The 1082621-nt window shown below is 41.5% G+C and overlaps 2 protein-coding genes and 4 long non-coding RNA genes across 15 annotated transcripts; 5 read left to right on the top strand and 1 right to left on the bottom strand.

The window, feature by feature from the left end:
* Window positions 1-20101: 20101 nt before the first annotated feature.
* Window positions 20102-34667, top strand: LOC120370699. Of its 2 annotated transcripts, none has more exons than XR_005583890.1 (3): window positions 20102-20199; window positions 22340-22452; window positions 34447-34667. It is a non-coding gene; the product is annotated as an uncharacterized LOC120370699 (long non-coding RNA). The 2 variants fall into 2 exon arrangements; XR_005583891.1 differs by lacking the exon at window positions 34447-34667 and adding an exon at window positions 24948-25216.
* Window positions 34668-105636: 70969 nt separating this feature from the next.
* On the top strand, window positions 105637-132326 carry LOC120370821. The gene is made up of 3 exons (XR_005583965.1): window positions 105637-105989; window positions 113764-113894; window positions 132100-132326. It is a non-coding gene; the product is annotated as an uncharacterized LOC120370821 (long non-coding RNA).
* A 12096-nt stretch (window positions 132327-144422) lies between these two features.
* LOC120370822 lies at window positions 144423-171521 on the top strand. Its single transcript, XR_005583966.1, has 3 exons — window positions 144423-144491; window positions 150940-150966; window positions 170463-171521. It is a non-coding gene; the product is annotated as an uncharacterized LOC120370822 (long non-coding RNA).
* A 25016-nt stretch (window positions 171522-196537) lies between these two features.
* On the top strand, window positions 196538-978444 carry SLIT3 (slit guidance ligand 3). 7 transcript variants are annotated; one of them, XM_039485326.1, is made up of 36 exons: window positions 196538-197689; window positions 236619-236690; window positions 241193-241264; window positions 285843-285914; window positions 626613-626684; window positions 670933-671004; window positions 699392-699463; window positions 705128-705291; window positions 726011-726152; window positions 743877-743948; window positions 753395-753466; window positions 763144-763215; window positions 781046-781189; window positions 782779-782942; window positions 799021-799171; window positions 800147-800221; window positions 811691-811834; window positions 814853-814996; window positions 827532-827695; window positions 830305-830437; window positions 845227-845295; window positions 846065-846136; window positions 846325-846396; window positions 858960-859031; window positions 867333-867496; window positions 873865-873989; window positions 895141-895238; window positions 904268-904407; window positions 925068-925161; window positions 932852-932989; window positions 946310-946550; window positions 949854-949984; window positions 970125-970279; window positions 971841-972126; window positions 974511-974719; window positions 976356-978444. In XM_039485326.1, exons 1-36 carry the CDS (start codon window positions 197505-197507, stop codon window positions 976592-976594), a joined length of 4563 nt encoding a protein of 1520 aa, XP_039341260.1. In that variant the 5' UTR covers window positions 196538-197504; the 3' UTR covers window positions 976595-978444. The 7 variants fall into 7 exon arrangements, with proteins under 7 accessions (XP_039341260.1, XP_039341261.1, XP_039341266.1 ...); XM_039485327.1 differs by lacking the exon at window positions 753395-753466; XM_039485332.1 differs by lacking the exons at window positions 196538-197689; window positions 236619-236690; window positions 241193-241264; window positions 705128-705291 and adding an exon at window positions 287706-287824 and having other exon boundaries at window positions 285856-285914.
* LOC120370506 lies at window positions 309117-319243 on the bottom strand. Its single transcript, XR_005583774.1, has 4 exons — window positions 319183-319243; window positions 314280-314377; window positions 311236-311405; window positions 309117-309511 (listed from the first exon to the last, which is right to left on the bottom strand). It is a non-coding gene; the product is annotated as an uncharacterized LOC120370506 (long non-coding RNA).
* A 26465-nt stretch (window positions 978445-1004909) lies between the features above and the next one.
* On the top strand, window positions 1004910-1033778 carry PANK3 (pantothenate kinase 3). 3 transcript variants are annotated; one of them, XR_005583738.1, is made up of 8 exons: window positions 1004910-1006083; window positions 1016668-1017020; window positions 1017812-1018065; window positions 1018802-1018978; window positions 1022140-1022263; window positions 1024171-1024296; window positions 1026693-1032697; window positions 1033149-1033778. XR_005583738.1 is itself a non-coding variant. In XM_039485153.1 (7 exons), the coding sequence occupies exons 1-7, from the start codon at window positions 1006056-1006058 to the stop codon at window positions 1026741-1026743; spliced, it is 1113 nt and encodes a 370-aa protein (XP_039341087.1). In that variant the 5' UTR covers window positions 1004910-1006055; the 3' UTR covers window positions 1026744-1033778. The 3 variants fall into 3 exon arrangements, 2 of the variants coding, with proteins under 2 accessions (XP_039341087.1, XP_039341088.1); XM_039485153.1 differs by having other exon boundaries at window positions 1026693-1033778; XM_039485154.1 differs by lacking the exons at window positions 1004910-1006083; window positions 1016668-1017020 and having other exon boundaries at window positions 1017970-1018065; window positions 1018807-1018978; window positions 1026693-1033778.
* The last annotated feature ends 48843 nt before the right edge of the window (window positions 1033779-1082621 follow it).

Raw genomic sequence — 1082621 nt, 5'->3', positions numbered from 1 at the left:
AGATGAGCCCTGTCCTGTCGGAGCTTCAAAAGAACCCTGTGGACTAGGGGGAACAGGGGAAACACATAGCACAGTTGGAGATTCCAAGGAATGAGAAATGCATCCGAGATCGACCCTGGGGAGTGCCCCCGGAACGAGCAGAACGTTTGACACTTCCTGTTTACACGTGTCACGAAGAGGTCCACCTGGGGAAAGCCCCACTTGTGGAAAATGGTGTGGATAATGTCTGGTCTTATGGACCACTCGTGGCACAGGAAGGATCTGCTCAAGCAATCGCAAGAGTGTTCCGAATTCCTGGGAGAAAGGATGCCACCAGGTCGATCGCATGTGCTATGCAGAAGTCCCATAACTGGATGGCTTCTCGGCAAAGGGGGGAAGAGCGGGCCCCGCCCTGTTTGTTCATGTAGTACATGGCCGTTGTGTTGTCTGTGAAGACGGAGACACAACAGCCGGACAGAAGCCTGACGAACGCCTGGCATGCTAGGCGGACCGCTCTGAGTTCCCGGATGTTTATGTGGAGGGAGAGCTCTTCTGATGACCAGAGGCCCTGCGTGCGCAGCTGGCCCAGGTGGACTCCGCAGCCCAGAGAAGATGCGTCTGTCGTTAGGGACAGTGTGGGTTGGGGAGGGTGAAAGGGCAACCCTGCACACACCACGGAGGGGTTCAGCCCCCAATCGAGGGACTGTAGCACCTTCAGCAGCACGGTGACCAAGGTGTCTATTGAGTCTCTGACCGGACGGTACACCGAGTGGAGCCACAACTGAAGAGGGCGGAGCTGGAGCCTGGCGTACTAGGTGACGTACGTACACGCCGCCATGTGCCCTAGCAGAGCGAGAGTCGTGCGGACCGAGGTCATGGGGAAGGCCTGAAGGTTGCAGATGACGGTCGTCAATGCCAGGAACCTTGGTTGAGGCAGACAGGCCTTGGCCAGAGTGGAATCCAAGGTCGCGCCTATAAAGTCCAGCCTCTGCGTGGGAACGAGGGTGGATTTGTCCACATTGAGTAGCAGGCCGAGGCTCGTGAACAGGACCTGTGCCACATGCACATGGTCCTTGACCTGTTCCCTGGAAGCCCCTTTCAGGAGCCAGTCGTCGAGGTAGGGGAACACGTGGAGACCTTGGCGCCGGAGGTGGGCGGCCACTACTGCCATGCACTTCGTGAACACTCAAGGTGCTGTAGAGAGGCCGAAGGGAAGGACCGCGAACTGGAAGTGTCGTCCGCCCACGATAAAGCGGAGGAATTGTCTGTGAGGAGGGAATATGGATATATGAAAGTAAGCATCTTTCATGTCGAGGGCAGCATACCAGTCAACAGTCATCCCTCTTTATCATCTGAAACATCAGTCAACAGTCAACAGGAATTTGTTGAGGCCACGTAGGTCTAGAATGGGTCTGAGACCTCCTGCTGACTTCGGGATCAGGAAGTAACGGGAGTAAAACCCTCTGCCCCAATCTTTCTTCGGTACCTCCTCCACCGCTCCGACGCTGAGGAGCGTGCGTACCTCTTGCAAGAGGAGTTGCTCGTGAGAGGGGTCCCTGAAGAGGGACTGGGCGGGGTAGAAGCAAACTGGAGGTGGTATCCGTGCTTCACCGTGCGCAGGACCCAGATATCTGATGTCAAGCGGGACCACGCAGGGAAAAATGAGAGAGGCGGTTGGAAAACAGGGGGGGAGGATCCGAAATTGGGAAAGGTATGCTGCCCCCAGGCGTGCCTTCAAAAGGACGTCTTCGGGTCCGGCTGCGGCTTAGAGGTGCCGCGAGTTTGGCCCGATTGAGGTCCAGAATAGCGCCTGTGGCCTCCTCGTCCCCGGCGTCTGCCAAAGTCTTGTCCACGTCTAGGGACAGAGTAGGGACGGAAGCGTTGAGGGCGGTAAGTGCGGCGCTGGGTTACAGGGGTATGCATGCCGAGGTTGTGCATAGTAACCCGATTGTCCTTTAGGCTCTGAAGCCTAGAGTCAGTCTTTTCCGAAAATAAGTCTTTGCCCTCAAAGGGCAAGTCTTGGATGGTGTACTGGAGTTCAGGTGGAAGGGTGGAGGCCTGCAACCAGGAGATGCATCTCATGGTAACTCCTGCTGCCAAGGTTCGGGCTGCGGAGTCAGCCGCATCTAGGGAGGCCTGCAACGACGTTCTAGCCACCTTCTTTCCTTCTTCCAGGAAGGCCTTGTACTCCTGGCGAGAGTCCGGAGGAAGCAACTCTCAGAACTTCACCATCTCTGTCCAGGTATTATAGTCATACCAACTAAGCGCATGTTGATTGGCAACTCGGAGTTGCAAAGCGCCCGCTGAGTAGACTTTACGGCCCAGGAGGTCCATCCGTCTGGACTCTTTAGATTTCGGCACCGGGGCCGGTTGACCATGGCGCTCTTTGTCATTCACCGACTGGACGACTAAGGAGGAGGGAGGAGGGTGCATGTAAAGGTACTCATACCCCCTGGATGGCACCATATATTTTCGCTCGACCCCCTTAGCCGTCGGTGGAATCGATGCAAGAGATTGCCAAAGGGTATCTGCCTTGGCCTGGATCGTCTTAATAAATGGCAGGGCCACTCTCATGGGTGCATCCGCCGCCAAGATGCTGCACACAGGGTCCTCGACCTTTGGGACCTCCTCTATCTGTAAGTTGATATTTAGGGCTATACGCCTAAGGAGGTCCTGATGGGAAGCAAGGTCGACTGGGGGTGGGCTCGAGGATGACGCGCCCACCACTGCCTTGTCAGGCGAAGAGGAGGATGATACCCCGGGGGCCAGGGCATTCAGCATCTGCTCCTCGAGCTGAGGCTCCTGTTCAGGAGGCACCGGGGAGGCGACTGGAGGTAGTAATTGGGCGTCTCCGCCCGCAGGTGGAGGGTGACTAATTGTGGCCTCGGGGGCTCGATGGTCCGAGACGGCGGTCCACGATGGAGCAAGAGGAGCACCTTGGGCCTGCTGGTATGCCCAAGGTGTCCAAAAGGGCCACTGTTGCCCACTCTGAGTCTCAGGCTGCGGTTCCTGAAACAGGCCCTCCGGTATGTCTGCCTCCTGGTCTTGGGAATAGTAGCTTCCCATATGCGAGGAAGCCGAGGGATGCCTGGATGGCCACGGTGGGGCGGATAGGCCTTCAGCCGATGTTCCCACCAACCTGGTACTTTTCTGCACCGGGGAACGGTGCCGGGAGAAGCTGTGGTGCTGAGAATGGGACCGGGACCTGCGACCGGCTCGGTGCCGGGAGGTCGACCTGGACCTGGTGTATCGGCGCCTGGAGCAGCTCCTAGATGAGCAGTGCTGTGACCGGTGCCGGGACCTTGACCGGTGCCGGGAGAAGTATGATGGCGACCGGGATCTTGAGCGGTGCCGGGAGTCCGACCGGCGCCGTGCGAAGGAGTGGTGCCGGGACTGTGAACGGCGGGAGGAGCGAGAACGGTGCCAGAACCTGGAACGCCGACGGGACCGTGACCGGGAGCGGTGCCGGGCGCTGGAGGAGATAGGATGGATCAGCGCCGGCTTCCCCATCGACTGGACAGCCCGCACCGGCGGTGCCGGGGGCGGTGGCGGTGCCGCATCTGAGAGCGCTATCAGATCCGTAGCCACCTCACAGACCTCTGGCGTAGAAGGCACCATCAACTCAACCATGGCAGGTGCCGGGGAGACAGGAGCTGGACTCAACGGTCCCTGGGGAGCCGGAGTTGACGGCAACGGCTCGGGCGGTGGGACGGTGGCTGCAGGTACCGCGTGGTGCGGTGGAGCCGTGCCCTCGTGCCGCACCGCGGGCGGTGCTGGGGCGGCAGGGGTCTTAGCAGACTTCGCTCTAGGGGAGAGTGAGCGCCTCTGGCCTGACTTAGGCACTGATGAGGTTCGGTGCCGAGAAGGAGCAGGTGCACCGGTCCGGCCCGGTGCCGAAGACGAGCTCTACGCGTCCGACGACGGTGCACTCGGTGCCGAAGACGGAGGGGTTAGAGCCGCCTCCATTAGGAGCTGTTTCAGTCTAATGTCCCTCTCCTTCTTTGTCCGAGGCTTGAAAGACTTGCAGATTGCGCACTTAGAGGATAAGTGCGGCTCCCCGAGGCACTTTAGACAGGAGTCATGCGGATCTCCTGTAGGCATCGGGCGATGGCAAGCCGAACACGGCTTGAATCCCGGGGAACTGGGCATGAGCGCCGGCCCCGGTGCGGGGAGGGCCTAAGAGCCCCAAACCCGATTAAACGTACTAACTCTAATATAACAACTACTAATTAACTTTTAAAACTGATTTGAACTATATACAGGAAAACTATGAGAACACTAGGGAGGTGAAGGTCAGCTAAGCTGCACTCCACAGTTCCAACGACCGACACGGGCGGTAAGAAGGAACTGAGGAGTGGGTGGGTCGGCTGGGGTATATATCCGCGGCCCTGGTGGCGCCACTCCAGGGGGCGCCCAGCCGACCCACTGAGTTGCTAGGGTAAAAGTCTTCCGACGAACGTGCACGCGGCGCGCGCACACCTACATGGAATGGATATGAGCAAGCACTCAAAGAAGAACCCCCATATATGCTATTTCTTTCGTATGTTGTTTATATTAATTGCATTTATAACAAAGTTACCATTGGCTTCCAAATAGGCATACTTAAAAGAGTAAGGCTGTTGTAACTTGACTGGCATTTTTTGTACAGCATCATCTTGTGGATGGGGGGGAAGCAGTAGACGTAGTATATCTTGACTTCAGTAAATCTTTTGATACTGTCTCACATGACCTTCTCATAAACAAACTAGGGAAATGCAACCTAAATGGAGCTACTATAAGGTGGGTGAAAAGCTGGTTGGAAAACCGTTCCCAGAGAGTGGCTATAGGTGGTTCACAGTCAGGCTGGAAGGGCATAATGAGTGGGGTCCCGCAAGGATCAGTTCTGGGTCCGGTTCGGTTCAATATCTTCATCAATGATTTAGATAATGGCATATAGAGTACGCTTATAAAATCTGTGGACAATACCAAGCTGGGAGGGGTTGCAAGTGCTTTGGAGGATAGGATTAACATTCAAAATGATCTGGACAAACTGGAGAAATGGTCTGATGTAAATAGGATTAAATTCAATAATGAAAAATGCAAAGTACTCCATTTAGGAAGGAACAATCAGTTGCACACATACAAAATGGGAAATGACTGCCTAGGAAGGAGTACTGTGGAAAGGAATCTGGGGGTCATAGTGGACCACAAGCTAAATACGAGTCAACTGCAAAAAAAGCAAACATTATTCTGGGATGTATTAGCAGGAGTGTTGTAAGCAAGACACGAGAAGTAATTCTGCTCTACTCCGTTCCCATTAGGCCTCTAATGGAGTATTGTGGATGTGGACAAATTGGAGAGAGTCCAGAGAAGGACAAAAATGATTAAAGGTCTAGAATACATGATATATGAGGGAAGAATGAAAAAAATTGGGTTTGCTTAATCTGGAAAAGAGAAGACAGAGGGGACATGATAACAGTTTTCAAGTACGTAAAAGATTATTACAAGAAGGAGGAAGAAAATTCTTTTTCTTAACCTCTGAGGATAGGACAAGAAACAATGGGCTTAAATTGCAGCAAGGGAGGTGTGGGTTGGACATTAGGAAAAACGTCCTAACTGTGAGGGTGGTTAAACACTGGTATAAATTGCCTAGAAAGGTTCTGGAATCTCCATCATTGGAGATTTTTAAGAACAGGTTAGACAAACACACGTCAGGAATGGTCTAGATAATTAGTCCTGCCACAAGTGCAGGGGACTGGACTAGATGACCTCTCGAGGTCCCTTTCAGTTCTATGATTCTATCTCCATTTGTGATGCTAGGAACATTATCACTTGTCCATATTCTCTTGTTTCCCATAGTTCACACAGTGTGGCCTGGTCTACATACAAATTTTGTACTGGTATAGCTATGTCTACGAGTTGAGTCATTTTTTAAAACAAAAACCAAAGACAAACCCAAAAACCGAAGACTGTACAAACCCTTAGTGAGGACATTCCATGAATAATCTCAATTGGTATAAGGACATTTGTTTGTAACTGCATGCACACTAGGAGTTGTTCTGCTTTAATTATGCAGGTATATTTTCTGTTGTAGGACCAGATTCAACTACATTAGTGTAAACTCTCAGTTTCTCCACTGAAGCGAATAGCAGTTGTCCTAATGCATCACATCAAACATTAAGCTTCATGCCAGTCATTAAAACTAGTCTAAAATCCTGTATCCATCAGCAGCCAGTATGGCATGCTTCCAAGGAAAACAAAAATAAAACTTACCCATAATGGACAGTTTTACTACAACATGCTGGTGGGGGAAAGCAGGGGCAGACTTGACTTGAGGCACTTAGTAGTTGGCCTGTATTCTGAAGCATGAAGGATATCTCTTGTGTACCTCTTTATCATCTGAAACATAAAAGCACACATTCAAATTTTCATACAGAAGTCTCATCTGTTCTTCAATCCCGATTGTCTCCCCACCCAACAGGATTGTGGCGTTAATCCATATTTACACTAGCATAAGTGAGATCAAAGACTAGTCCAGGGTCTTCAGAACAATTTCTTATAATCAAAATCCAATGAAATTGTTTTAGTAGTTGAGTGGAATAGGAAAGTCAGTTTAGACATACTCAAGTAGGCCTACACCTAAAACTGAAGCTTTGGACTTAAATGTTTTGGGTTTTTTTTAAATCACCTTTTCTTCCTGTGTTTTCTAACCAGTGTTCTCATAGCAGAGTTGAAAATCTTGGGACAGGACTGCAAACTCAAGAACAGAACAGCAAGATATCTGAAATTTAGGATGCTCAGTTCCATCATTCTATCCAGGTACTTTTGTTTTATACCATAACCATCACTGTGGTGATGACCCTTCTCCACCAGCAATGATGCTGCGGTTGTAAATGGAATGCATGGAAAGCACAGAACCTTATTTTGAAAAAGGCTAGAGCGATCTGCAAGAATGGTCTATAATCCTATATTTTACAATTGGCATATTCTTTGGGATCATTAGTAATTTTACTTTACATATTCCTTAGCGTATAACATTACAAGTTGAGAGAAAAAACCAAGTCTACAATAGTTGAACATAAACAGGTGCTGTCATGGTTTTGCCAGCTTCCTCTGGAGCGGATATTTTGATAGCTTGTGGAATAGGCACGTTTTACAATATCTTTGAATGCATGCAAACAGGTAATATTTCAAGTCCACTTTTATTTATTTAAATTACTAATGGAAAAGAGTAAAACATATGAAACACATTAGCTTTTTGTCAAATAAACATGTTTTAGAATGATGCATTAGATGTTAAATTGTGTTTAAGACAGTAACAAAACTAGCAGAAACCAACGATAATATATACAAGTATGGGAAAGTAGCCAGAACACAAAGCTTGTGTAGTATAGCCTATCCACTTGGCTTCAAGTCTTATACAAAAGAAAGGTCAGTGCTTCAACTTCCTACCATTAATGTGGCATGAATTAGAGATAGGATAGCTTCATTGTAAAAGTTATGGGACTTTTTGGTCTTTCCACTACTTAGAGTTAGGACAAACATGTATAATCCTTTTGTGGCTATAGAGGCCTGCTATACAAAATCAGCGTGAACACGAACAAATCTTTAATCCAGAAAAGTATTAACTATACTTCTATTGATTTAACGGGGAGCTTGAGTTGGCAGCCCTTTAATTATTCTGAGCAGAAAAATAAACCATTTGAGTTAGGCCTAATCTCCTCATATACAGGGTTCACCCTTTTGAAAGTATCCAAATGTATTTCTTCCATCTGGCTTAATGTCACAGGGTCAAATCTTCAAGTCCTTCTTCAGACAAATCCTAAGTGAATGGGAGATTTTACTGATCTATGAACTGCAACGTTTTGTGCATTTGTTTTGTAAAGGCTCTAATGTTGGATTACAAGGAGATTTATTTTATAAATCTTTTAGAAGTAATATTTTTGAATATGAGTGGTAATGTACATCAGAAACACTGATGTGCCGCTCCCTCAAATTAAGCCATTTCCAGGCCTGATCCAGTGCCTACCGAAGTCAATGGGCATCTTTACACTGATTACAATAGGCTTTGGAGCAGGCCTTCCACAAGTAGGTACTGGAACTAGGGGTGCTGCCGCACCCCCTGGCTTGAAGTAGTAATAACAACCCAAATACATCATTTCCACCTTCAGCCCTCTCCCCATCCCCATCCCCACACAATATAAACATTGTTCCAGCAGCACTGAAATAAGTAGTTGCTCTTATGGCTGAAGAGCACCATTCAGCAACATGCTGAGCATCCTCAATTCCCTTTGACCTCAAGCCAATGAGAGCTGCCTTACAACTTAAAGAACATGAGTCTATTTCTTCTAATAAAATCCTTGCTCAGTGTTACAATAAGAAAGCAGGGTTTTTCTAATAGCTATTTCCTTTCTAATTCTTTGTAGAGCCTCTGTCTGGAAGCTTCCCCAGCTCCTTTCTTCCTGGTTTCTTGCTACAGATTTAAAGCAACGGTATGCATCTTTTCCAAGAATTTTGTCTTGGCCAATCAGTGTCAAATTAAGTGGTGTCCAAAACATGCTAAAATCTCAATAAATTGAAATGCACATTAATAACTACTCCAAATTAGCTATATTTTTTGCTTGTTTTCAATGCAGTTTTTAAAGTTTTCAATAACATGGCCTAATGTGTGTTTTGCATCTAGTAAATATCAAGTATAAATTACTACATATTTTAATGTTGGTTTACGAAGCACAGCGATGTTTGCTGTCTTTCTGTAGGGGATACTAAATGGCTCAGGGAATTAGTAATGGGCTACTAACTTTGAACTCCATATTGTTGGTTCAACTCTTGACATGTCTAACTGATGTTTTTTACTGTGTCACAGCTGTTTGGTAATTGGTATGAAATTATGCATGGGGCCTCAGTTCAGCTACCTGAAAAGATGTGCATTTCATAAACCCCTCTCTTAATTACCATTAATTCGGAGCTGTGTTAGCAGTCTCATCTAAGAGAAGAAAAGACAAATAGGTAAAGAGGTTAACTGACTGTTTGATCCATAGGGGAAGCACATAGGTGGGGCAGAATGGGGTAATCCTGCAATATTGCCACCCCACGTTTTAATTATGCTATAAACTAGGGAGCTTCATTCTTCATTGCTATAAATATGCTATTTCCCCCTCAAGTACTAAAAAACATATTCAGGAAACAAGAGTTCAGGAAATGTTCACTTTAATAGGGTATTCAGAATAGCAGGAGGTCACAGGTAGGATTCCGGTATACTTAGGGTATGTCTACACTACAAAATTAGGTCAGCAAAAGGGGCGGGGGGTGGAGAGAGAGTGGATGAGGAGACTGCAGAAGCAAATTGGACTGGGAACCATTGCGGGAGAGAATTCAGATAAGAGCGGACAGCCAGGACTGAGATTAGGAGTGGGTAGGGGAAGCCAGTGAGAGCGAGGGTGGAGATTGGGATTGGCACTTGACAGTGAGCCTGAAGGGGGAGTTTAGAACTAGCTGGGCAGCGGGATGACAGACTGGGATGCTAAGACAGAATAGTGGAAGCTGCAATTTAATAGGCAAAGAGAATGGGACAAGGGGATGGAGAAGACACAGGACTGGGACAGTTTGGCAGGGATGAGGCAGAAGTGGTCAAGTTTTGGCAAAAAACAGCAGAAAAAATCTCTGCCCACTGGAGCACACTTCCCTACCAAACCTGGAATGGAACCCATGGTTCCTGATTCTCCCTGTTCCTCTGCAGTCAGCCAATTGCCATGAAACTCACTGGGAATGGGATGGCTTGCCTTTTAGTTCTGGTCTATTTACAGGATGACAATTGACTGCTGCCATCAGTTACTTTCTTGCTCAAGTGGCAGAGGTCTAGAGGTGGACCTAAAGGTTCCTACCTTGCTGAGGACCCTTGTGGCTGTCAATGATGCCACAGGATGGAATTTGATTTGAGTTTGCTTTTGTAAAAAGCTAGGAAATTAGAGACATGCAGAAAACCCCAAAAACTATGTTAAAAGAACATAATTAACCTAATCACTGGAAAGATAAGAAATGCCAGAATTAAAGTTGCATGTAGAACCTTAATTTGGGCCACTTGTGCGTATGCATTACAAGTATTTAATTACATGATCCGAGATATTCAGAGGCTTATAACTTGGCCAAATTTGGGCACTTTTCACAGGGATGGCAGGAGGAAGCTCTCTGGCTCCATTGTGACACCGCGGCCAAATTTCATGTCTTTGCTCTAAAGCAAGGAGACACTTGAGTTTCTCAATGCAATTTTGATTTATTTTTTTTTTAAAAACACATGGAAAAGTGTATTTCCCCCAGCTTTGTCTTCAGAAATGGCTATATCATTTCATCTGAAAATTTCCAAAAGGAACAGACCTTAGCTTGGGGCAAATGCCTGTCATGGAATAATTCAGCTGCAACATTTAGTTTGGTGAAGTTGTAAGAATGGGGAAAAGGATCTTGTAATGAGGGGTGCCAAGCAACTTTTTAACCATAGGTGGTGCCCCCAGCTTCGTTTACAATTCCATTGGACTTGCTGCAGATGTATAGTGGTGTCACCAGCTCACAATGTGGCCCATACTGTATGCTTGCTGTCAAACAATCTGACAAGTGATGGAAAACCAACAGTGTCAGAACTCAGGCTGCCCTTGCTGTTAGTACATTATGAAAAGCTACAGAAATGGAATGGCTAGTTGCCAAGAATTATACCTAACATCCAAAATCAATAAAAAGAAAAAAAGAAAAAATACTTTTAAGTGCCAACATTACTAGACACCACAGTTTAACCTGACCGTGTATCTAGAAGAAAAAAATCTCCCTAAGCACTGTAATTAATATGGTTTCTACGGTACACTTACTTGAACTTATCCTTAACACATGAGATTGTTTGCAATTCCAGCTGACTCTTGCTTCTTTGGTTTTCTGTGAGTTCTCCATTTACGATACGCTATTTGCAAGAACATGTTTTCTTTTACTTCCTCTTTATCTGTTTTAGTACAGGCACTCTTGCATATAGAAACAGAGAGGGCGCCCCATTTCATATGGAAAATGAGACTGTGCCTGATTAAGTCTATTCGCTATAGTACTGAACAAACACAATTACAGAGATGTCATTCATCACTAACTATAAATATGCATAGAATACTGTGGTACTGCACTTAATGGTCTGTCATAATTTGCATTAGAAACTTATTTTCAGGGGGTTTTAATTCAGCTATAAAAAGCCTCTAAGTTGAAATCTATCACACAATATCTCAGCCAAGAAATGTATTTGTTTTGAAAAAAAACCTGTTGTGCCATTTGAGTTATGAGTGGAGCCCTTTGCCTTCATTACTTGAATAAATAAATAAAAGTCTGTACATTAAGGGCTTTTTAACTCTCAGCTTAGCAGTGGGTAAAGTGGGCTCATCTTTTTTGCTGTTTGGAATGAATAATGGAAACAGCTAGAATATTTCCCATCCACCCACATTATTACTGGACATGGGGCCAGATTCTAGTCTGGTAAATAAATGCCCCCTGTAATAGTCTGTTGTTGGGGCCGTGCCCTCTCAGGGGCCGTCGGGAGCCAGGCCGCCTCACTACACGGCCCAAATCAGTCTTCGGGTTCGAAAGGTCTCGGGGTTCTGCCCCTCAGGCAGGGGCTGAACAGAAGGCACAAGGTCACTGTAATGAGTCCCAGCCCTCAGTCAGAGCGGGGCAGCAAACACTAGGTCTAGGCTCAAATCCTCCCTGTAGGCTGAGTACCAATAAAGTTAATAAGCCCCGGCCCTCATTCAGGGTGGGGCAGCAAACCAGTTCTAAGCTCCGGTCCTTGCAGCCGGGGCTGAGCAATCACAAAGTCAGTAAGCCCCAAGCCCTAGCTCAGGGTGGGGCAGCCCGCAAGAGTCCAGGGGGCTCAGAGCCTTCCTGCAGGCTGAGCAGTAACAGTGAACCAAGCTAAGCCCAGGCCCTCAATCAGGGTGGGGCAGCAACACAGCAGTCCTGAGCTCAGATCCTCTCAGCAGGAGCAGAACACACAGGGGCACTAGCAAGCCCAGGCCCTCAGTCAGGGCGGGGCACCAAACACTTAGTATGAGGTTTAGGGCTCCGGCCCTGGCCTCAGGAGCTGAGCAGCAGCAACAGTCTCAGAGCTCAGGTCCTTGCCTCAGGAGCTGAGCAGTAATAATAGTCTCAGAGCTCAGGCCCTTGTTGCAGGAGCTGAACCGCAGCAATAGTTCAGGAAGCCCAGGCCCTTAGTCAGGGCGGGGCAATAAACAATAGTTCAAGGCTCAGGTCCTTGTAGCAGGAGCTGAGCTACAGCAATAGTTCAGGAAGCCCAGGTAAGTGCAGGCTTCTCTGCCTGAACACTGGTAGGAGGGGGAGTCTGCCACCCGTGAGTGAGGTGGCAAGGGGGACACAGGCCCACCCACTCCACCGTGTCCCAGCCCGGGGCCCTAGCAGCGGCGTGGATCCGCTGCAGTCAGTGGGGATCCTGGCCGCAACACACTGACATGGGCACATCGGTGCCCTCAGCCGGACAGGGGTCGGCTACCCCCGGGCTACACTCCATCTCCCCCTCCATGGGTACCTGCTCATCGCTGGGCTCGGCAGCGGGGTCCCACACCATGGGCTCCTCGGCGTGCTGAGGGCTCTCTAGGTCGGGCTGCTCCTCCGGACTCGGGTCAGGGGGACGCTCGGGCAGCTCCTCGGGGTACCGGGCTCGGGGCAGGCTCGGCCAGTCTACCTCGGGGTACCTGGCTCGAGGGAGGCTCGGTCGGTCCGCGTCAGGATACCTGGCTCGAGGGAGGCTCGGTCCGTCCACGTCAGGGTACCTGGCTCGAGGGAGGCTCGGTCCGTCCACGTCAGGGTACCTGGCTCGAGGGAGGCTCAGTCCAGGAGGAGCCCGATCAGGAGTGTCTGTCCTCTCCGGCCGCCGGGCTCCAACTGAGCACTGGGGCCGGGCTTTTATACTTCCTGTCCCGCCCCTTGACTTCCGGGGGGCGGGAACAGGTGGCGGTGGCTCCGCCCACTGAGGTGGCTGTTCCGGTTCCTCTCTCTCAGGGGCCGTCGGGAGCCAAGCCACCTCACTACACCCCCCAACCAGGCATCCATACATGCTGCCCAAGCAGTATTATAGCATTCTCCTATTCTGGCTAGCAATACTACACATCCTTTACCTCTCAGGTATTCCTCTTTCCTGCCCCCTTCCCTCAGCCTCTCACACTTTCTTCTGTTTACATTCCGAGCCCAGGTTACCTGGACTTTGATTAAGCTCATTGCAAGAGTAGAGGACATCAAATGCCTCCATATGTGTGGATATTAGGGACTGGGATGTGGCTAGTCAGGTCTAGTGGTCAGAGCAGGAGTCAGAGTCAAAGGTCAGAACTCAGGTTACCTGGAGTAAGGCTGGGGACAAGCAGACACAAGAGCTATCACAACCATGGATGAATGCTTTGAGTAGCCACTGCCCTGATGCTGGTCTTGAGAGCAAGTATGTTAGTCCCTTAGCCAATCAGGCAGCTCACATTGGGCACAGCTCTCCTGGCTACACTGCTTGGCATTAAGCTATTTGCAGTGTAGTTAAGCAAGCTGGCTGTGGATCCTTACTCCTGACAGTGCAGCCCCTTACTCCACATGCACATCTACTGTGCCAGACCTATTTCTTTGTGAGCCTGATTGATTAGGGGTAGTTAAGGCCAAGAGCTGACCCCCCTTCTCCAGAGTCCTGGTTGGCAAGAGCACTGAAAGTCTTACCTTTCACTTAGAGATGCCAACCTGCCTCTTGTGGGAGGAGAGGAATTCCACTCCTACACAGGAGCTTAATCCTGCCCCGAGGGGCAGGATTTGATTGCAGGCCACATGATTGGCTCTGGAATGGCACTGGGAGAAGGCTGAGGGTTTGGACAGGGAGCACATGTTGATTTGGGAGCTGCTAGAGGTAACAAGGTCTAAATGCAACCTAGACCCAGTTCTAGGTCCTCAGTCCAGGGGAAAAGTTGGGCCACAACTGCAGCCAGGATCCTACAGTGGCCTGACTCAGTAGAAGGTCACCATTCGACATCAGCAAACATTTGAAGTATCAGGTGCTAGTTCTTCAATCCCCAGCATGGCACAAGTCTAAGGGGCAATGCCAATGGTCAGTTTGGGCAGCATTACCCTATGTGAAACTTTCAGCCTTGGATTCAATACATCTGACTATTGCTGGGGTGGTACTGAGACTCCCCTATGGGGCAACGGAATGGCTCCTTTCACCAACTGCTTTTGCCCCCTTTGATTAAAAAAAAAAAGTGTTGGCGTTATAGCTGAATGAAACATTTATTTCTAGGGTTCATTCTTAACACCAATGTCATAGAAGGGAACAAAGAGCTTTGGGGGCTAGTTGGTGGCAATCAAGTTCCTCCCCTCCACCCCAGCTATGTGGCTTAGAATCTGAGGGTGGCCCCAAAAGTGGCTACGTCCACTACATCTAACATTGACTAAGCCTGCTCTCTTGGCCCTTCAATAGCCCTTGGGGAGCATCTTTTTCCTCTGTAATTCCACCCCCCCCCAGCATCTCTACTATGGATATTTTTTGTGAGGATTTCAGCTGCATTTGACAGTATAAGGACCCCAAACAAACAGCTTTAATCATAGTGTTATTAACAGAGAGGTAGCCGTGTTAGTCTGGTTCTGTAAAAGCAGCAAAGAATCCTGTGGCACCTTATAGACTAACATCCGACGAAGTGGGCATTCACCCACGAAAGCTCATGCTGCAAAACGTCTGTTAGTCTATAAGGTGCCACAGGATTCTTTGCTGCTTTTAGTGTTATTAACATCTTTAGTACAGAGGTTAGCCAACATTGTCTAACTTTAGCATCTGAAAGTCAAGCCATGACATTTTGAAGTGTTAGCCTTATTGCATATGCACAGCTCCTGCACCGGTTTGATAGTGGTCTAGGATGTTTGTGTTTAATAAGTCATAAAGCAGACTTTGAGAACCATCATTAAGAGAGTCACAGTATTACTTACACGCTACAACCTTCTTACTCAGATATTGCTTACACCTGCTTTTATTTCTGTTATACTTTCAAGCTGCATCATCATCTCTGCAATTGCAAAGTATCCTCAGAAATAAACTATTATCCTGTTTAGCTTTGGCAATTGAGACAATGGTTCATAATCCGGTAGTATCTGAATTACTATTCACTTCACAGGAAATAACTTCTACTTAGTCCAGTGTTTAACAAGCATTCTTCTCTTGACTACATAGTAAGATATTCACGACCTTATGTTATCTGCTGATGTGTAATTCTTTGAGAGGGTTCTCAGTGTGTCTTGTGGCACTGATACCCTGAGTTAAAACAATTCTATATTCTCTAGCATGTAGTAATAGTATTTTGGATTGAAAATAGTGAAGAGATCTTCCCTATGTTCTGTGTAAGTATAATTTGACATCTTTCTGCTGGCTCTAAAGAGTTTCATGTATTCCTGGTTGGCAGTTGTAACAAGCAAATGTGAAATTCTGACCTATAAAAGTGGAGAATAGTTAGACAAATAAAATACAACATAGTGCATTTTTTTCTAAGTCATAGAAATTCCACTCCAGTTTCTGAAGTATTTAAACTGCTTGGTATTTTGCCCATCTCCTAGTGCTTTCCCGTTTGAGCCACAACTAAAACAAAAAACACAAGTCATTATTTTGGTTGCTTCCACTTTTTGCTGGCTACTTCCATGGCAAGCATATCTGAGTCATTTCCAAAGTATCTGCCACTCTCTTGCCTCTCCACTTAGAAGGCCATCTGTTGGTTTACCAGACAGTCAAACATCAGGGTGGATTGATTTAAATCACCAATTTTAATCATGATTTAAGGCAGCAAGCAGGAAACCTTGGTTTAAATAATAGATTTTAATGATGTTTTCCATTTGTACTTCTATTATTTTACAAAGGAAAGGTTGATAACTACTAAAATGTTGATTTTTAACTAAATATAGCCTTTATATGAAGTTTGCTTCTTTTAATTAACCAGGAGAATAAACTACATTTATAAACATTTGAGTATTACGTAGCTTAATTTACACGTATTCAAATTCTTAATTTTACATTTATTATTGCGTTAGAAAACAGTGAATGATGCTTGTCTTATTTGCAGGATGATTTTTTTTTAATTTGTGATTTGTGTTAATTTAATTTCCATCCAAATTGAGCTTAAAATGAACAAATATAGCATTATTTTATCTTAGTGTGCTGGATACATAAGAAAAGTCTACCAGAAAACGTATCGAACATGTTTTGCATTTAAAATGGATTATTAAAATCAAGAAATATTATCTGTAGCTGTTTGAACTGATTTTTCTAGTCATCATGTCCTTCAAGATTTACAACTAGTATATCTCATTCTCTTGCACATCATTTTAATTTATACATTTGAAGTGGAAAATAAGCTTTTCTATTATTTGAAAATTTCAATGAGTTTCTTAACTTTGAATGAATTAGTAATTGCACTGAATGAGATGAATAAACTGAACTGAAGAAAACAGTCTCTGCACCAGCTGAAGAGGCTACTGCTGTGTAAAACTGGTTTAGCACTTTAATCAACACTGGCTCCATGTGCTTAACCACTGAACTCAAACCACTGAACTGGATCAACTTTCTTTAAAACTCAGCAGCAAATATGTAGTGCTTAATTTTTGTGTATTTTAATTTCAGTGATTTTAATAGATTAAGACCTAAATCTAGTACAAACGTGTTTGAAATGGACTAGGTTGTCTTTTTAAAATAAAACATATATTTTATTTTAATAAATTCAAATAAAAACAATTATAAAAAACGTCATTGATTTTTATCCACTCTGTCAAACATTCTAGGTGTTTCATAGGACGATCCTTTCTGTGGTTAATTCATGGAAAAAGTGCAGGTGACTGGGAGCAGCCTTTACACATCACCTAGTAGTTTCTTGTGCTGCTTCTGCTGTCTCACCTATGGGCTTTATTGTAGCACTTGCTTCCTTGCTTCCCATGCACCCCCGCAACTGACTGAAAAATATGGGGCTCCATTTCAGCTTCTGCTGAATGTTATTCTATAGCAGAACATGCAAGTCAAAGTGTTACTTAGTGATCAAGTTTTAACATCAAAAAGTCACCTCAGATAACCAACCTTGTTATTGATTGTTCACCTAACAGGGACAGCGCGCTTCCTGCTGTATAGGACAAAGATGAGGACAAGTCCTGCCATAGCACCACAGGGAGAAATCCAGAGAAGGGAAGAAATGTTATGTACTCTGTGATTTTTCTTTGTTATGACCTTGCTAGTTGCGTGTCAGAGTAATGAAACTTCTAATACTTCAGCTGAGGGCTCAATCCTGCAGCCTCTGAGAAGCTGGGTGAGCCTCGTGACTAATTGCTCATCAGCTGTGCAGCACAGTGCTCAGCAACCCCCCTTCCCCCCACCCCCACCTAGGAAAGAGCATAATGATGGAGGAATGGGTATAACATGGACTAAAGAAGTTGGAGTCAGGGCATAAGTGCAATCAACTGAGTCCAAGTGTGAGTAGGTGCCATTTTTAGGCTTTTCAATTACTCCTGCTAATAAGGAGCTATGGCTCACTTCAGCACATGTAGTTACTGGCCTTAGGACAGAAAGCAGGAGCAGTCACAAGACAAGATTTTTTACTATACAAGACTTCAAGTGTTTACCACCAAAGCATTCTCACAGCTAGCAGCTCACTATCTGATATATGCGGAACATAACTCTCTTCCCAATTTACTAACCTGTAGCAGCCACTTCCCTCCATTTTCTTCTTATGACACATAACCAACCACTATGGTCAACAGTCCTAAATGGAGGACGAGGGCTGTTCTCACCCTTCAGCTACATCCCTGAAGCATTGAGATGTAAATGAAAAGCATCAGTTTTATTATAGTGTGTGGTCCAATCTAAAAATGCTACAGTTAAATGCATATTGTGTTAGATGCAATAGTGCATATTATATGCTTTAATACTCATTGTGCTGGATTATTTACTGTACTGGGTGGCCACAGCTTTGCAGTCTTTGAGTGTATTAAAAAAAAGTTTCAGGAACAAAGACTATTATAAAGTAATAACTTAGAAGCAAATTAGCACTTGATTAATCTGAAATTCAAGAAGCTCTGTAAACACCTTACTCTCAAGCCCAATCTGACTAGAAATACTATCTTTGGTATTTTAGGCATACAAAATCTCTTCATACTTTGCCTAGAGAAAATCCAATTGTAATAATTCAGGTCAAGAAAACTGTTGATTTTTAGAAGTTGACATCTGAAACCCACTTTATACTAAGAGTTACAGTTGTAAATTCATGTAAAATATGGAATTTACAGTACCATGTCAAACTATAGGTTATGAAAAGCCTAAGAAATTCACCCATGCTTAAAACCCATCTGTATAAACAGTGCGTAGATGGATGTATACATTTTTCTAAAACAAACATTTTAAAAATCAAAGTCATATGGTACAAACCTCCAGCAAGATATTTTAACAGCTGTCATTGGGCAATAGCCAAAGACAGATTCCAGATACCATCTTCTCATTGAGATTTATAAGTCTGTGTAAACACATTGGCCACCGTTATGGACCCTATTGTGGGCAGGATGCCTATGTATTGCCCTACCCTTTGTTCTCCCAATTCCAGGCCTTTTTACAGAGACTCCACACACTTACTGGCCCAGTCACCATCCTTATCAGAGTATAGGTTTATTCAGAAAAAGAACTCAAAAGTAAAACTCAGAGTCCCAAAAATCAGCTTTAAGCCATAGCTCTTACCTCAGAGCCTGGGTGAGCAAAAGTGTTCCTTCACTAAGTCCTTTTGTTATCAGTTCTCATGGGTGACCCACCCTGGGGCTCAGCTTGTAACTGTCCCGCTTAGAGTTGTCTCCCGTGTAACCTTTCCAGAGACAGCCCTCTCGAACAGCTCCTTCAGTGCTCTCCTAAAGAACCAGTTGCTTGAGCTTCCCTCCCTGTGCCAAGTGTCTCTGTTTAGCTCATTTAGCCAGTCTGTTCCAGGCTTCCAGTCTCTTGTAGGCAGCAATGGTGCCTGTGGGTGAGAGCCATGCAGAGCCACTTGTGCGCCTCTGCCTAAGAGCAGGACCTACTACTGGCTGCTTCCAGGGTGCAGCATGGGCTGCAGTGCCAGGACAAGCAGGAAGCCTGCCTTAGCGCCTCCACTGCGCTGCTGATTGGAAGCCGCCTGAGGTAAGTCCACATCCCAACCCTGTGCTTCAATCTCCTGCCCCAGCCCTGAGCCCCCCCAACCCAGAACCCCTTCCTGCACCCCAAACCCCTCAACCCCAGCCCAGAGCCTGAACCCCCAGAGCAGAGCCCTGACCCCTCCTGCACCCCAACCCCCTATCCCAGCCCAGAGCCCCCTCCCACACCTTGAACCCCTCATTCCCAGCCCCACCTGGCAGCCCTTATCCCTGCACCCCAACCTTCTGCCCCAGCCCCGAGTCCCTCATCCCAAACCCCTCATCCCCAGCTCTGTTGGGTTGCAGGCATCAACAATTTCCTTCAACTAGATCACCAGAAAAAATGTTTGAAAACCACCGGTCTAGACTGCAAGACACCTGATTGTAACATCATGGATGTCCTGCTTTGACCACAGGTTATCATGGAGGCATGTTGTGCAGAGATGCTAATGAGAATAAGGAAAACTAATAAAACAACCTATGAAAAACAGGGCATCCCAACATTCATGGGCTATGGAAGTACAAATAAGGAAAGTAGTATTAAAATCTATATACATATGCATAAGGTGTTGGTCATAATAATATAAAAGAGATTCTGTGGTTAGGCTAAAATGGGAGGAAGACCCATGGAAGACTTCATTGTGATGATCTCTACAGGAACCACCCCTCAATGACCACCTGTTGAGAGATCCACCCAACTCTATGAAATCTTTGGGTATGAGAGTTTAGATATGGCATTGGCCAGCGCATGGACTCTCTCAGGCTGTGTAAATGGGTATGTGAGTGTAACTTATAACACAAGCAAGATTTTATACTTGCAACTGTGTTTGTGGTTACTGTTCTCATTCTTAGTCAGTTCCTAGAGCCTCCATATCTCCACCCTATTTATCTTTAAACTGTAACAACAGGAGCTGGACCGATGAAGTGTTTGTTTCATCCCATTCTAGTTTTTGGTCCACATACGTTTTGCAACCTACTACTGATATCATTTACGGTTTCCTCAAGTAGCGGAGGTCTTAGCAGTGGATCTTAAACATTCCAACCTTGCTGATGAATGATGTGGGAGTAAGTAGTGTTCCACATAATGGAATTTGTTTTTTCCCATTTGCTTTTTTAAAAACCTACAAATAAAATATATATGTTAGAAGTAGGAGTGGTCTAAATCTTAACATAAAAACTAATTTAAAATTGTGATTTTCTTACTAAATAATTTTTTTTGTGTGAAAAATGTTTTCCATATAAACTCGTGGGGTTTTTTTAATAAAAAAAATTAAAGTCCAAAACCACAAATACTGTCATGGTGCCTACTGGGAGTGTAGTTTTTGGTGTCTCATGTTCCCAATCTCCTGTAAGAGTAAGGCTCCCCAGTGGATTTATTCTCCCATGAGACACCATAGCCATACAGCTGCTGTGATGCACCTCCTTCCTTCACAAAGAGTGGAGACTGTGAAAAATCATGAGAGATGTAGTCTGACCAAGGCCCCTGGCCTACAGAGAACAATGGAGCAACCAAACTACAGCTCCCATGAGGTACCACAAACAAGGTTTTTGGTATTCTGTAAAATTGTTTTGGGAACTATCAAAATTTTCCCTGGAAAACTGACATGAATTTTAATTTGTTGAAATTTTTAATTTAAAAAACATTGGCTCCGGTTAAAAGATTGCAACCTTGCCAATCTTATGAAAGTCAAGTATTCGCATTAGAAAATGCCAGTATTAAGTTTCTCTGTGAAACCTTAATTTGCCCCCCTGGTGTGATGCATTATAGAATCATAGAATCATAGAACTGAAAGGGACCTCGTGACAGGACTAATTATCTAGAACATTCCTGACTCGTGTTTGTCTAATCTACTCTTAAAAATCTCCAGTGATAGAGATTCCACAGCCTCCCTAGGCAATTTATTCCAGTGCTTAACCACCCTCACAGTTAGGAAGTTTTTCCTAATGTCCAACCTAAACCTCCCTTTCTGCAAATTAAGCCCATTGCTTCTTGTCCTATTCTCAGAGGTTAAAAAAATTTTTTTTTCTTCCTCCTCCTTGTAACAACCTTTTACATTCTTCAAAACTGTTATGTCCCATCTCAGTCTTCTCTTTTCCAGACTAAACAAACCCAATTTTTTCCACTTTTCCCTCATAAGTCAGATTTTTCTAGACCTTTAATCATTTTTGTTGCTCTTCTCTAGACTCTCTCCAATTTGTCCACATCCTTTCTGAAATGTGATGCCCAGAACTGGACTCAATACTACAGCTGAGGCCTAATCAGAATGGAGTAGAGTGGAAGAATTACTTTTCGTGTCTTGCTTACAACACTCCTGCTAATCATCCCGGAAGGATGTTTGCTTTTTTTGCAACAGTGTTACACTGTTAACTCATATTTAGCCTCTGGTCCACTATGACCCCCAGATCCCTTTCCGCAGTACTCCTTCCTAGGCAGTCATTTCCCATTTTGTATGAGTGCAACTGATTGTTCCTTCCTAAATGGAGTACTTTGCATTTTTCCTTATTGAATTTCATCCTATTTACATCAGACCATTTCTCCAGTTTGTTCAGATCATTTTGAATTTTAATCCTATCCTCCAAATCACTTGCAACCCCTCCCAGCTTGGTATTGTCCACAATCTTTATAAGTGTACTCTCTATGCCATTATCTAAATCATTGATGAAGATATTGAACAGAACCAGACCCAAACTGATCTTTCCAGGACCCTACTTGTTATGCCCTTCCAGCATGACTGTGAACCACTGATAACTACTCTCTGGGACGGTTTTCCAACTGGTTTTGTACCTACCTTATAGTAGCTCCATCTAGGTTGCATTTCCCTAGTTTGTTTACGAGAAGGTCATGCAAGACAGTATCAAAAGCTTTACTAAAATCAAGATATACCACATCTACCGCTTCCCCTCATCCACAAGGTTTGTCACCCTGTCAAAGAAAGCTATCAGGTTAGTTTGACATGATTTGTTTTTGACAAATCCATGCTGACTGTTACTTATCACCTTATTATCTTCTCTTATTATGCTATAGTCTATAATTACATGATCATATATTTCAGAGTGGTAGCTGTGTTAGTTTGTATCAGCAAAAAGAACAAGGAGTACTTGTGGCACCTTAGAAACTAACACATTTATTTGAAATTTGTTAGTCTCTAAGGTGCCACAAGTACTCCTCATTCTTTTTGATGATCATATATTGTTTTTCCCACAGGACCCCTGTCTCATCCAGTGCACAGTTTGGACCTGCTTTGTGATGGATCATGGTTATATAGTAAAGAAGGATGTGTGCAAGCACCTTGCCTCATTTGTTGCAGACACTGGAAGGTGAGTAGTAAATGAGGCAGGGCTTTGCAGGAAGAGAAGGGATGATCTCACAGTTAAGGCAGTTGAATGCTACCCAGAAGAACTAAATTCTATCCATGCCTCAGCCACAGAGTTCCTGTATATTACTAGGAAAATAGCTTCAACCAAAATTTACACAGGTGATCAATAGCTGGGTATTCCTCATTTGGTCAGTGCCCAACTATTCAACAAATTACAAGTTATTTCAATCTTCTTGAAGCCTTCTTCACTTTTTCTGCAAACCTAGTGATTAAATATTTTGTTGGTTTACAATGCTGTTACTGAAATTCCATATTACATAACATTGGATGTAACATTGCTGAACTTACCAGTGTTGTACACTGACATGCTTAAACTGTGCTAGCAGGCTGTTGTATTGGCAATATTCCTTTGCATGATGCCATCTAGTGGTTATTGATATTACAACAAAGACTTCTGGAACAATTACGATAGGTGAAAATATGTCAGTTAACCTGTGCTGTGTGCATCCATCATTTCTTTTACAAATACTGCATGCACACTGCTCGAATATTTATTTAAGCCCAAGGAACAGACAGACTGGGGAGGAAATGTAGAATGAAAAACAGCCCTAATTTAAAATAGGTTTAAAATGGAGGTTTAGTAGAGGCTTTAAAACACAGTAGGGGCTTTTTCAAACTACTAATTTAGCTTTCAGTCCTGCTCTTGCTTTCATTTGTCATTCCTAGCATTGTCAAAGCAACTGCATACATGAAGTTGAGAAAACAGTTTGTTTAATAGTGTTAAGTTTTATGGAACTCATTGTAATTTTATAAATGTAATCATTCAGCTCTCTGTAAAACATGTGTTTATCTGCATAGGAGGCCTTTCAAAGGAAATGTAGTATTAAAAAAAGTCTCTGAAACCTTCAGTATGTTGAATGGGATTAACATCTTTAAGCAACACTTGTTGGGTCACTCCCTCCAAGCTTTTACGGTTCCTGACAAGCACTAGAGACCCTCCCATCTCTTTAAAGCAACTCAGTGACTGCTCTGTAAGTACTAGACCCTATGCTTATTGTGGTTAGTTTAGAAATTCCCACAGACTTTAATATTGCCCAGTTGAGACTTAATACTTTTGAAAAGCAGTTTACAATCATACGACTCTGATCTGTCTTAGCTTGTCTGCCTTTCATTGCTTTAGTTGATCTTCTTGTATTTTCACCCAATCCCCAGTTCTCCAGGGTCAAATCTAAGTGCCTTAAACTAATTTGTATTTTTCCACCTGAGACTGAAGCAGCGCTCCCCATTGATTTCTTTGTACTTTTGCTGAAAAACTGATATATATTTTAGTTTGTGTCCTCTGGTATTTTATAGTTTCAGCTATGGGCCAAATCCTGTACCCCTAATAAAGCCAAACTTCCTTTGACTACAGTGAGTAATCTGAATAGGCAGGGCCGCCCAGAGGATTCCGGGGGCCCGGGGTCTTCGGCGGCGGGGGGCCCTTCCGTTCCAGGACCCACCGCCGAAGTGCCCTGAAGACCCGCGGCGGGGTCCCCCCGCCGCCGAAGTGCAGCCCGGTCTTCAGCGGTAATTCTGCGGCGGGGGGCCCCCACCGCGGGTCTTCGGGGCACTTCGGCGGCGGGTCCCGGAACGGAAGGGCCCATTACCGCCGAAGACCGAGCTGAACTTCGGCGGCGGGTCCCGCTCCGTCTTCGGCGGTAATTCGCCAGCGGGGGGTCCTTCCGCCCCGGAGAGGAAGGACCCGCCGCCGGCGAAGACCGGGAGCGAAGAAGCTACTGCGCCCGGCCCCGCAAGAGTTTTCCGGGGCCCCCGGAGCGAGTGAAGGACCCTGCTCCAGGGCCCCCGAAAAACTCTGGTTGGGGCCCCTGTGGGGCTCGGGGCCTGGGGCAAATTGCCCCTCTTGCCCCCCCCTCTGGGCGGCCCTGTGAATAGGGGCTATAGGGATAGGCCCTATATAAGCAATTCATCTCTTGGTTCTCCATTTCCTAGTTTGGCCTTTTGACCCCAAATGCCTTCTGCAGTTGCCATCAACTGGTCTGTACACTGAAGTGATCTAAATCCTTTTGTGAGGTTGTTTCATTTCTCATATTGGTTCTATCACCAGTGTTATTTAGTCCTGAAACTTTGACCTCCTGAGCCCAATCCTCCTATCATTTATACTGGTGTTCCAATGTTGAATCTAGAGTAACTCAGTGTTAGACAGATATACCTCCAGGTAGAGGATTAGAATTTAGTTCTGTTTTTGGTATCTTCATTCAAATCAATTTTTTGTATGGTAAATAAAGGTCATGAAATTTTCCCCTTGGTGTCTCACTCATGCTTTCCCTCTAGCTTTCAACTCTTTTGGCTCCTGCTGTGTAGCAGTTTTATCCAGCACCTCATGTTACTTCCTATTCCATGGCTTTTTAGTTTAGCCTTAATCGCTGATGTGAAACTTGACTTTCTGATGCTTAGATTTTCAGAAATATATTGAGTTTTCCTTATCTCTCATGGCAGTGAAGTCTTCAAAGAGCTCCAGCAGATTAGTGAAGCATGACCTTCCCTGCCCGAAAACCACAGACACTACTGCGAGTTTTGAAGGAGAAACAAATTCCCCATGAAGCAGCTTTGTAGAAGATTCCATTTACTACATTACTGTATCAGAGCATGTGGAATTCCATACAAAATAATTTAAATGAGAAGGAGGCAACGGCAGATGAACTTTGACATCAGCAATAGCTGTATTTTATTAACCTGCTGGAAGTGGTTATTTCTTCACATATTTAAAAGCCCCAAACAGGCCTTTTAAAATGGTCCATTTCATCAGATTCAGTCTCTGGACAAGTATCAGAGGGGTAGCCGTGTTAGTCTGGTTCTGTAGAAGCAGCAAAGAATCCTGTGGCACCTTATAGACTAACAGATGTTTTGCAGCATGAGCTTTCGTGGGTGAATACCCACTTCTTCGGATGCAAGTCTCTGGACAATAACTTTGGAGCACTTCCCCTCCCCCCCATTCTGTGGTATGTTTTGCCTTACAGCCAGGTAGGTGTCCTTCAGCCATCAGTGGCTGAACCCTGTTCTCTATCACCTGTGTTCAAGCTCAGTCTCCATTGTGTTATTGAGGTCTTCCAGGAGAATTTGGCCTAGTGCCTATGAATCCCAACAAGTCTTTAAACAAAAAGGAAGTTGTTGTAAAGCAAGTGAGGGACCAAGCATTTCACACTTTTTAAAAGCTATTTCTTTTCACATGTTGTTATCATCTGGGCAGAGCCTTTCAGAATGTGTGTAATATATAGAGCTCCTACAGAGGTGACTTCATCACTAACATTGGAGTATGTCAGAACAATGCCAAACAGAAGCCCACAAATCAGTCAACCAAATGCAAATTTTTCATTTTCTGTCAAGTCTGTTCCTAATTTCCCATATTTTTTGCCTGGATGTGAAATTCTTCTGTGTAAAAGAAGCTGAAATGCCACTCTGGCAACAAGTAACTAAGATGGCATTTCTAAAGCCCAAGTATTTTCTCCAACTAATACTAGTTTCCTTCCTCTTATTTTTCAGCATAACGGGTCATATTTAAGTAGCAAATGAACTGGATTAACTATTTGATTCAAAGAATAAATGGTGCTGATGATGACATCAGCTTCTTTTGTGAGCACTGTCACAGGTGTGTCTGCCCTGTCACAGTCCCTTCTGGTCAAACATGGCACTGCAGCTGCTCCCAGCCTCAGTTCACAAGGTGTGGCAGTCTGCCTAGTGTAGGGCAGCCTATGCCATAGGGTTATTGTCCATCTTTAAACAGCCAAACAACAACTAACTCAGAATTTGGCTGTTTGCACTTTTAAACATACAAAAAAGGCAACTGCATGGTCATAGCACTTTAAGACCAAGGCCCTGCCCCTGGAATTCTGGGCTAGGGCTGAGAAGCTCTGCTCTGGTCCTAGCTTCAACGGCACTCCCCATGAGAGGAAATAGCCAAGCCTTTTTAACAGGCCTGCTGGCTCCTCATTAAACATTGTCTCCTCCTGGCTCTGCTAGGCATCTGGAGGGGCAAGTCTTGTTTGTAATCTGAGTGGATTTCCTTAAATGGGGCTGTGTCAGGGCACTGATGCCTCCAGCTGAAGACAGAGAAGTTCTGATAGGCCCCATCACACAAGCTTATCTAAGCTTCTCAACCCTTAGTCTCTGTTTGCCATGCCACTCCCTTTCTTCATTCAAATGTACCCAGAAATGTCACTGTCACTTAAGTGGTTTGTTGCTCTCAAAAGAATTTTTAAAAACTCAGCACTATCAAGATGTGCACTGATAATCACATCCTTTCCTGCTTTTTTGTTCATCCAGCCCCTTTCATTCATTGATGACAATCAATCTGGCAGTGGTTGCATGCACCTTGTGAAATCTTTGACTCAGTCAGGAGACAGTAAGAAACACTGAAAATTCATATCCTTTATTTTTTGAATTACATAGTACCTTTGAAAAGCCTTTACATGTTTAGAAGCCTTTTATAATTAATTAAATGCCCAACTCTTAATTTACATTTTAAAAGGCACTTTAAAATCAGCCACAAGTGAGCATCAAAGAACAAAGCCCTAACCTGGTTCCAGATAGTGAAGTTGTTAGTCATGACAGCACCTGTTGTGCATCCTTAATCCTTTCCAAGGTGGTAGGGCGATGCTCTTACTTTGAAACAGCAGTGCTCTTTTCTGGTGGAGATTTTTAAACCTGAATTTCTTTTGATTCATCAGACAAGCCTTTCAATTCATTCTAGAACAAGTCCCTCAAAGTTACATGAGATTCCCAATACACTTAAAACTGACCAGTTCAAAGCTTGTTTTGGTTGTTGAACTTTATATTAATCCTGAACTGAGATTCAATCTTGCAGAAGAAATATATCAGAGCTCACCTTTCACTCCATAGTTCAGGGGCTTCAGAAAACATCTATTTCTGTGAAAATCCAGCCTTTCCTCCCTTTCATCTTTTAAAAGATGCCTTCCAACATCCTTTTCCTGATAGACAATTAATGCAAAGCTCTTATCACCATGTACAATGCAATTCTTGAAAGGTAACTACTGGCTGTTACAGATTCTTATCAAACATAGTTTAAGAAAACCCATCAGCATCACAGTGTGACAGGTCCTAACTGAAAGTTTGCCTGATTAGGAAAAACAAAACAATACTTGCATATTTGTGGGGATACAACACTAGGTCAAATTGCTTTAATCGGTGAAGATGGAGTTAATGGAGCTCGTGTTTCATCAAATAGTCCCTTTTAAATAAAAAGTCACTTGGGTCATCACAGACAGCAGACCAGAAAGTTCCAGATTGTTTTCTATTTACTAGTAATGACTGAATTATCCTATATTTTTAATTGCTCTGCTGTGATTCTGGCACTCTTCATTACCACATGTACAATTAAATCCCTCTGCTAGGGCTAGAAATATGTCATACTAGTTATCAATGGAGAAATGTTTTCCTGTAATGACACTACATATTAGTACATACATAAGGCGCAGAGTTAAGGTTGCTTGTATATTAACTCACTTCATGATTCTTGTATTATCCAAGATACTACAAAAAGAAGAAGACACCAGGATTGTAGTTTGATTAGGCTGGAACTTTACTAAGTAACATATAAGAAAGTAGCATATGAGAAGTGATCAGGCAATAACTCACCCAGTCCAGGTCATCCATTCATCTGTAATTACTATCACCTGGGGAGAGGGCTGCCCTCAGTACCTGTTCCTGTTGCACCTTTAACCTGTCCCAGCCCTGGTGCCAAGATGCCACCACTGTTGGCCTGATACTAGGGTTCTGAAAAAGGGACTGTCTCCTCACTGTACCAGACATTAGAAGCCCCAGTCCTGTTCCTCACCTTCTCTAGGAAATGCCTTCTCTTAATATGCTTCCAATTCTGGTTTATCACAGAGAGATGCCAGCAGTTCACTTGGCTGCCTCCTGCTCCTGCTGGCCTGTTGGGTTCCCAACACAGAGAACAGAGAGATTACAGTATATGATGTTTTTATCTTTCTGGAAAGTTGCAGCGTGACACTAGTTTATTTCTTATCATCCAGAACTTTAGCACACAAAACACAAAAAGAGAGAGAGAGCAGGTGGCTCCCTAAGGTAAAGAGGCAAAACTCAACCCACCTTGCTGTGGCCTGGCTCTCTGCATACTGACCTCTCAGGACACAGGTCACTCACTTCCCTACATAGTTCCTACCCTGCAAGCAAGCTGAGGAAACCCCCTGATAGTTTAAATTAGTAATTTACAATTTTAACAGTTTTCAGTACATCACAGATTCCCCAATGGTTAAATCCTTCCCTAATATCAGTCCAACTCAGATATCGTTGAGACTTTAAGAAAAAAAGGCCTTAATGGTTGTGAGAGCCCTGATGCTGACGATTACTTTGAGCACAGTCCACTATCGGAGGACAGATACAGCAAACTAAATGAAGATAGATCCCCAGGCAGCAGTGCACCCCGTCTTTCCTGATTAACTCAGGTATTGAATATACAATTTCATGACAAGCAGTTAGCCTTCCTGCTCACCATAGTTATCCACATCTCCCTTAGCCCCCCATTAGGGTCTTGACTGCAGTCTCTCAGGCCAGATTACACTTAACCCCATGAAGAGGACCTGGATCCACCTTATAACTTTCTTTGCCCCAATCCTTAACTCACCCCCCACGATTAGACTCATGTCTGCTGGGTGAGATTTATTCTTGGCTGACTTAGTCTCAGTGCCCCGGTTCCCTTTGCCCTCTCTTACATCCATCACAGCTTCCTAGTTTCCTTGTTTCTATGTACTGTCCTCTAAATATCTCTGGTGGCTTTTCTAAGGCACACTATGATTGGATCAGACACTCTTGGATAAGCCTTCACTGGTGAAAGATTGGGACTTTTAGCTGTGGTGGTACTCATCACATCATACCAGACCTCCACCCCACACAGAGGACACCCATTTTAATTTTAAAAAAATGTGCAGACCCCCAAGCTTGCTTCTAATTTTCCCCAGAGGTGCTCAGACCCCATTCAGCCCGAGGTCCCGCCCCCCACTCCACCCCTTCCCTGAAGGCCCCAGGCCCCACCCCACCTCTTCCCGCCCCCACTCAACCCCTCCTCCTCCTCTTCCCCACCCTCGTTCCACCCCTCTCCTGAGTGTGCCCTGTCCCTGCTCCTCCCACTCCCTCCCAGCACCTCCTGCGCGCCACTAGAAAGCTGTTCTGCGGCGTGCAACAGGCACTGGGAGGGAGGGGAGCAGTTGATCAGCAGGGCTGGTGGCCCCAGACATGACTTGCGGACCCCCTGGAGTACCATCATGGATCCCTGGTTTGAGAACCGCTGCTCTAAGAGAGATACAAAGTTACTTCATTTTTAGCATTCTGCCTGCTGAAAGGTCCTACAACTTGTGGAGTACTGCCACTACCCCAATCCTGCACCCACGCATGGTCTGCAGGATTTCCCACCCTGGTTTCATCAAAGAGAGGTTGGTTTCCCTAACCCCATCATCTCTGGGTAATAGGAGCCAGGAAATCCACTGCCTCATCTTAATCTGGCAGCCCTGCTGCGGGAGTGGGAGCATCGGGAGCCAGCATTCCAGACAGCTAGCTAACGCCTGGGGAATCCTGGGAAAAGGCAAGCCCTCTAACACCTGATCCTTCTATAAAGAAGCCCATAGCTCCCTCCTAGGAAAAAAAGTAAGTCTTACTTTTTTCAGCTTGCAAGTGTACTACATGCCCAGTGCTGATGTAAGCCCTGCACTTTACCTTTCCAGACTGAGCAAACTCTTACAAACATAGTATTTTGGCTTACTAATGTTCAATTCTGATACCTTTACTAATAGAGAAACAAGGTGAGTGAGGTAATATCTTTTATTGGACCAACTTCTGTTGGTCAGAGGGACAAGCTCACCAACAGAAGTTGGTCCAGTAAAAGATACTACCTTGTCTTTCTAATATCCTGGGCCTGACACAGTTACAATACTGCATACCTTTACTAAAAAAGCGCTCTTTTTGTTCAAGTACATTTTTCAGCAGCAATTCTTTTTCTTTCAGTTATTTCAGCTCATTAGAAATATGGATGTGCAGCTGCTCCTTTGTACATGGTATATGCTGCTTTGTTGCTGCGTGGTACATAAAGACACTAAGTACTATTGTCTCAGAGTGGAAGGATGTTGTATAATTACTTATCTATCATGACAGACGTTAGAAAATTATACTCTGTTCTAGTTGCACCATTTCTTTTTCTTGTCATAGTAACCAAAATGGTCTAGGTGCTTTCAAATCTTAGAACAAGACAGTCAGTGCCCCCGACTGTTTGCAGTCTAAAACAGATGAAGGTTAAATGAAGTGCTACAACACCTTCAAATCTTGTCCCCACCCCATCAGCTTTTGTAACTTAGTTCTCTCTTGGTTCTCCTCCTGCCTCTCTAACTGCTCCTTTGGTGTGTCATTTGGCAGCTCATCATCCCCACTCCAACTTTCTGTGGAGGCTTCAAAGGGCTCAGCCCACTGACCACCTATTCTCCCTCTAGGAAAATTTATTTTCCATAATAATAATAATAATAATTAATAATAAATAATCAATCATCCTGGAGGTGATAGTCTACTCAGACCTACCTCTGCACTCCAGACCAGTCTCATGTCCTCGCCAAACCTCCAGTCTGTTTTGCTGTCATCTTTTCCTGGTTTTCCAAACATCAGACTAAGTTCACCCTGGTAAGAACAAAACCCTTAATCTCTCCTTCATACATTCCTTCCTCCCTCCCTCCTGCCATTGTGAATGCCACCCATTCCTCCATTTTATTTCAGCCTATAATCTGGACATGCTCCTCAACTCCACTCTCTACATCCTGGCAGTGTCTAAATATTGTTGATTCTTCCTGCCTGTCATCTAAGATTTGGCCTTTGCCCTCCATCCACGCAGCTATAACTCTCATTAAGGCCCTCATATTTTCTCAATTACTGCAACATCATCCTGCAAAGGGCAGCACAGAGCAAGTACTCCTGTAATAATAGTGGTTTGGTAAACGAGTTCCTGAAATGCTTTCCATGTCCACGTGATGGCACAGAATGATGTTGGGAGAGTGTGTCAATAGAGTTAACCTTGCTTGATGGACAATATCGACATCCATCAATCACGATAAAAGCCATGTAAAGTACAGTATTGTACTTTTACTGCCTTAGCAACCTTATCATGACAACAATGGAGTACAAAGGAACATAATACCATTTTAAGCTGTAGGATAGTGATTCACCAGCCAGTACGGCCCCTCATGGCTAGGCATGGCATTGCAAGTTGCCTGCTTCTGAAGGCCACTGACATCTTGGAGTTGTCTGGTTCTTCTAGTGACTTGGTCTTCCAGCCAGGTCATGTACAGTCTTACCCCTTCTGGGGTAATAAAGTCCCTAAATAAGAAAAAACTAGGATTCTTCCAACAAGTCTTTGGCAAGACCACATCCTTTGACTCAGGGCCTGTCTTCAAAAACAACTAGTCCTTTGGTCTGTCTCCTAGGGCCTGGTCATCCCATGACACCTGGCTGCAATCATGCTTCTCGTAAAGAGTAAGAAGCAACACTCTCTTCTTCTTGGTCAATCCCCAACTCATCTAGGTCTTCTCCTTTTAACTCCCCTCTCCACACCTGACATCTGTTGCAGATATAGCAGGGTGGGGCAGGGCTAATTGAGTCAAATCCTCAGTTAACCCTCTCCTCGACAATATGGGGCCTGTACACCCCTTTACATACACCCACATGCCTGACGTTTCCTGCAGTAATATGTTTGATGGGGCAGGAGTGCATGTTCTTTTCTTTCTGTTGGTTCCTTTCAAATCCTTTTTAGAATACTGAAGGGTGAGAATTTGTACAATAGACGAATATGCGTTGAGATTTTCCTTTCTTCTGAAGTGCATCGATAAGTAACAGTTGGTGCTCTAAGTACATTTATATTGACAGTGTTAAAGTTAATGAGCCAAAGCATTAGTATTTTAAAACCCATCCCAGGTTCATTTATCTGTATTAGCTATAATATTTCACAAGGTTAATACTAACTGCAGTTTTTCAGCCATGTAGTGTTCAAGACATTTCATTCTCCCCTCGTTCTTCTATATTCTGTTTCCCTCTTAGTACAGAGGTTGCCCTCAGGTTTGCTCAGAAGAGAAGCGTGATATGTTTACTTCCATATTTACAGTATCTTTTGCACTCACTATAGGGTTTATCTAGAAAATATTGTGAATACTGAGGCTTATATTAGGTACCCATGACCACTGGCAATGTAATAGTGGCCCCTGAACACCTAACTGGATTTTTTTAACAATTTTTTTTCTGGGCGTTGATTCTTTATTAATGCTGATCTTATATTTGTTGGTTGAGGTTCAGTTCTGGTATTAATAAGAGGTCAAATAAACAGGTTCAATTGGAATTTATTAATCAAAGATCAACGCAGCACAAGAGAGAAAGGAAGGTTGTACATACCAGATCTGTCTGGGGAGCAGGTAGCAGCATTAGACTGTTCAAACTAGCTCTCAGAAACTCACAGCCTTATATAGCAGAGAGAGAAGGTGGGTGAGGTAATATCTTTTTTTGGACCAACATCTGTTGGTGAGTGAGAGAAGCTTTTAAACTACACAGAGCTCTTCCTGAGGTCTGCGAAAGGTACTCGCAGCTAAATACAAAGTCAAACAGATAGTTTAGCATAAGTAGTTAGTAGAATTAACAAAATAGAGCTCTGTGTAGCTCAAAGCTTGTCTCTGTCACCAACAGAAGACAAAAGATATTACCTCATGCACCTTGTCTCTCTAATATCCTGGGGTCAACACGGCTACAACACTACATACCCTTTTAAACCATACAGAGTCAAAGAAAACAACTAGTGACCCATGGAGCTCTTTTCATGGTATCTCAATTTACATAATTGATAAGCTAAAGACATCTGTTCAAGCCATTATGGCAAAAACACCTGTAACATCTAATAATTTCTGATAAGCTCAAAGCATCTCTCAATAGGTCATTATCAAGTATAGAAAACATATGCCCCTCATCAACCACAAGTAGTCCCTTTCTGGCCATCTGGACACATATCCTAAGGGTCAATGGGTCAGAGTAAGAGGATGCACAATCCATCATTGATCACATTAGGTTCATCTAAAGTTCAGTTTAAGCACCAAGATTCAAGGGAATTTGGTATCCCATTGTGGGAAGAAGGGGTAGTGAATTGTGTGGGCTCCCAAGCCTTGAACAGTCACATAGGCAGGGTTCAGGCCATGACCACCACCCAGCAGTTCATCTGCATAACCCCAGAAGGGAACCAGTAAAGTGCTAGCTGACAGAGGGCCCTGCTCCCAAAGTTTCTGAGTGGGGGAAACATGTAGCACCTCCCGCCCCAAATGACTGAGGAGCTTTATGTGAACCAGGAAGTAACACACAAAGTGGAATTCTGAGCAACCAGTGGAACACTGAGCAACCAGTGGAATTCTTATCTGGCTGCTACTGCTTACTGCTGAATCCTGCATTCCTGTCTGCTGCTGGTTCCTGTTATCTTATCCCAGACCCCTGCCTACTCCCAGCCCCTGCTCCTACACCTTACCCCTCATGGTGTCTCTGGCTCTGACCCCTGGCTCAGCACCTGACTCTGTCTCTGGCTCAGACCTTTGACTTACTACCTGGTGCCGTCTTTGGTTCTGATCTTTGGCTTTGACCCATAGACCTGACCACCCACACCCCAGTCATTGCAGACATATCCTCTATTATATTGTTTCTATGCTGTCCAATATATGCTGGCTAGCATACATTTATATGAATGTATATCATATTAATATCAATAATATCCACATTATATAAGTATCCATTAAGCACCAATAACATTAAGCACAAATATTGTAACAATGATGTAGCCTAAACTGGTCTATACCATAATCCTGTTCACTTATGCTAAGTATCCCATAACACCTTGTATTTGCTGAAGTAAGCTTTTGGCATAAGCAGGTAGGAAACTTGATATATTTATTTTATGTCTTAGTACAAGCTGGGGAAGTACCTTCATGGATCAGTACCTGTAATGCTAGTATCCAAAACAATGATAAGGAAGGAACAGAATGACAAGTTAGAGAACTGGAACAAACTGATGGGTTGGATTTTAGTGATGTGTAAAGAAATGTGTAACTTGTAAAATCATGTAAATAGTACCGGCTGAAATGTGTAATTTGGGGAGCATGCCTTCTGCTAAGGTGAATGTGACATCACTCCATGGGATTGCTCTTTGGAGACTGGTATAATTTCCTGTACTATATAAATAAATCTGACTGACATTGGTTATTTGGTCTCTTGAGTATATTTCATAATGAACCAAAGTGTGGTCAAGCAATTGACTATGCAATTTATCCACATTTACATCATCAACAAAGGATAGTATTACTATGATCACAAAGAATCCATGTTTTCTGTGATATGCAGACAGTTTTGCAGCACACACTAACAGTTCTAGTATCTGTTTTAAATTAGGTGTGCTCTGATTTGATTAAGCAGTTGGTATCAGCATGAATTTAAATGATTACATTTAGATGGGTAATAGGGCTTAAAATATGTATTTTGAAACATACTCTTAGTAAAACATTAGAGTGATTAAGTAGTACACCACTGGAGGTCACTGTTAATCTACAGATGCTGATCTTAAAGAGAAACACTTTTGTGCTTTTATAAAGTAAACATTAAGAAAGGAAAATTTTGATTGTGAACTCTTCTGGGTAAACACATCTTTAATGCAAATCATCTGCAAGCAATTGCATTGTAATTAGAGCTGGGTGAATAACTACATTTTCAGTTTGGCCAGCAAAATGAAAATAAGAAGAAATATTCAGTTCTGAAAATATTTGGAATTTTTCAGAAAATTCCAGTCAGCTTCAGAGAACCATGAGTTTCTGTCCTTCTAACCATTAGCCTAGCAGTAAGGGCACTTGCCTTGGATGTAGGAGTCCTAGGTCTCACATACCACTGTGGGAACAGGGACTTCAACATAGTTCTCCCTTCTGTTTGGTGAGCAGCCTAAACATTAGACTACAGGCTATTCTTGGGTGGGTAGTTCTCACTGTCTCCTGGTGAAGCTGTTCCACTTTGTATAATTATTTAAATATCCCTTGGACCAAAGAGAAAGAAAAAGTGTGAGAATGACTCTATAGCCTGGTGGCTAAGGCACTCAGCTAGGAATTCCCTGTCTGAATCAGGCAAAGAAAAGATCTGAATCCACATCTTCTATCTCCCAGGTATATCATGTGGAGTAATCTAGAACTGCTACATTTTCCTCCTCTCTTCAGTGACTCCTGCAACTACTTCAACAAAGTGAAGAGCTAGAATGACATCTATGGCTCACCAACATTGTTCTTTCACTTACTCATGCCAGGTTGCTAGAGAGCACCACAGAGAACTTAATCCCCCACAGGGGCTAAGCATGCAACCTCTGCCATCCTCTGCAGGCACTCGTTCCTATGACAGCATGGTCGAAAGAACAGGTGAGTGGGAGCTGAGGGACCTGAGTCTACCACTGATTCATTGTGTGAGCCAGCTGGCAAGTCATGACATTAGATTTGTCCAAACACCTCATGCAGTTTGTAGCATCTGGAAGAAGCTGCCCATCCTTCTTTTAATACTTCACAATTGGCCATGGCTATTTAAAGGTGAGGGGGCGATACTTTCCTCTGGAGCATTAGGTGCTGGACCCTGGCAGAGGTAAGGTATTTGACTAGACGAATTGTAAAACTGATTCTTCCTGTGGCTGTAAAAGACTTTATGCCAAGTATGTTGGCAGCTTTAACATCTTCATTTGTGAAAATTCATTTGACTTTGCCCTATTTCCTTGACCCTTAAGTCTGATTTTAGCCCTGGATAGGGCATTGGTCTTTTTGACGGATCATTTTGTACTGGCAAGGCACTAAGGTGAAAGACCAGCTTCAGCTTTAGTTTAAGCAGACGCAGCTGCCATTGTTTGTGGTGGGGCTGAATGTGGTTCCCACTATTCATAATGGTTCCTGAAGGTGTATTTTCAGTCTTTGATATCATTGACCATGAGATGACATCTATGGGCCCTTATTGCACTTAGATAGCTACACTCTTCTCTCTCCAGGAGAGCAGAATTGGGCAATGGCTCAATTATCACAAAGCCTCTCTTATGTAGGCTACTGCAAGATCATTACTGGCCAGTGGTAATGCAACACCAACTGGAGAGATGGCATAATCATTAGTTTCAGGGCCATTGTATGCTGATGGTACTCTGCTCTGTCCTTTCAGTGTCTTCTGGATATTGTAAGATGGCTTTCCTAGAGTTTGTCTGAAGCCGGGGATTTGATGGGAGCTAGTGGCTGAAGATCAGTCCAAGTGAGACAGATAATGCTAGAAGACTAGGGGGACAAAAATAAAGAGGAAATGGCACGGCTGTTTGGTGGGGTGCTCACCTCATTTTATTTAATTCATCCAATGTAAGTGCATATGGAAATCAAGTGAAGATGACTTCTAAGCATTTTGCCAGCATTTTCTCTTACTTTCTGTGAAGTTTGGGTTAAGAAGAGACTGCATCAGGAACTAAAGTCTGAAAATTCTTCAAAAATTGTCATTATCATTGATGTGTGCGGCACATTTGGCTATGTACTTTTGTGCAGCTAAGGGGGATTATATACATATATTAGAATTTTGGGCTGGAGAGAGAGAGCATGAGAAGGCCTCCATAGCCTGGTGGTTATGGGTCCCACTGAGGAGGTGTGAGACACAGGGTCCAGGCCCCCCCGCCAGCTCCAAAGACTCTTTATTTATTCAAAGTGCAATAGCACCAAAAGAGAAGATTTAGGGAGCCTATGAGACTATCCCATAACCCTGTGGTTGGAGCACTGAGTAGCGTGGGAGACCCCAGTTCAAATCTTTACTCACCCTCAGGCAGAGAGAGGATGTGAACCCAGGTCTCCTACACCCCCAGGGGAGTGCTCCAGCTCCAGGGCTAAAAGGTCTAAGCAGGGCACCAGCACCTCTTCTGACTGAACTATGTACAGGGTTTGATCCATATGGTCTGTTCAGAGCATGCCTACTGCATCTGGCTGTGCAGGGAAGATAGGCAAGCCTCTGCCCCTATTTCCGCTGTTCATGGATCACACTGGGGCATAGGCTGGAGATAGGCATCCATATGCCTAAACTGAGGCAGTAGTGCGCATGCTCACAGGCACAAACATAGGCGCCTAGGGAGCTTTTATCTTGAAAATGTAGGCATTGAGTGAATGTTGGTGCCTATAGGGTTAGGTAACAGTGAAGCGGGGCTTTTGTGGATCACAGTGGAGCTAAAAACTGGGATTTAGGTGCCTAAATGTGGTGCCTAAGTACCTTGATGGATCTGAGCCTAAGAACTGTACAAGGTGTTACAGACTTGGGTGAGTCCCCAGGTGGACAGTCACAAATCTGTTTTAATTGGTCCTAACTTTGGATCCCACATGCCTGCAAGCCATGCAGTGCTCAGTCATGGTTTCTAACTCTGGGCCTTCGAGGGCACACGCCTGGGAGCAGAGACTGTGTTTGGCCTCTTTCTTGGGATGTGGGACTCCACAAGCTAACCACCTTAGGGCCTGAAACCAGTTCCCTGAGCTCCCAAACCTCCTCAGTCACTTATACACGCTCCCTCCAGAGCCTACCTCCATGGGCGCTCTGGCGTGGGGCCACGTGGCAGGTAAAGGAAGGAACATAGACTTTGCTCAGGAATTTCTAAAGCCACAGCAACTTTTATTCTCAAAGCATGCAAGAGTTACAGATCTTAGGACGATAACAAAAGCCTATCTTCCCTGAGCCTAGCCCATGTACCAGGGGGGTAGGCCAATCCTGCAGTCCCTGCCTTAGTGTTCAGCCAGTAAAAGAGAGCCAAGGGCAATACAGAGGGTTCTCCATGCTGCCTAGAATGCCTGTGTGGGGCACAGCCAATCGGGGCCCAGCAGGTCAGTACAGGGAGAGTGACAGGGCCAGAGTAAGTTCCAGTTCCTTGCTAGAGTTGGAGGAGTGTGGATGCTCTGTGGCTGGCTGAGAGATCTGCAGGACCTCAGATGAGGCAGTGCTACCAGAAGCTGGGGAGAGCAAGAAGGAGCCTTGAGCTGGTTACTGGGACTCCATCAGGACACGGACCTGAGGTAAGGGTGAAGACCGTGTGGGGCCAAGAGGAAGTGGCCCAGGGAATTGGAGCAGCAGCGTGATTTAGATAAAGGGACACAGTGGACAGCTGTTGTCTACAGGGTCCCTGGGCTATAAGGAAGTGATTAAGACAAATATTGAGGTGGAGAATTTTTTCTTCCAACAAATTCAGTGCTTGTGAAAGGTACTAGATTGAATGCCATAATTAAGAGTTATGAAGATGAGAGATAACAAGGAAGAGACAATATAACATGTCTTAGTCCTGATCTACAGAGACCATAGAATGACCACTTTAATCTTCATGGCCTTTCATTCCTTGGCCTCTCTGCTGAGGCAACCAAATAGGCTGCCTGCAAGTGCTTTATATGATACAGCTTTGTTATCTATAATTAACTGCACTGAGACTTTGAGCTCATTTCATTTATACCTGATGGATTAATGGTTGTCAGTCACTGACTCACTGCCATCCCAGGATGGACTTGAGCCAGCTATTTCGTTATTAAAGTCCAAGCTTCTTATAACCTAAGTCAACCAGTTCCCCTAAGGAAAGATCTTCCCCAGCCAATGGAAATGTTTAACTTCAAGCTGTCAGGAAAATATAAGGCCCTTATCTTTCAAGGTACTGAATTTCCTCTGCTTTCTGGAGCATATAGTAGCACTTTAATTGGAAAAAATGTTTTTACTCCCTTGTGCTTATCTAACATCGCTAGAGTATTAGGACAATACTACTTTAAGATATGGAACTGACTCACTTCATCAGTCCCCCTGTTTGCTCTACAAGATGGACCATCTTGCCAATTCTAGCTCTTATGTTATTTTTAGGGCTGTCAAGTGACTAAAAAAATTAATCATGATTAATTGCACTGTTAAACAATAGAATATCATTTATTTAATTTTTTTTGATATTTTCAAATATTGATTTCAATTACAACACAGAATTCAGTGTACAGTGCTCACTTTATATTTTTTATTACAAAGATTCACACTGTAAAAAACAAAAGATAGTATTTTTCAATTCACCTAATACAAGTACTGTAGTACAATCTCTTTATCATGAAAGTTGAACTTACAAATATAGAATTATGTACAAAAAATAACTGCACTCAAAAATAAAACAATGTAAAACTTTAGAGCCTACAAGTCCACTCAGTCCTACTTCTTGTTCATCCAATCATTCAAGTTTGTTTACATTTACAGGAGAAAATGCTGTCCGCTTCTTCTTTACAATGTCAGCTGAAAGTGAAAACAGGCATTCACACGGCACTGTTGTAGCCATCACCACAAGATATTTACATTCCAGATGCATAAAAGATTCATATGTCACTTCTGCTTCAATCACCATTCTAGAGGACATGCGTCTATGCTGATGACGGGTTCTGCTCGATAACAATCCAAAGCAGTGTAGACCAACGCATGTTCATTTTCATCATCTGAGTCAGATGCCATCAGCTGAAAGTTGTTTTTCTTTTTTGGTGATTCGGGTTCTGAAGTTTCTGCACAGAGTGTTGTTGTTTTAACTCTTCTGAAAGCATGTTCCACACCTCCTCCCTCTCAGATTTTGGAAGGCATTTCAGTTTCTTAAACTTGGGTCGAGTGCTGTAGTTATCTTTATAAAGCTCACATTGGCAACTTCTTTGCATTTTGTCAAATCTGCAGTGAGTGTTTTTAAAATGAACATGTGCTGGGTCATCCTCCGAGACTGCTATAACATGAAATATATGGCAGAATGTAGGTAAAACAGAGCAGGAGACATGCAATTCTCCCCCAAGGTGTTCAGTCACAATTTTAATTAACGCATTATTTTTTTAACAAGCCTCATCAGCATGGAAGCATGTCCGCTGGAATAATGGCCAAAGCACAAAGAGGCATATGAATATTTAACGCATCTGGCACGTAAATATCTTGCAATGTCAGCTACAACAGCGCCTGTCTCACTTTCAGGTGACATTGTAAACAATAAGTGTGCAGCATTATCTCCCATAAATGTCAACAAACTTGTTTGTCTTAGTGAGTGGCTGAACAAGAAGTAGGACTGAGTGTACTTGTAGGCTCTAAAGTTTTACATTGTTTTGTTTTTGAGTGCAGTTATGTAACAAAAAAATCTACATTTGTAAGATACTTTCACAATAAAGAGATTGCACTACAGGACTTGTATGAGGTGTATTGAAAAATACCATTTCTTTTGTTTATCATTTTTACAGTGCAATTATTTGTAAACAAAAATATAAAGTGATCACTGTACACTTTGTATTCTGTGTTATAATTGAAATCAATATATCTGAAAAATATTTAATATATTTCAGTTGGTATTCTATTGTTTAACAGTGCAATTAAAAGTGCAATTAATTGTGATTAATTTTTAAATAATGATTTTTTTTAATTTAATCATGTGAGTTACTGCAATTAATCAACAGCCCTATTTATTTTTTTAAATTTGATTCCTCTCTCTTTTTTCTTCTATTCCTGGTGTATTTACCTAGCCAGAATGCCAGACAACCAACTTTTCGACTCTACAATCTTTCAGCTACGTGGAGGAGTGACATTCTTTGAGACTCCTTTGCTAATTCATCTCACTGCACCAACTGCCCCATGTTGAATGGAACGTACTATCTTAAAATGAAAGTTTTTAATTATTGTACTCTCCCATTTCAGAGTTGTATGAGTGGCACTGCATTTCACATAGTTAGTTCTTCCTGACTAAGCCAGTTGAGTGATGGCATCTGCTGAAGTGAGCCAACAGCTGGATAGTTGTCAAATAATCTGACAATTGTACATTTATGAACTATGACAAAAAGCCTCAAAAAGGGTCTTAAATTTGACTGGGAAAATAACTTTAAGATTTGTTCAAAAGCTTTTTTGGCTCTAATTTTATCTTTCTGATGTGATTTGTCCCACAGCATATAAGACACCAAGGACATGGTGTAGATGAGCTCTTCACTGCTCATGGTACAAATTTGCTGGAGACCACTCTTTAACACACCAGTGCCCTTTTATTTCCCAGTATTTTCCCACCACCACATATATACAGCTCTATACAGTTCAATACCAGTCAGGTAACCCCTTAGGGAACAGCTTGCTCTTACCACAGCTGGGAGCAAGAGGCCCTCACTTCTCACTTTCTTGTTCCTACTTCCTTCCTGCTAGCTTTATAGGCCTTCCTCTCAACAGGCTCACAGGTGATTGCTTTCAGGCTCCTTTAATGAGCCACACCCTGCCAGCTCCAGCCAGTTCCCCTTGATGGGAGCTATGCTAGCAGGTTGGGAGCTAAGAGGGGCTGGTTCAGTGCGTCTTAAGCCAGCACCCTGTTACACATGGGAAATGGATGTTTTTTATCACTAAACTTTCAGTTGACAATTTAGGATAAATCCTGCAGTCATGAGATGACTGACTACCTGCACACCCCCATCTCCCACACTTCACAGGGAGTTTAGCAATCCAGGATTGGGTTCTGCATATGCATAAACCATATTTAAAACCTACTTCAGTTCTGGGCATTGATTACTGAAGGACAAAAAGTTACTTTTGATAATGGAATGATAGTGCATTGCCTCCATGCTCTGCTACCTGTGACAGCTGCTAGTCCACCTGTAATTCCAATTCAGATCCTTGTGCCTGATCTTTAAAGCCACTAGAGTCCATGACCCAGCAGCAGACTGCATTTCTGTCCATGACCTGCCCAGGTGAGTGAGGTAATATCCCATACGTGACCTGCCAAGATAGCTTCCATCCTTTGGAACAAGCTAGCTCAAAGCTTAGGATGAAGCCCCGTTTCAATGAAAGGGATTCTTCTGTCAAACACGTTCCCAGAAACAGTCAAAATAATCCGGTCAGGCTACATTTTCTGCTTGCTGCTGTGCTCGTTGCGCACACCTTCCCACTGTAAAGCTGACCCACATACAGGTGTCTGCAACAGGGTTCAAACCTGGGACCTCTGGAGCTAAATGCATGAGATTTTACTGCATGCGCTAAAAAACACATCTCTGTTAGCCAAGGCTATAGCAGGCTCATCATTCTCTAGGTGGTCTAGGACAGAGTGCCACTCAGAGAAAACAGGGGGGTATACCACTATTACTCGAATCTTCATAGAATATGAAAAAAATAGTAGGACTGAAATAATGAAAGAGGGAACTCAGTTTCCTACAACCACAGAAGGCAGAGGAGCTACAGTTGATGAAACCCACAAAGGCTGTACTATTCCCCTTCTCATTTACCAGGGAATCATTTTGTTTCCAACAGTACCATATCTGTATGCCATTTAAGAAACAGATGATTGTCCATTTTCACAGTAAACTTTCAAATAGAAGAATTTTAGTGTAGTTCTTTGAAGGGGTTGCCTTAATTTTGTGTTCCAGTCACAGAGAAGTAATGAATTGAAAGTAATGAATTTTGACTTTCCCTTCAGCCCATATAGTAAGAAGGATCTTAAGTGTACCATGAAATCCTATTTTATATGAAGTCCCATGGATGCCTCCTTCAAGGAGACAAATGATAGGTAGAGTTTTAAAGCTTTTCCCCCTCCCAGTAAAGCAGGCTGAACTGTATTAATACTTAATTCTCATCCAAAATGATAAAGTATGTGGAGTTTTCTAAAATAACTCCGCTTTGAACTAGACCCTGAATTGTTCACTGTTGTGCGTGATATTCTGTATTGCCTCAGGTTCTTGCCAGTCCTTGCTGAATTTAACAGCATTTTTAGAAGTTGAGATAAACTCTTCAAAGTTCATGATGAGCTCATCACTTCAGGAACCTGTCACTTCAGTCTAGGCATCAATACAGAACATTAGAAAACAATCACTTATAACTTATAAGCTCCCCTCCTCCTAACTTTCATATACAGCCCTTCCCTATTGGATGTTAACTTGAGCTGGGACACTGACTTTGCTGTGTGTGATGGCGCATTTGCCACCACACTGGCACAGAAGGGGTTAATAGAATCCTATGGCGGTTGTGCAGGAAGCAGCCAGTAGGAGAGGGGCTGTGAGGAACAGCGAATCAGGGCCAAGCAGGCCCATATGAAAAGAGCTGCAGGACAGAACAGGGTCAATCCCTGCCTGGAGCTCAAGGAGTGAAGATTGTATAGCAGGCTGAGAGATCTGTAGCACCTTGAACAGAGCAGTTGTTGTCAGGGACTGGGGGAGCAAGAGGAGCTGCTGGCTGCTGAGACTGGGTAGCTGCAGGCCCTGAGGAAGGGTGTAAGATGGTGCTGGGACCATGGGGAAGTAGCCTAGGGAGACATATATTCTTCTCACCGCTGCTGAGGTGCAACAGGAGGCTGCAATCCACAGAGACCCTGGGCTGGGACCCAAAGTAGTGGGCAGGCCTGGGTCTCCCCCCACTAGCCACTGGGGAAGTGGCTGGACTATTGAGGGGCTAAACTGCCCCTGGAAGGGAGGGGGGCTTTGACATGACACAGCTGGAAGTGGATGGACTATTGAGGGGCTAAACTGCCCCTGGGGGGCACTGACATGACACAGCTGGAAGGATGAACCCTGAAGATGAAGCTGCAGTACTTGGACTGAGGCGGGTCTGTAGACAGTGATGACAATGTGCGAGGTACCACCAGGAGAGAGTGGACTGGCTGGCAAAGCTAGTCCCCAAGACAACCAGCAGGAGGTGAGTGAACCCTGTGACACTGTGTCATGCTGTTGTGTGGTTCATTGCTAAGGTCTACCCCAAAAAAATTGATTTGTAAAGTGCCATGAATGTCTCTTGCTTTCCACAACCAAGATCCTTCTACTAAGTAGACTTTGCCTTCAGTCTCAAGGCACTGGAATCAGGGCTCAGTCTGCTGTAGCATCCTGAGAGGTCAAGTGTTAGAAAGTTTTGGACAGAGACAGTCAGGCTCTGACATTAAAGGCTCAGTGTACATAGCTATTTTATAGCTTTCCGGGGATCTCTTCCTTCTCATTGCTTACGTTGAAACTCGAGCCTTCCTTCCCTGCATGGGTATATATAATCCCAGAATAGTTTGATACCTCTGCTGTAATGACTAGCAGTCAAATAGTGTTGACATTGGAATGGTCATTTGGCTTTTGACTAAACACCATACTTAGAGGACTGAAGTTTGTATCTATTGTTGCTCTGTTGTTGCCTCAGGAAAGCACCACTTGGGTCATAGGAGAGGTGTGTGTCATCAGTAAGCTGTTTTCTGTGTACAAGCTGAGGGAACCAATAGGGAAGCTTCAATATAACATGCCATTATGTATCTGCTCAGTACAATCCCTGGTCCTCACTCTGTAACAGGCATTTTTCATTCTCCCAAATCTAAGATAAGGTTCAGCTCCTTCTGAGTGTGACCCTTTAATAGAAGCTGCTGTTTGTGCTGTTAATTCCTTTTTGTTAAATTTTCAGTGGGTCCTAGCTTCTCCCCCACTAAGCCTTCTTCCCTTTCTGCAGCTCTTTTAAACTTGGGTATTTTGTTGCATGAATCCACAGCTTCATCCGTTCTTGAATTCAAATGATTTAACTGGACACATAATATAAGCTTTCCCATGAATGTTTCAGAAAAGCATTTTTCAGAGCAGTGCAAGGATTCTGGAGTCTATTCCCAGATCTGCAACTGATGTTCAGTGTGGCCAATGCCACATACCTTCAATTCTCTGCGTCAGTTTGTCACCTGTACAAAGAGTTACTAATGCTTACGCACTTGAAATTTATAGATTCAAATTACAATAAGCTTAGCATTTTAAGTAATGTTACATTATCTCCTGTAATCACAGCCCTGATTCCTGCTGTGAACCTAGTGCATCTTCCCTACTATATCACCTCTTCTTTCACAATTAAGTGATTTAAAGAAAAAATAATATATTACATGTTTAATTGTATTTCACACTTCATATTTTAAATTCCATATAAACTTAGTGGAAATTTTTCCACTAAAGATTTGGTATACTATTCAAGTTTTGAGTAAGTTGTTTAAGCCATAATAATATAAGGACAAACCTTTTCCATATGGGATCACTATCATCTGCCAATCTAAGATTCATGGAAGAATAATTTGCCTGAGCATTATGTTGTGCATTTGTGACTTGAGAGGATATGAAAATATTTCATGTGTTTTGAGTAATGTTTTTATTCAGCTCAGCATAGCAGAACCTCACCGGATGCTGTTTAAGCAGTTTTTTCTATGAAATCCAACTAGATGTTATCAGTCGATGAGAATTATTTACAACCATTTATTTATGCCATTCCCATATACTTGCTCACACACTAGAAAAGCAAATAGATGTGTAAAAGCATTTTGTGTTCCAGGTAACATTGGACCATGGTACATTTCATACAGAACCTTCTCCATAGACCAGGCCCAGTGTGTCTTACTTTTAAACAAAAATGAAACTTCAGATTTCACAGGGTTGGAAAGAAGTCCCAAACTTTTATCTGTAGAAAGCAGAGCCCACAAAAGTATAGCCAAAGCTTTTCTTTGTAGTTTATAAGGCCCACCTTACAATTAATCACCAGACATTTTTCTAGTGTGAAGTACATGCCCACTTGATACTGAAAAGTAAATTTCATATGCAGGCCTAGGCTATTTTCTTGCAGGGCCAAAGAGACCAAGCACTCAAGCGAGGCAAGGAATTTGAAGTGAGAGAAAAGTGACTGTGTAGACAGATTTACTTCACTGTAATTTTAATATAGACAAATGTTGCTGTGACAGATGAGACCTTGGAAGTAGAGAAACTTAAAACAACTATTATATTGAAATGTACCTGACACTATGGGCAAAGGGTGTATTCATGAACTTGTGTGTCTACAAATATTATATGTATCTTTGGGGGCTTGGGATTGTATTTTAGCTTCATGGGGGGGAGAGTTACTGAGCTTCTCCCAGGAACAAAATCAATGCGTGGGGTGGGGGGTGGGTGTAATTATTGCAGATCCCAGGACAAGTAAGGAACTCCAGAGAGGTACCACCCCCTGAAAGAAATTGCATATACTAGTCCAGACCACGTTCAAGAGCCCTTGGTATAAATGGGAGGCTGAACTGTCTGAGAGTTCCCTCATTTTGATTCAAACCTGACATGAGATTGTATCCAGGAGGGCAAAACTCTGCTGGAAGGGTTTGAAGAACTGGGAGCTGCCTGAGTCTCTATGAGGAAGAAGGTGACACCTGGTAAGCTAGTGTGCACATAGACTGTTGATCATTTTATGACATGTTTTCTCTGTGATGCTTTTTTCCTAAATGTACATTGCTTTGTGAAAGCTGGCAGCTCACTGGCAACCACTGTCACAGCCTCTAGAGAGAGCAGAAAGGCAAGCACTGGACTAAGACCTGCTGGAATAAGCACATGAATTGCAGGGGGACCAAGCCTAAATTCCCAGTCTGGCAGGAGAGGGACATTGGTCTCCAGCTGTCACCTCTGAGTGGGGACCCAAGACCTATGAAGTTTGCTTTAATGGACCTTCAAAGTACACCCCAGTTTGGGATGAGATAGCCCATTTACCTCCAATTCTAGAAGTAGGGAAATTGCATGATATCAAATACAGGGTGCTTATCAGTGATCAATGGAGAGTTGGCATTAAGGCTGCTGTATTTAGTGGACCAGGTTCTCCAATACTCTGGTCACTATTTGACTGACTGTCAGATAACACAAAATGGCCAGGTTCTTGCTGCAGAAACCCAGTGAACAATTTCCCTTATGGAGGCTGAAATCTGGCAAAGGCCAGTTGCCTCCCCACCCTAGGGTATGGTATGTGGCAGTGTAGTTGCTTTTCAGTTGACCATGACTGTAAGGTCGATAGTCCGTATCTATCATAATAGTGGCCACATTGATGCAGCATCAAGGAGACTTAATTAGCTCCCCTCACACCCCTGCATCTCCTCTGCCCATGACAGACAGAGCTTAGATCAGGGCCAGTGCAACCATTTAGGCAAACTAGGCGGCCGCCTAGGGCGCCTAGTGGTTGGGGGCACCTAAAAGCCCCCTCAGGCGAGGAGGTGGAGCGGAGATGAGCTGGGGGGGAGGCATGCGGGGAGGGCCGCCCGCAGTAACGGGGGGGGGGGCACACAGGGGAACAGCTCCCCGCCCCAGCTCACCTCCACTCTGCCTGCTCCGCTGAGCACACAGCCCCCACTCTGTCTCCTCCAATCAGTGCCGCAAGCCTGGGCGGGGAGGAGAATTAGAACGGCGCTGGCGTGCTCAGTGGAGGAGGCGGAGCCGAGGTGAGCTGGAGCGGGCTACCCAGGCGGGGTTAGCTGCCGTGGCGGGCGGGGTCTCCCAGATGGGGTTAGCTGCCGTGGCGGGGGGGAGAGTCTCCCCAGGCAGGGTTAGCTGCCGTGGCGGGGGGGAGGGGAGTCTCCCCAGGCGGGGTTAGCTGCCATAGGGGGATGGGGGGGGGGACAGGAATTAGCTGTTGCGGTGGGGGGGGTAGCTGCTGTGGGGCTCCCGGGTGGGGGCTGAGTTAGCTGCTGGGGGGGGGCGGGGTTAGCTGGGTGGTGGGGTGCAAGGTGGAAGTTTTGCCTAGGGCATGAAACTTCCTTGCACCGGCCCTGGCTTGGATGAAGGGGCAAGTTTAGCCAGGTATCTCTTTACAAGTTCTGAATGAAGCAACTCAGCCTGTTCCCTTCGGATTCCACATCGTATTGATGAATCCAGGAGTGTTTCCACCTTGACAGAAACTTAAAGCACCATAGCAGCCTTCAAGGATACATGAACTTCCTGCATACCTCTTTCTTTCACTGTGGAGCAACATGCAGACCTCTATGATCAAGTAACATGTTAGTTCTTTGCCCCCATTCTAGGTCTACAACTGGCCTTTTCAAGGCCAAATACAAGCAGCGCAAAAGCCACATTCCAAGGGTCACCCCCAGAAGAGGAGGGAAGAGAGGGTGTGTGGTGGAGTTTCACTACCCCTACTCTCCACTGATGAAGGTCCTTTTAGGAGTAAGTCAGTTGTGGGACTTCAGGGTGCCCAGTGGCAGCTTTAAGTGTCATTGGAGCCAGTTCTGGACCTGAGAAAATCATAAGCCCCCTTCTGTCCTGTCAGAGCAGAGGTTATGGTATGGGACAAAATCAACAGCTTAGGCTGGAAAATCTTTATGTTCTCTGCAATGCTAACCAGATATCATCTGGTTTGTTTGTTTGTTTCCGATGTGTTTTCAATTAAGCTGGCACAGACTACAATATATGGTTTGGTCTTCCATTTGGTAAAGAATGGAAATCTTTGTTAGTCTCTTCTGGCACTTGATGAGCATGTGATTACAGTGTCATGCAATTACCTTTTAAATAGTTGCTTGAGAATGGTTCATTATGTTTTAATTTCCACTCCTTACTGCAATCTTACTTCACAAACAAATGCATGCTTACAAAAAGAGGTCACAGAAATGTCCAAGATGAATGCATTACCCTCATGGTTTTTGTCCTTGTTTAGTGTATCACGCACCAGGAAGAGTTATCACAGAATGCTAAGGCCTAACTTACTATCCCCTTCTCATTATCTTTTCTGTGACAAAGATTCCTATAAGTAACACAGAAAATTGCACCAATTTACACCATCCGATATCAAAGTTTATAGGAACAGAAAGTGTTACCCATTAATGCCATTCTGCCTTTTCAGTTACACTCAGTCTCATGCTCATGTTTCTCTTTCTTCCTCCTATGTATTACTTCTACAGCATTTGGGTTTTACTCATGAATTATATCCCTGCTACTGTATTGAGGTATGGTCTGGTTTTTTTGGAGTCTCATTAAAGCTGCCTGAAACAGTCTTCTCCTTCCTTGATGCTTGGTTTTATTTTTCTCTGTTTTAGCTGAGTTGTCTGCTTTCTTCACTTGTCTAGATAAGGGCTGTTAACAGTACTGTTCTCACCTGTCTCTGAATCTAGAACTTCTACTACAGTGATCGAAACTGGGTGGCTTGAAGCTCTGTCTCCAACCAGAAAAACCAACCTCATAAGGGCAGACATCACTTTCAATCAGCCTCTCCTTCACTGCCTTCTATTCAACATGGTTGAGACTTAAAGAAAACCAGGAAGAGTCAGAACCTCAGTCAGTGTTGTTTCAGTGGATCTATGCCAGTTTACTTCCAGTGAGGATCTGGCCAGACCTCTTCAACTGTAGATCTTCCTAAATTGCTCCCTCATGATTCCCAGGTACTAAAACCTCAGAGTTTGTGTCCTGTAATGCCATTACAAGAACCCCAAATCACTCTCTGATCCACCTGAGTTTTGTTTACTAGTGTAAGTAATCTTGAAGTCAGATTTTCATTCTTGTTGGGATTTCAGTTTAACATCCTATACAGTACACAGTCTTGAGTTAGACATGTGCTTTTCATCTTGAAACCGAACTTAATTTTGCTGCGTATAATGGTTTCAAGGTTAGATGCATGGTTGAGCATATACTTAAAGTCAACAATATATAAAGGTAAACCTATCAAATCCGACTGCCAGGCCCGGGAAGGTCTCATACCAATCCTGCCTGGGCCATGCCGGGGCAATCAGAAGGACCCGGGCCTTGTACGTCTTTATCTTTTCCAGGACTTTGCCAATCAGTGGGAACAGGGAAAAGGAATAGAGAAACTGGCCTGACCAGGACAGGAGGAAGGCATAGGAGATAGCTCCCCCCCCCTTCTATCTCAAAAATAGAGCTGGTTGGAAATTTTCTGACAAAAGTTACCCAAAAGCATACCTGAGCTTCTAGGACAAGGGCATGGTAACCTTTATATTTATGGCAGAAACCATACCCATTGCATTTCTGTACTTCCCCAGGCCATCAAGATCAATTCACTTACATGCTTTGGCCAAGAGTCAACTAGCATTTAACTGCCAGTTAGAGCTACGCATCCTCAAGGTTAACACCTTGCACCACCAAGGTTTATTGAAACAAGCAGCAATACCAGCCCCAGTCATCTCGCTATATGGCACTAACTATCCATTAGCTCTTTTGATTCATTCTCTCCCACTAGCAATATTAAACAAATAATTAATTTTTGCCCCCTAAAAAGTTGTATGGCTCTTTGTTTTTCTTATTATTTTTATTAGAATAGTATCTGAAGCCCCATCTGATATATGAACGGGACTCCGAACAATGGGATCCTAATATGTAAGAGTCTCTGCCCTGAAGGGTTTACAATCTAAATATACAAGGGTGGAGGAAAGACAGGGCAGAGGTGAATTTACCTGTTGAAGGTTACAGTATTTCAGCAGGAAAATTGGGATTACAACCACATTCCAAAAATGCAGGTGATTTCATGGGCTACTAAGAGTAAGAAATTAAGATTTAGCAAATTCATCCCTAGGGATATCCCTTTTGACTTCAGTGGCCCTTATTCATAGGTGAATTGGTACCTTCTTATTTTTCCAAGCTTTGCCATAAGTATTTCCTCTCCCTTTGTGCTTTAGCATAGTTCTGCAACATGTATTAGCCTTTGAACTTAAATGTAAGTTTAATCATTTCACTTTTTATAGATTTAAGATGGGACTTTTTTTCTGGGCAAGTTTTTGTTCTTGCCTGTCCTGTACATATTCCCCTGTTACACAATGCTCTGTTAGCATCACGTGGCATAAGAGTCACCAACAGTATTGATTGGATGTGCAGTTCTTAAAAAGTAGCTTAGGCTATTGAATCTAATTTTTTACATCATTCCATGCAAAACATGAATTTTCCAAGCTTTTAAGTACAGTAATGAGAAACAGTTTTGCAGCAAGTCATTGGCATATGGGTTATATTATAGTTTCACATAAAGTTCAGTAAATTTAACTTAATAGGTTACATACCAAAACATGCCTAAAATTGTATTGCTGCAATTGCATTCTCTTACAATCCCCCTAAAATTATCAGGTTCATATAAAGATGTATGCATTCTTTGTGTCCATCAGTGCATTATCTAGTCACCAAGAGAGGGAGTATGGTTCCCACTATGACCCAATGACATGCTCTTCCTCCAAAAAAACTTCTGCACTCTTCATTTCTTTTAGATATTACTACCTGACAATGCCGCCCACCATGTCACTTCTGTGCAGCAGAAAGGCTACACTCGTGTCCTAAAGATTGTGCTCAGAGGAGACTTGAGTGACCCACAGGCCTTGGAGAATGTTTTCACAGGGTGAATTCCACCCTCAGTGAGAGTCATTTTGGTCAGCTATTTTACAGGCTGAAAACACAAGGCCAAACTGAGAGTTCCTATTAGGCAACTTGAATATTTTTCCATTTTTTACATCTAGTGATTCAATAGTTAACAAGTAGTGGTTTATTTGCCTAGAGAGAGTTGTTGAATATACCCTCTACTATTTGGTTCAAGACTCCACAGCAACAAGTGAAGTCCCCAGAACATTTTACTCCTTTCTCAGTGTTTTGAATGATTGCACCTCCTTCAGACACTTTGTAGATCTTTTTTCAGAAAGAAGACTGGCAAAAGGTTCAATAAAAATGCCCTTTTGTTAGAGGTTCAATTAGTGGCAAAGCAGGGAGAGGTTTTCTTCAAAACTTTGGGCTGGGATTTTCAAATAAATTGGAGTTGAAAGTTAGGCATTTTGTCCCCTGACAAATGGGATGCCTCCTCTGTAGTGCCCCCTGCGGGCAACCATCAAACTACAGTCCCCACTTCAGTATTCCTCCTCACAGGGTTGCTTAAAAACCCAACACATTTCAAAGGTTGAGTCCCTCTGCTAGGGTTCTACTTTATTAACTCCAAATTCTCTTGAAATAAAGTCTCCTTGGGTTCAAGGTATTGCCCTCCCCATCTTCTTGGGCCTGTGTTTCTTTAGCCTTCTTCCCAGAGCTTCTCCTCATTGGTAGGGAAACAGGGGAACCCTTCTGGTCCCAAGTCCTTAAAGAAACAGTAGCCGGGGTTTTCCTTAACCATTCCCTTGAGACCATCTTTCTCTCTCCCAACACCTAGCTCTACCTTCCCCAGGTCTTGATTTGCTTTCAAAGTTCAAGGACTTAAAGGGACACATCATGGAAAAGGGGATGGTTACCCTGTTACGCTCCCCTTAGGCTTTTTTGAAAATCCCATACTTAACTAAAACTTCCATAATGTGGCCATGCCTGTCCTGATATTCCTTGTCTCTTATGTTTATATTTAACTTTTTTGCTTTGAATAATTTTGGCTTATTTTAGATCTGTTTTTTATGTCCGGTTTGCCTTCTAATTGGAACGCAGATTAGAACTCAGGACCTCCTTATTCTTCACCCTTTTATCTTTACTTCTGATAAGGCTTCTGGAATTAAAAGTGAGTGGAGAGCAAGTTACAACTTTTAAGCCTGAAGGCATTTATTGACATTCCTTTGAAGTTGATATAGCGTAGGAGCAAAATTTTATTGTGACCTTTCAATTTGGGGCTGAGAAATGGGTCATACATATTTAATATAGTGATTTTTGCGTGGTTTAAAATGAACTTCCATTGGTTTTAATACTCACCGGAGATTGAACTGTTGATAGCTGACAATGATGAGGCTTGCAATTTTTTGATTGGCTAATTACATACTGCTGATGTTTCAGTAGATTTCTTGTCAAGAGTATTTCAGCTCCTGTTGCTTCAAAACAGCTTTTTTACTTTCTTGTGTGAGCTTATGATTCTACAGAACTTACTCTGCTTTATCCTTAACTTTTATATGGCTTTCTATAAAACATTCATGATTTCAAAACTTTCAGGTGGTTACTCAAAATAATGAAGCTGTCTAGGTGTATTCTTTTCTTGGTTTGCTTTTCACAAATAACACTAGTTTGGATTCATCAAGGAGCATATTTTGGTAGCTTCACTGTGTCCTACAACTCTAAATATGAGAATGGCATGTAAAGTGCGCACAGCCAAAGAAGTCCTCCAACACTTCCCCTCACATCAATGGACCTAAATATGAGTATTTGTGTTAACTTTATTGTGATCCTTTGTCTAGTTTCCCCCTCAAATGTCTTGCATTACCAAAATGTTATCAGGTAGCAACAATCATGGAGGCAATTGTGGAGTGGCATACATATATCAAAGTTTAGATTGAATATTATAAAGGTAAGCATTTGACATTAAATATACATTTAAAACAGATCTGGTTGTATTCCAAACTAGAAGTTTTAATGGAGTCTCCTATTATAGGCACGTTACATGCAATAAATCTAAAGTCAGACTTCAGAGTCTTCCCTTCTTTGGCCTGGCAGTCCAGGGTCCAGTCTAGATTTCAGGAATACTGTTAGTGGAAGTGCTAAAAGCAGGAAATGTGAGGCTGTTTTAATCCTGAGGTATCACATTGCCAAGGATCTCCATTTGGCAGCCTGGATTCATGTCCCAGTACAACTGATGGGTTTAGCTCTTTATTCAGTGTCAAGTGATGTGTTTCAATGTGTTGACTGTGCTGCCTTTTGTTCCTAAATGGAGAGTGAAACTCATAAGGTTCCCACTGGATTTGGAAGGGATATAGCATCTGTTTGAATCAACAGCTCAGCTGTGCTCAACAGTCAGAGTCTGTAATTGATCAACTTTTCTTCCACAAAGTGCTACTGTCACATCAGGAGCTACCATTAAACTAAGACATTCAGGGAATTGGGAGATAGATTGACCCAAAGTTCAGAAATATCCTTACTTAAAAACAATGTCTTCCAGTGATGGCCTTAGCACTGTCAAGCAATAAACGGTTATTATGACATTACAAAATATACTATGTAAAGCATAAGGTAGCTTTGAATTTCCAGGTTATTTTTGTACAGTAAGTTATGTCTAGCTGAAGCACGTCTTTCATAGTAGCACGTGCGGTGTGGTGCTTATAGTACCATTTTATATATATTTTTTGCAGCTACTGGAAGTAAGTGAGTCAAAGCATGAAAGTCATGGTTCATCACCTGTTCAAGTAAGACTGTTGAATTAGGCTTATTTTGATGTAAACTACTAAGAATAAGACTTTTTTTTATTATTATTATTTTAATTTGTCTCAATATTGCAGACTGATCTGCAGGAAATTGAGTCCATTACCTATCTGCTGGCAAGCCAGAGCACTATTTTGAAATATAACTTTAGTGTTTAAAGCTGAGTGAAAGATCCTGCTGTGAACCCCTCCTCCAGCACTCCCTTAATTTTAATGGGGGTTGCCTGAGCTTTCAGCTTTGGGAAGCCTGCAGTGCTCAGTAGGTCACAGAATATGCAGTTGGGTGAAGTGAAGGGCCAGCCAAAACTCAGCTGTGCAGTGGATGGCGCCTGAACGGCTGTGCTAGTGCAATGAGGGACATTTGGGAGTGAGCCCCTTCACCATACTTCAGCTAGCCATAGAGCTGTGCGAATAACAGATTTTGGGGTTTGCTGGCAATTAAAAACATTGTTTTGGATCTAAATGATTTGTGACAGTCAATGTTTCATTGCAGTTTCCACCATTAAAAAATATTTGTTAACATCAAATTAAAGGAAACTTTGAAACAAATTCATTTTGAACCAAAAAAATCAAAATGTTCAGGGTTTAATTTAAATTGTGGGGGCTTTGTATGTGTCAAAACCTATTTAGTGAAACTTACACAAATTTACAAGCTTTCTGTGTCACTGAGTCGTAGAAAAAGATTTCAGCTGAAAATATCATCCAGCAAGCACTGAGGTACATAGGAAGTTTAAGCCTTAAACCATTTGTGGCTTTTTCAGTTTCCATGAAGGTTGGTTTGTTCTTGCAGCTCAGCTAGTTTACCTATCTCTTAGTCAGAGAGTTAGCTCTTTATTCAGTGTCTGTTTTTATTGTCTATGGCAATTATTTCCATTGGTGGTTTCTGGAGAATTCATCTTTATTTAGTACATCACAATGCCTTGGTAATGCTATAAGGTTTATTTAAGATCAGTTATGGGATTTTAAGACTATGTAATTATTGATGTGCTCCCCTTGACCACAACACTGTGACATTATCAATAGATTTCAATAAGTTAAAAACTTTTATGAAATGTCTTAAAATAAGTGAAATTTTTTTATTGAGTTAAATGAAGTATTTAGAAACTGAATTTCAGGTTTTTTCCTGACCAACTTTTTTTATGCAAAATATTCTTTCTCTTTTTGTAGATGAATCATGTATTGTAGTTAAAATTATTAGCAGGAAACAATTAAACTGTTAGGCCAACAAATGTAGAGGAAATCCAGTTAAGTATCCAGAGACTCAAGGAAAAACTTCCTTTCAGTTTGGTGTTCCCCTCATCTGGAATCTGAAGCAATCATCTGCATATGCACACTCCTCTTCAAGTCATTTACCCTTTATCCATTTAGGGGGAAATGTGTGAGTAGGGGGGCCTGTTTTTTCTTTAAAAAACTTTATTTCCTAGAGCGTTGTCATGTCTTAAAGTATGACCTCCTCTCCTACCTCAGTTTTGGCTGTCCTGTTTAGAGCTAGATCCTTGATTGAGGTAAATTAGCAAACTGTTAACTCTAAAGCTCTTAATTTCAACCTCTCTGCCACGTTAGTTGTTGCTCTTACTCAAAATACACATGCTCATCAGGCCAAGAAGCATGCTTCAGTTTGTCAGCCCTAATGTTGAATCTAGATTTCTATTGATTAATCACAGTTAATTCCCGCAATTTAACTCAAAAAATTAATCAAGATTAAAAAAATTAATCGCAGTTAATCAGTTTTAATTGCACTGTTAAAGTATAGAATACCAATTGAAATTTATTTAATATTTTGGATGTTTTTCTGCATTTTCATATATATTATATTCTGTGTTGTAACTGAAATCAAAGTATATATTTTTATTACAAATATTTGCACTGTATGATAAATGATAAACAAAAGAAACAGTATTTTTCAATTCACGATATACAAGTACTGTAGTGCAATCTTTGTCATGAAAGTGCAACTTACAAATGTAGGGTTTTTTTGTTAAATTGTTATGGTTTTGAGGGCAGTTATGTAAAACTTCAGAGCTTACAAGTCCACTCAGTCCTACTTCTTGTTCAGCCAATTGCTATGACAAACAAGTTTGTTTAGATTTACAGGAGATAATGCTGCCCTCTTATTTACAATGTCACCAGAAAGTGAGAACAGGAACTTGCATGGCACTTTTGTAGCCGGCATTGACAGGTATTTACGTGCCAGATATGTTAAACATTCATATGCCCCTTCATGCTTTGGCCACCATTCCAGAGGACATGCTTCCATGCTGATTACTCACATTAAAAAAATGCATTAATTAAATATGTTACTGAACTCCTTGGGGGAGACTTCTATGTCCCCTGCTCTGTTTTACCCACATTCTGCCATATATTTCATGTTATAGCAGTCTTGGATGATGACCCAGGGCTTGGCTACACTTGAGAGTTGCAGCACTGGTGGTGGCTTTACAGCGCTGTAGCTCACTCACCATCCACACTGGCAAGGCACATACAGCGCTGTATCTCCCTGGCTACAGCGCTGGTTGTACTCCACTTCTACAAGAGGAATAAAGACTATAGCGCTGCTGATGCAGCGCTGCCCTGCCAGTGTGGCCACCAAAAGCGCTGTTATTGGCCTCCAGAAGTATTCGGCAGTATCCCAGAATGCCTGTTCTAGCCACTCTGCTCATCAGTTTGAACTCTACTGCCCTGGCCTCAGGTGACCAACCATCAGACCCGCCCTTTAAATTCCCTGGGAATTTTAAAAATCCCCTTCCTGTTTGCTCAGCCAGGTGTGGAGTGCAATCAGTGAATCTTTCCAGGTGACCATGACTTCACGTGCCAAACAAGCCCCAGCATGGAGCAATGGCGAGTTGCTGGACCTATCAGTGTTTGGGGGGAGGAAGCTGTGCAGTCCCAGCTGTACTCCAGCTGTAGGAATTACAATACCTTTGGGCAGGTATCAAGGGCCATGATGAAAAGGGGCCATGACCGGGACACCCTGCAGTGCAGGGTTAAAGTGAAGGAGCTGCGGAATGCCTATGCAAAGCCTGCGAGGGAAACCGCCACTCCGGTGCTGCCCCCACGACCTGCAGTTTCTACAAAGAGCTGGACGCGATACTTGTGGGTGACCCCACCTCCACTCCGAGGACCACGATGGACACTTCAGAGCGGGGGGGGAGGAGGAGGAAAGCGAGAGTGAGGGTACTGGAGTGGAGGGAGACACCCCGGAGTCCCTGGAGGCATTCAGCCAGGAGCTCTTAAGCCAGGAGGAAGGTAGCCAGTCGCAGCAGTCGGTACTTGGTGGAGGACAAACAGAGGAGCGGGTTCCCGGTAAGCGGCTTTTATTTTCAGGATGGAAATTTTTCGGGAGAGGAGGGAGGGTTAGGGCTGCATGCATGCATGCCTAGATGCGGAACAGTGCATTGATGTGGTCTATCACATCACGGTAATCGGCCTCGGTAATCTCTTCAAAAGTCTCATCCAGATCGTGGGCAATGCGCTTGCGCAGGTTTATTGGGAGAGCCACTGTGGGCCTTGTCCCAGTCAGGCTAATGCGTCCACACCACTGTGCCATGAGAGGTGGGGGGGCCATTGCTGCATGCAGGCAAGCTGCATAAGGGCCAGGGCGGAATCCGCATTGCAGTAGAAGACCCTCCCGTGCTTCCCAGGTGACCCGCAGCAGTGAGATCTTCCAGGATAAACTCCTGTGGAAAATGTTGGGATAGTGTTCAGTGTAGGTGCCCCCTGCCGCTGTTTGCTCTCCCCAATGCACAGAAACCCAGAGGACAGTACAGCCCTGAAATAATCATTCCCCCTTATTCACCATTTCGGGGCTCCCATGGGTTATGTGCGCTCTCTTTGGGATGGGAAAATTATGCTATTGTGAAGACTGTATGGGCCCTCCTTAAGTGCTGGGGAATTACTCTGTCTGGTATAAACAATGCTGCCTCTGTTAAGTGTTGCATTTTGCCTTTACAGATGCAACCTTGAGATCTCAGCTGTCCGTGTTATCACCGGCTGAGAGACTGCAAAACCTCCGGAAGAGACCACGAAAAAGCAAAGACGACATGCTGCACGAAGTGATGCACCAATCTCTCACAGAGAATCAAAAAGTGCAGGAGTGGAGGGAGAGGGAAAGCAGGATCTGTAAGGAAAATGCAGCGCACAAGAAGCAAAGCACGGAATGGCTGATAAGCATCCTGGAGCGCCAAGCAGACTCTATCCAGGCGTTCGTTGCCATGCAGGCAGAGCACTACCGCCCCCCCCACCGCATCCCTTGTCCCAAAGCTCTTTCTGTTGTGCCCCCATGTCAGCTCCAACCTCCCTTCCCCAACATCCGGGTTCTTACCACCACCAACTCCCTCCAACACTTGTATGTTCACCAACCAGCCCTGAGAACTACAACCCTTACCCTCTGCACTCAACCCCCATCACCATGCAGTATAGCCATCCTGAAGTGCAGCACTCCAGACAGGACATATGCAAATCTGTGATTGTACAGTTCCCCACCCCACCCCCTTGCCCTTTCAGATTCCAAAAAAGTTGTGTTTCTTTCAATAAAGTAATTTTCTTTTCAATAAATGAATTATTGGCTTTGAAAACAGTCTTTATTATTGCATAAAGTTAAAGATACCTTAGCCCAGAAAGAAACAGGCACTGCAAATCAGCTTAACAAACACAGATTCCTACTAACATTGTTACCACTGCACTTCACTCCCATGCAAGGCACCAAACATTACTGTTGGTTTTCAGCCTCAAATTCCTCCCTCAAGGCATCCCTAATCCTTGCAGCTGTGTGCTGGGCCTCTCTAGTAGCATTGTTCTCTGGCTGTGCAAATTCAGCCTCCAGGTGTTGAACCTCAGAGGTCCATGCTTGACTGAATCTTTCACCTTTCCCTTCACAAATATTATGGAGGGTACAGCACGCGGATATAACTGCGGGAATGCTGCTTTCCCCCAAGTCCAGCTTCCCATACAGAGATCGCCAGCAGCCCTTTAAACGGCCAAAAGCACACTCCACAGTCATTCGGCATTGGCTCAGCCTGTAGTTGAACCGTTCCTTGCCGCTGTCAAGACTCCCTGTGTATGGTTTCATGAGCCACAGCATTAACGGGTAAGCGGGGTCTCCAAGGATCGCAATGGGCATTTTGACGTCCCCTCCTGTGATCTTTTGCTCTGGGAAAAAAGTCCCGGCCTGCAGCTTCCTGAACAGGCCAGTGTTCCGAAAGATGCGTGCATCATGCACCTTTCCGGGCCAGCCTGCATTAATGTCAATGAAACACCCACGGTGATCCACAAGCACCTGGAGTACCATAGAGAAATCCCCTTCCAATTAACATACTCGGATGCTAGGTGCAGTGGTGCCAGAATAGGAATATGCGTCCCATCTATTGCCCCTCCACAGTTAGGGAAACCCATTTATGCAAAGCCATCCACAATGTCCTGCACGTTCCCCAGAGTCACGGTTCTTCTTAGCAGGATGCAATTAATTGCCCTGCAAACTTGCATCAACACGACTCCAACGGTTGACTTTCCCACTCCAAACTGGTTCACGACCGATCGCTAGCTGTCTGGAGTTGCCAGCTTCCAGATTGCAATAGCCACCCGCTTGTCCACTGGCAGGCAGCTCTCAATCTTGTGTCCTTGCGCCACAGGGTGGGGCCGAGCTCCTCACACAGTCCCATGAAAGTGGCTTTTCTCATCCGAAAGTTCTGCAACCATTGCTTGTCATCCCAGACTTGCGTGATGATGTGATCCCACCACTCAGTGCTTGTTTCCCAACCCCAAAAGCGGCGTTCCACGGTGTTGAGCATGTCCGTGAATGCCACAAGCAATTTCATGTCATACGCATTACACGACTCGCTATCATTGTTGGACTCCTCACTGTCACTTTGGATCTTAAGGAATAGGTCAACTGCCAAACATGGTGTGCTGGCGAGACTCGTCAGCATACTCCTCAGCAGTTCGGGCTCCATTTCCCGCAGACTGAAACGGAACACAGAATTGCGCTGCACAGAAACTGTGGAAAGATGGCGCCAAATGTGGATGGAAACACAGGGATTGCTGGGATGTGAAGCGATGCATCACGGGGCGTTGGGACAGGAACCAGAATGACCCGCACCCTCCGCCCCCTTCCCACAACCCATGGCGCCAGAATGGGAAGAGGTGCTCTGTGGGATAGCTGCTCATAATGCACCACTCCCAACACTGCTGCAAATGTGGCCACACTGCAGCGCTTTCCCTACACAGCTCTACGAAGACAGGTTTAACTCCCAGCGCAGTACAGCTGCAAATGTAGCCTTACCCCCAGCACATGTTCATTTTAAAAACACTTTCACTGCAGAGTTCACAAAACACAAAGAAGGTACCAATGTGAGATTTCTAACGATAGCTACAGCACTCGACCCAGGGTTTAAGAATCTGAAGTGCCTTCCAAAATCGGAGAGGGATGAGGTGTTGAGCATACTTTCAGATGTCTTAAAAGAGCAACACTGATGCAGAAACTACAGAACCCAAACCACCAAAAAAGAAAATCAACCTTCTGCTGGTGGCGTCTGACTCAGATAATGAAAATGAACATGCACTGGTCTGCAATGCTTTGGATCCTTATCAAGCAGAACCCATCATCGGCATGGGCACGTGTCCCTTGGAATGGTACTTGAATCATGAAGGGACATATGAATCTTTAGCGCATCTGTCACATAAATATCTTGCGACGCTGGCTACCACAGTGCCATGAAAACACCTGTTCTCACTTTCAGGTGACATTGTAAACAAGAAGCGGGCAGCATTATCTCCTGCAAATATAAACAAACTTGTTTGTCTGAGCAATTGGCTGAACAAGAAGTAGGACTGAGTGGGCTCTAAAATTTTATATTTTGTTTTTTAATGCAGTTTTTTGTACATAATTCTACATTTGTAAGTTCAACTTTCATGATAAAGAGATTGTGCTACAGTACCTTTATTAGGTGAATTGAAAAATACTGTTTCTTTTGTTGTTGTTTTTTTTACAGTAAAAATACTTGTAATCATAAATAAATATAAGGTGAGCACTGTACACTTTGTATTCTGTGTAACTGAAATCAATATATTTGAAAATGTAGAAAACATCAAAAAAATTCAAATAAATGGTATTCTATTATTGTTTATCAGTGCAATTAACTGTGCAATTAATCATGATTATTTTTTTTAATCATGTGGTGAATCGCGGTTAACTTTTTCAATTGCGATTACCTTTTTTTAATTGCTTGACAGCCCTTTTCAACATCTATCTTTTGAGTCTTGATGCCATAACATATTTTGGTATGTTAACTCTTCACTTACCCTCTCACCATGACACTCTTATAGGGTTCGGTATATTTCTTTGCATGCTTATCTGATGCCTTAGTCAAGGAGCACATCCTTCTAGGTACTTGTTTCTCCATTATGAAATGTGTTAAACTGAAGCTTTGTTTCTCGCAGTTGCTCCTCTAAGACTTCTGAGAACTCCCCACGGACTTTCCAGATCCTAAAGTTTCCAAAATTCAAATTATTTTGAACATGCTATCTTTCAAGAGCTTGTTTGTGGACTGCAACAGCAATTCCCCACATGGGGGAGCAGTTTCATTGATCTGAAGCTCACCTTGTACTGACGTTCAAATAGTTACTAGTAAGGTTGTATTAAAAAACCAAGCTCTTAATTCGTAGTATTTATTTACTGATTTTAAGGGTTTTCTTTGCTCTTCATGCCCTAGAAATTTGCCACCAGCCAGGTTCAAGCTCATTTACCAGGCAGTTTGAAATCTTTTTCTCTCACTTGCAGCTGCTACATCTGCTTCCACCATTTTCCAGATTTAAAAAAAAATCAGTTTAAACTGATTCAACAAGTTTACAGAGTATGCAGAACTAGTTCCCTTCTAAATGCTTACTGATGAGCTCTAAGGTGGCAGTGGTGTGGTGTACCTTGTCCTTTTCAGTGTCTGGCCTACAAAGGAAACAAGCTTCTCCAGATCAGCACAGGCCAGTGTGCACAGGTTTGTCCAAGAGGTGAATATAGCTGCACCGCTTGGTAATAGCGACGATAATTAAATTTAACATCCCTGTGGCAGGGAAAACATCACAGCAGCCCACTACTGTAGCATTTAATTTCAGAAAGGGGAACTACACAAAAATGAGGAGGTTAGTTAAACAGAAATTAATAGGTAAAGTGCCAAAAGTGAAATCCCTGCAAGCTGCATGGAAACTTTTTAAAGACACCATAATAGAGGCTCAACTTAAATATATACCTCCAAATTAAAAAAAACATAGTAAGAGAACCAAAAAAGTGCCACCGTGGCTAACCAACAAAGTAAAAGAAGCAGTGAGAGGCAAAAAAGCATCCTTTAAAGAGTGGAAGTTAAATCATAGTAAGGAAAATAGAAAGGAGCATAAACTCTGGCAAGTGAAGGGAAAAAATATAATTAGGCAGGCCAAAAAAGAATTTGAAGAACAGCTAGCCAAAGACTCAAAGTAATAGCAAAAAAAAAAAAAAAAAGTACATCAGAAGCAGGAAGCCTGCTAAGCAGCCAGTGGGACTACTGGATAATTGAGATGCTAAAGGAGCACTCAAGGACAATAAGGCCATTGCAGAGAAACAAAATTAATTCTTTGCATCAGTCTTCACAGCTGAGGATGTGAGGGTGTCATTAGAAGAGGTTTTGGACCAAACTGATAAAGTAAACAGTAATAAGTGACCAGGACCAGATGGTATTCACCCAAGAGTTCTGAAAGAACTCCAGTGTGAAATAGCAGAACTACTGACTGTGGTTTGTAACCTATCATTTTAAATCAGTTTCTGTACCAAATGACTGGAGGATAGCTAATGTGATGCCAATGTTTAAAAAGGGCTCCAGAGGTGATCCCGGCAATTACAGGCCAGTAAGCCTGACTTCAGTACCGGGCAAACTGGATGAAACTATAGTAAAGAAGTGAATTAGCAGACATAGATGAACATAATTTGTTGGGGAAGAGTCAACATGGTTTTTGTAAAGGGAAATCATGCCTCACCAATCTACTAGAATTCTTTAAGAAGGTCAACAAGCACGTGGACAAGGGGGATCTAATGGATATAGTGTACTTAGATTTTCAGAAAGCCTTTGACAAGGCCCCTCACCAAAGGCTCTTAAGCAAAGTAAGCTGTCATGTCATAAGAGGGAAGGTCCTCTCATGGATTGGTAATGGTTAAAATATGGGAAACAAAGGGTAGGAATATATGATCTGGAAAAAGGGGTAAACAGTGAGGTGGCAAAATTTGCAGATAATACAAAACTACTCAAGATAGTTAAGTCCAAAGCAGACTGCGAAGAGTGACAGAAGGATCTCACAAAATTGGGTGTCTGGGCAACAAAATGGCAGATGAAATTCAATGTTGATAAATGCAAAGTAATGCACATTGGAAAACATAATCCCAACTATACATATAAAATGATAGGGTCTAAATTAGCTGTTACCACTCAACAAAGAGATCTTGGAGTCATTGTGGATAGTTTTTTGAAAACGTACACTCAATATGCAGCAGCAGTCAAAAAAGCAAACAATGTTGGGCATCATTAAGAAAGGGACAGATAAGACAGAAAATATCATATTGCCTCTATATAAATGCATGGTATGCCCACATCTTGAATACTGTGTGCACATGTGGTCTCCCCAACTCAAAAAAGGTTCAGAAAAGGGCAACAAAGATGATTAGGGGTATGGAATAGCTGCCGTATGAGGAGAGATTAATAAGATGGAGACTTTTCAGCTAAAAGAGACAACTAAGGGGGGGATATGATAGAGGCCTATAAAATCATGATGAGTGTGGAGAAAGTAAATAAGGAAGTGTTATTTACTCCTTCTCATAACACAAGAACTAGGGGGCACCAAATGAAATTAATAGGCAGCAGGTTTAAAACAAACAAAAGGAAGTATTTTTTCACACAATGCACTGTCAACCTGTGGAACTCTGCCAGAGGATAGTGTGAAGGCCAAGACTATAACAGGGTTCAAGAAAGAACTAGATAAATTCATAGAGGATAGGTCCATCAATGGCTATTAGCAGGATGGACAGGGATGATGTCCCCAGCCTCAGTTTGACAGAAGCTGGGAATGGCCGACAGTAGGATTCACTTGATGATTACCTGTTCTGTTCATTCCCTCTGGGGCACCTGGCATTGGCTACTGTCAGAAGACAGGATACTGGGCTAGATTGAGCTTTGGTCTGATCCAGCTTTGGTCTGGCCGTTCTTATGTCAGTTCTTGGCATGTTTAGTGCAAGTGATTTTTTTTAAATGTTCCCATACACACATATATGAAGTCCTTTGTGCAAGAGCGAATGCCAACATTTGTAGCAGCAGTTGACATTGGACTAGTTAGCTTAGGAGCAAATTCAGACACTGAGTCCTACACATTTCAATAATGTCACTTGCTATATGAAACAAGAGTAATTTTTATTGGGGAACAATGGTGACTTACTATATTAAGTATTCTACTTTGTATTGTATAATTATTAATTATCTGAGTATTTGCAGTTATTTTTTGGTATGAACAGCGGAAACACCCTTTGATGGGGTATGCCGACCCCTCACTGCCAGCAAGATTTCACAAACGGCTATGCACCCACTCAGCCCCGCCCTGCTACACCTGCACTTGCTGTCAGGTAATGAAGGGGCAGTTAAAAAGGGAGGAGGCGAGCTCAGTAACTGGCTTCCCAGGGAGGAGAATAGACTAATCCTTTATTCCCTGAGACAAGAAACAGCCCAGAATCTCTTCAGAAGTGGCTGACTGCCAGAGTCCTTTTGAAGGAAGGTAGGCAGGCCTGGTTCAGAAATCAGTCTGTTTTTGAGACAATTTTCCTTTTGTTTATCTACTGAAAGAACTATTGGGCTAAGGGGTCTAAAGAGACTGTTGCAGGGAGCCCTGCCTAGGCTGTGTGTCAGGAACTATCTCAAATTCTGGACTTTTGCACCTTATTCAAGTCTGCTGTGTAGTCTGTCTTGGACCCTGAAGAGCATGTGTATTTTGAGTAAGAGCAACAGCCACTGGGGGGAGAGTGAAGAGCTTTAGAGTTAACACTTTGCCAATTTACACCAGCCAAGGATCTGACTCTTAACATCATGACAGCCAAAACTGAGGTGTCGGCAACTCAGTGAGGTTTACATGCAGTGACCTCAAGATTTAACTATTGTGTGAGCAGTAGAACTAAGGAGTTAATACTAAAGCAAGGCCTTGTGTCTGACCTGCATGCCACAGTCAAAGACAGAATGAGCTATAGGAAGTGAAGTAGACTATACGGAGAGTAGCACCATTAGACTGAGCGCCATCCCCAACTGTATTCAGAAGCCTCAGAATTTGGAGCAATTTTGCCAAGCAACAGAGACAGGAGAACCAGTGGGTGTAGGTTAGACTTTCAGATATCCTTTGAGGGATTGTCGTAAAGGAGGCTATAAAAGCAGTGTGTCAGACCAGGTATTCTCATTTACCCTCAAAATAGGGAAACATTAGATAAAATCTGAACTCAACTAAAAACAAGTCAGCCTGTAAAACTTAGTATCACAAGCCTAGAGCTACTGAACTTTACAAAATTATTTACATGGGTAAGTTGGTTATGTTATATGTTTAACGAAGTATTGGAAGTGATATAAAAGCAGTAATGCAGCCTTTGACTGGGGTTAGAAAACTGCCTTTTGTTCTTTGTCCATGGCAAGATTTCTCATCTTTCTGTGAGTAAGCTGTCTGTCCACAGTTAGAGGACTGTATTAGATGGACCACTGATCTGATTCAGTAGGGCAGCGTCAAAAACCATCACATGGGTGGTCAGCCCTAATGACTGGAGCAAGAGTTGGTAGCCAGGAACAGGAGCCTGGGGTCAGAGGCAAAACCAGGGGTACGATGTCAGAGCTGGGTTATTTGGAGTGGAGCAAGGCTGAGAATAAGCAAGAGCTATTGCAGATACTGCCTTCTGCTGGGCTTAGAGCTGGTTTGCTGACTCTTCTCACCAGTCAGACCGTGTACCAGTCAGGCTGCCTACTACAGGCCAGCTGCACTCATTAAGTTGCCTGGGGAGTGGCTCTGCCACAGGCCCTGATTCCTGACAGGCAGTTCTTATGGTCTTAATTTTATGCTTTTATGAGGTGACCTAAGCTTCCAGCAATACTGCAATGTACCATTATCTCTGCTGGAACTGTTAATGGGCTGCAGAAAGGTGACTTGTCTTTTCTAACCTCAATTGTTGGTAATCATAGCTCCATAAATCAGTCTTGCAATTTGTAACAGCTGAAGTTAGGGGAATTTTTTCAGGGAGCAGTGGCAGTTAGTTGGGTGGTGCCCAGTTCCCACTTATGCCTTTAAAACCAATGGGGTACGCTAGAGTGATATTTTTGAACACAAGATACCAGCTCTCCCATTTCAATCCAATTATAAAGGTGATGAAGACTACAGTACGTATGTAGTATTTGACAACTAGCCAATTTAAGCTGCCCACAGGGATTTTGTGAATTGAAGGCATAGGACTTTGTACTTGTAATTGCAGCTGGGAGAAGAGGTAGACAACACTCGAATTTGAGGAACCTGTGCTCTAGGTCATCCATTCCTCATACACAATTTTCCTGTTGACAAGGACTTTTATTTCAGTAGAGGAAAGGTACAGGAATGAGCACAAATGAAACTAGACTAAGAACAGAGTAACTGTCAAATGTAAAGATAAGAGACACTGAACTGACATCCATTCATTTAAATGAAACTGGAAAGGGAATTTACTTTTAAAGCTCAAATGTATGCAAGAGACCATATTAAGGACAAAATAGCATGCTCCAAGGTGACAAAGGCTTTTCTTATGGGTACACAAAGCATTTCTATTGCATGGTTCATCTGTGGCTTATGCTGTTTAAACTGCATTTCCCCCTTGTTTTTCTTCTCACGTAGAGTTGGGACAATAACTGATTTTTCTGTTCACTGCAGTTCAAAAAAAGAAGAAAAGCTTGGTTCAGGTTGAACCAAAAATTCAGAAAAAAATTGGGTAAATCAAGAGTCAACAATTTTTATTTCAGGTTGCACAAATCATTTCATTGGATCTGAAATGACATGATTCATGTATGAGCATTTTTAAATCAATGCAAAGAACATACATAAGAATGGCCATACTGGGTCAGACCAAAGGTCCATCTAGTCCAGTATCCTGGCGTCTGACAGTGGCCAATGCCAGGTGCCCCAGAGGGAATGAACAGAACAAGTAATCAAGTGATCCATCCCCCGTCGCTCATTCCCAGCTTCTGGCAAACCTAGGCGAGGGACACCATTCCTGCCCATCTCATTGATGGACCAATCCTCCATGAACTTATCTAGTTCTTTTTTTAACCCTGTTATAGTTTTGGCCTTCACAACATCTTCTGGCAAAGAGTTCCAGAGGTTGACTGTGCGTTGTGTGAAGAAATACTTCCTTTTCTTTGTTTTAAACCTGCTGCTTATTAATTTCATTTGGTGACCCCTAAAGAGGAAATGAAGGCTAGGTTTACTATTTAAAATAATACGCTGGCATATTATTCCCTTAAAGAAATAACAGACTGTCAAGGCTGATTCCCCACTCTGGCACTCTGAGTGCAGAAGGTGGGGGCCTGCAAGGATTTTAAAAATTAATACTGGCCACTCCAGGCTTGTATTAAACTCCCAAGGTTACAGCTTTTCTCTGACTTTGGATGGATAGATGCTGTCACCGTCCAAGTGCAAAAACCCCTTTGAGAACCAAGGAAGGTGCACTTGGGAATTCCTTCCTGTGGGGTACCCTCAACCCTTTTCACTCCCGCTCCAGGGAAGAGCTGAGAGAGAAAATAAAGGAAATCAGCTTTTGCCACCAGCTAATTAAACAACATGTGCACAAACTCTTAGGACACAAAATCCAATCCTATCCTTAAAGAAGGTAAACTTTATTAAAAACAAAAAGAAAGAAAATGCATTTGAAAACTCAGGCTATTGCTAGATTTTAAAAACCCACTTAAAAAATTCAGGATCAAGAATAAACCTTCTTGAGGTCCAGCTTAAAGGTTACAAGCAAAACAAAAGCATTTGGGGTTAGTACAGAGGAGTCCACAAGCCATAAAAAATAAACAGAGATAAACCTAATTGCATCTTCCTAGACATTTCCTGATCTACTTACATATCTGAGGTTTTAAATGAGTAGTTTCTAGATATGATTTGATGATTTTTTTCATATCTGGCCCAAGCTCTTACAACATAGCTGCTCTGTCCCTTCTCTCCAGGATAACAACACAGACAGACTTTCCACTGGCTCTTTTGATCAGATGCCCAGTCCCTTCCTTTTACCTATGCAGAGAGACTTTTTAACCCTTGACAGATAAAGCAAGTAGAGAATAACTACTAAGGCCTGGTCTACACTAGGAGGTTATGTCGAATTTAGCAGCGTTAAATCGAATTAACCCTGCACCCGTCCACACAACAAAGCTATTTAGTTTGACATAAAGGTCTCTTTAGTTCGATTTCTGTACTCCTCCCCGACGAGGGGAGTAGCGCTAAATTCGACATGGCTATGTCGAATTAGGCTAGGTGTGGATGGAATTCGACGCTAATAGCTCCGGGAGCTATCCCACAGTGCACCACTCTGTTGACGCTCTGGACAGCAGTCCGAGCTCAGATGCTCTGACCAGCCACACAGGAAAAGCCCTGGGAAAATTTGAATTCCTTTTCCTGTCTGGCCAGTTTGAATCTCATTTCCTGTTTGGACATCGTGGCGAGCTCAGCAGCACTGGCAACGATGCAGAGCTCTGCATGGACACCTCTGCTGGAATCTCAGAATAGAAAGAGGGCCCCAGCATGGACTGACCGGGAAGTCTTGGATCTGATCGCTGTGTGGGGCGATGAGTCTGTGCTTTCAGAGCTGTGCTCCAAAAAACGGAATGCGAAGATCTACGAGAAGATCTCCAAAGCCATGACAGACAGAGGATACAGCCGGGATGCAACGCAGTGCTACGTGAAAATCAAGGACCTGAGACAAGGCTACCAGAAGATCAAAGCGGCAAACAGACGCTCCAGATCCCAGCCCCAGACATGCCGTTTCTACGAGGCACTGCATTTCATTCTAGGTGCGGCCGCCACCACTACCCCACCACTGACCGTGGACTCTGACGATGGGATAGCGTCGACGGACGGTTCCTCGGAGGTGTTCGCAGACGGGGAAGATGAGGAAGGAGATGAGGAGGACGAGGCAGTCGACAGCACTTACAATGCTGATTTCCCCGACAGCCAGGATCTCTTCATCACCCTCACGGAGATCCCCTGCCAACTCTCCCCAGCCGTTAACCCGGACCCTGAATCAGGGGAAGGATCAGTCGGTAAGTGCTTTAAACATGTAAACATTTATTTTTAACAGAACAGGAATATTAACTATGTGAAAAGAAGGTCAATATGTATGGGGATAGAACAGAAATCCTCATGGGAGATCTCCACGAAGCTCTCCTGGAGGTAATTGAAAAGCCTCTGCATGAGGTTCCTGGGGAGAGCGGCCTTATTGCGTCCTCCGTGGTAGCACACTTTTCCGTGCCAGGCTATCATCAGGTACTCGGGTATCATTGCCTCGATGAGCATGGTGGCATAGGGCCCTGGTTTTTGCTGGCTTTCACGCAGCATGTGGTCTTTATCTATGTCACTGATCCTCATCAGGGTGATCTCGCTCATGGTGACCTGCTTTGAATTAGGGGAATGTTAGTATTGGGACTGCTTGCCTGTTCCTTTACATAACTGTAACGGGCGGTTTACAGCCACACGGTGGAGGCGGGACAGGGGCAGCATACAGGGATCTTTCCCGGGGACAGCCGCGAGGGGGTGGGACGGGGCAGAGTTCATGCTTTCCGGATTGCTGGCAGCAGGATCTGGCCAATGCTAGGAGCATTGCTTTGACCGTGAAAGGAGGGCACTGCTATAAATTAAGTTTTAAGCAGCCAAAAGTCTACGGCTTACCATGTCTGCCTGCTACATGAATTCTGCTGTCCTGCCCCGCTTGTCTGATCTCCACTGAAAGACCCCAGGCACTGAATGCGAAGGCCGAAAAGTCGACCTTGTCCTGAGTGAGCATGAGATAGGTGCTGTGCATGGTCTTGTTCACAGAGACAGACTAGACTATGTTCATTGTTCGCAAAAATGTATCTTTGTAAGGAATTCACTCCCTTTTTCCACACAGCTGCAACTGTCTCCCGACCTACCCCGGCATCCCCCTCACAGAGGCTGGTGCAGATTAGGCGGCGAAAGAAAAGGACACGGGACGAGATGTTCTCAGAACTTATGGGCTGCTCCCGAGCCGAGGCGGCCCAGCAGACCCAGTGGAGGGAGAAAATGTCGCAGTACCAGCGCTCACACAGTGAACGGGAGGACAGGTGTGGCGGCAGGAAGACCAGCAGGCGACTCAAACACTGCTTGGACTAATGAGGGAGCAAACGGACACGCTCCGGCCCCTTGTGGATGTTCTGCAGGACCAGAGGCAGGAGGACAGAGCCCCACTGCAGTGTATCTGTAACCGCCCTCCCCCGCCACAAAGTCCCATACCCCCCTCACCCAAAGTACCAAGAAGGAGGGGCGGCAGGGGCCGTGAAAACTGTCACTCCACCCCTGCAGAGAGCTCAAGTACAAGAAGGCTCTCATTCCCAAAATTTTGAGAAGTCCTTTCCTTCCCGCCTCACCCAAGCCCCCGTCCCAGTTTCATCCCCTAACTGTCTAGTTGATAATAAAAAATACTTTGCTGTTAATTACTGTTTCTGTCATGTTCTTTTAGAGGAGACTGTGTTTGAAGGGGGGGAAGCAGGTTGGTAATTGGACAGGACAGTCACCTTTACCAGGGTACAGACACGGGTGCAGGTTCAGCAGCAGGTCACACACACAGTGCAGTCACTAGGCACCCTGGTCAGGTCTGGGAGGTGGTTTTCATGTTCTGTAGGGGGGAGGGGGGGCTATGTGACTTTGTGGCGGGGGAGGGTGGTTAGAGATCTTATGCAGCAGTCCTTATCCTGGATCACAGAGCCACGCAGCAGGGGATCTGTAACCATCCTCCCCCGCCACAAAGTCACATAGCCACCACACACAGAGTCCCGAAAAGGAGGGGTGGCAGGCTCCGTTGAAACAACCAGTCCGCCACTGTGGACCGCTCTAGGAGCAGGAGCCTGTCATTCCTCAAGTTTAGAAGCGGTCTTTACATCACTACACACCCTACCCAGCACAGTCTGCATCCCAGTTTCAACCCTTTACCGCGAAATCAGTAATAAAGAAAACGGTGTTAATTAACAAAGTTCCATGTATTTTATTTTTAAGCATGCGTTGGAAGCGGGGGAACGGGGTGAACGGGGTATGTAACTGCAGAGGATAGTCAACATTAGCTGGGTAAAGAAACGGGGGCAGGTTCAGCTTCTCTGTAAACAAACTTAATAGTCACAGGTTACCCTGCTCCCTGAGGAACCTAGCTTTCAAAGCCTCCCGGATGCACAGCGCTTCCCGCTGGGCTCTTCTAATCGCACGGCTGTCTGGCTGGGCATAATCAGCAGCCAGGCTATTTGCCTCAACCTCCCATCCCGCCATAAAGGTCTCCCCCTTGCTCTCACAGAGATTGTGGAGCACACAGCAAGCTGCAATAACAATGGGGATATTGGTTTCGCTGAGATCTGAGCGAGTCAGTAAGCGTCTCCATCTCCCCTTGAGACGTCCAAAAGCACACTCCACCACCATTCTGCACTTGCTCAGCCGGTAGTTGAAGAGTTCCTTGTCACTGTCCATGGCGCCTGTATAGGGCTTCATGAGCCAGGGCATTAGCGGGTAGGCTGGGTCCCCGAGGATCACTATAGGCATCTCCACATCCCCAACAGTTATTTTGTGGTCCGGGAAGAAAATACCTTCCTGCAGGCGTGTAAACAGACCAGAGTTCCTGAAAACACGCGCGTCATGAACCTTGCCCGGCCATCCGACGTTGATGTTGGTAAAACGTCCCCTATGGTCCACCAGTGCTTGCAGCACCATTGAAAAGTAGCCCTTTCGGTTAATATACTGGCTGGCCTGGTGGTCCGGTCCCAGGATAGGGATGTGAGTTCCATCTATAGCCCCACCGCAGTTTGGGAATCCCATCGTGGCAAAGCCATCTATGATGACCTGAACGTTTTCCAGGGTCACTACGTTTGAGAGCAGTAGCTCAACGATTGTGTTGGCTACTTGCATCACAGCAACCCCCACGGTAGATTTGCCCACGCCAAAGTGGTTCGCTACTGACCGGTAGCTGTCTGGCGTTGCAAGTTTCCAGAGGGCTATGGCCACTCGCTTCTGCACAGTCAGGGCTGCTCACATCCGGGTGTCCTTGCGCTTCAGGGCAGGGGACAGCAACTCACACAGTTCAAGGAAAGTTCCCTTACGCATCCTAAAGTTTCGCAGCCACTGTGATTCATCCCAGACCTGCAGCACTATGTGGTCCCACCAGTTTGTGCTTCTTTCCCGGGCCCAGAATCACTGTTCCACAGCATGAACATGACCCATTGCCACCATGATGTCCACGGCGCGGGGTCTCGTGCTTTGTGAGAGGTCTGTGCCGCTCTCAGACTTCATGTCCTCACCGCGCTGCCGTAGCCTCCTCACCCGATTTCTCAGCATCTGACTGTGAAAAAGGTGGATGATAAGGTGCGAGGAGTTGACAATGGCCATAACTGCAGCGATGATCGCAGCGGGCTCCATGCTCGCAGTGCTGTGGCGTCCGCGTTGTCACTCACCAGAAAAGTGCGCGAACTGATTGCCCGCCGGCGCTTTCAGGGAGGGAGGGCGGGAGTGACGGTTGAATGACGACAGTTACCCAAAACCACCCTCGACACATTTTTTCCCCCAGCAGGCATTGGGGGCTCGACCCAGAATTCCAATGGGCAGCGGGGACTGCGGGAACTATGGGATAGCTGCCCACAGTGCACTGCTTCCAATGTCGACACTTGCCCCGTTAATGTGGACTCACAAAGTCGAATTACTGTCCTTAGTGTGGATACACACGTTCGACTTTGTAATATCGGTTCCACAAATTCGATTTAAGTAGAATCGAACTACTCTGGTAGTGTAGGCATACCCTAAGAGGGATTTTATAGCTAACTGGCTGGCTAGGTCCATAAAAGGGAGTTACCCCTTTCCCCCCATCCCTGCTTCTTTATCACACAGACTTAATATATTTGCATTGTCCAGGAGAGAGCTGAATAGTACAGGACCTATATTTCTGGGGGAAGACCTGGGACTGGCGGTGTGTTGGGATCACCCTGCAGTATACCCAAGGCTAATAAGAACCAAGGTTTGGCTGGCTGCAGCACACAGACATAGTTGGGAGTGACTTACGTGCTGGAGGCTGTTTGTGAGCAGTCCAGGTTGGAGGCTACAGCAGCAAGGCATTTTAAAGGGCACTCCAGGTTACAGGGCAGGGGTGACACAACTACTCATTGGTCTGGCTTGTGCCCTGATATGTCACATCCTACTCCAGTGACTCTTTATACACAATGTAACAGCTTCAGTGGGAGAGATGTGCCCAGAATATCCCATAGCTCAGTGCTTAGGGCATTCTTCTGCAGTATGGTAGACCCAAATACAAACCCCTGGTCAACATCAGGCAGAGAAGGGCATTAAAGCAGGATATCTCACATCCCAGATGAGTGCCCAAACCCATGGGCTAAGGGTTATAAAGGAGGTGACACCTGCACCTGCCATTGTTTTGCGGCTGGGGCCTAAGTCTGTCTGTGAATCCAACCTCCCAAACTCTTTTGGCCAACACAACTTGGTGGATGTGTCAAGTTCATGATTTGCGTCAGGTTGACCAAAACAGCATTTTTGTGGTGAATGAACTATCCATCTGAAAAATTTTACCCAGATCTACTCTTGAATATCTATTCCGTAGAAGTTCTGACTCTGACCTAATAATTCAAACATGTGCTGCCTATGGTGGCCAACATGCTATTGAGTTACCTAGGTTTCGATGGTCAAGTTTGGGGTAGGCATGAGGTATATTGTAATGTATCTTCAAGAGGCAGTGTGCTTTTAAAGTAGCACCATTCAGTGAGGAAGAAGTAAGCACTGATTTGGAACACTTAAGAGTTTGGAGCTGATCTGATCCATGTGATTAATTCATTTATCTACACCAAAATAGCTTTAAACCTCCAGCTATAAGGGACAGGTGCCTCCCAGAGGTGGGTGTTAGTCTGAATTTACGCTATCCATGTAAGACAACCCGGTGTGGCCCTAGTTGTTTTGATAGGGTTTTGGTGCCCAGGGAGGAGAATTTTTCAGGGCCCTTCTTCCCTGCCAGTGAAGCAACAAAAAAACCCCATACACGGTGGAGTGATGTGGTGCCTAGGTACCCACCCTGCTCACCTGCTCCTACATTTGCCCCTGAAGGCAACTAATAAAATCAATGTAGCAATTTCTTTGAGTTATAGCTTCTGTCCATTGTGTTCACGGGCTTGTTGGGCAGAACACTGCCCCGTCTGAGCCCAATGGGCATATGTCAAGGGAGTCAGTCTACACTAATTCGGATCAAGATAGCTAACAGATTTCTAATGCAATTTAGGTAGGTGAAGCAACACTTTCTTGACCCGCAATATCTATTAGCTCACTCTGAAGTCTGAAGCTTCAGTTGTAATTGACACCACCTGTTTCACACAAGTTATTAGTCATTTAACCATGTGTCAAACTTGCTTCATTCAGCCATGTGTGCTGTCTGCAGGATTCTGAAACCTGAACACACACACTGGTGCCAGAACTGTGTTTCACTCTTCATATTGGTATCCCTATATGAGGGTAGCATAAGAATAGCTGTGCTGTTGTGTATTGTTACCAGCGTAAAGCATATTGCAGACGGTTATGACAAGGATTACTAAAAGGGAATATAAACCAAATATATGCATTGTTTCACATTTTTCTATTCAATTTTTTTCATTTTCTAATTCCCCACAAAAATAAAGGGAGAGAAAAAGAGTAAAGAAATGGGAAGGAAAGGAAGGCATTAACCATCACAGCATGATGATCCATTCAAGAAGCAATTCGAAAGTAATAGAGGGGACAGACAAGTCTAGGATTAGAAACAGCTGATGGACACTGAAAGTCAGTTGGATGAAGAACTACATTATGCTCCAATTCTTGCCGCCACCACTGCTGGCTTTTCATGAAGTAATTGTGTAGATACTTTTCTGAGTTCAACGTGTTAGGCCTCTTTCCAAGTTAGCTACTCTTTTGATGCAAGCCAAAAGGCAGAAGAAGCACAATGTTTGATGTTCATCCTGCTCTGTCCTGGTTATTGGACAAGAACTTAAGTTGGCAAGCTTACAAAAAGACATCAAATGGCAATTGACCTCTAGTTTGGGGAAATCCTTGGAAACCCTACTTGGAAACAGGAATTTCACTAGGAAACTTTTAAAAAATCATTTAGACGGGCAACTAAATCAGATTTGTACTAACTTGAAGATGGAATATTATGTTCTAAGGTCACTAGTAAATGTTTGAAACTTTGTACTGAGCGCAGTGAAAAAGCTTTTTGTTCACTTTCCCCTAGCAATTTGTCATTTCTTGAAATTATATCACCAATTAATTTAATACTTAACTCTGCTGCCATTAAATTTGCTCATTCTGTCAAAGAGAATTGCAACAGCTGCCTCTTTTGTATAAAATGCAACCCATTTCCATGCAGTAACTAGTTTGAGGCTATTTCGTCACTGGGGGTGTGATTCCCAACTCAAGGAGACCTACTTGAACTAACTCTAACTGAGCTAGCATGCTAAGAATAGTAGTGTAGGCAGGGTAGTATGGACAGCAGCAAATGGTGGGAAAGGCCAGTCACCCCGAGTACAAACGCACCAGACCCTGAGGATATCTAGTCCAGCTGCTTAGTCCATGTTGCCTCTCACAGCTGCTCATGCTACCCTGATTCCATTATTATTCTTAGTATATCTCCTCATGATGGGAATTGCACCCCCAGCAGAAGCTTATGACTAAGTGCATCTATATTTGTAGCTGGAAGTTAAGACTTACAACATGTACATAGTATTTTACAAGTCTAGAGTAATCTTTGTCTGGAAGGCAAATATGTTGCTCAAACTGAGATGCATAATGACAAAAACCCTAATAATCCTAAATGTGATTTTAGGACAGCTTGTGTACTCTGGAAAACACCTTCTCATTTGCACAAACTGCTTGTGATAGAAAAACCCAACTGATATGATGTTGCACATCTTTCTTTATTTTCTTTCCTACAGATGCTTAAGATGCTAGACCAACAAAACAGAAAAGAGATCGTTAAATGGCTATGAATTGGCAGGTTAAGGCTACAAAGTGGACAAGTTAGATATGGAGCACTTGCCTTGGAAAGTAGGCAGGTTGTCTGATGTCCATGACCCCAACTAGGTGGCCTTTTAGGGACAATGTAAGATATGGCATATATTTGTGGTGCTATCTTAAACTCTAATTTTGCACCCCTGTTAGTCCTACTGGCAATGACAAAAGGCAAGTACATGTGAAATACTATAATGCTCCTGAGAAACATCCCTTCATTTAGGGCATACCTAATTCAACGTTTGGCACTTTGTTCTTATAGCTTGTAGCCTGTGCAGTATCATAGTTAAAATAGCCCTTCCTCCCCTTTCCCTCATGCCTTGCAAGGTACAAAGGCAGGCAAAGATTCTTTTTTTTATCCCTCAGGCTGCTCTTTACAACATACTGTTCAGAGAATCATAGTTTGACTATATGATATGATACTTCTGGGAGAGGCATTGGGCCAGAGGGCTTAGGGGAGGAGTGAAGGACTATGAGATCCTGGTGTGCTTAGACCATGCTTAGGCTACGTCTTCACTACCCGCCATATCGGCGGGTAGCGATCGATTTTTCAGGGATCGATATATCGCGTCTCATCTAGACGCGATATATCGATCCCCGAACGCGCTCCTATCGATTCCGGAACTCCACCACCGCGAACGGCGGTGGCGGAGTCGACATGGAGAGCCCCGGACATAGATCCCGCGCCGTGAGGACGGGTAAGTGATCGATATAAGATACTTCGACTTCAGCTACGTTATTCACGTAGCTGAAGTTGCGTATCTTATATTGATTTTCCCCCTTAGTGTAGACCAGCCCTTAGAGATACATCAAAATCTTTCTGCTGGGTAATCCCAAAATATCCGGAGGTGGTTCATTCGAGGGAAGGGAAGTTACTGCCTGGCAAGGAGGAATTGTGTTTCAAAGAAAGAGGAGGCTGTAAAGCTCAAACAGTAGTTTGTAACCAGGCATGATGAAGACAACCCTAAGAAAATGGGTTAAGATTTAAATTTCAGATAGCCATCTTTCGAAGTTCTCAATGTTTTCTAATTGCATCATGAAACTCAGGCTGCAGAAGTACTAGGAGCAAGTAAAAGAGATCAAAAGTGAGAAACTGTGTGGAGGAGGAACCAAAGGATGGATTTTTATTTTTGCTGTGTGTGGTCTTCTGAGATACAAGAGCTTCCTACATAAAACAAGATAAACCTCCCCTTCTTTAGGGGCTAGTGCAGGCTTTGTTGTCATTAACTTCATTGGTACTGTTCATGTGCATGTACCACGGAAAATGTGAGCAACATATAGCCCCTATCTCTGCCTTTTTCCCCAGCCACCACTACACAATAGAGCACGAGCCCAAGTTCTATGATGTTTCATGTACTCATTGCACTTAACAAATGGTTTGTACCTTAAATCCAACACATATATAAGTACTGCCATTGCAGGCTTTTCTTTGGCTTGAGCTTGCCTTATTTACATTGCAGCCACAGGCAAAATATATCAAGGGTAACTTTGTGCAGCTTTGACAGTGCAAGGCCCAGCAGGTACTTTGAAATGCAGTTGTGCGGGGAAATGCAAGACTTTGGTTTTTTTTAAACCTCCAACTGTTTTCATTCAGAAGCTAAGGTTCCTAACTATCTGCTTGTGCAATCTAATGCTCATTATGGAGTTTGGCATGTCTAGCTTTTTAAAAAGCTCACAGTGCAATACACTGATCTTGTTTCCAAACATATTGCTTAAATGCAACTGAAGCAGAAAAAGTTAAAGTTTGCTTTTTCCCAGCTAAGACAGTTTGCACACAAATCACTTTTGTTCTTTTTGTTTCACCCCAGTGTAAGTCAGCACAGTTGTGGATCAGGCCCCTGCAGTGTAGTCAAGTCATTTAGTAGTTCTTATAAATCAGATGGACAGTACTGTAAGGTTTTTTTTTCCTCTAAACATCTTTTATATTTGAAATCTAGTATTGTATTTTTGTAGGTTGGAAATTCTATTTCTACTTAAGGGATTCATTTACTTCAGTTCTATAGGAGGATTGAAAGAATCTGTAAAACAGAAATATAAAAACGATACGGCATACAACATTGCCCTGTGTTTTCTAATCACAATAGACCAATTCATGTTGGGCATGGCCCCACTGAATTTACTGGCATTATATCTATAGAAAGCGCATAAATCAGAGGACAATCAAGGCTGTGGACATCCAATGCCACCTAGGAAGTCAGTCTTACTAGCTGTTTGAGGTATCCACATCCAGTTAGGTGCATAATAGCACCTGCAACGTCTATTAATATTTATTGGTGCTCAGTGCCCTTTGATGTTAGGTCATTAATTTGGATGGACAAACATACTTTTCTCTGGTAGGGAAAGATTAGGAAACAAAATTACAAAACTGAGTCCTACCCAGTTTATGATGGACATGTGATTTACAGCTTGGCAGCTGTTGGCCACAGGAGAGCATGTGGCTATTGAAGTCTTTCCCAGAAGAATATTTTTTCTTTTAACATGTTTTTTTTTCTGTAAATCACCTTTGGATCAAAAACCCTACAGCTTGGAAGGCATTGTACTTGATTGAAACAGGATGCTACAGCACATTCTATTAGGAGGATTTGCTTCTCTGGAGCCAACGGAACTGAAAGCCAGACCTAATTATTTCACACTTTATGTAACATCATATGAAGTCCTGCCAGTATGGCAAGTTCTGTGGGCCAGGATTCCTGAATATCAACATCCACAGTGCAAGCTGACCTGCACATGAGACAAGGTGACTGAGAAGGCTTCCTGCTGTTCATATCCAGAGCATTTCAGGGATAGACTATGCACGGTTCTAATTCCCTTTGGCAGCTCTAGTCCTTTCATCTAGTAAACAAGTTTTCTGTCCTTATCCTTTTCTCACTTAACTTGGACATTAAGTGTATTGTTTTTGCAATTCAGTAGCCTTAACCAAAACATCCAAGTTCTCCATAGCCATTTATTTTACTGTGACCCATGTGCATATGTGAAACCTTATCACTATGGAAGTTATTGGGTTTTCTAAAGGATATCAAACAGTTAATTTTAAGCCTTTGACTTTATTTCTAACTTCACTGTGAAAAATACATCTACAGAAGAGTGTTCTCCTTAAAATCCCCTCTTCTGACTTTGTACTGTAGCTGAGTTCACTACAATATTCCAAATCTTTACCATTCTCAATATAGGTAATCCTAGTAACATTTGCGACAAAGACCAAGTTTTTATATTTAAGTTCAACTGCTGTAATATGTAGTCTGGGATAAAATTCACTTAAATACAGAGTGTATGTAGCATATGGAGGCCATGACTGATGTGTTTGTCCCTGCACTTTCTATGTTGCATGCCTGCCTCACAGTTTATTGATGCATAGATGCTGGAACTAGGGCTGCTGGGGGTGCAGTAGCAGCCCCTGGCTTGAAGTGGATTCCATTATATGCAGGGTTTACAGTTTGGTTCAATTGCTCTCAGCTCCCCCACTATAAAAATTGTTCCAGCACCCCAACACTGATGTTAATAGAAGGACTCAAGTTAATCACTAAGATGATAAGTAGGCTCTTTTCTCCCTTACAGCACTGTGGTTCTGATCTTCCACCTACTTGTGTCTGTGAAAAATGACAGTTCAATGGCATAAGAATTAGCCCTGGACAAGTGACGTAAGAGCTTCCATGCTGGGTCAGATCATGGTCCATCTTGGCCAATATTCTGACAGTAGCCAGTCCCAGAGCTTCAAGGAGAGTGTACAGAAGTAGGAGTGTATGACTCCAAGATTGCCCATCTTCCAATTCAGCTTCTGACAATCACATATTTAGGGTCACCCCGAGCGTGGGGTTGCACCACTGACCACCTTGGCTAATAGCCATTAATGGACCTATCCTTCATGAACTTATCCAGCTCTTTTTTTAATCCACTTATACTTCTGGCCGTCACAACTTCCCATGAAATGAGTTCCACGGGTTAATTGTACGTTGTGCGACAAAGGACTTCCTCTTGTTTATGTCGAACCTGTGGCCTATTAATTTCATTGGGTGACCCCTGTTTTTTGTAATGTGGGAAAGGGTGAATAACACTTCTCTATTGACTTTTTCTATACCGTTCATGATTTTACAGATCTCTATTGTATCTCCATTTAGTAATCCCTTTTCTAAGCCAGGGCTTGTCTGCACTACAAAGTTAAATCAACTTAAGTTATGTCAACAGACAACCACCACTGTAATTAAACTACTGTTGCATGTCCACACTATGCACTCTGTGTGAGCAGAGAGCGTCCACACTAGCAGCTCTTGCATTGACACAGAGCAGTCAGGGGCGGCTACAGGCACAGGCACGCTGAGCGCGTGCTTGGGGCAGCATGCCTGTGGACGCTCCGCTGGTCCCGCGGCTTCGGCGGACCTCCTGCAGGTGTGCCGCCAAATCCGCAGGATTGTGGACCTCCCGCAGGCAAGCCGCTGAAGGCAGCCTGCTTGGGGCGGAAAAATACCTAGAGCCGCCCCTGAGAGCAGTGCATCACGAGTAGCTATCCCACTGTGCAACTGGCTGTAAGGTGCCGCCGAAAAGAAAGACAGGGAGTGAAGAATCTGCCACCGAAGACCTGGATGTGCCGCCCCAATAATGGATGGAGTGCCTCCCCTTTCTATTGGCCCCCCCAGGCACCTGCTTCCTTCGCTGGTGCCTGGATCCGGCCCTGGCCCTGGTAACTTGCATGCCAGCCATCTGTCGAAGTATGGCTCCTGCACTGCTTTTCACTATTGTGTGTTATGAACACAATGTGCCTGATCCTGCAGTATTTCATGAGCTATCTGGCTGAGGGAGGCCTTGAAGTAGCATTTTAACAATGAGCCACAGTTACGTGTCTTGTAGTGTGCTGAGCCTGGTATTGTTAGTACCATGTTATGAACCTTGTAATGATTGCTGTGTGTGCCCACCTATAACAATGCACATAAACCTATGAATGTTAACAGCAGCCACCATGTGATGGAGAATAATAAAGATAAATTCAGTTTCCATAAGCAGATTTTTTATTCCACATCTATGTAAACATATCTATATTTCCCTATGTATACGCAGTTTACATCTATGTGCTTGCTTCAATTCCTTGATTTTTTTTACGTGGCACTGCTGTGTGTCCCTTTCATAGCCCTTCTCCTCCATGCCCTGAGCCATCTGGCTTTAGATTTCAAAGTTCATGCAGCTGGAGCAGAGTTGTGACTGCACAGACTCCTCTCCCCATAGACCCAGGGGATCCACCACTTCCCATGTACTCCAGGCAGGAATAAATTTGCTGCAGAGAGCCAGTATGCTCAGCTGGGCAATTGCTATGTGAGCTCTCCATGCCGAGCTAAGAAGAAGAACATGTTCAAAACTTCATGGGACTTTAAAAGGGGAGGGGCACATACTTGGGTACATGGCTGCAGGGAGTGGAGTTCCAGAGTGGTCACAATGAGCATTTAGTTCAACGTAAGCAGCGCAGTGTCTATGCTGCCACTGCATAGACCTGATTATATCGACTTAAGTGCTATGCCTCTCATGAAAGTGGAGTTATTAAATTGACATAGCAAGTGAGTTACATCAGCAGGAAGGACCTTGTAGAATAGATGCCTTATGTCAACTTAACTCTGTAGCGTAGACTAGACCTTAATCTTTTTACTCTCTCGTCACACAGAAGCCATTCCATACCCTTGATCAGCGCTGTTGCAATTCTCTGAACTTTTTCCAGTTCCACTATATCCTTTTTGAGATGGGATGACCAGAACTGGACACAGTATTAAAGGTATGAGTGCACCAGGGAGAGAGAGAGAGAGAGATAATATAGTGTCATTATGACATTTTCTGTATTATCTATTCCAGTGGTTCTCAAACTTTTTTTTCATGGACCACTTGAAAATTGCTGAGGGTCTCAGCGGACCACTTAATGATCTTTCCAAATGTTGTTTGTATTATTAGCTAACTATTATAAAGCGCTTTGGCTAAAAATGCTATATGAAAAAAAACTTGATAATTTTTTTTGTTCAACAAATAAAAGCACACACCTCATATTTTAATATCAGTAGTCTTACCTTTCTAATGTGATGGATGTGCCCTCTCTCCTCTGCAGCAGCAGCCCCCAATCTGAGGCTGGGAAGGAGGACTGTCTCTGCCTAGCAGCTGCAGCTCTGTAGCTGGGGAAAGTCACCTCTTTCTCTGGCCGCCACAGCCCTGCATGTTCCAAATTCCACCCACCACCTCTTCTCACTCCACTGCCCCCTTCCACCTAACCCCTATTCCCCCGCAAGGCCACCACCTCACTTTACCTGTGTGTCTTCTCCAGGGTCCAGGCAGCCTGCGTGGCTCCACTAATTAAGTGGTGGCCATTCGTTCTCTCGTTTGTGGCCTCCCAGGCGCACACCTTAGAGGGGACTATCGCAGACCACCTGAATGGAGCTCGTGGACCACAGTTTGAGAACTTCTGATCTATTCCTTTTCTAATAGTTCCTAACATACTATTAGCCTTTTTAACTGCTGCTGCGCACTGAATGGAAATTTTCAGAGACCTGTCCACAGTGACTCCGAGAGCTCTTTCTTGGGTGGTAACAGCTAATGTAACTAATATAGCTAATAGATCATCATTTTATATGGAAAGTTGGGATTAGCAGCTGGCGTCACTAGCAGGACAAAAGTTACCCAGTAAGACTTTTTATTTGTGGTTGAGTTACTGAAGCACAAGTTACCTTAACTAAACTTTTGACAGTTGCTTGTGAAGTTCAGCATGTGCAATTTTCCTGCCTATTGCTTCTTGTTTCCTATCTCTTGAAGCAGATCAAATTCAACATTATAAAAACTCAAACCTGCACTAAGGACATGAAGAGGTACTTTAATACATAAGCCTGCTATAATGTATCCTGGAAACTGAAATAAAGTACTGAATATGATGTAATGAATAAATACTCTTACAATGGACCTCTGCTAGTCAGTACATCCAGTTATCTCCTATATTGTTGGTAATGCATGCCCCCAAAGGAATAGTGTTGAAATAAAATTCTGTCAGTGCACAATGGGGACTGGTCTTTTAGTTTTGGGAAACAGTATTAAATGATGTAGATTACATTTTCACTAGTTCTTATCTCCCACTTTCCACTCAGTATTGTTTTCCCTGGTTATGATTTATTGTACAGGGCTAAATGTGCAGGTGTGTGTCACAGGTCCTCTCCAGACTGTTCTGAGCCTAGAAAGTTCCTTTCAGTTAACAACATACTGAATGCACAAAGATATTGAAGGCATCACAGATAATAAAACAAAACCAGACTCAGTGAAACTCCGCTTGCAAGACAGATTTTGCCTTTGATCCTGTTCCATTTGAAGAGCTCATGTTTTCATGTTCTACATCAGAGTCAACTAAACCAAACTAACTGACCAAATCTATCCTTATGAAATGCTGACATTTTTTCTGGTGTTCGAGGAAGCATGGTCTCGTCATCTAGTACTAAATTCATAGGTTGGGGTTTTAATCCTGCCTTGGCCAGAAACAGGCCATGACCTTAGTCAAGTCAATTAGGCCCAGATCCTCAAAAGTATTTAGGCCTCTAACTTTCATTGATTTGGGAGTTAGGTGCCTAAATACCTTTGAGGATCTGATCCTTGGTCTTTATGCCTCTCCTTCTGTACACACTAAAAGCCTAGAAGGTGTTTGAAGTGATTTGAGATCCTCACAGCGATAGTACACACTATTTCTGTCACTTTTCTAGCACCTTGGAGGGAGGCTGAGAAGGAGAGAGTTGTATGTCATATCAGAGTGCCTGACCTTCCCTTTCCTTTCAGCCATACATCTTTCCCCTCTCCGCCGCCACACACATGCGCACACACTCATGTTCTTGTTTAAATAATGTTCCACAATTATTTTCTAACCCTCTGCCTCTCAGGCCTGGTCTACACTATGAGTTTATCTCAAATTTAGCAGCGTTAAACTGAATTAACCCTGCACCCGTCCACACAACAAAGCCCTTTATTTCGATACCTGTACTCCACCCTGATGAGGGGAGTAGCACTGAAATCGGTATTGCTATTTCGAATTAGGGTTAGTGTGGCCACAATTCAATGGTATTAGCCTCCGGGAGCTATCCCACAGTGCACCATTGTGACCGCTCTGGACAGTAATCTGAACTTGGATGCACTGGCCAGGTAGACAGGAAAAGCCCTGCGAACTTTTGAATTTCATTTCCTGTTTGCCCAGTGTGGAGCGCCGATCAGCACAGGTGACCATGCAGTCCCAGAATCAAAAAAGAGCTCCAGCATGGCCTGTACGGGAGATACTGAATCTGATTTCTGTATGGGGAGATGAATCTGTTCTATCAGAATTCCGTTCCAATAGATGAAATGCCAAAACATTTGAAAAAATCTTCAAGGCTATGATGGACAGAGGCCACAACAGGGACTCAACACAGTGCTGAAACTTAAGGAGCTGAGACAAGCGTACCAGAAAGCCAAAGAATGAAATGGACGCTCACGAAGGGAGGGGCAACTGACAACTGTAGCTATCCCACAGTTCCTGCACTCTCCGAAAACGATTTGAATTCTTGGCTGAGCTCCCAATGCCTGAAGGGTCAAAAACATTGTCGTGGGTGGTTTAGGGTATACGTTGTCAGCCCCCCCCACCGTGAAAGCAAAGGGGAAAAAATCGTTTCTCGCCTTTTTTCAGTGTCACCGTATATCTACTAGATGCTGATAGCAGACGCGGTGCTGCAGCGCTACACAGCAGCATCCCCTTCCCTTGCCTTGCCCTTGCCTTGCCTTGCAGATGGCAGATGGTACAGTAGGACTGGTATCTGTCATCGTCGTCCCGTGAGTGCTCCTGGCTGGCCTCGGTGAGGTCGGCCGGGGGTGCCTGGGCAAAAATGGGAATGACTTCAGGTCATTCTCTTCTTTAAGCTTTGTCTAATGGAGATTCACTCCTGCCTGGAATTTCATAGCAGCTGGAGGCTGCCCTCCCCTCCCCGCTTTGATCTCTGCTTGCAGAGGCAATAAAGTCAGTGTTGTTTCTAATTCATGCATTCTTTATTACTTCATCACACAAATTGGGGGATAACTGCCACGGTAGCCCAGGAGGGGTTGGGGAGGAGGGAAGCAATGGGTGGGGTTGTTGCAGGGGCACCCCTTAGAATAGCATGCAGCTTATCATTTTTGCGGGATGTCTGGGGCTCTGACCCGGAGCGGCAGTTTGCCTCTCTGGTTCTTTAGTAGGCTTGCCTGATATTCTAGGCAGGACTGACTCTCCCTTAGACAAAATTTAAAGAAGAGAATGACCTGGGGAATCATTCCCATTTTTGTCCATGCACATCCGACCAACCTCACCGAGGCCAGCCAGGAGCACCCATGACAGCAGCAGATGGTACAGTATGACTGGTAACCGTCATTGTCAACTTGCAAAGCAGCAGACGGTCCAGTAGAGCTGGTAACTGTCTTTGCTAGCTTGCAAAGGGATGCTGCTGTGTAGCGCTACAGTACCACATCTGTCAGCAGCATCCAGTAGACATATGGTGACAGTGAAAAAAGGCTGAACAGGCTCTATGGTTGCCGTGCTATGGCGTCTGCCCGGGCAATCCAGGGAAAAGGGCGCAAAATGATTGTCTGCCGTTGCTTTCACGGAGGGAGGATTGACTGACGACACTTACCCAGAATCACCCGCGACAGTGTTTTTGCCCCATCATGCATTGGGATCTCAACCCAGAATTCCAATGGGCGGGGGAGACTGTGGAACTATGGGATAGCTATGGGATAGCTATCCACAGTACAACGCTCTGGAAATCGACGCTAGCCTCGGTACATGGACGCACACCGCCGAATTAATGTGCTTAGTGTGGCTGCGTGCACTCGACTTTATACAATCTGTTTTCAAAATTCGGTTTCTGTAAAATCGGAATAATCCCGTAGTGTAGACTAATACCCTCAGAGCACTTAATCACAGTGGGTAAACTGGCTTAGCATTTGTACATCTGATAACTATTTAAGCCATAAACCAAGTGGAAAGAAGTATTCCAGCTCCTCACTGAGATCACTGCTCAAAGCCATGTACAAAATGTATTTGACTATAACATACCATGAGGGAGACTGAGCACAAGGATAGCTAAGCCAGAGATGTGTTCTGTCACATTTGGAGACAAAAATGTCATTGGGAAAGAAGCTAGTTTTCCATTACACCACCCTGAACTTTTTCCTTGATCCCATGAATTGTTACAGTTTCCAAGTAGAATGTAATTAGAAGGAATGTAGACCTCCATGTGTTGTAATTGAAAAATGTTTACAAAAATAAATCACTAACAGTCAGCTTTTTAGATGTTGCTCTGAAATTCTCTAATTGGATTATTAGCAGATGGTGCCATTTCTATTGTCTTGGCTCACAACAGTCTTTAAAAAAACAAAAACGAAAAGGGACTCTATTTGGTTAAACTTAGCGATGCTTAATCTGGAAGAAGTTACTTTCACTGATTTGGCTCCTATTTATTGTGAAATAGTTGTAAATGAGAATCTTAGTGATCCGTGCAAGATATCTTTGCTACAGAATATGCATTGTGACTTTATGAAGATTACATTTAAAACTGTTACCTTACAGCATTATTTGCACCTCTTCATTCACAGAGTGCTGTGCTAGAGATAGAGTTGTGCCTTTCTCCTGCCCCATCACTTTAGGCCGTGTGCTGGAGAACTCATGATTGTCTGCTGGGGACTGAAATGCAATATTCACTTTTTTATTTACGCTTTCAGTGGAAACACATGTCAATAGTGTGTTTTTTATTAAATAGCTTATCTGCAGTACTGCTACTTTCTCTACCTGTTCCACTGACAGGTGAGAAGACTCTTCCAGTTAAAGAAATGCAAGATTTTTATGCACTGAATTGGTTTAGTAAAATCAGCTGCAGGCCAAAATCACCCACGCAAGAAACAAAACCTTAGCTCACTTCTATAAAGGAAAACAATATCTACTGCCCTGGAAGCTTTCATTTTTTTCTAACTAAGCCCTTTTTCTGATTCCATTATATGCAAAGGAATTATCCTGAGCTACACCTCTGTAACCTGCTTGTGTGCTATAAAATCAGCACAGCAGTGACTGTACCTTTACAATACAGACAGTAGGTCATAGCTGCAGTGAGGGTAAAATGATGTAGTTCCACTGACTTCACTGGACCCACCTCATTTTACCCAAGCTGAGACTTACCCCTAGACTAAGTCAATTCGTTTAAGAGGGAGAGTAACTGCACTGAATTACCAAGCAATTTGGCAATTTTGGTTGTTTTGTTAAACAAGATTCAGTTTAATAGTGTGGTGTGGGCCATGCCTTCTCTGTAGCACACCCTACCGGCCAAGTGTGGCACTACAGACACTGCCTCCCTCAGTTTCCCCTCGCCCAGGTTTTGTGTCTCTAAAGATAACCACGGTTTAGACCCCTGGTTGGGTCACTCTGAGTTAAATCCCCTTTCCTTTCAGGCTAACAAGTCCAAACAAAAGTCCCAGACACAAAGTATTTTCTCCTTTCTTGAGCACCTCTTCTGCCTGCCCTAGGCTCAGTTCCCAGTCCTTTCAGGGTCTGGGATAGAGCCTCCAGTCCCTTCAATCTCCTACAGATCCTCACTCAGGGCCTTCCACAGAAGCCTGCCTTTACTCAGGTGCAGCTATGGAATAGCTAAGCTGGTAGTTGAGTCCACCTACCCTTAAAGGCCCAGCCAACCTGTGACCATGCATGTAAGCCTATTTTTCAATAGGTTTTAGGGTCAGATTCTGAGGCTTTTATTCAGGCAAGACTCCCTTTCAAGTCAATGTGAGTTTGAATATAGACTCCAGTGGGAGAATTGCCCTGTCATGGAAAAAACTGGGGAGAAGTAATGCTGGGCAGAAGTTTAAATTGACTAAAATTTCCCCAATCATTCTCATTCCCCCCGAAAAGGCTTTGCCCATGTCAGTCCACCTTGCAGATCATGGGACAGTTCACCGAAGGCTAATATCACCCCATCTAATCCCTCTTCACCCCTCCAGTATCTTCCTCTCCCTCACCAGGAAGTGACTATGAGACAGCCTCCTTCACTTTGTCATTGTATTGGTTTGCTTGCATGGGCCAAACTCTATGTAACCCTTGTACCCACAAGCGATTGAGACAAGGGCGTTAAACTGGCTTTAATGGTGATATGCCTAGCTTCTGAATATGTGCTCCACATCTTACATTGTATCTTTGGAGAAATGTTTTTACTGCCTATATTATCAGTCAGTTGTCTTTCAGGACTTTGTTATCAATAGCCAATTGTTTTGCTAGCCCTGACGTGGAGAATAATTTACTTTACTTATTGGCAACTTTCATTGGAAAATATTGGTCTTTACCAAAATAACACTTGATACTACACTGTGACGTCCGTTGGAAATACTGTTCTTTTGCAGCAGCACCAAGGTAGTTTTATAGTTGGGGAAACAAATACCTATCAACTAGTCATGCCACCAGGAAGAAACTGAGTTAAGAACCTAGACTAGGTTGTCTTACTCTTTATTGGTGAGCAGTGTCTTTTATAGACAATCTCAATTAGTGCTTTCCTTACTCTCATCCCATTTTTATTTGCTTGAACCTTTGTTCACTTTTAACCATTTAGGCTGAAATTTTGTGTGCTGGCTCTCTTCTTCAACCTCTGTTTTGTTGCCAATTGACCCACTCCAGTTTGGTTTCTAAGAATGTTAAAACTGCCAAAAATATGATTCCTGTTGTTTATGTGTCTGTTCTGTTGAAAGCTATAGCACCTCCCTGCTTTGGAGCACAAATGTGAAATTTGGCAGGGATGTTACACTAGGAGCAGGGAGGTGCCTTATGTTATCCCTGTGGAATTCACCCTGACTTATCCATGCTAATTGACAGGTATGAACCAAAGTAATGTGGAGGTAGCTTCAGGCCCTCCTGCCTTGTCAGATCACTGGACGCTTTCACAGTCTACCACTGATTCCCACTAGCTTCTCTAAGCTCCCCAGTTACACCTGTGAACCACAAACCCTTTATTTAAATAGTCATACTAACAGATTCCTTCCTTCTGTCACCCTCCCCATTGCTCTGAGGCACCCTGATGAGGGAAGATTACCATTTCTCACTGGCTGGAAATGACAGATGAAAATACCCAGGATTTAAATGCTATGCTCTGACCTAGGGAAGGTATGCTGGGCTGGGATCCAATTAGACATCTTGATTTCTACTTCCAGCTCTTCTGCTGAGTGTGAAGATCGCAACCATTTAACAACATCTCATACTCCTATCTTAATAAGAAACAAGTTATCACTTCCTTCACTTTCCAAGTGGGCTAACAGGTCTCGGTGTCACTTTTAGTTGAGCTAGTAATAGAACTTAGATTTCTAAAATGGTAGACCCAAATCTAGTACATACTGTACTTGTGAACCCCACTGGCAAAAAGTTTCTCATTCCCTCCAGTGGCTGGGCCACCTAGAGATTTTTACTACTACCACCAGTCACACTTAGCTCAAGTGCTTGAGGTCATCAGTGGAGATCAAGGTCCAGCCTTGTTCATAGGATGCAATTTCTATTTCTGTCTTTTGAAAACCTAGTAAGTTATGTACCAGCCAAATACATCTAGTGAGATTGCACTAGAATCTAGCAGATGACAAAATTGAGTTTGGTCACAGAACCTCCTTTTGTCTCCCTCTTGTTTCTGCATTTCCTCACACCTAAAATTGCAGATATTTTAAGTCCCAGTAGGCACCTAAGTGAGTTAGGTGCTGGATTTGACTCAATAGGTGTTAGGTGCCTCACCAGTTTAGATGCTTTTGTTACTCCCACTAGGCACATCTCTGCATTTTAGATGCCTACATACCTTTTTAATCAAACCCTTAATCTTTAGTTCCTTGGTCACTTTGCCCATGGAAAAATGTTTCTGCATGAGGAAATTAACCACCAATATTGTTAAAACATAATAAGCTTGTTCCACTTTAGTTCTCTTCCAACTTTTGTCAGTTGGGAAAATGGTATGTAACTTAAAGTAAGTTTCCTGCTTCTCCAAACTTTGGTACCAATTTAAAACACAAGTGTTTCCTCTCACTTGTTTCACCTCCTCCACCCACTTTGTAAAGGAACAAAGGAGGAGAGTAAAAGTCAAAAAAGCAAATGAAAACCCTTTTAATCAAACAGTTTTCAAAAATGTAAATGAAACTTGTATGAGGTAGAAAAGATGGAAATTGGCACCAATACTCAAGACAATATTTGTATTTAATGAATGCTTCATAGATAATATTGGTCACATTCTACCAGCAGGTTAGCCTACCATCAGTCTATTCATAATAAGGTTGGTGCTTATAGAAAAGTACTAGTTGTTTAATTATAGGATGTCTACTGCCAGAGTTGGTTTTTGCTTCTAATTTATCTTTTTCAAATATTTCATGGAACTGTGAAAGTTAGAGATGTATGGTCTCCTTACTGGTATAAGATGGTTCTTTATGGTATTTCCTAGTTTCTCATACTGTCTCATGTGGCTTAGATCACTTTCCTTAGATGACTAGTCCACAGTTTAATATATCTTACTGACAGAATCATTCTCCTGGTCTTCAGCCTGCATTTTCCCTTTTCTATGTTGAAATCAAACCTATCTAACTCAGTTTCTTCAGAAGTGTTTGTATTTCCAACTACTGACCGTTTGCATTCTTGGTGTATAGCTTTGGTGGGGCTTATCAATTTAGTTTAATCCTGGAAATAACACATTTTGCCAGTATTAGTTTCTTCAGCATAATAGAACAATATTACATAACTTTGGACTTGCATTTATGGTTTCTGCCTCAGGTCAGCCATTTACACTGAAAGGCTTAATCTTGCAAGTTGCTGGTATTGCTTTAGTGGTAGAGGAGAATTCTCTCCTTTAAGGATCAGGATCCCACACAAGATACTTCTTAAGGTAAATGCTAGATGATTTAAAGTTGCCAAAGGAGTGTTTTGCTACTTTGGCAAGTTTCCCTTATGCGTATTGATTAGGGGCCAAATTGACTAATATGCTGGTAAGATTATCTGTTTTACATTAACAAAACACATGGATTGCATCACAATGTACAGCCAAAGCTACAGATTTTATTTAGTTGCGCTCAAAACTAAACATTAGGTTGATATGAGTTGTCATATCAATTGATAACAGCAAATAGTGAACCAAGGTAAATTGTTATGTATGGAATTGGAAGGGTCTGGCCATTAAGATATTGCCAATACTCTGGTTTGATGCTGAAACATCTATTCCTTAGCTTTAAGTTTGCAGGTGACTGTGAACCAAGAGCGCTTGTTCAGCTAAGATGGAAGGAGGACAGGAGAGAGTGGATATTGATTAATTAGGCCACAACTTTACTCCAGAATGTCAGCGTGTACCCAGAAGATAAAAGAGTACAGTGCAGGTAATTCCATAATTTATGTATGTTGGGAGTCAGGAGGGGCTACTGTAAGCCCTTCCCCTTTTCCCATCCTGGTCCCCAGCCAACCTGTTGCTGGGACCTTGCCACCCCACCTCAAATGAGAATTAAGGAGGCTATAAAAGGAACAGGGGTCGGGGGTTGGCCCCCTGCCGTACCAGTCATAGAAGCCCCCAAATCCCATTTCTGCTCTTTTAAAGAATATTTCCTTTAAATCCTCTCCCAATCAATTTTATCTAATCACAGTATTCCTTCCCTATGGAGTACTTGCACTGGACATCTGCCCCATCTTACATAATGAGTTATGACATCGCAACCTAACCCGTTTTACATCTACCCCCTAACTAAGTCCCCCAGACCTGCTGTGGGAAGGCTAAAAATCTCCCACATCACCTTGTTCAGTCTGGCAGGGAGGGAGAAAATTCCTTCCCAGCCCCTGAGAAAGAAGTGATTAGTGTAATGTCTACAGCAGATCATGACAAAACCTGGTATCTAGCTACGTCCATAGGTGGGAGGGTCAGTGCTGCTCAGCCTGGTCCAGGTAAAAGAGGGCTTTTCCTGCATGGGCCTGGACCTAAATATTTTCCCCTCTCTTTCAATCACCTTATGGTGGGAGTGGGTCAGCATCCCATCACTCATCTGGTCTGAAGCAAGTCACTCTGGCTATCTAGCCCTCCAAGCCAGACAATGATTCATGTTGCTTAATATTTGGTGAGGTCATAAGTGCAAAGAGGATAGACGTGCTGCCTAGGGATTTAGCAAGATTTTAAGTATGAGCAAAATATATTGCAGTGTTGGATATCACAGCTACCAGTGGATACTGTCACAGTTCAGGCAACTCCACCTGTATTCCCCATCTATGATCAAACAAGGACATGGACTCTGGGCTCCAGGCTCCTCAGCCGTCACCACTCCTGGGTGGACCCCTGTTTCTCTTCCTTTTGACTGGCTGAACAATTCCCTCTCTGCACTGTTATTTCCCGAAAGACAGACTGTCAAAGCAGGCCTGCTTCACTTCTCTCCTTAGATGGCAGACAGTGTAATTGCCAACAGTTATAAGCTACCACACAATTCTTTCTGAGCAAGTACTTTTTATTCTTAAGGTACAAGCATTACTGAGAAAATGTATTAAACAATAAAAGAACCTACATGCAAGCTAATAAGCTTACCAGAGATCACCTCCTCACTCCAACAAGCTCTTTAGTTTGTGATTACTCCTTCAAATCCAACATGGGTTTTTTCCTGTGGTCACCTGTTCATAACAGCTTTCATTGAGAACTAGCCCCTCTCCTAACTGAGAGTCACTCCTTTGAGTTTGGGTAATCAAAGTGACAGAATAGGTAATCACCTGGACAAATGGTCTCCCCAACTTCCTCTCAGGGCAAAGCAACTCATTTTAATAAAATGAACTCCTAAAATACTTAATTCAACAAGGTTTGTCAAGATCACAGCAGAAAATTGCCATGACTGTCACAGATACAATTAAAGTAGTGGCACATTAAACCAGTCTATGAAGGCTCAAATCAGAGTCTGTTTGGTATCATCAATTCTTGCATAGCAGTATTTAGTGTTTCTTTCCCAGCCTTTTCAAAATTGGTAACTTAAGGGTGGAATTTTTAAAAGCACTCAAGACTTAATGGCTCAGGTTACTTTGGGGAAAAATAAATCAATGGTACTTATGCTCAATGTTCCCTCTAACTTTTCCCATCCATGTGCAGAAAGACTTTTGTTATGTGCACCAATATGGAGGTGATGGGTGACACATCACCTCCATATTGGTGCACATAACAAAATTCACATGGCAGGGGTAGGATCGAGGGGTTTTGAGCATGGAAAGGTGAGGACTCTGGCTGGGAGTATGGGCTCTGGGGTCCGGGAAGGAGGGGCTCAGGGCTCGGACAGAGGATTACAGTGTGGGGTGGGGGTGTGAGGGGTCCGGCTGGGGTGCAGGCTCCAGGGTGGGGCCAGGGATGAGGGGTTCAGGGCTGGGACAGACTTTTGGGGTACGGAAGGTGAAGACTCCAGCTGGGGGTGAGGAGTTCAGGATGCAGGAGGGGGCTCAGGGCTGGGGCAGAGGTTTGGGGGTGGGAGGGGGTGAGGACTCCAGCTGAGGCTGTGGGCTCTGAGGTGGGGCCGGGGATAAGAGGTTTGGGGTACAGGCTGCCCTGGGGCTACGACAGTGAGAGAGGACTCCCCCCAGTGCTTTTCCCCTGCAGCAGCACCTGGGCTAGAAGGGAAAGGCGCCTCTCCCCTCCGCAGCAGCTCTGGGGCTGAGGCCGCAGGATAGGTGCCTCTCCCACAGCCGTGGCAGGGCCGGGCTGGGGTTGGGCTGTGGCTCGGGGAGGGGCACCTTTCCCCACCGCCGCCCTGAGCGCATGTGCGGTGCTTAATAGGCTGCTGTGCGGCTTAGAGGGAACTTAGCTTATGCTCTTTAACTCCTATCATTAGTGTCTTGAAACATCTTGTCCAGTTTCCTCCAGCCTTATGAGTTGGTTTCCTCCTATTCTATAGATTTCACTTTATTAAGTTGTAGGCCTTGCTGAAGCTTTAGGCATAATTAAAAGTATAAATTAAAGTAGGCCTGGGCGAAATAGTGTCATACTAGATATTAGCTAACCAAATAAGTACATTTTTGACCAGAGAAGAGGGTACAAAAAATAACTTTATTTTAAGTAACTACATAAACACATTATTGAGATGGTATAAGAACACACTGAATTTTTGTAAAAAATATATAGGTTTTGTTAAAACTAGCAGGGACAAGCTATAAGGATGGTAACTAACATGTGGAGGGTAATACATAACTTGTTTGTATTTTAAAAAAGTTATAAAAGCGACAACTTTCATTTCTCATCCTGGTATGTTAACTAAGCCTTTACCTTGTCACAGGCATATGTCTTAGTGTCCCTGTAACCTGTTGGACAGGGTGCTAGATCTGTTTTATTAACAATAAACCTCGCCAAGCACCTTTGCCACTGAACCAATACCGTGGTCTGTCTTTATAAATAACACTGAGGTTTGATAATCAGCAAGCTACACCTGCTGGTGCAGAGTGCACACAAGCTCCGGAAACCAGCAGCAGTAGCCACACTCTGCGGCACTAACAACAACCCTGGTGACCCAAACCGCTAATTTGGTAAGTGGCAAGCTGCCTGCTCTGAGGGTCACAACCTTAAACAGAAAAAAAGCTTGAAGCACCTGGCTTCTGCCTCATGTCTAAGTAAAGATTTAGTAGTGCACAGGTGTATATGAGCTTACTACAATTAATCCCCTGCAGGCGAATGCTTAACTTTTATGCAACTGGGCATTCTACGGCTAGACTAGATTAGAGAACGCATGTTTAGGTTTAGCAGTTAAAAAGCTGTTCTGTGTGTTAGCTTCCAAGCCAGGCTCTGACGAGCCTTTGCGCATACCTAGTATGCTGAGTGATTAATGCCAGGGCCGGCTCCAGACCCCAGCGCGCCAAGCGCGTGCTTGGGGCGGCGTGCCGCGGGAGGGCGGCAGGCGGCTCCGGTGTGGTCCTCCCGCAGGCGTGCCTGCGGACAGTCCGCTGGTCCTGTGGCTTCGATGGAGCATCCGCAGGCAAGTTTGCAGGAGGTCCACCGGAGCCGCGGGACCGGCGACCGCCAGAGCACCCCCTGCGGCGTGCTGCCCTGCTTGGGGCGGCGCAATTCCTAGAGCCGCCCCTGATTAATGCATACATTTTTCACATTCTAGACGCTTCCTCAATCTAATAGACCTAAAGCCATATTACTCCAAGAACCCTGTGCATTGGGCTTTAGCTTTGTGAAGCCTTTATATGGTCCCTGGGCAATGTTGAAATGCAGTGGATAGAAATCTTCTCTTTTTTGAGACACATTTCAAAACTATTTCCTAGTAACTACTAGTTTTAGGGGCCATCTGCACTAGTTTTTCTATGTATACAGATAGAATGTTTATTCATCTTGGCATTTGGAAATACACAGGGCCTCTTGACTCACTGCCTGACCCTTTTTTGGCACCAAAATGCAGAGGAAACAAAGGCAACAGTTCTAGATGATCAGATATGGTCGTATCTAAACATCTATCATGAGCAGACTGTCCAGGAAGTTCTCCCACTCTATATCAAGAAACCCACTTGTATCCTATTGCAGCCTGTTTTTCATTATAGCTGCTTTAATATTGAGGTGGTCTGACTCCAATAGCTGATGCCTTCAAATTTGACATTTCTGGACCTACACTGAGGGGTTTTCAAGCAATCTCTCAACATATGGCCTTACCCCAGGTTAGCTCCAGTGTAAACAAAAGAGAATGCAAAGGTTGTCCATCTCATGTTACCACTATCCTCTACTCCTGCTCCACCTAGATGTCCATGGCAGTAATGTCAGGGGTACGTCTGTGATCACTCCTTCCATTGGTGGAGTCGTACAGTGCTAAGCTGAATGGTGGGAAGATCCTCTTTCTCACTGTAGGGAAGACTGATCAGATTGCATTCAAAAGAAGCAAGCAAGTTGCACAGGCATAAAAAGCCTTGGGAACAGTATTCCTTCCACATGAAGTACTACAAGGCTCAGAATTAACAAGACCTGTGGCTGTTAGGTTAATGGAGAAGACAAAATGCAAAATATAAGTAAATCAGTCAATTCAATTGATGGCTCTTCATGGTCTGCTTATTTCAGTTTTCCAGGGTGCAAGCTAAGGGCCAGATTCTAGCTTCATAAGCCATAACTTGATCAGCTATGTGCACAAAAGGGCATTGCATCAGTGCCAATGGCTGCTGACTTGCCTACATTCAACAGACAGGCCAAACGCAGAGATTCAAAATAATATGAAAGCAACTATTACACCTGTTTGTAACACTGCACTGTGTGGTCCCTGAAATGGTGGTGTTCCTCTCTTACACAAAGAAATGAAAAATGATAGTCACCTCTCCTGTGGGTTTTGACATGTCTCCTGCCTCCCCACCACAGGGCAGGCAAGCAAGGTAACAGCATGGGGATTGTGGGTATTTGAAAAAGGTAGAGGTTGGGGGTCCATGTTTAAGTTCAAGCCCTAACTACACAGAACTCAGTCAGAGGTGTGTATTCTCATCCAGCTTTCCATTGTGCCACAGGAACATGGAGGCAGGTATGCTACGTTACTACCAGACTGTGAACTTTGTGTATTCTCAAAAAAGAATGAAATCATGCAAAGTTAGTTCTCTTCTGAGTATCAAACTTCATACAACTGGTAGCTGTATATATGAAGGTAGAGGAGGAAACGATACTTACAAGATTTTTCCCCGACCTATCCTACAACCCTGTCAAGCTCCCCTCCTTTTCTGTCCTGCCCTTTGACTTTTGCAAGTGTGATATTGATGGATATATGAGAGGAAGGTGAGGGTAGTATTTATATAATGACTGTGGCATGTTTTAGGTTAACTTTGTAAACCTACAAGTAACGTTTTACAGAGGAAACAGCACTCAAGTTACTGTATTCCAGCCAAGCTATATTCCTGTCTGGCTGAAACTTTGTCTTGCCTTTCTATGATAGACTCCCTTCAAGGAAACAGGAAGTTATCACTAGATAATGTCTTTCAGGCTGAGTGGGAACTTTAAACTTCCAGTTGAAACTTAATCTGTTCTAGGAAGGAGGGTAAATTAACCTCCCACAGCTGTCTGCTTGTGCTAGTCCTTCCACCATTGCTGTAAACCCCATATTTTTTCTGGTGTGGACTGGGAAATTTATAGGCTTCTAAACCATTTTAAAATAGGTTTATTGGACTTTAGCTTCCTGTACTTCCAGAGCAAGAGTTTTATTGTCTTTGGACCCAATATGATTAGAAGAGGGTGGGGCTTATTTACTCACCTTTTTACTGCATCACGTTAAAATTTTAACTGTTTAGTAGAGAAATTCCTGTTCCTTTCTGCACTGATACACTGTTCACGATTTCTCTCACCATGGCAGTATTTCTCTTCCTAGGCGGATCCAGAGACTTCTAAGGGCTAATACCAAGAGCTTAGTGTTAAGCATGTTTCACATGGTACTAGGTTAAAGGGTTGGAGGCCAGCAATAAGAACTTGGGCTGATGGGCCTATTATCCACACACCTGCTTGTGCTGATTACTCTAATGCTTCCACTTGCAGAGTCTAATAGCCATACTCATTAGCTTCAAAAACATGCATCTCAAAGAGACAATATGCCCCTTGGAATGTAAATGGAACAACCAAAGGAGAAGTTTAACATAACTAGTAAAAAAAATTAATATACATTAAAGAAAGGTGGAACCAAATTTACTGCAGGGTTTCTTGTCTCTATCTAGGTGTCTACTTTTTGTTGGGAGCTAGGATCCAATGAGTCCTTTGCCTCTTCACTCTTTGGTTACCATTAACTCCCTGTTTCACATCTGCTGTTCACATGGACAATGGGTTGAGTTTGTGGACTCCAGAATTGCTTAGACAAATGTATCTTGGCATTTGCTTGCTTCTTCATTCTTCTCTGTAATCATACGGGCTATTTTTAATGTTTCCGATGATCAACTCTTGTCTCCAATTACAACTTGAGAATAGACTAATAAAATCTGATACATGTATAGTGTACTTCACACTTTTAAAAAAATCCTCTCGATAATTAAGGACACATGATTGGCTGGTTTTATTCTAGCCATAATCATAGACATTTTAGTGACAAATACCAATTTTGATTTTTTTTAATAATTCTCATTAAAATGAAAATGAAGACTCTTTAAAATATTCTTATTAATTCAAAGATCTCACCTATACCTACTTGTTTGGTTTGAAGTAAATGATGGTTTGTGAATCACACAATTGGTTTGTTTTGGAAATGATCAATCCAGTTCTAATGCACATAATCAATGCTTGGTGGAAGATGATGCATCTTTAGTGTATATTTACATTCTAGTTCAATAGCTTAAAGTTGACTTTCCCATCTATTAATTTCATAAATTCGAAGGCCAGAAGAGACCATTGTGATCATCTAATCTGACCTCCTGTATAACACTGGCCATAGAGCTTCCAAAATAATTCCTAGAGCAGATCTTTTAGAACAACATCCAATCTTGACTTAAAAATGATCAGTAATGGAGAATCCACCACAACCCTTGGTAAATTGTTCAAATAGCGGCATTAACATTTTGCCTTATTTCCAGTGTGCATTTTTCCAGATCAACTTCCAGCCATGTTATACTTTTCTCTACTATATTGAAGACCATATTAAAAAAATCTGTCCCTCATGTAGGTACTAATAGAGTGTAATCAAGTCACCCCTTCACCTTCTCTTTGAGATAAATAGATTGAGCTCCTTGAGCCTCTCTCTCTAAGGCAGGTTTTCTAACCCTTGAATCATTATCATGGCTCTTCTCCAAACCCTCTCCAATGTATCAACATCCTTCATGAACTGTGGGCACCAGAACTGGACACAGTATTCCAGCAGCAGTCACACCAGTACCAGATAAAAAGGTAAAATATCCTACATGCTCCTAATTCGAGATTCCCCTGTTTAGCCCTTTTGCCACAGCATCACATTGGGAGTTTATATTCAGCTGATTATCCACCATGACCCCTAAATCTATTTGAGTCAGTTTCCCAGGAGAGTCCCCCATCCTGTAAGGCCTATGTTCTTTGTTCTTGGATGTCTACTTTTATATTTAGCCATATTAAAATGCATATTGTTTGCTTGTGCCCAGATTACTAAGTGACCTTGATCATTCTGTATCCTGTCCTCTTCATTATTTATGGCTCCCCTTCTTCCCCCAGTTTCAGTGTCATCTGCAAACTTTGTGAGGGATGACTTTGTTTCCTTCCAGGTAACTAATACAAATGTTAAATTGCATAGGGCAAAGAATTGATACCTGTGGGATCCCACTAGAAATACACTCCTTTGATCATTTCCCATTTACAATTACATTTTGAGATCTATCAGTTAGCCAGTTTTAAATTCATGTAATGTGTGCCATGTTAATTTGAAATCTTCCTAATTTTTAATCAGTGTTACGTGGTACCAAATCAAATGCCTTACAGAAGTCTGGTATATTGCATCAGCACTATTACCTTTATCAGCCAAGCCTGTAATCTCATCAAAAACATTGTTTGACAAGGTCTATTTTCCATTAACCTATATTGACTGGCATTAATTATATTATCCTCCTTTAATTTTTTATTAATAAAGTTCCATATCAGCCACTCCATTATCATGGCCAGGACTGATAGGCATGTAATTGCCCAGTTCCTCCTGTTTAAATATTAGCACATTAGCTTTCTTCCAGTCGACTCAAACTTCCCTGGTGTTCAGACATATTGAAAATTTGCAAGCTTCTCAGCCAACTCTTTTAAAGCTCCTTAAAAACTTTAGTGTAGAATGCTTACAAGTTCTATAGACTGTTAACAATGAGTTCAAATGCCATTGAATCTCAGCATTTATGGACTGGTAAACTGCGTGCTTTGTCTAAATTGATGTTAACATATTTTAATTTACAAGCATTCAGACAGTATAATTTTACAGCTAGTAGCTTAGTTACTATTGTGGTGTTCTGGCTCAGAGGACTTTTTATGAGAAATAGTTTCTCTGCTGTAGGTCTTCACCTCACTGAAAAGGATTTCTTTGACTCTTTGCAAGTTCCAGGAGCTTTAAAATAAAATTTCTTATTAAAACTTGTTAAGTTTACCTTAGTAAGTTATCCATACCCTGAAAAATAGTCTCTGGGGGTTAGCAATTCTCCTTTGTGAGCTTGCGTTTTGTTCCTTTTATTGCTGTATAGACTCTAAGGTTTTCTCACCTACAGAATTACACGCTTATTTTAGAAGGGTAAACGGTACTGTTCAAATAACGGAAGTTGTAAAACCAGTAAAAACTCTGGTTCTGGTAGAGAACTCAATATTGATTAGAACTTTTAAGGGGCATCTCCCCATAAAATATACATTGACCATACCAGGTACATGAGCCTCAATGACAGCAGGTATATTTTTCCACACACATTTATCTAGTATTGTTGTGTGCTATGTTAATTCTCTTGAAAAACCTTTGAAAATCTAGACTACACCCATCTATGATGCCATCTCTTTGGGAACTAATAGTTTGGCAAGCTGTACTGGAGAAACTGAAGAATAAACACAAGAGTAGCTTTTTTTTATTTGAGAGGCTTGGCTTACATTTCTGTCAACAGATAAGTTCAACATTAATGTCATTTTCACAAGTGTAATTACAGGGCTGTGTCATCTATAGTACAAAACCCTGGCTGCATAGCGATGCTGAGACTCAACCATGCAGATTTACTTATGTTGGCAAAAAAATTTCAACTCGGGGAGATCCATTTTAATTCTTTTTTTTTTTTTGGTGTGCCCATTTTAAATGCAGCTAAATGAAAAAATATTCCAAGTTCTTAACTGTATTTCCAGCACAAGAAATTTCAAATACTTTCTTGTACAGTCTGTACTGTTAGGCAAAACCTATGTGCAGGAACAGTATCTTTTGTTTTGTACAGTGCTCTATGTATTGTACTGAGCTAGTAACAAATGTTCATGGGTTGTCTTTTCAAATGCAACTGCTGAACTTCTAGATGTAAAATACTTCGTTTCGACCTACAAGTGTAGGGCCTTGTCCTGTTAAACATCTCATTTGGGAAATTCTCTCTCATGTAGTCTGTTCTGTTGCATTGTTTGTGTTAGAAATACTTCACTTCATGAGGTCATTTGTTGTATAAAAGTATTTTTTTCCTCAAACCAACTTTTTTTTTATAATTCATTTGAAAGGTATGGGTTGTGGGAAGTAGATGGACACTATATATTGTAGCCTCTTAAAATCAAGCAGTGTTTGAAACAGTGGTCTTTAAGTAAATTCATTACACATTCTGTGGTGGAGTGAAGAGAGAGACAGACAGACTGACCTATCTACTGTTTGTCAGGCATCTTCAAGGTCTCTGTCATAAATTCAGGTTTTAATCTTTCAAAACACTCCTTAAAATATTCCCCTTCATCTTCCTTAAGTGAACCAGAAATCCAAACTTTACTTGGGGTTAGGTATTTGAATGTTCACTCTAAGTCACCAAAGATCAGTTTATCTGAATATTTGTCTCAATCTCCTTGCCTGAGTAGCAGCTGGAGGCTGGCTCCAAAGGTGATGTCAGTCTGCCTCATGGCCTGGCTGATCATTGTCCACTGGGACTGCAGGCTGCCTTGAAGCGTTTCTGTGAACTCAACCTTACTGATGTCTGTGACCCAAGTTGATTTTAAATTCCTAAACAATTAATCTGAAGCAGAGTTAAATAGCAGGGTGTTTTTGTTCTGAGGTGGTATGGTACATCTCATCTGGTGGCAGTTGAGTAACCCCACACAACCCATGTATTCTTTAAACAAGATCTACACTAAAGACTCTTGCCAGTATAGTAATGTCAGTTAGATGTGCAATTTATTTATTGGCGTTAACAACATTTCTATACCAGCAAAATCACTAGCATATGTACAGTTACCCTGTTATACAAGTTCTTTGGCCTCTAATTTATTTTGATTGAGAAACCAGTATGAATTTACCAGCAAATGCAGTTATGCTAGTATAACTACTCTTACACTAGAAGGATTTCCTATTCTAGCTGTACTGGCAGACCTTTTCTAGTGAAGATCTGGTGCAAGTCCCATCTGTCATTGGCACTGGGATATTCCCCTAAGTGTTAAATTTGTGCAAATTACAGAGGGTAAAAGGTAATTGTTAATTGTTCCCTGGGACCAACAATGCATCCTCTCATGCACATATATCTAACATAGTATTTTAGGCATCTTAGGTGTTGCTACTTCTCTGAAGCTCAACCATCAATAGCAATTTGATCTCCTGCAGTTTCTCCCAGCCAGAAGAGTCTTACTTTACTATAGGTTTATCTGTGCTAACAATTAGAAATAATTAATGTCTGATCCCTCAAGATGCATAGTTATCTCTGTGCTTAACTTTTCTTTGCACTGTGTTTCTAATGTGCTCCTCGTGACCTAGAATAGGAATCTTATGGTGGTGGTCATAGTATGCAGTGAAGATTGGATATGAGGGACAAGATCTTCAGACATACAAGTCATGCAATGAGGTGTATTTTTAAGCTATTAAAAATGAGATGTTTAAAGAGCTCATTAATTACATAAACACTACAATTTCTAGGACAAACTCTAAGTCATAGCGCCATCTGGAAGGAGAAGTCTACTGAATGCTTATCAACTTCCTTCAGTTTTCTGAATGTCTGCCAATAATTGAAACACATTAGTCATCCAACTATAAAGTCATAATCTTCCCTTTGACAAACAATGACCTCTACTACCACTTCATAGCAACTGAAAATAATAGTCAATATTGTGCAGTTTAGTAGCTGAAGGACTAGGGATATATAGTTAACCTATATTAACTGGTCAGCTCACCTGTAATATTCTAAAGTGAAAATCAAAATACTTATGTCATCTGGTTTTTGTTAGAGTTTGCTCCTTCACACTATGTGCACTCATGGAGAAGAGAATTAGAGTAGAAAATCATTCCCAGGCAGGCAGAAAACAAAAATCCAAGGTTTACCAGCCTCTAACTCATGAGAGTTTTGACGTTAGCCATAGTGTCCCACAGCAATTCCAGTTGTATTTGAGAAAAGAAAGCTGGCCTTAATTTCAGACTCCACTTGAATTCATTGATATGTTGCTGTCACAGCAGATAACCCTTATGTTGCCCTATGGCTGGTGCTTTAGCAGACAAAGCTAAAGGATTTTTATTTTAATTTTCATGTCGGATTCCTCTCCTCCCTTCACCCTAATTACTGGGGTAAAGAGAACTTCTGGAAAACTAGAGAGAAAAATAGTTCTCCTGGCTGATCAAGGCAGAGCTTACATTCTTAAATGGAACAAAATTGTATTTGCCAGCTAACACCAGTCTCTTTGGGAGACCACCCATAGTTATTGAAAGGAAAAACTTAACATTTCTGGCACATGTATTTGTTTCCAGAGATTATCCTCCCTTACTGATTGTGCTTAATGTGATAAGCTCCCATGTGATTGCAAGAACTCTCATATAGTAAGGAAAGGCCAATTCGGAGAGGAGTGTTTTGATTTGTATGAACTTTGTTTCAGGGCTCAGACCTGGTAAAAAGCAGTATTCTTGCTTCTGTAACTACACTGCTGTCATTAAAATGGGGGCAAGGAAGAAGCTTATCTTTCTGTCACTACTCTGGCTTTCACAGAAAAAAAAACAAACTGATGGCCAGATGTTTTGACAGTCTAGCAGACCAGTTGTATCTTCTGCCTTTCACTAAAACAGCCTTGTGCAATTAACTTTAAAGTAATCCAAGTCTTAATATGATCACTGCCTGCCACTATGGTCCCGTGACATGTGGACCTCCTACTTTGCCCTTTTCCTTAGACCCACCCTATGCTTAACTTTTATAGAAGGATTTGAGCTATGTCAATAACAAGTGGTGCTAAATTACCAACTAGTATGGGCCCAGCTTTGAGGCTGTCATAGGCTTCATGTTGAAATTTGGCTTCACCTGAATGCCACCTGATGAACTTAATCTAGGAGCCAGACAACCTTGAGAACAGATGAACTTCACAATAATTTGGACCCTGCAGAAAAGATGACCATCAAGCCCAACCAGCACAGTTGTTCTCTACACCACTGCACACAGGGGCGGCTCCAGGCCCCAGCACGTGCTTGGGGTGGCGAGCCACTGGGGACGCTCTGCCGGTCGCCGCAAGGGCAGCAGGCAGGTTGCCTTCAGCGGCTTGCCTGCGGAGGGTCCACTGGTTCCGCATCATCAGCGGACCTCCCGCAGGCATGCGGTGCCTGCCGTGCTTGGGGCAGCAAAATGCCTAGAGCTGCCCCTGACTGCACACTAAACACCAAGAACCAGATCCTCAAAGGTATTTACATGTCTAATTCCCATTGATTTTTCTTTTTGAGGATATGGGCCTGTAAACAGGTTGACTCACCCCTGCAGCGCCTCCTGCTGGTTGCTCTGCAAATTTAGCTCAGTCCAGCCCTGGAGCACCCTCTGCAGGCTGGTGATCCACCTGTTCTTAGGCCCCCCATGGCCCTCCCTGGACCCAGTGACCTTTTACATGGGGTGCTGCCCCCTAGCAGTAACCCCTTTCTCTCTGGGTCTCCCCTTCTCCCTCAGGGAACCCCCACCCTCTATCCCTACCTTGCCTCAGTATTTGGCTACTGCCAGTCATTGTCTAGCCCCACACTCTGGGGCAGACTGCAGTATCAGCCTACTCATCACAGGCAAAGTTGGGTTTGGACCTGCTGCCTTGGCCTACCCCTAGGTTGCCCCCTGCAACCCCCAGTACCTATTGGCCCACTGCTAGGCCACAGCCTGGGGCTCTCTAGGCTGGAGCTTCCTAGCTCCTCAGCCTTCCCCAGCCCTGCTGCACTCAGGTATCTAGTCTCAAGCTCCTAAGCAGCCAGGCCCATCTCTCTCTATAGCCAGAGAGAGACTGTCTGGCGCCTGGCTTCCCTGGCCTTTTATAAGGCCTGTGGCTCAGTTTGGGGTGTGGCCCCAGCTGCAGCCACTTCCCCAATCAGCCTAGCCTGAAGGCTGTCTTCTCAAGCCCTGCCAGGCCACTTTTTAAACCCCTTCGGGCAGGAGCAGGGTACACCCTGCTATAGGGCCTAAGACTGCAATTGTGCCAGCCCCATATAGGGTCCATGCCTGGGAGGAAAGTCTCCTTTGCCATTAACTCCTATTGTGCATATAAGGGCCATACAGAATTTTGTCCTATGTTTTTATTTTGACTCTTACTTTAGTATGGCCCATATTTGTACATTATGCCCTTTAACTATCTCAATATTTTCCTGTCCCTTTAAGGTATTATCATTTGTGTGACAATCTTGCTGATGTCACTGCGTTACCTGCCAATCCCTTATTCAGCAGGGAAAGTTAAGCCAGCAGGATCTTCTGCCTGTTCTTTTCCTGGGAACCAATAAGATATCTGAGAGGTAGCAGATACAAGGACTTCATTAACCAGGTAAATCTGTTTTTTATATTCTTTATCCATTGAGACAAACCCTTGCATCTCCCTTATGTGTAGTGTGCCCTTACTAGTTCTTTTCCTTAAAAATTCATCTCTTCATTTCTCATCAGAAAAAGGTTTGTTCCTCACATTTATACTTCATAATTGCTTTGTTTTTACTTTGACTATTTATCACTAGTTTTCTAAGATAGAATTCAAGCAAGCAATATAGATAGGGACAACTTTAAGTCTTAAATGTCTAATTTCAAGCAATTGGATGTCTTATTTCAAGCAATTGGATGTTTTCAGCAACTCAAGATGTGCACTGAATTATTAGTTCATATCATGAAGTGACTTCTTTGATAAGACCTTGCAATTTTAAAAAACTTTCTGAAAAAACAATCTTTAAGTTAATGATGAAGCTTATCCTTCCACTGTGAAGGATTCTTCTAAGCATAAAATGAAATATCCAGGAGGTTATTCTCAGCACTTCCCCTCTACAAATAACTTGTGTTTTTATTGTTCAGCTTAAAAACAAGTACTGCTTGGGGAAAATTCATAGGGGATGAGAGATTTTGAGTCTGTGGTAGTTAGCTGATTTGAATGGAGGCTAAGAAGCATATTTAGTTAATAGTGATAGATGTGAGTTGGATAGTTTCATTAGAGAAGTTAATCCATGTGGGCCCAGTCATTACTGACCATAGATTGATAGAAAGATTGAAGGTCTTATTTCATATGGAGCATTCAGAACCAGTACAAGGCTCTTGAACGTAGGACAATAGCTACACTCTATTGTTTCTTGACTTTAATTTGAAAAATATTTACTGCTAGATGAAAAGCCATTAGGAACAATGCTTCTCAGAACATGACAGTGATTATTCCTGATTTAGTAGCTGAGTATATTACATTATTAGGATGTTACTATCACCAGTGTAAGAAGCGCTGCCTTTGCCACTGTGGGTATATCTGTACAGCAGCTGGAAGGCATGATTCCAAGTTTGAGTAGGCACACATTGCTAGTTCTGCTCAAGCTAATGTGCTCAAAATCATCATGTGGCCATCTTGGCACAGGCAGTCGATTGGGTTAGCCTCACAAGTATAACCCTGTTCAATCCCCTGGGTGCATACTGGGGGCACCAGAATCAGAGGAAGCCTGGGAGGGCACCCACTTTTTAACATGGGTGTAGTAGCCTGAGGCAGGCTCGGAGTGGTGGCAGCAGGGGCTGTGCTTTGGGGCAGGAGAGCTGATAAGATGATCAGCTCCCCTGCTATGAAGCACAGCCCCTGATAGTGATGCCAACCTCTTCCCAGGGTGGGGATGGGAGGTTGAGATGGGTATTAGCCCCTCCTCCCCTTCTCCCCAAGGCCCCACCCATGCTTCTCCTCTTCCTCCCAGGGCTCCATCCCCTGGCCAGGCTGGAAGCCAGAGCCAGGCCATGGTAAGAGTCGCCCAGGGAGCCTTGGCTGCTGTGGGGAGACCAGGACCCTCCACCTGTCCTGGATGGTGTGCCCCAGGGGAAGAGACATGGGTCGAGGGCTGCTCTTGGTTAGCTCAAACTTCAAACAGCAGATGATCAAGTGAGTACATTAGTGGTTTCATGGGAGCTGCAACCCCCAGTCATTGAAAGCTCAACATCAATTTTAATGCCAGCTTTGCTTCAATATTCATATCCATCTTACTTAGAAGGTATGTAACTAGTCACTCCTCTCACGGGTAAGCCATCATCCCTACCGCTCAGCCTTTGTTAAGACAACTCTCATCCTTTTACATAAAATTCAGCTTCAGTGCAAGTCAGGAACATAATCATCAGCATTACCAACAGCCTTCCTCTATATTAAAGCTTGGAAGCTTACACATGCCTATGTGGTTAAGAGTCATAGATTCCAAGGTCTGAAGGGACCATTTTGACCATCTAGTCTGACCTTCTTCTGTATAATACAGGCCATATAACTTCCCCAAAATAATTCCTAGACAATATCTTTTAGAAAAACATCCAATCTTTGATTTAAAAATTGTCAGTGGTATTCTAACCAGAGTTAGCAGTAAAAGAGAATATTTTACGTAAAGAAATGTGGACCTTGTCTCGTGGCACACTTGGATAAAGAATGCTGAGATAGCCCAATAATGCAAGACTTCATTCTGCCTGACCTCTCCTCTTTTTCTCTTCCCTTGCTACCTGGTTCCCTCTTCTCTTTATTGCCTATTTGTGTATGTCTTTACTATGATCTTTACCATCACCCAAATATGTTATGTTTTGACAATCTTACACAGGCATATTTTGTATTGTCTGGTCTTGCAGCTTTGACAAGATGTAAAGTTGCTTAACCGCATAATTTTATTGGCCATCCTGTCAAATATGTGGTATCTGGCAACATATACAAGTTGTAAAACATTTACCATTCTGTATTTGTTTCTTTATGAACATTAATAAAATATTTTATTACAAAACTTTCAGTAGTGGAAAATCCATCACAACCCTTGGTAAGCTGTTCCAATGGAAAATCACTCAGTTAAAATTTTTGCCTTTATTTCCACTCTGAATTTGATTAGCTTCAGCTTCCAGCAATTGGATCACAATATACCTTTTTCTGCTTGATTGAAGAGCCCACTTACTCAGTCAACTTGTAACTCATTCCCAGGGCATGTTGTCAATGCCAAAACTACAATGGGGTTCAAAAAAGAATTACATAAGTTCATGGAGCATCAGTTCATCAGTGGCTATTGGCCAAGATGATCATGGTTGCAACCCCATGCTATGGGTGTCTCTAAGCCTCTGACTGCCAGATGCTCAGACTGGATGACAGAGGATGACTCATTCAATAATTGCCCTGTTCACTCCTTCAGAAGCATCCAGAATCGGCCACTGTTAACACACAGGATACTGGCCTAGATCGACCATTGGTATAACCCAGTATGGCTGCTAAATAATAAACATTTATTCCCCATGTAGGTACTTATAAAAGATAATCCTGTGTCTCCCCCCCACACACACACCTTCGTTATTCAGCTAAATAGATTGAGCTCCTTGAATCTATAAGTAAGGCTGCATGTCTGTCACAGAGGTCACGGAAGTCATGGATTCTGTGATTTTCCATGACCACTGTGACTTCTGCAGCCAGTGTGGCTGGCTCAGGAGCTGCCCGAGCTGGACAGTCCCTGGGCTAGCAGGAGCAGCAGCTTGGGTGTGGAAGGGGGCTCAGGGCTGGGGCAGGGTGTTGGGGTGTGGGGCGGCACATACATGGTGCTGTGGAGCTCCCCAGCTCCCACCAGCATGTCCCTGCAGCTTGTAGGTGGAGGGGCCAGGGGGCTCCGCGCGTTGCCCGTGCCCTCAAGCGCCACCACTGCAGCTCCCATTGGCTGCATTTCCCAGCCAATGAGAGCTGCAGAAACTCTACTTGTGGTGGGAGCAGCATGCGGAGCCCCCCTGGCTGCCCCTCCCCTATGAGTTTCAGGAACATGCCGGTCAGAGCTAGGTGGGATCCTGCCAGCCCTGCCAACCCCTTCTCCCCCCCAGCACCAGCAGGGGTCCCAGGCCACCCCTGTCCAGTACCCGCAGGCCCCCTGGCCCTAGTTTTAGTTCGGGCAGGGCTGGCTCCAAGCACCAGCTTATCAAGCAGGTGCTTGGGGCGGCAACTCCGGAGCAGGGCGGCACTTTCAAGTATTTGGCGGCAATTCGGCAGAGGGTTCCTCACTCCCGTTCGGAGTGAAGGACCTCCCGCTGAATTGCCGCAGATTGCGATAGCGGCTTTTTTTTTTCTTTTCTTTCCTTCTGCTTGGGGCAGCAAAACCCTTGGAGCTGGCCCTGAGTTCGGGATATATAGTAAAAATCATGGACAGGTCACAGGCCGTGAATTTTTGTTTACTGCCTGTGACCTGTCTGTGGCTTTTACTAAAAATACCCGTGACTAAAACATAGCCTTAACCATAAGGCATGTTTTCTAATCCTTTAATTCTCATGGCTGTCTTCTGAACCCTCTCCAAACAACATCCTCCTTGAACTGTGGACACCAGAACTGGACACAGTATTCCAGCAGCGGTCACACTAGTGTCAAATAGAAGTAAAATAACCTTTCTGTACTACTTGAGATTCCTCTGCTTATTATTCAAGGATTGCATTAGCCCTTTTGGCCCCAGTGTTGTCCTGGGAGCTCAAGTTGCTCTGCACACCCTCTTCAAACCAAGTCCCATGCATAGAATGTTGCTATAGCAGCCCTGGCTCCAGCTGTTCCCCAGCTCTGCTGCAAGTCCAATAGCAGCCTTGGGCAGCAAGGGACAAACCAGAACAGTGCACAAGGCTGCTTTGAGTGCTTGGGGCCAAATCCAGTGAACTGACTTCATAAGGAGAGGACATGGAACTTGTTCATCACATTGGGCATCTGAAAAAAAAAATTCATGACTTGTTTTTTAATTTAATTCTCTGGGAAGTTATTTTCTCCTTCCCAATGTTAGTACAGCAGGTTGGTTGAAGAATTACATTCAACTGAGATTTACATTTAAAAACCTTATTATGATGAGTGAGTGTGTGTGATACTGTTACTTGTGACGGAGAGCTTTACTCCACGAGCTATACAAGTCAAGGCAGTGGATTTTATAATGTTGTTTTACATGCTAAACTCTGAGATATGTAAGAGGCTGCTATAAATTCAGCCTCCCTTGACTCCAGTGGAACCCTTACTGTTTTACACAAGCTGAAGATCTGGTCCATGGACTTCCCATTGAATGGTCTGAAATCATTTTTATGATATATTCTGTTAGAAATTTTGTGTTACAATAGCCTCTACTGCCACAGCACTTATTGATCCAGAGATGATCTATCTTCCTGTAATTAACCAACTATATAAATGTATGACTTAATAAAAGAAGCCTACTGATGTACTATTAATACCCACACATATATTTCAATAATATTGTAGATTAATTCATTACTTCTGTAACAAAGGGCTTAATAGGACTTGGTGAAATCCTGGAAGCTTAATTTTAAGACTTTTTTTTTTTTTAGCTTCTTCCAACCTAATGAGTTTGGTAATGGAGCCAGTAGTTGGAGATTCATTGTAACAGAAACAGGCAGTTTTCAAACATGAGAAAATGGGAAAGAATATACTTAAATCGTTGTCACAAAAGATCAGTTCAGTCTGAAGTAAAACAGCAGTACAGCTTGACAGGCAATTACTGTTCATAACTTCCATCATTTTAGTTTTGTACGAATACCAACTCACATACAGAGCCCTGGTTTTGCACTGATTAGCTTACAAACTGCAATGAATTATTGTTGGCAGGATAATATCTTATTGGCCATCATTCACAATTATGACAAACTTTTGCAAAGCCCCTTGCCAATCAGGGTGTGGCAGGGGAGTAATGTTTTGTCCTAACAATAGGGCTAATAGAGAGGCACCAAAGCTTGTGGAAGCGAAGCATGGAAACTCAACAGTACTGCATTCTCCTGCATGAATCATACTGTTGAGATCTCCCTGCTTCCATCCACCTGGCTTGTAACCATTTCTCTTTTTTTTTTCTGTGCAGACTGTCAGCCACATTAAATTGAGTGGGAGTCATTAATTTTAGTACTTTTGTCTACCCATCCCCACCTCCACCCCCAGTTTTTTAAAGTAAAATTATTAACCTGTTCTTCCTTCACAAAAACTTAATGACCCATCTAGCAATTCCTTTCCTCCATTCAGTTACTCCTCCACCCCAATAACCTACATGTTGCAAACAGGCCAGTGACATTTCATAGTACAAAAATGTCCTTAGTAAAAACACTTATATAAACAAGAATGCCAGCAATGGAACAGCTAATCAGTTAAAAACTATGTTTTCCATAAGACTTTGAGTTCAGGGCCAAAGATGACAAGACCCTCACTGATACTCTGCTAATTGAAGCTAAGGGCTATTAAACAGGTGTGGTTCACTTGGTGTCAATTAAAGAGGCTGCATAGTCAGAGAAGGGTCTAGTTTTACTCTTACACTGCTTGTCATGAGCAACTCATATGAAGTCAGAGGCATTGCACTAGGGTTAAAAAGCTGTGAGATCAGTGTCAAGCTAGAAGGTTACAGATATTCTGGGTTGTATAAACTGAAACTACTTGAGTTACTCAAGCTATACCACATGGTGGGAATAGCATTTGGCCCCTCCCCTCTTCTGGGGCATTATCCTTACGTTTGCCATCAGCTCAGTCACTCCAGCAGACAGCACTGACCTTGAAACACCTGAGGATGGTTGTTTCATTGAAGGGGTTTTTGGCTGTGGAACTAGCTTGTCAAGCTATGAGAGGGTGAATTTATAACTTCAGAGCTTAGTGCAAAGCTTAACTTTTGGTTGCTCCGTGCATAGTGTGAATTGCTAAGACTTGTTTTGTGGTTGGTGTATGTTTTCTTTTAAATTCCGTGTGGAAAAGTATTTGGGTGGCTGGCTTGTGGTAGTGCTTACTAAGGGCAGCAAAGGGTGAGACACCACTCAGAAGCTACCTGTAACAGAGCCCTACTCCTGAAGTGCCAGCATGTCCCATTGCACCTGTTAAAAGGCTTACCCTAGAAGAGTTTGGTTCAGCCTCACCTGTTCCTGGTTTAACTAACTATCAGGTGACAAGACTACCAGTTCAGATGCTAGTGATGGGACCCCATTGCAAAATAAGAGTAAGTTGGGCTATTAAGCCCAGATCCACAAAGGTCCTGAGGCATTGCAATGCTGAGCATTATGGTGCCTAACTTCAAGGCACATAAAAATCACAGGAGAACAATACTGCAAGCCACAAATTGAGTTGTGTGTGCAGTGACTGTGGGGAAAGGTGCTTTGGAATATGATCCACAAAAGGCAGCACACTAGGTAAAGATGAGCCCAAGCTAGCCAATGGAAGATTCTGACAGGAGGGTTGTCCTAAATTCTGTTCCTCTCATGGAGAGAGTTGCCTAAGTCCAGGCTGCAGGGAGGTGTGTCTCTGCTAGCAGTCCATAAATAGGGACCCCTCTTCTGGAGTCATCAGCCTTAGATGCCCAAGGCACCTGCCTCACTCCACAAAAAATGGTGAGGGGGGAGGAGGAGTTGGTGCCTACCTCATAGCTTTTATCCCAGTGGCTAGAGCACTTGATTCCACTATGGGGGACTCAGGTTTAATTCCCCCCTCTTCTTCATGGAGAGAGGATTGAATAGGGGTCTCCTACCTCTCAGGAGAGTGCTCTAAGCATTGATCTAGGGGAATACTCTGATATGAGCCTCCCTCATTCTCTCCTGTGGAATCCATTCCATTTGGGATTAAAAAATGAAAGTGATTGGAACAAGGGACTGGACCCTGGGTCTCCCACCTACCAGGTGGGTGTCCTAACCACTGGATTATAGTCATTTTCTTTTTTATTTTGCCCCAGTGACTAAGTATTTAACCACTGAAGAAAGAGAGAGACTATAGTTTTGTGGCTAGAAGGTCATTTCCATGCTGTACAAATTAATCTTTATAGGTTAATCAGCACACTTGACTGAGTCATTAAATGTAACTCTGGTTTCAATACAAACATCCTTCCACAAAAATGCTTTCTGAACCAAACCAATAACAGCATTGGGTGTTTATCTGACAGCTTAATATCCTGTGTGTGTGCGTGTATTATTTTAATGTAAGTGTCTTGCTTAAAAAAAGCCCTGAGCTAGAAATTTTAACATTCATGCTCCAGGAACTAAGGGTTTGAAGTGTGTAGTTCTGAAATGAAACTACATTGTAAAGGCTACTCCTGGGGGAATTCTGTACCACTGCACATGCATAATTAATTATCTGTGCATACTTTTAATTTTTTGCACAGAAAAAAGCTTCTTCTGAAAAGTTGCTGCAGTTCTGCCTTTTTCCCACCAGAGGGTGATGTGGCGATAGAACACAGCAGCAGCTCCCAGCCAGCTAAGGAAGAGAGAGAGAGCCTTCTTTGCAGCAGGCCAGGTCAGGAGATGGGGCTATCGGGAGACAGACAGTGTGGGGGTGCTGGGGGGGGTCAAATAGGCTCATACGAGCTAGTGGAGGAGGACAGCCTGGGGCAGGAGATGATTGGGAGTGGAGGTGAGTGGAGGCCACATGGTGATGGGGAAGGGGGTGCAGAGCTACACAGGGACACAGGGTGGCTGGGTGGGGGCACAGAGACACATGGAGACCAGGGGAGGGGGTGCAGGGCCACATGGGGATGGGGAGAGTGGGTGTCTAACTGGGGGTGGAGGGACACATGTGCCTGATTGAATGGGAGAGGCTAGGGGTCAGCCCTGGTCTGCATGGGGGAAGCTCCCTAACAGTCCCTCCCACCCCCTAAAAACACCTGTTCCATACTTTTCCCACCCATACCCAACAACCCTTCAAGTTCACACCCAGCCTCCATCCCAGCAATTTACATCCCTCTCCCTCAGCTCCTCTGTTACCCCTGACTCCCCCTCAGCCTTTGCAGTGCTTCTGGGGTGTGTGTGAAATATGGTTCTGTATTGTAGTTTAAATGAATTATTGCTCAGAATTCTGTATTAATATGCCTAGTAAGGAATCTATTTGTCAAAAAAAACATTTTCTGAATCTTTTTTGTTGTCTATATTGTTATAGATATACTTGCTGATAGGTAGTTTGAAATAAATGACCAAAAGTAATTGAAACTGGGTGTGATTATATTGTGTTATTTTGACAAATAAAACATGCAGAATTTTGCAGAATTTGAAAATATTGTGCGCAGAATTTTTAAATTTTTTGCTGCAGAATTCCCCCAGGAGTAAAAGGCATATAATGAAACCTTAGGGATAGACCCTTTGTTCCTGTGAAAGGAAATGGACTGAAGGCCTCAAAGAATGTTGTTTTCTATTTGTGATGGGTTTTCCCCTCACCTGCTAGAGAAGGGGGAGGAGGGAAAACAATGAGATCTGCTGCATACCTGTGGGGTGATTGCCTCCTGGCCAGAGGGGACAGAGCTAGGTGATGATCCACTGGGCAAATGGGTCTTATAAGCAGGCTGACGCAGCTCAGCGAGGGGAGAAACTGAAGAGGAAGCAGGACTCTTTTAGAGGGGAAGGCCCATCAGTTTGGGGGCTGGCTGTGGCTGGAGAGCTGAGCCACAGGAGTAGTGCTAACTTCTGTGGTAGGCCCCTGGAACAAAGGGTAAAGAGGCAGTCCTGAATCTGGTGTCCCAGGAGGGAAACAGGGAATAGAAGAAACCCACAAGGAGGGGGCAGGGTAGCCTCCTCTGTAGCTCTGCGGTTCTCCCAGGAACATTACTCACTGACAAAAGGGGCAATCTAATGGTGAGTATGCACCATGCCACTATTGAAAACAGATAACATGGACAAAGGCAAAGTTTTCTCCATGGTATTTTGCTTAAATATCTCAGCTCTTATCTGAGGATAAAACAGTAGCACTATTAAGATAAGGGTATGTGTATCTGATACAGCACAGCTACTTTAAGAAAGAACATGATGATTGTGAGATAACCCAGCAGGTACAGGATGTATGTTCCTGAATGTGCAGAACATTTTTGCAAGGGACAGGATCTTAAAGCAATGGCTGCATAACCAAAGATCCTATTCTTCACAGAACAGTCTAGGCTGAAGTATTTCAATACAATCCTAGTCGATAAGAGTTGTCATCCCTTTGTCAAAGACCTTTTCCCCCCAACAACATGTTGACCTGGACTAACAAAATCTATTGCCTGTATGCCATGTTAGATTTGTAAATAATGGGTTTTTGCTTATTTATTGCTTTAAGACATCTGGTCAAGCTGGATTTTGGTTTATTAATCAGACTAGACATCTGAAATCAAACAGCATAAACAGAAAAGGCTAACCTACCAAATCTGGGATACTAGGCCAGCCTGCCTACACTACAACTCTAAGGATTCATATAGATGCCTTCCCCCATGTTTATCCCATATTACAATTTTTGCAGTTAGTCCAATCACAATTATATATCTACCTTGCAGCCAGTGTCTAGACAGTTAGATTTTCATCATGCCCTAATATACTCCAAATGTCCAGCACACAAAAGGTCACTACAGTTTTGACCTACTTTAATATGGGTTCAAAACAAGTTTTTAACCAACTAAATGTCATATTCCATTATGTTTGCCTTTTCATGGTTTGTTTTTTTCCTTTTTATAATGTTTTTATCCACTTATTCTTTTCTTGTGGTTTCCATTACAACTTTAAGCAGGTTGTAAAGATAGGTCATAAAAAGGTTATGTGATTAAACATATTTTCACCTAACAGTTCAGCTTTTATTGGCTAATAATTGTATATCATCTTTTATCATTACTTTTTCCAGAGCTTTATGGGAGTTCTTTAGCATAGTCATGATAAATACTTAGGCTTTAGGCATTCATTTGCCAACAGATTTCAATCTGGAATGCGGGGAACTATAGTGGGGGTATAACAGAAGAGGTAACATAATCTCCTGCAGAATAGTTAAAAAGGTCTTCAACAAATTTTGGATTAAAAGTAGCTCATGTAAAAGTAGCTCATTTTTAACTAGCTAAGCATTGCGCACAAGGATTTAACTTTGACTAATGTTTATCTTAAATTACAGAAGAAGAGACCGCCATATTTATAACTGTACATAGGACTTTCTGAATCTCTTTAGTGTAACTTCTGAGGTGTATTTAAGTGATTAGAATGTAAACTACTGAACAGGTTAGTTTACTCTACAAAAGTCAAACTCTAATTAAATTTGCAGAATTGTTTGTGCAGAAACTTTTCTGAAATAAGTTAGTCTTGCTTTAAGGGCACAGTAGAACCCAATTTTCATTATTTCATCCATATCCTTACAACTTGTGATATCCCCTTACTTCAAACTTTGCTCAGAATTGGTTTCTTTAAAGAAAGTGTTTTCCTCCAGTCTCTACCCCTTCAACATATGTGTTCAATTCCTTTCTCCGCATAAGTTTTTGTAACCCTGATACAGAGTTATACACATTACAGCAAACTGTTAATATGCTGAAGCACTGATGAAAAGAACTTTTACACATAACCATTTGCTTTGGCAAGAATGGAAGCCAAAACTAAGCCCTCCCTTGATGTCTCAAATTAGAGATAAACACAACTTGGAAGAAAAACGTTTTGGAAACCAACAGAAAGATGTCGGTAACTGGCAATGTTGTATGTTTGCAAATAGTGTCAACCAAACATTAAGACTGCAAATTTAAACAAACACCAGGCTCCCTGGACACTTGAAAGCACTTTCTAGTAATTTAAGAATGGCTCTCAAGTATAAAGCGGGCCAATAATTAAGCCTTAAACTAAAACAAGATATGAAGCTGGAATAATGAGGTGATTGTTGTAGATTTATTCCTTGCAGAGTTTGCTTTCCTTATGCTCCAAAACGCTGAACTTGCCCACATTCCCTCTTACAGCCCCAGGATTGCTTGTTTGCTTTTTTAGATCCCTTACCCTTGAGACTTTACTCTACCTCCTGTGAAACTTTGAGGAGTGCCCAGGACTCCCATGAAAGCTCATAAGCACTAGACCATCACTGGCTGCAACACTGATGGATGGACAAAATAAACCACTTTTCTTTTCCTTCATCCACCCTACAGACTAGTACATAATAGGACAGCTTGAAGACAGTCTGAGTTTGTGAACTTATAGTAGTAAAAAGGGGCCTGAGGTACACAGGGCAAAACTACTCTTCAAATGTTAAACTCAACTTAATACAGCTAAGTGTCCACTAGGAAACTTGGTTTTGTATGTAAAACCCAGTTTTACCAAACCAGGGTTGTTAACATGTATGGCTTTGGTTCAGGTGTAACTGTAGCATATACAAGCCTTCATTTTAAAATAATGCCATACCCAACTCCTTGAATTACTATGGGAATTTGTTGTACATAGGCTTGGAAGAATTAGACTTTTTGATCAGTAAATGTGAGTGAACACTGATTTCACTGTACTCACACCAAAAAAAAAAAAATTTACATCAATAACTAGAACTTGCAGATATGCAAAGTAAGAAAAAGTCAGCTTGAAAAATCACTAGACTCTGACCTAAGGATATTTACTTAGTATATTTTGATGTGTGATGTTGACAACCTGGGTTTTCACAGTTATAAAGCTTTGTAACTTTTTTTGCATTTCACAGCTTACTGTCATTAAATAATTATTGCTTGATCCCGCCCCTCCACACACACACACCATTGTCTGACCCTGCCATAATTTCCTGCAATTGTGAAAAGTTAAATCCAATAAAAATGCTTAAACATTGATATTATCCATTGAAATTACAAAAAAAAAATTTTTTTTAATTCTGCCAAACCTAGTTATGGAGCATGTTTAACATATACTGCATGGAGCATGGTAGTCACCAGCTTAGGGACTCTCCAGCAGGTGACGTGTTCCCTTTGTACAGTCTGAGTGCAAAAAGAGTACACAGGGGCAGAGGTTCTAGTCCTCACTGATATCACCTTCATATTTGGAAATATGATATAGTGGATATACTGGCTTTCAGGCTAAAGAGACTTGCAACTACCGCAGATTTACTCTGTTGTCCCTGAAGGTGAATATGTCTATCACTTGCAAAAAAAAATGTTTAGTGTATTGATGGAGGAGGAAAATCTGACAAGCTCAAATTAACTTTAAATCAATGGTATGTAAACAGCTTTTGCAATGGTGGGACAAGACAAACCCAAACTTTGAATATATTTGCTTTCTGGAGAGCTATCTACAAGTAAATTTTTCTAAAAATAAATGAAAAATCTGGACAGGCTGTGGAATTTCATTTGATGATCAAAGGTTAGATGCAAGTGCATTTAGTTTAATCTTGAATATCATCAGACTTTTCATAAAAGCCATACTAAAGACAAATTTAAAGAAATACTACTTGTGTGCCAGGCCAGATGTTATGTAGTATACCATAATCACTTTTTAGTGACATTAAAGTTTTCCATGGAGAAAAAGGAAGACATTGAGAAAAATCTACTCTTTCCGCCTCCAATGTCTAACGTTGTTCAACCACTATTCTTTTAATGTAGCCATTAGCAATACTGCTTTAAGAGTTGACACTTGTACTGTACTGCTTGAGAAGGGAAGTTCTGTAGAAGATAAAGCATGGACTTGCAGTTGCTTGGCACAATCTCAAAGACTGCAATGTCACGCCAGTATCAAATGGAGCTGTATATGGTGAGAACAGAAGGGCGGGTGTGTGTGTGGGTGGATGAAGTTAAAAGCAACAACAGCAATGGACTTTTCTACAACAAATGAATGGGACTGATACTCAGTGTTGTTTTTACTAGACAGGTCTCCACATCATAAAAGCCACTATCACACCAGATAGTAATTGTTATGTTCGGCCCCACTAGTAATGCAAACCCTAAGCATCCACATGAGATCAGCTTGAAGATCTTAGGATTTTTAAAAAAAAAAACTAGGTTCTCTTCTCTTGCCTGCTGGCTTCAGTTTTAGGCTGCACTTGTTTCAAATTTGTAAAGCTTTTTACCAAAACAATGAAGAGTTGAAGGATTAAATTCTCAGGCAATCTCTTGAATGCAGCAGCTATTGCTTTAAGGAAGCCACTAACTCTCACTGATTCAAGTCATCACAGTTGATAACACCACTCCAACCCTGCAGAGTGCGGTGTGGTTTCAGGGCATAGTGTATCAAGGCCCCACAGTCCTGGGCCTTAGTGCACACTCACAGCACAGAGGCCAATAGGCCACAGAACTTTAACTGTGCTTTCAACTGTGCTTTCCTTGGGGCAGCGACCTTGCCTCTATGACAGGGTTGCAGCACACACTGCAGGGTCATGATAGGATCAAGTTGGCCCTTAAGTCACATTTCTCAGCATTAACTAGTTGAATCTCAATGTAGTTAAATGCTTGAGAAATTTAAAACCTGCATTTGATTGCCCTACAATATACTAGTGCAAGGTTCACGTAGTTCAGGATCGAAACAATCCTGTTATAAAAGCAAATAATTTCTTTAATGGTATGAATGGTAGAATAGGGGAAATTTCATTCCAATCCTCAAGCAGGGGAAATAAAATTATTTTATCCTATGTACTGTTCACTTTGAATTTGTATGTAATCCATAATGAATATACATGCAGCTGCTTTTGATATTAATTTTAATGTTTTATAGAATCATAGAAGTGTCAGACTGGAAGGGACCTCAATAGGTCATCTAGTCCAGGCCCTTGCACTCAAGGCAGGACTATATAACTAGATCATTCCGAGTCAGTCAGTTGGTGCCTTTGCTTAGGTGTTCCCCTAAATTCAGGCAGAGCTTGTGAAGCTCCATTCTTGTTGTTCATGGAGTTTCCACAACCTGGCAGGAAGTAAGTAATGGAACTGTTTTCAGTGCCATGACAAAAGTGTTCCTGGCCCAGTTCAAAGACTCAAAATGATGCCTTCCTACTGTGAGAGTAACACCTGCAATCTTCACTAAGTATTTCTTACACTGGATCTTCCTAACCCTCCCTGAAGCAATCTTATTACTTAGTTCCCTTGGGGAACACCACTAGTTACCCCTCTCCATTCTGAAAATGTACCATTTATTCCTACCCTTTGTTCCCTCTCTTTTAACCAGTTCTCAGTCCATGAAAGGATCTTCCCTCTTATCCCATGACAGCTTAATTTATGTAAGAGCCTTTGGTGAGGGACCCTGTCAAAGGCTTTCTGGAAATCTAAGTACAGTATTTCCACTGGATCCCCCTTGTCCACGTTTGTTGACCCCTTCAAAGAACTCTAATAGATTAGTAAGACATGATTTCCCTTTACAGAAACCATGTTGACTTTTGCCTAACAAGTTATGTTCTTCTATGTGTCTGATAATTTTATTCTTTACTATTGTTTCAACTAATTTGCCCAATACTGACATTAGACTTACCGGTCTGTAATTGCCAGAATCACTTCTAGAGCCCTTTTTAAATACTGGCGTTACATTAGCTATCTTCCAGTCGTTGGGTACAAAAGCCGATTTAAAGGGCAGGTTACAAACCATAGTTAATAGTTCCGCAATTTCACATTTGAGTTCTTTCAGAACTCTTGGGTGAATGCCATCTGGTCCTGGTGATTTGTTACTGTTAAATTTATCAATAAATTCCAAAACCACCTCTAGTGACACTTCAATCTGTGACAATTCCCCAGATTTGTCTACAAAGGATGGCTCAGGTTTGGGAATCTCCCTAACATCCTCAGTCATGAAGACTGAAGCAAAGAATTCATTTAGTTTCTTCGGAATGACTTTATCGTCTTTAAGCGCTCCTTTTATATCTTGATCATCCAGGGGCCCCACTGGTTGTTTAGCAGGCTTCCTGCTTCTGATGTACTTAAAACATTTTATTACCTTTTGAGTTTTTGACTAGCTGTTCTTCAAACTCCCTTTTGGCATTTCTTACTACATTTTTACACTTAATTTGGCAGTGTCTATGCTCCTTTCTATTTACCTCACTAGGATTTGACTTCCACTATTTAAAAGATGCCTTTTTATCCCTCACTGCTTCCTTTACATAGTTGTTAAGCCACCGTGGCTTTTTTAGTTCTTTTACTGTGTTTTTTAATTTGAGTTATACATTTAAGTTGGGCCTTTATTATGGTGTCTTTGAAAAGTGTCCATGCAGCTTGCAGGGATTTCACTCTAGTCACTGTACCTTTTAATTTCTGTTTAACTAACCTCCTCATTTTTGCATAGTTCCCCTTTCTGAAATTAAATGCCACAGTGTTGGACTGTTGAGGTATTCTTCCCACCACAGGAATGTTAAATGTTGTTATATTATGGTCACTACTTCCAAGCAGTCCTGTTATAGTTACCTTTTGGACCAGATCCTGCGCTCCTCTCAGAACTAAATCGAGAATTGCCTCTCTCCTTGTGGGTTCCTGTATCAGCCGCTTCAAAAGCAGTCATTTAAAGTATCGAGAAATTTTGTCTCTGCATTTCGTCCTGAGGTGACATGTACCAGTCAGTATGGGAATAATTGAAATCCCCCACTATTATCGAGTTCTTTATTTTGATAACCTCTCTAATCTCCCTTAGCATTTCATCGTCACTATCACTGTCCAGGTCATGTGGTTGATAATAGATCCCTAGTGTTATATTCTTATTAGAATGGAATTACTATCCATAGAGATTCTATAGCGAACCTTTCACCCAAAAACTTTATTGGGATCTGATAATCTTTTGTCCTTTGAAAGTTTGCCTGGCATTACTTTCATCCTTCAAAAACATAGTCTGCTATGCCACACTCACTTCACTGGAATGAACAGTTGCAAGAGCCATTAGATGTTGTTGAATTTTTAAGGCTGGCCTTTTATAATGATTGAAAGACTTTCCCCTTACTGTTCCCTGCCCATTAGTTTTGAAAGGGATGACTTACAACAGTAACAGTTAAAAAAATGTCTAATGCATTCCTTCTGTAGTCAGCTGTGGTAATATAGAGGATATTGACATAAATATGGTACAGAGCCAATCACTGTTACCTGGGTTATCACCCTAGCTACAATAATTACACCTTGACTGAAAATCTTTAGTTACTTAACTGAGTGAAATGCGTGATAAAGCTTCTGCCTTCACTTAAACATCTTGTGCAGTAATGAATCTAGTACAGGAATGAATAAGTACTAATGACTGAGCAGGGAGCAGCCATGGTCATTTGTCCTAGAACAAATGTAAAATGTTCAATGCTACCATTGTGTGGCTAACACTTCCCTTCCCTCTGCTTACCTGGGATAATTACAGATACCTACACCCTGTACAACTCTGTACAGTATCAAGTCTAATGTATCTCTGTTCAGTTCTCCAGTTTCCGGGAGCCGCGCAGAGCCACAGAACGTGCAGAGTGGGGTAAACCCCCGACCATGCTCCCTGGCTGGAGTGCCAGAGCAAGGCAAGCCCTGGACCCTGCTCCCCGACAGGAGCTCAAGGGCCGGATTAAAACATCTGAAGGGCTGGATGCAGCCCCTAGGGCGTAGTATGCCCACCCCATTCTAGGCCTTGGCTGCTTCCACATCACTCCTGGAAGGTTAAGCTGGCTTTCTGCTAGAGGACCCTATGAAGCCAGGCTTGGCAGGAAGTACCACCCAGCAGAGCCTGAGTGGCAGCCTCCACAGCCTGGCTGAGGCTAGTATTTAAATCAAGAAGCCATCAAAGAGAGTTGTCTGAGCAACAGTGCAGACTGTCTGTGTCTGTGCCAGACCCTCCTTGCTGTATACCCTAGATGCTGCCTTCTGACCCTGATTTGTCCTTCATTTTGTTATTTGCTTGCAGTCTGTAACCTGACTTCCTGATATCCTGAGCCAGCCCTACCCCGACCCTGCTCTTTACCTGCAACTTGATGTCTGACCCTGACTTCCTGGCATTCTCACCTGGCCCACTCCCACCCCCTCTACATCTCTCATGACTGCAATTTAGTAGCTCACCAGTGCATGCAGGCTGCCTGTGGCCTGGCCCTGACAGAATGGAAGGATGGGCCCTTATCGTACAACCTTAAATAATCACCAGAGTGCCTAGAGCAGATCCTGTGTGATAAGGAGGCTTTTGCTTTCCTTTCCATAATGCTTAGTCTCCTAACCATAGTTGTGCTATTATTTGAAAACAAACCAAGCTTTAAATCCTAACATGCTTGAACATATGCTCAGTAAATGCTCAGTAAATGCATTGATGAGAGAAACAAGCTTTTTTCTCACACACTAGTTCTTCAGTATGGAAATGCAAACTGTAGGTAACAATGTAAGCTGCTGTAGTTTTGTTGCTTTGTTCAATGCCAGGCAGGCCCGAAATAATTCCTATGCAGTGGGGCACAGTGTGTACAATTATTGAGCATTTCAGAACATGTTATTGCACAAAGTCACATTCACATTACCAAACTGGTGGTTCATAAATAATACAATGCATTTTTCCTTAGCTTTGATATAGCTTGAGAAATTACACAATTTTCAGAGCAACTTAAACTAGGTGCAGACTTCTGAAATTATTTTTTTGGAGAAACGCATATTCACTTTGTTTCAGCCAACAAATCAAAGTCTGAATCTAAGAAATTGCATTTGGAGAACTTGGCACTCTTCTAAGTTCAACTGCTTCTCAAGTACATACAAACATGGATATTCAATTAGAACAGTTAGTTGAAGTGAGGAGCTTCTTCTCAGATGAGCTTCCAAAATGAGAGAAGCCAACTGAAGAAACTACCCTCTTCAATAGAGAGGAAGGAACTCCTTACAAAAGCTTGTTGGGGTAAGTGGGAATGGGGTGTTGGGCTCTGACCTGTTAAAAAGTAAGACATTTTCATACAAAAGGAAAAAGACTTGCAGTAATTATGAAAGACTTCTCTTCAAGACACTCCTGCTTTTATGGTTAAGTTTGTCTTGAGGTTTCTAATTATAAGGAGGGGAACTTCAGTGAACTCTTCCTGGTGTACCCATTGAGAGTTTGAACTGACCCATAAAGTACATCTTCATTGCACACCACTGGTGGTGGCATGTAGGAAATCTGTAGCTACATGCCACAGTGAAAGGCTCTGGTGTAGTGGAGGCAACAGGGAAAGGATCCAGCAGCAGGATACTACATGACTAAAAAGAGCAGTGTAGATGGGGATGCACTGCTTGGTGTGCAGAGAGCTCTGTGGGGTACATATCCTAGTGGTTCAGTTGTGTCCTTACTCAACTCACCTAAGTAGTGCCTCACCATCTACATGTATATACATATGCTAGGGCAGAAGTGGGCAAACTATGGCCCATGGGACCGCAGGGCTGCCCAGAGGATTCAAGGGGCCTGGGGTCTTCAGCGGTGGGGGGCCCCTGCTTCGGCGGTAATTCGGTGGGGGGGGGTCCTTCCGCTGCGGGACCCGCTGCCTAAGTGCCCCGAAGACCTGCGGCGGGGGCCCCTCTGCCGCCGAATTACCGCCGAAGACCTGGCACTTAGGTGGCGGGACCCAATTTGGCAGAAGGGGGTCCTCCCGCCCCGGGGCGGAAGGACCTCCCACCGCCAAAGACCCGGAGCGGAAGAAGCTCCGGGGGCCCAGGCCGTGCGAGAGTTTTCCGGGGCCCCCGGAGCAAGTGAAGGACCCCGCTCCAGGGGCCCCGAAAAACTCTCATGGGGGCCCCTGTGGGGCCTGGGGCAAATTGCCCCACTTGCCCCCCCCCTCTGGGCAGCCCTGTTTGCATCAGATTTTATAGGAGACACATAAGCAGCAAAGGTTTCATAGAATTGTTATCACTTGGGTCACCATGAAATTATTTGAGTATTGGACATAAATTTTATTAGTTGCTAACACAAGAAGTTGGCTGCACTATAATTCCCTAGGTTAGTTAGCTTCTAAACTGTGCACAGGGAAGGAGCATACTTTATGTCTAGAGCACAAGGACTGGAAGATCTCTAATTCAGGTACTGACTCGCATTCTAATGTGGGAAAGACATTTTGGGAGTGTGTGGGATAGTTCTGAGTGCCTCTATTTTGGGGGTCTGACTTGATACATCTGGAGTTTAATTTTCTGTAGTGCTGAGCAGTCAACTCCCATTTAGGTCAATAGGAGCTAGCTACCCTGAAGGTCTCTGTTTTGAAGAGCAATTTCCAAATGTTTAGCACCCACTGTTCCCATTGATGTCAATAATAATATGACTACCTAGCTCTTACATAGCACCTTTCATCAGTAGATCTCAAAGTGTTTCACAAGGATCTAATCTGTTCAAGTCAAGTCCTTAAACTGTGCCTCAATTTTTCTGTTCAGCAGCATTGATTCACTTCCCAGGGGACGTTTTGGGAATTAACAAGGCAGTATCTTCCTTCCTGCAGGAGTGTACACTTTGCATGATTAAGGGCTGCAGAATTGGTCCCTTATCAAGTTAAGGTCAAGGATGATTGACTTTTATAATATGAAGTCACGTGCATAACTGTGAACAGCCTTTGTTAGGCAGTATGACCGCTCCCTTGGGCATCTATCAAATGTCCTATAACCCAGCTACATAGAAGCATTTATAAAAATTACTTTTCATCCAAAATTTGTTAGGGGAGAAAATCTCCAAAAATAATGCAACCAGTAGGTGGCTTAGAAGTAGTAACTCCCCATGCATGCATTTTTAGCCTTTTCTGCATGTAGACCAGTAGTAACTGAAAATTATTAGAAGCAAGTGGCTCATGCAGTCTAAGTTTAGTTTATCTTGGGTTAGTTTCTAGCAAAGAGATGTTCCACAAAGCTCTAGCACAGCATTTCTCAAACTGGTGTCCACAGACCCCTGGGGGTCTCTGAGGGTAATCCAGTGGGGCCAGGGGCCCTGCTGATCAACCCCTTCCCCTCCCTCTCTCAACTCCTCCTCCTCCCTCTATCTCCCAGAGGCTTACTGAAGCCAAACTGGGAGATTTTACGTGCTAGAAGTCCGACAGCGCAATGGTGCTAAGGCAAGCTTCCTGCCTGCCCTGGTTCCACACCCCTCCTGGAAGTGGCTGGCATGTCCCTAGGGGTGTGGGGTGGGGCATATGGTCTCCGTGCGCTGGCCCCATTCCAAGTGCCAACGTTGCAGCTCCCATTGGCCGGGAATTGGGGCCAATGGGAACTGCGGGGGTGGTGCCTGCGGGCAGGGGCAGTGCATGGTGACCCCATGCCCCCCCCCTCACCTAGGAGCTGCTGCTAGAGAGATGTGCTGGTCGCTTTCGGGAGCCACCCGAGGAAAGCGCCACCTGGCCGGAGCCTGCACATGAAATTCCCTCCCAGTGCCTGCACCCTTTCTTAAACTCTAACCCCTGCCCCAGTCTGGTGAAAGTAAGTGAGGGTTGGGGAGAGTGAGTGATGAAGGGAGGGGAGATGGAGTGAGCAGGGGGGAAGGAAGATGTGGGGTGGCGGTGGAGTCTGGGGCTGAGTGGTGGGGGACATGGGGGTCCCTGAAATTTTTAAAATCAAAATGGGGGTCCTTGGGTTGCTAAAGTTTGAGAAGCACTGCTCTAGCCATTAGCTGGTGGTAACTGGCATATTTTACACTGTCTGAGATGGCCAGAAAGATATTTCAGGCTCCATGCTCAAATCATAGTCCTTGCAGAGAGGTTATCCTCCAAATGGAGTATGTTAACCAAAATTAGTGGAACAAAATAACTAAATAAGCATTGCCAAGGTCCATGTTTTACCTACTCTGTAGACCATGTATTTCAGCATTCTTAGGGGTCAGCTAAACAGTTTTCAGTAGCTCCAGACACAAACTGCCAGCCAGAAACATTCAGTATGGGTGCAAGAACCCAGCTGAGGGTTAAGCAGGATAAAAAAAAAGCATAAGCTTGAGAACATACTAAGTAGTGAATGTGTTGCTTAAAAGCCACTTTAAGGGTACACTCTTACTCCCATTAAAATAAAATAGGAGCCTTCTATACTGCTGCTGAAATTCCATTATTCTCCATCGTTATCTATTTTAACAAGAGGTTTTTCTATGCCACCTGTTTTTAGACATATGGGACTTTTAACATTAACCGAATGTTATTTCCCTTGCCAGAACTTTATTAAATCTTTGGAAGATTTACTGACTTTGAGAGCTCTACCTAGTTCTGGCCATGCTACAGTTACATCTGTTCCAAAGACAAATGGTGTTACGCACACAGATTTTTATGGATTAGTTGCTATGTGTTGCATTGTTAAAACTAGCAACCAGTAAACATGAAAAGAAACTGGCTTCAGTCTTACAGCAGTGGTTCATCTTCTCCCAAACTTAAGTGAGAATCGGCTACTATTTAGAAGTTTTTCTGTGAATTTTAATAGCTATTATAACAGCACAGATTTTTCTGAAAAGGAAGATGAAGTTTAGCAGCTCTGAAAGGCCTTAAATTCTCTTGATAGTTGGAGTCAAACAGCAATAAAGAACCCTTGAGAGACTTAATTTGTGCTCTCAGAACACTGGCGCTGATTGTGAAAATTTAATATCCAAGCACATGACCTAATTCAGCTATGATAAGGATTAAAAACAGTATAGAATTTGGTGGAAGGATCCAGATACATAACATAGCCTTGGTATCTCAAGTGGCCAGGAATAAGTGAGTTTGCCAAATTCTGACTGAGAAGCAAGAAGAACTTTTGCAAAACACTCTCTAGTAGACATAACAGGATTGCCAAACTCTACCACTTGAAACACAGAAAGTTGCTATATTGCACCATACCCTCTAAACTTTGCAGCTCACTGCAAATTACACTAGTAACTACTATGCAACTGTCTTCACTGACTGTCCTGAGTGGCCTTTAATTGCATAGTCTTGGGAATTGGATATAAAGTGGAATCCAGCAATGTGCACAGTATTTGTGTGAAACTGTCATTGCTGCCATAATTTGTCATCATATAAGCCAGTGTCCTAATTGGTTAGGTCCTTGTGGAGTTCACCGTTGTCCCTTTTCTAGGCTGACCAAACTAGTGTGCTGTCATCAAACTGCCCTTCATTACTCACTTTCTCTCACTATGTTCCTACAACTGATCCTCAGGGTAAAGAGTAAATAAATTGTATTAATTGCATCAAAGGCTGATATTTCCAAACCTGTCTACAGAATTAAGACAAATCTTCCATTAAAATGGATAACGCATCTGGATGAGATGAGTACTGTTATAATTTGTGGCCATGAGATCTGTAATAGAGGTCCGGTTTTGCCAATGTACATCTTTCCTTGTATGGTAGTGAGATGTTTGCTGCCAGGATCACTTTTGGTTCCTTTTTTTTAGGGAAGGGCTACACTGCAAGTGAATGGCGACTGATACACTTTAATCTAGCTAGCATGGGTAAGAACAGTAGTGGGCTTTAGTATAGGCTAGCATCCAGAGGATAAGCCCACCAGGGACCCTGGGTACATACTCTTGTTCTTAGTCCATGCCAGCCCATTTTCACTACTGCTCTTCCCCATGCTAGCTAGACTGAAGCTAGCCCATATAGGCCAACCCATGCTACAAGCTCAGCTTCACTTGCAGTGTAGACATGCCCTCAGAATTAACTTCTTAGTTGGCCATCTGCCCTCGAACATGCTAGCTTTTTGTTGTTATATGGCTTTGCTGAAACTCAGCATTGGTTCTTACAACTCTCAAGTGAATGCCAATGAATCTTGGTTATTCCAGTGTAAAGTCTGAGTAGTTTTACCACAGCTTTTTTTTTTATCTGAAAGGCATTTAATAAAACTGGACATCAGCCTAGCTAACCAAAGTGTCTTTTCAAAGAAACCCAAATCCTACAGTGTTCCCTCTAATTTTTCCCACCCGGGTTCAGAATGAATTTTGTTATATGCACCAATATGATGTGCGTGTCACACATCACCTTCATATTGGCGCACGTAACAAAATTCATGTGGTGGTGGGAGGCTGAGAAGTTCGGAGTGTGGGAGGGGGCTCAGGGCTGGGGCAGAGGATTAGGTGCAGAGGGTGTGACTTACAGGGAACTTAGCCTACAAACCTTTAAAAGGTGGTGTGCACCTACAGACTAAAACAGCTTTAAAAGCTTTTCCCTTTAAGATGACCACACAGCACACATGTTAATGCTCATGTAGGCTTTTGAGTCACAGGCAACTAAAATTTTTACCCATTAACAAAGCATATTTATATAGTGGTTAGTCTTGTGAACGTTACTTCAGTTTTGAAAAGTTTGTTATTTTGATAGATACCCTTTGTTTACAAATAGTTAACACTTGTGGAAACAGTCTTTCTCCCTGTGGGAGATGAAAGTGTGTCCACTATACACCTTTACTGGTTGTATGCATATTCCAAACCTAATTTCACTTATATTTCAGTAAATAAGTATTAACTCCATTTTGTTTAATTTGGATCAACTGAACAGCAGTATGACTAAGTTAGTGCAGAATTAGGCACACCCATATTCAAGCTTTTTACTTTAGTTTTCCTCCCTGAGATTTACGTTCAACTTTAAAGCATTTGTTTTAAATAAATGATACACATGAAATCCTAATTTCTGGGGAACTTTAGAGCTCAATATGGTTCCAATTATGATCAATATGCCAGATTCACACCTTATAAAATGCCTTTCAACTCCTTCAAGCAATTAGATTTGCTGTTGATTTCCAGAGGAGCAAAACTGGGCTAATGTTTGTTAAAATCTTTGTTTTTTGCGGCCATGAGAATTAAGTACTATTTATCTCTATTCCTGAAAACTTTAGAGTCTTAGATATGGAGTACACTGGATGCAGTGTCTGGATCCTCATTGTTTCCAACAGTTTTAATCCATTAGTTTCCTTTCCCACTTTGCTCACTGCTTAGCAGCTTTGCTTTTAACATTAAGACAAAGCCTAACTCTGGGGTTGCCAGAATAAGAAAACTATAGCCATGTCTACACAATAATCTCTTTACAACAGCAGGTAGAGTAGACACACCCCCTAGCACAGGGGATGGCAAACTTTTTGGCCTGAGGGCCGCATCCAGTTTCATAAATTGTATAAAGGGCCGGTTAGGGGAGGGGGTCGTGGTCCGGCCCCCACTCCTATCTGCCCCCCCAGGACTCCTGCCCCATCCAACCCCTCCATTCCCTGACAGCCCCTTCCCCATCCACACACCCCCGTTCCCTGTCCCCTGACTGCCCCTGGATCCCTGCTGCCCCATCCAACTCCTCTTCTCATTCCTGATGGCCCCCTGGGGACCCCTGCCCCATCCAACCACCCCTTCTCTCTGTCCCTTGACTGCCACCGGAACCCCTGCCCCTGACTGCCCCCTGCTGCCCCATTCAACCCCCCCTCCTTCCTGACTGCCCCCCCCCCAGGACCTCTGCCCCCATTCAATCCCCTGTTTCCCCCCTGTCGCCCATCCACACCCCCGCCCCCTGACCACCACCCTGAACCCTCTCGTCTCCCTGCCCCCTTACTGCACTGCCTGGAGCACTGGTGGCTGGCAGTGCTATAGCCACGGCACCCGACTGGAGCTGGACCACACTGCCACCACGCAGCACAGAGGCCGGGCTCTGCAGCTGCACTGCCACCGGAGCTCACAGCCCCACCACTGCCCAGAGCATTGCGCCGGTGGCAGAGCGAGTGATCTGAGGCTGCAGGGGAAGGGGGACAGCAGGGGAGGGGCCGGGGGCTAGCCTACAAGGCCAGGAGCTCGGGGGGCAGGCAGGACAGTCCCACAGGGCCGCCCAGAGGAGGGGCAAGTGGGGCAATTTGCCCCAGGCCCCGCAGGGGCCCCCACGAGAGTTTTTCGGGGCCCCTGGAGCGGGGTCCTTCACTCGCTCCGGAGGCCCCGGAAAACTCTCGCAGGGCCTGGGCCCCCAGAGCTTCTTCTGCTCTAGGTCTTCGGCGGTGGGAGGTCCTTCCGCCCCGGGGCGGAAGGACCCCCTTCCGCCGAATTGGGTCCCGCCACCTAAGTGCCAGGTCTTCGGCAGTAATTCGGCGGCAGAGGGGCCCCTGCCGCGGGTCTTTGGGGCACTTAGGCAGCGGGTCCCGCAGCGGAAGGACCCCCCACCACCGAAATTACCGCCGAAGCAGGGGCCCCCCACCGCCGAAGACCCCAGGCCCCCTGAATCCTCTGGGCAGCCCTGGATGCAAACACTGGAGTTTTCTGTTTGTTTCTTGAAGTGGATCTTGTTCCTTGAACCAAAATAAGCTTATTTCATTTCAAGGAAGTTTTTTTTTTAATTAAAAGGTGCCTTAAGAATGGAATATCAAACAAATAATATACTGTGCTAGCTTGATAAAAAATATTTTGTGCAGGAAGTATTTCAGATCTCTAATTATAAAACTTATGGACGGCTAAGCTATTGCTTTTTATATTGTAGAATAATGAAACTTTTTTACATCTTGGCAAATGGTTACATTCAAAACAATATGGGGAAGGGGAAGATAATATGAGTGTTTATTTTAATGCCAATAAAGTTTCTGCTGTCTGTGCAAAAAACCCCACAAACCTCTGAAGTACCATGTCCAGGGAAAACACTCACAAATGCTAACCAGATAAAACACTTCTCAATTTAAAAATGGGTGTGACTCGTGGTCAGCCCACTCCACCACATGGTGTGGCTCTTTAAGGCTTTGAAAGACCCAATACACCTTATATATAAAAGGACATAAGGGGGATATGGACAGAGAGGAAATGGTCCTGGGAATGAAGGGTGCATGGGAAGAAATCCTTTCACTGTATCTTGAAGGTTCTGGGGTCAGACGCATTGCAGAGAGTGTGGGCAGGTTCCCTTCTCCCCCAACCAATTGGGAATGAACTGGGAGAAGTGACCAGCATAAAATCTGTGCTTCTTCTCTGAGCAGAGCAGAGCCCAGGAGACTTCAGCAGCACCCTGCAGACTTAAGGGAAAGGGGCCCACTGAGGGAGAAGATGACAAAGATCCCAAAACTGGCTAACCGCAAACTCATCTCCAGAGAAGAGAGCTGGAGAGACTGCTGTTTAAGGAGAGAATGAGGGGCTAACTAATATAGCCTAGTTCCTAAAAGGAGAGCTGTGGACTACTGCTTAAGGAAGGACTGAAAAGTAGTAATCAACAGAAGGAACCAGGAAAGGCTCCAGAAACAGACTGTTAGCAGGAGCAGGAAAGTAGAATCTCCTGAAGGACGCAGACGGAATGGCTAGTTAGACTGAGTCTTAGGTGACGTGTCCCCATGTGTATCTGAGTAAGCTCCTCCTTACAGTTATGGCTGTCTTTCATAAATGATACCCTTGGAAATGGGGATACTCTTTGATAAAAAGGTCTGTCTGGACTTGTTTATAACCTGGGTGAAAGGAAGTAAGGCAGGGCTCACTTTCAGCACCGCACCTGAGCGAAAGGGGGCGCACAAGCGTGACCTCTATGCTGTCAAAATGGACATAACAGATTATCACCACAACAACTCAAGGAGAGACAATTGCAAAATGTTCTTTGCTTAGTAATGCAATACAGCAGTTGGATTAAGCATTCCTCCAATTACTTTGCACTTGCCTCTGGATGTCTGTCTGGGTATCAGTGTAGAGATCTGACTTTGCTTCAGCCCATTGTAGAGTCCATGCACAATACTCTGTAGGTACCTTGTCACCCTCAAAGTTAGGTGGTGTTCCAGTATTTTGGCTCTACTTCATCTACTTGTAAAGCATCCATTTGCTCTTTCCTCCCACACCTTGAGACAAAACAGCACATAAAATAACAAAAACACCAAACAAAGACATCTTACTGAAAAGGGGTACGTGGTTCCCTAGCCAAAATGTTGTAAAATGAAGAAAAGTGGGTTCTGAAAAGCAAGCTTAAATTGTCCCCGAAGTGATCAGTCATTCCATGAACAAGTACAGGGCAGCAGGCTGTCTTAACAAAAGTTCAATCATCCACAGACTCTTAAAAAGGTATTGGAGTCCAGAGCTGCCAGATCCTGCCTCCCAACTGCCATGTCTTCCCTACTTCCAACACTGGCAAGCATCATGTGTAGTCAATACTGTTAACATTTATGACTATTCTTGCTACAATTGCCAGAAATCTAGTTTTCACTCAAATCACTATCTTCACCAGATCTCTATAAGAGGTGGAAGAACTCTCTGCTCCAAAAGCTTGCCTGGCTTATGTGGATGCTTTGTACATTAAACATGAATACTTGTATAGAAATTTTCCTTCACACTTCAGCACGTTCTTCCTTTTCTTGTAACTGGTATAACAGGTTTTTACTGGTTTCAGAATCTTAGTGGATTCCAAATTTAGGTTGAAGAGCTTTCCTATGTCCCTAAAAGAGAATTCATTCAAATAAGCAATAAGTTCTATTAGTTTAAGCTGCTTGAAGCCAATCAAAATGCAACGTGAAACTTCAAGTTTACTTGGTAGCATCCCTTAGCTTAACTTTTGTGATTGCATATAAGCAAGGTGGCAGAGTGCCTGTGCAATACAGTGCTGTTAAGTAGTGTACTGTATAACTAATTGCATTACTATGTGTGAGTAGTTAGACATGTCCTTCATCCCTTCCTTAGACTCCATTGAAGCAAAAAGTTCATTGTTTGGTCTCCCCTTCAGCTTAAAAAGAACAAAGGCATGTTCTTCAACTAACAAGACAGTGCTTGGTGAAATGCGGATGTGAGCTTCCCTATGTAGTAGTCTACTGGCCTTTGCTATTGGAGCAGAGGTGAGAGCAGACTCATGTCAGATGTCCCTTACTTTATAGGATCAGCAAAGGAGTACCTAAACATGATCAGCAATGGCCTTATTAACTGCAGTATCCTCTTCTGAAAGTTGCCCTTCTGCAAAGGTTAAGCAAGACTGATGGTCTCCTAAAAGGGAATGCTCAGTCATCATAACTGAAATTTTCAAAGAGCTCTATGTAAGCCTTACTTACCAATTCTACTTTTTATGTTTTGTAAATATACATGAGCAGTTCTTCACTAGAACAAGGAGCAAAGAAAAAGGATTGTCTCCGCCCTTCTGTTGTAGTAGAAGTTTATTCACTTGAATTCAAGGGTCACAGGTTATTTTATTTCTAACTTAAAGGGTGTGAAGATAAGGCTGTTTGTCTTAGTTAATGAGAATTTTTTTTCTATTAAAAATGTGTTTCATGGAACTGAAATGCTTAACTGTAACAATTTCCTTAAGGCTAGGACATACACTGGTTCGGGGAGGAAATGCAAACCCTGTACCAGCCCAGTTTAAATAGCTTTAATTTGAATCAAATGAATTCACATAAGAGAAAAGAGTGAAAACATCCTCAACTCAAACAAATGTCCTATAATAATTATAATGAAACCAATAGGTTTCTATACAATTTAAACATTCTCCCATGGTTTTTGATGACCTTAGAGAATTCATAGCAGGGATATAGCTGCTGTTTAATTTTATTAGCTTGTGATACCTAAATTTTATACTCTCCCACATGGCATTTGAATAGATATAAATGTGATGATTAAATCTTAATCCAAAGGCTCAGTCAATAACAAGCCTAAGACATAATTAATATAAACTATGTTTTCCTCCAATTAGCAAGTAGTATCAAAAGCCCTAACTTTGCAAGGTGCTTTTAGCATCTATTTCAGGCCTGTTATGACTGAGCCAATAAATACGTGAGATGCTAGTGCATGCTGAGACAGTGAGCAGATAATACAGAATACTTCTACTTACTTTTATCGTAAGGGTGAAGCAGAAACTCTGTCTTTCTGAAACCCTTGTTAACTCCTCAATTTCTGACTTTAACACTAAAGGTAAGCTTAAATGAGATGTTTTTGGGTGTTGGTGGGTAAAGTTGATGCCCACTTCCCTCACTCTTCAACATTTAACTGTTAGCATTTGACTGTAAATACCTAATGGGAGAAACATAGCCTGTCCTTTCAGAAGGTCACAGCCAGCATATGATGGGCAGGCAGACATTCTCTCATGTGAGAGAGAGCACAAAAAGCTCACGTAGGGAGGCACCAGAGCTTTCATGAAGGCTTAGTGGTGTGGCAGATCAGTGCACACTCACCTTTATGTGGAGGATGTGAGTTGGACTCTTCATTTAAGTCACAGCTGAAACCAAGCTGAATTAGCACATGAAGACACTATTGAGGTATAGCCCAAATCATGCACTAGAACTTTTGGCAGAATTGATTTAAACTAAGTCCAAGCCTGGAAGGGAATGCCACCATTCAGGTTTAAGGTACTATTAGCAGCATTGGGAGGGGAAACTGGGCAGCATATGCTATGAACGATGCTTTTTAAGGCCAGTGTGATTCGTTCTTGATTTATATTAGCACAAAAATCACATTGTTCCTAGCTACCTGACTTGGTGGAATTGGGCAGATAGCAAATTAACCTTGTGCAGGGGCGCAGCAAATCTCCAGACTCTGTACGTCCCTACTTGTTCCTCCTACCCAGTCATCATAATAATCACAGTAATGAGATTATACCCATTCATGGCTATTGCATTACAAGCTTTCAGAATGACTGTTTTGTTTATACTTAAACAAGGACATCTAGTGGTGAAATATATGAAGTAACTGATCTGTTCTGCTGCAGTTTATATTTCTGAAATTGCCTGTTTAAAACACCTGTGGATATCTTTTTAAAGTTTTATTGCTTCCTTTTTCCCTTTCAAACATGTTCTCATTTAACTTTCTTTTCAAATGCTGAATAGGAAGCAGCTCTGTAAATTCTAGCTTGTTCCTCTGCTAATGGGAGCTGGGAAATGGAGTACTCCAGAGGCTGATACAAAGAGTTCTATATTAAACAAATGCAGGCTTTACAATTGAACTAAGGATTGCATTTCTATTGAACCATGCTTAAATTCCCACTCCTTTTCCCCTCGCCCCCTGCACAGAACAAGAATATAACCAAGTATTTTTCAAAACTGGTAACTAAATGTAAAGGTTTCCATTTCTGCCCATTCAACTTGAAGCTGAGACTTGCTGATCCTCATGTTCAGCTTGAAGTCAGTGAGAGGTGCTGGTACTCAGCCTTTCCTGAAACGGTCCCAAGGTGTCAGGCTAAATACTCAGAAATTCTGACAACCGGAATTAGTTGCCATTTCAGAAAATTTAGACTACAGTAGAAAATTTTGCCATTTACCTGTACAGCTAATGTAAATGAAGCTGCATCATGGATTTATTTGGGGCTGCTGTGAACTTATAGTGGCTTTAAGAGAATGATGCAGTCTTAAGTTAAATTACTTTCCTTCACACACTGGAACTGAATTCAGTGTTGACACAGAAGATGTGATTAAAAACTGACTTTCTCTAAAAAATGCTTGAGGTATTCACAGACCATAACTCTCTCCACCTGTCACAAGTTCTCTATTGTAAGTTAAGTCCAGAGCAATCTACCTATTTATAAAATCTTCATTTAAAAACACTTCACACAAGATTACTCTTCTCCAGAAGTAAACCTGATTTAATAAAAGGGCTTTTCAGAAAACTGAAAAGCAAGCATCAAGTTTTCCAAGGAGTTTAGTTATAATTTTGTTTGATAAAACTAAAACTAGCCTTTTCTGTTATATTTATGTGGAAATCATTACATATTTTAGATACTCCAAGTCTTAAATGGAGCACAATCCTTATATAAACAAATGTCAACATGTTGCTCTTTCAGATTGCAAAAGACAAAATGATATTGCCTGGTTGAAAGGAAACTACAATTTTGTCTTATAAGAATTTGAAATGTTATCTATATAGATGCAATGTACCCTTGGAAAGTGGAGAATACATGAGACATGTGACTCTAAAAGTATAAGATATCCAAATTCACTGTAGTATATTATTTATCTCAAATATTTTTTCTTGTCTTTCCCAAATAACTTCTGTGTTTCATTTATGGCCACGACTGACTGAGCAGATGCAGTGGGGCCTTTCTTACTTACAAGATCCAAATGTTGATATTGCCATGAAATGAGGTGCAGGGCTTGTGGGTCAGAATAAGAGCTTGTTGCTGGTGCAGCCATAAATTTCAGTTTTTCACAATTATTTTGTATAAACTTGTCAAAACAAATACAGCCTCACTGAGGCTAGCTTGCATGGGAACAAACCTAACTGGGTCTCACTCACTCTATCTCTGGATTTCCAAATGAGTCATTAAGATGAGTCATGCCTTCATCGTAATAAGCCATATGGCAATGGTCTCCAGTTTTATGGATTGCCTGTTGTTGAAAACTATCTGTGGGAAAGACAGTCCTCCACATTTAGTCAAGAAGTAAGAGCTTGGTTTATATGCAGCGTTGGGAGAGAGTTTTCAAAAATGCAACCTTCAGACAGTTAGTTAGAATGTGATGATTGTTAGCTGACTCCGCTGACAAACAAACTGGATAACCCTGATGTGAAGAAATTTAATTGATCCCTTATTTGCAGTGCCCAAGAGCAGGACCAGATTAACTCATCATTGGGCCTCTAGGAAAAATACATTTATCGGGCCCTACCTTCTTATGAATAATAACAAACAGCCTTACAACACACTCGCTGCAGCTGGGCTGTCATGCTGTGCACACCAAATTTGAGTGAGTGGCTCTGTGACTCCTATCGTGGTGAGCAGCAGCTGATCCAGGTGGATCCATAGTATAGGCAGCCCGGCTGTGGTGAGTGTGCTGTATGGTTGTCTGTTGGGCCCTACGTGCTCCCCTATCTTGCCTGTGCAGGGATCCAGCCCTACCCAACAGTGAGGCTTGGCTTACACTTAAAAGTTAGGTTGAGAAAGCTATAAAAAATCTACACCCCTAATTGACATAGCTATGCCAATCTAACCCCCAGCACACATGCAATTATGTCAATGAAAGAGTGCATCTATCAATGTAGCTACTGTTCTTGTTGGGGGAGGTGATGATCCTATTCCAGTGGGGGAAAAACCCCTTCTGTCACTTTAGGCTGCAGCTGCATTATGGGGTTATGCTGACGCAGCTGCGGTGACATAGCTATGCTGGTGTGGTGTCCGTAGTGTAGACATACCCTGAGTGTGTGCCAATCTTTCCCCAAACCTACCTCAAAAGCATAGGGAAGGATTTTTAAATCGGGGGTGGAGTCCAATAAATGAACAAAAGGTTAGGTACTTTCCCAAGAGTCTCAAATTTTCAGTGTAATGTAAATTCAGGTGGGGGAAATCTGTACTTTGTTGCATGTGAAATGTGAGTGAGAAGTTTCTCACGGCCATTATGACCTGACCTTATCTTACTAAGACTCCAATAAACTGCCCTTGGGCAGCTATGTTGAAACATGTTCTTGATGTGAACAGGAGCTGAATACTCAATGGGGACCGTAAGAACCCCTCAATGCCAACTAGCAGAGGGCGCTCTGTCTAACTCCTACCAGGCCTGACACACTCACTACACCTAACACATTGCTATCATGGTATTTATTAATAAAGAGTGTTGTGTGGAATATCAAATGAAAGCTGGTCACTGATAACATGGCACAAGGTATGTACAGATGGTATGTAACGAATCATGTTTGGGTTCTGGAAATAGGTTTGTTTTGGAAGCAGAGTTCATAAACAAGTCTAAAAAAGGAATCTTGATTTACTTGTCTGCCTAAAACCAGAGACCATGAAAATTATATTTGCATCTGAGTCAACAGGAAAAGCAAACTGAGAGTAGCATGGTCCGTTCACTGGAGCACAAATAGGATACGTCGAAGGTTTACTGGATTATAAAATAAAGGGGAGAAAACCCCTTTGTTACCCATCGCTAAGGGAACAAAGAGGTCAGTGTTCTTTGCATCTATGAATGGCGGATCCCCAACTATGTGAGCTGGTGATAGTCAGAAGTAGCTGTAAGTGAAAAAGCAGCTTTAGACAAAGATTGGAGCGCACTAAGGTTACATATGGTCTCTTAGAAGCTTATTATACTTTTGTTTGTAACCATTTCTCTTTCTATTCTGTGTGCTTAGTATCACTTAAATCTCTGTTCTTTATTGATTAAACTTATTCTTGTTTCATTATAAATTCATCTCTGTGCTGTTATAGGAAAGTGAGGTGTGCATCCTCAGCTGAGCCACCAGGCTAGTGTGTGTTCTGTCTCTTCAGAGACATCAGACTTGATATTTCTGTAACTGTCCAGTGGCAGGGACTGGATACTGCAGAGGCTGCTTTTCCATGAAGTTTGGGAACTGGGGGAACAAAGTGTTACCTTCAGTGCAAGGAAAGGACTAGCAGAGCCATGAGGAGTTTGTTGGGCTGACTAACAGAGCGGAGAGTCAGAGCTGGCACACAGTTCAGAAGCAGCAAATCTCTTTCTCACTGCAGCAGATAAATAACAAGGTGACTTACAGCTCTGGAAATCCTGAGAAAGCATCACACCAATGTACATGTGGATTACCACATCTGATCTACGGACTTCCTGTACATGACTTTTGAATAGTTCAGAAGACTGAACCTCTTCTGAACATATAGAATTATCCTTAATAAATTGTTAGGGTCCATTCTTTAAGTGGCTATTTTCAGATTTTTCAAAAGTAATTTAAATGCAGATAATGAAAAGCTGTTGGGTAACATGCCACTATTCTTCAATTTGCATCTATAGAATTTGCATAAAAGGTTCTCACCAATCTTCATGCAGCACTCAACAAAAGATAAAATGCTTGTCCTTATGTCCCCGTACAAAATGTTGTTTGCTACACAAATGATTATTTGCAGTACTTTCACCTCTCAGATACTTAAGAAATCACTTTGAGGCATTTGTTCTGGTGGTAGCATAATTGCCCATATCTTATTGCAACTTAGAATGAGTTTCTTTTTGGAGCTGTTGGCAGCTAAGCAATAAGGTCAAATTTAGACACAGAATGTTGTCAAACAGCCAATAAACCCACTAACCAGGTGTAACAATCTCAGTTTAAGTGGTGCATGTTAAACATGTCAAACTCACTTGACAAGGAGAAAAACTAGAGTTAAACTGAGGGGAGACAAATATAAAAATTGGCCATGATAATTTCCAACTACGTTAAACTTGTAGCAGCTCTTGCATTGCATAAAGGGATTAAGGTGTATCTCAGGATAGCTAATCCTTTGGAGATAGATAGTCCATTCATTCTGAAATACTTTGCCCTTAAGGCTAAGGCTTTTGGGGTTTAGGAACAGATGCTACCTTGATTTACGAGGCAAACAGACTGAAATTGGATTCAAGTTTTATTGAAATTCAGAATAGATTTTAAAAAACCCTTAATTTCTGCATTTAATCAAGGAACACTGTTCAAATGAAAGCCAAATCAGGGTTTTGAAAGAGTTCTAATGCATTCCCAACAGAGTAGGGGTTGGGGGATGAAGGAAAAGGATTGAAATAGACAGTTTTCGAAAACTTGGGTTAAAACTGAAGTAACTGATATAAGTTGGTAACGGTACTCCAGAATCATAGAAGATTAGGGTTGGAAGAGACCTCAGGAGGTCATCTAGTCCAACCCACTACTCAAAGCAGGACCAGCACCAACTAAAGCAGGACCATCCTATCCATAAAGATGATTTTATGTTAACTTGCAGCTTAGATCTTCAAGCTGGTCTTCAAAATGGGTAGTTCAACTCTTCTTGTTCAATAACAAGAACACAGATGACGAATGTTAATCTGCCTACTGAGACTGAGTCACTAGTACAAACTGTCTGCAACTTGAATGGAAGTGCTTGCAGCTAAACCTCTTTCTTTCACGTCTGATTGTGCAAGGTGGCGCAGATCTCTGGCCAAGTGCTGAACACTCTCTGCTCCCATTTAAGTCAAATGGGAGCTGAAAGTGCTCAGCCTCTCACACCTTTGGTCTCTAAGGATGAGAATACAGCAGCAATGACTTGACTTAGCTTGAATTATTCAACCTACAGTGACCATGAAGAGCTGTTTTACCATCTGATATTTAATTTTTAATACTTTCTATGGGGTCCCAGCATAGAAAAATTAAATCAGCAGAATCCTAAAGATTGAGAGCCTATATAATCAGACTGCCAAAGTTGAAAAGATGCTTAGAACACTGGTGTGAAGGGTTTTCATCCAGATCCATCTTTGCTTGCAGAGTGAAGCTATTTGGGTAGACAGCAAAGTTCTTACAGAGATCTTAGGTGCTTGTGGACTGATTATCCACACCTGGTTCATCTTTCCAAGGGTTGAGGATCCTAAAGCAGTTGCCTGTATAGAGGTAAATGAAGAGGTCAGGCAGTCAAATTGCCAATAGTTTATTTTTAAAAAAATGCTGCTTTATTTAAGAGCAGAGAAACAAGATAAAAACTTAATCTAGTCCTTTCAGAAATGGAAGTGTTTCAATTTAAGAAACTAGGGTCAACGTTTAAGTCTTTGGTGTGGTATGCCATTAGTAACGTGGTGGTCAGTTTGGAGCTACCAAACAGAAAGAACCAGTTATCTGTTATCCCTCAAATGTTGCCCCTTTAAAAGAGTGTTTCAAAGTGAAGTCCCACTACGTCACTCCAAATTTTTGTGATTAAAGGGGTGTCCAGATACTTCATCTCAAAACACAAATGTAAGAGCATGTGTCAGTGCTCCCAGCCCTGCTTGTTCCTTGATTGGGTAATCTTAACTGGCTGCATTTTTCCGGAAAAATGAGTTACTCTAGTTTACAGAAATCTCAGCTCAGTAAAATGTTTTGCACTTTAATTGTGAGTTGCCATGTCTAGCTATACAGTTCTACATACATTTCTAGACCACCCTCATCCCGATAATTGCTGGGCACCTTCCAGCAGCACATTAGTTGACATAACTAACATCTGTGACATGTAGCTTTCTTCCTTCTTTCTCACTAGGGGAATTGTACAGGCTATGTAGTGTAGTGCTGTGCGGTGTAGACTGCTGGCTGCTGCACAGACTAACTTCACCCTCATGGTAAAAAGTTCCAGTGTGTCTGAGGATCCAAAATGCTGACCAGTCATTATCCCGGGTATTGACCTTTGAGATATGCTGGGTCCATGCCATTGAGATAAGGATAGACCCTGAACTTAACTCAATCTATGGGAAGCTAGTGTGGAGGGCAGGGGACAGTTTAACATGCTTGCAATAGACCTTCATGCTGAGGAGATGCACTGCAGCCTTCTGTAGTTATTGGACTTCATGCTCACATACACTGCCTTGCTGTAGTCCACACAGGAGGTTTTAAAGGCTACATGAGAACTGAGAACAGGTCACCATCTGCTAGGATGGGCTGGAGTCACATAGCCAACTAAAGATAGTTGAAAGCAAGCACTCCTAAACTACAGACCAAATTAATTAATTTTGGGTGTGTAATTTGAACCAAAGGGTACTGCACTGTGGCTGAAAACTCTCTCTAAAATTCTTTTCTGCCCACCAGATTTGTGTCCATCATGCTCAGTTTCAGCTGCAACTAGCTGTTCATCTATCCATGAGCTGAACTGATCCAAACACTAAGCTAACTGGGTAGCAGTGGTATTGTTATATGGCAAAAGATGAGTCAAGATGTGTGTGAACAGCATATTGCTGGCACTTGAATCTATGTCACCTTATTGGTTCATCTACTGGCTGTTGAATAGGATCTGACAGAGGACTGATCCTTGTAGGATTCCAAAGGTGAGGGCTCTAGCAGTGGAGGTGCAGTTTTTCACCACTTCTCTTTAGGTGTGTCCTTCTAGGAATGACTGTAACCATCTTGGTATGTTCTCTTGAACTCCTGCCACCACTCTCAGGCAGGACAGCAATATCTCATGATCAGCAGTGTTAAATATTGCAGAGGGGTCCAGGGGGATGAGAATAGATGTCTCCCTACCATCCACTGGCAGCAGGAGCTGATACATCAGTGCCACTGAAGTGATTTTTCTTTCCCATGTCTTGAATCAAGATAATGGTTGGTCTAGGATAGAAATGTAGGACTGGAAGGGACCTTAAGAGGTCATCTAGTCCATCACCCTGTGCTGAGGCAGGACCAAGTGAACATAGACCATTCCCGCCAGGTGTTTGTCCAACCTGTTCTTAAGATTGCTAATTATGGGTATTTCACAACCTCTCTTGGAAGTCTGTTCCAGTATTTAACTATCTTTAATTTAAAAGTTTTTTTCCTAAAATCTAACCTAAATATCCATTGCTGCACATTAAGCCATTACTTCTTGTCCTACCTTCAGTGGACAATTGATCTCCATCCTCCTTAAATGTATTTGAAGACTGTTAACAAGTCCCCCCTCAATCTTCCTTTCTCAAGACTAAACAAACCCAGTTTTTTCAACCTTTTCTCATAGATCAAGTTTTTTAAGCCTTTTATCATTTTTTGTCACTCTCCGCTGGACTATCTCCAATTTGCCTACATTTTTAACCGGACACTATTAATATCTTGAACTAAGTGAGCTTATAGTTGGCCTTCTGGCTATCGTCTCTGAGCTTGCTTGGGGAATAGTTGGCTAGAATTGAGGTATTCAAAGGGAGTTTCTTCAGTGTACACAACACTGAAGGAGGCAGGCAAAACTTTTCCCAACTATATGGAGTAGTTCTAGAAATCCAAAGGCAAGCTTAAAATGTTAATAGCATGTGTCAGCCCTTTGAAAAGGAAATGTGCATACTTTGGGGAAGGTGGAAAAAGTTGTGTAGATTGATTTAAACTATCTTGGAAGACAAGATATAAGTTTGGTAATATCTCTTATTATCTCACCCACCTTATTTCTTAATATCCTGGAATCGACATGGCTACAACACCACTGTATAAGACATATGGTTGGCTTCCTTCACCTTTAATACTATGTTTAAATACACCTACGTTTCAACTGTTACTTGGTAGAACATTTTCAATACCACTTTAGGTCATCTAGTAAAGTTACATTAATCTTAATGCATGAAACGTGAAGGTTCTTGTCTAAAAATATTCACATGTCAAATAATTCTACAAGGATTTTCACAGTTGTCTTTTAAACAACATGGGACTTTATGTGCCCACTTGTTGGGGTGGTGAGTCAATCTCAAAATAGCGGTACCTGATGGTTGTACATGTTTCTCCAACTTTACCATAAGTGTAGACCACATTATACTAGACTGTCTTGTGAATCACTTCCCCACTTAAACACAAGCATGAAAACTACTTGGGTCAACTTAAAATATTCATGTGGTAACTACAGCAATTGCTTACATGGAAAAGCAGCTGTTGGTACTCTGGCATAGCTCCTGTTCAAAAATCAGACTACACTAGTGGAGCTGGCTTAGCTGCCTCCACTTGTGGATCTTCACACTTGAACACTGTCTCTCTCTCTCCAGGCAGCCAACTTTATTTAGAGTGATGAACCTGGATGTGTCGAAGCAATGATGTGGAGTCGGCCCTGAACAAATCACCAGTAAGTGCTCACAGACCATAGTTCAAATTGACTCAGTAATTATAGAATGACATTGCCTCAGGTTAACTATAGTATTATGGACAAAACTCTCAAGTTGCTGCTCAAAGCTTCCATTGATTTAAATAGAAACTTTGCCTGAGTAAGAAGTTCTTTGTCTGGCCTTAAGCACATAAGACCCCAGATGTTACTTTGTAAATTAAATTACAATACTCACATTATATTTTTAAAGAAATAAATGCCAAAACTTTCACTTAAACTAGTACCAGCCAGTAAAGCACTAATAATAATGGCATGTCGCATTACTAGTATCCTAAGGGGAGGAAAGTGGCCATCCTTATCCTTATCCTTGTCAACTAAGCCTATTGTTTAAATATTGAATATATTCCATAGAAGAGCAATATATTTAAGAGCTGCTTGAAATACTGAGGTAACCTTTGTTAGCCAAGGCATTTTGCAACTGTCAGAGTGGCTAGAGTACATTTACGATGTCAGGAAAGCCAAGGCAACTTAATACAGCAGTTTAAAACAAAAGTCTGGATGAGTGCATATAGATGGTGGCAAACATTTAACATAAAATAGAAGATGGCACCCAACAATTACAGCATATAAGCACAACTGCCTCTTAAACAGAAGGACACACTGTGTTCCAGCTCTAGAAATGCATTTAACTCCAGATAGTTTTCCCTAAGGTGAGGGAGAACTTGGCTCATCCCTAAGAACTACCTTCCACTGAGAAAGCCTGGTCACAGCTAAAACTTTGGGTTCACCCTCTTAAGCAGGTGGAAGAGGCTTTTCCAACATGCTGTTCTTGTGGCTGGACTTGCAATTTGGGACAGACCAGCTGCTCCAGTTGTAAATTGGCAGTTCTGCATTTGCTGCTGTAGGCCTCACCTCTCTCCCCTTCATCTGGCTGCTACATTTGCCCTTTGTCATCCATGAGGTGGTCCAATCTCCCAAACTGGAAGAGGAATTTCGGTAGCAAATCTGCAGTTCCTCAAATTAGACTTTTTTTTACAAGTAATTGACATTTCAGTCTTTTGTATAAACTTTACTGTATACTTAAAATTAATCATATGCTGAGGTTTTTTCAGTTGGTGTTAATTCAGAAGTGACAACTGATTTAAATGGTAAACTTTCAACCTTCACTCACTAAATTGGCAGTCAAAATTTGGGCTCAAAATATAACACTAAAGGTATTTGGGGAGGGAAAGGAAGTGCTTAAAGCAAAATGCTTAATGATTTAAAAGGTACTTTTTCCTAAACTGAAATTTATAAACAAATACTAAGTGTCGTTACTGTGAACCTTAACTTTGTATTACTGCTCTCTGTGCTAGACAGACTAAAGCACTTATTATGTAAAAAGTTGGTAGACAGCATTCAAGAAAATTGTAAAGCCAAGTCTGTTATAGCAACATTTTCCAGCTGTTGAATACTGGAGCACAGATACTGGCAGGCTGTGCAAGAACCATATTGTACATCAATCTAACTGGTAAATTAGCTACATGAATGACATCTGATTTTTCTCTGTGAATAACCATCCCTCAGAAAACTTATTTAAATTATTCTTAACATAGGCAAAATAGCAATTGGGAAATAATGAAAACAAATGGGTCCTTAAACTTCCTGAAAGTAGTTGAGTGATGTCCTGGAAAGCACACTTACTGATGTAATGGAATGATTAGGTGTTTATAGGAGTGATGCAATTACAGATTATTAGTTTTATTGAAGGAGAAACTGACAAATCACCATCTTTACAAAAGTTATCCTTTGCCAAAACAGGGCTAACTAGACTTCAGCCATTTTTTTTCAATCAATGGTTTTGAAATAAAACGTTCCATTATTTCTAAGCTTTAGCTATAGAAGTCTTATGATAGCTATAATGAAAGGGTTCCTCTCCTTGGTTATGTGTATCGATGCTATTCTTTGATCACAGAAATGAACTTCATTGTCCATCCTTGTAATTTTATCAAGTATCTGAGGGAAAATAATTAGTATTAAAATCTGAGGGCAGATGCTGTCAACTAGAGTGCTCATGGTAAAGATACATTAGTCAGATGTAAGTAAGGTCAGGTCTTTAATTTCTGATCAGTCCAGTTTCATCCCTAGAGCCTATCCTATTGAGCACAAACAGATACATAAAGGGGCAGAATTAAGACTGCAAAGGTATCCATAATTGAGGCACTCTTTTTGGATTCTTGACTCTGCAACATAAGTCTTCTCAGCATAGTTGAACATACTGCATCCAAAGATCTACTTTTCATAATCTGCCCTGTGCACCAGGAGTGTTGTGATTTGGGCCATTATTGTATAGTTTTGCAGGGATTATTGTAGTTTCATAAGGGATTACCTTAGTTCAGCATTTGACTTTTTTCTGTACTTCTGCCTTTCTTCAATGGCAGATAAAAATGCTACAATCTTTAGTCTTCAAATTTTCAGCTTGTTAGTAGGTTTGAAGCTGAGTATAAAAGAGATTGCATATATGTTGATCATGTCTAGTTTGCACATTGGAGATATAACTATCTCCTAGAACTGGAAGGGACCTTGAAAGGTCATCGAGTCCAGCCCCCTGCCTTCACTAGCAGGACCAAGTACTGATTTTTGCCCCAGATCCCTAGTGGCCCCCTCAAGGATTGAGCTCACAATCCTGGGTTTAATAGGCCAATGCTCAAACCACTGAGCTATCCATGAAACTGTCATGCATACCTCCTAGAAGATTTCACTTCAATGATGAATCAAGATAAGCTGTGCTGAAGACAGGAACAAACAGCTATGGTTTTAAGATTGCCAAGCCTGGTATTATACACCTCTACCCTGATATGACGTTACCCAATATAAAATGAATTTGGATATAACGTGGTAAAACAGTGCTCCGGGTGGGCGGGGCTGCACACTCTGGCGGATCAAAGCAAGTTCGATATAATGCGGTTTCACATATAACGTGGTAAGATTTTTTGGCTCCCAAGGACAGCGTTATATCAGGGTAGAGGTGTATTATAGTGCAGTGTCTTTATCAGCTTGTGAGATCATAACAGATTATGCTATACAGCACAAACTGAGTGGAATGAATTTTAAATGGATATTTTCCTAGTGCTTTTGGCTATTTTACTTTTCCTGACTAACTCATGTCTAAAGGGTCAATTCATTATTTCCTCTTGACCCTGCTTTTAGACTTAAACCATTAAATTTTTTAAATTTGGATTAAATTAGTCTCTAAAATATAGTTTTGAACATCTTTCAACAGCTTCAGATGACATATACAAAAAACAATTGTGTTTTTTCAAAGTATTTAGAAATGGTAGTAACTTTCCACAAACTGTAGTAATTAGTATAGCTAAGATTTAAGACGTTTCAAGATAAAATGTTGCTGGTAGAATGAGGACTTTTAAGAATGGTAGTGATTTACCACTGATATTAATTCCTCAGAAGACTGAGTGCAAGGGTAGAAGTTATATTACATACTCTTGTATACACTTTATCTGTCCCTTGTAAATGAAATTGTTATACAGTATTAGCATTCAGTACATTCATATTTGAAGATGGAATAGCTTAGTTCCCTGGGTATAGCATAATGGTCAATACAGTGGTTGTACATAGCTATGTAAAGCAGTTCACAAATGAATTACATCTCATTACTTGTTCCCTAACTATAGGTAACACCACAGGAAACTAACCAAAAATAAGTTCTGATTGTGTGAAGTGCTACCACTGCATCTTGAGTTAATAGAAATCTTTACTATCTAACTATACTTTGTAGTAAACATATGAGTAGGTGTGAATGAAGTCAGGGAATTTGTTGGCTGTAGTGCTTCTGTAGGCAAGGCTTAACTCTTGCAGCCCTTGTAAAAGACTCAGTCATGTAGCTTAACTTATGCTTGAGGTGATAATAGTATGATACTGTCAAACTGAAAAAGGAACACTTGAGTTAAATGTAACTTGCTAAAAAAGAGCTGATTAACTTTGTGGAGTCAAAAATACTGCAGCCAAAAACATCTAGTCACCTGGGCAAACTAAATTATGTGGATTGCAAATTAATTTTAAGTTTTAAAAACTCTAGAATATTTTCGGCGTACCTTTCAGCCACGTGTCTAAGATGAAATACCATGCTGGACATAGTTTTGTGTCAAATATTTTAATATTAAAGCCTCACTTTTTCTCTTTATGGGGTATAAGCTGTTTTAAGTGAGAAATTTTTACATCTTTTCACAATCTAGTGCACCTGCAGGAAGAGTCAAACTGAGCATTAAGTTGAACTTCCACTTTTAAGTGGAATATTCAGATGTGTGTACTAACATACACTCTGCCTCTACTACACAGGGGAAAATATCCCTATTGCTACATGAGTTATTAACTCGTCTAAAGGCAAAGTTTTGCATTATGCTATAGGTTTTTAATATATGGTGGTGAGATCCCATACAATGCCTAGATAATTAGCCCCACTCTTAGTTAGGGCCTTTAGGTTTTAGTATAACACAAATACAGGGTTACATGGAGTATTACAATACAGGAACATAGAATCATAGGACTGGAAGGGACCTCGAGAGGTTATCTAGTCCAATCCCCTGCACTCATGGCAGGACTAAGTTATCTAGACCATCCCTGACGGGTGTTTGTCTAACCTGCTCTTAAAAATATCCAATGATGGAGATTCCACAACCTCCCTAGGCAATTTATAACCATCCTGACAGTCAGAAAGTTTTTCCTAATGTCCAACTTAAACCTTCATTGCTGCAATTTAAGCCTATAGCTTCTTGTCCTATCCTCAGAGGTTAAGAACAATTTTTCTCCCTCCTCCTTGTAACAACCTTTTATGTACTATAGCCTAATGATAGGAACTAGTCTGAAAATCAAGTTCCCAAACTTCCTGGAAAGATACTAATGGCATAGATATTCATGAGAATTGATTATCCTAATGACAGACCACTCATCCCTCATGCTGAACATGAAAGCTCAAAGCCAATCAAGAGCGGGACTGGCCATGTGGAAACTGACCCAATTTAGTTAGGCTTTGATAATGTGCACTGCCCTTTATCATTTACATCCTATCATTATGAAGAAATTTTCTGAAACAAAATTGTATAATAGAGGCTTTCCTCATATTGTAATGCTGACTGTTACTCTGTGTCAGAATTGTGTACAAGTATTCACTACAAAAGAGCCTCATTCACTTCCAATGGTCAGTTCACAAATCTATCCTTGATGTAGAGTGCAAGTGTGTACATGGAGTATTACACCAAAGATATGAATATCATAGCTGAGAAATGTAGAAACTAAATGCCCCAATTTAATGAGTTAAAAACATCTAAAATTGAGCAGTAGCTCTAGTAATGCAGATTACAAAAAATAGTGCAAATGGAATTTTGAATGAAAACTCAACTTTCTTATCGTTTGTGTTTAAGAGGAGCAGGATCCTGTATAACAAGTTTTCGAGCAGGCACTGGCTCAAGTGTATGTTCACTCTGCATCTGTAAAAGCCTCCTTCATGCCCAATCTGTAGGCAGGGCGGCTCTAACCATTTCGCCGCCCCAAGCATGGCGGCACGCCGTGGGGGGCGCTCTGCCGGTCGCCGGTCCCGCGGCTCCGGTGGACCTCCCGCAGACGTGCCTGCGGATGCTCCACCGAAGCCGCGGGACCAGCGGACCCTCCGCAGGGACGCCTGCGGGAGGTCCACTGGAGCCGCCTGCCTCCCTCCCGACGACTGGCACAGCGCCCCCCGCGGCATGCCGCCACAAGCACACGCTTGGCGTGCTGGGGCCTGGAGCCGCCCCTGTCTGTAGGAGTGGGACTTCTTGAGTTAAAGGAGCAAACTTGGGCCACGGCAGAAATCACATAGCACATTCTGTTGCTCTTTTTTGAACTTTTCCACTTCCACTATATCCTTTTTGAGATGGAATGACCAGACCTGGACACCATATTCAAGGTGTAGGTGAAGCAGGAATTTATACAGTGGCATTAGATATTTTCTGTCTTATTTTCTCTCCCTTTCCTAATCATTCCTAACATACTGCCTTTTGACTGCTGCTGTGCACTGTGTGGAAGTTTTTGCATAACTATCCATGGTGACTCCAAGATCTCGTCTGTGCATGGTAATAGCTAAAGTTAAACTCATCAGTATATATATCGAGCTGGGCTTATTTTTTCCAATGTGCATTACTTGGTGCATATCAGTGTTGAATTTCATTTGCCATTTTGTTGCTCAGTCACTCAGTTTTAAGAGATTTCCCTTGTAACTCTTCACAGTCAAGCTATCTTGAGTAACTTGGTATCATCTGCATATTGTTCCACCTCAGTGTTCACTCCCTTTTCCAGATCATTTATAAATAAATTGAACAGTACATGTACTAGTACAGATATTTGGGGGACTCTGCTGTTTACCACTCTCCGTGTGAAACTGACCATTATTCCTACCATTTGTTTCCTATCTTTTAACCAACTACTGATTCATGAGAAGACCTGCCCTGTTATCCCATGACTGCAGGTATGTATATATTTTTAAGACGTATGAAAGATTTCTGTAGTGTTAGAAAATGTTACTATATAATAAGATCAGTGGCAATGTGGTCCCACTATCATTTCATTTTCAGACAGTTGTATGAAAATTGGGTTCAGTATTTAAAAGTGCCCCAACATTCCTAGCACTTTAGTAGTACAGCATTAGTTTCTTGACAGAAAACAAAATTCCTGTCACTAACTTACATTTCATGAACAGAGGTGTTTCATAATTGATGATGCAAGATCATTTTCTCTGATACTTTCCCAGAAGTTAATACACACGTGAGAACAGGAAGGTGTCCAACCCCTAATCTATCACACTGAGGGTAGCAACTTTGTCTTCCTGCTGTTTTTCCCTTGGCTGCTTCTATATTTTGGTTCCCATGGCCTTGCAATCCTCAGGGCTTCCTATTTTCCGTTTCTGTGACCCATTCAGCTGTACATTCTTCATGAGGGTAAATGGCATATGGTATGTTTGCAAATCTCACTGACCATGCCAGGTACAGTACTGATAAAACTATTACATATCTGTATTCTTATATTACACAGCAATTGCATGTCCATCACATCTGCTATGGAAGACTTTTAGAAAGTGTGGTGTCCATCTATCATATACAAATCCAATATGATAGAAACCTTACTTAATGAATTAACATTTTAAAATCTCTATTTAAGCTAAACAACTTTGTCTCCTGGACTGACTTTTCTTAACTGAAGCAGAAGGTAGCATATAAGACTAATTAGTAATAACCAGCACAGTCCTGAGGGCAATTAATGATGTTTCCATCAAAATGCTTAATGAGCTAGTTTTCTAGACAGAGAAAATAAACTGAATGCAGTGTCTCTAAAGGGAGCTCTGTGAAGTCAGTAATATAAGCACAATGTCACTTCTTCATTGTGAAAAGTGGTGCATAGCCCTGCCAGAAATTAATTTCACTTCTCTAAACTAGATATATTAATACAATTGGATTTTAATTGCAATATAGCTCTTAAAGAAATGACATTTGAATTCATTAGAACTAATATATTTTAGATAAGTGAATGCACAATATTTACCATGCAAGTTACTCCATGTTGGGCAAACTCAGGCAAAAGAGGATTTGGGGTGCTGGAGCGTACAAGATTTGTACTGGTGCCAACTGACTAAGAGAACCAGGCTTAGATAAAAGCTTCAGGCTCTGCAAAGAAATGGGGCTGCAACTAACATATGCCTAGGGTGGCCATATTTCCCTATGCTGAGTATGGGACACCTGGTAAAATAACTCGTATTCAAGTGAGTTCAATGGCAATCAGTCATACAAACATTCAGTTAACATCAAGTTGACTGAGCCCCTGTTAAAAAGAACTACTGCCTAGTTGGATTCTTTTTATTTACCTTCTTATCTTTAAGGCTTTAGGGTTCACATGGGGATGGGTAACACACACACCCCTACCCACACACACACACATTCCTCATTCACACTCTCATGGGGATGGGGATGGGAGGAGATACTGACCAATCCAACCCTCCTGCCCGGTGCTGTCCACCCTCCATACTTGGCTGGGGATGGACCCGCCTCTCCTGGCAGGGGCGGCTCTAGCGATTTCACCACCCCAAGCATGGCGGCACGCTGTGGGGGGTGCTCTGGCAGTCGCTGGTCCCGCGGCTCTGGTGGACCTCCTGCAGACATGCCTGTGGAGGGTCCGCTGGTCCCGCGGCTCCGGTGGAGCATCCGCAAGCATGCCTGCGGGAGGTCCACCGGAGCCGCCTGCCGTCCTCCTGGCGACAGGCAGAGCGCCCCCCGCGGCATGCCGCCCCAAGCACACGCTTGGCGCGCTGGGGTCTGGAGTCGGCCCTGTCTCCTGGTACCTGGCACCACATCTTCCTGAGGCAACACTGTGGCGGCGGGGGGATGCACACAGGGTCACATGCCGCGGGACCAGCGACTGCCAGAGCACCCCCCACAGCGTGCCGCCATGCTTGGGGTGGTGAAATCGCTAGAGCCGCCCCTGCCAGGAGAGGCGGGTCCATCCCAGGGGCCCAGCCAAGTATGGAGGGTGGACAGCACCGGGCAGGGAGGGTTGGATTGGTCAGTATCTCCCCTCCCCCATCCCCCATCCCCATGTGAGAGGTGTGAATGGGAGAGTGTGTGTGTGGTGGGGGGTAGGGGTGTGTGTGTTACCCATCCCCATGTGAACCCTAAATTTCTGGCACCAGGGTTCACACCAGAATGTGACCAGCAGCAGCCTTTCAGCACTGTGCAGGAGGGAAGAGACAGGAGCTGCTTCCAGCTGCAGTGGGGGAAGGGATGACCTGGCTTGTGTCTTTGCAGAGCTCATCTCTTCCCCTCCCCCACCCCCACCGCTCCCATGTGGCTGGAAGCAGCTTGTCCCTTCCTGCCCATACAGTGTCAAAAGGATGCTAACACCTCCAGGCTGCTGCTGGCCACCGACATAACCCAGCCACCTCCTGTCCCCCAGCTACAGCGTGGGCAGGAAGGGGTTAAGGCCTAAGGATACATTGCGCACCAGGGCCCAGGGAACCTGACTGCAGGGGCTTTAGTGAACCCCTCCAGAGAGATGGCTCAGGGAGGGTGCCTAGGAGACAGAGCAGCCCTGCACTCCCTGGGGGCAGGACCCAGGGCAAGGGTGGGATGAAGAGGGTGCTAAGTCCCTACCCAGGGAGCTGCTGTGGAGCCTGCAGGTTCAAGGCATAAACAGGCCGGAAATTGCTTCCCCCCCACCACTCCAGAGCTTAATTGAGGGGCGGAGAGGCTTCCCCATGCCAGTGCTGTTCATGGCTTTGGCACATGCACGGCTTGGCTCTTCCTGGCCAGCACCCTGGGCCAGAGGGTCTTTGGCTTTCCCAGGGCGCCAGCCCAGCCAGAGGCAGTGGGGGAAGGAAGGAGCCTGCTGGCCAGGCTGTTGGTGAACTCAGTGCTCCAACCAGGGGCTGGTTTTCACACAGCACTGGGAGCAGGATGCTTCCTGCTGGGGGGCGGGGGTATATGGAGAACCAGCGGGGCTGAGGGGAGAACGAAGGGGCAAACCAGGGAGAAGACAGCAAGAGGGGGAGCATGTAAAGGGCTGATGGGTGGGCAGCAGAGGTAACATGTAACCAGCCACTGCAGCTCACAGCCAGTGCCAGCTGGGCAGGGCACTTCTGGCTGATAGCTGGCATGCAGCAGGTGCTGAACTGACGAACCAGCAGGGGGAGTGGCCAGTCCCATGCGCTGCATCTTCGCCCTGCCACCATTGTGCTCTCACCCTCATTGTCAGCCTCTGGACTTCCTATTCACCACTGGCAGGTGGGTGGCTGGCGAGCAGGGGTCTGGCCAGCAGCAGGACCCGCCAGTACTGATGAGAGGGAGAAAGAAAATATGGGACAATTTGCCCATTTTAAAGAAAAAGTCAGGACATCTGCAGGAGGGCTTAAATATGGGACTGTCCCTTTAAAAGTGGGAGATCTGGTCACCCCACATATGCCCCTTTTCCCTGAGAGCAAGGTTTTCAGAAGCATAGAACCTGGGCAAGGGGATGTAGAAGGTGCTGACGGGCATTGAATTCCCATTAAAATCCACTGGGCTCCAGGGGCGTCAGGTATGTACATCAGGTGTTCCATGGGTCATGATCCATTTAGCTATATCTGCATTAAACGCCTATGCAGGCACCCTTGTGGGATCAGAGGACACAGAGAGGTAAGGCATATGCAGCAGAGCGGCTGTTGTTGCATGCCCCATACACAGCTCAACTGATTCTCAGTCCTAGTCACCAGGCACAAGGAAAAGGGAGTAATCTGGCTCTAGAGCATATATAGAAAGCAGTAGGAGTAAGAGCTTTTACTAACACCAAAGACTCTCCCATAATAGTCTTGGGCTAACATTCCCCCATACTGCATGGGACAAAAGACCAGTAAGGGACAGATCTCTCAGTTGCAATCCACAAAAGATGAATAGTCATTATAAAATGCCACAGTACATCTACATGGGGATAAAAGCCCTGCAGTATGGTTGTGGCTGACCTGGGTCAGCTGACTCACGCTCATGGGGCTTGGGCTGTGGGGCTAAAAATTGCTGTGTAGAAGTTCAGGCTGAAGCCAGAGCTCTGGGACCCTCTAACCTCACAGGGTCCCAAAGCTCGGGCTCCAGCCCAAGCCCAAACATGTACACAGCAATTTTTCAGTCCCTTAGCCCAAGCCCCAGCCCCATGAGCCTTAGTCAGCTGACCTGGGCTAGCCATGGGTTTTTTATCCCCATGTACCCATAGTGAGGGGCAGACTTATGGTTGAGTTAATTTATAAGCTAAGCTGTTCCAACCTAATGCTAAGACAAAGTAAAATTTTACAAAGTAAAAGGGAACTTACAAATATGTGTCTGTCTGTTCTGTAACTTGACTTCTTTAACAGCCATTTGTGCAACTGGGTTACAATTTAGCAATGTAAAATTCATGCTAATTAAACTGAAAACCAATTTTTAACATATCAGTTATTTCTGTTCAGGTGCCCTGAGGCCACTGGCATCAGTTCATAGAAATCAAATTGTTGCTGATTAATGTATTCTCTTTAGTCACCATTCTTCACATATTTAGTACTTTTAAATCTTTGCTCATAATCCAACTGTTCTCCTAAATCACATTAGTTGCTATTTTATAATTTCCATCCAACTTGTTAATGTCGTCTTCATGGTACTGAGGTTCTCAGAACTGAATACAGCATTCCCAGCTTTCTCACTAGGACTGGGTAGTGAGGGATTGTACCTTCCCGCTGTGCTCCTGATCTGCAGCCCAAAATTGCATTTGTCCATTTGCCATGTTCCATTGAAAGTTGACATCTAAATTATTGTCTGCTCTTTGCCCAGACTTTTAAAATTAATAGATTGAATACCTGATGACTTTAACAGTTGCTGTATACTACATAGAAGTGGTTGCATTTTCATGGCCAATGAAGTGATCATTAACATAGTTCACAGTTGCGTAAGGCACTTGTAAATAGCCTAAATTGGCTACTGAGTTAATGAAGTCAAAACTGATTTTTTTTCTGTGTTGGGTACACTTTACAGTGGTAACTATGGCAAAATGAATTGGCAGAGCTGAATGAAATGTAATACATAAATAAAATGAAATAGTGTTTAAAAAAAAATCCAGGTGCAAGTTGAAGTCATAAACCTCCCTGATGGGTCTTTATTTAATACCTATAATACCAGGCATAAGTAAATGGTCAACATCAGCAAACAAGTTGCCAGGGTTCCTGCAATACCTTGTGTCCATTTTGGGGGTGGAGATGGTGGAAGAGTTCCTTAAAGCTGCAGTATGGAACAAGGGAATAGCAGCCAGGGCCTCAGAACAATAGAGCAGGGTCGTGGAATTGTTTGCTATATGCCAAACACAAAGGACTCCAGGCTGAGGGCTTGACTACTTCTCAGGGCACTGTGGACTTAAACATCAGAGTTGGCTAGACTTGTTCAACATTGCTGTATAGAGGGGAAACTGATATTTTTTTCAACCAATTCAATAACTGCTTTTACGGTCCATCCAAAAAGTTCTTAGTCAAATGGATTTCAATGGAGTTAGGTGTGCTTTTCCATAAGAAAAACTATTTATACTAAACTTTTCAGAAATGGACAGTTATGTACCTGGGAATGCTGCTATTCTTGCTTGCCCACTTTCTTATCACTTTCTCTTGAAGAAAAGAGGTAAAACGTAATAGGGGAGAGAGAAATATGGTCAGGCAATTCTAGGGTGGTGTGCCTGGGAAACCTCAGTCCTGACTTGAGACAGTTTCTTTCTCATTGTATCTTTATAAATGTGTATCGTAACTTTGCCACAGCTTGCAATGTTTTCAAATTGGGTTATGTTCTTACATACTGCAATTTACCTTGACTATATAGCAGTTGGGAACAGTCAGGATTTGTTAACATCTTGAGTTTTTTAATTCGTCCAGGAACAGTTACAAGATCAAATTAGAACTGGTTTTGCAGCTCCTTTTTTTAACAATGTGTAAATGCAGCATAAGGCAAACACGACATTTTGAGCACCATAAGTGTCAAGCTACTGAAGAACTTAAACTGAAATGTCTCTATTCAGGTCCTTTTGGAACTCAAATGTATAGCCTTGGTCAATGGCCCTCTTGTTGCCCCTCATATATCATAGTAGAAAACCACTATTATTGCCTTTGAATGTTGCCCATTTCACAGTAATAGATTGGGTAAAGTGATTGTTCTTGAAGGCTGCTTAAATAGGTACTGTATTAGCTTGAACCAGTCTGAAACTAGACTGAAAACTGATTCAGGAAACTGTTCATTCCTGGAATATGAAGCGTTAATGAGCATTTTCAGTCGTTCAGGCCTCAAACCACTTAGTCAGTTAGTCCTTCTGGAATACATTGATCAATTTACTGCCCAGAAAGCCAATTGATTTTAGTTGATTTTACTAGCAGATTAAGATGCTACCCATTAAAATGGTGTTGTGATCATGTCTTAAATTTCTTTAAGACAACATTATCTTGGGCTGTTAATAGTCCATTCAGTACAGTAAGGAGTTAAACAACAACAAAAATGATCAGTGTTGTTTTTGGGTATAAGGGCTGGATGGCTGGTTTGGGATACAATCTTACATTTTTAAGAATTGAATAATGAATTCATTAGATATGCTTCCCTTTAAAGGGAGTTTCATATCTTAATGGAAACCCTGTATATTGTCTGAATCTGTCCCTTTGTCTCTTCAAAATATTTCCCTTTCAGTAAATTGATGATACTGCTTTTGGTTAAATGTGGGCTATGTGGCAAAACTCTCTGTATAAAGATGGCAAAACTAAATAGATAGTTTCAGGAAAGTAATTGCTTCTATTTTCCCAGCAAGGGATAAAAAATTATACAGGAAACAAGAGACCCCACTTCATTCTAAGAGGTGGGGTTCCAGCAAAGGACTGGTTTTCTAGATTTAAGTGAAGATATCAGTAATTTCTTGAGCAGATTATTTCACAACTATTTGAGAAACACTTGGGAGAGATATTGGATTAAACTCTGCCAGTGGAAATTTTCTGATTTAAACATGTCAATTTCTGTTCCTTTAGCCGCAAAGCTAACAATTGCCTTTTTTAAAATAGAATTTATTACAAATATGCATTCCGGAAAGACAGTGGTAAATATTTCTGTTAAAGAGGGAAGCTGCATGGCTAGACTTCATAAACCACAATTGAACTTACAAACTGTCACTACATTTAACTAGGTCAGTGGATAAAAACAAATTTAGCTAAGTATACGTTTTCAAAGAGCTCTAGTTTTCCCTGGTGGTAGTAAACCATGCAGGTAGCATCAATGCCTATGTACAAAAAGTTACTGGCAGCTAATGTAAATTCTAAAAATAACTAAAACTTTCAACTTTCAACACAAAACAAAATGTGCTTCATAATATATACTTTTACAAAATCCCTGACACAAACATCCAAGTTATAATACAGAGAACAGTGTACAGCTTTTTTACTCTTGAAGTCAACAGTTGTACTAGGTGACTAACAAGTAGCAGTACGGCCTAAATTATTGAGGTCTGACAATGGATTGAGTTTGGATGTTCACTGTATAGTCATAAAAGGGAAGGCAACCATACGGTTCAAGGAATCTTGACTAGCCACTATTTTCCTACAACTTTTGTATGAGCAATTCTTTTGGAAGTTTTCAAACAACTGGTCAGTGGGAGCTTTGTCTGTTCCCATTTAGCTAGCATTTCAAAATGCACTGAAATTTAATAAATGGGAAATCAATTTTGGACTTTCCTTTTAGTGAAAAATGAATTGCTAGTGCTGCTAAATTGAGTCTTGATGTTTAAAACAAGATTACTCAGTTCTGTTTTTCATGAAAAATTAGTTTTCATCTTAAATTTAAACTGTCAGTGATGTGGATTAGCTCAACACGCAGTTAAGGAAGTAAATATTGTGGCATATAAAGTAACTAGCAAGCGACTCCAAGTGCCAGCTGGCTTTCCCTCAAGTATGGGAATCTGCTTCAGAAAGGGAAAGCTATTTGCTTACAATTGTAACTTTTTATACCATTTTAACATTACATGTCTTCTATAGTGATGAGTGGCCTCAGATGAGGGAAAAGCTGATGATTTCCCACTGAGCTTTATTTCTTACAAATAAACTCTCAACTTATTACATTTCATTTTTAATCACTTTTAAGTTCCACTTCACAATTTTGTGCCTCCTCTGCTTAAGACAATTAGGTTAATTTTTCAAGAAACTGTATATATCTTGCAAAAATTAGTAGATTGATAAATTCTGGCATTGGCTGAGTAGAGCCAGGTAGTGAAACACAAAAACCTTATTCATGGCAATAGCGCACATTGGTTCTGACTCTGTTCACCAGTATGCCCATTCCTAGTAATGAATAGAAAAAGAATAATATGTTTAAAACAGGTGAAGCATAAAATAGCTCCCTTCATAATGAAAGGAACACTATTAGCATAACTTCCAAACTGAAATCAGTTGCCTTTTTAGAGTTGCCTGGAGCTGCCACACAATTTGCAGCCTGACACATTGGAGTGCTGCTAAGCTTCTGGCTGAGTGAAGAACCTGACCAATACTCTCACTGAATCCATTTATTTTGATAAATGCCTCACTTAACTCTCTAAATGACTGTGGGTTAATGGTAAGGGCCAAATGCTGCTTAGCTTAATCCTTAAAACTCCATTTGGTAGAACTTAGTGCGAAGTGGTTTCTGAAGCTTCAGGAATCAAAGGGTCTGTGTGTGTTCTTGGTTTGGTCAAGTAGGCATAAATTTAGGAGCACTGCAAATCTATGGAGAAAGAGAAGTCGCAGAACATCAAGAGGTTCCGGGAAAATGCACATGTAAGTCTTTTCCTGTCTCTCTCTCTCTCTGTGTGTGTGTGTGGTTTTTAAGCACATTCCATGCCTTGTGCATTTTAGACAGTCTGCATCCAATTTATAACTTGGACATTCATTCAGTATACTCATTAAACAGATAAAGGGTTAGTAATGGCAGCTCCACATATTTCTTTGTACTTGGTCCTACAAATCAAAGCCAAATTGAATACAGCTGTACCAGTTGTGTGTCTGTTGCTGGAACTTGCACATGTTCTTCATCTTTGTGTTCAGTGACATTGTTTGCAGGACAAATCAATCCATACAGGTGTATTTGCTGGTTGTATCTGGAATATTGTTCAGCCCAGAGGCAACTTACTACATCTGTATTCAAGTGCCTGAATACTAGCTATTTTCACTTCACAGTGAATAACTTTTAAGGGTAATAGAACAGCATACCTCTGTCACCTAGCATGCCAGGCTAAGAACCCCAAGAAAGGAGGGTAGAAACAGGAAGCTTCACAGAACTAATTGTTTTCCGCTCACTCTTCTGCATATGTGGATATGTAGTCACTAAGTACAAGTAAAAATATATGTAAGCAACTTCCTAGAGGACAACCTACTGATAATTCAGTTCTGCTACACACGTCAGTCTACATAGTGACCATATCTGAGGGTACGTCTATACTTACCTGCCGGGTCGACGCGTAGCGTTCGACTTCTCGGAGTTCGAACTATCGCGTCTAATCTAGATAGTTCGAACTCCGAACGCGCTCCCGTCGACTCCGGAACTCCACCACCGCGAACGGCGGTGGCAGAGTCGACGGGGGAGCCGCGGACTTCGATCCCATGGCGTCTGGACGGGTGAGTACTTCAAACTAAGGTAGTTCGAGTACAGCTACGCTATTCGCGTAGCTGAACTTGCGTACCTTAGTTCGACCCCCCCCCCTTAGTGTAGATCAGGCCTTAGTCTGAAATGATTATGCTGATATTAAGGGGAATTAACCAAGCATCCGTATTGAAACACTGTTGATAGTGCATCTAAGCACAAGATTGCAGTCCTAGTAGTAAAAGTGATAAAACAGCATTAAAAGAAATAATTGCCAAATGGGGGTTAAAACTTTTTTTGGTTAACTGTGCTATCAAAAATGTATGGGACAAGTGCATAGCTTTGCTAAACTGTAGCTGGCAAGAGCTCCTTCAGGGAAGGTCTACACTGCAATTAAAAACACGCGGCTGGCCTGTGCCAGCTGGCTCGGGCTAAGGGGCTGTTTTATTGCAATGTAGACATCCGGGCTCAAGAGGAAGGTCTCAGAGTTCAGGCTGAAGCCCGAGACAGAATGTCTACACTGCAACTGAGCAGCCCCTTAGCCCAAGCCCCTCCAGCCCAAGTCATTTGGCATGGGCCAGTCACAGGTTTTTAATTGCAGCGTAGACAATATCCTTAGCTATACTCTTGGACATTAATTGTAATCTTCACAGCTAGACAACTGAAGCAGATTCCAAATACACTAAGACAAAAAATTCATAGATGCTATGGGCCGATCTTCATGACAATGTGGCCTGCTGTACGTGGTGTGCTGGAAACTGTGAACACTACAAGATAGTGATGTGAGATGATGGTGTGGGGAGGAGGGAGTTAGGTTTATTAGCAGGGGCGGCTCTAGGTATTTTGCCGCCCCAAGCACGGCAGGCAGTCTGTCTTCGGCAGCTTGCCTGCAGGAGGTCCTCGGTCCCGTGGATTCGGCGGCATGCCTGCAGGAGGTCTGCCGAAACCGCGGGACCAGTGGACTCTCTGCAGTCAAGCCGCTGAAGGCAACCTGCCTGCCGCCCTCGCGGCGACCGGCAGAGCGCCCCCCGTGGCTTGCCGCCCCAGGCACGCGCTTGGCATGCTGGTGCCTGGAGCCGCCCCTGTTTATTAGAAACTGAAGAACTTTTGGGGAAAGGAGAAGCCTATACAGGCAGGATGAGCTCCACCTAAACCAAAACAGAACCAGACTGCTGGCATGTAAAATGAAAAAGCTAGCATCATGGAAACTTGGTGGAATAAATCAATGGGACATAATACCAGGGTACAAAATATAAGAATGAGATTAGGTTGTGCTGATGGGGAGTGATACTATATGCGCAATATAAAATAGAGTCAAAGTACAAATCTTAAATGAATCAAACACTCCCATAGAATCTCTGTGGATAGAAATTCTATGCTTGAACAATAAGAGTATAGTGGCAGTAATATACTATTGACTACTTTACTAGGATAGTGATGGTGATTGTGAAATGCTCTGGGAGATTAAAGAGGCTCCAAAGGCAGAAAATGAAATAATAATGGCGGATTTCATCTATCCCCATGTTGACATCAATGCAACTTAAAATTGTTGCTCCAGTATTCTCTTATTAGGAAACAATTGATATTCTCTTGGGCTCTAGTCCTGCAAAGACTTGCATGTGGGCTTCGAGCAAAGCACATGCATACACTTTTGCAACATGAAAGTTTGGGTTTATCATATGCAGTTTCAAATAACTAATTTTTTTTGTGGTTTTGTTACATAATTTCTATAGTAATTTAAATGCTAAACAATTGAAAACACGCACAGATAAGAGCAGTCTCTCCAAGCCTTAGCTTTTGCTGTTAACACTACCTTGAAAAGAGTGAGGATATAAATGTCATACTTAAATCTACTTGTTTGGACGCTAACTAACATTAATTTGAACTAGTTTTCTGTGGGTGAAAGCTTAGAGTTTGGGGACTTAATGCCTGCCTCCACAAAAAGGGTCAACATGGTTTGAACATAACTGTCCCTCTGTATCAATGAGAGATTTTTGTGGACTGTGTTCTTCCTGTCAATGTATATTTTCTGTCTGCTCTACAGCAATGTTTCTGGAATGCTTCCCACTCTTTTCCCTCTGTTATGTCTCTGTGCTGTCAGTAATAATTGATTCAGATTTCACATATGTAGTTAAGTCATCTTAGAGATACAAATGGTGCTTGGATTATGCCCAGTGGATTTTAATGACTATGAGAACCCTTCAGATTTGAAATGGTAGAAAAAAGTGACAAGTCTGGAAGGCCACAGAGGGCAGTAACGAGAAGGCTGATTTTGGCAGCCAACTATTGGCCACACCCTGGAATGTAACAGCCAATTAACAGGCCCCATTTCTGATGGCTGGAGTCCATATGCACAGGTTCTGCGTACAGCTATAGCAGAGATGTGAATTGGGACTCTCAGTCACAGGGAAGTCCAGAGCATTGGACTAGAGATCAAGACCAGGATTCTATTCCCAGCTTTCACATTGACTAGCTATTTGGCATTGTCAACTTTTTCAAAAAGCAACTTAGGATGGCAGATCAGTATTGTCAAGGGCTTGGAAGTGTACAAATGCAAAGTCTCATTTTAAGGGAGGATGCTGAAAGGCAGCCATTCTACTCGATGAGCCAAAAGGGAGCCTTTGCCTTAAATATTGGTAGAAGTTGTGCTAAGCTTGTTGTAGCTGCAAGTCCCTCTCTTTGTAGGGTTGCGTAATGTTAGTAATGGTTTTGTGAACCTGTACACATGGGATCTAAGTTGCCAAACTTGAAGTGTTGAAGCAACAGAGGGGGAAACTGTGGACTCAGATACAGAATCACTAGAGCTGAGAAATTGCTCCACTTTGCAAGATTGACTATATTAAGGAATGACTCACTGTAGATAGAAACAAGCTCTCCCGCCCCATGGAGAACAAAACATAACTTCTTAGAAGCTAGCAAAATTCACAGGTGTCAGAGATTGGGACATGGCAGTTATGCCTAGTGGCTGGAGAAGGAGCTGTGAATCAGAACTGAGGGTTAGAACCACAATCAAAAGTCAGGAATCAGAGCCAGAACCGGGTTACCTGGAGAGGTGCTGAGGCAGGCACAGCTGCAGAGCTAGAATAAGACAGTAGGGGGACTGGAGCAAGGCTGGGAACAAGCAGGTGCTACTGCAACCATGGGAAAATGCTTCGACCAGGCACCAAACTGCTGCTGCTGGGCTTAAGAGCTGGAATGCTGACTCTTCCCACCAATCATGTTGTGTAGCCAATCAGGCAGCCTCCTATAGGCCAGCTGAGGTCATAAGGTTGCTCATTAGATTGCAACTTGCTCTGCTGAAGGCCCTGATTCATGACACCAGGGTTTCCCAACTTTTGTGGCACTTAGTGCAGAGGTTATTCCTAGTCAGGCTGGTGTATAGCTTCAGATAGGTAACACCATGTGGTCAATTTCCTTGCACCTGTACCTTGATTAAAATCTAAATTCCCCTTGCTGTAGAGCTGGAACTCCTTGTTCTGAGCTGGAAGATATGCCAACTGTCCTCTACGCATCTCTCAACTGCACGAGTTTGCAATTAATGCCAGTGGACTGCACATAAAACAGGGATGAAGGTGTGCCTAGTTTTTATGTATGTCTGTGCCTTAGTGAAGAAGCATGTGGCCGTCTCAGATCTTTGCTCTGGCACAGTGATGAATCTGAAGGATTAAGTGATGGTTCCACTCTGAGCATAATTTAAGTGGCCTAATTCATTGCTGCTGTATTTATCAGTGTCCTCCCATGCTAAAGGATCCAGAACAGAGGTACAAGATAGAAAGGGAACTAAACAACATTTATTTTTGTTGAGGTGAAGTCTCTATTATTTGATCTCCTTCAGAATTAAGGGGCCACATGTAATTCAAGGGGAAGAGAGCGACAACTTGACCAAAGAAAAGAATTGTAACTGATAACTGCAGAACGCCACCTAACACTAACCCTAATGCTTTTGTGCTCAAACGTTTCTAGATAAACTTTAGTGAACTGGTTTAAATAAGATTGAGGAACACCCATGTTGAAGGTTACAGAACAGGAGAGGGTATGCTACATAATTTTATTTCATTAAGAAATTCAGTCCTGTCTCAATCGTATTGTTCTTATACAATGCCATGTATATAAACCCACACACAATCTATTTTTTTAAAATGACATAAAGCACAACACACTAGCAGAACTCAGCTGCAGTTCTGTGTGATTAGGAAATCTTACAGGTTTTTCCTCTTCTGGGGATTGGAGGATAAGCCTATGAGGGCTCTGTGGCACAAGTATTACCTTTCCACTATGGGATCAGAGTCTTAAAGATTTTCTGCAGTACTCCTAGGTCATACAGGATCACTTTATAATAAAGGGTCTGAAAACATAGTGATACCTGAGTAGCCGTTCTGACCAGGGCCGGCTCTAGACCCCAGCGCGCCAAGTGCGCGCTTGGGGCGGCATGCCACGGGGGGCGCTCTGCCGGTCGCCGGGAGGGCGGCAGGCGGCTGTGGTGGACCTCCCGCAGGCATGCCTGCGGAGGGTCCGCTGGTCCCGCGGCTCGGGTGGACCTCCCACAGGCGTGCCTGCGGATGCTCCACCGTAGCCACGGGACCAGCGGACCCTCCGCAAGCACGTCTGCAGGAGGTTCACCGGAGCCGCGGGACCGGCGACCACCAGAGCGCCTCCCGCGGCGTGCCGCCTTGCTTGGGGTGGCGAAATTACTAGAGCCGCCCCTGGTTCTGACACCTCAAAGTGCTGTATTCCTCATTAACACCATGTATTAATGGACAAGTTGCAGGGTTGATATCACGTGACACTAGCTAGCAACCTCAAACTTCCTGTTTCTGTGTTGGGAACAAAACTTCCAATTAAAGCTACTGATGGCAAGGCAACTGATAAATCAGGGAAGCAAGGGCGTAAATACTTGTTTCTCCTATATTTGACTGGGTGCATTTTTCTTTTAAGTCAGGCATGACAAATTTAATCACTAGTGGCTCATAAAAGGAATGTGTTTTAACGTGATAGGTGTCTAAATAGCCTATTACACACCCAACAATCACAATATAGTACCTCTGTTGCATTGACTTTTCCATCACATATTCTGCCAAATAAAATTTTATAAAATAAAGGTAGACTGAGTTTTCAATTGTTATGGTTGGTACGTTCTGCCATATACTGAAAAGTTAATAAACCTGAAGACATGGGAGCCTGTGTTCAGGGACCTGTGTGAATAATAAATGAGTTGCACATATCTAATCAATTTTGTAAGAAAATACATTGCTATAACTATGTGTTCAAGCGCCTTTACCTCATAGTGATGTTCAGCCAATACAAACATTATCCTTTAAAATGTCGTCAACATCACTGGAAATGTTTTTGCAGAGTCATAATTTAAAAAGACAGGGTGTTTCTGCATAAATTTAGTTACGCCCATGCTAGCCAGGATTTAAACTGTTAGTCAATAAATGGTGCACTTTTAGGCAATTACTACTCGGGCGGGCCTCCCTGCATGTCTTCACTTGCATGATAATGGTTTATACAATGTTGAAAGAATAAGCTATCTTGTATTTAACTGAGATAAAAATTTACTATATAGACCATAGACCACTGTGGACCACTGGGCACAACTGGCTGCAGTGTGCTTTGGGAAGGGTTTGCAATACCTCATGGGGCAGGTACAGCATGATGCTGGTTTATCAATCCCATCATTCCGTGGCCATCTTAGTTATTGTCAGCGGCTTTTCAACTGAACTGGGGGAGGGGGAAGGAGAGAAGAGCGGTGGGGGGGGGGCAGAGACAGCAGGCTGACCGACCTATCCTGAGGCAGGGAGAGGGGTACACTCCCCCTGTTAACCCCGCTCTGCTCTGCACAGCAGTCTCCTCACCCCACCCCACCCCCAGAAGCAGCCCACTCTGCCTGCAGCTCTGTGATTCCCTCCGAGTTCTTCCACAGCCTCCTCAGCTGCCAGGAGCAGCATCCTGAGCAGCTTTTTTGTGCTGAGGAATGTCAAAGCAGCACAGCAATCTCTCCTTTCCTCCACCGCTCCCTGCAGCAGCAGTCTACCGGCTGCTGTGTGCCTAGTGCAGGGCAGAACAGGAGCATTCCATGGTAATGATTTGCTCTTTGTTCCCAGAACAGAGCAGCACCCTCAGCTGTCAGATACTTCCCCAGGCTATGAGAGGGTTAGGGGCGCATGCAGGGCAACCACAGTCCTGCCCCACCACCCAAGGACCCTTCCCCTGCTGGAGCCCCCCCCCTTCCCATGGCTGCCAGCCCCCTGAGCGCAGGTAGGGTGGGCAGTGCATGGTCTCCCCCACACTGCCCCCGAGAGCAGGGCAGGCAGCATGTGACCCCCCCCCGCCATGGCCTCCGAGCACAGGGGGGTGGGCGGCGCATGACCCTCCAACCCCCAAGCACGGGGGGCAGGTGGCCCCCCAACCCCAGTGTCCCCAGCCTCCCCAAGTCCCAGCCACCCTAGCCCCAGCTCCAGCCCCCTTCCCTGAAGAGGAGTAGCCTGCCTGGGCTGGGGCCAAGGGGGAAGGGCAAGCAGGAAGAGGCTTTGGAGAGGAGCAATGGCGGGGCCATGCCGAGCTGTTTGGGGAGGCACAGCCTTCCCCAGCCTATTTGATGCTCTGTCCATGAGGGCAGCAGAAATCAAAACAGAGCAGTCACGGCAGGCATTGTGGGTTACTGGGAGAAGCCAGTTATGACGACATAACAAACAGCAGCGTCTACACTGATGCTTTGTTGCTTTAACTTTGCCACGAAAAGTTTTATGTCTCTCATCGGTGGTTTTATTTTGTCAGCAAAACAGCAGACACTGTACACCATCCACTGTTTTGTTGACAAAAGGCAACTTTTGCTGACAAAACTTTGTAGTATAGACAAGGCCTTAGTATGTTTCCATAGTAGCATGCAGATAAATGAAATTGCATTTGTTTTATATAGGTAGAAACTGCGGAGTCAATCTAGCAGTGGGAGGTGCCTCCCCAAGGCCTGGTCTACACCCAAATTTTGTACTAGTATAACTATTTCAGATTGGAATGCAATTTTTTTTTTTTTTTTTTTTTACAAACCAAAATAATTATACCGGTACAACCCTTCCAGTGTGAACTGTTACACTAGTATACAAGTACCTTACACTGCTGTGGTTTATTTTCTTTCCCAACTAAAAGGGTTGTACCAGTCTAAGTATGCCAGAATAATTAAAGTGATAGAGCAGCAAAGAGTCCTGTGGCATCTTATAGACTAACAGAAGTATTGGAGCATGAGCTTTCGTGGGTGAATACCCACTTCGTCAGATGCATGTGGGGATGCAAGTGATAGAACTTCTGTTTGTAGGCAAGGTCTACAGATTATGGCAGTTCATAAACTCCACCTATTCCCATTCTCATTAAGATAGCGACCTAGAAGTTTGCAATAAATATATTGGCAATGTTCAGACACTGTCAATACTCTGACAACAGTTCCATGTAATAGTTGGTAATGTACTAAGACTTCTAGCCCAATTTTAAAAAGTCATCATTGTAAGAATAGGTTGGAGTAGAGTATATTTGAATGACTTGATCACTCTTAAACAGCTTTGGTCTAAAATGGGTTCGTGCCGGTGTGGATGCAGTGGGGTCATAAATATAAGTTAGATATGTAAATTTAACAGTGTTATCTGCTTTTCACCACCTCCCGGATGGGGTACAAAGATTTGGATGGTTATTGCCATCTGATATCATAGACTCAGCTTGTTAATGCTATAGTGATTAGTGGAAATTCACCCACAGGGATTTAAAACATTTTTCTTTGAGGGATGAATATCATTAGTTTTCTACATATAAAAATTGGATAGCAGATGGCTCTAAAAGTTAAGAACTTTTGGGCTAGGCAGTAATTTGGATTGTAAAGAAGATAAAGAACTTCTTACCTGTAGGTCATTGTTCCAAATCTGATTTATGTCAGTATTGACAGAAAGTTTTAATAAGAAGATGGTCTTAAGATGTCTGATTAGTACATCAAATGAACTGACTGTCTAAGTCAATCTTTTCATTAACTTGTCCACAAATCAGCTAGCATCCTTGTAGGCAGTCAAAGGAGTGGGTGGGGGAGGGAGGCAGGGAAAAACCACATCAAAAAGGGTAGGGGCTAAGTTGACCGTGGTTCTGTGATGGGGTCCCTGGGATGCAACCTGGACGGTGGACCTCTGAGCCCTCAGTCCCACCAACCTTGGTATCCCTCTCACACTGTGATGCTGTGTCAAGCCACAAACCTCTGACAGGTACTGCACTTACACAGACATCCGCAGGCAGGGACATACCCAACTGAGTTACATGAATGATCTCCCAGCCACTCATGAACCAGAGGCTTCAGCCAATTTCCCTCAGCTCCCCAGCCTTACACCCCAGAATTGTACCGTCTTTCACTGCTCAGAAGTCCGACCAGTGTAAATTCATTAAGTTCACCACTCCCTCAATGCGGAGCGAACATACACAAGCCTTTGTAAACTGAGCTGAGATTTCCCAAGCACTTCAACCAGAACACACTGTTTTAGGTAAAATATAAAACAGATTTATTAACTACAGAAAGATAAATTTGAAGTACAAAAGCAGCCCATGGCTTTAAAAGTGAAGAGATGTAGAGAAATGGTAACAATGAAACCCTGTAAACCCTCTAGAACTTAAAACAAAATTGTTGTGTAAGATGTGGTCTGTACGGAACACATGATTGTGAGGAATAAAGGACCTATTGATTTAGTTGCAGTTCCACCCTAGCTTAGTTTGGAGGCTAGGCTATCCCAAACCCACACAATGGTGTGCTAAGACATGCATTTTTGTGAGGCTACAGAACTATAGAGACATAATTGATCAGACATGTACACAACATCATTTAACATGTTAATTGTGTTTAATAACTGTCTCATTGTTTGGAAGCAACTCCCTGTATGTTCCTTATAAAAAGCAGAGGGAATACTGCATATATAAAAACTAAATAAACGTTACCTCAGTAAAGGATGACCACTACGGACTTGCCTGAGGTGTAGAAGTTAAAAGTGTAAGGTCCCTAGCCACAATGCTTCCCACAGGCCTGGATATCTTTCCCTAATATCCCTAGTCCAGTCCTCACATACCGTATATACTCGTTCATAAGCCGAATATTTTTGGTAAAAAAGTGATGCATCAAAGAGCGGGGGTCGGCTTATAAACCGGTCTACACCAAAATTTGATGATTTTAAACTCTGTGGAATAATTGAATTGAATATCTAATACATTGTCATTTTGTTTACCTGGAGCGTCTACAGGCATGGAGCCCCTCAGTTCCCTGTGGCTACAGTTTGCCTTTCCCAGTCAATGGGAGCTGTGGGAAGTGGCGCGCCACTTACCGCAGCTCCCATTGGCTGGGAACAGCGAACCGCAGCCACAGGGAGCTGAGGGGCTCCGTGCCTGCTGACGCTCCAGGTAAACAAAACATCCCACCAGCCACTTACCCTGACAGGCCGGGAGCCAAAGTTTGCCGAAACAATTATTGATGTCAATACAGCAGCCCTTTAAAGTTGCAAAGGCTTTGTTTAGTGGACTAGATTGGCTTGAAATGGACCTCATAAGTCTGAAGCCAATATGAAAATATAACGTGCAGAATCGATGGACTCGCTAATAAAATTGAAATAGCCTGTTATCCCTACAGACATGCCAGTCTACAGGGCTGCTTTGAAATAAACAAAGAACAATAATAATTTGACAGTGATAAAGCAGGTGACATTCTTATATAAAGTTCTACAAAATCTATAACTACAATAATAATAATCTATTTTCATACTAGTATTTAAAATGAACCATGGTGAAATCAAAAGAAAAAGGTCTGCTTATCATGCAATGTTAAAACTTAAAGTTGTTGAATATGCAGATGCAAACAATAACTGTGCCACTGCTCGTGAATTCTGTATCAATGAGAAGAGAATGGCGAAAAAATAAAACAACACTAAAAGACATGCCAAGAAGCAAGAAAAAATGTCCAGCGAGGTGCTCTTCATGTCCTAAGCTAGAGAACGATCTCAATAATCGGGCTGTTGAATGTCGACAAAATGGGTACATTGTCACTAGAACTGGAATTAGTCTGCATGCTCTGCAAATGTCCAAAGACGACAAATACAAGTCAGTAAAGCCATCGATGTTTGTCACATCAGCGGGTTGGTGTACTCGCTTCATGAATCGCCATGGTCTCTGTCTTCATCAGCGAACAAAGATAGCACAAAAGCTGCCTGGAAAGCTGGAAGAAAAAATCAAATCTTTCCAAAGGTTTATTATAAAATAGCGAAAGGAATATGCATTCAAACTGTCACAAATAGGAAATATGGACGACACACCAATGACATTCAATCTCCTGAGCAACAGAACAGTAACCGGTTTTGGTGAAAAAACAGTTTTAATTAAAACCACTGGCCATGAAAAAATCCATTTTATGGTGGTTTTATCATGTTTGGCAAATGGATCAAAGCTCCCTCCTGTTGTTGTTTTTAAAAGAAAAACCTTGCCTAAAAACATGAAATTTCCTGCTGGTGTCATTGTACGTGCACAGGAAAAGGGATGGATGGATGAAAGTGGGACTATTGAATGGCTGGAAAAAGTGTGGAATAAGAGACCAGGAACACTTTTTTCAAGAAATCTGCTATGCTCGTTTGGGACGTGTTCAGGGCACACAAGACAGATGAGGTGAAAAATGTGGCCAAAAATATGAAAACTGCTTTGGCTGTAATACCTGGAGGCTTAACTTCAATTCTACAACTGCTTGATGTCTGCCTGAACAAACCTTTTAAAGACAGGCTACGCAAAATGTGGTCTGAATGGATGTGCTCAGGCATGGTGAAGTTGACAAAAGGCGGGAATCTTATGAAGCCTGAAATCAATCTGGTCACCCAGTGGATCAAGGACGCATGGGTGTCCATTCCCTCAGAAATGGTAGAAAAATCAGGAAATGCTGTATCAGCAATGCACTCGATGGGTCAGAAGCTGATGCCATATTTAATGATTACACAACAGAGGCTGATGATGAGAAGGAATCTGACTCTGAAGACGACACTGCCGACATCTACAATGACAATGCAGGTGCAGCTGTGACTGAACCCAAGTTTAATGAACTGTTTGGTGAATCAGAGACTGATTCAGACCTTGAAGGATTTTAAGACTTTTTAAAGTCTCATATTGTTCTAAGTTACTTGTTTTAAATATCCATTTACTGATTTTAAATATTGACTTTAATTTTGAAGGTGAATACATATTTGTTCAGTTATTATTATAACAGGTTTTTCATCAGATTACATTAAAATAATTCTAGTAATTGAGTGTTGCCAGCTTTAAAATATAGCAGGGGTCGGCAAACTTTGGCTCCTGGCCCGTCAGGGTAAGCCGTTGGCAAGTCGAGACGTTTTGTTTACTTGGAGTGTCTGCAGGACTGGAGCCTCTCAGCTACCAGTGTCCATGGTTTGCCATTCCCAGCAGCTCCCATTGGCTGGGAACGGCAAATCGCGGACACTGGGAGCTGAGGGGCTCTGTGCCTGCAGACGCTCCAAGTAAACAAAACGTCCTGACCCGCCAGCGGCTTACCCTGACAGGCTGAGAGCCAAAGTTTGCCAACCCCTGAAATATAGGGTCGGCTTATGAAGGGGTAATACAGTTTTTGCTATTTTTACCTAACCATCTTGGGGGGTCAGCTTATAAACGAATGGGCTAATGAACAAGTATATAGGGTACTTGTTGCTTCTCCTGGCCTTAATGAGAGTTACACTAAAGTTCCATAGTCCCTCCAAGTCCTCCTCAGGCACTTACCTAGTCTTCTATCCTTACTCTCCAATGTGATGGGGGTATTAAACCCCACAGGAGGCAACATGAGCTTAATCAATTATTGTGGGTTCAACCAGCTCTGCCCTCCTCCCACACACACACACATACCCGTGAGAGATATCAAACCTGGAGGGAGGAGATTAAAAGGGGGAGAACACAGATCAGTTGAGGACACAGCAGAGCAGATTTCTAGTCTTCAATGTGTAGAGCAGCAGCAGCTCCAGGCACTAGCGCTCCAAGCGCCTGTCAGTCACTGTGAGGGCGGCAGTCAGGCTGCCTTCGGCGGCTTGCCTGTGGGAGGTCCGCCGGTCCCGTGGATTCGGCGGCAATTCGGTGGCGGGTACACCGAATCCGCAGGACCAGCAGACCTCCTGCAGGCGCACCACCGAATCCGCGGGACCGGAGACCTCCCGCAGGCGCGCTGATGAAGGTAGCCTGCCTGCCGTGCTTGGGGCGGCAAAAAAGCTAGAGCCGCCCCTGGTATAGAGAAGGGCTGGCTGAAGGCAGGAACTTCTCTGTCAATGGCTGCCAGACAACCCCTTGCCTGAGGTAAGGGAGGGCCCAAAATTGAACTACTATTGTGGGACTATAACGGACTGGCCTATGAGCCTGATTGGGGCCCACAGGAAATGTTACCAGGAAACATTCCTTCCATGACCATGTGAGAGTTAATTTGTATTTGTTTCCTTTTGTTCATTGATAACTCTGGAGGGGGTCACTATCTCAGACCCAGCAGGCTTCTGGACCAGGGCCTGGTTAAGTGCAAAGGCCCCATTCCAACCCTAGGCGATGCCTTAGGAGATTAATAAAGTGAGGCGTTTGCAAGCTCCGGATTCTTTACAGAGTTCCTAGTACTGCTTGCAAGTCCTGCATTTGCTAGTTCATGCTTTCTCTGCCTGATGTAGTGCCACCACTTTCCCCAGATCCTGTGTTCATGTGTTCTTAAGTATGCAAATTATAGAAATACACATACCTTATGCAATTGAGTGAACATAATACTTCAAGAAGGGGGAGGGACTTAAGACCCTTAGCTTGAAACAAGCATAGCGCACACACATGCTCCTAAAGCACTACAATATAGTTAACACAGATTGCAACTAAATGTGTAAAATATACACAGACTAGTTTTGACCCATTCTTGGCATAAGAGACTTCTATTGTCATGGCTCGATTCCATTGTTTTGCCTTTCTTTGCATGTGAACACAGGTCTCCCTAGATTTATGTTGATGTAATTTTGTCTATCTGACACCTGTCATAACATTTTCTGTTGGCTGGCATTGGTATTATTTTGTCATGTTACCATGTGTATGGGAGTAGACAGTTCTGTTATGTCTTGAACTACAGAAATATCACTTGTTCTCAGCACCTGCGTGAATTTATTTTTTCTATCGCTGTGTGCATTCTTGTTATAAAAGTCCTTTCAGTTAAAATATAAGAATGTTTATCTGTTCTAGCCTCAGTAAATAAGACCCAGATCTCTTGGTATCATTTGTTGGGAAATATTGTGGTGGATGCATAATATGCCTTAACATTTTTGAAATGTAAATAGTTGAGCCTTACTGTGCACTGATACCCAACAGCATATGTTGTAATGTTAATAACACCTTTCCTTCATGCACTTTGTTCTACTGTAGTATGCCCATTATCATTGTTTCCCACTAATTACCTAGGTCTTAAACATAAATGGAAAAGCATTGGTAAATGTGCACTGCTTCAGTTTGACTTATTTGTGTAATTATTATGTTTAAATGTATGAACATGAGAGAAAACTAAATCCCACCCTGGAAACAAATGAAGCAGTGCACAAAGAGTATCTGTACAATCTAAGAGCAATCTAACATCCTTATTATTTTCATGGTCTCACCTTAAATAGTCCCCCACCTGACCCCCATCAGTTTTGCATTGCTAGTAGTTGGGGGCGGGTGATTCAGCCCCCTCAAAACTCTTTACACACACTTCTGTATACCAAGTAAACACTGGTAAATGAGATAAGGTACTAACACTTCCCTTGAGTGAACTTTCAAATAATTCCAAAATTTGCTGTAAAACAATCTTTACTGAGACTCTGAAACAAGAAGAAATCTTGTTTAAAATGTACTAACCTGGGTTAGAAAACTGGTCATCTGAAGCTCAGATGTTTTCTGAGCCATTCTGCCCCCATAGAAATGTTGTTTAATGGAGTAATATTTAGGCATAACATTCACTTGCTTCTGACCCTACTGTTCCACAGTGCTTTCCTCTACACTGATGAAAAATGTGTAATTAGAACTGTTTTATAGTTTCATATAGGCTCCTACTCCCAGATATAACGACTTGCTCAGGGATTATTCCTGCAGCAATGAGGAATGATAGTGAAGTTTCCTTCAGAGGTGTAAGTTCTAACCTAATTAATTGCATTCAGTGTCACTGCTGCTCATCTCTGTTTGCCTCAAAAGAGGCTATCAGCATTTCAAGATAACTGTCGTAAAGATTTTGTAGACAATTTGTACAAATTAGTTTGAGTTGCTACCCAGATTATTGTTTAAAATTCCTTGTGGTCCTTGATTTTAATATTAGCTGTTACATTCAGTTAATAGTTCTTCCATCTAATGCAAAATGTGAAGATGAGTCAGATGGCAAAGTATTAAAAGCCTGGCCTGACAGGCTTTCAGGAAGACAGATTTAAAGAATCCTAGCTGCATATGTTGAGAACTGGCTTTCAGGCAGGAAGAAATTACTTTGGTACACCATTGGTCACTCAGTTCCAGACCACGATTAATAACATTTTTAAGTTGGTAATGTTTTCCCCACTAGAGGTATATGACATAGCAGATAGAACACCTGAGTGGGACTTTGCAGGCATGGGGTCTATTTCCAGCTCTGCCCCTGGCCTGCTGGGTGACCTTGAGCAAGTCATTTCTTCTCACTGACCTCAGTTTGCCCCTCAGTGAAATGGAGATAATGATACAGACCTCCTTTTAACGTGCTTTCAGATCCACTCATGAAAAGGGCTATATAAATGTTATATATTTATCATTTTCAATTGGGGCCATTCACACAGTGCCTTACATTTGAGGTTTTAAAAACACTTCATTACTGCATTAGTAGAAGTCCCATTCAGGAGCTGGGCCCCATTTTGTTAGGCACTGTTAACACACAATAAAGTTTTTGTCCTAAAGACTCTACGGTGAGCTACAGAGACTTCCCAGTTGAATTCCCCATATGGGCCACCACTTGTAATGCCAAGCACCTCAGACTTCATTGGTGGGGATGAAACCTGAGACCTCTTGAGTTAAATGCATGATCCTCTACTGCCTGAGCTTCTCTCTTAGCCAAGGCAATAGTAGGCTCATCAATCTCTAGGTGGCCTGGCCACCACTAGAGGGGGACAGAGTGCCACTCCGAGCAAGCAGCAGCTACACTTTGGTATTGTCCCCGTTCCATAAAAGAGGAAACCAAAATATAAAAGTGGAGTCCTAAAGGGTTACACAGAGGGGTCCAGAATTAAAACCCAGTCCCTTAAACTAATGACTAACAAATTTCAACTAAAGGCAGGTATCAGTTTCAGGTTAACTGCACCTTGGGCTCCCTCTATGGTATGTTCAAGGAATGGTCGCTTAGATCTCTGGCCTCTTGCTGTCAACTCTCACTTGGCAGGGACCCATGTCTCTTCCCCTCCCCCACCTCCAGACCAGGGATTTAAATTGCAGCCCCTTGCATTTCACTTTGATTATCCCAGCAAGTATGACCCCGGAACTGATTTTAGTTCCTTGAGGGAACTCTAACTCTCCCCAACCAGCCAGCAACACGATTCCTGGCTCACAGAAATACAGACAATTTACAAAGTTTGATAAATAGTCTCAAACATATGCCTGTGTTCATCATACCGGTGTCAGTAGGCACTTAAACCAATGGGCTGAGATTTTCAAAGCTGACCATGCTTTAACCACACAAGTCCAATTGAAGTTAATAGTGACTGAGTGGCTAAATTTCTTGGTTACATCAGAAAAAATCAGCTGATTCACTAATTTCCCCCTCAGTATCCTGAAGTAAGGTGCTCACAGGATTGAGGGTGAGGTGAGTTGGCACAAAGACACATTCGCCTAGTGGGAGTGAGCTTACATGGATTTGAAAATCAGATTAGCAGGGGAGAACCACTCGTCTCAATTTTCAGTGACTTTGTTTGAGTACATGTCCATTACTAAGTTTGATCACTAAAGTTGAGAACCTAGTGAATAGCACAAAAATTCTACTAGAATAAACACAAGCAAATAACAAAAAATGAACCCGTCTCTGGAAATGAGACTTGCTTGAGAGATGTGCTAGAGTACCATGTGTATGTACAGTGTCCGTTCCATGTTCCTTGCATGGAAATTGTGCAAACGTTATTGTGACATGACAACTGAGACCACAATAACATAGTCATGGAGGCCAGTTGTTATGGGTTGTAATTGTAAAAGGTGACATGTTCTGTCTTGTTACCTAAAGCATGCTTAGAGAAAAGGCCAATTTCCTAATACCAACCACATTGTCTAGAAACGTTAAAGTCTGTGTTTAGCCGAAAGCATCATTTTGAAATTAGTATTTATTTTAGACATTTTTTAGGAGTGACATTATTGGCTGAAAACCAGAAACATATCAGTGTCTGCCATATAAGATAACTTATTATCTTAGTCTATGATAGTGGCTAGCAAAGGAGGTCTGGATAACAGAACATGTAGAACTAAGAGACATGTTTCTTGGCTGTGATGCTTGACCAAATAACACTTTTTTTTGCTTTTTTTAAACAAAGCACCTGAGGTGTAAGAATGTCAACTGATGCCTTTCACAGCTAAGTTTTCTCTAAGATAACGAAACATTAGAAAGGGCTATTTATTATTTAAAAATTGACCTCTATTAAATGAGTTAAGCAAAATAAGTATGGCAGGGCAAAGACCAAGTATTATGCATGAAAGTTTCCCACTGAAAAAACTGAGTCAAAAAAAGCAAATGCAGCTTACCAAAGGGAGAAAGGCAGACATGGTCAAAAATGAAGAACTTGTCGTTCTGTAAACAGAATACAATACTTGGTCTACTAACTGGATAAACCTAACACACTCAGTTGTGTTGGCCCTTAAAAATGATACCCTTAATTGTCTCTTCAGCACCTACGCTTTGTCCTGGGCATGCACAAAGACCAACAAGTTGCAACAGAAGTGGTTTAATTAGTTGCAGCTTTATTTAACTCAGCTGGGTAATTATTGGTAATAACTTGTACCATGCCAGTTATCATCCCTTCCTCAATCATTTCCACTGTCTCATTACCCCAAGTTCTCCACTGGGACCCCGCTGCCCTCTTCTTGTACAAGGATTAGGATGCTGTGGAATGGGGCTTGCCTCCTCACTGTACCAGACATTAAGAGCCCTTTCCCCAGCTTTTTTAGGGGATGCATTCCCCTGAGGCCACTTCTGGTTAATCAGTGAACTAGATCCCCTCTGGAATAAGTACCCTCTAAGCTGTGAGAACTTGAACTGTACCACCTGACCTACCCAAGCTCCGGGGAAGACAAAAAACCCAACTGGAAGTGAGGGAAACATTCCTTCCTAGACCCCCTCAAAAAAGTGATTAGCGCAATGCCCCTAGCTGACCACAAAAACCTTGGTTCCAGTCTCCTCCCATAGATGGGAGTTGCTGATCCAGGCATAAGAGAGGACACCATCCATCAGGGAGGGCATAGATATATCCTCCTTTAGTGCATGGGGGCAAATGCCTCACCTGAATCCCACCATTTCCCCTCTTTCAACCCAAAGGAGCGGGGGGGACTCTCTTCCTGCTTGTCCAGGCAAAGCCTCTCTTCCTCCACCCATATACCTTTGAGGTTGGAGGGGTTACAACTGGAAAACTTCAGCCAACCAAGTCCAAATGTGCTAAACTGGGACATGAGAGATGAATAGCTGGCTAGTAATGGAACCACTACTTGTTCTGTCCTTTTTGTTCTACATCTTTGGCTGCAAACATAGAGAAATGGAGCTAGGTGCTTTGGATGGGAAGTGAAAACAAGCCATTTGTGGTGATCTGACCCTGGGGCAGCTGCTTCCCCAGTGTTCTTGGTGTGCTTCTATCGTGCAGCATGCGCTCATGAGAGATGCTATACTCCAAACTGTAGAACCATTGAGGTTTACAACGGGTGGGAGAGATGTGTGGCAAGCCCTGTTTTGAGACTCTTGGCATGCACTTGTTGAGAGGAAATGAAGAGCAAAGTCAATGAAAACCAATCTGAACAAAGAATTGAAGTCAGTCCCCTATCAAGGAAAATAGTGTCTAACTATTGGTTAACAGCTGACAGCGTGCAGGGAAGTAGAAAATCTGGCCATTTCCAGATGTTCAGCACCCACAGCCACAGGAGAAATTTAAATGAGATCCACTACTGATCAGCAGTGAGTTCCTGGAGAAGTTTTGGCCTCTCTTTCCTACAAAAAAGTGCTTATTACCCAAATGGTCTCATTGCTAGCATACTGCACCTGTTCTAGGTTCTCCTTGTATTTCCCAGCACTCTAAAAATGTAATGAAGCCAGAAACATAATAGGAAATGCATTTGATGAAGGATAAGAAATAGAATATGAACTTAATTGCAAATCATCTTGGTAAAGGCCATACAACAGCTGTGTGCACTAAAAACAACTTGATATTGATTGTGCATATGTTATGACGAGTACTGTACATGCCATAATATTATGACTTGGCAAAATAGTCCTAATAAAGATTTCAACAAAGCCTCCCACCAACCTATACAAAATGAATTTTTTTTATATTGGTATTAATAGATTTGACAATACATAGCATTTTGGGCTATTCATCTCCTGGTTTCTGTACTCTTCAGCTGCACAGAAAGAAGCTGAATTTAAAATACCCAGTGGACAATAAAAAGTCAGACGTAGTGGACTACATTTCCCAACCCCATATATCCTTGGCAGTTTTAAAGCCAAAAATCTCAAATTTGGCCTTAAACTTGCACAGAAAATAAAGAATAACCTTTACTAGCATTAGTTGCTGTTTCAGTCTTAATTGTGGGGATGTTATCACAGCAGAAGACAGATATCATTTTCCATGCACCATCTTGGAAAACTGAATCCATCTGTAGTGTGAGTACAGCTTTCCCTGATGTTTATAAGGAACAATATCAATCATGACTGGAGTGAAAGAGGCACAAGGTCAGGCAGAGGTCATTGTAAAAGAAAACCCATTTAAGTAGACTTTTCCTGCCCAACTGTATCAAAGGGCAATTAGTATCTTGCATACCAAGCTTATCAAAACATAAGATGCCCTTTTAAATGCTGGTGTATAGAAAGTGAAATGTCCATTGAGGTACAACATGCTGTGGGTGGGTGTTTTTTGTTTGTTTGTTTACCTAAAAATCCTCACTCAGACACCCCATTGAATATATAAAACCTATCCTTGAAGCCATAATAATAAATAAAGTTTCTACTTCTACATCATAAAGGGGAAGGCAGATGACATCTAGTTAAAGGCTGTATGCACTTTGTGTATAAAGCGTGTAACTGTTATTCAAGTAACAAAGTTTTATACTAAAGCAAGCAGGTAAAAGTTCAATAGCTTAGGGTCCCTGAGATAAAAACCAACCAGCCCCCCACCCGCACTGAAATGCTAGACTTAGTTGTCATGGTTCCTGATGAGGGTAAGTGAAGGTAGAGCACCATGTTAGAAGCTTGGCAACCTGAAGAAGGTGTTACAAACTACACTGATATATTAGAGAACTAGTGTGCAGATTCATTTCCAAACTCTGTGGGCCGGAGAAGCCTGTGTGCAAGCCATCCTTAACAGACCCGTGAAATGTCTCAAAGAATACCGATAGCATAGAAATGTTACATGCTGATGGGACAAGAGCATCATATGGGTGCTTTTATCCTCTGCCAAATTTGATTGACTACTTGACTTATTCCTTTCCAGCTGCCACTTTCTTTGCAAACCTTCCATTTATTCCTGTTAAAATTCTACTTTGACATATGGTATCTATAAAATATTAACTGAATACCTGACCTTCCCCATGAAAGTTGTTTATATAACAGCCATTGTCTCCAGCCACTGATGAATATCTCATTCGTTGGCCTTCTGTTCCTTGTTTACAGCATGCAGCATAGCTATTGAACACACCATTAAAAATACTCTTCTCTAACTATTCAGCCCTCCTATTTTCAGGCAGAATGTGAAGTTTCATCTAAGGAGCAATCCAAAATCTGTCTTCTGCATGGTGTCATGAATTAGCTCTGCAACTGCAGGATGTCATGCCCAGTGACAGTAGGCAAAAAGGAAGAAAATACAATGGCTGTAGTGGTGCAATAAAGCATGGTCAAATAAGATGACCACACATACTTACAAGATGCGGGACTCTATCCTGGGAAGCATTGGACAGCCCACCCCCAATTCCTTTTCAGAGTTATGAAACATTAATTCCCTATGTGACACTGTGGCCAAAAGGTCTAATGTGATCCTTAACAGTATAAAGAGGGGAATTTCTAATAGGAGCAAAGAGGGTTTTATCTCCATATTTGGCACTGGTGCTACCACTGCTGGAATACTGTGTCCAGTTCTTGCATCAACAATTTCCCTCTGAACAGGTGAGTCCAAAAGTTTGGTTTAAAAAATCAAAATGACATTCCATGATGACTGATTCTAAATGAAATTGTCAAAGGCTGCTCAGAGTTCTGGATGCCCTCCTGGCAGGTTACTGAGAAGCCCTGGCAGCCCTGGCTGTACCTGGGATTTCCAGGGTCCCAGCTCTGTGGCAGCCCATGATGGGAGAAGCAGGCAGAAAAATTTGGTGAGAACCACACATTCCCGTGAAAGTTGGAGATCACGATCACTGGCATGTTCCGATACAAAAACTTTCCAGTGGAACATTTCCAACCAACTCTATTCCAGTGGCAGGATTAGTAATGAACTTGTGTGTCTGTACATGTTGTATCTTTGAGAGCTAGGGATTGTATTCTAGGCTGAGGGAGGGTTATCCTCCAGGAACTCAATCAATGGTAGATAACTACTGCAAACCCTGGGACAGGCAAACAACTGCAGAGAAGTACCACCCCCTGAGATGAACTGGTTCAGAGTGGATACAGGCAACCCAGGGAACAAAGAAAGAGCTTGGGGTAAAAAGATCAGCCTGAATTGGTTGAGAGTTCCCTCATTTTGAGCCAAATCTGCTATGAGATTGTAACCAATAAGGCAAAAATCATGCTGGAAGGGTCTGAAGGACCTGCTAGGATCTCCAAGTGAAAGATGGGTGACAGCTGGTAATCTAGTGTGTGTGTGAGCTGCTGATTGCTTTGACATGTTTTTTCTGTAATGCTTTTTAAAATAAATGAACTGTGCCTTGTGAAAGCTGGTTGGTCGCTGGTAACCATTGTCATAGCCCCTGGAAGAGAGCAGAGCAGAAGGCACTGGACTAACGTCAGACTGCTCGGATAAGCACAGTGAATTGCAGGAGAACTACAACCCTAAATTCCTGGTCTGGAGGGAGAGGGACACAAATTCCTGCCAATAGAGAGGTGACACCTCAGACTTAAAGGGGCACCCTGGAGCAGATCATGGAGGAGGTAGAGATGCAGTTAACCCCAGAACTGTGATAGTTCTTTTTAGAGGTGGCTGCAATGTTTTGATAAAATATTTTGTGAGACAATGCCAATTTGTCAAAAATGAAAACATCTGAGGGCATAGATAAGTTTTGATTGAGTCAAGAAGTTAAATATTTTGGGGAAGAAAAAATTGAGAAATTGTTAAAACATTTCAATTTGACATTTTGTAAATGACAATTGTTTTCTAAACAGTCATTTTGAATAGGGAAAAACAACCAGCATACCAAGCCTTTAAAATAAAAATCAAAACAAACAGTTACAATTGACTCAAACCAATTATCTTTTTTTAGATTCTGGGTTCATGAACGTTTTCATAACTTTGACTCTTCAGCCTGATTTGGGATGGGGGAACTTTTTCACAATCTCACATTTTCACAGGACAGGTAAATGAGCTCCCACCCAGCTCTTGTTCTTATAACTTCGACAAAGAGTTAGTTCCTCAGAGGGGAAGGGGTACTGTTAATCTCTTTCATTTTAATGATGAGAAGCCATTAACATTATACTTATGCATTTTAATAACTTGGGATATTAGTGTTTCAGAAGTACTCTGTCAAACCACCACCAACATGAAAGAAAGTATTGTGTGTCAGGGTAGTACATGGCAATTAAGTTAATATTGTTAAAATTTTATGCTTGGGAAACAGTCCATGACTTCCAATGGAGGAGCTACTATGGTATGTCATCAGCACAGTGGTTTAAAGAACATAACACAACATGACTTGAATTAGTACTAAGAAGCAAAAATTCTCAGTGTTCCATGCTGAATTTGGCCACTTAGTCTATATCTAAAACTTTATCAACATTACAAAAATTGAAAGAGAAATACAGTTTTAAGTCACATTTTCAGCACAACTAAAAACTATTATGGCTATCCTAGTTAATGAAGTGTTAACAAAACACAAGCCTCTTAGATCTTTGTTTTCCCCACAAGTACTTGAAAACCATTTAGATTTTCCTCCTAGCTCAATCCCTTATCTCCAAAGCCTAGATGCCCTTGCAAACCGACAATGAGACTTATTGAACACTGTCCAATACATGCAAGCCTTTGCATACTGATCGTAGGCTTTGTTGATTTCGGATCAAAATATCCAGTTACTATGTGTATTTCTTAAGCTTTTTTTTTTTAAATAAAAACAAGTACCAAAACCACAGGTCTCACTTAGCAGTTTCCCACTTTCATTAATATAATATGAAAATGAAATCAAGTAGCATTACTTAAAAGATTGAGTGCAATCAAGATGAAAAGCCAAAGAGGACTATTGCTGGATGGACATGAATAGCTCAATAACTGACAGCATTAACACTCCATGGTCCATGGGATATGTTGCATCCTATGTGACTCACACCCATATTGTGGTAAGGAAATGAGAGATGTGGAGTGCTGGCTGGGTGAGGCAGATCTAATACAATAGAACCTAATTGGATTTGCAAAGCTTTTAGGGAAACTACATTTCTCTCTGTTTCTTCACAAGCAATAAGTTAAAAACCTTTAACAAATGTTTTCAGCTATAGTAAGGGGCATGGTCTTTTGTGGATGTTAGTCTATTAGCTCTCCATTTTGACTGGAAACATTTGGATGGGGAAGTGAAAGAGGCAAGAATGAGGATCAGGCTTAGTTTTATGCTTGTCCATGATTAGAAAAGAGTCAATGAGAATAACTTGATTCCACTTTTCAAGGACAGCTGCAATTTGCTCTCTGTCTAAACAAATGAGTGAGTAGGTGATATTGTGTATTGGCACTTAATATTAAGTTTAAATCATGGACCTCTAAGATTATGTACTTGTTGCTGATGAGATGCACATGTGGGGTGACTACAGAGAAATCCTGTTCTGAAGTATCCCCTTATTTTATTGCTCATGTGTGTGTCAAGCAGAGCCAGCTTGACTGGGTGGGATACACAGTGTCCTACTGGCATGCCACAATCCTGACTGGGGCCTTCTAGAGTTAACAGGAGAGTTTGTTCTTCATCACCTGTACAGTTCTCAGTGCTTCTTAGCTGGCCAGTGAGCGCTAAGCATGGTGGTGAGTTTGTGATGTGGGAGGACAAATTGTATTAAAAACATAATTGTGAAGTCAAACTAGGTCACCTTCATTCTGGCACTTCCTATCTGACTTTATTTTTGCTGTCTCATGCATATGCATTGTGAAACTCTTCATTTAATCAAATAGCCATTATTTTCCTAACATGGGTTGTCCATAAGGGTTGAACACGGGACCCACCAATCCACAGTGCAGACCTCTGGTATATAACTAAGCTTGGAAGGATTAGGGCTTTTTTAAATTAGTAAATGTTGCTTTCACTGTACATACAAGCAAACTGATGAAAAAAATATTTCCATTGATAATAGAAATTTACAGATAAACACAGTGAGGAAAAATGCTGCTTGTGAACTTATTAGGGTTTGATTTAAGGATATTTACTTTGTATATTTTTGACATGTGATGTTCACAATTTGTGTTAATGGTTATAAACCTTTAACTTTTTGAAACTCAACGTGTACTGTCATTAAACAATCATCTGACCTCCCCATAATTTCCCAAAACTGAAAATTTAATAGATAAAAATTGAAAAAAAATGCATATGAATAGAGACATCAAAATTATGAAAAAATAAAAATTGAGTTCTGCCAGCCTATATATAACCTAAAGGAGTCACTGTTAGCTGAACTATCCTTAGGGTTAATCGGCCACTAGACTGCAGTGTGATACAACTTGACAGGGGGTTAAACAAATATTTGTGATAGCACTAGTATGTTCAAAATCAAAACTCTTATGTCTATTCCTGCTGCTGGAATAGTTGTCTAGTGGTTTAAGCAGTGGTTGCAGACAGCATAACTGAGTTTATGGATTCTGCACACTCAGGTCTTGTCTACACTAGCAAGTTTCTGCACAGTAAAGCAGCTTTCTGTGGTATAAGTCCCGAGGTGTACACCCTGCCAAGCCACTTAGGGCTGGTCTACATTTCAGGGGATGGAGGGGGAGAAATCGATCTGAGTTACGCAAGTTCAGCTACGTAGCTGAAGTCAACTTACTTAGATCTACTTACTGCAGTGTCTTCACTGTGGTGTGTTGACAGGAGACTTTCTCCCATAGATTCCCCTAGCACTTCTCGTTGACGTGGAGTACCAGAGTTGACACTAGAGCAATCGACATTTGATGTATCGCGTCTATACTAGACACGATAAATTGATCGTTGCCTGTCGAGCCATCTGGTAGTGTAGACAAGCTCTTAGTGAGCAGAAACTGCACAGTTGCAGCACTGTAAAAAAACCACCCCGACAAGAGGCGTACAGCTTTCTGCGCCAGGGCTACAGCACTACGGTGCCAGTGTAGACACCCTGGTGGATTATAGCACTGCGATTGGCCTCCAGGAGGTGTCCCACTATACCTGTTCTCGCCTCTCTGGTCACCAGTTTGAACTCTACTGCCCTGTCCTCACCTAACCAACCGTGAGCTCCACCCCTTAAATTCCTTGGGAATTTTGGAAGTCCACTTCCTTTTTGCTCAGTGATGTGTGCAGTGGTCTCAGCGCAGCTTTCCAGATAACCATGCCTGCTCCACGCACCAGGCGATTTTCTCCCAATCCCCCACACACACTTGGAGGAATGCCAAGCTGCTGGACCTCATCTGCATTTGGGGAGAGGAGGCTGTCCAGTCCCAGCTGCACTCCAGCCTTAGGAATTATGATATCTATGGACAAATTTCACAATGCATGACAGAAAGGGGCCATGACCAGGACACACTGCAGTGCAGGGTCAAAGTGAAGGAGCTGAAGAACACCTACCACAAGGTGTGGGAGGCAAACCACCACTCCGGTACTGCACCTACGAGCTGCCGGTTCTACAAAGAGCTGGACGTGATACTCAGTGGCAACCCCACCTCCACTGCAAAGACCACTGTGGATACTTTGGTGGCTCGTGTGCCAGTTAAGAGTGGACCAAGCCAGGAGGAGGAAATCTTGGATGAGATTGTGGAGGGAGACCCAGAGGCAGAGGACGAGTCAGAGGTTAGAGATGGATACAGCCGGGATCTCTTCTCTACCCCAGAGGAGGCTAGCCAGTCACAGCTGTCAGAGCTTGGCAAAGCACAAACAGGAGAGGAGAACCCTGGTAACTGTCTTTGATTTTGGAAATTGCTGAAGCAAGTTGTTGGGGGCAGAAGGGTTGCAGAAAGCAGGCTTATGTCTGTATGATGCACGTACCACCACATGCCTAGTCTGAGTGGCAGAACAGAGTGTTGGCTGACTCCTCACTTCACAGGAATCTGCCTCAGAGATCTCCATGAAACTCTCAGATACTGGGTAATCCACTGCCACAGGGTTTTTGGCAGAGCTGCTTTGTTTCTTGCCCCATTAAAGGTAACTTTCCCGTGCCACTCTGCCATCATGGGGGTAGACCATTGCTGCACACAAGCAAGCCACATAAGGGCCAGGGCAGAAGCCACAGTCTCATAGAAGACCCTCCCTTGATTCCCTGCTCACCCTCAGTAGCGAGATCTTCCATAATGAACACAGCCTGTGGAAAATATGGGGACATTAATGATTATAAGCCCCCCCCACCCCCGAGTGCTGGCTCTCCCCAAGAGCCACGTGCCCGGTGTGCAGTACAGTCCTGGAACACTTTTTTTCCTTCTTCTCCCCGCTCCCGCCCTGCAGTTACTCACCATTTTGGGGTCTTGTGGCTCGTGTGCTTGCCTGGGGTCCGCCAGTTAGTGACAGGTATGTGAATAGTGGCTGTGTTTTAAATCACTGAATCAGTGTTGTCTGTGTTGCAAACAATACTGCTACTGTAAAATGTTGCATTTTGGCTTCACAGAGATGACCTTGGGAGCCCAGCCTCCCTCTTTGTTATTACTGGCTGAACGGCTGCACAGAATTAGAAGGCTGCCCCGAAGAACTAAAGAGGACTTTCTGCGTGATGTCATGATGCACTCTGTGGCCGAAAAACAAGAACTGAAGGAGTGATGGGACAGCGAGAAGAGGGACCAAAAGGAGAAAGCAGCATGCCAAAATGAAGCCGTGGAGCAGCTCTTAAACATTATGGAGCGCCAAGTGGACATGCATCAGGCGCTACAAGCACTGCAAACTGAGCAGCTCCGCACCCGTCCTCCCCTGCAGTCACTGTCGCAAAACTCTTCCCATGTGCCCCCCCAGACACCACCAACACACTCTTATCAACCTCCTGGCTCCCATCTGTACCCACTGCATTCCACTCCTGCCCTGTCACAGGCCAGCCCTGTGGACTCCCAGTACCCACTGCACTCAACACCCATCCCTCTGCAGTTTAGCCCTGCTGAAGTACAGTGGGTATTGTACTGTACTCCAAAGAAGAAGGTTGCATATGATACCTGGACATAAATCTTTAACCATCCTAGGATCCCACCTCCTCCTGGGACCCTCCCTTCCCCCATCCCCCACAGTGCTGATGCTTGTTTGTCTCTCCCCTCCGGTAGTTGGTTTTTAATAAAATAATTGTTTTGGTTTGAAAGCAATCTTTATTCTATTCATTGAAAGCAAACAGAGCCCTTCAAAGCAACAGGCAATTTTCTTAAATCTTCATAGTGCATCATCTGCACCAATCACCTCCTAGCATTACAAACACTGCACTCCCGAGCATAGCAACAACTGTTAGTGGCTTTCAGCTTCAAATTGCTGCCTCAAGGCATCCCTGATCCTTATGGCCCAGTGGTGTGCCCCTCTAATAGCCCTGGTCTCTGGCTGTTCAAATTCAGCCTCCAGGTACTAAGCCTCAGCAGTCCAGCCCTGAGTGAAGCTTTCACCCTTCCCTTCACAAATATTATGGGGACTACAGCATGCGGCTATAAGCATAGGATTATTGTCATCTGCCAGATCCAGCCTCCCATATAGGCAGCACCAGTGGGCCTTTAAATGGCCAAAAGCACACTCAACAGTAATTCTGCACTTGCTCCGCCTGTTGTTGAACTGCTCCTTGCTGCTGTCAATGTTCCCCGTGTATGGCTTCATAAGCTACGGCATTAAGGGGTAGGCAGGGTCTCCCAGTATCACAATGGGCATTTCGACTTCCCCTACGTGATCTTCTGGTCCTGGAAGAAAGTCCCTTCTTGCAGGCCAGTGTTCCAAAAGATGCGTGTGTCATGCACCTTTCCGGACCTGCATTAATGTCTGTGAAATGCCCACGGTGATCCACAAGCGCCTGGAGAACCATTGAGAAATACCCCTTCTGATTTATGTACTCGGCAGCTAGGTGGTCCAGTGTCACAATTGGAATATCTATTGCCCCACCCACAGTTAGGGAAGCCCATTTGTGCAAAGCCTCCACATCACGCACATTGCTCAGAGTCATGGTCTTTCAGAGCAGGATGAAAGTAATGGCCCTGCACACTTCTGTCAATATGCGTCCAACAGTCGACTTTCCCACTCTGAACTGGTTAGCAACCAATTGGTAGCAGTCCAGTCTGGAATAGCCAGCTTCCACAGTGCAATTGCCACACGCTTCTCCAATGACAGGGCAGCTCTCATTCTTGTGTCCTTGTGCCGGAGGGCTGGGGCCAGTTCATCACACAGTCCCATGACTGGCTTTCCTTATCCAAAAGTTCTGCAGCCACTGCTCATCATCTCACACGTGCATGACTATGTGATCCCACCATGCAGTGCTTGTTTCCCGAGCCCAAAAGCAGCGTTCCATTGTGGTCAGCACCTCCGTGAATGCCACAAGTAATCTTGTGTCGTAGCTGCTATGCATGGTGAGGTCAATTGTAGTTTAAAAAATAACTCCACTGCCACTTGTTGCTCACTCCTCTCCCCTTTCCACCAACTCCCCTTGTTGCTCGCAGGATCATCTCAAGGAGCCTGCCTACAGGAGGCAGCCCTGGCTGAGTAGGGGCTGGTGTGGGTTAATGACCCAGCATCTCCCCCAACCCCACAATAATGGGACTTGTGGTTCAGGTGCCATTTAGGGTTGCCAGGTGCCCAAAAAACAGGCACCTGCCAACCCTAAATGGCACTTGGACACAGAAGCCAAAAACCAGACTGTCTGGGTGAAAACTGGATGGGTGGCAACCCTAGATCTAGGTCAGGGGTTCTCAAACTGGGGGTCGGGACCTCTCAGGGGGTCGTGAGGTTATTATATGGGGTTCGCGAGATGTCAGCCTCCACCCCAAACCCTGCTTTGCCTCCAGCATTTATAATGGTGTTAAATATATATAAAAAGTGTTTTTAATGTATAAGGAGGGGGTTGCACTCAGAGGCTTGCTGTGTGAAAGGGGTCACCAGTACCAAAGTCTGAGAACCCCTGATCTAGGTTGTCTTATTCCTCCTAGCAGCTCATCTGACTAACTACAGTAGGGTTGAGTGAAGGGCTAGCTTGCAGAGGACCCCTCCCCCAACACTCCCAATGGGGAAACATCCAGCCCCCCCATATTGGCTAAGGAGCACTATATAAACCAGGACGTTGTCCGAGCAACTAGAGGAATCCTTGGCTGGCTGCGACTCTGGACCTCTCCTGCTTACCTGAGCCCAGCATTCCTACCTGCTTCTGGTTCCTGTCCTCCCATCCCAGACCACCATCTACTCCCAGTCCCTGCTGTCTTGCCCTACTCCACACCCCTGCTCCTCTGCCTTACCCTGACGTTGTCTCCAGCTCTGACCCTGGCCTGACTCCCGCTGCTGTCTTTGGTTTTGACCCTCTGCTCCAACCACTGGGCATGACTGCCTGTGCCACAGTTACTGCGCCTCTCAGCATTTTAAGTGGTCTCAGCAGGACACAATAAAAAATACAGTAATTATGTTTATGGGGAAGATTTGATATGACAATTATAATATGTTCAAACTACTGGAAAACTAAGCCCAATAAATGTTTCTTTATCTGTCTTTACCACTGAGAATTTATGAAATGACTGTTAGTAAAATAAAAAAATCTGGAACCTGTTTGTTTAGCATAGAACAAAATAAATATTTGCCTATATAAAAGCTTCTGCTATTACTTTGCAGTGTGTTCCTTTTGGCTGGACAAACAGGCATATGTGGCAGATTTTGCCTTTAGCAAACTCCAGTTGAAGGCTGCCACTGGTGATGCTTATTGTGGGAAAAGGCATTGACTTTTCTTCCAGTATAGCACATACTGTATTCCTCACCGTTGTTGCCTCCTCATACATAGTGTATGATTTTTTTCCCCAAATGAACGTTTCATGTTTATTTTCCATACTGTGCTGAATAGTCTTTCAAATGAAGCTATGCTGTGGGGGATTAAACATATGAATTTTACAGGTTTTGAAAGCAAAGAGAATCTTGCCTGGCTATTTACTAGGTCTTTCATTTGAAATTTTATACCAAAATTCCTTGGTTCTCACAATGCTGTGATATTCAGGAATTGTATTAAAGAGTTGATAATCCTTAAACTCAGAAAGCAGATCATGGAAAGGTGCTAACAACAACTGGTGGGACTATCAAAAGCCAGGCCCCTAAATACAAAGTCTTCTAAAAGCAATGTTTTTTTCATGTAATGCAGTGCTGCTCCCTGCTTTCCCCCCCTCCACCCAAAATTGCACCGCTTCGACTAAGAATGTTTTATATGGCCTTGTATTGATCATGTAAGTTTTCTTGCATAGTTTCGTGTCTCAAAGCCCACAAACACTTCAGATACTGGTTACTGCACAGAAGAATCCTTGTAAATTTAGTCCCATAACACTTCCCTACCATGGAGAGATGCACAAATTCCAAACAAATATTTTACCACAGCATCATCATTGTTGGATGCACAGGTTAATGTCATCAGTGCTTCAGTTTGGAGGAATCAGTTGAACTTTTTAAATGTGGGCAAAACTGCATGCTAAAACAATACACCTTCAAAGGATTCTTTAAGTTCATCAGTATTCTTTGTTCTTCCCCATCAAAGGTTCTGACAAACTGGGAATACAGCCCATCCCAAGTAGCCAAGATACATTCAATAAATCTCTCCAAAGATAGCACTTTTTCAGAAGCTTCACAATTATCTTCACATTGGTACTGCAATGTGTAGGGTGACCAGATGTCCCATTTTTAAAGGGACAGTCCCGTTTTTGGGGACTTTTTTTTTTATAGGTGCATATTACCCTCCCAGCCCCTCTCCCATTTTTTCACAGTTGCTATCTGGTAACCCTAGCAATGTACCATGTAATCATTTCAGTGATTCCACTCTTTTTGACACTTCTCTGAAAGCTGTAGTCAATGATCAAATCCTAAACATGCCTCTTCAGTGATTTCAACCCATGCTCTGCCATTAAGGGAACAAGGTGGCAAGAGCACCCCGCTGCATATGCTCCTTAGTTTATTTGCTTGGCTTTCAACTGAGACTGTTGTGCTTACACAGCATCTTTGCAGCATTGTCTGCTGAATACATAGCATATTCATTCCTGTTGACATGGTGTTTTGATAGCACATTCTGGATTGCATCAAACAATTCCTGAGAGTTATTCAATGTGCAAGAATCCATATCTAAAAACTCAGTAACTGTAAGGCCAGTTTCTAGGTGTTCATATGTAACCAAGATTAGAAAACAGAAGCTTATCAGAACTAGTATCCAATGCCAATCCATAATATCAGTCATGACCTTCAATCACACTTTGTACACTTTCAAATTCTTGAAGTGTGATTGCCCTTTGTACAGGGGTGGCTCTAGGTATTTTGCCGCCCCAAGCACGGCAGGCAGGCTGCCTTCGGCGGCTTGCCTGCGAGAGGTCCCCGGTCCCGCAGATTCGGCGGCACGCCTGCGGGAGGTCCGCCGAAGCCACAGGACCAGCGGACCCTCCGCAGGCATGCCACCGAAGGCAACCTGCCTGCCGCCCGTGCGGTGACCGGCAGAGCGCCCCCCCGTGCCTTGCCGCCCCAGGCACGCGCTTGGCGTGCTGGTACCTGGAGCCGCCCCTGCCTTTGTATAATGTGGGACATTTTTGTGGAAGCACATGCATAGCTTTTGGCAATTTTGGAGTCTGGGAACATTTTCTTGAATAAAAGTCTAACCTGGTTGCAAAAGGGGTGTTATGCTCCGAAAGAAATCCTGTAAATAAAACTTCAGCTTTGGTTATACTATCATTCATTTTTGGCCCAGCAAGTGTGTGTGGCGGGAGAGGGGAAATGGGGAAAACGGACAATGATTCTGACTGTGTCACAGCATCGGCACAGGTCACGTTTCTCTATAGTGATATGTCTTGAAATATCCTTGTATTCACCACAACAGAAAAAATCAGTTCTGCAATATATCCCAAAAGCAAATGTTAATCCTTATCTTGATTTTTGTAGAAAATGGTGCTGTGCCCCCCAAGAGTCTTTAAAGACTTTTCATTTTTTTTCCTTTGGTGAAGTATTAGTGTCTGCTGCTATTTGAGGTTCTTTTTGTCATCTTACAATTTCTAACCTATACTACTCAAGTTTAATTTTTAATTATTTGAAACTCCACAATGGATACAGTAGCTCTATCCCTATGGTTACTCATTTTAACAACCTCACGTTGCTGCTGGTTCTTGCTGCTTTCTCCTCACATTTCAACTCTTGTGTGACTACTTCTCAACATGATGTTCAAAGTGTGTATGTGGTAGAGAGTTCTAAGTTTAAGTTTACACAGCACCTAATAATGGGGTGCAAGTGGAGATATCACCTTAAGTCTCTTGGCAGTTCTATTCTCTAGTGGAGAGAAAAATGAATGCTGCTGGCGGTATAATATTGCTGAGAGGCCTCAGCAAAGTTCACTGCCCCATTGCGCAAGATGTAAACAAATACATAAGACTGTTGCTGCCCTGAAGAACTTCAACTACTCATTACTTCCTGCCATGCCTAGTAACTGTTGCTCATTTAGACCTAAATGTTACTCTACTCCCCTTACCTTGGCTATGGCTCCAAATTTACTTTTTTCATTTCAACTAAAAAAATTAATTAAATTGTACAAACATTTGTGAAAAGCAAATAAAGGCCAGATAGGCATGGGTTCTAATAAGTGCTTGCGGACCAACATTTCCGCTATACATAACACTAACAGCCACTGATGCTGCTTTGCCATAGGTGTAGGCAGGTATATGCCATCTTTGACAAGGCCTACAAATTTTAATTAACTCCGGCAATATTTCTTTTGACACGCTGCCAGTGGTTTCAGCTTAATCAACAAGCTCTTTATTCATTCTGCTAGACTCATACAGTAAATCCACTATACCTGCACCTACTGTTAGTGATCATAATGAGTATAACAGCTCGTCTAACTTTAAAGATGATGGGGGAAGGGGGAAGAAATGTATTGGCCAGCCTGTTAACAAATTCCTAACTGCTAGCTACATTCCTTCTCTCCAACAAACTCATACTTTAAACTCCCTTTCCCCCTCTGGCCAGAGCCTGATGAATTTTTAATTTCAGAGCACAAATTGGCATGTTGGCTGAGTTGTTAAGATCAGAGTATATTTATAAATGCTCCCCCTGGAACTTAGACCTTTTATACTTTTATATTTTTATAAAGCTAAAGAAAATCCAAAAGTATCCAGAAAGGGAAGATAAGTCAAAACTGAAATCAATAAGTAGATACAATTATGAAGAAAGATGTTTGTTCAGTCCATCCCCATCTTTATGCAAGGGCTGTTCCTAAAAGGGGTAAACTAATTTTTTTTCCTGTTGCAGTAGCACCTAGAGTCCCCAATCAAAGATAATGATTCTGTTGTACTAGACACCGAACATTTTTACATTAGACGTGGTTTTAGATAAATGTTTTCCAGCCTGCAGGCATTTCAAAGAATTCACTTAAAATGTGTCTACTTTTCCTTATTGGAATGCCAGCCACTGTAGGAAGAAACTTCCCTTCTGGCTATATTACGCCACAAGGGTGTAGTGTCTCACACTTTCTTCTAATGCACGTGATACTGGCCACTGTCACATCGGATACTAAACAAGATGAACCATATAGAAGGTCTATGCCTTTTTTTCAGTTCCTAGCAATTGACAATAGTTAAAAGTCCAGCTGAGTAAAGTTTTCATTTCCTCCACACTAGAGTACTAAAATTCTTGAAATTGATACTTTTTCCAACCTTTTGCAATCTGCTCAAGTGTCCCAAAATTTGAGAAAGGGGAAATAATGGCTCCACAAATAACAGAGTGCAGCACTACTACTGTAGTCCTTAATACGGTCACCCGCAGTACCTGAACACATCCCAGTTAAAGTAACTGTTCTTGGTGACCTTGATGGAGTGTGTCTCTTTAAACTATATTGGGGGTAGAAACAGTTGGCTTTTGGTTCAGTTGTGTGTTGGCCATCTCCTTTGGTTTACTTAGACTTGTTGTGGGTTACTTATTTCTTTTTTATTTATTTTGGTGGTTTGTGGAGTTAATTTTGTTTGTTTGGGGGAGAAGGGTGAAGAGTATAGAAGGATGTTAATGTCGTAATTGATATGGTGGAAAGTATTTACTGGAGGAAGCATTTCCTGAAGCTGATCAGCTCTTGAATTCATCTAAAGTCCCCTGACCTAATTTTGTTTTTTTACTGGAGATGGGGCTTGATCCACTAATAGCTTTCAAGATTAGGATCTTGCACTGCTGTTGAAAGGAGATTGGAGGTCAATAGAAGCAATTGGCATATCGGGTTATGCTCAGAATGGATTAAATCATGAAGATGGAAAGCAGCCACACTGATATTGGCCTTTGGATTTATATATTCAGTGTCAGATACAGTGAATACAGTAATCCTATTTGGTGGTGAACTGTGAACACTTCTCTGTGGCCAGGCCCTCATCTGGAAATAATAGGTCAAGTTTGTTAGTCAACTGGAGGTGAAAAGGGCATTCTGAGATAGTGCTGTCTGGTCATCCAAGCACAATGATGAGTCAACCAGGAACCTGAGAATTCACACCACTTCCACCACTGGAGGCTCTATGGTCTCACTGGTGAGGAGGAAACAGCATTTTGGCTGGTTATTCAGAGCACTTTTCCCATTAATCCTGTCTGGGTTGCACTTGAGCCAGCTGTTGTTCATCAGGGAGCTAATCTCCTGTAGACTATCACTTTAGCAGTGCTGGGGCTTGCATGGGAGGAGAGATACAGATGAGTGTCACTGACAACTGCAGCTGAGCTTTTGACATTGCAAGCAAACATGGAAAAGAGGTGGGTAGTCAGGACTCTGCAGGTGACACATGGCAATAACTACTGCTGCTCTCAGTCCTACAGGAGTCTAACAATGGGAGGAGTTGTGCTGCTGCCATCTACTGTTATTGAAGTAGGTTAAAAGTATCTTGTGGTGACCTTGTGGAGAGGGCCAGTTGAGTTTCAAGCACAGAACCATGCGCTCTGGTCTGCCCTCACCTGTGTTCCTGTACAGATCTGGGAAGTGGGAGAGCAGTGCTGTAGAGCTGCCCGAACACTTTCTTTCTCAAAGGCAGCTTTCTGTGATCTTTGGCAGGCTGAGGGGGCACAAAGCAGCCAGATCACGTGCTGATGCTTGAGTCCCGTACCTGCCTCTAGGCATTTACATAGCTCACATCCCTCATATGCATGACCTGAATCCACTTGCCCTTTCTGCAGCTATATAAAGGCCACTCCTTTACACTAGTGGGCACTCGCTGCCCATTCATTTCTGGATGTAGTTTTAGCAGGTTGAGGCCTAGGTGTCTTAGAGCAGGAATACTCAACCTTTTTCTTTCTGAGCTTCCCTCTCTCCCCCCCAAAACATGCTATGAAAGCTCCATAGCCCAGCTGTACCATCACAACTGTTTTTATGTATATAAAAGCCAGAGCTGCCATTGGGGGGATAACAAGCAGGGCAATTGCCTGGGGCCCCACACCAAAGGGGGCTCCCCAAAGCTAAGTGGCTCAGGCTTTGTCTTCAGCTGCAGGTGGTGGAGCTCAGTGCCCCGGGCTGGAGTACTGTGTGTGGCAGGGCTTCGGTTTCTGCCCTGGGCTCTAGCAAGTCTAATGCAGGCCATGCTTGACAGAGTCCCTGAAACCTGCTCACAGCCCCCAGGGCCCTTCCACACCCCCTTGGGAGGCAGGCCCCACAGTGTGAAATCCTCTGCTTTAGTGTGAATTATTTCCCCTTTTAGAGATGAAATTGCTGTAATACTGGCATTACATTTACCTACAGTCACTCCAAAGATATGATGCAACTGGGGGGGGGGGGAGGAGAGCTGTGGCATGCGGTCCAGGGCACTTGCTCTGCTTGCTACCCGCTACAATTGGCCCCAGATACCAGGAAATACAGCTTAAGCACCTAGACTAGCTGTTGCAGGCTTACCACACTGCATTTACAGACTAAACACTAGCTGTGGCACCAAGGAGTGATAAAGGCAGAAAGCAGTAGAGGAGCACTGTCTCCTAGGTCAGCCCCATCTCCCTTCCCGGGGGCTGGAGTGAACCCCCTACCTGCTGCACTCCGCGTACTTTGAGCAGGTGAACAAATTCCCCGTCACTGGCAGGCGTCCCTAAGAGCCGCGAGCCGGAGCTAGGCGCCTCTCTCACCGCCAGAGGGCAGCACGAGAGAGAGAGAACAGAAGGCAACAAAAGGAGGCGGCGAGTTGCCCCTGGGGAGGGAGAAAGTTGGGGCCGGTGGGTAGGACGCCGAAGCGCCGGGCGGTTTGGGGGCGCTGCTGCTGCAGCCGGCCCGTTCCTGCCTGAACCCCGATCCGGGGCCGCTCCCGGCGGGGGGGGACCCCAACCCGCAGTGCTGCCGGCGGGGGCCGCCGCAGAGCCCTTCCCTGCGCCCCGCTGCAGAGCGCGCCCCTCCCGGGGCCGCCCCGCGCGCAGAGCCCGGCAGAGCGCCCGGGACAATGGCCATGGCTCGGGCCGGGGCCACGCCAGGTCCCACACGGCCGCCTCCTCTCTTCCCCCCGAAGTTCAGAACTTTGCCGACGTCAGGGGCTCGGCAGCCAATGGGAGCTGGCCGGGATATTTTGGGAGGAGAGGGGGGCGGAGTGGCCCCCGTGGTTCTGGTGTCTGCCTGGCCGCCTTGCGCGCAGTGAATGGGAAGGCGGCCGCCGCGGGAGCCGCGTCCAGTGTCTTCCGATCCCGCGGCTCGGCACGGCTCGGCTCGGCACGGCGGGGCTGGCCTGGCATGGGAGCGGCGAGGGTGCAGGAGGCAGGGACTGAGCAACTGGCCGCTGGAGCGCTCTGAGATCTCCGCCATCGCCTCCCCCAGCGGTTACCTGCCCTGCCAGGTTGGGCTGCCTGCCGAACTCCCCGATGGATGGTTAGCTCTGTTTACCTGAACTCCCTGCTCGCCTTTCATCTGCGGACTCCTCTGGCTGGAGCGCTGCTAAACTCCTCGCCGGCTGGTGCCGGTCAGATAACACCGGGAAACCTGAAAGGCACCACGGAACATAACCTTTCCCCCCAGATCTCCCTGGAAGATTGGGTGGCGCTCCAGGAGCGCGAGCGGAGATGCGAGGAGAAGTGGCCTCTCTCGGGCTGTGCTGAGAGCCCCTCGCAGCCCTTTGCACTCTCTGTCGCTGGGGTTTCCCACCTCTAAGGACTGGCTGCCCTTGCATCCTTTTGCACCCTTCGGGGAAGGGATAAGGAGACCATGTTGCTCGGTGGGAGTCGTGCATCCCTGTGGCTGGGAGTGATCCTGAGCTTCTGGAGCTCTGTGGCTTGGATGCCTGTTGGAGGATGCCCCAATAAATGTACCTGCTCTGCCTCCAACGTGGATTGTCATGGGCTGGGACTGAAAACCGTGCCCCGGGGTATTCCCAGGAATGCAGAGAGACTGTAAGTAACACACACATATTAGGTTTCGAGAGTACTTGTAGGAGCGCTCTTGGTGAGATTCCCTGCAGATTCATATCGGTGCAGACTCCGAGCCCGCACAGTCCTAACAGCTTAAATAATCAAGCACAGATTCACGTTTGCAGGAGGGAGGGGGAGGAACCTTTCGGAAGTTATAGCCGCTTTGATCCTGCTTCTATGCTAATCAAGCCCTGTGTGTCAGGTTCTTGTTTCTTGCAGTAACTTACGTTTAAAATCTTACCGTTGTGGGTTTTGCAGTAACTAGTTTGTTAAGGTCTTCAAAACTCTCTGGCTGTGGCACTGAGGTGGGTTAGCCCTGGAAACACTCCAGGAGATTTAACATATGATTAAAAATCTGGGTGCTTTCACCTGGAGACTAGTATTGATTCCTTCTTGCTTTGTTTCTCAGCACAGTGACTGCATTCCCATGGAAACATCAGCTGCTGGCAGAAATAAAGTAAAATGGATAATAGATTGCATTAAAACAATCTTTGGTTTCTGTCTTAAACTGACAGAGCAAGGCAATGTTAGGGGGAAGCCTGTCACTTAGTCCTTAACTCCCCTCATGGTATATCCTAGATATTGCTGTGTGGTGGGGTATTTCAGACAGCGTGAGTTACAAGACCTGAGTGCAACAGGAGGAGATAGGGGCCCTAATGCTTTCTAAGGCTTTGTGACCATACACCATAAATGCACTCTTAATTTGCTATCTTGAGGCTAAAGTTTCTTTGTGAATGCCTCCGTTTTTTCGATCTTAAATTAACCCTTAATGGAATGCCGGAGATCCCTTGAAGCACAGTGGAAGTATCTCTGACACTGGTTACTACAGTGCATATGGCATATAGGTATTTCACACAATATGTAATGGAGATGTGTAGAACTGAACACTTGTCAGAACGTCATTGCAGCTCCATAGTTAGTTGCCAATGATAACCAAACTGAAGTGTAGTTAAGTTTTTTAACGTTTGAAAAATTAGCTGTCCCATAGAAATATATTTCAGTGGTTTGGAACTGTTCTGCAGATAACACAGCCCAATGTAGGGACTGACTGCCCACCATATTTCATTTTGGCTCATGGAGTCAGTTTATTTAGTGAAAGTTCAGACTCTCAAACTGTTTTACCTTCCTGGAACCAAAAAAGAAGCAGATGAATTGTGACTAAGCAAAAAGTTCTCCTGGGCTCAACTCTCAAAGGCTAAGATTCAGCCCAGGGTGAACTGTTATGAAGGTCATTAATGCGTCCACAAATGCAACTCATAATGGAAATATTAACAGCCCTTTAATGATAGCAGTTTTGTTATCTTACAAACCACACAACTTCCCATCTTCCATACTTGGCAATCCAGCGATACTTGGCAATTTCGCGCACAGACCATTTTAACACCAACTGAGCAAATGAATGTCAGTGTTTTGGAAATGATTAACATCTATTGTTGCATAAAACTCTTATCTGGAACTTGAGACACTGTTTAGCAGCACCCTTGGAATCTAGAGAATAGAGTTCAACCTAGTAGCAGAATACAGAGTCGACAAGAGTAACACTAGGTCCATATACTGCCCTAAATTCATATGCTGTGCACAACTCATAAACTTGGTGAGATGTGCATATTCTGTATGCAAGATTCAAGGTCTAGAAGCTGAAATGAGTTAAATTTGGGTTAGAAATAAGGTGCAAATATTAACAATAAGGTATTTGACCTTTGGACCTTACTAGGGACAGGGTGAATTCACTGTCACTTAAGACATCCAGTCTTGACTTAGACTTTTCTAAAATATATATTCTAGCTCAGTCACAAGATATAGGCTTAATGCAGGTATTACTGGGTGAAATTTAATGGCTTGTGGTCTGCCAGAGGTCAGGCTAAATTATAATTGTCCATCCTGGCCATAAATTCTATGCATCTATATGCATGTACAAGTGGTTAATACAGCAAAATTATAGATGTACTAAGTGGTGGTAATATCCAGTATAGATTATAAAACAGTAAAGTTTTAATCCTTTACCACAAATGTACTCTTTTATAATAGGCTGATAAAACTTGAAGACTCTAACTTACCTCAGAAATAAAACTATTGAAGACCATTTTGCGGAAAATTAATCTCATTGGTGTAATACAGTATCTCGAATGATCTTTGTTATAATGTGTAAATGGAGAGCTTCTTAAGTTATTAATGCAGACTATTAACTTGCCAGTATTCACTCATGCATAGTATTAACTGATAGCTTGTGAAAGTAGCATACAGACTGCACTGTAATAAGATTTGAGGACTATCTAGAAGATGTATATTAGAGTCTATATTTTTTTACTGCATCCTATCTACCAGAAACATTCTTTCTTCAATGTTTTATTCTACTGATGCTGATAGTATCTTATGAACCATTTGTGCTGTTTTTAGAGTATCAGCTGAAATATAACCTTTTTAAAAATACTTGTCTATTTTGATTCCTTATTTAAAGTGGTATAATAAACCAACTTTTTTTCTTATGCTGGATTTGATAATTACACTAATTTATAAGAGCATAAGAATGGCCATAGTGGGTCAGCCCAACGGTCCATCTAGCCTGGTATCCAGTCCCCGGCAATGTCAAGTGACAGATGCTTTAGAGAGAGTGAACAGAATGGGAGCACTCTATCAAGTGAACTTGAAATTCACAGTTGGAAATAAGGCCTTTTTTGGATATCATCTGATATCCAAATTCATCAGACCAGGAACTCATTCCGATGCCATGTTTTTCTACCTATTAAATAAATGCCTGTTTTCTGTTCACTTAGCCATAAATATTCTATGTATTCAATAATTGCTCAGGGCTTGAAATGTGCTGTTAGAATCTCACTATATCTTGGAGCCACCCTAGGCAGTTACTCTCAATCTTAACTTTTCTGTTAAACTTTGGAGCCTACTAAGGGGTCCAATTGCCTGAAAAATGACAAGTGAAACTTGAATGGAGTGATTATATCACTCAGTTCTGTGTGCTCCATGGCAATCTGCTAATTCTGTGCGTGACATTAGATTGTCTTGATTTTGTAAAAACAATGAGGAGTCCGGTGGCACCTTAAAGACTAACAGATTTATTTGGGCATAAGCTTTGCACCTGAAGAAGTGGGTTTTTACTCACGAAAGCTTATGCCCAAATAAATCTGTTAGTCTTTAAGGTGCCACTGGACTCCTCGTTGTTTTTGTGGATACAGACTAACACAGCTACCTTTCTGATGATTGATTTGTAGTTTTCTACTGTTTTGCTTAATATACTGGCTTCTGACTAGTAAAAAGATAATGCTGTCACCCAGGTCAGGAAACAAATAGCTGTGGTTCATAAGATACCTTGGAAAATGTTGTTCTCATGAGTTTCTTGACAGCTATTTGCATGCCACTGTACTTTCAGCCTATATCTTACCTGGCTGCAGAAAGGATGGAACCTTCCCTTAATATGGCGTAAAATGCCAGTTGCAGCTTGTTTTGATTTGAATTGACAATAGATCTAACAGTATCACTTAAAATACTTCCACACTAAGCTCTTAAAATTATGGTTTTGCAGACCTTCAAGAATGTTTGGGCTATTGCAGCCAGGCTAAATATTATTTTAATTTTGTTTTAAAATGAATCCAAATGAAAAATAAACGAAAAATGTAACATTAAGGAGACCTTGAGAAAAGCATTCCACCAAAGAAATGGATGCTTTACACTTGTTCTTTAAAATTAACTAGCACAAATCTACCTGTATCAAGAGAAATGCAAAGTCACTAGAGTTTTTTAGTATGATAAAGTCATTGCTTTGACAGGTTTTTAATAATGAATGTGAAACTTATGCTTTATTTTTTTAATGTCTGGAAATTGCTTCTCTTGGAAAGAAAATTGGTGGTGGTAACTCTTTCCAAGGGCTGCAATCTGCAGAGCAACCAGTGGTCACCAAGATGATATAATCCTGACGAAAATTGGACTAAACTTTTTACAATTTAATGTTCCATAGTAAATTGTAAAAAATTGCAGTATCAAATCTAGAGTATAAGCATTGCTGCATTTTACATAGTGTCAGCACATTTTATGCTAGTCCCTTTCCCTTAAAAGTCTGGTATAAATTTAATTTGTGCTAGCAGTGTTATGTGCAAAGCTAAACAAACACTGTAGCCGTGCAGCAAAGATATGGCTAAATGCAGAGGAAATGAATGGTAGTTGAAATGAAGATATTTGCCGTGAAGCACGGAGTAAACAGATGTTGCATTTACCTTTTGTATTACGAAAACCTTCTACCCAAAACCTCAGACAAGAACATTCAACAAAATGAAATGGGCTCTAAAATATGGATTTTTAGCTTTTTAACCGATGCTCCTTAAAGAAATTTTCTTCATGAACAAGTATATCAGTAGCATTGGCAAAGCGCGACTTGACATCTTACTTTGTTCTTGGCTTAAGTACATACTGGTAACTTACATATTTAAACAAACATTTAGTCTTTGCAGGCTTGCATAACAAAATCCTGAAAAGTGAATGTAACTACATTACAAGCACCCTAAATAATGGAGAAAATTACTGGTTTAAAAATTTTATCAGCCTTTAGTAACAAGCTAAGCACTATGATCAACTTCTGTACAGAGGAGTCACTGTGTACAGACAACAGTAAATAGTGATATATGTGGCTCTGGTGAAGGATAATTGACCTAAGCAAATATTGGTTATTTAGAAATTACATAGCACATGTAAGGATGTACTTCACATTCAGCTTTTTGGACATATCTTACTTTACCAAAATGTTCTATAGGACTATACTTGGTTAATTAACTGAGCTGGTATGCTGTAATCAGCTTCTGGAAGTGCTGTTATTTCCATGTACAATTTCATATTATAGTCTATATATTTTTTTCAGTGGAATCTTGATTGGCTGTGCCATGTTACGAAGAGGGAGCTACTTCTAGAGTTAAAACCTTTAGTTGTACAGATAAAATCATGCCCAAGGCCAATTTATTTATTTTGTGATATGCTAGTATTCGCTTGTGAATATTGCTTTATAGGAAAATGCCTTTAGCTTTTCAGCTTGATGGTTAATTTACCTTTTATATGAGGTTCATGAAACCATCATATGATGATAATCTAAAAATTTGACTCTTGACATGCATTTGTGTAGGGAAGTGACTTATCTTCTAATACTTATTTTTGGAAGTTGTTTGTAATCTAGTGCCACAGCATAATTTGTGATTTTGTTTGTGTAGTGCTTATATCACTTTGGGATGCTGTGAGCTATTCAAGACAGACCATGTCAAATTGAATTTATTAACTTAATTAGGACAGAAACCTAGATCTGTAATGAAGCGCGGTAGACTTATCTCTTATGGCACTTTAAATCCATGATTTCAAAGCACATAACAATTAGTCAGTCAGCCCAGTTTTACAAATCAGGAGGCTGAGGCTAGGGTGACCAGATACAAGTGTGAAAGATCGGGACACTTTTTTGGGGGCATTGGGGGTAAGAGGGATATAGTTGTGTATATAAGACAAAGCATCTAATATTGGGACGGATCCGATAATATCAGGATATCTGGTCACCCTAACTGAGGCACATGTGCATTGACTGGTGCACCATGTCACAGCCAGTCACTGGTCCCATTAGACCACATAATACCCTTCTACTCCAAATCTGAAGATGTTTAAGATTGAGAAACATAACCAAAATTTACATAGAGCTCAGATCTAGCTTCTGTTAGGTATGATGTTTTAGCACATCTGGCTCCTCAGCAGTCAGTGTCTCCTCCTTCTCCTGTTAAATAGTAAGTTTTTTGGTGGTGTATTACTGTTCTGAATTGGTAGAGCAAAGTTTTTGTTTCACTCTCCATAGCAAGGCTAATCACTCTCCTACACTATGCTTGAGTAGCTAATTCAAGTATGTCGATATTTAGGAGCAATTTGGAAGTTTAGTCATCAGCATACTATGCAATTTTTTCATGTGGTCTGGGGTTTCTGTTGTATAAATATATTATTGTGGTTTTCTTGGCCTGAGTGAATGGAACTGCGAGGTCGCACTGGCTTGTAATATTTTTCAGCCTACTCAGCTTTGTTTGTCACGTCACTTACTCCAAGCTCCTTTCTTCAATACTTCTGTATTACTGCAGAGCATTTTTTTAAATATATGCAAATATTTTAAATATATTGATTGTCAGATTAACATTCTGACTTTCAAGAAGTCTTATCACTAAGGATTATTATTCACTTATGTATATACCAGTAGTGTCCAAAAGCCCCAGTCACGACCCATTGTACTAGGCCATGTGCCAGTAAGGGGAGACCGTTTGTGTTCAGAAGAGCATGCTGTTTAAAGCCCTGATTTAAACAAAAACAAAAACCTTAGCTTAATTTTACTCATGTCTTTGCCTTCCTAATTTAATGGGACTTCTCATGTGCATACATTAAAGCATGTGCATGTTTGCTGGATCATGGTCTCACTATATTATAGTTGTTTATTGTCTAAACAATGGAAGGGGAAGGAGGACGAGGGTAGCAACCACAATATCAGTAATTACATGGTTTAGCAATGTGCACAACTTTGCACTCTCTTGTCAGATGCTGAAACTTTAATAGTCTCCTTATGCCAACAGCAGATCAGAGGTGGTCTGTCATCTTGGGTGTCTCTGTTACAGGAGGAGGGGTGAAAAGTTAACTTAGAAACAGTAGATAATAATAAAGTAGGGATGTTAGTTGGAGGCTTATATTATTTTTATTTCCTTGACCCCATCTAGTTTTTAAAGCTCCTTTAGTCTTTTAAACTTAAGCTCATATCAAAGACACTGCTGAAAGAAGTACAGCAAAAAAGGCCAAGAGGCTATCTTTACGAAGAAAGCTATTCCGTCTTTTTTTCCTTAGGCATATCCAATAATTTAAATGGTGCATGTGCTGCTTTTTTGATCACTGGCTTGAGAAAATGAGGCTGTGTATGAAAGGCATGCATTACAAGCCCTAGGATTCAAAAAATATGGTCCAACTGGTGGTCCACGGACCAGATCCACCCCTTGGGACAATTCTGTCCAGCCCCTGAATGCACATTGTAGAGCAAAATGGCATCCTTTGCACAGCATGACCTCACACATGCAGTGCATGCAAGGTCATATTATGCAGAGGACGCCATTTTGGACCACCTAAGTCACGTAAGGGAGACTTGCATGTCTCACTAGAAATGTCACAGCATCCCACTGAAGCAGGCTAAAGTTACCTGCTGAAGCCCTTCCAGACCTATTCAGACTGATGGCACTGACGCGCGTGCACACACACACACACACAAAATCTTTTCCTAATGGAATGGTTTCAAAATGATTTTTAAAATATCTGCATTATCACCATATCCATATGAAAATACCTACAGTAACTGGACAATGTACAAGGCAGGAAAAACTTGGCTAGCCTTTAAGTAATGTAAATAAAGATCCAGTCATTATTCAGTAGTTTGGTATTTGCTGTAACAACATTAATCACTATGGATTAATTTGAGCATCATGTGGCTATAGTCAGTAATTGTACAGGAATATCAGCATAATTTAGCTATTTAATGTATCACAATTTTCAAGCATTGATCATGGTATGGACACTGACATCCAACATGATTAGTATTCCTCGGATGGCCCTTCTGGATGGCTAAAATACTCTGTGTTTGTCTATGTGGCCTTGTCATTTGGACTATGGAGGTGTGAATTGCAGTGTGTGTCAGCATGCAGTGTTTTAACTCCCCCATGTGGACATTACAGGTGTGAACTAAAAGGTACTTAATTTATGTTAATGTGGTACTCTTTAAACAGGACAGCGTTAATGTGAAATAAGTGCTTTTAGTTGGCTCCCCAGCATAGCCATGGGAAAGTCAGAGAACAGCATACTAGTGCACGCTGCAGATTACGCCTCTCTAGTCCAAGCTGTGGGCCTGTGTAGACATAACCTCAGGTTTCCAGATAATGGCAGGGGAATGGGGACACCATATAAACATGTAACAAACCCCTGTTTACTGGCTTTTAACAGCTTAAGTCTTAGTATGGCAAATATCACATACTTCAGCTTATGAGCTTGTTCCGGAGACTGAGTCAGGATGTGATGCCTCCTAGGAGCTGCTGGCTCAAGTGACCCAAGATTTAGTTGTTCCAGGTCCCTTTACGTAGTTCCAGATACCCAGAGTGCCTCATTTCCTTTGGCTGCCCGCTTTTGCACCTGGTCCCTGGAAATGAACAGCAGCTGGGCTGGCCTAGGCCTAATGGCAACCATTTCTCGTGAGTAGGAGATTTAAGAGGAATCCAGCTTCTCTCATTCCTGCATCAAGATGAGGAGAGGAAGCCCCACTGCTTAAGATCTTGGCTTTTCCCTGGGCTCACTGGATATACACACAGGCCTGTAAAAAGGAAAACAAAATTCTTGTATGCAACTTAAATATATCAGGCTCCCCTTCTGGTCCCAGCTGTACTGTTATCCAACTCTTTTACTCTGCTGTAACTTTCTAACTGTATTTCTGGAAACCGGGATGTTCCATCCAGCTCTAGTTTTTTAACTTTGGCTGAAGACAACACTGAACTTTCATTTAGCATTTAAAGTTCATGTAAATACCGAATTCCTTGTGCTTTGAAAATATTTAATTTTGAACTATTTTGACAAACGTGAAAAACTAATTCCAAGTTCTCAAAGCCCAAGAAAAAGGGTGATTTTGTTTTTCCCGCCTGACTTCCTCTCCGTAATTCCACACTGACAAACGAGTTGTGTAATCTTAAATTCCTACTTTTCTGTGATTTGAGCTGTTTTAACTCCAAGTTGTGCACCTCTTTGCATCCTCCTCAAACATAATTCCATCCTGGTAACACCTCAGTTTGTAGATAACTTCCCTGCAGTTAAAAGGGATGGTTCTAGAATGCTCACCAGAGTGCTGAGGTGGATAAGCCTTGTTGTGAGGCCGCAATCAGTCCACCCCGTATCCCCCAAAAAAAACCCCCATTGAAATATCTTAAAATGTCATATCACCAGACCTATATGTGAGTGTGCCTCACAAATAACCTAGCCTAAGTGGAAAAAATAGCCTCAGTTTCTCTTATTTGTTCATGCTCTCCAGTGGCCCTCAGATGAGGTACTTGAGTTTGAGCTCCATCTACAGCCCTCTTTCTATCTGAGGGAGCTGGAGAGACATGCTTGTGGTAGCCAACAGTAAGCATTTTAAGCCTCTTAAGCTGCTCTTCAGCAACCCCCCCCCCCCACTGGCTTCTCTTTTCTTGTTAGACTGTTGTACTTCAGGGAGAGAAGGCAGCCTTATTCACCTCCCTCTACAGTGAAAATAGCTTCAGCCCCCAGACCACTGCTACTTGAAGGCAAAAAAAGCCATTGAAGATGGCACAAGGAATTACTAAATGTGTGTGGGTGTGAAGAGTTGACAACTCATGAAGATGCTGGCTTGGAGGCAGGTTGTCCATATAAACCTCCTGAATAGACAGTAGAGGACTGCCCTATCTCTTCCAATCACACTAGAGAAGATAGTAAGCTTCCCTCATCCCCCTCCCAACATATGAAGCAGTAGGGAGCTGAGGTCTTCATCAGGTGGGCTCAGGAGGGGAAGATAGAATGGGCATGGGGCTTGTTAGAGCCTTTAGGGGGCTTGTTAGGGCCTTCAGGGACATTATTTTTAGCAAATTTCAGACACTTGTCTTTTAAGTCTACAAAGTTACAGCATAGCAAACTATAGTTTTCAATATCTGGTTTAGAACTGTACTCCCTGAGGCTGTATGACTTGGAGATTCATTAGTTTACTCTAAGGGGAAAAGATGTCAGCTAGTTTTGTGGATGGACACTCATGTAAATTTAAATCAAACACTGTACACTTTAACTAGAAAGTAACAAGTAACTAGTTAAAGCATGATGAAAGCAAAGTCATACTTGCATATACTGGTAACCACTGAGGGTGGATTGCCTTTTCCTGACCCCAGTCTTCTTCCTGTCTCTTCCTCTACGTTGCCATGGTGAGTAAGAAATTACTAATAAAACTGAACTTGATGTGTTAGATTATACAGGTATAGTGATATATTAACATGTTGCCCTGTACCTTTTCCTTAAGACATGAATGAGTAAAATGCTGATGGCTATAACAAGAATTTGTAATCACACATTCACACTTAAAGGCCTTATATGCTGTCTGCAGTCACTGGCTTAGTGCACCCATCAGTAAAACTGAATGCACACTAATTAGTGTGCAAAACCCTCAGATTACTTAGAAGTAATCTACCATCAATAGCTAGCTGCAAAAAGAACTGGATTCACATTGGGAAAACCTCTGATTTTTTTTGAGCCCAGGTAGTTAATGATAAACTTGTTGCTTGGCTGTTAGATGGCTTTTAGGGCTTACATGGATATGACTTTCATGTTCCTGGAAAAACTGAGGTTGACATCACAAAATGGCTGCCACTGTTGACTATTTGGTGTGCTTGGTGTTGGTGCGTAGTCTCAAAAGCTAAAGAATAGGTGGGAAATTTTACAAAAGTTAATTAAATATAGAACTCTCACTAAAAGTCATTAGGATTTGGATGCTTAACTCAAAACTAACTGCCCTTGTTGCCTGGGAAAATCTCACCCTGAACTTGCATAGATGATACTACTCTGATCCCCTAGTCATAGTCTCTTTCTAGAACAGGAGTGGGCAAACTATGGCCCAGGGGCCACATCCGGCCCTCCAGATGTTTTAATCCAGCCCTCGAGCTCCTGCTGGGGAGCAGGGTCTGGGGCTTGCCCTGCTTCGCGCAGCTTCTGGAAACAGCAGCATGTGTCCCCCCTCCCTTCCCCCGGCTCCTACGCATAGGGGCAGGCAGTGGGCTCCGCATGCTGCCCCCGCCCCAAGCACCGCCCCCGCAGCTCCCATTGACTGGGAAATGTGTCCGATGGGAGCTACAAGGGTGGCGCCTGCAGACAGGGCAGTGCACAGACCTGCCTGGCTGTGCCTCTGTGTAGGAGCCGGGGAGGGGACATGCCACTGCTTCTGGGAGCTGCTTGAGGTAAGTGACGCCTGGAACCTGCACCCCTGACCCCCTCCCACGCCCCAACCCCCTGCTTCCTCCAAAGGGCGAGAGATTAGCTAGGCCCACCATGCTAGTTTCAGGAAATTCCTATTATGTGATGACCATAGAGCAAGGCTGGAATAAAGAAGAGATGTTGTCACAAAGCGCCAGGCCTGTAAGAAAAATTGTTGCAAATATATTTTGACTAATCCTTCTTAATGACAGAAATATGTGGTGACTCTAGCGCATAACGAACTCAGTGCATGTGGGACCTGAAAAACACATAGGACAATATTAATATGAGAACTTCATTTTTAAGGGTGTTCCTGTGTCTTCATGTGTAGCTGGCATGCCTAATGCAAGTTCTGCGTTGTATATAATACTTAATTTGCAGTTGCTTTAGGAACTTTTATTAAATTGTCACTTTGTTCATAAAGTTAAATTATTATTATGTTGAAGGAGAGAGGTTTTGTTTTGAATCTTCTTGAAATGTCTGGATGCAACGTCTTTTGAAGTTATTTTCTTTTCTTTTAAAAATGGGCCAAGGTACTAGCTCCATAGCAGTCCCCTGGTTAGTTAGCCAGGTAAAACAGGTAGCCTGCTCAAATTAGGTTGGTTAGCTGTACTAAACAATGTTCTGGGGTGGTGGAAGGAGACGTGTTCAGATTCCATCTAGTGCTCCTCAAAAGTGGTAGCTGCAGATTAGAGATACTGGCATAGTAAGTATTTCAACTGGAAAGCAGACTCTGGAGGACTGAAGGAGCCACATTTATATAGGATAATTGTATGATGATGAGTGAAGAAGCACTAAAAAAGAACACACTTTGTAGGAGATATCTGTGGTATGTGTAGGGGAGTAGGGGAAAGGAAGAGAGGACAATTCCATAAGGAGGGGAGAAAGCAGGACCAAGTCATGGCAGTGAAGTGAGTCAGAGTTCTTGAAGCGCAGAATGGAAATCGGAGCCTTGTTATTTTTCTATAAATGGAAATGAGTGTTCAGAGAGGTGAGGTCCAAGAAGCAAAGACCATTGGGGAGGTAAGAGAGAGGTGGGTGGAAGTCCCTTGGATAAGAACACACAAGTTTTTAACAGTGAGAAGGCCCCCCATTCTAAGGGGTTTAAGTACACGGTGGTTTTTAAATTATTTCATGCCACAAAATAGAAATTGCTGTACTATATTTAGATTGTATTTATTCCAATGAGTTTTTGAATAACTGCCTGTGTGAACTTGTGAATTACTAGAAACGTTGCAAAATGTATGGTTCTTTGGGCTCTCGCATTTCATGAAGGCGGGGGTGGGGGGTGATTCAAAATTTTGGTGAAACTGCCATTACTTTTTAAATTAAACAAACAACAACAAAATGTTGCTTTCCATGAAGATTGCCCTGTAGTCCCTAAATGTAGAACAGAGGCTCAATGCAAAACATTTTCATAAGCAAGAATGGTTACGATAACATGTCCATGCCAAATGTGAATGCAATTTAAGTAGCCTGTGGGAAACCAGTCTTGTTTACAATAACTTCTGTTGCATGGTGGAATTTAAAGTTGACTTAATACACACAGAAGTGTGCTGTAAAATAGGTCAGATCAGCATCTTTCCACCAAGCAGCCAAACCAAAAATGGAGGGCAGAGGGAGTTCAAGGGAAGAAGCTACATGAAAGACATTAGAATTCATGAGGATTCAACATTACTCTAATTAATAACTGGCAAATTAGTAGAGAATTTTTCATCATTTCAGTTTACTTATTAAAATTCTTCACTTTCATTACTCTGGACAGTTGTTTTCTAGCTGCTTGCTTATTAGGAGGCATATCAACCATGTGCACTCCTAGAGATGAACGCAAGAGCTCTATGAAGAGTTCTTAGCCAATGTGTGCGTTAAAGTCAGAGAGTGCCAAAGCTCAGCCCTGAAGCTGACCGAAAGCATCTTCATTTATAGATGATGGTTTCATATTGAAAAATGCAATATTGAACAGGCATTGCAACTACAACTGGTGAAATGTTATTAGTCATCAATATGAAACTTTTTTGTTAGTGCATAATTCACAAATGGATTCTGATTTCTTAACTGAGTTAAACTTAGGCACCCGATTGTTAATAATTTTGCTATGAAGGCTTAGAGGAAAGGATGAAATGTCGGCCCCATGGAACACAGAACTACGTCTTTTGCTAAATCTTAAGGCAGCAGCTAAAGAAATGCTCTTCATAATCATACAGTGGGCCAACACATCAAGATACATAAAATGGCATTACAGTTCTTCACAGGAGGCCTTTCTCTACCCATCCTGTTCAGTCCTTAACTTCACAAAAGGCACTGGTGTCTCATTTCCTGATGCATTAATTTCAAAGCTCTCATTCTCAAGGCTCTGCACCACTCCTCCACTGCCTGCCTCTACTTTGCTATTGTACCCCTCTTGTCTTTTGAGTTCTGCTCCATCCTTTCTTGCTGGCTCTTCAAGTTCCGATTCTCCTTTATGTTCCAAGCACCTTCCCGAGGTTCTTCAAGTCCCTGTTTAAATTCTGCTGCTTTTGAGGAACTTTCCTATGTTAACTCCATGCTTGACATCACTAAATTGTTCAACATGTTATATTTAAGCTCTTGGGCACAGAAACCTTGTCCCTGTTGTTGCGCTTGCAAACAGTTAACCTCACATCAATGTTGAACGTATTCTAACAAATCCTTGACATGGATTGGGAAGGATAAACAATTCCTATTCATTGTGAGTAATGTAACCTTATCTTTAAATGACATATATGCTTTGAGGAGTGGGGTGGAGAGATATTATCTTAGAGAATTGAATCTTGACTGCAGTGTACCTTCTTTATTCACTAACAAAGTATCCTTAAATGAAATTAATACAATACATGTGAGTATATGTGAATTCACGTAGTCACCGGGGAAGTTAACCATGAAGTCTGTAAGTAAAAAGTGAAACAAGCTGTGAAATGTACCTATAAGCTTACTAAAATAATGCAGCAGATAGCTGGTGGAAGTGTTGCCTCTTTGAGCAAAGGTACTTGAATCTCTCTCACATTCCTGTCTGTACCATTGTTTGGGCTTCAATCCAAACATGCTGGATTGATGTAGTAACCACCTACATGTCCATGGAACCAGCTGGTGTATGTTGGATTTGGAAGAGAGGAGGGGGCTGCCGTTGCCTACAGGGAGTATGTAATTGCTGTAGGAAATTAAGTAGGAGTACTTAATTTAAAAAAGTATTCTGACTTCTGGAAAGAAATAGTATGAAGCTCTAAATGGAGCCAAAAAATAAGCAATGCTCTTGTAAACACAACTGTAGAGTTTTATACGAGTTCTGCAGATGAAAGAAAATGGTGCCTGAGCCGAAGTGGCACAGATTACTGCAATCTCTTCTTTACTTTAGATAACTTGTGCATCTGGGATTCTCCGTATTCAGCTGTCTGTTTCTGCTATACCTATAATGTTTCATTGTGCTTTGGTCTTAAAGCTTGCTGTCAAACTAATCTGCAAAATGGATTCTTCCTTTGTACCTGGGAAACAGAATCATAGAAATGTAGGGCTGAAAAGGACCTTGAGAAGTCATCAAGTCCAGCCCCTGTCCAAATTGTTCTTAAAAACTTCCAGTGATGCGGATTACACAACCTCCCTTGGAAGCCTATTCCAGAGCTTAACTACCCATATAGTTAGAAAGTTTTTCCTGATATCTAACCTGAATCTCCCCTGCTGCAGATTAAACCCTTTACTATTTGTCCTAACTTCAGTGCACATGCAGAACAATTAATCATAGTCCTCTTTATAACAGCTCTTAACATATTTGAAGATCATTATCAGGTCCCTCTTCAGTCTTCTTTTCTCAAGACTAAACATGCCCAGCTTTTTTAACCTTTCCTCTTAGGTCAGGTTTTCTATACCTCTCATCATTTTTGTTTCTCTTCTCTGGACACTTTCCAATTCACATCTTTCCTGAAGTGTGGAGCTCAGAATTGGATACAGTACTCCAGTTGAGGTCTCACCATTGCTGAGTAGAGCAGGACCATTCTCTCCTTTGGCTTACATACAACACTCTTGTTAATACACCCAAGAATGTTATAAGCCTTTTTTGCAACTGTATCACATTGTTGACTCATTCAATTTGTGATCCACTTTCACCCCAGATCCTTTTTAGCAGTACTACGCCCCTAGACAATTATTCCCCAGTTTGTAGCTGTGCATTTGATTTTTTTTCCTTCCTAAGTGAAATACTTTGCACTTGTCTTTATTGATTTCATCTTGTTGAATTCAGCTCAATTTTCCAATTTGTCAAGATCATTTTGAATTCTAACCTTGTCTGATTTTACATTTTGTTACCTAGACATTTTTATTTGGCATACAGCAACACTGAGTTGATTAGATTTATACTCAGAGGAGAGGGAATGCAGGGTACATCACAGCTCCAAAGTTTCACATAAACTCTCTCCTTTTATATATTTTATTGCATTTACTATACATTATATTACATACTTTGGATTGGATTGGATTGGTTACCTTGTAGGAACCAATTCCGGTATAGCATGCTCTGTTCATGTTCTATTTATGCTTGACCTACTCTTTATTTTTATATTTTTAATGTATTTGGTTGTTTTGTTTATAGTAAATGGTTCCCTTAGTGTTCTCCCTCTTATCTTAGCTGGCTCAGACATTTTGTGGTTTGGCCTATTGGACTATTTGCTTATTTTAGTTAGCACAAATATTTTGTTTCCAGCCTGATCATTCATTTACCTCCTTAATCCTATCTTCCAAAGAATGAGGCCTCCTGTCTCCTTTCCCTCCACCCCACGTTTAATTACTCATATTAGGTCAAGCCTACCTACTTACCACTGCCTTTGTTTTTCATATCTGCTGTTAGTTGGCCAATATACACTAATTGTTATTTTTTTCTTTGTACAAAATTAGTGGTATTAAAGGACAAGGAAGGTGTAGATGCAAACAGAATGGTTACCAGTGACTCTCATTTCGTGGTGTCTGTCACAGCCTGTCTCACAATCTCCTTCATCTACATGCTTGGCCATAGGGCATGGCTCCCAATCTGAGTCAGACGGGTGAGGTTTAGACAAAATCCATTTAGGCTTTCCTGGCATGGTGTTGTCCCCACCGAAAATTTGTGGTATTTCAGAGCACATAATGTGTTCCCAAGCTGTACCACCTCCTTCACTTCCTTTGTAATGACTAGTTGGGTCCAACCTTCCTTCCTTGTGGTTAGGTTTATTTGTGCTGAGCACTCTTCGAACCATCTGTGCTTCATTCATTTACAGCAGGCTGTTTACTTCATCTTCTCCTTGCATGGCCATTCACTCTAGGATAATGCTATTGATAGGTCTTGTTTTTTGTTGTATTCATACTGTTAACATACACCGTTGTTTTTAGGATTCCCTATCCATCTAGGTATAGCAAATATAATTGGCACAGTTGAACTATTAATTCATGTATCAGAGGGGTAGCCGTGTTAGTCTGGATCTATAAAAAGCAACAAAGAGTCATGTGGCACCTTATAGATTAACAGATGTATTGGAGCATAAGCTTTTGTAGGTGAATACCCACTTGTCAGACTCATGTATTCACCCACGAAAGCTTGTGCTCTGATACCTCTGTTAGTCTATAAGGTGCCACAGGACTCTTTTGTTGCTTTTTATTAATTCATGGGTGTTCAAGGTCCAGGACTTTCTAGCCTTGCAAATTTTTCTCCCTAACATTCTTAATTCTCTTTTCCACTGGTGTGATCCAGATAAGTGTGCTGGATCTTGACCATTCCCCCTGCTTTATTTCTTAAGTGCAGAGCAAGTTTGGTAACATATATACTGCATGTAATTGCCTAAAAACATTATTTAATGAATTAATTACAGCATTTACAGATATATACATTCATTTTAAAGTTTGTTCTATGGAATGCATATTATTAAGGCTGTGTTTTAGTCGCAGGTATTTTTATTAAAAGTTATGGACAGGTCACGGGCAGTAAACAAAAATTCATGGCCCTTGACCTGTCCATGACTTGTACTATATACCTCTGACTAAATCTTGGGGAGGGGACAGCCCGGGGAGTGCCGCGGGTGCTGGGGAGGGGTGCGGGGAGAGGGTGGTACCTGACTCCACACTTCCCCGGAAGTGGGATGTCCCTCAGTTTCTAGGCAGAGGCGTGGTCATGCAGTTCTGCACGCTACCTCCTCTACGAGTGCCAGCTCTGCAGCTCCCATTGCCCAGGAACTGTGGCAAATGGGAGCTGCGGGGGCAGTGCCTGCAGGCGGAGACAGCGCACAGAGCCCCTAGCCACATATCCCCCTAGGAGCCGAGGGATGTCGCCGCCTCTAGGGATGCCCTCTGACGTAAGTGCCACCCAGAGCCGCCCCACCCAAACTCCTGCTGTTGCTGCTGGGGGTTAGGGGAGTGATGGGGGCGAGACTGCCCCAGCAGCGGTCAGTGTGGCTGGCTCGGGGCCACCTGAGCTGTTCAGGCTGCCCCCAGGCCAGCTGCTGAAGAAGTCACGGTGGTCACGGAAAGTCATAGAATCATAGAATATCAGGGTTGGAAGAGACTTCAGGAGGTCATCTAGTCTAACCCCCTGCTCAAAGCAGGACCAACACCAATTAAATCATCCCAGCCACGGCTTTGTCAAGCCTGACCTTAAAAACCTCTAACGATGGAGATTCCACCACCTCCCTAGGTAACCCATTCCAGTGTCAAGGAATCCGTGACTTCTGTGACCTCTGTGGCAAACTGACAGCCTTACGTATTATTAATAGTTTAGTACTTTAACCTCGCAGCAAAAGATATTTCCCCTTTTTAAAATGGCTTAACCAACTGTATGAGTTAGTGAGTTAATTTTAAGGTTTAATTTTTTAATATTTGCATTAAAAATGTTTTTTAAACATTAAAAAATGTTTGTAGGCCTACTTACAGGTGTCATCTACAAATCTGGTAAGAGTACTTGCCACTCTGTTATCCAAGTCATTATGGAAAATATTGAATAGTACCAGTCCTGACCATTGATAACTACTCTTCGAGGACGGTTTTACAATCAGATGTACACCCACATTATAGTAATCTCATCTGGACTGCATTTCCCTAATTTGCTTATGAGAATGTCATGTGGTACTGTGTTTAAAGCCTAACTAGAATTAAGATATGTCATGTCTGCTGTTGCCCATCTACCTCCATCCACTAGGCCAGTAACCCTGTCAAAGAAGGAAATTAAGTTGGATTGTCTGTGCTCTGCCTTATAACCCTATTATCCTCTAGATGCTTGCAAATTGTTTGTTTAGTAAGTTGTTCCAGTATCTTTCCAGGTATTAAAGTTAGGCTGATAGATATATAATTCCCCAGATTCTCTTTGTTCCCCTTTTTAAATGTAGGTACTGTGTTTGCCTTTCTCCAGTTCTCAGGGACCTCACCATTCCTCCATAAGTTCTCAAAGATAATAGCTATCAATTCCAAGATTGCTCCAGTTAGTTCCTTAAATACTCTAGGGTGAATTTTTTCAGGCCCTACCAACTTACATCTAACTCAGGGGTTCTCAAACTTCATTGCACTGTGACCCCCTTCTGACAACAAAAATTATTACACAACTCCCAGAGGGGGAGACTGAAGCCTGAGCCAGCCCGAGCCCCACTGCCCTGCGTGGGGTGGGGGGACAAAGCTGGAGCTCCACTGTCTTGGGTGGGGGGCCAGGGACATATTCCCTAGAGCAGTGGTTCCCAAACTGTGGGTCAGGATCCCAAAGTGGGTCGTGACCTTATTTTAATGGGGTCGCCAGGGCTGGCTTAGGCTTGCTAGGGCCCAGGACCAAAACCGAAGCCCGATCCCAAGGGGCCTGTAACCTGAGCCCCGCCACCCACAAGGGATCAACTAATTTTCTTGAATTGGAGCCTTAAACTGGGTGGCAATATGATGGAGCCACCAGAAAATTGCAGTAAATTGTAAACAGAATTGGCTTATTTCACTGCATGTTGCAGTGCTGTGCATGGCTCCTTCATTTGCTCAGACTGTGAGTGAGTCCTTCCAATGCAGTTAATCACCAAATTACATGTAACATGTTAAATGGAGTATCTCCTCAGTATAGTTTTATCATTATGCAGTAGAGTTAATTATTACAGATGAGTAGTGTCCATTTCTGAAGAAACTATGTAGCCCTAGTAAAGCAGAGGATGGATCACTTGCTGATTGCCTATTCTGTCATTCTCTCTGAAGCACCTGGCATTGGCCACTGTCAGAAGACTGGATACTGGGATAGATGGACCATTCATCTGATGCAATATGGCCATTCTTATGTTCTTATATTATACTTGTTTAAACAAATTGTATCCTTATTTACTCTATGAAATACGTAGACAGCTACAAAAAGTATCTGACAAACTCTTTGTCACATGAGAGTGGGTCAAGGGGTGGGTTTATCAGCTTTACGTGTGGCCCTGGATGCACAAATCCACTGTTGTGAATGGATGGTGTAAGGCCTTGGCTGATTAACCAGTCCTAATATTTGTAGGTTTTTGGACAGAACCATGATTTTGGAATAGAATACAAGGCAAATCTGGTAACTTCCATGAACAGTAAGAGGAATAAATCAATATTTTAACTGCTATTATTAAGCCTTGAATAAAAAGGGCAGCACAGCTCTGCCATATGTTGTCACTTGTGATTCAAAAGACCAGTTATGTCAGCTAGCTACTGTCAGCTATAACCAGGAAATAAAAGGGCGTGATGCAATCCAAAGTTTCAGGTAACAGACTGTTGCCAAACTCAAGTGTTCAAAACACATGGGTAAGGCTCCCATAAGTGAATAACTGAAATTTTAAGATTTTAAAAGATAACAATTTGGGGTTTGTTTACTTTCTGGTTTCTGAGCCTGTAGATTTGGTCATATTTTCAAGCTTTTCTCTTCCACCAGAAAGGGACTAGTACCTTTTTATTTTGAAATGAAAGTTGAGATTTTCATGAAATAACAGTATTTGGGAGATGGGGCTGTGAGAAAAGCACCAAATATCACAAGGCTGAGGATGAAATTACAAGAGTTGGCAACACTTGGTGACAGTAAAGTGTAAGTATGGTGTTCTTAAATATTGTGGTGAATCCACTGAGTATGAATCCTTTGTTGCTCCTCTGGCAGCTGATTGGAGGCTAATAAATTAGCTAAGAGCAGCAGGTTTTGTGATGTTTGGGTTGGGATGGTGGGAGACATGGGATGGAGAAGCTGGGAGGAAGAAGCCTGTTGCCAATGGTGGGCATTGAGCGAGCTAGGCTTCTGGAGCTGCTCGGTGCATTGGAATCTGCCTTGTTTTCAGATCAACAGGCCTCACTTACATAGTGTGAAATTCTAAAAAGCACACCATTATAGCTGGATCTGACATGAAATTCCTCCTATAGAGACTGGCTTGTAAAGCCCCATGTTTTCCTACTGCTTGGATGAGGGGCAGTAATTTCTTAATAGAAAGCAAAGATTTTTATATTGCCTATTGGTTGTTTTGTAGAGACCTAAGGTGAGATATCTGAAATCTGTTGGCTTCATGTTACTCTCTTAGAAAAAGCCAAGCTGATAATGATAGTGCAGGGATCGGCAACTTTTGGCACGCGGCTCGCCAGGGTAAGCCCCCTGGCTGGCCAGGCTGGTTTGTTTACCTGCTGCGTCCGCAGGTTCAGCCAATCGCGGTTCGCCGCTCCAGGCCAATAGGGGCTGTGGGAAGCGGCATGGGCCGAGGGATGTGCTGGCTGCTGCATTTGTGATGTTGACACTGGACCTAGAGGAAGGCACAGGGAATACCACTGTCCTGTATAAGGGGCAAGAAATTGGGAGACAATTGAAGCTGAAGAAAGCCAACAGCCTGCAGAATGGCAGAGGAGATGTCTCAACATCCCTTCACCCAGGCCTTCCTGCTTCTGGACAGTCTTTCCCATACTTCCTGGATCCTAAGTCTCCTTATAGATCTCTTGAGCCCCTAATCAGGCCTACCCAGGGCACAATTGTGCATTAGGCTACTTTCTCCAAATAACTCAAGCAACTCACATTCTTGGGAACAAAGGTTGTATTGTTTATCAGTGCATTACTACAGATTTTGCTGATTCAAACCACCTACTGGAATGACAAGTGAATAATTACTTTAAATTTTTCCTGTTTGGCTTCTTTCCTCCATCTGCTCCACAAGGTAACCATCAACTCCAACATGCAGCACCTAAACGGTGGTATGGGTGGGATTTTAGAAGGCAGACGAACAACTCAAGTTGTAAATTCCCTGCATGTGAAAGCAGAATATTTAGTAGCACAAAGTGGTCAACATCTCTGCATTGTATTTCATGGGAACCATTTGTGGAGTTTGATGCAAGAGAGTCTTCAGTACACATCTTCAAACTCTAATACTGTCTGTCCCTCCCTATGAATGTTTGGTGCTATACTAATCACCAATTCTCATGCTGCACCACATAGTTTTATTTTACCTGTTACCTAAAGCCTCTGCTGCTGAACTGCTTTGTCTTTAATGGATACAGGCTACTATCTGCCTCTAGCCCTACATGACAAACTACATTTTCAAGCATGAGCTAACAAAGGTTTGTTACCTAAGAAATCATCATCTATTATTTTTAGAAACTCTAAGGAAATTTTGTTGCTGGCTGCATGCAATGTCCAGCAAGTGTTCCCCAGGTTCAAGTTACCGATGATAATTTTTTCTTCCCACATATTACTTACAGATGGTTAAGTAACAGTTCATCCTGCTCTCTCGTGAGAGTAGGTGGTCTGTAACAGATGCCCCCAATACCACTACTTTAGCTTTACTAGGTAGAATATTAGTCAGCATTCAAGGTCCTGCAATTCTGAACTATGACTCTAACAGGCAATGTGTGCCTTTGTTGTAAAGGACCACTGCTTCTTCCCTTTTCCCATTCTATCCTTACAGAACAACTTCAAGCCATCAATTTTATTGTTCTAAACATGAGTCATCCCACCAAGTGTTGTTAATACCAACCATATCATGTTTCTTTCCACACATAACCATCCTCTTGTTTATTACTTAGGCTTATAACATGAATAATTAACAATTAAATGTGTTCTATATGTCTCTTTGCCCTTGAATTTGTCATGTATGACACCATGAAGATGGTTTACTTATTTGTCTGTCTGTACCATGATGCTGAGGAGATGCTTCCTGCTAATCTCTGAGTGCTGAGGTGAAGAAAGGTGCAGAAAAGTGTTCTCTTGCCACTGTTCTATTCAAAGGTCAGGGAGATGGGAAAGAACTCAGAAGGGATGTGGTAATGAGTCCAGGGTGGGCAGACATTACATATGTATATAAGAATGACCACACTGGGTCAGACCAGTGGTCCATCTAGCCCAGTATTCTGTCTTGCAACAGTGGCCAGTGCCAGCAGAACAGGGCAATTATCGAGTGAGCCATCCCCTGTCATGCAGTTCCAGCTTCTTTCCTTATGCTTGCATTAACTCATTAAACTCATTCTTTGCATTATTGATTCAGTGGGTCCTTTGAACAGAGGTAAGCCCAGGAGCCCACCATTTTGAAGAAAGATTGGGGACTGAAGAAGAGTCAAGAGTGTTAAGAGGTGTCAGAGCCAGAGGGGTTTTGCGTTCCAATATGGGACTTCAGTTTATGCCTTTGAGACTTGTATAATAATTACACTGTGACAAGGGAGTTCTAAGCTTCAGTGCTGGAAAAATACTCTTGAGGAGCCTTGAGAAGGGGAAACCGAGGATCAGATGCGTGCAGGGCCACCCAGGCCAGGAGGTGGTGCTCCAAGATAGTGACCCTCTGACAAAGTTACAGGCACTTAATTGTTATCAAACTCTGTGTGTGCCTTCTTTACACCTTTGGTGGAAACCTGACCCACTTTAAAGTCTATGGCAAAACTCCATCAACTTAAGAAAGCTTGGGATTTTCACCCTTTGTGTTTTCATGTCCTGAGAGATTAGGCTATTTTTGTGTTGTATATTTTAGTTTATTATCACAGCTTCTCAAAGTGTAAAGAAACAGACCAATAAAGAGGTAACTTGCTTCCTTCCAGGAAAAGTTTACTTAAATGGTGCCATTATAGAACTCAGGGGGCTTAACGCTGAGAGGTACAATCAATCACAAACATGAAGCAACAGGGGCTCAGAAACTGTCTTCATGTTCAATTTTAAAACAGCAACAGCATTGACTATACTGAGCAGTCCAAGGAAGTTTTCCAAAAGGAGGAGTAAAATGTGCTACTAAAGGATGGTATTATAAATGCACTAATTGTAGGGATGGCCTAGTTAGTTAAGGGCTCCTGATGTGACTGTAGAGAAGACTCAAATCTAATCTCATGGCTACCAGACAATATCTTAGAAATTTAAATGGCAGTGACAGAATTTAACAGCAGGTTCTGATTTTCATGGGCAATCACACTCCAGAGGCAGATGCAAGAGGTTAACCCTTGAGTATGGCTGGCATTATTGCAGATGTCTATATAGCTTGTTTTGTACAAGACTGAATTTAAACAGAAACTAACCTGCTATTGCTTTGTGTGGGAGATGAGACAGAGTGTGGGATATGAATTGTTGTTGTGGTTTTGTGACCGCCATGTTGTATTTTAACCTCCATCTTGAATGTAGCTTCAGTGTGACTTCAAGAATTGATTTTTGTAGCAGGAACTTAACATCCAGTGGAGAGACTATGTTTGGGATGTTGAGAGAAAGCAATCAAGGACCATCAACACTGAGTCAGTGGCTCTGTCCTATTAATGGTTTGCTGTCATTAGGACCGTAGTCTGCAGAGCTGGGGGTCCAGCCAGGCAACCCCCTGCACACCAGGACACTGTGCCACTTTTGGCCAAATTTTGTGAATTGCATTGTGACCTGGCCCAAGGGGTCGCCGGACTACTCAGGTTTGTACCAGGTTGCAATGCTACTCAAATTAGGAGGGGTTAGATTTAGGGGCTCCTGGGCCAGGAGAGTCAGGCTGCTCGGGTAATAGTGGCAATGGGGGCACCTGAGAGAGGAAGAGGAGGGCGGGGGGAACCTATGGCCTTCTCCCTTTAAATGGCACTCTAAAGCCCTTTATTAGGGCCAGGGACTTTGAACGACTCTGCCTAGAAGCCAGTGGGGAATAGGGAGTGGGGCTGGTATTTGGAAATCTCTAAGTAGAAGTGAATGGGCAGAAAAGGTGAAAGAATGTTTTAAAAGAAGAATGTTCTCTAAGCCAGAAGGGCTGTTTCACTGCCAAAAGGAAATCTATTAGCCAAGAAGGCTGGAAGGGTTGCCTGGCCTCTGGATTTGGACCAAACCTAGGACTCTTAGGTGTTGAGGTTAGACTTGAGGGGGTTTGTGTTTCAGACTTTGTTGTTTTCCATAGATCTATAACTCTCTCTTCTGCTTTGTAAGAGTGAAAGTTTCTGTGGTTAAATTCCTGGGCAAGGCCATGTGCCTTGCTTTACTGCCACGTTGTCCATGAAGGGTATAATTAAGAAACCAGACTCTGGGTTGGATATGTTTAAGCAACTGGGGACTCTGGAGGACTTAGGCACTGATACCAGGGTCTAGGCAGACACACTGCAGGGCCCCATTGCCTCAGAAAGGTGTCCAGACATGGGATCTGCATCTGGAAATGCACCTGAGATGCTCAGAGCTAGGATCAGTGATCAGTCACTACCCAGATGGAGGATGTTTAGAAGCATGTGTGATTCAGTTGTTGCATCCAATTACAACAGACTGGAGTCCATCCAGAAAATGGGACTGGGAACAGGTTGTGACAGGAGGCATGTGTGGAAGTATGCTCCCATTGGTCTGCTAACAGCTTGCATGCCTTTTGCATCCACCATAAGTGTGCTTGTGAAGGGGCAGGAGAAGTACCAGATACTCCTTTATATATGCATTTCACACATTCAGTGTGAGGATGGCTTAGTGATCTGAACTCAAGACTGGGCCCTGGTCTACACTACAGAGTTAGGTCGATGGAAGGCAGCTCCTGCTTACCTAACTCGCCCACTACACCAACTTAATAATTCCACCTCCACAAGAAGTATAGGGTCAAAGTTGATGTAGTTAGGTTGACACTTCTTCAGTGTAGACTTGCATTGACTGTTGCTGGCTTTCAGAAGCCATCCCACAATGCCCCACACGGACAGTTCAATCGGTAGAAGTGCCTCTGGTGAGGGAGGATGTGCACCGCTGACACAAAGAGCGAAGTGTAGACATGCATGAGCAATATAATTACTGTGGCAGCTGTATGCCAACATAAGCTAGATTGACTTAATTTTGTTGTGTGGACATGCCCTAAGTCATGTATTCCAGGTCTGACCATCTTTTGCTCCTGACTATTGTTTAACATTGCATAATATGAGAAATTGGTATGGCATTTAATCTGAAGTATTTCTTAAACCTCAATTCTAACCCTTCACACACAAAGTACTGTGACTTTACGGAGGTAAGCAGAGGTTAAATTACACCTCTACCTCGATATAACACAACCTGATATAACACGAATTTGGCTATAATGTGGTAAAGCAGTGCTCGGCGGGGGGGGGCTGCATGCTCCAGTGGATCAAAGCAAGTTCGATATAACGTGGTTTCACCTATAATGCGGTAAGATTTTTTGGCTCCCGCGGACAGTGTTATATCGAGGTAGAGGTGTATTTGCACAAGATCAGGTTTGCAAGGCAGTATTGAGAATAGAAGCTGAAAGACGTCAATCTGTTCCCTTTAATTAATTATGGGAGGTGTGTGTGTGTGTGTATATAATATGCTTGCGCGCACACACATTTAATACTCTGACAAATGAGTCTACTTCCCCAGTGATGTGCCTGTATAATTCTCAAGAGGAGGCTGGGGTTTTTGGAAGAACAGATTCACAACTTACTTTTTGAAGGGTTTGAGTGGCACAGAAGAGTAACTGTAAACTAAAAATTGTTCAAACTGTGCTGGAGTATAGAAAAATGTATGTAGCTCTAATGCTATTGGAAGATGTATTATGGCATGCATCATAGAATCTTGGAGACACTTTAAAATATTATTTGCATGTCTGGCTTGAGTTCACTAAATTCTCTTCAAAGAGGAATGTAGGATTAAGCAACTCTGAAGAATTCTTTGTTTGGAGCAGGGTTTGCTCCAATTGCTTTGTTTTGCTGCTTGCAATAAGTATACACATTGTGTGATTTATTTTTCAGCATATTTACCAAATATGTATCAAATTATATAGTTATTAAAACATGGGGGGAGATGTTTATGGGTAAAACATCCTTTAAAGTAACAGATCAGTGGGAGTTTACTTCATTGGTATTCACACAAAATATGCATTCCATGCCATTGCAATCCATGTTTATGTTCCAGCGGAAATCATTCCATTCCATTGTTTGTTTGTTTCTGTTTGCATCAAGTTTCCACAACACCTATATTAAAAGTTAATACTGTTTTTATACTGCCCTGCTTCATATGTTCCATACCAAAAGAAAAATAAATTAACCCAGAGAGTCATAAGAACCAGCAGCCTTACTAAAATTGGTGTGGGTCACAACCTCAATCTATTCTCCTGTGGGTAAAGGTGAGTAGTGGTAACTTATGAACCATGAGAGGACAGCTTGGCTGCCAGCTTTCCTGTATCATGAGTTATATGGGATAGTGTTCTCTGAACATGTAACTTCACACAATATTAACAGGGCTCTTGTGCATGCAGGGTGAAATTTAACACAGTGCAAAAGAGTAGCTGGCCCTGAATGCCAGTCAGATGTAGGACTTCTACCCTGAGGAGATATTCATCCATAATGAGCATATATTTTTCTGCATGAATCTGTGCTTAAAAAATGGAGAACTTATTAATTATAAAGTAAAAGACTCTTTAGACTTGCAATATAACTTTCCAAGTGTCTTGGAATGGCTTGATTTAAAGAATTTCCATTGAAAGGTACTTTGGTATAACCACTAAAAGTCCTGGTGTACAAATTCTAGTGTACATTTCTTTGCCAGTTCAGAAGTATACTGATATATTTGAAAGCCAATGAAGATTAGAGATTAAGGTTTAGGTTTTTGCAGCTGGAACCTGCTAGTGATCCTACAGTCACCTACCAAGTTTTTTATGACCTTACCGTAGACCTTAGTTCATCCCATGCTTTGCTGCACATTGGGCTATCCACATTTGCCATCCTTGCCTGTCAACTGTCCTTCTCTCCAAATCTTCCCATTTCATGTTGAGGTGCTTGATGTTGTTCAGAACTATTCATTTCCATGTTATTCGCGGTCTTAAGGACGGTATTTGGTAAGCATTCTTTTTCCATTCTCAGCACATGTCTCAGCCACAGATGTCTTCTTTTGTAGATTATTTGTGAGACGTGCCTTGTCCAGTAATTTTCTGACTTCTTCATTCGTCTTCCTATCTCTGTGTGTTATTCCCAATAGTCTTATCAGACATTTGTGATGAAATGTATCCAGCATTTGCATATCTTTCTTAGTAAGTTCCCATGTCTCCCTGCTATATGTTGTGATGGCGATAACAGTTGCTTTGTGCATGTTCAGTTTTGTTTTGAGGGAGATGTTTTTGAGTTGCCAGATGTTTTTGAGTCTTCCAAATGCAGCATTTGCCTTCCCAATTCTTCTTCTTATTTCCTCGGAGCTAGTACTATCTTGGCTGATGGTACTTCCAAGATAAGTAAAATTGTCCACCTTCTCCAGTTTCTCTTCTTATAGTCCCCATTAACATGACTTTACATTTCTTTGCATTGTATCTCAAACCAATCTTCTCCATTACTACTTTTACTTAGTTTGTGCATTTTTGTAGTCCATTGGCATCTTCACTGATAGGAGTGATGTCATCAGCAAAATATAGATCAAATAGCCTTGAATTGTTCTATTTTAGGCTCTATTACTACAACATGCAACTGAAGAAACAAAATAAACCTGCAGGAACCTTGCCAAAGCAGTAAAGAAACAATGAAAAAAAGATAAGCAAAATTGGATAGAAAGTAAGGCCTAGTGAAGCTGAAGAAGCAGGGGGGAAAAATGATACAAGAACAGTCTGAAACAGTTAACCAGGATATGGATCAAAATTCAGAAGTGTCCCAGTGAAAGGGAAACAAGGAGAAATTTTGAAAACACAGGAGGAACATGGAAATAGATGGGTGGAACACTTCAAAGAAGTGCTAAACCAACCAGAACCAATTACAAGACTGGAATTGAACAGTGATAAACCATTAGATCTAGATCTAGATGTATCTGAGGTAAAAATCAAAGAAGAACAAACAAAACAACAAAAAGCATTGCATAAGCTGAAAAACAACAAGGCACCTAGTTTGGACGGCATTCATCCAGAGATGCTTAAATATGGAGACAAAGACTTGGAATCAGTCATTTGTTTGCTGTGCAACAAAATATGGATGGAGGAGAAAGTGCTGGAAAAATGGGTCCTTGGTATCATAATCAAGTTACCAAAAAAAGGTGATCTAAACAATTGTTCAAATTGGAGGAGAGTAACACTTTTGTCTGTCACAGGAAAAGTATTAGCGGCAGTCCTCCTGAACAGAATGAAAGGAAAGATGGATACCATTGTATGTGAACAACAATCTGGATTTAGACAAGGGAGATTGGGCACAAATGCTATTTTCACCCTGGGAAGGATTATTAAGAACACTATTGAATTCCAAGGAAGTCTTGCCATCAATTTTGTGGACTTTCAAAAGGCAATTGATAGTGTAAACGGAGAAAGAATGTGGAAAATTGTGGAACAATATGAGATTCCAACAAAATTAACATTATGAAGGCATTCTATGCCAACTCAAAATGCTACATTAAAATGGAAAATGGATTGAGTAAACCATTCAGCATCAAGACAGGTGTAAGGCAGGGGTGCATCCTGTCTCCTTTTTTGTTTATTCTAGTAATCGATTATGGATTAAAACAATGCTTTTTATAAAGGAAACCTAAAATGCTATTTTCCCACAAATTCCAGTAGCAGATCACTAGCATACAAAGCAGTATTGTTGTATACCATGGATAACAGTGAAAAACTAATTAGATTTGGCTAGCAGGAGTTCATGCCATCTCTTTGGCTTTGTCAGTGGTTCATCACACCTGAATGTCTGTGTTAGCACAAAGTTTCAAGAGCTGCTGTTGAAAGCAAGCAATAAAACAATTGCCATCTGAAATGATAGGTTGGCCTAAATTAACTGAATGGCTCATGAACCCCTGCAATCCTGTTGATGAACCTAATCCAAATTAATAACAAGCTGAAACCAGGAGAGTTTCTTCTGGGCACAGTTGCTTACAAAAAGCTTGCACATCTTTAACATTGTCTCCAGTAGACCTGGCTGAACAATGAACACATTGTTTAAGAAAACAGTCATTTGTCAGCTAAAAGAAAAGTAATGTGACTACTCAATCAGCTCCAATGTCCATGAAAGTCAGTGAATTACAGAGGGAAATTTATCTAGCAGGACAAGAATGCACTGTTGCCTGGCAAGTGATGAAACTCAAGTGCATGAACTGATAAATCACCAACATACGGTAACAAGGATTCTCTGCACCTTGAAGTCTTTAAACCACAAGTTGAGGACTTCAATAGCTCAGACATAGGTCAGGGGTTTGTTACAGGAGTGGGTGGGGAGATTCTGTGACCTACATTGTGCAGGAGGTCAGACTAGAAGATCATAATGGTCCCTTTGGACCTTAAAGTCTATGACTCTAACACAGCTTAAGAATCCCAAAATTACATTGCATAAAGAGAACATTGGTTGCAAAGGTCTTCCGCTTTTGCACTAGAGTGTACAAGACTGACTCTGGGTCAGGGCACTAAGCACTAAATGGTCCATGTGGGCGGTGGGGCTTCTGATTGTTCCTCCCAGTGAAAAGAGCCAAGGCTGCAGGACGAGTTCTGCTCTGGCAGCTGATAGGCAGGAAACTGTGTACAAAGAGAGGAGGCAGAGGTCAGATTGTGATGGAGTAAACAGTCACTTGAGAAGAAGGAAGAAAAAATGCAAGCCCTTGGAAAAGCTGGATTGGAAGCAACTGTAGAATGTTTGGTTGGGATTTGGTTAGGTTTGCCTAACCTCTAGGAGCCTAAACTCCCTAGGTGCCTAAGTTTGCACTGGAAAAGTCCCCATGGCATCTAAATTGCTGTCAGCATGTGCACAGCTGGCTCAGCACCAATATCACTGAGCAGCTTGATGCCTAATTCATGCATAAGTCCCAGTGAGATTCACAACATAGTAATTTCCCTGTGCTTCTCTCCTGCAGGGTCTGATCCAGTAGACATGCTCACAAGCGGCCGTAGAGCATGTCTGTTGGACAGGAGCGGCTCTAGGCATTTTGCCGCCCCAAGCCCGGCAGGCAGGCTGCCTGCCGCCCTCACGGCGACCGGCAGAGTGCCCCCAGTGGCTTGACGCCCCAAGCGCGCTTGGCGTGCTGGGGCCTGGAGCCGCCCCTGCTGCTGGATCAGGCTCCACACACCACAGCTGGAGGAGGTGATTGTGGTGCTCCACCCCTTTATACCCAATAGCCCAGTGGCTAGGGCTCTCATCTGGGAGGTCGGAGACCAGCATTCAATTTCCTGCTTCACATCAGGTAAAAGGAGGATTTGAACCTGAGTCTCAAACATCCAGAGTGGGAGCTCTGGCCACTGGGATATTGAGCTTAATGTGGGAAGGGCATCGCCTCTACTGCCTCTTCTCATTTTGTCTTGGAAAAAGGGCTGAGCTGACTTAGGTGTCAAACTCCAGGAGAGAGTTTATGGCAGTGAATCCCAACGGAAGGGAGCCACCTCCCTCTGGTCCAGAGTTAGGGTCCGAATCCCGTTTTGAGGAGAAGGGTTTTTGCCACACCCCTTTCCTCAGCACTTCCTTCTGGTATCTTTGGCAGTTTCCCACTACCTGAATCTCCTTTTTAGGCATCTCTCTCTCCCCCCATACACTGTATAGGGAGCCTGGGTGCCTAACTCAGTGCTGTAAATTCCACTTGGTGGCAGGGCAGCTAAAAGTCAGCCTGGGCCCCTTTTTGAATCCCACACTTTGTGCCTGTCCTAGGGAAGAGTGTGGTCCAGCTGTTGGTACTCACTGTTCTTGTGGGGGATGGGAGCCTTGGCTATTAGTCCTTAACAAAGTCTTCTGAGTGGGGTCTGGGCCACTATACAATACAGACTCTTCTAACTCTGGGATGAGGAGAAGTGTGCTGTTAAAGGAGTGCCAGGAAAAATGTCTCCAGAGAAGAGAGCACTGATGACAGAACCAGGGTTGCCAACTTTCTAATTGCACAAAACCGAACACCCCTGTCCCACCCCGGCCTGGTCCTCTGGCCCCCCCTCCCCCCTGCTCTCCCTGCCTCCTCTCTCTGCCTCTCTCTCCTCACTCCACTCCACACTGGGGAGGGAGGGGAGGAGAGGGAGGAGGGGGGAGGGGTGGGGGTGGGGGGGGTGGGGGAGGGGGGGCTCAGGGGGAGGTGAGGGGGGTGGGGGGGGTGAGGGGGTGCAGGCAGGGTGCCAGCAGCCCGCAGCAGCTCCCTGCAGCTCCCCCAGGGCCCCCCAGCCCTCCCCCCTGGGCTGTGGGTGCTCTCCGTGGCCAGCCAGCCCGCAGGGAGCCCCCCCAAATAGGGATAGGAGCCTACCTTGGCCCCTTGGTGGTGGGGGATCTTTAGTGGCCTGGTCGATGGTGCCGTCGCGGCCCGGCAGGGTCCTTTTTTCCGGTCCTTTTTGATCAAGATGAGGGTCAAACCCCCTAGATAATTGAAAGGGGAGAAGCAGCAAGTTGTAGAAGGTTATGAATTTGGGCTAGGGTATGAATTTGGTCATTGTTAGTGACTTTTGTTTTGCCAGAAAAGGAAAAAGAAAAGGTAAAAAAAATATAGACCAGAATAAATGAGGTAATAGCAATGAAATGAAATAATATATGAAACAAAAATATATGTCTGTTTCTCTGTGTTTGTCTGCTGTGCATTGAAAGTTTCTCACCCTTTTCTAACACTTCTCACCCTTTTCTACCCTACCAGTGATTTCAGGACACTGGTGATACTCCAGCTGGGCTGGGTTTTGTAAGCTTAGGAGGAAGCTGGGAAGCTTTGTTTGGGAATTGCATTTGCCAAGGAACTGAAGGCTTATTCAACAAGAAGAGAAACAGACTGAGAACTTGTTCTTTTCCAGGAGAAGAGAGAAAGGAGGACTATGTTTTGGAATAGAGGTGAGGACCAGCTTTTACTCTTTGTTCTACCTTATCTCATAATTCCTTCAGGCCAGGGGGCTCAGGTGATTGTTTGATTTTGTGTTTTGATCAGAAGGTTGAATTTAAAAAGAGGATAAAACTATGAGACCTGAGGGTGGACAGATACATCTCTGTGGACAGATGATGTGATCTGATTGCTGATTCGAGTCTGCAAGCATACTGGCAGAGGCAAGAGAAGAGAGGCCAGGAAGAAGCAGATAAAAAAAGGGAAAGGAAAGAATGGATCCAGGTAGATTGGTATCTAAAGGAGAGTGGAAGTTTTACAGCTCTGTCACAAGCGGAGGAGAGCTGGAGCTCTGCTCAGCTGCCCAGCAGCCCAGCCCTTTGGAGCTGCTGCGCTGCTCCTGCTTGCCCAGACAAAAAGAAAAAAAGCCCATGTCCATCAAAAATTTCTCCTGTCCATAGACAGCCCATTTGAGAGATGAGAGATTTTGAGCTCAGAGAAGAGAGAGAGATTTTTTTCAGAGAGCTTTTCACTGCCTGTTTTTCTGCCAAATGCCACTTCCTTAGTCATGGAACTGATGAGATGCTGTTTACAGGTTTGTTTGAGATGAGGGGAGAAAAAGGATAGGAGGAGGAGAGGAGAGGAGTAGGAAAGAAGAAGTGAAGGGAGCAGGAGAGGAAAGGAGCAGTAAGGAGGAATTGGGGCAAATTTAGGAGTGGAATAACTTAAAAAACTTCCTAACTGTCAGGTGGTTGTGCCTAATAAAATCATCTCCATCATTGGATATTTTTTAGACAGGATTTTTAGATATAGTGCCAGCAGGGATGGTCTAGATAATCTCGACTCCCCTTTGACCTATGATTCTATGAGGTCCTTTACTAGATTCCTGTCCATGGTGAGATTCCCTGATGGGTTACACTGGTGCTGTCAAGACTGGTGCCTGAGCCCTTTTGTCTGCTGCTTTGGGCCTTTTACCTTTCAATTTGAGCCTACCTGCTGTGTTGTCATGCTCCAGCCAGATGCAGGCTGATGCTGTGCTGCCCAGACCTGCAAAGCTGCAGTGCTGCCCTGAAACACATGCTCCTGTGTCTACTGCCCTAGCACCCAGACCCCCAGCTCCCAATGAATCCAAACAATCCCACCTCTCAATGACCTCTACACCCAGGTTTACAAACTAATAAAAATGATTAACTAAATTACACTGATGAAATATATCTGATTGACTGATTCAGCAGTTATTTAACTCTGTTTTTTATTAATTCCAACAAAATTTAATAAAATAAATTAGTTATTATAAATGGTAACAATAAGAGGAAAAAACATTAATAACAGATAAAGTAAGTAAAACAAACAAAAAAGGAAACAAAACAAAAAAAAAACAAAACAATACAGCTAAAAATAAATACAAAGAGGTGGTGAAATAAGCTCCTTTCATCAGACCCTCTCAGGGTCAGATTCTTCCCAACTCCCCTCTCTTCCAGGCCCAATCTTTTTCAGACTGGTTCCAGTATTATGGCCTGGTTCCATTCCTCCACACCCCCCATACAGCATCCCATTGGGTCCACTTTTTCCTCCCACTTTCTTTGGGGAGGCCGGCCTTTCTTCTTGGCCCTTCTTTCTGGAGAGGCTTCGAGAGCCTTAGGCTTTTCTTTGTGGGTGGAAACCCTCTCTTTTTGTGTGCAGAAACCCAGCTTGTTCTTGGTTCATGAATGGAACAACCCCTGCAAAAGTCAGTACACTGTAAAGTCAATCACCCATGAATGATTCAGTTTTGTGTGCAGTGAATGATTCAGCTTTTGGCCAGCAATATTCAGGCAAAGTTGTTAGTTTCTTGTTCAGTGAATCTCCCAAAGTAAGTGCTTTGTCAAGTAAGTGCTCCTACAAATTGCTCAAGAAGTGCTTCACTGAGGCTACTTAGAATCATACACATTAAATAACAAATGAGACAACAACATAATACAAACATAAAACATAACAAATACACACAACATACAATACATACATACACAATAAATACAAATAACAAAAAACAACAAATTACTAACAAACCTTATTAGAGACAAACCTTTCAACTATAGAATCTTGGTTGCTGCAATGATTTATACTTGCATTTTTAATGTCAGAAATATCATGTCAATAATATCACATTACACCATTAAACCAGTCTTTGTATATCACATTACACCACAACATTACCATTTCTATTTTTTTTTGGGTCTTTTATTGTGTTATTATGTAGCAAATTTTAATTATAAAATTAAAGTTATTAGTAGACTTTGGTTTTAGTGAGTATTCATTATACAGATTGTTTTGGATATGTGTATTCATTAAATTTTTTTTCATTACACAGATCATCAAGAATTTGTGTGGTTTCAGAAATTGGTTTTTTTGTTTTACTCTTGGTGTGGTTTATTGGATTGCTAAAATTTTTAAATATTTTGTGCTTATTTGCTTTTAAATGGATTTTATTTTTTTGTTTTAACGATAAGAGTTTTGATTATTGATTTTTATTGGTACACATAGAAAATAAAATAAACAAACATAAAATCACAAAATGAAGTAACTAATAATTTATTAACAAAAAAATTGAGATAGAAAATCAGTTTAACTGAATTTTTACTAATCTTCTTTTTGATGTGGTGGATATGTTTTTGTCATGTAATGTTTTCTGTTTGTAAATAAATAATTAATTATAAACCCCCAATTCACCCCATTGTTAATATAATAAACCCCACCCTCATGACTATTCTTTTTTTTAAAAATTTAAAATATTTATATTTTTTTTAATTTTAATTTAAAAAACTTTTTTCCAATTATGCATTACTTTTTTTAACCAGAATCTTTGCAAGACTTTTCTTTTTTATCTGACTTTTTCTTAACAATCTCAGTTACTAAAATGACTTCTATTAAAAAATCTCTATAACTAAATGACTAAATGGCAAATAATAAATATCCAATGCCAAGTGCCCCAGAAGGAGTGAACCTAACAGGCAATGATCAAGTGATCTCTCTCCTGCCATCCATCTCCATCCTCTGACAAACAGAGGCTAGGGACACCATTCCTTACCCATCCTGGCTAATAGCCATTTATGGACTTAGCCACCATGAATTTATCCAGTTCTCTTTTAAACACTGTTATAGTCCTAGCCTTCACAACCTCCTCAGGTAAGGAGTTCCACAAGTTGACTGTGCACTGCGTGAAGAAGAACTTCCTTTTATTTGTTTTAAACCTGCTGCCTATTAATTTCATTTGGTGACCCCTAGTTCTTGTATTAGAAGAATACTCCCATTGAACCTTCTAAAGGATAAACGATGCAGGTGTTCTTTGGTCAGTTCAAAATTTCATGGCTTCAAGATTGTCCTGCGGTTTACTTCTTATGTTAGAGTATTCTTATACTAGAACGGGGGTGGGCAAATGATGGCCCGGGGGCCGTATCTGGCCCTTCAGACATATTAATCCAGATCTCGAGCTCCCCTCTCCAGCCAGGGAACGGGGTCAGGGGCTTGCCCCACTCCGCTCGTGCCGTGGCTTCACACAGCTCCCAGAAGTAGTGGCATGTCCCCCATCCAGCTCCTACGCATAGGAGCAGCCAGGGGGCTCCACGCACTGCCCTTGGCCCAAGCACTACCCCCTCAGCTCCCATTGGCCAGGAACCATAGCCAGTGGGAGCTTAAGCGGTGGCGCCTGCATACGGGGCAGTGTGCAGAGCTGTCTGGCTATGCTTCCATGTAGGAGCCAGAGAGGGGACGTGCCACTTTTTCCAGGAGCTGCTTGAGGTAAGCGCCACCTAGAGCCTGCACCCCGACCCCCTTCCACGCCCAACCCCCTGTCCCAGCCCAGAGCCCCCTCCCGCACCCTGAACTCCTCATTTCTGGCCCCACCCCAAAGTCCGCACCCCACCCCATACTCCAACCCCAATTTCATGAGCATTCATGGCCCACCATACAATTTCCATACCCAGATGTGGCCCTTGGGCCAAAAAATTTGCCCACCCCTGTACTAGAAGTTGGTCCAATAAAACAGGGGTTCTCAACCTTGTTCTTTCTGAGGCCCCCCAAACATGCTATTAAAAACTTCATGGCCCACCTGTGCCACAATAACTACTTTTCTACATATAAAAGCCAAGGCTGGTGTTAATGGGTAGTAAGCAGGGCAATTGCCCAGGGCTCCATGCCACAGGGGGCACCATGAAGCTAAGTTGCTCAGGCTTCTGCGTCAGCCCCAGGTGGCAGGGCTCAGGGGCCCAGTCTTCAGCCCCATGCAGTGGGACTTCAGCTTTCTGCCCTGGGCCCCAGGAAGTCTGACACTGGTCCTGCTTGGCGGATCCCATGAAACCAGCTAGCAGCCCCCCAGGGGTCCCCGGACTCCTGGTTGAGAACCACTGCAATAAAAGATATTACCTCAACCACCTTGTCTCTTCTCGTATTAATACAGAAAAGAAGATACTTTGTTTGCATTTTTTCATCTCAGGAGTCATTCTTAGGAGAAACTAGGGAGAATTCTGATCCTCCAAAGCTGGAGTTTCTCTGCCACAAATTGACTTCTGTCAGTGCAAGGATCTGGTTGCCCTGTTTTCTTAAGAGAGCCTGATATGCTAGGATTGTGGGAAACTTGCACACTAGGTAGGAGTTAAAGAATGACCCATAACATTTATGTATTTAACCAACCATATCTAGACACTGTTCTCCATCCCTATCTTAATTTCTCTCATAAAAACTCAATAGCAATGGAGAATTGTGTACGCTGTTCATGAAGTACATTTAAGATATTCTATTCAGGGTGGTAGCCATGTTAGTCTGTATCCAGGGTCGGTGCTTCCATTTAGGCGACCTAGGCGGTCGCCCAGGGCAGCAGGATTTGGGGGGGCGGCATTTTGCCGCCCTTGGCGGCAATTCGGCAGCGGGGGGGTCCTTCCGCACTCCGGGTCTTCGGTGGCAATTCTGCGGCGGGTCCTTCACTCGCTCCGGGACCCACCGCCGAAGTGCCCCGAAGACCGGGAGCGTGTAAGGACCCCCCCTGCCGCAGAATTGCCGCCAATGACCGGGAGCGCGAAAGGACCCCCCGCCTTGGGCACCAAAAACCCTGGCGCCGCTCCTGTCTGTATCAGCAAAAAGAACGAGGAATACTTGTGGCACCTTAGGCCTGGTCTACACTGGGGGCGGGGTTCGAACTAAGGTACGCAAGTTCAGCTACGCGAATAGCGTATGGGAAGCTGTAGCTAGTATGATTTGAAAGCCAGCGCTGCTTTCATCTCAGGGAGAGATGGGCCGGAGAGAATGTCTGAGGAGCCCCAAGGAGCACACTAAGGCTTTTGCTTTATAAGAATAGTGAATAGCGTAGCTGAAGTCGAAGTACCTTAGTTCGAACTACTTACCCGTCCTGACGGCGCGGGATCCAAATCCGCGGCTCCCCCGTCGACTCCGCCACCGCCGTTCGCGGTGGTGGAGTTCCGGAGTCGACGGGAGCACGTTCGGAGTTCGATATATCGCGTTTAGATGAGACGCGATATATCGAACTCCGAGAAGTCGATCGCTACCCGCTGACCCGGGCGGGTAGTATGGACGTACCCTTAGAGACTAACAAATTTAGTGGAGTGGAGCGGGGACTGGAAGAGGCGGGCCTGGAGCATCCCCTGGCAAAGTTGGCGCCTGTTCTTCTGGGGGGAAGCTGCTGCTGCTGCTGCTGCACAAGGTGCTTCCTAGTGTCCTTGCCTGCAGCGGGCTATACCTGTGTGGGGTAAGCCAGGGGCACTTCCCAACCACAGTACTGTACAGTATATAAAAGTACAGGGCAGATGGGGCCGCGAAGAACACTGTATGGGAAGCTGTAGCTAGTATGATTTGAAAGCCAGCGCTGCTTTCATCTCAGGGAGAGATGGGCCAGAGAGAATGTCTGAGGAGCCCCAAGGAGCACACTAAGGCTTTTGCTTTATAAGACTGCCCACAAGGGCTTTGGGAGAAATGAAGCTGCAATTAGATGATGGTGGTGTGAGCCTTTGTACCTTTCCATTCTGCTAGCCCTGTTAAATTCTACTACTTTCAGTAACTGCAAGTGCTGCATGGGACTCTGCCAAAGCTAGAGTCAGATCAGTGTTTAGAGTAGCTACCGTGTGGCTTCTTGACTTTGTGGCAAACAGAGCACACTACCAAGAGTGGCTAGTGCACACAACCACTGAGTGAATCCATGGAGTGGGATCAGGTACAGTGTAGTGACTCGTTGTTAAAACTACTCCAGCTCTTTAGAAAATCCCAGCCTAAGGGAGTTAAACACCCACCTCCTATTGAAGTGCAATGTGGTTAAGGTGCATTGAAAATCCCACTCTTTTCTCTTCCTCCCCATCTCTCCCAAAAAACTTAGTTACAAGTAGCATCACTGGGGGGGAAGTAAAATTCATCAGTATTAGTAAATCTTTACTCATTTTATATACTCAGACTCATTTTAGATTTTAATAGGAAAACTAATTGTACAATTTTGAGTGCTGATAAACCAGTGATTCTCAAACTTTTGTACTGGTGATCCCTTTCACTTAGCAAGCCTCTGAGTGCAACCCACCCCTTATAAATTAAAAACACTTTTAAATATATTTAACACCATTATAAATGCTGGAGGCAAAGTAGGGTTTAGGATGGAAGCTGACAGCTTGCAACCTCCCATGTAATAACCTTGTGACCCCCTGAGGCGTCCTGGCCCCCAGTTTGAGAACCCCTGTGACAAACAAATGCCCAGGTGAACAAGTTGCATTCTCTTCAAACAGAGTTTTGTGCAGCTACTAAAGTGCCTGAACATGAATTTCTGTTTTCTTTTCTTTGCAGGGACTTAGACAGAAATAATATCTCAAGAATCACCAAGATGGACTTTACTGGGCTGAAGAATCTTCGTGTCTTGTGAGTATAAAACTAGCTTGGCCTTCAAAATGCTGCACTGGACCCTTAGCCTCCAAAAATAAGCGCCTGGAAAGATGTGTGCTGCTGATTCTCTATGTACTGTAGAATTATTTTACATCTTCTAGTTGTGAAATAGCATCCACATCAGACACCCTGTACAGTTTCCATAACTAAAGCATTAATTATAGCTTTATGCCGTGCCTTAGTACAAGAGAACACTGATTTTAAATTATTTGGAGTTTATATTTCATTGGTGTTTTTCTGCTTGGCTTTTAATCAACATTGTGATTAAAACTTTTCTTTGTGCACTGTAGAATGAATTGTACTTCAGTTAAACCAATTTATCACTCTTAAACCACTGTTAAATGGCTCTTTCCATTTTGGGGTGGTTTAGGGTGTATTCCCATACAGAACACATGGCAACTGCCAGGTAACTTTGAGTTGACAGTTGTAAGGGTCACACCTAAAGGAAACAGTCCATACCTCCTGGCTGAATGTAAATGATTAAAAACAATAGTCACTGCTGTCACTTGTAGCAGCTGTGGGTCCAATCATATTCCTGAAAAGAAATGATCAGTCGAAGGGGTAGAAATTATTTTCCATAGCTCCATATTAAGACTGAACTGTTACAGAAGGCCAGTGTTCTGTTTTGCATGATGTGAAACTTTTAAATTATCACCATTAACTTAATTTGCTTTCATTTAAGTTTGCTACAAAGGCTTTATAGTGTAATTATTCACAAATATTTATTTCTAGAGAAGAAATAAATTGGGCAGCAAGGTCTAAAAGTACAAATGTTGGTGATTTGAGTTTTCAAAACCAGCATGTCACTGCTGCTGACATAGTTGGATTACTGGGAGATGTATATAAATAGTTTGGATGAGATGGAAGTGCACATAACTGGAGAGAACTTAGTAGAGGAATCACACAGCAATGAAGTATAATTGGATGAGAGTGGGAAAAGTGCCCCTGTCATTCAACTTTGGACTTTGAAAAAGTATAATAAATTGTCATTTTGTTAGATCTATGGCTCTGGCTGGGACCAAAGAGAAGTAATGAAATCCTGAACCTGAAGTCCTTCCTGCCACATTCCCTGCTCCTCCTCCCTGAATATTTCCAAACTTTTCAGGATAGCTGGGAAGCACTTAAAATCTAATGGACACTATTTTTTTTCCCCAAGATTTCCCAACCAGATTTGCAGAGCTAAATCCAGATAATCTGGATAAACTTCGGATTAATAAAACTTTTGCGGTCAGATAATGAAGTTATTATCCAGATCAGAGCTTTGCCGAAACGGAGGTGTAAATCCAGTATTTGCATGTATTGTCACTAATGCAAATGCCAATAGTTTGTGGTCCAGGTCTTAGTAAAACATAAATAATGGAGGGGAGGTATATAAGCCACAAATTGATGCAGAAGTTAGTGAAAGTGGTTCAGTGAAGTTTGAAGACAACTTGTATGGGCCTTTCCCAATGACTGTTGATTAAATAGTAAGATTACCGTTGATTTTATGCTATGTTTAAACTGCTCTTTTGTCATTAAAACTTTTGTTGGTTGGGGTGTGAGATGCGGCTACATGGCATACCATATAGTTGCACAGCAGTATAGACATAGCCTTAGTCTTGGTTAGGTTTAGATTGGGCGCTATATGAATCATAGATCATAGTGGCACTGTGGCACTGCAAAGTTGCAACTGGAGTTGAGCAGTATTAATAACCATACCAGTCTTATTAGTGAGTTCATATTTGGTTTTCTTTAACTGGCTTGCTGATTTTTTTTTCTTGGAAAATCTGTAATATGACAGAAATGCCTGTGTAGCATTTACACAACAAGGTAACGTTAATGTATTATGACAGGTTTCAGAGTAGCAGCCGTGTTAGTCTGTATCCGCAAAAAGAACAGGAGTACTTGTGGCACCTTAGAGACTAACAAATTTATTTGAGCATAAGCTTTCATGGGCTACAGCATCCGAAGAAGTGGGCTGTAGCCCACGAAAGCTTATGCTCAAATAAATTTTTTAGTCTCTAAGCTGCCACAAGTACTCCTGTTCTTTTTGTTAATGTATTATATAGAGGAAAAATTCAGTACCCAGCTCCTGTTGGCTGGGCACTGTATAATTCCCTGTGTCCCAAACTAACGGGAGAACAGCAATTCCATATTGTGTCCCATTTAGTTCACAAGAAGTCTATAAGCTAGTTTATTGCCCTCAAGCTAAAGCCCTATAAAGTGACCAGTAACAAAAACCACTTGTGCTTAGCATTGCACAAAAGAGGAGGTCAGAGGTGGTTTTCCCACTCTCTCTTTCCCCAGATAAGCACCTGTGAGAAGTGTAGGTTTAGGTAAGTTAAAAGGGAAAGTGAGGGAAAATCTTCCTATCTCACCCACTTGCCCTCTGTAGCTAACACACTACTTTTACACCACCTTTTGTACAATTATCTTAGTCCTTAAAGTCCTACAAGATGCTAGGAGGTAAATAGTGCATGAACTTTCTAACACTGTGAATTAATGGGCAGATGCTTAATATGGTTGTGATGAAAATACAAATATCTTCCACTGTTCCTTCAAAACATATGGCATAAACTCTTGTAACTATTCTACAACTAAATAAAAAAAAGGTCAAATTTATTAGAAGACTTACTTCCCTGCTTTGTTGACTTCGCCTGCAGGATGAGACTACTACAGCAAGATTTTTCTGCTGCTTGGAGCCATATAAAGTTTGTTGGCTTATATCCCAGCTCTCACTATTTCTATGGGGGTCCTTATTAAAATAACATTTATTGACATGGTAGTGTGACTATTGGTAAATGTTTCTTTTACTGACTGCTATTCTTTGTGTACTGTACAAAATATCGGGTATATTGTACCATATGAGTTATTCATGTTAAATACAGTTAAGATCTGGCATAATCTATGTTACGTGTGTGTGTGTGTGTGTGTGTGTGTGTGTGCACGCGTGTAGTTGGATTCAAACTACTTGGAGTGGAGACCCCCCCCCCACCCGGAACGACACTTTGGAGAGGCAGGAATTCACCCAGCATGCACTTCAACACCTTTCTCAGTGACTATCAATCACACTGATCAGCAAACACAGGCCAAATGCCCCTAGCATCCAGTCCATCAGTCACCGATCAAGGTGCTGCCTTTCCTGTGGGCTCTGGCTGATGATCACGTGTGGTGCAAGCTCATAATGACCACAGAGACCAACTGCTCCATGGGCCTGCCCCGCAGTCCTGAGCTCAGATTCATGGCATGCTGTGCCCCTGCAACAGCCACTTGTGCCCTGTCTGCCCACACAGTCCCTTCTCCAATGGCAGTTCCGTCCTCCAGTTGGTAAGGAGCTGGTGGCAGGCAATGGCACTGGAAAAATGTGTATCGTGGGGGTGCTGAGAGCCACTGAACCAAACTGTAAACCCAGTATATGAAGAAAACCACTTCAAGCCAAGGGGTGTGGCAAGAAATATGGTGGCAGGAAATATAGGCAGGATTCCCTGCCAGCCCTCTAGCCAGTCGGCTCCGTGAGGCGTGGAGAAGCCCTCTTCTCTTGTCTCCCCATCCCCTAGCTAATCCAAGTGCCAGGGCCATGTGTCACAGCACTGCAGATCATATGTGGAGTGGGGGCTCCACCTACCTGTCATTTAGTCTGCCCCCCCCCCCCCGATACAACACTCAGTGATAAATTTCAGGATTTCAGTGGGATTCCACGTAATGGTAAATAAAGACTATTCCAGGCATTTCTACTTGCCTCCAATCTCTTCAGCTGATTCATCCCCACCTATGCCCTGTCTCATGGGAGGAAATGAGAGACAAGCATGTGAAAAAGGGACAGATTGCCTGAGCACTTCCCTTGGTAGCTTTTCCCATTCCCTGTGATGCAGACTGACTGTCTTCAGTGGTCACAGACAGCTGGCACTCCTGCACCCTTGGAGAAGTCTCACTGAATAGGAATTGCTCAGTAACTTCCGAAGGAGTCTGAAATCCCATGCAGATGCTTATGTGCATGCACTTTATCACTTAATGCTTTGTCTGGATTATTTACCCTGCATTAATCTTCTGATGTTGACTGTGGGCTTCCAGCCTTACTTACACTGAATAAAATTAAAGTGATTGGAAGTGCGAAGAGTAAAGTACTAAGGGGGCAGAATCAGGCCTATAATAAACTAATTGCAAAATTTTAATGGGTTTTGGCTATAAAAACTAAAAGCCAATAATGTGGTTACTAGCCCTGGTAATCAGGATGCAGTTTACATCCATGCAAAAACTACCAGTGATATGTATTTTGGACTGTAAATTTTATCTTCTGATGGTGGTAGAAGTGATCATGAAAAAAACACTGCCGTTCTGTAGAGGGGGCTTTCGCCAGTCTGTCACTATCACTGTCATTGGTGTTGCTGTGAACAGCACTTTAAATCAAGCAGCGTGTAGAGAAGTGGGAGAATAAAATATTGTCTGTACAAGGCATTCTATTAAATTATCATTGTCAACTGGTATTTCTTTAATTATAGGCATTTGGAAGAAAATCAAATCAGTATGATAGAGCGTGGAGCATTTCAGGATCTAAAGCAACTCGAACGGCTGTAAGTATGTTTTTTGCATACATGTTGACTTCAAGAACTAAAGATTTTCTGCCTTATTTTCTGCATCCTTTTTATTGTGTTTATATAATGACATAGAAATAATGTGGCTAGAATGAACAAAACACTTGACATTAATTTGAGTTAAGAATAGTTTAAAACAGAGCTGAGTTTTAGATTAAAACCTTGGTATCCATGATTTATTGTAATTCAAAATGATATTAACAATAATTTGTTAAGAAAACTGTAACCACCAATAAATAATTTATATTATAGCAAACCACTAAGGCAAAGTTAGTCAGGTCTAAATTTTATCTCACTTTGTTTTCTGATGTTCTCAGGATGACTTCTCTAATCTAATTAGATTAGTGGTGATGGATTGTCTTAATAGCCAGCACTATTGGGAATTGCCATAGTATAAATGCCCTGCACTTCCATATTAGAATAGAACTCCTTGTGTCAGATTATCTATACAGCTACATTTGCTTTATACTCATTTAATGGCACTGATATTGGTGGAGTCCCAGAGGTCCAAAATTGGACTTTGAGTAGAAAATAAGGCCCTTGGTTTGCTGCCTTTGTTAGTGATTTAAATAAAATGGATCTAAAAGATTTAGATAATCTTAAATCCATCATTTACAAGGCCACTGGCCATGTATTATGGTATATAACAGGGTCTGTGTAGAATTCTATGCATGAAGGTAACCCCAATCTCATTTTTGGGGTCTGCTGTTGTATAACAGTGCATAGAGTGGGAAAACACCTCTGTCAAAATTGGCATGGAGAGTAGTTAATTTTGTGTACATACGTAGAACAAAGAAGTCTGCTGTGCTAAAGCAACTGAGGCCTTGCCTTAATTATTGACAAGTGAGTTGCTTTTTTACCCATTGACTTATCTTTTGACAACTCAGGATTCACTCTTATAAGAGAAATGTATAGTTTGTCTTTGGTTACAAAACTGTGCTTGAAATTGAAATGATGTAGTTAAGATTCACACTGAGATTTGTAATCTGCTCCTTAGAAAAACAGATCTTGAAATATAAAACACTGTTAAGGATACAAAGGTGGTGATTTTGTATGTTGTGTTCATGGAAATGTCTGGGAAGTAGCAGATAGTAACAAAGTTACTTACAAAATAATAAATGCATAATCTGACACACTAAATGACGATTGTTTTAGCTAAAGTTTGTTTTTCTAGAAAGAAAATGTCAGCACTAAGTCTTGAAGTTTTACATCCATTCTGTGTGCTTTAATGGAATAACTTCCTTCTCCCCTCTTTCCCCATTATTTGTTTATTTCTTTAAATAATTCCTCATCTATCTAAAAGGAGCATTTGGGAAAAATACTAGGAGGATACTTAAATGGATTAGCATAACCAGGAAGCTCATCTTTTCTTTATGTTGTATGTTTTCGTTTGTGTGAAACCAGAAATAAAAAATGGGATTCTTCTACTAGTAACTGCTAAAGTACCGTATATATTTGTTCATTAGCCTGTTCGTTTATAAGCCAACCCCCCAAAATGGATAGGTAAGAATAGCAAAAACTGTATGACCTTTTCATAAGCCGACCTTATATTTCAGGGGTTGGAAAACTTTGGCTCCCGGCCCGTCAGGGTAAGCCGCTGGCAGGTCGGGACGTTTTGTTTATGCCACTTCCCACAGCTCCCATTGGCTGGGAACAGCGAACCACCTCCACAGGGAGCTGAGGGACTCCATACCTGCAGACGCTCCAGGTAAACAAAATGACAAGGTATTAGATATTCAAGTCAATGATTCCATAGAGTTTAAAATCATCAAATTTTGGTGTAGATCCGTTTATAAGCTGACCCCCGCTCTTTGATGAGTCACTTTTTTACCAAAAATATTCCGCTTATGAACAAGTATATACAGTATGTGATATCTGAATGCCTCCCTTAAATTTTCTCTCTGTAAACTTTTAAGTTGGCCTGCTACGTACTATATACTCTGTCATACATACGCTGTATCTTTCCTTGCTTTTAGGATTACTTGTCATTAAAATATTTCCTAAATGATGTACTTTGAATTAAAGATTGGGAAACTCACAACTTTTTGGTAGTGCCCCTCAAGTCATTTTATAGGAGATGACTATAAATCTAATCTTTTGCTATGAATCAGTGTGCTTTGGAGAAGGAATTGTGGAAAGCCTGGCATAACTTGTAAGGGCTAAATTGCAACATTTTAGGCAATATAAAAACTATTTTATTAACTATTGTCAAGCACCACAAAATGTTAATTCAGAAAATATGATGGCTGAATTAAAAAAAAAAAGCTGGCTTTTTCCATTTAATTTATTTCAAATAACAAATAAAAATTTCACTTACACTGCTGCAGGCTTTGGAATAAAGTTGGCTTTTGATCTCTTAAAGTGGATGCAAAAGTAATCATTTGCTTTTTTAACAAAGCAGCTGCAGTGGGTCAAACTTTTAAAAACTTGAGTAATTTTGTTCCTGGCAAAATATTGTACATTACATTTTCTTATTCGAAATTGCATTGGAAACATATTGCTTTTTTTTACAGTAGTGATCATTCAAAGGGCATTAACCCTAAATTAATATTATTTTCTCTTAATGTAGTTGAACTTTTCTAGACATCAAAGCAAAAGCCTCATTATTAACTAAAAATATGGACAGAGTTTTCTTTGTGAAATTTATTGCCTGTGATGTCTTTCCCCCTCCTTTAAATCAGTCTAAAACTATAAAACGAAATGTCTGTGTAGGTTCCAGTTACTGATGTCAAAAACATACTTGTTGACAACTTTCCAATTGTTCTACTTTTACCATTAGAATCTCTAAAAACTTAGCTTTACTGATTGAATGGATGCTAGTTTTTGCAACATAAGCAGAGCCTCCAAAGGGCAAATTTCTGTCAAAAATTGTGGCAGATGAGGAAAGCGTGAGGCTGACTTAAGCACTGAATTCAAGTCACAACATGGGTAGCTGCAGTGCAGACTTGGTAATTAAAATGATATTGCAGACAGTAACTAGGTTTTGATAATATCCATTAGATATGGAAACCCGCATGCAACAAGGAGTCTGCAAGCTATCTTCTGCACTTCCTACGTTCTTTAAGGGTCTTACTTTCTCTATCGCTGAGCATCTATAACTCCAATTCAATTAAGTTCAATGGGAGCTACCGGTCTTAGCACATCAAAAAAGCAGGCTTTATTTAGTGGTTTTACAACATGGATTAGTTTTTATAACGTTGCCACCTTCTATGCTTTTCTAAGCCAGAACTAAAAGAGTCAATTTCTGTGGTGGCTAAGCATCAAAAGAAAAAATGGTTTAAACAAAACACATGTAAAACTAATGTGTGCAGTTAGTCTGCCTTACTTAAATGTTTGTTCTTCTGCAGCTGTAGGTCCAATCCTGCAACCTACTCTGCATAGGCCAACTCCACATTTGTGCAGTACCCAATGGAAGTTAAGAGTCTCCATGCGTGTTTAGGCGTTCACCTTCATGAAACAGCTTGCAGGTCTGATGCCCTGAAACAGCATTAGTATAAGGCCTGGTCTACGCTACGATTTTAGGTCGAATTTAGCAGCATTACCTTGATTTAACCCTGCACCCGTCCACACGACAAAGCCCTTTTTTGACTTAAAGGGCTCTTAAAATCAGTTTCTTTACTCCACCCCCGACAAGGGGATTAGTGCTGAAATCGGCCTTGCCAGGTCGAATTTGGGGTAGTGTGGATGCAATTCGACGGTATTGGCCTCCGGGAGCTATCCCAGAGTGCTCCATTGTGACCGCTCTGAACAGCGCTCTTAACTCAGATGCACTGGCCAGGTAGACAGGAAAAGTTCCACGAACTTTTGAATTTCATTTCCTGTTTGGCCAGCGTGGCGAGCTGATCAGCACAGGTGACCATGGAGTCCCAGAATCGCAAAAGAGCTCCAGCATGGACCAAACGGGAGGTACGAGATCTGATCGCTGTATGGGGAGACGAATCCTTGCTAGCTGAATTCCATTCCAGTAAACGAAATGCCAAAACATTTGAAAAAATCTCCGAGGGCATGAAGGACAGAGGCTATAACAGGGACTTGCAGCAGTGCCGTGTGAAAATTAAGGAGCTCAGGCAAGCCTACCAAAAAACCAGAGAGGCAAACGGCTGCTCTGGGTCACAGCCCCAAACATGCTGCTTCTGTGATGAGCTGCATGCCATTCTAGGGGATGCAACCACCAGTCCCCCAACCCTGTGCTTTGACTCAGTCAGTGGAGTAGAACGCAACACGGAAGCGAGTTTTGGGGACGAGGAAGGTAGCTCACCACAAGGAAGCGGAGAAACCAGTTTCACCAACAGCCAGGATCTGTTTCTCATGGTGGACCTGGAGCCAGTACCCCCCGAACCCACCCAAGGCGGGCTCCCGGACCCTGAAGGCAGAGAAGAGACCTCTGGTGAGTGTACCTTTGTAAATATTATACATGGTTTAAAAGCAAGCGTGTTTAATGATTAATTTGCCTTGGCATTCACGGCCAGTACAGCTACTGGAAAAGTCTGTTAACGTGTCTGGGGATGGAGCGGAAATCCTCCAGGGACATCTCCATAAAGCTCTCCTGGAGGTACCCCCAAAGCCTTTGCAAAAGGTTTTGGGGGAGGGCACCATTATTCTGTTCTCCATGGTAGGACACTTTACCACGCCAGGCCAGTAGCACGTAGTTGGGAATCATTGTAGAACAAAGCATTGCGGTGTATGGTCCCGGTGTTTGCTGGCATTCAAACAACATCCGTTCTTTATGTGTTATCCTCAGGAGAGTGATATCATTCATGGTCACCTGGTTGAAATAGGGTAGTTTTATTAAGCGGACATTCAGAGGTGCCTGTTCTTGCTGGGATGTTTGCCTGTGGCTGAACAGAAATGTTTCCCACTGTTAGCCACGTGGTGGGGGGGAGGGGTGAAGCCATCATCTCAGAGAATTGGATGTGTGTGGGGGGGTTAGTTGGTTTTGTGTTGCATGTTAACCCAGAAACCGCAGCCCCTCCTTTTAAATTGCCAGCCCATTTTAAATGGCCAACCCAATGGGTGCTTGGTATGGGAAATGAGGGCGCTGCTGTTTGAAACCATTCCCACATGTTATGAAGGTTAAAGATGCCAAAAGACTGTGGCTTACCATGTCTGCCTGCAAGCCAAATTCTGTTGCCCCACCCTGTGTGAGTGATCTCTCACACCAAACCGGCATACCCTCAATAAGAGGCAAAATGCAACCTTGTAACGAAAGCACATGTGCTATGTAATGTTAACAGCAAGGTTTACCATGAAAGAGTGTACCCATTGTTCTATAAAATGTGTCTTTGTAACTACCACTCTCCCTTTTTTTTCTCTCCACCAGCTGCATATGTTTCTCCTTCACAGAGGCTAGTGAAGATTAGAAGGTGAAAAAAACGCACTCGGGATGAAATGTTCTCTGAGCTCATGCTGTCCTCCCACACTGACAGATCACAGCAGAATGCGTGGAGGCAGACAATGTTAGAGTGAAGGAAAGCGCAATATGAATGTGAGGAGAGGTGGCGGGCTGAAGAGAGTAAGTGGCAGGCTGAAGATGATTGGTGGCGTCAGCTTGCTGACAGAAGGCAGGAGTCAATGCTCAGGCTGCTGGAGGATCAAACTTATATGCTCCAGCATATGGTTGAGCTGCAGGAAAGGCAGCAGGAGCACAGACCGCCACTACAGCCCCTGTGTAACCTCCTCCTCAAGTTCCATAGCTTCCTCACCCAGACGTCCAAGAATGTGGTGGGGGGGCCTCCGGCCACCCAGCCACTCTACCCCAGAGGATTGCCCAAGCAACAGAAGGCTGGCACTCAATACGTTTTTAAGTTTTAAAGTGCAGAGAGGCCTTGTGCTCCTCCCCCACTTCACCCAGTGCTTCCCTCCTCCTCTATCCCTCCCGGGCTACCTTGGCAGTTATCCCTCTATTTGTGTGATGAATTAATAAAAAATGCATGAATGTGAAGGAACAATGACTTTATTGCCTCTGCAAGTGGTGATTGAAGGGGGAGGGGACAGTGTTAGCTTACAGGGAAGTAGAGTGAACTAAGGGAAGGGGGAGGAGTTCATCAAGGAGAAACAAACAGAACTTTCACACTATGGCCGGGCCAGTTATGAAACTGGTTTTCAAAGCTTCTCTGATACGCAGCGCGCCCTCCTGTACTCTTGTAACCGCTCTGATGTCTGGCTGCGCGTAATCAGTGGCCAGGTGATTTGCCTCAACCTCCCACCCCACCATAAACATCTCCCCCTCACTCTCACAGATATTGTGGAGCGCACAGCAAGCCGTAATAACAATGGGAATATTGGTTTCGTTGAGGTATATCTGAGTCAGTAAACTGTGCCAGAGCACTTTTAAACGTCCAAATGCACATTATACCACCATTCTGCACTTGCTCAGCCTATAGTCGAACAGCTGCTGACTACTGTTCAGGCTGTCTGTGTACGGCTTCATGAGCCATGGCATTAAGGGGTATGCTGGGTCCCCAAGGATAACTATAGGCATTTCAACATCCCCGATGGTTATTTTCTGGTCTGGGAAGAAAGTCCCTTCCTACAGCTTTTGAAACAGACTTGAGTTCCTGAAGATGTGTCATGTACCTTTCCCGGCCATCCCACATTGATGTTGGTGAAACGTCCCTTGTGATCCACGAGTGCTTGCAGAAGCACTGAAAAGTACCCCTTTCGGTTTATGTACTCGCTGGCTTGGTGCTCTGGTGCCAAGATAGGTTTCCGTCTATTGCCTGATCACAGGGAATCCCATTGCAGCAAAGCCATCCACTATGGCCTGCATATTTCCCAGAGTCACTACCCTTGATATCAGCAGCTCTTTGGTTGCGCTGTCTGCTTGGATCACAGCAGCCCCCACAGTAGATTTGCCCACTCCAAATTGATGCCCAACTGACCGGTAGCTGTCTGGTGTTGCAAGCTTCCACAAGGCTATCGCCACTCGCTTCTCAACTGTGAGGTCTGCTCTCGGTATCCTGGCGCTTCAAGGCAGGGGAAAGCAAGTCACAAAGTTCCATGAAAGTGCCCTTACGCATGCGAAAGTTTCGCAGCCACTGGGAATCGTCCCAGAGCTGTAACACTATGCAATCCCACCAGTCTGTGCTTGTTTTTTGGTCCCAGAATTGGCGTTCCACGCCATGAACCTGCCCAATTAACACCATGATGTGCACATTGCCGGGGCCCGTACTTTGTGAGAAGTTTATGTCCATGTCCTCATCACTCTCGTCACTGTGCTGCCGTCGCCTCCTCACCTGGTTTCGCTTTTGCAGGTTCTGGTTCTGCATATCCTGCTGGATAATGCGCGTGGTGTTTACAGTTCTCATAATTGCCGCAGTGATCTGAGCGGGCTCCATGTTCCCAGTGCTATGGCGTATGTGCTGAAAAAAGGCGCAAAATGATTGTCTGCCGTTGCTCTGATGGAGGGAGGGGCAGCTGACAACATGGCTTACAGGTTTGGCTTACAGGGAATTAATATCAACAAAGAGGGTGGCTTTGCATCAAGGAGAAACACAAACAACTGTCATACAGAATGGCCCCCTCAAGGATTGAACTCAAAACCCTGGGTTTAGCAGGCCATTGATTTCACGGAGGGAGGGAGAGAGAGACGGGGGAGCAAATGAAAACAAAACAAATCTGGTCTATTTCTTGTTTTGATCCACTCCATCTATCTTATACATGTTAGGCTGGCAGCAGATGGTGCAGTATGACTGCTAGCCATCGTCATCTCCTGGCTGCTCACCAGAAGACAGTGCAGTACGACTGCTGGCAGGACTGAGTCTCCATGAGATGACACTTGAAAAGGGAATGACCTGACTGAGTCACTCCCATGTCTGCCCAGGTGCCCCTGACCGACCTCACCGAGGTCAGCTAAAAGAGCACCCAGGAGTATGACTACAATGGCTACCAATCGTAATGCACCGTCTACTGTCAAAAGGCACTGAGCTGCTGCTGTGTAGCAATGCAGAACCACGTCTGCCAGTACCCAGGAGACATACGGTGACGGTGAGCTGAGTGGGCTCCATGCTTGCCGTGTATGGTGTCTGCACAGGTAACCCAGGAAAAAAGGCGCAAAACGATTGTCTGCTGTTACTTTCATGGAGGGAGGGTGGGGAGCCTGATGAGATGTACCCAGAACCACCCGTGACACTGTTTTTGTCCCATCAGGCACTGGGATCTCAACCCAGAATTCCAATGGGCAGCGGAGACTGCGGGAACTGTGGGATAGCTACCCACAGTGCAACGCTCCTGAAGTCGATGCTAGCCTTGGTACTGTGGGCGCAGTCTGCCGACTTAATGCACTTAGAGCATTTTATGTGGGGACACAAACAATTGACTGTATAAAAACGATTTCTAAAAAACCGACTTCTATAAATTCGACCTAATTTCATAGTGTAGACATACCCTAAGTTGTCTATCAGGTTTGAGTGCTACTGCTATTGCTGTCATACTCTTTGTAGAACAGATGTACAGTACGATCTTCCAAAATGTGTGATGAACTTATGTCAGCTAAAGGACTTCATGTGTCAGGCCTTATGAATAGTAGGAGTGTTCAGTAAGTATTTAAGTAGTTATGAATATAGCTGAAAGAATTTGGAGTGCCTTTCAGGAATCTTCTAAATGATACCCCAGGGTTCAGCTCACTTGGCTAGTAGTGCTATAACCATTTTAAGGTAACTGCTTTACCTTTTGGTATATGGAATATCTCAGAAGACAGTGTCACTTGCTTAGTAATTTCCGGCTCCTTTATATTACAGCCCTATCCCTTAATTCAATTTATGTTTTGTTGTATAAAATGAAATTATGTAGTCAACTGTTATTCATGCTAGTTTTATGTAGGGCTAATTATTGGACTGTAAAACATGACTAACATTGCTGATGGAAAGCTTGGCGAAGCAGAGATTTTTGCTTCAGTACTTTTTGTATGTCGCTAAGGAAAATTAAAAAGATGTGTTCTGAGAATGCAAGCATGAACTAAACATGCTCCAATGAGCATAGCATTGTTTAAAGAGAGTAATTCACACGATATAATCTTGGGTACAATTTGTAAGAAACTTATTTCAATCAAACCTTCTAAAATTGCCATGGCATGAACTCCAGCCCTTTCTTAACGAAAGAGATATTTGGAGAGTGTTGAGCATGTGAAGTGCCATATAAATGCTATGGATGCTTCAAGTTTTAGAAAGATGCTTCACATTTTTCTGCAGTGGAGAACAGGAAACTTAGTGTTCTGCAGAGTGCTCTTTAATCCACAATACTGGTAGCCAATGAGGGGCCAATAAATATTTGTATACCTCTTTTTAAGCTAATTTGGTGTAATTAAGAGATCAAAAGTAAAATCCTCCACTGAGGAGTATCCTAGAGATTTGTGATCCTTCCTGAAGGTCAGATTAACAACTCCCTCTTCTCCCAAACCCTTATGATTAAACTGGTCCAGTCCCTGTAAGTGCAGGATGCAGTACCCAGGCAGGATGAATCAGTGTCTAATGTGATACACTATTTCTGACTTTGCCTTAACTGTTCTAGAACACATAACATTGAAATATATCCGAATAAAAATAGAATTTTACAGTATAGCTGGATCTGATTTGTACTGTGAGCTTAATATGTATAGTACTGTGAAATATTGGCATAACAAGGTTGTAATACAATTTAAAAAACAGTATTTTATTGGCTTGTTTGTTTGGACCCTGACATTTCAGCTACACAATCATACTTAAATGAGCAGAAAGGCTGTTACACATTATACAAACAAAATGACACGTGATCAAGAATGTAGGCGTACTACAGTAAATGGATAAACTCATGATACTGGGCATGATGGGGCCCAAAGTACAGACTGAAATCCCTCCCACAGCCAGATGTCCTACATCTCTGTAGAATGAAGAGGCAGGATACAAGACATTAAATAGTCTTGACTTTTACATAGCCGTCTGCCAAAAATTGTCACACAGCCCCACTATCTTCAAAAGGGTTGACTTTAGCTCACAGTTGGTTCTTTCTCCTCAGCTCAGTTTCTTTAGCTTAGACTAAAGGATTTCAACATCTGAAAACGCTAACAATATGTTTCTGTTTTTAAAGGATGACAAAAACTGTAAATATAGTCAAATCTAATCTCTCCAATGTTCGGAAAAATAATTAGCTCTCAGACAAAGAACTTGGATGCCAAGTTTTAACTCCAGAACCCTTGTTTTGTGCAGCGATAGAGCTTTAAAATGGAAATTGGGTTTGACCTTTAACTGGAGAGATGCTACTGTGTATTATATTTCTGTAAGCTGAATTTTAAATGTTTGATTATTACATTAAAGTGGGTTGTTTGGGCATAATGTACTGTAAAATCACTATTAGTGACCGAGGATGCTAGTGGAGAAGAATATATTGTTCTGAGAGATGCTTTGCAATCTAGACCTCATCAATTAGGACTGAACAGGCTTTAAATAAATCATGTAATACAAAAAGCATTTTCCACAATTAACATGCTGAGTGGAAAGATTGCTAAGTGGCTCAGAGTTGTGGGTAAAATAATAAATGTATCAGATAGTTCTTCACTATTGTAAACAAAAGTTTGTTGCAGACCTGTGGCATTCTAGATGGATCCCTGCTTATGGTATTTATACAGAGTTTGTAGTGTTTCTTTACACCCAGCAAACATGCATTTTTTTCCATATTCCTAAAAATCTATGAAGTTTATGAATCACCCAATAATAGAGCAGAGTAACAAAGCAGTGGTTTGCATAAGGTTGAGAAACATTATTTTCTGTAATAGCTATTCAGGAGAAGGTTTCAAAATGGTCGTTTTCTATTAGTGAATTGTGAAGGGTGTCTAAACCCTGCTCCGGTGTTGAAGGGGTTAAAAAGCTGCTATGGGCAAGGCTGGCTATTTCACTCATGAGAAGAGTGGAATAGGGGCTTAGAAAGCAGGAATTTCCCAGCAGCTGCCAGGCAGTTCTGGGACAGAGCAGATAGTGGCTCTACAGCTCTGAAAGGAGACTCCTAGAAGCCTTTGGGGTACTGCGCACAGGAATGCCATTTACCAGCGGGCCCCCCGCCCTTACCTCCTGTGTTTACAAGGAGACAGTGACCCTGGGGCAGTGGCTGGGTAAGACAAGTTCTGCAAGCCTCACAACAGAAAAACTAGGGGTCACCAAATATAATTAACAGGCAACAGGTTTAAAACAAATAAAAGGAAGTATTTCTTCACACAACGCACGGTCAACCTTTGGAACTCCTTGCCAGAGGATGTTGTGAAGGCCAAGACCATAACAGGGTTCAGAAAAGAACTAGATAAGTTCATGGAGGAGATCCATCAATGGCTATTAGCCAGGATGGGCAGGAATGGTGTCCCTAGCCTCTGTTTGCCAGAAGCTGGGAATGGGCGACAGGGGATGGATCACTTGATGATGACCTGTTACGTTCATTCCCTCTGGGGCACCTGGCACTGGCCACTGTCAGAAGACAGGATACTGGGCTAGATGGACCTTTGGTCTGACCCAGTAGGGTCATTCTTATGTTCAAGGTGAGTTGATCAGGTGGTTGGTACCACCATGTTCTACCCCTTTTGGGGTTAGGGAATCTGAGAACATACAGAAGGGACTAGTGGAGTGGGAGCCAAGAACCCTACCCCCTTCAACACAAATGGACAATTTAACTCAATTTGTATCATAGAGATCCATACTTAGGCAGATGGGATGCCCTACAGAGTTTTCAGTGTTTATGCAGTAGGAGGCACCTGAGAACTGTGACAGTAGGTGCCCTGCTCATGTTGGTTTGCTATGAGTTTTACTATTTTAGTACTCCAGATGAGTGTGAAATTTAGATATTCTGGAACTGCAGACACTACACTTGTTCTTTCATCTCACTGAGCCATATTAATTTATATCTAAGAATCTTCCTGTGTGACCTTTTGGTGAAGAAGCTTACTTGTGCTATATGCCTCAGTTTTCCCTAGAATACACAAATAACTCTTTTCTACTAACTCAGAGTAAATGAGCACAAAATAATTGATCAGGACACACCAGAGACATACATTTGAATGGATTTAAAGCAGCAGGCTGTTACATGGTTAGGGTGATAGACAGGGGCGGCTCTACCTTTTTGGCCGCCTCAAGCAGTCATGCGCGGGAGGCGCCCCGGAGCCGCGGGAGCAGCGGACCTCCCGCGGGCATGACTGCAGAGGGTCCGCTGGTCGCGCGGCTCGGCTGGACCTCCCCGCAGCTGCGGACGGTTCGCTGGTCCGGCGGCTGCGGTTGAGCTGCCGCAGTCATGCCTGCGGGAGGTCCACTGGAGCCGCGGGACGAGCGCCTCCTCCGCAGTCATACCTGCGGCAGGTCTGGTCCTCCCGGGGCTCCAGTGGACCTCCCGCAGGCATGACTGCGGCAGGTCCCCCGGCCCAATCTGCCGCCCCCCTGGGAAATGGCCACCCCACGCGCGTGCTTGCCGCGCTGGGGTCTGGAGCCGGCCCTGGTGATAGAACCACTGATTTAATAATTCTTTGGGAGGTGGGGAGCCCACAGTAACATGTTGCTGCCATTGGTTGAGCTTTATATGATGTTACATTGACTCAAGCAGCCAAAATAAATGTTCCCAAGCTGTAGCCTTGGCTGCTGAAAGGATGATTAAGATTTCAGATTTGCTTTCTTCAGTTGCGCAAGTCAGAACTGTTAAGTGGCCTTTTTAGGACATTTCACTGTAGTTTTTTTTAAGTTCCTGTGATTTAGTGAAGCGTTGCTCTTTCCTGTAAATTGCATACCAGATCTAGTTAGGGAAGATCAATGTTTTCTAGATATCTTTCTCATAACTTTGCTGTTCTCACAACTCCAGTGTATGCTAGATTTTAAAAATAGAATTATGGAAGGGGGAAAAAATCTTGTAGTCCAAAAAGTTGTTGTTTGAAAGGAATGTTTTGTAATCTCTTCTACATACTTTTCCATATAGAGTCAAAATACTCTGACCAGTTACTGAACAGAAGAAAATAAACTAAGATATAAGCTATGTCATGCAAATATTCAGTTTGTTTTGTGACTAGTGTCACATGTTGGATCTCTCCTGCTTGAGAAATGCCAACCATTCAAGGTTTTATTGAAACTGTGGTGAAATGAGCACAATGCAAAAGAAAGCACACGTGATATAAAGATTTAAAAGATGGCAGTGTACATGTAGAATATGAAATACATTGAAAGCTATTTTTAAATATACAACTTCAAAAATATTTTTTCAATGTGACACTGACCTGTAATTTGACACTTAGGATAACCCCTACTTCTCACCTCTTACTTAAAGTGAACAGCAGATTGACCCTATTGTTGTCCCCCATAACTTGGACACCTTTTGCTATTGTCATTTGACTCCATTGGGTTTCCTGTGGGATTCCATGTAAGTGTAAATAAAGACTATTCCAGGCATCTTAACAGATATCTTAATAGCTAAATGTAACATCCACGTGTTAAAGAATAGACACACAGCTACATATGAATCTGGCCAGTAGGTATATAAATTATCCACACAGAGGGCTCAGTGCTCCCTACAAGAGATGGACTTGCAATGTGCCGTGAATGTTAACAGATCCAGGCTATTTTAAAACAGAGTAAACACCAAATTGCAGAATTGAGGAGCCTCATGAGAACCTCCTAGAAACTTTTGTTAGCATCCTAGCCGCACACCCAGTTTCAGATGGAGAGACAGAGCTTGAGTGCCTCTGCTGATCAAAACTGTGACAGTCTGGCACAAGGAAAGATGCGCTCTCTAGAACATTATCAAACTTGCAAGTCAATTAAGGCTGTATAAGGAGAGAATTTCAAACTGGGATGAAAGGTATGCATCAGATGGGAGTGCATGTTATGGAATGCTGGTATAGTGGGTGCTGTGGTGAAGCAACACTGAAGAGGCAGGCAGCCACTTTCTGCACCAGCTTTAGCTTCTGAATAATTTTAAAATGTAGTGCCATGAAGAGCATCTTGTGCAGTATTTTTGCTATGCATATTGTTGTTCAGTTTTTTAACTGGTTGTTTCTATTTAAAATTTTCAAATGGCTTAAGTCATCTTATTATTTAATTGTCAATGTTTCTTCTTTTGGAAATGATTTAATTTGTTGAGGAGCAAGAAAGACTTCAATGTTAAGAAATATTGAATTTTTTTTTACCATTTACTTTAAAAAGTGTCTCTCATATAGAAATTTGCTAGCAGCTTGGCATTGCATACCTACAGTACAACAATATTTATTTCTAGCCACATACTGTGCTCCCATTAAACTTGACATTATTTCAAGGGTCAAAGGCAGCATATGGCAAAGGCAGCTAATATAGCTTTTATTTAAATACAGATATGTTTTCATCTTGAAGTATATATCATGTATTAACATTCATATGAGTTAGTTAAGTAATACTTCAGGCATTAAAATGAGGAACCACCGTGTGACACAAATACATAGTTTATGCAGATAGAGGATGCTATATACTTTGGAAACCAACTAAATAAGATAAAGACGTATTTAATTGCCAGTCAAAAGCAAACCACTGCAGTTGGGCAGTCTGCAATATGATTAGCGTACAGTACTTGAAGTCCAAGGACTGGAAAAGTAAATGCATTCTAGTTTAGTACAGAAGTGCACTGGCAGAGTAGCTAAGTATATTTGGTACTGATTAGTGTTTGTTCCTCGCAGATTGAAAAGTTACCTTTCCTGAAGCTTCAGCTGACATAAATAGTGCAAACATATTTGAAGAGAGAAAGCTGGGATTTGCTTATGTTCTTATTACAAATGACAACTCCAATGGAAATTTGGAGGAAAATAATTACATAGCTCTCCTCTTCCAAGGATTTTTAAGTGCATGCTTGTCTGATGGGACAACAGAATCATAACTCCAAACTTACTTGTATGCTTCAGAAGAAGCATAAACCAAAGCATGAAAATAACTGATCTTTCTAAGGTACTCACCATCTATCAAAATCCGCTGCATCAAACTGCTTGGAGTTAAGGATAGTGGTCACTACATGTTTAATTTAATAATTCTCATTCAATTGTCTTTTGACCACAAATGGAAATGTTCATAATTATATTGTTTAACCCAGCATGGCATTGTAAGTTTCCAAACTGCTTGCTATGAAGTCCAAAACCTCCTAAATGTAAAATAGTTCTACTGCTTCATTGCACTCTAACACCACATTAAAACATCCCAGAATGTAAAATGCAGACTTGGGAAGAAATTTGAGTGTAATTTCTAAATTTTGACTCCTTTGGTGTTGACATTGAAAGAGTTATATTTTGAGTCATCTGACCTTGGACTTCATCTGTTCTGGGATTTACATAAAAGCATTTCCTGTCAGAACTTACAGCACTGGGGATTCAGTCAATGAGAATCTCTAAAGGGTGAAGTTGGAGAATGGCTACTTTCTTTAAAACTTGCTTTGGAACTTAGTTTCATTATATAGTAATCAAGAATAAATTGTTACTTGAATCTAAAATATTTCCCAGCCAAGGTAGTTAATACAAAACTAACATTTAGATTTAAGTATTGTTGGGTACTTTCCAAATGGGTATTTATCAGAAAGGGAACAGGTGGGAGTGGGACGGGGAGAAGAAGAATCTTAACTAGTGAAAAACAATGGACTTTATCTGTGCTTGAGAGAAGAATAGAATCCTGCTTTTAGTTTGCAGTACTTGGAAGAAGCGTGTCAATCTTTTGGACCCAATCTTTTGACAGTTGATCAAATTGGGCAGTGTAAACCAGTGGCTCTGAATCTTTCCAGACTGCTGTACCCCTTTCAAGAGTCTGATTTGTCTTGAATACTCCCAAATTTCACCTCACTTAAAAGCTTACAAAACCAGAAATAAAAATGCAACAGTGTGTCAGCACACTATTACTGAAAAATTGCCTACTTTTTCATTTTTACCATATAATTATAAAATGTTAATTGGAATATAAATATTGTACTTACATTTTAGTGTATCGAGCAGTATAAACAAATCATTGTCTATTAAATTTTAGTTTGTAATGACTTTGCTAGTGGTTTTAATGTAGCATATTGTAAAACTAGGCAAATATCTAGATAAATAGATGTACCGCCTGGAAGACCTCTGAATATTTCCAGGAGAACACATACCCCTGGTTGAGAACCACTGGTGTAAACAAATAGAAAATATTGTGCTCCTCTGTGGAATATTGATTCATGGATTTTTAAGGCCAGAAGCAACCACTGAGATGATCTTGTCTGATTTCCAGCATAACACAGACTATAAGACTTCTAGGAATTAATTCCTGCTTCAGGTCCAATAGGTGTTGTTGAACAATAGCATATTTTATTATAAAAATAATAATCCAGTCTTGATTTTAAAAGTGCCAGTGATGGAGACTCCAACACAACCCTTGATGAATTGTTCCAATGGTCAGTTACCCTCAAAGTTAAAAATTTGCTCCTTCTTTCTAGTCTGAATTTGTCTAGCTTCAACTTTCAGCCATTGGATGTTGTTATAACTTTGTCTGCTAGATTGAAGAACCCTCTATTAAAATTTTGTTCCCCATGTAGGTACTCTCAGACTGTGATTAAGTCACCGCTTAAGCTTCTCTTCTGTGGGCTATGTGGATTGCACTCCATGTCTCACTATCAGGCATGTTTTCAAAAGTCTTCAATCATTCTGGTGACTCTTCTCTGAACTCTCTCTAATTTCTCAAAATCCTTGTTAAACTGTGGACACCAGAACTGAATGCAGCATTCCTGTAGCAGCTGCACCAGTGCCAAATAGAGATGTGATATACCCTCTCTATTTCTGCTCAAGATTCCCCTGTTTATGTATCCAAAGATCACATTAAGTTTTTTGGTCACACCATGCCTCTGGGAGGGCATGTTCAGCTGATGACAATCCCACCCCCCCGTCATTTTAGGCTTGTCCCCCATTTCATGCCTTCAAATGTGCAATACTGTTTTGTAGAGTGAATGTGAATCTCGTAGCTTCTTCTCAGCTGCTAACATGTGGATGTTATGACTTTAGGTTCTGAATTAAGTGGCTTTTATATTCCATTTCTGGCTACACTAAATAGTGATACATTCAGTCTATAACTTCAGTGGATTGGAGGTTCAGCATAATGATGGCCCATTGAAGGTCAAATTGAAAGTGAACAAGGACTGTAGAACTGAGTGTGTGTTTATTTGTATAGGAAAATATTTGGATCCAAACTGTGAAATTGTGTAATAGCTTTCCCCTTCTCCTTTTTGGGCTGTACATTGAATAAAGCAGCACGTCTCAGATTAGATAACCACTTGTAGTGGCTCATCTGAACTGCCGTATATTCAGAATGACGTTTCTCTGGTTATCTCTTATAGCTGGATAGTGTCTTTACCAAGTGTGGATCATGCACACTAACTGTTTATGTACTAAAGGGCACTAATGCCCTACTTAATTCATGATTTAGTATGTCTGTCTACAGTTAGTAATTAAATAGTTACATTAGCCTGCTACTATGAACCTTTAGTCTTTACTTTTGCTATTGCTGATGTGAGAGTGGACCTTTCTCTCCTTTCTAAACATTCAAAAAGTTGGCGCCTCTTCTGGAAAGGAAACCATTAGCAGCTCTGTCAACAGGTCTTCACAGGAGGAATCCAAACACAGGAAGAGTGGAAGGGAGAGCAGCTCAGAAGAGTGGTGGACACATGTTTGAGCAAACTAACTTGGTTTGCATTGGTACATCTGTCCAGTGCTGCAAAACAAAGTAGTTTATTTTAACAATTATCATAATAAACCATCCTGGTTTCATCAAAAACATTTTCATAGCAGGTCACTGACCTATAAGAACTCAAGGAAAAACAAATTTGGGTCAGGCTTAAATAGACAAGAGGCTTTGTAACCACAGAATTTCTAAGCTTCCAAAAGTGGTGACTGTAAAAGCAAATGGAATAATGATGTTTCATATACAGCATAGCTATAATTCATATGGAATTTTAGATTAATGTTTATCATTACATTGAAGATGTTAAACATTATTCTTGCTGTGGTTTATTTGTTTGATCTTTGCATTTTTTTGTACTTCAGGGGGATTTACAGCATGCTTTGCATAAGCAATGTGACTGAATGTTTTGCCATTTGGGTTTTAGCAGTCATTACTTTAGTCATTATGGAAAAATTCAAAAGTTTGTCTTCGTAATGGGTAAATTTGCATCCAGTCCATGAATATGGTCTTCTTCCCAAGTGCTTCGTTTAGGCTCAGAAACGTGCAAACATCACCAACAAGTATTCTTTCTCTTGGCTTGAGCTTATTTCATCATTCAATTTATTGTCATATACTACTTTGATGCCAGTGTAAAATGTCCATGAATTTGGCTAAATTTATCCTGATGTTTGTAGGTATTTTTCTTAATCTACTTTAAAACAATTACTCCTAATTATTAAATGATGACGAATTCATGATGAAATACAAGTAGTTAGTGTGTTGTAAATCCCTGTTCATCAAGTCTTTGATATTTAGTTATTTGAGCCTTTCTGTCATATATCAGATCCTGAACCGTGAGTCATATTTTTACTCCTTAGTATCATCTCCAGTTTGTCAATATCTTTGTTGAACTAGAGCAGAAAAAAATGCACTATTCCAAAGGCATGAAATCTAACTCTATTTCATGACTTGTCAGTTTAAAATTCCCCTCTAACCTTCTAATGTTACTCTCTGGATTCACAAAGTGATACAGTAATTGCTACATCTTTTTTTGTTTTTAACTCATCTCCAAGATGCTTTTAGAGGAGGGACGGCAATTAAAGCTTTGTTCGTGTTCTGGGTGCTAGCTACATTGTTCTTCTTTTGCATTTGACCTTTTGGCAGAAGTTGGAGAGAGAGAGTGTGTGTGTGTGTGTGTGTGTGTGTGTGTGTGTGTAAATATTCAGATTTTTCAGAAGTTCCCAGAACCCACAAATGAGGGCAAAATTTTCAAAAACTCAGAACATCTTTAGTCACCAGAATGAAAGGGCCAGATTTCCTAATATCTTCAGTACTGAGAAATAGGTGCTGCTGAGTGCTAAGCACTTCAGAAAATCTAGGCCAAACTACTGTGATGTTTTTGCAGGGTCAGAAGAGAGGTGGCTGAAAGTAATTTAGGTTTTGTCCTGTGTTTGTATAGCACCTAGTACAATGGGCCCTGGTCCATGCCTGGGGCTCCTATGTACTACAGTAATACAAATTGTTATTTATTAATAATAATGGGGAAAGGTTAAGGCATTGTAAAATTGAGAGAGAGACCATGTGTCATTGTGTGTGAAGATAGAGACATCATTCTAATTTATATAATTAATAGTAATGGTTAATCCAGTATTTATTATTTAGTATCAAAATTAATGACTGGCTATCCATGATGTCTGGTTCTGAGGGTAGATGGAAGACATCTGTAAATATGTAGGAATTGCCTCTATTCTGACTAAGGGTGGTTTTATTGATCCATAGTTCTTTCTCTTAATAGGACACCCCGGCTAATAGTGTGCTGATTTGTGTCCGAAAGTAGCTTTCTCCCTCTCTCCAGTCAGTTTGGCTCGGGAGGGTGTGTCTTTTGTCAAGCATCCAGTTCAATTCAGATAAGGAGGTGGTTCCCTTTGTCTTAATTTCATTGGTGGTGGCTAATGGCATATAGCCCCAGAGTGGAGGGAACAAATATTGCTACTAGAGCATTTTTTACAGTACATGGACAGGCTTGGCTGGTTAGCCTTGGATTTACTAAAGAGAACCACTTTACCCGGAAAATACACGGTGTTTGCCCTGGAAAAAAGATAAAGCCACAATATCTCAATGTAATTTAATTTCTTAATTTTAACATGAGTGTAGGGCTTCTGGAAAGGAACAACTTGATTATTCCAAACTGAAATCTTTATAAACAGGGCAGCTCGAGCTTGGGAAGTGTCAGGTTAAATTTCCCTGTTGGGCTTCTTCATTGTGCCTCAGCCTTGACCTGAAGAGAAAATAATTTGATGATTATGCCTTGTCTAACCTTGACACCTATGCTGAAATTAAAGAGTTGTCAAATGTCCTTTTTTGGTAATGTTGAAACACATCTATTGGGAACTGGAGTGGAACCAACATATTAATTTCATATAGGCTTTTGAAGAACCATCATCGTGATAACCACAATTGGTTGCTATCAGCCTGTACTGAATTTTCATCCAGAAACATTGATAAAAATTGGAGCTTTCCCATCTCCCAAGCCACCATTAGTCTTTTTGTAAGAACCTCTGTTTACATCCTATAAAATAAGAATGTAATTTTTCACCTTACTCAAAAAATTGCAAATAAAATTCAACAGCTTGTGTCAAACGTGTACCTGGATATGTGAGTGCATTGGTGATCCATCTTGTTTGGACTCTCTTAATGTATGCAATATTAGGCATTAGGCAAAGCAGGAGGAAATTAAACCTCTGAGGTTGTAATCTACTGTAGCTCTGTGACCATATGGTACTTTGACTTTGGATATTTTGTGCAGTTCTGCTGCTGTTCCTGGGTTATTAGTTACCGTCCACCTTACATTTCTGTTCTCCATTCCCCTCTTCAGTTTTCATTGCAACTCTCTCTTTCTTTTCTTAGGCTATGTCTACACTTGAAGCTGGGGGTGAGAGTCCCAGCTTGTGCTGACATACTCACACTAAAAATACTAGTGCAGCCATGGTAGCATGGGTAGCAGAGGCATTGGTTAGCCACTCTGACTACAAACCTACCTGGATCCCAAGGTGGCTAGCCTGCCTATGCTACTGCAGCTATGCTACTTTTAAGTGCACCAGCTCGATGAGAGCTAGTGTGAGTATATCTGCATGGGTTGAGGCTTACCTCCCTAGCTCCAAGTGTAGACATAGTTCCACAGCTCACTCTAAGGCTATTTTGCATCTTTCACAATGGCTTCAAAGTTACTTCAGACGTTTATGCTATTACAGCATTCTCACTTGGATTTTGTATTGCTTACAAATTCAAACATCTAGGCTGCTCAAGACAAGCTTATAAATATTCCATCATAACATGCCAGTTTTGGCGGGTGAATGCAGGAATTTTAAGACAGTTAATTTGAGCTAAAGCCATGAAAAAATATCTACTCCCAGGCAAAGGAAATTTGAGCTTAAACTACAGAGCCCAGCATTGTCCCCATCTCCATAAGATATTATGAATGGCCAGAAAAACTGAGAAATTCTCAGGTAACTCCGATGGAAAACTGAAAATCACATATAAAGCTTCCAATGTACATATTAATTCTTTGCAGAGAGGTGGAAGAGATCCGTCTTGCTTGCTGCATGTAAATGCCTATAAAGGTTCTCCACTGGATGGTAGAAGATCCCGGTTTTCCATCTAATGAAGTCTAGCAAACACAAACCATTATCTTTCCCAGTCTTCAAACTATCATGCAAGACCTTCCCATCTGTTTATCCGTAAGGGATCTCTGTGTTTTAATCAATGTAGATGGTTTCTTTTTTATAAGCATAGCTCATTACAGTGAGGTAAAGTCCCACTTCTCACTGTTGTGGGAAAAGCTTCTGTACTAAGACATGAATGTAAGTAGATATATTTTTATTTATTTCAAATCATAATCCTGGGGTTTGGCCCTAGTGACCGCCTTCTTGGCAGCCTACTTGAAATTCCAGCGCATGTCCTCAATCTTTATGTCTAACTGCGGTAATGCGAAGAGTGCTAACAGAATATAATAGTCAAAACCAACTGTTTCTCAGGGAGGCACTGAATTTCAACCAGTATCCCTTACAAAAAATGCCTAAAATTGATGTGCCTAAGATAGTTAATAATTATATTCATAACCTTAATATGCCTATTTATAATCATTGGAATTGTCATGCTCCCATTGCAATTACACTGACACAAATTATGATTATGCTTATAGTTTACTCTTTCTTAGGTCAAAATATGCAGTATTTTAAAATATAAAATGTGCTAAATCCTCAGCAGTGCTAGTGCTAGCTCATTGGGGTCTTAAGCAGGAAAATTTTTGCACGCGTGTGTGTGCGCGCACACACACACACACACACACACACACACACACACACACACAATTAATAGAGGAGCCCCTTGATCTGCTTGGGGCCGTAAGCAGTTGTTTAGTCTGCTTATCCCTAGTGCCGGCTATGAGCCTCTGAGCCTACTGTCTTCTTCTGTCTGTTTTGCTGTAAGGTGCTATTTCATTTTTATGGCTTCTTGGTTATACCCATATCTGTCATCTGACTGCTTTATTCTTAAACCAACTCTTGCAAAGTAGGTTAAACTACATTTCATTCCCTGAGGCTCCTCTCTAAGGGTAGTGTGGTACAGCTCTTAAAAACAAAGAAAAAAAAATCAAGGTCTTACAACTAGTGTGTGTATCCCCCCAAAAATGAAACCCAGATGTTTTCAGTGTGAAATAAATAAATGACCAAGCCATAGCTTAAACCTAAGGTCCTGTTGGAAAGCTTCCAGTTGTCATTAGCTGAAGTACCAGGTAGCCCCTTAAACATTATTCTTGAGTCTTAAAAGATTCATAAAAGCACTATAGATTAAATGAATTTGCAATTAAATAAAAGTATCATGGATTCCGCCATAGGTAGTAATTTAGATACTGATTGCAACAAGTAGAAAAATAAGCACAGGTTCTAAAGATGTACTGAATTGACTGGTAACCTGTGTGCTATTTTTATTAAGTCTAGCGTAGTACAAGAAATTTACTGACAAAGCTCTTGATAAAATGTATTGATATAGGTATCTCTCTGGATCTCTTTCAAATGCAATTTCTTGCAGATAACCATAAACACATTAAAACAGCTATAGTAGTTGATGCGGGGGAGAGGGGAGAGAACTTTATCTTAATATAAATATTGTAATTTTGTCTAGTTCAGAAGCCATGGATAGTCTGTAGGGAATTGGATGGGTAAATTCCTGAAGCCCATGGGAGACACAATTTTATAATTGAGGGCAGAATTGAGCCCTGGGGTATATTTGTGTTTTAAAAAAGGTAAAGCTTTGATTTACTGTGATTTTGCACGTCAACTTATTTTTTTAGAAGGGATGTATAATATAAAATCTTCCTGTATTATCAAATAATACAACTTATATGATATTTGAAATGGAAATGAGAGTAGGTATGTGAATATATATTGTGTTATTTCTTGATTTGTGGTTCTCTTGTTGGTAGTGGCCTGGTCCTTTATTTCTTCCATAGCACCTTCAGTTTGATGATCACAAAGTTCTTTAAACACATGTGACTGTAAAACCTTTGAGGTTAATGTTAAGCTTGTTTTACAGACAGTAAGTGATGCTCCAAAGCTTCACAACCAATAAGTCGCAGTAATATATAATGAACTCCTGAAGTTTTTGTGGTCCTCTGCTCTTTCAAATGGGCAACTTTGTTTCTTAAAAACTTAAGTTTGAATAATATTTGCCTTGTTCATATGCAGCATGTTTTAAGACTGTAGAAAAGCCGGTAGCATTGATTTTTCTTTCCTGGCTTAGTTTTGGATCAAAGTAAAATCATTTTGGAGGTGGAAGAACAAACCATTAAAGTGAAAATTCTGAAGATTTGCTATCAAATTATCTTATTTTGAAAGTTTATGCCCCAATACTACCAGAAATTATTTTATTGCTCTAAAAATTCTTTGAATATTCAACCATGCTTCACCCTAAATTATAACATTCTCCAGTTGTGAAAATATATTTGTATGTCTTGTGAGTACATGCAACAAGTAATTTCCCAGTAGCCTTTAAATCCAGTCACACTGTTCTGGGGCTAGTATAGCAATACTAACGCTTTTGGAAAAATAAAACGTGATCTGGAAACTCTAAAAATCCAAATATTGGACAGCATCTTCATGGAGCATCTGATCTGAAACACCTCAGATATCTCAATACATGTTCTCTTGTGGTTTAAAATCAACACACATCACAGGAAAAATAAAGCTCCACAACTGGGATATAAACCTTATACGAGAATGATGTTCTGTCAGTTATAGTACCTATTATGGAGACTTCACTGTATCCCTCTTTGCCTCAACTCTGAAAGATATTAAACATTCTGAAAGCTGGGTCGTGCTGGTGAACTACACATTTAGGGCCAAACTGCTAATTCACAATCACAGGCTGCAGCCCCCTAAGATTTGCTTCTTGAGAGGTTAAAACTTAAATGGGTCAGTTCTCCTCTTACCGTTCACTATCATGTAAAGGAAATGGGAGCAATATGTTTCCTTTGAGGAGAGAATAAAGCACTAAGAACAGTGGAAAAAATAATCTTCTCAATACTTAATACAGAGGAACATCATTCTGTTCCAGTTTTTGATGATCATATGATTTTAATCTTGTTAACTATGTCCTAAAACTGAATACCATTTGATTATAGGCAATGCAGAGAACAATGACTTAATACATTGCACATTGACATCTAACATAATGCTTGCTTAAATGTGAGTTCTGTTGCAACTAATTTTAAACAATAAACACTGGTTTTCAGGGGTATGAGATGGGAAAGAGAGAGATTGCTCTATGTTTATATATAGACTAATCAAAAAGGCTTGCTGTCAGTTAAGTTTACTTGTGTATCATTTAGAAATATCTGATGAGTCTGGAGAGAAGTTTACTGAGAACACAGGGTAACTTTGACAGAACACTATGTCTGATAGTGGCACCACTGCTGAAACACCTGGAAGCTATTCAAGAAGACCATTGGGTTCAGTCCACAGGCTGATCATTTATTTATTTCTCAGAAGGATAACATCTGTGCTTTAGTTTGAGATGAAACCAGGTTTGGATATAATCTTGAAAGCTTGGTTCTGTTAGAATCTACTTACCCTGTCCTTATTTCAGATGGAAGGAAGGCAGGGGGATAGAGAAGTGCGCGTGGGGCTGAGGATAAACTATTATGCAGACTTTGGTTCAAATGCATGTTAAAATCCTACATGTGAGCAGATTGCACTTGAGAAAGGAATTAGCCAAAATGAAAAACTGATTGTAGCAGTGGCATATCTTTGTAAATTAGCTGCTCAGACCTGGGGTGTTAGTAGCAAAATATGGCTATCTTCATTTCATAGCATAAATTGAAATACTAAAAAAGTTGGTTAGAGCAGAAAGGCTCTAATTAGTTATACATGGGGATTTGTCACAGTTGCAAATCAGGGGATGTGTGGATGTCTGGAAAAGCTTAAAGGATCTTTATGTGTATATATGTATTCTTGCATGCACATGCACTCTGATCCATTGGAAAAGAAGAATGTCAGTGAGGTAGTCTGACATTATCTTTGAACTTGCCAGCAATGAAAGCAGAAGCCACTTGGTCCAGGTTATAATGGCCTATGATCATTTAAAAATGGCAGATAATGATCTATGAAATTACAGACAGTCTATTTCCTTGACAGTGTATGCTTATCAGGAATTCCTTCTACTCTGTTCACTAGTGTGACTAACTGACATGTTTGTTCAAAGCCGGAGTATTGAAAAAAGCATGGTATCAAGAAAAAAGCTGGTTGATTCTCTAGCCCTGCCCTAGGGGTGAACAAATGACAGTAGATAAAAACTATTTCATATAAAGTACATTAAAATAATGATATGCTTTCCAAATGAAGCACTCGGTAAGGATCTGTTAAAGTTAAGTTTGTGCACAAACTTAAAACTCCTTCCCTATATTACTTTGCATCACAGTAGTCTATAATTTATTCCCGTACATCCTTGCCTTATTCAGCATGTATGACGATGAGTGCCTAGTGAACAAGGTATCCCTCCAGAGAGATTTATTATCCTTCATGTAGAATTTGTGGCCCCTTGCCTGAACCTTCATGCCATCCTAATCCTACACTGAATGATGCAGGTATACATTAGAAAAAAATAGTTCCTGCGTATTGACAGACGGGTAATAATACTTGTGCATGAGGGGACTGAATTAAGGTTGCATTACGTTCCTTGACTTTTGAGTGCTTGACTTAAAGTAGTGACATTCATCTAATGTGGTTTTGGTATGTGATTACCTAGGTTTAAACCAAGAAGATAAACCACTTCATATGTTACTAGTTGCTCGATAATAGAATGCTCAGACATTCACCATGTGTGTGCCCAACTACTCAAGGGCTACAGTGGAGCTCTTTATGTATTCTATGTACGCTTCTTCCTTATGACACATGAAGGCTGAGCTCCTTAACAGCCATCTCTCTTTGCCTCAGAGGTCACATTATGCACACAATGTTACAAACAAAAATTCCCTAAATGTACACTTGCACGAGTGTACAGAGCTGATAGAGAAGTGATACTTAGTTTATCATGACACAAAAATTGAAGTGTGTGCACAAGGTATCTTTTAAAATGGTTAATAGGCCATAATGAAAATTATATTTCTAACAATTCTTAAAATTGAATTCCTTCCTACATTGGGTCGCTGATCTCCATGTCTACTGCACACTAGAGAAGATAATACAACTAGGTACAGTAATGCCTCGCTTAACGTTGTAGTTATGTTCCTGAAAAATGCTACTTTAAGCGAAACGATGTAAAGGGAATCCAACCTCCCTATAAGAATTAATATAAATAGTGGAGGGGTTAGGTTCCAATTTTGTCAGACAAAAAACTCTCTCTACACACACACACACACACACACACACACACACACACACACACACACACACACACACACACACACACACACACACACACAGTTTTAAACAAACAATTTATTACTCTACACAGCAATGATGATTGTGAAGCTTGGCTGAGGTGGTGAAGTCAGAGTGTGGGATATTTCCCAGGGAATGCCTTGCTCTGTGTGTGTGTGTGTGAGAGAGAGAGAGAGATGTATTGCCTCTTTAAGTAGCCTGACCCCACTCTAAGTACACTGCCTTTTTAAGTAGATCAGCAAGTTGAGACAGTAGCTGCTACCAGCAGGTTCCCTCTGGCCTGAGCCCTGTCGTGTCCCCCACCCCCCTGCTCTGTGGAGATGGGGGTACAGAAGTGGGGGGAGGAGGGGGACACCCTGACAGCACCCCTCTTCTCCCCTGGCCCCCGCATAGCATGCAGGAGGTTCCCAGGAGTAGCTCCAAGGCAGAGGGCAGGAGCAGCACATGGCGGTTGAGGGGTCGGGGGTGGGGACAGCTGAACTTCCCGGCAATTGATAGCCTGCTGGGCACAGGGAACCTAGGGGAGCGGGGAGCTGATGCAGGGCTGCTGGTCCACCCTGGTTCCAGGCCCCCACCAGCTAGCTCCAATGAGCTGCTCTTTCTGCAAGCCGTGGAGAAAGCAGGCAGCTGCCAAACAGGGAGCATTGCACAACTTTAAATGAGCATGTTCTCTAATTGATCAGCAATGTAACAACGAAACAACATTAACTGGGACGACTTTAAGTGAGGAGTTACTGTATACATTGTGTGACCCGGTGTGCCTAGGGCAGCCCTCACTGGAAATGCCAGGGTCCAGGTAGGCTGCAAAAAGGAGAGCAGATACTCCCCAAACTGGTGGTTAACACTCAAGTTACACTCTTCAGCAGTCACAAACTGGGCTCCTGATCCCCCATACTGGTTATCAAGAAACAGAATAAATAAATAATTAAAAAAAAATCTCACAGCCCCTTTTCTTACATTCTAGTTCTTTGGCTCCCAATCAGCACCTAAGTACAGTAAGGTGAGGAGTTCTTTAAAAACTTTTCTCCTATACAAATTGTTCTTCTGACCCCAAAAGGGCCAACCACCTTGCCAGGTCAGTAGTAGAGTGGAGCTTATCCAAAATACCATGTTGCCAGCCAATCCTTTAGTATCTAGAACAAAAGGTTTATTATAAAGAAAAAAGAAAGAACAAGAAAGAGTTGCTAAATGGCAAAGCAGTCACCTATATACAAAGACTTCAAAGTCCATATATCAGGTTCTTAGCAGTATTGGTGAGTTTGCTGGCTTGAAAGTCCCTCTGGAACATATCCACAGCCCTTTGTTTGGAGTTTCAGTCTGTAGAAAAGTTACTCCAGCGGTAAGAAGCAGGAAGGAAGACAAAATGGAGAAGATGCACTGCCTTTTATAGGCTTTTGCCATGCGGATTATATTTCATAGAATCATAGAATTGGAAAGGACCTCGAGAGGTCACCTAGTCCAGTCCCCTGCACTCAAGATAGGACAAAGTATTATCTAGACCATCGCTTACATCCCTCCAATGATGGAGATTCCACAGCCTCCCTAGGCAATTTATTCCAGTACTTAACCACTCTGACAGTAAGGAAGCTTTTTCCTCATGTCCAACCTAAATCTGCCTTGCTGCAATTTAAGCCCATTGCTTGTCCTATCCTCAGAGGTTAAGAACAACAATTTTTCCCCTCCTCCTTGTAACAACCTTTTGTGTACTTGAAAACTGTTATCATGTCTCCTTTCAGTCTTCTCTTCTCCAGACTAAACAACTCCAGTTTTTTCAATCTTCCTTCATAGATTATGTTTTTTAGACCTTTAATCACTTTTGTTGCTCTTCTCTGGACTCTCTCCAATTTGTCCACATCCTTCCTGAAATGTGGCGCCCAGAACTGGACACAATACTCCACTTGAGGCCTAATCAGACTGTAGTAGAGCAGAAGAATTACTTCTCTGGTCTTGCTTACAATACTCCTGCTAATACATCCCTGAATGATGTTTGCTTTTTTTTTTTTTTTTGCAACAGTGTTACACTGTTGACTCATATTTAGCTTGTGATCCACTATGGCCCCCAGATCCCTTTCCACAGTACTTCTTTCTAGGCAGTCATTTCCCAATTTATATGTGTGCAACTGATTTCCTTTGTTCCAAACACAAGCGCCCAGCACATAGCATGGAAGCCTTAGAGTTCTCCGTCCACAGGCTACCACATGATTTGCTGCTGCCTCATAAGGTGTAGACCTTGGCTCCTTTCAATGGGTTCATAGTACAGCTGATGTCCCTTGATGGGCCATCAAGCAGGCCTAGTGCTGATGCCAGTCTGTCTGGGGGTGTCACCCAGAAACACAGCACAGGTTCGGAAAGGTAGATATACCAAACATACCTATAACTCATAATACAAAGGCGATACAAACATATAAACAAGATGATCATATTTGGCAAATTTATAACATTTTTGCAGATACCTGACACCGCATATCTGGTCAGATTTCTTTCAATTTTATAATATTGGTATCAACAATATCGTAAAGTATCCCACATATTCTATACAGTGGCACACCTTGGAAGTTTTGAAATACAAAAAAATCACAGTATTTAATGTATCCATGTGAATAGGAATAGGTTTGCACACTTGAGGAGATAGACTAGACTTCTGTGAATTTTGGTCCTTTTCTTTCTGGAGAAACTTGGTTAAATGTCAGCAAAATCCAGCATAAATCATGTATCTGACTTTACAGAGGCTTCATAATTTCAGATGCTGTGATACAAACCTTTTGTTTTCAGTACCTTACAAAAGATTCTGTAGATACACCCCTCAGTAGGCCAAGTGGATGCCTACTAACTAACAGTATGCTGGGCCAAAAGGTTGATGGACCATTACTTTTTTCCCAGTGGATGGTCCAGTTATGAGGGGAAAAAAAGAAAAGTACTTGGTGCCCAATGACAAATTAAAAAAAAATGTATTAGGGTGAGCAGTGCAGAGATCTCTCTTAAAAGAATGTTCTCATGCCCTTATGGTATAGGGCTTCCATATGTGCTATAGTACTTGGGGATGGAGGGATATTCAGTTGTGGTATAACTGACCTTGCATGCCATCATAAATTACATTTTCTCCTTTATATATTGTACAAATAGTTACTGGCTTAGAATATGACATAAAGAGGGTTGAAAATCTAACCAGCTTCCCCTGTTCAGGCTTTTAATGTGTTTGCCTAAAGTGGCAGATGACAAGCTAGTTCTACCTTAAGAGAATTGTTTACTGTTAAGACTCTGCTAACAGGAAGTTTACCTCAAATGTCCTAGGAATTGCTTGTCCCCGGTTAGGTACATAGTTTGAAGAGGCTACTTTTGTTTCCTGCTTTGTGGCTGTAGCTTTTAGATTTAGTGCACAGCAGGAAAACTTGTTACTGAAAACTATTTTCAACATTGGAATGGGGTAATGAGTCAGGAACTTGCCACCCAGTTTCTTATTTTAGTTTGTTAGCAGGTGAGCTGTGTTTTGGCCCTTTTGCAATAATTCTTGAATACACCTTCAGGTACAGGCTTGGCTTCCTTCCCAGCTCTGAATAGTAGAGGACTTTTTGGTCCAACCCCTTTTGGACTGGATGTCTGGGCTGCAGCCTTCCAGTTTCCCAGTTGTGTAAATATGACAGGCCCAACTTTACTTGTCACCTGCAGGAGAACTTGTCTTTGGGAGCAGCTGATTAAAGTGACTCAAAACAGTTTAAATGTAAAGTATTGTTTATTCACCCAAAAGCACACAGCAAGATGGGGAAAAGGATAGAACAGTGAAGGGTTTGGTCTTCTGTAGGCTTCATTCTTTCCTTGCAAGTGTTGGGTCAGTTCCACTCAGACCAGCTATCCCAGCTCCTAGGCTGGGAGAGGCAGACAGACCATGCAGCATTCTCAGTCTCGGTCATAGATGCATCTCCAGCTGCTGCTGTTCCCATTCAAACCTCCTTCTTCCCTAAATGAGGGACTTTAATGGTTTAGCATCCCTTTTTAACCCACACAGCAGCCAGACAGGTGGATATTCCCCAGTTAATCGCTTCTTCATTGTTTCTTTAAGGACTTTGTATTCTCTCTGATGGTACCTCGTTTTGTTCCTGTTCGTTTCCCTCCAAAAGCCTCTTTTGATGTAACTCCTTGGTATAAAGCAGGATAATGTCAAGAAGATAAAGTGAGGTGCGCATGATGTTCATAGAAACAAATAATACAGATAAATACCTCATTCTCCACAGTCCTCTACACTAAACTTGTTTGTGAATATGAGTTTCAACATCAAGCTGAAGCTTCTGGATGAGATTGAACAAAGTGTTTCCCATGTCTCACATACCAAAAGCTTTGTGCATGGGATTGCTATCAAGTAGGGGCCAACCATGAAAAATATTGAAGTGCTTCTGAGGTTCCTGCTCACCTGTAAACCACACATAAGTGTGTGTTAGTAATGTTTTATTAAAGATTAACTGAATTGGTTAATACCATGAACTTTTGCAATCATCTTGAACTATTCAGTGCCTGGTCAGTAAGTGCGAAAAGCTTTATTTCCATAACCCAAATCAGTTTTTTTTTAATTGAAGTCCAAGGCTGCTCGGCAGATATTGACAAAGAATGGTAGAGATGCTACACGTGGACTTTGGAATTGTTACTTTGTCTCAAATGTTAACCTTTTTACTAATGTGTTACATGTACAGTACAGCCATACCGTGATCTCTCCCCAGTTGTTCCTGGGGGCACTTTCCTAGGAACAGGCATCTACGTGCATTAGTGCCCAGAGTGTAACTCTGTGGTTCACCCCACTTTAGACTGGATGACCAGGTTACAACACCCCCTATTCCCATTGTTCTGCCATGGTTACACAGCAAGCGGTGCCTTCTTCTCTTAGACAGTCCCGCGTGAATGGACCCCTCAAGTGACAGGTTTCACTACCTTCACCTCTCTCCTGGTAGAACCGCACAGTTTTACCACTCTTAGGGCTTTTCTACATAGAGACTTAGTGCAGAGCAAGCCGGGGGTGGGTGGGAAGGGGTAGACCTACAGCACTACTAGCCTGCTGTGTCCTAACTAGCCGTGTGAACTGCTGTTCCTGTGCACTTAAAGTTCCTGACCTACTGCTGTTTGAAATGGCCAGTTACTGCATGGCAGTTTAGCATGCTGTAGATGTACATCCTGGCTTGGCACTCACTAAATCTCCATGTAGACGAGCCCTTCAATGGGATCCTGGGATGATAGTCCCCTGGGTTTCAACCATGCTAATATGACAGGTCCAAGTGGTGCCTGCAAGTTAGGCTCCTCCAGGAGCCCATGACTTGCAGCTAATTAAACTGACTGACTCCAAACAGCTCTTCCCCAACACACATTTTGTCCATTCACCCAAAGATACACTGCATGTGGCGGAAAGGGTTAGAATCACCCGAGGTCCACGCACCTGGAGCTTGCTCAAAACCTTTCAAAGCTGAGGTGAGCCCCGTTGCCTCGGATGCATTGCACAGAGCTCCTGCCTTAGTTCCACAGTCTTGCTATGTGCTCTGCCTGTATCCAGGTAGGGGGAGAGAGGCTCTCCACCTGCAATTTCTATCTCTGTCTCTCGCTCCATGTCTCACCTGTATTGTCTTTCCGCAAGCAATATAGATATTTCCCTCATTCTTCACAGCCTTGTGAAAAGGGACACGACTTGAATTCAACTGTCTAATAATGAAGAATTGATTATATGAAGCTGGTGTTGAAAACAGTTGTGGTCTATGTAGAGGCATGGCAGTGTATCACACACGGTCATCTGTAGGTAGATAATCCTGCAATACTCAAGGACTGCACACATAAATTTGCCAGGTTTAAGTTTATACTATGTGGTAATGCTGCAGCAATGGAAGGGTGCTATGTCAGGAAACTTATTAAAGAAGTAGAGACAGGCACAAACCAAACGTTTGTATCCAGACATCACAAAACTTCAGCTAAGCCTGTATGCAGACTCGTATTTTACATTTCAAGGCCATCTTAATTACAGAGAGTATGCTGATGGACACCAGTATAGTAATTTAGGAAGAATCAGTGTGTCAGATGCTACAATGCCTTTTCTGTTAATATCCTCAATTGTAAACATGTTGGAGCAAGAAAAATGTCATAACAAAGGCATGCAAAATAATATGTGTTTACCGTGCTAGTTGAGTGACTTGTATTAATGTTAGTAATGCCTATTCATCTTTATGGCCATATAACTACTTGTAAGAGCTTGATGGTCACACTAAGCTTCTCTCTACTTTAGTAGGTTCTTGCTGTGAATTGCGCTCAGAATTTTAAGAACCTGTTCATGCTCTTTCATGGTATTTCACGAGTTTGTAGGTTTAAAACTGTAGCTACAGCCCATTACATAAGTTAAACTGAGGCTTATTCCAAGAATTAGGCATATTGTGATTTGCTGTGCAGCAATTAACCATTCTAAAGACATGCGTTTCAACTACCCTGGTGTCAGATTAGTTTTCTTTACTGAAAATTGAGCATCTAAGTCATATTTTATAGAAAATGGTGGCGGCTGTAAATCCTACTCAGTGTCCTAGTAAGACTGGAAGCTTGTATTCTCAATACATGAGAATTTACATGTGTTACATGTACAGTACAGCCATATTGTGATCTCTCCCCAGTTGTTCCTGGGGGCACTTTCCTAGGGACAGGCATCTAAGTGCATTATTTCCCAGAGTGTAATGCTGTGGTTCACTCCACTTTAGACTGGATCACCAGGCTAAAATACCCCCTATTCCTACTGTTCTGCCATTGTTACACAGCAAGCAGTGCCTTGTTCTCTTAGGCAGTCCCTTGTGAATGGACTCCTCAGGTGACAGGTCTCAGTAAATGAAATTCCAGGGAGCAAACAAATGAAGATTGGTGTAATGTTTTTCTATAAAACCACACTGGGACCTCTTCAGTCTTTCACAGGAAGTAACTTGGAAGTTTGTGCTTTGTAAGAGCAGCTGTTGGTCTTGTTTATGATAGCAGCACTCCCCTGTGGTACTGGCTGAACTGATGGACAGATAAATAATTCACTGTGGCTTCTAAATTCAGTATCAGCTTGGACACCATTTTGCAAATATTTTTCTTCTGAAAATATTTAATTTCAGTTTGAACTTTGTAAAGCATTTTATGTGAAATTCAAAATGCAATAAATTGTGCTCTGGAGCAAATGTAAAACACTTCTTTATAATTCTAATGTTTTACTCAAATTAAGAAAAAATACATAAGATCCATACATGCCAGTACATTTCCCATATTTGCTGTGCTTAATGTGGCTTCAGAAGCAGTCAGATAATTCTGACCTATGTGTCAACATGTTCATGCTGATAGATGTGGATTTCTATTAGATAAGTATTCTGTAATATTTCTGATACACAACTCCAGTAAACTGTTGCCAATGGTTGGTTCAACACACTTGCCCATTTCTATGGATGACATGCAGTCATTTAATTGGAGCAGTAGATATCTTTGCTGTCTTAATTTTTACTTTACTGAAGATTTTAATTCTAGTAAAAATGTTCCCAAAAGTGACTCTCTCATTCCCATTTCATATGTATTGTGCCCATTACAGAGTTAATAAGAAATGCTAAACTAGGCTTTAATTCCTAATTCTAGCTGTCAAATCTTCTTGTCATCTTATATATTGAATATCCCAGCGCTATAGTTAAAGTAGTGATTTATCTAAATTACTTTACTTTACACAGTGTAGTCACAAGGAAAATGTCACCATAATTAATAATTTTAAAATCAACATTTGGCTCAGATTATCTCATTATGATCATGAAACCACGTTGCAGCTGATTTTAATATTGTTCTGTACTTTCCATTGTGCGTCCTCTCTGCTATGGTCACAAATGGCTTTGGTTTTTGGCAAGCTGACTGCATTCAGTAGCAGACTTAAAGGCTTATTGTAATTAAAGGCATTTTATTCATACTAAGACATTTGTTCTCAGTGACCTTCCATGCTCTTAGCTTAAGCAGAGTGAATACTCTAAAAAGTTTCCTTTAAGGCTATTTTTTCACTGCTGAGTTTGCCCAGGCTCTTACCTGGGCATTGCCTATAATCTCCCTCTTTTCCACATAGGGCAACCTCTGACCCAATTTAAGTGGTACTGTCAACCTAGGCTAGTTGGCACAGGCGGGAGGGGTGTGGGTTAAAGCCTGGGTGCCACTCTTCACTCAGGCTGGCAACCTGCCCTCTTTAGAGCGACAATGTAGGCTACATCATTTGAGTCCTGATAGTTCTCTAATGCCTTCCCACAATTCCCCAGTGTGCACAGGACAGACAAGTTGTCCCACAGTTGACTGGGAAAGAATCGTAGAGCGTCTCAGCTTACTTCAGCCCAAACGAGCCGTGGATTTACCCCCAGAAGTCACAATGAGCTGTCACATTGATTTTGGTATTAGTCCTCATTCCATTTCATTTATTTCCCAAAATAAAAAGTACATTTTTTATGCCTAAAGTTTGAAGACAAATCATGACTCTGGGAGTCGAGGGTATTCTGTACTCAAGATGAACGTATCACATGACAGGATCAGGCTCTAGGAAAGAGCAGGGCAATGAAGCATTTAGCATTGTTTGAAATATCAGCTTAGTACAGCTTTCTGTAAAATAAACTTGACCTTAAATAGGTCATGAGAGAACTGACTTGATTCTTCTGCTAAATAAATAGAAAAGCAACGTTCAAGTGTTATCAAAGACACAGTTCTCCTTTTCCAGGCATGAGGGGACGTGCCATTAAAGCTGCTAAACTTCACATTGCCTTATAAAGAGAATGAATTAGGAAGTAGGAAGCAGACTGTATAATGTGCTTGTCCACTTACGTGAAACAAACCTGTGCAAATAGAGAGGTGCTGTCTCCATCAGTGGCACTCTCCTGCCAATGTTTGCATACTGAACTTGTCAATTAACACTGTCTCTTCTGTCACCTAATGGCTGCATGGCAGTAAAGGCTGCAGATGTGACATGCTGTCACAGATAAAAGGCTCCAGCCAGCTTGTGGAATTTCTAACCCTCCCCGCCCCTGAGCGTTTTTGGTTGGGAAGAGAACGGTGCTGCTGTGCTGTGTACTCAAAGCATGTGCGGTTCATGCTTTCATGTGCCACTTGTGAAGAGGTGAAGGATAGAATTTGTCAGACCCTGTACTGGCATTTCTAATATTTGCTTCAGTACTTAAGCTGTACTTAAAGCTTACGCTGAGCTTTCTTTGTGATTGTCAAAGACTACTGCCATGTGGCAGTGAGGTGGATCTGTGGACATGGTGTGTTTTGGGAAAAAAAGCATTTACGGTTCACTCATATTTGGCTGGCACTTACCGGTCAGCTTGAAGGAAGTAGCATTCCTAAATAGCCATTTAAAGCATTTATTCTCTCAAGCGCAGTTCTTCTGAATTTAAAATGTTGAAATTTAAAAACGTGCTCATTTAATCTTCTAAAATAGGTTAATTTAAAAAAAAATCCTATATAAGGAACTCTCATACCACAGGTTGAGAATCTTCATAATGGCTTTTCTGGCAAGGGCTTTGAAGTTTTCTCTCTAGCACACACAAAAGTTAAATAAAGAAAGATTGAAGTCGCGTGGGAATTTTTATAGTTCTTGCTATTGATGTCATTGTGACAATCAGGGTGCAAACACTCCAAGGGCAAAACAGAAGGGTTAAATCCCCCAGATGAGCAACTGATTGCATACTGTATTATTGTATTATAAAAGTATGTCTGGTAAGGTCTTTTGTTTAATACTCATTAGGAGATACATATTTAGACTATGGTTATGAACTTGCGTATTTGTACATATAGAGAACTGTGCTCATGAACTTTGGCTCCACTTCAAAGCGGGCAGCGAGCGATCAGTCAGGGAGAGGCAGCTCCCGAACCAGGTGTTTACACAAAACCAGACTCAAGTAACAATCCATTGTTCAACCCAGGAAAAGGCAACGATGGGCCATTAGAGTTAATGGAGGTACATTGAGATATCCCAGCTCTCAAGTTAAGAGGGGTTCTTCACTATACCAGGACAGAGAGGAAGGGGGCAAAAACCTTTTTAAAAGGAGGCTTTTTAAAAGGAGGCTTGAAACTGAGGGCAGGTTACTATAGCAGTGCAGTTGCGCTGCTGTAGCTTCAGTGAAGATGCTACTTACGCTGATGGGAGGGCTCCTCCCATCAGTGTAGGTTCTCCACATCCATGAGAGGCGGTAGCTATGTCGATGGCAGAAGATCTCCTGTCTACGCCAAGGGTTAGGTTGGTATAATTACGTCGCTCAGGAGTGTGGATTCTTCACATGTCGCTCAGGGGTGTGGATTCTTCACACCCCTGAGTGATGTAGTTATATTGATGTAAATTTACAGTGTAGACCTGGACTGAGTTTTTCATCCAGAACTTGAGGGACAGTCTTGAAGGTGGGAGGCTGCCTGTGAACACTGGATACCCCCTCTCATGCTAGGGGGGTATGCTGGGAAACTTTTTAAAGGCAATAGGTAAATTTGTATTAGAAAGAGAGAGGATATTATCTAATATAGAAGTGTAAAGTCTGAAGTTGAATATTAATGTTTATTTACTGTGTAACTTGTATATGTTTGCTTATGAACTTTATACAAGGATTGAAACAACTCACTATTGCACCCTTGATTTTCAGACATGCTAGGCATACTCGCTCCTAATAGTTAGCAGTTATTCATCCAACTTATTTACTACCCACGTGATCTGTAGACAGACAGAAATTTGCATTCTACTAGCACCTCTGAAAGTCGGCTCTAGGTAACAGTACCATTAAGGAGCTGGGTTTTGTAGGCCAACTTGGCAACCACTTGGGAGCAAAAAGAGGAAGATGTTTGGGGGCATTCTAGTTTACTAAACACTTGAGTCACAGGAATAGTGGGATCAAATATTTGAATATCTCCCTGTTTTCAGAATCAGTTTTCATTTGAGGCCCATCGGACATGTTTATTGTATTACACACAACAAATCATAATGGGAAGGTCTGAATGGGCTGTTTTTGCATGAACTTGACTTGCTTTGATTATCAGGGAAGCTAAAATGTAACAATGCGAGACAGGGTGAAATACCAAAATGCTGATGGGAGGGTTGTTTAAAGGAGTAACTTAGAATTTGGTTGAATGGAAAATAAGTGATGAATGGACATTGTATTTTGTAGTTTCAGTGTAGTTCTGATGTAAGCATTTTTTTCCTAGTATGCAAATACATGTTATATATGACACACATTATTATTTAGTGTTCTGTGCATTCAAATTTCCATGCAAAAGAAATACTTTTCCACAACTGACTGTAAAGCAGTTGGATTCCTGGAGGGCATTAGGAGACAATTATACAGACCAAGCTCCATCCTCACTAAAATCTATGCAGTATTGTTGTATGGGTATGAAAAGGACATAATTTCTATTAATCTGCATGCAGACAATGTGTGTGCATAAAAACTTAAGGCCATGTCTACACTTACAAGCTTAGAACGGCACAGTTGTGCCGCTGTAAGATCACTCCTATAGCCGCGTTATGTCGATGGGAGAGGGTTCTCCTGTTGACATAATAGAACCAGCTCAATGAGCAACGGTAGCTATGTTGGTGGGAGAGCGTCTACCACCAACATAGTGCTGTGCACATGAGCACTTATGTAGGCAAAATTTAGTGTTGCTCAGGGGTGCGTTTTTTGCACAACGCTGAGCGACAATATTTTGTCAACATAAGTGCTTGTGTAGACATGGCCCTAGATGAATAACAGGTAACAGATCAAGTATGTAAGGACAAAATTAGAAAGGCCAGGGCACAAAATGAGATTAAATTTGCTAGAGACATAAAGGGTAACTGAAAAACATATTACAAATACATTTGAAGCAAGAGAAAGACCAAGGACAGAGTAGGCCAGTTACTCAATGGAGGGACAAAGAAGAAACAATAATAGGAAATGTGAAAATGGCAGAAGTGCTAAATGACTTTTTTGTTTGTTTTCACCAAAAAAGTTAAAAGCGATTGGATGTCAGAGTGAATGCCAGTGAAATGAGGTAGGATCAGAGGCTAAAATAGGGAAAGAACAAATTAAAAATTACTTAGACAAATTAGATGTCTTCAAGTCAGCAGGGCCTGATGAAATACATCCTAGAATACTCAAGGGCAGTTTAGATTGGACATTAGGAAAAACTTCCTAACTGGGTAATTAAGCACTGGAATAAATTATCTAGGGAGGTTGTGGAATCTCTGTCACTGGAGATTTTTAAGAGCAAGTTAGACAAACACCTGTCAGGGGTGGTCTAGATAATACTTAATCCTGCCATGAGTGCAGAGGACTGGACTAGATGACCTATTGAGGTACCTTCAGTCCTATGATTCTATGATTTAATCTATTTTGCCTTTCTGTTGACTTTTATGACAGCAGTTTTCTCAAATGTATTTGTTACGATGAACAATTCTTGGTGCTAGGTGCTTTGCAAACAGTTGTTTGCATGCAATATCCAAAATTGGAAATGTGACTTGTTCAAATGGAGTTTTCAAAGTATTTAACTCTGAAAAGCTGATCTGATCTCTGGGGGATATACTTTTTCGTGAACATTCAGCAATATTAACCTCAGTCTCGTTGTGCTGATGAGTTTTCTGTTCTGGAAACTGAGACTTTTATATTTGCAAAAACAGGGGGTATAAACTCAACTAAAGTTAATTCCTTAATATTATCTATGAATATTCATGACAAAATTTCCATAGCCATTGCCTGGTTCTAGTATACATTATAAAAGCAGTCAGGAGAATGACTTGAAATTAGACAAAGGTTTCTAACCATTAGAGGAGTGAAGTACTGGAACAGCCTTCCAAGGGGAGTAGTGGGGGCAAAAGACATATCTGGCTTCAAGACTAAGCTTGATAAGTTTATGGACGGGATGGTATAATGGGATGGCCTAATTTTGGCAATTAATTGATCTTTGATTATTAGCAGGTAAATATGCCCAATGGTGTATGATGGGATGTTAGATGGGGTGGGATCTGAGTTACTACAGATAATTCTTTCCTGGGTGCTGGCTGGTGAGTCTTGCCCACATGCTCAGGGTTTAACTGATCGCCATATTTGGGGTTGGGAAGGAATTTTCCTCCAGGGCAGATTGGCAGAGGCCCTGGAGGTTTTTCACCTTCCTCTGCAGCGTGGGGCACTGGTCACTTGCTGGAGGATTCTCTGCACTTTGAGGTTCTTAAACTACGATTTGAGGACTTCAATAACTCAAACATAGGTTAGGGGTTTGTTACAGGAGTGGGTGGGTGAGATTCTGTGGTCTGCATTGTGCAGGAGGTCAGACTAGATGACCATAATGGTCCCTTCTGACCTTAAGTCTATGAATCTATGACTAGCTTGGAATTGGCAATGGAATATGGATTCTTGCACCTCAAAAACACCATCGGGAATCAGATCAGAGGCAGTGATAACCAGCAGACAGTTGTTTCATGTTGGGTCATTACACCAATTGAATCTATTTCCCTATGTTAAGTTCTCCTCACACCTTCTATGGGCCATCTTAATTATCACTTCAAAAGTTTTTTTCCTCCTGCTAACGATAGCTCATCTCAATTGATTAGACTCTGCCTGTTGGTATGCATACTTCCACCTTTTCATGTTCTCTGTATGTATAAATATCCCCTGTCTGTGTGTTCCATTCTATGCATCCGAAGAAGTGAGCTGCAGCTCACGAAAGCTCATGCTAAAATAAATTTGTTAGTCTTTAAGGTGCCACAAGTACTCCTGTTTTTTTCCAGCAGACAGTTGTTTGCTGGAATATATAAAATGCACTGACAATCTCTTCCATTCCTAATAGATAAATGAGCGTAACATAATCGCCATTAATCAAGTACTGTTGGTAGTCTTTGAACAGAAGCTGAAAGGAATGGAGCTGCAGGATAAATTTCTTCTGATTCCTAGCAGTTGTCACTCAAAATCAGAGCTGAAGCATATCGGTGGACCAGTTTTGGGAAGGCTGTGCTTCTATTGCTCATGCTTTGACTGTTCCAGGGATAAACAGTACTCCAGTCTCTGGAGTTGCTAATCTGAGGCTTTTTGCACAAACTACATTTTTCATGTACTCTTGTACTTCCTTAAAAATCAAGTAAAATCTAGCAATGTTTTAGATAGAAGAAACATTTAAAACAAAACACCATTCATTAACCATTATCAGCAGCAATGATATATTTGAATTCACATAAATATTGAGACTGAGTTCATGAAAAAAGCTCAGTACATGGCTCAATTAGTCCCACTGTCCTCAGAAGCTAAGTATGGATCATATACTGTACCCTATTGAATGAAGTTGAGTGGAGGACTCTCCATTGAAAGCCTTCATGTTAGCTCCCAAATATTAAAGTCAGAGGAGAGAACACAGTGAGAGAGAGAGATGCAAATTGACTCTGAATTTAAAGATATTAACCATTTTAATGGCTAGTAAATATTTCAATCTGAAGGGTTGCTAACAGAATATAGACCACTGAAGCGTGGAAAAGAGAAGAAATTTGTGCAACTGTAGTTGAAATGTCAGAAGGGTGAGATTTTCAGTTTGGCTCTGAGATATAGATCCAGGTTGTTGCAACCTAGACCTAAATATGTTTTGGTTACAGTAAATTTCAGGTAGTTAAAACCCAGAAACAATTATTAAAGAAATCCCTAGTCCTGTTTAGGAGAGAATAATAGACTACTAAACAGTTTCTGGAAGGCAGGGACCTATGCAAAGTAGGAAGATTCACTATGGAAAGTTGAGGTTTCTGGGTTCTAGTCTTGTTCTGGAATTAGTAGGAGTAAAAACATACTAAATGGACATATATAGGTGGGTAGCCAAGTTACAGCAGTACATTGTGGTTTAACTTTTTGTAAATGACATATGTTCCTTAAACAGTATTGTTTCAAATGCTTGTCAATGTCAGAAAAGACTGTTCACCTTAGTTATTTGTCAGCAACAATGCACATTGGACCTGTCTGTTTTAACTTTATCATAGAATCATAGAATCTCAGGGTTGGAAGAGACCTCAGGAAGTCATCTAGGCCAACCCCCTGCTCAAAGCAGGACCAACCCCAACTTAATCATCCCAGCCAGGGCTTTAACAAGCCAGGCCTTAAAAACCTCTAAAGGATGGAGATTCCACCACCACCTCCCTAGGTAACCCATTCCAGTGCTTCACCACCCTCTTAGTCACATGTCTATGAATGATTCAGCTTTTTGCAGGCCAACGCCATTGTTTACATGTTAGTTTGAACATTCCCAGGAAAGCTCAGATGTGGATTGGCGTCTCCCAAAGTCCATTGTTAGTTAAGTACTCCCAATTACTTGAATAACCCTTTCCCGCTATGTTGACCAAATCTGTTTTATATACTTCCTACAGCAAACACTTTAAATACAAGCATAGAGCCAGTGTTCATAACTTCAGATATAAAAATGATACATGTATACAAATAGGATGAATATATTCAGTAGGTCATAACCTTTGCAAAGATATGTTGCATGGCATATCTAGCATAAAACATATTCCAGTTATGTCACATTTACACTAATAAGCATATTTCTATAGAGCATTATGGGGTGGAACATCACATTGAGTAAAAACAGATGGAAGTGAGCTGAAAGTTACCAGAGTCTTGACTACATAAAGTATCAGTCAATCAGCATATTCCAAAAACCAACTTCCTTACAGTGATGCTCTTTCCATAGAATTCTCTTTGGTAAATAGTATAATCGTTGATAAAGTTAGAATAGTGGTGTTGAAATGCTGGTCCCGGAAGTAGCACCCATGATGACAAACCTATCTAAAGGAAATTAGAAAGGTATGCGAAATGCTCTCAAAGGTATTAAGATACTTAGGTTTTCTTCTTCAGTTAACTGACATGTAATAACTAACATGGATATGTATTTGTGGTATGAAATGAGCATCATCAACGCCTTTCCACACAAAGGAACCAAAAGTGAAAATTGCACCACTGCAATGATTCGATCTCTGGGGGTGGAAGGTGAGGGCAGTTATTAACCAGTAGGTGTAAAAAGAGCAGAAGGATGAAGAAGATTGGTCCCAAAACTGGCCAGGTCAAACTACTATTAAGAAAAATGCTATGAGCTCTTGGATAGTTGCAGATAACAGCATCTCAGCTTGAAATCTGCATGAATCTTAATTTACCTACCAGATAATATATTTTAGAGTATTTTAGGTATCGTATATAAATTCTTTTAGATGTGGTCTACACAGATTTCACTTCAACTTCAGCAAAACAAGAACAACTTGATGGTTAAGTTAGTCAAAGCTAGTTAATGCTAGAAGTGACAGAAACTATCCACACCCTGTTTGGCTATGTGCTATCAAAAAATAATTGCTTTCCTTAAAGTTCATTCTGCTGGTCATTTTTAGACTTAGAATCCCCCATCTGCTGACTAAACCTGTTCTGTGGCTTTTGATAGTCTTTCATTTATTGCTGTGTTTAGTCATTAAATGCACTTTCATTTGCCTAGAAAACTAACTTGGGTGTTTGTTACTGAAATGTACCGGAAGGTGAACCAGTTTTATAACTTGTTTGCATTAGGTGTGTCCTTAATTTTGAGTGTGTCCGATCGTATGCAAATCTTCCAACCTCAATCTTGTCTGTTCTTGATATCAGGAAGAGAAGTACATATATGGTTGCCTTTTTCCATTGTTGCTGGATTTATTCATATGGTAGTCATATGAAAACTCCAGCCTTTCAGTCCCAGTGACCTTAGACCGATCCCTAAGGAAGATCTTTCAGGCCAAAATGGTGAATAAATCCAGAAAGGCATGGAATATTAAATGAAGAACTCAGCATCCAAGAAAATTAGAAGCCAGGAATTGAGGCTAAGCATCAGTATTTCTCTTAAAGAGCCCATGTGGCTTTCTCTTAAAGAGCAGAACCCTAGTAACCCCCATCATATCATGGAATCAGACTCATTACTACTGTTATAAACATTCAGGGAAGATTAGCCAAATGTTGTGTGTTGTTTTTTTAAGCTATAGAGAGACACAAAACAGAACTATTCTGTGGGAGACTGGAGCCAGATATTTAGTTTTAGCTTTGAATGTCTTTTCTGTGAGTTCAAGTCAATTGTTACATTTAAGCAACATTTACTGAGCTTGTGGATGAACAGATGTCTGTTTCTGCTGTACATTGCAGTATTTAACTTGTGTTTCTAAAGTGGGTTGCTTTGTCTACATTAAGCTGATTTCAGTTTTGAGTGATGTATAAAGATAATTTTTACTTCGGGATGATAGATACTTCTATAGTTGTTTGAGGGCTGGATGGGCAAATAAACTTTTCCCAGCTAGCAGGATGTGTTAGTGAGTTAGTGCAAAAGTTGGTCAAATGAATATATTAAAATTAACTAGAAAATAAATATTAAAACAGGTCCCCAAAAAGTTATTTTAGGAGATACTTTTAGTAAAATAGGTTGCAAGGATGCAGCAGTCCCATTAAAAGTGTGTTTTCATACTTTTCACAATAGTGCTCAGATTTCCAAAGTTAATGTTTAATGTACAGTTTTTTAAAACAAAAATTAATGTGACCATGTACAGTAGATCCAATAGGCAGTCTGGAAATAATTCCAGGATGGTTGGGATATTTAACTTATTATTGCCTACATGTTTAGAAAGAAAGATGAAAACCAGATACCTTCTGCAAATCTCTTCAAAGCACTGAAAACTCAACAGGGGAGCCATGCGATTTGTATGTTAGTAAGCATCCAATACAACTCTAACACGCAGATACACTCATACACACTTTAGCATTCTGACTTAATGTTTGCTTTCTCTATCTTATTTTTCAAGTTGCTGGCCAGGTGGTCTACACATGGCATGATGTACAGACCCTGTGTATTAATAATGTACACAAAGGCTCCTACATTCTGTACTAGCTTAATACCATGGCTTTTTACATCTTTTAATGGGAGTTACATGTGTTGTGGAAGATGGGATAGGCTCCTGAGTATGAAAATTATTCTAATGCCTTTTTTGTGTTAACTGTATTCTCTTTATTTATTTAGGCGTCTGAACAAGAATAAATTACAGGTTTTACCCGAGCTGCTTTTCCAGAACACGCTGAAGTTAACCAGATTGTAAGTACAGTTTACTTCTATTGTGTATGTGCCTTGATTCATTATGTGGATAGTGCATTTGCTGTGATATTCTGGTTAGGTCTTTAGTGACATTTAAGATACATCTAGATTTCCATAGTTTCATGAGGACATTTTACCATTATGTTATGGTAGTTATGTACTAGAAAATAAATACATACATGAAAGAAACCACTACTTTCTTTCCCTGTTTCATAGCTGATGTGGATTCAAAATAATGACTTCAGAGTCAATATACTTAAAACTTCCTGTGTAGAGTTGCAGGATTAGTGCAGAAGTGGCCACTTTTTGCTTTCAGTGTAGTAAGCTGTCCACCGAGAAATAGTCAATTTTTGTGCTATTTAAGATGGGCATGTTGGCATAAAACGGTTTGTCACGACTAGCTGTTAATTAAAGACGTGTTGTTTTAACTCAGCCAATATTCAGAGACAGTTAAGGCTGGAACAATGGCTCCTACTGTTTGAAGAATGGGGCAAATGTAATGCTTTCCATCTCCATGGACACTGAAGATGTTATTAGATGAGATTTGTAGATTGGCATTGGAGCCAACTTGCACATCAGAAGAATAACAGAGATAAGCTGGCTGGTGGTATATTTTTCTCAGTCTACTCAGTGGAGTAGAATCATATGATGATGACCATGAATGCCCTCCAGTTTTTGATGCAAGAAAGAGGAATTGATAGTTCTTTTACATGCAGAGGGTAAGGTTGTACAGATACCACCAAGATTAGAATGCAAGGTCTGAGGGAAGCAGAAGGCAAAGTGTCTTTAGAATAGTTTTCTGAAACCTGGAAAATTAACTTCTCAAACAAAATAAAACAAAACAAAACCCCAAAAGCGAATCAGAAGAGAAGTTACATGGTCAACCTCTTTTAAAGTTTGGCTATCTAGATTTATAGGAGGCTGGTTAGTAAGATTTATGATCTGGCTAGTGAAATTGTAAAGTTACTACAGGGTGAATGAAAAGTTGCTACATTGATGTGGGGTTTTGATAATTGTGTTTTAATACCTCTTTATGCAATCAAACTATCCATTTAGGCAATATAATAAATTTTCTTCCTGTGGAAATGTGAAACATATGGTGACGGTGAAGCTAAATTTGGGAACCAATTCACTATTTTAAAAAATAGACTCTTTGTCCAAGTTTTAAAGTGAAAGAATTGGGTAATGTTCAGCCAGGAGCAGTCCTGATACCATTGTGGAGACCTATTTTCACATATTAAACTCCTTCGTGTTGTCAGAATTTCATTGTGAAGAACTTTGTGTGTAACTCTTGGAGCTTCTGATCAGCAGCCTTGTTCTGGAGACACAACCTCATAAGCCATACCTGTCTTTTACTTTCAAAATCTACCTACAGTCTCTCAAGTACCACTGTGACACACCTCCTCTTGGAATATGTTAGCCTTGCCACAGCTTTTAACTGCCCTGGAAATATTCACTGAGTGGACTTTCTAGGACTGAGTGGTATTTGATTGAGTTTTCTAAGATCCTTAGTGCAAGTTTATGTAATTTCCACATGTTGAAACTGCTCTTTAGTCAAAACTGCACACTGCTATATACCTTGTTGATAGGGTAGTTGGCCTCAACCACACCCCATTTAAACCATTCTCCTAAAATGTTTGGGTTGTTTTGTTTTATAGGCAAGTGCCAGCACTCGTTAAAGTAAAATTATGCAAAGCTAATCTGTATGTAATAACATAATCTTAGTTATTTAAGAAGCAGTAGGTTTCCTCTTCCACAGGTAGCTATCACACTCTCTGTGATTATCAATAGGTTTAAAGCGGCTTCTGCAGTTCAGCATGTTGATACAGAAGTACAGTGATCATATCCCGATTTGATAATGCACACGACCTCCATCCATTATGCATTTAAATTCCTACAGCAAAACAACGGTATAGTATAATAATCTAGTTTAGTATTTCCGTAATCTCAGGTAGCAGTTATCCGCAGCATCTGTGGAAAGGCTTTAAATATGCCAGTACAAATCTCCATGTACCACTCCTATGAAGATATGCCTTACTATAAGGTGGTGCAACTAATCAAAGTGCAAGTAGTCAGGTATTTTGGTATGAAATATATTCAAAAGTATGTTCCTTTGATTATTCAGATAATCAAGCTGTTTACCGTCCTTGAAAACTAGGCTAATAGATGTACTTTTATAAAGCTTGTGGGGTAATTATCTAAGAGGTCTAGTTGAGTATGAATTTGACACTTCTATAGTGATTCGCCTCGGAATGTTTTATAAATGTTAGTGAATAAGGAGTCTCATCAGTCCAGTGAGGTATGCAGGTGTGATCCCAGGGTCTCAGTCACTGGTAGTAGTTGGGATCTATCCTCTCAAACTGTGCTTAGCCAGAAAGCAGTCTTTTCTCTTAAAGGTACAAGCATGAAATTGAAATAATGTTTAAAGTGAAACATGTACCCTAGATACAGTAACAATTTATCATTATTGCTGCTTTCAAAAGTAATAGGCCAGTTTTGCTACACGTTTCAGTGGTGCAGGAATAACCAGAGCAGCAACCTAACCATTGGGATGAATGTGGATGAAAGATTTTTTTATTATTTTTTTTTTACCCTTTTTATACTTAAGGAAACGGGACAGATAACATTGGTATCTGATTTTTGCACAACTGCTCTGAATCTACCCACAGTAAAATTCAGAGGTGCTTTTTCTTACTTTCCTGCTGTGAGCTAAATTCACTGGAGTCCAGCAAAATTAATCAATTTCACTTGCAATAGGTCTCTGGGTAAAACACTTAAATGAAGGGGGCATGGGTCTGACATTCTTTTTCAGTGGCTGGTATGAACGTACAAGAAAAGAGAACAATTAAGACAGCAAGGAAGGGGAATATCAGAAGTGAGGCAAAAGTGAAGAGGGAATAGGAGCAGGGCTGGTGTAACCACTAGGCGAACTAGGCAGCCGGCTAGGACACCAAGATTTAGGGGTGGCAAAAAGCGGTGCCCCCCATTTTTTTTACACTATTGCTGGAAAGCGAATGAATAAAGAAAAGAGAAACGTCATTGAACTTGCATTTTAACTTATCGTTCTTCTCTCGTACATTACAGCTATAGCCTACGCCAGCTCTGCATTGCGGGCACGAGCGTACTGCTACGGTACAAAGCGGCAATGACGTCATTTTTCTCATCGTGCATAGCCATTACCTGTTCTGACAGGCTGTTTAGAATGCTAAGTTTACTAGTTTTCGGAGGTTGTCGACTGAGGCTAACTATATTTGTTGAGTTGTTTCAGATCTAAGACTCTGGCAATTGCTGCTGCATCATTTTGCTAATACTTTGTGTCAGTTGTGGGTGTATGTTAAGTATTTGAGTGTATATATGTTTATCATGTGCGAATATGCATGGGTAGGTTGTTGAAATTTGTCATAATGATATTGTCAGTTGTTGTATGACGGAGTATCCACCATTCTAATTTTATAAATTTTATTAATAACAGTAATTGGATATTCTAACAGTAGAATAAAATGTAGTAGATTTTTATATGAAAGAATGAAGGAAGGAGGTATACATGAAGAATGCCACATTATGCAGTATTCATTTTTGAAAGTTTATAATAAGCAATGCTCCAGGGGGAGAGGGAGCGGGGAGGGGGAAGGGGGGTGCAAGGTGGAAGTTTCACCTAGGGTGCAAAATATCCTTGCACCGGCCCTGATAGGAGTAAGAGTGACAAGACTTCAATGGAGCTCAGACAAAATGAGAAGAAAATAAAGGAAGATGGAAGAAAAAGGGAAAGATGATAATACTGGTTCAGTTTTCTATTTATCTTTTTAGTTATGCACAGTACTCAAACATGTACTGTGTGGGCTGCCACAGTTTGACACAGGTTAGCCCACTGGACTACCAAATCACTTTGCTCATCCTCTTAGTAGAAGTTAGAACATAGACAACCTGCTAGATTTGTGACCAAGTAAGTTACTAGTTCAGCTCACCATAATCAATCCATGCCTGTAACTCTAACTTACATAACAGTAGGGCTAAGATGTCTGTAGCATATAAGGTTGCAGAGCTTCTGTTTAAATATACAAACCACACACATTCATGAAAGCCCAATCATTGTGTATCAGCTGCTTATTTCAAACACACACAGACACAAAGCAGGTTTTTGGACCCTAAGAAAAAGTATGACAAGCCATCCAACTCAACTTTACCAAAAAAATACAAAAAAACCAGCCGGGTGATAACTCCATGAGAGTTGGCAATTTGATCTTATTTATTAAGACTGGTGTTGGTAGCAACTGCGATTGATGGCGGGTGTCACAAGATGGTCCAATCTGGTGAACACTTGGGCATACCTCTTATAACCCTGGGTAGTTCGACAGATACTTGAAAGTGTTTGTTTTCAGAATTGGTCACAGAGGTTGTAAAATTTTTGTTCCACAAATCATGACTGCCTGGAACTGTTCCTGTGTGAGTTGAAATGTTGCCTGTTAGTTTCCTGTAGGACTAAAGTTGTGTGTGTTTATATTTTTTTATTTCAGCAGAACCTCTTCTTATTTTGTTTGAGCTATAGGAAACTTAGAGGGCAGAGGGAAGTGAAAATTCTTTCCAGTGTTGATATGCATATTAAAGACTGCATATTAAAGCAAACATGTCTGAAGTAGCAGACTTCAGAGCTGGAACAGATGCATACCTCTGCCATACCCTTTACTTTGCTTGGCTTGGTGGGAGAAAACTGGTGATGATTTTAAAAGTTCATTCACCATGTGTTGGGATGCATATTGGCAAACCAGAAGCTGTTTACCTGCAGTAATCAATAACCTCATCCTTCAGAGGAGCTGAGAAATAATACCAGGACTTGAGAACTATTACTCCTTCCTTTCTGGCCATTTTTTTTCTATTAACTCATGCATATTTAGACAGACCTTACCGGCTATTATGGACTAATTGTAGGAAAGCAGTTACATCAATGAATTTAACACTTGCAACTGCTTTTAAAAAATAGTGTTTCTGCTAAATACTTGGACCCTTACATTTCTTCCTCCGAAATAAAGGAAGTATGGGCACCTTTTTTTTTATATACAAATGATGACAATAAAGCCTGAATAAATGCCTTGTCTGTGGCCCCTCCTTTACTGCAGATGACAGATGAAATATCTAATAATCTGGTGCTTTCTTCTAGCTCTACAATTCTCAGATTGGAAAGAATGTAATTAACACTTATCTCAAACCACATTTCACCTCTAAAAAATCAAAGGTCATTAAACTTCAGCTCCAGGGAAATTTCAGGTTACTTTTCAAGCTGGGCTCTATGCTTCATTACCAATCAGATGCTTGCAACTTTTCGTAAGTTTAATAAGATGTACTTATTTTTTTTAGTGAAAGATAGAGTACACAGCTTTCCAGTTAGTCTAAGAGAGGTCTTTCCCAGTCTTTAAAACAGCTTTAGTGCTATGTGAAGACTATTTAAAAATAAATAACCTTTCCCCACTAATTCTTTTATGGTGTTATAAAACTTCAGAGGCAAATAACATTTGAGCTTTGATCTAAAGACAAGATTCATTTTGGATCCTAGAAATCTGTAAGATATTTTTGGTTTTTGAGAGCTTCTTTTTACTGTTGACCTTAGCCTGATGTAATCATGTGCTGACTGAACACTCTCAGCTCCCATTGACTTCAGCTGGAGTTTGGGGTACTAGCACTTCTGAAAATCAGACCTAATATATGTAGCCCACAAGTAGGCAGTACCTGATGTTGTGTTTGCTGGGCCCCCGTTTCCATGTGATGTTGCTTACTTTCTGTAAGAATATTCATGCACAGTGAAATACCTGTTTCAACACACATTATACATTTAGTCATTTTTGATGTGATGAGCAGAATTTTTTGGTCAAGAAGTTACACATTTTGATCAGCACGACAGATTTAGCTTTGTCTTGTACACATAGATATTCTGTAATACTTTGTTAATTTCAATTAATATTTAGTTAGCTATTCTTATTTCTCCTCCAGCTTTACTGGTGAAATATTCATTCTCAATCTATAGTTGTTTACCATTCTTTCCAGATCCAGCATATTTCTTGGATTAATGTTTGTATTCAACAGGAAGAGTTCAAGTCTAAAACGTGAAACTTAAATTCAGTGAAAAAAGCTATTTCATGTATGTATATAAAATTTTAAGTGATTTTCAATTACTTATTGCATGGAAGGAAGAGCTTTAGACTCTTCTTATTTAGATCCCTCCTCATCTGAGGTGATGAGCATTGTTTAATGTGCAAACTTGCTTTGGTTACTTTTTTCCCCCAAATATTAGTTAATAATTAAAACATTGCACACAATTTTTCTTCTGTCCTGTGCTAGAAGCTATATCATGAAGTGGTGTCTTCTTCCTCTTCTAGATCATTGTCTCAACGAATCTCACTGTGCAGTTCTCCTTGAGTTGCTTTTCATCTATTTTTAGACAGTAAAACCATCAGGTAAAGGAACTTGGCTTGCTATTTACCTTGAAACGCCGTGCTCAGTCTTGGCACTAATAAGTAATTAATGTAAAATGAAGAACCAGTCATTAGCTGATAAGCTTTCTAAAATGAGCAGGTAGTCCTAGATGCCCTCTACAAGGTGCAACGGTAGAGAACAAACTATGATTTTACAGTACCTCAGAATTAGAATATGCTTGTAATTTTTATGATTTTTTCACAGGCTTCTTTGTCACATCTGGTTGACATTACCACAGGAATATATAGAGGAATAAACTTTCAAGTGGAATGTGAAACATCCCACAAAATGAGTTTCTCATAGACTGGTGCATAAACCATATGGAGCCTTTTGCTTTGGAAGGTGGGGCTTTGGAACTTATGGATTTAATATTTGCTTTATCTTAGAAGATAAGAGTTTTAAGGTAATGCTCATGATAAATGGTCCCATGATCAGCTGCACAGGTGTGCATAATTGTCATTCTTCTGTTGTCTTGATTGCCTAGGTCTTAATCTAAACCTTGTATCCCAACTAATTTCATATCTAACATAAATACCTTTATTGGAATCACTGTTAAAGTTAATGGTCAAATTCCTTGGATCGGTGCATAGGTATGTAGGGGGAGGACACCTTACTAAATCCAGAAGTCAAAGTAATTGAGGTGGCAACCAGACAAATCCAGAGGTTGAGCCTATCAGTAGTTAACAAATGGATAACAAAAATAATGTTAAACTTAAAAATATGTTGCAAACTGAGGTGTGCATATGCAAAAAACAAACACAAAAGCCTATTTAACAACTAGAAAAACAAGCTTTAATTTGTAATTATATTGATTTTTTTTAACATGAGAAGTCAGAACCTAAATTCCATCAGTTTTTAAAAAAGCCTTTTTTGTGGGTTGCATGTAAGAGGATAGTTTCTACATTCAGTATGCATTGGTGACTTCTGGAGATGGTCATGGGACTTACGTTTTTGTACGAAGAACACAACATAAACATATTCAATTGTGTAGCATTTTAAATGACCAAGGCCAACCCAAAGCACTTCTCTGGAAGTAATATGCCTTAGAAGAAAATTATTTTTAAAAAGCTAACCTGAATGAGATCGAATGATTATTTAGACTTCTGAATTCACAATTGATTGCTAACAGAGTGTCTGTTAGGTTCTGTCACCCATAGTAGCTTGTCAGTTCACAAAGCCAGCGAGGTTCTGAAAAATGGATGAACCAGATTAGATAAAATTGAGAAGGTCTGGAATATATGAAGACAGCAGATTGAGTGTAGTGTAGACATGCCCCAAGGCTGTTGGCAAACACCCATCGCTGGCCTGAGTCAGCTGATGGGCTTGCAGGGTTCAGTCTGCAGGGCTAATAAATTGCAGTGTAGACATTTGGGCTTGGGCTGGAGCCTGGGCTCAGGGACTCTGCGAAGGGAGAGGGTTCCAAAACCCAGATTTTAGCCTGAGTCCAAATGTCACTGCAACTTTATAGCCCCACAGCCTGAGCCCTGTGAGCCTGAATCAGCTGACCTGGGCCAGCCACTGGTGTGTTATTACAGTGTAGACATAACCTTAAAATACAGAGATCTTGAAATTTTAAAATGCAGCCTGGTAGCAGAGAGATTTTATAATTGTGAAATACATTGGTCCAGACAAAACTTATTAAAATCAAAGGGTTGTAAAGCATTGCAAGTAATCGAGCACCAACATTTTGTCATTTCCACTTGTAAATTGTACTTGTGGAGAGAGAAGACATGCAGGTAAATCACATCAGTTGGAAAATTTAATACTGTAAATCCAGTTCCTTTGTGTTTGAAAAGAGAGACCAGATCTAATTTTAATACAAAAAGTTGTCAGATACTAATGGGTAGAGGTTACTGAATATAACATCATATAGTCTGTAACATGCTCCAAATATTTTTAGCTAAAGGGAATTTGCCAACCAAGTTGGTCTGTGGGGTGAACACTTCAATTTCTTAGTAAAATCATTAGAACGGTTTGTAGGTAATAATTCACAATAATTGGTGAAATAAAGCAGGTAAGAACTTTTTGTAACAGTAATTAATAAAACCATTGATCTGAGAATACTATTCTCATATCTATGGTTAATAAGGCCTTAGTTTTTTCTGAATGGGACACCTGTTTTGCTGTTGCCTAGGAATGTGTGTATTGAATGTAGTATATCTAGTAAATTCAGTTTATTTGCATTGCAGCAGGCTACAATATCCATTTTGGGCTGTGAAAGTCCTCTCTCAGTATAAGAAAATAGGTTTTGTTCAGAATATATGTGCTGTTTCCTTTCCTGTTGAATCAAGGCCTTAGAGCTTCAGTCATTAACATCATATGTTAGTTACAAGGCGTATTGTCCTTTCTCCTTCCTCCCCCGCAACAAGCAAGCCGCTCCAACTGTAAATCACCCAACTGTAAACTAATGCATTCCATTGAGGTTTCACTGTGGTAGCAATAATAGTTGGTACTTATATTATGCTTTCCATTCGACGAGCACCATACAAACATTAATTAGCCCCCAAAATAGATGTGAAGGCGGGAGAAGAGCACTATCTCCATTTTTTTTGTAGAGGGGGAAGAAAACAGAAGATGAATATTGGACTAAGACACACAGTTAATTGCAAAAATGAAATTAGAGCCTGTGCTCAATCCACTAGACCATGCTGTTCCTCTGTGTTATTATGTGGAAGGGGTGAGAGAAATTAAACTGGCACCAATCCCACCCAAGAAATGATGCTTTTATAACAGTGAAGGGAACCTTACAGCCTTCATTCACTTATACTAATTTATTCCAGCTTTGGTTGTAATTCAGATCGGTGTTAGTATTTATCTTGTTGATATTTATCATTAAAAGTGATGACAGTGTTTAATAATACAATCATTTTTCTTTCATACAAATTGTAAAGTGAGAACTTGCCAAGAATATAATAGATTATTCCAGTGTGGGGAAAACTGACTTCACCTTCCAATCAAAATTCCCCAGTGTTCTGAATGCTGTTCAGAATGCCCTTCAACAAATGATGTTGTGGAAGCCAGGATGATAGATGGCTGGGAACTGTTTGACTATTATGTATGAATTTAACACCTCTTTAAATAAAAAAGTCTTCAGAGCTTTGCAAACATTAAATACAATTTGTAACAGGTCTGTGAAGCTTTTATAAAAGGGAAAGAGACAGAAGTTTAACTGAAAATTCTCCCATCCAAAAGAAATGTCTGCTTTTTTATTATGGGGTTGTTTGCTTACTCTGTATAAAGTTATTAGCAAATGGAAACAATAGCCTCTAAGATTATAAATTGAGTTTGTGCGCTGTATTACAGATCTCCTCTATTAAGTGTCTAGTCTAGGATGAGGTAAGCAGCACATTAATGCTAGCTAATACAGGCATAATGCATAGCAGGGTATAAAAAGACTTGAACAAGTGAGCATATGTGATTAGACTTGTTAATATGTCAAGGAAAAACTGAGAAGCTTGGATTTCTTTTTGACCTTCCTTAACCTCCATTTTCTCTACTTTTCCTTGTCCGCACATAAAAATTAGACCTAAACATATAGTAAGTATTTTCTGAAGACCTTTCAGAAATACTCTTTTTGGAGTGTTCCTAGTCTTGAGCCTGCAAAAGGCATGCACTGCTACATTAAAAGGACCCGAAAATAAGAGTTGATAATGGAAATGGTGATAAAGCCTGATGATTGTGATCACAAATGTGTGATCTGTTGGGGGTCCAGAAACTTCAGCAAAATCATGTTGATGAATTTACAACAGGTACTTAGAAGGTCAAGCCGACTGTTTAACTGTCATAGTCTGACTTTTTATTGAATGTATATGTTTTAATCTTCAGAATTTATTTTCCTTCTGGTGAACTTGGTTGTGTATCCAGTGTGAAGATCTAAGTGTGTTATCCATTCATTATTCTTAGATAAATAATTTTCAACAGCATTAACTGGATTTACACTCTGTTTATTGAATGGACGGTGTATCACGCAAAGGTGTGAAAACTGGAGTTAGCGTCCAGATTCAATGTGCCAAATTCTTCACAGGTGCACTTTAAGGCAGAAATTTGGCCCAGTGGGTGAGCTTCTTTTGGTAGGAGTCCACATAAGTGCAATGTGGATTGGATTTTGCCTATGGCTGATACAGTACCCGATGGGTTAACTGTAGCCAGGATACTTCTGAGGACATTTATGGATTACCAAAAATTGACTTTAAAAGAGACAATATCTAGAACTACAGCCCTTAAGTTCCCAATTCCACCTTCATACTTATGAAACTTTAAGAATGAAATCATTTCTGACCTAATCCGGAGGCTTTTAGCTAATGAGCATCAGGAGAAGCTGTGTTCAGAAGAAGCAACCAGTTCATAAATTCTCTTAATGTCCTCATTTCTTTCTCACTAGATAGAGAGTAGATAGAAAAATAGAGATCTCACTCTTAACTTAAAGCTCCTATATCATTTCATGTTAGAGCCCGGCCTTTACAATTCAGCTGTTCAATAAGCTTGAATTTCTGGGCATTACCATGACAAAATAGTATGGGCCATAATGGAGTGTTGCTATGGTATTTTCCAGATCCAGTAATTGTAGTTTTAGTGTGTACAGATCACAGCAGCTCTGTTCAGAAGACAGTAAATAATTACAATAAATGTTTGCTGGTCTCTAGGGAGCACTTCTGGTTTGAAAAGATGTTCGTTAGGTCAAAGGCACATATTGGAGATTGCTGGGTGACATCTATTCTGTTTATCAAGCTGGAGCCATTTTATTGCTTGCTTTTTTTGCTCTAGTGGTAAATAGCGTATTTAGCAATATTATGTCTGGAAATGAAGTGACCTTAACTGCAGAGTCTAATTGTGACTCTGTTCACTGTTCTTCCCCAGTGCAGGCAGAGGGCTCAGTTTATTTAATTTAATTATGAATGATTCATATTTTCTGCACCCGTTAGTAGAAAATGAAAAAGGCAGAGTCAGAAAATAAGTAATTGATTCTCCATCCTAGATTCCAGTCTCTCACTTGTGTGAAGTTAGTTATTTAAAACTACTTTGTGCAGATGTCTTGGTTTCCTGAATGGTAGAGGTAGAGGGAATCTGTGGAGAGGGTGGTACTTTGAGACCTTGCTTGTGGTTTCAAGGGCCATGTGTCATGTAAGGGGTGTCTATTGTTAGGTTCTCTACTGATTGGGTCATCCAACTGTGTAAACATTGAAGGCCGTTTGTGGCAAAGGACTGTTCATTTCCAGAAGAAATATCTCACACCAATAAATGATGCTAGACAGCACTTTGTTGATGTAAGTCAAGAGTGTTCTTCCATTCTTCCATTACAGCTGCAAAACAGGACTTTTGTAGGTTCATTATTTTTGAATACAATAAAATATTCACACTGGTTTTCAGAGAGGCAGCATGTAAACATTGAAGGCCGTTTGTGGCAAAGGACTGTTCATTTCCAGAAGAAATATCTCACACCAATAAATGATGCTAGACAGCACTTTGTTGATGTAAGTCAAGAGTGTTCTTCCATTCTTCCATTACAGCTGCAAAACAGGTCTTTTGTAGGTTCGTTATTTTTGAATACAATAAAATATTCACACTGGTTTTCAGAGAGGCAGCATGTTTTTTGGGTTGGCGTTTGGTATTGGGGTCCAATATTAGTAATCCTAATATATGATTGACTCGCTCTATAGCTTTGGGCATATTACTCTGTCTCTTGGTTTTCCCATATGTAAAAAAGGATAGCGTAGATATATTCAAATTCTCAAAACACTCTAGTATGATAGTATACAGTGCCAGGTCATATCTGTATGGCTTCAAATAAGAGAGGTTGCTTTCTTATTATCCTCAGTTTAAGCAGAAATTTCTCAGTTAAAAACATCAGAGCCCCTAACTAATGTGCTGGACAACTAGCCCTGCTGTTGAAGGACTGCAGGCTAAGTAGGCTTACTTAGGGTGGTGGGTTTTTTTGTTTTGTTTTTTGTTTTTGCACTTTAGTCTCTCAACTTGGGTGGCTCTCCTTCAGATCCTGTGGTATAAATGGCCAAATGCCAAAAAACTCAATGCTCAATAACTCTCCTCCCACTTATACATCAACTCCCATCAAGTTATTCCTATCCCCGAAATGTAGATACATACAAACTGCTTGGAAAATGCTGTGCCTGGCCTGGATCAACAAATTTAGGCTGTTTGCACCAAGATTGAGGAGTTGTGGATGCTGATTAGAAAATAATCTGGCAGAAGTATTCTTTGCTGTAAATTTGACTACATTCTAAATAATGGCATATGAATGTACTTTTGAGGAGATAAAGTATAAAGGCTAAATAGTGCAATGCAGTACACACTCTTCATCTCTATTTGCAATGTGTACATTCACTCTTGCAGAATAAGCAAAGAATGTAAACCTTTTCACTTCGGTCTTATATGCAAAGCTGACATTCAGAATTCTTAATTTTCCAAATGTTTTACACAAACTCTAGGAAGGCTTCCAAAACGAAAAATAACATCATAGAGTTCTATGCAGTGTTCAAACATGAACTAAACTAAAATAATGGACTCCTGGGACTTCAGTGCAGGTGTATCCGTGCACCCATATGGACCCCCAGTGAAGTCAGTGCACTTCCACATGGGCACAAAGGTCTGCTCACTCAGAACCCATTGTAGGATTTTGGTCCTCTAACCTCTCAACTGGTAATTTTCAGAAATATATACATTTAAAATACACTGATACTTAAAAGAAAAAAAGGCTATTATTTGATACGTTACTTGTTATTACATGATGTTGAAAACAAACACTATGTCCAGATCATCTCAGTTGAGATTGAAGTGGCTAATTTTGCTGAGGTAATATGATGGTTGGGTCGCTAAATCTGTGAAGAATCACTTGCTTAAAATATAGAATCTTTCACATCAGTAAAAAGTGAGAGAGAAAAGTGGCATCTTTATAAACAGATCTAATTAGCTAGGCTTAGGATACTAAGATTCTTCTTGACAGTCTTTAAAGAGCAAAAACAGTAGAACTGATGTTGAACAAACGTAGGATTAATGGAAATTAGAGTTATGTAAAATCTGCAAATAAAGTATGTGTTGACTGGATGTATCAGTGGAGAACTAACTAGCAGGCTTCACAGAAATGACAGGTACTATCAACATTCTAGAGCTAAGTATTAAAAGAGAAACTTTACCAACTGCTAAGAAAGGCAAACAACTGTGCCTCTTAATCAAGTGGTTGTGGATTATGGGCCTTTTGTAGCAGGTCAGCTTCCACTAATAGACAGAAATTAATATCATGGAGTGGATTATGGTGTAATTTGTTTTACACTGTTTGCATATTCTTATATACAACATGTTTAATTTATGCTTAAACCAACCAAGGTAGACCCAGCCATACACAGGTCATGTTCAGCAGCCATCAAGAAAAAGCTGTTTTCACCACTATTGCTCTGTCTCATACGGTCCTCTCAAATAAAGCTTCCCGTCTTGGCTGACATATCACACTCCAGTCTGGAAACAGAGCAGTAACAGCAGCAGATTTATCACATTGCTCTCTGCTGACCTATTATTGCTCAGCAGATTCATCATGCTATTTTATAAAACAAAGAGGAAAAACTAAGTGTGTCAGCCAGTCATGCAGCTTGTTTCCAGTTCTGAATTCCTTCTCACTAGCAGCTTTAGCTTGGGACTAGAGGTTAGTGAGTCAACCAGGCCACTCAATGAAAATGTTAGGCAATGGTTTAGCACCTAAATGGCTAAAGAGTGTGTATTGTGGCCCAGATTACTGTTTAGGATGTTTATATTTAATTTGGAAAACTAATTTCAGCGTTCAGTTACAGAATCGACACCAGTATTTTCTTAAATTGCTCTTTTGTATCTTATTTTGGCTGCTTTACTTACAAGAAGATTTACATATCTTCATGTCATTTTCCGATGAAAAGACGTAGATCTCTCATTTGTAACTCAACAATACCAAACTCATTGGAACAAGATCTCGAGAGAGGTGGTGTCATTCTGTTTCTCTATTGTACACATTTATTGGCTGGCTACCTAAAACCAATTAGCAAGCCTCAATTTAGAGTACTAAATTGATATGCTAATTAAGGTAGTTTTCTAACTGTAAGCCATGATTACCTATCTCAACATGGGAAATGTCACTGACAGTGCCTTTTTTTAGATATAATTTGATGACTATTTGTTGGAAAGCACTTCATTAGGCAGGTTTTATATTGCGTTTCATACTAGATAACTGAAAAGATAAAATAACAAGGTTAACAAAAAAAATCTGTGGTGCATATTTATGGGGGCTGGTTTACTTGATTTTAGTATAAATTACTTCTGCTTAAAGCTTTCAGTTCATTCCAGTGATACACGAATAGCTTGAAGGATCCCAAATTCTCCGCATGTGATGAGACAACTAATATGCCACAATTAATACATGACAGAAGCATCTGTCACACTGTCTGGAGTGGCTCACGACTGTGAGTTGCCTACCTCAGGGCAGACTGTCAGAAAACAAGGCAGACATCCCAAACTGGTGGTGTTTTCTATTATTAGATTTCACCAAATGAGTAACAAATGTGAAGTCCTGGATCACTATAACAGTCTTACCGTGGAGTCACAGACAGTCCCCTTAGACTCTCCAGTCTATCTTGCCACCCAGATAAACTGGACTTTGTGATAAAATGGTTCCTTACACCAAAAATCACATCACATTTAGGTTGCTTCCAGTCCCAAGAGACCAGTCACTTGCCCCAGATCAATGGGCACCCTAGATCTTACACCCAAGGCAACACTGGTAGCCAATTCTATAGTAAACTAATTAAAGGTTTATTAGCTAAGAAAAGGAAATGAGAGGTATTGAGAGGTTAAAGCAGGTAAAATATATGCACAGGTGAGTCAGTTTGTAATTCTAAATGGTGGCAGTGAAGTAATAAACTGCTAGTTTCCCAAAAGTCTTTTCTAGGTACCCAGATTGTCTCTGGGGATCTCCACTTTGCATCTGGTACATTTCCCTGTAAGAGTCCTCAAAGAGTTCAGAGATACAGGCTCTTTCCTTGAATCCATACTTATAGCTTCTTCTCACAGAAAACAAGCTGACAGTGTCACTACTCACGTGGGCTTTTCCTTTGATGATGGATAGTGAGGAATGCAATTTGAGTGTTTGACCTGTGACCATCACACACAAAAGGGCCGCCCGGAGGGGGGAGGGGGGGCGCGCAAATGGGGCAATTTGCCCCAGGCCCTGCAGGGGCTCCCACGAGAATATAATATTCTATAGTTTTGCAACTTTTTTTTTATGGAAGGGCCCCCCAAAATTGCTTTGCCCCAGGCCCCCCTGAATCCTCTGGGTGGCCCTGACACACAATGACTACTTGCTTTGAAAATAGCTCTTTTCTGAAATTAGCTCTTCTGTGTTGAAGTTCTTCATTTGCATTCCACGTGGCTTCTTTCTCATTTGTTGGATTATTTAGTTATGGGGTAGAAACAATGTAAATGTTTGCTACTACATTATAATGGGATACAGATATGTGGAGACAATTCAAGTAACAACCCACTTGTTTTTATGATGTTCAAACACAAAATACAGTCATATACATTTAACAGTCACTTTGATCTATACTAATACACAAGTGAATTGGCCTGTGGATCTGGCATGAGCTGGCACCTGTTCTGCTAGTGTCACAGCATCCTCCATTTATTTTAGCAAAAAACTACTTGGGAGAAGGGGCAAAGCCATTTTACCTAATAGCCGCCTGTGGGTGGCATTGTAATTGCTACCACAGTTATGTAAAACAAATTGTCAGGCACATTAATCCTATGCTTTCCCCTCTAAACATATGCAGACTATGTCACAAACCACTTTTTAAGCTTTTCTTATGTAAAGACAAAATTTGGTTTTTAAAAAATTGTGGAAATGCTGTTGGTTGTGTGGCTAGGGATTTTGCTTGAATTTGATACCAGATCCCGCATCTCTTGTTGAACTGGCACCAATGGGAGCACAATGCACTCAGCTCCTGGTGACAGCATCACATGGCAGTAATTAGCTCCAAAGGGATTTATTTCTAGAATTCAGCAGAAAGGTAGGTTGAACTGCCATGACGGGAGAAGGTTGCAGAACTGTGGGTGGAGAAGAGGGACCCCTAGGAAGGACGCTACTATTAAAAATAAGTTTGTTAAAAATGAACATGAACCACAGATAAGACTCCAAGATCTGAGATGCTGCTAGTTCTCCTGTGTGATTTTCAGTTGTACTGTGGCACGGTTCCATACCAAGTCATATATATTTCAGAAAACGTAACATTAATATTAACATCTGTACCTTTAAAGCAACTCTAGTATCTGGGTACAGTTTCATGTGGAATGGGTTTCCTTGATGGGAGCATAGCTCACTCACTAGCTTCATTGTGTCCACCCTGAAGGATCAGTCTCCAAATAGAACTGGGGAACCTTGGACAGCCATTAGGCAAAGGCCTCCCTGAAGAGGTGAAATAATGTTATAAAACCCAGGCTCAGCTTGATCTCTGGAGTAAATGGTACTGTAGCTGCAGGCCTTCAACTGTGCATTGCTTTCTCCTACAAAGTTTATCCCTTGTGACAGCTATGGTATCCTTGCTGATTACAGCTGGCATACCAAGTCACAGAGACAAAAAGGTGACCACTGAAATAGTTAAGTCTCAGTTCCTTGAGGGATTTGTAGATGAGGATTTTTGAGTGGACTCATATCTGGGCAGATACTCTATGTGAATCATGTGAAACATGATATTTGTATTGGTGCTGTTTAGCAGCTGGGCTGCTACAATCTGTAACTTCGGGGTTTTTCGGGTCCAGCTCCAAATACATTGCACTACAATAATATCATTTGGAAGTGACAGATATGAATCATCATGACTGGGTCCTCTGTAACAGAAAAGGGTGCAGTCTCTGAGCTGGCTGTTGGTGCATGAGGCTTCTTTGTTCACTGCTTCTATCTGAGAGTGCAGGAGCAAAGAAGACTCCAGCAGGACCGTCACCACTCACCAACTAGACAAGTGGACAGATATTTTCAGAGTATGGTCATGCACGCTCACCAGTTCTTAAGTGTGCTCCTTTTACCAGTCATCCTTGCTCGTGTCTTACAGTGCCAAGGAAACCTGGGGGAAAATACTGTGGCTCAGTATTCCTGTTGTGAAGGAAAAGCTCATATAGCTTTCTTATGACTAAAAGGAGTTATAAATTTTGCCAGTCAATAATTGTGGGTGGGCATATTGGCTCACCATGCTTATACATTTGTTTTAGGATCTTGGACCTTTAGCATCTGTTAGCACCAGTTCAAGTTGTAATGTTGCTAGTTAAACCCTCACAGCAGAGTTCTTGGATTCTGACTCTTCTGGTTTCTATTTCTGGGAATCTGAGGTTGAGGAAGTATTGTTTCCATTGGCCTATAAAGAAATCAGCACATCTGTTGAAATCATGAGTGGCTTTTGTTGAACTCTGCAGCACAAAAACTTGTAGCTGACCAGCTGTGCAAATTGCCAGTAGATTTCAGTGCAGTCAGAAAGCATTTGTTTGTTTCTGTATGGGTAGGGTGACCAGATGTCCCAATTTTTATAGGGACAGTCCTGATTTTTGGGTCTTTTTCTTATATAGGCACCTATAATCCCCACCCCTGTCCCGATTTTTCACATTTGCTGTCTGGTCACCCTATATATGGATATTACTTAGTTTGGAAAAAAACAAACAAACTTATAAACAAAGTTTTAGTGAATTGATATGTCTGACTTCTCGATCTGAAACTTTTGCATTGGCTAATTTTGATGGCAGATGAAAATCATCTTGGAGAACAGTAAGTTGTGTAATTTGTAAAAATCTAACCAAGATTCATAGAAACAGGGTTAGAATCAGTAGTGAACTCAGTGCCTGCAAAGCTTAATCACTGTAGTTAAGGGAAAGAGCAGAGTATCTTTCAGAGTATAGCTATCAGTCTCTGTTAATAGATTTTGGCAGAATAGGAACTTGGAGTTAATTTTAGCCTTTGAAATGATTCTCCTGTTAAGTCTGCCCCCTTTGAACCAGAAAAGAGTGAATATTGTGTTTGTGAAAGATGCTGGACTGATAGCCCTGAGACATGGAAGACCAGGTAGAGAAAAGCAGTGGAATGTGAGGATCCCCTCCATAGCTCTCTCTAGTGGTTTAGCAGTGGAGGCTCCTCCCTCTCCAGGTCCTTGGGAGGCCACTTTGCCTCACTACGTCTCTGTTCGTCGCCTACCGTAGGGAATTAGTGGGGTGACAGTCTACAGCTCAAGTCTCTAGCTTGGGCCTATGGTCAGGGCTGAGCAACAAATACAGTTAGGGAGGGCCTAGGTGGGGCAAAAAGAGTCTATAGCTCAGGCCTGTGTTCAGGGTCGAGCAGCAAGGGTTTTGGGCATCCGAGCTCAGGCGGATGGCTGACAAGCACTGGTTTCTCAGCCTAGAGAGGGGGAGACTGCCACCCCAGGGTAGGAGTGGTGGGGGGACACAGGCCCACCCACTCCCCTGCATCCCGGCTCAGGGCCCTAACAGTGGCAGAGAGACGTGCCACTGGATCGGCAGGGATCCTGACTGCAACATGCTGACGGGGTCTATGGCAACCATGCAGCTGGACTAGGGTCAGCTGTCCCTGGGCCACTTCCTAACTCCCCTTCGGGGTGTACCTGAGTCTGTAGAGGGTCGTCCAGATCGCCTGGTAAAAGGCCTGTGGTAGGTAGTCCTGGCAACTCCTCCGTGGTCGCGTCAGCATACGGCTCCAGCGGCTCTGGCCAGTCCTTAGCTCCCCAGGGCCTCCAGCAGTCTCCCAGCTTGGGAGTAGGGTTGCCAACTTTATAATTCCAGAAAACTGAACACCCTTGCCCCACCCACTGCCCTGCCCTTTCCCTGAGGTGCACCCCTCCCCAAGGCCCTGCCCCCGCCCACTCCATACCTCCATTGCTTGCTCTCCCCCACCCTCTCTCACATGCTCATTTTCACTGCAAGGTCTAAATAGGCATATGTATTGTTTTGACAGATGTATTATGCTAAGTTCAGGTTTTATTTGTTAAAGGATCTGGCAGCAAAATAGTCAAAAAGCGTAATTTAAAAAAATGAAATTACACAAAGATTTTCATTATTCTTCCCCTCCCCTCTTCCCATTTTTTTGTAACCAGCTCCATATTTTTGTTCACTAAACTTATTGTAATTTTGTGTGAAATTAGTACCACACATTATCACAGCTGCAATGGGTCCATTAAAGGCCCACTCCAGAAGCCCAAATACAAATCCATAGAGCAAAACCACAGAAATGCACACCTGTCCAGATACCTGTATAAATAAATCTGTAGAAACTGACTCCCACACTTACATGCAGATACACACGTGTATTCATGTGTACACATCTAGCATGCACTAACACATATACTTCCACATTATTTAATATTACAATTGTTGTTTAGTGCCTAGAGACCCCAACTAAGATCAGGGCTCCAGGATGGTAGGTGCTGGACATACACCTAAAACGAGAGCATCTGCAACAAAGAGTTTATAAGGTAGCTTGACAAAGGTGGGGAGAAATGTATGATACATTGGCTCTTCTGCAATTACTAGTCAACAACATTCACTTTTTAAGAAATAATAGATTTCTTTTAGAGTTCCCTTCTCTTTTAAAAACTTGTTATGAAATGAATACACATTTTATGTCGTCAGTTTTTTTGTGCACAAGCCAGCAAAAGGAAAAAAAGTCAGTCAGGCTGTAAATTTTATTCACGCAGGTATACACACATATGGCAAAACACACACCTTCCTACACAAAGACACACAGTTTCTTATGCATATACAATGCATGCATGCACGCACTTGCCTACACAGAGACACTTTTCATACACTTTTCCAGGGGCTGCCTAAATCACCCAGCTAGGAAGGGAGGAGGGTGTGCTGGAGGGGAAAAGATGTGGGGGTGGTGGAGGAGAGAGGATGGGGAGGGAAAGAGGCCAAGGATGAGATCAGGGTAGGGGTGAGAGGGGTCAGTGAAGGAGAGAGGAGGGGGTGGGGGTATGTGGGGTGGATGGAGATGCAGGGGGAGGCAGAAGGCTACAGGTGCTTGAGGATGTGGGGGGCACAGGGGTGTATAGCAGGGGTGGACAAACTACGGCCCGCGGGCTGGATCTGGTCCATGGGCTTGCCACCCCTGTGACACCGCGGGCCCTGTGCCACTGCTGGAAACAGCCGGCACCATGTCCCTGCAGATATCTCCAAAAATGCACATTGGAACAGTGGGGGGCAGAGGACTCCATGTGCTGTCCTCGCCTCCAGACACCGCACCCCGCTGCTCCCATTGGCTGGGAACGGAGAGCCCTGGCCAATGGGAGCTTCAGGGGAGGTACCCACAGGGGAGGGCAGCTCACAGAGCCCTCTGCCCCCACTTCCCCAGGGGCCGCAGAGACGTGGTGCCGGTCGCTTTCAGGAGCAGCGTGGAGCCTGTCTTAGCCCCGCTTCATGTCGCTGCCACCCTGGAGGTGCTCCAGGTGAGCAGCACTGGGCCACAGCCCGCACCCCAACCCCCGCTGCACCCCACACACCACCTGCACCCCAACCTCCTGCCCTGTGCCCTCTGCCTCACCCATCCTGCTCCCCAACCCCCTCCTGCACTGCAACCCCCCTGCCCTGAGTCCCTTCCTGCACCCCAGCCCTGAACCCCCTTGTACACCCCACATCACTCCAGCCTCCTGCCCTGAGCCCCTTCCTGCACACTGCACTCCATCCCACACCCCAGTCGCCTGCCCCAGCCCTGCATGCAGTTTCCCCACCCAGATGTAGCCCTCGGGCCAAAAAATTTGCCCAACCTTATTGTATAGGGACGTAATGGGAGTGCAGCAGTATATGGAGGTGAATGGGTTGCAGGGCTGTGGCGGGTGAGGGACATGGGGGTGGCAGCTCTGGGAGGTGGAGAGGATGGGTGGGAGAGTGCTGTAAGGGGTACAGGGCTGGGATGGGTAGGTGTGGGGGGCAGGACAGGATGGCATGGGGGATGGATGCAGTGAGGGGGATGGAGGAGCAGGGGGTTAGGACAGGGAGGGATGAAATGACAAGGGATGGGGATGTGTTGGGGTTGGGACAAGGAGGGATGCATTGAGGGGATGGGAGTGCAGGGGGGTTGGGACCAGGAGGGATGCATTGATGCGGGGGATGGGAGTGCGGGGGATGGGGGGGAGCTTGGGATGGGGAGGGATGCAATGATGGGGGTTTGGGGCTGCATGGGGGGGTTGGGGCAGGGAGGGATGCAATGACAGGGTGTTTGGGACGGGGAGGGATGAAATGACGGGGAGCTGCGGGTGCAGCCCCATTCCCAGCACTCAGAGATGGGGATACACATACCTCAAACTCCTGGGTGCTGGTGATGGGGTGACAGACAGACCGTGGTTCACCACAGGGAATGCGCCGCAGCGCGAGCCCAGCCGCACAAGGAGAAGAGGGCCGGGCAGCAGCGGGAGAGGCACATGCCATGCAACCCCTCAACTGCTGAGTGCCCTTGAGTCGCGCTTGCACTTATTCCTCCCCTGCCCTGACCCAGCCAATAGGAACTGCACCTGCGGATGGGGGCAGGGCAGCACATGGATCCCCCTGGCCACCCTTAAGGCTAGAAGCCGGACAGTCAAGGTGCTGATCGGAGCCACCATGATCCCTTTTTGACTGTGTGTTCCAGTCCAAAACCGGACATGGTCACCCTACTCGGGAGCAAGCAGAAGGCGTCTGGCTCCTCCAGCAGCTGCAGTCCAATTGAGCTCTCAGACCTGCCTTTTATACTTCCTGTCCCACCCACTGACTTCTGGCAGGACGGGTGAGCCCAGCCTGGCTCCACCCAGCAGGGCTCAGTGAGGGGTTCCTCCCCCTCTGGGTCCGTGGGAGGCTACTCCACCTCACTCCACTCTCTAATATGCTCCATCATAATAGTGAGCTAAAAGGCTAGTTTAAGTTACTTGTCAGTTCTGTTCCAGTGTGCATTTTTGGAGATATCTGGCAAGGATGCTAATTAGTGCCAGTTGTGATATGTGGGTGCTTACTTTGAGTAAGTGAATGAGTTAATGAATTACCAAAGAGAGCTAACTTCTGGCCACCATAAACCAGGCCTGGATTTCAAACCATGACCTAGGGATGAAAGGCCTTTTCCCATCACTAATCCCATGAGCCATCTAGATCTCTGACTGCTCTGTCCTAGCAGCAGCCAGTTCTGTAGGAGAAAGTGCAATGATTGTAATTTCTTCAAATAGAAGTTATTTTTGATAAAATAATGTAAAGCCAAGTATTTCCTGGTTTTTATTCTTACGTGTGTTCCTGGAAACTAAAAGATGCACAATACCTGCCTTAGGAAGATGTTAGAAGACTTAGGCTGGACTTTCTAGAGCTTTTTAATACACTTGACTGGTATAATTGGACATTCCTGTGAAATGCATTTCAGATATTTAAAGGTCTCAAGTAAATGCTGTGCTGTAGTATCTCATATGTGCTGTAGTATCTCATATGTTCACAAATGATCAGGATCTCAGTTTGTTGCATATCAGAAAAACAGTGGAAGAGGACCCTAGCGTATGATCACCAATTCCTACAACACCATGGTTTTTTTGTTTTTTGCACAGATCTGCCATTCAAATACTCAGTCTCAATGTGCATATAGACATGGTGCAATTCTCAAAGCCCTTTCATCCTTTTTCTCTTTTTCTGGATATTAGAAAATAAATTGTGGCAGATGTGCAAACAGTTTGCAGTGACTGAAGGAAAAGTTTTTTGAGCTAACTACCAGCCTCCATCTTTGTTGTGTGGTAATGGTGCTGCAGTACGATAAATTACCTAAAGGGCTGTTTGCTGGAGACAGATGGAAGGACATTCACCCTCAGGAAATAGCTGGTATGGACAGCTTTATTCCCGTGTAATTATGCTCACGGATGTTAGTTTTGATGCTTTTTGCATGGTTGGTATGCCAGATTTAGACTTTCAAAGTGGTTCATGAATTGCAAGAAAAATGTTGAAAAATAAAAAAGCATAAAATACACATTTTGGTTATTTGGCTAAACAAATTAGCTTCCATTGTAAGAGAGCATTCTTGTAGTATTCTACCAGGAAATCTCGTGTAGAGAACCTTTTGTGATCATGATGACAGCATCAAGTAGAATTCTGCATGAACTTGTTTCCTGTGTGGTTGGAAATGAAGGATGGTCACAGGCTGCACTGAGACTTACCATCCTCAAAGCCTGCAAACTGGTTCTGCTGGAACTAATTTGTGTGCATGATAAACATACCTTCTCAGATGAACAGGATCTTTGCCTGCCTCTTAACTCAGCTGCTTTCCTTCCCAACTCTTCCACCCTTCCAAAATAATAATTTGTGCCTTTCTCTTAACAGAATGGCAGCTGTACTGCTCTTCTGGGGCAAAGAAGAGGAGTATTTTTGCAGTCCCCCCCCCTCCGCTTTCCACCTAATATTTCGGTTGTGCTATGTGAACTTCCTGCACTGCTACCAAGGGAGTGAGACTTCAAGTACCTCTCCTAGACCCAGGTCTCTTGCAGCATAGGGAAAAATACTGTTAGAGGGCATCTGGGTGGTTTTAACTGTTGTGTTTACAGAAAAGACCTTGTGCATCCAGGGCCAAGCAGTTAATCTAGTAATATTGCTTCAGAAGACAAATTATTCATCTAAATGAGTTAGTATATACTTCAGCTCTGTGGTTCCAAGGTTTAAATTAGATGTGTCATTGGGGAGGATGACGCACATGACAGTATGTTTCTACTTGTACTCAGCATCTTAGAATGAGGTCAGCGGTAATCCACCAGAGCAAAGTGGGTCTGTTTGGTTTTTATTTTCAAGCTGACATCAGCATAGTTTTTCGGGAAAATTCAAGAGAGGTGTTAAAAAGAGAAATTAAAAATACAGAGTGAATGCAGGGGCAATAGCAATAAAGATATTGTTTGGGTCAAGAAAAATAATTCCCCAAGACTGTAATACATTGCTTGAAACCACATACAACAATCAATTAAGCTACGGTATTTCCTGAGCAGCAATAAATGTTGTTACCTTTTGTTACCCTTTGGAGTCTGTCAATATTAGTTGAATTAACTTGAGAATTGATATTTCAAGTGCTTATAAGCAAAGTCTTCCTCCCACCCTTCTTTCATTCATTGCCAATCCTAATCCCAAATAGCAACACTTTTTTAGAAATCAGCATCACGTCTGTTGACTCTCCGGTGGGATTTGAAAGTTAGAGATAGCAGGAGTTTATATACTGTTTTTATAAAGAAAGATTTATCTGTTACAGCTGTATAAAACCTTTGATATCTCTAACCATGAATAGGATTCTCCCTAATAAGTGATTTTAAAAAAATGGAGGAACTCTTCTCTCCCCTAAGACACAGGAATCATTTCAAGGAAGCCGGAAAAATAAGCCTGATCTAGTGCTTGCCCCTGAAAATGAGAAGTCAGATTTCTGATTTAGTAGAAATGTGTGTAAGGAAGTTCTTGCTGTGTTGACCAATGTTTTGAACAAAATATTGAAAAGAACACTGTCAAAACAAACTTCTTCGGGCTTTTTCTACCTTGATAGTCTCCTCTGATCAAGATGGCTCTTGATAGTTAAATCAGTAATTTCACATCTTGTGCAGATACATTTCATTTTGCTATCAAAGTACTAGATACTCAGCTTGAAGCTCCCTTCCCACCCTCCTCCCACAGCTATCAGTGCTATACACTCGGATACCAGGGGAAAGGATGTGTTAATACCCACCCTTATGGAAAATACCTTCAGAGTTGAGTAGCAAATTACATCATTTATGTAGAATTTTTAAACCAACCTGTATAATTATACAACAATAATATAATTTTCTATTGACTTTTAGAGTAATTTACATTGAACACAACTGACCTTATCCCTGCTGAATTCTATAGGGCTTTATCATAAGGGTAGATAAAAAGGAATGACTTAGTTGTCATAGTGACTACCCCATTGGATGGCTGCTGACTTTTCTGCTGCTGATCTTGCTTTTTAGAATTAGTATTATGAAGGTGCTGATGTCAACACATTTGCCTTTTTTCCTGTGGAGAAAATATACCATTTACTTTTGCTGCTTTGAATTAAAGTAGAAAGTTTAGAGAAATTCTCAAAAGCAGCCTCTGTTAATAGTAGTAGTGAAGCCTTTGGACACACCTCTAGGTAAGGTTGTGTATTAAATCTTTCAAACAAGTATGGAATTACAGGTCTGAAAAAAGGGATCAATTACTTGGAAATACATATCAAACTTGATCTTTCTAAACAAATTCTATGGGGATTTCTCTCCCCTTCTGCCCTCATTCCACATGTGGGAACTCATATTGACCTCACTGGGGAGGTTCTGCCTGAATATAGAAAGGAAAAAAAGCTCCAAGTGGACTAGAACAAATGTCACCTACCAATCCAGTCTTGAGATGGAGCATACGGTAATATTTGATGAGAGAGACTGAGAGTTTAGTGTCTGTCCTGCTGTTTCTGAGGACATAGCTTTTGATTTTTAGTGTGACAATCCAGTTTCAGATTGTATTGTAACTAGGGCAGCCCTGAAACTTGTTCACTGTTCTTATCTGGATGCTGCTGACTGGATTCTGTATTACAGTTTATTTGCATAACTTCTAAGGTAATGCTTATCACTGTGTCAGCAAGCTGTCTACCTTTTAATAAAGTTCCCGGCTACCATAATCTGGGTAAAAGGAGACCTACAGCTCTGAGTTGATTGAGCTGAGCTGTAATTCAGAAATGGTTCAGGCTATTATAACATCAGGTTTGTACTGCAGGTGGTGACTGTGGTAAGTAGAGGAAATGATGCTTTCATTCAAACGGACTGAGTCAATGTATGAAATGGTATATGTTGGACGTGGCAGGGCAAGGATACCCACAGGGAGGCGAATACTATAGTGTTACACAAAAAATAAAGTATATTAAAATGTAAAATGTGTCCCTACATTGATGGGTATCAACTAAATGTGCAGTGGTTCCAGTGTGCCTACTTTTGAGGCCTGTGGCAAAATTCCAGTTTTGGGAAGTGGTGTAATATCCATTGCCTTAATGAGAGCATGAACATAAATCCAACTGAGGTTGAAAGGAAATTGGAACCGTGTTAGTGTCCCCAAAGTGAGTTTCAAACAATGTGGCAATGTGGTGTTATGGATAGGATAAGGCATTGGACTGGAAGTCAGGAGGCCTAGATTTTATTCCCAGCTCTTCCACTGACTTTGTGTGTAATTTTGACAAGTCACTTCAGTTTCTTGTTCCTTCCAACCTTTGGTTATATGGCCTATTTAGACAATCAGCTCTTAGGAACATGCATTTGTGTGTTTCAGTGTTTATACATATGATGCTTAGTGCAATTGGCTCCTGATCTTTGTTATGGCCTATAGATGCAAATAATACAAACAATAATTAAGAAGCAATTATCTAAGTTACTTTGTTTATGAACACACGTTCTAGTAAAACAAATCAAGCTTTCTTGTAAAGTTTCAGAAGTAAGCTAGATTTTTCAACAAAGTCCCTCATTAGAGTTTACTATCTAAAACTTCAATCGTTATTTTTTATAATGCAAATTTCCCAAGCAATTCACAGTATATGTACAAATATCCAATCTGGAGTTATTTTTCAGGCTACAGTGAAAAGTTAGGACTTCTGATTTAGCAACCAGAGGAGTTTATGAAAGGTATACAGTTAGCAAAGTATTTCTCCAGTGGCTGTTTCCTGTGGAATATAAAAGTTTTCCCCTATTGTCAATGAATTTTGGATCTTTTATGTTGGATTTAAATGTATATGCCAGAAGAAACTCTGAAATCCTGGTTGTTTTTTTTTCTCTCTAAGAAGGTCCTAAGAATACATCTGGCAATCTTGCATATAGAAAATAAATTAGTATATTACCCCAAAAAAAGTTGATAAAAGTTGATAAAAATACTGCAGCTTTTAACTTTGTGAGCCTGCTATAGAAATAAATTAGACTGTTCATATTTTTCAAATAAAAATCTGTAGCTAAGTCAACTGGCTATTATGCATAGATTTAAATATAGAAAATGCCAATGGTAGGTAATGAGCTAGTTAGTTGTTATTTATGGTGTGATATGAATATACAAATACTGGGGGGATTTATTTTTATGGTATTAAAAATCCATTCAATTCAAATATTTCCTATAAAATCAAATATGTAATCACTTTGTAAATTGTTCAAATAATGTAAAAAAAATGAAACAAACATGGTTATTCAGTCTTCCTTGTCTGCTACAGTTTTGGTGGAAGGCATTCTTCAGAGCAGTGCATAACCATGTAATACAGCAATGAGGTCCCTCAAGGGAGGCTAATCCTTACGTTTGCTTGATGGTTCATGTCATTCTGAAGCCTCCCTGTATTCTGTATGGTACTCTGAGGAATTAGTCTGCCTTAAACTATTGGTAACAGAGAGTTGTTAGATTGGGCTACCGTTGATGGAATATTTGTTTCCTTGCACCTTCTTCCTCCCCCTTTTCTCCCCCCCCCCAAATAATTAATTCTATTATAGCAAAGTTGAATGCTTCCTGCTCATCATGCGTACTGTTGTTTGTTGGTCAGAATTACATTTACTGCATCATAACCAACATATTAGTGGCTAATTATTAAGACCGTTAACAAAATTAAAGGATATTTAAAAAGCAATAGAAATTGGAAAACTGTAATTTATTTCAGGCTTTCGAGGAATACAAGTGATCAATTAAATACATTCATTTTTTATAAAGTGTCCTGCTAAGACTGTTGAAATCTCAACACAAATAAGACCTGAAATGCAGCATGCAATACCAAGAGAAGCTTTCTTCCATTATCCCATTTATGCTTAGCATATACATACTGTGCATAAGTAAGATATTACATTTACCTGTCTCTTGATATGCCAACATATTATGAGGTAGTTTACAAATTTCACTAACCTGAAAAGTGATCCCGATGTAACGTTTTTGTGCTGTGATCCTGTAGCTCATCATTAGAATTTCCCACTGTTAAAATGGACTCAATTTTCTTGTCCCTGCTGTATGCATATGGAGAAGTGGTTGAAAGGTTATTGGATAAACTTTTATTTTTCCTTTAAAGGCATGTCGTAAAAACATTAATTTGTTTTCATAAGTGTGACACAAACCTAGAAATGTGCTTATGTTGCCTAATAGTGTAAAAACAAATCCAGGGTATTTATCCCTAGATGAATGATGAATATACTTGAAATTTTAGATGTGTAACACGCTTACTGAATTAAACAATTTCCTGTATGTACATAGGTGGTAGTACACAGAAGGGTAAAGTACTCCTGAAAGAAAAGAGTATGATGTGCTTGTCCAGTATACTGAATCTATAATTAGGTTAGGAGACGTGTGTCCACTAGCACAGATGAAATGTTGTCACACCAGGTTTCAGGATGGGTGTCCACGAGGCCCAGATACTGAAAAGTTCCCCACTTACCTGGCCAACATTTGAACCTGTTCATGTTGTGGTTTATGGAAAAAAAACTCACGGAGAATTCACTTGTTCAGAAACTAGCGGTGGCATTTTTTAGAATGATTTTGTGTGATTATATTTTTAAACAAAGCAGAAAAGATTACAGCACTTAACACCAGTGTGCTAGTTCTAATTGTTAGATTCGGAGAGAGAGAAGAGGCTTGTGGGTATAGTGAACAATAGCTTCACTGCCATGATTAGAGTGGTTTAATTGATGAAATAACTGCCTTATTTGAGCTATTGAGTCGGTGTCCTAAATAATTGGATAAAATAATTTAGATTGCCAAACAGAAGAATGAAAATTGGCCAACATTCATGTAGGACTTTTTTCCAGGCATTTTCTTAGATCGCTAAATAGCTTTCCTTGTTTCAGGCCTTTTACTATGATCAAGGGCATTCTTCTTCTTTTAATAGGCATATGCTTCCTAGAATGAGATGTCAATGGTAAACTTTGAAAACACATGGGTATAATTTTTACAAAACAAAAACTTGTTTCAAGAAAATGTAATAGCAAATGAATGGAGTATATACCACAACAGTATAAATATGAAATTTAAAAGGGTATAGCATATGCTTTAAAATAAAATAGAGTCCATTAAAAGGTAAAATAGAATAGCTAACTTGCTATGTGATTTCCCCCTATTTTATTATAGGTATATTTACTAGCTGTTGGGGTGCTTGCAGTGCTAGAAGGAAAATTCCAGAACAGTAAGGTAGATTCTGAAAAATGATTGCATATGCTTGAGATTTCTTTCTTCTGGCTTATAAAGATACAGAATGAAACAAAGCAAACTGGGCTCAATAACTAAACTCTGATAGCTTTTGTTTCTGCAGGTACAGTAGATCAAAATTCATCATGTAAATCCTGATCTTACACAGTGCCAATGCTTAAATACTGTCACACTGTGACTTTAAAGCACAGTACAGAAATGTTTCTATGCCATGGCTAGGAAAGTCAGTGAGTTGCGTGGCTAAATCCTGTGAACTTAAAACGATAAAGCTTGAAATTGCCATTAATTAGGAGATACATAGACTTTGTTTCACAAGGAAAATAAAAAGCTTAAATTAGTGGCATCATTTTATATTAGTTGTTAATGGGTAACTTTTCTTCTAAAAAGTGCACAGTTGAACAACGTAAACCAAATAAGAGTCATAATTAAAACCATTCTGAAATACATTGTAAAGGACACACTTAAAATTAGGCAGATGGGAATAAATCAAGGCAATCTAAGTGAGAAAGAGGAAGAAACTAAGAGAATAAGATGCCAACAATGGCCATATTATGATTAAATAAATATTCTCGATGAGTTTTTAAAAAGTAGAAAACACAGATAAATTGAAAGAGAGTGTGTGTTCCTGATCACAGGTCCTATGATGCAGCAAAGGTTCAATTGCCTGGTGACTTGAGCTGTGATGATGGGAACCCTAAAAATATGGTTAGTGAACGGCAGATACTGTCAACTGGAGATTACAGTATTTCTTGTCTAAGGCTTGTGGTCAAGGCGGATGGCACATTGCATTATGAGATTTCTCTTCCCTTCTTTAGAAGCCTCTCATGCTACTCTTTTTCGTGACGGAGTACAGAATTATATGGCTAGACCAGGGGTTCAGTCATCTGTGTTATTTCTTATTTTTGCTATTTTCTTGAGGCACGTCAAATTGTGGCATCTTAATTTCTATCTGCAAAGATAAAATAAATGTATCTGAGTTCTCTCTGTGTGTCTATAGAGAGAATGCCATGGCATGTTGGGTGAACTTTGAGTAGCAGATTTAATATTGTAGTAAAATTGGCCCTTTCGATTTTCAATTTGTGAACCAGAAACTTTCACTTTTAGATATGTCTAAAGAGCACACTTTTAATAGTTTCAATTTAAGAATAAAATGCTTGGTTTCTCTTTTTCTGTTGGTGCGCTCAAGCAAGAGTAGCTGCTACTTTTACTATGGTGTATCATTGCTTAAAAGGCAGCTCTTTAGGACATGCGGCTTGGCTGAGGGAGTTTTCACTTCTGGTTGTGGGTCAGTAATAAAAGGGTACAAAGGTTTGCAGCCCCCCCATGGTGGAACTTACGAGACTGTAGTGTTGTAGAGGAGTGTCTAGGAGAAAGGTGCTATGATTGACAGCCTGGGGATATAACAAATAGTTTCAGTATGACTTGGTAACTGAAGCCGGGAGGGCAAGCAGTGGGAGAATTCCAGCTATGTCATGGGAAATGGCCATGGCCAGCATTCTGATTAGCAGCAGAGTGCAAATCCTCTGGGTCATTGCCAGGGTTCAGGAGGGCAAAACACTGCTGCGACGTCAAATTGTTGCCATATTTCATTTGTTAAAAAAGAGTGGACTGTTTGATTACTACCTAGTGATGTTTGTAATGATGGCATGTCTGTGTACAGTGGAAACTGCTGGGAGAAAAAAGAGGGTGGGAGAAGGATAAATTAAGTACATATAGCATTGAGGAATTCCATCAAAAAACTAATTACTAATTGACTTGTCTTTCATGGGATCTCAGCTTGTCCTCCATGGTTATCGTTGATTTTTTCCTCTTAGGAAATCCGCATGCTGTAGTAGTAATGATAACTTCTCTATGGATCCTTAGGTAAAGATTTGATTTAATGTACTCAATGAATAGGGAGAAGCATTTTGAGAATATTTTCCTATCAATATCACTAGCATAATCTACCAATAGCTATACCATAAAAGCTAAATAAAAAGTTGTATCCAAACTAAACAGACTATTGTTTTAAGTCACTTTGTATAACTAAATTATGCCAATGCTCACTTATATAAATGATACTAGTGTACACACTTGGCTAAATTAGTGAGGGTTCAGATTTAGGAAATTACAATTTATAATTGGATTTGAATACAAACTCTCACAGTCTCTGGAGAGAGGTTGTTTAAATCTAGGGTTTATATACACGTGGAGTTGTTCTGAATAGCTATGTGTGTGGATTTATCCCAGAATAAGAGTGTCCCCACACATGGAGTTAATGACTAAGGAACAGTTATTCAAAAATAACTTCTTGTGGAGTCTTTTAGGAATAGCTATTGTCCTTTAAATTCAAACTCTACTTTAATCTGAATTAACTTTCAAGTGTAGACAAGCCCTTAGGGTTACTGCTCAGATGTATGTCTACTATAAACAGATGGGTGGTTTTCCCTCCTTCCAATAGTCTTCCAAAACTATTCAAAATAAAAAAGCAGTGACAGTTTTTCCCCATCCCTTCTTCAACAACAGCACTTAAATTAAAAATGTAGTTTCTATAGAAATGGCAATTTTAGTAGGCAAGTTTTGTATGATTTCCTTTGGTACTAGAATCCTATTTGGTATGTTACTGGTTTTGTTAAGGTTCAGTGAAAGCGACCCTGGACAATATTTTCACTCAGCAATATGAAGCACGTGGAGTTCATTTTGAAGCTGCATGTAAAATTAACTGTAACTGCTATGGGTTATAGTCTCTGGGTATATTGTGAAGAACTTAAGCCTAACTCCCATTGACATAATGGAAATTAACCTGCATGCAGGATGCCTGTCTATGTATAGGGAGTAAATGGGGTAAATGAATGAAAGGTTTATACAAACTCCTAAAGTGGGTCCAATTTAGATGAAGAGTGGAGTTTCTTTTTACTTGTTATTTTGGACCTATTTATATGAGAGGTGAGTTGGCATAATGAAGGATCCCACCACCCTTTCAGGAAAGCATAGGGATCATTTTGTTTGATGTGGAAGTAGAATACAATTGCCTGGTGTGATGGGGTTCACTCGCCTCTTGTGAGCACCCTAGAGCAGGTATGCATGTGCCTGCTCTTCTTTTCCAGCTTTGAGCTGCTCAGGGTGCCTCTGCAGGCTGCCATCCTTGTCAAGTGGATCTTTGGCGACTCAGCCCTCCAGCAGAGTCATATGCAGTCCATATGTGAAACAACAAGCCCCTTTCAGGGTACAAGTCCACCAAGACCTATTACAGTATCTTGGTTGGTCTCTTCCTACAGCCCTCCCTGGGCTCAGTCTCAAATTGTCCCCTTCTGGGCTAGCTCTCAAATGATCCCTACTCTGGAATGGTGCAGTGCCCCCAGGGCTTCCTCCCTGAAGACTCTTCACCAGTTTCCCCAGCTGAGTCACTCTTCTAGGCTGTCATTCTCTTCCCTGGGCTACTTCCTTGCTCAGGGCTTAAGCCATTTCCTGAGTGGCTGGGGGGGGGGGGGGGCTGGGCCCTCCCACTGATTTGGATCCTGACCCAGGGATTCTACAAATAGCAGCCACCTCCTAGTCCCTTTTTACTCTGTTGCTGCTGCTACTGTTCTCGGGCCACTTCCCTGTGAACCAGCACTTTCACCTTCACCCTTACCCCAGGGCTGAAGTCCTTCTTGAGTCCCTGCAGCCAGCCAGGAGCACCTTTCCTGCTCCTCTGGCTCCAGTCAGCAACTGACTCTGCTCTGTCCAGCAGCTCCTTTTGTATGAGGCTGATGGGCTCTGATTGGCTCTTCCCCACAGCCACTCTAGGCAGCCAGGAGGACTCACCTCTACTGCTTTTTCCGGGGGCAGGGTGTGGTAGGACCAGGAGGCCTCCATCGGGAGGGCTTCTGAGCCTAGTACGCCCTATGACACCCCATTTGTAGCCAGTCATTAGATCTAAGAAGTGAGATGGAAAATTAAGTTTTTATCTTATAGCCCTCTTTGGAATATTTCTTTTCTCTTCAAACTTGTGATTCTCTTTATATGCACTTCAACATCATCACCTGAGCCAAAGACCCTGTCAGCAGAGATGAATGGGGTCACAGTTAAATTGCATATTTAAAAATATCAGGCTTTGTGCTGCCATTAGATGGCTCTTAAATTAGGTTAATCAGCAATTAGGGGTTTGCAGCAACATAATAATCCCCTATCAAGTACAACTGGATAGATATTTTTGCATTCCCACTCTCACTGCTATAGTCACATTTTTGCTGCACTGCCTATGCCGTACAGAAGATTTGGAAGTTACTGAGAAGAGACTATTTCTTCATTTGAGTAACTGAGGACTGCAAAACTGGGTCATAGTGGTTTTACATTCACCTCTACCTCGATATAATGCTGTCCTTGGGAGCCAAAAAATCTTACTGCGTTATAGGTGAAACTGTGTTATATTGACTGTGGTTTGATCCACCGGAGTGCGCCCCCGGAGCACTGCTTTACCACGTTATATCCAAATTTGTGTTATATCGGGTGGCGTTATATTGAGGTAGCGGTGTATGAGATCAAAAACCCCACATGATATGTTGTGGGGGAATTTTAGGAGTGAAAAGGTAAGGGGGCCCAGTTAGATCTGTTACCCGCATTGAGTAATTCAGAAGAAACTTTATTTATTTAGCTTTTACCAATCACTATGACTTACTTACAGCTGGTGGGATTCTTTGTTTCACACTGATGAAACTCTCAACTGATCTTTTTGCTTGTAGGTATGCTTGCACAGTTTTTTCATTTTCATTGCTGTGTGAAAATGGATGAGATGTAGAGAATAAAATATTCCTGAAGAAGCAAGCCTTAATATCACTTCCATTTTTACTTGATGATAAATACAGCTATAGGTATTTGTCTTACAGAAAAAGCCCCTAAGATTTAACTGTCCATACTTGTTTTTAGCTCAGTATTTGTGGAAATAGTCTTAGTGTATGTAGTAGCATCTGTCCTTGCTATTCCCTTAACAACTTAATCTTTTTCCCAAATAATATTAGGTTTCTCAAACGTTTATCTAAAAGATCCTCCAAATCCTGTGTATGTCTGTTGTGTTCTTTCTGGTAAGACAGCCAGAGCTGCTTGTAGTATTTCACATGTGACTCAGCTCATAACACAATGCTTAGAAAAATTTCTTCTGATTTCTGTTTAATGTCTGTTAATGACCCCCAGAATTTTGTTTGCCAAAGCACTTACTGTAATTGTAATTCAACAGTTGGAGATTTACATGCAGCAGAAAGTACTGTACTTGAGGAAATGATTTAAATGCTTACACGGTGATGTTACTAATACATTTGTGTTAGTTAAAACACAAACACTAATGTAACATATAAAAGTAATTTGGGGGAGCTTCTATATTGATCTTCATTTGGTATCATTGCGTGATCAATGGCTGAAATAACTAGCTCCATTTAGCCTGAGTTGGAATGGGATGTAAAAAAGACAGTCAGTGTTAGTGATGAGGTTTCATACACATTGCCCTGATAACACATCCACAGCAACTACTTAAGTTTCTTCAACTAGACCACTTTTATAACTGGGGTAGATTGTGTGATAACACCAGCCCAAGAAACCAAGGCACTGAACAATGCCATGCAATTTATGTGATTATGGTGCGGGTGATGTAGAAAAGGGACAGTAAGTAAACAGAATTATGATTAGAACGATCTTTAGACTTTTTGGATCTGAGCCATGCCCCTTGCTGTGGACTGGTATCTTATGAAATCATAGATTTTGGAGAAGAATCCTGGAAATCCTAAAGATTGTATGGAGTGTATAGGAGCAAGATGCCAGTGTGGAAGCAGATGAAGTGCATAGGGCTGGAGTTAAGTGGACGGTTACTAAGATGCTTGGTTAGTACATCTCTGCCCCGCTATAATGCGGTCGTGGGGAGCCAAAAATCCCTACTGCGTTATAGCTGAAACCCCGTTATATCGGGGTAGGGGCGGCAGGGCTCCGAGGGTGATTTAAAGAGCTCAAGGCTCCGGCTGCTGTGGGGAGCCCGGGCCCTTTAAATCGCTGGTGAGCCTTGTTGCCACAGCCCTGGGGTAGTGGTGGCAGGGATCCAGTGGGATTTAAAGGGCCCGGGGCTCCCCGCAGCAGCCGGAGCCCCAGACCCTTTAAAGCGCCACCAGAGCCCCACTGCTACTGCGCTATATGCGAACCTGTGTTATATCGGGTCGCGTTATAGTGGGGTAGAGATGTATACTGATGAGCATATCAAAAAAACATCGATCAATGGGTAGACAGGAGTTAGAGGGCAATCTCTGGAACTGCGGAATAAGTTGAGGGAGGGCCTACTAGTAGGAGCAGGACAAACACTAGGGATGGAGAGCAAATGTATTCAAGTAGTTCACATCCGACAAATTTTAAGAATCCGATTTTTATGGCTGAACTTCTCTATAAATAGCTTCTTAATTAAGGAAACATCTCATCCCTGTTGTCATCCAAGGTAACATTTTTGTTATGAAATATGACACACAGTTTGTGAAAACATTTGAAGATAGTTGCTTTAGTCTTACAAAACAAATCACATGTCCCAAAGTCATACATTAATTTGCGAAACAATGTAATCACTGGAATGCAGAATTTCTCTGGAGTTGACTTTAATTGTGTCGTTTTTGTGTGATATTGTATGTCAGAAATATTTGATTTTTCGATTGGAAAAAGGAGAGAATAGGCCTGTAATAACTGAGTGAACAGCTCAGTGTGAGATAGCCTTGCAATATCTTTCTGTGCCTGCAAAAACTGGCCCTTAGCCTGTCATCAGCTCAGATAATAATTACAGGAAATGTGCAGTGATTTGAAATTGTGCAGAGAATGTGGTGAGAAATCCGGGTCTGGTGAAGATCTTAATATAAGTAAGATATTTTTGTGCCTGTTCTGAACACAATTTGAGTCTTAGCATAGCCCTTGAAATTGAGTATGTGGGTAGGGAAGAGGAATAAAAAGTTATGTTATCGAGGAGATTAATGTTAGTGGTGAATGGTCAACTGCCTAGCACAACTCAGCTTGTAAACCACCAAAGATGGAATTCTGTTACCTCTATCAAGTTGTAGCCCTGATTCAGTTTTTTCTTTATTAGTTTCCAGGCTTGAAATAGAGAATCTAATATCCCAATATTTATCAAATGAAGTGTCACAGTAAAAGGAGGAAAACAAGAGCTGGAAAACAATTATAGCAGTCTCTTGTCTAAAACCCTGGTAGGCAAGTCATGTGTTGCAAAAGCTCTGATCATATTTTCATGGCAGCCATACCTACATACTTTTTGTTATTTGTTAGCTTTTAAAGCGAGTTAGGTTTTCAGAACCATGTGTCTTTCAATGAGGCTAGTGACGTTTAATTTCTGGAAATGCTGAGGCCGATGTGTGCTCAAATAAATATTAGGAATAAAAACATGAGTCTTTAAACAAATGAAATGGTAATAAAAAAAGAGAAAGAAAGAGAGATTGGGGAGGAGAGACTAAATTTCACAGAGGGAGATTGGCTATAAAATGTACATTTAATGAAACTGCATGCTGGGCTCAGAGATGGATATATTGAAGACAGAAATAGTGTGCCACTTACAAACAAGAAAAATCTGCTTCTGTTTAAATACAAAGCCTTACTGCACTCTAGCTACCTTGCTGTAATTGTGGTTACTCTGTGTCATGCTTCTCAATCTGTCTTCTCAGCAGGAGAGTTCACAATGTCTGTTAGTGACTCTCTATGGAAACACTTCGCCTTGAACCTGCTAACGACAAAGAATTCACCGTCTGTAGCAGTAGCCACAAATCGTTGGAACTCGGGGAGGTACTGTTAGCATACAAACAGCATATGATAGAACAAAAGGCTGTACCCCGTTGAAATCTCTTAGTCCAGATGGCCAATATGCTAACGGATTCCTTCAGCCATGATCCAAACATAAATCATCAAGGGGAATGGATTGCCTTTGGCCCATTGTCCCTAGACAGCAAGCAGGATCACTCACTTATTCTCATTCGGATGCTGTCTCCATCAGATTCCCACTTGGTTCTGATTTTATGTTCCCTGTTGGAGGATGTTGGAATTGTTCACTATTATTGATATATTGCAGATAGCTTAGTGCCTCCATATTGTGGCAATCCTGTTCACTTCTGCTAGGGTATGGTCTGTTGCAACCATATGATGTGAGAGAGGAGTCAGAGCTGCAATCCAGATTGCAGTCAGGGTGAAAGTGAGGGAGCCTAAGTGAAAGCTGGTGAGCTGGATACTGCGGAGAACAGCACAGTAGCTTAGGCCCTGGGTGCCACTGGAGCTAGCTGTGAGCTTGTCACTTGAAACGAAGCGGTGAACTTTGTCACGGGATATAAAGCCCTGGGAGTGGAGCCAGGCTTCCCACAGAGCACAGCATAAAAACAATCCTCAAATACTCTAGAAAACAAACTTAGTCAATAAGTATTTTCAACTGAACCACAGCCATTTATATTGGCTAGAGTGTGGAAGTTAAAGACATTAGATTAAAATGTTGTTACAGAATTTGGTCTTGGGATAGCTTGTATCTCTCTGATGCCCCTTTGGAGGAAAGGCAAATGCCTCTTATCTTAGACTTCCTTCTCTGGACGGTGGCCTGACTGTGGTCTGGGTTCCAGGGTTTGGATACAGCCCTCCAGCTATGCCGTTTAGGGAGTCTGTCCCCTTCTGGGGAAGAGAGGTATTAAAATAGTCCAAAAGGAAATGTCAAAATACCTCCACAGCCTATGAAAAGAGCTGGGTCCCCCGTGTCTCATGCAGGGCAGGGGCCAACAGGCTTTGGGAAGGAGGCCTGGCTTCCTTTTCCCTCATGTGTCTAAACAATCAAGACTGAATCCCAGGATTCCAAAAATGCAAATAAGGAAAAGTTGGTTCATCTGATTACTCAGAGGGCTCAGGTGGCTGGTGCTCTCAAATAGTTTCCCCGGCAGACAGCCCGTGTTTCCTTGGACCCTGGAGCTCTATGCAGAAGTTCTGTCCGCTCCTCAATGCTTCCCAGTTTGAGCCAGGGTCCTCGCTTTTAAGGATCTGTCCTTCTCCAGGATTGAGAGGCCTTACGGCTGTGATGGTTTGGGGTTGATTGAGCCTTGAGGAGTTCTTTAATTTGACTAGGGCTCAGAACTACCCTGCCACAGATCCCATCTAGCAATGAAGCTCTTGGAGGCCTGCTATGTACTTAGCTTGCTGGCACTGGGAACTGGGGCTCTCACACACATGAGAACTGGGGTTCTTAGCAATGCTGCTGAAGTTGAAAGTAGAGTATCTTATATCTCGTGTGGCTAAAATCCTTCCTTGCCAATTGAAACAAAGTCCAGGATTCAGACAGACATGCTATAGAGGTTGGCAAGGGGTGGTGGAAGACCCTGCCATCTTTATTGTAATAAAATGTAGGCCCAAACCAAAACCGTGGATCTACATGCCTCTGAAATTTGCCTCTTGGTCCTTTTGTGAATTAAAACCTGGGTGCAGGGAAAGGGGCAGATTTTGGAGAAGCTTTCCTCTGGAGTAAAATTTTAGTTTTCCCTTTTCTGTAAAGCCAGTGTCCTATGTCTGTCAGGAGTAGCTTGTAGAATGCATATATTAAAGCATACATAAGTAGTCTCTTGTTATACCAACTTGAGGATTTGATAAATTGTATTGAAAAGACTGCAAAGAAATGGGCAGAAGGGAATTTCTGTTCCATTTCGGAATCCTGATTTTCTTCAGTGGGGAAGATGCATAATAAAACTTGAGTGACAAAAGCAAGTTGAAAGGTGTTTGAAAACAGAGTAGCCTGTCTGCATTGCTGAGCCCTGGTCTACACTACAAACGTATGTAGGTATAACTATATTGCTCAAGGGAGTGGGCAATCCGCATCCCTGAGTGACATAGTTATACTGACCTAACCCCTGGTGTAGACAGTGTTATGTCAACAGGAGGGCTGCTCTTGTCGACATAACTACTGGCTCTTGGGGAGCTGGAGCACCTACACTGACAGCAGAAGCTCTTCCATTGTATAGGTAGCACCTTCACTAAGTGCTACATTGGCGCAGCTGCACCACTGTAAGGCCTGGGCTACCCTAGTGGAGGGGGGTTCGAACTAAGATACGCAACTTCAGCTATGCGAATAGCGTAGCTGAAGTCGAATGATCTTAGTTCGACTTACCTGGCCATCCTCACAGTGGCGAGTCGACTGGCGCGGCTCCCCCGTCGACTCCACTTACTCCTCCTGCTGAGGTGGAGTACAGGCATCGATTAGTGGATTGATTTATCGCATCCAGACAAGACATAACTACTGGCTCTTGGGGAGGTGGAGTACCTACACTGACAGCAGAAGCCAGATAAATCGAACACTATAGTATAGACGTACCCTAAGTATAGACCAGGGATGGCCAAACTGCAGCTCGTGAGTTACAGTTTAACTCTTTTACAGTTCAAGCGTGGCTCTCGGAGATCCCAACGCCCCTCGTATTCTCTGCTTAACGGACTGTTTGGGGGAGCTTGGGGCTTCTCCCTTGTGGCGGGGTGGTGGGACTTGAGGCCTCTACCCAGCAGGGAGGGAGGTCTCAGGAAGGGCTTTGGAGCAGAGCCTGGAGTTGGAGTGCGGACCAGTAGGTTTTTGCCCGGAGCTTGAGCGGAGCCAGAGCGGAGCAATTAAAAAATTTGATTGCTCCAAATTCCTGGTCTCAGGGATTCAGCCCAGCAGCAGGTACCTGCCAGGGCTCGGGGTGAGAGTGGGGCTGAAGCCCTGAGCCCTAGCAAGAATACCCTGTGAGGCTGAAGTCCCGAGACCCCCTAACCCCACCATCCCACTGCAGGGCTGAAGCCCCAAGTCCCGGCAGATGCACCCCAGCTCTTGAACTTCTGAAGATTGTTGTACATGGCTCAGAGGGTCAGTAAGTTTGGCCACTCTGGGTATAGACAAGGCCTTAGATACTAGTTCTACTGATAAAATCAGATCTAAAACTCCAATCAGGACCAGTCCTAATAGGCACAACAGAAGTTCAGACCAATCACATTGGAATCTGGGCAATATTTTTTGCTATGAAATGGGATGCAGCACTGATTAATCCTAAAGAATATAAATCTAAAAAGGAGGTCTCAGTATGTTTGCTGTGTTTTTTCTAACTTAAAAACATTACCATTGTGCAAATATCTAGTTGGTTCAAACGTTTGAACTATTAAGGAGATAATTTTATCAAAGCAAATAAACAGGTTTTTTTTATATTGAGGCATTAAACTATATTACTTTCAGATGGCTAAATAGTATTATTTTTATTAATTATGTGCTTAATTAAAAAGAATACATAATCACAAGTATCTAAACTTAATGTATTTTAAATGGTTGTTAATTAAAAATCAATTTAAAGACAATTTTATTTTTGATTAACTGTTGTGTAATTTTTAACTTCCAAATGGCAAGATATTAAAACGGTAGGCAAACTTGGCCAATCCCTCTTCTACCATCATGCCTGTCCTGCAACCTGTATGCAGGCTAACTCTTGACTCTACACGGGGACCTGGTAAGATTTCCAAGTTAAATGTCAATCAGACAGAGGTCAACTTGTTGAATCCAGTATGCGGGTGTTCTCTACTACTTCCTCCATATGCTTTCCCTAGCCTACTAACCTTGTCTAACTCAGCCATGATATTTGATTGACCCAGATTTTAGTCCAGACTGGGACTTAGAGTCTGGAGATCAAGCTGTGTAAGGAAGAGCTAATATTGATAGGTCTTCAGGCAAAATAAAGAGAATAGTTCTGGTGGTATCTAACCATTTGACTGGGAAAATTTGCTCGTAGTACAGTAGGTAGAGGCCAAGTGATAACAAAAATCCTGAATCCTAGAGACCTGGTAAAATACCCACTTTTTTCTAGCCCTTTCATGTCTTTAACTCACCCATTGGCAGATAAGTTTCCCACCCTTCCTGTACTTAGTGACATGTATAACTCATATGTTACATTTATATTTATATCTATATAAGATACATTTGAAAGCTCCCTCTTTATACTCTTCCCCAACCATTTGTTAATGTGGAAGGAAAGAGATCTGTGTGTATCAAGTAACATGGAATATATGATGCTGTGCCATGGCTATAAAGGTTTTAATGACATGCCTATTTACCAGTTTCATCTTATTTGAAATTCAGTATCTTTTGTTAACAAATGAATGCATGAAATAACTTCTGTCCAAGATAATTGAAAAAAGTACATTGACACTAATTAGGTTTTTTTAGACTGAGAAATCTCCTGAAACTTATATGGGACATATTTGTCAAACTCACTGCCAACAAATAGAACCTCAGAGACAACAGTTGATATGTTAATATTAAGTTAGTGGAAATACGCAATAAATAAAGTTAAAGCACTCTTGATCTCTTTTTATTATACCTTCCAGGGAAGCTGAAAATTTGCTATAAAGACGGAGGAGGGGGATATCTGTTTTTAAAAGCAAAGAACTGAAAACCAATTAAAATAGTTAATTTGCTAGCCTGAAATTATTTTAAAAAGTGATGCTAAATGTAATCTGGATCTTTTGGGAAAAAGAAAAACAGTGACTATTGTGCGGCAAAATGTAAACTGCATTGATGAGATGTCTTTAGCATGCGCTCAGGAATGAGACACTGTACTGCAAGGTTAGGGTTACCAGATGTCCAGATTTTATAGGGACAGTCCCAGTATTTGGGACTTTGTCTTATATAGGCAGGGCCGCCCAGAGGGGGTGGCAAGCGGGGCAATTTGCCCCAGGCCCCAGGCCCCGGTCCCCGCAGGGGCCCCCACGAGAATGGCTGAGGCTCCCTCCCCGCCATCCCCCTGGCGCCTCAGCGCGTCCTGGACAGCGCTGCAGCCGCGTGGCTCTGGGGGGGCAGGGGGGGCTGAGCTCTGCCCCGCACAGAGGCGCGTGGTAAGGGGGCGGGGCTGCAAGCTCCGGGCCGAGCAGCTCCTCCCCTTACCACACGGTTCTGAGTGGGGAGGAGCTCAGGCCCCCCCTGCCCCCGAGCCACGCGACTGCTGCGGTGTTCAGGGCCGCTTCTCGACGCGTGTGCTGAGGCTCCGGAAGGCGGAGGTAAGCGGCCGGGGGGCTTAGATAAGGGGCAGGGAGTCCCGGGGACAGTCAGTGGACTGGGGGGTGTTAGATGGGGCAGAGGTTCTGGGGGGGCAGTGAGGGGACAGGGAGGGGGGGTTGGATGGGGCAGAGATTCTGGGGGGCGGTCAGGGGACAGGAAGGGGGAGACAGATGGGGCAGAGGTTCTGGGGGGGCAGTCAGGGGATGGGGAGAGGGGGTTGGTCAGGGGACAAGGAGAAGGATGGGTCAGGGATTCTAAAAAATTCTCATTTCATTTGAAATGTTTAGCAGGGTTTTTATTTGTTTTTTTTTCTGCTTCTTGGTGATACAAGAACCAAAAAAGCCTCCAAGGTTTTCAATTTGTTGTTTCCCCTCTACCCTGCCTCCTTTTTCTCCCTCTTTACCTTTTTCTCTTCCCGCCCCAAGAGGGAAAAGGAGGCGAGGAGAAGGAAAGCCCAAGAGAGGAAAAGCTCAATGAAAACTATTTTTAAAGATTTTAATTTAAGTGGAAAACAAAAGTTAAATGAAGCAACATTTTTCTGCACATTTTTTCTTAAATGTTGTTTTGATTGAACAAAAAAATCACCTGGCTTTAGTTGTAACAGCACAGGCTTCTGTATGCTCCTTATGTTGAGCCTGAATGGCCCACTGGCCTGAGTTCAGTCTCATAGGGGGCACCTGCTAAATATACCTTGCTTATCTTAACTCTCAGCTTCTCACCCAGCCTCTGTCCCAGTGCCTAGTTAACTGGCTGAAACTGTTACTTTTGCTGGATGGCGTGAGCACATTTCTCCTTCTGACCTATAACTGAGTCACTCCTTGGGCAAAGAAGAAAAATAGTGTATTTCTGCTCTTCAGATTAACCACAAGATATTTCTACATTATTTTAGTCGAGTATATGCTTGGCCTGCCTTCTATGGCTCAGTCATGTGCAGGTAGGTGAAATAGTGGGTGAAAAACTGGTTGGAGGACAGTAATCAAGGAATGGTTATCAATGATACACTTTCAGACTGGGGAAATGTGTCCAGCAGGTCCCACGGGGGTCCAGTACTATTCAATATTTTCATAAATCAATTGGATAATGGAGTCGAAAGTTCACTTAGGCAATTTGCAGATGACACCAGGCTGGGAGGGGTTGAAAGCACTTTGGAGGACAGGATTAGAATTTGAAATGCCCTTGATAAATTGGAGGATTGGTCTGAAATCAAAAGATGAAATTCAGTAAAAACAAGTGCAAAGTACTACACTTAGGAATGAAAAATCAAATGCATAACTACAAAATAGGGAATAACTAGCTAGACAGTAGTACCGCTGGAAAGGATCTGGAGATTATAGTGAATCACAAAGTGAATGTGTCAACAATATGATGCAGCTACAAAAGAGACTAATATCATACTAGGTTGTTATAACATGTTGCAACCTCGTGCAGTATCTCTGGGGATACATAGTGTATTAACCTTATGAATGGTGTATGTATCACTGTGCACCAGGGACTGTATGCAACTTGGGGCAGTGGAGGAGAGTGAGGGGGAATGATACCACAGCTCTTCCAGGAACTAAAAGCAGTGGATGGTGATTTAAGGTGAATCACTGAGGTTGTAAAGACCTCCAGAGAGGATGCTTACATAAACCGGTTCAAACTAGGTTTTCCAGATACCAACTGACTAAGAAAGGGTGTTTGGCATAAAAAGTCCACATTTAAACTGACTCGGGACCTTCTTTTGATTCAGCAAGCAGACAAGTCCTTCTGACCAAAGACGCAACCCTTCCAGAAGGGCTGGAAGAACTTTGGCTTACTGGGGCCCCCGTCAGATTGAGCAGTGACATCTGATCAGCTTTTAGAGTGTGTCATAAACATACAATTAAGGATTAATTCCTCTTTTGCCCGCAAAGGGTTAAGAAGATGAGCTAACCTAGCTGACACCTGACCAACAGGACCAATAAGGAGACAAGATACTTTCAAATCTGGGAGGGAGGAAAGTCTTTGTCTGTCTGTTGTTGTGTGTGCTTTTGCCGGAGAAGATCAAGGAGGCAAGCCATCTAACTCCATGACAATTCAAAAGTTTTGGATTTTTTTAAGCAAAATGTTTTTATTGTTTCTTTAAACAATCAAACACAGCAAGCAGCAAATATTTGGTCACACACTTCTGAAATCCCAACTCATGTTCAGGTTTTGGCAGACTTATTTCAGCTTTTCAATTAAAAAAACCACAACAAATTTTGAAGGAAAGCAGACATTGTCCGTGATTTTTTTCTGCTTTTTAAAAAACCCTAGTTTTCAATCCAAAAAAAGTTTTGACGGAAAATATTTGTCCAACCTTTTTAATGAGCTTTAGTGCCTTTTAGCACTAGCTGATGCTGAGAACCAGTGATACCTTGTAAAGGTGACTTGAAAATAAATTTTCTCAAAACTGGGTTTGTGCTGAGATGCGGAAGATTTTTAAATGTTTATTTTCCCAGGGCCACCTGGGAGAGGGGAGGGGCAAGTGGGGCAATTTTCCCCGGGCCCCACAGAGGCCCCCACGAGAATACTGTATTCTATAGTACTGAAACTTTTTTTTATGGAAGGGGTCCCCAAAATTGCTTTGCCCCAGGCCCCCTGAATCCTCTGGGCGGCCCTGTATATAGGTGCCAATAACCCCCCACCCCCTTTCCCGATTTTTCACCCTTGCTATCTGGTCACCCTAAGCAAGGTATAATTAAATGAAACATAAATGTAATAAATCAGTAGAAGTAAAGAGGTTAAAAAACCTTCAGAGCTAGCAGTAAGAACCAGTTAAATGGGACATGATGGGGCTAAGAGATGCAGGGTGGAAGTGTGGGTCTCTCAAATCTGACACAGACAGAAGCTCCACCTCGTCTGTGCGTTCACACTTCTATAAGAAAAAGGGGGAATGGAGCTAGCAGTAAGAACCAGTGTAGATTCAAATTACTTGACCTTTCCAATGTGGAAAGTCTCAGTCACAAAATCGGGGAGGCTGTACAGAAACCCTGCATCACTCTAATAGATAGTAGGCTCTGCAGTGTAATTTCCATTCCCCCTTTTTCTTATAGAAGTGTGAATGCACAGACAAGGTGGAGCTTCTGTCTGTGCCAGATTTGAGAGACCCACACTTCCACCCTGCATCTCTTAGCCCCATCATGCCCCATTTAATTGTCTCTTATTTTGCAAAGTGGACTTGTGCTAGAATTCTCAGCGCAAATGTTGAATCAGTTCTCCTGGTTGCTGGAAGGAAGTTTAAAAAAACCCAAACCAAACAAATAGAAACAACAACCCACACAGCATACATCACTCTTGCCATGTGGTAAAAATGTTTTCCTAACACCATAAAGTGATTGGCAAAAGCCCACAGATGTATAGGGAAACCATCAACACTCAAGACCGGGAAGGGTAAATGTGGAGATGGGTGCCAAATGACAGTCAGGGTAGAAAAGCAAGAAAATGACAGTCAAAGGAGGGTGAGTGGAGAGAAGCAGCCAATCAGGAGCCCATCCTGGTTTCCTGACAGTCAGAGGCAGGAAATGTGGGAGTTGTAAGGGGAGTATACCCACCCTTAAAGACTCCATGTGGCCAGAAGCTCCATTCCCTGGAACTGGTCATGCCCAAAGACAGGGTGGGGAATGAGTGGGGGATGCAGTCCCATTTCCCTGGGCTAGCTATATCCCCTGCCTAGTACAGTTAGCAGTTATTGTAAGAATGTTCTGATAAACCTACAACAATTATATGACTTTTCCAACTTCCTAGGATCGTATGTCAGGTATTGTAATAGTTACTAACTTTGGGTTGTTTTAAGGCAGTCATGTTTTAAGCTGCTTGTTCTAGAGAAAGTTATGCTGTACATCTATATCAGTGGACCATTGTACTGGAGATTACTTTTGAAACAGACTTGGATTTTGTGTGGGTACAGCACATGAGATGCCTTCTTATATATTTCCCTCACAATGTTCTCAGACATGTCAAAATGTAATATGTGTATTTGGAATAATTGCATTGAATGTCTATCTTTATTTTCATATGGTGTCTTCTGTGCTTTTAGTCAGGAAGCCATTATTTAGACCATTCTTTGAGTTGTGTTCTAATTTAGAAGAAACCAAAGGTTTTCAGAACATTCTCACCGTGTGTATAGGGAGTGTCATATGTTTATGGTATATTTTAAAAAGAAGAGTAAAAAGTGTTCCACCGTAGAGACATACCTTTGCAAAACTGCTCCCCTTAAATGTTAAATTAGCTTCCCCTTTGTCTACAAATCCATGGCTCCTAATTGCAAAACAGCTTCATTAAGGGGCAATTAATTTTGCAGCTTAGGGTGGAATGGTGATAATTATAACCTTAGAACAAAAGACTCTGATTAAACATAATCATTTGGCAAGTAAAGACTGCACTCCTGTGGATTACAGTGAACAGAATAGAAAGAACATGGAGTTTTACACAGACTGGTTCTTAGAAGCTATTGGTTTTCTCTTTCCTTCTCTTCTATAAAAGCGGCTGCCTCTGAAACCTTTTGACTTCATAAATGTCCATTCCTTAATAAAAGGGGAACAGTTATTTACTTGAAAGGTTTACGGGCTGACAGTGCCCTTTATTTTTGCAAGCCCCAGACCCTGCTGTAGGGCAAGGTTTCTTTGTTCCTTTCCTATGCATCTCAGAAATTTGTGGGCAGTTAAATTTTTTTGATGGGGTTGCTGCTTGTTATTCAAAAAGTGAAGTCTCATTGCCTGATTTTGACAATTAAAATGTCAAGTGTCATGTTTGTGTTGTTAAAGCCACAAAAGCTGTTAAAAAGCTGGTAGCTGTGCACATAATTTGAATACATGAATTCATGTAGTTAAGAGAGGTACCTGGAAGAGTTGCTACTTTTGACTAGTTGAACTGCAGGTAATAACTCTAATTATTTGTTTAATCTTATTGGTGGAGATATTTTCTCTTTCACAGGGCATTTGTAATTAAAAAAATCTAATCACTAGAATTCTGCAATTTTATATTTTGCAGAATTCTGCTGTATTTGCTGGGCTTAGAATGTACTATGACTTTTGTTTGAAAAGCAGAAATATCAGTTCTTAGATTAAAATTTTGTTCTTGTCAGAATTGTTAGGTGAACAGCACATTATCAAGATCAAATACAGATCATTGTCAAGGGGAGTTTCTGACATTTTAATGGACAAAATCCATCATGGATCATTGGAGAGCTTTTATTCTTGCTTCTTGTTACAAAGCTTAATAGTGTTTGAAGGTTTTAATATGAAAATAGTGAGGAAGTTGCAAGGTTCCTTATGTAATTAGGAGAAATATAGTCTCATGCCCTCTAGCTCAATATCCCAAGTTCAAGTAGCTCTGGAGGTCCACATCAATCAGGAGACTTGCTGGAGGTGACTTTGACCCTCAGGCTTTTAAGAGATTGCAGACCCTGAAGAGGTTGAACTTAATACCCGCTGCATTAAAAGAAAGCGGTAGTGATTTATCTGAACCCAACTCACTAACATGGATATAACATTAAATATCAAATGACCCATGAGATTTCAGTTACTTTAGAAAGTATTCCTCTAATATAGCTTATATATCTGTGTAAAGAACTGGTTTATATAGTTTCTCAAAATATCATTGGAGGCATGTTAATGATCAATAACAAGAATACATATGTTATTATGGCCTGTGCTAACATGACTGTAAATTGTGGTGTTGTAAGAAAAAGAATGATGGTAGTTTAATGTATATTTGGTTTCAGGCCAGAAAATAATAGGGTGTATGTGTGTAATTTAGGCAAATATAGTGGTTTATAGATGAGCTCTGCCATATGAGGCTCTATTTTGGCAGATGTTCTCTCCATTGTAAATGGATTTATATAATATGTATAATTTGCTGTAATATGCAAGTAAATCCATCTGGCAACCTTTTTTTCCTGATTCTGCTTCTCTATCCTTGTTTTCTGTAAGTGCAATAGGCTTTTCAATTTCTTGTCAGGTTACCTTGTGGCCAGAAGTTCAGCAGTTGATATTTTCAGCTGTGCACACAACTCCCATTAATAAAATTGGGAGCTCTAAGCAAATCCTCAGAAGAGCTTAAATGAAAACTAGCCACTGCACTTTACTTAATTATATTGAACTTTATGTTGGTTGTCAGCATGTCTGTCACAGGACCTACCTATAGTATTTACCTAAACTCTTTGGCCATTGAGTACATTACTAATTAAAAGGAATATTTCTACTAATTAATTAGTTCAGAAAAAAATTGATTAATATTTCCAGGCAGACGGTGGCTTTTAGTAATTTATTCATTATTTGAAATTTTGTTGAATACTTCTCATAAGTGGTGCTTGGCTAGTAGCTTGTGAGAAGAACCTTGCCAATATTTTCAATACCGAATATGAACAATGCTGGCTAGTTTCGAATTGTAGAATCAGGTTTGTGTTGAGAATTTTTTTCATTGACCAATACATAACTCTTTTTGCAAGCATTCCCCAATACTGGTGTAGCACTGGTTGCTTCCATGAACTTCATTACTAGTGAACATTCACAGAAAGCAGTGACATCTAGAGCACTAAGACAGTCAAAGAAAATTCATTTAAGTATTCAGATTGTTCCTAAGGTATCAGTCCAGCTATCATCCCGTCACACGCACTCATTGTAATGTGAATTTGTACAATCCAAAGGCCCTGGAGCACACACTCAGTTTAGTTCAAATCCTAAGGAAAAATGCTGTGTGAATGGGCAATGAAAAATCAGAATCGAAGACCCACCACTAAATGAGAGGTCTGATTGGTGCAGCCAGATAAATGGAGAAGGCAATTTCTAGTAAGCCAGTATCTGAATTCAACCTGCGCTTGAAACAAATTTAATTGTTAGATACAGCTGTTTGATCCTAATGTACGGTTGTCTTTCAGTTATGAACATATTGTAGTACCTATCTGTGAAACTGTTCCCAATTTTTGTTTTGTTTTTTAAAGCTACATTAAAGAAACATTTTTTTAAATTTAGGGGACTCATTTGAACTATAAACATATTGAAGGGGTTAGTGAAAATTATTCGTTCTTTGAAAACATACTACATTTCAGATTCTTCCCAGAACATCAATTCAGGACTTGTTTTAATAAAATCTTTTCCATCTCTAGGTGCTGACTGACCTTTTCAACTAATTAAACACTGAAAAATAGCATTGAATATTAGGCGTTTGGATACATAGAAAGACCCTGTGCTATGTCAGTTTGTTGCTAATAACATTTGTCTTTTGTTGAGTGAAAATCCCTGCTATTCATCTCACAGGAAGGGGCATTAATTCAAGTAATTTCTGTGTGATAAACTATTGCCTGGCTATTTGCTGAGTTAAGTGACTCTATTCTCAATAACTGCTCCCTTACTTTGATCAAGAGACATGTCCATATTTTTGTCAGGTTTGTGTATTTGTTAAAGAACCACTGAGTAAACTTTAATTAAATGGATAAAATTACACTGGTCTACAATTTTTGAGAAGTCATCTGCTTCAGAGATAAAATGTGATATTTATTATGTATTTTGATGTGCTGAATTCAAATATGACAATTAAAACAACTGATTGGCTACTGTTTCTAAGATATTTAAGTTTTTACATTTTATGTCTATATATATTGTGTAGCTAGCAGAGTTTTAATCATAAATTGTAAACCTAGGTCTTTTCATGTGTTTATGGTTGCTTTACATGATGATAATTCACCTGTCCTGTTTAGGTAGCACTTTAAAAATCAGCAAAAGGGTTATATAACTAAAATTTATTATGAAACAAAAGGCAAAAAGCTATTATGTACATAGTTTAGTCCTATTTAGTGTCTACTCAGCGCTTCTTGGCTTGTCTCTTGTATTCATTAAATGGAGCATCTCTTGTCACTGTCCAGCAATAGTCTGCAAGCATTGATGGGCTCCATTTGCCCTGATAGCGTTTCTCCATTGTTGCAATGTCCTGGTGAAATTGCTCGCCGTGCTCGTCGCTCACTGTGCCGCAGTTCGGTGGAAAAAAATCTAGATGAGAGTGCAAAAAATGTATCTTTAGTGACATGTTGCAACCAAGGCTTTTGTATGCCTTGAGGAGGTTTTCCACCAACAACCTGTAGTTGTCTGGCTTGTTGTTTCCGAGAAAATTTATTGCCACTAACTGGAAGGCTTTCCATGCCGTCTTTTCCTTGCCACGCAGTGCATGGTCAAATGCATCATCTCGAAGAAGTTCACAAATCTGAGGACCAACAAAGACACCTTCCTTTATCTTAGCTTCACTTAACCTTGGAAATTTTCCACGGAGGTACTTGAAAGCTGCTTGTGTTTTGTCAATGGCCTTGACAAAGTTCTTCATCAGACCCAGCTTAATGTAGTAACAAAATCTTCCTTGATTCAACAAGTGGTGGATGCTGAACACTTTTCCTCCCAGGCTCCAATGACTGTCGGAGTGGCCAATCTTTCTTGACGTAGTGGGAATCTCTTGCACGATTATCCCATTCGCAGCGAAAACAGCAGTACTTTGTGTATCCAGTCTGCAGACCAAGCAAGAGAGCAACAACCTTCAAATCGCCACAAAGCTGCCACTGATGTTGGTCATAGTTTATGCACCTCAAAAGTTGTTTCATGTTGTCATAGGTTTCCTTCATATGGACTGCATGACCAACTGGAATTGATGGCAAAACATTGCCATTATGCAGTAAAACAGCTTTAAGACTCATCTTCGATGAATCAATGAACAGTCTCCACTCATCTGGATCGTGAACGATGTTGAGGGCTGCCATCACACCATCGATGTTGTTGCAGGCTACAAGATCATCTTCCATGAAGAAGAATGGGACAAGATCCTTTTGACGGTCACGGAACATGGAAACCCTAACATCACCTGCCAGGAGATTCCACTGCTGTAGTCTGGAGCCCAACAACTCTGCCTTACTCTTGGGTAGTTCCAAATCCCTGACAAGGTCATTCAGTTCACCTTGTGTTATGAGGTGTGGTTCAGAGGAGGAGGATGGGAGAAAATGTGGGTCCTGTGACATTGATGGTTCAGGACCAGAAGTTTCATCCTCTTCCTCTTCCTCGTCTGACTCAAGTGAGAATGATTCTGGTGCATCAGGAACTGGCAGTCCTTCTCCGTGGGGTACTGGGCGTATAGCTGATGGAATGTTTGGATAATGCACAGTCCACTTTTTCTTCTTTGACACACCTTTCCCAACTGGAGGCACCATGCAGAAGTAACAATTGCTGGTATGATCTGTTGGCTCTCTCCAAATCATTGGCACTGCAAAAGGCATAGATTTCCTTTTCCTGTTCAACCACTGGCGAAGATTTGTTGCACAAGTGTTGCAGCATATGTGTGGGGCCCACCTCTTGTCCTGATCTCCAATTTTGCAGCCAAAATAAAGGTGATAGGCTTTCTTAACCATAGTGGTTATAATGCGCTTTTGTGATGCAAAAGTCACTTCACCACAAACATAGCAGAAGTTATCTGCACTGTTCACACAAGTACGAGGCATCTCTGCTCACTTTGGCTAAACAGAAATGTGTCCCTTTGCAAAATCAAACACTGACAAATAAGAGAGCACGACACTGTATGATTTCTAGAGCTGATATAGGGCAATTTGTTCAGCAGAGTAATGTAAGCTTCGTTATGATTGCATCATCCATGACTTCTAGGAATAACATGATGCAATTCATATCATGTATGATGCAATACCAGCTTCAGATTGCATCATTCATTGTTTTGCCTAAAAAGCAAGTACTGTCCAAACCCAGTCATAGATTTATTCATAGATCCAGTCAAAGATGTGTTTTAGTCATTTCTGGTTTAAATTGAGATCCCTTCCCTTTATAACTCACTTATCCTCTGCCATTCCCAAGTCAAGGGTCGTATATACTGACCCAATAGAAAAACTTGAAAACTAGAGCCAATCAACAATTTTAAGCATCATTTTCGTTCTCAGTGACCCAGAATTAGTAAAGTTTGACTACATTTATTTCAGAAGCATTTTGGCTGTAGAGCAGTGTTATACAAGCAGCCTAGCCCCTTTTGACAGCTACACCAGAGGTAGTTGGGGGAGGAAGGGGTGAAATGATAAAGGCTTCCTTATGTGTGACTGTTAAATTGTTGGGACCAGTTTCCATACTGACTGACTAGGGAGCTAATAATTTCTATTTGCAAATGATTATTCTTGAATAATCATTAGTGTTATTGGAATAGGAACATAGAAATTGACCTGCTGGAGCAGACCAGCAGTCACTTGCCTTTGGTACTGTTTTACAGTAGCCTGTAACAGACACCTGGGGGAAATACGCAGAAAACCACACAATGGAGAATAACTTGCTCACAGATCCAACCCTGGACTTGAAACCCAACTATTTAATATCCCCTGTAAGTATTTTTATTTTATTTACTGTAACTATGAATATTGTCATTCATAACAATGACAATGGTTAGGCTGCTAGGTGCAGAGACAACAACCGTGTTTACCATATGGCCTCATTGGTCCCTTGTTCTCCCCTATCTCTCTGCATCTTACATTTAGATTTTAAGATCTTAGATTGTAAAATACTGTTGTTGCTTGTCTTATACTTCGATTGTAAGCTCTTTGGGGCAAGGACTCCCTTGTTCCCATATTTGAACAGCACCTAACACAATGGGGTCTTGGTCCTATGGTTTCCCAGGTGCTATTGTAATACAAATATTAACAATAAATACCTAATAATTTATTAATCCCGGTAAGTATTAACCTGAATAATATCCAGTGGGAGGTTCTACAAGTTAATTATAAGCTGTGTAAATATATTAAATATATGTCATTCCATGTTTTAAATGAAAGAGTGAGGGTAACAGGGAGCACTCAGTGTATTTGTCCCATACAGAATATCTAGAGAAACTTCCTCTAACAGGCCAAAGACCAGTTCAAATTCTCCATTATCTCTCTCTCAAAATTTACTAAGTTTGTTTACCCAGACCCCTTCTCACTGAACAACTAGAGTCTGCAGTGGTGATTCTGTATCCTACTGTGGTTTAAAATACTTAAGCAGAAGAGGCGGAGAACCAGTCCATTCTGACTTACTGTAATAGGCTTGGAGAGTCGTAGAAGCTAAGCACGTGGTACTTGGAGGGTGCTAGTTACTCATACTGAAAAGAACTAAACCCAGGAATTCAGTTCATTTTTAACCCATGCATGAAAGCTATGCTAAGATGAAGGAAACATTTACATTTGATCCTATTAAAGCAGCTAACTGCATAGCCGATTTCCTTGTTAACTGGATGATGGCTTTGATTTTCCACCAGCAGTCTGTGTTGAAACCAAGTTCTGCGTGGTGTCTGTACATGTGCAAAGGCCACAAAGAGCTGTGGTCAGAGGATGAGAATGTTGTGCTTAGATTCTAGACCCCTGAAGCCCTTCAAACCATTTACAATCTCTCCAAATGTAGCTGCAGAAGAGACAATTCTGGGTGGGGAATTGTGTTCTGGGAAAGTGGCAAATATCAGCCTTTCCAGTCATGTGTACTGAAGCATCTGGCAGGGATAGCCAGTGTGGAAGGGGCAAGCTGGCACTACATGGGCTACAGCCAACAGGAATATGGGCATACAACTAATGATACTTGTCTAGTGTAAATGTACAAATTGGGGGTAGGGGAAACCAGGGGTGACAAAATATGGCCCTAGAGTAGCTGTCTAAGAATGCCGATGGCACCTTAAAGACTAACTGATTTATTTGGGCATAAGCTTGCATCTGAAGAAGTGAGGTTTTTATCATGAAAGCTTATGCCCAAATAAATCGGTTAGTCTTTAAGGTGCCACCGGACTCCTTGTTGTTTTTGTGGATACAGTCTAACACGGCTACCCCCTGATACTTGTCTAAGAATGCACTCCCACAAACTAGGTGATACAGGCTTCTTCAGTGTGCTGTATGTTGTATGGTCCCACTTGGTCTTTCCTAGCATTGTTTCTTGATTCATTAGTTTGTATTGTGGTAGCACCTAAATGCTCAAACCATTGTGGCAGATTCTGTACAAACACGTGATAAGTAAGAGAGGCCCTGTCCCGAATGGCTCAGTCTAAATAGATAAGATGACTTAGAGTGAGAGCGGAAATGGAGGCAGGGACAGATGAAAAGACTTACCCAAGGTGTGACAGCAGGCCAGTGGCAAAGGCAGGAGTAGAAGTTGTCACCTGACTGAAATTCCCATGCTCTATCCATGTTTGTTTCTTAGCAAATACTGTAGGAGTTACTTCATGACTATCATCTGCTAAGGTATTGAGCTGACACACTAAATCCAGCAAAAATTAAAGGAAAAAAAATTAGAGCACCACATTAAAAGTTATGGTTTTAAAATAAATGGATTGTCTTATGTGTAGAAGATATTTGATATTATTAAAATGAAAGAACAATCTCACTTGTTCTTCTTTGTTTCTTTGTCCAAGCTGAAAGAATTGCAAAAAGGAAAAACAAGTGGTATGCACTTTCTGGCTCTCAAATGCTCTCAAAAAGCTGCAATCATTTGACAAACACTGTAGGAAAAATACATGTTTGTGGCAACAACATTGCCTGTTGCTACCACGGTGATGTTTGCATCACACTGAAATGTTGCTGGAACTTCTCCTTCCATTCTCTTTAGCATCTTCCCATAGGATCACTAGTGCTCATCTTGTCTTGAGATGTTTGATATTTTCTTTAAAGCCTGAGCCCTTGGAGCCATGTGATTACATAAGAATCACAGCTTGCATAAGGAAGTCAAGTTACTAGCCTTCACGGTTGTGGAGAATTGCTTAAAAATTATGAGATTAAATATGGTGTGTGTGTGTGCGCTTTTTCATTTACCTTCTAATTTTTAAGCCAACGTCCAGGTTTTATGGGATCTGACTTGTGGTTTTTGAATGCCTGAGGTACTGTGGGAGGGGATGCTCATACAAGCTTTGCAGAATATCTTAGATGAGGCTTTCCATCATGTAACCGTAGTGCCAGGGGTTAGAGCACTGTTGGAGAGATTGTGTGGTGAATTTAGGGTTAAATTCCTGTTGAGGCCCGGCTGTATTTTGCAAGAGTTTGGCTTTGATGGGTAATTTGGATGTCTGCCCTGTCTTGCACCAGGAGACACTTGCAAAGCAAAATGTGTGTCTGTCAGGGAGAGAGCACAGGCAGGTGTGGAGGCATGGTGGATAAGGGCAGGATGGGAATCTCTTAACATGCAATGCTAAGAGCATCTGAATAAGCATCTGTGGGGACTTAAATGAGAGCAAAAGAAAGCTGCTTCTGCATCATGGTGATGCGTGTAGACCTGGGCTGTTCAGGGAAAATAATCTTAGAATTTTTTTTATGGGCTTGTGCTTTGGTCTGGCAATGGTGTATATTTATATAACTGAAGCTTGGGGCTAAAGTGAGATGTTCCTGCATTTTGGTCGTGCGATCAGATTAAAAAGAAAATACTACTCTAAACAGAGTTTAAGGGCTCATTTTGAAGTCACTACAGATGTGGTAATGCTACGAAGATGTCTGAGGTAAGTGATGCTCCTCGCCAAAAGTTACATGCTATCACTTACTGGCCATCATGATGGTGCAACTGACAAAAGGCGAGAGTCATCTGATCTGGTGTTAAAACTTCAGCAGTACCACCATGCCGTAGTGTTCTACACGGGTTTGTTCTAACATGAGATGAGCTCTGATAACTTACTAGCCATAAGCGGTGCTGTGATAGCTTCTGTAGAAATATAAGATCTGTAAAAGTGGATATTTTAAAATGAAATACCAAAAATTCAGAAGTCATTAAGTTAACTGAAAGTCCAGATGTTTAGTTTTGTATTGAGTATTTCTGTGCACAATTCAGTAAGTTAGTATAGTTTCTGTATTCATGATCAAAAGAATGTCGCTGTGTGTGTGCTTAAAGAGTTAAATAGCAACTTGACACTGACCAATCCCATTTCTATCATTAACAAATGATAATGATTGGAATGGCAAGTGTCCAGGAAAAACAATCTGCTATAAAGGCATGTTTATATCACTCCGAGAATTTGATCTGTGGTAAGTATACCAATGTTGGCCAAGAAAAGAATCTGTCGGAGAAAGTCCCCAAAACACAAATGGACATCTCAACTTGTACATATTTATTTAAGCATTTTGCAGAGGTCATTATGAAAACTTACTTTAAAGGATACACTTTTTAATGTGTTCAGGCTGTAGACATGTGATCCACCTGCATATGCACATCTGTACAATAATGGTCCTGGTGTTTATTGCCTGAGTTCTGTGCAATAGGAAGTCCCCTTCCCAGTGGAAATGTAATTAGTTGATTACAGTTGAGGCCACAGGTGAAGAGACAGCAGCTCTGTAGCACTAATTGCCTTGTGTAATAATTGCCTTATGTAATAGAAATTTGTTTGTACTTTGGTAGGGCATTATCAGTTATTACATAGGAATTGGTATGTTGGATTAGACCAGTAGTCCATCTAGTCTAGTACTGCTGTTTGACATTTACCAGTACCCTTTAAGCTTAAGTGAATGACCTCTGTTCAGAATAGTTTATACACTGCTGAGATTCCTGGCCTTTTAATACAGAAATCTGTTAGAGTGGAACTCTTTCCTCTCTTGTTGCTCCTTGTCTCAATTCTGCTTCTCCCCTCAATTCAACCCCCCCCCCCCCAAAAGGTTACAAAGTGAAGAGAAGAAAGTCAAGGTGCATAACTGATGGTTGGGAAACTCAAGCATGTTGGTGGGTTACTTGAAACATAGATCACCAGTCCAGACTGTAACTGTTTAGCAGAAAGGCAGCCTAATTTCAGTGACACATTTGAGAATATCACTCCACTAGGAACACCCCTCACAAGGAGCTGGCTAAGAAATCCTGTCCTTTGATGGCACTGTTCAGTTTGTGTAGACATGTTTTCACTTCACTGGTTGAATGTTTTTGATTTTTTCCTTTTTTTTAGTGTCCTAATTATGACAGGATTATTTACATATCTCTTCTTAGTGTAAAGTGTTTCAAATATTCCTCTGCTGGACAGCTATGAACTACTTTATGCCCAGTTCTGACAGCTATTTTCATATTTTTCCATTTACAAGCCAATGGAATACAGAAGCTCTAGGTAGCAGTAATTCTCCCTGACACTTCCGAAGGCCACGTCTACACTGCCACTCATGTTGGCAGGGATGTGAAAAAACACTCCCCTGAGTGACGTAAGTTTCGCTGGCCTAAGTGGTAGTGTGCTCAGTGTGTGCAACATGGCTATCGCCACTCATGGGGGGTGGTTTAATTATGTCAATAGGAGATCTCTCTCCCATCCGCATAGAGAGGCTACACGAGAGATCTTGCAGCGGCGCCGCTATATCAGTGTGGCGGTGCCACTGTAAGGTCTCTAGTGTAGACATAGCCTAAATCTATGCATAGTCTGCTGTAAATGACCTCACTATGTATTAAGCAGTAGGGGCTGTTGTCTGGCTTGTAGGAAAATAAGTGTGGCTCCTTTAAGGGCTAGATAGCCAGTGTGACTTGCTGTGGAAGCTTAAAGTCAGGTCAGTGTGGGGATGCTGACCCATCCTCCTCTTCCTCCCTTGTTCCTGGAAGAGGGGTGAGGGACACTGTGCAGTGCGGGAAAAGCCCTCTTTTACCTGGACCAGGAAGAGCAGCACCCACCCTCCCACCTATGGACGTAGCTAGCTACCAGTTTTGTGATGACTTGCTGTGGACATTGCACTAGTCACTCCTTTCTTGCAGGGCTGGGAAACAATTTTTTCCTTCACTGCCGGACTGGCCAAGGTGAGGTTGTGGGTGGTTGGTTTTTTTTTGCCTTCTCCACTGTGGGCTGGGGGCTCACTTGTTGCAGACCTGAAATGGGGGTTAGGCTGTGAAATCACAACTCATTACATGAGTATGGGGCGGATGTCCCATGGAGGTACTCTGTAGGGAAGGGATATGGTGATCAGATAAAATGGATTGGTAAAAGATTTAAAGGAGGTATTCTTTAAAGGAGCAGACACAGGGCTGAGGGATTTCGGGGCTCCTACGACTGATATGGCAGGGAGCTAACCACCTCTCTTCCTTTATTGTGCCCTTAACCCTCATTCGAGGGTGGGAGGAGTCTCAGAAGTGGGTTTGCTGGAGACCAAGATGGGTAAAGGGGCGGGCTGACAGCAGCACTTCCCCACCCCCAGTTTATGTAAATGATTATGGAATTACCTGCACTGTACACGTTTATCTGCCAGGTACTCCCTGACATTTGCAAATAAAATTGCAGCCTAATTAAACCACATCCAGTGTCTTCTGTTCTTCTGGCATAGCCAGACACTGATCTGTGAGAACATTTGAATTCTAGCTTTATTGGTTTAGGGTGCACAGCAAAGTCACACATGCATAATTTCACATCATAATTCTCAAGAGCTGACTCCATGTGAAAGGTCAAAGGAGGTTAATCTTTCCTTAAATGAGATTAAGACTAAAGCGGCAACATGATTCAAGTTCTGAATCTAATCAGAGATAAATATACCAGGCATGGGATTATTTAGTTTGAGCATAATGAAAAAAATAAGGATCAATTTAAAAAAATCAGGAGCAGTAAAAGTGTCAAAAAATTTTCTGGTGGTAGAAATACTTGTAGTGAGGCCAGAACCAAGTCAAACACACTTTGATTAGCTTCTTAAAAATCACATTGCTGCAGTTTGCAACAATTACCCCAAAAAATGACTTCCCATGAGATCTCATGGTATTTCCTTTTGTAAGAATGGACCACAAAGGTCCATGTTTTGCATTCCTTTCTTGAATAATGCCTCCATTGAAGTCCATGGGACATTTTGCTTGAGTAAGGATTGCGGAATGTAATTTTGTGGTCCATCTCAAGAGAATTTGAGCACCTAGAGCACAGTTACTTACTTACACCAGCTATTTTGGTTTTGTGTAGTGTACAGTAAATCTTCACAAGCTGTGACAGTGTGTGAAAAGCTAGGTGGTAAAAACAACTTCATTGAAAACCATGGTAATTAGACTGAGATTGACAGAAATACTGCTAAACAACTTGTGACACCAAATAAGTCATGGCACCCCTGTAGATGAGAAAATATGAAGCTTGGGGTTTCCATTTGGAGATGAAGGATATGTAAGTACTACCATGAATGGATTATTTGGACTAGAACTGAGACAAGCAGACTTCCTGTAGTTCTGGATTGTATCAGAAGATTTTCCCCAAGCATGTAGCAGTGTCTGGAGCTAAGTATCTCTTGAGCAGAGAAGGCTCCCAGAAGCAGCCCACTTGATCAAGACATTGTTAATTAATTTCAGTATTTAGATTTTTCTAATCATATCTTGTGGATTGTCGGATGCTCTCATAGAATGCCGTCTCTTTTTGCTGAAGGCTTCACCCAGCTCCTAGATAAATGGGGTGCATTAAGTGTACTATCTTGAGAATCAACTATTGCATGGTGAAGATTGCAACCTCTCATGCATACCTGTGTTACAAATTGAACTTCCATAAGTTTGTTAGAAGACATTGTATTAATAATGAAACACTGTATTCTAAGCACTGATAGAATAGGATTGTTACATGCAGAATTTTAAAAAAAAATCAGTTTGTTTGAACAGCTTGTGTTGTGTTGGTACAAATTGTTTGGCGAATATACAGGGCTCCAGCTGAATGGTAATCAGTTATGCTGTACTAATTATTTTCTTGCATTGTGTATATCTGACATTTAATTACAGGAATAAAATTGTGTGGTGTATTCTCCTTTTTTTCTCTGTTACTGCCTGACAAGTAGCTTTATTTCCCTTAGCCTTTATTCACCTGTGTTATCTTTATGCCAACTTGTCATCTGCAATAAAAATGTGTTTCCATGACAGCTTTTCTCTGAGACATTGCCTTCAAATTGCAGAAAATACGCTATGTAAACAGTTGACATAGATGACAATTTTTTTTAGTCTTTAAAAGAAGAGTTCCCCTGTCAACCCTGACTGATGTTGAGTTGAAATTTTTTTCCATTAATTTTGAATAGACCTTTTTTCTTCTCCATGGAAACAGTCATCTTAGTGACACTGCTGTTTTGGAGTTGCTATTACAATATATCTGAATCCACATGCAGACAACTAAAATACCATTAGGAATATAACAGTGACAATACTTCACAGTCGAAAGAAATGTCCACCTTTTTTGGAGGCACTAAATTTAATTGTAAGTATAACAGCAATTGAAACCTTTATTACAAAGGATTAGTAAGCGTCAAGTGAGTTAAGAGGTCAACAAGCAAAAGGTTGAAGCTGCTGTGACATATCCTACCACTTCATATTTTGTAAAATCAAGCGCATTTGTAGATTTCACAAGATGCATGGCAATTAGCATGTTTGCAATTAAGAATAATAGACCTCAGGGCATGATCGTTAGCTGACTACAATTTTGCAGCTGCAGAATAGCACCTCAGATCTTGATCGTGCAAATATTCGGTATCTGTAAACTGGTAGTTAGTTACATGATTTATTGTGAAAGCCCACAATGAAATTTGAGGCAGAATTCAAGTGCAATTATATGAAGGTGCAAAACCATTAGAAAACTGTTAGGGAACCTGCTCTTCTGTTTAAGGTAAAAGGAAATTTATTTGTTCTGGGAAATTACCTGATTTTCTGAGTGGCTTCTACATATCAAAGCATCTTTCTGTCTAACAGAAACTGGGTGGCAGGTTTGGGGCACACTTTCAGCATTACCTTTCTGTGCTGTCTAGGAGTGAAACTACGTATTTTAAACATGGATTAACTTCAGGGGTGAGGGGAGGGATACAGGCCATGTTGTTTCTTGAAAAGTAAACATGAAATTCTAGAGCAGAGGAGGGATTATTTCTCAGCAGTTTGGGTGCACACATTAATTTTAAAAAATAAAGCCAAAAAGGCATATGACCTATGAAGAGTAGTAAATTACCAATCTCTACAAAAAATCTAATGAAATCAGCAGAAGACTGAGTTGTATTCAGATCATATTGTGTGCTGAATAAATCCTGTAGGTAGGGTAGTCCCTAGTCTCAAAACCCACACAGTAAATTAAAACCCTAAACTCAGATCATATGTAACATAATTTTTGTTTTACATACTGCCTTTCATGTGAGAGGTCCCAGAGTGCTTCAGACAGTAATAAAGCTTTATACAATGTATCAGTTTTACATGCAGGGGAAATGGAGGCACACTGAGGTGCAGTGTCATATGAGAAGTAAGTGGCAGAGAAAAGGAATATAATCTTGAATCACCGGTCCACAGTGCCTTTTTGGGAAATTGTGTTCAATAATGGTTACAGCTGGTCATAGGGAAGTAGGAAATTCTACATTAAATATGTGCAAGAAACCTGTTGTGTGACCCTGGTAGAAAGTCACAGATCTGAGGTACAGAAAGTTTGGTGAAGTGTAATACATGGATAGTACCTTGCATGATTGTTGAGAAGCTTAATGTTGGTAAGGTGGTATCTAAATGTAACTTACTATTTGGTATTGGATGACTCCCGAAGACAAAACTTTGTTGGAAATTACTTTAGATTCTTATTGGCCTGAACTAATTTGCCAACTTAACTCCTGGGTTATGATGGAAGAAGCTAGAATGCCCGACAGTAGGAGATGATTAAAACAATTTAAAGTACCACTATGTAATTCAAACATGAATTTCCATATTAATTTCAAAATCTGAATCACTGTTTTACAGTATTGAATAATTTTATTACCATATTTGACTGTTTGAGTTCAGCAAAACTTGTTTAGAAAGTCTAAAGGAATTGGAAGGCATCCAGGTACAGTGCCAAACTCTACTGGTTTCATAGTCATGATGGCAGACTCCCTTAGGTTTTCAAGTAGAGCATATGTTCAGGTTGCTGTGCCACCTGAGTTTCCACTATTCCACCTAGAGCCATTTTACTGCAGGGCCATACCCAGTTCAGTGGGCAGTGGTACTTTATCCTCTAGAGTTAATTCTATTGGCAGCCATTAGGTATCCTCCTTTCCACCCCCCACCCCCACGCTACCTGCACACTTACTGGAGCTGTCAGAGGCTCTCTTACAGAAATTCAGCTGCTCCCATGAGCACAATCATTTGAAAGAGATTATTTGTTGTTGCCTCACTCCATTAGTTACAGCTAGTTAGGAGGAAAATTCTGACCATTATCTGCCAGCTGTTTCTTGCTGCTTAAAAAGCTACAGAGGTGTTCAGGTTGTACTAGCTAGGTCAATGCAGAAAAGATAGAAAAACAATACATTAGGTCATCTAGCCCATTCTCCTGCTAGGTCAGAAAAATTTCCTGCATTGTATTCTTGAGTGTTTTGGTCAATGGAGTTTTAAATGAGCTCTCTGTCTGTGTCAGAATGTGGCTTTTCAGAGACTATGTTAAGACTGACCATCCTCACCATCTTAATTTTGTGTTGCATGACTATTTATTATCAAATGAACTTCAGCTTAACTAGCATCAGGGGCGGCTCTAGGCATTTTGCCGCCCCAAGCATGGCAGGCAGGCTGCCTTCAGTGGCTTGCCTGTGCAGGGTCCGCTGGTCCCGCGACTTCAGTGGACCTCCCGCAGCCGTGCCTGTGGGAGGTCCTCCAAAGCTGCGGGACCAACGGACCCTCTGCAGGCAAGCCACCGAGGGCAGCCTGCCTGCCATACTCACGGCGCTGGCAGAGCGCCCCTCGCGGCTTGCCGCCCCAAGCATGCACTTGGCGTGCTGGGGCCTGCAGCCGCCCCTGACTAGCATAGCACAAAGTTGCTTACAGCTTCTTAAACCTAAGATCAAGACAGTGGAGCAGGTAACACTGAAAAGATCAACTCAAATGGGAAAAGATTGCAGTATATCATGTGAAGATTTTGTACTTCTGCAGTACTTCAGAGATTGCATTGACATTGCCCACAATTGCACTGGCTTAGTTTTGCTGTCATACTGTGTTTCAATTCTTGTTTAATTTGTTGTCTGTTATCCTTAAAGCACTTCTAGTATTTATGCTTTCCAGGTGTCTCTCTTGAATCACCATTCCTTTTATTTCCCCCAAAAGTGTACTAGCTTCTGATTTTTACAGGCTGAAACACACTTTAATTTCTGCCCAGATAGTTAACTTACATAGATTTTTATACTTGGTCATCATTGCTGTTAACCACGTAGTATCAACTGTGAATATCACTATGTGCTATTAGAGATCACTAATGAAGATATTTGAGATGAAACCTAATGACTTCTGTGGTTATGTCACTAGGAACTCCCTAAACCTGAGAGATTGTATATTACATTGCCCTTGGTTTATTGTCATACTGCCACTTTTCAATCCACCAGACAGTGTATGTAGCCATGCAAATGTGAGTGAGTTTTGACTCTGTTTTTACATGCTCTGCTAAAACTTTTCTCTTGCTCTCAAAAGTGTGAGAAAGGGGCCAGTAGTTCGTAACAGAATTAGTGACCAGTAGGGAAATGGGAGAAGTGTGTTTTAATAAGCCACCATTTTGATCCTCCATGAAGAATCATAACTGTCCTTGCACTTAAAAAAAACACTGAGGAACCCTAAAGGTCTGTGGTGTACTGTAACTGCAGTGAAGGTTCAGCTTACTTATTGCCCTTTTTCCTTTGAATGCTCTATCTGTATGAAGAGATAATTTCTCCTTCCTTTGACTCCAGATAGAAGCCTTTCTTTTGTTACAAAAGGATTAGTGTGAGCTTACATGACCAAAGGTCTTTTGATCTTGTCATTTGAGACTGTTTTGTAATTACACTTTCTGGAGCTGCTGTCCACAGTTCCTGTAGACATTGTGGAATGGAGAGAGTTCTTGCAAAACCAATATCCTGACTGAGCAGCAACCCTGCACTTCATGTAGCGGAGAATTAACTGTTTCTAGCAGCAGGTTATCATACTTTTTTGTCAGGTAATATTTTTTTTAAAGCTTGGTGGCAGGGTGTAGATACTGCTTGGCTCTGACAAGTAATGTGAACCTTTATCTGGGGAGGAGAGCCCTCACTTGCACCTTAGCTAATTTCCCCTGTTAGTTCTGTTCATTAATTCAAGAAACATCTTGCCCAAGTAACAGCTAAGCAAAACCAACAAAATTAAAAACTTTCTTGCAGAGATGCTGCAATACACTGAAAGACGAGCTATAACAAAATTATTCTTCACTTAGCTGTTGATTACTGTGTTAACCTGTACAGTGGCCCAAATGGTCTTGGAGGTAACAATATCAACACTCTGCGTGAATATGGAAAGAAAACAATATGGAATGTTGCTGTTATGCAGTGGCTGCCCCAATTCCAAAGTTAAAGTAGCAGGTAGCTTCCTGTTATAAGCCAACCTTTTAAAGCTTTTAACTTCTACAACTTCTTATGTTCGGTATAATGAATTGGAGTATATTTATGGATAATTCCACAATTTTCAGGTCCAGTTAGCATAGTATGTATTGTTCACTTTTCCAGTGCAATTGCCATTGTTGAATTGCCATGCACAACTTAATACAAGAGCCCTGGACTTTAATCCCTTCCATGTACTTTCTGGGGGAAAAAAATGTTGCGTGCTACATCTTTTCAGAGAAGAGTTTTTTAAAGAAATTTGGTAAAATTCAGAAAAGTGTAAAAGTTAGTATTTTGCAAATACAAGCATCCTTAAGAAGATTAAAAAAATGTTCTTTGGGCTCAGCATATTGGTGAAAGAGGTTGGTTTACAAATTCCAAGTACATTTTAGTTTGCTAAAATGATGCATTTTAGAATCTCAAAGTGGGGGAGTAAAGTCCTGGAGGAAGAGTATCCAAGTGGATCTCAATATTGTGAAATTTATAAATATAACCTTATGAGCTACTTAATTCAGTACAGGGATATGGACTTGGAACAGGAGTAGAAATAGAGGGAAATTAATTGGGGCAAAAGTGTAGAAGTGTTCTGAATATGAAAGAACATGGTTTGCTGCGGGGCGAGGAGGATGCAGTGTGCAAATGAACAGGTTGCATAGAAATATGCTCTTAGGTTTCACAATAGGAGGGCTGCCACCCAGAGACTTGGGCTGGTGGGGAGAAAGGACCCTGGCATAGTGTGCATGTGTGTGAGTTGGGAGGGAGGGGAGATGTAGAAGATCTTGCAGACATGGAAAGAGTGACGTATACCAAGGTAGATAATAAGGTACATGGATGGAGTCAAGTAATCAAAGGAAGGAGGGAATGCAGAGTCCTGGAAAGCATGAAAAAAAGGGTGCTGAAAGCTGGAGGGGGCATGGATGGGAGTGTGGAGTAACCTGCAGAAAATGAGTGAGGATTATGGGGAAACCTCCATTAATCTTAAATCCAACTAGCTCCTATAGTACCACACACATCTCCTGTAGATGTTACTTCATATATGTGTCTGAACAATCACCACCCACAACAATCATTATCCAGCAACCTAATCTTATCTTTTGGCAAACATTTTAAAGGAAAGCATAGAGTATGCTATTTTCCATCTTGTTTCCCTGTTAAATGGAGGGTATTTATATTTTTATTCTGATATTGCATTTTTATGGCTTCTTCTGTTTCTCAAACTTACCAACAATACAGAATGAGAAAATGTAAGTTGAAGTGATGCTGGGAAAACATTAGCTATAAAAACAAAAACATTTTATGCTAAAGTTGTTTTTACTTGGATGATTGAGATTTAGCTATCTGAAAGTGTCAGTGCTGTGAGTCTATAAATGTTTAAAACCAAATGGAGATTTGTGAGTATTGTATCTTCACAGTATGGGTACAGAACTCAAAATGTGTGGTTATGGTGGGGTCTTTGTGAAAAGAGAGCATGGAAAGAGTAGAGTATAACTTTCATGATTACCTCCTAAGCCTCTAGAAATGTTAAATCAAATAAGATATGAAATAGGTAAAAATGAGTCTAATTCCCACCCTCCCCAAAAGGAGCATTCTTCAGGAGAAACATCATTGCAGCATTATAGGTGTGAGTAAGGAAAAGACATCCCACCCACTCAATGGCCTAATATTGACTGGTTAGTTATACAACACACTTCCCAGTAGAGCCGTTAAGTATTAAATAGTGGTCTCCAAGTCTTGCAAACCAACTCAAGCCCTGGTAAACATTGTAGCAAACGTTTTCATATATTAGGCTACTAGAAACACTACTTAAAAGAGCATAATGTTGCCCCTTTGGCTGAGCGGAAAGTCAAAATTCAGGGCCTTGTGGGCTGATTCAGTCAGGATGAGAAATCGGTGAGACAGAGATCACTATCTCAGTGTAGAAACACACACACACACGCACGCACGTCCTGTTTCCTGGAAGAGTGTTAGGAATGTACAGCATGCAGGCTTCTGCAGAGATTCCAAGACAGATGCTCAAGTCTTGAGCCCAGGGCATGGCTGTTTTTCTGCTTCCTTACAGGGTCACATTACAGCTCCTTCAGATCATTCCTATTGCAAGGAACCAACACCCAGCCCATGTCTTTGGTATCTACCCGAACTAACTCCACACTCCATGATTTTGCTCCTGGCATTAGCCCCCTCCTTTGTGCCCAGCTGCTTTGCACTGCAAGAGAGTCTCAACTGCTCTTATTACTGTTAGCCATGAAGGAAGGTGCTTTAGCACATCCATTTATTTTAAGGATGCCTGTGAGTGTCTTGCATCCAAGACTCCTGATGGTGGGCATTAGCAACTTTCAGCATAACAGTAGGGTCTGAGCTTGTTCTCCAGTGTGCTTGCTCTTCATTCTGGACATATCCTTGAGGTCTGTAAATGAGAGTCAGTCTGAAGGAAACATAAATTTGTCAATTTAAGAAGTAGGGAAACGGAGTATACACTGCTACCTCGATATAACGCTACCTGATATAACACGGATTTGGATATAACGTGGTAAAGCAGTGCTCCGGCGGAGCGGGGCTGCACACTTCAGTGGATCAAAGCAAGTTCAGTATAACACGGTTTCACCTATAACGCGGTAAGATTTTTTTGGCTCCCAAGGACAGCATTATTTCGAGGTAGAGGTGTACTTTGAAAAATAAAACGTTTGATGTTTTACCATTAGATTTTATTCTGGTTTTACTTTCACTAGGCTGCAACGTGGTTTCCCCAATTAGTATTTTTTTGGTTTTTAGTATTGTCCCAAACGTACGGTTAAGCTCCATAGAAGCAGGGTTGCCCGTGCAGAAAATACGTTTAAGTGCAAACCTGGACATATTCAGAAAGGGTTGCTGGACTCATTTTTGCCTAGGCTTTCAACTGATTGTAAGATATGAAAGCCTGGGCTCTTAGCCAACCGGCCAGAACTGTATCATCTCTATATCTTAGCAAAAGCAGATGGTGTTATTGCACCTCGCTTTGGTACTGTTAGTGATCTAATTTAAATCATTTAAGGCATTCAGAGATACCATGGTGATGGGTGCCTTCACACATGTTCATAATAATTGCTATGAGTGACTGGGTAGTTTGCCTTTTCCAATTATTCTATTGATTTGGATCAGGTAGGGTCAGATAGGGATGAAATCTTTCTGAAAGTCACTCCCTGTTGTGACTGATTCCTTAGTTCTCTATTTAAGATAAATGGGGCATTAAATTGTAAGGTCGGAGTTGAAAATTACTTTTTTTTAATGAACACTTTAATCACATTAAGCTGACAGGGATAGAAATAGTTTGACAAATAGCACAATCAGTATTTTCAGATGGAAGTGTGTGAAGGGAAGGATAGTTTTATAATTAAAATGGGAAGTGGGACTTGATATATGTTCAATTGCTGATTCCTCCACAGATTTTCATTTAAAATTTTATGGGCCTAAGTTTTTGCCATCTATATTATTGATGAGGACTTCATATTGGGTGTCATTCCCCCTCATTGATGTCTTTATTTGCTCTTCAAACTATGATAATTTTGTCTCATTGCTAATTTGTTAATTATCAAAGCATAACTCTCAAAAAACAAGCTTCCCTGTACCAAGCATCCTGCACATAGTTTATATAATACAACGAGTTCCTGTAGGGAGCTTTATATCCTGTGATAGAAAACTATTTTACAAATATTATGCTAATGCATTTGTATAAGTCTGTGGTATCAGAGACTACTCAGTGCAGATGGAGGTCAGTGGGGTTGTGGTGTGTGCTTGGTGTAGGTGGAATATTTGCAATTATAGCAGCAAGATTTTTAAAAGCTGTACTGGGCATATGCAAATAGCAGTTTTCAAAGGTTTATAATTTGGGCAGGTTTCGTGCACAGTAAAAAACACTTCTCTGACTTCACCAATTCCCCCTGCCAAATTACTAATCATGATTAGGGCCCTACCAAATTCACGGCCATGAAAAACATGTCACGGACTGTGAAATCTGGTCTCCCCCCATGAATCTGGTCTTTTGTGTGTTTTTACCCTATACTATACCAATTGTATGAGGAAATCAGAGTTTCTCAAATTGGGGGTCCTGACCCAAAAGGGAGTTGCAGGGGGGTGGTCACAAGGTTATTTTGCTACCTTTACTTCTATGCTGCCTTCAGAGCTGGGCGGCCAGAGAGTGGCAGCTGTTGGCCGGGCACCCAGCTCTGAAGGCAGCGCCCTACCAGCAGCAGTGCAGAAATAAGATACCATACCATATCACCTTACTTATGCACTCTACCTTCAGAGGTGGGCAGCCAGAGAGTGGTGGCTGCTGACTGAGGGCCCAGCTCTGCCATCCTTACTTCTGCGCTGCTGCTGGCGACGGCTCTGCCTTCAGAGCTGGGCTCCCAGCCAGCAGCCGCTGCTCTCTGGCCACTTAGCCCTGAAGGCAGCACCACCACCTGCAGCAGCGCAGAAGTAAGGGTAGCAGTACCCCTCCTCCCCCTACAATAACCTTGTGGACCCCCCCCTCGCCCCAACTCCTTTTTGGGTCAGGACCCCTACAATTACAACACTGTGACATTTCAGATTTAAATAGCTGTGACTGTGAAATCGGCCAAAATGGACCATGAATTTGGTAGGGCTCTAATCACGATGGCACAAGAGTTCTTCAAATAAATAACTAACAAAATAACATTGCCAAAACAATTTATTTTTGCTCTCGTTCTAGGAAATGTCTGATCAGTTTTTGCAGACTTTTAAAAAGTAAACCGTGACATTGGTACCAAGCCTGGAAAACAGTAGCTCAAATTTGTAAAGTTTGATCAAGTTATAAGCAACTGAAAATGAGGGCTTATAACAGGTCCAGAAACAATATTAGGCACCCTGCCTCTTATATAAAAAGTTTGGAAATAAGTCACTTCATTAAATCTGATGTTCCTTATCTTCTTTAGTTTGCAGCATATGAGGTATTACAGGTGAAAACCTAGAAGTGGTTAGACATTTCCTATCATTCTGCCATATGATATGAATTCCGGCTAGGAGATATAGACCATATTAAATGCTTACCATTTGGGAGAGACCCAACATTTTCAAATGTCTATGTCTGGCATAGGCCCTCAAAATCCAGACTGAATGCCTGCAAGTGTACTTTGTGCATATGCGGCCATGATGGTCCATTGGCAGTTATGGGCATCTTTTAATCAAATGTGAACAAATGTACTTACTGTCACAGCCACATAGCTTTCTGAATATTGGTACTTTATTACAAGCCCACATTAGTTGTTTGAGCGATTCCCATGTATGACTGTGACTGACTGCTTTTATTTTATTCAGAGTAGAGAATGACGTCTGAACAGTTGTGAGGAGCTTTTAAGCTGAAACGTCAGTTACACTTGAAGCAAATTACACACTTTAAACTGTTTTTTTTGCTTTTGGTAGTTTAAATATGGTTAGTCACTATGTCTTTCCTCTGCAGTTGTAAACATGACAGTTGTTGTTAATTTGGGTATTTGACATTAAAGCCCAACTGTTTCAGAACTGAGAGTGCTACTTTACAGGGCTATATTTTATCCCAAAAAACAAATGTGCTTTTCCTTCAGCTGAACCAATTTATAGCAGTTAACAATGAACTGCTTCCAGAAAGATACTAGTACCTGCTTTGAAAATGTATTATACATTTTTCCTGTAAGTCTATAATTAAAATAGCATTAAGGCAAATAAAGCTAAACAACTGGATGTTAAATTAAAGTCATGATGAAACCAAAAATTTCTTGGCAGCAATTAACCAATTAATTAGAAGTAACTGTAGTTCTCTTCTGATTTGCAAATCTCTTAGGATCTTGGTTTATGTTCTGCAGCTAATGGGGAAGTGAGAGGTATGCTCAGTGAATTTCAGAAACTGGTTCCAGGCTTAATTTCTCCACGTGATAGATTGGTATGGAAAGAATGCACTTGTCAAGAATTCCTCAGGCTAGAAACATTGCACAAATCGCACTGTTGGGTTCTCTTGGAGGGAAGCAAGCAGAGTCATCTTCAACTTTCTGCCAACCATTGTGAATAGAAGTTCAGACTCTTTAGTGAGCACCACATCAATAAAGCCATTCTTACAATAAAATAGTCAACTTAACAAGAAATCCTGGCAAGATGGGTGAAGACAAGTATGTTCCTATGCTATACAGTAGTTTAAATTTTCTTCTGACACCCAAATTTCATGGCATAATATCTTGATTTTTGTGTAGCTCCACTTTCTGAATGGGAAGCTTTCCCATGGTTTTGAAATCTCTTAAGATTTCACCTGGTTTATAACACTTAGAATTATAAACCGTGTTCCTATGTTGATTAAGAAAATCTCCCTAAAAAGCATGAAAGCCCCAGTAAAGTAGCTCTGAAAAACATTTAAATTCTCAGTTAAGTGAATGCTGTAAGTGTTTGTGTATTTAAAAGATGGTGGGAGGAGAGAACATATGACCCAAGTTGGTGTTCTCTTGTGACTTGTAGGCTTAAAAAGATTACATATCAGAAGGGGAAACACTGATACAGTAGTGTGTGCATGTATGACTTGAGCCTGACGAATGGAAGCTTCCAAAAATACCACACCATGCCCTTACTGAGGCAGCCTTGTTTTAATTTCAGCGGTTGGAATAATGACAGTTTAAAGAGCAACAAAATAGGCAGTCTGAGTTCAGCATGTAAGATTGTGGTCTCAGACCTCCATTTTTGTAATCACAGCATGCAATAGAACCTGATTGTATACACAATTATACTTCTGACAGCCTCCATTTTACATTCTATTTAAAAGAATCTCTGTATTTGAAAATGAGTAACAGCATAACCCAAAATAAAGAAAACTTCAGATGTAATATTGTTTTGCAGAGTATTATTCCACAACCATTCTAATCAGGAGCTTAAAACAATAAGAAAATGGAATATGCCACCAATTAGAGGAGATAGGAAATTCTGCCATTTGGATGTCTACACAAACAGATGCCTCACTTGCTGAAGCCACATTTTCAATTACACTATTAAGAAAAGCCCTTCTGCTTTTTAAGGACCAAATTTATCAAATGTCTCTTGGATAAATCTGGCTTTATAGAGTGTGTGTTAGCAAACTGTTTCATGGCTTGATCCAACATCCTTCGAAGTAAATGGTTGCTGGGTCAGGCCCTTGTAATGCTCCAACTTTCTCTTCATTTGGCCATTGTTGTTGGTAGCTTGCAAGGAAGGGGGCAGGATTTTCTGATAAATAAAATTTTGCAAAACTTGAAATATTTCTAGTATTGCTTCTTTCTCTCTACTCAGAACCTAATGTGCATTAATTTCAGACATATGTGTTTTTTAGCTATATCAAAGGTGTATGCCTTAAGTGGAGCGGTAATACACATGATCCTTTAGGATGAGCACTTTCTCAAATAAGCAGCAACTCAACTAAATCTAAAATGACCAGATTTAATGAAAATTGAAAATTCAGAAGCTGAAACTGAGCTCGATGATTTGCACAACAGTGTCCAAATACCTTCCTATAGTCTTACTCTTTAAAAAAATCTCTTCTCAGTTTAGAAATGTCTTTTGAATGCTAAATGTAAGTCTAAGATTTAAGGAGCTACATAGTAAACTCTCCCTCCTTTTATTTCAGGAATACTGTTTAATTTCAGTCCCTGGCATTGTAGGTATTTTAATGTCTATCTGCAGCTAAGTGTACACTTGATAGAGACCGCTGCAGAGCAGATTCTGAAAGGAAATGTTTTAAAGTCCAATTGTTTTCTTTCTCTTTCTACACTCAGTTTATTTCTTTCCAACTTAGATGCTGTTTGCTTATAAATTGCAGTTCGGTTGTACTTGTCATTAAGTTCCTTCCTAAGATTTTCATGTTCAATATATCTAACCCAGAATATTACAACGTGAATGAGAGAGTTCAGCTAATCTAATTACAAAATCAGATAAGTGATCACACTGGAGAGTAGTTACTTGGGAGGACGCATAGATGGTCCTGTGAGACAGTTTAAGGTAATTAGTTTTACAGAGTCAAATTTTTCCTTTTTTACTTTTGTAAAGAATATGGGAAATACACATTTTCTCATAGCTGTGTGTGTGTTTCTAAGCAGACTTCTGTGTTTGGGGAACAAAGATCACATCATTAATTTCATGATGTTCTTGTGACTGGATTCAGGTTCTGTGTAAATGGTCAAGGTTTGAACATTAAAAGATCAATCATGCCATTAATGCACAGTCCAGAGTAAGGGACCTGGGGGAGTCTGACTGCCCAAGGGACATCCCCAGTGCCCCTCTGCAACTCCAGTGAGTGCAATAGGAGAGTTTAGGATTGTGCACCCTGGTTCAGTGGTAGCAGCTAGTGTAGCTAGCTAGTGTTCTGACCCTCCTGTCTCCCCACCCTTGTTCTGAATTTGCCAAGGATGAGATGGGAACTTCATTGCAGCACACTGCCCTGTGCGTGGTGAGGCACAATGTGGCCCATGCTGTCTTGCAGGTGTAATGTTTTTCATGCTGTGTACTGAACCTTATTTCCAACGCTTAATGGAATGGCTTCTTTTGAACAACCTGAAAGGGGGAGGTGATGTGGGAAAATGCTTGGCCTGTAGAAAATGGTTCATGGGTTTCAGTCATAGGTGGCAGTCTGAACACTAGAGATTGACCTAAGATGTTAAATTCAGGTTTGGATCCTTACTTTAAAGGTCAGCGGTGTCTCCATCTTGGGTCGTTTTACAGGTTCATCTCTGATAAAGTTATTGTTGCTAATTACCACTCTTGTTAGCTAACTCAGCAGAGATCTTGAGGATGTGGGGAATAAAGCATTTTTCATCTCAGGTGGTCCTTTCAGAGTAAAGAACATTATTGAGGGTCTGAGTAGGTGCAGGGATGGTGGAAACAAGCCTGGGAATCTTGCTGGTTTGTACCCATCATTCAGATACGTGAAAAATTAAAGATTCCAGCGCTGCCTTTCAGAAATGTTGTCGTAACTTAAAAACTAGTAGCTTGAAGCTCACAACGTGCTAGTGAGCATAGCAGTATGTTACTCTGGGATCTAAGATGAGGTGTTGAGCATGAGCTGCTCCCATTAATTTAGGGTGGAGTTGAGGCTGCTCAGCTCTTGTGAAAATTGGGCTCATTCATTAGAAGTGCTGCTGTGTCCTTGCCAGGAACGGCGCCAGGGTTTTTGGCGCCCTATGCTCAGGGCCGGCTCTACCCATTTCGCCGCCGGTCCCGTGGCTCCGGTGGACCTCCCGCAGGCGTCCCTGCGGAGGGTTCACTCGTCCCGTGGCTCCAGTGGACCTGCCGCAGGCCGCTCCCCTCCCCAAATCCTGGTGCCCTAGGCGACTGCCTAGGTCACCTAAATGGAAGCGCCAGCCCTGGTCCTTGCAGTGGAAGCAATCCAAAGACATTTATGGTCTAAGAAACCTTAAATTCGGACTAATGAGTAGCTCAGTGCAAGGAAGTCTTAACCCTGACCATCAGTCAAACAAAATACAGGACTTAAAAGCCTCCTTTTGATGCACTATTAAGTGAGTGGAAAAATATTATCTAAAGATTCAAATGGTGCGTGAGAGAAGGCTATTCCTCTATCTTCCTTTGTGTGTTTAAGTCTGTGTGTGCATGTGCTTAATACCAACAGCCTGAGTCAACCAGAAACTTACAATCAGGTGTCTAAGTCTCCTTGGGAAATGAGTCTCAGTAAATATGATTCCAGACTTAAGGTTTCAAACAGTGTGTTAAACAGAAGGAAACTTAAAATTGGTGAAAACTAGTTTGTACTGCCTAGTAGTCAGAGTGCTAGCAACTCAAGTTGTACATACCCTTAAATGCCTCAGGACATTTTGAAACCATGTGTATGGCTGCCATAACATGATGTCAATTGCACTTACTTGCCATATTTGAGTTATTTGGCATTAGTTATGCTTTTTCTGCCAAACTTCTGCTCAGCCTTCATTAAGTATCCATTTCTGTTTCTGCAGTGCAGGTGTGAAAAATTGTACCTGGTTATTGGCAGGAACAGTTAACTAATGTAGGAAATAACTTAGCTGATTTCCATAGCTGTTGGTTGTGTCTTATAAATTCCATTTACTAGGAGCCACTTTTTTTATTTTAAACTAAAGACACAAAACACAACTGGGTATTTCAGGAAACTGAAAATGGTGCTCTTCAGTTTTCTAAATCTCTTGCGGCTCTACAAACATTAAGTTTATCCATTTACTTTCAGTTATAAAGCTCTGTGATGAGGACAGAAGAATTCTCTTAATTAAGTCCCAATAGAACCTGAAACTTGTGTGGTCTGATTTAGCTGAAGCTGTCATGAATTAGACAGGGCAATCGCACAAGTTAGCAAGTGTATGGAAGCTCCACTTAAAATTTATTGGATCCCTTTAAGCCTGCAAAATTGGTTAGTAAATGTAATGATGATAAGCTTTCCTATGGTATTTCCAGAACCACATGGCCAAAAATTAAAAGTAAGAGCCTTTTTTTTTTTAAACTATTTTAGAGAAAATTGTGAGTTCATTTCTAGAAATGGGTAAAGATTTTGGGCTGGTTCTTTTCAATACTTTGTGCATTTCACTTCCATATAATTGTTTTAAACCTAAATGCCACACAATGCTTTACAAATAGAAGGGTGTGTAGTTTAAAAAGTAATGGGTTTTTTTAATTTTAAACTATTCAAAAATTATTTCAATAAAGGGGTAGTCTGAGCCCTTGGACTCGAGCCTGTAAGGATGGCAGTAAGGTATGTCGCACCAGGAACAATCCTTGGAGGGAACTCTGGCTCAACCAGAATTCCTCCTCTATACTCGGGGGGAGAGGCGGGGGGGAGAGGACTCATTGAAGCCCTTTACTAACTTGCAGCTAGCTTCTCCTTTTCACATCCATTCAGTTGTGTTGACTGGCACTTAAGGGAGGCGGGGATGACCCCTTCCTTTCCTATTGACTCAAGAGGCTTGTGAGCCTGGGCCATGGCACTTTGCTGAATGACTCATATTATTTAACCAGCTCAATTAAAAAGTCTTAAAATGCTATATTCAGATAATTTGGACATAGCAGTGAAACAACATCTAATGGGAAATTTACACTGGCATGTACTATTTCACATCTGCTAATAGGCTTGAAGATGAAGTCAGACGTCATTTAAAATATGTGCTGTTCACCAATGCTTTTCACTTGCAATTCAGAAGACTGGCCATGTGACGTACTTGCTCTTGTTCTCATATGAAGACTGCAACTATTGTCATCAGAATTATAAGTATTTTGCCTGTTATAGATAATTCCTTAATGTTTCATATTAAAAAACAAAACAACCCCAAAAAACTGTCCCTCCACTTAAGTAGCACAGGCGCTAAAGAGTGATTTTATATATTAGAGGGAAGGAGACAGATGTTTCTTTTAAGAACTTTTGTTTGGCACTGTAATCTGTGAATTGTCTTTCTGCTTATAACTTTATCCACTCTGATTGCTTTGCCAGTTACTTGGACACTTCACTAAGGGTATGTCTACACTACAAGAGTAGTTCGATTTAACTTAGGTCGAATTTGTGGATTCGACCTTATGAAGTCGAATTTGTGTATCCACACTAAGGACACTAATTCGACTTTCTGAGTCCACACTAACGGGGCAAGCGTCGACATTGGAAGCGGTGCATTCTGGGCAGCTATCCCACAGTTCCCGCAGTCCCCGCTTCCCATTGGAATGCTTGGTAGAGCCCCCAATGCCTGCTGGGGGAAAAATGTGTCGAGGGTGGTTTTGGGTAACTGTCGTCATTCAACCGTCACTCCCGCCCTCCCTCCCTGAAAGCGCCGGCGGGAAATCTGTTAGCGCACTTTTCTGGTCAGTGACAGCGCGGACGCCACAGCATTGCGAGCATGGAGCCTGCTGTGATCATCGCTGCACTTATGGCCGTTGTCAACTCCTTGCACCTTATCGTCCACCTCTTCCACAGTCAGCTGCTGAGAAATTGGGCGAGGAGGCTCTGGCAGCGCGGTGAGGACATGAAGTGTGAGAGTGGCACAGACCTCTCACAAAGCACGGGACCCCGCGCCGCGGAGATCATGGTGGCAGTGGGTCACGTTCATGCTATGGGACGGCGATTCTGGGCCCGGGAAACAAGCACGGACTGGTGGGACCGCATAGTGCTGCAGGTCTGGGATGAATCACAGTGGCTGTGAAACTTCAGGATGTGTAAGGGCACTTTCCTTGAACTGTGTGACTTGCTGTCCCCTGCCCTGAAGCGCCAGGACATCCGGATGCGAGCAGCCCTGACTGTGCAGAAGCGAGTGGCCATAGCCCTCTGGAAACTTGCAACGCCAGACAGCTACCCGTCAGTAGCGAACCACTTTGGCGTGGGCAAATCTACCGTGGGGGTTGCTGTGATGCAAGTAGCCCACGCAATCGTTGACCTACTGCTCTCAAAGGTAGTGACCCTGGGAAACGTCCAGGTTGTCATAGATGGCTTCGCCGCGATGGGATTCCCAAACTGCGGTGGGGCTATAGATGGCACTCACATCCCTATCCTGGGACCGGCCCACCAGGCCAGCCAGTATATTAACCGAAAGGGCTACTTTTCAATGGTGCTGCAAGCACTGGTGGACCATAGGGGACGTTTTACCAACATCTACGTCGGGTGGCCGGGCAAGGTTCATGACGCGCGTGTTTTCAGGAACTCTTGTCTGTTTAGACGCCTGCAGGAAGGTAGTTTCTTCCCGGACCACAAAATAACTGTTGGGGATGTGGAGATGCCTACAGTGATCCTCGGGGACCCAGCCTACCCGCTAATGCCCTGGCTCATGAAGCCCTATACAGGCGCCCTGGACAGTGACAAAGAACTCTTCAACTACCGGCTGAGCAAGTGCAGAATGGTGGTGGAGTGTGCTTTCGGACGTCTCAAGGGGAGATGGAGGAGCTTACTGACTCGCTCGGATCTCAGCGAAACCAATATCCCCATTGTTATTGCAGCTTGCTGTGTGCGCCACAATCTCTGTGAGAGCAAGCGGGAGACCTTTATGGCGGGATGGGAGGTTGAGGCAAATCGCCTGGCTGCTGATTACGCTCAGCCAGACACCCGTGCGATTAGAAGAGCCCAGCGGGAAGCGCTGTGCATCCGGGAGGCTTTGAAAGCTAGGTTCCTCAGAGAGCAGGGTAACCTATGACTGTCCAGTCTCTTTACAGAGAAGCTGAACCTGCCCCTGTTTCAGTTACTATTGACTTTTTTCAGCGGTTACATACCCCGTTCACCAGGTTTCCCCCCTTCCAACAGACGTTTAAAAATAAAGTTATTGGAACATTTTTAATTAACAAAGTTTTCTTTACTAACGAATTCGCGTTAAAGGGTTCAAACAGGGACGCAGACTGTGGTGGGTACGGTGTGCAGTGATGTACAGACCGCTTCTACACTCGAGGACTGACAGGCTCCTGCTCCTACAGCGGTCTCTGGGGGGAGGACGGTTACAGGAGGGTGTGCAGGAAGGGGTGGGTTTGCAGGAAGGGGTGAGGGGTGTGGGAAGGGTGAGTAGGTGTAGGGGGATGATGGCTCTGGCTGGGGCTCAGGGCATCGGAGAGGTTCATGGCTAGGGTGGAAGGGCATGGTAAGGGCAGCCTGCCTTGCCATTTGTGGATGGCAGGCACTAGGACCCTGGGGCAGCATACACCTCCCAGACTGACCTGGGGCAGCAGACACCTCCCAGAGTGACCCGGGTGCCTAGTGACTGCACTCTGTGTGTGACCTGCTGTTGATCCTGCCCCCATGTCTGTACCCTGGTAATGGTGGCTGTCCTATGCAATTAACAAGCCCCTATCTCCACTTCACAAAATATCTTCTGCAAAGAAACATGACGGAAACAGTAATGAACAGCAAACTATTTTTAATACTCAACTACACAGTTGGAGGATGAAACTGGGATTTTGGATTGGGTGAGCCAGGAAGGGAAGCAATTCTCATACTTTAGGGAATGAGAGCTGTTTGTTACATGAGCGCTCTGCTGGGGTGGAGTGACAGTTTTCACGGCCCCTAGCGCCCCTCCTTCTTGTGATTTTGGGTGAGGGGGGGACAGGACTTTGTGGCGGGGGAGGGCGGTTGCAGATACAGTTCAGGGGGGCTCTCTGCTCCTGCCTGCGGTTCTGCAGAACATCCACAAGGCGCCGGAGCGTGTCCGTTTGCTCCCTCATTAGTCCAAGCAGCGTTTGAGTCGCCTGCTGGTCTTCCTGCCGCCACCTGTCGTCCTGTTCGCTGTGTGAGCGCTGCTGCTGAGAGAGGGTCTCCCTCCACTGGCTCTGCTGGGCCGCCTCGGCTCTGGAGCAGGCCATCAGTTCAGTGAACATCTCGTCCCGAGTCTTTTTCTTTCGCCACCTAATCTGCGCCAGCCTCTGTGAGGGGGATGCTGGGGCAGTTCGGGAAAGAGCCGCAGCTGTGTGATGGGAAAAAGGAAGTGATTTCCTTGCAAAGATACATGTCTGCGAACACTGAACACAGTCTAGTCTGTTTCTGTGAACAAGACCATACAGGGCACCTATCTCATGTGCTCTCAGGACAAGTTCGAATTTTCGGCATTCGCTTTCATTGCCTGGGGTCTTGCACTGGAGATCAGACAAGCGGGGCAGGACAGCAGAATCCGTGTAGCAGCCAGGCCTGGTAAGCCGTAAACTTTAGGCTGCTTAACAGTTAATGGATAGCAGTGGCCTCCTGCTGCAGGCAATCTGGAAAGCATAAAGTCTATCCCTGTTCCAGCCCCTCACGGCTGTCCCCGGGAAAGATCCCTGTATGCTTTCCCTCTTCAGCCTCCGCCACGTGGCTGTTAAACGACGGTCATTGTTATGCAAAGGAAAAGTCAAGCATTCACAATTGTAACATTACAGTAATTGCCCTAATTAGATGCAGCAGTCGCCGAGCGAGATCACCCTGAGGCGGGTCACTAAGAGAGACAGAGAGCGCATGCTGCGTGAATCCCTGCACAGACCAGGGCCCTATGCTGCCATGCTCGTCGAGGCAATGCTCCCACTGTACCTGAGGATGGCCTGGCGCGGAAGAGTGTGCTTCCACGGAGCACCCAATAAGGCACCTCTCCCCAGGAACCTCCTGCGGAGGCTTTTCGAGTACCTCTACGAGAGCTTCATGGAACTCTCCCAAGAGGATTTCTGTTCTATCCCTATATGTATTGACCTTCTTTTCATATAGTTTTTATTCCTGTTTTTTAAAAAATAAATGTTTACATGTTTATAGCACTTACCGACTGATCCTTCCCCTGATTCAGAGTCCGGGTTAACGGCCGGGGAGGGTTGGTAGGGGATCTCTGTGAGGCTGATGAAGAGATCCTGGCTGTCGGGGAAAGCAGTATTGTAAGCGCTGTCGCCTGCCTCGTCCTCCACAAACCCTTCCTCATCTTCCCCATCCGTGAACATTGCCGAGAAACTGCCCGTCGACACTATCCCATCCTCAGAGTCCACGGTCACTGGTGGGGCAGTGGTGGCAGACACACAGAGAATGGCATGCAGTGCCTCATAGAAGCGGCATGTCTGGGGCTGGGCTCCGGAGCGTCCGTTTGCCGCTTTGATTTTTTGGTAGCCTTGTCTCAGGTCCTTGATTTTCACGCGGCACTGCGTTGCATCCCGGCTGTATCCTCTGAGTGCCATGGCTTTGGAGACCTTCTCGTAGGTCTTTGCATTCCGTTTTTTGGAGCGCAGCTCCGAAAGCACAGACTCATCGCCCCACACAGCGATCAGATCCAAGACTTCCCGGTCAGTCCATGCTGGGGCCCTCTTTCTACTCTGAGATTGCATGGACTCCTCTGCTGGAGAGCTCTGCATCGCTGCCAGTGCTGCTGAGCTCGCCCCGATGTCCAACCAGGAATTGAGATTCAAAATGGCCAGACAGGAAAAGGAATTCAAATTTTCCCGGGGCTTTTTCTGTATGGCTGATCAGAACATCTGAGCTCGGACTGCTGTCCAGAGCGTCAACTCAGTGGTGCACTGTGGGATAGCTCCCGGAGCTACTAAGGTCGATTTCCGTCCACACATAGGCTAACTCGACATAGCCATGTCGAATTTAGCGCTACTCCCCTCGTTGGGGTGGAGTACCGAATTTGAACTAAAGAGCCCTCTAGGTCGAACTAATTAGCTTCCTGGTGTGGACGGTTGCACGGTTAAATCGAATTAACGCTGCTAAATTCGACATAAACTCCTAGTGTAGACCAGGCCTAAGAAAATACAAAATAAATAACACATAGCGAGTGCTGGTGCCCAAAAGTTAACACAGTACACACAATACTGTGGTGAATCCTGGAGAAACATCTTGAAAGGTTTTGAACCACTATTAAGGCTGCATTGTCAGACACAATTGACTTTTTCATTTTGTCTATACCAGTCTGGAAAATGTAGGAATAGTTGTTCTTCAGATGCTAAAATAAAAATGAGAAATGTTAAGTGACTCAAAAAAATGAAAAACCAAGGGGGAAGGAGGGAACACGACAATCCTCTGCAGTGTTGATGGATAAAAGCTTTATAAAATGGCTTTCAAAATATCTGGCACTTGCACTGCTGACCAAGAGAGCCATGAAGCCTTTTGTAATGCAACATGGTGAGGGTTGATAAAGGGTCCCCTATCCCATTTCCATGGCAGAAGCCTTTCTCTACCTTGTGGATAGCACAAAATAACACACTACACAGATTCTGAGCTACATAACAAAATGTGTACCCAATGTCATGAAAGCCAAAGTAGACAGCATTAATAAGGCTCTTAATCTAGTGAAATATAACCCCTCTACTCCTATCATCAACTCTATTCTAGTGGATAATGTTTCACTAACTACCTAATTGGGAGAATTTGGCTGGAAAATTGCCATATTGTTCTCTTTTAAAGAGTGCCAGGAGCAGGGGCTGCCAGTTGTCATGTCAGTGGCTTAATCAGGGTTTTGCCTCTCTGTCTGTACTGCTAGGAGACGTTCATCTGTTTTCAGTCTCCTCCCCAGGTGGTTAGGCAAGCAACCAAGCTCTCTTATGATCAGAAACCACACACACAAGAAAGCTGCACACATTGATTGTTTGTTCCTTTTATTGTTCCGTCACCAAGATAGGGTAGTTAGAGGCAGAAGACTATTTCTGGTATATTGAGGCTATAATTTGGAGGAATAAAGTATTGCTCTCCGTTCTGGCCATCTTTGAAACATAATTTGACATTTCCCTAAAATACAGCATGAGACTTTAGCTCTGGCAGAAAATGAATGCTGTACTCATGCCTGAACATCAGCTACATATGCATTCCCGGATGTGGTAGTATTTACATTTAATGAAAGAATGACTGCTTCGCAAATGAACATACGGAGTAGAAAGAGAAACTACCAGCCAATGAAAGATGGTCCACTCCTTTCCGGCTATGCATATAATGAAGGAATGCATTTCTGAAATCTGTCAAGTTATCCTGTTCTTCATGTAGTCAAGATATGTCCAAATTAATTCTGAAATGGTGACTCATTTAGTGCAAGATTAATCAAATACTCAATTAGGTTCCTTTTTCAATGTGCTGCGGGCAATGTAACATTGCAAAGGTGAATATGTGTGTTTGTGAATTCATATGTACATAAAATACAAAATGATTTTCAAATATCTACTAGCATACATACAGAGTAACAATTTAAGTAGACACTGAGCTGATCAATCTCGGTTTTGTTGCTAACAACTGTAACACATCCCATTTAAGATGACTATAAGAAAAACAAAGGGAGCTACTTCAAATTTCATACTTATTTTAAGGTAACTATTTTCATCTGTAATTTTGTTTTCCTCACAGGATTATTATAGCTTTTGGGGAAACAACCCATCACCTCCATGAATAAGTTCCATTTGTACTATGCATTCTAAATTTATCTATGGGCATTATCTGTGAAACGTTTTTGTCCTTTTAGGGCAATGTGTTTTCATTTGGCTTAAAAAGAGCATTTGAAACAGCCAACATTTTTTTCCTAGTCAAAGTTTGATTACTGTGAAGGAAAAAAGTTGTTTGTTTAACATAAACGATCAAGAACAATTTTGGACATCCATTTCTGCCTATTGGCGGTGTTAATGCCTGAAGAAGACTCCTACATAGAAGTTTTCAAACTGGATTAATTCTCCAGATCAAAACTTATTTTCATGTTCCCATTCCTATTCAGATGGAGAGGGATTTCTATTAAATCCTGGTATTTGGTGCTCACTTGTACTTTGACATAACCCATGGCTCCAGAAGCCACATGCGCTATCCCCATTTGTTCTATAGCAAGAGTACAGTAACTTCTCACTTAACCTTGTAGTTATGTTCCTGAAAAACATGACTTTAAGCGAAACGATGTTAAGTGAATCCAATTTCCCCATAAGAATTAATGTAAATGAGGGGGTTATGTTCCAGGGAATTTTTTTTCACCAGACAAAAGACTACACACATACACATACACACACATACAATAAATTTTAAACAAACAATTTAATACTGGTACACAGTGATGATGATTGTGAAGTTTGGTTGAGGTGGAGGAGTCAGAGGGTTGGGTTTTTTTCCAGGGAATGCCTTACTGCTAAATGATGAACTAGCAATTGTCTGAGCCCTCAAGGGTTAACTCTCACAGTCTATAAGGCAGCAGGAATGAAGGGACGGGAGAGAGCATCGCAGACAGAGACAGAGACACACACTTTCCCCTTTAAGTACCCCTTATGTCCCTCCACTGGTTCCCCTTTCTCCATCACAAAAAAGAAGTTACTTATCTTCACTTTTCAAGGCCCTGTACAGCCTTTCCCCATGCTATCGGTCATCTCTCATATGCTATCAAGAAGTTGACTCCCACTTCCTCTTTGTAGAGGAAGAAGATGATAATTTGTTGTTTGTATTACTGTAGTGCCTAGAAGCCATAATCATGGGCCAGGACCCTCTTTGTCCACTAGTTACATTTTCAAATGAGCAACTTTGTGCTTTCTCCCATACTGCTCCCTACATTTTGGAGGCGCTCCCAGGATACATCTGTTGAGGTAGGGACATTTTCTTGTTCCATTTGTATAGTGATTAGCACCATGGGGTCCTGGTCTATAACTGGAGCCTAAAGGCTACTGCAAAACAATGAAATAAATAATAAGAATAATAATTCAGAGTGATGGAGACCACTTTACGGTACATAAGTCTGATACAACAGCTAGGTATCTATGTTCTGCACTATGTCCCGAGCCAGGCAACCATATTCAGAATAGTCTTAATATGTACACTCTATAAAGTGCATTTACAGTTTCTAATCTCAGGGTGTCTGGCATGGATAATAGTTGCCTAGTCAAAATCCGAAAAATAGGAGTATCCTTTCCACCAAGTGATATGAACCTTGTTCTTCAGGGCTTAAACCAGTCTCTAACTATTAAAGGTTAGGATACTCCCTGGGGGTAGAAAGTAGGATTAAGGAAATGAAGGATACTCTTTTGGGGGTAGGGATTAACCCGTATCTGCCTACTATAGAAATGTATTGCATTTTGCTCTGAAGCAACTACTGGTGGTGGCTTGGAGAAGGGATACTGAACTAGATGGACCATGTTTCTGATCCTGTCTGGCAATTCCTCTGATGCAGAGTGGACGTGACAGAACTCCATTTTGACAACTGCTGCTTCCAAGAAATGAATGGCAGATATGGAGCATATACATAACACAGATCCTTTATACTTAGATCTAATTGCACCCATCATCCTAAATTCTTCTTGGCAACTGTGTAAGAAAATGTGTATTGCCCTTCAATATAAACCATTTTGTTTCATCTGATCATAGACTTAACTATAGAGTCAGTATTTTCCATTCATGGGGAAAAAAAACACTCCACCCTTCTTCTCACCCAAACTATTAAAGGAGTGGTCATATTATAACACTGAATTCACTATGCTCATGGTTTGGAATACAAATCTTTAGAAAAGTTTTAACCCACATCCTCTTGAAAAGAAAGAACAATTTCACAGCTATTATGGTTGGAGTCATGTTTGGGAGCCAAACTCTTATGAAATCAGTTGAATCAGCAAGTTTTTCTTTATTCATAAACATGTAAAGACTTTCAGAGTTTTACTTTTAGTTTTAAGGGACAGTCTGATCTGAAGCTCTGAAGCATCATTCCTTCTTTCAGGCAGCAATCCAAGCTGTGTAAAAGTTATTAGAGGTAGCATGCTTATATTTATAGCACAGTAGGAGGGAAGATGCTATGATTTTTTAACATTGAAGTTACTTTACCCTATTCTGTTCTTAAGTACTATAACATTGTGAGGTCTGTGGAAGATGATTCAAGTAACAAAAACAAGAATGTTCCTGAATATATAGACAATAGATGAACTAATACCTTTAGGTGCTGATTCAATATATTCCTGACATATTGTTGTTGTTTCTTGGCCTGAGCAGTTAGCTAGTATTCAGGGCCTTGTCGGATTGTTTCTGTTAGGAGGATAAATAGATATGAGTCAGATAGATTTCTTTGGTGCAATCCTGTTTATTTACAAAGAAAGTACACAACATCCTATTTCCTTAAACTCAATAGAAACAAAAAGCAGGCAGTTTTCTTGCTTCCAAGTCTGCCCCTCCAGTCAGTTCTATACCACAAGAAGCTCTGTATGTGCCATCTCTCATTGTCTGCTTACTTTCTTTTTCTACAATATACGCACAGCTTGTCAAACAAACCCTTAGCCCCTGCTCAGAGAACCTCTCCACTGACGCAGTTTAGTGTCTGATTAGCCATGGCATGTGGACTGTTTTGTTCTGCTGTTTCCAGCTATCTCACTATGTGAAGGAGCTTAATTATTCATTCTGTTTAGCTTGAAAGAAAATGCTTATTGCCCCCAATGGCACTTTAACCAAGTCTATGGTTATCTGCAGATCAAACACTCATGTGATGACTGCCATTACACCTTCAGAATAACCACATTCCCTCTCTTTTGGACAGTATATTTGGTTACAACGATCTTGCAGTTTTTCTGGTATTACCACAGTGGTCACAGTTTTATAAGTCTATGCTTACAAGAGTTACCACAATTATTTCCTCTGCTAAGTACAGGGTGAATGATGAAGTGCCAAAGATAATAGTTATAACGTAGTAAATATTGACTTACAAATGCTGAGTATTGAACGTCAGCTGAATCTTTTATGTATTTTGAGATTCTTATTTTAAGCCTTTTAAATGCTCTTAATTTGGTGATAGCTCTTGCAAGGAGTCTAGTTCAGAAAGTAGGGCCAATGTAGTTTTGTGATTGGCCCTACTTTCTGGAGAGGAAGAGGAATGTAAACATTCTTTTTAAGAAATATATGGAGAACCGTAGAATATTTTGAACATTTGACCGATAGAGTGTACCCCTTAATAAACTAAGCTAAAATATACTGTCCCGGAATACTGTGGGACTAAGATCAAATTGATATGAGTGGTATAAAAAATGCCAATCAATAAATAAAATAATTGGAAATAGTTTTCCTCTGAATTTGATTTTGAATGTATAAGAATAATGATCCTTTGCTCAAGTGTGGGTCTCAAAGAGCTGCATGTGGTGTTAAAGCCAAAGATCATGGCTTTATAATCTCTGAAGTAAATCTGGTACAATTAATCATGTTCACATCTTTGTGCTTAACAGTAGGCAGTTCAACAGCAAGATGTTTGCTGTTCCATCGGTTAGAGTTGCATGTCATGAAGCTCAAGATGAGGTTGAGATAATAGCTTAACATAAATAAGAACAGGGCTATTGCTTCCTAGGGCTTTATAACCACTCTAAGAAACTGGGTATTATTCACCACCTTTACTTGTGATTATTCTTTACATATATTAGCACTTGTTGCTGTCCTGGTTAAGTTTCCCCATTGATAAGGTCCCAACACCTTTATGCTTTTAAGCTTTCCTGAGTCTGAGAAGAGGCAAAGCACTGCCTCTAGTTCTGGGTTTCTATGCACACTATTAGGTTGCTGGTTCTTTTTCTAGCATGCTCATCTGAGAGCTGTGATGTCATAGTCCAACAGCCTAGGTCCTGAGACTAGAACTCGCTCCCCCAGACTCCTCAGTTGAATAAGCACACCCTTTCCCAGATCTCCAATTTGTGGGCACTCGGGTTTACAGGTCACCTCTTCAATGATATGTGATAGTTGCAGGAAGAAAGACAGGCCTTTCAACTCATTACTTTAGACAACAGAAAAGATACACAGATCTAGGTAGAGCATCTGTATACCATTATCTCTGTGTTCCCTTATCACTCTTGGGTATTCCTTGGGATTTTGTCAAGAGTATTCTAGAGTATGTAGTATCAGAGGGGTAGCCGTTAGTCTGGATCTGTAAAAGCAGCAAAGAGTCCTGTGGCACCTTATAGACTAACAGACGTATTGGGGCATGAGCTTCCGTGGGTGAATACCCACTTCGTTGGATGCATGTCGGACATTGCATCAAACGAAGTGGGTATTCACCCACGAAAGGTCATGCTCCAATACGTCTGTTAGTCTATAAGGTACCACAGGACTCTTTGCTGCTTCTAGAGTATCTAGGATTATCCCTCCTGCAGCTCATGAATTCTTCTCCAAATCATGGAGTCTCTTTCTCTCTCTCTGACCCCTCTAAGGAGTATCCTTTCACTCTCTCTCTACATTGCTGGTGAGAGACCCTTCTTTTTATAACTTCCAGTCTCTATTGTCAGGTGACCCCTACATCACTGCCTGATCAACCTCATCAGGTGATCTAAGTCCCCCACCAGGTGATCCATTGTCTGGTTACTAGCCTGCTTGGAAGAACCAATTTTCTTGGTTTGGCCACTGTCTTTAGCATATCTATTGTATTACCCAGGTAAACCTACTCACATGTCAGTGAATCTTGATAGTTCATTCACTGGACCCAGACATGGCTATGTGACACACACATAATTGATTGCTTATTCCCCACTGACTGCTAGTGTCTCTGGAAGGAATTTAGCCCCTTGAGACCAGGTGGTAATTAGCACAAAATTATATAGCTACCTCGATATAACGCTGTCCTTGGGAGCCAAAAAATCTTATCGTGTTATAGGTGAAACCGTGTTATATTGAACTTGCTTTGATGCACAGGAATGCTCAGCTCTGCCCCCCCGGAGCACTGCTTTACCGCATTCTATCCAAATTCGTGTTATATCAGGTGGCGTTATATCGAGGTAGCGGTGTGTTTCATAAAAATAGTCCAGAAATCTCACACATTCTCCACAGCACTAATGGGAGATCAAGGGTTGGATAAATCTCAGTTATGTTTTGTGTTAGAAAAATGAATTGTTCATTTACATTTCTTTGTCATAGTATACCCCATGTTTTTTGCTCCTGAAGATGATTAAAAATAACCCAATTTTTTTTCGGGGGAGGGAAGGGGAATGAGATTTATGGAGGGAAGAGGGCAGAACGAGAATATCACAGATCATCACCTCCAAACTTATACTAGCACTAGTTTCCTAGGTACAATATATTAACTTGTATTTTGTAGATTTTCTCTGTTCCTCCTTCCCTTTTTTACAGTGCCTATTCTTTTTCACTGTTCTGTGCAGAATGTAAATGCAGTGGACATCAGAATCAAGCTTTTGAAACCATGAACTTCATTTGAGTGTGAAATTAGGCAATATAAATGTGTCTGTCTGTCCCTCACCCCTCAAAAATTGCTAGTAAGAACAATATTGGTATTTTTAAAAATGGAAGGAATTCAGAATCTTAGCCCCTCCAACCATTCTGTTCCTGAAACTGTCTTCTGTTGGAGCAAAATTTCAGTTAAAATTAGTTATTTTTTTGGTCTATGCTTGTTTTTAAAAGATAATAGAAAGTTTTGGAGTTTGCACTATAAATTAAAATCAACATTGGATAATATACATCAGTTCTCAAACAGTTCTAATTTTACTGTGCATGTTCCTGATGGCAGATTGAAGTCTTGTTCCTACAGCTACCTCACTTACAACTTACAGCTAAAACATTGAGCAACCTATATCATCAAACACATGTCTGACAAGGAAGCTGCCACTTTTCTGACAGTTAAATGTTCACTGATGCAGTCTGAGTGAAGACGTCCACATTTATCTGAGCTATTATCAAAACTTCCTGAAAAGGACAGACTCATGTATTGCAGCTAAGTGGGTATAAGAAAAAGGTATCAGAATCAATGAATGCACCAGACAACTCTCATCTCAGAGTCACAGCAATGTAGGTTCCAACCGGTGAGACCCTAGTAAATCATGATATTAAAAAGGGAGAACAAAAGTGAGAATTAAGAGTATTTGCTTTGTTTGTCTTTAAGACTAATGGGTTCCTGTAAGGATGGGGAAGAAAATAAAAGCCATGGAGTGGATGGTCATGGAGACTGAACTACTCTTACGTTGCTAGAAGTGGTCACTCTAGGTTTAGAGTTGAACTACATTTGGGAGGGCTGTGTTGGCAAGGACATGCTCTGGTGTGGTATGTGCTGTGTTTGTTCTATTGATAAACGGACTTTTTATCAATGTTAAACTTTTTAAAATTTTATTATAAATTTTATCAATTTTAACTTTTTATTCAGGCAGTTTTTCCAATACATTTCATGAGTTAAAATTCTTCTCCCCAAAACAAAGATAGAAAATGCACAACACAAATGCATAACAAACTCTTCGGGCAAGGACTTTGCCTTTCATGCTTGTTAAGCACCAAGTATAGCTATTTGTAACCATAATAGTTAGGCTTGTGTTGGTTTCACCATACTTACTCAGCCTTTTGGGGAAATACAAGCTGTTTGTATGTAGGCCCAACTACTCTGCATCTATGTTAGGAAATATTCATGGAGTATAGGCTCTTTCAGTTTTTAACAAGCTAGATATAATTATGAAGTGAAGTTACAGAAAATTTTATTAATTTGTAGGCCTGATATTTGATACTTAGAAAGTATTTTTGACCGAAGGTTAAGTTGACTTAACAAATGTGTGAAGCCTAATGAAAGTTTAATAGCTTCCAGTTGGACAAATGAAAACATTAACTTAGGTGAAGATGTCTGTAGAGGATTCAAAAGTACAATGGAAAATGTGACTTCAGTAAGCATACAATAATTCTTTGCTTAAATAATTAAGTACAATTAATTATCTTCTACATGTTTATTCTCTAAACATTTTCCTTAAAAGGCTAAAATAATTAGTATAAGAAAAATCTCTTATCCATTGTATATTTTTTTCCAATAATTTATCTGCTGATAATACAAATGTGTTCTATAGGGAATGATGTGATACAGTGAACTGGATGTTACAGGCTGCAAAGTCAATGTTGAGAATTAAAAGCAGCATGAATAATAGGTGAATTAAGTCCAGTGCATGTTGTGGGCCAATTTAATGAAGAATAATATATTATGAGTAATATTATTTTTGGAACTGAATGCTGGTGAAACAAGATACATGACCAGTTATGAAACATTGTCATTTCAGAGTTCAGACTAGACTATAGGAAATAATAATAATTAAAAAAATAGTCAAGTGTTAGTTGCATTCTGTGTCAGAAGCAATACATTAAGCCAATAAAAGCCATTTTGTTTTGCCTCCATTCTGTCCCTGGTCATTTACACTAGTGAAAAACAGTATAGTTCAGCAAGAAATGTACTGAATGTCATTTTATTGCTATAGCTGAGCCTTCTCTTTAAAGATATATCTACACAGCAGCTGGGAATGTGCTTCCCAGCGCAGGTAGACAGATGTGCTAGCTCTGTTAGCACTCTAAAAGTAGCAATGTGACTGCAGTGGCATGGGCAGTGGTTCGGACTAGTCACCTGAGTATATACCCAAGGGGTCAGGCTTAGCTGCCACCTATGCCATTGCAGCCACACTGCTATTTTTAGTGTGCTAGCTTGAGCAGAGCTAGCACCTCTCTCTCTACGTGGACTGGGAAGCATGCTCCTTGCTGCTGTGTAGACATACCCCAAATGACTAAAGCTCTATTCAGATTTCTGGAGGGGAAGGAGGTAATACATACATGTACCATTCCTTTCCAAATGTTTCTTCCACATAGTAATATAGATCAGATGATACAGTTTTCTGTAAAAAAAACTTGACCCATAGTATAGCAGAAAGTGTGTTTTGCAGTTGCATAGTCATCCTGTACAGGCACAAGGAGCTCTTATTGGAAATGTGGAATTGAAATTGACACTAAACAGTTAAGTATACAGCAGCAGTCCCACCCTTCTGAGTATAGTATACAGTAATGGGTTGGTTTGAAAGTCTAGAGAGAGAGCGATGACCCTGAACATTTCTAGGGATTTTCTTCTTGTTCCTAGATCTTCAAAGGTTTTCCATTTACACATCTGTGGTTTCTAGGACGGTTTATCTAGTACAAAATTTAAGGACTACGCTTCTTAAAAAATAGTACTTCCTTGGCAATGTATTCTGCATTCAGTAAAGAAAGAAGAACCCAAGAGACTATCTTTGGGAACATGCCTGTGGATTTTAAGGGACTTTGATTTGTATAGAATTCCTAAGTAAGGATTAGGAACTTCCTGTTGTTAAAAGGCTGCAGCTTTGCTTTGGAACAAAACCAGGCAAAAATACTTAAGCTGGGTACAAAATAGCAATATACCACTAGAAAATAGATTTTGTAGTTCACATTTCCAAATGGGACTCTAAATATGTGCCACACTGCGCAGGCACAACTCTTTTCAGGCATCTTTCCCTACTTTCACCCCTCCATTTCTCTCTGTTACCCTGATTTTCCTGTTATGTTAATGTAGGGTTTTTAGTAAACAGACACTTAAAAACCGGAAGTGGATTAATGCATGCTTAAACTCATATATATGTGAGCTTCTAGACATACTCACTTTGCAGGCACATTCTTAAGAGCCTCTTAATAAATGTAATCTTGCACGTGCCTGTTTTAATGGTGACCACTGGTTAGCTATTCCTGGCATGAACAGAGGTGAGAGATGACTGTTGATGCATCTGAGTAAAGTACTAATCCAGATCAGGAACAAATCCAAGAGAATCCTCTGCTGCTTCACTTTTGAAGTTGCAGTGGAATGAAGAGAGAATTATTTTTTGGAGTTGCACAAGCTATTACATAACTTATTTACACAAAACAGAAAACTATGCTTCATCGCTCTGTAAGATTTAAAACAATAGAGGTGCCAAAGGAATGGTTGACAGCTGGATTAGATAAGTAGGGTTGAAGCTGTGCAATACTTTTATCTAGTTCAGTAGTATTAATGAAAGGTCAGTCATATCTTTGACAACCACACTCTAGTTGAAAATCAGCTTTCTTTATAATAGTTCATCTGTTTACGTTGCCCTTGCTTATAAACTAGCATATCATATTGGTGATAGGCAGGTACAAGTTGAGCTAGAATTAAAATGAATCATTAGCTACAGTAACCTGATGAAGTACTTTAAGATATCCTTTCTTTTCTCCTTTCCTTGGGCCGCATCAAGATGTATAACCTACTTAGTGTGACCATAACCTGAAAAGTGAGAGTCACATACTTCTTGGAACAGAACACAATTTCAAGCATGTTACATTTAGTTAAGAAGCTGAGGGTGGGAAGGGTGAGAACACTTAGCTAGAATACTTCACTCTGCTTTCTAGTCCTTGTCCCAAGGATGCCATAGGTGACCTGAAAAATGCTATGAATTTAGCAAACCTTGGACCCTGGAGAAGGTGGCAAATTGCTTGCATAGTTTAGCTCTGATATTGGCTAGTAAGTGTCGGATCTGCCTCTTGATCTTTTGCATGCTGTGCAGCAGTGATGAAGGTGTTCAGTTTTAGCTAGAAATGTAGTCACTTGGGAGATTTAATTAGTAACATTCCTTTTGCTTCTCTCTCTCTCCTCCTCCCTCCCGTCCCCCTCCCCACCTGCTTTTACAAAAGGCATAATTTCATAGCTAAGTATCCTGTAATGCATCTTTGCATACTTGCGGACTGTCAGACTAGCTCCTGGACTTAGTTTGTTTTCTAAAAGTAGGTTCCTGTTATTCTTAATCAGAGAATGATGGAAGGTCTGTGTTGTGCTATATTCTGTCTGTCGTGCACAGTATGTTCGCTGATGTATACCAAAGCAATCACCTGTTTAATAGCTGTTCATCAGACTCAGACTAATACAGTTCTTCTGAAATATATATGTACCTTTAATATTTGTCCATGGCTGGAGGTTAGTGGAATAAGTATAGAGTACATAATAACCAGTTATTAAGAATTTGCCAGGCAAACTAGGTGAAGCTGAGCTCAGCTGTTAATGAACAATAGGGGATGTTCTGTGGGTGTTGATGGAAGGTCAGTACGTGAAGTAGTATGAAAACTCCAGTCGGGTCAGTTATGATGATTGTACTGAAAATGTAACATATATGAGAACATATCAGCTCTCCAAATGAAATAAGGCTACAATGTAATAAAAAATAACTATTGGAGAAACTGCAGGCAGTGAAATGTGTTTGGCTGTTCACCGAGTCCCATTCTCAAAGGCACAGTGTGTACAATGGTCAGGAAGCATACTTGAAGGTATAAAGAAGGCTAAAATAGTATATGGAGAATACAGAATTACATCTATGTTTATACTGTTCAGTTTTGTATCTCTAAAGATTGTAAACTTGGTAAGTTTTTGTAATAAATTTGGCAAAATGCTAAGATACACAAGCACTTGATACCGTAAATGACCAATTTGGGAACTAGATTTGGGTCTTGTGCCATGTGCATATGTGGTAGGTGATATTTTCCTTCATTATCTGAGGTGGTAAGCCAAAAGCTGTGAACTATGGTCTGTCAAACTGACACAACTTCAGTCCTACAGCTTCCTACAATAGGTGTGATTTATTTTCCCAATGAGATCATTAGTCCCAAGACTGTCTGCAGTTGCTAAACTTGCAAAATATTCCCAACTGCAGTCTTCAAAGAATTAACATTTCGTGCGTTTCCTGTTTTCTAAACGCTTGTTCGGTATTGCTTAAAAATGTAACTCCGCTGGGTAATTACAAATCAAATGTGCTGTAAAAATTATGAACAATATGATATATTTGGAATGAATCTGAGTCTTAATTTTATTTTTAAGGCAATTCAGGGAGTAGAACATGCAGTCCTATCCACAGCTTTTGGCTCAAACTTGGAAAGGGTATTAGCCTTTCCTGGGAAAAGGAGAACGTTTTAAAATAAATAGCCAAATGAAACACACAAAAATCGGCAACCAAAAAGAAGGCATTATGCATCGTGATCTCAAAATGCATTATTTTTCTTCAACCAATGACTGTTTCCTTCAGAATTCTGAGACCTTTTAGGTTATTTATGAAAATGAATTTGATGATAGTGTCCTACCGTCTAACAAGGTGGATAAACATCCACTGCTGGGAGACAAAGATGGGACCAGTAAAATCAATTTCAAAGATATTTTAAACAGAACACTTGTTATGGTGATGAGTGCTACAGAAAACACTAAAATGCATATTAAAATATTTAGCTTTCTTTCTCTAAAGGTGAAAGGTTAGTACATTATCTTCTGGGTTACTTTGCTCCTTATGAGAGAGTTAACAGTTGTCTTTGTCTTCTACCATTTAATAAAGTTACTATAATTACTATGTACACTTAATTGACCATTTAAAATGCATCTTTTTCGGTATTAGAGCCACTTTTACTTTTATAACCATTGATTAGTCAAAATACACTAAAATGAAAAAGAGCAAACCTGTCGGTAAGTGGGAGGTAAAATTATATAACAAGTCAATTGTATGTTTTGAGTATAATGTAAGGATTGGGGTTTTCTGTCTATTCTGAGCTTCTGTTAGCTTAGTCACTTAGCAGTGTTATGATGGGGAAAAAAACATTAGCTTCTAAAGCTAATTTAATGACCAACTTAACTGATGTTTAATTAACTGTGGTGGTGAATGCACTTTGTTATCTCTAGTTGTCAGACCTGTGAAAGTCATGCAAGGAATAGGCTAGCAGGTTAGCCTAGAGATTATAAGCATGAGTGGAATTATAGCTAATTATTGGTATGAATTAAGATATGTTAGACACTGTTCAAACTTTAAGATGCTAAACCATTGGAACAAGAAACAGAAAAGGCTATGGTTCCCATCAAACCTGACCTTTTGTTCCTATATTTCCATTTTCCTATTGTCTCCTTGGAAACTGATCCAGTCCCACTTGAATACTGCACAATGATGCTGTCTGCTTCACTGGCTGTCATGGTAGCTTATTCCACATCTTTATTCCTTCTGCAGAGAATTTTGCATAAACTTTCCCTTTTCCATAGAGTTTTGATAATGGAGAATCTCAGTCAAAGATGGTACAATGAACAGCAAAAGGAAGCATACCCACCACTGCTGCTTGTGGGATGTACATTTAAATAGTATTCATCTCCTTTCTGGTGTTTTTGTTGGTGAGTGAAAATTGTATTTGGCTAAAAGTTTTGTTGTTTCTTACCTTGGTAAGAACTCGAGTCCGCTCTTATAGCCTTTAGACTGCGTGCAGTAGTTGAAAGTAGTGCAGTAGTTGAAAGGCTCTACCTTGCCATTGTTACCATATTGCATAATGATGATGCTTTCTGCAAGTGAGTTGCATAAGTGATCCTGATAGCTTACTTTTGGGATATTCACAGGGTTGTCTTATTGTATTAAACTTTTGGAATTGAACATCATGTCAAAAATTTACTTGTATATCTAAGGAGCTATTAAAATGTAATAGCTCTGCATGAACAACTTTGGTTTCCTAGATAAACTGTCTAACTAAAAAACAAAAATCATGTATTCAGTGCTAAGTATGCGTACATTCAACAAACCAGAAGAGTTAGTTGATTGTCAGCTGCCATACGATTCCATAGGATATTTCTCCTTTGTTCTCGGCTACACTATGTTAAAAATAAGCACTTTACGTACAAAATAGTTTTTGAATAAATACTGTGCTGAGGAGAGACTCAAAGTGAAACAGGGAAGTTCAGATGTAACATACAAACGGTGTAACACATTCACCTGCCTTGGCATCAGAGCTCATAGCTGATAGCATCTAACGTTGATCTCAAACTTCCATACCTGCTGAACTACTGTTTCCTCATGTGAAATCTTTGCAACAGCATTGCTTTTTTTGTTTGTTTTGTTTGTTTGTTTTTAGGACAATAGTTGTTTACTGATTCAGATTTTGTTTCCATAACCTAAATACTCTTTAGTGGCTATTGATGCAGATCCTCAGACCTGTTAACTCCCTTCAGCCAGCATCTGAGCATCTCCTCCCCTGGTGTGAGCAAATCTTCAGCTGGTACACGGAATGGTTGCAAGCCAGCATAACCCAGTAAAAGCCGGAGGCTCCTTTATGTTGCACCCCTGGCCAGAATGGCCCCCACTGTCTCCAGGATTGATGTAGCATAGACTAGATCCAACAAGTCTTAGCTTTCTCTAACTGAAAGTAATGTGTACATTTTAAGTCATAGTCTATTTCCCTTCTCCATTGTTAACAATAAGACTCTTAGTATTTAATCGGTATTTCCTGAGACTGTTCACTTCAATTTGTCCTGCAAAATTACTCTGGTGTGAGGATTACCTCCAGTGTCCTGAAACATTACCAGCTGTTCACTTAGCATTCTACTAGTTCTGCATGGAATTTTAAACTCCCTTTTTCTCTCCAGTGTTGCTGTGTTTTTTACCGAAGTTATTGAGTGCAGTAGAATAAATGGAAAATTATTAGTCAGACATTTTCATGATTACATCTACAAGTCTGTAATGCCTCTTCATTAATCATAATTAGTGAAACAAGGGCCACTCAGACTCCATTACTGTGGGTATTTCAAAATGATTTTTTGTTTGTGTACAGCTCCTTGGGTCTTCTTACACAGTTCATGCTGCTCTAATCACGCCTCCCCTTTCTTTTCACACTTTTCTTTGTTTTCCTAAGCTCCCAAGTAAAAGCTCCCAATCATCAGTTAACTGCAAACAAGGAACATAAATATTGTAAATGAGGGATGCTGTCCATTTAAAAACCATGTATTTCAAGCAAACAAGTTTCCTTAACTTTATAAACAACTTACGTTATTTAAAATGAATTAATTTTCAAAATCCAGTATTATTTACCTGCTTCTTGTTTTACACATGCTAGGTTTTTTGTGGGAGACTTTTAAGAGCTTCTGAAGAATTGGGATGGCCAGTTCACAAAACTGATGAGGACAGGTTTCTGAATCCATTAGGAAGCTTTGAAAAATCTCAGCTTTACTGTTTGTTATTGTGTTGCACATAACTGGGTCAGGGAACCACTGACCGCTACCATTTTGCCAGATGCCCAGATACTGAAGTTGGTCAGAGTGGGAGAGAGGAATAGTGCTGCAGGGAAAACGTCAACTTGCTTTACCTGTCTTTTTAGGAATTCTAAGAGGAATACATTCAGAGCAACACTGCTGTGGTCTTACTATGCAAGCTCGTTTTTACTAAGTATGGGTCTGAAGTTGAGATGACATTATCTTTGCTGAGGTAACATTCTTCAGGTCTATCAAAATGATGACAAGGGCAGGTGATGAGATTTTACCTTATGGTAGTTTAGCACATATTGTGCATACACTGATTTATATTGTCACCCATATATTGCTATTAGGAAGAGATGCCATTAAATTAATAACTACACTTGTCCATGAGTAAGTTTTATCTACTGTTGTAAACGCTGTACAAAACTGTTAGTCAGAGATTAGAGAGGAAATGTTTTTTTCCCCAGTTTATCTGCTTTCTTGATATCACAGCATTTTATAGGGTAATTTTTTCAGAATACTCCAAATTTCTCAGTCCACTGAAACATTGCCTTGTGAAAAAATTTGTGATTTTTCAATACTGTATATTACAACACTTTATTTTTTCTTAATTACCGTAATTTCCACTAACTTTAGAATAAGAATTATTACTTTCAGAATTGATTTGTAACTTCCTTTTAAAGTCATTAAAACAGGTTTATGTTGTCAGATCCCTGACATATGCAAGAGGATATGAACAGTTGTCACCTATTATACCTAATCTAGATATCCAGGGTTTGAAAATCTAGTAATACTGAGAGGAAGTGTTATAGCAGTTTTATTAAGCAAGACTTACCTTATTAAACACTTTATTAAAGCATTGCTAAATGATATGTTATTTGTTGATTTAATATCTGATAGAAATAAATATTTTAGAAATAAGATTTATAGTTTCCAGGAACTCTTGCTAATCCCAATTTATAAGAAAATAGCAAATGTTTATGACATTTTAAGGGATGATATCCCAAATTGTACTTAAATATTTTACAGTTGATGATTATTACAGAGAACTGCTGAACCACAGAAACTTGTAATGATTTATGTGATGCAATTTATAGATAGATCATAAATGAAATTGATAACATTTTAAATAGTCATAAACAAGACTGAATCTAGACATGAAATTTAACATTCAGTTCTCATCCATGATGATAACCAATGTCTGTTTTGGGTTAGCTCTGACAGCTTTTAATTTTCTAAATAACTCTGATTTTAGTTGTTTTTTATGGTACAACTGAGCGCAAACAGCATGTTAATCTATACTACTAAATTTAGTTTTTACAATATAACACTACTTTCCTGGTCAGCTTAATACATTTCAAAGGAGGGAAGAAAGAAGAAAATTAGCATGATTATTATCATTTTTAGCACGAGACTGCTAAACATTTTTTATTAAGTACCAGGGGCGTGTTCAGGTCTGTACAAGACAAGAATAAAGATAATATCCATGCCCCAAGAAGTTTACAATATTCATTTGTATCTTCTGTTCACAGGTATAGTAAACAATATCTGCAGCCATGTCTATAGTTGACGTTTATATAATTAAAACATGCCATAGTCCAAACACAGAACATTGATCTGCCGCCAGACTTCTGTCTAAAGAAACTCAGCCATGGCATCTTTCTTCTCTGGGATGAATCCATGTATTTGTACATTTCTTTATTAATCAAGTAAACCTATTGCAAGTTCAAATAGTTTCCCTTCAATAAATGTAACAATATGGTTTCACTTATCAGATACTTACCCATAGACTTTAAGGTCAGAAGGGACTATCATAATCATCTAGTCTGACCGCCTGCACATGGGAGGCTACAAAACCTCATCCACCCACTCCTGAAATAGACCCTTAGCCTCTGGCTGAATACTGAAGTCCTCAAAACATGGTTTAAAGACTTAGAGAATCCTCCATTTACACTACTGTGCTGCAGTTCCTTCTCACCTGCTGAGAAAACAGTGAAATCGGAGAAAGACTGTGCTAACGTGAGCAGAAACTTGCAGGTCAACATAAACAGAAACCTGAATACTTGGCCACTGGGGTGGTGGAACTGGAGAGGGGTGGAAAGGCTAGCACCCCTGCAATGGAAATATTGCGGGGGCTCTGCTCTTGTGTAAACTTGTGCATGCCCCGGGGATGGGGGTGCCTGGAGGCAAGAGCAAGACCCACAGGGGCAGTAGTGGCCGCTGTGAGGCCCAGGATTGGGATGGGGAGCAGGGAGTGAGACCTGGAGGTAGAGACTGGAGCAGCTGCGATGGCACCTGGGATTAGATCTGAGAACAGGACTAGGAGGGGAAGGAATGCGCCTGGGAGCAGGTAAGAACCCCTAGCACCCTCCTTCCCAGCCTGCAGTGGCTGCCCCCCTCCCCCTGTCCCCACCAAGTGTCAGGATTTCCCCGCACTTTCCTTCCCATCCCTCTGCCTTCCCCCCACCCCCCAAATTCAAAGAGAGCCTTCACCCTCCTTGCTTGGCAATCAGTGTAAGGGCTTGTCTACACAGTTATACTGCTATGGTTGTGCCAGTCAGTTTCCCTGTCAGTAGACAGGCCCTTCATGTAGTCTAGTTAGAGACACTTGAAATGATCTGTTGCACCGATGTGATGATTATTGTGCAAACTACAGCAATTCAGATTGTGTCATGAGAGCCATCTGAATTGAAGGAAAGGAGCTGGATATCTGGATTGGAATGGCTACTAATAGGTATCCATGGAATGGTTCAGGAATGCCAGCCTGGCCAATAAAGATGGGATGCTGTAAAACAGGCTCTCTGTTCTCCTGTAGTCTGTGATGTTTCAGTGCAATCTGGACAGTGTTTTGTCTTCCCTGCTGTGCACAGATTGAGTGCATATAGATGGCTAATTAAACTTTGAACCAATAAACAGATTTGAGAGGCTACTACTTTGAAGACTAGGAGATCACAAGAACAATTTCCTGTTAGTTGCTTTTCCTCAGATAAAGCTAAACATGGAATCTCAGGAGTTTAGGTGTGTGTTAACTTTAACTAAAACCCCCTTTTGGGTTCCAACAGCAATTGATTTTTGTTTGAGCAAATATGACATGTAAGCACACATTTTACTCTCCTGTTACTCATGGTATAATTTATTAAAAGTTACTTTTAAAAGAGATAATTGGTTTAAGCCATGTGGTAATACAAAGTAATTTACTCACACACCAATAGCAATACTCTGTTTATATTTGAGTAGAGACCAGAAAATTAAACTAATTTCTGCTGCACTGTCAACATTACTGCATCTGAAATACTTATCTATATTAGCACATTTTTAAAGAAAAATTTTTACTCCTATTTTATCTGAAGATAAGATAAAGGAGGAATTTGTAGGGTTGACTTTGTTGTGGTAGATAGTGGATGTGAGCACATTAGCATTAGTAGACCCCTGAAAGGATTGACAATTTGTGAATTTAATCATGTGAATATAATTTAGTGTACAAAGATGCTGCTTATCATAGAGTCTTGATGAGCACTTTATAAACAGGATCAAAATCTAAACATCAAAGAATGTAGATGGCCCACTACCAAAACCTCTTGTATTTTTTAAGATCTTTACATATTCTTCTCTCTAGGCAGAACAAATAGGATAGCAAAATTTCTTTATCTAAAGGAATACAAAAGAACACTAAAGTTATTTCAACTATACATTTAAAGCATAAACTCCAGATATCAGAAGGAAACAAATTTGCTCAGAACAACTTAGAAATCACTATACATGTTTCAAGTAGTGAGCATTTATTTTCACCATTGCAGAATCTGATGCATCACAAAAGACTTGCATTACTCAGTGCAAAGAAGTCTGTTTTTTGGGTAATACAACTCTTAGGAGAATTCCTCCCTCGGTCCCCAGAAATACTTTGTAGACAGAAGTGTCTCTGTAGATTAACAGATATTTCCTTTCCTGCTGAATTCAGTAGAGATGGCAGGTTCACAAAATTAATGAAGGTGTATTCTTAAAAAGAATTATTAACTTCTTGGGTTATGTTTGCCATGAGTAGTTCAGAATAGCCTCTTGGTCGTATCACATTTGTCCTTAGTTCTACTCCTTCGTCTCCTTCCTTTTAGTCATTTTTAATGAAAAAAAAAAAGGGAAGCCTGCCCCTCAGGAGAAACCAGGAGCAAAAGACAAAGTTCAGAAGTAGAAAATTGTTTTCTTGTAAGTGGACGACACCTGGCTGACCCTTGGATGTTGAAACGTGGCCTGAACATTCTTTGCGGTTTTAGTGCAACCTATGGCGGCTGTTGCCCTTTGGCAATTAACAAGTCAGCACCAGGCTTGAGATTTTTTCTTCCCAGCAAGTGAGAAAGTGTGTGGGGCTTCTTTTTTTTTAAGCCCTCAATATTACCCATTCTAGTTCTTGCTGTTAAAAACAAGCTGAAGGTCAGGCTGGGGCTAGCCAGAGTGACAAGACTAACAAGCTGTGGGTCATCCTGTGTGAAATATGAAGTGTGCTCAAAGAAAACTAGATGACATTTTGATTCTGCCTTGACTACAGTAGTGCCATGTTGACATACCATACATGCAGCCTACTTTGTTCACAGGGTTAGTTCAACGAATACTGCTAAAACCAAATTAAATCATCTACTTGCTACTGCATGACAGATCGGATGTTTTCATGCTTCTGACCTTACCGTGCATGAAGCAGAATGAGATTTTCATTGGGCAAGTTGCCGTGACTTAAAACAAGTAGCTTTTCATTTTTTGTTCAGTTTTTTTAGTAGTGATGAGACTTCACCTTTAAATGCCTGAAGCTTTTTGTCTCCTTGCATTTTTGTCCTAATTGAAAAACCAAAACGATAAACAGTAATTAACCTGATGAGAAAAAAAAAATCCTGAAGTAGTATGATATTTCAGTGTAAATAGCAAGTAATTACTATTTCAGAAAGAAGTAGAGATGGCATGTTAATTATAAGTGTAGGCAAAATATAAACAGACTTTTAAAAAGTTAATCTCTGCAAAGACCACAAAAAGAATTCTCACTTAATAGACTAACAAAAATTCCACCATTAGATTGGTCATTGAAGGAAATACTGTTTAGTTCTTACTCTTAATTACAGTACAATTTTTTTAAAAGGTCCCTTGAAAGTAAAGATATGTCTATACTGTAAAAATGAAATAAACCTCTGCATACTTAAAGTTTAATTAGAATAACTTTCCCATTTTCCTATTTTAATTTAGTTTGCACAAATGAGAAATAGTAGGTTCTAGTGGATTAAAAAGGTACCATCATTAGAAAGATCACACTCTTGTCTCTGAAAATGTTTTATCTTGTATTAGCTCTCTTTTAAGTTACATATCCTTTGTCTCCTCCCCCAACGAATCTAAATTTATATTTTTGTTTGTGTCACTGAAGAATGGTTGACTAGTCTTACCTGGGGAATGCTCAAAAGAAAATCATCTTTGGGCTAAGAGTAAGCAGGAGGAGTTTCAATTAAAAAAAAAAGTTTATTGAAAAGTTGCTTGAGTGAAAATAGAGATCTAATGACATTTCTCCTCAGCCATTACTATAGAGCCAATTGAGCATTTGTCTACAACACAGGTTGAAATAAAACAAGGTTGAAGCAGAGTCAAAATAACAGGCATAGAATTCACAAGACATTGAACTAATGCTTCCCTCAGCTTTGAGGTCATTCCTAATGAGTGCGGTTAGAAGACGTGTCTAGAATCAGCCACTGGCATCCTATTTTTTCTCTTTCTAAAATATCTTCTAATGAAGTATGGCGTGCATGTAAGATGCACAGAACATAGAATAATCCAACAGGCATGCAAAAGGGACAATAAAAGGTACCTCGTTAACATGAAACAACTAAAACAAGGGTGGAAGGGAGAGAAGGAGGCTGCAAAGGAGACTGAACTCCAGGGAGGAGGTTGTTTTACCACATAACAAACCCCTCCCGAGCTATTTATAAAATGTCTGGTTTGTATTTCACAGCTAAAGGACTCTACAAAACATTAAAGCTGTAACTAAAACCAGTGGGTTAGGGTTTTTTTCCTTTGGTACTCAAGATAAATAAGAGTTGAGGGAATTGACAGTGAAGTATTGTGAATTTTGTGCAATAATTTAGCCAAGAATTGCGATATAAATGGGGGAAATGGAATTAACTCCCAAACACAATCTACAGTGTCATTGCCAAAGTCAAATGCATGGAATGTTTCCCTTTGGGGGGGCTCCTTCTCCTGTCCAGCCTTAGCTAGGTTGTAGCTATAAAGTGGTGCCCAAAATTGAGTGGATGGTGAAAAGACAGGGTTAAAATGCAGAGATGGAAATTTGGAAGGAATTGCTCTGCAAGAGGATCATACTCATTTGCAAGCCCACACAGCGTTTGGAATTTCCATAATAGTGCAGAATTTACAATTGTCAGCCCATCCAACATTGGCTCTTGCAGCCTATAAATCTCTAATACCCCTGCATAAGTTTCCAACAATAGAGCAAATTGTACAAATTATCAATGCAGCTATGCACAACTTGCTGTCAGAAAGCGATTTGAATTTCGCATCAGTATTACCATTCCATGTGCAAAGCTGTGCTAGACACTAAGGCATCCAGGGAGTTTTCTTTTTGTTACAACAGTGTCATGTAAGGAGTGAAGGTGAGACCTTGAAGACTTTATCTGAGGATGTGATGCTCAACTATGAAGATATCTTCTACTGTGAAAATTAATATATTTAAAATGTTGACCAATACACGTGTGTGTGTGTGTGTGTGTGTGCATACAAAATACGTATTTATATTTTTTGTATATACAGATTTCATAATATATTTAAATTTCTCTCTCTGACCCCAACTGTAGCAATAGGAATACCTCTGGTTGTTTATTATTAAATGCAGGATCATCTTCCTTTTTTAATAGCATGATTAAATTCAGGTAACTGAGCAATGTGATTGACTTAGCAATCTTGGATGCTTTTTTACACAATGCTGAAACACATCCAACTGTTGTGATAGACATAGCATAGTAACAGGTTTCAGAGTAGCAGCCGTGTTAGTCTGTATCCGCAAAAAAAACAGGAGTACTTGTGGCACCTTAAAGACTAACAAATTTATTTAAGCATGAGCTTTCGTGAGCTAAAGCTCACTTCTTCGGATGCATAGAATGGAACACACAGACAGGAGATATTTATACATACAGAGAACATGAAAAGGTGGAAGTATGCATACCAACAGGCAGAGTCTAATCAATTGAGATGAGCTATCGTTAGCAGGAGGAAAAAAACTAATAAAGTTTTTTTTTTTAACTAATAAAAAAAGAATAAATGGACACAAATCTGACATCAGGAATCATAACATTCAAAAACCAGTGGGAGAACACTTCAACCTTTCTAACCACTCAGTGACAGACTTGAAGGTGGCAATTTTGCAACAAAAAAACTTCAAAAACAGACTCCAAAGAGAGACTGCTGAACTTGAATTAATATGCAAACTAGATACAATTAACTGTGGTTTAAACAAAGACTGGGAATGGTTGGGTCATTACACCAATTGAATCTATTTCCCTATGTTAAGTTCTCCTCACACCTTCTATGGGCCATCTTAATTATCACTTCTAAAAGTTTTTTTCCTCCTGCTAACGATAGCTCATCTCAATTGATTAGACTCTGCCTGTTGGTATGCATACTTCCACCTTTTCATGTTCTCTGTATGTATAAATATCTCATGTCTGTGTGTTCCATTCTATGCATCCGAAGCTCACGAAGCTCATTAAATAAATTTTTTTATAGCATAGTAAGTCATTCTTCTATAGCAAAGAGCTTTATAAACATGAGTTAATTGATAAAACACACCTAGGAGTTGGGAGTCCGTTCCATATATGGCAATGAGGGAACTAAGGAACACACAGGCTAAGGGCCTGATTTCAGAGGTGCTTATCACCTACAGCTCCTGTTGACAGCAATTGGAGCAACAGCTGTTCAGAAGTTCTGAATGTCAGACCCTAAATGACTTTAAAAGTCCACACAACGATTCGCTGGCATAGCCAGAAATAGATCCTGGAACTCTTTATTTCCCAGATCCTGGCTTTAACAGTTAGATCTGTTTATCTTTCCACAACCAACATTCACACTTTCTTCCCCCATGAAAGTGATGGTGCTTTGTGTTGTACAATCTTCTAGTGCAATTAAGGACAGAAAGAGTAGAAATGACACTGAACAGAGGCACACAATCTGTTAAGTGCACCCTAAATTTGTAGAAACAAGGAAAGAGAATGGGGAGACCTTTATAAGTACATATAAGGGAACTTAACATCTGCTTCTTGGGGGAAAAGAAGATCCATGACACTTAATGAATGTCTACTGAGATGTTAATGTGCCTGCAGAAATTGTCCACTTATGATCTTGTTTAGTTAAAAAGAAACTGTCCTACACCTTAGTGCCCTAGCAGCATGAGCCCAAGTGACTTGGGAGCTATTGAAAATTCCATCCCTAATTGCCTTAAACTAATTGTCCCATGTTTGTACTAATATTTGCTGTTGAATGAACAGAATGAAGCATCATCTTAAAAAAGGAAAACAAACACCCATGCTGTTTAATTGTAAAGAAATTGCTAACTGATCTGTTGCCACAAAAAATGCAAAGGGCAGCTAAATTGTCACTTAATTAGTGTGCTTCAGTCAAAAAGGATCTATGACAAGCATTTGGAGGAGGGAAGGGGGGTTGTCTTTGCTTTTCACTGAAACATAGCTGTCTCTGCTGTAGAACAGCACAGCTCTTCAGCGCCAGTAACCTAAAAAGGCCTTTGTAGGAGGCGAAGTGAAGAGAAATGCTTCCATTTGAAGCTAAAGGAGGGAAGTGTAACTACCTGTGTTGCAGTTGTTCTCCATATATAATGAACAGCAATATATTTTTTTGAATGTAGGACTCCTCAGAGACAACATCCTAGTTAACTGCTTAACTAATCAAATAGAATCCTAGCATCTCAGGGCTGGAAGGGACTGCAGGAGGTCATCTAGTCCAACCACGTGCTCCTTCAAGGATTGAGCTCACAGCCCTGGGTTTAGCAGGCCCATGCTCAAACCACTGCACTATCTCAGAGCTTCTTCAGAAGTTATTGAATATTTGTGGATTAGGTAAAATAATTGTCCTGGATGAGTAGGTCCTTTTCTTCTCATAAGGGCATTTTGAATTGTTTTTGCCCATAACTTTCTTTGCCTTATTCTGTGTGACTATGGAAGCTAGCAGAACAGAGGATGTAAATTGTTGAAGATGGTGAGTGAGTTAGCAGTGTTGAGATGCTGGTTCTTGAGGCTATGTAGGAATTTTGACTAGCCAGCTCACGAACATTTGAGAAACTGTGATCAGGTACAAGTGTGATGACTATTATAAACAGTGTTCATTCTGATATAGAGCTAAATATTAGTAATTCAGATTATGTTTTGCTCAAAGGATTTGAGCTTCTAGTTTTTGAGTATTGAGAGATCTCTTATGCCATCAATTTTTTTTCCAAAGTGCAAAGACAATTGGGCTTTTTGCAAAAATGAAGTGCAAGAATCATGGACTGGAAGGGACCTTGAGAAGTCCTTGACCATCCCTGACAGGTGTTTGTCCAACTGTTCATAAAAACCTCCAATCATAGGGATTCCACAGCCTCCCATGGAAGCCTATTCCAGAGGCTTTATACTCTTTTTATAATTAGAACGTTGTTCCTAACATCTAACCTCAATCTCCCTTGCTGCAGATTAAGCCTATTATTACTTGTTCTACATTCAGTGGACATTAAGAACAGTTGATCACTGTTCTCTTTATAATGGCCCTTCACATATTTGAAGAATGTTATCAGTTCCCCCCTTCCCAATCTTCTTTACTCAAGACTAAACATACCCCGTTTTTTTAATAGTTCCTTGTAAGTTTTCTAACCCTTTTAAAATTTGTGTTGCTCTCTTCCAGACTCTTTCCAGTTTGTCCACATCTTTCCTAAAATATGGCATCCAGGATTGCATTCAGTACTCCAGCTGAGGCTTCACCAGTGCTGAATAGAGTAGGGCAATAAATTCCTGTGTCTTACTTACCACACTCCTGTTAATATACCCGAGTGATATTAACCTTTTTCTAATCTGCATCACATGGTTAACTCCTATTCAATTTGTGTTACACTATAACATATAGACCCTTTTTAGCAGTACTACCATCTCGTCAGTTATTCCCCATTTTGTAGTTGTGCATTTGATTTTTCTTAAGTTCAGTACTTTGCATTTGTCTTTATTGAATTTCATTTTGTTAAATTTCTACCAGTTCTCCAGTGTCATTTTTAATTCTAATCCTGTCTTCCAAAGTGCCTGCAACCACTACCAGCTTGGTGTTATCTGCAAAATTTGTAAGCAAACTCTCCACTTCATTATCCAAGTCTTTAAAGAAAATATTGAGTAGTATCAGACCCAGTACTGACCACTTCAGGACCCCACTAAGTACTCCCTCCCAGTTTGACTGCAAACTATTTATAACTACTCTTTGATTATGGACTTTCAACCAGTTATGCACCCGTCTTACAGTACTTTTATCTAGAACACATTTCTCTAGGTGGCTTATGAGACTATCACGTGGGACTGTGTCAAAAGCCTTGCTAAAATCAAGATATATCACGTCTTTGGTTTCCTCCCTATCCACTAGGCCAGTAACCCTGACAAAGAAGGAAATTAGGTTGGTTTGGCCTGATTTGTTCTTGACAAAGCCATCCCCCCTGTTCCTTATAACCCTGTTATCCTCCCGGTGCTTACAAACTGATTGTCTAATAATTTGTTCCAGTGTCTTTCCAGATGCTTAAGTTAGGCTGACTGGTCTGTAATTCCCCAAATTCTCTTTGTTCCCCTTTTTGAAGATAGGTACCATGTTTGCCCTTCTCCAGTCTTGTGGGACCTCACCGGTACTCCTGGAGTTCTCATATATAATTGCTAACAGTTCCAAGATTGCTTGAGCTAATTCCATTAATTCCCTAGGATGAATTTCATCAGGCCTTGCAGACTTGAATATATCTAATTTATCTAAATATTCTTTAACCTGTTCTTTCCCTATTTTGACTTGCATTCTTTCTCCTTTGTTGTTGATATTAATTGTGTTGAGTATTTAGTCATCATTACCCTTTTAAGGCTCAAGGCAAATGGGCATTAAGCACCTCAGCTTTCTTGATGTCATCAGTTATTAGCTCCTCTATCCTGCTAAATAGAAGGCCTACACTTTTATTCATCTTTCTCTTGCTCATAATGTATTTAAAGAACCTCTTCTTATTTCCTTTTGTGCCAAATGTGTTGTACCAGGGAGATGCAATATTGTTGCAGGTGTAGGAAGCCTGTTCCCAAAATATAATAGATGTCATGTTAGATTTTTACATGTTGGGATACATCAAATCAAGATGAACTTAAAATTAATCTATAAAGACTTCCCATCCTATAAAGAATTTTTAAAACAGCAACAAAAAAATTAAATGTACCAGGATCACATCTTTCCCCCCTGTTATCACAAAATTATTCTAAGATGTCCCAGGACATTTAATACTACTACTACTACAACTAATAAATAATTTTGTATGATTACAAACACTTCAACAAAATAAACTTCATGAAAAAGACACGAGGAGCAACTTTTTTGCTATCAGTTGATTTGCAAACAAAAGCTTTCATAAATAAAATGGAACTAAGGTACATTGTAACCACAGCAAATAGATCAGTCTGTTAATGCATGTTATGAAATATGATCCAGCCATTACAAGAGTTTAAGTGATGCATTGTTCTTACAGCAGGGTCTCCCTATTGACAGCTTTTGTTCTGTGGTTGGTTTTCCCTTTGCTAAAGCTATTCCAGATGCTAGAAGTGTTAAAAATGCAAAACAGTAATTCCAATTAACTTCAATACAGAATAATGATTTAAGAGGTTAGTACCATTGTGAAAATATACTTCTCCCTTTGGTGTGTAACCAACTACATAAAGCCTCATGAGTTGCATGTTTCTGATGATGGGTAAGCCAATTTGCACCACTTGAGTTAAAAGTCTATCTTTTCAAGTGTTTATAACATAGGTCTGAGTCTGAGTGTTAAAAATATCTCTAGGCTAAAACATGCTGTAGAAATTTTCACCATGAGAGCAAGTAGATCCTCAAAACTTGATTAAATTCAGTTTTGCCGCTTCAAATTCAGTAAGTGTGAGCACTTTTGGGGCAGGGTAGAATGGTGTAGTGGAGAGAGAAGTCAGGTCAGAGCAATTAATAGGAATATTGCTGTTGAATGTTGTGGGTGCAGGAATGGGTGCTTAGTCTTCTGCACAAAAGTTCTTTAGTCTTCTGTGTGGTGTCTTTAGATCCAAGCTTTTGTCAAATGTGTTTAACCTAAGACACTATATTTTCATTTTCTACTACTCTAGTTTTTTTCCCAGTGCTTAGAGGTGAGATAGTTAGCATTGCCTCACACTGCATTCATGGATATTTGTATAAGTAGCGGATATATTCATCTGTTAAAACATTCAGTGACTTCATCTTTAGGATGAACAGCTTCTGTTTATTAAACCATAATGTTGAGTTAGTGCCTTTTGGATATATCAGTAAAATACAAAATCAATACCATTGTTTATTTAGAAAACAGGTCTGTCATTTCATATCTTTCTTAATTAAATATGTCCTTAGAATTTGTAAGATATGTACTTACTGTGCATGAGCATTGGTTGATCTGCTCACTGATAGAGAGCATTTACAACCTGTCCAACCAAGAGATCTGTTAGTGTCAGGTCAGTTGTAAGCTTTTAAAGAAACCACCTGAATACGAGCTTTTATTTATGGGGGAGTGTTGGGAAACAATACTTGTGTTTATAAACATTATGATATGCATACAAGGTTCCTGTTGAATATTTGTATATTAAAAGTCCCCGAGCACTTATTTTAATATGAGAGGTAAAATCTATTTTAATGTGCTCATTGTGCTGAAACATGTGCTTCCATAACAAAATTATTTCCTCCACCCAGGGGTTTTACCACAAACATACCAAACTCAATCACAATAGAGCCTGTCTTAAAACCATGAAACTTGTAATCATCAAAGCAGACGGTTCAATGTTTCACTTAAGTCATTGCTTTTTGTCTCCTTAACAGAAGCAACATGACTCATGTGGTGGCTTCATTCTGTTAAAAACTAAAGCAGTGAAGGTTGCTAAGTGACAACAACAATATACTTCCTATTGCCAAAGTTATAATTATTCTTTTAACATAGTTTTTTGTGTATATTAAGGTTGCAAAGTCAATAACTTGAAAGTTAGCACTCAGAAATACCTGTGTGACTGTAACTGGGCCCCCTTGTGCATATGCATTATGATAAAATCTTTAATTACATGATCACTTACTAGTTTTTCCACTTTACCCCTGCCTCGTTCAATGCCCAGGATACACCTACTTTGGGTAGAGAATCAGAGTTGTGCAGTGAAGGAGGCTGTTATCTGTAGGACCCCTGCTGCATTTGATGGGGAAGTTGGAAGGTGAGTGGTGAATGAGGCGGGGTACTGCAGGAAGAGACAGGAAGGTCCTGGTCCAGTCTCAGTGTTTTCTCCCCACCCCACCAACTGGCTCCCATTCTACCTGCACCCTGCGCCTCATCCCTCTGTTTCCCTCACAAGCTCCCAGGCACTTTGCTCCATTGGTTCCAGCCTCCCTCTCCCTCACCTCTGATTCCCAGTCACCTTTCCCAGCTAGTTCCAGTCAGTTTCTCTCCCATGCCCTCCCAGCCCTCCTCTAGTCCCAGTCTCACCAGACTGCTTGTCCCAATCTACTCCTTTTCCTCCCACCTGCTCCTGCTGGTGATCCTCCTCTGAATTTGAATGACACTGCCTTCTCATCCATCATGCCTGGGTGCGATTGGGGGCGTTGCCATAGAAAGTTCTCCAAATCTGGGACCTGGCCCCACCCCAGCCTGGAGCATCTGAGAGAAGCCATTACAGGAAACTTTGTCTTTGGTTCAATAGCCCTGGGCTGGAAGGAACATGCTCAGTCACTCTGGGGGGAATGATACATGTTCAGGCTGGTCCGCACTAGAGCTGTGAGAGGCTTGAGTGTGATCAGTAAAAATTGAATCCTCTGAGATTTTAGCGGTTAAAATGTAAGTAGTCTGTTCTGAGCATGTGTGATATGGGATTTTTTTTCCAAAGGGTTGTAATTTGGCCAGATTTTGTTGGATTTTCAATGGCAAAAGGCACATTCCTGACACAAAGACTACCTCCTGCCAAATATCATGTCCCTGCCCCAAATCGGTGTATATTAGAGGTCCTCAGAAAAAATTCACCAGAATTTTTTAACATGGACAAAACAATGCATTTTTTGCACCTTGAAGAAAAAAATTGAGCCTGAGGCAAACACCCAGCATGGAAAATCTCAGCCCAAACAATTAAAGGTTGGCAAAGTTGTAAAGTAATAAGTAAGAAAAGAGGGTCTTCTAATGGCAAGTGTTGAGTAAATTTAATAGGCTGTGCTATCTCCTCTGTCTATAATAACCCAATACAACTAGAATATAGGGTAGCATAAATATTACATTGCTCACATAACTGGAATGCAGCATGGTCTAGTACAAAGCATTGGTCTGTGAGTCAGGAGAGTTGGGCTTTGCTCACAGCCCTGTCAATGTCTTATTGTGTGACTTTGATCAAGTCATTGGATGGTGAAGGCTTAGAGACATGTCTTGTGTCTAGTACAATGGAGCTCTGATCTCAGTTTGGGCATCAAATGTTACTGTAATACAAATAATAACAGTAATAAACATTATAGTGAATAAAGCAGTACATGTAACTTTGCCTTACCTGTTTTCCTTTGGCGCTACTGTGATATATGGGAGTGGGGCTTTCCTTGGAGGTTCAGGTTAGGTGTTTTGTATATTTTGGATGCTTGGTGGTTGAGTGGTTGTGTGAGGAGGGAATGAAGAAATTGCTGTTGTATAGATTTTAGAATCAAACTTGAGTGTTTTTTACTAATGGCAAACTAGGAAGATGCATTCTAGTGTGTTTAATTAAATCACATAAATATTACAGTGGACGTCTTACTTCACAGATTTTTAAACTAGGGTATGGTTAAACACCTTTGTGGTAGGACCTTGTTTACACAGTTGCTTAGTTGTGAAGTTAAGCAGACCAATGTGGCATAATATTCCCAATGGGATTCTGTGATATTCACTGCTTTAGAAAAAGAGGTATTGGTTAAATATGCTTTAAAGAAATGTCAAGTGTTTGCTATGTCTTGAAATGGAATTTTTGCATTAGTGTTACCATATTAAACCTAGTTTCCCCACAATTATGGTTGTAACTGCAGTAGAGCATTTAAATGTGTTCTTCCAGCAAACATATGTTTGTGTTTATGGAGTGTGGTCATTTCCTTCGAACTGCCCTGTTATGTTGAACCTTAAGTTTAAAAAAAAAAAAGTCTATAAAAAATCATAAATATTTCCTGAAGAAAAGTAAAAAAAAAAAAAATCATTCTTGATAATGTATACAAAAGAGACTAAATCCCTTATATTTCCAGCATGCTCTCTGCCTGTTTGAGTAATAAATATTTGAATCAACAGTACGTTTAAGTTTTGATCTCAGAATACTGGGAAGAGTAATGTTAAAGTGGAGTCTGGAAGGAAACGAAGTAAAGAATTGGAGGTGAACTACAGGGACCTGGATTCATTAGGGACCCTGACTAAAGGAAAAGGTTCACAGGTGAGAACAATATCCTCTTTTCGTGCACATTTCCAGAGCAGAATAGTCATTCATCACAGCACTCTACCACTTGCTTTAATCAGTGTTTCATGAACTTTGTTTTCCTTCAAGGCACTATTTTCCTTCTATTTTTGCTCAAAGTAACAATTTAATTTAGTCCCAGGTATTTGTTTCTGTTTCTCTATTTGAATGTTCCAGGAAATTTAAACTCTATCAGGTCACTTACAAATTCTGTAGGGTTAATATATTTAAATCCTGAAAACACTGCCTTGATTTCTTTTTTGAAATCCTCTTCATGCCTGATGAAGTGGTTTGGATGGGCTATAAGTGCTAAAGAAAGAATGGTAATTAGGTGATACCAGGAAGGTTAGAATTGGTTGTAAATTTTTCGTCAAAATAGTTATTTGTTGGATAATGCTGATTCTTCCAAATCGAAACTTTTTGAGGGAAAGTTTTGACAAAACTTTTGTCAGGAATGTTTCTCAGGACTAAGATGGGGGAGGGATATACTCACCCCAGAATAGCTAATAGCCTACTGATCAGGGGACTCAACTGGCATTTGGGAGACCCGGTTCAAGACCCTGTTCTGCCTAATTTGGAGCAGGGACTTGAAACCATGTCTCCCACATCCCAAGTGACTGCCTTGAGCAACAGACTATGGGGTATCCCCTATCTTCCAATGCTTTTCCTATCTTGGACCTGAGAAACTTTCCTTATTTAAAGTTTCATTTAAACCAGTCCTTTCCCACAAAAAGCGGTCATGTAAACTCTGGGATCCTGTCTACACTACAGCTTCAACCATTTCTTCTGGTGGTGGGTCCTGGTCCTGCCAGTGTAGATACAGTGTACATGCCAGTCGTGATTTAACATGTTAAACAGTGTCTCTCCCATTTTAATTCTACTCACACAGGGAATAGCCTTTCCCCCTCTCTCCTTGCAATAGAAAGTTCCCCTAAAGCAGGATTTATTGTAGTTTTACAGCTGCAGGGGGAATAGTGCTTACCAGCTATATTGGTGGAAATTTTCCAAGCTGCACAATTCACTAGTTTATATTACCTAATAGAGAGATAAATAAGCCATGACTCTTCTTAAAGACTGTTTTTTAATTAGCTTTTTAATGGATTTCCATTGACTTTCCCCTGCATAAGTACTACTGTATTAGTTCATTATCGTGATTAAAAGCAGCTAATAATGATCATAACTAAATAATTACTTTTAAGTCCATCAGCACAACATGATCTCCTACATGTTACCGGCTTCCAGCCAAAGACTGTCTGTCATCCATTCTTTATGTAGAAATGAAACAGCTCTTTTATAAATGGAGTAGTAGAAACCTGCCCATGTTCCTCTCTGCGAGTCAGAGGTCAAAAACAATTGAATGATTACACTTAGTGTTTATTGAGCATTTGACATCCATAGAGCTAAAAGAACTTGAGAAAGTTGGGTGTCAATTTCCTCATTTACAAATGGGCACACTGTGCCACAGGTTAAATGACTTGCTCAAGCTCATACTGTAAGGCATAGACAGATCTGGTTATCCCTCTATTGTGTGCCATTATATCTTTGTGAGAAGCTGATCTCAAAAGTGAAGTCAGCGCTGCTTTTGTGGGGCTCACAATTCATAATTCAGGCCTATGAAATTTTACAGTGTACATATAAGATGAAAACTTGGGAGGCATTACTTGTAAAAACCCAATCTACTGCCAAAAAATATTTGATTGAGTTAACTTTAAAAATGGCTAGATATGTAATGCCTGGTCATCCCACTTCAATGTTCAGATTTGTACCATTCATTTATTTATATTATGAGACTATGTCTCTATATAACTTCATATGGAAAGATGCAGTGCTAACTTCTGCTTTACTGCTTCTTAATCTAAAATAAACCACTTTTAGATTGAAAGTACGTGTTTAGCTCTCTTTGTCCACTATTGTCCAGAAATTACTTAACTGCCATAACTGGTCAATGTGCAATGAAATACTAACACTCTGTACACATAAAGAGATTCTCAAAGCAGGTTACAAGGATGGACACACTTTACAGATGGCAGAACTAAAGCACAGTGAGGTTAAGTGACTTGTCTATCAAGTAAGTGGTACGTATTTAGTTTGTTGTTGTAACCCCTGGACCATGCTGTCATCCCAAATTCCCTTAGGATTTCCAAGAGTCCACGGTGAATTTTGTGACCTTCACCCTGTCCACCCTAGGCATTAAACTTGATTTTATGTTTCATAAACGCGCTAACAAACTTATCTTTTTTAAATAATCTGCTAACTCTCTTTAAAGTAATTTCAGTGTCATTCTGGCTATTCAAGGTATTGTCTTGTTTTTATTGCTGGAGCTAGAGGGGAAAAATAGGTCAGGTTATAGCCTTCCTCAGAGTATATGTAAGAAGCAAAGTATCTATGTCTGTAGATTTTGAGAAACTACTTAGCTTGTTATAGTTAATATAAAGTCTTCCTTGAGCTAAGGTTAGCCACTTGGCAGGGTGATTTGAAATGAAGGAAGAGCAACCCACGATCCCTGATGGGCAATCTTCCTAACATACTTCAGTGAAGAATTATTGCTTCTTTCCTCTGAAGAATCTTCTAACATAACTGGTGCATAAGCCATATTGGGAAAAGATAATCTAAGCGTTCTATGGAAAATACAGTGTATAGCAGAAAGATGGAACCCAGAATAGCATGACATATAACAAAGGCTGGGCATTTAGTACTTTCATTTGTGGAATAAGGGGGAATGCTACTCAGTATGTACACTAGTCTTCATCCCATGAGAGAAAGCCGGGAATGCTTAGTAGTGCTACATGTGAGACACATTTTGTAGTCAATGTTAACTGTAGTATATACTGTACAGACTTTTTTCATTAAAAATACTCTTTTTACCCTTCTGTCCTTTACCCTTTACCCTGATGCATTTTTCCATAGTTAAGGATGAGAGCAGGTTTAATTTCTAAAACCTTAATTTAACTTGTCCCTTCTGACTTCAGCTTAGTTTATTCTGAAAACAAAGGAAAAACTTTGATCTTAAAAAAATTTATCAAACCTCTTGAGTTATTGAAAATTAAACGTCAGGATAATACTTTTTAATTTTGACTCAGGTTTAATGTTTTTCCTCTCTTTGTACCTCAAAAATGGCTCGTTACTAGACTTGTTTAGGAATTTTTTGACAAAACTGAAATGTTTCATGGGACAGTATATGTTTCAGTGCAGCTTTTATTGGGAAAAGGTTTCTCAGGTCCAGCATGGAATTTTGAGAGGGAGACCAATCCCAGAATAGCTAATAACCTGGTAGTCAGAGTATGTGGTTATCCTGGCATGTCAGACACCCAGCCCCCAAGTCTTTGTTCTGCTTGATTCACTGCGCACTAGGCTATTGTGAGTCTCTCTTTCTCTCCTGCTCAATGAATATTTAATTATTTATACAAAGCGGAACAGCTCCAACAGGAGAGATTGAGAGACCTATCCAAGAGCAGCCAATAGCCTGCTGAGTGCCCTTACTACTGGGATATTGGCTAGTCTGAGGGTAGTCACTCTCTTTCTCTGCTTTTTTCATTTAAAAAAAATAAAGTTGGCAAGTTCTCAGGTTTGTTCTGATGCAGAATGGGAAAAATTGTTGAAATCTTAAAAAAATGTCATGGGACAGGAAAACCGTTTCCTGCTCAGCTGTATTTCTTAATTGCCCTTTACTCTTGGGGGGAATTCTGCGCCACTGCGCATGTACATATTTAGTGAGCCCCGCAGATTTCAATTTTTTACGCAGAATAAAGCTTCTGCCAAAATGTTCTGCAGTTCCGCCTTTTGCCCATCAGAGAGTGCTGTGGTGCTAGAACAAAGTTGCAGCTCTCCTCCAGAGAGAGAAGAGAGAGAGAGCTGCCTTCCCAGCGCTTGTCAGGCCAGGTCAGGAGACTGGCTGTGGGGTGCGGGGCAGGGGTCAGGCAGGGGTTCATAAGGGCTAGTGGGGGAGGAGAGACTGGGGCAGGGGCTGAATGGGAGTGGAGGCACAGATGGGGAGGGCCAGTACATCCCTTGGCCCACGCCGCTTCCAGCGGCTCCCATTAGCCTGGAGCAGCGAACCGCGGCCCGTGGGAGCCGCGATTGGCCGGACCTGCAGATTCGGCAGGTAAACAAACCGGCCCGGCCCGCCAGGGGCTTTCCCTGCATAAGCGGTGTCCCAAGTTTGGGAAACACTGTACTAGAGGATTACTTCAAACATTATTAGCTTGGACTACTTTGGTCCGAGGAGGAGGAAGAGGCGGAGCGGACATGAGCTGGAGCTGGGAGTGGTTCCTCTGCTCCTCCCCCTCCCCTTACTTGCTGCGGCCCCCCTGCCCAGCTCACCTCTGCCTCCGCCTCCTCCCATGAGCGAGCCGCTCAGCTCCGCTTCTCTTCCCTCCCAGGCTTGCCGTGCAAAACAGTTGATTGGCGCAGCAAGCCTGGGGGGGGGGGGGGGAAGCGGAGCTGCGGCGCGCTCGTGGGAGGAGATGGAGCAGAGGTGAGCTGGGGTGTTGGGGGGAGTGGAGGGCCGCAGCAAGTTATGGGGGGGTCGCAGAGGAACCGCTTCCCACTCCAGCTCATCTCCGCCTCCTCCCCTGAGTGTGCCGCCGCCACTCCAGGCCCCTCCCCCCCTCCAGGCTTGCTGGGCCAAGCAGCTGATTAGTGTGGCAAGCCTGTGGGGGGAGAAGCTGGGGCGGGAGTGATAAAAGCGGTTCCTCTCCCTACCCCAATGTAACGCAGTCTCACCTATAACATGGTGAGATTTTTTGGCTCCTGAGGGCCGCCTTATATCGGTGTAGAGGTGTATTGGACAACAGTAGCCCTTTTTCTCTGAATGTATGGCCTTAAAAGGGTCTCCCTGTGACCCTTCTTCCTCAGTTTAAGTTTGGAGCCAGGCTCTAAATAGCACTTGGAGAGTTAGAGAGGAACTGAGTAGACAAGATATTCATGCCTTTGGTCTACAAAATGTAAGGATCAAGGTAATTGTGTTTGACCCATAACTACCAACCACTGCTCAAAGTGGCCATTGCTGCATGGCTACATAATGAGATCCTTTCAGTGTGTCTCTATTAAGGCAATGTATTCTGAGAACAAGATTTAGGGTTGGTAAGGAATGCAGTTGTCATATTCATGTCACCCTTTGTTCATGCCAAGAGGTGCTTCATTTCTTCTTAACTTGCAGGCTTCTAGGCTGAGCAAAACAGGTATAATATTTATGTGAAAGATAAGTAATATACTGGGTAATACTATATTTATATCTCTTTGCAATCCATTCGTTGGGTATGGATCAGAATCACTCTAAGGAAGACCCCAATTTCCACCCGATAGTATTGACTTGTATTAAAATGCAAAATCTGGCATTTATCTGAAAGATTTGTAAAATTACATGCCACTTGGGACTCTGTAGTGGTTGAGGCTCTGGAGAGTTAGTTATTCCAGCAAGGAGGGAGAATAAATTGTACTGAAACGTTGTTGTACATGTCAGAACATGGAAAGCTTGGGTATCGGACTGACAATTTGTGCTCTTGGCCAAAGCATGTGTATGTTGGAGTGCCTCAATCATAAATGGGGATTTGGGGACACACATGCTTTGGGCAATGGTGAAATACAGTTGGATCGACATGTTAGTGTGGAAACTGAAGGCTGCCCTTCAAATGAATAAATGATTTTCATTTAAGGAGATACAGATGTGATCTATAATACTCTATAAAGGAGAAGTGCTTCTGCAGAGTATGTGTTTATTTAAATAGAATATGTCTATTTTAAAATACCTCAATAGAAATGAATAAGTAAATCATCACTGGGAAACTAATGAGATGCCTCTACTTAAAAGGGCAGATGAAGTAATCTTTTAAATACTGACTATGAAAATATCGGCTGTTGAAATTTAGACTCCTATTATCCTGTAGATTAAAAGCAGCCTTTAAATATATATGATAATATGGATTAATATTGCTTTTCTGTTGTCAGAATGTATGTTAATGTGAAATGGAGGAAACATACCTTAAAGAAATATTTTGTAGCAGTTGTTAACACCTTATGTTCCTTTTCCAAGTGCCTTGCTGTGTTTTGCTCTGTAACAGGGGCAGGTAAACTTTTTGACCTGAGGGCCGCATCAGGTTTTGTAAAGTGTATGAAGGGCCAGTTAGGGGAGAGGGTTGTGACCCGGCCCCCCACCTCCTATTTGTCCTTCCCACCTCCCTGGGACTCCTGCCCCATCCTACCACCCCTGTACCCTGACAGCCCCTCTGGGACCCCTACCCCATCCATACCCTCTGTTCCCTGTCCCCTGACTGCCCCCACACCCTCGCCCCATCCAACCCCTCCTCTCATTCCTGGCGGCCCTGCCAGGACCCCTGCCCCATCCAACCACCCCTTCTCCCTGTCCCCTGACTGCCTCCTGCTGCCCCATCCAACCCCCACTCCTTCCTGACTGCCCCCGCCCAGGACCCCTGGCCCCATTCAACCCCCTGTTACCCCCCCCCCCCCGACCATCATCCACATCCCTGGCCCCGACCACCACCCCAAACTCCCCTGCCCTCTATCCAATCCCTGCTGCTCCCTGCTTCCTTATCCCGCTGCCTGGAGCACCAGTGGCTGGTGGCACTACAGCCATGCCGCCCGGCTATAGCCGGGCCACATTGCCACTGCCGCCACCATGCAGTACAGAGTGCCGGGCTCTGCAGCTGCACTGCCCCAGGAGCTCACAGCCACACCTCCCAGAGCATTGTGCTGGCAGCAGAGCGAGCGAGCTGAGGCTGTGAGGGAGTGGGAGATAGCAGGGGAGGGGCTGGGGGCTAGTCTCCCGGGCCAGGAGCTCGGGACACAGGCAGGACGATCCCGCAGGCCGGATGTGGCCCATGGGCCATAGTTTACCCACCCCTGTTCTATAATATGAATGTGCAAGCTGTTAACAGCAGGATGAACATCCAGCAACTTAAACAACCACCTGCCCTCATCACTGAATCATTATTTAAATTCCCTCTGCATTTCAAAGATTTAAACACTGGCAGGAATTTAGACTTACAGTGCAAGACATCACACACATGAAACTTTCACTGAGTTCATCTCACCGGTTCTTACATGCAATTTAAGTCCATTTTAGTGATAGGTGGAATTCATTGTAAACATGAAAAGTCACAGGCAGTGTGTAATGATTAGGATTGGACATCAAATGATGCACAAATTAAGAATGAACCTCTAAGTGAATACAGAAGTAATTAAAAAGGCCAAAGAAGAAAACGTTATTGTCCAAGTGAATAATTTGAGAGAACCAGAGAAATAATTAAAGTACTATGAATGGTTTGATAAAAAGAATTGAACTGGGATTAGCTGTGTAAATCCCAAATGTTGTTGGTAACCAAGAGCACAAGGGAGAAAAGCCAAGGTATTACATAAATCTGGGTGCAGAACAGCCTCAGCTCCCACTGTAGCTGTTGCTTCCTGCACTTTGCAATAGGTGCTGGGCACCTTGAGAGATCAAGCCATAGACGTTTAGTTTAAATGAGTCTATTCTGAATATGGATGTTACAACATTACTAAAAATTAAATTGGCAATGCCAAATGCTTTGAATCCTTGATAGAGTAAATCCATAGGTAGTTATATATGTATAGTGAAATGCAGCTGTAGTTTAAGGGTCTATTGGCAATTCTGCTGTTAGCAGTTAATGAGGGCTTTGTAACTCAGATAATTGACTTTACTTCAAACAATAATTCACAATGGATAAATAAGTCACTTAGCTGTATTTTTTTAAAAATCACCTTGTAATTAAAAGAATTTGCTTGTTTTTAATAAATAAATAACACATTTGAAAGATTTATTTACCTCTTACTGAAAATGGGCTGCTTGCATTTGCAGTCTGACATAGTGTAGACAAGTCTGTGACACACTTTATATACGCTGAATCTGAAATTCTTTCTGGGGGAAAAATACTTAAGTGGTACTTATATATTTAGTAATCTGCCCAGCATCCATCTAGACTCCAATCCTACACCTATTGAGGATCAAATCCACTGTGGGCATACGAGCAAAGGATTTCCATAAACTGGAGAAACTTTTCATATACTTAGCTACATATTACTGTGATAAAATCATGCTAGTTCCCATCTCCAGGGAAGAAAGGAGGGTTTCAGTTTGTTTCAGTAACTGTGGCACTGTATGTCCAAAGTGTGCAAAGTGAGCAGACTAAATGCATATTGGGCATGAGTCTGAAGCATGAGGTCTCAGCCCAAACTAGAGGATGTCAAAGGCCTTGGCTACACTTGCAAATTTGCAGCGCTGCAGCAGGGTGTGAAAACACACCCTCTCCAGCGCTGCAAATTGCGGCGCTGCAAAGCGCCAGTGTGGTCAAAGCCCCAGCGCTGGGAGCGCGGCTCCCAGCGCTGTACGTTATTCCCCACAGGGAGGTGGAGTACGGACAGCGCTGGGAGAGCTCTCTCCCAGCGCTGGCGCTTTGACTACACTTAGCGCTTCAAAGTGCTGCTGCGGCAGCACTGCCGTGGCAGCGCTTTGAAGTGCAAGTGTAGCCAAAGCCAGGAGTTATAGCATGTATGTAGGATTAAAAGGGTACAACCCACTTAAAGCTTATTCCATTTTGAAAGATTTGAGAGTCTTTATACTCTAAAGTAGGGGATACTGCTTGAACCAGCAGTCACTCTAAATATGAAATGAAATTTAAGTGTGATCACAACACATGGAGTATCTCACTCAAAATTGTATGGAGGAGGTGGAAGGATGTAGTCTCTGGGACCCTGTGTGAAGAGTAAAATCCAAGATATTTGTGGGAAGGAAATAGTCTGTGATAGATTGGAGTGAAGGATGTAATGGGCATCAGCGTGCACTGGTTGGCTTCGGAGGTCAGTGTGTATGACTGTTAGAGCAGATACACTGGATCTGTAACCAATACCAAGAGTGTGTAGATGGGGTAGGTTAGGAGATGGGGGATACAGGTGCTGGCTGGATGGGAGTATGCATTGGCTGTGGAATCTTCATTCTGAATTTCCCATCTTATGAACTTTTATGTTTTTAGCAACAGATGTTTACTGGGATTTGCCTGTTGTCAGTGAAGGTCACTGTGGCCTGAACTGTACAAATTTAGACGGGGATATTCCTATTTTTTGTGTTCTATTCACTTTGGTTCACTAGTGGTACAGAGAAGGTTATTGCTTTGTATCCAGCTCAACCCACCTAGAGTTGATGCTTTGCTTTTTAGCTAGGTAATTAGAGCTGGGGAAACAAGCTGGAAGAAACAAGCAGGGAGAACTGGAACTCCTGGCACAATCAAGGAATTATGATGTGATTGGAATAACAGAGACTTGGTGGGATAACTCACATGACTGGAGTACTGTCATGGATGGATATAAACTGTTCAGGAAGGACAGGCAGAGCAGAAAAGGTGGGGGAGTTGCATTATATGTAAGAGAGCAGTATGACATTTCAGAGCTCCGATATGAAACTGCAGAAAAACCTGAGTGTCTCTGGATTAAGTTTAGAAGTGTGAGCAACAAGGGTGATGTCGTGGTGAGAGTCTGCTATAGACTGCCAGACCAGGGGGATGAGGTGGACGGCGCTTTCTTCCGGCAACTAACAGAAGTTACTAGATCACAGGCCCTTCTTCTAATGGGAGACTTCAATCACCCTGATATCTGCTGGGAGAGCAATACAGTGGTGCACAGAAAATCCAGGAAGCTTTTGGAAAGTGTAGAGGACAATTTCCTGGTGCAAGTGCTGGAGGAACCAATTCGGGGCAGAGCTCTTCTTGACCTGCTGCTCACAAACAGGGAAGAATTAGTAGGGGAAGCAAAAGTGGATGGGAACTTGGGAGACAGTGACCATGAGATGGTAGAGTTCAGGATCCTGACACAAGCAAGAAAGGAGAGCAGCAGAATATGGTCCCTGCACTTCAGAAAAGCAGACTTTGACTCCCTCAGGGAACTGATGGGCAGGATCCCCTGGGAGAATAACATGAGGGGTAAAGGAGTCCAAGAGAGCTGGCTGTATTTTAAAGAATCCTTATTGAGGTTGCAGGAACCAAACATCCTGATGTGTAGAAAGAATAGTAAATATGGCAGGCGACCAGCTTGGCATAACAGTGAACTCCTTGCTGATCTTAAACAGAGAAGCTTACAAGAAGTGGAAGATTGGACAAATCACCAGGGAGGAGTATAAAAATATTGCTCAGGCATGCAGGAGTGAAATCAGGAAGGCCAAATCACACTTGGAGTTGCAGCTAGCAAGAGATGTTAAGAGTAACAAGAAGGGTTTCTTCAGGTATGTTAGCAACAAGAAGAAAGTCAAGGAAAGTGTGGGCCCCTTACTGAATGAGGAAGGCAATATAGTGACAGAGGATGTGGAAAAAGCTAATGTACTCAATGCTTTTTTTGCCTCTGTCTTCACGAACAAGATCAACTCCCAGACTGCTGCACTGGGCAGCACAGCATAGGGAGGAGGTGACCAGTCCTTTGTGGAAAAAGAAGTGGTTCAGAACTATTTAGAAAATCTGGACGACCACAAGTCCATGGGGCCAGATGCGCTGCATCCAAAGGTGCTAAAGGAGTCAGCGGAGGTGATTGCAGAACCATTGGCCATTATCTTTGAAAACTTATGGCGATCTGGGGAGGTCTTGGATGACTGGGAAAAGGCTAATGTAGTGCCTATCTTTAAAAAAAGGGAAGAAGGAGGATCTGGGGAACTACAGGCCAGTCAGCCTCACCTCAGTCCCTGGAAAAATCATGGAGCAGGTCCTCAAGGAATCAATTCTGAAGCACTTAGAGGAGAGGAAAGTGATCAGGAACAGACATCATGGATTCACCAAGGGCAAGTCATGCCTGACTAACCTAATTGCCTTCTCTGATGAGATAACTGGTTCTGTGGATGAGGGGAAAGCAGTGGATGTGTTGTTGTTTGACTTTAGCAAAGCTTTTGATACAGTCTCCCACAGTATTCTTGCCAGCAAGTTAAAGAGGTATGGGCTAGGTGAATGGACTATAAGGTGGATAGAAAACTGGCTAGGATGTCAGGCTCAACGAGTAGTGATCAATGGCTCCATGTCTAGTTGGCAGCCGGTATCAAGCAGAGTGCCCCAAGGGTCAGTCCTGAGGCCGGTTTTGTTCAATATCTTAATTAATGCTCTAGAAGATGGTGTGGACTGCACCCTCAGCAAGTTTGCAGATAAACTAGGAGGAGTGGTAGATATGCTGAAGGGTAGGGATAGGATACAGAGAGACCTAGACAAATTAGAGGATTGGGCTAAAAGAAATCATATGAGGTTCAACAAGGACAAGTGCAGAGTCCTGTACTTGGGACGGAAGAATCCCATGAACTGCTACAGACTAGGGACTGAATGGTTAGGCAGCAGTTCTGCAGAAAAGGACCTAGGGGTTACAGTGGACGAGAAGCTGGATATGAGTCAATAGTGTGCTCTAGTTGCCAAGAAGGCTAACGGCATTTTGGGCTGTATAAGTAGGGGCATTGCCAGCAGATCGAGGGACGTGATCATTCTCCTCTGTTCGACACTGGTGAGGCCTCATCTGGAGTACTGTGTCCAGTTTAGGGCCCCACACTACAAGAAGGATGTGGAAAAATTGGAAAGAGTCCAGCAGAGGGCAACAAAATGATTGGAGGCTGGAGCACATGACTTCTGAGGAGAGGCTGAGGGAACTAGGATTGTTTAGTCTGCAGAAGAGAAGAATGAGGGGGGATTTGATAGCTGCTTTCAACTACCTGAAAGGGGGTTCCAAAGAGGATGGATCTAGACTGTTCTCAGTGGTAACAGATGACAGAACAAAGAGTAATGGTCTCGAGTTGCAGTGGGGGAGGTTGAGGTTGGATATTAGGAAAAACATTTTCACTAGGAGGGTGGTGAAGCATTGGAATGGGTTACCTAAGGAGGTGGTGGAATTTCTTTTCTTAGAGGTTTTTAAGGTCAGGCTTGACAAAGCCCTGGCTGGGATGATTTAGTTGGGGATTGGTCCTGCCTTGAGCAGGGGGTTGGACTAGATGACCTCCCTATGATTCTGTGATAATAGAATGCAAAATTTACCTCAGCAAGCAGCAAACACTAATTAGTGACTTGTATGCATGCAAGAAAAAACAGGTAGAGATCTGAGTAGTTTACATTGCGGTTGAGTTGTAGCTGTTAAAGTAATTACCTCACACCGTTGTGTGATTACTTAAGCCATTCCGAAAGCTTTCTCTTTCTCAGCTCTGTTTTTTTTCCGCCCTTTATGCAAGGCTGCTGTGGGGTGAATGAGGCTGCCTATGGCTGGATGATGAGTGTACCAGTAACCTGATAAGAACCTTATTTTTTTTTTACTTTAGTTCCCTATTCAGGCCCAAGGAGTAATTTCTGTGGTTTTGGACAAGAAGCTGCCACAGGACGTTCATGCCTTGGCTCCCATGAATCCTAATCCTGTTTTTGGAGTCAAAATCTTTTCAGCACTGGGTCCCAGGGTGCTCTGATTCACAGCTTTTGCAATCGATCCCTCACTCTCTCACAGAGAAAATGTGCCCATAAATGGAAGGTGAGTACTACTCCCACAATGCTGCGCCTAAGTGAACTGTGTACATATTTGATAGACAACATAGAGTAAATATCAACACATGCAGGGGAGGTGTCTGTCCGACTCATTGCTCCTTAAAGGGTAACATAGTTTTGAACTGAGAATTGCCCTCTCTCTCCCACTACCTCCCCCATCCTCACCACTTGACTCAGTTTGCATATCCGTCTAACCCCAGGACAACCCTTTCCTGAGTGTTTGCACTGCTTCCTGGCTTGCCACCTTGCTTGCTCATTTGTTGCCCTCAGCAGTCTTTGTGTGCTGGGCAATCGATGTGTATTGCACAAAGTCTGCTTAAACCATGCTAGCAAAGCAAGAGCATTCAGAAGCCAGCATTGTGAGTTCTTGCACTAATAAAGGGGTCAGATGTTCTGTTCTGTGAGGATGTAAGGGTATGTCTACACTACGAAATTACATCAATTTTATAGAAGTCGATTTTTTAGAAATCAATTTTATACAGTCGATTGTGTATGTCCCTACTAAGCACATTAAGTCGGCGAGTGCATCTGCAGTACCAAGGCTAGCATCGACTTTCGGAGCATTGCACTGTGGGTAGCTATCCCACAGTTCCTGCAGTCTCTGCCACCCATTGGAATTCTGGGTTGAGCTCCCAGTGCCTGATGGGGCAAAAACGTTGCGGGTGGTTTTGGATACATGTCGTCAGTCCCGCTCTCCAACTCTCCCCCCACCCCGTGAAAACAACGGCAGACAATCGTTTTGCAGACACCATACCACGGCAAGTGTGCAGCCTGCTAAGCTCAGCCGCTACTGTGGTGTCCTGGGTGCTGCTGGCAGGAGACGGTGTAGTAGGACTGCAAACTGTCATCATCAAACGACCGCTTCCGTTGCCACTCTGCTCTCCTGCAGACGCCATACCACAGCAAGCATGGAGCCCGCTCAGATCACTGCCGCAGTTATGAGCACTGTAGGAGGTGACGGCAGTGTGGTGATGAGAGTGATGAGGACATGGACGCAGACTTTTCTCAAAGCACGGGCCCTGGCAATTTGGACATCATGGTGGTAATGGAGAAGGTTCATGCCGTGGAATGCCGATTCTGGGCCTGGGAAACAAGCACAGACTGGTGGGACTGCATAGTGTTGCAGGTCTGGGATGATTCCCAGTGGCTGTAAAACTTTCGCACGCATAAGGGCACTTTCATGGAACTTTGTGACTTGCTTTCCCCTGCCCTGAAGCGCAAGAATACCAAGATGAGAGCAGCCCTCACAGTTCACAAGCGAGTGGCGATAGCCCTCTGGAAGCTTGCAACACCAGACAGCTACTGGTCAGTCGAGAATCAATTTGTAGTAGGCAAATCTGCTGTGGGGGCTGCTGTGATCCAAGTAGCCAACACGATCACTGACCTGCTGCTATCAAGGGTAGTGACTCTGGGAAATGTGCAGATCATAGCGGATGGCTTTGCTGCAATGGGATTCTCTAACTGTGGTGAGGCGATAGACGGAACCCATATCCCTATCTTGGGACCAGAGCACCAAGGCAGCCAGTACATAAACTGAAAGGGGTACTTTTCTTTCAGAACTCTTGGGTGAATGCCATCTGGTCCCAGTGACTTGTTAATGTTGAGTTTATCAATTAATTCCAAAACCTCCTCTAGTGACACTTCAATCCGTGACAGTTCCTCAGATTTGTCTCCTACAAAAGCCAGCTCAGGTTTGGGAATCTCCCTAACATCCTCAGCCGTGAAGACTGAAGCAAAGAATCCATTTAGTTTCTCCGCAATGACTTTATCGTCTTTAAGCGCTCCTTTTGTATTTCAATCGTCAAGGGGCCCCACTGGTTGTTTAGCAGGCTTCCTGCTTCTGATGTACTTAAAAAACATTTTGTTATTACCTTTGGAGTTTTTGGCTAGCCGTTCTTCAAACTCCTCTTTGGCTTTTCTTATTACACTCTTGCACTTAAGTTGGCAGTGTTTGTGCTCCTTTCTATTTGCCTCACTAGGATTTGACTTCCACTTTTTAAAGGAAGTATTTTTATCTCTCACTGCTTCTTTTACATGGTTGTTAAGCCACGGTGGCTCTTTTTTAGTTCTTTTACTGTTTTTCTTAATTTGGGGTATACATTGAAGTTGGGCCTCTATTATGGTGTCTTTAAAAAGGGCCCATGCAACTTGCAGGGATTTCACTTTAGTCACTGTACCTTTTAACTTTTGTCTAACTAACACCCTCATTTTTGTATAGTTCCCTTTTGAAATTAAATGCCACAGTGTTGGGCTGTTGAGGTGTTCTTCCCATCACAGGGATGTTGAATGCTATTGTATTATGGTCACTATTTCCAAGCGGTCCTGCTCTAGTTACCTCTTGGACCAGCTCCTGCGCTCCACTCAGGATTAAATCTAGAGTTGCCTCTCCCTTTGTGGGTTCCCGTACCAGCTGCTCCATGAAGCAGTCATTTAAAGTATCGAGAAATTTTATCTCTGCATTTCGTCCTGAAGTGAAATGTTCCCAGTCAATATGGGGATAATTAAAATCCCCCACTATTATTGGGTTCTTAATTTTGATAGCCTCTCTAATCTCCCTTAGCATTTCATCATCACTAGTACTGTCCTGGTCAGGTGGTTGATAATAGATCCCTAATGTTATATTTTTACTAGAGCATGAAATTTCTATCCATAGAGATTCTATGGAACATGTGGATTCGCTTAAGATTTTTACTTCATTTGAATCTACACTTTCTTTCACATATAGTGCCACTCCTCCCCCGCACGACCTGTTCTGTCCTTCCGATATATTTTGTACCCCGGAATGATTGTGTCCCATTGATTGTTCTCAGTCCACCAGGTTTCTGTGATGCCTATTATATCAATATCCTCCTTTATCACAAGGCACTCTAGTTCACCCATCTTATTATTTAGACTTCTAGCATTTGTGTACAAGCACTTTAAAAGCTTGTCCCTGTTTATTAGTCTGCCTTTTTCTGATGTGCCAGTTCTTTTTTATGTGACTGTTTATCATCTGATCCGGCCCTTACATTATCCTCTTCCGTCCTCTGCTCCTGACTATAACCTGGAGATTCTCTATCATCAGACTCTCCCCTAAGAGAAGTCTGTGTCCGATCCACATGCTCCTCTGCAGCGGTCAGCTTTCCCCCATCTCCTAGTTTAAAAACTGCTCTACAACCTTTTTAATGTTTAGTGCCAGCAGTCTGGTTCCACTTTGGTTTAGGTGGAGCCCATCTCTCCTGTATAAGCTCCTCCCATTCCAGAAGTTTCCCCAGTTCCTAACGAACATGAACCCCTCCTCTTTACACCATCGTCTCATCCACGCGTTGAGACTCTGAAGCTCTGCCTGCCTACCTGGCCCCTGCCCGTGGAACTGGGAGCATTTCTGAGAATGCCACCATAGAGGTCCTGGATTTCAGTCTCTTCCCTAGCAGCCTAAATTTGGCTTCCAGGACATCTTTCCTACCCTTCCCTATGTCATTGGTACCTACATGTACCATGACCACCGGCTCCTCCCCAGCACTACACATAAGTCTGTCTAGATGCCTCGAGAGATCCGCAACCTTCGCACCAGGCAGGCAAGTCACCATACGGTTCTCCCGGTCATCACAAACCCAGCTATCTATGTTTCTAATAATCGAATCTCCCATTACTAACACCTGCCTTTTCCTAAAAACTGGAGTTCCCTCCCCCGGAGAGGCAACCTCAGTGCGAGAGGCAACCCCAGCACCATCTGGAAGGAGGGTCCCAACTACGGGAAGGTTTCCCTCTGCTCCCATTGACTGCTCTGCTTCCCTGGGCCATTCTTCCTCCTCAAAAGCGCAGGGGCTGTCTGACCGGAGGTGGGACAATTCTACAGTGTCCCGGAAAGCCTCATCAACATACCTCTCTGCCTCTCTTAGCTCCTCCAGTTCCGCCACCCTGGCCTCCAAAGTCCATACATGGTCTCTGAGGGCCAGGAGCTCCTTACACCGACTGCACACATATGCCACCCGCGCACAGGGCAGGTAATCATACATGCAACACTCTGCTGCTGGGCTTCTGCCTGCATTGTCTCCTAGTTAATGGAAGGGTGGTTTACAGAACGATGTTTTGGCATGTGGTTTGGTTTATAGGTTTTAAGGGGACTACAGGGAAAGGGTTAGGGCTGACAAGGGACTCCCACTCCCCTTCTAAACTCCCTTGCAAAACTCCCTGTTAGCAGCCCCTGGTCGCTTGTGCGCGGCTTTATAAAGCCCTGGCCTGAGTGAATGCCCCGCCCACTGATTAAGGCTCAGCCAATTACCAGAGGCTTTGAGCTTTCAAACCTTCCTTTGAAGCTCACAGCCTCCAATTGCCAGCCACAGCACATGGTCCCTCAAACAAACAAACAGACTGACAAACACAAGCTCAGCACACAGCAAGTAACCCCCAAACACAAACAAACACACACTACAGACAGTCACTTACCCCACAGATGCTGTATTTGCTCCTCCTTCACCTGGAGAACTCCCTTGCAAAACTCCCTGTTAGCAGCCCCTGTTCGCCTCGATGAAAACCTGCCCCCTTGGTTCACTCTACTTCCCTGTAAGCCAACCACCCTCCTTTCCCCTCCCCTTTGATCACCACTTGTATAGGCAATAAAGTCGTTGTTTCAAATTCATGCATTCTTTATTAATTCATTACACAAATGGGGGGATAACTGCCACGGTAGCCCGGGACGGGTGGGGGAGGAGGGAAGGACAAGGCCACACTGCACTTCAAAACTTATTGAATGCCAGCTTTCTGTTGCTTGGGCAGTCCTTGGGGGAGGAGTGGTTGAGTGCCCAGAGGCCCCCCACTGCGTTCTTGGGCATCTGGGTGAGGAGGCTATGGAACTTGAGGAGGAGGGCGGGTGGTTACACAGGGGCTGCAGTGGTGGTATGTGCTCCTGCTGCCTTTCCTGCACCTCAACCATACGCCGGAGCATATCAGTTTGATCCTCCAGTAGCCGCAGCATTGCTTCCTGCCTCCTCTCATCACGCTGACGCCACTTATCATCTTTATCCCACCACCTCTCCTCTTGCTCCCACCACCTGTCCTCTCGCGCGTCCCTCCTGTCCTCGTGTTCATTTTGTGCTTTCCTGCACTCTGACATTATCTGCCTCCATGCATTCTGCTGGGCTCTTTCAGTGAGGGAGGACTGCATGAGCTCAGAGAACATTTCATCGCAAGTGCATTTTTTTCGCCTTCTAATTTTTGCTAGCGTCTGGGATGGAGATGATAGGGGGAGCGTTGAATCATTTGGAGCTGCAGGAGAAAAAAAGGGAGAGTAGTATTTAAAAAGACACATTTTAGAGAACAATGGGTAGACTCTTTCACAGTGAACCAAACTGTTAACATTACATAGCCTCTTATATTGAGGGCCTGCCGGTTTGGTGTGAGAGATCACACACACAGGGCCGACGGGCAACAGAATTCGGCTTGCGGGCAGACATGGTAAGCCACAGTCTTTTGGCTTCTTTAACCTTCATAACATGTGGGAATGGTTTCAAACAGCAGCGCCCCCATTTCCCATACCAAGCACCTGTTGGGTTGGCCATTTAAATGGAGGGGCTGTGGTTTTCGGGTTAACGTGCAGCACAAACCCAACTAACCCCCCACCAATTCTCTGGGATGATCGCTTCACCCCCCCCTCCTCCCACCGCGTGGCTAACAGCGGGGATTATTTCTGTTCAGCCAGAGGCAAACAGCCCAGCAGGAACGGCCACCTCTGAATGTCCCCTTAATAAAATTCCCCTATTTAAACCAGGTGACCATGAATGATATCACTCTCCCGAGGATAACAGAGAGAGATAAAGAATGGATGTTGCTTGAATGCCAGCAAACCCGGGACCATACCCTGCCATGCTTTGTTATGAAATGATTCCAGACTACGTGCTACTGGCCTGGCGTGGTAAAGTGTCCTACCATGGAGGACGGAATAAGGCTGCCCTCCCCAGAAACCTTTTGCAAAGGCTTTGGGAGTACATCCAGGAGAGCTTCATTGAGATGTCCCTGGAGGATTTCCCCAGACACGTTAACACAGTTTTCTAGTAGCTGTACTGGCCGTGAATGCATCCCAAGTCTTCAGGGCAAATTAATCGTTAAGCACGCTTGCTTTTAAACCATGTATTGTATTTACAAAGCTATACTCACCAGAGGTCCCTTCTCTGCCTTCAGAGTCCGGGAGCCCGCCAGGAGGGTACTGGCTCCACGGTGATAAACAGTTCCTGGCTGTCGGTGAAAACGGTTTCTCTGCTTGCTTGATGTGCACTGTCTTCAACCTCCTCCTCCTCATCTTCCTCATCCCCAAAATCTGCATCCCTGTTGCGTGAGAATCCATTGACGGAGTCCACGCACAGGGGTGGGGTAGTTGTAGAGGCACCCCCTAGAAGCTCATCATAGAAGTGGTATGTCTGGGGCTCTGACCCAGAGCAGCCGTTTGCCTCTCTGGTTCTTTGGTAGGCTTGCCTGAGCTCCTTAAGTTTCACGCTTCACTGCTGCGGGTCCCTGTTATAGCCTCTGTCTTTCTTGCCCTTGGAGATTTTTTCAAATATTTGGGCATTTCATCTTTTGGAATGGAGTTCTGATAGCACGGATTCCTTTCCCCATACAGCGATCATATGCAGTACCTCCCGGTTGGTCCATGTTGGAGCTCTTTTGCAATTCTGGGACTCCGTGGTCACCTCTGCTGATGAGATCTGCACGGTCACCTCTGAGCTCGCCACGCTGGCCAAACAGGAAATGAAATTCAAAAGTTCGGAGGGCTTTTCCTGTCTACCTGGCCAGTGCATCTGAGTTGAGAGTGCTGTCTGGAGCGGTCACAATGGAGCACTCTAGGATAGCTGCCAGAGGCCAATACTGTCGAATTGTGTCCACACTACCCCAAATTCGACCCAGCAAGGTCGATTTCAGTGCTAATCTCCTCGTCAGAGAGGAGTACAGAAATCGATTTTAAGAGCCTTTTAAGTCGACAAAAATGTCTTCGTCGTGTGGACGGGTGCAGAGTTAAATCGATCTAACGCTGCTAAATTCGACCTAAACTCGTATTGTAGACCAGTGTTAAGTGTTAGCAGGGATGTGATGCTGCATGGAGCTGGTGTGGTGTATGGAGGTGGTGATATCAGTGTTAGTGCTGGTGCAATGGAGGCTGATGTATGGCATTCATGCACACAGTCTATATATTTTATGCTCTTTATTTCTGATCCGTTAAGTTGTTTAAATTAGGCTGAGGGAAAATGTCAAAAGGAATTGAGAGGAAACAGCATATGTTCTAGGCTGAAGGAATACCCGTAGTTTTTAATCTGAAATCCTGGCAACACTTATGCCCTAGTTTTGTCAGCAAATATGTTATTAAATTACAGCTATTGACTCTTGTTAGTCTTGGAGTGTTTTTTTAAAAAGGCCATCAGTTTTGAGTCCATACAGCATATTTACTGTTTGGTACCTGATGAACAAACCCACTCTGCATGATTATATAATACTAAGATGCTGTTGTGTGAGCATGAGGAATGTCTCTTGGGGGAGGAGACCCAGAGTAGAGGAGGTGGGAAGTGCTCGCTCTCTGGGAAGCAGCCTGAAAGGAGGCTGAGAAGCAGGAAGCAGAGCCAAGGAAGCAGGCTACTCTAGGCCTGGAAGCCTGCCTGGAGATGGGGGCCCTGAGGAGCTATAGCCTGCCTGAGCCTAAGGTTGTCACTTCTGCGGTAAAAAAAACAGAGGATCTTGATCCCATAAAATTGGATAGCTGGTGTATTGTCGTGAGCACTCTTACAGTTTTCTCAGGACAGCTACCTCAAAAAAAAAAAAAAAAAGGATTATGGGGAAACCTGGACAGATGGCAGCCCTGAACCCCTGAGTTAGAGGAGGAGTGTGCCAGTTCCTGGACAGTGAGATTGTTGCAAGGACTTTGATAAAGGACTTTGTAGCCCCAGAAGGGGGAGAAGTCTCTAGAATGGTCTGGTCGGAGGGCCAGGATATTCCTATGGCTAGAGGAAGCCAAAGGACGGGTGAGTGGGTGGGTGGTGAGAACTGAGGCACGGCTGCCACAATGCCACATCTGGCCACAATGGTATGTGTTGGGGCAGCAACTTTGCCACAAACATCAAGATGGATTTAACTATGCCTAAACTGAACGTTGTGGAAACTAACCTTTTATTGTGCATGAAATATTCATAACTCTGTTTAGCATAATAATGGAAAGAATGCTAATGTCTTGTATTAATCTTTTGCAATTAATGGAACTCCACATTTTTAGCGGGAATAGTTTTAAGAAACATCAGGTATGATGCATTTGGCACACTGCATGTGCACTGTGTAAAACAAAATAGCGGTTTTGATGAAAACGAGTTGTCATAGTGGATCAAAAATATCCCCACTCTTTATAACTAACCAAACATCCAGTAAATGCAAACACTGTTTATAAAAAAATGTAGTCGTTTTATTATTTTAAAGTATGATTACTTTAAAAAGACAACACCTCTTCCCTTCCACAAACTTTAGAATATTAGAGATAATTTGCATTGCATCCACACCAACATCTAATAAGCCATTTTGATGAGAAGACTCAGTGCCACAGCATTGCCTCGTCTTCGTATGCTTAATTGGAGTAGAAATTTTAATTAATTAGCACTCTGAGCCTCATCGGTGTATTAAAGATGAAGACCACTGTTGGCCATGTTGGCCTTTGATTTGTATCAGATTTGGGTTGTGTGTTGGGTTTTGGCCATTTCTGAGCTAAGCAGTTGCTGGCTACAGGAGAGACTGTATTATGCTTTGCATGTGATGCCATCCCAGTGAAATGCTTCAGGAGCCGTTTGAACTTAAAAGCAAGCTTGTTACACAGAGCATTTGAAAATAAGTTATTGTTCCTCAAGATGAAAGAATCTTCATCCAAAGGAGTGTTGAAGCTTTCTGAGCAGTACCTTTAACTAAACAATTCTTCATTAGCAGTCAAAAACCAGTTATAAACAGCTAAAATATTAAATAAACAGCTTCAATAATCAGTGTATTTGTTCCAAATAAATCCTTTTGGGAACTACTCCTGTGTCTGGAAGTAGAGAGAGTATCGAAGTCAGAGCAAGCTTCGTTTATACATTTTTAAAAAAACAATCATCAAAAAGATACCAGCCATGCCAGTGCTCAACACAAATATTTGGGGGGTGTCCAAACATCTGCTATGCTAGCTAGGTATCTGGAATTTTAAAACTCTGTAGTGTGGTGATGAAATCATTTTGTTTTATTATATCGGCTGTAAAGACAAGTCTCTCACTTCGGCATTGCAGTCGCCTCTTGGAAGGTGGTGACTGTTGTCAGTTAACCAGTGATGTTGTTGAAGTGGGGATGTTAGTAAAGACTTGTCTACACTTAGGGTATGGCTACACTTACGGTTTGCAGCGCTGGTAGTTTGCAGCGCTGGTCATCCAGCTGTGCAGGGCCAGCGCTGGTGTGTGGCCACACTCACAGCTACCAGCGCTGGTGTGTGGCCACATTTGCAGCATTAGCAGCGCTGCTGGGAGTGATGCATTATGGGCAGCTATCCCAGCGTTCAAGTGGCCGCAATGTGCTTTTCAAAAGAGGGGGTGGAGTGGGGTCTAGTGTGACAGGGAGCGGGGGAAGAGAGAGAGGGGATTTTTGGAGCCAACACTGTGTGTTTAGCTTCCTGCCTTGAAAAATCAGAACATGTTTCCGACCCCTTAGTCTTAACTCTTAATTGCAAACAGCCTGCAGCCAACACGACTCCCCGCTGTTTCATTCACTCCCTGACTGCCTCTCATTTGATTGTTTACAGCCAGGTACAGATGATCACAGCAAACAGGAGCTCTGTTTGTTTTTTAGATAAGCAGCAGCGGCAACGGAGCTCCGCGCGGAGCTCGTTCATAACAAAACAAAGAGAGGCTGCATAACAAAACAAAGAGAGTAATTTATAAAAGCATTCTGGGATACATCCTTATACCCTGGAGGCCAATCACAGCACTGGTGTGTGGCCACACTTGATGACCAGTGCTGCAGCACCAGCGCTGGAATCCTTATTCCCCATGCTGAGTGAGGTGTACGGCCAGCGCTGCAGCCAGGGAGTTGCAGCGCTGGAAGTGCCCTGCAGGTGTGGCCACTTACTAATTGCAGCGCTGGTGGAGGCTTTCCAGTGCTGCAACTCGCCAGTGTAGCCATACCCTTAAACTGCAGCATTGATGCAGCTGTGCCGCTGTAGTGCTTCAGTGAAGATGCTACCTATGCTGAGAGGAGGGGTTCTCCCATTGGCATAGGTACTCCACATCTCCGAGAGGCAGTAGCTGTGCCGATGGGAGAAGCCCTCCATTGACATTGCGCTGTCTACACTGAGAATTAAGTTGGTGTAACTGCGTCACTGAGGGGTGTGGATTTTCTCCAAGAAAGGCCAGAGATCTAAATGAGAACTAACCATATAACATAACTTTCTACAATAAAGTTGAGCAGCAGCTGTAGCACTTGTTCATAGTGGGAGTGGGGCGGGGAATGTTATTTCCCAGCAGAAATGAAGCCTGGTATTTAGCTGAAATGAATAAGGTGTGGGTGGGTTCTAAGTCCTAGCCATTGGATGTATCTAGTAAGTGTATTAAAATACACAGTAATACAATAAAATCTATTGGTACAACACAACATTTTTTCAATAAGTAATTAAATTCCCCCTTTAGACACAATTTTCAAAGCATGCAGCGATACCTGCACTAATCCTTTCTTTTTAGAGTGAGTCTTCAACAACTTTTGTTTGCGGGGCCCCCAGATACTTTAAGCCAGTTTACCTAGAGAAAGCAGCTTTCTCTGAATCAGCAAACTGAATGCCTCCTTTCCTGTGCTTTGAAATGTAGGTATGGTGTGGGTGTGTGCTGTAAGACCAATATACTATTGGCAGTATCCCTTACATTACAGCCAGGGAAGCTAATCAAGGGTGATGACTTGGTATTTCAGCAGTGGTACTTGGCGGAAACTCAGAAGGGAAATCTGTGACTTTGGGGGAGGAAATGACCACTTTCCTTACTCTAAAAACCTCCTTTAACATCTTTGAGCTGTGTACAATGTAATCATTATTGGGGTTGGTGACCAGAGGGAGGAAGGAACAATGAGGATTTGACTGGCCTGCTTAGCAATTTTGCACTGTTTACTGATTGTTGACAGAAACTTCTTCCAATTCCCTTCCTCTTGATCTTGTGTCACTTTACTCTTTCTCAGATTGGCTACTACTTGGAGGTTACCCTGGTCTCCCTTCCTTTGTTTGATTTCTTCTGACAATTAAAAAAAAAACAAAAAAACAAAAAAAAACAAAAAACTTGAAGTTTTCCCAAGGGGAAACTACCAATGATCTTAATCTTCGCAGTTAATTGGCCAGGGTAACTTAAATGGTAAAGATAAGACTATAGAAGGCCGCAGCTTTTATATCAATCTGCTAAATACCTTTTGACCCCTGTATAATAATAAATAAAATACAGTGTGGCTGTCTTAGAGGTATTTGCTGCAATTGAAGTGATGAAGACATTTCACTAGAACATCTGGTATTCATTGTATTCCCTAAAGAAATGGGGGGGGGGGGGTAAGGGGGAGAGAAATTCTGGCCAAATGACTTTTGTATCATTTTCTGCCTTTCATATTGCCATAGGAGTATAAAAAAAGACCTTTTCTGTACTAAAAGTGAGTCCTTGTGAAGTGAGAGCAATGGCATTGTGTATTCTTAAATTGAAGAAAATAAAGTTGCATGCTTAATAAGAAAATCTAAGTTTTTATGTGAAAATCTTCAATCATCTCTTGCATAAATGGCAAGAATTCTTCATATTGTGCTTCTGTTTACAGTTTGTGGCATTAGCCTAGGAGGACACTTTTGAAGTAAGTTTGTGAATTTGCTCCTCCCTGCATGCATTAAAACTATGATCTGTGGTGTGCAAATGGTATATGAGTGGATTCTAACAGCACAGGTGTCATTTTGACTCTGCTTAAAAGTAGGCTCACAAATTATGTGCCAGGTGTATAAACTCACTATTTGGAACCTGCCTTTCCTACTTTTCATATTGCTTTTTATCAGCCTGTTGTTGATATAATTTGTATTGTGTCTAAGTTTTCCCCCACATATTAGATTTTTAGACTCGCTATTACAAACTGACCTTAATTTGCCTATTAAATCAGCGCATTGAAGATGCTTGTGGTATTCTGATGTGGTACAGCATTGTCATGTACTGCAGTAAGCTCTTAACATAGAATTTATTTTGAGAACTGATGGACCCATCTCTCTGCCTCACCTAATTATTCCTGTGCCCCCCTTAACTCCTGTATATTGATTTCAATTAACATGACTGGCATCCACTGTTGATGGTAAAGCTAATCACCTAGAGGATCAATCCCCTGTTGTGAATTCATTTCCTCCTTACAGTCTGTCCACTTAGAGTTTAGCACTTAAATAGACTAATACAGATACAACACAGACAGGCATAATTTACACTTTCCAGACAACAAGTCGAATGCATCAGAAAATAAAATAACACATTAAAAATGTATTCCCTTGAGAAACTTGAAGAAAACATTGTTTCCACTCTGGCTTGATTATTGACTACTGGGGAAAATGATCATACTTTGTTAAACTCCAGGGATGTGTTATCAAGTTACTTAATAACTAGGGCTGTTGATTAATTGCAGTTAACTCAAAAAAATTAATCGTGATTAATTGCAGTTTTAATCACAGTTTTAAACAATAGAATACCAATTGAAATTTATTAAATATTTTGGATGTTTTTCCACATTTTCATATATATTGTATTCTGTGTTATAACTGAAATCAAAGTGTATATTTTTATTACAAATATTTGCACTGTAAAAATGAAGAAATAGTATTTTTCAATTCGCCTCATTCAAGTACTATAGTGCATCTATTTATCATGAAAGTGCAACTTACAAATGTAGATTTTTTTATTACATAACTGCATCCAAAAACAAAACACTGTAATACTTCAGAGCCCACAAGTCCACTCAGTCCTACTTCTTGTTCAGTCAAGACAAACAAATGTGTTTCCATTTACAGTAGATAATACTGCTCTCTTCTTATTTACAATGTCACCAGAAAGCGAGAACAGGCATTTCAATGGCACTTTTGTAGCTGGCATTGCAAGGCATTTGTGTGCCAGATATGCTAAACATTCATATGTCCCTTCAAGCTTCAGCCACCATTCCAGAGGACATGCTTTCATGCTGATGACTCTCATTAAAAAAAATGCATTAATTACATTTGTGACTGAACTCCTTGGGGGAGAATTGAATTGTATGCTCTGTTTTACGCACATTCTGCCATATATTTCATGTTATAGCAATCTCGGATGATGACCCAGCACATGTTGTTCTTTTTAAGAACACTTTCGCTGCAGATTTGACAAAACGCAAAGAAGGTACCAGTGTGAGATTTCTCAAGATAACTCTCGACGCAAGATTTAAGAATCTGAAATGTCTTCCAAAATCTGAGAGGGACAAGGTGTGGAGCATGCTTTCAGAAGTCTTAAAGGAGCAACACTCTGATGTGGAAACTACAGAACCTGAACAATCAAAAAGGAAAATCAACCTTCTGCTGGTGGCATCTGACTCAGATAATAAAAATGAACAGGTGTCAGTCTCCACTGCTTTGGATTGTTATCGAGCAGAACCCATCATCAGCCTGGATGCATGTCCTGTGGAATGGTGGTGGAAGCATGAAGGGACATGTGAATCTTTAGAGCTTCTGGCACGTAAATATCTTGTGATGCCAGCTATAACAGTGCTGAGAACACCTGTTCTCACTTTCAGGTGGCATTGTAAATAAGTGTGCAGCATTGTCTCCTGCAAATGTAAACAAACTTATTTGTCTGAGTGGCTGACTGAACAAGGAGTAGGAGTGAGTGGACTTACATGCTTTAAAATTTTACACTTTTATTTTTAATGCAGTTTTTTTGTACATAATTCTAGATTTTTAAGTTCAACTTTAATGATAAACAGATTTCACTACAGTACTTGTATTAGGTGAATTGAAAAATAGTATTTCTTTTGTGGTTTTACAAAGCAAATACTTGTAATAAAAAATAAATATAAAGTGAGCACTGTAGACTTTGTATTCTTTTCCAAATCACATCAGCCACACCATCAGGGGCTCATTCACCTGCACATCTACCAATGTGATATATGCCATCATGTGCCAGCAATGCCCCTCTGCCATGTACATTGGCCAAACCGGACAGTCTCTATGCAAAAGAATAAATGGACACAAATCTGACATCAGGAATCATAACATTCAAAAACTGGTAGGAGAACACTTCAACCTCTCTGGCCATTCAGTAACAGATTTAAAGGTGGCAATTTTGCATCAGAAAAGCTTCAAAAACAGACTCCAAGGAGAAACTGCTGAACTTGAATTGATATGCAAACTAGATGCTATCAATTTAGGCTTAAATAGAGACTGGGAATAGCTGAGCCATTACACACATTGAATCTATTCCCCCCATGTTAAGTATCTTGTCAAACTGTCTTAAATGGGCTATCCTGATTATCACTACAAAAGTTTTTTTTTTCTCCTGCTGACAACAGTTCATCTTAATTAATTAGCCTCTTAGAGTTGGTTGGGCAACTCCCACCTTTTCATGTTCTCTGTATGTATATATATCTCCTCACTATATGTTCCATTCTGTGTGTCCGATAAAGTGGGCTGTAGCCCATGAAAGCTTATGCTCAAATAAATTTGTTAGTCTCTAAGGTGCCACAAGTACTCCTGTTCTTTCTACTAGCTACTGAGTACCCACTAATTTTAAGATGGATTCTTTTAGTTTGACTAAATTTTAAACCATGTTATTCCCAATTTGAAAAGGCTGAAGTAAGTTAAACAAGGCCTCATTTCTCTTAAAATTAGGTTTCAGCTGAAATCTCAGTGACTGTCGTGGCTCAGAATTCTAGGAGTTTAATCCTGGGTTGGAAGATTAAATGCTTTTCTTTCCCTGAGTGTAGAACTCAGTTCCTGGATGTCCACACCCTATCATGTAGAAACTCTCAATCTCCCTCAGGAAACATTGGCCACTGGGCGGTGAGGATGTGAGATGTCATGTAGTTAAGCATACCAACATTGTCTGTGGTTAACTGGATGTCTTTAAGGATAGAACATCTCTCTTTGAATAACTTCTATTCTATTCTTCAACTTCCAGCATGTGCCTTGGTACATGAGCAAGAGTGATGGCATATGCTAGATTAGCTGCAGTAGCTTTATCGTGGCAGCATGTTCCAGAGAGGAAGCAAATTAATGAGGGGAGTTTTAGCCTTTAATTTTCCCTTTCCTTGTTGTGTTTGGAGCCTGCCTACTGTCCTCCCTGCTGGTAAATTGAGATAACAGGCATTAAATTAAAGACAGCTTCTCTGGAAGCCAGAAGCATTCTGCCCTCGCTGTTGTAAAATAAGTAGCAGTTACATCTTGAAGAAAGGGATTGAGAACTGTGGCAGGATGTGATCTGCTTAGTACTCCCTTATCTTAGCAAGAAAAAAAGAGATTCTTTCCAAATAACTAATATTTGCTCACTCACTCTTCCAACTAAAAGTTTCTATGTCCCCATGCAAGGGGCTGAGGATTCTACAGTAACACTATTAAAGATCTTCCGTAAATTCTTTACAATGACTTACGTTATACTTCACTTGTAGAAGAGGCTGTGGTAACTGCAGTGAAATTCAGTTCGCCAAGTAAACAGCATTTTGCACAAATCTCCAAACTAGCCCATCTACTCTTACTAAAGCAAAGCTGACATTTTGAGCACATTTTCCACTTTCTTGTTAAAGATGGCGTTATGCTTTGTTACCTCATGTAAGGAGTTGGAAACTTTGACCTTATACTTATGCTCACAGCTGAAACGACGCAAGCAGCAAGTGTTGTCATTGCAAACACCTGCCACATTAACTTAGGAAGACTAGTCTCTTCCAAGTGCGATGGGGAAGGCATGATTTAGTCCCATTGCTGGTAATTTGTGTCTCTTTTAAACTTACTCTTGGCTTATTATAACCATATTGGAACAGCGGTTGATGGGGGTTCGACCTATATGCTGCAAGTGTTCTGATTTTAGCTATATTCTCGGGGTATCATTCTATGAAAAAGGGAAGGTGCTGGCAATAGGGATGAACTGTCAACTTCTTTGGATGAATGCATCCAGCATTCATTTGCACTTCCAGACTCCCGTCAGAATTGGAAGTGAAATTGGTAAATTATAAATGATGGGACTATTCCTGTGATATTTGTGCAGGCATCAGAAATCTCAATACAGAGTATGTTCATGTAACTTAATTGAAGGTGTGAAGAGTATACTAGACAGCAGACGCAGAGGACTAAACATATTGACTGGAGGTATATATGAGAAGGGACCTCCTCAGAGAGGTCTGGAAAAAGTATTTTCTGGTAAGTCTATAGAAGGTGAAAAGAGATAAGGTGCTGGGATTTCTATTAGGATGGAGGTCTTAGATCATCCACGGGGCCAATCTTTCAAATAAACCTCCAATAGGTTTCATACATATGAAAGTTCCCGTGACTGCTCATCATGATTTCTTCTGGCTCCACGGTGTTCATTGTGACAATGAAGAGACAAGACTTGGGTGTAGTAAATAAACAAGGGCTTCTTTATTTGGAAAACTGGACACACCCAGACTCTATAGATCTCTGAACTCCATTTGAGGTGCAGTGCTGCCACATGTGGTCTGCCTAACTCCTGGCTTGGATTCAGCCATCAAGGAATTATTTGCCAATTATGGGAAATTTGTTAGAGCTGTTGAACAATGTTGAACATGAGATACATGGGTTGTGGATTAGAGGAGGATGTGGCTCTACTACTTTGTTGTCCTCCTATCTTTTTGGAGGGCGGGGATGGGGGAAAAGATGTCTCCTTTCATGTGAAGAACTTGAGTTCTTGCGAAGGAGCCTCCTACCCCTCTCAAGAAGCAACAGCAGGGTATAAACCCATGCATTAAGTTTTTGCTAGTGCCCCCCGGCTACTGAATATCAGCAGCAAAATGACTGATCATCTTTTTTATTTTATTTTTGTCCCCTGGGAAAGGCACAAACCACTGTGCCACTGGAGTTGTCTGGGGACTCAGGAAGTCAGCATTGCATTGGCTTGCATTCAGTTAATGTTGGGAATGTTAAATTCACAACCAAAAAGCTAGCTACATACAACTGTTTATTTTAAAATGAGAGCATAATTCCTACAGAAATGACACCTTGCCTTTTCTCCCTACCATCTCACCATGAAGAGTTTTCTGCTTGCCACTGGTGAGTGAGTTTTTTCAAGGCTTGATCCACTGTCATAGGGGACAATGACTGGTCTTAGATGTTGTGATGCAAGAACAGCAGTCCTAAGTTCTGGTGAGCACAGGAATTTAGATATTGAAAACAAATTAAAAGTTTTTATGAGTAAGGTACAATACATATGTTTCAGTCTCCAGCAAAGGTAATATTTTCATGATATTTCCCGATCAGCTTTGCAGACTCAGGAGACTGAACAGTTCAGAATAATCATTTGAACTTCTGAGTGCTTATCTAAAACTAACCTCCAGGCCGTGTATGTTTTGAACATCACCACTGATAGTCAGCGGCGGCTCCAGGCACCAGCGCTCCAAGCGCGTGCCTGGGGCGGCAAGCCACGGGGTGGGCACCCTGCCAGTGCCTGCGAGAGCAGCAGCCAGGCAGCCTTCAGCAGCTTGCCTGCGGGAGGTCCGTCGGTCCCGTGGATTCGGTGGCAATTTGGCGACGGGTAAGCTGAATCCGTGGGATCAGCGGACCTCCCGCAGGTGCACCGCCGAAGGCTGCCCGACTGCCGTGCTTGGGGTGGCAAAAAAGCTAAAGCCGCCCCTGCTGATAGTCCACTTAAACTTGTGTAGGAAAGACACTAGACTCAAGCCCCCAACAATAAAAAATGGAACTGTTTTGTAATGGAACCAGTTTCAACACAAACTGTTCAGTGTAGCTATACTGAAAGGGTTTAAGAACCAATGGTTTGCCCTGTATTCAGACGATCACTGTTTTAAGCAATTTCTCTTAGAATGACCTCCGAGTGCCAGTCTTGCAGTTCCTGAAACAGTCCTCTATCCAATGGGTTCTCAGAGATTTCACAAGGCCACTGGCAGACTAGGAGATACAAAGGCCTAGTCTACACTGAGAGGGAGCGGAGGGGGGGAGGAGATCAATGTAAGTTACGCAACTTGAGCTCCGTGAATAACGTTCCTGAAGTTGACATACTTAGATCTACTCACCGCGGTGTCATCACTGGTGAGTCAACTGCTGCCACTCCCCAGTCGACTCCGCCTGCGCCTCTCATGCTGGTGGAGTATAGGAGTTGACAGGAGAGTGCTTGGGGGTCGATTTATTGCGTCAATCGCATCTAGACTAGACACGATAAATCGACCCCCGCTGGATCGATCGCTGCCCCCTGAACTGGCAGGTAGTATAGACGTACCCAAAGTGAGGGCACAAGTTATGCTGTTTCTCCTTGTCCATGTCCACACAGTTAGTCACCCACTATAGACTGAACTGACTTGTATTCCAGTGTGTTCTTGGAATGCTTGCATACCAGTTAAAGTGCTTTTGGATGTGGATCCAAGAGGGTTTTACAAGTCATGTTAGAGGTCTTAATCATACCTTAAAACGCTAACATTCACTATTGTAAACAAGTTGTAAGTGCTTTTGCAAAAGGGAGACTTTATGTTGCAATTCCAGCTTTCAAAACAGTTTCACTTGTGAACTCTTTTCTTAGCAGTTGAATATGGGCAGTGAAAGTTATGCTTTTTATTCTCTTGTCATCTGTGCTCTTAAGCAAAGGCTTGTAAAGGAGGCTTACTTTCTTGCATGCCAGAGGTCCACAACAAATATGTAATATACAGCTAGCCATTCATTATATGAAGATTCAGAAAGAACTACCTCATAGTTTCTCTAACACATTTGATTCATATTGGTCTTAAATAGTTATTCAAGATCTGCTTTAATAATTCAGTAATATTTTGGTGCAATTCTGTGAAGCAAAAGATCAAATATTCTTTTTACTTGTAGTATCTAAGGCTTTTATTTTATGCTGACTTTAGCGGCTGAAGTGGAGTCACCTAATAATGTTTCTCAGAATAGTTGAAGAGATTTAATAGTAGATATGTTGAATAATGGAAGAGCATTTTCCATCAGCTTGATGTGCTACAGTAATAAGTATATGTAGATAGATAAAAGATTTCAGTGCTGCTAAGCGAGATCTGTATCTTAACAATTTACATTGAGTTCCATAGCAGTAGTTCTCATTTTAGTTTTCTCTCCAAAGATATTTATTGCACCCCTAGTGTAAACATTGTGGCTTTCATGGATCTTTAATGGGTGTGCTGCTATTCAGTATTCTGAGTTACTGTTCATTTTTAATAAGATTTTTTTTTCAAGGAAAGCTTAGCATATCCTGGCTAGTAGGTTTATGGCCAGATATAGCTAATTAGTCAAGCTTACCACCTGTGAAAATAAAACACTACTTAACATGAAGATGGCAGATCAGGGCTAACAGCGTGCTTCTTAGTAGAATCTCCTTGACTAGTTAGATGAAGAAAAATGAGATGTACTAAATATTAGATTCTTAAGCCTCACTTGAGAAGGAACTCGATATCACATTCTGACATTACAGTTTGAGAATCTACATCACAAAGTGTGCAATGAGCTAGTGCTTGGAAGAACACTGGATAGGCTTGGTTTAAAAAAATAAAACGTGGGATGTTTCACTCCTCCCCCAGGCAATGCTGAAATTCTTGTGCCAAGTGGAAGACTGCCTGCCACATGGGTTACTAAGTTGTGTTAAGAGACAAGGTGGAGGACTAATCTTTAATTAATTTAGTTTATTAGCAAGGTATGAGAAGAGCTTTCTTGTAACAAGCAGGCAATACAAAATACCTTATAATTAAATGCAGTAGAAAGGTTTTATCGGTAGGCGTTTGGGTTGGGTGCAATAATCATGAGTAAGTTTTATTCTGAGTATCCCAAAAAAAGTCCAATATTTCTGGCCCTCACAGGAATGGAAGTGAGTGCTAAGAATCCCTCCTTTACCATGGTATATGTCATAAACAGATAGTAATGGTTAAGGTCTCTTTTACCTGTAAAGGGTTAACAAGCTCAGTAACCTGATGAACACCTGACCACAGAACCAATCAAGGTACAAGATAGTTTCAAATCTCTGTGGAGGGAAGTCTTTGTGTTCTTTGTTTGGATTGCCGTTCTCTCTTTGGATTTAAGAGAGGCCAGACATATTCTTCAAGTTCTCCAAGGTTTCCTGAAGTATTTTCTTCTATTCAGTATAGTGAGTATTAGAAGGCGGTTTAGTCTTATAATTGATTTCTACATTTGCAATTGTGTGTTTGCTGAAGAAATATCTTTATTTCTGCTTGCTGTTACTTTGATTATTCTGAGGAGGAGGGAGGGGCAGTCTCTTCAGTTTTTATAAGTTAGACCCTGTAAATTTTTCCATCCTGGTATTACAGAGATAGTGTACTTTCTTTCTTTCTTTTAATAAAATCTTTTCTTTTTAGAACTTTCTTGATTTCTTCCCTTGTTTGGATTTTCAGGGGAAGGGGAGGGGGGAAAAGTGAACCCCTCTTTGTTTGATTCAATGAGTTTAAATCAAGGTATCTCTCCTAAGGACTAGGAGAGGGGAGGGGGGAAGGAGGTGAGGGGAATAAATTATTTCCCTTTGTGTTGAGATTCAAGGAGTTGGATCTGTGTTCCCCAGGGAAAGTTTGGGGGAACAGGGAGTGTGCCAGACACTAAAAACTTGGCTGGTGGCAGCGTTTACCAGATCTAAACTAGGATTTAGTTTAGAGGAGTCCATGCAGGTCCCCATCTTGTGAACGCTAAAGTTCAAAGTGGGGAAAAAACCTATGACAGTATACAATTCCTGTTTCTAGCCCAGCATGGTTCTGATATATCAAAGCTGTGATACTTATATCTTGAAAAGCTGTTGCTGTCCCATGAGCCTGAATTACCCATCCTGGGTCTGAGGTACGTGTAATTATGGAGGAATTCCACATATGGGAGGAAGAAGAAATATTTCTGAAGCAGGCTGATGTGCAAAAATTGAAGTTGGGATTTTCTCAGAGATTTGGGTGTTAATAAGTACTAGTGAAGGTGTATAATTGATTAGTATCTGAACTTTGCGATACATTTATCTGAGACAGTATATTTATTGGTGTCAATGTGTATTTAAAATTTGGCTAGATGCTGGGGCTAGACTGCATAAGAACACTAAAAGAAAACTGCTTGGGTATGCCTTAACAACGAGTCAGGCTTGAATTGGGCAATTTAAGATTCACAACATCATTCTCTAATTCCAGTGAGTTATAATTTGTTTCATTTGCATAAGGACAGGACAAGCCTACTGAGAAGAGAGATTCTATTAGGGCAAAGAGGTAAGTCAATATTACCAATATAAATGCAAACACAATCATATACTGTCTCATAATAATTCTTTGAATGAATAGTATATGAAATAGATGCATACATTTTGCTGTGCTCCAGATGTCACTGAAGAGTGATACTCTGTCTTTAGGAAGCTTATACAGTACTCAGTATTTTCAGTTAGTGTTTTAAGTTGCTCAAATAGTTTAGCCATAGTCAATTGAATGCCAAGAAAGCCAATTTCAGATTTGGGAAGGAAGGAAGATGAAATGTTTTAAAAGGTAATGTAGAAACATTAGACTTCCAATTCTGAAGACTTAAGGGTAAATGAATCAGTATTATTGGTTAACTAGCCTTTTTTCTTCCATTGCAACCTGCCTCCCAGATGGATTTTCACGTGCATTTTATTTTCTTAAAATATATCCCTTTCCCCTGAAGTCTTACTGCTGGGTCCGCTATGCTACTGGCTCAGAATGATTGGACTGGACTCTGCTCTAAGCTATGATGTTTTTTCTTGGTTGTTTTGAGAGGTTGTAGTTGAGACCAAGTACTTGGTGCTACTCCAGAGTATTATATTCATACTGTTTTGTGGCTGAGAATGTGAGAGATTAGAGATTATGTAGGTTTGTAGAGAATTTATATTCAGTTTTCCTGCTAATAGCATTTTAATGAAGTAATAGCTGAGCATTTTACATCTAAAAAGGAAGCAGTCTAGCACAGTGGGACTCTAACCTGGTCACTTATTTATTAATCATGCTTATTATGGTGATGCTCAAGGAACACCCAAGAATGGGGCCCCATTGCACTAAGTGCTATGCACCGAGTTATAGACAGTCTTTGCCCAAAAGAGCTTGAAATCTCAATAGACCAGACAGACATAGGGTGAGGGAAGGCTTAAAACACAATAGCAGAGAGATAGTGTGCCCTTGTTGCCAAGAAGGCTAATGGCATTTTGGGTTGTATAAGTAGGGGCATTTCCAGCAGATCGAGGGACGTGATCATTCCCCTCTATTCAGCACTGGTGAGGCCTCATTTGGAGTACTGTGTCCAGTTTTGGGCCCCACACTACAAGAAGGATGTGGATAAATTGGAGAGAGTCCAGCGGAGGGCAACAAAAATGATTAGGGGGCTGGAGCACATGACTTATGAGGAGAGGCTGAGGGAACTGAGATTGTTTAGCCTGCAGAAGAGAAGAATGAGGGGGGATTTGATAGCTGCTTTCAACTACCTGAAAGGGGGTTCCAAAGAGGATGGATCTAGACTGTTCTCAGTGGTAGAAGATGACAGAACAAGGAGTAATGGTCTCAAGTTGCAGAGGGGGAGGTTTAGGTTGGACATTAGGAAAAACTTTTTCACTAGTAGGGTGGTGAAGAACTGGAATGGGTTGCCTAGGGAAGTGGTGGAATCTCCTTCCTTAGAGGTTTTTAAGGTCAGGTTTGACAAAGCCCTGGCTGGGATGATTTAGTTGGGTTTGGTCCTGCTTTGAGCAGGGGGTTGGACTAGATGACCTCCTGAGGTCCCTTCCAACCCTGAGATTCTATGATTCTATGATTCTAAGTGGGAGGGCAGCAAAAGTCAGTTAGCACCATGACTCATTTACCTTTTTGAGAGCGGTTTAATTGGAGGGGTTCAGCTAAATGGAAACAACAGTGAAGGGAGGAGGGACATTGAAAGGAAGAGGGTGAGGGATGGGGCAGGTGTGGAATGAAGCCTAGGTGCAGAGACAGTGAGGGAGGGCAGGGTTGGAGCAAACATCCAATTAGACAGGGCAGAGTAAGTTCAGTCAATGCTATAGACATGGCTCTCTGAAGGTCACTGTTTTGGCTGCTTTTTCAGCTGCTCCAAACCGCTGGAGTCTCTGGCTGGTTGCCCATTGCAAGTTTTTCCCAACATCACATGGCAGTGGGAAGGGGAGGCAAAACCTGCCCCCCAAGAGAGGGGTGTCTCCACTACACAGTTCTGGGTCTGGGGGTTCCTGAGGCAGGGATAGCGCAATTTTGGCCCCATTTTACGCTGTCCCGCACAGTGCAGCAGTCCCTTCTTTGGTTATTTGTGCATCAGTCTCTGGCCTCTAAGCAGTTAAAATAATAAATTTCTACATTTGCTCTTCTCTGTATAAATGCCAATCTCCCATGAGTATAGAAAATCTGAAGCTAGTGATCTTACTCTGTTACATGGGCACTAAACCTACCATGACATCACTGTAAAAATATCAAAACAAAAAGTAATCAAACCACTTTGTTTACCAATAGAAAGCTGCATCTCTCCTCATGAAGTATTGCCATAGTTAAGATCAGCAGAGGCACTCAAGTTGATGCTCCTTTCATATGAATGAGAGAAAGTTGCTGGCAAGGCGTACTCTGTGGCCTGGTCTACACTATGGGTTTATACCGAATTTAGCAGCGTTAAACCAAATTAACCCTGCACCCGTCCATACAACGAAGCCCTTTATATTGATATAAAGGGCTCTTAATATGGATATCTGTACTCCTCCCCGACGAGGGGAGTAGCGCTCAAATCGGTATTGCCATTTCGGAATAGGGTTAGTGTGGCTGCAATTCGACGGTATTGGCCTCTGGGAGCTATCCCACAGTGCACCATTGTGACCGCTCTGGACAGCAATCTGGAGTCAGATGCACTGGCCAGGTGGACAGGAAAAGCCCCGCGAACTTTTGAATTTCATTTCCTGTTTGCCCAGCGTGGAGCGCTGATCAGCACGGACTGTACGGGAGATACTAGATCGGATCGCTTTATGGGGAGACAAATCTGTTCTAGCAGAGCTCCGTTCCAGAAGACGAAATGCCAAAGCATTTGAAAAAATCTCCAGACAGAGGCCATAGCAGAGACTTAACACAGTGCTGTGTGACAAGTGTAATGGAAAGCCAAAGAATCAAATGGATGCTCATGGAGGGAGGAAAGGGGGACTGAGGATTCCACAGTCCCCGCAGTCTCCGAAAAGCATTTGCATTCTTGGCTGAGCTCCCAATGCCTGAAGGGTCAAAAACATTGTCCCGGGTGGTTCAGGGTATATCTCGTCATTTTACCCTCCTCCTCCTCGTGAAAGAAAAGGGAAAAAAATCGTTTCTCGCCTTTTTTCAATGTCACCATATGTCTACTGCATGCTGCTGGTAGACACGATGCTGCGGCGCTGAACAGCAGCATCCCCTCCCTTTCCTTTCCTGATGGCAGACGGTACAAAATGGTGGAAAACCGTCCTCATCATCCCGTGAGTGCTCCTGGCTGGCCTCGGTGAGGTCGGCCGGGGGCGTCTGGGCAACAATGGGAATGACTCCTGGTCATTCCTGGCAGATGGTGCAAAAGGATTGAAAACCGTCCTCATCATAGCAACGGGGACTGAGCTCCATCAGCCCCCCTCCCTTTCATGTCTAATGAAGATTCTGTACTGCATGGACTATCATAGCAGCGGGAGGCTGCCTCCCCCTCATTTTATCTCACTGAAAAGTCAGTGTTTCTTATTCCTGCATTCTTTATTACTTCATCACACAAATGGGCCACGGTAGCCCAGAGGGTTAGGGGAGGAGGGAAGCAACGGGTGGGGTTGTTGCAGGGGCACCCCGTAGAATGGCATCATCATTTCTGCAGGATCTCTGGGGCTCTGACTTGGAGCGGCTCTGCTCTCTGGTTCTCTAGTTCACTTGCCCCATATTCTAGGCAGGACTATTTTTAGACAAAACATAAAGAAGGGAATGACCTGGGGAGTCAGTCCCATTTTTGTCCATGCACCCCCAGCCGACCTCAGCGAGGCCAGCCAGGAGCCCCCATGACAGCAGCAGACGGTACAAAAGGACTGATAACCATCATCCCCAATTTTCAATTGCAGATGGTGCTATAGCTGGTAACCGTCTCTTTAACCTTGCAAAGGGAAATGAATGCTGCTATGTAGCACTGCAGTACCGCGTCTGTCAGCAGCATCCAGTACACATACGTTGACAGTGACAAAAGGCTAAACGGGCTGCATGGTTGCCATGCTATGGTGTCTGCCAGGGCAATCCAGGGGAAAAGGGCATGAAATGATTGCCTGCCGTTGCTTTCACGGAGGAAGGATTGAGTGACGACATTTACCCAGAATCACCCGCGACACTGTTTTTGCATTGGGATCTCAACCCAGAATTCCAATGGGCGGGGGAGACTGTGGGAACTATGGGATAGCTACGGGATAGCTACCCACAGTGCAACGCTCTGGAAATCGACACTTGTGTGATCTTCAAAATCGTTACTTCAAGTCAGTCCTCCAGAGCCCACGTTATAGTTTGCAAGCATATGTATGTACTTGGGCAGGGGTGGCTCTAAGTTTTTGGCCGCCCCAAGCAGTCATGCGCGGGAGGCGCCCCGGAGCCGCGGGAGCAGCCCGCGGGCATGACCGCAGAGGGACCGCTGGTCCCGCGTGGCTCGGCTGGACCTCCCGCGGCTGCGGACGGTTCGCTGGTCCGGCGGCTCCGCTTGAGCTGCCACAGTCATGCCTGCGGGAGGTCCAGCCGAGCCGCGGGACGAGCGCCCCCTCCGCAGTCATGCCTGCGGCAGGTCCAGTCGTCCCGGGGCTCCGGTGGACCTCCCGCAGGCATGACTGCAGCAGGTCCGCCGGCCCAGCCTACCCAGCCCCCCCCCGGCTGCAGGGGACGCCCCCTAGATTTTGCCGCCCTAGGCACCAGCTTGTTTTGCTGGTGCCTAGAGCCGCCCCTGTACTTGGGCCACCTAACCTCTCCTGACACTTATGTTGCTGTGGCTACCCTCTAGTTTTAGCACACTAGCTTGGTTAGAGCTAGCACGAGTATGTCTCCCCAAGCTGGGAGTCACACCTCCAGCTCTAAGTGCAGACATCCCCTTACTGAAGGCTGTCAAGGAAGCTGTGGACTGAGATGAATATATTTATGTGCAATTTAATGTCTGTTCATGTTGTAATCCTTAATTTGTGGGTTAGGCTCCCAGAAAACTGGGTGGACACCTCTAGATGTATATTTAACATTTGAAGAACCAGGGAACCTTGGAAAAGGTGGGTTATAAAATAAAGTTAGTAAAGACCTTTTGGGTGAAGACGTCCCCACATGCAGCAGGTATCACCCTCACTGCCATTTTCCACTCACCATCAGGGTTTTTAGGGGAATGTTACATAAACGTTTAAATTAGAAGGAACACACAGGTTCTTAAACTGATGACAAAGATTGGAATTAGAACACTGATAGAGCAGATGGGCTCCATGCTTGATAGAAAGGATCCTTTCAGTAAATCTGTCTTTGATCATTTCTAATGCAGGAAGTCAAGCCCTTTGAGATTAATTGATCTCTCAAAAGCAATGTTTTTAATAATGCAACTGAACACTTTTTTGTTATGGAGAGCGGTTTTTTGGTCTTATTGGTCCTGGTTTTAACATTAATTTTTCATGAGTTTACAATGCTTTAGGCTACTGTGAAGCCTCTTCTAGCTTCTAAGGATTCACCCAAAAGGGTGAATTGTGTTAAGCACTTCCATAATCAGAAAGATAATTTAAGTGTCCGTCCCCCGCCTTCCCCATTTTATGCAGTGGTTTTCTCTTGAAGGTGCAGTTTTAATACAGCTGGGAATATTTCAAAGATTCTTATAAAAATGGCATGTTCCACTTTTACATAATGCAATCATTCCACACTTTTCCTTTTTTAGTCATTGATTTGGATGAAAAAACAGGAATGCTTAAATTACATCCGACAAAGAGATTTTATGCAACAACACAAGACAAATGGAAAGTAGGAAAAGAATGTGGCAAACAGAGCAAACTTTGTAGGTAATGTTTCTATAAAACAACTGCACTCTGTTCTACCGCAGTGGTTACCAGCCACTGATGTGTTCCCCTGCTCATATTGAAGGCTTATGTGATTGGTGTATTAAGCTGCAGCTCCCTTATTAATGTGTATCTATGTGGGGACCCAGTATACCACTCCTGGCCTTATTCAGAAGTGCTGCAATGGAGTGTGGGCTGCTCCAAACCCCAGTCTTTAAGTTAGACTGGATTGCACCACAGCTTCACTGCAAATTTGGACACAACTATCTGACTGGGATTGGCCATGCTCTGGCTTGTATGTGGGCAGTCTGTCTCTGGCACACTGTTACTGTGGTCTGAAAAGGCTAGAAGTTTCTGTTGTATGTCCATAAAGCAATTAATTGCTTTAAGATAAATGTGCAGATAGATAGAGATATATTACTGCAAATGTAAGGAAAATAACTGGAGACTACAGAAATCAGGGGCTTGTGAAGGGAAAAAGTGTCAGGGGAGGAAATGCTTGACAGCTTTAACAGATACTGGGGCTAGAGACAGACAGTGAGGAGGAGGGAAAAATGAAGACAGGATGGATGAAGCTCTTAAGTACCATGATTAATTTTTCGGAGTGGGAAGTTCATAGAGAACAAGTGGGGAATGGGGAAAAGTGTCTAGCCGGCTTTATGTTCTGCACAGGATTTTTGTGACTGCAGGCCAATCATAAAATAAATTGACTGACTAAATTACAGCCAGCCTCTTCCCCCCGAAACTCAAAGAAACCTTTTAATGGAATAACTGTGTTGCTTCATTCTTCTGTGACCAGAACAGGTATTCCTTATGGAGGATTCTATAGGGACTGGAAAATGTAGTAGTCATAAAAATCCCAGATGGAATCCAAGCCTCAAGGGAGATTTCTGATCTTTCTCTAATGATCAGTAAAAGCTGAGCTCAGGCAATCACTGCCTGAGTGTAAGAGAACCTCTTTCATATCAGTGAGATTGTCATTGCTCCGGCCACTGACATGGAACCATCATTGGAGTAGACGGTGACACGTTTTAGTGTGGTTGTGCATTCCTCATCTTTTGTCCACAAAATGATCCTTGAAATGTATGTGGAGGAAAGTGACAGGACCATCAGGGAGGTTTGGAGGGTTGAATCCTTACCTCCAGGAACAGGGGTGGGGGAAATAAAGCTATCAGGCAGTGGGCTGGACCAGTGGGCAGGATGGTAGAGGATAGAAGTTGTGTTGAGTGGCTGAATAGCAGAAGTAAAGCATATGTTAAAGATAGAAAATGTGGGGGAGGGGCAAGTGTGATTGACCTTTTCAGCCATCTGATGACAGTTGTGAGATTTTAAGAAAGGACATTACCACCTCCTCTTGATACCTGTGCACAGTGAGGGATTTGCATTTGGGTACCCTGTGCCACCCCTTCTACCCTGCTCAGATAGTTCATGTTCTTGCTGTGTGGTCCACACATAGTACAGACCTAAAACCACAGATCCTGATGTCATGATGTCAGCAGTCAAAGGCTATCATGTAACCTTACAGTCAAGCTTGATAAAGACAGAGCATAGAGCGCTGTTCCAGAAGCTGGGGAAGAGCCAGATTGTGACTGATAGCCATAATATGGACCTTGCTTTTCCCTTGCTGTGTGGAGGAAATAAGCTGGGCCAGTCCTTTTTTTGGTGCAACTTACTTCCCTCTTTGCACTGACTCAACTGCACTGTTCAACAGGTTGAAGCTAAAACTCTGCCCATCTGCATGGGACAGGAATAACAATCCTGTGGAGACGGCTCCCCTTTCTTGTGTATGATCTCGCTGGCCTGCCCAAAGTGGCTTTAGAAGCATTTTAAATGATCCCTTGCTCCCCTGCAGGGATGCATGCAGCAAATTTAACGATGGAGCTCGGCATGAGGTGGCATGCCTGCAGGTCATTACAGACAATGCGTGCATCACAGCCTACTAGCTACAGTTGGTTAGTAAACAAATTTTAAAAAGAATCAGTATGGAAAATTCAACAATTTCAAAAGTTTTCAACAATTTCATAATGTTCTGATTAGCAGTTTTCTTAACCATTAATTGATCAGTAAATTTTCCTTTGAAAATGAAGCAAAGCTAGTGGGAAGCAATTTAATTTCTTTTAAAACATTTATTTGTATTCCTGTTAAAATTTGTGCTTTAATAAGAAGTTCCTGAGTTTGAGCGATGGCCATAATAATTTTTGCACAAGAACTTTCTGTTCCTTCATTAAGGGATAATTGATTGAGGTCAGAAGTTTTGGAGGGTCTTTGGAGCTTTTTAATCCAGCACCTTCATGTGATGCTCAATACATCAATAAGACACTCTCCCATAGGAGAGGTGGAGAAGTAATTGAGATGCTGTACCAGCTGGAATCCAGATGAAGAATGCATTTGGAAGCTTAATCACAATCATGTTCTACACTAAATATTCATCTGCCTGTCTCCCAAAGTGTGCAGGAAATGAAGTTGTCAGGGGAGAGGGGGATTTTGCATAGCGAGGAAATATACACCTACAATGTTAGACTGAATATGCAAGAGAGATCAAACAGCCTTGCAGCAGCTTGTTTATTTCTAGTTTTATTTCTCCAGCAATTTTCTAAATATTTATATGCTGTTGATCATCTCTATAGCTTGTAAAATGAAGTGTTCTTGAAGGCTTGGGTGTCTGTGCTTTGGGATAAAAGAGTAACATTCTTATTTAGATAAGCTAGTGCTTTATTGAACTAGCATACAGAGATTTTGGAGGTGTAAACAAAGTTTCGCTTTTCTAAACTGAACTGACAGGCCATGATTTTTGCAGTGCAATGCAAACTGTAAATTAATATAAACACAGTGTGCACTTACCGAGAACTACGTTACACGTTTTTTCAGGGGGAACTGTGGGTATTGGGCATCTCTGAAAATCAGGCCCAAGATTTGTCAAGTTGAGTGCACAGAAACTGACAATCAGTGTCCACTTCTGAAACTGTTTGCTTTAACCCAAAACGGGGATGCTTGACTAATTTGCAAGCATACTGAATGAACTATAATATGATTTGATGATTGTGTGTATGTGATTTTATTTCGAAGTATCGTTTTATTAACGTAAAATAATCTGGATACACAAGTAATGAGATCGGCTTTCTTATTCCTCTCTTAACAATGGTATGGGCATATACGATGCCATCATGGAGCTGTTCTGTTCTCTTCAAAAGGGTGATCACTGATATACCTTGCACCTCTGGAGACACATACGAGATCCCTTTAAAGGTATGTTTCAATATTATGTACATTTGGAAGAGCTGAGTTTAAAATAATTCCTGGTAAATGTTGTTTATAGTAAAGCATATTAAAATCAGTAACCATGTTAGAAAACTTCGTTTTGTGACATACACAAGGTAAGGCTGGGTGGTTTTTTTGTTTGTTTGTTCTTTTGCAATGCCAGGTTCAGAAACCAAAAGTCCAGACTCCTGCTCTAATTACTAGATGAACTTGCCTCAAATCCTTGTTAATGTAAATGAGAGCGTAGATCCTCAGTTGGTATTATTTGTCATAGCTTCACTGAAGTCAATGGAGTGATGTCAGTTTTCACCACTGGAGGAGCTGTTTCAGGGTGTGCAAACATATTTCCTTTCCAAGTGATGCTGTTTTAGTAAATTGGCGTAATGGGAGAATTTTATCTTTAGCTCTTCTAATTAACCATGATCTGATGGAGCAGTTTTGTTAACACAATTATAAAATATATGTACTCAATATCAATACAATATGCATCACATACTGTGCTTAAGGTTACTATTTCTGACTGCTTTCCACTCTTATTTCATAGGAGGGTTGATTTGTAGTGTGTTTTGCCTTCTGTTTGGCACATATCTGATTGCAATAAAAAGTGTTTTATTCTCAGTACAAAGCTTCAAGTCTGTGCTTATTTCTCTTGAACAATTTCACCCATTCCTAATTAATATATTGTGCATCCAATATGTGGAGGCTCATAACTTCTCTAATTGTGTGATGTTTTTAATGAGAATAGCAAAAGGCACATCTCTGGTACCAGGGCAACCACCCTGTCAAATATTAAGACATTGCTTCAAAGCATGGAGGTGTTAGAACTTCTAAACAAAAGGGTTAATGGGAATTTTTTTGACATGGGCAAAATGGTATTTTCCTTTAACCCCATTATTGGAAATGGCTGAACTGTCTTTACAGAAAACTTAAAAATAGAAGTTTTAGTCTGAGGCAGATAGCCAGCATGGAGAATCTCAGCTCCAATGGTTACATTTTGGCAAAGTTATCAGCAACTGAAAACAGAGAAATATTGGGCAAACCTTAACTATATGTATTGCTACCAGCTTCACCTATAATTGATAAATGGCATAAACCCCTTGTTTCCTAGTAAAAACAATACCTTAAATTCTGAATGTGATATCTTAAAATGGCATGTCAGGAGTGGGTTTAAATTTTCAAGGGTTGCAATGGATCTTCGACCCCACTTCTCCTGGGCTGATTGATCATCACCTTTCCTGAGCCTGCCTTTTCTCTGTTGATACATCGTTACATCTCTTTGCTAGTTGGTGCAACATGGCTCATATCCTGCAGCTACATCTTGGTGGTCTTGTGTTCTGAATTACTTCACTCTTTTCTTTACCTTCCTGGTGCCTCTACACACCTGCTCACTGTTCTCAGGCCTGACAGATGACATTCCTCCCCTTTCAGCATGCAGTCTCCCCGTTGCCATGACATCCCACTTCCTCATTCCACTTTTTTTTAAATTTGGAAATGAAGGGGTTAATTTGTCATTAGCTCAGTACTTTACCTAGGCTCCGATAAAGTAAATCACTTGATCAATCATGTGAGTAGCCCGCTTGACTTGAATGGGGCTACTCTTGTGCTTGGTTCAGCAAAACGTGAAGGTTTTTGCTGGATCAGGGTTTAAACCCCACCATATTTCCTGTTAGCGTGAAACCCGGTATTTGTAATGAAGGGATTCTAAGAGTGGAAAACTGACAGTAGTAGTAAATCTAGCTGTGGTAATGTCATGATGTGGTTTGTTGTCTCTAAATATTTCAATAATCAAAATAGCTCACAATTATAAAAAGACAAAAGATCTGGGTTTGTGTTTTCACAGGGAAGAGTGTTCTTTGAAATACTGCTGTACTATCCATAAAATTAAAACTACGCCCACAATTTTTTAATTTGCTTTGTATTGAAACAGTGCACTAGTGTATGACGTCTTATTCATTCCTATTTCAGGATGTTATGTTCTTTATAGTGGATCAGTTTCACAATGTTTTGGAAATTATTGCTTAAAATTATTGCAACTTACATTTCTATATGTGTTTCCTGGTGGGAAAAGCGAAGAGGTAAAGCTTTGTAGTGAAAGCAGTGTGCATGTGAGCAGAGACTGGCATGTTGCTATTAAGATTAATAGAGCTATTCAGAATTGTGAGTATCTTGGCTTTGATCAGGCACTTGGCAAAAAAAACAGACAATTTTTTTCCAGTGGATTTGGTATGTTGCATTATAGAAAAGTAGAGATGATATCAAACCATGATGCCAGATCAGACATTTGGAAAAGTTCTGATCTGGAGCCACATCCAAGCTTTGTGGCTTAGGTCCATTCCATTTGCACATAGTTTGTGGTGTAAATATGAAAAAAACCTGAACAGTTTCCATATTAAATACCATTTAGTAGTACCAGTCTTTTGTGCCTGTCACTGTTCTGTGCATTTGGCACACAAATATCTTTACAAGAGTCTTGCCACATCAGTTTTTGTCATAAAGTTCCTGGTCTAACACACCATTTGTACACAAGTGGATTCCACTGACTCAAATGGAGGTGGTCCAGATATATTTAGTGTTGGATCACGATGTTTCCTATTAATAAAATCAGTTTACTCAATAGAAATGTGTAAAAAAATTATATATATAAAATATGCCAGACTGAAAACACCATCTATTATTAAGGTTGTCCAACATTCTCCATTATAAGGCCCTGTTTTAGTTGCTTATGATGCTGCCAAACTATAGCTGGGCTGAAATATTCCATGCTGGGTGTCTGCCTCAGGCAGGATTTTTTGCAAAATTGCAGGCAAAACAATTTAGCTGTCTTCTGAGAATGAGGCTGGGAGAAAATATATTGTTTTGACATTGTTAAAAATTCTGGCAACCTTTACCTTGAAAAGCTGTAGTGTCCCCTTGCTTTGGGGAAGGGACTTTAAATTTAGCAGGGGATTGGCCTTAGTGTCAGGGATTTGCATTCTGCCATAACCATGAATATCTGCCCAAATTTGGCCAAATTATAAGCCTTTCAAAAATTGCATTTTGCATGTGTTCAGTAGAGATATAGTTTTTAGCAGCTAAATTTCCCAAAGATTCTATGCACACTGGGCATGCTCCAGCTCAGAACTGAGCAGAACTTTCCCTGCAATCACCACTTTGAACTGCTGCACCTGCGGGCTGTGCTAGGTCGTGACACCTGAACTGAGATCAATGAGCCTGTCTTTCCTGTGCTCTCAATGGAACTGGTGCCCAAAGAGCACAGAGGAGAAAGTGGCCTGACTTAAATGCAGTGGGAACAAGAGCTGGACAGTGGGAAGGGAAGGGGAGCGTAGACTGGTACAAGTACAGTGTGGTGGGAGACGGGGACTAAAAGGCTGTTGGAGAAGGAAACTGGATTGGGAGTTGGTGTGAGGGGCAGACTGAGACTGGCTGGTCTAGGAGCCTGGGACTAAGAGCAGGGAAGGGAAACGAGGGTGGGACTGGGAGCCAGTAGGTGGGGAAGACTGAGATTGGATGGGATGCTGGGAGAAGCCTGGAATTGGCAAAGGGATTAGGACTGTGAACCAGTGGTGTAGTGAGTAATAGGGAGAGGCACAACAGATCTCATGATTTCGGCAGGGGGAGCTGGGACTGACTGGCAGACACTGGGACGAAGAGCAGGTGGTGGTGGAGGAGAAATGAGATCTCCCGGGAGGGAGATTGGGACTTGGAATGAACGGTGATGGGGAACATGGGCAGTGTATGGATGAGGAATGACGGAGGTGGGGGAGAGACACAAGTTGGATGAGTCAGGAGTGGAAGATGGAACTGGGAATGGCCGGACAAGGGGATTGTGACAGGATGAGAGAGATGGAGATGGAGACAGGAAGACTGGAGGGGTGAGAGAGGGATTTGCTGAGCATGGAGACTTGGAAGGGGATGAGAAGCAGGGCCAGCTTTATGAACTGCGGGGCTCAATTCAAATGCCCGGCAGCGGTCCAGGGCTTCGGCGGCACTTCGGTGGTGGGGGATCCGCCCTGGGTCTTCTGCGGCACCAAAGGACCCCCTGCTGCCGAAATACCGCCGAAGACATAAAAAAATAAATGCCGCCAAATAAAAAAATTAAAAAGGCGCCTAAGGCCCTCTTAGGCGCAGGGCCCAATTCCGGGGAATGGGGGAATCAGCCTAAAGCCGGCCATGATGAGAAGTTTGCCCACCCCTCACATAGGGGATGAGAAGTCTGAGAATGGAGAATGGGACTGTGGTGAAGTACTGGGATGGGGAGCAGACCAGGATTGGGACAGTGGTATGTTGGAGTGGAAGTGGCAGAAAGGGTCAAGAGTGAGGGAAATGAGCAGACCAGTCTGTGTCCGCTACATCACATTCCCCTCCAGAGCCCGGAATGGATCCCACATTTCCTGAGCCTCACCATTCCTTTGCTGTCAGCAAATATCCATGAAGCCCACTGGCCACATGTCCCATACCCCATTAGTGAGGTTCCACATAGAGCAAGGGTGGGCAAATGTTTTTGATCCGAGATCCATATTTGGGTGGGGAAATGGCATGTAGGGCCATGAATGTAGGGCTGGGGTAGGTGGTTGGGGTGCAGGGTACAGGAGGGGGCTCAGGACAGGGGATTGGGGTGCAGGGTGCGGCAGGGTGCTCAGAGCAAGGGGTTGAGGTGCAGGAGGTGTGCAGGGTGCAGCAGGGGGTTAGGGTGCAGGAGGGGTGAGACGGGGGTTAGGATTTGGGGTGCAGGAGAGGTTCGGAGTGCGGGCTCCGGCCCAGTGCCACTTACCTTGAGTGGCTCCGGGGTGGCAGTGGCACGCAGCGGGGATAAGGCAGGCTACCTGCCTGCCCTGGCCTCGCGCTGCTCCCAGAAGCAGCTGGCACCATGTCCCTGCGGCACCTGGGGCATTGAGGAAGGGCAGAGGGTTCCGCACGCTACCCTTGCCTGCAAGTACCTCCCCCGAAGCTCCTATTAGCCATGGTTACCTGTTCCAAGCCAATGGGAGCTGCGGGGGGCAGTGCCTGCAGGCGAGGGCAACACACGGAGCCCTCTACCCTGCACCACCCCTCCCACCTGGGGCCACAGGGACATGGAGCTGGCTGTTTCCAGGAGCAGCGCGGGGCCAGGGCAGGCAGGGAGCCTGCCTTAGCCCCGCGGCGCCAGGGGGGTGCCAATTCCACAGGCCAGATCCAAAGCCCTGATGGGCTGGAGGCGGCCCACGGGCCGTAGTTTGCCCACCTCTCACATAGAGGATGATAAACTACTACTGCTGTCAGTTACTCTGTTAGATCAAGTGGAAGAGGTCTGTGCAGTGGATTTAAAGATTCCACCTCCAGTGATGGTCCCTGTGGGCATCAGTATGAAGCCACATGATAGAATTTCTGTTTTTTCTCAATTGGATTTTAAAAAAAAAACCTAAGAAATCACACACACAAAAGTTACATTAAAATAACAGTATTAGGTTGCACTCAAAAATTGGGAAATGCCAGAATTAAATCCCCCTGTGCAACCTTAATTCAATCCCCTTGCACATATGTATTCTAATACAGCATTTAATTACATGATCACGTGCTGTATTTCCACAAGACCTCTGCCATGTCTGTCATACAGCTGAGGTCCACTGATGGCACTACAGATGTTTCTCAAGCTAGGAGTCAGCTGCATGGACAGACCTCCAGAACGGAAGGCCTTCATGGAGGCATGGGGTTACTATCTCCTCCTTTTCTCTGGTCTCCACATCCAAACCAATTGGAAGAGTTTCCTAAGGCCTCTCCTGTACTGCCTCTGTGCTGGCATTGATGCCTTATACCTTGTCTAGTAAAGGTGGCTGCAGGGGTTGCCCCAGTTCTTACACTCCAGAAGTGGGTATCTTCTCAGGTGTGCTGGGCCTGCTGCACTCCTGCCATATACACAGCCCTTTGCTGGAGCAATGGGGTTTGGAGTTAACATACCATTGAGATGCATGGGGGCAGTTCATGCATCTCAGAACTATTATTTCAGGTTGTCTACAGACTCAGACAGACAGATATTGCTGCATTGGTCACTTTTTTAGGAATTTCTTCAACCAAAAAGACTCATCCTTTTAAAAATGAGTTTGATGTAATTGCATGACTCCAGGAGTTGGGATCCTAGATATGGATCTGTAATACATATACTTTAATCCAGCCCGGTTAAAATTACTGCTACTAATAATACTCCCACAGCGTTTTTTGGGAGAGTAAGATTGTTAAGCAGAGTGTCCTGGAGAAATTCTTGCTCCAGTCCTCAGTGGCTCTGGCTGGCTTGAATGTTTTGCTCATGAAAATATGCAAACATAGTTCTGTACAGCTATAATAATGAATAAACAAACACAAAATGTAGCAGCTGCACTTTTGTAATTAGTTTTATTATAAACATGCCTGATGCTTTGTTGCAGTTACAGACTCAGTATAAAGGTTCACTTTCCCCACTTTATTTACTGACATCTTAGTATGCAGTGTTTAGTGTAGCTGCCTAAATGCCTGTGAATACTGCATGCCAGGGTCATCTAGTAGTACAATAAATACGCCATACAATTATTATTTCCTGCTCCGATGCTGAGTTTTGATTTTTAGAATCAAAACTTTCAAATTACATCTGAAGTCATGTAAGATGAGCAGTAGTTTTGTGTTCTTCAGACAACTTAATCAGAAAGTAATAGTGTACTTCAAGAGAAGTCAAACAACTTTGCAAAGGCTCATTTGACCAAGATGCCTAGCTTAATATTAGGACTTCTTAATATGAATGGCTTCTGGCAACAGCAGTATGTATCTTTGTAGGAACATGACATTAGCAAGTAAAAGCTGAGCTTTTAGCTGTTGGTGAATGCTGTTCAGTTCTACTTCAATAACCATTAAACAGAGAAAGGAATTGCATTTATTTTAAATTACAAAAGCTGTGTATAATTAAGGGAATCTAATTTTGAGGAAGTAACTGAAAAATATATTATGCCAAAGTATCCCCATGATGTGTCAAGAAAAACAAAACAAACTAAAGATTGAGTTATAACCTGTTGTGTTGCTAATCCCCGTTTAAACATTTCACATAAAAAAACACTGCCATATTCAGAAGTGAAATGTGTTGTTGTTTTTTGATGTTTTCTTTATGGAAGAAGAAGTAATTAAGTCATTTCACTGTATTTTCTGTTGTTTGACCACAACATCTGATTTAACGCTTTTTAGTCAACTCTGAAGTCGTATTTTCCATCATAAGAAGAGATTTGTTTTCCTTCACATGTTTAAAACCCATCACTTTCCTTGGATCTCTAGCAACTTCTTTTTAAAAATTATGTATTTTTATTTTTATAACTCTCCATGTATTGAGTTGAACTGGACACCATATAGCGAGTTTTTGAGAGAGGATGATAATGCCTTTTTAATGTAACATAGCATATATAGAGCAGGAACAGATGTTTTAAAGTTCTTTGATGTCTGTTATCCCTGCACATTTGTTAGTGGTCATATCAGACAGGCACTTGGAGAGGCCTAAGATATTTACGTTCCAAAAGACTTGTTTGGAGTCAAAAGCGTCACGTACAGTATGAAACTTTGTTTGTCAGGCTGCTGCATTTGTTATGCTGCCACAGTCTGTCTCTTTCCTAGTCTTCGCAGGGAGTATCTTCAGTAAGTCCTTATCTTTTTAAGTATTGCTTTGATTAGAGAGCCTTTCACTGCAGCTCCTGCCAGAGTTGGATTACACATTAGAGGAGTGATTTAGGAGCCTATGTCGTAGAATCATTGGGCTGGAAGGGACCTCGAGAGGTCATCTAGTCCAGTTGTCTGCACTCATGGCAGGACTAAGTATTTGATGAAGCCCACGAAAGCTTATGCCCAAATAAATGTGTTAGTCTCTAAGGTGCCACGAGTACTCCTTGTTCTTTTTGCTGATACAGACTCAGGCCTTGGCTACACTGGCACTTTACAGCACTGTGACTTTCTCACTCAGGGGGTGTGAAACCCCCCCCCCCTGAGCACAGCAAGTTACAGCGCTGCAAAGCGCCAGTGTAAACAGTGCCCCAGCGCTGGGAGCACGGCTCCCAGTGCTGTAAGTTAATCCCCACAGGGAGGTGGAGTATGTGCAGCGCTGGGAGAGCTCTCTCCCAGCGCTGGCACCATGACCACACTCGCACTTCAAAGCGCTGCCGCAGGAGCGCTCCCGCGGCAGCGCTTTGAAGTTGCAAATGTAGCCATACCCGAACAGGGTTACCTCTCTGAAACCTATTATTCTCTTGACTTTCACTGAGGCTTTCAAGGGCCTAAGGCCCAGATTTTTAAATGTATTTAAATGGTGTCACGTTCAGTGTTCCAGTGCCTAAATCTTATTTTCAAAAGTGGTTTAGGCACTTAGCAGCCTAAGTCTCACTGAAAATCAATGAAATTAAATTTTAGATTCCTAAATTATTTAGGCATTGCAATGCTGAGTGGAACAACATCTGAATACCTTTTAAAATATAGGGCCTACAGCCACTTTTGATAGTGGGATTTGTGTTCCTAAGTCACTTTGGCACTTTTGGAAACTTTATGCGGCATCTTCATGCTATGCTGACTCAGCAGCACCTCCTGCCTGTCAGCAAATGCTGCATGTGGCTGAAGGGACTTGTCCTCTGAATTATAATGCCCAATTTCTTCTCTCCTCCTCTTTATTCCCATGCCCTCCAGTTGCTTTCACATGTGCAGTTTCTCTACAGTCTCCTTTTGTAGCTGGTAGTGATATCATGCTAAGTTAACCCCCCAAATATATTATGATAGTGCATACTGTACCTGCCTGACAGAAGAATATGATGCATCAATCTATATTCTTTTTTGCCACCAAACATGCATTGTAAATTTTTGGACATCACGGCACTGTTTTTTAATTCCTATAGATCAGAGTCTTTTACAATTTCTTCAGCTATTAAACATAGTCATTTTTCTGATGCCCTCCATGTGAGAATTGAGTGTTTTCCAAAGCAGCAGTAAGGGTCCAACCTTGTCACATCCTGTGGGCATCAAATGGGAATTGAGGGTTCTCAGTATCTTGCAGTATTGAGCAGACAGGAATATAGGTAGAGATCCATAGACCGATTTAAGCAATAGTCCTGTAATCTAGTTTTAAGCGCCCTCATTAATTATTCTTTCTGTATGTCCTGGAAAAGTGAATTTCTTAGGCAAGAGTTAAAATAAACTCATGGACCTATCAGACTTAAGAGTATATTTAGGGATGCACCAAGAAGCACCCTGAGATCTTCTGTTATAATTTCAGTGGGGGAAACCGTTTCTTGGCTCTGCAGTAACTGGGATGCCATTAACGTCTGTTTGGACCTTAATTGCTGTATTTGATTGAGATCAGAACCCTGACTCATCAGAATTTTATTTCCAGTAGAAGCAGTGGCTTTTATTAATGTAAATTAACAATCCATAGTACTGTTAACCCTTTTGACCTGAGCTATTAGCCAATATTCAGGGTGTTGTAGTTTTTTCTGTTAGGAGGGAAAATTGGTCATGGAATCAGGATTTCTTTGATATATTTATTGACAAAGAATTCACAATAAGTCTTGTTTCCCTGAACATAGTTGGAATCAAAGAGGAGGCAATTTCTCATTTACAAGGCTCATGCTCCCAGGGTTTCTCTCAGGATTATGCTTCTGATTGTCTCCCTGGCTTTTTTGCTGGCTTCTCCCGGCCTGTTGTCTTGGTGCTTCTGCTAACACCCCCTCCCCCAGAAGCTCAGTTTCTGACTGTCCTTGCATGTGGCCTGTGTTTTGGGTAGCGACTCCTGTTGTTTCAGCTGTCTTCTTCCAAAAAGGAGTTTAACTGCTTCTTACATAGGCTAGGATCGGATTAAAATTCAAAATGATCTGGACAAACTGGAGAAATGGTCTGAAGTAAATAGGATGAAATTCAATAAGAACAAATGCAAAGTACTCCATTTAGGAAGGAACAATCAGTGGAGCACTGTGTCCAGTTCTGGGCACCACATTTCAGTGGGGAGGGATAGCTCAGTGGTTTGAGCATTGGCCTGCTAAACCCAGGGTTGTGAGTTCAATCCTTGAAGAGGCCACTTAGGGATCTGGGGCAAAAATTGGTCCTGCTAGTGAATGCAGAGGGCTGGACTCAATGACCTTTCAAGGTCCCTTCCAGTTCTAGGAGATTGGTATATCTCCTATTATTATTATTATTATAAGGATGTGGACAAATTGGAGAGAGACCAGAGAAGAGCAACAAAAATGATTAAAGGTCTAGAAAACATGACCTGTGAGGGAAGATTGAGAACACTGGCTTTGTTTAGTCTGGAAAAGAGAAGACTGAGAGGGGACATAACAGTTTTCAAGTATGTAAAAGGTTGTTACAAGGAGGAGGAAGAACAATTGTTTTTCTTAACCTCTGAGGATAGGACAAGAAGCAATAGGCTTAAGTTGCAGCAAGGGAGGTTTAGGTTGGATATTAGAAAAACTTCCTAACTGTCAGGGTGGTTAAGCACTGAAATAAATTGCCTAGGGAGGTTGTGGAATCTCCATCATTGTTTACCCTTCTAAGAGCAGGGTAAACAAATACCTGTCAGGAATGGTCTAGATAATTAGTCCTGCCATGAGTGCAGGGGACTGGACTAGATGACCTCTGAAGGTCGCCTCCAGTCCTATGATTCTATGATTTTATCCTGAATGAAGGACATCTATTTTGCCCACCAGCTTCAAAAAGGCTTCAAGCAATCTCCATCATAACATCATGTATTCTTGGAAGATTTCAGAATGGTCTAATTTTGTCATCTTTTCCTCCCACAGCCTTTGATCATACTACTCTTAATGTGTGTCTAAATTAATTTTATATAGTATCTGAACTTATCATTTTACTTATTATTTTTATAAGCACATCTATCACCTAAGCTTCCTGTGGTAGACTTGGATTTTCTGTCTGTAAATTGCTTAGAGAAGAAGCTGTAAACAGAGAGGCTTTGGTAGGAATGTGAAAAATATCCATTGAATTTGGAAAAAAAAAAGACTGGTACTAAAGCAAAGAAACTGCATATTTCTTATGTTCAGATGCACATAGAATTACATGTTGCAGTGCATGTCCGGTACCACAGAACAAAGGGCGTGCAAAACCCACATTGTATCCACATAGTATGGGGAGACCAAAACGTTTTCACAAACTTATTGGTGTAGGAATTAACAAGAAAGGAGAAGTAGTGCTCCTTGACCAGGACATAAAGGAGGACTGGTACATTTTTAGTGGAGGAAGCTCATGAGATCATGACTCTTTATCCACCTCAAGGCCAGCTCAAGGCACCAGCGAAGGAAGCGGGTGCCAATAGAAAGGGGCGGCACTCCATCTGTTGTTGGGGAGGCACGTCCGGGTCTTCAGCGGCAATTCAGTGGCAGCTGAGTCAGGTTCTTTTTTTTTTTTTCCCCTTTGCCGCAAAAAAGCTGGAGCTGGCCCTGATCCACCTAATGGTCAGCATCAGAAGAGCTGAGGATCTGGATACTTAGGGGGTTGGATCAAATTTGCATGAGCAAATTCTCTAATAACCGCTTGCAAAATCAGCAGCTCTGAGGGTTTCTTAGAGCTGGTGAAACTCGTGAGCACTGAGAAGTTACTGCATGTCACAATAAATACAGAACCAGCTGAATGGATTAGGGTAGCCAAGGGCTGGTCCAGATGAGTAGCTCGTTTCCCAGCCTGGATTTTTTTTCTAGTTTTATTGGCATTTGGCCATGACAGATGGCTAATTTTCAATGAGGGGAAAAGACTTACCCCAGGGCTAAATGAATGTTATTTGCTAGGAATCTGATTAGATAGCATATTACGTTTTTCAAATGGGGGTGAATAACAATAATATACAGGGTGGTGATAAATACTCTTACTGTGGTTACTGTTACAAAGAATAGCATAGAAAAATAATTGCTTAATTTAAAGCATAGATCTTTTTCACCCAAGACTTTCTAATTCTTCCTGTATATTTATTTACCTTTTCTTCATCCATGCTCTTTAGTCAACTATATGAAAATGATTAACACTGTAGACAACTAATTAGAATTTAAAGATCGTTCTAATGACCGTTCTGCTCTAGCTCCTCTTGTACCAACACAGATGATCAAGATAGGCCAGGTAGCAAATTTTTAGAAAAAGGCAGCAAACATAGTTTTAATGATCCCAAAATTTCTCTCTTTCAGCTGGAAATATGCTGGGGACTGCTTATGATATTTGAGATACTTCAGTGTTACTTGTGATGTTGGTACTTCAGAAATTGTCAGTCTCTGTCAGAAGTTTAGAATTATAACATTTTCAGATGATACAAAAAAGAGCATGCTATTGAGAACATGCCATGTGTTTTTTTGCCTTTGTTCTACTTTCTACTCTTGTATAGCTACATCAGGACCTAATGATGTGGGCTAGGGAGAGAACAATTTATTTTAAGTACCATTGTTCCTCAGCCTGCATCAATCATCAATGCACCAGGTCACTTTTTAGAAGTACCGATACTTAAGAGGATTGCTGTTTAAGTTTGGAATAAAAATGTTTAAAATAATTCTTGCCTAACGTTTGAATCTATTGAGAAATAAAGGGAATAATGATGTACAAAAAAGCAAAGGTGCAGTTGCTAGAAGTGGTCCTTATGTTGGTCTCTTGTTTATGCAGACAACTTGGATATGGTTGATTTATTTTTGTTTGTTCCTCTCTTCCTGTTCCCTCCCCTATAAAAGGTATCAAAATAAACAATGAAAGAGAATTATTTTATCCAAGAGCTCATTTTGACTGGAGTGGACCAAGTCCAATTAAAAAACCCAAAAGTATGACAGCAGATTTAAACTACTCAAAAGCTGTGACACTGTACTGATGACACATTTATCTAGAAATGCTCATTGAAATCTGTTCTAATTACTAGCAGCTTTGTGGTTGTACAGTAGTAATATTTATTAAAAGTAACGTGGGGAAAGGTGAATATGACTTGAGACAGAACTAATGAAGCTATATCTCATATGTGTTGTGTTGACTGTTTGTTCCTTGATGATGTTTGATGTCTGGTTAAGCTGAGATAGAAAAATAAATAATTCAGGACAAATATGCAGTTTAAAATTTGCATATGGAATAACTGTTGCCTTGGATATCTCATATTCTTCAAGGGCTTTTTGCTCATGAGACTACATAAATCTTTGGGGGCACTGGGTTGTGCAGTGTGAACATTTACCAGGGCAAGGGAGAACTAAGGTGAATGACTAACATCTCCTACTCTCAATTGTTGTAAAGAATTATGGGGCACATTTTGAATGGAAGCACAGGGGCTGACATCAGACAACCAGGTGTTATAGAAGCTGCTGAACAAGGTAGGAATCTAATGCCATAGCTTTACCTAGCTAATGCTGTGGTTTACACTGTGAATTAGAGAAGAATGAGTCAGTAGTTTTCTATCCTTATCCCTAAGTGGAATGTGATTTATAGGAAGAAATGTGTTTAAACTTCTTTCCTTGGCTTGTAAGAAGACCTAACAACAAAAACACGATAGTGGAAATGTTTAAATATTTAGACAGGCCTGTCACTGTTTTGTCACCATGAGATGTAGCGGAACAAAGAAAGCTAAGTAGTTTTTGTAAGTCTTAAGTCAAAGCATGCCTTTGCAGTAATAAGTACTAAAGGGTAATTACATTTAGTCTTCTTAATTGCCTTTTCCTTCCTAAGAACATGGCTGATAAAAATGTCTGTGTTGCCAACTTTAATGTTTTATTAGGAAACCACAACTTCACATAGACAGATGTTTAAGGTTCAAATAAAGATGACCCAACTTTTTAATGTGTCTCTACGCTGAGTGGGTTTCCATATGCTGTTGCTATTGTAAGAAAAGGTGTGGATAAACAAACCCCTAAACCTCAGCAATAGTTCTACTGGATAAAGCAATTTTAACCCTTCTTTCTCCTCTTTGAATCAGAGTTCAGCATTCAAATTAAGTTGCCCAAGGGCTATGCTTTTATCCTTTAAAGTAAGATTTTAATTTTTTTTACACAAATAAACAAATTGTCAAATCGTTATTTCCTGATTTTTCCTTCTTTGTCAGAAGGTAATCCTTCCTTTAAAAGTCCTGTCTCTCCTCCAGTTGTGTCTCACACAGCATATTGAAGTCAATGGAAGTCTCCAGTGGAGTCCAAAATCTGGCACCTGGCACTCCACAAATAGAATTCTCAATAGTACAAGAATATACCGGTACTTGTTGTGGACCATGTCTTTGGGTTATTGAATTGGGTTATTGTAGGGTTAAACTGATCCAAAATGAAGTTATTCCTCACAATTAAATAAGGTCTGACTACCTTTGCTAGTACCATGTGGGATTCATGAAAAGCTTTCCTATGGAAGCAGTTATCACTCTCATTTCAACGAAATGAAGTAACATGAGCGCTAAATTGAGTTCTCTTTCGACAGCAAAAGCCTAGTTCTCCTCCTCCAAATATTACTTATGGATTAACTGTAAAATGTTTTTTTTTCTATGCAGGTTAAGAATGCACTGAATTTGGATAAGATGATGAAAAGGGGGAGGCAAGTCAAAAAAGTGGCTAATGTAATAGCTTAATAATATAATGGGAAGAGCATAAAGACATCAGAGAGATAGTCTTCAGTTGGTAATCCAGGCTCTGAATCTATAAGAATTCTGCAGTCATTCATTATGAATTATTGAATCCCTCTGAGTCCATGGCATTGAACCAGAATTAGTCATTTCTAAGCAAGATCAAATTACCAGGAATAAGTCACCGGTGGGGGTGGGGGGGAAGAGAGAAAGAGAGAAGAAGAAAAGGGAAAATATCTATGGCGAAAGCAGTGTCTGTGTCTGGAATTTGAAAAGCAATATTACTTGTAATGTTAAGGAACATTACAAGTGGCAATGAACTTAAATTGAAATTTATAAATCCTTTCCTGATCATATTTTCCCTTTGTTTTCTAATGGGAGTTTAAGACACACCATTTGTTTTTGTTCTCTAACCTCCTTAGTTCTTTTATTTTGGGGGGGCTAGAGTGTAGTTTAATTTAAAGTACTCCTAATTAACCCAGACCCAGCACAGCTTTCGTTCTTTTGCCTCATGACCTCCATTTTTAATGTCAAGCGGAAGATAATGCCTATGTTAATTGTTGGTTTCCACAATTAGTGTATTGTGCAGGTGTGTAACCCCAACCAGCTTTGCTGAAGGATGTAAAATTATATTATTACGTTCCTCAGGCGTTAACTTGAAAGTTTAGATCTATATCAGGTTCTTTTTTTCTGAGTAAGGGGGTGGGGAAGGGCACATTTGGATCTAAGGTTGCGATTTGGATTGATCTCTAGTACTGAACATATTTATTAGTGAGATTCTGTAAATAGACATTTCCATTCTGAAACAGTCTAATGTCCATCTATTCCTCTATCCTCACTCATATAATTATTTATGTCAGAGGAGTCACAGTGAGAAATAAAATCCATGTAACCTCTAAATGAGCGATATTTTACTAGGATGGAGGTTAATTTTGGTGTCTCTCCCCTCCTCCCATGCTCAGGTATTGGTGAGCATATACCTGCAGTGGAAGATGTGTGTTCTAGTACAGGGGTTCCCACCCTTTTTCTTGCTGAGGCCCCCCTCAACATGTTATAAGAACGCCAGGGCCTGGTGTGGGGGAGGGGGCAGAGCACGGGGCTCTGGGTGTGGGGAGAAGAGCGCCTCAGGCATAGGCATAGTTTTACTTCTATTTTCGGGGAGGGGAGAGGGCAAGGGCTGGTGGGGCTTGAGCTAGCTCAGTACAGTTCAGGGAGGAAGTGCCACCTCCACCCCCCGACTCACTTAGGAGACCAACCAGCCTGTCTGGGCTGTTAGGGGAATGCAACCAAAAAATGTAACTCAAAAGGGGGACTTAGTTCAAAAAGTTTGAAAACTGCTCAGGGTGCAGGGAGAGGTTAGCTAGGGGCTGTGTGCAGGCAGAGGAGTAGCTCAGGGTGCAGGGAGGGGGTATCTAGGGGCTGTGTACAGGTGTGTGGGGGGTGTATGGGCAGGGGGGCTTCCAGTGCAGTTCCCAGCTTTGAGGGGGGATGCACTGGGGCTACCAGTTTCAGCCCCCTGCTGTTTCTGGATTGGGGGTGGAGGTTTGCAGGCTTCAGCCCCATGTAGCTCCCGGCTTCAGGGGCTGGGGATGGGGTGCCGGCTTCAGCCCTGTACTGCTCCTGGCTTCAGCATTGGGGTTTGGGGCACAGGGTTTCAGCCGCAGAGCTCCGTGGATCCCTGAAACAGGTCATAGACCCCGCAGGGGGCCGCAGACTCCCGATGGAGAACTGCTGTTCTAGTACACCTTCTAGTGTGTATACAGTGTGTTCAATTTCTGTTTATTTGGAGGGAAAAAATTGAACTTCCTAAACTTGACCCCAAATTGACAGCACGGCAAGCTGTCTGTATTCAGTAGACACAAGAGATCTTTACCAAATGTCTGTGTTGTTGCATTCAAATGAGAGAAATTTGTCATGGTGCAGTTGAATAACCCACTAGGGCAGAGTTTTAGTTGAAAGGAACACTTGGTGGTGATGCAGAGCACGACAACCATCTAGCTTAGTGTTTGTGAAAGGTACTCAAGTGGCAGCTTTGAAGGCTGCAGCCCCTTATCCAAGTAATCAGATCCAATGCAGGAAACGGCATCAATTTTTCACACATTGCCCCACCTGTGTTCATTTGCCTTGAGAGGACCCACCTATAGGGTGAGAGGATAGTTCATTACCCGGGCACGCTCAAGGCTTGATGTTTCTGCCAATACTAATAAGAAGGTTGTCAGTTAATGTGTTAGATGTGGACATCTGTTTGTGGGGAACTAGCTTGAGAGACTCACATTTATTTCTTTTTCTCTACACTTCCCAGCAGCCCTCAGAAAGTAGCAAATGTTCCAACTTTGAACTGACAACTTAGAGCTGGGAAAGAGGCTCTGTCCTGTTACCAGTCCCTTGAGCTATTAGGTGTGCAGGGCCTGATGCTTTAGTAAAACCATTCACATCGTTTAAATTTAAATATTTTCTTTGTAATTAAAATGATGATAATGCGCACAAGGTATTGCCTGACTAAGCCTAGTAATGCAGTGTTTTGTTTCTGTGATACACAGTGGTAGGGATGGGGTAATTTCATAAACATTAAATGAAAAGGTCAAGAAAGAAGGTTTCTTTCACTTGCTTTTTCATTGCTTGTTTTGCCAAATGTTTTTCGCTTCTGAATCCTAAGGGCTGGAACTGCTGCTGAATTCCTTCTGTTTATCTGCACACCAGGCACTCAACCATGTTGGCTAGTCTGCCAAAAAGATTTCAGCATTAACGTGAAGGGACCACCCTGCCCGTGGGTGAGGTGTGTAATTCCGTCTCAAAGAAAAGATGCTGAGCAGAGGCTGCTTATTATGTTGAAATGTGTGTGGTTTTCTGACAGGAATTACTTGGCAATCTATAGAAAATATTAAACTCCACTTTACTTGGAATGACCAAGAAGACTTAAATCCTCAGTGAAATGACTGTGCTTCATCTACTGTGCTCAGTGTTTGTATTAAAAAGCCCTGATGCAGTAGAGGGTGGTCTTGCCTGACTCTGAAGTGCATCTTCCTCTCTAGATTGTAATAAGCCATCGCTGTCAGGAATAACTGTCATTTCTGGCTCACAAAGATACTTACAAAGGACTTTTGTTGTTTTTTTGTTGCTTATGGAATAGATCAGACTGACTCAAAAGGTCAGATAATTTAAAAAAAAATTCTGGGGAAGCATTCGGTCTTCATTTAAACAAAATATTAGTTTCTGGAGAAGTGCCACTGTGAGTTGTTTCAGACTTTTCCATTAAAAAACAAAACGAAACAAAACAAGACTCCAATACTGGCCATTTTAGATGGCATTACATGAGATCTTGGCAGTGCAGTGTTTGGCCTGGAAGCCTTATTTTTTAATACTTGTTATTAAGATAAGATCGGTTTTCACTTAGGAGTTTATATTTACAGTAATATAAATCAGTTAGACATTTTCAAAATCTTGCCAAACAAATAATATCCTTAGGCTTTCAGACACTTCTTAATTATAGCAAAGCTCTAGACCCCCAAATAGATTAATTATGAGAAATGAAATGCCGTGACCTGTCTTTTAAAAAGTTAATTACCTAAGCATGCTTGCTGGGTGGAGACATGATTGTTTCTTTTCTTTTCTTTTCTTTTCTTTTCTTTTCTTTTCTTTTCTTAATTGTCAATATATTGTGTGGAAGAGTAAGTGCTGAATATCTGAAAATACAAGGTGAGTTTTAAAAGGAATTTGGTCCTTGTGAAAGGTGCTTACTTGGCAGCTCCATAAACTGAATTCCTCCATTGTCCACAGAAAAAGTATAGCAAAGGCAGTGACAATATAATTCTCTCCCACCAATGTACTCCAACCCAATTAAGAGGGAGATATTTTCCAGGACCTATTTAATACTTGGCTTCTCTGCTAATGTTGCCAGAATCTGTTAGTTTGGATCAACTGTGGTAGTAGTTTTTGTGATACAGACACATGCCCGCTACGAATTGCACTGAGATAACTAACTCACTTCATATATGCTATCTGATGAATCCTTGTGAAGATAAAGGAGGTTTAGGAGAAGTGTCAGGTAGATTGTTTGGATGTTAGTTAACCCAGCAGCTGCTAAGGAATTCAATCACCACTTCTGAATTTCTGCCTTGAGTTAAATATAAAATACACCTCTACCCCAATATAACACTGGCCTCAGAAGCCAAAAAATCTTACTGTGTTATAGGTGAAACTGCATTATATCAAACTTGCTTTGATCTGCCGGAGCACACAGCCCCGCCCCCCTGGAGAGCTGCTTTACCGTGTTATATCTGAATTCATGTTATATCGGGTCGCGTTATAATGGAGTAAAGGTTTAATTGCAAGAACAGAGCCATATGCCTGCTTGTGTTACACTGGAAACCTGTTGTTCAGTTACTCTTTAAAATAGTTGCAGTCACTATACCACTGGACTATAATTACAATGTTTCTATAATAAATTTTTCAAAAGTTCTTGAGTCATTTCTTTCCAGTACCTGGAAAGAAAATTGAGCAAATAATTAGGCAAATACATATCAACGTATTATCTTCTAGGTATCAGTCAGCATGGATTTGTCAAGAACAAATTGTGTCAAACCAACCTGATAGTTTTCTTTGACAGGGTAACAAGTCTTGTGGATTGTGGAAATGGTAGATGTGATATATCTTGACTTTAGTAAGACTTTTAATACTGTCTTGCATGACCTTCTCCTAAACAAAATAGAGAAATAGAACCTAGATGGAGCTACTATAAGGTGGGTGCAAAACTGGTTGGAAAACCATCCCCAGAGAGTAGTTATCAGTAGTTCATGGTCAAGCTGGAAGGGCATATCAAGTGGGGTCCTGCAGTATCAGTTCTGGGACTGGTTCCATTCAATATCTTCATAGAGAGTACACTTATAAAATTTGCGGATGATACCGGTCTGGAAGGGGTTGCAATCCTTTGGAGGATAGGATTAAAATTCAAAATGATCTGGACAAATTGGAGAAATGCTCTGAGGTAAATAGGATGGAATTCAGTTAGGACAAATGCAAAGTACTCCACTCAGGAAGGAATAATTAACTACACAAATACAAAATGGAAATGACCGCGTAGGAAGGAATGCTACAGAAAATGATGGGAGGGGGACTATAGTAGATAAAAAGCTGAATATGAGTCAACAGTGTAATATCGTTCTGGGATGTATTAGCAGGAGTGTTGTAAGAAAGACACACAAAAGTAATTCTTCCGCTCTATTCAATACTGATAAGTAAAGCTGTGATTCTGTTACGGAGGTCATGGATTCCATGACTTCCGGGACCTCTATAACTATTTCTGCAGCAGGGCTGGAGCAGCTGTCAGTCCTGGGGCTGCTGGAGCAGCGGCTGCAGGAACAGCTGACCATTGGCCAGATGGAGCAGCGGCTGGAGTGGGTCAGCCCCCCTGGGGCTGGAGCAGCAGCAGTCAGCCCCTGCTACAGGAGTGGCAGTGGGGCTGGAGCTGCTTCAAGACCCGGCAGTGCTCTGTTTGTACCCCCTTCCCCTCCCCCAGCATATTTTCAGCCAAAGTCATGGACAGGTCGCAGACTTCCATGAATTTTTGTTTATTGCCTGCGACCTGTCCTTGACTTTTTCTAAAAATACCTGTGACAGAATTGTAGCCTTACCAATAAGGCCTGAACTAGAGTACTGTATTCAGTTTTGGGCACCACACTTCAGGAAAGATGTGGACAAATCGGAGAAGTCTAGAGGAGAGCAAAACAAGACTCACAAGAAAAGTTTGAAAAAAACAGGATCTGGTTAGTCTGGAGAAGAGAAGACTGAGGAGGGGGCATGATATGTAAAAGGTTGTTATAAACAGGAGCATGATAAATTGTTCTTCTTAATCACTGAGGAAATGGGCTTAAATTGCAGCAAGAGAGATTTAGGTTAGACATTAGGAAAAACTTCTGTCATAACTATAAAGGGAAGGGAACAGCCCTCCTGTGTACAATACTATAAAATCCCTCATGGCCAAAGACACCAAAATCCTTTTACCTGTAAAGGGTTAAGAAGCTCAGGAAACCTGGCTGACACCTGATCCAAAGGACCAATAAGGGGACAAGATACTTTCAAATCTTGGTGGGGGGAAGTCTTTTATTTGTGCTCTTTGTTTTGGGGGTTGTTTGCTCTTGGGACTAAGAGGGACCAGACATCAATCCAGACTCTCCAAATCTTTTTGAACCAGTCTCACATATTTCAAACTTGTAAGTAACAGCCAGGCAAGGCGTGTTAGTTTTATTTTTGTTTTCTCAACTTGTAAATGTTCCTTTTTGCTGAAAGGATTTTACCTCTGTTTGCTGTTTTTTTGAACCTAAGGGGGTTCCTCTGGGCTATATGAATCTGATTACCCTGTAAAGTATTTTCCATCCTGATTTTACAAAGATGATTTTACCTTTCTTTCTTTAATTAAAAGCTTTCTTTTTAAGAACCTGATTGATTTTTCCTTGTTTTAAGATCCAAGGGGATTAGATCTGGACTCACCAGGAATTGGTGGGGGAAAGGAGGGGGGGATGGTTAAATTCTCCTTGTGTTAAGATCCAAGGGGTTGGATCGGTGTTCACCAGGAACTTGGTGAAAAAGTCTCTCAAGGCTACCCAGGGAGGGGAAGGTTTTTGGGGGAAAGAGAGTGTTCCAGACTGAGGAATCTGGATGGCGGCAGCGAACCCAGATCTAAGCTGGTAGTTAAGCTTAGAAGTGTTTATGCCGGTCGACTCATCTGTACCCTAAAGTTCAGAGTGGGGAAGGAACCTTGACAACTTCTTAATAGTAGGGGTAGTTAATCACAGGAACAAATTAACTAGGATAGTTGTGGAATCTCTGTCAATGGAGGTTTTGACGTTGACAAAACCCTGTCATTGACAGGTTGGATGAAGACCTGTCAGGGATGGTCTAGATCAGGGGTCTCAAACATGCGGCCCGCGGAGCTCTTCCCTGTGGCCCGCGGAGCTCCCCAGGGCCGCCCAGAGGGGGGGGCAAAGGGGGCAATTTGCCCCGGGCCCCGGGCTCCGCAGGGGCCCCCAAGAGAAAAGCGGAGGCTCCCGCCTCCGCCCCTCTCCTGGAGCCTCGGCGCATAGAGCGCCGAGTCTCCGGCCGAGCGCCTGAGCCCCGCCCCGATCCGAGCCGCGTGGGGAGGGGGCGGGGCTGGGAGCTCTGGGCTGAGCGCTGCGCTCGGTGTGGAGCCCCCCGCCCCGCCCCCCCACCCCGCGGCTCTGAGCGGGACGGCTCAGGCCTCGCCAGAGACGCGCCGGGTAAGGGGGTGGAAGCGGAGGAGCCGCCGGGGCCGGGCCGGGGCCTGGGTGGGAAGCGGGAGCCGCCGGGGCCGGGCCGTGGGGAAGGGGGAAGGGAAGCGGGACCCGCCGGGGCCGGGCCGTGGGGAAGGGGGAAGGGAAGCGGGAGCCGCCGGGGCCGGGCCGTGGGGGTGGGGAGGGCGGGACCCGCGGGCCGGGCCGGGGAAGGGAGCGGGACCCGCCGGGCTGGGCCGGGCCGGGGGTGGGGAGAGCGAGACCCGCCGGGCCGGGCCGGGGAAGGAAGCGGGACCCGGCCGGGCCGGGCGGGAAGAAGCGGACCCGCCGGGCCGGGTGGGAAGCAGGACCCGCCGGGGTGGGGAAAGAGGACCCGCCGCCGCCGCCGCCGAGCGCAGCCGGTCTTGGCGGCGGGGCCCTTCCGTTCTGGGACCCGCGCCTAACTGCCCCAAAGACCCGCAGCAGGGCCCCCCTCCCCGCCGCAGGTCTTCGGGGCACTTTGGTGGCGGGTCCCGGGACGGCCGGGGCCCCCCGCCGCCGAAGACCCCGGGCCCCCGGAATCCTCTGGGCGGCCCTGAGCTCCCCCAGTTCCTTCCTGTCACCGCCAAACTCCTCACCCCGCCCCCTCCCGAGTTATTTTCTGTGCCTAAGCTCCCGCGCGCTGCTCCCCTATGTTTGGGGCCGGGTCTCTCCTGGCCCCACCTGCCACCCCACGCACCTCCCCAGTGTCTCCCGGCCCCACTTGCTGCCCTCACCGCCCGGGAGCCTGCCCGGAGCTCACGCTGACTCCACTCCTCTGCTATGCCAGCTTCCGGCATCACCTGCTGCCGCAGGGTTCTAGAGCCCCCCTTCACTAGGGCCAGGGCAGGCTGCCCTTCCCCTGCCCTTCTGCCCTAGTCCTGAGACAGAGACAGGGCAGGGGCGGGGCCTCATGGAAGGGGTGGATTGGGGGTGGGGCCGGGGCAGCAAGGGGGCGTGTCAGTGATGCGGCCCTCGGGCCAATGCACTAGTCCTCATGCGGCCCTCGGGGTCATTTGAGTTTGAGACCCCTGGTCTAGATAATAGTTAATCCTGCCTTAGTGCAGGGGACTGGACTAGATGACCTATTGAGGTCTCTTCTAGTCCTACATTTCTCTGATTCAATGATTCACACTGAAATAATACAGCATTGGCAACCCCAAGCATTCAAAAAAGCATAAAATGCAGTGACAAATTATGAGAGTCAAACAAAAAACATTGGGGGTTTTCTTGATTTGCCTTATGATTTTTGAGCCTTTAGAGTACATTTGGATCAGTTTTCAGCTTTTCTTTGCAACTATGAGAGCTAGATTTTTTTTTTTAATGAAAAGTGAGATTCTCACATAATGACATGACTCCAGGAACTGGGTCTTCAAGAAAGACGCCAAATATTGTGAGACTATGCTATGGTTGTTAGTGCTGAATATCAATGTATGGGTACAGCATATTTGAGTGCTACTCCTACTTGAAATGAATCAATACTAGTTAGTTTGAATTGCTCAAAAGGAAACAACTTCAGGATATGTTACAAAGACAACATTTTATGCACAGGAACAGAATGATTAAATAGCAAAACAAAACAAAAAAATCAGTTTTTTTATGCCTTTAGATATGACTCTAGGAATTAACTACTGTGTCTGATTTTTTTCACATACTGCATGCATTTGAATTTAAGGAAGCAGCATAAATATTTGTTACTATATTTTTGTTACCTATTCCTGTTTGTTCTGCTTCTCTGAATATGATTTTTCTGCAATTATAAATGGCATCACTTTTTTTTGCCTTGTTTGGAAAATTAATTTATGATATGGCATGGCAATATGGACATGTCCACCTACGAATATGAATTATCACGGAACTCCTGGTGCATTTAGAAGCGTCAACCTCAAATGATGCCGCGGAAATGAAAAGGGTTATATTTTTGAACCAGTTTTTTATTTTTTCCAAAAATTGTACAATAGGAGCACACATCTAGGTACATACTCGGTTATGCTGCTCTGTTGCCTGGCAACCTGCAGAAGGCGGGCATACTGGAGAGCAGTATCTCCCGCATGAAAGGTCAGATGTATGGATGTCAATTTCAGATAAAATAAGGGAGGCTCACTACAGCATTTCAATGATTTGTGTTTAAATTAGAGATGCACCTGAATCAAAACCCTGGAACGGCACTTCATTCTCTGCAAAAAGAAAACAACCAATCCTGCATTAGTTTAGAGCATATGAATAACTACTCTGAGTAATCTTTCATAGCAAGTACATCCAGTATAGTGAGCCCTATTCATCATTGCCCTGTGGTCTTTTTATGCCAGCAAGGCTGGCACAATTGCTTCCCCTTTCTATGAACACCCTGCAGTGCAGTGGAGCCCAATACCTGGTGGAAGCCTTTTAACTATTCCTGCAGGAACCCTAGGTGTGGGATCATTTCAGAGGTGGGCAGGGTGTGGGTAGGATAGACTGTGATAGTAGGGGGTGTAATAGGAGTGGGGGTGGGTGGGGACTGTCAGCTCAGTATTCTGAGACCCTAAAAAGTCCTATAGGACTCATTGAGGAGGAGTGTGCATATTTAAGTAACCCTCAGGATTCTTCCAGGGACCACATCAGAAAATAACAGCCCCTGAATATGGGAGCTGCAAAATGCCTTCTCTCAATCTCTGCCCTGGTTCAGGAATCCCACCTAATGTATCCCAAAGTTATAGATTCATAGATTGTAGGGCTGGAAGGGACCTCGAGAGGTCATCGAGTCCAGTCCCCTGCCCTCATGGCAGGACCAAATACTGTCTAGACCAGGGGTCAGCAACCTTTCAGAAGTGGTGTGCCGAGTCTTCATTTATTCACTCTAATTTAAGGTTTTGCGTGCCAGTAATACATTTAAATGTTTTTAGAAGGTCTCTTTCTATGTCTATAATATATAACTAAACTATTGTTGTATGTAAAGTAAATAAGGTTTTTAAAATATTTAAGAAACTTCATTTAAAATTAAATTTAAATGCAGAGCCCCCCGGACTGGTGGCCAGGACCCGGGCAGTGTGAGTGCCACTGAAAATCAGCTCACATGCCACCTTTGGCACACATGCCATAGGTTGCCTACCCCTGGTCTAGACCATCCCAGATAGCCATTTATCTAATCTACTCTTAAATATCTCCAGAGATATTTCACAACCTCCCTAGGCAGTTTATTCCAATGTTTAACCACCCTCACATTTAGGAACTTTTTCCTAATGTCCAACCTAAACCTCCCTTGCTGCAGTTTAAGCCCGTTGCTTCTTGTTCTATCCTTAGAGGCTAAGGTGAACAAGTTTTCTCCCTCCTCCTTATGACACCCTTTTAGATACCTGAAAACTGCTATTGTGTCCCCCTCTCAGTCTTCTCTTTTCCAAACTAAACAAACCCAATTCTTTCAGCCTTCCTTCATAAGTTATGTTCTCTAGACCTGTTGCTCTTCTCTGGACCCTGTCTAATTTCTCCACATCTTTCTTGAAATGCGGTGCCCAGAACTGGACACAATATTCCAGTTGAGGCCTAACCAGTGCAGAGTAGAGCGGAAGAATGACTTTTCGTGTCTTGCTCACAACACACCTGTTAATGCATTCCAGAATCATGTTTGCATCACACTGTTGACTCATATTTAGCTCTAGTAGTAAGCTACTATCATGATATTCAATTGCACCAGCACACTGATGCATAGAGCTGGAGGAAGAACATTCACCAGTTGTTTTTTTTTAGACAGAATTTTGCCTTTCTGACAAATTTTGGGAGAATTTCCATTTTCAATTTTTTTTCAGTTTTCATAAAAAAAAAATCTGAATTTTTGTCATGGAAATAATCTGTATTTCCTGACCAGCTCTCCTAATACCATTTCTAACATGAACATTTTCAATTTGTTAGTACCATTTGGGATGTATTGTATTTTGTTCTCAGTACAAATTTGCAGTTGTATTTTTTTCACAAGCTTTTTAGAACAAATGCCTCGGTAAGAAAGTACAATCTGTATGAAGAAACTGATGCTAGTATGAAGAAACTGATGCCTTAATATAATGGACTCCTGTACATAGTATAATAATAAACTGGCATTTTATACACATGGGAGGAAAAGTCATTATTAGTACCGTCACGATAAATTCCTAAGGATTTGTTTGTTCATCTATCTCTGCAAATCCCCATGTTGGCATTCATTGCCAGACTGTCTGAGCACCTCCCAAGAGTTAGGGTGGTATATATTTAAGGCATTCTAATTGCATGAGTCATTAGATTCTAAGTAACCCTGGCTTATTCAAAGGTATTAAAGTAATTTTCACTAGATTTCCAGTAAGACCTTGGATTTGAACTGACCTCATTGCCATGATCTTCCTGAGTTGTGACTTGGTCTTACAACCTGTCTATGCAAAAATGCTTTCTGTTACAGAACCAACCCAGAGACAGATACGTTTGTCAAAGATTTGCAAATACAATATCTTTTTGCTTCCTTGATTTATGAAAGCATTTGACTGTGTCCCCAGAGAAGCCCTCTGGAAGATTCTAAGGCACTACAGAATTCCAGCAAAGATTGTTAATTTGGTAAAAGCTTTAAATGACAATTCTGCATGCTGCATCAGGACAAAGAGCTGAGACACAGCATGGTTTAGATTGTTACTGGTGAAAGGCAAGGTTGAATACTGTCCCCTCTGCTCTTCTACATTGTCATAGACTTTGTGATGAGAAGAGTGATAGCTGCTGCTAAACATACAGGTATTGTTTGGGCAAGAGATAAGCTGTGAGACTTAGATGTTACAGATAGTACAGTCATATTGGATTGCAACTTGGATGGAATGAAAAGACTCTTTATGAACATAAAAGCAGAGGCTGCTTTAGTGACACTTCATATCTGTACTCAGAAGATCAAGACCATGGAGATAGAGAATGTTGTCCTTGCTGGTGGATGTGTGATGATGGAGAAGAGTACAAAGAAGATGGTGACTTTGTCTAGCTTGGAAGTAAAATATCTGCAAATGGTCAGCTTGCTGCAGAAGTGAAGGCAAGAATAGGTAAATCCAGTGGATCATTTTCCTGTTTGTCAAACGTCTGAAAGTGTAAAAGATAGATCTACACATTAAAATGAGATTGAATAGCACTATTGTGGTCCCAACGCTACTGTACACCTCGGAAATATGGCAGATGGTAGAAGTACACAACAGGAAGCTCAGTGCATTCTACCAGTGTTGTTTAAGAAGAATCTTGGGAATTCATTAGTGAGATGGTGTAAGCAAAGTCGAAGTGTTGCCCCACATGGGTCACCAAACTGCAGACTCAGTAATCAGACAGAGAAGACTACACAGTGGTTTGGCCACATCATCAAGCTGCCCCATGGCAGAAGCACAAGTTTGGATACCACCTGGAGGGAAACGAAGGTGTGGAGGACAAAAAATAACCTGTCTCAGGATGATTGAAAAGTTTGCTGTCACCATGGAGACAACTTGCAATAGAATAAAACACCTTCTTTTGGACAAGAGTATTTGTGGCCCCTTATAGACTAACAAATTTATTTGAGCATAAGCTCTAAATCTCTAAGGTGCCACAAGTACTCCTGTTCTTTTTGCGGATACAGGCTAACACAGCTGCTACTCTGAAACTTTCCTTTGGACAGACAGCAGTGGGAAAAATGGGTTGCCTTGTGTGTCACTAGGGCTAGTCACAGGTGATTCTATATCTTAGTCAGACTGTCATTGCCTTGGGGTACTAAAGAGCTCCAGACAGATAACATGGATGCATACAGGGTTTTTTGTTTTGTTTCATTTGTTTATGATGATGATGATTATGATGATTTTATTGTTATTTGATTTTATTTTGCTTTGCTAGAATTTTATTATTTTACAAGGATAAATTATTTAATTAAAACGTAATCATTTCTATATACTGAATGTACAGATTTCATCCATTGGTAGCTTCACTCATTTACTTAGTAATTCATTACGTAATTGTTTTAAGATTACTAACACATTGCCATGCTGCTTTCTTCTGATAGAATAGTGCTGTTCCTGTGTGGTTCTCAGATCCTTCCATTCTTTGCAACACATTATGCATGAGAGCTCCTTTCATTCACGTGCCAACCCAATCCCCTTTGATTTCATGATTGTTCTCATGTAAACACCTCTACCCTGATATAGCGCGGTCCTCGGGAGCCAAAAAATCTCAACATGTTATAGGTGAGACCCCGTTATATTCGGGTAGGGAGAGGAACCGCTCCCCCCCAGTTCACCTCCACTCTGCCTCCGCCTCCTCCCTGAGCGCGCCGCCGCTGCTCCACTTCTCCCCAATCAGCTGTTTGGCCCGGCAAGCCTGAAAGTGGGAGGAAGAATTGGAGTGGCGGCGCACTCAGGGGAGGAGGCGGAGATGAGTTGGAGTGGGGAGCGGTTCCTCTGTGCCCCCCGTTACTTGCTGCAGCCCTCCTCGAGGCCCCCCCGCCCCAGCTCACCTCCACTCCGCCTCCTCCCACGAGCGTGCCGCAGCTCCGCTTCTTCTCCCTCCCTCCCAGGCTTGCTGCGCCAATCAGCTGTTTGGCACGGCAAGCCTGGAAGGGAGGAGAAGCGGAGTTGCGGCGCACTCGTGGGAGGAGGCTGATCGGAGGTGAGCTGGGGCCAGGGGCCCTGGGGAGGGCCGCAGCGAGTAACTGGTGGGCACAGAGGAACCGCTTGCAGTAACACAAATTTGGATATAACGAGGTAAAGCAGCCCCATCCCCCGGAGCGCTGCTTTACCACGTTATATCCAAATTTGCATTATATCGGACCACATTATATCGGGGTAGCGGTGTATTATTTATATGGCAATAGCACCAACCATGCTGTGGACACTTTCCAAGCACAGGTGAAGGCAAAGCTCTTTCCCCAAAGTATTTGCAGTCTAAAAAGAGCCAAAAGATGGAAGGGGAAGATACAACATAGAAACCAAGTGATCATAGTGGTCAGCAGCACGCAACTTATCAGTTACGTGTTTGTTTCCTATTGACCTTCACAATTCATTCCACTCATCTTACTCCCATGTAAATGCCCAACTTCAATTCCCAGGGTCCTTTTACACTTCTGACTTTTATAAGAGAAAGAAATATGCCTCCAGTTAGTAAACATTTGTTGCATGACCTAGATACAGGACTAGTGAAGAGAATTATAAATGTTTTTTCTTAAAGGTGATACAAAGCAAAAATTAAAATGTGAGGTAAGGCCAAATTTAAGTACGGTTGAATCTGACTAGTAACTCAAGTCTTTAAATAAAACCTTTAAAAAAAATTCTGTACAACTTTCTTGGTGTTATCTAGTTAGGGAGTATATCCCAGAATGCCCTATTCTGTGCAATCACAAATACCAAAGGTTATATTGCTGTAATGAGACTTCTGGTATGTGTGATGTGGTGTTCTGGTATTTAAAAATGGAACATGTTCATTTAAATTGTACATTTTATTATGTGTGCACTTTTTTGGAAGAGGAAATATCTTCCTCTGTTTGGAAAGTGAACAGCACAAGTAACTACAATATAAGTAATTACAAATACTTAAATTTTTTTAGTGATCATTACCCTGGTTAGCAGAGATATTCACCCTAGATATCTATGCTGAATTAAGTATGTATTGTATCTTGTAATTTGCCTCTAATCTACAACTAAGGTGACCAGATGTCCCGATTTTATAGGAACAGTCCCGATTTTGGGGTCTTTCTTATATAGGCTCCTTTTACCCCCCACTTCCGTCCCGATTTTTCACACTTGCTGTCTGGTCACCCTATCTACAACGCTGCTGCTTGGCTTTGAGAGATCCTGTGATTTGTTTGTTTTTAGTTTTCCTTTTACTCTCTTTTCACATTCTTAATCTCATTGCTGTAGGAAATGATTCTTCACACAAATTCCTGCTTTGCTTCTCAATCTTCTCAATTCTGCGCAGGGTTTTCCTCCAAATCCACCTTACTGTGGTGTAAATCTGTGAAGTCTCTGCTTGCCTGTTCTCTTCTGGAGTTAGGAATTTCAGTATGAAAAATGGCCGTAGGTAGCACTAACTTAGAGCTGTCAGTGTCCCAGGGCATAATAGAGGATGGGAAAAGCAGACTAGATTTTAGCAAGCCTATATCTTCTCAGTCTGCCCCACTGTTTTAAACATTGCTGGATAATCTGGCATATGTCAGTTTAGTCAAGATTTCAAATGTAAAAATATTTTTACTGTTGACGCATGATGTCTTTTCCAGGCAAATCAGTTAGTGACCTTGTCTAAGAGATGCAGCATATGTTTGAACTTCACATGGATGCATGCAAGGTGATGGATGTTGGATAGTAATTTTTTGCTACAGAATGTCATGTAGTTTTGCCTGTGTGTAGTGGGTCTTTACCTCTCTGCTGTCAGATCAGGCAAGGGCTCTTTCTCTTCTGGTCTGTAGTCTCCCTTTTGTAATAGCATGGATGAGGTGTGCCTGGGTTTGGTAGTTCTTCAGGCCTCGCTAGGCTGAAGTCTCTCTGATCTTGTTAACATAGTGCTAAATAGTCTCTGACACTGTTGATGGAGGACTGATCATTGCCTTCCTTGGCCTTCCCTAGGGCACAGATTTCATCCATGTCGATACTGGAGAGTGGAAGGTGTAACTTCCTCCTGCCCTCAGTGGAAGTCTATGCCTGGGGCTCATAAGTAAACCCCGGTGTAAACACTGGTTTAGGAGCCCACATCATTACTGTGTTGTTGCAGTCCTTTTCCTTCACATGCTTTATCCCTTCCAAGGTTCTGCACCCTTCTCTTGTTTGTCTGTCCCTAGATCTCCTCCCAGGCTCTTTTTCACAGTCCCAGGATGCTGGCCTCTTCTTTTTCTCTGGTAACTGTGGAAAGGCAGATTTATATAATCTTGCTGCCATCCCATAGTCACATGGCCAGTCTATGACATGATCTGTGAGGAATTTTTCCTTTTTAAGGCCTAGTTTGTTCCATGACATCTACATATGGGTAGGTGCTGTTAATATTCTTACTGATGAGTGGAGACATTTAGCTTAGCTAACAGTACTGAAGTGACTGATAGCACACTATGGTGCATTGATTTCCTACAAAACTCTGTAATATTCTTTTAAGTGCTATGAGCATAACATTAAAAGCAAGGTTGCAATTACATTTCAGGAACCTCTGTCGAGACAAATTTCCAGAGTGATGCATTGGGAGCTTAGCCAATCATAACTTATTCATGGGAACTGGAGAAATGTGTGATCATTCCCTATACATCATATTAACACTTTATACCTTTCTATGAGGATATATTCTGTATGTAAACGTGTGAAATTCAGTAAGCTTTGTTTGTTCTTGCACCAATTCTACAGGCACATCAGTGTCAGTCATGCTAAGATTCCCTGCCCATGCAACTTTAGTTTAAAAATATACACATCTCAAGTAATTATGAACCTTTATATAGGATTTTAATTTCTAGTGCTTCATGTTTGCAAGAACAGATTGTCTCAAATTTTAATAAATGTGCATTCCCCACAGAGTGCAGAGAGATGTAGCTTCATAGCATGTGGAGGTCATAGGACAGGGTAAGACGGAGGACAGGGGAGGAGAGCATGTGAAGGCCTATAGAGTGGCTCCTGGTAGAGCTCCTCACCACTTTGGATGATCTCTGCTCATCTTTAGAATTTATGTTCAGCCCTCCACCCAGATATTGGAGCTCTGGATTTCAGCTTCAGAGAGTAATGAGACTACAAAGCTTGTGATACAATTCGGCCACTTCATCATTTCCAGGAGGAGAGTTCCTATTAATCAGCTCACATAGTGTCAGTGCTAGAGATGGTCTTGAACTGACAGCTTACCTTTAAAAAAAACAAAACAAAAAACCTTCAAACTATGGGAGAATTCTGTTTTGAATCTTATTCTAGAATCCAGCTTTGTGCATTTGGCCCATTTCTAGTACTAATGTTGTGGGTCTCTTTCATGTGCCCTATGTTGGAATAAATGTTTTATTGACTGTGTTGTGTATAAGTTTCAAGCTCTTCTTACTGTCTCCCTTTCCGCAGGTTGGCTTGTCCCGTTAGATGGTGTTTATGCTTACTTCATTTCTGAGAGACTTTCAGTATCATGTCAAAATGCTACTGCAAGCTGCATATGTCTTTTGTGTACCAGTCAGAGGCTGTATAGTGGTGATTCACTAATAGAACAGCCCATAGAAAATGTACTGCAAAGTGGACAGTAAAAAGTGTACCAAGCACTCGATTCACATATAGGGAATATGGAGAAAGCCAGTGTATCAAATGGATGCTTGTTAATTGGCAAGGGGTGTTGCCATATGTACCACCTAATTTATCTTGACCTGTTCTCAGTTACAAGTACTTTAGTGTGCAGATGCCTCTTTCTTTGTTCACCTCTTATCTCACTGAAGGTATTTTTCACGCTCTTATTTTTTATTTGAATCGTGCTTGGATATCTTTAAAAAAACACTACAGATGAAGACTGCAAATCAGTTCATTAATTTGACTGGAGGAAAGAAATATTTGATATGGCTAAATTGAGGTAGCTAAATGATGACTGCAGATATAGGTATGTGGCATGAAATAACTACTCATGAGCATTGGGTGCTTGTAAGCACAAGAAGGGAGAGGAATTTTAGTTGGTCTGAGGGGATACAACTGCTCACAGTGTAATGTACTGACTTTATATGGAAATGTGTGTTACTGTCCTCTACTGGCTGGCCTGCAGAGAGGATAAGGGGCCTACTCTATGCCAGTATGTATCTCACCTGTAGCTGTAGTGGAAGATGCCTGTGATTTTGTATCTGAGAAACCAGGATTCTAGTCCCAGCTCATGCTGTGTGTCTGTTTAATATAATAATTGTGCCTATTGTTTGTTGTCATCAGTTCATTACAATGGATGAAATTAAGAAAAGGAAAATTTAGGCCAAATAATGGGAACAGCTTCTTAACAATTAATTCTATTAGGTAAAGCACTAGAAAATCACTGTAGAGGGAAATCTTGCATTGTCAAGGGAGGTGACCTAGATCGCTTGTAATTTATTTGTGGTAGCGTCCACTGTGTACTAGGCAATTTCCATAGACTTGAGGATGATCCATGTTCTAAGGAACTCACGGTCTAGGGACAAAAAAGCATAGATCATGGGAAAGGGAGTAACTCGCAACTTGATTCATTGTAAGCAACATGACAAAAGTGGGTCTTTAAGAGATTTCGCTGTGGACAGAGTAGGAGCTTTGCACTTGAGCTCACAGAGGTTATAACATGCATAAGGGGGTATGCATAGAACAAAGTGGTGAAGGTGATTGCCTGGGATCTGACAAATAGGTGGATAAGGGTGGGAGCATTCACAGAGAAAATGGGGTAGGGAACAAAACAAATCTTGATAAGGAGGATAAATACAGACTAGCATAGTTTTATATGGGGCTTTGAAGGAACTGACAAGAACCTTAAATTTGATACGTCAGATAGGAACCCAGAGCTGGGACTTGAGGAAAGGATGTTACAAGATCAAACAGGTAAAGAAAATAAGTTTGGTGACAGCATTTTATGCAAACTGAAGAAGGGTTCTCTGTGTGTGTGTATTTGCTAGATCAGAAATGAGGAAGTTGCAGTAATCAGTGGATGGTACAGGGAAAGAATGATGGTGCCTAAATAAGAGACTTGTCTGCGGTGATGCAGAGAAAAGGACATATCTTGGTGGTTAAGAGGAGGAAGAAGCAACAAGATTTGAAAATGGTTTGGCTATGCAGGGAGTACAAGGGAAGGGGCAGGAGTTAAATATTGTCCCAATTTGTGGGCCTGAGTCACAGGGTGGTTGTGGTATTGACAGTGATAGAAAAGGAAGGAAGAATAGGAGATTTGGAAGGAGAGATACATAATTTGGTTTTGGCTGTATTCAGTTTAAGCTGAGAGATATCCAAGAGGAGATGTTGGAAAGAGAAACTGAGATGCACGATGGTACAAGGAAACAGTTCAGCGATGTGGAAAGAGATTTACAAATCATCGCAATCCTGATGATGGCTGAAGCCAGGTGATCTTATGAGATTGTAAAGGAGGAGGAGCATAGGGTTAAGAACATATCTCTGGGTAACCCTACAGAGAGCAGGAGAAGAGAGAGGGGAGAGAAGCATGCAAAATGCTGGAGGTTTTAGGAGAATCAGGAGAGAATGGTATCTCACAAACCCACTGAGGATAAGGCATCAAAAAGATGATGATGATTGTCAGAAGAAGGTCAGAGGGTCATGGCAGAGTAGAGGCCCTGAGATTTATCCAGGAGGAGACCATAAGACACCCTGGTGAGAGCAGCTTCAATAACATGGAAACATTCATGAGGTGAGGGGTGGGCAGTTTAACCTCAAGGTTATCTGAACCTGTTAATTGACACCAGCAACTTCTCAGTGAAAAATAAAAGATTATAGGAGTGTAGTAATTGATCCTACACTCTGTAAGCTTCATAAAAGGATTTCACTGTTACATATTATCAAACTGTAGACTGCAATGATCTATATTTACACATTCCTATAAATTTCTGACACCAAAGTTATAAGTTTAACTCTCATGAACATTTTATTCTTCATTTGATGGTCTCCAATAGCTTCCTCTATTGCCTGAGGCATTGATCTGGCTTAGATTCTGCCCCGGGCCATGTATTTAGAAAACATTTAATTCATTTTGGGTAGTCACCTAGGAAAGAAATTAAGTGAAAGAGGTTAAGCAGCTGTTGAATGTTGAGTAACTCAATACATTAGACAGGTTGGGGTTTAATAAACATCAAGGTACTTGGGTTGAAAGCTGATCGTGGAGTTGAGATTCTAGGAAGAAAGGTCGTATTTCCGTTTTAATTACAAAACCAAAGAGACCTCTGTCCTTATCATGCTTTACAAAGTTTAGAAATTATAATGAACTGTGTTAAGCTGATTTTCTCTACATGGGAATACACTGAATGGCTTTTTAATTAATATTTATGACTATGAAGAATTTTTGCTTTGTTGGAAACCAGTAGCCTCTTGGCTCACTCTTCATAAGAGCGGGTAGTAAAAAACAGTTTGTCCTCAGGCTTTGTAAGCTGTCCATGTTACTGAGCCAAACAGAGAAAACAAGACTTGAATGCCAGAATGCTTGGGCATCTCAGCCAAGTGATCAGAGAGCCTATTCAGTGGGCCAAATTGAAACAAAACCAGAAATATGTTAGGCAAAATCATTTGTTTCTCCTTTTTGTTCTTTCTCCAGAGTACTAGAATTTTGTGACCTCTTCATTTGCAATCTGGGCCATGTGTGACCCTCAGCTGGAAAGTAGCCCCCTTTCAGTTTAGGCTGCAATCTTGACCCAACATTATAGGAATAGATTCAAATCCAGGGATTCAGAGCCAACTCTCCCACTTCCTAAAAACTCAAAGGGCTTGGATATGAGGTTTCATCTTTTCTCTCTCTAAGTATCATACTCATAAGCCCAGATTTTCAAAAGAAAGTACGCTTTAGTCCATACCCATCTTGAGTGCACACACAATGCCCGATGTGTAGTGTAAAAAGTCAGAATCAGTGTGCTTTGCCAATATTCATGCATAATTCATACTTCATAGTGGATGTATACAGAATGTGTGTGGGGTGGATGAAGAAGAAAATGTTAAAGTAGTTGATGGTTATTGGCAAACAACTTTCATTACACTGAACGTGTTTATTCATAATGGGTAACCTGTAAGGTTCATACAGAAAGGTTATAACTTATCAAAACTCATAATCACTGCGAGATGAATGTACATGTAATATTTAAATGTAACTATACTGAAAGTATGCTTTATATTCTTGGAGTAAAAGTTAGTCAGTAGGGGCTAAGTCTCAGTGATGGCCCGTTGAAACAGGAGGGAGTTGTCATCCCCCTTTTGTTAGCTGCTGATGTGATGCAAGGCTTAGTTATCTAGCCTTACACAATCCCAAGACTATCAATGGAAAACCATCAATGACAACTATAGACAATCAAGACCACTTGGAGGTAAAAAAAGGAACATTACAACAGACAGTGGATCACCCTATCTATGAACAGAGACAAAACACTTTCAGCATAACACAGAGTGGGGAGAGGCACTCTGTAGCCATTCACTGAGGAAGCAACTTGAGGAGCAGGGGTGTTTTCATGAAAGTTTGTATCTTGGTTCCTGTGAGGCAAGTCAGCACTGCAACAGAATGAACTTTGTGGGGAAAATTTGCTTTATTAGATATTATTAGATAGAAAAACTGTTGATACGTGTAAACCCTAGTTCATGTCTTATTATTTTATTCTGTATTGCAACCATTTGTTTCCATCTCTCTCTCTCTCTCTCTCTCTCTCTTTCTTGTTTCTAGTTCGTTCTTAAATAAAATTACTTTTGTTTTATTGTGTGGTTTACAGGGGCAGTGATTTAAGGTAAACCTCGTAAATTGGGGTACACTGCTTCTTTGGGGACAGAGGATCTGGGATTTCTGTGATATCAGAGTGGAGCGTTTGAAAGGAACTTGGGAACTGGGGTGCAGCTGTTAACCTGCATGGAAAAGACAGGTCTGGCATAGTCCAGAGTAGAGTGCTGAAGTGCCTACCAGGCGTTAGGGAGCTAACACCCAGCTAACTCAGGCAAGTCTACCTCTTGCTAGAAGCAGGGGTGACTCATAGTCCAGGGTACCCCGAGAACCTTCACAGTACTTCCTTCAGTTTGTCTAGAAGGCTTTCCTATTCTGGTTATAGGTGCAGTGTTGCTGACTCTTGGTTCTTTTTTTTTTTTTTTACAAGTGACTGGATTTTAGCTGGGGTTGGAACCAGTCTTAGGCCTGGTCTACACTGGGGGGGGGTGGGAGGTCGATGTAAGATACGCAACTTCAACTATGGGAATAACGTAGCTGAAGTCGATGGATCTTATTTCAACTTACTTCCCGTCCTCATGGTGCGGGATCGACAGCCTCGGCTCCCCCGTCAACTCCACTACCGCCGCTCGACCTGGTGGAGTTCCGGAGTAGATGGGAGCGTGTTCAGGGATTGATATATCGTGTCTAGACAAGACGCGATATATCGATCCCCGACAGATTAATCTCTACCTGCCGATCCAGCAGGTAGTCTGGACGTACCCTTACTGTGATGCAAGAACCTCTAGAGAATTTAAGCCATGCCTAGAGGAATAACCCACTCAGTTTGACTTCCTGACTTACTTGCCCACCTCCTAGGGCTGAACCACCAAAGCTGCTGCAGGCAGAGTGCTCTCTCCTTCCCCCTCCCCTCAACAACTCCAAACTATTCTCACAGGAAGGCAGGGGAAGCAGAAAGAGCCCAGCTGCTGAGAATGGCTCCATTCCTTCCTCTCCCTCCCTTCCTGTGAGCAGTGGTAAAGGGACAATGCTTCTGCTCCTCACCTTGCAATACTCATCCCGGGAAGGGAGAGAGTGTGAAGAACCCATACAGCTGCTCCCCCAGCCTGAAAGGGGAAGAGGAAAACCTGCTGCAGACCCTGCTCCCTCCCTTCCCCCCCTCCCCCACAGCCTGGGAGAGAGGTGGGATGAAGAATGCCAGGAGAAACAGAAGGGAGCGGAGAGGGCAGAGCTGATGCGGGGTGGGAGGACAGGATTGATTTGGAGGTTGTGGGCAGGATTAATTGTTGGGCAGGGGACAGGCAGATGCAGGGGTAAGAGCTCCTGGAGCGGGATCCAAAATTATCTGACGCAATAAATTTGGGAGAGTGGGCAGCAGTAAGGGTACATGTACCCTGCAGCTGGGAGATGTAATTCCCCGCTTGGGTAGATGGACACACGCTAGCTCTGATAGAGCTAGTGCAGCTGCAGTGGCTCAGGCTAGCTGTCTGAGTACAATTCCTTCCTAGCCCGAGCCGCCACCTGAGCCACTATGGCCACACTGGTGTTTTTAGTGGGCTAGTTCCACCAGAGCTAGCACGTGTACGTCTATTCAAGCTGGGAATTACACCTCCCAGCTTCAGTGTCTATTCTCTCTCACACACACATATACAATATGTTCTGGGAATGGGCGACAGAATTCAAAAATCAAAAGATAGACCAAAAACTCAATATACATTTTTAAATTATTTCTTTTTTAAATCTCATGATTTTGGGTCAATCTTATGATTTGGGGGATCTGATTCATGATTTTTGATCTGCTGAGTTGCACAATACTGTATATTTTCTAAATGTGAAACCAAAATAATTTGTTTCATCGGTAGAAATGTCCATTGGCGAAAATGCGTAGTCAGAATTGGACACCTTTTATAAATAGCAGAGTGAAATTTAGTCACTGTATGCTGAATGTATAGAGCCAATTCGAGACCGTACAGTTGATTAGATTGATAATGTAATGACCATATCGTTGATATTTCCCCAGACACAATCATTCTTAAATATAATATTGGTGAGCGTTCCTGTTTGCATGTACAAACTCATTTAATAATGTATGTAAAATGGTATTTGTATGGGCATAATTCACCAACATATGCAGATATGAAGTTTATGTACATAGAAATGAATAAGCTAAGTAATCTTTGTGGGGGCAATTAGCAAAACCTCCTTAAAGTAAACTTCCATGTGATATATTATAGTGTGTCCTCTTCTGCCAGCTTAAATGATTATTAAAGCATATTTATTTCAAGTAACATTGCTTAATACAGCTCAATCCCTTGATAGTTATTGGAATAAGAAAAAAATAACAAAACTATTTTCAAAAGTTCATTTTTGTCTTTATTATAACTGTTGTAAATTTTAATGAGCCTCTTAATGAAATCTGAGTAATGGCTCTACATTTACAAGTTACTAGTTGCTATGTTGGCCTCCAGCGAGGGTCTTTTTATAATTCTGGTGCTACATTTTTACCTATTGACCTATCCTAAGGTCAGGTTAGCCTGCTATTTTAGTCCCTTATGCTGCAAGCCATGTTCATGTGATACATTCAAGCTTGGCTTAAAATTACAAATAAATTTTGATACTGAAATGAAAACATTGCAAAAAAGGCAGTTATTTGGAATTGCAATCTACTGTTCAGCAGTCATGTATCTGAGGTCAACGGTGGTTTTGCATAAAGAAAATGGCTGTAATTTTTCTCCATACTTGTTTGATTCTCTGCATCCTTGCAGTTTGTTCCTTAGCAGTTTTAAGCATCCTTGCAGAAATCAACTCTTGAGAGAGCCTCCCTACGTTTTCACTCTTGTTTTGATGAGAAATGAAACCCACTGGTGTTTCAAAGGAGGCTAGTCAGTCTCTGTAATCTCAGGTGGGCTACTGAAGTGTAATGAGACATGACACTGTTGTGTTGTTTTTACAGTGACAGTCTCCTGCTCAGACCACATGAAATAGGTTTAACATGGATTCTTGTTTTCATTAAAGAGGAAAGGATGTTTTCTGCTTCCTACTGGATTAAAGATTTGTGTATCTGGTTCCCTGCTGTGCACTAAGCAAACATCTCCTATAACTGCAAAAGCAGTTGTATTGAGTTTGGTAATTACATAATCAGCTAGCATAAATTTTTACCTACCACATGTCTTTGGTTCTCTAATGACATTTTAAAATATGATAATGAGTTATGGCAAAAGCAACAATTGAACTTTCAGTGCATAGATGTGCTGATTTCCTACTAACATACATTCTTTAGCATTGTATTATTCCATGGCCTAACAGACAACTCACAAGGATCAGTGTCTCTAATACTTTGCACAGCTTGCTCCCTCATAAATCATAGTCAGCAGCTCAATTTTACTATGGGTTGGGCAGTCAAGTGAACTTATTGTCTGATAGTGGGTGTCCTACGGACAAAGAGAAGATGAACAAAAGAAGCAGTAGTCAGACCAATAAGTCATGTTGTTCCAGGAACCACAAACAGTAAAAAGAGTTTATTCTGGTCTCTGGCTTCTCCATCTAACTTGCACAGAATGAACACATTAGCCTAAATTTTTGTTGTTATACCTTTCATAAACAGGACCTGGTATAAGATCAAATTAAATTTCATTTAGCATTTTCAAATACCTGTAGTTTCCCAGCGAGTTTCTAAATATAGGTTGTATGAGGTTTACTTGCTATTTGGTTGTGATATAACCAAGTAAAATTTAAGTGGATGCAGTAACTTGGTTGCTGTCACTCCTGCCTTCTAAAAAGTGAAGTTTAATGTTGCTGCTGCTTTCCTCTCCAGAAGGATATGCTATTCAGCAATGGGTAAGTCCTGTATGATACTTTAGTTAGAGCAATTTAGGTGCCTTCAGGATCAGGCATGAGGGGGACAAATATAACTAGCACATGAAATAAAATCCTTGTCAACAGTATAAATCTATATAACCAGTAGAATTCACGTTCTGATTGTAATATGAACCAACATTATATGTATTCTGTATACTAGCAGAAATATTTAATAGTCTACTTAGTAAGAAAAATGCTATGTATGTACAGGTCCTAACACACTGAAGTTCACATACTGATTGACTGGGGTCTCTGAGCTCATACTTAATAATAAATACTTAATAATAATGTAATTCTGTTCATTTTCTAACGGTGAATATTTATTTTTCTTACTGAAAATAAGAGGGAGGGCACAGACCCGATTACTTGATCTAGCTCAAGTTTAAAAAACAATCTTTCGACTGAAAATAAACATGGGAATTTTTGAGCCCCAAATTAAATGTTCTAGGGGAAAAAAGTAGCAATGACTGAACATGGGGATTATGGTGAAAGTCTAATGACAGCCTTAACTATAACATCTTCTACCATAGATGTTATAATGAAGGACCTAAACTTCAAATACAATAAAGAAAATTGACAAGGACTTGCATTTTGCAGTTTGTCGCCTAATTGGTTCTGTTTTGCACTTAAATCCGTAAATGGCAGTACATAATAAATAAGAACAGAATGTGTTCCAATTACTTAGTAATTTGTAATGCATTTTGAATTTATATTATTTTTCAGAAAGTGCTTCAAAACATTTCAGTTGATAGAAAAAAAAACCATGATCTTCTTGAGACTGCATGATGAATCTGTAAAATAAATTAATGCTTCACTATTTTAATCAGTAAATGTAACAATGGGTTGTGAACTGGGTGGGAGAGAGGGGAATGTCTGGTACTTCAGCATAATGGATAGGGGACTTTGAAATATCACTAGCAGTGTGGAATATTTAAGTCCTGATCCTGTGAACACGTATCCTCTTGAATATTCCTACTGAGTTAAATGGGAAGATCTAATTTATTGTAAGTACTCATGGATGCCACTGGGCTGCCCTTTATCTGAGAATAGCCAGGTCCCAAATAGCTCCAGCCACTCCCACACCTGTCCTGGCATACTCCCTTCTTACACTTCAGGAACTGCACAAGGTATGGTAGTAAGGGGACGCCAGTCTGGTGATGTGGCTCTGAGTGGCTGTTATGCCAGCTTTTCAGCCCCTGTATGACATATGAACTGTTTAAAGAGGCTCTATTTGAGCCTGAAATGGGTCCTCTAGCCCAGTGGTTCTCAAACTTTTGTTTTGTGGACCACTTGAAAATTGCTGAGGGTCTTGGCAAACCACTTAAGGATCTTTCCAAAGGTTGGTTGTACCATTAGCTAACTATTGTAAAACACTTTGGATAAAAGCGCTATATTAAAAAATCCTTAATAATAATTCACTATTTTTATTCTACCAATAAAAGCACACAACTCACATTTTAATATCAGTTGTCTTATCTTTCTGATGCCCTCTCTCCCCCTCCGCAGCAGCCCCCAACCTGGGGCTGGGAAAGAGAAGGGTCTCTCCCCCAGCACAGCACTGAGGCTGGGAAGGACAGCCATCTCTCCCTGGCAGCCCTGGAGCTAGGGAAATTCGCCTCTTTCTTTGGCCACCTCAGCTGTGCACATCCCCTCTTCTCACCCTACTACCCCCTCCCACCTACCCCTATTCCCCCCAAGGCCACCACCTCACCTTACATGTGCATCTTCTGAAGGGTCCAGGCACCTAATTAGTGGAGCCATAGCTGCGCAATTCCACTAATTAGGTGGGTGGCCCTTCATTCTTTCGTGTGCAGCCATCTGAATGGAGCTCACGGACCACCAGTGGTCCGCAGATCACAGTTTGAGAACCTCTGCCCTAGTCCATCTACTCCCTTGCTAATACGGACGTATAATTTTCAGACAAAGGGCATATCCTACCTTCCCCCAGCTGTTAATCAGAAGGAAGAAAGATTATGCCAAGAAGGAAGAATAAGACCAGCAATAGAATTGAAAGCTCATTTTTTGCTAGAAGTCTATTCCACTCCATTCACCTTTTCTATTCTGCCTCCTTTTCCGCGTAACATTTCTTTTTTCACCAACTTAAATCCTTCTGCCGTACCCCTTATCCAGTGTAATGATAATTGCAGGCACTTAGTGCACTATTATCTTGCCTTTGGCAATAGGTTGCTGATAATGGCAGTCAGACCAAGAGAATTTTAATTTAGCAGCTCAAAGACAGCTCTTCTACGGGCAATAACCACTGTGAGGGAGTGCTTTGTTTCACTTCTCTATTGTTACTATCCTGGCTCTTGACCCCACTGTCAGTGTCAAACCCTGGACTGTAGTCTTATCCACAGTAAGATTAAAAACTTTACATCTGAATTTACAGAGGGATAAAAACAGGTTCCAAAGTACATTTCCTCTTTTCTTTTCTTGCCTCCTCTGTCCCTTTATCTCATTAAAGAGACCAATGATTCACTCAGCACATAGCAGCAAATCTGTCTGTCTGTTGCTAATCTCTGTTAAAGCACTGGCAGTTTCCAACAGTTAGAATCAGTGATTTCGCAAGAGAAGAATCCCTATTTCTGCAGTGTCAGGGAAGCACAGAATGTTTCCCCCAAATTGGTTCTGGCAACACATGCTTTGGTGCACACACAAGTGTTTGTGATTTATTAGTGCTTTAAAATTATTACAATGAAGAAACTAAGTGTATGTACACAAATTAACACATTTCCCCTAAAGCTAATTGCTACCCTATACTGGGTGGCAGGCAAGGGCCTGTTTGAAGTATCTGTCTTTCTTGCAAGCCTTCCCTCTTTGACCTAGGGCACCTCTCCTTCCTGGATCGCTTCCTGTGTAGGTCACTCACTCTGGTAAAGAGGAGGGAAAGTTCCAGTCAGCCAGTCCAGACTATTCAGTAATTTTAAGCTGGGAAAACAGCAGCTATGCTACAGATACCAGGTAATGACATAAGTGGCAATGTCTGAGCCAAGGGTGCAAACTGGTTAATAACATTACTACAGATTATTTCCACAAAGTTGACGTACCTCCACTTTCCTAGCTACAGGTCTACCAAAAATATAGATGTTTAGTAAGATCGGATCAGGTTAATCATTTCATGTGCAATTTGCTCTTTTATCGCTTCAGTTTACAACTGATATTGGGATGCAGCAGCAATTTAGTCGTATGCAACTGGAGTAATAGTTTCCCAATCTCTAGTGAAGGATGCATGTCATGTCTCACCATTTTGGTGCTAGGAAGACATTTTTTCTTTTATGAAGCTTTTCCTCCATTCCTTTAATTGTAACAAGCTTGTGTATTGGGAATTGCTAAGCTAGTAGCTGTAGCCTCTACACCCTTCCCAACATCCTTGTAATTGCAGTATTGTATATTGACATTGATGCATTTGCACAACTCCCACTGTTTTGAATGAGTGCTGTGTGTAGAATGAGCATGGCAAGTGGCCTTATGCATTTCCCAGTAAAAGAAGAAATTTGATAGGTAAATTGGAAAGATTGACATGCTCCCGAGAATGAGGGAGATCCCCATAAGAATGGCAGATTTGGGAGGGTTCCCAAAATCCTATGTCTTTGGCAGTCACTCACTTGATTTCAGAGATCAACCCTTTGGTCATATGAAGTATAAGACGATTGATCAAGGAGACAGCAGATGGGTTAATCTCTGGTACTGGCTACGGACATTGGAAGAGCGTAGGTCACCCCAAGAAGTCAGTGGTGGTCCCTATTACAATTCCAAAGAACTACAGCGTCTCTTAAATCCTTCATGCTGTGGATAGAGTTGTTGTGATACGTTCTATTTTAGCCAAAATTATAAGTGAATCTTGACAATGAAATAAATACAGTGGGAAAAGGCTGGTTTTAGAATTACAGATAGCCGTCTATTGTGATTTTAACAAGTCTCACAATAATTATTGTTTCTTTTAAAGTTCCACTAAGTTGGAATCAGATTATTAATTGAGAAACTCAGCTTTCATTTAAAAGAAAATCTAAGCTTCTAGCTTTTATGGCTATGGATCAAAGCTTGTAAACATGAACCCTAAATATTCCAGCACCAGAAGGCAAAAAGAAACCCCAAAGTATAATTTTTATAAAAAATGTAGTGGTTAATCCAGTCTCATGGGTTTTGGAGGCCTGACTCATGATTTTTTATTTTGCAATATTGGAACTAATAGGTCATCATCCTTATCTCAGATAAATAATGGAGATGAAAATTATTTCTTGAATTTTAGTAGTCCATCGAGAGATCAGGATTTCACAAAAATAAAATGGGAGCGAGGGAGCAGTTTCTTGTATTGTAGTTTCCCAGGCAGATGCTTTGTAAAATCGTTAAGTCCAGTTTTTAATATTACTTTAATGTAATTAGAGTCCCTTGTAGATAGTGGTTCTTTCTTATTTATCTTTCACTTAGACAATTTTATCCGGTATACTGATTGCCTTGCTTGCTGTTAATATACATTTCATTTTTCCTGTGTGGGATAAGAAGTAGAGGTGAATCAGTATTCAGAGGCTTCAAGGAATGTTGAATCTGGCACTATCAAGGGAAAATAGCTGGTTTTGCAATGGGAATGGTATGGGAAACCAAATACTTTTAATGCTTCCTAGAAAGAAGAAAAATGAGCTGGCTTTGTAGCATGCTGATAACTGAGAACTTTAAAACTCTCTAACTATTATTTTTAACAACTTAATAATAAACGGTGTCTCTGTAGCTTGCCAGAGACCTTGATGATCATTTTAGGTTTATACCTGAAATAACAAGTACCCATTAAATTATTATATGAATTCATCATTTTTATATAGAAAAAAACAGAACTTGACAGGCACTCTCTGCTTCCAAATAAAAAAATGCTTGCTAATAGCCAAAATTTGGGAACTTGCAGCCTGAAGTACACACAGATGGTAATTGTGCTTATTTTTTGTCCATCAAACGACCTAGTTATGTCAGAATGATACTATATAAACCCATAACATAGTATTGTGTGTATAGTTCCTGGTTTCCAGCCTTAACGTGTAGTAATTCATGGCTGTAACACATATGTATAGGTCTATGCAGAGAATATGGAAATAGCAGTGAAGGGGACCCCAAAGAATTCAGATTATTCTTCAGTTTCTGATGCAATGAATTTATCAGTACAGAAACGTCCTGAACTCAAAATGAGAAAGCTACTTCGGGGAGTGTCTTTGTGTCCTAATAATAACTGGTTCTAATTACTTCACGTTGCAACTTAGCTTTTGACACAGTTCCAAGTGGTCTGAAGCGAAAAACTCTATTTTTTCCCGTGCTTTAATTTTGCAACTGTATGACGTGCATGCTTCTTTATAACATATATTGAGGCTTCTGGATAAACAATATTTTGTAAAAACAGGACTGTTTTGTTTAAAAGTTTTGTATAACTGTGGTAGCAATGGTCTTGACTTCAAATATATATTTGCATATTTGGTACAGCTGATTGATTGTTACAGTTTTTTATGGTTGTGATAACTGAAATTCAGCTTGCTTTAGTTTAACTCCAGTTTACACATACCCGTTGTTATCTCACTTTTACTCTTGTACTGTGTTATATTTCTTTAAATCAGTAATGCCACTTCCTGAAACTGAAATAATTAAGAGATGTTATCTGACAATGAGATTGATCCCTATTATTATAAGTTTCTTGTACTGTTATTTGGGTCTCTGTACCATGAACAGTATGAACACACAATTTATCAAATCTCTTTGGTTAAAATAGCTAGTACTCCCTAGCCATTTACAATGTCTGTGTAACACCGAAGGAGAAGTAGTAAAAGATTTTAAAGCTCATGAATTGTAATTGTGATATATAATTATTATAGCTGAGCTATAATGGACTCTAATTGAATATATGCAGCTAGAAGAACAAAACAAAAACATAAATTCATTAAAGTTTATCCAAAATAGCCAAACTATATCCAAATTTGTTGTGTGAATCTAAATTTATTACTCAACATTTATCAATTTTGTTATATCAGAAATTTGGCTATTTCTAAAATTTGAACCATGCAATTTGGAAAAGGTGAAAACAGATGAACCACACATTGTAAAATTACATAAAATTATATCAAAACAGAATTTTGTCAGCTCTAATTACTATTCTATCTTGATTTTTTTGTTACAAATGCACTTGATAGGACTTCTATCTTTGATAGGTAGGGACTTCATACTTAATGTAGATAACTCAGCAGCAGTTGAGAGAAGTTTTGTCTACATGTGAAACCCATTTCATTTTATACAAGACATAGCCCAGTCTTGCGTATAGAATTGGTTTGTCTAGCTGAAAAATGAAAGAAAGAAAGAAAGAAAGAAAGAAAGGGATGGACCTTGACTAAATATAGGAATGTGTAACTTACAGGAGAGGCTTTTTAGCCATTTTTGTTGAAGTTCTGTCTCACAAGAATATGTCACAAAGGTCTATGTTAACTTGAAACTCTAATATTCATAATTTTAAAAAACATAAAACCCTATGTAAGCAAGGGAATGGTCCCGCTATTGTGGGGAACTTTCCTGGCATATACACTCTCCCGATGAAATGGGCTAGCGAAAGGACCTGACTCCTCGCTCCTTTACCCAGAGGCCTGCCTGACCTCAAGGGCTCCCCTCCAACTCTCCTGTGTGGCAGAGTCCTCAAAACGCCAACAAGGCTGGGCCCAGGATTCCTGGGGGGCTCGATCCCCAGCCTTTTCATGGTCACGTAGGGCAGGGGCTAGGGTGTCCCCACTCCGGGGTTCTCTCTCTGCACTGGATGCTTCCCTGACCCACTGATCATTACATAGAGTTCAAAGCAAATACAATTTATTAAACAGCAACAAATTTTAAAAAAGAAGGAAAAAATGGGAAAGGTTAAAGGAAAACACATAGCTCAGCTTGGGCTCCTGCTTTCTCCTTAGCTCGGCCTCACTCTGTCTGACCCAGGCAATTCTAGCTCACACAGAGGATGGGACCCCGACCCCCCCCCTCCCCGGCCTCCTGACTTCCTGATTAGCCTGTCCGCCCTGTCAATCAGGCTGACCTGGAGCATTGGCCTCTCCCCATTGTTCCTGGGGACTGTCAGTCTCAGGATCCTGATTTCCCATTGACCCTTTCCCTTTCTTTTGGTTCTGGGAGTTAGCCAACCAAAACACCCCACTGAGTTTTAATAAGGGCACAACATTGTGCCCTCTTTCAAAAAGTTCCTTTGTGTAGGGGGCTTTGACACAGCTACTCATCTGGTGGTGTCCTCTGTTACCCAGAATCCCAGTGGTGATACACAGAGGAAGCTATGTCAAGCCAGATAGTGGCCTGGGGTTTTGTGGAGGTTCACTCATTTGCAATTAGTCTTCAGTCTCGTGCTACCATGTATATCATAGCAGGTGTCAGTTGGACACAAAGTTCGCATACAAAACGTAAGCACCTATGCTGTGATTTCTTGCCCCACAAGAGGTGTTGAATAATCTGCAGATCCCATTGAAGAGAATGGGAGCTAAGGGTACCAAGCATCTCAGAAAATGATGCCGCTGATACGTTGACTTAATAACATTTTTACAATTCCCATGGAAAATAAATGTGTTTTCCAGGAACGTGCCCTTGTAAAGTGGAAGTACGTGGCTGAAAAAGCCATACCTTCATGTAATGTAAAAGGAAATAATATATCTATCCTACATTTTTCAACTGTCATTGCTGCTACATCCTCTGCCCAATCCAAGGAATTATACTCTCCCGTATTAGCACCTATTCATTGAGCTCCTCAGCGTATTTTATTACAAACCATTGTAAAGTTGTATGGGGTAGTTCATGAAGTAATACAATATGGCATTTGTGACTGGATTTTTGATGGGATTCACTTAGAGAAAATTGGGGGTGGGAGCAAAAAAATGGTAGTTTTCTGATCAAAATGATGAAAATCATTACACAACTTTTATTTCCGTTTTAATAAGGACTTGATTTGTGTAGCTAAGTGGGGTAGTAGTTCAAATCTTCTTAAAAAGGAGAAATGTGCTTTCTAGATTGTGGCAGTGTGGTACCAAATAAGGATGATTTATTCGCTTATAGAGTGGTGGAAAACTGAATAATCCTGTTGATATATGTGTAGCAGGCTGTTTTACAGTGACATTTTACTGATTTATGTCATCTTTATCCCTTTTATTTTCTTAATCAGTAAGGGAAACCAATATCATCTTTATTAGCTCCTGCATTTTTGTATAAATCTTTCTTTTGATAATTTTTGCAGTATTTTTTCTTATGTCTCAACCCAACTCAAATTATCTGGGACAAAGACTTAAAATTAAAGTATACATAAAAAGAAAGCTCCAGTGAAGCCTAACAAAATGTTGTTTCTTCATCATAAAGAGCATTTCCTAACCTCAATTACTTGATTCGACTTCTGTTGTCAATAATTTACAATAACAAGCATGTGAGAAAACTGGATTAGTATGGGACCAAGAAAAAATGTGTGCCTAAAATGAAGGTCATCTCAGACTATGAAGGACAGTTGAAAGATAACACACCCATTAACTGGAGTAAGGTGACAAGCCAAGTTACTTATGCAAAAAGTAAACAGAGATGTTTCCAACAGTCCGTGCAGCACCAACTGGAAAGAAATACAACGCGGCTTTTTGTGAAGCCCTAGGTAAATATTTTAGGTGAGTTCGGTTTACTCTTCCTGAACTTACATAATTTTCCAGACTTTTTTTCTCATACTGGTAACAGAGTTGAAGCCAGGGTTACATTAAAGTAATAGGATAGCTATAGCACATGTAGAGAAAATGAGAAGCAGATAAAAAAATGAAATCTTGCTAACATTGCAAAAATAAATAATTCCCGGATTATACTGATGATTTACCACTGTTTTGCTTAAGTGAGAATTCGTTACAGGGTGCCTGGGAGAGGGAAACCTCTCCCAGACAGCAAGGCATGTGATACCATTAATAAAAGAAGCCTTCCAGTCAGAATATGGGCTCCATAGTCTGCAGAGTCAGTAAGTCAGGGGCTGTTTAGCTATTTTGTGTTTACCGGTCACAACCCCAACATTAATTCATTCTTGGAATATGAAGCCATTTCATATTTACTCTTGTTATGTCTGGCAAGAGTCCTTAAAAAGTCCCCAGTTGGTGCTGCTTGACTCTTATATCTTTATAGTTTCTTTGATTGATTTGACAGAGCAATCACAGGCCTAAAACCAGACCAAGCTATTCCCGCAGATACAGAACATGAGACCAGACATAAAACTACAGTTAACTTTTGATTTCCTTTCTTTTTCTTCATGATCACAGAATAGTGTATGTTAGCATATAAATTAACGCTCACTTTAAACATTAAGCTGTGGTAAAGTCTTATTGATTTTCAGAGAAAATAATAGCCTTTCTATAGGTTTTTCTGAAATGCCCTAATAGAAACAAAAAATTCTGTAGATTGTCTTTAAAAAAGTATAGAAAAGACTTCATTTCTGTAGAAAATGATATGAGAATGCAATATTTCCATTCCTATTAATTTCTACAGGCCTTTTCTCCAAGGAAAATAAGTTTCTATGCATTTTCATGCACGTGGCAAAATGTGAGAAAGGAATACTAAGAACCTGCTAAAAGGAATAAAAACTACACACATAAAAAGTTATTCTATGCTGTTAGCTCACCTTTTCATTGAGTTTGAACTGTGAAACTAGATTATTCATAATCTAGATCAGGAAGTAATTACGAACTGCATTGTTGGGGCCGCAAACCCTGCAGGGGAATGTCCTTGAACTAACAAAAACAGCCAGCCAAAACCTGCCAACTAAAGTAAAAATGAAAAGATTCCTATTTGTCTGAAATTTAATTTTTTAAATTAAAATTCCTGACTTTTGGGGCTTAAACTATTACGTACTCTTTGTTTAAACAAACATGTTAAATTTCACTTAAATTCATTTTTAGAGCTTGTTTGAAAACTTTGTTAAACTTTCGTTCCAAACTGTGAATTTTTTGGAAATTAGACAAACTTCAGTTAATTTGCTTCAAACTCACCAAGAGCATTGCCTTCAGTTCCTCTTCATCAATATCATCAGAATCCCCTCCTGTCAAACTTATTACACAGCTTCTTCACTCAGCTGAAGCTGCTCTCACCAAGGTCTCAGCTTTCTTCCAGACAAAAATCCACCTTTACCCTTTGGATGGGATTTTCAAAAGCCTCTAAGTGACTTAGAAGAACAATCCCCAATGAAAATCAATAGGACTTGTGCTGCTAAATCACTTAAGCATTTTTTTAAAAACCCTCTATCTGCTGCTACTTATGCTCAGGCACATCCTCCTCCTTGAAATCATGCCCTCTTCATTTTTGGGACACGATCCTTTTGGTTCTCCTTCAACCATCTCGGGTGCTCCTTTGGTGTCTCTTTACCATTCTCCTTAAGGTAGTGGTGTGGGGAAGAGGGCACAGCAAATATTTGATGTAAGTATTTTTGTGACTAAGGGCCTTGTCCACACTGGGGTTTTTAATCTCTAGCATAGCCATGCTGATGTAGCTGCACTGCCATAAACTACAGCTTGTACCAATACAACTTAGGTTGTGGTAAGTTGCATCAGTGTAACTACTCCATTGGCTACGGCCCCAGACTGCACAAAGCCTACATACATTTCTGTAGTTTCTTGGTTTGTGTCCCTTCTTGAATTTGACTAGTTCTATTTACTTACTTTAAGAACTGAAGAGGGTTCAGAAGGCCCAAGAGTCTAGCTCTAATTTTACTTTAACTTTGCATTAATTTACATGTCTTTGGATATAGAAAAACTTCCTCTGCTCAGTATTGGCAATTGCTTCACTTGCCTTGAAATAGCGACTGCAGGAGTATTAATAAATGGATTGAAAGGTTTGTCTAACTCTTATGTAAGTGACTCTGGGTGCTTGGAGGAAATGCCATTTTATAACTTATAGCAAGCTGCAGTATGTCCGTCAGACATCTCTTTTACGCCTGTATACTAGAAAGACTTTTCTCTGCACTTTCTCAGGCAGTGTAACAACATTAGCGTCTCAAAGCTATGATAAATCAGGTCACTTCCCTTTTCTGCACTGACACCAGTAGGTCTTGAACTTTTCTGATCTAAAAACCAGATACTTCATCCATATGAAAAAGGATAAGCCACTTCCTTTGTTCAGGCTTACTTTAATACCCTCCCTCCCCCCCCCCCCAAAAAAAAAAGTAGTATTGTGTAATAATGGAGAAATGACATTGTATCACACAAAGAATGGGTTTTGTTTGCCTTCATGCCCCCTGAGTGCCATTAAGGGATTTATGGTCATAATACCTTGACTGTCAGTGTGCATTATTTTCAGTTGTCCCTGGTTGCCTATTGCAAGTCTTGCATTAAGTGGCACTGTGACATCACACAGGTCTCTAAAGATCCACTTCAGTCTTTACTCATTTAACAGTTATCAGGTGAACACCTAATGGAGGTACTTGTTAGGGGAAAGAAGATAGGTTCATATAGTAAAAGAGTCAGATATTTTGAAAATTGATGTCTGGTTCAATGACAGACTTGAAGACCAGATGCGAATTCATAGTGCTTTCTTAGCTTGGTTGATGATAAAATGAAATAAGTTTAACCAACATGTAAAGTTTTTTATGGTGACCAAATCTGTATGATGATGAGCCATTCAGGAATAAAATAACTTGCAACATATTTCTTTGGAAGCGTACTTATCCCTCATTGATAAACAGAGCACTTGTACTCCATAGTTTGTATTAGATTGATTTAATTTGACTCAACTTGATTTATATCAACAGGTTTGTTTCAAATTTACTTGACTACATTTTTGACCTGGGGGAACACATATCAGCGGGAGAGGTGGAACAATAAAGCTCATTATCAAGCTGTTTTCTTCACTCTACCTAGTTTTCAACCTTCTTGTCATTAGTGTTTGCTGTCCACAGATAAATAAATAACTAGTAGCCACAAGTCAAGCTTATGGCCCCATAAAAACACCAAACCCAACAGTTTGGACAGCTTTGTCCCATACTTGCTAGAATTTCAGCATGTTCAGTAACACTGTCATAGGATGGCTGGCTTTAAGGGGTGTTCGGTTCCGCTTTGCCTGTGATCAGGTAGTTATCCCCCAGCTGATCCTGATCAGGTGGCTAAATTCAGTGATGCCAGCTATGAAAGGGTCAGGGAGGACTAGATAATGAGTGAGAACTCAAGAAGAGAAGACCCAGGAGAGAGAAGCAAAAGGAGCGCTCTCTCTCTCTCTCTCTCTCTCTCTGAGGAGGGATGAGTGGAGGCAGGCTGGAGAAAACTATAGAGAGCAGAGTAGGTTCCTGTGCACACCCTGCGATTAGGGTCTGTAAGGATATGTCTGCACTGCTTGGAAAGGAAAAAAAACAAAAAAAACCCTCTCAGCAGCAAGTCTCAGAGCCCCAGTCTACAGACTCAGACTCATGCTTATGGTACTAAAAATAGTCATCTAGATATTCCTGCTGAGGCTGGACCTCAGGCTAGGAAGCTCCCTCCCCCACCCCCATACCACTTGATGGAGCTAGGGTTGTTAGGTGTCTGGTTTTCGACCAGAACACCTGATCAAAAAGGGCCATGGCGGCTCCGGTCAGCATGGCTGATTGGGCCGTTAAAAGTCCAGTCAGCTGTGCAGCAGGGCTAAGGCAGGCTCCCTGCGGCTCCCAGAAGCAGTGGCATGTACCCCCTGCATCTCCTAGGTGATTAGGGGGGCTCCACATGCAACTCCCACCCCAAGCACCAGCTCCGCAGCTCCCATTGGCCAGGAACCACAGCCAATGGAAACTGTGGGGGTGGCACCTGCAGATGAGGTGGTGTGCAGAGCTGTCTGGCTGTGCCTCCACATAGGAGCCAGAGGTAGGACATACCGCTGCTTCTGGGAGATGCCTGAGGTAAGCGCTGCCCGGAACCTGCGCCCCTGACCCCTTCCCACACCCCAAACCTCTGCCCCAGCCCTGATCCCCTCTTGCCCTCCGAACCTCTCAGCCCCATCCCAGAGCCCCTTTCTGCACCCCATTCCCGGCCCCAAGCCAGAGCCCTCATCCTCTCCGGCATCCCAACCCACTGCCTCAGCCCAGAGCCCCCTCCCACACCCTGAACTCCTCATATCTGGCCCCACCCTGGAGCCCTCACCCGCAGCCGGAGCCCTCACCCCTTCCCGCACCCCAGCTCCCTGAGCCAGCCCGGTGAAAATGAGTGAGTGAGTGAGTGAGACTGGGGAGAGCGAGCTTCAGGGGGAGGGAGGGATGGAATGAGTAGGAGGTGGGGTGGGGCCTCGGAGGCGGGTCAAGGGTGTTTGGTTTTGTGCGAGTAGAAAGTTGGCAACCCTAGACGGAGCCTGTGCAGGAATGTCTGCAATTCTATTTTTAGTGCTGTAGTGCCACCCTGAGCCTGTAGATGCGGGCCCTCAGAATCGCTGCCTCTGTAATTTTGTTTTTTTTGCAGTGGAGATGCACCCTAAGAAGAAGGGGAGGTCCCTGAGAGAAGGGGAGGGAAGGCAGTGGGGAACCCTGCTAAGAACTGCCTACAGGGAAAATGCCCTTAGAGGCCATGTCAGCCCTAAGGGGCAAAGAAGAGACTCTGCAGTGCCTGGGAGTAAGGCTGTAGAGCAGAGAACTGCAACGTATGCAGAAGGGTCACCTGTTTGGACTCTTAATTGGATTCTTTGTAGAACTTTTTTTTACCCTGAAAGAGGTAGGGTGACCAGACAGCAAATGTGAAAAATCGGGGTGGGGATGGGGGGTAATAGGAGCTATATAAGAAAAAGACCCCAAAATCGGGACTGTCCCTATAAAATCGGGACAGCTGGTCACCCTAGAAAGAGGGCTGAGGTGACCGCGGTGTGGGGGGTGGGGGTGGCTGAGCTGTGAAAGACATAAACAGAGACAACTCATCGCAGGGCAAAGAAATGAACGTTAGAAACTAGATGCTAGAGTGGGCGTTGGAGATGAGAACCCCTGCAACACCACAACCAGATGCCAAGGGGGGCTACAGTGGTGAGTGGAACCACTTATAAACACTTTTTCTCTTCGTATTGCTTTATTTATAATTTGACGTCTTGTTTAAGGAGCAACCACACTGCATAGTTTAGTCAGAGTGCGAAGATTGTTACTGCAATGAGACCAGAATGGAAAAATTTGCTTCTAGGCACCACTCTGGGAATAACTTGTATCCTTTAGTTTGACTTTGTCTCCCTTGGAGCTACCTACACCCACTTATTGATTTGGGGTGGGGAGAGTGTAAGGTTGTGTCTCTCCTAAAACATTTTTGCTAAAATGTCCCACTGTTGCTAGCACTTTTTCACAGGGTGTAGACAGGGCTTCAGGCAGTCGGAATGTTTAAAGTATGTTGTCACCTAACCCTGCTCAGAATAGATTGACACAACGTAGTGCTTAAAACAGCAGTGGCCTCCTTGGCATTGTGTGTACACTAGTGGTCACTGTTACTACCACTGGTAGTAGCAAAAATAGGAAAATTTAGCAAAAATGTCCCTAATGTAAATATACCTTATGTGTCTAATTTGATGCTACTTGTACTTCAGGACTCTTAAGAACTTTTGAGTTAAAGTAAGCGGTGATGTATTTTAACTTACGCCTTCCTGAAATTACAATTCAAGCTCATCTCTAGTTACTTTAGAAATATAAGGAGCAGCGCAGGTGTATTATAGAATACTGATCAGATTAGCAGCATAGAAAACTGATCAGATCAGCAGCATTAATATATACTACCCATATATCTCCCGTAGGGAGTGCAGGGAAATGTGAGTTGCTTGATAAGCCATTTCCGAAGACTTCAACGGTGGCCAACTTTCAAGCAGGGCTGGCTCTACCATTTTTTCCGCCCCAAGCACAAAAAAAAAAAAAAAAAAAGCCACTCGGACTACCGCCCGAACTGCTGAAGCTAAAAGGCCACTCGGACTGCTGCCCGAACCGGTGAAGCAAAAAAAAAAAGCTGTTCAGACTGTGCCGCCCCAAGAATGGATGGAATGCCGCCCCTTAGCATGTGCCGCCCCAGGCACATGCTTCCTCTGCTGGTACCTGGAGCTGGCCCTGCTTTCAAGCATCATCAGTCACAATTGCTGGGCAACTACTTCCTCGGTTGGTGGTCTGTAACCTGTCACCTTGTTCCTTAGAGAGACTGGGCAGTGGAATCACTTGATTCAGGTGTAGTGCCTTGGAACATATCTAAGTTTGGGGGAGCTTAGTCCATACTTTCAATTTGGCCCTATGTTTTGTTGACAAGAGAGTGGGTTGAGTGTATGAAAGCTCCAGTACATATTAAACATATTAAAATTATACTGGAAAAAGTACTAGAGGATGCAGGGAACAATTCTAAATAAACACTGGAGGATAAACTCATGTAATATATGTTTTCCAGTTAAAGTCTAAAATTCTCTGAAAGAACCTCTTCCTACCCAGGCTAAACAGTATGGCTATCCAACTTTAGCTTTCCCTGTTAAATTGGATTTAACAAGTCTTAATGCTTAGACATAGAGTTTAATCTCAATGTAGTTAAAAGAGTTTCTCATATGTTAATATATAAGCAGAACTTTTAAACATGGGGAGTTCTGTGAGCTTTATTAAATGGGGGGGAATTGTAGTGTAGAGCCACCTACTGGCTATTTCTGGGATTTAACTGTGTGTGAAATTGTACAGAGCTTGAATCTGGCAATGATGATGCAATAATTTTGAGTAATCAGATTCAGTATTTAATTAAGAGAGTATTATGGTCAGAGATGCACATTACAAAAGTGTGCACGTGTGAGACAGTATTTATGTAAAGAAAACATATGAATGAATCCTGTGTACTCTGAATACTCAGAATGTAGTGGATTGGGGCAGTGATGTGGGGATAAATGTATCCCTTTTAAAGGAACTGTTCCTTTGGTCTTCTGTTGTGTGTTGCTTGCTTCCTCCCAGCGCGAAGTGTAGTTTCTTGAAGATATGTTGCAAAGTGAAAGGAAAGCATAATCGAATGATCCATCCAGATGTTACTTCACAAATGCGTATTTTCACCACTTAATAATAAAAAGTGGTTTGTGTACCAACTACTGATTTTTTAAAGGTTGTGTGTGTGTGTCTCCCATTTTTATCTGGATTGAGCTTCATGGGTCTATGCTACAGCTGGTAAAAAAAAGGATAAAAATATATCACAAAAATTGCTGATGTGGTATCCATTTCACTGGATTTTAAATGGAACTCCCCACATTTTTCTAATTAATTAAAAAAATAGTTTTTAGAATGGGTATATTGTGGGTTTTAGTTTTCCCCTTTTCGCTATTATGTGCAATAAAATGAATGACGTCTTCATTTCATTTTCATTTTTTCTTTCACCTCCCACTTTACCTTTTTCCTTCTAATGCTGCACTTTCTCCAACTTTTGAAAAGTTAGAGTGGCAAAGGATTTTATTTTTTTTGGCTATTCTGCAGCCATTCCAAAGCTGGAGAAATTTAGAAAAATTAGAAAGGAAAAACAAAAAAATAAAGCTAAAGAAAGTTCATTATATTACATTCATTAACAAAAAGAAAAATAGAGAATATGGGGGGAAATATGAAATTAAAAAAAGTCTGTTTTCTAAAACCAAACCAAAACTAAGCAAAATGTTAGTTTAAAATGAAATTAACATTTATATCTTGTTTTAAAATTTCCTTTTAAAAAAATGGGAAAAAATGACAGTATCCATGGAAAACAATATTTTCAGTAAACCCCCATTTTTGGAGAACCAACTCTTACAATGCATACTTTTAATGAAACCATCAACTGGTTTCAATTCAATTAATTTTGTGGTGTCAGACATCTTAATTCTGTGGAAACACAGGTAAACTACTTTAATTGTTTCCGTAGCCTGGACATCACTGCATGGCTACCACCATTATGTCTGCCAACTTTTTGTAACAGCATGAGTGACAGAAGAAAACAACCATGAACTGCTTTACCAGGTAATAAAGGCTGCAGTATGAACCCCAGAATCATTCACTACAGGATTTTTAAGGAGAAAATGTGAGTAAAACTGGAAAATAAGATACTAGACTGAAGCTACAAATCACAAAGGTATCACATATTCCACCTGGCTTTATTTTTAAAATACAGAAGTGTTCTTTTTATACCAGGGACACTTTATTCTGCCAATTCAATTCAAGAATTTTTGTAGGTTTCTTTTATGTAATGTAACAATTCAGAATACTAACCATGTTAAAATGTAAAGTATGTCTTCTTTATAACTTATGCATTAGGTTGTTTTTTCCCAGGCTCTTTCAGTGGAGGGGAATTTTGTTTGTGATGTTAATACCATAGCTTGTTTGCACTGGTAAAACAGAGGCAGGATAAAAACTGGAAAAGACAGGTTGGCGTGCTGATCTGCTTTGTTTTGTTTTGCTTTCTGTTTTTATTTCTATTAATTTAAATCATAATGTTATAGCTTATCTAGCTACTGACTAAGGCAGGTAACAGCGACACTGCTGTTTTGAATTAATCTTTCCTTCATTGTGGTTCTGCAGAACTAGTAGTGTATGTGGAAGTCTGCATCTGGGATCTTTTTTTTCAAATTCACAGTATGTGCTGGTGTATCCCGGATTTCTTTTTAAATTATTCAAAAATAACTGGGTTTTTCATCAAAACATTCAGGAGCATCTGACTGGAGGAAAGGTTAGAACAATAAAAAAGGTGAAATTAGAAACTAGATTATCTTGAGATTCATTTACTGATCTCTGTGTTCCTGGAAAATCTTTGTTTTCATTGTATTTCTTATTTGTATGCTTAACTTCTTATGAGTGCAGACATATTTAATTAGGGATTAATGAAAGCTTTTTCATATTACAAGCCAACTTGCCTTCAAGCTAATTTCTGTCATTCAGAGTGCTATAATGCAGAACTTGAATTAACATGTGATGTTGTAAAGCCACTGTTTGACACTAAACATATAGCTGGATATTAGAATTGTATACATCTATGCAACATACTGTTACAGTTTAACAGAACTTTAGTTTGATATCTCTTAAGAAATGTAATCTAGGTTTCCTTTGTTCTTTTTTTCTAGTTCTCCAATTTCCTCAGTCCATATGGGGTTTAGAAGGAAACCTGTATTTTCGTTTTGAAAGAATGCTATCCTGTAATGTGAGGGACTTCAAGTGAACTTATATAGGGTGTAGATTTTAGAAACACAATCATAATTTCACATCACATGTGTGGTACTTACAGCCACCCCTGCTTTGTGCCAAAATGCCACTCACCAGTAACCAAAAGATGATACCTTTTCCCTCATCCCATCTCCTATTCTTCTTCAAGGTGTGAAACATCACAGCTTGTAACTACACCAATAAAAATAACATATGAATCAGTTCAGCTAAAGCTAGTTTTCCTGCATTGATTTACATTCTGTTAACCTTCACTTGAGATGATAAAACAACTGGCAGGGTCAAACTAGTTTGCTTAGATATGGTACAAAGCAAAGTGAAATTTTGCTTTCCCCCTCCCCCCGCCCTCCAAAACAACCTCTCCTTTCTCTCTGTTTGAAATGTACAGTAATGGGAAGTTTATTTCTGGTCCTCTCCATAGCTCTGTGAAAGAATTTCAAAAGAATTTTTGTTATAGTTGAAGGGGCATTCCACAGGATCTAAGCTGTGATTGTATGTATATGCCAGCCCTATTCAGAGATCGGTCTTCATAGGTCCCTAGAGGAATATGAGCAAGCTTAGGGAAACTCATTGGCTAATTTGCTCCATGCAAGTATTTATTCCTTTCCCCCCACCCCCCCCTTTTGGTTGGTAGGGAAACCCTCGGATCTGTTAGTGAACTTTTGATCTGAATACAGCACTTACGCAGAGTTTGAATGGAATTTCTATGAACTTGACTCAGAAGGAGAGAATGTGGAAAATAAGTCCTCCAAATACAAAATGTGATCCAGTAACCCCTCCTCCTCCTTGCCTTCAAGTGGCAACCTCACAGCTATTCAGCTGAGTGGTGCGTGGCCCAGAGGGGGCAGAGCCAGCAGAAGGAGAAATGGCTTTGGTCCAGAGAGCAAAATGCAAGTTTTCAGGAATATTAGAAAATGTTGCCCAAGGCAGATCCCAACATGCACGCTGAGCTTGTTATATATTTATATATATTTTTTTATATTGGTGCTTACTTTGCTTTTAAATAAGCAATTAATGCAGCTAGCGAGCAGAGTATACTCCCAATTTTCTGAAATCTTATTATCCGAACCTCTGAATTATCCAAATCCTGGCCCAGCTAGGGGGACAGCAAAGGGATCTGGAAAAATGCTGAACTTTGGATAATAGAGCAGAGACCGCTGGCAAGGAGGAAGACCATTTTGCTGCTGAATGGCTCCTGGGGCATCTCAGCGAGCCCTCTGCAGCTCTGCTGTCATAGGAGTGAGCGAACAGGGCCGTGACAGCAGAGCTGCAGAGGGCTCCCTGCTCTGCCTCTGTCTCTACCGCCCTCTTGATTATCTCAACTCCTGTTTATCCAAATAAAATCCACGTCTCCCCATGCTATTCAGATAATTAGGAGTATACCGTACAGCATCACATACAGCTACCTAGAAGGTACTGCGCAGGTCATCTACTTCAGAGGACTGCTGTGGAATTAAGTTTTTGTAGTCAGTGAACTCTTGCAAATAAAACAAAATGTTCAAGACCCAGTTGCTTATGGCTTTATTTTGGTGGGGGGTGTTCACATAAACTTTCTCCTCCGACATTGCTTCTTTCTTCAATTCTGTGAAATGCTCAAACCAATCTATAACTTCATGATTGTTACTTATGCTGCATACCATGGTTACTGTTTTGGCATCCGCGAAAATATAATTCATATCCACTTACTTTGAAAGCAATTTAGCTAAGAAAGATTTTCCATTAGATGATAACAGCATAGGGTTTATGACACAGACGGTATGTTTCTTCTTCGAGTGATTGCTCCTATGCATTCTAGTTAGTTGTGCGCGCCGTGCGTGCACGGCATCTCGGAACTTTTTTACCCTAGCAACACCGGCGGGCCAGCTGGCGCCCCCTGGAGTGGCGCCGCTATGGCGCGTGTTATATACCCCAGCCGGCCCGTCTGCTCCTCAGTTCCTTCTTACCGCCCGTGACGGCCAGTTGGAACTGTGGAGTGCTCTCTGTCCTCCACAACCCTAGCTCTCGCTTCTTGTTTGTACATAGTTAGTTTAGTGATTAGTTTTTACAGTTTGTTAGTTAGATAGTTAGTGTTTAGATAAGGTAAAAGGGGGGGTCTCCCCCTTTGCCTCACCCGGTGCGGGCTCATGCCCAAAGCACCGGGCTTTAAGCCCTGCGCAGCGTGCCAGAGGCCTATGCCTGTCGGAGACCCGCACGACGCCTGCCTCCGTTGCCTGGACGAAGGGCATAGAACAGATAAGTGTTCGCTCTGTTCCACATTCAAACCGCGAACTCGAAAAGAGCGGGATATCCGCTTAAAGCAGCTCCTGATGGAAGCGTCGCTCCAGCCCCCGGCACCGTCCGCGCCGGCACCGTGAGCTTCCTCGGTACAGAGCGCACCGGCGGCACTGAGCCGCTCCGGCTCCGCGGCACCACAGCCTCAGAAAGCGGCTACGAAGTCCCGGCACCGCTCGCTTTCGCCTTCAAAGAAACATAAGCTGGCGAAGGCGCTTGCTCAGGCTCGCGCTGAGGACTCGGCGAAAGCGGTTGCGCCACCTGCGGCCCCCGCGGTGACCGTGCACAAGTCGTGCACCGGACCTTTGACTCCGGCGCCGCCAGGCCCGTCGAGTCTGGCGCCGCCACGCTCCCCGGTGCCATCCGTGGTTGAGCCCCGGCTGCCGTCAACGCCGGAGACATTCTCTTCCGCGCGTGAGCTGATTCAGCTCATAGAGGCACCGAGCCTCCGGCCCCCGGCACCGCCGGTGCGGGCTGTCGTGTCGGCGGGAAAGCCGGCCAGAATGACCCGGCCACCGTCTCTGGACAGGCGACATGGACGGCACACCCGGTCCCGGTCACGTTCCCGGTCCTATGGCAGATCTCCGTCCCGTCGCTCGCGATCTCGGCACCGCTCGCCATCGTGGTACCGATCGCCGTCGAGACGTCGGTCGCAGTCCCGGTACCGCTCGTCATCGCGGTACCGGTCGTACTCCCGGCGTCGCACGAGGTCCAGGTCGCCATCACGTCGGCACCGCCGGAGGTCTCCGTCCCGGCACCGTGACTCGCGCGGGCGCTCCTGGCAGCGCAGGTCTCAATCCAGGTCGAGCTCCCGGCACCGGTCGAGCTCCCGGCACCGTGACGGACGTCGCTCCCGGTCGCCATCCCGGTACCGAGCGGACCAGCATCGCTCTTCGCTGCCATCCGGGGACGGACTGCCTCACTCCGCAGCGCACTCCGTCAGCGCCTCGGCACCTCCATGGCCATCCCGCCCCGCGTCGGTCGCTTCCGGGACGGAGGGCTACGGATACCTGCCGCCCACCCCGCAGGGCCATCCTCAAGGGGCACAGCCGTGGGGCTTCTGGGTTCCCTGGGCCCAGTATGAGGCTCAGGGGGTGCCCTTCCCCCCGAGACCCCTGGCGTCTGAGTGCAGGGTACCAGAGGCGACACTCAGCCGACCGGCCCCTTCGCCGCCAGCCGCGGGTTCCATACCGCCTGAACCCCAGGGGCACGCGCAGCCCGACCCCCCCGACGAGCAGGCAGTGGATCCATCTTCGGAGGCGGTCATCCAGGGCTTGTCCTCCTCGTCCTCGCCTGACGAAGCGGTGGCCGGAGCGTCGACGAAGGAGCCTCCGCCCATAGACTTAAAGGCGCACCAGGACCTCCTTCGCCACGTGGCGACGGCTATGGCTCTGCCGATAACGGAGGTCCAGGAGGACGAGGACCCCATCACAAATGTAGTTGGGGCAGAGGTTCCAGTGCGCGTCGCACTGCCTTTCGTGCGGACAGTTCAAAAGAATGCCACCACACTCTGGCAGACGCCTGCGTCCGTCCCTCCTACGGCCCGTGGGGTTGAACGCAAATACTCTGTCCCTCCCACGGGCTATGAGTATCTATATACTCACCCGACCCCGGACTCGTTGGTAGTCCAATCAGTCAACGATAGGGAGAGGCATGGCCAACCGGCCCCTGCACCCAAATCGAAGGACGCGCGGCGTATGGACCTGCTAGGCCGTAAGGTCTATTCCGCTGGCGGTCTGCAAATGCGTATAGCCAATCAGATGGTCCTCCTCGCCAGGTACGTCTTCGATATCATGACGTCCCTGGCGAAATTTACAGAGCTCCTGCCAACAGCCTCCCGCCAAGAGTTCGCGGCGATGTTGGAAGAGGGAAGGAGATCATCTAGGTCCTCCATCACGGCCGCCCTCGACGCTGCGGACTCAGGAGCTCGGACCTTAGCCTCCGGCATGACGATGCGGCGCATCGCCTGGCTGCAGTCCTCCACCCTGCCGCCGGAGGTCCAATACACGCTGCAGGACCTGCCCTTTGACACAAAGGGTCTTTTTTCCGAAAAGACGGATTCTCGAATCCAGACTCTGAAGGACGGCCGTATTGCAATCTGTACTCTCGGCATGCACACGCCGGCGACGCAGCGCAGGTCCTTCCGTCAGCAGCCCTCCCGACCCGTCTATCAGTCACGATATCGGCCATACAATAGCCGGCGACCGGCCCAAAATCGCCGTCGTCCTTCCGGCAACCGCCGCAACCAGGGCCAGGCCGCTTCCAAGGCCCCTCAGGGGGCCAAGCAGGCCTTTTGATGGGACGCTCGAGGATGGCCCATCACTCTCCCTACCGGATCCTTCCCCGTTATTTTACAACCGCCTTTCCCATTTCTTTTCGGCGTGGTCCCAATTCACCACAGACAACTGGGTGCTTCAAACGGTCCAGTTGGGATACCGCCTGCAATTTGTTTCGCCCCCACCTTCCCACCCACCCTCCCTGTCCCTTTTCAGGGACCCCTCTCACGAGCAAGTCCTCCTACAAGAGGTTCAGACTCTGTTGAGCGTGGGTGCCATAGAAGTAGTGCCTCAAGACAGGCGGGGCAGGGGATTCTATTCCCGTTATTTTCTCATCCTCAAAGCGAAAGGGGGGCTACGTCCTATCCTGGACCTCCGCGAGCTAAACAAGTACCTGCTCAAGCCCAAGTTTCGCATGGTCACCTTGGGGACCATCATTCCCTCTCTGGATCCGGGAGATTGGTTTGCCGCCCTCGACATGAAGGACGCCTACTTCCATGTCGCAATCTATCCTCCCCATCGTCGTTACCTCCGGTTTGTGGTCAACAACACCCACTACCAGTTCGCCGTGTTGCCGTTCGGATTCTCCACCGCCCCGAGGGTATTTACCAAATGCATGGCGGTAGTTGCCGCAGCCCTCCGACGTCATCAGATACACGTCTACCCGTATCTCGACGACTGGCTGGTTCGAGGTCAGTCCCGACAACTCGTGATGGACCAGATAACAGAAATCCTGTCTCTCTTTCAGCGGCTCGGTCTTCTCATCAACGCCGAGAAGTCCACTTTGATTCCGACACAGCGCGTGGAGTTCATCGGAGCGGTCCTCGACTCCACGGTGGCCAGGGCCTGTCTCCCTCGCGCTCGACATCAGACGAAGGTCTCCATCATCCGGGACCTCGTCACCTTCCCGACCACGACAGTGCGCTCCTGCCTCCGCCTCCTGGGCCACATGGCATCATGCACATATGTCACCGCGTACGCGCGGCTTCACCTCCGCCCGTTCCAGTCTTGGCTTGCATCGGTATACCGACCGCATCGAGACCCCATCGACATGGTGGTCACGGTTGCCAGGGCGATCCTTGAGTCTCTCAGCTGGTGGCTCGACCCAGAGGTCGTGTGTGCCGGAGTCCCGTTCCACCCTCCTCGCCCGTCCGCCACTCTGACCACGGATGCCTCAGCTCTCGGTTGGGGAGCTCACCTGGGGGATCTTCATACCCAAGGCCTGTGGTCGCCACAGGAGCTCGCCCTGCACATCAATGTCCGCGAGCTGCGAGCGATCCGTCTGGCCTGTCGCACCTTCTGCACCCACCTGGAAGGCCGATGTGTGACAGTGTTCACGGACAACACAACAGCAATGTTCTACGTGAACAAGCAGGGCGGGGCCCGATCCTCCCTCCTCTGCAAGGAGGCGATGCTCCTGTGGGACTTCTGCGTGACCCACTCCATTCACCTGGAAGCATCCTTTCTTCCGGGAGTGCAGAACACGCTGGCCGACCATCTCAGCAGGTCGTTCCTCTCCCACGAGTGGTCCCTCCGTCCAGATGTCGTCCACACAATCTTCCGCAGGTGGGGGTTTCCCCAGATAGACCTATTCGCCTCCAGGGAAAACAGGAAGTGCCACCTGTTTTGCTCGTTCCAGGGTCGCTCGCCAGGCTCCCTGTCGGACGCCTTCCTTTACCCCTGGACGGATCGCCTCCTGAAGCTTCGGAGGGACAGAGCCCATATCATACTCGTAGCGCCGGCCTGGCCGAGGCAGCACTGGTACACCTTGCTGCTCGAGCTCTCCGTTCGGGAACCCATCCCCCTTCCATTGTGGCCGGACCTCATCACCCAGGACTTCGGCAGACTCCGCCATCCGAACCTGCAGTCCCTCCATCTTACAGCTTGGTACCTGAGTGGTTGACCCACGCGGAGAGGGGCTGTTCTGCAGCAGTTCAGCAAGTCCTGCTTGAAAGCAGAAAGCCTTCCACTCGCTCTACTTACCTAGCAAAATGGAAGAGATTCGCACTATGGTGTGATCAACGAGGTCTCAATCCATTCGTAGTCCCGGTCACTACCATCCTGGACTACCTCTGGTACCTAAAGGAGCACGGTCTGGCGGTCTCCTCCTTGAGGGTCCACCTGGCGGCAGTGTCCGCCTTTCGTCCATCCGTGGAAGGTCGGTCCATCTTCTCGAACCAGATGGTTTCCCGCTTCCTCAAGGGCCTGGACCGCTTGTACCCGCCGGTGCGGCGTCCTGCCCCGACCTGGGATTTGAACCTCGTGTTGGCCAAGCTGATGGGTCCTCCGTTCGAGCCCTTAGCCACGTGCTCCCTGCTCTACCTCTCTTGGAAGACGGCCTTTCTCGTCGCCATTACATCAGCGAGACGAGTTTCCGAGCTCCGCGCTCTGACCGTTAGCCCACCATACACTGTCTTCCATGGGGACAAGGTGCAGCTTCTCCCTCATCCGGCCTTCCTCCCGAAGGTAGTGTCAGCTTTCCATCTCAACCAGGAGATCTTCCTCCTGGTGTTCTTCCCGAAGCCGCATGCCTCGCCTCGGGAGCAACAGCTGCATACCCTCGACGTCCGCAGGGCTCTCGCTTTCTACATCGAGCGGACTAAGCCCTTCCGGCGTTCGCCCCAGCTGTTCGTAGCGGTTGCTGACCACATGAAAGGCGAGCCGATATCCTCCCAGCAGATTTCCTCCTGGGTCACTGCGTGTATACGGACCTGCTACGAGCTGGCTCGCGTACCGCCATGCCGCCTCACTGCACACTCGACGAGGGCGCACGCCTCATCTGCCGCCTTCCTGGCCAATGTTCCGCTCCAGGACATCTGTCGAGCGGCCACCTGGTCTTCGGTCCACACCTTCGCCTCCCACTACGCGTTGGTGCAACAGTCTCGAGACGACGCAGCCTTCAGCTCCGCGGTATTACACTCTGCCACGTCTCACTCCGACTCCACCGCCTAGGTAAGGCTTGGGATTCACCTAACTGGAATGCATAGGAGCAATCACTCGAAGAAGAAAAGACGGTTACTCACCGTAGTAACTGTTGTTCTTCGAGATGTGTTGCTCCTATCCATTCCAGACCCGCCCTCCTTCCCCACTGTCGGAGTAGCCGGCAAGAAGGAACTGAGGAGCGGACGGGTCGGCTCGGGTATATAACACGCGCCATAGCGGTGCCACTCCATGGGGCGCCAGCCGGCCCGCCGGTGTTGCTAGGGTAAAAAAGTTCCGAGATGCCGTGCACGCGCGGCGCGCACACCTAACTGGAGTGGATAGGAGCAACACATCTCGAAGAACAACAGTTACTACGGTGAGTAACCGTCTTTTGTGCTGCGTGTTGGGAGACTGATTCCCAGCTCGAGGAGACATACCTGACGCTATTCTGATCAAGATAGTGCACTAAAAATAGAGTGTAGCCATGCTGGTGTGAGCAACAGGAGGGGCTAGCTGCCCTGAGAACATGCCTAGTGTCTTGTATGTGTACATACTCAGGATGGCTAGCCCCTCCCGCAGCTTTCGCTGCCACAGCTTCACTCTGTTTTTAATGCGCTAGCTCGGGATGTCTCCTTGAGCTGAAAATCACACACACCCAGCTCCAAATGTAGACAAACCCACAGAGGAACTGCTTGGCTTCTATTTAGGAGAGGTCAAGTGATGTCAGATACAGAGTTAATTACAATAATTTGAGTGATAATGCTTTGTAACACATTAATTCTAACTGCCAACTTATCCTTCCTCTGTGGAGGGAGGAAGTACTTATTTCTTTTACATACAATTTTGCACATTGCATATATGTGAATACCCACCTACGCCAATTCCTCTCTTTAGGCATGGTTATAAACTCTTCAAGGAATGGTCTGCCCTGTTTTCCCCTCTGTATGTTCTGTTGTCTGTCATCTTTATGCAGATAAATATGCAATATAAAATTACATATATGGCTCTAGTTCACGTGTTTGTTGTCACTTGTCCAGGAGTCTTGCTATAGAATAACACAGAGCTTGTTTTCTGAATTGAATGTGTTCGGCCATCTGCGTAGCTGCTTGGGTCATATCCTTTCTAATTTAAGTTTCAAAATGATCTCTACATTTGCTTTCTAAATTAGAGGCAGCAGAAATAGCTGCCATCTATTGGCCAACAGCAGTGCTTGTAGTACCATTTTAATTTCAAAACAATGTGATCTAAACACTGTTGAAATTGATGTTTACCTTGTGTGTGTTTGTTGTAGGTTAGTTTTCCAAACACTTGGGGCCTGATCTTACCATCACTTGAATAGAACTCTCATTGCAGTCACTGGGAGTTGAATATATGCAACTGACAGGTTGGTCAGACTTCTCTTGATGTGTCATTGTTCTGTATTGTCTGTGGCCATCCCCTAGAGATACAGTGGAAGCAACAATATAATTTTATCTCCTTCCTCTTAGGTTTCAGTTGTGGTCGCAATTACCACAAAACAATTTTGGACAGCATAAACCATTAGAGGGGAGATAATCCAGTCACAAGGAATTTGGCATGCAGACACATTCCCTTACCACTCCTAGGCCATGAAGGAGCATCTCAGGATGCATGATCCTTTAAGATCCATATTCCTGCCCAGTTTATTATGCGAAGCCCTCAGATTTCCTCAGTAATTAAGCTGTCATCTTGGCAGCTGGGCCTTGCAAACTTGAATCACCATGAAATACTCCCACAAAGGTGGCTACATAAAAGTTTTATCTGAAATGTAAGAAAACAGAGCTTCTAGTGTCTGAAGGTAATCAAAAATACCCATGCTGGATGGGCCAAGTTTGCACTGTGGGAAAAATGTCTTCCTAACCCAAAAGCCTTCTATATTCCAGGAAGTACAGCACAAAACAAAAGCAGGCAAAAACCAAAACCGCAAGGAGGGAAAGGGGATAGCAGGAAACTCAAATGGCTTCCCGCCCAGAAGAAACTAACTAATAGTAAAAGCACTCATGGTCATTAAACACAAACCATCAAGCTATGCCCCAGTGAAAATATTGGTGAAACGTGGGCAGAATTTTCCCTTCAATCTTACCTGTTGTCAGTCTCCACAGGTGATGTCATTTCTTCTTCCAGTAGAAGATAAATTGCCTTAGTCCTGTGCTGCCACATCAGCAGGCAAAGGGCTAAAATTAAATTGTTCTAAAATGCGCTCTCTCTCCCTTTTACATGAATCATATGAATATCATGTCTGATTTTCTCTGTACAAAAGTGTCCCTAAACAGGTCATTTTTCTTAATTATTGTCACATCCATACAGAAACTCTTGGGCAGGTTTTTTGGGGGGAACAAAAAATAAGCCTTCAGAGAGTTGATCACAAGGTTTTGTAAATTTTAAAATGCCTTGTCTTCTGTGCATTACAACATCCAGATCCTACTGAATCACACTGTGTGTAGGTTCTTGGCAGGAGGGAGGTTCACATCTGTTTTAAAATGTTGGATCTCCCTAAATAAGATAATGTTTATGAGCCTTTAAAGCTGTGGTGTGGGAAAGGGTCGGGTGACTGCTGAAAAACTGGCATAATGATGAAATTGAAATGACAAGGATAGACATGGTCTGTATTATAAAAACATGTCTGACATGAAAACAATGGCTTCTCCTAATCTTTTAAAGCTGTGCCTTCTGCCTATGGCTTGTCCCGTAGATGCTGCCTTCAGGTTCATTTGACTTTGGTTTGGGAAGAGGATAGTTTGTGCAAACAGAAAGTTGATCTGTGATAGGATGGGCTGCAGCACCATGCTGCTACCAAAAGAAGCAAGCCAGCCAGGGCATAGCTGTGGGGCAGCTTTTCAGTATCATGACTGGAATTAGAGTAGTGTCTAGACTTGGCTGACTATGCACTTAATTTAAGAAAGTAGATGAAGCCAAGAACCAAAAAAAAAGGGGTACAAGAAGTACAAAAATGACAGTTATCAAAGAATTTCAATGTGACTTTTGAGTGTTCTCGCACATACGTGTTGGGTAAAGATTATTACACTTGACGTGATGTGCATAAACAAAACGTTGCATGGAATGGGGTGTATAATCGGTGATTATTTTGTTAGAATATGTATGAAATGTTCTATAAAGGTGTACAATTGTTAGCTTGACAATTGGTCTTTGCAACCATCCATCCTTTGTGTCAAAATCTCTTATTTTAGTTCTTGACTTTTCACAATACTGTGTTGAGTAATCTATATATATTTTGTGAGTTACCCTATATTCACTTGGCTTCTTGCTACATATCAGTAGTCTAGCAGTATAGCTCTTTATAGCTTCTGCTCTCCGTGGAGTAAATTACAGCAGAGAATTGATCTATATACATTTATACAATTTTGATCATGTCTACATGAACATTTACTTTCTGACAAGCTAGGATGTGGCTCTATCCCACACAAGCCTTCCATGTGGACCCAACTGATGCACATTAACAGTTCTTCTGTGGCAGGCTAGTGTGGGATAGATTCATACCCTAACTTCCCATGAATGGAATGTTCATGTAGAAAAGCTCTTCATCTAATTGCTCTCAAAAAGATTAAAAATTAGTATTTGGTAAAATAAAAGGAAGTTTACATGATAAGAACACTTAGGATTTGTCTGCACAGTTTACCTACAGGGCACATAAGTGGGGTGTGAATTCTAATATGTACCAGTATGTTGCACACTAACTGGCTTATGTGGATCATGCTGTTACGCATTAAAAGTTCCCTCATGCATGCTAACAAAGTACTGCTTGAAACCGGGCTATGTAATGCACAGTAACGTCTTGTGTGCACGAACAGGGTAACATAGGTCAGGTAGTAGGCAACATACTAGTACACATTAGAATTCACCGCCTTCTCTTTTGCACTCCCACACTGTGAAGACAAGCCCTTAATTTCTAAGAAAAATGAGGGAACTTGCATGTTTTGCTCTGGAACCTGAAAAATAATGTGAGATAGGAATGCTTTAAGGGCCGGTTCATCTTCCATCAAAGTCTTTTGAGTTTTTTTGCTCAGTTTTCAATCGTATTTGAATTGAGCCCCTACTGAGGGATGCTTAGCTGTTGAAAATCACTGCAGGACTACTGTTCTTCAGTGTTCAGACCTTACATTCTCAGTGACATTTTGTTTACTTGAGTACCAAGTGAATTGAAATCCAGATCCCTTGCTGGGGTCAGGAAGCCATTTCTTAGTTCTCTGCCTTTGTATAAGGATCTCTACAAAACCTCAAAAATGTAGAGTTATTACAAAGTTGCTTATTTGCACCTTGTTGCCTGTTGAGAAAATCTGCATAATTCTGAATCATTGTTAGGAAGATTTCCCTGGAGAGAATTGGACCCTTTAAAAACATGAAACTTCTATTATTCAGGGCTGCCCAGCGGGGGAGGCAAGGGGCAAGAGGGGCAATTTGCCCCAGCCCCGGGCCCCGCAGGGCCCCCACGAGAGTTTTCCTTCACTCGCCCTGGGGTCTCCGGAAAACTCTTGCGGGGCCCGGGCGGAGCTTCTGCCGCTCCCGGTCTTCGCTGGCGGGGGGGTCCTTCCGCTCCGGGGCGGAAGGACCCCCCGCCGGCGAATTATCTCCAAAGCAGGACCCGCTGCCAAAATGCAGCTGGATCTTCGTCATCCGTTCCGGGACCCGCCGCCGAAGTGCCTCGAAGACCCGGCTGCACTTCGGCGGCGGGTCCGCTTCGGTGGTAATTCGGCAGCGGGCGGTCCCCGCTGCGGGCCTTCGGGGCACTTCGGCGGCGGGTCCCGGAGTGGAAGGGCCCCCCACCGCCGAATTACCGCCAAAGCGGGGACCCGCCACCGCCAAAGACCCCGCGGAATCCTCTGGGCGGCCCTGCTATTATTTTATATAATATAGAAAATTACTATTGACCCAATCTTCGTAGTCTAAAACAGTGCATTGATTTACATCTTTGTATGTCGTGAACCTTACCATAAAACTTATACATTTCCCTACATGTAAAGATGCAATATTAATGCTTTGGTTTTGAGTCAATAGGATTTTTGTTATTTCCAATACATGGTTGGTGGGTTTTTTTTTGTTTTTTTGTTGTTGTTTTTTTTGTGGGGGGGAGAGCGGGGGTTGAATACATATTTCTGGAAATACTTTCCCCCATCTAAAAAGCAAAAGCAGTGTCAGAGTATAAGCAGTGGGTGTGATGAGATTGAGCCCCCAACTAGCTGGCTGTGAAGTGTGCACTTTTTAGTTGCATGATAAAAAATGTTGCTTAGAGTTTTGCACCCAGTTTTTCTCTCTGTAACCTGTACTTGGATACAGCTTTCTAACCATTTTGTTAGAAAGGCTGAGGGATAGAAAATAGCCATCATTGAGTGGAAGTGTCAAGAAAAATGATATTTAGTTTCCTTGAATGTAAAGGGGGAAAAAAGGTTCTCACAGGGTACCTTGGGACCCAGTGTTCTAATACTTTAGGGTTTCATCAGTTGCTTGGCAGATTTCTTTATTTAGGGTTCTTTCACGTAGTTGGCTCAGCTGAAAAGCAAAGAAATTAGATGCTAGCAAGGAGAGTTTGCTCTTCCCACTGTATTAAATTATTTGTATCAAAACAGAAGCCAAGACAAACCTGGAGCGTCTTCCTCTACTTCTAATAGTTAATCCTCATATTGGACTTACAAATAGCACATCTGTAATTTCACAGAAAGCATCAAACACAATATTGTATTGCTCAGTTACTTTGTCAGGGTCTGTGTTTGGTGTGCCTGGGAGCTTAATGCCTCGCTATTGGCTTATAAAGAATTTCTGGAGCAAAGCGCTCTATATATAAAGTTTATGCAGCACAAACATCTGGATCAGCTGTGGTTCCTGAAACCAAGTTAAAAGTACAATGTACTTAAAATATAGAGTGACCAAAGCTAAATAGAGTGTGACAAGGGTAACCTCCTAATTCTAAGGGAAAAGGCACCATCTGTGTTTGCCATGTAGAAAGTAACATATATCAGGAACATGGAGGGCTCTGGCAAAGAAAGAGACATCCATAGCTGTCAGGTGATAAATGTTAGTAATAAACAGGTGACTTCCAACATTTGGAACACTTTTTGATCAGATGGTACTTTGCCCATGTTGAATTTCAGGCAACCATGTGCTAGAACAAAGAGGTAAACCAACAGATATGCATCATTGTAGCCTTTAATGTGACTATAATAGCCTCATTAAATAAATATTGGAAGAAACTATACACCAATACCATTCTCTCTGCATGGGAACCAGAAAGAAGTGTTTTGTCAATTCAGTATAGTTCATAAGCAATCAAGTATTATTTACTAAGTGTAATTCGTTGGTGTGTGTAATGGATGTGTTTCTCCTAAGGACTGTATTTCAGTCCCTGACAGGGAATGTTCATTCAGAATGAGTGTTACTAACTTTTTAGGTTCAGGTTTTAAAATGCCTTCCTTAGAGCATGAAGACTTTATTTGGGATGGGATACAATCAGTTTAGGATTATAGGGAGGGATAGAATCAGCTCAGGAATATGGTGGAAGACAGGAGGGCCTTGGGGAAGTAATATACAAGGGAAAGCATCTGCTATCTCTGATTTGCCGGGATCCCTGTATTAGGCAACACAACTAAAAAGTGAGTGGTCCTAACCAGGAAGGAAGCTTGAATCTGGGAACTGGCTGATTGAGGGTATTCCCAGTGTACACCATGAATAATGAGACTCCTGTGGAGTCTTGGATGAAAATTAAAGCTGTTCCATTTTCTAACCCACAAATCGCTGGTGGTAACAATCAAGGAATTCTTGTCATAGTACAATCACTTGCCTTCCCCTGCGTGAATCTCCCTTTTTCAAGAACAAATAATAGAGGGAGGGTGTAACATAAAGTTCCCTGCACTAACAAGGAAGAATCTGGCCCAAAGCAGAGAAAAAGATCTTTTATAGTGTTTTTCAAGCAGCCTTGATGAGACCTGGTTTTCCCCAACTTTCACTCCATTATTAATGTTTGTTAGGATAAAATTGACACCCAAGTAAGTAAATGAATTATAGTGGCACCATTTATGCTGATGTCCTGTAGTTGAATTTGTCAGCTATTCCATCACAGATGCATTTTCAGCTACATAGTATGTAACTTAACTATAAATAATTTCCCTCTAGTCCAAATATGCCTTAATGGGTTTCACCACAGGCACATGTACTTTGTTTAATTTTGAGTAACATGCAATTCAATAATTATCAGGCCATTTGTAAATTATAGGAGTGCCAAAAAAGTTCAATTAGATGCTTGATTCAAAGAAATTTAACGTAAATTCCTTTTGCATTTGATCTTTCATTTGTTTATTTTTTTGTCACCCTATCCTTATAGAGAACCATAACTCCAAAAGGTTTTCTGCAGGTTAGCTATTCTACTTGGTACAGCACTTTAGGTAACTTCTGCAATGTCACAGCGTAGGCAAAGATTCCTTCTAGGACCACCACTGTGGTTGGGAATTCATGATCAATAGCTAATTTACAAGATAAATGTTGTTGTCTGTATTTGAGCTTAGGTTTGCAACCTTGCATAGTACCATGTGGTACCTACCTTACTTTATTCTAAAACAGTGGACATCATTTGCCTCTGTAGATAGCATTTAAGCACATACACCCTATTTCTGTCTGTCATGAATCCCACTTTCATCAGTGACGAGTCCATTGTGGGACTGTGGGTTTGCTCATGCTGCTGAGCATTATCCACACTTCTCAATAAAGCCGAAAGCTTTCTGTATCTGCACTGAGTCCAGTCCAGCTTCCACTGAATAGTATAGAGATACTCCCATTAGCTTCATGCCCCAAACAAACAGCTAGCACATTAGCTTTCTATATTTCCTGTAGCAACACTCATCATGCCACACTTTGAGTCCAAAAGAAACCAAATCAGTATTTTTGTGTGGATCAGTACTTCTCTGTCCCAAACTGCTTCCACCCACATGTACCCTATAGCCATTAGCGTAGCTTCAGTGGGTTTTTTTTACCTCCAGATTATTTTATTTTGCACATTGTTTATGAAGTGTAGACAAAAACACCTTCTCAAACTTGACTTTATTACCAATTAATACATTTAAATGACTTGAAAATAAACAGTTCTAAGAGGTTCCATGTGGCATAGTACATACATTTCTGCCCTAATGAATACTGTTTGTACACTGTACATACTTTCCTGTTAGCAATCATGACACTTATACTTAACTAAGAGTTTTCCTTTCAGTTTTTCTTTCACTTATTTTCTAGCAATTCTTCTAAAAACAGCACATTAGTGGGAGGCACACAGGGAAATGACCAATGAGTTTGGCTGTATTATCTACTAACTGAAAGAAGTTGGTCTGCCTTTTCAGTGTGTTTGGTTTTCATTATGACACTGGAGTTCTCATTTTTCAACCATCATTTAAAGCAGGGGTCTCAAACACGCGGGCCACATGAGGCCCACAGAGTTCTTCCCTGCGGCCCGCCAAGCTCCCTGCCCTCAGTTACTTCCTGTTGCCGCCAAACTCCCCTCACCCCCGCCCCCCCGAGTTATTTTATGTGGCAGCTAAGCTCCCCGTGCGCTAGTCCCCAATGTTTGGGGCTGGGTCTCTTCCCCGGTCCTGCCTGCCACCCCCACGCACCTCCACCGAGCTCACTTGCTGCCCCCTCACCGCCTGGAGCCTGCTGCTCACGCTCGCTCCACCTGCTGCCGCAGGGTTCTAGTGCCCCCCTCCACTAAAGCCAGGGCAGGCTGCCCTTCCCCTGCCCTTCTGCCCTAGTCCTGAGCCTCTCCAATGCCCCAAGCCCCTCCAGTGCCCCAAACCCCTCATCCCCAGCCCCACAGCCCTCACCCCTGCACCCTCTCCTATCCCCAAACTCCATCCCAGAGCCTGCACCCCCACCCCCTGCCCCAGCCCGGAGCCTGCACCCAGCACCCAAACTCCATCCCAGAGCCTGCACCCCAGATCCCCTCCCCCACCCAAACTCCCTCCCAGAGCCTTAAGCAGGTAGGGGCAGAGTATGGGTGGGGCAGGTTCTGGGCACCACCAAAATTTCTACAAACCTGATGCCCCTGGAAGAGGCAGAACAGGGGTGGAGTGGTGGTGCAGCCCAGTGCAGTGGTGGGGGGCTTTACTGAGTGTATATATTTTATTAAAACCGCTTGGAGGAGGAGGTGGAGAAGAGATGGGGCAGGGGCGGGGCCTCGTGGAAGGGGTGGAGTGGGGGCGAAGCCAGGGGCAGCAAGGCGGGGTGTCAGTGATGCGTCCGCAGGCACGCCTGCAGGAGGTCCACCAGAGCTGCGGGACCGGCGACCGAAATGTCTAGAGCCGCCCCTGCTCGGGCCAATGCACTAGTCCCCATGTGGCCCACGTGGTCATTTGAGTTTGAGACTCCTGATCTAAAGCCACTGGGATCACAACAGTTCCTCTTTTGGGGATGTATATTTTTTCCAAAACAAATGAAAAAAAATTTTTTTCCATAAATTGCCCATATCTGTTGTATTACATTTCATTAAGCAAGTTGCTCAAATACATGAATATTATTTATTATGATGACTGGTGGAGTCAACATGGAACATATAAAGTTATTCAGTGTTTTAGATACCAGTAGTCAAATGCCATGTTTAAATATTACATTTAAGTGTTGAAACGTTGTACACTATACAATACAAAAATAATGACATATTCAGAATAATATAGATACATACAGAATGTGCATAGATAATTTAGTCAGCATTAGTAAGCTGACATCTTAATTAATACTTTCATCATTCAGTGCTATGATATGTGCTGCTTCTTTGTCTTTAGAAGCCATTGGTGAAACATAATAATTAATTTTCCATGAGTTAGTTCCAGAACTAAGAGAAGTCTTAACTTTTTACTAAGTTCTCGATTTGTAGTAGGACTAGTGGCATGTCTGCATTTACCAGGTTAGTATTATCCTATAGGATCCTAAAGTCATTGAGTCAAAAATTACTTCACTGGCCAGTGAATTACAGTCACCTGTGGAGCATGTTTACTGTTTTATGTGCAGCAGCACCACGCAATAGTTGAGGGCCAGAAGTGAAGAATAATACCACAATCAGTGAAATCTAAAGGGCACAATGTAATAATGAAAAGTGGAATTTAGTTGGACCAGCTTTGTTCTTGCAGAGAATTTGGTTGGCTTTTCTAATGACTGCAAGTCATCAAGACCTGGGCATCATTTCAGCCAGAAGACTTTAATGAAGGTGCATTATGGATATAGTATTTTATTATTATAGGAAAGTGTGTTTAATCTTTTCAAAGTAGCTGACAAAACATTTAAGTTTCTCAGGAGGCGAGCCCATTATATACCACAAGGGAAAGAACTCCAGATCTTGCGATCAAAATGACAGAATGCTAAGCCTTCATTGAGTTGATGTGAAAACAGAAGTGGAGAGGGGGAGGGGAAAGCTGCAGCTTCAGATAATTTCAGATTTTATTTATTTATTTATTTGTTTGTTTGTTTTGTTTTGTTTTTGCTGGGAATAATGTATGTAAGAATCTCTTCTCTGGTCAAAGAACTCGTTTTATACGCAGAAGAGTTTTTAAATCAATACCAACTTTGATTGTAGCCAATTGAGATCAGTGAATCCTATTGAGTTACGCTAACTTAGCCTTCTTTTAGTTTAGATTTATTTAATATCAGAGCCGAGGTGTTATACATAGCTTTTTTTGCTAGTTCTCTGGGACCACACTGGAACTTTAATTTCGGTCTTTTGTAGAAAATGGTTGTTAAAATGTTAGTGACCATGCATTTTATTTATATATTATTGGTTGAGTTATATTGCTTAGAATTGATGTAGAATGCAACATTTTGTGAAAGAAACTGAGTACAGATACAAAGAATAGACAAAAGCCACAGGAAAAGCATGAACTAAATGGAACGAAGTTAGTGGGGTGATCTGAGATAGGAGAATGCCTATCAAACTGAAAAGTAAGACCTACAAAACCATAAATAGGCCTGCAGTTTTGTATGGCTCTGAATGTTGGGCACTGAGGAAGAGACAGGAGCAGAATGCAGTGGAAATGAAAATTTTAAGGTGAAAGCTTGAAGTTACAAGCATGGACCATGTTCAGACTGAATGAATTAGGGTAAGTATGAAGATTATACCAATTATAGAAAAACGGAGGCTTTGACGGTTTCGGAGATATGAAAAGAAAATCAGAAGAATATATATGAAACAGGGTGTTAACCTTAGAAGAACTTGGATGGATAGATGTCATATGAAATGATGTGATTAGCTGAGGAGTTTCTCAGGACCTGCTTCAAGACAGACTGGAAGGACTTGAAGACCCGACTCCATATAGATGGAACTAAGGCTAGAAGAAGAAGAAAAGCCAAACAGTGATTAGCATGAACAATTACTAAATGAAATTTTATAGCCTGTGTTATGCAAGAGGTCAGACTGAATGAATATAATGGTCTTTTCTGGTCTTAATATGTATAAACGCACTGATGTGTCTCTGGAGGCTGAGTCACTGATTTTAAGTCCAAAAATTAAAGCACATTTTGAATGAACTTTCAAAAGCCACATCCTGGATGCGATTGTTGTTGTTAAAATTTGGCAAAAATCATTTATGAAACAGTGCAGTGAGTACATGTTTATCTGAAGACTCTTGACACATACCAAAAAATCCCACTACTTATGATCAGAAAACTAAAATAATCCTCTGTGACTTAGGGTATGTTGCTTAAACAAAGATAGCTGACAGCCTAGTATAAATCAAAGATATTAAAAGCAATATGTCTGTCACTTAGTTTCTGTTGTTTTTGGTTCACTGTTCCTTAAATTTGAAGTTTGACTTATTTTGGTAGTGAATTTTCTCTTGTAATATGAAAATCCTTGCCTTAAATGTATGGTTCGTCAAAATATTAATGAAACTTGGGAGGAAAAATACTAGTTTGGTTTGCCCATTGTTAAGGGAAATGCTAATACACCCATTATAGATTCTAGTAGGAAATCGGAATGAGATACAGACCGAATATATATTTTTAGCAGTTTTAAGCAGGAGTTTATTGACCTGCGGGACAAAAAGGATACTATAGCTGAAAACTTTATCAGGTGTTTTGAATTCTGTACACTATAAAGCTCCTGAAAGCCATGAAATTCTGGGCCAGTACAGTAGTTAGTGATTGCTGTTGCTTTTTAATACCATACAGGACAGTTGAGTTCAGTTGGTTCTGAGCTGAGAACCACCTTAAACTCTTGGGGAGGAAGGAGCACATCATCTGTGACTGATATAGATGCTGTTGGGCTCCAGAACAGGGCCCTAATATTCTCCCTGGGCTAGAAGTATATATCTGCCAGATAAGAATTTAAGGGTGCTGGTTTTGGGTTGAATCAGTTCTAGGTTTGTATCATAACAATATATGCTGTCTCTCATCGGATAAACTTCTTTACTGTTTGTCATTTTCTCCCTGCATTATTATTATTACCTACAAACAATATAATTTGGTAGATGCTCCCAAAACCATTCCTCTGTTTTTGCCTGTGGAAATGAATATTAGACTTTATTCTGTATCCTGATTAAATGTATCCACAAACACTGCACGTCCTGAGAGTCTACACACTACATTTGTCAGCTTGAGTTTGATTTGCAGTAACATTACGTTATTCAGGCTTGCGGTGGATTTGTGCAGTTCTTTCAATACCCATGAGTTTCACTGGTTAGAGCTCATGTCATTTGTTCCACTGAGCACAAGGGTTACAGGTGGAAATGTGGGGATGTGTTAGGAGGACCCTGGCAGCATTGCTTCATTGAGCACACCTGCAGGGTTGGGACTTGCAATCTGCATGTGTATGTGTAAATGTCTTTGTATGCTGGATTGTGAGTTTGATTTACAGGTGCCTGGCATGTCCACTTGTTGCCCTTTAGCCTGCTCACTGTGTTCAAAGTGGCATCTAAGGGCAGGTAAATAGCTTGCTAAGTTTCTTACATCAACACAAAGAAGCAAACGTATTGGTTAATTTCCCAATGTATAGATGTTTTTTAGAATTAAGCTATAAGGAAAGGACTGTGTGATTGATTTCATATAGTGTGATTGGCTGCCTAGTTTCCTGTGTTACTTCTTATGTTTTTTTCCACTCTTTACGATGATTTTCATACTGATTACAATGGGTGCAGTGAATATAAGGGGGATGTTATGGTTCTGCACCTTCAAAATCTCTTTGCTTACCTTAGGGGGAGCATTCCTGAGAATTAATCGACAATGGGTGTTAGAGAAACAAGGTGGGTGAGGTCATATATTTTTATTGGATTAACTTCTGTTGGTGGAAGAGACAAACTTTGTAGCTTCATGAAGTACTTCTTCCGGTCTGGAATGGTAACCCAATTGTTACAGCTAAATACAAGGTGGGGCAGATTTTTAAGCATAAGGGGCTAACACATGTTACAAGAAACCTGGGATCAAATATGTGTACAACACTGAAAACAAGAAATATTAGAGTAACACAGTTACTGTGTCTGTGACGCATACTTCTCATTCTGCCAAGGTCCCAAGATGGGGCATAATGTATTAAAAAGAACATAAGAGTGTCAAATTATCCATTGAGGATACAGAAAATGCAGTGGGATTCCATTCTTCAGAGCAAATAACTTTCTCAGTAACTTTATTCCATAATTCTTTTTCTGATGTAAGTTTCCAACAATAAGTGAATTTATATTAAATATGCATTGGGTTCATTTAACTTGGGGACTGAAGTGAGGGGCATTTGAGATGCATGCTGAGGTCCTTCTTTTCTTGAATCTGGAAAAAAGTCTTCCCTTGGTCAACGTAACAATAGTATTTATAGACTTTGTGATCAAACTGGTGCAACCCGACCCAAAAAAAGAAAGTAATGAAGAGTAGAGCTGGGAAAAATAACTGTGTTTTTTTTTGGTTTGCTGGATATTCTGAAAAAAAAAAAGAAATAGTTTGGGTTAGATCCAAAATCTTCCTGGCAAAGAGAAAAGTTGGGGAAAAAATGTTTTGGGTTAAATGTAAAGTTGCATTCAAATTTTGAGTTTTTTTTAAAACATTTTTGATTTTGCTTCATTTTATATTTTATTAAAAACAAAGTAATTTTGAACTGAAAAATCAAAATGTTTCATCCTGAAAATGTCAAAATGAAACATTTCAGGTTCTTTTAAATTTGTTTAGGTCTTTTTTTTTTTTTTACCAAAACAATTTGGAGAAACTGACATGAATTAACAAAGTATTTTGGCATTACTGAACCTGTTTGATATATTTTTATACCCCCCACCCTCCAAAAAATAAGTTCCAGCCAAAACATTTTGTCTAGTTCTAATAAAGAGGGCTTGTAAAGAAACCTAACTGCTGCTTGAGACCACAAGCACTAAAGTTACAAGTCCCTATCCTCCATAATCCTTCTGAAGCGGAGAATTATGTCCTAGAATAGGCCCTATGGAAACTAAACATTAGGTCTGACAGGGTGATATCTATTTAAACTTCTTATTGCAGAAATCAAGTATTTGCAATAGAAGCTCTCCCGCTGAATGCTTGCACACATACTCCTGAGTGGTGTTACCCTAGATTTAACATCCAGACAGACAGCACACTCAATCGGTCAAACCAAGTCAATTGCAGTTTCTGAGAGTACTAAATTAAAAAGCTGCAAGGCAGCTTTGACAAGGAAAAACATGTGAATGGAGTGCAGAGATTAAGTACCAGATAAAAGGAGACCAGAGACAGAACAAGGAGTATTTGTCTGACTTATTGAGAAATACAAAAGACAAGATACAAGCTACAATATGAACCATCAGCCCAGTGTGCATTTGCTAGATGTTGCTTGTAATTGTTTTTGTGAAGTATTTTTTTCCTCGTTGGTATCAAGGACACTAGTAGTGGTTCCATGGCCATGCGACTCTTTTAGTTCATGTTAGTGTATTATTTTTGCCTTGGCCTGATTCCTTGTTCTCTGTTTCTCATATACAGAATAAACCAACAAAGAAATAGTTAAGAGAGGGGGAAAAACTGCCTACAAAATCTTTTTTTTTATGGCATTTGCTGGGAATCCCTGTCTTTGCAAATAATTTCATGGAGCTACAGTTAGACTAAACAGGGAATTAGAATTGTAGCATTCTATGGAAGACTGCTTCTTCCTTGGTAAACAATGAAGGGGATAGAATTGCTGTTTGTTTGATGTACCCTCTAGCTTTGTGCTGTATTTAATTTTGCTCAGAAATTACCATTGTACAAATGCAGCTTTTTGCACATTTTCTTCAATGTCTGGATTTAAACGACAACAGCGTTACTAGGTAAACGTAACAAAGGAGAAATCTACACAGCTGAATATGTTAACTGGACTTTCAGCTTTTATTCAAAGGAGGCAAAATACGCTCACTTTATTCTCTGTCATCTTCTACCTATCCAGTCCCCCACAAAAAAGCTCCTGCACTCTATAAATCATGGTTTTATTAGTTGTTTGATTACAGTTACAGTCCTTTCCCTCCTACCCAGGCCCCCTCTTGTTTTTCTGTTTAGTTTGTGCTCCATCAGAGTCCTAGTACGGCCAGAAGGCAGTGCTGGGTTTTGAGTGGGGTTAAAGCTGATAGGAAAGAGCTTCTTGGACAGCACTTTAGGGAGACAGTATAAAGATTAGATGGTAAATTTACTTAACAGAGACTAATCTACTGGGACTGAACTTCATATCCTGTTTTGGGATAATATATTTCCTTCTGCGCTCTGGAATGAATCTGTCATCTCAAGCCTAATAATGAGAGGCAGAGGATTTTTAATCTTTGACCCTCTTCCATATAATTTAATAATGGCTGGTTTCTTTATCTTGTTTGGAAACTAACTGATATTAAACTGGCTGTTATCACTAGGCTGAAAAACACAATGCTGGGTTTTGCCATTTAAAATTTCTACCAGAAAATATGGGGTGAAGCTTTATATAGTTAAAGAAAAGAATGTACTTGCAGGTATTTTATTGAATACCTTATTTTGGAGGAATTGTTCATTTTTCTGTGTTTCTGAAAAGCAGAGCCCTGCAATTGGATCCTTCCATGCTATTTGGCTCTGCATGATCACAAGGTTTCATCCACATGGATCAACTTGCAGGATTGGGGATTTACGACCGGGTGCATGAGATTTATATGGCAAAGCTGAGTGGGCTCTGGAAGTGTGATGATAGTAAATTACCTGTGAATAACTAAGCAATCTATTATGATACCCACAATAATAAAGATCCCATTTCTGATAGTGATAGAGAAAGTGACTGTCTCAAGTTCAAATCTGAGCAGAACTTTACTTGAGGTTTGTAAAAGCTTGGCTGATTTTTAAAAATATTATGTGTTTGTGTGTACACTCTTATACGTGTTTTGGTTTCGTTCAGTAGCAACAATGAGAACGTTACTACTTACATTTTTTGTGCTGCAGTGCATATGCGAAGGCAATCTCTCTGTCTCTAGGAACTTAATATGTCGAGAGAAACTGTTTGTCCCGATTTAACTATAAATCATTCTGTAATTCTGTAGAGAAATCATTTCCACATCCATTTGGTATCCTTCATTTTCTGAAGCGTTATTTGATTTTGCAGTTGGATATGGTGGTGTTGAAAATAAGGATGCTATACCAGGCTAGAGAGGGGTCGCTGTGTCTGAGAAAGGTGTTGTACCAAGCCTAGCACAGTGGGTACCCACCATTTGTGAACCATTCTGGCCTTGGTATGGAGGACAAACCCCTCTTATGAAAGCCCTACCTTCTTGTAATTCAGAGGTTAAATTTGTTGTTCCGGTTTAAGCCAGTGGAAGTTTTGCAAATGACCTTAATGGTAGCCAGAGCAAAACCCTGGAATGAACAGAGGACTTCACTTGATATTGAACATTTTAATTTCCAAGCCGCAGGTATTGGATGTGGATGAACATGGACATGGCCAGGTGTGGGTCAGCATTCCCTGAGGTTGGAAGGCTTTTTTTTCTGTAGTCAGTGTGAAATAAAAAGTAGATCAGGAAAACCTTCAGTTTGAAAGCATAGCATTTCGGGGAAGTTAACTATGGTAACAAGGATAAAAATATGAAATATTGTGCTATAATCAGAAATTTCCATAGCAACACTTTTGCGGTGGACTCATCAAATCCCCAACTTTCACTTGTAATTCACAGTGATACTTTATTGCAGTGCTGTTTTCTCTTAAAACCCGAGCTATGCTATTCCTAATTAGTAGTAAAAAAAAAATCACTTTTTTCTTCTACTAATAAAAGTGCTTGCTTACTTCATGATACTGATTTAGTCACTGGAAAAGAGATATGGTGACTATAGATGTGTACTGAGACAGATTTCCATTTCCAGAATTAGCTCTAACTTAGTCATTCATAGCTGAATCTAAATGGTATAAATAAATACGTGATGCTTTGTTTCACTTCTGTACATTACATTATATAATATGTCCTTAGTGTGCAAGCTTCACATTTTGGTCCTGAGAAAAAGATGTGGCATGTTACAAACATGCAGGATATTAAATATTTCCTGAATTTGTTTTCTCCTTTAAACTGAAAGCAGTTGAGCACTTGGAAGAAAACAGAGATAGAGAAGATGGATGGAAATTGAATATTAATGGGTGGTAGTAAGGAAAAAGTAGGACAATAAGAGGCTGGTTGAAAGAAAGATGTCCTGTGTTTGGAAGGATGATTGCCACATTAACATAGACATAGAAGCAGTAGATTAGAATAGTCATCAAATCTGGATAATGCAGATAAACCTTTAACTGAAGAGGGTTTCTTTGAATCTCAATGGGTATGTCTACACAGCAATTAAAAACCCACGGCAGGTCCATGCCAGCTGACTTGGGTTTGTGAGCCTCAGGCTAAGGGGCTGTTTAATTGTGGTGTAGACATTCAGGCTCTGGCTTGAGCCTGGTCTCTAGGACCCTGTGAGGTCCCAAAGCTCGGGCTACAGCCCAAGCCCGAATGTCTACACCACAATTAAACATTCTCTGAGCCCGAGTCAGCTGGCACAGGCCCGCCACAGGTGTCTAATTGCCGTGTAGACATAGCCAATGGTTGTGTTTATTTCCCCCTTATTTTAGCACCTCTGAAGGCATGTCTACACTATAAACTTAATTTGACCTAACATAGGTGTGTGAAGCTCTCCACCAGGTGCAGCTGTGTACCTGGTGGGAAGTGGAATGCTGGGTAGGGGAGGAAAGCTGAGCTCCCCCCAGGGAGATCCATGCCTAGAGTCCGGTGGGGAGTTGAGAGCACAGGCGGCAGCCTGGCTGGGAGCTGGCACCCTGAGGGGCAGCAGGGCTCCCCACAGGGAATGGGGAGCTCATGCAGCATCCTGAGCTGGGGAGCCTAGGTGGCAGCCTGGCTTGGAGCAGAGACCGGCAGCAGCCCGGCTGGGGAGCCAGGAGCCAGCTTTCTTGTCAATTTCACAGCTCCATTGGAAGGAATGACAGCCAATAAATGTAAGTAATGCTGTGTCTGTTGTTGTATTATTATAGACGTGGCTATTGTTCCAGCTATTGCAGGTTGTGTTTTTCGGAAGGGATTTGTTACTCCAAATTCATCTGTCTCTTTTAGCACAGGCTTCAAGCCACATTGGTGACAACACAGGATATGCGGTGGTTTTATTACATGAATCAGTACAATAGTAGAGAACTTGTCCACATTCCTAAATAGCCATTGGAACTGCTACTAGGTGGTAAACGTGTCATTCTTTTCAAAGAGGCCAAGGACTGAATGAAGATGGAAAATGAGCCATACTTTTCATCTCTGGAAGTAGTCTCTCCAAGTCGGCACATTTAAGTGGGCTCTTAGGAAAAGCTTGTGCTGCCATTGCTTGTTCTCTGGACAAATAGATTACTTCAGTTTCCCGGACAGTCTCCAGCACCTTTCACCAGCACTATAAATTGTCATTACCCAGCTCAAACTCAAAAATGAAACAGAGGGTTTTTTTGTTTTTGTTTTTGTTTTTTTAATGTGAAACAAAAATGGCCCTGAGTTTTAGAAGCTCGAATCAGCTTTATACATATGTATCTATAGACTTGTATATTTAGTCAAAGTAATGCTTTGAGGTATGCATTTTGTTTTAGAAGCAAAGCGTGGGTGCTGTTTTTTCACTGAAAGAGGGGGAAAAAGTGCCAATATCTTAACATTTACGGCCCACCCTACAATAATGAATGAGATTGGAAATTGGTGAATAATGTAGTTGACCATTTGAAAGAAACAGATTTCAATTTCAAGCTTGCAATGTTTTTTCGTAAGCTACAGTGACTAAAACATTATTTTTAAGTAATCCCTCGGGAGAGTCCATGGGGAAAAGAGAACATAGTAATAGTTTGTTTTAATTTTTTTCTTCAAATAGCAAAAATCTTTAAAGCACAGTGAGAAGATGACATCCTGACTCTTGATGCTGGTGTCTCCCACAAATATCGTCTCCACAGGAAAGAATTTTGCCTGCTCTGGCTGAATTTTTAAGTTAGTGTAACTATTTTAATAGCAGTAAATCATTCTTCAGACTGGCCAGCATTAGAGGGGGTCATGGGCTAAGCTGAGTTAAAGCTATTTTGTAAATTATTTGGGAGTTTACATTGGTTGTGTGGTTTTTTTTTGGGGGGGGGGGGGGTTGCATGTATGAAGAGGTTTAACATTTGAGCTCAGTGCCCAAAGTTTCTAATTAATCTGGAGGTCTGGCAAAGATAGTTAATCGGTTGATTCACATTGTATAGTTTGGAAAGGAATAGAATAAGAGCAACGGTGGTGCGAGTACTCTAAAATAACTAATAGCTGTATAGAAGATAGTTTGAAAGCTCCTATTATCCCTGACTCATAGGGGCATAGTGGGACAATCAAAGATACTTAAAGGCAGAAGGCCTGATTCTCATTAACACCTAAGGTCCATTTATAACACTCTAGGAACAGAGAAGAGGCCTTAGAGTAAAATGAGAAACAGGCCCTAATGTTTTAAGGAGGAGAAGTATTATGTTTCTGTGCACTGTAAAATTAACATGCGGAACACCCAGCTGGAGGATATTTATATAAAAAAGACAGTGAGATTTTTTTTTAATAGGAGTGCTTCAATTAGCTAAGTCTTAAAAGATGATAATTTATCATTCTCCACAGATAAGGTGATCACCATCTTGAAGTCTGGAAGAAATACATACCATCACCATGGTATTAGCCAGCTTGCCTTAATGGCCTTTTGCTCTTCTCTGAAGAAACATACTGGACAAGATGCCATATGAGAGCAGGTTAAACAGACAATTTGTTCTGATGTGGCAGTTGACACATCCCTATGACTGACCTATTTCTTTCAAAGAGGACAGCACTTAGACTGATAACATAGAACAAAAATAATATTTTATAGTGCGTTTTAGATTATGAGGACTGAAAAACACCAGTACAAAGTCACAGGAGTATAACACCAGGAGTTTAATTATTTGTATAAAATATGGACTAAGAGATGGTATGTATTTTTTTGTTGAGTGAGGTCATTTAGAATCTGATTTATACAGGGGTAGTGTTTCCATGAGACTGGTTGTGCCAGTCGTCATTGAGGTTGAATCTGTTTTCTGCCTTTACCCTGCACTTCTTGGAAGTTGTGAAAGAATTCTATCTTTATCACTCACTCTCTTCTGAAAAGAATGGGAAGGTGATGGACTGAAAACCAATATTGCTTTCAGTAGTGTGGTGGTCCAGGTATTTAGCTGTGAGTATGTAAAGTTTTCTCTCCTTGAGCAGGTAGAGACAGCATATTGTGCATTAATAAATATAGCTATCTGAATTAATTACATCACCATCCCCCTTCACATTCAGTAGGTTGCCACCTGTCTACAAATTCTACTCGGAACTCCCCGTGGACTTAGTTTAGTCTCCGTTTCTGACCCGAAAAGATTATTCCACAAAGATAATATATATTTAAAAAAAATCCAGCAGGGACACAGTAAAGAGACTAATTTCCAGCAGGGGTAAAACAGATAATGAAAAGACATCTTCTGGGAAGTACCAGAGTTAGAGTGAATGAGAAATAAACAGAAGGAGAGTATCATTTAAAAATTAAACACAACAGATGTTATACATCCATTTACTGTGGAAATAATCTAAGTTTTCTTTGCATACAATAAAATAAATCTGTCCCTGATAACTAGCCAACCTAAAAAAATTCAGATGTTGGTCTTCAACTGTGTTATTAGTGAGAAAAAATCCCCTTACATTCCATTAAAATAGAAAAGTACAATTTTGTTTAGTTCTTCCATAAAAGGGGAAACAATGACTGAAGGAATTTTGCTCAAGTTCTTTTTTTATGAAAGTTCACCTTCAAGCATAGAACATTTCTTACCAAAAATAGAATTTTTCAGCAAGTTTTGAGGATGTGAATTCAGGGCATTAAATGAAGGTCTGAATGCATGCAGCCTTCTCCATATAGTCTCCATAATCAGAATTGATCTATAAGTAATTGCTGGAATATTTATGAAAACATTGCTTAATATTTCACAGACATTAGTTTATTTTTCCAAGGATTTATTACTTTTCATTTGTGCCAGAATCCAGCTTTAACAGGCTGCAATGTGGTATCATTTTACACTTGAATGCATTGGACACCAACTTTTCACTTTCTCCCTGTCTCCATAGATACTGAAGGTAAGACATTAGAATGGTTAAGTTAGGAGAAATATATAATGTACGAAATCAGAATATTTGGGCATTGAGTTGGTTGTAGACATACATTCTTCTAGGTGACTTGTTTGAAGTAATTCGGATCCCCGCTGTGTATCAGTTTCAAAACAAATATGCTGAAGCCATGAGTTTGCATCATGGTGTGTGGTTGGGTGCTAGGGGGTGAAGCTTGTGAAAAATCACACTTAAATTAGAAAATGTATTATGGTAGCCCAAAGACAGACATGATCTGCTAAAGGAATCTTTCTATCCATACACCTAATGTATGTGAAACTTCAGTTGTTACACACTTACAGGATGTGTACAGTGAGCACCAATAAAATCTTTACAGTTGCCTTTCCAAGTAACAATATTACTATAATAATTCTTAGCTGGCATATCTCTAGATCTCAAAGTGCTTTACAAAGGAGATCAGCATTATTATCCCTATTTTGCAGATGGGGAAACAGAGGCACAGTGACTTGCCCAAGGTCACCCAGCGGCAGAGCCGGGTATAGAACACAGGTCTCCTGCTTCCAGTCCAGTGTTCTATCCACTAGGTCACACTGTCTCTCCATGTTTTCCTCTGTACTTTGTTTGGAGACTAATACAAATACTGTGTTAACCTTACTCACTACCAAAGATAGAAATTATGTCAATTTTACTGGCAATTGGTAAAATATATTTAAAATATCATCTTTGCAGTATTGTCAGTAAAGCTGAAGTACAAACTCTGCTAGCCCACTCTTTGCTGTCCTTGATGATGCTAAAAAATACTAATGATTATTTCTTCTGATTGGTGAGTAAATTCCTTTTGCACTAAAAGGAGTAGAATTTTCATATCTGAGATAGTTTAGCTGTATATGTATTGTGTACATCTATATGTGGAGAAAAGATGTGGAGAACAATGCCCTCTACGTTTCCAGGGTGTGCAATCAAAAATGATAGTATACCACATCGTCTTTTTACTCTTTGTCACAAAACACTGGAAAATATGAATGTTGGCTTCTTTTGAAGATAAGTTTTTGGTAAATTTAAATGAGAAATGTATACGAGAGAATATCAAGCATTCAAAAAGCACAAAGTAAGTCTCCCAACTTCATGCAAAAATTGGTAAAATTCCAGCACCCAGAGAGTTACCTCACATTATGTCAACAGGAACAAAATATGAACTGCATTTGAACTGGAAGGATTTGAATAAACTATACACTTCAAACTTGCTGCAGTGGGGAATGTACCATCTTTCCCAAAGTGTCTCTTTTTCAATTGGCAGTCTGGATTATTTGGACAAAAAAGTCAGAGTGTGAAAGTAACTATGTTTCTGTCTGGCTGGCATGCCGGTTCAGCATCAGAAGTTATATTGCTTAGAGTCAATATATTAATGTTTGTTGAATAGAACAAGTATCTTCCTGATTAAAATGGAGCAACAGCACTGCTACAATAAAGGTTGAGACGTTTACTGTTTAAGAGATTATCATTCTTATTATTACCATGTACTAAAATTCACATGGTGATTCAGATTGTCTTGAAATTTGCTGTAATTCCTGGGAGTGTGGGATAAGATTAGTGATCTAAATTTGGGGTCATTTGAGCCAGGGATTCCCAAGAAATAGCCCCCATAAAAGCAGCTGTTTAGAAAATCACCTGATTATTATTATTATTATTATTATTTTATTTTATTATTTTGATGGGGCTGGGGGAGGAGTGAGGGATAGCTAGGGCTCAAGCTGTGGCTCTGATCCTCCCCCCATACTGATCCCAGCAGCTCAGTTGATGCCCAACACCCAGTGGCCCTTGGGGGAAGCAATATTGAAGAAGTTATTGCATGTAAAGTTTGGAACTCCAGGTCAGCACAAGCTCAACCAATGTTTCTAAAAGAATAAAATGTTCATGTGCAATAAGACTAAGGTTCTGCTGAAGCCAAATGTATTGCAGGCGGGATATTATCACAGTAACTTGATGGCTCACGGCAGGGGTGAAAGTAAGGTGGTACGGGCTGGTACGGCTTACTGGTAAAAAGTAGCTGGCAATACCAGCCCGTATGGCTGAATTTAAAGTGCTGCCGCAACTGCACTTTAACCTCGCTGCCCCTTTTGCGCCCCCCATCAGTGACCCTGCTGGGTCCCTACCACAGCAGCGGCGGCTGGAGCCCCAGGCCCTTTAAATCGCCGCTGGAACCCTGGGTGGCATGTGCCAGGCTGCACAGATGGGCTCGCTGGGGGACGCTGACCCCAGTCCCACCCCGGCTCACAGTGACATGCTGTGGTTGTTGAACTAGTGCTTCACTCGTGCACTCAGAGTTCAAACCCTACCCATGGTGGTTTTCATAGAATATGTGTTGTCCGTATCAGCCAGGACCGCTGGAACAATTTGTATAGTGGGGGTGCTGATAGCCATTGAACCAAATTGTAAACCCTGTATATAATGGAAACCACTTCAAGCCAGGGGGTGCAGCACCCCTAATTACAGCATCTATGATATCGGCTGTTTTCTGCCTGCATTTTGCTCCTTTTGAAAGTTTTATCCTAAGAGCAAAATGTCAAGCCAGGATATACTAAATTTTATTGTTTTTAATAGTTGAGACCAGAAAGGGTTTGAGTGGAATCTCTGGCACAACCACAGAGAGTGGAAAGTAGAACTGAGCAATAAGGAGCGGGACGACCCACTTTCCTTCCTCTTTCGAAGTTCACTTCCTACAAATATTCCAACAGTCAGTTTCCTGCTGGGAATATTTATATGAACAGCAAATCTTTAGCCAATTTCAGAGACTGTCTCCAAAACAATAATTTATACTTTATAAATGTGAATATTTGCACTGGAAACCTGATTCTAAAAGAGACACTTCCCAAGTTGGAAACAGAATCACACCATGTGGCCTACTTACAGTTCAAATTTTAAATATCAAAAATACTCTGCCGAATGCTCACAACCTGGCTATTTGTAGATTTAATTGATCAAATTTTAGGCTGTCTGTGGACAATTAGTGAACAGAGAAGGAGGCAAAATTCATTGGATGACTTATTTTCTGAAAATTATTATCCCAGCTCTAGCAGAAACCCTGATAACCTTAGTGGTTCAAACATTATCATCGAAAACCAAAGTGCTCGGGTTCTGCTGGGTCATGAATTGTGACTGCACTGGCAAATTCAGCGATGTCATTGTAGTGGTTTATGTCTGAATTTATGTTCTGGAAGCAGGGGTATCTGTAGTGAAATATCTGAGAGGAGTAAGACCATAAAAATGTGTTTTATTCTTTTGCTTTTAGATTTAGTCATGGTTTTAATCCACCCAGCAGGATACAAGTAGTGTAATAAGTTTTCCCTGTTTCAGTAGTGGATAAAAACTGCAAGCACCGCATACATACTCATCAGCGGTATAGAGCGTAGTTGTTGAATTGGCTATGGAGTGCTAAATTCTCCCTGGTTTATGTCTTCATCTGTTGGTTTAATCCACAGGATAGGACTCCTAGTATTTTGCTTAGGGGGAAGAGTGTCAGTGCAAAAAGCCATAATCTCCGGTTCTGGAGGTGACTGCAGGGAACCAGCCCTGCTTGAAGCATGGGCAGTGCTGTCCAAGACACAGGAGTGGTGATGGCAGCTAGGAGCTGTGCTTCCTCTGTTTACCCCCTCAGTGGCATCTGACAGCAGGGATTCTCTGGGCTTCCATATGGAAATGAAAGCAGCCTCTTTCAGTGTATCTAAGGGTGTGTTTGCACTGAAGCTGGAAGGTGTACATTCCAGCTTGGGGAGACATACCTGCACTAGCTCTGATTGACCTAGCATGCTAAAAATAGATTGTATCTGTGGTGGTGGCATGAGCAGCAGGAGGGGCTAGCTGCTCTGAATACATATCCGTGGTCTCAGACAGGTTCACAGTCAGGGCAGCTAGCTCCTCCCACCGCTGCAGCTGTGCGTCTCTTTTTAGTGTACTAGCTCAGTGAGAGCTACCATGGATGTGCCTCCTTGAGCTGGATTTTACACCATCCTGCTCCAGTGAATGTTGCCTGCTTTCCACTCCTGTGAATGTCCACACAGGACACAGAGCACTTTGTTGGTGCAAAGAAGTTCATTGAGAGTTAATCTGGCCCATTATAAAATACATGTAGAGAAATTCAGCTCAGAAAAGTTTAGCATAACTACAGTACTAATTAACATGTTTTTTTAGTATACAATTATGTTTTAGGCTGTAAAATACTCTGTGGTCAGCAGAGGGCACTGTATCCCACCAGCACTGACTTTCTGTGTGTTAAAAATCAGTAGTTTCCATATTTCTCTTGCTATTTTTAAAGAACGTTTTGTATGTGTATTTGATCTGCAGCACAGATTAAGATTCAAAGATCATAATGTTTTACATATGCCTTTCCTGAATTGAAACTTTCTGGCTGTAAAGAAAAAGCAGTTTGAACCTTATACCAAAGCTGTTAAAAAGTATGTTCCAGTGCAATAGTTGGTTCCAGGCTCTCATTTCCAGAAGTTAAGAGACTCTTGCTTAAGTATTTCTAGGGGTTTAGTTACTTGTGTATGTTTGGGCAGGATCATTCAGCTCTCATTTAAAATTCTAAAGCCTTCCCTCCTCCCCCCCCACCCCCCCACACACTTTAAAGGAGAAAAGGTTAAGAAAGCACAACCAGAGAGGTTCATTGTTTCAGCTGGAAGGAGAGGGGTAGAATTCATCCTGCCATTGCTGTACTTTAGAAGATGGATGAGAAGAGGAATGAACAAATATTTTCTAAAATCACATCACCTCCAGGTTTTCTCTTCCATTTCAGGTACAGTCAGGTTTATTATATCAGTTGAAACTTATCCCTGGATGAGCTGGGAATATGTGTGGCATGAAAGCTTTAACAGACACAGTGTTTAGCTGGAGAAGCTCCCAGGTTTCATTGCAATAGACTCATATTGCAGTAATTCAGCCAGAGGTTAGGGGTCTATTTCAGGAGGGGGTGAGGTTCTGTGGCCTGCAATGTGCAGGAGGTCAGACTAGATGACCACAATGGTCCCTTCTGACCAGGGGCAGCTCTAGAAAATAGGCTGCCCCAGGCAGCGCGGTGTGCTGCGCCGCCCTTCCTCGGTCCCGCGGCGGGTCCCCTCTTCCCGCGGCTCCGGTTGAGCTCCCGCGGCAGGTCCACCGGAGCCGCGGGAACAGCGCACCTCCCGCGGGCACGGCTGCGGACGGTTCGCGGGTCCGGCGGCTCCGCTTGAGCTGCCGCAGTCATGCCTGCGGGAGGTCCAGCCAAGCCGCGGGACGAGCGCCCCCTCCGCAGTCATGCCTGCGGCAGGTCCGGTCGTCCGCGGCTCCGGTGGACCTCCCGCAGGCATGACTGCGGCAGGTCCACCGGTCCAGCCTGCCGCCCCCTAGATTTGGCCGCCCTAGGCAACAGCTTGGTTTGCTGGTGCCTAGAGCCGCCCCTGCTTCTGACCTTCAAGTCTATGAGTCTGAGACACAGTACTTCCCTCCCCCTTGTGGTGTGGCCAGGCGTTTCAGGCCCATGTCACTGTGTTAGCTGGAAAGCGCTCTGACTTTCTCAACCTAATATAAACCAATATCCTAGAGAACAAAATGCTGTTTTCAATACAAATGCAAAGAGGGAAAGAAACATAATCAATTTCCATGTCAAAATACTTAGTGAAGTCTTAGATTTTTGTTGTATTCCCTGCACCTATGAAAGTTAGCTATACTGTTTTCACCATAACGTGTTGCCAAACATAGTTTACCAAGCTGTTCCTAGCTTTTCTGATTATGTGCTATTATTTTCTATGGTCTGTTGCATTGTTTTGCGGGCGAATCATACAGTGACTTTGTGGAAAACATAGAGTTTAGTGCTGGTTGGGTTTCTCTTCCCTGCAGGTGGAAGTCAGTTGCCCTAGGTGAGAGAGAGCAAACGATTTGCAGCTTTTTCTGGCAGCCTTTCAATGCATTTTTGCAGTCCTTGTGAATCTAAAAGGTCCTTTTGTTTAGTATTTGTGTGCTCCATCCTGTGAAATGTAGCATGCCCTTCCCTCTATTTGGAGTCAGTGGGAATTGAGGATGTTTTGCAACATGAGGAGTAAAGCCTTATATTTTTACCTGTGTGTGTCACTGTGATGAGACCCATGACATAGGATATTTAGGGCCCTAATTTAAGTTAATAGGTGCTTTGAAGTTTATTGTAATGAGAGCCAGATTAGGTCTCTCTTTGCCCATCAGATCTGAATCTGGCTGGCATTAAAAAAAAAACGGACAATGCTACTTGTAATACCTTTTATTGAAGACAGTATGAAAACAGAAGGGGAACCCTTTTACCAAGGAAAAAGCTATTGTATTCTTTTGATGCATTGGCATAGAAGTATTTTAAGAGACCAAATATAGTTAATAATACATAACACTGTAGATAGTTCATTGGTTAAATCAATGGGATATGTGGGTCAGTGAACTGGAACTGGTGTTAGAAGGAGTTGACCAGTAAATAAATAATTTATACTATATGGTGTATTTTTTTCCCAAATTGAAAAATAGATAGAAAAATGAGAGGGATACATTTATAGAGGGAAAGAGACAGATGATGTATTTAATTCATACAGCTTTAAATATGAAAATAAGTTGTCTTTGCTGAATTAGCATTCTTTAGTTATTTTATTTTAGTTTGTTTAGTTGGTAGCCACATTAGCTTCTCTGCTGTGTTTTTATTTTTTTTGCTTTATCGGAAGAATTGCAGATGATTGGTTAACATGGGAATGCTTCAGTTTCTGGAACTGAAAAGGCTTTTTGTAGTTTTGTTTTTTTTCCTCAGAGATCCAGGTCAGAGGCATACAAAGCTACTGCACCGGATTTATTTTTTTTTTACATTCATTGTTGTAACTCTAGTTTTGTCTCCCAAAAATATTGTATCGTCCATACTAGCAAGCTACTTAAGAACTATCTTTGAGTAATTTCGTTAAGATGAGGTTTTGTACCCATGACAAAGGGGTCTATACATTACAATCTTGTTTGAGTAAAGGAAACCTAGATCTCCTCCTATCTTTGGCCTTAATCACACTGCTCTCTAACTCTCCAAACATCACATGTTGTGTCTTTGTAGGGTGGGTGCTCTGGGCTTGTTTTTGGTAATTTGATGGTTGTGGAATTAGATTTTTAACAATATTTCATCTGCTATGAAATAGGGATTGTGGCGAGGGGAATCAAGCAGGCAGTTTACTATATACATAGGTGTATGCATTACATGATTAAGGTACAGTTGGTTAAATATTGTGTGTGTCAACCTTGATGGTTTCTCTTTTAACAATCATGTGTCAGATTTCTTTAGACAATAAAACAATTTTCCTTAACTGTGTGTAAATAAGTACCTGAGATCAAGTGAGGAAAGAGTTCCTGTCTCTTAGAAGAATTGTTTACCTACTAAAATCCTGTATCCCTGTGGGGAATGAACAAGGTTTCCTAGGGAGAAAGCATTTTAGATAGTGCGGAAGGAGGAAACAAGGAAAAAGTGTTAAAAAGCATTTGTAACAACAGAATTCCTTTCAGTCGATCAAAGGTCCATTTTAACTAAACCAGCAAATCTTTATTGAAAAGTAAATTAATTGTCAAGCTAGTGCTTGCTAGCATGCTGTGTATTCACAGAGCCTAATTGAAAAGAAATTCCAGGGAGAATTACCTAAATCAGTTATGCAAACTCCCACTGGAGATTTGGATACTCTCCAGGATCTCGTATCCCTCCAGCTTTTAACTAGCATGCTGATCTCTGGTAAATGCAAGCTTACACAGTCTGTCCTAGAGCATCCTTACAAAAAGGCTGTGTAAGGCAAGCTGGAAGTGATTGCATCTGTACTGAGCCTAGTGCATATGCTATTAGATTGTAAACAGTTAATGTAATATATGGAGATATACCTATCTCATAGAACTGGAAGGGACCCTGAAAGGTCATTGAGTCCAGACCCCTGCCTTCACTAGCAGGACCAAGGACTGATTTTTTGCCCCAGATCCCAGAGTGACCCCTGCAAGGATTGAACTCACAACCCTGGGTTTAGTAGGCCAAAGCTCAAACCACTGAGCTATCTCCCCCTGTTGTACTCCTACTTCCCTGCCCCAAAAAACACAATACAAATGTATCATGATGGAATACTAACAAAAGAAAATAAATGTTTAATATTGAGAAGCAATGAAATATTCAGGAGAGCCTTCTGGATGGTCAAAGAGAGGTGAAAGCTGATGTCAGAAGTTAATGCTATAGTTAGGGCTTTCTGTTTTGCAGGATAAATCTATATAATGATTATGGTTCTACAGAAGTTCTCAGGCATTATTAAAACCACATGTTTGAATGGCTCATTGGGATAAACTCTGGAGAGAGACTTTACTGTATGTGTAGTTTGAAAGTTTTCTTTCTTCCTCATTGACTCTCTTATTCTTGCTCTGTTTCCTTTCTTTTGGAGGAGGTTGCCTGAAAGCAGTTGACTAGAACCTATTGAGGGGGTTGGTGTGGGAAGGTTAGGGTGGTGTACTGAGGAAGCAGAAACAAACAACTAGTGAGGCAAAGTAAATTACTAGAGAGGAGCCAGAGGCCTGGGATAGGAAGGTTAGAGATGGGAGAGGAGTATGTGGGGCAGAGGCAGTCAGGGAATTGAAGGTGGGAGAGGGGTAGGTAGGGAAGAGATAGTCAGGCAGGTGTGGGACACAGAACAAGAAGGAGGTGGAAGAGAGAGAAGACCACTTGAAGGAGCAGAGCTGACCCCCTGGATCATACTGCAGCAACTTCTGCCTTGTTGCTGGGAGTAGGAGCTCCACCAGCAATTTTGCAAGCTGGAAGATCTGTGTATGGTTTTTATGGGTGGGAAGGAAGAAAATGTATTTTTAGCTTTTTACTGTAGTTTAGGAGCTGGGAACAGCGAGAAGTCAGTGCTGCATTTCCAGCCAGTATTCCACAGACCACCTGGCCAAGGTCCACGGAGCACATTTTTGGGAAGTGTTGAGGCTTATAGACAAAACAACTTGGAAGAAATATATAACCCAGCATGTCTCCCCAGACTTGAAGTTTCTGAGTGGATGTGAAAATGAACTCTTCCCAGAGTTGGTCGGGAAATTATTTGTGTTCCTTGAAAAATGTTAACAAAGACAAATAATTGTTTGGTTTTCCTTTTTTCAGCATTTTGGGTTTTTTTAAAGTAATATTTTTGACTAAAATAACTTTTTTTATAAAAAATAGACTTGAAAAACCATTTTTCATTGAAGAAACATTTTGATGGAAAACTTTTGACCAGCTCTACTTCTCCCACTATTTTTTGCTATTGTGTTTTTGTTTCCAGGCATCCCTGCACCTCCTGGCTCCAGTCAGAGCTGGAAAAAAGAGTACAGGGATGATTCTTCCAATAATATATCCCCAACAAAAACCAGAGCACGCTGGGTAATTTTGTATGAGAGCTGGCCCTCTTGGCATTTCCAACCAAATTTTGAAGAGTCAATAGACATGGCTAAGGAATTCCTCCTTGGAGTGCTTAGCCAAACATTATCCCTGAGCCCATGAAGTTTTACCCAGCATGTGCATATATGAAAGTCATATGCAGTAATGATAGCTGTGTGGCATCCTTATACCCTACTTTGTGCATCTTTGCCACATATGCAGTAATAGATGGTGACATGTTCATATTGTGTAATTAACAAGGAATCACAATACAAATGTATTTTTGTGAATATTTCCATTGTACTGTATCTGCTTTATTAACATATGTGCCAGTTTACTTACCAACAGATAATTATTTTTGTAATGTTGGGATTTTCTTGCCTGTTAGAAGGACCATAATAATTTTTCTTCGTTTCTCCGCCCTCCCCCCCAATATGTTATAATTGCTATGGATAATTATTTGAGTAGAAGCAGGCTGAAGCTATGTTATCCCCCGAACTTGATATGTTGGGCAATAACTATTGAGGCAGGGGAGAGAATGTCACAGAAGGATGAAGCTATTCCACCATGCATGGGATAGGTCAGTCCTGACTGGGGGCAAAGGGAGGCCTTTCCCAGGTTGATTTTATAAACATTTAATGGGGATAGGCTGTTCTATGGGTAGAGAGGAAGAGTCCCTGAAAATCTGGTTATAGACACTAATTTCCCGGTTGCTTCCATGATGCATCTCTACATCACTGGCAGTGTCATCTATAACTTCCAGTTAGCTGACAATGTTTAAAAAAGACAGAGGATGTGTGAGGAAGAGCACCCATAAAACTGAAAAACAATTCTAATATATATCATTACATAGAGTGATTAGAGCCTGAAGCCTGAAAACAAAATGCAAAATGGCAGCCGTAATGGACACTATTGTCCAAAATAATGTGACCTCACAGGCATGGTGTGCATGGATACTGGAAGTGGGATCCATGTGGACAATAAGTCTCGAACTTACTGTAAGGTATCACTGATCATTCTAGTCGTCCGCCACTGCCTTGCTGCCATGCCTAATTTTCAGTAATATATTTTTTTTATCAGAAAAATAGTCTAGGCAGGCATAACGGTTGCATCTATCTATTTCATTCAGTTGTGTTCATATGAATTTGCATATAAAATATCATAGTGTAAACTAACAAGGCTGTGCTGTCAAAAATATCACTGTCAGGACTCTAAAGCAGAAACAATCATTTTCCCCTTGCATTTTTGGAAATATTCAGGAATTTTGAAATTAATAGAAACTGTATCTGTCAAATACCATTACAGAGTCTCTCATTCCCATTTATCAAGCTGTCGACTAGTAAACTGTCAGAAAAATCAGGTGAATATGTTTGTTTATCAGCTTTGTCAAGTGGCATGGACACATTGCTTCTTTTCTGGACAAAAAGCTTTATAGGACTGTACAAAAATTAAAGGCAAAATAGTTCTTGCCTTCCTTGGCTGAGCTAAAATATATTGAAAGGAGAAAGAGAATCTGGGCCCCCTGGCTGCTACTATAATACAAATATTTAATAACTAGCATAAATATGGAACAACTGGAGAACACAGAGCTCATTAGCAGCATACTTTACACTTGTCTGTTTGTATTGAGCTTAATGTCTCCTTTTAGAAGTAAAGCCACTGCAGATGCTTCATGTCAGCTGAGGAGAATAAACCTCCATATATATTTTATTCATCACAACCTAAAACTGATTCATTCCTCGTCCGCATTTAAAATTAGGCTCATTTAATGGTCTCCATCATTTCTGCTTCAAAGAAAAACACAAACAGCAGCTCTGGTGTAAAATAACATTTTTTTCCAGATAGATTTTATTCCACCTTTGAGGTAGATTTCACACATGCATCGCTGTACAGAACTAATGTATGTGTGTATCATATCCTCATTCCTCCATGTATGTAGTTGCAGAATGTGATGTTTTTATAGTCTGTAGTCACTGCTTTACTTAAATGAGACCCTCCCAAGGTTCAGAGGCTTAGTTCCAAAGATTCATATTTAGAACACATAAGTGGCTGGAAGTCTCCTAAAAGTGACCTTTCTTGTTGTATTTTAACAATTCTTCTCCTATCTGGAACCCAAAAATACTGTTAAGTGAAGTTATTTGATTGGGCTAATTTGCGAAGATGATTTGTATGTGTGTTCTTATGTTACCCCAATGAGTTACTTCATCTCTAGTTAATAGTACAGTATAGTAACTAAAAGTAACAATAACCACCGACATTATGAGAAAAATGTAAATAGTTAAGGACAGTATACACAGTAAATGTGAAAAGTATTCTGTGAAAAAATAGTTTAAAAAAAAGAAAGGAGAGAAACCTAAGATGACTTCCTACTCTATTTCTGTTTTAATGCTCTTAGATGAAACTGCAGTGAAACTTTTGTTTTTTCTATTGCAATATTTACCTGAGGAAGATATGCTGCATAAATTAAATACATTAAAATATTAAAAATACAATCAAGTTCTCAAAGTCATTTAGCTGCTAGATTAAGCTTCATCTGTGTCCCGTTTGAAAAGAAGCAGGTATATAAATGTCTGACAGAAATTGCAAAGATAAGATTGAATACTCACCTGGGGAGACTTACAAGTGTTTCATATTCAAAGCATGTGTTCCTAATGCTAATCAGATATGAATAAGATTAAACTCTTACAGCTGGAACAGAGCTGCTTGCTTTTATGTTCCTTTTTTTTCCAGAATGGTAATAAAAACTCACGATCATATCTCATGATCAATATAGTATATCTGCAGGCACTTGTTGCACATTATGTTTTCCTAAGCTCTGACCAGTCTCAGATAAGGGAGACTGTTGTGGAGATATGTTGTTTATGGAGATACTGAACATTCAAGGCTTGCATCCAGGTCCTTTTGAAGATTAATATATACTGAATACCAAAGCACAAAATGGAAAGAAAGAGGTTCATGTAAGACAATGATTATAACACTTCAGTATGTTTGGGTTTTCCAGAGTACTTTTCTGGGTAACAGAACTGGCTTCCAAAGGCTTTGGGGTATATCTTTTGCTGATGTGAATTGTCATAGTTCCATTGAAGCTAGGGGAGTTGTGACATTTTATGCTAGCTGAGCATATACCGGTAACTCTCTTTTTGCAAACAGGTGAGTGACTTTCAATGGCACAGATTCTCTTAGCTAACATTCTGATTATTGAAAAAGAACCGGAGAAGGAACCCAGCAGTTGCATACATTTTTTCCCTTAAATATTTTAATAACATTATTGGAGAAACAAGATGGGTGAGGTAGTATCTTTTATTGGACTAACTTCTGTTAGTGAGAGAGACACGCTTTCAAAAGCTTGTCTCTCACACCAACTAGCATGTAATATTATTATTGTAAGTTGTTGGTTTTTGGAGTATTATTGTAAATAATGTAGTCACTTTTAAAAGGAGAACATGGTCAATGTCTGCACCAATATTTTATTCCTGTTTTGAAGCAAATTTTAATGTTTGGATTGTTTGCAGTTGTTTTATCAGTTAACTGTAGTGTACTGAGATTGAAAGGAAAGCTGCAAGACCCCAGGAATGAGCTGGACAGGAAATGTCCCTGTGTTCTGAAGAATTCATCCCCTTGAGCATTAATCCCTCCTAAATCTGTTTTATCTTTTCTAATTCCCTGTTTTCTTCATAAAAATGTCTCTCTTATCTCTAATTAGAATCATTGGCTTGCAGTCTTCAATGGCAATTTGTTTCACATGTTTGTTTCTTAGTGGAATCTGCCTAGGAGCTGATGATATACTCCTGTTTTCCCTGGCTTTTGAACCCCTTTCTGGTGCACTAGAGTTTGTCTGCACTTTGCCAAACCCTTTCATAATTCTTCAAGGCAGGTATTTTCAAAGTAATGTTGGGGGGGTTTGGCATCCAAATCCCCGGCATCTTTGAAAATCCCAGCCACAATTCCTCCATTTGATGACTTCAAGCTCTTCTCTCTCTCCCTGAAACTAGAATGGCCAAGTTTAGCCTTTCCTCACTACAAATATGTTTTAATCCCTGATTGTGCTATATTGTACTGTCTCTATGGAAAGATCTTTTCTATTAAAGACGGCCAAATTTTAATGCTTTGTCATTTGAGGTCTAGACAGTGTTCTGAAAAGGAACAAACCATGTTTTGATTTCTATTGTTTCCACACATGGAAGCATCCTAATATCCTGATTTGTTTTCTGTACTACAGACATGTTGCACTGACTGCTTCAAGAACTTCCAAACAATACCCCCTAATCCTTTCCCCTGATTCTATACACATTGTATGGCTGCTGCATTAAAAATAAGCTCTCTATTTCATTCGTTTTCCCCCGAGACTTGTCACTTACTTTAAAATTATAAGTTTCCTTTTATTTTGTTTTTTTGCCCCATCAACCTAGAATAACTATATTTTGGTCTAGCTCTTTGGATTATTTCTTGTCCTTTTAGTTGAGCAATATTTTTCCTTTCTAGACCACCTTTTATTTGGGTATCTCAAAGCTCTTTAACGATCCATTAAAGAATTTCTTATTTTATTAGAGTTTAAACTTTCTCAGCTTATCAAGGCTGTTTTTGTTCATCATTTATTGTGGACAGAGTTTCTCCAAAACACTCTTGGTGAATTTGCTGCTAACCCCTTCATATTTCTGATCATTCAGCAAGCTGTTTGCCCTCTGCCTAGGACATTAATTTAGCCAACTGTGTATGGAATCATATGAAGAGTATATAAATGGAAACTCTCATTGTCTTCTGTCACTGTTGGCTGTAATGTATAGTCAAAGAGTGTGCCTTTCTCTTATAATTCCATGCTGATGGCTTCTATCAAATTATGCTTTTCAAGCATGCACTTGCTAAATCCAACTATGATTATATATATGCTTATGAAAACATACATGCTACATAAAATAGTTTTACTGTATAGGCCAGTCATCAATGCAGTTCCAATAAATCAGCCAGTTACAAAAATACAAATGCATTAATGTATTACAATATTTGGCTATTCAAAACCAGTTATGATGTCACCTTGTGAAAATTTTAGGCTCAGTCCAGGACACTAGCACTCCTGAGAAAAATAAAAAAATAGAAGTTTCCCATCAATTTTTAATGTACGTTGAACTAATATAAAGGTTACTACTAAAATGTGCACTGAAAATTAATGGATTCTTCATATATATGATCCACTAATGACTGTAATTAGAACAATAGAGTACACAAGGGATGAAATTTATGTTGATTAAGTAATTAATTGACTACCATGTTGCAAATTCTACCCATTCATTAGACCTCTGGCTTAAGGTATAGATTCAAGATTCTTATATCTTTATAACATTTTATTACAAATATTAATGTTATATTGGAAGTTACAGAGTGGAAAACAAAGATGGTTATATAGTGTTTATAATGTTTCAAAGACTGAACTTAACTTAAAATACTAGAACTTTATCAAGTAACCATAAATTGAATCCATAAAACTATATTTTTCACAATAAAACTTATTGCACTGCAGTAACTTATTTTTAATTATTTTAACATATTCTGAATAGATAGATTTTTTATTAGTATATAACTATGGATCTTGAATGAGGCCCCTCATTTGCCAAGCAAGCTGGAATGCCATTTTCAAGCTATATAAAATCAACCAAATAACTATATTAGAATCTAGTTAGAATGTATATAGGTACTTACTTAATTTCTTAACATACCAATATAATTCAATGTTACCTTCCAGGTAGTGATTTTGAAAGTCTAATTCACACACACAAATAAATCACACACCAAACCCCTAATATGCTGATAATGATGTAAAGCTTCTTTTTTGGCGTAAATACAAACAGATTTATGTACTTACTTGAAAGCATGTAACTTGAAATAATTGAGATGTCAATAGAATCATGTTCTGGGTCTCTGCAGGTTTGCCCGTCTGTCCAGGTACCATACTTGAATCTGTCTTTCATGTTTTGGACTGGAAGCTCAGAAATCATGGTGCGAGGGATCAGAAAGTAAAGTTTTGACATGTGGAAATAGTTTTTATCCCTGAGGATCTTGGTCACTCTTTCCCATAGCACCTCCCTCCGGGTCCCTGAGAAATCAACATTGGGCCCAATCTGAAGTAGTTTGACACAGACCAGTAAAAGACTATATATATAATTCTAGTGTCCTGAAATTAGCAGAATTAGGTCAGACTTGCTTACTATTTTTGCCAGACATCAGAAATTTATAAATATTCTGGTGTCCAGACATTGACTTAATTTTCAGATGTGACTTTTGCATTCCTGACCACATACACCAACATTTAAATTGGTTAATATCCATTAACAAACATACACATGGTCACAATGCTGGCTCTAGCTCTGGATTCAACACAGGGATGTCCAGTATGATTACCAACATAATTTTAGCCTTGACTTTGACAGAAGTTACTCTTGCCTATTTCAAATAACATCTTATTTCCTAATCTATATCTTCACTGGACAAGAAATCACTACAAATTATTTTACATTTTAGCTCAGTAATATACAGATGTTTTAAGCTTTTCGGATGGAATTTTCAAAGGAGCCTCTGGGAATTAGGATCCCAAATTTACTTGAAAGGCAGTGGGAGTATGGCAACTAATCCTCTTGGCATCCTTTGAAAATCCTATCCTTAATACTTTATATTCACTCCCACCTATTAACGATTAACATCATTATGAGTCACAATTTTGGGGACCTCCAGTTGTTCTCGTATTGTGTAGCCAATTTCAAGAGTAATGAAGTCTGGGCTTCATCATAATTTCAGAACATGTATTAGTCTCATGAATAGAGGTTTTGATTAATAATACCAAAAGCAAATTGCATTCCTGTTTTAACAAACTTATCCCAAAGAGATTTAAATCTTAGTCTCTGGGGCTGTGTTCTATGAAGCACTTCAGGGAAAATTTAGAACCCTTCAGTCCTGATAAATGACTTTCATTTTAATAATTATTTTCAGTGTTTATATCAGTTACCAAAAATGATAAAAGTAATTAACAAAATTATGGAAGTATCTTGCCTCCCAACACCTTCTTACCTCAAAGCAGCATAAAGGGAAGACAGTGTATACCACCCTCTCCACAAATATGATAAGTTCAAACTTCTCATCAAATACTACATCCAATTATTTTGGACAAATTACTGGAGTATTCTCTTCCGCAGCATCCCTCTTTAAGGCCACTACTAATTTTTTTATGTTCCCTTGACAACACAATTTCAACAAGTCATTGTGTAAAAAAGTGGGTTCCCAAATGCTTCATTAAATTTAATGTTTAACCAAGTTTTTGCTGTCTATCACAGATAGATTTGTACTGTGTTGAAGAGAAATTAAGCAGATCTTATTCCTGAATCTGTCTGTTAGGAACCTATATCAATCAGTTCAGGAAGGCAATCTCATTAGGTGCTGTTATGACTGAAGCACCAACGTATGCATCATGCATTAGAGTTAATGATGCTTACAATTTTGTATTTGCATTCAAACTCTCTTCAAAAGCGCTGTGTGTGTGTGTGTGTGTCTGAAGCACCAACGTATGCATCATGCATGAGAGTTAATGATGCTTACAATTTTGTATTTGCATTCAAACTCTCTTCAAAAGCACTGTGTGTGTGTGCGTGTCTGTGTTTTTTTAAATGAAATAGTCTGTCAGGAAGGCGGAACGTCACCTGTGTTGTTAATCTAATTTGTAAAACCAAAGTGCAAATGAATCATCTCAGCAAGAGACAGGAGTATTCTTTGCTCTTTAAGATAACCTGTAATCTGTTTGTTCTAATTTTTTCTGACACCTGGAGTAAGTTTTACATTAGTTCTCCGTGAACAATGGGGAAAGACCTGACTTGTTATTGGGTATCAACTGACCAGGACAAGAGGTAAACAACTTTCCGGTTAAGTAAAACCACATGCAAAGTCCTATCTAAGTGTAAGCAATATGAGAGATGAGGTATAAATCATAACTCCTCTGGGAGATGAAGTTTTCACTAATTATGTTAGGTATCATTTTTTATTTCTAAGGAGGGAATCTCCTTGTCAGGATAAATATTAGGTTATAGCACTAATGATAGCCCACTGAGAGCTGCAGGATAAATTGGAGATTGCTGGCATTACTAAAAATTAGTACTCTGTTAACCTTCACATCTGGGAAGTAGGTTGTAAGTTAACAGCTGTCTTGTAGCAATTTCTTATGACTGAAGTTATGTATTAACCAGCAGAAAAAAAGAAAACTTTCAGGTGACACACATGAAAATGTTACATGATTTTTGCAACCTTCTATTTTCCTTTATAGAAGGGAAAAGAGGTATTTTTAAAGAGCATTTAAAATTTAGATGACTTTGGATTTTTCTTTAAAAAAATTCATAGTTTGCATTTTTTTTTAATATATATATTCTGGAGTTCAGGGTCTGGTTGGAGTTCTGGTTGGAGCCAAGCAAAATGAGGGCAGATGTTATATTAGCTTTTTCACAAAAAAATTCTAATACACCTCAGTCTAGACCCATACATACATGGTATTCCAATCCAGAGAGTCCTCTGAGCCACTGCCAATTGTCCCTAATGGCTGCAAAGTTAATCCATGTACATATATCTTCATATGCAAGAAGTGTGTGTATTAGACAGTTATATATAATATATGTATGTTTGTTTTGTGATCGGAACAAATGTTTGCAAATAACAAAGATGAGATCACCAAACTTATTTTCATTTGTGGCATATTAGAGAGACAAGGTGGGTGAGGTAATACCTTTTATTGGACCAGCTTCTGTTGGTGAGAGAGACAAGCTGTCAAGCTTTCTGGGTAAGCCTGAAAGCTTGTCTGTCTCACCAACAGATGATGGTCCAATAAAAGATATTACCTCACCCACCCTGTCTCTTGTAAATTAAGTGTCTTTATTAATACCATGATTTTTAATGTCTAGCAAAGATATGAATTTAAGCTCGTCTTTTGAAGGTGTTGTGAAGGTTTCCTTTGAGGACGAGGACTGAGAGGTTAGATGTGGCTGGATTGTTTTGTGAAAAGTGTTTACCCACAGCTGATTTGGTGTTTTTTGTCTTTTATCATTTTTCTGTGTTAGTTCATTTGAGAGCGTGGTGACTTTTTGGTTTCACCCACCTCATTCTTATTGGGGCATTTTGTTGGATATGTCAAGTTTTGAATGCTAATCTCCAGACGCCACAATGAGCAGAGTATTAACTCACTGTACTTCTTAGGCCATAGAAACTGATTTACTACTTAGGCACTGTCATAGAAAATTAGTTTGGATATTAAGTGTCTCAACAAGACAAGAAGAGCGAGCAGTAGCTCCAGTATAAAAGAAATATGTGTAGTTAGGGAAACTATTTCAAGTACAACAGCATAGCAGTTGTGGCAATATTCCAGGTCTGTTTGTGCTGCTATGTCTGGGCATCCAGTTAAAGACAAATATATGAATAACTTATAGCATGTTTTAAATATTTGCAAGAACAAACAGTGAGATTACGTGACTGCAGCCTCACAGATAAAAGCATGGGGCTTCCTTCACACTGGTACATGAGCCTGTGGGATAGCAGGGCACTGCTCCATGCTACTCTGGGAAGAGGGATTGAGAAAGCTTTGATTTATGCTGTGTGGTAATGTGTGAAAAACCCAGCGCTGCATTGCAATCTCCAGTGATTGGCTGTTTCCATTGTGAAACTGGGTTGACTTATCCCCATTCTCTGGATTCTCCTTTCAGCAAGACATTCTGCATGCATATATCTAAGCCTAGGTGTGAAGGGCTGTTCACCCCACACAGGACTAGAAGCCGTTAAGGTGCCCAAGTAGGCCAAGTAACTGGCCCAGGTTGCACCTGGAAGAGTAGCCAAGAAGCACAGAGTTAATTAAAGGAGGCTCAGCTGGGCAGGAATAGGCCAGGCTTGTAAAGCCCAGGACCTGAGAACAGACAGGGCTGCTGGCCAAAGGGCAGTCACTCCTTCGGAAGAGGGAGGAGAGAGTTGGTTTGGAGCTGGTACTCGCAGAGAAGGGCAGAGATCAGGAAGAATAGGAAGCAGTCCAGGGAAGGAGCAGTGAAGGCTGAGAGGGTAGAGCCCAGAATTGCTGAGCTGATGGTCCCTGGACTGGAACCTGGAGTATGTTCCTCTACTGGCCACTGGGGAAATGACGCCATCAGGAAAGCACAGGAAAAGATTGTCTGGGACTGTTTTCATAGAAAAGAGATCGGCAACCTTTGGCCCGTGGCCCGCCAGGGTAAGCCCCCTGGTGGGCCGGGCCAGTTTGTTTACCTGCTGTGACCACAGATTCAGCCAATCGCGGCTCCCACTGGCCGCAGTTCGCTGCTCCAGGCCAATGAGGGCTGCGGGAAGCAGCGGCCAGCACAACCCTCGGATGTTTAAAGATCTCTGTCTACTCAGAATTCACAGAAGCCTAAAATCTTCATACTTGCTTATGAGCTACTTACCATGTATGGGGCACTGAGATTCTACCTTCCATCAGGTCACTGTCCTGTTGAAGTCTGGAAACTGTCTTGTCTTATTTTTCACATACAGGCAGGACACATTATATTCTCCCCAACTAGCATCCCTCTTAATGAAAGATAGCCTGCTGTACCCTATGCACCCGCCAAATACAGAAAAAAACCACCATTCTGAATTCTCCATATATTTTGGAAAGCAACCATCACAAATAAATCTGTCTGCACCTTGTCAACATAGAACAAATAGAGGCCTCACAACAATTGCCTGCATAACTGTATGGATTGTATAACCCTAAATAAAATAACATTGAAAAAGAGTGTTTCAAAATAAATTTTAGTGACTTATGACAAACAAAGGCCAATTAAATATCTTTCTAATGCAGAAAGAGTCTTCCAGCAGCTAATGCAACATTATCGCAAACATGATTAAAGGCCTAGATTCTTGGTTCATGAACTCAGACAAGAGTGCAATTGGATAAATGTTGAAAGATAAATCTTTTATATTTCCGTGAGAATGCATCAGAAGGGGTTTGGTGGGAGTATCTACATTTTGGATTCATATCTTCAAGGTAATCTTTTCAGTCATGGGACCCAGACTGCTCTTTGGCACTGGAGTGATATTACTGTTCCTTTCTGTGAATGGGGATAATCTAATGAAAAATACTAAGCTTCTATCTCCTCCCTTGCAAGCAGCAAGATGTTCCATACCTGCATAATGGCAAAAAGATTGTCTCTTCTTGAAAGTTTGGACACATGTACTTGTGATTTCAGTCATTTTAAAGAATTGAAAGAAAATACTTCAAAACCAACGAAAGCGCTGCAGAGCTACAGCTTCTTTCCTTTAGTATGATGTAGGTACAGTTGTCATATAGTCTAACACGCTCAGACATAAATTTCAGGTGACAGCTAGAAATAATCCCTGGTGGGGATATGCGAGGGTGGGCAGCATTGTGAGGACAGAAGGATAATTTATGACATTTAGATTTGAATTTTCTTAATTTGGGTATTTAATGTTTTATTATAAATCAGTTCCCCTCACTAAACAAAAATTTGTCCAGGAATTTTACTCTTAATTCTGGATTAGGCACCCATAGAAAACGCAGATGTGCTGTTATCAAAAAATATAGGAATTAACTTTTGGACTGAATAGAACCTTTTTTTAAAATAAAATTTAGAGACAAGAAAGAACTTTCCTTGAAACTCGGTATTAGTGGCATGTGTACTCTCTCCCAGAGGTGGAAGTAAAAGAAATTCCGTTCTCCAATATTGGTGAAGGTTGTTTTTGAGCAGCAAGCATTATTCTTTTCATGTCTCCTGATGGTGACTCTGATAAGTGTGGATGGTATTACGTGAAATACGTTTTCTAAATCATGACATGATAAAGCCTTGATACAAGCAGTAGGAGACATGATGTCAGGGATTAATTTTCTGCTTTTTCAAATATGTCTCAAGCCATATCTGGCTTGGCACTCCAGTGGCAGCAGAATTGCAGTGAACCATGTCAGAGATGAAAGTGAAAGCAGATGAACTGCACCAAATCTGTACAACAGGAAAAAAAAGTGAATGGCTCCTGTGTGTGCACAACACATGGAAGACTCAGAAATGCTTCATACCCAAAGGGGGCAACACTCCAACTCACAGCTAAGATACATCATTGCTCAGCATGATGGAACCCTTCAGGGAGCTTTGGCAGCCACACTAATAGGTACATCTGGTAATTTAGTTTTATGCCAGTCTCTTTGCCAGATTTTTCAGTGTTTCATGCATGTTTGTGCTGGAGGAAGGAGTTTTTTTTTTTTTTTATTGTCATCACGTCATGTGCACCCTTTGTAATAAATAGCTGACTCAAGTGCACTGTCTAATTTTTGCTTCAAAAGTAGATTCAAAGTGTTACGTTAAGCTTCAGAATTATGGTACTTATAATAAAGTATACAGCTGTGTTTTTAAAAAGTATAGCCATATTACAACCTTATTACCTGAAATTCAAGGTTAACTGGTGCTCAAGTTACGTATTTTCTTAATTTAGGTCCTAAATGTCTCTAATTTCTCCACTGAAATGATCAAGGTTCAGTAAATTTTCATGCATACTGGGTGGGGAATGCAGAAAACTGCTGACATATGTTTCACATTGTCAGACCCTTTATAATGTCATCCTTAGTGAACATGCTCAATATACTTTCCAGATTTTGAATTTTTGTTAGATTGCTCAGTCCACAGATATGTTGTTTGTCTGTATAATATTCACATTCCCTTGCTGGATACACAAATGTTAAGCTATGTAAAGTATTCAGTTCAGTACAGGAAAGGAATTTTAAAAAAAGAGATGCTTTATAATCCCAGATTAAAGTTTATTATGCCATTTCCTTTTGTTTAGTTTTATGACCAGGAGGGCTTCCTCTTGCCTCAAAGCTTGAAAGAAATTAGCCATTCAGGGAGCCAGGAATTCCCATGTTCTTATCCTAATCCCATGGGGGATGAGGGGCGGAGGAGGAGGGGTCATGATTTCTACTCCCAACTGCCAGAAAGTGAACACTGGCCCTTCTCTCATCAGTAGGATCATAATTGCCCTTCACCACCATTTATCATTTATATTATTTCCCCTCTCTCATTGGCCAGCAGCAAGGCCTTGTTCAATAAATAAAAATAATTAATTATGGCATGTGCAACTCAAGCCAAGCTCATCACTTTTCCAGAGTCAATTTTTTCTCCATAGTGACCTGTGTTTATCTAGTCTCTATGAAAACTGGACCAGTGGAAAGTGTATCTATATAGTTTAAAGACTTGACCACCGATTTTGCATTAAGGGGATTTGAAACAATTCACTGTACATCAGATACAGTTCAACTGAAAGTTATAATATAGGAAGGGATTTACCGTAACTGGAATAGAACACAATCAACTTTAAAATAACTAGTGCATGCATTTTGCCAAGAAAATGAAAGATTTAGTTTTCATTATAGGGACACTTAACATTATTTCCACACTGCCATGTTTGAGTTTTTTAAACTCAAATGGGACAACAGGCTTTTAATATTTACACGAAAAAAAGTTTAAATATTGGATAATATTACATAGCTGTGTACATTATTTTCAGAGATCCCCAGTTGTCCCTCTGTTTTGAAGGTTGTAACATCGCTGCCTGGTTTTGTCTCTGGAATGGACAGGCCTGGATGTTGGCAGGAGAAGCAGAATACCCAACAGAGTTCTTCTTTTCCTTCACTTTCATTGCTTTATATATATACACCTCTACCCCGATATAACGCGACTCGGTATAACACGAATTCAGATATAACGCAGTAAAGCAGTGCTTGGGGGGGCCCAGTGGATCAAAGCAAGTTCAATATAATGCGGTAAGATGTTTTGGCAAACACAGGAATGAACAAAGCTAAGTACAGTTGGATGGGAGATAGTCTAGGTCTCTAGGAAAACCTATGGGGGCACAGGTAATGGAGCTGGTGGTTCATTACTTGGTACTTTGGGGAATGAATTCTTTGGCATTCTGAGTCTGTAACTGGACCAGTGCTCCAAAACAGAGCAAGGGAAAGCTGTGTTTCTGGATGCAATCTTTCAAATGAAATGTTAAGCTTGTATTACAGTTCCTTACCGGATTGGTTATGTTAGGACAAAATTACTTCAGCATTGGGGGTTGACATAAAAAGCACAGCTTTATTTAATTAGTTGGAGAGTGAGAAATTGTGTTCAGTAACCTGAATGAAGAATTCACTTTTTATTCATTGACTCTAGAGTCTATTTTCTCCGCCTTGTGGAGGCTACAAAATCAAGGTTCTGACCAGTTCAGGTCACAAAAGATCTTTGGGCACTTCTTGTGAGAGTGGAGGTCTGGGTCTTGGTGTCCCAGTCAGATCCTAACTTCTCCAGTACCTTATTTCTCTCACTGCAATGTTAGTGACTACACTTTAAGGTGAATTAATTTATTTCTCTGTTCATGTTGTCTGTGTGCATATATAGGTTTGTAAAGTGCTTGGGGATTCTTTGGGATAAAAGATATTTTGTAAATGTATTGAGGAACTGACTGAGGATGCTTTTATAATGATGCTTTCATAGAACTTTCCCAGCAAAGCAAAACAAAACACAACAATTGAGCCATATAATTGTGAAAGCTTGCAAGGCCTGTGGTTCTTAGTAAGAATCAATATAAATTGCACTGAGTTTTGAAATCCAAACTGCCTTTTGGCTCATGTCTTAATGATGCAAAATTGAATGCTGCAAATAAGATAAATTCATTCCTGTGTTTGCCAAATGAATAGAGTACTTGCAAATAATACATACCTTTACTGTCCAGAAAGTCATCAACATGTAGTGTGAGACTGGGGGGAAATTATTTTTGGTTTATCCCGATGTCTAAAAGATATACCGGGTAAGTTGTATATGGAATAACAGGTACCGTGTGTTCTATTAACTTGTGTGAGGATTATTTGTCCTGGTTTATACCTGCAAAAATAATTTGTAGGTTATTGTACAGTATTTTTAAAGGCTTTTTATATTTCATGGAAATCTTAAGCAAGCTCTGCCTATTTGGTAGCAAATAGTCCGACAAATATACCCTAGTGCTTAGATATGAAGGTGGTAGGCCCCCTAAAAATAGATGGATACTATGAGTAAGAAGGCTTTTTTTTAGATGTAAGCTGGTGCATGTAGTTTTCTTCATGTTTACCTCTAATTACGGGAGAAAATATTTCAGAAGACAATAATAAATATTAAAAATTTGGCAAAACTCAGTTGTTTTAAGGCACATCTGCTACCTAACTTCTGTTGAGAAAAGCTGTGGATTTTCATAAAACCCACTTTAATAAAAATATCATTTTCTTTCTGGTTGTAAATAAGGATTTTATAAGGATTCAGAATAGGAGATAACATTTGCGTAAATGATGATGAACAGATTGAAGACAGTGCATTACAAACACATGAAAGACAAGGTCTTTCCTTCCTTTAGAAGTGGTGTCTTAATTAGACAGATATGTTAACCCTGTAGAATTCTAATCAAAATACCCACTAGGGTAAATATTGTTTCTGTGTGGGGGAGTGTTATGGGTAGGTCGCTCATTTTGGGGTGGTTGGTTTTTCATTATCACTGTGGTAAGAGTAGCTTTTAAAAACAATGTTTGGCCCGATATTGTGCAACTTCATAATGGATATAGAGTGCTGTGGTATGGCAGATATAGTTAGTTAAAAAGACATCAATGTGATTTTTAAATGGATTATAGATATGTGAATTCCAAGAATTGCAATACTCTCTAGGATAGGGAGGAAAACCAGGAAACTGAACAGGTGGCGATAATCTTCTAGTTAGTACATACTCGCAGAGTCAGGAAAGCAAAATTAATGGTTCATTTTGCATCTAGACTCGTCTTTTGAATACAGCTGCCATTTTCACTTTTATGATGTGTTTTTCTATTATGAAAAGGAACAGAAAGTCAGAGGTTACTCTAATTGTTACATCCACTTTTTTTTTCATATAGAATCAATAGAGGGCTTTTCTTTATAGATAACAGTCATTCCAGTTGCAAATAATTCAAAGCCCTGAGCTAAATTACTTTCCAGAGAATGAGCATAATCGTATAACCTGTAAAAAATAAAAACTTCCCCATTGATCTGTTAATGTATTTTGGCAGCATTTGTATAGCTTTCAAAACCACACAGACCACCAGTGACACTGTCATACTCATAAATTGATCTTGTTAAAACCTGCTTGTCAAAATTAAATAGAAAACACCTGGCTATTCTGGCTTGTATTATCCTTTTAAAGATCATGAGTGCCACTATGTGGCAGGAGTAAGTAGAAAGTCAGAGCTTAGACCTTCATATAGTGTACTCCTGGTGAGATTAAACCTATAGAAGTCTCTGGCAAAAATGTCTTTGCATTCCTGGTCTCCTGCATCTGAAGGAATTCTGACTTTTTAATGAAAGTTTGTCCGTATTACAGGCACAGGAAAAGAATTGGAAATAATTTAAATGCTTTATCTTGAAGTGAAGTAGTCTCTCCTTCTTCTACCTTTCAAGACACCTGGCAGCACACGCCTGCCCTAATGAGCTAAACTTTCACAAGGTGTCTCCTCTATATTGTGGAGAGGGGAGTTAATAGATAACTGGGAGCCTTGTATAAAGTCATATGAAAGGTTGGCATTTAACCCTGAACCTCCTAAAAATCCTTGTGGGCTTAGGATCTTACCTCATGGAGACAGCACACTCATTTTTGAGAGGGTTTTAGGTCTTGACTGTTGATGTTACCATCCCATCTAATGGTGCCACCATAACCTGCCAGCTCAGGTCCTCAGGTTACATTAGATGTCTCTGGAAGATGAAGTTATGGTGACAGACTCCCAACCCCTCCAGACCACTCCACAATCCATCCTGGAGCCAAGTGTCCCCCTATCTCTATGTGTTCAGGGAGTGCTGGGGGATTGCTCCCTTTAATGCTATCTTGGCGGGAGGGGGTGGGAGGATCTCTCCCCATGACAAAAACAAATGCAGGAGAGGAGGAATGTTCCTTATGCACATGTGCTGGGTCCATGATTGGAACCTCCCTGCCACACACACAAATTACCAGATAATGTTTATTAGGGTTCCCTGGCTAAGAAATATAAGATATTTGTACTGCCAGCTCAGTAAAGCTGATGGCTTCAGCAGGGCAAGTTTGTGCTTCTAGTGCCTTGGGAGAAAGGGACAGACTTTTCCTGTCCCCCATTGGCCCTTTAGGATTTTTTGATGGAGGGGGGCAATCTCCCTTACATTCTGCTGATCCTAAGAAAGGACACTGTGGGAATAGCCATCCTGCCTTCCTTGAAGAACTTTTGAGAAGGCCCATCGGCAGGCATGGAGCAAGATACCAGGACACCAAGAGGGATTTGTAACATGTGGTATGGAAGGTAGCAGTGGAGTTGCAGAGTTTGGCGGAAGCAAGGTTGTATAGTTTTAGGGTGGAGGGTAGATGGTTTCTCTTGGTCAGCAGTGACTCTGCAGAGGATTGGAAGTGGACTAGTGCCCATGAGCAAATTCTGCGGTGCCTCTAGTAGCCTGTATAACCCAGTCTTGAAGGGGGTTTGCTGAGTCCTAACCACCCTTTGAGGATAGTTGTCTGCCATCAATTATCCCGCAGCCTAATTTCTTTTGTGATGCTGACGATCCCTGGTGAGGATAGTGGTATCCTAGGCTATTCCTGGTTATTCACCTGCCCAAATGCTACAAATTGCTGTTGGCTAGTTCCAATTATGGAAGCCTCACTCAGATCTAATCTGGTAACAGGTTGCCTGTTCACAAGTAAGCATGTGAAATAAATTTTCCATGATTCTAGTGAGCCACCTCTCACCCATCATAAGCCACTGCGGAAGCATTAATGTGTGGTTTTCAAATAACAACTGACTGAGCCTTAACAATACTCAGAAATCTGTTTTCAGATGGTTAGGAGGAAAGAGAGTCATTTGGTTGTTAAAAGCCAGGATGGTGACAAAAGCTTTCTTTTTTCTGCCTGGAATTATGGGAAAAGACACAAAGACTTCACTGGTTGGTCACTTGAGATTGGGACATGCTATAGCAGATCAAACCGGAGGTTCTTCTAGTCCAGTATCTTGCCTTTGACAGTGGCCTTAATGCTTAATATTTCAAAAGAAAGCAGTTCCTCTTTAATTCAGTGTTGTACATGAGGTAGGGTATTTCTTTCTGACCCACTGTTGGCAATAAACTCATGCTCTGTAGCCTAAGATTTGGTTACCTTAGCTGACAGAGGCACAAATGTTTGTCATAAATATTGTACCCCTTTTAAAAATCAAGCTGACACATGCGATTTGGTATTTAGCTTGTAATGTGTTGCTCAGTTGCTTTGTTGTTTCTTTTACAGAAATTGATGGCTATTTTTATTTTATACACCTTTGCAGTTATTAGGGAAGTGTAGATATATTTCATTGACAGTTTATGGGAAAATGTTGTGTGTATGAATAAAGGAGATAGGGAAAAACATGTTTATTTGGATGCAATGCTAATTGCACAAAAGGATTAAATATATAATGTTTGGCCAGGCTCACTAGAATGGGGGTCAGAGTAAAGGTTATGATCATGTTCCTGGCTAGCAGGTAATAACAAAAATGCAGAGTCGGCACTTTATTTCCCTGCTAGGAGAAAGAAGTCGGGGGGAAAGTGTTGTATGTTGTCGTTCTTCATTGGAAGAGAAGGCCACCAAAATATTAGACCTGGAGGAAAAAAGGTAAGAGGTGAGAAGGAGAGGGAGGGATATAGGCAACATTAATCCCCGAGAGGCTCAGGGATTGAGGGAAGAATGCTGAAAATAGTACTACATTAAATGAAATGATACCAGATGTGGCTGGTATGCCAACGATCAGCTAAAAATGTAAACATATATAAAGCTCCATCCAGGAATAAAGCTGTTACAGCTGTAGTACTCAGAGTGGAAAGAAAAGTTCGTTTTTTCTTCTTAGCTTAAGATGTATCAAAACCTGGCCTCGTTTTGTATTTATTTTTTTCCATGTCCGTTTTATCCTTTTAGAGCAGTGATCCATCATCCCTAAAGTTTGTTAGGATTGTTCCAACATTTCATGTTAAAAATAAAGATAAAATACTGCCAATGGCTTTCACAATACCTAATTGTATTTATTATCAAGAGCACTTTGGCATTCTTCAGCATATTTGTCAACCAAATCAGTTTCAAATTGTTTGGGAACACTTGAAAAGTCATCCCACTCAATTAAAAAAATCCTCTACCTCCTCTACGCACAGCAGGACTTCTTGATCTGCAGTGTTGCTAAAGTACAGTATCTAATGACCAACCCAGAGGCCAGCATTCTTCTGGTGTATCTTGTTATAGAGATTTTTATACTAAGTCATGGCTTCCCGAGAGTACATGGGTAGCTCTTTAAATCAGTTTGTGAACAGAGATTTCTGTGCGATTGCCTCTCCTGCCAGTGGTCTGTCAAATCTCTTTACTACACAGTGAAAGGTGTAGGGGCAAGTTTTATTTCCTCATTGGCTGTGGGGGCTCAGATAGCCACCTCCACATTTCTTTTTACTTTCCTTTTTTATTTTATTTTTTTGTAATACACGGCTCCATATAATCAATTATGCAACACAACTTGTTAAAGATGTGCCACTGTTGATCAATCACTATGTAATCAGTATTTAATGAAAGTTTTCTATTAGTTATATGCTCTGTTTTGGGTTTAACTATTGAAACATTGTGGCCTGTATTTATTATTACTAAGATATTTTTTAGGTAGCTATTTCCTTACCAACCCTACTTAAGGGCTCCTTGTAAATTTCAGTGTACATGCTGCACCAACATAGTGAATTAGTGCAGTGCTAATCTGTCTGGAGTGTGAATAAGTAATATGTCACATTGCCCTGGTAAGGGCTGTAAATTTTGCATGTAACTGAGATTGCTGCCTTTTTGTATATCTTAGCAGAACTGACACTGCACTGTCTCATATGCACTTTCCTCTGTGTGTACTCTGTTGTACTTTTGATGAAGGGGAGTGCTTATTTTGGAACAGGCAACAACCATAGAAAGCTAGTTTCTTTATACTAGTTGGCACTATCCTACAACCATCATGTAGTACAGGAGAGTATATTCCGAGTTACTGGATCAGACTTCATTAAAGCATAGTGAGGCCAATCTATGTTCATAATGCTTGAAATCCAGTGAGATTTTTTTTAACATACAATGTTACGAAACACAGACGTTTAGATTCATAAAGGAAATAGTTTTCCTACATTCTCTAGGATTTGTATTTAGTGGCTATGGACTACAAGCCTTGTAGATACTTAGCTCAAGTAGTTTTTTGGTAGAGTGTCTTTATTCAGACTTATGCATTAAAATTGATTTTCCCCAACTCCCCATTGGCATAGTTATTCCCACTTTCATTTCCTTCTCCATTCTTTGCCTGTAATTGCTACTTGCATCCAAGTGAGAAAAATCCTACAGGTAATTATGACTGTTATCTTCAGGAAGGATTCAATGAACCAGTTTTGCTTTTGTCAGTGTTAGTTTAGTTGTAGATCACTGTATAATAGCAGCAGCAGCATTCTTAGGTCACTGTGCATGAGGAAGCACCTCTGTCAAAGTGAGTCAGAGAAAACAGCATAATCACAGCTGTTTAATTGTGTGTGTTAGGCTTCTCTTTTGTTTATGGCAGTCTGACATGTTCCGTGTGACAAGGCGATTATCATCTCTTAGTTGTACCTCTCTCTCATATAGAAGTCAGATGTATTTGTTCCTAGATTTATATGATACATATTTCAAGCCGATTTCTTTTGTTTAACCATTCACATGCAGTACTTAAGTTCTGCACATTGATCTACATTTTGTATTGGGTCATGCTTTGGAAATGGCTGTATATTGATGTTCTTTGAGTAGTAATTCCTACAAATTTTTATGCAGACAAAAGTAGTCAGGTCTGCCTGCAAGACTCTGCAAACTCCTGCATGTGGGTTTGCCCCTCCTGGGAATAAAAAGTCACAATGAGAGCATGAGTGCAAACAACCGCAGATGGGATATATTAAAACCAGCAGGCTGGGGATCCTAGATTCTCAGTCACCTTTTTTCCCTCTGCAGAGGTAACACATTCCTTTTTGTGGGTAGGTGTGGCAGAAAAACCAACATATGTATCTGGAAACAAAGGGTAGCAGAATAATGATTGCTAGAGTTGAGGAAATGCTCATTAAAAAAATCAGTGTGACAACAAGGTGACCTACTTCTGTAAGATATTTGTGCCAGAATCCTTCCCCAAAAGCTTTACATTGTGAAAGAGGAAGAGCTCTGGGAAGGCTGTTAGCTGTCAGAAGGCAGACGTAGCAATTTAGCATTCTGTTCAAGACAGGAAAAGCTTCTAACTTCCATATGGGAAAATACCAGAGATGAGGTGTGTCTTAAGTCTTTTCCCCTTTCTCTTGGCTTCTTGGTGCTTGCTATCACCAGTGTTTGGAGTTGCTTTTTCCCTCTCCTCATGGGGGTCAGGTCCTAGGTTCCTTCTTGGCACCTAGTGCCTCCACTTGAAGTGACTCCTCACTGTGCAAGATACACAAGGGTACTGTCCCTCGAGAAATCAGTGACCTTATTGTCTGTCAAGGAGTATAAAGTCCAGCATACATGGGATAAATGAGAAACACCCAAGCAAAGGAATGACACACCAAAAATAACAGCATAGCAGTGAGGGTGACTTTACTGGGAACATGAAAATAGGCTTTGGGGAAGGAAGTGGTTAAGGTTAACTAATAAACATTTATCAATAAGCCAATTCTCCACTTCCTTACACTCACAAACTTTCCAAACCTGAATTCCTTACCTGCGCCTTCCTGAGGTGAATGGTTTAGCCGAGATGTGGTGGCCTGAGATGGAGAGTTGAAGCTCTCTGGCGTTGACTGGTTTAAATAAAAGTCAGCTTACTTTTTTTTTCACCCCTGGGTTGGGCAGTGTCCTCGTCCTCTCCATTCCGTGGTCTGGAATGCTTCTGGGATCTTGGCTGCTTTTTAGTAGAATTGGACACAGTCATTGGTGCCATCTATGCGAGTGAAGTTGTTCAGGTGCTTAAGTCATGTTTCCAGCAGTCACGATTATTATTCCAAGTGTCACAATTTTGGGCTGACTTTTAAGGGGCTGCAATGAAGGAAACAAAAGCAGCCCAGAAATGTTGCCGGCACTGTTTCCAGTTCCTTACTTAGTGTGCTACAAATGTCTGTGCCACAGTGTTCAGGCAGCTGTAGCACAGTGAAGCTGCCCCCCTCCCTCCAAGCCACAAGCTGACCTGGAGTAGCCTCAGCCCTCCCTCCACCCCAGTAAAGGAAAGGGAGATAATACAATGCAGGTAGGAGCACAGGGCAGCTCCTTCCCTTGAAGGCAGGTGGGAGTTGGGAGGATTGTGGGAGCCTACAGGGAAGGAGTGCAGGGTTTTTAGAGTCTGCCAATGAGGTTCAGAGGGAGCCTGCTGGGGTAATGGTGTGTGTGGAGCAAGCCAGGGAGGAGAGTGGGGCAGTTGGGAAGCAGGTGCACAGGGGACCATCATTTTTTGTGTGTGCACATTAAGGCTGTTTCTACCTTATAATTATCACACACATTGGCAGTGGGCAAGGAGAAAGACAGACAAAAAAAATGACATTCTTTCCTAAATCGTGTGATTTTCTCCAACCTCATCATTTTTTGTGTTCCGGCTCATGGTGTTTTTACTCTTGGAGTTGGAAAAGCTGTCTAAGTGTTTTTGGGGTCTGGGCCCTTCAGTTCTAAATTGCTGTAGGAATAGGAAGTGAAAGAATCACATCCTTTCCTGTAGAATGCTCCCTGGTTTGTAGTAAAGTACACTATTAATAATGATAGTGAGTGAATGATGTTGCAAGCGGCAGATAAGCCTCAGACTACACTTAAGGCAGATAATGTGAAAAATAATATTCATGAATATTTGTTCAGATTTTTTTCAGTTAATTCATTTCGGCCATGGTTGGGGCCCCTTGTTCACTTTCTACTATTGTTGATATGATATTTTACTGGAAAGAATGTTTGCTGAAAGGAAACTCTAAAATCACATATGAACATATGTGTGAACTATATTTTAAATTTGCATATGCAGATATTCAGAAAGGCAGTGCTTGCATACTTGTGCTATGCACAATCTTGTATCAGAAACAATACCACTGATGCAGCACAGCAAACTAACATGGTTCGAAAGACAAATACCAAATACTCAGAATGGTTTGCAGTCAATTTATAACTAGACCTTAAAACTTGCCAAAATACAAAAAGGGTTGAATAAATGTACATAATTAATATAAATTGGAGACAAGTCAGTATACTCATGGTGTTTCATCAGACAGAACGAGGCTAATTTTGTAGGTAAGTTACTACTGTGGTTGCAGATTTTTTTGCTCAACTATATCTGAGATGCTTGAAAAAACGGAGCACCTGTGTTCACTACCTTTCCCCCCAGATAAAGAACAGGAGTACATGTGGCACCTTAAAGACTAACAAATTTATTGTAGCATGAGCTTTCGTGAGCTACAGCTCACTTTCCCCCGGATGTCACTGTTGTTGCACATAACAACATTGATATATTTACATTATCTGGTTCTTGCCCTCCATGGCGCTTTCATGCATGTGTGTATGTTACATGTTCATATACATGGGCATACCGTTCATATACATGTTTTTGTCAGTTCACACATTGTGTTAATATAGCCATCTACATTTCTATTTCACTACATTTTGGAGTTTTTAAAATGTCTGATCCGCTGTACAAATGAAGCATCACTTCTCACAACATAGGGGATTTTTTCCCCCCATTTCTAGTTATTCCCGCTGTGCTACCAACTAGAACTAAAAATTTTGGCAAACTATGAAGGACATCAAAGCACCATAGACACGTCTGAAACTCCAGCATGGTTTTCTTTCAAAACTCCTCCAACAGTGCTGGATGATGCATAGCAGGGATGGATTACAATAGAAGGAAGGGCAGAATACATGATGGAATAACAGAAATTTTTGTTGGTTTAGCAGTTTTTACATACTAACCATTTGGTTTGAGTGTAAAATTAGACTATTCTGCATTAATCATTGCTCTAATTCAGCACTTTAATTTAGAAATAGCGCATGGAGTAGCCAATGTTTCTCTAACAAAAGATGCGTTACAGTGTTTTCAGCTACACGTTCTCCCACAAATCAAGAGGTCAGAAACAACGTGTGATCTTGAGAAAGGAGACAATGGCCACTTGTGTGATACTCCTCCACGGCTGCTGCTTATAACATTGTCTGGTAGGATGCCAGTCAGTAGGCGTACAGCTTTAAACAGTGTCTCCCTGAATAATGAACTAATTACAAAATCTCAGGCTGTTATCCAATTACTTTGACATTTAGTCATCCTTTGCAGCTAACTGGATTAAGTTTGTTGTAAAAAGATTAGTTCTAGAATAAGAGCTGAGCATAACAAAGTAAGACTATAGCCTGGGACCTAACAGGACTTGCTGGAGTGTGTGCAGGGGGAGGGGCGGAGGGAATGAATGGCTTTTTCATTGTGACACCCTACAGTGAATATAGGTGAATTGGATTTATTTAAAATAAATAAAATAAACAAATAAAATAGAATAACTCAGAGTAGTTAAAACCTCTAACTTTTATTATGGCAATCCTAAACATAATTGTTTTAAAAAATAAGATGGTTTTCGAGGACTGTTGCTCCTAAAACATACTTCTCCAATTAACTTCACTCTCTCTAGTTTTAACATACAGCACCCAGTTAGCTGGAACACTTGAATTTCCAATTTTAGCGCAATAGAAAAAGTCCTTAATTGTTTTAGTGCATTGCAATGTGCACATTGTAATTCTGCTTATAGCAGCTGGCACGTCCATGGTGCTTTTCATCTGAACCTCTCATTGCTTTAAAAGCCATTAGACTGAAATGGAAATATTGAATCCAACCAGGGAAGTTGAAAGTTAGTGATCCATAACCGTACAACTTTCTCCCTATTTTGCATTTTGTTGGATTTGTATCAATATTGTGATTGACAGCTATTATTAGTCAGTCCTACTCCATGAATTTACTTTTTCAGTTTACAGTTCATTCTCAATAACCATGCTGTAACTTTTGCAGCTCTTTAGTTTGGTTACTGGAGTTCCTCTGCACTGGCAAACAACTCAAAAATTCAGATATTACCAAAGCTTAATTTTGTTCTGATGAAGCAGAGAAACACCTTTTAAAAAAATCCAAGGAAAGGAAGGGAAAATGGCTTTTGAAAACTGTTTTTTAAATTATTTAACTCCATTTGTCTCCTTCATGCCCAGTCATATTGTAATTTAAGTCAGTAGGATCCTTGCACTATGGTTGAATAGGATCAGAATCAAGTACTTTCTCACATTACGCTTTCCTTATTTACCCATCTTACCCAATCTTTTTACCCTTCTCTTTCATTTGCAATATTAATGTTCATTTACACATGTCAAAGTAATAATAATCTGAGGTCCTGTGAACTCAGTAGAACTCATTACACAAACTAAACACTATTTTCCCCATGCTAATTTCCCCCCCTACTGTTACTCACACCTTCTTGTCAACTGTTTGAAATGGGCCATCCTGATTACCACTACAAAAGTGATTTTTCCTCCTGCTGATAATAGCCCACTTTAATTGATTTGAGTTGGTAAGGTAACCCCTATCTTTTCATGCTTTCTGTGTGTGTGTGTATATATATATATATTTTCCTACTGTATTTTCCACTCTATGCATCTGATGAAGTGGGTTTTAGCCCATGAAAGCTTATGCCCAAATAAATTTGTTAGTCTTTGAGGTGCCACAAGTACTCCTCGTTCTTTTTGTCAATAGTCACTATATCCTGGGTTTTCTCCTCAAAGATGATTTACTGTAAGCCTCTAGGCTTCAGATTATTTTAGTCCAGGATAAGGCTATTACCAGTTAAACAGGAAGTACCTTCCAATTATATTAAATAAGCCTCACAACACTCTGTAAATTGAGTATTATACCTATCTTAAAGAAAAGTTAACTGCAGCACAGAGAGGTTAAGTGACTTCCTCAGCTTCATTCCTTAGTGTCAGAAATGCAACTCAGAAGTCTTGACTCCCAGTCCTTTTCTGTCGCTGCTAAACAAGACTTTATCCCTCAGTGGACCTTCATTTATTGTGAAACTTCTACTTGTAAGAAAGTGACTGCCCCACTGGAGGATTCTGTGGTGTTAGTATTTGTTGGTACAGTTAATTTCTGTTTCTAAAGATTAGGTTAGCTAACAGAGCTAGTCAAAGCTTGAAATTTCTGTTCTGTGGGGCATTCTGATCGTTCAAAATCTTTAGTCCCAAATCAGAACAAACTTTCAAAATTTTCCGCAAAACATTTCAGGAAAAAATGAATTTTAGAAAAATCAAAATGAAGTGCTGCAACTATTATAATAATAGCAACAATAAAATCAAAGCAAAGCAGTTTGGTTTATCAAATCAGTGTTTTTTAAGGAAAACCTGTTCTGTCCGAAAATTTTTGACTAGCTGTGCTACCTGTCTCAATTCCATTTTTTGCCAACTAAGGAAACAGCAAGAGTTAATAAGCAAACTTCCCCCAATTGCTAACTGTATTCTTTCTAAATAGGAATATTGGTCTGTAGTTTGGGAATTATACAGTTACTTGCAATGAGAATCACAGGTCTTGTCTAGTGTTTCAATCAGGAAATCAACCTTTGGCTACTTCTTTTTAGATAAGCTGCCAAAGTGACAAACTGGTGTTTCCCTTCAGCTACCACTATGGTGTTAGCTCAGAAAAGTTAAAACTGCACAAAGTTTTTGGCTGAGATTCTGCCAAGCTTTGCACCTAATCTTTTTTTTTTAATGTGCAACTTCTGGGAAAAATGCAGAAAAACTGTGGTAGTTATGCAAAAAATGGCCTGAGGCAAAGCTGGTTTGGCTTGGGATTTTCTCTTGTAACTCCCCAGTTAGTAGGCAAGTGTTCCCACTCCCCCTTTCCTTTTCTCTAGTTTCATGTTGTGATTTTAGAGGCGTTGTCTTGCCCATTTACTGATTATGTCTGTGGGACTTGATCATTATATGAATAATGTGAGTTCTAATGGAGTTCTCACAGCATGCTTTAGAATGTAATATGAAATGTAGACACTTCTGCAGTAAGTGGAAGTGGCAGATCGGAGCTGACAAATCACATTCATTCGCTTAAGAACAGCAAGGGATCCCTAAATTGATAGCATGTGTTTTATGTATTATGTAATATTAATTAGGGCAGTGCCCTGTAGTGAAGCTGTAGCTAAGGGTCTGTTTAGTGGTTCTATAAAAACTTCTGTTTTCAGGAGGTTATAACTCTGATGTGTAAAGCTCTTATTCCAGTACGGTATTTTGAAAACGGATGACTTAGAAATGTCCAGGATTATGGAAGCGGAACAAGAGCGAATAAATTCTGGGAGGTTTCAGAATTCTGTTTCTCATTCCTCCCTTCCTTCTCCCTCACAATAATATTATGTTTACAATGAAAAAAATTCAGCCCCAAAGCTGGACACTTTTTCATATTGATAAAAAAAAATTTTTAATTCAGTTTTCTGAGCACGTATGGAGATTGAGTCAAATACTTTAAGTAAGATTCAGTGGTTCTATGTTGTACTGTCCTTGTTTTATGCCCTCAGTGCCATTATATCATTAATTCTCTCATAGATGATATTTTTATGTTGCTCTAAGTATGATAATAATTGATACTCAGTATTTACATTATAAAGCATGTTGTTATCCACGGAAGTCAAAGCACTTTACAACCGTTGTAACAGTTATTGCAGAAGAGTTAAACTGAGGCAAAGAGAAAGTAAATGATTTATACAAGATTCCATGAAAGGTTAGAGAATTTGCTGACTCCCAGTTTCCACGCTTAGTCTCCTGGGCTGCAGCTTTTCAACAGCTTTGACCCAACAGTTCAGTAATTTTTCCAAAGGCATCTTGAGTGACTGTGCTAATATGTTGTAATTATTTTGTGCAGTATTTTCAGCTGCTGGCAAGTTGAACATATACATGGTTACTGATCAATTGGTGAGGTAAACGTTGTGAAATTCAATAGATTTACTAACAAACGCTATTTTAAAAATTAATCTCTACTAAAATCTGGAAGAACTATTCTGGGACTGATTTACTTTAGATCATGAACTGCATGTATTAAATCTCCTGATTTCATACCATCTAACCTCCACTCCTTCCCACATAAGATAATATAATACTGGATAGCTGTAAAATATGACAAGTAAAGAAAGGGCTCGATTCACTTCCTACAATTTGTTATTAAGGATTATAAAATGACTTTAAAGCTGGAGCATTCTGATTGGGTATCAGTGATTTCATGCCCAGTCTGAATAATACCCAGTAAATTAATAGATATGACCCTTTTCCTTTCATATATAATTTTCAATTCATAACAGCAACAAGCTATGTCAAGCAATGAATTTCAGAGGAGTTATAGCACTTTCCCGGCTATTGAAGTCACAGGCCTCCACTCAGACTAGGCTTGCAACATGATTGAATTGCACAGTAGTTCTCCAGAACCACTATGTCCAAAGCTTATTCCTTAAACCATGCATAGTTTTAATGCTATTTTTATATGAAGTGCATAATCATGATGATTTTTTTGTGTGTGAAATGGTTAGTTATTCCATATATCTTTGCCTACCGTACATAGTTATTATAAAAACTAACTCTGGGATTATCTGCTGTAATTTTTTTCTCTTACTATATCGTGTCTTGAAAGGAACTGTAATTGCTGTTTTTATGTCCCTGGCTTGTATGTATTTTTTACCCAATGTCATATTTACTGTGGCATTTAAAATAGCCTGTCACAAAAAAGTAAAGTTTAATGTAAAAAGTCTGAGTACCATTTTCCTAATTAATTCCTAAAGTGTTTTTAAATCCATCTATGTATACACTTTTTCACCCCTTGCAAAATGCTTTTAACGCCATACACTTTGAATTTACAAAGGAAGAGCCACCAAAACAAAGAGTAGCACTGTTTTCAAGACAGGATTAAATTGGCTCCTAGTCAGAGTATGAGGAGGAGAGAGGGAAAGTTAAAGAACATGGAAAAATCTAAAAGGGGAAGAAAATGTTATAACCTTTCCTCCAATACTTATGAATTTATGTTGATTCAGTACTAGTCCTGAAAAATGATGCATGAACTCTTGGCCAACCCAGCCTTTTCCAACCCAGTGTCCCTCTGTGTAGCTGATGTTGCACTTAAACATCCTGATTATCAGCTTGATTTACACCCTTGATTTTAATTATTTTATATAGCTCCACTCTTTGCAGGTAAGAGAGATACTACATATCCTATAGATGCTTCCCCCAAGTTCAGTGCTTATTGGAAAATGTAGCCCTGTTGACTTCAATTACACAAGGAAGTAGAATAATTCATGGTATTCTTTTCAGATTTCAAGATGGAGCTCAAACTCAAGCTAAATAAAACTTGACCTAATGACCTAGAAATAAGCGATTAGGTTCTATACATTAATTTGTAGCTTAGTGTTGCATTATATTACTGTGTGATATTAGAATGCAAACTGTAACTTTATGCTCCTTAATTCTTACTATACAGAGAAACATTTCGACATCCATTTAGTTAATCTGCTTGCTATATAGCCTTATGAACCTCAGCTTGCCTGGAGCTATAAAAATATTTGGTTTAATATTAAAAAATGTATTTTCTGTTTCTTTCCCTTATTATCAGCATCATTTTAGTAAGGGTGGGTAAGCACTTTTAATGATGGGAGTGGCTAACTTTTCACAACTTTGTGACTATTTCACTATAGATGTGGATTTTTTTCTGTCTGTATGGTGTTATTGTCAGTTTGCTTTTCCGATGTTGCTAAATACCTTGATATCTTGGCGATATAGCTACGTCTCCATAGAGATCTATTTGGTATGTTACATAGATGCATGCCATTTCCACAGGGGTTTGAATTTCCTCTCTACTATGAACATCGGGTATGCCCAGTGCTGGGCATACTTTAAACAGATTCATCAGTTTAGATGAATGCAGAAAATTAAATAAAAATAAATTATTTTGGTCTGTTCAAGTTATTGCTTTGTGATTCACGTTTGTGCTTTTTAAATCATATTCGCTGATTATAAAATGTGAAATTATATCAGTTTTTTTTATTTTCAATTTCTGGGCACCTCACAAAAGGAAACCAAAAGCAGAATTTAGAGTTAATATGTAGTAATCTTAACCTTGCAGTCTTATTTCCCCTAGCATTAGAATGTTTACTCTGAATTGAATTTGTTTAGCTATCTGATAACTATTAACAGATGTGACCCTTTATGTATATATAAAAAGCTTGTATAAAATACTGGAAATCCTTCAGAAATGGTCCAAATTTTTGCAGTAATACTGTTTCCCATAATGAGAATATAACTATTAAACAAATAGCGGCAAGTAGTAAATATGAAGTGCATCCGATGCCAATTTAAAGAGGAATGCTTCCAGCAGTTTATTCAAGGATTTACCCAGTGATTCTCATTAATGTCAATGGAGAATGTACAACTTAATTCCTACCCAGCCTGTAGAAATTGTTGTATCCTAATATGTTATACTTGAAGACTACAGGTATAAGAGAGAGAGAGAGAGAGAGAGTGTGTGTGTGTGTGTTTTATCGCTGTCTCTTGATGAGAAACTGTGTGGATTTAGTGTTCTTAAAAAAAGCTACAAATTATTATATTTTTAAAATTCCCTCCTCTTGATTACTTGGAAGTTTAAAAATTGTGATTCTTAAAGCAATAGCAGCTGTATGGTAATATGCAGGTTTAAAACCAATGCCCCAGTGCTTTGTCAGGTTCCACTCATGATGGCCCCCTGCCCCCATGAGACTCTAAAAGGGCTTGAGGATTTGTGCTAGTAGATCCTGACACAAGATTTCACTCTATATCTGTCAGTTGTTCTGCTTCAGATTAAAAACTTTCTACACTCATTGGATTTTCTCATTCTAAGCAAAGCAGTCTAGAATTATGCAAAGCACAGACATGAATATAGTATTCTTTTACTAGTGAAGATTTTACTTTAAGTCCTTTTTGATTTCTCTGGAAAGCCTGTTTTGTTTTAAAACCATATTTTCTTCTCATTTATTGCTAACTGTTAAACAAGCACTTTCTGGCTGTACTATGACACACTTCTCTTACGTTTCATCTGAGGCTTTCTGGTGTGTGTTAGGAAGAGGAAGTGTGTGCGCACTCAGGTGTCAAGAAAACTCCAATTGGATCAGAAGGCTGTTAGCTAGTTCATAGAGTTTATCCTTCAAAATGAGATGTCACCATGGACAGGTAAAAGAAGCATATTAGTCATATTAGAAGGCAGATCTTTTACTGAGTTAAAATGACAAAACTGGATAGATCTAGGCAACTCCAAGAATTCTGATGTTTTCAGTATGGGAGAAAAACATTTCAGTGTCCAGTGCTGATTGAAAACCATGATTTTTAACCTGTGAGCTGCAGATACTATTTGCTAGAAATTGGCAGTAGCCAGAAGGGTAATTATGTTAGTTTTCCTGCACTCTTTTCTAGAACCTTTGCAGTAAATGTCTATTTTTACAATTTTATACTTTGTAAGGGGGGAAGATAATGGAAAACTATTACACTTGACAAAAGGGGAAATTTACCGTTATTAAAAGGCAGTGGATGAGCCTATTAATAGTCAGAGGATGATTAATTTTCTTTCACTATAACTTCAGTTTTAGATATCTTTTATTCTTTTAGGGATTTTTTGTTTGTTTGTTTGTTTTTTTTTGTCTTTTTCAGCTTGGCAACATACCAGTTGCATGTAATAGCATTAAACTTTGAACATTTCTTTGTGCACACTAGTAACTCTTATTTTTCTTTATCGGGTCCTTATCACTGTTATAGCTTTGTCTAACTGAGCTTGCTGGGTTTGGGATTACTTTGTGTGCGCTGGTGACCTTGGTGCTGGGGTTACGTTCTGCAGTCAGCGCGTAAAGTGAAAACCGCGTATAGTCAAAATGACCCTTGAAAATCCCTTAAATCACCCATAAAGTACTATGTATTGTATACGGCAATGTACAGTACAGTATATAATAAAGACTACATGTGCAAAATATAATTTTACAGTATTTTTAATAACATAACAGAGAGACAGAAGAATGAAAGAATAAAAAATGAAAACAGTACGGTATAGTGCAGTATTGTAAACCTGAACAGTGACCAGTCTTGTACTGTACACACTCCAAGGATTAGTCTTCCTCTTCCCCTGACAACACTATTATTGAGTCGTCAGGGCTTGATGTCGATCCAGGAGATGATGGGCCAGGCTTGAGTGATGGAGAGCGAGTCGTAGACGAAGTGGTTGGCTCTGGTTCAGCTCAAGAAGTTGATTGTGTAGGCTCTGCTGCTGCTGGTTGTTTTTTCTTTAAAAACATGGTGATTGGCAACTGTCGCTGTTGTCTCTTGAGCTCCTCAAACATTTCTTGGTACAGTCTCAAATCATCCGAAATACTACGTGTGATTTTGAGGCTTCGTTCCATAGAGGGATCATATTCAGAAATTAAATCATTCAAGTGTTTCACTGCTTGGAACACTTCAGAAAATTTATGAAGATTCCAAGTTGCTGGCTCTTCCTGTTCGTCATCATCTTCGTCTTCTGTAGATGATTTTATCAGTTCCTCTAACTCTTTGTTAGTCAATGTTTCTCTATGGCCCTCAATTAATTCCTCAATTTCTTCCTCGAGGATGTCGACGAAGCCATCACCACCCACTTGCCTGGCCACCTGAACAATGAGTTGCACTTCGGATCAATGGTCGGGAAACCCTTAAAATCACTCACACCGTCTTCCCATAGGTTTCACCAACATGCATTGACTGTTTCAGGCTTGATTGCATCCATTTCCTGTTTAATATAAATGATGCAATCAGCAATGTTGAAGGACTTCCAACACTCCATCACATTAACATTGGGATCAGCATCCATAGCAGTAAGGATCCGTGAGAATGTAAGCCTCGTGTATGTGGCCTTGAAACAGCTAATGACGCCTTGGTCGAGAGGTTGGAGGATGGAGGAGGTATTGGGGGGGAGAAAGATGACTTCAATATCGTTATGCACAAACCGGAGTGCCGCATAACGAGCATTGTCTACAATCAGCAACACTTTAAAGTCAAGTCCTTTTTCTTCAAGGTACTGCTTGACCTCCAGAATGAAACACTTGTGGAACCAATCCAGAAATAATGCTGCCGTCACCCAAGCCTTTTTATTTGATTGCCAGAACACAGGCGGGAGATGTTTGTTCTTGCCTTTTAGTGCACGGGGATTTGCAGCCCTGTAGAGGAAGCCCGGCTTTATTAAATGCCCAGCCGCATTGCCACAAAGCAACACAGTCACACGGTCCTTAGCTGCTTTGAAGCCAGGGGCTTGTCTTTCTGATTTTGAAATGTAAGTGCGGGTGGGCATTTTTTTCCAGAAGAGCCCAGTCTTGTCAGCATTAAAAAACTTGTTCTGGAAGATAGCCCCTTTCCTCTATGATTTTCTTTAATTGTTCGGGGTAGGCTTTTGCTGCGTCCTCATTGGCAGATGCAGCTTCACCAGTAGTCTGCACGTTTTTGAGGTTGAAGCGGTTCCTAAGACTGTTAAGCCAACCTTGGCTGGCTTTGAATTCCTTCTTATCAGAAGGCTGTCCCTCTTCGGTGGGAGGTTTGAACAGCGCATAGATGCTAAGAGCCTTTTCTTGCAACATGTTGCCATCGATAGGCACACGTTTACGGTTCATGTCTTCCAGCCATAAGTTTAATGCCTTTTCAGTCTTCACTAAAGTCTTATCACGCACTTGGCTCGTCACCTTAGCAGTTACTGGAGTACTTGATGCCACAGCTTGATGAATTTCTGTCTCTCGAATCTTGATGGCACGGATGCTAGATTCGTTGCGGCCGTATTTACGTGCCACGTTGGCGATGGACATACTGTCTCTTTAAGTCCAACACAGCCAGTTTTTCCTCCAGCGTGGGATCACATCGCTGTTTCTTCAGTTGAGCACCAGATGAAGTAGGTGCCTTGCGTTTAGGGGCCATGTTATACAGTACGAAAAATACGTACTGTCTTTTTAAACAGTACAGGCACAGCAGAATCTCACTCAGCGCAGCGAGATGCGCACAGTATGGGAGGCACAGGGGGACTGAGTACTGTAATGGGAACAGCAGATTCGCTTCTCCCATCTCACACTCACTCCAGGGCAGACACACTATAACTTTTTTTTTTTTTTTTTTTGCCAACCCTCCAGGGTTACTATAGAGGAGACCCTTATCACAGGCCTAAAGACATGCTATTTCTGTCAAGTCCCCCCCAAAAAATATTTTAGTGGGAACAGCAGATTCGCGTCTCACGCTGGTGGAATCGACCGTGTGTTTTTTTTTCGTCCCAACCGCGCAAAGCTGAAATCGCGCATGTTAAATGCGCGTAAGATGCAACAGACCTGTATTGGCAAAGCAATGGATTGGTCAGAGCATGTACATATTTTAAATTGTTAGCTGTGCCTTCTTGTAAGATAGGACTGGGATAGTAGGGTAAGTAAAAGGAGCTTATGATGGGGTATATGCACCCTATCCTAAGGCAGGGAAGGGGTTAACTGTGGGCTTGTTACAGCAGAGGTACCAAGGGGTTGTCCAGGATGAGTTGCTCTTTTTCCCTGCCCCAAGAAACATGGTCAAGAATTTCCTTGACATAGACCCAGTCTGCAAGGCTAAATTGGAAACTGACCATTTTGTTGTACTGACTGCTTTGTCAGTAAAATACAGTTGGACTGTTTGTCTCCATTCCCCAGTTTCTTGGCTTAAGTATGTCATCTTTAGTGTTAATTTGGAATGGCATTTTGGGGGTTGGTAGATGGAAGTAAGGCAAACCTGGGGGAAACATGCAAGGTTCTGCAGGGAGCTGAGGGAGGTTTTGTGGGAGACAGACAAAGGTGGAATCTTTAATTCATATGAAACTTTAAAGCCTGATAATGTTCTAGGTTTAAAACTTAAAGCTGCTAGGGCCATATTTTTAAAAGTATTTAATATCAGAGGGGTAGCCGTGTTAGTCTGGATCTGTAAAAGCAGCAAAGAGACCTGTGGCACCTTATAGACTAACAGATGTATTGGAGCATGAGCTTTCATGGGTGAATATCCACTTTGCATACGACGAAGTGGGTATTCACCCACGAAAGCTCATGCTCCAATACGTCTGTTAGTCTATAAGGTGCCACAGGACTCTTTGCTAAAATTATTTAGCTGCCCAGTAGGATTTTCAAAAGCATCTAGGTGTCTAACACCCATTAATTGGGTCTTAGGAGCCTAGGTGCTTTTGAAAATCCCCCTAGCTGCCTCTATACCTTTAAAAATCTGTCCCAGAGAGATTTAAATTGAGTTGGATAGAAGATGTTGAGAAGGGGCACAAGGCCAGGGACATAGAGGATTGATAGGAAAGGACGGTGGAAACTGGGCCATCAAGAGAGGATTGCGAGGTGGAGGGTACAGGGGGAGGCATACTGGGGGATAGAGCTAGTTGTTTAAACTTTAGTGTGTCTCCGCCTTTGCCCAAACACTTACACTTATGTCGGTATATAAAGTACAGACACTACATGTGTAACAACACATGTCAGTGAAAGGCTCTGGCAGCCTTCCAACCCCACCAGAGACTTTCCTCACTGCCTCTCCCGTGCTGGAGCCTTTACTTGCTGCCAGAGCCTTTCACTGTGGTGGGGAAAGGTTCCAGCAGCGGGGAGGCAGTGGGACACTATACTGCTAAAACACCAATGTAGACATGGAAGGTATTGCTGGGGCATGTAGGGAGCCATACAGTGTATATATCCTAGGGGTTCAGGTGTGTAGGGTGCTTACTCTGGTCTATTTGTCTAAGATGTGCCTACGCTATTTATACCCATGCTAACTGGGCATGCAGTGTCTGTTCTCTACCTGCAGCTGTCAGTGTAGATGTACCTTTGTTGGTTGTGGAAAACTGGCTGGATTCCTTACCTATTCATTTTCACAGTTCCTAACCCTTTTTATGTTGAATTCTTGGGAAAGAATGTAATTTGGGGGAGGGAGAGAATATTAGCTGTACTACGTCAAAACACACTTTCCACTCTACTCTTTCGTTAAGTGTTATGTTTGTGAATAATAACATTATCAAATAGCATTTACTAACTATATTTCGCTACTAATTTTAATATAATTGTTCATAAGACATTGTCTTATATAGAAAATGTACTATAAATCAAAATAATATTCAGGGTAGAGATTGACTTCAGAAGAAGAGCCCCAAACTTCAGGTATGTTTGAAATACGAACCCACAATTGAATTTTATAAATCCCTCTGTCAATATAATAGCCCCAAACAAACACCTAATACTAATGCCTTTGAAATGTGCAGGATTTGAAATCCTGATCCAGGTGAAAGTTTTACAGCTGGAGACCATTTCTAATTAAAATTAACAGGGCTTCATTTTGATTTAGTGGATAACAGGGTAGACAAGTGTGGTGTCTGAACTCCTACCAGTACCTTGAATTGACCAATTTAAGCCATGCAAGGCAAAAGAGAGTGATCTGTACTAAATAAATGCATGTAGTAGTAATTATAATTATTAGTACTTTAGGGTAGAATATTCTGTATGCTTTGGATAATGGCTATTGCTGTGGGAGGCAAGACATTATTTTTGTAGTGAATATGTGTAAAGCTTAAACTATTCCTCTGGTAAAGCTGTTTTCTAAAAATGGCAGTTAAATGTTTGGAGATGTAGTATATCTTTCTCTTAGCTGTCTGTCAAGCTATCAAGCATCCCTGAAGTCCAACCTTTTGTAATGTTATATACACAAGGTGTGCTAGAAATCTGGGCCAGGCTAGGGGTTTATTCTTTACCTGTTACTTAAGATGCATCTTTTACCAGACCCGAGTAGTTTTGTGGAGTGTACAGTACTACTCAACATAAGTAACAGTTTCCAAAACAGGCCACTGATGAAAGGTTGGTTAACTGAAAAAAGGAAAAGATAAGAAGAAGAGCTAGTTATGAAAAAATCAACATTTTTCATAGGCATAACTATACTTGTTTGCTAATGCCCCATGTTGAAGTATCTGTCCTGTGATTGCATCTGGTTTGTTAATGTTGCTCACGTAAAGTGACTGATGATGTGCATGATACGTCATAGCACATAACATGACTGATGTCAGAGTGCATGAGGCTTCTGTGGTAAAAGTGGTAGCTGACACCTCTCCAGTTCCTGGCTCTATAGGAGATGAATGAAGGAAGCAGATGGAGAATAATGTGATTTTTGCAAAGCTGATTTCTTTAAACTTGACATTACTTGAAAAATGAGCAAGAGAAGAATATAAAATTTCAGGGTTGTTTTTTTTGAAGAGGTCATTTCATTGCACATGAAGTGACTTCCATATTTTTGAGATGCATAAATAAAGGCTACCATACCATACTTCCAAGTGCATGTATTGCATCTGAGGATCTATAATAACAATATAGTTGTTTTGTACATTCTAGGCCTGTTTGATTTCACCAGCAAAACCAAGCTGTAGTACTTAGCAGCAGAAAATGCACCTGTGATGAGCTCTATGGGACTCAAGCCAGCGGCAACTGCCACCACTCTTGAGAGCCAGAATCTATTGGTGCTGCTCAAAGTATGTGCTGCTGGCCAAGGATCTATTGGGACCAGAACATTTGGCAAATGGGCTGATTCAGTATATCACCCTGTCATCTTTCAACTGTGATGCAGTTGAGGAATCCTGCCTGAAGTCAGAGATCTTCCCCCGATGGAGTCCCCATAAGAAAGGTGGTGGTAGACTGCCCAAAGGGATCAGGGATGGGGAAAGCCTGTGGTCTCACTCTTTGCGCTGAATACTGGAGCTTGCCAAATCCTTAGGAAGACCCTTCTCCGGTAGTGCTATAGCAATTGTTACTCCTCAAAGCACCAAGATGACAGCCTCCCAGACTGCCTACTTGGGGTGGTGTGTCTCTTTAGGTGGCATCCCACTATGTAGGGTAGTGGAAGAAACTAATTAAGAGAAGCCATTAATTGATTATCATTGAGCAAGTGTGTTTGGCTTTGACTTGCTTTGCTTCTATATCCAGCTTATCTCAATCTGAAGAAAATGGAAAACTTATTACACAGCCCCCTGTTGTGTCTGCTGAGAGAGCATGGCTGGTGTGTGGACGATATAGGTTACCAGCATATCACATATCACTTGCTGAGGCTGTTGTTGGACACTGGGGCATGAATGGCCTTGTTATATCTTTGGCTATGGTCTCAGCACTGTGGAACAGCCCTTCTCCTTAATTTGAAAACTATGGAACTATCTCTCAAGAGTATTGATCTTCTGGCATGTTGCAAGATATGTCTTCATTCAGGCTTTTGACTTAGTGAGGTGGCATCAAAGAATTGGTGGAGATTTTTTAGTGGTTGAGGAAAGTGTTTGAGGTGTTGTGAGCTGGCGTTACGGCCTTCAGCACAGCACATGGATTGAATTGTGTCTTAAAGTTGTATTTGAATCTCCCATCATACTTGGTTCTTGAACTATAGTTCTTGTAAATCAATTATTTTTGCAGACAGACACTATATAAATAAAAGGTGTTTTTTGTCTGCTTGCCTTGAATCTTGATCCATGTGTGTAGCTCTTCAGCAAAGTATTTGCTTGGCATATGGAAGAGCTTAACCTGAAGCTCTAATGGTAACTTTCCTTCATATTCAACTGTTTCATTGTGATGACATCTTCGCGTGCTGGTGGTTTTATATGGTCGCAGGAAAACTTTTGAGAGAATCATGAATTGATTTTGGGAACCAGGACTCCAAGGTTGTTGTTTTTTTCCCCCTGGCTCTGTCAATTACTTAATGTTTTCTAGGGTAAGTCACTTAATTTCTGTCACTCAGCTTCCCCATCTGTAAAATGGGAATAGTAGTTCCTATTAATGTCATGAGAATTCTTTAAATGTTCGTAACATATTTTGAGATCCTTAGACAAGTTGGTCAGGGATGCAAAGTATTGTAATTATGATATTTCCCACCCTGCTCAGCTGCACTAGAGAAATCCCAATTAGCGGACACAAGGCTATGGTAATCAGCACTGGAGAACTGAGGAGAAAGCAGATGCAGTAGCAAGAGTGCCAATGTAATTATGTTCAGCTCTTCTTCTAGAGGACAGGGAAGCTGGTAATTGAAATGATTAGGTACCAATATTATTGTGGTGTTTGCTGACACACAAGCATTACTTGTGCCTTTGCTGCTTTATAATGAAGCCTTTTGTATATGCTCTGCTTGAGGAAGAAGTATTTAGAGTGACTGTGGGAACTGAGGAAATATGCAAGGCTAGAAGATGTGGGTATCAAGAAGTTAACTGTTTAGAGGCAGTAGTGAACATAGAGAATGCAGCAATGGCAGTGTGCGATGCCTGGAGACACTCTGGCCACCTTTAATCTCTACAGAGGTATTACTAAAGAGCCTGTGTGCTTTGAAAGCAATTGTGTTCTTTCGCTAAAAGACCAATGTTATGTATCCCAAGTGCCTTCTGTTTAACCTCTGGTTGCATTTGCCCTTGTTTTACTGACCTTGAGTAAGTGATTGTCATTTTATGATCTACCCAAAGTCCTTGAAACACTCCTTCCCAGGAAAGGACTTCAATATCAATGTGCTGCTCCCAGAAGATTGCTTGCTACAGAGAGGGTGGAAACCATTTGCTATTACTTAATGAAAAAGTGTCCTCCATAAATCACCTCTTCAATTGGAGCCCATGGTAAAACAGCATGAGTCTTTAGCACTGCCAACACTCTAATAGACTTGTATATCCTGGTACTCATTATTTGTTGGTTCTTAATTATACAGTGTGCTTAAAGCAGGAAATTCCGTGTCCCTGCGCAGTAAAAGTGAGTGAGACTGGGGGAGAGTGAGCGACAGAGGGAAAGGGTGTGGAGTGAGTGGGGGCGGGGCCTCTCAGAAGGGGCAGGACACAGTGTGGCCTCGGGGCAAGAGGCGGGGCAAGGGTGTTCAGTTTTGTGCCATTAGAAAGTTGGCAACCCTAAATATGTGTCTGTGCATATAAAATAAAAATATAAACATACACTCTTCCAAACAAGAGTAAAATGAGGCATCCAAGTGTTGGCTTGAGCTGAAGAATCTGCTGAGTCAGCGAATGGTAATCTGATTTGATTTGATTTATTTATTTTAAAGCAGGGCGAGAACCCCCCTCTTTGCCAGGTACCTATCTCCCTTCACTGTTGATTTGCCACCAAAACAATAATCACTACATGAAAGCACCTCCTCCACTGCTTAATAACCAAGCCATGAAGATTGTGGCAAAGAACAGAGATCCTGAATTAGCTGTTGGCAAACCATGGCGAAAAACTACTTAGTGTATGTCCTGGGATAGATTTAACATTATTAGGAAGCTGTAAAAATGACACTCTAGCTAGATCAGCGTTGCTGCTGCTGCTGCTGCTGCTTTATGGCGTCCCTGAGGTCTAAGGCTGCACTGTGACTCTCTCAGCAGTAGCTCTGAGTGCAGGTGCGTATGCAGTTCTCTCTGTCTCTCTCTCTCTCATTTATTTAGATAGGTAGATATACACACACTACCTATAATCCACACAAAATACATTCTACCTGTACAACTACATGGACTGCAGCTGTGTGCTGATTGTTCTACTGGTTGAGAATTGCTGCTCTGAGCCTCTGTCAGTATAGAGTGGTATTTTGTTAACTGACACTTCCCTTTGTGTCTGTGAAGTGTCAGAGAGAGTTATACTGCCTATATCCCTTAGCAGTGATCTTTCACAATTTCAGAAAGCATCTCTGTAAAAGATACAACACAATAGCTACTAGGTGGCATCATTCTATTGCTAATGGAGGCTGGCAAACCTATGAACTGCAGCTGTGACTTCAACACATTAAATACTGCCTTGAGGTGGTGACAGCTCTATAAGGTTGCTGTGTGGCCAGGGTACTGGAGGGTAGGAGCCAGCTCATGTTTGGATAGTCTGTGGTTCATATTTGGAAATCTGTAATAGTCTCGTAATGCAATCATTCATGCGGTTCTCATGAACAGGGCATTATTTACAGTCTGGTTTGCTAAAGATAAGTAGATTAATATACAGATGTCCTGGGGAGTAACAAAATAATAAACTTCAGGCCTCCCCTCTGCATGCAAAACATTACAAAGGCAGAAAGGATCAGGAATTGAAATTAGAATCAACAGAGAAGAGATTCACAGGAGCTCCTCAACCTCCTATCCCTGCTAGAGAGGAACCACATTTTATATGTATATTGGCTCCACCCTATTTTCATTCTGCCAGTCAGATGAAGCCATTTGTCACCCTGCAATGGTACATCTAATTCCACCAGGCAGAGGGCTAGGGCAGGAGTAACTTGGTTTTCAACTGAATCCCCCCATAAAAATGAGTGTGTGTGGGGGGAGGGGATTATAAAAATAGGAGAATCCCCTGCCCCTCACACCAAAAAAGGTAAATAATGTTCTGTATTAAAATGAATGGCAACCACTAGGTCAGGGTTTCTCAAACAGGTTGCCGCTTGTGTAGGGAAAGCCCCTGGCGGGCCGGGCCGATGTGTTTACCTGCCCCGTCCGCAGGTCTGGCCGATCGCAGATCCCACTGGCCGCGGATCGCTGCTCCGGGCCAATGGGAGCTGCTGGAAGTGGCGGCCAGTAAGTCCCTCAGCCCGCGCCGCTTCCAGCAGCTCCCATTGGCCCGGAGCAGCGATCCGCGACTAGTGGGAGCCGCAATCGGACGGCCCTGCGGACGGGACAGGTAAACACACCGGCCCTTCCTGCCAGAGGCTTTCCCTACACAAGTGGTGACCCCTGTTTGAGAAGCCCTGCACTAGGTGCACTACTGTACTGTCACCGCAAGGAGGCCTGGTGTCCTTCCTCTGTTTCCCAATTTGCTGTGGCACAGCCCTTTTGGCAGGGTATGGCATAGATCAGTGGTCTCCAAAGTGGAGTGTGTGCACCCCAGGGTGTGCGCAAGAGGATCCTTGGGGGTGCGTGGCAGGAGGAGTGGGTTGGGGTTTTTTTGCTTTGGCAAAAATGGTAGAGCCGGCACAGCAGGGGGTGAATGCTCAAAAATATTATACTCATAGGGGGTGCACGATCAAAAAAGTTTGGAGACCACTGGCATAGATAGTAGCACACAGAGTAAATATCTGATCTGGCCTCTGCTCCCTTTTTATAACTACCTTCTTTAGAAAAGAAATAGCTTTTCATGTCAGCCCTGTGCCGGTGAAGCCTTTGCACCCCTGTTCTGTTGTGGTTGTAACAACCATGTGAGAGAGATGCTGGTATCACTAAGTTCCAGCTGGTTCAAATATGCCCACATTCTGTATATGTTCTTTTAAAAACCCTGGAAGCTACTCCAGCCGAAAGGATAGCCTTGACTGTCTCCTCTTCCTTCTCGCAGTGAAGCTAAGTTAAAAGACAGCCTCAGTTTTTCTTTATCTTTTCCCAAGACAGGGTTGAATGTCTGAAAAAATTAGTAGTCAAAGTGGTAAAAGGTATCAGAGGGGTAGCCATGTTAGACACCATCAGCTCAGGATTAAACAAAGACTGTGAATGGCTTGCCAACTACAAAAGCAGTTTCTCCTCCCTTAGCGTTCACACCTCAACTGCTAGAAGAGGGCCTCTTCCTCCCTGATTGAACTAACCTCGTTATCTCTAGCCTGATTCTTGCTTGCATATTTATACCTGCCTCTGGAAATTTCCACTACATGCATCCGACGAAGTGGGTAGTCACCCACGAAAGCTCATGCTCCAATACTTCTGTCAGTCTTTAAGGTGCCACAGGACTCTTTGCTGCTTTTAAAGTGGTAAAAGAGATGGTAAGGCCCACATGTAGTATTCTGTGTCAGTCTAAAATAACTGTCTTAAACGGGAACTTTAATGTCTTTAATTGTTAGCTACTCTAGTTATCAGAATAACATTGCACAATGGCATGTATCACCCTTTTATTTTAATTAAACACAACTCTGAGGAGCTTGTAAAAACACAACTAGAAGCTGTCTTATAGGATATGTACTTGAGGTCATTTTGTCATATCTGTCACATCTGCATTCAGTCACCTTTTCTTGTTCTGTGTGTACACAATGGTAGGGCAAAGGAGATCTCATGGTGAATAAAGATTTTTTGCAAGTTAGCAGAAGAGGTTTCCGCAGAGAATTTCCACTTCAGTATATAGGTTCTGTTCAATATTTTAACTACTGTAGTTGCTACTACATACCTATTTCCTCTTCCTGATTACAAGGGACAGTCTCTATTTATTTTAGTAGAATATATTTTGTTTGTTTGTTTTTCCCTCGTGTTCTTCCCCCCCAAAAAAAACCCTTTTGCACATGTGCTTTTCACTAGAGTTAAAAACATTTCCTATTTTCTCTCTAGGTATCTCTATTTTCACATGTACTTACAAGTGCTAGTGATATAGTTCCCACAGTTGTTAAAGTCTCACTCTTCTAATTTTTTTAAAAATATTTTTTATTTATGTCTTAATAAGAAAAGCAGGCATGTAGAGACCTAACTGCACACAGTACTTTACAGCGCAAAGGAGGCACAACTCCAGCTCTCAAGAGTCATACAGGACAGGCAATAACAAAACATGCAGCAACAGCTCAAGCATTAACTGTTGTCAAGGAAAGATTGGTGAGAAGATCAGCATAGGGACAATTCATGATTCCATTAAAAAAAAAATCCATTTATGGCCTGCCAGCCCTCTTCACAAATACGTTTCAGAATTGCATAACATTCTAAATTTCAGATATTTCCACTGTAGATTTCATTATCTCTGTTCCATTTTTACTTTGATTTGAGTTTTATTATCTTTGCCTAAAATTGTAAACCCAAATTGTATTATGTATTATAATATTGGGATACTAAAGAAAAACATGATATTGAAAATTAGAGACTATCTATAGATTAAGCCATTTAATGCAACCAAAAATATCTTGTGGTGGTATTTTTGCCTGGCATTTGCAGTCATTTGAGTATCTAGTGTTTGCTGGGACTAAAGAGATTATTGCCCTGTAATCTTAAGAAAAAAAATCAGCCACATATGACAGCGTTAGACAAGACAACATTCCCTGTGTCAGAAACAGACATAGTATTTTACAGAGAAATTCTAAAAGAACTTTTAAAACAATTCCTGAAATTGTTACTAATAGGTTACTTGAATTTTGAGGCTTAAACTACATGTCTTCCTGAGATACAGATGAACTCTATTAAATGCAAAAAGAAGAGGGCAGTTCCTCAAACTATGGGACTCACTGAAGTCATTGAGAGTTCTGCCGCTGAGTGGGTGCAGGATCAGACTCTAGGTATATATACAGGAGAGAGAATGGGTAAGCCCTCATACAAGATAAAGATGAAAACAGTACTACAGCAGTGCCTGAATTTGTGCTGGGAAGTGTTAGCCTTATTATTTACACTTGAGTGGGTAGATCATAAAATACATGCATTTCAAAAAATAAGACTTTTTTATACAATCTCTGCAAAGGTGAAGGACATAAGCTGAAATAGAGAGACTTGCTCTCCCTGCATACTCACTGAATATCCTCCCTTCCCATAGTGTATTTGCCAGGATGTTTTAGCACCATGTTATAATATGATTCTCAGAAGTACTGTCCCAAGAACTATGAAGGATACATGTGCACTAACAGCTGTTCACAGAAAGGCACTTCAGGAAGCAAATTCTGAGTTTACCCATGGTTTCCAAGCCCCCATATGAAAAAGAGATGAGTGCTACTAAATTTATTTTCCTGTGTCTACTAACTTGTACACTGAATGTTTGTTTTGCAGCTATAATGTGACTATTATTAATCTAAAAAGTCGTTTAGTCTGTAATACCTTTGATTTCAGCCCCCCAGGATTCATTACAAATTATTAATTTCAGTAAATTGCTTCTCCATGATATATAGCTGTTCCACAGTTCTTTCATGTGTGTTATTTGTATGTTATTCATCTCTAGTCTGTGTTTTCTTGTAGTAATTTTGACTATATAACTTGAAGCTTTTCACAAGAGGGTTGATATGGGTACCAGGGACATCTGCAGTGTGCACAATGTCAACATCTCACAATGACAGATCTGAGAGTACAATAAATAGCTCATATTAGTATATTTTGATGAATTAAGGCTTGCTTAAATGCCTGCTGTAGCTTGTGGAGCAGGAGATAGCAATGGGCTGATGGTATCATTTACCCGAAAACCATCAATTTCATTCCAACCAACATTTAGCGTGGTTGTGATGGTTTTGCCATGCCTAGATTCCAGAACAGTGACAGCAAAGATGTCCAAATCAAGACTATACTTTCACAGTCAACTCACATTGTGTCAGCCCAGACTGGTGGCTGTGACTGCTGGCTACATTCAGTGTTTGTCAGGATCCCATGACAAAAAGGCACATATCTAGATAAAAAAGTTTGTGGCAGCATATTTGATATTTCAAATGCACATGTATTGCCACCCACATCCACTCTTTGTATGCACTAGCCATTCACATTCTATTTGTTATCCAGTTCCAACCAATCTGCTATTAAAAAGTAAAAAAAAAACCAACAACCCAACACAATAAATGCAGTAACTTAATCTACCACAAACTGAGAAAGCAGTGAGCTCTCGTGAATAAAGAATCTAGACTTCCTTGATATAATAGGGATTTAACTCACTCCAGGCACTATGGCTCACAGCACGATACTTATGTCAGGAAGATCCATGAGGTGCAGTTAATGCCTGTTAGAAATACGCTTGTACTATTACAGCATTTTCACCTTGTAGATGAGTTTGATCTTTAAATAGCACTGGCACCTGTAACGAGCACATGCATCTTCTTTGCTGTTCTTTCCTTGTTTGTAATCAACAAGCCTCTGTAAGCCAGTTTGGTGCAAGTGAATTGAGAACCATACGGCAAAGTACTTAAATATGAAATTTCATTCTAACAAACAGAGTACTGAATATTTTAATTAATTAAAAAAAATTAATTTAATTTTTCTGATTCCCCAACAGCATACGAGTCTTTGTCTGTGTTCTATAGTGGAATACAGATTTATTTAAAGCCCAAGTGATTCTACAAAAAATATATATATATATTCAACTCACCGTCCTCAAATGCATTTGTACGACGAATGCAGCATAGAGTCAGGCTTCCTCCTGCTCAGAATCTCTCTACACCTTGAACATTGAACTAAAAAAACATTTTAACAGATCTGCATTTTTCTTTCCTGTCATTACCTGATTTCATCTGAAAATCTCTGCATGTGGTTCTCTTTTTCTTAATTTATTAGATTTGGCATTGCTGTTTATTGTATCAACTTGGCATCTGTCTAATGTACCTCATTTGAAGAAAACAATATGCTTAAAAAATAACATAAAATTAACCCTTGAGGGCTAGATGGAGACTGGTGTATTTATCAATGTGTCTGTAGTTCTTCCTCTGCATGAAAAATATTTTGAAACTGAAAATAATATTACATACTTTTTATTATTAATCAGCCCCCCGGGCCCAAAATATGTAATGGCTTTAAGTGTCTAACACTATTTCATCAAGTTTCCCAGCCTGGAGCACATTGTACTATTTAGAGAAGTTGAGTGTTTTCACTGCATGCAAGGCATAACCTCATGGATCTGCAGTACAAACAAAGCAGTCTTCAATCTCCTCTTTAGAGAAGTTGTAAATCTCTAGGAGTGGCCCAAACTGGGCAGGTTTCTGAAATTAATGTAGAAAAGGAAAAAGTCTACTTGTTCACAGAGTGACTCTCAAACTTAATTAATAATCATACCCGGTGATCCAAAGCATGAAAAGGATGGCACTGATGCCCAAAAAATGCACTGATGGAATACCCCAATGGCTTAGAGCCATGTTTCACCACTTCTTTCAGTTTGTGACCCTGCCATCTGTTTACATTTGCACATTGCCTTCCAGGCTTTATAGATAACTGACCTTGGGTTAAATTGGTGTTTATGGGAGAAAGCAGTGGCTGGAAAAGGTTATTTTAGTTGTGTAGGGCTGACTTTAGAGAAGGGAAATTGAGAGGAGAGAGCAGCAAAAAATTTGAGAATTACTTCAAATTTGTGTTAGTTCAGGGCCATTTAAAACATTCTTAATTCTGTACAATTGGCAAATACCATTATTTTAAGAAATAACATCCTGCACAGAGATTTTAACCCATTCTGATATCAAGTCATTGTATGCTGAGGTTTAGTTAGCCAACAATTAGTAGTGCGATGAATTACAAGGGCAGAAAGTCCTAAACTTCTTAATTTACCTTCTTTCTGTGATCTGAGTTCAGATAACAAATATGATAATGAATATATATATCTTGTTATTACCTTAAGAGTTCTCCCTGGTGGAGGTTCTCCAGATTTTCATGCTTGGATCCACCCACTGGATGGCTTCATGCTTATAGGCTGGCTGAGGCTGGATAGAGTCTTGGAAATGGCCTTCTAGCCACACACTTGGAGTGTATATCCTCTGGTTAGTTCCCCTTTCTGTCAGATGTGGAGTCCACAGTCCAAATGCTTGGACCCTCATAGTAGAAGCAGCTCACCCAGGACTCCCAGTAGCTCTTGCATGCTCTTGCGGACTCTCTGGATAACTATTTCCCCTTTGAGAGACTATATGACAGTGAAAGCAAGTAATGCATAGAGTTTGCAAAGGAATTTCTAAACCCATCACACTTTATTCACAGACAAAGTACAAGAGATATACAGATCTATGGAAAAATAACAAAAACCTTCACACAAAACCTTTCCTTTATTTGCTCATTACCCTGAGAGCCCTTCAAGTTTTTTGTCAGGGTTAATTCAGGGTCCCTGGACCCTCCTTCTGTGCAATGTTGCCTTCTTCTAATCTCTTTTTCAAAAATGACCAGTGAGAGATCCTTCCATTTATAAGATTCCAGACCACCCCCCACCACACACACACACACAGAGAAACGCACACACTTTTGTCAGGTGACTCCTTATTGAGTTCATGGCCCTCATTAGGTGATTTGTTGCTTAGTTATGTCCTCTTGCAGTTCAGACTGTTAAAAGATGGTTCCCCTAGGCTGCAGCCAGCCTCCTAGAAGGCTTTCATTTGAATGGAAGGCCATCCAAGGTCATGATTGCTGGTTGTTCTCCATTGTTAGCCCTCTGCTATGTACAAAAATTTATCCTGATACCTCCTGGAATCCCAATCCAATATAGGTTAGTACAGTTTCAAAATGATGTTCACAAAACAAAATGGATTTTGCAGACTTAATTTAGATACATGCAGACTATTCTAATCAATCTAGTCAGGGCATCATTCAATTTTAAACAGGACAGCCCTGATTTTCTAATGTTTGTCCCTCATCCAGAACTAAGACAAAACCAAATGTGGTTTTGTTCCGGTTTCAGAATCGGGATGCCAGAATGAAGAACATGTTTCTCTGCCCTCACTGGTGTGACCTCTCAAACACCATGTGTTTGAGGTCATGCCAACGGGGTGGTGCACTCTTTAAAATGGCATCACCATGAGACATAACCTTCCATGCACCGTGTTTGCAAGGTCATGCCAAGGGAGGCAGGATCATGACAGGAAGGGCAAGCACACATTGTTCCTGGAATTACTGGAATGTTGGGTATTCCAGGAATGTGTGAGTGGCCACCCTATATCCATCACATATCTAAATTCTAGTCTTTATTTATTTAACCATAAACCAATTTAAAAATATGAAAAAGGGAATAATCTGTAGTCTGGAAGATTTCTTTAAAAAAATGTTTTATTTTATTTCCTTTGGGGAGGAATTCCCCCCCTCCCCATTCTTACGCATTCCCTTGTAAGGAATAATATTATCTACTAAAATTCTACACATTATTCTCCTCAAAATATTTCAATGAATTCAAGCAAACATAACTGACCCATTGTCACTTCAGGCGTCAAGTCAAGTTCTGTGATATCTCCACTCCCCTGCCTCTAATATAGCTCATAAATCAGGGTAGTAATTGTACTAAATTTTGCTGAGAAAATGTTTTTTTTTTTCAAAACGTCTCAAACAGCAGACATGAATTACAGGGTCTGTAGAGTTTGCACAGTTGTCCCCTCTTCCTAGTCGTTGCCTTATTCATGAATTCTGTGTTAGAGTTTTAGACAGAGTTGTCCAATAGAAATCTTCATACACAAACCAGGTCAACCTTCCTACAATCATATTAAATCAGTAGTTTAATGTATATGTGGGATGAAGAAGGGTTTTCAGATCCTGCTGTAGACTCTGGGTTCTTGGTTATCAGCTCTCTTCTGTTTCCAATGTGAGTTGCTCACTCTGTGTGTATTTCCAAAAGACAGAGTTTCTTACATACCCAGACCTGCTGTTCATTCATTTGCACATTCTGTCCCTCCTTACTCATAACTTTGTTCAACTCCTCCTTTTCTTCCACCCTACCACACTCTCACTTTTTTCTTCCCTGACAGAAAAACCTAGTAAAATAGATGAGTCTTTCAGTTCATCCTGAGTTTCATCAAAATCGGTGCTCTGTAAAAGCAAAACGGAAAATGAGTTCTAGGGTCAAAGACCTCTGCCCAGATATAGTCTGTCATTGTTGTGTATTGATGTTACTCTGTGTTTCAGTCTCTCATCTCAGATTTGGGGGGCAGGAGGAGAGAGACTGACGGAAAATGTAAAAAAAAAACACACACATGTGCCCCTTAATTTCTTCACCTATTTCTCTCTTTTCCTCTCCTAGATCTCTCTGATCTCAAACATATTATTCATCCTATGTGACAAGGGTTGCAGAGCTATTCTTAATACCTTCCAGCTGTTTCCTATGAGAAAGGAGAAAAATGCAAACTAAAAATACAGAAGATGTACTTATCAAAAATAAAATACCATAGCGGGTGGTTTATAGCAGTACTAGCATTCCCAACAAAGGTTTCATACACATACACCGTAGGGGACCACCACTTGGAGAAATACTATACGGTCAAAGAAGAAAATTAATATTGATAAAACATGTAACAAACTACTCACAGGAAATGTATAATCTCAGTTGGTAAATTTAATTGAAACAGATTACGTTCTAAATCAACACAATTGATGATAATATTTTTATCTCTAAAGGTTAACTGCATTTTTGACACTCCTCGTCTCCCCAGAAACCTGTGTAAAAGACATTGGGCAGGGTGCCTTCAATACATTTTATTTAGAATAGACATTTATGACTGGTCATTGACCTTGGGATTCCATTAGTGATAATGAAGGGCAGATGTAATGCTTGCTACTCAGAGTGCAGTAAATGATGCATATACACAGATCGTAGCACATCCCCTGCTCCGCACTGTTTTGTGATGTGCCATTGCTTGGTAGTTGCATTAGGGGTTCCAGTGGAATTAAATTAAATAGTAGTTTCAGTGCTGATCAAACTTCTTTGGAAATCCTCTTAGTGCATAGTATAATAACTCATCTTTTCTTTATTCTTGTCAAAGACAAACTCCGAATATCTAGAGGTTAACATCAACTTACTTTTCTAACCTTTGTAGATTAAGGACCGACTTCTGCCTGCTTTATTCAGGTGTCTAATTGCCTTTAATGGACTACTCTTTTGAGAAAGGTGACCAGGATATATTTCAGAGTCATTTGACTCAAATATATTCCAGGAATAGACATACTAGGTAAATAATTTTGGACTGGTTATTGGGTAGTTTTTTCCCCCCTTTATCTGTTTATTTGGCTCTGGGTGACACTTGGTATAGCCAAAGGAGCACAACTTCCGGGGTTCAGTGGGTGGGAAAGTGAGAAGTGTTTCAAGTGAATGTCCAAACGTGCTGTACAACCCTGTGCATTATGCTAATTCCAAAGTAGCCTGGATTTTGAAAGACAAAAGTAAACTTTAATTTTTATTAAGGAGGGGGTGGGGAGAAACATCAGTTTTAGCTAATATTTTTGACCCTGGGAACGCAAGTGAAATTGTTTTGCAAAGGGAAGGAAAGAATGTTACGCTTAAGATCCCCTGGTACGCTAATACTGTACACTCTTCAGACCTTCTGTTTAGCTGTATTAATTGAAATCAGGTGATTTTTCCCCTACCCCCATTAGACTTTATGGTATTTTACCAGTACAATCTGTTATAAACATAGTAGAGAGTTGGTTCTTATTTGCTCTTGCTTTTTAATATTCACTGAAAAAGTCTGGTATAAAACTGTCTTTGTTTTGTTGGTGAAAACTCAAAAGTGAGGGCATCTTAAAGGCCTAATACTGCACTGCACTGCACTGGAGGAACTGCTTTCTAGTGGTTAGAACAGAGGGTTCGGCATCAGTATTCTTGGGCTCTGTTCCTGTTTTTGCCATTGAGTAGCTGTGCAAATATGTAAATCTCAATTTCCCTATCTGTAAAATGGGAATTAGATACTGACCTCCTTTGTAAAGGGTTTTGAGAACTACTGTTGAAAAGTACTATGTAAGAGCTAGGTATTATTAGTATTAACAAATTAATTTACGAATTATTGAACAAAAAAGTACTTGCAAATTATTATTCTTGCCTCAAGGGACCGCGGCTTTTGATTCCTGATTCTTAGCCTCTTGCTACAAGGCTGGTTAGGACTCTAAGAACTGTGGGAGTTGGTGAAATCAATCCTATGAGTCCTCTCATTCCTCAGCCGCATCAGGTTGACTAATGAGTTCCATTTATAAAACCTAATAAATGTCCTAGTTATCGATTTCCAAATTGAAACACAGCTTTTACATTCTGAATTAATTTGAACTTAATACATAAAAGTTCTTGTTCTGGGACAACTTCATCTGAAGTACCTATTCCAATTCACTAAAGGAAAGCTACTTGGCCCTTCTGCTAACATGTGAATTAACTCAATTAGGAAACATGACCAACAGAATAAATTTTATAGAGAGAGAGAGAGAGATATCCATTAGAAAAGAGCGTAGGTAATCTCCCCTGCAAGAGTATTTTGGGGAAAAAATCAATCAGAAATGGAACAATAAACCAAACTTAAATTACAGAGGGCCCAGTCACGATATTTGAATGTGATCCATAAAAATTCTTTTAGCTACACACTAAAAGAGAAGTTATGCATTTGACACTGAAATGATTTGTGCAAATGTTTTCATCCTTTTTTATTTCCCGAGCCATAGTCTCTGCATAGCCACAACGTCAGTGATTTTTATGTAATGTCCAACTGCATTAGCCCCAGCAACAATGTGTTTAGCATAATAACACACTTGAAGAATGGAGATCCCATAGTGCATATTCACACAACGATAGGTCCCTTTTCTTTTGCCCATGCACAAAGGCATGCTGTAGTCTTCTGGAACAAAGTCATAATTTTTTGACAAACCACTACGCAGCCTGAATGTTGACACTGGTAGGCAATTAAACCATAAACACATGAAGCACCAGGTTGGAAAAAAATGCAAAACTCTGCAGATAGTATTGATGGCAACTCAAAAATATCATTTAAACGTTACTGATTTTTTTTAAACCTGCTTCCTTTTGGAGTGCATAACTTTTAACTTAAATAAAAGTGGCTACATATTCCTCCATTTACACAAAGAAAAAGGAGCTTTTCTGAACATCAGTCCCACAACAAATGCTTTTGGCCTGTGTGACAACTCCAAGCTGGCAGATCAATTCTGATGCTCCCTATACACTACATATCCCTTCCATAACTAAACGAAACCAACCTAAGTGGTTGCCCAAGTTATAGGTTGTATAAAACATTACTGGCGAACTCTGTAGTCGTTGTGTTCATGAGGGCTAGGTCTGTAGGCATTGTATCCCCCAAATGAAGGTAGGGCCTCTCCATCACTTCTGCCAGAAAAAAAATAAACCTTCTCTTCAGAGTCATATGATCTCCCAAATGAGTTGCCTCCCCTATATGCTAGCCCCTTTGAAGACTTTGTGAGTTGCACCATCCTCATGGAAATGAGTTGGCACATAATATGGTTGAATGTACACCCCCAGAAATCACCAACTTGCTGAATCCTCAAACTTCTGTCAGATGGCAAGGTTCACACAAAGAGAATTTGGTGCTAGGGTTTTTTGTTTTTGTTTTTGTTTTTTTTTACAGATTTTGGCCTTAAGACTTGCGTGTACAGAAAAAGCTTTGTTTGCTGCCAAATCATTTTTGTACAGTGAAATATTAGGGGCAAAAATGCCATTTTTTTCCCACTACGGTGGAACAGGAATGTATTCACCAGTTTTGGCTGGAGATCTGCCTTTCCTTTACGGTTCATTAATTTGTATACTTTTATCACATCTCCTCTCTAAGATAAGCCATCCCAATCATTTCAATCTTTTTTCACATGACATTATGAAAGTATCAAAAGAAATATTTTCTGCTGATAACCAGGAATTCATGAAGGAAAATCTTGTAGATTTACCATCAAATGTATTTGGTTAGCTCCCAAAGCACAGGTTCATGTCACAGTTCATTCATGTCAAGCGTGTATATGAAACAATGCTATGTTACATTGGGGTGTACTTTAATAGATATAGAGATCCAGTGAAAGTTAAGTAGCAATGTACATGCAATGCTAGCTATGGCTTAATGCTAAAAATTCCATCTTAGCTTCCAATCCATTTTAGGAGCTAGACAATCAAAGTTAGTCTTTCTGATCTGTACAATTGAAGGTCCCATTCTAAATGTATATCAAGGAGATGGTCACAGATCAATATCTGCAGTGTGATAACTGTATGCTGCACGGGAAAGGGAATCAGCAATAAGGCATTTAAAAGGAGTAGGAATTTATGCTTCTCTGCATCCTTGTCTTAAAGCTGTATTTTATAGTACTTAATTTGTGATTCAAAGTTACTGTTCACATACTCCAAATTAAATCCACTATGTTGACTTTGCAATTAAAATAATTGATTTAAATATAATCAGTCACTTTACAGTAGGCAGGTAAATAATATGTCCAGGTGGGGAAACTGAGGCACAAAGTCACTCCCACACCATTTGAGATAACATTTAAAAAGAAAACATGATGTGTGCTATTTCAAAATCCTTCTTTTCCCCTTTTTCTGATTTATTTCTTTACAGTCCTAGATCTTCAGGGGTAGGCACCTTTTTTTTTTTTAATCTAGGAGATGTATATTGGTGGTGAGGATTTGGATATATTGACTGGGTAGATATGGGGCTTTACTTTCTCCAGCAGCTGATTAAGGTGACTATTTAGTTCCAGTATTTTATTTATTTAGAGTGTGCAGTTGTCTAGTCAAGCGATGGCGTCTTCAGTGTTGTGATGCAGTTCTTCTAGGCCACCGCTTAACCTAGTCAGCAGGCGTTCATCGACAATGTGCAGCATCGTCTATGTTGCACCGCAGCTGCACAAAGGCCCCAGCGATACTGGTTGGCTGCACAGAGACCTCGCCTGGTCCAGAACCTGTTCAACAGGGACCACTGGCAACGGGGCAGGTCAAAACCAGGTGGGCAGATTGTGAGGTTGGTGATGAGGGACTGGTTGGGTATTATAACAGATCTCCATTCCTCTTGCCAGTGTTTCCTCCTTAACATCCTGGCGTGGCGAATGAGACCATAATGGGTGACGCGATGGCAAACGTGCAACTGGTGGTTTTAAAAGGTCATTGTGCAGTGGCAGGCTTGAGTTGGCGCGCACTTTCTCCAGAAACTTGCCAGTGGCAACCTCTCATCTGATATGAGGAGGAGCAATATTGCTCAGAACTGGGAGCGGAGTTGGACCAGAGTGCCGGAGATGATATGCATGGAAGCACGTAGCTGCGTATCCACCAGTTTGGTGTGTGATGATCGACTCCAAACTGGTGTGCAGTACTCCACCACCGACTACGAGGTGGCAAGAGCTGACATCCACAAAGTTGGAGCACGAGCACCCCATGACGAACCTGCCATTGCCATTAATGGCAATGGATCAGTGTCCTCGTCGTGCCACCCGCCAGTACCTGACAGCAGTCAGGGAAGGTAATAAAGGTAATAATTAGAGATATACCAATCTCCTAGAACTGGAAGGGACCTTGAAAGGTCATCAGTCCAGCCCCCTGCCTTCACTAGCAGGACCAATTTTTGCCCCAGATCCCTAAGTGGCCTCCACAAGGATTGAACTCACAACCCTGGGTTTAGCAGGCCAATGCTCAAACCACTGAGCTATCCCTCCCCTTAAGGATAGCTAATGGTCCAACCAGCGAGCCGAATTCTACGAGCACCAGCTGAACAAATCCCGGCACTGTTGTCATCAACAGCCCCAGTGTGCAGCCCGGTGACTTCTATGTCGTTGGTCCAGCTCTACACATGTTACAGCTTAATGTGGAGGGTTTGTTGGCTGCCACGTGTGATTTACTTTAGTTCCAGTGCATTAAGTAATCTGTAGTACTGCATAAAAACATCCAGTGTTAATAGAAGAGAGGTTATGAGGTAAAGGCAGGTACATAGCCCAAAAGTCCTGACATCCCTTCCCTGTCAGTAATCATTAGGCCGCCCTCTCTCTCAACAGATGTTTCAACCAAAAATGAGTTTTTCCCAAAACAATGTTGCAAAAAAGGCATTTATGAGCTATTGCTACATGAGGCAGACAAGAATAAAAGCCAAGCCCGTGTACTGCAGGCCTGTAATATTATAATCCTGCTAACTATATTTGTCTCATATACACCCTATTTTGGAAAAAAATTTAAAGCAACAGGAAATGGCAACATTGTATAATAAAACTCAGAGCCTACATGGCTACTGAATGGGTGGAAAATGTGTATGCACCACACCACAAAGTGCATGAATCCCTTATTAAACATAAACAAATGCAATGGAGAGGGCCAGTTCCCAGTCTCAGAGTATTCCACTTGTTCTTTCCTACTGTGTTTCTTCCCAGGAACACAACTAACTACAGTACACACTGATTTGATAGGCTTCCTGGAGGGTTTTTTCCCCCTTGGGTTTTCAATTATCTACATATAAAAAAGAGAAATACAATATATAAAAAGCAGATTGTCCATCCACAGTTATTAGAGTGGGAGGGAACAATGTTACACCCTAGTAATATTTTAAATAGATATTGTATTGTGTACACACAACCACATGGTCACTCTACATTTATTCTCTGTTACTTTCCTCTCCTTAGGCATAGACTATGGAAGAATAAAAGCTTGACTGTGCCAACACTATTGCATATCACGTTTTACTACCAAGAGTAATCCCACTGAATTTTCTACTCCCTGTTAGTTAGCACTAAACTCAGAAGTGTGTGGGATTGAGCAGTGGAATTGGCAGCATCTAATATACAAGCAATGTGTTTTGCTTTAGGGCCTAGTCCTGCCAAAACATATTACCAGGTATAGTGCTTATTCCAGGGTAGACTTACTGACTCCAGAGAAGCAGCATGGTCCAGTGGACATAAGGCTGGGACTTGGGACATCTGGATTTTATTCCCAACTCTGCACTCCCCTCTCTGTTCTTCAGCTTTTCCTCCCACCCTTTGGGTGTCTTGTCCATTTAGACTGTAAACTCTTCAGGGCTGGGATGGTATCTTACTGTGTGTGTGTGTGTGTGTGTGTGTGTGTGTGTGTGTGCAATGCCTAGCAACTTGTCTGGGCCTCTAAGTACTATTGGATTATAAGTAATAGATACTAATATTAACACCGAAGTCAGAGGTATTTGGAGAAATTAGTAAAATATGGAATATAAATTTGACCAACATTTCTCATTGTAAGTATGTACTTCTATTATTTATATTCCTGTCGTGATCAGAGACCCCAGTCAAAATCAGGGCACCTTTGGGCTGGGCGCTGTACTAATATAGTCTCGGCCCCCACAGCCGGCAATCTAGGTTATCACAAGATACAACAAGTGAATGGAATCAGCAGTAAGGAGGGAGTGGAAGGAAGGACAAAGGTAAGAATAATAAGACTGTGTTAATGTGATCTAATAATGTTCCAAACCATTGTAATTTATAGGAAGTGTCTCTAACATCCTGTAAAATCTTTTCAAACCAGTAGAAATGTTTTTTAAAGCAGCTGCTGTAGAAGAGGCTGGACAAAATTCAGCTGACATATGAGGTCTTAGCAGGGGAGTAGAATGTAATTATTTTCTCTCATTTGCTGCCAACTTTATAGGCTATCTGCCTGCTTTTCCATGTATTATTCTCTAGAGCTGGAGAGTTTTTAGTGAAAAATTATAAAAGTAGGAAAGTAAGTAAAAAAGTGTACTTGCAAGAATAAAAAGCCATATTCAAGAATTTTATTAATTGCCCATGTGTGATTAAAAGTACCACTATTGTGGTGGACAGCTCTCTTTGTCAATGATATGGGTACACGTTTCCTGTTTTGTTGGCTAGTGCAATGAAAATGGGAATCTTCTGTATTGTAGTTCAGACCCATAGTGTACTGTACATTTGGGAAGCATTACATTCCAAAACTGTTGTTTCCTGCTTTCACATAGCAATAAACACACTGCCCTATCACATGAAGGGGCAAACCAAGATCTCAGTGACTGCATCCAGCTCTGTGTTTGTATGTACACATATATTTGACGTGTGATTCTTTCCATCATTTTCTGTTTTATATATAAAGACCCGTTAAACTTTGTCCAGCTCTTTACGTTCTGTACTCAAAAGCCATGCATAGGCACACGGTTGTTCCATCCCTGCCTACCCCGAGTACAGCAGAGTACTGAATACCTTTGATGTTGTCCCCCATCATTTGACACAATAAAATTCAGTACATGTTCCATGTGACTGAATGTCTCTTGGCTTTTTTCTGTTATAGCCATGTGCTCCAGAGTCCAGTACATGCTCTATGAATTGTCCTGTAGCATATAAAGTCTGTGGTGCTGGCACCTGGTGTAACAGTGCCCTTTTCCCCTGAGTCTTTATCCCTCCTCACAAGACCCTATTCTGCTTTCCTTATATGTTCAAAACTCTCACTCATATTCAGTGGGAACTTTGTGCAAAAAAGGCAGGATCTATCCAACATGAATTGCATCTCTACTGCCTGTTCTCAGGTCTCCCTCAGAATTAGGAGTTTTAGACTAGTTCTTTCAGTCACTACCCTGTGTCAACAGTGCTGTTTAATTCACTCTGGATTACTAAATTAACTCTTTTGAATCAAAATCATTATTTCCAATTCCTTTAGAAAGGCCAACAAAACGCTTTAATTTGGGGCTCTCTTGCTTTCTATAGGTCTGTGCAGATCACATTAATGTTAATAAGAGTATGCACACGCATACGTTGATGTCAGTTTGCAGCTTGAAGAGTCTCAAATATGCTAACCTCGGACCCAGTCCTACTAGAAAGATACTGCTTCTCATTATGAGTAATCCCATTATCTTCCTTCACTCTCCTCACAGTAGTTAACACAACACCAGGCAGAAGTTTGAACGAGCCTGTCTTTATACACTATCTGTTGAATATACAACTCCTCAGAAGTCTTTGGCTTATTTAATACCAATGACTTTGATTAAAAACAATTTATTTTAGAATTAATGATACAAAATAAGAACTATGGTCTTAGTTTTAACAAACAAGAATAACTGCCGTTTAACACACAAAAGTTCTCATTAAATGAAAGCACAAATAGCCATGATATGTTAAACATCCCATATAGTACTAAAAAACACATACTGGTGTAATAGGGCGCCTCAAGCCTTGGATTAGCATCTTTATTATTTTAAATCTAAATAAATAAATAACGTACAGATTATAATTGATTGTAATCTGTTACAGAATTACTTTCCTCCAGCAAATGTTTTAATAATCCTTTAGCATTTCATTAGCATATATCTTTTCATCTGGTAAAACTGAAGGAAATGGCCAGTTGAGACAGTGTGTAGTGTATGCACGTGCGTGCCTGTCCAGGGTGTGTGTGTGTGCACGCACACATGCACGTGTTGAAGAACAGTTTGTATCACTGGAATGTGTATTGTACCCAGCCGCAAAAATCGATTTATATTTTTATTATTTTTGTAAATAAATCTGAAAATTTTGTTTGTTTTTTTTTATTTTCCCACTTGCACTGTGCACAGCCTGTGAAGTGTTTGTTGGGGTCTTTTCTGGCAAAGATGTTTAATTTCCTTTTCTTTCCATTTCCAAAGTGGACTTTGGGGAGCATATTCAGAGCTGATCTTGAGAAAAATGACATTGTGTGTGTTACTGCACTGACAAGCCATAGTTTCTGGTGAATTGTCACTTAACAGAGAATCTTGCATTCTGAGGCACTTGCCTGGGATGTTATGACTATTAAATAGTCAACTTTCATGTTGCAGTTGTGTTTTCCATTTAAAGATGGCAAAAAGCAAAACAAAAACCTCATTGGTTTGTTGTTTTCCTTCTGAGTAACTGTATTGTAGGAACTAAAACCGCTGCTTATTAGGCTAGTTTACCTCAGATGTTGATGTTTTCTATGACTTGGAGAAAGCTACATGAACTTTAGGCCTCATTAGCATTTAATTAAACAATTTTTCTCTCAAATAAGTAGCTAAACATTTAAATGTTCTAATATGATTCTCCTATGAATGGCTGGCAGATTTATTTTTAAGATTATTAGAGACAACCTGTGTGACTTGGTTCTGCCTAGACTCCTTTGATTAGATGTTTTGCTCTGCTTTGAAAACACATAGCTATTTGTCCATCATTGTATAAGAAAAGGAACCTAGCACACTTTGTAACAAACTGATATAAGAAGTTTGTAATAAATGCTGTGAAGGGAAACCTAGTTTACCCTTTGATAGTCAACCAAATAGTCACTTGTGGCTCAATAGGATTTGACACTTACTGGGGTCTTCCATCACACTGATTGCAAATTGCTTCATAGAGGTGTTTGGACTTAAACTATAAAGATCTGACTTTCTCAGATTGGTACTAGGACAGGGGTTCTCAAACTGGGAGTCGGGACCCCTCAGAGGGTCGTGAGGTTATTATATGGGGGGTCGCGAGCTGTCAGCTTAACCCTGCTTTGCCCCCAGCACTTATAATGGTGTTAAATATATAAAAAGGTGTTTTGATTTATAAAGTGGGGTCACACTCAGAGGCTTGCATGTGAAAGGGGTCACCAGTACAAAAGTTTGAGAACCACTGTACTAGGAGAAGGAAATAGGAGATAGTATGTAGATTAGTATCTATGGTAATCTAGATTAGTGCCCAACTCAAATCCATTTTTTTCCCTTTGTTTCCCCTAATAATAACCACTTTTCCCTTAATACTAGCTGCCTTTCCTAGTTTTAGACCGCTCCAAAAAATCTATACTATGGGATTGGTATCAGGTGGCAGGAACAAATTAAAAATCAAAGTTCTGATAGCAGTTACCTAGCCAATGCTGTCTCCTGATCAGTTGTCTGGACAGAGTTCATCATGTTAGCATGACATACGTTCAGCAGCCCTCTGCACCATAGATAAAATCCTGGCTTAGCTAATATCAATGACAAAATTCCCATTGACTTTAATAGAGCCAGAATTTCACTCCTTATGTCCCCAGTTGAGAGATGGAAATACAACCCACAAGTAATGAGAAATGAGATACAGCATGAAAATACATCATGAGATAACAACCAAATATAAATACCATCACTGCAGGTAAAGAAAAAAAACAACAAAAAGAGGTGATTTTGAGCATTGAGAAATACACGTACACTCAAACTAGGGCGTAAGTGGTGGAAGCAATATTGAAAATTACATACAGTGGTTTACATTTGATTTTATACTAGTACATAGAAAATATTTTCCCCTAAATGTGTTTGCATATGTACACAACTGATTAAATAGTCACATTTTTCCATTTTAGGTAAAACACCTACCCCACTAGTATAGCGTATAACCTATACACCAGGGGGATATTGAAAAATCTAATGATATTTTACTTGCCTATCAAAAATTCTAGTTTTAGATGAGTAGAATATTATAAAGCTGCTTTATGTTGCTATAAAGACAAGAGATGAACCTTCAGAAAGATGGGCAACAATGCAGCAAGACACTTCTAATGAAATGATTTTGGGTATATGCTGAAAAAATACATTAAAAAGGGTAATTGAATCAAACGTTGGCACGGTGTGAATGAGAAGAGTCACAGCAGATGAGAGGAGTATGTCACTTTGTATTAAAACACTTTTGCTTTCTTTAGACCATCAAATTATAATAGATTATTCTTAACTGTACAATAATTTATTGGAGATAATGACAATCACATTTAATTTGTACTTTTTAGCAAACTGCAATTTACTTAAAAAAAATCACAAATAGATTTTCAGTACTTCTTTATTGCTGTAGTCAGTGCGCAAAGCTAAGGAGATAAAAACCATAGTGAAATGATTTACTGTAACATTCCGTGGGCATTTTAATAATCTGACTGGAATAGTATAATATTTAACAAGAATATTTGGTCGTAGTTCAACCGTACAAAGGAAATGGTGGTTAGTCTAAACAAATAACAAGTTACTTTACATTTTATCTAAAATAATAATACGATGGTATGAATAAAAGATTGCTATAAGGGTGTGAGTCTGTGTAACTTGTGTTTGTGTTAATCAATTGAAATCCAGTTTAGACTTAAATATTGTAAGCACTCTGCAGAGAAATAACACTGAGTCTGTAAAATTCTTTTCCCCCCTGACATTTCAACCATCATTTTATTAATATATTTACACCGCAATCTGATTTATATCAAGGAGTTTATACTTCACTGTCAAGAAGGGTGCTGTTGTGATATCCTGCTAAAGAAATTGGTTTGACGACAGGAACAAAATTAGATCAACATTACATCCCTTTTATAAGGATAGAAACTAAAGGCTAAGTAGTAACTACACTGGAAATGTCCTCCTGTTGTTTAAAGTATATCAGTTAAAAATGCAATGTTGTGTGGGGTGACTGGCGTGAATTGCCAATTTACAAAAACAAAATGCATACTGCTGTTGACACTACAGTCCTTTTGTGGGGAGGTCTTTGTCAATTGTAAATGGACATTATCATTATTTTAAGTGGACACTGGAAAAAAAATTGTGAAATTTGCAAAGGACAAGTACAAATATTTCCTATTCAATCAAGTCATAGAATAGTTTTTAAAATATTTTTTTTCCTTGAAGCATTTGCACTCAAAACACTTTAGCTTGGTTGTAATGCATAGGAACATGAAATGTAAACTGGATAAAGACTACTGAAATTAAATAAAAGTGAAACTGACTAGCTGTTCCTGTTATCACAGCTGAGTGGCAAAAAGAAAACCAGCAGAATAAAATATGGAGAAGTATAATGGATTTTTTAAAGACTTCTATTATTACTTTGAATAATCAGAGGTGCATTAGTAACTTGTAGACGTTCAGCCTTTATTATAGATCTTGCCTTTCTAGAACATAGTAGCCTCCGTGCCAACTTTATTGTACCCTTCCACCAACATCCCATTTTATTTGGAAATTAACAGACACCAATTGATCAAATCATAATTAGTTTTTGTTAGAACTGCATGCCTGTGTACTCACTTACAGTGTTAACATTATTATTTTAACTAAACCTTCTGAATAAGAACAGTTTTTTCTCTCCATTTATCTGTACCAGTCCAGATACATCGGTTATATTTCCTTGAGGTTTTTTAGGATATCTTCCTCCATCACTTATAAAAGCCTAGTCATCCCTTAGACTTGTTTCTGTCTCCAGCAGGAGGGGGATCCCTTTCAGAGTGTGCATGGGAGATCAAAGAAGCCCTGAGGTTGAGGGAAGACTGACACAGTTATGTGCAGCTGCCTCCAGAGCACCCCATAAAACAGGGCCTTTTTCACATATGCAGTGAGGTCTCTTAGCTGGCATGTAGCATGGCTGACCCCCAACCAGGATTCTGCAGTACAGAGCAGATGCCAGTCTGTGATGCATTCTGGATGCCTTCTGCTCGAACTGTGGGGGAGGCTCAGATTCTGACGGGGCTGACAGTGGGTGGGGAAGCAGAGGGCCACAATCAAAGAGCTGTCAAGAGTGTAAGACACCTTGCCTCAGAACTCCCACTCCTTTGTCGCCATCACTTCTCCCCTCAAATCCTTACCCCCTGAGGGCCAATCCTCTGCATATCCCCTTGTTTGGGGAGAGGAGAAGGAAGAAAGCAGACACAGCTCTGTCTCTGATTCCAACAGACAAGTGCTGCCCAGCAGGGCTCCTCTTCCCTCCAAGTCAGAGGAGAAAGGGAAAAGGAACACCATCCAGGAATACTGGAGGACGTGGAGCTGGCATCAGCCACAGTGCCATGGATATGCCCCTCCTCCCTGTGCCAGGAGTGGAGTAGCTGAGGAGGATCTTAAAAGGCCTTGGACAAGGAAAAAGAGTATCAGAAAGGGTGCCAAAATCTGCCTTTCTCTTCTCCATAGGCACAGTCAGCTCTATACTAAATAAAGGTAAACATACCTTTGTCTGCCTTACATGCAAGACATTAGAGGTTTCTGCTCTGCAATCAATGGCACTTAACAGTGAGAGTTTCTGAGACCTTCCAAAGGGCTGCAAGGTTATTTGTCGTTCCAACATTTCCCTAGTTTTGTTAAGAGTTGGCCATCTTAAACAAATCTTCTGTGCAGTCCAGAGGAATTGGTAGGAGGTGCTTTTTCTGATGTTACTGTTTCACTTATTTATTCGGCTGACTAAAAGTTACTTCAGACTTTTTTATTTAGTCAGAATTTGGAGGGAAAAGCTGTGAAGTATGTAGTTTTATTGAGCACGTTTAAATTAAAACAATTGTTTCTATGTGAAAATTCCTTCGCTCACTTCAGAATTAGTGTTCATCTAGAGGTTTTATTTCACTGGGTTTTTCTAAATGAAATGTTACTGTGGTTCTGAACTCCTCCTATCTTCAGTTTATCTGCCCACAAATCTTATGTGAAAGAACTAAAACTTGCTTCCTAGGTGCCTTTTCCTCAGATTGTCTGTTCCATGCAGAGGAAATAGCATTATGTACTTTCACAGCACTGCAGTCCAGTTTGACAGCTCCCTAGAAATAACATATGGCACTTCTATAGTACCTTTCATTTGAGAATCTTGTAGAACTTTTATGAACATTAATTAACTAAGCCTGACAGCATCTCTGCAGAATGAATTATTAATCCCATTTCACATACTGGAAAAGTGAGGCTCTGGGAAGATTAGTAACTTTTTTAAGGTTGCATGGACTATATTAGAGGCAGAGTTAAGAATTCGGGGCAGGAGACTTGCCACACACTAATTGTGTCTGTTCACCAGATTTCGGTGCCCCCACCCAACATGCTACATGTTGAGGTTGTTTTGATGTCATAGGGCCAAATTCTGGCCTGTAGTCAGCTTACCTTTATAAATGATCTCATCACAAGCCTTTAGTCCTTCATGATCAACCTGAAGCTGAGAAGGTGTCTAATTTGAAGTTCCTTGTTTTAGTGTCACCACAGCAAGAGTCACTAACCTGACTTGACTCCTCAATAGGGAGACCAATGAGTTCAGTAAGACCTGAGTTAGCAGCTTGCAAGTATGGCATTTATTTAATTGGAAATTCATCTTCCAAGTAGTGAGTTAGTAATTTGTTTCCTTTCCATTCTATTGGTGGCACTGCTTGTATTTTTTTGTTAAAGCACTACAGAAAGCGTTGAGAAAATGGGAAAGTTTCCATTCTGGAAATTGTACTTTCTCACACTTTTTCTGTATCATTTCTTCAATCCTCCTATAGATCTTGAGGAGGCATATTTGGACTGAGCCAGGGAGGATGGACTAGAAGTGGGTATGTGAGAGTGGAAAAAATTCAGTTCCTGAAGCAGTGAACAGGCCCAGAGTATCAAGATTTGTTATTTCTCCTTTTGCTAGTGGGTGTGTGTAAGCAACTATAGTATATGCCCCAAGGTATTGTGCTATCCCTTATGGGTAGAGAGGACTCTACAGAAGCTACCTTTTCAATTGGGAAGAAAGTCACTTCCATTAGACTTGGAGACAAGGCACACTGTGAGTCTGGTAGAAAAAGTGCCTATAATCATTTAGGATGAAGTGCTCCTTAAATCAAATGATGTGCTTCTTAGACAGAGAATTTGATAAGAAAGATTAGAACTGCAGAAGAAAGACATTTTAAAAAGCGAAGCTATTACAGGGTTCATTACTTATATATATATATATATATATGTTCTCCAAAATCACATGAATGGAGGGGGAAAAAGGAGGAAAAAATACTGGCTTCAGTTCAGAATGTCAATTACTACTTTTTTTTTAATCCTCTTTTCACAATTTATTTGACATATTGAACACTAGCCAAAAAAGCTATTATAACTATAAAACATATTCATTGATATAAATCTCATTAAGTTGAGCAATTTAATTAAGGTATTGACATGCTTAATTGATACGTGCAAGGAGAGACCATTTTCCTATCTAATTTCCATACGCTTTCTGCTTTTAAAAAAACCAGCTCCGTAAAAATGTTATAGATTCAACTAAGCCCTGTCATCCCAAAGGAGCACTTGCTACCATTTACCTTGATTTAGGGCCAACTACTCTCCTAAGTAGGGCTCTGTTAAATGGATGTGATGTATGCCTGACTCAAACATGCGTCAGCTTCTCTTATGATCAATAGTGGAATATTTATATTAATAAAGCATCAAGTTAATTAAATAAAATAGTCTTTTGGGTAAACTTAAGCTACTAGGGGATGGGCAGAGAATCAATATATTGTGCTATTTGAACAGTAACTATGTGCCTTGAAATTTTATATTATCTAACTGAAGATGCTTGCAATGTATAAATTTGAGACTTTCAAAGGAGGCCTGTGCAGCCAGCCCATATGCCTTCTACTTAAGGGTTTCTGTCAAGATTCACGAAAATAAACTCTGATCTTTTTTGCAGCTTTGATTTCTCCCTTCACTATATTTATAATTACCCTTTCTGTAGGGATGTGACATCCAAAAAGAGGCACTTTTACGCTTAGTCCAAGTCTAAGATGGCCAGGGACAGTGTTAGCAATTTTCTACTGATAGATTTATCATATAAGCAGTTGATAAAAAGGTCTGAACACACCTTTCCTCACTTTCTAGAAAGCACCTCATACAAGTTAAAACAATATGTCGCCTCCTTTAAAATAAGGCCCGTGAGTCAGTTGCTCATGGAAGTTTTTAAATTTAGTAAAAACCTTTACATTTAACTTACATTCCCATGTTTCTTTCACTATTTCGTTATAAAAGTGAAAAACTCCTGCTGATTTAGGTGATATTGAAATTATTTCCATAACATACAGATGACCTTTTAAGAAAACAAGTCCCCATAAGTAAAATTAGGATTTTCATATCTTTCTTTAACAATATTTTCAGGAACCAGTATGCAGTACCATAAATAGTTGTGTGATGATTATTGTTTTAACTTTCACAGCTTCCATTTTAAAAGTGGACAAAGGTGTAGAAAAGTGTGCAAGAAGGAGATATGTGTGTGCAAGTAGAAGATGACTTTTTGCAATAGCAATAGAAGGTTATTAAATCAAGCCACAAATTGCTATAAATTAATATATTACCATGTGTTACTCAGTATAACTGTGGCTTGTATGGTGGTACAATCATGTCTGAGCCACTAAGCTGTGGGTTTAAGCACCGGCTCTTTGTATGGCCTCATTCTCAATGACAACACTGCAGTGCAGTGCTATCACAGTGCCACATTGTTAGAGGCATCCTTTGGATGAAGTATTAAACTGAATTCTCTTGCTCCAGTCCCTTGCAGTTTTCCAGATCAACTTGCATCTCAGAGTATTACTGACTGAAGTATAATAAACCCTGAGTATTATAGGTGGCCTTCCTCCTCATTCTAACAGGTTCAAATGTCCTTGTCTGCAATGCCAGTTATTGCTATGCAAATAGTGACTGTGGTCAGTATTACCTCTGCAGGTAAGTAGCTAACATATTGCTGGTTGAGGCCCTTATTTGGATAACTTATGTATGAACGATGCCACCTTGCATATAGACCAAACTATACTGTAAACCCAAAGGGAGTGAAAATTCATGTACACTGTGTATGGATTCATATGGAATATATATTTAAGATGTCATTAGTGGAAGTTCTGTCCCAATGTGGAAGTGGGAAATGGATGTTTCCCTCTGTATTATGCTTTTCAAATGGCTAGATGTGTTTTGGGCTGTGTGGATTTTATTTTTATTTAATCACAAGGAATTGGAGAGAAAATGGAAAAATGGTCTCTTCTGGTGTAGCAAGTTCTGTATTTTTGTAACTTACTATACAACAACCTGACCCTGTCTACTGCTTGCGTATATATACAAAATATCTGAATGAGGAGTGTGTGTGTGCGCGCGCGCGCACATGTGTGGATACATATAATTGTATTTATGTATAATGCTTCAACTTATTTCTCTTGAATTGGATACCCTATGACCTACTCCGTATAACTCCTACATAACGTCAGTAGTTACAGCACGTATAAAACATGTTCAAAAAGATCTAGGGACCATTCTATGTATTTATTTATTTAATTGCCTCTTTTTACTACTTTACTCAGTTTTGTAAACACCATGAAACCTATTTTCAATTGTATTGCCTTCTTTTGATAATTTCCTCACAATACTATTCAAGTTGCATTGGCAGATCATCATGTGCATGGGTTGTGATTTAGGAAGACTGAGGTAAAGATGCAAACTATCTGCAGAATGGAAATGTTCTTCTCTCTCTCTCTCTCTCTCTCTCTCTCTCTCTCTCTCTCTCACACACACACACACACACACACACACACACACACACACACACACACACACACACACACACACACACACACACTCACACAGAGGGTCAAATGGGTTTATGTAATAAAACACCTTGTGGGTAAGACGTGGGTTTATAGTTCTTGGGGTATCCTTCCAGGAGTTCAGAGATTGATTCTCTAAAGAGGTGAGTGATTGTGTCAGAGCTCCGGTAAGAGCAGCTTCTTTGAATAATTCTACTTTTTTTTTTAACTGAAATATGGAGCAGTAGTGCAGAAATTCCTGTAGCATCCGGTTTGGCCAGGAGAGTAGATAGTTGGCATTAGAAAGGTTAAGTATCAGAGGGGTAGCCGTGTTAGTCTGGATCTGTTAAAAGCAACAGAGAGTCCTGTGTCACCTTTAAGACTAACAGATGTATTGGAGCATAAGCTTTCGTGGGTGAATACCCACTTCGTCAGACGCTACAGGACTCTCTGTTGCATCAGAAAGGTTGACCATTTCAATCTTAATTCATGTATTTTCTCCTTGCTGCTGACTGAGGTATCCTTCAGTTTGTCCCTTAACCGTTCTCTTTCAAGATGAGTAGCTGGAAATAAAGGTGTGATAATATATAGCAGACTGAAAACTTTCAATGTCATATAAGTGTATGTTCAGTATTTGAACTAAGTACTTAAAAGAGAACATAATAATAATTGAAAGTAATATTTACATTACAAATGTATTTATCAATAGCCAGAAGATCCTAAAAATGTTTAGAATCAATTTTTGGATGTTTTAATAAGATTAGAAAGCCAATTATAAACTGTTCAAAATATATATGAGGACGAAACGTGTGCTACAGAACAAACACAATGTAGAAGACAAAAGTATACAATACTGAATTCTATAAGTAGCTATGCTACAAGGTACCTTGCTTCCAAACCATAGAGAACACAGCTCCTACTAAATTAGTTTACTTCTTGGGTAGACACTAGAAAATAATTTTGAGTCTTTTTGAAGTTGTATTGATTTTATTGAAAGAATGTTCTGGGATAATTTCTTCAGTTCAGAGGTTTCTACTCTGAATGACTACCAAAAAAAGGCTAAAAATTGCCTCAAACAGCTACAATACAGCTTAAATTGTTATATTTTCTTGAAATCTAACATGCAATTGGAACTGGCCAGCACCTAAGGATCTGATATCTGGGGTGATGGGAGTTCTCCTGCTGCGCATTTGCAGAACACTTTTCTTTTGAAGTGCAGAAGAGTGTATCTGAAGGTAAAATGAACCGTTCTTTTATATACACACTGGTTTCCTTTTGAACCATTCAATCCTTTCTGCTGTTTATATGCAGGACCTCTTAAGTGACTGGCCACTAAAGCTGGGCATTTACCAGTTTTGTTCTTAAGGATTTGTTCAGGGATTTTGCTAATTAAAAGCCAAGGACTGTTGGTATGAGTAGGTTTTTTTTCAGGCTCACAGAGCTAGAATGGAAGTTAAATTGACATTGGTACTGAAATTCAAACCCATCCAGGGACGATGACATTGAATTGCTTTGGGACTTGATGTTCTTTGTGATTCTCCTGTTGGTTCTTATAATATAGAAAGACAAAACAGGAACATGTGGACTGTTGCTTCCCTCTTGAAGTCTGTCACACAGGGGGCCCTCCTCCCTCTCCCCACTCAGCCATCAGCTTCTTTTATGCGTAATTTAATTTTCTGAGCTGACATTGTCAATCTGAAATCCAGTAACATGTTTGACAGTGACTCAGAGGAAAGTCGAGTTCATTTCTGGAAGTGGCTTTATGTAAATAAATCCTCTTGAAGAGCTCTGAAGCAAGACATTTGCTGATTAATCGGAGTAGTGCCCTTGCTCCTTGTCTTCTTCAGGACTAAAGCTTGAAACGTGTCACAAGAGCCTTCTCTTGTTGTTTTAAATAATATGCACGTACATCTTCCTTCAGTGTGTGTGTGTGTGTTTTGTATTAGGAGAGTGGAACCCTAATGTGAACTATTGAATCCAATGTAAAAGTGGAGTCTTAACTGTGTAATGGAGACAAAGTGGAAGCAAGGCTTTCATAGTAGAATAATATTTGATTTATTTCATACTTTTTTGTGTGTCTAATTTTTGTCCCCCTCTTTCCTTCCCACAGCTTTTCATATAAGCTCAGGCATCAGTTGCAAGCTAGACTTGCTATGTGCATAAATGGCAAGGAAGTTAGTTCTGGGAGAGTTGCAAATGTTTGGATGACTTGCCTTGATTTTCCATGTACCTTATTTCATTCCCTAAATATTACTATATCTCCTGGATAGAAGCTCTATCAAAACATTAAATTGTCAGAATATTCAATAAAACTCTTCTTTTCATCCAGTATCAGCACCAATAAGCGATCATGTTTGACTGCAGAGATGACCTAGTGCAAACTCTCAGTTGCTTTGGTGAAATGGTCACAGTTAAGTTTGTTACGTATCTTCTGCAGTTTTGGAGAAGTGCATTGGAAATGCATTATTAGCTCTTGGACCTCTAACATAGTGAATGCCAATGAAAATGAGGTAGGATCAGAGGCTAAAATAGGGAAAGAACAAGTTACAATATTATTACACAAGTTAGTGTAAGTTACATGCCTTCAACTCACCAGTGCTTGATAAAATGCAGCCTAGAATACTCAAGGAGCTGAATGAGGAGATATCTGAGCCATTAACGGTTATTTTCTCGAGAAGTCATGGAAGACGGGAGAGATTTCAGAGGACCAGAAAAGGGCAAATATAGTGCCAATCTATAAAAAGGGGAATAAGGACAACCCAGGGAATTACAGATCAGTCAGCTTAACTTCAGTACCCAGAAAGGTAATGGAGCAAATAATTAAGCAATCAGTTTGCAAATGCCTAGAAGATAATAAGGTGATAAGTAACAGCATGGATTTGTCAAGAACAAATCATGTCAAACCAACCTGATAGCTTTCTTTGACAGGGTAACAAGCCTTGTGGATGGTGGGGAAGTGGTAGATGTGGTATATCTTGACTTTAATAAGGTTTTTGATACTGTCTTGCATGACTTCCTCATAAACTAGGGTAATACAACCTAAATGGTGCTACTATAAGGTGGGTGCAAAACTGGTTGGAAAACCATTCACAGAGAGAAGTTATCAGTGGTTCACAGTCAAGCTGGAAGGGCATATTGAGTAGAGTCCCACAGGGATCAGTTCTGGGTCCGGTTCTGTTCAATATCTTCATCAGTGATTTAGATAATGGCAAAGAAAGTACACTTATAAAGTTTGTGGATGATACCAAGTTGGGAGGGGTTGCAAGAGCTTTGAAAGATAGGATTAACATTCAAAATGATCTGAACAAACTGGAGAAATGGTCTGAAGTAAATAGAATGAAATTCAATAAGAACAAATGCAAAGTGCTCCACTTAGGAAGGAACAATCAGTTGCACACATACAAAATGGGAAATGACTGCCTAGGAAGGAGTACTGTGGAAAGGGATCTGGGGGTCATAGTGGACCACAAGCTAAATATGAGTCAACAATGTAACACTGTTGCAAAAAAAGCAAACATCATTTTGGGATGTATTAGCAGGAGGGTTATAAGCAAGACATGAGAAATAATTTGTCCGCTCTACATTGTGCTGATTAGACCTCAACTGGAGTATTGTGTCCAGTTCTGGGTGCCACATTTCAGGAAAGATGTGGACAAATTGGAGAAAGTCCAGAGAAGAGCAACAAAAATGAATAAAGGTCTAGAAGACATGAGGAGATATTAAAAAAAAATGGGTTTGTTTAGTTTGGAGAAGAGAAGACTGAGAGGGGACATAACATTTTTCAAATATATAAAAGGTTGTTAGAAGTAGCAAGGAGGAAAAATTGTTCTCCTTAACCTCTGAGGATTGGACAAGAAGCAATGGGCTTAAATTTCAGCAAGGGTAGTTTAGGTTGGACAGTAGGAAAAACTTCCTAACTGCCTAGGTAATTCAGCACTGGGATGAATTACCTAGGGAGGCTGTGGAATCTCCATCATTGGAGATTTTAAAGAGCAGATTAGACAAACACCTGTCAGGGATGGTCCAGATAATACTTATCCCTGCCATGAGTGCAGGGAACTGGACTAGATAACCTCTTGAGGTCCCTTCCAGTTCTATGATTATTTTAAACACATGTGCAAGCTGAAAGAGGAACTATTTTGAGAAGCATTAGCACAACGGATGGTTAGCATTCAGGCATCCTTCATACCAAGATAAAAGAGCCCCTATCTCTTTGTACTGTACTATAATATATACCACACTGAAAATCTTTTCCACCACACCTTATACTTCACAAAAAAAGTCAAGAGGTATTGAGTGATAAACTTTCTGTGAGTCTAATGGAGTTCTCAAGGTGTTTGTGCCTGCCTCGGTAATTTTGAAAGGGAATGACTGAGGTAACGCTTCAGTGAATCTTTGATCTTATGTATGTGAAAATATTGGAATGTGGTTTGTAAAGTTCATGTAGCTTCAGTGATGAGTGCACAGATGTTAGGCCTGATTCTCCTCCGTGTTACAATGGGTGTAATTGAGTAGTATATGAGGCTCAGGGTCGAATTAATGTCGTCTGGCATATGAAAGCAGAATCTCTTCCTTATACAGTTACTTTTTATGAGAATACCCCCAACAGGATAAGCCACATGAGATCATATATCTTGGTCTAATAAGCCTAAATATCATCTCCACATGGATCGCATGAAATGTTTGTAGTTAAATACCATTTCATATTTGGTATTAATTGTTTCCACTAGCACCCACTATTTGCTATACCCTCCCCAAACACAGTCCTTCCCCTTACAGTACAAACTATATCTAGTTACACGTTCAGTATTTCTCAACAGCTTTCAGGAACTAAGTGATTCACAGCCGTTAAAATGTAAAAGTAGATTCATGAGAGAGAGAGAGAAAAAAAAAGCTGGACAAATTTATGAGTTGCATTGTATGACAGGATTGTTTGTGATGGTGGGGGGCAGGGCTCAACGGCCCTTGTGGTGACATGCTGTTTTTTAATCTTACGTTCCTAAGAGGTCATGCCTCAGGGCTTCACCTGGTCACTGGAGGAGTCAGGAAGGGATTCCCCCCAACCCCCACTGCATTCTGGTTTTGTTTAGTTTTATCGTTTCCTTCCTCTGAAGTATCATGGGTGGCCACATTTGGAGAGAAGATATTGGATGGGGTTGACCAGTGCACTGAGGTGGCTCTGAGCACTCTCTCTCATCTTACCTGTCTGGTTCTTGTTCACACGCTCAGGGTCTAACTGATCATCATATGTAGGGTTGGGGAGGAAGTTTCTCCCAGGGCAGATTGGCAATGATCTTAGGAGAGTTCCACTTGCCTCTGCTGCATAGAGTGCGGTCATTTGCTGGGATTATCTCAATTAATTACCTGCTGTTGCGAGGGCTGCGGGCATTGGTGCACCTCCGTCCCTCCTGTTAGAACAGTTCAGTCTCCTGCAGCTGTAATACATTGGTATAATTTTGATTGTTGGGTTTAGTATGTGGGTGCTGCATGGTGTTAGGGGCCTGTGATATACCAGAGAACAAACTAGATGATCTGGTGGTCTCTTCTGGCCTTGGAATATGACTCTGAAAATAATATGAATGAAATCATAGGCAAGATACAAAAAAACCCTTTCTAACGTAACTTCCCTGACACGTACCTGTGCTAATCTTCAGGGTTCACTTGAGATACTTCAGCAGAAGAGACTATAGGTTATCATAGGATTTTAAATAATTCTGTTACATAACAAGTAATATCATTGAGCTGTTGTGGAACTGTCTCATATTGATGCCCTTTTTGCCACAGAATAGCTTTGTGATAAACAGACAAACGCCAACCAGAATTTTGTTCTTCACATTTAAAAAAAAAAAAAAAAGGAGCTATACCTATCTCATAGTGCTGGAAGGGATCCCAGAAGGTCACTGAGTCCAGCCCCCTGCCTTCACTTGCAGGACCAAGTACTGATTTTGCTCCAGATCCCTAAGTGGCCCCTTCAAGGACTGAACTCACAGCCCTGAGTTTAACAGGCCTATGCTCAAACCACTGAGCTATCCCTCCCCCCACTGTGGCACTAAAATAATTTGAATCATTTCTCTTTCACCATAATAAATGGAATTTAACTGTAGCTAATTGCACTGTACAAGGTGTCCACTTAGGGTTGCCAACTTTCTAATTGCACAAAACCGAACATCCCTCCCCTGAAGCCCCAGCACTGCCATGCCCTTTCTCCAAGAACCTTGCTCCATCCCCCATCCCTCTGTCGTTCACTCTCTCCTCCCCCCACCCATACTCACTTTCCCCGGCTGGGGCAGGGGTTGTGGGGGGGAGGGCTCCAGCTGGGGTTGTGGGCTCTGGGGTGGGGCTAGGGATGAGGGGGTTCGGATGCAGGAGGGGTTGGGACAGGGTGCTGTGGGGTGGTCATTCCAGGAGGGAGTTTGGATGCAGGAGGGGACTCTGGGGTGGGACAGAGGGTTGGGGTGCAGGAGAGGGTTTGGAGTCCAGGATCCGGTGGTGCTTTCTGTGGCTCCTGGGAAGTGGCTACAAGGTCCCTGCAGTGCCTAGACTCACGGGCGGCTAGTGAGACTCAGCATATCCCGCAGGTGCCACCCCCGCAGCTCCCACTGGTCGCTGTTCCCAGCCAATGGGAGCTGCGGAGCCAGACTTCAGGGTGGGGGCAGCGCGTGGAGCCTCCCTGGCTGCCCAGGCATCTAGGGACTGCAGGCTTCCAGGAGCTGCACGGAGCTAGGGCAGGCAGGGAGCCTGACTTAGCCCTGGGCCCCCCGCTATGCTGCTGACTGGACTTTTAATGGCCCAGTTGGTGGTGGTGACCGGAGCCGCCATGGTCCCTTTTTGACCGCGTGTTCCGGTTGAAAACCAGATTCTTGTCAACCCTACATCCACTATAATTAACTATCAGAGGGGTAGCCGTGTTAGTCTGGTTCTGTAAAAGCAGTAAGGAATCCTGTGGCACCTTATAGACTAACAGACGTTTTGCAGCATGAGCTTTCGTGGGTGAATACCCGAAGTGGGTATTCACCCACGAAAGCTCATGCTGCAAAACGTCTGTTAGTCTATAAGGTGCCACAGGATTCTTTACTGCTTTTATAATTAACTATTTATTTTCTTTTTTACAACCCCATGTATGTTTTACATACAAATTAAATGATAGGCCCCTCCCCTAAAAAGTCCACGATCAAAGAGGCCTAGCCTTCAGATTGTGTCTCATGCAAATACTTCTTACTCCTATGATCTCAAAGAGACTAGTCTCATGATTCAAGGTTTATAGGACTCAGGATTAAATCCACATTAAAAAATAATATTATTCTTAGATTAGTCCATACCAAAGAAGAATATTTTATATGTACTGGGCATGGCTGACTCAGGAATTGTATTTCTGTGAATGATATTAGCAAAGTGCACAGTTTTCTGTTAAAATTTTAATGCTAACTTCATAAAAAATAACACACAACCCAAAAAAGGATAATTAAAGGTCAAACACTGTTCCTATGGAAGTACAACTGGGCCCTTAATTAGATTTGCAAGGGTGACACAGTTGAATTTTAATGTTCAACATATTTCTTTACCCTAACATTTCACAACTCTGCTTATCTCCTAAAAGTAAAGAATAATCATTTTAAAAATATATGAAACATCTTTTATTTAATTTTTTTCTTTAAGGGAATCATACAAGCTGTGCTTTATGAGGAATTCTTTTGTTCCATGTAGAACAAAGGAGAGCAATATTGCTTACTGACTTTTATTTAGAATTTGTTGTAAGTGTAGGCTCCACTCCACCCCCCAGTACAATTCAGTAAAACATCTGAATGGTATAGATATTACTCCTCTAATGATCTTGAGAAAGAAAGCAGGACTTGACGCACCTATGTTGTTGGTTTTCCTTTCTTTATTACATTTTAATATCATAAAGGCAGCAAGAGACCTGTAAATTCTTACTGTTCCCCCAGCAATGGAATATTTCTTAGTAATTAGAAAGTGTTGGGAAATTATTTCTCTTTCTATTGATGTCAGTACATTGGTCCTAGCTCATTGAGCTAAATGTAGTTCATTTTGACTAGCTAGCTCTGTTGTAGTCTTGCTTGGAGAAAGGAAGCTGTGTAATGGAAATGCATTAATAGAAATCAGTGATTTGTAACTAGGACATATGCCTTATTTCATTTTGCTTTGACAGTGACTCTATTGCAAATATATGGCCGTGCCTAAATCACTAATAAAAGAGATTTACTTAATAGGATAAATTCCTATTAAAATTCACGTCAAAAAACTACCGTGTACTATTTTGCTACTGGAAAGTCCCTCTTGCCATGATAGATAAGGCTAGCATGTAACTAACATGAAAATGAAGTAGCCAAGAGAAGGTTCTTCTTATTGGTCAGGGTCTGTATCATCTCTTTTGGGGCCATTCTCCTCCATTTATTTAAAGCACTTCCCACTATGTGCATAAATAAGAACTCATCACTTTTTGGTAATGGTCTGTTACTGCTCCAGAGTATTCACTGAAGTTGGATGTTAAGAGAAATAGATTGAAAGTGAAATTATACATTTGGGGCGGGGTGTTGTGTGTGTGTGTGTGTATGTAAATTGCTAAACGTTAACAGGTAACAAAATATACAAGTTATATGTTTGGTTGCTTTAAAAGGACTGAGCTCCACAAAGTATTATCTCACCAGCGTTCATTGCTATTGTAGTATTTGAGGAGAAGGGTAGGGGGAACTTCATGAATAACTATAAAAGCCAATGATGAAGAACAAATATGATTTCTAAAAGGGACATTGCTGTGTAGTTTACTCACATTACTTAAAAATAACAAAATAAAAGATACTTTCCAAAAACCCATGAGACAAATATTTTGGTAGATTTTAAATTTAATTTCTTTTTGTCTTGGATGCATTGGAGCTTCCTCTGCAGTGTTAGTAGCCCAAGAATTTGCAGCATTTTCCTTAGCACTTGGGAAGTGGACAGCGAAACCAAGTGATATTTTTTGTGGTTGAAATGAACAAAATACAAAAAAATCAATTGGTGTAAAGCAAACTAAAATTAAAATATTGCACTTTTAATACTCTACAGTGGTTTTACTGAACTCTAACATTATGCGCTGAGTGGTCCCATTAACTACACTGCCCACTGTGTAAAATTCAGCATGCATGTAAGCCTGTGTGGGATTGGAACCCTGAGTAAAGATTTGTATTAAATAATGATTTTTTAATTTGACCTTGGAGCAGGAGAAGGCTGTTGCTGAAAAAAAACATCGGCGCCTTTGATTTGTCTTTACTTGGCTGTATGTTAATCCCTTCCCCCACCTCCAAGCTCAGTATATATTCAGTATTTCAGTCCTTAAAGAATGCACTTGTGTGCTGCCTTGGGTTTATGCTTTATAGAGCGTTGTGTGTGAATGTTGAGTATAGAGCCAATATTGATTGTGCCACAATAGAACCAATAGCAATGAAGAAATACTTGTGTGCATCCTCCAGCCGCTGGTTTAGCAGTAGTACATGAGTAGCAGCTATTTGTGAAAGTGTCACAATGTTTCTATTAGGTAGCTTGCAGCTCTATTCTCTTTTTTAATAATGGGGCTTTCTCGGTAGTTTCTTAGAGAGTGTTTCCCTCCAGCAGTATTATTTTTAGTAAGAACAACAATCATCTTTAATAGTTCAGTGAACAAGCCAGAGAGAGAACCCACTCTTGTCTTATACATCTGAGTCACTGCTGATGTCTGTGCTTTCTCTATGGCAGTGGTGGCAAGTTTTGTCTGCCTTCCATCAAAGCCGAGGTGACACTGTAATGCTTGCTGCTTCCACAAAGTAACAGGCACAATACTGTACTACTTAAGGTCGTGTCATGTAACCACATCAGCAGTTAGCCTCTTACATACTTTCTTAAAGCATGAAAACAGGTGCAATTGCTTCTTCATTATGCTTAACTATTATCTTTTTTGCTTGACATTTAGTAGTATAATTGTGTTTCACTGATTGTAGAGGTGCTGACTTGAGTTCCGGGTTTGCCATGGATCACTCATACTGCGGTCGCAGTAAGCAAACTTGGCCTTAATTGCTGTTCCAAGCTGGAAAATGCTACATGCCAGAAGCAAATCTGGCATACCTACAGGACAGGGGCCAAGGGCATATGACTTATTCTAAAGAACTGGCTATATGATTTGTTAACTCACCTATGAAATGGGGTAACTTTGCCTGCCCACCTCATACGGGAGTTAGAAGATTTGTTAATAGTAGTGTTTATACAATAGCAGCATCTAGCTGTTAAATGTGCTAAGTATTATTTCAGCCTTGCAGAAATTATTGTGAAAAATACATCCAGCCAGGAAAAATCTGCTGAATCATCCATACCATAAACATCAGCACAGAGACCTCATCATTTGTATCATGTGACCTTGATGATTGGGCTTGTGTATGTGTCTCACACCGACGGACCTTCTTGCAAATGTACACTTAGCACCTGTTTGTCACACACATCAGAAACCCACCACACCATTCACTCACTACCCAACTCTCCTGACTCTCACACCCACTCATCTTCTGAATCAGTGATATCTCCATTCACTCACGGTTCTCGCTGACTCATCACAAAAAAGGATTGGAATCTTCTGTTTCCCTTCTTATACCTGGAAGGGTTCTGTTGCAGTGGAGGGAGAAAAGAGGCCGGTTCAGTCTGTGGGGTGTCAGAGCAGCAGTGCTCTAGCCTTGCCCATGCCCTCTAATCAGGATTTGATTGATGAACAAGAGGAAACTGCAGCACTTAGAATGGAGTCCGTGTCAGTGCACACTGGAACTGTTGTGATGGTGCCCGGTTTGATTATGGTTTTGATTTAGACTGGATTTGAGGAATGGTGATCTGTTGCAGACTAATAAAATCTTCAGGAGATGCCCAGACTTCCTTGAGGATGTAGAGGCCACAAGCAAAGAATGGTCAATCTTTGTTTTTGAAACACTTGTTACAGTTGTAACCAAGCAAATGTCTCTCTCATTTCCTCCCCCGTGTCTTGCCTTCTCTTACCTTTTCTTCTCTTCCATTCCCCCTTCCCTCCCCCCTCGGCAGTCTCTTTACTTGACTAGCATTGGCCTTTCTATTCTCTCATAATCTGGACACTCTGGGTGCAAGAACTCTCTCCTCTGCAGCTTCTGCCTTCTGAAAGAGCCTTTCTGTATCTTTGTCCACCTCGCTGATTCAAATCTTGTATTATGATGTGTTTTCTGAGATCGTACCTTTTCTCCCTTGATAATACTTTGTAATTTTTCTCCATCTGTAACTATTTAACTCCATAAATGCATTGTTTAATTCTGAGGGTACATTAACACTGCAATTAAAACTCCCTGGCTGGCCCAGGCCTGCTGATTCAGGACATGGGGCTTGGACTTAAGGGGCTGTTTCAATGCAGTGTAGATGGTGGGCTTGGTCTGCAGCCTGAGCTCTGGGACCCTTCCACCTTGCAGGGTCCTAGACCCCAGGCTTGATCCCAAGTCTGGAAGTCTACAGTGCAATGAAACAGCCTCGCAGCCCAACCCCTGCGAGCTCCAGTCAGCTGGCAAGGGCCAGCTGCAGGTGTCTAACTGCAGTGTAGGCATACCCTAGGGCATTTTGGGGTGGTGTTTATGTGAAACATGCTGTAGAATATAAAAGTATTTCTAAATTGTACAAATTGCATGAGCAAGTTATAGAAGTACTTGACCTTGCCCAAGATAGATCAGCCTGTCTCTGGTCTGGAATGTAAAGAAAAAATTTCTGATAATGGTCACAAACATTTAGCAGATCTTTGCCTGCACAAAAAACAAACAGTTTGCTTTTACAACAAGCACACAAACAAATGTCTGAAATGACCGATTATTAACCAGATAAGAACGGTACATCTGGATATAGTTAATTCTTGCTTTTGTAATCTACTAACACTATAATTCTCACACACACAACCATGAATTTCACCCCATTTATCAGGAAAGCTTTAATAACAGTGCACTCTATTGATTCCCTGAATTACAAAGATGTCATGATATTTACAAATTATGCAGTTATTCTTCATTATCAGAGTATGTAATATTGGAACTGGTGAGAACATTTTCATAAAATAAAAATATTGATTGAAAACAGAAAGAAAAATGTCAAGACAAACTCTGCGATTATTCCAGCCAGCTCTACTCAATACATTGAACCACAAATAGTCAAAAAATTATTTTCTTTGTGTTGCTTTTCTTGGATTCACTTTTCCATGGCCATTTTCTCTTATACCTTTATTCAGCCAACGAGGACGTGATAGTGGCAGCTTCTTTTCTCCCTCTTTCTGCCACTATCAGACAGGAGATTAGAAAGCAGATTTCCTATCAACTTGCAGAATGCAGCCTGGGAAAGAATATAGAGTATAGAGGGGGTGAGTTCTTCTGAGTTTCATCTGTTCTATTTACTTGTATCAAAAACTGGAAATGCTTTGTGAAAGCCAGCATGTGATATCATTTGCACTGAGAAATACAGCCAACCACTGTAATCTTTGTGATCTTTATAAATAAAGCAAGTGGATTGTCCATTGGAGGAATTAGTTAATTTGCGCAATCAAACCCACCTACAGTCCAGTTAGTCTAGGTTTGGCTCAGGTTTTTATTTCAGCAATCTAAAAGTGTCACTGTATGTTGGCTTTACTGCCTTATTGCAATGGAACAATGAGTTTGTGGATAAAACAAAAAAAAATATTTTAAGGAACCATCTCAAGTAACCCAGATTTTTCCTTCTTTTTAGATGTATTGGAACTTCATGATTCAGTTTACACTCAGTAACAGATAACAAAAGATGTATGTTGGGCTGAGGACCATGTACTCTTGATGACTTTTTAAGTCTTGGCGTATGTCTACATTACACCTAAAAACCCATGGCTGTCCTGTGCCGGCTGACTTGGGCTCGCGGGTTGCAGGGGTGTTTAACTGCAGTGTAGACATTCAGGCTGGGGCTGGAGGCTGAGCTCTAGGACCCTGTGAGGTGTGAGGCTCCCAACACTCAGATTGCAACCTAAATATGCAAGACTACACAGCCATTAAACAGCCCTGCAGCCCTAGCTCCAGGAGCAGGAGTCAGCTAGCAAGGTCAGCTGTGGGTGTCTAATTGTAGTGTAGACATACACTTAGAGTATGTGCATATCTAAACTATGCATTCTAGGCAGAAGAGGCAAATCAGATGCTTTATTAAATATTACTGCATTCTGTGGTGTCATTCACTCCAGCTTAGAAAGGGGAGTCGTAAAAGAGCAGCATTAAATAAATATTTATCAATCCAATTTCTTCTCAGTAAGTTCTCTATTTAAAATGAGTCTTTTTAATGTTAGGGTCAGTACATACAAGAAAAGGTTGGCAGGTAACTCTTTGGCATGCAAAGAATTAAAATAACAAAAGGGAGAGAGAAAAACCAGGCATGTCAATGTATGTGTTTTTCATCAGCATGCATCTGTTTTACAATGACAGTGTAACTTAAATGCTACTTTTTAAGCACTAGTTAGATTTTTTTAGATCTTCAATTTAAGTTTAGAATCTTGTCATATGCGTATGTGTAGAGCCAGTCTTTCAATTAACTGATTTATTTTATTCTTCCATTGTTGGCAAGTAAATTAAAAAAAAAATAGACCTGATATCTGTTGCTGTGGAAGGCACTTGAAATCTCACTTTGGATGCACCAGGGAGTGTTAAAGCAGGAACCTAGAAAACAGCACTTTAGTCAAGACTTTAGAGCCATTTAGTGATGCTAAAGGGTTTTTTTGTTTGTTTGTTTTCCTCAATCCTTTTATTAAAGCCCTTGCATTTCCTATTTCAAGCATTATGCTTGCAAATAGAGTAAATCTGTGTCCAAAGCATTTTAATAAATTATGAGTAAAATAAAAACTTATTGATGCATGCCAAGTGTTGAGTCTAGTCTAGACTTCTGGATTTGGTCAGCTAGCTGCTGTGCCTCTGAGTCACAGTGCACCTTAGCCACGCTGCTTTGTAATGTGCCTCTATTTTCCCATCTGCGAAATGAGGAGACTACCTGAGTTCCTCAAGGGTGTGTTGCTAGAATTAATGTTGGTAAAAACTGTTAGTTACCTAACCCTAGTGTCAACCTTTGTCGCTTCCTGGTTTTCATAGTTTCTCCCCTGGCACGTATGACTCAGCACTTAGCAACACCCTTTGCTGGGAAAAGATGGCTTCGCCCATGCCCTGATTACAAGATTAAAGTTGAGTGGTAGGGAGAGATTTGGCTCCAGTAACTCTTTACTCTTCAGCACTTTTCCTCAAAGTTGCAGAGTTTGTTTCCTTGAGCAGTAGCTTTCAACCTTTCCAGGCTGTTGTACCCCTTGCAGGAGTCTGATTTGTCTTGTGTACCCCCAAATTTCACCTCAGCTCAGTTGTTTACAAAATCAGATATAGAAATACAAAAGTGTCACAGCACACTGTTACTGAAAAAATTGCTTATTTTCTCATTTTTATCATATAATTATAAAATAAATCAATTGGAATATAAATATTGTACTCACATTTCAGTGTATAGTATATAGAGGAGTATAAACATGTCTCATGTTTGTAGTTTGTACTGACTTCGCTGGTGCTTTTTACATAGCCTGTTTTAAAACTAGGCAAGTATCTAGATGTGCCCCCTGGAAGACCTCTGTGTACCCCCAGGGGTACGCGGACCCTTGTCCTTGAGGATTGACAGGTGAAACTTTCACATGCAGCAGTAGATCTCCTAATAAACCAAGATCTATTAAAATCGGAGAAGGTGGAGTAAAACAAAAAGAAACAATTTGCTTAACATGTCTAAATTTATACATCTCATAATCTAACCTAGATAGTTTAGTTACAGACCAAAGCCTTGTTTACACTGTGTGAGAGTGCTTGCCAAGAGGGGGTAAATTCTTGTGCGCACCAATTTGTCATGCACTAGTTGGTTCATGTAGACCCTGCTGGTGTGCATTAAAAGTTCCCTACTGTGTGTTAATATACTGTTTGAAACAGGACTACATAAATGCACACTCAGGAATATTTAGTATGCACCAGCAGGGTCTAAATAGGCCGGTTAGTGCGTGACACCTTGGTGCACATTTAGAATTGACAGCCCAGTGGTGTGCATTGTGTACACAAGGCCAAAAACAATCTTACATGTCTCAAGAACAAGTCCTGGCTGTGTTCTTGTCCCCTCTGAATTCCTATCTCACACAGTCTAGGACCTTCTCTCCTAAACAACCTGGTTATCAAAGACCCCTGTACAGGACAGAATGAACATAAGAACATAAGAAAGGCCGTAATGGGTCAGACCAAAGGTCCATCTAGCCCAGTATCTGTCTACCGACAGTGGCCAATGCCAGGTGCCCCTGAGGGAGTGAACCTAACAGGCAATGATCAAGTGATCTCTCTCCTGCCATCCATCTCCATCCTCTGACGAACAGAGGCTAGGGACACCATTCTTACCCATCCTGGCTAATAGCCATTTATGGACTTAGCCACCATGAATTTATCCAGTCCCCTTTTAAACATTGTTATAGTCCTAGCCTTCACAACCTCCTCAGGTAATGCATGTCCAGACACTCCTCCCTTGATCTAAGGGAAGCGCCTCATTCTCCTAACTAGTTTTTTCCTCTTACCTCCAGAAACACTAAGGTTTTGGTCTTGCTGCTTTCTCTCTGAGATGGCCCACTGAGGATATGATGTTTAATAGCTGGCTTTCAGAGGCTCAATAGCACATCTTAGAGTTCACGTTTCACAAACCATCACGTTGAGTGATATTTGATGGGCCATATGTGTTGACTACATGGTGTGGATTGTTTTTTGTGTGTCTAAAGATGAAATTCATTTCACTTAACTTCCTTGGTGATAAATTATAAATTAGAGACTCTGGTTCATACCCTCTGTTACACTCTTTGAGATAGGTGGATAAAAACTACTGTGTAAGGATTCAGGACTGCATTATGATTAATAATTTATTTGTTATTTTTATTCCAAAATTCTAATCAATCTTTTATTTTGTGATAGTTCATTTTAACTATTTTTCCATAGTTTCTGCTAACAAATAGTTATTCATTTTTTTGTTTGCTAGTTTTGTTTTTTCTGTTTTGGGTTAATAGTCACAAGAGACCTTTTGATGCTTCCTTCACTACGGAACAAAACAGCAGTGGAGACTGACAAAAGTGAAACAAAATAAACTGAGAGACCAATTGGCTAGAACTCAGCTTCTATACATTATAGACAGATTTTGTAAAGTGTTTTGGATGGATCTGGTGGTAGTTTACTTGCTTATGAAAGGTGCTTAACAATAATTTGGCATATTGCTATCAAGCAGAGATAAACACACTATTCATAACCATCTCAAAAAGGCAAGCTTATAATTGTGAAAGGGCAGTTACATAAAATGAAGCCTGCCGTACTGAACTTTTTCTCCATGCTGCATCAGTAACACCATTAAAGCTGTCAGTTTGTCAGATCACTGGAGGTATTTATGAAATCAATACACAATCCTAGAGATTTATAGAGGCAGTATTGTTAGCCAGATGAGAGTCTCAATGGAAAATAAAATTAATACAATTTACAAGCAGATTGTCATAGAAAATGGATGAATTTCCTACAGTCTCCTGTTTTTACTTGTCTGCAGAAAATGCTTAGGCATGGGGAGAAAGCAGAAGGTAATAGCATAAATTAGCCTGGTTAGTCCCTAATATTGTTAGAAGAATTGCTTGAAACCAGGATTTTGTTTTTGAAGGTGATTGAGAAAATGTGTAATAAAAATCTCGAACAAAATTAAAGTATGAATTACGTTTTTTTCTTCTTTTCTGGATTTATTTGATTTGGTCTCATAATTTCACAACTCCAAGCCCTTTTTATTTTGTTCTGTGTCCTTCTCTTGCTTTCAACCCTTATTTCTTTTTCCATGTCTTAATCACACTTTGCCATTCTTTTACCAGCAGCAATAGCTCTCCCATGTGTCTTTCACACACCAAAGACAATTGTTCTAGGGGAGGTGTTGTGAAATCAGTCTTCTACAAGATTTACGTTCATGTGGGTCTGAAACATCCTTTGCTTTGTTCTTCTGTATATAGTGGTTGCAGATTTGTTTGTCTGGGATGAAGGTCCATGCTCAAACAACTGATTTTTTGTCATTGGCAAGCAGCAGAAGAAAGGAGAGGGGGAGGAAGGGTTGCTGCATAGATCAGTGGCAGACAAATTGGGAAGGAATTTGGATCTAGTTTAAAAAAGAGTCTCTTGTATACAACATATTTTCGATGGTGAGAGTCTGAGTGAACAATTGTCTACTACAAGAATTTGGTGTAGACTAGATGACTGGTATAAATTGAATTAGTCTGATGTCAAGGACATAGCCCGCCCTCCCCTCGCCCCCCCCCTCTCTCTCTGCCTGATGGCAAACAGAAGAATGCCCTTGGTGACATGGCTTGACCTGGAAGGTCAGCATGGGCTTTTGTGAAATTCTCTGATTCCAAGACTGACATTCAATAAAGCCAATTTGGTGGAGACTGGATTGGGATCTCACAGCAATACACAATTTCTTTTATTAAAAGAAAAAGATATCTGGTGGCATACCTTATGTTTGTTGCCACTTACTTTTAATAATCATTTGAAAACCAGACTTCTGGTCTCATGCCAGGGCAAATTCCTTTTTTCATAATGAATGTTTTAACACAACATAATGATCACACAAACTGATAGAATCTGTAGTATGCTGTCCTGGCCATGTTCCCTCCTCCCTTTGCTCCTATTTTCTTCCAATCCCTTTGCTTCTGCCCTTTCCCCAACCCCTCCCTCCCATTCCTTTCCTCTCCTCACCCACCCCTTTTCTCCCCTGTTCCTATTCATCCTGCTTCTAATGTCTCCCCCCCAACATCCCACCCTGCACCGCTTTGTTTCTTTGCATTTGAATCAAGTTGCCTATTTCTCCTTGCTGATTGGGTGCCACTGTGAGTACCAGAGAGACAGTCTCCTTGCTCTCAATGCCAGCGCCTTTGCCAGGAGGAGCAATCTCACAGGGAAGTCTTGCTCAGCCTCATGTTTCTGGGATGAGCCAACCTCAGTTGCGGTCTGGAGATGGTACATGCACGGTCCAGTTGCATGTTATAGCGGTGAGGGAATGCAGCATGCTCCATGCAGATCGAATCTTCAGAGAATGTAGCTGTCAGACTTTTAACAAACCTCTCCTGAGAATGTGTGAATGGCAGTTTTCAGAGGTTGATGGCTTGGCCACATTTGGATGAATTTTTCTGGACATCCAAATCTCTGACACTAGAGGACCCCTTCCATATTTCCAGCTTGTTGCACCTAAGCCTCTAGCTATTATCTTTGGAAAATCGTGGGAGACAGGAGAGATTCCAGAAGACTGGAAAAGGGCAAATATAGTGCCCATCTATAAAAAAGGAGATAAAAACAACCCAGGAAACTACAAACCAGTTAGTTTAACTTCTGTGCCAGGGAAGATAATGGAGCAAGTAATTAACGCAATCATCTGCAAACACTTGGAAGGTAGTAAGGTGATAGGGAATTGCCAGCATGGATTTGTAAAGAACAAATCATGTCAAACAAATCTGATAGCTTTCTTTGATAGGATAACGAGTCTTGTGGATAAGGGAGAAGCGGTGGGTATGGTATACCTAGACTTTGGTAAGGCATTTGATATGGTCTTGCATGATATTCTTATCAACAAACTAGGCAAATACAAACTTAGATGGGGCTACTGTAAAGTGGGTGCATAACTGGCTGGATAACTGTACTCAGAAAGTAGTTATTAATGGTTCCCAATCCTGCTGGAAAGGTATAACAAGTGGGGTTCCGCAGGGGTCTGTTTTGGGACCAGCTCTGTTCAATATCTTCATCAGCAGATTGCAGCTGCTTTAGAGGATGTCAAAATGATCTGGACAAATTGGAGAAATGGTCTGAGGTAAACAGGATGAAGTTTAACAAAGACAAATGCAAAGTGCTCCACTTAGGAAGAAACAGTCAGTTTCACACATACAGAATGGGAAGAGACTCTCTAGGAAGGAGTACGGCAGAAAGGGATCTAGGGGTTATAGTGGACCACAAGCTAAATATGAGTCAACAGTGTGATGCTGTTGCAAAAAATGCAAACGTGATTCTGGGATGCATTAACAGGTGTGTTGTGAGCAAGACACGAGAAGTCATTCTTCTGCTCTACTCTGCACTGGTTAGGCCTCAACTGGAGTATCGTGTCCAGTTCTGGGCACTGCATTTCAAGAAAGATGTGGAGAAATTGGAGAGGGTCCAGAGAAGAGCAACAAGAATGATTAAAGGTCTTGAGAACATGACCTATGAAGGAAGGCTGAAAGAATTGGGTTTGTTTAGTTTGGAAAAGAGAAGACTGAGAGGGGACATGATAGCAGTTTTCAGGTACCTAAATGGGCGTCATAAGGAGGTGGGAGAAAACTTGTTCATCTTAGCCTCTAAGGATAGAACAAGAAGCAATGGGCTTAAACTGCAGCAAGGGAGGTTTAGGTTGGACATTAGGAAAAAGTTCCTAACTGTCAGGGTGGTTAAACACTGGAATAAATTGCCTAGGGAGGTTGTGGAATCACCATCCCTGGAGATATTTAAGAGTAGGTTAGATAAATGTCTATCCGGGATGGTCTAGACAGCATTTGGTCCTGCCATGAGGGCAGGGGACTGGACTCGATGACCTCTCGAGTTCCTTTCCAGTCCTAGAATCTATGAATCTATAAGCCTAAAGGCTCTGGACCTTCTTAACAAAACAGTTGTAAGAATTTTTAATCATGTGCAAAAGACTTATTTCCCCTTAATCTTGTTCCTGTAAATGGTTGAACAATTGTAACTAAAACATCCCTTAGAATGTCAGCCTTAGGCAGGCACCCAGCATGAATAATTTCAGCACAAGCTGTTTGGCAAAATAATAAGCAAATGAATATAACCTTTTTATAGGGTATGTCTATACAGCTACTGGGAGTGAGTATCACAGCCCAGGTCAACAGACTCCTGCCAGCGGGGCTCAGGCTAGCGTGTTAAAAGTAGCTGTGCAGATGTGTTGATGTTCAGGCTTGGGCTGGAGCTTTGGCTCTGAAGTTCACACCTTTTTGGAGGCTTCAGAACCCAAGCTCCAGCCTGAACCAGAGCGTTCACATTGCTATTTTTAGTGCACACAAGCCCCACTAGAGCAAGTCTGTCAACCCCGGCCATGAAACATGCTCACAGTAGTTGTGTAGACATACCTATATTAGAAGTTTGGCAACCTGAAGTATTGGCATTGCTACCCATGCTGCCTCTAATGCAAATCCTAAAATTATAACTTACAAAAGTTTTGTAACATTTTAAGAGCAAAGAAATTTGAGTGATCTGTGAAAAACGCATCTTAAAGTGTTGTACTGCAGGTTAAAAGTCATTTTTCTAATTGATATGCAACATGTCTTCTGAGCAAAACTAGTCGAATTTTTATTTGTTTTATTTTGCATTTAATTTGAGTAAATTATTTGATTCTATGATTCTGTTCATCCAGTTAAGCTGTCAATGTCAACATAAATTGAAGATTTGATCATAGGAAAGCCCAGCATTTTAAAATGTTATTAAGAAAATATATACATTTTATTTGCTTTTTAAACAGGTAGATTAATACCGTGTCATGGGAGAAATGGGGAAAAGCCACACTTGCACCAAAATTTAAAGATTACAAAGCTGAGGTTCACTTTTGTGCTGCAGATATTGTGGTAGTGAGTCACACGCACTGATCGATATGACAGCCCATAAAAACACATTTAGACATATGGTGGAAGTTCTGTTACTTGTATAGCCATTTTTAAAGAATTCTATCACTTATTTATTTATTTTTAAAAAAAGGAAATATTGGGATTTCTTTGCCAAAGTCTAACAAGTCTGTAGTTGCCAAACTGGTTATATTCTATTATCTCAATGCAGTTTAGGGAAATGTGTTCTCTTTGTTAATATGATGTGTTTTTCCTCTTCCCTTATTTAGAGATCTAAGTGAAAACCAAATTCAAGGAATCCCAAGGAAGGCCTTTCGAGGAATTACTGATGTGAAGAACTTGTAAGTGATGCCTTATTTGATGTTTGTTGTGAAGTGTATTCAACATGCTGGGGCCTAAATTAGCTACTACCCTACCACACAAGAAAAAGATCTTGCTGTCATCGTGGATAGTTCTCTGAAAACATCTGCTCAGTGTGCAGCAGCAGTCAAAAAAGCAAACAGAATGTTATGAACTACAGTATCAGGAAAGAGATAGGTAGTAAGACAGAGTATATCATAATGCCACTGTTTAAATCCATGGTATGTGCACACCTCGAATACTGCATACAATTCTCGTCTCCCTGTCTAAAAAAAGATTAGAATTGGAGAAGGGCAACTAAAATGATTAGATATGGAACAGCTTCAACGTGAGGAGAGATTAAAAAGACTGGGATTGTTCAGTTTAGAAAAGAGACGACTAAGTGGGGATATTATAGAGGTCTATAAAATCATGAATATTGTGGAGAAAGTGAATAAGGAAGTTTTACTCATCCCTTCACAAGATTCAGGGATCACCCAGTGAAATTAATAGTAGGTCTGAAACAAACATCTGGAAGTACTTCTTCACACACTTCTCAATCAACCTGTGGAACTTTTTGCCAAGGGATTGTGAAGGCCAAAAACATAACTGGGTTCAAAGAAGAATTGGGTAAGTTCATGGAGGATAGGTCCATCGGTGGCTATTAGCCAACATGGTCAGGGATGCAACCACATGATCTGAGTGTCCCTAAACCTCTGACTGCCAGAAGCTGGGACTGGACTACAGTGGGTGGACCACTTGATAAATTGCCCTATTCTGCTCATTCCCTCCGAAGCATCTGGCACTGGCCACTTTTGGAAGACAGGATACTAGGCTAGATGGACCATTGATTTGTCCCAGTTTGGCCATTCTTAAGTTGTTACATTCTTATATTCTCTGTGCTACTGCGATTATTTATTTGAGCGTCAGATGTGGGCTCAGGTCTATGCAGCACGCATAGAAAGATGGTCCTGGCACCTAGAAAGATGTTCTTTGACTGTAACCTATATGCTCCCCTCAGTCCACAAAAACAATTCCCATCCATCAGTAGGAGTTCTGATCAAAGACAGATGTGCAGATTATATTCTTAAATTTGGAGACCCTACTATGCCAACAATGCATAATCTTACCTTGCAAAGTTTGGTTAAATTACAGACTATGTGCTAAAGTATATCAGTCAAAGGAAACAATACAGCAGATCAGTGAGAAGTTGAAAGGGAACAGCATCACGATGTTAGCTGAAGTTGTTTTTTTGTTCTTTATTCCAGAGCTTCACTCAAAGAGTGCAGGTAATTATATTACACAGCATAGGTCAGAGCTACACAGATCCAGCACAAACTTCAGATAAAGAAAGTGAGAAAATGGTATGACTTTTGCTAGGCAGAAGAAATTAACTTGATGAACAGGTTTATTTTCTTTCTGACATTTGCATTCCTGTCCTGTGTTTCAATAAAAGCCATTTAAGGGTAAAATCTGTTTATTTGTGGTAATACAATTACCTTAAATTAGTTTGGCCCTTGGCGTTCTCTAAACATAAACAAAAGAATACAGTTATGTAAAGATTTTCTATTGTACCTTCCCATGGCTGCACCTTATGTAGAGGCCATATGTGCTGCACTGTCTTAGGCTAGTATCACTCCATTGCTACTGTTAGAGGCAAGATAGGGCCATCTTGAAACAAGCCTGGTTATAGCCAGCAGGTTGTCAATGTGGCAGAGGTTCAGTGCCTGGTCTCCTTCCCCTGAGGAAGGCTGCTTTCTAGACTAAGAAAAGGAGGCAAAAGTCTCTCAAATTCATTGTAAAACTGTGTAACATACATAACATATGTCATGTTATAGGAGTATTAGCACTGTGATAGTGTAACCTTCTGGTGAGTGTGTATTACAGGTCTTCCTCTGTGCTATGAGCACATGAGTTATTACAGTCCCCAGTTACAGAGCCTTGACTCTTCAGCACACGATGTAGTAGCTCTGGAGGTGACTGGTTCAGTCCCCGATGTGTTGGCCAGGAGGATGGCTGTGGCAGTAGCCATGCACAGGCCCTGTCCGAGGTAGTGACCCCATTGTGCTAAGCACTGTGTGCACATATAATGTAAACCCTGAGCCTGCTCCAAAGAGATAATATGTGGATATAACAACCAGAGAGGGGGAGCATAGGTTAACACTGAGACTATTAAGCTCTATGTAATAAGCAGCAGTCACAGCATAGTAGATGGTTAGGTATTACCAAGTGTCTTGGTATCCGTAGATATGAAATAGAAGTGTAATTTGAATTAAAGTACGTGCAATAAACAGCTCCCCTTCTGCATTAGGTTGTGTGAGTGTTCAAGTGAACAGAATAATGTTAGCTTAGTGTTGCATTGAGTACAGACATAGGTCTCCATTACCCCATTTTATGGATATTTTGTGCTTCATTTGGGACATCTGCACTGAGAATCTTTTGATTTCTAAGGAAGTTGAATTATTTTCTAATCTTAAGACATGTCTGTCTAGCCACATCAGTCTAGGGAAGGGATAGTCAATAGGTGGACCACAGGCCAAATCCGTCCCGCCAGATGCTTTTGAACAGACCACGAAAACTTTTTTTTACTTATTATCATCATTATTGTGGTGTGCATTTCCTCAATAAACCATTAACTTTGTTTGGCCTTTTTACTGTTGTACCTGAAAGACTGCTTGTGGGCATTTTCAACCTCACAACATGTTTCAGTAACACATAGACAGCCTAATTACATGACAGTGGTTAATATTGGGGTGCCAGGGAGTCACAGGTGGAATAACCCATTTTGTGTTATTTTGTTTATTAATTAGGCATAGTTTTTGATATATTAATTTTGGTTCACTTATTTTTGGTTGTTTCTGAAGTATGATTTTAACACAGTTTTTGAGTTGTATTAGTAGTTTCCTTTGTTTGGACTAATTCAATATTTTGGGGGAGGGAGTTATACTTTTTATTAGCAGCGAAGAGTCCTGTGGCACCTTATAGACTAACAGACATATTGGAGCATGAGCTTTCATGGGTGAATACCCACTTCGTCAGATGCATGCATCCGATGAAGTGGGTATTCACCCATGAAAGCTCATGCTCCAGTACGTCTGTTAGTCTATAAGGTGCCACAGGACTCTTTGCTGCTTTTACAGATCCAGACTAACACGGCTACCCCTCTGATACTTGATACTTTTTATTAACATTTGTTACTGGGGTTATTGTGACTTTTTGTAAGCTTTTACCTACTTTTTACAATTGCGTTTACAATTAGGATAAATGTGTAGGCCCAGTTATCACAAATGTAAATATAAAGCTTTAACTAAAAATAAAGTATATTGTAAATTCATAAGTTTTATTAACTTCTAAAAACTGTTTTAACATTTTTAACTATTAAATATAAGATATAATTGTTAGACATAACTGTGGTATTTAATCGTCAAATTTATAATTTCTAATTTTGAAATAAAAAAATTACAAACCTTGAAATATAATCATATGTTTTTTCTTTTCCTTTTTGCTATCTGCTTAAACTAAAATAAATGTATTTTTATCATTGTAATTTTATAAACAAATGTCCAATCCAAAGCAAAAAATTAGGGATTATGTTGTAGTAAGTGGGCCTACAAATTTACTCTAGTTGTAGGCACAACTGTAAAAAGTACATAAAAGCTAATAAAATGTCACAATAACAAAAATGTTGTCTTAATTAAGATGGAATCTATGCTAACATAACCCAGTCCCTGTCCAATATTAAACAGTGTTAAACCAAGTTCAGGGTTTGTTATACAGAGATTTCAACCTGCTTGGTACCATGGTAAACACACCATTAAACATCACTTTAACTTTTTTATTAAAGATACAGAAAAGAAGGAAGAACAGTTACATCAATTGAAATGTAAATTAAGAGCAAGGCTTCCGTTTTAACAACACCCCTTGTTCCCTTTCCCATTCGATGGAGAGAGTTTTTAGAAGGAAACCCTCCTTGTTTGACACTCTCTTAGATGGTAGCAAAGATGCTAATAACTGTGTTTTTGAGGAAAAGAGAAGTTAGTACAGATGGGCTGGAGCTGTTGCTGCTGTTAGTCTGATCCAATTTCTGAATAGAAAAACAAGCCAAGCATACGAAACAGGGAGTGAAGAGAACACCAAGATAGAAAATGCCCCTTCTGTCTCTGGTGGCTGGAAAAACACAGGCACACCACATGATCTTATCAGCCACTCTGAGACCTGGAACTGGAAACATGTATCAGTCTCAGGCTGTTGAGGGCATTTCATTTAGTTGCCTCTTTCTAGTCATAGCCTTATATCACTGTACATGCAGTCTTGGCTGGCTAAGCCAAACTCCTATTAGACAGAAGGACAAAAAGAGAGAGGAAAGAGAAGAAATAAGGTGGGGAAAGAAAAGGGCATTTGCTGGAGTGGGGAGGAGAAAGAGAAATGAGAGACTCTCCGTAATCCCAGGGTTTCAGCCAGTGAAGGGGGTTGTGATGTAATGATCAGGATGAAGGTTCAGAGTCCCAGGACATGGTGGGGTTGGCAGCTATGATGGTGAAGCTGGTTCCAGTAGCACACTACAGCAGTTTTAGCTACATAATAGATTTTTTATTAGCTTCCCAATCTGGTATTTTTACTGTAGACCCCATGGGAACACTCTTTTTTGAAGTGCCTCTCCATAGCAAACGTCCTACTTACATCTTTCTACAAATATGTGCTACAAACATCTTTAATGATACAAGACTGGAACACAGTACAAGGGGCTTTGGTTTATATATACAGGAAATTCTGCTGTTTTGAAGCAACAATACTGAGGATGGAAAATATACCTAGGGAGCTGGATAAGTAGTTTATTCTCATATCTACAGTCAGTTTCCCTCTATAATTAAGGTATGAATCGTGTGTCTACCATGGTCCATTAGAGAAGATGGCAACTGCTTCCGGACACAGATTGCTGTCCAGTTGCTGAGAGAAATATTGCTTAAGGTTTATAAGCCAACTTGCCATTGGACAAAAAATTAAAACCTCTCTCAAGCGATATCTTTAAATCAGTGGTTCTCAACTTATTTACCATTGTGAGCCTATATGTGCTTCAGTTTTCCCTATATTTTGTGTGGTTACTGGGTGTGGGGGGAGGGGGGCGAAGGAGGACTGTTTGCCCTCAGGGTGAGGCAAAGAAACATAGGTTTGAATGACGCCTAGCAGCTTATGTCTGAATGAATCATTGAAAAGGACTGGCCAAGGCCAACCCTGCATATAATTTGGAGAATCTGAGAAGACAATGGCAAATCCAGTCACCAGGACAGGAAAACCTAGCAACCAATGACCCAGAAGGAGATGGATTCCCCCACCTCTCAGCAAGGAAGCTGAGCAAAGATCCCAGCTCAAAAACAAAGGACTGGGAAGGTGTGAGGTAAAGGGAATAAGAGTTGGCTGCTGGAAGGAGTCAGGGTTCTCACCTGGGAAGTGACCAAGATCAGACTGAGAGAGGCAGAGGCTGGATAATGGGATTCACTGCAGCTTGGCTGGGCTCTGGGCTAACCAGAATGCTCTATGCTTGAACCTTCATTTCTTTATGCTAACCTAGGGACTTTCTATGCTGTATTCCAGTTGACTAATAAACCCAGCTGTTTTCAGAACACTGTTTGAGTGTAGCTGCCAGTGCTTACATTGTCACTTGCCAATGCACTTACATAGCATGGTCTACCGTTTTAAACCAATGCACATTTATTTTGCTATTCAATACATACCGTAATATCTAGACCATTATAGCATGCAAAAACATTTCTGTGAATATTGGTTCTACTTATTAAATAAGTTCTCTTGGTCTATGCTCATACCCCCGTTCTATTTACTTTCTGTTAACATATATAACAGATTAGCTTTTTCAAAAAATGAATTTCCAACTTGCATATTCAAGTTTTCACAAGAGCTGAATTTTTCATTTAACACAAACAGTTGTTTGTGCACTCACACAAGCAGAGAACAGGAACAATGCTGTGTGACATTACCCATCACAGTTAAGCAACACAGTTTCTATTTACAATATTCATGATCCATTCACAGAGAGAGAGAGAGAGAGAGAGAGGGGTGAATAAATAGTCTAATTAATTAAAATAATGCATAAATCTGAGGCAATGACAATATGCTTGCAGATATTTCACAAGCAGAAAGAAGGTAAGTGGTCATGAATTATTTGGTGAGCTCTGATTACAGTGTGCAGCATATCTTAAGGTTGCATTAGAAACCTTAACAACCTTAGGTTCTCCAAAACAACTCCCACCTTCTCATGTTCTCTGTATGTCTATATATATCTCCTTACTATATGTTCCATTCTATGCATCTGATGAAGTGGGCTGTAGCCCACGAAAGCTTATGCTCAAATAAATTTGTTAGTCAGTAAGGTGCCACAAGTACTCCTGTTCTTTTTGCAGATACAGACTAACACGGCTGCTACTCTGAATCCTTAGGTTGGGATTTTCAAGGGACCCTAAACTCTTAGGCTCTTTGAAAATCCTAATCTTCATTTCTTGAATCCCGTCTGATTGAATTTGCCAATTTAACGTTACATTAAAATTGGAGTTTGCACAAGATTATTTGGGGAAGAGAAAATGAATCAGTGGTCTGATTATCAACTGGTTTAAGAAGATGTAAAATCTGGAGTAAATATTAAAGTCAATTATTACAAAAATATAAAACCACTTAATGAGAAGGAAGTTGGGTCCTGCATGTTTATACTTTTGTATTTGAGTACACAGAGGATGACCAGCAAGTGTTTGTCTCTGATGTCTATGTGAGACACATAATATTTTAAATATGTTCCAATATATGAGCGTTTAAAAGGCAAATAAATTTGTATTTTGGAATGGATTCCACATTGTTTTGATCCTGAACATTGATATTTCTTGAGCATCTTCAGAGGTGCCTAACCGTTCAGAGATAAAGTATAACCATTTATATGAGAAATTTATTCTGGAGACAAGTCTCATGTATCCTTTAAGGGATGAATGGATCATATTATTTATAACTAAAAACCTTTTAAAAGTTTTCTTCATATCCCTAAATTCACAATTACTTTCTAAGTATTCCAGTGGATTAAATCTTTCTAACTCCTGTAATTGCTATTCATTGTGATATTGACCATAATGTATTCAGGAGGTATCCCTGTGGCTGTCACATTCACTTTCAGAGAAATTCCATGATAATGCAGCATTATTGTACTATTAAAATAATGTGTTATCAACTTAACTCTTGTTAATTTAATGAATATGTTGTTTAACTTTCACCATCTGATCCTCCCCTAATTATAAATGCAAAAACCACATATTCCACAATTACATCATTAAAAAGATGTGATGTATTGAAATGCATGTGCATATTCCCTGTACAATGCAGCATGCATTTAACATGATTTTTCTCATAATGCACAAAGCAATCAAGGAGAGAGGTTAAGTCTTGGTACTAGGTATTTCTTGATAACAGAAATTTTTCTTTATTCTCATGTTGAATTAAAGTGTTATAAAGAGTGATTGCACTGAGAATTTAGTGTGTTGTGTTTGCCACCAGGGAATCAAGGTGGGATTGTCAGGATAAACCTTTTCCATCTTTACTATGACACTATACTGTGTACACTTGCAAGCTTGAAAAATAACAGTAGCATCCCCGATACCATCATGGCAAACCTGGTGGCTGAAATTTGTGACTTTGTCTTCACCCACAACTATTTCAGATTTGGGGACAATTTATACCTTCAAGTCAGTAGGACTGCTATGGGTACCCTCATGGCCCCTCAGTATGCTAACGTTTTTATGGCTGACTTAGAACAATGCTTCCTCAGCTCTCATCCCCTTATGCCCCTACTCTATGTGCGCTACATTGATGACCTCTTCATCATCTGGACCCGTGGGAAGGATTGAGGAATTCCACCAAGATTTTAACGATTTCTATCCTACCATCAACCTCAGCCTGGACCAGTCCACACAAGAGGTCCACTTCCTAGACACTACAGTGCTAATAAGTGATGGTCACATAAACACTGCCCTTTACTGGAAACCTACTGACCGCTATACTTATCTACATGCCTCCAGCTTTCATCCAGATCACATCACACAATCCACTGTCTACAGCCAAGCTCTAAGATACAACTGCATTTTCTCCGATCCTCAGACAGAGACAAACACCTACAGACTGTCTATCAAGCATTCTTAGAACTGCAGTACCCACCTGGTGAAGGGAAGAAACAGATTAACAGAGCCAGAAGAGTACCGAAAAGTCACCTACTACAAGACAGGCCCAACAAAGAAAGTAACAGAACGCCACTAGCCGTCACTTACAGCCCCCAACTAAAACCTCTCCAGTGCATCATCAAGGATCTACAACCTATCCTGAAGGACGATCCCTCACTCTCACAGACCTTGGGAGACAGGCCAGTGCTTGCTTACAGACAGCCCCACAACCTGAAGCAAATACTCACCAGCGACTGTACACCATACAACAAAAACACCAACCCAGGAACCAAACCCTGCTACAAACCCCGGTGCCAACTCTGTCCACATATTTATTCAAGGGACACCATCATAGGACCTAACCACATCAGCCACACCATCCAGGGCTCATTCACCTGCTCATCTGCCAATGTGATATATGCCATCATGTGCCAGCAATGCCCCATCTGCCATGTACATTGGCCAAACCAGACAGTCTCTATGCAAAAGAATAAATGGACACAAATCTGACATCAGGAATCATAACATTCAAAAAACAATCTCTCTGGTCACTCAATAACAGACCTCAAAGTGGCAATTCTTCAACAAAAAAACAACCAAAAAAACTCCAATGTGAAGCTCCAGAACTGGAATCAGTTTGCAAACTAGATATCATCAAATTAGGCTTGAATAAAGACTGGGAGTGGTTGGGTCATTACAAAACCTAAACTTAATTTACCCAATACTAATTTCTCCCTACTGTTACTCACACCTTCTTGTCAACTATCTGTAATGGGCCACTCTCTTACCACTTCAAAAGTTATTTCTCCTCCCTTGGTATTCTGCTGTTAATTGCTTTATCTCATTAGACTGACTTAACACTTGGTAAAGCAACCCACATCCTTTCATGTATTTATACCTGATCCTGTATCTTTTACTTCATACATCTGATGAAGTGGCTTCTAGCCCATGAAAGCTTATGCCCAAATAAATTTGTTAGTCTCTAAGGTGCCACCAGGACTCCTCATTTTTGTTTGTTTTCTTTTGTTTTGCTGATACAGACTAACGTGGCTACCACTGAAACTTAAACTCTGGCTTCCTATTCCACGTAAAGGACAGCTGGCAGTGCCACAAACACGTATTTATCACCTTCCCATACCCTTAAACACCGCTCCTACCCAATTACCCGCTCAGAAAATAGCACCTGAGATATTAGTGCATTATTGTTTCCTGAGTGTTTTTTATCCCTGAGATTCTGAATTTAAAATACTATATATAAACCAGCATGGATTTGATATAAATCATGATTTAAATCACTAGTCAGGAAGACTTGATTTAATCATGGATTTCTACATAAAAGTGCATTCTTGTTGGTTGTTATAACCTTAATACATATTCCTCACAACTCAGAGATAGATGTAGGTTTCATTTTTAGAAGGCACATGCTATATATTTTTAAGTGATTTATTTTGAAAACTTTCAGATTAGTTTTACAGCTATATCAGAAAATGAATGATTGTTTGGTTATTTCATTTATCAAAGGTAATTGAAGCAGATATTTATGAAGTAATTGAGAGGTGAACTATCTCCAGTTCAACAGGTTAATCATTAATATTTGGAGGATTTTCTTGCCATGCTGTATTAGGAGGAGAACATCACCAGACAGATATTTAAATTGTTTTATTTAACTAAAACAACAAAGCTATGTATTCTGGATTCTTTTCTTCAACAGCAAACATATAATATTTTAACAAAACAAGCATATGGATTTTTGAATTTAGTTAAACATTCAATTTTTTTAAAATCAGGTTTGTTTTTGTTAAAATTGTTTTTAACTAAAATAGTTAAATGAAATTAAAAAAAATAGATCAACTATGTCAGACAAGTCTACATGGGAAATTTTAAATAGTGGCTTCTGCAACTAACTCAGTCATCTTCACCTTCATTTTCCTGTTTGTTCATTATCTGGAAAGGAAAAACAAGCTTTCCTGATTTTTCAGGTCCCAAACGATTTCTCAATTTAGAATTAATTAGTCCAAAGGAAGAAAATATTCTTTCTACACTGGCAGAAGCAGCTACTGCTGTTAAAAGTGAGATTATCACTTCAACAGTCTCTGAATCCAAGTGCTTAAGTGACATCCTAACCAGATCAGCCACACCATCACCGGTTCATTCACCTGCACGTCCACCAATGTAATATATGCCATCATATGCCAGCAATGCCCCTCTGCTATGTACATCGGTCAAACTGGACAGTCTCTACGGAAAAGGATAAATGGACACAAATCAGACATTAGGAATGGCAATATTCAAAAACCTGTAGGAGAACACTTCAACCTCCCTGGCCACACAATAGCAGATTTTAAGGTGGCCATCCTACAGCAAAAAAACTTTAGGACCAGACTTCAAAGAGAAACTGCTGAGCTCCAGTTCATCTGCAAATTTAACACCATCAGCTCAGGACTAAACAAAGACTGTGAATGGCTTGCCAATTACAGAACCAGTTTCTCCTCCCTTGGTTTTCACACCTCAGCTGCTGGAACAGGGCCTCATCCTCCCTGATTGATCTAACCTCGTTATCTCTAGCTTGCTTCTTGCTTGCTTATATATACACCTGCCCCTGGAAATTTCCACTGCTTGCATCCGAAGAAGTGGGTATTCACCCACGAAAGCTCATGCTGCAAAACGTCTGTTAGTCTATAAGGTGCCACAGGATTCTTTGCTGCTTCTACAGTTCACTGGTGTGACTTTCTTTAAAACATCATCAAACATATATTTGAATGGTTCTTATTCCTAAACTGAGTCTCTTTTACAGCCTGCTGCCAATATAGGTTTTCCCTTCTAGTGAGAGAATGATATGGTAGGTCTCAAATCAATGAAGGCTACATTCAGAAAGACCTCATGACTTCTGGAATATGCTGCTCAAACAGTTTCACTTTTGTTTCTACTGCACATCCCTCCCTTCTCACATTTATCTCCAGAGTTCTCCTTCCCCAGATCTATTCCGCCTTCAACAATCTTCTATTCATTGAACTTTTTGAAACTTTGCACTTTTAGAGAGAGTAAGGGATTGACTCTGTGTATAGAAATTTCCAGAGCGACAATAGGGTTGAGCAACAAAGAATCCTGTGGCACCTTATAGACTAAATTCCACCACGATTTCAACAGCTTCCACCCCACCATCAACCTCAGCCTGGACCAATCTACACGGGAGGTCCACTTCCTAGACACTACGGTGCAAATAATTGATGGACACATTAACACCACCCTATACCGAAAACCTACCGACCGCTATGCCTACCTTCATGCCTCCAGCTTCCATCCCGGGCACACCACAAGATCCATTGTCTACAGCCAAGCACTGAGGTACAACCGCATCTGCTCTAACCCCACAGACAGAGACCAACACCTACAAAATCTCCACCAAGCATTTTCAAAACTACAGTACCCGCACGAGGAAATAAGGAGACAGATCAACAGAGCCAGACGTGTACCCAGAAGCCTCCTACTGCAAGACAAACCCAAGAAAGAAACCAACAGGACTCCACTGGCCATCACATACAGTCCCCAGCTAAAACCCCTCCAGCGCATCATCAGGATCTACAACCCATCCTGGAGAATGATCCCACACTTTCACAGGCCTTGGGTGGCAGGCCAGTCCTCGCCCACAGACAACCTGCCAACCTGAAGCATATTCTCACCAGTAACTGCACACCGCACCATAGTAACTCTGGCTCAGGAACCAACCCATGCAACAAACCTCGATGCCAACTCTGCCCACATATCTACACCAGTAACACCATCACAGGACCTAACCAGATCAGCCACACCATCACCGGTTCATTCACCTGCACGTCCACCAATGTAATATATGCCATCATATGCCAGCAATGCCCCTCTGCTATGTACATCGGCCAAACTGGACAGTCTCTAAGGAAAAGGATAAATGGACACAAATCAGATATTAGGAATGGCAATACACAAAAACCTGTAGGAGAACACTTCAACCTCCCTGGCCACACAATAGCAGATCTTAAGGTGGCCATCCTGCAGCAAAAAAACTTCAGGACCAGACTTCAAAGAGAAACTGCTGAGCTCCAGTTCATCTGCAAATTTGACACCATCAGCTCAGGATTAAACAAAGACTGTGAATGGCTTGCCAATTACAGAACCAGTTTCTCCTCCCTTGGTTTTCACACCTCAACTGCTAGAACAGGGCCTCATCCTCCCTGATTGAACTAACCTCGTTATCTCTAGCTTGCTTCTTGCTTGCATATATAAACCTGCCCCTGGAAATTTCCACCACTTGCATCTGAAGAAGTGGGTATTCACCCACGAAAGCTCATGCTGCAGAACGTCTGTTAGTCTATAAGGTGCCACAGGATTCTTTGTTGCTTTTACAGATCCAGACTAACACGGCTACCCCTCTGATACTTGACACCATGCAAGGCACTGCATTTAGCCGTATGGAGTGGAAATCCATCAACCTCATGAAGAAACTTGCACAAATACAGACAGACATCATCTTCCTTTCCAAATGCAAACGGATGGACATCATACCAAATGGACTAAAGGTAAAAAATCCACTGCTATCTACATACTACACAGACCACAGTGAGAGATTATGCCATACTCTATCAAAGAAACTGAGGAACCACCTGATCAGCCTCCTATACAGCAAACAGGAAAACATCAAAAAAGAGCTCTCCAACCTGGAGACTCTCATCAATAACCAAACTTCCATACAAACGGACTTCACTAAAATAAGACAGGAGATCTACATCACTCACTTCACCTCTCTACAAAGGAAAAAGGACTGTAAGCTGTCTAAACTCCTACCTGCCACATGGGGCCACAACCATGGTACCCTAACCCACCCAGCAATATCGTCAATCTATCCAACCACACACTCAGCCCAGAAGAAACGTCTGTCCTATCTCGGGGGTCTCTTCTGCCCTGCCACCCCCACCAACATGATACAGTTCTGCGGCGATCTGGAAGCCTACTTTCGCCGTCTCCGACTCAAAGAATACTTTCAGGACAACACTGAACAGCGCACTGATACACAGTTACCCTCCCACCAACAGCACAAAAAGAAGAACTCCACATGGACTCCTCCTGAGGGTCGAAATGACAGTCTGGACCTATACATTGAATGCTTCCGCCCGACGTGCACAGGCAGAAATTGTGGAAAAACAACATCGCTTGCCTCATAACCTAAGTCGTGCAGAACGCAATGCCATCCACAGCCTCAGAAACCATCCTGACATTATAATCAAAGAGGCTGATAAAGGAGGTGCTGTTGTCATCATGAACAGGTCTGACTATCAAAAGGAGGCCGCCAGACAACTCTCCAACACCAAATTCTACAGGCCACTGCCCTCAGATCCCACTGAGGAATACACTAAAGAACTGAACCATCTACTCAGGACACTCCCTACACTAACACCGGAACAAATCAACATACCCTTAGAGCCCCGACCAGGGCTATTCTATCTACTGCCCAAAATCCACAAACCTGGAAATCCTGGACGCCCCATCATCTCGGGCATTGGAACTCTCACTGAAGGACTGTCTGGATATGTGGACTCTCTACTGAGACCCTATGCCACCAGCACTCCCAGCTATCTCCGTGACACCACTGATTTCCTGAGGAAACTACAATGCATTGGTGACCTTCCAGAAAACACCATCCTGGCCACCATGGATGTAGAGGCTCTCTACACCAACATCCCACACGCTGATGGAATACAAGCTGTCAGGAACAGTATCCCTGATGATGCCACAGCACAACTGGTTGCTGAGCTCTGTGCCTTTATCCTCAGACATAACTATTTCAAATTTGATGACAATATATATCTCCAGATCAGTGGCACCGCTTATGGGCACCGCATGGCCCCACAATATGCCAATATTTTTATGGCTGACCTGGAACAACGCTTCCTCAGCTCCTGTCCACTCACGCCCCTTCTCTACCTACGCTACATTGATGACATCTTCATCATCTGGACCCATGGGAAAGAGACTCTGGAAAAATTCCACCACGATTTCAACAGCTTCCACCCCACCATCAACCTCAGCCTGGACCAATCTACACGGGAGGTCCACTTCCTAGACACTACGGTGCAAATAATTGATGGACACATTAACACCACCCTATACCGAAAACCTACCGACCGCTATGCCTACCTTCATGCCTCCAGCTTCCATCCCGGGCACACCACAAGATCCATTGTCTACAGCCAAGCACTGAGGTACAACCGCATCTGCTCTAACCCCACAGACAGAGACCAACACCTACAAAATCTCCACCAAGCATTTTCAAAACTACAGTACCATACGAGGAAATAAGGAGACAGATCAACAGAGCCAGACGTGTACCCAGAAGCCTCCTACTGCAAGACAAACCCAAGAAAGAAACCAACAGGACTCCACTGGCCATCACATACAGTCCCCAGCTAAAACCCCTCCAGCGCATCATCAGGGATCTACAACCCATCCTGGAGAATGATCCCACACTTTCACAGGCCTTGGGTGGCAGGCCAGTCCTCGCCCACAGACAACCTGCCAACCTGAAGCATATTCTCACCAGTAACTGCACACCGCACCATAGTAACTCTGGCTCAGGAACCAACCCATGCAACAAACCTCGATGCCAACTCTGCCCACATATCTACACCAGTAACACCATCACAGGACCTAACCAGATCAGCCACACCATCACCGGTTCATTCACCTGCACGTCCACCAATGTAATATATGCCATCATATGCCAGCAATGCCCCTCTGCTATGTACATCGGCCAAACTGGACAGTCTCTAAGGAAAAGGATAAATGGACACAAATCAGATATTAGGAATGGCAATACACAAAAACCTGTAGGAGAACACTTCAACCTCCCTGGCCACACAATAGCAGATCTTAAGGTGGCCATCCTGCAGCAAAAACTTCAGGACCAGACTTCAAAGAGAAACTGCTGAGCTCCAGTTCATCTGCAAATTTGACACCATCAGCTCAGGATTAAACAAAGACTGTGAATGGCTTGCCAATTACAGAACCAGTTTCTCCTCCCTTGGTTTTCACACCTCAACTGCTAGAACAGGGCCTCATCCTCCCTGATTGAACTAACCTCGTTATCTCTAGCTTGCTTCTTGCTTGCATATATAAACCTGCCCCTGGAAATTTCCACCACTTGCATCTGAAGAAGTGGGTATTCACCCACGAAAGCTCATGCTGCAGAACGTCTGTTAGTCTATAAGGTGCCACAGGATTCTTTGTTGCTTTTACAGATCCAGACTAACACGGCTACCCCTCTGATACTTGACACCATGCAAGGCACTGCATTTAGCCGTATGGAGTGGAAATCCATCAACCTCATGAAGAAACTTGCACAAATACAGACAGACATCATCTTCCTTTCCAAATGCAAACGGATGGACATCATACCAAATGGACTAAAGGTAAAAAATCCACTGCTATCTACATACTACACAGACCACAGTGAGAGATTATGCCATACTCTATCAAAGAAACTGAGGAACCACCTGATCAGCCTCCTATACAGCAAACAGGAAAACATCAAAAAAGAGCTCTCCAACCTGGAGACTCTCATCAATAACCAAACTTCCATACAAACGGACTTCACTAAAATAAGACAGGAGATCTACATCACTCACTTCACCTCTCTACAAAGGAAAAAGGACTGTAAGCTGTCTAAACTCCTACCTGCCACATGGGGCCACAACCATGGTACCCCTAACCCACCCAGCAATATCGTCAATCTATCCAACCACACACTCAGCCCAGAAGAAACGTCTGTCCTATCTCGGGGACTCTCTTTTTGCCCTGCCACCCCCACCAACATGATACAGTTCTGCGGCGATCTGGAAGCCTACTTTCGCCGTCTCCGACTCAAAGAATACTTTCAGGACAACACTGAACAGCGCACTGATACACAGTTACCCTCCCACCAACAGCACAAAAAGAAGAACTCCACATGGACTCCTCCTGAGGGTCGAAATGACAGTCTGGACCTATACATTGAATGCTTCCGCCGACGTGCACAGGCAGAAATTGTGGAAAAACAACATCGCTTGCCTCATAACCTAAGTCGTGCAGAACGCAATGCCATCCACAGCCTCAGAAACCATCCTGACATTATAATCAAAGAGGCTGATAAAGGAGGTGCTGTTGTCATCATGAACAGGTCTGACTATCAAAAGGAGGCCGCCAGACAACTCTCCAACACCAAATTCTACAGGCCACTGCCCTCAGATCCCACTGAGGAATACACTAAAGAACTGAACCATCTACTCAGGACACTCCCTACACTAACACCGGAACAAATCAACATACCCTTAGAGCCCCGACCAGGGCTATTCTATCTACTGCCCAAAATCCACAAACCTGGAAATCCTGGACGCCCCATCATCTCGGGCATTGGAACTCTCACTGAAGGACTGTCTGGATATGTGGACTCTCTACTGAGACCCTATGCCACCAGCACTCCCAGCTATCTCCGTGACACCACTGATTTCCTGAGGAAACTACAATGCATTGGTGACCTTCCAGAAAACACCATCCTGGCCACCATGGATGTAGAGGCTCTCTACACCAACATCCCACACGCTGATGGAATACAAGCTGTCAGGAACAGTATCCTGATGATGCCACAGCACAACTGGTTGCTGAGCTCTGTGCCTTTATCCTCAGACATAACTATTTCAAATTTGATGACAATATATATCTCCAGATCAGTGGCACCGCTATGGGCACCCGCATGGCCCCACAATATGCCAATATTTTTATGGCTGACCTGGAACAACGCTTCCTCAGCTCCTGTCCACTCACGCCCCTTCTCTACCTACGCTACATTGATGACATCTTCATCATCTGGACCCATGGGAAAGAGACTCTGGAAAAATTCCACCACGATTTCAACAGCTTCCACCCCACCATCAACCTCAGCCTGGACCAATCTACACGGGAGGTCCACTTCCTAGACACTACGGTGCAAATAATTGATGGACACATTAACACCACCCTATACCGAAAACCTACCGACCGCTATGCCTACCTTCATGCCTCCAGCTTCCATCCCGGGCACACCACAAGATCCATTGTCTACAGCCAAGCACTGAGGTACAACCGCATCTGCTCTAACCCCACAGACAGAGACCAACACCTACAAAATCTCCACCAAGCATTTTCAAAACTACAGTACCCGCGAGGAAATAAGGAGACAGATCAACAGAGCCAGACGTGTACCCAGAAGCCTCCTACTGCAAGACAAACCCAAGAAAGAAACCAACAGGACTCCACTGGCCATCACATACAGTCCCCAGCTAAAACCCTCCAGCGCATCATCAGGGATCTACAACCCATCCTGGAGAATGATCCCACACTTTCACAGGCCTTGGGTGGCAGGCCAGTCCTCGCCCACAGACAACCTGCCAACCTGAAGCATATTCTCACCAGTAACTGCACACCGCACCATAGTAACTCTGGCTCAGGAACCAACCCATGCAACAAACCTCGATGCCAACTCTGCCCACATATCTACACCAGTAACACCATCACAGGACCTAACCAGATCAGCCACACCATCACCGGTTCATTCACCTGCACGTCCACCAATGTAATATATGCCATCATATGCCAGCAATGCCCCTCTGCTATGTACATCGGCCAAACTGGACAGTCTCTAAGGAAAAGGATAAATGGACACAAATCAGATATTAGGAATGGCAATACACAAAAACCTGTAGGAGAACACTTCAACCTCCCTGGCCACACAATAGCAGATCTTAAGGTGGCCATCCTGCAGCAAAAAAACTTCAGGACCAGACTTCAAAGAGAAACTGCTGAGCTCCAGTTCATCTGCAAATTTGACACCATCAGCTCAGGATTAAACAAAGACTGTGAATGGCTTGCCAATTACAGAACCAGTTTCTCCTCCCTTGGTTTTCACACCTCAACTGCTAGAACAGGGCCTCATCCTCCCTGATTGAACTAACCTCGTTATCTCTAGCTTGCTTCTTGCTTGCATATATAAACCTGCCCCTGGAAATTTCCACCACTTGCATCTGAAGAAGTGGGTATTCACCCACGAAAGCTCATGCTGCAGAACGTCTGTTAGTCTATAAGGTGCCACAGGATTCTTTGTTGCTTTTACAGATCCAGACTAACACGGCTACCCCTCTGATACTTGACACCATGCAAGGCACTGCATTTAGCCGTATGGAGTGGAAATCCATCAACCTCATGAAGAAACTTGCACAAATACAGACAGACATCATCTTCCTTTCCAAATGCAAACGGATGGACATCATACCAAATGGACTAAAGGTAAAAAATCCACTGCTATCTACATACTACACAGACCACAGTGAGAGATTATGCCATACTCTATCAAAGAAACTGAGGAACCACCTGATCAGCCTCCTATACAGCAAACAGGAAAACATCAAAAAAGAGCTCTCCAACCTGGAGACTCTCATCAATAACCAAACTTCCATACAAACGGACTTCACTAAAATAAGACAGGAGATCTACATCACTCACTTCACCTCTCTACAAAGGAAAAAGGACTGTAAGCTGTCTAAACTCCTACCTGCCACATGGGGCCACAACCATGGTACCCCTAACCCACCCAGCAATATCGTCAATCTATCCAACCACACACTCAGCCCAGAAGAAACGTCTGTCCTATCTCGGGGACTCTCTTTTGCCCTGCCACCCCCACCAACATGATACAGTTCTGCGGCGATCTGAAGCCTACTTTCGCCGTCTCCGACTCAAAGAATACTTTCAGGACAACACTGAACAGCGCACTGATACACAGTCACCCTCCCACCAACAGCACAAAAAGAACTCCACATGGACTCCTCCTGAGGGTCGAAATGACAGTCTGGACCTATACATTGAATGCTTCCGCCGACGTGCACAGGCAGAAATTGTGGAAAAACAACATCGCTTGCCTCATAACCTAAGTCGTGCAGAACGCAATGCCATCCACAGCCTCAGAAACCATCCTGACATTATAATCAAAGAGGCTGATAAAGGAGGTGCTGTTGTCATCATGAACAGGTCTGACTATCAAAAGGAGGCCGCCAGACAACTCTCCAACACCAAATTCTACAGGCCACTGCCCTCAGATCCCACTGAGGAATACACTAAAGAACTGAACCATCTACTCAGGACACTCCCTACACTAACACCGGAACAAATCAACATACCCTTAGAGCCCCGACCAGGGCTATTCTATCTACTGCCCAAAATCCACAAACCTGGAAATCCTGGACGCCCCATCATCTCGGGCATTGGAACTCTCACTGAAGGACTGTCTGGATATGTGGACTCTCTACTGAGACCCTATGCCACCAGCACTCCCAGCTATCTCCGTGACACCACTGATTTCCTGAGGAAACTACAATGCATTGGTGACCTTCCAGAAAACACCATCCTGGCCACCATGGATGTAGAGGCTCTCTACACCAACATCCCACACGCTGATGGAATACAAGCTGTCAGGAACAGTATCCCTGATGATGCCACAGCACAACTGGTTGCTGAGCTCTGTGCCTTTATCCTCAGACATAACTATTTCAAATTTGATGACAATATATATCTCCAGATCAGTGGCACCGCTATGGGCACCCGCATGGCCCCACAATATGCCAATATTTTTATGGCTGACCTGGAACAACGCTTCCTCAGCTCCTGTCCACTCACGCCCCTTCTCTACCTACGCTACATTGATGACATCTTCATCATCTGGACCCATGGGAAAGAGACTCTGGAAAAATTCCACCACGATTTCAACAGCTTCCACCCCACCATCAACCTCAGCCTGGACCAATCTACACGGGAGGTCCACTTCCTAGACACTACGGTGCAAATAATTGATGGACACATTAACACCACCCTATACCGAAAACCTACCGACCGCTATGCCTACCTTCATGCCTCCAGCTTCCATCCCGGGCACACCACAAGATCCATTGTCTACAGCCAAGCACTGAGGTACAACCGCATCTGCTCTAACCCCACAGACAGAGACCAACACCTACAAAATCTCCACCAAGCATTTTCAAAACTACAGTACCCGCACGAGGAAATAAGGAGACAGATCAACAGAGCCAGACGTGTACCCAGAAGCCTCCTACTGCAAGACAAACCCAAGAAAGAAACCAACAGGACTCCACTGGCCATCACATACAGTCCCCAGCTAAAACCCCTCCAGCGCATCATCAGGGATCTACAACCCATCCTGGAGAATGATCCCACACTTTCACAGGCCTTGGGTGGCAGGCCAGTCCTCGCCCACAGACAACCTGCCAACCTGAAGCATATTCTCACCAGTAACTGCACACCGCACCATAGTAACTCTGGCTCAGGAACCAACCCATGCAACAAACCTCGATGCCAACTCTGCCCACATATCTACACCAGTAACACCATCACAGGACCTAACCAGATCAGCCACACCATCACCGGTTCATTCACCTGCACGTCCACCAATGTAATATATGCCATCATATGCCAGCAATGCCCCTCTGCTATGTACATCGGCCAAACTGGACAGTCTCTAAGGAAAAGGATAAATGGACACAAATCAGATATTAGGAATGGCAATACACAAAAACCTGTAGGAGAACACTTCAACCTCCCTGGCCACACAATAGCAGATCTTAAGGTGGCCATCCTGCAGCAAAAAAACTTCAGGACCAGACTTCAAAGAGAAACTGCTGAGCTCCAGTTCATCTGCAAATTTGACACCATCAGCTCAGGATTAAACAAAGACTGTGAATGGCTTGCCAATTACAGAACCAGTTTCTCCTCCCTTGGTTTTCACACCTCAACTGCTAGAACAGGGCCTCATCCTCCCTGATTGAACTAACCTCGTTATCTCTAGCTTGCTTCTTGCTTGCATATATAAACCTGCCCCTGGAAATTTCCACCACTTGCATCTGAAGAAGTGGGTATTCACCCACGAAAGCTCATGCTGCAGAACGTCTGTTAGTCTATAAGGTGCCACAGGATTCTTTGTTGCTTTTACAGATCCAGACTAACACGGCTACCCCTCTGATACTTAATAGGGTTGAGATCTGTTATTTCTCACCTCTATATATTATTTATTTATTTATTTACTTATTTATTTTATTTAAAAACATTTTTGCTGTTAACAAGCATGTTATCTCTGGAGACACAAATCCACAGTTTGAGAACTGCAAAACTAAGCATCTCTGATGGTATCTTCTAGACTGAGCACTGAGTCCCATTGGGTAGATAGAAAGATTAACCTAAATAATCTATACAGAACCCCCTGGAATCCCATAAAATTGGGTCCCTAATCCATGAACTATTGGAACTCATTTACAAACATTACATGAATATATTGTCTCATACTATAGAATTAGAATTTATAATGCTTATCCCATGATGAGATATCTTTGAGCTATAATGTATCTTAATTAAAACTATCTTTAGATAGGTTTTTTCCTCAAAAAACATTTTATAAAAAAAATCAGATATAAATTAAAAAAAATCTGATTTTGTTGATTTTTTTTTAAAAATCATTGATTTTTATCCACCCTGATGTAAACCACAGTGATACCCACTAACTTGTGACTGTGTGCCAAATTCTAGCCTCAGCAATTGATGAAGGCTGCATTACTTGGAGGTATCTTGGCATGTGGAACTTCTCACTGTCTGAGAAAAAAGCCTGGAGAAAAATGCCTTGTGGCATGACCGCAAGGTTACCAGATCTGACCAAAATTTCCAGTAAATTCTTGGAATGTATTGGGATTTTTTTTGTTTCAGAAAGTGGATAAATTAACCAGGCAGACAGCCATTTTAGTCTTGGAGTTAAAAAAAGAGCAGACTTTAACAAATTCATAGAACTGATAGCTAAGGCCCCTGGGAAGAAAATCAAAAGAAAAAGATGTTCAGGAGAGCTGGCAGTTTCTCAAGGAAACAGTATAAATGCACAACTGTCAACTATTCCAATGTAAAGAAAAGATAGGAAGAATAGTACGAGGCCAATATGGTTCCATACGGAGCTCTTTGATGACCTGGAAATCAAAAAGGAATCCTACAGAAAGTGGAAACATGGACAAATTGCTAAGGAGGAGTACAAAAGAAGAGCACAAACATGTAGGGACAAAATCACAAAGCCTAAAACAGAATATGAGTTAAACCTGGCAAGGGATATAAAAGGTAATAAGACAAGGTTTTAGAAATACATTAGGAGGAAGAGAAAGATGAAGGAAAGTGTAGGTCCTCTACCTAGTGAGGAAGGAGAGCTAATAACTAATTACATCAAAAAGCCTGTGGTGTTTAATGGCTGTTTTGCTTCAGTCTTCATTAAAAAGGTCAATGGTAACTCAACACAATTAATATATGACAGCAAGGAAGAAGGAATGCAAGCCAAAATAAGAAAAGAATGGGCTAAAGAATATTTAGATGAGCTAGATGCATTCAAGTCGGCAGGGCCTGATGAAATTCATCCTAGGGTACTTAAGCAATCTTGGAACCAATTGTTTTAGAGGACGGGTGAGGTCTGGGTGAGGTCCCAGAAGCCTGGAGAAGGGCAAACATAATACGTATCTTTAACTTCAATACCTGGAAAGATCCTGGAACACATTATTAAACAATCATTTTGTAAGCAGCTGGAGGATAATAGCCAGTATGGATTTGTCAAGAACAAATCTTGCCAGACCAATCTATTTTCCTTCTTCAACAGATTTACAGGCTTAGTGGATAGGGCGAGAGCAGTAAATGTGATCTGTCTTGACTTAGTAAAGTTTTTGACACAGCCCACATGATGTTCTCATAAGCAAATTAGGGAAATATGGTCTAGATCAGTGTTTCTCAAACTAGGGCTGCCGCTTGTTCAGGGAAAGCCCCTGGTGGGCTGGGCCAGGAGATGCAGGAAGCTGCGCAGGCCAAGGGACGTACTGGCTACCCCTTCCCATAACCCCCATTGGCCTGGAGCTGGGAACCATGGCCACTGGAAGCTGCGATCGGCCGAACCTGCGGACGCGGCCGGTAAACAAACCGGCCCGTCCCGACAGGGGCTTTCCCTGAACATGCAGCGGCCCTAGTTTGAGAACCACTGGTCTAGATGAAATTGCTATAAAGTGGGTACACAACTGATTAAAAGACCATATTTAAAGAGTAGTTATCAATGGTCTGCTGTCACACCCTCCCAGTTTATCTAGTGAGGTTGCACAGGGGTCAGTCCTGGTTCCAGTACTATTCAATATTTTTATTAATGACTTGGATAATGGAATGTAGAATATGCTTATTAAATTTGTGGATGATGTCAAGGTGGGAAGGGTTGCGAGCACTTTGGAGGACAGGATTAGAATTCGAAACAATCCTGACAAATTAGAGAATTGGTCTTAAATCAGCAAGAAGAAAATCAATAAAATACTTCACTTAGGAAGGAAACATCAAATGTCAGTTATTCCCCCTTCTGTGCTAGTACTGCTCAAAAGGATCTGGGGGGTTATAGCAGATCACTAATTGAATATGAGTCAACAATGTGATGCAATTGCAAACAAGGCTAATGTTATTCTGTGGTGTATTAACAGGAGTGGTGCATATAAGACACGGGAGGTAATTGTCCTGTTCTATTTGGCCCTGGTAAGGCCTGAGCTGAAGTACTGTGTCCAGTTCTGGGTACCACACTTCAGGACATGTGGACAAATTGGAGAGAGTCCTGAGACGAGCAACAAAATTAAGGACAGGTTTAGAAACCCTGACATATGAGGAAAGGTTAAAAAACTGGGTATGTTTAGTCTTGAGGAAAAAAAAACAGGAGAAGTGGGGACTGATAAGATTTCAGATATGTTAAGGGCTATTATGAAGTATATGGGGGTCAACCATTTTCCATGCCCACTGAAAGTAAAACCAGAAGTAATGGGTTTAATCTGCAGCAAGATATTAGGAAAAATTGTCTAACTATAAATTGTCTAACTTAAGGGTAGTTAAGCTCTGGAACAGGCTTCCAAGTGAGATTGTGGAATCCCCATCATGGGAAGTTTTTAAAAACAGGTTGGACAAACACCTATCAGCTACTTTTGTGCATGACTGTACCCCCCAGGGAGCTGAAGAGGTTGGTCTTAAAATGCAAGACTGCACCTGGCCATATTTTAAAGGGAATATTTTTGTTAAAGAAACGTTTTTTTTTAGAGCAGCAGGAAGAGCTATAAGAAATGTGAACTACTTGGGAAGTATTAAGGATATAGGGGATATATATGAGACATGGCAGAATTCCAAGTAGCCTTACATGAAGTTTGGGGACTATGACACCATTCTATTTTATCCATGCCTCCTTTTATAGCTTGCTTAGCCTATTGCTGCTTTCCTTTATTACACACGTTCTGATTTTTTCAGAGTGGTAGTCGTGTTAGTCTGTATCAGCAAAAACAACGAGGAGTCCTTGTGGCACCTTAGAGATTAATAAATCTCTAAATAATAAATTTCTAAATTAACAAATAATAATAAATAATATTAAATAAATTAACAAATTAATAAATGTGTTAGTCTCTAAGGTGCCACAAAAACTCCTTGTTGCTTTTGTTTATTCTGCTTTTTATGATCTTGTCTTCCATGTTCCTTCTCCTAAATAGAACATCAGTTGACTAGCACTTGTGAAAAATATTAAATCTTTCAAGTACATCCATCCCTGATATGATCCTTTTCCCATGATTATCTGTGTGTAACTGAATAATATCACTGAAATTGACATAAGCCTATCCATATTAATTAATGTGGCTCCTAATATGCATTTGCATTAGAGGAAGTATTTGTATTCTGTGGCTGTCCATAGTGGTGGGCTTGACCAGCCATGAGGGAATTTTCAACAATAAATCATTAGAAATCAAACCTGTGACCCTTGGAATGAATTTCCCTACTGCAGAGCTGGTCTTAGTTCCCCTCTGCTGCATAAAATGTCAACTAGATAAAGCTAAAATATCTCCTTTGTCTATTTAAAGGTATTCAATCTGCAAAATACAAATAAATAAAATAACAGTATATGTTTGTTCAGCCTATAGCTCAGCCTTAAAACATGGGCTTTTCATGTTTTTAAAAATCTTTAATATTTAGATTCACTGGAGAATTACAGATATATAATTATTGTTAGATTTTTATGAAATGTAAGCCCTATGCCACTGCAACAAGGCTAATTTATAATTTGATTTCATTTTAATGGTTTTTATACAGTATACAGTGTTTGAATAGTCATATTTTTGGCTTCCCATGAATTTTCATTTTTTCCTGATTGTTTAACTAGGGACAAATATTGGTGATGTTTTTTAAAGGTTCTCAAACTTCTTTAAATGGACTCTAATGTCCTTGATTCACAAGGTGAAATCCTCTTGATAGGGTTGGAAGGCCTTGTGCCAAGAAAGTAATATCATCTGACCCAGGTTGTCCTCTCCTTCTACCTTAAATCTTATCCTGCCATGATCTACTCTCTTTATTTTGCATAGTTTACTCTTGTCTTGCTTCTTTAAGAGGGCACAAGAATGGCTTTTTCTGTAGGTATCATTAATGCAGCCTACTGAGTTTCCCAGCAATGGGTGTGTTGAAGAATGGCATGGACAGTACCCTTCACAAGCAGTGCATCTGCAGCATTGTGATATGACCAGTTTGCATCAGCTGAGGGCATTGTAATAGGTTTGTATTTGAATGAGAAAATCCCAAATTTAAATGTTATTTTTGAGTTTATATTGGATTTTATCCAATGTATTTAACTGGAAATAACAATTAAAAACTAGATATGAGAATCCTTTTATTCAAACCTTTATGTATTGAACTTTCCTAAATGTCATTTTTGTATGAATTTTTAAATGAGGCCACATGCTGCACATCCCCAATCTGACATTGAGAGCCACTTGAAATGTGGGGTACTTTACAGCTAAAAATGCCAAGAGTTGCTGATTGGTAGGAAGTATATGTGCTGTAGGATTATGCCATCGGTATTTGCAGGTTATTTATGTATGCCCTCCAACTTGAATTACTGAGTAACTCATGCATTATGCATGAGAGGAGCAGGTTTGGGGTAGCGTTCAGGTGTTGCATAGGGTTCCCAACTTTAGCTGGACATATTCCTGGCAGTTTCATCAAATGACATAATCTTTAATTAAACATTGATCTTTAATACCTGGAGACTCCAGGACAATTCTGGAAGGTTGGCAACTCTAGTTGTTAGTGAAGTTAACTCATCCAAATAAAAGTAGTCAACACATCTGTTTACACATCTGTTTACCAAGCTTGTCTGCTAAGCTTGAATCTGGTATATGTGCGAGTGTCAAAGAAATGTTAAAGTCAATGGAGCTACTAATTTTGGCAAGTATCACTCATCTGTTCAGTGTTTCCTTTGTTTAAATAAAATATAGATATGGTATAAAATACTCTCTTGAATGTTGGGATTGGCTAAGCACAGCATCAGTGAGGTTTGAATAGAGTGTAATGAATGGCAGATTTGATCCTCTCGTTGCAATTTTAATAGACTTTTTAAAAAGTCTCTTTGACAGAGAGTAACTTCAGAAGTACAATTAATTTAAAATGGAATACATTGCATCCATAGTTCCCTTCTAATATAAAACTTTATTAAAGTGGAAGACAGGGTCACTCGAAAAATCTTATGTAAAATCAAATTCCCTGTATTTTATACTCTTAAACTTGATCATAAGTCGACATTTACAGGTTATCCTTGGATAATGTATGCCATCTTTGTGCCATACATTAATTTTGAATATTTTTGTAGAAAATGTCCTGTAGCATTCATTTGTGGTTGTCAAAGTGGCTTTTATCCTGGGGAAAAATGGTGCTGGTTTTAATTACAATTCTAAATAGCTGCATAACCACCCTGAACTCTGAATTTACATCATTTTTATGATAGCCACACCGTTCCTGGTTTATTGATTTTGTCATTTGCTTCATTACGTTTAATGCAAACCTTTTTGCACAGAATTATTATGGTGCTGTGCTGGGCATAGCAGGGTCAGCGCATACTCTCTTAGCCAAAACAGCATAGCAATATAATTTCAGCACAGTCCCCACAAATAATGGGGTTATAAATATTGCCCACCAGCGCTGTCAGAATAAGTACTCATGTATTTGACCTATCCACTTGAACCAAGATAAATGATAGGCCTGTTTATTTGTTTTTCTCTGCTTCACCCCAGTCCTATAATGCAGTGATTAGTAAAAAAAAAAAAAAAGGCCAAACCCATGTCTGGCTCAGGTAAGAAAACCAAGGCCTTGTTTACACTACAGGGGAAATTCGATCTAAGCTACACAAGTTGAGTTACATGAATAGCGTAACTCAAATTGACATAGCTTAGATCTACTTAGCACAGGGTCCATACTACACAGTGTCCATGGGAGACGCTCTCCCGTCGACTCCCCTTACTCTTCTCGATCTGATGGAGTACAGGGGTTGACGGGAGAGCGATCTGCAGTTGATTTAGCGGGTCTTCACTAGACCCGCTAAGTCGACTGCCGATGCATCAATTGCCACTCGTCGAGCCCCTGGTAAGTATAGAAGTTTTTTTGTGTTTTTTTTTAATCTCAGAGAGCTGCAGTTTATTGGTTTTAATACTGGCTCTGATTCTGACTTGCTCTGTCATTTCCTTTACTGCCCCAGATTTCCTATCTCTATATGGATATCGTGCCTGTATCGCACGGGAACTATAAAGAAGTACTTAGGTATTGCTTAATCAAAGTTTTGAAGAGGGAATGTAATATCTAGACATTGATTCTGTGGTCTCTGAGCAGCCAAGTTGTTGCACTGTTTCAATGGTATTAACTTTTGAAATTGACATTTGCAAATAGTCAGCATCATTCATGCATTTATACCGCTTTTTAAGACACAAACCACTTTCTGAGCATTAAAATAATATATTGGAAGACAGCCTTTTTCAGGGCAATATGATATTTTAATAATCATTTATCTGAAAATCTGAAAGTACTTTAAAAACATTAATGAATTTAACCTGACAATAATTTCGAAACAGTGAGCAGTAATATTCACACTTCAAGATGGTAAATGCCTTGCTCAATATCAGAATGAGATCTTATGTCAGAGATGGGAATAGAAAGACTCTCTCTCTCTTCTGAGTCCCATTCCTATGCTTTATCCATAAAACCATAGATTGGTGCCCGGAAGGCAAAGGTTATGCCCTGACTTCTAGGTCACTTAGAAACCTAAACATAGTTCCAGCACCGTCTGTGAGGAGAGAACCACATATAAAGTGGGTATAGTTTCTTACCCATATTTGTACACAGAAATGAAAATTTAAGTTCTTGATTTCACATCTGTCAGCCTACCGTTGTATGGATTTGCCATCCTGTAAGCAGAGAATTCTGTTGGTTAAAGACAAGATCGCTATTCCTTGGAATGAAACTATTTTCGTACGAAAAGAAAGTATGAAACTTAGATGCCTTAATCCTTCTTGTTAGGGTTAGGGTTATATGTATATTGTACTATATTAATAAACTGTCCATTTGCTTTTAAAAGCTATAGTACAGCAATGTGGGAGGAGCAGTAACAGATTGCTTCTGATATTCAAGCCAACTCCGGTCCCATAGGCTGTGCAGGGACATTAGAGATCTCAGAAAGTTCTTATAAGAGTGGGTATTGTGCTTGTGTCAGAAATGGTCTGTCTCTAGTTAAATTAAAATGGAGCGACAAAATCTAAGGCAACCACAGCACGAATCCTCTGGCACTTAGATATCAGTGATGTGATTAATAGAAATACTGAGGAGTGGGTTAGATCGATGGAAACCTGGGAGCAAGTTGCTATGAAATAGCTGGGACACAGAGGATGAAAACTCTTCAGGGTTAGGCTAGAATATGACACAAAAATGTGATATAGCAGCATTCAGAGGGGACACAAGAATGTGCCCTCCTGAGAGCAACAGAAAGAAATTAATTTTATATCCACAACAAAATGTTCCTCACTTTTTCCCTAGTAAGAGCCTGTGGGATCAAATTTTGCTTTTTTCTCTGCCCCCTTCTAGTCCCATTAACATCTATAGGGATGCACGTGTGTAACAGATGGTAGAATTTGGTCCCTCTGTGAATGTGATCCTTGACCCAGTATTTTGTTATGTTTTTTTTTTTAATCAGAGAGAGTGTCATTTAAAGTTTGTTTTCCAAGCCACAAACAGTAGTACAATAATCCAATGATAATTTTGAGTTCCAGGTTTGCAGAGTGTGATACTCATTAAATAGAATCTTTTTTTTAAATGGACAAAGTGAAGTGTTTTTTGTTGTTTTTTACATTTTCATTTTTATTTTTTTAGCACACTAATCTTCTTAAAATGACTTAGGTAACTTACCTGTGAAATTTTTGCTATAAATAGCCAGGCAGTCAAAGCTGAGAATATTAGAAGGTCAAAATGTAATAATAGTGTATTGTATTTAATAAACACCTTTTATCACAATACTTACGTTTAATTCCCATTTAAGTAGATGGTGAGAATAATGGACAATGCACAAGATGAGCTAAGACATGGCACATAAAAACATTCCAATACAAATGTGAAGTTTTTATAAGCCATCTCCGTCATAATCCCAGATGTCTGAGAAACAATTTTAAAATCTTCCTTACAGTTGGGATGATGGTTGCAGGGATGCCAAGTGATTTGCCCAAGATGATACAATGAGCCAAAGTGATTTAAGGTTTCAGAGTGGTAGCCGTGTTAGTCTGTATCAGCAAAAGCAACGAGGAGTACTTGTGGCACCTTAGAGACTACCAAATTTATTTGGGCATAAGCTTTCATGAGCTAGAACCCGAGACCAAACACTTGGTAAGACAACTCCCATCTTTTCATGTATTTATACTTCCTTCTGTTTTTTCCACTTCATGCATCTGATGAAGTGGGTTCTAGCCCACGAAAGCTTATGCCCAAATAAATTTGGTAGTCTCTAAGGTGCCACAAGGACTCCTTGTTTTTTTTTTAAACGGTTTAAAATATAGTTGAACAGACTGATTTCCAAGCCTTTTCCTTGCTACCACTAACTCACATTGCTTTTTTAAGGGTGTTGCTTATATGTTTTCTCTTGAGTAACCATAGAGCTTAATTAGGTGTTAACCTTCAGGCACTGAAGGGGTTAAGCAGCAAGATCCTGTTGTCAATAATTTAGGCAAGCAGACATTCTGAATTAGATTGGTGAAGATGATAAGGAATGGAGAAATATACTATCAAGCCAAGATTGCACAGGTATCTTCTTTACATACTTACAAAAGTGTTGTTGTTTTAGTAGCAAGACTAAGATAAAAAAGATTAAAAAACAATTTGGGGACAGATCTTGTCTCTGTATATTTTATGAAAGTGCTTTCTCCTTTCATTATGATTCAGACATTTTGAAGTTGGGTTATAATAGTCAGCTAAGATTACTGACGGCCATTCTGACCCAAACTGCTACCTGAACCTGTTAGGGAATAGCAGCTAATACACTCAAACATGTATTTGTCTTGGACTTCCTATTGATTACTTGGTTGGTGAGGGAAAAGCAGTTATCTCTTTAATGGATATATTGATGAAGAAAATCTGTATAAAGGAATTTGGAAGCAAGAAAGAATGGTTGCAAGTCTTACTTTGCAGATTGAGTTTGACTGTGTGTGCTGCATTTCAACTTCTTAGCCGATAACTCCAGTTTCATGAATCTCTTTGAACAATTAGTGAATGGTTAATAATTAATATGGATGATCAGGGTAGATATATGGCTGTTTACATTTGCCAAATAAAGTTGCCTAAGAGTCCCTGGGGGTTTTACTTTTTAAAATGACTTCATTAACAAAATAAAACAGCCACAAATTCCACAGAAAAAAGTATTAATTCCTGTTATAGAAAGAAATATCTGAACGTAAACCTATATATTCAATATTTCCTGTTTAAAACATTATTTAAGTTAAAAATAATTTAGCCACATGTCTCACAAAAATAGACCACATGTGTCTAAATCCTTATTTGTCACTCCAGGAGTAAAATTATTTTATATTTGGAGAGAGTGGGTTTGTTTGATTTTTTTTAAACCTTTTATCACCTTCTGTAAGGCATAATTCTTTCACCATCACCCTAATTAGAAATGCTTCCCCTAGAGATAAACTGAAACTTTCTAACTGTCATATTAGAAATGTGTCCCTCTGCAAAACAGAGGAATAAACCCACCTGGAACTGACGCATGGTTTGTTTTTGGTAACATATGCAGTCTTTAAGATTATGGTTGCCCCTTTGTATCTAGATTTCTAAACTATGATGCTTCAGATCCAGAGCTGAGATATTCTTTGCGTATCAGCTGATCTCTCAAAGGTAATAGAGATCCAGAAGGAAAGCTGAATGACGTGTATTAGTATCTGTTTGATTGCTTTAAATCCTACACAAGAACTAGGCTTACATGATCATATCGGGTACCAATACTGCTTCCTGATAGTATTACTTTTAATTAGAGATATGTTGATTCAATAAAAACCTTAATACTGTAATATCATGTGTAAAATTTTCTCCTTTTATCTTTATAACTGTACTGTGCCGTGATGCTTACATTATCAATACTGATCCATTGTATCATCATTCTTAAGTTTTCTGCTTTTCCATTGTAAAATCTCGAGTTTCCTTCACTCTGGGCTAACAATTGACATTAGAAATTTTTTTAATTAAAAAACATAATGTAGATATTCTGGAGATGGAATTCCTGAGGTCTTAGAAAACCTCATCCTGCTATCTGCAAGTTGGACCGATAAATACATGAAAGGTTGTGAGAGACTCATATACTTTGGTGAAGCAGGTCAGATAAGTACCTACAATAGATATATGCCAGCTGATATTTTGAATTAAGTAAAATGGTCACACAGTTTAATTTAGGGGGAAAGAAAGGATATATGCAAGATTCGTCACAAATGTTGTGTGCACTTTTACTACACAGAGAGATTCAGTAGAGTGCTGCTCACAAGGTAAGTGATCTGCTAACTAAAAAGAAGTGTAGTGCGATCTTGACATAGAGAGAGAGAGATTAATATTAAGTAAAAATATTGGTTACAAAATGCTTGTAAAGCTAAATCTATGTGGTAGCTTATTTAGTAAATGTTACACAAATTAAATGAATGTTCACTGAATACTAAATGAGCATTTAGTCTTTGATATTAATCTTTGTACAATTTAATTTAATTTAATTTTCAGTGTACATTTCTAAAGCACCCATTGAGTGTCTGCGTTCTATACAACACATATAAAGCTAGTTAAATTCAGTGGGACCCAAAGATGACCACCAAAAACAGAATTACTGCTGACTTATTACAAAAAAAGTTCATATTTACCAAACCAACAATTATCTAATTGCCTTTTTTCCCCCTTTCTGGGTTTTCTCTTGATTTACTTTTTTTTTTAAATATTCATTTTTCATCCTAAAAAAGAAAGCAAATAGACAATAAAATGCAATTTGGTTTTATCTAGCACCTCTTGTTCACTAAATATCCCGCGCCTTTTTACAGCTCGGTTTGCTAGATACAGGTATAGGTATTGCAATAACACCTTAGGTAAATCTTGCAGGTATTACACAGTCAATAATACTATACATACAGCAGTGAACAACAGAATGCTTGCTCTTTTAGAAAAGTGCAATGAGATCTTCAGCTGGGTAGCCAGTTGTCTTCAGTTGTAGTGGAATGTCTTCAATTTCACATCTTATCAGAATGGCGGGGCTTCTAACAGTATTATATAAATCAAGTCATTTGCCATGAGTGCTAGACATTGGGCATTTCTAAACAACATTGTTGCTTCCCATTTATATTGCAGAAGTACCCAAAGGCCAACCAAGTCAGGGCTCTATTGAGTTAGGCACGATACAGACATGCAGAAAACGCTCCAATTTGCTAAAAGTCTAAAAGACAAGACATAAGTTCATGAGGCAAACAAGAGTGTTGGACTGGCACGTGTGTGGAGAAGACAAAAATAACAGGATGTGTGCAATTTTTAGCCAATCACACATCGCTGCCTGCCTAGCCATTACCAATGATCCATCTAGCCCAGTGTGCTGTCTTCCAACAGTGTCCAATTCTGAGGAATTGAGCAAACAGGCATTCCCTGTTGTCCACTTCCAGTTTCTGGCTAGGAACATCCAGAGCTTGGGATTGCATCCACGACCATCCTGGCTAATAGCTGTTGATAGACCTATCCTCCATGAACTTAGCTAATTCTTTTTTGAACCCTGTTATAGTTTTGGCCTTTACAACATTTCCTGGCAAAGCGTTCCACAGGTTGTGCATTGTGTGAAGAAGTACTTCCTTTGGTTTGTTTTAAACCTCCTGCCTTTTAATTTCATTGGGGTGACCCTTAATTATTATGTTATGTGAAGAAGTAAATAACATTTCCTTATTCACTTTTTCCACACCAGTCAAGATTTTGTAGCCCTCTATCATATCCCCTTTTAGTCATCTCCTTTCCAAGCTGTAGAGTCCCATTCTTTTTAATCTCTCCTCATACTGAAGCTGTTCCATTCCTGTAATCATTTTTGTTGCCCTTTTCCAATTCTAATATATGTTTTTTTTGAGATGGGGTGACCACATCTGCATGCAGTATTCAAGGTGTGGGCATACCGTGCATTTATATAGAGTCATTATGAGATTTTCTGCCTTATTATCTATTCCTTTCCTAATGGATCCTAACATTTGGTTAGTTCTTTTGACTGCTGCTGCACATTGAGTGGATGTTTTTAGGGAACTATCCATAATGACTCCAAAATGTCTTTCTTGAGTGTTAACAGCTAATTTAGGCCCCATCTTTTTTATATGTATAGTTGGGATTACATTTTCCAATGTGCATTACTTTGCATTTATCAACATTGAAGTTGATTTGACATTATTTTGCCCACTCACCCAGTTTTGTGAGATCTCTTGAGTAATTCTGAAAATTTTGCCACTTCACTGTTTACTCTTTTTTTCAAGATCATTTATGAATATGTTGAACAGCACTGGTTCCAGTACAGAACCCTGGGGGACACCACTATCTGTCAATCTCTATTTTGAAAACTGCCATTTATTCTTACCCTTTGTTTCCTGACTTTTAACCAGTTACTGATCCATGAGAGGATCTTCCCTTTTGTCCCATGACTGCTTACTTTGCTTAAGAGCTTTTGGTGAGGGACCTAGTATCTTGGACCCAGGGCATTTAAATATGCAAACCCAATTCTTCAACTCTCTTCATACTGAGACAGACAGAGAAGAGAATAAAGCAATAGTAAAACAGAATACCTTTTGTCCCCATACTCACTCCCTTAGAGCAATCAAGGAGGCTTATTGTGCACTACTTAATTTTTCAGTGACCCATAATAAAGCTCTTTAGAATAATCTAACCTCAGTGCCTCAAGGGCAGAGTCACTTTTGCCATGTCAGCATATTAACAGATAGCTGCATTCTGTTGGTGTTCTGAGCTGACTCCAGTCATATGCAGCACCTGATCATCTGAACACCAGCCCCCACACCTTTCCTGTATTTGCCCTCTACAGCTCCTTAGGAAAGCCTATGAGGACTAGGCCTATGCTAAGAATGCTCTATATTGGGGAAACCCTGGCTATTACTAGTCATAATAGCATGATTTAAGGTTAAAGCATCAGCCTGAAATCTATAGCCTTCACTACAAATGCCACTGTGACTGTCAGTTCAAGTCAAATCATTATTAATTGAGCAGTAGTTTTGAGGTATAGAGGAACTGTGTGTAGAAAGGGATGCACAGAGATATTTAAAACTCCCTCCCCCCCTCCTTGGCACTGCTGGAACTTAAGAAACAAATAGAATATTGGTAAACCAGAATCACTTACTGGAATTATTTTGTTGGCTGCTGATCCCAGTTTGCAACTCAACAAACTATCTAGTGGGCTTATTATCCAAAGATCCAGTTTAATAATTCAGTGGCATGTTGCTAAGATGATGTAGTCAATACACTAGCTGTCCTTCATCTTGGATATTCTTCAGTATATTTTCAGTGTAGTCTGAATCTTCAGTTTCTGATTTAAAAACCATCCACAAACTTTTCTCTTTTTTTCCCCTTTTAAAGTAAAATCTAAATGTCCAGGTGATTTTGGTGCTATAATGTATGGACTATCTCAGAACAATTTATTACTTTGGTATTATGTATCCCTTATTTTTAATCTTCTCATTTGTCTTTGGCTCATTTGGTTTTTTCTCAAGTCATCCATAAAAATTGAATGGATATTGACTACAAGGTGGTAGAACAGAATATACAAAACAATTAAAGTAATGGAACTGGTGTGACTTGAGTGGACAAATGCCTGGAGATTCAGCAACAATACTGCCACCTGCTCCATCTTCCTCTTGATTTTTTAGATGAGTGAGTGTGGGTGTCTGACTCCTGGGTAGCTCACAGGCTATCTTAGTGGTTAAGATCTGTCATATGTCCCATCTTCATCATCATCACTCCATCTTATCTCCCTTCAAGTTCTCCAGAGAATACATGCCTTCTTATAGGGTTAGAAACCTGAGTATTCCCTCAAAGACATGCGTTTACAATGTCACAAACAATGAAATATGAAACTTATACAATTTCTGCCAAGCACCCTTGTTAAATAATCTTGATTTGCTACACCATGGCTAGAGATGGACAAAGAACTGAGTTTTTGGTTCTCTGACAGTGCTGGGTTGAACAATTTTTTTTTACATGAAATATTCAGTTTCTGGGCATTATTAACCTCTTTTTAATAAAAGCTAAGGAAATGAAGGGCTAGAGTCACAAAACAGGAGGAGGAGGACAAATATCCAATAGCCCAGTGTTTAGGGTACACGTCTGGGATGTAGGAAACTCAGGTTTGAATCCCTTCCCTAGAGCAAGGACTTGAACTCAAATCTTCCCACTCCTTAACTAATGCCTTTAACCACCAGACTATTGGCTATTCTGGGTTGTGTGTCTCTCAGACTCTCCTGTTGAAGCCATTCTACTTTGTATAAAATACTTGAATAGTCATTAGGCCAGAGAGAGAGAGTGACTGAGAATGATTCTATAGCTATCGTGGGAGACCCAAGTTCAAATCCCTTTGCCAATCATTATATATACAAAGTGGAACAGCTTCAGCAGGAGAGATTGAGAGATCCATCCCAGAATAGCCTATGGACTGGTTGTCAGGGCACTCTCCTTAGAGTGGGAAAGACCTGGTTTAAAATTCCTGCTGCAGAGCAGGGATTTTAACCTTGGTCTCCCTCCCACATTTCAGGTGAGTACCCAAATAACTGGACTATTGGGTCTAAGAGCAGCACCACCTCTTCCTCCTCCTGTTTTGTGAATGGAACCTTAGAGCCCTTGTGATTCTTGCTCAAAAGGAAAAGTGTGAAAGTGAATGTAAAATTGTATCAATTTAGTGAAAGACTTGCAACTTTTTGCTCTCAGGGTAATGCCCTCTTTGATCCAGCTTGGCAATAGAGTCTTCTTCTACACAAAGATATTTAGTTCACATTTATTGAAAGTAAAAGACCAAACTGGAACCCAAATAAGTACAAATACTTTCCAGGGGATGGGGGAGGTTAAAAAAGTATACAAAAGTTACCTTTTCAAATGATCTAACAATCACCGATTTTATCTTTCTGATTTCTTCCCTCCCCCTCCTGTTGGGCCTATGACAATGAAGAACAACAGATGGTTATCAGTCAGGAGTAACTAGGGAAACCACAAAACCTGCCCCAATTGCTATGGAGACAGCCATTTGTGTGTTTGGTATGCACTATTCGTTACATCAGTAACTGGGGACAGTAAAATAAGGATGTTGTAAATACCATGAAATTGAAAGGAGACGTTGGATGTGGGGGAGGGGAGGAAGGTTTTAATTTTTTAATTGTTATTTAAGTATTGCTTTAAATTGATGTGATGTTTATATAAAATGCTGCTTGCCCCCAAAATAACAAAGCCAGGTAATTTTATTTACAGAGAGAGCAAATATTGGTAACTTTAAACTTCATAGTCTGCAGAATATTTAAACAAAAAAACTGGTCTGTTACTTAACCACCTTGGTAACACAGAATGGGACTGAGAATTGATCACACTTGACCAGTTATGCTATGCAGATGAGCTATTTCTGCATAGTGTTTTGACTGTTGCTGTCTCCAAAACCATACTATCATAAAAAGACGCAATTCTGGAGTAAGGCTCAAAATGTCAGAGCTGGATTACAGACTGATCACTTTAGCTCTTCCCCCTTATAGACTGCTCCAGCATTTTTACCCCATTCAACCTGTATTTTAATGGTAAAAACAATTTATTTAACCTACACATTTTTTAAAATTATCAGAGATTTTAATTGTTTTGTTGCAATTCTTCAAAGATGAGTAAAATTAAGTGTGAAAAATGGAAATTGATTACAAACAATGTTTTCAAAATTCCCTCTTCTTTTATTAATACACTTGTTGATTATTGAAACTGAAAGAATTAAAAATGTGTACCTTCAGACCCCCTCTAGGGAGTTTCTGTATGTATGAACCCCCTCTAAACGCCCAATCCTTCAATTCTTAGGCATGTGATCAATTTTACTTATGTGTGTTGGGCCAATTTTCTTCAAATTATTCATGTGCTTAAGCATCTGCAGGATCAGACTCTAGATTCGGACAGCAAATGTAGACTAGTCTGTTTCTGGTTCTTATGAACAATCTAAGTGCTGTACTATTGGAGTGGATACACTGCAGAGGAAATACATCCAAACAGTTGTTTCCTCTGGAGTTTTAAGAAAAAGTTCCTATGAACAAATCTATCAAAACGAGTATTTTGGAGGACTGATTAATCTTAATTTTTGGGCTAAATTCCTTGGCAGTGTTCTTTTTAAAAAAAAAAATAGGTACAGTCAAAGCACCTTCCCACTAAATGTCCGTAAAAAATCTGTCTAAAACACAGTAAAATATTTTAATGTGAAAATGAATTTGTTGTTGACATTTCCTATTGATGTGTGAAATATTTTTTCATTAGCTAACACATGACATGCTTCTGAGATATGAATCTTTCATGTGCATGTGTATTAGTGTAGAGTTCTCTTAAATGAACAACTATTAGGATGAAAAACTATTCTTCCACTTAAGAAACATGTATGCTAAATAGTAATATAAAATACAGGAAATAAAATGTATTAAATGAAAATAACTGCAAAGTATGCCTAATAGTCCTTGTTAAAACAGATTCGTGTTTAAATTTTTAACTAGGCTCCAGACCAGGAATACAAAGTGAAGACATTAATTAAACTAGTATTCTGTCTGTTCTTTGACTAGATCATTTGGATTCTACAGTGTCCTGACTAATGTTCTTACATTTAAAAAATATCTTCGTATACTGCAAATAAACAAAATATAGTAAAATAAAGTGAGAATGTAGCTTGTTGTTTCAACATGCTTAGTGCTTGATGGTCTCTTTCTTTCTGTACATAGGTTTGTTAGTTGCACAAAAGGTAGTTAATTCTGTTGCATTTGGTATCTGGTTATAGAACAAAGGAAGTGTTATTTGCAGAATAATTACCAAAATGATCAATTTAGATTTTTGAATATTAAAGGATTTTTAATGGCAAAAGGAAATCAACATTTTGAAATCCTATTCTTTCTTAGAATGAAATTTGAAATTTAACACTCACCTTATGGTAGATAATATGCAAATCCAAATATATGAGCCAAAGTGTTGCAGTATCATGGGAATTTGGTGCTAGAATTTAGCTCCATCTCTTGGGTTAAATAACAGTTGAAATATAAGGATTTAATAGTTATAGGGGTGCAGCATTGTTTCTCAATTTTAACTAAAGATGTTTTATCTTAATTTTGTATTATAAAATGCCAGTTTTAAAGACCAATAATTATCCGTTAGTCACACAATTTCTTGGTCAATTATAATTTATATTTTCTATGCTTCTTATTGAAAACACTTGAGTAGTAAATGGATGACATGAAATTATACTATTCATAACACCATATTATTATACATATACACGGTGTATGTTCGGTATAATTAATCCTGCCTCAATGCAGAGGGATAGACTAGTTGTCCCCTTCTTGCCCTATAGTTCCATGATTTTTTTTTATATCTGCAAGAGCAGATTTATTTAAAAAAGGAATATGTCATTTCTTCAGTCAACAATTTACAAGCTTCAAGTGTTCCTGTCTCAAATGTTACCTTTATCTTAAGTAGCTAATACATCTTTTCCTTGATACCCAATTTTACTCTTTTTTTTCCTGAATTCTTTTGTTATATATCTGTAGCTGTTGTTATTGTCTAGTGGGAGCTAATTGCCTGTCATAGAAGTTTCAGTTCCCTGAAGCCTCTTGGGTGAAGTCAGAGCAGCTATTTAATCACACATATGTTGCAGGGTTTCCCATGCTTGCTGACGTCAAAGCAAGAGACACTTTTGACAAAGGCCATGGACCCAAGTCCAGCGTCTAATGTATGAAATTAGTCATGAGGGGTTTACCATTTAAACCTACACAAACACTTTAATTCCTGTTAATGTTAGGGATCCGTCTTAACCTGACAAAAGCCTGGAGGTTCAAAATTAAATCTGGCACTCCTTCCTCGATCCCTCCACCACCACCACCTTTGTTTCTAGTTATCACAGTCTACATGATGCATATTATAAGTCTGCTTGCTGTTCAGAGGCTCCAATAATACCCCAGGAGCGACTGCCAGAGCGGAAAGATGCAGTTTGTTTCCTCTGTTGTTTTCTTTCCCAGTTCAAATTGTTAATTTTATCCAAACATATTCCTAAGAATACATTGTATCTCTCCGTCTGTGTGGAAGAAAGACAGGAGGCCGTGGATGTGGTTTAATTAGGCTGCAACTTGATTCACTTATAATATCCAGGGGTACCAGGCAACATATTGTACAGCTTAGGAAGGAGGGGGTCAGCTTCCCATTGACAAGAGCCAGGAGCCCCAAACCCTCTTCCTTAACCCGTTTAAGGGGGACTGGAAAAGGAGGGAGTTGGCTCCCTACTGATGAGATGTAGGAGCCCCAACTCCCCTCCCCCTTACTTAATTTCCTTAAGGAATGCTTTCCTCTGAATCCTTTCCCAATCCATTTTGTCCAATAACTGTATCCCTTCTATACCAAGTACGTGCACTGGAAATCCACCACAAGTTTTATGTCGTAAATTGTGACAGTATAACCTAATCCCCTTACTCCACCCCACAAGGTCGCAGAACAGCTGTGGGGAAGGTGAAAAAAATGAGCTGGCTTTGGCCAATCCGGGGGTAAAGGGAAAATTCCTTCTCAGCCCTGAAAAGAATAGGGAAATTAGCATAATTCCCACAGTGGGTCAAAAGAGAACCCATTTGCCAAGTACATGTGTGGGTAGCCCAGTCCTGGTAAAGAGGTTGCTTGGGACATAAATACCCCACTACTCTTCTAGTCAGCATGAAGGACAATGCAGTGACCTTGTCCTAACCTGGCCCCATCTGCCTCCTGCCCTTCCCGTGGATCCCTATGAACTTTCCCATTTCTCCCTACTTGCTATAAGGGAGCTCTACAGGGATTAAACCCCCTTTTCTTCCAGCCAGCTATACAAAGACCCACTTTCATAAAGGTTGCAGTGGGCACATTTTATAGTTCCTTTCATAAGAGGCAATCCAACCACTTTGCAAGTGTTAGATAAGCCTCAAAACATCCCCATGCGGTCAGTGTTGTATTCATTTCATAGGTGGGGAGAAAGTCAGGTGAAGACTGACTTTCCAAAGATCACACATCATGTGAGTGGCAGAAGAATACCAGAACCCAGGGCTGATGTCCTCCTGTCCTTTGCTCTAACCATGCAGCCTTCCTTAGTTACATTATTTTGGTAATAGCAAGGAGAAAAATCTCTTCAATAAATGTCTGAAAACTGACACACAAAACTGTCACATAAAACGGATGCCATTTTTTAAACTTACCTGAAAGCTAGTAATAGCTGACAAATGAATATGTAGTTCCTTTATGTGCATGTTTGAACACTACGTTCAGATCTAAGTGATAAGTGGAGACAGTTGTGGTACAATGTGTAACTCAGGGAAATGTAGTCCTGCGTCCTCTATTTTTTTTTCTCTGACTCTTCAGTTTTTCCGTGTATGATGTAGCTTTTCTCAGATCCTGATTTTTTTCTTTAAAAGCACAAGTTGTCCATTTTGAGTATCACGGCATATGATTTGATTCCCCAATCTTGCAAACAAGCACACAATTAAATTTAAGATGGTGATTAATCCCATTGTCTTCAGAGGGATAATTTGCATGCTTAAAATTAAGCCCATGAATAAGTGTTTGCAGGATTGGGGCCTTAATCATTTACAGAACTAAGACTAAAACTCAGGTGACACTGGCCCCCTGTTGCGTTCTCTAAATGCTTAACCTGGCTGTCTTTCAGACATCGTGCTCCTATAGCTTGTTTGTTAGGAAGCTGAAATTAGTCCTAAAGGGTAGGGTATAACTAATGCAAAATGAGATCCCTCTAGAAAGCTTAATTATTTGGGGCCTGATCCTATGAATATACTAGCTTTGCAAAGCATATAGTGCTTACCTTACTACTGTGAATGGTCCCATTGATTAATAGACCCCACAGGCATTAAGCTTGGTAGTTACTGTTGGCAGTATTGGGCCCACAGAGAGCTGTATATGATTTATTAAATAAATTTACCATAAAATCCAAGCAACAGAACAGCATTCTTAAAAAAAACCAAAAAAAAAACCCAGCGCTGTTTAAGTAGACTTATATGACTAACAGAAGGCTTTCTGATGTTGAATACATATATTAATCACTCTAGGCTTATTTACTTAGATCTTAGCATATTTGGCAGTAAAGTAGGTAGCATCCCATACCTCAGTTAAAACTGGGCAACACAACCTAATGAGTTTGAAAAGAAAGAAATAGATGGTACCCGTGTTCACCTAATCGCTGGCTCTTGCTTTTTCTTTAACGTGCTTTTTCTTTAACATCAAATGCAAAGCACATGTGAATTAGATGAATAATGTACATGAGGAAGCAAGTTGCAATCTAAAGTTCTTAAATACACACACAGCAGTAATGTGTTTTACTCCATTTTAATGCTTGTTACAGCAATCTTGACACCTAAATTATCACGTAGACACCGTTCCAGTAAAGTGACAAATGTTAACATTTCAGAAACCACCAGTAAATAAAAATCCAAAAAGTAGTCCCTCAGCAACATCGTCCGTCTACCCCCAAAAGATGCAGTTTGTGTGTGTGTGTGATCCCCTTTAGATTATGTTACATCTTTTGGTTCAGCATGAGGGATACTGTGCAAAGATTTGCCAAATTCATCATGTTTTGTTAAGTTATGAGATCTGTGAGAAACTGAAACTGGGTTTGTTTGTAAGCTGTTTGGAAGCCTTGATAATCAGTATGATTTTTCATACACTTTAAATCATAAAAAGCTTGGAGTTTACTGAGCCTGGTCTGTTACGATGGTACCACATCAGCTTGGGTAGATGACACTTGGGCTTTAGATATATACATACTCAGCATAATATATATCAGTAGGATCAATTTGTACCTATGTGGTCATTCATGAAGATTCAAAATCAATGCTACAGTCATTTAGAACTTTAAATTAACACATGCTTTCTACCTAAAAATATTCTAACTATCTTTTTTATTGTATTGTAGTTATTATTGTGTCTAGTTGATGGTTTATTTCTACTTTCACTGGAAGGTTGCTGGGGCAATACATGGTTTCTTAAATGTCTGTACAGTGCAGAGTACAGAGGATGAGGATTTTTCTACCACACCACATTATCATATCTGTACTGGTGTAAGTGTGTATATGTACACTGTGCATATAATAGTTATAATAATTTTGCTTAATATGCAGTTGCATCTATAAACCCCCAAAAGATCATAGCACCATTGTGCTAAATACTATACAGACATGCAGAACAGACAGTCCTGCCAACATTGTGGTCTAGGCAAAGGACCACACAGAACAAGGGGTGTGTATTCACATCTTTTGCAATGTCTGTATTGTATTCAAATGTATGTATAGCTTATACAGTATCATATAATACGGGTTTTTTTTACAGTGTAATTTAAATTATCAGATACATAAGGACTTAAATCCTTAAATTGTGATTTACATTTTGATTCAAGCACATGGAGCAGGAAAAAATATTTTTTTAGTTGAAATGCACATGTATGCATATGTACCCATATGTTCCCAAATACTGTAAAATATATTTAAACATAGATATCTTGGTAAAATAAATGTGAAAAATCAATCTTAGGTGTATTAAATTACACTTGTTTCATAGCAAAGTACTACATTATTAAGATTGTAATTGTGTGTGTGCGCGCGCACACACAATTTCTTGAATATTTTCTATCAATGGATTTATCTCACTGATACAGTTAGGCAGAACCTGTATTTAGTGAAAAATCTTTCAATAGAATGGCCAACCAGATGGGACCAGTAACAATAGAGAGAAGCCTCTAACACCACAGACATTTGGTGCTTAGAATAATAAAAAGACTATAAAATTAGATTAGTTGAGTCTAATTTGGAATTGGTATATTCCCCACGCACTCTTGCAGCTCTTGGGCAGATAAAGCCTTGAGATTTAGTACTTTCAGGACAGAGGACTGCAACTTCCAGTAAAAGAAAAAAAGGCATTCTGGGAGGTCGCAGAGGGCAGTGCAGTGACCTCCAATGATTTACAGGCCTTTAGCTTAATGAAATTGTTTCAGTGACATGACGGTAAAAGCTCATAATGGATTGGATGCCCTAATGTAATGAAATTACTCCCTTCTGCCTTAAAAAAAAAAAAAGAAAGAAAGAAAGAAAAAAAAAGCGCAATTAATATTTACTGAGACCTGACAGGCTTCAGTGTGCTGTACTGTGCAGTTCTTTCAGACAGTCAGTGAGAAGAGACAGAGCAGCGTGGCAGGCTATGAGCAAGCCTCCTCCTGGGGGACGAGCAAAGACTGCAAGGGGGTGGAGGGACACCTCAGTGACAGGAAAGATTGGAACCTGGTGTTTTAAGGCAGCTTAGTTACCCAGCAAACCTTCATACTTTCCCTTCCTTCCTGCAGGCAACTGGACAACAACCAGATCAGCTGCATTGAAGATGGAGCCTTCAGAGCCCTGCGTGACTTGGAGATTCTGTGAGTTGACTTTGTGATTTCTTTTGTGTGTCTGTGTGTTTGTCTCTCTCCATGCTGCAGTGCTGATTAAATGTAGAGGTTGGTGGGGTTTTTTTGGTCTCCTTACCCTGGCCAAAGTGTTATAACCAGCGAAGTGAAATGTCTCACCTCCCCCAGATGGAGATTACTGCTAATTAAACTACAAAAGAGGACTTCTGTGCTGATGCTCCTGAGGAGCATAGAAATTGCCATATTTGTTGCTGTGTGAAACAGATAGGGTTCAATAACATCCAGAGCCCATGTAATGTACAGTATGTACAGCCAGAAACCTATTCATATATGTGTAATGTGGAGTAGAGGATGGGTAACAGGTTTGGAGAGAAGAATATTTAGCGGTATCTCACAATTGATCTAGACAGAAAGGGTGTGTAAAATAAAATATAAATTAAAAAGGTGTGGGGGGGTTGTAGGGGACTTTGCCATGTTTGCTCACAACATTAGCTTATGGGGAAGGTCCCAGTTGGAGAACCAGAATCATGCCAAGATTTGTTCTTTTAAAGCTACAGTACAACAATACCACAGTCTTTAATGTTTTCCCAACCTTTGGTAAAGTGCATCCTTTGAATGGTTTTAGTGAAATAGCGGAATGACAATAAGCAGAATACTACTACCTTTTAAATTAGATTCAACAATGAAGCCTGATTTTGAGCTTCAAACATACAAACTATGTTTATGCGTTCCTTTAATTTTTTTTTGTAAAATCAGATATTACATAGATTTAAGTATCTAGGCATAGAATAATTTGACTAGTGCTAACGTAGTTACTTTATCTGAGCAATAATGCATTTTCTAGTGTACTGCTTAACTAAACAAACGGGGGCAAAGACTTCCCTGTGGTTGGAAAATTAATTCTTCCAAACTAAGAGCATTAACACTTCTGCAGATGTGTAACTCTTTGGCGCAAAAGAAAAGAAAAGCAAAAAAAAAAAAAAAAAAAAAAAAAAAAACCAAACCCTTTAGCACCTGAAGTGGCAGTAAGAGTGGTCCAGTGTAATAACTATATGCAGTGAATTACAGCAGAGAAGGCCCCAGCCAGCCTACCAGAAAAGATTTTGCTTAGCTAGATGACAGCAAACAGTGGAATATTGGCTGGTTAAACTGTGCACATGCCTAGTGGAGGCAAATTAAACTGGAGATGAATCAACATAGAGCCTTTTGAATTACGAGGACAGGCACACAAAAGGACAGTACATGGAGAGCCTATAATAATAACCAAACTCCTCACAATTCAACTGTGGAGTTTGAACAGGGGGTTCTTGCCCTATCCTGCTCACTCTGAAACCAATGGGAGTCTTTCCATCAACTTGAGTAGAAGCAGGATCAGGCTCTAAATGACCTACGGCTAGTTTCCATGGTTGTTTGTCTAGGATAGTCATTTTAGATACTTATTGTCTTTGTCTATCAAGTTTTGAAGCCATGATGTATAATAAACATGTTGTGATTGACCTAATACTATTTATCTCTTGTGTTGAGCTCACATTAGGTATTTGAAGGATCTCCTAGGTGGAAACTTGTTTTGTGAAGAATACAGTTAGAAAGACAGAACCTTTCTTTTGAATTAATAGCATTTGTTAGAAAAGGTAATGACATCCCACAATAACATTTTCCTTCTCTGCCAGATTGAAAGGATTATTGTGATGTTTTTTTAAAGTCATCACTAGCTACCATAAGCATGATCCAATTTTACACAAAGAATAAGTTCAATTCTAATATTTTTTCTGATGACATATATTTTCTTTATCCAAGGATGATGCATAAGACATCCGCTGACACTAGATTGTGCTATTACTTTCAACAAAGTATGTTGACTAGCAAATTACATGATATTTGTACTATAATAGTCTAATAACTGAAGGCTCTGCAATCGTTTTTAGCAACATATTTCTCTTTCCCATTGTTATCAGAGCTGATCAAATGATGAATTAGTTTATCTACCTATCTATCTGTCTATAAGGGCCTGATTCTAAACCATCCCCAAATCAAAATAATTGCTGAGGGGGAGAATCTGTTCTAACCTGCTCTGTGTTTAGAATTGGCCATAAGCAATTATTCTTTGCAGTTTTAATTTTCAACATAGGCATGCTTTTATGGGAGAAATCAGTCTTAATTCTATGAGATGAGAAAATAGTTTGGCGCTAAGTAATTTTTAAGATATCTATCTTACAGGCACAAAATCCTCAGTATTATGTTGCATCCCCAGTTTGAAATTTTTATTTAAGCTCTTCAAAGCAATTTTGAGCACGTCAAGTCTGTGAAACAAAACAAATGGCTTAACTTCCCAAGAGATGTCTCACCTTCATCCTGAATATTGTTACAAAGAGTCAAAGATCAAAAAGTTATCAGCGCTTAGAAAGAATGTTAACAGTGGAACTAGAAGAAGATCAAGTGACCACTCCCTAGTGCAGTCACCACTACATAATTGTATGCAAATATGTTCTAACCTATAATCCATCCCATAATGGAGACATGGTAATTTTGACAAATACTGTTCACTAGAGCAATTTGCAGTGATACCAAATGATGCAGCCTTGTTCATTTTTATTTTTCCCACAAACTAAAATATTTCAGTCTTTCTCAAAATGTACACAGATTGGTTTACATGGTAAATTCTTGCCTAAATTATAAACACTTCGGGAGCAGAGGCCATGTGCTTTTGCAAGTTGCTTAACATATCTAGCCCATTCTTAGTGCTATACAGAAAATAAATTATTATACTAAATTTTAGCAGTACCATCTCTTTATTGCATTTGCTTCCCAAATTGAAACTCATCAAAGGAGAAGAGGAATTTGATGAGCTTCTCCAAGTAGATTTAGGAACTGGAAGGGAAATTATTCAATTGTCTCTGAGAATAGAGAGCCCCATGATATGATTTTTTGGGTTATTGGTTCTCAGAGAGAGGTTCTGATGCTTGTGTAAGAGCCTATTTAACATCAGTTCTTCCTGCCATTAGTAAACTTGTCATTAAACTCTTTTCATTAATAAACTAGCACCAAACAGGGCAGAGTGAAGGTTAAAATTGGGCTGTCACTGCAATTAATTGCACTACCCAAAATATGTGTTTATACAGTATTGTGCTAATGCCTGGGATACCTGTATCTCAATTAAGGAATGTGATTGTATGTACTAGGATGCTTACAAACTTCTAATTGGCACATATAGTAGTGTGCCCTTCAGACTTTGTGGCATAAATTGCCAAGTTGCATTGCTGTTACTGTGCCCTGTGCCGGTTCATCAGTATGAATCACTGGTTCTTGCATGTGGCTTTTGTTGGATCTCCAAAAGCCTTACTAATAATGTGCCAGCATAGTGGTTTGAAGTAAAATAGAAATATATTGGAGTGGCTGGATTCTTGTTGTTATGACACAATAGTACAGGAAGCTTCATATATTAGTACTACAATTAGATAACTACAATTAGATAAAATTTAGGAAGACTTAAAAGTGAATTTTACAATTTAAGCCTCAAAGGAGGGTGCATCTTATGAGTAAAATCATAATAAAATATAAAACTGATATGCATTTGTAAAGTGAAAACGCAACAAAATTGATGTGAATTTCCCACCAAACAAAAAGTGTGATTTCTGCTATAGGCTGGTTTTCTTTATTTCTGTTCTACTCCACTGAGTCCTTAGCTTATAATGCCAGATATCGCCATACGACACAACGGCACCGTTCAGAAATATTTATTAGATTATTAAACTGAACCAGCTTAGCTGTCGACAGGCTAGGATTCATTAAAAAAAACAAAACAAACCTCAACATCCTCCAATCCATATCCCAGGAGTCCAACACTTTTTAGTTGGTGCCATTTTTATCCTTATTTGTAAAGGTGTTAGCAGACATCTTGATTAGCCAATTAATCCGAAGAATATTGAATAGATGACACAAGTATTTCAACATTCAGAATTTCATCTTCATTCCTGTGGGACATCCTTTCAACAAGAATGAATGTCAGGGTGAGTTCAGTATGTCCATCCAAACTGGACAAGCTAATGTGAATATTAGCTGGGTGTTTGTGCTATCATCAGCAGCAATGAAATGCTTAAAATCTTGGGATTTTTGAGGATCTGGTTACTTGAAATAGCTTTGAAAATTGGAGCTTGAAAACTTTCTAAATGTTGCAGATTTCACAATATAGAAAGGAACAAAAAGACCACAGCATATTTTTCAATTTAGTTCACATTACCAAGAGTTTTCCCAAAGAAAACTGTGCTAAGAGTGTCATTTCAAACACACTGTTCTCACTGTGCAGTTCTAATAATCCACAGTTTTGTTCTTGGTACGTTGTTAATACTGTTAATTACTGTTATAATTACTCATTCATCTTATGCCTCTCATCCTGGGTTCTGAGGCTTTCCAAGCTGTGGACTAAACCTTCCAATCCTTTTGCCATGAGTAGTCCTACTTGTGTGAATAATCTTGTTTAAATTAATGGACAACAAACTGTGTATAGAGGCATTCAATATTAAAAGACATTTAGGGTGGAATACATCCACAGTATACTCACAAAGTTTGAAAAAATCCCAACCCTAGCAGCCAGATTTCTAAAGCAAACCTAAATCATGCCTGAAATTTTCTAATACATGAATTGAGCACCAAAAACTAAACTCAGAACCTCAGTTCTAGTCATTAGCTTGTAAGTGTCTGAAAAGTAGGCGTTGATCTGAAAAAGAAACTATGAAAAATATTTTCCAGGTCCCAAAGCTCAAACCTAGCGAAAAGTGCTCGGGACTATCAAATAAATAAACACAATTTGAAAATGAAAATTCAAAAAAAGGAGCATTGGAGTCTTCTTTCTGACTCAGATAATGAACTGGAACCTGGTATCTCAAAAAGTATTCATTATGCAGACTATGAAATACGGAGATCTCAATATGATCCAAATCATGCACTTGGCTTTTTAAAATTTGCTTTAGATGGAAGCTTGTATTCTGGAGAACACATCAGAATCTACTAGAACAGTTTAAATTCGGATAGTATGGTTCCCTTGGACTACGTGTAAAACACACGTTGACAAGCAACGAAACTTTCACAAGCAGAATGAGGATATATTATTGTGGCGTCTTAGTCAGACTTTCTACTTCAATCCATTTCTGTTGCCACAGATTATGTTGAGAATTCAACAGCTTTACCTTGAGTTACAAGTTACCATGGGTAATATTCCAACATGTAAAATAACACAGTATTCCACAATAACTCGTTAAATAACTTTTGCCTCTTATGACAGTGAACTTTCAGCTGTATGATTATAATACACAGTGAATGCATTTTCAGATGAACAAACTTGAAACATTTTTGTGAGCATGAATCAGGGTGTTCAGATATAGCATAACTTATTTTTTCTTCCAGTTTTCTTCTGTTTACAGTCTTACTGCTTATAATTACGCACACACACACATATAATTACTCACACATATATATGTGTGTGTATATACACACAGAGAGCCAGTTTTACTTATTTACAAAATGCTTTGCCAGGCATATCTCAGCATTTTATTTGCTTCAGCTATCTTGAGAGGCAGGGCGTTAAAGTCATGACATAATTCTAAATATATGAGATGTCATAGCTTAATGAAAGCCTGAAAATGCCACGAGAATGATTTCTTGCTCTATTTTTCTGCAAATTACGATCAGTTCTGGCAATCAAGATTAAATTTGAACTGTGTGAGGTGCATTCTTAACTGCTACAGTGCACTCAGAATATTGTAGTGGGAACTAGATTTCACAATAAATTGTATGTATAATTCTTGTTTTAGTCATTCATGCTTGTGTGCAGTTGAATTAAAATAACAAATAAATGGAAAATAATACAGTTAGGCTCATAATGAATTTGGGTTAAAAATCTATTAACTTCTTGACTAGTAATTGTACACATAAGACACGTGATGAAAACAAACATTCAAAAGGAGTTACTAGTGACAAGGTGTGGGTAATCAGACTATACGGTTTAATCCCATTGCATGTAATCCAAAATAATTTGGAATACAAGCTTTTTCTAACAGTATCACCAGGCTTCTATCCCCCCCACCTCCAAGTTATGACAGGAAGCTACTCTCACAGGACAGCCAGAGATGAAACAAATGTAGACTTAGCTGTGGTGAAGTACCACTGCCCCAGTGTATAGAGGTATCACTGGACAGGTGGCTAGTTCCTCTTTTCTCTACTTCATTAGCTATCTGGACCTACTCCAGTGATAAGCATTACGAGAATGCCCAGTAACTGTCCTTCCCCATCAGTTTCTGTCTGATTGTAGATCTCTACAGTGAAGGAGTGAGCAGCGGTCCCAAAAAGCATGGCTGCTGTTGCACTTTTCATTACAAGAATCAAATTGGAGATAAGAGGAACAGGAAATCTGTGCAGTAGAGGACTTTCTCTCCAGTCCTGGGAACTTTCTGAAATATACTGAAACCCTGATGTGTGCGATTAGCATGTTGTATCAATTGGAAATGAAGAATTCTGCACCGGGGAGGCAGGGGTGTGTGGAATGTTTTAATGTTTAATAAGGAATGTTATTTGATGAAAATTTTCAGTGAGACATCTATTGTTATTGCTAACAGTATGGAAATGAAATGTGAGATAACCTTGGTTGTATAACATATTTCAAAAATGTGAGGTTGGAAGTACAGTGTACGGTGAGAGGAACAATATCCAGATGGCACCAAGGTGACAGGTTTTATATCAAGACCAACAGAAACAAAATAAGAAGGGGGAAGAGAGGCTCTCTGTAAGAGTCTTTCAAGCCTGTTATGGTCTTAATGGTAGTTGCTTTATGGATGGGTTCAGTATATTCACATAAGTACTTTAACTAGTAATTTTGTTAGTCCTATTAGTATTAGTATTCTAGCCATGTCCATGAAAAATCAATATTGATGCCTAACTATATCCTATATCTACAGAAGATGGATTCGACTTACTGAAGTATATTTGAATGCTGTGCTCATTTCCCACCTACCCCCACTATCATGGTGTTTTTATCGCCTTTAAACTAATAATACCCAGGAGCCCTTAGGGATGCAGAACACATCAAGATAAGAGCAGTGCCAATTTGGAACTATTATATTCATGAATCAAGAACAAAATACATTTCTGAGAGGGACTTGTTTTTATGACCTGCCAGGGACTTCTGCCAGACTCGCTTTCCCATGATATTAGTTTTTTCGTTTGCAGGCTCTGTTCATCTTGTAACTACTTTGCTACTCCTTCCTCCCCTCTGTCTGATATAGTATTTCCATCAGTTGTATAGGAAACATAGGGCAAGCTTTTAACTTTGACTGTCAGTCTTGATGTAAGTGACCAATTTATCACTGAAGGCTCCCAGCTGTGTTTCTTTCACTCATTTGAATTGGACTATGCAGTTCAACATCTTAGCTAATGTGTAGTTGAGGGAGAGTGGTGGTGAGAGTGAGCTGGCTGAAGCTCCATCCAGATGAGACTGAGGTGGTGTTGGGGGAAGTAGCTAGGGAAGGTAAATTATGAATCCCTTAGTGGAGGGAGTGGATCTGCTGTTAGTTACCAGAACTCCCAGCTATGACTCCCAACTGTTGTTGGATGATCATGGCGCAGCAGTAACCCAGTCAGTTGTTTACCATCTGCGTGGCCAACAGGTTGCAACTTCTCCGTTCTGATGCAGACCTTGCTACTGTTGTTCAAGCCTTTGTCACCTCAAGATTAGATTGTTGCAACATGCTCAACATAGCATTGCGCCATAAAACCTTTCAAAAACTGAAGACGGTGCAGAATGCAGCAGCACTCACTGAGTGGCGCACATGGCTGGGAGTGCATTACTCCACTGTTCTGGGATCAATGCTGGTTTCCTATCAGTTTCCGGGTGCTGTTTAAGGTGTTGGTCATGACCTATAAAGTTCTAAATGGCCTGGAATCTGCTTTTTGTCATTCTCCATCTGCCATACTGCCACAGCTGCGGACAGTACAAGCGCTTGACCTGGATCCCAATCATTATAAGAGAGAGAGTGGTGCTGGCACCTCTATGAGGGCTCTAGGACTAAGGCACTCATTCCCCCATTTAGTCCATAATAACCCTGATTCTTCTCAAATTAGACTCTCTTGAGTTTAAATTTTGAATATGGTGGAAAAGAATGTATCTAGGATGCTCCCTGTAGCAGAGTTGTGGGTCCAGCGCACCATCCACCATGCCGAATATTTAACTTTAAACTGTAGCTGCTGAGATTCCGAAGTCTGTATGATGTTTGACATTAAAGCTTCCAAAAATTTCCAGATAGGCCAATAATTTTGCATCTCCAACCAATTGGTGATTGAAATGGTAGCATATGGACATTTAAGAAATTAATTTGTAGATAGAAATTGTGCTTGCAAATCAGGTACATTTGTGCCTGAAAAAGGCCTCTCCAATTAATTGATCGGCACAAAATTGCAAGTGCAGAATTCTAGGCTGCTTTTGATCTAAAAGAAGGCAATCCCAGATTTGTCTATTGTTTAACTTTGTACTTGTATATAAATATCCGTTTAGCATAAATAGATCTAAAATTATATTTGTATAATATATTCACATGCACACAAGAAATTCAGAGGAAAAACTGAGAATTTTTAATGAGACAATCACACGTATGTTATGATAGGATACAGAAAGGAAAATGCTCAATTCTTTAATTAGCATGTGCTGTTTTGTTTATTAAAAGAAAGGAAGGTGAAAGAGGATTTGTTAAGGATGGAAGCATGACCCTTAATTTTAAAATAACATTATCACAAACCTAATTTTGGTAGAACACTTTTTTTGTAATTTTCAGCCTTAATAAAGGAAGAAAACACATCAAAACATGATAAATTAATATTACACCTCTACCCCGATATAACGCGACCCAATATAACACGAATTCGGATATAACGCGATAAAGCAGCGCTCTGGGGGGGTGCAGGGCTGCGCGCTCCGGCAAATCAAAGTAAGTTCAATATAACGCGGTTTCACCTATAACGCGGTAAGATTTTTTGACTCCTGAGGACAGCATTATATCGGGGTAGAGGTGTATTAATCCTATATAAATTGGAGGAGTTTACATTATTGGGTGAATTATTGTTAAACATATGTTCATTGTGTACTAACATTGGACAAATGTTTATGTTGATGTTCTTTAAATACCGTTGACTTTAAGGTTTTGTTGGATCACACATAGACCCTAGCTGGGGTAGACTGTATTGCTCTTGTGTATTTCCACTCCTTGCTTTTAGAGAGCTTGGAGTGGAGGTTTGGACAATTGATAATCTGTCCCATAGGATTTACTAAGTGAGGTTCTACAAGGCTTTTTGTTATTTCATAGGAGGCACTGAGGGAGATTGCAGAATATTTTGAGCCGCAGCACCAATAGTATTCAGCAAATATCCATCTCTGTCTCATTTTCCTCACACCGTTGTGTCTGCAGTTTCCTAGAGCCTGGTAAAGGTGGGATTTGGACTGAGTTTGAGGAATCTTCCTCTAATTCAAACAAGGTAGAGGTGAGACTGATGAGTAGGCAGAAAGCTCTAGAGAGTACAGAGGAAGGATTTGTGCACTTTTTAATGAAAACATCTACCTGCCCTTTGCCTAGAGATGCATAGTTTGGAGGTCCTTTCACACCCTCTACTTCTGAAATCTTGGCTGGTGTCAGTCACCAAAAGTGCCTTCCTCCCTTTTTGTCTAGTGAGGGTGATTGTAACTATCTGTCTCCGAGTTGGACATGGCCACAGTAATCCATGGATTACCGCAATGCAGCAGACATGAGACTATCCTTGAAGCCCACTCACAAGCTCCAGTTGGTGCAGAATGAGGTTGTCAGTCTGCTGGGCGGAGTCACCAGCAGGGAGTTTATTTCAGCAATTCTCCAACTGCACAGGCAGCCTATTGGCTCATGGATATAATTCAAGATAGGTTGATCTATAAAATCCTGTAAGGCTTGGATCCATTTTATCTCAGAAACAACCTTTCTCCCCATCTACTGTGATGGCATTTGAAATCAGGTGAGGTGCTTGAGCTAATACTTGCTACATTTCTACATTGAGATGCAAATCATCCAAAGCGGAGTTAATACCCTGTTGTGCATGTGTATAGCTATTAGAGCTGAGCAAATAATTTACTAGGAATAGTTGACTTCATTTATTTAGCTTCTTTTCATGTTTGCAGAATATTCACCATCAGATGACTGTTTCATATTTATTCAAGCTTCTATTTTGTTTTGCAAGTTTTTACTTTGTGAACTGAAGATGAATGGAACACTGTGAGTATTCAGTATTTAAGTTGGGTTGGTTTCTTTGCGCGTAGCATGTGGTTGTGAATTAACTAACTTTTGTAATCATTTAGGGACTGGAAGAAGCCTCCTGGCTCTGGCAATTGGGCAAGCTGCACCTTAAGGAAATTTAGTCAGGACGAGGTGATATTTTTAGCAGATTTTTAACTTTTTACTTTCTAAGTTAGACACGGTTTGCCTAAAGCACCATTACTACAAAAACAGTTCATTTTTAGTTTAGTATCTAAGTGCAGACTTCTTTGCACTTTCACCCAAAAGAATGTGTATGGCACAAATAGCTGCCTCTGTGCCTGGGTTTGGCAAAGGTCTGTTTTGCAGTTTCCCATGCTATATAAATGATAACATTTCCAATGTGAATGTTTGAACATGCAAGTTCTAAATTTCCAGTTTCAGTGTGAGACACATGCCCCATCTGTTAGTATGTATTTATAATAGTCTACATATCAACCTTAATGTACAACGCATGTAACTTCACCATGAGGGCTATACGTACTTCTTTAGAACCTAAAATTTTAACAAAGGGCTTCCTGAGAAATGTTCTGTCTTACTTGGCAATACATGTGGTGTTCACTGGGTAAAATACACATTTCCTTTCCTCTCTCAAGTCCCTTCAAAAAAATCAGTGTCATTTTTTCCTCCCCATTTCATATCCGTCCATCATTTCACTGTTTGGTTCTTCATGTCCCCCTTGTCTATTGTGGGGGGTGCAGATCATAGCAGGTAGTTGGGGAAAGCCAGTCTTCTGTCATAAGTGTGGAGGGTCAGGTGGGAATGGGGTTCTAGACTTCCTCCCAAACCTCCTCTTCAGACTCTGGGATGAGGCTTGATAAGAAAAGAATGGTGGGGGGAAGAGGTGGGCTGCAGCCGTATCACTTAATTAAGTACTATCTTGGTCCCACCTCCTACTCATTGTTATCCTTATGCTTTTTGGTGTAGCTGGCAATGTGGTGTATAGAGCTTGAGAGTTTGTCCCTCTATGCTCCTAGTGGCCTAAGTTGGGCATGCAGGCTACTTCAGTTATAGCAGACAATGCCGCATTGCGGCAACTGGCGGCAGCTGGTGCAGGGAGAACCTTGGAGAGGGGGAACATTTTAACAAGTAGACACAATCGTAGCATTTTTAAGTGGGTATACAAGACAATTTTTGCGATCCTTCTCTATACCTGAAAAGGGAAACCATTTGTGTCTGCTATAATCACACTACCATGCATGGGGTTGACCTGAGGATTTTGGGAAGGTGTTTTATTGGGAGATTCCCCACCACTCAGCTGACTTGTTTTGCCAAAACAATTGTGTGCTCATCAATGGAGAAGTCTTACAGAAACTAAAATAAAAAAAAGATAACTGGAAGCATGAAACCATTCTCTTCTGAATTAAATTAGAAAATTATTATGATTATTATTTAGAATTTCTCTTTGTATAGCCCAATTGAATAGATAGACCTCAATAGATTTTATACTATAGGACTTCTCTATTTGGGAACTGCGGCATGTTGATCATTGGATTCCCCCAGCATCTCGCTGCAGAAGTGGAGTCCAGCTGCTTGTTCCTTTCAAACCTAGCAGTTGGATTGCATTACTTTGACTTGGTTTACATTTTTAAGGTTGTCTCTGCTATGGAAAGGGGTATAAATAACTCTTTAAAATGTAAGCTGAGATTCTCTTTTACATTGCCCAGAGGCTGTGGCTCTGAACTAGGCATTCACATGAGTGCCCTTCAGCTCATCTCTTCTTGCTGGTCTTCCTTGTGAATATGTATTCAGGTATGCTTTAAATGAATTATGCATATAGGGCCTGATCCAGCTTCTATTAACTTCAGTGGGAGCTAAATCAGTCTCATGAACTGTAATATATAATGAATGATAATGTACAGGGGGCACTGCTGAAAGCTCACCATTTGGTAAATTCTACTTTGTTTTGTTTTACAGGTGATCACTGTGTTACATAAAACATGATCTACAAAATAATTATTGATAAGAGCATATTCTTGATCAAGTCCAGGATTTTTAAAGGAGCCTACAGGACTGAAATGCCCACATCCCATTGAAACTTAAAGAGAGTTCAGTGCCTAAATCCCCTTAGCTCCTTTGAAAATCCTTGCCCAAATCAATAGACTGCAAGGGCCTAATTCAGGGACCATTAAATTTGGTAGAAAGTCCGTCATTGACTTCAATGGGCATTGGATTGGGTGCAGTGATGGTACTCACTGGTTCAGATTTGTTTTAGGCAAGAATTAAACCATATGATTTTTAACTAGTTTTTCGCACCCCTACAGGAAGGAGAAGTTGTTTTCAACTTATGTGATACCATTAACAAAATACAAAAATAACTTTAAAATTTTATAGTTAGTCAAATAGGTGTGGTTGAGTTCTGCATTCAGTAGAATGAATCTGTGTTTTTGTGTGGAGGTTTGTGTTTGAGTTATAAACTCACTCACCAAAATTTTGAATGTAAAAATTTGGTGATAATATACGAACAACCTAAAGTGCATTTTTATGGCTGAGCTGCAAATGCTTGGAAATTAGATGTCAAAATGCAAGCATCCATGCCACTACAACTGTACTATCATGAAAAACTGCTATAATACAGCTTATTCGGTGACTGTGGGTGTGGTTGTCTTTCCCCTTGTCAGAATAATTTACACAATTATTAAACTATTGAGGCTTGGATCCATAACATAATCTCTCTCAGCGTGCTACACTGAAATACTTAAACACTTTATGCAAACCTTTAATTCATGAAGTCTCCTCTTTATGAAAAGGTAAGTAAAACCAGACTTTGTTGTGCTTTTATTAAATATACTAAAATAATTTGTTGAAACACACTTTATTTAAAAATAAAAAAATGAAACAGCCAACAAATATAACAAAACAAGTGAATAATATTGATCCCAAACAAATAAAAAAAGTTTTTAGTTTGCCTTTGCAGTGATCCTTTTACAACTGGATTTTCTGTTTAAGTTTCACTTTCTGTCTAGGAGAGCAATTGGTTGTGATGTGTAGAAGATTGCAAAGATAAGACCAGCATTTCTGCAGATCTTTGGGTACAGGTATCAGGGAAGAATGCAATATTGACTAATTGCAACAGGATGGAGGGGAAAGCACAGAGCTGCTTTCACTCAGTGAGAGAGGCTTTATGGAGTACTTCATAGTGTACCATGAAGTTGCTGCCGAGGTAGCTAGCAATGAATGGCATTAAGTATTCTAGATAGAATAGTGGAGTCCTCTAAAGAGGAGGTACTCTTGTTTTCATAGTGAAATTAAAGGTGGGACACTTGCTTTTCCAGACATAATGACTTGGAATTAGTTGCACAGCCCCTTCTGGAATCACAACTTGAAAGCACCTTTGACTTTAAATAGAGGATCCTGATGAAATGGATGTAAAAAATAATCCAGCGTGAACACCATAGTTCAGTACCATTGGTGATTTTTGTTTAAAAGAGACCCATGATTGAATAAGTGCTTGAATGAACAATATCCCCTAGAAAGAGAATGATTTAGTCCCTTAAGCCTTGTCTTCACTTGTCTTTTTCTCCCAAAAGTATATACCATTGCTACCACTGTGGCCTTTAATTTCAAAAGGGGGAACTATAAAAAAAAGGGGGGTTAGAGAAAAAAAGTTACAGTACAGTGACTAAAGTGAAATCTGCTCAAGTTTAAGCCTTTTTTTTACAAGACATAATAGAGGCCCAACTTCAATGTATACCCCAAAAATTAAAAAAAAACAAAAAAGAAAAAAAAAGAGCCACGTGGTGGCTTAACAATGTAAGAAGAAAAGAAGAGAGAAAAAAAAGACTTAAAAAAAAGTGAAGTCAAAAAAAGTGAAGGCAAATAGAAAGAAAACAACAACAAAAAAGTGCAAAGAGAAGAAAAGAGAAAAAAAAGAAGAGGAGAAAAGAACGGCTAGCCAAAAAAAAAAAAAAAAAAAACAAAATTTTTTTTAAGTACATCAGAAGCAGGAAGCAGCTAAACAACCAGTGGGGCCTCTTGAAAGGCAAAAATACAAAAAAAAGATGATAAAATCAAAAAGTCAAAAAAAACTATTCTTCTTCTTCTTTTCATCAGTCTTCACTCTTCAGATGAGAGAGGAGGATCTGAGCTGAGAGACTGACTTTGGTGACAGAGATGAGACAGACTGATGGAGGTGAGTGAGTTTTTTGGGTTTTTGGTTAACTGATAAACAACAAATTGATAAACTCAACACAGGAGAGTTCTGCATTCACCAGTTCTGAAGAGAAAGAGAACTGAAATGACTCATGTGTGAAAATAACCTACCTGTTAAATGTTGTTTACCCAATGTGGTACCCAATGCTGGTAAGTTAGCAATAAAAAAAAGGGCTCTAAAAAGGGCTGGGGGGACGGTGGCAATTAAGTCTAGGTATCGGCAGCAAAGACCGGGCAAATATAATAAATTAAAGTAAAGAATAAAATAAAACATAAAACAACATAAAACATAAAAAAATATAAAATAGTCAACATGTAAAAGGAAATCAAATCTTACTAAAATAATCTATTAGAGTACTCTTTATTAAGAGAAACAACAGAGGTCAACAAACATGTGGACAAGGGGAGATTTCCAGAAATTCTTTCCAGAACAAGGTCACCAAGTCAGTCACCAAAAAGTCATAAGCTATTAATGATAAAAAGGAAGTCATGGGATAAAGGGGATGGATGGAGGGAGGGAAGGAGGACAGGGAACAATGGGTAGGGATTAGGAGGGAATAAGGGATTATTTCAAGGTAGGGAGTGGTCAGTCCTAGTTCCAATCAATTCATCAGTTCATGACCAAATTTATTCAAAAACAGTGAAAGATGAGGCAAAAAAAGGGGCAACAGAGAATAACTAAAGTTTGATGATGAAGATAGGAGATTAGAACCACTTAAGATCTCAAAGAACTAACTGAAACTAAAAAAAAAAAAACTAAAATGGCAATGAAAAATGCAAAAATAAAAATTAATGTGGAAATATAAAAAAAAACACAAAACTAAAAATAACAAAAACTATACATACAACATGATACAAAATGGATAGGGGACGAGAGTCAGGAAAAAGAATAGTAAGAAATTAGTGGAGGATAAGAGAAGATCTAAAGCAAAAGAGAAACAAAAAGCAAAAAAAAAAAAAAAGGAATAGAGAATATATAGATAAGGAATATATAAATGATTATATAATATATATTATATATATCATATAAAAATACTCCACATCTCATCTGTCTCTCCTCAAAAGAAAAAGATCAAAAAAGAAGAAAAAAAAGAAGAAAACTAGAAAAAAAAGGAGAGAGAGGAAGAAAAGAGAAGAGGGAAGAGAGAGAGAGAGAAGAGGAAAGATTGAAAAGAGGAGGAAGGGGACAGGAAAGAGGAAAAGAGGAGGAGATAGAGGTGTGAAGAGTAGATTAAAGAAATAGTTATGTAGAAAAAGTGAGAGAGTGAAAAAGGAAAACTTATAAATATAATAAATAAAACAAAATAATAAAATACAAATAAAAAATAAACAAATTAAGGAACTTAAAGGAAACAAGGAAGTTGCACAGTTCTTTGAAAAGGGAAAGACTAATGGAGGAGAGGAGGAAGAGGTTAAAAAGGTGAAAACTCAAATATGGATGTTTAAATTGGAGATGACTAATGAATGGCATGGTGGAGGAATGGAATGGGTAAGAGAAGGATGGTCTCATTTCTGGAGAGAGATTGTGAGAGAGAATGGAGATGGAGGATGGATTGAGGCAGCTGCCTGTTGGGATCTCAGGGGCACTGGCTCAGGCCACCTGCACCTGGCACTGGCCACTGTCGGTCTTATGATCTTATGTGGTCCTTGTGCTTACCACCAGTTGAGCTCCACCGGTGCTGGCAGTAGTTTGAGCATGGTGCCAATGGCCTTCCGTATTTTTATCATCATCGTTGTTTGGTGGCAAAGGTTAGACAACAGAGGAGTAAAAATGTTGGTGCCTGTGAAGCCTTGGCTACACCAGCGCTGCTGCCATCGGCCCCATTGATGGAGCTGAATTGGGAGTCTAATGTAGCATCAGCCTTATAAAACTGAAGCACATTCAGGAATGAAACATAGATCGAATGGGGATTGATATCTAATGGTTAAATAGGAGAACTGGGAAACAGAACTCCTAGGATCTCTCCCTGGCTCTTTCACTGTCGCGTTGACCTTCAACAAGCCACGTAAGGCCTCAGTTTCATAGAAAACTCTCACATATGTGCTTAAATCCATCCCTGTTCAGAACAGCACTTCATATGCTTAAATCCCATTGACTTCAATCCGCGTAAAATGAGACTCTTAATCTCTCCATGCCTCAGTCTCCCACATGTCAAATAGTTGTAAAATCCATTTTTCAGGAGTGTCATGGGCTTATCATTTACTTTGTATGTTCAGGTCCTTCGATGAAAGACAAGCATATTACATGCATAAGGAGCCACCAATAATTTAAGATATCTACTTTTAACCAATTATTTTAGCTCCCATTTTTGTCTTATTTTTTTGAGTGAGAGTGACTTTATTCCTGAAGGGAAAGGGTCTATAAAATAACTGCACTTCTACTATTCTTACCCCAAATTAAAACAAGAAATTCAGTGTGAGACGCAACTTGAACACTTTCAGTGGAGTTGCACTGCCTGTATTGAAAGATTGAAGGTGTTTAACAATGGGGACAGCAAATGATTTAGGGTGGAAGATGGGAAAACGTCATCACTGAAATACTTTTGCAACAAGAGGCAACTGGGTTGCCTATTCATCAGTCATCTTTTTCTTTGAACAAGAATTACTCAAGGCATCATATGCTTAGGTCTAAAATGGAGAGAGGTATTGTGCTGAAGTCCCTCTTCAAGGATAGAAAGGTTTAGGATTGTAAGACTAGAAGAGACCTTTTGGGTCATCAAGTCCAGTCCCTTGCTGCTGCAGACAACCCCATCATATAATCCCATTCAGAAATGCATCAAATTCCATCCTAAAACTACGTATGTTGTTTGTCCCCACTACTCCTGTGGAAAGGCTGCACCAGAGCCTCACTTCTCTGTTGATTAGAAACTGTCTTCTAATTTCTACCATAAATTTATTAGTGGCCAGTTTATATCCACTTGGTTATATATAATAGAATATACATAGTAAATATAATGATCTGAGATAGTGAACTGTTTGAAGGAGCACTGAGTCTTACGTTTTACCTTTTCTACCACAGGCTTTGCAGTATTGATGGTCATTTTTCCCCTATGCCTCAAGTCCTGAACTTCATTTGTAATGGCTGTGCCTAGGATTTAGATATCTCAGTGACAATCAATTAGCTCATTTGAGTTGAGAGCTCTGGTGGTTGCAAACCCAGGAACTGGCATTTACATGGTCTTAAATCAAACATCTTCCAGTATCCTGTTTTTTTGTTTCTCTATTTTGATAGGCAAGTATGCTTTTCCAGCCCACTGGATCTCCTGTGCTAGACATTATCACATACTAAATGAAAATATTTTATATTGGAGCTGGAAGAAGGCCTTTCTCATAATACAAAAATATACAGTTTTGGATTAAATTGGCACTGTATAGAGGATGCTTTCTTGTATTTTAAAGCTCTTTCTTCTAAGTTCAAAAGTTTAAGAATTTTTAATTATGTTTTAGTAGCTCTTTATGGACTCTGTAAAGAATGATCCATCTTGAGATGTCATAAGAACATAAGAACATAAGAAAGGCCGTACCGGGTCAGACCAAAGGTCCATCTAGCCCAGTATCTGTCTACCGACAGTGGCCAATGCCAGGTGCCCCTGAGGGAGTGAACGTAACAGGCAATGATCAAGTGATCTCTCTCCTGCCATCCATCTCCATCCTCTGACGAACAGAGGCTAGTGACACCATTCTTACCCATCCTGGCTAATAGCCATTTATGGACTTAGCCACCATGAATTTACCCAGCCCCCTTTTAAACATTGTTATAGTCCTAGCCTTCACAACCTCATCTGTGTGCACCAAAAATGGAAATACTATTTCTTCGTAAATTTGCACTTTATGGCTAATATGAAAATGATGGCCCCTATTGCAAGAGATCTCCTATGTCAAGAAAACACTCTAAAACATGGCAACAATCACAAAGGAAAATTAAGTTCTGTTAAAGAAGATATAGCAGAATGAAGGAATGTATAAAAATATTTTGTATTATTAATAATATTGTTATTGTAGCACCCACAGTATGTTACATGGTTCAGAGTAAACACATGGTCTGTGCTTTGACAGGCTTATGATCTAATTGTTTGGAGATGTATATAATATACATGAAAGACAAAAAGCAACCCCTATTCAAAAGGCTAGACAATAATTCTTGTAAATTCATTGCTGAAAGCATTGTTTGCTCGGTATTAAATGAAAAAATCAAATGCAAAACCAACCTACAAACTCTCAGGAATTTCAGTTAACCAGCTGAAATAGAACATAATTCTCCAGAAAACCCCTGACAGCTGAGACTTGGTTACAGATTAACATCATTGAAAAGTTAAATCAAGTTGTAACTTGAGTCCTGTCCTCACACAGAACCTTTAGTTAGCATGTGGAGGAGCTTTTTACTTGAGTTGGCTGGCCGGTCAGGGGATACAGCCTGAAGCTTGAGATAGCACAACTCAGCTGCTAACAAGACCACTCTGCATTATGGACTCAGGCTAGTACCACTTAAGTCCTCTAATGCCTTCCCACAATTCCCCCTGTGCCCAGAAAGGACTGACAGATTCTTCATTGGGAAAGAATTCACGGAGTGGCTCAGCTTACTGCAATGCAAAGAGCTCTGGGATACGCCCCTAGACATCTTAGTGCCACACGTGAGTGAGTGCAGCACAGCAGCTTGAATGTTATTTTTCAATGTGGCCACTCTTACGCGAGCAAGGCTAATTTGAGTGGCAAAAGTTGAGTGTACCTAACTTGTGTTAACTTGTGGTGAAGATCTATTTTTAGAAGTCTATTCCTTTTATTCATTTCTTCTTTGTTTCCCTTTATTTTTCCCCATATTTGGGAGGGCATAGATCATGAAGGCATAGATCACGAGAAACCTAAATATCATGTCAAAGGTATAAATCAGCAATAATCAGAAAAATACATTCAGTGCACGAAGTGTGTGAGTACGTGCATGTATGCACACACATTGAGAACATAAAAACACTATGGTAAAAGAGCATTATTATGGTTGCAAATTCATGCCTGCCAAAGTTAGCCCCCTGGTGCATATCCATTATAATGTTCTTTATTTACATGATAACATACTATTTTTCCACTGGACCCCTGCCTTGTTCAGAGCAATTGAGCATTTCAGAGAAAAGGTTGCCAGAATTTTTTAACATGGGACAAAACAGTGTACTTTTCCCTAGCCTTATTCTTGGAAATAGCTGAACCAGTGGCTGAAAAAATGCAGCCTGAGGCAGACACCCAGCATGGAAAATTTCAGTCCAAATGGTAAGTTTGGAAAAGATATAAAGCAATTGAAAACAGGGTATTATAGTGGGAAGTGTCAGGCAACCTTAATAATAGGTGGTGCTACCAGCTCTGCATAGCATATGCATGTCTTAATCACATGAAGCTTATTCACTCAGACATTTCCAAAAAGGGACATTTTCTCTTTCCTGTTTCCTTTGGCTTGTTTAAATTTCCATTGCCAGACACCTGAGATAACAATAGAAGACCCTCTCATATCTTTGATAACACATTTGAAAAAAGAAAACAATCACCTAGGATTAATGGTGAATCTGTTTATTAAGATAAAAGCAGAATAGAAACCAAATTGGCAACTGATTGTTTTTATTTCTGTGGATTTTACATGACACCTGGAGACCATTTAAAACGTTAGTTGGCTGTGTTAATGTTGTGTTTAAAAATAACACTTATATGGTGCCAAATCACTTTAGAGTTGGGTACAAATACTGAGAGAAAATCCCAGCTGTTGTTGCTTTTGCTGCTAATTTGAGGTGTCAGATTACAGCTCAACTGCTCTACGTCAGTGAATAAGGCCCCTTGTGAGATCATTATGTTTTCTAACAGTTGAGAGTAATGGATTAATCAGTGCAGCATCAGTTACTTTCATTATATGCCCACACAGCGGTTATGGGCTTTAATTTAAATGCTCTGTGGGGAGATCAAGAAACTGTATATGGGAGGCACTCAGAACTGGAAAAGAAAAAAAAAGTTGAAAACAACCCATGGGAGCACTGGGTCTTCCTTTGCTTGGCCATTTAGAAAGTAGAGGGTGACGTTGTTGAGGCAACTCACCTCTTTGAGAAATACTATGCATTTTATTTAATGCTGATTTATTTTGACTTATGTTTAATATAACCTTTTTACAATTGATGAAAATACAGCAACTTTCATCCCAGGATCCAAATGTTCTTTATGTGGATTAATTATGCCTGTATACAAAATGCACAAACTGTGTTTGAACTACTGAAAACAGATTTATGGCCTGGTTTTCAGAGGTGCTGAACAGTATTAACTCCTGTGAGGTATGTCGGAGCCGTAGGTGCGCAGTGCCCTTATGAATCAGGACAATAAAAAACCTTTTCCAAATGGAGTTATTTAACCATTGTGGACAAGACCTGGCATGTAGGTTTGTAAATGAGTGTGTCTGGTCTACGGTGACCTAGTAAAACATGATTAAACCTTGTTAGCAGAAACTGGTTTAAAACGACATTTAAAACCAGTTCTACTTGCAAGATTAAAGTGTCAATGTAGGCAGGGGCCTAAGAGATAGTGCTGCCATTGATGACCATAACTGTCATTACCATAGAATGTATTAGTGGCAGCATGACACCTTTGCCCACTGTTTTAAATCTAGTCTTATTAATTTTTGTCCCCCCCAAAAATGGGCTTTCTTATTAGGGTTGATGCTTTAGAAAAGGTAAATCTAATAAACTTTATGGAAATAGAGAGGAAAAATCCTGGAAGCCAAGACGTACGTCATCTCTATATAATGCATAAAGACACAGTGTTGGTGGCATTGTGGTTCTGCAATCTAGTCACATAGATACTAAAAGATTTCCTGCCCTCCAGTTCTGTAAACATGAAGTCATAGGAACCCTGTTACTGTTCATGTTGTGGTGGTTACAGTATTTTTCCAGGTCTGTATTGCATCAAAATGGTGTCAGCTAAGTCTGAAATAAAGAGGAGTCCGGTGATCAACTGAGAAAAAAAAAAAAAGTTGCCAACTCTCAATTTTATTTTGAGTCTTGAGGTATTTGGTGTGTTTCTTAAAGGCCCAGATCCTGTGATTATATAAGAATCTCAATTTTCATTTAAAAAACTTTGTCACACTTGGTTGTGGAGAGAAGCTTGAAAATGTGAACTGCAAAGGCCCCAAAACCAGAAGGCAAATAAAAAAAACCCACACTTCTAAAATGTCTCTCATGATTTGAGCGCATGATTTTTGAAATCATGAGATATTTGCCTATCTGGAAAGTGCTGTCTAACTGGTCCTGGCTAGCAGGGGACTATATATCAGGGCTCCTCAAGGCTCTTCTCCCAGCTACACCACTGTCCTTGGGCAAATAGCTTAACCTCTGTTTGCCTCAATTCACCCATCCCTGCATAGGGATAACAATCTTAGCAATACTGTTTAAGTGAAGGGTGTTCTGAGGCTTAATTGTGTTTTTACTTGTGCTGGGAGATTCCTAGACAAATTAGTTACAAAATTCCAGTTTTGTTTAACTGAGGGTATGTGCGTGTGTGTGTCTGGAATTCCACCCTCCTTTACCTTTCCACTTTGTACTGAGTGTCCATTTGCTTTGGGAACAAGCAACATGAAAAGCTTGGCAGTTATGGCAGAGGCAATAATCAGGGAGGATGACAGGTGAGTAACTCACTCTTGGGTAGGGTGACCAGACAGCAAATGTGAAAAATCAGGACAGGTGGTGGGTGGGGGGTAATAGGAGCTTATATAAGAAAAAGAGACCTAAAAATCAGGACTGTCCCTATAAAATTGGGAATCTGATCACCCTACTCCGGAATGTTGTGAGCCGGCATATGCACCATTTGTATCCAGTCCTTGCCTGCATACAGATAATAATGTTGCATTAGGGCCAATTACATGGTGTTATGGACACACAACACACAGATTACACACACAGCCAAAAAAAGGACACTGTGATAAAGCAGTGGTCTAATCAAAGGAGACAGAGGGAAATGTTAGACTTGTTAGCACTACCAGCAACACAGCAGCTGCCGCTGCTCCAACCAGCCTCAGAGGTCTGCTTTTCAACTCCAGGCCCGGATCATGCAAATCAAAGACACACATTCAAAACAGGTTTACCACACAGCTAGAAAAGTAAGCAAATTGGTCTTTTTTGTGGGGAGAGGGGAGAATGAAAATTAAAAGAGTGTCTGTTCAGTTTAAAGTTGTAGTCCCTATAAGCATGAGCTGTGTGTTGCCAAATGATGCTTGTTATTTCCAGGGTTCAAACAATTCTTTTTTAAACTACAAAACTTTGGCAAACAAATCAGAGACTATTAATCTCTAGTGAGCAAAAGAAGAAGAAATTCAAAGAGCAACACAAATACAGGAAATGAGCTGGTTGTGTTTCTTTTCTCTTTTCCCATTTACCCCTCACCACTTGAAAGTATATTTCTTACAGTAGTTTGTCTATACATTTTTTTTTTATTCTCCCTCTCATGGATCTGATCTCCTGTGGGCCTTAGTGTTTCTTCATAGCTGAGAATTCAGCAAATGCTTCAAACCCCCTTGATCAGCAGAGCCAAATGATACACAAAAGAAGCCTGGTGCTTATCAAAGGCTGAATGGCTAGCAGACCCCTGGTAACTATGGTAGATGCTCATTAATACTTGGAAAAAAAGTGCTAATCAAAAATATAATCTACCATATCATTTCTCAATTTGATTAGCTGTTTGTGCTAATCAGCTGCAGAAATGGGATGTAAAAGAAAATCACAGTCCCTATTATATGCAGAAACCAAAGCGTGCCCTCAGCTCTGGCCTAGTGTTGCATGTAGATTTTTCTGTCATTTACATCCATTCAAATCCTGTGCGTAAAAAAAAAATCATTGCGGATATTGTATTGATAGTTGTTTTCCTGTGTGTGTTCTTTTATGAAAAAAGTGTACTGTTTAGAGGAGGAAAATTAGATTTTGCTATGAGGTCTTTTTTTCTTTATAGCACTGATAAAATAGAATGCCAAAACTTGCATTAGCTGGGTTACAGTGGATGATAATTAATCATTGTTATATAATAGGACCCTTTCGTTGTAAAAGAAACCCAAAAAAAAGCCCACCTGTTCTATCACTTGAAGTTGTGGTTGACTGCAAAAATAGCAAGGGGTTTAATATTGTTACCTTTTTACTTGTTGTAATATAGGTATTTAACATAATCTTTTTACATCTGGTTTGCAACCTTTTCTGATGGCATTGCCGGAAGATTTCTTTGGTCTTGCAGTATATTTCCAGTACTTAACTGGAGTAGGTAGGGTGGATGTGTTGTAGTTTTTATTATTGGCGGTGCAAAGACACAACAAAGAGGAACAAAACCCATAATATTTCCCTGTAGCTTGAAGCAGTAAGAGAGAGAAGAGAGAGTTCTTCTGGCCATTCAGCAAAAGTCCTAGGATTTTTCAGTTCCTAATTAGTCCAGCTGGTTTGGGGAGATAGTTAGACTGCTAGGTTGAGTCTTTCAAACTGAGTAGTTAGTCTGGGAAGATTAGAAATCTAATCTTATCACTTTTTGGTCAGAGCATTTGGACTGTGCCTAGAAGCTATTATGTTTGTTCTAGAATTTGGGATATACTAATCTTTATAAGTATCAGTCACCCATTAGCACCTCTTTTCCCACTCAAAATGATGGGGAGGCCACAAAACAAGAGTAGAAATATTTTAATGATGTGGGATTAATTCCTCTCACATTATAATGATTTTACATATATATATATATATATATATATAGCACCTTTCATCTAAAGCACTTTAGCAACTGTGGAAATACAGAGGATCATGTCATTCACCAGAAAATGCAGCCACTTTTAGGGTGGAATTCAGTATTTTTTTCATCAGTACACTGCAATGCTGCACAACAGTTTAGTGCCACTAGGAAGTATGTATGAATGTTGAATGCAAATAAATTTGCATGGGAAATGGGAGGAAGGAGGCAGATTGTGTTTACCAGATTTGGGATTGAACCAGGATTCCAGATCCAAAGAGGAGATGGGTAATGTCAGAATAAAAACTTGCCCTTCAAATGTCATGAAAATCCGTTATGGGATACATACATACATATGTACAAGATTCCAGAGCCAACATTCCTATTTTGAAAAAATGCTAAGTGATCTTTTAATGACCACAAGTCAGTTTTATATCTTATGGGAAAGTGAGTACCTCCTAACAGCATGCTGCCCCAGGGGGCAGATCTCAACTGGTATAGATTGAAGTCATTGGAGCTGACAATTTACCACAGCTGAGGATGTGCCTCAGAGAGGGAAGTGCCACCTACAGCTGGCTAACACCATTTTGTGCAGCTCCCAAGTAGTTCTTGGAAGCCCACCAGGTACTGATGCATCCTGAGCCTGCTTTGCTTGCAAGATCTGAAGATCTGCAGGTCTGCAGCCATAAATAACATTTTCTCTAACCTCAGGTTACTGATTCAGCATTTTGGAAATGAACACCTTACAATGATAACAGTGAGTTTGTGAGGGATGAGGGTAAACTTGGCTCTAAAATAAGCAACAGGTTAGAGGTGTGATCCTGATGACAGTCTGGTGTGATGTGAGTCTCCAGTCTCCCCATATGATGCGGAGGGAACCTGGATGCTCTGAGAGTCCAGGACCTCACATAGTTTTCTGCTCTTAGTCTGTTTCAAATATCTACTGGGCTTCATAGCACTTAATAGACAATTGTGGGGATGGATTTTCTCTGTTCCCCCTCATCTTCCATATATAAATGCATTATGGTCTTTGGACTCCACCATAACACACAGGCTTAAAAATCGCTACTGGGATGATGAGTTTTAGACACTTGACAACCGCTTCATGTACTTGGTATTCAGGTTTGCAAAATGTCTCTCTAGCACTGCTCCATCTACCTTGAAGGCTCCCCTGAAAGAGCCTATACAAGAATGCTGCTACATTAGACTATCACACGCTGAAGAATCATTGCAAAGGGGTTAACTTCACACAACCAATAATGCAGACAGTTCACTGTCAATTAGTACCCTTTGTGGAGCAATGAGAGCTGTACAGCTGTATTTAGCCTTCTTTGTGTTGAAATACTGCTATAATCATAAATGCCTTATTGCCTTCATAATAGTTAACATTTAAATATCAGTGTAATAATGCATTAATAAGTCTTCTGTGCAGTAGCTATCTGCTACGATTATACTTGAAATTTTGTAGTTAATTAGTAGATTAATGAAATAGGGCTTAATTCAGTATTAACTGTATTCCTCATTATTTGTTGCTTTGTTATTTATTTATTGGAGACCTATGGAAATCTTCCTGCTTATTTCTAGCAACAAATGGGTTCTTAATGTTGGAAATGTGTAAGTACCAAAGCTAGGATTTGGGTTACTAGACTGATACTTTGTCTATTAAATATGTGGCTTTTTTTTTTACAATAGCTATATCTGAGTCTGTTTGATAGTACAGATTGAATTTTCAACAGTTGTGCTGGGAATAGTGTACAGAATGTATCTCTCAGTTACTTGGGAAAGATGTTCATTGTCACTTCTCACTCTCTGAATCCACTCTGTATTCTGTTAAAGTCAATGGACAGTCTCCACTGAATTCAGTTTCACTTGCATTGGATCCTTTAGTGCCCTCACAGACATATTCAGTTGTCAACTTTGTGTACAATTTAATTTTCAAAACTGACTATACGCATGGTTGTTCTTTGGCGATTTATGATCCCAGTCCCTGCATGGAGTTCTTTCCTATATTAATGCTCTCTGTAATATATGCCACTTAAACTAACACACATTTACACTTTGCCTCTATTCTTTTGGTGGACAAGTGAACAAAATCAGAACACAGGTATAACAACAGTAATAATGCTTAGCACTTCTGTAGCCCATCCAAGGTGGTTCGTCCAGACTGTGTTACACACATTAAGCATCAGTATCTCTGTGGCTAGGCAGATAAGTATTTTACAGATGGGGAAACAGAGGCCGATGCTAAGTGACTTGTCCAAGATTACAGGCAGAATTAGTGACAGAGATAGCAGTTGAACTCAGGAGTTCTGAATCATAATCCTCTGCTTGAACCACTGGACAATATTTGCTGTCATTTATTCCTACAGAGTGTTTCATTCGTCTGAATGAAAATTTCTGTGCCACACACTTCTTTTGGCTAGTTGTCTACCACCGACTTCCATTCCTGCACCATCTGCTAGATACCATAATCTAGCAATAATAATTACATATAAAGAGAGCTTTATTTTAAAATACATAGTGGAAACTGTTATAGTGGAAAATTCATTTTGGTATTATGATGCCCTTAAGAAGGGAGTTCTGTGGGACAGATGAAGCAGCTTTTCAGCCTCAAGAGAAGTTCACTGTGAGGCATCACAGTTTATCCTGAGTAGTTTGTACCATGAGTGATGCATCCAGGATTCAACTCCAGATATTGACAGTACTTTCCTCCCTAATTCTTTGCCCTTCACAATGAAATTGGGGTGTTCTGAATTTGGGATTCCAATTAGGCTCAAATTGTGAAATGTGTATCTTAGTTCAGGTCTGGATTTCGGACATCCTATCCCCTCCATATTTGAGAGTGATTTCTGATTTGAGCCAACATCTGACATTACCAGTTTTTCTAGTGGAGCTAAAATACTGCAATATATTGTTTTGTAGGCTATGGTACACTAACACTGTGCAAACTGGGAATCTACTGAGAGGTTTCTGTTGTACACGCTGATCTCTAGTATACAGAAAACGAGTCATCTGTTGGAAGGAAGTTACAGATGAATTAGAAGGTTAATTAGTTAATTATTGTAAAGCTCTTGAAAATCTTTTTATGAAATGCCCTGCACAAATACATAATATCATAACTACTGAACAATTCAGGTGTAAGTAACAGTAGTAATGCTTTAAAGTATTATTTAAGGTGGCTGTTTATTTTATCACCTGCACAAAGCTTACAGCCCTTAATTTAAAACAAGCCCAAGCTATTAGTTTCTACAGTAATCGCCCAAAATACTGCACTATGGCTGTTTTAACGTACAGCCTGCTGGGCCATTGCTATAAACAACTGCTGTGTGTTTGCATTTTAAATAAGGGAAATGTGAAGAGCTTTCACCATTTCAGTTAGAAGTAAGATGGACAGTGAAGCATGGTAGATAACAGATAGGTTTGATCAAGTCTCTTGACACAGTAGGCTGCAGTAGTTGCAATTTCTGAGCAACTGGAATGTGGGAAGTATACCCTCCTGATGTGTGTGTTCCATTTCCCAGGCCGTCATTGATAAACTTTATAGCTTCTTATTTTCCAGATAGTCACTGATATAATTAGGAACAACATAAATGAGGGCAACCTACTCCAGTTGATGCTAAACTAGTCATTTTATCATAAAAAACATGATTGGGGTCCCTAATGGCAACCGGGGTCCCATTCTGTCTAAGACCAGCTCTAATAAAATATACTTGATGGACTTTCCATTTGAAACCCTTATATGCTTTGAACAGGAAATGTTTATTCTGGTACATTCCACATTCCATATATTTCTTCCTAAGGAAACCAAACAAGAATTCCTCATTCATCCATGTGTTTCTAACAGAGCAATTTGAGCTGTATGTCTTATTGCAAACAGGCTGTGCTAACAAGGCTTTAAGTGCCAACATCTCCCCTTTTGTTTGAAAACAAATACTCTAGTGGATAAAATCTTGTGCTACTTGCTACGCAGGGCAGGGCATGTTAAATAGCAATTTTTGCTTACTTGTGCGCAATTATTGGTTACTTTGCAATAAAAATATCCTTCCTGACAACTCACAAATCGCTCCTGAGATATTTGTCAGCACGTCTTCTTGTTTGCAGCACTATAGATTTATTATTCGTTGTTGAAGCAGTTCATTTCTATAAAGAGTGTGCTGGTAAAGCAATGTAAATAATTGATCACTCTGTTTTTCTTTTCTTTCTTTCTTTTTTAACAGTACTCTCAACAATAACAACATCACCCGCATCCCTCTTACCAGTTTCAACCATATGCCAAAGATCAGGACTCTGTAAGTACTAAATTCAGAAATAAGTAGCAGCCTGGATAACTCTGTCTTTGCTTTGAATATTTGTCTTTATTCAAGGAATACTTTTATAAAGGTTTTTTAAACCACTTTTCTTTAACAAAAGGACAGTAAATAGATCAAGCCAAAACTTTATTTTGTGGCATTAACCCCTTGTAAACAGGAATGAGGTAAATTCTTATTGAGTGAGAACATATTTCAGTCTCTCCCCAAGGTAACCAGCTCAAGCTAGTTTTGGGAGAAAAAAATTACCAATTGAGCCTAATTGTCGTCACATGCTGATTATGAAATGTAATTCTGTTATTTAGTTGATACTGGGAGGCCAAACTGAACCCTTCCTTACAGCAGATGCAAATCTCAATACGTTGGGGTCACACAGCTTTTAAATGCATGCACAGTTTCACCTAGGATAATGTAGAAATCAGAGCAGTGCAGAAACAAGATTTTTCATTTAGTGGGAAATTCTGTGAGGTTAAAAAAAAAAAAAGTTGTTCCAAAATGGAACAAACCCAAAAATTTCAAAATATCCTCGAAACAAAATTTAATTAAAAAATTGTTTGTCAGTCAAAATCTTTAATTTTTATAGTCAGAATGTTTCAATCTGATTTTGACATTTTAAATTACTTTTATTTTTTAAATAGAACATACAATACATTTTGAAACGAAAAGTCATTTTGCACCAAAAGATCTAAAATATTTTGTTTGAATTTTTTCTCTCCAAATAAAATTTAATAGAAATTGTCCCATTTTTGCAAAACATTTTCTCTTGTGACAAATCTGCTTTTTCCAATAGAAAAAGGTTCCTCTGGAAAATATCCAACCAGCTCTAGGAGAACCTTATACAAGGGGAATTAAATTGACCTGTGTGTAATTTTTGTGGAATTTAGACCGAGGGCTTAGAGGTAAAATTCCAAACGGTAATGCCATCAGCTTTGCAGCTCTACCTCACCCAGCCATTTCCAAAATCATTCCCTTGAAATGAATACACAGCTCCAGAAGTCATTTTTTAAAGAAACACCTGTTTGGTTTTACTCCAGCGTATAAAAACAAGCCAACATGTGCTTACTCCAAAATGTTCAGCAAGCCAGTTACTAGCAGCCTGCTCATACTAGTGGGAAGCAGAATGCTATGTTTGGATATATATTTTCATATAATCACAGTAGGCCAGTTAAGTGAACTGAAGAAAAATGGTTCTTATCTGTCCATACTGATAGGCTGTTTTCTGTAAAGTGATAACTACTGATTTATATTTACTTTCTTTTTTTCTCTGAAGGATGACATTAAAAGATGCTAGCATTAATGTAACTGATCAAAGAGAATTTATATTTTTGTCTTTTTGTGGGGGGAGTTGAAGGGTGGGTTAAGATATTTCTCTCCCTTAACGATCCAGAATATTTGCCTGACTACTTCAGATCAATCAGTCTTGTCTGTTCCCAGAGCTCAGTGCCTGCTGCCATTTTCTCTTTAGTTTAATTTCGGAGATGGCTTTGTATATCGCTCCCTGGAGACTTACACTGACTAATCCCCCTTTGCTGTAATTAAAGAAGAAAAAAAGGGAACGAAAAAAAAAAAAGGAAGGAAGTCATAAATGGGATTTATAAAGAGAAGCTTTTATATTGAATTCTGAGAGCCACATTTTACAGAACACAAATGCTGACCCACTCTAAAAGGATTTGCTGGAAATTTAATTTAGACTCTGTGGCTAAAAGGGCACCTTTAAAAGCTGGTATTTGTATTTATTCACCTTATGTTCTACAAAGGTAGTTTCATCAATAGCAAGTGGCATGTATGAGTCTCAAAGACTGCCAAATTACATCCCTTCTAAACAGTTCAGTATTTTTTTAAAAGCCCCATGCAGAAGGGTAGAATTGTAATACAGTGGTTTAATTTTTCATTTTACCTTCCCCCTACTTTGTCAGAGATAGTAAAGCCATCAAAAGAATAATAAATGTAAGATAAACACAGATACCACAAATATTCCATGACTTCTTCCACTGCTCCTTCCTGGAATTGTTTCATTCTCCTCAAATCATCACCATCACATCTCACAAAGATGATGTCTAAATATTAATATTATTTTTCATAGATAAAAATGATTAGAAACACCCTTAACCATTGTTGGTACATATTGCAGGATAATGTGGCTTTGATATTAAACATGTGGTTTGCTGAAATAGGTAATAATGCCCCTTTGCAACTGCCCGGGTAACGCATCTCTGCACAAATCAACTTAGAAATAGGTCTCTTATTGTTCTGTTAGGTAAAATGTTTATATGAAGATATTAATGGGGGGTGGGACAGCAATACCTTCTCTCATGTCACATTTCTGATTTTACTTTGTATGGTTTTTTTTCTTTCTCTTCCATGTTAATACACACCTCAAAGAAGCTGCTTTCATAAAGGGGCAAAATCTATGAGAGAAAGCAAGTTGCATAGAATTTGTTGCAGGAATGATGACTTGGGTTGGGGAGGTAGGATGTAGTATTTGATCCTTCAGTCAATGGTTCAAATCCAGCCCTCTGATGACTGTGCAGTACCTTAGATAGAATGAATACAGTCTTCATTTAGTTCCCAGTGGCTAGGTGTCCATATCACAAAAATATCATCACACCTGGCTATTGTGTTAGCAGGTTTACTAGAGAGGCCAGAGATTGAATGGGCCTAGGTAGAGTACACTGGATGTAATTCTTTATAGTGAGTGCTGAGGTCCATTGACAGGCAGTTGGGGAAGCTGCCTGTACTGGACTTGTTCTGTAGCTAAAAAGTTTATTCTCAGTGCTCTCAATCCAGCTTGTTTTATAAGGACAAGAGTCATGTAAAGTTTAAAAAACAAAAAATCCATTCCATTGTGAAGAACATGGGAGGAAAAATTAAGAGTGTTCAGTCAATATGACCTTTAAGGGAAAGAAAAATGTACTAATGTAATTGTAGCATTTAAGAATCCTTTCTAAAAATAAAATAAATCAGCTCTTCTATGCTGATCTGTTCAACCTAACTCCTCTTTTCTGTTGTTTTTCGTCTGTTTTATTGATTTATTTATTTTTTGCCTCGTGATTAGAATTTACAGGAATTAGTTTGTATTGATCTGCTTTTGCGTGAAACAACTTTATTTATGCTAAACATGGCCTCTGTATTAATTTCTTTAATGGTCAGTCTCCTGTTGTCTCTGCATCTGTGAGTGACTGCAGAGGTAAATGATTACATTTAAAAAAATATGTAAAATATACAAAAAAAAAAAAAACCAAAACCCACCAAATGGCTGCAGTGTTCCTGACTTGCACAAGGGACTGTTGTGCTGTGTTTCTCAGCCACAATGGAAGCCCTTTTCAAGCATTCTTATTGTATTCATTAATTTGTGTATCAAAGACATATTCCTACATGCTACCTGGTTAAGCTTGACAGCTTGTTTACAATGAACCAAGAGCAATTCCCATACACCCATGGCATGCTGCAGAATTTCAACACAAATAACATCATCAGGTCTAAAGATAAGGTTTACATGGGACAATGCAGGCAGATTGAGGAGGAGGAATATAGTTCCCACTTTTAAAATATTTAAACCCAGAAACTAGTTCTACCCAGGGGCGGCTCCAGGCACCAGCGCAGCAAGCGCGTGCCTGGGGCGGCAAGCCACAGGGGGCAGCCATCAGGCTGCCTTCGGCAGCATGCCTGTGGGAGGTCTGCCGGTCCCACGGTTTTGGCAGTAATTCGGTGGCGGGTACGCCGAAGGCGCGGGACCAGCGGACCTCCCGCAGGCATGCCGCCGAAGGCAGCCGGACTGCTGTGCTTGGGTCGGCAAAATACATAGAGCCACCCCTGGTTCTACATATCTAGCAAGAAAACAAATAGGAGATATGGAAGCAGTTCTTGTGAAATTTTTATCATATGAGCCCTGTCTGAAAACAAAAAAAGGCATGTTCCTACTTTCTTTAGAAAGTATAATTCTGAATATCATCATAGGCTACTTTTGAATGTTGTGATGGAAAGGGATGCTAATTCTTTGTCAGGTTAGTTGTATGGAATTGTTCATCTATACGTTGACACAGCGTTGTTGCAATTAGGGTGATCTTTTCCTAGACAGTGTTCTCTCAGCTTTGTGAATGTATATATTTGTTCTTTCAGTTTATATACTGTGCCTATCAAAAATGAAATAAAAAGCAATTCATAATAAAAACATTTTACCACAGTTCTAAGTTGATGCAGTGTCATCTGAAACTTTCACAAAATGTAATAACACTGCTGCCCCACCCTGCCACTTCATTGAAATCTTGGGTGAATAGATCTGCTTTATATTGTGCCCTGAAGTGTACCCAGCAGATGTAAGTGCTACTGGCCAAAGCATGGAAATGAATTCCAAGCTTGAGGTCCAGCCACTGAAGATGTGTCACTGGTTCCCCCCAGACATACAAATCTAGGGACTGTCAGCTCGGGCGCCACCACTGATCTCAACTGCTATTGTGTAATATGAATATCTCTAGATTGATGGTTAATTTCTTCTGGAGCTGGCAAGGCTAAATCCTGTGTGCACACCAATTGTTTTTTTTTAATATAATACTTGATATATTACTGCACTGTAGTTAAGAATGCTTTGTCTAACTATATCTTACAGGATTTTCAGTCTTCGACGGGGGATGGGGTGGTTGTCATTTCAACTTTGTCATAATGTTACAAATTCATGACTCATTAAAAGGAATGAAATGTTTAATCTTGCCAGTTTTAACTTATTAAACTTTGACCTAAAGTTTGTGGTAGTTATTAAAAAGTATTGGGTTCATTCTCTGGTTATATGTTTACTATTTAAAAGATATGGGGGAGGGAGGGATTAAAGATAGATGATGCTTCTGAAAGTTGTTAGTATAAACTTAGAAGTTTACATCTTCTCTTGTGAAATTGCATCATGTTAAAAATGAACTGATGGTTGAGGGAGGGGGCAGGAGAAGCAATTAATGTATGCTGCAAACCTGCAGCAAAATTGCACAAGTACTCAAAATTTGAGTATTTTGTATCTAAGATTCCAATCTGCTGTGAGTCTGTAAAATAGACATCCCATTGCTGAACAATACTTCTCAGACTCCTCTTAGAAGCTCAATGGATGGCCATGACAACAGGTGAAGCTTGTATTAAATTACTTAATGATGGGGAAGGATGAATCTTCACCTAAATGTGAACTAAACCTTTCATGGATTAGAAAAAGTTCAGTTAATAGATTATATCTTTTTTGGGGTCCTCTGTGCTTTGTCTATGCCCCCCTAAGGTAAAAGCCTCTAACTACCATGAAGCTGCTATGGTACTCCTGGCACTGATAATTTCACCCAAGATTGCTGTCTGCTGGAAAAATTTCAGTTTCATGGGTTGATTGCACACCCATCCTTTTGGATGCTTACTTGGAGCTCTGCTTCTTGTCAGGTTCACTTATTGCTTTTCAATATAACAGAGAAGACAATTTGATCAAATGAGAGCTCCTTCAATTTTGTGGATCCCCTCATCCTCTAATCTCAACATTTATCTCTAATAATTCAACTTACTCCTGTGTGAAAATGTGTGCAGGGTTTTTAGTACAATGTCTCTGAAAATTTGTGTGAGTTTGCTTTGTTTAATCACTGTTCCTGAAACATTCAGATGTGATGTGACTCTTTCTGCCCATTGCAGGCGGCTTCACTCCAATTACCTGTATTGTGACTGCCACTTGGCTTGGCTGTCTGACTGGCTGCGTCAGAGACGCTCGATTGGGCAGTTCACATTCTGCATGGCACCCGTGCACCTAAGGGGTTTTAATGTGGCGGATGTTCAGAAAAAGGAATACGTCTGCTCTGGTATGGCACTGATTATTCATTTCTCTATCTTCTGACATTTTTATAATGAAGTTCACACAAAACCAGTGAATGAAGTATTATTATTAGTCTTATTTAAATGTCATTCCGTGCCAGTGCTGATTCGGTCATATCACTGCTAAACTGTTTGCTAATATTGTAAATTGTTATGATTTGTTCAATCTCATACGAAGTGGTGGACTCTTAATTATTCTGTTCTCAAATTATTTTCTCAGCTGTAGTGTTAGAAATGATTTTAATGTGAAAGGACAATTAAGTAGTAGTAATTTGGAGAAAATTCCTCTAATCTCTACAGCTGACTAGTTTAAAAAGGGAAAGGATTAGTAAATGCTGATCTGTATACATTGGTCTTTTTCCAGAATGGGGTATGATCCAGTGGGAATCGGGTCTATTTATGAAGGCATGGACTATAAGTCCAGAGGTCTGTTCCAGGCTCTGAAACAAACTTCATTTGTGACTTGAAATCAAGACACTTAACTTCTCTCTGCCTGATTTTTCCTTAGTGGTAAAATGGGCATGATCATTATCTATCTATCTATCTATCTATCTATCTATCTAATTTATTGAAGTTTTATCAGTGTATTATTATCCCCATTTTACAGATGGAGAAACTAGATACAGAGAGGCCGAGTGAATTGCCCAAAGTGTCTCAACAAGCTTCTTGTCAGCACTAGGAGTAGAATGCAGGAGTCGCTTATTCCTGACTCTGTGCTCATATGACTACAAGGTTCTGCATTATGAAAACCATCATTATACTATCCGGAATTGCTGGCAGTGTCAGCAAAAAGGCCAAGGACTGAATGATCTTAGATAATGTTTTTCCTTCGCTGTTAGAGGTTGTCCATCAGGACTGAGGCACATTAGTGGGGTAGTGTGCAGAAGCTTGAAATGGTGTTGGCCATTATGTTCTCTGGGCTGTCACTCTGGTCCCTTACATCAGTAATACATGGTCGTAATAGTATTAGATGGCAAAGAAAGAGATGTGCTTATGCTCACCTCCTGCTCTCATAGGAAGCTTTGACGATTGGGTATGTTACCCTCATTCATGTGATCTGTGCTCCGAGATATAGAGGAAGGTATACCCACCATCCACATGCTGTATAACTGTTTGTGCAGGACGAATACCTTTTTACATCAAGTTTGCCAGTCAATTTAACCGCAGGTGTGTAAGCCAAACTTAAAGGAAAAAAAAGCAGTTATGCATATTACATACAGAGAGCGGTACTGAGCCTCTCTGAGAAGTCTGAAGAGCTTGAGGCAAACAGCAGGAAAACCCCCATTTTATAGAGAGATTATGTTCTTTTGTAGGTGTTTTAAGCCTGACCTTAGAAGGAAGCAATGCTAAAACTTACACGTCTGACCTAAATAGTACAGTACAAATAACTCTGTTTTTTTAGTTATTTTTGTGTATAGATTGATCAAGGAGAGAAAATGTGAGAACTACATAAGGGAGGGGACAGGACGTTGTCAAGTTCTTGTGTGCTTGTTTGTACAAGATGGCTGTTGCTTTCTATGGGGGCCACTTGGCAGTGCTGTGCCACAGGAGGCAGTGCCAGCTGTATGAAATGTAATTGTGATGGTTGCAATAGGAACATTTGAGAAATGGCTGGTGCTCAGGTGATGGCTGTGGGGGCAGGCACATCTGCAAGCTTTTCACCATTGTTGTATTAATTTGTGACCACAAGTGAGAGGTAAATAGTTGTACAAGGGTCTGTTCAAAGTCTTAAGTGCATTGTTGATAATCAGTTAGTTTAAAAAATTAGAGATGGGCGTTGCGTGTAACAGAGACAAAGGAAACAAGGCCCCTGCTTGTTTATCCTGCACCAAGGATCATGTATGGACTGATGTTCATGTAGTTACCATGGACTTCAGTGGGATTTGTGGATGCCCAGCACTTCTGAAAAGCAGGCCATTAAAATCTAAGTTACGAAGATAAGACTAGACAGACTACCATAGGTCATGGTGAAGGCGACAAGTGAAGAGGAGAAAAAAACATGGGTAAGAAAACTGCCCTTGACAGAGCCTCATTTTACTAGGGAAGTAACCACACCAATCCTTCCTTATGAAAAAAGTAAAGAACTCAACAACCGATGCTTCCAGAAAAACAGTACTGTGCAGTGAAACAAAAGGAGATGTTTAAATCAGGAGAGCTAAGGTGTAACTGGACTGTGAGAAACTCCTCCCTAGGGGAGAAGTACCTGCCCGAATAAATACTGTCCTGTATCAACCATGCTGTCCCAAAAGAGAAAAGGAAATGCAGTTGAATAGGGGAGATAGGAAACCAGATAGGACTCCTTAGTCATCCTATCAGGTAACTCTCTTAAGGGTAGCCGGTTTTTTTATTTAAAAAACAAAACAATACAAACAAAAGCACACACAACAAAAAAGCTGTCAGCTATGTAGTCCTGAGATTGCATTCCTTAGCCCCCAATTGTAAATGGTGTGTGATGAAATGGAAATCTACAAGAGTTCATCACAGGGAAAGATTTAGCACAGAATCCCATTTAATGCCCACTTGTTAAAAACAAACAAACAAAACAAAAAAAACGTGTGCACAGTTTACTGAAGATGCCCCTGATTTATTCATTCTAAAGAGCATCTTAAATCTTAAACCTTGGCCCCACTGTTTCACATGCCAACTTCTCCTCCCTGAATTTACAGACTAGTTACGTCATTGTTTGACTATGAAGTTACTGGATCTTAATATAGAGCGACTTCAGATCAGACTGGTGCAAGACGATGGTGCTGTGCAGGCCCTGTCTCACTGTGAATGTATTTTATATAATTTAAGGTGATATGAACAACAGTAACAAGCCCCAAAGTGGTGCTAAAAGGCTTCTATGTTTCATAGTGACAAGCTTAGTGCTGGAATACAGTGTGCTGCACCATTGTGTTTCAGTATATGTTCAGGGTTTCAAACAGAACTGCTTTATAGTAATGGGCAATTTTTCTAGGGAGAGGAGAGAGATCTTTACATTTCTTCATTTTTTTGACCACCATATTACGCATTTGAAATTTGAACTAGGGAAAATCATTTCAGACTGGTACAGAACACTACCCAAAAACACATTTTTAATTTCATAGCAAATTTTAAAACTTGAATTAATGTGCATTAAGGCTCCAACTAAATACTGAATCCTCCCTAACAGGGAATGGTTGGAAAACTGAAGAACAAATTGATGCAACAAGTCACCCAAACTCTCATAGCAAAACTGGAACAAGAACCCAGGTTGTGACGTGCTATATCTAGTGCCTGGCATGTAGCACCATGCTACCTCTCTGGTATGGTAAATGTGTATAGTAAGAGAGATGGGCAAGATGCATACATTCAGAATAAAAGAACTTGAAGGACTAAATTTTCAAGCAGGCCTCTCAATTTGTGAACCTAAATTTTACACATGCTAGTTGAATGGTTTGTATACACTGGGATTTGTTCGTGGAAATGAGGGGTTGGCTCAGGCATATGTGTGTCTGTGGAAGATTTGTGTGCAGCAACCTGGAGGCTGGCTTGCAAATACAGCTCAAAAGATGTCTAATCAGATTTGTAGTACTGAAGACAGCAGAGAAACATAAATTATATGATCCTGAACAGTGCTGGCTTTAGGTGACAAAAATAATTTGGCATCCTGTCTTACCATTGTGGGAGAGCAGTGAAGAAATGCCGGGCAGCTTTCCACATTGTTAACTAGCCCTCTCTTCATCTATCATGAGCCTTCTCTTTGGCTGTTAACATAACTTGTCCATTTCTCGATCTTCTCTTCTGCAGCTGCTTCTGTCAGAACTCTGTCTTAATGCTTGAATTAATCTGCAAACACATCTTTTCCCCTGTGAAACTGCTTTATTTAACTCTGCAACACATTTTGAGATAGAGTTTGCATGCAAGGCACCATACTAAATAGGATGGTATTGTATTTTCAACCAAAGGATGATTATACCAATCGATGAAGTACAAATAGTATGACACATTTCTCCTATCTTCCTCCACCACAGCTCTCCAACTCCCAACCACATTATGGAAAGAAAGAGTAACAAGACACCGAGGAAAGACTTGTCTGTCAGCTGAAATATCAGCTTTGCTTTGATGCAAAGGGACTGTTTATTTTCATATTCTTCTAGGTATCAGGGAAGCAGTTGAGGGAGGGGGGATATGAGCTTGTTGTTGGTACCTATTTGAGCCTTCCAATCTTGGCTTTAGGTGAAAACAAGATCCCAAGCAATGTTTAGATATTACACTGTTGAATTATTTTCGCTCTACCCCCTTAGGGTAGCTGTTCTATTTCATCTCCCTAGGTCCCCTGACTTAATTCTTACATGAATTTGAGTTGTGGCTCTTTGATTTTTCTCCTACCTGATCTTTGTTCATTCAAGGTGAGTTTAATCTACATACTGATCAGCTACATTGAGTCACAAAGCCTTTTGTCACTTGCTTTAATGCCTTGCAGTCTAAAGTGGTGAGTGTATGAAGCCATACAGTTAGCAAGCAAGTGCCTTGACCTTGTCAGTGTCTTGTGGGTGATCCGCTTAATGCCCCCATTTTAGATCACAATTTGATTTTTTTCAAAATATTTTAATAAACCATCCTTAAGTTCTGGTGTTTTTAAAGGGCATATATGAGGAGAATGAGGAAAGAGACTCAGGAGAAATAAAGTAATATTCATTCAAACTAAACAGTTGAGCGTAAAGCAGTTCCATTATAAGAAAATTGAGCCTGTCGTATGATACTGTAATGCACTGGCTAGTATGCTTGTCCCTGTTGCTGCTTCAAGTTCTGAGTGGCTCTGGCATGCGGCATAGTGATGACCCTGAACTCCTAGGTCGGCACTGGTTTGTTACAATATTATAACATAATTTTTTACTAGTCACTTGGGATACTTCACAGTGGGCACCATTTAAAGAAATAAAAGTAGGGTAAGAACCAGAGGTATAAGTTTCCAAGGGAGAAATAAAAAAGATGATGTTTTTTAATGTAAATGGTACTACCAGTATCTAAAATCTCCTTCAATTCATAGCTGATTTTTTTTACTTATTTCTTTCAATGTACTCTCCAATAGGAAATGTAACAATACATAAATTTAAACATTTAATTTTTGAACTGCTTCCTATAGGACAGATTTTCTTTAATGAGCAATGAAATTGGAGTTTGAAAGGGTGGAACTTAGTTACCTAAATAATTTTCTTTTTCCATTAAGTAGAGGGTTTTTTTCTGCTTCCTGTTCCTCACTCTCTATTCACACACAGCCACATTTTCTTCTCACATACTTGAAGCAGTATAAATCAGTAGTAGTTCAGTTGAGTTACACCAGACTGAAACTGGGGTCAGAGGAGAATCAATCCCAGAGTCAAACTTCCAATCTGTTCTGACTAATGCAGCTGACAGTGATTTTAAGGAAACATTGAATTGATACAAATCTAATTTGGGAATCCAAAGTTCCTGAGTCCTATGATAAAACTCTCTGTGAGGTGTAATATGGAGGGTAATGCAGTATCTCGATCCCATTACTGCCTTTTGGCACAACACCAAGAGCCAGAGCAAGGAAGGAAAGGTTGTTTGGTTGGTGTTGAGAAAAGATCTAGCAGTGCTAAAATCATTAATCTCTGGCCAGGGCTTCTAGAATCACTAGACTGATTTAATCTTTTTTTTTTTTTTTTTTTTTACTTCATGGGACGTTGTTAAGGAGGAAAAATAGAATGAAAAACTAACATAAATAACACTCATAGGTTAGATATCATGATAGAACATTCAAAAAATGCCAAGAGAAAAGCAGGGGAAAATGCTTATATTTCATTTATGCAGTAATACATCTCTCTCTCTCTCTCTCTCTCTCTCTCTCTCTCTGTATATATGTATACAGAGAGAGAGAGAGAATCATCTGCTACTTACAAAATGTTATCTGGAGGTACTGATAGCTGGTAAAAGTGGTAAACCCCTGAAAAAAGAAGGAATGTAGATTAAAGCAAAATAAAGAGAAGAAGGAAATGAGTGGGACATCTTATCAAGTGATGCACTTAATTATGCAGGCCTTGCTCCAACTGAGCAGCAACAATAATTTCTGAGGGAGTTGGGAAGGTTTTGTCTCCTTCCTCCACCACCGTTTGATCTCAATTCCTGCAGGGATGGGGGTAGCAATGCACCCTACACCTGTCCAGAGTCAGGGTTTTTTCTTGTTTTTTTTTATGTGGTTTTTGTATTTGTGTTTGGTTGGTTGGTTTGCAAAGCTTCAGTTCAGGTGGCTTTGCTATCCTTAGTTTACCACTAAATACCAGATCTTAGTATTTGTATCATTTGCCAACTTTTTATCAACTTAACTATTTGCTCCAACTTTTGCCCGTTTCTATATGAGTGACTTGTGGGTTAAATTAGCCAATAATACTTTTTTGTGGGGGGGATAGCTCAGTGGTTTGAGCATTGGCCTGCTAAACCCAGGGTTGTGAGTTCAATCCTTGAGGAGGCCACTTAGGGATCTGGGACAAAAATCAGTACTTGGTCCTGCTAGTGAAGGCAGGGAGCTGGACTCAATGACCTTTCAAGGCCCCTTCCAGTGATAGGTATATCTCCATTTTTTTTTCTCTAAGATAGGGTTTTAGCCCCTTTGAGAGCCCCAAGAGTACTGGTAAACATTCTTAAACTGGAATCTGGGCAAAGCTGCAGGACTTAACACTGTTTGTTCATTTCTCTTAATGCCTTTTGAGAAAATCGGGATCTGAATTTATTCTTGGTGCCCTTCAGTGACATTTCAAAAGGATTTTCAGCTCCTACTAAACAACTCTTGTCACCACCAACTTTAACTGAGATCTAGTTTAAAGAAACATTTCAGTGGGTACTGTTCTTTACCTTAAGTCTCCTAAAGGTAGGCTCTCTAAAATAAGGCCCAATTGGTAGAATGTTTTGGGAATGCTTGCAGTACTGCTGTCTACACTGAACTTTTCCTTTGGTTAAATGGAGGGCTTCTGTTTCTGTCTGTCAGACTCACATTTTTATTAATGCTAATCCCACACACAAAAGTTAAGCAACCATCCAGAAGTAGTAAAAAGTAAAGCCAAAAAGACAAATTGGGTGGATGCGTGTGTGTCAGCATTCTTGAACCTTTTATCATACCCCAACACACTTTCCAATACTTAACTGAGATCAGTAAAGTGTGTTCTTGTTTAGACCTTCTGAAGCATCCCTATTTGCATTCTTATTGCTAATTTTAATAACAGTTGCAGACACACTGTTTTAGAATAAGAAGTCCTGGTTGTGGTTGACCCAGGATGATGATAGAGACTTTTTATGTTGAGGACTGTGGGGAGGCATCTCCGGCAAAACCGGGAGTTGATGCGGGGGAAGACTTCTTTAGCAGGTGTGTAAAATGTTAAATAATTTGGCCTTGACCAAATATGTGAAAACTTGTGAAGTTTTTCCCATGTGAAAACTGTTTCAGGCGCAAAGTTTATGCAAGATACAAGACTGTGCCTTCAGGCCCCTTTTCAATAGGCTGTTGCTGGAGTGTCAGATGACTTCTGCTTCTTGTTCTTCATGTAGAGCTAAGTTCTGGGGTAGCAGGTATATATTTAAAAAAAATCTCACCCTGTTGCTTCTTGCTTTCTCTCAGGATCTATCCCTACTAACCTGTAAAGTGAAGAGATCTCTCAGTACCATGGGAGCTCTGTTAGGAAGGTGCACATTTAAAAGGAAAGCAAAATTTAATAAAAACAGCATGTAGACTCCATTGATCAGGGCCAAGTGAAAACCTGGACAGAAATGCTAGAAACCTCACCAGTACATAGCACTTTGGACAGTGAACCTTCGCCCATGTAAACAGGTATAAGTTTTGGTTTTTTTGCAGAAACAGAAAATTAAATAGCCTCCTAGAGGATCAAAAACCTTCTAGAGAAACGTATCAATGCTTATCAAGTAGCTTTCAAATTTCAGTGCCAGTGGCCCCCTCATCTGTTATAAAGGTGACCTGTTTCAACTTGTTGTTTTAGCAAAAAAAAATTTATCTAGATGATGCACTGACATGTGTAGAATAGAATTCTGTTACTGCTTAGTCCAAGACTTAGTGAGACCTTGTGTGGTAATGCTAAGTTGGGAATCTAGAGTAAAAGGGAGAACTGCAAGATTTGGTCTTTGACTTTTAGCCTGAATCAGGATCAGTGCTACAGGTAGGCTACACAGGCAATAGCCAAAGTACCTAATTTTTAGGGGATGCTGCAGTCTGACAACCCCACCCACACCAGCTAGAACTGCTCTGCCCAGGTTGCACCACTGGGTAGCAGCAGCCTTGGGCACTAAAGTACTAGCACCAGTCCTGGCCTGAATAATTAATTTCCTGTACTTTCACAACAGCAGAGTCCTGCCTCTTCTCTGCTATGAGGGGCACTGCACTACATAGCATGAAACAATAGAAATATTTACTCTAAATACAGCGAAGCCGGTTTCTGTGCAAGAAAGTCAATGTCATCCATAATTGGCTGACCAAGCTCTGCCTTTGAATGTGCTCACAAGAAGCTAATTGTGAGCCCCATTCATACATCAAGGGCTAAATTTGGTCCAAAGTAGCTCCCATTACTAGCTCTGTTACTATGATTTCTCTGGAGATCATGACTGAAAATTGTCCTTAAACTATAGTAAGATTATGTGGAACGGAGTAGCATCAGAGTACTCCCTCTTATTTTTTCTCTCTCTGCTTGTTATGTTCACTGGGTTTGCCATGGATTTTTTTCCCCTTAAGCAGAATTCTGTAAAAGGAGTGTTACTACTTGTTTAATGATTCTGGATTGAAGTATAATCATACAGGAAGTCAGCTTTTGAGCCATTACTCCAAGAGTGCTAATGTAATTACATTTTTGTCTTGGTTTCTAAGCCTAATGGCTTGTTTTATTACTAATACACTAATAGTATTTCAGTATGCAGTGGAAGTGCTACATTTACTTGTGTTAATGGAATGCCATTCTGAAGCTGTAGTTCACTTACAGGAATATTGTTGAATAGGGAAGAATGAAGTTGGACTTAAACTCTTGTAAGCATTTGACAAAGCATTACTTTGTGTAATGGCCCATCCACTCCCAGCCTTTATTCAAGCCTAGTTTGATGGTGTCCAATGGACAACCTCTTCATTTTTATCTTCTTGACTTGACGATCAGTTTTCTGTTTGCCATTTGTGTCCTCTGCTGCTTATTTAGAAGCATGTATCTATGATGTTTAATAATGCATAGGAAATTAGGTAAAAACTGCTTTCAAGAAAATACATGAAAATTCCAATGCATGTGTGACTGACACACTGAGTTACATGGAATCTGTGTCCACTCTCTCTGAATTTAAATTAGATTTAAAACTCAAACTGTATTATTGGGAGTAGTTTTACTGCTACCGTTGGCTGAAGTATAGAATGATACTTGTAGGAAATTGGTGATATCATAGACTTCTCACTTGGTATGAGCCAAATCCTGTCACCCTGACTCATTCAAATAGTTGCATAGGCCTTAATGGGATTACTCAACACTGATTCCACTGGGGATTCCAGGAATCTAGACTTGTGTTGTGTTGGAAGGGCACAAAAACCCAGGCTTACACAGCAGAAGGCAGAGTGGTGGAAGTGTAACACTCAGAGAAGATTTCAGAGTAGCAGCTGTGTTAGTCTGTATCCGCAAAAAGAACAGGAGTACTTGTTGCACCTTAGAGACTAACAAATTTATTTGAGCTTAAGCTTTCGTGGGCTACAGCCCACTTCATCGGTGCATGCAGTGGAAAATATAGTAGGAAGATATAGATAGATAGATCTATATCTATATCTATATCTATATATAGATATATACACAGAGAACATGAAACAATGGGTGTTACCATACATAAGGAGAGTAATCAGTTAAGGTGAGCTATTATCAGCAGGAGAGAAAAAGAACTGTTTGTAGTGGTAATAAAATTGACCCATTTCCAGCAATTGACAAGAAGATGTGAGGAACCTGGGGGCAGGGTGAAGCATGGGGAAATAGTTTTACTTTGTGTAATGGCCCATCCACTCCCAGCCTTTATTCAAGCCTAGTTTGATGGTGTCCAATTTGCAAATTAATTCCAATTGAGCAGTCTCTTGTTGGAGTCTGTTTCTGAAGTTTTTTTGTTCTAATATTGCGACTTTTAGGTCTGTAATTGAGTGGCCAGGGAGATTGAAGTGTTCTCCAACTGATTTTTGAATGTTATAATTCTTGACTTGTGATTTGTGTCCATTTATTCTTTTATGTAGAGACTGTCTGGTTTGGCCAATGTACATGGCAGAGGGGCATTGCTGGCACATGATGGCATATATCACATTGGTAGATGTGCAGGTGAACGAGCCTCTGATAGTGTGGCTGATATGATTAGGTCCTATAGTGGTATCCCCTGAATAGATATGTGGACAGAGTTGGCAACGGGCTTTGTTGCAAGGATAGGTTCCTGGATTACTGTTTTTGTTGTGTGGTGTGTGTTTGCTGGTGAGTATTTGCTTCAGGTTTGGGGACTGTCTGTAAGCCCATGAAAGCTTATGCTCAAATAAATTTGGTAGTCTCTAAGATGCCACAAGTACTCAGAGAAGAGTAAATGCCCCACCTGGCTCATGGATGCTTATTAGGAACTGTCTGTACTCTCTCTCTCAGCCAGAAGAGTGCATACAAGCAAAGCTCAGAATAGTTAAATTGTGGAAGAGGCAGACTGTGAAAGTGGTGGACTTTCACAGAAATTCCCAACTGGGTAAGTAGGAGGGAAAAGCCAAGCATCAAGAAATTGAGAAGAAACCCTGTCCATGTTCATGATGAATGGCTCACTCAGCTCTGTCTGTTTTGCTCTGTACATGGAGGGGTGACATCTCGCCACTAGGAAGCAGTGGCCATTCAAAACCAGCAACATAGTTGTTTTAGGAAAGCAGAGAGAGACAAATTTATTCATTTCAAATTTAGTGAAAATTGTAATACACATCGTGTAGTTGTATTTAATCCAGATACCAGGACTGATAGCCCTACCCTTGTAAAAAATACCATAGAGCCATTTTAATTACTCACAAGCGGTCAAGGACCACAGTTTTCATAACATATCCAAACATTTGTTGCAGCAATGTACCATTTTGTTTATTAATCAATAACTTTGCATCCATCAGACTTACAATTATTTTAAACCCATCATAGATCTTTACCCAGTAAATTCATCTTATCCGGTTTATATTCAAGCCAGCAGAACTTCCGAAAAAACAAGGAGCATTTTGTAGGTTTCTATCAAAACAATTGGTTAGGTGAAGCAGGACTAAACTGAGACCTACTTCCTATGTTTAATTATTAAAGCGCCGTAACTGGATGTCAATAGGAATGGGATTATTTGGTTTATTTACTCATTTCAAAACTTAATTTAAATGCCCGTGGCATTTAAATCATCCATTTATAATCTACAACTGTTCTGTTCTAATTGCAATTTCAGTCTATTGGCTACTCTTAAAAGGCTAGGGGCCAATGAAATATTTAATTTGAAAACAGGAATTAACTTTTCTCAGTAAACTCCAAGGCCCTAAGTCTCCCCTCTCCTCCTCCATAACCTATGGACTTTGATTCTAAAACAAAATGCTGCAGTTTAGCATACAAGATACCGAACACTACAATTATTAGAGATGCCATTCTGGTTCTTGAGAGATAGATGAGAACTATCCTTTTTGCCAGCCTGATGACTGATCCAACTGTGCATATTTTGGTACAAAAGATATTCAGATTTATCTATCTATGTATAGAAAGAGATAGGGGGGGTGTGTATGTACACACACATATATATATAAAGGAATGAAGTGTGTTCTATTATCTATAAAGTTAAATATACAATTTACTTGGAGAAGTGGAGCTTCATTATCTCTGAGTTGTAGGTAGTAGTGAGAACCTCCGTCATATGGCGACCCCTTCCTGGGGTGCCCTCTTGTGGCAGGCTGGGGCATGACTGGGACACCTCCCTCAGTTTCTCCTTCTTCTGGAGTCGGTAGTAACGCCACATAAGGTTTCAGAGTATAAATAGCCATTTGTGGGTTAATTTATTACAAAAAAAATCCCACAACCATAATTCAAATCTCCACAGCACCATCCAAACAATACATTCAGTTTTTCAAGTTCCAGCAATTCATCGGCACCCCAAGCACAGCTCAGGAGTCTCTTGCCATGCTGCAGCTCTCCATTACACTTCTGGAGTCTCTCATTGTGCTCCAACTCTCCGGTACAGCTCCAGTATTTCTCACCAAGCTTCAGCTCCCAGGTACAGCTCTGGCATCTCTCACCACCCAGCCCCTCTAGCTGAGATATTTCTTTGCCCTCTTTCTTTCCCGTATGGTTCCAGATCTTGCCCTGAGACATCAATGAGTTCCCCCTCCCACCCTGAATCATTCCCCAGCCTTCAGATTTCCAGCTCAGAGAGCCAGCAGGCATCTCCCTCTGCTGCAGTCAGCCTTCATCCACCACCCCACACCTCTGCCCCAGCCTTCTCTGGCCCTGCCTCTCTGGCTTTGGGAAGTTTATAGGTGACCCTCCCCGCAACTACCTTCCTGCTTTCTGCTTTCACCAGCCTGACCTGGCTCCACTGCTCACTAGAGAGCTCTCACTTCTCTTCCCTCAGAGTCATCCCTTCCCTGAAGCTCTCAGCCCAGCTCTGTTCTTCTTCTGAGCTCTCTCCCTCCCTGGACTTTGGGTTCTGAACTCTTACTCTTGGGTTGCTTCCCATTTATAACTCCCAGGGTAGCCCTGCCCTCCTCATTACACCAAACTGGGGAACACCTGGACTGGAACAGGAAAGCTGGGCCCGATAGTACTTGGAGGTGAGCTACCCTGTTACAGCTCTGTATGCCATGGCCATGTCTTTTGGTAACACTCGCCTGGTATGTAGCTTACCAAACTATTAGCTACCACAAGCAGTAGAGCTCTAAAATATAGTCTCTTGGTGGGTTCTCTTTTTTGGATTAGGGTAACCCCAGAAAGCTGGGAAATTCAGTGCCTGATCTGAACATCCTTAGTTTGATGGTGATCTGAACCAGGGGTTTGGTGTATAATTATAAAGATAAATGCCATGTGTGAAAATCAGATCCAGATCTGCATTTCTAGTACTCCAGATTCTAGGGATATTTAGATTTGGACAATTGATTAGTCTTCTTTTTAGTATGGACATATCTCCTCCAGATCACCAACAATGAAGATTTCTGATTAAACTCTGTCTCCATGGTGTTTCATTGTCCTGTCAATATGCTTACACCCAAGATTCACATAGACCTGGCGTGAAGGTAAAAGTAACACAAACAATCATTTAGGTGGAACTATTTAATCCAAATCATTTTTCAGACTCTCTTTATAGTTTGATTAAAGAAACCTTACGATGAGCAGATGAATGTTGATTGAAATGGTGGTGGAATGTACAATACACAGATTAATAAAATTCTGTTGCATGTAAAGCAATGTTTGCCTTCTGCCAAAAATAAACAAAACAAAATACCAAAAAAAAAAAAACCAACCACTCACATGTTTGAAACGATTCTGCAATTTATGCATGAAGATTTTTTGTTCCAATAAGGTGCTCTGAAAACCAACAGCCAAGATCTGCTGCAACTCATTTAAAAAATGAAGAGCTTATTGACTACAAAAGACCTATAATAGATTTAGATACATGATCAAAAGATAGTCACACAAACCAGCACAAAAATGTGTGCTGCAACGGGATATAGGTCTTAACATTTTTGAAAACCCGATACAGAGTATATTAAGCCAAACATAGAATAATGATATTATGTTTACAAAAAAATTTTCTAGTTTCTGGGGGTATTTTTAATTGAATGGGAAAAATTAAGCATTGCTATCAAGTATCTAGAATATGTGGAGGTTGGGGGGGATGCACACCCATCCTCCTTCTCTTGCATTTTCATTTATTTGGACATTTTTCTCCTTAATGAAAACTCAGTGGATTCTGTTTGCTTAAAACTTTGATAGTGTTTTTCTTCCCTCCACTTCTCTGTTACATTTGTCCTGAGAATAAAGGCATGGCATCGCTTTCCCTCTATGGTAAAACTGTGGTGGGTTAAGCCCCTTCTAGCCAGAAAACTCTGCTGTGTGCTTCTCAGAAAAGTTCCTCACTCCCTGTGGAAACTTGCTTTGTGGTCCCAATCCATACCTGTTGAAGTCAATGGAAGGGACTCCCCGTTGTTTTCAGTAGGCATGGAATCAGGGCCTTTGAATGGAGTGGATCTGAAAGGGTTCATAGAGAACGGAGAGTAAAAGATCCCTTGTTGTTAGTTCTCCGAATCTGTACTTCCACAGCTCACTGGCCAGCAGGAATAGTAATCTGAAGTAGCTGCAAGCTTATCACACAGAAAAACTTATACCAGAAATCTTCAAGATAGTAAGCTGTAATGGGAGAATTAATTAGCACTTTTATTATTGTTGCTGCTGCTTAATTTCCAAGCAAGGAAGGCTGGTGCTTCTGACCTAACTCTAGCCCGTCATCCTACCCAAAATAGCCCCCTTTTATGTAGATCACCTTGTATGATGCCCTCTTGTGGAATACTGTGTCATACAAAATGATTAAATGATTAATTTGAGCTCTGCTGGAGCTTTCTAGGAGATATTGAAGTCAGCTAACTTGTATGTAGTCAATTAAATGTACTATGCGATACAGACACTTGAACACCAACTGGCAATACAAGTACAGATTTTCTGACACCACACTCTAATGAAAAGGGAGTATACTACTCCTCAAATAGACCACAGTGTTATACTACAAGGCATATCAGTGCAAACAGCATTCCCCACAACCCCCATTACAAGTCCTGTTCAGAAAGCATACAAGACATAAATGTTGAAATGTTTGCAGAAAATTTGACCTAACTACCAACTTGTCTTTTCCTCAAAGGGAGCAAACGTTTCTCTGAAGTTCTTTTTCTTAATGTGTACACTTCTGCCTGTCTCTGAAGACTATCAACTGTTGCTTCCTATTTTCATGGTTGTGGGTCTGTTTTGGATCATCACAATCAGTGTGGACAGAAAACAAGGAAGGAGAAAAATAGAGTGTGATAGAGTGAATTTTCAATGTTGAAACATTTTGTTCTGATGGAAAAATAGCTAAGACCTTTGCCCCAACGTAAAATAAGTAAACGGAGCTCAGGAAACCTTCAATATGCAAAAGAGATACGAAAATTTACTGGGACACTCAGATATTTTTAGGACATACGTTTAGAACCAGATGCTTTGTTCGTGTAACTTGGCATAGCTCCATTGACTTTAAAGGATTACATTGATTCACAATAGAAGAGGATCGGCCCCATGTTTTTAAACCAGAAGATGGGCCAAAGAGGGATGGACTCTTGTCCTGTTTGGTCCTAAATTTGGATTGTAAACTCTTTGGAACAGGAACTGTCTCTAACTATATGTTTAGACATAATAGTACAATGAGGCCCCAATGTGTTTGAAGTGTTTAGATGTTACTGCAATATAAATAGTTTATTATACACAACAACTATGTTAAAAGAATATTATTAAGGTTGCAAAGCCAAGCACTCAGAACATAGGATATGCCAGAATTAAGGTTGCCTATGCAACCTTAATTCAGCCCTCTTTTGCATGTGCATATGGCACAGTCTTTAATTACATGATCAGATGCTACTTTTTCCACAGGACTCCTATCTCCTTCTTTGCACAGAATGCACCTGCTCAGGGTATGAATCAGGATTGTGTAGTGATGGAGACTTTGTAAGACTACTGCTTGTCTCATTTGTTGCATAAGTTTAAAAGTGTGTAGTGAATGAGGCAGGGAATTGTAGAAAGGGAAAGAGGATGATCTCATAGTTAAAGCACTTCAATACTTCTGTGGATAATGGACTCTATCACAGCTTATACCACCGAGTTTTTGTGTGATGTTAGTCAAATCACTTAAACCAAACTTTTCATGGGTGGACACTTATTGTATGTTCCTCATTTTTTCAGTACCTGAGTTGAGACCCTTTGTCTGACTTGCAGAAATGTTGATTACTCACAGCAGCATCTGAAATCAGTGGCATCTTTGCTTTGAACATATAAAGGCAATATATGTTCTTAAAAAATCAGTCCAAGGCAGACATCTGTCACACAAAATTTTATACCAAATGATTAACGTTTGACAAAGTTATGAGCAACTGAAAACAGGGTTTTATCATCCGAAGTTTCAGGCAACCTTAATAATAAGCAGTGCTACCTGGTCCACCAATAATGATAATATTCAAAAGTGAAAATTAAATTACAATTATATAATTCTTTCATCTTAAATAGTCTGATGTGCAATTATTACTCAGGAAAGGCTAGTTAATAATTGTCACTGTTCCTTTAAAAAACGAAATGTGAGAAAATGTGAAATACACAGCTGTCTCAGAGGAAGTCTCTAAAATAAACCCTACTTTAATTCTGTTGGAATTGAAACCACTATAAAAGTTGGATGAACACTTTTTTGACACACTTTTAAGACTCTCATACCTCAAAGTGTAAGTCATTGTTGATATTGTCTTTCCTTTCCTATTTTCTGACACTTCCTATCCACATAATATTGACAGATCAAAAGAGGGATGACCATCAGGCGCAATCGGTTTGAGCTAATGGAAATTCAAGCACACACATACCAATTCTCAGTGGAAGCTCTGACATTTCTCAGACAGAAGGCACGAGTTTGCAGTAATTCTCTGTTCCTTTTGTCAAGAGACATCCACCCTGGATGTGTAAGCCAATCACTAGCAGTTTTCATTTTGCAGCTATTGGGAACTGGATCTACATTTCAAAATCATGACATTTATGGCCATATCAATGTAAATATATTTTTGATGTGGGATGATATGATGCAAGTTACTTACTCATATGCTATTTCTTTATCCATCATTGAAATTAGGTGATGTTTGTGAGTAGTATGAAAAGGCTCTGGTATTTGCCTAACCTCCATCTCAAAGTGGAGATGTTTGGAGCTGTCTTTCAGCCACTTATGAACCGATCCCAATCTCTCAGAACTTTCCAATATAAAATGTATTTGCAATTAGCAGAGCTCTGAACCAGCAGTGTCTAGAAATTATTCTTTCCCAGATTCAAGAGAGCCTCCTGACACTACTGGTCATTGAAATAATGTTTTATTGGCTTGTGCTATGTTTTGCAAGGTAACTTTTCCATTAGGTGTTTACACTGCATTCAAATTCTTTTCCCTACAGTGGGCATATAGGGTGTCTGTGTATAAACACAAACACATAGGACTGGGGAAAGTTGTAGGCTGTGACATGTGTTCAAGTTAAGAACATCAGAATGACCATACTGGGTCAGACCAAAGGTCCATCTAGCTCAGTATCCTGTCTTCCGACAGTGACCAATGCCAGGTGCCTCAGAGGGAATGAATAGAACAGGTAATCATCAAGCAATCCATCCCATCACCCATTCCCAGATTCTGGCAAACAGAGGCTAGGGACACCATCCATGCCCATCCTGGCTAATATCCATTGCTGGACCTATCCTCCATGAACTTATCTAGTTCTTTTTTTAACCCTGTTATAGTCTTATCCTTCACAACATCCTCTGGCAAAGAGTTCCTTGTGTGAAAAAATACTTCCCTTTGTTTTAAACCTACTGCCTATTAATTTCATTTGGTGACTCCTATGACACTTCCCTAGTTGCTTTCTCCACATCAGTCATAATTTTATAGACCTCTATCATATCCCCCCTTCGTTCTCTCTTTTCCAAGCTGAAAAGTCCCAATCTTATTAATCTCTACTCATATGGCATCCATTCCATACCCCTAATCATTTTTTTTGCCCTTTTCTGTACCTCTTCCAATATATCTTTTTTGAGATGGGGCAACCACATCTGCATGCAGTATTAAATATGTGGGTGTACCATAGATTATTATAGAGGCAATATGATATTTTCTGTCTTCTTTTCTATCCCTTTCGTAATGATTCCCAACATTCTGTTTGCTTTTTTGACTGCCACTGCACATTGAGTACTTGTTTTCAGAGAACTATCTACAATGACTTCAAGATCTCTTTCTTGCATGGTAACAACTAATTTAGATCCCATCATTTTATATGTATATTTGGGATTTTGTTTCCCAATGTGCATTACTTTGCATTTATCAACATTGAATTTCATCTGCCATTTTGTTGCCCAGTCACCCAGTTTTGTGAGATCCTTTTGTTGCTCTTCGCAGTCTGCTTGGGACATAACTATCTTGAGTAGTTTGGTATCATCTGCAAATTTTGCCACCTCACTGTTTATCTCTTTTTCCAGATCATTTATGAATATGTTGAATAAGACTGGTCTCAGTACAGACCCCTGGGGGACACCACTATTTATGTCTCTCCATTCTAAAAACTAACCATTTATTTCTAGCCTTTGTTTCTCAGCTTTTAACCAGTTACCAGTCCATGAGAGCACCTTCCCTCTTATCCCATGATAGCTTACTTTGCTTAAGAGCCTTTGGTGAGGGACCTTATCAAAGGCTTTCTGAAAATCTAAATACACTATATCCACCGGATCCCTCTTGTCCACATGCTTGTTGACCCTCCTCAGAGAATTCTAGTAGATTGGTGAACCATGATTTCCCTTTACAAAAACCATGTTGACTCTTCCCAAACAAATTATGTTCACCTATGTGTCAGACAATTTTGCTCTTTACTGCCGTTTCAACCAGTTTTCCCGATACTGAAGTCAGACGTACCATCCTGTAATTGCCGGGATCACCTCTGGAGCCCTTTTTAAAAATTGGCGTCACATTAGCTATTCTCCAGTTAGGAGGCTTAGCACAATTAAGGTTTTGCTATAATCTGGATGGAATGTAGATGTAAGTCAGAAGAAGCAGGTTATAATAATGTTTTATATTTGATGAGAACAGAATTTTTCAGACCTTCTTGACCATATTGCCAGCTACAGTTCCAATCTCTGGCTTAATGTCATACATGTTTCTAATTAAACACAAACCTAAAGAATTTAGAGTTTCATTTATGACTTTCCACATTTCATCTGTAATTTGTGATTTAAACACTATGGAGTTTATTTAGTGTTTATAACCAGAGGAATGGAATTTGTCTACTGAGCATGTTCTGCTTTTCATCACTTTGTTAAGATTTTGTCACTACCTCTTTGTATCTCATCTAGGATTGGCCAGAAAATAAGAATTAGAAACTGAGCTTTTGACAGTTGGTTTCATTCCATGTGGGAACCAATACTTAGACCTTTCATATTTTTTCTTGAAAAAACATGGGCGAGAGAGAGTGAGACCTGCCCCTGAGAACAGCCAATAGCCCAGTAGTTAGGAATGCGAGAAACCAGGTTCAAGTCCCTATTCTTCCTGATTCAAAGGAAGGACTTGAACCCAGGTCCCCTGCATCCCATGAAAGTGCTCTAAGCACTGGGATAGTAGCAATTCTGGAGTGAGTCTCGCCCTACTCCCCCCCTTCCCCAGTTTGGATCTGAGAAACTTTCCTGATGAAATATTTGTCAAAACAAATATATTTCCATTAAAAGTTTTTGTTTCAATGGATTGGCATTTACTGATGGAAAAAGGTTCCATCAAAAATTACCAATTAGCTCTAATCATAGCCTTGAGAGAGAAGCCTATCACATTGTAGCAGTTATTGGTAAGCTCTGTACATTTGGCTATAATTCCAAAAAATGTCTTCGATCTCTTACATTGTATGTAAATTTTGGAAGTTTGACCAAGACCTTTCAATCATTTGTAAAATTTGATAGGCATAAAAACTGTTTTCCACCACTCAGATTTTCTCTTTGTGTGCGTGTGTGTATATATATATGTATATATATATATATATATACACACACACACAAAGTTATGGCTTGGCACTAAAATATTTTGTGTGTATGTGTGAATTGTAACATTTAGATTAAGATTGGAGAAAGTGATGAACTTTTGGAAACTTTAATGAAAGTAAAATTAAACTTTCACTTAATGATTTCTTCAGAATGTATACATCTAGATGTCTCATCCATAAAGCCTTTCTCATATGAGTAGTTTCCTTAGCTCCAGTGGTACTACTGGACTGAATAAAGGTTTGCAGGACAAAGCTCTTAATTTTTATGAGTATTTTTTTCTCTCCATCAATTGCATTGCTTCGTATTGTGAAAATTAGCATACTATCCCCATCCTTTGTACTTTAATCAGTAATAAAATGGTTCTATCTCATAGCTAGTATGTGCAATCTCAAAAGTTTGAAAATTTCATAGAAACTGGAGAAGCAAAGACCTACTGGGTCAGCTAGCCTTTTCCTCAGCCAATTCAGGATTGTTCCTTCATATACTGGATATTTTGAGCTTATTGTCCTGTCTTTACCTAAACGACCCCAGAGATTGAGCTCTGATCATGTTCCTAACAAAATTGTTCAGTATGCCAGTAGATCTCATTATTTGGAAGTATTCTTGGATCTTCAGCCTTCTTTTTCCAAAATTTAGGTTCAAATAATAAATGGAAATATGTGGTCAATGTAAAAAGGGTCAGAGGGAACAATAAATTAATAAAATGGAGATGGTGTAATAGTAAAATTATAATCTGTGCATTTTCTCTGAAGTTGGCACAATAATACATTAATTTAATCCAAAGGGATTGCCACTTATTATGTAAACAGGAATTGAAAATTCGCCGACTGCTGTATTTTTCATTGTTAAAATAAGTGATTAGTTTGCAAATCTAATCTTGATATTTTTGGTACTGTCTTTACATTCTCAGGTTCCCACTCTGAACCTCCATCCTGCAATGCTAATTCCATCACTTGCCCATCCGCTTGCACATGCAGCAACAACATTGTGGACTGTCGAGGCAAGGGCTTAACAGAAATTCCATCTAACCTACCAGAGGGCATTGTGGAAATGTAAGTGCCAGTGTCAACTTACTATTCTCATTCCAAAGGTCATTCCAGATCTAGTCCACTTAACTTGTAGAAGGGAGCTGCAATTTTTAACCATTTAAGCTGATAACCATGGCCATTTGCCAGTCACATTGCCATTATCCCCCACATTTTTCGATTTTAGGGCTCAATCCAGGTCTTAAATGCAAAATGAGATATTGTGCAACATACCCCTGCCCATCTGAGAACAGGATCAAATACTCATCAAATTCATTTCAATTTGTATTTTACCCCCCCCCCCCAAATGGAGTATGGTCACTTTTATCTAGAGGCCAGGAAATGAAAATAGATCAGCTCCTCTTTTATATTTTCCTTAACAGAGTTATTTTCACATTTCAACTTACCTTGGTGATTTCTCCCAAAATAATGGAAGTATCTCATGTTAGACAGACAGAGTGAACTTGCAGGGTGGGGGGTTCTTCTTTGCTAAAGTCTGACATTAGAAGTCCTCTTTTTCTGACCTCTATATTTCATTTATCCCAAAACTTTTACACTTATCTCAACACTTTCTTGTATCATCATATCAGATATTGGTTTTCAGATGTACTTGTTTTTACTAGTTTTGTCTGTTACAGCAGTTCACAATCTACCACAGTCCTGATTAGTGTGAAATAAAACAGAATTGCTTTTGGTTGTCCCATAGGGAATGGTTATTTTCCTTCAGAGGTTGTTGTAAGATAGTGTCCCTCTTGCAACCAGCTTTAAGAGCCTTAACTTTATGGATTCAATCGTATCCATATAGTTACTGTAACAATTCATCTTTTCATCTCTGCAGAAATATTGCTAGACTGCAAGGCTCTCTGGGACAAAGTTTAGCTGCTTCTCTCATTTATATGCTGGCCCATTGCAATTTAATATCTGACTCCCAGCAATTTGAGGATTTCTGCTTATCCAAAATGCTCTAACTATAGGTTTCACTGGTGCTCTGATCTATATGTGCACTCCTCTGTCACTACACTGGTTATTTTTATAATTTAGGATTCAGCTCAAAATCTCTGTGATTACTATCTCAGCACATTATAAAGTAGGTCACTATGCTTAATTTAATCAGTTTCCATGTTCGGTGTGGACTTTGCAATTCTCATATCAAAAAAGATATTTTAAACATGCAAGTTCACTGAACAGATATGTTAGATGTAAACAATGCTCTAAAGTTACACTGCCCACGATAACCTGGGCATGTAAATTAATCTACTGGAAATGAAAAAATAGTCACGTGCTTGATGACAATTTAGAAACTCTGAACACTTGCTTCCCTTAAAAGTTCGGGCATGTACAGTCTTCTATTGGGATTACAGCATCCTGTACAACATGACAACTAGGAATCTATTTCTACTCCTGAAAATTACAGTATAAATTACATCTGAAGTACTAAAAATTAGTCTTGAATTTGCATTCCAAACAATATATACCTATAGGCATACAATATATGGTTGTATATGTGTAATGTTTTATAACATGATAGATTTAAGAACTGTAGGCATGAACGTTTTAAATAATGATATGAAAGATTTGCTGAGGTAATAAGGATGCAGCTATGGGCATCTGTTTGGGAAGCTCTAGAAGAGTAATGTGGGCAAACTACAGCCTGCGGGCCACATCCGGCCTGCAGGACCCTCCTGCCTGCCCCTGAGCTCCTGGCCTGGGAGGCTAGCCCCCGGCCTCTCCCCTGCTGTTCCCCCTGCCCCGCGAGCTCCTGGGGCAGCGCAGCTGCAGAGCTGGGACCTGACCCGGGGCTCTGTGCTGCACGGTGGCATGGCTGGTTCCAACTGGGCAGCGCGGCTGCCTGTCCTGGTACTCTGGGCGGCGTGGCTGTAGCACCGCTAGCCACCGGTGTTCCAGGCAGCGCAGTAAGGCGGCAGGGAGCAGGGGGTTGGATAGAGTGCAGGAGAGTTCGGGGGGTGGCGGTCAGGGGGCAGGGGTGTGGATAGAGGTTTGGGCGGTCAGAGAGCGGGGAACAGGGGGGTTGATTGGGGGCAGGAGTCCCAGGGGGGCAGTCAGGAATGAGAGGAGATGTTGGATGGGGTAGCTGGGGGCAGTCAGGAGCGGGAGTTCCGGGGGCTGTCAGGGGACAGGGAACGGGGGGGAGGGGTTGGATGGGGCAGGAGTCCCAGGGGGGCCGTCGGGGGAGAGAAGCAGAACGGGTCAGATTGGGGGCGGGGCCAGGCCACGCCTGGCTGTTTGGGGAGGCACAGCCTCCGCTAACCGGCCCTCCATACAATTTTGGAAATCTGATGCGGCCTTCAGGCCAAAAAGTTTGCCCACCCCTGTTCTAGAGAGTGTGGAAACTACTAAATTCAGAGTGTTGGTGTGAAGAAATAATAGAGAAAGATGTTTTGTATAAAGTTTTATATTGAAGCTGACAGGGTGGGGGCACAGTTGGGTAGTTATGTGGGACCTGCTGCTGGAAGTTAGTGATCTGTGGGCGGAAGATATGTTCAGATTTCCATTAATCTGAGAGCAACAGAGGGAACAAATGATATTAAGAAACATTTGGAAGAAATGAATCAGATGGAAGGACCACAGTATCTGAAACACCCTGAAGAATGTGTAAGTACAAAACAATGAGAAGGGAAATAATAAGAATGGCCGTTCTGGGTCAGACCAGTATCCTGTCTCTGACAGTGTCCAGTACCAAGTGCCCCAGAGGGGTGAACAGAACAGGGTAATTATTGAGTGGTCCATCCCCTATCTATCCCTTTCCTAATGGTTCCTAACATTCCGTTAGCTTTTCTGACTGCCACTGCACATTGAGCAGATGTTTTCAGACAACTATCCGTGATGACACCAAGATCTCTTTCTTGGGTGGTAACAGCAAATTTAGACCTCATCATTTTGTATGTATAATTGGGACTGTGCTTTCAAATGTGCATTACTTTGCACCTATCAACACAGAATTTTATCAGCCATTTTGTTGCTCAGTCACCCAAATGTGTGAGATTCCTTTGCTTGTAACTCTTTGTAGTCATCTTTAAGTTTAATTGCTTTGAGTAACTTTGTATCATCTGCAAATTTTGCCACCTCACTCTTCACTCCCTTTTCCAGGTGATTTATGAATATGTTGAACAGTACTGGTCCCAGTACAGATCCTTGGGGAAGCCCATTACAGTATTTACCTTTCTCCATGGTGAAAACTAACCATTTATTCATACCTTTCTTTCCTATCTTTTAATCAGTTACTGAGCCATGAGAGAACCTTCCCTCTTATCCCATGATTGTTTACTTTGCTTAAGCTTAAGAGAGATACTTTCTAGTCACACTTTTAAAATGTTAGCTCCTTTAGACTTTTCTTAAATTTGTAACTTTTTGATATGCTTAAGGAATGAGCAATTGTCAAGAGAGTGGGGAGGTTAGAGGGGTGTGCCTTCTTTGTTTCTATTTTATTTGAAGATAATCAAGTGAGAGTTCCTATACCATTACTTGTTCTGTCTCTCTTGTGATGTGGTGTTTTATGCTGGCATAGATGAACAATGATTCTTTGTGGGGAGGCAATGGGTCTGGTGAACTGGGTGGATTAGGAAGTTAAGATAACAGGTCTGGAGGTACTTATTATGATAGTGCTCTAGAGAAGAATTGTAATTCCCATGGGTAGCAGAAGAATCCACCAGAGAACTTCATATGATATTACTAGTTCTTTTGAGAATATTCTGCACCAACCCATCATAATGTCTAACATGTATCACTGACATCTCACTGAATGAAGCTGCAGGGCCATTTTTGGAATGGTTGATTCTGATCAAGATCTCAATAGTCTACTAATCTCAAATGTGAAGAGGTAGGGGGAATAATTTGTGATAAGTTCATCTTGCTTCATATGTATGTATGTGGAGAGAGGAGATTTTTTTTAAGCCTCTGACCATTTCCTGTGCCCCAAGGACAGGACCAGAGTTTATGGTTCTGTTTTTTTTCCTCTTGACAATAAACCAGTTTAGATGGAGGATTCCACAGCTGAAATATTCCAGGTGATGTCAGTGCTCCTAATGGCTTATTTTCTTGGTGGATGTCAGCATGAAAAAGGACAACAGCTTTAATGAGCAAAAATATCTTCCTGGAAACTTTTGGGGTTTTATACAGAACACTTAAGACCAGACCATCACTGGGTCTGGTTCTGATAATTCCTATATTGGAGTTACCCCCAAGTAAGTTGTCTGATAGGAAGGGCTATTTTATACCTCCATCAGCATCACACTTTGGAGATTCATTGGTTGTTTAGATTTCTGTGGTTTCCGTAATGCTGCGAGCATATGTCAGATATACTCTTACAACTGGAGTGTTGATCACCTTCCCATCAAGGCTCCATTTTCAGTAGTAAAGGGTACTGTCAACTTCTTGACCTGTATCCTTTTTGTTTCTTGTACCTGGAAGTTGCCATGGGTTAACTGATCTTCTATGGATGAAGCAGCTAGAGTCACAGATTGGAGAGGAACTTAATATGAAGTTTCCTGGAGTCTGATATTATTCTTTGGTCATACATAGGTGTCTCAAATTGGGCACCCTACGTTTTTAGATACGTTGACCCTATTTGCTTTGTGCCTCAGTTTCCCATCTGTAAAATCTCACCTCTCACGAGGGTGTTGTAAAAATACATTTGTGTTTGTGAAGCACTCAAAGACTATAGTGATGAATGCCATAGAAAGGTCCACGAGGAAATTAAAAATTCTGTTTTTAAGAGCAGGGCTTGAATAGTGTGCTGTAAATAAGGAATGGGGCCATACACTGAACAAAGGGGAAAATGAATAACTGTACATGAAGTGAGCATTATCCATCCTGTGCAATGAATGACACAGGGGTCCTCTAAAAAAAATAGTGTGAGATTATGTCATTAAAGAACCATCCTAATCCATATGCACAGGCAACCTTAATTCTGGCATTTCCTAACTTTTGAGGGCTTGATTTTGCAACCTTCATAATGTCCTCTTAATAGAGTATTAAAAACATGTATAAAGGGGAACAATTTTGGTGGAAGAATATTAGGTCTCTTCCATTCTTCACATATGATTCTATTGCAGATTACGAACCCCAGGATGATATCCAAATTTGTATCATCACCATGCATCACACTTCAGCAACCCAATGTATATACTCAGTATATTAACACTTTATTAAGATGTACACTTGTTGTAGATTTATCTTTATGTCTCATATTGGAGGTTTTAAACCTATGCCTTTATTGGACTTAATTCACCAATATGTCACTCCAATTTTACACTAGAATAACTCCACTGAAATGAATGGAGGCACGATTGCATAAAATTGGAGTAATGGAGAGTTGAATTGAACTTGATGTACCTGGATCAGAAATGGCTGAACATTGAAGTTTGGGACTTTGATTTAGATGCTGATTTGAACCTTTTATATTGAGAAACCAGTTGGAAATGCATCGGGGGTTCTAGTTTCGATCAGCTCAATAATACAGTAAGAGCAACTGTTTTCACTGAGATTATGCTTTTGCACTTCCAGCACTAGCCAGTACAAGTAACTAATCGGGTGTTCCAAATTTTTGAGTTCAACCAAACTTTTTCAAACCTCAAAACAGAGTCTGGGATTGTTTCAAGTTTAGTGAGATCTTCAGATCAGATGTCTTTTTAGTATCTGGTTTACCGATTCTTAATATTGATTTGTTTTACTGCTAACCAACATCGTTGGTTATGTAGGATATATACTTCATTTTGGTAAATAATGGCTTCTTATAGCTTGAGACAAGTAAGAGATATTCACTTACCATTGTGGAAATATCTGTTACTGCACTTCTAAATATTCATTATCTCCTCTGACTACCTAAGGAAAAGCAAACAAAGCTGCTTTCCCTGAGAAAACAGCTTTAACTTTCTGTTCATTCTGCCTTTGGCAAATTTGCTTCTTTGCCAAACGATTACATTTTAGGGAATTGATTTTGTGAGTGGGAGTAGGAGGGAGTCCCAGCGGGGACTGTTGCACAGTCGGTAGAACAGGCAACTCAATATCAAGGTTCTTGGTTCTATTTCTGGGGCTCTTCCTGCTTCATTGATACTCTTTGGGGAAGTTCTTGTTGATCATACCCACCGAATGTACCTCAGAGAGGTGTTGAGACTTAAATAATTAATTCTGAGTGAAGATTGTGTGATTGTAAGAATGAAAGTGTTATAGAAATGCAAAATACCCTTTCCATTGTCTTTTTAAATAGACATTTCTATGATGTCATTTTACAAATTTGATTTTGCATATATTAAATTACACCAACAGAATCCTTTAAAATAGGAAGTGTGTGAAGCATTTCTTATTAATAAATCTGTTATTTTCAGTCATTTATACTGCACCATAAGAACTTGGTCTGCATTGAAATTGTATTGCAGTGAAATTTGGCTTTAACATCTTAAACTGGAGGAGAGTCTTTAGCTTTTTTTTTTTCAAAATTAATTTCCTTTTAAATAAAAGTAATGCCCGTTGAATTTGGGGGCAGAAGAAAGATAGGTCAGCAATTCAAATGGTCCTTGCTCAAGAAGTTAATAATGGATTTTTTCCCATCAGTTTTCCGATATATAGTGTGGCTTAGACCAGTATAGTATTTCTGAACACACTTATTGATTGTTCCAATGGAGGCTCCCCAGGGTAGTTTTTCTACTCTATTTGAGTTATATAATACGATCTTCACTCACTGCTGTAAAGTGGCTCTGGACATCTTTACATGTCAGATTTGCCTACTGCTTTCAGATGTCACCAGGCAAACTGTCACTGACTGCTTATGCTTAACATCAAGAAACAATTTCCTACTCTCTAGGCTTAAAACATGTACAGGGCCACCTTTCCACTGAGAACAAGGACATGAAAATTGCAGCTATTTTAGATGAACTGAACAATCAGTGGAGAGGATTTAAATCAGTGATAAGTGGTGGGAATAAAAATACTTTCATGTGCAGAGATGGGTTAAGGAGGACATGTCGTTTTGCTTTGTCTGGGTATCAAAATGTGCAGTTTGAACGGAAATGTTCAGGTTCTGTTTAAATTGCTAGTAGGTAAATTCTGCTTTGTATAGTATTTGCTAGACCCTTAAAGGGAAGAGAGTGAGGTAGATCAGTAATTAAATATTTCCAGATTTGTTGAATGAGATATTTGACATAGAAGATGTTTAGATATTAAAATAGGTACAAATAAGCAATCACTACACAAGATTTCAGCTGTTAGATCAAGCTAAGTTTTGTATCTTAGATATTTACTTACTTTCTGATTTGTCAAATGTGACTATTGTCACCTCCAACCTCAAGAAGGTACGTTATGTTTTTACTAAGTCTGATAATTGTATTCATTTTTATGGTTGCATCATCATTTTTTTAGATTGGTCTGGCCGATTTAGAATTTTGACATTTGTAAAAGGTAGCCACATGCAGATGAATTTCACCAGGACAAGCTGTGTAAGAGTTTGTAATTTTGGGAGTATTTTCTGAAGCATCCTTTCAGCTCACCAGACACATAAATCTGGCTCTGTTAATAAAAGGGAATTTGTATGAACAGTAAGGACAATAACATATACCAAGTTATCAAATTGACTAACTTTAGATCAAGCAATGCTGACTAGGACATTCAGAACAAAAAACCTCAGAGATCTTGTTTTATCTAATGTGAATGTCACTCAAAGGTAGCTTCTAACATTGTATTTTGCAAAGCACAGTCTTTTTTGTACTTGTAATTGTACCTTGTATTGAAAGCCACAATATACAGTGTTGGCTGAAATATTGCAGGAAGGAGATTGTATTGTATCATGTGTGTATGCATCTTGAAAGTTCATTATGAAAGTGCAGAAGACATCAGGGAAAATAAATATGGAATACAAAAGCATGAATTTTATATAAAATGTGCTAATCAGTTTTATTATTGCAGGCAGGTGCTATGATGTTTGATTTGTATGTTTGTTTTTCTGCTGGTTTTATTAAATCAACTTGTGGGGTTTGATGGATGTTTTCACTGAAAGGATATACAACATGTAGAATCTAGTTAACAGAGCCCTAAAACATCTGTTTTGTTGACAAAAATATTATAAGTGACAGCACTTTATCGCACAGGGAAAGTATTTGCACCTTTCCCACCTGTCCTTGTTTTTCACCTTTTCTTCAGATCCCTTTTCCTTGTCAATGTTGTAGGTATGTAGTACAAATAGATTTTAAAAAACTGGGATTGTGCACAAATTATATAATAAATTATATGATGACTATTTTCCCTTTCAAACAGTTTACTATTAGGTAACGCTCCCAGCAAATCTAAAAGAATTATATGTCTTAAAACTTCAAGAAAGTAATACGACGAAATGTCAATATTGTAAATTTACACACAGCCTCAAAGCTCAGCATTGGTTTTTCTGGTATCCAAACAGTCTTGCTGTGCTAATGTTCAGGACCTATATTGGAGGTTTTATGCCTGACATATAGAAGAATTGTAAGCCCTGGAGACTGAGGATGGGATGTCAGCCTGCTAAGGATTAATGAGCATAATGAGATGTGGCTCATTAAGGATCTATATGTTCTTCTTGTGACAAAGCAGAACAAAAAAGCAGAGAGAAGTCCAAATGCCACATACACATTAGTTAATACTGATTAGTTGAAAACCACTTCTTGTTTACACGTGTGAAATTTAACTACAATCAAATTGGCAAGGTGCAAGGGTGTTTTCCAATACATTAAACCAGAATCCTCAAATACTACCGAGCTGCAGAGTGCTCAGAGGTTGAACAAGCCTCTTGGTAACAGATTCAGCCTTTGGGCCCTGTAAGAGTTGCATTGTTTATATATGATAAAAATTAAGACCCTAATCCTGCACTGAGAACCACGCATTCAGAGCCCCACTAAAGTTAGTGGGATGGCATGTGATACAGGAGTCTGCCTGCAAAGTTCTTAATGCTGAAGTGGTCCTAAGTTTCTTGCCCCTCTTCTTGCCAAGGCATCTTGAAAGGATAGACCCATGTGTACCAATGCACACCCAACAAATGGAATGTGTAGCTCTAGGCCCCATTTCAGCAGCGGAGGGTTGGGAAGAGCCAAATATCTCCCTCAAGCAAAGTGAGTCTTTCCTTCCCAGATCCACACACAGAGGCCCCATGCACACAGTCCTCTCACTCCCCTGTGGAAGCATGGGCAAGGCAGCCCCATGCAGAGTGGGGTGATCCTGGACAGAAAATGGGTTATATTTAATGGTGGAAGCAGCAAAACATTGTTCCACATTCAACCCAGAAAAACTGTGTTTGGCCTTGTTTAACGCTTGCCGCCCCCCCCCCCCTTTCTAAGCATTCTTGCTGTTGCTATGACCATGTCAGTTAACATAAGGGGAACAGTCACCTGTTGAGCTCCCCATTAGTCCCTGAAGCTATTTATGGGTGAGAAACTGCATAGACATAGACCCTCTCACCACCCCTTACCACACCACTACAGCAAAGCATACAGAAGAGGGTATTTGAAGACAAGTTTCTGCTGCACTGACTGGAAGTCCAGTAATCCGTGGAACCTGCCCCACTCGTGCCCGTTTTCCTTCTCAGCCCCTGCCCACAAATTGACACCTGGTTCTAGGAGGGAGTTGGGAGCCCTCTTCCTCCCACCTCTACCAGCCAGAAGAGAAACTCCTGCGACCCTCACTACTGCTGCTGCTTTAAGGAACAACCTCCAAGGAGGGGAGCCACCTATTGAAGTCTCAATGAGGTCATGAGAGGCAGAAGCATGGGGGTTGAGACTCCTGCAGGTGTCTGAAAGTGGAAGGCTTAATGGATTAGGGAGGGAGGCAGGAGAGAATGACACTGATGGATTTATTGAGAAGCAAAGCGAAGGGCAGAGTATTTTATCCAGGGTCTGCCACATGCATCAGTGTTGAGGCAGAAAGATTGGGACCCTCTTGTTCAGATGTATCAGCATGTCACGGTCATCCGGCTGCTTCTGAAGAAAGACACATCCACGTTATAGATAAACTAGGGTCAAAAACAGAAAGCTACCACAGAGCACGGCAGCAGGAGAGAAAAATTAGGACCATCTTTCTGTCTGTTTGGAGAGTACCTAACACAAGGAAGTGCTTGATTCAGACTGAGGCCTCTCCTCTTTAGCATATGGAAAATACTCTGTTGCATCTCATGGATTCATACAATGGTTGCTAAAATCAGCATTTACAAGCTGGTAGTGAAAGTGCTGTTGGACTCAATGAACTGCAGATGCCATGGTGTGGCAATTGTTGAGTTTTTAATGGGTTTTCATGGAGCTATATCAGAAGCCAGAACAAGCCCTTAAAGTGCAACTACATTGTTTCTACTCTAAAAGTTGTCAGCTTTCACACTAGAGAGCTCTTTGCTGAGCATTGCTATCCAAATAGGTTAGTGTACACAGATTTATTTTAAGAGACCATTTTAGGCTTGACAATTCCAATGGGAATTTTGGCTGCTAAAGATCTGCCCTTAGTTAGAAAAATAGTTAAAAATTCAGTCAAGAATTCCATCACTAGCTTTTTAAAGATGCAGTATGGATCAGAAGAATCTACAGCCCGTAGTTGTGTGAACAACTGTTCATTATCACTTGTAAGAAGATTTGAACTGATGGGTGAAAACTCATATTCCTGCCAGGGGCGGCTCTAGGATTTGCGGCGCCCCAAGCAGGGCGACACGCCGTGGGGGGCGCTCTGGCGGTCGCCGGTCCTGTGGCTCCGGTGGACCTCCTGCAGACGTGCCTGCGGAGGGTCCGCTGGTCCCGCGGCTCTGGTGGACCTCCCGCAGGCATGCCTGCGGATGCTCCACCGGAGCTGCGGGACCAGCGGACCCTCCGCAGGCATGCCTGCAGCAGGTCCACCGGAGCTGCGGGACCAGCAGACCCTCCACAGGCATGCATGCGGGAGGTCCACTGGAGCCGCTTGCCGCCCTCCCGCGGGACGCCGCCCCAAGCGCACGCTTGGCGTGCTGGGGTCTGGAGCCGGCCCTGATTCCTGCTCCATGACTCTGGGTTAAACCTGAAGATCTGCAGCTATGTTGAAATGGAATGGTGCAGACAGAGAAGAGCAAGTGCCTTGAGAAACCAAAGGAAAAGGTAATTAGGAAGACATGGTCATACTTGGATAAGTGGATGAAAGTCCATGTAGGTAAAGAATCTTTTGTTTTTAATGGACATACCTGAGACCTAACTCATGTTTCCTTAAAACTACCGTAATGTTTCAGACCTTATGCAAAAGTTGACCAACATGACTTTGTGGGTGAATGAATCTGCAGTGTCCGAGTGCTTGGAAACTGCTTAGATATTTATCAGTCTAATCATTTCTGATCCAAAGTCACATGTTGATCTCTGGTATGCATTAGATCCAAGTTCTGTGAGGCTAATTTTTGAAGCTGACAGATTTCCAATACCATTCAAAGATGATGGAGGTTAGGGCATGGGAGATAGTCAGCTAGTTCCCTAAAAAAACAATACGTAACAAAACACTTGGTACGTGGAGGGGAGTTGCTAGCTGCCCTCTTGTTTCCTCCCTCGGAGGGCAGGTTGCTGACCACAGCTCCTCCACCCCATAAGAAGCCATGAAGTGGGAAGGTAAAGGTGAGTCTGTTGGGAAGAAGTAAATTCCCTTGGTTGCAGTGGAAAAATAATGGTTTCATTATGATTCATAATAAATAGTATTGATTATACTTGGAAGGCACTCAGATACTCTGGTGATGGTGGCAGTATAAATCCCTAAGACAGTGAGAGAACCACATATATTCAGTGTTGTATAATGGTAGTAGCAACAGCTCCAATTAGGAAGGGAATGAAAGCTTTAAATATCCATTACTTAAAACTACAGCAGAGTGCAAAGAGATATATTTAGAATATTTGGTGTTCCTCTATCCCCAAACACACAGCCGTTAAAGCATTTCTGTTGTCCTTTGGGTGAGGAGGGTGAGGAAGGGAGAGAAGAGGTACAAAGGCCGGCACTCAGCAGTGCCAACTTGCAAAGCTTCTGAAACAGTAAGACTGTGCATTTTGACCTCAGACTTTGTTTACATGGTGCTGTCCAAATCACTTATTGGCATTGTTTTGTTGTGCACTGCAGTAACTCAGTAGCTCATGCTGCAAAACATCTGTTAGTCTATAAGGTGCCACAGGATTCTTTGCTGCTTCTTCAGTACAAATAGAATTTTACTTTGTTCCTTTAATTACATAGTAAGAAGCTGGTACTGATTGGATAAATGCAAAGCAGTATTTTTTCATAACCACGATGCATTTTACATAGTGCTTACCTTTTGATATATACTTTGATACAGTGACCTAGGGATATGTTAGTGTAATTATGATGGAACTAATGTTGCAGAGTGAGACAGGCCATTCAAGGCTGGAAAGGGTTAATCAGACCTAGGTCAGGTTTCAACACCTCTTTGAGGCAACTTGTAATCAAAGAGAAGAGTAAATCTGATGCCTGACCAGTTCCTGTTAAGGGCCAAACAAATTCAGCAGACTTTCTTCATCAAAGTCCCAAGCATAAGTGTGGCAACTTTTAAAATGCAGCTCATCTTACTCAAGTATCAGGAAGAATCACACTTCTCATTTGGTCTCTGATGCGTCCTAGAGATCCCCCACCTTCCTCCCTGACACTGCTAGTCCCAATCCCCAACTCTTCACAGCACATTGCACTGGGAGGAATTAAGTAATTTCCCACCACTGACCTTGACTTGCGACCCTGCAAATCTTTACACGCAGGATAGGCTATCCTTCCTCCAGCCAGGGACAGAGGACTAACACCTTCCCGATGACCTTTGAATAGGCTCTGTGTACCCTGTCAGACAAATGAGAACTAGCAAGGTACTGATGTCCCTCTTTCTACCAGATATTTCTTTCAGCTCTTGGCCACCCAAATGGCGCAAGCCTGTAAGAACTTTGGCCATTTAAGCAGAGCAACATGATCCATTGAGTAGATTGGCGGTTGTACGTTACTTTACCCTCTCCCAGCCATGTTCATGGCTGCCTCTTACGGAAGGGACGTTTTCTGACACATCTCAAGCACAGCACAACAACACTGTTAATAGACCGTGGCTGTCTCATTTGTAGACTCTATTCATTTGACAGCTAAGAATTATCAGTACTGATGTTTCGCTCCCTCTCTCTCTTTTTTCCCAAGCTAGTGATTTGTCTGTGTTATGGGTAGGCTTGACAAACCATTACGCATTAGCAGCTGAGATGTTGTTTGAAATGGGAAAATTGCTAGCAAACTGCTCCATTAGCAAGCCGCGTAACAAATTCTTTTTCCCCCAATGAAAAAGAGATAGCTGAGACCCAAATTAATATGGCTGTCTCCCCCACTCTGCAATGGGCATTACTCTTCAAGACAAATGGCTTTGTCACTCCAAAGTATGTGATCTGGCTCTAAGAAAGCGGCGTTAGGTGGTTGTTTTTTATCTTTTTGTGTTTTCCTGCATGTGTTTGAGTAGTGTAAGCACCAGATGAGGAGATGACGAAAAGATTTGCACCCAGTGAACCTTGAGATGGATTAGGATGGGATTTTGAGTGCTTATTCTTTGCCAGAGGATCATTTGTCACCTTTAAGTGCGTCCTTTCCCCCCCCCTTGCTTTTTCTAACTGTTTTGTTTACTATCTGCTCTTAGTGCCACAAAGTCATTTAAAAATCAAAAAGATCTCCCATGTCACATTATTAGAAGAAAAATATATTTGAATCCATCAGGCCTTCTGCATTTTCCAGGCTCTGATACTTTATTAGAGGGGAATAAAGGAAATTGCTCTTGTCCTTTGACATCCATTGTCATTGAAGCTTTAAAAGTAAAACTTCCAAAGGCAGACACAACACTGTTCATATCAGAAGGAGGAAGTGCAGCATCTATAATACATCTGGGCAGTACGAACGGTGCTCTCAGGCAGCAGCTGACATGGCAGAATGAAGAGGATAACTGAATGGACGAGCAAAAGCCCATGAGAAGGTTTAACAGTACCTTTCATATATAGTCATTTATTCCATCATTCTTTACAGTGTGTTCTCATGGATTCCACTTGTTTGGTGCTGTGTCTGTTAAATACAGCTGGTTGCAAAATATTAGTGAAAATGAAATTTGGATGTTGAATGGAAACAAATTTTCCTGATTTTTTTTTCTTCATTTTCCAACTATTTACTTTTACATTTTCACTTCAAATCCAAACTGTACAGAAATCTAGAACAGGGGCGAAAGGGTTCAAATAGCCAATACAGATTATTCTTTTGTGCTTGCATCTTTCATCAGAAGATCTCAGAATGTTTCTCAAAAATTGTTTCCTCGTATTCCAGAGAGGCAAGTAAAAGATACATAATGGATCACTTCACCAGCCACTGAAATCTCAGTCACCTCTGCTGTAGAACAATAGTTGCTCTTTAACAACATACAGCAACACCATCCAACACACTAGGACATGGGCTAAAGAATGCTGTCTACTTGAAGATGCAAATTAGATCCATTTCATTCTGCCGAGCTCTACTCTTAAAACAGAATTTAACCAAGATGTTCAGGTTACCACACACCATTTTTTTGTTTTTATTTTGTTTTGCAAAGTGTTACATGATCTAGTAAGAACCTCCATTTTGCATCTCATTTGAAAGATTGTGTCTAAGACACCTTTAAGACTCACCATTATTCAGTGGTGAGTCAGCACTGACTCAGAGTGAAGAGTGACCTCTCAGAACCATCAGCGCCTCTTCTGGCAGAACCTAATTGTTCCTTGGATATCTCCCATCTAATGCTGACCTGTATGCATGTTGCTTAGCTAGTGAGGTTAGGCAGGGTAGTAGTACTAACTGGTAATGTAAATCACTTACGTTGTTCACATTTCTAATAATATAAAAATTAATTGCCATTTTCAACCTGTACCCACAGCTCCATAACGTGCATTTATGAATAAAGAAATTGTAAAGCCCAAGTTTCTACTTCATATTTTCCAGTTACTTGTTTTAATATTATACAGTAAATGTCGACTGTGCTTTGTGGCAAGTTTGGAATCTACATGCATCTACTTGCATGACCTCATTATTATGATAGGGCCCACTAAGCATCATCTGTTCAGCCTAGTCCCCCACAGAAAGGACTTCTTAAAAATTAAATAAAATCAAGAGCTTATTGCGGAACTAAGCTGAAAATGCAGCAGCATGTGATACCACCCTTGACCATCTATTTTCATCACAGGCCATCTGCTGCTCATTTGTGGTGAATGGCGAAGAACTCAGTGCTGCTTCTGAGTGTTACTGGCCAACTCCCTGTGAAACAACCCTCTGGAATCCTAATTTCTCTTTCTTTCCCCCGACTCTGTCCTCCTCTAGGTTATTTATTTTTCACATTTGCAGAAAGTGTGGATTTTAATCCCTGGTGATTGCAATTTGGTGTGTGTGCATGTTGGGGAAGCAGGGGGAGGGGAGTTGCTATCTTTTACATATAAATGCGTCTGTTCTTTATGTGTGACATTTTCCTGTGTACTTCAAAGAACTATTAATACAGGGCCAAGTTTTCACCCATCCTAACCTCGTCTTGCAATTCTGTTCAATTGATTGCTCCTGTGGAAATGGATATGCACCTCTGAAGCACGTGAAACCCTAATTTGTGTCTGCAAAGTGGGTAGTTGGGCAAACAACTCCCTTCTTTGTTCATAGAAATTAGTGCACATGGAAACTTTTGTGAGTTTGTAAAACAAAAGGTTTTGCTGAAAAATTGACCTCTGAATGTCTAGGAAAAGTCTGTTGCAACTCTGCGAAGCACATGCACACTAAAACACCAGTGATATTCGCAGCAATTTGCATTTCACTGCTCATTCCCCTGCAGTACAGTGTATGTGCGTACCATACTATTTAGGACTAACTGGGAGGGAAATCTTGTACAGAGACTCAACTCACAAAATAATTGAGATAATTAAGTCAGATAATGGATCCACAAAATAGGAATGGTAACAGTAAAGCTTAATGGCAATGACTACATACACATTGTTTTACTTGCTCTTCAGTTCCACTAAACTGTTTCCTATAAGACAGCCAAAATACTGAAAATGTATTGGGGGAAGTGGGATTTTCGCTTACTTGTTGCAGGCACAGATCATTTGGAGAATATTCTCTGAGGCAAAGAGCTATAGGCTTCATACGCTCCCTCTTCATTCTCCTGCGGTCCTTTAAGACACACATGCTTCATCTTCTTGCTGCCCTGCATTTTATCTCCATACTCATACTTTCACGTTTTTGTTTCTCTCTTCCATGTGGTTGCAGCAGGAATCAATGCTGATTAACTCCATGTCATCTCAGGGAATTGTTTTCTTAAGCACCTATCACCACGATTGCTTTTAAAGAAAGGAGTGTATTGGGTTGCCTGGGCCCCTTTGGGATAGGTGAGGTGCTTTTGTATTTCAACCCTCTATCATTTCCAACAAGAGTGATTGGTGACCATGCCAACACAGTTAAAACTCAGGATTTTATGAAGTTCTTTTTGTAAAATAGAGGCTTAGTAGATTTCAATGCCAGTGTCAGAGATGGATATAAGAATTTTTGATAACATGATAAGTTGAGTATTTTAAGTTTAGCTTATTGGGATTCACTTTTATTATTAACCTGGGAGATCACACGGCCTGTTCTTGAGGATTATGGGAACCTTTTAAAATGTCTACTTAGAAACTTTTTTATGAACAAATATTTTAAAAGCTTATAAGTTTTATATTCCTCAGTCAATCTTGCAATTTTTTGTGTTTTATTTTACTGTTAAGCTCATCCATAGTGTTTTATATGGGATGCCTCTCTGTGGCATTAAAAATGGACCCTAGTATTTTAAGGTAGTGGAAAAAGGTGTTTTGTTTCATCTCTTGGGACCTCTCCTTTTATTTCTTGAATGGCATCAGAAGAGGCAAAAAGCCTTATGCTTTGTATATAGCATTTCCTTTTTTTCAAAGTATATCACAAATATATACTAATCCTTGCAACACCTGTGTGAGGTAGATAATAAAGCATTATTATTCCCAAATTACAAATGGTAAAACTGATAAAGAAGTTATTTATAAGGCTTTCAATAAAAAGGGACACAGTGAGTTAGTGACATAGCCAGGTCTAGAACTTAAGAGTTCCTTGCTTTTACCCCCGTGCTTTACAAACAGATCTACTTATCCATGAGAGAACATGGCCTAGTGGTCTGACATTGCAGACCAAATTCTGTCTTAAGATAAGTGACTATATTGGGAGTTGTGAACATATGCGTAGAAAGTATTGTCTTAGATCTGAGTCAGCTCGAAAGGGTCCTTTATCTACTTCAGTCAAGAATAATAAAGCAACTTATTTGAGGTGGAAATTTGCCATCCTTTTGTGATAACTGCTTTGTACTTGGAGGGAATTGATATTTTTTACCTTATCCTTGGTGAGAAATATTACAATATACATCGGAAATCTTTTATTAATTTAGTTGGCCCTGAAGATGCTGATGGTGATTTGCAATGTGTCTATCTTGAGAAAGGACAAAGTAAGCTTAGCTCCCACAGAACAAAATTTACCATCTTACTGTGAAATGCTCTGTAATTGGGTTTTCCTTTTTTTTGGTAGAAATTTGGTTAGTCAGGAAGATGAATTTGTTTCCTAAAAAAGCCATTTGCTGAATTTTATTGGCTTTCAAAAGAAAATCTGTTTCAAATATAGTTTTATATATTTGTACAAAAAGACGTTATAACATTTAATGTTATTCCTGCGTTACAATCTTATATTTAATGTTTATATTACTCTGTTTGTTTTTAGACGCTTGGAACAGAATTCCATCAAAACAGTTCCTCCTGGAGCTTTTTCCCAGTACAAGAAACTTAAGAGAATGTAAGTTTAAAACTAAGACTAACATGGAAGATTATACTTGTAGCTTGTACTATTTTGAATTTTATCTTCTTTGTTTTCAAATGTTGAAACTACTGAGGATTGTATAGATAAACTCTTTTTCAAAGTATAAAGCAGCATGGAATTGGCCCAGGATGCTTAACAGTGCATGAAATCCTTAATAACATGCAGATTCACTTCTCTATTGTGTAGCATATGAAGTAATTAATTGATGTCCCCTTTATTTCTTTCTAAACATTGAATTCCTTTCCACAGAGAAGATTTTGAGTTATAATTATTTTCTCTTCTGCATTCAGATGTCTATTTGTAGGGTAAGCAGATGTCCCGTTTTTAAAGGGACAGTCCTGTTTTTAAGCCCTCCTGCAGGTGTCCCAACTTTTTCTTAAAAATGGGCAAATTTTTTGTCTCCCCCACATCAGTACTGGCAGGTCCTGCTGCTGGCCGGATCCCTGCTTGCCAGCCGCCTGCCCACCAGCAGTGAGTGGGGGGGTCCAGTAGCTGAGGATGGGGATAAGTGTGCAAGGCTGGTGGTGGGGCAAAGCTGCAGCGCATGGGGCTGGCTGTTCCTCCTGCTGGTCTATCAGCGCAGCCCCCTGCTGCGTACTGGCTCTTGACCAGCAGGGCCCCACTCGCCGTCCTGTTTCCAGCCAGCACTGGCTGTGCGCTGCGAGCTGTAGTGGCTGGTGAGTGCGGGCAGGTGTCAGGTTGAGGCGGGTTATGTGTCGCCTCCACTGCCCACCCATCAGCCCTTTACGTGCTCCCCCTCCCACTGTCCCCTCCCTGCTTTGCCCCTTCACACACCCCACACACAGCCCCACTGCTCCTCCATATCTCCCCCAGCGGGGTACGTCCTATTCCCAGCGCTGGGCAGAGAACCAGCCCCTCAGCTCACCAACAGCCTGGCCAGCAGGTTCCTTCATTCCCCTATTAACTCTGGCTGGGCCGGCGCCCTGGGAAAGCCCAAGACCCTCTGGCCTGGGCACTGACCAGGAGGAGCTGAGCCCTGTGTGTGCCAGAGCCCCACACAGCGCTGGCACGGGGAAGCCTCTCTGCCCCTCAGCTGAGCTCTGGAGTGGCCGGGGTGCGGGGGAGGGAGTGATTTCCATCCTGTTCATGCCCTGAACACTGCAGGCTCCACAGCAGCCCCCCAGGCAAGGCTTAGCACCCTCTTCATCTGCCCCCCGCTGCCCTGGTTCCTGCCCCCAGGGAGCGTGGGGCTGCTCCATCCCCTAGGCACCCTCCCCTGCTGAGCTACCTCTCTGACCAGGTTCGCTGAAGCCCCTGCAGTCAGCTTTCCTGGGCTCTGGTGCACAATGCATCCTTAGGCCTTAGCCCCTTCCTGCCCACGCTGTAGCTGGGGGATGGGAAGTGGCTGGGTTATATCAGTGGCCAGCAGCAGCCTGGAGGTGTTAGCTGCCTTTCGACACTTTGCGGGTAGGAAGAGACAAGCTGCTTCCAGTCACAGTGACAGGAGGTTAGGGGGGAAGAGATGAGCTCTGCAAAGACACAGGCCATATCATCCATCCCCCACTTTCCCCTGTGGCTGGAAGCAGCTCCTGACCCTTGCCTCCTGCACAGTGCCGAAAGGCTGCTGCTGGCCACATTCTGGTGTGAGCCTGGCAGAAATCTGGAGGGGGGCATATGACCCTGCATGCCCCCTCCCCATATGTTGCCTCAGGAAGATGGGGAGCCAGGTACTAAGAGAGGTGGGTCTTCCTGGGGGCCCAGACAGGCATGAAGGATGGAGAGCGCCGGGCAAGGAGGGTTGGGTCGGTTGGTCACCCCCCGTGTGAGAGACGTGTACGGGAGTGTGGGTGTGTCACCTCTCCCCGTGTGTGTGCGGAGTGTGTGTCTGACCCCTCCCAGTGTGAACCCTGAAGCCGTAAAGATAAGGTAAATAAAAAGAATCCAACTACGTAGTATTTCTTTTTAACAGGGGCTCAGTTAACCTGATGTTCATTTAAGTGTTTGTAGTGCATGGTTCTAGGTGATTGCCACTGAACTCGCTTGAATATGAGTTATTTTACCAGGTGTCTCATATTCAGCATAGGGAAATCTGGTCACCCTATCTATTTGCATCACTTTAATTCAGTTGCCACTGATTAGGCAGGAGAGATGGTTCTTACAAGAGGGGTTTGAACTTTTGTAACAATATATTGTATGTCCTTTCAAAACAAATATAGTAGGCTATTTTTTTTCAGTCACCTGTATAAATCTAAAAGAATAAAAGACTATTCTTGAAAATACTGTTAAGTAGTATTATTTAGTCCTGAGTGGAGCACAGGATCTGATCCAAGAGGTAACTATAACTGGACCACTAGGAAATAGTGACCATAATATAATAACATTTAACATTCCTGTGGTGGGAACAACACCACAACAGCACAACACTGTGACATTTAATTTCAGAAAGGGGAACTATGCAAAAATGAGGAGGTTAGTTAAACAGAAATTAAAAGGTACAGTGACTAGAATGTAATCCCTGCAAGTTGCATGGGCACTTTTCAAAGACACCATAATAGAGGCCCAATTTAAATGTATACCCCAAATTAAAAAACACAGTAAAAGAACTAAAAAAGAGCCATGTAAAAGAAGCAATGGGAGATAAAAAGGCATCTTTTAAAAAGTGGAAGTAAAATCTTAGTGAGGTAAATAAAAAGGAGTGTAAACACTGCCAAATTAATTGTAAAAATTTAATAAGAAACGCCAAAAAGGAGTTTGAAAAACAGCTAGCCAAAATCTCAAAAGGTAATAACAAAATGTTTTTTTAGTACATCAGAAGCAGGAAGCCTGCTAAACAACCAGTGGGGCCCCTGGATAATCGAGATACAAAAGGAGCACTTAAAGACGGTAAAGTCATTCCGAAGAAACTAAATGAATTCTTTGCTTCAGTCTTCACGACTGAGCATGTTAGGGAGACTCCCAAACCTGAGACGTCCTTTGTAGGTGACAAATCTAAGGAATTGTCACAGACTGAAGTGTCACTAGAGGAGGTTTTGGAATTAATTGATAAACTAAACAGTAACAAGTCACCGGGACCAGATGGCATTCACCCAAAAGTTCTGAAAGAACTCAAATGTGAAATTGTGGAACTATTAACTATGGTTTGTAACCTGTCCTTTATATCTGCTTCTGTACCCAATGACTGGAAGATAGCTAATGTATCGCCAATATTTAAAAAGGGGTCTAGAGGTGATCCTGACAATTACAGACCAGTAAGTCTAACGTCAGTACCAGGCAAATTAGTTGAAACAACAGTAAAGAATAAAATTTTTGGACACATAGAAGAACGTAAATTGTTGGGCAAAAGTCAACATGGTTTCTGTAAAGGGAAATCATGTCTTACTAATCTATTAGAGTTCTTTGAAAGGGTCAACAAACATGTGGACATGTGTACTTAGCTTTCCAGAAAGCCTTTGACAAGGTCCCAAAGGTCATGGGATAAGAGGGAAAATCCTTTCATGGATTGAGAACCAGTTAAAAAACAGGGAACAAAGGGTACGAATAAATGGTAAATTTTCAGAATGGAGAGGGGTAACTAGTGTTCCCCACGGGTCAGTCCTAGGACCAATCCTATTCAACTTATTCATAAATGATCTAAAGAAAGGGGTAAACAGTGAGGTGTCAAAGTTTGCAGATGATACTAAACTGCTCAAGATAGTTACGACTAAAGCAGACTGTGAAGAACTTCAGAAAGATCTCACAAAACTAAATGATTGGGCAACAAAATGGCAAATGAAATTTAATGTGGATAAATGTAAAGTAATGCACATTGGAAAAAATAACCCCAACTATACATACAATATGATGGGGGCTAATTTAGCTACAACTAATCAGGAAAGAGATCTTGGACTCCTTGGATAGTTCTCTGAAGACGTCCATGCAATGTGCAGCGGCAGTCAAAAAAGCAAACAGGATGTTAGGAATCATTAAAAAGGGGATAGAGAATAAGACTGAAAATGTCTTATTGTCCTTATATAAATCCATGGTGCACCCACATCTTGAATACTGCGTACAGATGTGGTCTCCTCATCTCAAAAAAGATATACTGGCATTAGAAAGGGCTCAGAGAAGGGCAACTAAAATGATTAGGAGTTTGGAATGGGTCCCATATGAGGAGAGATTAATGACACTAGGACTTTTCAGCTTGGAAGAGAGGAGACTAAGGGGGGATGTGACTGAGGTATATAAAATCATGAGTGGTGTGGAGAAAGTCAATAAGGAAAAGTTATTTACTTGTTCCCATAACATAAGAACTAGGGGCCACCAAATGAAATTAATGGGCAGCAGGTTTAAATAAATAAAAGGAAGTTCTTCTTCACACAGCGCACAGTCAGCCTGTGGAACTCCTTGCCCGAGGAGGTTGTGAAGGCTAGGACTAAAGCAGGGTTTAAAAGAGAACTTGATAAATTCATGGAGGTTAAGTCCATTCATGGCTATTAGCCAGGATGGAAAAGGAATGGTGTCCCTAGCTTTTGTTTGTCAGAAGGTGTAGCTGGATGGCAGGAGAGAGATCACTTGATCATTCCCTGTTAGGTTCACTCCCTCTGGGACACCTGGCATTGGTCACTGTCAGTAGACAGGATACTGGCGTGGATGGACCTTTGGTCTGACCCAGTATGGCCATTCTTATGTTCTTATTAAAAATAGGTCTTTTCAATTTAAAAATGTATATACAGATATGGGAAAGACAGCCTTTATTGCAGTTCTGATTCTACACAGCCTTATTACTATTCCTGCCATGATAGTGAAACAGTAAACCATTATGCCAGATGTTAATTTTACATTATTTATCCACTTTTAGCGAGGAAATCCCCAAGTACTTCACACACTTCATTGACACTGAAGAGATGGCTTCTATGGAGATCAAGAGATGTCCTTGTCAGTGTGTGGCAGGATAAACGTGACATTTCTCTGTCTCCTTAGTGAGGTTCAGAATTGTTATGGGACAGTGAGGATCTGTAATCTGGACCAGTGCTCATCAGGGTTTGTGAAATCTAGTGGAGATCTATTTGTTCCATTACTATTGGTGGTTATTGCCATCTCCCTTTGGGACTGCAAGATGCTAGTATTATTAATGCAAGCCTGAATTGTGGTCAAACTCACTCTTAATACTAAAAGGCTCACCATTCATGTCTCTAATCTTAATATTTTGGGAGATAGCGTTGAGAAGATAATTAGACAGCTCTGGCATCTAATCAGAAGTCTTCAGATTTTCTTAGCTCCTTTCTCTCTGCTGTTAGACCTAGTTATGGTATGACCTGGAGACTGTGCTGGCTTCATTGGCTGATGACCTTCTGATATGGGGAAAAGCGCACTTGTTCATGCTGATTCTTTAGAAATGGCAGGAGCCTTTCATATCAGCGGGATTAATAACATGTCTGTGGGCCCTAACAGGAGTATACCAAGGAGAACAAAAGTCCCTCCATTTTTTCTGTGAAAGCAATCAAAGGGTGATATTATGTCAATGCTGTTTAGTACCAGAAGGTTCTATCCTTTCAGTCTACGTGTGGGGATGTTAGGATGTTTTTTTCAATATTTTGATGGTACTTAGCTCAGTTTCCTAAAAGATGGTGAAGTTTTTATTTCCCAGTGTGTGGCTGAGCTTAGACCTTGAGTTAGAGCTGGTTAACTGAGGCTCCATCTAAATAAGACAGAGGTGGGGTGAGGGCAACATTCTGAGGAGAGGGAAGAAGTTATAGCTGTTCCCTGGATTGAGAAGTTACGCTTGCTTTTAGTTAAAACTCACTATTTAGAGTGGATGCTTCACTGGCACTGGATGTTCAGGAAGCAGCAGTGTCCAAGAGAACTTATCCCATCTTCTCTTGGTTGCAACCTTTCATCTGTCATAGACCTCACTACACTTATTCATGCCTCCACACATGGTTAACTACTGCAACTCAATTGATCTAGCTCAGAAGGAAGATTTCACCCTTCTAGTAGACAAATATATGATTGCATAGACTACGGATTTGAAAATTTATAGAAACATCACCAAGCCATCTCCTACTATTTTACTTGTGCTTCTCAGGTGCATTTTGGGCACAAGACTGAGGACTCCAACCCCCAGAAAGGTGTGGCTATAACACTATAACTGCACTTCTTTCTGATATTTAACGTTAACACCTTTCATCTTAGCAATAAACAGGTCACAAAGTTTCACAACCATCCAACTAATGTTGCAATATGACTGTTCCTCAAATTATTTTATGAATTGTGGGTTTGTTTTTCATTTTTCAACCAGCTCTAAATATTATTCAGTAGTTTGTCTCAAAAGCTCTTACAGAGGGCAGTAAAGAAACTTAAATCATCTTCATATGCTATCCAAGAAGCACAAGCTATGCCTTGTTCCCTGCTGCAGAGAAAGAAGCAATTTGTACTCCTACACAGCAGCTGTGTGCAGTCACCCTCAAGAGCAGTGGTGGGCAACCCACGTGGCCCGTCAGGGTAATCCACTAGCAGGCGGGAGGGCGGCAGGCGGCTCCAGTTTGCCGTTCCTGGCCAATGGAAGCTGCGGGAAGCGGCAGCCAGCACGTCCTTACAGCCCGCGCTGCTTCCCGCAGCTTCCATGGGCCAGGAGCAGCAAACCGTGGCCACTGGGAGCTGTGGGCGGCTGTGCCTGCAGACGGTCAATATAAACACTGTCTCGCAGCCCACCAGCAGATTACCCTGACAGGCCACGTGTGGCCCACAGGTTGCAGGTTGCCCACCACTGCTCAAAGAGTGTGTTTACCAGACTTTTCAAAAAGGAAATCACTTCTGTGTTGTCATGGGCATAAGGAGATGAGACTTTGAGATGGTTAATGAATTCTCTGCCTGGATGGAATCCTGATCAGTCTATTAAATTCCCAGCTAAAGAGCTGCAGTTCACTCAGGATTCTAGTGATATCCAAAACTATGGAAGTTTGTGCTCTGTGACCTAAACTGACTTAGTAATGAAAGGTTAGGAAAGCATGTATCCGCTCTTTCCTGGTGTAAATGAAGCACTAGAGTGGAGTGAACCTACCACAAAGCAGCAGGCCATAGAAAGGGGAAAAAAAAGAAAAGCAAAATCTTAATTGAATCCTTGTGCCTCAATCAAGGCAGGAGGAGATTCAGCCTCGCTATCTAAGCAACAGCACTGGAGCCTTGGCTCTAATGGAAAGGAAATAATGTGTCTAATTAACTTCTAATGCTGATCATACCACATCCGCAAGAGGTGGGTGAATGTCATCTCCCAGCATGCTATTTATGCAAGTTCAGGCACCATTAGTTATACCCAGATTAACATCCTAAATTGGAGAAGGGGAGGAGGGACAGAATCTTTTGTTTCAATCAAAATGTGACATATACAGAAACAGGCTGCATTGAGATGTTTAATTCTAAAACTAAGGTTCCCCTTTCAGATGTTAGGGTTCTGATCTATCACATTGCTCTACTCCATTGTAATGGGTTGAAAAAATATTTCTGAATAGATGCCATAGTATAAACTCTGTGCCAAGAAATTTGGCTCTTTCTATGAAGGCTGCTATTTGCATCTTACTGTCTAGACACAAAGTGCAATCAATGTTAACTGATTTCCTAAACAGATTTCAAAGGGGCATGAAAGGGGTTCTTCTTTGGCTATACTCACCACAGACTTGACTGTAGTGAGTATAGCTAAAGATAAACCATAAAAATGAAACTCCAGTGGACAAAAGTGAAGCAAAACGCTATAGAAGGAAACATTATTAGATCAATCACTTTAAGAGCTTTGTGAGAAAACCTTATTCCTTGTAGATTCCTAAAGAGATGTTAGGATGCTGCTACTCAAATGAGGTTTATTTCATAAGCCCATCCACTGTTCTGAACATGTCTTCTAGCAGAAATGGAGTGACAATGGAAATGCAGTATGTGAAATACTACCTGTGTCTGATTGTACTAGCCTGAACAATCATGGAACAGAGTCAGTGTTGACGTAAGCAGGTACCATTCCAACGAAAGACAGTTTATATGCTTAAAGTTCTGCATGTACTAAGTACTTTAGAGAAGATGATTTGACATCATTGCCATGTTGGGGCACCCAACACAATATGTTCATATCCCACCTGTAATAAAGGATGGACTGGGTCTTCAGCATTTTCAAAACTTCTGTTGAAACAGTAAAAGCATGTTGTGACAAGATGCCCCAGCGCAGCTGTAATGGGAGTGTGAAGAGGACCTTACTGAAACTTAGTGCCTTGACCAGATTCTGTAGTGATTTATGGTCCCTTTACACCATACTGATGGCAGAATAGGGTCATAATCTAGGCTTAAATTCCCAGCAGAGTTCCCCTCGGATGAGGGGTGCAGTAGAATGTGCTCTGCTCATCCACAACGGGCAAGAGTGTTCATTAAGAACCTTACATCAGTGGCACAATTTATTACTGCCCAGCACCAGTTCTGAGTGGCACTAATGCTGGTCTTTAAAATCAGAGAAAGGGCTATCTATTCCCCCATACAAGCATACTCCGCTGCCAAACAGAGATCTGGCACAGGAAAGACTTATCTATTAACCCAGTACTCGCATTTCTTCGGATGGTTATATACTCTAACCCATGATAAACCCTAAACACGGCTAACACATTTTGTTTTGTTTATGAAGCTAAAATTTTTGTCCTGGCTGTCACTATCTTGCATCTTGATTACCACAACATCTTTTTCTCTAGCCTTGACAAATACAGTCTTGTCCTGCTCCTATCCATTCAGCATGCTACTGTAGAGCTCATTTTCCTAGCCCATTGCTTTGACCATGTCATCCCTCTCTTTGTATCCCTCCACTGTGTCCCCCTCTCTACTGCATCAGACATAAACTACTTGTCTCCACTTTTAAAGCCTTTCATGGCCTATTGCTATCCTATCTATCATCTCAGTCTGGAAATACTGACTCCTGCCTCTGGTAAGCTAATGATACCAGCCTCAGTTCCCCACTTGTTAAATTTTCAAACAAGCATCTTTGTGCTTTTTTCCATGCTGCCCCGCCTGCTTGGGAGTTGTTCTCCATAAACATCCTCAAAGCCACCTCACCGTTAAATGCCTCCTTAAAACTCTCCTTTGCCATGATGCCTGCTAAAAGCTTGACAACACTTAGGGTACTGTTGCGCTGATAACATAGCCTATCATGTTGACCAATATTGTTGCATTGTTTTCTTGAATTCCCCCATCTGTCTGTGTCCATCTGTTGTCCCTTATCTTAAACTGCAGTTGTAAGCTCTTTGGATCAGGAAGCATCTTCTTGTTCTGTGTTTGTACAATGCCTATCACAATGTGATCATGGTGAGTGGGGCTCCCACCTGCTAGGGTAATACAAACAAATAACAATAATAATGAAATAAGTAATAAAATGCTTATAACACTGAAAAAAATCTAACTTTTTTCAACAAATTCCTATTTACAAGTAACCTGTCATTCCCCACCCCGTATCTTTACAGAGACATCAGCAAGAATCAAATATCTGACATTGCTCCTGATGCATTCCATGGCTTGAAATCTCTCACCTCGTTGTAAGTAGGGCTGAATGAACTGTTTGGGGAGAATCTGAATGTAAAAGAAATAGAGTAAGTGGTGGCTGGTGATGCTTTGTTTCTGTGCACAGTCGTCAAGTAGTGTGAAGAACCTAATCTTTCGTAAATGAGAAATTGATCCTGCAGACTTGAAGAGGGAACAGTTTACACAACTCTAATAAGTTCCTTTATAGATGAGTACCCAGAAGGTTACTTATTTGTTTACTTCTCCAAAGCCATTGAATGAGTATATTCTTTCTGTAACTGTGTTGTATGTGGTTATGTAGGCTTATTGCCTGCCTCATCTTGGTGTCCAAAAACACAGCAAGGCTCAAAGTCACTTTTCTGTGGTGCTTTTATAAAGAACTTAGGGAAAAAAAGCTTTTCTACACCCGCCCCCTCTTCCATTTTCTCAGCAGCATTCAGATTCTGTTTTCCTTTTTGCAATTACATAATGAAGGACCTCAGCCAATCAAGAAAATGTTCATATTTTTGACCTGTAAGTACTATTTTTTCAACAAGGTACCTGGACTAAAATATTACTACAGAAACAAAAGGGGGAAAACAGAATCTCAGTAACTAATATTTTCTTTTTTGAAAATTGAAACTGTTCACGGTCTCCAGTTGTTTGAATACTGCTGTATTTTAGCCAGCTCACACCACTAGTTCTATTTAAGTTCTGTTTTAAAACACTGAAGCTTGCAATAGGAAAGACGGAGCAATACAAGGTCATTTGCTGCATAAAGAAAATGAACTAAAGACAAAGTGTTGGGAAGAAGTCCTAGTAGGAAGAGGAGTCTAAAGCTTTGGAAAGGCATTACCTGAGTTAATATGAAATATGGTTTTAAGACAATTTAGATTAATATGGATTAGAGACCACTATGCACTTTACAAATGCTGCCATCACTGCATTTTCTGGATGCTGAATAACATTAGTAAATAACCTGTGTAACTTTTTAATCAGTGCAAATATAGAAAGACTTATCAGCATTAAACTATATACTATATACTGTATTAAGCCCTTGAGGCAGAATACTAAAAGATGGGCTTTATCCTGTGTCCTAAACACACCTGGTAGAATGCCAAAGATATATACTGTTACCAGGATTTATTGAGTAACTTGTGGATTTGAGTATTCTGTTGCCAGTCAACCTGCTATGGATCTTGTCAAATTCCACAAAAATGTTAGCAAATGATTCAGTGAAAAAAGGGGATGTTCACTGAATAATGTAATTTGGCACAGTACTTGACTAGCACTGCTCAACGGCTTGTGCTCTAGGCAAACAGATAGAAGCGACTTTCAGAGTCGAGGCACCTCCAGTGCTAATGCCCTGCCAAGCTCAAAGGCATTCAAGTTTAGGTAGAATTGACACAAGCCTACAAGTTGACCTCAGTGACTGGGGTGGCACACTGGGGTACAAGAAGGAAGCCAGAACCAAAACCATGCTGTGCCCCAGAACGAGTAAGGGGATTGAGTATTCTTTGGCTTGTCGTCCAAAACTCTGTTTAAACCGAATGAGCCTCAGTTGGTTTAAAACTGTTCCAGACCAGTTCAGGTAAAGTATAGGTGAGGCCTATCACAAAGTAGTTCATCAAGGAGATAGGGATAGTTTTGGCCAGAAGCAGCAAAAGGAAGATAAAAGGAGGGAAGTTGCCTATAGCAGGGTATTCCCTCACCCAGTGTTGGACACTGCCTCTTCCTCAGTTTGCCTCCATCTATAGCCAAACTAATCACTACAGCTGTGCTCTAATTGCTATCCCCTTGCAGGAACTGTATTATTTACACAAAGGTATTTAAATTAAAAACTAGAAATTCCTGGCCTCCTCCTAGAGACTCACTAGTCCATTATACGCCTCATGGGCTCTAAACTCTCTCTTAAGGTTTTGCTCCTGCCATTCTCCGCAGGTAACTGCAGTCAGGCCTTTCCATCTGGTTGGTAGGGACTGCTGGTTCCCTGGTACTCCCTACCCATGGGTCTCTTCTGGCTCCTTTGCAGGTACCTCCCTGATGATGTATCTTCTCCTTATCCTTGTTTCTGTGCATCAGGTTCTAGCTCTCTCTGAGCTGGGAAGCTCCGCTATGCCCACTCCAGAATCTGGGCATCTTTAGAAAGATTCCCCTCAGGTCTTTTCTTGCATCTGGTCTTCCTCCATGATGGAGCTGGCTTCCTCTTATAGGAAGCCCTACTCCTAGGCTATTAATATCTGATGCGTGGTCATCTGAGCCAGACACCAGCCCTGGCCCATCAACTGGGAGGCAGATAACTAGGCAGAAGTGGGGCTGAAGCCAACTCCCCTTAAAGGGCAGTCCCCATCCTATGGCACTACCAAATGGAGCAGAATAAGAGGGAACAAGAGAGAATTCACTCACTTTTTTTTTTAAGTGGTCCATTATTTTTGGAGCCCTAATGGCCCAGTGGCATTATTCAGCTCCATTTTCTGAATAGGCGCAGCTTTGTCTACAGTGCATTGTCTTAGCTGAGTAATTTTTCTTATCTTTATATTGAATGTGATTAGGTTATCTGATAAGAATGTTTGCCAACATTGAGATTAAATCTGCATATGGTACAGCTGGTCCTGTAGCTTTCAGAGTTAAAACCATGATAAAGGAAGAAGACATACTAATGCAGAAATGAAAGTAGGCAACTTTGTGCCCATTAAAAAATAAACACTGTTTGAATTCTTTTCCTTTTCTTCCAGAGCCCACATTGTCTGCTCCTTCTTAGCTGACTGCGCTTGTGGTGCTCTCTGCTTCCAGGAGAGTGAAAGGGCCTATCTGCAAGGCTGCCAAGAATGTTTTTCTAGCAACTGACGAGTGGATGCCCCTTATATAGTAGCTTACCCAATCCAAACTCTCCTGTAATTAGTTGAGTGGTGCGAGGCCTCAGCGGTGAGGCAGGGTACTCTGCCCACCATAATTACAGTAGAATAGAAGAAAACAGGTGTGCAGTAGTTTATAAACATAGTGATGCTAATTACAGCAGCATATGCACATGCTATACAAAATCCAATCTCTTAAACGTGACTAGTGGCCTATGCACTACAAGGTCGCCAGACTTTTTCTTAAAAAAATAAAAAATCTTTTTTCAAACAAGAAATCTCTTCGTGCTCAGACTCAAACTCAGCTCCTTAGAACAGCACTTCCTGTCTTGGCAGTGATTTCTTTAGTACAAACCAAGAGGGAGAAGAGCTTATCCAGCATAAGGCCCCAAGCTCCTTCCATTGCCAGCATGTCTTGTAAAAAGGAAATTAAGTAGCTGGTTTCTCCTAGCCCATATGTTCAGCAGAAGTTTGCTCTCCAGCCATGTCTGGAATCAGTCTTCGTGGTAAGGATGTTTTTCTTCTTGAAAGAAAATCCAGGGAATACACAGAAAAAGGGAAGCTCTGGCCCCTCCCTCAACTCCCTTTTGAGTTAGTTATTAGAGCCCTGAATCAAGGAGAATAAATCTCGTTTGTTAGAGAGCATTGACTATACCCTGAAGTGCCTCCATTCTTCCCCATGACACTTTGTTCTGCCACATAAAGTTGCTCTCAGTCTATGGTCTGTCGGTCACTGATTGTCCATGCTTCTGGGTAGTTTATGGAGTTGTTTTTGTTACAGTGGTGAATCCTCCTGTCAGTCTTCAAGCTATGAAGCTTTCTGCTACAATAGTTGAAGCAGAGTTCAGAGTACCCTTGGAGTTTCCAGAAACTTATTTGGTCACCAGCTGCGATTTAAAAAAATGCTCACCAAAAACAAACACATCCCTGCAGGCTCTTTTCATGTGTTTGGGTGGATGTTTGGTGTAAATTCAACCATGATCCTATTTTGGAATTACACTGAACACATAAGAGGATCAAACCAAAGTGCACGTTGATTTAGAGTGACTAGAGAAGTGAAGGTCTGCAGCCATCTAGTGTGGAGATAGAGGGACTCTGGAGACCTGGTTTTAATTCCCATTCTGTGTGACCTTCAGCAAGTCACTTAATCTCTCTGTGTCTTAGGCCATGTCTACATTAGCACTTATGTCAGCAAAACTTTTGTTGCACATGGGTGTGAAAAAACATCCACCTGAGCATCATAAATGTTGCCAGCATAAGTGTTCATGTGCACAGTGCTGTCAGTGGGAGACGCTTTCTGCCGACATAGCTATCGTTGCTCATTGAGTTGGTTTTATTATGTCAATGGGAGAGCTCTCGCCTGTCAGCATAATGTGGCTACAATGTGATCTTACAGTGGCATCTTACAGCTGTATCATTACACCTTTGCCACTGTAAGCTTGTAAGTATAGACATGGCCTTAGTTTCCCATCTGTGCAATGGGAATAAAAGCCTGTCCCTATGTAACGGGGTGTTGGGAGGATAAATACATTAGACATTGTGAGGTGCCCAGATACTACAGTACTGGGGTCCATATAAGTCTTTAAGATACATAGAAGTAAAAGCAAAGTCCTTAACCTAAGGATAAGTAAGCAACACAGATACAAAAAGAAGTGGTAACAATGCAGCTGCTATATTCATGTTAGGTATATTCATTATTCTCTTGCCTGCATAATACTATCCTAATATTACTTTTTGTGTGAGAGATAATGTTGTTGTAGGGAAGACGTGGAAGCAGAAAAGATTGATTGGAAAGGGCTCCACTGTCTCGGTGTTAAGCAAACATTTGAAAACCGCTAGGTTAGTTATATATTAGATTTACAACCTGTGTAACTAGAGTATTATTTTGCCTTTATTAGGTAACTGTTAATAAAATACAAGTTTCATACACAAGGCTGGAAATTGTGAATAAGTTCAGAACGCTTTCCTGTTTCCTGGACTTTCTGAAATAAATTATTTTTTGGTTCATCCAGTGAAACATCTGGCTTGACTATCAGAGAGGGTATTGGATGAGGGATTAGTGTCTGCTTATTGTACATAGTACCAAAGATACAAGAGGATTCTGGGAGCCAGTAGACTTTCTGCACATTTAATTCGGCTGTGCCAGAGTTCTGAAGACCTTATCCAGACAGTCTGGAGACATTTTGTATGATGCAGCAAAGCAGCCTAAGCCCTTCAGTTGTGAAGGAGTAGATTTCAGAACTGTGTAAAATGAGAAATCTGAATTAGGCTCACAAGTGATTTATCAGTTTAGATCAGCTCGCATACAGACTATTCTTAGTGTTTGGCATGTCATTCATATTTTACATCATCACATGCCGTGTGATGATGTATCTGGTGTCATTCTGGGCTAAAACATTATCTATTTAAATAAATGTTGAATCTATTTTAGAGTAACAAATTGCAGCCAGTATTTTTACCTTGATTTATTTGGCCTAATTGTTATGGAGAAATATGAAATGCCGTACAAAAAAAGGTGCAAGTTTTCCTAAAATATCAGAAATTTAATGCTCCTATTACCCACAATCCTTGCTGCTGTTTTGAGAGCTCTTATTCCTGTTGAACCTATGCCATTGTCCTCATAATTTTGGAAACATAATTCTTCATAACAAGAATCATTTTCACAGTCTGAAAGATAGTTAAAAGGCTTTTGAGGGCTGAAAAAGCTATTGCACAGAGTCATGATTTGGCACGTCACTAAGAACGTTATAACCAAGCCAAAATAAAGGAACTATTAGCTGGAAAACATATGGTACAGCATAAAGGATTCAGCACTGGGCTTTTATACCCAGCAAGTTCTGGGTCAACTTTCAGGAGAAAAGCTTTATGTTCTGGAACTCTGACTCAACTGAGCAAGTTGCAACTAGGATTGTGGGAATGCATGCCGAAGTGTCAGAGAATAGAGAGAAATCTGCACCCATTATTTCAGGTACTTGAGAAGCAGTGGAAGGTGCTTGTGGAAGGCCTATACTATATTATGCTGCTCATGTGATCCCAAATTACTTAATCTTCTGATTGTTAAAGAGGTCCAGAACTTCTAGAGATTGTAGAAAAGGCATTAGTGTCCTTCTGGTCCAAGTTCCTGCCAGTGCAGGATTGTTTCATGTTTAATATTTTCATGGGTTCTGTACAATATATTCTAATGCTGGGTGTGAAGTAGTGCTTCAGCCACTTACATCAGGTGATTAGTCCAGAAGCTGAGATGTCAAACTGTGGAGAGAATTTTCCTTATTTCTGTCTAATTATTTTATCTAATCTATCAATATTTGCTCAGACTGTCAGCCACTGTGGTATTTTGGCACCACTTTGAGTCAAATTAACCCACAAAATATCATGTTCTGCTAAACTTTTCTTCAAGTTTAATGGCATCTCTTGGCAGACACATAAGAACATAAGAATGGCCATACTGGGCAGACCAAAGGTCCATCCACCACAGTATCCTGTCTACTGACAGTGACCAATGCCAGGTGTCCCTGAGGGAGTGAACCTAACAGGTAATGATCAAGTGATCTCTCTCCTGCCATCCATCACCACCCTCTGACAAACAGAGGCTAGGGACACCATTCCTTACCCATCCCGGCTAATAGCCGTTAATGGACTTAACCTCCATGAATTTATCTAGTTCTCTTTTAAACCCTGTTATAGTCCTAGCCTTCACAACCTCCTTGGGCAAGGAGTTCCACAGATTGACTGTGCACTGTGTGAAGAACAACTTTCTTTTATTAATTTTAAACCTGCTGCCCATTAATTTCATTTGGTGGCCTCTAGTTCTTATATTATGGGAACAAATAAATAACATTTTTAATATAAGAGCATAAAAGTGTGTGAACAAACAGTATGAAACAGACGAGCATGGTACATTTGAAGGCGTGTCTGACCTCTTTAATTAGGGTTTTCATTTGCTTGTTGTCTTTCTTGCTATGAAGAGCTAACAAGATAAGCTACTTTATTTGGAATAGTGAAGGAACAACAAGCTTCACTTTCGGAATGCATCGTTAGTTAAATATAATAAAGGGGAAAGAATATGTAAAAAATTACTCCTTTTTTCAGTTCTCTGAATCCAAGCAATTAGTTAAATCAGTAAAATAAATTGGCCTGTTTCTAGGAGCACTTTTAATTTCCATGAACAGCTGAATATAACTGTGGGGCTTTTATTTTATCGTTTTTAGTGAAGAATCTCCTCATCAGTTTAACAGGGTGATTCTCCCAGGCTTCTGCTCTAATGTTTGCGTTGCAGCTGGCAGTTTGGGTTTTTCATGCACTGTTCTTACCAGTGTTTGGAAGGCTGATGACAGTCAGGAAATTGCTGCTAGCTGAAATCCACCTAATCTGCCCGGTGCTCTGCAGAATTGTAGCATGTGGGTCGCAACCATGCTGAAAGCATTTAGCTGTGAACTGGCAGGCTGATGACTCTACATGCTCTTAAAAATGCTTCAGTTGTACATATGCCACAACAACACGCTAACATTAGGAAGCCACCTGCAGTATTGTGAAAAGTTTGCTTGACTCAAATAGATAGCAAATGATTCTTCAGTATTAATTATTCTGGCATTAGAAGAAACAGCCTTGTCAGAAGTACCAGGGATGAGCAGAATACAACTTATGCACTGGGCAGTCTTGCACATAGGATTGTGTGTTTGTTTTCATGGCTCTCATCTACATCCAGATTGGTATCTGTCTTGAACAAAGACCACCACTGTGGGTATTTATAGTTGGAAGAGAGGGAAGGGAGCAGCAGGGAAGAGGAGAGGACGCAGTCTTGCGGTCCCTTTTAACCCTCTTTCACTCATTTTTAAATTTCAAATCAAGAGCATGGAGATCAGACTGCAGGTATAATTCAGCCAGAAGTCTTCTTCCTTCTCCTGCCGCAAGGGGAGATAATATCTGTAAACTTCTTCCTTTACCTGGCACTAAATGACAAGTATAAATCCCTACAAAGCCACCCTTTCATTCTTCCAAATAGCCTGTGAAGGAAATGAAGCATTAATGAGACTCCAAGGGGAAAAAATAAGGGTAGAAGTGTCTTTGTTGATTCACTAATTGTGTGATAGAGCCATTTTCTTTATTTACTTTGTTTTAGTGTGTATTTTACTTGGCATGACTATAATTTTAATGCAAAATACCTTGGGTGTGATTCTCAGGTGTTGCGGGATGCAATGTAACATTTATGTGCCAAATTTGCAAACACAACTAGAAAACTGGATGCATTAAAAGCAGAAATGACTAATGTTCAAGCTAGGGAAGTAAATGCACATGCATTTTACAGCATTTATTTCTGTAGGTAAACCTCCAAAAATAGGCCCCTTGTTGCTAAAGTCATCTTTAAGAGTATGTGGAATCATTGAAATGATCAGTTGGGTCTTCCTGCATACTTTCTGGTGTGTTTTCCTGACTTAAATGGTGGTATTCCAGAAACACTGCGGTGTGTGTACTAATTTGTACAGGAGAGGCGGGAAGATGGAAGGTTGGGGATATCGTAATTGGGTGTGATATTGGCCAGTATGGAGATGCATCTCTTGTAAGTAACTACTAGCGGCGGTACTTTCAGGAGTGCCATTGTCAGTATATCAAAGACAAAATATCTTTGGAGTGTGGACCTGACAACAGCCAGGCAGACGTGGGCATTTGAACATTTGCCTGTCTCAAACTTAATCAAAGCAGCTCCTGCGTAAATGTTTCCAGGCTCTCAATTAGAAACAATAAATGGAAATGTGGGATGTAGGAAAATCAGATGCAATGTCATGTGCTTCCCCTGTGTTTCTCTGCTGCTGCATGGGAAGGTTTGACTTCCACTTTGACATGGTGGGCAGACAATGACATTAGCTAATTTGGCTCAGTGTAGCATTGAACATTAATATGAATTACAAATGGGTGCCTGAGCTCTCATACTGACTTTTGTTTAGTCAGTTATTTGTTCCAATGTTAATGTGCCACACACGTGCAGCCCCATTAGACTTGGAAATGTTTATTTTCTTTTTCTAAAAATCTAAAGTTTTGTTTTAGTATGATGCCATTGAGCTGTGGTGGTGGTTTTCACTGCTTTCACAGCTGTATGTTTGGCTTGGGTTGAGGGAAACCCTTTGGAACTTTTCTGATATTACTACAATATTAGTGCATATTGAACATCATCGAGGCACCTGGCATTTTCAGTGAACCAGCTGATACAAAGTAACTCCCATGTATGCTCCCAAATCTTTACTCAGTTTCATAAGTGAATCATTTTTGTTGTTGTGAAATATTCATATATCCTTATTTTCCCCTCTTGAGCTCCATTGCACTTACCGGGTCAGGTTGAGATTGCAACTGGTGGGGGCAGAATACCTCCTGAAATGCTGCTTGTGTAACATTCTGTGCCCAGTTCAGCTGTCATAAGACGTTCAGACCTCGTCCAGACAGGGTCCTTTAAAATGTACTCGTCCCTGGTTTGTATTTCAAGATTGTTAGAAATTAACAGTGCAACATCACCATGCTGAATTCTATACTTTTTGCATCGTGAACAGCGGGTCTTAATGGTTAAAACATTTCGTACAGGGAGAATGGAAAGAAGACAGGCTGAAAAATAGTGAAATACAGTTTTTGGAAAATGTCCAGTTTCTGCATTAAAGACGTTTTTCAGCACCAGACAAAGTCTGAATCATAACAACTCATTTAATACCATGTGCCCTCCTGAAAAGAAAATGAGATCAGTAGTTAAATGAAATGGCTACAGATCATGGTCATGGTGCATGAGATCAATAAAAATGATAATTCAGAGAGGGATGAGAGGATAGTAAGCTGGACTGTTACTTACTATTATTTTGTTTCCCCGTATCTTTCAGAGTGCTCTATGGAAATAAGATCACCGAGATTCCCAAAGGCCTTTTCGATGGACTTGTCTCTCTGCAGTTGCTGTGAGTATGATCTCTTCTTTTACTATTATTCAGCCTAACCAGATTTTTAGTTTTTTCAGCTTCTAGTTTTAACTTCAGAAAATCCCATATTGGCCCATCACCTTATGCACTGAAAACTCATTGAGACATTTCACTGATTAGGATAGCAATGGGGTGAAAAGGAGAAAAAGAGAAAAGGTGAGTGTGATTTTTTTTTCAGCTCAGTAACTGTATCAGGCAGCTGATACAGTAGATTAAGTTTGCGGGAGGAAGAATACAATCATTCTAAGAGGGGAAGTATCTTGTTGGTGAATTATGAAGAAACTCAAGATCTGAAAGTCACCACCAAATGCCAGTAAGATGATTCCAGTTGATAATGTTTATACTACTTTTCATATTTTCTATTTATTTGTAACATATGTGGGTGAATGTGTAGATCCTCACTGACAATCACGTTGCAGATAGCCTGTGCTCATAAGCAAAATAGTAATATTTAAGGATATTGCAATTACCTGGAGTGTCTAGTTCCATATCTTTATTATTTTTATTACATTGGTTGTGGATCTATTTGAATGCAAATGGTCTCAGTCCTGTGCCATTAGTATATTTACATAGTCAAGTAGTTTAAAATGCAGATTTAGTTTACACTAAAACAATGTCATGATCTAAGGACTGGGGAAAAATAGAGATGGAACAGAATTAAAATACCAGATCCAAACCTTCTTCGCTTTGGGGGAACAAAATTTAGCACCTTGAACCTATCTCAAGAGAGAGAAAAAAATCAGCCACCATTTCAGCCATCCAGTAGAGGGGGTAAAAGTTAAATTGATTTAAACTGTATTCCTGAAGCTCAAGTTAGCATCCCTGAAGATGTGCTTAGACAAAGAAATAAATGAAGTTGATCCATATAGGCTAGCATCACATAATACACATACAGTGAATGCAATGGAAAATAGGGAAATCAAGTATTTCTAGGTGGACTACAACAAAATTAGTCAAAAGACTTCTTATTTATAAGTCTTGGTCTGTCTCAACATACACTGTGTTGAAAATCCAAATGATAACTATTATTATTTATAGTACTGTATTACTCAGAGGCCTCAAGCTGTGTCATCACTCCATTGCACTAGAGGCCGTACAAGGACAGAGATATATTTGGATTATAAACTTTTTGGTACAGACAAAAGCTAAAATGAGTTAAAATATTTGTAATTTTGCTATAAGCGATAATCCACAGGGGATTACTCTCTTCTCACTTCATGTGTGTAATTTAGTCAATAGGTTTTTCAGTTGCAAACCTGGATCACCTTTCTCTGGAAAGAGACAAGATGAGAGAGAGCACACAAGGCGGATTTATTATAAGTCTTCAGGAGCGAATTCTGCAAACTGTTCCTCTCCTTCAGGCAATCAGTTACCTCCCTTTTGCACGCTCCTTTCCTGTCAGCCTGCCCCATTCACAGCAGGCTCCTCTGTATCTTAAATTACTTTTGGTCCCAGCATGTGGACTAGGTATGAAATATTTTTTTTGTTTTGTTATGCATGAGGACAGTAGACCCTGAAATATTCTGAAACTTGGGTGCATTATCAATTGATACAAGAGGCACATTAGTTATTGTAGTTCTCGAACAGCAGCATACAGTCAATGAAGGAACTTCAAGCAAAAAGAGCCTTTAACTCAAATAATCCTCAATCTAGTTATGGGTGTGTGTGTGTGTGTGTGTGTGTGTTTGTTTGTTTTTTGTTATGTTGGAGGAAACTATATGAAGAATTCAGCTTGATCAAAATCTGTTCACACGATGCCTTTTACAGCTGTGAATTTAAAAGGACGCTATGTCATTGGATTCAAAGCTGGACATGTTACAGATGGGTTCCTTCTCAGTAGCAAAAAAAAAAAAGATCACTTAACATATGGCTATCTAAATGTCCTGTAAAAATGTGTCTGTAGAACCTCTGAATGAAACATAAAGATAGATTTACTTACTGCACTTACTCCTTCTGTGTATGTAACACCGTATTTGATGTTACTTCTGTAAGCCAAATATTGTAACACTACTACTGAGATTAGCTAAAGTGACACTTTTTTGTTAAAGTGACAAAATCCATGTAATGGGAAATAGTTCAGAGATACTGTTGTTAAACCATTTGAGCCGCATCAGGATGAGAAGATCTAAATGGATAAATCTTAAAAGATTGTCCGAGTTAGGGCATTCACAGATAATGTTACTTTGGGGGCTTTTAAATGACTTTTTGAAGGTATTTGGAATGCAAAGTAGCTGTTGGCAAAGATAAAGTTGAATGATCATGCTTAAATGCAAACAAATATCTGCACATTTTTCCGACCGTGGCTTTGAAGCAGCTATTACAGATTTGTTTGTTGTATTTTAATGGATCCCTAAAACATAAATGGCATGGATTGGTTTTAGACCTGCTGTTGAACAGTTGGAAAACTGCCCTCTGATTAGATCTAATTTAGCATTCAGTGAGCTCTAGATTGGATTTCTTCTTATTAGTCTGTAGACACACTGATAAAAATGCTCTGATTAGAATACATTGGTAGCCAATGTAATTTTCTAAGCTTGAACTGGACCATTTTTGAAAATGTATCGGTACATTGTAAAGCAGTGTATGCTGTTAGGAAGGGAGGGTGAGCATGGGTCCTTCTCAGAGCTTTCAGGTTTTGGTTTAGGAGGAAAATCTCTTAAATCTCTGTTGTTTGCTCTCAATTACTCTCTATTCTTTTAAGCCCCACAAAAACTTTTCTATCCTTGTATTTTGTATATAAAATAATAAAGTAAGGCCACATGCTACCTCTCTTAATTAGGAAGAATAGTATCTTAATTCTGCAAGTAGTTCTACTAAAATCAGTGGCCTGCTTTTACAGCAAGGTGCTGCTCAGCTTCAGTATGGATGGTAGAATCTGACCCATAATATCTTTAACAATCCTGTCTGTCCTTTGAGTGTGGAAAAGATCATAATTTTAGTCTACTTTTAGACCGCCTAGAATGGTGGTTAGGATTCTGTAATTCATTCAGATAATACAGGGGTGGGTGAGGCATATATACTATAGGCAGTAAGGCATAGTTAGACAGTATCCATCTTTTCTTTTTAAATTTAACTTTATTACCCTCCTGGATTAATTTAAAATTTGGCGGATACATGTAATTTAAGTCTGTGCCATGATTAATTTACTAATTGGCTGACCTAATGTATAGTTATAAATAACCCTATAATTGGATTTCAATTAGAATGCTGCTCTCCCGGATTTTACTGTTCCATAAATACACAAGTGAAACCAGCAATATCCATGGAATCCAGTTGCAATACAGATTCTAGCATCCTAATGAGCAAGTGGGACCTCTCTTCTTGGACTGTATCAAGCTCAAACTAGTCATGTTCTGAGCTTCTTGTAGCCCAAATGGTAAAGATTCTGGGTGGTTGTTCTTGACCTTCAACTTTTTTCATGGAAGTGATGATCATGTTCTTTCTACTCAGCTTGTCGGGCTGTATCAAGTGCCTCTCGGGGTTTTAGTTGACTAAGATTTTCCTGTAGCGAGGTATACTATTTTTCAGGAAGGAAAACTGGAGTATGAATTAATTAGTGACCTTAACTTTCATTTCCAGTTTGTGGCAACAATCTATAGAAAGAGAATGCAGCTGTAGAACAGCATTTGCTTTATTAGCATTGCATGTCTGACATGGATATGAATATTACAGAAATGGAACGTGCCTCAGTTGGAGATGGATGTTTTCATGTAAACATTAGCCACAGTCAGTTTTACTATCTTTCCAGGAGGCTTTAAACTAATCTTGGTCTGTCTGGAGGCTGGAATAAAATTAAAGCAACTTAGTCATCTGTCTTTCAATTTTCTTGGAACATGGACAAGACCTTTCAAGAATTCCTGAGTTTCCCAAATAACATGCCAATCACAGTGCAGTAGGTAAAACTTAACACCCCGCGGCTCGTTCTTTCTCTGCAGCAGTTTGACAGATAAGCTTGATGACTACGGTACTCTGCTTACCCCCTCGTGGCTAAATCTGCAACGCCATCCTGCAGCGAAACAGAGCTATGACAAATGGTTCATGCCAACGAATTGTGGATAATGCACACAGAATCTAACTGTCCTTTTCATATCTGAACAATGCATTTTATGCAGCCATATTAAAACAAACATTTCCAGACCGTTTTTATTGCCGTCAAACACCACATGCTTTGAGGTATCTTCGTCCCTGGTGCCAAAAGGATATCATAACATTTTCTGTTTAAAGAGATTAGGTACCTAAGTGGGGAATGTAATCTGGTTTATCAAGTGTCTAACATGTGTCAGTTTTCAATAAACCTTGTTCCTTAAGGAAATTTGCCTTGCACTGTCACTGGTCATACTAGTGCTGTGATGTGTTGATCTTAAATCTTGAGAAATTGAGCTCGCTAAGGTCAATTGGACAATTATGCACAAGAAAAGTTTCCCAGGGTGGTTTCTGTTCTTTTGTATCTAGCCCTGTACTTACTCTTTCCATATGCCAGTGTGCTGGAGAGCTTGTACCTGGAAAATGATGGGCTTGTTGTAGCTTCACCTCCATAACAATCCACAAGAAGCTTACGGTTCTCTTCTCATTTTATATATGTATGTGATTTCAGTGAGCATCAGAGTTAAATGTGTGCATTGAAGGGGGAGTGAGCTATAAACATACTAATGCCTGTAGACTGAAGTATAAAGAGATAAAACACATTTTAAAGGTGTTCCAGAATTAGAGATGGGCTCAAGTCAAAACCCCAGATCCAAGCCACTAATTGTAGTGTTGTGTGGTGTTAACTACTAATTTATACAGAGTGAGAAATTGCACTGACATTTGAAAACTGGTGCAAATGAACACTCTCCCCAAGCCTTTTCCTTCTAAAAGCCAATCAAACTTTTGTTTAGTTAACACTTATTGCTTTTCATTTTCCTCTGCTTCTGTGTTGTGGGTTTTGGCTGGTAATGAGATTTCCAGTACTTCCACAAGAGATGCTATTATCACAACATCTCCAGCCCAGTTTTGCACCACCAAGCCATTCAGACCACTTAGAGAAGCTCCAGAGAGGGTTGGGTGAAGTTATGTGCCAGTTTTAGCCTGTGAGTTGATTTATAATTCTAGGTGAGTGCCACATGGAATTCAGTTATCGCACAGCATTTCCACCAAATTCTTGCTGTTTAGCCATTGGATTTGAGTTAGTTAGAATTGGAAGCTCAAAGAGAATGTAGAGAGGTGCTAACCCACCCAAGGTGATGTAAGGCAGAAAAGTTCTCACGGGCTCTCTGCAAACTTGAAAACACCAAGCTCTGCACCACTGAGTCCAGCACCTCCAATATAATCTCTGAAGTAACATATCTTTATTAGTTTTAACCAGTGCTACAAAATTATATATAAAAATAACAAAACCTGTGAACAAACAATAATTTTCCATAACAAAATCCTTCATTGCACACCATTCATTGCTTGCCACCAACACTCCCTAGTGACCTCATCAGCACACCTATCATCAGCACACCTGTGTTTCCCTTCTGATAAAAGATAAATTCTTCCTATCCCATGAAATTCTTCTGTTTAGTCATTTAGGCCTGGTCTACACTAGGGGGGGGTGGGTGGAACTAAGGTACGCGACTTCAGCTACGCGAATAGCGTAGCTGAAGTCGAAGTACCTTAGTTCTAACTTCTTACCTGTCCAGACGCCGCGGGATCGAAGTCCGCAGCTCCCCCGTTGACTCCGCCACCGCCGTTCGCGGTGGTGGAGTTCCGGAGTCGACGGGAGCACGTTCGGAGTTCGAACTATCACGTCTAGATTAGACGCGATAGTTCGAACTCCGAGAAGTCGAACGCTACCCGTCGACCCGGCCGGTAAGTATAGACCTACCCTTAGTCTTATAAATAAGGTGCCTGGATGAAGCAATTTCTACCAAGCTGACATCCCAGTCTTTTGAAGCTAGGACCCTAGAGATTTTCCACTATCTAAGCATCAATTTCTGTTCACAACCAGATGCAGTTGCAGTCCAGTCTTCAAAACATTCTGTAATCCCATGGTATTGATGAAAAATCATTTAAAATGAATTTGCACTCTCTTGCTCTTGAAAATACTTAACTGTCTTTCAAACCAGTGAGGGTTTTGTGTGTGTGTGTGTGTGTGTGTGTGTGTGTGTGTGTCCATGTCCCTTCTTGCCTGGATCATTTTTTTAACTCTTTCAGAACACACAATAAATATTCAGGAAAAGAGTCCGACCCACACCTTTCTGTGTTTGTCAACTCATTACACTTCTGACTGAGCAAACGCATCTGAACTTTTGGACTTAAGCCACTTGTATTTCTGAGCGAATCTGGGTCAATATCATGATTTTGCATTTTTAAAAGAATAATTTATGGTTTCTACTTTATTTTGCTTTGAATTGAGCAAACCCAGAACAAAGCAAAATTAAATGGTTATGAATCCAAACCAAATAGAAATATGTGTAGTCCGTGCCGCCTCTATTCCAATCCTTCTAAAAAGTGAGGATGTTTTTGTTTTCTTTTGAAAAAGTTATGCAGACCATGCACTTGTGTTCTCACTGCAGATTAAACAAGCTTGAAAGCGCTACAGGGGATAGTGATGTTCCATTAAGATACTCTGTATCTCAGGTTCAGGGGCGGCTCCAGGCACCAGCACAGCAAGTGCGTGTCTGGGGTGGCAAGCCGCAGGGGGGGGGTGCTGATCACCGTGAGGGCAGGAGTTAGACAGCCTTCGGCAGCATGCCTGCGAGAGATCTGCCGGTCCCGTGTCTTCGGCAGCAATTCGGCGGCAGGTATGCTGAAGGTGCAAGTCCAGGAGATCGCCCGCAGAAATGCCACCAAATCCAGGTGACCAGCGTGCTGCCGAAGGACGCCTGACTGCCGTGCTTGAGGCAGCAAAAAACATAGAGCCACCCCTGCTCAAGTTAAATGGTTACTTTAGAAACAGGCAGACTTAGTGAATGCAATATAGTGTTTGACTGAGCAAATGTTGTATAGGTCTAAACTTTTTCACATTTTCTTGTGATTTATTTGGATTGTTGTATATCATACATAAATAGCATCTGCTGGAAAGCCAGATAAATCAACAGATTTTCACTTACTAAATTCTGTGAGGAACCTATACCTTGGAGAAGCTGTGGTCCTAGAAGGCATTGAGCATCTCCCAGAATCCCGTCCTTTACAGGGAGCTGAGTACCTTCTGAGTTTGGGCCTTACTGGGCACCTTACAAACAGTGGGACATTTTGCTTTACATTGTATCCTGTCATTTCTAAACAAAGGATTGCTTACCGTGGCACCAATCACAGCATTTACTTATGGAACAAGTGACCATCTTCAATTCTTAGCAGAATCACATGGGACACTTTTGTCTTGTTATTTAATACAATCCTGGGGAGAACAGGAGGTCTATCAGATTAGTGTCTAATCCAGAGTCGAGAAGAAGGTTCTCTGTATAGATCTGTATAATAAGCTTTAAAAATATTTTCAGGCTGCTTGCAGTGTTTTTTGTTTTTTTTTCTTTCAGTCTTTCTGTGTTTGTTACTCTTGCAGTAATATTACAAACTTAGCTGATGTGTTATGTGCCTGTACATCAGCTATGATCTCATTAGCTTTCATAAGCTGAACTGGGTCAGTATCTAAATGGGAGAACCTATCAAGAAGCCCAGGGGCTGTGACAAGAGGTGTTGGTAATTCAACTGCTCTCTTTCCTCACAGTCACAAATACCCCAGTATAGTGTTAGTCATTGTTCAACTTGAACTGCCATCTTTTGGAGGAGAAGTAAAACAAGCGTTTAAAATCTATCAAAGTAAAAAATGTTAGACTGCACCATGATTAAATTCCAACATGAATAATTAAATTGTACCTTTTGGAATTTCCCTTTTTAATTCCACCGGAACAATTCTTTGTCTTCACCTCCTTTTCTAAACTGCTGACAAAAACTGATAGTGAATTAGCTCTTGGCATTGTCAGCTGAATCCTGGCAGAAATGTTGGTGGTCAGTCATAATATGGAAAAAGATATACATCAGTGGTTTTCTAAATATATTGAAGCAGATGACAGGTTGCAAGCTTTGTGCTCTTCATATCAGACTTCATCTTCCATAGCACACTAATCACAGTTTTGTAATATCTTTTATTGGTAGTTATGCCAACTACTGGTAGTGACAAGCACTTTTTTTTCTTTTAACTGGATCATAGTGATGCATATTAAGAGTTCATTTTTGGTGGGGGAGGGGAATTCTTTTCAAATCTTAGGGCTGGTCCACACTAAGAAGCGGGGTCGAACGAGGGTACGCAAATTCAGCTATGTGAATAGCGAAGCTGAATTCGAAGTACCCTAGTTCGAACTACTCACCCGTCCAGACGCCGCGGAATCGAAGTCTGTGGCTCCAAGGTCGACTCCGCCACCGCCTTTGGCAGTGGTGGAGTACCGGAGTTCGAACTATCGCTTCCGGAGTTCAAACTATCGCGTCCAGATTAGACGCGATAGTTCGAACTCCGAGAAGTCGAACTCACCGCGTCGACCCGGCTCGTAAGTGTAGACTAGCCCTTAGCCTTTTCTACACCATTTTACTACAAAGAGGATTATACTGGTTTAAGTCTGGAAAGAGCGTAGGTCTTTCAGTGCTTAGTTTTTGTTGGAAATAATGACATTTAATTTCTCATTACTTTCTCAACTATTCTGTAATAATAGTCTCTTTAGTGAAATCCACTGATATGTTAATACTTTGATGCCTGATAAACAAATGGCATTAGATGTATTCCATCTTTCTCAGAGGGAGACACCTTTTAGCTCAAGACATCAATATTTGGAATACCTTTCAAGAGGAGAATACTTTCAGAAAAAAATTTGTATACAATTTGTATACAAACAGTTGGTGGCCATATTTCAAATAGATCACAGCAGCATTTGGGAAGCTCCTCCTAGATAGAAATTGTAAAGGTGTCAAAATACTGTATATAGACACTCTTGTGGCCACAGCTATCCGTATTGAATCTTAGGTACCACTCTATGCTAATTTCTGGCTTTAATGATGATGTAACCAGCTAGTTGAGGATCCAACACCTTTACAAACATTAATTAAGCCTCACATCACCCTTGAGATATGGGTGAGTAAAAATAGTTGTGGTTTGCTCTATGATAAAGTGAGTCAATGGAACCCGAGTCCTGATTCCCAGTGTCTTGGTGCAGCCTCCCTTCTTAGTTTTACACTGTAGTTAAAAACCCATGGCTGACCCTTGCTGTCTGAAGGGCTGTTTAATTGCAATGTAGATGTTCAGGCTCGGGCTGGAGCCCAGGCTGTAGGACCTTGCGGGGTGGGAGGGTCCCAGGGATTAGGCTGCAGGTTGCACCAGAACATCTACACCACAGTTAAATAGCCCAACAGCCCAAGCTCTGTGAGCCCGAGTCAGCTGACACAGGTTTGCAGTATAGAAATACATTAATATCTCCCACACAGGGACTTTGAATGTAGGTAAAGCCTTTTGCTGTAGGTATTTAATAAGAGTTGTGTGCATTCGATTTGAATTCTACTGTTATCCATGCAAATAACTTCAGTCACCTACCTCCTTACAAATCTCTTATGTATTTTAAGCCTAATCTTTCCCATCCTGTTCTTATTTTCCCCAAAGAAGTCCCCAAAGGGCCCCATCGGTCAAGTGACAGAATATTGGCTGTTTTAATTCTAGCTGTATTGTCATTGTTAGCATAATACAAAGCTAACTAAAAGAAAGAAGAAATAGCTTCACCATGGCTCTGTGCAGCTTTTCTCCCCTTTGCTTTCCCTCAGCTTATTAATGTACTTAGAATGATTTCTGATCCATCCACTAGCAACAGAGAGCAACCTGCAGTCTTCCGAGTGCATTAAGGTTGCTAGGCTGCTGTTTCAAACTTCGAGTTATATCGTTATTTACTGATAGTTTGATTACTTGTCTTTACTGAGCAGAAAATAAAAATGCTACTGGAGTGCAAGCCTCATCAGCATCCCTCTTTACTCTTAAAAACCAATTATTTTCAATCATTTTGTTTTGGAAATTCAAAATATTATTTAAATGTTAATTACTTGACAGTGCTTGTGTATATAATTCAATTGGGAGACCATCTTAATTATGTAGATGGAATTTAGGAACATCTGATACCATTACTGTGCCAGCTCAGTACACTTTCTTTCAAGGGACTTGGCTGAAACACATTATTATTACAGCGTGCCTGGACAAATTTGCTCCTTCAGGTAATACGATCATAGTATTGTAATAGAGTTGTGTTCTGCTCAGGGCTTTTAACAGAGTGCATACCACAGGTCTTTAGCCACTTTCCCTTACACTATGGAGACATGGGATCTTAGACTTCTGAGTGATCTTTTCCACACTTTTTTAACATGTCCAGATGGATGAAAACAGAGAGCTGAGTTAATAATCCATCATCCCTCTAAATAGCATGTGGTTTTATTTCTTCTTGAATCTTTAACTTCTCTTTGAATGTTGTACCACATGTGGAACCAGTGTATAAATCACATCTGATTAGGTTGATAACACAATGAGAAAAATTAGTGGAAATTACTTTAACCATAATTTGTTGCAAGAGAAATATTGGTAAGGCCCTACTAAGGTAAGGCTGCAAAATACACTGCTAACTATCCCCTCTTTCAAAAACACTCTAAACAGAATGAAACTCTTGTCATTTTTTAGCACAGTTTTTAAAAGGTGCAGTGTCTAAACAGAATCAGTTTTTCTGCTTGTTGAGTTATAGCTGGCTTTCTCATCTATAATATTTTACAGGAATTTAGATCAATATTTATTTCATGGGTTTACCTAATGCACCTGTTTGAGTACAATAATTAATCATTTGATGTAATGATTTGGGTCAGGATCTTAACAGGATAAAACAGGACATTTGCATGGATTAAAACAATATCCAAAGTTGTTATAATAGGAGTAAAGCATAATTAAGAGCTTTGGGGGTATAAGTCAATTTCTAACTAAAGGGGGGTAGGAAGAAACTTTCCTGAAGGGTAGTCTGTTCCATACATGCCTACTTCATGGTTCATTTATGTTATTTAAAATAGCATAATATAATCACTGAAATATTTGTGATTTATCTTATTATTTTAAAATTAAGATCAGCTGCTAAATAGTACTGATTCAACCAACTTATCTTCTTTACTAGATCAAATTATCTCCTGTTTGTCATCAGTGTCCAACTGGGTTATTACAACAGTAATGCAGTAATAATAACAGTAATACATAATAATTAAAATAATTAAAACAATACAAAAATGAAAAAAATCTAAACTAAGTGCAGAAATCTGAAAAAAAAATCCAGTATTTTCCTAAATGAAAATTTTCTTTAAAAAAATATTTTTGGGTGAGAATTTCCATCAAAATTTACACAGTTTTTAAATGCTTTGAATGTTAAAAAATGACATTTTCTGTCAGAAATGTTTTGACAAAAACTTTCCAACCTGCTCTACCTCTAAGTTTTTTTCTGTATCTGTCCTGTGTAGTTTCAGGTACTAGAGGTATATTTCATGGGTACTGTATATCCTCTACAGAACAGCAACTGCTGGTCACAGAAGTATGTTGTGTATTAACTGAGCTCCCAGTTCTAATTGGTTATGTGAGTTCTCATTCTAGTTCACATAAACAAGTCCCTTTTTTCATTACTTTCTGTTACCCTTAAAGTAGGAAGTATGCCTATATATCTTGGGTGTATATATAGACTTAATTGCTCTACGTTTGTATTTCTGTAGTACCTCTCACAGCAGTGGTACCTCTCACAGTGTTGTTTCTGGTTGTATTGCTGCAAATAGTGGCAAATATTTACCAGGAAAGAGTCAAACTTTGTAAATTCTAGTTTTTAATACTGTGGAAGTTCATGATTTGCTCAGAATGGGTGTTTGAGTTTTTCTTACTCCTCCTTTCCTAATTGTTTGCTATTATTTATTTAAATGCTGACTTTATAGTTAACACACAGTTCCTTTTAAAATGCCTCAGGGACAGTTCTGAAAACCATTTTGTTTAGAGATATTTCTGTATGTATGGTACTTATATGATCAGTAAGTCTCTTACTCTGCTCTTGCTCCTGTTGCCTGTTCCCTATGAGACAATAGAAGTCTATTAAGAATATCTTCTTTCCTTTTTGTTATAAATATATTATAAATATTGTTGTGTATAGTTTTTAGACCTCAGGTGAGGGATGTACAGCATGGAAGGGGCACCACTCTTTAAATTCCTATTGTCGTGCATCTTGTTTAGCCGCCCATAGGCATGAGCTAGTAGTGCCACCACTGGCAAGAAATTTAAACACATTTTGTATTGCATTTTCCTAAAGTTCTACTTTTGTTTACTTACTGGTAAAATTCAGCCACTCAATGAGTCTCTCAGTCTTAGGTGTAGAAGTTCTGCTATCTCTCTCTCTCTCTCTCTCTTTCTCTGTTAAATTCTTTCCTGGATTGGTGGGTTGGGTGCACTCTATTGAGCAATCACTCCGCTGTCAGGGTGTGGTTCACAGAAAGTGGTTTATTTTATTCCAAGAATTGGGAGTACTTACTCTAAAATAGTTTGTTCCCAGTGCTGCCACTGTTGTGTCTCGTGTTCAGTGCCTCTTCTGCTGCTGTTGCCATAGTACATGGTTTGAACTGAAGGGCATGGTTTATATCTGCACACATTAATGTGAGATAATAATTCAGTCATTAAAAACGGAGCTAGTGGTGCAGAATATCAGAAAATGCTACCTTCAGTTGCATAGTGCAGGAACTCTGGAAGCTGATTCTGATTCAAATTGTGGTGCACAACCCTGCACAGGCATGTGTGAAGATTTAAGTAACATTTTGGCTTCAAATAAAAAATATCCCTTCAGATACTCAAATCCAGAGCTGAAGTCAGAGATCCTGTTGATGTGATCAGTATGGGGCTGGAAATGGAAATGAGAGAGAGATTGCATTATAATGTGGGGTTACCATTCTGGATAGTGGTTAAAAGGGCACCATAAAAGCAGCACCATAAATCACTGACAACAGCTACTGGGAATGTTAGAGGGTTGTTGGAGAGATCCAGAGAGAGCTGGAGGAACATCAGAAAAGGAGGCACAATGGAGAAGATTCTCAATTTGGATGTGAAGTCAAATCTATCCTCCAAACTCAAAGGGAAGGGATTTGCATGTGCCCCTGTAATCTCATATGGCATCAGTACTACTTTTTCTTCTTTAACACTTAGCTGAATGGTTGGCCATAGTGATTGTTCACCATTTGGTCCTTTCCTATGTGGTAGCAAGGGCTAGACAGACCAAGAGTCCAACATCGGAACAGACTTGACACACCCATGTAACAGGGGGTTTACCTCGGGGTCCCCTCCATCCTCGGTTGGTGGAATTTTATCCCGGATGTTACAAGCCACCTGGAGACCAGCATTTGCTGGAATGTCTTGTGGCATTTTTTGTGACATGTCCGAAAAGCGTAAGATGCTGTCTGTAGATCGGAGCAACTGTAAACATCTGCATTACAAATGAAGTTGTTCCACTTTATGCCCAATGTACAGTTTTGGCATTTTGTATCTAAAGTCTCCAGCTTTGCCCAGTCTGAGTGCCATAGTGTCCATGTTTCGCAACCATGCAGAAGTACGGAGAGGATACAGCTGAAATAGATCCTGAACTTGGTGGTTGTGCCGAGATGATGTTGATTCCATATTCATTGTAAAAGACCCATGGCAGATGCTGCGATGCCAATCCGGTGAAGCACCCCCATGTGAGGAACTGTTGAGTACAGATCCCAAAAAGCAAAAGCTGGAGACTGCTTTGACAGTTTCATTAGTCAAAGAGATTGGGGTCGTGGGAGGACCTGATCCCTAGATTTTGCAGCATTGTCTTTGACCACAAAACATGGGGGCCAACCTTAGCTGACTCCTCCTCCTTTTGCTGGAGCGCCTTGCAAAACCTGTTGGGGCTCTGTACTAGAAGAACGATATCATCTACATAACCAAGGTCTGAGAGCGAGAGATCACCAAGTGGTTGAGGCACCTACGCCCTTTAAGGCCTTCCAGAGCATGACTCAGTCAACTGAATCAAACAGAGCTTTAAGATTGACATACGCCACGTGCAGGGGCTGCTTGAACTCATGATGTATCTCTGACAGCAAGTGGAGGGCCAAAATGGCGTCTAACATGGACCTGTTCCTCGTAAAGCCTGACTGTTGGGGGCAACTCTTCTGATGCAGCAGGGGCTCCAAACACACCAGCAGAACATGCGCAAACATCTTCCCTAGCATGGACAACAAGGTGATGGTTCTGTAGCGCTTACATTCGCTGCACAGTCCTTTACCCTTATAAAGTGAGATTACATTACTGTCCTTCCAGGGATTTGGCAGTTCCAGTTTTCCACACCAGGCAAAAGACAGCCAGAAGTGATTCCACTCCAGGGCCCATAGCGCATTTTAGCTGCTCTGAGGGAATGCCATCAGCACTGGCTGCGCATTGTTTTTCAGTTTGCAGATGGCGCGCTTTACTTCATCCAACATTGGTGCATCAGTACAAGTGTCTGGGTCTGAAAGAAATCATCCAGCTCTGAGCAAGTGACAGCTGGAGGATGGTTCGGGGCACTGTGAGCAGTACTACAATGTGTTTTTAATATGATCATGGAACACTCCTCTTGAAACACAGTAGTTAGTGAATGTTACATTAAAAGAGGGAAATAGCAAGTGGGGATAGTAGATAAGAAGAGAGGTGATAGCTGAAGGGCTCATAAGTGCCTGTTTGGGGGAACACCTCAAAACCTAGCCTCTTTTTTATGCTGCCTTCTATAATGTGTTGACCTGTGTTTCATAAAGAGATGAAGTATCAGTTTGAGAGAGAGAGACATGTACTGCATGAGAACTCAGAGATAATGGTGATTACTTTGTCTTGGACACAGTGAAAATCATAAGAACAAGTCATTAACTGATGATCTGGGTACCTGCTGTTGAAGCAAAGCTTCAGCATGCCTAATACACTGGAGGAATTATTCAAGTGTCCTAATGTGAAAATTACTCTGTAGTACAGCTAGGGTCAGTAAGATTTTGGGTTACATGCCACATAATCACCGGTCACAGAATTTTAAGCTGCCCAGGGTGCAGGGTGCTCTTGTAAGCCCCGTATTTGAGACAAAGGTTTCAGTTCTGTAAAATGCTGTAAGCTGTTTGTTCAAGCAAGAGCTGCCCACATTTATCCCTCATTGCCCTCTATTGGACCTTAGCCTATCATAGGCCAGTAGCCTGCTGCACGGCATCATGAAGAAAATCCAGGTGAATTAATATTGATTTTTTCCCCTTGGTTAAGCAGGGAAGCTGTATTCTGACACATTATTACATCAAAGATCTAGACACTGTAAATCCTTGAGAAAAGGACCCTCTGTTTCCAAGTATTACAACTGAGTTTTTACTAGCACAACTATTGTAACACTTTAGTGCAATATCTGGGGCACCCCACAAATAAAATGGAGAGCACAGAGTAGTGGTGGCCTTAATTTGTATGAAAGACTTCTTGTAGTTGAAGGGTAGGATAGCACAAAGAAAGCTCTGTGTGGCATGCTTTGTTGGAGAAAGGGAGCAGCAAGACATGACCCTAGCTGGCATGTGCTTCTACCTGACAGAATGTGCCCTATTGTCCTTAGGGCTAGAGGTGCAAGCTAGTGCAGGAGACAGTACTTGTGTGTTATTTAAGATTTCATACTAGTTTGCTCAGGAATCAAAGATACCTTTCGCCCCGCAAACACAACCCTATTACTATTATTGAGGCAGCACACAGAAGCAGCAATCAGGTTCAGGTCCCATTGCAACAGACTTTCACCCTTACTGTTTCAGTCTTACCAACTAGAATAAGATTTCCTTTTTAGAAAGTCCATTGTCAGTTTCAGAAAGCTCAAAGATTGTTAAGGATTTTGTGGATAACTTTGGTGGATCACTGAAGTTAAATGGAGAGGTCAGTTTCATATAGGTTTGATGACAGATTTACTAAATTGTTTCAACAAAGGTAGGTATCCCTTCAAAAAATAAAATGCTGTAGAATTCTTTAGGTAAACAACTCTGGGGAAAAGCTTTAGGCCAAGACACTTCAGAGGTCCTGAAGAAACATAAGCCACTTCAGAAACTACAGTAGAACACAGAAAAGATGTCTAGATTGGCGTGAGGTCTTATGTGTGTAGGCCACAGTCTTGAGTATGGCTTATGTTGGTAGTACTTGAAAGTTGTGCCTGAATGGGCAATGAAGACTGCACTCCCTTATTACTGATGAAGATTATCCATACATGTCAGAGTTGATGTGACCATGACTGGGTGGTGGGGGAAGCTTTCCTTGGTGCTATCCATTTTGTATTGATTTTCTGGATGAATGGACTAAATTTGGATTATTATGGGTCTTCTGTGCAGATGTGCAAGGTGGGAGAGGCACTGAAGTGCCTTCTTCTGTACTATTCCCCTTGCACATCTGCACAAGAGACTGACATAACTGAAGTGGAGAAGGCAGGCACTATGCTTGTTTGTACTATTCTCTCAAAGGAGTGAGTGAACCTGCACCTCATAAGGGTTGTGAAACTCCCATTCTGATCTGCGTTCCCCAAAGCCTCTGGAGAAATCCTGGCTGAGCTGGTCAGAATTCTTCCTGAAGCTCCCACTGCTACATGGCCTCTCTCACACCTCTGCACTAATGTGGCCAGTAGCTTAAAGTGATCATTCCAATTAGTTAATGCTGGTGGATAAGCTGTGAAACTAGAAGCAATGAGACTTAAATAAGACTCACACAACATTTATTTATTATGTTACTTATGTACTTGTTTGGCAATGATTATATGCTTGGCACTGTACAATACACGCATATAGATAATCCCTTGGAGTTTACAGCCCATAGACAGAACATAGATTGACGGGATGTACAAGGTAATAGAGAAGTGCGATTGACTTTGATGTTTCTTATCTCTTTATGGTCATCATAGAAACCATGTTGCTTGTGATACCTATGGACTACACTAAATATAAAGGGTCTATCTCTGCATATCATCGCAAGCCAGCATAAAATAGCTCAGGGTCTATGGAAGCTAAATGGAATATTCTCCTATAATAATACTTTGTATGCAATTATGTACGGTGAACTGCCAGTCTGTGTCCCGCATGTAAGCGTGCCCTGAGTGAAGTGTTCAAATTCACCCCATTCCTGGGTTTTGGCTTTATTAGTAACTCAGCCTGTAACAGGCATAACTGTAAAGGGAGCTTTTTGTTCCAGAACCTACTGCCTACCTAGTTTCCTGTCCCTCAGGAGACTCTCTCTCTTCTTCAGTTCTCTGATAGAACTAACTAGCCACAACAACTGCAATGAATTGGTCAGAACTTCAGCAGCTTCATGCGGGGTTCAAGCACCTGCTGACTGCGGGTTAAAAGAAGTGCCCTGTCTGCCTCTTACAGTGGACTTCCATACAATAGCCATTATGTGGGGGAAGGCAACTATTTGACCATCTCTTTATGTAAATTATATAAGCATTATTAAGGTGAAAGCTCTCTCCATGAACCCTATGCAATATTCCTCTGGAATTATCTTGTACAAATTATGTGCACAAAAATATATTTGCAGGACTTTTTTTTTTTTTTGCTTATCTAGCTCTGGTATACCCATGTCTGTATATGTCCCTCAGTTTGATAGCTCTAATGGTGACTGTAGGGTGTTTTGCTTTTAAGGTAACAGACAGACCAAGGACCTTTAATGCAGAATGATTTGGTTTGAGTGGTTTCATTTTTTTTAGGTTAACCCCAAAGTTCAGTCTCTGTTTATCTGGTAATTACAATATTAGTGAATTATAAACCTTTCCTCTGCTTTCAGGCTTCTCAATGCCAATAAGATCAACTGCCTCAGGGTAAACACGTTTCAAGATCTGCATAATCTCAACCTGCTATCTCTTTATGACAACAAACTGCAGACCATCAGCAAGGGGCTCTTTGCACCTCTCCAGTCGATCCAGACTCTGTGAGTACGCAGACACACTACAACTGACAGCTCTTCCCTTTTCCCCAAAGATGTTCCCTATCTTTACACTGCCTTTGCATCTGGTATTAAGACAATATTGAAGAAACCCAAGGCCAGTAGCTTCCGTTTTTTGGCAGAAATAAAAGAAAAACATGAAAGAAAAGTATAGAATAAATTCAGTACTGCCAAATTCTACAAGGTTCTGCCTCTTTTCCAGGGGTCTTATAAATATAATAAATTTATTAATGAATATAAATATTTCATTTGGGGACATTCAGTGGTTTTAAATAGGGACGATACGGGGCATGTGCATTTGACTCTATGTAGGGTATATGCACAGCAGACTTCAGATATATTTAAAAATATGTCCATAATGGTTTTCTGTGAGCATATGTATTCATTATTTATCCATACTGGACATTGAGACCTGCTACATAGTTCATAAGACTTGAAGCTACATTTTAATTGACATTCTAGGCATGTGGGGTAAATGTGTATCACTGTAAGTTATTATTCATTTGGTCCAGGTAAAAATATTAATTAAAAAAAAATGGATCTATTGTGTTTTCTCTGAGTCTTAGTGTGAGACGATATTAAAGCATTAGGACTAGGAGAGTGGTCAGAAACCCCTTATTTTTCTTGGATACATAAGTACGCACCATGGCCATTTCATGATTGAGGTCTGCATCCTGCTCCCTTTTGAAGTCAGTGGGAGTTTTGTCATTGATTTCCATGGGAGCAGGCTCAGGGAGAGTCCTGACAAACTTTCTTTATTTCATACCTCTCTGAGCCCAACAAAGAGGACCAAAACAACTGCAGAAATAAGTTTTGTCTTAACCTCTGGGAGCCTAAGCAGAGCAGAAGAGGCCTCTACCTGAAATATTTGTAGACAATCCAGAGGAACTTTATCACCGCAATTTGAATGTCCGGTGAAATACTTTGCCAGCTAGACTGGTGTACTTCACATGGGCGTTTGCTGAATTATATTAGTCAGGCCCTAGTTTGCATCAGCTGTCTATTCTGAAAAGTTAAAATTTCAGATCAAGGAGAAATCAATGCAGAAAAACTCTATTAGCCCTGAACAGGATATGCAACATTAATTTCACTCTTGAGTGAAGGCTTCTGGCTCATTTGTGGCTTTACCCACTGATCCAAGGTGCTCTCCTTTACTTATCCAGATTTTTATCCCTAGGAAGCTGAGCTTGTCAATAAACCATCTTTTGAAACCAGGGCACAAAATGTTCTGTCAAATCAGATGTTTCTAGAAAGATGTGTTTCTATTACAATGCATCATGTCAGGCTTCCAAGTGAAAACACTGGGACAGAAGAGCTGTATCCTTTAAATCAGGCTTTGTTGTATTAATTTTTGCTTCCTCCATGAAAGGACTTGCAGCAGGCTTAATGAGCTACGAAATACGATAGCTCACAGAATTTTCCCATTCATGTGCAGCTCCATGTGGCTTCCGCCAGGCCTGAGTTTTTGGGAGCTTATTCAATTACTCTACTCTTCAGGTTTGCGTTTGTGAAAAACAATGATGGAGTACAGAGTCACAGGTCATTTCTGATTAAACATCCCATCCCTCTTGCAGACATTTAGCTCAGAATCCATTTGTGTGTGACTGCCATTTGAAGTGGCTGGCTGATTACCTGCAGGATAATCCGATAGAAACCAGCGGCGCTCGATGCAGCAGTCCACGTCGCCTTGCCAACAAACGAATCAGCCAGATCAAGAGCAAGAAGTTCCGCTGCTCAGGTAATTCATTTATCCAGGCTGTACTGCACTTTCAATTCAGAAATAAGCAGGTCCAGAGAGCCTGCTAATCAAATCTGCAGGACAGTGTTTGTTATAATGGATACTGTGGAGCATCTTTTAAAATTAAATTTGGGAAATTCAGTTAGTCCTCCAGAAAACCAATTACCTTATGGATTAAAAAAGAGCCCAGTCTGTAGCTTGTCTTTTTTTAAAAAATCCTTGACATTTAATTTTTAAAGAATGCTGGGTTATAAAATGTCTATGAAAACCAGTGGAGATACAGATGAATTCTCATGCCAAATGGTGTATTTGGGAAGGGCGGAAACCTGGATGTACATTGGGCCAAATCCTGGCTTGAATGGGAGCTTTGCCTGAGTAAGTACTCAGCAAAAAAAAAAAAAAAAGTGCGGGGAGTGGGGGGGTGAGGGAGGCGCAGGGGAGAGAGAGAGAGAGAAAATAACCTTGTGGTGGATTAGGTCCTACGTAAACTGCAAGGAACAATTGTGCCCCCGAAGGGGAACAGGAGGAAATAGACCATATGAATTAGCAGGGCTTTACCATCCATAACTAATTTCTGCAGATCCAACCCAGAAGCTCTTACCTTAATTTTTATTCATTCAAGCAAAGCTGCCTTTGCAGTCAGTGGATTTTTGTCCTCTAGGAAGGAAGGAATCAAAACTGACCTCAGGGTATGATCCACAGATTTTGTTATTTACTGTATGTGTAATTAGTTGATGATGATGAAAATAATCTGAAAAGTAGTATATACAGCTCTTCCTCATCCCCACCACCTCATAAACTGTACTATTAGCTCTTTTTCATCTTCCAGACCAGATGTCAACAAAGGGATATCGCCTTATGCAGCTTAATTTAGCAGACTCCGTTTGTTCATGTGTGTGTTGTACTGGTAGCATAGGTTTCAGATTTACTCTACTTGTGACATGCTTTAGGAACAGGCAGAATTTCAGTGTAAGAAAATCTGTTGCTATGTATTGAGAAGAAAAATGACTGTCATTGATGAAATACTTTTCAGTATTTTCTATAAAAATTACTATCATTTTTGTCCTCTTCCCTCCTCACCCCCCGAAAAAACAGCGTGATTAATTGTACTCCTGACAGTAAAAGATTGATGGCACTATAAGCTGATGTAGCATGAGAATGAATGGCAGCAGCCCAAAACAAGACATTGCTGCATTGTGTGTCTCAGCAAACAGTATTCTCAGATAAACTGCCCTTTACTGATAAAATAAAAGAAGGATAACTTCATTTGCAATCAGTCAGTCTTGTAGGCAGGGTTTAAAGCCTTCAAGTAATTTGAGTTGCAGGCTCAAGTCATGCAGTTTAGAGCCAAATCTTAAATTATTAAATTATGGGGTGTTGGATCCAGGGACTTGGTTTAGGCCCATCACTGTAGCGTAGTAACTAGTCATCAATATTCGCCTTTAAAGAAACTTGGAATGAGAATGGAGAAGTCATGGATACACCTCTACCCCAATATAATGCAATCCGATATAACACAAATTCGGATATAATGCGGTAAAGCAGTGGGGAGCCCCAGGCCCTTTAAATCTCCACCCAAACCCCGCTGCTAGAGCTCTGGCGGTGATTTAAAGGGACCAGGGCTCCCCACAGCAGCTGGAGCACCGGGCCCTGTAAGTCCCCACCGGGGCTCTGGCAGCCAGGCTTGGGCGGTGATTGAAAGGGCCAGAGGCTCCAGTCGCTGCAGGGAGGCCTGGACCATTTAAATCTCCGCCTGAACCCCGCTGCCAGAGCCCCAGCAGTGATTTAAAGGGACTGGGGCTCCCGCAGCGGCTGGAGCACTGGGCTCTTTAAATCCCCGCCAGGGAAGCTGGTCCAGTCCAGAATGGCATACCAGACCAAATCCAATATAACGCAGTTTCACCTATAAGGTGGTGAGATTTTTTGGCTCCCTAGGACCACATTATATCGGGGTAGGGGTGTGTTTACAAAATAAAGAACACTGTGAAGAAGTTAATGACTCTAAATCTATCCCAATCTGCCATTTTTATTTTACTCTATTAATAGGGCGAAGCAATAATCAAAATGTGTTACATGTGCCTATCCTATGCAGTGATACAGGCCATTGGAAAAAAGCTGAGACCATCTGATACAATTTTTGAAGGATCAGAGTTGAGAAGGGTCAGCAATTCACGTAATGGTGTTGAGAGTAATGTCTTGTCTGGATTCCTCTGTTGTGTTCTTTCTTCAGTCCATCATGTTCTCAGTCCATCTGTTCCAGCCTTGCTTATCAATTCAATAATATCAAACACCCATGAGAAGGCATACCTCGAGCTTTCCTGGTGTATGCTTCAGGGGAGGAGGACATGCAGTGTGCAGGCTCCAAAACATGGCTTTAAGTTGGTTGAAAACTAACACTATTGAAAAACTCAAGAGAGTTTTTGTCCTCATCCTTGTTAGTAAAAGCTCCAAATGGCAATGAGAATCATAGCTCGCTACGCATTCTTCTATTCATTTAAAATATGAGCGGAAATTTTGCAGTACTGTTCCATCAGATATTTTGAAGAATCATTGTTTGTAAATTGATTCAGAGTGCATTCAAGGAGGCAGCATTAGAACTTAACCTGTTCCTCTGTCTTAGAATGCAACAGAAAAATATAATTTTTCCACTTTTTATTTTTGAGGACTATGATGTTATCTTGGGCTGTGCCACAACATGTCTTCAGAAAGGGATGTAAAATGTGGGATCATTATGTATTTAAAGCAAAAACAGAGGTGTGCAATGCATCTCTTTTCACAGGGACAGTCCTGCATCAGGACTGCTGTGATGAGAATACTTAATGATCTGTCCGTTTATCTTTGCCGACTCAGGGATCCTTCTCATCTGATTCTTGCATTTGTTGCTCAATGAAGGAATGGGAAAATAGTTTCTGTTGTAAATCTACAGTTCATACCTTCCTGCTCAGAGATTACAAAATTAATTTCTCATCTAGGGCTACTGGTATTTTCATTTTATTTATGTTAGCCCCTTAATAAATTCCAAAGTTAATTTGCCTGAAATAAGCATGTCTTTCAGTCAAAAAAGTAGTCAATGTATTTATAATTTTCGAGGGGAGCGGGAGGGCAGCCCCATTTTAATACCCTGGCTTGGTTCTTGAACTTGAGCGGTGTGGAGGATGCCAAGCTCTGTTGAAATCTGTGGGAGATGCATGTGCCCAGCCTATCTCAGGATCAGACCCACAATTAGTTCACCTTCGGAGTACTTAGCATTATAGCAACTGGGGAAGAAATGGCCTCCATGTCATGGAGTTCCATCCCAGAAAGTCCACAAAGCCCAACCCCAAAGCAGTGCAGATTCTTCTTCCTTTGGATTCTCCAATGTTTCACAAAAGTGTCTTTTCAGGAGGGATTTGAATGAGAAAAGGCGTGGTCGTGGAATAGGAGAGAGGGGGGTAAAAAGTGAGCTGTGGAGGTGACTCAGAAGTCATCTTGGGGTGAAAGGGGAAGATAATGGAGTTGTGGGAAGGGCTTGGGAGGAAAGATGAGACATTGAAGTTTTGCCCAGTGCAGTTTGAGACGTCAGTATCTAGGAGTGGTGTCAGGACAGCATTTGGAGATACGTGGTTAGACGGAAGTGCGTAGGCTCAGGCTTAGATAAGTAAAACAATAAACTTTAAACAAGACAGTAATTAATTTCTGGAGGCTTTTTTCTTGAGTTGGTACTTTCTTCTGCCTTTATTCCCTCCCTATTGCTTCATGCTAGTATTTGCAAAGGCAAATTGTATTCTCCTTGTGGACTGTTCCATCATCAATGCAGCTCCCCGCTCTCCTCTCCCAGCCCAGTGGTGCAAGCTTTTACTGCCGGGTACCTGATGATGATGGAGCAGCAACATCTTCACAGAGTTATGAGTGTGTCAAGGAAGGAGATTCAGTGCAAGCTTCCTCCAATATGCTCATAAAGGGGGGATGTTGTGTCATTTTCAGTGGCAACAATACAAGAGCATGATGGGATTTTCCTTCCTCAGCAGCATCTGCTCACTCTCAGCTAAAGATATGGTGGACATTGGAGAGACAGAATGAGTGAAAGAGACAAGCTTTTGAGCTTACACAGAGTGCTTCTTCAGTGGGACATGTCAGTTCTATGTTATTAAAGGATCCCATCCTCGGCAGGGAAAAAAAAAAAGCTCTTCTGCCTGGTAGCTTTTGACTAAGTTAAGCTTTGTTTTGAAAAGCAGCACTGGTCTTTAGGGGAATAAAAAGGATCCAGTACTAGGTTTTGCTGCCTCTGTGGTAGCTCACTGTCACTTCAAGAAATGTCAGAATCCTTGATTACTCTGTATACAATGGCTATTGCACGGAGCTCTCCTGCACTCAAGATTCCTATTTTGTTTGTGTAATGTGTATATATACGTTTTCATGCACTAGTGCCTATATTTTATATATATAATGTCAGTTTCTTGTGTGTTTGAAAACTGATGGAAGTTCTACCTGCCCAACTCTCCCCACTCCGCTTTTGGTGATGGTTGAAGAATATTTGTTTCTAAGAGCGCCAAATCACAAAAGCTTCCCCTCCTCCAGTGTAGAAACATGAACTTCTTTCCCATTTGAAGCCCTAATAACTAAACCTGGCTCCTTAATTCCTCTTGCATTGGGCACCTGTGATTTTTAACTGATTTAATTAGCTGCTACAGCACCAGATAGGTCTGTACAAAATAAAAACAGGGTGAACTATTTAAGAAGGACAATGAGCCATCTGCCAACACAAATCTATCCTTTCAGACACTGCCTCCCAGTAATTCAATCCAATCAGAAGGCAGCAGCCCTGATACAAATGTTGAAAATGGAGACATAAGCACCTGTATGTTCAAGGACAGTTTCATATCTCTTCTATAACCCTTGTTATCAGACTAGAGAATGATGTATTTTATCAATAGCTGCATCTAATAAAAGCTGTTCATGGTACTTGCAATTTGTCTTTCCCTGTCTTTGTATTTGCATTTGGGTTCTAAGCAACCATTTTGGTGGTAAACATGTTCAAACTTCTTGAACTGGAGCTCCAGGCTAGAGCGTAGTCCCCATTATTTGTGATTGTGATGGCCTTTCCCTGTACACCAGACTGGAATTTCACCCCTCTATAGTGTGGACCCAAGGCTGAGGTGCACACTGCATTTACTGAAGCAAAAAACTCATGGCCTCAGGATTGGACCTTACATAGAGAACTCCATGAATGAAGAGATAGGGCTATTTAATGATGAGAGCAGAGCCTGGTAATTGAACTTATTTTTCCAGTTGTATTGCCAGCTTACTAATACACCTTAGACAAGTCGCTTAATTTTTCTGTGCCTTAGTTTCCCTAGAGTAAGTGGTTATAATTATTCCATATCTGCAGTGGAGTTGTATGCATGTATACTTTACATTATTTGAGATCTTTAGATGAAAGATGCAAAGTATTATTATTATTCCTTTAAATGTTTAAAACTTATGCACGTTAAGTGAGTGTAATCAGCTGTTTTCCACATGAAATGTCTTATTTAAATGCTAGTAGTGGTTCCTATAACTTGCAAGTCACTATGATGCATCCTTTCCAAATTGTCCCCATTTTCTTAAGCAACGACCATCATTCACATACTGGATGTTCATATTCCTGTAGTATTCATCCCTGTCTCTTTTAATAAATGCAGATATCCCCATGCCCTAATCTGCCTAGTTACAGTATTGCAGTAACACCTGGTCAGGGATTTGCTGTTCAGCCTGCTCTTATCCTGCTGGCCTCCAGCAGCTCCTAGCTGGAGGTGGAGACTGAAACCTGACAGCTGTTATGTTAGCCCATACTATACTTGACACTAGTGGGGATTATCTGGAACTGAACAGACTTCTCTGAAGCCTAGTCGCATTTGCAGAAAAACTTGCTTGAGGCCAAACTTCCAGACATATGAAATAGTGCCATGTGATCTGGGCAGCTGAAAAGTAACATTTTTTATTTTGTTTTGGTTTTTAAGGTCAATTACATTTTATGTCTCCTGACCTCCTTTTTTGAAAGAGACAGATGAAAGCTCGGCTGAAAATGCCCCCAGAGGTCTTAGAGAATAGTGAAGCTAGGATGTTGCTTATTGTTGCTCATCTCCAGGTTTGCTGGGACGAAAGCAGATGGGAAAGGAAATTAAAAGTTTGTCCAAGTGAGTTTTTGCCATAATAATATAGCTAAACAAATCTGTTTGAATAGAATGTTATTAGAGAAGAGAAATGAGCAAACTGAATTTTGTATTTGATCATATTTATGAATATGAAGTCTTTGCACAACGGAACTGCATTTGCAAGCTTAGGTTTACATGGCACTATGCATCTTACTTCCTTTTTTTATCTAGCCACTTTGAAAGAGAGAGGAATATGACTTGGTCTTGAATAATAAGAGCTCTTAATTTCCTTTCACTCCAAAAATATTCCAGTTGAAAAAGACAGTTGATTTAACTATGACACTGATCTTACTATTTCATTTCTAGAAAAGCTTTGGAAGCAATTCAGATCTCTGTGTTTCTTTTTCCTGTCATTCCAGCTTCTCACTTGCTAACCCTGTGAGTGTCCTGGGATATATAAACGGTCTCCTCCAGTGCTTTGTTGATCTATGCCAGGCCTGCACAACTTGTAAAGCAGCAAGGGTCACATTACTCCAAAGAAAATAGCTGAGGGCCGAAACCCCCCGGCCCCACGGAAACACTCCGCCCCATCACCGTCCAGCCCTGCAGAAACAAACCCTCCTTCCCCAGCGCCACCCCACCAAAACAGCTGTGGGCCAAAAAGAAAGGTTGGGGGTGGGGAGGTGATACTTGATTTTAAATCAACCAGGGGCTCCCAGCTGAAGAGGTGGTTGGGAGCCCTCAGGGGCAAATTAACGGGCCCGGGGCTCTGGCAGCTGGGGGAACCCGGAGCTTTGCGGGGCTTGGGCAGGGATTTAAAGGGCCCAGAGCTCCTGCCGCTGAGGGGAACCCGAGCCCTTTAAATCCCAGCCCCAGCCCATCTGCTGGAGCCGCGGCCGGGATTCAAAGGGCTCTGGGCTGCCTGCAGCCGCGGGGAGCCCTGAGCCCTTTAAATCTCAGACGCCACCGGGAATCTCTGCGAGCAGCCCAGAGCCTTTTGAATCCCGGCCACGGCTGCGATTTAAAGGGCTCAGGGCTCCCCGCGCTGCCGGCAGCCCAGAGCCCTTTGATTCCCGGCCGCGGGCCGCACAGTGAGCCTCCGCAGGCCGCATGCGGCCCGCAGGCCGTATGTTGTGCAGGTCTGATCTATACTATAGGCTTTCGTTCTCAAGGAAGCACAAGTCCATCTTAAAATATGTGATCTTGTTTGCCAGAGAATATAGTCCCCAAAAGAGGGTGAAATATGAAGGTGCGCAATTAAATGTTTACTTTAAGGCCTAATCTTCTGATGAAAGTAGAACATTTGACTGAAAGTAAACAACAGATCATCACCTGTCTGTAAAAATTACAAGCCAACACCCTCATTGGGAGTCTATGCAGAGAGGCACTGGGCAGAAAAGGGATGGTCACAGAATTACCTGCTACCCCTAATGGATGGTGCCTCCAGTTTGGGGATAAGTGCCACTGCCTCTGTTACACTTGTTTTGTGGCTAAATTGAATGTCACTCGCCGGAGCAGTGACTTTAGCACCTTTTAATGAGCACCAAAAGCCACTTAAATAGAAAAAATAAAAGCATGAGAGAGAGAGATTGGCATGTTAAATAAAACAAATGCAGTGACATATGATCCTGAAATAGATCAATAAATCTTCTGTCCGATTGTTCTGATACCTAAACAGTTTGCTGAGTAGATGCAATCTAATGACAGAGCTGAAAACAGTGAACCATACACAACTCCTTGTCAAACTACAGATTCAGCCATTGGTTTGAAATAACAGACCTTTGATTACCACAGTTTGGAATCTCCTTTTACAGTAAATCATACAATTTTACTTTGATGTAACTTACATTTAACATTGTTCTTCTTGAGCTGGGCCAATGGCAGGGGAAATTGTCTGTCAACTTTTCAGTGAATTGGCAACTAAATTTTGATTTTCCATGTCAGTCACCCCTTTTTAAACATTACTTTTTGCAAACATTTATATGAGTGATGTTTTGTTCATACAAAGGCTCATGGAAGATGAGTTTTGGGCCCCAAACTGAAATTCATTTTATGAAGCAGCAAAGTGTTTGGGACCAAAGCACAAGCAATAAGCTTCCTGCTTTCCCTTGTACATTTATCCCCAAAAGTGGCTGTTTACCTGCATATTTTTGCCACTGCTGCCATGAACAGAAATCCCCAAATGTAACTGCAAAGCAGGTGTAGTGGTGCTTTTGAGCAGCCTGTCCCCTTGTGTCTGAGGAGGACTTGAACTAGCCTTTGTGGTAGACTCCTTTCTCTTTGCATTGCTACCTCTTGTTCATGGTGGTTCATGGCTAGTGCAGATAGTTTTTAAAAAAAGAGAAATGCTTAATTAACACAACAGAGGGACACAGATTTGTTCAAATATTCCCCACAGCTCTGCCTTGGTGATTTTTACATGTCCTGCTCCACAATGATTGAAAGTGTGCACCCACATCAAAATTACTGTTTTTGTTTACAGGGACTCTGATGAATGTTGGATTCATTGAATAAAGGCATTTGGTAGATAAGAAATATGTCTGCTCATTGCATAACAGAGTACCTGGTGGGGGGGATTTTATTCAAAAAATCCAGGGTTTGAGTGGATGCAAGGTTAAACAGGAGGAGGAATATGAGTATGGAACTGCATCCCACATAGCAATTACACTCAGTTACCATAGTTCCCAAGCAATCAACAGGTTGAAATTTGATCATACGATATATTAGTCAATTAATAAACAAAATTTGTAAAAATTAAGGGATTTTACAATTACATATGTTGTTCCTAGTAGTTAACCCAGCTCTCTTATCTATCGCCTCTGCAAAATTTTTTAAGCTGTTCTGTGTCATTATAGTGAATGGCCTACCCTGACAAAGACCGCAGTCCTCTGGATACTAGCTATCCTACCAGCTCCTACCAACTGCATAGAGCCTTCCCTTCTTCAGTCCTGCTCCTTGCGATCTGTGTAAATACATCTGAGATGAGTCTTTCCAAAGCACTCATTGTTGGCTTAGCTGCGCGCCCCCTGAAGTCAATGGGAGTTTACAGTAGATTTCACGGGGAGCACAGTAAGACTAACACCAAGCATGTTTGAAAGTTCCACCCTCATGTCAAGAACATGGGAGTGAGTTATAAGAAAGTGAGCCTGGGATCTGGGAAGGAGGGAAGCTTGCCATGTTAACTGTATGGATCCATGGTGGACAAGAACTAATATTTAGCCAAATTTCAGCCACTGCCTACCCTATGGAAAACTACAGGTATTATGTTAAGAAGGAGCAATAGCAGTAGATTCGTTTATATTTAAAACTGCAATTGTTCTCTACTATGTCCTCATTTTGAAGTGTGGCTTTAAAAAACAGGAATCAAGCAATGATTACTGCTGCTTATTATTACTCTCTTGTAAATATTCCCACTGTTGTGTGTAATCATTTCGGGGGGACATATTCTGTCCTGAGGTCCCAAATCACAATTCCCATTGACTTCAGTGAGTTGTGTCGAGCATCTGAAGCCAGAGTTTGGTCATCAGGCTGGAATCCTATTTTTACCAGTATGTGCTCTGGCATATGAAGTTGGCTTTTTGTACCTCCAAGCTGGCTTCTTTAGTGGATCATATAATAAAAAACAAAAAGAGTTGAGTATGCTTTACCACTGTATTTTCTGAAAGGAGTCACCAAAGAAGAGTAAGGGGGCCCAATACATAGTAGCATAGATCAGGTATTTTATATAGGTGTTTTCCTAGCTCCACATGCTCACTGTACAGTCTATTGTGTACACCTACTGGATGCAGCCATTTGCAGTCCTCTGGTAGTGTTTTCTGTTGCAGTAGTTCTGCCTTTAAAAACTTCTGGTCCCTGTTCTCTTATGCTCACAGATTGTCCTGTACAGAGTGTTCTTACAATTGTAGCATAAAATGTTGACCTCTTATACTTCAGCTCCTTTTTGCATGGGTGAAATGGACAGCAGCTCTCAGTGAAATCTCCAGCTTGTGCTTCTCCATGCTGCTTCCTCTCAACGCTCCTCTCTCTTTGGCGCTGCCTAACACTGACTCTGGCTGTTAATGGGGTTTTCCTTTGTGCTTGATCTAACCATGTGGTAGAACAATACAAATTGAACATGGTTCTGTCAAGCACCATGGAAGGCTGCATACTTTCCTGCCGCATGGCATGCTGGGATACTTCTGCTGTTTTCAGAAGCATCAAAAGGTGAGAGATTCCCTCATTCTCACAGGAAAAGATAAAAAGGTTATTTGTGTTCTATAAATAGACCCACCTACAGCTGAGCAGCTGACTCCAGGTTTCGGGGTGATAGCCCCAGTGAACAGTAGTGTTTCAAAGTGATTTTTCAGAGGGCCTGCATGCAGAATAACTGTCCCTAAATAACTCATTTGATTAATTGATAATAAAGTGAACACATTGGACATCTTGTTGATGAATTATGTTTGGCTCTGGCTTCAGTGATAATTCTAGCAAGATCAAAAATCATGTTCATTTAATTAGCTAGAGGTATTGTAATTTGAGTAATTATTTTTAAAGCTATTCCATGAACTATATTGCATGAACCACACCTTGGAATCACAGCTGAGGCAATGTTATGTGTAATTATAGGTCAACTACTTAACAGAATCTCAGGACTGAACTAACACTAGAAAGAAAGTACTTTGATAGAGCATTTCAGGAGAGTCTCCATAGCTGTATGTCTACTGAAACGGAAAACATTTTCTAACATGAGGGTGATATTCTCTAATGGTTAGAGCAGAAGGCTGCGAGTGAGCATACTCGAGTTTTTTTCTTGATCTGATCCTTGACTGTGACCTTGAGCAAGTCACTTAACTTCTCTCTGCCTAAGTTTCCCCCTGTGTAAAATAGGGATAATGACGTCTACTTTTTATAAAGTACTTTGAGAGCCTCACATGGAAGCTTAGTAGTAAGGTAGCACTATATTTTGTTTAGAAGCTTTACTGATAAATTGTGCTAACATCAGAAACATTTTTGCTGCAGTTAAATTATCTAAGCAGTTATTTGTAAGGATTGAAAACACTAGTATCAAATAACATTGAGAGATGCTGTAACCTTTTGGGGTTCCAACAGGCCAGTAAGGGATTCCGTCAACATCTGCCTTGCAACTCTGGGTGTCTTATATGCTATGCTGCTGTTCCTCACAGCCCTGACACCAACAGCCCGAAGACAAGCTTCCAGGGCACATCCTGGCTTCCACCACCAAGTTACTTTTTGTAGGGGAATTCAGCAACCCTTCCAGCCCCACGTTTCCTCAAAACTCTCTCTCCTGTAGTGCTCAGTCCCTCACGCTGGAACACTCATGAAACATTACAGGTTTGCTGTTCCTTTACAGAGACAGTACACAGCAGCCTGTTAGCTTAACTGGGGTTAACACAATCTTCTCTTCAATTACAGCACTGAATTGATTCACAGTAAGTAAAACAAGTTTATAAAGTGATACCAAGTAGAAGTAATAGGGATAAAAAATGGTTACAAAGAAACAAATGTGAAAATGGTTACAAAGAAACAAATGTGAAAATAAGCTATTAAGGCTGGAACTCAACTTAAACTAGAGTATTTTGTTCAAAATTTTCTCACCATAAAAATTCTTCCAGCATGGCTGGCTACTCCTTAGCCAGGATCCAATCGCAGGGTCCAAAGCGCCTGGTTTTCTTTGTCTCCTTAGATGAAGGATGACTATGGGGTTCTCGCCCCTTCTTTTTATAGTTTAATAAACCTTTGAAATGTATTCTTTGAAAAGTAAGCCTAGGCAAAGTTTCTTTCTCCTGTTGAGGTACAGACACCATGCTGTCTTCTCCCTTGCTTGTTAGCTTTGTTCACCTTATATGTAAAGTACCTTCGTTGGCTCTGCCTGGTCAGACAAGCAAATACACATTTCTTTGTCTAGGGCAGGCTGAGCTTATGCATTGCTTGCCAATTGTAAGAAGGTGATTCTAGCACATATTTATAACTCTTTGTTCATACCCCACACAATGATTTTCTTGACCCGCCTGTTACCCGTTTGTTTATGCTACCCTACATGACATCTTTTAGATACAGATTATGACAGCAGTGAGTTGGGGCAACGAATACATCAGGCCTGACAAGAGTTGCTGTGAATTAATGAATCAGCAGGCCCTGGCTATTTTTTCCAATAAACCCGGAGATAGTGTTATCTAGTGGTTAGTTTAAGAAATGGTGTCAGGAATCCTGGTTTGGTTTTGTTGTTTTCTCTGCCACTCTGGCTTTCATTAAAGCACTTAGAACTACATTTTCAGTTTCGTCAACTAATTTTGGGTGGTCAATTTGAAACACCTATGTCAAAATTTTATCTAAATGAGTGCTTAAAATGGCATCCAGGTGCTTATATGTGGCCTGATTTCCCAGAAGTGCTGAGCACCCACTGGGAGCTGCTGGCTGTCTGGCATTTCAGAATTTAACAAAGAACCCCTTTTTTAAAAAGTCCTTGACCATAGAACTTTAATTTCTCAAATTGAGGACCAGAAAAAAAGGCACTCCAACTTAATGGACAGTCTTGAAAATTTTGTGCTTAACTTTGTCACCATGTACCCTTTTGTGAGATAGGAAAAACCTGTATCTGCTGTAGGACATTTTGTTGCTTTATCAGCTGTTTGTTGTAACAGTGATTTTGATATTATTAGGTAAAAAATCTGTAACAGTAACGGGCACTTCAGTTTAATGCAGTTCCCCAGTTTCTGTCTTTGGCAACTCCTTTTTAGAGACAACTTAATTTTTCAATTAATGTTTCAAATAATGTTTCAATACTGGAAATTACCTTAAAGTTTCATATCATGTTTTACATTCAGGCTAGCTTCACAGATCTTCCAACTAAAATGGTATAAAAATATGAGTTAATGGTTAGTCTGAAACAAAATCTTTTGCACTTCTTCGGTAGCTCTTCTCCGTGGTTCACTAAGGTTAATTTTTAGAATAGAGGAAGTAGTATTTGCACATGATCTCTAACTGTGCTTTTTAAATCATACCATATCCACCTAAACCTCTGAGGCAATATGCTGATAAAATATTGCCTGTAGAGATGGGGATACACATTTAACTAGTTCCGCAAGCAGATGGCTGCATTTCACATTAGTTTCCCTGATGGGAATAACTTAATAGAGCAGCCACCTGTCCAAGTGATCTCAAGGCTCTAGTCAAATAGTAAATTTTATCTAATCTTTGGCAACTGATTCCTGCTGTCTTTCAGCCTAATGGATGACTTTGACTACTTGACGAGGATGTGTGTGTTATTTATCACTTTGACTCCGTGCTTATACAGATAACTCTCCTTTAAATCTTTGCTTCCTTTCTCTCCTGCTGAGTTCTGAAGGGTTTTCACCTGTTCCAAGCATGCCGGTGGTGAACTGGTGCCCTGGCTAGATGGGTTTCTAATGGTTGATGCAGGTATGAGAGATGTACACAGCGGGAGAATTGGAATTTGAAGTTGCAAAGTCACGTGGTAAATTTCTTTCTATTAGCTTTTCCAAAAAGGTTGAGAAAAATATGTCTAGAAATTAATATATTACATCCCTCAAAAAATATATGCTCCTTTCTACCTTTTTTCCTAGGTTTTCCACTCCATCACCCATCTCTCATTTGCCCACAGGACACTGGGTATATGTCCAAAGTAGACAAAATGCCTAAATAAACAGCAACAGAGAGTCCTAAATAGACAGTTACTTGCCACCACATTATTGCATTCACAATTATTCTTTCAGGAAATGAATTTATAATGAAAGGTACAAGTGAATTTTTCAGAAGTTAAATTTGATATATTCTCAAACCTGTTTCTGGTCACTACTTAATTCCTGGGGACTGCTCAATGTGGGTGGTGTAACAACAATTCTGAAGTTCTAATGGACTCAGATGTAGAGTGCTGTCCATCGTATGCAGTAGTGTTCACCTGTCACCAGGGGCAGCTCTAGCCATTTCGCCGCCCCAAGCAAGGTGGCACGCCGCGGGGGGGGGGGGGGGGGCGCTCTGCTAGTTGTCGGTCCCGCGGCTCAGGTGGACCTCCCGCAGACGTGCCTGCGGATGCTCCACCAAACCCGCAGGACCAGCGGATCCTCTGCAGGGACGCCTGCGGGAGGTCCGCCGGAGCCTCCTGCCGCCCTCCTGGCGACCGGCAGAGTGCCCTCTGCAGCATGCCGCCTCAAGCACGCGCTTGGCGTGCTGGGGCCTGGAGCCGCCCCTGTCTGTCACCATTTTAACTTGTGCCCCAGTTATGGGACTTTCAGGAGATAGTTGGCTGTTATTGCTGTTTTTGTAATAGGTATTTTTAAAGCACATTAAAACATACAATGGGATATAGCTGCCTAATGTTTTAAGTGATTTTAAATGAATAAGGAAGTGTCGAGCACAAATGTTTTCAGTTTTAAATATTTCCAAGATCTGTTTCCAGTGTTTTCAGGCTAAAAACAATAGACAGATCAGACCTTAATTTAATTTCTCAACAGAATGATGACCAGTCTTTTTGCAAAGCATTCATCACCCTGTTATCTGTACTATACAAGCATGTTACTTGCTTTCCTTTCTGCACTGTAGTTTTAACCATTGTGTTATAAATTAAATGCAAGTCTTTCTATGGGACTTTAACCTGCTGGTCTGATGATCAAAGTGCTAGAACTTTGGAGCTACCAAATTTCACTGGATTCCTCTGGTAAGGTGTTATGTAACAGGAATTAATAAAATAATGGTACCATTGGATGATTCATTTCTTCTTCTTCTGGATAGCAATCATAGAACAAGTAGTGGTGTTTTTATCAGCCTCAACAGGGAAACTAGAATAAAAATGAGATCAACTCTCAGAAGGCAAATTTCAGCTTGGGTTTTATTTTTTATTATTTTTTTCAGAGTTCTTTAAAAACAAGCTTGTTCAAATCACTCTGAAAAGGGTATTGCCTGTTTGAATTAGTTATTTTCAACTAAGTGTTTTTTGGAGTGACAAAGACCTTTTACAATTACAATTGGCTTTTGGGGGCCCTGGACAAGTTAAAAATATGGTTTGGGTTGTTATGATCATTTGAGCAAACAAATGTTTCCAAAGAAGTTTTTGGTGGTTCCATAATGAAATATGAAGTGAGCAGGCAAGTATTGCATGACTAGATCTGTCCTGGCAACCCTTGGATTTACATACACATTTATTAATACTTTTGGCTCCAGAAGCATAGAGATCAAGTTTCAAACCCCTTATTATTAATATAAAAAAAAGCTGAAAAGTACTGAGTAGTTCATTGAACCTAATTGGAAAAGCATTTCATTAGAATGGGTCAAAAGCCTTGTCAAAGAGGTCTGGCAATTACAATATAATGGCATGTTAGAGAGTGATTCTCTCTAAGTACAGTCTGTCCTTACCTTGATTAAAATGAACATGATTTAAACTGCTATTATTTTCAACTGCTTTTTGTTTAATGTAGTTAGTCAAGATATCGGATTGTTGCAAAATTGACCAGGCTCGCTTATGCTAGGTTAATAGCTAGTAAAAGAATCCTTTCTGAACACCCTTGTTTAAAATGACTCCTTCACTTGAATACACCATCTTTCTTGCTGACATCATTATTGCACCCTGATGCAAGAGTGAAGTGCACATGGGCAAACCTGACTTGCAGCGAGGCTCTGTGTGTGCAGGCCTGTGGATGGACCCCAAAGGGATAATTAGACAAGATTAAGAAAAAAATGTTTTAAAAGGGAGGCCTATAAGACTATGAAATAATCTCCCAAGGGAAGAAGGAAAGAGACAGGAGCCCATCCTCTCGAGTCATTTGAAAAAAGAGCTGGACAAAACACCTTGGAATGTAATGTAGGGAGCAGCTCTGCACTGGCTGGGGGAGTCGGGGGGGGAGTGAATGGGGGTGATGGAGAAGGAACTGAGGGGTCTCCTTTCAATCTCTGATTTCTGTGATTGTTAATTGTCAGGCTGTTTACCTGGATACATTTCCATTTCCTTGCAGGTTCAGAGGATTACAGAAGTAAGTTCACCGGGGAGTGCTTCATGGACCTTGTCTGTCCTGAAAAGTGTCGCTGCGAAGGAACAATTGTAGACTGTTCCAATCAAAAACTCACCCGCTTACCAAGTCACCTTCCTGAATATGCTACCGATCTGTAAGTGGCATGCCCTCCAGAGGTGGTTATGGTGAATGCTGACGTTCTGAACATCCTTTGCACATTTTTCCTCTCTCTTTTTTTTTTTTAAACTGCTTGTTTATTGGACCTTTCAAAATGCAATGCTGCTAATTAAAAAAAAAAGGGAGTATTCCTTTGGCCTAAATCTTTGTGTAAGGGTGTGAAACAGTTCATTCATTGCACCTTAGAACTGTCTGCATACATTAAACTGTGAAGAGACTCTGTATATAAAAGAGCTAATATGTTCTATGTATGCTTTCTACTTTTGGGGATCCATTCAGATGAAAGGCAAATTATCCAAGTTAATGGAGTATAAGACAATATTGGATATAACATAGTATCTTCAGTATTTGGTCCTCTTATAGTGCTTATGTCCTCTTTAAATCTTTCCATGTATTTAAGGTATTTTATTTATTTCCACTTAATGAAAAGAAAAGGAAAGAAATTAAATGAAAAAATGCTGAGCCACATCTGAATCCTTTGGTGCATAGTAAAGCATGCACACAGCAAAATTAAACTAAATGTAACCAGGTACAAATTCAATCAGGGCAATAGAGCCTCCCACCCAAGCCCTCTGCCCTGCTTAATAGCTCTTGCTAATGAATGGTCTTTGCAGTACTTCTGAGGATCAACAGGCATGGGCTATTTCAGACCCAAACATGGGAAGCAAATTTCAGATCTAAGGGGCCGTATAGAAAATGCTCTGTAAGCCACTCCCTCTCATTTGCACAGAACTTTCTATATAGTTACTTTTATATGTTTTTTGTCTATAACGCCTTTTATTGTATGGAGCTCAAATAGGTGGTGGATAGAGGGTTGGCAGGAAATTAGGGTGAGATCCTTCTTTTTGTTTAACAAAGGTCATCATTTTCTGTGTAGCAATCTTGTACACCATAGAGACACATCTACAGAGATCCATGAAGCATTAAGTGCCTTTTTGTTTGTTCCCACCAGCCGTCTAAATGACAATGATATCTCAGTTCTAGAAGCTACTGGAGTCTTCAAGAAACTGCCCAGCCTAAGGAAAATGTAAGTTCAAGTTCCTGTCTCATAAGTATCCATATGTAATATAATCCCTGATACCTTGTACTGTGAGGAAGGGGAGGAGTCCCATTTAGACAGTTCCATACTGCAATAGTAGAATGTCCTCTATTTTTTCCATTTACATTTAAGTGAATTTAGTGGACAAGGTGTCATATTGACAGCCCTGGAAGGCAAAGTCCTCAGTTTATCGACAGACTAGGTACGGGACAGGCAATGACACCACAAGCTTCCCATGTTGTCCCAAGTACGTCAACCCTTACTTCCAAAGATATGTTTGCAGGGTTGCTGTAGCTGTGTTGATCCCACGTGAGAGAGACAAGGTGGGTGAGGTAATATATTTTATTGAACCACCTTCTGTTGGTGAAAGAGTGGCTTTTGAGTTCTACAAGCTCTGTGGAGTTTGGAAGCTTGTCTCTGTCACCAATAGAAATTGGTCCAATAAAAGATATTACCTCCCCCCACCTTGTCTTTCCCAAGATATGACCAGAAGAGAATGAAGGCAGTTCAGCCTTCATGCCAATTCTGTACTCTGCCTCTTACCTGAGACTGCCAACAAGATATTACTTAATCTGTTGATTTTTGTCATGTGGACACATGCCCACTCACAACTTCTAAGACCATGCTGTATCTCACATAGGCCACCAAGCAGCATGGTAGTATCAGATATTCTAAACACAAAATATTGTAATGGGAAGTAAATGAGCTCAACTTCTTGCATTCACTAATCTTCTGTAGAGAAGAAAAAAGTTGCTGCCTTTGACATGCATGGTTCTATAGCCCTTTATAAGCCCTATGCATCATTCTATCCCTATGGAGTGTGCATATTTGAATAAGTCATATTTTGGGTGATTCAGTAATATGAGATCTCTCCTGATAAATATTCTGCTGCAAGTATTAATGGGTTCAAATGTACGCATTGGAGCTCTATTATAAAAGGATTTTTGTGGGCTCTATTTAAATTTATCTTAGAAAGTGGCTCTTATCAGACCTTATTATTGAACTCTCTTGCCCTCACCCAAACCCCATCTACGGTTTCTACTGAGCAAAATTACATCGGTCAGTCAAACCAAGTTTGGGAAGACCAACCAACCACACTTCCTCTCCCTAACACACATTCTTTTCACTTCCACATGTTACTAAACATCTGGAATCTTCTGGCAGATTCAAGTCATGCAAGATCTCAGGATCTGACACACAAACCTGGTGAGGATCGTTTTTGTCAATTTGAAGGCTGCCAAAGTTTCAGATGCTGTTTATTTTAGATCCTGCATCTCAGAGTTGAAAGAGAACATGGGAGTTTAGTCATATCTGTAAGCCTAGAACACAATGAAAGATACCATGAAGAAGGCATGTTGGTGCTTTTTAGTAAATGTTGGTGATATTTTCACAAAGCCCTGTTGCCTGTAGAGGTCATAGTGTGTAGTTACATAAAGTAAATAGCACTGCAAAAATAAATAAGTATATACAACTGTGAAAAAAAATCTCACATGATCATGTTTTAGTTGGAAATAAGAGATGTGATAGTTGGGATCATTTCCTTGATTTCATTTGACACATAAAATAGACAGATTGAGCAGCTGTCCTTCTTGTGCCTATAGATCTATAAGGAGTTGGGGCATTTTGACAAGGCAGCGTTGCTATTCATAAATGCAGCATGAAACAGCCATGTGTTTTAAGAGCTTGTTTCCTACGAAGCAATAAATCTTCATTGCTTTATTCTTGGCAGAAGATAAGAATGTAAGATTACAGGTGCAGTTCAGATGTCCGGATTCTGGCAATGAAAGATTTGGCAAGGAGAGGTAATTGTGCCCTGAAGTTCATAATAAAGCATTGCCTCATATAGATTTTCAGTAGCAGCCTCCAAGAAGAGAATTCTCTAGCCATGCTGGTTAGCTGGGTTTCATTTTTTCCTGCCCTACCTGAAGATCCTTTAGTGACAGGGTTGTCCCACATGACATGCTGGGATTATAGAAAAAAGTATTGGAGATCATTGACTTCTTTAAAACAGATTAAGCTAGTTTTCCTGAAAAGCGTGCATCAAACTTGATTATGCCACCACTTCCCATTGTTTGAAACACTATAGACACACACTTTCATAAAATGGCTTTAGAAGCATCCATAAAGCAATTGAGCCGCCAGAAAAATAGCTCCCCTGTATGTCATTGCTTGCCCTTTACTAATGCCCTTTTACTAAGTGATAGGCTGCTTCAGTGAGTAGTACAAGGGGCTTACTTAGCAGTGTCTGTGCCAGGGAGACACTGGTGGATGGGGTTGCAGGTTGTTCTAACACAGCTGCTTATTGTGTATGGCAGGGAACGTGGTGGAAAAGATGTTGGTTAAGCCTTACAGCCACCCATTGCTGCCACTTTTTTATATAAAAGGAGCAAGAGAATTGGATCAAGCCCCCTTTTTTTCAGTGTGGGTGTGGAATGCAGACTGATTTCACCACCATTTTAGGGACATCATTGAGAGGGTCTTTACCACATTCATTTCTAAGCACCACATGACAGTGTTACGTGTGTCATGAGCTTTTCTATGGCACTTATCACTGTAGTATCTGAGTGCTTCACAAACAATGAATTTACTTTCACAACACCCTGTGAGATGGTGCGGGGGGAAGGCCTTACTCTGATCCCCATTTTACAGATGGGGAACTGAAGGACAGGAAGATTAAAATCAGAAGTTCCTACTCATTTTGGATGCCAAATTTGAGAGACCTGGGACTCAGTTTTTCAGAATACTTAGCATTATGTAGCACATTTTTATGTTCAAAGCACAGCTCTCGTTGACTTCAGTTGCTCAGCTCTTCTACAGATCAGACCCCAGGGACTCAGGTCAGTCACCCAGAAAATAAAGCCCACACAATTAGTGACCATCTGTGAGACATGATTTGCTTAATATCACCTAGGAACTCTTTGTCAGAGGCAGGACTAGACTCCAGTTCTTCAGGGCCACATTCAACTGCCTTCGCCATGAAACTGTCCTGCCTCTTCCTGCAATCCCCTGCCTCATTCACTACACACCTTCCAACGTCTGCAACAAATGAGGCTGAGTGGCTTACACACAACAGCCTCCTTTACTACATACCCCTGATTCACCCCCAGTGCAGGGCCAGATCCTTGTCCCCAATCTCCACTCACCAGGTCCCCATCCAGTGTGTCCCTTTCCCCACCATGGCCTCCAGTCATGCCCACTCTGTCCCAAAATCCTTCCTCAGGCTCCTCAGAGTATCAGTTTCCCTTCTCCTGGCTCCTTGTCCCAGTCTCCTTGCCCAGCCAGTCCCAGTCTCCCCCACACCCCAACTTTCAGTCCAAGTTTCCTTCTCTCAACCCCTGCCATTCGTAGTCAACCCCCGCCACTCTAAGGTTTCCCCCAACACATCTGGCTCTTATCCGCTCTGTGTTCAAATCAGGCAGATTCCTTCTCCACACCGCCAAGCCCAAGCAGAGGAGGCACGGAAAGCACAGGAGAGAGAGAGAGAGAGAGAGTCTCCCTGCTCACAGTCCAGGTGCCTGGACCCAGACCCTTCTCTGGCATAGCTCACCAGAATGCAACTGCAGGGCAAGTCCTGCTCAGCCTTGGGCTGGAGCATGCCCATTATGGACAGAATTTTTGGGGACTTTAACACTAAAATCTCAAGACGCTTGGCAGTATATGCAACCTGCAGTTTTTCATAGGCTTTTAACTTGGCCAAATTTGGGGAGATTTTCACAGGAATGACATAAAGCACGTCTCTGTGAACTTGTCTACATGTGGTTTGATGTGTAGGGTAGATGTAGCTGCATGCCGCAGTGAAAGGCAAGCTGCATCCATACTCACAGTGGTGTGTAGCTAAATGCGGCATGAAAGACTCCAGCAGGGATGAGGCAGCAGGGAAAAGTTCTGGCCAGAGCCTTTCCCAGCTGCCTGAATCTTTCACTACAGAGGGGCCAGTGTCCAGCAAAGGGGAAGCAGCAAGACACAACAGTGCTAAAAATAGCAGTGTAGATGTGGGTTCCACTGTTTGGGCATGTAGAGAGCCATGCACGGTGTATGCCATAGGATTCAGGCATGTAGGACACTCTGCTCTACTCTCCTAAGCAATACCTCACCGTCTGTGTTGGTGTTTATGCCCATGATTGCTGGGTGTGCAATACTGGTACTCTGCACACACTGTAAGTGTAGACCAACACAAAGGCCAAATTTCAAGTCCCTGCTTCAAAGCCTAGGGAGACTTGAGTTTTTCAAAGGTCAGCCTGAGGCAGACACCCAGCATGGAAAATATCTGCCCAAATGGCAAGAGTTTGAAAAAGTTACAAGCAACTGAAAACAGAGTCTCATAATGGCACGTGTCAGGCAAGGTTCATAGGCAACAGCCTGGCCTGTGATATACAATTACATCCAGTGGTTAAAATAATTTGAAAATATTCCTTCTAGGCAGACTCTTAATGTATGAAATTACAGCCTAGGATTAAACTGATTTTACATGTTATAGGACTACAAATGAAATTAAATCCTTGGTACAGAAACTCTAAAGGTCACTACCCCATAATATCAAGTTAGGCAGCCTTTTATTTAGAAATTAAACCCACTAAAATGAACTTTTTTTAAACAGAACTGATTTTTAAAAGGGTAAAACTTCTGTGCCTATCAATTTTTTCCTGATTAACTTCAGTAATTAACTATATAATCCCATATATAGGGTGGAACAGTCTATAGCAGTGTTTCCCAAACTTGTTCCGCCGCTTGTGCAGGGAAAGCCTGTGGCAGGCCAGGCCGGTTTGTGTACCTGCCGTGTCCGCAGGTGCAGCCGATTGCGGCTCCCAGTGGCTGCGGTTCGCTGTTCCAGGCCAACAGGAGCTGCTGGAAGTGGCAGTCAGTATGTCCCTCGACCCACGCCGCTTCCAGCAGCTCCCATTGGCCTGGAGCAGTGAACCGCAACCACTGGTAGCCGCGATCAGTCGAACCTGCAGACGTGGTAGGTAAACAAACCAGCCCGGCCCGCCAGGGGCTTTCCCTGCACAAGCAGCGGAACAAGTTTGGCAACCGCTGGTCTATAGTATTAGCAGAATGCCAGACATACCTATATTTTATACTGTCTTAGACCACAGCAATTCTCCAGCTGACGCTGCAGAGTGGATGCAAAACAGCAGCTGGAATCTCAGGAATAATTGCTTATGGGTAAGGGAAAATGTCTATAGAATCACTTGATCAATGGCTTCCCTTGATCCAAGTGTGCCAATAGGGTTTGCAATGTGGGGTCATTTTTGAACATAGAATCTCAAATGTCACCCATGGCCAAGAGTGGCGTTTCTCCTTTAAAATATTCCTAAATTGCCATCCTTTCTTCAAAACACTGACCTTGCCCTGGCAACCCATGTCTTCGTTACCTCTACCAAGGGTTACTGTAATGGACTTTATTTGGTGCTCACCTGATAGATAGACAGATATTGAGTGTTATGGAATCTAGCAGCCTGAGTGCACCTGAGTTTTTCCTTTATTTCCTCAATCTACACTCTCTGGTAGATAGTGGATTGCAGTGTTTATTCTAATAATTAAAGCCTTAAAGAGCAGTTCTGCTCTGAAAACAACTCACTCTATCATCAGTTTTGTGAGTTCTATCTTCACTGTGGCCCAGTGATCCCAAATCAAAATTGCTCAGTTGTCTTCAGTATGGCTCAAACATTTAAAAAGTTCTTTCTTCCATAAGAATGACTAATGTGCTTTTGTACTCAAACCCTCTTCTCTTACCAACTTAAAAAAAAATTATAAAACCCTTGCGGAAAGAATCAACCTAAAACCAAGAAAAAGCAATTGAAATAGTTAAAAATTTAACTCCTAACACAAGCAGCATTTTTACCCTGAAACAGGAGAAGTTCCAGAGACTCCATAAATTCCACTAGGGACTGTGCTGTTATTGATTTTATGTGGAAAGTGCTTACATACTACAGTGATGACTAGCAGGATAAAGTCCTAAAAGAGAATTTAACCCAGCAATTAGCACAGGATAAACAATTCTGTTGATGTATGACCCAGAATAGAATCCATCTTCCTTTCCCATAGCTATGTTAACACTGCATGACCAACAGGTATAACACCATTATAAACTTTAGCCACTAATGTAAAAAGCTAAGACACTGAGCAGTAGCCCTCTAAAAATGGCACTTCTATAACTTAATAGATCTTCATTCTGTGTGTTCAGAGACACACTTTGATATAGGCCCAGTCTTCCAAGAGACTCCTTTTTTCCTCCTCTCCCAAGATGTGGATGTGGGTTTAAACTTTACCAACAGGTACAAGTTAGAGAGCAAAGTCTTTAATGATGACCAGGCTTTGTAGGTGTTCCCCTTTGATACATGCCTATGCACATTAAGTGCTTACAGACGTGCCTCAGGACCCATTTCCTTTTCAGCTGTCCATGCATTTTTGGTGGATTTTATTGCATGATAGCAATGGGATGTCAGTGGTTATCACTATTATGTAAAAACAGCCAAATTAACCAGAGCTCTGTAGATGCAGAACATTGATCCTGCTAGTCTTTGTGCATTGTGCCTGACTATTGCACCCCAGCACAAGTGCTGGTGGAGGCTACCTGTGAACAGAAATGAGATTTAGAGCCCTAGGTTTAGTACACAGCAGTGGGTAATTAGTGGTATCAAGCCCTCTGTGATCCTTCTCTCATATGCACAAGTGCAAAGCTTAAAAATAAAAGGGACAGTGTGTAGGCAGAGAATGGATGTGTCTGTGGAGTCATGGCCTGAAATGATCTTCATAGTAATGAAGCCCTTATCCATGCCTCGCTCCTGCAACTGCGAGGCAGGATTAAGCTGGCAGCTACACAGTGGACACTCATCAACACAGGTCTGGGTTCCTCTGTGCTCCCTGTTCCCCTCATTTTTAACCTTACATGTAACACTATGTGCCAGGGTTGTGCTGGATAAAACACTCATTATAATACTGGGTGGTAAAGTGACTCTTGCCTTTAACAATAACAAAGAAATCTCCCCTCAAGCTATGTGAGGTACTTTTATGCACCCCATTTCCACAGTATCTGAGCACCTCACAATCTTTGTGTATTTATGCCCATTTGAACTCCCATAGTACAGCGCAGTAGCCTAACCTATTTGTACGGGGAGGCAATGGCAGCAGCTTTCTCCCTAGAAATGGCACATGTGCGGGCAGTTTTCACTTTGGAGCCTTTGTCTGTTCTGTCAATAAGCCATGTATTTAAATGGTCCCAAAGGATTCATTGACCCCTGAATCTGGGAATCAAATGTGTCTAATTTTTAAGAAGTCTCTTGGTACTAATTTACATGATAGCTCATCATGGATACAACAAAGCCATTACAGGGTCTATCTAATAAAGTTGTGCTGTATGAATTTTTGAAAAAGACCCCAATTATTATGCTCTCATTCTGAAGTGGATGCATGGGGGGAATGGATCTTACACTTTCTAGAGCTGTCACAGATATTTATAAGGGGGTGAGGGATGTAAGTCGGAGCCAGTATAGGCACAGGAAAGTGGATGGTGACTTTTCTGAGGTCAGCCACATGTCAGTGTCGGAGCTAGGAACTCTTAACCTGAAACCTCATGTTCTAGCTACAAGGCCACATTCTCTCCTGGAAAGTAGGCTTCAAACTTTGAAATCCTATTCACAGTTTGTTTGGATTTTTTTTTTCAAAAGCAAGAAGGGTGCTGGATTGTTTGGACTCAAGGATTTTTATTTTAAGTCCAGGATGGATATATCATGGCAAAGGTGGTGAGTAGAGCTGGTGTGGAATTTTTTGACGAAATGGGTTTTAGTCAGAAAATGCTGACTTGCCAAACTCAAAACTTTTTGCAAGAAGGGATTGGCTTGATGAAACTTTCACTGAGAGAGGTTTCCTCAGGTCCAGGATGGAATTTCTGGTCATGACAAGAGAGAAAGAAACAAAGGCCCTAGGATAGCCTGGTGGCTAAGGCATTCACCTGGGATGTAGATGACCTGGTTTCCAAGTCTTTGCTACAAATGAAGCAGAACTGGGATTTGAACTGGGTTACTCGCATCCCGGATGAGTACAGTAAACCCCAGGCTATTGGCTCATATGGCCATGTGTCTCTCTCACTCTAATATTTGTGACGTTTCTGAAGGTCTCGGTTTCCTCCCACTGTGGAGCAGGGAAGATTTTCTGAAATTTCAAATATTTTTGTGGGATGGGAAAATTATTTCCTGTCCAGCTCTAGTGGTGGGTAAGCCTACCCTTTGGTTTTCTGTGTCTCTGGACTAGCTTGAATTATGGTTCTCTGTGTTTCTGAAACTTCCTTTGCTCTGAATTAGGATGATAGGACCCTGATCCCCTCATGTCTAGGTAATACAGGATCAAATTTAGCTGAGGTTGGTAGTAACCAAAAGTTAATAATTGGGGTATGTCAAGGAGTTGGAGGCTTGACTCCAGAAGACAGAGATTCACGTCTCTGAACTGTGTGTGCCCCACCAGCAGTCCCAGCAGAAAGACCAATGGGCAGGGAGCCAGGAGGAGAGGCTGTATGGAAGGGTCAAGGTGCACCAGTAGGGCTGCATGAAGAAACCTATACTACTGCCACTTGTAGTATGACCCACTCACCAGATAGAGATTAGCCCAGCATCATTCGCCCCCAACAAATTCACTTAAAAGGAAACTCATGTATCTCTGTAAAACAAATCCAGAGTAACAGATGGAAAATAGGATTGAGCTGGAAGGTTGCCAAGACTGATCTAATATTATTTCAAAGCACTTGTTTCAAGTATGATTTGGGATGGAATCTCAGCATTCCTGAAGGACATGGCTTGTAATGTTTGAAGTAGTAAAAGTCTGCTGTGAAGTCAGAGTTTTTTCAGAAGTTTATTCCAGATGGAAACATGCCATTTTCGCTATGAATTTACATTGTCACCTCTGAAAATGGTAACCTGTTTTTTGTCCAAATTATAAGACAAGAAGAGTTAAAGTTTTGCTGATTTTTTTCCTCACCATTTTGCCATCAGGGAGAATCTTTTTATGCAGCTTGAATGTGAAAAGCCCCTTATTTCCAGGGTCTAGGATTCTAGTAAATCTTTCAAAATTTCAGTCAGGCTTTAGGGACATCTTCACATAATGGTAGATATTTATACAGGACAGTTGCTGTCAGCTACCCATCTCTTTTTTTATACTCTAATGGAGAGGAAATGGGTTCAGGAAGAAAAATAAGGGAACCGATCTTGGTGAGACATCTACTTTGACTATGATCCCAGCGGGATTGCAGAACAGTCTTGTCTCCATTTACTGTTGTAAGCCTGGTCTTTCCTCACCTCTACTGTTTGGTTTAGCTTGTACTATTTAATATTGAATTTTAAGATCTTCAGGGCAGGGGATATATTTTTGTCTATTCTGTAAAACACCTAGCATGTTTTTGGACACTTAAAAAGTAGTAATGTGCTGCTGGTGAAAGGAGCAGAGTTCAATAATCCAGGTGGTTGAAGTCCCATTTCTACTCTGTGCATCTTCTGACAGTGAAAGGTGCAAGCTTTGACACAGTGTCAACTAATATGCCTTATTCCTGACCTGATTGGTGTGTCCAATTTGTAGGGTGAGAAGATAAGGCCTTCTCCAGTCTCTGGCCAGCCTACTAAGAGTGTTTGGTTTTTGCAACATGAGTATATGTCCTCTAGGAAGTGGATTACAACCACTCTTTTACATGGATGACCAAACAGCCTTCAGATAGTAATGAAACCTAATCACTACAAGTGCAGGTTGGATTATTAATGGTGAACTACAGGTCAAAGGTGTTGTATATTACCAGTCAGAGAACAAAACTGCAAATATGCATCACTCTATGGTCACCACCAGGGAAAAAGCGTCATTGTGAGCAATAGGAGAAGTAACATAATGTATGGATTCAAAACAGACACAAAAGAGATACTGAGCTATAAACTTTCATCAGACAACAGTTCAGCCCCAAATTAAATTCATATGTCATAATATCCATACTAGGCTGGCTTTGACACTGAACATAAACTCTTGTCTTCACATCATAGACGAAAGTACAAAGCACAAGAAACTTTTTGAATCCCCCCCCCCTCAAAAAAAAAGGTATATATATTTTTGTGATTTTTTTCCTCCTTATAGTTGGCATTCTTTCCCCTCCTTGCTGGCTGCAGAACGCACAAGAGGTGATGGGTCACATGCTGTATGGCCCAGTATCTGACAGTTTTTCAGGAGACATAAACCAGCTTACCAGAGTTTACCACATGAAACTCATCTCCAGACTACAGAGTTCCTTTAATTCAGGGACAAGTTCTGCAAAGAGCAAGCCCCACAGTGTTTGTTTGCATCTAAGGCCAGAATTGTACTGCTGCCATGTGTTCCATTAACTTTTATCCTAATCAAACTGTCCATTCTTCAGAAAAGCATGGCCCAGGCACAAGTCCAATGCCTTCTTGTTTGCTTGTTTTCCCTCATTTAGGCACATATTCTGAATCCCTTACTCGTGTTGAATAGCAATGGGACTACTTCTGCAAGAAGTTGCTTCTCATATGAGTGTCGGTGTCAGAGTCTGGCCTTTAGACAGTATGCTTTTTGGAGAACGGAAATGTGTTTTATGCATGGCCCTATACTTCAGAGCCTTATTACAAAGAATAGTGCTTACTATTATGAGCAGTAACTCTGAAGTCAATAGGATTATTCAGAGTAGCATGCACTGAGCCTCATAGTAAATGTTTGCAGGGTTGAGCTCTAAGGTTCTGAAGAACTTAAGGCATGATTTTCATAAATAAGAGTAGCCTATTTTAATAAATCTCTAACAGCATTTTATCAAATGGAAGTTTTCAATCCATTTGGCTTTTTCACAAATACAGCACTTTCAGCCCAGGTTTCATTTCAGGTTTAAACCATTTTGTAGTTTAATTACGTTGTACATTTACATTCATCATTCCCTTTGCATCTGACTTTATGTTTCTCCACTTCATTATTGCTTACACATTTAAAGCCAGTGTGGTGTTTGGTGCTGTACAATAGACACAAGTAAAGATGGTCCATATCTCAGGGTTATGTGCTCTTCTCCCTGTGGTTAGATAAGACTTGCAGGAAAACCACTCCAGCAAAACCACCTAAGCAGGTGTTTAACTGTATGCACAAGTGGTGTGCCAGAATGCTCTGCATCTTGCAGGATCGAGCCCATTCAGAGCCTGATTCAGACCAGATGTAACAGGGCACAGTTCCTTTGACTTTTGTCTCACATGCTTACCTCAGTTTTGTCTCCTATCCTGGTATGATTGTGTTTGTGATAAATGTTGTGAAAGGAGAGCTGTTTGTATGTTATGATTTCAAACTGCAGTTTGCCCTATGTTACAGACTGAAAACCTGGCTGGATAATTTCTGCAAAGCACATAGCCTTCATTAAGCCTCTCTGTCTCTTGTTCTGACAAATGTTTGGAACAAGACAGAAATCTTTTTCCTATTACCTTTGCTTTCCCCCACCAGAAACCTGAATAACAATAAGATCAAGGAGATCCGAGAAGGTGCCTTTGATGGGGCAATAGGGGTGCAGGAACTGATGCTGACAGGGAATCAGCTGGAATCTGTGCAAGGGCGAATGTTTAGAGGCCTCACAGGACTCAAGACAATGTAAGTGTGAAACCTATGTCCAACTGCTGAAAAGTATGGCTGCTTGTTTGGGAGAGCTTGGTTACAGCCATACCTAATTACACCACAGTTATTAGACAGTAAATTCTTTGGGACAGGGAATGAGTCTTACTGTGTTCACAGAGCACTGTGTATTTTTATGGTGCTCTGCGAGTGATAAGGTATCTGCTGTTTCTTTATAAACTGATTTTCAAGAATTAGTAAATTGACAGTGAAGCTGTCTTGGGCCAAAGCTGAGTGGATTTAATCATGTAGCTGTTTTAGTTAGTTAGAATTAATTAAGATCCTTTCTAAAATTTGACTTTTAAAATTTACTTTGGTTTAATTCACTGTGGCATTATCTGTGATTATGTCAGAGATAATGGTGATTGTATAACACAATATGGTCTCATGGTGAACACACTGTACTAGATTCCAGGATATTAAGGTTTAAATTCCCAGCTCTGCCACAGACTTCCCATGTGGCCTTTTGCAAGCCACTTAATATCTCTGTTTTTAAGTTTCCAATTTCTCATAAGTGTTAAGGATAAATTCTTTAATGCATGTGAGGTTCCTACAGTGATGGGGTCACGTAAGTGCCTAGACATATAGACAAACAGCAGACACTGGAAAATGGATCATAGTTTGCTTCTGCTCCATACACCGGAGATAAAGCTTCCAGTAAAATCAGAAAGAATGATGGCATGTGATTGACCACTTGACAGATATCCTGTTTGCATAATGTCTCTGTTCTAGGAGGACATAACATGTGAGCAATGTGACTTCCCCCTGCAATTGGCTCCAAAATGCCAAGTGGAATTTTAAAAAAGCTCAGTTTAGTCACAGCAACAAGTGTTTCTTAGTTTGCAGAGTATCATAGTGCCAAACCCTTCAGTCCTACACAAGCAAAACAACCCTGACGTGACTTGGAGGTTTGCCTGAGTGAGGACCTCACAACTTGGCCCGTAGAGACAAAAACTGGAGAACTTTTCCTTCACTGTTTCTTCAACTTTTGCTTTTCTTTGGCTTAGTCCATCTGGTGTGTGTGTTTTACTGAGAAACTTTTAAATACTGTTTGTGGATACTAAATTAACTTTTTATGCTATGAAAGCAGCCCATGGCAGGGCTCCCAAACAAAATAAGTATTTTTTCATAGAAAGATATTTAGCATTTGCGCTATGCTGCTGACCTGACCTGCATTTCTCCCAAGCTGCTAAAGCAGTCTAAATATACACAGCATGAAATGAAAATCTGTAAGTATAAGTTTTCCTTCAGAAAGGGCACCCAGTGTGTGGTAGAGAATCCAGAGTTGGCTTCAGAGACTATATTTGGATCTATAAACCTGCATTCTTTGAGCATAAAAACTATAGCCTTAAACCAAGAGGCCATGTTGGACAGAGGCACGCATTGATTTTGAAAATCCTGTGTGCTTCTATAAATGTATTAAATAGTTATTGAGATGGACGGGCATTTAAAAACCTGCCTAGCTATGTGAAGTTACCATCTAAAACACGTATAGAATCAAAAAAAAAAGTCATTCTGACATGACTTCAATATAATGTATTTCCAGAATTGACCTAATCCAACCAGGGCCTTAGACACCCCCTTCTCTTATAATAGCATGTTCCTTCTAGAGTTTATGGCATAAATGGAACCATTGCATGAAGGGACAAGTTCCCCCCACTTTTTGGTGTCCTGTTAACATCTCTTGTCATGTGCTTTTTGGTCTCCCCATTTTTTAACATGCTCTATTTAACCACTGCTTATGGCACTAGGGCCCATCTATTTATATTATAGGTGTCTGAGGTGATAACTGGATTTGGAAGTTTATCCACTTAAAACTTAGTGTCAAGTCATGGCCTTTCACACCAAATGCCTGATTACAATGTAAATATCTATACCTGTTTTGCTAAATCTAATCTCTCTCAGGCAATGGTAAAGTACCTCCTATCAATGTAGTATCCAACTGCCTAGCTGGCTGGTATCAGTGTGGGATGTGACAACAGGGTATACTGAACTCAGTGCAGACTGCCTGGATTTCAGAGCAGAGAATTATTTCCCCTTTAGTTTACATGCTTAGATTATTAGAGTGGGAGCACATGATCGCATGTGTTTTGGGACCTTCTGGTGGTATGCTTTGGATACTGAATAATGTTTAATCTGAAGATGAATAGTGACATTAATGTACCACTACAGTCTTTTATATGAAATGTGACACATGCTTCTTGAATAGCTCTAAAGCCTTTGTGGCTATGAAGCAAAATTAGATATTACAGTATTTCAATTCAATTAGGCTTTACCATCAAATTCATTGTTACCATAACAACTCACAGCAATGTATGTTCATCTGGTACAAGCGTTGAGCAAAGAGGCATTTTATGGGGTCATAACTTTTTTTCCCCTCTGACTGCTATAGGAAAGTTAATGATGATAATAAGATTTCAGAGCTGGTTTTGGTGTGGAAACTCTTTCCTATACCATACATAAGCTTCCACTGTTGTTGTCTCCTTTCATACTGTTTAAATACAAATTTTAAAAAGCTATTTAGGATAGTCATTTTGTTAAAGCAATGTAAGTATTGTTATGCTCAGAGGGTAGCCAAAGTCCATATCAGGTGGCCTCAGAAATTCATTTTAGATTACTCCCAGGCTCAGTAAATCATTAGACTTTTAAAGCTGACTGCATGTCTGATGCTAGCGAAGGTTTTTGGTCCCACTGTAATTTCAACTGCAGAGTGTCCACCACTCTTTAATGCCATGTGTGAACAAGTATAATAATGGAGTTTGAGATTCATAATGGTACACCTTTGAGGTGAGAAGGACCCTTTGTTAGCTATTTGTACTCTTGAGAGTCAAAACAGAATAGGGTCTGATGCTCATTTAGCATCAGTCACTGTCCTGTATTACAACAGACGGATGTTAGAAATGGCATTTGTGGACCCCTGCCTTTAGATTAGGCCACCACCACCACCTTCACTACAGTCTCCAGGAGTATTTTAATTCCATGTCTGAATCTTTGCAGGATGCTGAGGAGCAACTTGATCAGCTGTGTGAATAATGACACCTTCACAGGACTAAGCTCAGTAAGGTTGCTCTCTCTCTACGACAATCGCATCACCACCATCACTCCCGGAGCTTTCAATACACTTGTCTCTTTGTCCACGATGTAAGTAATCCTTTTAGGTTTTTTTTTTGATGGTGCCACTGTGTAGGTAGGACTGCCTGGGCTGGGGCGGGAGAAAGGGGTCCATTGGCCCGACCACTGTGGACTCAAATCAGCACAAGGACCCCACGCGCCAGGTTGCAACACCAGAAGGGGGGAGCTGGGCCCAGCTCCATGGGACAAGGGCCAGCAGTACAGGGTGCGTGTGGGGTGGGCTCACTCTTCCTACCACCCCACCATTGGAGCCTTAGGTACTGGGCAGGGATGGGTGGGCACTTCAGTTTCAGATTTTGGCCCTGACCCTGAACACCTCTGTGCGGCCCTGCTATTGTCCCATACTTTCAGAGAATTTGTTAGTTGTGAAATCAAAGTGTTTGAGTGTTCAGATGGGGAGAACCATCTGAACCATCTTCCTTTATTTTTAATTCACTGAAATTGAAGATTTGGAGAATTTAGAACTTCTGCGACTGCTTTAGAGTTTCCATGCTCAGTTTCAGTGTGGACAGACAGAGGGCAGAGAAAAGGGTTGGGGTTTTTGTTTTTGTTTTTGTTTTTTCAATTTAATAAAAAAACCTAAATGTCAAAAAGTTGTTCTATAAAATGAATATCTAAACCTAAAAGGAAGGAGAACTCAGTTCCCATTGGAATTTGCAAATCCCAGCCTAAACATTTACAAAGAGTTTTCAAGGTTTTTCTATAATATTTCTGACTTTTCTTCTTATATATTTTCTGGGTTCCTTTCTTAATGTATCTATTTTCATACAAGTACACATTGTTAAATAGAGAGAGAGTCTGGTCTGTGCTTCCAGCTGTGAATGGGAAACTGGCGCAACTGTTAATGAAAGTTGTCTACTTAATCCCATCCACTCTGCACTGAAAATATACCCTAACTATCCAAACAAAACAAACTCTTTATTACTATTGCATTTTTTTTGGCTCGAAAGTAACCTCTGTGGTGTTTACTTGTTTTAAATATAATGTATATGTTTGTTTTTTGAGGGGAAGGGGTGTAGCAGAGCAGAGGTCTTGCAATGTTTTGTTGCTCCTTCCTTTATTTTTATCAATTTTGTTAATAGCCTTTCCCCAACCAGCCAGTTCATGCTGTGGCATCTCACCCTTTGGTAGAAGGGAGAGAGAGGTAAACAACCCTCCTAAAAGTCACCCTGCAGATTGAAGGACAAGGGCACTAACTATAGTGGAATTCATTTTCACTGGTCACCATTTGCATTGCTCATTCTTCTATATTGGTCAAACCATACATTCCAAAATGTAGTACTCCACATGTGCTTCTCTGTGCTGCCAGCATTCCCAGCCTTGTCTGCCTTTCCCCCTGCTTCTTGCAGTTGCCTCCATGCATCCCCTATGTATGGAGTGACGATCTTGAACTAGTCCCCAAGAATCATGCCCTGTCTGCTTTTAAGTCTCTCTCAAAAACTCACCTCTGCTATGCTGTCTACAGTGAATCTGTTCAGTTTTTAACAGTTCCCTCTGTTTCCCTTTTCCTAATCTCTGTGTGCTTCTCTGCTATTACAAGTGACCTCAGAACAGGGAACCATCCCTCATTTACTTACTCTTGAATGTCAGGAAAGGAACTAGCTCATCATATGCTCTCAAATAAAAGGTATGTCAACACAGCAGCTGGAAGAGTGTTTCCCAACACAGGTAGACAGACAGGCTGCCTTGAGCAGAGCTAATGTGCTAAAAATAGCAGGATAGCCATAGCTAGCTGCCCAAATGCAGTCCTGTCCAACCCGCTGGCTATATACTCAGGTGGCTAGCCCAAGCAGCCACCTTGCCACGGTGGCCACACTCCTATTTTTAGCAGCCTAGGTCAAGCACGATTTCAAGTGCCGTGTAGACATAAACAAATAATGCTGATGTTTCCCTTTGTTTACACAGTTCACTGGGTTATTGGTTGCACAAATAAGGCTGGGAGTAATTTGTGATTGTGTCATATTTAATGGCAGGAAAGAATTTTTCACCTTTGTGGGTATTTTTTAGCTGCACGTAAAGATTTTCACAGCCTTTGACAGTGTGTTAAAGCTGATGATAATTGACTGAGCTGCTTTGGCATAAAAATGCCTTTTAGTAGTCACTTTGACCATGGAAGATGGACATTGTGTTCCTATCCATGTTTGAATTAGGAAGTTCACTCAGACAGATTTTCACATAGGGCTTGATCCAATGCCCATTCGAGTCAATGGCAGGAACCCCATCGACTTCACTGGACTTTGGATTTGGTGTCATATCATTCAGATACATGCTGTGTCTACACTTATGGCAGTGAGTAGAGTACAGGCACTACATGTATAGCTACACTCTGCCAGTGGAGGCAGGCTGCATCCACTCTTGTCACTGTGGTGTGTAACTACCCGTGGCAGTAAAAGGCTCTGGTGGGGGAAGGCAGCGGGGAGCTACTGGGCGCAGCAGGGCACAGCAGGGAAAGGCTCTGGCGTGGAGAGGTTGCAGTACACTGCACGGGCTAAAAATAGCAGTGTAGACATGGTAGGTACTGCGTGGCCATTGGTGTAGGGTATTTACCGTAGGGTTCAGGTGTGCAGGGCACTCTGCTCTCCTCAACTAAACCGTACCTTACCATCTACACTGCTGTTTATCCCTATGCTAGCAGAGGGTGCAGTGTCTGTACTTTACAGGCCCCATAAGTGTAGTCGCACCTTTACATGAAAAATGAGGAACTGTTTCCCAACCTGTGTTTCATAACAGCATTCCATTATGGCTGGCTGTGCCTGCATACTGATGCTACTAGAGTTTAAATATTACTTTCATGACTTAGAGAGTTCAGGTCATTGACTGTCCTATTCACCCTAAATTGTGAAGATTAATCAGTGTTTAAGTTTCACTTTTTTTCCGTTTATTAATACAGAACTATGAACCACTCCATTTTATATTCATTTATATAATAACCACTTATAAACTAATATTTCTTTCCATTTTTTTATTTGGGAAACTATATTTTGTGTCATTCACCAGATTAAAAGCAGCATTGTTACTTTTTGCTTACAGTCATTATTCTTAATATTATCAGAAAGTATACAGTTCTGAAAATAGCACTCAAAGGAATGGTTTCCAGCAGAGGGAGCAGATACATTTATTTTTTGTGTCATTGCAAAAGCATAGCGGTTTTTATTATTTCTTACTACCAGTGGGATAAGTTAAATAAATAGATATTTAGGTTCCCACTTTTTAGGTATGCATGCAGTTCTGCAGGCCCAGTCCTAATGCATGTATTTTAATACCTAGGCAAGCATGTTTATCCACAGTGAATTTTGCATGAATTAAACATGCTAAGAGGGCACACTTACACAATATTAAAATATCAGCCTAGATTTTAGTGTATATTTCCCAGCTGATTATAACAGTATCAAGACAGGCTGCAATTTGGAACTTTTCCTTTTAAATATTTCAGCTTCCATAGCTCTTCGCAAATTTTAATAAAGACACTTCTGGTTGACTGGCTGCTTCCTTATTTCAAGGGCTCTGTCCACTCCTTCTATAAAAATTATTCTTGCATCTTTGACTGAAACCTTTTAAAAAGCCACCTTTGCTAAAAGCCTGATTGCCCTGTTTCAATGTGAGTGGCTATATTACTATCAGTAGGTATAGAAAATCTGATTATTTAATTTTATAGCATTTCAACTGTCAAACATTACTGTTTGTGATCTGAAAATGCCCACTTTAATAGCCTCAGTCAAACTCCATCCTAACACTGTTGCAATTTATTGTCCCTTGCAGGCTTTCAAATTGCTTATCATCAGAAATAATTTTGCATAGTGAAGCTTTTGTTCCATGTGATACTTAGATTCATTGACCTAATGGTACTGCCAAGTGGCATCATCATGTTTCCTTGGAAACAGCTCGAGCTGTTTTGGTACCAAAATATATCTATCTAGTTTTCTAATATATAATATATCTCAAAAGGGATTAGGGAAAGGATCAGTATATTTGGAAAAATATTAAGTTTAATTAATTGAGTGATATTTATTGCACCATTACATATGAATAATCCGTGCTTCCTCAGACAGTAACATTAAGAAAAGATTTGCTCATTGTTCCCACTATAGACTATGCAATAACATTATCAATTTTCCTCCATAAACAAAAGTTACACTTGAATATTTGAATTACAAAATTTGGACTGGAACCAGATTATAGGACTTTGCCAGTCTTCTGGGTGTTTGGATCCAGGGTTTTGGAACAGATCCATCTCAGACTTACAATAAATGGGAAAATTTGAAGCCAGGGGTTACATTTAACTGCATGCAATCACATAAAAGAGACGCCGCCTCGCTATTCAGTTTCCAGCCCTCTGAATATGGTGCCAAGTTAGTTTATAACAGTGTTTATTTTTTAAAATAAAATTAATTAAATGAAATTATCAAAAGTTGCTTAGATTACTGTGACATGTGAATGTATGTTCCCCATACCAGAAATTATATGAAGGGTGAAATTCACCCCTTAGCAGAGAGACTGTTCAAGGCAGTTGTGTCACTTAAGCCCTATATGTGGCAGTGAAGTGCCAAGAGGCCATGTACTGTCTGTAAACAGAGGTGAATTTTACCATGAGAAAACTTAACTGTGTAATGCTAGGTCAGGCAATGCCAGAGTTGGGCTGCCTTATGCTTTCCCCCAGCTATGTAATTCCTAAAATGCCCAAGAGGGGAACTTCCTCCTGTGTACCTTATTCTTGATCCTGCAAGCCGATCTGCATGGCTGGACCTCCACACTCATGTGGAGCCTCTTTAACTTCAGTGCGCTCCAGAGGGGACCAAAGGGTCCCTGAGCTTGGATCACCTTGCAGAAATTGAAGAATGTCCTCAGCCCCCGCTCCCTTTCAGCACACCTTGCTCAGCCCCACCATATCCTGCCAAATGTGTAGGGAAAATTTAAAACCCTTCCTCAACCCATTACTTTTCTCTAGACACTAGCTTACCCACAGAAGCTGACAAATCATAGAATAATAGAAATGTAGGGATGGAAGGAATCTCGAAGTCATGAAGTCCAGCCCCCTGCTCTGTGGCAGGACCAAGTAAACCTAGACCACCCCAATAGGGATTTGTCCAACTTGTTTTTTAAACGCATCCAATGATGCGGACTCCACGACCTCCCTTGGAAGTCTGTTCCAGAGCTTAACCACCCTTATAGTTAGAAAGTTTTTCCAAATATGTAACCTAAATCTTCCTTGCTGCAGATTAAGCCCATTACTTCTTGTCCTATCTTCAGTGGAAAAGGAGAACAATTCATCACTGTCCTCTTTATAACAGCCCTTAACATATTGGAAGACTGTTATCAGATTGCCCCTCAGTTTTCTTTTCTCAAGACTAAACTTGCCCAGTATTTTCAGACTTTCCTGATAGGTCAGGTTTTCTAAACCTTTTATCATTTTAGTTCCTCTCCTCTGGATTCTTTCCAGTGTGTCCACATCCTTCTTAAATTGTCGTGTCCAGAACTGGATACACGACTCCAGCTGGGGCCTCACCAGTGTCAAGTAAAGCGGGACGGTTACCTCCTGTGTCTTACATACAACACTTCTGTTAATATACCTCAGAATCCTATTCGCTTTCTCTGCAGCTGCATCTCATTGATGACTCATATTCAGTTTGTGGTCCTCTATAACCCCAGATCCTTTTCAGCAGTACTACCACCTAGCCAGTTATTCCTGATTTTGCAGTTGTGCATTTGATTTTTTCTTCCTAAGTGAAATACTTTGCACTTGTCTTTAATGGATTTTATCTTCTGAATTCAGACAAATTCTCTAATTTGCAAGGTCATTTTGAATTCTAAACCTGTCCTCCATGGTGCTTGCTACCCCTCCCAGCTTGGTGCCATCTGCAAATTTTATAAGCATATTCTTTATTCCATTATCCAAGTCATTCATGAAAATATTGAATAGTACCAAACCCAGGACTGACCCCTGCAGAACCCCACTAGATATACGCTTACAGTTTGACATCAGATCAAGATAACCTCTCTTTGAGAATGATCTTTCAACCAGTTGTGCATGCACCTTGTAGTAATTTCATCTAAGTCACATTTCCCTAGTTTACTTCTGAGAATATAATACGGATGTGCTGGTCTTCAGCTCTAGGGGCCTCCTAATTCATAAATAAAAGGTCAAAACAGAGAAAACATAAAAGGTAGGAGCTTACACAACCTCCCCCCATGCAAAATGTACTTTGAACATACAACATCAGATTTTTTAAAAAAAGACACTTCTCCTCCTGAAGGGCTTATTTTTGTCATGCTGTTTTTCAACTTCCTACCATAGCCATTCCAGGTATAAAAAAAAGTCAAGAATCTTTCTATGATAGGAGTAGGCATTTAGTCTCCATGTGGATAAAATTGGCTAACCCATTTTTGCTCCAGCTTCTACCTTTTATATAATATAATATAATATAATATAATATAATATAATATAATATATAACCTATCCTTTTGGTGGAGACCAAGTATGAAACATTTCATCCTCAAAGGGGCAAAATTCAGCTGAAAACAGGTGCTAGCACAGATATTATTATGCAGTCTTAACTGTTGCAATCCCTGCCCTTCTGTCATAATTAACTGGATTGTATTGTAATAATAATTATACTCTCGCTGTGCTTACAGTACATCAGATGTGCCCGATATGTTCTGGCAATACCACCACATGAAAAATATTGTGTTAAGGACTCACTCTGAGTCCTTGTCACTGAATTGGTCTTAAAGTTATGCTTTGTAAAATCTGTTTGGCTGCAAGACAGTGTCCCCAAAAAACAAGAAATCCTACTGTGGAAAACCACCAAGAGAGGAGTTTAAGATGTTGAGAAATGTGTATAAGATACTAAAGGGTAAATAGTATTATATCAGAACAATCCACACTAGGGGCATTATCCCTCCTGGTAAGCTCTCTTTATTTTACTGTTCATCCAACTTTGATTGTTAAACAGTTACTCTGAAGTCATGAGCCTCATTTTTTGTTTGATTTAGCTTTATTCTCTCCATTTCTTTAAAGAGCACTCTTAAGAATGATGGCTGTTTTCTCATGATACAGAACAAACAACCCCTGAGCCCAACACTGTGGCATTTAATTTCAGAAAGGGGAACTATGCAAAAATGAGGAGGTTAGTTAAACAGAAATTAAAAGGTACAGTGACTAGAGTGAAATCCCTGCAAGCTGCATGGACACTTTTCACAGACACCATAATAGAGGCCCAATTTCAATGTATACCCCAAATTAAAAAACACAGTAAAAGAACTAAAAAAGAGCCACCATGGCTTAACAACCATGTAAAAGAAGCAGTGAGAGATAAAAAGGTATCTTTTAAAAAGTGGATGTCAGATCCTAGTGAGGTAAATAGAAAGGAGCATAATAAACACTGCCAAATTAAGTGTAAACATGTAATAAGGAAAGCCAAAAAGGAGTTTGAAGAACAGCTAGCCAAAAACTCAAAAGGTGATAATTTTTTTAAGTAGATCAGAAGCAGGAAGCCTGCTAAAGAACCAGTGGGGCCCCTGGACGATTGAGATACAAAAGGAGCACATAAAGACGATAAAGTCATTGCGAAGAAACTAAATGAATTCTTTGCTTCAGTCTTCACGACTGAGGATGTTAGCTCAGATTTGGGAATCTCCCTATCCTTTGTCGGTGACAAACCTAAACCTCCCCCACTGCAACTTGAGACAATTACTCCTTGTTCTGTCATCTGTTACTACTGAGAACAGTCTAGATCCATCCTCTTTGGAACACCCTTTCAGGTAGTTGAAAGCAGCTATCAAATCCCCCCTCATTCTTCTCTTCTGGAGACTAAATAATCTCAGTTCCCTCAGCCTCTCCTCATAAGTCATGTGCTCCAGCCCCCTAATCATTTTTGTTGCCCTCCACTAGACTCTCTCCAATTTTTCCACATCCTTCTTGTAGTGGGGGGCCCAAAACTGGACACAGTAATTTCCTTCCTTAGAGGTTTTTAAGGTCAGGCTTGACAAAGCCCTGGCTGGGATGATTTAGTTGGGGATTGGTCCTGCTTTGAGCAGGGTGTTGGACTAGATGACCTCCTGAGGTCCCTTCCAACCCTGATATTCTGATTCTATGATTCTGAATCTGAGGAATTGTCACAGATTGAAGTGTCACTAAAGGAGGTTTTGGAATTAATTGATAAACTTAACAGTAACAAGTAACTAGGGTTTATAACCTGTCCTTTAAATCAGCTTCTGTGCCCAATGACTGGAAGATAGCTAATGTAACCAATATTTTAAAAGAATTCTAGAGGTGATCCCGGCAATTACACACTGGTAAGTCTAACGTCAATACCGGGCAAATCAGTTGAAACAATAGTAAAGAATAAAATTGTCGGAAACATAGAAGAACATAAATTATTGGGCAAAAGTCAACATGGTTTCTGTAAAGGGAAAATCATGTCTTACTAATCTATTAGAGTTCTTTGAAGGGGTCAACAAACATGTGGACAAAGTCCCTCAAAGGATCTTACGTAAATTAATTTGTGATGGGATAAGAAGGAAGATCCTTTCATGGATTGAGAACCAGTTAAAAAACAGGGAACAAAGGGTAGGAATAAATGGTAAATTTTCGAATGGAGAGGGGTAACTAGTGTTCCCCAAGGGTCAGTCCTAGGACCAATCCTATTCAACTTATTCATAAATGATCAGGAAAAAGGGGTAAACAGTGAGGTGGCAAAGTTTGCAGATGATACTAAACTGCTCAAGATAGTTACGACCAAAGCAGACTGTGAAGATCTTCAAAAAGATCTCACAAAACTAAGTGATTGGGCAACAAAATGGCAAATGAAATTTAATGTGGATAAATGCAAAGTAATGCACATTGGAAAAAATAACCCCAACTATACATACAGTATGATGTGGGCTAATTTAGCTACAACTAATCAGGAAAGAGATCTTGGAGTCATCGTGGATAGTTCTCTAAAGATGTCCACGCACTTGTGCGGTGGCAGTCAAAAAAGCAAACAGGATGTTAGGAATCATTAAAAAAAGGATAGTGAATAAGACAGAGAATATCTTATTGCCCTTATATAAATCCATGGTACACCCACATCTTGAATACTGTGTACAGATGTGGTCTCCTCATCTCAAAAAAGATATACTGGCATTAGAAAAGTTTCAGAGAAGGGCAACTAAAATGATTAGGGGTTTGGAACAGGTCCCATATGAGGAGAGATTAAAGAGGCTAGGACTTTTCATCTTGGAAAAGAGGAGACTAACAGGGAATATGATAGAGGTATATAAAATCATGAGTGATGTGGAGAAAGGAGATAAGGAAAAGTTATTTACTTATTCCCATAATACAAGAACTAGGGGTCACCAAATGAAATTAATAGGCAGCAGGTTTAAAACAAATAACAGGAAGCTCTTCTTCACATAGTGCACAGTCAACCTGTGGAACTCCTTGCCTGAGGAGAAGGCTAGGACTATAACTGTTTAAAAGAGAGCTAGATAAATTCATGGAGGTTAAGTCCATTCATGGCTATTAGCCAGGATGGGAAAGGAATGGTGTCCCTAGCCTCTGTTTGTCAGAGGGTGGAGATGGATGGCAGGAGAGAGATCATTTGATCATTACCTATTAGGTTCACTCCCTCTGGGACACCTGGCATTGGTCACTGTCGGTAGACAGGATACTGTGGTGGATGGACCTTTGGTCTGACCCAGTATGGCAATTCTTCTGTTCTTATGTTCTTATGGATCGCAGTGGAGGTCTGAAAAACTGAACTGGATGTGAATCAAAAAACAGCTGATAAATTTCAACAATATGAATGAGCAGACTCAATGATCCCTTAGGACCCAGTTCATGCCACTCATACTAGCAGAGCCTTACTACACAAGTAGTTCTGTTGGAAACATTAGGACTGCTTGTGTATTAAAATACTGCTCCAAATTAATAAAAATGACAGATTCAGAGCCTTATAATTGAGTTATAATATTTTTTCCATGTAGCAAAACTCTACACTAAAGAGATCTTTGCCGTGGATTCAGTAAGTTAAAGGTGTATAAAGTATAAACCCTGAAATGTGAATAAAAGAGTAAGGTTACTTTTTTTTGTTTTCTCTATTTTCACCTTTTATTTCTTGATTAGAAAGCCATAGAGCCAGAAATCAGTACAGCTTCATGAGTCTGACAGTAAAGATGGTCTCGTTTGTGAGAAATGGTGTTTAATAAGTTAGAACCTGGCACTAGGAGAGGTCAGAAAACCTGGGTTCTCTTCCCTGATCATCTGCTGAATCACTGGGACCCAGGGTTATTCCACTAATCCTTCTTTGATGTAGTTTATTTATCTGTAAAGTGGAGACAATAATCACCTTCATAAGAGGGTTTGGATTAAACTCGTATTTATGAAGCTCTTGGAGATGCCCAGAATAAAGATGCTGTAGATGTGTGAAATATTCTTTAAGTTCAATATAGCCTTTTCTTCAAGAAACTCATTGTATATACATATAATCTGCTACTAATTGTGGAGTGTTTTGTTCTTTGGATTTATGTGTGAACATGACTCAAGTCTCTTATGGGCAATATAGCAAATGGCCTGTGAAGCACTGGCTGCCCTGGCTTTGGAGGTTTAAACATTTGGTTCATGGAAGCATTGTTTGTGCCAAAGTAAGTCCATTTTGAAAATATACAGGACATCCTGTCTGTGGTCCTATTATGGATGTAAGAAAATGGGAAAACAATTTAGTATGAAAATAACTAGAAATACATTGATGCTTTCAGTGCCTGTTTTCACCTGAGAAAAGATGTTTGCTTATGACTTTTTGACTCTGAAACTTGCTCCTTTCCTCTTCATTTTGAGTCCTCTTTATTGACAATGAAGTGGTTAGTGGAGTCATAGTGGAGACAAAGAAAGTTGGGGGGTTTTGGTAGTTGAACCACATTGTGCTGAGTTCCCTTCTGCCTTTTTTACTCTAACTATAAATTTCAATAGTCTGTGCTAGGCCAACTTGTAATTACACACTCATTGCTCTGGGTTATTGCTACCATTGGGGTGTTTTTTACTAAAAATGTTAGCCAATTTTCTAAGAGTGTCTGTAAACCATATGTGGTGTTGGCCCAAAACTATATAGTTTGGGCAGTGGTATGATTATTCGTTTTCCTCACAGTTCACTCAGATGTTTTTTATAAGATTCCATAGCAATCTGAAGGACGATTGACTGGATGAAACCTTGATATAGCTTTATTTGACTGGGACATCAGATTTTTAAGAGCATGTAGGATATCAAACACCTCCAGCGTCTCCATATCACTGTTTCTAGCTAAATCCACACACTTGCTGGGTGGACAAGAGATGCTGCATTCATTTAGGCCTTAAAATTCCTGCTGTCTTGCTGGAGATCTCCTGCCCACTCACAAATTATCATGGTTCACTGGGGACCCTGAGGATTCCATAGCTTTCATTTTGAGCCCCTCATTTGACATTTTGGGGGATAGTGGAAGCCCCATGTTCATTCTCCTTCCTTGGGGATGTCTTTCAAAAACTTGAAGCCACTGCTGCTTTTCATACATCAGATGGAACATCACCCTCTTCTCCTAGTCTGCTGTTGAGCTTAAAACAACACAAACGCAAAGTATAGACATTTCAATGTATTAGCTGTAGTCTCAGGTAGCATTTATCTTCTTTCAAGACTCTCTCAGTTCTTTTTCCAATTATCCTAGAACTAGGCTGATGAATGTGTTAAATATAACACCACCTTACATGTAGCAGCTTTCATCCAAAGGTTCCAGAAATCTTTAAGAGATATTTTAAGAACTAAGAACTAAGGTTCTGCCTACAGTGACTTCAGCAATGGTATTAGAGATACAGATGTGTTTAAAAAGACAGCTGTTACCCACAGTTCCTCAGGAATCTTGCTTGACAGCATGATTGTTGATATTTGGAGTACATAGGGATTCTTTTTCTAAAAACTGTTAGCCCAAACTGTGATATACATTTACCCCTCTTAGGCAGCCCATCCAATGCTCTCTTATCATGAATTGTTACAATGCTAGCATAGCCGCATGCCGTGCTACAACAGTTGGACTGCATTTGAAAGATATTTCAGAAGCAGTTACAAGATATGGTGTGTATCTCACAATAGCTGTGAGGCAGTTAACTATCACAGCCTTTTCTAGATGAGTAAACTCACTCACATCAAGGGCTTATCTATACACAAAGGCTGTGGTAAAGTGGTACATGCCCTTTTTCTCCAGTGTGGCCACAGTTATGCCAGTATAAATGTGCTTATACCAATATAGTTTATTTCCTTAAGGGAAAGGGAATAAGTTATATCAATGTAATACCGATATAACCGCATCCTCACTAGAACTGTATCAGTATAAAACACACACCCCTTACAGACAGTTATACTGGTACAAAATTTCTGTGTAGAACAAGCCTAAGTGAATTGGCCAGGCTCTCACTGAGAATAAGGGACAGAGCCTTGAGTGCAATCCTTGAGCTCTGAATATATGGGTTTTTGCTAGTCACTTAATGTCTGTAGTAGCTGACCATGTTCAACGTGTTTTTGTTTTGATTCTCTTTCAGTAATTTGCTGTCTAATCCCTTTAATTGTAATTGCCACCTGGCATGGCTGGGGAAATGGCTGAGAAAAAGGAGAATTGTTAGCGGAAATCCACGTTGCCAGAAACCCTCTTTCTTAAAGGAGATTCCGATTCAAGATGTGGCCATACAGGACTTCACCTGTGATGGTAAGGAAACTGGATGGGACTTGGTATTTCACTACCAGATTGGTATCTCTGCTGGTTTTTCTACCTAATCAGCACCACGATATCATGATGAAAAGAGCTGAATTAAATTTACAGTAGAACCTCAGAGTTATGAGAATGGAGGTTGTTCATAACTCTGAGCTGTTTGTAACTCTGAACAAAACATTTTGGTGGTTCTTTCAAAAGTTTACAACTGAACATTGACATTTAATACAGCTTTGAAACTTTACTATGCAGAAGAAAAATGCTGCTTTCCCTTTATTATTTTAGTAGTTTATATTTAACATAGTACTGTACTGTATTTGCTTTTTTAAAATGTTTCTGCTGCTGCCTGATTACATACTTTTGGTTCCAAATGAGGTGTGGGGTTGACTGGTCAGTTCATAACTCTGGTATTCATAACCCTGAAGTTCTATTGTAGTCATGAGGGAGAGAACTGTCTCTAATCAAATGTCATTGTTCAATATCATCTGGGAATTGTGTTTTTATTGGCGATGGTACCTTAGTGATTCCCATGTTCTGGGCCCCCTCCCTCCAAGCCTAGATAGAATAAAAGTATGAGTTCTTCCCTGTGCAATCAGCTGAGACTGGTTTATCTGGACACCTTTTTTTCACCCTTGAATCCAAGTGCATTCAGCCGCTTGCCAGGGAGTTTGACTAACAAAGCAATCTTCCTTGAGAATAATTCCAGTGCAGTTACTGACTTTTCCTCTCATTCCTTTAACCTCTGAGGACAGTGGGAATGGGGCTTACTTGGAGAACCTACTAGATCTTGGGGCGATGATGTTTCAGCAGAAATATAATGGGAATATAGGAATATTAGAGATTTAGAAATCAGTCAGAAAGATTCAGTGAAGTGTAATGAATGGCTGTGGCCATTTAGGGGCAAACTCTGACCCTTCCTTCTCTGCTACGGAGGACCCCAGGTGTTGCTGCTGTTGTTATTGTTTCTATCATTGTAACTGCTAGGAGTCTTGGACATGAAACAGGCCCCCGTCATGCTAGGTGCTGTACGAACACAGAACAAAACTACGGTCTGTGATCCAAGGGACTTTGCAGAAATGCTTCAGTTCTGCTCTGTGTGGGGACAGAATCTGAGGCGGTTTGTGCTCCCTGTGTACATCAGCCTCTACCTCCCCGTGAAGCAAGATCTGGGGGCAGTAGTGCAGAATGAAAGTGGAGTAACCTAATGCACATTCACCTCCTTTGGGTTCAGTGGGACTACTCAAGTGCATAAAGTTGCTCTTGGGCTTAAGCATTTGCAGGATCAGCAAGTAATGAGTGAGTCTAGTAAACAATAGGGGGAAGTGAGCAGGGCAGACCAGGAGTTACAGTAAAAGATCGTGTGGCTCTTTAGTTATCTTGATGGCATAGGTTGTTTTGTAATGATGGGATTATTTTCTCATTCCCCTTTCTTCTTTTTCCCGCCGTCATTTTTATTGCAAACAATCCCTTTTCAGACATGCACACTCATGAGTGAAAGTTGCTAGCATTACTTTTCAGACCTCTAGCAGGGCTTCCAGTCTTGTTTAAACCTGAAGGCACAAGCATACACCTGGCAGACTCATGAAGGAAGGAAAATCATCTCTGCCTCAATTAGTCTTTGTATCCATCTTAAAGAAATGAAAATATCTAATGGAAACATGGTCATATGGTTTAACTTTACTATTTCAATGTTCAGTACATTCAGTCTGTTTACATTCATAAACATCTATATACTTCCTATCATGATCATCTAGAATATGTTTCACTAAATGTTTCCTTTCATATGCATCTTGATACTACAGTTTGTATTTTCCTAATGTTTTGTGAAGCATGTTGTTTTTGGGGAAAATCCATGCTTTAATGTTCTTAACTTCAAAGACTTGGTTTCTTCCATGCAAACCCTGTTGTTCTTCAATTATGAGATTTAATCTGTTGTTTATGGATGTTTGAATCCACTTTAGGAGTATTAAATATTTTTTTGCATGCACAGATGCATTGCCAGCAATTCTGAGAGGATAGCTCGGTTTGTTTTTTGCCTAGTTATTCTTGTCAACAATGAGGCTTTTCAATTAAAGTGATAAACGAAGTGCCATGCCAACATTAAAAGTCAGCGCTTAACATTGAAAGATTTACATCATGAGGACATAAAGCTTAGATAGTTATTTTTTTTAAAAGAGTCCTTGTAATCTTATGTCAAGATAAAATTAAGGCTGATAGTCTGGTAAAGTTTTCTGTTTCAGCAAACACGGGGTGTGTGTGTTGGGGTGACAGGGAGAGGCTATTTAATGGATGAAGATTTGTAGAATTTCAAAATGCTGGCTAACTTTTTTATAAAACTTTGTTTCCTTTTCCTTTTAAAACAGTAGCCAGCATTTTTCAGAACAGTTTTGCACCCTGATACCAGTGATCCAGTATGTGATGTTGGGGAGACACTAAATATTAGGGGCCAATTGACAACCCAACTGTTGTAGACTTATGGGTGTCCCTGTTTTGTATTAGATGTGAGCAATTACCTCTGAAGCGAGCCCTCCTGGCCTGCATGGTTGATTTCCTTCCCAAATATCAGGATCCTCTCATGTGTTCTCTCTCTCGCTCTCTCTCTGCAGGTAATGATGAAAGCAGCTGTCTGCTCTCTCCTCGTTGTCCTGATCAATGTACTTGCGTGGACTCAGTAGTGCGTTGCAGTAACAAAGGGCTGCGCATCCTGCCCAAAGGCATTCCCAAGGATGTGACTGAGCTGTAAGTTACATTTTATGTTACTCCTTTCACAAGAAAAGGCACTAGGTACTGTGCCAGTTGAGGTCCATGGAAGTTTGCCCTTGACTTCAGTGAATGAATCATTGTACTTTGATATTTTCCGTATATTTTTTGATTATTGTGGCCTTTTTCTTGTGCCCGAGTAGGCTGTAACTGCCTATGTTACTCTGCATAGAGAGGAGATGTCATTTTAAATTGTACGCAAGCCATGTATTTGTTTCTATTCATTCTATATGTGGGGAACAAATGAATAAATCAATACTGTATAATATATAGTGCATTTTTAGCAGCTTGAGTTCACAATAGACAGTTTGAAAGAGCTATGGGAAATATATTCCCTACATACGCACCTGTGGACTAATAATCCTACTGCATGGCATTTTTCAAAAGAAACAGCAGGGAAAACAAACAGTGGATTCTTTTCTTTTCTCTTCTCATGAAATGTCTAAAATAACAGAGGTAATTAGATTAAATTGTAAAGTGAATGTGCATGAGCTGAGGGAGCCATTCTAGCTTTCTTCATTTGCTATGAATGTACTTTTTTTTTTTTTGGTTCTTTCCATGGAAAGAAAACATAATACTAGAGGAACTGAATGGCTTGAAGGGTTGGTAGTAGGAATATAGAGCTTTTCACCTTTAGGTCACACAATGAAATCTAGCCCAGCTGAGTAGTTACTGGACGTTGTTAGCAGCTAATGACTGTTTATATATGAAAGAAATTGATTACCATATGATGAGAGTATATGAAGTTAGTCAGTCCATTTCCTACTGAACCATATCTGATTTATGCTAATTAGCACTATTATTGGTAGACACAAAAGAGACCAGGAATATAACAGGCGTTACAGTTTCACTCTTCGGGTTAGCCCCTCCTGTTCAGTGGAGGGAATTTTGCGCTGCTGCTGCACATGCTGTATTTGTGTAGAGTTTTTTTCTCAAACACTATGTGACACCTTCCATGGATGTCTTTTTGGGAGGATTAAGCAACAGCAAACTATGGCCACTTTACTTCAGAAAGAGAATGTCCACACATGGGTTTAATACACTTCTAATTATGCACATTATTCAAGTAAAGCTGTGAAGTTAATCTTAACTTTTGTGAGTGTTCCAGAGTAGAGAAATCCATAGGGAGTGTGTGTGGTGTCATGTCTGGTGTAAAATATAGCTCCTGGGTGTTTTGCATAGATGCACACACTACTGGGAAAACCAATTACTACCTAAAATGCTCAAGATTGGTTTTTAGTTATTAAAGGAAATTCTTGCTGAATGAAGTATAATTCTGCTCTGAAAACTGACTCTAATTGGAGGAGTGAAAGTGATTTCTGGTCAAATTTGTTCAGTTCATGGTGTAATAATATGGTTTCATCTGAAAGTCAAGTCCATTCTTATCCTTCTAATGTGTCATCACCAGTAGTAAAGCTACTGCAGACTAGATTCTGCCCTCATCATGCTGGAGCTCCAGAACTTCCCTCGGGCATGATTTGTAGTCAATGGGGAATTACAGGTATTACTTCAGTTCCATATAACTGTGCAACACTGATGTTTTTATGGTCAGGATTGTTATGATGAGTGTAATAATATTTTATATGCTATACACCAGCGACATGAATTAACTTCATTCCTATTGTAACAGCAATATCACAGATTCCTGCAGTTTGCTATATCCTTTAGTCGTTCTTTCCAAATGAAAGTAGCAGTCTGTGATATTACAAGTACAGCTGCATGGAACTGAACAGTCTAATCTACTTGAATTTGCAACCTTCTAGTTTGGCTTTGCATTTTAAATCCAAAAACTTAGTAATGAAACTAGCTCCAAACCATACCTCTTTGTGTGTGCTTTCAATATTGCTTCTTTTGGAAGTAAAACCCTGAATCAGTCTCAGCTGATTTTGCCACTTGCTGATTCTTTCAGCCAACCTGAGCTGAGCTTCCAGCTTGTCACTAAAAACAAAGCCAGGCAAATTTATCTTGACATCAATTCCTGAAGCAAAAGGTGTGTGATCTTTTGATTCAAAGCATAACAGGTCTGAAATGAAAAGAATATAATCAAGCTCACAAGTTTCCTCTTTGCTTCCAGGCCCAGGTCCAGATGTTGGTTATGTTCTAAAAAGCCTCGTGTCATCTAGGACCTAGTTATCTGTCAGAGTTCCAAAAGTTTTAGATTTAAAAGCTTTTTAAAACTGCATTTCAGGGGTAAAAGCTACCTGAAGATTTTAATTTTCTATTAGCAATCATAGATTCTTCTGTGCCTCCCACCATGTCCCTGCTATATATTGAGGACAGTTAAAGTTTAACAGATTTTTTAAACTACTAAGGGTAGGTCTATACTTACCTGCCGGGTCAACGCGTAGCGTTCGACTTCTCGGAGTTCGAACTATTGCGTCTAATCTAGACGCGATAATTCGAACTCCGAACGCGCTCCCGTCGACTGTGGAACTCCACCACCGCGAACGGCGGTGGCGGAGTCGACGGGGGAGCCGTGGACTTCGATCCCGCGGTGTCTGGACAGGTAAGAAGTTCGAACTAAGGTAGTTCGACTTCAGCTACGCTATTCGCGTAGCTGAAGTCGCGTACCTTAGTTCGACGCCCCCCCCCCTCCCCCAGTGTAGACCAGGCCTTAGTTTTGACTTCCATAGCTCAGACATTTCTAAACTGTCTGTGTTTCTCTAATAGCATCAACTACTGCTTTAAACCACCATGTATTCATTACCTGCTCTGGCAGAAACAGGAGCACCCCAGCAGGTTTAATAGGACTATGAAACAAATGTCTTCCAGTCTCTGTTTCTATAGCAAGATGGTAGATTTGGAAGAAAGAACTGGAACCCAGGATACTCTCCAGCAGATTTCAGTAACTTGCAGGAAAACTAGATTTTAGAGTTAACCCTTGAAGGTGATATTTTTACTTCTCACCAAAGCATTGCTATGTGACATAAGGATGTATCAGAGCCATTCGCCGGTCTATATTCAACACATCACACAATACATTCTGAGTCCTTGAAGATGCTATTAATGATCTGGATGATGGGATTAATTGCACCCTCAACAAGTTCGCAGATGACACTAAGCTGGGGGGAGAGGTAGATACACTGGAGGGTAAGGATAGGGTCCAGAGTGACCTAGACAAATTGGAAGATTGGGCCAAAAGAAATCTGATGAGGTACAAGGACAAGTGCAGAGTCCTGCACTTAGAAAGGAAGAATCCCATGCTCTGCTACAGGCTGGGGACCGACTGGCTAAGCAGTAGTTCTGTAGAAAAGGACCTGGGACAAGAAGCTGGATATGAGTCAGCAGTGTGCCCTTGTTACCTGTTGGGCTGTATTAGTAGGAGCATTGCCAGCTGATCAAGATTGTTGTTGGAGATTGTTCCCCTCTGTTCGGTACTGGTGAGGCCAAACCTGGAGTACTGTGTCCAGCTTTGGTCCCCCCACTACAGAAGGGATGTGGACAAATTGGAGAGAGTCCAGCGGAGGACAACGAAAATTATTAGGGGCCTGGGGCACATGACTTATTAGGAGAGGCTGAGGGAACTGGGGTTATTTAGCCTGCAGAAGAGAAGAGCGAGGGGGGATTTGATAGCAGACTTCAACTACCTGAAGGGGGGTTCCAAAGAGGATGGCGCTAGGCTGTTCTCGGTGGTGGCAGATGACAGAAGAAGGAGCAATAGTCTCAAGTTGCAGTGTGGGGTGGTCTAGTTTGGATATTAGGAAAAACTATTTCACAAGGAGGGTGGTGAAGCACTGGAATGGGTTACCTAGGGAGGTGGTGGAATCTCCATCCTTAGAGGTTTTTAAGGCCCGGCTTGACAAAGCCCTGTCTGAGATGATTTAGTTGGTGCTGGTCCTGCTTTGAGCAGGGGAATTTGGACTAGATGACCTCCTGAGGTCTCTTCCAACCCTAATATTCTATTATTCTATGCTCTATACTACTAGTGAGCAATTATTCTTTGGCAAGTGGTGCCAATTATTTAAGTAACCATTCCTGTGACAGGTTCAACATCAAATCTTCAAACTGCATGGCTTTTGAGTAGCTAGTCTATATATACAAAAGATCCACAATGGTCTGTATGAGAAGGGAATCCTTGACCTCCCCAGCCAGAGTGGCAGTGGCCTCTCCATGGCTATCACTGCAGCCACTCATACTCCAGCACTCCCCAAAAGACTGATTACTTGCCTACCATTTCAGCAGGTGCTGACTTCCCACAAGGGAGAAATGACCAGTTCCTCCCCCAGCCTGCCTCCATTCTCAGACATACTGCACGCTGGTTTGCTGTGAGCCCTGAAGAGCAATGGCTCCCCTCATGTTGGGTGGCTGTATCCTGCCCCTCACAACATGCATTAGAATAGTAGTTGTGTCACTGTGGACAGAGCCCTTGGTGATGGCTGGGGCAAGGATCTAGCATTTATTTTCCTGATGATTCATGGCTCTTTCTCTGGGAGGGGTCTGATGTGGTGTTCCAAGTAATGAAGGGGAATATTTTAGTGGAATTTTGATGAATGCTGTGGAGTCTGCATTTATAAACTCCCATTTTCCATGTTAGAATGGCAACAAGCTGTCAGCTGAAATGCTTTTTATTAAAATGTAACATACTTTATACATCACATTTTAATAAAAGAACATGGCCATACAGCTTACCAAGCCAGTAAATTAGTGTTGCATATAAAACTCCAAAATACCTCTACAACAGGAAATTTCTAAGTGCAACAGGTACTAAATAACAAAGTGCTGAAATGAATATACCTCTTACAAGGGGACAGAGAATTTCATTCTGCAGTGGGTAGAATTTCATCATATCCTACTTCAGCGGAAAAGCCTAAGTAGAGCATCAGCTCTAGTGTTATTACAGTGATGGCAGGCTGGAAACCTAGGCTCTGCCTCTCCAATTTTCCTCCTGGGTTTCCATTCTGGATTGACTATAGAGACTCATAAGCATGTTGAACATAGAAACTGTGTCTCAGTGCCCTTGATGTCAACTTTAAGGCAGGGCAACTTGCATCAAGTCCCCACAGTGAAGCAATTACTCTTAACTTTATTGCTTTTATCCTTTTTTACATATGAAATACATTCTAGAAGGTTTACTTTGTAATTTGTACGTTAATTGAAGTCTCAAAATCAGGGGTTAATAGAACTATCCAAAGCTAGGCGTAGTGCAGACAGGTGCTGCACAGGTTTTCCCCATACTGCTTTGCCAACACACTTCCATCCTGCTATTCCAGTGTCTCTAAATGTAGAGATTGCCAGTCATATCAAGTCCCAGTAAATGGCCTGGTTCTGTGATGTGCAGAAATCTGGAATTATACAGGTAGGGTCAAATCTTCAGAAGTTCCCATGAGACATGTGCAACACCACAAGTCTTACCAACTCCACGTTTTGGACAAATGATTAACTGGGGAAGGAGTGAAAGGTCTGCCCTCAAAGGGATGGTAGGACTATTATGGGATCACAGATTGGGCCTACGGCCATACAGCAGATGGACAGATTTGCGGGGAGGTATGAAATGGAAGACAATACCTGAAAGCCCATTCTTTCCTTGACATTTGGAGCCATGCTGCCAAATGACACCTACCTGCTTCCTTTGCTCTGTGCATGGTTCTGAAGGGAAGAGTTGTCCTTTGAGTTTGCTCAGATTTCTAGTCTTGCTGTCGGAAGTAAAAGAATAGCATACTGATCTAGTATACAGCCTAACTTCCCTCCACATCAATGCCATAGAAAAGTTTTTTTTGTCTGAAGCAACTTTCCCAAGCATGCTTTCCATATATTACCCCAGTACTTGAGTTTTATTTCTTTTTTTAAAAGGAGCAGTAATCTCTAATAAAGGCCTGGCTGTATCTAATAAAGGCCTGACAGTATCCAGCTGCTGTTATTAGGTCTATGGGAAATAGCAAGGTTTTGCATTGAGGAGAAAACATTGGAGTTACTTATGTTATTATAATGAACATAGTCTAGTTTTAGATTAAATATACATCAATCATGCTGTCTCTGGACTCATAATACTATGGTGACCCTAAGCACTTCGATAGAACAGTGATAGGGGTGTATGAAAACCTAGGTGTACATCAACTCTTTTAGTGCCTTTTTTTATTTGTATTGCTATGCATATATACAAAATGTTTAATGTATTCCTGTCTCTCACTCTCTCTTCCTTTCCTCACAATCTCCCATTCTCTTCTTTGGCAACTTCAGCTTCCATGTTGATGACCCATCCAACCCCTTAGCTGTACATTTCCTCACCCTCACCTCTCTATTCTACCTGCAGATCTGGTTCAATTCTCACTTGCTAAAAGGGCCATTCAATTGACTTAGTCTTCATCCAGCACTGCTCTCTCTGACCTCTCTGTTGCTCAGTTCTCTCTCTCTGATCATCACCTGGTCTCTTTCAGCAGCACCCATAAGCCCCCTCTCTCATGCTCTGTCACTCAGCCTCTCCCTGACTGACAAGGGTCATCTAGATACTGTGAAGGTTGTCTTGCCACATCAATTGTACCTATCCTTTAGGCATTCTGGACACAAGTTGGAAATGCAGCTGATCCTAATAAATGACAGCAGGTAGCCCATCACTATCATACTCCAATGGAAATGCTACTGTTCGGGGAAAACACGAATACATAATTTTGCTAAGAATTTTTTTGAAGTGTCTTCATCTACCATGGTGGACATTCCATTGGATATTTCAGTTTTTCAAGGACTGGCCCATTGCATCCTGCCCAGACTTTCCAGTTTGATTTATTTTTTAATAGTGTCCATTCTCTGTCCTGGTCAGTCATATAAACATGACAGGAACAGGAGTATGGAGCTCAAGTTATAAATCCTGACACAGCTCCACGTGCTCTATGCACACACACAAACTCCACTTTTGCTTGGCTGACTATGAGCCCTTTTGGAGAGATGAACTCTTAGAAAACATTTTTCCTCCTCCTGTCCCCACCGTCTTGTGCTGTTACCTGTCACCACAAGTTAAGCAATGTTCTCCCCCATGCCTGCTGTACATCAAGGCCTACAGTGACCATCACCAAAATGGGTGAGCTTTCCATCCTGTTTTGCTCTACTTTAACCAGTGAGACTGGGATAACACCCAATTTGTAATAGTGGCCTAGAGTAAGTAGCAGCAGCAGTTTTCAGTATAGTACTGTGCATTCAGCATTAACATTACTTTTGAGTACTGTACATTCAACCTGTTGCAATCAAGTAGATACAAGCAAATTTACTCTAAGGAGTCAGCTGAGATGAATATAGACTTACTAGCATGCTGTGTGCCATTTCCCAGTGCTTCTATATTACCATCTGCCTCATTTCTGCTAATCAATGTGATAAGCCTGTAGTGGAATATCTGATAGAAATATCTGTTTGTGGATGCAAATGTCTGTCCTTTCCTGGCAATCAGCACTATTTGTGCACTAACAGTTAACACGCAGTTAAGTTAATTTTCTTTTTTAATAAAAGGAGAGAAACAATTTAGCTGAAAGCTTAGGCAGACTTGGCCTTGGGGCTGCTTCAGTCAGGAAAGATTTTGCAGTCTGCTTAATATACTGTAAATGGGAAGCTCTTTCAAACTGAGAGAGTTTGAATTATTCTGTAAAAGGGTATTTTTAGCTATAGCCAAAATAGAGAATTTAAATCAGTATTTCAAATCTGACAATTTAAAAAAAGGAAATAGATCAATAGTTGTAAAATGGCCTTTTGAGTGGGTATTAAGGTCTTACAGTCTTCAGAAAGCTGATTTCAACACTAACAGAGCATGATAGAAAAAATTAGCTTTGGAGCCCTCATTACTGTCTTTTAAACAAAACCATATTTTCTGCATGTCATTTTTAAATAGCAATTTTTGTAGAGATGAGCCCAAGATAAAACCCTGCTCATACTTCAGAGAGTTCAAAATTCAAGCCTAAACCTAGATCTGAATCCAAATTTTGCAAATGCCCCTGTCTTCTTGGTGAAGTGAACTGAAACCCCAGACCTCTTCAAGTCATTGAAATCTGAAATTTCCTGATACATTTCATACTTCACTCCCTCACTTTCTACCAGACTAACTTTTTTGGTAAAAGAAAGTTGCCTTGATTTCAAACAACGTTCTGAACAGCCCATCAAAAATATTTTGACCCTAACTTAATTTTAGAACTTAGATGTAGCATTGCCAAGCAACTCCTAATTTTTATCTTAAATGTTTTTTTTTTAATCCCCAAATTACAATAGTTTTTCCTGTCCTTCCCTTATGCCTCTTTAGTTACTGTCTGAGAACTGTATTTTCCTTTTGCCTTCCTCTCTTAGCACAGAATGCTCCTGTGGACTTGCCTTTATGGCCAAGCAGGCATTCTATTATACAAAAAATTACAAGAGATTCAAAGCATTACATGCCGCTTTGGCACCCTGTGATAGTGGTATCACCTCAAATTCAAGTGTTCACTGATATAAAAAATTGACAAGTTAGAAAAGGAGCAACTGTCATTTTAAATGCATCATTTTTCTTTTTATTTTTTTATGTAAAGTTAGTGCCTGTGAAAGGTGCTGGAGGGAATTCCTGGAGTCTGAGGTGCCCTCTCTATTTTCAAAGCAAGCAGAGTGCATGCAGCAGCACTTCAAGGCATGCCCATGTGCCACAACCATGAGCGAGAGAAGGGCCATCCTTAGGGGAAGAGGCATTCAGGCTTTGATCTCGCTAAGATTACCAGAAAGGAGCTGAGCAACTTTTATTGCTCCGTGGTGGGGAGTTATTTATGAGAACTTGGATCTCCTTTTTCTGAGTCTGTAATACACATTTGATAATAACAACTTTGTTACTGACCCACCTCGATTCACAAGAGCAACCTGAAGGGGCAAGTATCTATATCGCACTACCAAAATCCTGAGCCATTTCATCTACTTTGGTAAAGTCATTGTGAGGTAGTGTATGTTGTAGTGGTTAGAGCACAGGTCTGGAAATCAATAGTTTAGTCCCTCCTTGTTCTCTCTCATTTGCTGTGTAATTCTGGGCTTGTCCTTTCTCCTGGGAAAGAAGATTGAAATTTCCGTATGTAATTTTTGAGAGGATGGCTCCTGGCTCTGCCATGTAGAGTTCCTGTGTGGCCTGGGGCCAGTCCTTTACTCTCTGTGCCTCAATTTCCCCTCTGTAAAATAGCAACACTTCTCCCCTATCCCTTTGTCTGAGAGTAGATTTTGTTTATATAGTTTGTAAGATTCCAGGGGATAAATTTCTCTTACAATACGTGTGTACAGCAGCTAATTCAATATGCCCTAACCTGTTTGTAATGCTCTTTGAGATTACAGGATGAAGTTGCTGTACAAATGCTTAACTAAATGCCTAACCTGTTTGTAATGCTCTTTGAGATTACAGGATGAAGTTGCTGTACAAATGCTTAACTATCCATACATTTTATAAAATAAGTACTCACAAAATGAAGGTAAATTGACACCTTCTTAGAGTTCCTAAGACCAAGATCTTCAAAGGCATTAAAGTGCCTAACTCCTATTGAACTCAGTGGGAGTTAGGAACCTAAATACCTTTTGAGGATCTGGGCTTAAATCCTTACTTGACAGATCTGTATTAGGAACTGCAGGGTTGGAAAAACCTTTTCAGGTGGCTTATATCTGATTGCACTTTCCTTTTTATTTTGCATCAGAGATGTGGCAGATATTAATTTATTATCAGAATGATGGATAAAACTTAATAGGAATTTTAAGTGTACCTATTGGACCAGCTCCATCAATGGTGTGATGCTGAAATTAAAGTGGGGATGAATTGGGCCCAAATATTTAAATCTAAAACTATAGAGCTACAGCATCTAAAAGCATTAGGAATCGAAATATATTATTTTGGTCTCCAGACAGTTCTCCTACATTAAGGCAGCTGATGTACACTCAAGTTGAAAATTGGAGATGACTCAGAGAAGAGCTTTGAGAATGATCAAAGGATTAGAAAGCCTGCCTTTTAATGTTAGACTCAGGGAGTTCAATCTATTTAGTTTAACAAAGAGAAGGCTAAGGGGTGACTTGATCACAGTCTATAAGAATCTACCTGGGGAACAAATATTTAATAATGGTCTCTTCAGTCTAACAGAGAAAAGTATTACCAGTGTCTAGAAGTTGAAACCAGACAAATTCAAAATGCAAATTTTTAACAGTGAGTAATTAATCACTGGAACAATTTACCATGTTGGATTCTCCATCCCTGGCAATTTTTAAATCAAGGTTGGATGGTTTTCTGAAGGAGCTGCTCTAGGAATTATTTTGGGGAAGTTCTATGGCCTGGGCTACACAGAAGCTCAGACTAGATTATCACAGTGGTCCCTTCTGGCCTTGGAATCTATTAACCTAATCTGTAGCTAAATTAATCTGGGAGATAAATTTAAAAGTACATTTTTTTGGTTCATACCATAGTTTCTTTGCCTACTAAAGGTCAAGTGAATGAATTCATTGTGTCTTTTGCTTCATTGGCTAAGAAAGAAATGAAAACAAAATCTCTCCTCTGTATTATTTTGGTTGTAAGTTTTTCTATAAATGCGACACTATGATGTCCTCTGTCTCCAAAAGCTTTTACCATCCAAGCTACAAGGCAGGCAGCTTTACCTAGAAACAGGTTCTTCGCTTAAATGGGGGATAGCCACTAAGGAAAGACATTATTGTTCAATGTATGCTGAATTCACTGAAATATTTAGACTTAGGTTTAAGTGTATTACTCTGAATTGGAGCATTAGCTACTATATTAGATTAGTTCTGTGTAAATGTCATGAGAATAAAGTTCCACCACAAAGTATGATGTGGAATCCAATCAAGTTTGGTCCTGTGTAAATGGTGGTGCTTTTTCAAATGCAGCAACTCAAATTAACATGTCTCCCATTATATTCTGAAAAGCTGTGGTTGTTTCAAATTAACTCAACTTAAATGGGCTTTGAAAATTCTTTTTCTAGAATTTGTCACCATCATTTGTATAATATGGCAGAAAGTTAAATAGGAAAGCTTTGTGCACCCCTAATAATTGCTGTGCATGATAATGATATAATCATTAATTTTTCAGAGTAAAATTATTAGGAAGCTGTTGTGTTCTGTTCACAAAGTGTTCCATTGGTATAAATATTACCCTTTGTGCTCATACCCTAAGACAACTGGGAAGTTGTTGAGAATATTGTAGCTGAATATGCTCTGCAAAGAAGATATGCTGTAGCAGTCCAGCTCCAGAGGTTTGTCTCTGTCTCAGTCAGACTACTGAAGAATTAGAGTACAACAGACACCTTTCAGTGTTCAATTGCTAAACACCCACCAGATACCAAGAAAAAAGGGGGGAAGGACCATTTTTAGCAAAAAAAAAAAAAAAAAGGCTGTTTAAATTGACATCTATTTCATGTCAAAATAAATTGGAAAATCTCCAAAAATGTATTCTGAAGGTTTCATCACTGTATTCTATTCATTTTGATAGCTGAGGATTTTTTCAATTTATTATTAGGCTCCAGCATCTAATATCATATGAGAAATTCTCCCCGGGGTTTGTTTAGTTTAGAAGGCAAAGCTGAGACAACAGAAAATGAGGGAGGGCATTAGTCTGAAACAGAAGAGAGAAAATAAAACACGAGTTGATATCAATAATATATTCTGTAATAAATGGCAGTAGCTTTTCTGTATACGCCTATTTACTTTTAAATAATGCAGATAAAAACTCAACTTGCAGCAAGAGTCTTTTAGACCAAATAGCTTGCACAAAATTCTTTGGCATTGTAGCAGCCTACATGGAGACAGAATCTTTTATAACATGTTAGTCTCTGTAATTATTGTTGTTTACTGTTATAAATGCAGACCAGATAGGTTTGTTACCAAAGAAAATAAAAATTGTGTGTGGCACAGATTCTAAGATCATTGTGTTATATACTCTACTGTGTGTGGGTGTACATACTCCCTGGTGATACTTGATAACCCTTTGAAGGACATCATATTGATTGCAATAACCTAGGTTTATCTATGGAGAAATCCACCAAAAAGGGGCCTCAGAGGGATGAAATCTTTGCATGCATTGACTGAAGCAGAGCCTTTCTCTCCCCCACCCCTCGTATATGAGGAAGCAGGATTTGTTTCCCCTGTAGAAAAGGCCACTGGAGTTGCACGGAAAACTGGCAGATGCCTGTGGAGTCACATAGGCCAAAGTCAAGTTAAGTCCTACAGTTCTGTACTGGCCTTTCCCCACTGGAAGTTAGGGTAACCAGATAGCAAGGATGAAAAATCAGGATGGGGGTGGGGGGTAATTGGCACCTATATAAGACAAAGCCCCAAATATCCGGACTGTCTCTATAAAATCAGGACATCTGGTCACCCTACTGGAAGTACATTTCCATTGGAACTTCTCTACTATTGCCTCCCACTGGCCACAGCTGTCCCCAAAACATTGGGATGAAAGCTGAAAGAACTAGAGCTATATTATTTTTGACTAATTTCTCCAGAGCCAAAATGAGGACAATGCATGTACCCCACCCCAATCTGCCCTATCACAACCTCCTTGCAGCCCCATGACCTTGGAGCACCCTCCACGGCTTCCTGGGGTGCAAGAAGAGGGTGCTAGAGAAGCAGCAAAGCCCCCCCCCTTCAGTGCAGAATGTCCATCACCTCTTTGTAGGTGTACGGGCTATGATCTGGCTCAGTGTTCTTTTTTTAATTATGTCTTACACTCATGGTAGTTTTTCTTACAAATACGAAAGGCATCTACTTATCTGAACCATTCCCACTTGCCATGGGTCTCCCATACTGGAGTCTCCGCAGTAAGAAGGTGTAGACATGGGAAGCCATGTTACACTTTCTGCCTGAAATACCTTTAGGATGTAGAGCCATTTTCCTGCTCCACTTCCACGGAGTTAGTTTAAAAGAGCAGTTTTGGCTTTCAAGGGCCTGATTCTACATTCTTCATCTCAGTGAGGGCTATTTGAGTAAGGAGTGCAGGAGCAAGCCCTCCAGATCTTAAATATGGATACCCAGGGTCCAACACTAGAGTGAGAGGACCCTGCATAGATCTTGACAGCCCAGTTAACAACATGAAATGAAATGTACTGTTTCCCACTTGAAGTGAGACTATATACTGTTGCCATCTGGTATTTGAAGCACTTTCAAATCCTTAACCACCATTCCTAATATCTCTATTTTGTAATACTTCCATAATTAATCCCTCTTGCATTTTCTTTGCTTTATAATACTTTGACTGTACCAAGCATACCTTGACCTGATAATATTAAATAGGAATGTATTTAAAATTGAGAGCTTTTATGGGAAGTCACAAATTGACATAAAGGATCTATTCTTTTCCACCCAGCTGCATATATGCTACTGCTTGTTTTTGTGCAAATTGAATTTGCACAAGTGTGGGTGGATAAGCACCTATATATCACATCCATGTGTGCAAAGGTGAACCACATAATTGAATATGTAATTTCTGATGCTTTGCAATGGAGATTCGTAACCAGCATTGTTAAATGAGGACATCCTGGCAAAATTTTAGCAGTGTTATAATGATTTTTTTCCAGATCGAAATTAAGTGATGATTTGAGTGTCTCTGGTATGAGGACACTTGCAATTGCCCCAGAGCTATTACAATCTTTATATATTTCATTAAATAATGAAATGTATTTATGGAGTAAGTGGTCATAACTTTGGAAGAGAACATTATAGTCCAGCATGTATAGTGTGTATACATGTTGCTCCTGTTCAATGATTGGTGCATTTAGTACTTAATCTTAGGGAGTAGTCTTCACATCTTGACATGTGGGGATTTCTGCATACATGAACGTTAAGGAAAATTACATGCCCAAAATTGACCATGTTCTCGGGTATAAGTAGAACCTTCCAGGGCTAAAAACGTGTTGTCATGTATTTGGTGTTAAACCGATAATATTTATATTGATATATACTCCTCCTGTGTTAAAATTCCTCCTGTGTTAAAGGAGATTTCTTGCTCTGCAGAGTGAATTCCTGTGAACAACATTAGTTTTGTCTTTAAAAAAAAATACATTTTTTCAATGGCGCTGCAGTGCATACCTAACCTGGAAATACAGTCTATTGTATTAAGTATACGTGCTGAATGTAGGAGAGATTTTGGAGGGGGGTGTGTGTACAAATGGGAGTTAAACAATCAACCATGATTTGTGTTTTTCTTCCCCTGTATTACTATAGATTGTAAAAATAATAATAATAAAAAAGAAGTCTCAGATAGGAGATACTGCAATGAAACTTTCCTAAAATAATCAGATGTTTGGGTTGGCCCTATTGGAATGAGTGAGGTTCTGATGTACACATATCAAGTAATGCAACATACCAGACAAGGGTTTATTTAAACACTGTCTGTACAAGCTGTTTGCAGTCAGAGGGCAGAAATTGTTCTAATGGGGTCAATTAACATTCGGAATTGCTTGTAAAAACTTTAATTAAATATAACCTTATACCAAGGGCACACCGTGTGTGATTATTTTTTTCTCCTTCTATAAGAGTCTTCTAAGAAGAGCTAAATGAGCTTTTATTTGAGTTGCAGGTCAAAGGTCCTTGCTATACTCACTTCAAATTTCTGAGCAAACCACCAACAAGCTACTGTGATGCTTTGGACTGGAAACTATGGATTTGCAAAGCAAATAAATTCTAGTGGCGTGTTAGTATAGTTTCAAAGCTGTGATGATTCAAAGATTCCACCCCTAGTTACTACTTTTAAAGTTCTAATAGATCCTGCATTTCCCAAAAAATACAAGGGACACAGCTTGACCTGGCCAAAGTTCATGTTCATGTGTGTGCCTAATCATCAAAATGTGACTCTTTTTCAGATATCTGGAAGGAAACCATTTAACAGCTGTGCCAAAGGAGCTGTCGACCTTCAGACACCTGACACTGATGTAAGAAATGCATGGTTTTAACGCCAGCAAAATTAGATGATTCTTTCCTGCACGTGTCTTGAGTGGAATATGGGGAATTGTTGTTTGGCACTCATTTTCTGCCAGCCATTGTTTCCTTTAAGTGTTCGTAAAACTATTATGTACTATGTGACTGTAGTTGGGTGTGGCATATTTACCTGTACAACACTGGTAGGCTTGAAAGGCAGACATCAATTTCTTATGGTTAAACCATTGCTTATGATATTATAGCACTGAAAAAATGAAGGCATCTAACAAAGCCTTTTCTTTTTTTTGATGTATAAGAAGTGGAGTTGTCGTAACTGTAGGTTCAAAATAGATCCCAACAATCAGACTCTGTTCACCCTAGTACTCTGCAGTAGTTGCATGTGTATGTGTATACAAAATACGTACACGTTACCCGTGGAGATGATATCAATGTGACAAATTGCAGATCCATGTGATAAACTTGTTGTGCACTTATGAATGTCTCACCTGTCCAGTTTCTGCCCAGAAATTTTTTACATCCACTCCTATGTTGCGATGCACTGAAAATATGCTCTAGAAGATGCTTGAGAGACTCATAGAGAAATAGTCTGATGTGCCTTGCTGTAGGATTCTTCCAAGGCTGATTATAAGAGATGATGGCAATTGATAATGGTTAGCTTTGAAATTGCTTACTTTGCTGCTTGAGTCTGCTTTAATATTTAAAAATGACTTGTTTTTAAAGTCATTTGTATAAATGATGTATCTGCTGTGTGTATTTCTTTAGTGACTTGAGCAACAACAGCATCAGCATATTGGCTAATTACACCTTCATCAACATGACTCAGCTATCAACACTGTAAGTAATCAGTGGTTCCGGCATCAGTTTTAATTGTTGTTCAGTACAAAAAAACCAGTTGCATTAAACAATGAGTATCTCTCTTGTTATGTAAACTGTTGGCTTTCCATAGTGCTTCTTAAGTAAATTAGTAGCAAAATAAGCAAAGAAACATATAACACTGCAACTGCATTTTCTGATTCTCCTAGGATCCTGAGCTACAACAGACTCCGGTGTATTCCAACCCATGCATTTAATGGACTCAAGTCTCTTCGAGTGCTGTAAGTAATACTTGTTCAATAAATCTGGGTTACAGCTTATTAGGATGCTGTCGATGACAGCAGGATTTTTAATGAGCAGATGGCTTTCACTTGATTCAATACACCATAAATATTTTCACACAATTAGCTTCAGTGTACTAGTACTTCTGTGCAACACATCCTGTACCAACTGACACATAAGAACGGCCACACTGGGTCAGACCAGAGGTCCATCTTGCCCAGTATCCTGTCTTCCGACAGTGGCCAATGCCAGGTGCCCCAGAGGGAATGAGCAGAACAGGTAATCACCAAGTGATCCATCCCCTGTTGCCCATTCCCAGCTTCTGGCAAACAGAGGCTGGGGACACCATCCCTGTCCATTCTGGCTAATAGCAGTTGATGGACCTATCCTCCATGAATTTATCTAGTTCTTTTTTGAACTCTGTTATAGTCTTGTCATTCACTACATTCTCTGGCAAAGAGTTCCACAGGTTGACTCTGCATTGTGTGAAGAAATACTTCCTTTTGTTTGTTTTAAACCATTTGGGTGACCCCTAGTTCTTGTGTTATGAGAAGGAATAAATAACACTTCCTTATTTACTTTCTCCATACCAGTCATGATTTTATAGAACTTTAAAATATCCCCCTTAGTCATCTCTTTTCCCAGCTGCAAAGTCTCAATCTTATTAATCTCTCCTCATACGGCAGCCATTCCATACCCCTCATCATTTTTGTTGCTCTTTTCTGAACCTTTTCCAATTCCAATATATCTTTTTTGAGATGGGGAGACCACATTTGCATGCAGTATTCAAGATGTGGGCATACCATGGATTTATATAGAGGCAATATAATATTTTCTGTCTTATTATCTTATCTTAATGATTCCCAACATTCTGTTAACTTTGACTGCCACTGCACATTGAGTGGATGTTTTCAGAGAACTATCCACAATGACTCCAAGATCTCTTTTTTGAGTAGTAACAGCCAATTTAGACCTTATCATTTTATATGTATAGTTGGGATTATGTTTCCCAGTGTGCATAACTTTGCATTTATCAACACTGAATTTCATCTGCCATTTTGTTGCCCAATCATCCAGTTTTGAAAGATCCTTTTGTAGCTCTTTGCAGTCTGCCTGGGACTTAACTATCTTGAGTAGTTTTGTATCATCTGCAAATTTTGCCACCTCACTGTTTATTCCTTTTTCCAGATCATTGACGAATATATTGAATAGGACTGGTCCCAGTGGTGCTAGAACACTTTTATAGCAGGGATGATGAAAACCAGCAAAACTCTCCCCAAACATTTTACCTCATGCACCCCCTACCATTGCCCCCTCCCCCTCCCGCCGAGCTGAGGCTGGAAGCAGGACCATGTCTCCAGAAGGGGGGACAAGGACAGGGATAATAAGTCAAGGCTGGCGCCACGGCTGGGGACAGGCATGGGACCAATAGCAGAGCCTTACATGCAGGGCTGGCAGCTGGGACCCTGTGTGCGCGGCCGGGAGTGGAGCCGGCAGCCGGGCCCCACATACGCAGCTGGGAGCAGGGCTGGTAGTCGGGACCCTGCATGCATGTCCAGGAGCGGGGTGGGCATGGGGCTGGCAGCCAGGATGTGGGACGCCATGTGTGCAGGCAGGAGTGGAGCCAGCAGCCAGGACCCCACGTGTGTGGCCAGGAGCAGGACTGACAGCCAGGACCCCCAAGCACAGGGCCAGCAGCCATGATGCGAGACCTTGCATCTGTGGTCAGTAGCTGGGGCCGGCAGTTGGGACCCCTACTTCCCACACCTATGACAGGCCCTAGTCTAGACCCCTGAGGGACACCACTATTTACTTCTCTCCATTCTGAAAACTGACCATTTATTGCTATCCTTCGTTTTCTATATTTTGACCAGTTACCAATCCATGAGATGACCTTCCCTCTTATCCCAGGTTAGCTTACTTTGCTTAAGAGCCGTTGGTGAGGGACCTTGTCAAAGGCTGTCTGAAAATCTAAGTACACTATATCCACTGGACCCCCCTTGTCCACATGCTTTTTGACCCCCTCAAAGAATTCTAGTAGATTGGTGAGGCATCATTTCCCTTTACATCTAGGTGATGCAGGTGAATGGTAAGCTTTTTCATATGCAAAGAGTAACCCTATACTTTCAGTATGAATGTCCTTGCTTTAATATTATGGGGACAAGAATGAGCAAGAAAGGTCTCCATGGGACAGCCTACAGTGTATTTGTCTGTTGGAACACAAAATGGTAGCAGCCTGTGCAGAATGGAGGAAAACATTTCTCCATTTATTCCCCTGTGGCCTATAGAAACCGATAGAACTCTAGAGTATGGGTATAATTTTCTAGAGCAGGGGTCGGCAACCTACGGCACGCGTGGGGAACTCCAGGCTGGCAGCAGGCTGAGCAGGCCGGCAGCTGAGACCCCGGCTGGCAGGAGCCGGCAGCCGGAACCCCAGAGTGGCAGCGGGCTGAGCCGCTGAGCTCGCTGCCGGCCTGGGGTTCTATTCACTCAGCCAGCGGCAGGCTGAGCGGGGCCGGCGGTGGGCTGAGTGGCTCAGTCCGCTGCCAGTCTTGGGTGCCGGCAGCACTCAGTAGGTGCCGGCAGCACTCAGCCTGGTGCCAGTCTGGGGTTCCAACTGCCGACCCCGCTCAGCCTCCTGCCGGCCTGCGTGAGCAGAACCCCAGTCTGGTAGCGGGCTGAGGGGGCTGGTGGCCGGGATCCCGGCTGGCAGGAGCTGGCGGACAGAACCCCAGGCCGGCAGCATGCTGAGCAGGGCCTGGGATCCTTGTCTGGGGTTCCATCCCCCAGCCCCACTCAGCCTGCTGCTGGTCTGGGGTTCCATTCACTCAGCTGGCAGCGGGCTGAGCGGGGCCGGTGGCCGGGACCCCAGACCGGCAGCAGGCTGAGCCGCTCAGCCCGCTGCTGGTCTGGGGTTCCGTCCGCCAGCTCCTACCAGCCGGGATCCCAGCCGCCGGCCCCCCTCAGCCCACTACCAGCCTGGGGTTCTACTCATCCAGGCCGGCAGGAGGCTGAGCGGGGCCAGCAACTGGGACCCTGACTGGCAAGTGGCCAGCAGCCATAATCCCAAACCGGCAGCGGACTGAGCCACTCAGCCCCCCGCTCAGCCCGCCACTGGCCCGCTCAGCCCACTGCCAGCTGAGTGAATGGAACCCCAGGCTGACAGCGGGCTGAGCAGGGCTGGTGGCTGGAACCCCAGACAAGGATCACACTAAATTGATAAGATCTGCATTTTAATTTTATTTTAAATGAATCTTAAATATTTTAAAAACCTTATTTATTTAAATACAACAATAGTTTATTTATATAATATAGACATAGAGAGAGACCTTCTACAAATGTTAAAATGTATTACTGGCACGCGAAACCTTAAATTACAGTGAACTTGGCACACCACTTCTGAAAGGTTGCCGACACCTGTTCTAGAGGATGCCTCAGAAGCTGTAACAAGTATGTCTCTTTTAAATCGTAAAAGTTTTTAACAAGGCTTAAACTTCTGTAGAACCCTACTGAATTTCACAGGACAGTTCCTGGATGGTGTAGTACACAGAAACCAGTGTGAACAGAGATGATTATACCAGACAGATATATGGCTTTGTAATGTGCTGGCATGGGAGAGCCAAATTAAGAAGTGTCAGGCTGAGAAATTAGTGCCTGCAACATTGATTCTGTGCCTCTACAAGGATGGGTATAGGTATCTGTTTTCACTGTTCCCAAGGATGGTAAGGTTGGCAAGCAGTGTGACGTAGATTTGGAGGTAGCTGTCTGCCTAAGCTGGTTGCCAGTATGGGCCAGCCAGTGAGAATCCCCTCTGTGATATGATGCACTGAAAGCATATTATGAGTAGGATCAAAATCATGGGATGAGCATGGGGAGAAGGGCATACTGAATGCAGAAAGCAGGCGAAACTCTTTTAAGTTACCATGGCTCTACTCTGCAAGATGTTTTGCTCACCTGGTACTTAATGGCAATCAAGAATCAGAGCAGAAACATTCACATGGCAGGGAAAAGACTGCAACAGGCTGGTTGTGTACTTTACTTTCATACATCTTACCTGTGGCTCTGTGAATTGCTGTGACAAATGAGAACCTCTCAGATCAGAGGGAAATGAGGATCTACCATGTAATAATGATACAAGGTTTGATTGTGCAAGACAATCCATAACTCTTCTTGCCCTATTTAATGGTTTACACCTCAGTGTTATTGTTCCACTTCCTTGCTATAGCATGCAATAAAAACATTATTTTTTTCCTTTAAGGAAATTTTCTTTTGATCATACCTCACAAGAACTGTGCCTCCTGTAAAGGGATGTCTTTCGTCTCAAATTTGCCACCACCATATACAAACCTGCATCGATCTCTCTTTTTATTATTGTAAATTACTGATCAAACATATATAAGGATGAAAGTGATGCTATATAATAGAGGCTCTCAAACTATTTCATATAGACCATATAATATATCATCATGGACCACCTCCTGTCCCATCTGTGCTTGTATAACATACCTGTGACAACCAAAGCTATAACTTACATAGAGAAGTAACATTACACAAATATTTAATATTTGTAGCTGTTAGTAATGCAGTTTCAGTTTAATAGTTGGGAGAAGGGTTGAGTCAGCACCAAGTGACCAGGAGTATTATATGGAGAGGAGAAACAGGCTTTCCATCTTTTTTTTTTATTTGGGCAGTGTGGATGCAAATAAATGACTTAAACCCAATGAATGATCAGCAAAAGAAAATATTGGGAAGGAAAATTGCAATTGTTATGAATTTTCTGGGGATCATCTCTCCCCATATCACCAATGGTCTACACTACATGTAGTAAATATTTATGCTCAGAGATGAAACCTCAGCTCACATTAAGCTGCTTGCACTACCATTTTTCTAATGTCCCTCAGTTTGGAGAAGATACACGACTCTGAGGGCATGTCTATCCGGCAGGTAGTGATCGATCAATTGGGAATCAGTGTATCGCATCTAGATGCGATACATCGATCCCCAAACGTGCTCCCTGTCAACTCCAGAACTCCACCAGGGCGAGAGGCGGAAGCGGAGTCAACGGGGGAGTGGCGGCCGTCAATCTTGTGCCGCAAGGATGCGAAGTAAGTCAATCTTAGTCGATCTAAGATACGTTGACTTCAGGTACAAAGTATTTTGGAACTACCCATATAAAGTTATAACCACTGTTAAGGTTTGGGGGCTTTGCAGGAGAATATTTTTCCCCTTTGTTAAGTAAGTTCTGGTATATCATGAAGCAGCAGGATGGCCAAGATTAGTGGTCGCAAAACTCCGCTCCCTAGGTTGTGTAGCGTAGGAGGAACTTTCAAGTACTGTAAAACAGGGGTTCTCAGACTTTTGTATTGGTGATGCCTTTCACACAGCAAGCCTCTGAGTGCGACCCCCCCCCCCATACAGTAAAACCACTTTTTTATATATTTAACACCATTATAAATGCTGGAGGCAAAGCGGGGTTTGGGGTGGAGGCTGACAGCTTGTGACCCCCCATGTAGTAACCTCGTGACCCCCTGAGGGGTCCCGACTCCCAGTTTGAGAACCCCTGCTGTAAAAGAAATGAAGCTTCATATTCTTTCTTCTTAGAAGAGTTAAGCTCAAGTGGTGCAATACAGATGTGGATTTCAAGCCCCCTCAAGTCTAGGGCTGTTTGGAGCCACAGTTTTCATTGTAAAGAAAGGGATCCATTTGTAAAGTTGGTTTGGGGCTCAGATTCAAACACACATGGGATGGCCACATCTGAGCATCACAGTTCAGGTCAACTGTATCTGTACTTCACATCCATGGACCACAAAAAGCACTCACTCTAGGCTCCTGGCTCCTCAGTCATCACCTCTCTTGCGCAGAGACCTGCTTGTCTCCCTCCTGATCAGGGATTTTTATAGGCTGCACAGTTCCCTGCCAACACTGTGATATCCTCAGTAAGTGAGACTGCCTAAACAAGCCTGTGTCTACACTTTGCTTTCTCTCCAAAGACTTATGAACAGTGTTGCCACATAAGTTCAGTCTTTACTTTATAGAGTTTGGGCCTTGAACTTCAGATTCCAGGAACAGTGTGTTTGGGGGGCAGATTTGCATTCACCTCCCCCTAGATATTTGCCAGCAAATCCACTTTACATGTATTATTATCGCAAAAGACCATTCTTGTCTGCCACATTGTTCAAGGTAGTCCTTTGATCACCCAGGCCTACCATAATATAAACCAAGAATGAAGAAACCTACGTTCTTTTCTCAGCTCTGCCTCTGACTTGTGTGAAGTTGGGCAGGATTCCTATCTGCCCTGTGCCTCAGTTTCCCCACTGATAAAATGAGCATATTTTGCATAAAATTGCAAAGTGATTTGGGATTTTCTGTTCAAAACCGCAGTAGAGGTGTCAAGTATTTTTGTTATTAACGTAACTGTCTGTCCGCTTTGGTTTGATCTTGCATTGATTTGTTCCTGCTAAACTGTACAGATGACAAGTTTCTACATCTTAAATGAAACACTGGGGAGGAAAGTAAACCAGAGTTACTCTAGTGGTAATAGTTCTTCACGTTCAAACTATAGTTCCTCGTGTTACTGTTAAGGAAAATCCTTCAGGCCATAATCACATAAATAATAACTGATTGTGAAGGGCGAGGCTGGTAAGGAGGCTTAGAGATGGTTAATGCTCCTAGAGGGCAGTATTTTCTGAGCACTGAGAGTTATTTATCTCCACACCTCCCATCCGAAATAAGAGGATTTGGGATAGAGCTAACTGTACTGTGCACCCCACTGACCACTTACCTCACAGAGCTATTTGGCAGATAGTGACTGATTGCTGTCTGGGGATTTGCTACTGCCGGCTAAAATGCTGCAGTGGGACTTTGGAGGAGTAAGATTTAGGAAACGAAAATCTTCCCAGAGCTCTGACCTTTCTATTAGGCTCGATTTTAAGTACTCAGTGAATGCAATGCTCATGACGAGTGCCAGACTGGTAGCCTTAGCGATTGAAGACTTTTCTTTCTCCACCAAACAGCTACATCATGGGCACCCACGGCATGATTTTCTCCAAACTGCCCTTTCAAGGTGCTAAATCCTGCCCTGGTGAGAAGAATAGTGAAATCTCTATGTGCATTCAATGCTTGGCCTCTGCTGAGACATAAGTGAATGTGCCAATTGGGTGGAGGTCATTTGTCCACTGGTCACTGGATTGAGAGCTTCAGCTTTTCTTATAGGCCTCTAACCATCAAGTCTGACTGTGACTAGAGCTCAGCAAACAGTTGATTTTTCGGTTCAATGGCGAAAATGGGAAATCCAGGGGGGAAATTGGTTCATTTCAAACAAAACTGATTTTTTTTTTTTTAGTTTTCCTGTCAAAACAAAAAGGCCCCCTCCCCCACCGCCAAAAAATTGTTTGGGTCAAGGAAAACAATTCGAAATGAAAGGTCAGTTTGAAACCACATTTTCAGAATGTTTGTGTTCATTTTTTTTCCAGTTGAAACTATTTGCCGAATTTCACTCAAATTCACAAATAGTTTCAGTGCCCCAAAAAATATTTTTTGGTAAGGCAAATTTACTGTTCACTGAACATTTTTTGCCTAGCTCTAGTTGTGACCTAAACGTATTGCTACATCTTAATTGGTAGTTTAATGGTAAAAGATTCTGTGTGCCATTTGTCATCCTTGTGACTATTCATTTGCAAACCTCTGCTCCTAATTAAATATTACATGTAAGCTCCTGAAATTTTAGCCTCTTGTGTGTTTTCATTCTGCAGTATAGTTGGGCTGAAGAGAAGAAATGATGTTCTCTTCCTTACTTTGAAGGCATACTCTTTTCTATTAGCGTTGTATGTGGTCATTCCTGCATTTTAGAGTCTAAGGTCATCAATTCAGATTAAAACAAGAAAGGAGAATAGTTAGCGGTTGGGCATTGGGCTGTTATGCAGATTTCAAGCCGGGTTTGATTAGTGCATTTGGAGAGGAAAAGGTGGTCAGGTGACAAAAGCACAGCCCTACTTGTCAGAGCATCTGGGCTCTGTTTCCTGTCCCTGTCACAAACATCCCATGTGAGCCTTAACTTCCCCATCTCTAGCATGGCGTTAATACTTAGCTGTATCACTGATGTTGTGAGGCCTAATTAATTTGGGTCTGGATTTCAGAGTTGCTGTTCATCTGCAGATGCTATTGACTTTTCTGGAATTGTGGGTTTGCAGCATCTCAAAAAATGCCCTAAGTATTTGCGAAGTGCTGTGAGATCCTTCATAGAAGGTTATATAGAAAAGCTAAATGTAATTATTAGGGCTCAGAGAGGTTCCTGGTGGCTGTGGGTGCTGTTATATGGCAAATTCTTAAAGTCATTCTTCCCACTGGGCATGCACTCCTAACTATGTCTCCATTCCCAGTTGTTGGTCACTCCAGGGGTTTTAGTAGCCGAGTCATAATTTAATTTCAGTTTCTACAGGTCATGCCTGGACTGCAACACAAACAAAGGGTGGCATTTAAAAATTCAAATGCTGGCTCTTGGCTTTCTTTGAAGAACTGCTAATCAAATCTTAGAAGAACCTCCTGCTTCAAGGGAGATAACACTGAGCCCTCTCAGTCCTGCACAAAACAACATTAGTGAAATGAAGCCCAAAAGGGAGTCTCTGTCTGTGCTCTATACATTTGGAAACCTCCAGATTGATTTGATTTATTATGGTCTACAAAACTCTGGTGTCAGCTACAACTCTTGCCACATGTCATCTATGTTGTTATTAAAAATCAATTCTCCAGAGGGGAGAAAGTGCTTCCGAGTGACAGTGTGCAATCTGTTATTGTCATGTATTAGCTGTGTTCTCAGGAGAATTTAAAAGAGAAAACATCAGCAAAACAATTTCCACCTTTTCAGGGTTGTTGCTGGTTGTTGTTTTTTAAAGTATATGCGATATTTCACCATCTTGAGCTGTGCTTGCCTCTGAAGGTAACTGGCCTCTTCCATGCGTGATTCAGTATCTTTCCAAATCCTTCTGCTTTCTTTATGTTTATTCTGTTAACAACAAATAGAATATACATATCTGAAAATCAGAATACCCATGAATGGATAATTTAATTACATGTTTCGTGTCATCTCTCTCTCTCTCTCTCTCTCTCTCTCTCTCTGGCTGTGCTGCTCAGCTTCTCTGTCTCTCTCGCTCATATATATATTTTGTTATCCTTCTTTCGGAACCCATCTTGCAAGTGCTTATGCACATGCACTACTTTAGGCGCATGAGCAGTCCCCATTGACATGAATGGGACCACTCATGTTTACTGTTAAGCCCCAACGTAAGTGTTTGCAGAATCCAGGCCTCAGTCATTAGCATGACTTTTGCAATAACGTGACGACCCAGTCATGAAATGAGTTACAAAATGTTCCACCGGTTTTACATGTTCAGAACTGCTGCCCAGAAGGGTCATTGATATATAGTGAAATGTAAACTGTAGTTGGGTGCATGTAAATATAGAAAAACATACACTGTGGGAAAGGTACATTCCCATCAATATAGCATACTGTGTGCTGGTAAAACTCCCAACAGGTGCTCTTCCTCTGGACCACTTTGCTTTTATATCCAGTTTATGCAGGATTGTTTAGTTGATTGGAAGCTGCACAAATTGAAATGTAAGTGTCCTGGTCATGGTTAGACATCTAATTTAGTTTTCATTAATTTTTTATATGAACAGAACTAATGTGTGTGTATGTCTGGCAAAATATTTAAAGACTTGTTTGGGTCAAATGTAACCTAAAATATACAGACACACAATACAGGGTGCTTATGATCTCCAGTGACGTCTGAGCACCCTCAACATGGATTGGTTGCTGTGGGAGCCCTTGCATCCAGGCTTTATGTGGGTGTTGAGCCCCTCATGGGATTAGGCTTTTACAAGCTGAACTCAGCTTTCATTTAAATATTTACTAAATAAGGAGGCTTAAGACAACCCAGGAAATCAGTGTAAATACTCCATTCCCACTGCACCGTTGCCTGCGAATTAGGTATCCCCCATTTGTGGCATACAAAAAAGTAATGGCAGAGATCAGAAATGTAACATAGTAGTGAGCTCATTTTAATGGTAATTAGTTCAAGGGCATTATATTCACTTCTGGCTTTTGAGCACTTCATGAACAGGCCCAATCTTGCAGTCCCTATACCAGTAACAATATTTCCTGTGTAAAGGCTGCCATCTAATGCCCAGTGAGTTGCTCGTTTTTAGTTTTGTTAATAAGTGTCCCCTGTTCGTTGGACTGCTCCTACTTCCAGCTGAGGTGGATTGCTTGGAGATTCAGCTCAAGTTGTCAGTGCCACAAGTTATTCTTGATGGGTCAAACACTTAATACGGTGCTTCAGGGTCAGAGCAGTGAGAAAACAAGGCTTTCGGGGTACTGGTACCCAAAGCAGCAGAGAGTGCATGTCCAGGAAATCTACACCTCCATACATGGATGACCTCTGTTGCAAATCTCGGCAACGTAACAAGGCAGGAACTAAAGCTGCTCCTTGTCCATGTACACCATGAGGGAGATTTACAAGATCTGGTGTGTTCTCCCTCCATTTCTGCTTTGACTACTTTTGAGAATCTCTGTATCTGAATATATGTGAAAAAGTAGTGTGCCAGTAGATGAACATGTAGCATAGTCCATGGCTTGTGAAGGACCAATAAAACCTAAAGCCCAAATTCTCACTGGTTCAGGGAGGTGCGTGTCATTCATTGGTCAGTTTGGCCTCAGCTCCAATGGGTGTGCATTGGGAATGCCACTATATAAATCCATGATATGCCCACACTTTGAATACTGTGTGCAGTTCTGGTCACCCCATCTCAAAAAAGTTATATTAGAATTGGAAAAAATACAGAGACGGACAACAAAAATTATTAGGGGTATGGCACAGCTTCCATATGAGAAGCGTTTTAAAAGACAGGGACTGTTCAGCTTAGAAAAGAGATGACTATGGGTGGGATATGATAGAGGTCTATCAAATCATGAATGGTGTGGAGAAAATGAATAGCAAAGTGTTATTTACTCCTTCACATAATACAAGAACCAAGTGTCACCCAATGAAATTAATAGGCAGCAGGTTTAAAACAAACATAAGGAAGTATTTCTTCACACAGCACACAGTCAACCGGTGAAAATTGTTGCTGGGGGATGTTGTGAAGGCCAAAAGTATAACTGGGTTCTAAAAAGAATTAGATAAGTTCATGGAGGATAGGTCCATCAATTGCTATTAATCAAGATGGTCAGGGATACAACCACATGTGTTGGGTATCCCTAAACCTCTGACTGGTGGAAGCTGGGACTCGACGAGATGGATCACTCATTAATTTGTGCTGTTCTGTTCATTCCCTCTGAAGCATCTGGCACAGCCACTGTTAGAAGACAGGATACTGGGCTAGATGGACCTTTGTTCTGACCCAGTATGTCTGTTCTTATATTCCTTCCCATAGCCTGATGCACTCACTTTTTGGGCCAGCTCTTTCAATTTGATTGTAAGCTCTTTGGTGCAAGAAGTACATTTTTGTTTGTTTGTATGGCATTATGATCCCTCAATCCAGATTGTGGTGTTTGATTACTATTGCAATACAAACTGTATATATTTAGAATAAGGACTTACCTTTATTGTAGCACCTTTCAAATAGTGTGTTCCACAAATTATCAGAAAAATTCTTCCAGACATCCATATAAATAGAAATAATACACTTCTTGGAAGAGGTGGGGAATAAAATACCTTTTTCAAATGGTCTGAGAAACATTTAGAACCCTTCTAGGAAAGACTGTGCTTATACTCTGGTCATACTAGGAAGGGGCTGCTTTCCTTGTCCAGGGTGGACAGGCTCTTCAAAGAACTGATTTCCAAGTATTTTGCCTGTCACTGCCTATTGGTATATACTCTGCTACTGATGTAGGAATGTAGGCCCTGATCCTGCAAATATATCTATACATGTGGACCCTCACTCACTCCTGGAGTTCCATTGTAGTCCATGTTTAATTTAATCTTTCACATTCCCTCTTTTCCTTTGATTTCTTTGTATTTTCAGCTAATGGGACTCTGTGCAGCAGTAAGGGTGTCTGTGGCAGGGAGGAAAAGATGCTTTCCTATTTTTCTGTTTGAAAGAAAATGTGCTTAAATGATCAGGGCCGCCCAAAGGGGCGAGCAAGTGGGGCAATTTCCCCCAGGCCCTGCAGGGGCCCCCACGAGAATATAGTATTCCACAGTATTCCAACTTCTTTTTTATGGAAGGGGCCCCTGAAATTGCTTTGCCCCAGGCCCCCTGAATCCTCTGGGTGGCCCTGTAAATGATATTGATTCTTTTTAAAAAAAACAAAAACAAAAAAAAAACACCTTTTACATTAAAAATTAATGATTAACATTTTTAACTGCAGATAACATTATTTATTAAATCTTTGTGTAAAAGTACAAATAACAAAGCACTGACTCTGGTGGGTTATGAAGCTAGTAGGGTTTCTGCAGTGGGGACAGTTAAATATTGGTTCCAGAACTAACTATTTGTTCAGATTTTGGGGTGGAGCATGATAATACAGTGTTTCTAACGTCTTACTGTTCTTTCCCTGCTCTAGGACTCTTCATGGTAATGATATTTCCAGTGTTCCCGAAGGTTCTTTTAATGACCTTGTGTCCCTTTCACATCTGTAAGTACCCATGCTCTGAATTAATGTTTCTGACTGTGTTATTTTACTAACACAATGTAGGTTGTGCTGCTAATCTAGTTTCTAAACTATTCTGAGTTGTGCCCATTTTCTCTCTGCATTTTACTGTCTTTATTCAGACATTACCTGTTCAAATTAAATTAAATAAATGCCTGGACTGGTTGTTATTTAGTCTCAAAAAAATTTCTTAGGAAAAACAGTTGAAGGAATAATATGACCATTTCCTCTTTTATGGCATTTGTGCATAAAAGTCATCTAGCACTTTGCATGTGAAATTTAGAGAGCATGATGGTCCAGAAGCCTGAGCATGAGACAGGAAGCCACCCACCAAGAACATTAAGTAACTTATATGTGGATTCTGTGCATAATAAATGTCTCATGTTTTACTTACTGTATTTTGTACATGAACTAATCATTCACATATACTAATAATGAAAGTGAACTTTTTGTGTATTTCACTCCACACATGCATATAAAATATGTTCTAAAAATGACACACTATCCATACACATGAAATATATTTGCTCTTTCCAAGTGAGAAGAAAATCCAAATGTCTGTTTTAGTTTTTCCATCACTTTCTTCCTTCCTTAATGGCCTTCGACCAGTCACTCACCTAGAAATGGACCAACATTGGTAAACTTTAATCAGTCATCTTTCACTTTTGATTTGTGAGGCTCCAGACATACTCCTATGATTTGGTTTCAGGCCAGATCCAGAGTTCAGATCCAGTTGTGACTTGGGTGTTCAAATAGCTTGCAAAAACAGATTTCTTGAAATGTCCATTCCTCAGGATGGGAGGTAGCATAGTCCAATGAATAAGGCATCAGACTGGTATATCCTGGCAGTCAGGAGACCTGGGCAATATTTAAAATGCATATGCAGAAACATTTTGCAAATTTGTTTTGTTTCAAAATTTCCTTCAATTTTATTTTATTTTTTAATTAAGTTCCAACTTGAAATGATGTTTTGTTGGACCCGAAACAACAACCAATAAATTGACTTTTTTTCCCTCCAGAACTACCAATGAACCAAAACTTTCATTGTTTTCTCAGTTCTAGACCTGGGTCCTAGTCCCAGCTTCAAGGTTTCTGTGGGAGAAGTCACTTAACAGTGTCATGCCTCAGTTTCCCCTTTCAAAATAAGGGATAGTGATACGTACTAAATGTTACTATTTGGGACAAAATCTTGTGTGAACAATTAAAGGGATTTCAACACAATTTTACATGAATTTGAACCTGAGCTTTAACCCTAATTCAGCTTCAAATCCAAGCCTCAAACTTTAGCCTGTACTAGATAAAATGTTTAATTACATTTTGTGTATAACAGATATTTGTATTCTATGCTGTGTTCATAGTATAGTAAATTCATTTTAGACATTGTCCGGGGATGACTTCAGGGTCATTGTACCAAATTCCTTTGTCTCTACTTGGAAATGCCTTCCAAACAGGGGAAGCTGGCATCTAAGGGCATTTTTAGAACTGAAATGATAAACGTGTCATGTGCCATTTGTTTGGGTTTTCTTCGGCGTTTACATTAAACTAAGTGCAGGCACAGTTTTCCTAGGTAAACTGTTCACCCTAGAGAGTCATAAAATCCCCTTTGGCCCAGCACAGTCAATGTAGCCCCTCTGTTTATAAGTATGTGCTGCTGACAGTGTAAAGTACACAAAGCGTAAATGAATGGTAATAAGTAGGATCCATAAAATAATTAAGACCTGTCTAGGGTATAATTTTCTCAGTGAACAATTAAAGTCTACCGTGCAATTGTTCTCGGCTGTTTCTTTAAAGAAACATTTGCCTTCCGTAACTCTAGGAGGGCCAGTGTCTTTGACACAATTGAAGAAGTTGAGTTCACCAATAAAGCTGTAAGCAATTTAAAATAATGTATTTTATGAACACTGAGATAGATCTCTCTGGGATTCACATATCTCTGAGAGAGTCTGTAGCTGTGGCATTTTCAAATAAACGGAACAAAAAAGTGCCATGCTTCACTTGCATATATCTTGTGAGTGAATAAAATTGTACATGTGACAGATACTTTCTTTGCCAACAGTGTGAATCCATAGTAAATTGTGGAACTTAAAATGCATTGGAGGAGATGCTGAGTGTTAAGATGTTGAACAGGGTTAGCCTAGCCAAAACGGTTAGTGTGGACACACAGCGTTGTTACAAGTTGTGATGGCTCAAATGGACCACTGTAAATTGCAAAGGTACAGTTCTCTAGTATAGACGAAATGTTTCACTTTTTTGGTCAAAGCCTTTTGCAACAGCTGCAGCTGTAATATGGTTTGAAATTGGAAATTTAAAAACTCAGATCTAGCCTACTCTAATCTACTTTCCAAAGCTGCTCAAAACACAGGGAAAGATTTTCACCAAAATTGCTTTGCAAACGTAACATTCTTTTAAAGTAGATTTTTGAAAGGTGTGTGTATATATATTTAGCTCCATCAAGACAGGATGGTTTATCTATGGAATACACACATACTCTTTTAGTACAGAATCTGTGCCAGTGTAAGGATCCTGAATATTCTCCAGCTGAGGCTGTGTCTTCACAAGCAAACTTAGTGTTTTTCTGACACCATGATAAAAATGTCTGAGCTTTGTCTACACTAGTTCCTATACTAGTGCTTTAAAAAAGGCTCTAAATTTGCTAGGGTAAGAGCAGCCTTAAAGTTGACAAAGCAAGCTTGAGATCTCCCATGCATTCATTCAGTGCCTGTGCATGCTATCCACATCCAAAACTACCTGACGCAGTGGACTACCAGGTACCACTCTCTGGTGAGGGCTTCTCCCAGATAGTTTATCAAAAGCATGGTAAAGAACACATTATTAAAAATATGTCTGAGATCCGTATATTCTTTACATAAACAGCTCAGATTCATGTCCCTGTTGATTCGTCTCTTGTTTACTCAAGCTCATGTTAGATACTTATAAAAATAAACTATACCCTCCACAATGCTCTCTATCTCTAGTTCATCTCATCTATAGTTATTTTAATTGCCCTTCAATGAGGAATACGTAAATCTGAGAGGAAAAAAATCTGCCCTTCATTGCAAAGACCCTTCGTGTTTCATAGCAGTACGAGATGATTAACCTCCAGGAATTGTTTTGCTGTATTGACCAAAGAAATAAAAGGAGAAGTGAGTGGAAACAAGCATGCCGTGGTACATAAAAATTAGTGGAAAGTAAAAAATACACTTCTTAATTTATACAGCTTATTGAACAAAATTATTCCTAGCATTTATATAGCAGCTTCATCTTCAAGCTACATTAGAGAGATTGATTAACCTGTATGTTTCAGTGTTCGTTTTGTGATTTCCTTCTCACCTTGTGTGTATTGGGGTTTGTCCAGTGCTAAATGTTTAACTGTAATTTCTAGATGAACTTTGAAATGTAGGGTTTTGTTTAGCCTTGCACAAGTGGGCCAACTCATTGCAGATGGGGTCAAAAGGTCATCCCTGGAGTTTTTCCATTGTAAGCAATGGAGCTACAAAAGGGGCTGGATTTGGGGGTTTTCAGGCATTGCTGCTGTACACATTTAATTTTGATGAATGAGCCCTGGCTAGGATTGAACCCATGAACTCTACAGTTGAGTCTGTCTAGGGCTGTTTCATTAGTCACTCCCATAGAAATGTATCAACAAATTTAGTGGGGTTTCCTTTCTTAATATCCTGTCTGAACGTTTTTATCCAAAAGAAGCTTGAGTTCAAAACATTATTTTAAAAAATGATTTGTAGTCTGATTCATGGGGTAAAGCTAAAATTCAAAAAGCAATTTGCATCATTCGTGTGATAATTCCTTCCAAGTCAAAATTTCTGTAGATTTTTGATGCCTGTAAATGCCCAGATCAGTTTACAGTGTTTTAGTCACGTATTAAAGTAAGAGAGTTGCATGGCTAAAACCCTTCATTGCTTTCAAAAAAGTAACTCCATAGACTTCTAATGTGCATTTCGTCAAAGCTGATTATTTTTAAACTGCCTTTGGTCAAGTGCTCACGTTTTTGCCAGGATTTCCAGGAGCTTAAGAGAGTTGGACAAACAATTCCCGCTAAATGTCAATGGGAGTTGAGCACCTTCCACTGTTAGGCTTCTTTGAAAACCCCAGTCTTTACAGGATTTTGTTTTCTTTCTTTCCTCCTGCTCCTAATTGTGAGGCACATGGGCTCCATGGCCTGGCTTGATGTCATTGCATCTGTTCATCTGTTTGGGTCTTACCTCCAACATCAATGCATTTATTTTGTTTGTGCTGCAGCCTCATTGAAATGGAAAAATAGGTTGCATTTATTTCACATTTCACACAGTAAAATCAGCAAAGAATCCTGTGGCACCTTATAGACTAACAGATGTTTTGGAGCATGAGCTTTCGTGGGTGAATACCCACTTCGTCGGATGCAAGTCACACAGTGTTTTTTGGATGGGACTCCCAGCAACTCACGGGAAAGCCTCTTATTAAAACTCTGGTAGCAAATTGAAGGATGAGTTGGGGTGATTTCCCTTACCGACGAAAGCTTATGCCCAAATAAATTTGTTAGTCTTTAAGGTGCCACCGGACTCCTCATTGTTTTTGCCTCTGGTCGAATTATCCCTAAATCCTACCGGCCAGAAATGACCTATCCCCAGCCTCTTTCTAAAGAAACAGTTTTTTGCCTTTGGTTTGGATCAGATTGTCCTAAACAACTAGTATTTAAAAAAAATATCTGAGGGGAGTGTACCCTTGCATAGTGGTTCTCAGCCAGGGGTATGGCAGGTGTGCAGAGGTCTCAGAGGGTACATCAGCTCATCTAGATATTTGTCTAGTTTTACAACAGGCTACATAACAAGCATTAGTGAAGTCAGTACAAACTAAAATTTCATGCAAAGGCTTGTTTATGCTGATATATGTGTGTGGGGGTAGATATATATATATATACACACACACACTATACACAGAAATGTAAGAACAATTTTTATATTCCAATTGATTTATTTTACAATTTAGTTATATGATAAAAATGAGAAAGTCAGCAGTTTTCAGTAACAGTGTGTTGTGACACTTTTTTATTTTTAGGTCTGGTTTTGGAAGCGAGTAGTTTTTAAGTGAGATGAAATTTAGGGTACACAAGACAAATCAGACTCCTGAAAGGGGTACAGTAGTCTGGAAAGGTTAAGAGCCACTGGTTTAGCTTAGCACAAGACCTGAACCACTCTACAAGTTTGCCAAGCTGAACACACTATAATTCTAGGTTGTTGGTTTGGTTTATCTTCTTGTTTTTTCCAGGAGCAAAATAGAAATATGTCCAGCAAAGTGCAGCTTAACATAAATTTGTTTCCCTGGGAGTGCTGGTTCCTTCCTTGGTTATGAGAAAACAGTTCTGATTAAATGGGAAAACAAACCAATAGATTCTCCCATCTTGTGGTTGCAAGTATATGCATCTCTGCTACATGGGATTTATCCCAGGCCAAGGGGAAATATATTTGGTTGAGCTCCTTGTTTTAAAAAAATTACAAATCTGAGACACAGAAGTTTAAGTGACTTGCCCAGGGTCACACAATGAATCAATGAGAGAGTTGGAAACAGAACCCTGGTCTCCAAACTCCAACAATGATGTTTAAATATAGTTGGCAGCAATCCATAAATAACTAACACTCTCAAATATAGCAGCCTCTAAGGCACAGTGGGTTAGTTCACTAACCATCCAAGTCTGGGAACCTTTATTAAAGTGTGACTTGGATTACATCCTTAAAGTAGGTTTGAGTGTCTCAAGCTAGTCCCAGTTTCCTCATGTGTGCAGTTCACATCACCAGACTACCACACACAAACTTAATTGGAACTGTTTGCTGGCTGGAATGAAAGCAATGTCATGTTTCAAAAAACTAGTGCAATTCCAGAGTTTTGTGAAACCCTCATTAATGCATGGTCTATGAGGGCTATCCAGTCCCTCTTTTTAAAAAAAAGAAAAAGCAATAAATACTCTATATATATTTTTATTAAAAATTAAGCCAAAGAAGAACAGACATCCATTTAGAAAATGTTCAAGAGACTGGTTCTCTCTCTCATGTGGAGATGCTATTTCTTCTTTCAGCTTGTTGCCTGAATATCTCACATAAAAATATATAAGATTTGAATTAAAAAAGTTACTTTTAGCAGATTTAGATCATATTTCACTTTCATTATTGAACAGGAAATCTGCTACTTACTTTTGATGCATTTTCATAGCAGTTTGAAAAATAGAAATGTAACTCACATGCCTGATATTACCCATCTCTACAGTTTTAAAAATACAAACCAAAACTTGGTTTAAAAAAAAAAGAGAGAGAGAGAGGTCTTTCATTAATACATTTTACAACTTTAGACCCTAATGCAGGAAATAGCCCTTTCCAGGAAGAGTTCTCAGGTTTGTGCTTAAGTCCAATTCAAATTCTTTGTTTTGATCAGACAGCTCACCTGGTGTTCTTGCGGTCCCTGATTGGCTCAGCACATAAGCATTTCCCCAAGAATACCTAGATGTTCAAAATTAAAGCTTAGTTTCTGCAAAAATTTGTGCGTGTGACTTTGAAAGTCACCTCCTGCTAACTTTTGCTAGTAAAACTTAATCCCTTGAGTGTTTGCGTTAAGCAAACAAAAATGGGCATGAGCATGACTAAAGCTGATGCAGGGGCGGCTCCAGGCACCAGCGCAGCAAGCACTTGCCTGGGGCGGCAAGCTGCGGGGGGCGGACTGCCGGTCGCCGTGAGGGCGGCAGTCAGGCTGCCTTCGGTGGCTTGCCTGCGGGAGGTCCGCCGGTCCTGTGGCTTCGGCGGCAGGTACGCCGAAGGCGCGGGACTGGCGGACCTCCCGCAGGCACGCCGCCGAAAGCCACCTGACTGTCATGCTTGGGGCGGCAAAATACATAGAGCCGCCCCTGAGCAGACGCACTTAAAAATTGAAATAATAATTTACAGAACCGTTACATTATTTGCTGATATCCATCAATAACTCAAGTATCAGAGGGGTAGCCGTGTTAGTCTGGTTCTGTAAAAGCAGCAAAGAATCCTGTGGCACCTATAGACTAACAGACGTTTTTGCAGCATGAGCTTTCGTGGGTGAATACCCACTTCTTCGGATGCAAGAAGAATGCATCCGAAGGATGCATCCGAAGAAGTGGGTATTCACCCACGAAAGCTCATGCTGCAAAAACGTCTGTTAGTCTATAGGTGCCACAGGATTCTTTGCTGCTTTCATCAATAACTCACTCACTCACCCTATCATGAACTGTTGTCCTGGTTTATTTAGATGAAAGTTTCTGATGTAGAAAATGTGTCTTCACAATTAACCTGCAATTGCAAACTCTACTTCATGAGTGTAGTGCCACTGCCTGCAATGGGGTTACTTCTATTAAGAAAAAAAAAGTGTCTTAAAAATGATAACTAAGCAAGACAGCTCAACGTGGAATATTATCATTGAGGCCATAGAGTTTAAACAAGCAAACAAACAACACCTGAATTTTGTCAGGTTAAAATAATACATTTAGAGAAACTGTGTGTGTAGATATCGCTCAAGTGGAAATGGGCTCAATTTCTTGAATAAATGATCAGTAGTAAGTTATTCAACTCTGATGAGTAATGATGAGAAGAAGAGTATGAGAAGGGATTGTTGGAAGAGGTTAGTCTTAAGGAAGGAGCCAGGGAGAGACTGTTCAGTCAGAGAGGCATGGGATCAGTGTTCTAGGGATAGCAGAAGAAAGAAGGCCTGAGACTGAGACTTGGGTTTTGCCTCCACTGGAAACCGAATGATAAAACTTTTGCTGTTCAGGGGCGTGAAAAAAACACACCCCCCCCGAACGACAAAAGTTTTGCTGACAAAAAGTGCTGGTGTGACCAGCGCTTTGCCTGCCAACAAAGCTACCACTGCATTGGGGGTGGATGTTTTTAGTCAGTGGGAGAGCTCTCTCCTGCCAAGAAACAGCGGTACACTGCACACCTTTTAGCGACACGGCTGTAGTGGCACAGCCATGTCACTAAAAGGTGCATAGTATAGACAAAGCCTTGAAATGAACACAAATGGAGCCGTGAGGTGAGAATGAAAATCTGATGGCCCACTTCTACCATTATGACTTTTGCCCAAATACATCTTCTAAGGCCTGTTTGGAGACATCAGACATTGAAATTCTGTTAAATATCAAAGGATTTTCTTTCCAGCTCTTTAGAATCAAGGTTTCCAGTTCTTTGGAGTTAATGTGGAGAGATGGGTAAAATGTGCCATTTGGGAGGGGGCGCTATTTTTGCTTGCCAGCAAAGGAAAAAGTTCATTGTTTTACATCACCAGGGCTCTGGGTACCAACCCCTTGAACTGTGACTGCAGTCTGCGCTGGCTTTCGGAATGGGTGAAGGCAGGGTACAAAGAGCCAGGGATTGCACGCTGCAGTGGGCCAGAGGACATGGCAGACAGACTGCTTCTCACAACACCAACCCATCACTTCCAGTGCAAAGGTAGGAACAAGCCCTTTGGCTGAGGTCTGTAAACCATTTGAGTGCCATTGCTTATCTTGTGTAAACAGCTTTATTGGTAGAATATCGCCAACCTCCAGCTTCAGCAATCATGAGATAGTAAAACGAATTTAAGACTCTCTTTTTTTGTGCCTTGTGGTTTCTGAGCTATTGGAGCCCACTTGGGATATGTTTTCAAGCTTTTCTCCACTAACAAGGGCTAGAAACTTCATTGTTTACAGTGAAAGCTGATATTCTCATGCAATCACTTTAACTCTGGCAGTTGGGGCTTTAAGAGAAACACCAAATCTCACATGAGTTAGCAACACTGTCATTACATCAGATAATATAATTGCAAATTATTGTATGGAATGTCATTTTAGGGATAATTAATCAAATAATTTATTTCGAGACCCCAAAAAACTTAGGTAAGAGAAGGTTTATTCAGTAAGTAATTCTACATTTTGAAAAAAATGAGAATGCTATAGTTATAAAAATAAGTTTGAAAGCCGTGGGAAAGAAGTTGCAGGTGGAAAGCAAATATGTGGTGATAAGGACATTTGTACCACAAACAACTTTAACTCCAACCCTAAGTCCTATCAACTCTGAGGATATGTTTGTGGGTTTTGCTGTCAAGGACTGTTGGAATGTGAAATGTTTGTTTGGGTTGCTAGCCTATATGTGAAGACAGAAGTGTGAAGAGGTGTATTTACTATTTACAGTAATGGAGAAGAGGGTCTGTGGTTGGAAATGAAGGAGAAATGACATCATCTTGTTGTTTATCTATGAAGTGCCATGTACATTTATATGTAATAATAAATTATAATAATGGCACTGGCTTAGCAGGATGGTTGTATAGCAGCTGGGATTAAACTGATTTCTGAATAGAGGACGGGTGTTGACACAGAGCTAAAGTTAAGGTTGTTTCCCAAACCGGAGCTGGCTTTAATGACCTTCCATCTTCATTTTTAATAACTAGAACATTCAAATTCAGTTATTTTAAAAGTGATGATAGCTTTCGGACAGCAAATCATAATCAGAGCTCTCTGCTCTTTGCTGAGTTTATAATTTCACTGCTGAGAGTTACAAATATTCCTAACTAAACACCCAACAATGTGCTAACTTTCACTGAGGAAAAATGAAGAAAACAAACGTGGCATCTGTAGATGAAGCTATTTTTGAAATATGATGCAACAAAAAAAGTAGCTATCTCTTTATTTTTGAAACTCTCATATTTTGAAATGGCTTTGCCTGATTCTCCTCGAAGCATTCTCCTTGCCCACCACGTGAGCCGAGCAGCAGTCTGTGGAAAAAATAGAGTAGCTGGTGTGCTGGCTTAGAATGGGGACAGTTTCTGGATTCCTCCCACTGTCTTCCTCCCCCTCACTCAAAACAAATGTACAAGATTTGTCAACTTAACAAGAGCAATCTGTCACCCCCCATACGCACACTTACACCCCGATCCTGCAATTGCTTGTGTGTGAACTCTGTCCTTCACCTGTGCAGAGCCCCAGTGAAGTCAGTGGAGCTCCACCATTAAATCCTAATAAAAACAATCTCTTCATTCCAGCCCACTACCTTCCCCTCATTATTGCCATAGTCCTGTCAGTCACAATATGACAAGGCTGAGGAATGACTCTCAGGGCTTTGTAAATTAACGTGTATTTTGTCAAAATTGTGGTTTAACCCATGTTTGGACTAAAAGTCAAATGTCCATGCCTTGTCTCAGAACAGTGCAAACAGGACCGGACTTGAGGCATAAATAGTGCAGACTCAGCTCTGTATTTTATTAAATTGTCCTCCTTGTCTGCAGCACTATTAGAAAGGAATGTACTAGACTGAGAACATTTTTGCTACATGGTTTATAAATCAAACCCCCAAGGGCAAAGAAATAGGGTACTTAAGTGCTGGTGCTCTGATTAGCTCCTTCACTGATTGGCTTTGATCAATGCCATAGGATAGATAGACTGTGTTCGTGTGTGTGTGTGTGTGTGTGTGTGTGTGTGTGTGTGTGTACACGTATGTATATATCTATATATAGTGTATAGTATAATCCATGCTGGTGTCATTGCCTCCTGGGCCACCTTGTTTTCCTCAAATAGCTACTCTCGTGCACTTTTGGGAGAAGCAACAGAAGAGCAGTGCATAAAGGAGAAAACGCCCACGGGCATAACTACAGCCATTCAGACTAATCTCTTCTGCTGAAGTCAGGCAAGCTGTTGTATCTAACTAGAGTTTACGGCAAATAGGAAAAAAGTGAAAATAAAGCAGGACAGGAATGGATTAAATATAAAACACACAAACACAGAAAAGGAGACGAAAAGTCTTCTTTTGTATATATTCCTTTCTTTGTGGGCCCTTTTCCTTGGTAATGTATTGTTTAGGGCCAGGTTCAATACCTTTATTCAAACTAAATAGTACCTAACTTTACTAGTAGTTTATTAACTTTAGTGACACTACTTGCAGCGTAAGCAAGTGAGTAAGGGCATCAGAATCTGCCTCTTAGATTGAGGGCTCTTTGCAGCAGAGTCCTTGTCAATGTACATATCTGTTAAGCCCTTTGCCTGTTGGTGCTATGTAAATAATAAATATTAATAATGATTTGATAGGTCAATATCCCAGTTAGGGTTTGCTAGGTCAGAAGCAAACCCTACCATGGATTTTTATATTACTGGACAGTGAATTACTGAATTACTGAAGTTTTTTAAGATGTAAGTCCATAAAGTCAGTTTTCTTCTGTCTTGCTCATCACTTATTTCTTCTCTTTAGTTGTGACACATTTGTCATATGCAGATGTGCCACAAGGAGGGTGTTTGTCACTATTTTATGATGGAATGCTAACACAATCAGTAATAGCAAAGAATTCCTATTTCTTCAGCATTGCTTTTTCACCTGGTTGTTAATTTTGCACTGCTCAAAAGGGGCCATCAGTGAAAGGGTCTGTTAGTATTTCAAACATGAAGCATGTTTTTCACTCAGACGTAACTCAGAGATGAAAATTCACCGTGGACTAAATGACCTCAGCCAATAAACAACAGATTTTACCAACTTTTCATGAAATCCTTTTCAACCCACCTCACCCATCTGTCATGTGCTTGGTCTGTCCTAAGTCATGTAAAATTTATTACTTATTGCCCGTACTTTTGTGAAGTCCTTGCACTTAAAAGAAATATTTTCATAGAAAGGAAATAAAGTGCTTTAAGACCTTCTCTGCTTGAAATAAATTAGCCTCTTTTGACCATTTTTACATTTTAAAACCATTTGAGTCATTAATATTTGAAAGTTAGTGACTACAAAGTCCGTTTTATTTCCACATTTCCAAATTTACCTATTTTTATTAACATCTCAGCAGATCTGTAATATTGATTGATTTAGTACCCAACTCCATTCTAGAGGTGGACAGTGTAGACAGTAACTATTCCGATGGAGTGTCCTTGACAATTTGAGTGCTTTGCCCTGCAGACAACCTATTCAGGTCCAGTAAATAAATACTTGTTTTTAAATTTGGGTAATTCTGTGTTTACACAAGAAGCCATAAGTTCTGTTTGGTGTAGATGCCTGAGTGTGTGGCGTCTAGTGTCCGTGTTTGTTTCAATTATTCGTGTGTTTCTATTTTCATTTACATTTTTTCACAGACCTTTCTCAGTGCCTTAGGGAGTTAAAACAGGGATTTTGCTTGCTCAAAAGTAATGGTATGAAAACAACTTACTGACTTTCTCTCATGTCCGAGTGTTGTGTTTCTTGTGTACAAAGCAGTACATTTAAGAAAGATTGACAAGACCATTTTGATTCTTAAATTCATGTATTTTAATATGCTCATATGAAGTTTTATTGCCACCCCATTTCCCTACACTTGCAATAAACCCTCCACTACCCCGTCATTTGTTCCTCTCCCTCAGCATCAATACTCCCTTTCCCCACATAGGCAGTTCCCTCCCTCCGCAAACAGGAGCTAGTTACTGCAGTTAGGATCTGCAAGGAGCAAGCAAGCCAGACAATATAGGCAGATGACTGTGCGGAGTATAGGGGAATCACAGAGGACTACAGTGGTTTCTGGAGGCTGGTATTCATTGTGGGATAAAACGATTTTCATCTGGCTCTGGGCTTTCAGCTTGAGTCTCCAAATTCCACTATTATGGGCTGTATTCAGGTTCCTGCTGACCCACAAACACTCTGTCACATTCTGGGGTGCAATCCAGACCAATGAGGGTTGTGTCATCGCCTGCCTTGCCTCCCTCGATGCCTCACAATGCTTTGGTGTTGTAGCTCCCAACAAGGGCCACTCACAAAGAGCCTGTGGGCATGCAGGTCATAGCCTGAGTGTCTGTGTCTAGCTGCAGCCCTGGCCCAGTAGCTTTGGCCCCAGCAGCCTGTCAGCAACACTCCAGTCACACTCTGGCTTCCCACCAGCCTGGGTTACTACCTGCAGGGTGGCCTCAACACACTCCCAATACTGAATACTCCCTGAAACGTGTGTTCTGCACTGCACAGCCCTCTCCTGGGCACTTTAGCTATTAATGACTCATTATCCCTGTAAAGGGTTAATGTTCAACAGTCAACTACTTTAACTGGAGCTTTCAAAGAGTTCTGTTTAAACACAGCACTGGACTGGTTTAGATTAAAGAATAAAACAAGTTTATTAACAAAAGAAGATAGGATTTTAAGTGAAATCAAGTATCAGGTATTAAAGTCAGAAATGGTAATGAAAATAAAGATAAAACACTTCCTAGAACATAACGAGCTTGTCTTAGTTCAAGGTAAAATTCTTACCACAGGTTCCCAGCAACATGGCTGACCAAATTCTAAGATCAGGATCTGCCCCCAAAGTCAAAGATCTGGTTCCTTTGTCTTCTTGGGCAAAAGAGAGAGTGAGAGATAGCTTGGGGTTTTCTGCCCCCTTTCTTTTATAGTCCAATTGGATAGTCTTTGAAATGGATTCTTCTGAGAGTTACCCCTCAAAGCAAAGTTTATTCAAACAGTCAAGAAGGTGACATAGAGTCTGGTGGTGAAGGAGGCTTCATGTTCTTTCTCCTCATATTTGTTTGCTGTAATGCCAATTTGCTTTGTTTACTGCCATTTCCTCTCCCTGCTGTCTCAAAGACCCTGTTCACTACTTATATGTAAATTGAGGTAAATCTTCGTTCAGAATACTTCTGCCTGGGTAGGGCTGTGGCTTTAAACATGTGCTATGAACCTCCTACAGAGGGACTTCATAACTTAACATGTAATGTTGCTACATATATTTCAGCATGATATTATTGACCAGTGAATTACTGATTTTCAAATGACGCCTCACAAGGCATATTTTGTACAGAGATTATTATAATAGTATGTAAGGTGTGAGTGCAGGGGTACTTTTGGTCATACCCTCCCCTACCTGTTTGGAATGGTTGTTTATTAAATGGCTTAAATATGGATTGGTGTGCTTATCCAGGGCAATAACAGTTGCATCATTTCCCAGATATATCTATGTTTTGCATATTGCTTTTCCTACAGTAAGAACAGGAGGGAATTAAGTCAGAAATAAACCATGTTAAAACTAGGGATTGTGAAACATTGAACCATCTCCTAAACTTCTAATTGAACCTTTCTTGAGCTTCACAAATCTTTGTGCAACTGTCTCGTACCCATTTTTAATTTTTGCTGCTGAATCTGCACTTTCTCTTTTGGTCTCATCCACAAACTAGAAATGCCAAATATTAGCAGTAAGAGGCTGCTCTTACAGATTTCCAGCATTGATTGAAGTGGAAATTTCCAAAAATCTTGATAGTAAGCCAATCTTATGACATGTGCAGTCCGTTTTTGCAGGCTGGGTGTCTCTCTCTTTAGACAAGAGTCCAGATATCATTAAGATTTGTCCAACACTTGAAGGATTTCAAATTTGAATTAATCCCTTGTGATTAAACATTATCACATGAAGTGCTATCAATGGCACATACTATTGTTGCTGCAGGGGGCAAAAAACAAACAGTGTCAGTACTGGTCAGGGGCGGCTCCAGGCCCCAGCACGCCAAGCACGTGCTTGGGGCGGCATGCCACGGGGGGCGCTCTGCCAGTCGCCGGGAGGTCGGCAGGCGTGCCTGCGGAGGGTCCGCTGGTCCCGTGGGTTCAGTGGAGCATTCGCAGGTGTGCCTGCAGGAGGTCCACCGGAACCGCGGGACCAGCTGACCCTCCGCAGGCACGTCTGTGGGAGGTCCACCAGAGCCGCGGGACCAGCGACCGGCAGAGCGCCCCCTGCAGCGTGCCGCCGTGCTTGGGGCGGTGGAATGGCTAGAGCCGCCCCTGGTACTGGTAAGTATCTTGTGCATTAACTAAGAATGAATTTTGCAATCCACATTTTCCACTTGTATTCTACACTTTCATTTTTGCAGGACCAGTAGATATCAGCATTGTGTCCAAGTGTAACCCTTGCCTTTCCAGTCCATGTAAGAACAATGGGACATGCAACAATGATCCAGTGGAGTTTTATCGATGTACTTGTCCATTCGGTTTCAAGGTATGACTATACTTGAACTACCTTAAAAGTCACACAGTATTCTCAGCTTTCTGCTGGCTTCCTCAATGTTGTATCAATAGGGGGGTCAATTGTACAGCAACTAAGCTCAAACGTCCCTTGCTCAAGTAGGTTGTGTGCCTTTCAACTGCACACAGCTACAGATGTTTTTTCCATGTAATGTGTGTATTCTTTAAACTCTTTATATACTGTGAGAATGTAAAAGGGCAAGTTGATTTCATTTTTAACATCAGCACCAAAACAGCCATGCTAGAAGCAGCCAGGCCTGGGGGAAGAAGACTGAGGCTAGAAGTTAGGTCTAAATTAGATCCTGACTCTGTCACTAACTCTGTGTGGCCTTGGCGAAGTCATGTAAACTGTCTTCCTCTTTCAGATTGGGATAATGAGCCTAATTCTTCAGTCTTGCACCTTGTGTAGTCATGTACATCTGGGAAAAGTGGGTGTAAGGTACCACCACCTGTATAAGTGTGCTTATATATAGGAGATGTTGCTTTATGGTAACCACTAATTCATACTCATTTTGTACAGAGCTGGTGATTGGGTCCAGTAACACTAATTCAACTCAGTTGTGAGTGTTAATGTTTGTATAGTAATTTGAAAATGTGAAATAGTATTGATGTGAAGTACACATATCCTTAGTAATAGAATATGTAGCAGTATCAGAGAGAGAGAGAGACAAAGAACACTTTACTATCAATTCCAGTACAGTGTACTGGAAAATCTAGTCATTTAGCAATACCATTTCCTCAGTGCCGGTGTAGAACTTCCACTGTTAATGATAGGGCTACATGCTGCCTTTCTTCTAGGTTCCCAGCTCCCACTGAGATAACTGGGAGCTTAATAGAATTATCAGGGGTAGCATGACATATAAGGTAGTTATGGTGTTTAAAATATAAAATTAAATAATGCAAATAATCATATGTTCAGACATGTCAGGGACTGGGCTGTCAAGTATAAAGAATGGGGCATCCCCTTTAGATTAATAAGCGGGTGGCATCAGTCATGGGCTTTATCCTGTTGTGTTGAAACGGTGATGTGTCTGGCCCACAAGGGATGAAATATTAATGAAATCATTGTTCATGCTTACAACATTGTGTAATCAGTTCAATGTAATCTGGGATTTTGTGTTATCCCTGGTGACCCCCCCCCCCCCCCCGTAACAACCACCGTTACAAATCTTTTAACCTTTTTATTAAAGATACAGAAAAAGAACAGAAAACAATTAAAGCATTTGAAACGTGAAGTATTAAGTAAAGCTTTCCTTTTAACAATCGCCCCTTGTTTCCTTTCCCTTTCACTTTAGAGAGTTTTGATAGGGGAACCCCCTTGTTTGACAGTCTTTTGGATGGTATTAGAGATAGTCTGGAGCTGCTGCTGTTGTTGAAGTCTGCTCCTGTTCCCTGGAAGATAAAATAAAACAAATACACTCACAAACAAGAGACCAGAAAAGAACAGCAAAGATAGAAAATACTGCTGCTGTCTCTGTTGGTGACTCTTATTTGCCACCTTGCTGATGGAGAAAAGTGGGCCCAACACACAGTCTTATCTGTCCAAGAAGAAACTTCAGCCTCATCCTATTAACATTAACCAATCAAAACACATTTTGGTGATTTCAGCTATAAACGTTTCCTCCCATTTCTAGAATCTTTCAGCTCATCGTCATATCAAGCCGTAGCTCTACTAGGAACCTTGCAGACCCCTTATCACAGTTCTTTTCACATAAACAATCCAGTTTGTACCAGCCTATTTGTCACCAGCTTTTGCTGAGTTTCACAAACAATTATGTAACAAGCTGAGCTGAACTTTTGCTGCCTTGGACAGGCCTCTTCACACCAATCTTTCCTTGTGGTATCACACTGGAGCCTCTCTATGACCTTATTTATACTTGCATCAGCGTGTAAGGTACAGTTAGCTACATTCTGCAGTGAAAGGCAGTCTACGTCCATGTTCTTTGGTGTGTGAAGCTACACATGGCAGTGAAAGGCTCCAGCTGACGGGAGACAGAGTGGAAATATGCCAGTAGTGGGGAGCTGGCGGAGCCTTTTCCCATTGCCTCCCCCCAGCCAGAGCCTTTCACTGCAGCAGGGAGACAGAGGACACTACACTGCTAAAAATGGCAGGCATTGCTCGGGCATGTAGAGAGCAGCATAGAGTACATACCCTGTGTTACAGACATATAGGGCAATCTACTTTACTTCCCTTAGCAGTGGCTCACCATCTACACTGCTATTTATACCCGCACTGCATGGGCAGTGGGTGAACCCCCGCTTTGGGGATGCTAGCCCGCCGGGCCCACCCCTTCCCCCTATGGCCCTGCTCCCCTCCTGCACACAGGAGCCTCAAAAACCACCCCCATAAAAGAAGATGCCCCGAGGACACACACACACACCCTGCAACCGGAGGAGCCCGGCCCACTAGCCCCAGCCACACCAGGCTGAGTCACCAGCCCCCCAGACCTCCCCACCCCCCCAGCACCAGGCCAAGCCACCCGCCCCCTGCCAAGTCGCTGCCCTCCCCACCAGCCAGCACCGGGCCGGCCTCAGCGCCAGGCCAAGCCATCAGGCCCCCCCGCCCTGATGGCTCTCCCCGATCCGAGCCACAGCTCCCACTGCCAGTGCTGGCCTGGGCCCTGCCCTGAAAGCCCTCCCTCAGCTAAGACACTGGCCCCCACTGCTGCCAGTCCCCCGGGCACCAGGCCAGCCCCAGTGCCAGTCTCTCCCACCCCTGAGGCCCCCCCCACCCCAAGCTGCTGGCCCCAGCGCCCAGCCGATCCTCCTCCCTCTGGCCGCTGGCTCTCTGTGTCCCTCCTCACTCCCCCATTCCTGAGGAGGAGGGACGTGGTGAGCAGCAGGGACCTCTAGAGGGAGAGGGTGAAGTGGAAGAGACCAGGCAGGCAGCAGCAGCAGGGGGTGGGGGCCTCAGGCAAGGTGGGGGCCATTGTGACCCAGGTGTCTGGCAGCAGGTCAGCGGCAGTGCCGGGGAAGGCTAAGTCTTCCCTGGTCTATTATACTCACTGCCGATGCCGTGCTGGCAGGGTGTGGAGTAGCTATGTGTGAGGCAGGCCAGGTGTATACTGCAAACTTTCATTGGTAATATAATGTTGGTTGGGGAGGTGAGGTTTTTTACATGTCTTATGTTGGCAAAAGCCCTTGTGTAGATGCAGGGTTTTTTTGGTGGTAAAAGCTGCAGCTACACTAGGAGGGTTTGCTAGTATAACTATCCATGTAGAGTATCAGAGGGATAGCTGTGTTAGTCTGGATCTGTAAAAAGTGACAAAGAGTCCTGTGGCACCTTACAGACTAACAGAAGTATTGGAGCATAAGCTTTCGTGGGTGAATACCCACTTCGTCAGATGCATGTCCTACTTCTGTTAGTCTATAAGGTGCCACAGGACTCTTTGTGCCTTATCCATGTAGAGCTATACCAGCAAACCTTGAGGTGACTTATTTTAAATATCTTATAGAAAGTTTAGCTTTTCTTCTCTCTCGCCCTCTCTGACTCACATTCTCAGGTGACATTCACTGTGTGAACTTGGCCTGATATAGAACCGCTTTTGAGCTTGCAAGTACCAAACTCTCATCCAAGCATAGCAAAGAGTGAACATCGCTAGGTGTGGCATTTAAAGCAAAGCAGGCAGCTTAAAAATACTGACTAGTAACTAGTACAGGGAGAACTGGGGAAAATTTAATGAGTAAAAAAGAACCCTGCGTCTTCACCGTGGGTTTTTGAGTAAAAGTAAAATTTGACAGGTCCAAATGTAAACCATATGAAGAGAGCACTCTATTTCTACCAAGCTGTTCTCCGCCAGAGATTCATGCTAATTCAATAACAATACCTTGCTTCCTTCTCACCAGCCAGCACCGAACAGCTCTGTCCATCTGGAAGCTATTTCCCAGATCTTGATAAATTACCCTAAATCTTCCCTCACAGCATTTGTTTTTCCTTGTTTGATGTATGTTTGGAGAAAATCCTGTGTGGAGGAGTATATCACTGGAGGAAAAAAGCACTAACCACCCTTATTTTCCTTATAACCTCATTCAATTGAGCTGAAGTGTATACGGTGTCTCTAGGTTCCCTGAAATGGGGTGTTAAATTATCTGAGGTTTCAGTATTCATGGTGGCCATTCGAAATCACAGAGTGCCACTCAGCAGAAAATTTGGTTCAAGTGACCAATCAGCTTATGGTATCAAGAGTTTCTTCCAGTTGCTATAGATAGCATGGCAGTGGAAGCAATAGACTTGTAATCTTCTTTGTGTTACCATATTTAAAGCTGGCCTTTGGTACAATTGCACAATGAATGCTACATTTGGTGTCCTTTTAAGTCTTTTTTCCCACTGGAATGCACATGTAAATATTTGTTAGCAATGTCTCTTGTGTATAACACTGCATATCTTAGGCTGGACTTAAAAGTGAGGTAGCTCATGAATTGTTCCCTCTAAATCTGAGCTGGCAGGCTTGTGGGACAGACAGTTCCATTTGATGAGGGTAGAAATATGCTGGCTTTAAAATGAGGGAAAGTAAGTGCTGATAGTTATCTCTGCTGCTGCTCTGTCCCCATATTGGGTACTGAATGTGTTTGTTACAGATAAGCCTTGTAGGAAATCTTGCCTTCAGGATTCTTGCCTTTGAAGAGCATTGGTGTCTAAGCAGCGGATAGTGTAAGAGTGCCACCTATGGGGACTAGCAGGATTTACCGGGAATAACCAGGATGTCATTGTCAGCTAACATGCAGCTGTTTAATTGAAGTTCACTTTATACAACTTCCACTGAAACAATGATGTATGAGTCTTTTAAACATTTTATTAAAGTTAATATTAAAAAAATTATATAAAACATAGGTTGAGAAAAGAGTGCCTGTACATCTTGGTATAGTGCTTAAATTATCCACAAATAACAAGTTTGTTTTTAAAGTCAAATGATACATAGAGTACATAATTAGCAATAACCCAAATTTAGGAAAATAGATTTAACAATAGAGTTTAGATATTAGAATCTGAATACTCGGGTACATCACTCATGAAAAGTTGTACAGAGATTTGGTTGTGGAAAGCAAAATATATCAATGAGTGAAGATTGTCCCTCAGTAATTGAGAATTAGATTGGTTGTCCATTTACAAAATACAATCCATGAGGAAAGTATTTCAGTTACTTTCCTGACTGCAGTTCTCACCAGCACTCCAGCTCATTCCTCCTGGTATTGCTGATGTCCGGTGATGTGTTCTATGTAGATGTCCTTTGACCACCTGATGACGTCCGACACCATGAGTTGGTGCATCAGCCAAGTGTAGCATTGACCGATTCCGCATTCTCTCAGCACTCTCTCATTACTGGAGTCCCATGCGCCCAAGGCTCCAATGATCAGTGCGTGTGTCTGAACCTGGTAACTCTTAGCTCTCAAGGTTTCGGCCAGCATATTGATTGCTTTCTCCCTTCCCCATCATAGATACCATCATTTAAAAAATATCTGTGCCTTCCCTTGTAGGATGTTTGTCAATCTGAGGATGGATCACTATAAAATAGATTCTGAAGTCTTTCTTTCTGGCTTTTCTCCATCTTTGAATACCGAATTTTGAGGACTATATGGACTCCTGTGTATGCAGATAATTGCACGATTTTAATTCACATAGTCTATTGAGTACATTTTTTACATAATCACTATGATAGACAGTACACAGGTCATGGATAAATTATAATTACCGTATATACTCGTTCATAAGTTGAATATTTTCAGTAAAAAAGGGAAGCACTAGAAATGGGGGTCGGCTTATGAACGGGGTCGGCTTATGAATGGGTATAGAGAGGGAGAGGTGGGACGCAGCCCCTCCCCCCAACAGAGGGAGCAAGGAGAGGCAGCACAGCCAGCAGAGCCAGAAGGGAAGAGGTGGGGCCAGAGTCTCTCCGTTTCTGACCATGCTGCTCCCCCCCCTCAGCCTCCAAAGCAGCTGCAGCTCTGGGGCTGGCAGGCTGCAGCCAGGCCGCTCTGCCCCACCCCCAGAGCAGGCTGTGGCCATGCCGCCTGGGCACTGGAGCACGCTGCAGCCATGCCACCTGGCCCAGCCCGCTGGAACATGCTGCGGCCGCACCACCTGGTGTGGCCTGCCGGAGCAGGCTACGGCTGCGCTGCCCAGCCTGCAGAGCAGCTCCAGCCAGGTCAGAGACATCCTCCCCGGCCCTCCCCAGATAAGGTGGGAAAGGATGGGATGGGGCGAGTGTAGGGGTCCCGGGCTAGGGGTGGGGTCATGTGGGGGATGGTCACAGGGGTTTATCCCCTGACTCCCAGCTTCTCCCCCGCAAAAAATTTCCCCACCAGTTGCTGTCCCAGCCCGTCAGGGTAAGGAGCTGGTGCGCCGGGACACTTCGTTTACTTAGATTTACCTCTGTGTCTGCAGACGCTCGACGTAAACAAACCATCTCAGCCCACCAGCGGCTTATCCTGATGGCCTGGGAGCCAAAGTTTGCTGACTCCTGAATTATAGAGTCAGCTTATGAACGGGTTATAAAAAATTTCCATTTTTACTTATGCATCTTGGTGGGGTCGGCTTATAAACGAACCAGCTTATGATCAAGTATATATGGTAAACAGAAAAATCAAATTGAGAATTGAAAAAGTAACACATTACTAGAGTAGGTGTGCTAGTGAGACCCGAGGAATATGATAAGTATATTCTGGCCTTCTACATTCTAATAATGACCTCATTGGACATGCATGACTTATTGGTCTTTTATTTGTTCTTTTTAATAGTTTCCCTTGATAGTGAGCTTAGCCAGGAACAAGCGAAGGAGGATCATCTCCATTAGACAATAATCACTCTTCTCCCTTCCCAAATTAAGGGAGTAGCAGAATAAAAGGAGAAGAGTTTAAAACATATGTTGTGCTGTATTTAATATGTGAGAATAAGGCCAAATGAACATATTTAATGGAATAACTGCCCTCCCCTCTTCATCACCTCTTTGAGCTTTGGTGGTTTGGATAAAATGGAACGAGTTTGGCTGACCCATGACTTCATCAACTCAGTGTTAGGCTTTTGCAAATCTCTCTGAGATTTAAGGTGAGCATTACTTAACAGGTACAACTGGTACAGCACACCTCTTAAGTTACAGAGGCTAATGTGAGTTCATCACAATGTTGCTCCACAAATTCTACTTCCTCCCTATTCATTTCCAGATTGAGATCAAAGTCAATATTTTAATTTACACAGTCCTAAATGTGTTGACACCTGACTATCTTGAGGGATAACTTGCATCTACAATTAACCAACACAGGTATTCTTCATGAGGACAGTGCAACTGGAAAAGTGCTAGGTAAGTCTCTGGGGCACTGCGACAGAACATTCTCTGTATCAGGAACTTGTTTTGGAATGCTTTAACAGAGAAGATCTGACACTATGCCCGAGTCAGACAATATTCAGGTCAGAATGCAAGACCCATCTCTTTACTAAAGTTTGGCCCAATCTGTGCTTAACAGTCTGTGGAAAACATCAAACTGTAACCTCAGTTATACTGCTCTGAGTTGGGGTTTGCATGGGTGTAACTGAGAGCAGAATTTGGCTCATGATACATGTCAACTGTACGAGACTATATGTCAGCTCTAATTTCTTAGACTATACCATTTGGGAAAACAACTTTTTTCTTTTATTTCTTTGGGTCTATTAACATATGTGCATAAATCCCCCGTACATCAGTCAGTGCAAGAAAAATCCTTCAGTCTGAATTCCAGAAAGAGGAGAAATTGGAAGGAACTCTTAAATCTTGCCTGCACTCTTCCACATATGAAGGAGTTCAAACGTCTCGGTCTTTACATGTTATCCTATCTGGGCCTCTTTCCATTAACAGCATCAGGATGGGGGGAAAGATAGTGGAATGCTAGTCCCTTGCCAAGTTTGATTAGTGTGAAAAAAATCAGTGCAGCGAAATATTGCTGCTGTTAGGAGATTCTGTCTCAGTGAACTAGATTCCCATCCTGTGATGCCATCCTTGGAAGCCTTTTTCTGATGAAGCTACAGTATTTAGAATAATTATCCGTGAATGTAGGAGTACTTCCTGCTCTCTGCAAGATAAAGTGGAGAGCCAGAGAGGTTGAGAGAGAAGAGAAGAGTAATGGCTGGCCCTCTAAAATAAGAGTCCCTGTGTGTGGATTTTGTAGGCAAAGACCATTGGCACCAGCAGGGGTTATAATTTCATCTGATGCCCCCAAGACAGGAAGACTGTGAAAGAGGAAAGCATAGCACCCACCTGTTCACACTTGGAGGTTTTATTCATGCTTCCCAAGACATAACTATGCATCTGTTAGCTGATTTGTGTAGGGATCCTTTTCCCCTGCTACAGTAGGTTTAGGAAAAGTGAGGATTTACACCCACTAGAGTATACAAATAAAAGGCTTAAGCAAGGATTACAGGCCACAGTTGCTGGCTGAGGGTGGTGAGGCAGGCACATACTCATCAGGAACCCTGTAAAAAGCACAGTAATGTGTTATGCTGTGGCCTAATGAGGGCTGTTAACAATGAAGCCAAGCCTGAGGAAATGTTTCCATTTGCTCTAGGGCAGTGAGAAAGCAGATGTTGAGTGACTTGAGGCATTGACTCTGATTGTTCAGTGCTGCATCAGGAGAAAGGGATCAGGAGAAATATTTCCCCACAATAAAGGTGACTTTAAATAAATTAGAGTGTCAGAGCCTCAGCTGGTGATATAACCGAGAATTGATATAAAGAAGACTTCTCCTCCAGGCCCCTGCCAATGCAGGATTGTTCACCATTGTACATTTACTCATCAGTCTAGTTTTAAGTGTCCAAAGAGATGAAGCTCCCACCCCTTTCTTTTCCCATTCCACACTCTAATAAATCTCACTCTTAGAAGCTTATTTTAATGTCAAATTGAATTTCCTTTTCTTAATATCATCCTCTCAGTCCTAGTTATACCCACTCTTATTATGTTAAGTAATTTCTCTCTCTCCTTGGTGTCCTCATCCTTCAGGTATCTGTAGACTGTTATGTCCCTGCTTAGTCAGGCTGTGCGTATTTAACTATTAATCTTTCTCCAGTCTGACCAGCCACCCAATTGAAGCCATCGGTCACACCAGACAGTCCTCCTTATTATTAAAGCCTCTCATGATTGGCTCTTTTCTTTTACCCTTCCTGTGCAGCTCTGGCATTGACTTTACCACATAAGACATGACCTTCTAGCTTTTGTCTTTCTCTGTCTGAGACCCTCAGCAGAATTTAAGCTCATTACCTCTCCTCAGAGGTTAATTCCTTGTTTTCCCTTCCCTTGGGATGGCTTTGCGTGAAATTGCTCTAAGCAAGCTAACGCAGCAGAGAAAACAATTTTCATTGGAAAGTGAGAGTGCATTACCTCCTATAGAACGGAAAGGGTGCAATGCCATATCTTGCCTCAGAACGGGTGATCGGCTCATGTAGACAAAGCCCATGCGCAATAGGTACAGTTGTATCAAAGCCTCTTGCATTCTATCAGTTCTTCCCCGTTGGTCTCACAGTCTCAGTCATTGAGCCATGTGGAGGTCAGAAAGACTTGCCTCCTCTGTTCTCTCTGGAGTCTGTTCCTACTTATACCTCTGAGAATCTCTGGGGTAAACCTGTGCTTAAGTGCTTTGGTAAGGGGGGGATCAGGTTATTCACATGCTTAAATGCTTAATCCACAAAATTGAACATCAGTATTTTGGCTCCTGATTTGTGTGCCTGGAATAAACCAGTGTTAAGTGCCACACTGGCTCCTGTCATGCTAGGTGCCAAGGGATTATGTGTCCTCCACAGAACAAAATGCTCTAATATTAAATGTTTACTATGATTGTTGGTTTTAAAAGGAGAATAAAACGTGATTGTCCTTTTAATTATTTTTGATTGTTACTGACTCTCTCTAGAACCATTTAACCGAACTGACTTAACTGTGTCCATCCATCTCACATCAGCCACAGGATGTGGCAGTACCCAAACATTACACATGGCCATCACTCATGTCACACTTGGTCTTTCATGATGTTGTGGCATGATCTGATGTCACAGACTTTTTTGGAGGAAATAAGCCACACTTTAAAGGGACATTGTCTTCTTGAAAATCAAATTCTTGCCTGAAAAGTTTTTGTACCTGCTTTTTACAAGTAACACCTAAGATCAGTACATTAATGGAAAGAGACAAGAGAAAATTTTCCTCTATTTTGCAGTTTGTTTGCATTATCATTCTGAAATTCTAATTAAGCCCTCCTTTGTCATCTTTCCTGTAGTCTGAATAAGTCTGGAAACATCTATAATAGGATATTTTAGGATACTTCAAAGATTTCTTTTCGATTGAAATTAGGATTTTGGTTTACATCTTAAGTAGTTACATTTCTGGAAGTATTCCAGAGGTTCCAACATCGGATTCATGGAGACTGCTTCCTGTCCATTAGTATAGGATGTGGATTTTTCATGTGGTAGACTTGTTCCACCTCTTCTTTCTGCTGATTGAAAGCCCGGAAGTCCTTTATCTATAGCATCTGCTTACGCAAGCATTGAAATACAGCATGCTTATGTAAGCAGAGGTCCATAAGGCAAGAAGAAATACACAATAATGTATATTATTAACAAGTAAACCGCAAGCATCCACCGAGAATCAAATTTCATACTGATGGCGCCAATGCCAGAATATTTTAAATAATACCTCAAATCCTTGCACCTTGACTTTGACAGACATAATCTTGATTACTAGCTACAAAGATAATGGAAGGTGTAGTATACCCTGGAGGGTCATAAATCTTTTTGATTAAAATAAAATGAGGCTGAAGAGAGAAGAGTTGGCCTAATTTACTATAAATTGACAAATAGGATTTATTAATAAGGACAAGGAAGTCACTAAAAAGTGCTGCTGCCATGTCCAATTATTGTTTAATCAGATGCCAGTTGAAGCCAAACTGGTGCAGAAGATTACTGTATACAGCCTTGTAGGCAGTAATAGTTGTCTGTATCTTTACTACACTCACCAATGCTGTGAAGGTTTCAGAGGCTAAAACCTAAACTGATTTCTTCTCCTGAAATCACCTTCTGTGGCTTTCAGCAAGTAGTATTTCTCACCATGTATGAAAAATAGTGGGCAGGGTTTAGGATAGGTTGCTATGTCAGCCAAAAATAAATGAATGAACTCTCCAGGTGAGATCAAACCAAATCTGAAACTTTGACCAAAATTAGAAATGAATGAAACTTTTTCTCACATTAACTAAATTAGATTATTGGATTATTAACAATCATATAATGCAACTTTTTAACAGTGAGGGTAATCAACCATTGGAACAGGATACCAAGGAATGTGGTTAATTTATTATCACTTGCAGTAATGTAACCTAGAGGTGGCTGTCAAGCTGTCTAAGGTAGCTCACAAACGTGAGTGCCAACCTCAGGTCAGACTGTCAAGGAAGAGGGCACAAACCCCAAATTGGGTGTGTTCTGTAATTAGACCTCACCAACCAAATGTGAACTCCTAAAAGCACTATAACAGCCTTAACATGGAGTCACAGGCAATCCCCTTGGATACTCCAATCTGTCTTGTCACCCAGGCAAGCCCGTATTTGTGATAGATGATCCCTTACACCAAAAATTAACAATAATATTCAGGCTACTCCCAGTCCCAAAGGACCAGTCACTTACCCCAGGTCAAATGTACCTCAGCTCTCAAACCAAAGACAACGCTTGTAGCCAATCCTATAGTACTAACTGAAGATGTATTAACTAAGAAAAAGAAATGAGAGTTATTTCTACGGTTAAAGCAGGTAAACATGCGCACACAAATGAGATACAGTCTTTGATTCCAAAAGGTAGCTGCTATGATATGCAAATTCTATACGTCCTTTAGGACTAATCCAAACCAAGCAACTTGGGAATTCCTTGCTCATGCTTAGAAATATTCCCTTGATAAATTCCAGCAGCATAGTGATACGGTTTCTTCTCATCAGGCATTTTTATTCTTTTCCCCCATAGTTCAAACTGATGAATCAAGTGTGGTACCCATCTCCTCTTCATGGGTGGGTGTGGCAGTGGGGGGCAGTCATCAAAGTTTTTGTCCTTTGATGTTTCACAATGCCTCATGTGGTTTCAATGAGGCTTCTTGCCCACAGGACCAGCACTTTACACTAATTGATGCTTCTTTCCTGTTTGGTGTCCCACAGTTATAGAGATTTACAATGCGAACACTCAATATAAGTTTATGCCATGGACTGCAGAGGTTATAAGTGAGAGCAATACATGCCGCATCCTGCAAGCATTTCATCAAGTCTAAACACATTCTTATCAACTTAACGTCTATTTTAACAAGGCTAACACACAGGTGAGCCAGACTGGTTTCCAGCTATGCATTTGTCAGTGTTCAGCGAGGCCTATGGGCCTTGCCATGAGCTGGTACCTGGTCTGCCAGTGTCACAGTGGCAAAGGCATGAATGACTGTGCAAGGTGTGCATCGGCTAAGAATAGGCACAGCCCATTTGCAAAACACAAATTAACAAAATCTGTCTGAGTCTCTGCTTCTAGCTTGCTATCTAAGAGCAGTCAGATTCAAAAGTACCTTAATATTGTCCAAAATACCTGCTTTGTCAAATAATTTGTATATCTGCAACCAACAGATGGATCAGACATGCACCCTGACAATTCTTCTAATTACCTAACCCTGCCAGCTAGCATCATCTGCATTTTATCCCGGTTGAGCCTTAGCCATCTTATGTTGGCCAGGTACAGGATAAACGAGGAAACTGCATCATCTGGATCTGCCAAAAAGGAGACAGATCTGAGTGACCTCAACTTCGTGCAGCGATCTGTGTATATTGCCTCCCAAGGCAATGTGATTTGATATGGAATCCTTTGTCTTAAGAGGTTTCTGTGGTAAAAAGTGAGTGGGAGAGAATGGTACAGTAAATAGGCTGTGGTTTTGGGTGTTCTTTTTCATATCTATCCCATCAAAGGAATCAGATATTTCAAAGCTAGTTTCATTCTCCACTTCTGCAACATCAGTAATCATTCTGTTGAGATCCAGATCCTTTCTTCACACAGATGTGCAGCTGGTTTAGGTTCATTACACCAGATATGGATGTAGCAATCCACATATTTCCCTTTGTGTAGCTGTCCCCCAATTTCATTTGTGTAACAGTTTGCATAATAAGGTTTTTGTAATGGTTTGTTTTTAGTTTTACAGCACACTTCATTAAGGTTTGGTTTTTCTTAACATTCTCAACATATAAACGTTGGTTTCCTTTATAATGAAGGGCTTTGAAATGTTACAGTTGTAAACAGAACTTCATGATAGTCTTTTTCTACCAAACTTATAATTAAGTGCATTGGTTGGATAGCTGACTTCATCCCTTCGTGTTTTCTTAGTCATCTGTGTAAAATTCTTCCTGCTTCTTTTAATTTGTATTTACAGCTTGTGTTTATCTCATGTAGTTATTAAAGGGAAGCTGTTGTATACTTCCTTAATCTGTGTGTGTTTTCTTTTTGAATATCCTTTATAGAAGTTTGAAATTAACCTGCCTTTCTCTAAAGGGTTTTTGTGTCTTTTCCACTCATTGGTGCATTGATTATTTCCTCTCCGCTCTCCCGCATCAAACCAGAGATGGTTCTTATAAAGCAAAAACAAACATCGCTTTGCCTTGTTCTAGTTACCTCCTTGTATGTTCACCAACTTACATCCTGACCCTGAAATCTGATCTAAGTGGGCAGGTTGCTATGCCTTTGCAGAGTGCCATTAATGATTGCAAAACTGGGACAATCATCAGTAATGTCACAGGTAGCAGTATAGTTCTGAATACTTAAGAAACTTGGGATCCCCCTATTAGTTAGATATGGCTAAAGAATGGAGTCATGCACTAATACATTTTGGAAGGGGGAAACATTTCATCTTTTCTTAATTTCACAGCAGCAGGACAACTAAACTATTAAATCCAGTAGATATTTCAGCTTAGGAGGGCATCCCAGGACAGATAAATGCTTAAAGGTAGTTTACATTTTGGTTTAGCTGCTGGAAAGTGGCCCTTTAAGTTTCTTGTGTAGTAAAGAACTTATTTACTCTTTTCTTGTTCAGTAAAGCGGGTTTATTGGGTTTTATTCAGAACACCAGTAAGTTGAGTGCACTGGCATTTGTGAGGTTGTTTGTGGTGGTGATGGTGGTGGGATGTTACACTGATATTTTGGAGTATCAGTGGAGTATGTTTTCAAGATGATGTTTTTGCAATTGAGTGATTGACCTCTCGGGAAGATCTAGCTATATTTAAGGAGTTAAGATACTTAAAACAATCAAGGAACATGGCTAGGTCTTACTTCAAAATTGTCTCACTGAATTTGGTTTGGCGTAGAGTCTGCACTAAATATATGAAAACTGTGACATATGTTCTGCCCATGCACTGCCTCAACAAAATCTAGTAATAGGAATAACATAGGGTGAAGAGTTAACAGTTTCTGTGTATTTGCTTGGAAACTCTTTTTCTTTCTCCTGCAGTCATTTTCCCAGAGTACTTTTTTATCAGCTGCCAATACAAAGACATGTTAGTCACTGAACAAGGTTCCCATCAGCCAGGGGGAAAAAAAAAGCTCAGTGGCTGCCCTGTGGGCCTCTGTGTCTCTACCGGTGTGGAGCCTACTGCACTTCCAGTTCAGAGGCCAAAAAGGACAGTGGCTACTGAAAAGCAGCTTAATCTGCTGCTCATCCCCTTGTGGTTCCGATTTCTGCCTACCCAGATGCTCAGAGTTTCTTTAGTCTCTTTCCATGGGTGCATAAGAATCTTATTGGCTCCCTGTCACTGCTGTTGTCTGAGGTCTGCCGTTGTTTTTTTACAAAATGATCATTTATTGAATTGAGTCACCATATGTTACAGCTACAGGAAATGTCTCTTAATTACAAAGTGGTTCTCCTAGTTACACAGAATAATCATTTTATGCCTTCTGTCTTATCACTTTCTGTACCCTGAAAAATATTGTATCTCGTAACATTTCAATAACCTTTAAACTCAGCATGAGTCAGCAGTGATTAATGTTACACAGCACAGGCTGATGGGGAGGTGGAGGGGTTTTTCATCCTTTTATAAGGATAATTATAATATATCATTCTAGAATAACATAAGAAGTCAGCAGCAGGTTTTGTAACTTCATTTTTGGTAGACAGTGGCTAGCTAGCGTATCTTTGAGTTTTTCTGGAGTCACATATAAGTGGTATGTCAAGTCTCCTGCAATGAAAACTTTTGGTTTTTCCACATTTTCAGTGGGTAACAGTCTTTAGTCTGTCAAATTTTGATTTATGCTACAGGGGTATAAATACAGAATCATTCCAATGAGGTTGATACAGTTGTTCCATTCTTACTCTAGTTTAACTGAACAGAATTAGGTCCTTTGCAGCAATAAGAGTTGCCTTATGAGAGGTAAATAAGAGAATTATAATATTTCGTGGTTTGTCTGTTGATCTATCAAAACTCCATATCTAAATTTTGCTGCTTTTAGGATATGATACAAGGTTCTTCTGCTTGCAAACCTCCTCCAAAAAGCTGAGTAGGGAAATGATTCCAGTGCCTTTAATCTGTGAGCCAGATATGTTCCTTTCTTTAAGGGGAAACTGCTTAGAAATGAATAATTTTCAGTGAATAATATACCCAGTCTATTTAGTCTGTTGCTCAGAGAATATCTGTGAACTGGTTGGTTTCCTCTTTTTTTTTTCTTCCCAGAACTTCTTGATACTTTTGTAAATTCTTAAAATTACATGGCATAAACATGAGGATTTTTTGCAGTAGATAGTATTTGATTTGTTTATGTTGGCAGTGATTGGTCAGGTTAAATTAGTGCTCAAGCACTTGTGATGCAAATGCAGCAAAGGGTCCTGTGGCACCTTATAGACTAACAGACGTTTTGGAGCATGAGCTTTCGTGGGTGAATACCCACTTCGTCGGATACATGTGATGCAAATACGGGTGGAAATTCAAAATTCAATTTCTGAAAATTCCTGTGTACATTACCTTGAAATTCATTTTCCGTGAATATTTGTGCTATTAAAACTTAATTGAGAAATTTGCCTGGTGCTAACTCAATGGGGTTATGGGCACAGGCAAATCAAGTTAATTTAAAATACCAAGTGAATCTTGATGGAAATATTATTGCAGTATTTGCCCAGTTAATGACACACAGGTACTATGAGATGGATTCCTTAAATATTTATTACCGGTATATTATGAAATAATAGCCTCTGTATCAGCAGGTGCCTAATTTATTTTTAACTCACCTGAAAAATATGGCTACCTAGTGGTTATGAGTGTCAGTGTGGCCTAATGGGTGGAGTCCTGGGTTCTGTTCCCTGCTTTGCCATTGACCTGCAGGGTGACCTTGGACAAATCACATCGCTTCTCTGTGCCTTAGTTTCCAGATGTATGTAAAATAGGGATAATGATAATGTAAAGTGCTTTGACATCTACTGATGCAAAGTGTTAGGTGGTATTATTATTTACAGTAGAGCTGGAGAAATAATTTACAGCCACTGATTTTACAAATTTTGGCTTTCTTTTTGTGCATGGATTATGTGCAAAAGCAGACTGGTTTTGTCTGTTATTTCTAATTATTCAGACACTTAATGCAGACATTTTTCAGCCTAGGGGTTGTCCATGAAATAGTTGCTTTAACTTTGTCTCTTCATTATGAGCTCGGTGCTGCACCCATTGAAGTTATTGGTCAAACACAGTGATTTCAGTAGTGCAGGATGAAGCCCTCTTTCTAGGGTATGATGAACAAATAGGATTATCTGTGACTGGCTGACTCTTTTAGAAGTAGGTGGACAAAAACCTAAAATATCAGATGGCTTGGTGAACTTTTATGTCACAAACCATTGCACAAACAAATATGCACTTTCCACATTATGACAGCAAACCAATTTAAATGGTCAAAATATTATCAAAGCAAATGTGTTTTTTCATCAAACATGTATTCACATAACCTCTCTTTGCCCTATTTGCCCAGCTCTCCGTTGGATTATGCCAATTCTTCTTGGCTTTTTGCTGTTATGATGCATTTGATCCTGGAAAATGTAATAAGTACAGGCCAGTAATTGAATCCAGGATCTGATACAATTCTTGTGATCTACAGCCTATATGTACAGCACTGTTCAGTATCATTTATTTAAATTAGTGCTGGGACTAAAAGAAGAACTTATGTTTTCTATGGGCCAGATTCTGCTTTTTCACCGGAATGTTCATTTGGAGCAACTCTACTAAAGTTGGAGCCAGTTGATTTACTCCAGATTTACAGGGGTACATGTGAAATCCAAATGTGGTCCTGACCTGTATGCACTCTGCCTTGCCATTTGTAGGAACTTTATGCCAAAATCCATGTTGTTCCGTCCCTCTTCTATGGGAGTGGCCAAGCAGATTTTTTTGGGGTGGGCAGGTGTTGTTTTGCAAAACTCACCAGAAAATGTCTCTAGGCTGATGCTTTTGCCTTACCATCAGACTACAACAAAATGTTTAGAGTAGAGTTACAAATCCCTAAAAATACAGTTACAGTCAAAAGGAGACCCTCCAATCTAGCGACATGAATCACCGAGACAATCATGTTGTTTTTGTCTACGGGCCAGATCTTTGGAAGCAAAGCTTGCACCTCCTTTTCCAGTTCCAGCTTAATTCACACACCCTTAGTCTTGGACCAAATGTTCAATGTTTTCCCTTTTTGAGAACAGGCATAATTAATTTTCAGGGTATATAGGTCAAATAGTTGTCTTCAGTTCAAGAGTAAATGAACTGAGTTGAGGGTTGGTGCTTGACATTTAAAGAAATTAATATGCCAGTATTGTTGTAAAGTGGGACCAGAGACTTGCAATCTTTATTTGAAAGATGTTTTCAGCATGTCTTAGGGCTCGTCTATATAGGAACACTCAGGAAAGTCAAGATGCATTAACTCAAGCTGTGAAGTTAAAGCACATTAGACTCCTGCATGGTCTCTCTCATTCAGAAGTGAAGTGGCCTGATTGGCTGTAGCTTACTCAATACTGATATTTTAAATAGTCTCTGCTTACTCTTTGTTTTCCACATTTTTGTGTACGATAAAATATTTCACTTGCATAGCACCTTCTATCTAAAGAACTCAGAGTGCTGAACAGACAGCTGACACTCATGAGATCAGAGAGAGAAATGGGTAAACTGAGGCAGAGGTTCTGCTTTACCTAGTATTACACAGCAAATTAATGTTATAATTAAAAGTCTGATTCAGCAGAAAACGTTGTTCAGTTTCCAGGGTGCCTGAGGCCACTGAAGCCCTGAAAACCCAATAACACAGGCTTATGTAGAGAAGAAGTGAAAACTGGGCTCTGAATCATCAGGATTTCATGTGCAGATAGGAGGGGTTAGAAAATGCTTTTGAAGGGTGTGCTTTCATTTTAACACAGATCTTTAGTAATAGTCACCAGTAACTTCCAAGGAAAGGTGCATAGTTGCATGAAAGGTAATAAGAATATTGTCACACATGGTGTTTGAAAGGCTGTTGCGAGAGTGTGTGTAGAACTTTTGGAAAAATAAATGCTGGGTTTTTTGTTTTGCGTGTTGCTATACTTAGCTCACAGAGGGTTTCAGACTTCGATGCCAAGAGAACACAGAGTATGTGTGAAGTTGAAAGGATATCTGCAGTACTGAATCATCTGCAAAATACTCCATTTACCAGGGATATGGAAAAGCATTTGTGCTGAGCGTTTGAGAAATATTAAGCATGGCATCATCCCAGCTTCACTAGGATGACATGTTGCGCATGTAGGGTTTGCAATACAGATGGACAAAGCAGAGGCAACACTGCAGCAGGTGGTAGTGTATTAGATGTGGTTGGCATCCTGTAAGTGCTGTGGAACACATGGTGCCAAAACAAAAGCTGCATGAGCTTTCCTCTTTGCTTTCAGCATCCTCCCCTCTTCCCCGAGACCTGTTAAAGTGAATGATTCAAATGGAGAATGCCAAGCTGTTTGGCAGAGGCTTGGGTATCGGTGAAGCAGAAGGTACCTGTGCCAGTTCCTGAGCAAAGCCCCACCATGCCCACTCATTCTTCTTAATTTGGGGAGTGGGCTCTGCTAGTCCCCAGTCATTCTGGTATTTGATCAGGTCTGGCTCCTGCTTTTTGGACCTTGGTCTTCTGCTTCCCTGACCTTCAGAATCGGAGCATCCTGATGGATGTTCTCCCTTTCTTCTTTTGGCCTGGAGAGAAAACAAACAAGCACAACGAACACAAGCCTTCCCCTCTGCCTAATGGCTGGGGTTGGTGTGTTTGTGGCTAAACCAATGGATTTGCACTCAGGAACTGTGGTTTCAACTCCCATTTCTGCCACAGACTTCTGTGTGACCTTGTCAAGGTACTTAGTCTCTCTCTGCCTTGGTTTCTCCCATCTGTAAAATGGGAATATTTCCCTACCTCACACTATGTTGATCATTAACATTTGCGGGACTCAGATCTATGGTAACTGGGGTGGGGAGCATATAAGCACCTAGATGGAATATACATCATGAGCAATGTGAGGGAAAAGCAGCTATCAACCATATTCAACAATTTCTCTATAGCTCCTCATGACTACTGGTTGTTTTCTAAAATTCCTGACTAGTTGAAACTGATGAGACTGCATCAATGCCAGGGTAGCAAGCCTGCAGGGGTTTTGGATTGTTGGTATTTACATAGTATTTATACATGATAGGCGCTTCAGCTGCCATTGAAACAACCCTGATAAGCTTCCTTTCCAGCCCTGATCCTGCAGTTGGATCAATGGATGTGGACCCTTGCACCCGTCTGGGACCCAGTTGCAGGATTGGAGCCTATATTTTGACTGAGCACTGCAAGATGTAACAATTAAGAGAGGGCCTTGGGGACAGCATATCATATATATACATCTTGTTCTGAGTGCAGACAGATCTGCAAGAAGTTAACCAAACCTGAATCCAGCCGAAGGCAAATCATCAAACCTGCCACTGAACACTAAAATGAAAGCTAGGTTCTCCAGTGTTGCATGCAGCCACTTCTTCTGCCCCTGTTGACTCAGGGGACTGCTTCCCCTGTAAAGACTATTACAGATTAGTCACAAAAATATTATTATAGTAACACAGGATGTGAACCGTGATTTTAAATGAAAAATGTTATTTCAATAACCTTTTAGTTTAAGTTGAAATATTTTTCTTAGCTTAGAATGTGGTTATTTATTGACAGAATTGACTCAATGGATTACTTGGTGATGCAAATCAAATAGAGAGAGACACTGCTAAGGGATCATCCCCTAAAACCACTGGGCAGATCCCTTCAGTTTCCTGTGATTGCGCAGACTTTGGCAGACCAGAGACTTTTCCTAAATTTATAATCTGTTCTGAAATAACTCAAAGGAAAGGACCAGTACTAAGATGTAGATATCAACTCCATAGCAAATTCAGCTTTAACCAGCAGGATACAAATCCAGGTGAACCTGCTTTAACAGCCACTCAAAGGACCAACAAAAATCAGTTGCTTAACACAGGTAATCTTCTAGTAAAGATGGGACGGAATTATAGTAGCTGATGCACTTGAAGATATTTGTGGATGTTCTCTTAAAAACACAAGGCTGCTTAGTAAGGATGCTATTTTGAATAGATGTCACTGTATTTTGTAGAGGAATTTCAGCTGGACCTCCTCCCAGAAAACATAAGCTTTTACCTTCAAGTTTTGGCCATCCTTAGTATTGAGTTCTGTGTGCTGCCATAACACTTGACTGAGTCCTTGTAAGTGCTGCTGAGTGCATACTGACTCTGCACTGCTCTGGGTGTACCTCTCATCAGAATTATTTGCTCATTTCAATGTGTAATTAATATTAAAGAATAAAGTATATTCTATAAAGTTAAACCCAACAGCTTTCTCCAAACCAACAGGTGAAAAAATAACTAGCCAGAGACTTCAAACCCAAACAGTAGCCCGATACACTCACCAATACTAGCCATTATTGTAGCCCTGCCTTCCCAAAAGCCTGGTTTAAGCAATGTCTGCCATTCAGTAAAGAATGCTAGGTGATGTGACTGCTCTGAAGACTACATTCTTTCTGTCAATGCAAATGGGAAAATGAAAACAAAGCCCAATACACAAGATAGATTAGTCCAGCTGCTCTGTGTGTTACTAACTGAATTTCTCTTGAACTTTTTCCCAATAGGGTCGAGACTGCAATATGCCCATTAATGCCTGCATTCAGAATCCATGCCAGAATGGAGGGACCTGCCATCTCACTGAGGCAAATAAAGACGGATTCAGGTAGTGGAGAGCGAATTGCATTTAAAGCAAGATGAGATGAATTTACCTTACATTTGTCTATTTTACACTAATGAAGTCTAATGGCTTCTTTATTGAAACTGCCATACGTGACAAATAATTCTCCTTGCTAGACATGAAATTAATTTGGTTTCATTGGTGACATATTGTTTCCTCTAAAACAGGCCTCCTTATTTTCTCGTAATGGGACTCTCTCTAAAAGCTGTTTTGAGCATTCCCCTGATCTGCTTTGTGTTATCCAGAGACTAATTTTCCTTGGGGCATTTCAAACACACACACACACACACACACACACCCTTTTTTAATTTGTAAAATGAGCATCTGTTGCTAGACAGCCAGATGCAAAATGTTTTCATGCTGAAGAATCTCATAGTCAAATAGGCTTTAAAGAAACAATCGAACAACTGAGAGGTTGTGTCAGTTTATGTTAGTGCCCATAAGAGAACAACCTCTATAACTTAACATCTTGGGCTTCAGTCTCCCCACATGAACAGGGTGCAGCCTAGACATTGCTCAGATAGGAGACTTCCAAGGGGAACCCGGGAAGTTGCATGAAGTGCTGATGGTGGTGATTTAGAAAAAATTACTCTTGCCTCTGAGGTAGTGTTTCTCCAGTTGTCCTGTGTGTCTAAGGGACTTTGCACTGCACAGAGGGGTTGTTTTTCAGCTGAAACATGACACTAAGGCTCTGGCCACTTATCTGCGTTAAAGATGCTAGCATGCTTTTTGGACATTAGTTGCTACGGTCATGAAAAAATTGCTACTAAAGCATTTATGCTATCTTTTACTCAAAACTCCCTCGTACTGTAGTTCCAGTTGCATACAGGACAAAAGGCTTACGTGGTGTTCCCGTTGCAGGAATAACTGCTTTGTCTTTTCCCATATGCAGCATATCAATGATGGCTGAAGTGAGACACAGAATTGTAAGGGTCACAGATGGGGAAAATGCTGTTTAGGTTGGCTAGGCCACCCTTAGCCAACTGAGGATTATACTGTGTAGTACATCATCAAATACATTTTCCATGAATCAGGCTTTCTTTTAAAGCTGATCAGAGAAAATTTTGATGGAACAGTATTCCACTGGAACATGCAGTTCTGTCAAAATTGAAATGCATTGTGAAATCAAGTCAATTTTGCCAGAATTTTGTTTAGAAAAAAAATGCAAAAAAGGTCCCAACGGTGTCCAAACATCCTGTTTTGACATTTTCATAATGGAATGTCTCCATTTCTCATTGTGAAATTACATTTCATCTTGAATTTTATTTTTTATCATATTATATATTTATTATAATGCAAAAATGTTAACAAGTCGAAATTGAAACATTAGTTTTTCCAAAAGATAATGTTTCAAATGACCCATAACCATTTTTTTAAAATAATTCTTCATGGACAATTCTGAAGGTTTCTGTTTTTGCTCCGATTTGGAATGAAGTCAAATTTTGAAATCTCAAAATCCTCTATGAAAAGGCTTGTCTGTCCCCCACACACCTCTGCTTTCCATCAATTCCCTTTTATATATTCAGTCTACAACACTGTCACTGAGTAGCTAGTCCCTGTGGGTAGACCAGGCCCACTGCCCCCAAGTCAGAGCAGGTGGGCGCAACTGAGCCAAGTAAAGGGGGCCAGGCTAAACCTGGAGCTATAAAGTCCTGTTGGAGAGCAGGAAGAGGAGGAGTGTTTGGGACTGGCTGTGCCTGAGGAGAGGAACCACTGAGGGAGCTTACTCCAGTGGTGGATCCTGGAACAAGTGGCCAGATGGTCAGGGAGGTAGCCCTGTGGCCAGTGTTCCCAAAGGGAACAGAACTGGCTGGGAGCAGAGCTGGCTGAATGAGATCTGCCTGTGAGAAGGGAAGTTTGCTGGGACTGGGAAGTTGCAAAAAGCATGATTACCAAAGACCCTTGGAGGAGAGGCGATGATACTGTAGGAGAAAGGGTGAGCTGAGGAACTGTGTTTTGTCTATTATGGGATAATATTTGGACAAATAGACTTATTTAAAGGCGATTGGGCGTGGCAATGAGTGCTTGTTTAGCTGGGGAGAAGCCTTGCTGTGTCCCACATGCTGGGGGAATGCAGGCACTTAAATCAGCCTCTGGTACAAGAGGAAAATGAGGTGAATCTTTGGTACCCAGTGAAAATGTGGAAAACAGAGGCAGGTTGTCGCAGAGCAACCTTTGGCCATGAGGAGGTGCTCTGATGATGGCCACCGTATTACAAGTCCCTTGGGATCTCATCCTGCTAGAGGAGATGTACTATAGAAGTATAAGGCATTATCTAAAAGGATCTGCACTGATAGATTTAGGAGTGGCGGAGAGCTAGAGGAGGAAGATGAGGAAACATTTTGAGCAGTGATTGTCTGGAGGGAAATCTTCTCTCTCCCATGGATGTGCTGCTCCTGTTGGCAGCCACTGGAGCTACATGCATACATTTGTGTGCATCAAAATGAGAAAATATCCTCTTAGGTTGTATTCTGTGAGGAAGTGAATGTCAAAAAAAATGTTTTAATGAGAGGCCCCCTTGGAGTTTTTAGTTGTGTGGCCTGTGAAAGAAATTATATCTTCTATAGATTTTCTTCCCTGGAGGAATACATTAATATACAAACTCAGCTGCCAAGCTTGTCAAATCTTTACTCTTGTAAAAGGAAACTTAAGCTAAAGCTTTCCTCCCTATAAAATGCCAAGTGGTTTAACTCTCAAGTTTCTGTAGTCACAGACAAGCGAAATTACCCTTTAAATAATGGTAAGGTGGTGACATAAGCCAGCCCAAGGCAGGAAATTCACAGTTAAGGCTGAGACTGTGTCCTCGCACACACACCCCTCTGGCTGTGCATAGATAGGGCAAGGGGCTCTAAACAGCAGGTGATTTCACTTCTCATTTTTGTTGCTGTAATAGCTAGCCACAATGGAGTGGGTGAAGGGCTTAGGTTCAGCTCGAGTTCTCAGATCCATTCTCTTGTCGCCATTTTTTTCTTAAACATTTTTTTTACTCTGAATCATTTTCATGCCTTTTATCATGGTGGATTTGTTTTCTTTCAAAATAAATAAAATAAATAAATGAAACTAGGTAGCTCAGGGGATTGGTAATAGAACATAAAGCCTTCCCTTCCTCTAAATTGCTGCTTCAACTCCGACTCGGTCAGCTAGGACAAAGGTCACACAGTGAAAGCTGCTTGGTGGGATTCATAAATGCCACAATAGTGTCAAGTACATCTGTGTCACAAAAGCCAATAGTGTCATTTAGTATCTTGTAGTCACTCCGCTGAGACTGCAATCAAGGACCGCCTGGGTCATGGAGACAGAGCTACCCATTCTAACTCAGATTTAGCGCCCGATAAACAGCAGATCATTGACAGTGAAGTGTGAGGAAACTTACATAGTCTTGTGTTGCTCTGTCCAATTCTGTATATAAAGAGAGCTTCATTGTCAAGGACTATTAGTCCTATGCCTTCCACAAACACTAAGTTCACTTATCTATGTAAAAACCTGAAGCTGATAAATTCTGCAATGTCAATGCCTCATTGATCAAGGATAAATGAAACTCTTACAGGCTATCAAGTCATTCACTTGTTATGCAGGTGCACAAAGTTCATCTGCCAAAAAGCCATAGTTTTCTTGAAAAGATTTACTCTGTTTACACAAGAGCTGACTTTTTAAAGCATGATATATCGTCTGTGTATTTATTTTGTTATCCAAATACAAAAATGATTAATCATAGCATGGACAAGTGCAGCCAACCATTTTGAGTTTGCTGCCTATACAGTTCAGCTCTGAAAAGTGACTCTAACAATGGCACGGTTAAGTTCCTTGTTCCATTGCATCTCAATGGCTCCTTATAAATGTGCTCAGTTTACAAGTAAAAAGTTATGTATTTCTAATAGCCAGTTCTGAAAACTCAACCTGGAATCCGAAAATCATTTGTTTTTTTTCCATATCATGCATTTTCCCTCGTAATAAAGGTTCTGTAGACCATATTCTGCCCTCAGTGGCAACTGTGCAACCCCACTGTCTTCAAATTATGCCTTCAGTTGCATGGATGAATTGGATTGATCCCGGAAGTTGAACTTCGTATGTTAGGATTTTGATGATGCAGAAGAAATAATAGACCACAGTGTAAGAAGAAGTAAAAAGCCATAATCACTTGATCAACATATCTATGTCTAAATATGCACAAGAAGCTGGTCTGTTGTGTAAGATGTTGATAATTTTACATAATCACTTTTCAGAGTAGAGCCAACTTCTAAGAATTTTTGTTTTTTTCACCCCAAAGCACTTCAGAAGTTCTGTAGATACTGCACCTCTGAAGGGCAGCCACTTCTGGGGTAGAAGGAAGCAACTAACTTGTGCCCAGGATACTGCAGGACAGTAAAAGGGAAATTATAGTCAGGAGCATCAGGGTCTTTGAGAACAGCAGTGTCATGAAATAACTGAACTTGAAGAGCAGGCTGAATTTTAATTTTTTAATGGTTTTGGTGACAGTATCCAGGAGACCACCTCTCCCTATGTGAAACTGTAACATTTGAGTGCTCAGGTAAACAGTCCCATAGCTTAATCAACAGCAGGCTAGAGCCCAGGAAGTTTTCAGTAATAATAATAACTAGTGCTTATATAGCACTTTTCATCAGCAGATCTCAAAGCACTTTAGAAAAGAGGCCTTTGTTATCTCCATTACACAGATGGGTAAACTGAGGCATATGGTGGGGTGATGTGGCCAAGGTCACCCAGCAGAGCCAAGAATAGAACTCAGGTCTCCTGAGTCTTAATCCACTGGGCCATGCTGTATACTCGTAACTAGAGCCAGGGGCGGCTCTACGTTTTTGGCTGCCCCAAGCAGTCATGCGCGGCAGGCGCCCCGGAGCCGCGGGAGCAGCGGACCTCCCGCGGGCATGACTGCAGAGGGACCGCTGGTCCCGCGTGGCTCGGCTGGACCGGCTCGCGGGTCCGGCGGCTCCGCTTGAGCTGCCGCAGTCATGCCTGCGGGAGATCCAGCCGAGCCGCAGGACGAGCGCCCCCTCCGCAGTCATGCCTGCGGCAGGTCCAGTCGTCCCCGGGCTCCGGTGGACCTCCCGCAGGCATGACTGCGGCAGGTCCGCCGGCCCAGCCTGCCCCCCCCCCCCGGCCGCAGGGGACACCCCCTAGATTTTGCCGCCCTAGGCACCAGCTTGTTTTGCTGGTGCCTAGAGCCGCCCCTGACTAGAGCTTACTTTCACCATTGTTTAGCAGGAACCCCAATTTGATGTCCTTCAGATTACACTGAAAACCTCATACTTTTCTTCCAGGCTGTGTTGGGAAAATATGTGCAGATCTTCCCAACTGACAACTCTTCCACCATACAATCCAGAGTTCTAATTTGTATGTTTTATCATTTAATTTCCACTTGCACCGATGATATATGCCGAGCGCCATTGAACCAAACTGTAAACCCTGTATGTGATGGAAACCACTTCAAGCCTATGCTTGCACCCAGATCTCTGAATTGGAACAACTGACCACAAATTGAAATAAAGAATGACATGTAAATAATAAAGCAAAGACTTGCCCTAGAAAAGAGTAACTGGTTGCCAAATTTCATTAATTATGGTGACATTTCCATTCTTAACAAAAGCCCAACAAACCCTCCAATTGCAATATTGTACAATAACAATCCCCGTAATGTCCCTGTTGTAAATTTTGGTGCACTGGACCATTACTACAGCAGTGTTTCATTACATACAGTCCCAGTCAGGATGTGGCAAGAAGAGGGTGGAATAGTCATATAATATAAAAATCACCGGCACAATCTTCTTTTATTGTTTTCCTTTACATTGAAAAAAAGAAGTCTCCTCCCAAATTGAGACCTTGAATGCCAAGTTGCAGCCTGGAGCACATTTTTAAGGCTGAGTCATAAACCCCTGAAAAATAGGGTTTTGTAATGGAAATGGGTGACATGATAAATTCACGACTTTGTTCAGTTAGATTTCTTTACCCTCCTTCCGCTCCCCTTGCCACAAAAGGTGCTGTGCCAGCTCTTCTCTTCCTTATCTCCTCCTGCGATCCCCTGGATCGTTGCAGGGTCAGAAAGAGGACATTTTTTATTGGTACTAATGAGGTAGAGCCAGATAAAGAAAATATTTCATATTGATTTATTGTGTTTTAAATTGAATTGATTGGAGCCATTTGTTTTTAGTCATTCGCTCTGAAGACTATCCCCTCCCTTCTAGCTCTCATGACCTGTGAATGGTCAGTATAGGTCTGAAGGAACGTAGCTGTCTGCTGCTAACCTATTCACTTGTGCTAATCCCCTTCTGGAAGCTTTCCTGTTGTGACTGGGTTGAGAGAGCATGAGCAAACTCTTTCTTTCTCTCTCTCTTACACTTTCCTTCACAGTTTTTATTCCCTGGGTTTCCATGGGAGTGGATGTTTCGGCTGCCCATGTTTCAGGGAAACCCAAGTTTACTCCTTGAGGTCGTGCTGAGGCATGTGTGGAGTGTTCATGTGCAGCCAATCCTTAGAGCAGAGGAGGAAGCCAGCGTCATACTCACCATAGTGGATCCATGCACCCAGTCTAGAGTCTGTGGCTCTGCTAACAGCTACCAAACCCTCCCTGTTTCTTCAGTGCAGAGCCTCCACAGAACACCAACCCTTGTCTATATGCATCAGTCCTACCCACACCTCCATGATAAGTACTCCCTTCCCAGCCTGGCCACCTGAGCAGTAAACATTAGCACTGTGCACAAGCCTTGTCTGCATTTGGAAATAGTCTTGATTCAGCAGTCAGTGGCTGGCAGTTGACACGGTGGCACTGGTGCTTTCCACTCCAGGCAGCAGCAGTAGTAATAATAATAATAAATTAATACTTACCTCTTCTTTAGAACTTTTAATCTGTCAATCTCACAACCCTTTACAAACAGGGTCAGTATCATTATCCCCATTTTGGAGATGAAGTTGAGGCACAGAGAGGAGAAGTGATTTGCCCAAGGTTACCCAGCAGGCCAGTGGCAGAACTGGAAATAGAGCCCAGGACCCCTTAGTGCTCCGTTCACTGGGCTATGCCGTCCTGTAGACAAAGGCAAGCCAGGATTTGCTTTACAATGTGGTTTTGCAGTTATGTTTTAATAGGCCCAGTTGGAACAAAACCCCTAACTGTCCTTGTCTACGAGTAAAGGGCAGCTATATAAATTCCTGAATCAGGGGCTATTCCTGAGTATTGATGGGGCAATACATTCCTGTGATGAGTCTCTGAACCAGCCAACTCCCAACCTTTCCAGTCCATCCATTTCCCCCATATATGCAAACTGTTGAAGGCTGCCTGAGACCATGCTCAGCTGATTCTACACTAGACCCCACAACCTCAGCTCCACTCTGCTCCTCATAGAGTTTAAGGCTCTCTGCAAACTCAGTCCCTCTGCATTGGTTTACACTTGGATCACATTTTCAAGGTTTTCTTCACAACTATAACAACTAGATATCCTAAAAATTTAACATGGAGACTCTAGGGGACAATGTAGCCCTTTCTGCACTGCCATCTAGTCCTCCATACTCCCTTAAGTTGGCACACTCTACATTTTCAGAAAATAAAGTATTTAGTGCAGTAGTTCTGTGTCCAAGTCCTTACAAACCCAGTATTTCTGTCCTTGTTTATTTAGTCTGTTGTTTGGGTATGTTACCAAGGGATTGGGAGACAAGGTAGGTGAGGTAATACCTTTTATTGCACCAACTTCTGTTAGTGAGGGCGACTAACTTTCAAACTTACAGAGAGCTCTTCTTCAGGTATTGGGAGTCATAAATACTTAGGATGTAGACAATCACACCATTTAATTTAATTACTCTTTCCTAGTTGATTCTTCATGGTACTGAAGGAGCTGAAAAAGTGCTGATTCCTTAACAGTGAAAGTAGTCTGTTTGGAAAATCCATTAACAAACATTTGTTGTTTGGATTGGAGACAAGCTGATAATGAGATGAAAACTTTCACTTCTACCTTCCTAATTCAAATCCAGTCTAGGTTGTTAATGGTGAAAGAGTTAGAGCCATTTAAAAGCTTACTATTCACGTGTAATGATGTGTGTTGGTGTCCTCAGTCCTGTTCTTGATGGACTGGTGCCTACATAACCAACACTGTGGTAGCAATCGACACCCTTGTTGGCTATGCAGAGAAACCAAGAATTTGATTAGCCTTGGTGAGTGAGCTTAACCTGTCACCCTAGAGTTGTTCATTCCCGTACAGGGATGAGGCACATCATCAAGCAGGGCAATGGAGGTGCAGGGGAGATGAATTCTTCTGCCCATGCTGTACCTTTTCTGTAGATGAGTATAGGAATATAGTGTCAGAGGGGTAGCCATGTTAGCAGCAAAGAGTCCTGTGGCACCTTATAGACTAACAAATGTTTTGGAGCATGAGCTTTCGTGGGTGAATACCCACTTTGTCGGATGCATGTAGTGGAAATTTCCAGGGGCAGGTATATATATGCAAGCAAGAAGCAAGCTAGAGATAACGAGGTTAGTTCAATCAGGGAGGATGAGGCTCTCTTCTAGCAGCTGAAGTGTGAAAACCAAGGGAGGAGAAACTGGTTTTGTAGTTGGCAAGCCATTCACAGTCTTTGTTTAATCCTGAGCTGATGGTGTCAAATTTGCAGATGAACTGAAGCTCAGCAGTTTCTCTTTGAAGTCTGGTCCTGAAGTTGTTTTCCTGCAGGATGGCCACCTTAAGATCTGCTATTGTGTGGCCAAGGAGGTTGAAGTGTTCTCTTACAGGTTTTTGTATGTTGCCATTCCTAATATCCGATTTGTGTCCATTTATCCTTTTCCGTAGAGACTGTCCAGATATTAGGTTTTCCCTTGGTTTTCACACTTCAGCTGCTAGAAGAGGGCCTCATCCTCCTTACTCGCTAGTAATGTGAATGCTGCTGCGTTGTAGCAGCAGAGAGTACAGCTCATCTGTATCAGTTTTCATCCCACTCCAGTACTTCCTCCCTGCTCAAAAGCAAATTCTGAAATCCAAACTAACTTTTCCTCTGTTTTTTTCTATCCCCCTCCAAAGCTGTTCTTGCCCTCTAGGGTATGAGGGGGAGAGATGTGAAATAAACCCAGATGACTGTGAAGATAATGATTGTGAGAATAACTCCACGTGCATGGATGGAATCAACAACTATGTCTGTCTCTGCCCTCCTAATTACACAGGTAAGGAAGGACCCCAGCCAAAGGGCATAGGAACTGAGGGGAGCAGTTGAAGGAACTTCCAGCCACCTGGGGCATCATAAGAAACTGGTCCACTCCCACTTGGTTAGATCACATACATGGAATTAACCCGGATTCTGAGTAGATTTTAAAGTATCCAAATTGCAAGTGTGTTGTCAGTGAATTCCTGCTCATCCAGAAAACAGAGGCAAGAAAAGGGGATAGTTTTGCCAAGATGCTGCTCCAGCAATATGTCTGACCCTTCATCCAGAGAGATCACTGCTACCCCGAGAGAGTGTAATTCATATCAGAAGAAGGCTTTTGGGAAGAGTCAGAGGGGAAAATCTATTACTGTCTTGGCATATTTTTTACACATGCCCTTCCCTAGGTCTGAAGTACTCATCGCAGTTACTGGAACTACAGTTAAAATTATATAAACAAGAAATCCTCAGGTTCATCTGTTGGTTAGAGAAATTTGTACTTTTCCACAAAAATGTTTCCAGTACTGAGTTAGCTCAGTATACGTCTGCTTAGCATTTCTGAGAATAAAAGTGATTTCTGTTTCAAATTATACTATAATAGTAACACTTATAAAATAACGTCCATCTAAAGAACTCAAAGCATTGCATGTATTAATGAACCAACCATGACAATACCTCGGTTAAGTCACCTCCATTTTACAGATGGGGAACTAAGGCACAGAGTTCCCTCAGTCACAAAGTGAGTCAGTGAGAGAGCTAGAAATAGAACCCAGATCTCCTCACTCTCTGTCCTGTGCTTTAGATGTCTTCCTTCCTAAATCTTCTGTAGGGTTAGGAACCCTCTCAGCTCAAAAATGTAAAAATGCTGCCTCTCAGATGACTGCTGGAGTAGATACTTCACTCATCAGAAGCCACTCAAGCCTGATCTCCTCTGCTCAGTATACAGAGTTAGTTCCTATTTTGATGCTTTGAAATAGGTTTGTTACTCTAGAGCATGGTGCACTAATGACGGGCTTCTCGTAAGCTGGAGGGTATTACATATCACTGGAATTAATAAGTATAAAGTTGGAGTGGCCTGGTAAGTGACAGGGAAGTCTTCTAGAATTTCCCAAACTCTTTTAAAATGCTTTTTTATGGCCAATATGAGAGGTCTGTGTAAATCTTTGGCTGGGAAAAGCCTTATGACTTGAATGAAAATTTATTAGAGTTTTTATCTACTCCTTCTGCCAAAATACTCGGCAAAGCTTAGGCTGGCCCAGAGCAAAGAACTTTGTTTCTAGTATGTTGAGCCAATTGTTCTTACATGTACTGCATGTATGTGAGCCTTACCTTGCTGATATCAAATAGAACTCCTTATATGGTGATAACGGCTTTAGGTTTACAAAAGGAAGTGTATTTGAGCAGCTAAGCAAGAGATAGCTAGCAAGGAACTGGATCCAATGCACAATGGACCTGATCTGTCCTTTTTAACAGCCTCATGTTGGGATATAATGGCTCTTGCAGAGAAAAACAGAGAAAAGAGGATGGAGTGGGATTTTTCTGCAGGTAGTACCTGTCAGTGAATCATTTCTGGTCATGGCCAAAGAATTTTTATGACACTTCAGAGTCAGATTTGCAGATATTTTCAATCATAATCCAGCTCACTATTACCAGAATGAATGACTGAATATTGCCTTTTGTAAGCTGTTCATCAGATCATCAAATTGCTTTGCAGTTAAACTCCTTGGAACTGATTCTAGTTTCAGATGCATGATACACACTGCCGGATATAGAATACAATATCTGGGGCCTATAATATTAACCCTTTGTACAGCCAATAACTTTTGATTGCAATTGAAACAAATTTGATTATAACTATAAACAATAAGGCTGAAAGTCTGGAGACCAGTAGTATGCATGGTTGTGGAGGTGTGATAGACTTGCATATAATGAAAGGCTGAAAAAATCACTTGGAGAGGAGAAGAGTTAGCGGAACTTTGTGTTTTTTAAAAATGTGAAGGTCCTTGTGAAATGTGAGCTCAGGGTCACTCAAATTAACTGCAGGCTAATTTTAGTACAAACAGAATATTTATTCAGACCTTGTAATTATTCTGATGAATTCTCTGCAACAAAAAATCTTAGGGTAAAATACTGGTATGCTAGCGATGGGTGAAAAGGAAACTGAACTCAGTACATGATGGATGTGCTCTGTCAAAACTGCTCAGGTCAAAAGGGATAACAATATTGTGGCTATATCTTAAAAAAAATGAGCAAGATAACCTAATAACTAATGACATGATTTTGCAAGCTAAAATAAGAGTAATGAAATATCATGCTTCAAAGAATAAGCTAACCACTGCGAGGTCAGAAAGGAATTTTCTCCCACATTCAGAATTCTCCAATGGGCTACATGCATTCCTGGTTTTTCCATTATGCCAGTCTCTCTTGGAAGTATCCAAGGTTTCCTTTATTTCCTCAGAATCGCCCTGCTTTGTTATCTTGTCTCTCTCATTTTACCATTATGCCCTTTTTGGGAAAAATATGCCAAGTATGAATCGTGCTTTCATTGGTTAAAATAATGAAGGCTGTAAATCTCTCTTCACTGACTAGTTTTCCAAATTTTTTCCTTTACTAGCTGTACCTAGATGAAAAATGTCCAATATGGTAAATGACTTTAGTGGGGAGGAATTTACCACACCTGAGGTCTGATTTTGGTATTATTAAAAATATTCTTGACTCTCTGAGTTCCTTCTCTTCCAGTGATCTCAAAGTGCTTTACAAACATGAATGAACTGAGCCTCACAGACTCTTTGAAATAGGTAAGAATAATCTACAGAAGTCTATACTGAGGCATAGTAATGGCATGTGACTGGCTGAATGTGACAAAGAGATTCAATGACTGAAACAAAAGGGAAAGGCGTGAATGTCTTCACTCAACGCCTTAACCACAAGACCAGATAATGTTTTCCTTTTTATTCATTAAGTTCAACACTTGCAAATCTGTGTGCCTAAATGTAAGCAATTAAAGCCATATTTAGGCTCTGTGACACAGTGTCCTTAACTCTCCCTGCCTCCGTTTTCCTCTCACTGGAGGGTAGTTTAGCCCTACAGCTAAACAAAACACTCTACTTCTTCCAGGATAGATGTTCAGAAGAAGTCTAAGGTTAACAATGGACCAGAAACTAGCTGAACAGTTTGTTGGAGCCCTCTGTGGCCACAGCCCTCTCTTGATGGTCTCAGCAATCTTTCCTCTTGATTCAGGGAAAGGCGGGTGAACTCCTAGCCATGGACTGCAAAACAGGAACCTACCACTTGGTTCCTATCTCAGCCTTTCTGATCTTCCTTTGTTTATGGCCTCTTCCCTCACTCTGCTAGTCTCTTAACTTCCTTCCTGGGACTTGGCTATGGGTACATCTACACTATGGGATTATTCCGATTTTACATAAACTGGTTTAGTAAAACAGATTGTATAAAATCGAGTGCATGCGGCCACACTAAGCACATTAATTCGGCGGTGTGCGTCCATGGTCCGAGGCTAGCATCAATTTCTGGAGCGTTGCACTGTGGGTAGCTATTCCGTAGCTATTCCATAGTTCCCGCAGTCTCCCCCGCCCCTTGGAATTCTGGGTTGAGATCCCAGTGCCTGATGGGGCAAAAATCATTGTCGCGGGTGGTTCTGGGTAAATGTCGTCAGTCATTCCTTCCTTTGGGAAAGCAACGGCAGACAATCATTTCGCGCCCTTTTTCCCTGGATTGCCCTGGCAGACGCCATTAGCATGCCAACCATGGAGCCTGTTTTGCCTTTTGTCAGTGTCACCGTATGTGTACTAGATGCCGCTGACAGAGGCGATTCAGCAGCGCTACACAGCAGCATTCATTTGCTTTTGCATGATAGCAGAGATGGTTATCAGCTGTTCTGTACCATCTACCATGCCATTGTAAATTGGCAATGAGATGATGGTTACCAGTCCTTTTGTGCTGTACCATCTGCTGCTGTCATAGGTGCCCCTGGCTGAGATTGGCCGGGGGCGCAAAAGACAAAAATGGGAATGACTCCCTGAGTCAATCTCTCCTTTATGGTATCTAAAAACAGAATCAGTCCTGCCTAAAATATGGGGCAAGTGTACTAGAGAACCAGTGTATCAGAGAGCACAGCAGCTCCTAGTCAGATCCTGCAGAAATGATGAGCTGTATGCCATTCACTGGGGGTGCCCCTGCAACAACCCCACCTGTTGATTCCCTTCTCCCCCAGCCTTCCTGGGCTACCATTGCAGTGTCCCCCCATTTGTGTGATGAAGTAATAAAGAATGCAGGAATAAGAAACAGTGACTTGTTAGTGAGATAAAATGAGGGGAAGGCAGCCTCCAGCTTCTATGATAGTCCAGACAGGACATTAAGCAGTGTGGGGGAGAGGAGCCCAGCATCCTGCTGCTATGATAGTCCAGACAGGACATTAAGCAGTGTGGGGGACAGGAGCCCAGCATCCCGCTGCTATGATAGTCCAGGCAGAACAGAATCTTTTCTTTACACATGAAGGGCGGGGGCTGATGGAGCTCAGCTCCCTGTTGCTATGATGAAGATGGTTACCAGCCGTTCTGTACCATCTACTGGGAATGATCAGGAGTTTTTTACCCAGGCGCCCCCAGCCGACCTCACTGGAGACCAGCCAGGAGCACTCACGGGCTGATGATGAAGACGGATACCAGTCCTATTGTACTGCACCATCTGCCACAAGGCTGATGATGACGATGGATATCAGCCATATTGTACCATCAGCCACCGAGGAGGAGGAGCGAGGATGCTGCCGCTGACTGCTGCAGCATCGCGTCTATCAGCAGCATTCAGTAAACATAGGGTGACATTTAAAAGAGTCAAGAGAGGATTTTTTTCCCTTTTACTTCTGCGGGTGGGTGAGGGGGGTAAATTGATGAGCTATGCCCTGAACCACCACGGACAATGTGTTTGACACTACAGGCATTGGGAGCTCAGCCAAGAATGCAAATGCTTTTCAGAGACTGCAGAAACTGTGGGATAGCTTGAGTCCTCAGTCCCCCCTCCCTCCCTCCCTCCATGAGCATCCATTTGATTCTTTGGCTTTCCGTTACGTTTGTCACGCAGCAGTGTGCTGAGTCCCTGCTGTGGCTTCTGTCTGGAGATTTTTTAAAAATGCTTTGGAATTTCGTCTTCTGTAACGGAGCTCTGATAGAACAGATTTGCCTGCCCATACAGCGATCACATCCATACAGTCCATGCTGGAGCTCTTTTTGGATTTTGATTTCGGACTGCATCGCCACCCGTGCTGATCGGAGCTCCACGCTGGGCAAACAGGAAATGATATTCAAAAGTTCGCGGGGCTTTTCCTGTCTACCTGGCCACTGCATCCGAGTTCAGATTGCTGTCCAGAGCGGTCAGTGGTGCACTGTGGGATACCGCCCGGAGGCCAATACCGTCGATTTGCGGCCACACTAACCCTAATCCGATATGGTAATACCAATATTAGCGCTACTCCTCTCGTTAGGGAGGATTACAGAAACCGGTTTAAAGAGCCCTTTATATCGATATAAAGGGCCTCTTAGTGTGGACGGGTGTGGCGTTAAATCGGTTTAATGCTCCTAAAACCGGTTTAAACACGTAGTGTAGACCAGGCCTATATCTAGCTATCTTGCTTAAAACCATCCCCCTCCGTGTACCCCAGCTCTGTCTGCCCCAAGAGTCTCTAACAAAGCCCACAGCATTTCCCTTTCCCTAGAGTTCTTTATCTAGCTGTCCATCTGCCTCCCAGGCTCCTTTTTGACTTGTTCTCATGTGAGTTGGGGGGACATGGGTTGAGAGAAAGACACCCAGAGCTTGTTCTTACCCAGGACACCCCCTCATCAGTCTTGCATGTACTGTCTTACTGTTTTAATGGTGGTATCCAAACACTGTCATCCCTGTGGGATTGGCAGCTCAAATGATCATCCATGAATTTATGTGAACTTTTGGCCAGAATCTGACCAATCCCAAACCTGAGCTGGTCTTTGAAGTTTTTGAAACATTTTAGTTAAACTTTTGTGTCTTTTTTTTTTAATTTCACACACCCCTGCACTCTTTATCCTTAGTCAGAATCAGAAATGAGTAGATGCCACAAGGAATTTGGGAAACACTAGAAATTTCTTTAAAGAGCCTGATCTAATGAGTCTCAGCAAATGTATTCAACCCGCTTTGGTCTGGAAATTGGGATCAGGTTTGGAAACAATTTCAAAAAACTTACTCATATTAAATAAAATGGCCTCTTCCTAAAACAGATGGCATCCTGGGAAGGAGAGGGGAAGGGGGCGCTGTAAGATTATCATCTTGGAAACCCAAATGTTTTAAATAGTTTATTTCCTTGTGAAAGATTTGTCGCCATTAACTTGTATTGCAGAAAAATTAGTAGAAACCATTTCTGGTGTTGCATGTTAGCAAGATGAGCCTAAAGCATTTTTACCTCAGGGGACTTTGCAGTCTCTTGGTTTAGATGTTGTTGTCACAGATTTTTGTGTTGTTTTTTCCCTTTTCAACTCAACACTATTCATTGTTTGTGAGTGATTAGAGCCCCTCCCTCTGGCCCAGCTTACTGCAGTGCTATTGCCTGTCCAAAGCCAAGCACTTAAGTAAACAAAATTACTCTGGAGGAAAGATGCTTTGTGGTGTCTTGTGGTTGCCACTAGTTGATGGAGCTTCGCTAGCTTGCTTCACATAACTAACCATTGTGGTGCGATGGCTCAGAACAATCTCAGTGAGGGGCCTCAATTGCAGTGCTGAGTTAAACTTATCTGAATCATAGCTCTTTAGATTGGTTTCTTGCCTTTGTATGTTTTTAGTTCATGTGTCACACATACAAGCTGGAAGTTTTCTGATAGTGTGGTTTGAAGTATTTCTTCTGTAAGTTCACCAAGGGTTTGAGCTATTATATGTCTATCTAAGGCCTAAACAATTTCCTAACTATTAGCTGGTTTCAGAACTATGAGACCATCCTTAGCCATAATTTGCTTGAAAGACAAAGCAACTAATGATTAGGGTTTGGTGCACCCATCCTTTCATCCAAGAGATTCTTGCTCTGGGTTGAAGTTTTCCAGTTTATTTACTCAGAAAATGTGAAATTTGTTTGTTTTTTGTAAAGAAGACTAAAGCAAGAACCCCAAGTTTTCACTTGCAGAATCAAATCAAAGAGCTGGATACATATAACTGATACAAAGATCTTGGACCCATTCCTGCTCGCATCGAAATCAGTCTGAGTTTTCCTTGACAGCGATCCACATGTTTACCTCCCTCAGGTCAGACTCTGGTAATTTATTGTGCTGGGACTGAAGGTAGAAGCAGCATAGCAACTGAGAATACAATAGTCTGATTCCTTAGCAGGAAAATCCATGAACAATGCATCACATTGGTGCTCTGCACCCTACCTTGGTGCCCCGCTTGCTTCTGGTGCCAGTTCAAATCCCTAGTCTAATCCTTAATGCCACCCATGGTTTGGGACCCAAATGGCAGACTTCCTCTGCATTCATGGCCCACCAAGACAGCTACACATCTATGGAACAATGAGACTAATACTGCCTAGGAGGATAAAGCTTGTGAGATCTGAACATAGGGTGCTCTTTGTGGATTAGCCTCAACCTGTGAACATCCTGCCAGAGGATTAGAAGCCAAGCACAAACCTAACCACTTTCAGAGCAAGTTATAATATTCAATAAATAAGGCAGCATGCTAAACTGCCAAATCTAGGAGGAGTGGACAACTCTGTAGACAACGGTGTGAATGTTAATTACTGTATTCGGCACTCAGTGGGCAGGTTAGAAATGCCAGCAAGAGGTAAGCAGGTATCCTTGTATATAAATTATTCTAAGAAGATTGCTATATTTTAACAACTGGTATACAAAGAAGCAAGCTGTAATTTATCTTCTGCTAGATATTAGAGTAAATGCAGCCAACTTCAAAGGAAAAAAGTGGGCTGAAGATTCCTGTGACTTACTCCCATAAATTGGAGCATAATTTGGCTAAATTTGTTCAGTTGCTGTGTTTGGGGATGCAAGGTTAATGGAAATCTCCCATTAGCCTTGAAAGCATTACAGGGACCTAACCGAAGGATAAACTATCCACAAATAATGTCGGTACTACACTAATAGGCACAAAAGGGATTTTCTTCAGCACAGGGACATATCTTATTCCAGTTTCAGTTCTTCTTCAACATAAGAAGATAGGAATTACTATATTGGGTCAGCCCAATAGTCCATCTAGGCCTGTGTCCTGTCTCTGACAGTGCCAATATCAGATGCTTCAGACGATGGTGGAAGAAACTTCAAAATGGACACTTGTGGAATATCCTTCCAAAAGGCAGAATTTCTGAATAACGGCCATTAGTTAGTAATTCACTCTTGCCCTGATGCTTGAGGGTTTGTCCCTTACAAAATCTTCAGCAGAGCTAATGTAAATGGTTATTCTTATATAAATATCTAACAGCATAATTGCCACCAATGCTGTAAAAGATCCCCACTGAATGTTGTCATAAGCTTGGCAGGGAAATAGACTAAGATGATTTAACAGCTTATGTTTGTACAACACTTATAGTGATATCTCTCTTCAAAGTAATATGTTTTGTCTATCTTTAAATTTCTGTGATTGATTAGGGTTTGATGTCCTTTCTCACCTTAAAGATGTCCCAGGGCATCAGTACACTACAGCATCTTGTTCTACGGCCACATCTTCTCTGGTACCATAAACAAGAAGCAGTGTTCTTTTGGGAGATTGTATGAGCTTTTTCCTTATCTTGTCAATGGAGAGAAGCAGAACACAGTCTTTGCTCAAACATGTGGGAATATTGCTGGAATCTCTGCTTCTCTCCCCACATTTCATCTCATTAAGCTCTTGGCTTCGCTGGTACCACAAAGGGCAGTGCTAGCTGCTTGGCTCTGAGTACTTCTGAAAATCAAGCCCCTTACTTGAGTACTTAAATATGAATTAGGAGTCAAACTTTCGGCTCCTACTTTTCAAAATCTTGCTGAAAAGTTTGAAGGTGAAAAAAATCTCCCCCAATATTGGAGTTTACCATAAGCAGCCTTAAATTATTTTTAAAATAATTATTTTTCCTGATAAAACGTATGAGTTCAAGATTCTTTGTTTGTCAAGCAAAGGTTGAGTCCAGAACGAAGGTTTAGAAATCAGCTACTGTGCATCCAGCCTTAAATTTTTGCAACAAAACCTCTTATTGAATTTTTAGCAGATAGGCTTGGTGCACTTGCCTGGCAACTGAATGGACTGTCTCCATAAGGACTTTGGCTGCAACTTTCCTGTTTGCTTCATTTCAGTGAACAAACACAATGGATTGAGGCAAAATCTGGGGTTGGAAAATCTTGGCTTTTATCTCTAAATGTTGAGCATGGTAAACCCTGTCCAGCAGGAAGAGTCTCATGTAAAAAAATAATCCAAGAAGTGTGGATCTGGTCTTTAAATATATTCGGAGTTCAGGGGTTGGGCTCAGCCCGTTATAAAAGTAAGAGCCCATCAGCCATGAGATTCTGTTCCAAGTTTAAATTTAACACCTCTCTCCTAAAATTAACAAATTTATTTTAGCATGAGCTTTCATGAGCTGCAGCTCACTTCTTCGGCAGCTCGAAAGCTCATGCTAAAATAAATTTGTTAGTCTTTAAGGTGCCACAAGTACTCCTGTTCTTTTTGCGGATGCAGACTAACACGGCTGCTACTCTGAAACCTCTCCTAAAATTGTGTGCTCAGAGGTATCATTTGCTATGAGGTGGGAGGCAGTTTCCCTCCCCACGTACAGACCTTGCCAGTCAACAGAACTGCGGTGTCTCCCCCCAGGCGAGTGAGAGCCAGTCTGGAGCTGTCTGGGCCAGGGCTCCTAATCACCTCATTGTTAGCACCAATCCTGTATTCCACTGGCTGGATAGGAAGCAGCAGCAATGGCCTGGGTCAGGCCCCAGTCCCTGCCCCAAGCCAGCCATCAGTGAGAGAGACACTCCCCTCCAAGGGACAGGATTGGCATGCCACTGCTCCAGCCCCTCAGGTGTGCCTCAGTGGGAATGTGGAAGTGGGGATACTGACATAACTTTGCTCCTCCCCTCTGATTTTTCTGAAACTACACCCCTGTTTGTGGGTGTTTGGATCTGTAACTCTTATCTGTTGTGAAATGCATTATTGGAGTATCCAAGATAGGTGGATCCAAGGTTTTGTCTCAGGTCTGTTAAACTTCATCAAGCATCAGCATTACTCCTGATTGTCAATAATTTCTCAGCACAGCATGATCTGGCACACTCTCAGTAACGTCTACCACTGGTGAAGCCAATCAGCTTTTGGCTGCTAGTGGCCGTGATTGCTAAGGACTATTTGAAATTTCCACTTGGCACCTTCCACTTTTTTTTTTCCAGTGTGAAGGGGAAGGAGAAAGAGCAGGGGAATCCCAGTCTCTGTGGAACATTAGTCGCTATTAGGTATCCAATGAGTAACTTATCACGAGGACAGCTGTAGTGTGTAGTCAGCTCTTACTGGTGTGGCCAGAGGTAACGCCCCTATTTTGGCTCACTGAGCACAATTAAGAGGACTGTAACATACTACTTAACAATTCAAATATATATATCTTTCCTTTGCAAGCTGTAAAAGTCAGCCCAATAGATAACAGCCAGCCTGTCTCCATCCATTGCTCCATCCTAAACCTATATTACATAAACAATAATGTTAATCCCCTAAAATCAGGCAACATTCCCCACGAACACTTTTCTTTTTCCTATTTAATCTTGTGAAGTTCTTGACAGCATTACCCTTAGCCCTGAGGTTCTGTAAAAGTTGTTTTCACATAAGACTGAGAATATTTCCATGCCATGTTATTAATTATTTTGATTAATATTAGGAATGAGAGCAAAGGATTGCCTAAGTGACACTGCAGACAATAAAACTGAGGAACACATGGTACTTGGCGGCAAGTTACAACGGGGGTGTTATGATCATTTGAAAGTTGGAATTTAAAAAAAAAAAAAAGATGTTGACACACCCTTTTTTTTCCCATTAGGAAGGAACAATATAATTCAGATCATGGCTCTAAAAATCTAACGTGGTGTGAAATGAATAGCACATATGCCAATGTGGTCATTTAAATAACAAACAAAATAATTATATCAAACCAACTGCATGCAAAAGTTTCTGTCTCTGTTTCTGTTGTTTTGGTTTGGTTTTGGACTTGTGGAAGATCATGAAGCTGTATAAATATGCCAGCCTAGCAGCTCTTTGTAAGCGGTGAGGCCTGTGAAAAGAGATTACTTTAGAATGACCAATGTCCCCTCTTTAGGATTTCATTGAACCAAATAAAAAAGGGGGAATGTTGTAGGAGTGCGGTAATTATTTTATTGTGGCTTTGAAAAGGTCAGTGTACTGAAAGGTGCCAGATTGACAGACCCAGGTGTAAGAGAAAGCACAGTGATCCAGTGCATGGTTAGGAACAAGGCAAGCGTCACCCATGTCACTCCACCACTGGGGCTCAACACGGCCCTGAAGGTTCCATTTCCAGGCTAGGATGGTAGCTTAGTCTCCTTGCCCATTCACCGCTCTGCCTCTGGTATGCTTTGATCTGCACTAGTTACCAGTCTGTTTCTATGTGCAATACAGAATCTTAAATGTAATGCATTTAATGCATGTAATGTATCACCTGGGTACCTGCCTACCTTAATAGACATCCTGTCCTCGTAGCCTGCCACAGCACTTTAGACCTGCTAGAGGGCCTGAGCTAATACCTCCACCAGTTTAGAAAGGAAAGGGCTGATGGCTCAGGTAGCTTTCAGTGAGACTCTCAACTCGTTTCTCCTTCGTGGTCTGCCATAACCCTGTCCGGCTGACCAGCAGGGTGTGCTGCAAAGCCTGTCCATTCTTGCAGACTTTGGTGAAAGAAAAGGGTGTGGGATATACAGTGTGGATTTTGTTTTGGTTGGGCAAGTAATGAAAATTTTGGTTTTATGTACGTATGTCTGGTGTTTTTACCTGTACATACCTAGGGAGGAGTTGCATAGGGAAGGTTGATGTGGAGGATGATGTTGGTGGTTGGGAAGGTGCTGCCAGTGGTGAGTGCATTTCTTAGGTCTATACTGGTGGCAGCGTGTAAGGTACATGTCGCTGAATGCCACAGTGAAAGGCAGGCTGCATCTGCATTGTGGTGTGTAGCTACATGCCGCAGCAAAAAACTCCAGTGGTGGGGAAAGCCTCTGGAAGTGGGGAGGCAGTGAGGAGCTAAAAATAGCTGTGTAGATGTGGGAGGCACTGCTTGGGCGTGTAGAGAACTATGTAGAGTTCTGGCATGTGTTGACTCTCCTCACTTAAGCAGTGCCTCACCATATACACTGCTATTTATACCTCTGCTGGGGGCGGGGGAGATACAGTGTATGTATTCTACATGCTGCTGTTAGTGTAGTGTGACAAAGTTCCTCCTCTACCTTGGTGGGTCCTGTGCTTATTGGCGGATTTGCTTCCCCTCTGGTGGAACCCACAGTCTGGGTCAATTCGTCCTGTGTCTGATCAGGAGTTGGGAGGTTTGGGGGGAACCCGGGCCCACCCTTTACTCCGGGTTCCAGCCCAGGGCCCTGTGGATTGCAACTGTCTATAGTGCCTCCTGTAACAGAGGCATGACAGCTACAACTCCCTGGGCTACTTCCCCATGGCCTCCTCCAAACACCTTCTTTATCCTCACCACACCTCCTCCTGGTATCTGATAACACGTGTACTCCTCAGTCCTCCAGCAATATGTCTTCTCACTCTCAGCTCCTCGTGCCTCTTGCTCCCAGCTCCTCGCATGCATGCCACAAATTGAAGTGAGGTCCTTTTTAAACTCAGGTGCCCTGATTAGCTAGCCTGACCTGATTGATTCTAGCAGTTTCTTAATTGGCTCCAGGTGTCTTAATTATCCTGCCTGTCTTAATTGGTTCTAGCAGGTTCCTAATTACTCTAGTGCAGCCCCTGCTCTGGTCACTCAGGGAACAGAAAACTACTCATCCAGTGACCAGTATATTTGCCCTCGACCAGACTCCTGTACCCCACTGGTCTGGGTCTGTCACAGTAGCTATAGCTTTAATGTGGTGGAATGCCCTCTATATAAAACACTTTTGATAAAAATTTTAAAAGCTGTTTAATGCCTCTAGAGCCCAGCATAACCCGTGTGCAAATAATTAACAAAATGACAATATTTGGAAGTATCATTTTGAATCCAATACCACTATTCAGAGAAAAACTCAGAATAGACCTTTAATTGCTACAATAACTAGGAGCCCAAAGCCATGCACAGAAGTAAAAAGAGCCAGATTTTTCCCTCAAAAACATGCAATCAGATGGCCACTGAATGTTACATACCCTGTTTGAAGAAAGATTTTTGCCCAAAATACTTTGTAACTGAAGGAAACATAGTTTCTTATGTTTAGCTCTTGCCTTGAGTATCACTATTTAAAAAGTGTTTTCTTTCCCTACCGTGCTGTCTGCCATTCAGTAAACATCGGTGAAGCCCGTTCAATTATCAACAGGAATTTTCTTCCCCGAGATGAGGTTGTCTGGGTTCCTCGACATTCCCAAGAGAAATCTGGAAATGTTGAAATCTGAAATAAAAGAGAGATGAGAAAAAATAAGTAACAGGAAGGAGCCTAAAACATTCCAAGTTTTCTGTGAACAATGATAAATTAGTTGGATGCTGTGTTTGGTACCAAGCCTGAAATCCTCCTAATTTTGATACTGGTGCTTTCAGCATGACACAGTGAGTCATATTTGACAAGTGTATACATTTGGGGGGAATTTTTACTGGATTTCTATGCATTTGTCAATTTTCCAAGCTGGCTGAGAAGAATACTTTAAGAAGAATTATGATTTCCTTTGGAAGTTTATACCACTATTCTGACTTTTCTCAAAAGTCTGTTTTCCTTTATTAAAAAAAAAAGAAGCTTTTATGGATATTGTAGCAAAGATACAGCTTAAGGCATCTATCTCCAATGTATTCTATTAACAAAAAAGGCTTCCTTTCAAAAGGATACTTGAAGGCTTTAGAACGTTGAGTTCCTGTCATGTCACCATCGAGTTAGAAATTCTCTGGATTTCTTTTTTAAGGAATGCTTCTCATGTTTTATGCTCATACAAATATACAAAAAAGGCAAACTGAGGGAAGTTAGAAGCCAAGGTTGACCTGATGGGGTATATCTATACAGGGATAAAAAAAACTGTGGCTTCTCTGGGTCAGCTGACTCAGGCTCACAGGGCTTGGTCTCTGGGGCTGAAAAATTGCTGTGTAGACACTCAGGCTTGGGCTGGAGCCTGAGCTCTGGGACCCTGCGAGGGTGGAGGGTCCCAGATATAGGCACCGAGTTTTATTTTTCCACGGGGATGCTCCGCCCCAAGACTCCGCCCCCTCCCCTGAGGCCCAGCCCTCGCTCCACCTTTTTCTGGCCGCACTCCAACCCCTCCCCTGAGGCCCTGCCTGCTGACCGCTTGCTGCTCTCCATCATCCTCCAAGTGCCTCCCCAGCCACCAAACAGCTACAGCTGGTGGTGCTGAGCACCAACTAGTTTTGGAGCATCCACGGAGTCGGCACCTCTGGTCTCAGAGTTTAGGCTCAGCCTGAGCCTGTGTGTCAAAATAGCAATTTTTAGCCCTGCAGCCCAAGCCCTGTGAGCCTGAGTCTGCTGATTCAGGCCAGCTGCAACCGTGCTGCAGGTCTTTTAGCCCTGTGTAGACATACCCTGATTGATGTCAATTTCTCTGCTAGCTGGCTGAATTAGGTTGTCGTTTTTTTTTTTTTGGAGGTAAAAGTAAACTTCCAATTGTGCCACCTCAAAAATGTTACTGAATATCTTCAGCAATAGTTTCAGTCATGCAGGTTGTTACTGAATGTTCCAGCTTGCTTTGGATGAAGAATGAGGTGCAAGAACAAACATCAGAAACCCAAACCCAGCAGAATATATGCTTTAATTTCCCTCGTGTCCCTAGGGATTCAAATATACCAAGTACTTCTTTTTCTTTGGCATATCCCCCATTCCAAGCCAGATGCATTCTTTGTATTTGTCCAAGTTATTTCAAGGTCAGTGCTATATAAGAACTAGGTGCTGATTGTCAAGCTGTCTAGAGTGGCTAACGACCAGGAGTGCCCACCTGAGGGCAGACTGTCTAGAACAGTGTTTCCCAAAGTGTGGTACACGTTCCCCTGCTGGTACGTGAAAGGGTTTCAAGGGGTACGTGGCCTGTTCACCCAGGCTGGCAGCGGGCTGAGCCGGGCCGGTGGCCGGGACTCCAGGTGGCAAGGGGCCAACAGCGGGCTGAGCAGGGGCAGCAGCCAGGACCCCAGACCCACAGCAAGCTGAGTGGCTTAGCGCGCTGCCGGTCTGGGGTTCCGTCCACCAGCTCCTGCCAGCCGGGGTCCTGGCTGCTGGCCCTCTCAGCCTGCTGCCGGCCAAGAGTCCCGTTCACCCAAGCTGGCAGCAGGCTGAGCCGGGCCGGTGGCCGGGACCCCGGTTGGCAGCAGTGTGCCAGTAAAAATCGGCTCACGTGCTGACGCAAACCACGTGTGCGCGTTACCGTGGCTCGGGCAATACACTTCCCTTTGTGGCATGCATAGAAGTCATACTGACGGATAAAAGATAAAAATGAATAACTACCTGTAGTAATCTAAAGATCATAGCGAGTACATACTTGGTGTGTATTAATATACAAAATTTCTCTCTTTTTGTTTTTATTAAACCCATTTACAATGGATCGCTGGCTAAAAATGGGAAGTTTGAAATGTACAAAAGAAAATAATGAAAGAAATACGAATGTTAGTGATAATTATGCTGAAAAATGCAGTGATATGGCTACATCAGATAATTGTGACGACAAAATTAGTGAACTGTGTGAACCATCTGTAAGTTTATTGAACGTATCAGCTGCAAAGAAAACGAAAAAAGCCCGCAAATACATTGAAGAATATCTTAAACTGGGATTTTCGTGGACTGGTGATGAGGTGGCCTGTTCCACTATGTGTGATTTGTTATGAGACTCTCACAAATGAAAGTATGAAACCATCCAACCTAAAATGCCATTTCGATAGCAAACATAGAGGGAAAACCTGTAGAATTCTTTGAAAATAGGCACAAAGATCTCCAAACGTCCCAGAAAACAATTCGTAATGTGACGGCAGGTGAAAATATGAAAGCTTTGGAAGCTTCATATAGTGTGGTGTACTTAATTGCAAAGTCCAGAGCTGCTGAAGTGATTGGCAAGACATTAGTAAAACCTGCAGCCAAAGTAATGGTACAAGTGATGATTGGAGACAAGGCTAGCAAAGCTATAGACGGTGTCCCCCTCTCAAATAACACTGTTCATTGTAGAATCACAGATATGCCTGAAAACGTAAAGCAGCAATTATTGTCAAGAGTACAAAAGAGTCGCTACTATACACTGCAAGCGGATGAATCCACTGATGTTGTGAATTTAGCTAATCTTTTGTTGTTTGTCAGATACAAGCTGAATAATGAAGTCCACGATGATATTTTATTCTGCCAACCTATGCCAACACATACAACTGGAAAAGCTATTTTTAAAGTTATTGATGACTTTATTAAAAACAGTGACTTGGATTGGAGTCATTGTGTTGGAATAAGCAAGAATGGTGCCAGAGCCATGATTGGTTCGAAGAAAGGAGTTGTTGCATGTATTCAAGCTGTTGCGCCAAAAGCAAAATCGAATCGTTGCATTCACAGGGAAGCACTCGCCATCCAGAACATGCAGGCAGATCTAAAGCAAGTACTGGATGAAGCTGTGAGATGGGCAGTGATTACACACAACTCCTATTTCACACTGAAGTGTGTTGGCTTTTGCGTGGAAAAGTTCTGAATTGCCTGTTTGAGCTGAAAGAACTGCAAGTTTTTTTAGATGAAACCTTTAACCTGCGAGACCATATACACAACTGGAAATGGCTATGCAAACGATCATATATTGCAGATATCTTTGCTCATTTAAACAACCTCAATGTATCCTTGCAAGGGAAAGTCATATCCATATTCCGTGTTCAAGACAAAGTGAGCGCCATGGTCACAAAATTTAAACTGTGGCATAAATGTCTTAGTTGTCATGAACTGGATTCCTTTCCATCTCTTCATGACTTAGTAATAAACTTGACTAACGGACTTGATAGTGATGTGTTGCAAACCATGAAGCAGCATTTGGAAAGCTTGCAGAAAGATCTTCGTAAATATTTCCCTGAACCAGATGGCACCTATGAATGGATAAGGAACCTCTTTATCATCAGTGTTCAAACATTGCCAAATCACCTCTCCACTTCAGAAGAAGAACAACTCTTGGAGCTGGCTTCAGATAGTTTCCTGAAAACAAAATTTGAGCAAAACACGCTGTCATCTTTTTGGTTGGGAGTTAGCTCTGAATATCCAGCTCTGTCGGACAAAGCTGTCAAGTATCTTCTGCCTTTTCCCACCTCATATTTGTGCAAGATTGGATTCTCTGTGCTGGTTGGCATCAAAACAAAAAAACCAAAATGGTTTTATTGACGTGGAGCCCCATCTTCGTCTTAAGATCACAAACATCAAGCCAGATATCCCCGCGATAGTGTCTGGTCAAAAGCAGTTCCATCCCTCGCCCTAAATAGTTTGGTTTGTACTGAAAATTTTTCAATACCGAAATAGAAAGTATTAAAACTAGTGCTTTCTTCACTAACCTAAACAAACCAGCATATTTTAATTTCAGAATGATATGAATTCACCATACACGCTGTTCTGCCAGACTGTTGATTTGCTTCTATTATTTTAATTATTTTTAGTACTATTTCTATATGTAACTATTATTTCTATTAAAAGTTTTGTTTCAACTGTATGTAATATAATTTTGTATTTATTTCTAATCAACATTTAATCCAGAATGAAACGAATTAGGAGTGTGTTATAAAAATGTGTCTATCATTCTCCCCCCACAAATTATCTTCACCGGAGAAGGGGTACGCCAGTCAGACAAATGTCTCAAAAGGGATAGGCAAGTGTTGTAAATTTGGGAAACATTGGTCTAGAAGAAAGGCACAAATACCAAATTTGTGTGTTCTGTAATTAGATTTCACCAACCAAGTAACAAGTGTGAACTCCTAAAGCACTATAACAGTGTTACCATGGAGTCACAGAAAGTCCCCTGGGGCACTCTGGTCTATCTTGACACTGAGGTAAGCCTGCCTTTGTGATAGATGGTCCTTTACACCAAACATCACAATATTCAGGTTACTCCCAGTCCCAAAGGATCAGTCACCTAACCCTGGTCAATTAATTGTATCTCAAATCTCAAACCAAAGAGAAAGCTTGTAGCCAATCCTATAATGAGCTAACTAAAGGTTTATGAACTAAGAAAAAGAAATAAGAGTTATATGGAAGGTTAAAGCAGGTAAATATACACACACAAGTGAGATACAGTCATAGGTTCCAAAAGGTAATAGTGGTTCCTATGATAGCCAAGCTCCATATGTCCTTTAGGCCTAACCCAAGCCAAGCAGCTTGGGGATCCTTTGGATATGCTTAGAAATATTGCCTTCTCTGAATTCCAGGCAGCATAGCAATAACAATTCCTCCTTGACAGGGATTTTTATTCCCTTCTGTTAGAGTTCAAAATGTGATGGGACGGGTTTTTGTGTTCATCCCCTCTTCATAGGTGTGGGGAAAACAATCAGCAATGTCTTTTGTCCATTGATGTTCCACATTGGCTTGTCTGGTGTCTGTGGGCCATCTTTTCGGGGGATCAGGAGATGACACCTTTTGTGATGAACTAGTATTTCACATTTGGTAATGCTTTTCTCCTGACTGCGGGGGTTTCCAGTTTCACAGAAAACACTTTTATAGTTGCAGAGCAAATTCTTAAATATTACCTTAAACATAGGATATAGATATTATAACTGAGATTAACGCTTGCTGCAATTTACAAGCATTTCATAAAGTCTAAACACTAAGTTCTTAGAAACTTTACATCTATTTTAACAAAGCTAATACATAGGTGAGTCTGACTGGTTTCCAGCTATGCATTTGTCAGTGGTCAGTGAGGCCTACAGGCCTTAGCATAAGCTGGCACTTGGTCTGCCGGTGTCACAATAATAAGCTCTGAAAAATTATTGTTCCAACAGCCTTATGGAAGGGACGGTATGATGAGACTGCCTACAATGGCCTATCTGCAACTGCTCGTAGCAAATATCTCCAGTGGCCAGAGATGGGACACTGGATGGGGAGGGCTCCGAGTTACTGGAACCATTCATAGGGGTGCCTTAGCCAATGCCACCTTTTTCCTAGTCATGCCTCCTATACCATCAGCTGGGAGAGAGGACAGTGTTGAAGCAGCTACAACGGATCTGAACCACATGAGGGGAGTCCCCATGGAGAGACATTTTTCAAGGGACTGGGTATGCTGGGCTTTGCGCCACTGTGCACAGGTGGAATAGCACATAGTGGGCCAAAGCAGGGCCCAGAGTTGGAGCCACAGCACAGAAAATATTGACAATATTGCAGGCTGTTGTGTTAGATTTTGATGTTTAATAGCTGTTGTATCTAATTAAGTATTTTATACCACCCTGTACTTGGAAGGCTTTATCAGAGGTTATCCAGAGAATATTTATCTAGCATCACTTTTACTGTTTGGTTGTTACTTTCAGAGGATCTGCGTGCACATGCACATGAGCATATGTATGTATTGCGCATGCCTATATCCTTGAAATTGTGCAGATGCAGTCTTCCACTATTACTGCAAAAGGGGCTTTGGGACTGGATTTTGTTTGAGGATTTCCATACTAAGAATAATTGACCTGCTCATTCCCTTAAAGAAGTTTGTTTCAAAGGCAAAGTTTATGCTCAGTCTCTGGCAGGATCTCAAGTCCTGAGTACTGAAGTGTAACCTAATAATTTAGGGCTCAGAAGAAGGATGGTTTTGAACACTCTGGAACTGTTCATTATTAAAAGTTACACAAATCCAAAGAAATGCACTGAATTCTACACACAGTACCTGGAAACAGCTGAGCAATGCTTGCATATAAGGAACTTTTATAGAAAACAGTATCTTGTATGAGTACAATAGAGTCAGTGCGCTTCTTGTAAATAGTGGGGGTTGTATAATTATGTGCAGCCCTAAAGCTGTTTCTTATTATTGAAAAGCCATTTTTTCTAAATGATGTCAGATCATCTCCTAGGACAGTAAAGGATCAACTATGACTAGAATATCACTTGGTGTGAAAAGTTTAAGGACTCCGTTAATGTGCATATCCACATTGTATGTCACTGGCTTTCTGTGACGCTTGCAACTTGAGGTCAGGAACTGACCCTACAGTCCTTACTCTGGCAAAACTCCAGCTGAAGTTGAGAGGGCTTGAGTGTTAGGTCTTTTGAATCGGGACTGTAAGGTTTGTATGAGAAAATTATTGCACCCAGTGTAGCTCAGTTGCTAAGGAATTGCTAAATGTAGCTAGAATTGGACTAGCCAGTATTGAGCGAGCCCACCCTTATTTAGTTTGTCCTGCCATCGTAACAGGTACTGTCATGGGGCTTCCTCTTGAACTGCTGGATCACCTCCATTTAGTAAGCTCTGTAGTCACAAGAGCTGGTGGGTTTATCATCCCTGGACACCATGGTTAGAGCTGTTTCAGCAAAGCCAATGAGTTGTGTTGGTAGCAGATGTGTTACGCCTTGTTAATTTTCTTTGCCACAGGTGAGCTATGTGATGAGGTGATCAACCACTGTGTTCCCGAGCTAAATCCATGCAAACATGAGTCCAAATGTATCTCCCTTGATAGAGGATTCAGGTGAGTGTCTGTGTATCCTTGTCTTCACGTGTTGGGCCAACTGACTACAGTGCAGTCACACTTGTGATGAGTTTGACCTAATGAGCCAAACTGAAAAGTAGTATGTGTGAAGTGGTGTACTTCAATTTTCTTCCAGCGCCTCAGAATTTGTTATTTTATTCCAAGAATAATTAGTGCGCTTCCAAAGCAGAGTAACTATTCTCAAATAAAATCAAGCAAAGGACAACAGTTACCCTTTCAAAAAACCTGCCAGTTGCCCTAGATTCCTCAGGGGACACAGGTTCTCTAAGTATTCCCTGTGGTAAAATGGAAAATACCGAGGTAATACGCAAGGTTTTAAGGGTGGCCACTCTATGTGCAGGCTGACATATCAACATCACTTTTGCTATTCTCACATAACAGGAGTCTTTGGTCCTCCCTTCTCCAAGGAGAGCAGGATTCACCACACTGAATGACCTCCACGTGAAGCATAGCACAGACGCATGGTGATTAATTCTGGCAATTAATCATGTAGTAATTGTAACGCTGCTGTTGTGATTGAAAAAGCGATCACACACTGTAGTGTAGCTAACAAAAATGACAGCTAAAATTGGCCGTACCATATATTTTATTAATATCGTGCTATTTAGGCACAGCCCTGACCAGATGGCAGAAATGAACTGAACATAAACAGATACATACCTATTTTCAACAAAGACAAGATATTCCTTTTCCCCCTCTTTCACCTCCAAGATTTAGGGAAAACTATGGCTAGCCCCTGAAAACTGGGTGCCTGGATTAGATTTGCACTCCTTTCAATTTTAGGCATAGTAAGTCTTCTCTTTGGAATGTCGTTCCAGATGGATACGTACTGCATTTAGGAATGGGGAAATTGGAAAGAAGGTCATCTGACTGCAGAGTGTGGTGAACTAGTCACGCAGTCAGTGCACGCTGGTGTTTCCAGTACAGAAGATACATAGATTCATGCATTCATAGGTTCTGTATGTCTTTGGTATTGGAAATGCTAGTGTGCACTAATAGGATGCATAGTTCATCACACTTTTCAGACATATGACCTTCTTTCCAATGTATTTTTCCACGTGACAGTCTGCCCATGTTCAAAAAGCCCTCCCTTGCTTGAATGTCCAGCCAAACAACAGTTTAGGAAACTGAAAATAAATCTTCTCATTAGTAGAACGAGTTATTATCATGTCCATATGCAGAGGGATCTGTCTGGCAGTCCCCAGTGACATGCAACTCCTATAACAAGGCTCACTTCATGCATTAAAAAATCCCATTGTAATTCTCCTCTGGCACTCAGTCAGTTTTTTAAAAATCACATTTAAATCAAGAGGGAAAGGATGGTCTTGTGTGTCTGAAGCACAAGGCTGGGAGTCGGGATCTGGATTCTGTTCCCAGCTCTGCTATAGACTTCCTGAGGAACCTTGGGCAAGTCACTTCCTCTCTCTGCACCTCCTTTGCATAATGGGAGTGATACTGACCTACATCCCAGAGGTAAAGTAAAGCTTAATGTCTATAAAACATTTGGAGAATCCTGGATGGAAGGTGCTTGAGATGTGCCTAGTAATAATATTCATCACTGGCAAAGATGGGCTTCCAGAAGAAGGTAGCAAGAGTGAGAGCTTCTACTTCCTATGCTACTCCTGAGGGCATTCTGTGCCAAAACAATTCAAAATTCTGCGCACAATATTTCAAAATTCTGCAAATTTTATTTGTCAAATAAATGTGGAGGCTCCAGCACAGCATTGGGGAGCACAGGCCAGTGGCTGCACGGAGGTGGGAGATCACTGTGCAACTCCCCACTTCTTCCTCCCCACCGCCAGGACACTGACTCAGCGATGAGGCTGCACCCAATCCTGGCACAGCGCAAGGTGCAATGGTAATGGGACTCTGAAGCGGGGTCCAGGTGAAGGTGGTTGGAGCTCAGTGGGGGGGGTCTGAGTGTAGGGGGGATAGAGCTCAGCGGGGGGTCTGAGTGCGGGGGGCTCAGTGGAGGATCCAGATGCTGGAGAAGTGAGGCTCAGTGGGTTGGGGATCCAGATGCTGGGGGAGTGGGGCTCGGTGCAGTGGGGATCCGGGTGCGGGTGGCTCATTGGGGTGGTCCAGGTGCAGTGGGAGTGGGGCTCATCAGGGGGGGTTCTGAGTGCTGGGGGGTGAGTCTCGGCAGGAGGGTCTTGGTGTGAGAGAGTCTGGATGCATGGGGGTTAGGTGAATGGAGGTGCAGTTCCCTGTACAGGGATCCCTCCCTCTGTAGCTGAGGAGTGCTGGGTGCAGGAAGCAGGCAGAGAGGGGAGTTTGCAGAGCTTCCTGCAGCCGGGGGGAGAAATCTGGGGGTGTATCTGATCCAGCCCCGGATGCTGTGCAGGGGAAGAGAAAGTCCCATTCTCCCCAGCCCATCCGGGGCTAGCAGCTGAGCAGGGTAGGAGCCACCAGCTGGGTTTTCCCCAGTCCTGCCTCCTGACCCACAGTGATTTACCTCTCTGCAGGCAGCCCTGGTCACCCAAAACATACTGCTGGGGAGGGTCGCATGACTGCTTTTGTGGCTTCCCTTTGCTTCCCCATCAGAAAGCAAGTGGCACAGGATTCCCCCAAGAGTACTGGTGCTGTTAATAGGATAAGTCACACCAAAGGTTCAAAAATGGAGCTCAACTGTGGGAGTTATGGGAAAACACCCCACATACTATAGCATGAGAAAGAGGGAGGTGGTGGGGAGATTTCAAGAAAGCATATAGGGAAGCTGAAGCCAGCTTGTGTGCCCAGCCAAAGCTGACAACATAGCCACCTTACTCCCTTCCTGGTTCCTCTTTGATTTTGCCATTAGGATTGGGGAGATCAGAAAGAAAATGGAGAGGCCACAGAGCAGAGCATTTGCCCATTCCAAACTGGAGCAGGGGAAGGAGGTATATATGCTGCAGTAGCAATCTTGGCTTCACTGTTATCAGTGTCTAACTTAGCACGTGTTGTGGGAAGGGGCTGTGTCCTGTGAAGCACCTAGCATGCTTCTGCTTACTAAAAAATAATAAATTAGGCTCATGAATTTCAGGACAGTTAAAGGGAGTCAGAGCAAAATTGTCAGGTAGCCACACTACAAACATATGTTCCTATAGCAGTGGGTCTTTCAGACAGCTGAACGCACACTATTCTCTGCTAACCAGACATCCCATGCAGGGTCACATGGCTCGTTGACAGGAGAAGGACTTTGGGAAAGAGCCTCTTCCAACTCCTGAAGGCAAGGAAACTGTTAAATAATTTAGGACAGTTCCTGAAGTAACCTCCTCTGAGTGGTACAGTGATACCTGCAACTACCTGACATTGCTTCAGGCATCCTCATTCAGCTAATCCATTATTTGACTAATCCATTAGTTGCAGCATGTTACAAGGCAGAGGTAGCATTTCATTTCCTGTGCATGGTTCAAAGTTCTCTGAAAGGTTCCAAAACTGAACATTTATAAATTAACTCAAAGTGCTCGGTGTCAATAGAGGGATACTGCTGACTGCTTTGATCACAAACTTCTTTGAGGCAGGATGCGAACGAGCCCTTTAAATTCTCTATCAGGATGGGTTAATCAGAAGTCCCCCACTTAAAACAAAAGGGGGTTGTGAACTCACCTAGGTGCGGGCAGAGGGATTTTGCTTATAGTGTTAGTGAGGTGGGTTTGTGAGGGAGGGGGTGACAGAGAGAGAAGGCATAATACGCACAAACTGAGAGAGGGAAGAAGAGAGCAAAAGACAGTATGTCTGGAAAAAACTAGAAAGAATGAGCTTTTGAGTCTGGTGTTAGCTAAAGAGACTGGGGGCTGTAAACTAAGAAACTGCTCCTTTTATTCTTGGTTCCTCTCGTGTTCAGAGAAGCAGGACTTTGTACGTGCCTTGTAAATGAACAATTGGAATGTTCCTGGGGGCATCAAGTGCTTGGTGGGGTAGCTCCAAATTATCCAGCCTAGATGTGACAAAGTTTAAAAAAAACTTTAAAATGACAGAAATATCAGATCAGAAAAGAATTCTGTGCTTCTAAAGGGCACGGCCAAATCTCAGCTTAGGAAGCAAACTGACATGTTTGTATGTGCTTTTGGCTGCACTCGGTTCTTTGCTGTTTTTTCTTTTCTTTTTTTTCTTTGAGCTAGAATTGCAGGTGGCTTTCTTCACTTCTAGCCTCCAGATCTTTATTGTGCTATGATTATTAAAAGGCCAGCTTTCTGTATCCCAGACCAAAAAATTAGCTAATGCAATGAAATGCCTTTAAAAAATAACTTCAGGGAAGAAGCATGTTTTTCCACTCACTGTGGCTCTGTTAGAGCACAATATAAATATGCTTTATTATTCCGAAGCATGGAATTACTACCTGACAGCATGGAACACTGATTTAATGCAGCCCTGCAGAGAAAAGTGGTGGTTCCATCATTACCGTGATGGCCAATACACATCATAAAAGTGATACATGGCAGTTTTGAATAAGGAACTGCACATCATTCATTATTACATCACTTTATATTAGGACAACAGGGATCAATAAAAAAACAACAGGATTAAATGCTGCATTTCCCCCCACAAAGTCTTTAGATGGATGTTATTTGTTTGCAGGTGTGACAGAAACATTGCTGAAAAACTTTGCTCAGCTCTTACAGAGTTTGGGGAAGGAATGGTCTTGGGTTTTGTTTTATCATCTCCAACACTACGTTATTCACGCTGTTCCTATAGCCACCAAGACATCAAGAGGTAGAATGTCAACTAAAGAGTGCTTACGTATGGCCGTTACCGGGACCCCTACCACACTGAGGGTGGAGAAGGAAATTGGTGGATCTGCACAGCATCAGATCTTCGAACCTCAATCACCCCATGCCCTACCCCTTTCTGGCTCCTGAGGGCTGCCACAATTGCAGAATCTAAGTTAATAGATTCTGTTCTAGTAGCTACTTTTTCAGTCACTCACATTGCTTTCTCAGATAAGATTATTTTGGTTTCAGACTGATGTGTGTCATTTTACCCAGCCACAGTAAGTGCTAGGTGTGTTACAGATGCTATAGAAGGCTAGATACTATGGTACTGGCTGCTTTACCAACCACGTCTAAGGATAAAACGTGCCATGTAAGAGCCAATATTATTAATACTTACAAATGCCTAAAAGAGAGAGAATCGTCATATGTAGGGATGTCACAGGGTGCTCCACTCTCTGCTGGAGCGCCTCCTTCTGGCCATGTCTGAGGATTAGCACTGCCAGGCTGGTGCCCCTTCCCGTGGTTGCACTCTGTCACACTCGCTGTGTCTCACTCTCTTGGGACTCAATTGTTCCTGCTGTGTGGCTTGGCCCTCTGGCCAGGTCACTGTAGTTTCCCCTTCCTGGGGCGGGGAGAACTTTGCATTCTCAAAGTTCCTTGGGACCCACTGCCCCAGGCCATCTTCTCTTTCACTGCCCCTTAACAGCGCCACTACCCAGTGGCTGGTAGGGGAACCCAGGCCTGCTCTCTACACTGGGTTCCCACCCAGAGACCCTACAACAAGCAGTTGAGGGCTGCACAGTCCAGAACCATATTGCTGTATCGTTGGGCTACCTCCTACCTTGCCTTCTCTCACCCTGACAGTGACTGCCACCTCTCTCTCTCTGTAGCCCCTTCTACTCTCAGCTACTGGGCTTTATGTAGGCCCCTCCTGTTCCTGGCCAGCTGCACTTCCTCTTTAATTAACCTTTGTTACTCCCTGGCTCCTCCTGCAGGTGGCTCACCTAGCCACCTTAACCCCTTCAGGCCTTGTGTGGGGCGGACACCCCATCATAAGTGGCCACTCCTGCAAAGTGTCGAGTGCCCTCAACTCCTATTGCCCTCAATGGGCACTGACAGTGCTTGGCACTCCGTCAGAGTGAGTCCATAATTCCCTGATGGGCAAACACTACGTGATAATTAATCACATACAAGTTCTCATTAAGGAACAAATCCTAAACCCAGCACCCAGTAATTGTCCAGGGAGTGGAGAAATCCTTCTTCTACCATTCCTCCCATCGCTTCCCCTTCCCCTCCCCTCCCCTCCCAGGATTATGGAGTCTCTCTGCAGAGATTTCAGCCTAATATCTGAAGTAACATCTTATAATGCACGTGGCCCTCCAAACCCCCTCTGGGGCAGGAGAGAACAGGACAGGGGTATCTGCATAGCAGTGGATCTTCAGGTGCCACCTCCCTTGGATTGCCTATTCCTCAATCCTTCCTGTCCCTGCATATATCCCCACAGAACTCATGTGGGTCAGGGCTTTATGCCGCATGGAATACATGCCCCTGCAGAACCTACCTATATCCCCAGTGGAACTGCACCCATTCCAAAGGAACCTTGCAGCTAGGAAAGGAGGTTACTTTTGCCCTTAAGAGTGTGAAAGCTGTGATCATAGCCACTCCAAGTGGGGTAATCCAGAATTCAGGGAGATACAAACCTGTGTGTTGTAAAATACACATGCACATTAAGAGATAATTGGGGCTCCCCCTTTGTTTTGGTTTAAGTGATATGCTTATTATTTTCCAGCTGTGGAATAAAATCCAGCTGGGAGAAGTAAAATGTGGTTTATGGACTAAAATGCCTTCAAGCCGGACTAAAATTTAGTGTCCACAGGCTAGAAAGAGTCTGCTCAACTTTCCAAAAAGATCTGTTCCTGGCCTGAGACCTTGGATGCCAAATTTCAGCCTAGAGCACATTTTTATGGTCAAGTTATAAACCTCTGAAAATAGGGTTTATAATGGAAATGCTGACACAACCTTAACACAACAAACTTAACAACTGTAATAAAAAAAAATAATAATAAAAAAAGCCGATGCGTGCAGTTTTGGTTGCATCCCATATCATTTCATCCTAGGAGCGAGTTGCCACCTAATGGCAGGAAAGTGGCATTGCATCAGTATTTCAGCAGGAGGTGTGATTTGGAAACATTCTGTTGTTACTGCTCCCATAGAGTATCTGCCGTGAAAAAGCGAACAGGTGGTGGATTAAAAACTGATGATCACCTCCTTTAAATTTTCTTTTGCCTTTCAAAGTCATTTACATGATTTCATTTATTATTTGTGTGCACATTCTCTTTTGTCTGAAGGCTGAAGACCTTTCTGTCCCTAGTGGCTGCTACGAATGAAGCTCAAATCATAAAAGAGACATTATTAGGATCCTCTTTTCCCATTCTTGCATGGACTGTACTACCTCTGCAATGTGTCTGGCCTCCATTGCCCAGGATCTCCCAGGCAGGCTTCCAAAATGACACTCCTGTATGTCACCTCTGTGCTCGGCATTCCTGCTGGGACTCAGCTGAGTAGATGCTGTTAAAAGTAGAAAGTAGAGTCCTTCTAAATGTTGAGTCAGTAACATGTCAAACACTTTTATAAGCTTAGCCAAGTGAACTTAGTTATCTCATATATCAAAAGAAAGCTTGTACATGACCATGCAGTGCCACTCTTTAGCAGACTTGGAAAAGTGAAATTATATGGCATAGTATTTGCTTTGACGGCCTAAGATGTGTAACACCAGCAGTCAAAGGAGCTCAAGCTCGAACAGTTCTGAAAGTTAATGTTTAGCTCTTTCTTTGACTGTTCTAAGAGTGTTACCTCTGCCATTCTTACACCATGAACCATATACCTTGATCAAATCGGACATTGACCTGTGTGTGTGTTATCACGATGGATGCTAGGGATGCAGCCTACTGATGATGATCTTCCTTGTGTTTCAGATGCGAGTGCCTACCTGGCTACAGTGGCAAACACTGTGAAACTGACGATGATGATTGTGTGAGCCACAAATGTCGCCATGGTGCAGTTTGCGTAGATGCAGTCAATGGCTACACCTGTGTCTGCCCCCAAGGGTTCAGGTAAGCAGAGAGTTGTGCTCATCATTCAGACTGTGTGTACTCTCTGCATAATATCTGGTCTCTTTCTACAACTGCTCAAACTAGCATCTAGATGTGGTATTTATCCATAATTTACTGTGTGAACTGATGGCTCAGTGCTCTTAATCTTGCAGATGGGCTGGGGCCAGATACTCAAATATTCTCTCCTTACTTTGAAAATAGAAAAGATCTCAGGGCCTGGCATATTGTCCAATACTCTGTTAGTATGTGAGCGACCTAGATTTCAGCGTTGGGCGAGCAGCAATGAGGAGAGCTTGGAGGGGTAGGAGAGGAGCTGTCCACTCAGCCGGTAAATGAAACTGCTTTGTATCACTCTGCAGCGACCCCTGTGTCTGATAGAGGCACAGCAGTGCTGTCAGCTAAGAGGAATCGCTTCAAGCCCAACTTGCCACCAAGATGTGGGCTATGGAAGTGGGGCAAAGTGGCAGAGAAGCTGAAAAACGTGTACAGGAGGATGAAATGTCACTCTGAGCTGGTGGCTCTCCACGCTGTGGCGTACTAGAGCAGATAAAGGATTGTGTTTACACATCCAGTGAGAGAGCTAGAGTTCCTGTTGTCACTTGCTCTAACTGCTGTAGCCCTCCTACATTATCCGGCCTTTCTAGGAAAGGGGATGATAGAAAGAAGCTTACTGTGCTGGAAATCTGCAAACATCTAAGCAGGTGGGAGGGGTAAACACTCTTACTAGGAAACCTGTACTTTACCCCAATGAACAGGGGGAAATGGAAAACCTGCTTGTGAGGGTAATGCCTGTTGCCTTCATTTAAAACAAAAAACAAAAACAATCCTTTGGCTTTTCAGTATACAGACTCTTATAGTGGCCCAACTCATTCTGTTCCATTCCCATTTTAGAAGGTTCTGTAAACTGTCCATAAAATTCATATGGAGAAAAAGCTTGGCATATAAAATCCAGGAGTGATTTCTTTTCTACATCTCATCTTGCTTATGTCTGTGGAACGCCATAGACTCCTGATTCTCGCTGGTGACAGTGAGATCAGAATCAGGCCCATATACACTCTGTGCATGTGTCTAGCACTAGAGATATGGCTCTTCACATACCCTATAAAGACTTATTCCCTACTCAAAAAATTTGCAATGTAAGGAGTCAGTTCTGCCGACACCTGGTAACCAGCACCACACTTAATACTTTGAAATCCGTGGAACAGTGCACATTAGTAATTACTGCACCAGGAAGTGGGTAGGATCAGTAGGATTGTAGGATCAGTTCTACATTAAGTCAAGACAACAGAAAGTGATTATAAGGCAGGGAAAAAGGAGAGTGAAGTTGTCACTTGGATGATTAGTGTCATGCTTTGAAGACAACTCCATGTACTTTTTTTATTATATCTGTGTGTGGTTTAATAGCCACACACAAAACACTTGTGCTTGCTGACACACACATCCACAGAGCAGGTGAGTAAAATACTTAGAACAGAAAATGTCAGGGATTTCTCTTGATATTGTTGTTGTAAAATTTTTCTGTGAAAACTGGATCGTGTGGTGTGCCGAGTTTTACAGTTTTCCATGTTTTGTTACCAAATAAGTTGTTTGTGAAACTTCACCTGTTTGTAGAAATGTCTCTTCTGTTACACAGAGCTGTAATGAGACCTCATGAGATCCTGGCTCCATGTCCTGCACACACCCCACTAGAGAACATGCAAGTTCCATCAGAGAAACAGCTGGGATGTTAGGTCAAGTGGAGGTCTAGCCTTTTCAGCTGAGATATGTATACCGACTCACCCACAGCAGATCCAGCCCTCAAAAGATAGGGTTCTGAATGTTCTGTGTCTGTTGGTGGACGAACTCTGCACAAGTTAGCCTGTGCATTTCAAGTCTCCAACTCTGACAGCTGCCGATATATCAGACTTCTGAAAATCTTGCTGTCTGTCAAAGATGAGAGTGCTTCTCCAAACGGATTCACTAATCAGTGCCTGAGGTTAGATGCTGGCTTCCTTCCAATTGAATCTTTTCTGTATTTGAAACAAACAGAGAGAGAGAAATACCTGAAAAGATCAGCCTGGACAAAACAAAAATTGCATGGGCATTTATAAACTCTATTCTGTGCATAGCAGTTTTTTTATTCTTCTATTTCATCCTTATTCTTTTTTTCCTCAACTAGTATTTTTACTGCAAATCAGTCAGCCTCCTATTGAACTGACACTGTATTTACAGCAAAGTAAGCAGCAATTTCACAGGACCAAATCTTACAAATATAAGAGGAAACCCCTGAATTTATTAGGCAAACCTTTTCCATCATGTTTCGTTCCCTGCTTAAATCCCCTGGTGATTACATCAATACTTGGGCTAGAGAGGGTACAAGGTAGACATTTTCCTGGTAGAATTTCAATCACTGAATAGCCTTGCTATTTGTTAGCATATTCAAGGATTTGAACTGCAGACTCATGTACCTCTACACTGCCTATTCAAATCCAACTCAAGCCAGTTATCAGATGGTGGTAATTCTAGGAGACCCCAGCTAGAGTGGTGATCTGTTCTGTGTTTTAAGGAATGTCTCTCAGTTGGTGCTCAAGAGGGAGGTACTAACAAGCATTTGAAAGTGTGTCTTCAAGAAATCACACTAAGGATCATATACTGAATAGAGTTGGTTGGAAATTCTATGATAGAACATTTTCCTATCTGTATGTAAATGAGTCAAAAATAAAATGTTTCATGGACATATTTCAATTTTGACCCCATTGCAACGGAACCCAGGCAGAGTTCTGATGGAAACTTCTCTGATTTCCTACAAGCTCACCTGCCCAGCTCCTTGGCAGCCTGGACTTTCAGGCTTCTAGCTGTTTGGCTGTCCAAGAGCCTGAGAAACCCAGCTCCGAAGCACCCAGGCTCCTCTGCAGTTCACCTGGTGGTCTGCCACAAAGTGGGGCTTCTAGGATCCCAGGTCCTCCACAACCCAGCAGGTGCACTGCCCCTGAGCTGGGGACTCTAGAGTGCCCAGGACCCATAGCTCTAGAACAGCCCATATGCAGCCTGTCCCCGAGCTGGGGCTCCCTTCCCTTTTGTGGAGAATTTCAAATCTTTTTGGCAGTTGTTCCAAATCAGAATGAAACTGGATTTCCAAATATCAAAAGCCACCATGAAATGGCTTTACTGTTTTCTGCACAGCTCTAATGATTAGCCCTGATGCAGCACTTTTCAGCCATAGGATGAAGTGGGTAGGCAGTATTAGCCTCATTTTACAGAGGAGGAAATGACACAGAGAGCTTAAGGGAATTCCTTATATTCACATTGCAAATGAATAGCAGAGCCAGGATTTTAGAACCCAAATCTCCTCCTCCTCGGTCCATTGCCCTTGACTAAACCACCGCCCTCAAGCTTTGATTCTAAATTCCTACGATTCCATGCAGTGAATAAATCACTGTGAGGAAGAACTGTTTTAGAAATCAGCTTCTGATTTTTTTCATATAGTTCTTATAAATTGCCTTGAAATGTAGATTCGAGCTCTACTGACAACTTGTGTGAAATGAGTTTGGTGGTTTCAGCTCAGGTCCTACTGGTATTCACATCACCATATCACAACGATCACTGACTGCCTCACATCCCAGTAGTCTCAGAAGAGGCTTACGGGCTGAATGGGCGTTGGAGACTGAATTTGCCTTAAGCTCTTGGAGTTAGTCCACTCTCACTGCCCATCCAGAACAGTATCTGATCTTTTTCATAAGGAGCATTAAAATTCTGCTAACAAAAACTATCTGCTCATTATTCTCTTCATGCCTCTGGCCTTTTGTAGTTTCAAAGCACACAGCTCTGAATGGGAGTGTGACTTTTTTTGTTAAGATTGTAATTGCAAACATGTTGAGGGACAGAGTTCAGATCTGTGATGTGCAGGCATGCAAAATCACCTCCTGTGCATTTGCAAGATGTGCAGTGATATATGCCATAGGCATCAAACTACTAAGAGGATAGGATAACTTTGCAAATGTTTAAATACTGACAGAGGGAGAGAAGGTTTGAGGGAAAGAGGAGCCTAGGAAAGATAACTAAGGAGGTATGAGATGAAACTGAGCACAGACATGTTTGGCTAAATATCAGAAAGCATTTCAGTGAGTGTACAGAATAATCAGTCAATAGTTGTGTCTATACTATTGTAATAAATGCATGGTTCCCTAACAGCTTTGTGGTTATGACTGTGCTGTACATCATGGTCACATGGATGGGACAGTAATCGTGGGGTTAAAACCCATATTCCTCTGCTGAGGAAGCATATTTGCACAAGGGACAATCACCATTAGCTATAGCAGTCTAGGGCCTCAGGTGTAGAGTTAAGCACCTCTGAATGCCATTCAGTAGGAAATAGTAGTGTGCATTCACACACGTCATTTCATTATGGTGTGAGCTATTAATTGCTAATTTATAGTTGCTCTATGTGCAGTACTTTAAGGTAGCTTATTACTTAGTGTGATTTTCAAATACTTGATATGCTTTTCTTCCTGAAATGTTTTTTATGTGTCGTCTGTCCACAGTATGATTTGTTTACCCTGTGGATGAACTCTGTTTCTACAATTCATGAAACCCTATTGGGCAAAATCTGACTTGTCAAATGTTCTCTTTAGCAATCCATGGAACAGCAGTGTTGTTCTGCTAAATGTTGCTTCAGAGGGGAAACATATATTAACTCTGCTGAGCTTTACATAAACCATGTTGGTGTTTTTCTCCATTGTGTGGCTGTTTCAGAGCTGCCCCTTGTGATATTTCACTGCAGAAAATTCCACAGTGATGATTCAAATAAACAAGGATTATATAACCCCGTAGACTCAGGCAGCTTGGACAAGAAGGGCCAGACTTTGACTTCCGATCATTGGGTATACAAAAAGCCCCTGACAAACACTTGTGTGTAGTGTAACTTTTTGATGCTAGTAGCTGAACAGCTACAGCTCACTGAGAGAGCCAGTAAATGGGATGTGATTGCAGGGAGTAAATTACCCAGTGATTCATGTGGAGATTTGGGCATTAGAATGCTTTAGAAATCTTTGAGCAAGAAACTGACCACAGGCAAAACAGCTTCCTGTAGCACTTCCTCTTTGCTAGTGGAGGCTGGTATGGGCCAGGTGATTTTCCTAAATTCACATGAAAATATACAGGCTGAGGGTATGGCTACACTTGAGAGTTGCAGCGCTGGGAGTTACAGCGCTGGTCGTACAGCTGTGTAGGGAAAGCGCTGGTGTGTGGCCACACTCACAGCTACCAGCGCTGCAGTGTGGCCACATTTGCAGCATTTGCAACGCTGTTGGGAGTGATGCATTATGGGCAGCTATCCCAGCGTTCAAGTGGCAGCAACGTGCTTTTCAAAAGAGGGGGGTGGGGTGCAGTGTGACAGGGACCGGGGGAGAGAGAGAGAGTGGATTTTTGGAGCCGACACTGTGTATCAGCTCCCTGCCTTGCAAAATCAGAAATTTTTCCCAACCCCTTACTCTTAACTGCAGACAGCCTGCAGACCAGATAAGCAGCTGCTCCAGGACTCCCTTTCTCACCCCGGCCCCCGCTGTTTCTCTCGTCAAGCAAATACTCATCCCCCTGCCTGCCTCATTCACAGCAAGGTAGTGGGTTTATCTCATTTGATTGTTCAGTCAGTTACAGATTGATCACAGCAAACAGGAGCTGTGTTTGTTTTTTAGATAAGCAGCTCCCGGAGCCCCGAGTTCACAACAAAACAAAGAGAGGCAGCATAACAAAACAAAGGGAGTAATTTAGTTAAAAGCATTCTGGGATATCTCCTAATACCCTGGAGGCCAATAACAGCGCTGGTGTGTGGCCACACTTTACGAGCAGCGCTGTAGCACCAGCGCTGCAATGGTTATACCCCAAGCAGACCCAGGTGTACAGCCAGCGCTGCAGCCAGGGAGTTGCAGCGCTGGATGTGCCCTGCAGGTGTGGACAGTTACTAATTGCCGCGCTGGAAAGCCTCCACCAGCGCTGCAACTCTCAAGTGTAGCCATACCCTAAGTGCTGAGATACTAGTACTACCATTAATGTGTGGGACAGCCTAAGACATTTAAAGAGTCTGTTTTAGCTTCCCACTGAATTGGCCCTGGTTAGAGATTCACTTCCAACTGCCCTGTTAGAGCATTCACCAGCCAATCACAAGAGTCCTGATTTGAGACGACAGTCTGGCACACAATGAAACCAGGAGACTGCCCTAACTGAACATGTTCCATTGTTGTATGCAGTGTTCATGTAGCCATGTCAGTCCCAGGATAGTAGAGAGACAAGGTGGGTGAGGTAATATCAAACTTGTATTTAGCTGGGACACTCTGAATACTTTTCCCAGAGCTGAGGAAAAGCTCTGTGTAGCTCAAAAGCTTCTCTCTCTCACCAACAGAAGTTGGTCCAATAAAAGATATTACCTCGCTCACTTTGGGTACGTCTACACTACGGGATTATTCCGAATTTACATAAACCGGTTTAGCAAAACAGATTGTATAAAATCGAGTGCGCGCGGCCACACTAAACACATTAAATCGGTGGTGTGCGTCCACGGTCCGAGGCTAGCATCGATTTCTGGAGCGTTGCACTGTGGGTATCTATTCTGTAGCTATCCCATAGTTCCCGCAGCCTCCCCCGCCCCTTGGAATTTCCGGGTTGAGATCCCAGTGCCTGATGGGGCAAAAATCATTGTCGCGGGTGGTTCTGGGTAAATGTCGTCAGTCATTCCTTCCTCTGGGAAAGCAACGGCAGACAAGCATTTCATGCCTTTTTTCCCTGGATTGCCCTGACAGATGCCATAGCATGGCAATCATGGAGCCTGTTTTGCCTTTTGTGACTGTCACTGTATGTGTACTAGATGCCGCTCACAGAGGCGATTCAGCAGCGCTACACAGCAGCATGCTTTTGCTTTTGCATGACAGCAGAGATGGTTACCAGCCATACTGTACCATCTACCATACCATAAATCGGTAATAAGATGATCATGGTTACCAGTCCTTTTGCACTGCACCATTTGCTGCTGTCATAAGTGCCCCTGGCTGAGATCAGCCAGGGGCGCAAAAGCCAAAATTGAGAATGACTCCCTGAGTCAATCCCTCCTTTTTGGTATCTAAAAATAGAATCAGTCCTGCCTAGAATATGGGCAAGTGTACTAGAGAACCACTGTATCATAGAACCAGAGAGCACAGCTGCTCTGTGTCAGATCCTGCAGAAATTGAGCTGTATGCTATTCACAGGGGGTGCTCCTGCAACAACCCCACCTGTTGATTCCATTTTTCCCCCAGCCTTCCTGGGCTACCGTAGCATTGTCCCCCCACTTGTGTGATGAAGTAATAAAGAATGCAGGAATAAGACACAGTGACTTGTTAGTGAGAAATGAGTGGAAGGCAGCCTCCAGCTGCTATGATAGTCCAGATAGGACATTAAGCAGTGTGGAGGAGAGGAGCCCAGCATCCGGCTGCTAGTCCAGGGGCAATTGAATCTTTTCTTTGCACATGAAGGGTTGGGGCTGATGGAGCTCAGCCCCCTGTTGCTATGATGAGGACGGTTACCAGCCATACTGCACCATCTACCAGGAAAAATTAGGGCCAGGCGCCCTTGATCAACCTCACGGATGCTAGTCGGCATGGTTACCAGTCCTTTTGCACTGCCCCATGTGCCAATAGGCTGATGATAACGATGGATATCAGTCTTATTGCACCATCAGCCACCCATGGCGGGGGGGAGCAAGGATGTTGGTGTTGAGTTCTGCAGCCTCCCGTCTATCTGCAGCATTCAGTAAAGATAGGGTGACATGTAAAAGAGTCAAGAGAGGATTGTTTTCCCTTTCACTTCTGGGGGTGGGTGGGGGGGTGCGTAAATTGCCAAGCTATGCCCTGACCCACCGCGGACACTGTTTTTGACCCTAGAAGTATTTGGAGCTCAGCCAAGAATGCAAATGCTTTTCGGATACTGCAGGAACTGTGGGATAGCTTGAGTCCTCCAGTCCATGAGCGTCCATTTGATTCTTTGGCTTTCCGTTATGCTTGTCACGCAGCAGTGCGCTGAGTCTCTGCTATGGCGTCTGTCTGGAGATTTTTTTAAAATGATTTTGAATTTCATCTTCTGTAACGGAGCGCTGATAGAACAGATTTGCCTGCCCTTACTGCGATCACATCCGCATGGTCCATGCTGGAGCTCTTTTTTTATTTTGATTTCGGACTGCATCGCCACCCGTGCTGATCGGAGCTCCACGCTGGGCAAACAGGAAATATTCAAAAGTTCTCGGGGCTTTTCCTGTCTACCTGGCCACTGCATCCGAGTTTGCTGTCCAGAGCGGTCAGTGGTGCACTGTGGGATACCGCCCGGAGGCCAATACCGTCGATTTGCGGCCACACTAACCCTAATCCGATATGGTAATACCAATACTAGCGCTACTCCTCTCGTTAGGGAGGATTACAGAAACCGGTTTAAAGAGCCCTTTATATCGATATAAAGGGCCTCTCAGTGTGGACGGGTGTGGCGTTAAATCGGTTTTACGCTCCTAAAACCGGTTTAAATGCTTAGTGTAGACCAGGCCTTTGTCTCTGTAACTCAACTTGTCCATTCTAGTATCTGGCTAGCAGTTGTAGAGGCTGGTGTTAGAATCTGCTTTGATTAGTCCTCAAGCTTTCCTTAGTTCCCTGGCTGCAACTGACAAGAGTACTAATAATCAGTCAAGCCTGGGCATCCATGGGTCTGAGCTACTTTAGCAGCTGGGTTAAATTGGCAAGCAAGCTGACATGTTAGCAGTGCTCCTTTGTGTATCTAGGTTAGCTTCTGACAACACCGTTACTCTTTTTGTTCCCTTACCTTCTTGGAGACTGGACCCCAGATAACTCCATTGTAGAAAATGTAAGGGGTGTATTGCCCAGTAAAGTAACTGGACAAGGGCTTGTGGGGAGTAACTAGAGCTCATGGAAAAACTCTGCTACCCAATTGAAGACTGGGTTCCTTGCCTCAGATGGAGTGACACCCCTTCTCAGGATACAGCTAACTCACACTTGCCAGAGAGAACTTTTTAGCCTGCTACTCATCAGGAATGTTTTAAAGTGCGTATTTGTCTTTGGCATGCACCAGACTGAACCAAGTTTTGGGAAGAGAACAATTTCCCTGGGGAGGACTCCCAACTTCAGAAAATTCTAGCTGGCCTCCCTAGTTTCCGCTGATGAATTGAACAGAATGCTATGCTAGCAACGTGCTCAGTATATTTCTCAGGAGCAAAATATAAATAAGTGGTGGTTTATGTTTGCCCAGCAGCACTGCCTCCTAGACTACAGTTTTGAGGACACTTTTTTGTTTAAATGGGAAAATATATTAATAGGTTGTCCAGTCCCTCTGCAAAACTATGCTGCCTGGGTAGAGACAGAGGGCTCCAAGAGCAATGTTCCCCTTAGCCTGTGCTAAATACCGTCACTGTGACCCCTAAAAGCACAATGCATGAGCTCCAAGCAATGGGAAAGGAACAGATTCCTAATTAACTACTGCTCTCCCCAGCACTGTTCCCTAAGAGAAGAGCATTCGCTCTGAGGCAGTACTTCTGTGCACATGTGGAGTCCGGCTGTGTAATGTGGCTGCGTTTGTGTGGCAGATGAGGGAAGCATTTGGTAATACAATAAGAGAAGTGTTGAAATGCAATTTATCCTGGAAAGCCCAGTGAGATGATGGTGGCTGACAAGGAAGAAAGAGTGTTTAGCCACATTAGTATATTTGGATTTTGTGTCATGCTGGCCTTGGACTGGAGCAAACCCAGGGGTGATACACGTTGTAAAGTAGGCGGAGGCAGCCTGAGCACTGAAGGCCAGGCCTGCTGAACAGGATTTTGCCACCTCTTTCCCCACTCCCACCTCACAGTTCTATGTAATAGATTCCTGTCTGCAGTAATGACGCCGCCATGTACAGGGCCAGGCTGTGGATTTGGGGGAGAGTTAACAAGAGGATTATTGTGGCACAACTCAAACTTAGCAGACTGTTTGTTTAAACAGTGTGTGTGTGGATGGGGGTCGGGAGATCATTAGATCCCACTGGCTGCCTCCTGAAGTAGGTAGAGCTCAGCTGCTTACTCCTTCCAGCCCTTAGCCACTGGCTTATTCTTTCAAGCTTATTTGCCCAAAGGAAAGGACGGGAAACTAACTGTCAGAAAGAAAAAGGAAAGCGGAGGTTCCCTTTTGCATCTGCATTTCCCCCAAACCAGGGATACCCTTCTACTGGCTGTGAAAGCAGGAGTGCTGCAGAAGCAGGTTCAACTGAAGAATCCAAAATGTAATCAACATTTGTACTTTACTTACTCTTCTGTTTGTAAAATACTGGGCCAAATTCTGCTCTCAAATATGGTGTAAATCCAGAGTAATATCATCAGCTTCAAAACTTGACCCATCCACATTTCCTCAGACACAAATACCTCTATTGTATGGTACCAAGATGGCCCAGTTGGCTGCCTACTGAAACATCAATAGATTTAAGTCCAACATCATTCTATCACTGCAGTGAAATATTAGAGTGTTTTGCACTCATGCCACCTGTTGAGTGAGATGTTAACTATTTCCTTTCTCTGGTAAATTACCCATGAGGAAATCAACAGTGAAAAGTAGAGGATGCCATAACCCAAATTTCTTTACTAACTTCTATCTCAACAAAAGTAAATTCATGGCTAAGCTGAAGTTTTTATGGAATACATAACAGCTGTCCTATTTGCTAACAACCATTGCATTCCTAGTACTACTGCTTAGTAAAGGGATTAAGATTGTATTCTAACTTCAGTTGGGGATGCTTTCCATATATAGTCGTGGAGCCTAGAGGTTTCATCTCCTTACAGGAAGGGAGTTTTGTTTTGTTTTGTTTTTTTAATAAGAACTGTTATTCGGTGGAATTTCCCTGCAGAGCAGGAAATTCCCAGCAGGAATGGTTGGCTTTTAATTCTCCAGAACTGTACTGGGTATTCTAGCATTTTGTGTGTATGCATATGTCTTCCATAACTCTCTTATCAAAAAGGGGATGGAGACCGTGGTTGGAACGTGAAGCATCTCTGAGCACTGAGCATACATAACAGCAAAGTTCTGTTTGCATTCTCTGTGCACTGAGCAAAGATTTTTCATCATTTCATTTGTCATTCACAAGCTCCAGTGGTTCCAAGTGATCACAGAACTTTATGCTGTATTCCTTAGCACAAAGGTTTTATTGGTTTTGTAAAGCTACTGTAATTAGGAACTTCAGGGCATGCAGCAGGTGCATTGATGTGCTTTTCTGCTTGAGCGTCTCAGTGGGATTAGCAAACTGTCTGCTTAATGTGGCAGCCTAGCAGTGCTCATGGATGGTATGAGCATAGTGGGCGTACTGGGTAGAAATGTTCAATCTGCTTTTTACTGTTTAGTTTGTCAAGTAGAATTACATTGTAAGATCACTGCAGTTTTTTACACTCTCCCTTCCCTTCCCGCCACCCCCACAATATTGTTTTTGATATTTCAATGAAATTTCATCATCCCAGCTTGTTGGAGAAAGCAAGTAGTTTGGAACAAATTCCAGACATAATGAAGTCGGGGAAACAACACAGGAAATTGAACCATAGCTATGGTTGTAGATATGGGCCCAAGCCTCAAAGGCCAGATCAGATACAAAGTTCATGTGTGTATGCATTGTTTTGGCGCACAGATTTGGCCTATTAGACAGATAAAGTCAGACACAAAGTATGGCTCTGGATCAAAATATCCCTCTCCCCACCTCAGCTTTCATGAGTGCTCAGATATGACATTCCTGGTTTCAGCCACCTCTAACTATTGCAGACTTTACTCTCCTCAGAACTTTTTCAGTCCTTTAACATAACCAGAAGCTCACCTAAGAGGGATCTGATGTTCCTGTGGCTGCTAGAAGCAGCATCATTAGGAAACTGCCCAGCAAATAACATGGTGTCAGTGCCTTAGTCTTGATAAGTTTCAGAAATTGGTCACATGGCTAGAGATAGCACACTTCTTTTTTTTTTTTTTTACACTTTATACATAGAGAGTACGTCTACACTGCAGTCTGGGGTGTGATAGTAGGCATACCCATGCTAGCTTCACCCACACTAGCGCAGCTAAAAATAGCACCGTAGACACAGCAGTGTAAGCATTGGGCTAGCAACATGAGTACATACCGAGGGTCCTCAGTGTAGCAAGGCGGTCTGGTTCCCCGCCACCCCGAAGGGGGACGAGACTCTCTGGATGCCAAAGTGAGAGGAGCCAGCGAACCCTGCACCCACCCCTCAGAGGTCAAGGCGCAGGCCAGGAAGTATAAAAGCCCGACCCCAGAGCTCACTTGGAAGACAGCCACCAGAGAGGCCAGACGCCTGTGGCGTAGCTCCCACTTGGGAGGCCACGGCAATCGGCAGTCAACCCGAGGACTGGCCAGACCAGCCAATGTCTGATGCTAGCCCAAGCCCAGAGACGCTGCCAAGCTTGCCGCTCACCATTTACCCCGAGGAGCCCATGGTGTGTGACCCTTTGGAGGACGCTATCCGGACCCAGGTACCTCTAGAGGGGGAGGTAGGAAGTAGCCTGGGGGCAGCCGACCCTAGTCTGGCTGCAACACCGCCAGAGCCAATGTCAGTGTGTTGTGGCCAGGATCCCCACTGACACAGCAGCAGGTCTTCTACCGCTGCTAGGGCCCAGGGCCTGGGCTTGCTCATAGTGAACTCTTTGTTCAGCCCCTGCCTGAGGGCCTGAGCTACGGAGTGTTTGCCGCACAGCCAGGCTAGTTCCCCAGCACACCTGACCGAAGTAGCGACGCGTGTGGTTCCCCACTGCCCCAGAGGGGACGGGACCCGGCCGAACCGCCCTACACTCAGCTTGCTTGTACCACCAGTGCATGCTGAAGCCCACACTACAGCCTCTACCACTCTTTTTAGCATACTAGCATGGATATGTCTATCCATGTCTACCTTGGATTGCAGTATAGACATAGCCCTACTGTAAAGCAAACAGGTAGATCTTTTAAAACATTTAAAAGCAGGGCTTTGGCCTCATGGCTGCTGTTGTAAAAATAGAGATAGGCTCAAGCTGCAAAGTCTGAATCTGAAATGTTTCGAAGGTGTGTGTGTGTGTAGGGGGAGGTGACAATCAGATCTGGAGTTTTGGCTCAGTCCCTTGCCTAATGGTACCCTATTTGCATGAATGTAATTTGAAGAGGCCTCCTCCAAATATCTGTGAGCAGCTGGGAATCACAATGCCATGTGGTTTATTAGACTTGGGGAGTCACAATACAATGCGGTGTTTGAATCTCAGATCCTGGAAATGCTGCCAGAGTGCTAAAGGGTTGTGATAATTACAGGTGCTTTTTTTTCCTTTAAAGTGGACTCTTCTGTGAAAATCCCCCACCAATGGTTCTGCTACAGACCAGCCCTTGTGACCACTATGAATGCCAGAATGGGGCTCAATGCATTGTAGTGCACCATGAACCAGTCTGCCGCTGCCTGGCTGGCTTCGCTGGCCAAAAGTGCGAGAAACTCATCACCGTCAACTTTGTTGGGAAGGATTCCTATGTTGAGCTGCCATCGGCCAAAATCCGTCCCCAGGCAAACATCTCCCTTCAGGTATGTTGCACAGAAGAGGTAATGGCTCATCTGTCAGCCCAGTGTCCTTCCAAGAGATAACCTTTCAGTGCTTTTCATCCCAGAGGAAGTGCATTTATTGACCCACATAATGACAGACAGTTGGTGCCGTGTTGGGAAGGTGACAGTGGCTGCTCTGCAACTGTGCTGTCACATTATGCAGCAACTGAGATAGTCCCGTCCCTGGTTGACCCCCAGCCTCTCCACCCTGTTACGTTCTGAGACTTGCATAACAAGGTGGTAATGGCTGTTTAAATAGGGACTGTATCTTCAAATTTCCCAGTCTGACTGTTGATGTACAGGTTAGCCTTTTATCCTTCATCAGTGAATGTTTAATAGTAGGGCACAGCATTGTAAAAAGATGCTTCTTTAAATGGCTTTTTCCAGAAATTAGACTGCTCAGGCATTACTTTGCATTTTCACTTAGACAAAAGTGGGTAGATTTTGGTTTAATGTCTGCTTAGATCACATCAATTTGCTTTGTGTTATGTGTTTTAGAAGACAACAGAAAATAAACATTATGGTTACCATGACTCTCCTGCAGTATTTGTTTTTATTTTCTGGATCACAGATGCTTTGGATTGGAGCCACTAAATCCAATATTAGATCCATGTCTTTTGGAAGTCATTTGGACATACAAATACAATTTTAAAATATGCCTATCTCATTTGAATTATAATTATTTTTCCATTGGCCTAGGATAACAGGGGGGAAAATCTGCCCCTTTTAACAGTTTGTAATAAAGAGAAAAGAGAAACATAAAATTAATCTGTGACATAATATATCTCTTCCATATACCCACTACTTAGGCACCTGAACTGCTACCATCCCAGCCTCACCCTATGAAAGTGGTACTGCATTTTAGATGATGAATGAGGATATGTGTGAGAGAGAGAGAGATTATCGCATTAGTCTTCCTTCATTTTTGCTTTATTTTCTCAGTTTAAAAAAGAAATGGCTTCTGGTGGTGCAAGTAGTGTTCCAGAACTACTTGTGAGAGCGTAAATTCAACATAGTCAAAACACCAGTGGGAAAGACTTTCAAGACGGGACTAGATTTCAGGATTAAGAACTGATTTTTTCAAAGGCTTATTTAGATGGTTTCTACCAAGTTTGTTCTGTTGACTGAAAAAATATTGTAAATTTCTATGTCTGCCACAAAAAAAATCTACAAATAATATTCATAAAGGGTTTTGCCAAAAACCACAGAAGGGCCTGATCCCAAGGCAACTGAAGTTGATGGGACTCTTTCCACTAACTTTAACAAGTTTTATATTGACCCAACATTACCACCACCTGTTTAGATTAATGTCTTCTATCATAGCTAAAGGAACCGCCTGGAATCATAAGATCAGAATTTTGCCTCTCTATCAAAGGCCTCACCTCCTGAAGATTCAACCAGTTGAAAATATAAATAATTTTCGAACATTGCATGACTTGCTTAGCATTTCTTTGTAAGTTGCTTTTTAAAAAATAATCTTTATTATGATGTAGATAATGCAGAGGCCAACTAGTCTGTGTACTCAGTTTATATGAGAGAGCAATTAGCTCCATGTAGACAGATTACTTTCTCCTTTTTATTTTTTCCAAATTCTCTCATTTCAGATCATAGGAAAGTCTCTCAAAGACTCTAGAAAGTCTGATATTCTCAAGGGCTCCACTGTACCATAGGCTAAGTTCAGAGCTTCAAACCCTTGACATTTTCCCTTTAAGTAAAATGTACAAGGAGGAAATGTCTCCCAGCAATAACTCGGGGGCCAGGCCTGCTTGTTACATAGAACACCCACAGATGGTGTTCTCAAATCTTATTTTCCAGTTTAAATATTGTTTCTGCTTCTGTTAATTAATTGCCAACAATGTAAAATTGGGATACCTCCATGGCCATTAAAAAGGGGGATTAAAGAGAGCTTCCTATTAAAACATACTCATAAAAGAATGAAAATCATGCTCTCTTAAGGGGCAAAGAAGAGTGTTTGTTTAAATAAAAATAGATTAAAATATTTAACTGTTTAGTTGTGCCACTTAACTGCTATTAAAAAAAACCAACCTTTGCAATATTTGTTGCAAAAATAACTTTGAGGCAGATTTTGTTCAAAGTATTTCTTGTCCTACTTTTTCTACTCTCACTTTTAGGGGCACCTCATGGGAAGGTGAATTCATCACCTGTGGGTTTAGGCTTTTGGGTATCTTTTGGGTATCTTTTAGGACACTAAAGATGGAAATCTAGGAGGGACTGAAAGGTTCTTATACTCTGACCCTCTGGATCAGCCTGGCTTGGTGATAACTAGAGTTGGGTGAATAATTATAATGTATAATCCATTAGGCACACTTTAGTTTCTCTTTGTGTTCACAGAATGTCCATGATCAGATTGAAATGGTCTCAAGTTTATTTGTTTGCAATTTTGATAACTTAATTGACTCTGTATCTTGCCTCTCTAAATCCCTAATTCAAGCTGTTGCTTGAATTGTTAAATGAATCATGTGCTTCCAAAAAACAGTCACAATTCACTCTTAGAGATTCAAGAGAGAAAGATTGGAATTAGAATTGTGCCCCTTCACCTCCTAAAATAGAGGTCTCTACCATTTTTACTAAAGAAAGCACGTTGGGCTAGTGGCTATGGTAAGTCCTTTTTTTGTGTCAAGGCCCAGCAGCTAAATGACATCTCAGTCACTCGCTCATTCACACAAAGACACTACATCGGGGTTAATCACATTCCCTAGTGAGATGTGAGGTTTTCACAACTGGGTTTTAAGTTCAATTTCCATTAACATTTGAAAGTGCAAGATTTAAAAATCACGGCCCATGAGCATTTGCACTAGTAAAATTCCATTGCACAAATGTTCAGGGAATGTATTTCAAAGGGCCTAAGTAAATACTTAAAAAAATGGGAATGGCTCTTAGCAAAACAGTATTTGCAGAATTGACCTGCCTCTGCCAACCAAAGTTCATAACGGCAACTGAATGGCCTATATAAAATGAGTTTAGCGGCTCCTGTCCAATACCTAGAGTCCACCGTGCAAAATTCACCATTACAGTCTAAACCTTTGTTGACAGTCTTAAGAGACACCAAGGATAGAATGGGTGTGGAATTACCCCCTCAGTTCATGGTCAATGGTTGAGGCAGTTTGGGGGAATTTTCATTGCTAATGCTCTTGCTGTATCTGATTTTAAAAATGTCAGTAGAGTTGTTAGTCTAAATATAGGATCCTTCCATATGATACAGGTTTAGTGTTTCCATTTTTATTAACTCTAAAGCATCCTCACCTAACTGTTGATGTTTCACAGGTAGCGACGGATAAAGACAATGGCATCTTATTGTACAAAGGGGACAATGACCCTTTGGCTTTGGAGTTGTACCAAGGACATGTGAGGCTTATCTATGACGCACTGACCTCTCCACCCACCACAGTGTACAGGTAAGTTCCTCCACCTAATCTATTACAGGATGCACTGTTCCCCAAAAGATGGAGAGGTGGGACTGTCTATGAAAAATCTTTGTCAGAGTACGTGACAAGCTCTTTTATTTTTTACTTATCTGTCCCAGGTTGAAATTGCATTTCCCCCTTCCCCCCATCTCCAAATATCTAAAACGTCTGTTTCGTTAACTGGGAATCTTTTGTCTTCACAGACTGCAAAATTAGGGTGGTTGCATTAACCTCTGCTAAGAAGTCAGTGTTTTTATCAGTTACTTCCCAGTTGTATACGAGTTATTGCAGTTATTTCCTATTCTGAGAGAAAGGAAATACTGTGATTTCACAGATATTACAGTGTGGTAGCTTTTGGTAAATGCTGACTTTGCAACTGTTCATTGTAATCAATTTCCTCCTCTGGATATCTACAGTAATCTCAGAATCCTGAGAGAGACAGCAATAGAATGTAATGCCAGTGGTACAGGATTGCAGTTTGATAAAATGGGACAGGAAGGGCTTGACTTTATTACAGAGCAGATGTTTTTAGAAGCACTGATACCTGCATCAACAACAAAATAAAAAACATCGCTAATGGAATTAAACAGAAGGACAAGTGTGACACAGAGTCATCTGGATTCCAAAAGCCTGCAATTTGGAATTTCAGACATTCCGAGGGATACAAGAGCAAATCTCAATTCATTAACCACAAGAGAGAGAACCAAAGACAAAAAGGGCATAAGCCATATCCAAAGTGAGTTTCTTTTATTAGGACCCGACAGCAGTGCCCACAGGTCTTTCCTCCACCAGAGCCTGCTCCAGACTGACTTCCCTCTGCTAACCTAGTCCCTGATCTGCCAGACTTGTTTCATATGGTCATACCCCTCTACCCATACAGAGCCTGTTAAATTCAGTGACAGGTGCCAAGGTCTGCCTGCATGGATGTCATTGCAGGAATCAGGGCTTTATTTTATATGCTGGTGAGGTTACCCAGCTTGTCTTGCTCTTAAAGGGGTAGTCCCCTATCACAGCAATTATAAAGATGCAGTTTATATGCAGGTAAAGAGGATGATGCTGAAACTTTTTTCCTAAAGATTTTGTCAATACTTCATGTGAGATTTTAGTCCCCCAGAAACAAGGCAGACGTATAATTGCCTCTGGCGTTAGTTGCTGTCTCTTCCTTTTGAGAGCTGAGATATATGTAACAAACGAAAATAAATCAGTGGGCTGCTTTCTATTCATGTGGTGTAAAGACTAATTAGGCAATGCAATGCTATCAGCAGGTCCTGTACTGGAACAGGAAGGCCCGTGATTAGGTCTGTGCTATTCTGTCCACCCTAGGAAGGAACAAAGGGTTTTGTTGGTGATTTTCACCGGTGATGCCGGCTTAGTGAGAGAGGCATGAAAATTTACTCTTTATTCAGCTGCTAATCCTAATTGATTCCATGTTAGAGCAAAGCCAAAGTTGTTAAACAGTTTTATGCCACTAATTAGAACATAGGGGAAGGCTCATTATCTGCAGACAGCACACCAGGTGACAGATCCTAGTGGGAGCCTGCTCTCAATTGTCAATGGCAGAATGGTGCAGTGACAGGAGCTGTTTCTGACATCATTGTGCTTTATGGATCCGCTACCTTCTGGCAAAGTTGCCGGAGATGGCAAGCATCAGTGTCCTCATTATTCCCGTGCCCTTCGTATTGATAAGGAGGAGGTCTCCATTCAGAAAGACACCTCGTTACCATAAGATTAATGGCCTGTTCACTACGTTTGGCACCGTGTGATCTGTTGAGATGGGAAAGCTGCTGCTTAATGCGATGCCCTTTCTGAAATGTCACCCTAATCTTTTATTAGTTTAAGGAGTACAGCAGAATGGGATTAGCATGAAGCTTGATGGGAAAAGATTAGGCTGATTGAGAAAAACTGCAGCTATAGAATGTCAAAAAGAGACTTCTAAATGAATTTTAAAACTTGTTTTCCTTAAGGATGGGGGAAGGGAGAGAAACCTGCTTGTCTCCATAGATTCATGGAGTTTAAGGTCAGAGGGGACCATTAGATCATCTAGTTAACCTCTATATATCACAGGCAATTACATTTCACCCAGTTATCCCTGTATTGAGCCCCAGTAACTTGGGTAGGACTAATGCATAACTTGTGCTAGGCTAAAACATAAATTCCAGAAAGGCATTCAGAAGATAGCAAGAGATGGAGAATCAACTACTTCCTTTGTAGTTTGTTCCAATGGTTAATCACCCTCACTGTTAAAAGTGTATGCCTTGTTTCCAGTGGGAATTTGTCTGACTTCCACTTCCAGCCGTGGGTTTACGTTATGACTTTCTCTGCATATTAAAGAACCTGTTAGTACCTGGTACACCTCTACCCCAATATAACGCTGTCCTCAGGAGCCAAAAAATCTTACCACATTATAGGTGAAACTGCGTTATATCGAACTTGCTTTGATCCGCCAGAGCATGCAGCCCAGTCCCCCTGGAGTGCTGCTTTTCCGCGTTATATCCGAATTCGTGTTATATCTGGTTGTGTTATATCGGGGTAGAGATGTACTTTCTTCCTGTGGATGTATTTGTACACTGTAATCAAGTCACCTCTCAATCTCCATTTTGACAAGCTAAACAGATTGAGGTCTTTAAATCTCTCACTGTGAGGCATGTTCTCCATCTCCAACTTTTCAATAGTCTTTTAAGAATGTGGGCACCAGAATTGCCCATAGTACTGTAGTATCGGGCTCACCAATGCCATATACAGAGGTGAAATCTCCTTGCTACTCCCATGTCTAATGTGGTCAAATGGGTTATGTAAAGTGACTGAACACTCCTAGGCTTACATTAGATATATACTGCCTGGCTTTGAGGATCTCTTTCAAATCTTTTGGACCAGATTTAGCCCACAAGTACCACCAAGAGCTGTTGCACCCCAAGGGAAATATACCCCCAGGCAAGGATAAGAAGTGTCTGCTGGGAAAGAGGGAGGCTTTACATTCAAGCAGGGGCTCTTCAGTAGGCTCTTCATCAGTTGAGGCTGCAGAGAAGATGCAGATCACCTTCTTTCTGTTGTGCCAGCCCCTGTGCTATTCTGGGACCTTTGGGGCTGTCCTGGCTGTGGATGGTTCACGACAGGCCCACTAGCAGTCTTTCCATCATTGGTGATTCTGAGCCATAGTCTGCATAGTCAAGTGAACGTGGCCCAGTGGACTTAAAACAGTAGAACAGCAATGAAATAAAGATAATGAGTGACTAATATAGTTAATCCCGGGGGGAGATAAGATGTTGTTTTGGCTTTCTAACTTCGTGTTTTTCAAAAAAATTTCTTTGACTTGTCTCAAATGCCACGTGATCCATAATGTTCACACATTGTTCTTTTTAAAATCTCATCCTAAAGACCCATGCATGGCAAACTGCCTGGAATGATCTCAGTTTATCTGATTATAATGGGTTCAGTTGACCCTCCCTGGCTTTGAACCTGCTGTTTCAGTGTATTTCAAACTTGGCGGCTTTAGATTATTAAACCATTCCCGCAAGCTAATGATGGTGTAAGGAGTGCTAGAAAGATGGATGAGGAGTGCATGCTGGGTTCTGTCAGATTTATTTCCCCTCTTGTTAGTATAGTGCCAGTAACATGTGGTATTCCTCAAATGGTATGATTAAGAAAAGGGAAATCTGTATCTATAAGTTTGAACTTCACCTCACCTGCTTTGGAGTTTTGAGATGATAGGCTTCCTTAGGACTGTTACCCTGGAGGATTAATCAAGCATGGTGAAAATGGCTTGTTAGCAGGCCAGGTGAAAGTAGCTTATACTGCCTGTTGGGTGTGTTGCTTTGTTTTTGTTTTTGGGTGTGTAGTTGTTTTTGGGTTAGGGGGATACACATTGCAGGATCTTACTTGCTCCCTTCAGTGCCTTTGTTTAAGTAGAATTATAATGCAAAGTTAGTTAGGAAAAGACTACCGTATATACTTGTTCTTTAGCCCGTTCATTTATAAGCTGACCCCCCAAGATGGATAGGTAAGACTAGCAAAAACTGTATGACCCTTTCATAAGCCAACCTTATATTTCAGGGGTTGACAAACTTTGGCTCCCGGCCAATGGGAGCTGCTGGGAACGGCAAACCGCGGACACTGGGAGCTGAGGGGCTCCATGCCTGGAGACGCTCCAAGTAAACAAAATGTCCCGACCCATCAGCGGCTTACCCTGATGGGCCAGGAGCCAGTTTGCCAACCCCTGCTATATTTTAAAATCTGGCATCACAAGAAACACTCAAAAGTTTTGCTAGAATTATTTTAATGTAATCTAACGAAAAACCTGTTGTTGTTATAATAATAACTGAACAAATATGTATTCGCCTTCAAAATTAGTCAAAACTTAAAATCAGTAAATCGCTATTTAAAACAAGTAACTTAGAACAATATGAGACTTTAAAAAGTCTTAAAATCCTTCAAAGTCTGAATCAATCTCTGATTCACCAAACAGTTGAATAAACTCAGCTTCAGTCACAGCTGCATTGTCATTGTAGATGTCGGCAGCGTTGTCTTCAGAGTCAGATTCCTTCTCATCATCAGCCTCTGTTGTGTCATCATCAAATATGGCATCGTCTTCTGACCCATCGAGTGCATTGCTGATACAGCATTTCCTAAATGATTTTTCTACCATTTCCGAGGGAATGGACACCCACGTGTCCTTGATCCACTGGGCGACCAGATTGATTTCGGGCTTCATAAGATTCCTGCCTTTTGTCAACTTCCCGTGCCTGAGCACATCCATTCAGACCACATTTTGTGTAGCCTGTCTTTAAAGGGTTTGTTCAGGCAGACATCAAGCAGTTGTAGAACTGAAGTTAAGCCTCCGGGTATTACAGCCAAAGTAGTTTTCATATTTTTGGCCACATTTTTCACCTCATTCGTCTTGTGTGCCCTGAACATGTCCCAAACACGCATAGCACGTTTCTTGAAAAGTGCTCCTGGTCTCTTATTCCACACTTTTTCCAGCCATTCAATAGTCCCACTTTCATTCATCCATCCCTTTTTGTGTGCACGTATGATGACACCAGCAGGAAATTTCATGTTTTTAGGCAAGGTTTTTCTTTTAAAAACAACAACAGGAGGGAACTTTGATCCATTTGCCAAACATGATAAAACCACCATAAAATGGATTTTTTCATGGCCAGTGGTTTTAAGTAAAACTTTTTTTTTCACCAACACCAGTTACCGTTCTGTTGCTCGGGAAATTGAATGTCTTTGGTGTTTCATCCATATTTCCTATTTGTGACAGTTCAAATGCATATTCCTTTTGATATTTTATAATAAACCTTTGGAAAGATTCGATGTTTTCTTCCAGATCTCTAGGCAGCTTTTGCGCTATCTTTGTTTGCTGACGAAGACAGAGACCATGACGGTTCATGAAGCAAGTACACCAACCCGCTGATGTAACAAACATTGATGGCTTTACTGACTTGTATTTGTCGTCTTTCAACATTTGCAAAGCATGCAAATGAATTCCAGTTCTAGTGACAATGTACCCATTTTGTCGACATTCAACAGCCCAATTATTGAGATCTTTCTCTAGCTCAGGAAATGAAGAGCACCTTGTTGGACATTTTTTCTTGCTTCTAGGCATGTCTTTTAGTGTTGTTTTATTTTTTCACCATTCTCTTACTTGCTCCTCATTGATACAGAATTCACAAGCAGCGGCGCAGTTATTATTTGCTTCTGCATATTCAACAACTTTAAGTTTGAATGCTGCATGATAAGAAGACCTTTTTCTTTTGATTTCACCGTTGTTCATTTTAAATACTAGTATGAACATAGATTATTATTAATATAGTTGTAGATTTTGTAGGACTTTATATAGGAATGTCACCTGCTTTATCACTGTGAAATTATTATTGTTCTTTGTTTATTTCAAAGCAGCCCTGTAGATTGGCATGTCTGTAGGGATAACAGGCTATTTCAATTTTATTAGCAATACCATCAATTCTGCACGTTATATTTTCATATTGGCTTGAGACTTATGAGGTCCATTTCAAGCCAATCTAGTCCACTAAACAAAGCCTTTGCAACTTTAAAAGGCTGCTGTATTGACATCAATAAATGGGCTGGCAAACTTTGGCTCCTGGCCTGTCAGGGTAAGCTGCTGGCAGGATGCTTTGTTTACCTGGAGCATCTGCAGGCATGGAGCCCCTCAGCTCCCTGTGACTGCAGTTCGCCGTTCCCAGCCAATGGCTGGGAATGGCGAACCGCAGCTACAGGGCGCTGAGGGGCTCCATGCCTGCAGACACTCCAGGTAAACAAAATGACAATGTATTAGATATTCAATTCAATGATTCCATAGAGTTTAAAATCATTAAATTTTGGTGTAGACCCGTTTATAAGCTGACCCCCACTCTTTGATGCGTCACTTTTTTAACAAAAATATTTGGCTTATGAACAAGTATATATGGTAATTGGCTGTTCGTTCTGGACCTACTTTAAATTTCTCCACTCCTGTATTATGACTTGGATGGAAAAGTCAAAGTTTGAATTAATGTTTTCTTGAGTACTAGCCATAAAGTCAGGTAGAAGTCAGCAAATATCCATTGTATGAGATTATACAAAGTATATTGCCAAGCTGCAAGGAGATGGAAGTTAATATATGAAAAACTCTAGATTAAAATTGGCCTTTAAGAAAACATCCTACTGCCCTATTATGGGTGAGGATCACTTTTGAATTGCAAATTAAAGACAACCTGAACCTCATGGTAAACATTTTACAAAAGATCCACTCTGTACAGAAGCATTGCTATTCATTGTTTCCTCTCATCACTTTAATTATTGCTGAGGATATATGTCGGAAAACAAAATTCTGTTTTGTGAGCATTCTAGTTTTTAAAGCCAGATTGCACCAATAACATACACCATAGACTTTTCACCCAGTAATTTCTTCAGTGGGGAGAATTACTCTTCCCCACTATATTACTGAACACTATTGAACCCAATAATGAGTGGATAAACTAGAACGTATCTTTTAGAAGGATAACCAGTCTCAGCTGAAAAACTCCAAGTGATGATGAACTTACTACTTCCTCCCGCTGAGCTGGTCCAGTGGTTAAAACTCCAAACTGGAACTAAGATGCCACTTTCTACATCCAACTTCAAGCCATTAGATTTACTTCATGCATTTGTCTTCTAGAGTAAAGAGCTTCCTAATTTCAACTATCTTCTATTTCTGTTATGTTCTTGATCCAGAGCATGACCTTGTTCTCTGCTTCTTTATTTACACTGATGTGAACTTCAGTGACTTCAATGGAATTATTCCTTATTTAATGGCTCTGAGTGAGATCAGACTTTGGCCAACAATCTGATAATGTAATGTTCTCCACTGTAACTGACATGTTGCAACCAGACTGTCACTTCAGGTGAAGAATGCGAAGCAGAAGTCAGTGATCTCCTAAGAAACATAGAAATTTCATGTAAATTTCCTGGCAGCAATAAAAATGTAGAAATGTAAATTATTAGTATTAATTCTGCTTACCATATTGACTGTTTCTCTTTCAGTGTCTAATCCCAAATAATGCCAGAGTTCTTTACAAAATTTAGAAGAATGTTCAGCTAGTGTCTACTGCATAAAATATAGACATTACATAAAATGCCATTAAGTAGTCTACAAAAAAAATCTAGTGATCTGATTAGTATGTGTATAGGAAGGATGGCTGTTCTTATAGTTAAAGCACAAGACCTGAAGTCAGAATAGTTGAGGTTGGTTTTTTTCTTGGTTCTACCACATGCTTTCTATGTGACCTTGTGAAGGACACAGGTGTAAATCCTGTTCATGGTACATGTCTCAAGTAATTGGGTTAGGTGCTGGGGATCTCTGAGAGATAGGATTTCTTCCTCCACAAGGCTGCAGAACAGAAATGGATTCTCTCATGCCCAGAAAAGGGCCCTCAAAGTGATCGAGTGTTACTCTGTGCCTATTGTTGAACCTTTTTACAGAGCGCAATGGTTGATGGGGCAGAAGAACATGAGGTCCACCAGATCTCAACCCATCTATCCTTATCTACTGTCAATCATACTCCAAAGCATGTGATAGGTAACTGTCAACCCCTGCAGAGCTGGGTTCTGTAGTGTGCAGCGGCTCCCCAAATCCTTCCTCAAGCAGTGGAACCGCAGCAGTTCCCCTGTATGTAAAAACCTCCAGCTGGCAGGGAAAGGGAGACAGGATATTCCCCTTATATCTCTGTACCTCTAACTGTTCATCAGTAAAGGGTAATATGACTTCTCTGCCCCCCCCAGAGAGTTGAGCCTTACTTCTGTAATGCATTGAGCTCCACAGAAGGAAAGTGCTATAGGAGGGCAAAAGCATTAATTATCATTAGAATAATTATTAGAGTTTGTCAAATACAATATTCATCAAAAGTCTGATTGCAGAAGCTGACTGTCTGTATGACTGGTCCTTTTTATTCCAATACCTTTATCCCCTGCAGCTTTTGCTGTGTTGATCCCCAGTGGGATCTCTATTTGATGCTGCTGAACAGTCTCCAAATAGACTGTCCTCAGAGATTTCCATGAGATGTCAGCAGGTCCTTAACAGTTATGAGTATTTGCAATTCATTTTGTTCTCTCTACCACACTTTCATTTTTTCAGGTCCCCCTTAGAGATTTTTGCATCAAATATAATGAAAGCAACTGGCATTAATCTCTGACCTACACAGTAAATGTTGTAAAATTCATCTTGCATGAGCCAAGGCAAAGGATGGATGAATTCAGGCTTAGGAATCAAATACTTGATTTTGTGTTATTCAGGAACAGTCTGCTTCTGAATGCTTTGAGGGTATAGTTTCATCCTTCAGGATTCATTTGGATTTATATAGGCAAAATCCTGTTGGCATTAGATGTTTTATATGTCATTCCCTTAAGTATGAGAATATATGCTTAAATGATATTGGGGTTTTTTACATCTTAGCTATCTGTCCTGCACTCAGTACATAATAACAGAGTGCCTAGAAACAATATTAACATCTAGAAACCAAATCCAGATGCTCTATGCTAATGTTTTATAGGTTTATTTCCAACCTCAGATAAACCAGTACCCTTGACTTTATAACAACAATATCTATCTCTTATATAGCACTTTACACCAGTAGCTCTCCAAACACATTACAAAGAAGGTCAGTATCACTATTCTAAGCCGTAAGTTAGTATTAGCCACACTCTAGTTTGCAAATTGCTCTGCAATATTGTGTCATGGTGTTGGAAAAAGGAGAAAACTACAATACCCTGTGCAGCTTCCATACAATAAAACAATAAAACTGCTTCTAAGCATGGGATTTGCAAGGTCTTCTGCTGTACCTGAATCAGGTGTTCAGCAGTATTGGTCAAAAGAAGAATTAAGAGGTGGTGTGTATATAGGCACTTAATAAAGAAAGCAAATGGAAGGGAGATGTTGTAATAGGCTGAATCAGTGGTGGGTAGGTAGGGTTAAATCCTGAGGGTTGCTGAGTACCTGTAAGTAACTCTGACTACAGTGGCAGTTGCAGGGTTTCTACTTTCCAGGATCAAGTCCTTACATCCTTATCCAATGAGAAGAAAATTATTGTCAATCAACATATCACTATTTCCTTTTATTTCTGTGGCATTCTGCCTGATACTGTGGAGGTTTAAGTGTGAACTGAAATGGCTAGTAAATATTCAGGAGTCCATTTGGGTGTGTTGGAGGGTACTTGTCACCTGTTCCTTGTATTGAGTGGCTGGGATGAGCTGGGATAAATTCAGTGCAGGTTTTCTGTTAGGAACTGCATGGCCACAGCAGGTGTAATTGTTAAATGATAAGAATGTCCTCCACCCCAGCAGGTAATTGATTCAGTCTTCAGTCTATCCACAATATATCCTTGCCTCCCTTATGAGAAGTTGACACTTAAAATATGACAGAGCAGAGCAAGGTTTTCTGACACCCAGTGAGCACAAGTAAAAGCAAATTGATACTAGACCAGCTTCCACGTAGTTCTGTTTCTGCATATATGAACCATGGTCTCATGCTGAAATCCACTTCCAGTGAATATGTGAGAGAGGTATGCAAACCCAAGCCAGTTGTTTTCTAAATGTCCTAAAAGATCATTGATCCACAATAAAATGTTCTGTTGTCAACAATGGCCAATACTAGATACTTCATAGGAAGGTGCAAAGACCCCCATAATACAATATTATGGAATAAAACTGCTTATAGAGAAAATAACTTTCTAAGCTCTCCACCCACGAGTAGATGGTTTACACCCAAAGCATAAGAGTGTTCTAGAATTCTTTACTGAGTTATTTCAATACATGTACCTGGTGCAGAAGTTAGGCTTGCTCCTTTATAACTCCCAGGGTCACCCTAGTGCCTTTTTAGCAGGTAGGTAAGACATTTGCTACTCTCCAGGTCTCCAAACAGGAGTGGAGTTTGTTTATTTTCAGGGCAGGTGAAGCACGTACTTATGAATACACCGCCACCAGAAAATAAAGTGGAAAGTATTTCATTTCCTGGCTATATATCAGGTTTCTAACTAGACACTAGTTCTCTTTCTTAGTGCCTAGCTTCCAATTTCAGCTGAACAATTTTATCCACTCCCTGTCATTCAAGCTGAAAGCATTTTAAATTACCTTCAGCAGCAGCAGTGGTCACTGTCACCAGCAACTGCTTGTGAATGGTGTGTACCAACACATTTTCAAAAGCATAAAAGAAGGGCCATTGTTGGTGGGGGCTTTAAGCATTCGTTATTCTAGAATGGACCCTTGAAGATACTTGCTACATTTTCTTGTCAGAAGAGGCAAAGGATTTATGCCATACTGAATGCTGAAGCCAACATTGCTTTCAGTGGTGATTTGACACGAGGTCTAAAAATGAAACCCAGCAGCCATGTTTCGTTGTGAGGCATGCATGTGCAGGTCAAGTTTTCCCTCTGCTTGGTGGCTTCATTCTTGTCAGTGATACAGGTACCTAATTGTAAAATAATTCTATTCTCTGACCAGTTAGGATTCTTGCATTTCAGTACTTGTCTTAGAGCTACAAGTCATTCAGGGCTGGTCTTCACTACTGCAGTAAATCGAGCTAACTTACGCAACTTCAGTTATGTGAATAACATGACTGAAGTCGACGTAGTTAGATCCACTTACTGCAGTGGCCACACTGCACTGTCTTGACGGGAGAAAATCTCCTGTCGACTTCCCTTATGCCTCTCAGGGAGGTGGAGTACACAAATCGATGGGAGAGTGCTCTCTCATCGATTTAGCGTGTTTTCACCAGACCCACTAAATTGACACTTGCTGCATCGATTGCAGCAGTGTCAATCTACCGGATAGTGTAGACATGCCCTCAGTCCTTGCCAGTCCTACTGTGATGTCTGCAGTCATCCATATTTTCTCAGGGTGCAATCTCTTTATCATGAAAGTTGAACTTACAAATGTAGAATTATGTACAAAAAAATAACTGCATTGAAAAAAAAAACAATGTAAAACTTTATAAGTCCACTCAGTCCTACTTCTTGTTCAGCCAATCGCTCAGACAAACATACTTGGTTACGATTTGCAGGAGATAATGCTGCCCGCTTCTTGTTTACAATGTCACCTGAAAGTGAGAACAAGTGTTCGCATGGCACAGTTGTAGCCGACGTCGCAAGATATTTCCATGCCAGACGCACTAAAGATTCATATATTCTTCATCTTCAACCACCATTCCAGAGGACATGCGTCCATGCTGATGATGGGTTCTGCTCAATAACGATCCAAAGCAGAGCGGACCAATGCATATTCATTTTCATCATATGAGTCAGATGCCACCAGCAGAAGGTTGATTTTCTATTTTGGTGGTTCGGGTTCTGTAGTTTCCGCATCTGAGTGTTGCTCTTTTAAGACTTCTGAAAGCACGCTCCACACCTTATGCCTCTCAGGTTTTGGAAGGTACTTCTGATTCTTTATACTTGGGTCGAGTGCTGTAGCTATTTTTAGAAATCTCACATTGGCATCTTCTTTGTGTTTTGTCAAATCTGCTGTGAAAGTGTCCTTAAAACAAACTGGGTCATCATCTGAGACTGCTATAACATGACATATATGGCAGAATGCAGGTAAAACAGAGCTGAAGACATACAGTTCTCCCTCAAGGAGTTCAGTCACAAATTTAATTCACACATTATTTTTTAATTAGCATCATCAGCATGAAAGCATGTCCTCTGGAACGGTGGCCGAAGCATGAAGGGGCATATGAATGTTTAGCATATCTGGCATGTAAATAACTTGTGATGCCAGCTACAAAATTGTCATGCGAACACCTGTTTTCACTTTCAGGTGATATGGTGAGAGAGAAGCAGGCAGCAGCATCTCCTGTAAATGTAAACAAACCTGTTTGTCTTAGCAAGTGGCTGAACAAGAAATTGGACTGAGTGGACTTGTAGGCTCTAAAGTTTTACATTGTTTTGTTTTTGAGTGCAAAAAAAGTATACATTTGTAAGTTGCACTTTCATGATAAAGAGCTTGCACTATGGTACTTGTATGAGGTGAATTGAAAAATACTATTTCTTTTGTTTATCATTTTTACAGTGCAAATATTTGTAATAAAAATAATAATATAAAGTGAGCATTCTACACTTTGTATTCTGTGTTGTAATAGAAATCAATATATTTGAAAATGTAGAAAAACATCCAAAAATATTTAATACATTTCTATTGGTATTCTATTGTTTAACAGTGCGATTAATCATGATTAATTTTTTTAATCATGATTAATTTTTTTGAATTAATTGCATGAGTTAACTGCAATTAATTGACAGCCCTAATATCCAAGATCAATCTCTGGCTTGAAAAATAAATTCAGATTGACTTGGATCTGAACACTGCCATTACTCCTGATGTTTCAACTAGTTTTCCATCCAGGACATAAATATCCACTTGAGGGAGGCATCTGAGGGGTGATGCAGAGATTGGGGTTGGGTCTAGTCTTCCTAACATCTGTGGGGCATATCCTTGGCTGGAGTAAAATGTCATAGCTCCACTGACTTCAAAGCAGGAACAATTTACACCAGATGAGGATCTGTTCCTGTATTAATAATCTGGGAGGGGGGGGTCAAGAGCATGTTAATTACATTTTACAATGGCCTAAAAAGTCTGTTTTTTCTCTCCAAATATTTGTAGCATTATAACTTTCATTGTTGGCAGGTGTGCTGCAGGTATCAAATTCTGAGTGGAGATTGGCTACGCGCAGCTTGGCTAAATGATCATTTAGGGAGATACATAGTGTAATCAGCTGTAAGCATTTCAAGGTTGTAAACACCAAGGAGAGAGGGGAACTGTTTAGGGTGGTCTATGGAGCTATAACTCAGCAAAATGGGATAAAAAAAGCAAAGGGAAACAGACACCAGTGATGAGATCTGGTAGGCTGTGGTACTGACACAAAGCCACTAGAGTCATTCCAAACTGGACTGAACGCAACAACATAGAATATGCTTTGGGGGATAATCCTGCACTGACCGAGGGACTGGATATAAGTAATTGGATAGGTCTTTTGCATTTATATTTCTCTGATCCTGAGTTTTATTCATATAAATTTTCATGTATAATATAAATTTTAATTTGGCTTCAGATGATGTTAGTACTAAAAGTGACAGAACATTGCAGCAATGGCTACAAATGCTACTGTAATTCGTTCATTTTGCTTTTATTACCATGAGGAAGTTTACGTTAATTTTAGCTCAGGGGCTAATTTAAAATATAATTGGAATTAAGGATGGGCAAGAACCGCAAGTAAAACTCAGCAGAGGTACAAAGCTGTCAGAGATGGAGCTCCCTGTTCCTGCCCCACTATACCTCATTCCAGACCCCAAATGATATTTCTTCACCTTGGCACACCTCTTCCAGAATTTGTCCTGCTCTGCTGTGAGATTATTAGAGTCTATTGAAGAGTGGTTTCACATTGCTTTCTTTCATTCTGCACTTTAACAGTTCCCTCACTTTAGCCTTTTCCATTGCTTCACCTCCTCAGTCACTCAGAGCTCCACTTTTGCCTAGTGCTCTTGTCTAAATGAGGCATGGAGCTATTTAGATGGAAGGTCTGGAAATGTGGAGATTTCTGCTAACGAATACATGCCCTAATTTGCATAGTTGATGGCTATGTATTACCTCGTTTACATGTTTTGTATTTTTAGTAAAAGCTGATTTTATTTCTTACCTCTATTCCATCTCCTGCACAGTATCAGTTGCTCTGCTACAGCCAAAGGCACTTAAATGATCCTGTTACAAGATGAAGTTAAATGCTGGGGTGTGGTTGAAAAAGTATTTTTATTTGCTGACAAAATTATAGGGGTTCCTCTCTCGATCCCTGACAGCCACTGAGTAGTGGGGCGTGAGGGGCTTACACAGCAGAGTGAGGTGGAGAGAGGGACTATAGTAGGAAGGAAATTATTTTTACATGATTTTTTTCAGTGCATTTTCCTGCTATCATTTAACTAACGACATTCTTCACCATACTCTCTTGGTTTGTATGTTGTATCCATTTCCTTTCATCTGTTTGTGGTTTTGAGCATACATTCTTCAGGGCTATCTTCTGTTCGTAAAGTGTCCAGCACAATAGGGCCCCAGGTTTGGGCACCATCATCATATAAGTGATTACTTCTAGCAAGTCAGGTGGAGCTCTGAGGCTCCTGGGCCTTTCAAGGGGAGTCACTTTTGTCTGTCTGTCTCTGGGGGTTTTGTATCAGACAGACAAGACCAACTTCTGGAAAGCTCCAGGCCCTGCTATGCTATTGCTGCACAACTCCCACTCTGAAAGCCACCTGCCTCATATACAGAGGGAATCTAAGGTACTATACCCAGACATGTATATGAACACTGCCATTACTCCTGATGTTTCAACCAGTTTTCCATCCAGGACAAAATATCCACTTGGGGGAGGCATCCAAGGGGTAATGCCTCAATTGGTGTTGGACCTAGTCTTGCTAATATTTGTGGGGCAGATCCTTGGCTGGAGTCAATTGTCATAGTTCTGAGGTTGGAAAATGGTGGTGAGGTTCTCTACTAGTCTGTATGGTCTCAGGTAGGTTGCTTCAGCCATAGGTTCAGCCTTACTGAGCCCATAGAGACTAGGAGTATGTGGGAGTAGGTTTCCCACCAAATTCAAGCACCCAGGACAGAAATCTTCCAAGAAAAATGGGAGACTTAGCAGGTCTGGAGGAACATCACCACCCATAGCTATTAATCCCGAAGATGTGATTTGTCAGATTTTATAAGCTAAACAGAGTCAGGACCAATAAGTAAATGGAGAGTAGACCGCCCACTAATGTCTAGATGCAGGGTGAAGTGGTGTTGGTGATTCAGTAGATGCTACTCTTTTCTTTAAGTCAGGGCTGAACGATTGCCTCTGCATGTTTTGCAAGGGCACTGCACTGTTGGAAGAAAACCAGTAAAACCAAGAACCACAGCTCTTGGACTGTTAATGCTCCCATGGCACTTTTGGCAAGAGTAAGGCTGCATCAAGGTCATTACTGTCTCATAGGCTCATAGATTTTAAAGCCAGAAGGGACCATCGTGATCATCTAGAACCTCACTCACCCACTGCTGTAATAAACCCATAACCTCTGGCTGACTTACTGATGTCCTCAAAACATGATTTAAAGACTTTGCCTAAGGAATCCCCCCCTGCAGTTTCAATTGGATGATTCCTCACTTCCTATTCTACTCTGTTGCTTGATATGACTATGAGCAAAGAGCTAGAAATGGCTGCACTCAGATGGTAGGTGAAATGGTTCCTCCATGTGATGTTTGTAAAATGCTTCAGGATGAAGGTAATGTATAAATCTTAATTACTGAAGTAAAAATCAGTGAACTGTCGGTGACCAACATGGGGTCCTTAACAGATTGTTTATGACAGTTGGTGAGGCGATTCCCACATTTTGGATATAAAACTGGTGCGTAGGCTCTTTCTACTGTTTACTTTTGGGCAAGTTGTGCTGTTAAATCAAATTCATGACAACCCTTGCTCATCGTTCAGATGTTTACATTTAAAATATTTCCTTCCCCTATTTAATAAGTATCTATTATAAACATAGGGTATTCTATGGTAAAGGCCCACAATACTGTAATTGTTCCATTGGAGGCTGCCCAAGATGAAAAGTTCAGGACTGGTTTTTAATCGACTGGAAAATCTCAAGAGTTAGCACTTGGTTTTTTACTCCAAAACCAGAGTTGGTTCTGATCCAGCTCGTGTTTTACTCTGACTCCACTCCCTCCATGTTTGTTCAGATAAGTGATTATGGTTTAATCACATATCACAAAAGCATTTGAAAAAAGGGAGAAACTGTGTAATCTCAGCTAGCAGGTGTGTAACTACAAAAGCTTATTTTTAGTCAGTAAATTCTAACAAGCAAAAACAAACCCTCAACCCCATCCTGTAACGTTTTAATTTTTGAAGCTCTGTATCCTGACTGTATAACCTAATGCAAAATTCATTTGTGTATCAAGCTGTTAACATTCTGATGTGGGATGAGGAATTGGAAGAATACAAAAATATCAATGGATGGTTTCTCAAACTTGACAATACGTTCTGTGATGCTGCATCTCCATCTAGTGGTAGACGTTTAGAGTACATTGTGCATCACAGTGAAAACAGCTGCCTTTTCTGAGTGCCTCTGGGCCTTGCAGATACATAAAATGGTTACACCTTTCTATCTTAACACTACCACTCATGTTTGTCACATCATTACCAATGTCAACATGGCAGGTTTAAAAGCTCAAATGCCTCTGGCACTGTGCTCTGTAGCTTTGTAGAATGAAAATACCAATGAAAGGCAACAAATCCCTGACTCAGGTAGGTAGTTATATACTGAGGACTGTTTCAGGTGGTTAAGCTGTAAAACCACCTGATCACCAATGAGAATTCAATTAGCATTTTAATAAAAACCTCACAGAGAGCCTGGTCGGGAAGAAGCCCCTTGAAAACAGCAGAGCACAGCAAGTTTGTGCTGAGCCCAGTTACAATGCACTGTTCAGCATCTGTGGCTTTCTTCCCTTTATCTCTCGCCAAGCCACTGTCTCCAACTGTCTCAGACGATTGCTGAGTCTCCTAGAGGCCCAATGGCACACTAAGCTGTAAGGAAGAATTCACGTAGCACTTCCCCCTCACCCTTACTCTGTGTGTGTCTCTCTCAGACTCCAAAGCCTTTTAAAAGTCTCTTCTGTCAACAACAACAAATGCTTTGATTTATCCACTATCTCAGTTTTCTCAGAGCCCCTTTTCCTTTGGGTGTTAGCGTTTGGCCCCTTCCTTGTGTCTGAGCATTTATTTTAAAAGAAAATGTGTGCTCAGGCTGTTTTGACTTTGTCAGCTTCATAAACTGAAATGGTTGGCTAGGGCAACTAATGATTTTCTGTTTCGCAAAGTTTGGGCGTGAAAGATTTTTCTTTGGTGGGTTAAAGGAGAAAGGTTGGAATTTGACAACTTCCAGCCAGTTACAACTTCAGAATGGCACCAGAGAAGCCCTCCCTACTTCTAGTTCCCCACTGGAGTTAAAATGTTAGCTGTGAGTACGCTAAAAATAGTGAAGAATTAGGGGTTGAAGCTTAGACGCATCAACAGGACACATGGGCCTCCATTTGCCTGTTAATCAAAGCACTTAAACCCTAATCTGGAAAACCATATGCTGTGGAGGAGTTAATGATTAATGTCTGTGAAGTCCTGGCCCAAATAAGAACTAGCACTGCCAAATGTGATAATGTTGTCCTCTTGCATATAGTCGCAGCTTGGGCTTCTTCAGATAAGAATGTAATCTTGTTTCATCTTCAGACATCGATCCCACTAGGACAGGGGTCGCTTATTAAACAGCCATTCATCCTTGCTCCTCAACTCACATGCTTCAGAGCAAATATTTTTGCCTATTCTTCTTCCTTTCTCATTGACTTATCTACAGAGCTTTAACAATTAAAAATATGCCTTTGCATTTATCAAACATCTTTGGTCTGAGAATCTCAAAATGCTTATAAATGTGAATTAAGCCTCAGAACATCCTCTGAGGTTGTTATGGGATATATAGGGATCATTTCATCCACCACTGAAACACAGCCATCTCCTCGGTGGAATTTGGCAGATATTAGATAGCCCACAAGAACATCTAAGCAGCAGTTTATAGCAATGTGTCAACACCACTCTATCCAACGGACACTGCAGAGGGAATTTCAATTGGTAAAATATGACCAGATGGAATTTGTCCAGGAAACTGGTTTAATCTGTTCTATCAAATCTTTCAGGAATGCAGCTAAATAAGTCTTAGTCCTCTGTGTGGTGTGAGGTCTCTTTTCCCTAAGGAACATTTCTAGGTCTCAGCGAGAACTACAGGAGCATCAAGTGCAAACTACCAATACCTGCCTCCTCAGAGTCCCCTCTCCATCCTAAGAATGTACAACAATCACAACACAAAGGACTCACTGGAAATGCAAGTTCACAAAGTTCCATAAGCATCATTTCCGTGGGAATTGTTCTGCAGAAGAAGTACTTTTACAGCATTTTAATGTGAATCCACTATATGTCTATCTGGTTTCTTATATGGTGTCATAATATCTAAGCACCTCAAACTTCCATAAAATTTCACATGACCTTTAATAACCACAAGTGCTCATGTCCTCTTTCATCCGGAAGGCCTTCCCAGCACAAGACCTCCACCACTGTGTTGGGGCATTGGTTCAGACTGTTCGCAGAATGTTACCTACTGAGTCAGCAATACCACTTCCCTGTGCACTCTGGTGCTCCTCAGAAGTCTACATATTGGTGGCTTCTGGCTAATCCTGCTTGCATATTATCAGCTGTACCAGGTCTATCGTAGCTGTTGTAGAATTGTAACTATTCCATGAACAAGTCAATTTTGGTCACTTCCTCCTTTGAGTATCTTGTTTCTAAATGTCTCATCTTAAAAGCCAAAATTTCCATAGACATCAGTGGCTCAGGATTGGCCCCTATATACTTTTAACTTAATCAGCTATATGAAGCTGGGCATATGGTCCAGTTGACTGAGAATAAATGAGTTGATGCACTTCTATTCATCTGTCACCATGGTTTGTCCAGCAACTCCAAATTAGTTTTCTAGACTAAGCAACATCTTGGAATTCTTCACTCCCACACAATGTCTTTTTGCCCCCATGCTTTCCTGGCAGAACCATCACACAACTGGGGAGTCTATTCAGGAGAGACCTGGCACTGGACAAGGCTTGCAGCAGGTCAAGAATGATATTCATTGGCAAAGCTGACTGCATGGGTAGCTTACATAGCACATTATTTAACACCTGGTGTAGCCATCACTATTAGTATCGCATTATGTATTAAAGTTCACGTGTGTACAATGAAGAGAGACTATAATGTTTAATTAAATTTGCATCAGTGGAAAAATCTCTTCACTTCCTTCACTATGAGTGCACTTTGAAAAACCCACTGATTTGTCAAAGAGCAGTTAATCCCTTGTGTATCCTTTGCATCCCTCTCCTATCTCCCTCTCGTTTCTCTGCACTTTGGAATAGAATGAAATGTCCATGTTGTTTCATGGCACTGCAATGTGCAATTTACAGGGCTGAGAGTTTAAGTTGCTCTAAGGATAAAATTTATTCCAGTGTATTGGGCTGGAGTTCAGAAAAGCTTAAGTGCACAATTGGTGCTCCTAATTTCGGTGTAATTGCTCTGACTGCATGTGAAGAACAGGTAATTTTATGTGTTGTGCAAGTGATCCAAACTGACATTTAGCATGTGCAATTATTGGAGAGATTGTGTGCCTAACTTATTTGAAACTCTTTTCACATATAAAAATATCTGTTGGCTTAGGAACAACAAATATGGAGTTCATTTTCGTGTCATGTTAATTGACTATTTTCCAGCCCACAAATTGTTTCTAATCCTCTCAACCTCCCCAGTAACTAACAAGCATCTCAAGAGGTGAATCTGTGTATGTATTTATTACATGAGAGTTGACACAGGTCTGAAGTTGCACCTTTTAAGTTCTTTACCCTTAGCAAAGTGCTTAGTATAAAAAAGACAACGGATCACAAAGCAGCCAACAGTTTGCCGTTTTCTTTCCAAGGGTAGAAGTGGGTGATTGCCTGTAACAGAAGCAAGAAAGTCACAGCTAAGCTCCTTCTGATTCTCTTCCTTCTTTGTTTTCTCCTTTAGTGTGGAAACAATAAATGATGGACAGTTTCACAGTGTGGAGTTGGTTATGCTGAACCAAACACTGAACTTGGTTGTGGATAAAGGAACCCCCAAGAGTCTTGGCAAACTGCAGAAACAACCCACAGTCAGCATCAATACCCCACTCTACATTGGAGGTATGTTCACTCACTCTTCGCAACAATAGTTGAGCCCTGGACAATTTTCCAAAAGTTTCTTCAGCTAATAATACAGCTGGCATCTCCCATCAAATCATGTTGCTGCTATGAAAATGATTTGCCTGGAATAAATACATTAAGAGATTGAAAAAATAAGACATTCTAATGTTATGGTCTGATGAGATGTTAGTAGCCTCTTTAATTCCACAGCCTGTGAAGCCATGCAGGGTATGCATGGAGATACTGCAGTAAAGGGCATGGCAGAACTTGGATTGGATAGGGAGCATCTGCTCTTCAGCTGTGATTTTTCCAAATTAACTAGATTAAAACCAAGCACAAATGGCTGCAGGTTTATAATGGATCCCTAAGGGCCATTGGGCCTGATCCAAAAACCATTGAAGCTGATGGTAAAATTCCTTTTGGCTTCACTGTGTGCTGGATGAGTCCCTTTGTGAATAATCCCTTTTAATAATCCCTTTCTACGTGGCCGCTGAATTCTTATCCTCACAAATCTGAAAACTGGATAATCTTGTTTTGGCCAGAGCTGAACCTTAAAAATTGGCTCATATACAGAATGTCAGAGATTAAAGAGCCTCATGCAGCAGAGATGATCTGGCAGCAGAGCTATGAGAACATCTCCCCTGAACCACCCAATCTGCGTAAGAGATACAGCTCTAGAAACATAAATAGTATGTTCTATGGAAATAAGCAGAAAAAGATCATGTAATTAGACTTTTGTAATGCATAAGCATATAATGGGGAGAATTAAAGTAGTTTTGGTTTTTGACTGCTTCCCTTTGCAAGGTCAACGTCTTCCTAACATAGCTCTGCTAAAGATAGCTCCTCTCTAGACATATTGCAAAATTCTGTCTTTTTTTTTAATTGAAAGCATAAACATTTGACTGAGAGCTTTATAAATTCAAAGGACTGATGTGATGTTACTTCCATGAAGACTCTATAAGGATCATGTTTTAAGTGCAATGTTATACTCACTAAATTTCCCAAGGCACTTTAACAAGTGTTAGTCACAGTGTCCTGTCCAATATAAATAGCTATTTTATGCCTGTCTAGATTTCTCTTGCAATAGTTTTAACTGGCTACATTACTATTTCCAGTCCTGACTGTTGCATATTGTTGCTGAGTACTGTTAGCTTTCTTGTTGCATTCCAGAGGTAGCAGCATTTCACTGGCAAACTAAGAAATTCTTAAATAATTTCTAAAGAACTTTGGGATTAAAGTTGCTATAAAAATATAAATAGAAGATGCATGATCTAATGGTTGAAATGCAGGGCTGTGAGTCCAGAGAGCTGGACTTTATTCACTGCTTTGCCACCTTTTTGTGCATTCTTGGGCAAATATTTTTATCTTTCTGCCCTTCCAATTCCCCATCTGCAAAATGGGAATAATGATACTGAACTACTGTAAAGAGGTATCCTAAAATTGAATTCATTATTGTTTATGAAGGGCCTTGGGATCCTCAAAGGGAAGGTGCTAGCCATTATAATTTATTCTAGTATTATTGTGAATGCAAGATAATCTTTATATTTTGTTTTATCTGAAGGGATCCCAACATCTACTGGGCTATCTTCATTGCGCCAAGGCACAGATAGGATGTCAAATGGCTTTCATGGATGTATCCATGACGTCCGCATTAATAACGAGCTGCAGGACTTTAAGGATCTACCCCAGCAGTCATTAGGAGTCCTTCCTGGCTGCAAATCCTGTAACATCTGCAAGCATGGTATCTGCCGGTCCATAGAGAAGACAAGCGTTATCTGTGAGTGTCACCCAGGCTGGACAGGCCCACTGTGTGACCAGGAAGTTGGAGACCCCTGCCTTACTAACAAGTAAGGTCATTGGTGCTGATGGGAGTGCTCTCTTCAATAAACTGACTTTTAACTTTTTTATCTTGCAGAGCCGGGCTTCATTTTCAGAGGTGCTGAATACCCACAACTCCCACTGAAGCCATTAGGAGTTGTGAAGCCTCTTCACCTCTGAAAATTTACATCAACCACTTCTTGTTTAGAATGATGACAGGCCATAGATCTGCTCTCCAGTTCAGGGGGAGTTGAGGCATTTATATCAAGAGCCACATTTTCAGCTGTGGGCGTGCCTGCCAAAATACACAGCCCCACATTGCATACATAAACTCCACATCAATCATACACATTGCGTTTGATCCACTGATTGCATGTCGTTACCCATGGATGAGTTTTCTGTAGGGGAATGATGCACATTTTGTTGATGCATCCACATCCAAAAGAAAGTGCCCATTACAGCATGTGCTAGACATGATGTTCAGAGTCTAACTCTCCAAAGGCCATCAATGTTGTTCTTCAGAACTATGTATTCCAACTTAAACTGGTTTGGAATACCCCAAAACTCAGCTGTCCTTAAGAGTTCCCTTTGGAGTAGGACATCTGAAGAACAGCAATAGAGGAAGGAATAGTGTATAGTCCCAGGGAACGGGCTTATGAGTGAAGCATTTACAGTTCAAAGAAACAAAGTGCACATTCATGTCAGAGCACTGGATAGATACATTAATTTCCTGACAGGAACACAAATAGACAAACGAGCACAGACCAATGGTCTATGTAGCCCTGTGTCTTATCTCAAACAGATGGAAATACTTTTGTATTAGAAGCTACTCCCATGGTAAGCTGTTGGAGAATCTGTGGGAAAGGGATATTGCAAACACATGGTTTTGACAGGCAGAGTGACCCAATCTGTAATTATCCATGTGATTGATTGGAGTGAACAGGAATTTCACTTGGCACAGCAACCATTTTAAACTAGCTTCTGGGCACAATCCTGCAGGGTGCTGAACCTCTCAGGGGAGGTATTGACCGCCTTCAATGCTGGAGACCTGAGTATGCCTAGCACCTCACAGGATTGAAGCCCTTTAAGTTGTAAGCTTTAGTAAAACTAGGTGGGGTAAAATAAGAGACAGATCTGGATACATGACCCTAACCCTAAACAATATTGAAATATTGATTTGATTTTTATTTAAACTGGCCTTTTGTTATTGTATTTCACCAAGGAGGATGTACAAGCAGTCCCCTGAGTTTTCAAAATCAGCAATTAGCCAGGATGGCTGGGCAAGGAAAAAATGAGGGACTTGCAGTTGTTTAAATGGTGAAGGTTTGTTTCCAAAAGAGTGGTAGGTGCCATACATACAGAGACATGATCTCCACACGAAAGAGTTTACAATCTAAGTGGAGACGTGGTAATACAAACTGAGAAGATGGCATGGGGAGGGGAGGGGGGGTGAGGGGGGATGAGTAACAAGAGTTACTGATCCAGGAGCAGGAATTAGTTTAGTGTTGTTGAAAATGCCTTATTTTAAATAATGTGACTCCACTTAATTACCCTTTTTTTCTGTATCATGACCTCATTGTTGCTTTTATTATTTCTTGTTTTTTTATTTTTGCCTATTTTGCACACATACGAAACTAGCAAGAGTTAAAATAAACATTTTTTAAAATGGGAAATAATTTTAAATGCCAGGAGTAAAAATAACAAATGGGAAAATTTATATAAGCGAGGGCTTTGTATATATGAAACGTTTGTACCGCTGGATGGCATCCCCCAGCCTAAAGATGCCACCTTTATATCCTCGCCCTGCTTCCAGTCTGAGCCTTCATTTACCCGCTGAATGGGGATCTATTGCAGCTCCTCATCATGCATCACCTCTCCAGAAATACCAAATCCCACTGCAGGACTCCTGCATCGTGAAACCATTCAGAGTCAAGTTTTTTGGAGTAATTTAGACTCTTTTTTGTCCACAAATTCCACAGACAGCAATTTTCCTTGCATTTATTCATCATGTGAGTAATCGGTAGAATAATTTTTCCAAGTACTCTTTGACATGTGGATTGCTCGTGAGCAGTTTGTTTCAAGTATTGATGCTCTGAATCTGAGCTGTTTTGTTTGGATAAATTGTATTGTTTGATCCATGAGTGAATGAGCCTAACCCTTACTCAGGTTTCCCATGAGAACATTTCATGATCATTAAATTCAGAATTTGCTTTCTGTGAATATTATCCAATATCCTCTTGCCATTTCTGCCAACATGCCTGGCACTGAACGTCTTTGCTTTGGAATATTGGCCAGAAATTGAATGGGAGCTAAGACATCCAACGTAAACATTCCTGGAAAAATTGAGGTCTCTTCCTGCCCTAATTCAAAGTTTACAAGCATAAGCCAGCTCTAAACTTTTCTTCTTTCTCAGGTGTATCCATGGTAAATGCACGGCTGCCAACTTTGCTTACACATGTAAGTGCTCAGAGGGTTATATGGGCATGTACTGCGACAAGAAGAATGACTCCTCAAACCCCTGCAGAATTATGAAATGCAGCCATGGGCAGTGTAAAATTTCAGAACACGGGGAGCCATACTGCGAATGTGACCCTAACTATAGCGGAGACCATTGTGACAAAGGTATGCCTGGCTACGATGCCTGGGATGCTGCTTTACTGTCATTTCTATTCACGTTTGTCTTCACTCTTCCTCCATTTAACTCTTATTAACGGGACAATGGCCCCTTCAGAGCCACTGAGGGAGGAGGAGAGGGAAACCACACAAGAGCTGGCCAGAAGATGTCTGAACGTGTAGAAAAGGGTAGATCTATGGTAATAGCTCTGTTCCTCCTGAATCCTGGAGGTTTGTAGCTCTGTTGTTTCTGAGTGGGATGTGTGAGTGGAGAGGGCTTGGGATGTGGGTGCTTTTCTGTGTCATCTTTCCCTTCATACACTACAAGGATTGTCCTCACTGCATTATTGGGGATGAAAATCCGCCCTCCCCCCACCAACACTGAAACACAGCCAGGATGGGGAAGTTCAGAAAGGTAAAGGCAGAATTCCCAGGAAGCATGGTTCCTATAGGAGCAGTGACTTACTTATAGGATAAGTAATGTGAGTTGCCCTCATTCCTTCCCTCTCCTGAGTTGTCTAGGTTTGAAATTGGGTCTCGAGGAAAATTCTTAGCTTTTCCTATATTCCTATTGGCCTTTTGGGGAGGCCAAGCCCCATGTCTGTTCCACACCTGTTTTGCCCCCAAATTAAATGGCCTATTACAAACTCAGAAAGTTATAACTCAGTCTTCTAGTCCTTCCTTTGTTCCCCCACAAAAGCAACAGTTTGGCCCATAATGTTTTATTTAGGTAGCAGCTTTCATCTGAAAGGATCACAGTCTGCATATTCCATGAATCTGACTGCTGCACAGTGACGGCACAATAGGTTAGGACAGGAAATGTTGCCCAGTATACTTGGGCAAACCTCAGATTATTAAAGTTCATACAGAGTAGGCTGAATGTTGGGTTTGAGGGTCTCCTCTAAAGACCTACACAGAGCACACTGCATGGAACTCCATATATCTAATCTGAAAGGCTATAAGAACAGATCGACCTTACCCAGATTTGTTTCTGTGGCTCGAGGGAGCTTAAGTGTTTCAAATGTAAGTCTCATGCCATTAAACATTCCCATGGCTAATAACGGTCTTACTATTAATATATTTTTCCATTTTCCATCTAATATGGGAATAATATATACTTTACAGGGGTGTTGGAAGCTTAAATAACTATTGTTTGTTAAAGCATCTCCAGTTCTGTTGAAGGCAACAGGCCTGACTCTACAATGCCCTGTATAACTACCTACCTGCACAAAGAGAGTACTGTTCTGTCCTGATAGCATTTTACACCTCATACAAAGCAGTGGAGAATGGAGAACCTGTGCACTGTTGTTTGCCTTTAATAAAATAAATGTCAGTACATGCACAAGGCTGTTTGGTGGGGAGGGGGTTACAAGATAATTATCACTGTCCCCATCCTTCCTCTCTTTAACGATCTTGAGGTTTGTTAAGTAACAAGCCAGTGAATGTGAAAGGAATAAAACTTTAAGAACACAAACTGGGGAGCATCTCTGGTGAACTGCTGCGCACAGCCATGCAATGTTCCCAACCCCTGCCTCCAGGGCACATCTCCAAATTCCTATGTTCATAATACTGTCCCTTATGAGGGAGCGTCTCTAAATTATAATCTTCTACAAACCTATCTCTACACTCTCCATTGTCTTAACAGAGAATCTTTGCCAGGGGGAGATTGTCCGAGAAGTGATCCACAAGCAGCATGGCTACAGCTCATGTGTCACTGCCTCCAAAGTTCCCCAGATGGAATGTCGTGGCAGTTGCAGTAATGGGCAGTGTTGCGTTCCCCTCCGGAGCAAAAGGCGGAAATACATCTTTCAGTGTGTGGATGGATCCTCCTTCATGGAAGAACTGGAGAGGCATGTGGAATGCGGCTGCTCAAAATGCTTATAAGTCATTCTCCAGTCTCTTGCCACTTTAATCGACTCAGAAGTGCTCTCAAAATGGGACTATTTACTTTCAGCGTGAAGAAGAAGAAGAAAAGAATATTAAGTATATTGTAAAATAAACAAAAAATAGAACTTATTTTTATTATGGAAAGTGAATATTTTCATCTTTTATTATATAAAGTATCACACCATTTCGGGTATATGTATCATATAGTGAGTTATTTTTACCATAAAACTTTTTTAACAGTTGTTAAAAAAATTTAAAATGTTTTTAAAAAATAAAGAAATCATAGCCTAACAAAAGGAGAAATGGGGTAAGTTTATAAGCATGCACGATGGCCAAATGTGAAGATATTTCAAGGACCTGCCACAAAACGATAGATGCAGACTGAAAAAAATATTCTCCGAGGTTCTGGTGGGTACAATAGGAAAGCACATTCTCACATCTGACAGCCATCTCTTCTATCTGTGCACCCTGAAAAAGTCTCCCTCTCGATTCTTACCCTTGCCTAATAATGCTAGTTTGTGTTTGGTTCCTGTACAGTGGCTCAGCTTGATACTCTTGAACCAGTTCCCCAAAAAGTACATCGGTCTGGCAGTAGCCTAAGTCTGACATTGACTCCATTATTCAAGTACTATAATAGTGTAATGCATTTTTGTTTTGTATTTTGTATTTTTATCTGTCTTCCCAGTATATGCGTGAGTGACTGTATCTCTTTAGCACGGACAACTCTATCCAAAAGGAAGTGGGGGAGAGAATGTGGTAAAGACAGAGTGGGAAGTTTTTGTCCAAAAAGGAAAAAATAAGTGCTAAGTGACTCCAATTAAGCAACATACTAACTACTACTTACCCTTCCTGTGTTATTTCCCAGGTTTATGCCTCACTGCTCTCAGCCTTGAGTATATTAAATGTGGGGAATACACTACAATGAAGTTTGGCAAACCTAGACGCTGCAGCTTTCAAAGTTCATGTATAAATCCATTTTAAAAGAGAGTGAAAATATCCCAAGAACCAGAATGTCCCTTGCTGATATAATGTACTTTATTCCCACTTTCAGTTATTTCAGCCAAAATTTTACTGCTTGCCACAGTTGCCTATTAATACACACTCTGTGGTACATGGCCAACATGCTGCTTCTCCACCTGCTACTTCTCAAAATTAGTGTAAGTTGCACTGTACGCATGTGGAATTCCTATAGGTCTGCTGTCTGTCCCACCTTAACAGAGATGTCATCTGTTCTTAAGGAGACTCTTGATATTTCCATATAGTTTTGCTCTTGCTTTCTACTATACAGATTGACTGATCCACGCTAAAAACGTTTTCACCTGCACTATTGTATATTCTGCACTTGTTCCTCCTGCAGGACTCCCATTGACTTTAACAGGAACTGTGTGTGCAGAATGAATTCTGAATATGCAGCAGAGATCCATGTAGATGACAGATTCTCAGTGCGAATCTGAGAGGTGATTTTTACCCTTAGGGTGTTGGGGGTTTTGCCAGGGTTACCTGTTAGGGACAGTCATTACATTACAGAAGCCTTGAAGTGTTCTATTACCATGAATTTCAAACCTCCCTGTCAATTACCGTTCCATTGTTTCCTTAAGTAATTTCTCTCTCTTTCTCCCTGCAAGGGTACTGAGTATAGTGGTCCTTTCTTCAATGAGTATGTTTGTGAGAAACAGCTAAGACAGAGCTTACGCCCTGCAGTTTTGTCCTGATCCAGTGCCCATTGAAGTCAATGGAAAGGATCAGACCCTTTAAGAGCAGGGGCAGAAAGAGAGCTCAACAGTTTAAAAAAAAAAAGTAAATAATTAGTGCTTTTCCCTGAATGAGGCTTTAAAGAAAAAAAAAAAGCATGAAACAGATTTCTGTCATAGCCAGTACAAATTTACATTCCCCTCAGGAAAAAAACAGGCACTAGTGCAGTTACAATGTAAATCTTTGTCCTTTTTTGGAACGAGTAGCTCTAAGATGCTTACAGGCCTTATTCTAATTAAAACCTTTTTTATCCATAACAGTGTAGTCAGCGTTCCTTTTTGTTTCCCAGAGTAATTTGGGCAGGAGGGGACTGAGTGATACAACAGGCGTCTTTCAGAATAAATACTAGTACAATGGAGCCTGCAATCAGTGAAACATAAAACAATCACTACTTAATGTGCCAAAAACTGATTGAAATAGTACAGTTCAGGAGCCAGAAAAAACCCGGTTATATATAGCGTAGATTTCATTTCATTTCGAGTGATAATATGTGACGCTAGAAGCAGCTGTAGTTTATAAAGTTAAAAAAAAACCCTCCCTGCCCCCCCAATCTGTAGATTCTAAAAATTTGCAAAAGCAACTAACTGCACATGCTTGTATAAACATGGTCCTGGTACAAATCCACTATTATTAATGATACATTCTTTCTCAATGTATTTTCATAGATGCAGTTAGCCATCATTTCAGGGAAGACAAATCAAGACTTGACCAGTGAATAGCAGTGCTTCAGCACTCTTAATGTTTTAAAGTCTCATTAGTAAGATGGATAATTCGCTGCCCGTAAACCGCCAAAGCATTGTGTGGCATTGCTTTCCCCAAAAATTGAAGTTGTAGCCAATGGTTTCATCCAAACAGCAGCATGACAGAGAAAATAATGTTTCCTCCCCTCCTCCCTCCTATCCCCACCCCCCAATCTTCTGACAGGTTTTTAAATTCTGACTCTGTTACCAAAGGCAAAAAAGCCATCAGTGGCCGCTTAAATGAACCGCAGACTGACGTGTAAACCAAAACTTCACAGCAAAATGATAACAGCTACAGTACAGTAGGGCTGGCCCTGTTCTGTAATCACAGTCAAGTGCTGTGACATATAAATAACTCAGAATTCCTATTTTTTAAACCAAAAGAAGCATTTTTACACATTTCTAGACAGCAGTTGCGTGACAATCACTGCCATGTTTCAGATCGGTGATTTTACTGGCTTAATATGGAAGTACTTTGCTTGGTTTAATTAAAAAAAAATTAATGGTGCCAAAAATATGAGTTTAACTGAAGTGTTAATTAGCTCGGGAAGTTTCCTCTGTAACCTGCCTGTTACAGTAGATACCAGCTGCTGTAGGTACAATGCAGTAGTTATTTTTAACACTATTGAGTTTTTAATAAAGTGAAGAAAGATGCTAACCCTAAAAAAAAAAACAAGTGGTGTGAATTAGTGTATTTTATTAACAGACTCTCATTGTGATGTAATTTTTAAATAAAGTGTTGGGTTATGGAAGATCATAACATATCCTGTGGTGTGATGCAGATTATTTCTCTCGACTGTGTATTTTGGGTATCATGGTCTGGCCACTTCATGTCTCTTGTACCAGTGAGGTAGCTGAAGTATTGCAATGAGAACATACACAACTTTGATCATAGCGACAACATAACGTCGTGTACAGGCAACTCCAATGCATAAGGGCTGGAAAATTTTCCCCTCTTGGAGTTTCCATCACATTCTTTGGGCATAAAGGGGCTGCAGTTGCCCCACCGAAGTAGTAACATTTACATTATAGTAGCACTCACAGGACCTACTCAAGATTGCCCCTCCCCCTTGTGCACAGAGGTCTGCCACCAAAATCAGCAGCTGCCAGAGATTTTCATGAAGCCAGAGACATGAAGTCACCCTGGCACAGTCGTTGTGCCTCTGCCCCTTCCATCATGCTGTCAGTATGAGCCTTTGCTGACAGGGAGTTCAGTGGCACAGAGGGAAAAAGTGGAGCAGTGTAAGATTACCCATGAAAGGTGCATGAGATGACAGTGAGTGATGTTTCCCTGGCCCCAGGCTCTCTCCACACAGATCCTGACTCCCATTAAGGGCCTTCTGTGGTGGGGAGGGAAGGCAGGGATATGTTGCTGTGGAGGTGGCACTGCTCAAGCCTGGACCACCCAAGGTTGGAATCCTCTGGATCCCTGTAGCCTGTGATCACAGAGATACAATATGGTCCTAAATCACCAAATCTTCATGATTTTCCAAACAATGAGAGAGATGATTGAAATAGAAACAGGTTGAACCATAATGTGGTGTTTATGATAACACAGAGTAGGAAAGCCAGTGAAATCAACTAGGTCAGGATAAGGTCAAAGGAACCCAAGTCGGTCAGTCAGAGCTTTCAAAAACTAATTATTTTGCAAGACTTATGTGATGTTATCTAGGTGACATCCTCTCCCATTTTCTGATTAGTCCGTCCTAGACACTGTCGTCCAGTATTAGTTTGTTAACGCTAGTTCCTAGTCTTGCAGTCACAGCAACAGCACAGATGAGCCCCAAAAAAGTGGGTTAAAAGACCAGCACTGAAAGCGAGCATTTAAGAAAACAGCCATGCTAGGCAAGCAGTGTGGCTTAAGTCATTTGTTCTTGGCTGCCTGCTAACAAAAATAAGTACTGTTATTGCTGTAACAGAAGGCACAGATCATTCACACACATCAAGCAAGTGTGTTGTGGTAAGATGGCAGAGTTCTGCTGTGAAACTTAAAATACATTCAGAATACGGAATGTCACATGAGCCCTACAAACCCTGAGTGAACACAGCTACCCAATCATTTTTATAGTTCACACACACACACACACACACACACACACACACACACACACACACACACACACACACACACACACACACACACACACACACACACACACACACACACACACACACATATACTGCTGTACACCACATTAAAAATATAGTAAAATATTACCACCCATTCGCAGAGCCCAACCCAATTCCCATTAGAGTCAGATGTTTGCTTACAGATGTACTACTTTTTCCATGGAGCCCCTTCATCACATAGAATGATTAGGAGGGGAACTCCAAGGAGAGCCTCTTCCACAGAATCTGGCCTGCATCTCCCAGTTTCTACTGTACTGTTCATTTTCTCATTATAGTAGTCATGTAAAAAAATGCAAGAAATACCTCTTGTGTAAACCATGTTAACAGAGTGGCTTTGTCTTCCTCTAGTGGTTAGAGCATGCAAAGAATATAGTGGGCATGCCTGTGCGCACAACCACCCATGGATGGCGTTGAGCATTTATGGACCACAACAACACTTACTAATGCAAGTTGTGTCCTCAAAATGGGTTGCAGTCAACCAGCGAGTAACATGGACCCCCCTCAAAACCCCAATGTACATTAATCACCTATTTTAAATTTGCTGCTACACCATTGTTGCTAAATATTGCTAGTGACTATAGATTGTAAGCCCTTTGTGGCAGGAACTATTTGTGGGGGAGGGGTTATAGGGAGGGGAGTGTAGTACAGTGCTTAGCACAGCAGTGCTACAACAAACCAAGTAAGTAAGGTGTCAGAATTATGGAAGGACTAGGAGACTGTGGCACCGAAAATATTTAGCTCAATGACCTTGAATGGTTGTGTCTTTGAGGACGACCCTGTCTTTCCACGAGAAGTGCTTGTGCTGGAACCGAATACTACACTGAGCACAGTAAACGTACCTAGAGAGAGGGGACAGATGGTCCATGAATTGCTTGGATATTCTTTTTAAAGTAGCTTTTCTGCTTCCATTTCATTGCCAGACTAAGGTTGTGTGACTTTTATTAGCTGACATTAGAAATAATATGCTTATTGACTGAATGGTTGCTCACAGGCTAACATAACCCCAACCCTAATCATCACCTTTTGATTGTTTTTCTTAGTTGTCCCAATAGCACTTGGGAACATTTTACAAACCCTGCAAATTTACATTTTATTCTCCAACACTTAACAAACCTGAGGATTAAGCCTACTACCTAGGTGAAACATACTAGCCCAATGTGCCCTCTGCAATGTAAAAGTACTGCAACAGCAATATACCGATTATTGCTTACTTTACTTGTAATAGTGTGAATCAACTTTTGATTTGATAGAATGTTATCAAAGTGTTACAACTAAAGGACCTCATCCTCCCTGATTGAACTAACCTTGTTATCTCTAGACTGATTCTTGCTTGCATATTTATACCTGCCTCTGGGAATTTCCACTACCTGCATCTGACGAAGTGGGTATTCACCCACGAAAACTTATGCTCCTGTTAGTCTATAAGGTGCCACAGGACTCTTTGTAACTAAAGGTAGCTGAATTGTGGGAAAGGATGGTGAATGTATTACTCAGCATATGTCAACAGTATGCGTAGGATAAGGAATGAATTCAGGGATGTCCTATGGCCTGTTTTATGCCAGAGATCAGATGCGATGACCACAATGGGCCCTTCTGGCCTTAAAATATATGAAGCTATAACTTCATGACCCGATTTTATTCAAATTTTAACCTCAACACTGTGAGTTGACACCTGCTGCCTTCCCACAGCTTTATGCATGGATAAATCAGTGAGGCACCATAGCACTTACACATATCATTGGTTATGGATTTTGAGTACTCTGCTTCATTAAACTCTACCAATCTGGCCTACAATTTACCACTTTTGCAGAGGTCAGTGGATTAAGCTGAAAAAAGAGCTTGACCCTGCAAGGGACAGTTAACAGGGGAAGGTGCTCAGCACTTTGCAGGACTGGGCCCAAGGAAACTATCTTTCTAGGGTGACCACACATCTCATTTTGGCCAGAACAATCCCCTTTTTAAGCCCTGTCTTGGCCTTTTTTTGGCAAATGGGACAAATGCCCGCTTTTGTCAAAAAAGTGGGGTGCAGAAGACCATGCAGGGAGGGGGTGTGTGTATGTGTAAGTGGAGATGCCAGCCCTGCATGAGGGGAGGGAGAGGAGACAGGGCTCAGGCAAGCAGCAACACCAGCCCCAGCCTTGTGCAGGGGGCAGGAAGGGCTCAGGCAAACAGTGACGCCAGCCCTGCGTGAGACAGGGGGCTCAGGCAAGCAGCTAGGGCCAGCCCCAGGCGGTGCCCTGTTTTCTCTTTGGGAAATATGGTCACTCTACAACTTTCACCACATTTATTTTTCTTACCATTTTCCCCGCTCCTCCCCCACAAGATTTTTTTCTAATGGAGCCCAACCTTCATTTTTTTTCCTCTCGTTTAAGTATAACTAGGGGGAAAGATTCATGAGCTTTGGAAAATGGGCACCAAGCAGTGATTAGCAAGGTCATATCCGGGTGCGGGGAGCAAGGTCATATCTGGGAAGGGGGTGCCCTCCAGGGGTGGCCCTCCCACTCCCATGTCATGCACCAGGCTTCACCTGGCTTCTTCACCTGCCCAACCTACCCCCTCCTCTGCTGAGGCCTGGGCTTCCCTAACGAGTTCTGCTGCCTGCACCTCCCTTTCACTCCCTGTTCTTACAACTACGCCCAGCGTCAGGGTTCACCCACCTTCCTGAGGTGCTTTTTCTCATAGAGTGGGCTCCCTTCAGGTGCTCTTCCCACTGGGGCAGGCTCTTCTCAGTGGTTCTTCCAAATCTCCTGCCCCGACCCGACCCCAACCTTGCTTGGCTCAACACAGCCCTGGGCCTCCGCTGCGCTGCTGACCGGACTTTTAATGGCCCAGTCAATAGTGCCGACTGGAGCCGCCAGGGTCCTTTTTCGAGAGGCATTCCATTTGAAAACTAGACACCTAGCAACCCTAGGCCTGCCTTCAGAGGAGAGAAAGACCAACATATTTAAGGCCTAGGAGTAGATTCTGGCCAGGGAACATTCAAAGGGCTAAAATCATTTGAGTTGGTAGTTTGCCATTTTCCCAGCACATTTAAATAAACAAAAATAAAACCCCTCCCCCAATTCAATCTCTTCCTCTCCAGCCCCAACACTATCATCTCATTGCTGGGATCCTGGCTGGCTGCTCACCCCAATATTCCCCTTTCCTGTCCTAACATGCTAAGGGCTCCAGGGCTGAGGGACTGGTTCAGAGGATGCTCAGCAACTTCGGCCTACCTCACTCCTCCACATGCTGCTGACCAGCAGAAAGGCTTGTTCTCCCCTCTACTTGTCCCTTGCTGTGCCAGAGGAGTTTCTCCTGGGCGGGGTCCTGGAGAAGTAGTGCACAACGCTCTAGCACAAGGGTTCTCAAACTTTTTTTTTTTTTTTTAAACTGGGCCCACCCTTTGAAAATATTTCTGGCTGTGCTGATCCCCACCCCCCCTAAAAAAACGATGAGCCGCCTCCCCCCCGTCCTTCCCATGCATGCCACTCTTCCTTCTGCACTGCTTCTGGCAGTAGCACTGCCTTCAGAGCTGGGCACCTGGCCAGCAACCATCGTTCTCCAGACACCCAGCTCTGAAGGCAGTGCAATACCATGACCCTCCCTCTACAATAGCCTTGTGACCCCTTTTTTGGGTCAGGACCCCCAGTTTGAGAAACACCACTCTAGTAAGTGGGACCCTTCTGCACTGTGCAGTGCATGCCTCTAGGTGGCACTGTTGTACACAATGGTCTCAAGTTGCTCTCTGCCAATGTAGAAAAAGTACACAAACAGTGGGACTTAAAAGCAAGCCACCCTCAGGTCAGCTCCAGAAACTACTGTTGTGAACTGTTGTGATTTTAGCACAAGTCTTGCAAAATCTGTTTTCTTCAGCCCCAGCTCCTGGAGTCCTGGGATTAGGTGAGAATCTTAGTTTTCATTTATTTAAAAAAAATTTCTAGCCTTGTTAGTTGTAGAGAAATGCTGGAAAAGGTGGCCCAAGGGTGTGCTAGAGCCTCAGAGGTCAGAAGGAAAAGAACTAGAACCCCCCCAATGTATTACATTAAAAGTCTCATGATCTGGGGGGAGCTGGCTCATGATTTTTAAACATTTAGGATTGGCAATACTAACTCAGAGAAGGGAGGACAATGCTGTCTCAGACCACACAGAGAGTGGAGGAAGTGCTACCTGTGCTTTTAGGTATAATTGCTCTCCCTTGATTTCCTCTTTATTTTATCCCTGCTAATAAGAATACAGATACTGATCTGACCCTGCAAATCTTTGCTCACATGACCTGTCCACATGACGTCCTCTTTCTTAGATGTTCAGCTGATTCTCAGGGTAGCCAGATTTGGATTCTGGAAAGAAATTTTCCTCCAGGTCAGACTGGCAGGGACCTTGGAGTTTTTTTGCCTTCCTCTGCAGCATAGCACACCGATCATCTGCGAGGATCATTTGGGCCTAGCCTACCAAATCCCACCTTTAGCAAGGTTTGTGGTGGATTCTCCCGCTACTGGCAATTTTTAAATAAAGATCGGTTGTTTTTTTTATTTAAAAAAAATACACTCTAGGCGTTACTTTGGGAAAGTTCTCTGGCCTGTCTTATGTAGGCGGGCAGAGTAAATGATCACTGTGGTCCCTTCTGACCTTGGAATTTATGAATCTCTTGCCATTGCAGGGGCCTTGATCATTGGTTGCACCTCAGTCTTTCCTTTTCTCTGCCTGTGGTACACCACAATTTGGTCTCCCAAAGATTGGATTGCTTGATTCTAACCCAAGTTACCGGGTTCAACCAATGGACAGCAGGGTGAAATCTAATGGCCAGTAATACACAGGAGGTCAGACTAGATGAACTATTATGATTCCTTTGACATGAAACTCCATTAAATGTATGAGAGACTGACCTGCAAGAAAGAAAACAGCAAAGAACAATATTCCAAAATAAAATCCATTACAGTGAGGCTGTCAAAAAGTCCTAGACTTCCTAGAAAAAATTTTCTACAAAAGTGGCATGTAATATACTAGGGCAGAGATACACACAGTTTACATTGATTACTGCCGAAATTGCTGACTGGTGACAGGTATCGTACTTTCAGACAAGCAATGGGAAAAATAGCTGAATAGCACAAAAAATTAAATCTACTGGGTTAAAATTCCAGAATTATAGATTTTTTTAAAAGAATGTCATCATCTAAATCTGTTTTGATACGTTCACACCAATTCTGATTGCATGCTGGTTTAACACCATTGACTTCAGTGGGATTAGGTCTGAGTTATACCAGTGAAAGGAAGGTCAGGGTCAGCCCTCTTTTAACATAAAGCTCCAGGGGATTAGAGCTAGTCAAAAAAATTCCATCAAAGATTTTTCTGATGACTTGTTGAGCAAAAGAAATTTTCATGGAAAAATATATTTTTTTCAAATACCATTTTCAAAACAAAAATGTTCATGGTATGCTTTTGGTCAGATTTCATTGTGCGGACTGCCCCCTTCTTTTCTAAACATTGTCATTCCTTTTTCAAAATTGTGAAAATGCAGTTCTATTTTCTTGACCTGCACTAACAGGTATTGTTTTGCTTGATAATAATTCTTTGGATTTTTTTATCATTATATGTATTATTGATGAGAATCACAAAACCACATCAGCAGTAACAAACTCAGATTTCTAACAAGTCATTTGTGTCTGAAGCCCAGACAACTGTGGAAATCATGCTATTTAGAAAAATGAATGCATAACTTTTTCAGTCCTCATCGGGGTGAAAGTAACTTAAAGAACTTTACCAGTACACAGGACAGCCGGGGTCCTGGGCACGGTGGTAGGGGGTGGCTCTGGGCTCCCGGAAGGGGCTGGGCCTTGGGCAGAAGGGGCGGAGTTGGGGCCAGACTCCCTCAGCCAGCCTTTCAGCACTGCCAGGCTCACGCCGTCCGGGGCTCTGGCCGCAATTTAAAGGGCCCGAGGCTCCAGACGCTGCCAGGAGCCCTGGGCCCTTTTAAATTGTCAGACCCCAGGGACTCCCAGCTGCCCCTTTAAAAAAAAAAAAAAAAAAAAAAAAAGCCCATCAGTGGCCCTGCTGGTATGGTGCTTAATGCACTACCATGGCAGTGCTTTAATGTTGGCAGTATACCAGCCCATACTGGTGGCCACTTTCTTACCGGTATGTCGTACCTGCCCGTACCGGCTTACTTCCACCACTGGTCCTCATATTGCACAGTTCTTTTCTAAAGAGGAGAGTCCTACAGCTGACAAAAGAAGTGGGTGAAGACAATCCAGACATAGGTGAAGTCAGTACCCAACAGAACTAGGATTAAACATAATGTTGGAAGGAATCTAGAAAAGTCTTAAGGGGATAACTTTTAGGAGATAATCTTATGAATACGTATGAAAATATGTTGAGAACTAAACATAAGAACGGCCCTACTGGATCAGACCAAACGTCCATCTAGCCCAGTATCCTGTCTTCTGATAGTGGCCAGTGCCAGGGGTCCCAGAGGGAATGACTAGAACAGGTAATCGTCAAGTGATCCATCCTCTGTCGCTCATTCCCAGCTTCTGGCAAACAGGAGGGATATTTCCATTCTGCATCTTCAGCTAAACTCATGACTCTAAAAATATGAGCTTTTACAAACATTTTTGTTTGAAGGAAAACATTCCCCTTTCCTTAAGCCTTAGTTAGACTTTTAGCAGTTTCTATCTCAAATCTGTATTTTCTGGCAAGTTTTAAATATTAATCACTTCCTGCCTCTGATGTTCCCACCACAGGCCCCTGTGTTGATTGCTCCCTGCACAATAAGCCTGTATAGTACAGTATCTGGTAATGATGTGCTGCTCTGATTTGTTGAGGATGCTGCTCATTTTGTGCCCTGGGGTTCATCTATGTGAGCCTTAACCTAGGTGCTACATCACTGTAAATGTCACTGTTGCACCAATTCACACACATAGGCTGGGGAGAAATGGCTTCGCTGTAGAGAATTGTAATTCACTGGTGATGTGCTCTTGTGAAAGGGCCCATTATTGTCTTAATACAGCCTTCCCCAAGAGCATAGAGCATTCTTTTCTCCCAGAAGAATTAAATGTAAGTGCGGGGGAGAAGACCATCCTATGACTGGGAGCCAAGAACTCCTGGCTTTTATTGTTGTTGTTGACATTACTCCCTTGGTGGACCTTGGGCAAGTCGCTTTTTCTCTTCCCGTGTCTGTTTGCCCATCAGTGAACTAGAGAACACAATTTACCTCCTTCTCATGAGTGTTGTGAGGGTTAATCAGAAAATGATCATAAAGCACTTAGCAGATATAAAGTGGTTCTAGGGCCCAGGAGAGTCTGCAGCAGCCCAGATCGGCAATTGTAGGAAAAGTCCTGCCCAGACACAGCTGGAGCATGCGCAGTCTCTACTGAGCATGTGCATACTGCATATTTTTCAAAGGCTTATAATTTGGCCACATTTGGTTGATTTTCATAAGAATGGCAATAGGCACATCCCTAACCCAAAGGCCAACCACCTGGCAAATTTCAAGTCCCTATTCCAAGCCATGGGTGCACCAGAGCTGCTAAAAGAACAGGTCACCAGAATGTTTTAACATGAAGAAAGCAAGATTCCCCCGGCACCAGCACCACCCTTGTTCTAAGCAATGGCTAAACAGTTCTGGCTGAAATTTTCCAAAAAAAATGCAGTGAGGCAGACACCCAGGATGCCACATTTCACCGCCCCAAATGGCTTAAGTTTGGCAAAGTTGTAAGGAACTGAAAAACATGGTCTTGTGATAGGAAGTGTGGGGCAACTTTAATAAAAGGCGATACTCTCAGCCTCACCTCTAATAATTTGCATTTTTATTGCAGGGTTAAAGTACATTGGCAGAGGGTGGATGGGAAGCACAGCTCCCTGTTCTAGAGTTCATCCCACTCCTTAGCCAGTGCGACAAGAGCGGTTTCAGTCTACTTTAACTACAACTTATATATTTTAGCTAAAGCAGTTTAGATCCCCCAAATGAACGGTATTTTACCTACAGAGGGAAAGGAATTAAGAGGAGTGGCCAGGGCTATATACGGAGTCACTGTCAGGAAGACCAAATTAGAACATAGCTGCCAAAATGTTCCAAAGTGTCCGTTTCATTTTGGGGGCCCAACTTGAAATTTGAGACTTTTGAGCATTTTGGCCTACGTCTTCTAGAACTCTGTATAATACACTAGAGTACAGATCCCCCTAGTCAGGTCAGAACTCAGAACACTTAACTCGGTCTCCTGTCCATTAGGTCACTCTGCCTCCTGGCTAAAAAATACCTTATTCTGCTTGCCTCTGTATGGAGCATTTATTGAATTGTTTTATGTTTATAACATTTATTTAAAAAATCAAAATAGAGCATACAGTTTTGTTCATCCTGTACATATTGGTAAACAAATGACACACAGCCCAAGCAAAAAATTCCCCTTCCATCTACCCCCAAAACAAAGCATGTGTGAATAATAAACAGCTGCATATATTATGGCTTTGTTTTCATATACACACTTAGATCTCTATCATCTTGGATGCCTGAGTGTTTTAACATAATTGGCCAATTTTCTGTGGATATTATTGTTGCAATCTCATGATTTTGCCATGTTACACAGGCATATAAAGAGCTGCCGTATAAAAGATTCAATCCAAGCCACAGTTTAAAAGCCTCAATTAAAAGCCTGCTAGAACAAATGAAACCTGCCCACACCAAACTCTCCCTGTGAATCATCCAAGGGCTTATATAATTCAAGCAACAGCCCTCTGTTGAAAACATTCCATTGCCAGTTCCAAAAAGCATTAGCACATACCTGATAGCAGAAGTACCCCAGCCAGACTTACCAGTCATGGTGAAAGATGGAGGGGAGTGACAGCTTCTCAAATAATCAGGTCCTACACCAGCACTTGAAATTGGACCTCATAACCAGCACCTGAACCTGGATTTTGAACAAATGGTTAACCAGTGCAGAGAGCACAGAGAGGGGTTTAGTTGTCCGTTCCACACAGCGTCTGATCTCTTGAATATCACCAATTTGTCATGCACACTGATTGCCAAAAGCTGGGAATGGATGACAGGGGCTAGATCACTTGATGATTGCCTGGTCTGTTCATTCCCTCTGAAGCACCTGGCATTTGTTACTGTCAGAAGACAGGATACTGAGCTAGATGGACAGTTGGTCTGATTCAGTATGGCCATTCTTATATTCTTATTCATTATTACTTATTGAGTACCCAAAGCAACTTTGATGCCTCACAGAAACAAGAACAGCCAGTTCCTATCCACAAGTGCATGTGTAACCCATACACCTATTGGGTGTGGTGTTCTGTCCCATCTAGTGGCATCAAGACCACTTAGAGAGAGAGAGAGATAAAATGAGTCTGCTCTACAGCCTGAGCTAACAGCCGGTTGGTTTTTAGCTCATGTGGTCCCCAATTCAATCCTGCCTGCCAATGACCAGGGTCTGTCAGCATTACACATGTAGTCTAAATGTGACATAACAAGCTAGGGTCATAAAAAGAAAAGGGACAAAGGGACACATGGTTACTGAAGTCAATGGAACATGTATTCATATTGAAAGCTGCAATACTTTTATTGAAAAACATTTTCTTCCCCCTCACTTCCTGTAGACAAGACAACCAAAGTTAATCTTTACGAAGGAAGCAGCTTGGGATTCCAAACATAAGGAGTATCATGGAAGAAGCCACAGACATTAGAAATCTTACATGCCAATTATATGGGGACAGTCATGATTTTTCATATATCAAAACATCCCATGAATGTCTTTCAGGTCCCTGAAATGTCATTTCATCAATCAAAAGTTTGGTTCTTTTACAACCACGGAACCCTGGTCCTGTAACATGTGGAATTTGTTCCATGTTTCCCAGGAACAGAGTCCAGTGGAAAGGAGTGTTCAGTTTGATGGACAGTATTTGGAGTGAAGAGAAAAGCTGAATGAGCATAGAAGCTGCCAAAGTTGTTCTTTTGCTCAAAGTGAATGCTACTAACACCTGTTTGGTGTTTCATGCTAAATTCATTCAGTACACTAGATTACAAGAAAGGATCCTCCCCTCTGAAAAATATTCATGTGCTGCCGTTCCGTCCAGAGCTGGCAGTAGTAAAACCAGCACACATTATAAAAAGTGTACTGTATATTTTTGTGTATTCTGTGCCCCTACAAAAGTGAGCCATTTTAAAAATATGGTCACTTTAACAGAGATGCCTGTGGGAGAAGGAAATCGATGTGTCTTTAATTCCACTTTTTCAAACCTTTTTTCAAAAGGTAGAAGTTTAAGTTCTAGTAATAGGCCAGGAATTGTTTTTGACAACAATTCACCTAAATTCCTTAAATGAGATTTTGCCATATCAGGATGCATTTGTGTGTGTGAATGCGGGAGATGTTCCGTACAGCTCTGGTGATGAGGGAGTTGAAATGTAAAACTTGTTTGACATTTGGAGTGTATCTTTTTTTCCCTTGTCAGCCCAAGGGTCTGATATTTTTTAACACAGACCCTTTTCTGGCTTCATAAAAGTGATACTGCACTTTCTCATTGAGTCACAAGATGCCACGTGACCGAGCTGCAAGAAGAGTAGGAGCCAAATTGTGGGAACTAATTAGTGTATGGGTTTTTTCAGAGATTTTAGGGCAGAACTACAAGGTGATTTGAGGTTTTATAAATATTTGCCAGGTGTTCCAAGCCATGCATAATTGTTTGGCTCCAAGTCCTCATTTAAGTGAACCCACCAGCACCATAAAAAGTTAGAGAAGTTGTTCTAGTTTTGACTCCTTTCTAAATTAAAGTGGTGAGGTAAAGTTTATGGAAAAGTCCTATACAATTTATAGAGAATTATATCCCTGGTCTAGAATTACATAGGCTGGTTTAAAACAAAAACTAAAAATAATTTTCTAGATAATTTTCTAATAGATTCTATAGGTTTTTAGGTAGTTTCTATAGGACCCTTTTGGCTTAATATCTGTTCAGTTCTATATATCTTTTCCCATAAGGAAATCTATTTTCAGCTGTTTGAGTTTCACCAACCCATTAAATCAGAAACAAGACCTAGCACACATAAGTGTCCATGTGTACATGTCTTCTGTTAATAGAGATAGAGCAGAGTGACAAAGTTTGGATCTTTCTTCAAACTTCCCCAAAGTTCTGGGTGTTTGAAATTAGGGTTTTGGCTCATACCCATCTCTGTTTAGTATAGCTAAATATTCACCTGATAATATTCTGAGCTTGTCACCAAACTATATTAAACTGAATCCTTCATCTTGCATGTGAGGAGGAGGGAATCAGAGTCTCCCCCCCCCCCCCCCACGTATTGTAGCTTTGTGCATGTAGTCCACTCTGGTGTGGAAGGGGTTAAAGCAAGCCAAAGAGGCGGCGCAGAGCCCCAGCCAATCCTGGAAGGGCTTATTGGGAGCCAATCAAGTAGAGGCTTGAAAGCAGCCTATCCAGGGCCAGGCTGGGCCCTATAAGAAGGCTGCAGGGCAGAGAGGAATGGAGTCTGTCCCTGGAGGGCAAAGGGAGAAGAACTGGCTCTTAGAGAAGACAGAGCAGTGCTGGGCAGGATCAGTAGAGGCTGGGAGAGCTCTAGGCTGATGACTGCCGAACTGGGGCCCTGACACAAAGGGACAGAGAAGGGACTGGGGCTATGTAGAAGTGACCCAGGGAAGTAGGCAGTAGACGAGAGTTGGAGAAGGGCAATAAGAGGCTGCTGCTGGAGAGTCTCTGGGTTGAGGTCCAGAATAGCAGGCGGGCCTGGTCCCCCTCCCCATTCTTTTTCCCTCCACTTGCCAGTGATGAGAGTGGCTAAGCCAGACTGCAGTTTGCCCTGAGAGGAAGGGGCTAGACTGAGGACTGCAGTGAGCCACTGAGGCGAGTGATAGAACCAGAAGCTGCTGGTCCCCTGGAAAGCGGGGAGAGCCAGCGGAGCACGCACAGCTGGAGGGCAGTGTCCAGAAGCAGACACCGCAGTCTGTGAGTGACTTCAGTCTGACTGTGAGGCCGCTGGAGATGAAGAGAGTAACGATGGCTGCGACACCACTAGCAAAGGTGCACAGCTGAAAAAGCTAATTCACAAACCAACCAGCAGGAGGAGCTGCCATGGTGAGTCTGTGCCCTGTTACAGTGCAATACATGCTAAATATGTCATTAACTTTCTGTAATGAACAGTAGTGCTTGTTTCATTCAGATTTATTAATTACATCATTTTTATTATACAGCCATCTATTTTATTGCCATAAAGTTATACTCTACACAACAGGTTCAAATAATTGCATTTCCTGTGCAAAAACAAGAGCAAATAGCAAGAGGGGCAGCATTGTGTTTTGACCAATTTTATGTACTAAATCTCTTTTTTCTTAATCAACATTTAAAACACTAAAATTTGCTTGTACAGAACAGTAGACAAAACATCCATGCTGAAGTCAAAGGGCCCAGGCCAGGAAAAAAGCACATGAATCTGGAAAGAGAAGGTTGCACGTGTTAAGTTCCTCTGTGATTCCCATTAGGTTCTGCACAGCAAGCTTTCTGTATATTACAGCAGAGTAAGAATTGGGGCAGCTGGCATGCATCATGCATTCTTCAACAAAACAAGTTTGGGCACTGTTTTTCTGGCTTGTGTGTATACACCAAGTGAGCCAAAATTTGTATATCCAAGAAGGGTGTTCTCATTTACCTTAAAACTGGAAGGTGTGTGGAAAACACAGTAGGTAACTGTGGGAAGAGAGAGAACATAAGAATGGCTGTACTGGGTCAGACCAAAGGTCCATCCAGTCCAGTATCCTGTCTTCTGACAGTGGACAATACCGGGTGCCCCAGAGGGAGTGAACCTAACTGGTAATGATCAATTGATATCTCTCTCTCCTGCCGTCCATCACCACCCTCTGACAAACAGAGGCGAGGGACATCATTCCTTACCCATCCTGGCTAGTAGCCATTAATGGACTTAACCTCCATTAATTTATCGAGTTCTCTTTTAAACCCTGTTATAGTCCTAGCCTTCACAACCTCCTCAGGCAAGGAGTTCTACAGGTTGACTGTGCTGTGTGAAGAACTTCCTTTTATTTGTTTTAAACCTGCTTCCCATTAATTTCATTTGGTGTCCTCTGGTTCTTATATTATGGGAACAAGTAAATAACTTTTCCTTATTCACTTTCTCCACATCACTCATGATTTTATATACCTCTATTATATCCCCCCTTAGTCTCCTCTTTTCCAAGCTGAAAAGTCCTAGCCTCTTTAATCTCTCCTCACACGAGACCCCCAATGAGTGTCCTAGAAAAGACCTGGAAGCAGTGATTAATTCTGTGTTGACTGGGGATTTTGGATGGTGTGCAGTAAATAAGGCAGGGACCACTAATTGAACAATGATAGAAATACTGAACAGTTGCCTCATTCCCTAAGCACTGTCCATCCTGTGTACTGTGAGTTCCTAAAGGCTGCATCAAATGCATACTTAGAAGGGGGCAGAATTATGGTTCCACAGGCAAACTATATTCTGGCATTTCCTAACTCACGAGTGCTTGACGCTGCAATCTAAATGTTCTTTTAATATAGTTTTTTGTACATTCTATTCGTAATCTGCCTCTTACACAGCAAACCACAAAACTGCAACTTAATTCCCTTTCTTTAAAAACAGTGTTTGGGAATTCCCACAGTCTCTTGGGGCTTACAGGAAAGGAAAGGAAGTTTTGTACAGCTATGTTTATAACTTCCTCTTGGGGGAGGAAGTGATGTTAAAAAAAAAATCCATAATTTTAAAGGAAATGTGGCAATTGAAAATTTGTGTCCACGGTTTCATTTTTTGTAAACTTTTTCAACTCCTATTTGGTTTTAAAATGTATACAGTCCCCTTGTGATGGGTTTTTAGACCTTTCCAGAGCTTGACAGAGTGAGGGTTTTCACTGAGAAGAAAAATCACAAATGCCTGCCCCCAGTGCAAGCACTTCTCAGGAAACCTGCTGGGGAAGGAAGTATGGATTTCTATCAGGATAAGCTGTGATCTCCCCACCCCAGCTCATTAGAGGAAGGATGTATCCTCTGGAATCTCATCTAATGAGTATTAGGTAGCTGTCCATGCTTGTGAAAAGGAGGAAAGGCTTCTGACAGATTCAAACTTTGGCTACAGAGAGCCACCCTTTTATTCATTTAGGAAGTGGGCTGAAGGAAGCCTTTCAAATTCAGATATCTGGTAAGAATTATTTTCTGTGGCTGGGCACTGTGAAAGTCAGCTAGTACACACTGAATTTCAAGACTTAGGATTCTTAATTTCTTGCCTGAACTGGGCCTGCTACTCTTCTGCTCTAAATGTTAAAAGAAGGTAGGCCTTTAAAAGTGCAATAAATTGACAAGACCTCTGGAGCTTTTTATTAAATTATACAATGCTTGCATAAAGAATTAATATTACGGTATATTGGATGCTGTACTAGACAATTAGACTTCTCAGATCAAACCTATTAAATGTGATATTTTATTATTCTAGTTGTAAAAGACAAGGTCTTTGATTAAGGACATCTGCTGGGCATTACTAATGCTTTAAGGATTGGCAAACTGACAAGTGATGGTGGAGCTGTACTGGTGTAGAGCCTAATTAAGTACTCTTCTCAGCATAAACTCCTACTTATGTCAATTGGAGTTTTGCCTAAGGAATGAATACAGATTTGGGCCTTAGTTTCTTACAAAAAAATCCCATCAGCTGTGTATTTGTTTGTGGGGAAGGAAATACACCCTGTCATGCATTCTTTGAATTTACTACCCATCTAGGTCCCCATGGCTTCTGTACATTTGGGTCTTTGATCCATGAGAGTAGTCCTAGCTGGACCCTTTGTTTCACTCTTGGCTCTGCAGTAGTAGAGAAACAGACATGGAAAGGTGAAAGAGCACATGCAGCTGATCTTAGTAATGTATCAGACCTATCTTCTGGGTTTTAAAGGAAGGATGCAGTGGCATTCTGGCAGGAGAGTGACCAGGGTCAAGAGAAAGGTAATACCGGTATCTATAGTTCTGCTTAAATTTTAGAAAGGAGCGGGAGGGTTGTTTTAAAATAATAAAGAGGGAAGGGAGTTTATTAGGCCTGTTACACAGCTGGAAAGGAAAGGCTTTTCTGATGGAGGATGTACAAGGAAGGGATGTATAATTTTCTTTGTTTAGTAGTAGCTGTTTCTATCTAGTGGCGTTAGCAGTCAATGTTTTGACACACAGGTAGTTACTTTATGAAATACAACACACAATGTTAACTCGTGTTCTTGCAGTCTTGACCAAATGATGGCCAGTTTAGTAGAGGCACTGTTAATTGGAATTTGGACACAGACTATGTCTACACTACAGTGCATATGCCAACATAGCCCTCTTCTGTAGAGGCGGGCATCACACACTGACAGTTTTTCTGCCTGTGTAGGAAAACCACTTCCTTAGACAATGTTAGCTATGCTGACAGAATCACTCTTCTATCTGCATAGCTGCATGTACACTGGGGGCTTCATCAGCAGAGCAATGATAATCAAGAGTGTGGTTTTTCACACCCCTGACCAACATAGCTACATCAGTGTACATTTTAAATGTAGACCAAGGCCTGGTCTACACTACGCGTTTATACTGAATTTAGCAGCGTTAAACCGATTTTACGCTGCATCCGTCCACACAACGGAGCCCTTTATATCGATATAAAGGGCTCTTAAAACTGATATCTGTACTCCTCCCTGACGACGGGAGTAGCACTCAAATCGGTATTGCCATCTCAGATAAGGGTTAGTGTGGCTGCATTTTGACCTGGCTTCTGGGAGCTATCCCACAGTGCACCATTGTGACCACTCTGGAAAGCCATCTGAACTCGGATGTACTGGCCAGGTAGACAGGAAAAGCCCCGCAAACTTTTGAATTTCATTTCCTGTTTGGCCAGCGTGGAGAGCTCACCAGCACAGGTGACCACGCAGAGCTCATTAGCACAGGTAACAATGCAGTCTCCTGAGAATCGAAAAAGAGCTCCATGGTAGCTGTCTGGCGTTGCAAGCTTCCAGAGAGCTATTGCCACTCGCTTCTCAACTGTGAAGGCTGCTCTCATCTTGGTATTCTGGCTTTTCAGGGAAGGGGAAAGCAAGTCACAAAGTTCCATGAAAGTGCCCTTACGCATGCGAAAGTTTCACAGCCACTGGGAATCGTCCCAAACCCGCAACACTATTCGGTCCCACCAGTCTGTGCTTGTTTCCCGGGCCCAAAATTGGTGTTCAATGGCTAGAACCTGCCCCATTACCAGAAGGATCTCCAAAGCGCAGGGGCCCGCAGTTTGAGATAATTCTGTGTCCATGTCCTCATCACTCTCATTGCCGCGCTGCCGTAGCCGCCTCCTCCTCGCCTGGTTTTGCAGGTCCTGGTTAAGCATAGACTGCACGATAATGTGCGAGGTGTTTACAACATCCATGATTTCTGTCTTGAGCTCAGCAGGGTCCATGCTTGCCGTGCTATGGCATCTGCACAGTTCACCCAGGAAAAAAGGCATGAAACGGTTGTCTGCTGCTTTCACGGAGGGAGGGGTGAGGCTGTACCCAGAACCACCCGCGACAATGTTTTTTGCCCCATCAGGCACTGGGATCTCAACCCAGAATTCCAAGGGCAGGGGAGACTGCGGGAACTATGGGATAGCTATGGGATAGCTACCCACAGTGCAACACGCCGGAAATCGACACCAGCCTCGGTACATGGACGCACACCGCCGAATTAATGTGCTTAGTGTGGCCGCGTGCACTCGACTTTATACAATCTGTTTTAAAAAACCGGTTTCTGTAAAATCGGTATAATCCCATAGTGTAGACGTACCCCAAGACTCATTCTTCGTTTGGCTGTCATCTTACTATGTAACTTTGAGTAAATCACTTAACTTCTTCATGCATCCATTGGTCCACCTGTATTTTAAAAAACAAGTACAGTAATACATTTATCCTAGTGTAACCCTTCTGCCCGTCTGAGTTGGCAGCAACAAAGGTCGGGTTCAGTATCTAGGGGTTCCGTTTCAATAATGCAATGCAAAACCATCTTGAGCCCCCACCCAGTGACCTGGGACAATTACATACCACCCTCTGGGCACCTCTAGGAGACAATACATCCCCTTTCGCAAGCACGGAGTCTGAGTGTAGCAAAATCCAAAAGGAGGGAAACAATGTGTCATTATGTTGGGGAAACACCACAAACATAACACAAACCATGAGCAAAAGACCCAACCTACCCCCAAATAAGTTTAGCAGTATCCTTTTCCCCTCAGGGTCTTAAGTCCAGCAACCCAAAAAAATCACTTAAAGTCCCAAAAGTCCAACACCCCAAAAGTCTCTGTCCCTGGTCAGTGCAGCCCCAGAGTTCAAAAGTTTATCTGCAGAGTTTTACCTCCCAGCCCCGGGGCGGGGGGGGGGGAACAGTGGTGTTAAGGTGCACCTTACATGGTCCAAGGCCGACTGCCCCGCCTCTCATAAGAACATAAGAACGGCCATACTGGGTCAGACCAAAGGTCCATCTAGCCCAGTATCCTGTCTACCAACAGTGGCCAATGCCAGGTGCCCCAGAGGGAGTGAACCTAACAGGTAATGATCAAGCGATCTTGTTCCTGCCATCCATCTCCATCCTCTGACAAACAGAGGCTAGGGACACCATTACTTACCCATCCTGGCTAATAGCCATTAAGGGACTTAACCTCCATGAATTTATCCAGTTCTCTTTTAAACGCTGTTATAGTCCTAGCCTTCACAACCTCCTCAGGTAAGGAGTTCCACAAGTTGACTGTGCGCTGTGTGAAGAAGAACTTCCTTTTATTTGTTTTAAACCTGCTGCCTATTAATTTCATTTGGTGACCCCTAGTTCTTGTATTATGGGAATAAGTAAATAACTTTTCCTTATCCACTTTCTCCACATCACTCATGATTTTATATACCTCTATCATATCCCCCCTTAGTCTCCTCTTTTCCAAGCTGAAAAGTCCTAGCCTCTTTAAGCTCTCCTCATATGGGACCCTCTCTAAACCCCTAATCATTTTAGTTGCCCTTCTCTGAACCTTTTCTAGTGCTAGAATATCTTTTTTGAGATGAGGCGACCACATCTGCATGCAGTATTCAAGATGTGGGTGTACCATTGATTTATATAAGGGCAATAATATATTCTGTCTTATTCTCTATCCCCTTTTTAATGATTCCTAACATCCTGTTTGCTTTTTTGACTGCCACTGCACACTGCGTGGACATCTTCAGAGAACTATCCACGATGACTCCAAGATCTTTTTCCTGACTCGTAGCTAAATTAGCTCCCATCATATTGTATGTATAGTTGGGGTTATTTTTTCCAATGTGCATTACTTTACATTTATCCACATTATATTTCATTTGCCATTTTGTTGCCTGATCTCTTAGTTTTGTGAGATCTTTTTGAAGTTCTTCACAGTCTGCTTTGGTCTTAACTATCTTGAGCAGTTTAGTATTATCTGCAAAACTTTGCCACCTCACTTTTTGCCCCTTTCTCCAGATCATTTATGAATAAGTTGAATAAGATTGGTCCTAGGACTGACCCTTGGGGAATACCACTAGTTACCCCTCTCCATTCTGAAAACATACCATTAATTCCTACCCTTTGTTCCCTGTCTCTTAACCAGTTCTCAATCCATGAAAGGACCTTCCCTTTTATCCCATGACAATTTAATTTATGTAAGAACCTTTGAGGGACCTTGTCAAAGGCTTTCTGGAAATCTAAGTACACTATGTCCTCTGGATCCCCCTTGTCCACATGTTTGACCCCTTCAAAGAACTCTAATAGATTAGTAAGACACGATTTCCCTTTACAGAAACCATGTTGACTTTTGCCCAACAATTTATGTTCTTCTATGTGTCTGACAATTTTATTCTTTACTATTGTTTCGACTAATTTGCCCGGTACCGACGTTAGACTTACTGGTCTGTAATTGCCGGGATCACCTCTAGAGCCCTTTTTAAATATTGGCGTTACATTAGCTATCTTCCAGTTGTTGGGTACAGAAGCCGATTTAAAGGACAGGTTACAAACCCTAGTTCCGCAATTTCACATTTGAGATCTTTCAGAACTCTTTGGTGAATGCCAGCTGGTCCCGGTGACTTGTTAATGTTAAATTTATCAATTAATTCCAAAACCTCCTCTAGTGACACTTCAATCTATGACAGTTCCTCAGATTTGTCACCTACAAAAACCGGCTCAGGTTTGGGAATCTCCCTAACATCCTCAGCTGTGAAGACTGAAGCAAAAAATTCGTTTAGTTTCTCAGCAATGACTTTATCATCTTTAAGCGCTCCTTTTTGTATTTTGATCGTCAAGGGGCCCTACTGGTTGTTTAGCAGGCTTCCTGCTTCTGATATACTTATAAAACATTTTGTTATTACCTTTTGGGTTTTTGGCTAGCCGTTCTTCAAACTCCTCTTTGGCTTTTCTTATTACATTTTTACACTTAATTTGGCAGTGTTTATGCTCCTTTCTATTTACTTTGCTAGGATTTGACTTCCACTTTTTAAAGGAAGTCTTTTTATTTCTGACTGCTTCTTTTACATGGTTGTTAAGCCACAGTGGCTCTTTTTTAGTTCTTTTACTGTGTTTTTTAATTTGGGGTATACATTTTAAGGACTTTTGGGTGATTTTAGGGTTGCAGCAGCCTTCACCACGAGCCACTCCACCAGCTGCTCCGCTCCTGCAGCCATCCCATGAATTTGAAAAGATTTTTCAGTTATTTCAAATCCCTATTTACATGAATGTCTTCTTTGCTGGAGTGTATCAGAACAATTAAAATATTGCTTATAATTAGTCTACATTATTTTAAAATGCAAAGTCTGAGTGCTTGAATCTTAGTCATTGGGGAAAACTCCGCAATCTTGTTAATCAGGTTTGGCAGATCACTTGACTTTCCAGCTTCTCATTCCTGAAAAATCAGGCAAATGACAGAATAATTGCTAATTATTATAAGCTTAAGGGCAAGTCTACACTTAAAATCCTGCTGCTGTAACACTTCAGTGAAGACACTACCACGCCGATGTGGGAGCTTCTACCATCAGCGTAGTTAATCCACTTCCACAAGAGGCAGTACCTGTATCAATGGGAGAACCCCTTACCTTGACATAGTGCTGCCTACACCAGGGGTTAGGTTGGTATAATTGCATCGCTTGGGGTGTGGATTTTTCACAGTCCTGAGTGATGTTGTTATACCAACGTAAGTTTGTAGTGTAGACCTGGCCTAGCTTGAATTTTTTTTATTTTTTTGGATGAGTGCAGCTTAACTCACATTGGAAATATAACTACAAATAAATGAAAAATACTTTTGCATGTCTGAAGCAATCTTTTTATTAGGTGTATTGACCACTAAGGAACTTAGCCATTTCTAGCTCTTTCACTTCAATGGTGGCCATTATGTTTAGAGTAACAGAGTTTAAGATTGAGGTGGGTAAGATAATATCTTTTTCTCTTTCACCAAAAAAAGTTGGTCCAATAAATCTTTCAGGCTACACAGAACTGTTCTCTACTTGCTTTACCTGTAAAGGGTTAAAAAGTCTGACTGCACGCATAGGTAACGGGAAATGAGGGAGCACCTGGCCAAAAGAGCCAATGGGAAGGCTAGAACTTGTTAAAATTGAAACAAGACTCCCCATTTGCTGTCTGTTGTTGTTCTCCGGAGAGAGGGGACACAGAGCTTAACTCATATTGTAAACATAATTACAAATAAATGAAAAATATTTTTGCATGTCTGAAGCGGGGCTGAACTATGCTATAGGAAGCTTTAAAAACCAGGCATGAAAAATCATCAAATTATATCTTGAACCTACTTATCTGAAACCCCAGATATGTAAGTAGATCAGGGAATGTCAAGGAAGACACAATTAGATTTATTTATTTTATTTCTGTAAGGCTTGTGAACTTCTCTGTGCTAACCCCAGGTGCTTTTGTTTTGCTTGTAACTTTTAAGCTGAACCTCAAGAGAGGTGTCTTGATGCTTAATTTCTGTAATTGTTTTTTTAAGATCTAGCAAAAAGCCTAAGTTCCAGATGTATTGTCTTTCTTTTTTTATAAAATTTACCTTTTTTTTTTTTAAGAACAGGATTGGATTTTTGTGAGGTTTGTGCATATGTTTAATTAGCTGGTGGCAACAGCTGATTTCCTTTGTTTTTCTTTCTCAGCTCTTCCCGTGTGTGTGTGTGTGTGTGTGTGTGTGTGTGTGTGTGTGAAAGGGCTTGAGAGTATCCCACAGGAAGGAATTCCCAAAGGCGCCTTTCTGAGATCTTAAAAGGGGTGTGTTTTTGTTTGCTTTTTGCATTTGGGTGATGGCAGCATCTACTTGTCCAAGGTCAGAGAGAAGCTGTAACATTGGGAGTTTAATACAAGCCTGGAGTGGCCAGTATTAATTTTTAGAATCCTTGTGGGCCCCCACCTTCTGCACTCGAAGTGCCAGAGTGGGGAATCAGCCTTGACACATGCTGATGGAAGAATCCCTCCTATCAGTGTAGGTAGTGTCTACACTGTGCTGCTTTAGTGTTCTAAATGTAGACGAGCTCTCAGAATGTCAATTAGGGCAGGTCTACACTACAGCAGGGATTGGCTCTCTGAGATTGAGCCACCGGTGGTCAATTTAGCGGGTCTAGTAAGGACCCGCCAAATCGACTGCAGATCGCTCTCCAGTCGACCCCTGTAGTCTACTCCCGATGAGAAGAGTAAGGTAAGTCAACAGGAGATTTTTCTCCCATCAACTCCCCCCCCCCCCCACCATGGTGTAGGCCCCAGGGTAACTCGACTCATTGACTCCATCTACGTGAATACATGAGTTGCGTAGTGTAGGTCGACTTACCGTGGTAGTGTAGACATAGCCTTTAATACAAAGTGGAACAGATTGTTAAGCATAAGGCGTTACCACATGTTGGAAGAGACCATTCAAGATGAAGTTGGCAATTAACAACTCTGCAGTCATAGCACAAAGGAGGATTAGTGGGTTACAGATTGCTGTAATGAGATGTAAATCCAGTGTCTCTAGTCACACCAGGATTTTTAGTATCTAGTACAGAGGTGGGCAAACTGCAGCCTACCGTCCTGCCCGACCCTTGAGCTCCTAGCCCCTGGTCCCACCCCTGCAGTCCCCCCTCCCCCGCAGCCTCAGCTCGCTGTGCTGCCAGCACTCTGGGCAGCGGGGCTGTGAGCTCCTGCTGAGCAGCACAGCTGCGAGAGCCACCGGCCTGCTCCGGTGCTCTAGACTGTGCAGCAGTGTGGCTGGCTCCGGCCAGATGGTGCGGCTGCCAGTCCTGGTGCTTTGAGCAGCATGGTAAGAGGGTGGGGAACAGGGGGTTTGGCTAGGGGGTGGGATTCCAGGGGGCAGTTAGGGGCAGGGGCTCCAGGGAGGTGACAGTAGTGGACAATGAGCAGGGGGGGTTGGATGGGTCAGGGGTTTTGAGGGAGGTAATCAGGGGTCAGGAAGTGGGAAGGGGTGGATAGGGGATGTGGGCCAGGCTGTTTGGGGAGGCACAGCCTTCTGTACCCGGCCCTCCATACAGTTTCAGAAAACCGATGTGGCCCTCGGGCCAAAAAGTGCCCCCCCCCAATTTAGCACAATGATGAATTTAAGCTGCCAGGCTCTTTTTTTTGAGAGGTGTTGAGCTGTTTTCCCATGAGGATGAGGACTGAGAAGCCAGACATGGAGCAATGACTTTGTGGTGTTTGCCCCAGATGAGAAGGTGTTTTTATCTTTTTCTCATGTGTCTGTGCAAGCTCATTTGAGAAGGTAGGTATTGTCTGGCTTCAGCTGCAGAACAGCTGTGGGAGCGGCTGACACACTCGGTGACGTGGGGGGGAGGGAAGAGGAGGCAGGCTGAGGCAAGGCAAGGGGCTGGTCTGGGATCCTTCTCAGTTGCTGCCAGGGCACCTCCCGAAGCAGTGGGACCTGCCTGTCATTGTTGCTTCCTGCCCCTGCTGAGCCAAGCCTTGGAGCCAGCGGAAGCTATGTCTACACTGCAAAACTTGGCCTAACTTACACCAGCCTATGGCCATCAGAGTTATTAAATCGCTTGTGTGTGTGCAGACGTGGCTCCTCGTCAGTGGGGCATGTCCTCACCAGGAGCGCTTGTACTGATTGTATTGTCAGTGTGGGGCATTGCAGGATGGGTCCTGACAGCTAGTAAAGTCAACATAAGCAATGTCCACACTGACATTGCATCGACCTAATAAAGTAGTGTGACTCTAGGCAGCTCAAGAAGGTGGTGTTACTAAACCACCAGAGACAGGCTATATCGGCATTTGGCGGGGGACAACTTTAAGTGAGGGGGGGGGAGGAGGGATAGTTCAGAACTTTAAGTGAGGCCACTTCCACAGCCAGGTCAAGGTGATGCAACTTATATCGCCCTTCCCCTGCAGTGTAGCCCAGGCCAGAGCAGCGAGGGCAGGGGCAGCAGCTAGGGGCGGGGAGTCCACCCTGCGTGGGCAGGGAGCCGGCCCAACGAGCACAGGCACATCTCCTGGGATGCTAGCTGCGCCTCTTAAAGGGCCAGCGGCAGTTCGCCTCGCGGTCCCCTCAGCTGCGTTGCCGGGGAGGGGCGCCCCCGGAAACGCCTGACCCCTTGCACAAGCCTGGGGAGAGGCGAGAGAGAAAGATGAGCGGGCCGCGGCAGGAACAGGCGACGGCAGGGGGAGGGGGAGCTGGAAGAGGCGGCGGTCTGTGATTGGTCGGCGGTGGGTGGGGTGAGCGCTGCTGTTCTCGCGGCGGGGGCGAGCTGGGGCGCCGAGGCCGCGCTGCTTGTTGGGAGTTGTAGGCAAAGCCTGCTGGCTTGCTCCTGACGTCCTGCATCTCCCATCGTGCCACGCGCACAGAAGGCGGAAAGAGGAGGGTGGCGCAGGGCATGCTGGGCGCTGTAGGTGGAGAACGGCTCCTAGGCGCCTAACAGACTGCGGCTCCCATCGTTCCTTGCGCGGGACCCCGGGGCCGGGGCGGAGAGGGCAGCGCTGCGGCAGCGGCGATCGAGGCGGGCGGGCTAGAAGCTGAGGAGCCGCTGAGTCTCCCTCCCCATCGTGTGGAGCCCTAGAGCGGCCGCGGCTCCCGGTGCCGGCCGCCATCTTGTGCTGGTGGGAGCCCACTGGGGCACCCGGCGCCCCGGCCACGAAGGTGGACTGCGAGTGGGGCCGCCTCTCTCCTCCCAGCTGCCTGGAGCCGCTTCCATCGCCTCAGGGCCCTGTCGCGGCAGAGGACCCGCCTCGAGAGAGCGGCTTCCCCTCCGCCGCTACCCCGTGCAATAGGCCTGCCGCCGCTCCCGTCTAGAGCCAGCTACACCCCGATCTGTAGGTGCTGCGAGCAGGAGCACCCTCCTCTTCCTCCGTACCCCCTTCCCCCATAGCCTGCGTCGGTCCTGCCGCCGCAACAGCAGCAAACGGGAGCAGCCCCACGGAGAGGGAAGCCGTGTCCACCCCAGCAGGACTTGCACTGCCCTAGAACTGATGCCACCATCCCCTAGAGGAGGCGGGTCCTCCTAACGGAGCCCTGCCCGGACTCCAAGGGCCAGGTCCTTGCCTCTCTACTCCACCCAGGCTGGAGAGACACTCCTTACCAGCCTAACCTAGGGAGGAGCCATTTCTTCCCGCCCCCACGCTTGTGCCTCTTCCCCTGAACTAGAAAAACAGTTCAGGTGCTGCTGCTATCCCAGACCTTGAGGAGACGCCCACTGACTGAACTCTGCTGCTTTCTACCACCCACGAGCCCGACGCACCAGATCAGGAGATAGGAGACCCAGCCCTGACAAGCTGCTGACACTTCCCGCCCCATCAGGAGAGAGAGAGAGAGAAAGAGACCCATTCAGAGGTGCTGCTCCTGCTCCTCGCACCCACCGATATCAGGAGAGGAAGCTACACAGAGCTACTACAACTGCAAAGACATGAAGATCAAGGATGCCAAGAAACCATGTAAGCCTGGGTGTAATTACACACACAAATTTTGGTTTAGGAAGGAAGAGGCATTTATTTTCCATTTGTGGGAGGGTTGGAAAGACTGGTGTAAAATCGGGCTCCCTTTCTTCAAATTGATCTTGCTTCTAAGTACAGAAGTTTTCTGGTTTATGTGAATCTCTTCAGCTCTTGGTTGGCTGTTCTAGAAAATCAGCTGAGCTCTGAAATCATGTTTCTTTAGCAACTAGAATTAATCGTGTTTTTTTAAATATATGGGAGCCCCTGTAATGGGAGCTACATATGTAGTTACATAATAAAGTGTTTCTGATGGGGGGGGGGGTTACAGATGGAAGGAAGGACAGGCATTGTTTTGAGGGGGTGAGAGGCATGAGACTTTATTCTGTTAATAACTCATCAGTGTATCCAAGTTATCAAGAAGTTGCATGTCAGTGGCCAGTCAGTTACTTGGATATTCTTGTGCCTTATAAAGCTTCTTAAAGGTAGGGTGGGGGGATACAGAAGGGGAACCATATTTTAAAAAATTAATCAGTGTTACAAGATGACTTTTGTTTTTTTAAGTACTCTTTTCACAAGTGTAGTCCTAATGATATTTCTTACACTTATTACTATTCATTATTGTTTATATTGTGGTAACACCTAGAGTTCACAATTGGGGATAAAACCTCTGTTATGCTAGGTACTAGACACCCATGATATAGAAAAGATAGTCTTTGCCCCACAGAACTTTAAGGCTTTTGGGTAGCACTCATCACCATAGCATATGAACTTATGTGATGTCGGTGAGTGGTATTATTCCCATGTTACGGTTGATCAGCTGAGGTACAGAGAGATTGCCTAGGATCACTAAGAAGATCTCTCTGAGCTGGAAGCAGAGTCCATCCACCTATTTTGAGTCCCCCGTCTAGAGATTATCCTTTTTTTTTTTTTTTCTGTTGGTCAAATTTAAGGAATATCACAGGCTGAAATGTACTACTTAAAACTAACACAGTTAAAGTTTGCAAACCCAAACAGCCTGACCTTTTTCCTGTTTGTGACGTTCATTCACTTATTTAAAGTTGCGGTCTTATGTGTGTGTTCGTTTTCCCCTTAGAAAAGCTTAATGGTTGAAAAATTATATAGTAAATGTCAGCACCCTACTGCTAAAACAGTCATGTGATAAAACGCCATTAAATATGCACATCGTGGAAGAAATATTAGTAAGGCTGTAGAAGCAGGGTTATAAACATAAAATTGATTTAAGTTAAGAAATATTTTTGTTATGTTAACACTTATTTTATGCACTAGAAAAAGATTAAGTACCCCATATTGTAGTGGAAACTAAGGTTGCTAAGTACACTGCAGAATTGTTCTCAAGTGAACAATACATTTATACTGATTTTTAGAAAATGTCCTCTGAACAGAGCGTTTTCTTCTAATGCTGTCTCCAAACTGAAACAGTTTCAGGGGGTGCTGTCAGTCTCTATGGTAATGGGCTACACCTCTATAGTAGATCAATATTTTAAAACAATGCTAGTCTGATTGCACATAACTGGTATGAACTGTTAATTTTAGTAGCACCTCTGAGTTGCACAAGTGCTGTTAGGGGATCATCAGTGACACCATTAAGACTTGTCACTAATAACTGAAACTATTTGAACATGAGAATTAACAGTTTTAGGTCTGTAACTTCAAAGCTTCATATATATTTAATCAATGAATTTTAAGTTTGGCCTGAAGATACTCTTCATTTTATGACAGATAACTAGTGAATTTATTTTGGTGCTCATGGCCAAAAGGGAAAAAAAGGTGATACTCTAAGCTGTTAATTTTTTTCCTGGTCAAACAAATATATAGGGAATCCTAAAAAAGTGTACATATACAATGTGTCATTTTAGTAGCTGATACCTGAACAGGCAGCAATAGTTTCAGTTTTTAAAGTGGACGTTGGAACCATTTTCCAACCCTTACTCGTATGAGTTACCCAGTCAAAGTCAATGGAATAACTATTAGGTGTAAAGTATCAGAGGGGTAGCTGTGTTAGTCTGGATCAGTAAAAGCAGCAAAGAATCCTGTGGCACCTTATAGACTAACAGACGTTTTGGAGCATGAGCTTTCGTGGGTGAATGCCCACTTCGTCGGATGCATGCAGTGGAAATTTCCAGGGGCAGGTATATATATGCAAGCAAGAAGCAAGCTAGAGATAACGAGGTTAGTTCAATCAGGGAGGATGAGGCCCTGTTCTAGCAGTTGAGTGAAAACCAAGGGAGGAGAAACTGGTTCTGTAATTGGCAAGCCATTCACAGTCTTTGTTTAATCCTGAACTGATGGTGTCAAATTTGCAGATGAACTGGAGCTCAGCAGTTTCTCTTTGAAGTCTGGTCCTAAAGTTTTTTTGCTGCAGGATGACCACCTTAAGATCTGCTATTGTGTGGCCAGGGAGGTTGAAGTGTTCTCCTACAGGTTTTTGTATATTGCCATTCCTAATATCTGATTTGTGTCCATTTAACCTTTTCCGTAGAGACAGTCCAGCTTGGCCGATGTACATAGCAGAGGGGCATTGCTGGCATATGATGGCATATATTACATTGGTGGACGTGCAGGTGAATGAACCGGTGATGGTGTGGCTGATCTGGTTAGGTCCTGTGATGGTGTCGCTGGTGTAGATATGTGGGCATAGTTGGCATCAGGATTAAACAAAGACTGTGAATGGCTTGCCAACTACAAAACTAGTTTCTCCTCCCTTGGTTTTCACACCTCAACTGCTAGAACAGGGCCTCATCCTCCCTGATTGACCTAACCTCGTTATCTCTAGCTTGCTTCTTGCTCGCATATATATACCTGCCCCTGGAAATTTCCACTGCATGCATCCGACGAAGTGGGCATTCACCCACGAAAGCTCATGCTCCAAAACGTCTGTTAGTCTATAAGGTGCCACAGGATTCTTTGCTGCTTTTATTAGGTGTAAGGAGTAGGTACATGAATAAGGGCTTGAGAATTGGACCAACAGTATCAGATTTATCCAAATTTATAACTAGACAGTAAGTATCAGTGTTCAGTAAATATTGGGGGATATGTCAGTACATAACTGTGTTTTACTGAGCAAATAGCACATGCGGGTGGGGGAAAGCCTAAGTCTTACTTACAAAAGGAAATGTGCCAGTTGCTAACAGATATCAGTAGTGGCTGGAAGTGAAATAGGTTAAAAAGCATTAAGAACAAGTGTAGACAATATGGAACCATATTCAACACAATTAAAGAAAGCATGGTTGCAATGGGTAAATTTCCTAGTGTAAAAGGGATTATAATAAAATACTGGCACCCCAGTTAGTCCTCTGCAGCTTTAACAATGATGTTATGAATTCTAAGAAATGCCCCCACTTGTGTTTTTTTTGCTTTAAAAAACAACAACAAATTCTCTCTATTGTTAGTACTAGTGTATCTCCACTGATGGTAGAGACAGTGAAAGTGAAGCCTAGTTCTCTCAGAAGATGGTGGCCTGTGATAGCATTATTTTCTCTGAGGGCAACTAGGCTTCACACTCACATTTTCTAGTGAAATGCATTGACCATTTTGAAAATATATATCTTAGTTAAAGTTACTTTTAACCCCACTTTGAAAGCATTGGGAGATGGCAGCCATCATGGAAGAGGGGATTTCTTTGCGGAAATTGTTGCAGAAGAAATATAATAAGACTAAAGAATAACAGTAGTCATAACTTGGCATCTGCCTAGCTATTGCTAGATGGCAACTTTTCTTTACCACAGCAGAAGTAACTTTTGGAGGCATTTGAAAGAAAGGATGGTACTTGCTTTACAGATTGACAGTTTTTTCTAATTCCTATGGGGCAGTAGGAGAGGGCTTGTGAAGGTGTTTGTGGGCAAATTCAACCAATAATTTACAGAAGTTACTTGTGTTGCAAGATTTTCCTATGCCTGATCTTACTAAGACAACTATGTCATGACATTCTTAGTCACAACTGATTCTCATTTGACTGAGAAGCTTGTAATGAATGGGAAAGGGATTCTTTTTTTTACGTAAGAAGAAAGTATTTCTTTGTAACAGGCGTTTGTACATTCTGTTTAATCACAAAACCAGAGAAGTAATTTAAGAGCTAGAAAGATACAAGTTCTTGGAAGGACTGAAGAAATAGATTTTTGTAGAAGATAACATGGTGTGTGACATTTTGTCATCCATTTTCTTTTTTACAGGCTTAACTTTGATTACTATAGACAAGTTTCAGGTTAATATTTTTCCTGACACTGAACTGCCTTTTGTAGGTGCTCGATTTAAATTCTGAACGGTAAGATTACTACCTTCCAACACTCGCTGGCGGGGGGGCGATTTCGCTCATTGCCAGCGGGGAAGAAGAGGGAATTGTGGGGTGAGGGTGAAGGGGGGTATCAAGGGGGCAGGTCTGTTCCCCCCAGTCCCCCTTAATAAAGAAACTTGACTTTTTAAAAACAAAAACAAAAAAAACCCACTCAGCTGGAGGGGATAGCATCGGACACACCTACTAGTCAAAGTTCTTATTTGTGAGGAGGGTTGTTTACAAGCCCAAATGTGGCAAGTTTGGGGACACCTACAGCAAAAAATTAGTTTGTTAGAGCTGCTGAAATAATACAAATTTTCATATATTGTAAGTGATAAAATTTTCAGTGTTAAAGAACTTCAAGCAAGTTAATTCTTTCACTAATGTAGTGTGTATAAGATTTATATTAGATCTTATATTAGATAAATGTTGCTACTAAACCATACTGATGATGCAACTTGATTTAGAACTCAAATTCTGTGTCATGTAGTTTTCATGTACATGTGGACACTTTTTTACGTTCTGTTGGGAGAGAAACAAGTTCAAAGTTCAATATTTATGCTTTTACTGTGTTTCTACCATGTGACTCAGAAGAGTTGGAAACACACAGATTTGAACTAACTACTTTCTCAAGAGTATTTCGTCCAATTCATCTTTTTTCCCCAACAGTTAGATTATATATACAAATTGTACTATTGATATTTGCCTAAAACTTAACCTGTAAATTATCAGGAGTTTAAAAATGGGTGAAAAACTACTAGCTAATTAAACTGAAGTATATGCTTATGCATTTGCTTTAGTGCAGTCTGGTTAGGAATAAGATTTGGGTTAGTTTTGATTACAAACAAAACCTATTTATCTAACAAGATCTGTGCTAGAAGTCATATTTTAGAGATGAGTTAAATGATTAGATTATGTGATATTGTACAGGTGTTTTGTAAAGTGCTCTTGCATTGTTGGCTAATTGAAATTGAGATTTTCATGCTGTTGCATGAAATTTTGCATTTTCATGTTTAAAATGTTGGTGCTGTATATGTCTGAGGCAGTACCTTAACTATCATTTCCTGATATTTGCAAGTTTCCTTTCTTCTAACGCTCACCTTTCTTTGTGGGAGAGAGACCTTAACTGAGCATTGCCTGGTTTTCTAATGTTCTAATGAAGTCCAACACCCAAGAATATTACAGGAGTAGAAGGCATTGTTTTGTAGCAGCCCTGTGCAGTCAGTCTTCAAGACCTAATCTCATGGGCTAAGAACAGCTTGCTTCCTCTTTTTTTTTTTTTTCTGTCAACTGCTTCCAAGTGTATTGGACCCTTGTAATTGTGGGAGACACCTTGGAAGGACAAGTACAAGGTATATTTTGTGAGGACAACAGCTGAAATCTGTATCTCGTTTCGAAATAGCTCAGGGGAAGAATAGAGAAATCAAAAAAGGAAAAGGCAAGAATGCTCTCCTTCCCCTGACTAGATCTTAGGGTTGGGAGCTCTCCCCAGCCAGGCATAGTTCTACAACCATTACACTTCCAGCATAGTGTTGAGGTGGTGTTGTCAGTCAACTCAGTTTTTCCTTGGTCTTGCGATCATACTACCATCAGTCTATCCCTAGCCCTCTCATCCAAAAAAACAGTCATGGCCCATGCTGAATGTGAAAATGACGCTCATAGAATGCCCTTGTACATCCCAAGTCCAAAGCACTGTACATGCTGTATCAAACCACGCTCAAAGGCAAGAAGGCCTCAAAATTAACTCCCTTGATGAATCAGGTAGAACATAAGGTGAAAAGAAAATCTCCATTTCGGAGCATGCCCCATTTCAGAGATACATCAACATCTTATATAGAGAGGTCATAGACCTTGTATAAGGAAATATACAAACTAGATGTGAAATCCTCAACCGTGTCATAAGTGGTCCAAAGGTGGTGATGCAAGCAGGAAGTAGTGCCTGGAGCTTGAGCAAACTGTATCTAAATAGTGTTAGAACCAGAACTTTTCTTATTGCCATCCGTATGTTAATCTTGCTGATTGATCAGCACCCACAGCGAGATTCTATGAAGAGGAAATGTATATGTGCTTACCTGTATTTTCTTTCACATAATAAAGATACACATAATGAGCCCATTTTAGGCAGCTTCTACTGAGTGAGGAGTTCAAGAGTGTGAAAAGATTACAAAGACTCCAGCAGTATGGAAATTCTCAACTAGTTGTCTCTTCAGGAGTAGGGTTTGTTTTGGTGGTTTTTTTGCTTGTTTTTTAACAGTCTGGTTCTAGCTCTAGCCTGCTTACAGCTCTAGAGACCTGTTGTAGGATTGATAAACTTGGATACATTTTCTTATTTTGTCACTGTCAAGGTGTACAGCTGGCTCCTACAGTGCCCTGCATATAACCCACTTAGTAAGAAAGCAAAATGCTGCTGTTTTTCCTGGGAGCAAATTTCATATAAACTAAATTATTATGGTTTATATAACCAAGAAACTTCTCTGAAAAAGGTTCTTACCTATGTTTCATAGTTCTAATATAAATAGTGAACTAGTGGCATTTTGCATGTTAAATGCAGTAAAACAACCCCCAAAAACCTCCCTATGTTAAGGTTGCAACCTTTTCACAAATAAAAGATTATTTTTTTTAAATTTCTTTTAAAACCTATTGACCATAACTGACTTAACTATGTTCTAGGGTTCTATCATCTTCTGACATGAGGTAGAAGGAAAAAATCTGATCCTTCTCTAAATTCTGTAATTTGGTGTCGAAAATACCCTCCTTCCAATAGCGAGTAGATACCCCCAAAAGAAAGCTGTATTGGATAACACTGGCATAAAAATATGTTTCAAGTTGAAAAATGGGAAGCTTTTCATCTTAAGCTGGCTTTCTCTGTTTCCCTCAATTGTTTTTTGTTTTTTTGTTTTGCTTTGTGCCTGTTTTTTATTGGGTATCCAAGAAGCATACACTTGTTCCTGTAAATCAGATTAAAGTTCCAAAGACTGGTAGGTGTCTAAATTCATAAGTTAGTCCTGGGCCTCTCTCCACAAACTTTAAACATTAACAGCTGAAATCAGAAGTATCTACTGTGCAGATGCCGGGGATTCTTTCACAATTATTGGGTGACAAACAAGCAAAAGAACATGTTTTAATTACATAATATCTCCATAGAGCAGAAAGGATCCTTTGTATTTTATTTAAAGTTCCAATTACATATTAACTGAATGGATTAAAACAACTCCCAAGGACCCTTTCTGGTTTATTAGGTAAATAAAATTTCCCCTTTCTAGTCTTCACTTCACTCAAGTGCTACTGGCTAATAAAATGAGAAACCTTTTAAAATCTGGAGTAGAGCTGCAAATCAAGCATGCATCTATATGTTAACTAGATACGCATGAAGATTTTTTTATTTTATGTAGTTGATCTGAGTGGCTTGTTGGGCAGAGAGGTGTTTTCATGTATTAAACCCTGTATGTATAGTCTGCAGATTAGAATTCCTGTGTTCCTGCATCCATTATTACGCTTGGCTGCTGTCTTCACTATACTGTATTCAGATTGTTGGGCTCTCAGTGTGCCAGTAGTGTTCCTTACCATGCTTCTGATCCATTTTGGGGGGGGAGAAAGTTATGGACTCATGAGTCTGCGGTTTTATAGGCAGTTACCTGCTCACTTATTTTTTCTTTGAGATGCCAAAGAACATGGTACCTGATAAGTGAACTGCTAGGTGTAGACAGTTACTGACTAGCAAAATGAAACTGAGTTCAATTTTTTTTATTGGATATGTTAAAGAAATAGAATAATATAAGATATTTAAACATTCAGAGCTATTAATACTACAGAAACCATTGCTAGCCTAGCACTAAAATTAGTTGCAATATACTGAAACATTACCTAGACTTAAAAACGTGGTGCTAGCTTCTTGGAGAAAGGTCCAACAAAAATTCAGCTTCCCAGATGAAAATTACTTGTAGAATATCTGTGTGGGAGGTCAGGGAGCCAGAGGAATCATTTCTCCCAATGTCTAGACATTTATAAGAACTTTCTACTTCCAAGTGCAAGTATTGGCCCTCAAGTAGATGATTTTTTTTTAAATGGTAATTATTTATGTGTTTGGGCTGGTTCTCTTCCTGTCTTGTACATACTCTAACATCTGGTAGTGTTCTATGAGAATCCATTTCTCCAGATCTATAGCAGCTCTTAAGTTCCTTTTCCCTTCCAAGTTTTGCATGGATGTCCATTAAAACATGGCATTAATGATCTTACACATATAAACAGCTTGAGGCAAGCGTTGACTAATTTGCTATACAGACACTCCCTGGATTATGCAAACCCAACTTAACGCAAATCCGCACTTATGGAAAAAGTTCTGTAAGCTGCTTTTTTTTGTGTAATTGTCTGGTATATGTTCCTGACTTACACAAAATTTGACTTATGCAAGGCATTCCGGAACGGAACGCTTGCATGAGTCGGGGAGCATCTGTAGTTGTATTCAGTTATCTCCGTACCACCTCCACTAATTATCTGATACAATTTGGAATTAAATTTTGGACATGTTGGACATATTCTTTTTTTTTTTCCCCTGAATCCTGCACCAGTGTTCAGTATAAACTGGATCTCAATTATGTTTAAGAACAAGGGCTTGTTCTGAGTAGCTTTGGAAAAATAAGAGGCTAATTGTCCCATTCAGCATGCACTTGGAGAAATAAATGTGAGATTCCAAGTTTGGTATTCAGAAGGTCCAGCTGGGAAGTCAGATGTTTCTAAAACCAGAAAATTATTTTATGATATTTGTTGAGATCTGTGTCATTGAAGTTAAATCATTGAAGACAACTGACTTCTCTTCTGTCCTTCTCTACACCCCCACACATTCACTCTGTTTAGGTATGAAGATAGAAAGACTTTGTGTGCTGAGTTTAATAGCCTGGCCCCTGTCACAGTAGTCAACAGGCTTATCTATAGCTAATATGGAATGATAATTATCACTTTTTGCTGGGGTTCTGCTGGGTTTTAAAGCAAAGGACATGTGAGCCAATTTCTTCCTATTTAAAGCTTTTTATTTATTTATTTTTACATCAAAGTATGTTCAGTTTTAATCACAATTTCTTCCTTTCCTCACACCTTTTTAAATGATGCAATATCAATCCAAAGAGATGGTACTGTGTTAAAATAGTTTGCAGCAATGTAGGAGACATGGAGAATCTCTTTGGTCCACACTTTTTGTGAAAGACATATACGTGTCAGAGATAGGGAGAACACTCTTAGAATAGGAAATATTAGGCTGTGAACTTCAAATATAGTAACAGTGCAACAAGCTATTTTAAGAGCTGGTGGAAGTATCATTTTCAGACTTACTTTGGGCTAGATTTGAAATCTATTTATTGGAGATTATTTAGGGATAACAACAGTTGTGCCACAATAAATGGGAATATACTAGATGAAACTACTCACAATCCTCTCCAACACAGTTCTGTAAACTGATTTTACTAGATGCTTGGATATACCAATTGTGATCTTGCCCTATTATATAGCTTAGGCTTCTACAGTGAAAATCATCTTTTTGCACACTGTCACTTCAAACATCTGCAGTGAAGGAAATGTGATTGAGACAAAACACCAGTATTTCAGTAGCATTGGAAGTGTTTCTTAACAAAGATGACTTCTGTTTTCATACAAGAAATTCCCTTTTTTGAGAAGAAGGTATAGAAACACTCGCTGGAACCCAAACTCAGTAACATTCAATATCTTGCATATTTTTTTAATACACATACTTGGCACTAGTATGCTGCAATTTCTGAGAGCTAGACAACAATTCCTTTTTCATCTCCAGGAATTAGCTCTCTTGGTTCTATTGTACTTTCTTCAGAAATCAGTGGAAGAGTGCCTATTTCTCAAAAGAATTATTAAATGTATTATATGGTCAGGAGAAAATGGGTCTTGGAAAATTTTAGGTAAACTTCCTCTTTAAAAGGCTGTGGGGAGTAGAATACTTTACAGTACATCTATTCGAGCATTGTGTTAGTGGATTTGAATTAGCTTGGGAGACCACATGAAGTCAGGGGGAGAGGAATAAGTTACTTTGTATTTGGTTTTAACCAGGTCCAGTGGAGTACATTTTACAAAGATAACTTCAAAAGAGTGGCTAATAACTTCACTTTTTTTCTTGTCTGGTTCCAAACTTTAAATTCTTCCCTAGCATTGAAGAAAACAAAAAATTAATTTTCCTAATTGAAAGAGTATTCAGTCTTTGTAATCTCAATTTAAGTGATATGTCAGTTTGGCTTTCTAACAATGTTAATGGAATACTTTTTCCATCTCCACAGCTTTTCCATGGTTTGGCATGGACATTGGGGGAACACTGGTGAAACTTGCATATTTTGAACCTATTGATATCACTGCAGAAGAGGAGCAGGAGGAAGTTGAAAGCTTGAAGAGCATCCGCAAATATTTGACTTCCAATATAGCCTATGGATCCACTGGCATTCGAGATGTCCACCTTGAACTGAAAGACTTGACGCTTTTTGGCCGAAGGGGAAACTTGCACTTTATTCGATTCCCAACTCATGACTTGCCTACTTTTATCCAAATGGGAAGAAATAAAAACTTTTCAACACTACACACGGTGCTTTGTGCCACTGGAGGCGGCGCTTATAAGTTTGAAGAAGATTTTCGCACAGTAGGTAGCCTACCTTCCCTAGGACTGTGGTCTTTGTTTAAAAAAACAAACAAAAATAATTGGTCACAGCTATTTTATCAGTAGAAGATAGGCAGTGTCTTTCTGGGACAATCTTTTCATACCTTTGACATGCAAAGGCTAAGTAACTACTCGTTAAATGCTGTAACCTCAGAAATATTCTTTCTAGCTTGTTCTATTGGTATTAATAATCAGATTATATTTTTTTTAAAAAGGAAGATGAGATTTGGCATTCATTAGATGGATCTGGTTGAAAAATCTTAGTTAAAAGATTACATTAATGAGTTGAGACATATAGGTACTAAGTATGATACTTTTTTATATATATATAAAAAATGTCCTTCTATTATTAGTGTTTCTGTGTTAGGAAACATTTTAAGATTAAATATTGACGGAAGCCAGGTAGACTGCAGGTTAGATTTCTTACAATCCTTGAAGTAATGGTTAAGTTAAATAGGGCATTGTTTAAGTTTTTAAGTAGTCAGGAACTTTTTTCTTTTTTTGGTATCTTACAAATGAGCGTTTTGCCTTTTAAGGTACACAGGTTTGCAAACGTGATTTTTGACTAATAAAATACTTGGGTATTTTTGGGTGTTTGCTAACTGCTGTTGGTCTAAAATGAGCAAAAAAGGTAATTTTTTGAACAATAGCTTAAAGCATAAGTTCGTGGAAAGCTAACATCATCCATCTTTAGTAGAGTGCTGATGGGCTTACTTAAATGTCCAGCATAGTTAGTTCATGAATTGTTAATTTTGTCCTTTCCTTTTTCACAGATTGGAAACCTTCAGTTGCACAAACTGGATGAGCTTGACTGTCTTGTCAAAGGCCTGTTGTATATAGACTCTGTCAGTTTCAATGGCCAGGCAGAGTGCTATTACTTTGAAAATGCCTCAGAACCTGAAAGATGCCAAAAGATGCCTTTTAACCTGGATGACCCATACCCATTATTGGTTGTAAACATTGGTTCAGGAGTCAGTATTTTAGCAGTCCATTCAAAAGACAGCTATAAGAGAGTGACTGGAACAAGGTAGTGATATGAAATCTTAAGTTATGATTTTTGTATGGAATAATGACCCTAATATTTTCTTAAGCTTTCAAATAACTTCTTTGCATGTCTTTTCCATTTGATAAACTGATTTCATGTCCTGTTTAATTACCAGCAGCATTAAGTAAGCTATCTCCATGGCTCTAAGAAGGGGGTGTAGTTTTTTTCTGCTGTGTGGCCTGCAACAGGAGACTAATATCAGTAGTGTGTGGTTTTAGGTTTGTAACTTTTTTTTTGATTGCACGGTGTTGTTCCAACATGCTTATGTTTCTTCTGCTGTACTGAAGAAAAATGAGAAAGCATTCACTGAAGTGATGCAGAAAGAGGAACAAGGACCGGAAGCCAATGATCAGATGTGGGTGCTTCTGGGCATCCTCATCTGAGTTTTCCCTCCCACTGGCACTTTGATACACCTATTTCACTTACCTATTGCAAGTATGAATTTTGGTACCTTAACTTAGGTGCACCTGAAACAGCAAAAACACATTTATTTTTAAACAGTTTACTTAACTTTGCAGCTCAAAGTCTTATTATATTTGTGCACATTAGCTGACACCTGTGTAAACATTGTTGCCATGATTCACAACTGACGACTTTGCTAAGCAATACCAAGCTGTGAGCAAGAAGGAAGACAAAACAGTATTTTAATTGAAGGAATGCATTTAGTTGCACAATGTGAGAATGCTGTTTAAAAGTCATTCTTTTCCTCTTTCATTAGTTTAGGTGGAGGGACATTTCTCGGTTTATGCAGTTTATTGACTGGTTGTGAAAGTTTTGAAGAAGCTCTTGAAATGGCATCCAAAGGGGACAGTACACATGCTGATAAGCTTGTCCGGGACATTTATGGAGGGGACTATGAACGTTTTGCCTTGCCAGGATGGGCAGTAGCCTCTAGGTAAGCAAGAGACTCACTTATTTAATTAAATTAAGGCTTTGTGTATCTCATGGAAGTCACAGATTCCGTGACTTCTGCAGTGGCCGGTGAGGCTGGCTCAAGCAGATCAGGCAGCCCCTGGGCCAGTCACACCAACCACTGCTGGTGCAGTTTGGGTGTAGGAAGGGGCTGGGAGTTGGGGTGAGGGGCAGCGCTTACCTCGGGGTGTGAGGGGGGTCCTCCCCAGAAGTGGCAGGCATGTCCCTACAGCTACTAGGGAGAGGGACAGAGGGCTCGAGGCACCGCCCCTGCCTGGAGGCACCGCCCCTGCCTGGAGGCACCGCCCCTGCCTGGAGGCACCGCCCCTGCCTGGAGGCACCGCCCCTGCCTGGAGGCACCGCCCCTGCCTGGAGGCACCGCCCCTGCCTGGAGGCACCGCCCCTGCCTGGAGGCACCGCCCCTGCCTGGAGGCACCGCCCCTGCCTGGAGGCACTGCCTGCATAGCTCCCATTGGCTGTGGTTGCCAGTCAATGGGAGCTGCAGAGCTGGAGCTTGTGGTGGGGGCAGCCTGTGGAGGCCCCCAGGCCTTCCCTCACCCTAGGAGCTGCAGGGACATACCAGCCACTTCTGGGGAGCAGCATGGAGCCTGCCAACCCTCCTGCCACCAGCAACATGCGCTGCTGCTTGTTTCCCCCTGTGCACCACCCCCCACATCAGCAGGGTCCCAGGTAAACCCCCCCTCCCCCCAAGAGCACCCATGGCCTCCTGGCCCAAGTTTTAGTTAGGGGTGTAGATAGTACAAGTCATGGACAGGTCACGGGCCTGTGAATTTTTGTCCGCTGCCCGTGGCCTGTCCATGACTTTTAGTAAAAATATCTGACTAAAATGTAGTCGTAACTATAATGAACTGTTAATGAGGAAATATCACCTTTTCTTGTCTATTAAGACTGAGGTGTTAAGATTCCTGTGTTCAGTATCTATTAGCAGAACAGTTTTTGCAGTCTTACTATTTCAATTAAATTACTTTTGTGTTTAAAAATATATACAGCTAACCTTTCTGAACATTTTGAAATCAGATAGTAGTAGTTGATTACTAGGTAGAAAGAATGCCAAGGCAATCCCATTCTGTGTAATTTATTCCTGAAAAACTAAAAAACAGCAAGTGTAGATTTAAAAGAAACAAACAAGCTCTTGCATAGACTATGCACAGGTAAAAGAGTAGTCAGGCGTAGAAAGAGGAAATAAAAATTAATGAAAATGTTTGTCAAACCTTTTTATTGGCTGTTTGGGATCTTTGAGAGCATTGTTTAATCTGACAACTTCTCCATTTTACAACAGCTCTTCCTGTCTGGGCTTTATTTCCTCACTTTGATACCTTTTTAGGTTAACCAGTCAGGCACCCAGGCAAAGCATTTTGATTTAACCACTGTTTTCAGTTATACAGCATTTCAGAAGCATTCAACAGGTGCTAGATGAATTAGTGTAGTTTTGAGTATGCTTATATTTTTATACTTGCTGTCTAATGGACATTGAAAAGCTCTTCAATTCGGAAAATATTTTTAATCTTATTGTAGTCATTGGTTTAATTTACCCACCAAATCTAGTATAAGCTGTCATAGTTTAAGAATAGCCAAAACTATTGAAGATCAGGATTCCAGCTGCCTGCATATAGTCTGCTTGTCACTAATAAGTGCAAACCCATGGAGGCATGTCTTCAACTTTAAAAGTTCTAGGTTCCTACAAATTAATTACAACTGTTTGTCAGCTCTAAGAGCTGAGATCCTCCACTTGAATACTGGAATGAAAAGACGTCCTCATGGTTTATTTTTGATTTTTATTCTACCTTGAGACCTTCCCTCTGTTAAACCTTCAGATCAACTACTTTATTATTCAGTCATTCATATTGCAATTATTTCCTTAGCTTCTGTCAAACACAGTTGCTAGCCTACCACAAGATTTCATAATTGCAAAGTAGTCTTAGGTCTGTCTCAGGATGGTGGGTAATTATGCCACGAGCAAATTTGAGAATTGGGCAGTCCTCCAATGGTGGAAGGTTTAATATTTTACTCTGCTCAATGTTCAGCTTGCTCATTAGTTGGTGGCTAATGGAGCAGCATCCATGTTCTTGGAAGCAGGAATGAGGAATGATGAAACTGGAGAATGAGAATAAAATAAACTTGAAGCAAGGATTTAGTCTGAACAAATAATGGGTTTATCAGTCCTGCTAGAAGTAAAAAATTGAATGACTGTTTCTATGATTGTATGCATTTCTTTTTCTTTAAATAGTTTCTGCCCCTCCCCAGAGAGATCTTACTTCTGATTTTTCTTATTTGCCCTCCGTTGGAGTCTGTTGTATACCTCCTCTACCCACTTTTTCCCTCCTTCTGAAACTACTAGTGTCTTTAATTTCAGAGGGGCTTGGGATGGGAAACAGTGCTGTTAATTTCATGTTCCCCCAGTTTTGCTTCAGCCACTCCATATGAACAGGGTGAGGGTTCTTGTGTCTTCTGCCAGAAAGAGACCACAGGCAAAACACTGACAAGGTATATGAGCTGAAGTTGCTTGCTTTATGTAGGGCCAGCGGTAGGGCAGAATTCCTAAGCCCCAGGAAAATTAGAATTGTGGCAGCACCAGTAAATTTGTATGATTCTTATGATTATGTAGTCACTTTAAATCCCCAGGTCTATTTTATTATACTTGAAATTTTTGTGTTTGGTTATCTTTTTCTCAGTGGCACCTAAAGGCAGGAATGGAGCAAAATAGTTTTGTTTAGTGAAGAAGTGAGGCTGACTTTTCAGAAGCTGCAGAATACATCAGTCAGGGCTCAGAATTACCTTTACTTGTTCTGGCTAGTGCTGAGGACTAATCTTGTTCAGCTGTGATTTAAGGTGTTCCTTCATGGAATTCTGTAGGGTAATCAGAAAGATTTAACTCATAGGGATGCATTGTCTTAAAATGTTTGGAGGAAGTATATTTCTTTTTAAGGAATGGATGCAGATACATACGTAACCATCCACAATCTCAGTGGTCAAATTGCTCTGTTCAATGGTCATTTAAAAAGGGGGTCAGTTAAGACTGAGGATAAACAGGAGATGTAATTTCCTCTACAGCATGGAAACTGTACTCTAAACTTGTTGTAAACACAAATGTATCACTTTGTATTGCTTTTTTTCTCTCTCCAGTTTTGGGAATATGATCTACAAAGAGAAGAGAGAATCTGTTAGTAAAGAAGACCTGGCTAGAGCTACACTGGTCACGATCACCAATAATATTGGGTCTATAGCACGGATGTGTGCGGTAAATGAGGTAAATGTCTTTAGTCGGAAGGTGAGCTGGGGGAGGGGAATCAAAACATTGCATATGTGTAGTGTGGTGGCTTTCAGTCATTCAGAGGACTAGTAGTATAAAACACTTTTCATTTCAAGTCCTTTATCAAATTCCTAGCTGAGGCCGTTTGGTTCTGTTAACTTGGCATCAGGTCAGAATACTTTTAGTACCTTTTGGGAAGGTTCATAAGGCTTGAGAATGTACTTTGTAGTGGCAAATAAAATGTTTTTTCTGATTAACAGTGGTGGTGAAAAGGCTTTGTTTTTTGCTGAATTTAAGCTAATTTTTTTAAGTTATGCTTCTAATTATTTCCAAATTAAAATTTGAAATGTTAATTTATGTGAAATTGGTGTTCTCTTCCTGAGGCTCCTGCTTCTCAGAACTTTGCCAGATAGCATTAGGATAAACTTGAGGTTCATTTTCATTATGGGTACTTAAAGCTCCATACAGCAGTGGACAGCCAAGAAGCTTTGATCAACACAGGAAGACACTGAAACCAGTAATAACAGGACCAAATGTGGCAGCTGAGGTATAGGGTAGTGGAAACCCATGTCCCCTCACCAGCAAGCTCTGGATGAGGAGAAAGTTGCTGGAGCTGGAAAAAGCTGAGCTAGAGTGGAAATTCCTTAATAGTTACCTAGTAGCCAGAAGCCTGTGTGAAATATGGACCCTGCTTGGAGTCTTCCAGGACAGCACTGTTAAAAATCCAAGGACCTTTACTTTCCACAATAGGAGGTGGGCAAGATGGGTTTTGCATTTGGATGCTGTGTTTGACATCACGGTTGGCGATCCCCTTCCCTCTTCTTTCATATCTGCCCCTGGTAGTAAGTCCCCCCCGCTCCCCTTCCTCCCAAGCCCTAGTATAATCTGTATGAAGGGTATAAGGTTGAGAGTACATACCAGTAACTTAATGCTAAAGTACATTACAGGAATATTGTCATTATCCTACAACTAAGAATAGTGAACCTAGGAATGTCAAATTATTGTACCTTAAGGTAAGGGAATAAATAGCTGAGGCATCAAAATCAACCTTAATTGTATTTAGATTTTTTCTACCTCTGTCCAGTACTAACACCCAGGTTATTTGGGTGCTTTAACTGCATTTCTGTACCTTTAAATTATGAACTTGTCTACCCCTCCTGCACCTTTATCTTGACAAGTGTCAGTCCTTTGAGTATAGATAGTGGCTGGTCCTACTGCACAAGTTTCTGGAACAATTTGGATGTGAATATTCACATCAGTTATTTGTTAGAACTTTAATAAAGCATACTTGTGTTTTTTATATACTTAATTCTCAGACTCCTTCAGTTATTGGATTTTAATCTTGCCATCAGTGAGTGTCAGCTTTATTTTCAACTTCAATGACCCCATAACTGGAAAATTCAATGAAAATTTTGTAAAAATTCTTAAACTACACTAAATTAAATGTACATATTAAATGTGAACTCTGGAGTCTCACTTCTAATTGAGTTATACCATGCATTCATTAACAGCTGAAGAAATGAACATCTGGAATGTCTCATTGTCTTCGGCTTCTTTACAGTGCTGCCTTGTTGCATATGGATCAAGCAGCATTGTACAGGGCTATGAAGGCATTAAGTCTTGCTCTACCAAGAATAAGTACGTTTGATTTAGTTGGACTTTTAGTTAGGCTATATCCGTGGTTTAAAATACTTTGGTATTTTTCAAATTACATTACAATAGTTTTTTGTAAGAGTCTTGATCTTTTGTTTTAAGGGTCTGTACTCTTCCCCTCTACTCTGAAGCATTCAATATTTAAACCTTTTTGTGACGACCTGTTTTCTTCTCGTCCTAGCGTTTTAAAGCCACACTGGACAGTGAGGAAACTTGTCATAACACTCGTACTGTTTTCTTTCCTTTTTTAGAAAATAAACAGAGTTGTCTTTGTTGGTAACTTTTTGCGTGTGAACACTTTGTCAATGAAGCTTCTTGCATATGCACTGGATTACTGGTCAAAAGGCCAGCTGAAAGCCTTGTTCCTAGAACATGAGGTAAGCGAAGGACACTTACATGTACATATGTGTTGTACCTTATCCTTAATCCCTAATACCTATTTCAAATGACCGCATAACTGTAGTATCCAGTCACCTTACAAATATTTATAAAACACTCACAATAGTATCACTTTTGTCTTCTTCTTCCTAGCCTATAGAGAAATAGCTGGTTTTGTGTAGGTGGTTGAGTATAAATAAAGAAATAGAAGGCAAGATAAGTCCAAGGAATGGATCTTGACTTTACTTGTGAAAGAGTTTATTTTGTGGTAATTTTCTTGCATCAATGAATTCTGGAGTCTGCTTCTATCTTCTGTATTAATAAGCCACATCCTGTGTGGGTGGACCATTGCATTGTTCTGATGGAACAGCTTTTACGGCATATCACAGTTATGGAGGGGGAGCAGTAGCGAGTGCCACTCCCATCTGGGGACTTTGAATGGGATACCAACACAGAGGAAGGCATCAGAATGTGTTTTGCTTTGCTTTCTACGAGGTGAAGCATTTCAGGGTATCTGGCTTCAGCCACACAGTTTCAATTATTGAAACTTATCTAGGAATTAATACATAAATCAAAGTAGCCAGGTCTGTCTCTTATTCAAATGAGACAGTCTTCTGGTCAGTTAAATTAAATAGGCATTTTGCCACAGGAGCTACTAGCATTTAGACGGATTCAAATGGTTATGGGCAGTCTTAATTTGAGGGCAGATTTTCTCAGGAGTTGAAGATGCAATTGAACCTTATTCCCTTACAGTGCTTCCCTGTTTTAACCTGCATCATCTCAGTTTTTACAAGGTTCAGCTTTAACAAACTATTTTTAATGTGGATGTTTCAGTGAGGTATTGAAAATTCTGGAAGATGTAGAGCTGGGTGTAATCTACATATCACAGGCACTTAACTCAGATTGTCTCATATCTATTTCATGTGGGGATTAGGATCTGGTATTTTGGGACTCTATAGGTAAGCATCAGGAAGAAATAGTTGCCAATATCAGTTCTCTGGGTTCAGTCTGGGTCCCAGGACTTTGGGGGTTTCCTTTCATCCTGTACATTCTTGGGGACAATACAGGGATATTTGTTTGTCACCAGCTGTAGAGAGGTCCAACAGAATGAATGTGGATATTCTTTCCTTGTCTATGGGTGGAATATTAGCTACTAGTACCTTTCTGAAGCCTGAAGCCCACCTGAGGGATATAGGATGCTGGCAGCTCAAAGTACTATTGTGTATTTTTGGCTGCTCTTGATTAGCTTGCTTTTATATCTTGAAAGGTTAGGAGCCACCCTGACTTCTAATTCTTCCACAACTGATACTTGCAGTGAATGGTACAAATTCTTGGGAAGGCATTTGTCTACCTTTTTTTGGTGGTTGGAGGCTAACCTGGTTGAGGTCAGCCTCTGCTGACATAAGCTAATTCCTCCTCCTAGGAGAGGACATGTTCTGGGCTTGAATGCAGACAGTCAGAATTTAAGTGATTTTGCTCCAGCAGGGTGTGGAGTTGTTGCCTCTATGGCAGAGGACAGAAAAAAATTAATACGACTTCTATAAAACTACAGAATGCCACTGCTGTGATGGAGACAGTCTGTATCTGAGGTTTTCTTCTTCCTCTAGTATTCAGGTTTTCATTTCCTTTTGTGACTGGTCATCAGAACAATGATGATCTATGGGAGCATAAGGTGGGAGAAATGGTAGTATCTATAGCAGTAGTGAATGGTTGAAATTCCTTGCTAGTTCTACTCCTTGGACTTTTGAGGGGTAGATTTTAAGGTTTGATTTTTGAGGGACCATGATAGTGGTCTTTTTGTCTTGGATGGGGGGAAAAAATTCTTGCTTCCACCTTGATTATGAAGTGGTCCACAGATAGAGAGGTGGTTCTTGTGTTTGTCCACATGCAGCCTAAAGATCCAGTCCAAAGTATAGCTGGCTCTGTTCAGGCCTGAAGAATACCTTTTGAGAAACTTAAGGTGGAGAGTTGAGATAAGAAGTGCTGAACTACTGCCTCAGAGGTACTGTTGAGTTCAAAGATCAGCCAGCATCTCTGTAGCCTCTTCTCAAAAGCCTTCAGTTTTGGTATATGTGCTCAGATACCACTGATACGTGCCTTCGAAATACATTAGCTATTATTACAAACAAATGGGGAAAAAAATAGTTTTCAGTAATATATAGGCTTTAGTGGGGAGGCGGGGGGAGGCAGTTAACCAGGGCATGCTAGTTTACAAAATTAAATACTTTTGGTTTTTTACGTTTTTAGTACTTCAGATAAAAGGCAGTATATTACAAATGTATGTTGTTCTTCATACTTAGTGTGAGCCTTCCACGTACCTTTCTGTGGCTAAAAAATGCAGAATTTTAATGTGGTATTTGAAACTTGGAATGACGGCTCTTTTTTTTTTAAACAGGGATACTTTGGTGCTGTTGGTGCTCTTCTTGGCTTGCCGAATTTCAGCTGAAGTACCAGATGCCACTACACTGAATTGTTTTCCACTTGGTTGGCATTACTACTACATTGTTTAAGTCAACGGGAACCAAAGGAAAAAAAGCAGCAGTTTTGCTGCAGTTGTTTTTAAATTTAAGTGGTAAACTGCTGGATGTTACCATATTAAGGAAGTGGGATCTTGCTGTGTAAGGCATTTTTAAGTGAAATACCTGTGGGTTTTGCCTTATGATCTCCAGTGCTTGTAGCCAGTTTTGAACTTCTAATATGCAATACATCCTCTGAAAAACAAGCTTCCAAAAGAGAATTCCAGCCCTTTTAGGTGTCCATCATTTACAATAGTGTGGACTTAAACATGAAGCTTTAGTGCTAAGCAAATATCTTTTGTAGATAATCTGATGAAAGTGGTTTATTTTGATGTTTGGTTTTTTGTCTCACTACTGCATTGTACTAAGAGCAGAATTGTATGTTTAAGACAATTGACCTGAAAACACCAAAGTGCCATCAACAGAAAGCAAAGCTATGTAGTGTAGAAGATCATTTCTCAGTATGACAGCATAAAGTGTTACAGCACTTAATATGTTCCAGTAATTGCAGAATTTTAATGTCTCATGGGAAAATATCTAATTTAGTTTTTTAGCAAATATATTAAGTGAAAATACAGTACTGCATTTCCACATATCTGTACTCTTGTGAAGCTTTACATTTGTTCAGTTCATTTATTGAAAGGTAGATATGGTATTTTGGGAAGATCCCTTTTGGATTAGGTTCATGATTCAAGGAACAGCAAGCCTTTAGAAAAGGCATCTGACATCCAAAATTCCATGACCTTACATTCTAAATCACAAAATTTTGATTTCATTCTCCTCTACTTGTGAAAGTCACCACAAAACTTGCAGAGTATATCTACCCAAAAGAGGCCTGGGACTAGAATTATTACAGCTTGCAATTCTGTTGCTTTGGCATATCTTTTTGAGGAAGCTTGTACAAATTCTATCCCTGCTCTACCGATCTGAAAACATTTAGTCCTTCATTTCATTAATCATAAACAAGATATTTCACTTCTAATAGTCTCAAATCTAGGTGGATGATTTTAATTATCTTGTTTTGAATTGGAAGTTTGTTTTTGTAGCTCCAGAGTTTGTATTGCAGAGTCAAAAGGACCAGTGTTTAATATACTTTGTTAAACAATTCCCATTATTGCAAACTGTGGCCTTGGGATAAACTCCATATTCTGAGACTAGCCTTTGTTTTGTCTACATACTGTGTTCTCAGACTATTTTAAATTTTACAATAATTGTTTTACTGTGAGAAGTGCTGCTGCTGCAGGAGATAAAGGCTTTAGACTAGAAAGACCATGTCAGAAGTCAAGCCAGCTATGTCTGTGTGTGTGTGTGTGTGTATATATATATATATATATATATATATTTTAGTGTACCTCAGAAGAAATACCCAATTTTGCAGTAAGTAAATTAATGTTAAGTATTTCCTATATATGCATAAAAAGCTATATCTGACTAGAACTCATTGATACGTTGGAATTAAACATGTTTTTTAAATGGATATGACTCTAAATCAAGTAAATGAGTAAATATTCCAGAACATTGCTATGTTGCATTACAGCAGCATCTGAACTTCTTAGCCACATTACCTTTCCACATAATGTGCATAAAGGGGACTGAAAATAGTAAGTAAAAATTACTCTTTCTGGCGTTTGGGGTATTTTGTTTTTGTTTTAGTTGAATTCCATAAAATTTCCTAAGGCCAGAAGTGCAGTGACTCTCTTATAGGGGTGAGAAGGAGGCCATTTCATTCAACCCAGCACAATGCCAACTTCGAATATAGTTTGTCATTGCTGCTGAGTACCTAAGCTAAATTTCCATTGTTAAGACTTTTCAATTGAGGCTTCAGTCTGGAAAGAAATAGAATAATTTCTAGAACTATGCTTATCGTTGAGCGAAGGCAGCATCAGTCTATGAAGCAAGTTGGTACAGCTTGGGTAACGTGTGTCTTTATGATAGTTGCGAGAAGTTTTACCATGACTGAGTGTAAAATCTAGTAGCTTAGTTAGTTTTCATTAACAGCCAGTAGTAGGAAGAAGTAATTTAACTTGTTCCTTCTATGAACTTTTCACAGAGATTATTTGAAGACTTATTTTTCTGCAGGTTGTATTAGCCTTATACAAAGTTTCACACCCCAGATGCTTGTCTTTCCCGAGGGATGTAGACATAATACTTCAGCATCATGTCATGCTGTTTGGCAAGAATGACTTTAGCTAGTCTATATCCGTTGTCATAGATTACTTCTTCCATATACATCCTGTACTACTGGAGCATAAACTGAGAGTTGCTTTTGAAGCAATATTTCATAGATTGTATATTTTGACCTGAAGATATTGAAAGTAAGTTTAGCTAAAATATTATTTTTCCAGTTCTGTAGCAAGGCAGTCTGAGACACATGACCTTCGTAAATTCAAGAAATATTAATTTGATGTAGCCTATGATACATTTTTGAAGTTAACATGGACACCGGAATAAATTCATAAGGAATTCTTGAATAGCTGTATTGCGTATGCTATTAGTATTGCTCATGAGAAATAAGATGCATGTCCTACCTTATATATTTTTTTCCTTCAACTTTGGAAAAAGTCTGGCTGGCCTTTTTTTAGTTCCTTCTGCATAATTCGGTTGTTGTTTCTTCTTACCCCCCACCATTCTCCCAGAGACTACAAGCAAAGCTTTCTAGCCCTCCTATAAGTGCACCCCTTGAGATCCATCCTAACAGAGGGTTATTGGTCTTTTTGCTGGAGAGTGTTCAGGCACAATTGCTGAGATTTATTTGGTTATTTTTTCCAAAAACGTACAAATACAGCTTTTTGTCATCCAAGAGTTTCCAAAGATTGATTGTACCTTTAGTGGGGTCACTAAGCATTGTAAATACAAATGAAAGGCGCTTTAAATTTCTTCATCTAGACCTTCGTATGCAGACCAAAAGAACCTTGCCAGGACTCCCTTTAGAGTGAATTGCTGAAGTAGATTCATTTCTGTCTTATCTTCAATGCTTTTACCTTCACATTTGGCATTCCTTTGTTTCAATGCTACTTGGAGTTTTCTTACAGTAAAGGAACTCAAACAAGCGGTCACATGCTATAGCAGAGGAAGTGCAACAACTTTCTTTGCAAGCTTGTGGATCCTCATGGCTACTGCTGACTTCTCAAAGAGGGAACCACTTTCTTCAAGTAGAGGTTTTCCCCTTGAAAGAAAAAGGCAAAGCTCATTCTCAATGTAGTGGGTCTCAGATCAAGCAGCCAGACGAGTGCCCTGAGTTTCTCATGTGATGCCAATGATGTTAGTTTTGCTTGCACTGCAACTTCATGTTTGAGCCTTCTTGGTACCAGTAATACGTCACCCCAGACTGTTTACTGTAGATGTGGACAATAATTGTATCAGCATTTTAGATGATCCGCTAGACCAGTCAAGAAGACAGTATGAGCTTTCTGGCCTCCCATCTTCATGGCAAGCTAGTCTACTTTTGTTGGAGTAGTTTTGCCTACCAGTTTGTCTCCCCTCCCTCCCATTGGATTTGTCCATGCATTATGTCAGAATGTTTAGCACGTCGTTGTGTCTCTGCAATGATGCTTGTTTTTTGTTCCACAAGTACAGGCTGTTTCTGGATGCTTCATTTTTATATGAAGATATCATGGACTGGTTGGTATGGCTAACAAACCTCTAACCACTCTCCAACACCTTTCTAGTTGGGCTTAAGGTAACTGCACTTTAAGGAACTCCTTTTTGCTGCGTATTTTGGACCTTTAAATTTAAGACCAAATCTAGAATACTGGCATTACGTTTTTCTGTTAAGTCTTTTTTTAGTGAATCTAATAATATTGCCACTTGTATAAACAACTTTTCTATAAAGCATCATTCCATTTAGAATCTGGGAATGTAAAGACTCTGAACAGATCAGTTTTCCCGTTTTTTTTTGTCATTAAGTTTTGCTTGCAGTGACCTACATCCAGCAACAAAGCGCTTATGAAGCATCAATACCACATGCAGTGCTATTTAAATTTTTGGCATTAAGAGAGTTGGAAGTCAGGCTGTGTTACCCATTTTCAATCTCTAAGGGATACTTAAGAAATGCTTAACAATTCTGGTTCTTCAACTAATACTTAGTTGTATTGAGAAGTTCTATTCCTATTGCATTCAGGTGGTTGGTAGTATACGTCTTGTATATACATGTAAGGTATTCCTTGCCTTTTTAATGTGAGGAGAATAAACAGCCTTTGTTATATTACAATTTTTTATATTCTACCTGAACCAGTGTAGATATTTAATAAAGCACCACATTTTTCGGGAGGTTTTTTTTTAAGAAGCTGGCCCATTCTAAATAACTGTGGCAATAACTTATATTTCCTAATGTTTTAGGATAGCTGTGGGAGTTAAACATTTGAAAGTATTTCAAGGTACTTGCACTTAGAGCAAAGTTGTGCTCTTTAAAGACTAATCAGTGTCTTATTATGTTTATTCATCATATAATCTTTCATGCCTTTACTGTTTTGTAAATATCTCATTCATTATAAAACCTCTGTAAATGAATTTTTGGTATCCTAAGGAGACAGATTAGTTTAGTTCATAACAGAATTGGAGACAAGATGGTCTTGTTACTGATTACTTCAAGCAAAACCAGTATTGAGGTTGAACCAATGCAGCTAAATAGGTGTAACCCACTTTCTCCTGCATCTAATTTAATGTGCAGTCAAGCTGGCTATTTCTTATGTTCATGTTCTCCTTATGAAACAGATATTTCTGTGTTTCCCACATACGGGTATTTAGAAAACCTGCAATGTGTACAGTTGTTGCTGGGTTTTGTTTGGATTAAGGAATTTAAACAATATTGAGGATCATACTAAGTATTACCTAGCTGTGTCTTTTACAGTAATAGGTCGACAAGCACATTTTATAAATACAGTTGAAGTTAAATTTTGATAAAATTCTTCCCCTTCAGGCTAAAGCAGTGTGGCACAGGAAATTTTCAGCTCATTAAGAATAGAGTTGGTGGGTTAATTGTCTGCAAAAACTTAATCAAGCTTATGGAAGTTTGTGTTTGATATGGAGCTGAATGGGGGGGGGCACTAAGATGCCTTCTCACAGCACAGAGCGATAATTTCCCCACTTATAGTCCACAAAATGCTGAAGTGCATATTACTAAACCCTCTTGATCAGTTGTATCTGTCTTTTCTTGTTAATATATTCCAAATATTGTTACCAGTATTCTAAAATTTAATAATACCTTTAAAGAAGACTTGAAGACAAAGAACATAAAGTCTGCAAACAAGTCTGTTTTCCAAGATGTTTACCTGCTTAGATCTCTGACATGTATCACTGTATTATTGTAACACTGACTGCCAAATCCTGCTTGTCTTAGTTACTAAGTAGTCTGTTGGTTTAAATGGGAACTACTCTTAGCAGTAATGAAACATTTGGCCCCAAGATTCTTTTTAAAAAGCCGTTCAAATGGGGAAAACTGTAGTGCTACTTTGCATATTGCTGCTGGTGCTAAATCAATTGAAAAATTTAGAATCAAAATAAGTTGTAAATAGAATTAATATTTATGGCCTGGTCCTTTTGACAGACTTGAAATTTGTCAAGTTGCAAAGATTTCTCATGGCCTTACGTTGAGCTTCCTTTTTTATATATTTGGATTGAAATGCATTAAAGTCAAGACATTCATGGGGCTGGCTTTCTGTGCTGCTTTCTTTAAAGCAGATTACATTCAATTTGTGCATTTTATGACATGGATCACTTTCCATTACTAGAATTTCAGTTTTAAAACTAGCTTTAGCTGTTAATCTTATATTTTCCCATGCTTTGTCATTGTAGCTGTTTAGAGTAGACAAAGTTTTAGTACCAACTACTGTGGGCTCACCGTGTGTCCTTCTGTGTTAGCACTTCAAAAAGTACAGCCATTACTGTAAGTATTTACCATTTTTGTAGAAAATTGTGAATATTTAAAGTTAATTTTAAAGGTGTAACTTGTTAAGTAGTCCTATCCATAAAATAAACTGAAATAGGGTTTCTGAATTGTTAATCTGGAGCAATAACAGTTTTAATCTGTTCAAATTTCACTATTCCTTCAGCCTGGATGTTTTAGATCTTTGTAAATACAAAGTCTTTAAGCAGTTACATTTGGTTTCAGATTGAACATTACAAAAGACTCGTTTTAAACAGATTTTTTAGGGAATGAGGATGTTTGGGGAAAAAATTAAATTTGCAGTACCAAGAACCTGAAAATTTGTGTTACTTTGGTGTTCAGATTGAGATGGGACATACGCAAAAAGTTGTCTCTTGTATTTTGATAGTCAGCACCATCTGTTTTTACATTTGTCATTTTAACCATATATATTTTATCTCTTAATTGCTAGGCAATTTTCTTACCATGTGTAGGCCTTCTAGTGACCAAATCGTACATTCAGAGTTCTTTTAGTTCCTTAGCAAAAGGGATAGCAAATCCATAAACTCCAGACCCATGTGAGGAGGATGTTCTCCATAAGAGCCATTTCAGTTAAGTTGCCTTATTCTATTGTATTGTACTTATGTTATGTCTGAGTTTTTGTTTACTGTTCTGACACTGAAGATATGATGTAAAAAGTACAATGTGCTGCAAATTTGTATTAACTTTATTAAATTATACCTTTATGTAAACTGTAGTACATCTCTTGTAAATTGTTTAATTTATTTTTTCATTTTATAGCTGCTCATTATTGAATGTACAGAATAGATTTAATGTAATTAAGTATTTTCATTGTGGCCAAATTGATTGTGCCTACAATGTAATCCATCCCCATCAAAACTGTATATAACTCTTTTACTGCTTGCTTGCATAAATGAGGTTTGGATTTAATTTACTTGTTTGTACTGTACTGCCATAAGCCAACTTTAATATAATGGACCTACTTTTTTGTAGTTTATTTTTCTGGTTTTGTTACTGTTCAGTATGAATGTTGAAACAGTACTGTCTTACTTTTCCTAATAAATAACTCCAGATTGTTCAATCGTGCCTCCATTGTTCCTTTTCTTTGTGCTCCTTTGTTAGTCGATATGTAGCATCACATATTGCTGTTGTAATTGATATACTTTGTACTGTTGCATATAACTTAACAGTAGGGGAACACGATGGGACCAACTCTCCAGTTCTTCCTGTAGAGGAAAATCTGTAAAGAAAAGATTAAATGTGTTTGATATAACTAAATTTTGATGTAGCTGTCATTTTTTAAATGTACAACTCATAAATGGCCCTACATTGATAGCCTTGAAGAATAGAGCCTATGCAACAAGTATGACCCTGACAACAGCAATGTAAGCTTTCACATCAAAACTATCTTTCTTCCTACCTTGGGAATGTATATTGGTTCTTGCACTCCTGAACAATTCACTGCTACTTGGCGGTATTATACATTGATACATCCTGGCTGTGCTTACTCAGACTGATTTTTCAGTTCCGTTCAACACTTACTTGTTACACTGGCTGACTAGCTCATGAATATTTCAAGAATTCTAAATTACCAGTCTGAACCCTCTTGAGCACAAGATGATAATGCTCCATCCTGGAGAATTGTCCTTTGTTTTCACTATCCAAAGAGCCTAGTTTTGTTTGACCTGAGGAGTTCTGCAGCTTCTTGGGATGTAAAATACTTCTTTCTCCATCTCTAGGTCCTGGATGAAAAGCAGCATGGGTAGAACATGCACTGAAGTGTAAAGTCATGATGCACACTAGCTAGCTTATTTCACTAATCTTTACAGTAAAAGTTCTTTGCATTTGTATGTTGTTAACCCCAAACATGAATTTTTAAAAATCCATGCAGTACTGCTGATACTAACTTGATTTTTTTTAAATAGTCCATGATTAATCCTCTACATGTTGTAGAGCACAGGAAATAGGATCTATGTTTCAAAATACTACCTCAAATCACTTTACAGATTTATGTTAAATAGCAGTTTTGGATCTCTGCACCCTTATGCATATTCTAATGTAGTGGCTGTCTTGAAGTAAACTAGTATAAATCCTCACTGCATATTTACTAAATGATTTTCTTTGGGGGTAGAATACAAATACCCTTGTTGGTGGAAGCTAAGTGAGAGGGGAACAAATGGATGGGTGAGGTTTTTTAGCTAGAGCTCGATTGGAGTGGTAGGAGGAAGTAGGGGAGACCCGAGGATTGGAGCAGATAGGTTTTTCGAGACAACTAGTGGTGTGCTGGAAGGGAGTTTCAGGAGCAAGAGGTCAGGGCTAGAGTTGGTGGCGAAGGAGATCAGGATTGGAGGTTGGACTGGTCAGCATCTATAGTTTTGTCTGTAAAACGTCTATTTTTGTTTTCAGTGGTGGTTGGTCTAAATCCAAACATCCCTGAATCTGAAAAGTTGCATCAGATTTTGTGGCTGACACAGCCCTGATTTTCAATAACTTGAAGCAGAGCTATAGTGAGGAGAGGCTTCAGGGATTTTGTGGGGTGGATATGTTGTCATAACTACAAGCTCTTGGTTTCATGTACCTTATACTTGCTGATGCCCCTTTCCCATAAAAGACAAAGATTCTTTAGCTTTTTGGAAGGTTTAGTTTTCCTGGTTACAGCTGGGTTGCTATTTAAATGAGTTTAGAGATACTTTATGTTGAATGGGGGTTACTGTACTGGTCACTGGAAAAGGCTTTTACATTCAGATGTGCAACTCAGCTGAGGTGTTTAAACCCTCATATTAGTACCTACTATGCAAGAACAAGGACCTAGGTTGCTTTATGAAGTATTATAAATATTTAGGTCTAGCCTAACCCTGGAGACTATGAAAACCTTAAGAACGACTTCCTAATGTCAGTGCTGTCATGTTTCCAGGAAACTAGGTAACTTCACATTATTTTATCCATAAGCTTATTCAGTCAGTTATCCCAGTATAAAGCTAATCTTGAGGAGCCAGCAGCATGGTCTTTTAGTAATGTAAAAATCATTAACTTCCACCTACTTTTAGAAATATAGATAATTGTTTCCCTCTGCTCTACTGTTGGGGAAGTAGAACCAGATCTGTCAGTCACTGGGGGAGGGTTTTAGCTTTCCCAGTTTACACTGCTTCCAGGCAGAAGGTTTCCCAGCCAGCTGCTTTCCCTGAACCATGGCACACAGGAAAATTCTACTGTGGATTCCTTTCCTTGTCCTAGCTGGGAATCTGTTTTCAGGAGCCTGGTAGAGGCTACAGTATCTTACAAATCTACTTTTCATACTGGTTGTTTTTCCTGTTAGTGCAGGTAAAGTTTTACTTGTAAATTACTTGCGGCAACAGTCTTTGAGACTACTTCTGGGACACAGTTCCTTGCAAGCCCTGCTATCAGTTATAACTGAGGAAAAAATGTGGAGGACGAAGTCATGAAACAAAAGCTTATTTTTTGCCAACATAATTTGCCATGCGTACACTAGCAAACCTGTCCTTTTGATTCCCTCGATTCATTAGGACCCATCTCAAAATATTTCCTGAATGACTTATTTTGGAGGTACTGAATTTGATGCTTATTTCAGCAGAGCACCACACTGTCTTCTAGACAGCCATGGTGTGGATATGCATTTCCTTAGCTGCTTTGTTAAACACTTCCCTATTAATCAGACTGTTCAGTCCACTGGTACATCACTCAGAATTAAATAAAGCAAGTGTATGGAGTTGAATTTAGAGTCATTTCAGACATGTAAATAACTTGTGCAGGAGAGTTATATATGATGTGTGGAAAGTACAGTAATAAGTTTTTAACTCAAGTATCAGAGGGGTAGCCATGTTAGTCTGGATCTGTAAAAAGCGACAGTGTCCTGTGGCACCTTATAGACTAACAGACGTATTGAAGCATAAGCTTTCATGGGTGAATGTCCGCTTTATCAGATGAATATCGAACGAAGTGGGTATTCACCCAAGAAAGCTTATGCTCCAATACATCTATTAGTCTATAACAGGGATCGGCAACCTTTCAGAAGTGGTATGCTGAGTCTTCATTTATTCACTCTAATTTAAAGTTTCGCGTGCCAGTTTTTAGAAGATCTTTCTATAAGTCTGTAATATATAACTAAACTGTTGTATGTAAAGTAAATAAGGTTTTTAAAATGTTTAAGAAACTTCATTTAAAATTAAATTAAAATGCAGAGTCCCCCGGACCAGTGGCCAGGACATTCAGTGTGAATGCCACTGAAAATCAGCTTGTGTGCCACAGGTTGCCTACTCCTGGTCTATAAAGCGCCACAGGACTCTTTGTAAGTTTATAACTGTGTTCTCAGGTTTCTCTTACAGCTCTCACGCTGAGCCAGCAGAGGGAGCAGAGAGACCATCCATTTTCTGTAGTCTATACAGTGGCAATACTGTTACTTAGGCATAAAGTCCCTTTCCTCTTTAAGGAAAGTATTTTTGTTGACTGAGATCCTAGTGCAGCTTGAAGTTAATCTTTGATGGTGGCTTGTGTGTAACAGTTGGTTCCACTCGTGGCTTTGGGATTTGAGATTCCTGCTGTTGTCGTCATATACAGGTACTTAATTGATAACATGCTTTGATACATAAAGGCAGCTAGAGTGCACTGAGCATTGGACAAGCTTTAGAGATCTTGGTTGTAATTCCTGATGGCTGCTGACTCTGTGTGGCCTTCATCAAGTCTTTTTAACTAGCTTGTTCATCAATTTCCCTGCCTGTGAAATGAGACTAGTGCCTCCTTTGGTACCTCAGTTACTCTAACTATAAAATGGGAATAGTTGCCACCCTGGTAAAACCTCTTCTGCCTTGTTTCTTTACAGGTTCTTATCCCACACTCATCACCATAATACCCAAGTGCTTTCCGGTAATGCATTAAGCAACATGCCTGTCACATGTTCTTCATTCTCTCTCTCCTCACTGGGAGAAGCGTGTTCACTGGAGTCTTGTTTTTGTAGTGAGTGCTTTTTATTTTGTTATATGCCAGTTCCTATGTGTGTGTTAGGGAAGGTCAAAGAAATGCAACTTGCACTTGTAGGAAAGGTTTGAAGTTTGTTCCAGTCTCAGACCACCTCTAAGAAAATTCTTTCTCCCACATGGATGAGCTTTGCCCTTATTGTAGAAGGCTCCATTGTGCCAGAGTAGAGTTGTCATCCTGGAGCTTTAGATGATCTTTTAGAGATTCTGGGCCCAGGCCATGGAGCGTTTTGAAGATAAGGACTGAGACCTTTGAACTTCTATGGGAAGCTAGTGTAGAGAATAGAGGACAGGTGTGATGTGCTAACAGTAGCCTGTGTTGCTGAGGAGATGCCCTGCAGCGTTCTGTACTAGTCAGTTTCCTAAGTGCTGAAGGCTTCATGCCTGAGGTATAGTGTATTGATGTAGTCTAGCTGAGAGGTGATGAAGGAATGAATAACTGAGGCCATGTCATTCTCTGCTATGGTGGGACAGAGTCTCCTAAGCAAGTAGAAATGGTATAAAACATTACACTGGCTGCTGCTACGTGAGACCTCAGTATCCGCAAGGAATCCAAGAGTATGCCTAGAACTATGGGTCTTAAGATTCAGATGAAGAGTAGTATTTCCATGTAGAGTGTTTGTGTGTACATGTCTATATAAGAAAAAGCAATTATAATCAGAAGGATAAAAGAATTATAAATGATTTTACCTTATCTGTTATGTCTAAATTAAGAAATGATGGAGGGAAAACCTAATTAAATGTCTGCGCTAACAAATCTCTTGTTAACAGACGCAAACCTGTTCAGCCTTCTAACTTTCCATTCCTTTTTAGGGAGGTAAAGCCAAGGAACATCCCAGAAGGAAATCTGTACATTTAAACAGAGTGTTTACGTCTTCAGTGATATTATGTTTTTGTTGCTGAGCAGCCCAACAAAGTTTTAAAATTTTAAGTGAGAGCTGGGCCTCAAGCCAGAAGCTGAGCACACCCCAAAGGTAGGGTCTGGAGGAGCAACACAGTGTGCGGGAATAGCCTGCATCAGAGACTATTTTGTCCTCCTTTGCTGTGACCTCTCATTATTCCGGGATGGCTTGTTAATAAACCACTCAATCTGATGTTTTCTTCTTTGAGTTTTAAGCTCAAGTGGGCTTAAGTAGTCAGCTGTCTGCACAGGCAAGTGGCATATCAATGCAGCTGACAGTAAATGTTGTGCTGATTGATTTGTTTATTTCTTGCATTGGTATCCTAATGAAAGATGATGCAAGAAGGCTGACACCAGATTAGAACAGACGCCTGAATAGAATCATCAGAACATATTTGGGGTGGGGGGGGAAGGAATCAAGCCAGGCAAAAAGATCTAAAAACAGTATCCAGCCTCCAACCAGTATCAGGCAAAAGATTTTACCAATTTAATTATTGCAATGAAAGAGTGAAGGTAGGCATTTAAGGGGCTACGTGTGTGCAAAATTTGACTCCCAAGTCCCAATTAATATATGTACACATGTGAATCACTCCTTTTTACACCCCATTCCCACATCCCCAAGGGGAGAGAAACAGAGGCTCCTGTGGAACTGTCAGGTGGAACGAGGCAATGTCCTAGGAGAGGAGGAGAGAGCAGGCTTGCCATCCATACCTGAACATTGCAAGGAAGGGGGAAGTAGGCATGCTGGTGCCCTTAAAACCATCAGCAGATAAGGCTGTGCTGTATTTTTATCATTCTCCAAAGGATGAGCTTTGGCAGGCTCTAGTTGCTGCCTTCTCCCCCAATGAATGTTTCTGCCCCTGACGTTCACTAGCTTAACTGATGAACAAACACAAAATGAGCAAAAATAGTCTGAGTGAATTCATTTAAAAATCCGACCGAGTACTTGCAGAACGTATTTTGCTAATTTGCCTCTGACTGCAATAAGATAATTTAGGATTACTATTGGGAAAATATTTTAACAGATCTATTGCAGTCTTGAATAGACTCTCTCAAGAAGTATTGGAAGGTCACTTGAGTAATTGCAAGGGAGAATGAACAACTGATTTCACTTTTTCCATTAACTCTACTAGGCTTTAGATAGACACCCATTTACTTCAATGGGCACAGGAGCAAGTGCCTAGAAACATACTACAGGGGACAGTCGTCTTTTGGTAAGAGCATATGCTAGGTGATGCAAACTAGCTCAGTCCAACTTCTCAAATACTTTCACTAGTATATAGACTCAGGTGACAACCATGTAGAATCCAAGAGATTTTACAAGGAATAAGTTTGCTTCATTCCACAACTCTGAAGGAAAAGAGCAGCTGATAGGTCAGTGAACTGCTAAAATGTATTTGACTTGCCAGAGTATGATTGTTTTGTGCTGCTCGTTACATTGCAGCTGTAACTCCTCTTTCTGTAATCAGCTGATCACTTTATCAAATCATTGCTTTAACAAGTTTTATCTCTGCATAGCTTTTTCACTGGGTTTGACTTTTATGGACCCATATATTAGAAACATAACTGAACATAACATTAACCTTAAATAAACTCTCTTTCAGGAATAAATTTCATCCATATTACCAAAGTTTTCCAACTGTGAATGTAATGACTAGAGAGTCCAGATATTTGTAATGTGTGATAGACTAGGCCAGAGACTCAGTTGCTGTAGCTCTATTGAAGATAACAGTACTGAAGTCAATGGAGCTATGCTAGTTGAAGATATGGTCCAGTATTTAATAATGTAGCCCTTTTGAGTAGCAAGTCACACAAATCAGTCCTCGTCTTTGAATAAAATCTGTTACTGTTTAGCAGTTTGTATGAATCATTTTCAATTTAAGGGATATCTTTTTTTAGAAACGTATTATTCATGTTGTGTAGATGATTTCCTAAATCATATGGTATCGTTGCTCTGTTGAATGACTTTTTTAGATCAGAAGAATGGAGACACACTTCCATTATGAATTTTTGGATAAAATTGTACTTAAATCTATGGCACTTTGAGAATTTGCATGCCTTTGTGACTATTTGGCAGTTGTCTGAACACTCATGAAGAGGTGTAAAACCAAAATGTGAGAGCACTGAACCTGGTGCTTTTATTAACAGCTCAGTTTATTTCATTTCTCTTGGGAAATAAGTGAACGCACTGAGTATTAAAACTGAAGCACTGGAAGGTAGAATTTGGGTCAGTTGCTGTCTGTAAGGTAGGTGTTAACTTGAAACACTGTATTCCTATAAATACAACATTGGTGACATCCTTCTACAGAAGGAATGGTATTAGCACCACACAGGGAATATTATCAGATCAGGAGCAATAATAGCAACAAGATGGTAAAGGGCTGACTTAAAGGGACACTGTCAGGTAGCTTGGGACCAAATCTGAAGTCTTATTGAACTTGATATATTTCTTCCATGATTTAAGGGCAACATGGCTTGAAACATTCAGTATTTACTGCCAAACGTAGCATGGTGCTGCCAATGCTTAGGGTATGACTACACTGGAGCTGAAAGGTGTAATTTGATCTTGGGCAGACATATGCTCACTAGTTCAAATTGAGCTAGTGTGCTAAAAATAGAAGTGTAGCTACCATGGCACAAGAAGCAAAATGGGATAACCATCCTTAGTACAATCCCATCCAAGACCTTAGGTGCATACTTTGGCAGCTAGCTTCTCCTGCCACCCATGCCACCACCACAGCTACATTTTATTTTTAGCATACTTACTTGATCAAAGTTAGCTCAGTGATGTCTGCCTGAGCTGGAAATTATACCTTACAGTTGCAGTATAGATATGCCCTCAGAACCGGAAAGTGGAACTAAGCAAATCAGGCTGACTATTTCCATTGTCCAAGCTGAATCAAGTGCAAAAAAGGTAAACAGCAAAATGGGGAAATATAGATTTTTACAATTCTTTCCATTTTCTTGATTCGAGGCATTGTCAGTCACAGGTAGGGATTTACAAGATGTGAAAAAATTATTTAATCACAACAGGTTATTTTTCTGTATGAGGTTCATAACAAGTGAAGCTATTAGTGCAGTCAACAGGCCAGGAAACTGCATGATGTAACTTTGTAGGCAAATTTCTATATGAATAGTTTCTCCTCTAATTATTGATAAATATGCTAGGGTACAATTTTCTGCAAACTGGATATTTTTTTCATCTAGGGACACATCACTAGTAGTTTCATTTCCACTCCATGAATGCTTCTAACTGTTGCAGTTTGTCACATCTACATTTTTCTGATCACATTGGTGGCATGTAGTAAGAATAAGAAGAAAAAAAATGGGGGTTGATTTGAGGCTAGGTCACTTATGAATCTGAATTGGTCCCTCTGCTAAGTACATTGAGCTTGATTCAAACCAACATCTCTGAGGAAGCTTGGAAGTTAGATTTCTGGAAAACCCAAAACAGCCTATGAAATCTTCATTTGACATCACCCTGGTGATTAAGAAGTGGAACAGGGCTAGTCTAGAGAGGTCTAGCAATACTGATTTTTGTTTACTTTAAACTCTATACAATTTGTTCTTTGGTTTTTATTATAGGATTCTTCTGCATATCAAAAACAGGAAAGAAGTCAATCACACCAGTGCTATTTCAGTCTAAGAATAGTGGTAACAGTAGTTCTCTATTTCACTGTCCAACTCAGATTACTTAATGAATCCTCACAATGCTTGTGTGAAGTAGGTATGATTCCCCATTTTACTGATGAGTTTACAGAGTAAACCTAGACCAGATCAGCCTGCTGTAAAGCATGAAATTCATCTCTATAACAACTGACCAAGTTCTCACAGAGATCCTGTATTCTAAAGGAAGGGCTGCTTGGCTTGCTCAGCGGGATTCTACCACCCATCACAGCAGTAGTGGTTACTGCCTTATTGGCATTGGGTAAGGGGACCCTGGCTGAAGTTACTTAACTATGCTGTTGCCTTATGCAACTTCATCCAAAGCGGCCTCAGGTCCATCCACCACCTCACTGCACAGTCTTCAGAGAAGGATCAGTGACAGAGGATGCTTAGCAGAGTCTTTTCCATCTTCTGGTGATAGCTCAGTTCCAGATTCTAGCAGTGGAAAATGGAGGCTTTGGCTAGGGTGATCTCTTATCCCAGTCATGTTTTGGGCAATTCTCTTGTCCTTTTGTTTCTCAACAAAAATAAAGTTTTATTTCCCCAAACTCAAAACATAACTGCATTTTGACCAAACTGCCCAAAACACTGAAAGGTAAATGAGGCTGGGTGTTTTAAGTCATTTTCCCTTTGCTTACCAACACATGCTGGCAGAAAGCCCTCTCCCCAATGGAGCCTTTGTCCCAAAGTTCTGGGCCACGTTTCTCCCATTTCACCAACAAATGTCAATAACAAGCTCTTTACTCTTCAGGCAACAGAACTTACATCTGGATAGCAACAGAGTCTCTTCATTGTTGGCTTGTGAAGATTAGTGGGACAAAATGGTTTGGATAAAAAAAGGACAACCCTTCACCCCAAACTAGAACTAACCCCTGAGGCTGTGAAAAGTTTTGATAGCTTCCCTATGTTTTTCACTTCTGTGCACCTGTATGTATCTGGGGGCTGGTTGGGTTCAAAAGCAACGGAGTTAAAATACAGTGAGAGAAACTCATCTCACAGTAGTTCCTTCCTAGTTGGTTTTAGGAAGTAAAGAAAACTCAGATGAGACCGTCCATTAGATTTTCAGCCCACTTTTGTACATATAAGAGGTTTGGAGCAGTATCCATAGATAGAGAATTATTCATAATTTTTAGTGATCCTCTGCACCAAACTTTGCCTTTCACTAGTGAGGATTTCAAGCCTAGATTTTCCCCATGTTCCAAGCCTACACATTAACACCAGAAACAAGAGAATGAAGGAGCTGCCTGGATTTATGGGAATATAGTAGGTGGTAGAACTACCCTATCACAATCACATGCTGCTAGTTGCCCACAGAGACAAAACTACGGGGGCAGAATGTCATGTAAAATGTACATTATAACCCATATTTCTCAAGTCGGGTATGTGTATGGGCATAGTTTATTTGTGCTGCTATCTCGTGTGCATCTGCCACTTAGGTATCTGCATGTGTACATTGTGCATGCTTTCCCCTGTATTGGTGAGCACAAGAAAGACATGATGGTCCCCAGAGCTGTGAGGGATTTCACCACCCCCTGCCCTTAGTGTGAAGCATTCTTGCCTGGTGCCTGTTGTAGCTCAGCTCCCCAAAACCAGCAGCCTCTGACCATAGCCCTCTCCCTTGTGCAGACTAATTACAGACACACACACCAATACCTGAACTCTTCTGCGAGCAACCCCTTTGGTAGCATCCAGTTCCTGACACTAGACAATCACAGAAATAACCTGGTGAGCTGTATATGAAGACCCAGTGTACACACAGCTTGACTGGCACTACTCAGGAGCAGGACCTTTATAATGCCACAGCACTAGAATCTACTTATGGTGAAAACAAATATGTTTATTTACAAAGATTAAGATTTGAGAGAGTATGTGTCCTAGGAAAACAGCTGACACATAAAACCAAAGGAATAACACTTTCTAGAGTCTAATCTTAACTCTAACAAGCTAACATCTTGGTCTAAAAGCAATTTCTCATCTAAAGCAACATCCCAGCATGAATACCCCACATGTCTAGGATCCAACTTTCATGAATGCAAAAAGCTCTGGCCTTTCTGCTTCCTTAGTGAAGGATAAGAAAGAGGTCCTTTTTTCCCTCCCTTCCTATAAATCTTTGAAATGCCCCTTTTGAAATGCATCTCCAGATCAGACTCTTCTCCCCCTTTTCTTGTTCTCCAGTGTGTTCCCCCACGTTGGTTTCACATTTCCCTGTTAACCATTTTTTCCTGTTTATTTTACATCAAGGGTTCTCAAACTGGGGGTTGGGACCCCTCAGGGGAGTTGTGAGGGGTCATGAGCTGTCAGCCTCCACCCCAAACCCCGCTTTTCCTCCAGCATTTATAATGGTGTTCAATATATAAAAAAGTGTTTTAAATTTTTTTAGGGGGGGGTTGCACTCAGAGGCTTGCTGTGTGAAAGGGGTCACCAGTACAAAAGTTTGAGAATCACTGTTTTACATCCACATGGGGTTTCTACTGTATTGGCTTTACAAAGCTTAACTTACATCAGAGACAAAGAGAGGTAATAGGCATGCTGTGGTCTAGTGGAAGACCTATTTATCTACTCTGCCTTGTTACAGACTTTAAACCTTAATTTCAGTAAACACACATACAATTCCTTACACAGAGTCAGTACATACATTAATATTATTCTGCAATGACCCAGTGTGTCGTCGGCTTTCATTTGAAGACACTTCAAATTCATTACAAGACACTTTTTTGGATAAGTACTATACAAGCAATGTCTTGGATGTAGCAAGTTTGTCAGGCCTGATAGGAGCTGCTGCCACAGTAGTGAACCTTTTGCCACCTGGCATCAATTAGGCCTCTGTGTCACAGATGTATGTGAGCAACAGAACATGCCTAACTTTGAAATCTGGCCTCATCTATGTATGCCACCTTGGTACATTTCCTCTGTCCTCCCAAAGAAGCAGGGGCGGCTCTAGGCATTTTGCCACCCCAAGCACAGCAGGCAGGCTGCCTTCGGCAGCTTGCCTGCGGAGGGGCCGCTGGTCCCTGCAGAAGGTCCGCCAAAGCCGCGGGACCAGCGGACCCTCCGCAGGCAAGCCGTCAAAGGCAGCCTGCCTGCTGCACTCGTGGTGACTGGCAGAGCACCCCCCGTGGCTTGCTGCCCCAAGCACCCGCTTGGCGTGCTGGGGCCTGGAGTCGCCCCTGCAAAGAAGGGCTCATAAGCAGTTCCCATGCTGAAGTCTGATATGTACATTCACATGCTGCCCTACAGTTTATATATAGGCATGAATTTTGACCCCTATGTGGACCAGGTGCCATCTAGCCAATACAAGTGTCTTGGTAGTTCAAAGATTAAGAGAGAATCTGAGTCACTGAAAGTTAAACAAACCTTTGAGGTATAGGTAGCCCTTCTTAGGGCTAAGCTCATTGTCCCACCAAAATTGTTTTTCCTGGGTGCACTAATAGGTTTAAACTATTAAATTGTAAATCTGAGCTGATGCTATTCCAGAAAAAAAGGCATCACTCTATATAAATTCTTACATATGGAAGCTATTAATAAGTTCAAGACCAGATAGGCAACTATGAATGCATTGGATCAAGTTTCTTTTTATCATAAAGCCCCTGAGAACAATTTAGCTTTCAAATGTGGTTTTGGCAATGGTCTTATCTTTAATAGTTACATTGCAAGAGATGCTGCAATATGCTTCTCGTTGCAGGATATATAATCAGACTGCTTAGGCTACTATGTAAACAAAATATTATCCCACAGAAACTGTTCCAGGAAGATTACACCAAAAAGCTCCAGACCTGTGGCAATCTGCAATAAAATGTGGACATCTAAAGTAGCATCTCATTTTTTATGTAGCGATGGAATTAAGAACCAGTGTTCAGTTGTACCTACAGAACAGAACTTTAATATATATACTAATATCTATATACTGCAGCTACTTACAAATCAAGTTGATGTAAGAAGTCTACTGCAGTCTTACAAAATACTTCTTTTGCAAGGGGAGTGAAACACTCCCACACTACCTATTCACTGACTACTGAAGTCTCCAGCTACTGACTTGCAAGTTAAACCCAATGGGCAAAATAACTTCGTTGGAGCATTTTCTTTTTGGCATCATTCTAGTTCACTGTCAATTATGATGATATTTGTTTGGGTTTTGTTTCAATTCACACCATTAAAAGAAAAACTGCTGTAAAATATCTGCTAAATAGCTAAGTGAATGTGAAAAAGCTGTTATTTCCTTTCACATCTTCACAGAATCTTAAAAGCTCCAACACCTGGAGCGCTCAACTCGTCATATTTTTACCACTTGGGGTTGAAAATACTGAAGTTGTATTTTGCTTGCTCTGAAGAGCCACTTCTGCCATCTCAAATTGTTGTGTAGCAAGGGCTCATGGTAGCTTCTCCCTGGTGCAGCTGTACAGTCATGTTTTAGAATTAAAACAAGGCTTGTCACACTTTAATAAAACCACTTAATAATATGGTCAAGAATTTTTGATCTAATAAAACAACTGATTCAGTTTCTGCTCCCTGATTATTATGACCAATATACAATGTGACTAATCACTAGAGATTGTGAGCAAACAACTGACAACCCCAAAACCAAAGATTTTTCCATTTTCAGCAACTGAAAGCCAAAAGATTTCAGCTGATTGGGGAAAACAAAACAAAAAATTGTTTTTTGACAAAGACATTTCCCACAGAAATGTCCCTTTTGATTAAAGCCTTTTTCCACTGAAAAGTGTTTTGAATAAAAGAAAACCTGACCACCTCTATTAATTACGTATCATGAATGGTTAGTGAGCACAGTTTATAAACTAGTAATCGTATGATTAATTCTCCAAAACATATGCCCTCTCAAACAACCATCATTTCAAGGGACATTATCCATTACAGTCCCAAAGTTAACTATGTTCTTCATAAAGTTGGTGTCCCCACCACTTATTGTTGAAAGGTATTTACATCAGAAGTGAAGAATCGTGAAACTGAAATTCTAGAGAGGTTTATTTACACAAAGGAAGGAAACAGACTAGACACTAGTCTGAAACTGTTTTGGCCGAATTTTACCTTCAATTTTGTGGAGTTGTTCAGAATTAATCTCAGAGGATGCAAACATCATACAGGTGGACTCTAAATACCAGTTTGCGTGAATTTATCCCCTAAATATAAAAACTGCCTAGCAGTGCATATGTGAACAGTTGGACTGCAGTTAAAATGAAATTTATAGCTCTCCCAGGTTCTCAGTGTCCCGCAAGCTTTGAATTAATTATAAAAAAACTCTGCTTCTTCTATAAATTCACACAGCCAAGGGACTGTTATCTATGTAGACCAGGCCTGGACAACATACGGCCAGTGGGCTGCATGTGGCCCGCGTGGGCCCACTGTGCGGCCTGCAGGGGGTGAGTAGGCAAGCGGCGGGATGAGGTAAGCCAATGGCTGGCTGGCCAGTGGGTAGGTGGGGTGGTGAAGAGGCCAGTGGCAAGCTGGGGAGTGAGGGTGAGCCAGTGGCAGGGGGCGGGGGCAGCGGCAGAAGGTAAGAGTCCAGCAGCGGGCAGGCAGGCAAGCCGGCAGTGGACAGGCAGGTGAGCTGGTGGTGGCAGCGGGGGGGGAGTGAGTAGGCGAGCCTGGGGGGTGGGGGGGCTGAGGAGGCGAGTGGGCAGGCAGTGTGGGGGGGGAAGTGAGCTGACAGTGGGGAAGGGAGGCTGAGGATGCGAGTGGGTGGCGGAGGGTGAGTAGGTGAGCTGGGGGGGTGCGGGGGCTGAGGAAGTGAGCAGACGGGCAGTGGCGGGGGAGCTGAGGAGGCAAGTGGGCAGTGAGTAGGCGAGCCGGGGGGTGGAGGATGATGAGGCGAGCGGGCGGGCAGTGGTGGTGGGGGCTTATACCAGGGGGCAGGTGAGGAGGCGAGCGGCGAGTTGGTGGCTGACCTGTTCTACTGACCTTGTCTCTCAGGGCCGGCTTTAGGAAGTGCAGGGCCCAATTTGAATACCCGGCGGTGGTCCGGGTCTTTGGCAGCACTTTGGCAGCGGGTCCTTCACTCGCTCCGGGTCTTCTGCGGCACTGAAGGACCTGCTGCCAAAATGCCGCCAAAGACCTGGACCACCGCTGGGTGAGGAAAAATTAAAAAGTTAGGTGCTCTTCTTTAGGGCACGGGGCCCTTTTAGATGCAGGGGCTGATTCGGGGGAATCGGACTAAAGCCAGCCCTGTTGTCTCTCATAAAAATTGGTCCTTTTTGTTGCTTTTCTCTGGCCTGGGGGTTGTCCCAATGCTGCAAAGAGGGTGTTCCCAAGGGAAGGCGCTTGCTTCTAACCCCCGTGGCCTTCAGTATGTCTGCTCTTCTCTAGTCAGCCCACTTGACAAGTTTAATTGTCCTTGGTCTGGCTCCCATCCCCTCTCCAAGGGTTGCAGCTGTCTGGAGGTGCTGCCTTCCACGCCTTCTTCATTCATTCAACAGGGCAATTTATCACAAAGTGGAGGGAAGATCTTATTCTACTTCTAGCAAAAAGACATTTTTCTTTTACCTTAATTATACTACCTTAGGGGCCCACTATTACATATTACCAAGGTTCAATACCGCTGTTGTGGTGGGGCAGTGCTGGGGAAGGAGGGTTTGTTTCTGCGGGGCGGGCAGCACTGGTGCGGGGGTGAGGAGTGTTTTCGGGGTGGGGAGCGGGGTTCAGCCCTCAGCTGTTTTCTTTGGAGTAATATGGCCCAGGCTCCTTTACGAGTTGTGCCAGTCTGAAGTAGACTATACACTACCCAGAATATAAACTCAGCTATGTATGTGTGTTACCGCTAATTCTGCCACAGCAGGCTTGGGATTAACCCAGGTAACATTACTCTTCCAAAGGAGTATGTTCCAAATCAGTTACCCTGTGCTCCCTTCAAGTTCTCTTTCAGAAGAAAACACTAACTGGGTCCAGTAGCGTAGCTAGTGGGGTGCAGGGGAAGCAACTGCTTCCCCTCAGCACATTTTCAAAAAAGAGGCACCTTAGGCGGGGTTACCATGGCACCAGGGGCGGGGCAGATGCTCTGCTCTGAAGCTTGGCCTGCCCGGTTTCCCCCAGCGTGCTGCATACCCCGCCCCTGCCAATCAGCTGTGTCTCCCAGCAGGAGGGAGACACAGCTGATCACGTGGCAGGGAGGGGAGGGAAAGAACTGAGCTCCAGCAAGCTGGGCTTCTGCAGGCAGGCTTTGCTGGCTTCCCCTAGTATGCTGCATAAACCCTGCCTCCCTGATTTGCTGTCTCCCAGCAGGAGGGAGACAGACAGCTAATCAGTGAGAGGAGGGGGAAATGAGCTCCAGCAAGCTGGGCTCCTGGGGAGGAGGAGAGGCTGGGGCCTTGGGGAAGAAGGGGGTAGGTCGGGGCATGCCCCTATAGGGGGCAGGGGCACCCACCCACCAGTCAACTGTTTATGGGGCCCATGGGGGCCCACAAGCTATCAGCTGTTCGGTGGGGGCAGGGGTAGTAGGGTAGCTAGCTAAGGGAGTGTGAGTGCTCTCTGTTTAGATGGTTTTTGGCCACCAGCCAATCAGCAAGGGGAACTGCTCCTGGAGCAAGGGGCTGAGCAGCTGAGACACCTCACCACCTTCTCCTACCAGCTTCTTGTGGCACTGTGGCCGGTGTGCTTTCTCTGGCTCAGCAGCAGCAGCTCCTAACCTCTCACCCAACTAAAGGCAGCCAGTAGCAGCAGCTGGTAAGTGTATTTCCAAGGGGGTCTTTCTTGGGGGGGGGACTGGAAACCCCCCAGGTGGCTGTGAGAGCCAGCACCTGGCTGCTGGTGGGATGGCCATCTGCATGGGGGGCAGGGAGCTCAGCCAGAGGCATCTCCAAAAACATCCCCTGCACCCGGGCAGCTGGACCAGGACAGGCATTGGTGGGGGTGGGGGGAGAGGCGCATCTCCTGGTCTCCTGTGGGGTCCCTGCTTGCCCTCCCTGCCCAGGCAGAGACACCTGCCTCTCAGAGACAGTGGCCATGTAGTGTGCTTGGTTCCCGCTCCCTGGCATCTGGGTGACTGCCTCTTAGGGGGTGAGGGGTGGAAGGGAAGAGGCAGTGGGGAAGGGATGGGGGGGTGTAGGAGAGGAAAACTGAGACTATCCGGGGAAATCTTCATAGCAGTACAATCTCTGCCTTGGGGGTGTGGATAGAATTGTCTCCCAAGGGAAGGCTGGAACGAACTATCTGCTGCTGTAGTATGTGTTTAGTTTAGCCCATGTGCTCTGGCAAACACAAGTCCAGGCACCATGTTGTGGGACAGGGAGAGGTAGCCTGATTTTCCCTCTCCTATCAGGGGAAACCTGAATTGTCTCCTAAGGGAAGGGCTTGTGATCATGTTGGGGGGGGGGGGGCATTGCTGAGTCCCAGGGTTGAGTAATTCTCTGGTGATGGTGGTCATTAAGTTACTAATTGTCATTCACTTGCTGCACACAATGGCTGGTGATGGTTGTTTACCATCCACCCAGCCATTTGGTCAATGCCTTGTTTCTTGGGAGTTGCCTTCCATAACTTCTCTAATTTCATCCCACTTTCCTGTGAGTACAAATTCTGGTTCTAAGGACCTGGTGCTTGGATCCCATATTGCCTTGCACTGGGATTGGGAATTAGTGCCCTGACATGCAACTCCTCCTATTGTGCCAGTGTAGCTCCTGCTGTTAGTACAGCTATTTGCAGGTGCCCTTGTGTTTAGCTGAAACTTTGGACTTAGTTTAGTGGGGATGGACTCAGAGACTGAGAGCTAAACTGACACTACTATCCTGCTGTGTGGATCCCAGTGTGCTTGTACTGTGAATTTTTGGCATGCACATGTGGCTGTATTTATCTCATTGTGCTGATGGTGTTACTTCCTTGGTGTGATGATGACATTATCATAGAATCATAGAATCTCAGGGTTGGAAGGGACCTCAGGAGGTCATCTAGTCCAACCCCCTGCTCAAAGCAGGACCAAACCCAACTAAATCATCCCAGCCAGGGCTTTGTCAAGCCTGACCTTAAAAAACTCTAAGGAAGGAGATTCCACTACCTCCCTAGGTAACCCATTCCAGTTCTTCACCACCCTACTAGTGAAAAAGTTTTTCCTAATGTCCAACCTAAACCTCCCCCTCTGCAACTTGAGATCATTACTCCTTGTTCTGTCATCTTCTACCACTGAGAACAGTCTAGATCCATCCTCTTTGGAACCCCCTTTCAGGTAGTTGAAAGCAGCTATCAAATCCCCCCTCATTCTTCTCTTCTGCAGACTAAACAATCCCAGTTCCCTCAGCCTCTCCTCATAAGTCATGTGCTCCAGCCCCCTAATCATTTTTGTTGCCCTCCGCTGGGCTCTCTCCAATTTGTCCACATCCTTCTTGTAGCGTGGGGCCCAAAACTGGACACAGTACTCCAAATGAGGCCTCACCGGTGCTGAGTAGAGGGGAATGATCACATCCCTCGATCTGCTGGAAATGCCCCTACTGATACAACCCAAAATGCCATTAGCCTTCTTGGCAACAAGGGCACACTGTTGACTCATATTCAGCTTTTCGTCCACTGTAACCCCTAGGTCCTCTTCTGCAGAAGATGAATGCCTTTATGCTAAGATGAATCGTGAAAATAGTGTCCTGGTGTGATGGTGGTCACTCTGTGCTGTTCATATGAATCTTGCATTTTTTTACGCTGTGTTTTGTATGCTAATCTCCCAGGAAATTAGAGCCTTGATTCTTGGAGCTTCCATGGAGTTCTTTCTTCTTCCTGAAGAAGAGTTCTGTGAAAGCTCAAAAGCTTGTCTCTCTCACCAACAGAAGCTGGTCCAATAAAATATATTACCTCACCCACCTTGATATATATTAACTCCCCCCCCCAATATTACCTCACCCAGTTTTCCAGGAGTGAGTTTTCATGATGACATGAGAAGTGCTGTGACTGGTCCTGACTTCTCTGTATCAGACCCTCTAGCTTGCACTGCAGCCCAGTACCTGGGGGCTGGGTGCCTGCAGCGCTGAGACTCTGTGAGATCAGGGACTCACAGACCCAGCTGGGAGGGGAAGGGCACTCCTCCTTGGCCTCTCTCTCTTGCTGCCTCCTTTTCCCGAGTGGCCTCAAGATGCACAGAGGCAGCGTGGCTAGGTGCTGCATCGGAGAGTCTCCCAGTGCAGCTCCCTCTCCCCCATGCAAACCCCCAACAGACCCTGCCCACCTCTGTCCGATTGTCTCTCTTATGTGGGGGACTGTGCCCCCCCCCCCCCGCTCCTGTGTGCTGCCTGCTTCCAGGGGCCACAGATTGCAGAGCAGCCCCCTCAGGATTGATGAGAGAGGCTGTCCCACCGGGTGCGTGCACAGCCTCCCGGACCACTGCTTTGTCCCGTTATATCTGAATTCATGTTATATTGGGTTGCGTTATATCGAGCTAGAGGTGTTATTTGATATGTCGGGTGGTGCCTTTTTTTATGTGTTTGCTCCCCCTGATGTTAGAACCTGGCTACGCCACTGACTGGGTCTAAATGTTAAGCAGCCCTTTGAGCTACAAAGCAAGTCAGTGACATCAGCCCATGATTCACATCTTTGGATGGAATTCTTTCCTTCCACTGCAGTGTGGGGACAGATGGGTGTTTTCAGATGACAAGAGGAAACATTGGGAAAACTCAGTCATGTGCATTCCCAAAGCATGTCACAGTTAAATAGACCTCAGAGGCAGGGCCATGCTGGCATTGGAGTCATGAAGATACCTACATTCACTTTTACATTTCTCCCCGGACACATTTATTGTGGGTGGGGAAGAACTGAGAGGGGATTTTTTGTTTTCTGTTAATGTTTTTAAGACAAGGAAATGACTTAATGTGTTTTTCTACTGTGGAAAAACATGAATCTGGAGTCATTTACAATATCACAGCAGAGGGAACTGGGGAGGTCTCAGCTGAGTCAGAACAACTTCCATCCATTAATGACCACCCCCTCAAAAAATCACACAGGCCCTGATCCGGTGATATGCTGAGCACCCTGAGCTCTTATGGAAGTCAATGGAGGTTGCTCCGGACACCACAGACTCAAGCCCCAAACGTGACAGATAAAAGGCTTAAATTAAAATGGCAAAAAATACATAGCTGAAGCTCTCTAATTCATTATTTCTCCCCTGCTGTTGATGTTTGATTTCCCATCCTAAACAGAATGCCTAGAGCGTACATCAGAGAGACAAGTCGCCACATTCCTAGTTTTATTTAATATCCATTTCTCCTGCTGGAGAGGATTTTTGAAAATTAAGCTTTCTCACAGATGTTTTAAAAATAAATATTTGTCATCAAAGACATGTCCCTGTCTTTTTAGGGTGATGACACAGCTGTAAGTGTAGTTGCAGTAAGCAGCATTTCCATGCTGGCAATAGTCTCAGGATTTTTTTCAGAATCTTTAAACATTCTTCCTAAAATGACAAGGAAATGAGCCGACCAGAACAGAGGCAGAGGCCCTTGGAGCCGTATTACTAGAAAACCTTGAAATAATATCGTAATGCATATTTATAGTATGGCAAAGCCTAGGTAGATTGTGGCAGGGGACAAGGTAATGCTTACATGAAGGCCAGGGAAGCAGCCCCTGAACCAGCAATGGCCAATACAGAATGCCACTCATGGACTATGAGAGAGAGAGAGTGAGAAGTCTCAGCTGTTTGCTATGGTACGGGGGTTTCTAGATGAAGACTGGGAAGTGGAACTCTTGCTGTAGGGTTGGTGATGTGCTCTACCCAATCACTGACAAATAAAACCCTTTATCATACAAGTACAATTGCTGGAAATAAATAGCACCCAGGGCCTGCTAGGCTCTCAGCAGACTGAGGAGAAGGCATAATCCCTGCCCAGACACTCATACAATCTAAAGATAAAACGGGAGAAAGAGACATGCAACATACAAGCAGAATATTGAATTTGGCCAAGTCTTGGTAATAAAGTTAATGGGTATTTTTTCTCATTCAATTAGGTTGAGTGTGTATTCAACCTATTCAAGAACTCCCCAAGCTAGTCAGTATAAGTTAACTGGCTTTTCTCTAGGCATTATGGCCAATGTGCATCTTCAGGAGACACTGAGATGTGGCCCACAGTATAAATTTGAGGAGCCTTAGGCCTTCTTTAGCTTATGGTCAACTGCCAACAGCCCTGGAGCTCTTCTGCAGTCAAGAAGAATTAGAGTGCAGATCTTTGAAAGGGATAGAAACCCCCATGTCTCACAGCATAAACCAACCTGTAATAACAGGGTCAGCAGCTTTTCCTACAGGCAGGTTATTCCCTAACTGCCTATTGCATCATTTCTTGCCCTTCCTCTAAGGATTTGGTACAGGCCACTGTTGGAGATAAACTGGAATAGATGCAACAGGGATCTGATGCAGTCTGGCAATTCTAGTGTTCTTAAAAACTAATTTCAATAACACAGAAAATGGGGGTGGCTATAGCAGACGTCTCAACTTTGCTATAGCCTTCAACTATGGCAAAGACAATATTATACCAATTTCACAGACAGGAATACTGAGACAACACTTGCCATGTTGCACATCAGCTGCAGAGCTATTAACAAAACCCCAGGGCCCTGGCTACAGGTATCCTACTCCTGGTAGTTCAGATGTTCCTCCTTGTTTATTTTGTAATCAGTAGGGGAACAAAGGTTTTAACTATGCTCACAGGACAGAATTCATCCTAATGCAGAGACTATTGTATCACTTCAGTCCTTCATGTGGGGCTGAAATGGTGCAGACGTTCTTGTACAGATCCATGTGCCTTGAAATGAACTTCATTCATTGAAAGTGCAAATCCTTTGGAAGGGGGGGTACAGAAATAATTAATATATTTCAAAAAGCCTCCTTTGCTTTCTTCTCACATCTCTTTTTATCACTGACTGTGGCAGCTGTATTTAAAGGCAGTCATTTTCAATCCATATTTAAACAAAGAGAAAATTTATTCCTGTAGTTCAACCAAAAATTCCCTGTAGCTAAGCTGCAGCGAAGCATGGACTCCAGAGTTGATGTGCAGATGTTTTTTCACAAGGTGATGTCAGTTTCCTGTGACTCTGAGAAAGCACTAGCAAAAGCAAACTCCCCCTTTATTTTAAGCTATGTACTAAAAGTCACGTGCAAACATAAAAGCTTGGCAATTCCACAAAGACATGATGGGTGGTCCTGATGTATTACAGGATGTCAGGCAACTCAGACTGCAGATGAGTGAGGTGAAATAAAGAATATCAAGTGCAAAAGAAAGCAGTGACTTGGACTGCACATGACACAGGTTCACAGCTGTGGTATGATCAGGTTACAAAACTTAGAAATTAAAATAATTGCAGCTTCCCACAAGACTGGCAAGCTAAACCCAACACAGGAATGAGGTTGATCGCCCACAAAGGAAAATCAAGATGAAATGTCATAGTTTGAGAGGAAGATAATCAGATTTATGTGTTATTTGGCCTACTTTGTGTCATTTAGTGGGAGTGTTAGTACTACTGTGTCTCAAACATCAAGATTTATTTTTAATTCAGAAAGAGAGAGAGCATCTCAGATACTAAGGGCTAGATTCACAGAGGCACTTAGGAGATGGCACATTGAACACCACAATGGCTAACTTTTAGGTGCTTGGGGGCAAAATCACTGATATTTGCAAGGCAACTTGGGAAAGACAGACTCCTAAGAATGGGATTCACAAAAGGCAGAATGCAGAGCTGGGAGCCATCTAAGCTAGCCAATGGGAGATACCAGGAGGGGCAAGGTCAAGGCCGGCTATTCCACCAATTCCTCCAAATCGGGCCCTGCACCTAAGAGGGCCCCGCGCCCAGTGAGAATCCCTTCCATGGCTAGAGGCGCCTTTTTAATTTTTACTCACCCAGCGGTGCTCTGGGTCTTCAGCAGCATTTCGACGGCGGGTACTTTGCTAGCTCCAGGTCCTTCAGTGCAGCCGAAGACCTGGAGCAAGTGAAGGACCCACTGCCAAAGTGCCGCTGAAGACTCGGAGCACCACCCGGTGAGAACAAGCCCCACATGTTTTTTTTGTTTTTTTTAAGTCATCCCTGCCGGGGCCCTGTTGAAACTGTTCGAATTGGACCCCACGCTTTCTAAAGCCGGCCCTGGGCAAGGTGTGTGCTAAGCTCTTCAACCCTCAGGGAGTTTGATATCTCTGCTTGGGGTTCACAGCTGGGAACCCTCTCCTAAAATCAGGCACCTGGAAAGAAGTGACAGCAAACCTCCGTTATAACTTCTAGCCCTCTGGTTATGTGACCCCACACCCCAGTTCAAGTCCCCCTCTGCCTGATGAGAAGGGATTTCAACAGGATCAACCATCCCTCAAATGTGTACCCAAACCCCTGGATATGGAATAGTCTGATGTGGGGCTCCCTCAGTTTCTCCTGTTGAAGTTGTTCATTGTTGTATCAATAATTAAAGACTCACTGGAGCAGAGGAACTGGATCCTGGGTCTCCTATATGACAGCCCTAACCACCAGCCTACAGAATCTCTCTCACTCTCTGGCCCAATGACTGTTTACACACAGTGAAACAACTTCAATAGGGGACTGAGAGAGCCCTATATCAGAATACCCCATAATCTAGTGATTAGGGCACTCTCCTGAAGAATGGCAGATCTATGTTCAAATCCTTCTAATCAGGCAGAGGGGTGGGGGGCACAAAATGGGGGTCTCTCACATCCCATGTGAGTACCTGCCCCAACCACTGACTGGGCTAAAACTTATGAGGGAGGTTATCTTTCTTTTCCCTCCCCCCTGCCATTTTGTGTGAGCACACCTACCTGATCGGGCCCTGCAGGCAAGATAGGTGGATGAGCACCTAGCTTCCCCTGCTTTGTGAATTGCACAGGCACCTAGAGTGAGGCAGCAGTCAGAATGCCCAGAGGCAGAAACTTAGGTGCCCAGGAAAGTTTTACAGCAGAAATGTAGGTGAGTGAATTTAAGCACCTACAACGTTGGCTGCAGTCAAGCAGGGCTTTGGTGGATTACAAGTGGCACTTAAATTGGTAGTTAGGCACCTTTGTGAATCTAGCCCAGAGTTCATATTAAGGAGTCTGTACTCCCCTTCGCACTATCACAGATTTTGCCAAACAAGACCAAAAGTATGAAACTCAACCGTAAACATTATTTTCATCTAAAGACAGCAAAACATTTCACTTGGAGTTTCATGGGGCCCAGAAATCTGCAGAAATTTAGTACATTTTGTTCCCTGAAAAACCTCAACTTCACAGTTTCAGATTTCATTGCAAAAGTTTCACACAGATCATTTACTACTTTGCTATTTTCACTCATTCTTACTACATAAATATTGTCATTGAAAACAAGTTAAAAAAGTCAACTTGTCCTTCCACTATTCCCTCCCTCCGCTTAAGAATAGTGTGGGCTACTTCATAACATGTGTTTGTCATTCAAAAGCAGGTATCCCTGGAGTTTGTCAATCAGTCAAACATTCATACAGATTGCAAGTCTCCATGCCCTGTAATACAGTGCCTTTAAAGATGCTTAATGTAAGATGTATTAACTGTTTTAACAATGCAGCATATCTGGATATGAAGCACTTGCTTAGTTCTCCCAAATGAAATCTGCCAACAGCCATTTTTAAAGTATGCTGTTGTAAAATCTAGAGCAGTGCCACTGAAGTATGGAGAATTGTGAGATTAGAATCAGGCACTTAGCTTTTTATCTATTTCCATGAATTTGTCTTTTAAAACCTGCTAGGTCCATACACCTTAGCCTTGGTGTAAGCAGGGGCTGAATCTTTGTACGCTACCAGAACTAGATATGGGTCTGGATCCAAATACCTCCAAAATCTGGGCAAGATTAAATCTTAGCCTAAACTTCACAATCCAGGTCTATGTCTAAAATGGCCAAGTTGCCACTGAAGATAGCAAGTGTGACGTCAGAGTAGCAGTTTACTAGAGCTTGATGGCATTTTTCATCCCCAAAATTTTCCTTTTGTAAAGTGTGGTTTTGTCAAAAACCTCTGCAGAGAAAGTGTGGATGTCAAAGTCATTTTGAATGGTGTACTCAAAACAAAGAGTCTTCCTTAAAATCAACATTTCAAAATGACAAGTGTTTCAACATGTCTAATTGTTCGTTCTAATTGAAAAAGCCATTTAGAAGGTCATATTCTAAACTGTTTGGATTTTTTTTATAGTGACTCTTCTGATTCAGAATGGAAAGTAATTTTGAAGCATTGAAGTTTCCCACATAGGGAAGATTTCTCCCCACGCACACCCTAACAGCTATACCATTTACTAACAGGAATGCGAGCAGACCAGTGATGAATGAACAGGAGTGACTGAAAGTTCTATCAAGTCATATTCTACATTGCAGGTCTTTTGACATTTTGCAGTATGTTCTAAACATACTCAACAAGAACAACTAACATGAGCTTTAAGAAGTTGATACAGTTATGTTGAAGGAGAGGTGATGTATCAATGCTTAACAAGCAGAAGCTAAGCAGAGATGAATGGCATATGGTTCCCATTCAACATTTCCTGCCTCCCACATCCCAAGCCCATCTCTGAGGCTTTGTCTACACTACTTGGGTAAGTCAACCTAAATTATGCTACTCCAGCTACATGAATAAGTTCACGTAGCTTAGGTTGACTTACTGCGGTGTCTACGCCGCGCTGCGTTGACAGGAGATGCTCTCCCATTGACTTACCTTACTCTTCTTATTCCAGTGGAGTATCGGAGTCAACCGGAGAGCGCTCTGCGGGCAATTTAGTGGGTCTTCACTAGACCCACTAAATCAATCCCTGCTGCATTGATCACAGCAGTGTCGATCCTTGGTCAGTGTAGACATGGCCTGAATCATGACACCCCTCCCTCTTGGAATAAGATCAGTCCCTGCTGCACTGCCAGGAAGTGCCAAGCCCCAGTACAAAGTAGAGAGCAAAAATACCATTCAACACACGTGCAGTGTACCAAAAAATTGCTATTGAAACTTCATATTTATATTAGTCACTAACAAGTTAACTGTCATTGGGTATAGCCCAAAAAACTCTGGTTAGGTCTCTCTCTTTTTAATCCAAGAGGAATTTGTTCACCTCTAAATACATCCAATTCATTTTGTGTTTCATTCCTGCTATATTTGTTAGGGGCTCTCTCTCTCTCTCACTCACACACACACACGAATTAGCTCATACTTCAACAGCAACTCTACAGAGCTTCACAACATTGAAACACATTTTCAAAAGCTACTTAAGATTGCAGGTCTAATATATAGAGTCAGATTCATTACCTGGTGCGTGTCCTTTGCTGACTATGTTAGGAAACTTCTCTGGAGCCTTGTTTAAAAATTGGCATCACATTAGCTATCCTCCAGTCATCTGGTACAGACGCTGATTTAAGTGATAGTTCTCATAACACACTTACTAGTTCTGCAATTTCATATTGGAGTTCCTTCAGAAATCTTGGGTGAATACCAATCTGGTCCTGGTGTCTTATTAACTGTTTAATTTATCATTTTGTTCCAAAATCTCCTCTATTGACCCTTCAATCTGGGACAGTTCCTCTGATTTGTCACCTAAAAAAAATGACTCAGATGTGGGAATCTCCCTCACATCCTCTATAGTGAAGACCAATGCAAATAATTAATTTAGCTTCTCTGCAATGGCCTTGCTTTCCTGGAGTGCTCCTTCAGCATCTCAATTTACTTTTACACTTGACTTGCCAGAGTTTATGCTCCTTTCTGTTTTCCTCGGCAGGATTTGACTTCCAATTTTTAAAGGATGCCATTTTGCCTCTAACCACATCTTCTACTATATTGTTTAGTCAGGGTGGTGTTTTTTGGTCCTCTTACTAAGGTTTTTTTTTTTTTTTTAATTTGGGATATACATTTAATTTGAGTTTCTTTTATGGTGTTCTTAAAAGGTTTTCATGCAGCTTGCAGACATTTCACTCTTGTGACTGTTCCACTTAACTAGCTTCCTCATTTTTGTGAAGTTCCCCTTTCTAAAGGTAAATGCTATGATGGTGGGCGTCTTTGGTATTTCCCCACTAGAAAGATGTTAAATTTAATGATATTATGGTCGTTATTACCGAGTGGTTCAGCTATATTCACCTCTGGGAGCAGATCCTGTGCTCCGCTTAGGACTAAACTGAGAACTGCCTCTCCCCTTGTGGGTTCCAGGACTAGCTGCTACAAGCAGCCATCATTAATGGTGTCTAGAAACTTCATCTCTGCATCCTATCCTGAGGTGACATGTACCCAGTCAACATGGGGATTGTTGAAATCCCCCCATTATTACTGAGTTTTCTATTTTTATAACATCTCTAATCTCCCTGAGCCTTTCACAGTTACCATCACCATCTTGGTCAGGTGGCTGGTAGTATATTCCTACTGCCATGCTCTGATTATGGATAGAAATCCCATGCTTGAATAGAGATACTATGGTACAGTTTTGATTCATGAAGATTTTTACTATATTCTATCCTTTCTTTCACATATAGTACCACTCCCCCACCAGCATGACCTACTCTGTGATTCCTATATATTTTGTACCCTGATATTACTGGCAATCAACACAATATCATCTGCGAATCTGAGGTGGTTTAACTGCTCTCTGACGCTGATTCCACCCTTCCAGTTCATCCGCCTCATTAATTAGCCAAAACCACTATCAAACTACAGAAAATGTTGCGAGAAAATGCAGTACTGTAAAACAGAAAATGCAACACTGTAGCATTTAATTTCAGAAAGGGGAACTACACAAAAATGAGTAGGTTAATTAAATAGAAATTAAAGGGTATTGTGCCCAAACTGAAATCTCTGCAAGCTGCATGGAAACTTTCTAAAGACACCATAATAGAGGCTCAACTTAAATGTATACCCCAAATTAAAAAACATAGTTAAGAAAACCGAAAAAGAGCCACTGTGGCTAAACAACAAAGTAAAAGAAGCAGTGAGAGGCAAGTTTCTTTGATAACTATATCAATATCCTCATTTAATACTGGATGCTCAACTTCACCCATCTAAGTATTTAAACTTCTGGCATTTGTATGCAATTATAAAATTTGTCACTTTTCAGTTGTCTGCCTTCATCACTCTCACAGCATACCTGGACTATACAAAGGCCCCAATGGGAAGAATCAGCTGTCTGAGCAACAGACCATTGTCTACTTGTTGCTGCCTAAACCACCTTATTCTGCTGCCTCACCGACCTTGTCCCCCCCCAATCCACTGACCCAGTCCCTTGGATTAGATCTTCCTGCTACTGACCCCTGTGAGACCTCTGAGCAGTGTCCCAGACTTCTTCTGCTACAGATTGACCTGCTGGCTATCTGACCACCTATGCACACTTGACTACTCCTCTGGATTGCCCCCTAGCTCGCCTCGGCCTCTGGATCTTACAACAAGTTACAACTCTTATAACTCCCTAATGGAGTCCCAACCTGATTAAAAGAGCTACCCTGCCCTGCCCTGCCAAGGGAAAGGTAACAGTGATACTGAGGGCTTGGCTACACTTGAGAGTTGCAGTGCTGGGAGTTTACAGCGCTGGTCATCCAGCTGTGTAGGAACAGCGCTGGTGTGTGGCCACATTTGCAGCGCTGTTAGGAGTGATGCATTATGGGCAGCTATCCCAGTGTTCAAGTGGCAGCAACGTGCTTTTCAAAAGAGGGGGGTGGGGTGGGGTGTAGTGTGACAGGGAGCGGGGGGGGAGAGAGAGAGAGAGTGGATTTTTGAAGCCAACACTGCGTGTTAGCTTCCTGCCTTGCAAAATCAGAAAATGTTCCCGACCCCTTATTCTTAACTCTTAACTGCAAACAGCCTGCATCCAACGGACTCCCTTTCTCCCCCCTGCCCCCCACAGTTTCTCTCCTCAAGCAAACACTCACTCCCTGCCTGCCTCATTCACAGGGGTTATCTCATTTGATTGTTCACAGTCAGGTACAGATTAATCACAGCAAACAGGAGCTGTTTGTTTTTTAGATAAGCAGCTCCTGGAGCACCGGAGCTCCGAATTCACAACAAAACAAAGAGAGGTTGCATAACAAAACAAAGAGAGTAATTTAGTTAAAAGCATTCTGAGATATCTGCTAATACCCTGGAGGCCAATAACAGCGCTGGTGTGTGTCCACACTTGGCTTCACTTACAAGTTGCAGTGCTGGGAGTTACAGCGCTGGTCATGCAGCTGTGTAGGGCCAGTGCTGGAGTGTGGCCACACTGACAGCTACCAGTGCTGCAGTGTGGCCACACTTGCAGCACTTTCCAGCGCTGTATTGAGAGGTGCATTGTGGGCAGCTATCCCACAGAGCACCTCGTCCCATTTTGGCGCTGAGTATTGTGGGAAGGGGAAGGAAGTGTGTGGGTCATTCCGCTTCCTGTGCCAACGCCCCGTGGTGCATCGCTTCACATCCCAGCATTCAGTCTTTCTGGCAACGTTTGGCGCCATTGTGAGTGTCTTTCTGTTTTACTCTCTGTGTGTGAATCGCGATTTCTGTGGGAAATGGAGCCCGAGCTGCTGAGGACTGTGCTGATGAGTGTCGCCAGCACAACACGTTTGGCAGTCGAGCTATTCCTTCAGCTCCAAAGTGACAGTGAGGAGTCCGACAATGATATCGATATGGATTTGCCTGCCGCGTGTGACACTACAGTGCTTGTGGCATTCACGGAAATGCTCAGCACCGTTGAATGCCGCTTTTGGGCTCGGGAAACAAGCACTGACTGGTGGGATCACATCGTCATGGAAGTCTGGGATGACAAGCAGTGGCTATAGAACTTTCGTATGAGAAAAGCCACTTTCATGGGACTGTGTGCTGAGCTCTCCCCCACTCTGCGGCACAAGGACACAAGATTGAGAGCTGCCCTGATGGTGGAAAAGCGGGTGGCTATTGCAATCTGGAAGCTGGCAACTCCAGACAGCTACCCGTTGGTCGGGAACCAGTTTGGAGTGGGAAAGTCGACCGTTGGAATCGTGTTGATGCAAGTTTGCAAGGCAATTAATCGCATCCTGCTAAGAAAGACCGTGACTCTGGGGAACGTGCAGGACATTGTAGATGGCTTTGCACAAATGGGTTTCCCCTAACTGTGGAGGGGCGATAGATGGGACGCATATTCCTATTCTGCCCCCCCCCCACCTGGCATCAGAGTACATTAATCGTAAGGGGTATTTCTCTATGGTTCTCCAGGCGCTTGTGGATCACCGTGGGCGTTTCATTGACATTTACACAGGCTGGCCTGGAAAGGTGATTGCACGCATCTTTCGGAACAGTGGCCTGTTCAGGAAGATGCAGGCAGGGACTTTTTTCCCAGACAGGAAGATCACAGTAGGGGACGTCGAAATGCCCATTGTGATCCTTGGAGACCCCGCTTACCCGTTACTGCCTTGGCTCATGAAACCCTATACAGGGAAGCTTGACAGGAGCAAGGACCGGTTCAACTACAGGCTGAGCCGGTGCCGAATGACTGTGGAGTGTGCTTTTGGCCATTTAAAAGCGCGCTGGAGATCCTTGTATGGGAAGCTAGACTTGGGGGAAAGCAGCATCCCCGCGGTTATATCCGCTTGCTGTACCCTCCATAATATTTGTGAAGGGAAGGGTGAAACATTCAGTCAGGCATGGACCACCGAGGTTCAAGTCCTGGAGGCTGAATATGCACAGCCAGAGAGCAGGGCTAATAGAGAGGCCCAGCACAGGGCTTCAAGGATTAGGGATGCCTTGAGGGAAGAATTTGAGGCTGAAAGCCAACAGTAATGTTTGCTGCCTTGCATGGGAGTGAAGTGGAGTTTTTACACTGTTATTCTATTATCCCTAAAATGATTTGCAGTGCCTGTTTCTTTACTGGGCTAAGGTATCTTTCACTATCTGCTATAATAAAGACTGTTTTCAAAGCCAAGAATTGTTTTATTGAAAAGAAAAAAACTTCCTTGACAGACAGACACACACAACATTTCATGAACACAAGAGGGCAGGGGTGTGGGTTGGTGAACTGCACAGTCACAAGTTTGCATATGTCCTGTCTGGAGTGCTGTGCAATGAATCCTGCACTTCAGGGTGCATAAACTGCATGGTGATGGGGGTTGAGTGCAGAGGGTAAGGGTTGTAGTTATCAGGGCTGGTTGGTGAACGTACAGGTGTTGGAGGCAGTTGTTGGTGGTAAGAACCTGGATGCTGGGGAAGGGGGGTTTGAGCTGACATTGGGGCACAAGGCAAAAAGCTTTGGGATGGGGGGGTGGGGGAGTAGCACGGTAGTGCTCTGCTTGCATGGCAACGAGTGACTCGATAGAGTCCGCTTGGCGCGACAGGATGCTTAGCAGCTGCTCTGTGCTTTTCCTCTTGGCCACTGCATTTCTCTTGCAGATCCTGCTTTCCTTTTCTCTCCACTCCTGCAAGTTTTTACTCTCTCTAGCAGAGTGATCAATAACAGTTTTTAGCATGTCCTCCTTGCTCTTTCGGGGATTTTTCCTCAAATTCTGCAGTTTCTGTGCTGTGGTACATCTGGTCAGTCCAGCAGTCAAGGTCACTTTAGAAAGGCAGAAATGACAACATTTAACAGGGTAGCATTGTTTTCATTATCTCATCCAGACAGTAATTCCCACACACTGAAGGAGTTCTTAGTCCTCACTTTAGTATTCTTTTACCACACACATAACACAACAGAAGACACGAAATGGTGAGTGAGGGGTCCTGCATAGAGGGAGAAGTGGGGCTTGAGTGATAGAGGGGTGCTGGTTGCTTCGGGGAAGTGCACTGAACAGCTGCAGTGATAGAGGGGTTGAGTGAAGATGCAACTGCAGGGGTGATCTTCACTATCTCCCTATCTCTATCACTATCTTCACTAAAGAGTCTCCCAACATTTTTCACAGGAGTTACTCCTGGAAGATATCTCCCTGCTGCGGGTCACTAGGGAAGAGCGGGAGGCTCTTCTACAGCAATGTGGATTCCGCCCTGGACCCTATGCAGCTTGCCTGTGTTCAGCAATGGTCCCCCCCACCCCTCGCGGCACAGTGGCGCGGACGCGTTAGCCTGACTGGGACAAGGACCACAGTGGCTCTCCCTATAAACCTGCGCAGGCATATTGCCCACGCTCTGGCTGAAACTTTTGAGGAGATTACTGCAGCTGATAACCGCGACATGATAGACCACATCAATGGGCTATTCCACATCTAGGCTGGCATGCATGCAGCCCTAACCCCCCTTCCTCTCCAGAAACATTTCCACCCAGAAAATAAAAGCCGCTTACCGGTAACCCGCTGCTCTGCTTGTCCTTCTGCAACTGCTGGCTGCTGCGATTGGGTGCTTTCCTCCTGGCTTGAGAACAGCTCCTGGCTGCATGCCCCCTGGGACTCTGGGGTGTCTTCCCCCATCCCAGTAGCTTCACTCGCGTTTTCCTCCCCCCCCGCCGCCTCTGCCTCCACCTCCTCCTGTCCACCACCCTGCTCAGAAGTGTCCATCGTGGTCCTGGGATTGGCAGTGGGGTCACCCCCAAGTATCGCATCCATCTCCCTGTAAAAATGGCAGGTCATGGGGGCAGCTCCGGATCGGCGATTGCCCTCGCGGGCTTTGTAATAGGCACTCCGCAGCTCTTTAACTTTAACCCTGCATTGTAGTGCGTCCCGATCATGGCCCCTATCCAGCATGGACCTTGATACCTGCTCAAAGATATCGTAATTCCTACGGCTGGAGCGCAGCTGGGACTGCACAGTTTCCTCCCCCCAAACACTAATGAGGTCCTGCAATTCGCCAGTGCTCCATGCTGGGGCTCATTTGCTGCGTGGAGGCATGGTCACCTGTAAAGATTAACTGATTTCACTCCACACACACCTGGCTGCAGCAAACAGGAAGGAGATTTTTAAATTTCCCGGGGCATTTAAAGGGCGGGTCACCTGAGGCAAGAGCAGTAGAGTGCAAACTGATGAGCAGAGTGGCTGAACAGGAATTCTGGGATAACTCCTTATTCCCTGGAGGACAATTACAGCGCTGGTGAGTGTCCACACCTGATGAGCAGCGCTGGATCACCAGCGCTGCACTCCTTATACCCCAACCCGGATGGGTTTTCAGCCAGCGCTGCAACCAGGGAGTTGATTAACTGGGACAGTTGCAACAGGGAGTTGCAGCGCTGGTTGTGCCCTGCAAGTGTGGACGGGGTGTAATTGCAGCGCTGGAAAGCCTCCACCAGCGCTGCAACTTGTAAGTGTAGCCAAGCCCTTGATGAGCAGCGCTGGATCACCAGCGCTGCACTCGCTACACCCCAAGCAGACCAGGTGTGCAGCCAGCGCTGCAGCCAGGGAGTTGCAGCACTGGATGTGCCTTGCAGGTGTGGACAGTTACTAAGTTGCAGTGCTGGAAAGCCTCCACCAACGCTGCAACTCTCAAGTGTAGCCAAGCCCTGACACTCTTCCAAAGGTGAATTTCTCCTCAAATGCAGATGCTCCTACAGATGCAGGAAGGTGCAAATTGCAGGTGTGAAGTACCTGTAGACTTTATTGCCCTAAGCCTGCAAAGACTTAATTTAGGCAATGTCTACACTAGAAACACTTTAGCCGTAGTCTTATACCGGTACAGTAAAACCACATGCCCATGAATTAAACAAGCAATACCAGTAAAAGCACAGCTTTGCTGGCATAAATGCTTCTACACTAGTGGTTTCTGCCGGCACAGCTATGTTGGTCAGGGATCATGCCTCTTATCAACATAGCTATATGGTCCAGCAGAAGTCCCTAGTGTAGACCTGGCCTAAGCATGTGCTTAGCTTTAGGCACTGTGAGTAGTCACACTGATGTCACATTTAAGCATGTGTATAAACACTTGCAGGATTGAGGCCTATTTTAGAATAATACAGAACCAAAAAGCTCAGAACTGAACATTCCTGTACTTCAGGGTGGTTCGGGTCCCAATCTGAATTTCCGCAGCGAGGAGATCCTAACCCAAACTGCAGGGTTAGGCCATCTGAGCAGCAACTACAAAACTAAGTACATTGCTTGAAAAAAGCCATTCCTGCTCTGCTCACTAATCAGGAGGCCCAAGTTAAGGGTTCTTTTTTAAAATGATATGCATTTCGTAACTTTCAATGAGAAAAGTTAAATACAGAGATGCCAAGCATAACTACATATCCAAAACATGCCCCACCCAGCCACAATTCAAATATTGGCATTTCCATTAAAATGTGACCCAGAGCTGACTCAACCCTAATTTTGCTTTTGCACTTCCAAAACCTACCTATATTTATTCCTAACAAACCTCAGAACTTAGGACCTGAGCACAAGTCCACAGCTAGGATGTGTGGTATAAGGGGAACTTCCAAATGTGAGTTGTATCACCTAATGGATCAAGTTTATATTGGCATTCACTGAACACAGCGTTTGGCAGCTCCACTCCTGCTTGGCACTGGTAGCATCCCAGACACTGAGGGCCTGATTTAAAGCCCACTGAAGCCTAATAGGCTTTTAACCATGGCCTTATGGCAGTGTAAGGAAACATTTTCACTATTTTTAATGTTAGGGAGGTCATGAACAGGAAAACAGGACTCTAAACCAACGTTTTTCTTTCAGTTCACTTAAGTTTTTTGTATTATACTATGGTTTATACTGGAAATCAATGAAAATAAAATAAAACCAACCATGTGAACAGAGTATAGAAAGCAAAAACCTATTTTTGACAGAGCTTCATTATAACTAGCGCATGTTGTATAATCAGAGTCTGACAAAACCACAAGCTAGTTCTGTGGGAGTTTTAGCATAAACGATATGGGTCCAGCAGATTCTCATGGCTGATTCACTGCCTTGGTATTTGGTCAGGGATCATGAAATATCTGAAAGACAATAACTGAATATGTTCTTAGGCATTTTCCTACAGAGGAAGACAAAGATTAAGTAGAGCAGGTTCAAAAATGTTGTTTCACTGGAAAATAATTTTTTGAAGCCAGAACTTTTTGTGGAAACATATTTGTTGAAAAAGCTATTCTGAGGTAGCTGTCTAATATTCTGCTGGTTAGGACATTTGAACCTGCTCAGTCTGATTCAGACAAGGAACTTGAACCTAGATCTCTTACATCCTAGGCGTGTGCCCTACCCACCAGACTTCTGGGATGTTACTCTCTATTTTGTATCCATTTCGTTCTGGATCAGAAGAGAAACAGATGTTAAAATCTCAACGTTTTTCATGACATGGAATTCTTGTAGCCAGATTTAAGATTAAATTATTTTTGGGGAAAAAAAAAAAGACTTAAGAACTATAACAGAAGTACGACTGACCAGCATTACCTGGGAGAAACACAAGCACTTAATGCTAACTTCTGTTTGAGGTTATGCAATACAATTGGAATCACCCTGAATTTTAAGTTAAAATGGTATAGATATAGAGAATGACAACCTCTTTCTACGCATGCTGGAGAGTGCTTCACAATCACTACTGTAGTTTTATATATTTGTTAGCACAGTTAGAGACAGAGTAGTTCTCCAGTCTCCTGAGGTCACATGCATCCAACGAAGTGGGTATTCACCCATGAAAGCTCATGCTCCAATACGTCTGTTAGTCTATAAGGTGCCACAGGACTCTTTGCTGCTTTTACAGATCCAGACTAACACGGCTACCCCTCTGATACTAGTCTCCTGAGAGTTTATTTAACTAAAATTTCAAAACAAAGCTAGCTGAAAATAATATTTGCACTGGTGCTACCCACTGCCATTCTTTCCCAGTAACTAGAGTTTCAATGGGACAGGCAGAGAGATCCCATCTTCATACAAACCTAAGCTTCCCACCAAAGAGATGGCTTTTAAACTGGAGCTTGTATTTGTTTGCTCTTCAGTTATTAAAGTTCCCTATTTGCATTCTATTTAAGACCTTGGAGTAGTTGCTATTCAGCAGACATTACCAACACAGTCTAAGATAGCACATAAAGACCCAGATGAAGATAGTATAAGAGAGCTTTTAAAGGCTTTTTAGAAACTTTTCCATGTTCCATTTCATCTAATGCCTTCAGGTGGGGGCTTTAACTGAACCCAACACAAACCTGTTACATACATACCTCCCTGCTTCAAAACCCATACATGCTATATATTAGTGAGAAATTACAGAATCTTGTATAAACATTTGTATCTGGAAAACTGAAAGAGCCCTCAGGACCAAACAGCTTGGCTCTACAATCAATACAGACACCAACACAGTTTTCTAAGAAAAATTACCTCCAAACCTAAGTTCTGCTCCTACCCAACTGAACTCTGTCACTTTCAAGACTGCTAACCAAAAACTTCTTCCTCATCCACAATGTTCACATTAACCGCGTCCTACTCTGATTGGCCAGCTTTTATAGTTCTGTCAATTCTCAATAGGCTTATATCGAGCCAATCAGAGATTACTGAATATCCAATTGCTGTAGACGCAGCTTCATTGTAGTATTGCTGCCTTTTTTACCTCTTGGTTGTTTATAGCAGCATATTTACTATGGGTTTCTTTGTCAAGGCCCTGGGGTTATTCTCCAAACCTTCCTGTACAGGTAAGTGTATACTCTATTAGACTATAAGAAAAGTTAAAATGCGACAGTAATAACTATATCCTTATGAGAATTCTCTTATTCAATAAGACATGTTTTTTTCTCACAGGATCATATAAGGCTTATGCCAACTGTGAAGGTAGTATGGCATGAAGAACTGTTGAACTGTATAAAAAGCCGTTTTTACTAATTTACTAAGTTGTCTTGTATATAACTCAGTTCCCCTTTATTGTTAAAACTGTAACCTCTCCAACATCCAGTTGTTCAGAAACTCAATTCACGATTTCTGTGGCTGGAATATCTTCATTTTGCAGATTACACTTTACAAACAAATGTTCTGGAACATATTACAGAAGTAACTGTCTAAAAATGATTGTTTCAAGATGGCTGACTCATAATAGCTGTCCTTTATACAACAATTAAAAAAAATACAACTGAAGCAATTTTTTAATCAGTGTTTATGGGGGAAGAAATGTTTTAACCTGTGCTTTTATGGATTACTTCTTGCTTACAATGCTGATTGAAAAATGTTTCATTGAAAAGTGCAGTTTCATTGAAACAAACGTTGTGTGAGAATGTGTTGATTTTTGTCAAACTCTTCAGGATGAAGTCAAAACTATTTGTCCTGGCTTTCTTGTTTTCATGCTAGCTTTTATATATCATGTTTAATATTTTAAACAATCAAAACAAGACATCTTGAACTAAGACATTGTGATCAGGTCGAATTTTTTCGCAGAACAAAAATTACAGTGTCTGATCAACTGTATTTGCTTAGCCTGTCAGCAATCCTATTATATATCCTCTTGTGAACATAAAGATGTCCAAGTCTTATTCCAATGCTTGATCATCTCTCTATCCCACGATATATCATACTTCTAATTTTACTTTAAATTCTCAGCAGGATAGACTTTGTGCTGGTGTACACACATTTTCTTTTTCATAACTATGCACTACTACTAAGTTCAATGTGCAATACTTTAAACAAAAACCTTAACAAATTTAGATGAGCATATCTTTGACAATAACAATCATCTGCTTAGAATATTTCACTGTAAAATTTAAAAAAGCTAATGAGTGCCTCCTGTGATGTGTAGAGTAAGAATAAGATCAAGAGACGCTGCCAGTCTTGCATGTTACAGTAATCCCCATTCTATAGAAGCCATTATTAGCAGTCATGACACTGAGCTATCTCAGATACCATTGTAGTAACGCTTGGCAATGGTTGGTATAGGCTGAGTTTTAATGGCAACCAATCAAGTGTAAAGAGAGATCCAAACATCCCCAAATTGTTGGAATTCATAAGTCAAGCCTAGATTTTCCAGCGGAAGATAGTTGACCTTTACCTACATAAACGGACAACCCAAACCACTGGATCTGAATCCCCTGAAATCTGTGGATTCATACCTGGATCTGAATTTTGTGGCTTGTGGCCCAACTCTTCTTCAAAGGATTACTGTACCTTAGGAAGAGAACTTGTCATAGCAGATCAAATCATTAATGCACCAAGTCTTGCAACTTTTTTGTGGTGTCTTCATATGCCATACAAAAATTCTTCTCCTGTACCATTTATAGTCTATACAGAAATCATACCAACTTTTCTTTACCACTGGATGAAAGAACATAGTCAGCCCGATATTTTTGGCCTAAGGTTCTCATACTGTTACCTAAAGCAACCCAACTGAAGCTCTCAACTCAAAATTTGCATAGTCTGTAGTTAGTGACTACATTAGGCCTATGCAGCCAGAGCCCTGCTGTTAAATAGATAATCATAACACAGCTCTAGGAGAGCTGCCAGTGGGCCAGCTGTTTGCAAGTGTCCAGCTGCCTCTCCTCACTGATCTCCCTGTCTGTTACTTTACAGTACTGTAGCATGAGTGTAATGGGAACTAGTAAGAATGCACCAGAGATATCTTTTCCTTTTGTTGCTTATGCTTCTACTGTGTTGGGTGGCTTGTATATGCCCTCATGCAGAAGCTATGCAGTCGGTATAAAAGTTTGGAGGAGAAGATAAGGATGGATGGGGCAGGATCCTACATATTACTTCTATATATCTTATTTGGCATAAAGCTCCCACAAATAGGGCTAGCCCTAATGTATTTAAATTACTCCAGGACTACTCCTTCGGTACTATTCTGATACAACAGGCTAATGGCAGCCCTCTTCTAGATCCCAGTATGACTGAATGGAAGTCTCTTCTGAACTGACATGCAGTTCATTGGGAAGATGTCTGTAGTGTGTGCAAGGTTAAGATTGTGTTGGGATGTAGAAGAGAGGCTACAGTAGCTGTTGGGCACCCACATGTCACCATCCAAATGTGTGTAGAGGGGACCCCTGTTCAATCCAATCCAAAATAGCAGGAAAAGTCAGGTTGGGGAAGGTGCAAAGATCTGGGCCAGTTCTTGCTCTTCAGTTAATATATATAGTTAAGACTCCCATTCTCAAATCCTCCTCCCACCATCCAGCAGTAGGACATCAGACTTCCTGAGCATTCATTTGTCTTGTGATTCATTCATCTAGGGCCATATTCTGATTCTAACTGCACCAATGTGAAACTCTGGATTTGCATCCATATACCTGAGATGGAAGTCTGGCCTAGATTCAATGAAACACTTACCTACACATTAAGCAACTTATCTCTGCATCAGATCTTTAACACTGACAGTTCCAATGGATATTAACAAGAAGTACACAAACCAGATTCAAAGACATTTAGCGTTTGGGAAACTTCAGATTTTAAAGGGCTGAATACAAACTCTACTTTCAAACTTTGCTCCCCTGCCACACCCATGCCTCTGCCAAACCATAAGGAAATGGAGAATTGGACCTCTGCTTGCAGACTGGGCCCATCTCTAGTGTTTAACATATGTATACATCAATCTATCCTGGAGCAAAACAAGCTAATCAAGGCAGAAATATTTAATGTATCTTGCAAGTAGACTGAGGGATCTGACTTCTTCTCTTTGCTGCCTACACAGTACAGTTTCAGACACGTGTGATTTTTTGGATCTAGTCCCAAACAGCTACCTCCAGACACTGAACCAGCAGAGTGTGATTGTTTTGAATGAGCCTTGAAAACTATTTCAAAACTAGCCGAGTGATTTTTTTTTTAATTAACGGCTCTCTAATTCATTTAGGTTTGCATAACAATAGCAAAGCTGACAACTAATGTAAAAGCCAATAGAAGAGTGTGGTGAAACCTCACTACTTCAGTGCCTATATCTAGCTCAATCCAGAACCCAATCAGCTCAAAGCTGAGCCTGTGGCCCATGTGACATCCTCAGGTCCATATAGGTTGTGTGTGTGTATGTGTATGTGTATATATTGTGTGGATGTGGCTATGGGCCCTGACTGGCTGGGTCAGGGAAGGGCCAAAACACAAAGAAGCAAACAAATTGCACAACTCAGGCTAGTAACAGCTATCTAATATGGCCCCTCATTACAATAGTGTCTGAGCACTTCACAACAGCTAATGTATAACGTCCATGTGACAGGCCTGTATTAACTCCATCTGTAAAACAGGGAACTGAGGCACAGAAAGACTAAGGCCCAGATTTTTAAAGGTATTTAGGCTTTGCTGTGCTCAGCACTGCACCACTTAACTGATTTAGGATCCTAAATCTCTTTTTCAAAATGGATTTAGGCACTTAGGAGCAGTGGTAGCCTGGGACTTTTTCAACAGGTGAGGCACATATCACAAAATAGTTATTTTCACCCCCCCACCCAATGGATAATTTCATAGCTTTTAAAAGCTTACCTTATCTACAGTGAAGCAGTAGCAGGTGGACCCTGGAGCTGCTGCTACCTGGGATAACATGTGGGTCGGAGCTTGAGGTGAGCCTGTGACTTTGTGGTATCTCCTTGTGCACATGCAGGGGGCCTGAGCCATGGGGGAGGGGGACCAGGGAGATGCACACAGCCCCCCTTTGCCTCTTGCTAAACTCCTGCAGTCCCTGGCTTAACTGCTACAATCCTGCAGTGGCCCCACCATGCACTGGTTACCATAGCAACGCCCTTACCAAGTGACTCCCAGGCACAGTAAATTGTCATGATAACACCGCAGCCTCTTAAGGCACTCTTAGCTATACCAAGGTTTGAGCCTCACACAGCACTACATTCTTCAAGCTTTCTGGCATTGTGTTTTGCTGCTGGAGAGAGTGAGTTATGACATTTAAATCAAATCCTAATTTGTCCTTAAATCTGTATGTAATTTTGTAGCTTTGGGGGATTCTTGGTTAGGCTGGGCCTCACTTACCTGGGCTGATGAGGCTCCCTTACTTAGGAGCCTAGGTCCCATTGGGTATGTCTACACAGCAACTAGACACCCATGAGCTCTCGGGACTTGGGCTACGGAGCTGTTTCATTGCTGTGTACACTTCTGTTGGTGTCACTAAGCATAACTCTAGGTAACTCGGGGGGGTGGAAGACCATGAGTGTCGATGAAGCCCCCCTGCTCTAGGCCTAAGTGAACCAAGGTTCCTCCATGATGAACTTTAACCAACCTAAGTAGCTGCAAAACAGAATGTGTAACAGTCAGCGTACAGCTCAAGGCAGTCTGAAGCAGTAGTGATAAGGGAGTCTACATGCCTCTGTGAAGGACAAGATAACAGGTCTGAGAGAGTCTGCTAACAAGCTGCGAATGTAACAGCTAAGGATTGCTTACTGTAGCTGCTACGGGGTGGGGGGAGGGAGAAAGGGGAGAATCTAAGCTGAAGCAAACGACTTGAATATAAGAAGGGAAAGCTGCTTGTATCTGTGCGCTTGATTTGAGACGTGCTAGTCTCCTTGCACTGCTTCGAGATCTCAAATAAACTTTGTCTGCTTCTCCACCCTGGTGTGTTCATTGGCGTGAAGCACACCGGGCAACGAACCCCGCTGTTGCCCCCTCGGGCCCTCTGTGCCGGCAACACTTCTGGGTTTGGATGGGAGCCCAGGCTCTAGGACCCTGCAGGGTGGGAGGATCCCAGAGCCTGAAAGTCTACACAGCAATGAAATAGCCTGAGCCCCAGGAGCCTGAGTCGGCTGACATGGACCAGCCACAGGTTTTTCTTTGCTGCATAGACACACCCATTGACTGTTAGAGTCCATGGTGGAGCAGAGAACTGACCCCAGACCTCCATAGTCCCAGGCTATCACCTGAACCCTGCTCACTCAGTGTTAGTCTTAACAGCATCAGGATTATGTCATCAGCCAGTTTAAGGACAGGGTTCCTGGTTAGTCAGCCACTTCCCTCCACTGCAATCTGAGGCTCTTCAGCTGATTCTCCAAGCTTCATTTCATGGTAGCCATTACTAACCACATCTAATCCTTAGGTGCATGTATTTGCTGGCTTTTCTAAAAGGGATTATAGAAAGACAAAGACAATACTGTAGCATTAAACAGGAAAGCAGAAGAAAAATATTGTACTTCCTTTTACTCTATTCAAACTCCATTCTTTCTCACTAATGTCACGCACACAGCAACCCAGAATAGTTACCAGACCATCCCGTCACAAAACATTTAAAAATTGGTTCTGCTTCTTTGAGTAACTGTTGCTATTCAGCTGCCAAAGATTCTTTGCACAATATTTTGTATACATGAAAGAAATGCTCCCATGAGTTGGCTTCCTGCTATTTTAGATGTGGCAGCACTTTGGATACTTAATTCATAGTTTCTCTTGCATCCACACTCAACAGTCCTCCTGACAGCATACATGCCAAATACCATTTGGATTATATTTGCTTTCAGCACAGCTACATAGTAATGTAATAATAGTCTGAACCATTTCAGTTTGCCAATATGGATACCACTAAAGTGGTCCCATAGTGCTCTGATGGCTTTCCAGAAGTATCCCAGAATCCACTGCCTCCCAGCACTGCAGCAGAGTGCTTTACATCTGAGATGGTTTAGATTAGTGTGGATGTGAGTCAAAGTGCCATAGTTCAGAAGAAGAGTCCATGCATTCTCACAGCAAAACGTTGGTCCAAATTCAGACTGTCCCCACTGTCCGTGGAAACTAAGAAGCAGCACAAAGGGTTGAATTTCTTTAGTCACTTGGCTAGCAAACTCAAAATTTAGACCTACTTTTATTCTTCTTTCCAAACTTATTGTAAGTATTTCTCTTTAATGCACTAGTGTCACACATGACAATGCCATGATCAACCCTACAGTAAGAGTAAGGGAAAAATCATTTTACAGATTTCACTTACAGACTTAAAGGACTTTATACAAGTTAACGGAAAACATGACTGTTAAGACACACATACACATTATATGACAAAGAGTGCAATGGTGTCTTTCATAATGCACTGACCCCATTTGTGGTCAGATACAAACCCATTTCCACGCTCATAACTTGGAAAGAAATGAGAATTTCAGATGCTCAACAGCCTTATAATTCAGGAGTGTAATGCTCATCTAGAGAACAGTTAAAACACCATTGACAAACCAGCACTACCTAACTATTGACCAGATATTTTATGCTTATGTGACCAAATGCACCCTTGTATTCATACCCTACACATTACAAAATATGCCTTGTAAGATTTCATTTGAAAACTACTTACTCGCTGGTCAATATCATGGTAACATGTATGTAGCAAAGGTATATGCAAAGTTCTGAATTCCGCCTGTATGATGTTGGTAGCACATATTCAAACCCACATAGCCCTGATTAGGAAGGAGTGGTTAAACAGGTCTATCTTAAATAAAGGAATGTGTGTTTACCTCACTTTACATATAAGTAGTAAACAGAGTCATAGGTGCTGACTACAGGGGTGCTCCAGGGCTGGAGTGCCCACAGAAAAAAATGAAGGGGTGCTTACCACCCACTGGCAGCCAGTTCCTTCCTCTCCCCACCCCTGTGCCTTCCACCCACTAGCAGCCCCACCGATCAACTACTCTCCCTCCCAGTGCCTCCTGCCTGCCATGGATCAGCTGTTCTGCAGCATGCAGGAGGTGCTGAAGGGAGGGGAAAGAGCGGGGACAGGGCATGCTTGGGGGAAGGGGTGAGAAATGAGTGGAAAGAGAAGGGGTGGGGGCTTGGAGGAAGGGGTGGAGTGGGGGATGGGGTCTTGGCAGAGCAGGGGTTGAGCACCACTGGGGCCAGTGCCTGTGAACAGGGTCCTTGAGACAGTAAGGAGACAAGGCAGATCTGTGTTTCAGCATATACAGGGGAGAAGAAAGAGCATGGGGGCATCTGTACCCCCAGACTCCATGTCTTCTGCTTTACTGTTTGAACCAGCCCTTTGGACTTTGGGGAGCAGATCCTGACTTGAGACTTTGGTCAGGCTGGGAACACATGGTAAGGATTTTAACTTGAACCAAGTCTAGTTTAAGTTTTAGGTACTAGGAAGCAATTATCTATCTTTATTTCTCTTGTAACCATTTCTGACTTTAATACTTTGTACTAACTTAAAATCTCTCTCCTAGTTAATTAGGAGTTAATTAAACTTGTTTTATTCTTCAGTAAAAACTCATCTAGTGTTGTGTTTAAACTGAATTGTTTGCTAGCTCCCATTAAAGAGCAAACTGTTGTATATTGACCCTTTACAGGCGCAACAGACCACTAATATCTGAATTGCCCAGGAGAGGGCTGGACAGTGCAGCTCACATTTTGGGGGAAAATATGGGACTGAGTGTGTGTTGGGATCACCCAGCAAGTGGTAAACAAGAAAGCCAGAGTGTTGATTAGAATGTTGCTGGCAGGCTGCAGCTATATACAGACACTCAGGATATGACCTGTATGCTGTTTGTGAGCGGCCCAGGTTGGGAGCTACAACCACAAAGCATTGAGAGGCACCAAAGTTTGCCAGGCAGGTGATGACAACCCCTCACTGTCTGGATTGCACCCCAGAATGTGTTAGCTTGGTAGAATGCTAAATTGACCATTATTTCTACTTCAGAAGTAATTTTAATATTGTTAGCTACTACAGCTATTTTACTATAAGAAAACTAAATATTTCTATATAATAACTCTTATTATTCTGGTATCCCACTCAGAACAGCCAAAAGACACTTTGTGAAGTGTCTGACATTAACATTTGTGTTGCTCATGTTTTTATCAGAGATTCAATTTTCTGTAGCATTCAACAATTTCCTTATATAGTATGGTCCAAAAAGTAGTGATGTAAAAATGTCGCATTTTTCTAAACAGATATGTGAAGGTGCCCAGAATTGGACCAGACCCAGGACTGACCCCTGTGGGACCACACTAGATGCGTCTTCCTACTTTGACAGTGAATCACTGATAACTACTCTGAGTATGGTCTTTCAACCAGTTGTGCACCCACCTTTTTGTAATTTCATCTAGACTACATTTCCTTAGTTTGCTTATGAGACTGTCATATGGGAGTGCATCAAAGCCTTATTCTGATCAAAATGTGTCCACTGGTTCTCTCCATCCACTAGGCCAGTAACCCTGTCAAAGAAGAGTATTAGTTTGGTTTAGCATGACTTGTTCTTGACAAATCCATGCTGGCTATTGCTTATAACCCTATTATCCTCTATGTGCTTACAAACTGATTGTTTACTCCTTTGCTCCAGTATCTTTCTAGGTACCACAGTTAGGCTGATAGGCCTTGAGTTGTCTTTGTTCTCTTTTTGAAAATAGGTACTATGTTTGCACTTCTCTAGTCCTGTGGGTCCTCCCCCATCCTCCATGAGTCCTCAAAGATAATTGCTAATGGTTCCAAGATTGCTTCAGCTTGTTCCTTAGGTACCCAAAGATGAACTTCATCAGGCACTGCTGACTGGAATACAGATACCTTATCTAAATATTCTTTAACTTGTTCTTTCCATATCTTGGCTTACTATCTTTCCCCCTTGTTGTTAAAATTAACTGGGTTGAGTATCTGCTCACTAACCTTTTTAGTGAAGATAGAAGCAAAAGAGGCATTAAACACCTCAGCCTTCTTGATGTTATTAGCTCTCCTTCTCTGCTAAGTGGAGGACCTATGCTTTCCTTTGTCTTTCTCTTCTTCCTAGTTTATTTAAAGAACCTCTCCTTTTATGTCCCTTGCTGGGTTTACTTTATCTTGTGCCTAAGCCTTTCTGATTTTATCCCTACATGCTTGTGCTATTCTTTTGTACTCCTCCTTAGCAATTTGTCCACATTTCCACTTTTCTGTAGGATTCCTTTTTGATTTTCAGGTCATTAAACTTCTCCTGATGGAGCCATAATGGCTTCTTGCTGTTCTTCTTTACCCAGAGACTTTCAACTGGTCTGACTCTCTCCTCCTTCTGGACCTCAGAACAAAAATATATATCAAGGGTCGGCAACCTTTCAGAAGTGGTGTGCCGAGTCTATATTTATTCACTCTAATTTAATGTTTCACATGCCAGTAATACATTTTAACGTTTTTAGAAGATCTCTTTCTATAAGTCTATAATATAAAACTAAACTATTGTTGTATGTAAAGTAAATAAGCTTTTTAAAATGTTTAAGAAGCTTCATTTAAAATTTAAATTAAAATGCAGAGCTCCCCGGACCAGTGGCCAGGACCCAGGCAGTGTGAGTGCCAATGAAAATCAGCTCTCTTGCTGCCTTCGGCACATGTGCCATAGGTTGCCTACCCCTGATATATATTCTTGATGTATAATGAAGCACCTCCTCCCTTTTTATCCTGCCTGCATTTCCTCAACAAACTACACCCTTCTATGCCAATATTCCAGTCATCAGACTTATCCCACAAAGTGTCTGTACTGACTTCCAGGTTCTTCCTATTTATTGCCCATACTCCTTGACTTTGTGTATACACATCTAAGATGTTGAGCAGAATCCTCCACTGATTTCCCTCTTGTTGGTACTATGACCGTATTGTAATTTTCTATCTCCTTCCTCCTCCATCCCCCAAACATCAGTCCTCAAGGTCGCATTAAGGACCACATCAGCAGAAGTTTTAACCGATGTCTAACTGCAGGCTTTATTTGTGGTGAAACAGCTGGAGAGAACACAGCTCATCTTAAATATCCTAGGGTGAGTAGGATAAAGAAAAACAAACATGGGACAACGCTGTCTGTCTTCAAACAGAATGCCTTTCTAGAACATAACCACTATTTAATGTAAAATGTAACTACTTTCCTCCATCATGGCATACAACATCCCATATTGGTCAATGTTGTTCATATCATCCTCAGGGTGACATAGTAATATGATGAAGCCCCATAGGGTTGCGGGACACAATCTTTGCTGGGTAAACTTCCAGTGTGGCATTCAAAGAGTTATAGGATTCTGAATAGCAAATGCCTAACTTCTCCGGTTCATCTGAAAACACACCACCCGAGAGAATGCATCTAATGCTAAAGTCATCAGACTTGACATATGTATACAGTATGCATCTGTATGCATGTGGTTTCTCAGCACCAACAAACTTTCCTGACCCCACTTCCCTGCAGGGTTCTGTTTACAGCTGCACTGAAGTTTGAACACCACTTTCTTTTTGGTTTCATAAATTCTCTTTTAAGAGCCACAGCCCTCTTTGGTCACCTAACGTGTGCACTACTAACTGTGGGGGAGGGGGGGGCTCCCAGGTCAGAGGGATTTTGATGAAGGAAGAATGGCAAGTGTTTTATTGAGACTCCTGTGATATTTGGAGTTTCCCTTAAAGGCTCAACTGCTACAATCAGGTTATTACCTGGAGTCTCTGCTTTAAAAAAAGTTTAGCTCTCTCATTTGTATAGATACACTTGGGTCCCATGTTCATGCTTATCTTAAGGCTCAAACCAGAAGGCAAATAAAAAGAAGCAAACATTTCCTCAAAGTGTTACAACTGTATATCAATCTTGGATTTTCTGTTTGCATTGTTGGTTTGGGGTTTTCCCCCTATTTTTGACTGCTTAGGGTTGGCAGTACTAGGTTAAGAATAGGAGAGAGAGACTGACAAGAAAGCTGTTTATGGGGAGTGAGAAAAGGTTTTCAGGAGAACAAGTTAGCACTAAATAATAAGGTAGACTTGTTCCATTTATTTTATTTTTTTGCTAGGATTTTCAAGACTGGAGTTCTGAGAAGTGTGTGGGAGCTCTACTATTCCCCAGTGCTAGTGGAAAGGGAAGGCCTGGTCTGAGAGGAAGTAGGCTTTGAGAAGTTCTATTTTTTTAATCCACTGTTTCTCAACCTTGATTGTAGCTAGGCACCCCCCTTTCTCTATAACACAGCCTGTCTGACATCTAGCTAGGACCCCCTCCTATTTAGAAGGAACATGACTGCCCTAGAGGTGTCTCAGCACTTTTGAGCATCCATATCCTACCTAAAAATTTTGTAGAGAGAATAATTCACACCTATTTAGTGTAGTGAATGGGGGGAGGAGGGGTTCAGAATTTTCCTAAAAACTGATGAAAGTGTGAGGCACTACAGAGAGAGTCACAAAAACACCTCCTTGAATGTGAGCCAGTGTCAGATTCCAGAAGTATAAGATCTCTCTGGCATATCAAAAGAGAGCATTAGATCCAGATACTTTTTTGGAGAGGAACTATTAAAATGACCCAGCACAGTGTCCACTCACCCTCTCATAGCCAGGTTTGCTCACCAAGCCCCCTGACAATGGTCACTCCAGCACTGTCATGGTGTCTTTATCAGTAATTTGGCCCTCCAGCCAGGTCAGTCTTTTGTCCACCCCCTTCTTGGGTCACAGCTGTCCAAACAAAGTCTGCAAATGTCTTAACACAAAATCAAAACCTTTTGCCCTCTTTCAGGCTATTCTTCAGCCTCTTCCCTGTTCAGTCAGGGTCTCTCCTAGGCCTCCTTGCTCTGTCTCAGGACCCTGCAAGAGCCTTTTTAGCCTAAAGATATAACAGCAGTTTCTTCTACTTCTCTCCCTGTTGTGAGCTGCTTGTGTTTATAGGAACCACCCTCTAGCTCTTTCCCCAGCTGGTCTTTATCACTACTTAGACCTGGCTCCTTTTACACAAAAACCATTGATTTCTCTCAGGTGGGGCCCATTCTGTAATTAGGTTGGCTTAGCCCCAGGCTCTCCAGCCCATGGGGCAAACCACTATGTTCCATGACAGCAGAAGAGCAGTTAGGTAGGAAGTACCACCATGCAATGTAGCTCTTGACCCTGTGGGAGCCAGTCCAAACAGAAATGGGATTAGTTCTCCCAGGTTTAAACGATCTACAGTCTGAGGACATTAACAAGCACAAATGCTTGAGTTGCCTTGAGGAGAAGCTGTAAAGGTTGCAAAAGTAGAGATTTAGCAATAAAGGGAAGTGGGCATTCTTACAGGACTAAGACCATTATTCAGGGAGGCAAATGAGTTACACACCTTAAAAGAAAAAAACCCCAAATGCCACTGAGTCTATATCTAAAAATGTAGCTAGACATGAGTTCCTCTCTAACAATGAAACACATTCCAAACTGATCAACAATTATTTTTTTAAATATAAAATATGTTTGGCCCAAAAAAGCAAGCCAAAGCTTGGAGGGAGCAAAAAATGCTGGCTTTTTAAGCAGGAGATTCTCTTCCTTTTAGCAGCAAAGAGTTTTGTGGCACCTTATAGACTAACAGACATTTTGGAGCATGAGCTTTCGTGGGTGAATACCCACTGCATCCGACGAAGTGGGTATTCAACCACGAAAGCTCATGCTCCAAAACATCTGTTAGTCTATAAGGTGCCACAAGACTCTTTGCTGCTTTTACAGATCCAGACTAACACAGCTACCCTTCTGATACTCTTCCTTTTAGCATCATTTTCCGTTGTTCACAGTCTATCTGTTGCAAGTTTCACATTTGGTCTGAAAAAAAATCTTGGGAAAAGTGCCTTGAGAAAGAAACTTAATAATGTTTGTTTCTTAAAGCAACAGGCATAAAGGGGGGTTTTAACTGCAAAGTGTGATCCAAAGGTTCACACTTTGGAGAGTGGAGATTGTAGCTGGAGTTTGGGTGGTTGTTCGAGCTGGTTGAATTTTTTTTTTTCATGAAACATTCTGGACAAACACTAAAACCTTTCATTTTCATAAATTTCTATCAAAAATCTAATATTTTTCCTCAAAATCCAAAAATTTTGTTCTATGCAC

This window comes from Mauremys reevesii, linkage group 8 (genome assembly GCF_016161935.1).
Source record: "Mauremys reevesii isolate NIE-2019 linkage group 8, ASM1616193v1, whole genome shotgun sequence".
Classification (NCBI taxonomy): Eukaryota; Metazoa; Chordata; order Testudines; family Geoemydidae; genus Mauremys; species Mauremys reevesii.
Note: the sequence above shows the minus strand (reverse complement) of the source record. Positions and strands in the feature narration are given on the sequence as shown.

Coding starts and splice junctions, on each gene's coding strand:
- SLIT3 (XM_039485326.1), top strand. CDS start 197,505: ATGTTGCTCGGTGGGAGTCGTGCATCCCTGTGGCTGGGAGTGATCCTG. Junction 197,690..236,618: donor CCCAGGAATGCAGAGAGACT/GTAAGTAACACA, acceptor TTTTCTTTGCAG/GGACTTAGACAGAAATAATA. Junction 859,032..867,332: donor CTTGTGTCCCTTTCACATCT/GTAAGTACCCAT, acceptor TTACATCACCAG/GGCTCTGGGTACCAACCCCT.
- PANK3 (XM_039485153.1), top strand. CDS start 1,006,056: ATGAAGATCAAGGATGCCAAGAAACCAT. Junction 1,018,979..1,022,139: donor GGATGGGCAGTAGCCTCTAG/GTAAGCAAGAGA, acceptor TTCTCTCTCCAG/TTTTGGGAATATGATCTACA. Junction 1,022,264..1,024,170: donor GGATGTGTGCGGTAAATGAG/GTAAATGTCTTT, acceptor TTCCTTTTTTAG/AAAATAAACAGAGTTGTCTT.